The 1,153,433-nt window shown below is 45.3% G+C and overlaps 1 protein-coding gene across 1 annotated transcript; it reads left to right on the top strand.

The window, feature by feature from the left end:
* The first annotated feature begins 306,091 nt into the window (after positions 1 to 306,091).
* Positions 306,092 to 1,075,786, top strand: VSNL1 (visinin like 1). Its single transcript, XM_069605929.1, has 4 exons — positions 306,092 to 306,388; positions 619,522 to 619,689; positions 949,836 to 950,051; positions 1,074,805 to 1,075,786. The coding sequence occupies exons 1-4, from the start codon at positions 306,161 to 306,163 to the stop codon at positions 1,075,000 to 1,075,002; spliced, it is 810 nt and encodes a 269-aa protein (XP_069462030.1). The 5' UTR covers positions 306,092 to 306,160; the 3' UTR covers positions 1,075,003 to 1,075,786.
* Positions 1,075,787 to 1,153,433: the final 77,647 nt, after the last annotated feature.

Below are 1,153,433 nucleotides of genomic sequence, written 5' to 3'. Positions count from 1 at the left end.
TCTTTTCAGGAGATTTCCATCATTTAAAGACTCTACATTTGTTTTCATTTCAAGGACAGGTATTTTATCCCTGCCAGACCCACACATTTTTAAGAAGTTATGGTCACTTACATTGGCGTCTATCACTTCCAATGATTCAACGTCCCAGACCAGATTCCTTGATACAAAAATGTAGATGATCACTGCTACTTGACTACCTCTTGACCATGTTGGGCGGCTGGGTCGGTCTCCTTCTGTGTGACCGTTTTGGATGTGAAGGTCTTTTGAGTACATTAAATCTATTCATACCCGACCTCTGTGTTCTGATGGGCTTAGGGAGACCGATGCAACACGATTTACCTCCCTGTTCCAGTTCAGGCATTTCAGATTCATGTCAGCTCAGATAATAATTGAGACATTGCCTTCCATTATGTAAGCCTCATCAATAGTGTTAGACACTTTTTGGATGAATTCGTCTTCCTCAAGAACCCACGGGCTTCAGTATATGGCGATTATGGTCAGACAATTTCTTTGAACATTTTTGGGGTGGCCAGAGGTAGTGACCCAGTGGATCAGGGTTTGCTGGATGTGAGGGAATATTGTATTAGATCCAAATGCTTCAAGGCTCACACCATTTCTTCTAGCAGTCAATAGCCCAGAAGCCGGTCTCCCTTTTATCCTTGTGATTGCTGGAGTCATAAAGACTGTGTATCCATTTAAACAAGGTGTATGTAGCAACCAAGTTTCTTGGAGACACAAAATGTATCCCAAATTAATTTCCCCTTCTTCCAATAAATGTGAAAAGCTTTGCGTGTTCCATGAGGCCAAGGATAAGGTTTAGCATCTATTATCTTGGCTCAGCTACTGTGTTTTAGCCCCCATCAAGACGGCTGGTAGCCATGACCAAGAGACTTCCATAGGTGTCTCCAAGGGTCTTCTTTTTAACTGCTAAAATTGACGGTCCTGACCAGGACTTCCTAGGCACTTGACTGTCACATGGAGTGCAGGTTTAGCTTGCTGGCCTAACTTTTCTGTGGCAAAGTGTTCACTCCTGGCATACGTAGTCCAGGTTTCAGGGCAGTCCAAAGACCGTTTGGGTTCATCAGCCCTCCTTGAGTTGTCATCTATTTGTAGACCCCTGCCGGTAGGGTGGATATTAGACCCACCTCTTCCATCATTACCTTCGTGGCCAGCATGAGCTTTGTCCTTCATAACTGTCAGGTCAAAACCCATTGAAAGAAGACTTGCAGCAGAGTCCAATAATGTGTGTTTTACAATTGTAAAGATACAAGTACACCAGGTCCAGATGATCTTCTGTAGCAAATCTGATCACCCAGAAGTCTTCTGAGAGGATTTCCCTTGGATTTGGTATGCAGTGTAAAATATCTACTATGTTTCGTCTGTTTAGGATAAAGCTGTCCACTCAGTCTACTAGCCTTTGTAACTTTGAGCACCTCAAGTTGTCTCTTATGGGTGTTTTCCTTGGCCCAGTAGGCCTCCCATGTGCCCGGGTGGAAGTGGAGGGACAGAGTTCGTTCTTCAATATTTGTGCATAAGATATGTCTGCCGATGCTCTTTTTTCATCCAAAGTTCTAAATCTGTCACAGCTATCTGCTACTCCAACATCCTGACCAATCGTCCGCGTGTGGTCAAGAGATGTTGTTGTTAATTCTTTTATTCCCATCTGATAAAGGTCACCATTTTAGTGGGCAGGACTTCTGAGCTCTTCCCCGGGGCACCAGAAAGTTGAGTTGATGCAAATTTAGCATCAGCGGGTTGGCTTTATTCGGATAAAGTTTGAAAATGTAATGGTTGCTGTTCCCCTTTGTTTTTAGTGATCAGGCATAATCATTTCTGGCAAACCCACTGACGGATTGATGTAGCTTGGGCAGAGAAACTCTGATCTTCCACCTCCATAATTTCTGGCGTGCCCGCTGGCAGGATTGATGTAGGTTGGACGCAGATGCTCTGATCTTCCCCCTCGCCAATAGAATAGGTTGAGAAGATTAGTCATTTATTTGAGGATAATGTAAGGAAAGCATGGCATCAAACAGTGACGACAGACACACGTGATCACAGTTCAGGGGTGTTTATTGAACTTCAATGGGTTGGTTAAACACCTATATAACCCTAAATCTAAGAATGGGAGCAAGCTACAGCCATCACATAATGAATAACGCGGTCCTAGTGGAGTCTCTGTCGAAATAACAGGTCCTATACCAATAAACCTATTGCCAATCCTTACTTCTAAATACAAATGGTGTGGGAGAACAATGTATGCAAAAGAAAAGTGTTCAAGAAAGAATATGTCAGGATAGTTGAGCAGTTGGCTTCCCTTCCCCACATTTTCAGCATGGAACAAGGCGGCACATTCGAGCTTCGCACACACTATGGCTTCTCTGCCATGAGGATACAGTTCAAAGCATAGATATCAGGGCCTTCTGTGCCACTTCCACAAGGATGCAGTTCAAAGCATAGGTATCAGGGCCTGATGTAATAAACAAGCACTTAAATTCCTTTCTTTCCAGGTTTTGCACAATCACAAGTTCTCAGGTTCACTATTCACCATGAGTCTCCCTCCTTCAGGTACGGACCCCCTTTAGCACAATATTCACAATTGGTCTCCCTCAATCGGGCTCGGACCAGGGATCGCCCTCATTCAGGCTTGGATCCCTTTAACACATAATTGGTTGGTCTCCCTCGTTTGGGTTCGGACCATGAAAAAAATCGAAGACTTTCGATTGTATGATGGATTTTGCATAAACCGTCCCAGGACCATCATTTCTCTTTCTAGCTTTTACTTTTACTTTTGATCACTTTTAGCTGGAAACCTTACAGAGACCTTCAATTGAGCACACTCACGGTGCTGGACCACTCTGTCACAGGTGTTGTCCCTTTCTTCTCTTAGTTCAAACATCCATCATCAATTCAGCTTTCATTGCATTTTTCATCACACACGTTACAAATCTTCCTTCTTGTGCTCTTTATACAATGTTGCTGCTTGCAACCTAGACTTCAACACAGACCGGTCTTGCATCGGTCTCCTCAACTCATCGGCTGTGTTAATCTTACTGGTGCTGCTTTAATGTTGGAGCCAAAGACGGTACCACAGTGGCTGTTGCTCCTCCCTGACTCGATCAGCCATGCAGGAGTGCCCTGGGTATCTCCGACATACAATGCAGGATTCTTCAGTCTTGTTTCCCGGCCTTACGCCTTTCAATCCAAAGGAGTTTTGCACTAGAAAGGTCAATGGTATCTCCCTCCTGGTGCAACTTTCTTGGTTTGCCGTCTTTCTCCCCTCATTCAGCATGTCATCTCGAAAACACTGTTCCTTCGTGTGCTTTGCCTCGCTCAGAGTGTGCTCTCGTGCTCCGCCTTTTATCCGTGTGGGGAAGTTTAATGGAAGTCAGGTGTGAGTGGTTACCATTAATTGCCTGACCTTGCCTGACTTGCTTGTAGAGGGACATGTCAGGTACAATGCTCGGGTGTGCAAAAATAATAAATACATAAATAAATAAATGCTTGTCATATATGTGGACTGACGCTGCCAGCACCTGTAACATCAATTGCGGGCGATGAGCTTGCTGAATTTACTTGTAATCATGTATTTATAAAGAACTTCAAAGTAGGGGTGGATGAGAATTCCACCGGTGAAATGGAAATGGTGAAATTGTCTGCTGCACTTTTGGTGTTCTTATTTTTTGCATCGGAAAATTTATTTTTCACCAACATTTTATTTTTTTGCATGGCCAGAAACACACACAAAACAGAATTTTGGAGAACACAATTTAAAGGGGCAAAACACCTCTTTACCACCCAAAATGTTTTGAAGGAAAGACATTCTTGAAGGCAAAGGCCTTAAATGGGCATTTATGCTCTGTGGACAAAGTTGGAGGATTGGGCAAGGAATCTGCAAATTTTCCCACAAAACTGAATTAGCCATTTTCACCCACACCTACTTACTTCACATCCCTCTTTACATATGTGTATTTGTATCTACTTGCACAACACTGGTGTTAGCATGCATGTATCTTGGTTTCTGAGTCTATTTTGTTTGATACTTATTTATTCACTGTGTGATCTATGCACATTACCATATCCTCTACCTTTTGGCTCCCCCTTACAATCCTACAATGTTGGTTAGTGTCTAAAAACAGTTTGCATGATTGTATTATTTATCTTTGTCTCTATATCATCCCAAAGTTTGGTTAGTATTAATTTAAACTTAGTTATGAAAACTATTAGAGTGCTTTTAGTGATCCTGTGTTTGTGTTTTACTCACATATTTATGTGCAATTTTCAACATTTCACTGTCCCTACTATTGTTTGCTGACTCAATCTCTGTAAGCGATGAAAACCATACTAAAGATTTTGAAATTGGTCATTGATATATTGAATTTGTGCAATTGGGATTGGCATTCCACAAAAATGATCTTCATAAATGTATAAATGAAGGTACACTGTTTATTCCTTAACCTATTTGTTCAATTAATACTGTTATGTCTTCTGTTGAAATATGTGTAACACAAGCAACTGTAGAAGTAAAGATATGTATATCAGTATTTTGTTGATTTCTTAAAACTATATATATCTATTGATGTATTGACTGTGCTTGATACTGATGGCATTGCTATAATTGTTGATTTACTCTGAACATTTGGATACATGAAAACATTTGTTTGGGTAACTTCAATGTGCTGCTATCATGACATGTTTGCTCCACGCTGCCTCATCTTTATGGCGTCTTGGCACCATCTTGGAAATCAAGTGTTTATGAGGTAAAATGATGTGCCATGTATACTGTGAAAACTTGAGGGACATACTGAAGTATTATTTATTTAGTCCACTGCATGTGTGTTACCTCCAATATAGAAACTAAGCTCTTAAAATATAGGACTATTGTATATGGCTATGCATTGGGATTGCATCTGTTTGAGGTATTATGTTACAGAGATTTATTCGAGGTGTTGGCCTAGTTGGAATCTTTCCTTACTTGGCATACTCAATCTTTGTCTCTTTGTTATTTCTGTTCTACCCCACTCTCTCCATCCTGTGGTGTTCTTCAGGGATCTGCCCTGTCCCCTACACTCTTTAATGTTTATATTCCACTTCTGGTCAGGTTCAACCATACCCACGGCCTCAAGTGGTACTCATATGTTGATGATACGCAGATTATTGTTCGTATTTATCTTCACCATCTGGTGGCTGTGTACCAGCTGCAGTGGTTCCTAGAGGTGGTGGGGGTGGGGGCGGGGAGATGGGTGATATTGGGCTTATGCTGAATGGGGACAAAACAAAGGTCTTGGTGGTGGGTCCCCCCTCTGTTGCTTCTCTGTGGACTTCTGATATTTTTGGCCCATCTCTCTTGGGCCTCTTCCTCCACCTGTCTTTGCACTAGGATCTAATTTTCTTCTTATAATTCCCCTGTCCTTGCACTAGCTACCCATTGAAAAATGAGTGCAGTTTAAATCCATATGCTTAGTTCATAGGGCTTTCTATGGATTTATGGGCCGAGTACTTTCAACAAAAGTTTCAGCTTTATGTCCCCAGCCATGCTCTTCATTCTCACGACAATGCATTTATCATGGTTCCTAGGCTCCATCTCTCCCTTGTCGGTGGTCGCGCTGTCTCTGTTGCGGCCGCCAAACTCTGGATTTCGCTCCCCCGGGAGTTATGGGTTACGGAGAATCACCTTCTTTTTTGGAGAGTTGTAAGGACTTATCTTTTTTAATTGGAGGATTAGCTTGGTTCTTGTGCTTTGCTGGTTTAGCTCCAAGATGACGTAGAGTGTATATGTGCTCTATACACTCTAAATCAAATCAAATCAAGCAAAATATGATTGGTTCATTAAATATATTGTGGGATATGCCAACCCATGCCAATGCGCCCTACTACATCCCTTTGCCAATGGGAAAATAAACTGCCAAAAATGGAGGCGTTAACCCCTGTGCGCGCCAAATCTGCAAAACTGAGCATGGGTCATAAATCACAAGAAGGCTGCACCACCTTGCCACACACAGGCAAAGTTGCTGTCAAAACAAGAACTCCCTGCAGGAGAATGCCAGTGGGTGCTGTTACCTGTCACATGAATCAAAGCCACAGAAGTGGAGTAAAATCTGAAAATGCCCTTAAATACAGCTTCCTAATCAATGGCAACCTTCAAACTGCTGTTTTGGTGCTAAATTCAGTCATTTTCGCATTGAATTATTGAAAGAAAAAGTGTTCTGAAATCATAGAATCTCCAGGCAGTCAGAGGAATCCAGGCCTCACTGACTGACAGCTGCATAAGAAGATGAGCTGTCAAACCCAGTTTAAAAGTGTTTCTGTTCCTGAAGAAATTACAAAATTTGCCTATTTAAGCATGTTTGTGAAGGGCTTAATTCTTTGAAATGTCAAAATCCCTTATAAACTGTGCTTATTTTTATATGTTTTAAAGAAAAGACTTTATTGTGAGTTTTAAAGCAACCCAGTTTTGGAGATAAGTAACTGCGTAATTCTGATTGGACAATGGCCAGCATGGGAAAGTTTGACCCTTCAGTTTGACAGCCCCTTGCTACAGGAAGGCTAATAGCCGAGGGAGGTTCCCGCATTATTGACAGCAAGGAGCACAATGAGACCTCATCAGACATTCGTCTGGGGCTGGGCCAAGAACAATGGCACGCTGCCCAACTGATCTCTACAGGGGAGCTTCCCTCTCCAGGAAGGGGACACACCTCCCTGATCAAAGGACTGTGACAGCTGCTGCCTGGGAAGGGGAAGTTACAAAGGAGAACTTTGATGTTTAAATCCTTATTTGTGGTTAAGTTTAAAACTCTTTAACTGTGCAACCGGAAGAAGTATAAGTCTGAAAATTGGTAGATGTTAACCTAATTTTAGGCTGCTGCTGTGAAGACATTGATGAAACCTGTATCACTTAAGGAACCAAAGTTACGAAAAAAAACTTGCATTGTTGCAGATCTATTAATGTTGCAAGCCTATGATTGTATGTTCATGATCCACTGATAAGCGCCCAGAGATGTACCCAATTAGAAATTATTAATCCAAACTGTTATGATTAAAATTGAAAAATTTCCATAAAAGGAGAAAGACAGCTCGCACAGAGATGGGGATTGAATGTGAATATAGTCCATCAAATATGAAATGTATATGTCCGATTTTATTAGGGAACATAATTTTAGAAATGTACATTTGGGCAAGAGTTAAGTTTTGGTCAAAATCAATGTAGGAGTTCCTTAATCGCATCATAAAGATGACAGCTCTGTTCAGACCGCCAACCAGGACAAAGCAAGTTCCGGTGGCCACTCACACCGAAATTCTGCCCACAACATAAACCTGGTGATGGCATTTGATAGTATAAATATAGGAACTTCACAACACATAGGGACTGCTTCCAGAACACTTCCAGATTTCCGCGCAGCATCTTGTTCCTCACTTCTTCATCTTGTCCAGAACTCTTCACCTTGCACCTGACTCCAGATTTCTTTGCAGAATCTAGGCCTTAGCATTGCTGAACTCTTTTTAGCTAGGCCCAATTATAACCATCCCAGAACTTAAAGGGGATTTAATTCTGACTCAGCTTGGCTTGCTACCATTAAGGCTTGGCCGCTGAAACTCCCATCCTGCTAATCTGCCGTGTCCAGTGACCATAAGGGCCCATCCAAAATCCAGTCTGAGGTGCAGTCCAAAATTGACCAGAACCGTGCCGCTGATCGAATCCCTTCAGAAGTGCCCTGCTGCAGGTAGACCTTACCCGAGCCAATGCCCAGAACTTTGATGGTCCTATTTTAATTACAAGGGACTGTAAGTATTAATAGGAAGAACAGTGACCCATAGTAAATTTGCATTGTCTTATCCCATCTCAAACCCATCCAATGTTTAATTTCAGAACCATTTCTTGCGCTGATTTTCTCTCATTTGTTTTACAAAACCATAAGTCATTAGAGATTCTGAGTAACTAAAGTAAATCCCAGAAATTGAGTATCCACTACGTGAAGGGTTACGCTGGTCACGTAACTGTGAAGATTCATGTGTGGCATTCTCTTTTTCATAGTTGTAATATAGTGGAATCAAACCCATCTGTCATTTTCAAACCAGCATTTCTCTTTTCATTTTCGTGCTTATTTTGCAAAAACGCCTCTCACTAAAACCTCTATAACTTCTTCAATTTTAAAGATAGAAACGAAATTCCAATTCTCACTGATGCCTAAGACACTTAGCTACACCCACAATCTCATCTGTTTTACAAAACCATAAGTCATTAGAGATTCTGAGTAACTAACGTAAATCCCAGAAATCGAGTATCCACCACGTGAAGGGTTACGCTGGCCATGTAACTGTGAAGATTCATGTGTGGCATTCACTTTTTTATAGTCATAATATGGTGTAATCAAACCCATCTGTCATTTTCAAACCCGCATTTCTGTTTTCATTTTTCCGCTTATTTTGCAAAGACGCCTCTCACTAAAACCTCTATAACTTCTTCAAATTTAAAGATAGAAATGAAATTACAATTCTCACTGATACATAAGACCCTTAGCTACACCCACAATCAAAAACAGTGTATTTGACCAATTTTTACCCAATATTGCATAGTGAAACTTTGCCGCAAATTGACATATTAGTAAAAGTTTACACATGTCTTTTTCCCATTCAAAGTGTTCTTCAAATCCCATCCTGATCTAAAGTGTGCACTGCTGTGTATATTGTAGCACATGTGTGATAGGACTTGTTTAGAGTTGCTTTCCTAAGAATTTTCCTCGATTTAAGCATTTTTGCACCCTTTTGCATTATCTTACAAAGCCATTTTCACCTGCCATTTTAAAAGTGTCCATTTCCAAAAACGGTTTTCTCTCTTGTTTGGGGAGGGAAGATTGCATTCAACTCTAGACATTATCTTTCATTCCTGAATATCTGCTGATTACTGACATCTGCGTATGATTGCTCATGTGTGTCTTAAAGTACTTTGCAGGGGGAATATTAACCTAAAAGCTATCTGTTCACAAACCAAAACAGTTCTTTTCCCTGTGTTTTACCTTCTGCATTAGTATAAGTGAATTCAATTGCTTTGCTTATTTTTGAATTGTATTGTCACTGTTAGGTGATTGCTGCCCCATATCTATATACATATATATTAAAATGTATGTGTGATTTGGATATTAAATAAATAAATAAATATTTACCTTTACAAACTAGCCTGATTCCTGGCCCAGTGTGACCTGGGGGGTATTTTGAGAAGGATGTGATATGAGTGGTATATCATTAAGAATATTGAACTTATAGGCACAAATAAATAAGGGTTTCATTGCACACTACATGCTAGGCGAGACTTGGGTGTGTGCCTGATTGAAATCCTTAACAGATTTTGGGGGTTCGTTCGGGATTCTGAATTCGAGATACTACCCGTGACAATCTAACACAGCATACCAGCCTGCAGGGTACAGACACCTTGCTGGGTTGGGGTACTGTGCTACACTGTACAAGCACCTCTCAAAATAAATACTCAAAAAATCGGGCCTGTTTGTAAAAATAAATTAACCCTGATTTGAGTCATAAGGAAATTGATATTTCTAAAATGACGACCCCAGTACAGATTAATATTGCTAGGGAGCACCTCCTGCACAAACTGTTTGTCAGGGGTGAGTGGCCCAAACAGAATGAACAGGTATGGCTGCAGGAAATAAAAGAACAGGTCACTGCCATAGACCTAGATATATGACAGGACAAGGTCCCATTACACCAAGCGCTTAGCAAACTGTACATGGCCCCAAAAATAAAAGAGGAGCAGTGTAAAATTGCCAAAATAGCGGTCTACCTGTACCATGTAGGAATAATACAGGAAAAGCATGCACTCTTTACAACACAGTCAACAAAAGCTGGCGCAACAGTTAACTTTTAATAGAGTCTGCAAAGAACAGATGGTCGTCCTACAAGACCAGATAGACCAATTAAAAGAGGAAAATAAAAAATTAATTATTAAAGACCTAGAATCCCAAGCAGAATTTGATGGGGAGTGCCAGAAATCTCATGCATTTGAAAAACAAAGGGATAACCTGGCTGAACAGAGGGGCGCTCTAAGTCAGGAGAGGGACGGCTTAGGCCAGGAAGTCAGCCAATTGAAAACTAAGTTATAGGAAAGAAAGCTGGCCCTACAGGAGCTTAGCGAAGTTAAAACTGAATATGAACAGCTACTAGAGCCCACCAGGCGGGTGGAGGATGCTCTGGAAAAGAACACCCAGACCAATAATGACAAAACTCAGGAGGTGAGTATCCTGCAGCAAAAATTGGCCCAGTATTTCCAATCCAGGCAGGAGGCACAGAGAGACAAGGAGGCGCTCTGTGAAAAGAATGATAGGCTCCACTAACAGATAGCCATGCAAGAGCAAATCATTGAGACCAGTAAGGCTTTAATAGAGGAGAAAAAGAGTCAGATTTTGGCATGCCACCAGGGATTAGGGGCTGAAAGAGAAGAGATAGGAAGGGACAGAGAAACCCCTGAACATATAATCAGGACCCCTGTAATCAGGGACTCTAACCCCTTCAGTACCATGGACTCTGCCGCCTTCATGTCCACTGGCTCATATGAAACAAGGGCCACGGGGATGGTAGACTTCAGCAGAATGGGAAACATGGGACTGACCGATCAGCGCCTCCCAGAAATGAATGGGCGGGCATCTCTGTACAGATTCCCAAATGTGAGGGCTAGCCTTTCTGATCAGGAAGGCTCCAGTGAGGGGAGAATCAGGGAATTGGATCCTCAAAAATACTGCCTACCAAAGGATCAGTCTGTCAAATTTGGTGGGGACCTTCATGAAACTAGGCCCACAAAGAATATCTTAAAGACCTCTTCCCAGCTAGGATAGTGGGGGGTACTCTGCCAATCCTGGGAGCAAGGGGGAGTCAGAAGACTCTTCTGAGTGCTGCAGGCATCAAGAAACTAGGCCCCCACATTCTGCCAGCCATTCTCAAGCCCACAGAATCAAGGAGAACCTAGAGAATCAGATAGCCACCTCCTGTAGCAGTGCTTCTGAGTCAGAGGATGAGTGGACACAGGTGACTAAAACCAAAAAGGCAAAATAATTAAGAAGGCTCTCCTAAAAGATCCCCTGAGACCAGATAAAGGCCATTAGGAGCGTCATAACTCCCTATCACAAAAATGCCAAGTATTCAGTTTGGGAGCACCTTGAGTTATACGAGCAAATGATGGATACTTTCCACATGAAAGATAGCCAGAATTGTATCCAATATGTCAAGTGGACATTTTCCCCTGAATACTCCATCTTCTTTGCGGGGCTGGAGGATCAAAATCACTCAAGATGGTCCACCTACAGGGCGGCCATCTTAAAACATTTTTCTGTACACGGGAACCCCCAAGAGGCCCGCAAGGCGGCCTACAATCTGCAGTGTGGGGAAGACCAGGCCCCACAAGAATTTGTGCAAGAACTAAAACGTGCCTTTGCACAGACCACCAGGAGGGAGCGCACAGACAGTAGGGAGTTCATTAATACCTTCTTTCATGTACTCCCTAAATACATCATGACACAGCTGGTGAGGGACTTTCACGAGAAGAGATCACTAGACTGGGTCATTGAACAGGCGACTCATATTTATGAAGTGTAGAAGCCGGTAGAGAAGAAAAATACAAATAAAAACCCCAAACCAACCAACACCCCTGCTGCTGCTAAGGTGGCGGAGGTGAAGGTTGCCCCCATTTTAGATCTGGAGATGGGGGGGCTAAAAATATTCCTGTGCAGAATCCATCTTCCAACCAAACAACCAGAAGGCCCTCGGGCCAATCCCAAACAGGTAGTCAGGGAGGTAACCCCACAAATGGGACCCCTAACTCCCCTGATAATATCAGCCCCCATTACAAGGGCAAAAAACACATCCTGGGGTACGTGTGGACTCCCCCATCCCAAGGGGGGGAATCCAACCAGGTATCAACCAACCCAGGAAACTTCCGTCCTAATTTTTCCCAGGAGGGCAGTAACCCTGCAAATGCCACGTTGAGCTTCTTTCCCCTGTACCCACCAAACTTCAACCCCCAAAACAACCCTCCTTTCTTTCCTCACTTTCCTGAGCCCATACAGCCCAATCCGGGAGAGGGGAGGCCAAGGGTGGAGGGTTACCAGGACTATTCCAACCAAGGGTATTATGGGAGAAGGGATAGTTACCCTTCCCGTGATCCACCTAGGATGGACCAGAGACCCCCGTACCAGCCAGAGTGGGTGTCCCAACTGCAGTCCCAGGTCCAGAACTTGTCACAGGATCTGGGTTGCATGTTGAGGGCTCAGCAGAACCCTCAGATGAGCATGCCGGCTCAGAACTCCACAAATCAAGGGTCTGGTACTCCAGAGCAATGACGGGGAGAGAACCCCGATAACCCACTGATTCCAAAGGAGGAGGCACGATGGGAAAGGGGGTGTAAAGCCTTAGAGGAAGCTTCCTTCCCCACTTGTGAAAATCCCCTGGAAACCCAGGAACCAGAACCAAAATCTCCCACCCCCGAAGGTCTGCAACCAAAGGAACAGAGGGCGGGTAGGCGAAATAAAGGGCCTAAAAAGACCCATTTTGTGGAGGAGGTTAGAGTCTTCCAATTGGAAGGAGAGGGGTCCTCAGAGGACTCTGGAAAAAGGATCTTCTCCTGCAGGGATGGGGGAAATCCTCACAAAGAAAAATGGGTCCCGAGAGATCCTAATCAAGACTGGATAAATGTGGGGACTGAGTTAAAACCACCCATCATTGAACCCCAGAATGACGAGCCAGAAAATCACCTTGCCCAAACCAATTCTGGTGACTGCCTCCAAAAAGGGGGGGGACCCAGAACCAGAACCAGGGGAGCCCAAAGTTCCCCCGATATCCAACTGCCACCTTTTTCTTACAGATTCCCAAGCTTCTACAATGTATTCTGGCCAAACTACCCCTGTGTCAGAATCCGGAGTCAAGAAATTAACCCACCAATTGGCCCAAAAAGCACATTTTCTTTGCCCTCTTGAGGAGACGGAGGGGAGATGTTATGCCCCGGTCAAATACAGGGGCAATGTACATTTTTGGCACTGGTGGACACTGGATCCCAAGCCAACCTTCTGTCAAAGAGGACCTTTGATCAGCTGAATTCAAGAAGTGGGGAGAGATACCTAATCCCTCTCGCCCCTCTTCCTGGACAACTTCAGAACTTCGATGGGAATGAAATTCCTTTCGAGTGGACTGCAGATTTGGAAATTAAAATTGGGCGACACAAGGTGAAACACCCGGTCATAGTTGTGACTCCAGAGGGTACACCATGTTTACTAGGGATTGTCCCCCCTAATAGATTGTGTAAACAAGGTCCTCTGGACCCAGACTTACCAACCAAAAAAATTTAAACATAGCGTCAACCATGTTAGTTTAAATGGCACATGCCACATGGTTGAACAAAAACAGGATCACATTGAATTCCATTTTCAAAACAACAAAATCCCTGACGTGACAGTAATTGCAGTAGGACAACAAACTGGTGATGGGAAGTCCTCTCTCTTTCTGAAAATCAACCTTCCTTCCGGTCTAAAGTGGCATTCCACACTGGAAGGAAATACTCTGAAATTCTTTACCAATTCACAATCAGAAAATCCCACTTCCATAGTCCAAAATGATGTGAAACCAGCTCAAAGCTTGGCTGACATTAAGAAGATTGGAGAACAGTTGTTCATCCCAATTCAGTTAAATGAGGGGAAGGACTCTGTTCTCGCCGAGTGTGCGTGAACAACGGTAAGAGCTTCATCAGCGAAGCCATGTTCCGAAAACTCCCAAAAGATCCAGCCATTCCCACATTTAAATTGATAGACAAATGGGAAATGGACCTGGAAACACTGTATTCCAAACATCTTCTGCCTAGCAGGTGTATGCTCAAAATGTCCATAGGCAACAAGAGCATAGTCATTAATTGTTGGGTCGCGTGAGATGTCCCAACTGCATTTTATTTAGGCAGTGACATTCTCAAACGCTTTGCCATTAGTTTGGACCTAATAAACTTCAAAGCCTGGTCCCGATAAGCGGGTAATCCCATGGACTTTGATGATTCAGAGAAAGCATTTCGGTCAGCACAACTGCTGCCATATGCAGTTGAAGTTCAGATTGGAGAGGAAGTCACCATCCCAGAACAGACCCGACTATTCCCACTTGAAGTAAAAATTAAAAGAGGACAGAAATGGCAAAATCCTGACGCATATGTTCACCTCAATGCCCGTCTACAACAGCAAGGTTTGGGGTTAAACCCAACACCACCAGTCAATACAGAACACAACACCATTCCAATAGTGGTGGATAACAGCGACCTTAGGAGTATCCCTCTGTGCGCAGGCACCATTATTGGATGGCGGTTGATGACCAACATTTTTTCATAGATTTAGGTAATGGACTGATAGGACTAATACCCAATGACTGTTTGGACAGTGATAGCGACAATGACACAACACCAGACAGGATCTTCACCTGGCATGGGGGGAATTTCCTGGTGTACTCTTCCTGCCCTTATGGTAAGGAAGAGGTGACCTGTGATTTCAGGAGGGATGAGGTGATCTTTCAAGTCCAAGTCAGTACTTTAACCAGGGACTTCTTCACCCAGCTGGAGGAGGCCACTGAGATAGCCAAACCAGAAGTCTTTCTGGGCTTCAGGCAGCTGGTTGAAGAGAGAGTCAACCTAGCTGCCTGTGAGACTCTGGAGCAAAAGCAAAAATTGAAACAAGTTTTCTTAGATTTTCAAGATCTCTTTGAGGTGGACTCATATGACTGTGGTTGCACCGAAATCCGTACAACAACAATTCCCACGAACCCTGGTATGACTCCAGTGTTTGTGAAGCAATACTGCTTGCCTCTTGCATCCATGGAGTCCCTCACAGAAATAATTAAAAACCTTGAGTCCCATGGAATAATTTGTCCAGTCCACAGCACCTTCAATAATCCGGTGCTGGGGATTTTGAAACCAAATGGCTAGTGGAGACTCTGTGCTTACTTGAGGGAGCTAAACAAATGTATCCACACTTCCCGATGGCCTCTTCCCTACATTGATCAAGGGCTGGCCCAGATCCAGGGGTCAAAGGTATACACTGCCATTGACCTGACCAATGGGTACTGGACCGTACCTGTCAGTAGGGAGGACCAATACAAGATGGCCTTTACCTTCGGGGGGCACTAGTACACTTGGACCCGGACTCCCTTTGGATATATCAACTCCGGCAATGAATGTAATATCTTTTTGCATAAGGCCATGCAAAGGGGTGGGGGTATCTTGGCCTATGTAGATGATGTCCTAATCAAAAGCTCAACTGTGGAGGAACACATAGTGGAGATCCGTTATTTTCTGACACAGTTGAGGGCTGTCGGAGCAAAACTATCTTTCCAAGAGGCACAGTGGTGCAGGACCCGTGTCAATTTCTTGGGACATGAGATAACTCCTTGGGGTCTCTGTCCCCAGGAAAAGAAAGTAGAAGCACTCCTGAAACTAAAAGACCCCACAACTTTGCCGGAGCTAAGGATCCTCCTTGTACTGACTAATTAAGGCAGAAAGTTCATTGAGGATTACTCAGCGATCACAAGACCCCTGATCCATCTGTTGAAGGGTGGGGTCAATTGGGAGTGGGGTCCAGAAGAAGCCGAGGCAGTAATACAACTCAAAAGAAGCCCCTCACAAGCGCTTTGCCTAGCTTACCCTCTCAAAAACAAGGAGTTCTTCTTGGAGGCAGGGTTCTCAAATACATGCTTGACAGCAGTATTATACCAAAAGCATGAAAAGGTCAATAAAGTCATCTCCTATGCAAGTAAGATGTTATCCTCTGTTGAGGAAAAATTCACCGATTGTGTGAAGGCACTCCTGGCAATGGTGTGGGCATTGAAAAATTACCACTCGTTCATCCAGGAGGAACACATCATAGTGGAGACTCCACACCAGCCTCTGCAATATCTTCAAAGTGACAGAATCCGGGCCGGAAATGTAAGTAATTCCTGAATTACTTCCTGGATTCTGTCAATGCAAGGCTTTCCTGTGGAGGTCAGATATGGCCAAAACAAGAAGAGTCCCCTCGCGCAAGGTCTGGCTGACTTGCATGATTGTGGCAGAGAAAACTGTCTCAAGGACAAAAGTCTGAAAATCAAGGACAACATCGAGGCGTACCTCAATTCCCCACACAAAGTTTATGAAGAAGACAAGTGTGAGGGAATGTCCACTGTCTATGTGGATGGGTGCTCCTACAATGTTGACAACAATGGGGAAAAGGAACTTGTGGCCGGCGTGGGGAATGCATGGGTGAATGATGCCCTAGAACACTCCGCTGGGTACAAAATCGCTTCCCATAGTAGTCAAGTGGCAGAGCTGATGGCTGTGCATCAAGACATCCTCACTGCTGTCCAACACCAACTCCATGAACTGGTCATAATCACTGATTCAGATTATGTCCGGAATGGGTTCCTGGAGCACCTGGTTAATTGTAAAACCAGAGGCATGCTATGTGCTAACAATTAACCACTAAAACATGGAAAACTATTACAAAATATTGATGATCTGGTCACCTCTAGTGGGATGACCATCTACTGGAAAAAGATTTAGGGTCATTCTAAAGTAGAGGGACCAGACAAAACTGGAAATGACTTAGCTCATCAGCTGGCCAAAACCGGAGCCATCCAAGGGGATCTACTTGAGATCGAGTCCCTGTTGGTAGAAATCCAAGTCACTGCTATCACAAAGTCCCAGACGAATGCTCACAATGAACTCTCAACTGCCCAGTGGAGTAAGGAGACCCCAGATGCTGATTTGATTACTGCTCAAAAAGGGGATCCAATACTCAGTAAGTTATATCAACACATTGAGGACCCTGAGAACTTTCCCCTGACAGATACCATTTGCATTGGGAAAGAGGACCTTAGAGTGTTGATGAAATCTCCAAAAATGTTCTGAATCCAAGACGGTTTGTTGGTGAGGAGATCCATATCTGGCCATGACCAGTGGGTGGTCCCTACCTCATTCCGAAGCCTGATGCTAAGTCAAGCCCATGATGCGGCCACAGCAGGTCATCGGGGGTTTCATACGACATTAGAAATCTTACAAGAGGTTGCATACTGGCCACACATGGGGCAGGACCAGGACCAATACTTGAAGGGGTGTCTTGTGTGTGCACAATTTCAGGCAACATCACTCACACACCATGCTCTCCTCCAAAAGAGGGGAGGATACTGCCTTGGTCAGATTTGCAAGTCGATTTCATCGTGCCCGTGATTCGCTTCTCTAGGGGAACAAGTACATGTTAACCATAACATGCTTGTTTACTAAGTGGGTGGAATGTCTCCCGGCCCCAAATTGCAAATTGCAAGGCAGAAACCGCAGCTGCCTTGATGATCAATCATATCTTCTCATGTTTTGGACTACCCCAAAGGATTGAGTCAGACCAAGGAAGTCACTTCACCAAGATGTGAGAGATACTTGGGGTAAAAAGGAAATTACAAATTGCATACCTCTGTCCTCTAGTGATGGAGATGAGAGGTACAATAAAACTATTGTGAGCATATTGAAAAAGTTTGTGGCAGATTCTGGGACAAGTTGGGATATTCGATTACCCCGTGTCCTGATGGTCATCAGATCTACCCCTTCTTCTGCAACAAAAATTTCTCCATTTGAGCTGATGACTGGACGAAGGATGGTGCTACCCCAGCAATTGCTCTACAGAACCCAAGTGCAGACCTTGATAAATGCCTCCACAACTCATGAGTATGTTGAGAATCTGAGAAAACACCTTCAACATGCTTTTGTGTATGCTCTGCGGAATCTAGAAAGATATGCAGACATTATGAAGACCCACTATGACCTTAAGAGAACTAAAAAGGAATATCATGTAGGAGACAGGGTCTACTTGTACAATTTTGAAAGGAACCAAGCCAAGGAGCGCAAATTTCTCCCAAGTTAGTGGGGTCCTTTTGAAACTTTGGACAGTATCTCACCAGTCGCCTACAGAATCTGCATCCCCAACGGAAATTTGACAGAAGGGGAAGACAAGTGGGTCCACATAAACCAGCTAAAGAGTTGCCATCCCAGGCATACTTTGAGGCAAATAGAAGAGCCTACCGGAAACCCAGAGGGGGAAAATCCAGAGATCTGGAAAAATGTATTAAATGTGCATTGATTACGTGCGAGGAAAGTGTTAAGACCATCGATGAATGTAGGCGGGGAATATTGTCAATTGTTATTAAATGCATGCATCCGCCCCACTACACCAGTCGGGCAACAGTAGTGGGGAAATTTCCATAACCGTGCTATGTTCTGTTTTTTAGTACTGGAACTAAATCCACCTAATCGCCAAGGAGGACCTCCTCGGGGAACGGGAGGAAAAAACCCAAGAGTTCCGGAGTGTCGCTCCACACTTCCAACCAGAACCAGCGACGAGAGCGTGTCGCATCCATCGCTGATGGGAGAAGCAAACAGATTTCTTCACATGGACCGAAGGAAAAAAATCCCAAGTGCCCGACTCCCCCATGATTGGACGTCATGCTGAAGTCGGGGGGGGAGATGTGTGGGATATTTCAACACATGCCAATGTGCCCTACTACATCCCTTTGCCAATGGGAAAATAAACTGCCAAAAATGGAGGTGCTAACCCCTGTGCGTGCCAAATCTGCAAAACTGCGCATGGCTCATACATCACAAGAAGGCTGGACCACCTTGCCACTCACAGGCAAAGTTGATATCAAAACAAGAACTCCCTGCAGGAGAATGCCAGTGGGTGATGTTACTTGTCACATGAATCAAGGCCACAGAATTGGAGTAAAATCCGAAAATGCCCTTAAATACAGCTTCCTAATCAATGGCAACCTTCAAAGTGCTGTTTTGGCGCTAAAATCAGTCATTTTCCCAGTGAATTATTGAAAGAAAAAGTGTGCTGAAATCATAGATTCTCCAGGCAGTTAGAGGAATCCTGGCCTCACTGACTGACAGCTGCATAAGAAGATAAGCTGTCAAACCCAGTTTAAAAGTGGTTCTGTTCCTGAAGAAATTGCAAAATCCGCCTATTTAAGCATGTTTTTTGAAGGGCTTAATTCATTTCAATGTCCAAATCCCTTATAAACTATGCTTATTTTTATATGTGTTAAAGAAAAGACTTAATTGTGAGTTTTAAAGCAACCCAATGTTGGAGTTAAGTAACTGCTTAATTCTGATTCGACAATGGCCAGCCTAGGAAAGTTTGACACTTCAATATGACAGCCCCTTGCTACAGGAAGGCTAATGGCTAAGGGGGGTTCCCACATATTGACAACAAGGAGCACAATGAGACCTCATTAGACATTGGTCTGGGGCTGAGCAAAAAACAATGGCAAGCTCCAAAGGCAGGTGTGTCTCCAGGAAGGGGACACACCTGCCTGATCAAAGAACAGTGACAGCTGCTGCCTGGGAAGGGGAAGTTACAAAGGAGAACTTTGATGTTTAAATCCTTATTTGTGGTTAAGTTTAAAACTCTTCAACTGTGCAACTGGAAGAAGGATAAGTCTGAAAATGGGTAGATGTTAACCTAATTTTAGGCTTTTGCTGTGAAGACATTGATGAAACCTGTATCACTTAAGGAACCAAAGTTATGAAAAAACTCTCATTGTAGCAGAACTATTAACGTTGCAATCCTAAGATTGTATGTGCATGATCGACTGATAAGTGCCCCGAGATGTACCGAATTAGAAATTATTAATCCAAACTGTTATGAATAAAATAGAAAAATTTCCATAATCCGAAAATGCCCTTAAATACAGGTTCCTAATCAATGGCAACCTTCAAAGTGCTAGTTTGGCGCTAAAATAGTCATTTTCCCAGTGAATTATTGAAAGAAAAAGTGTGCTGAAATTATAGATTCTCCAGGCAGTCAGAGGAGTCCTGGCCTCACTGACTGACAGCTGCATAAGAAGATAAGCTGTCAAACCCAGTTTAAAAGTGATTCTGTTACTGAAGAAATTGCAAAATCCGCCTATTTAAGCATGTTTGTGAAGGGCTTAATTCATTTAAATGTCCAATTCCCTTATGAACTGTGCTTATTTTTATATGTGTTATAGAAAAGACTTAATTGTGAGTTTTAAAGCAACCCAGTGTTGGAGTTAAGTAACTGCTTAATTCTGATTGGACAATGGCCAGCCTGGGAAAGTTTGACACTTCAATTTGACAGCCCCTTGCTACAGGAAGGCTAATGGCTAAGGGAGGTTCCCGCATATTGACAACAAGGAGCACAATGAGACCTCATTAGACATTGGTCTGGGGCTGAGCAAAAAACAATGGCAAGCTGCCCAACTGATCTCTACAGGGGAGCCTCCCCATCCAGGAAGGGGACACACCTCCCTGATCAAAGGACTGAGACAGCTGCTGCCTGGGAAGGGGAAGTTACAAAGGAGAACTTTGATGTTAAATCAAACCCGATTTCTGTTTTCATTTGTCCGCTTATTTTGCAAAGACGCCTCTCACTAAAACCTCTATAACTTTTCAAATTTAAAGGTAGAAACGAAATTTCAATTCTCACTGATACCTAAGACCCTTAGCTACACCCACAATCAAAAACAGTGTATTTGACCAATTTTTCCCCAATATCGCTTAGTGAAACTATGCCGCAAATTGACATTTTAGTAAAAGTTTACACATGTCTTTTTCCCATTCAAAGTGTTCTTCAAATCCCATCCTGATCTAAAGTGTGCACTGCTGTGTATATAGTAGCACATGTGTGTTAGGACTTGTTTAGAGTTGCTTTCCTAAGAATTTTCCTTGATTTAAGCATTTTTGCACCCTTTTGCATTATCTTACAAAGCCATTTTCACCTGTCATTTTATAAGTGTCCATTTCCAAAAACGGTTTTCTCTCTTGTTTGGGGAGGGAAGATTGCATTCAACTCTAGACATTATCTTTCATTCCTGAATATCTGCTGATTACTGACATCTGCATAGGATTGCTCATGTGTGCCTTAAAGTACTTTGCCGGGGGAATATTACCCTAAACGCTATCTGTTCACAAACCAAATAAGTAAATTCAATTGCTTTGCTTATTTTTGAATTGTATTGTCACCGTTAGGTGATTGCTGCCCCATATCTATATATATCCGCTATGCGAGGGCCATATGATTTGGGAGAACCATGATGCCAGTGGATTTCATGAGCCATATGTTGCACGCTTTTATCTAATAAAGACTACTTTTTGATACCGTACATTGGTTTCCTGAAGTAACAGTGTTTGACTGGGGAAGTGCTTTCCACGGACTGCAGAAAAAACAGTCTTTTGGACATATATATATATATATATGTATATATATATATATATTCAGTGAAAAAAACTTTGTTAAAGGGACATATGATGTGACTGTACTCTAAGGGAATTACTGTAAGAGCCTACTATAAGGATATGTCTACAAATAAAATAAAATTCTTAGTTTCTGACTTACTGAAGAAAACCATGTGGCCTAGATATGTCAGCAAAAGAAAAAATAGTTAGCCAGACATGTGATGTCATCAGTGATGTCAACAATGACATTTGTGATGTCATCTTTGATGTCCTGGGTGTTAGTCTTAGCAGTGCACGGTGGATGCGTGAGTTATGGTTGCTTAGCTTACCATAACTGGCGAATTTCAAGGGTTTTTCGGTTTTACTTGGAACCATAACGTCCCTTTAACAAAGTTTTTTCACTGAATTTCATAGGTTTTTAGTAGCGCAACTTAACCATAACGTCCCTTTAACAAAGTTTTTTTCACTGAATTTCACAGGTTTTTAGTAGCGCAACTTAACCATAACGTCCCTTTAACAAAGTTTTTTCACTGAATTTCATAGTTTTTTAGTAGCACAACTTAACAATAATGACTTTGACTTTATATACATGTCATGTGGAACTGACTAGATCTCTTCTTATGAACTTGATGTCCGCAAACTTATTTAATGTTCGCGGACATGTTCGGAGAACAGTACCACCACCTAAAAACTCTGGGGAGGTATGTGTAATAGTTATATCATAACATAGGAACATTTACCAAATTCACAAAGCAGCACACATACAAAGTATATGTAGTAATACTTAAAAAATGTTACCCATATATGTAACACACTAACCATTCATGTAAATACAATATGTTTTAAAAAGGAATATACCAAAAGAAGATAAAGTGGCTTCCACCATAATTACCTCACAGACGCTCCACAACCAACAGCAAGACCAGACGTATACACTACTGATTACATATCTCACCAGACATAGTAAGTGCACTTCCTTTTACTCATATATTTATAAACTTTCTATATTAGAAAAAAAAACATATTACTTTTTTGTTTTCTCACAGAAATGTGTAGTACTCTCGACTGGCTAGAGGAGCATTTCCCACGAGAGGAAATGTTCGAAAATAATCCACCTAATGGTACACACTTTACTATATAAACCAATTAATAAATATTATTTTGTATACATTTAACATATACATTTTTTTTTATTACAGACCATACAAAAATTCCAAGCATCTCACAACAACAATCAGAGGATATCACTCTACAGCAGATTCATAAACAAATGGACGACCTTATGCAAAATTTTATGGATTTGAAAAACTTTGTGGAAAATTATGTGAAACCACGAACAGCACACCATTGTCCAACCTGCACTTGTCCCCCCTCACCCTATCCCACGCAGTTAACCCCAAACCCTGTCTATGGACCAAAGCGTTTCGATGAGATTTCCTTCCCTTCTTCACCTGATCCCAGTTATCTAGAAATCCCTAATTCTCCTGTTTTTGTTTCCGTTTCTGCCCCACCTTCCCAGTCATAATTGTATATATATATGAAATAAAGTTACTTTTCTTATATTGTGTTGTAATTACTTTCAGTTCCTTGTAATAAAACCAATTTAGGTGTCCACGGACACCGCGGTTGTTCGGAAATGTTCGTAAAGAAACGAAAATGTAACTGTCCTGAGGACACTATATCTGTCCGTAACGTTCTCATGCAAGTTCAAAATGTTCTAACTCGTAGTGTCCTGAAATGTTCGTAAAGAAACAAAAATTAAAGTGTTCTAAAGAACACTATACCTGTCCGTAATGTTCGCTATCAACTTAAAACTGTCCTAAGAACACAATTGGTGTCCTGAAATGTTCGTAAATAAACGAAAATGATGTGTCCTGAACAACAGTACAACTGTTCGTTCCGTTCGCTACCCAATTGAAAGTGTTCTAAGAACACAATTGGTGTCCTGAAATGTTCGTACATAAACTAAATTACACGTGTCCTGAAGAACACTATATCTGTCCTTACTGTTCGCTACCAAGTTTAAACTGTTCTAAGAACACACGCGGTGTCCTGAAATGTTCGTTTCACGTGTGACGCACTTTTAATTACTTCAGAACCCGAACAGTGTCCGTAGGACATCAATGCGCATGCGCTAACCAATCTCCGTGCACTTGGTGTCCTGCGGACAGGCGCTTCCTTCGCAGACTAGTTCGCAAACAGATCATATGACCGCGCCCACGCTCATCGTGTGTCCTGAAATGCAGACACTGTTCGTGTCCCCGAACAATTTAAAAGTACATTTTCAGTTAATCCATAATATTTTTCAATAAAATCTCACCATGCCACAAGTCCCACATAGCAATCTTGAGTTTCTATATACCTTTTGAAACTTTCCGATCCTTTTTTTGTGTTCGATCTGTCCGCGCACAGTGCGCATGTCCGTGGACCGCGCACAAGCACCCCTATAAAAGACCAAGCCCAAGAGCTAATTCCCATTGTGTTTCTGGCTATTCTTCAGAACATAGTGATTTTTGCTGCCACCTGCAGACTACACCATCATCGACATGGCATCCTTGGCTGCTGAACTGCCACTTGGTGCTGCACCTGCTTCAGCACCACCACCACCCCCTCCACCACCACCACCTTCCCAAGGGCCTGAAGAGGGGAACAGGACTGAGGATGCGGAGGAGGAAGAAGAGGATGATGAGAATGAGGTAGAGGAAATCCCTACTACCCGCACTAGGCGTGAGTCTTGGGTGTGGCGGTTATTTACCATTCATGGGAATGGTCCTAAGGCTTGTGCGAACCATGTTACCTGCAATGAGTGCAAAATGATACTCAGTCGCGGGAAGCATGGTAACTACAGCTTTGGGACCACTACTATGAAGCGACACCTGAGATCATTTCACTCTGGGGCTATTCGCAGGGTTGTACCTTGCGAAGAACGTAGCAGGTTGATTTCCTCTACTTCATCCTCTGTTTCTGATCCTGCCACCACAAGGACCACCTCTGTGGGACAGCATCTTTCTCAAGCTGCCTCACAGGCCATACAGAATGCTGATGACCCTTACCTTTCGAGGGTCGCAGTTGTATGTATGTACTGTGACACAGTACTCTGCAGGGGGGAGCGACTTCGGAGTGCTTTTGAGACTATCGTCTCAGAGCACGAGAAGACCTGCTCACTACCCAAATAAAACCCACTCTACATCTTCCTCTCTCAGCTCGCCCTTTCTTATCCCTGTGGTTGGTGTCCCCCCCTTTACCCTCCTTTACCCTCCTCTCCTAGTGTGTCGTGTCTGAAAAACCAAAAAAAATACAAAATTACAAAAATCAAAAAAAAATAAGGCTCTTTTCAGAGCCGCCTTTCCCAGTTAAAAAATAGAAGTGAAAATAAATGAAGCAGGGCTCTTTGTATTTTTTAGAAGTCTGCGGACAGTTCGCGAACATTAAAAAAAATTGGGTTACTACTCCATCACAAACATTGTAATTTTCTCTGGAAAGAAGTGGTGGCTCTGAAAAAAGCCTTTGGGTGTGTTTGTAAGTCAAAAATTGTAAATACTTAACATCTACTTCAAAATCGTTGTTGTAATTCCAAAAAAGGTCGCAATGCATTTTGTACATTTCTCAGAAAAATCTGATTGCCAGCATAAGTAAGATGGACTCCTTCTCTGCGAAAAATGTATGTACTACAAAACATAATATTTTCATTGTGAAAAGAAGACATGCCAAAATCTCTTAGAAAGCCACAAACAGCCTTATTAACATTGCGCCTTGATTTTTCCATTTGTGGACCAAATGAAGAAGAACAAAGCCACATTTGTCTCTGCGCAATCTGTGAAAATATCACTTGAGAATTAGGAAACATGTCCATAACCTTCCTCAGTCCTTCTTTCATAGCAAATTGCAAAAAAATTCCAGTCACATGTCCTAAACTGTTCCCTCCACAATGAATTACAATTATGTCTGGATGTTGCTCTGTCTCCAAAGTAGCACAGAGAGGTAGCAAGTCCAATCACTTCATTCCACGTACTCCATGCCAGTGTACTTCCACATGTGGGAATCCAAGATCTACAGCTACTCCACAGCTTTCTGCATGCACCTTCAACCAATGTATCCACGAATCTCCTAAAATCCAAACAATCTGTTTTCTGAAACACACAGCCATAGCTATCTTTTGTTCTCTCAGCAAAAACAGTATCTGAGAAAATCTCTCCTGGCACAACACACCCACCAAACTTTCCTGACCAATCCCTTTCAGTGCTTATTCTCATTTGCATGACTTCTGAACCCAAAAATCCCCGGATGTAACTCCCGATGTCCGAGAACTACCGCCATGTCCGTGGACATATCGTAACATGAACAGCCCTTCTACCATTTCCACTACACTCTCTCTGCCATTCCCTCATTGGATGTACCTTAAAAATCACATGACCATGCACCAATCACATTCAAGACCTCTACATCTAACTGCATCATCATAGATCAGCACTACAAATGTACTCTGAATCTCTCTGAGTACAAGTGTCATATCATTGGCAGGCAGCATCTACCACAAATACTGTACAAGTCTTCAAGATTTCTACTTGCAGCTCCATGCATATCCATATGCATGAACACAAACTTCAGGTATGCATATTTTCTGTATAGTAGATGACATAGCTCTCAACCATTTTTGTTTTACAGGCGGGTGAAATCACCCGATTTTGTTTTTGGCGGGTGAGACGCCCATTGGAATGAATGGGCGTGCAGGAGGCTTGGCGGGTGAGTCTGCCCTTTACAAGGCGTGTGACACCCGCCAAAAGCGTGTGAGTTGAGAGCTATGGTAGATGAACACATTTTCAAACAGACTTTTACCTTGGAAAATCTGTAAAATGAGTTTACTGTACTTTTTTCAATTTCCTAAAATCAACTATCACTTATACATCTTTATACTTTTTACTTTCTTTATACACACACACTCAAATCATGTTAAACTAACATTTTTTAAATGAAATATATAGACTACATATATTCAAACAAAATTGCATGCAAACACAATCTATGTTTAAACCTTTATAAAAATACTTATACAATTTCATATTTTTTGTTTTTATTTATTTATTTACTTAATTACTTTAAATTAGACATGACATTGAGGCGCTATTACCTAGAACAGTTTACTTACAGAAATAGTGGTATTCACTAATATATTATAAATTTCACAAGACATAGTAAAGATATTTTATTTTTGCTACAGTTAGTCATTCAATACAATTTGTTCATTAAGAACATATCATATGTACTGAACTGATGCAATGTATCTTATGTAAATAAATTAGTTTAATGGTTTTACAGAAAGCACTGAGGATTTCAATTAAAAAAATCAATATCTAAATTAAAAACAGTGCTATATACAAACAAAGTTACTAATTTGAAGCTTTTACAGTTGCAGTGAAGACCAGTTTCCTGAAAAGAAGCAGCCGAATTCGAAGAAGAAAGAAAAACTAAGAAGTTACCTGTTAATTTTAAAAAAAAGTAAGTAAAATATCACCATAATATTTATATTATTAATCAAATATACTATAACATTAATACGAGCTATTTTGGTTTCTTAAAATAGAGATTTTGTACCATTTTGTCCAAACATTTCCATGTCTTAAACAGCGATTTACAACCAGAATGGCCCACAAATTTCTATTTTTGGACACAGAAATTAGCCAACTGAACCACTACAATTTTCATATTATAGAACAAACAACTGTTTTAATTGTATATATTCGATTTACTATTTGTACTTTTCCACACCACTAGCTTACTTTTTTTTTCATCTGAACCCCAGTTTAGTAACACATAAATTCAAGAATACCTATCCCTACTAGTTTTAGTTCCCAATGCACAATCACACACCATTATATACATCTTTATCATCTTACTCAAACACTCATGCACACAGCACACATACATTCCAGAACACCCCAACCCATATCTTCTTTATTTTTTCAACAGACCCTAAAGAATGCCTACCAAAAGACAACTCCGTAGAAAGCAAAGCAAAATTAGAGCAAATGAAAATAAAGGTGTCCAACATAAGCATCCATCTCTAGCAGAATTTGTAAAAAAAGTTAAAACAAAACAGCTAATACAATAATTTAGTGAAACACAAGAAGTTTCAAGTACAACAACTTCGCTTCCTCTATCAAAATGCAAAACAAACCAAAAAACAATTAACAGAAAATCAGCTATCAGTACAGATAAAACTACTTCTTCAAATTTTAATATAGTGCAAAGTAAGCATACCAAGAAAAGTATTTTAGCCAAAATATACCGTCACAAAGTCCTTCAAAATCTTATAAAAACAGGAGAGAAATCAGGTTCAAAGCTTAAAACCTATCGTAGGAAATTAATCTTAGAAGCATTGATGGACAGTGCAATTCTTCTCAAAAGAAATGTATTTATTTTACTGTTAAACAAAATGAAACCACTAACAAAACTAATAACTAAATTACAAAAAAGACTTCTCAATAAGCGAAATGTCAACAGAAAGAACTTCTTAAGTATCTGCGGAGGTGAATGGAATCACACTACAAGCACAGAACCATATTTTAATGAAGAAGCATACAAACAAAAGCAAACAAATACAATTGCCATAAATAACAGTGGTCGAGGTTATGAAAAAGTGAATAATACCATAATGGAACAAGAAGTACTCCTTACAAAAATATGCCCTGAAAACTTAGAATTACCCCTCCATTCAACTGAATCAGAACGTCTAGTGTACAAATGGCCATGCACGTCAATGTGTAACATTGCCAAAAAATGTTTCAAATCTTTACACCAATTCCTCAATAAATATGTAAAAAGCAAAGACAAAATCAAAATTAAATTACTGCAAAATATAGATACCTGTCCAGTGCGCAAGTACACAGGACTACAAGGACATTCATTGGCCTGCATTACAGGACCTACTTGTAAAACCACTTTCCATGATATCAAAAGGATATCAACACATCATTCAACTATAAGAAATCTAGTCTATAAACTGTACTATGCTAAAAGTCCTGCTTTAGCACTAGCAAAGTTAAATAACACCCTTCTACATGGTACAGCAAAAGACCTACTTGAAGAAATTCACTATATCCAGAAAAAATATTTTGGAAGTGAAAGCCATTTACAGAATGAAATAGCTTTAAACCAATTAAGCAACAATTCTACACATGGCAACCTTTTGCTAAACACATACAAAAAAGAAATACTAAAATTTAAAAGTACATCAGCTGAAGTACCAAACCATATATGTGTATGTTGCCGTAGAATTTTTTATAAAAATAACACAAAAACTTCGGACCTATCATACAAAATAGAAGACAATGAAGATTCTAAATGGTTTGAATTAGCTCTCTACCTTCTAGCAGAAAACAAATATGAAATAACTGAGCCCTTAATACTTTGCAGTTATTGCACTACAAAACTTGACAACAACCAAACTCCTTCACGTTCTATCACAAATAATTTGGAATTATACCCAGTACCAAAACCTCTACAACAACTTAATTTATATGAGAGCATCATAATTCAAACAGTACACCCATTTCAAGCAATAATATTCCTTCAACCAAAAACAGCAAAATTAACTCCCTCTGAATTGGTAAAAGGCATTCGTGGAAAAGTAGTTTATTTACCATTAAATCTAAAAGAAAATGTGCATACTCTAGGAGTGCAACGTCCAATGCAGCAATCTTTAATTATATTAGTAAATGGAGTACCTACAAAAGACAAAAAAATATGGCAACAGCTGGTAGATTTATATAAAGTTAGACAAGCCTTCCAATATCTTAAAGAGAATAATGAATATTACAAAGAAATTAATATTGAAGAAAACTTGAAAGATACAACTGAAATAATTCAAGAAACACAAGAAGCTGGTCAATTTGAGCTACTAGATCCTGCTACAATATCAAATACTTTAGAACATTATACAATTCATCCTTTGCACTGTAATGACACCGTACAAGATGTACTAGAAACTTACCAAATGCGTCAAACAAAAGGATCGCCAATCAGTATATGGGAAAAAAGTATAGAAGCACGTGCTTTTCCTCTACTCTTTACTACTGGCAAAGGAGGAAGGTATGATGATAGACCTATTCAAATATCAGCTTCAGAATACCGCTCATTATGGATGTATTCTGAAGATCCCAGATTTAGACAAAATGTGGAATACATATTCCACCTACTCTTTGAAAGTGAACTAGCAACTTTATGTTACGGAGTTGCACACATATTAAAATCAGGATCACACTTTCAAAATATGACAGCTACACAATTATTAGAGAAAGTGCAACAAAAGGATGAGGTTTTACAATCAAATATTACAAATCTATTAGCAAATATGCGTGGTACTAAAGAGTACTGGTTTCGACGTCATGGAGATGTACGTTGTATGATCAGAAACCTTGGCCCACCGACTTGGTTTGTTACATTAAGTTGTGCAGAATATGCATGGGAAGATTTACATGATTTCCTACGCATATCAAATAAAAACAAAACAAACATAGATATTCTAACACCTGGAGAACTTTGTTCTTTGGATCCTGTTAATGTTTCAAGATATTTTCACCATCGCTTCATTGCTATGCTACATTTTATTTGTAATAAAACTGTTCCTCCCCTTGGAGAAGTGCAACACTTCTTTTGGAGAAAAGAATACCAAGCCAGAGGAGCACCACATATCCACATGCTTTTATGGATTAAAGATGCTCCTAAATTTGGTCAAGACAGTGATGCCACTGTTTTACAGTTTATTGAAAAATATGTCACTTGTGAAATTCCATCAAAAGCCACAAATAGTGAACTTCGTGCACAAATTTTACAATTTCAAAGACACAAATGTGGAAAATATTGTCACCGCAAATACAAAAACAAAGGCAAATACTACACCAAATGCCGATTTGGTTTCCCTAGACCAGTTACAAATACAGGTCAAGTAAACAACCTCATGTCTTCAGTTAGACATACTGTTAAAGGAAAGTCACCTAAAAATACATATTACATAAAAAGAAAAGAAGAAGAAAAATATATCAATGATGTCATGATGCCTACCTCCAAGGAGCCAGGTTCGACCCAGCAACCCCAGAGGCAGGCATCATTTCCCCCAGGGAAGTGCCAGCGGGCCCAAGCTGGGGCCCTTTGGACACAGTCCTGGCGCCTTAGGCGCCAGGCTCATAAAGCTAGACATGTGTTCAAGTGTTTTAAGGTGCACTTACCTGATGCAGACCATGCTGCTACATCCAGGCCCTCTTGAGGCCTGAATGGAACTACTTTACCTGTGGAACTACTTTCCCATGGGTGTGGTCGGGGAAGGATACATACCTGATCGGTGGAAGGATACCCAGAACTTCTATCAAAGCTATTTAAACCACGCCCGATCAGCAACTCACGCTTCGCGTTGTTCTGCTCCTCGCAGCTGGACGCTCACCGTGTCAGCTCCTGCATCTGGACTTCAGCCACGCCTGTCAGCATCCTGGGTCACCTGCTAAGAGAGAATTGGAGAGAAAGAAGACCTTACCTGCTAAAGCTGCATCACAGAGACTTCACACCGACGATCCTAAAAGGGAAGACATCATTTTAAAAGCATTTCGCTTCGATCGCTGCAGCGCTGCATTTCACTCACCTTTCCAGGGCATTTCCATCTTCAGCAGCGATCGTCCGGATCCGCAGCCACTTCCCAGAGCCTAGAGAGAAAAAGACAAGAACACAAGGTGAGAGAAGGAAGGGAATAGGAAAAGCTCAGTTTCCTTCTAAGACTTACCTGTTGGGTCATTCCCATTTCATTTCGGGTCCTGCCGCATCCTGGCAATCCGGACCCCGGCCCCTATGGGGAAAAAAGACAAAGACATTGAATGAGCGAATGCAAAGACATTACCCGAACGCTCATCCAGAACTTACCTGCCGTTTACTGGAACTGCACGTTTCACTTCGGGTCGGTGCCATATCTCAGGCATTCCGAACACCGGCCCCTAAGGGGAAAAAGACATAAGCGTTAGCGCTTGCTGCGATAAGACAAAGAACATTATTATTAAGCTTGAACTTTTGAACTTGCTACAGAACTCTTACAGCGCCTTACCTGAATAGTCAAGCTTATTTGAACTCCCATCAAACCTCAATCCAGTGAAGTAACTGGGTTTCAACGCGCCCCTGCATCAGAAGCAGGATGGAGAACTCATCCTTCCAGACCCTAAGGTGAGACTTCACGGGGAATCAAGGAAGGGTATCGTGGAGGGTTGGAAGGGAGTGGGAGACTTGAGCATTGTTCCGTCAGTAGGTAATACTCCCTTTTCACGCACAGGGGAATATTCCTGCGAACCAGTGAGGCCATCTTCAGAGTCCTGCGCTTCATCAGCACTCGAAGCCAGACCAGCGCCTCTCTGGGAATCAGGTGAGCGTGACAGAACGCGAAGCCTACCCACAATTTCCCACCCGGGCGCTATGGAGACTTCCGAGACAGATCAGCTAGCCCAGCTTTTGGGGGAATTACGGGCAGAAGTGCACTCAGCCCGCCAGGAGACTAACGCTCTCAAAAGAGAACTGATCCTATCCAAGGAAAGAACAGATGACCTGGCCAAAAGGTTATTGCAGGCCCAGGCAGGGCACACTCCTTTACCTAATTCCGGAGATACTTCCACATCAATGGGTTTGGATAACCCGGTACAAATCAATCTACCCGGACACATGCCTTTGGCCCCGCCTGAACGTTTTGCGGGGGATCCCAAGAAATATGCCGTCTTTATGAACCAATGTCGTTTACACTTTCTATGCAGACCCGGGGCCTTCCCTAATGACCAGACCAAGGTAGCCTTTATACTATCTTACCTCAGTGGCAGTGCTGCCGATTGGTCTATTCCATTGGTAAATCAGGATGATCCCATTCCCCAGAATTTTCAGGGTTTCCAGGCCAGCATGGAAAGATTGTTTGCTCGACACTCTCAAGGACAGGCCCTTGATAACGAACTGCTATCCTTACGACAAGGTAATCAGGATCTTCTGTCCTACGTTGCCACCTTTAATAGACTGGTTGTGGAAACTGGATGGCCAGAAAACAGAAGGATCACATTGTTTCATCGAGGCCTGCGCGGAGAGCTTAAGGATGTTCTAGCTCAGATAGTAGATCCACCCCAGGTCTGCGCAGACTACATAGATTCGGTGGTTCAACTTGATCACAGACTTCAAAATAGAAAAGCAGATCGGTTCAAGTACGAAACCCGAGTACCAATCAAAACCCACGCTAACTCCAAGAGTACCGACGTATCCGAACCTATGCAAATCGGTGGTGTTAAAGGACCATTAACGCAGAAGGAACGAGAGAGAAGGCGGCAAATGCAACTTTGCCTGTATTGCGGGACTTCCGGTCACTTTCTTCGAAATTGTCCGGTTAAACCACCTAAGAAGGTGGTTGGAGCCACTGATAACGATTTATTGACAACTGATTCGGGAAACGACCTAACCCGACAAGCGTAGGGGTCCGCTTGCCGAGCTTGAAAACAAACTCTTTGACCTCGCATTTTGTCATGCCAATGGTGCTCATGGATCCAAAACAGCCTCAGCTGTTGCATGCTATAAAAGCATACATCGACAGTGGAGCTATTGGAAATTACATAGACCGTGAATTGGCTTCCAGGATTAAGCTCCCTCTCCGCCCAAAAGTAACCCAAGATGTCATTACTACAGTAGATGGAACCGAAATAGCCTCAGGGCCGGTAACGCATTCCACTGTTGAAATGACTCTGGTGGGTCAGGATGGACATCGGGAAGCAATCGTGTTTGATGTGATCAAGGCCCCACAATTTCAAGTAATTCTTGGAATTCCTTGGTTAGAAACACATAATCCCAGAATTGACTGGCGAGCAAAGAAGATAAGTTTTCCTGATTGTGAACCAACTTGTTACCCAAGAAGTCCAGTTATGGGTCTAGCCTCAGCAACTTCCACCCCTGTACAGCTACCGTCAGAATACCAAGAATTCCAGGACGTTTTTCAGAAGGAACAGGCTAACACGTTACCTCCCCATCGGTCTTATGATTGCCAAATCGATCTGGTACCCAATGCTCAACTACCTTGTAGTAGGATTTATGCTCTTACGGAACCTGAGAACCTACATTTGCGTCAGTATTTAGATCAGTACCTAGCCAATGGTTTTATTCGCCCGTCCAAGTCTCCTGTCTCCTCAGCTCTGTTCTTCGTGCCGAAAAAAGAGGACGACCTTAGAACATGTATAGACTAACGCGCCCTAAATCAAATAACAATTAAGAATCGTTATCCTCTGCCCCTGATCCCTGAGCTTATCGACCAGGTGAAAGATGCTTGTGTGTACACCAAGTTAGATCTCCGAGTAGCTTATCACCTGGTGCGTATAAAAGAAGGCGACGAATGGAAGACTGCACTCCGCACCAAATTTGGGCTCTTCGAATATCAGGTGATGCCCTTAGGTTTGTGCAATGCACCTGCCGCCTTTCAGTACTTTATGAATGATGTTCTTCGGGAACTTATCGACGTCTGTGTCATTGTTTATATCGATGACATCCTGGTGTACTCCTCTTCAGAATCCGATCACAGAAAACATGTCAGGGCAGTTCTTGAGAAATTGCGTCAGCACAGACTATTTGCAAAGCTCGAAAAATGCGTTTTTCATTCCACAGAAGTGGAGTTTCTCGGATTCATCCTGACACCTCAAGGAGTCCGAATGGACTCGCGAAAGGTGGACGCCATCCTCAAATGGCCATCTCCTAGCTCGGTGAAGGGAGTTCAGAGCATGCTCGGCTTCGCCAATTTCTATCGAAGATTCATCCCGGAATTTTCCCAAACAGTCCAACCCATCACAGCTCTCCTAAAGAAAAACAAACGCTTTGAATGGACTCTTGAGGCCGAACAAGCCTTTCAGGACCTGAAAACCAAATTCACCTCTGCACCTATATTGAAGCACCCGCACCCAGATCTCCCTTACATTGTGGAAACCGACGCATCCAGTTCGGCCATGGGAGCTGTCCTGTCGCAAAGAGACCCAGAAACTAACCAACTACACCCTGTGGCCTTTTGGTCCAGGAAATGTTCTCCTCCTGAAATCAACTACGCAATTACAGACAAAGAGTTACTGGCTATTAAATCTGCTTTCAAGACTTGGCGTCACTACCTTCTCGGGGCAAGACACACCATCACCGTAATTACGGACCACAGAAATTTATAGTATTTAAAGACTGCCAAGGCTCAATCTTCACGAGAACTCCGATGGGCTCTATTCTTTGCGGAATTTGATTTTGTAATTACCTATCGCCCTGGCTGCAAGAATGGTAAAGCGGACGCCTTATCCCGGATTGGCATGGAAGAACCCAATTCGAGTTTAGAACCTGTGCCAATCATACCTGAACAAAGAATCTTAGGCCTAACTTCATTGCAAACTATTGAGGACATCCGAACGCAAGTAAAACAACTTCTAGACTCTTCAGCCTTACTGGAATGGAGTCAAAAGGGTCCTCATTACACCGTTAAGGATGACTTACCCTACTTCCAGGAGCGGTTGTTTCTGCCTAGTAAAGAATTGCAAGAACTTGTTATTGCCCATCATCATGAATCATTAATGGAAGGACACCCTGGTACGCTAAAACGGAGGAAAAAATCAAACGCCACTTCTGGTGGCCTTCTTGGAGAAAAGACATAAAGGCCCTCATTAGGACCCTGGCGGTAAGGGGTTTACGCTAGCGTTAGCTGCGCCGAACCCTTACCGCCAATCCCGAGTTCCCAGAGCGCCATGGTCATTTTTCCGCCCGCTTTTTGCGGGCGTAAAAATCCATGGCGCTATGGGACCTTGGTGTTAATTACGCCACCGTAATTTACGGTGGCGTAATTAACTCCTTCCCCACTCCCATTATACCCTGTGGGGCCGAAATGGGAATGGGGAAGGGTAAATGGGTCAATGGGGACTTACCGCCCCGCCGACCTCGGAATGGGGCGGTAAGTCCACCATCCGCCATGGCGTAAACGGACTTTACGCCATGGCGGAAAAGTCCGCCGATGGCGGAAAAAATCCGCCAGGGTCGTAATGAGGGCCAAAGTCTTTTGTATTGTCTTGCGGAATTTGCGCCCAAAACAAGGGTCAAAAGAAAAGGCCAGCCGGCCTACTTCAACCCTTGGATATTCCACCGGCACCATGGCACACCTTGTCAATGGACTTTATAACTGACCTGCCTCCTTGTGCTGGTTACAACACTATTCTTGTAATTGTGGATCTATTCTCCAAAATGGCCCACTTTATCCCTTTAAAAGGTTTGCCTTCAGCTTCCACCTTGGCCAAGGAATTTCTGGAGAATATAGTTCGCATACATGGTTTCCCTTCCATATTAGTCTCGGATCGTGGAAGTCAATTTATCTCCCATTTTTGGAAGAAGTGTTGCCAACTAGCACAAATAGATGTGCGGCTATCCACCAGCCACCACCCCCAGACCGACGGACAAACCGAGAGAACCAATCAGACTCTCGAGCAATATCTTCGGTGCATGTTACACCAATCCGAGTTAAATTGGAAAGACATCCTTTGGATCGCAGAATATGCATACAACAATTCAGTGCATTCTGGAACCGGACAAACTCCTTTTTATACTTTGTATGGTCACCATCCTCGGACCTCTGATCTAGATCCACCTCTGACCCTGGAAATGCCCGCAGTAAATCATCTGCATTCCACAATAACCCAAGCCTTCAAAGAAGCTGCAACTCATTTACAGCAAGCCAAGAAAAAGTATAAAGAAAACGCTGTTTGCACCGAAGTAAAACTCCTACTTACCAAGTTGGAGATCAGGTATGGCTAGCAACGAAACATTTACCCCTCAAGGGCCCGCAAACCTTCAATCCCAGATTCATAGGACCTTATCCCATCAAGGCTATAATCAATCCCGTGGCCTTTAAACTGGATTTACCGTCTAACATGCGTATTCATCCAGTTTTTCATTCATCACTTTTGAAGCCAGTACAACCAGGGACCCGACTGTCCAAGCCTCCAGACCCAGTTCAAATTGAAGGGGAATTAGAATTCGAAGTTAAAGACATTTTAGACTCCAAGGTGTTAAAGTCCAAACTCTTCTATCTTGTTGACTGGAAGGGATATGGACCTCAGGAGAGATCATGGGAGCCTAGTAACCATGTTCACGCACCTCGATTAATACAAAGGTTCCACCGGAGATTTGCGAACAAGCCAAGACCCCTGGAGGGAACAACCTTGGGAGGGGCCTTGAGGGGGGGTACTGTTATGATGCCTACCTCCAAGGAGCCAGGTTCGACCCAGCAACCCCAGAGGCAGGCATCATTTCCCCCAGGGAAGTGCCAGCGGGCCCAAGCTGGGGCCCTTTGGACACAGTCCTGGCGCCTTAGGTGCCAGGCTCATGTTGGACCCCTGTCCTGGTGCCTTAGGCGCCAGGCTCATAAAGCTAGACATGTGTTCAAGTGTTTTAAGGTGCACTTACCTGATGCAGACCATGCTGCTACATCCAGGCCCTCTTGAGGCCTGAATGGAACTACTTTACCTGTGGAACTACTTTCCCATGGGTGTGGTCGGGGAAGGATACATACCTGATCGGTGGAAGGATACCTGGAACTTCTTCCAAAGCTATTTAAACCACGCCCGATCAGCAACTCACGCTTCGCATTGTTCTGCTCCTCGCAGCTGGACGCTCACCGTGTCAGCTCCTGCATCTGGACTTCAGCCACGTCTGTCAGCATCCTGGGTCACCTGCTAAGAGAGAATTGGAGAGAAAGAAGACCTTACCTGCTAAAGCTACATCACGGAGACTTCACATCCACGATCCTGAAAGGGAAGACATCATTTTAAAAGCATTTCGATTCGATCGCTGCAGCACTGCATTTCACTCACCTTTCCAGGGCATTTCCATCTTCAGCAGCAATCGTCCGGATCCGCAGCCACTTCCCAGAGCCTAGAGAGAAAAAGACAAGAACACAAGGTGAGAGAAGGAAGGGAATAGGAAAAGCTCAGTTTCCTTCTAAGACTTACCTGTTGGGTCATTCCCATTTCATTTCGGGTCCTGCCGCATCCTCGCATTCCGGACCCCGGCCCCTATGGGGAAAAAAGACAAAGACATTGAATGAGCGAATGCAAAGACATTACCGAACGCTCATCTAGAACTTACCTGTCATTTACTGGAACTGCACGTTTCACTTCGGGTCGGCGCCATATCTCCGGCATTCCGAACCCCGGCCCCTAAGGGGAAAAAGACATAAGCGTTAGCGCTTGCTGCAATAAGACAAAGAACATTATTATTAAGCTTGAACTTTTGAACTTGCTACAGGACTCTTACAGCGCCTTACCTGAATAGTCAAGCTTATTTGAACTCCCATCAAACCTCAATCCAGTGAAGTAACTGGGTTTCAACGCGCCCATGTATCAGAAGCAGGATGGAGAACTCATCCTTCCAGACCCTAAGGTGAGACTTCACGGGGAATCAAGGAAGGGTATCGTGGAGGGTTGGAAGGGAGTGGGGGACTTGAGCATTGTTCCGTCAGTAGGTAATACTCCCTTTTCACGCACAGGGGAATATTCCTGCGAACCATCTTCAGAGTCCTGCGCTTCATCAGCACTCGAAGCCAGACCAGCGCCTCTGTGGGAATTAGGTGAGCGTGACAATGATTATAATGCAATCATTGCCCACTTATGGAATGCAAACATAGATGTGCAGTTCATTGCAGACAATTCTACTGCAGTTGCACAATATGTCACAGCATACTTAACTAAAGCAGAAAAGACAGAGCTCCAAGACCTCTGGAATCACCTGTCATAAGATAAAACAGTTTCTCAGAAATTATACAGCTTGGGCATAAATGCTCACCTATAGCGAATGTGGATCTTATGAAGCAGCTGATCGTTTAACTGGTACTTCATTGTATGGTAAATCTGAAAATATAGTATGGCTAAGTCTTGGTCCAGCTAAATCTAGAAAAAGAGTTCTAAAATCATATGAAGATATAGAAACAATAGCCAAACATGATCCCAGAAGCCAAGACATTCTAAAAAACAATTTATTAGACACATACTACCCAAACAGAAGTAATACTTTGGAAAACATGTGTCTATACCAAATAGCCCAAAACTACACATACAAAAATAATATGAAACCCGATGAAAAAAAAGGTAAATACAGAGTGACAGACTGTGAAGGCAGCTTAGTTAAACTCACTAAACCAAATTTAATTAATCATATCAAATTGTCATTGAAGACTCCTCAACATAAAGAAGTATATTACATGTCCCTGCTACAACTCTTCAAACCATGGAGAAAAGAAGAACAATTACTAGATAACTATGACTCATATGAGGATGCTTTCAAAGCAAATGAAAGCACTATAACTGATGTAAACTTTACACAGTACAAAACAATGTTGCACAATGAACAGCAACATGAAGAAGAACGCCAAGCCCAACTAGATAAGGATACTCCTGACAGTAGTCAACCTTCTGTAACAGGAAGCCAAGAACCACTGGGAGAACCACTAATAACAAATGAGGCAGAATTAGCTATGATAGAAATAGAAAACACCATGTGTCAGTATGAAGATAAGGAAGACTTAACTATACTACAATCAAAACTAAACAATGAGCAAAGTAGCATTTTTCAAGAAGTAACAAAACAAATTGCACATGGTGTAAAACATGAAAATAAAGAATGTTCCTGCCATAATTATAAACCTATACTACTGTACGTCAGTGGTGAAGCTGGTTCTGGCAAAACATTCCTAATCAAAATCATTAGTAAGTTCCTTCAACAATTGACAAACAACAAACTGTCAGCTGTTGTCACTGCCCCCACAGGTTTAGCTGCCTACAACATAGGTGGTGTCACATTACACCGATTACTACTATTACCAGTAGAACACCAGAACAAATTAGACTATTACAAACTTTCTGCAGAAGCTGCAATGGAATTACGCAGAGTATTGAAACAAATGAAAATGCTACTAATAGATGAAGTGAGCATGGTCTCCAACCTGATGTTAGCTTTGATTCACCTCAGATTACAAGAAGTACTCAAAACAGACTATGAAGAGCTCTTTGCAGGAAAACACATTATTGTTTTTGGAGATCTGCTTCAATTAACACCAGTCAAAGGTGAACCTATTTTTAAAACATTAGGGCACAAACTCTGCCGTAAAACTGTTGGCAGCATTGGAAATGTCAACCTTTGGCAACATTTCCAATAAAGAGAATTAACAGAAAACATGCGCCAATCTGCAGATCTAACTTACGCCAACATTTTTAAAAAGTTTGAGAGTTGGTATACTTTCTAAAGAAGCAGAAGCAACATTGAAAACCCGGCTCATTAATGCACTTTATGGCGATAATGCATGTGCTACAGATGTTATGGAACAATTAGCCCACAAAAATGTCAATTGTATGGCCTTAATGCCAACTCTTGCAAGCTGTTTCAAATTCAATGAAATCATGCTAAGTAAAGAAATGCAACCAATAATGGAAATTAGCGCCACAGACAAACTAGATGTACATGGTATGACACTACCCATGTGTGACCCAGCCACAACAAGACTAAATAATTTAGAAAAATCAATCTCAAACACAGCAGGCTTAGAAAAGATGTTAAAATTATCCTTAAATTGTAGAGTAATGCTTAAACGTAACCTTGACGTGGACCAAGGACTAGTTAATGGAGCACTGTGTACAGTTGTTGGCTTTCAAACATACCCACGTGACAATAAAATTCAGTTTGTCAATATACTCTTTGACAAACTTTCAGAAGTAAAACGGATAGGACGCTCAACAGCTAGATTCCTTCTCTTCAAAGATATGTATGTACGCAGAGAACAATTTTCTCTATCTCTTGCATACGCAGTCACGATTCATAAATCACAAGGTCTTACCCTAGACAAAGCAATGATAGATATTGGTAACACAGTCTTTAAAGAAGGCATGAGCTACATAGCACTATCACGCTTACGTACACTTGACGGTCTATTTCTAATCAACTTTGATGCAAGTAAAGTAAACGCTGATATTCCTTGCATTTTAGAATATAATAGACTTCGCTCACTATACACTCCCCATCTAAACACATATTCTGTTCCACAAAAACTAAAACATTGTAAAAGAAAACTAAATCAAACAGAAATGCAACAGGACGTCACTGCAAATCCTCCAAAGAGAGTAAAAGAAACTAATACTTCATCAAGTACCACAAACAAAAAAGAATCAATTAGAGAAAGTAAACCAGGTACATCTTTAAAGAAGGAAGACAAACTCCAAAAAAAGCAGTTAGATACAGAACTACCTGGACCATTTAAATTCTCAAATATAGTTGGTGTAAGTTGCTATGCAAATGTAGCAATGAATATTCTATTTCAATTACCACCAATTGTTGACAACATTTACTCACACAGTACAGACCCATTGTGTTTGCAAATGTTAGTACTTCACAGAAATGCAGCAAACAATCCTGACAACACATATAGTGTTTTTGGAATAAGACGACAATTGGACTACTGTGCTGGAATGGTGAAATTCACTATAAACTCACAGGAAGATCCACAAGAATTTCTAATGTACTTACTACAAGTACTGGAAAACAAAAACATACCTATAAATGAAATCTTTCAGATTTCATACATGTGGAAACATACATGCACTCTCTGCAACAATGTGACACAAGAAGAAATCCCCAATGAACGCTTCATATATATATCAATACCAAATTGTGAATCCATTCCATTTCAGCAACTTGTACAAAATGCAAACCATGGTAGATTATGCTCTACCTGCAATTCAGATAATCGCTCCACTTTAGTAATACAAACACATAGTAAATACGTAATACTAATGCTTCTACGTTACAATGCAGATGGTACCAAAAACAACTGCAAGCTGACTGGATTCACACATGGTCAAATATCACTTGGTAAGAAAACCTTCACAACAATAGGTATAATCTACCACGCAGGAGCCACAACTAATTCAGGCCACTACACTGCATATATAAAAAAGAAATGTGGATGGTTTGAATGTAATGATAGTACCATTACTCTAAAGCAGAGATTACCAGCAAATCTTACAAACGCTTATTTGATGTTCTTAAAACCAAAATTTGATAAATAAACTGTATTTAAACCTTTAAGTAAATTTGTGTTACAAAAATATAAACTGTTAGAATACTCCAAAAGCTATCTAACTGCTCAAAGATTCTACAACAACTAATAAGATAAATGAATACCACTAAATTAGACCAAAAAATACACAGTTAGAATACGCCAATTGGTATTTAACTGTCCCAAAATTATAAATTTGTGTTAAAATAATATAAACTGTTAGGATACTCCAAAAGATATCTAACAGCTCAAAGATTCTACAACAACTAATCAGATAAATGAATACCACTAAATTAGGCCAAAAAATACACAGTTAGAATACACCAATTGGTATCTAACTGTCCCAAAATTTAACAATATCCAAATAGATAAATCAAAACCACTAAAATTTATTAAAAAAATAGACAGTTAGAATACGCCAATTGGTATCTAACTGCTCCAAAATTTTATAATATCAAAACAAATGAAGAATCTGTTACTGCTCTAAAAAAATACAACAAAGCAAAGTATAAAGCATTAGCCAGAAACAACAAGTGAACACTGAAAACAAACAAACAAATAAACTGTAGCATAACAGAAAAAGGTTTTTTTTTAATCCAACATGGATTTTTTTTTCTCCCACAGACCCAATGATTTTAGCAACAAATACAGAAACTGAGCAAATTGCACAGTACTCTGATTTGTACTCTACTAAATATGAGGGTCGAAAAAAAATAAAAGTATATTGCTTATACAATGTAATAAGTCATTACAAAATACTAATACTAACATGCTATTTTCTTTTATCACAGAAATGAAGAAGAAAAACATGGACTCCCATTACTAGACCAAACAGTAAGTATACAATAATAAGGACAACCATAGCAGCATATCACATCCATAGTATCTAATACCTTTGTTCCTTATACATTTGTTTTTCACCCAAAGTTATAAGCAAATATGAATGTGATATGCTGCGGTGGTTGTTGCCAGGGCATACAATCTTGGGTGCATGGCCAAATGGCCATGCACCCAAGACTCTATGCCCAGGCAACAACCACCGCAGCATATCACATCCATAGAGTCAAACATTTCAACTATGATCTATGGGAAACTTTTAATGTCTGCGAACAATGTGAGTGTTCTTAGAACACTTTGAACTTGCCAGCGATCAATACGGACACCGTTTTCAGGACACCCCCTACGAACATTTCAGAACAACGCGATAGTTCTTACAACACTTTCAACTTAACAACGAACAATACGGACAGCGTCCTAAGGACACCCCCTACGAACATTCCAGGACACCGGGAGTGTTCTTAGAAGCGTCTTCAGAACACCACCATCTTGTTTATTTGCGAACATTTCAGGACACCGCAAGTGTTCTTAGGACACATTCAACTTGACAAAGAACAATACAGACAGCGTCCTCAGGACACCCCCTACGAACACTCCCCGGACACCGGGAGTGTTCTTAGAAGCGTCTTCAGAATACCACCATCTAGTTTATTTGCGAACATTTCAGGACACCGCGAGTGTTCTTAGGACACATTCAACTTGACAAAGAACAATACGGACAGCGTCGTCAGGACACCCCCTACGAACACTCCCCGGACACCGCGAGTGTTCTTAGAAGCGTCTTCAGAACGCCCCCATTTTGTTTATTTGCAAACATTTCAGGACACCGCGAGTGTTCTTAGGACACATTCAACTTGACAAAGAACAATACGGACAGCGTCCTCAGGACACCCCCTACGAACACTCCCCGGACACCGCAAGTGTTCTTAGAAGCGTCTTCAGAACACCCCCATTTTGTTTATTTGCGAACATTTCAGGACACTGCGAGTGTTCTTAGAACACATTCAACTTGACAGATAACAATACGCACAGCGTCCTCAGAACAACCCCTACAAACATTTCAGGACACCGGGAGTGTTCTCAAAAACGTCTTCAGAACACCCCCATTTTGTTTATTTGCGAACATTTCAGGACACCGCGCGTGTTCTTAGAACACATTCAACTTGACAGAGAACAATACGGACAGCGTCCTCAGGACACCACCTACGAACACTCCCCGGACACCGCAAGTGTTCTTAGAACAGTTTCACTTTGCTTGCGAACAAAACGGACACATATTGACTCCTTAGAACATCCCCTAGTCAGTTTATTTAGAACATTTCAGAACACCCGTGATGGCCACAAACAAATCGAACACAAAAAGAACGTCTAACACATAAAAAACACAACTTTCATCCTATCTCATACACTCCCACCCTCCCCAAACACACCTACACACCAACACACTCTACAAAATACACATTTTGAACAAAGTTTCACCGCGCTGTCCGGGGACGTCTGCGAATCCAAGATGGCGGGCGCTACCGAAAAATCTGATGCGCTTCACGCTCCACGCCGTCCAATCAGCGAACACTTTGCATGTCCGCGAACATCACGCAAGACGATTGGCCAATCAGGACACTTTCCGCGGAGCGAACAGGGAAGTGTATCCGCAAACCGAACACAGATATCACTAATTTTTTTTTACCTACTTTTTGGTCATTTTAAAAAAAACTACTGGACGGATTTTCACCAAATTTGCAAAAGCACGCTTTCGGGACCAAGCCGCTGCTCCTGGTCCAAATTTGGTGGAAATCCGTCCAGCGGTTTGGGCTTTATGCGCGAGCAAAAAATTTTTCCCATTCACTCTATGGAGAGTGAGTATAATGTATACAAATATGAGCATATAGAGGGAAGGTAGAGTAATAAAAATAAAACTATGAGAAAGTGCTGATAACCATAATGATTATCTTCATGCACAGAAAGGATTGCTCTCTTTCAAGCCTGTATCTTCCGCTATGTATATGTTTCATATGATGTGACAGGACCCTAAGTCTACAAATATAGTACCTTTTCAATTTTTACTTCCTGACTGTTACTGAAGAAAACTATGTGGCTTCGATATGTCAGTAAAGGATAAAAAGGGAGAGCCAGCCATGTGATGTCATCAGTAATGTCATCAATGACATTTGTGATGTCATCTTTGATGTCCTGGGTGTTAGTGTCAGCAGTGCACGGTGGCGCGAGTTATGGTTGCTTATGTTACCATAACTGGCGAATTTCAGGAGTTTTTCGGTTTTACTTTGAGCCATAACGTCCCTTTAACAAAGTTTTTTCACTGAATTTCATAGGTTTTTAGTAGCGCAACTTAACCATAACGTCCCTTTAACAAAGTTTTTTTAATATCACGCAAACAATATACAAACATGGCGTGCAAAAACCAACTTCTACAGATGGCTTTACACAGAATGTTGCAAAGTAAGAATTTATGCTCGTTCACAGTGAAGGTCAGCTGCTTCCACAACTTCTACAGATGGCTTTGCTTTACACAGAATGTTGCAAAGTAAAAATTTATGCTCGTTCACAGTGAAGGTCAGCTGCTTCCATTTTTTTCTCGGGCCCCGGAGAGGCTCACGAAGCGGACTATAAGGTTGTATTGTGTTTTGACCTTGACAGACAGAGATTGTGATGAAAGACTTCTCTTGAAGGAGTGTTGCTAAAACGTAAGAGAAGATAAAGATGAAATTTCTGAAACGAAACCACTTTTATATATTATATCACTATACGAAAGATCGTTGGAACACGCAGAGTCGTATTTTGGGACTGCACCACTCGTAGACAATGGAAATTACAATTGTACTGTAAGTAACCCTTTAGATTACTTTATACCAAATATAATTACAATAGCGTTGCATTAAAGACCGCTCAAGTTGAACTTGTTCGTTGAAAGTGGCATAATGTTTTCCACCGCGCACTATCACCGCCGAATTGATCCCCTGTCGTTTAGAGGGCTCTGAAAAAGGCAGACGACACAGGGTGGGTTAATAGAAATAATTTAACCGGTCTATAGGCGGTCAAGCGCTCTACTCGCTGTGCCACTTCACTGTAGCCTGTCAAGTGGCACAGCGAGTACAGCGCTTGCTTTGACATCCGTGCACAGCTTGCTAACGCAAGTTTGAATCCCGGCAACGCCAAATGAGCACCACACACCGTGGTTAATAATAAGCACCGCTTACATACCTCACGGTTCTTAGCGCTATATGAATGGGAAAATATTATTATTTTATTATTAACATACTCTGTTGCACTATCTTCGATAACAAATAGTTTCACGCCCTAATAAATAAAATGATGATTTTTAATGAAGATCGGCTGGTGAGACTAATTTATGTTTTTTAAAACAGGTACGTGGCCCCATTTTGTCTATGTCACGATTTACAGACTCCAGCGGATGGGGTCTTCAACTGCCAGGTGCAAGTCCAAATATGCAACTTCATGACCCTAACCATTTTATGGGACAATCGCCAAGGACCAATATGCCCTTACGCAGTACTAGCGGCTACAAACAACATACCAACCAATAGGGTGGTCTAATGGCTCGTTGTTGGAGCAACCTTCCGATTATCAGAGCGACCAATTACTGCTTTTATCATAAACCAACAGCCTATCTACCGCAAAGGAACAACGCGTGGCTCCAAATAAACTTTTGCTGATCGACAGCAGAGACAATAGCAAATCGCTGAATATTCACTAAACAATTTCATGTGAAATAAATGTACTTTACCAAATGTACAATCCTGCTGTTTACTTTTAAACCACAGTTTCATATTCCGAATTGTGGCGCACTGAGTTGTAAGCTGATCTAACACTCTCTGTACCGCAAAGGAACATCGCGTGTCTCAACATGAACTTTTGCGTATCGACAACAAAGACAAATGCAAATTGCTGAATATTCTCTAAACATTTGATGTCAAATAAATGAAACACTTGTGTATAGGCGCGTTACAAATGCCTTATCTTATCATATCATACTTTACAACATTTACAATCTTGCTCTTTGCTTTTAAATCACAGTTTCATATTCCGAATTGTGGCGTGCTGTGTTGTGACATAATGTGTGTTGTCTTCCGGGTTCTGTGTAAAGTCGCGTAGTACTGGAGACGACTGGGCGCGTTTCATTACGCACCCTGTAACGTCACGGAGAAAGGCGGGGAATATGAATGCTTTGATAATATCAGGCTTAGGGGCGGGAGATATGATTTAGTGTCGCAAAAGCAAGTCAGCCAGGTCAATAGCGCCAGTCATAGGATTATCACATAATGTCGGCGCACACCAGCCGGATTTATCGTTTCTTTAGTGGACAAAAAGTCGGTTGATGCCCCTAGGAAATTGTACTATTAGCGAACAAAAGGAGTGCTCTTAAAACACTTTCACCCTGACAACGAACAATACAAACAACGTTCTCAGAACACCCCCATTTTGTGTAATTGCAACCATTTGGGACACTGCGAGTGTTCTTAGAACACATTCAACTAGACAGATTACAATACGGACAGCGTCCTGAGGACACCCCCAGTTTGTGTATTTACGAACAATTAAGTAGATCGCGAGTGTTCATAGCTCATTTTTACCTTCCTTGCGAACAAAAATGACACATACTCCGTCCTCTAAACACCCCACCATTTAGTTTATTTACAAAATGTAAGAACAGCCGTGTTCTCCGTGGACAAATCGAACGCAACAAAAAGGTCTAGCACATAAAAAAACAAAACATTGAACCTATCTCGTACTCCCCCATCCTCCCCAAACACTCTTACACACCAACACACGGCACTAAATACAATTTTTTATCCACGTTTCACTGCGCTGTACGCGGTCGACTGCGAATACAAGATGGCGGGCGCCACAGAAAATCTGACGCGCTCCACGCCCCTCGCCGTCCAATCAGCGAACACGTCGCATGTCCGCGGACATGAAGCAAGGCCATGGGCCAATCGGGGTGCTGTCCGCGGAGCGAACAGGGAAGTCCGTCCACGAAGCGAACACAGATATCACTAATTTTTTTGCCTTACATTTTGGTCATTTTTTAAAAAACTACTGGACAGATTTACACCAAATTTACAAAAGCACGCTTTTGGGACCAGGCCGCCGCTCCTGCCGCAAATTTGGTGTAAATCCGTCCAGCGGTTCGGGCTGTAGCCGTGCGCAAAGTTTTTTCCCATTCAGTCTATGGGAAAAAAAAAAGTTTTGGGACCCCCCCTATAACTTTTCCCCCCCTGGACGAATCCTCACCAAACTTTGAAAAACAATTCAGAGTGACCCAACTACTTTTTTTGCAAAGTTTGGTGAGGATCCGTCCAGGGAGAGCGAAGTTATAAGCCGTCCAAAAAGCGTTCTTCCTATGGAAACAGCAACTTAACCATAACTACATGGCCACTACCGTGGCCATGTATATATATATATATATATATATATATATATATATATATATATATATATATATATATATATATATATATATATTAAAATGTATGTGTGATTTGGATATTAAATAAATATTTACCTTTACAAACTAGCCTGATTCCTGGCCCAGTGTGACCCTGTGGGGTATTTTGAGAAGGGTGTGATATGAGTGGTATATCATTCAGAATATTGAAATAAGGGTTTCATTCAGTATAATTATTATAACATGGCCATTGTTTGTTTCTGAACAATTTCCTGCTGAGTGAAATACATGTAGCAGAGATGTAGACAGGGTAGGTCCTGAGCGGGCCAGATCCACCTGGAAAAAAGCTTTGTGCTGAGTGGCCATTTACAGATTTCACCTGCAGACTGAGCAGCTTGGTCGCTCTCTGGCTCCTGCGCTACGTGCATGCCAGAAACCAGAAGACTGTCCTTGCTTCTTGGTTGCTCTTTTCATCAAGTGTGTTAGCTGGAGGCTATAGAGTACCTGAGGAGGCGGCAGATAGTCTGGAGGGAAACATCAGGTAAGGGGGAATACCATTTTTGTTTGTGTATGCTTGTGTTGTGTGTGTGTGTGAGGATTGTATGTATGTAGGAATGTGTGCATGCATGGGTGCGTATAAGTGCATGTGTGTAAGTATGTAATGGTGTGTCTGTAAGTGCTTGCTTATGAATGAATGGTGTACATGGTTGTGAGTGTGTAAATGCAGAGTGAATGTTCTGGGTGCTCCTGTGAATGACAGACTTGGGAGGATAGCTCTGGGACAACACGCTCGCCTTGGAAGCAAGACGACATGGAGCAACACAGGTTCAATCCCTGGGTCCGTGCTTAGAAACCTCTGGGTATTAAGCACGTTATAAATGACTTATTATTATTATTATTATTATTTTTATTATAATGAAAAAGAAGCTGCATGGGTGACTGTCTCGTGAATGTGTATGAATGTGTGTGTGTGTATGTGTGTGTATCTCTCTCTCTCTCTCTCTCTTTATTTGTGTGTGTATATATCTGTATGTGTATGTATATCTGAGTGTGTATAGCTGTGTGTGTGTCTCTGCATTTCTGTGTGTATACATCTCTGTGTATGTGTATATCCCTATGTGTGTGTGTATTAAGTCAAAGCCAACAGGAGTATATTCTTATGTGGGGATCCTGGTATATATTGGTAGAGCCAGCATGAACATGTTTTGCTATAGTATCATTGCTGTCATTATTGGCAAAACAAAGAGTATGTTCTTATGTCCAAATAGGGGCATATATCTATTGATTGGGTAATTGTATACGTTAATAGGGCTGTGAGCTGCTAAGGGTAACTGTTTCCCCTTATTAATTAAATTCAATTGCGCATCCAATGCAGTGGTTGAAGTGTACGAAAAGAAGTAGTGGAACTATGCTCCCTGCTGGCCCGCCCCTAGCCCCCACAAACCCCATCACAACGTACCATGCACAATGCGAACCCCATACCTGGGTGTCGCCTTTCCTTCATTCCACCCCCACCACTGTGAAAAGGCTGAAACACAGTGAAAGAAAATGCTAAATTAATTTTAAGTGACCCCCCATTACCTTTATTGATTGTCCCCCACAACATGCAGCTTTATGCACCCTCCCCTTTCTAATTGGGCAATGCTAAAGATTAAAGCCACCCCTCCCACCTACCCATTAACTCTGCATATAACTGTGCCTGCAGTATTTGAACGTTAAGTTGCTTAAATGCAAAAGATAAATTGTGATTACTACAGGAGCAAGGCCATGATGGGCTTGATAATGGGCTTTGTCCCAAGCAGGCCACTGAAAAAATAACAGCAGCCCAGCATTTCCAGGATAGCTCACCATGATGTGAGGTAGAAGCTGATCCAGTTGGTCCCAGACTTGAATCCCCAGTCAGGCGAATGAAAAGAACAAACGAATCTGCTGTTTAAGGTAGTGTTGTATACGTTTCAATGTATTTCTACCATTTTATTTTAAAACAAAACCGTTACGGAAGAGTTTCTTTTTCAAATAAAAGTATAGGAACAGTAAAACTTAATTTTCCCACCAACATCAACCACTGAGCCAATGGTTCTGAAGGTGCAACACTGATCTAGGGCTCACAATTCATGCCACAACTGTCTAACACAATTAAGCCCAACTTCAGCCCTCTATGCCTTTTAATTATTATTGTTTTTTTCTTTTTCTTTTCTCAGTCAAGCCTGTACACATAGTTCTATTCTTAGAATGAATTACAATTCGTGCCTACATTCGACATAATTCAGGCATTCAATGTTGACATCACATCCCATAGTTCATTCACATTATCAGGAATTCCGCACTTAATAGCCTTAGAGTTGCTAGCACCTTATTCTTTTTCTTTCCCCTTTTTTCTGTGTCGCGCCTCCTACACCTATCATTTATTGTGGGAGTAGAAGATATATTTACTTTCTCTGTCTATTCCTCAACACACACCGCTTTCTCATTTGTAGGCAGGAGCTTGACATCAGAACCGTGTTGGTGAGGTCTGCAATGCCATAGGTCTGGGGGTTACTACGCGCTCAACCATTTAGCTCCCAAGGGCCCAACATCCCTTCCCCCAGAACAAATAGACGGCTCAGCCAAGGGCAAGTTAGAACTGTTGTTTATTACAAAAACTGACAGGGATCATACAGGACATTCGCAAATCTCCAGAGTAACAATTCCAAAAAACGTGTAACCCCTTTTTGATGCAGAATGGGGTCAGCACCTGGGCCCTCCCCCCAAAACCTACCACACATACTCATTGGGTGCTCGGAGTGGTAGACACTATAGATTGCCCTTACACATCTTACTCTATTATTCCTTCCATGTTAGGTAGCTGACCTGCCCCTTCCTCAAGAAACAATCTATTACATCGTTACAGGGTCGCAGGATTACCATTGGCCCTTGTTCCCTGCCATCCACTCCTGGATTGCTATCCCCTGATTGGCTAGAACTGGTCTCCTCAGGCCTGGGACCCAGTTCGGTTTTCAACCTGTGCACCTCTTTAAAGTGATGTGAAATGACTATTTTTTCCAAATGTATCTGGTAGCAACACCACTTTTGCCTATGGGCGTGCCACCACCTTGCCACATTGTGAACTTGTTCATGTGTTACTTCTTATCTTGTTTGCCGAGAACTGTTCGTCTTCCCACTGCAGTGAATGACCATTGTCTAGCTCAGCCGCATCATGTGGTTGTAGACCACAAAATCGAGCTCTTCTGGTTTGCACTTATGAGGATTTATTCTGCTTTCCTGCAGCTGCCCCTTGTCATTTGAGGTTTGCTATGTGCTGCTTGACTTCGAGCCCTGGCCTTCCTGCTTTGTGCAGCCTGATTCTGCTGCCCCTCATCACTTGTCCTGTGGCTTGAGGCCTTATGTGATTTTCATTAGATTTATGTTATGATTTCTACACACTTATATCATGCTATATTTCCTATAGGTTAGATGTATTTGGTCCTGCCGGCTTCTTATATGATCCTGTAGTTCCATACAGCTAGTTGCATAGGCATCTGCAAGCTTGCTCTGCATCTCTTCGTTGCCTTGAGTTCAGCGTTTTTTCACTTACCTAATGAGAAAAATAACAAAAGTTTTGACAGCATGTACATGTATCTGTCCTCTCTACAGAACTGTGCAAGCATGTTCTTCATGTATACAAATGTGTGTTTGTGTAAAGCTGTGCATGGCTGTGAGTGTACTTCATGACTAACATGACTATGTTGTGGTGTCACTAATGACATCAGCACAGTGCTTTCTTGGCATTTCATTTAGTCAAAGTCATTCATCATGGCATTTAGGTCCATGACCACTCTTGAAGCACCTGTATCCATAAAGACATTCACTGGATACGGTTGGAATGGCTGTCTGAGAGAATACCTCCCTGCATACGTGTCAGTCACTGGTGCTCCTGGGGGTTGTCTGAATAATGAGCGACTTTGTGCCTTCTTGACTCTTCGGGCTGTCATGTTCTTGGGGTTGAGGGGGCATTCCTGGGACTCTTTCTTCAACCGATTTCTTCAACTCAAATGATCCCTGATGGAGCCTGTGTTGCTAGATAATAACTCATATGCTTCAAGTTAATGTGTGTTAATTCCACTGCAACCAAAGGGTATAGGTGAAACTCTTGAGAGGGATTCTGAAATAAGGCTATCCTTAAACTTACATCACAGCAGTCAACATAGTGCTTCAGCCTTATTTCATGTTTTATTTCAGTGGCCTTGACACAACCTGATCTCCATGTATGTGTCAATCTTTCTTTTGACTATACCATTTTCAACAATTCACACATTCACACATCCTGTAGGCTGTGTCAGTGGTTGATTTCCATTCCAGTGAAGTGAGCAATTTTTGTTTCAAACAAGGCCATTTAATCTTTGAAATATAATTAGGTACATTTTAGAAAAGGATGTTGGAAACAAGGCATGCAGTGGATAGAAGACTAGTCATTTGGAACCTTTGCATGGGTATATACAGCCCTACAGAAGCAATAACACAACATACAACTTCTTAGAGCTGTTAAATGACCCACATAAAAACCTAAATATTGTTTTGTCCCCCTTGGGCTAATTTCCCAAACCTAGTGAGTCCCCAGCAGCTTTTCTGGATTTTTGGGGGTTGTTTTTTTTTCTCCTGCTAAGAGTGAGTCTCTTTTTCTCCCACTCTTAGGCATGATTTGAGGTATGTCTTTGACTTAGTATGTGCTTATGGGCTATGGGTTCTTTTACTCCATAGGGTATCATCTGCTTTGGTAGATGTGTTACACAGCACCCTCAGTGCAGTAACACAGGGGTGTCATAGTGACCCCAAATATAGACTCCATACCCTGGGACTGACTACTGTCTCCCAGGGCATGTAAAGTCACCATTGGCTTTATTAGTCCAAAATTGTGAACAGAACCAGTACAAACCATCATATTGTGGAAGTACTGGAAGGGGTTAATTAGATTACCCCTGGGTCTGTTTCCAAGGGGGCTCTGTCCAGTCCCCCCTTGTCGAGTTTCTGGCTGGTGGCAGTGGTTACCATGCAAAATATTCCACCAGAAGATTTCCTATGGGATTTTTCCATTCATTTTAAACGCACCGCTTTTTTGGTGCATTGTAAAGATACCGCCGGTTTATTTAATTAATATAAAATCACCGGTTGGGTCTTTTTGCCAGAACTCTTTTGCTTGATGGCGTACGTGTCCGTCTCTGTAACTCCAACCACGGTCGGGCCCTTTGTTCCACTTTTTGGCGAGCTTCTCCGCAGAAGCCCTCCAACTGGTGCCACTCTGTCTGGGATTCACAGGATGTGTGGGTGGGGGAATTGGCACCCTGGACTGCATTAGCTTAGCAACCCAAGTCGCACTCTGTCTTGATTGGCCCAGTGGTGAGCCGCCCGGCTCACCACTAGGCATGTATGAGTGACAGCTAGGCTGTTGAATGGGGGGTTTTCTGCATTAAAGCAGGGCTTTTGGGACTGGAACTTCAGAAGTCACCACAGGACCTAAGAAATCTGAAGAGGGGAGAAGCTGAGCCATCTGCAATGACGACACCACCGGTGGAGCCCTGCTGCAACGACCTCACCACTTCCCCGACGACAAGAGAAGATCTTCTGCTGCAAGAGTCTTCTCCCTCTGAGCTGGTGGGGACAACCAATTCGACATTCGGCTTCCAGGACATCCCTTCGTCGAATCGCCAGTGCCAAGTACCCCGGCAGCCAGATAGCCAAGCTTCAGTCCACTGGGACCGCGAATAAATGGAGCACACCTTTTAACCGAACGAACTCCGCGGCTAGTTTCATCCCTGGGCAGTGCAACGACTCCAAGTTTCCTCCTCGATGAGATCTTCTCTTCCCCTGGTCGAAACCATGAACTGCACCTGCTGCCAGGAACAACTGCCACCGCTGGAGCTTCCTCACTTTTACAGGTACTGTGTTCCGCCTGGCCTCCCTTTCTTCGGATCGCTAAAGGTGACCCTTAAATCCTTGGCTTTCCAAGTGGGTTAGCCCCCAGACCTTCTAACTGTATCTGTCACATCGAACCAACCAATTTTGAACATTTTTGCAAAGACTTGAGTGCATTTTGAAACTTTGTGATATTGGGCACATTTCGTCTTTGTTCCATTTAAAGTGGCCCTGGCCTATGAACTTTGGCTCTACAGTAGACTCTGCCTTCACTAACTTGCTGTGGTTTTAGAAAAATGTTGGGAACTGTTTATTTTCATTACCTGCCTTTTTCTCTCCCTCTAACTTAATTATTGGAGTGCCATCTAAGTTAAGCGCTTGCATCTGTTTTTAAAACTAGTGGTGTTTTAACCTAGACTTGTCTAATAATTATTAAGGGAGGTGTGTATGCTTTATCCGACTGTGTTTGAACTTGCTTTGATTTAGAGTGCTTAGTGTATTTCCTAAAGTGTGTTTTAAATAAATAATTATATATTTTTGATACCAAGCTCTGGTCGGTGTTTGTTTGCTCCACTGTGTTTTTGGCCCTATTGTGTATCCTTTGTGTTAGGGAGAATTCTCTGTTTAGGCTGAATTTCCTAACCTAGTGAGTCCCCCAGCAGCTTTGCTGGATTTCTGGAGTTTGTTTTTTCCATCCTGCCAAGAGTGTGACCCTTTTCCTCTCACTCTTGGACATGTATGTGTGTAATTCCTTTGAGATGTCAATGTGTTCGATGGGCTATGGGGTCTTTTACTCCATAGGGTCTCATAAGTTTTTCTATGTGTGTCACTCTGCACCCTACGTGTCGTGACACGGGGGCGCCCTAGCAGGTCCCCCCACCATAGACTCCATACCCGGGGACTGACTACTGTCCCCCCGGGCATGTAAAGTCACCATTGGCTTTACTAGACCTAAATTTGCTAACAGAACTAGTACCAACCATCTTATTGTGGACGTGCTAGTAGGGGTAATGCGATTACTCCTGGATCTGTTACTCGAGGGGGCACTGTCCCGTCCCTCCTCGTCGAGTTTTGGCTGGTGGCAGTGGAAACTACTTGCTATGTTCGACCCCGAGCATAACCCTATGGGATCCGTCCCATTGTTGAAGATTGATACTGTTTTTCGTTAATCTCCAACGTACCACCGATCTACTTATCTTAAATAGGTTTATCGAGTGGTATTTTCTGCCAGAACTCGGGTTGTAAAATGGCGTCTGTGTTTTTCTCTGTGACTCCTAAACCAAAGGTTGAGCCCTTTGTTTCACTTTTGGCGGGCCTCTGGACAGAGACCCTCCAAGGTGGCGCCATTCTGTCTGGGTTACCTCAGGGGTGTGGGAGGGGGTTTAGACACCCTGGACCGAGTTGCCTTGCCAACTCAGGTCGCACTCTGGAGTGATTGGCCCAGGTGGTGAGCCTTCCCGCTCACCACTTAGCATGTGTTGATTGACAAGCTAGGCTGAATGAATGGGGGACGTCTGCATAAAAGCAGGGCTTTTGGGACTGGATCTTCGGAAGTCGCCACTGGACCTAAAGAATTCGATGAGGGTAACGCTGAGTCGACCTGCACGACGACACCTCCGGTGGAGCCCTGCGGAATCGTCTCACAATCTCCCGACGACAGAAGAGATCTCCCTGCCGGAGAGTCTCTTTCCCTGGCTGGTGGGAACAACCAGTCTTCTTCTTTGTGCTTTTTGGTCGCCCAGGACGCAGTGGTCGAATTGCCCGTGCAGAGCACCCGGCAACCGGATAGCCACTACTCCTGCACCGTGATCGGAAGGTGGTGCCTTGTGACGGAGCACTCCGCGGCTGGTTTCTTCCCTGGTGGTGCACCGGACATCTTCTCTTCGACGACGAGAGCATCTCTTCTCTTGGCCAAGACCCGTCGTGCATCCACCACCAGAAACAACTGCCCCCGCCGGAGCTGTCTTCCACAACAAGGTACCGTAACCACCGGGCTTCCCTTTTCGATCGGTTCGTGTGAGGTATCTGATTCCTCTTCGTTCCGTTGGGTTGCCTCCAAGCTTTATTCACTCTTTGTTCTGAACTGGTTCAACCTGTCGCTTACCAATTTGCTAAACAAGACTTGAATGCATCATCCGTAGAGACTTTCTAGGACATCGTGCCTTGCCTCTCACCGAGTGGGCCTGGCCGCCGAACTTTGTGATCTAGTGTGATTAATGCCTTCCTGCCTTGCATTTTTACCCGCTTCAGTACGAACCGTGTTGACTTCATTACCTGCCTATCTCTTTTCTCCCTTCCTCACTAAATATTCGAGTGTCATCTGGGTTGAGGTATACACCTCTGTCTGAAAATAAGTGGTGCCGTAGAACCTAGAGTTGTCGATATTGTGTTTCGGGGGATTGAGCTTTATTCCATTCTGCAGAGTAATTGTATTTTGAGTTGTTTGCCGTGATTCGCTTTAGTATTTTTCGTAGACGTTCTGTTATCAATAAATAACTTACTATCTTTATACTAAAGCCTGGTTGCGTGTTTACTCGTTTTGCTGCGAAGAATTACCCTATCTTGTATACTCCCTATACTGACCAACTTTTCTTGAGAGAAGTCTGACTGCTCAGCCACAGCTACCAATTGAATCTGTGTGGTACAGACTGCTACCAAGTGGGTTCATCGCAACACCTGTAGTCCTAAATCTTTTGCAGTGGTCCCAGAGGGAACTGCACAGGTTTCCGCCTAACACTGGTGGCAGCGGTGGGATTAGTATCGAGTATACAGTTTAGAGTGTTTTTCGACGCTGTAGGACGACTAACCACAAAACTTTACAAAAGCATCTTTCAAAAAACATGTCTACGATGGAAATTTACAGCCAAGAGTCTTTGTCGGATAAAAATACTGAGAGTCTGCGAGCTCTCTGTAGACAAGAGAATCTTCCTGTAAAAGGCAAGAAGTTAGAACTGATAGAGAGATTGCTGGCGAACCAAAGTCTGGGTACTGGTTCAGAGGAACCAAACTCTCCAGCAACTGTAGATAACAGTAAAGGTGTTGATCTGAATCGTAATTCTGATGATAGCGATGAAGAGGCTGACGAGGACGGCGAGGCTAACGAAACTGTCTCCCCCGCTCCTCTACCTGCCTTACCAACTGTGCCTACGGGGCCCATACCAGGTCCCACAAGTAATCCTGCTTATTTTGAACTTGAAAAAATGAAGCTCGAATTAGAATATAAACGGTTCTTGGCTCAATTTGAACGAAACCAAGAGCTCGAGTTCAGACGAATGAATGCCCAGGCTGAGCAGAAACAAGCTGAGTTAAGACTCAGGGAAATAGAGCTTAATCATGAGTTACAAATGAAAAAGTTGTCTATGGAAAATGCTTCTCTCTCCTCTGGTTCCTCTAGGAGCTCCAGTCCCAAAAGACCCCGGATGCCGAAGGAATTAGTGGGTATGTACGAACCGAGATTGGATGTGTTGGATTGGTTGAAACTGTTTGAATACAATCATGGGCTCCAGGACATCACCGGGAACGCGTTGCTTCCCTGGTTGTTCTCTAGGCTTCCTCCTGTTGCGACTGATGTGGTAATGGAATTGGGGGAGGTGGATAAGACGGATTACGAAAGTGTGAAACTAGCTTTGATAGCTAGATTCGGGAAGACCCCTTCCCAGTATCTTAAGAGGTTTAGAACCCTCAAAAAGCATGATGGTACCCCTTGGGCTACCTGGGTGAGTGAAGGGTTGAAAAACTTAGAGGGATGGATTAAGGGTTACAAAGTTGACACTTACGAGGGTATGCGAAATCTTTTTATGTTGGAGTCGATTTATGATGCCTGTTCTCCTGAGCTCAGACAGCACTTGGCTGATTCGAAGGAATTAGATTCCAGGGCTCTAGCTAAGGCTGCTGACTTGTGGGTTGCCAACAGGGCTACTCACAAGGATTCTGGGGCAACTCAGAAAAAGGACGAGGGAAAACAGCCTAAAAAAGACTCAAAGGAGAATTCGAATAACTCACATTCCAAAGAGGGCCCCAAACAAAACCAGAAGGGTAAGCCACCGGGAAAACCACAGCAGAATAGTGTGTCTTCTGGTGCCAAACCGGAAGGAGGTCAGAACAAGCCACCATTCCAGAAAGCATTCGGGAAATGCTTTGTTTGTGGCTCGACTGATCACGTGAAAGGAGATCCCAGATGTAAGGGTAAACCTTCAGGGGTCCAGCTTGTCTCCTTAGCCTTCGCTCCAGAGGAGGAAGTCCAAATGGCAAGTGGAAACTTTCTACTGCTAGCTGACGAACCCATTGGAGTCTCGGCCAGCGTTTCTTTAGTATCTCTGGGGTTGTGGGAACAACAGAATTTAGATGTCTATAATTCTATCCCCGATAATACTAAAGAGTATTATAAGGACAGTGTCCAGGTGAATGGTCAGGAGACGCCTGCCATTAGGGACACTGGGGCCAGCATAACTGTGGTGGATAAATCGTTTTTTCAGGCTGAGGATGTTGCTAAGGCACCCAAACGCCTCACCAAGTTAGCTGGAGGGCCTGTGCAGATGCTTCCCCAATTACCAGTTCTCATCCAGTGTAACGACATGACTGTAAAGATACCTGTCAGCATACAGAGTGAGGTACCAGGACGCGTACTGTTGGGTAACGATTTGAAAACTCTCAGAGTTGTATCGCATACTCCCAGACCTCCTAGTAAACGGTTACAGGAGCTAACCAGACCTGCAAGAGAGAGGACCCTGCGCGGTACTCTCGGGGAGATGATGAAGAAAGAAATCACTCCTGCTCCATTGGAAATGGCGGCCGCTGTCTCTAGGAACACAGAAGTAAAGGGGAAACCTAAAACTTCTAAACCGAAACCAACAGCCCACATTCCGATGCAGCCGACACGGACTTCCCCGCGGTTGTCCAACGTCACACCCGTAACTCCACCTCCAGCTGAGGCTGAGGGGGAAGTACAACCCTGTATGGTAGAATTAGACTCTGAAGAAGAGCTAATGGAAGGCCAGGAACTCATTGGAGATCTGGATCCTGTTGACCATCCTGAGCTGCAGTCGTTACTGGCAGAAGGTGGACCCAGCAGGGCAGACTTCAGTAAGGGACAGAGAGAATGTCCAACTCTGGAAGGTCTTCGCCATCAGGCAGAAACTCAGGCTGAAGGGCAAGAGCCTGGGAAACATAGGTTGCACTGGGAAGATGGCCTCTTCTATAGTGAACCGACCGAGTCTGCACCTGGAGACTACAAACGCCTTGTAGTACCCCAAGAGAACAGACCACAGTTCTTGCAGTTAGCCCACGAGATTCCTTTGGCTGGTCACTTGAGTTTCAAGAAGACTAAGGAAAGGCTCTCACTCTACTTCTATTGGCCAAAGATGGGGGCCGAAGTAGAAAAATACTGCAGAAGCTGCCATACCTGCCAGATCTCTGGTAAGGTTGGGTCCAAGAATGTGGCACCGTTAGTGCCTCTTCCCGTTGTGGGAGTCCCATTTGAGAGAGTAGGGATTGATATCGTTGGTCCCCTTGATCCTCCAACCTCCTCAGGCAACAGGTTTATACTTGTTGTAGTAGACCATGCTACTAGGTATCCTGAGGCAATTCCTATGAGGACTGTTACAGCTCCGGCTGTGGCTAAGGCCCTCCTTGGTATTTTTACTAGGGTCGGATTTCCTAAGGAAGTTATCTCTGACAGGGGGTCAAATTTTATGTCCCACTACATGACAGCCATGTGGAAAACCTGCGGGGTAACTTACAAGTTCTCAACGGCTTACCACCCACAAACCAATGGGTTGGTAGAACGGTTCAACCGAACCATGAAGAGCATGATAGGTGCTCTAGAAGAACCCCTTAAGCGTAAGTGGGACCTTCTATTGCCATGCCTTCTTTTTGCTTATAGAGAAGTCCCTCAGGAGGGAGTAGGCTACTCTCCCTTCGAACTGCTCTATGGTCATCCCGTCAGAGGTCCATTGGCCCTGATTAAGGAGGGGTTGGAGAGTGCTCCTTCCCCCAAGCCAGTCAGAGTGACTGACTACGTGATAGGTCTCCGGAGGAGAATGCCGCACCTGATGACAGAAGCAAGCGATAACTTGAAAGCTGGACAAGCATTGGTCAAGCACTGGCACGATCAAAAGGCTAACATGGTTGAGTTCGCTCAAAACCAGCTTGTTCTTGTTATGATCCCCACAAGGCAGAGGGCCTTGCAAGATAAATGGATGGGACCCTACCGAGTAGTGGGTAAGCTCGGTAAGGTTAACTATCTGGTGGACTTGGGCAACCCCAAGGAGGCTCCGACAGTCTTTCACACCAACCGACTTAAAGCGTATGTCTCACGACCTGATGTAGGAGCGTTGCTTCTAGCATCGGCCGAGGAAGAAGAAGAGAGTGAAGCTCTTCCGGATCTCCTCAGAGGCTTACCTTTAGATGAAAACATTGAAGGAGTAAATCTCTCCTCCAATCTGACACCCGAACAACAAGAAGAGTGCAAGTCTATGTTGAATCAGTTTGCCTCTCTGTTCTCGCTCTCACCAGGCTTGACCCCTTGGGGCCAGCACGAGATACTCACTGGTGACTGTCTGCCTGTCAAAAGTAGAGGATATCGCATGTCAGAAAACGTAAGAACCCACATCAAAGGTGAGGTCAGCAAGATGCTTGATCTCGGGGTAATAGAGCCCTCTACTAGTCCATGGTCTAGCCCAGTTGTGTTAGTACCAAAGGCCGGATCTAAAGAACTTAGATTCTGCGTAGATTATAGAGCTCTTAACGCAGTCACCACGACTGATGCCCACCCTTTGCCAAGAACAGATGAGTTGGTGGATAAACTTGGCGCCGCCAAGTTCCTCAGCACATTTGACTTGACGTCAGGCTATTGGCAAATAGCCCTGACCGACCATGCCAAGGAGAAAACTGCATTTTCTACCCCCGTTGGTTTATACCAGTTTACGGTAATGCCTTTCGGACTAAAAAATGCACCTGCTACGTTTCAACGGATGGTAAACCAGGTTCTAACCGGGATGGAGGACTTCTGCATGGCATACTTGGATGACATAGCAGTGTTCAGCAATTCCTGGGACGAACATGTAACCCACCTGAGAGATGTTTTGCAGGCTCTTGGACGAGCCAATCTGACCATAAAGGCGAGTAAATGCCAAATTGGACAGAGTAAGGTAGTCTACCTTGGGCATGAGGTAGGCGGTGGAGAAATAAGGCCTTTGCTCAGTAAGATTGAAGCTGTGCAAAATTGGACAACACCGACTACTCAGACTCAGGTGAGAGCCTTCCTAGGCCTCACCGGGTATTACAGGAATTTCATAGAGAACTATGGGACCATAGCTTCTCCACTGAATGTCATCTCCTCGCCCAAATTCCCTAAAAAGGTTAAATGGAACGAGGAGTGCAATCAGGCTTTTGAAAACCTGAAAAAGGCTCTTTGCCAAGCCCCAGTACTCAGAGCTCCTGATTACCGCCAACACTTCATTGTGCAGACAGACGCTTCCAATGTAGGGATAGGTGCCGTACTCAGTCAACTGGATGGGAAAGGTAGGGAGCACCCCGTTTGCTACATCAGCCGCAAGCTGAAGGATCCTGAAACAAGGTGGGCAACAATCGAAAGAGAATGCTTTGCTATCGTGTGGGCTCTGAAGAAGTTTAGACCGTACTTGTATGGTTCTACTTTTATTATTCAGACTGACCACCAACCCTTGAGATGGTTAATGCAAATGAAAGGGGAAAACCCAAAACTACTGAGATGGTCGATCTGCCTGCAAGGGTTCAATTTCACCATTGAGCACAGGTCAGGGTGTCACCACCAAAATGCTGATGGTCTCTCTAGGATGTATATCATCGACTAGAGGTATGAGATTCATCCAGGAGTGGATTAAATCCTCCTGTCCCTTAGTCTGGGGGGGGCGAGTGTTAGGGAGAATTCTCTGTTTAGGCTGAATTTCCTAACCTAGTGAGTCCCCCAGCAGCTTTGCTGGATTTCTGGAGTTTGTTTTTTCCATCCTGCCAAGAGTGTGACCCTTTTCCTCTCACTCTTGGACATGTATGTGTGTAATTCCTTTGAGATGTCAATGTGTTCGATGGGCTATGGGGTCTTTTACTCCATAGGGTCTCATAAGTTTTTCTATGTGTGTCACTCTGCACCCTACGTGTCGTGACACGGGGGCGCCCTAGCAGGTCCCCCCACCATAGACTCCATACCCGGGGACTGACTACTGTCCCCCCGGGCATGTAAAGTCACCATTGGCTTTACTAGACCTAAATTTGCTAACAGAACTAGTACCAACCATCTTATTGTGGACGTGCTAGTAGGGGTAATGCGATTACTCCTGGATCTGTTACTCGAGGGGGCACTGTCCCGTCCCTCCTCGTCGAGTTTTGGCTGGTGGCAGTGGAAACTACTTGCTATGTTCGACCCCGAGCATAACCCTATGGGATCCGTCCCATTGTTGAAGATTGATACTGTTTTTCGTTAATCTCCAACGTACCACCGATCTACTTATCTTAAATAGGTTTATCGAGTGGTATTTTCTGCCAGAACTCGGGTTGTAAAATGGCGTCTGTGTTTTTCTCTGTGACTCCTAAACCAAAGGTTGAGCCCTTTGTTTCACTTTTGGCGGGCCTCTGGACAGAGACCCTCCAAGGTGGCGCCATTCTGTCTGGGTTACCTCAGGGGTGTGGGAGGGGGTTTAGACACCCTGGACCGAGTTGCCTTGCCAACTCAGGTCGCACTCTGGAGTGATTGGCCCAGGTGGTGAGCCTTCCCGCTCACCACTTAGCATGTGTTGATTGACAAGCTAGGCTGAATGAATGGGGGACGTCTGCATAAAAGCAGGGCTTTTGGGACTGGATCTTCGGAAGTCGCCACTGGACCTAAAGAATTCGATGAGGGTAACGCTGAGTCGACCTGCACGACGACACCTCCGGTGGAGCCCTGCGGAATCGTCTCACAATCTCCCGACGACAGAAGAGATCTCCCTGCCGGAGAGTCTCTTTCCCTGGCTGGTGGGAACAACCAGTCTTCTTCTTTGTGCTTTTTGGTCGCCCAGGACGCAGTGGTCGAATTGCCCGTGCAGAGCACCCGGCAACCGGATAGCCACTACTCCTGCACCGTGATCGGAAGGTGGTGCCTTGTGACGGAGCACTCCGCGGCTGGTTTCTTCCCTGGTGGTGCACCGGACATCTTCTCTTCGACGACGAGAGCATCTCTTCTCTTGGCCAAGACCCGTCGTGCATCCACCACCAGAAACAACTGCCCCCGCCGGAGCTGTCTTCCACAACAAGGTACCGTAACCACCGGGCTTCCCTTTTCGATCGGTTCGTGTGAGGTATCTGATTCCTCTTCGTTCCGTTGGGTTGCCTCCAAGCTTTATTCACTCTTTGTTCTGAACTGGTTCAACCTGTCGCTTACCAATTTGCTAAACAAGACTTGAATGCATCATCCGTAGAGACTTTCTAGGACATCGTGCCTTGCCTCTCACCGAGTGGGCCTGGCCGCCCAACTTTGTGATCTAGTGTGATTAATGCCTTCCTGCCTTGCATTTTTACCCGCTTCAGTACGAACCGTGTTGACTTCATTACCTGCCTATCTCTTTTCTCCCTTCCTCACTAAATATTCGAGTGTCATCTGGGTTGAGGTATACACCTCTGTCTGAAAATAAGTGGTGCCGTAGAACCTAGAGTTGTCGATATTGTGTTTCGGGGGATTGAGCTTTATTCCATTCTGCAGAGTAATTGTATTTTGAGTTGTTTGCCGTGATTCGCTTTAGTATTTTTCGTAGACGTTCTGTTATCAATAAATAACTTACTATCTTTATACTAAAGCCTGGTTGCGTGTTTACTCGTTTTGCTGCGAAGAATTACCCTATCTTGTATACTCCCTATACTGACCAACTTTTCTTGAGAGAAGTCTGACTGCTCAGCCACAGCTACCAATTGAATCTGTGTGGTACAGACTGCTACCAAGTGGGTTCATCGCAACACCTGTAGTCCTAAATCTTTTGCAGTGGTCCCAGAGGGAACTGCACAGGTTTCCGCCTAACACTGGTGGCAGCGGTGGGATTAGTATCGAGTATACAGTTTAGAGTGTTTTTCGACGCTGTAGGACGACTAACCACAAAACTTTACAAAAGCATCTTTCAAAAAACATGTCTACGATGGAAATTTACAGCCAAGAGTCTTTGTCGGATAAAAATACTGAGAGTCTGCGAGCTCTCTGTAGACAAGAGAATCTTCCTGTAAAAGGCAAGAAGTTAGAACTGATAGAGAGATTGCTGGCGAACCAAAGTCTGGGTACTGGTTCAGAGGAACCAAACTCTCCAGCAACTGTAGATAACAGTAAAGGTGTTGATCTGAATCGTAATTCTGATGATAGCGATGAAGAGGCTGACGAGGACGGCGAGGCTAACGAAACTGTCTCCCCCGCTCCTCTACCTGCCTTACCAACTGTGCCTACGGGGCCCATACCAGGTCCCACAAGTAATCCTGCTTATTTTGAACTTGAAAAAATGAAGCTCGAATTAGAATATAAACGGTTCTTGGCTCAATTTGAACGAAACCAAGAGCTCGAGTTCAGACGAATGAATGCCCAGGCTGAGCAGAAACAAGCTGAGTTAAGACTCAGGGAAATAGAGCTTAATCATGAGTTACAAATGAAAAAGTTGTCTATGGAAAATGCTTCTCTCTCCTCTGGTTCCTCTAGGAGCTCCAGTCCCAAAAGACCCCGGATGCCGAAGGAATTAGTGGGTATGTACGAACCGAGATTGGATGTGTTGGATTGGTTGAAACTGTTTGAATACAATCATGGGCTCCAGGACATCACCGGGAACGCGTTGCTTCCCTGGTTGTTCTCTAGGCTTCCTCCTGTTGCGACTGATGTGGTAATGGAATTGGGGGAGGTGGATAAGACGGATTACGAAAGTGTGAAACTAGCTTTGATAGCTAGATTCGGGAAGACCCCTTCCCAGTATCTTAAGAGGTTTAGAACCCTCAAAAAGCATGATGGTACCCCTTGGGCTACCTGGGTGAGTGAAGGGTTGAAAAACTTAGAGGGATGGATTAAGGGTTACAAAGTTGACACTTACGAGGGTATGCGAAATCTTTTTATGTTGGAGTCGATTTATGATGCCTGTTCTCCTGAGCTCAGACAGCACTTGGCTGATTCGAAGGAATTAGATTCCAGGGCTCTAGCTAAGGCTGCTGACTTGTGGGTTGCCAACAGGGCTACTCACAAGGATTCTGGGGCAACTCAGAAAAAGGACGAGGGAAAACAGCCTAAAAAAGACTCAAAGGAGAATTCGAATAACTCACATTCCAAAGAGGGCCCCAAACAAAACCAGAAGGGTAAGCCACCGGGAAAACCACAGCAGAATAGTGTGTCTTCTGGTGCCAAACCGGAAGGAGGTCAGAACAAGCCACCATTCCAGAAAGCATTCGGGAAATGCTTTGTTTGTGGCTCGACTGATCACGTGAAAGGAGATCCCAGATGTAAGGGTAAACCTTCAGGGGTCCAGCTTGTCTCCTTAGCCTTCGCTCCAGAGGAGGAAGTCCAAATGGCAAGTGGAAACTTTCTACTGCTAGCTGACGAACCCATTGGAGTCTCGGCCAGCGTTTCTTTAGTATCTCTGGGGTTGTGGGAACAACAGAATTTAGATGTCTATAATTCTATCCCCGATAATACTAAAGAGTATTATAAGGACAGTGTCCAGGTGAATGGTCAGGAGACGCCTGCCATTAGGGACACTGGGGCCAGCATAACTGTGGTGGATAAATCGTTTTTTCAGGCTGAGGATGTTGCTAAGGCACCCAAACGCCTCACCAAGTTAGCTGGAGGGCCTGTGCAGATGCTTCCCCAATTACCAGTTCTCATCCAGTGTAACGACATGACTGTAAAGATACCTGTCAGCATACAGAGTGAGGTACCAGGACGCGTACTGTTGGGTAACGATTTGAAAACTCTCAGAGTTGTATCGCATACTCCCAGACCTCCTAGTAAACGGTTACAGGAGCTAACCAGACCTGCAAGAGAGAGGACCCTGCGCGGTACTCTCGGGGAGATGATGAAGAAAGAAATCACTCCTGCTCCATTGGAAATGGCGGCCGCTGTCTCTAGGAACACAGAAGTAAAGGGGAAACCTAAAACTTCTAAACCGAAACCAACAGCCCACATTCCGATGCAGCCGACACGGACTTCCCCGCGGTTGTCCAACGTCACACCCGTAACTCCACCTCCAGCTGAGGCTGAGGGGGAAGTACAACCCTGTATGGTAGAATTAGACTCTGAAGAAGAGCTAATGGAAGGCCAGGAACTCATTGGAGATCTGGATCCTGTTGACCATCCTGAGCTGCAGTCGTTACTGGCAGAAGGTGGACCCAGCAGGGCAGACTTCAGTAAGGGACAGAGAGAATGTCCAACTCTGGAAGGTCTTCGCCATCAGGCAGAAACTCAGGCTGAAGGGCAAGAGCCTGGGAAACATAGGTTGCACTGGGAAGATGGCCTCTTCTATAGTGAACCGACCGAGTCTGCACCTGGAGACTACAAACGCCTTGTAGTACCCCAAGAGAACAGACCACAGTTCTTGCAGTTAGCCCACGAGATTCCTTTGGCTGGTCACTTGAGTTTCAAGAAGACTAAGGAAAGGCTCTCACTCTACTTCTATTGGCCAAAGATGGGGGCCGAAGTAGAAAAATACTGCAGAAGCTGCCATACCTGCCAGATCTCTGGTAAGGTTGGGTCCAAGAATGTGGCACCGTTAGTGCCTCTTCCCGTTGTGGGAGTCCCATTTGAGAGAGTAGGGATTGATATCGTTGGTCCCCTTGATCCTCCAACCTCCTCAGGCAACAGGTTTATACTTGTTGTAGTAGACCATGCTACTAGGTATCCTGAGGCAATTCCTATGAGGACTGTTACAGCTCCGGCTGTGGCTAAGGCCCTCCTTGGTATTTTTACTAGGGTCGGATTTCCTAAGGAAGTTATCTCTGACAGGGGGTCAAATTTTATGTCCCACTACATGACAGCCATGTGGAAAACCTGCGGGGTAACTTACAAGTTCTCAACGGCTTACCACCCACAAACCAATGGGTTGGTAGAACGGTTCAACCGAACCATGAAGAGCATGATAGGTGCTCTAGAAGAACCCCTTAAGCGTAAGTGGGACCTTCTATTGCCATGCCTTCTTTTTGCTTATAGAGAAGTCCCTCAGGAGGGAGTAGGCTACTCTCCCTTCGAACTGCTCTATGGTCATCCCGTCAGAGGTCCATTGGCCCTGATTAAGGAGGGGTTGGAGAGTGCTCCTTCCCCCAAGCCAGTCAGAGTGACTGACTACGTGATAGGTCTCCGGAGGAGAATGCCGCACCTGATGACAGAAGCAAGCGATAACTTGAAAGCTGGACAAGCATTGGTCAAGCACTGGCACGATCAAAAGGCTAACATGGTTGAGTTCGCTCAAAACCAGCTTGTTCTTGTTATGATCCCCACAAGGCAGAGGGCCTTGCAAGATAAATGGATGGGACCCTACCGAGTAGTGGGTAAGCTCGGTAAGGTTAACTATCTGGTGGACTTGGGCAACCCCAAGGAGGCTCCGACAGTCTTTCACACCAACCGACTTAAAGCGTATGTCTCACGACCTGATGTAGGAGCGTTGCTTCTAGCATCGGCCGAGGAAGAAGAAGAGAGTGAAGCTCTTCCGGATCTCCTCAGAGGCTTACCTTTAGATGAAAACATTGAAGGAGTAAATCTCTCCTCCAATCTGACACCCGAACAACAAGAAGAGTGCAAGTCTATGTTGAATCAGTTTGCCTCTCTGTTCTCGCTCTCACCAGGCTTGACCCCTTGGGGCCAGCACGAGATACTCACTGGTGACTGTCTGCCTGTCAAAAGTAGAGGATATCGCATGTCAGAAAACGTAAGAACCCACATCAAAGGTGAGGTCAGCAAGATGCTTGATCTCGGGGTAATAGAGCCCTCTACTAGTCCATGGTCTAGCCCAGTTGTGTTAGTACCAAAGGCCGGATCTAAAGAACTTAGATTCTGCGTAGATTATAGAGCTCTTAACGCAGTCACCACGACTGATGCCCACCCTTTGCCAAGAACAGATGAGTTGGTGGATAAACTTGGCGCCGCCAAGTTCCTCAGCACATTTGACTTGACGTCAGGCTATTGGCAAATAGCCCTGACCGACCATGCCAAGGAGAAAACTGCATTTTCTACCCCCGTTGGTTTATACCAGTTTACGGTAATGCCTTTCGGACTAAAAAATGCACCTGCTACGTTTCAACGGATGGTAAACCAGGTTCTAACCGGGATGGAGGACTTCTGCATGGCATACTTGGATGACATAGCAGTGTTCAGCAATTCCTGGGACGAACATGTAACCCACCTGAGAGATGTTTTGCAGGCTCTTGGACGAGCCAATCTGACCATAAAGGCGAGTAAATGCCAAATTGGACAGAGTAAGGTAGTCTACCTTGGGCATGAGGTAGGCGGTGGAGAAATAAGGCCTTTGCTCAGTAAGATTGAAGCTGTGCAAAATTGGACAACACCGACTACTCAGACTCAGGTGAGAGCCTTCCTAGGCCTCACCGGGTATTACAGGAATTTCATAGAGAACTATGGGACCATAGCTTCTCCACTGAATGTCATCTCCTCGCCCAAATTCCCTAAAAAGGTTAAATGGAACGAGGAGTGCAATCAGGCTTTTGAAAACCTGAAAAAGGCTCTTTGCCAAGCCCCAGTACTCAGAGCTCCTGATTACCGCCAACACTTCATTGTGCAGACAGACGCTTCCAATGTAGGGATAGGTGCCGTACTCAGTCAACTGGATGGGAAAGGTAGGGAGCACCCCGTTTGCTACATCAGCCGCAAGCTGAAGGATCCTGAAACAAGGTGGGCAACAATCGAAAGAGAATGCTTTGCTATCGTGTGGGCTCTGAAGAAGTTTAGACCGTACTTGTATGGTTCTACTTTTATTATTCAGACTGACCACCAACCCTTGAGATGGTTAATGCAAATGAAAGGGGAAAACCCAAAACTACTGAGATGGTCGATCTGCCTGCAAGGGTTCAATTTCACCATTGAGCACAGGTCAGGGTGTCACCACCAAAATGCTGATGGTCTCTCTAGGATGTATATCATCGACTAGAGGTATGAGATTCATCCAGGAGTGGATTAAATCCTCCTGTCCCTTAGTCTGGGGGGGGCGAGTGTTAGGGAGAATTCTCTGTTTAGGCTGAATTTCCTAACCTAGTGAGTCCCCCAGCAGCTTTGCTGGATTTCTGGAGTTTGTTTTTTCCATCCTGCCAAGAGTGTCACCCTTTTCCTCTCACTCTTGGACATGTATGTGTGTAATTCCTTTGAGATGTCAATGTGTTCGATGGGCTATGGGGTCTTTTACTCCATAGGGTCTCATAAGTTTTTCTATGTGTGTCACTCTGCACCCTACGTGTCGTGACACGGGGGCGCCCTAGCAGGTCCCCCCACCATAGACTCCATACCCGGGGACTGACTACTGTCCCCCCGGGCATGTAAAGTCACCATTGGCTTTACTAGACCTAAATTTGCTAACAGAACTAGTACCAACCATCTTATTGTGGACGTGCTAGTAGGGGTAATGCGATTACTCCTGGATCTGTTACTCGAGGGGGCACTGTCCCGTCCCTCCTCGTCGAGTTTTGGCTGGTGGCAGTGGAAACTACTTGTTATGTTCGACCCCGAGCATAACCCTATGGGATCCGTCCCATTGTTGAAGATTGATACTGTTTTTCGTTAATCTCCAACGTACCACCGATCTACTTATCTTAAATAGGTTTATCGAGTGGTATTTTCTGCCAGAACTCGGGTTGTAAAATGGCGTCTGTGTTTTTCTCTGTAACTCCTAAACCAAAGGTTGAGCCCTTTGTTCCACTTTTGGCGGGCCTCTGGACAGAGACCCTCCAAGGTGGCGCCATTCTGTCTGGGTTACCTCAGGGGTGTGGGAGGGGGTTTAGACACCCTGGACCGAGTTGCCTTGCCAACTCAGGTCGCACTCTGGAGTGATTGGCCCAGGTGGTGAGCCTTCCCGCTCACCACTTAGCATGTGTTGATTGACAAGCTAGGCTGAATGAATGGGGGACGTCTGCATAAAAGCAGGGCTTTTGGGACTGGATCTTCGGAAGTCCCCACTGGACCTAAAGAATCCGACGAGGGTAACGCTGAGTCGACCTGCACAACGACACCTCCGGTGGAGCCCTGCGGAATCGTCTCACAATCTCCCGACGACAGAAGAGATCTCCCTGCCGGAGAGTCTCTTTCCCTGGCTGGTGGGAACAACCAGTCTTCTTCTTTGTGCTTTTTGGTCGCCCAGGACGCAGTGGTCGAATTGCCCGTGCAGAGCACCCGGCAACCGGATAGCCACTACTCCTGCACCGTGATCGGAAGGTGGTGCCTTGTGACGGAGCACTCCGCGGCTGGTTTCTTCCCTGGTGGTGCACCGGACATCTTCTCTTCGACGACGAGAGCATCTCTTCTCTTGGCCAAGACCCGTCGTGCATCCACCACCAGGAACAACTGCCCCCGCCGGAGCTGTCTTCCACAACAAGGTACCGTAACCGCCGGGCTTCCCTTTTCGATCGGTTCGTGTGAGGTATCTGATTCCTCTCCGTTCCGTTGGGTTGCCTCCAAGCTTTATTCACTCTTTGTTCTGAACTGGTTCAACCTGTCGCTTACCAATTTGCTAAACAAGACTTGAATGCATCATCCGTAGAGACTTTCTAGCACATCGTGCCTTGCCTCTCACCGAGTGGGCCTGGCCGCCGAACTTTGTGATCTAGTGTGATTAATGCCTTCCTGCCTTGCATTTTTACCCGCTTCAGTACGAACCGTGTTGACTTCATTACCTGCCTATCTCTTTTCTCCCTTCCTCACTAAATATTCGAGTGTCATCTGGGTTGAGGTATACACCTCTGTCTGAAAATAAGTGGTGCCGTAGAACCTAGAGTTGTCGATATTGTGTTTCGGGGGATTGAGCTTTATTCCATTCTGCAGAGTAATTGTATTTTGAGTTGTTTGCCGTGATTCGCTTTAGTATTTTTCGTAGACGTTCTGTTATCAATAAATAACTTACTATCTTTATACTAAAGCCTGGTTGCGTGTTTACTCGTTTTGCTGCGAAGAATTACCCTATCTTGTATACTCCCTATACTGACCAACTTTTCTTGAGAGAAGTCTGACTGCTCAGCCACAGCTACCAAATGAATCTGTGTGGTACAGACTGCTACCAAGTGGGTTCATCGCGACACCTGTAGTCCTAAATCTTTTGCAGTGGTCCCAAAGGGAACTGCAGCACAGGTTTCCGCCTAACACTTTGTATACTGCCCTACTCATCTTGAGAGAAGTCAGACTGCTCAGCCACAGCTACCAGGTAAATCTGGGTGGTGCAGACTGCTACCAATTGGGTTTACTGCTTACTCCTGTAGTCTTAATCTTTTTGCAGTGTTCCCCAAGGGAACTGCACAGGATTCTGCCTAACATTCGGCACATAATCTTTCAGCAAATTGATTTAATGTGATAAGGGAGTGAGACAAGAAAACAGTTTGCAGATGGTTTTGCTAGAAGAACCTGCATTAAAGGGAGTACAGAGAGAAGGGGCATGTGCCTATGCCAGTCAGTCACATGTTTTATTTTTTCTACTTTAAATAATATAAACTTTATTATGCAATGCACCTCAAAAAGCTCCACATACTAGCAAAGAACTAAAAAGAGCACAGTGAAAACGTCTATCAATGCAAGAGTAATACAAAGACTAACTGCATTCCGCTAGTGAGAACCATCCGTTGGCCTTGTTTTATCCAACTCTAAACACATGCTATGATAGTCACCCAATCAAGAAAACCAATTACATCTCATATTTCTCATTATTATACCTCCAGCTCATGTTTTGCTATTTCCTCCCTTGAATCAAGAAAATCGAAAGACTGTCCAACACAACGTATGTGTGTCATCTCTACTCAATGCTCTAGAGACCTTTTCAGTACTACCAAGCGATTCATGAAAGCAACATGCTCTGATCAAGCAATGGTAAATCATTATCAGTTTTGAAAAGTCGAATACAGCATGCTGGGCGTCTCAAAGGCCAACACAGATAGCCTACGTAGGGTTTGTAACTTTGGGATTGTAAAAAAGGTAGTAAAAGACAAAATATTGTTAATTGAAAATCTCGTATGACTGCAAACATAGAAGAAGTATGAATTCTTGGCGACCTAACAACCAGGTCAGGTCATCACAACAAAGTACATTTCCAAGGCAGCAGTATGTAAAATATCTAACACTAAACTCCACTGTGTCTTCCCTTCCTTCAAGTTCTTACTTAACTGAGCGGCCGTAATGTTTTCCTTAGATCAGATCCACAATATGATAGTTAATCACACAAATGTTGTAAGACACTGAGAATGAACATAAAGCCCTATGTAGGATGTACTGAGATGTAGTACCTTTTAGCCATAGCCTTCCCCAATAACCACAGCCAGAGTCATTTCCGGGCAGAGACTAACCTCTAATACTGATACTTAAGTATTGTGGCTGAGATAGAAGAGGATTTTCTGTGGCACAGTAAGCATTTCCAGATTCTTCTTGAACCAGCAGTGTTCCCTCCCCACTCCCAAACTGGCCACGCACAGCATCTGGAAAGCACGGCCTCAAGCATCTTTAATTTGTTTATCTAATTTGTTTTTTATAAGTTCCTTGGCAACCTGCCATGGAACTAGCAGGATGATTCTATGACCTGAATGTTTGCATAACCTATCCAACAATTAAGCCGCCTTCAATGACCTTTACCGAAGTCCCCAACTTTTATTTATTTTTGATTGGATGATGGTTATTGCTCTTGCTGAATTCTCCAAGTGCAAAAGAAGCCCTGATTGGAACTTGTTCTGGGTTCTATCAATCGACACTGTACCATCAGCAGAGATCAGTCAAATCTGGAAAGATACCATTTCTGGGGGAGAAGTGCTACGCTTTCATCACACTTTCAGGCTACTTATGAATTAAATAGCTGTGGTGCTAAAATGCACAACTGCTTTAAGCCTCTCAAAGTGAATACCTGCTTAGTGTATTCCTTATGTCTGCCAGTATGGAGATACCCCCACACAAACGTATATATTTATTAAGCTCCACCAGCATTTTATAGGTTTTATAGGTTTGCCTACCTACTCCAAAAATATAGATTCTTTAGATTCTTTACACTGCTAAATTGTGGCAGAAAAAAGCAAATAGCTCTTAGGTTTTTATGTTAATAAAAGCCAGAGGCCCTCACACAATTGAGCTAGATCATCAAACAGGATCTTTTTAAGAGTCCTGACACCATATCCATCAAGAGGATCACCATGTAACTGGTAGGATGAATTCCAAGATGGAATTACATGACTGATCACGTAAGGTCCAATGATAATATACCCAGCCCTTTAATTACCCTTTATGGGATTTATATACAAAAGCTTGTTACTGCCAAATTACATTTTCTGTTTAGATTGTGTTTGTATTTCTGCAAGGTTCTACAAGAATACAAGAAATGTAACAAAGCATATGATCTTCATTGTGAAACTGAACCAATGATTCTATCTCATGTCTGCAGACTGGACCCAGGAATATATCTTTTTTTCTCATCTAAATATGCTGCACGGCTCATAGTATACAAAATCATTTGCACCTTGCGTCATCAATCAACTGTTAGATTTGCATATCGACTGACCGTTCAGGCTAGTACAACATATTACCAGGCATCCTTCACCTAATTATAGAATACTGACACCTGCTCTGGAAGACAAATGGACTCAAATCGGAATCTATTTTAAGGGATGCATCTTATTTATAAGTATCTGCTTCATTTGCCAAGAACAGTAGTAAATTGCTCCACCAATATCGTGGAGACGCTACATTTTAATATGGAAACATGACAGTCCTCTACAGGCAAACCCAATAAATAGAATTTTACACGTGAAACTAATTGTGACTTTTTTCAGTATGCTGTTATGAGATGAATTAGAAGATGGTATTTCTTTGCATCACAGAATATCTGCTCTCAGGGAGCGACAATGCTGTTTCAAATGCAGCAGAGGGATAGAGCTGAAACTGGATACTGCAATTCAAAGATGTCTTAACAAGGGACTGGGGGCTAGAACTTTCTCTGTGGGATACTTGGAACGACCAAACCTGTCAGCTAGAGACGTTCAGAGCCGCTCAATTGAAGACAAGACATATGGCCTCATTACGAGTTGGGCAGTATCCTAGTGGTAAATCCGCTGAAATACTGCCCAAATGAATTACCATTACTGCCACTTGGTCATGCGGAATTTCCACTGGATTACAGAAGTGGTGGTGACAGTGTAATTCCCCATTTAATTTGAGTCTTTTTTGACAGAATTACAGCTGAGGTAATTCCACTGGTGAGTTGAAGGATTTACATCCAGGATTCTTTCTCCTGGAGGCAAATCCCTGGGCCTCATTACGAGTCCGCCGACCTGGACTTAACGCCACCGGTAAAACCATACCGCCGTCGTTTCCGTGACCGTGCAATCACGACCCACGGACCCGGAAAAACCACCACCACAAACCGCCACCGCGGAGTTAAGGGATGGGTAGAATGCGTCGGCGGCGAAACCACCCAGTTACCCGCAACATGAAACACCATGGGCATCACGAGTACCACAGACATGGAAACACCGCCGCAAAAATGGTGGAAGAACCATGGCCACGGAGGTGGTATCAACGCCACCGCGAACATGACGTTAAACAGTACCAGGTGAGGTGAATCAGGCCACAGGTGCCCCAAATGAGGCCAGCCGGACCCAGCAGGTCACTGGGAGGCTACAAAAGGGCCTCACCCACACCCAGGCCAACTCCAAACACAACAATGCAGGCAGCAGCAGCAGCAGCATTGGGACTGGGACTATTGAACCTACAGGCAGCAGTGCACATGGTGGCAGCAATGGTGCATAGGAGGATGAGGCGGAGGCGGAGGAGCCGCAAGCGTCAGTTAGCAAACCCTGCACCCATGCCAAACCCAATTGCGCAGCCGGCACGACCCCACAGGCTGCCTGCAATACCCCACATCAGGGCCTCACCCTGGAACCTGACCCCAGGACACATTATACCGGCTGGACCGTCCAACAATCATCTACATCACCGCCATGATTGAGGACATCAGCAGCCGCATTGCCATCTCGACCGCAACCCCCCCCCCTCCTGAAGGTGGTGTCAGTACTGCATTTCCTAGTCACCGGAACTTATCAGCACACAGTTGGTGAGCTGCACGGGCTCTCAGAACCCTGTTTTTCAAAAATATTGGGACAGGTACTGGACGCTCTGCTGCGCCATGTGTCGGAACACATCGCCCTACCCCGTACACTTGCAGAGGTCATTGCAACCAAGTTGGCATTCCATTCCATTGCAGCCATGCCAAATTGCATAGGTGCATTAGACTGCACCCACATAGAGCTGACAGTACCACGTGCAATGGAGATGGTGTACCGCAATAGGAAACAGTACCACTCACTGAATGTACAGATGGTATGTGATGCCGGACTGCTGATTACACATTGCTGCGCACGTTTTCCGGGGTCAACACATGACTCAATGGTCCTGCGGAATTTCGCATTGCCACGCTACATGGAACGCTACGCTGGACAAAGCACATGGCTATTGGGTGAGTACAACTGCCAATGCATAGGCCCTGTTGAAGTGTGTTGAGTACCCAGGCCAATGACCTGTGTAAGTGGGCTGCTACAACTGCACATGCATCACCCCCTGGCCCATGTAATGGATGGTCAGCATAACCCACACATCACATATCTGCACATGACCGGTTGCCACAGTACTCACCCTGCCTAAGGAGACATACGACCAAAGCTATCAACAGGCCATACAAGTTGATCCACTCAATCCAGCCACCCATACTTAGGACCACTTCCCCCCCAAAGCACATGACGGCTGCACATGAGACATCCTGCAACAGCCAAATCATCACAGGCCATGGAATGACTCCCGCATGTGTGCTTGTCATTGCACAGTGCCTTACTTACCAACCACTATCGTGTATAAGGTCCACTTCATATGCACATCAAGTAATAGTGCAATGTCCAAATGCTGCCATCTACAACAATTACCCATGGATGGCAATCACCCGCCCTTCCGACCACGGCTAGGCCTATATGGATGAATGTATGATGATACAATATTGCATTGCATCAGATCGTGAGATGAACCACAAACACTGACATGTCCCACACATTTACATCCCATGTAGGTGATGCTGGATATGCACTCACGCCATGGCTGATGACACCTGTATGGAGGCCAAGGAACTGGCATGAGGAGGTGTACAACAGGGCACACGTCCGCACACGTGGCATGATTGAGAGGACATTTGGCCTACTGAAGGCCAGGTTCCGCTGCAGGTAAAATTGTGCTTGTGTGTGCCATGCTGCACAATCTGTGCTTGCGCAGGAACATTCCGCTGCCCCCAGATGCAGAAGATGAAGCTGGGGATGGAGATGGGGATGGCGATGGGGATGGGGATGGGGTGGCAGCACAACCTCCCAGGGGTGCGCAAGATGGCCAACAAGCACGGGATGCACTCATTCGAATTTACTTTTGAGAGACTGCACATTGACAGCAAAGCATGGATATGACGATGCCAGTGAATAAATGATTTTTGTCCGCTGATGAAATGACAGATGTCCACTCTTTATGGTAGTTTTCAAAGGTTTTGTATTATCAATTAAACAGGGAAGAAAGTGCATTGGGTAGGGAAGCTGTACACCCATGCCCACCCACCACCCAAACCACCCAAACGTTCCCACCCCCCAAACACCCATGGTGTCCCCAAATGTCATGTTGACTGGCATCCCCACATGCCACTATTTGCGGGGGTGTTTGTGCGCAGGTGTGTCCTTGCTGGTGGATCCAGTCAACTGACTTGAACTCCTCCGTGGGCTGCCAGTGGCAGAGCTGGATGGGGTGGTGCTGGCTGAGGTGACTGTCGGTGTAACTATGGGCAAGCGTCCTTGAAACGCCTGCTGGGCTACCAACATTGACTCGGCAATGCTGGACTGCACACTGTTCCCTTCCCTGACATGGCGTGCCAGGGTGAGAATTGTGGCCGCAAATCGTCCAATTGACCTGGTGAGCCAACGCACCGACGTGGCATTGCTCTCCCGCTGCAGCCTGGCCTCCTCCTGGTGCAGCCTGGCCTCCTCCCGCTGCAGCCTGGCCTCCTCCCGCTGTTGCATGGCCTCCTCATGCTGCAGCCTGGCCTCCTCCAGCTGTCTTTCCACCAGCTGCGTCAGGGTGGCCTGTTGTTGCTCGATGTGCTGCAATCGTATACAGAGCTCGCCCATGGATGGAGTTGGGGAGCACATGGGGCTGTGCAGTTCTGGGGGGCTGAACTGTAGGCCATGGATGGGTGACAGGCCATCCATGTTGTCCCCCTCACCCTGTTGTACCACTTCGGCCTGCATGGCCGGGGCACTCCCATCACTTGATGCAGCCTCCCCAGCTGTGCAGATGGGTTGCGAATCATCATCCGGGGCCAGGGTGGGTGGCTGCATGGGGATGGTGTCGTCTGCTGGTGTGCCTGCTGCAGCCGGTGTGCCTGATGTTGCCGGTGTGCCTGCTGCAGCCGGTGTGCCTGATGTTGCCGGTGTGCCAGAGCAGCTTGCATCATCCTCCTGGACTGCGTAGCCTCTTGTCCGTCATCGCTGTCACTTGTCACGACTGTGGGGATACAGAGGGCATGCGGTTAGTTGTTTGGTGTTACATAATGTGTCCATCACATGCATCCAACATCACAATCCATGTCCACTTGCAATTCAACACTTTTGACTATTGATACACACAGGTGTGTGTCTCTGCTTCCAGTCAGGCAAGCACTTTGTGAATTTCGAGGGATTGTGCTTTGGGGATGTGATACTCGTCGTTTGGCCAGTCAGTGGGTCCATTGGGTCACTCCTGCCCTGTTTGGGGTGGGCAGCAGTGGAAGTGGGTCCATTGGGTCACTCCTACCCTGTTTGGGGGGGGGCAGCATTGGGAGTGGGTCCATTGGGTAACTCCTGCCCTTTTTGGGGGGAGCAGCATTGGAAGTGGGTCCATTGGGTCACTCCCAATCACACGTATGGCTTTGTACTATGTGCTTTTACCAGCATCTGCAGGTGGGCTCACTCCTGCCTCTGCCTCTCCTATGCCGTGGATGCCTTCGAGGTGCATGACACTGCTGCAGCGCTCCTCCCACGATTGCAGCTTCAGAGGGGATGCAGGGCCTCCACCAGTACCAGTGCTGTGTTGGTGGTGTGCTGTGATGAGGTTGCGCACCCGGAGCCTGAGGTCATCCCACCTCTTGTGGCACTCCTTCACTGAGCGTGTGGTCACGCCAGACGCTGTGCACTTGCGTGCTGCCTCTGCCCACACCTCCTTGCGGCGTTGCTGAGTAGCGCGCCTCTGATCAGCACTAAAGAGCATTTCAGCATGCTCAACAATGTGCTCCACCAGTACTGTGAGCTCAGCCTCACTGAAGCGCTGCTTTCTCTGTCTGCATGCTGGTATCCTGGATGCCATGATGGTGTTGGATAGTTTGTCAGTCTCAGGGAGGTGATCTGACCTGTGGTGTCTGAGGATGGCAGTGGATTGTGCTTTATATAAGGGCCGCCTCTCTGTTTCCGTATTTTTCCCCGCGGTCACGGTATTTCCGCTTCCGGTGTTTCTGTGTCGGCAGGGGCGGACAGGGTTCTAGCGCCGTTTTCTGTGGCACTAAGTCTGCGCGCGTAGGTGTTTACGTGACAGCAGTGACTCCGTTTCCGCCTCGGTGTGTTGCGCGCGACCCACCTGCCGTAATCGGCCCTTCTTTCCGCAACCTTGCTGTCGTGGAAGCAGAGTCACCGTCGACACAGAATCACTGCATTCCAGCAAAGCGGACTCGTAATGAGGCCCCTTGACTCCAGGCCCCAACTCGTAATTTGGAGTAGTGGTAAAGTTGGCAGTAACGCAGTTACCGCCACCTTACCACTAACCTCCAAACTGCTAAAGAGGCTCATGGACCTTTGCATATTTTGAGCTTTTGAGACAAAATTAAGTCAAGATAATGCAATAATGCAAAAAGATAGGCAAAATGGGAAATTACATTTGAAAGTGCTGCAGTTATCTTCTCAAAGAACTTTGCTGTATCAAGTACGGAATCCCAAAGGCCCTGATTTAGACTGTAGCAGAACAAGGTAAAACATGCATTATTCTTGCACCCAAACCTGTAAAACCACATCACAAGTTGCGCAGTATAGCGTTTTCAAAGAATGCATGTGCAGCACCACTTAACATTGAGAGTCCTCAAACAGAAACACTGATTTCTGAAACATCAATGGCAAAACCAAACCAAAAACACACAGATCACCCCGAGCCCCTTTGCCGAGTTACTCCACTAAGACTTTAACAACATATCATTGGAACAGAGAGAAATCATAAGCAAACCCCTGCCAAATTGAGCTCACCCCAATGTGTTAGAAATCAAGTTAAAGGAAATGAAAAGTCAAACCCAACAGAAAATTCCCATTAGAGTGCATAGAAAAGAGGAAAAGCAAATGCAAAACCAAAAGCAGAAACAGGCATCTGAAGAAGGTGGAAGGGAGGAGGGAGAAGCATCAGTAAGAGGTGAAGTCCTACATATAGAGGATCTTCCTGGGGTACAAAAGCATGGCAAGATCTTCACCCTGTACCGTCTGAAGAGGGGCATGGCCACAACCCTCCTAAAAATCATTCACGGGACATTGAACATTAAATGTCATATCATTCAGGACCCCCATTTCCCAGTCTTGAAGTTGCCATCCACATTACACATTTGGCTGACTAGACCTGCTGCAGTAACCCCCACACATGTTCAGGATCTCTCTGTTTTCAGTGTGGATTTTCTGGCAGTTGTGGCTGCATTGGCTTGCTTGAGCCCTTTCGTGTGACCAGCTGCCCCATGTCCACTCTCTAGGAACATACACCAGGGCCCCTGTGAATTCCGCAGACCAGGGAACACATATACAAAAACACATTATGGGCCTTGTTACAAGTGACCCAGTCTGGAAATAAAGGTGCTGGTAACAAAGTTACCACCACCTTTTCCGGACCGAGTCACTCCGAGTCTGCCGGTAGAGGCACTGAACAAGCGGCAAGCCTGACCTGCCGGTAGTTCAGGCCCTGACTGGCAGAAAATTCACTGAAGCACCGGCACAGTTAACAACGGTGCTGGTGTTTCAGTGTGCACATTCCCATGGGAATGGGAATTTACTGTACCGCTGCCTGTGATATCCCGGTAACACCGGGATGTCGGGCAGTGGAAACGGCAACCTCGTAATGAGGCCCATTGTTTTCATAATGGAAGCCATGTGGCTAACCTAGGTATAGACAAAGAGTATATAACTAATTTGTCTATTTCGGCTCGTAACCATGGACATTTTATTAATCATATATATGACGAATACACCACAAACAGCAATAACATACATACAAATCAATTCAACTTGAATATAAACCACAACATTTTATACTCCAAAAAAATCCTGATTATACAAAACACATTTGTTTCAGGTTTTATAACAATATACAAAGTGCAATCATACAATTAATCTAGAAAGTGCTAATACGTGCAAATGAAGTGCAATATGCATAAAAAGTGCACTTTCCAGCCCAGTATTGCCAAGGCACTTGCATTTTCATAGATAGGGATGTAAGTTATGCATGCAGTGTTGTGCAGTCACGAAGAATATGTTTTCCCATTAATTAACAAGACAATTGCATGCCATCAGTCATCTACTCCATTCCTTTCATCTCAAACCTTGTGGGTGTTCTATTCTCCACCCACATTCTCACAAGCTGCTAGACGACAGGGAAAAAAAGGTTCATGAAACACAAAACACCATCATTAGAAAATGCCTGTAGTAGCACAGGAAGGCCCGGAAAAGCATCTAATTGAAAATGTGTGTAATAGCTCTAAGAGTTATCAATGTAGCTCCATGTGCCACATCCCCTCCCTTTGGGAACTGGTCCCTCCAATGGAATAGGTCATTACCAACCACCATGGCTTGTTCCAAACTGTCCCCCCATGTCTCAAGGTTCGAGTATGGCATGAACTCCAGGGGACAGAACGGTGGGAGTTGGGGAAGAGAGGGAGCAAGAACTAAGGACCTGATTCATGGAATTTTAGCGCCAAAAAACGGGTATTTGTGCGCCATTCTGCCCGCAAATCCCCATTTGTCAAACAGGGATTTGCGGGCAGAATGGCGCACAAATCCCTGTTTTTCAGCACAAATAATTCCATGAATCAGCCCCAAAGAATCACCGTGATAGTAATTTTCCTTAACCAGGCTTTCTGCTCTCCCTTCTTCTCAGATGTACATCTCAAAGTCATGGGAGGGGGTGATTAGTATGCCAACTGCGCTCAGCCAAAACGTCTTTGCTAAAAGGTATTAGTTTTCTAGACAAATCATCTGATGAATAATGTTGCAGAAACCATATATAGTAGCCCACGATGTTGCCCTTCAATGTTCTAAGATACTGACATTAATCTGTAAAGGCACTGTTGTTATGTTATGATATGATATGCCATGTATAACGCGCCTATACACAAGTGTTTCAAGTTGCGACGATGCAAGGGAGGGGGAGCAGAAGTAAGACAGAGAAAAAGATCCTACTAGGCCAGGTGACATTGAGATTGTGCAAGTGCAGGAGAGGTGGGGAAGGGAAAAAGTGTGGGGGGAAAGGGGAGAGGGAAGTGCAGTACATAGGATAACAGTCAAATACATAAAGACAATAAATAAAAGTGCAGCCAGCTGGTGACAAGTGAAAGGGTAAGTGTCAGGTGTCAAGTGGTAGAAGGGGCTGTAGGGATACAGAAACAGTCCCGAAGTGCAAGGATTGCCAGGGGGGCAGTGCAGGTGTGCAACTGGCGGGGAGGGGACCTGGGCCCGATATCAGAAGGTTGCCAGGTAGCCAGTACAGTTTTAGAATCAGCCAGGAGATCAGCAGGGGAGAGGAGGAGAGAAAGCAGAAGCAAAGAGGAAGGTCTTGAGGTGCTTCCGGAACCAGAGATGGTTCTCCTAAAGTTTCAGAGAGGTAAGGAGGCTGTTCCAGAGGAAGGCCCCAGCCGAGGAAAGAGATCTACCACCAACTCGTTGCTTGGAGAAGCGGCTGACCCTGAGGGAGTTGGAGGCGGAGGAGGTGCAGCTGGTAGTGTGACTTCTTAGAGATGTCAGAGATGTGAGGAGAGAAGGAAAGTGCGGAGTCGAAGGTGATCCAGAGATTTTTAACCTCACAGGTGGGAGCAGGAAGAGGGCCAAGAGAGGCCGCCCAGAGAGTGACAGGAAAGGAGGGAGCAGGTGTGCCAATGAGGAGAATCTCAATCTTATTGGCATTAAGGCAGAGCTCATTGGCAGCACACCAAACCTGGATGGCAGACAGACAGTCAGAGATGAGAGAAGGAGAAGAGGTGGCGGAAGGGAGCCTGAAAATGAGTTGAGTGTCATCTGCATAGCACTGAAAGTTGGGGCAGAGAGTGGCAATGCGATGGGCAAGAAGTGCCAGGTATTGGTTGAACAGCCAGGGAGAGAGGTTAGACCCCTGGGGAACACCACAGGTAGAGATAGAGATAGAGGAGAGGAAGGTTGGACTTGGGATGGTTGATCGGAGAGGAAAGAGGTCAGCCAAGACAGGGCCTGATCGGTGATACCCAGGTTATCACGGAGACGGTTGAGCAGGATGGTATGGTTGAGGCTGTCAAAGGCAGAGGAGAGATCAAGTGAGATGAGGACATAAGCGTTGTTGGAATCGAGGTTGGAGAGCAGGTATTTGCGGATGTTCAGGAGAGCAGTTTACATGCTTCTTGAAGCTCTGAAGCCTGACTGATGGTCATGGAGACAACCAACAGATTCAGTGTGAAGATTAAGCTGGGAGATGGCCAGCTTTTCCAGGAGTTTGCCCAGGAAAGGAATGATGCCTTTGTTCTGGCAGTGGAAAGTGGATGATGTGTCTGCAGGGTGGGAAGCTCATGCTGCTCACAGGACCATGCAAGGCAGGGCATTATCCATAGAGTAAAGGCTGCTTTAGCAGTGTTCATGCCTGAGCAAGATCATGATAGGTTATAAAAGGGTGATTTGATGTCCGCTGTTTGTCAACCACTGCCCCGCCATCCCTAACTCTTATCCTTCACATTACTCACCCCCAAGATTGCATATGCAATTCATATAGTGTAGATCCTCTGAAGCAACTCTCAACTTAGTCTGATATAGGATGAAGGTTAAGGTAAATTGTACCATATTCATATTGTTTTCAAACGGTTGAAATTTGTGTTGCATTTTGAAATTAGACATTTTTAATAATGTTGACTCTTAAAAAAAAAGGTCTTATGTCCTGGATAGCTTAGTATGTTCTACTTTGAACTCTTTCATATGTAGATTGTGACAATCAGGTGGGGCCAGTGAGGCAACATATCTACCCTTGTATGATACATGGGTGTGGCAGGGCAGTGCTCTGGCCCGCCTGTTGGTCTTACTAATCATCAATGACTTATCTCTTAATATTTCCAATTTAGTGGCAGATGGACCACGAGTAGGGGGAGAAATGCAGGCCTACTAGTAAGTGTGCTGACGATTATTGTGGCCTGAGTATTTCTAGGAACGGGTCTTGGAAGTCACAAACCATGTGCAGTGCCATAAATCGAAAAAGACATGCTTGTGTTACTTTGCCATACTTTGCCATTCACCAACTGATATGGAGGAGGAGCCATTATTCCAACAATAGAGGTTTGCAAGACCCAAGCCCATTCCACAGCATTGCATGGAGTACCTCTTTGGGCCCATGTATTGCTCTGTAACCTTGAGCAAGGGGAAAACACATTTCTGAAGCCACTGCTTCAGCTCCCCCTTGGCACTCCCTCCATCCCTCTACACTTGGAGCGGGGCATTGAATTCATTTTACTGAGGCTTTATTAACGATGTTATTGTTTTGGCTCTGTAGTCCAGGTTACCATGACCTGACTCAGCTGTATGGGACGTACCTCAGACTCATGGTCTGGAGGAATTATTCAAAATGGTTAAGTACTATCAAGCAAATGTTCATGGAACTCAACGTCCACCATCGGGTGGCCCCAAACTGTAAAGAGCCAAATGAGGTCTATGCTTGTATTTCGAGAATGGGCCTTACGTTGCAAGCCCCCTGAAATTACCAGCCATAGCTTAACAGAAAGATATCTAGTGTATGTGATGACGCCTATTTTCAAACCACCAATAGTTTCCATCATAAGGGTCGCTTATTAAAATTCTGATTTAAGCGTTCTCCCTTGCCTTCTGTTATGTAAGGTGGAATCTAACTCCTTCAAAATATTGCACTTTTTGCAAGTTTTGTGAAGAATGTCTTACTCGTTTCCTTTTGTATGCCCCTCTACTCTGCGCTCAGGAAAATGTGGTTAGTCCCACTATTGAATTCTGAAGGCATTAGAAACCTGAACGAAACAATATTAAATGTTCAATCTACCAAAATAGAGTCTATAACTTTTGCAGCTCCTACCTCCTTGATCAAAGTTTGGCAGTGACGCCATCTCTATATTAAAAATAGATTTGAACTATTTGTAATGGTTTTAAATTACATATATTGTTTTTACTCTGATGCTATTTTATATGTAAAAATGTACATATGTAAAATGTACTTTTATATTAACTTTGTATGATAAGCATTTCATATTTTTTGTGTTTCATGTACTTTTTAAGGGTGCACAACCCACATCAAAGAAAGAATGACTCTCATTATAGGTTTGCCAGTATCCTGCAGGCAATTCTGCCGGGATACTGGCAAACCTGCCGTACCGTCTCCAGTGCCCGACATCTCAGTATTACCGGGATATTACTGGCAGCCGAGAGATGGTAAATTCGCATTCCCACAGAGTCGAATAAAACTCCATGTGATGGGATTTCCTGAATCATCGGCACCATTAATAATGGTGCGCTGATTCAGGCATTTGCTTGCTGTTAGGGGCCTGAATTCCCGGCAGGATAGGCCTGCCGGGTGATCTATGGCCCCCACCAGCAAACTTGAAGTGTACCAGTAGGAAAAAATGCCGGAGTCGAAATTACCAGTGTTTTTTTCTGGCATTTTTTCCAGACCAGCACACTTATAATGAGGCCCAATGTCTAGATTATGTAAGATCTCCTCAGCTATAGAAGTCTCGGGAATAGACTGAGACTCAGAGAACTATTTTTGGTTGAGTTGACACAGAGACAAGGAGCCAGATTCTCAAAAATAAAAAGTGGGCAGAGCTGAGATACAGCAGAAATGCACCATCAAAAAATTCGCCTCATTCATAGAAATGGCTACTCAAAGATGAGCCTTGTTTCAAAAGGAGTGCAAATGTGGGGAAAGGAGGCACAGAGTGGGTGGAAAACATGCAAATACACCAAATTAAGCATGCAAAGGCGCAATGACCGGAGAAAGTGAGCCAAGATGCACCAAAATCCTGATTCACAAAACCAGACCACAGAATGTACTCCAAAAGAAAGCCTTCAACATTTGCTCAATTTAAAATTGCAACAAGTGGCCCAGAAAAGAGTGCAAGTGACCTATCTACCCAAAGAAGCACAGAGTGCATCCCAATCACAACTAACAGTATAAAAGCCCAGTACAGAGAGACAGGTACACATTCCCAAATAGCCAATCCAGAAGGCATCACGCCGCTGCACTGACTGATGAGTAGAGAAATGATATATGGGAGAGTCACCAAATTTCAACAAGCTGATGAAGAGTTCACTCAGAGGCACCACTTCTCACAGCATATCATACTGGAGATGGTGAGTCATTCAGAGGGGGCTATTACGACACCCATGACAGCCAATTACATACCACTACTAGTAAATATACTGTCAGCCCTGTATTTCTTCTTTTTTTATCGTGTGTACAGTTCAAATAAACTTTCACACAAATGTATCACAAAATTAAGAAATGGCAAATTCATCCTCAATACAATATTATCAATAATATCTATTCATTATACATAAACCTTCATAAAAAAACAAACCACCATTATAAACAACATCATAAAACAGTGCAAGCTTAATAATTCATTTGACTAAGAAAAGCACGCTTTCAGCACCAAGCCACCACTCCTGCCGCACATTTGGTGGTAATCCATCCAACGGTTTGGACTGTGGACGTGAGCAAAATTTTGTATCCATTGTGTCGTTGGAAAAAACAGAAATGATGGGACCCCCTATAACTTTGCCCCCCTTGACTAAACCTTAGCAGACATCGAAGGATCAATCCGACAGGGCTGTATACTTTTCTTGCAAAGTTTGTTGAGGATTCGTCCAGGAGGGGCAAAGTTATAAGCCGTCCAAAAAAGTGCTCTTCCTATTGTTTGAGCAACTTAACCATAACTACAGGGCCACTACCGCAGGCCCTGTTGGTCCCAAAAGTGTGCTTTTGTGAATTTGGTGTAAATCCATCTAGTAGTTTTTTTGGAAAATGACCAAAAAGTAGGTAAGCAAATATTAGTGATATCTGAGTTCGGTCTGCGGATTCACTTCCCTGTTCGGTCTGCAGGACGGGCTTCCGATAGGTCCAGGGGCGACATGAGGTCTGTGGACATCAGACACGCCCGCTGATTGGATGGTGAAAATCGTGAAGTGCGTCAGATTTTTGGAAATGCCTGCCATGTTGGATTCACGGACATTGCCTGTTGTCTGCGAACATTTCAGTGAAAACAGTGTAAAAAACACAACATTGCACTTGTCAAACTTATCAAAGAATCTCTGGAGAGGTGAGGGGTGATGAGGATGGAAAGTCAAAAAAAAGTTGGATGTGTTTCTTCTCCAATGTCCGTGGGCAGTCCTGTGATGTTCGCGAACATCAAAGATGTTCGGGGGCATCTATGCTTAGTTGTGCATTACAGGGTTGGTGAAAAACAGTTTTTGGATGGCTTATAACTTTGACGCCACTCAATGAAACTGCATGACATTTTGGAATTTCATTCTAGACCTGATTCTGAATGGTTCTGGAAAGTGTAGTGCTGGTTTGTCAAAAGGGAACAAAATCAGAGGGGGTCTCAAAATATTGTAAAGGCTTATAAATGTGGTGTCATTTGACAAATCTGCACAAAGGTTTGCAAAACGATTTTAAATCTAGATATGCATGTTTTTGCAAAGTTTAGTGGGATTTTGTCACGAGGTGGCTAAATTAGAGGGGGGTCTCAACATTTTTAGATGACTTGTAACTTTGTTGCCGTTTGATGAATGTGGACAAACATTTTCAGAAAGATGATAGACCTAACCTTGAATGTGTATGCAAAGTGTGAATGGATTTTGTCAAGTGGGGGTTACGTTATATGACTATTGGAAGTACGTACATTTTGACACTTTTGAAAAAATAAATAAAACATGGGCGGATTTCCAGCAAACTTGTGTAAGGAGCACTGGCAAGGACCTGAAAGCATGGTTTTGCAAATGTGTCTGTGTTTTATTTTTTGACAAGTGTCATAATGTAGGTACAAAAAATAGTGATATACCTTTGGTGACTGAGGTATAGCCTGTGGCCATGGGCAGTGGCCAGATTGTCTGGGTCATGTCATAAGGTCATGCCCTGGACAATCTGGCTACTGCCCATGACCACAAAGGGTTCTCTCTTTGCCTTCTGCAGGCCGCCATTGGAAAGGGAAGAGGGTCTATGTATGGAGCCCCGCCTTCCCTTTCCATGGTAGCCATCTTGGAAAAAGATTTTACTTGCTACAGCGGGATGCCACGCGCATCCCGGGGTAGGAAGAAAAATCCTTTTTTTAGCACCCTGGGATACCGCTTTGGCAACCCGGGGTGTTAATGGCCTTTATCCCCCATTGCAGGGCCTGGAACAGGGATAGCATTCCGGAAGTCCTTGTTATCCGCCAGGCTAACTTCGGCTGCCGGGCTGTTATCCCCCGTTCCAGTTCCTGGAACAGGGGATTAACGCCACATTATTTCCATTAGCATAACACAAAATGCTAATGGAAATGTTGGAAAATCTTATTGCGTCTATGTACTTTACTGAGAAATGTAAAGTAGATGAAGTCTATAAGATTTTTTTTTGTTCTATTTTTTTAACTGTGAAAGGTGCTTCCCAAAGGAACCTTTTTTTGCAGGTGAGGTTAAAACTTAAGGTGGGGAGGGAAATGAGGGAGGAGACACCAATCACTAATATGGAGGGGTAAGTGAACAGGGGAAGATGTTGTGCGTGTGTTACCTCTAAGGTAGGGTGCAATGTTTCTCATGCTCCTTGATTACAGGTTCAAAAGCACTTTGAAATTGCTCCCCCACCCCTGCAGAGTGGTGTGTTGCAGTATGTACAGAGGACTGTTGTCTTCGAAAGATATGAATCAATAGCCTCTTTTATTGCTTGCAAGGTAGCTGGTGGGATTGTGTGTCCCACAGAAGTAAGCTGTGTGGTTACAGTATTGGTTGAGGAAGATGAGGTGGAGGAAGATAGCCTACTACTTGCTAAGGAAGGAACAACCATTCTGAGAGTATTGCGGGGGTTGGATTTGGTGTGGCGGTACATAGAGGTGGTCCCGTAGGAGTACTGTCCAGGTAGTCCGCGACTGAGTACAATGTTGCACTCAGTGCATTTTGCTTTGGTAGCTTTAGCCTTTGGTACATTCCCAAAAGTGGTAAAGAACTGCCACACCCATGATTCTCTCTGGGTGCTAGAGGTAGGTACTTCCTCTACCTCATCTTCTTGGTCCTCTTCAATGTCTTTGGAAGTACTGCACTTTTTCAGTATACCCAAAACGCACCCCACCCATGTGTACCATAAGGGTATTCCATGGGTGTTGTTCACCAAAAGATAAAATGAAGAGCTGCACTTCCAGAGGTCCAGACTGGACCTCAGTGGCAGTAAACATAAGGAAAACACACACACGGAATTGGTAGGACAAGGACTAGAAGGCCCTATCCCTCCATAAGGCATATCCAGCATCCCAACATCATTGCTGTTTGTGCAATTATTCAAAATACCCAACACTCCAGGAATAAAATTGAGCAATGGATCAGGCGTTCCAGAACAATAATACCTTTGTGGGTGTGGTTTAGGCTATGGAACTTGCCAGCGTGTGTTTAAGCTAATTTAAAATGGTTGTTAACTCCGTAGAGTTGGTTGGACTGTACAATACATATGAACATTTTGAGATTTGTGGGTATAGCTATAGATGTCTTGCTGTCGTTTGAAGTACTGTTTCACAGTAAAAGTCCTACCATGTATTTAAAATATAATTAATGTAAAGATTACTTATGAACATCAAAGTTATGCATTAAGTGACATACTTTGCGGTTGGTTCTCTTGGTAGTACGGAACGTGCAGCAGAGTATCATCAAAGACACATCATAAACCCAGCAGGGATGCCATTTGCATGCTTAGCACTGGGCAGCTTCAGTAAATATCGTGGAATGGATATCTTTTATCTTTATGAGACACCTTTGCAGCTGTGAAACAGTGTGAACCTTTGGCACACTGTTTCTGTTCTCACCCTTCTATGGCCTTGAGTATCCTTTCACAGGTTTCTTGATGCAATTGTGCATTCAGATTTACTCTTCGCCTTTTTAACTTCTTTATGATCTATTACATGCATGTACCTTTTGGGCTGCCGCAGACCTCTGAAATGTGGGGCCTCGGTGGGAAATGAGTGCTTGCTTCTGAGCCTCATTTTAGTGTAACCTGTGGGAACTCTGTGATTGACTTAAGCATAGGCATATGTTTAATATTGTAAAATGATGCATCATTTTTCTGAACAGAAAACCCTAATTTTTGCTATGGTTTAAAAAATGCATGTTGTTCATTTGAATATAAAAGTGATTGCTTAACACAGTTAATGTGTGTGTTGATTTGAAAGAACTCCAAAGATAATGTGAAGTGGCACCAATGAAACCAATGATGTTTTGGCTGTTTTGCATATTAAAGAACATTTTGGGAAGGTAAGAATCACCTAAGAGCTTTATATCTGTCACATATGTCTGTGAGAGTAGTATGACTGAATCACTAGCATGCTGGGTTTGTTACTCGTTTCCTTTATTTTTTTTTCCTTTTTGTAATAAACAAAAGTCACCCTAATAATAAATATTTTGTTGATATCAAGCATATGTGGAAGTTTGGTTTTAGCTGTTAGAGTGGAATGACTGCTAACAGATCAAAATTACTCACAGCGTTGTGCATCAGCCAGACTTGGCGAAATAAAATTGGCTTTACATTTAAAAAATGAAAACCATTACATTGAAATAAAAATGCTTCTCCTCTGGCAATATGCTGCCCTTATTGTAAATATGTCGATGACCACCTCATTGGGGCAAAATAACCAAAATCAGATGGATGGACTACAAAAGGGAAAGCTTTTCAGGCTTTCTTAGCAATGTACACTGCTTTGAATGTAAAATCGTAATGACTGGGGATTCCCAGTCTGATGGGAATAATTCAAGCATGTGAATCTATGAAGGATACCAATGAGAGAAATACAGTTACAGGTAAGTCATTCAGACATTTAGTGACAATGCATTTGAGAAACCAGTGTCACCCCTATTCAAGATGATAGGGAGGAATTCAGTCACTGATTGGTTAGAATCTCTTCTGGATGGCTTTATAGCATTTTCAACTGCCTCTCAGACCCTGCTGGAGTTGACCAACAATCCCTCCATGTGAGTTATGCCTGCAACTTCTGAACTTGAAGCTGCACACTAAACCTTTCAGGGAGGGAGGGGGAGGTGGATAAAGTAATAAACGCCAGCTCCTGATTCCACTGACTTTACAAACTCAGCTGCTTGAACAGGAGATCTGAAAAACAAACACACTCTAGTTAGTTTTCCTTGAACTTACACCTGTCCCTCAAAAATGTTCCCCTAACACCTTAAATACCTTGCTGACTATGCTATCTGTGGAGAGCCTGTTACAGTGTTTTTCCTTTTCTGATCTTTTTTCTTTTAACATCGCAAGGTAAATAATTTCTTGCATTAGGTGAGATAAGCCAAAACCTTGTCTCTTCTTTCCCTTTTATCTAAAAAACAATACATTAAAACATCTTCTAGCCTTTGTACTGATAAGAACTCCCAAGGCAAGGTTTTCATTATTTAGTTTTTGTCGAATCCCTTTTTTTGGGTTACTGCCTTCTAGTTCTGAATATGTGACACATTGCACTTCAGCACATACATCGTGATGGTTCTTTCTTTGAACGCGGCTCAGTAGCTCCTCTCATCCTGTAATAACGCGCTTACCTGGTTGGATCTGTGCACCTCAAAACGTGTTGCTGATTCATGGGCACCCCCCATGCGGCTGGGTTCTTGAGTCTAGGGTCTCTCAACTGCTGTTGTCCTCGTGCACCGATGATCAGACTTTATTATTATGTGCACGCTCTTAATAACTTCGGATCTTCAACTCATGTTAATCTGTATAACTGATCGGAGAAAGAAAAACGAATGGTAGATTGTTTCGCATTTTCATCTGTATTCAGAACATTTTGAACACATCTACCACTCGGTACCATTGTAGCGAGCAAGGGGAGCTGCGGGTGTTCCCCGCACCCTTGTTTGTTACAATGGCTTTGGGGGTTGCGTGGGTGTCCCCCACTAAGTAAAAATAAAGTTTCCCATGCACGTAATTGAAGGGAAACAGTGTTGCAGAGGGATAGAGGAGTCGGCAGCACATAGCAAAGTGTGCTGCCAAAAGGTAAGTAAAGGGCTGGAGGGTGCGGGTTAACAGAAATGTTCAGGGGGAGTGAAACCCGAAAGTCATATTCTGTTCAAATGACTTCTGTTTTTTTCTCCCTGAAACATTCCTGGTTCAGTTAAATCACGGACATTTAATTCATGCGCTTAGAATAAGGCTCTAAAGACCAGCACCACATGAACAGTAAACTTAAAACTGTGTTGCTCTCGTTCGTAGAATTGCCCTTGGGTTGTTTCCAAAATATTTTCCTTAGACGCTTGTTCGCATAAATGTCTTTCCCTTTGGATACCGTTTATAGCTATTGGTCACTAACTTAAAAAGCGGGTTGAAGGGCTGTGTAGATGGTTTAGCCATTACTCATCCTTGTACTCCTGTGGAGCAGAAGTAATTTCATCTCAGTATGTCAGCCACATTTACGGTATGGTATCCATAGAAATGACTAAATCCCCCAAAAATGAGGAAGAAATTACCAAATTTGTTTGGTCGATTTATTTTTGAAATTATGGTAAATTTTTATAAAAACATAGGTGTGGGTTGTGGTAAGGGTATTAGTTAAGGTAGAGGGGAGAGGGGTTGCAAAAAGCAAGTAGCAATTTTGGTTTTTCGACCCAAAAAATTCAGTAATTTCTCCATTTGTTTTTTTACATTCGGTTAATTCATGAACAACCCACATTTACATTGACAGTGATGGCATTATGGCTTGAGGGGGAAACACTTGAAGATGCCCTGAGGGGTCGCCCTAAGGTTACAAAGGAATGATATTCTATCACTGAGTGGACATGTTAAATATGACTGATCAAGAGGTTCTTGATTGTACAGTGCTGACGAAAAGCTTTTGATGATCTGCTAAATATGATTAAATGTGGTCTGGAGGACAACACATAAATAAATAAAGCAATTCCTTTATCTGTGACATTTTTGGCTGTCCTCCACTTTTGTGCCAGCAGCTATTATCAAGATATGGTGGCAGGTGTTTGCCAATCAGCGTTCGGTCAGATTGTGATACAGGTGATGGATTCATTGTGCAATACATCTCTTTTTAATAACCTCTTCCAAACTAAACCATGTAAAGGCTGAAGCTGAATTGTATGCTTTGGTAATGTTTCCAAATGTTGTAGATGGTATGGACAGAACACAAGTGCAGCTGTTTCTACCACGACCAAGGCAACACATTTTCGACAATGCCCTATTTCATCAATATGCAGATGTTTTTTGACATTCACTTCATCTTTACCTTGTGTTATACACATTTATTTGGATCTACACAGAACTCCTTCATTCTTCGTAGCAATAAACTTGTGAAACCATGATAGTTAAGCAGCACAAATGGATGTAGTATTTAGATAGTATGTTTTCAGCACTTAACGGCACTTAAGAAGGCCATTGGTTCAGTATGTATGTATGTATGTATGTATTTAGTTTTTGTATAGCGCCGGTAGCCCGGGGGCATCAGGGCGCTTGTACATAAAACACAGGTACTGCACGACGAACAACACGTAAGATACGGACAATGGGTATAAAAACTATTGCATTGCGAAGACTCTAAAAGAGTCCTACGTCTAAGATCTCATCTAAAAAGGTGTGTCTTCAGCATCTTCCTAAAAGCAGAGTGATTAACTTCAGACCTAAGGGATTCGGGGACGCTGTTCCACAGTTTAGGAGCTAGCACAAGAAAGGTCCCCTTTGTTAGCAGATCATGATAATCTGTCTCTTGTGCATCCCTACAGGGGATAAAATGTATCCCTTAAAGCTCTGGTTTATGACTCCAGTATTGCCATCATCAGCTGCATTCGGCACAACATAACAACTCAGCAAGGTATACCAAACCCCAGTCCATGTTAGCATGAAGCTGATTCTGCTAATGGAATGAGTAATAAAGGCGAGGAGTAAGTGTATGCAGGAAACAAGGGCAATGATAGAGTTAACACTCAAAGGGACATTTCAGATGTATTTTCTTAGGTTTTACTGCGGTTATTTTCCCCTTATGTGCTAAAAATAATTTCAGCACACACTGAAATTTGCCATCAAACCAGTTGCAACTATTGGCAATAGCACTTGCTACATTATATTGAATATGTGCTGCTGGAATGTGCACTCCTCTGACCTGAGTGTGGGGTTACCTGAATGACAGCCATAATAGGTGAAAACTACTGGAGCACACACCGAAATGTCAGACATGCATGGAAAATACTGGTTACATTGGTGGGCATCCTAAAACATCTTCTGCTGCCATGAGAACTACATCTTCTTTAGTAGCTATTTTGAACATTGAAAACTATTGGATCACTCATTCTTCGCCAGACATGTGACCAAAATGAGTGATAGAAGTGGCTCGAGGGGCTCCAGAGGAGAGTACCAACAGAGGAAATGGAACTTTTTCCAAGGAGAAACTTACTGTAATGGTGGATGAGGCTCTTGGAATTTGGAGTCCATTAGACAGCATGCATGCAATGGATGGGATGCAGAATAACTCTGACACCAAATAATCGAACCAACTCAGGAAGATGGCAAAAGGTTTCTGTTTTAATATCATTAGTCTAAAACAGGGAGTTACAACAGACATCAACGGACGTTCGCTCAAGTCTCTTGTACATTTCACAAAAAATCTCAATTAAATAGTAAACATGTGTCATATGTGATGTCATACTATGTGGCAAATAAGAAACACCTATGAGGGATTGTGATACGCTCAAGGGGAACATCTAAGTATACCTTCTATACTGGGTGGGATTGTGATTGGGTACCTCCTGTCAGGTGGACAACTTGTGCCCACCTCTAGTTCAAGTCATCTTCAACATTATTAAGTATGCAATATGTCATTGGCTCTCAAAATATAAAGTCCTTTGTTCTATGGCCCTCTACAGTTGGTTGGCACACTGGTGCCATGTCTGGAACATTCGGTTCACTTAGCAGTACGTAAGCTCGTACCCAGGTGCCAGAAGCTGGACATGACTTTACCTCCCCACCCAATTAGCCCAATGTCTCTCATCACCCATGCCTTCTGCCATGAAGATTGTCTTTGAACTTGGCCTTGCAGTGTATTTATGTCGGTGAGAATATAAGGGAGTGCGAGCACGCACTATTGCTTGTTCTAGAACTCCAAGCCCAACTCTATTCCGATCCTTGGCTCAGGTGACAGGAGACCACGATTTAGTCAGTTTTACAGAACTTAAACGTCTTCAATTAATAAAACTTGACACGCTTGGTGTTCTTTCTTCGCACCTTAACAAAAGATGATTCAGCTTTTCACGTTCACTGCCTTGAGCACAGATAACCAGCCTTGGCTTGCTTCAACTTTGATACCAGGCCAGACAGCTTCACCATTCAAGTCCGCGATCTCAACTAATTCTTTGTTGCGACACAGTTCTCAGCCTTTTCTCTTCATTGATCTGGGCTTACTAATTCATGACACCCATGTCGAGCTTCTATAAAAATGGCGGCTCTGCCTGCAGTCTATTCACTACTTGTAGCCACCTTCTAAGATCACTTAATCTACTTGTGTTGCTGCATCTGTACAGTTATTGAACTGCTTGCTTTTTCTGCAGTACGTCACACACATGCAATCTTCTTTGCGCATATGAAGGTTTACTCAATTCTTCACTTTGTCATCAGTTTCTATAGGGTCCATACATTCCCTTCAGCCAGCCTTCTTAGTGCATCACGCTCGTCTCTTGTGATGTCACTAGGCCCTCTTTCTCTCTTTCGCAGTTCTTCCCTTGGATTATCATCACTTCGGGTATACATTTGATAAGGCTTCCTCAGATTGTATCTTCTTTCAAATATTCTCCGTGGTATGGTCACAACTGCTGGTGTCAAGCATGGCACAATCTCAGACTTCCAACATACAGGAGGTAGGGGCGGGACTTCCTGCAGAGGCGTTCAGCTGCTCCTCTACACTCCCCCCTATGGTCGATCCATCGACCACATCTTCACCAGTTTACACATCTTGATATTTCTCTTGAAGAAATGCTTCTTTGTAGTCCAGATCTTCATCACCCCCTTCAGAGTACCAGCTGATTTAACATGTTCATCCACACTCTAGGTCATGTAGCTTCGGATTACAATAGCCTCATCGTCCCACATACTTCTTACGATTCTTCGGATACACAAACTTCGTTCCTTCAGGTGCTACAATGCTGGCCTTTATGTACTTACTGACATCTTCATCAGTCAACTCCTTGGGTCTGAACCCTGATTCAACATCGATCATGATCTTCATTCCTACTACTTTCTTCACTGTTTTATTGCACTGGGCAATTATAACCTTGATTATACAGAATCCGAACATCACCATGGCCAATAGTGCTCCAAGAAACTTGAAGATGTTTGCCATTCACTGCGGAATCCATGAAAATATAGACACAAACCAACTGTCATCTATAATATTCTCTGTCTCTTATTCCATCTTGGTGTGCAGATTCATCAACAATGATCTGGCCTCTGTCAAGGTCCAATTCTCATCATTATGAGAAGGTTTGAACGTGCAACATGATGGCTGATTTTTGGCGCAAACTCCTCATTCCATTGCCGTGATCATGTCAAGGACATATCTGTTCTGTAGGGTCATCAGTCGTATGACCCTCAGCTCTTCTTTGATAGCATTGAATCCTTTTATGATGGTGTTAATTGTCTGCAGGAGCTACCATCTGGAAATTTGCAGTCATTTAGCATTGACCATCGTCTGAATCCAAGGCATGAAGATAGTTGTGAATAGCGAAGCAGTCTGACTAAACAACCTATGCTCATAAGGAATGGTTTCTGAGGCTTATATTGACTTAACTGAGAAGTAGTTTTCTCGTCTGGTTCGATTGAGAAATCCAAGCGATCTTTTCCTTCTCAAATGGGCATCCACCTTTGGGAATTCTCCAATGTTCAGGTCACTCTGAGGAATTACTAATGCTGGAACAAGGATGAGCACCAAGGAACATGTTCCTCCCCAATCCTTGGGCAGTTTCATGTAGGCTGTAGGCCTACAAGCCAAATATCAATCCATCAGGATGGCTGTACCTGCTCCCATTCTGGTTACGTCGACTGTAGTCTTGCAGCCTATGTTATTTCCCACACACATTCTTCATTCTCTTCAGACGTACAATGCTGCATTCGCCAATGGAATCACCAGCATTGGGCCTGATTCATTTTCTACCCATGTCAGCAGTTTGCCATGCTTCGCCAATTACTTCAAATATCAATCGTTTATTCTTGGTACCTCTTGCACGTATTCTGACTTCAATAGATGAGATGCAGAGGACATTAGTGCTGCGTCCCATCCCTTCTTGAATTTCACTTGCCCTTAGACTAAAACTTGAGTTTGTCCCCAACATCCAGGCGATCCAGCTATCTCTGTTATGTCATGGCATTCCATTCTCTTCATGTCTTTCATGACTACTTGTACCTGCCCATTTGCAGGATGCACAAGCAAATTGCCCTCCCATCCTGGTTGCTTCTCCATCTGTGAAGTTTTGATATAATTATCCTGGAATGGAAATTATAATTTCGATCTCCATCGGAGAGTAGCGCAACTTCCCTGAAATTGTCCTCTGGTCGTACATGCTGCAAGATGAACAAGGCCTCTGGCATCGTACTCTGGAATCTCTCAGGAAATGAACGTTTGTGCTGCATTTATGGCATAGGGTATGAGAGTGCAGATGTAGCAACTCTCCATACATGTTCTTTCCCCCACATTTTTCATGCATTGATACCACATGTTATTACCCATGTGTGCTGCATTATCTAGACAGGCATTTATCCCCTCATATTTCCTCCGCACTTCTCTTATGTCTCTCAAATTCATAAGATGTGAAATACTCATGAAGCGCATCAATAGCAGTTCTCCCCCAGGGGAAAGCCTTAGGGGCCTCTGTGTCAGTGGAAATAACTAAATCAAGAGCAGTTGGTGTGGTAAGCGGAACCATAAGGGCGTCTTTCTTGGTAAGAGTACTAATGTGATAGAGACTGTGAAAGAGGAGAAATAGAAAGACAAAGAGTGTGATCATGCAGGCATACATTATGCACCAAAACATAAGCAACCACCTTTTGTGACGTGTCGGTCTTTGTTGTTCCTCCTCTAAGACTATACCAGCTTCAAAATTTCTCATTTTTAATACAATTTGTCAAAAATCTTTATATTTGCAGGTGCAAAATCTCTTCAAATATAGCAATGAGAAGCCTTCTGATCACAGGGCCATTTTTAGGATCCTGTAAAAAAGTGTGAATATCATTGTCTCTTCTAACAAGAGTAGGATAAGCTTGATGTACAAATACAAAAACAGCAAGCACAAGCTTATGCACATCACTGTCAGTGAGAACCATAGGAGTTAACCTTCTTAGAACAAGTATGCACCATGAAATGAATCTGGATACTGAGCTTGTTTCCAATTTCTGATCAAGAACTGATGTTTAGGCATAATTCTGATGTTTCAATGTATCTCTAAAGTTCATTTTTAAAAATTCCTAAGACTCTCAGCAAGGGTTTGCACTTCTGCTGAAATATCTATAAGGAGTGTCCATTTGAGTCTTAGTCCAAATGCAAAATCTGCATTTATCGACTGGTCGCATTATCGTCCTTTTTGCTCATCAATCGAGTCTGCACACGCTGAAATTCTTCTTCATATCTTGCTCTGGATCGGCAACGGTGGGAAGGAGGGTCTCTCCTTTATATGCCTTCACATCGCCCAAGTGAAGACAAGCTCGTCTTCCTTGGACCTAAACAGCCGAGGGGGTTATATTTTCAATGCAAAAGTGGCCATGAAAGTGTCGCTCATGCCACTTCCGGGTGAAATTCTTTATTAAAATCCAATATCCAACCAATTATTTGGGTACCGATAAAAGTTCACTTTATCTGATTGTTGAATTGTCTTCATCTGTGTTCTGAGACCGACCCCGCTGACGCTTGAGTTGATCTGAAATGAGAAAGATGCTAGAGGCCATACATGTCAAATAATCATGCAGTTCATCACCTAAAGACTTAGCTATGCACTGGGCATCACTTCTACTCCTAGATGGAGGTGTAAGAGGAGTTCTCATTCGCTGCCCTGTCACTGGTTCATGAGGGGTGAGGTGATGGTCTGAGCCAGGCTGATTCGGAAGGGCATATAAAGCTAAGGGTAGGCAATATAGCCATTCCTTTTTCAATGTCATTTTAATATTGGCACTCCTTTCTTTAAGGAGGCCATTGAGTCTCTCACATATCCCCTTTCCTTGCGGGTGATAAGCAGAAGAAAACTTGATTTTAGTACTTAATAAGAGTCCTATCTGTTCGAACACCTCATTGACAAAATGTGTCCCATTGTCAGATTTTAGCACTTCCCACACACCCCATCTTGGAAAGACTTCTCATACTAAAAACTTTGCTGCGCAAGTGGCATCAGGCTGTGTACATGGACCTGCCTCAATCCACCTAGAAAAAGGACAAACCGCCACTAATAAATACCTATATCCATTACAGACCTGAGGCATATCGGCATAGTCAATATGTAAATGCTGAAATGGACCAGTCGGTCAATGTATTACCCCTCTAATTGTTCTCAGTGTATGCCCAGCAGTAAACGTTTGACACATGATGCAATTCACCATAAAGAATACAATGTGTTCTAACAAATTCGTAATGAACCAGTCTTCCGCAATCGTTGCAGCAAGACCCTCCCTAGTTACATGCACTGGGTAATGCAGCTGCTCAATTGCGACCTCTAATAACGCTACTGGCATCTATTAAACCCTTCTTGTGTTACCATAGTTGTGACCACTTTTTCCTTAACATTCAGAGCAACAAAACTCGAAATATCTGAAGAGTTTGCAGCCCCTTTGGCTTCTACGTTTGCGGCTTCGTTCTCGCACAAAATAAAATCTGTTCACTTAGTGTGAGCTACACACTTAATGACCACTATGACCACTGGGAGATGTAGTGCCTTAATAAGCCTGTCCAATAAGGATGCATGCTGCACTGGAGTGCCGTCCGCACAGGTATCCCCTCCTTTTCCAACGTGCTGGTCCTGTGTGTACCGTTGACATCACATAGGTGGAGTCACTGTACACCGTCACTTCCTGCCCTTCATATTTCTCAAGCATGACAATAACCGCTACCAATTCTGCTGCTTGTGCTGAAAAGTGAGATGGTGGTCTGGCACTTGCTACAACTCTAAAATCTCCATTTAATTTATGTCTCCCTACCGCTGCACCTGAATGCCTTTCCCCACTAGTTTGATACATTTTTGAAGAACTATCAATAAGAATCTTTCCTCCTGCTAAAGCATTTTCTTTCACACAGGGTATATCATCCTAAAATTCAACATAATTTGCACAGTCATGCACATGATCACCATCTGCTATTGGCTCAGCCACACAAGTAGCAGGATTCACTATTTTGCATCTGACAATTTTAATTTTTGGATTCAAAATCATTACCTCATATGCTGAAGCTCTTTGAGATGTTAATATGCCCTTGTGTTTCTCTAAAATGACAATACTTGTAGTAGACTTCTCAATGCGAATGCGGCGGCTGCCAATGACTGTTCGCAAGGAAAGTGTATTTTCATAACTGGGTCTAGAATCCCACTATAATATGCTGAAGGCTTGTACCCAACCGTAGTCCTCTGTGTAAGCACTGGTGTCATGACTGTCCGATTCGTATGTGAAAATAGATAAAATTCCTCTGTATAATTGGAAATTCCTAAAACAGGGGCTGTACAGATTGCTTTTTTGAACTATTCCAACGCTTCCTCCATTTCATCAGTCCACTCTATTTTTACTTTTCCCACTTGTGCTTTCTTTAAAGCTTGCAAAAGGGGTCTTGTATATGAACTGTAATGAAACACCTAGACTCTAACATAATGACATAGCCCCAAACACTGTTGTATCTGTTTCACTGTATTTGGTTTTGCGGTTTTCATAATCACCTCAGCCTTTTCAGGTGTCACCTTCTTTTCTTTATGTGAGATCAACTGCCCTATGTAAAGCGCCTCTTCTTGGCAGCATTGTAACTTCTCCTTGTCTACTTTGTATCCCTTGTCTGCTAGAATAATCAACAACTGAATAGAATCTTGTCTGCACTCATCTTCTGTGATGCCACAAATGTCATCTACGTACTGTATCACTGCACTCTTAAGATCAATATTACCTAGATCCATCTGTAAGACTCTGTTAAAGATCGATGGAGACTCATAGTACCCCTGGGGCAAACAAGTATGTTTCAGTCGAGACTGGCGAAACATAAAGGAAGTCAACTCTTGTGAATCTTTGTGTAACTGGATCGAGAAAAATGCATTCTTCAAATCGATCACCGTAAAATATTCCACTGGGATACTACATAGTATCATTGCTGGGTTAGGAACTAAAGGAAATTTGGCCTCTAGAATCTGGTTAATCAGTCTCAGTCTTGTGTAAATCTCCATGACCCTCCTTTAGATTTATCAAACGGATGCACCGCGGTATTACACGCTGATTCTGATGGCATCAGAATACCTTGTTTCCTCAGTGCTGAGATTGTCTGAAATATACCATCATCAGCCTTTCGAGACATGGGGTTCAGTCTTGCTCGAGGTAAAATTGCCCCTGGCTTCAGTTTTATTTTGACCTCCCCTATTCCCTTCAATAGGCCTACATCATAAGGGCCTGTGGTCCAAAGGAAGCTTGTCACCAATCCAAAATCTTCCAGAAAATATGCTGGGTGCTGCCCCATTATCGCCATTCGCTGTGGGACTTCCCTCTTTTCTATTCTTCTCCAGTATTTTTATCCAGTTTGTGATGCTCAGAAAGAACACCATTTCATCGTCTGTTCGATCTTCACCAAACATATCATCATCAGTGATGTCAGCCAGTCAGTACCCTTCCTCAAGGGTTATTACTGTTCTCCATGATCTGCCCTCATCGTCAATTCCTTCATGCATCACCATTTCCCTTCATACTATGGCTCTGTCTAATTCTATAGGGATTGTCTGTCCCCCTTCTTTGTCCATTGGTATTTGTGGTCTGAACAAGAACTTATCAGGTATTCTCATAATTTTTCCCACAGGTAGCCATGTCAATAGAATGCTCACCCCATTCAAAGAAGCTTCTGGATCTTGCCCTGTAAATGCCAGTATATATTCACACACGTTTAAATAGTGTATTACTGGAGTGGAGCACACTATCCTTTGATCAGTAAATGAAATCGTGATATTAAGTTTTGTCATCAAATCTCTTCCTACAATTTTCACTGGTGTCTGTCGTGAGTATAACACAGGAACAGACATGTCACACTCTCCTATAGAGACTGGTAATTCCTCAGTAAAAGGAACTCGGCTTGTAGCTCCAGAGAACCCTTGAGCATTCATGGCAATTCCTGACATTATATATTTTCCCTCTCATATACATGAATGAGTAGCCCAGTGTCTACTAGAAAATAAAAGGATTTGTCTCCTATCGTCACATCAACCCTTGGTTCCTCTTGGGGGTCTTGTGTCACAGATAGTACTGAACACATCAAGTCACCCTGTGAGTTGTCCTATTGGGGGTACAGGCATACTCCTGTTCCTGTGAACAGATTTCCTCCACCCACATTGACACCTTCTATCCTGGGTGTCAGCACTTGTCCTGTGTTTGCGTACTGCTGTGTTTGCATGGGGGCTTGTTGCAACTGCCCTTGTGGTGGACTCATTTGCACTCGCTCTGGCTTTTGTTCCTGCTGTACTTGTGGCGCTTGTGTCTGATACACTGTGTGATCTTGGCCAAACACTTCCCTAGTTTGTGTGCTATATGGTAGAGTATAAGCTGTCCCCCTCTTGAGAATTGGCCATTCTGTACATTCCCTTGGCTCCCACATACTCATGCAATGTGCCCTGTCAACCCGCAAGTCCAACATACTGAGGGTGTTCGCCTAACAAGTCCTCCTTGGTTAAATCCTCCCTGGGTGCTCTGGTTCTCATTCTGTGTATGCTGAAACCCTCCTTGTTCATTCTGGAATCCTCCTCTTCCTCTGTAGCCCATACCTCTACCTTGTGGCACAAACCCATATCCACCTTGGTCCATTGGTGCTGATAATTTGCCTTTGATGAACCCATTGATTCCTGCATTCCCAATCCTTCTCCGCTTGTTAATACTGCCCCTTCTATGGCATATTTTGACAATTTCTTCTGGACTATCTTGGCTTTCTTGATTTTCCTAGCCTCATCTTTCTTTCTATTTTTCTCCTGCTATAGCCGACAGTGATGCACCATCATTAACTGTATCTCAGGCCACAGTTTTGCTTCCTTCTGCACCTGTTCCTTCATTTGTCTCTGTACTGTCTCAGGCAACCCCTGACATACAATGTGGTAAAATAATTCCACTGTTTTTTTCCAATGCTTGTGAGTTTCAAGTTGCCATTTCTCTTGAATATCCTGAATATAAGCAATAGGGTCTATATCTTCCTTCATCTTACATGTCATAATTGCACCCATATCTGATGTATTGGGATACTGTACCCTGAGAGCCCTCCGCACATCTGCTCTACAATTATTAAATGGTGCTCCGTTGTGTGCTGTGTTTTGTGCTGTTACACTTGAATACCCCCCTCTCCTCCATATGTCATCAGCTCTCTCCCCAAGAATAGCTGCTAGGAGACCCTTAATGTCTCCTATGGCCAGCATGTTTCCTCCTGTCATTTTTTCTAACTCATGTATCCATTTCCCAGCGCCCGAAGTCAAAATCACGACTTTAAACCTTAAACTATCCTTGTCCATCTGCAGCCATGGAATATACTGTGGTCTTGCCCCCACTTCTTCCAATAAGGGAAATCATGCGATCCCCAAACCAGAGTCGGTTCCCATAGTTAGTCTGTCAAAGGCGGGGACAATCATCCCTGACCGTTCCCTTTCCGGTAGTGACCTTCATCTGCTGACATATGGCAGCGATTCTCCCTTCTAACTTTTTGATCGCCCTGGGGGATGTTCTGGATACAGTGTAGGATCTGGCATCCTATCCTAAGGTAATTCCAAATCTGACCATCTTACTTCTTTTTCTAATTGCAAGCTTCCTTCAGGGGTGCACGTGCTCCCTCCTCCTGCCTCGAGGATGGACTCCCTTTCGTCATCTGACATTTCTTGTCCCCAACTAGTGTGGCTATCCTCCATTCACCTTTCTCAAGGTTCAGTCTGATTAAAGACAATGCTTCTTCACTTCACAACTGAAATGCTAGGGATTGATCCCTCTTGCCTCGACTGCCATAGTTACTACCTTCCTTTAATTCTAGATAGACCTTATCGATCCTATCCCTGATGCTTCCCACATCAAAGTTTTCTTCTTCCACTACTACTCTCGATGCCCCTGGCGTTACTTCCTTTATCGGAGGGAACTCTTCTGTTCTAGCCCATCATATTGCTGGGCTTGGCCTTACTAGTTCTTTACAAATAACCATGGGATCAATACCCTGCTGTCTTCTCCCTCATTCTATTTCTTCATCCAGCTCTCTTTGTTTTCTCGCCTCCCATCTAATTCTGTCTTCCTCTTGCCTTCATTCTTTCCTCCTTCCCTTCTTTCCTCTTTTTACCTTTGTCTCTGTATTCTTTTGTCTCTTAACTTCTGAGCTTCCTCCTCTTCTCTCTTCCTTTCTTTTGTATCCCTGTCGTCCATTGCTCTCTGCATATTGTCATACTTTCTTTGCTCTTCTGCCCTTTCCTCCTTTTTCTGTTGCTCCGCTTGATACATCTGCTCTTGTCTCTCCCTGTTCTTTCTTTTCTGCTCATCCTCTTTCAATCTTTTCTCTCGTTCCTTGTCCCTTCTATCTTGCTCATCCTTATCTTCCGTTTGCCTAATTTCCTCAATGCTTTTCCTATCGATTTTAAGTAATATCTGTCCACCCATCCATTCATCCTGCCTGAGGGCTATCTCTTCAGCTTTATCGTTCTCTTCTTTCCATCTCTTGAATTCTATTTCTATTTCTATCGATATATTTGACCACTCACTCTTTCCTCTTTGTCTTGTATGATCTTATAGATCTCTTCTTTCCTCTTATTCCCCTGTGGGCTATCATCGCTGCTGTAAGCAGGCGGTTCGGATATTGGATTACTATACCCTGTCGCTGCTTTCAACTCCATTATAGGATACAACCCTATTTCTTCCATACTAACATCTTATACTGCAGGCGAGGTAAGGGGAGCTGAAACCTCAACACCTTCCTCCTTCCGCTGCTTAAACATCCACTCTTCAGGTGGTGGATCCTCTCTCTCTTCCTGTTACATTTTCCAGAGCTCTAGAATAGCTAACCTTTTCTCTTATTTTTTTCCCGTGTACGCAGCGTGCAAGTATGTGGTTATGTGTTGCAATACTGCTTTTGAAGGTGATCCCCTTTGTGGCCATGGCATGAACATCTTATCTGATGTGCCTTTCACCCATTCTGCAATATACTGTTTGAGCTTGCGCAGGTGCTTTGGCAGTGACTTACATAAGTGCATAAGAGGAGTGTATCCCATGTTGACAAAGTCTCAATTGACAGTCAATACTTATCAGATTTATAAAATTAGCCTTTAAATCACCTTCTTTTCAATACCTTAAAACAACAAATATGAGCATGCACCATCAATCATCGCTCAAGGCTCTAATTTCTCAATTAACTATTTCTACCTCTGGATTGGTACCAACCTGTTCACTCAGGTAGTTACTATACCTCCCCAACTTTTCTCAATAACTTCTTAATTTCTATCGATCTTTAATATTCTTACTCAATAAACAAACAGACCCACTTCTTCCTTTCTCTCGCCTTTTCTTATGCCCTGAACCGGGTTTGAGACATCACCTTACATTGAACCTGCCAATGCGTTATATTTTTGTGCTCTACCGCCGTTGGGATTTGAGATGTCTCCTACTGAAACTCTCTTGAGTTTAGGACTTTAGGCTTATATCTTCTTCACACAATATTTCCTGTTACTTAAAAAGTATTACAATCCCATCCCCTTAATTTGTCATTCCCCTTAGTCTACTCACCATTTGTTTGTTAATCGACTCGAGGCCTACGGTATTGATTCCTCCTCCAATTGGCTACTTTGCATTCCATCTGCAGAGCGCCCGTGGAAATTGGGCAAGGATTTCGTCAAAGAGGGACCTGCCCACCGTTTAGGTTCTTCTTGCAAGATTATTTCTATTTGGCCCCTCTCCACAGGAAACCCTGTGAACTTCTGGCTAATGGCAGAGGGTACTCGATCGTCCAAAAGACTGGGGACAAACTAGTTTGGATCTTTTAACCATCCGCAGTGCTACCCCGTGGACATTAGATCCCTTCAGATATCATGCATGCAATGGATGGGAGGCAGAATAACTGCAACACCAAATAATCAAACCAACTCCAGAAGATGGCAGAAGGTTTCTGTTTTAGTATCAATTGTCTAAAACAGGGAGTTACAATGGACATCAATGAACGTTCGCTCAAGTCTCTCGTACATTTCACAAAAAAAACACAATTATATAGTAGAACTGTGTCATATGTGACGTCATACTACGTGGCAAATCAGAAAAACTTTCTAGGGATTGTGATACACTCAAGGGGAACATATAAGTATACCTTCTATATTGGGTGGCATTGTGATTCGGTGCCTACTGTCGGATGGACAACTTGTGCCCAACTCTAGTGCAAGTCATCTTCAACATTATTAAGTACGTGATATATGATTGGTTCTCAAACTATAAGGTCCTTTGTTATATGGCCCTCTACAATTGGTTGGCACACTGGTGCCATGTCTGGAACATTCTGTTCACTTAGCAGCATGTAAGCTCATACCCACGTGCCAGGAGGTGGACATGCCTTTACCTTCCCACCCAATTAGACCAACGTCTTTCATCACCCATGCCTTCTGCCATGAAGATTGTCTTTGAACTTGGCCTTGCAGTGTATTTATGTCTGTGAGAATATAAGTGAGTGTGGGCACGCACTATCACTTGTTCTAGAACTCCAAGCCCAACTCTATTCCCATCCTTGGCTCTCGTGACAGGAGACCACGATTTGGTCAGTTTTCCAGTAATTAAATGTCTTAAATGAATAAAACTTGTCATGCTTGGTGTTCTTTCTTCGCACCTTAACAAAAGATGATTCAGCTTTTCACGTTCACTGCCTTGAGAATAGATAACCGGCTTTGGCTTGCTTCACCTTTGATACCAGGCCAGACAGCATCACCATTCAAGTGCGCAATCTCAGCTAATTCTTTGCTGCAACACAGTTCTCGCGCTTTCCCCTTCATGGGTCTGGGTTTACTAATTCATGACATTGATGTCCAGCTTCTATATACAATGGGGCCTCTGCCTACAGTCCATTCACTACTTATAGCCAGCTTCAAAGATCACTTAATCTACTTGCGTTGCTGTACAGTTATTGAATGGCTTGCTTTTTCTCAAGTATGTCACACACATGCAATCTTCTTTTCGCATTTGAAGGTTTACTAAATTCTTAACTTTGTCATCAGTTTCTATATGGTCCATACATGCTCTTCAGCCAGCCTTCTTAGTGCATCACACTCATCTCTTGTGACTTCCCTAGCCCCTCTTTCGCTCTTTCTCATATTCCTTCAGTTAGTTCCTCCCTCAGATTATCACCTCTTCGGGAATAGATTTGATAAGGCTTTCTCAGAGGGTATCTTCTTTCGAATATTCTCTGTGGTATGGTCAAAACTGCTGGTGTCAAGCATAGCACAATCTCAGACTTCCAACATACAGGTGATAGGGAGCCTGGACTTCCTGCAGAGGCATTCAGCTGCTCCTCTACACTCTGACTGAGGCCCATTACCTTTTCGGTGGGAACATCACCAAAACCTCTGTTGCCAAAAGGTAACAGCTGTGGTAAAGAATTGCAAATAAAGTTCCTGCCCACTTCCACACCAGGAGCAAGATCTGCAAGAGTTGCACCAATCTTGTTTGTGACACATGCATTCTAACTATGATATTATATGATATTATGAGTCATTTATACCATGCCTGTACCTAAGTGTTTCTAGGCGTGACAAGACTAGGGAGGGAAGAAAGAGGGAGGAAAAAACAAATGATTTTACTAGGCCTTGTGTCATTCATATTGTGCATGTGCGATACACAAAAGTGGAGGGAGGAGGGAGAGGGGAAGTGCCAGGGGGAGGGAATGGGGAAGTGCAAACAGGGCAGCAGTGCTCTGATTAAGTGCAGCAGCCAGGGCAGCGCGGCTCTAGGTAAGTGCAGGTAGGAAGGGGACTGTAGGGTTCCAGAAACCGCCCCTAGTGTGCGGTAGGCCTGGGGGCAGTGTAGGGGCTACTGGTCAGGGGCAGCCTGGTACCTGTGGGACTCTGAGGGTAACCAGGAAACCGGTCAGCGCAGTAAACATGTTTGTCAGCAGGGCATAGAGAGAGAGAAAGCAGAAGTGAAAAGGAAGGTTTTGAGCTGCTTCCAGAAACCTCAGGTGGTCCGGCTCAAGTTTGAGAAGGGCAGGGAGGCATTTTCAGATAGCGACAACTGCAGAGGAGAAAGATTTGCCCCCCTCCCCCACTCTCTCCCTGGAGAAGCGTCTGACCCTCAGAGAGTTGGAGGTGGCTGAGTGAAGGGCTTGAGAAGGAAGGTGTTAAGTAAGAGAGAGTTTGATGTAATGCTGGCCCCAGCCCCGGAAAGCCTTGTGGGTGATACAGAGGGTGTTCAACATGGTCCTTGCAGCCACTGGGAGTCAGTGGAGAGATTTCAGGGGTGGAGAGATATGGTCCCTGGGCATGAGGCCAAGGACAAGTCTTGCAGTACTGGATTAGTTGCGGAGGGCAGAGAGTAGAGGAAGGCAGATTGAGAATGAGGCTGTTGCAGTAGTCCAGCCTGGAGAGAACCAGGGATCTGGAGACAGTGAGCTTCTGGGGGAAAGTGAGGAGGGTAAGAATTCCTCTGAGGAGGTACAGCTGGCAGTGGGCCTTCTTGGCAAGTTCTGTGATGTGAGGAGAGAAGGAGAGAGTGGGGTTGAAGATGACACCCAGGGTTTTAGCCCTACAAGGAGGTGGAGGAAGAGGGCCCAAGGAGGGCGGCCAGAGTGACAGAGGGAAAGCGGAAACAGGGTTCCCAATGAGGAGAATGCCAGTCTTACTGCCATTAAGACAGAGATTGTTGGAGGCGCACCTCGCCTGAATCGCGGATAGACAGTCAGGAATGAGCAAGAGAGAAGAGGAGGCTGAGGGTAGCTTGAAGGAAAGCTGAGTGTCATCCGCATAACACTGCAAGGTAGAGGAGAAGGTAGAGATAAGGTGGGCCAAAGGGACCAAGTAGACATTGAAGAGCCAGGGTGAGAGGTTAGAGCCCTGGGGAACACCACATGTGGAGAGAGAGAGAAAGGGCTGATCTGTGATGCCCAGGTTCTCACGGAGATGATTGATCAGGATGCCATGATTGACCATGTCAAAAGCAGAGGAAAGAACAAGGAGGATGAGGACAGAAGGAAGGCTAGAATTGAGATTAGTGACCATATTTTCACAGTTGTTCAGGGGAGAAGTTTCTGTGACTCTGGCTGCTCTGAAGCCAGACTGGCGGTCATGGAGACAACCAACAGATTCAGTGTGGAGAGTAAGCTGGGAGATGGCTAGCTTTTCCAGGAGTTTTCCTCGGAAACTAGTAATAGCGATCGGGAGTTAGTGTGATGGAATGATCGGCAAAAGGCTTTTTCGGCAGGGGTTGCACAAGGGAGTTCTTGAGGGGAGAGGGGAAGGTTCCAGTGGCGAAAGAGTGATTGCAGAAAATGGCCAAGGCTGGATCGAGGTTGTCAATGTGTTCATTGATGGTTCGGGAGGAGCAAGGGAGCACCTGCTTGGACGACACTTTCATGGATCTGACTTATCTAGAAACCTCATCGGGAGTAGTTGGAGAGAAAGAGGAGAAAGGAGGAGGAGAGGGAGAGGCGGCCAGAGAGGGACCAAGAGAGGTAGAGGCAGAGGAAGGGGAGAGAGAGGACAGGGTGTCCTGAGTTTTAGTGGTGAAGTGAGAAGCCAGAGCCACACAAAGGGGCTGGGAGGGAACAGAAGAGGTGGAGACTGCAGAAGGATTGACCAGCTCCTTGCAGATTTTAAAGAGTTTGGCCATGTTGTTAGAAGCTGCAGAGATGCAGGCCTGGATGTGGGCTCTCTTCTTGGTCAGGGCAGAGAGTCTGTATTGCCTTTGCAGCAGGCATCCTGCCTTTGCATCCTGTCACCTGCATCCTGCAATCTCTCTTCCATCCTCACTCACGCTCCTCCACCTTGCATCCCCTCTCCTGCATCCTGCAATCTCTCTTCCATCCTCTCTTATGCCCCACCACCTTGCATCCTCACTTCTGCATCCTGCAATCTCTCTTCAATCCACCCTAACACTCCTCCACCTTACATCCTCACTTCTGCATCCTGCAATCTCTCTCCCATCCTCCCTGACACCCCTCCTTGCATCCTCTCTAATGCAATCTCCCTTCCATCCTCCCAAACCTTCCTCCACCTTGCACCCTCTCTCCTTCATCCTGCCATCTCTCTTCCATCCGCCTTAACTCCCCTCCACATAGCATCCTGCCTCATGCATTATATCTCCCATTGTCACAAAAGTTGAAATTACCAGTGAACACATCCATGCACCCAAGCTTACATCAATATGTGCACCCCTGAGTGAAATGCAAAAAATGCAAACAACTCACATGCCAACCATCAACATGTGTCCTGGCACACATGCAGCCAGATCTGCACACTCCATTCAAATCCAACACACAAAACACACACACTCACAAACACCCACCCACAACCCACACACTGCCTGAACTCTCCAGTGCCTTGCAGTGAATGGCCATGTCACACCTACCCCACTATCAAGCTGATGGCACATACGTGCATCTGGCAACAGTCAGCATGACAATCATCGGACCCACAAAAAGTACATCACTGAGACGAATAAAAGGCTGGATCATCCTTGCACTATTTCCTATTCCATGACATGGCATGCCATCATCAGCGTAGCACTGGGACAGTGCAGTGAACACTGGCAGCGGAGCCGATGATGCGAAGCCCAAGAATGTCTGAACCCAAATACTCACCAATTGTACTGAAGACAGGATCTTGCAGAAGGCAGCACTTCACAGAGGCCGATGTCAGACCGGAAGGCTGGCCACCGAGGTAACTGGCATGCAACACACAAGCAGACATGACAAAGCAATGAGAAACAGAAACAAAAGACAAATGTACACAAACAGGAGCAGGCAACTGGAAAGGGCAAGATAATGCAGACTTCACTGCGGCTCGATTGCATCGGGTCAAATGTGCATTGAATCGAAGTAGCATTGACATGCACCCAGAAGCTGTCAACATGCCACTGTTATCCTCATGGTGCACCATGTATGGCATATGCATGGCAAACAACAAACCCTGCTCAATGTAGTGACTCTGGTGTTGCTTGACAACATAGCATCCCAAACATGTGCAACAATAGTGTCATGTGTGTGGATTATTCTTTGGTCTGCACAACAAGAATGGTGCACCCTGACCAAGAAGGGCTAAATAGTGTATTCCGTGTACATGAATCAATATTTGTGAATCATTGTGTGGGATGCCATGTGTCAGGCAATACACATGTGAAAAGTGCAAGGAAACACACACCACCACAACCATTAAAACGTGTCACAGCCCACAAACAGCTGGCTCTGCCACCCTCCTGACAACGCAACAAGAAAGGCCATACAGAGATCGCCCACCCACAACTACGACACTGCAACCTGTGGCACCATGATAAGAGTGTGAAAACAGCATGCACAGACACATGAGCATAACAACACCAGGTGACACAAGCACCCACGAACATGGACCTGTACTACCAAATAAGTCAAACAACAGTGAATGCACATAGTGCCAGACTCCCTGCTAAACACCACACCACAAGTGACACCCTGAGCGCCCTTCATGTACCTGCATAGGGTACCCACCTGACTTGCATACACTGCATCCCACAGGGAAACACATCCTCAAATTGTAAAGACATGCAATGCAACAACCTAAAGACAGTGGACATCTATGACAAACATTTAGGGAATTAGAAAACAGGCATAGACCACCCTGTGCGGAAGGACCACAGAGTGCAAGAGGGACACAGGACACAGATTGAGAATTGCCTAGGAGTGGAGAGTAGCACAAGAAAGAGAGAGAGTGAGAGAGAGAGAGAGAGAGAGGGACAAGTGAAAACCATAGCAAGGAATACACTGTCTGGAGTGGGGACGGGGATGGACTTGCCCAACATCACTGTGGTTGAGGGCACATAGAAGTCGACCTAGGGAGGATGATAGTGATATGAATACCTCTGGAAGTACCATCATGGATTGGGATCACGGAAGGCACATAGAAGGAAAATATCCACATGTAGAGGCCATGAAGGACACAAGTGTTGGGAAGTGAAGGGCAGACTGGCAAATAATAGGCACATGTGTAGGGTCAATCAGTAGCCCAATCTCACACAAACCAAGGCAAAAACCATTTGTGGGATATTTTGACCCATTTCAGTGTGCCCCACTGCATCACTTTACAAATGGTGAAAGAAACAGCCCAAAATGGATGCGCTGACACCTATGCGCGCCAAAATCTTCAAAACTGTGTTTGGGTCACAACCAGAAAAAGGTTGCACACCCTGCCACACACAGTCAGGGGGGGTGAAAACAGAGTTCTCACTGCAGGAGCATGCCAATGGGCTCTGCCACATTCAACATGGAGCAATGCAGCAGAATTGTGCTGAAAATCGAAAATGCCTTTTAAAATGTTAGCTTTGCAACCTTAAAAAGTGCTGTTTTTGGCGCTAGATCCATTCATTTCCATTGAATCATTGAGATTGAAAGGGTACTGCAATGCCCAAGATCATCCAATGTGGCTCAGAGTAACCGGGCCTCATTGACTGACAGCTCTATAAAATGTATCAAATGAAAAAGCAACCCAGGAACCCTTGTTTTCATTTTCCATGGGAAAAAGGCAGCTAAACTTTGCAAAAAGTAACAGAATCAGCTGTGCAGAGAGAAACTCTAAACAAAGGCATGATACATGTATCCAGACTGCAAACAATTCCAGCACTCAAGGGAAGAACTAATGCTGACTAAAATGTGTATGTGCTGCAAAGGAAAATCTGATTTAAAGAACTCAGCTTAATGTGCTTTTTCATGAATGAAATGCAGAATCGCCTGTTGTAAAAGCATGTTTTTGTTTAAAGGCTTAATTCTTTAAGAATTTAAAAGGATTGCTAAGGTTAAAAACCTACCTATAAACTGTGTTCATTTTATATGTTTAAATGGAAGATTTAGGTGAAACTTAAAGTTAAACCCAGTCTTGAGTTAAATAACTATTTTAAAAAAACAATTTTGCTCTGACAGTCCTTAGCCTGTGTGATGCTGGAAATGCATCAGAGGGACAGGGCCTCTGAATCCTTGTCCTTTACTGCTTTTTATCGTGTGTTCTGTCGTGTTTTCTGCACAGGAGTCCATGTGGGACTCCTGGCAGTGCAGCTCTCTCTTTTGGTTTGGTGAACAGACCCATGGGATACCCTTATGGCACCCATGGGTAGGGGTACAACCCTGTGCCCCTAGTGTATGTTTTTGGGCACCTGTGGGTGGCCCACAGAGCAGGGTATGGGCTGGTGGCAGCTCCATGCTGAATTTGACAGGTGCTCTGGGTGTCCTCCATTTTGGGATACCCAGGCCCTGCCATTGGGATCAGTTGATTCCTGATAGGAAACAAGATGGCCCCTGTGGCCTCTTGCTTTCTATTGCCTGTTACCTTGTTTTCCCAAAGTCCTGGGAAGCCCTGACTCTGTCCCTTCCCCCTGACTGGCTGTTGGGTGGAAGTTCCATATATGGTGTTGTTGTGAAGGCCCAGCTAGACTGACTGGAGCCTTCCCAGTGACTGTATGTTGTGGGTACCTCCTGTGGGTGGGACCTGGGTGAATGGAGTGTGTGACCAATATACACTCCTTGTTGTGGTTGTCTGGTTTCTGGCATGAGAGACAAAGACTGAGACAGCCCTGCCCGAAACTGGCCTGAATGCAGTGTGTAGTGTTGAACGGCTGGGTACTTGTCCCAATCCACATTCCTTTTCGTGAGTTTCTGAAAGGGAGGAGTGTGGCCTGAATGCACTGTGTGCCTGATTGGCTGACTGACTGCATGAATGCCCTTCTGTATGATTGGCTGCTGAGTGTGTGCCAGCAGTGTGGATGAGAGACAGAATAGTATATCTGGGGACTTCTCACCACTGGTAATTGTTCAGAAGCGTTCTGGAGCTGAGTCTCCACTCTAAGAGTAACTGGAACTGCTGATCCTCGACGTCCAGCTGGAAGAAGAAGACTTGCTGTTGCATTTGCTTCGACCGATCCGAAGGCTGCCGAAATCGTCGAAGACTGACCCGAGAGAGGACCTGGTAAGGCGCCCTCTTCCCGTGCTCCGAGGGACCATCGAGCACCGCTCCATCTTCGCCGAAGCGCCCTGGAAGACAGACCCTCGAAAGGCTGCCGACCCGAGACGGGACCGCCGAGGAGATCGAAGTGAAGCACCCGGACATCGCCGATGTCGAAGTCCATTGCCGTCGACCAGGGTTCGCAGGTTTGTGTAACCGCTGGAGGCCCGTCGAAGTTGTGTTGCCCAGCCGTGGGAACCACTTGACGCCATGCCGCCGACGACCGGAGCCGTCCGCTCCTTGCCTAAGAACATTTGAATCGAAGGACTCCCTCATCCGCACCGTCGACCGCTTTATCCTGCCGGAGAAAGTCGAGGACGACCAACGCGCCGAGGAGAAACCTGCCGGTGGGTTTCCCGCCACCCGAAGATCACAAAGACTCGAACGACTCGACGCCCTTGCTGGGCCCCCGTCTCCACAATCTTTGCGGTCCAGAACAATTGTCATCGAGGTGCCCCGCACGCCTCTGCCTTGCAGGACGCCAACGCTCCGTCGTCGACGAGCACCGCTTGGATCGAAGCTGCCGCCTCATCGACGCCGTTCTACCCTGTTTGTTGTCAGACGTTCGACGGCCCGAGTCTCCCGCTTGAAAGGGAAGGCATTCAAGAAGGGCCGTCGATTCCCCGACGCCGAACGCCGAGTTCCTCGACGGACGTTCGACGCCCCGTGTCTCCCGCTTGAAAGGGAAGGCATTCAAGAAGGGCTGTGGATTCCCCGCCGCCGAACGCCGAGTTCCTCGACGCTTCTCGACGCCTCTCGACGATCCGTGACTCCCGCTTGAAAGGGGGTCGCTCAAGAAGGATCTGTCGAAGCCTCTTCAAAGAACTCGACTCCACCAGGTACATTGGGGGGGTAAAAACATTATATGAGGGAATAAGACTTGCAGAACAATATATGGACTGGGCTTGTGCTATATCTTTATTTTACAGGTTGCCCAGGTGGGGGGATCTCCACACAGAACTGTGTCTAGTGGTAGGGGCCAGTATTCTGCCTATTGCTCAACCATCTTATTTTCTCTCCTCTCTCTATTGCTGGTTTCACTCTATTGATCTGTGTGACATTGTTACAGTATTGTTGATGCACTTTAATGAGATCTAATACAAAGGGTGGTACCACTTTAGAATTGTATATATTTGCCATTGTTGATTTTCCTAAGTACAAAGTGAGTTATTATGATAAGTGCACATAACCTTGAATATTGATTATATAAAGACTGTGTTCTAACCAATACAGTGTGTGGACATTCCTTTGTGGGGGCTTGGGGACTACACTGTACTTAAGAACCAGCCTGCATCACCTCCTGAGAAGCTAGGCCTTGATTGCTCGACCATAGCTACCGAATAGAGAATCTAGGCTGGGGTCCTCTGTGCCTCCCCTCTACCATATAGAGAGCAGAAGTACAGACCACCCCCTACCAGTCTTTACAGCCTGGGAAAGGTTGACACTTCGCTGCTGGCAGGAAAGGCTAATTGCTGTTGAGAGGCCTCAGATGCTCATGAGAGTGGCCTTCATTAGACATTTGTCTGGGCCCCAGGCAAAAACAATAGCAGGCTTGGACACTCATCCTTCCAGGGGAGGGGCAGGAAGCTCCACTCTCCAGGAAGAGGCTTCTCATTGAACTTCAAAGGACTTGTCCTCTGCTCACACTTGGGAAGAAAGAAAAAAAATGGACACGTGATTTTTGGATTTAAAATGCTTATTTTGCCACTGAACTTCAAGACAATTAACTTGGCAGCAAGAATAAGTAAACGAGTGAAAAGTACATACATATAAGTCGGAACTTAGGCTATCCATTTGAAAACTTGGTAGAATTTCCTACTGCATAAGGAACAGAAGTTATGAAGAATGACCAAGTGCGCAGAAACTATTAATGCTGTAAATCTAATATTGTGTACCTATGTGCTAGGGGTGATTGCACATGTATGTCCCGAATTAGGAAATGTTAGGCCAAACCTTTTATGGTTAAAATTGCCAAAATTCAACAGAAAGGCAACACCAGGTCCCACCGACTTTGGAGTTGGATGGAAATGTGACCCACAAAATATGTAATTTATGTATCCGATTTTCTTAGAGGGCATAATTATATAAACATGTATTTGTGGGAAAGTTATATTTTGGTCCCAATAACTATGGGACGTTTCCAGATCATATCACAAAACATGACAGCCCTTTCTGTCATCCAACCAGCCAAGAGCAAGGCGGGAACTGTGCTCTTGCCCAATTAAAGCCTTGTGGGTGTGGGTTGTAAGTCTGCCCTACCATAAACTGAGTGATGTCGTTTGGCATGATAAATAAGGGAACCTCACAACACACAAACACACACTGATTCCTGACTCCATCCTGATTTCTGCGTGGCACCCTGTTCCTGAATTCTCCATCTTGTTCCTGATTCCAGATTTCTGAACTCCTTTTTCAGCTAGCCCCTAAACCCTGAAGCAATCTTAAGAGAAGCAATTTGATCCAGTCTGGCTTGCTACCACTAAATGCTTGCCTACTCCAAACTCGCTATCCCACTGATCTAAAGTGTCCAGCAACCAGAAAGGCCAACCCAATCCAGTCCAGTCCAAGATGCCAGTCCAGGTGACCAGAACCGCCCCGCTGAACCAATTCCACTAGATGTGCCCTGCTGTCTGTTGTTAGACCCAACCCGTGGGATGACCAGAACCCTTGACCGTCCAAAATCTTAAAATAAAGTGGACTGTAAGTATCAATAGGAATAATAGTAAACCACAGCATATTTTGCCTTGCCTTGTGCTCTCTAAATTCATAACCTATCCTATCCTTAACTTAAGAACCTGTGATATTGTCAGAACCATTCTTGCAACTCTGTCTGTGATTCCGAGTGTTAGCAATATTATCCTAATTTTGTTTTACTAGACCATAAGTCATTAGTGATTTGCATTAAATAAAGTAATTCCCATAAAGAAAACATGGTATCCGCCACGTGAAGGGTTACAAGCGGTCGTGTAACTGTGGAGATTCATGGGTGGCATTCTCTTTTTCTTAGCCATTAATCTAGTTTAAGTGAGATTGTCCCAGTAAGTGTGCATGGATTCCAGGGCTCACTTGAACCTGACACAGGGGCACCAGATAGCCAAGCAGTGGGAAGTGGAGGATGTCAGACATGCATGCAACTACATTGTGTCGATGTGATGTACACCCACAGACTGAGGCATTAAACATGCAGTAGAAATTCAAACCAGAAAACATACAATACACAAGACTAATGATAACCAACAGTACAAAAGTGTGTACAAAAATTCACCATACTCGGTAACACAGAAGTAGTCAGTCAGGGGTACACATGTGCATAGCTGTCAAAACTAACTTGCATCAAGTGTGACAAACAAGTCCTGTGGAGTCAATGCACACAAATGTCCACAACAGAGTCAACAGAGCTCATGTCATGAAGCACTACAGTGTAAGTTGTACATATATGCCTATCAAGGTGAATGAAGCATGTTGATCAGTGACCTGGCTGGGCGGGACATGTAAGTGGAGAAGGAAAAGGATTTTGAATTGGCAAACGCCAAAGGGTAGTGTGCACAGGGAGAACACCTGCAGGGCACAGTATGCAACATAGGGACTGGGGGAGTAGAAGGGTGACAGTGAGGAGACATCACCACGGTCAGTGTGCCAAGTGTTGGAAAACATAAACCCCCAGAGCGCAGAAGCACCAATAATGTATGTGGCCAAGCAGTACGTGCATCCACACTGAACAAAACACTGACAATGAGGAATGGGACAATAGTGCTGCAAAATCACTTCTAAACATGCTGTCAACATCATGAGTGCATCCACAGAAACTATGCACTGGTCTAGAAGTGCTAATGCACACACATGCATGAGTACAGACACATATCAGCACAAACATTCACTGTGACATAAGGTGAACACCACCAACTGCTCAAGATGTGTACTGCATGCAGAAACAATGAGAAACAATTGCACAGGCAGAACATGCAAGACAGTGCAGGTGCTTACCTGCTGACTGAGCCAGCATGATGTGATTCCCACATCACCTCCACCGGTACCTGTGCCTTCAAATGTGTGACAGGAGTTCCAGTGCATGGCAGGGAGCAGGGGGAGTTGGGACATCAAATGGTGCAGGGTGTCATGGGACAAGGCATTATAACAGCCATAGTACAGTACCATACATGCAGCACACATGTCAATATTCACTTAACCCAATGTTACCTGCACATGCCATCCTGTCCACCATGATGCAACTATTGCAGTTGACGTCACTGTGCATGGCTGCATGTCCACCACTGCATACGCCATGGCCTTGAGAGGACAACTGCACAACTCAAGTGAAATGGTAAAAATCATAAAGAAAATATAAAGATTCCACTTTGGAAAGGGATGAACAAAGACACATGCCAGGAACTGGGCCAGGGTCTTCAAATCAAATTAAAAAAGTGTTAATGGAAAGCAAGGGACACCAAAAAATAAGAAACTAGGCCATGGCCATAAAAAATTTAAAAAATATAAGGATAATGGTCCATCGTGGACATGTTGGGGGAGTCCACCCTGGAGGGGGAAGGGTTAGGATGCGGCCAAAATATTTGACTATGAAAAAAAAGAAAAGACCCTCCGTGTACTCATGGACCTCACGGCAATGGTGGACAAGGAGGCCTGTCTGTGCTGGGACCCCCATCCTGCGGTTGATCTGCAGGTGGGCTTGGAGGCAGACCATGCAGTGCCAAGGCCTGGTCTTCAGAGGCGTCGGCCATGTGTGACACTGATGAATGCATTGCATCAAGGAAGGCAATAGAGTATGTATGTTCACCCGCCCATGATGCATGGAGTTCCTCCAAGAGTGACTTTCTGAAGGCAACCGCCTCATCGTGGATCAGTCTCCTTGTGGTTGTTTGTTCTGCATGGAGTGCAGTCCTCTGGGTCTCCATCTCAAGCCTCAGGGCCTCTCTGTGTGCCTGAGCATCTGCATGCAGGGAAGCCTGCAGACACCCCAGATCAGCCCATCGGCCCTTGATGTTGGCCTTCATGCGTAGTTCGTGGGAGTGGCATGGGGACTGCATGACCTGCAGCTGTTGCTCTACCCAGGCTGCTGGCGGGGTCATGGAATTACCCATCTTATCCATGTCCTCAGATATCTTACCCAACACAAAACTATGTCGGAGGGCGGCATGCAACATCTGCTGCTCCCACTCTGTGTCCCCAGCCTGAACACATCCCCCACGTCTGCGGGGCCCACAGCGGCCTGATGCAAGGGACCATGCCCTTTGCTGTGGTGCCCCTGTTGTTGGCTGCAGGTCTCCATCCCTCCCTTGGACGTCAGACCTAGGACCTGATACCAATTCAGCCATAACAACCGCAGATGGGGGTTCCACCACTGACTCACGGGCCCCTGACTGATCCACCCATTGGGGCACTCACCATGGCCCTCTCTGCATGCCATTTGCTGACAAGTGCCTCCCCCGCTCCCCTTCATGTTGATGCCAGTACTAGGCACATTGACATTCAACAGTGTTGTAAATGCACAATGAGGGGACATTCACATGTCAAGACACCACATATACCAGAGGAAAAGTAATGCATATGCGACAGTTTAATGTACAATGACATCACATGGGAAAAGCCTGCCATCCATATCCACAGTCAACACATGACACAATAATCAAGTCTGGGATAAGGAACAAGAGAGAATGAGGACCTGCAGGAAGGTGTGGAAAGAGACGAAGCTCATGAGTAGGTACACCCAAAAGTGTGACTTCTGGTCAAGGTCCCTGAAGTGCAGTGAGATGGAGAGTGGATTGGGAGATGTAAACAAGGTCCACTACTCCACAAGAGGGTGAGGGCAGTGGCCACATGGAGTGGGCACAGAGTGTGGGATTGTAAGAGGGAGCATGCGTCACAATGAGTAGGCTCTCTGTGGCACTGGAATTGAGTCAATGTGTATGTGGTCTGTGTACACTCATGCAACTACCCTCTGGGAGCACGACAATGTGCATTGACAGACAGCTCAGATATGCATCATGACAAGGACACCCATAAGAGCAGCTGACAAATGGAACATGCATCTCTGCATGACATGGCGTGTAAGTGATACTTTGTGTGCATGCACCGGTCTAGCAGTGCAGAGTGAAACGCAACACGAATGTAGAAATGAACACTACTTGAATGGTGTCACATGTTTCACAAGTGCCGAGGGAGTACCCTGTGGGAGAAGTGTCCTGTTATACAGACATGTGCCACAAATGGCTGCCACATGGCTATGCCCAGTATGGTGGCCAGTTGACATGAGTGTGTATGTCACAGGACATGCTTTACCCAGGGCTGTCATACAAATATAGCCAGATATGCCAATAAACAATTGATGTGGGTGATGCATGACTGGCAAAACACAGGAGGCGCAATAATGGACACTCACTTGATGTGTCGTCATAATTCTCCAGGCCTGCCACGCCTTGTACCTGCTCAATGAGAATGAATTGTCTTGTGGCCTTTTCATGCGGTGTCAGCTGCTCCTCTTCTTGTGACCCCCTCTAGTTGCCAGTTCCAAGGTCAGATTGACACTTACCTTGTGCTTGGTGCGACAGGTGAGATCATTCTAGCGCTTGATGACCTGTGCCACTGTGGCATCTCCAACCCTAAGGCGTTTCTCTGTTCCCTGACATGCTACCAATGCACCACACGTTGTGCAAATGTATGTGTGCTCCCTGCATACAGACACATGTCATGATGGTGATCGGTCACATATTCAATCAGGATCTGGAGCTACTCATCAGAGAAGTTCTTCTTCCTGTATGGACCAGTGTTCAGTGCCATGTCTTGGGGTTGAGCCTCTACCTGCTGTGCAGGGTGTCCCTTCCTGCCATGAGTGACAGGGGGGGTTGGAGCTACCCCTGTCTGGCTGGAACCATGTTGCCATCCAGTTGCCAGGCCACCTTTGAACTGGGGCCTGCCATGTCCTCTTGGGGCCGGGGCAGGTGTTTTACCACCATTCCCCTGACTACCTGGGACTGGGGCAGGTGTTTCACCACCACTCTCCCGACCACCTGGGGCTGGGGCAAGTGTTTCACCACCACTTCCCTGCCCACCTGGGGCTGGGACAGGTGTTTCACCACCATATCCCCCACCCCAACCCTGTCTGCCTCCTTTGCCTTTTGGGGCCTTTCCACTCTTGTCACAGGTGTAAGGGATGAATGGGAGGCACACCAAGTTATTGTCATGGGCTATGTGAGTCAGGGAACAGTCTACATGATGTACGACATAGATGTGTGGTTCAGCAAGGCTCAAATGTACCCCAAACAGAAAAATATGAGATATGCAGTGGCACCCAATAACACAAAAAGTGCATATGCGACACCTGGAAAGCTCCCGAAATTGAAAAAAAGAGGTATGCGATACGCAGTGGCAACCACAAACAGAAAATGTGCATACACAACAGACGGCGTGTCTGAAATGGGAATAGAAAAAATGCCTGTATGTGCAGAGGCACAACCCCCCCCCCCCCAAAACACCAGTGTGCTACCTGAAGGGAATGGATTGGGTTGCCCCCAAAATACGTGGAAACAACAATACTCCATTTTCGTTCCTTCACGTGCACAGCCAGTGATGCATTTACCCATCCTTATGTATCCTCGTCAATGCTGTGTGCTAAGGGTCTTTACTGTTTTCGGCTGTCTTTTGAGCTACACATGGAAGACCCACTCCCCTGCCTCCATGCCACTTTACCTGCCTCCTCCTGCTCTGTGCTGCCTCCCACATTGCATCTGCTGCTGCATGTCCAGTGTGCGTGCATTCTGCCCACCTTCACTGAGTTGGGGGGGCCTGCTGTCCAGCCATTGCCTGTGCTCTGTCTCTGGCCCTGAGACAACCTCAGCTGCTGTGCTGGACTACCACCTTGACATACCAACACCACTGCTCTGCAGCCCATCTCCAGGACCAGCCTACGCACCCACACCTGCCTCAGGGATTTCCATGTCTGCGCCATCTTCTTTGCACCAGCGTGGCAACCCAATGGCAGTGAGGCAGAGGGCTGCCAACTTCAGTGCAAAAGAAGTTGACATCCTGGTGGATGAAGTCCTGGAGAATCATGATGCCCTCTTCGACCCAGTGATGCAACGCAGCAAGGCTGGACGTCTCCAGATCTGGGAGGACATAACGGCTGCCATCAACATGGAGGTGGTGGCGGTCCACTGCTACAAGACCATCCATAAGCGCTGGGAGGATCTCAAACCCAGGACCCACTTCAAAGCCCTGCGCGTCCTGAAGGCTGGTGCAACCACAGACAACATGCGGGTTCTGGTGAGGTTCTACCTGGATCTGCATGCCCAGGTCTGCGAGTTGCAACAACGTCTGGGGTCAGCTGGTGAGTAGGCATGTGTTGTACTGCTCGACAGTGCATGTGTGTTGTGCATGTCCTTGCATATTTGCAGTGACTGCCTTACTTTTGCAGCATGTATGTTTCAGCGACTAACATCTGCATGCAGGACCCAGACATTGCTCCCCATGTGGGAAATCAGACATTTGCGGATTGGGAATGCACTGTAATTTGCATTGTTTGTTGTGGTACATTTTAGCAACCTGTGCACATGCAGTGTTTCTTGTGTCTGAGATGTGCCTGGATGGCAAGTGTGACAGTTGAGGGAGTGTTAACCATGTCATTTGCATGCATGCTGTTCATGTGGTTGTGGTGACAATAGCAATGTGTGACTATGCATCACTCATGTCTGGAGGTCACACATGCATTTGGATGTTTGGCATATTTACGTTTGGGCCTTGCAGTTTCCAGGACTTTGATTGGTAATTGCGCGTCTTGTGCGATTGGAGTGATGTGTGTGCATGCCATGTGAATGTGCTTGGGGCTATGGCAAGCCACGTGTGCCTGTGCGGTTGATGAATTTATGTGTTGTATGCCCGCAGGATAGTTTGTGGCAGAGGCATGTTGTTTGATGTGATGGTGTGGAGAGATGACCAGGCAGATGTCAGCATGGCCATGCTGTGAGTGATGCAAGTATGGTTGGCCACTGGTGGCCTTGATTCCACTGTGTGTCTTGCCCACAGTGTGTCCACAGTGGTGTGTTCACATGCTTTACGTGTGTGTATATCATAACAGTTTGCTCTCTTCCCACCCCTGTGCCCATGTGGCATGTCTCCCACGGATATGCATCAGGTTGCAGTTGGGTCACGTTGACCTTCCCCTAGGGTCATGTGTTTCATCTTGGTATGTGTCTGTGCACTGGCCACATTGTGCTGCGTTTACATGTGGATGTGTCATGAATGTGTTTCACATTGTGCCTGAGTTGTTGTTTCTGTTTGGATGTGGAATGCATGTCCACGGGTGGGGGTGTGGATGTTGCTGATTGTTCCATTGACATGTCATGTTCCTGTAAACATTGGAGATGCCACACCAGCTGTAACGCTTACCTTGAACTCTCTGGGAGCATTTGGACCTTCTGATGAAGATTCCTCGTCTCTTGTCTCCCCACACCTGTGTGGCACTAGAAGTGGACACCATCCAAGTGTAAGGTCGAAGGGACGGGAGTACGGTGTGAGCTACAGGATGCAATACCCTATAGATGTGTTGCTCTGTCCTGGTTTGGAATTCCTCCTAAAAAGAGAAGACATGTATCATGCATGTACTATTCCTATAATGACCCCCCTGGCTAACTCCCCCTCCCATGGAAGGCTGGACTCACCTGTTGATTTGCACTAGGGGCTCTCCTTCCTGTTGACTGTTACAGGGGCGCTTGGTTCCTGCTCTTCATCTGCGCCAGTTACTCCACTGGCTCTGCCCAGGCCGGCTGCGCCTTAGATGAAGCAAAGTCTGTCCTTCATGTTTGTCTTTGTCTTTGTTTGAGTGTCTCTGTGCGGTTCTGACCAGGTTGTAAATGTCCTTGTACTGATTTCCTGGTGTGCGCTGTGGGGTGGTGAATCTTCATGCGCTGCTGCTGCTCTGTGCAATGCATGCGTGTCTTTGCAACTGCTTAATGCTGCTGCACGTTATTTTACTTTCCCTCCTTTTATCTCTGCCCTTCTAGGCTGTGCATTAACTCCTTTGCTTTTGTTTTACAGATGCCGGGACGGAGCCCAAGTTGTCTGGAGCTGAACGATTTGGGTGCTGCTGAGGGACAAGAGCGCACCAGAGCCGGAGCAGAGTGGAGCCAGAGGCATCGGGGCAACCGATGTGGTGCCGAGATCACAGAGCGGCGAAGAAGATATGCACAACATGGTAAGTCCTCTGAAAATGCTCTTGTTCCTTCTGGCGTGGCTGTCCTTTAATTCTGTGTTTCTTTATTCCTAGGATCAGGTTGCTGAAGAGTCTGCAGTAAGTGTCATGCTGCTGCAGGCAGGGTAACGCGAAGCGAGGCAGCAAGCATGGGTGTGGTTAAATAGACAGCCAAATAGACAGCCACTCATGCGCACTAGGCCATCAGACCATGTGAAATGAAATGGCCTTGCCATCAGCTATCTTGGTAGTAATCCAGATGGGTTTTTCAGAGCGGCCATCTTGGAGGGACAGCCTACATAATACTAGAGGCCGGATTTAAGACCCTTATGTGTGCTAGGTGTGTAACAAAGATGTCCAGCCTTCCCTTCTCTTGGCCTTCCTAGCCCCAGGCATAGTGTGAGCATGTGGGCATGGTGTCAGACCATATGAGCGAGGTGTACCCCCACCAAGGCACCTCATTAGGGGTGACTGCCAGGATCCGGTCTTTTCAGGTGATTCCGATGTAACCTAGTCACCAACCATGGTGCATGTACATTGGTGGCGGGTTCTCAATGTGTCATCCTGTGCTCCATACCCTTTATAGTCTATTAGATAATACAGGATGTGTCTTACCACACTGAAATCATATAAGGACCCAGAAACTTAGGGTGGAACTTCCTAGGCCCCTTCAGTTGAATGTGTCTAGTGGCCAACCATACATTAACGCCCAGGTGATAACTGGGGGAATCCCTTCGACTACAGTCTGCAAATCTTTTATGGGCTTCTTTGGCCGCTAACAGATGCACCGTGGCTTGTTTCATGGTCTGGTGAATGGTGTCATGTAATGTAGTGACTGCTGGCATTTCTAGTTTCTCAGGTGAGTCATAAACGGAAGTACAAGGATGTCGGCCATGCAGTACATAGAACAGGCTGTACCCAGTGGAAGCGTGTACTGAGTTGTTGTATGCATATTCAGCTATCCATAAAAGATCGACCTATTCCTGATCCACCTGGGGAAGTATGCAACAGAGATGCTGTTCCATCATTTGGTTAGTTCTTTCAGTTTGTCTGTCCATCTGAGGATGGTGGCTAGTTGACAAACCTACTTCGATCTGTGCCAGGCTACAGCATCTCCTCCAGAATTGGGACACGTACTGATTGCCCCGATCAGAAATCACCACAGAGGGAAAACCATGAAACTTGATGATCTGTTCCAAAAAGGTTTTGGCCAATGTGTTTTCATTCGGAAGTCCTTTGAGAGCTATAAAGTGGGCCATTTTAGATAATAGATCTACTACCACTAATATGGTATTGAACCCATCACATGGGAGCAGGTCAGTGATGAAGTCTAATGACACAGTATGCCATGGAGCTGGAGGCACGGCCAAAGGTTGAAGAAGGCCGGGAGGTTTCTGTTTCTGAATCTTGTTCTGTGTACATACGCAACACGTTTGGATGTACTGTGCAGTATCTTTTTGCCAGGTTGGCCACCAGTAATGTTAGTGGACTTTAGCTAGAGTCTTCGCGATTCCTGGGTGTCCTTCCACTAGGGTACTTTGGTAGTTGGATAGCACCAGAGTCTGTAATGCTGGGTCTGGAAGATACAGTCGGCCTTGGTGATAAGGAAGGCCTTCCCGGAATTCCTGCTGTGAGTTCTGCTGCCCTCGTCTTTTCTTCGCCCATCGTCATGGTTTTCTTTACTGATGCGAGCAACTCATCCAGCGGAGTGGATGCGGTATTGATGGCACCATCTGCGGAAAAATGGCCACCGTATCAGGGGAGGCGTATGCACGATCTTCTTCTCCCAGGCGTGATAGCACGTCAGCCTTGCCATTGCATATTCCGGGTCGATAAATTACCATGAAATCATACTCAGCAAAGAATAGGGCCCACCTTAATTGACGCGATGACTGTGCTTTATCTGTCCGCAGTTACTGTAGGCTCCGGTGGTCTGTGATTATGATTACAGGATGTCTTGCGCCCAACAGGTGATGCCTCTATTCTTTGAAGGCCGCTTTGATTGCCAGAAGTTCTTTGTCCATGATAGCATAGTTCAGTTCCCCGGGTGAGAACTTTTTCGACCACAAGGCTATTGGATGTAATTGGCCTGTCATTGGATTCTTCTGGGACAAGACGGCTCCCATGGCCACATTAGAAGCGTCGGTCTCAACTATGTACGAATGGTCTGGCTTTGGTTGTTCCAGGATGGGTGCTGTAGTGTAGCTTTGTTTCAATTAGAGAAATGCCTGTTCTGCTTCCAAGGACCAATCAAATTTCTAGTTCTTACGGAACAACGTGGTGATAGGGTGTACCAGATTAGAAAAATCAGGGATAAAGCAACGATAGAAATTTGCAAACCCCAAAAAACTCTGAACGCCTTTCACTGAAGTAGGTGAGGGCCAATTGAGGATTGCGTCGACTTTATGATTATCCATACGGATGCTTTGCGGAGTCAATACAAAACCCAAAAAATCAACTTCAGAGACATGGAAGGCACACGTCTCCAATTTAGAATACAGTTTATGCTGGCAAAACTTCTCTAGTACTGTTCGCACATGAAGTTCATGGGCCTAAGGTGTGGCAGAATAAATCAGTATGTCATCGATGTAGAAAATAGGACACACGCCCAAGGGCTCACACATGACGTCATTCATGAAATAGTGGCACGCTGCTGAAGCGTTGCATAGCCTGAACAGCATCATCTGGTATTCATAGGGTCCACATTTTCTGCAGAATGGAGTCTGCCATTCATCCCCACTTTTGACACGCACCAGATGGTGTGCCCCTGTGAGGTCCAGTTTGGTGTAAATGCAGGCATCCTTCACTTGGTCCAGAAGCAGGGGGATGAGCGGCAGAGGATACTGGTTCTTTACTGTGATCTAGTTCAGGGATCGATAATCGATACAGGTCCTTAGGTCCCCCTCCTTCTTCAGTACAAACAAGAGGGGAGAGGCTGCCGGAGACTTGGACAGACACATGAACCCGTGTGCTAAGTACTGGCCTATGTCTTTTTTAAGATGAGCAGTTTCTTGTTCTGTCAGTGCCTTAATGCGACTGCAAGGCGCTTGGGAGCCGGGTATGAGATCTATCTGACAGTCGTAAGGTCGATGTGGAGGAAGCGGGTTTGCCTGTTCTTTATGAAACACGTCCTGATATTCTGAGTACTCAGGTGGTAACATCCCCACTATGCCTAGAATAGAGCTTGTCTTGCTTCTTGCGGACACAACCTGATGACTGGGATCACTGGAAATGGAACCCTCACAGTAAGACATGTGCCTGCATTTCTTGGAAAAGGTCAAGGTCCTGGTACACCAGTCTATGCCGGCATTATGGGACTCCAGCAAGGACAGTCCTAAAATAATCTGGAATTGCGGAGCACCCATCAGATCAAAGGAGATGCTTTCACAGTGTCTGTCCTGACAAAGTAGCACAACTTCCTGCATGCAATGGATCACTGGGCCTGAAGATAATTGGGTGCCATCCACGGCGGTGATGTTCTCCACTGTAGACTTGGGCCGAGAAGGGATCCCAATTCTGTGGGCCATATCGTGGTCCATATAATTGCCAACTGCCCCGCTATCCACATATGCCTCCAAAGCGTGCATCCGTGTAGGCTGTTGGTGGGAAATGAGCACCACAGGTAAAACCAAGTGTGAGGCCATAGACGCCTTTTCCTTGCTCGACAAGTGGGCTTCTACTCTTATCGGGCAGTGGAGATTTCCAGAAGGTGTTCAGTATCAGCCTTGTCCATGGCTCGTACAGTTTTCCTTGGCGGTTTCACCAGGCAGTCTCATAGAAAATGGCCCGCCTTGCCACAATACAAACACAATTGTTGTTGCCGTCTCTTCTCCCTTTCGTCCCTGGTGAGCGGACCACGAACACCTCCCAACTGCATGGGCTTGGGGTGATTTTCCAAATGGCGTAGAGGGCTTTCCTTTGGACGGATATACAATGATCGCCTCTCTGAGGGGCTGCGATCTGCTCTTCGGTCTTGTAACCGGTGATCCAGTTGTTAAACCAGGTCTATGTATTTAGCACATCCCTCCGGTGAGTTGACTACCTGGGCCAGAACATCCTTCAGCTCCCTCGGAGCCCACGATAAAATAACATGGTTTGATGCTCCTCCGGCCAGTTGGATTCAGCTAGCTGCTGGTTGAAGGTGGACACATAGGCCAGAAGATCCTGATTGCCCTGCGAAGAGGCAGCGGTTCGTTATCGAGAGCCTGCGCCTACGTTTGATAGGCAAACTGTTTTTCTAACTCTTGCTGGAATCCCTGATAGTTACGCAGGACGGGGTCATCTCAGTTTACCAGTGGGATGGACCAGCTAGCTGCATGCCCTCCGAGGTTAGATAGAACAAAGATCACCCTGAACTGATGGGTGGAAAAACCCCAAGTCTGCAAAGAAAATGGAGTCTACATTGATTCATGAAAACTGCAAATTTGTGGGGTCACCTGTAAAGCGCTGGGGGGCTAAAGGGACTGCCCCTGGAACCACCACCTGAACTGGGGCCACAGGGTTGACAGGAGGAACCGTACCAGCAAGCCCCACTTGTGCCTGTAGGAACTGTCTAGCTAACTCCTCTCTGCTGTCCTCATTCACCACCAGATCCCGCCGTAATGCATTTGTCTCTGACCAGACCGCATGAACTTCAGCCATGAGCTCACCTAGAAGTTGTGATAACTGGTCCAATTCAGAGGAGTCCATGGCACATAGGGAGAGTAGTAACGTGGGCTTCGCGTTCTGTAACGCTTACCTTGATCTCTGCTTGAGCGTCTGGTCCCTCTGATGAAGATTCCTCATTTATTTTCTCCCCATACAAGTGTGGCACTAGAAGTGGACACCATCAAAGTGTAAGGTGGAAGGGACGGGAGTACAGTGTGAGCTGCAGGATACAATCCCCTCTAGATGTGTGGCGATGTGCTGGTTTGGACTTCCTCCTAAAAAAGAGAACACGTGTATCATGCATGTGTTGTTCCTGTAATGACCCCCCTTGGCTAACTGCCCCTCCTGTGGAAGGCTGGACTCACCTGTTGATTAGCACTAGGGCGCTCTCCTTCCTGCTGACTGTCATGGGGTGCTTGGTTCCTGCTCTTTATTCGCGCCAGTTACTCCACTGGCTCTGCCCAGGCCAGCTCCTGCTTAGATGAAGCAATGTTTGTCCTTCACGTTTGTCTTTGTCTTTGTTTCAGTGTCTCTGTGCGGTTCTGTCCAGGTTCTAGTGTCCTTGCACTGATTTCATGGTGTGTGCTGTTGGTGGTTAAATCTTCATGCGCTGCTGCTGCCTTGCATGCTGCGCCCGTGTCTTTGCAACTGCTTACTGCTGCTGCGCATTATTTTATTTTCCCTCCTTTTATCTTCTTCTAAGCTGTGCATTAACTCATTTGCTTTTGTTTTACAGGTGCCAGGTTTTACAGGTGCCAGGCTCGAGTCCAAATTGTCTGGAGCTGAACGAGTCAGTGCTGCTGAGGGACAGAATGGAGCCTGAGGCACCGAGAGAACCGATACAGTGCTGAGATCATGGAGCGGTGAAGAAGATATGCACAACACGGTAAGTGCTCTGAAAATGCTCATGTTCCTTCCGCCATTGCTGGCCTTTAATTCTGTGTTTCTTTATTCCTAGGATCAGGTTGCTGGAGAGTCTGCAGTAAGCATCACAATGCTGCAGGCAGGGTAAAGTGAAGCGAGGAAGCAAGCATGGGTGTGATTTAAATAGACACCCACCTATGTGCACTAGGCAAACAAACCATGTGAAATGAAATGACCTTACTGTCGGCCATCTTGGTAGCAATCCAGATGGGTTTTTCAGAGCGGCCATCTTGGAGGGACAGCCTACATAACACTAAAACAACAAAGATGTCCACGCTTTCCTTCTTCTGGCCTTCCTAGCCACAGGCACAGTGTGAACATGTGGGCAAGGTGTGAGAGCATGTGAGCGAGGTGTGGGACACCTCGTAATCATGACACTGGTTTAGTAGAGGCACACTGATATTGCTGTTCTGTGTCTCCTTTACCACAGTTGCTGCAGCTGATGAAGAGGGGGAAGCAGTGCTGTGGAGCATGGATGCGAGGATCACTACACCAGACATAGGTGCAAGTCCCAGCCACTCCCCCATGGCAGCTCATCTTTGGGGAGCGATGTGGCTGTGGTAGTGCCTGTACTATCAGGCATGGCTGCTAGGGGTAAGTCAAGGAGGTGGAAGGGCACTCCTCAGCAGCGGTGGGACTGGGTGATGCCACATAAGAGCCATCCATGGCATGACCAATCTCCCTTCTTCCCTTCATCTCTAAGCTCCTCGAGCACCTAGCCTACTCTCAACTCTCAGCTTTCGTATCCTCTCACTCCCTCCGCCCCACCTCTCAGTCTGGTTTTCACCCTAAACACTCCACTGATACTGCTCTCACTTATGTACTTAATTCTCTCCTCACTGCCCACTACGCTAAGCAATCCTCAATTCTCATCCTCCTTGACCTCTCTGCAGCTTTTGATACCGTAGATCACCCCTTACTTCTTAGCACTCTGTCCTCCTTTGGCTTCAAAGGCTCTGTTCTCTCCTGGATCTCCTCTTACCTCTCCAATGGATCCTCTACTGTCTCCTGGGGTGGCCGCACCTCCTCCAACTTCCCATTGAACTATGGCGTCCTCCAGGGCTCTGTACTTGGACCTTTTCTTTTCTCTCTTTATACATCCCTTCTCGCCCCCGTTATCTGTTCTTTCAGCATTTCCAACCATTTCTGCTCTGATGACACCCAACTCTTTCTCTCCTTCTCTTCTTTCACTCCTGACCTCCATCATACTCTAACATCCTGCCTAACGGCCATAAAAAACTGGATATCATCCCATTTTCTTTCCCTCAACACTGACAAGACTGAAGTCCTTTTCTTACCTCCTAACACTCTTTCCCCTACCCCCCTCCTTCCAATCTCCCCATCTCTACCCATGCCTGCAATCTTGGTCTCTACATTGACTCCTCCCTCTCTTTCTCCAACCACATCTCTCTCACCTCTCGTGCCTGTCAGCACCACCTCTACCACATCCGCAAGATCCGCTCCTCACTCAACTTCCACACTTCTAAACTCTTAATCTCCTCCCTTATTTTCTCCCACCTCTTCTACTGCTCCTCTCTCCTCTTTGGACTCCTGGTCTCTCATCTGACTCCCCTAAAATCCATCTACCACTCCTCTATCTGTACTCTCTGTTTTCGAGATTCTATTTCTACCTCACTCTCTCACCTTGGCTAGCTTCCCTTCCTCTCACAACTAAAATTTAACTTCCTCTGTCTTGTCTTCAAATCTCTCCATGATCTCGTCCCCCCATATCTCTCTTCCCTCCTCTCATTTTAATCTCCTCCCCGCTCTCTCCGCTCAGCTCATCTCTACCTTCTCACTGTACCCCCAGCCCCATGTGCCTCGTCACGCATCCGTTCCTTTCAACTCTTGGCCCCCCTTCATTGGAACTCCCTACCGCTTTCTATCCGCTCCACCCCTACCTACTCATCCTTCCACTCCTCTTTGAAAGCCCTTCTTCTCTACTCCCCCCTGACTCTCCCTCTCCACCTCCCTCCCCCCAACTCCCCTGCCTCCCCTTCCCATCCCCTCCCTCCTTCCCCCTTCTTCCTGCTGTTCTCAAAGCAGACATTGAAACCTTCCTTACCTACCTCCTCTCCCCTCCCGTCCCCATCCCCTCTTCCCCTCCTTCTAAGTACATTTTTCTACATATTGTAAGACTGGTTTGTTTCATGATTGTAAATATGCTTCTTTCATTATTGTACCTTGTTGTTATATTGTAAAGCACTTTGGATTAAAGCGCTATATAAACTTAATAAACATAAACATAATAAACATAAGATACCCTGGAGTCATCCAGATTGATGGAGGGGGAGGCAGATGAGGTGTCCGTTGCAGCCCAGCCCATGGGGTCAGGTGGGGATTTCGAGGTGGGAGTGCATGTTGCAATACTGTCCCAGGGGAATGAGGCTGTGCAGGTGACTGTGGTGGTGCCTGAAATCCTGTCCCTGGGCCATCGGATGCAGGACTGTGCACCTGCGGGGATGCCACCACCCAGACCAGCTGTTAGGCAGAATCATGTGCAGTAACCTTTGGGAACACTACACACAATTAAGACTACAAGTGCAAGTACAATTTCACCTTTGGTACAAGCCTGTACTACACAGTAAAGTCGTAGCGATGGCTGAGCAGCCAGACTTATCTCAAGATTAAAGTGAGCAGTAGAACAAGTTACACAAAGGACCCACAATTACAGTGATTCAAACAAACACTTACTCAAGGTTTCTTGGTAAAAGAATATACATTTATTTACACAGACAGTTTGAAAACATTACACTAGCAAGAGCAGCTCAATATTACACACTAACAAACCACAATTATACAACCGGTAAGTAAATGAACAAGTTCAGCTCCCCTGAAGTGGGAGCAAATTGGCACTTCAGATACTTTAAAAGGGGGGAAAATACGAGGTTATAAGAATAGACAGCACAAATACTTGCATAGACAGGGCAAATGGTTTCAGTTAACTACAACCAGTAATTCAGTTCAATAGGCCTGGGCCAAAGTCAATGGTGCAGAGTCTTGTATAGGATAGCACAGTTCTGGTCGTAAACGGTTACGTCTTTGCCATGGATCTTAGAAGAATTTGGTCGGACGAAAAGTTAGATGTTGGTTTAGGGAACAACAAGCCTTCAAAGTCGGGAAAGAAGTTTCACAAACTTTCACCGTGGCCAAAAATATTTCCGGACCCCGTTTGCACAGTACCTTTAAAGTGAAGAAGAGTTGTAGCTGAGCCAGTTGTTCCTGGAAGTTCGAGCAGATCTCGCTGTTCCTGAGCTTCAGTCGTGGGGACAAGAACGAGGATGTCGGGAGGTTCCTGCACTGCCCATGGAAGAGGCCACAAGCTTGGCAAAACGTTGGTTTAAGGTGTGAGTGCCTTAAATTCCACGAGCTGGATTCCTTCCCCCTGGCTATCCGGTTTTCAACAGCACTCTGAAGAAAATTCGACCAGGTGGGGAGGTAGGTGTGTGGAGGGGAGTGTTCTGTCAGGGGGCTGCCTGGGGTAGTTTTGGATGTTAAGGGGGCTGATGTCTGGACTTGAGGGATCTGCCTGGGGTAGTATCAGGGCTCAGGGCAGTGTGGGGAGGGGAGTGTCCTGTCAGGAGGCTGCCTGGGTTAGTGTCAGAGGTGTGGGGGCTGGTGGGTGGTGTCTGGATGTGACAGGGCTGCCTGGGGTAGTGTTGGATCTGAGGGCTGTGTGGGGAGGGGAGTGTGCTGTTAGAGGACTGCCTGGAGTAGTGTCAGAGGTGAGGGAGGCTGGTCGGTGGTGCCTGGACTTGAGGTGGCTGCCTGTGGTAGTGTCAGAGCTGAGGTTGGTGTGTGGAGGGGAGTGTTCTGTCAGGGGGCTGCCTGGGGTAGTTTTAGAGGTGAGGGGGGCTGGTGTCTGGACTTGAGGGATATGACTGGGGTAGTATCAGCGCTAAGGGCAGTGTGCGGAGGGGAGTGTACTGGCAGGGGACTCCCTGGGGTAGTATTTGAGGTGAAGGGGGCTGGTGAGTGGTGTCTGAACTTGAGGGGGCTGCCGCCTGGGGTAGTGTCGGAGGTGAGGGGTGCTGGTGGTTGGTGTCTGGACTTGAGGGGGCTGCCTGCTGTAGTGTCAGAGCAGAGGGTGGTGTGGGGAGGGGAGTGTACTGTCAGAGGGCTACCTGGGGTTGTGTCAGAAGTGAGGGGGGCTGGTGGCTGGTGTCTGGATGTGACGGGGTAGTGTCGGAGCTGAGGGCAGTGTGGGGAGGGGAATGTGCTGTTAGAGGCTGCCTAGGGCAGTGTCGGAGGTGAGGGAGGCTGGTCGGTGGTTCCTGGACTTGAGGTGGCTGTCTGGGGTAGTGTTATAAATGAGGTTGGTGTGTGGAGGGAAGTGTTCAGTCAGGGGGCTGCCTGGGGTTGTTTTGGAGATGAGGTGGGCTGGTGCCTGGCCTTGAGGGATATGATTGGGGTAGTATCAGGGCTGAGGGCAGTGTGGGGAGGGGAGTGTACTGTCAGGGGACTCCCTGGGGTAGTGTTTGAGGTGAGGGGGGCTGGTGGGTGGTGTCTGAACTTGAGGGGGCTGCCGCCTGGGGTAGTTTCGGAGGTGAGGGGGGCTGGTTGGTGGAGTCTGGACTTGAAGGGGATGCCTTGTGTAGTATCAGGGCTGAGGGCAGTGTGGGGAGGGAGTGTAATGTCAGGGGACTCCCTGGGGTAGTGTTTGAGGTGAGGGGGGTAGATGGGTGGTGTCTGAACTTGAGGGGGCTGCCGCCTGGGGTAGTGTTGGAGGTGAGGGGGGCTGGTGGGTGGTGTCTTGACTTGAGGGTATTGCATAGGGTAGTGTCGTAGGTGAGGGGGCTGGTGGGTGATGTCTGGACTTGAGGGGGCTGCCTGGGGTAGTGTTGGAGCTGAGGGCAGTGTGGGGAGGGGAGTGTACTGTCAGAGGGCTGCCTGTGCCTGCGGTAGTGTCGGAGGTGAGGGGGGCTAGTCGTGGTGTCTGGACCTGTGGGGGCTGCCTGGGGTAGTGTCAGAGCTAAGGGCGGTGTGGGGAGGGGAGTGTATTGTCAGGGGGCTGCCTGGGGTAGTGTGGTGGCTGATGTTGGTGTGGCGAGGGGAGTGTACTGTCAGGGGGTTGCCTGGGGTAGTGTCAGAGGTGACGGGGGCTGGTGGGTGGTGTCTGGACTTGAGGGGGCTGCCTGGGGTAGTGTCGGTGCTGAGGGCAGTGTGGGGAGGGGAGTGTATTGTCAGGGGGCTGCCTGGGGTAGTGTCGGAGCTAAGGGAGGCTGGTGGGTGGTGACTGGACTTGAGGGGATGTCTGTGGTAGTGTTGGAGCTGAGGGTGGTGTGGGGAGGGGAGAGTACTGTCATGGGGCTCCCTGGAGTTGTGTCATAAGTGAGGGGGGCTGGTGGGTGGTGTCTGGACTTGAGGGGGCTGCCTGGGGTAGTGTCGGAGCTGAGTGCAGTGTGGGAAGGGGAGTGTACTGTCAGAGGGCTGCCTGGGGTAGTGTCGGAGGTGAGAGGAGCTGGTGGGGAGTGTCTGGACTTGAGGGGGCTACCTGGCGTAGTGTCGGAGCTGAGTGAGGCTGGTGGGTGGTGACTGGACTTGAGGGGGCTGTCTGTGGTAGTGTTGGAGCTGAGGACGCTGTGGGAGGGGAGAGTACTGTCATGGGGCTCCCTGGGGTTGTGTCATAAGTGGGGGGGCTGGTGGGTGGTGTCTGGACTTGAGGGGACTGCCTGGGATAGTATCAGATCTAAGGGCGGCGTGGGGAGGGGAGTGCACTGTCAGGGGGCTGCCTGGGGTAGTGTCAGAGGTGAGGGGGTGGGTGGGCGGTGTCTGGATTGAGGGGGCTGCCTGGGGTAGTGTCAGAGCTGAGTGTAGTGTGGGAAAGGGAGTGTACTGTCAGAGGGCTGCCTGGGGTAGTGTCGGAGGTGAGGGGAGCTGGTGGGTGGTGTCCGGATCGGGGGTGCTGCCTGGGGTAGTGTCGGAGCTGAGGGCACTGTGGGGAGGGGAGTGTACTGTCAGAGGGCTGCCTGTGCCTGCGGTAGTGTCAGAGGTGAGGGGGGCTAGTCGTGGTGTCTGTTCCTGTGGGGGCTGCCTGGGGTAGTGACAGAGCTAAGGGCGGTGTGGGGAGGGGAGTGTACTTTCAGAGGGCTGCCTGGTGTAGTGTCAGAGCCGAGGGCGCTGTGGTGAGGGGAGTGCACTGTCAGGAAGCTGCCTGGGGTAGTGTCGAAGGTGAGGAGGGCTGGTGGGTGGTTTCTGTACTTGAGGGGGCTGTCTGGGGTAGTGTCGGATCTGTGGGTTGGTGGGGGGGACTGGTGGTTGGTGTCTGTACTTGAGGAGTTGATGCACAGTAGGGGTATATGCCGGCAGATTGGGTGCCTAGGGTGTAGGGGTGTGCACTAGCAGTTTTGCAGGGGTGCCACCTTAGCTTACGAGGGCACCCATGCGTTTTTGTTGGGGGTGCAGCCTCGATTTACGAAGAAGCTCTCGCGTTTTCACAGGTGTGCCGCCTTAGCTTACGAGGGAGCCTGTGCATTTTCATTGGGGGTGCATCCTCGACTTACAAGGAAGCTCTTGCGTTTTCGAAAGGGTGCCGCCTGCTTATGCGGGGGCCCGGGCGTTTTCGCAGTGCTGCTGGATGGTGGGTCAGGTTTGCATTCCCTTTGTGTGTCGGCTAACAATACACGTTTGGATACATGAATACAAGTGCAGTTTTTTTTATCGGTGCAGGCTCGCGCAATGTCCTTCTCGGCACACTGCCTTTGCAGGATTTCCGCGCACATTTCCATGAATCGGCCCGAAATGCTCAACCTTTCATAAGTGAGCCCTCTGAAATGTAACAGTAACGTCACCACTGTCAAGGATTGCCATCAAGCCCAACCTGCTACACTGCCTGTGATTGCAATGAAATCTGCATTAGGAAGCCCCATTGGAAAGGGGGGGACACCACCAACGGCCCAGGTACTTGCCCCATTGCCAATGGTTTCCATGAAATGCCTAAGCACATGCCCCATTGTCTAAGATTGCTAGCATCAGCCCATGTACTTGCCTCATTACTGAGGACGACAACATGAACCCTATCTCAGATCCACTTATCTGTCTGCCAGTTGTTGGGAATGGAGAAATCCCAGCCTGTGTGACAAAAAGGCAGGAGATAGTCGCTGAAGAGCTACACTCACCGAGCCCCCTGCCTTATTGCTGCTTCTGCCGTTGTCAAAAGGGAATGGTGGAACAGCACAGTTGCAGAGAACATGAGATGTGTGCAGTTCAAGAGTAGCGTGGCTTTACTATGCATCCCAGCTGCCATGGCAGTATAGTGGTGGGGCCAGGGGCGTTGCTAGGGGGGGCTAAGGGGGCTATAGCCCCTGATCTTTTGGTTGTAGCCCCGGATAGAATCTTAGGAGCTACAACCAACAGACTGGCTAGCCCCCAGTCCCAACAGTTCCGACATCAGCTTAGCCCCAGGTCTTTTCCAGACCTAGCAACTCCCCTGGGTGGGGCAGAGAAGCCCAGCACAAGGGTGTCTATTTCGTGCACTGCCCAGTTTCCCCATTGCACTGCCACCTAAGTAGGTCAGGGAGGTGGGAAAGGCAGGGGAACAATAGTGACACAGGGTGCCTCTGCTGGTGTGCCTGACATGCGTCGTGAATCCCAAGGGAGCGAGTCACATGTGTCGGGTAGTTAATGTCTTACCCGTCTCAGAGAGGACCACTCTAAAAGAAGGTCTTACACCCAATGCTTACTTAATCCTGATATAAAGTGGCAAGTGTTGGGAAATAGCTGTTATGGCTTCGCAAAATGGGTGCAGATAGAGCCAAAGGATACCTCAGTACTATCTTCGGTGCCTGCTGACTCCAAGTGTCTGCCTTTAGTTTTACTTCATCGTGCAGCACTGAAGCGCCACCTAAAAAAGGATAGTTCTTCACTATGCAGGACAAACTAATCTGGAAGACATTTCGTTTTAGCCTTTAACAGAGACCAATTCTAGCATAGAACACCTAAACATCACAGATGTATGTAACAGAGAGTAACATAGGACCATTAGCATTTGATTATATGGTCTCACTACGAGTCTCGGGAGAACAGCTCAGGGGCAACGCGCTCGCCTCTGAAGCAAGGCGACACGGAGCAATACGTGTTTGATTCCCAGGGTCCGCGCCCAGGAACCTCTGAGTATTAGGCGCGTTATAAACCCCTACTGCAGTCACATATGGGTTTCTTGGCTTCAACGCCTACTTTTCAAGCGGCATCAGCTGTGTAAAGTGTGCCATATTATTTCTTCCGCATGGATTAGATGGCACTCGTAATTATGCAGTATACTGCTTTTCTATTTCAGCTCTAAGGAAAGGAAAGAACATGGGCTTTGCTCCAAAGCATCAGCTATTGTTCAGTACTGAGGCACAAACTAAGCATTTTACATGACATTTCTCTAAACAGCCAAGTGCCCAAGCTAACGCTATTCCCGAGATATTCATTCAAAACACTATTCAGTTTCAATGACTGGTCCTTGAATTACTATTGTACGCAGATATTGAACTTACAAAGCGTACCAAGTGTGTGAGTGAGTCGTGTTTTTTAGTTGGGGGTTGACTTCAAAATGACAACATTCAAGCACAGTATTTGAGTGCACATTTTAGCAAGCAGAACACATAGCTTGCCATTAGAATACTCCAAAGATATAACAGATAATCTTTACCACGATGACAGATACGTGTGTTCAGGCTCAAAATATGTGATATGTCAAACATATACCAGTTGTAAGTGTTAATGGTCTGTATATACGTAATACAATTTAATTATAATGGTTAGCTTCATGAATGTGTAAACTGTTGAGTTTGGTTGCTGTGCAGGAAGTTCCACGTTAAATTGTATTGGCGAATGATTGCATCTTTTTTCTGTGCTTTCTGCTTTCATCAGTCTGAACGGTAGCCGTTATAAGTCTAGGCCTCCATTTCATCTGCTGGATTTTGAATTTGGTTCCAGGGCCATCTTAAGCCCTTTTGGGGCCCTGGGCACGGCCATCTTTGGGGCCCCCTCCACCAAACCAAAGACAATTAAGGGATCAAGAATACTGGTCGCCGCCACCCCCACCAGTCGCTCTCACAACCTATTGGTTGATATGCTGTCTCGCATCATAATAAGCACGTTTACTCCCTTTAAGTCCCCTTACCCACTTCATTCTTGCTCTAATCAGACTGATAAACAAGTAGCATTTGGAGACCAACATTATCAGTCTACGAAGAGGTTACTGTTCTAGTACATACAGGATACTTTTTATCAATAGCATCCAGGAAGGTATGCTGGCAGGAGTATTAATGCAGTGCCGTATCTAAAAGGTACATGTAACCCATAATGGACAGAGAATTTACATTAGCGGCCGCACAGAATGCAAAAGTGTTCAAGCATAGATAGAGAAGACCAGCTGGAAGGAAGGAGAAAGCTACACATAGCTTAGCATGGATAGTAGAGGCAGACTAGAAGCTACCAGGAAGGTGTCTTTAGCCAGACACACTGAAATTAGAAGTGGGATATGGTTTTCAAATAGTGTTGCAATTAGATATATAACACGACAGTGCATGCTATGTACCCTGATAGTATATGATGCTACATTCAATAACTGGTAACCATATTGTTGTGTGCGTGTGGTCTGCAATATAAATATGCTCACTATTAAAGTCGAAGCAACCCTATAGCCAGTGAAACCATGAATAAGGCTTTTATGGAGATCATACCATGAGAATGAAATCACCCCGAAGGGCTGACAATTTTTAAAGGTTTATGGACTGTTAATATTGAGAGGTTAGGCAATACAGGATTTAATGAGATGCCCAGGATCAAACATTGGGTAAGGGGTGAAGCTGGGATTTGTGCCAACTCTGCAATGTCTGCCTTTGAACACTTTCTTTTCCCGTTCTTACCATGAACTAAAGCAATCTCATTTTATAAAAATGGACTTGGAAAGTGCACAAATCACATTACCAAACATGACCATTTTTAAACAAAATATTATAAAAGGGTTTAATGCAGAATGGGAATGATTCGATCTTCATTCTCTCAATCAAGGGAAGTATATAAGTACCAGCATATCAATCAATGTGATTCAACAAATTTAATCTGGTATTGTCTTTTGTATTTTAAAGTTTTTAATACTTCCAAAACAATGGCTTGTGACATTTTAATTTATAAACATACATAAAAACCTTTGACTTTTACCAAAAAGCAAACCGTTTTTTGTGTCATACGAGCAGACCTTCAAATATGCTTGCCCAAGGATTGCAATATCTGGTCCGCTCTCTTCTGTCTACCACCACGTCCACTCAAATGGCCTACATAAGAAGAAAAATCAAGTAATGGGCTAAGCGATGCCCCCACCTCACAGAAGACAGCACAGTAATGTAAGAGATATTAGATGATTTGACCAGGATCACTGTATCGTTTGCTGGCAAATCCAGGATACAAGCATGAGCACTTTCGTTCCATAGTCTTGAATTTGGATACTTATTCACCTCTTGGACTAACAGTTTATGCCATTGTTGGAGGCGATGTCCTAGGTTTTACAACACCCCATCTGAACAAACCAATTTCTAGACCTTCACCATACGGCTGATATGTTAGTTTTTATAGCAACCCCTTTCTGGTGCAGGTACATTGCTGATAATAGCAGATATTGTTCTGCAAAACCAAGTACTTATTCAGGCAGGTTTATAAACGTCAGACATAGGAAAGTCTCAGTCAGCCTTGCTGGAAGTGATATTCTAATTTTTCATATGAACACATATCACTGCATTGGGTGCTTCACACACTGAGCTAACTTCTAAACAATAGTGGCACTCAATTTATCAATATGCATTTCCCTGTTGCCTATTGGACATGATCAACACAATTCCCACAGGAAGGAAAGAATGCTACAGAGTTGTGTTGTAAGGAACACACAAACTATGTATACCACTCACAGTGAACACAGAAAGCAATACATGATAATTGATCAAGGCAGAATGTACTTGTCAAAACAGAAAGGCAATGGGTTTAGAGCCTCAGCAGCACCCCATAAAATATCCTGATGTGTGCTATTTAGGACTGATGAACAATGGAATCTTACTTCTTTAGATCAGGCAGCCTTGGGGGCTCCCTCCAAGGTGGGGGCCCTGGGCAAGTGCCCCTTTTGCCCTCCCATAAAGACGTCTCTGTTTGGTTCCATGTGATAATGTCGCCTGGAAAAAGTCGGCAGGTATGCAACTTTTTTTTCCTGGCCCCTCACATATTTTCTCCAAATATTCTAGGAGGGGTATCATTTTATATTATATATTCCCATCCTAGAATATTTGGGGAAAGTGTTCGATTTTACTCAGGGTGCACTTTCTGGGAAATGTGTCTACCTGGCAGCCATTTCCCATGTGACTTTATCACTGGACACCAGGTCTGGGTATTTGAGTACAAGGGCAGCATAGGGTGGTCCAGGGAGCCTGTGTTTGATACTGGAATATAGTCTGTAGTTGTTTGTCGTGACTAGCACCAGAGTCTCAAAATACACACACTACACCCACCCCTGGACAGACTCTCCCCTTGGTGATTTGATTTGAGAATTAATTATAAAGTCTCCTGTGGGAGGCTTTGTTAAGGGGAGGGTTTATTTCGCGACACTGCATGTGCATGTAAGCCAGTCAACCAGTGCTGAATTCTTTCTATGGATGTGCGATTTTTTAGATAGCTTGAAAATGCCTGCCTCTTTCTGTCCAGGATTAATCCCTCATGACCTGGCAACTTCAATTTCATCCTATTGCTCTTACCACTGCCCACCATCTTGTCAGTGAAAATCACCACATGTGGTGTTTGTGGGGTAAAATATAGCCCCTGAATCCCAGAAATAAAGAGGCCAGAGTGATTTGTAGTGTGAAGTCTAAAGCCAGCACAGAAATGGTGATATCGGACATGATTCCTGTTGAACTAAAGACAGGCCTGAATCTCAAATGAAAGAGACATATGCTAGAAAGTTCAAAAGTGTGAAGATATTTGCAGTGCATTTCAGCAAGGAAAAGAAAGATGTGGCTGAAATGCTGTTTTACTATCCATGGGTAGCTAAACATTTTACTTAAAGAGACAGATTGCTGTGCGTAAATTATCTTCAATTTAAAACCAGATTGTGCTCCAGTGATCTCAAGTGAAACCAAGCTTATTGCAATTTTAAGAAATAAAAGAACTTCCTTTTTCAGTACATTACACATGGATGTAAGGCTCAGGTGCCTTATAAAATGTCATGTAAAATGTGTTGTGTGTGAGTTTAAAAGCTATTTCCTGCAGAATTTTACATGCAGCTGGGAATTTCTCTTGAAAATGAAACTTAACCTTCAAGAACTTTCCTCTACTGGTCCTGGAGAGGGAGGTCTGGTTGTCAACAATCAATCAGGTTCATCGCTTGAAAAAATATAAAGAAATACACTGCCTAGTTTTAAACCACGGTGGAAATAGATAAAGCCATGCCCGTTCTTTCAGCAGAAGTGACCTTGAGGTCACAACTCCTATAAAATGTGCATTAAGCACAGCCAGGGCCATTACAAGACGATGAAGGGATGGGCGAAGATAAACATGAGCCAGCCTCTGGCGGATCACATGCTTAAGGGGAAATGAAACTTAAGAGAATTAAGAAAAGGCTGGAGTTTAGTTAATAGGAAAATACATATTATTGCATAGAACGGGCAGCATATATGCCACAACGGTCATTCCAGACTTTTATTAAAGGTGACAGTAACCCCCTTTGCCAAAACGATTTTTGTGGGATAAACATAGCAGAAGTTAGTTAGGAATATTTGATTTTGGCCTTCCCTTGATTCACAGATATTTGAAAGTGGTGTGAGGAAAGTTGGTGTGAGGGTGAAAGACAACATTAGCATGGGAACTATGAAGTGGCATATTTTTCACTGATATGGCTCCTGAGTAAATGAAGAAAACCATATCTCTACATAGGAAAGGCGAGCCAACTTCAGATTATCTGATTTGCCTTAAAATGTAGTTCTTAAAAATATATTCACAAATGTAAAAAATTGAAAAATGAGAGTACTTGCCATGTTGATAGATGTTCAGAGTTTAAACAGGCCGAACCCACTTGGCAGTTTGGCATGACAACACATTCTCCTCCCACAGCTTTCCTAACTCACACCCCTCATCTCCTTGTCCTATTAGCACACAGGTGGGAGGTTGGTAGAAAAAACCAACCAACCAGTTTGTGATGTCATTTGCCTTATAAGTAAACCAGTTTGCCTCAGAACTGGGCTTTTTCACTTATTCCGGGAGGTAACCTGCTGCTGAACTCTTACGAGAAACACCCAAGCAGAGAGGCCCCAAATCTTGCATTTGAGACAGGGACCAGGAGACATCGAAGCTGACTGGGATCCGTTGGAGGATCCAGAGGGGAGTTTGCTGGACTGACACCCTTGCTGTCCCAGAGGTGCCCTGCTGTTCTCTGATGCCCATTACAAGGCCTCTCCTGTAAGTAAAACTACCCCAAAGCCATAGATTGTCTAGGCCCTGCATTTTTTCTCATGTATTGGTCTAGTTATTTACCCATAGCAAAATACCCTCTTTGTCCATGTAGATCCTTAGCATATCTCATTAAAGTAAATCAATTAATTCCCCTATAGAAATCACGGGATGTGTCTTGTTAGCATTCGAAACATACAAGCTCTCCCCAGTGTCTTTTGAGCTGGTATAAAAATAAAGCTTTTCCAAAAGAATTAATCTCAAAATTCTGTTTCCACGTGAGTGTGCAGGGTGCAAAATGAAATTCCCCATTGAACCCCTTCATTTTAAATCAGACGTGTGAAGCCTTGAATTTCATTTGCATGTGTGGTGGGAAATACGAAATGGCCCCCTTGTTCCCAGTGTTCTCTGACCATAACCACAAAGCTCTGCCTGTTCTTTTTAGGTGTGGAAAAGCACATTTTCCAATTGCTTTTCTTTCCCTCATATTGAATTTGCGGTAATAAGTGAAATCAATGATTTTTCCGCTTGAATGCCTTTTCCAAAGAGTGTGTGAAAACAGAAATAAAATATCGAGGCTAAGTACCCCAAAAGGAAAAACACTGAACACGGGTTACAAAGGAACATACAAAGTACTTTATTTTATACTGAATCCAGTTACAAAAACAGAGCAAAATCAGATAGCTATCGGCCCTCAGTACAACACAAAGAACTCCAGCGTGGTTCAGTGTGTCTACTGAGAGACGTTGTACATTAGAATGCATTCGCTTTTTATACATTTGGTGGCCGCGATATCCAGCCCCACTTCGGGTTAATATTCCTTTTAATACATCACCGATCTAGGGTTCGTGCCAAGTCTCAAACAACCGCATATAACTGGTTTGCCTTTAATACATGTATCAACAAGCATATGCAATAACTGTGTATTCTAAAGTTGTCCATGCAGGCCTTCTTAAACATTAATACAATGTAGTTAAACAGATGTTCTTCGTTGAGTATTTGAATACATTGTCTCCACATATGCTTGTGGATTAGTTTCATTGCACAAGTAATCCTTCTACAAATAGGTCAACGAAGGGCAAGGTCTCAGTTCACGACCTCAACAAGTGGCCTGCAGGCAAATTACACATTAGCTATGTACAGAGGTCAAGCCGGCCATGTTGTATTCTGGAATGACATCCTCCACCATTTTAGCTCACAGGGTGACTTTTACACAATGAATCCTAAAATGGCGGTTTGACCTAAAATGGCGGCGTACATGGATTTAAGGTCAGGACCTTGCAACACAGATTTCTTTCGCAAGAAACTTTCGGGCAGCTTGGCATAGGCCAATATTAATTTATTTATTACAATAGGAGGCACGATATACTTTCTCTTTCGACAAACACTCCTTTTGGCCTATGCCAAGTGCTAAAAACTACTTTGGATCTCCTTGCAAATAACTCCATGCATCATCGTCCATGCGCCCTGAATCACTATCGGAAATATCTATTGCCATTAGGTCATTTGCTAAAATATCCTTCAATACATATCCTTTGGAAGTCTTATCTGGGGCATACACTTTATGTCCTATCGAACTTATCGCTTGTGCGCAACATCCCCCTAGCATCAAACACATACCAGGTAGACACTGAATACAGCAACAAAGAAACAACAGGATTCCCAAAATAATTAGTAAGACCGAAAGTACCTTCCAACCCCAAGATCGCAAGAAGTCCCAGAACCAAGCGCTCAGATCCCAGTTTCCCTCGGGAACATGCACTTCGGAACTAAGGACGTGGCGATTCTGTATTGCCTTGAAGATAGTTGGGGAGGAATCTGGTACGAAAACACAGTAAGCGGACCCCACTAATTTGCATACTCCGCCACGCTCAGCTAGAATGACATCTAATGCCATTCGATTTTGAAGTGCTACTAATCTTATCGCCTTTTGTTCTAACGTCATATTATAGAGTATGTCCGTGGTCCGGTTGATGGTTCTCTCCAGTACTCTCGCTAGTTTTCTGATATCTTCTGAATTCGCTATCTGCCCCCAAAATGGCACAACTGATTTAGCTATATCTCCCAAGACTTGTGCTGGGGTGTCGCCATTCCCATCCTGCCGCGGACGAGCCTTCGAAAACTTCTTTTGTACTGGCAATAAACACCCCAGGTATCAGGATCCCTAAATAACAGGTTCCCTGCCAATCCCTGGGCAACCATGGGAATGCTACATTACCGCAGACAAAGTAGACAGGTCCGCCTACATACAAAGGTCTGTTCTCCCCAGTCAAATTTGCAACGTTGGCACAACCTAGAAAATTTCCCATTGACTGAGTTCCATTCCTCTGGATGCAAAAAGAAACTGAATCGGGGCTATGGTTAACAGTGTAAGAAGGAGGCATGGCATCCTTTTTGCCTATCGGAGCCATTTTAAAGGAAATCAAAGATTGGAAAGGATGAGACAGTTTATCAGAAGGCCTAATAGAAGCAACATTCGGTTTACTCCTATTTGCAAAAAGCGAGCATCCCAGCGGAGTCAAAACACGTTTCTCAAAACTATTCAAATTGGTGCCATCAAAGTTCCCTGAGATGCTATCATTCCATCGGCCAAAGAACAGTGCTCTAAGAGAAGCATAGCAAGCAGTTGTCAACGGTAAAGGATGAATATACCAACCTAGCCCCTTATCCCTGTGTTGCGATAAATGTTAGCAGACCCAGCAGTTGGATTTATTAAAAATGACATGTGTAGAATTCATGATAAGTAGTAGAGTGTTATTATGGTTCCATAATCCTAAGGCAGCAACTATTAAAAAACCAAACATCATTATAAGAATACAGCAATACGTTTTCGGGGCCCAGGCATTTTGTCCATTGTCCCGGTTGGTCACCCCCTTATTTACAAGTCCCATACGAGCAGTAGCGGTGGCGGGTATCGTAGTCTTCAAACGAACACTCCAAAGTTTGTTGCTGGCGACCTCCCGGTCGAGCAACTTCTTAGTCCTTCCATCACCCCAGCCAACAGAATCCCCTTTCTCAAATTTGGGCAAAAAGCAAGCCCTCGATGACTCTTTTCCTTCTCCGAATGCACAGCCAAACCGTGCCATAAGTCTATCAGATGCACAGCAAAACCGTGCCATAAGTCTATCTTTGTGGTCGCAGGTTATATTGTACTTTTCCTGGTACTGATTGATCCGGAAACAATATGTTGTCACTTCCTGCTGGACGCAACGTGTCGGAGGCAAGTGAAGGGGCTGAATTTGAAACAGCCGTTTCCAGGTGCAAAATTTGTGGAGAGTGTGGAGACAAAATGGCAGCTTCCCCAGGCCTCCCGCGCTCAGAGATATTCTCCGACACACTATCAGTGCTGCTTACTGCTTTGAGATCATTGCATTGGTTGCAGTATCAGCGAGGGGTTCTGTTTCTTCTGTAGCGTGTGGCACAGGGTGAGGAAGTTTCTTGATGTGCGATGCGTGGATCCAGTTCTTTTGTCCAGCGACCCGCACCGCTGTCTGGGTGACCAACAGGACTTGGAATGGCCCACGCCAGCGAGGCGCGAGGCAGGAGGTGCGCTCAAATGATTTGACGAGCACCCAACTCCCAGGCCGTATGTCGTGGCCCGGGCCCTCGTATCTCACATGTAAAGCTTCTCGTACCTGGTGATAAATCAAATACAGGTTTATATTCAAGGTTTATAGTCAATTGGCTACAATAATCTGAAAGTAGTACATTTTCAACATTCTTTAAAGTTCAACATTTTGGAAGGTTCCAGATATTGGCGGGTCTCCCCATTACCACCTCAAATGGAGAGAGCCCAGTCTTAGTTTGAGGGGTTGTACGCATGGCTAGTAACACTATCGTTAAGGCGTCCGGCCATTTTAGTTTGGTGCCGGCACATGTCTTAGCGAGCTTGTTCTTGATGATACCGTTGTGTCTTTCTACTAGTCCGGCGCTCTGAGCATGTCTGGCCGAATGGAACCGTTTGTCAATTCGTAATGCTGTACATATCTGTAGAATTACAGCGGCGACAAAATGTGGACGATTGTCCGACCAGATAACTCTCGGCAAACCGAACCGGGAGAAGTATTCTTTTAACATGGTTTTCGCAGCAGTCATGGCTGTAGTATCTTTAACAGGGAACGCCTCAACCCATTTACTAAAGGCACAAATGACCACGAGGACATACTTTAGATTGTTGCATCGTTCCATTTCAATGAAATCAAAGTGAATAACTTTGAAGGGGACAGAAGGTGGCCCAAACTTCCCCTTGGAGTTGATGTCCCCTTTCCCACATTGTGTTGTAGGCAAATCATGCAGTTCTGGACATAGCGCTGGGCAATTTTCGAAATCTTGTCATTTGCCCAAACCTTTTCTAACATTTTCATAACCTGCTGGGCACAAACATGTGTAGGGCTGTGTGCCATGACAACCATCATCATGACATAGGCGTCAGGTAGCAGCTATTTCCCTTCGACCATATCCACCCAACACCCATTCATCATCAAGTTTCCCCAAGCCTTCAGCCCACCTCTTAGACTCTTCCATTGTGGCATCAGCTTGGATATCCCGTACAGACCCAACACCCTCATCCATTACATAGGCATCCGCAGTCTACCTTGAAACATACATCTCCGTGAAGAGATCAGTGGCAGTTTGTCTAGCTATCTGATCAGCGAAAGCATTCCCTTTTCCAATATCATCTACAATCTTTCGATGTGCTGCACATTTCATAACTGCTAACTGAGTAGGGAGCGCAAGCGCTGAGGGTAGTTGTACTATTAGGGAGCCATGTTGAATCTTGGTGCCATGCAAAGTTATGAACCCTCTCTCTGACCAAAGTCTCCCAAAGTTGTGAACCACCCCAAAGGCATACTGACTATCAGTATATATATTTACTGCAAGCCCTTTGGAAAGTTCACAAGCTCGGGTCAATGCTATAATCTCTGCGGCCTGTGCAGAATTATGTGTGATTCTCTTAGTTTCCACAACCGTGCTCAATATAGTGATTGCATACGCAGCTGTGGATGTACCATCCAGAAGTTTAAAGCAGGAGCCGTCACAAAACAGCTCTCCTTGCGGATTATCCAGAGGAGTATCTTTCAAATCAATTCTACCATTTGTTTCTTGTTCGGTCGTATACAAACAATCATGTGGTACTTCATCGCCGCAAGTAGTATCTTGCGGAAAAGGTAGGAGTTCAGCCGGATTAAGGACACAACACCTCTTAATTTGAATGTGAGGAGCCTATGGCGCCAGGCTCATAGAAAACGTCAGTCCTGGCGCCATAGGCGCCAGGCTCATTATGAAAGTGTTTGGGTGCACTTACCTGATGCAGACCATTCTGCAGAACCCCGGCCTCCTCGAGGCCTGAAAGGAACTACTTTACCTGTGGGACTCATTTACCACCCAGGCCTGGTCGGGGAAGGATACATACCTGATTGGAGGAAGGACACATTCTAGGAACTTCTTCCAAGGCTATTTAAACCACACCCGATCAGCCACACATGCTTCGCGTTGTTCTGCATCTAGCAGCTGGACGCTCACCGTGTCTGCTCCTGCATTTTGACTTCTGCCACACCTGCCAGCATCCTGAATCACCTGCAAAGGAAGGGAACAAGAGAACAGAAGAAGGAAAAGGCCTCACCTGCTAAATCTGCATCCCAGAGACATTTCGCCGACAATCCTGAAAAGGAAGACATTTATTTTTAAAAGCACATCGCATCGATCGCTGCAGCGCCGCATTCTACTCACCTTTACAGGGCGCCCCCATGTTCAGCAGCGACCATCCGGATTCGCAGTCGCACCCCCGCGCCTAGGGAGAAAAAGACAAGAACAAAAGGTGAGAGAAAGAAGGGAAAAGGGAAGCTAAAACTCCATGTCAAGACTTACCTGTTGGGTTATTCCCTTTTCATTTCGGGTCCGCGCCGCATCCAGGCATTTTCGGACCCCGGCCCCTAAGGGGAAAAAGACATCAGCGTTAATGAGTGAATGAAAAGACATTACCAAAACACTCATTAAAGACTTACCTGATTTCCACAAGGATTTCACCGCTCACCTCGGGTCGGTGCCTGTTCCCCGGCATTCCGTACCCCGGCCCCTATGGGGAAAATGACACTAGCATTAGAACATTAATGCATGGACACAAGGGGAACCACTTATAGAAAAACTTACCTGGAAGCCAAGCAAGTTTGGTTCTCACCCATCCGAAAATCCAGTGACGTAACTGGATACCAACGCGCCCCTGCATCAGAAGCAGGATGGAGAGCTCGTCCTTCCAGACCCTAAGGTGAGACGCTACGGGGAAGCAGAGAAGGGTTTTGAGGAAGGTGAGAGGGGTAAGTGGGAGGCCGATTGCATTACCCCGCAGACAGTTAACCCCCTATTCTCACCTACAGAAGGATACTTCTGCGAGTCAGACAAGCCAGATCCGGGGCCCGGTCCAGTCCGTCTTCCGAACCCTGCGCATCACCTTAGACGAGGTCACAGCAGCGCGAACCAGGCCAGCGCCCCCGTGGGAGTCAGGTGAGCGTTACAGTCTGATTGTCCTGCGAAAAAGGTGCTGAGGGTCCTGTGTAAACTGACCTCTACCAGGGCCCCCTACGCCCGGGCGACCTCTGGATCGCCTACCCATATTACCAAATGTATTATTCGACCTTTGTTGAAGGATGGGGCTTTGTGCTCGCCAATGACCCTCTCGACGATAATAAGCGCACTGGTTAATGTTCACAGGACCCCAGGGCACCTTCCCCTGCGGGACATACTGACCTCTAACCTGAGAACGACCCCCTCTTGGGCCCCTAACAATTTGCTGCAATAGCACTTTAGTTTTTAAATCGCCTTTCCATTTTTCAATCCCATCTTTTTCATTATTGACACGGTTCTCATAGTACTGAACCATGTGCAGTACTTCTGATTGTGATTTCGCCTGCCAAGCGCTCTCAGAAGACATAATTTGTGACTGGATGTCAGGCAGCAATCCACGTGCAAATTTGTCCACAAATAATCTTTTCCCAGACTCTGTGCCTAAGTCTTGTCCACTGAAATCCGAGAATATCTGTTCGAACTGATTATCGAACTCGGTAGCACCTTCAGACTTTCCTTGGACACAGGCCGTAAGCTTGTCCCAAATAATTCTCTTTTCGGGAATTATGGTTTTTAATTTAGCAACGATTCTATCAGGCAGAGTTAATATCATCTGTTGCGGTCTTTCGCCAGCTGGCCTTTCCCCATCGAGTCTAGTTATATTCGCCCATGTATCTCCCAACCCGGGTACATTGTCAATAGTCCTAACTTGTTTCCATAAATCTACGGGCAGGAGTACAGGAAACAACAAATCAATGTCACCTAAGGTGAACACTGAGGACTGCAAAACGGATTCTATTTCTTTATAGAACCCTGTCGGATTTTTCCTAATATCGGGAATAGATTGCCTAATAGTATTCACTTCCTGTCTTGAGAACGGGACGTGAACGAACTGTGATACATAATGTGCAGGAATGTTCACAGCGACTATATTATTTACAGCATCGGCCGCAACCTCAACCTTCGGGACAAATGTCGGAGGAACCTCTCTCATAGGCAACTGAGAAATAGGTGACTCCGAACGCTTACTAAGCAACAGAGCCAAGTCGAGCGCTAAAGCAGTTGAAGAAGTGTCAAGTGAAAAAGCTCTCTTATAAATGCTCAATAACTCTGTGGGACAACTAATCTTCCTTTTTACACATTCATCCTGCAGGTATTCTACCATTACCTGTATCACTTTCCTCAGCATTTCTAACGTATATTAACTATATGTGTCATATACCTCAACTGGAGTTATCGATATGTCTGAAATCCATCTAATCGCGTCTTTCTTACAAATTTGCATTTCCTCCGATATTGGTTTACGACACGGAAGGAACCGTTTCTGTACATACATATTTTCTTCTTCATCATCCTCCTTCTGTAACTTTTCTAACTCCTTTCTATACCCAAATTTTCTCTCGACATGCTCATTTACCTTCTCCACAGTGTCTCTAGAAAGAGCTAGAGTGTTTAGATCCCTTAACCCTTGCGGAACATCCGCATTATTTAATCTTCCCCACATTATACATATCTGAATCCCTAAACCTTCAATAAAAACATTTTTCTCAGGAATATTATCCGTATTACAAAGTGTGGCAAAAACGCTAGCTTGATCATCCTTCTCCATACAATGCTTAGCCCATGCAATTAACTCACGTTTCTTCTCCGGCGGTACAGTATTGCGAGTGACAACTTTTGTTCCTGTACCTCGATGGAGTACAAGCGGCTCAGGACCACTTGGAAGAGAGGGAGCAGGCAAATTCGATGGAGATACTATAACTGGTGCGATAAAAAGAGGCGGAGGAGCAGGTGGAGGGACAAAAACCGGAGAAATAGGAACAGCAGGTTGAGCAGGAAGAGCAGGAATAACAGCAGGAAGAGGTACAGCAGTGGGAAGAGGAACATACGGAGGTGGCGCAGAGGCACCAGGCCTTCGTTCATTTAATATTTTGTCAATAAACTCATCAAAAATATGAAGATCTTTAGAAGGATAGATTTTCTGAATTCCAAGTGAGAAAGCCCTATCCATATTTTTAGTCGCCTCTGACTGTTTGTCTTGGTCATATAACAACACTTTTTCAGCGTTCGTTTTATGACGACGTGCATGTTTCTCTCTACCTTTAAGTTGTTGCAAGACTGACTCCAAATATTCAATACGAGGGATCTCAAAACTACCATTGATTGGCCACTGAAGTTCGGAGGCATGTCTGATTTGTCTGCGCCAAATATCATTAAATAATATACTTCCAATGCCATGCTTACAGTACATAGTACATGCCGGCGACCCCTCCTGTGGAGCGGGACGGCTAAATTCCAAAGATTGTCTATCACTGCGGAATAATGCCCTAAAGCAGGTAGACAATTTCCCAGGCATATCTCAAATTCTTGGTGTTACCTGGTCAATAATTGTGTCTGCAGATACAATACGCCAAAATTCAAATTGTCAGGGTTAAATTAAGAATCGGGTCACGACTCACCTGACCAAACCTGAGGATGACCGATCGGTACTTCTAAGAATCTTACCTAACTAATCTTACCTCGTGTATGGTGATTTCGGCAAATCTGCCCGCCTCGATAAGTGTACCCTCGTCAAGATGCCGTCTTGGACCACACGCATATCGTCCAAGGATCGGGTTGTGCAGCGCTGCTGAGGTGTCACGTCTTTTTCAGGGGGCCCCTTATGTCACACCGTCCGATCCCGGTCCGATAGCGTGTGTCAACCTTCAACAATCCAGCATCAATCTTGAGGGTCCCTATTCGGGCGCCAACTGTGAAAACAGAAATAAAATATCGAGGCTAAATACCCCAAAAGGAAATACACCGAACAGGGGTTACAAAGGAACATACAAAGTACTCTATTTTATTCTGAATCCAGTTACAAAAACAGAGCTATCGGCCCTCAGTACAACACAACGAACTCCAGCGTGGTTCAGTGTGTTCAGTGAGAGACGTTGTACATTAGAATGCATTCGCTTTTTATACATTTAGTGGGGCGATATCCAGCCCCACTTCGGGTTAATATTCCTTTTAATAGATCACCGATCTAGGGTTTGTGCCAAGTCTCAAACAACCGCATATAACTGGTTTGCCTTTAATACATGTATCAACAAGCGTATGCAATAACTGTGTATTCTAAAGTTTTCCATGCAGACCTTCTTAAACATTAATACAATGGCCCTCATTACGACCCTGGCGGTAAGGGGTTTACGCCAGCGTTAGCTGCGCCGACCCCTTACCGCCAACTACGAGTTTCCAGAGCGCCATGGTCACTTTTCCGCCCGCTTTTTGCGGGCGTAAAAATCCATGGCGCTATGGGACCTCGGTGTTAATTACGCCACCGTAGTGTACGGTGGCGTAATTAACACCTTCCCCACTCCCATTGAGCCCTATGGGGCCGAAATGGGAATGGGGAAGGGTAAATGGGTCAATGGGGACTTACCGCCCCGCCAACCTCGGAATGGGGCGGTAAGTCCGCCATCCGCCATGGCGTAAAGGGACTTTGCGCCATGGCGGAAAAGTCCGCCGATGGCGGAAAAAATCCGCCAGGGTCGTAATGAGGGCCAATGTAGTTAAACAGATGTTCTTCGTTCAGTATTTGAATACATTGTCTCAACATATGCTCTTGGATTAGTTTCATTGCACGAGTAATCCTTCTACACATAGGTCAACAAAGGACAAGGGCCCTCATTACAAGTCAGGCTGTGGACCATGGTGCTATTAGCACCATGGTCCATGCCGGATTCCGCCATGGTGGATGTCGGAATTACCGCCCCATTCCAAGGTGAGTGGGGCGGTAATTCCCCATTCACCATTTGCCCTTCCCCATTCCCATTTTTGCCCCATAGGGCATAATGGGGATGGGGAAGGCGCTAATTACGGCACCGTAAATTACGGTGCCGTAATTAGCACCAAGGTCGCTTAGCGCCTTGGTTTTTTAACGCCTGCAAAAAGCCGGCGTTAAAGTGTGAATCAGGCGTTAAGGGTTTAACGGCACCGACGGCACTGTTAAACCCTTAACGCCTGACTTGTAATGAGGGCCAAGGTCTCAGTTCACGACCTCAACAAGTGGCCTGCAGGCAAATTACCCATTAGCTATGTACAGAGGTCAAGACGGCCATGTTCTGGAATGACATCTTCCACCATTTTAGCTCACAGGGTGACTTTTACACAATGAATCCTAAAATGGCGGTTTGACCTAAAATGGCGGCGTACATGGATTTAAGGTCAGGACCTTGCAACACAGATTTCTTTCGCAAGCGACTTTCGAGCAGCTTGGCGTAGGCCAATATTAATTTATTTATTACAATAGGAGGCACGATATACTTTCTCTTTCGACAAGTGCATTTTTATCACAACCCCAAAAATAATGTTCCCATTGTGTTCCCACTCTCTGCCACTTGCCTTCAATTCAGAGGGGTCGAGTCTAATTGATGTTTGGAGGGTGGGCGTTGCTGGGAGAAAAGTATTATAACTAAATCAGCAATCACTGTGTGTTTTGAATTGTTCTTTTTCTGCATTGGTGAGGGATTTGAAAAGAAAGCTGTGGGAAATTGTGACTGCATATCTCATTATTATCTCTGTGTTGGTGTCATTACGGAAGCCATTTTTGTTCTTGTTTTGCCGCAGCATTGGTGGCTGATGTTAGTCTGTTTGTCAAATTTGGTTCAGATAAATGAATACATCTATACTCTTATTACACACTGCCCTGGTTCCCAGTTCATTGTGGCACCGGGTATTTGTTGGTTTTGGGTGCGAGACGGGTTGGAGACCTTACCAAATAGAACGTAAATCAAAATCATAGTGATTTGTTGTGCACTAAGAGAAATAAACCGCGACATGTTCCGATCAAGTGGAGGGTATGCTGAAACAGCCTGAGTTGTTTACGCCTGCCCCAAAAGGACTCTTGGCAGACCATCTATCCCAATAATGTTCTTGAGGGCTGGGCACGCGCATGCAAGACTGCAACATGCAGGAGACAACCTTGTACATTGACTTCTGGTTATTTCCTTACCACATAGGTGTCAAACAAAAAAAGTTTATTTAGGATTTCTCCATTAACAAGAACATCAAACATACATTTCACTGTCATAAATAACTGCTAACAGCGTGAAACCAATTTAAAAACATCAACCAGGTCCGCAAAATAAAATTAAATAAAACAAATAGACACAGCGGCTCCAGGATCAGGAAAAGCACAGGCTTCTAATCACCTGTATTATGCTGAATATGCAATTTCAAATTTGCAGCTCGCCATATAAATTTCACTGCCCGTTTTCAAGGAAGCCAGAGTTCCTGCGTAAACGCTGAACCGCTACGTGTCAGAGCCGGCGGCCATGTTGGAAGGATAGCGGATCCAATGTTGTGGTGCATCATGGACCAGGAATATTTGGTGGTGAGACAAGTGTGCTTAGGAAGAACTGGTAGCAGCAGTCTTTTCTTCTGTCCTTTGTCCATCTTGTACCTTAGCCTCCCCCCAGGTCGAGCTGACCTGGAACTTCCTTATTTGGGCATGCAGCCTCCAGAGGAAACTACATCTTTCAATTTTCTTCTGCAAATGTGTGTACTCTGTGTAAATCTGTGAACCCACTGGTCTACAGAGGGGATGGCTGTTTGTTCCATGGTAACTAAGGGAAATACCAAAGAATGAAAATCATGGCCAAAAAAAGGGGTTTTATTTCATAGCGGTAGGTGTAGTATTGTTATATAAAAACTCTGATACAGGAAGTAAAGTAACCCAATCATCATCAACCTTGGTGGAAAAACAACATAAGAATTGTTCTAAGGTAAAGTAGGTTGTAGTAATAAACCAGCCAGCTTGTCTTCAGGTGATTTTGTTTGAGCACATAGAAGACATGTCCTAATATGACCTTTAATGGAAGATATCACAGGGGGCCAACAGAAATATCATTGAATGGTGTTTATCATGGCAGTGATACCCCTATGCCCAGCAGGCAATGAGACGTGATCAGATTGGTTCAAGTCTTTTCTGTAGGTAGAAACAAAGGATGATCTTTAAAAAGTAATCCTAGGTTCTTTTGTAGTTTCCATGGACTGAATGTAGTCAGGTTATGCCATAATGAAGAATTGGTATTATCACGTTGCACTTGGGCCAGGGCATCAACGATAACATTTTTACTTCCATGTATGTGAGTGAGAGAAAAATGATGTGCGAAGAAGAACGCCCATCGGGCTTGTCAAATATTCTGTCACTCCAAGGATTGTAAGGCCTGTAGATTTCGATGATCAATACGAATCTCTTTTGGGTTTGTAGATCCTGTAAGAAGATGATGCCATTCTAGGCCTGCCTGTCGTATGGCCAATAACTCCTTTTCTAAGATGGAATAATGCCTTTCACTTTCATATAAAGTCCAGTAGAGGTATGCAATGGGATGTTCTTCACCATCTTTCTGTTCATGCTTATGAACTGCACCCAAAGCGCTGTCTGAAGCATCTGTCTCCACAATGAAGCATTTGGAAACATCCGGCTGACATAAGATGATAGCTTGTGTGAATCGCTTTTTCAAGGCGAGGAAGGCATTATCTGTGTCAAGAGACCAATCAAAAGGAACCCCTTTTTTCAGAAGTTGGGTAATAGTCAAAACTAAATTAGGGAAGTCTGGTATGAATTTTCTATAGAAATTGATCAATCCAAAAAAGCGCTGTATCTGTTTCACACAGGTGGGTTTTGGCCAATCTGAAGAGAGCAGAAACCTTGCGAGAATCCATAGAGATTCCAGACTGAGTAATGACATATCCTAAGGATTGTATGGAAATTTGATTGATCTGGCATTTTTCAGGTTTGGCTAACCGTACATTTTCTCATAACCTGAGAAGAACCTGTCGGACATGGTCTTGTTGATGCTTGAAAATGGAAGAGTATATCAAAATATCAACGAGATAGATGCTTACAAACTGCAAGAGCATGTCAGAGAACAAGTGATCCATAAACATTTGGAAGACGGCCAGGGCATTCATTAAGCCAAATGGCACAAATAAATACTCCTAATGTCCAAATGGTGTCTAAAGGCCATCTTCCACTGCTTGACAAATGCCGATCGAATAATAGGTCCCTCTGAGGTCTAAAATCAAAAAAAGTCTATAGGCGCCCCTCTGCGAGAACGAACACGACCAATTGACCTGTTCTATGGGAAGGTACACACTCGAGAGTCCGCAGCCAAACTTTAGCTCACTGTACCAATCACAGATGGGGAAATATCAATTTGCATGTCAGTCTTTGTCCCACCTACATGTGCAGTCCAGCACCGAAATTCTATGGCAATTGCCTTCTGAACAAGAGTACCAACAGTAACGCCATACACGTGTTTCAGCTTTGTTGGGCCTTATCAGTGAGGAGGAGCTGTGCCTCTCTGAGCACAGTGAGCAAGGGGTCCACGTCTGGATGACCCTAGGAAACTTAGGGTGACTAAGAGGTCTAGTTTAGAAAAAGCTACTGCTCCGCGCAAGGCTTCCAGTATGTCGGCTATTAGCAATAAAGGATATTTATCCATCAGTGACTTTGTTCATTCCACGATAGTCCATACAGTGACTATGTTTGCTGTCTCCTTTATGGGCACAAACAATAGCAAAGCCCCAGTGGGTGGTTTGGAGATTCTGATCAGGCCATTTCTGAGATGTACATCCTGATATTCTTTGAGGTCCTGTTTCTCAGGGAATGATTGCATTAGGAAGCGTGTCAATAGTGCAATCCTATGGCCTATGTGGGGGTAAAGACTTTTCCAGGGATTTTGAAATAATGTCTTCAAATTCCTGATATTCTTGTGGAATTTGTTGGACATGAGACACTGAGACATGCTTATCACCTGGGGAATCACTGGAGCAATGAACCTGCATTTCAGATTCTCCTTGGGCACAATGATGAACACAGAATTTGGATCCCATAAATAATGTTGCAGCCGTCCAGTTTATGTAAAGATTGTGGTGCTGCAGCCACAGAATGTCCAAAACAATGGTCAAAATAAAGATCCTCGGTATGCTGAGTGATAACCATCCTTGCACAATCAGTTTGTTCCATGATTGGACCAAAAGATAAAAGCTGACCATCAATACCTTCAAATGCCTGGATCATCTCTTTGTGTCACCTGGGAATATCACGAAATGTCCACGAATAAACCACTGCTCTGCAATGCAATAAGGCCAGGTCTGGATAAGATTCCTGTGAAGTCAGAATAATTTTTACCTTCAACGCCACTAATGTTGGTCGGGCTATGGTAGCTAGGCGTAAAGAGGTTTTGGAGCTTTCACTGCTCTTCCGGTTTTGTGCTCCTTCTAGGAAAAGGAGGCAGCATTTCCCAACCATCGTGGTGGCACAATAGGACAATCCCTAACAAGATGATTACAATAGGAACAAAACATGCAAAGCCCTTGTGCGATTCTTCGAGCCCTTTCTTCTGGGGTTAACAGACCATGGGCCGTGTCTAGTTGCATAGGTTCCTGGGTCTGGTAAAATGCTAGTATTCGATCATGGTGTCATAGGGACAGCCTTTGTTGAAGGCATACGGTTTTTGCATCATTCTGACCATCTCTCTTGAATACTAAAGTCAGCTTGAAGAACTAAAGAGACTAAAGAATTAAAGTTGTCAGGTTGAAGGACACGGGCCAGTTCATTCTTGAGATCCTTATTTAAGCTTCTTCTGTATAAAGCAAAGCAGGCATCATCGAGCCATCCAGTCTCTTTAGCCAACTGTTTGAACTTAGTAGTGTAGGTTATCAGGTTGTGTGAACCTTGGTGAAAATCAAGCAAAGATTCCAGTGCTGTACAGAACATATCATGTTGGTCAAACATGGCTTTAAAAGCAGTAAGAAAGGTTGAATAATTATCCAATAACAGGTTGCCTCCTGTGACCAGAGGCGTGGCCCATGGAGGGCATTACCGGACAAGTGTGAGATCGCAAAACCCACTTTACTCCTGTCTGAGGCATAAAGCAGAGGTTTAAAGGTGAAATGTATAGTACATGAGTCCAGGAATTGACACATTCGTTTGGGAGATATGTCATATTTGTCCAATACCATGCAGAGAGTAGGATTTTCCTGTGACAACATATCCCTGGTCAGGACCATTAGTTTAAGGGTGACATTTTCAGTCTTAAGGGCTTGGACATCAGCAGAGAGTTATTCTATAGCCCTAACGAGGTCCTGCAGAGGATCCAGGGACATATACGTCTGTTGCCATCTCAAACGGTTAGGTTTAGGGCTCACCTGAGAATTGACACAATGTGATGTTGAGGGTGAAAAGCTGCGACAATGCCTATACCGTAAACAAGAGTCTTGAAGAAAAGGGTGGCTCTTTCTGGACACCACCCTGACTGTCAGATGTAAACACAGGCCTGGTGACACCTGGAGTGAGCCTCCAAAAAAAACAAATTGAGAGAAAAAAACTAATGCAGAGATGGGATTCCGCTGGCTGATTGGTTAGAAGAAGGAGCCAATCTAATAGGGGAAGTTATTCAATACTGTAAAGGGTTAAATAGGTTAAGGAGGAAAAGAGGATACAAGGCAGTTTCCAAGAAAAACAAAATACACAAAATAGGAGCGGAAGGAGTTTGAACTGAAGAGGCAATCAGAGCAGGAGCAGCCAAACGTAAACCGAAGAGCAGCTATAAACAGGGCAAGCCAGGATGGAAAAAAGGAAGAAACCAACAAACAGGAGGTGGCAAAAGCAGAGGGAGTAAGAAGAAACGAAGCAAGAAGTAAAACTTAGAGCGCTGAGCTAAGGAAACCAAACTACCTTAGTGATAAGATGCAGCATTTGGCTCCCATTGGCAACTGAAAAAGTTTGTTGCACCGGAACAGGCATTGACGTCACAGAGGCATCTAGTGAATGAAGCATGATGCCATGATGGATAGGGAACATACACAAGCCAACAGCTTGTTGCGGGCACCATCTTGGAGGGGACTAAGCCGGTCATACAGCGGGTCAGAAGTATACATCTGGACCACAAAGACAAGCGTCAAGGGTGAAAAATCATGACAATAGGACACGTTATCTGGGTATCCTGGTCACTCACATGAGGGTACTATGGGGTAGATATGGCATAGGGATGTCTCTCATATGATTGGTTCCAGAGTAGGAAGATAGTGTTATGTTTGCTCTGCTTTACTGTGTCCCACAGTCAGACCAGTCAGCGGCCCCTTCCTGGGAGACTTACATTCTCGTCGGTTGAGAATACGATCACCCAATAGTGGGCGGGTCCTCCGATTGTATTTAGTTTCTCAGAATTCTGACAATCTCGCTATGTGATGATTGCATATTGTCAGATATTGGCCAATCTCTCTTGGTTCTCCGCTCACCGTGATCGCCACTTTTACAGCAGGCGTACTAAGGTGAGTGCTGAATTGGATTTACCCTCCTGGGCCTTGATTATTTGTAAAAAAAAAAGGCCTGTGCTGAGCTCCCAGCACCCGCATGCAACATGGATTCCCCCAACCCTTGCGTTGCCTTCACTCCCTCCTCCCCACCCTCCGCCCGCCTCCCAGCCCGTCCCACATCCGATAGGCTAATCTGCGCTTCTTACTGACCCTCCAAGGGCAGCCCTCTGCCCGTGCAGCTTCTGTGGCTAGGGGCACTAGGCAAAGGGCACCTCCCACAGAGGCGGCTCCACATCGTGTCTGCAGGTGTCAGCAGGGGAAGCCAGCTGCCAGCCGTCAACCAGCAGCAACAAAGTAAGGTAGGAGTGTCCTGGGTCATGCATAGAGCCTTCAGTCTACCCTGTAAACCGGGCCACATAGCAGCTTCACAGACTTAGGTGTGTTTTTCTTGTTTTTTTCCAGTGTTTAAATTACATTGTAAAAGTAGTGCCGTTCTGTGGTTTTTGCCTTCTTAGCAAAGCATTCATCTAGCGAACTTTTCTTCGATTATCTGAGCTCCTGTCATCTTGTCCAATTGTCTACTATTGTCTCGTCTCTCTCTGTCTTGTCTGCTTGCGCCCCTCCCTGTGTCCTTCCCTAGTGTTCTTCCCGCCCCCTCTACCTTCCTCTTCTCTCCTCTCCCTACCTACTCTATGGTGCTCTCTGTTTCTCCTATCTTTTCTAACTGCTTCTCTATCGGCTATCCTGCTCTCCTTGCTAAATCTGGTAGGAAGAAGTTTAAAAAGGATATCCTGGTCTCCAGCCCAGGCCTCGCTATCGCTGACACCTATACCAGGGCCTCCTCCAGGCAAACCCTCACGACATCCTTTTTGTCATTCCCTCGCCAGACCTTTGGACTCTTCATATGATCTCTGTGCTTTCTCCTTTGTCTTCTTCTCCCATTAATGGTGGCGCCCGGTGGGAGGCCCTCCTGGCCCCCTTTCACTCCTCTAAGGTCTTCATTAATGTTCACCTGAATGGTACCGTCTTGGTCCATGGCTCTCAGGCCAGCCTTCTCCTCTTTCATAGGCGCTTCCCGCACCTCATCAATTTCCTTTCCTCTCCTGCTGTCCCCTCTCTTCCCCCTACAGCTTCCTTGTCTCCCCCTACTGTGTCCTCCTTGGCTACCTTGCCCTCTCTTCCTTCCTTTTCTCTTCCCCCTCGGGTTTCTTCTACACCTCTGCAGGGTGTACCCCTGATTTGTACCCCTTCCCTGAAGTCTTTCAAGGATGGCAACGCTCTCCATATTGCCACTCTCAACTCTCGCTCAGATGCCAAACACTGCTCTGACATCTGCCGTCCCCTGGAAGAACTTGACCTTGATTTCCTTGTTCTCACCGAGACATGGTTCATGGCCAGCTCTGTCACAAGCTTTGACACTCTCCTCCTGGATGGCTACAAGATCCTCTCCGCACCCAGATCCAACGGTTCCGGAGGGGGTGTAGCCCTGATCTTCCTTGAGTGGATCCCTTCCTCTGTCATTCCTACGCAGGCCTACTCATCTATCGCATGCCTCGTCTGCAGGCTCTTCTCTATCTCTCCTGGACATTCCCTTACTGTGGCTACCATCTATCGGCCACCTGGTCAGATCTCCTCCTTCCTCCCTGAGTGGGCGGACCTCTCCTCTTCCCTCCTGGTCTCAACCACTCAACTCCTCAACTCCTCGTTCTTTAATGCCTATACCGTAAACAAGAGTCTTGAAGAAAAGGGTGGCTCTTTCTGGACACCACCCTGACTGTCAGATGTAAACACAGGCCTGGTGACACCTGGAGTGAGCCTCCAAAAAAAACAAATTGAGAGAAAAAAACTAATGCAGAGATGGGATTCCGCTGGCTGATTGGTTAGAAGAAGGAGCCAATCTAATAGGGGAAGTTATTCAATACTGTAAAGGGTTAAATAGGTTAAGGAGGAAAAGAGGATACAAGGCAGTTTCCAAGAAAAACAAAATACACAAAATAGGAGCAGAAGGAGTTTGAACTGAAGAGGCAATCAGAGCAGGAGCAGCCAAACGTAAACCGAAGAGCAGCTATAAACAGGGCAAGCCAGGATGGGAAAAAGGAAGAAACCAACAAACAGGAGGTGGCAAAAGCAGAGGGAGTAAGAAGAAACGAAGCAAGAAGTAAAACTTAGAGTGCTGAGCTAAGGAAACCAAACTACCTTAGTGATAAGATGCAGCATTTGGCTCCCATTGGCAACTGAAAAAGTTTGTTGCACCGGAACAGGCATTGACGTCACAGAGGCATCTAGTGAATGAAGCATGATGCCATGATGGATAGGGAACATAAACAAGCCTACAGCTTGTTGCGGGCACCATCTTGGAGGGGACTAAGCCGGTCATACAGCGGGTCAGAAGTATACATCTGGACCACAAAGACAAGCGTCAAGGGTGAAAAATCATGACAATAGGACACGTTATCTGGGTATCCTGGTCACTCACATGAGGGTACTATGGGGTAGATATGGCATAGAAGTTTAAAAAGGATATCCTGGTCTCCAGCCCAGCCAAGTGTCCTCCTTGGCTACCTTGCCCTCTCTTCCTTCCTCTTCTGTCCCCCCTCGCGCTTCTTCTACACCTCTGCAGGGTGTACCCCTGATTTGTACCCCTTCCCTGAAGTCTTTCAAGGACGGCAACGCTCTCCATATTGCCACTCTCAACTCTCGCTCAGATGCCAAACACTGCTCTGACATCTGCCGTCCCCTGGAAGAACTTGACCTTGATTTCCTTGTTCTCACTGAGACATGGTTCACGGCCAGCTCTGTCACAAGCCTTGACACTCTCCTCCTGGATGGCTACAAGATCCTCTCCGCACCCAGATTCAACAGTTCCGGAGGGGGTGTAGCCCTGATCTTCCTTGAGTGGATCCCTGCCTCTGTGATTCCTACGCAGGCCTACTCGTCTATCGCATGCCTCGTCTGCAGGCTCTCTCTCTATCTCTCCTGGACATTCCCTTACTGTGGCTACCATCTATCGGCCACCTGGTCAGATCTCCTCCTTCCTCCCTGAGTGGGCGGACCTCTCCTCTTCCCTCCTGGTCTTAACCACTCAACTCCTCAACTCCTCGTTCTTTAACATCCACCTGGATGCTTCCTGTCCTTCCTCTGGACTCTTTCGTAACCTCTGTGACTCTATCTCACTCTCTATTCTCCCCTCTGGCCTGACTCACTCTGCAGGACACACTCTGGATGTTCTGATCTCTTCAGACCTTCCCCTTTCTATCTCTCTCACCACTCCTCTCTTCTGCAGTGATCACTTTCTCCTTTCTTCCCAGCTCACCCTCTCTACCCCTCAGGCCAAGCCACCTCCAGCACTGCCACCCACCTTCTTGGTTATCCGACCCATGAAGCGTGTGCCAGTTGAGGCTTTCGTCGCCACTTTCTCACCCCCATCCCCCTTTGGCTGACTCACACCCTGACACAGCCCTTTCCATGCTCCACTCTGCTATATCTGATACTCTTGATGTTCTTGCCCCTCTGTCATGAGGATCCGCTTGAAGCCCAAAGACAAGTGCAACTCCTGATATGACTCAGTCCTCGTCACCCTTAAATGCAAGTGCAGGGTGGCTGAGAGGAAATGGAGTGCTTCTGGTACATCCTCTGACAAACTGGCATGCCGCCTGTTCCAAAGGCAATACCGGCTCTCTGTCTGCACCAAGAAGAGAGCTCACATCCAAGCCTGTGCATCTGCTGCATCTAACAACTTGGCCGAACTCTTTAAAATCTGCAAGGAACTGGCCACTTCTGCTGCAGTCTGTACCTCTCCTGTCCCCTCCCAGGCTCTCTGCACGGCACTGGCTTCTCATGTCATCTCTAAAACTCAGGACATCCTGTCCTCTCTCTCTTCCTCTCCCTCTCCTTGGTTACTCCCTGCTCTTCCTCTGGTCCTTCTTCGGCCACCTCTCCTGCCTCCTTCTCTGCCCCTTCCCCTGTTCTCCCCAAACAAGGTTTCTAGACAAGTCCGATCTATGAAAGCCTCGTCAAAACAGGTTCACCCCCGTTCCTCCAAAACCATCAAGGACCACATTGACACCCTGGCTCCTGCTCTGGCTGACTTCTGCAACCACTCCCTATTCACTGAGTCTTCCCTTCCCCCCTGAAGCACTCCCTTGTGCACCCTCTTCTTAAGAAACCCTCTGCCGACCCGTCCTGCCCAGCTAACTATCGCCCAGTCTCCATCCCACCATTCCTGGGCAAATTCCTGGAAAAGCTGGCCATCTCCCAGCCCAATGTTCACACTGAATCTGTTGGTTGTCTCCATGACCATCAGTCTGGCTTCAGAGCTGCCAGAAGCACGGAAACTGCTCTCCTGAACATCTGTGAAGACCTGCTCTCCAAACTCGACTCAAACACCCTGTGTCCTCATATTACTTGATCTCTCTTCTGCCTTTGACACGGTCAACCATGCAATACTGCTCAACCATCTCTGTGATAACCTGGGTATCACTGACCAGGCCCTGGCTTGGCTGACTTCTTTCCTCTCCGATCGACCCTCCCAGGTCTAACTTTGGTCCTTGCTCTCCTCTATCTCTACCAGTGGTGTTCTCCAGGGGTGAAACCTCTCCCCCTGGCTGTTCAACCAATACCTGGCACTTCTTTCCCACCGCATTGCCACTCTCTGCAACAACATTCAGTGCTATGCTGGATGATACTCAGCTAATTTTCAGGCTCCCTTCAGCCACCTCTTCTCCTTCTTTCATCTTTGACTGTCTTTCTGCTATCCAGGAGTGGTGTGCCCCAATGATCTCTGCCTTAATGCCAGTAAGAATAAGATTCTCTTAATCGACACACCCGCTCCCTCCTTTCCTGTCCCTCTCTGGCCAGCCTCTCTAGGCCCCCTTCCTGCTCCCACCTGTGAGGCTAAAATCCTCGGGGTCATCTTCGACTCCACACTCTCCTCATACCTCTGACGTTTCTAAGAAGTCACAGTACCAGCTGCACCTCCTCAGAGGTATTCTTCCTTTCCTCTCCTTCCCCCAGAAGCTCACTGTCTCCAGAGCTTTGGTTCTCTCTAGGCTGGACTACTGCAACAACCTTGTTCTAAATCTGCCTGCCTCTACTCTCCGCCCTCTGCAACTCATCCAGAACAGGACTGTGAGACGTGTTCTTGGCCTCAGGTACAGGGATCGTATCTGTCCAGGACTGAAATCTCTGCACTGGCTCCCAGTGGCTGCAAGGATTAAGTTCAAAACCCTCTGCATTGTCCACAAAGCCTTCTGGGGCCTCAATACCTTCAACTCTCTCTTCCTAAATATCTTTCTTCTCGATCTCTCCGCTCATCCGCCTCCAACTCCCTCAGGGTCAGTTGCTTCTCCAAGCAATGAGTTGGTGGTAGATCTCTTTCTTCGGCTGGGGCCTCCCTCTGGAACAGCCTTCCTGCCTCTCTGAAAATTGAGGCAAACCATCTCCGGTTCCTAAAGCACCTCAAGACCTTCCTCTTTGCTTTCACTTTCTCTCCTCCTCTCCCCTGCTGACCTCCTGGCTGAAACTGAAACTGCACTGGTCACCTGGCTAACCTGTTATCGGGCCCAGGTCCCCTCCCACCAGTTGAACACCTTCACTGTCCCCCTGGCAACCCTTGCAATCCGGGGCTGTTTCTGTATCCCTACAGCCCCCTACCAGCACTTGACACCTGATGTCTGTACTTACCCTTGCACCTGCCACCAGCACTTCTTATTTATTGCTCATATTTATTGCTTTTTATTTATTTACTGATTATCTCATGTACTGCACTTCCTTACCCCTTCCCCCTCCCACATTTCCCCTTCCCCCTCCCCTGCACTTGCGCGTTGTCAATGTCACCTGGCCTAGTAAGATCATTGTCTCTGTCTTCCCTCTGTTTCCCTCCCATGCCTCGTTGCGCCTTGAATCACTATATGTCATATCATATCATATAATTTTGTGTTTGCCGATGTTCGTGTAAGTCTGACATCACTGCAGACTTTCCAGACATTGTCACATGGCATGATAACATGTCCGCGAACCTGTCCGCACTTTGCAAATGGGTACGTGCTTCGCGAACAGTTCGGAACTGTATTTTTAGCTGATCTCTGAAGTTTTAAAGTGAAAATTTACCCTTGCACAGGTCCAAGACTTATTCTTCTTCATCTGCAATCCTGGAGAAAGCACAGTGTTCCAAGAATATTAGCAGAACTGCTATTTATCTTAAAAAATTGCATGATCTATTGCCATTCCTTCTCCCCAGGAGCCATTGCCACCACCACCACCAGCTAGAGGGCCTACACAACGGAAGAAGCGCAACCATGCAAAAAACGGTTCCTAGTGATAGCCTCAACATCCAAAGCAGCGAATGGAAAAGGCTCTGAATTTTTTTTTTCTTTTTTTTTAATGGGGGGTGTTTTTTTATCCCTTAAAACCAATTTTAATTTAAAAAAACTTCACCTACAAAAAAATGTATTTTTTCGAGGCTTTTGCATTCAATGCTTTTGCATTCGATGATTTGTATTCGAGGGAATCACTGGATACCCAAAAAACAATCAAGATGACCGGGAAAATGAAGTAGAGGAAATGGCTACCTCTAGCACCCAGAAACAATCATGGGTGTGGCAGTTCTTTACCACCGTTGGCAGAGTATCAAAGGCTGAGGCTACCAAGATGAAATGCACTGAGTGCAATGTTGTACTCAGTCGTGAACAACCTGGCCACTACTCCTACGGACCACCTCCATAGGCCGCCACACTAAATCTAACCACCGCGATGCTCTGAGAAAGGCTGTTCCTTTCTCAGGATGTAGTAGGCTGTCTTCTTCTACCTCATCTTCCTCAACCAATACTACCAAAACACAGGCTACTCCTGTGGGGCAGAACATCCCACCAGCTACCTTGCAAGCCATAAAAGAAGCTGTTGATCTATATCTTTCCAAAACAAGAGTACTTTGTTTATACTGCAACACACCACTCTGCAGAGGGGAGCTATTTCGAAGTGCTTTCAAGGCTGTAATCAAGGAGCATGAGAAACACTGCCCCCACTTTAAAATGAATGCACACCCAACATCTTCCCCTGTCCACCTTCCTCTTTTCATCTGTGGTCGGTGTCTCTTTCTTATTTCCCTCCCCCACCTTACTTCCTAACCTCGACTGCAAAAACAAATGAAAATACACTAAATGAAAAAACACAAAAAAGGTTCCTTTATGAACCACCTTTCACAGTTCGAAAATAGAAGTAAAAAGAATAAGCTTATAGAGACCATCTACTTTACCTTTTTCAATAAAGTACTTTGACTCAATAAGATTCTCCAACATTCCCATTAGCATGTTGTAATATGCTAATGTAAGTAATGGACAATGGTAAACTAGAGAAAAAGAAAAAAACACAGAAACAATTTTCTGTCCCAAATACTTTTCTCTAGCAATCAACAATGACCTTCATAATTATCCACGGTCTCCGCAGTCCCCTTTCCAGAACCGGCGTCATTGAAACACCCGGATAGCATGTGCACACCATCGCACAAGACAGTCCTTTTACCCTTTTTACTTTTATGTTTGCAACACTCCCTCATTGAATGCTTTCGAACAGTCTCAGATCCATCCGCCAATAACCTCCAAAGATTCTACATGTAACCCTATGTACACATTAAACTTCCACACACCAACTATCACTTAACAATGTTCTACAAATATTTTCCATCTGCATTTCCTCTACTTATAGAAACAAATTCAACACAGTACTGCTATAAATGCACACATGCATTGTGCGGTAACAAAAGTGTATTAATGAAAGGGGGAGTAGGGATGAGCAAGTACTCATGGAAGGCCAGGAACGTAGAGCCAGTGGTTACCAAAGTGGGAGGTCACTTCCTAACTGCTTGGCCAGACAAGTCCCAACAGTGGGGTGCATAGCCTCCAGACAGTTCACCTGTAAGGGCAGTGCTAAAGGGGGGATTAAGAGGGGAGCTACTGGTCTCAACTAGGTATAGTGTCTTGAACCTATAAGGTTAATGAGGCACCAGGCCACCAGTGTTAGTGACAGTGTTATAAGTTAGCAGAGAAACGAGAAAAGGAAATACGAAGACAGAAGCAGAGTTTTGAAAAGTTTCCGGAATTTAAGAAAGTCCGGCTCAACGTCTAAAACGGAGAGGAACACAGTTTCAAAGAAAGGCACCAGCTAAAAAGAGAGCTCTACCTCACCTCTCTGTCTGGAGAAGCGTTTCACAAAAAGACAACTGAACTTAAACAGGCAGAAGGCTCTAGCAGGAGGGTATTTAGGGACAGAAATTTGGAAATATCTAGGGGTGTGCTATGGTGGCCATGTGGTAAGAGGCGCTGCTCTGAAGCGCCTGAGAGACCCTAAACAACTTCCGTACTAAATAGCATAATTCACTGCAAAACACAGTTAAAAACATATAGGCGGGTGTCGGAACACTCACAGACCAACTGGACAGCCTGCAGTGGAAAACTGAAGTGGGAATTGTGCAGAATTTAGCAGGTAGAGATCCAGCTCATGTGATCCAAAACTGCGGGCGCGAGCTCCATGATCAGCCAAAGAAGAGCCAGCACACCTTAAGACCCGACAGCGGCCACTGGGATGTGAGAGGCAAGGCGGGGATCCGCCAACAAGAGCCCCAGCAACTGGAGTGCATCGGATACACGCCTGGGGCGGTGGGTGCCGTGTTGGCCCCGGTGACCGTGGGTCTGGAGCAGGTGCGTGGAGCCGAGCTGTAGGAGAGAGACTGCCGGCGTGGATGTGATGCCCAAGGTATTAGAGCGCCAGGAGAAGAGAAGCCGGAGACGGCAGGCGACTTGGCAGCGGCCCGGGCTCCGGTGCTAGGAGCATATGCTGCGAAGTCGTCCCAGCCGGGACAGCCCAGGGCCGGGGTGCTGAAAGAGCATGCAGCAGGAGATAGAAGATTGGCAGTGCTTGCTTTGTAGGAGCCGGCTCCGGCCCAGAAGGACGAGGTTCCGGAAGAGGGTGCTGGCCTGCTACTGGCCAAAGGTTAAAGCGGGCAGCGCCCGGCAAGGTGTGTGCGTGGGAGGCACCCTGTGCGGGGCCCGCGCCACTTCGTGACTCCGGTGGGGGCCTGCGCCTCAGGAGAAGCACCTGCGGACCAAGGTACAGGGGGGCATAGTCCTCCCAGCCCGCAGAAGAAGAGTAAACCTAAATTAGGGCACCGAGTGTGAGACTTTGAGTCAGCGGCCGCATCTGAAGCGGATAACGCCGGCAGACCCTCGGGTATGTCCGGGGAGGAGCACAGAGTAACCCATGAAACTGGAGGACGCTAACAACAACAGTAAGCACTTCCTTTCAGCTGATACATGGGCAACTTACACACGAGGCTTACGAGGATATCAACTGCACTTCCCAAGTAACGTGAAAGGCACACATGTAGTGAATGAAAACTCCATTCAAGTGGGCAGAAATTAGCTGCAAGGGCGGAGCCACCAGGCTACCTACATTAAGGACAGCTGCCACCTGGGGGGGGCAGGGAAGGAAAGCAAGGAGTGACAGGGGCCAGTTCATGTGGGAGAGCACAACCCACACGAATGAACAGAATAACCGGCTATGGAAAGCGGGAGCACTGTGTGACATACCCAGAGGAGGAGAGAGTGCCTAAGAGAGAAGAGACACCCCCCATAAAGGGGCAAAGATGGAGAGCTTGCAGAGATCCACAGGGGCATAGAAGCAGCCAAAGCATCTCAAGGCAGCACCACGAAGGTGGTACAGCCCACGGCCACGGTGTGCTGAGAGTTCTGGGCAGCAGTGGCGAACAGAGCATAGCTTGGCAGGTGAGACAAGTGGGGGTACTGGGGACACCATAACACCGGCCTGGATCCACGAGAAGGGGTAGCACGAGTTGGCGCACAAGAGGAGTCTCCATAAGCCCTGGTTTATACTTGGGGCGATTGACACTGAGAAGCCCCCCCCCGCCAGGCGTACCTGGAGATTATGCAAAATAACCAATAGCACTGGAGAAGAGTGGGGGAGGCCTGGGAAGGCACTTGGCAAAGGCAAGTCTGGGGAGTGAGCCAGATGCTGGAGGACATATAGCGTTCTTAATATCAAAAAAGGCACAGATTCCCCTGGGAGGTTGCACCATCAGAGAAATAATAAAGGGAAGGCGTGTGGCTGTGGCCCCTCCACTGGCTGCAGGCAGGCATTGGCCACCAAAAGTAAGACAAGCTGTACCACGTGGGAGACCACAGTCCACTGGCTCATGAATATTCATTCAAGGGCCGCAAGAAGTCAGACCAGGACCCAAACAGACACGGAGGAGGGAGCGTTCACACCCCGAATAAAGACTGCATAGCAGAAGGCCAGTCCTGCAGCACCGGGGTACCAAGGCACCCCCTACAAGTGTGGGGAAGATTGGGGAGAAACATAACAGATCGAAGGAGAGCAAAGGACCCTTGCAGGGAATAATGCCAAATAAGAGAAAAGGAACAAAGGGTAAATAAACCAGTATAGACTCTTTCACTAAGAAATCCAAAAAACTGCCCCAGTCAAATTCAGCGATGGCTACAACAAGCGCCACACAACAAGTGGGAAGTGCAAGTGAGGGGTCTATATTGGAAGCAATTACCGCCATGAAGGCGTCCCTGGAAAATAAAATGGATACAGCAATAGGTGCCCTGAAGGCATCTTTAGAAAATAAGTTGGACACAGTCATGGTGGATGTGAGCCTTCTCCGCCAGGACGCACAAAACCTGACGGATCGAGTGACGACAGCAGAACAGCAGGTGCAGCAAAACACCACCGATGTCCCAGTCACACAGACGCACAAAAGTGATGCAGAGAGTCAAGATCCTGGAATGCAGGGCAGAGGATGCGGAACGGAGGGCACGAAGGAATAACATCTGTATAGATGGACTGCCGGAAGGTGAAGAAGGAAGGGACCCCATGGGGTACATGGAAAATCTGCTGCTCCAGGAGATTGGGGTGGGGGTGCTGTCCCGGGCCTTGTGGTAGAGAGAGCCCAGACCAGAAAGCCTCCACCAGGAGCCCCCCCTCTCCCGAGATCAATGATCGCCAAGATCATTAACTTCAAAGATAGGGAAAAAATATTGACATTCTCAAGAGAAGGGGGAGTAATCACCAGAAACTCCTGCAGAATCACTATATACCCAGACTACACAGTCATGGTCCAGAAGCAAAGAGCGCGATTCAGCCCTATGAAAGAACGTTTTAGGGTGGCAGGTGTGCACTACATGCTGCTATATCCTGCTAAATTCAAGGTGATGCACCAGGAAAGGACGTGTTTCTTCGAGACAACAGAGGAGGCATACATATGGATGGACCAGAAAGGCATCCCCCAGCCGAGACCCAGGAATGCTAACGAAGACGGGAATCTACACCGGTGATGACGAGCGGTACTCACTCATAAGCAGAGACACTTAAGACAAAGGAAATTAAGCAAGCCAGAAGGAATCTAAGAGGAGTGACATAGCCTTCTGCCGCAGAGGTCGACAGGACACACAACCCCAGAGTGTTTTTATGAATTTGAGATGTCAGTTTTGAGGCATCACGCTGCGGCGGGCCAGTCCCACTTTGGTGGGAGGAGCAAGAGAAGCAGCCGAACCCAAGCAGGGGGAGGGTGGCTGGGTGTTGGTTTAATAGTTATAGTTATAGTTAGTCGAGTGTTTGGTTGGTTGGTAGATGGCACTAACAGTGGAGGAAGCAGCAAACACAGGAACAGTGAAAGTGGAGTGAAAAGTGGCGGAAATGATGAGGAGCAAGGGGCCAAGGCTCAGAGGAACACCTCTGGCCGGAGACCTGTTGAGTTGAAGATACAAGAGGACACTAGAGAGAGGATGAAGAGAACCGGTCTACATGAAGGTATATCACCCCATGTAGAGGTAGTGCAATGGTGATGTGGAGCAGTGGGAATACAGAAAGCTATGGGACGGCGGAGACGAAAGATGGACAGCGAATACGTGGTCAGATGAGATAACAATCGCTCAACGCCTATGTTAAAAGACTTATGCCTGGCTGAACAGAATGAAGGTCAAAATAGCAATGTTGCAAGAGACTCACTTAATAAGGGAGAAACAGATCAAAGTGGACAAGAAATGGGGAGGTCAGATCTACAGTTCCACATATTCGAACTATGCGAGTGGAGTACTGATATGGGTGGCCCCAGAGGTACCATTTCAGCTAATAAAGCAGGAATGCGACTCAGAAGGAAGACTAGTGCTGGTGCATGAGATGCTGGAAAATAAGGAAGTATGCCTGATAAATACATATGCACCAAATCACAATGCTATGGGATTCTTCAAGAAACTGGCGCATAAGCTGGCCCAGTACAGAGAAGCAACGTTCATCTGGGTGGGAGACTTCAATTGCACGCTGGATCCACTCCTGGATAGGTCGGATGACAAACACAGGAAGCCGGTACCCCCAGCCAAGGTATTACAAACGATCCAGACCCGATTGCAGCTGGCGGACAACTGGAGAAAGGTACACAGCGAGGAGAGAGGGCACACACATTATAGTGCACCGCACAGGATATTCACACGTATAGATTATTTATTTACGGGCACTGAATCTTTGAAAGATTTTACGGGGATAAATATTAAAGCATGCACACTATCTGATCACACACCAATGCTAGCGCCATGGGCACACACTCATAGAAGGGCTCCGATACCAACATGGCGTCTGAGGCCGGAGGCATTGAAGGAGGGCGAGTTTGAGGAATACTTGCATGATCTGATAGAGGAGTATTTTGAGCACAATGAGGGAAGTGTAGACAGTAATGGGACGCTATGGGATGTGTTAAAAATAGTAGCAAGGGGGGCAGCAATAGGGAAGATGGGGGACTAAGAGAAGAGGCCCTGGCAGAGCTGGAGCTCAGCAAACTGGAGAAGGAACTATAGAACACTAGGTGGGGATTATGGGGGAGGAACCCGGAGAACTAATGGCGCTGAGACTGAGATGTGTAGAAGTCTGGGAAAAACTGGACTATGGGAAATATATACAGCGGCTGCATGCGGAGGGGGACAAACCAGACAGGCTTCTAGCCTGGCTCACTAAACAGTAATGTAAAAAAGACCCAATTAATGGAATACACAATGAAGTCGGCATAGAAGTTAGAAGTCAGCACGGCAATAACAAAATATTTTTGCGCTTTTATGAGCCTTTGTACGCCCCTATCCCAGAGGTGGAGCAGGGGATATAGCAGATGCCCTGGCAAAGATAATATTGCCGAAACTAGCAGAAGAACAGGCCCAATCACTAGATGATCCGCTTACAGTGGAAGAAATACAGTCAATAATCACTGAACTCCCGTCAGGCAAATCCTCAGGACCTGATGGGCTCCCGGGTGAACTCTACAAGACGTACAAGGGCACTATAGCATTGAGATTGCTTGAAACATATCAAGAGGTGTATGAGAGGGAACTGTCATGATTCCTGCCCCTCATGTCCCCAGCCCTCCAAGATGTCAGGCTGGAGCCAGGCCACAATCACCTACATGGACCTCAAGGGCCTCTCCATCCCTCAGAAGACCCACTTGAAGTCGGACTTGGCGCTTGTGGCACCAGACTCACTCACTCCCATAGGATAACATTGGGGATTGGACTTGTAGTGCATTGATGGGGACAAGATGGATCCCCCACATATTTCGGTTGCCAGAACTGCATGTGCGGTTTAGTCTTTTGGGTGTGGTTTAGCCCAGAGACACCTGGGATACCCAGAGAATATTTAAGCCACACCCAGGCTGAGAAACATGCTTTGCGTTTTCTGCACCTGCAGCGTGACACTCACTGTGTTCGGAGCGGTCTCCAGTAGGCCTGCATCTTTCTTCTGCCCTCAGCTCCTGCAAGAACAAGAACACCGTTAGGAACAGCCTTACCTTGCGGCGCTTCTGCCCATCATTTATCGCTCCTTCTGTTCTGCAGGCATCTTCGGCGGTGTCATTCCCATCCCGGCACGCCGCTTCCTAAGGAAAAGGGAAAAGAACAGAAAAAAGGCATTAGTAAGCATTCTGCAAATCTTCGCTTATTTTTAAATACTGTACGAGCTTCAAACGCTTACCTGAATCCCAGCCGCTCTGGGGGAACTCTGTCTCCGGAACTTCTCATCCATCTGCAAGAGGGAAAAGACACTCCAGGTTAGCGTGGAAACATCTAGAGGCGCCGCATACCGCACTTACCCACCGCATTTGTTCTTCATAACCGGCATCCACGCTGAAAACGTCGCAGCACCTAAAAGACACAGAAAAAGAACTCAGTTCAATGCAAATACGAAAGGGGTGCATCGCGCATCATGCTCTCACTCACCTTCAGCACTACTCATCTCAGTAGCACGCCGCCATCCCCGGACCCCGGCCATCATCTAAGGAAGGAAAGGAACAAAGCTAGAGAACTGTTCAAAAGACTCATTATACTTACCTGTCGGACTCTTGCCAGTGAAGTAACTAGGCAGCAACGAGCCTGCATCAATCAACGCGCCCCTGCGCTGAAAGCAGGACAGAGAGCACACTATCCAAGAAAACAAGGTGAGCTGTGGATCAAAGGGAAGGGTTGGACCCCGGGGAAGAAGGGGTTCAAGGACACAGAGACAATAGGGAGTTAAACTCTACCAATCCTGTGTTTCAGGCCCAGTCTGAAGGGTTCGAGGTCGTAAGAGGTCAGAACAGGCTGAGCAACGTCCCCGTGGATACCAGGTGAGCGTTACAGGAACAGCTTTCAAGCAGTATGTCGGAATCAGTGATCACACCGATCCTTAAACCTGAGGAACCACTGCTGGAGTGTGCCTCTTATATGCTGATTTCCCTCATTAATCAAGACATCAAAATCCTTCCGGAAGTCCTTGCTAACCGCCTAAAAGGGGTGATACCTATGCTGATCTATTCGGATGAGACGGGTTACGTCCCGGGGAGGAACACGTCGTGAAATCTCCAAAGGCAAATCTCAGACGGGGCGAATGCACTTTAGCGTTGTTAGACACTGTTAAAACTTTTGATTCTGTGAACTTGGGGTGGCTATCGAGTGTCCTCGCCCACTTTGGAATAGGGGAAGGCTTCCTATGATGGGTTAGGCTGCTGTATAAGGATCCCAGAGCTAGAGTTAAAACTGGAAGGCACGTCTCGGAGGTCTGGAGGATACATAGAAGTACCAAGCAGGGTTGCCCACTCTCGCCCATGTTGTATATATTGGCCTTAGAACCGCTAGCGGATTTTCTTAGAGCTGAGTATGAGGACACAGGGATACATATAGACAGAGTGGTGCATCAAATTTCGCTGTACGCGGACGACATGCTCCTTTTTGTTGGGAACCCGTGAGAGAACCTGCCCTGCTTGCTAGAAGCGATTGATGCATACACTAGGCTTTCAGCAATAGCCAGCAATAAAGAAAAGTCCTCACTATTCCCCTGGTGGACCTAAGACGGGTCCCTGTGGACCAACTTCCAGACCTGGGTCTTACGTGGGCACCGCGCTCCTTCCGATATTTGGGGGTAGACATACACCATGACACAGCGGACACACACAAAATCAACACACATGCAGCCCTGGACAGAACACAGAAGGCCCTGGACTTCTGGGGGACACTTCCGCTCCGTATGATGGGGAGGGCGGCCCTCTTAAAAATGGTGGTACTGCCACGTATGCTATATTATTTCACAAACATCCCATATGACATACCTAGGGCCTTCTTCACAAAACTGAACACAATAGCACAGAAGTTCCTGTGGGGATGTGGGAGGTGCAGGATAGCTATGAAGACTCTGCAAAGGGACTATGAAGCAGGAGGCTTTTGATTGCCGGACTTTGAAAAATACTACCTGGCAGGGCAACTTCAATTTGTGGTCAAATGGCTGGGGGAAGAAACAACAATAGACACAATACTTTTCCAGCCTTCTCTGAATCTGAGGGAACTGGCATGGATTGAAATATCATTGATCAAGACCCTACCACACATGGTCAGACTTGCAATAACCCTGTGGGGCAGAGCGTGGAAACTCCAGGGGACGAAAGATCCCTGTTCAACACAGATCCCCCTAGCAGGCTTTGCAGGCAGCACACAGGAAACCTTGCCACTTATCGATCCCAGTGGGAGGCTAAGGGCGTAGCACAGATAGGCGACCTGAGGACAGTGGGACAAAGGGCGGAATTCCGGACCATCGTGACCATGATATCCATGGAGGTCAGTTACTCCTACATAACATCATGATAACGATGATCAAGGAGAGATGGGCAGAATGGCAAGAGGAAGAGGATATGGAGGGAGGGTTGGACACATGGTACGACATCTCAGAAGGAGGACACACAGCTTCCAGACTATATGAACAGTTGTTAGAATCCAGCAATGTGCAAGTGCTACAGATGAGAGAACGCTGGGAGGGGGAGCTCCAGATGCCCTTTAGCGAGCAGGAGTGGGCCAAAGTGCTGGAATATCCAAAGAAAGTGTCCAGGAATGCAAGGTTTAGGCAAGCGTAGTGGTACCTCACGCATAGGGCATACCTTACGCCCAGAAGGATGACCATGATGAAACAGGGACAATTCCGTAATTTCCCCTGCTGCTCCGACGTAGAGGCACACATGTTGCATATGTTTTGGACCTGTCCAGTGATACAGACCTTTTGGGAGGGAATCAGGGAGAAAGTGGCGGGAGGTGGCATCCAGCTGCAAGTATGGAACCCTGAGTCATACTTTTTGGGTCTTTTTCCAAGAGGAGGCAGACAAAGGACGCATCTGGCTAAAATGAAGGATCTGGTGTGCATACTGGCCAGATAGCAATGGCATGGAACTCCAGGGCGCGCCCAACTATAGACTCATGGTGGTCGGATCTTCAGAGGTGGGCACCGGCAGAAACTGTGGTGTGGACGAGGGTGGTGCAGAGGGGAGAAGGGGAAAGCGGGCAAAAGACACTGGCATGGAACTCCCTAATGGAAGACCTATTTGGGCAAGGGGCAGAGAGCGATATAGATGGATAGATAGAGCTATGGCGTGCCCCCTAAAAGGGAAGGATGTGCAACAGAAACAGATATAAGAGCTAACCAGAGGATAGCAGTAGACCAGGACAGCATAGCTGCAAACCGCTCCAAGAGGGCAATGAAGAAACGGAATCCATGCAGAAAGTGGCAGAGTGATGTTTATGTTTTGTTTGTATATTTGTTATTGTTGTGGTTGTTGTTTAAAAAAATGATAATAAACAGTTTTAAAAAGAAAAGTTGGAAATATCTTGGCACTAGAGCCCAGAAAGCCTTGTGGATAATGCAGAGGGTCTTCAATGTTATAAAGCCACAAGAAGCCAGTGTAGAAATTGTAGGGCTGCTGAGATCCCAAGCCTTCAGGCATTCATGCCAAGCATAATACTAGCAGCCGTATTCTAGATTAGCTAAAGGGTCCTTACTGAAGAAAGGGGAGGTTGACGAAGAAGCTATTACAGTAGTGCACCCTACAGAAGACCAAGACTCTTGAAACATTCACCTTGTAAGAGAATGTAAAGAAATGTAGAATTCCTGCAAAGAGGTAAAGCTCAAAGTGGACCTCCGTCAAAAGGGCCAACATGTGAGGAGTCAAGAAAAGAGAGCAGTTAAATATAATCCCAAAATGTTTGGCCTCACAGAATGGTGAGTATATAGAGCCCAAGGACAGCAGCCAGAAAGTGGGAAGGAAACAGGGCACAAGTGTCCCAATAACAAAAATCTATGTCTTACTGGCATTCACACAGAGATAGTTAGCCGCACATCATGCCTGGATAGGGATAGAAAATCAGGGATCAGAGAGGCACATAAGAAAGTAGTAGAGGAAAGTTTCAAGAAAAGCTGTGTATCATCACCATAAAACAGAAAATTAGGAGAGAAGGAGCAGATGAGGTAAGTCAGAGGGATGACACACATATTAAAGAGCCACACCAACAGGACAGAACCCTGGGAGAAGCTGCAGGTAGAAAGTGAGGTGGTGCAGGAAAGGGCAGTTAGGAAAGAGGTCAGCCAGTCCAGCGGCCTGTCTGTAATGCCAGAGGTATCATGGAGGCGTTCCATAAACATAGAACGGTTCACCTTGTCAAAGGCGAAGGACAGATCAATTAGCACTATCCTCAATTGTACTATCATCAAAAATACTGTATACACTTCAATTACATAATTACACTATATTACAAATACACTATTCGCCCCTTATACTATCTATAATTACTATACACATATTACTATAGTGCATGTGGCCTGTTGCCATATTCTTGGGGGCACAGCCTATGGCCATGCCCCCTAGAATCTGGCCACTGGACACAACCACCACAATATAATTAAACCATACAACAGGTATGTACAATAGACCTTCGAATAACAAAACTCACCCAGTCCCCCACTCAAGCCCCAATACCAATAACATCTATGGACACAACAAATCACAGCGCACACGCCAACGCCTACACAGCTTTGTTTCACCTATAAAAAGAGCTCTATATCAACTTTCTTTCACTCCCCCACCCTTTCCAAGCCCTCTTTCATCCACAAAATAACCCCAAACATATTTTCCAGCCTTCTTTTCCTCATGCCCCGAGAAGTAAATCAAAGTAGGCATGTGCCCTTGCCGAGAGCCAAGCCCACTCTCCATGCACTAAAGTTATATCACTATTTTTTATACTTACATCTAGACACTTTGGAAAAATAAAGCACAAGACAAATGTGCAAAAGCATGCTTTCAGTTCCTTGCTTATACTCCTCGCGCAGCTCCACTCCAACATTTCACACTGTAGCCGCAAGCAGAATATTCTTTTCCATTCAAACCTAGGGCTTCGGCCATGCCACATTCCCCAGTAAGCAAATGAAGGTACACATTTGTCCTTGCTCGGGCCCAGGCCCATTGGACAGGCACTAAGTTATATCACCATTTTCTGTACTTCCATTTTCGCACTTTTGAAAAATAAAATACAGTACAGATTTGCAAAACCATGCTTTGAGTTCCTTGCTGATGATCTTCACAAATGTTTGCTGCAATTGTATCCAGCACTTCAGGCTGTATGCGCAAGTAAAATTATTTTTCACAACGCAACCAATCCCGATTTAAAAGAACTTTAACACACAGCCGGTCCATGGTGCCCATGCCCACTTTGACCCCGTTGCAAGTCCCTCATGGTCCTGGCCAGAAGCCAGATTGCCTAGCTCATTGCCTTCGGCCATAACTCAGATAATCTGGCCACTGCCCATGGCCACAGGCTATACATCAGTCACTGAAGGTATATCACTATTTCTTTGTGTGTGCCTACATTAAGACACTTTTAAGAAAATAGAACACAGACACATTTGCAAAATCATCCTTTCAGGTCCTTGCCAATACTCCTTGCACGAGTTTGCTACAAATCCATCCGTGTTAGTGTCAAAATGTACGTACATAAAATAGTCGTATAAGTTAGCCCCCACTTAACAAAATCCATTTAGACTTTACACAAACATTCAAGGTTGGGTCTAGTATGTTTCTGAAAACGTTTGTGCAGATTCATCAAACGGCAACAAACATGTTTGGCAGGAGAGTTGGCAGTCTACGGCAGTCTGCCTTGTGGAAAACACCTTGTCTGCTGTTGAGGTCTGTTTTCACTGCTTTCTATTACAAGGAGGAGACAGCTTTTAAAACCTGCCAGCGGCCGCGGAGCGTCCGCAGAGTTTGTCAGGAGAGTTGGCAGTCTACGGCAGTCTGCTGATGAGTTTAACCCTTGAAGCACAGACTGCACCGAAACTCTCGGGGTGAAACATATAGGTTTACTAAATTCGTAGGTTCACATGGACAGCAGGTAGGTACACAGGGTACAGGTAAGTTACATGTCGGTCAAGTTCTTATGTAGGGAGAAATCCACCGGTCCCTCATTAACTCCAGATCAGAATCCAACTGACACTTGATGGAATCTCAAGGAGTCTTACATCCCAACATTCCATATTCAAATTAACCTACATACATACACACTCACAGGTCAGGGAGAGCCAAGGAGAGACAGGTGTAGATCACAACACATCTCCCCCCTTATATAACAAGGAACAAAACAGAGGAAAGCACAAAGAAACTCCAAAAACCAAACACCGTAATCATCCTTCCAAAACCCTACTGCCAAGCCACAATGCTCCAAGCAATAAGCTCTCTCCCCTCTGTATCTTTCACAGCTAACACATAGCACTCCCCCACCAAGACAACACAACTGTTCCATAGCTGGCCTACCACAGAACTCAAATCAGGGAACCAGCCCACCATCTGCCAACACCCTGAACCAAACCAACTTCAAACACAGAACCATCTTTCTCCAACCACCCTCGGTGGTCAATAATACCATCACCTGCACATGGCACACCACATGTCGGCAATTTATCTCACCAACTCAATTTGGCAAGAACTTACCGGGCATCTACATCCCGCTAACCAATTAGCACCACAAATGCTGGGCATCTTCATCCCGCTAACCAATTGACACCACAACTGCTGGGCATCTACATCCCGCTAACCAATTGGCATCACAAATGCCGGGCAACTACATCCCACTAACCAATTGGCATTACAACTGCCGGGCATCTACATCCCGCACACCAATTGGCACCACAACTGCCGGGCATCACCAGCCCGCTAACCAATTGGCACTACAACTGCCGGGCATCTACATCCCGCAACTCAATTGGCGCTACAAATGCCGGGCATCTACATCCCGCTAACCAATTGGCACCAAAACTGCCGGGCATCTACATCCCGCACATCAATTGACACGACAAATCCAGGCATCTACATCCCACTAACCAATTGACGCCACAACTGCCGGGCATCTACATCCCGCTAACCAATTTGCACTACAAGTACCATGCATCTACATGCCCTAAAAACTTGCACCATACTTTTCCCCACATACACACCAGTAAGGCAAATTGGCATTAAAACTTGGTAAACAAAGGTTATACACCTCAATTGAGTCCAACATTTTAATCTTGCAAAGTCCTTTATGATGGTTTACCCATAGAAAAAATATTTGGTTAATAAAACAGTGCAAAGCAGAATACAACTCAATTTCATACAACTCAATTTCAGCAAGTTACATAGTCACCAGAACTCTCCATGAGCACACATTTAGGCCCCACACAAAACCAGCATATATGTCCTCGCACATCAATTGGCACCACCTTGGAACTAACCATCTTTAAAACATACATCAAATGCTGCCAACATAACTTCAAAACATATCCTCTCAATAATGCAAATATCAATTCCATAAAGACTCTTGCCACGCATCACACGTTTTCAGGTTTCCATCATCTGGGCACTTAATACTCTCTCTGATAACATGAAAGCTCCCTAAAAAAACTCAGAAAATCAGGGTGAAGCTCCTCTAATACAATGATAGCATTATACACTTTCCAGTCAATGCGAGTCTCCTCCTGCGGCTCTGCCCCACAAAGGTTCCGATACCGAAATGACCAGTTTCTTCCATACAGCCTTCGCCACCCAAACAGTTAGCGACTGGTTGTTCAGTACAAACATTTTCTCCAGACTCTTCCAAAGTCAGTTTTACCCTTTTGAAACGAGGCATGTTGATCACCTTTACCTCCCTATGTACTGACTTCACTTCAGGCAAAGTTGCATCCTGCACCGAACACGCCTCAGCAGATGTTCGCTTTCCAAGCTGCGCAGAAATGGGACGTTTCGAGCAAAGAACCTCCACTGCGTCACGTGACACGCTTGCCACAATCCCTGCGGCCGTTAGACTCTTCACCGACGTCATCACTTCACAATAAGTCAGGCAGCCGGTAACACCTTGCGCTGACCAGCCACACACCCTGATAACACCTCTTGAGTGTCCAATGCCCGGAATTTCAAGCAGAGGTCAGTGGTCAAACACGTTGCTTTTAAGCGTTCAACGTAAGTCACACATGAAACCCTTGCCAATGCTTTGAAAACTCGTTGCTCAATTACTGTGAAACTGTGACGCCTAACTTTACTCTTGCAAATTCAGATACCATTCTGTACACAGGAGGTGTTTACTTTAAGTTTGACAGCTCACATTCAAAGTGTGCAGCGCCACTACAAGAAACAGCTCCCTGCCTTGAAGAGATGACCCCTTTGATATCGGGCCGCCCCATCCGGGACACGGTGGATGTCTCCCTGTGTCCCGCTGACCTTACTGGGACAGATGATTTCCTTCCCGCAGCCGTCAGCGTTGCCTTGCCTAACGCCAATAAATGCTGCGCTCACCGTTTACCCTGTACCTCTCCTCACCTCCCAGGTCACTCAGCCACTTCACAGACTGCACCTATGTCCTGATGGCTACTGTCAGCCGTGCAGCTCCACTTGTCCTGTGACGGCCGCAGCTCCGGAGCAGCAATACTTTACACTTGAGGCACCAGGAACTTCAGATCCTCGTCGCCAGTGATGAGTTTAACCCTTGAAGCACAGACTGCACCGAAACTCTTGTGGTTGAACATATAGGTTTACTAAATTCATAGGTTCACATGGACACCAGGTAGGTACACAGGGAACAGGTAAGTTACATGTAGGTCAAGTTCTTATGTAGGGAGACATCCACCGGTCCCTCATTAACTCCAGATCAGATCCCAACTGACACTTGATGGAATCTCAAGGAGTGTTACATCTCAACATTCCATATTCAAATTAACCTACATACATACACACTCACAGGTCAGGGAGAGCCAAGGAGAGACAGGAGTAGATCACAACATATGCCTTGTGGAAAACACCTCGTTTGCTGTTGAGGTCTGTTTTCACTGCTTTCTATTATGAGGAGGAGCCAGCTTTTAAAACCTGCCCCCAGCCGCGGAGCGGCCTCAGGGTTCGGCAGGAGAGTTGGCAGTCTACAGCAGTCCATGGCGGGAGATGGCGACTGGGCGGCAACATGAAGAGGAATGCGAAAGACGTCACCATCGCAGTCACCACCATCGGATGGAAGAAAGCGGACTGGGACATCGCAGCCCATTGAGACAAGTGCCCTCATCAAAAAGAGGTAAGACCCTTATAGAGGAAACTTATATGCTGCATGAACAATATGATCAGCGTTTGCCTTCCCTCCCCTCTGAGCGCCAAGAACAGATTTCTCGTCCCAAAACGAACACTGACATTTACATTGCAGACTCGGACTCTGCCTGTCGAGTGCATCTGCTTGAGGCGGATCCTCGGCTGCCTACGGCTGAGAAGGAGTCGGGCCGTGAGGAGACCGGGGGGGGAGGAGAAGAGGACTGTCAGAGCAGGGGTCCAGGCTTGGGAGGGACACCGGAGGCCTAGGACTCTCACTCAGGGGGTGAAGAGGCAGGGCTGAGCTGTGCAGCTGTGCCCGTCTCTCAGCCAGCTGAGTGTATGGGCCTGGAGGGGGTGGAGGAAATCAAAGGCCAACCTCTCCTATAACCGAGAAGCGGGACCAAAACCAAACGGAACATACGAATGTGAAAAACTCCTCAGAACCCACACGAGAACCTGAAGTGGCAATCCCCGGTGTAACCAGACAATTGAAATTGATATTCATCCAACCGCCGCTGTTGAAAATCTTCAAAGCCCGCCCGGGCAGAACAATACGAATAATCTTCATAATGAGGAAACTTTGGGGCAACCTCAAACTCAATTGGACTCACTGATAGTGACAGATCATGTTTTGGGCTCTGATGATGACATGGACCCTAAACTCAACAAACAATGAGGAGCAACAAGGCAATCTAAGGAAATTAAAAAATGAAGCCACTACTAAGAAGAATCATAAAAATCAGAAACCAAAGGATTTGAAGACTGCAAAACTCATTTAAAAAAATGGCTTGACATATCCTTTGATCTTTACAAAGAAAAAAGGAGTTTGTCAGAAACTAAACGACATGGATGTTAACGGATATATATAAAGATCAATCCAATGAATAAAGCAGGTACAGCAGGTCAATCCATTGTCTCACACTTCTTCTCTAAAGAACAACATGAAACGAACCCAAATCTGGGTGAGCTCTCGGACACAGAAATCCTACAAGGGGCGGACATAGCCCCAACGACCCAGTTCCCAGGGTTTCCAGTGTTCTCTTGGGCTAGCCTGTCCACAGAACTAATAAAACAAAGCTCTGAGCACGGACCTAGCAACCAGAGAGAGCCGAAAGATCCCCAAGGAAGGGGAATGCTACCACCTTCCGTGGATGAAGTAAACAGCGAATGTAACACCCTGAAACAAACAGAGGGAGATACCCCTCACACACCGAGACTCCCCGGGCTGGGAGTGTATACTCCACAAAGAGACGATGTGAATGCAGTACAGGAAAAGGGCAGTGAGCTCAAACTGACAGTTCATCCCTTGGAGAGGGTCGCAGATGGGGCAAGCAGCCCAACTAAAGGACAACAGGGCGGCGAACCAGAACCACAACAATGTGGGAACCGGGACGAAACGGAGGAATGTATAACCTTTGACACAATCCTCCCAAAAGAGCATGTAGGCCCCAAAAACAAATTGAAAATTGCGAGCCCAAAGGGTGAGAAATCATCGACATCAACAGCTACCAATAAGAACGTATCTGCTGACACCGAACTGAATGATATCAGTTCTAAGGGCTCAACCGACAGAGAACCGAAACAGATCCCTTTTCATTCACCTGCAAGAAGGCGAACTTCAATAAGATTCATGGAAAACTCTCAAAAAGAAACACCTACAAAAAAACCTGACTTAATGGTGATTATGTCCACTATAACAATTGCGCTAGCACCCTTTTCAAAACTCTACGAGTCGCTCAATGACACACTTACGGACCATACCTCATTACTAGCCATGATGTATACTAAGATGACTTTTTTGGAGGGTTTCATCAGTGCTGCACCTAAACCAAGGGAGCTTCAAAGCAGATTCATCAAATGGCAACAAATTTATAAGCCATCTAAAAATTAAAATCTGGGTCTAAAATCTTTTTGCAAACATTTGTGCAGATTTGTCAAATGGCACCAAATTTATAAGCATGACAAATATTTTGGGAAGCCCCCTCTACCTTTACTCCCTCTTGGCAGAACAGAACCAAACTTTGCAGAAGCATTAAGGGCCAGGACTAGAACGTTATTGCACAATTTCATGTAGTTACATTGAGTGGCGCCAAAGTTATAAGCCATTCAAAAACTGCTTTTCAGCAACCCTGTAATTCAGAAATAGGTATTGATGCCCCCGAACATCTGATCTTGGACTTCAGGGCTGAAAAGACACCAGTTTTTTGGCTTCTTATGGCCATATACCATCCCATCCTCATCACCCCTCACCTCCCCAGAGATTGTTCCATTAGTTTGACAAGTGCAATGTTGTGTTTTTTAATATGTTTTACTGCGATGTTCTCAGACAATGGGCCCTGTCCGCGAATCCAACATGGCGGGTGTTTCACAAAAATATGACACACCTCATACTTTACACCATCCAATCAGTGGTCACAGACCTCACTCCACTGTCTGGCCCAATCAAAGGCCCGTCCACAGACTGAATAGGGAAGTGAGTCCGTGCACCGAACCCAAATATCACTTATTTCTTTTTACCTACTTTCTGGCCATTTTAAAAAGAAACTACTGGCCGGATTTACACCAAATTTTCAGGACCAAGCCACTGCTCTTTCTGCAAATTTTGTGAAAATCCGTCGGTTTGGGCTGTAGCATGAACACATTCTTTTTTTCCATTGCGTCTTTGGGAAAAAACACTCATTTTGGGACCTCCCTATAACTTGGCTCCCCCTGTATGAAACCTCACCAAACTTCAGGGAATCAATCTGACAAGACATGCACATTTTTTGCAAAATCTCGTGAGAATTCATCAAGGAGGGGGCAAAGTTGTAAGCCACCCAAAAAGTGCTCATCGCAGGCCGTGTAATATTATAGGGCGGCGATAGTCACCCTATAGTTAAGGTGAGTCAGACTCCCATAGGAACACCTTAATATTCTATTGTTAATAACTTTTGTTTCGAGTGACGGATTTGACCGAAATTCCGAATGTGATTAGAGTCTTGCGGGCCTCCCCGGACTATAAAGTTTTGTAAAGATATGTTTAAAAATAAGAAAGTTATAGAGAAGACAACATTTTTTTTCCCTACTTCCCATTAATTTTTCCATAGACAAACAAGATCAATATTTGCCAAAGCGCACAGCCCAAACAGCTGAATGCATTTGGACCAGGTCTGAAATAACTTGGGCATGAAGCATTGACTCGCGATCCATTTGTGGTTTGGGGTTATTCCGTGCAGTAGTTATTTCAATATTTGACAGAGAAGGGGCTGCCCCCTTCTCAAAAATAGATAGCTATATCTCAGGGCTTTACCCAAAACTGGGTGTTTTTGAAAAATTAAACAGCCACCATCTTGTTTTTCTCTCGATACGAGAAATATTTCGATGTTATAGCTGCAGGAAAAAAGCTATTTGCAGGTAAAAAAAACATGGAAATGGCATCAGGCTAGAGTTGGGGGTGGGGTATGGCTAGAGGGCACCAAGTGAAATTTGGGAGTTGGAGGTGTGTCGGGACTGAGTTTGCAACACAAAACTTTCTGCAGCCTCGGCTATAGTCACAAATAGCTGACATCTCAAAGCAAACTGCGTCACAGAAACAGTGTGTGTTGTGGGGGAAAGGTAGAGGGCAGGGGAGGTGAGGAGGCCATCTGGGGAGCGTGGGGAGCTGGCATAGATGAGGCGGCACTTGGTGAGGGCCTGGACTTTTTTTATCCGCCCATTTTGTCAGATAGTCACAGCTAAATTCGTGGTTACAAAGAACTATGGATAGCCGTGGATAAGAGTAGTTCCGTGCCCATGGCTATGCATTTTGGGGTGTCTGTGTTTATTTCTTTTTAAAAGATATTTTTAGAGGTAACATGATGTTAGGGGTGAAAAATCAATGGTAGGTATATGGGAGTCGTATCCATGGTGGCTGTGTGTTTTCAGGCTTTCTTATATGTGAGACTGTGGAGAATAAAAGAAGACAATTGCTTAAAAAAATCAATAAAAAAATAGCCACCCTACTCTAGTTTTAGATGCCCCACTCACTGTATTTTAGCCCCTGTATTCTCACGCATGCTATTATATCTTGTGTAATTATACCCATTAAATGCATCCCACCTAGTTTACTGTCCTGTATATACTCTGCATTCTTTATCATCATCTACCTTACCTAACTACATGAGCAGTCATTTACTGTAACAATCTTTTAACTTCCATTGTATTAGTAATGTTTATCAAACAAAAAAACATTTATAGCCATGGCTATACAAAAGGGGAGCAATTGATGTATTGAGGATCATGTCTGGCAACAGCAACGACTGGGGTGTTTACCCGTGGTTATCCCAAACCCGTCCCACACATCTGTGTGGGTAGTTGTCTTGGAAAGTTTTTTTAAGGTGTATTGAGTGTAGTATTTGTAAACCGTTATTGTAAAATGTTTAATACTTATTATTCATTATTAATTAATAATACATATAAGTGTACATACTTTAAATGGGTAAATAAATATGCAAACAATGTTTGTTAAAACAGGTTTATTGGGGGTTGGTGGTTGTGGGTTTACTTTTTCTTTTAGTTTGAACACATGATACATCTTCTTCCTTAGCCCAATTATCTGGATTCTTACTGTCCAAGATTTGGATTAAATGTTCAATGTCATTTTCCAATGATTGTACTTATTTTTTAACATGAATTAATATTTGTTTTAATTCTTTTCATTAATACATTATTAGATTTGTGGGTAGTTCTTGTTGTGCTTCTTGTTTAATTCTTCATGACACTTGAATGACTTCTACATCTGTTTGAAAATAATCGACATATTCTTCAACTATTGAAGATATAATGCACTTTAAGAATATTTGTGTTGGTTGCATAGACATTTAAAAGTAGTTAGATAAGTGATATCTGTTTGGAGACTGATAATTGTTCCTTCAAAATTTTTAGTCTCATTTCACATAAATATAAATAATGTACTTAAAAAATCCTGAATGTGATGTATTTTCTTCTGGTTCCTTTTCTTGAGCATCTTCTTTTTTACTTTCTTCTTCTGTAGGATAATTCTCCTCCAGCCATTCTATGTAGTTTTCCATTGTACTGTGATAGAAAGAAATACTGGTTGTCACCTCAGATATTAGAATTAGAAATGGAGGAAGATTACATGAGGAGAGAAGGCAGAATTTCTTGTATTTACTTTCAGATTTGTTGTTTATTGTTTGTGTGGTGGGTAGCTGCCAATAGGATCTCAAGTACCTGAGATGCTTTTCAACTGTTGAACCTATCACAGAATGTACTTTTTTTGGTTGAAGTTTGTATGTGCCAATAAAACGGTAAATCATATTGTATCATTATATAGCTAGCCTGATTTTACTTTGAAGCATAAATAAAGATGTCTATTTGACGGACTTTGTCTGCAATTTGTCTGCATCCAGCTGCCTATCCTGTGTGACCCTGATGCTATTGGTGTCTTTCTTCCTTTTTCCATACATATATATTACACAGCCTGCGGTAGCGGCCATGTAGTTATGGTTAAGTTGCTAAACCCATAAGAAGAGCACTTTTTGGGTGGCTTATAACTTCGCTCCCCCTGGAAGAATCCTCACCAAACCTTGCAAAAAAACGTATATGGCCCGCTCTGAATTTCTTTGTCATAATTAGTGAGGTTTCGTCAAGGGGGGGCAAAGTTATAGGGGGTCCCATTTTTTTTCTCCCTAGACTGAATGGAAAAAGACTTTGCTTACGCCTACAGCCCAAATCGTTTGACGGATTTTCACCAAATGTGCGGCAGGAGCGGCGGCTTGGTCCCGAAAGCGTGCTTTGTAAATCTGGTGAAAATTCATCCAGTAGTTATTTTTAAAACAGGCTAAATGTAGGTAAAAAACATTAGTGATATCTGGCTCCGCTCCGCTGACCCATTTCCCTGTTCGGTCCGCAGACAGGCAAACGATGGGTCTAGAGGGTGACGTGATGTCCGCGGACATCGGGCGCACCCCCTGATTGGATGTTGAAAAGCGTGAAGTGTGTAAGATTTTTGGAATGTTGGACCATGTTGGATTCACGGACATCCGCGGGTGTCCGTGGACATCATGGCAAAAACAAATTTTAAAAAACAACATTGCACTTGTCAAACTTATCAAACAATCTTTGGGGAGGTGAAGGGTGATGAGGATGGGATGGGATATGGCCATAAGAAGCCAAAAAACAGGTGTTTTTCCACCACGGAAGTCCGCGAACAGTCCAGATGTTTGGGGGCAGTCCTGTGAAGTTCACGGACACATGTTCGGGGGCATGTGTGCCTATTTCTGCTTTACAGGGTTGATGAAAAGCAGTTCTTAGATGGCTTATAACTTTGGCGCCACTCAATGAAACGGCATGAAATTATGGAATGTTATTCTAGACTTGATTCTGAATGGGTTTGGAAAGTGTGGAGCTCTTTTGTCAAGAGGGAATACATTTAGAGGGGGTCCCAAAATATTGTAAAGGGTTATAAATGTGGTGCCATTTGACGAATCTACACAACCGTCTGCAAAAAAGATTTTAGATCTATATATAAATGTTTTTTTAAAGTTTGGTCGGATTTTGTCAGCAGGGGGCTAGATTAGAGGGGGGCTCTCACCATTTTTAGATGGCTTATTGTAGACGAATGTGGGCAACATTTTCCAGAAAGATTATAGACCTAACCTTCAATGTTTGTGCCAAGTCTGAATGGATTTTGTCAAGTGGGGGCTATTGTATGTGCATACGTTTTGATACTTTTGAACAAATAAAACATGGGCTGATATCACGCAAACCTGTGTAAGGAGCATTGTCAAGTACCTTAAAGCATGGTTTTGCAAATGTGCCTGTGTTTTATTTATTGACAAGTGTGAAGTGTTTTTTAGCACCCCGGGTTCCCGCTTTGGGTACCTGGGGTGCTAATGGCCTTTATCCCCCATTGCAGGGACTACAATGGAGGATAATGGTCTGGAGCCTCGCTATTTATTTATTTATTAAATTATAATGCGCCGAAGCCGCAGGCATCAGGGCCCACACATACACACTTCACTTGGCCCGATAACTTGAGCTGCCGGCCCGTTATCCCCCGTTACAGTCCCTGGACCGGGGGATGAATGCCACATTATTCCCATTAGCATAACACAAAATGTTAATGGAAATCTTGGAAAAACGTATTGAGTCTATATACTTTACTGAGCAATGTAAAGTAGATGGAGTCTATTTTTTTTTAGTTCTATTTTTAGTTCTATTTTTTAACTGTGAAAGGTTGTTGTTTTAAAAAAAAAAATGTTTCCAGGTGAGGTTAGAATGTTCAAACCTATCACGGCTTCCTTTGAAAATGGCCGCCCTGTTTTCCTACTACATACTGGAGGCTTGTGCCCCTCCCTCCACATGCAGCTGATTGGTTGCTTTACACCATTTTCACCCGCTCCGACGACTGGAGGCGGAAGCCGGACGCTCGTTCAAAGGGCCGCAGTTTTAAGGGCATGTCTGCGGCTGTGAAGAGCATTTCTTCACAAACATCCATGGAAGGGCAGGAGCCCCCTCTTCCATGCAGACCCTTTATCCCGCATCAGATCCTCTGATCATCGTGATGCGAACCGGCCTGCAGCTGCATCATTGTTCCTGCAAGTGAGCTTTGCCTTGCACACAGCTACTTCTATGAGCCCTCATTTCTGCCTTTGAAGTCATTTGTCCACTGCTTGAATCTATCACGGCTTCCTTCGAAAATGGCTGCCCTGTTCTTCTACTACCTACTGGAGGCTTGTGCCCTTCCCCCCACACGCAGCTGATTGGCTGCTGTACACCATTTTCACCCGCTCCGACGACCGGAGGCGGAAGCCGTGAGCTTGTTCAAAGGGCCACGGTATTTAAGGGCACGTCTGCGGCTGTCCGCTTCGGTTTGCGGATGTTCGACAAGTCCCTCTGGCCCGCAACGCATCATAGTAACTACTTTTCTACAAAAGTAATCCTGTACACTCTTCCCCAACCGCTCACAGCGAACAGCTTGCTAAGCGCTCATACCCATTGCACAGAACGCAAAACTCTGACTGTCTCTGGCTAGGAAACCATGCCCGCATGAAGCATTCTAAGCCTCAATAATCTCCGTCGCAACTTACATCAATTATGATCGTATTGCTATACTGTTTGAGCACATTCACGCGACCAACCCGCCTGACCAAGGCAAATGACACTATGCTTTAGCATCATTGCATCGCCTTAATGTTGTCCTATCTACCGAGCAGAGTAGTGCCAGAGTAGTGCCACGTACCGATCAGTTTGGAGCAATAAGTACTTGCATCTAGCACTCCGCCATCCCAAGCTACTGCTTCAAATGCTCTCCACCCTACCATATTGTGTACTGGTCGCATATTGCATACAGCCCCCTACCTTATTGGATGCTGTTAGCATGATGCATTTAGCCTATTATGCCCTATTGTGATTATGCCCTATTGTGATTATGCCATATTGTGATTCTATTAGCATGGTGCAATTAGTCTTTTATGCCATATTGTGAGTCCGTTACTATGTCGCTTTTAGCCTATCATGCTAAAACATATCTCGCTTAGATTGGTGTATGTAGACTATCATGCCATTCTGTGTTTTGGTAGCATATTGCATTTAGCCCACCTGCCATTCTGTCTTTTGGTAGCATATTTCATTTAGCCCACCTGCCATTCTGTCTTTTGGTAGTATATTGCATTTAACCCACCTGCCATTCTGTTTTTTGGTAGCATATTGCATTCAGCCCACCTGCCATTCTGTGTTTGGTAGCATATTGCACTCAGCCCACCCTGCCACACTGGCTTTCTGGCACCAAACTGTTTATTTAACCCTGGCAAACCGTGCATCAAACGTTGTTTGTTTGTTTGTTTTATTTATTTGTATAGCGCTCCAAACCCAGAGGTAGAAGGGCGTTTAAAGAAGACAGTTACATAATTGTGATATATACAGTTTTCACTGTACAGCAAGTTACAGAATATGCAGACATAATTAAGCAGTAGGAGGTGTACGCACATATCTAGGTGGTACTACAGTTTCAAATACAGCAGTTTGCAGAGTTCACATATGTATTTAAGCAGAAGGAAGTGTAGCCAGAGATTTGTGGTGCTACTCATTGTTCAGGAGCCAACCGATAACATGTTTCCTGAAGATCTGGAAGGACTCGATAGTTTTAATGTTGAGTGGTAAGGTGTTCCAGAGTTGGGAGGCAAGTACTGTGAAGCTAGCCCCTCCAGCTCTTTTTAAGAGGAATTTGGGCACTGTCAAGCATAAGGTGTTGGAGGATCTAGTGGTTCTGGTGGCGGGTTTCATGGTGAATTTATTAGTTAGATATGTTGGGGCTAGGTGGTTTAAGGCCTTGTACGTGAGGCAAATGGTTTTCAAGTCGATTTTTTGTCGAATGGAGAGCCATTTGCATGATTTCCTTGCAGTGGAGATATGCTCTTACCTGGGGATGTTGAGTGATGCACGTAGTGCTTTATTTTGAAGTACTTGTAGTTTGTTAATTATAGATTGGTTAGCACCTAGGTACAGGCTATTGCAGTAGTCCAGTTTGGACTGTATGAGGGCTCTAGCAAGAGTGAGGCAGCTATTGGATGATAGGAAGGGTCTACTGGCCCTGATAAGCTTGCCGGTGTAGGCAGAGGCTGAGGCGATCATGTTGGTTTGTTTGGAGAGGTTGGAGCTGGCATCAAGGTAAAAGCCAAGCGTTTTCACACTCTTGGCAATAGGGATGGTATGACCATCGATAGTGATGTTGTTGTAGTTGGGATTGAGTTTAGCCAGGTTACTGGGAGAGCCGACAAGGAGGAGCTCTGCCTTCTCATCATTCAGGCAGAGGCCATGAGAGGCCATCCATGCCTGAATGATGGAGAATATTTCATTGATCTGGGTGACGTTTGTATTGAGCCATATGCCTGCCATACCTAGTCCTGCACACCTTCCCCCCCAGCTTCACTCCTTACCGAAAACAGCTTTGCTAGGCTGGGTACTCATCACTATATTCCCATTCTGCCTTGTCCAAGATAGCACACTGTGCACAGGTAACCACTTCCGTGCCTTCAGAAACGGTGTTGCTAAACTGGCTTGCCCCAGACATTTCCATATACCCAGCCCGACACCCTTCCTACCACCCACTTCACCATTTCCAAATAGCTTAAACTATGCCCATAGTCCTAGTATCACAACCACGATCTCTGGCAGAGAACCTTCTCCCACAGATCTTACAGCTGACCACTCGCTCACCCCCAAATCCACATTAGGTAGCAAAACCTACCCCATCGAAGGAAACAATAGGACTCGTCTCCTAAGGTCAGGCACCAAACTACTCCATCGCAGCCTTACCCCTACCCTCGCAACACTCAAACCATCTAAGTCCAATGACTTCTGGCAAAACAAAAAGTACAATCCACGTATTGCCTCGACCTCCAAAAGAAAGCCCAATGCCACTTATCCTCAGATGCCCAAGTCTGCTTCTGTAGTTGAACCCAAGCCACCCACTAGCTTAAAAAGCGCCCTCATCAAAGCCAGATACCTAGGAGCTCACGCAATTGAAATCCATTACCTATTTATTGAACAAAACCTGGACCTACAAGTAATCACAGAATCCTGGCTTCACCAAGCTTCCATCCACAGCATAATGCATTGTAAACGTGTGTATTGATTACCACGTTGCAGCATCACTGATACTCCTAATAGGAACCCCCCTTTGAAGGGCTGTAGATGTAGCAATGTCCCTAGTGGAATGAGCCCGCAAACCTTCAGGAAGGTCCTTGCTAGCACTCAGAAATACCAAAGCAGTACTTATGATTGGAGGAGGGTGTCGAATTGTATATATATATTACACATTTTCAAGGGCAGAACAAAGTACTGCCTTGCAAAAAACATCGGCAAACGCCAGCCAATTGAGCTTTAGATGGCCCAAATTGACCAGAAAGGTAATTGCCTCTGTCCAGAGTTTATCTATATAGCTGATGTAAGCGTTATAGATGGTAGGTGCCAAGACACAACCCTGTCTAAGAGACACAACCCTGTCTAAGACCCACAAAGGTCTGTGCCAGACATGACACACTACCCACCTTAGTCAACCTGATCTTAATAGTCATTCTATTATGCCTACCTGCCAGCAGTTGGACTATCTTCACAAGTACTGACCATTCAAGCAATTTGATCCAGAGAAGTGTTCTATGTACTCTGTCAAAGGCACTGCTCATATCGAGCGAGGCCATATTGATGGTACCAATTGACCCCTTTTTAACTGTCCCAAATAGATGAGCCATTACAGTGGTGTTTAATGCTGTGCCCATACCAGATCTAAAACCTAGCACACCCAGTTGCTCCAGTGAACAATTCAGTTCTCTCAAAAGCAAAATGCAAAATATTTTGCTTGCTGCATCCAGGTGTGCTATAGGCCTATAGTTGTTGGGTTCGTTCATGGTACCCTTTTTGTGGATGGGGATGATGATCAATTCATGCTGTTGGGGGGGGAGATGAGTATAGAAATTTACAAAAACAATGTCCCCAATGGGCCCACCCATGCCTGAGGATTGCTTTTAAGCAGCAAATCTGGGACTGGCGCTCTAGATGTCTTGGCTCTAGAAATGGCCCATAGGAGATCCTCATCCCTCCATGGGCAATCTCCGGGAGATAAAGGTCCCATCAACAGTTGTCCTCAAGGACTACTCTGTGTGGATTGGAGAATGTATTTGTATAGTAAGTTAACCAGGTATGTATACCATGGTCAATTTGGCCAATCCTGAATTACTACCAACAACAGCACAGAATTCCGTTGGATTGCGATTTTTTCGTTTCTCAAGGATAGTTTGATTATCCTTAATGTGAAGTTGGATCTTTAACATTTTTACATAGTTCTTATATCCCTGCAGAAGTAATTTCTTTCTTTGTCTGAATACTTCTATCAACAGCTGTTCCCTAACTAAATCTCTAAAATGCCTTCTCGTATGTGTCTTGGTCTCAGCAATTCTGATATCGTTGATGTGAGGAGGTTTTTTGGCTTTCAGCATTTTACCCTTTTCTGTTAACAGTTTTAAACTGTAAGATATTGTGATATTAAATTGCTCAGCCTTGAAGAAGTTAAGACTATTCCCTCCTCTTTCCTCCACTAGTCCCATGGCCTTTTCTAAGAGGATTTAGAAGCCTCAACTGGTTTTAGGATTCTATTTTACTGTGAGCCCATCCCCTATCAAAAGAAAGCGGGACCAAGGAAGGGGAAAGGGTATGTACACAAATTAAAAGATCTAAATTGTGATGCAGGATTGAATGATCACTAAAACCCAGTTTATGAATAGATAAAGCATTGCACAGTGAGTGTAAGTCATGTGATGTGTAAATGTGATCAATCTATGAAGAAGATGACCCTCTGCTCCAGTCGAGAACCTCCACTTCCTTTAAAGTATCCGTTGGTAAGGCCAAGTAAAAGCTCCAGTTTTGCATAAAATAGTTGCATTGAAGACATTGTGCAATACTTCTCGCTGGCAGACCCAAAGGGGCAGCTAGTTTGTCATTAGGCCAATCCCCCTCAGCGCAGCTAGCATTAAAGTCACCCTCAATGATAATAGTGAGGGGGTGACCCTGTTCCAACCAGTTTGTAATTAGCTATTCCAGCACAGCCTGCAGGGAGTAACATGAGGACTTATTGGGATTCCAGTAAAGGTTGATAATAAGTATATCCAGGTTGAATGTTTCTAGTTTCAAGTCTACAACTGGTAAATATTCTTCACTAGTCTCAATTTCATCATACTTAGCTTTCAGACTTCGGTGAATAGTGAATGGAAGCGCCCCCAAGTTAGCACGATCCTCCCCGCAATGGGAGACAATAATGGACACTCCCGTAATGGGAATAAGGCCAAGACAGAGTGCGGGTGAGCGTAAGTGGGAGTTTATCCAAAGAATATGGCATGCAAAGAACTCTGCAACCTCCGAGAGCGCTCTGCCTGACAATCGCAAAGGCAGGCGTATTTCTAATACAAAAAACGTCATCAGAACCTACACACTATAGGGGGCACAAGTTAATTGGGATTGGGTGGCGTCGACTAACTATAGGTGTTGCTGCAGCATGGTTGGTCCGGGTGAGATGTCGTCACTGGTCAGCCTCGTGGGTTGGGTTGGGCCTGGCAGGCCGGCTCGAGGTCATCCGGGCGGTGTTGGTACGCTGGGGCAGCCTGTGACAAAGATGAATGCCTTCCCTGACTTAGGTGCCCTAGATCATGCACATTGCAGTTACTTAAAACCCCATATCTAACTTCTACAGTAAATCTTTCAATCAATACAACACAGGAGGAATGCACCTTGTGAGGGGTCTGGTGGTCATCTGTTGGATTTACCGGTGTTCTGACGTCTGGTATTTCAGGTCGAGGGGCTGGGCTCTGGGGGGCTTGTGCCGGGTGGTACATGTTTTATTACTACGTTAGAAGCTACTATGAAGGGGGCTCTGTGTCTGGTCCCATTGTCGGGGGTCTCCTTGGGGTGGTCTGGGGGATTGTGGGATTTACGAGAGGGTGCTGGTAGATCAGTGGATTCAAACGTAAGTTTATTATCGTGCTGTAAATAACGCAGGTGGCGGCCGGTGGCCTTGGATGCTGTGTTGGGGCCTCTGACTCTCTGAAGTAGTTCCAGCTTGGCCGGGGGAGGTGGGGGAGCACGGCACAGGCCTTAGCTTTTTTCTACTTGGCAGGCTTCGTAGGGCGGGAGGGAGAATGGCCTTGCATATATTCACAAAAGGTATTTTCCTCGTGTGTTGCCTAATTTTGAATACAAAACTTTTATATCATTTGTCTTCTTTAAACTACTATACCATACATATATACTTCGAGTTCATTAAACATTTCGTTAATATATTCAGTCTGAGTACCTTTTCGTTACCTAACATTATATTCACTACAGTATTTGATTATTTTATGTACATTAGCCGTTACATGAGGTAGTTCTAGGTTATGGCCTACAGAGATTGATACTCGCCGCTTGGGGTGATTAAGAAAACATATACGAGTTCAGGTTTCTACATAAAATTGAGAGAACACTTATACAGATAAAGGTTATACGTTTTGTCGACATCTTTCTCTGTAGTTATAGCAGCATTAGTCCAGACCTGGGGTGACATCATATAACGTTACATCTTTATGGTTGATTCACAGTTTACAGAATCTGTTTAAACAGAGGTAGTTCGTTAATACCAATACTTGAATTATTTTCTACTTTCTTCAGATAGTGATGCTTCAGCTTTTTCCCCGTCACCCCGGCCTCGCGGACCAGGTCATGCGGGGTGCAATATTACATTGTGAACGATAAAATGTTACAGTGTTAGCATCTCGGGTTAGCTCATACCCGACTTTCTCATGGGAACGCGCTCGCAGCGGATCTACCAGGGCTACGGCGGCAGGGATACTTGGAAAGCCCTCCAAAGGTGGGGGCCGCGCTACAGCGCGCTGAACTCACGCCATCTTTGCTGGGCAAGAAGGCTTCTAGGCCTATCTAAACGTTAGTGTGAGTGTATGATGGATATGTGGGGGCAATGTCATCGGCGGGCAAGCCCTCCTCCACCTGGGCCCGGGTGGCATGGGGGGACGCTCGGCGAGCCATGGTCCTCACCTGGGGAGAATGATGCAGGAGAGGGGGGCCTTTAAGGCCTGTCCTCCCCTACATTTCCCCCCTTTCGTTACTAAAGTAACGAATTCTTCAGGTCTTCCAACCTTCTGCACTCTTGTTCCTCTACTATCGCGTCATCCCATGCAGGTGTTCCCTTGATGGGCATCCATGCCCTACACACCCCCCTTAAGCTCTCTCCTCTTCTAGCATATTCGTCTGGTGTGCACGTTAAATATATACAGTCACCACTTTCCTCCAAATCTACCCAGACCTCTGTGTACCATTCTAATTCCACGTTTCGGGGCTCCTTGATAGTGGTATGCCATAGCTTGTCTACTATGTCCTTGTCACGGTACATAGGCACTAACCGGTACTGGGGGGTGTTATCTATCCCTGTCTGCACATATACTTCTTGTGTTGCCCTCATTGTACCACCAGAGTTGCCCATTGTCACCACCATCATTGCGCCGTTAGGGACCGCATTTGCACAACATCGGAGGCCCAACTGGCACAGGCAGAACGCCACGAGGAGGAACACCACAGCTGGTACCAGAAATTTCATTGTTATTCCAAGCCAAGAGGGAACCCAGGAGAAGATATTGTCGAACCACGTGCTGGCTTCTGCTCCACCTTCCATCTTCATCTTCTCTCCCAGATTATGTACTGCTTCGATCACGTGGGATAAGGAACCATTTTCCGCGTCTTCAGAAGGTACGAAAGTGCAGCAGGCACTTCCTATTTTTCGGCAAACACCTCCGTCAATCGCTGTCAGTAGGTCCAGAACATACCTGTTCTGCATGGTCATCAGGCGTAGAGCTCGCAGTTCTACTTTTATTATGTTAAACCCTTCTTCAGTGTCATTGGCTAACTGAATCAGTTCCCACCGTGTTATCTGGAGCCATTTTGCATTTGCCCTTGCTTGGACACTTGAAATTAGCGAGGCAAAGAATGTTTCTACAGAGCTGAACAGCCGGTACCTGTCTGGGATCTGTGCCAATAAATCAGACGAAGCTTGAGATATGTAATTTGATGCCCGTCTGTTCCGTGATAGCTCTTCTCCCTTCTCTCCGGAGGACAGGACATAGAGGTGTGATTTTGCAGTGGGAGGAACCACACCCTGGTGCATGTTCCCTGGCATCCTTTTATTTTCGTCAACGTGGCTTTCTGGAATCACCATTAGGGCCGAGTGCAGAGTGGCCATCGAGCAGCTGCCGCTCCATGCCTGGGGAAGGTGCAAGTAGGCCTGGTTCCCACATACCCAGTATGTGTCCATCAATGCGGCTGTTCCTTTTCTCATCTCTGGGATGGTGAGGGTTTTGTTGCAGTTTTTATTCGTCCCTATTGCCACTTTTCCTTCTCCCTTAAAACATAGTTCGTTCTTGATCTCACTTTGTAGCTTGAAGGGTTTTTCCATTGCTGTTACCCATGTCAGTTTGGAAATGTGCTCCTTCCATACTGGTGTGCATGTTTCTTCCATCCATCGCAGTCTGGCTGGTTGGACACCTCTCAGTGCTTCCGCTTTGCACAGTACTTCTTCATCTTTCCATTTGTTTTCAGAAAACAGTGTCCCTTGTATCGCAAAAAATGGTTCTTTGAGACATACCACTCCAGCTGCTTTTGGGTAGCACGTTTTTTCAGTCTGTATAATCTTGAAAGTGACGTCGTGTGCCTGGAAGGTGTTTTTTATACGGCATAGCGTGAGATGAAGGAGACACTGGGCATCTACAATGGGCAATTCTCTGGGCAACAACACTTTAGGTGTGCCTGATGCATGGGGAATGAGCGAGCAGACATAACAGCTCTCATTTGTCGTTTGTTTGGCTGTGGCACTCATATCAGCATACCATTTATTTGCTTGGTGGGGGTGCCGAGGATCTTCCATTTTGTCTAAGCCTAACCCATAGTACTCATCATACCCCCTCCTGCTTGTCTCTCTTCTCCACCTACTATCCTTGCTTCTCCTACGTCTGCTGTTTTTGATAGAAGAAAAAATGGGCCCCCCTTCCTCCTTCCCACCCCCCTTGTCAAATTTCTGATATGTTTCCTTATGTTCTTTAATAGTTATAATATTCCCATCTTCCTCAATAAACAACAAGTCACTTTCTTCTGATGGGGTGGGGAGGGTGTTGGGGCTGTTATATAGTTCAGGTATGGACATTGTGTTATTTTCCATTTCTGTTTGTATACCTCTTGAATCTGACAGGGCGACAGTTGGTGGTTCAGTGTAATAACCCCATACAAAGTGTGATCCATCCCACACCAGAAAATCACCTTCTTTAAAATTTACACTTGTGGTTGCATTGCTCCCAGGAGCTCGGGTGACGTTACTCCCCCCTCCCCCCTCGGTCATCTCGATAGAGATGAACGCTATAAACCAATATGTTACCAGGCAAAACATTGATAGGAAGAACACAATAACACAAATTGACAATCCACATTCATATGAATATGTAAGTCTATCTATTAACATTTCTTTAATTCTAACAAATCTATTAGTTGCAGGCTGCCCATTAGATGCCATGGTAATTCCTGTTTGAGATACAAAAGTGCATTAAGTACAGGCATGTAAACATTTCCAACGTTGGAAGCTCTTTTTTTTTTTTTTTTCATAAAACATGGACGTGGGTGGGGGAAGGGTTTGTTTCCACAGACACGGGTATTTACAATCAATACTTTTAGATCATTGTATATTATATAGAAAAAACTTCTTCAAAAGAAAAGAGAAATTTCAAAAAATGAGAGAACAAAAAAACATTCAATTAAAAGAGCAAAAATATATTCTTTTTTTTTTTTTTTTTTTTCGTACGAATGCCATGTCATCAGTTGCATTCATTGTCAATCGCTGCACATACAGAAAATCACCTTCACTCATTCTGCACAACTCCACTGTCCGCTGTTGCCTGTGCCTCGTCCTGCGCCTCACCTTCCACGGCGCTATAGGCTCTGCGCACGTCTGTCAAATGCACCCAGTATTTTAGGCCCTTCACCTTTACTGCCGTGGGCGTGCAAAACACTACCTCATAAGGGCCATGGAAACGTGGCGCATTCCACCTTCGCACAAAACTTCTGACATATATAAAGTCACCGGGCATTAGCTGTAATGGTTTGTCAGGCAGTGTTACTAATTCTGTTGTATTCCCCTCCTCTCTTGTAGAGGGGGGGGCTAGTTGCTTCGCTATTATGCGCGCTGCCCGTGTCAGTTTTTTCAAGTACTCTGTGAACTCCTCTCCCAATACCGCTGCGCTTCTGTGTGCATCAGAACGTTCACGGAGAGGTGAATGTGTTGTGTTCATTCTCCTTCCCGTGACGATCTCATGCGGGGACAAATGGTGGTCTTTACTTGGCTGATTGCGCAATTCGAACAGGGCCAGAGGTAGGCAGTACATCCAGGTCTTTTTGAGGGAAAAACATAATTTTGACAATCTGCCTTTTAACAGGCCGTTCATCTTTTCCACTACGCCATTACTTTGAGGATGATAAATCGAACATAATTTGTGCTTTATTCCCAATAACGTAGTCACTTCTTTGAATAGTTCATTGACAAAATGTGTGCCGTTGTCTGAGCGAATGACTTCGCAAATTCCCCAGCGCGGGAATACTTCCCGCACTAGGAACTTTGCGGCGCCCTTCGCATCAGGGCGCGCACAGGGACCTGCCTCCACCCACCTCGAAAATGGACATACAACCACAATCATGTAGCGAGCCCCATTACATCTTTCTCCCATGTCTACATAATCAATGTGGAGCTCTCTGAATGGGCCATTTGGTTTTGGTATCGTACCTCTTAGTGTGCGCAATGTCATACCTGAGTTATAAATTTGACATGTTGTGCATTCCAATGCCAACCTTGTTATGTGTTCCTGGAGGCAAGGTGCAAACCAATCTTCTTGTATCTCCGCCATTATGTGTTGTTTTGCGTTATGTGCGGGAAAGTGTAGTTGTTGAAACGCTATTTCTAACAATGTAACTGGCATCACCGCTTTTCCTGAACTTTCTTGTCGCCACAATAAATCAGTCGGCGATTTGCTGCATCCCCTCTTAGTCCACAGCAATTTTTCTTCTGCACTAGCTCCCTCTTGCAGCTCTATTATTTCCTGTGTGGGCATCATGTTGTATCCTGTGGGGACCTCTTGGCTTGTTGTGTGGTGCAATATGTACTCTCCTACTTCACCTTTCTGCAAATATGAAGCTTCTTTGGCAGCGGCGTCTGCTGCCGCGTTCCCCAAAGATATAAAATCTGTATTTGTGGTGTGGGCTTGGCATTTTACGATGGCTACTGCCGTGGGGTCTTGCAGGGCCTCAATCAGTTCTTTCAATAATTCTGCATGCTGAACCGGTGTTCCATCTGCTCGTCGAAACCCTCTCCGCCCCCACCGTGCCAGCCCGCCGTGTACTGTTGTTGTCATGTATGCTGAGTCTGTATATATTGTCACTGCGCACCCCTTGGCGGCATGCAATGCTTCTATTAGCGCTATTAGTTCTGCTGCTTGGGCTGAATAGTGTGATGGGAGGCGGTGTTGCACTAGTGTCTCGTATTCATCTTCCTCTAATCGTACAACTGCCATACCCACATGTTTCTCTCCTGTCTCCATGTCTATTGATGCTGACCCGTCCACGAAATACACCTCTCCCTCGTTCAGGGCATTCTCAAAAACCACCTGGTCCTGACCTTCGTCACCTGTGTACGTTGCGCAGTTGTGGTTCTGCATGTCTTCTATAGTGCACGCCTCTGTGATGAATGTGGCTGGGTTCACTGTTTTACATCTCACTATATGGATGTTTGCGCTGGACAATATTATTTCATATGCTGTGGCGCGTTGTGTTGTCAATGTGCTCTTTGATCGCTCTAATATTGCAAAGAGTGAGTGTTCCACAAAAAGTGTCACAGAACAGCCCATTACTATCGTGGCACTTTTCTCAATAGCGAACGCAGCTGCAGCTAGGGATTGCTCGCACGCGAAATGGCCTTGCATTACTGCGTCTAGGGTGCCACTATAGTAAGCCAGTGGCTTGTGCCCTAACGATGTTTTTTGTGTCAGCACTGCTGTCATCAGTGTTCCTTTGCAGTGTGAAAATAAGAAGAATTCGCGCCCATAATCTGGATTCGCCAGTACTGGAGCGCTTGATATCAGCTCTTTCAGTGAGTTAAATGATGTGTTCATTTCTTCTGTCCATTCTATGTGTTTGTTTACCTGCTGGGCCTCTTTTAGTGCCTGTAATAAGGGCCTTGTGTATGCTGCATAATCCAATATCCATGCACGGCAGTAGTTGCACATACCCAGAAATTTCTGCATCTCTTTTACTGTTTTGGGCTCCCCAACTGCTCTAATCGCCTGTGCCCTGTCTGGTATGATCCGCTTACCATCCTTTGATATCAGCTGTCCCAAGTATAGGACCTCTGTCAGACAGTATTGTAACTTCCCCTTGTCCACCTTGTACCCTTTATTGGCCAATAATGTCAGGAGTGTTATTGAGTCCTTTCTACACTCCTCCTCAGTTTGTGCACAAACCAATAAATCATCAACGTACTGAATCACCGTGCTTTCTACAGGCAAATTCCCCAGATCTTCATGTAGTATCCTGTTGAATATGCTTGGGCTCTCGCAATATCCTTGCGGTAGTCTGCAATGTTCGAACCTCCTCCCCCCTAGTGTAAACGCTGTTAAGTACCTGCTCTCTTCTGCTAAGGGAATCGAGAAAAATGCATTTTTCAAGTCAATGACCGTGAAGTGGGACGCTGTTTTTGGAATATTGCATAGTATTGTCGCCGGGTTCGGCACTAGAGGGAACTCCTTCTGAATCACATCATTGAGTGGGCGTAAATCTTGTATCATCCTCCAGGAACCTCCCTTCGCCTTTTTAATCGGGTAAATGCATGTGTTACATGGGGAGTTTGAGGGCACTATTATTCCTTGCGCTAGCAGTGCATCTATTGTCTCTCTGATCCCTTCTTCTGCTTCGCGTGACAATGGATATTGTTTTACCCGGGGTAGAATTGCTCCCTGTTTCAGTTTTATTACCACAGGCTGAACCCCATGTAATAACCCCACATCATGGGGGCCATTTGTCCATATGTTAGTGGGTACTAACCTCATGTCATCATCAAAAAATGTATGTGGTGCTCCTACTACTGCCATTAATTCAACTTTAGTTTTTCTCGCTGTAACTACAATGTCGCACGGCATTGCTAGTTCCATCACTATTTCGCCATCTGTCTCAGTGTCAGAAAATAGCTCCTCGTCCGATAGCTCCCGCAGTGGGATATTTGCATTTGTACACAGTACTGTCCGCCACTCACATCCTTCCATGTCAACTCCAATCACACATATTCTGTTTGCTGACACGTGTACTGCGTGTAAATCCAATGATAGCACTGACCCGGGAGCAGTGTCGGGGCTCACTATGGGGCGGAAAAGGAATTCGGCTGGGATCCTCCAATCCGTCCTTTTTAGTTCTGGTACTATGAGAGCCAATGTTCTCATGCCCTCAACAAACATCTCCTCGTTTCTTGGTAACCCTCTGATCTCTTGCATGATTGTGTGGCCGTGTATTACTGCTAGTACGCGGAGGGGACATATGCCTGGTGTTGAACATACGATACCGCTTCCTGTGAATGATATTGTCATATTTAGTTTGCTTAAGAGATCCCTCCCCAGCAAATTAATGGGAGAGCGTTCATAGTACAGTAAGGGTGCTTTCACTGTTTTACCCCCCACTGTCACATCCAATGCCTCTGTGTAAGGAACTTCAATTACAGCCCCAGAGAACCCCTGCGTCTCTAACGTTCTATTAGATAACGGGAACCGGCCCTCTCTAATACATGATTTCTCCGCTCCCGAATCCACCATGAATATGAATTGCTTGTCTCCTATCTGCGCTCCTATCAATGGTTCCTCTGATGCATTGTGGGTCGTAGATAGTACTGGACACGCAAGTGTTCTCTGTGGGCTGTCCTATGCGGGGTGTCTCATTGCCCCCCCTTGATCAAAAATGTTCCCCGAAACTACCGACACCTCGCTATAAGGTGCGGGGGCAGGCGCTCCATTAGCTACTGTGGCGAAAGTGTTACCTGGCGTGTATTGCATATTGTCATTATTCTGTGGGTGGTTTTGTGTTCTGTACTGATGTCCGTGTAGTTGTGCGTTACTTCTTTGCCCTGCATTTTCTGGTTGCTGGTATTGTCCCATGGGGAGGCCGTATGGGCTTCCTGGGTGGGGGTGACCGTACTGCTCTGTCTCCTGGAACCCGTTGTTTTGTCTGCTCCTGCACTCCCTTGAGTAATGCCCCCATCTCCCACAATTCCAGCAGCTCCCCTGTGGACCTCTGGGACCCTGCCACCCATTTCCTCCCATTCCTCCATACCCTTGTCCTCCTCTTCGGCCCCTGTACCCACCTCTTCCCCCTCTTGGGGCCCACTCTTGCCACGCCAGACCTCCGTTCTGCTCTTGTTCGTTCCACTGTTGCTGGCCTTGTCCGGCCCAATTAGCTGCTATTCTCCCTTGTATTGCTATCTGCCCCTCCTCTCCTTCGTCTCCCTCCCTCATGAGTGGGAGTCCGGCTACCGCTGCTGCAACCTTCACTAACTTTGACTGTACCAACTTCGCTTCGTCTGCCAACCTTTTCTGTGCTACTTCCCTCTCTCTTTCTTTTATTCTTTTGCAATGGTGCACTATTATGCTTTGGATCTCCGGCCACCCCTTCGCCTCAACCCCTGCTATTTTGTCGAGTGCCTTCTGCACCTCTTTTGGGAGCCCTCTCTTGATGATAAAGTAAAACAGAGACGTTGACTGATGCCAGGGCGTGCCCGTTTCCGCTCTCCACATCTCCTGCACCCGGAGAATGTAATCCATAGCATCCTCCCCGTCATTCATTGTACATTGCATTACTGACTGTAAATCAGGGGTATCTGGGAACGTCTCCCGCAGTGCGTCCCACACCCTTGCTCGCACTGTATTAAAAGAAGCCCCGTCATGGCGATCACAATTCAACGCCACGCCTGGGAAACCAGCCTTTGCCCATACTCTGTCCGCTTGATCTCCTACTGCGGATACTAGTAGGCTTTTCACATCGCCTACTGCCAACGGTATGCCGGCGGTATGTTTCTCAAATGCATATATCCACTTGCTCGCCCCTCCTGACAACGGGGGCAATAATTTCATTAAATTAGCCTTGTCCATCTGGGCCCACGGTATATAGTTTGGTCTCCCCCCCCCTCTGTGTATCAACGGAAGTTGTAACTTCCCTTTTGCAGTTGCACCCTCCCCTACCTTAGTCGCTGCTGACTCCAATGACGCCATCTTCCCCACTCTATTTCTTAATCGTCCCATCCATTCATCATCTATAGTCCCTAGCGAACATGCACCGTCCACCTCCTCGCTTTCCCCTCCTACTGCCATACTCAACCTATCACTCTCATCCAACCCTCCTCTGACATCACATAACAAGTCCTCTCTGATCCCTCTCTCTCGTGATACATCACCAATGCTCCCTTCTACTGCTCCTACCTCTATTATTCGTGTCGGCTCTTCCTCAATTCTGAACAGCATTTCCCCCTTTTTCCATCCTTCCTCAATTTGTCTACTTTCGCTTGACGCTCTAGACGTGCGTCCTGATTGTGTAGGGGCGCACGCTGTGCGCTCACATATGTCTTTTATTCTTGAGAGTTCATCCCTTGCCACAGAAAGCCTCGACTCTAAGTCACTCGTTAGCTTTTCTATATTCACCCTCTGTGTGCTTCCCTGGGCGCGCTCTCTAGTGCTTTCGTATGGCGGGGGGGCTGTTGGTCTCTGTGGTGTAACAGTTGTGGGGGGAGGCACATAAGTAGGGTCGCTATATCCTGCTGCGGGGGCTGGTTTGTTCAATATTGGGTACAAGCTAATCACCTCCGTAGGTTGTTCTGTATTTAACTGGTCCTTTTCCCCTCTTGGAATCATGAGTGGGTTGTCTGTTGTGGGCGGCAGATCGACATTTGGTGCCGGATCTTTGGGTGGGGGTACTTCCTCAAACAATCTCCAGAGGTCTAATATCTCCTTCCTGTTTTGCCATTGTTTTCCCTTATACTTGAGGCGAATGCATGTTCGCACCATATCAAGAACGCTTTTGTCAAAAGATCCCCCCTCGGGCCAAATCTGGGGCAATCCCTCCCCTTTCAATTCAGTTACCCATTGGTCGTGATATTTATTTATTCGTTCCGCGTACCCCGGTAAGCTATTACAAATATGCGACAAGGGAGTTTCTGCCCCCATATTCTAAATCACTAGCAACGACCGTGTCCACCTCCTTTACTTTTAGTTAGGTGTAGATATATGTATGTATATCTTTATGGCACAGACAAGAGCGGACGTCTCAACGATATCACCCAAAGTTATTCACTGCACAAATCCTTTCTTACTCACCACAACTCATCCCCTTCCCATTCCCATACACTCTCATGTAATTTCACTTACAACCAATCAACTACTAGTTATGGCCAACACTCTCTAGCACCCCCTCGCGGTCAACCGTTCGTCTCCACTACTCGCACGGTGCGCGCACCCCTCACAATACTTTCCCACTCACACCTCTTCTTTTTTCCTCCCTTTCCTCCCTGGCCAGCTGTCCCTGTTTTTCTGCTAAGGTTACTGTGTTCACGTCTGTACGTGCCACTACTTAATCCCACTCCTAAAAAAGTGCTCCCTATTTTATAGTTCTTCTACAAGTATGTTTACCTTATACCCTTTTCGCGTTCACCCCTTGCCCCGTGGACTGGAAAAAAGAAATAGAAAGAGTAGCAATCACTAACAGTATCCTAAGTGTCTCCCTTTGCCAGACACCAATAACTTATTTTTTACTTCTTCATATATTCCCAGTACTAGTTTAGATAGTACTATGCGGCGCCGCCTTCCACCCCCTCTCGGAGCTAGGTTTCCGTCACTTCTACCTCTTCACTTACTTCTTACTCCTAATGGCCATATGCAAAGAAAAGATAAAGAAAGTTTTAAGACCTGTCTTTAGTAGACTCCCGTAATTCTCTCCCCTACCTGCCCACGTTCTCCTATTCACAAGTTCCCCTCCCTCCCCCTTTATGATCGCTCGCACTCGGTACTCACGTGCCCGTCTTGAACCGATAGTCTCCGAAACTGGGTCCGTCCAGGCGGTGTTGCCTTTCTGCTCAACAGTCAGCCCCGGCTCCGGCGAGCGGTACTCAAAGGGGATTTTGCAACCGGGATCCCGTACCCCATCTAGTTTGAGTGCGCACTTCTAAGCGTACCGGTCGCCGTTGGCGGGTAGCTTCCCGGAGCCGGCCCACCGTGCGTTTCCCTTTCTGACCGGAGATTCTCGTGCCAAAAGGGGGTCGTTAAAAGGAGTTCAGGAAAAATAAATTTGGAAATATCACGCTATCGGGGTCACCACTGAATGGAAGCGCCCCCAAGTTAGCACGATCCTCCCCGCAATGGGAGACAATAATGGACACTCCCGTAATGGGAATAAGGCCAAGACAGAGTGCGGGTGAGCGTAAGTGGGAGTTTATCCAAAGAATATGGCATGCAAAGAACTCTGCAACCTCCGAGAGCGCTCTGCCTGACAATCGCAAAGGCAGGCGTATTTCTAATACAAAAAACGTCATCAGAACCTACACACTATAGGGGGCACAAGTTAATTGGGATTGGGTGGCGTCGACTAACTATAGGTGTTGCTGCAGCATGGTTGGTCCGGGTGAGATGTCGTCACTGGTCAGCCTCGTGGGTTGGGTTGGGCCTGGCAGGCCGGCTCGAGGTCATCCGGGCGGTGTTGGTACGCTGGGGCAGCCTGTGACAAAGATGAATGCCTTCCCTGACTTAGGTGCCCTAGATCATGCACATTGCAGTTACTTAAAACCCCATATCTAACTTCTACAGTAAATCTTTCAATCAATACAACACAGGAGGAATGCACCTTGTGAGGGGTCTGGTGGTCATCTGTTGGATTTACCGGTGTTCTGACGTCTGGTATTTCAGGTCGAGGGGCTGGGCTCTGGGGGGCTTGTGCCGGGTGGTACATGTTTTATTACTACGTTAGAAGCTACTATGAAGGGGGCTCTGTGTCTGGTCCCATTGTCGGGGGTCTCCTTGGGGTGGTCTGGGGGATTGTGGGATTTACGAGAGGGTGCTGGTAGATCAGTGGATTCAAACGTAAGTTTATTATCGTGCTGTAAATAACGCAGGTGGCGGCCGGTGGCCTTGGATGCTGTGTTGGGGCCTCTGACTCTCTGAAGTAGTTCCAGCTTGGCCGGGGGAGGTGGGGGAGCACGGCACAGGCCTTAGCTTTTTTCTACTTGGCAGGCTTCGTAGGGCGGGAGGGAGAATGGCCTTGCATATATTCACAAAAGGTATTTTCCTCGTGTGTTGCCTAATTTTGAATACAAAACTTTTATATCATTTGTCTTCTTTAAACTACTATACCATACATATATACTTCGAGTTCATTAAACATTTCGTTAATATATTCAGTCTGAGTACCTTTTCGTTACCTAACATTATATTCACTACAGTATTTGATTATTTTATGTACATTAGACGTTACATGAGGTAGTTCTAGGTTATGGCCTACAGAGATTGATACTCGCCGCTTGGGGTGATTAAGAAAACATATACGAGTTCAGGTTTCTACATAAAATTGAGAGAACACTTATACAGATAAAGGTTATACGTTTTGTCGACATCTTTCTCTGTAGTTATAGCAGCATTAGTCCAGACCTGGGGTGACATCATATAACGTTACATCTTTATGGTTGATTCACAGTTTACAGAATCTGTTTAAACAGAGGTAGTTCGTTAATACCAATACTTGAATTATTTTCTACTTTCTTCAGATAGTGATGCTTCAGCTTTTTCCCCGTCACCCCGGCCTCGCGGACCAGGTCATGCGGGGTGCAATATTACATTGTGAACGATAAAATGTTACAGTGTTAGCATCTCGGGTTAGCTCATACCCGACTTTCTCATGGGAACGCGCTCGCAGCGGATCTACCAGGGCTACGGCGGCAGGGATACTTGGAAAGCCCTCCAAAGGTGGGGGCCGCGCTACAGCGCGCTGAACTCACGCCATCTTTGCTGGGCAAGAAGGCTTCTAGGCCTATCTAAACGTTAGTGTGAGTGTATGATGGATATGTGGGGGCAATGTCATCGGCGGGCAAGCCCTCCTCCACCTGGGCCCGGGTGGCATGGGGGGACGCTCGGCGAGCCATGGTCCTCACCTGGGGAGAATGATGCAGGAGAGGGGGGCCTTTAAGGCCTGTCCTCCCCTACAATAGCAACAGCAAGACCTCCAGATGGACGCCCCATCGCACCTCCGTTGTCTGGTTTAGTAAAGGGGAAATACCCTTCTAAATCAAAATTATTGATAGCCATGGTTTCCTGTAGAATAGGACATATTTGTCCACAAAAATGTTAGTCAATTGAGAGGCCTTTGCTAAATTGCTATTCCCGCAGACGTTCCTAGAGATTAAAGATAGCTGCTGTTGTGCTGATCTTGAATTTGCAAACATCTTAAGAGCAGCCTCCAGCAAATGACCAATCCTGTCCAGTCTCACTGTTTGAGGCTGTGATTATGTTTCCTCTCTGGGGAGCTGTAAGAGAGATTCCTTCTGGTTGCTGTTCCTTGTTCGCTGGAGTGACTTTTAAGTGATCTAAGGAAGGGGCTGCTAGGAAGATCTTAGTTCTTCTGGGTTATTTAACTGATGTAGATCAAACCCCAGGGATCTTTACGTTGCTTGTTCTTCCAAAACCAATCTGGCGACCAAGTTTGAGTAAAAATGGCACACCAGGTGATTACTGTCTAAATCAGAATATTCCATATAGTTAATATCACCGAAATGCAGAGGTCGTAAATCTGGTATTGCTTGAAACTGATTCAAAACCTTACTCCTGTTCATAACCAAGTCACAGTTGAAGCAGGTGATATTAACCCATGCAATTGATTTTGTCACAAGCCGGTTTACCCGTCTTGGGTCCTGGTATAGTGATTCTGAATGTGCTTGAATGCCTGTGGTAGTCCTCATAAATACTTCAGGCTCTTGCCCATTCCGATTTTGTGATGTAATATCAGTCATTATTTCTGCTTCACCAAGCACAATTGTAGTGAAATTTCCTATCTCCCTGATCATTCTCAGGGAGCATAGTGTACATAGTCCAGGGTAGCACTCAAGAGCCTGTGTAGGAGGTTTTAAGAAGGGGTGATTATCTGTTGGTTCCCTGTTTACTCCCAAAATGAGAAGGGTGGCGGTTCATTTCCGAATGATAGAATGAGTCATCACTAATTCCACTGAGTGCCCATATTGATGACTACCTCCACCATAGGCAAGGACCTCAGGAACTTTAACTAGGATTTACTTCTGTTTTGATTCTGTGCTGCCATATTTTTCGTTTTCTTTTTTTGTTGTTGACATTGCTTTCTTCTTGATTTGGCTTTTGCGTTCTGTGTAATAGCCAGACAAGATGGCGAAGATATTTCATCTAGCTGATTTATAACTCTGTGTTCAGAGTTTGGGCTGGCAGTTGGTAATTTAGATAACAACGGTGAGGGACACCGCGGTAGGTGGCAGTCGATAGGAGGCGATGGACTATTCAGTGTCAAACTGGCCGCTTCTTCTTCCAGACCGGTGCCCATGCCTGTCTCTATGGTCAGGCTGTCGTTATCCAGGTCGATGACATTAATATCACAGAGCTTTCCCCTCTTCGTTAATTGTTACTAGACCCAACACTTTTGGGATTTTTGTGTCCATCCCTGTAATTCCAAATTAATTGTCCTGGACTGTTTCTTTGATGTTGCTACAGGCCTTAGTAATGATTCCAACTCCCAGTGTAGGGCTGAAATTGAGGCCGGTCCCTAAGTGTCTAAGTTGGGTAGAATAATGGACTTGCATATTTTGCATATTTTGAGGCGTGAATAAGTCATGTGAATGGACTCTTTGATGGTACATGTCTTCCCAGATAAATCCAGTTTCTGTCTGGTCAGTTGGTCAGATTTAGGGATCAAAATGGAGGCCCTGTTTGTAGTATAAGCTGCCCCACTATTGTTGTTAAGATCACCCACCTACACAAGCGTAGAAAATACTCCTACAGGACAATAGAATCATCAAGATTATTATACCGAAATAGAGATGTGGCTTGTGTGCTTGAGAATATCTCTGCCAGCATAACCCTGGATATTGAGTTTAAACCATGCGCACCATCGCCGGAATATTAAAACTCACAGTATCTGGTGCAATGTATGGTGTGTGAGAATCAAGGTGTATGTCCTCTAACGACGTCCCCTGCCCATCAAGTAAGCTAGATAGATCCAAACATGCTCCACTGGTTGTATTGCGTGACCCTGATGGCCCGTTGCTCGGTGAAACAGAATTTGAAGAAGTGCTTGTCAGCATGTTTTTGAGGAGCAATCTGCAGATTTCGCCAAAATATATATTTTTGATTGTTTGGATTGTGATTATTTAGTGCCGGCTTATTTATGAACTGTCAAAGGTGATCAAAGATGTACTTTCCATTAAGCAGCATGTTCGTATTAAAATCTTGTATAGTGTCCAATTCTGTACTCATTAAGCGCTTACGATGCAATGCCGCTGCCATGTTTTTTTTTAATTTTTATTTCTTTGTGGTTACACAGTAACCTTTACAAAAGTGAAAACATAATAAGAATACATAAACAAATGTTAACATGTGTTCGTACTTTTTCCTATTAGCTTTACAGAATAATTTTACAGAATAAAATAAGTTAAAATAAACACTTGTGCAGCGTATTAACAAAACATCACAGTTAACACATTTCCAAAGTTACATTGATTTCTTAGGATCGACAATTACAAACCACAATGCATTTTCAAGAATCTCAGAACTGAAAATGTTGTCGTTTTACTCGATTCCCGTGAAGCATATCTAACCATAATAAGTTCAAATCCACATAGTCAGTATTAGGAACGAATTGCGGGAAGAACTTAATTTGTTCAGACCTCAAACCATCGCATTCCGTTACAATATGTCTTAGGTTTTCCAATGGGACCGTGGATTTACAGTATCTGCATATAGGAACAGGTGCACAAGCACCAGACCTAATATTCAAAATTTCCCCAGTACCCAGTACGTTGAATCTAAACCTCATGAAGGTGTGCCTCCATGTTCTATCAGGAAATTTGAGCAGATATGGCTCAGTAACACCCATTTTTTAAAAATTGGACACAAGTTGACAATATAATTCCTTGGTCAAAACTTCCGCAACTGTGGAATTCCAATCACGATGAAGGAGAAAGCTCTCGGGAGACACCAACTTTTTCTAGACAATCAAGTGCTTCCCTTTCCATGTCTTCAAGAATCTTCGAAGTAACCTTCCCGTGAAGAAAGTCACTGCCTATAACACCATATAGAGTTGTGTCATTGCTGTCAAGGAGCTTCCTATATAGCGCAAGCCTACGCCACTCTATTGTACTTTTAAGAGAAAAGAGTCCCAGTTCGTAACGGATGGCCGTCAGAGGAACACACTTTCGGTATACACCTCACCATGTGTTTTAAAATCCGAGACTCATACCTTACAATTTCTTCCTTGCACCAGCGTGGAGCGAATTCCAGACCGCAACAAAACTGGGCCACAATTTTATTATGGTACAGGCGCAGGCAAGGCTCCATAGTGAATTTCCCATACTTATAGTCAATTTTCTGCAATTGGCTCATCAGGGGTACAATTTTAATTTCAAGAAACTCCTGGTAGTTTGCCTTTTTTTGTTTTCATAAACCGGATAGCCCAGATATCTCATGGCCTGTCTCACTGGAAGTTTGACATGATCTAAAAACCATGAATATTTTTTGGAACACCTCCTATGACTTAGGCGAAGTATGACAGTTTTGGTGCGGTTGATTATTAGGGAGTTCACACTAGAGTATTCTTTAAATGAATTCAGTAGACGTTGCAGGCCAATGGGTATGTGGTCATATAAGGTAACGTTGTCCCCGTAAGCAGTCCAAATGATATTGACCCCTCCACCTTGGGGGCAGCAAAGGAAGATTCTTTTAGGTGTGAACCCACATCCGAGAAATATAAATTGAAAACAGTGGGCGCAAAAATGCAGCCCTGTCTAAGTCCATTGGAGACCTTTATTTCCTCCGACAATGAGCCGTCTGTACTCAGTCTGACCTTAATTTTGGTGTCTTCATGTAGGTGATAAAGAATTGACAAGAGAGGGGGGGAGACCAAGGAGACGTAGTTTGGTCCAAAGCGTAGTTCTGTTGACCGTGTCAAAAGCCGACGTCAGATCTATGGAGGCCAGATATATAGGCAAATTCTCCACAGTCCAAGCCTGATGTTGCAAGATATTGGTTAATAGACCACTGGCGTCTGTCCCCACATATTTTCTAAAGCCAAATTGGCAGGGAGACAAAATATGGAAGTCCTTAATCCACACATGTATATGTTCAAGAACAATAGATGCAAAGATTTTTGAGACTGCGTCCAAAAGTGAGATTGGTCTATAACTGAGAGGAGACGACCTGTCGCCCTTTTTATAAATCGGAACGACAAAAAACAAATGCCAGCTAGTTGGAATGGCCCTAGTGATTACAATGTCTTTAAAAAGAAAAAACTGAATTTTCGCCCACAAGGTGGAGTTACCTTTGAATACCATGTTTGAAAGCAGGTTGGGGCCAGGAGCCCGAGAGGCAGAGCAACAAGTGATTTTATGTTGAATATCAGCCAAAGTGAAGGGATGTTCCATGGCCTTAGGCACATTCCAGACCAATTTTGGAGAGCTGTAGAGAGAACCAAAATGTCCTACCCAAATGTCAGAGGAGATACATGCAGTTTGAACTCTAAATTGACCCTCACCTCTGTTATTAATTAAGGACTCAAATCTACGAGAGTTGAAGGCCATTAGTGAGAAAACCATGTCTTCAGCGTCCTTCTGAAAAAGCTTGGCCCTTAATGATCTCAATCTAGATTTCCATTTGTTTTTCAGGTTATTCAACTGAACACCTTGAATATTCTTATCTTGCATTTTCCAGAATACACAAATTTCGCGATTCCTCTCTTTCTTTAAATTGTGCATTTCTAAACTGAAGGAATGCTTGTGGCTCTTAGTTACTATAGATGATTTCTTAATGCCAGACGGACTTCGGATCACAGAATAGACATAGTTCTCAAAGGCTTCAAGTGAGTAAATAATCAGTTTCTTGTCAAGACCGTGCTTATGATAGTCAGCCAGAAACATCCGATTGACTTTAGTAATATTGTCATTGTGCCAGGTGAGTCTATTGCAGGAGGCGTTGACCTCCAGTGTTGCTGAAAACTGGTCGTTAAGAGGGATATGATATGCATATCGATAGAGTTTGAGCATTTTGTGATCGCTAACTGTAGAGGGAGCCAAAACAAAATCAGAAAATTGGTTTCAGATCTGTGTGCTAACGAAAACATAGTCAATAGTGGAGCACACAATCCCATTGGACCAGGTGGAATGGTCCTGTAGTGCACCCAAAAGATTAGACACAGGGAGCAGTCCCTAACCAGAAAGAAATTGAAACCAAATGTCCCCCTGTAGAGTTTTCCTTGAGGAGCCGTTATCAGCAGATTTCCCTGAGCACACATCCGCATCAAAGTCACCTGCCACAATGATATTCAAGATATCACACATCTCTTGGCAATACTGAATCAATGAATCGATTAGAGCAATAAACTCCATTAGGACAAGATCAGGACACCAATAAACGTTAATAATCAGTAGATTAACACAGAATTCACAGGGGCGAAGTTTCAAAAGAAGTGCGATGCATCCCTGATGAATCCTGAATATTTTGAGGCATTTCGCATAAGAGTTGGTTTTAACAGCAATGAGGAGTCCCCCCGAGGGTCTGCCTTCAGGCTTTTTAACCGCAAGTTCTTGGTGTACCAAAAAGCCTGCTAGAGACAGGGGGGCAAGGGCCCAGGTTTCTTGCAAGCAAAGAATAGTGGCATCATGTAAGATAGCACAACAGGCCGAGGGCTGCTTGAGAGCACGATTCCCTCTGGAATTCCATGACAGGAGGAATAAAGGGCATGTATTCTAAGGGTTGTCTTTGATTGTTTGTATTTTGGATATGTAGTCTCTGAGTGTCTGGGCCAGCCATCTCAAGTCAATAGCAGAGGAAGAGCTCTGGTGGATGTCCCTCTCTGTGTTCTGGTCTTGCGTTCCCATGTATGAGACATTGGATACCCTCCCTTGCTCCCCTTGTCATGACTTCAAGAATACCTCACTGTAAATCTCCAAATCGAAGCCAAAGAGTTGCAGGGACTCAATTTCAGAGAAGACAAGATCCAAGATGGTTTTTGAATAGAAAACCACCCTCACATAGTCAAACCTAGTGGGGTGAATATAATCGATAAGTTTGATGTCACCGCAGGAGATCAGAGAAAGTCTAGGAACTTCACCAAATAAGAACAAAATCCTGCCCCGATTAAGTGACAGAGGCCAACCATGTGAGAACATAAAATTGAACATAACACTGGGGTATTCTTCAAAATGGGCTTGCCACCATTCAGCTCTGGTACCAGAGGCTGAGTTAAATTGTTTGTCTTTTCACCTCGATGGAAAGGCTACATTGAAGCCGCTCTCATTTGATTTTTCATTTCGAACACCGTCCTCCCAGTCCTTATACTGGGAGTAATTTCTTCCGGCTTCAGTGAACCTACCCACAGTTGACATATCAGCTCTCACAGTTGTTGATGCCTGCTGATAATCTGATCCAAAGTTGATCTGCTGAATGTGTCCAAAGTCAGTTCCCGTGAACTTACTCCTGAGCTCTGTGTCGCTCGTCGGCACAATAACATTTGTGCCCCGATGCCTCAGTAGGATACTCAATTGGGCTATGGATGGCACCGGATTCTTGTGCTCAGATCGTGGATTTAGGTCCAGAGCATCTTCACAGGCGCTATTAGAGTAGCCTGGAAGTTGGTAGCCGGACTTTGTTGAATGCTCAAAAAGGTTCGAAAGGGCCTGCTGGACTAATACTTTTATGTCCTCGCTGGGTGTGAGTTTAGCGTTATTGTTTGCACATGTCGCCTCAATCACTATCCCCACCTGAGCTATGGCAATTGGAGGTCCACTCAAAACGTCTTTAGGTGCAAGATTAAATAAACACACTGGTGCTGGAAGTTTTTCGATGTCAAGAGGGTCCTGGATTTTCACATCCAGTAGATTGTTGTTTGTTGTTACTTCGCAGGCACTATTGATATGTCCTGGTGGTTTGAGGCTAGATTTTGTAGGATGCTCAAGTAGGTTCAGTAGGGCCTGCTGAACTAATATTTTGATATCCTCACTAGGTGTAAGTTTAACATTTTTGCTTACCAAAATCTCCTAAGCCTCAATGCCACCCTGAGCCGTGGCTGTTCGAGGTACACTTAAAGCATCTTTAAGTGCAGAGTTCGGTGAAGACACTGGCGCTGGAAGCTGTTGGATATCACGAGAGGCATGGGTTTTCACCTCCAGAACGATGTTATTAGCTGTTACTTTAGGTTTCAACTTGAAAAATTGTTTAATCCCGTGACTCTCTGTTGCGCCGGCAGTTGTTGCTGTGCCAGAAGTGGAGTTTCCCTTTTTTTTTTTACTAGCCATTTTTTAACTATGTTTTTTTTTAGAGGTTTGAATGACTGAAGTTAGTTTTGTGCCCTTATGACTTATTGCGTCAGTGAGGGTATTTTTGGCCTCACCATACACTTTCCCCCTATCCATAACAGCCTTAGCGCAAGCTATGGAATCCTCTGCGTTTATTTTGCCGGATGGAGGGATATCCTTCAGGTTCAGCGCCGTTGGCTCTCTTCATCTAACCGTGTAAAATCAAAGACACCCTCTTCCGCAGACAATCCGCAGATGTCTCTGATATTAGTGTTTGTATTTAACACTTTCAGTGACGGTAGATTTTTACTTTTTTTATATGGGTTGTTCTTTATGGAGCCTTGTGGCGCGGCTCTGCGTTTGAGAGCCCTGGCACGCATTTTCCTCTCTCTACGGGAAGTGTGTTGGACAGGGACTGTATCAAAGTCCAAAGTAGAGTCCTTCTCTGTGGTGTCACCGTGCCCTTGTTCCTGCATGGCGCCCTCTGGAATAGCATTCACTAGAACAGATGGGCTGTCTGCAGTTGGAATGACACAGGGAGTCTCAGTATTAGCGCCACTTATCTTCATATTTGAGAATCCTAAAGTAATCTCAAAGGACAGTAAGCCTAGCCGAACCCCCATACATTTTATGTGTTCTGCATTAAGTAAAACCAAGCTCTTTAGTTCTTCTTGTCCATTAGTATGAGTAAGAGGTACCTCTTTATTACCACAACTCAAAATCTCAGCGTACAATTTGTACCCCGGTTGTTTCATATCGTTAGTTTGTATGCACTGGTCATGGGTAACTTTCCTGTCGATCATTGCAGTATGCCCCAGGGAAGGGATAAGATTCTCAGTTGCAAAAAAAAACCCTCTAGTCTGCTCAATTTCTCGGAGCAGTCAAGAATAAAAAGTCTCAATTCCTGAACCTCCGTATGCGTCCGTTCGTGTCCCCTATCCAGAAGATTCAGTATTCTGGTGAGAACAGGAAAGGCTGCATATGTTGATGCCGTATCTTCAGTATTGAGCCCATCAAAAGAGGGAATAATGTGTGAGGCTTCATGATCCTGAATAGGTGGCTGAGTGAAGGAAGTTGGACTAGAACATTTTTGGGGATTGGTGGCCGATGGACTCTCTCCCATATGGGCCTGTTCTTCGCCCAATATATTAGATAAAGATTTAATTGGACAGCCTTCTTCATTGGGATACGAGAGGGGCTCAACATTTCCAGCTTCATGAAGATGTACTTTGTCAACAGAACCCCCTCTTGCCCGAGCCGGGGTGGAAGGACCCCTAGAGAGGCGCACCCTCCTATCCAGCTTGGCCAGAGCAGCAGGAGCCATGAGAGAGGTATCCGCACGAGGTCTAGGGTTATAATTCGTTTCAAAGCTCTTAATTGGTAAGGGGGCCATGTCGTCGTAAATACTTAAGAGGCTTTTTTTGGCCAGGTTATTCGAGCGGTCAAACATATTTTTTGCATCATCACTGCCCGTAGCGTCGTTTTTTAAATGGTGAGCTCAGGACCTGGCCAGGGGTTTGTTCATTACCGTTGGCCAGCGGAAACTGCATTACCTTTCCAGTATCCATATTGGATGGCTGTAAGAGTAAGGGCAAGCCCTTAATGTGCCCTCCCCTGCAGATATCAGAGCTGTCGCAGGCAGTAGAGATAGGCAATGTATATATTTTCTTTGCAAAGGTAGGAGATATGCCAATTTTGCCACTGCGAATCAGCCCTACCATAATACGTATGTTGCACTGCTGTGTGTTTAAGTTAATCACCAAAACAGTTCATTACTTACTAAATGAGAGCGGAAACCCACAACACACAGTAATTCTGTAAGTAGGCGAAGTTCGCCACCGCCCACAAGTCAATTATAGACAGGCAAGAAATAAAAATGAAAAGATAGAAATACACACCCAAAAAAAAAAAGAGAAGAGTTGAAGAAAAATATTCCAAAACTTAATTGCACAGAAAAATAGAAGGGGAAATGAAAAAAAGTACCGTAGGCTTGCACCCGCACCCAGCCGCCTAACAGCCCAACAACCTTGACACTTCTGAGGCACTTCTGGATGCGCGTGCACGATGCGCAAGCACTGGAGTACCTATAGTGGAAGTGCGAGAGCGAGGCTGGTTGGGGGTGTGTCTGTGGGCGGGGCAGCAGATGAAACTGCAGTGGAAAGAAAGAAAAAAAAAGAAAAAAGAAAAATGGGGAAAGTGAGTATGGCCCATAGTAGTAGGTAGAGCACAGAGAGCACAAAATGCCACAGAGAGCACGAAATACCCGTAACACGGGCCGTAGCAAAGATAAAGGTTCCAGTAATTACTTTCTGTCAGTACAAGCAGTCCTTGTTGCAGCACAATGAAAACTTCCTCTTGGCGACTCCCTTCGCAGTTGGAAGCAAAATATCCACAAACTCGGGACAAGCAGCAGGTCGGCCCAAAAGCCTTGACACTTCTGAGGCACTCCAGGGTGCGCACGTGCGATGCACGAGCACCGGAGTACCTATAGCGGAAGTGCGAGAGCGAGGCTGGTTGGGGGTGTGTCTGTGGGCGTGGCGGCAGATGAAATTTCTGTCAGTACAAGCAGTCCGTGTTGCAGCACAATGGAAACTTCCGCTTGGCGACTCCCTTCGCAGATGGAAGCAAAATCTCCATGAACTCGGGACAAGCAGCAGGTCAGCCCAAAAGCCTTGACACTTCTGAGGCACTTCCAGATGCACGCCATGTTGTTCAGGTTTTGAAAATGTTAATTTGTTAACGCCGAAAAGAGGATGCTGTGCATCTTTAAATGAAAGTAGCACCTTTATTTATTTATTGATTAGATATACATATAGCCAATTGGCTTTGTATAACACATTAACAAAACAACATAAAATCACACAATCTAAAAACATATTACATTTTCACATGTGCTATACAATACAGTTTAAAATTGCCACAATTTTCAAATAAAATACCACCATAAAATATATCAAGTTAGTATCATTGCCTCGCATAAAATTCATCCATTGCTCAGAGATCTCAGTCATCACTGTGTCATTGTTATAAGATTTAAAACATGTAGTTCGCAGATCATTTAGACTTTCACAGCACATGATTAAATGATGAAGGGAATCAACTACATTTACTCCACATAGGCGACAATACTTCAACATATGTGTGGAACCAATGTTCGCACAATTTGTTTCTAGTGCATCAGTCACATTAAATTTCATCATTAGGTAGGTGCGAATTATGCCAGCATTGGGATAAGCAAGAATATAAGAGGGATACAACACTCTACTCATATATTCATCAAAAAACCTGCCACTATGCTTTTTAGATGCTAAGTTTACAATATTTTGTTCATGGCAATAGTCTCCTGCACCTTGACCTTAAGTCTCATTTTTAAAGATAGTAGAGAAAGAGTACCTGGATCAGACCCATTAGTCCATGTACAGTGTAGTCTTTGAATGATACCAATGGTACCAATCAACACATTACCTTCCAGACTAAGATATGCTTTTACAAATGGCACAAAGATAGTTTCAGTGCGGAGTGTTAAAGCTTTCTCATAGGATAGAACACATTGGCAGATATATGCATACAAATAACTTTTGATGTTGAATTCCAAATACAGATATTCCACACTCACTCTTGGAGGGAGACGTAGTAATTTTCTTAAAAGAATAGACTCAAAGACCACACTACGTTTGACAAATTTATGCCCCCAAATTTCCACAGCATAGAGCAGCATTGATCTTATTTTTGCAAGGTAAATGTTGAGAACTGCAATGACCGAATAACAACAATTGCGACCAATAAAAACACTTAAAGCGTTTGCAGCCACAGTACATCTGCTCTTGATAGATGACCACTGTTCCTCCCAATTCAACTTTTCATCAATAACAACTCCCAGATATTTATCTGATTTGACCTGTTCCACTTTTTTGCTTTCCAAGCTCCATGAGTATTTCTTCGGTCTGCATTTATTAGAGAAGACCATTATCTTGCTCTTATCGATGTTAATGGTTAAACCATTCTCAGCAGAGTAGATAGCCAAAGAGTCAAGCATATGCTGAAGGCCCGCCGGGGTATAATCTAACAATAGCAGGTCGTCAGCATAGGCAAGCCATCCAATAGTTACTCCATTAACTCTCACGGGGTTAGCTTCTGGGATAGAGAATGCATTCATCATATCTGATAGATACAGATTAAAAAGGATGGCAGCAATCATACAGCCTTGCTTAACACCGCAGCTAGTGGCCATAAATTTCGAAAGTTTACCAGCTGCATTGAGTCTGATGCGTACTGATGTATCAGAGTGTAACAGCATTAACATCTTTAACAGACCTTAGGGAATCCCCCATGTACTTAGTTTTTTCCAGAGTCGGTTACGAAGTATGGTGTCAAATGCTGCAGAAAAATCAATATATGCGCAATAAACGTTTAGATTGCGTTTTTTCCAGGCATGTTCTATCGAAGATATAAACATCATCAAGTTATGTACAGTACTAGATTTGTCACGGAAACCTATTTGGTGGGGAGGTAAGATATTGTTTTCACTAACCCAATCATTAAGTTCCTTGAGCAATACTTTGGTAAATATCTTAGAGGACACATCTAACATTGCCAACATTCGAAAGTTAGCCGGGTTATCCCATGGCCCTTTTTTATGAACAGTAAGGATGTGGCTTGTCTTCCACGATAAGGGTATTTCACCTAGCGTCCCTATTTGTTTGAACAAGAGTACAAGAGCAGCACCCCACAGTTCAGGCTGCTTTTTTATGACCAGATTATAGACCCCATCTTGCCCTGTGGCCCGTGAGTTCTTATGGTTTTCAATGATCTTAATGATATCAAGTTCGGAGGATTTACAGACCCAAGTAACTTCGGGAGAAAGAGTAAGCGTTGTACCTAGTCCAACTTTGCCCAGTGTGCCGTTGATATAATGGGCCCACTTGTCTTCAGGGATGCAATTTATTCTTAAATCGCGTTTTTTATGTTTGCTAAGGAGATGCCAAATCCCTTGTTGATTGTTGGACAAGGCAGCCAGAGCAATTTTTTTCCATATTTTGGTTTCACATTCTCGTTTATGGATTTTTAGCCACACTTTATAATTCTTTTTGAGTTTTTTAATTAGACATGCTACCTCACGTTCTGACGACAGGGAGTCATTGTTTCTGAGAACAATGCGAATTTCATTACGCAAATTCTTTTTAGCCAAATTGATCTTTTTGTCATTCCCAGACCTTCGTGGGATAGCGATATTAGAACGTTCCCCAGTTGATTTGTATGTACGACGTTCACCCACTTGTTTCTGAATATTTTGCATAAGTTCAGTGAAACTATGCAAAATTTGATTACCGGCATTCATTCGGACACCCCCTCCTTAATGAACTCCGGTAATAGGGTGGATACCAGTTGAGAGACATGTTCAATATTACGACTATGCCAGACAATCCTATTATGTCCTTCATTAATACTGAGCACCCCATTATCATCATAGTCATGATGGACTATACCTTTGTCTGTGACAGCAAATAACAGAGACAGGGGTAGATGATCACTCTCATCTCTCTCAACTACACCTATATCTATGACAAAATGGAACCCAATTTGATTGGTGAAAATGTAGTTAAGGGTAGCTGCAGATCTACCCTCAACCCTAGTGAAGTTCATAGGCACATCGCTAGGTGTAGAACCATTAAGTTTAATAAAACTATGGGTCTGCATAACTTTCATCCACTTTTTGCCTTGTCTATTAGACACAGAGTGGATATTAGATTTGAGCGAGGTACCCAGCTGCACATCAGTCAGACAATAATCGCCAATTTTCGCATTCAGATCACCCAAAAGAAATATAGGGTAGCGATGATTGAACAATTTCAACACATTTTCAACAGTCTCAATATTAGTTGCTGTTTTAGCCAGATTAGGAGGATCGTAGATATTAATCACAATTAGGATGGTCGACATCAATGTTAATTTGGCCACTAATATATGTTCATTCGATAACGAGAGTTTGTTAATGGACCATGGTGATTGAACAGAAATCAAGAGGGCCCTTTGTCGCAATTTGATGGACAGTACATCTATCGTCAATCTGCATTTCCGCTGTTAGCCATGTTTCCTGGAGTGCAATAATATTAAAGAGAGCCATGCATACAATCAAACCATCATCCTGAAACAGATGCGAGTGCCCACGAGTATTCCAAGAATAGAGCAACTGCATCGAGTTTGGTCATTGACGAGTGTCAGCGAAGTGGGACTTAAAACTCAATGGCAACCATTGCCAATAACCTTCAGGAATGGCATTGTTATTATTTGCTACAGTATTAGTGTCATGGTTAGGCAACTGATTCACGGGTGCGGTATTAGATTTGGTGGGCAGATTAGAGCCACTAGTATTAATGTTACTAAGCCTCTGAGCTTTAGGACTTTGGCGTGATTTTACAGACGGAATTGACACTTTATGAGTGGCATAACCAAGACGTAATAGCTCAACTTCATATCCCATAACGTAGTTAAGCGTAGCTTCAGCCTCAAAACACACATTGGTAATATATTTGTTATGAAGCTCAAGCTGGTCAACCAAACGAATATCACTAGATGTAATTACCCTCAATGGAACAATAGTTTTAAATATGCTCAATACAGCAGCACGATTTAAAGGGGGAGAGCACTTTTCCATGTGGACTTGCTGTATTTGTAACGCTGACAGCATTCCAATGCAGTTCCCACCACTGCTAGTGTTAGCATTAGAGGAGGTGGTATTGGCATTATTATTGAGGACCCAGGAATCTGGCAGTGTTGATTGAGTAGGTGCCGCTGGCATATTAGAAATGCCTGCTGGCTTTGTAGTATTTGTTGATGACTCAATCGCAACAATTGAAGACATTAAGGATTCTACCATCACACAATTGGATTGAGGGCCAGTCAGAATATTATTAGAGATCAACTCATTAGATCGAGAAGGAGGGATCACTAAATCAGTAGCATTAGCGACTACAGCATCAGCGGATACCTCTGACTCAACCACAGGAATGGCATTCACAGAGGCAGCATCCAGTTCTGGGACTGGATTTTTCTGTTTTTTTGTGGTCCGCTTACTATACATAATCGCCTGGTGGGCATTATTCAATTTCTTATTGACCAGAGTTTTCTTCTTCACAACAGACTCACCCTTACCTTTTAGATTTGTCTTAGGGATGACTACAGGCAGGGGAATAGTGGGAGAAGTATTACGCTTATTTGCGCACACATTACAATGGTAGTCTTTCAGAGACGTATGGATTAATAATGACTGGACATCAATTTTAGTCTCTAGATGTGCACACTTCTCAAGTAACATAGTCAACAAATTTTCTAGGGCATTAAACATATCATCAGAATTCATACTAGAGTCTACATCATCGTTAGTACGTGAGCCCTCACCATAATCAGTAATTACGTTTTGAGAGGGACATACATGCTCCTGGGTTGGTTTACTCGTATTGAAACAGAATATAGATGGAATACCAACATCAAAACCACTCTCATTCTTCAAAACAGGTTTACAGTTAGGGACAATAGACGTATCGGGTCCCAATGGCAGTGTCATCTTAGTAGGAGGAGTGAAGAATAATGGGGTGGGAGCAATCTCAGTCAAAGATATTTCAGGATCAATTCCCATGTACTCAATTTCTAGTTCATCCAATTCAGAAATTGATATGTCAATAGAGCTTTTTCCATGGTTGTTTTTCTCCTTGTGGACCATGGCGTTAGTACTACCATTAACTAATAGTCCACTGGTACATGTGGTCACAGACATAGGAGTTGGTAAAGGAACTATATTTGGGGTGACTGGCACAAAGTCAGCCACTTTAGGATCAAGTTGACTTAGGGAAACACTTGGCATGGCATTTTCATGACACCCCTTGGCCACAGAAGGTTCTATATGATGCATTTTAGGATTGTCACAAAAAACATCAGACAATAGCTTACCACTTACACAACCAAGATCATTTGTTAAATCTAAGACCAGATCCTCAGATGAAATAAGACGAAGATCCTTATCAATAGGCAAATGGGAAGCCGTTAAAATAGGTATGGAGGTCTTTGAGAAATAATCTGTGATCGGATTACTAGGATTACCGAGCACAGCACCCTTTTTAGGACGAGTGATTATCTTAGGAACGCAAACGCGCCTGTTGCGCACATTTCTATGCATAGCCACTTCCTTGTCAAAGTCGTCCATACCTTTGCGACAATAATACACACAACACAAGCTAGCAAGCTAGTTAAATCCTAGAATAGGACACTTAAGCACACACCAATAAGAAAGCGTAACAGAATAGGTGCGGAATGCACCCGCAATAAAAAACAACTACACGATGTGATGCAGTCACAGTGGTTACAGAGCATAGCCCCTCATATGTTGTAGACACAGTGGTTTCAGAGTATAGCCCCTCATATGGCTTATCATAGACACGAAGTAGGAGGCACGAAAGCCAGAGAGGATATTGCCGTGCACACGACACAATATAAACACAGTTGAGGGAGCAGCAATAGCAAGAGAAACAAACAGTTAAAAAAAATATTTTAAGACTACTTGTATTAAAACTTTCAGCTAAAAATAGAACTGGCAATAATACAATAAAGCAATCAGTATAACATGTAGAAAGCCAGGACATCTTTTCAAACAAGCTGTAGACTCACCCCAAGACTACTACAGCAAGTGATAAGCAGATCATATCAGATCTACCATTCCTTCCAATGCGGTCATGACATTAATAACACCAGTGTCACGAGGAAAGAGTAAAGCAGCAATTGACTAGGCAACGTTGCGCTTGCACTTGCAAAGCAGCCAAACAGCCTAACAGCCACTTGCAGAGCCACTTCAGGAGCGCGCGCGTCCTAGAAAAAATATATAAAATATACGTGATTAGGTCCAATAATTATACAGTAACACGTATAATTATATTAGGAATTATATAAATGTCCACAAGTGATGGTAGTCAGGTGATCAGGGATATCCTTGTAGAATAAGCGTGGAATACTGGCAACAATGCATCCAGCGACGTGACGGAGAGTTTTCCACAGCCTAAAAGCCACTTGCAGAGCCACTTCAGGAGCGCGCGCGCAGGAGCGCGCGGCGGCTCGTATTTATGACGAAGTGGGGGTGTCCTAGAAAAAATATATAAAATATACGTGATTAGGTCCAATAATTATACAGTAACACGTATAATTATATTAGGAATTATATAAATGTCCACAAGTGATGGTAGTCAGGTGATCAGGGATATCCTTGTAGAATAAGCGTGGAATACCGGCAACAATGTATCCAGCGATGTGACAAAGAGTTTTCCACAGCCTAAAAGCCACTTGCAGAGCCACTTCAGGAGCGCGCGCGCAGGAGCGCGCGGCGGCTCGTATTTATGACGAAGTGGGGGTGTCCTAGAAAAAATATATAAAATATACGTGATTAGGTCCAATAATTATACAGTAACACGTATAATTATATTAGGAATTATATAAATGTCCACAAGTGATGGTAGTCAGGTGATCAGGGATATCCTTGTAGAATAAGCGTGGAATACCGGCAACAATGTATCCAGCGATGTGACAAAGAGTTTTCCACAGCCTAACAGCCACTTGCAGAGCCACTTCAGGAGCGCACGCGCAGGAGCGCGCGGCGGCTTGTATTTATGACGAAGTGGGCGTGTCCTAGAAAAAATATATAAAATATACGTGATTAGGTCCAATAATTATACAGTAACACGTATAATTATATTAGGAATTATATAAATGTCCACAAGTGATGGTAGTGGCGTGTCCGGCAACAATGTATCCAGCGACGTGACGGAGAGTTTTCCACAGCCTAACAGCCACTTGCAGAGCCACTTCAGGAGAACCTTTCGGTTTGTATCGCAGAATCACAGTCGGCAGTGATCAGTCATGAATACAATGAACGTCAGGTAAACACTAATGCAGACATTCATAACCAGTGCAAATAAACACATGCAGTGAATTCAAGACACTTACTGCTCTCTTTCCGGATTGTTGCAGTGCAATGTCCCTTCGACCTACGAATGTCCCGGTGTTCCTTGTAGGAAAAGTAGGCATTGTTACATCTGTTTCGACGTCATCTGGAACCTCTATGAGCCCCACTGCGCACAGACATGCTGAAGACGTATACTCAGTTTGGGCTCCACAGTCGCACTACCGCGGCCGGGGATGCCCTCTTTATTACAGCAGAGTGGCAACACCACACGCCTCCCTTTTCATAACAAAACAACAAAGGAGGTAAAGCACACACAAAGCACAACAAAACACTGCATCCAAAATGAACACCCCTTTAATCATAGCCTCCCCCAGACCTGTCAGTCAGTTTACAGTCCATGGGCTGGACCCACCAGTTCAGGGGTACAAAACATAGTCATTGAGATGGACAGGCTTCCCCCACCTGACCCTTTGGGGATATTTCCTGCCTGCCTCCCAGATCGGGCCCTCCTCATCTGTGTTCCCCCAACCTGGGGAACTCGGCAGATGGGCCTGGCCACCGCCCTCGTCCGGTACATCACGGAAGCCTCTTCTTTGCATCACCTCTGGCCTGGTTTCTCCGACCTTCTTAAAGAAGCTGGCATTGTGGGTGACAGTGGCAGTCCTGTCTGAAGCAGTCACCATTGAGCCGTGCACTGCCACCACGTCCATTGGACCAGGCTCATATGTCAGTGACAGTTTGCCTTGAGGGTGCCTGTTCTTTACGAGCACCTCATCTCCCGGGGATAGCTGCTATGCCAGAGTCCTCGCCTAATGATCTCCTGTTCCGTCCTGAGACTCCTCTCCCGTTCCACCTGCGCATTGTCAATGATGGCTGGTTCTCTCTCTCTCTTACTTCCGGAATCAGGCCTCTTGGGCATCGTCGGAACATGGCTTCTACCGGGGCCACTTCTGTGAATGCATGCAGGGTGGCCCTGTACTCCCTTAGGAACTGATATAATGCTCTCTGCAAGCCATGTCCTTGGCTGTGGGTGATGAGGAAGACCTTATTTAGCGTTCCGCTTCACCATTCGCCCAAGGCCAGACTGGAGTGATCTTTCGGTGTTGAATACCATACTTCTCCATCAGTTGGGTAAATCTGTCCCCCTGGAATGGTGGTCCAATGTCAAAACACAAGGTCTGAGCAAGGCTGTATTTAGCAAAGATCTTCTCCAATGCTACCCAGACCTTGTCGAATGACACTGACTCAATGAACTCCACCTCCGGATACCAGGACCGTTCGTCTACGACCACCAGGAAGTGAGCGTCCCATCCTATGGACCTGAAATCGGCATGGACAATCTCCCAGGGCTTCGCCCCTCTTGGCATGGTCTCGATCAGAGGCTCCTTCTGCACTGGGGATGCAGCCTGGCACCATAGACAGGCAGCGACAAACTCCTCAACCCACCTCTCAAGGTCTGGGAACCAAACCTTCTGTCGCAGGCGGGCCTTGGTCTTGGCAATTCCCTGGTGTGCCCACTCGATGACCTTGGGGACCTTAAACTGTGGTATTACTATCTGGTCCCCTCAGAGTAGTAGTCCCGAGTCCACAAAAGCCAGCTCGCCTTTGACCCTCCACAGCAGTTCTTGCGCCAATCTTGCTTCTTGGGTCCTGTGAGCCAGCGTATCCACAACCGACTTCCATGAACCCTGTTGAAGGGCTGCCTTCAGGATGTTGAAGCTTTCATCGTCGGCCGCCACCTGTTCCAGCTCGTGGATGGGCACAGAGTGGAGTTGGGAATTCCCGCCTCCACCACCAGCCACACATGTTCGCCTGCCTCCTCAGCACTGATGTTAGCTTGTCCATCCGGCTCACACCTCGTGTGTCTAGATAAGTAGTTGGCTGCATTATTGTTGCCGGGCTGGTACACCAGGGAGACTCCATATTCCAACAGCCCTAGCATCCACCTCTCAATGCGGGCAGGAGGCTTAGATGATGAAGCAGCCAGGATAGGCAGTAGGGGCTTGTGATACATAACTACAGTCACCGGCTGTCCCAGCACATATAGGCGTAACTGGCAACATCCCCACAGGACCGCCAGGGCCTCTCTCTCAATCTGGGAATATTGTTGTTCCATCTCTGACAGTGCCTTTCTTGCATAGGCGATCAGCCGGGCTTCACTGTATGGCCCCAGTCCAAACAGACTGGCATCTACCACAATTTTTGATGACAGGGCCAGATCAAAAAAGGCCATGGTGCCCCTGCTATCAGTGCCCCCTTTACGTCCTAAAAAATGCAGCCTGCTCGAGGTGTCCCCACTGCCACATAGCATCCTTCTTAGTTAACGCCCGCAATGGTTCTGATCGGGACGCAACGTTCCTGATGAACCAATCACAACACGTGACCATTATCAAAAAGCTTCGGACCTCCAATACGTTCTCCGGGGGCCGTGCCTCCATGATGTCCTTGACCTTGCAAGGGTCCGGGGACAAAACCCCCTTCTTTAAACACAAACCCGAAGAACTCAATGGACTTCTTAAGGAACTCGCACTTGTCCTGTGCAGCATTAACCCGAGTGCCTGGAGTCGCTCCAAGGTACTGACCAGCCTGTCTAAGTGCTCCGCTTCCGTTCTTGCAAACACCAGGATGTTGTCTGTGATGTTCAGTACGCCATCCAAGTCAGCAAGGCCCCCACGGATGATGTTTTGAAAAACCTCTGCCGCAGACGACACACCAAAGCTCAGGTGCTTGTATCTGTAGAGGCTGTGGTGTGTGGTGAAAGTTGTTATATATCGAGAGTCCGGATGTAACACCACCAGATAGAATCCAGCCCGCAGATCTAGTTTGGCGAAGAAGCACACCCCTTGTAGCTCTGTGATGATGTCAGCAATCATGGGGGTGATGTGACGTTCGTGCTTGCTTGCCTTATTTGGGAGCCTCATGTCCACACGATCTCTACAGAGTACGGATGCTAGGGCTTTCTGAAAATAACGATCTGAGACACCCAGTTGGTCACTCCATCCACCTTCTCTATTATGTCCAACTCTTCCAAGGCTGTCTAGCTCCTTGTCCACTAGGTCCCGAAGATGAAATGGGACTCAGCAGTGTTTCACAGCAATAGGTTGGATCGACTCGATATGGAGCCTCACTGGGTCGCCTGCCATGCCGCCAATACCTTCAAACAGCTGGCTGTATCTTGCCAGCAGCCCCTGCACATCCTTAATGTACACTGCATACGCGAAGCTCACAATGCCAAGTTCCTCTGTTGCCGCACAGCTAAGGAGGGTTTTGCTGCTGACCATTATGATGTAGAACCGGCCTTGATGGACGACCCTCTGTGCTCCACGTTGGGTACAAATGCCCAAATGTGAAGATGCAAGCTTTGGCTTTAGTAGTTTGGGCGGCACTACCATGGCATCGTAGTGCACCCTCACCATAACGCTGACAGACACACCTGTGTCGACTAGCACTGGCCCCGTTGACTCCTTCACCTTCAACAGACACTGTGGTTGTCTCCTGGTGGGGTGCCGCAGCGCACTGACGCTTGAGATGAAGAATATGTTTCCTTCCTCCTCTTCGTTATCCTCCTCATGAGGGGCACCTTCGTCGCCCTGGTCTATCTGGACGACATTAGGTGGGCAGTGTGACCTGAAGAATCCCGCTCTTACTGGCCCCCTGGGTATCACCACCGGCACTGGAGCTCTGCACATGTGGGCGCGGTGATCCAACGTCCCACACCGTCCACATGGTTTTCCTTGTACTGGGCATTCAGCAGGGTTTGGGAGGTCCTACCCAAATTTCTTGCATGAGTCAGAGGCTCTTGCACCCCTGTCCCACTGACCTCCACTTGGACGTCTTACTCCTCTGCCACCTTGATCACAGGCCACAGCACACACGTCTTCCACCTTCCCTGGGTGCACAGCCGCCTCCATCCTTGACGCCCTCACCTCAGACACCTCTTGGCAGCGTCCAAGTTCCAGTATGCGAGGCAGTGTGATTCCAGGCTCACGCAGCAACTGCCTGCGCAGTTTTCTGGATGAACACCCCTGTATTAGCTGGCTCCTTATCATCGTATCGGGATTATCCCAGGCACACGGCAGGGACATGCGGCGCAGTCGTCCGCAGAAGTTGTGCAGGGAATCAGAATCCTTTTGCGGGGGTTTGCACATTAAAAAATGCTCATAGTCCGCATTGGCCAGTGGCATGAAATGTTCCTGCAGTGCATCCTTAGCAGCAGCATAGGTCGCTTTTGCAGGTCGCAGTGACTGGAAAACCTTGTGTACTGCTGGTCCTGCTGAGTATAGGAGCGTAGCCACCTTGCTGTCTTCGTCTGTCTCCCCACTGGCCCGGAAATACATATCAAGCCTGTCAATCCGCATTCTCCACCTCGGTCCCAGGCTGGATGGGGCCCTCGAGATGTCAAATTCGGGCATTGGTGCAAGTGCTCCTTGCAATCTTGGCACATGCAGTGTTTGGGGGGCAGCGGCCACTGCGGCCGCGGCTGCAGCTGCTGCTGCAGCCTGATCAGCCATGGTAGCGAGTGCACAGGCACCCCACACTAGGTTTGGGGGCGCAACTCACTGATGTGCTGCTGTGGGCACACAGATGTTACATGTGATAATGTTGGTCCGACACCCCTTGCCACTACTTCTGATGATCTCCCTCCACCACCAAACAGCCAGCCAAATGCCCTCCCACGCACCTTCTTCAACTGTCCAAAAATGTAGGCGTAGAGCCACTTGGCACTCTAACACCTTAGGGTGCTGCACTCACTAGACCCCTTCACCAATGTCCAAACAGCCAGGAATAACAAAGATGGAATTCCAATGCCACGGATAATGGCTCAAAGAATTGAGCCAAATCCCAGGGGACAAAGGACAAAGATGGTAGGCCTCCCCCAGCTCCTCACTTCACACTCGATGTGAACAAATGTCCAAAACACTTAAAAAGACAAAATTGGCTAGCATCAGCTGTCTCCTCATCAGGGACTCCAATAATTACGTGTGGATGGATGCACAAGCACTCTTAAAAGGAGCCGCGAGCTGTGTAAAATGGCGGCCAAGCCGCGTGGACACCGCCGGCTCTGCAGCATTTGGTATACAGAGAACAAAGAAAAATATTCACCGCTCCTGGGTTGCAACTGTTACATCTGTTCTGACGTCATCCGGAACCCCCGTGAACCCCCACTGCAAACACATGCGCAGGAGACGTGTACTCAGTTCGGGCTCCGCGGTCACACTACCGTGGCCGGCAACGCCCCTTTTATGTATAGCACACACGGTGGAGTGGCGTCACTCTGCCACGTGTGTGCGCCCTTAAAGGGGCAACACCACAGGCATGTAACAGAAAGCTAGGTGGCAGGATGTTGCAATGTGAGCCTACACAACCCCACAGAAACACAAGAACACTCTGCCTGCACTCTGCCTCGCTGCACTTGGGCTTGGAGTATTTTAAGCTGGGAACCTCCTTCCAGCTGTAAAAGCAGTCAAAAGACTTGCCACTTGAACAACAAAAAAGAAATGCAATGTTGCAGTGTGCATGTCAGTTCACAAGAACACTCTGGCTGCACTCCTACCTCTCTTGACGAGTGGGACATGATCTGAGTGCACTGGGACAAAATTGCAGTTAGATATTATTTTTTTGGATGAGTCAAACTTGGGTAGTATTACTGTTTGATATCTACCTAAAAGGAAAGAAGGGAGCCAATCCTCGGTTTTTATCTCCTGTACCAAAAGTATAAAGAAGAGTTAGTAGAATAAAATAGTTGATGGTGTTGAACGGTGGCAATAAGGCCCAAGTGATGTCCGACAAGATAAGGCCCCCTAAAGAAAGGGTCCCTGGAATGCCCCTCCATGCCTCCATGAACATGACGGCCCAACGAGTGCAAAACGCACAAAGTCACTCACTATGCAGCCAGGCCCCAGGAGGACTAGTGACTGATACGTATGCAGAAAGATATTCTTTCTGACAGCCGTATAAATCTTATCCTTATCCTGGATATAGGTGCTTCAACATTGGTCATGGACTCATGTGCCTCGATTGATGACATTGACAAATGCCGAGAAACCACTGTGCTGATGTCATTAGTGACACCATAACAGCCAGGTTTTTCATGAAGCACACTCACAACCATGCCCAACATTACACCAACACACACTCGTATACACAAAGAACATGGTTACACAGTTCCGTAGATAGAGGACAGATATATATACATACTGTCAAAAGCTTTTATTATTTTTCTCATTATCCAAGAACAGAAAAGCTGAATGCAAGGCAATAAAGAGATTCAGAGCAAGTGTGCAGATGCTTATGGCAACTAACGCTATGGAACTACAGGATCACATAAGGAGCCTGGCAGGACCAAATACGACTAACCTATAGGAAACATAACACGATATAGGTGTGCAGAAATCATATTATGGCTATAACGAGGATAACATAAGGCCACAAGCTGCAGGATGAGAGATGAGGGAAAGCAGAACCAGGCTGCACAGAACAGGAAGGTCAGGGCTTACAGCCAAGGTCAGAGACAAGCAGCACATTCCAAACCTAAAAGGACAAGGGGCCATCTGTAGAAAAACAGAACAAATCCTCATAAATTGCAGACCAGAAGAGTTTGATTTCATGGTCCTCAACCACGTGATGCAGCCGAGCTAGATAATGGTTATTCACCCGAGATGAGAAGACTCAGCACCACAGACATGATGTGAAACATGAACAAGTTAACAACGTTGCAATGTGGAGAGCACTCTCACAGATAAAAGTGGTCCTGCTAACAGATACATTGGGAACATATAGTCATTCTCATCACCTTGACTAGAGCGCTTAGAACAGAGCTGGGTCCCAGGCCTGAGGAGACCAGTTCCAGCCAACCAGGGGAAAGAAATCCAGGTGGCAGGGGGCAAGGGCCAATGGTAATCCGGCGACCCTGCAACAATGTAATAGATATTTTCATGGGGAAGAGGGTGGATAGCCACCTGACATGAGAGCGCCAATTAAATAAGACCCATAGGGGCAAACTATACTGTATACCACTCTGATAACGCCAACCAGAAGGGGGATAGGTTTTTTGGTGAGGGGCCCATGTTGTGATGGCACTCTGCAACAAAAAGGCTTGACACAGGTTTGGAAGCAGTGACTCTGGAGATTTTTGAATGTCCTGAAAGATCACTGTTGGTTTTTGTAATAAACAACAGTCTAATTTGCCCATGGATGAGTCCTCCGTTTGTTCTGGGGGAAGGGTTGTTGGGCCCTGGGAGCTGAACTGGTAAGCTCGTAGTAACTCCCAGACCTCTGGCATACCAGACGTCATCAACATGTTGGTAGCAGAGGGATGGTTTACTGTGCCCGTTCCGCAAAAACTGCCTCTTCTGCCACAGCGCATGGAGGGCAGCAGGGCGCCTCGCGGAAACTGAATTTGATGGGGGGTGCACACCCATACAAACGCTGTCAGGAGCCAGCTTGGAAATATCCTGCCTGTGGTTCGTAAGAAGTCCAGCAGACCAGAAGGATAGTGTGGGGGAGCCAGCAGCCGAACAGCGGCAGCGTCAGTGGATCACAGATTGTAAGTATTGACTCAGCCACACAGCAACTAAATGGAGTGGGAAAGTAACTGTGGATGCAGGGTGATGATCAGTATTGTTGAGGATTTTAGGAGTATTACTGAGTTTTGTCTGGTAGTGTCAAGTATTGTGAAGCATAGTAGGGAAATGAGCGGAGGAAGATGTCATTTCTGTGGTTAGGTGTTACGCTCACCTGGTCTCTGCAGAGGCATTGGGGCACGGTTGCAGCCCTCCCGGGGGTGAGGTCACTTGGGTCCGACTTCGCACTCTGCGCTTATGTGTTGACTGGTGGTAAAAGGTGATGCTGCTCGGGACTGCCCCTGCGTAGACAATAGAGAGCGTGAGTATGCCAGCTTGTGCGCCTGGTCCCCTTCCAGACCCCTTCTCCCAAACCGTGGTACCCGTGGCATGCGCTGTCCCTGGAAAGCTCACCTGTTGATTAGTTTTGGCGAGCACTCCATCCTGCTCCTTCTGGCAGGGGCGCTTGTATGATCTGGACGAGTTCCTTCACTGGTCCCTTGCACGTGGTAGTCCAGTCCTGCTGCGACTAAGCCACTATACTTCAGGTAAGTGTTCCTGTTTGCCTTTGTCTTTCCTCTTCTGTTTTTGTTGTATTGTAAAGTTTGTTGTCTTGTATTGCTGTCCATTCCACTTTTGATGTTTGCTCTTTTGCTTTCTTCCCTTGCAGGTGATGTTGCCGGCACAGCAGAAGCTGGGGAGCTTGAGGCGGCACCCGGAGGAAATGAGGAACGAAGCTGCAGCAGTACAGTAGCTGGTAAATTGTTAACTAGGGGGCGCATGTGGTTCAAATGCAGTGCGGCGCTAAGATGGATGTTCTAACCTTGTCTTTCTTCACTGGGGTCCGAGTTCGTGGATGCAGAGTGCGGTGCTGCTGCATCAGAATCAAGCTCACTGGATGTCAGGAGATGAGTCTGCAGATGAAGCAATGAAGCACCGGTTTCCTGGAGGTGAGTATGCAGGAGAATGCCTGGTTTCAAAGGTAAGTAAACTGGTCCAAGCTGCGGTGGGTGTCACGTTGCACGCGAGTGCACAGTAATGCGAAGCACCAGCCTTACGGATGGGGCAGCTTATATAGCTAAGCTTCTGAAGCCATGCCCACCAGGTTCAGCCTGTCTGCCACACCCTGCACACCCGATGAGCCAGCACATGAAGACCAGGCCTAGGGAGCCACACCCGATGTGTCAGCACATGAGGATGTTCTCTGGAATAAAGGCTTTCAGCTCCTGGAAAGTTCTTGTAAAATAAAAGCACTCCTGCACTGAAATAAAGTAAAAGCACTCTTGCACTGAAATAAAGTGTTCCTGCTCACATCTCTACATGAGCCCAGCCAGGGCCCCTCTGTTTATGGGTCCCAAAGGGACATAAGTGAGTCAAGTGGCCCATTGCCCCCATCACTAGATGGTGTGGTTTTTGTGTTCTGGGGCCTGTGGCCATGGCAGCACTCCCCCTCAAGGCCCCTCTCATGGGTGGTTTCCTCCCTGGCCCTGGTTTAGTGGGGTTATTGCGGTGGAACTGCCTGATTAATCATGGAGCGTGGACATGCTCACTGGGTTCTCAGGTCCGATCTTGGGGTCCATAACCTTTCCAGTCTATAAGGTAGTATAACTTGGACCAGACCATCTTAGAGTCTAGGCTCCTTTTAACTTTGTATTCTGGTTCTCCTTCAACTATTTTGGGATCCGGTGGAGTATCGATCCGCGTACCTGGTCTCAATGGTTTTAGGAGGGAGACATGAAACACCGGGTGGATCCGCATGTGGGCCGGTAATTCTAATTTCATGGCCGCAGGGTTGATCACATCCTTGATAGTGTAGGGTCCCAGATATCTGGGATGGAACGCCTGTGGTCCTTTCAGGGGGATGTTTTTGGATGCTAAGCAAACCTTGTCTCCGACTTGGTAGTTGGGGGCTTCCCTTCGGTGTCGATCCGCAAACTGCTTCTGTTTCTCTTTGGCTCTGGCAAGATGCTCTGCTGCTTCCTTAAAAACCTGGGTGATGGTTTTGTGTAAAGTCGTTACAGTGGGCATTTCTAATGATTCAAGTGGGTCAAAAATGAATGTCCGTGGATGTCGACCGTACACTATATAGAACGGGCTTTGTCCCATATGGTGTGAATGGAGTTGTTATATGCGTATTCTGCTAACCAAAGTATGTCCTTCCAGGTATCCTCGGTTTGTTGCAGCATACACCTTATGTATTGCTCGAAGGTCTGGTCAGTCCATTCGGTCTGGCCGTCGGTTTGGGGGTGATGGCTTGTAGATAACTGGAGGTCGATTTTGGCAATTTTACAACACCTTTTCCAAAATGCAGAGACAAAATGAGTTCCTTGGTCTGATATCAATATTCATGGGAACCCGTGTAGCCGGACGATCTTTTCAAAAAACACGGTAGCCAGAGTGGAAGCAGTTGGGAGACCCTTCAGGGGAATAAAGTGGGCCATTTTGAAAAACAGATCTACAACGACTAAGATGGTATTGTATCCGTTACAGGAGGGAAGTTCTGTAATAGAAATCCATTGATAGCGTATGCCAAGGTGATGGGGGTACTTCTAAAGGACGTAGCAGACCTGCGGGACTTTGTTTTTGGTACTTGTGTTGTGCACAGGTGCCACAGGTTGCGATGAACTCGACAATATCCTTTCGCCAAGTTGGCCACCCGTAATTTTTCATTATTTTAGCTTGGGTTTTGGCTATTTTCGGATGCCCTTCTACTAATGAATCATGATAGTTTGCGATGATTTGATTCTGTAATTTCTTAAGCGGGATGTACAATCGTCCTTGGTAGTCTGGTAGGTTGTCCACGATCGTACACCGGCCTCCCTTCCTTAGCCATTCCTGTTGCACTGGTGGACTCATCAAGTGTTGCAGGTCAGATTTTAAGTTGTCTAGAGTGGTGGTTGCGGCAATCATGCCTTGGATTCAACCTTCAGGGATGATGGCCACGGGGTCTGGTGTAGTGAATGCCGCTTCTCCCTCACTCATGGGAGACATGGCATCGGCTTTTCCATTGCGTAGTCCGGGGCTATAGGTGATGACAAAGTCGTATTCCACAAAGAAGAGAGCCAAGCGGAGTTGGCGTGATGATTGCGCTTTAGCGGTCTTCAGATATTGTAGATTGCAATGATCCGTAACAACGGTGACTGTATGTCTAGCTCCAAGAAGATAATGTCTCCAGGCTTTGAACGCTGCCTTAATTGCTAGCAGTTCTTTATCAGTGATTGCATAATTCAATTGAGGGGCTGAAAACTTGCCAGACCAGAATGCCACGGAATGCAACTGACTTGTTTCGGGGTCTCGTTGTGACAGGACTGCTCACATTGCTATGTTGGAAGCATCAGTTTCGACCATATATGGTAGTTCTGGTCGAGGATGCCGTAGAACTGGTGCAGTGGTAAATGTTTGTTTTAGCTCCTGGAATGCTTTCTCTGCCTCTGCGGAGCAATTCAATTGTTTATTTTTCCGTAGTAAAGAGGTGATTGAGTGGACGATCTGGGAGAACCGGGAATGAACCAGCGATAAAAGTTGGCGAACCCGTGTACAGCCTGTACTCCCTTTATGAATGTCGATGAGGGCCAGTTAAGGATAGCATGTACCTTGTGCGTGTCCATGCATACGCCCCGGGGTGTGAGAATAAAGCCGAGGAATTCTACCTCTGTCACATGAAAGAAGCATTTCTCCAATTTGGCATATACGCGGTGTTGCCGCAGTTTCTCCAAAACTGCCTGGACATGGTTGACATGGTCCTTCTTGGTGGCCGAATAGATAAGAATGTCATCAATATAGACAAGAGCGCAGACGTCCAACAGTTTGCGGAGCACGTCATTCATGAAAAATTGGAACGCCTCCGGTGCATTACATAGTCCAAAGGGCATAACCTGATATTCATAAAGGCCATATTTCGTGCGAAAGGTTGTCTTCCACGCGTCTCCATTTTTGACTCTTACTAGATGGTAGGCCGCTCGTAAGTCTAATTTTGTATATATCTGAGCGTTTTTGACTTGATCCAAGAGCTCGGGGATAAGCAGTAACGGGTACCTTTATTTTACCATGATCTGGTTAAGTGCTCTGTAGTCAATGCAAGTTCTCAGGTCTCCCTCTTTTTTAGGCACAAAAAAGAGGGACGTGGATGCAGTGGACTTGGACGGACGAACGAAGCCATTTGCCAGATACTGATCGAGGTAGGTTTTTTGATGCTGGTTTTCCTGTTCTGTTAGGGTGTAAATCCGGCTGCAGGGAACTTGAGCTCCAGGTGCCAGATCAATTTGGCAGTCATACAGTCTGTGTGGAGGTAGGGGGTTTGCTTGCTCTTTTTGAAAGACATCTTGGTAATCCATGTATTCAGGTGGTAGTGAACTGGTGAGGCTCAGTATGGTTTCTTTCTTCGACAAACCTGGTTTGGTAAAACCTTTTAATGAGAATCCCTTGCTATGACAGGTGTTGGCACAGTCTTGGGGAAAGGTCAGAACTTGTTTACGCCAGTCAATCCTGGGATTGTAGGTCTCCAGCCAGGGCATTCCCAATATCATCTGGAACTGAGGAGCGCCGATGAGATCGAAGGTGATGTCCTCTTGGTGACTGTCCTGACACAAAAGTGTGACCTTCTCAGTGTAATACGTCACTGGGCAGGATGATAGCTGAGATCCATCAACTGCTCTGACGTTTTCCGAAACCTGCTTCTGTCGGAGAAGAAGGCCTATCTGGGTAGCCAGATCTTGGTCCATGTATTTTCCCACAGCCCCACTGTCAATGTATGCCTCCAAGGCATGTATTTTCAACGGTTGCTTGTGGTTTACCAGGAGCACAGGGATGACTAGATGTGAGGTCTGTATAGGTTCCTTTTCACCGCTCGACAAGTGGACCCTACTCTTGCCGGGTGTTGGAGTTTCCTGAGTCCTGTTCTTCTTCTTCACCCTTGTCAGTTGCTCAAACTGCTTTCCTGGGTGGTTTACTGGGCATTTTCGGAGATAGTGACCTGCCTTACCACAGTACAAACAAAGCTGATGCTGTCTCCTTTTCTCCCTTTCTGCCTTGGTGAGTGGGCTCCACAAGCCTCCAATTTGCATTGGCTCGGACTGATCGTGTGATTTGGTTTGATTCTCACGCGGTCGCACGTAGACCGGCCGCCCCTCGGTCTTGGCTGGATCTATTTTCCGATCCTGCAATCTGTGATCGAGCTGCACTGTCAGGTCGATGTATTCAGCACATCTTTTGTGGGATTTACCACTTGGGCTAATACGTCCTTAAGTTCCCCTTGCAAGCCCCGGTAAAAGAACATAGTTATTTTCTCCTCTGGCCAGTTAGTTTGTGCTATCAGATGATTGAAGGAAGTGATATATGTTAGTAAGTCTTGATTACCCTGCAGTAGTGATAACAGTTCATTGTCCAGAGCCTGCCCTTCAGTATGCCGTGCAAATAGTTTCTCCATTTCACGCTGGAAACCTCCGAAATCTCAAAGCAAAGGATCATCCTGGTTTACCAAGGGTTTTGACTACCTCCCAAATATGAGAGTACAAATGCCACTCTCGCTTGATCGTTGGGGAAGGTCTGCACAAGAAATGTAGGCGACATTGATTCATAAAGATGGCATACTTATTCAGATCACCTGTGAAGCGTTCTTGTGGGGCCAGGGGAAACCCCCCTGGAAGAACCACCTGTACTGGCGTGGGCTGTGGAGGAGCGGCAGGAGGGGCATACCCCGGCAGTGGGACCTGGCCTGCCTGTGCCTGGAGCATTTGCCTTGTTAGTTCATCTGTCCGCTCTCGGTTCACAATTAGATCCCTCCTGAGGGCATTGGTTTCCTGTCTTGAGGCATGAACTTCAGCCCGTAACTCTCCCAGTAATCAGCCCAAATGGTCCGTTTCAGAGGTTTCCATAATGCCCAGGCAGAGATTTGAAGAGGCTTTGCGTTCTGTTACGCTCACCTGGTCTCTGCGGAGGTGTTGGGGCACTCGGGTCTGACTTTGCCCTCTGCGCTTATGTGGTGACTGGTGGTATTAGGTGATGCTGCTCGGGACTGCTCCTGCGTGGAATATAGGGGGCGTGAGTATGCCAGCTTCTACACCTGATCCCCTTCCAGACCCCTTCTCCCAAAACGTGGTACCCGTGGGATGCACTGTCCCTGGAAAGCTCACCTGTGGATTAGTTTTGGCGAGCACTCCGTCCTGCTGCTTCTGGCAGTGGCGCTTGTATGATCTGGACCGAGTTCCTTCACTGGTCCCTTGCACGTGGTAGTCCAGTCCTGCTGTGACTAAGCCACTATACTTCAGGTAAGTGTTCCTGTTTGCCTTTGTCTTTCCTCGTCTGTTTTTGTTGTATTGTAACGTTTGTTGTCTTGTATTGCTGTCCATTCCACTTTTGATGTTTGCTCTTTTGCTTTCTTCCCTTGCAGGTGATGTTGCCGGCTCGGCAGAAGCTGCGGAGCTTGAGGCGGCAGCCAGAGGGAATGAGGAATGAGGCTGCAGCGGTACAGTAGCTAGTAAGTTGTTAACTAGGGGGCGCACAGGGTTCAAATGCGGCGCAGCCCTAGGACGGATGTTCTAACCTTGTCTTTCTTCTTCTTCACAGGGTCCGAGTTTGTGGATGCGGAGTGCGGTGCCACGTGTTGGGATAAGATCACTGGATGTCAGGAGATGAGTCTGCAGATCAAGCGATGAAGCACCGGTTTCCTGGAGGTGAGTATGCAGGAGAACGCCTGGTTTCAGAGGTAAGTAAACTGGTCTAAGCGGCGGTGAGCGTCACGTTGGACGCTAGTGCACAGTAACGCGAAGCACCGGCCTTAAGGATGGAGCAGCTTATATAGCTGAGCTTCTGAAGCCACGCCCACCAGGTTCAGCCTGCCTGTCACACCCTGCCACACCCGATGAGTCAGTACATGAAGACCAGGCCTAGGGAGCCACACCCGATGAGTCAGCACATGAGGATGTTCTCTGGAATAAAGGCTTTCAGCTGCTGGAAAGTTCTTGTAAAATAAAAGCACTCCTGCACTGAAATAAAGTAAAAGCACTCCTGCACTGAAATAAAGTATTCCTGCTCACATCTCTATATGAGCCTGGTGCCAAAGGCGCCAGGACTGAGTCCAGCCAGGGCCCCTGTGTTTATGGGTCGCAAAGGGACATAAGTGAGTCAAGTGATCCATTGCCCCCATCACTAGATGGTGTGGTGTTTGTGTTCTGGGGCCTGTGGCCATGACATTAGGGCACATTCATTCTTGACGGAAAAGGTTCTGGTCAATAGCCTAGACTATTTACTCAATGGCACGGATGACAGAAGTTGTGTGAATATTGGATTCCTCGTTAATTGGGTGTTTTAGCTCAGGTCACGGATGATGGTATCTCTGTATAATGGCCTAGCAAAGGGAGCTAGCCTCGATTGCGGAAGTTGTTCATCTGGTTAAGTCTTGGGGAGGCATTTTATCTGCAAGGCGACGCTGTAGGTTGTAAGAGGATTCGATTCAACACTACAGCTAAGTCAATGCCTAGTCTGGCATACTGAATGGAAACCCTTATTGATATATCTTTATGTCCAGTTCATGAGTTCTGGATGACTACCCCTATATAACACCCCTCTCTTAGAATCCCTCTGACCCCACTGAGCCAAGAAGTAGTTATGTTTTGCAAGTTAAAAGGTTTATTTGAAAAAAAAATTAAACAGTATATATATATATCGCACTTTTATAATGAATTAATAATTGAATATCACACTTAATCTGAGCAGTAATCAATAATGGATAGTCTGGCACTAGCACACTTCTTTATAATCAATGATGAGTGGGTATAGGATGGATAAGATAGCAACAATACTTTTATGGTTTCAAATAGATGCAATGTGGAATGAAAATGCAGTACAGAAAATAACTTGATAGGATTTCAGCAAAAGACAATGTAATCACTTTCTTGGACAATTCACCCCCCCCTTTGTGCAATGTAAGGAGATGAAGATGAGAGCACACAGTTCTTAGGAATGCAATCAAATAGAATTCAGTTCAATTCCCCCCCAGCAGCTTATACAACAGATAGGAGTTTTGAAACACAGGCAAAATTCTTTGAATATGGTGACAATGAAGTGAGAAATATGCTGAAAATGCTTTTAATTCCCTTCAGGAGGTTCAGGGTGAGTGGTATCTAGTTAATATTAGTTCAGGCTCACTCTAGCAATGATTCAGGGATGGTTCTTAGGAGGCAAACGAAATTTTAGCAGTTCAGGCAAAAGCTGCTGATTTTTACAGGTGGCTGAAATCAGGCCAAATCGCAAATCGCGGTAAAATTCGTGAGTGCGTGAATCGTGATTACGGAGGCACTATAAGAAGTAGTTCCAGGTTCTTTGGAAAGCCTAGATTCTAAGCTTTCAGAGGAAAGTTAAATCAAGTTCCTAGCACAAACGGTTACGGAGTTATGAACGATTTTGTGAAGGTTGTTTTTCGGATTTGAAATTTTAAAAGTTCAAAGCGACAGGTTACAGCTTGCAGCTAGAAAATGACAGGTGACAGTTCTACTTAGGTTAAACAGATTGAATTATATTATATTAAACTAAGGGATATGTTCTGAGTTTTGCTGAGTACTCACAAGAGATTTTGGACAGGAAGGCGACTTTGTCACGGATCCGGTCACTGCGCAAGCACTTCACAGCGATCTGGTCTCCGGTTCCAAATACAGCTCTGCTTTCTGGGTCACCAGCACTGCTCCTGGATCTTGGGTTCTGCTGGTCTGGTCTAGCACCGGTCTGCACGGCTCCTGGTCCCGCTTTCTCCGGACACAGCGCTGATCTGCACGGCTCCTGGACACTGCTACCGGTCCCGGCAATGTTCTAGGCAGGGAATTCAAACAGCTCGCCCGGCTGTTGATAGTTGGTTAGGTTTGCTGGATGCTGAGGCTTGCTGAGAAGAGTTCTCAGTCTGTGGGTTTATGCCCTTTCTTTGAGTTCTGGATCAAGTTCTTTGGAGTTTTAAAGTCTAAGTGTTGGATCTGGTGCCTCCTGGATGTTGTGTGGTCCGGCAGAGCGCGTTGCAGCAAATGGATTTCAATCTCCCCACCTGGGTTTCAATGTTCCTTTTATATGTTTTGAAAGTGGGTGTGTGCGCAGCATCACTAATCCAGCCCCTCTCTCAATTTATCATTGGTCAAGCTTTCCTTTCTCTCTTGATTGGGGGAAAGAAGTGGAGTGTCAGAGCGATGTCATTATATGGCCTGTAGAAAGGACACTCCCCTGTCAAATTGCACACAAATCTATATTTGATCAAAATACACATTTCTCAAATACATAGTGGTTTGTCATTGTATGTACATATTACCTATCACATGAGGTAGTCTCTGTCCCCAATCTGCTCTTCCTGATGGCTTGCATTCAGAAATGGCAACTTATTTTCGATTTTAGTGGGTTTTGCAAGCTTGGTTCTTCATTAAAAGTTATACACATATACACAGGCTGTCCATACCTACTCCAGTAAATTCCCATATCTCTAGCTTAAACACAGAGTATGTGGTGTCAATAAATAGTGGGGTTTTGCCCCAGAACATCACACAAATTCCCAACGCGTCTTAAAACGTGCACAGAAAAAATCACAAGAATTATGGTATCATTTAAATAATTTTGACAAGTCCGCACTGTGAGTTATACATCTTTCTTAGAATCATATTCTGGCCAACAGGGGTGTGTCTTTTCAGGTCACATGGTGTAGAAACCAGTTTATCCAGTTTCTGCCAAGCTCAGAGACCCTGCCCCTCCCAGCTTCTGCCAAGAGGAAGCTATTTTACGGCCCCCACAATAAACCATCTGCCTGAGTCAAGGAAGGGCTTTGTTCAACCTCCTGCAGTCTGTAGGTGCTCCACCCCTAATCCAATTATCAGAGAGATGGCATATCCTTTGAGTGTGGGCAGCAGAAGGCAGCTAGGCCTGGGAACTGCTGTGGATCCAGTTTCACTCCAGTTGGGGGAAGTTGTCAGGCAGAATTCAGTTCCTTTAAGCCAGAATTTAGCTAACATGTCACTTTTTGTTCCCAGTTTAAATCAAACATACCATTTTTACACATGCAGCTAAAACACTGATTCTAAGTTCTAAACTATGACATTTCAACAGTGACAAACTATGTGACACTCAAAAGTAGATCACTCAGTTAATTTAAACATTTTCGATTTTTGGTAGTTTTAAATCCAGTTTCAGTTAGGCTGCTGCAGACCTGCAGAGCTCAGCCAGTCTTGTTATGAACATTGTTTTGGGGCTCTTCAACTTCCCAGATTTTGTATGCACACATACTTCATTCTGCTAGATGTCTGCTGGTGTTCAGTGAGATTTTTGGATATGTTGCAATGTTTGAAATAGGCATTTTGAGCTGGCATTCAGGGAAACAAAAGGTGATTTTAAAGTGCGGTTTTTCCTTTGGCACACATTTCACTCATGGCACCCCGGCCCATCCTGCTCGCACTGGTGGGTGGCAAGTTAGGCAACCATTTTAGTGTGCACAAACTGCGTGGTTCTCCTGGACTTTGACGCACATGTGGGCTTTTTGGCCATCTTGGATTTTCTAAGCCCACAGCACCAAATGTTGCAGCATGATAGCTCAAACGTGGGTCAGGACACCCAACAAGGCCCCCCCACCCGACTGCACTTTAAATCTGAGTCGATGGGGAGTCGGGTGCAAAGAGTGTTTTGACCCACGTACTGGTGTGTCCGCATAATCTTCTCCCAATTCTGCAAATGGCACAGTTCAGCATCTTTTCCTCCATCCGGTCGGATCGATATTGGGCGGTACCCAGGGCCCCTCGGATCTTTGCTCCCGGTCTCCAGGTCGTCCTCCATGGCCAGTCTCCAGGTTTTCTTTCTCCTAGGACGACAAAGGAAGAGCGGCAATACCTATTCATGGACATTTCTCCCCCACCATTGATATAGTGGGGTGGCATATATATTTTAGAACTCAACAGATATGAACATGCACATTTTTTTTAAATTAAGAGACAGGAACACATAAACTTGAGAAACACAGAATTTGGTAGGCTATATGTAGGATATTTTAGGGTTGGAATTGAATTACTCTGGAGCGGTACCCTCTGGGATTGCAGAGGACTCCTCCAGTTGCTGCAAAGTGTGCCTGGGATGGCAACACTTCAACTGGTTTATGTGGACCCACTTGTCTTCCCCCTCTGCCAAACCGCCTTTGGGGATGCGGATCTTGTAGGCCACAGGGGAGATCTTGTCTATAATCTCAAAGGGTCCCTTCCATGTAGGCAACAATTTGCGCTGTCTTGCCTGGTTTCTTTGGAAGTTGTATAAATAGACCCGGTCCCCCACCTGATATTCCTTCCGGGAAGTTTTCAGGTCATAGTGGGTCTTCATGCTATCAGCTGATCTTTCTAGATTCCGCTGAGCATAAGCAAAAGCATGTTGGAGGTGTTTCCTTAAATTCTCCACATACTCATGAGTTGTGGAGGCATTTATCAGTGTCTGCTCTTGGGTCCTGTAGAGCAAATGCTGAGGAAGCACCATCTTGCACCCAGTCATCAACTCGAATGGTGACATTTTGGTTGCAGATGAAGGGGTAGATCTGATGGCCATTAGGACCAGAGGTAATCTGATATCCCAACTTGGCCCAGAATCTGCCACAAACTTTTTTAAGATGCTCACAATAGTTCGGTTATATCTCTCTACTGCCCCAGAAGAAGCTGGCCGGTAAGCAATATGCAACTTCCTTTTGACCCCCAGTATCTCCCACATCTTTGTCATTACTTCACTGGTGAAGTGGCTACCTCTGTCTGACTCAATCCTTTGAGGTAGACCAAAACGGGAAAAGATGTGGTTAATCATCAGGGCAGCTGCTCTTTCTTCCTTGCAGTTTGGGGCTGGGAGACATTCCACCCACTTGGTAAACAAGCATGTCACAGTCAACATGTACTTATTCCCCCTAGCAGAGCGAATCACAGGGCCTACAAAGTCAATTTGCAAATCTGACCATGGGAGTGTCATTCCCCTCTTTTGGAGAGGTGCCCGGTGTGTGAGGGATGTTGGCTGAAATTGTGCACACACAAGACAACCCTTCAAATATTGGTTGAGGTCCTGGCCCATGTGTGGCCAGTATGCAACCTCTCTTAAGATTTCCAGTGTTGTGTGAAACCCCCTATGACCGGCGGTGGCCGCATCATGGGCGTGACTTAACATCAGGCTTCGGAATGAGGTAGGAACCACCCACTGATCATGGCCAGCTTGGGATTTCCTTACCAACAAACCGTCTTGGATTCGGAACATTTTTGGACATTTCATCAACACTATTAGGTCCTCTTTCCCAATGTAATCGGTATCCGTCAGGGGAAAGTTCTCAGGGTCCTCAAGGTGTTGGTAAAACTTACCAATAATTGATCCCCCTTCTGAGCTGTAATTAAATCAGCATCAGGGGTCTCCTTACTCCATTGTGCAGTTGAAAGATCATTGTGAGCACTTGTCTGGGACCTAGTGATAGCGGTGACCTTGATTTCCCCCAACAGGGACTCTATTTCGATTAGATCCCCTTGGATGGCCCCGGTTTTGGCCAGCTGATCAGCTAAGTCATTTCCTGTTTTGTCTGGTCCCTCTACTTTGGAATGACCCTTGATCTTTTTCCAGTAGATGGTCATCCCATTCGATGTGACCAGATCATCAATGTTTTGGATTAACTTCCCATGTTTCAAGGGTTTGTTATTAGCACATAACATGCCTCTGGTTTTCCAGTTTACCAGGTGCTCCACGAAACCGTTCCGTACATAATCCGAATCTGTGATTATGACCAGTTCGTGGAGTTGATCCTGGACAGCAGTGAGGATGGCCTGATGCACAGCCATCAATTCTGCCACCTGACTACTTCGGGGACCAATTTTGTATCCAGCGGAGGGTTCTGGGAACTTCTTCACCCATGCATTCCCTACGCCAGCCACCAGTTCTTTCTCCCCGTCGTTGTCAACATGGTAAGAGCATCCATCCACATAGACAGTGGGCATTCCCTCACACTTGTCTTCTTCAAAGACTTTGTGTGGGGAATTAAGGTATGCCTCCATGTTGTCCTTGATTTTTAGACTTTCATCCTCGAGACAGTTTTCTCTGGCACAATCATGCAAGTCAGCCAGACCTTGTGCGAGGGGACTCTTCCTGTTTTGGCCATATCTGACCTCCACAGGAAAGCCTTGCATTGACAGAATCCAGGAAGTAATTCGGGAATTACTCACATTTCCGGCCCGGATTCTGTCACTTTGGAGATATTGCAGAGGCTGGTGTGGAGTCTCCACTATGATGTGTTCCCCATGGATAAACGGGCGGTAATTCTTCAATGCCCACACCGTTGCCAGGAGTGCCTTCTCACAATCGTTGAATTTTTCCTCCACAGAGGATAAAGTTTTGCTCGCATAGGAGATTACTTTATTGACCTTGTCATGCTTTTGGTATAATACTGCCGTCAAGCACGTTTAGAGAACCCCGTCTCCAGGAAGAACTCCTTGTTTCTGACAGGGTAAGCTAGGCAAGGCGCTGGTGAGAGGCTTCTTTTGAGTTGTCTTACCGCCTCGGCTTGTTCTGGACCCCATTCCCACTTGACCCCCCCTTCAGGAGATGAATCAGGGGTCTGGTGATCTCTGCGTAGCCCTCAATGAACTTTCTGCTGTAATTAGTCAGTCCAAGGAGGCTCCTTAGTTCCTGCAGAGTTGTGGGGTCTTTCAGTTTCTGAAGTGCTTCCACTTTCTTTTCCTGGGGACAGAGACCCCGAGGAGTAATCTCATGCCCCAAGAAATTAACACAGGTTCTACACCACTGGGCTTTCTGAAAGGAAAGTTTTGCTCCGGCGGCCCTCAACTGGGTCAGAACATAACGGATCTCCACTATGTGTTCCTCCACAGATGAACTTTTGATGAGGACATCATCTACATAAGCCAGGTTACCCCTTGCACCCAGGTCGGGCATGGCCTTGTGTAGGAAAATGTTGAATTCATTGCCGGAGTTGAGGTATCCGAAGGGAGTCCGGGTCCATGTGTACTGCTGGCCCCCAAAGGTAAATGCCAGCTTGTATTGGTCCTCCTTACTGACAGGCACAGTCCAGTATCCATTGGTCAGGTCTATTGCAGTGAATACCTGTGACCCCTGGATTGAGCTCCCTAAGGTCGGCGCAGAGTCTCCACTGGCCGTTTGGCTTCAATATTCCCAGCACCGGATTATTGAAAGTGCTGTGGACTGGACGGATTATTCCCCGGGACTCAAGGTTCTTAATTATTTCAGTAAGGGACTCCATGGATGCGAGAGGCAAGCGATATTGCTTCACAAACACTGGAGTCATTCCAGGGTCCGTGGGGATTGTTGTTGTGTGGATGTCGGTGCGACCACAGTCATATGAGTCTACCGCAAAGAGATCTTGGAAATCCAAGAAAACTTGTTTCAACTTTTGCTTTTGTTCCAGAGTCACACAGGCATCAGCTAGGTTGACTCTCTCTTCCACCATCTGCCTGAAGCCTGGAAAGACTTCTGGTTTGGCTATCTCAGCGGCCTCCTCCAGCTGGGTGGAGAAGTCCCTGGTCAGAGTGCTGATTTGGACTGGAGGCCTCAGGTGGGAAAGGCAGCCCTCATGGACCTGGAAAATCACCTCATCCCTCCTGAAGTCACAAGTCACATCTTCCTTACCATAAGGGCAAGAAGTGTACACCAGGAAGTTCCCCCCATGCCGGGTGAAAATCCTGTCTGGTGTTGTATTGTCATCACTGTCACTGTCAAAACCGTCCTTGGGGATTGGTCCTAACAGTTCATTTCCTAAATCAATGGAAAAATGTCGGTCATCAACCGCCATTCCAATAATGGTGCCAGCGGCTAGAGTAATAATCTTTAAGTCGCTGTTATCCACCTCTATTGGAATGGTGTCATGTTCTATGTTGACTAATGGAGTTGGGTTTACCCCCAACCCTTGCTGTTGGAGAGAAGCGTTTAGATGTATGTAAGCATCAGGGTTTTTCAAATGTTGTCCTCTTTTAACTTTCACTTCCAGGGAGAATTGTCGGGTCCTTTCTGGGATGGTGACTTCCTCTTTGATCTGAATTTCAACTGCATAAGGTAGCAATTGAGCTGACCTAAATGCTTTTTCTGGATCATCAAAGCCCATGGGAGTATCCGCTAATCGGGACCAAGCTTTGAAGTTTATTAGGTCCAAACTAATGGCAAAGCAATTGAGAATGTCACTGCCTAAGTAAAAGGCGGCAGTGACGTCTCGCACGACCCAACAATTATGGACTATGCTCTTGTTGCCAATGGAGATTTTGAGCATGCACCTGCTTGGCAGGAGATGTTTGGAATTAGGTGCTTCCAGGTCCATTTCCCATTTGTCTTTCAGTTTGAATGTGGGAATGGCTGGATCTTTTGGGAGTTGGCGGAACATGGCTTCGCTGATGAAGCTCTTACCGTTGTTCACACACACTCGAGCGAGAACAGAGTCCTTCCCATCATTTAACTGAACAGGGATGAACAACCGCTCTCCAATTTGCTGAATATCAGCCAGGCTCTGAGCTGATTTCACATCTTTCTGGACTATAGGAGTGGGAGTCTCTGATTGTGGATTGGTGAAGAATTTCAGGGTGTTTCCTTCCAGTGTGGAATACCACCTTAAACTGGAAGGGAGGTTGATTTTCAGAAATAGAGAGGACCCCCCATCACCAGTCTGTTCTCCTACTGCTATTACTGTCACGTCTGGAGTTTGGTTGTTCTGGAAGTGAAATTCTACTTGGTCAGATTTTTGTTCAACCATGTGGCAGGTGCCGTTTAAACTAACATGGTTGACACTCTGTTTTAATTTTATTGGTCGGCTAGTCTGGGTCCAGAGGACCTTGTTTACACAACCTATTAGGGGTGAGAACCTTCTCAGGAGGTCATTCCCTAGTAAACAAGGGGTGCCCTCTGGAGTCACTACTATGACCGGGTGTTTCACCTTGTGTCGCCCAATTTTAATGTCCAAGTCTGCAGTCTCCTCAACGGGAATCTCCTTCCCGTCAAAGTTCTGCAGTTGTCCAGGAAGAGAGGTGAGAGGAATTCGGTAATTCTCCCCCCTTCCTGCATTTAGTTCCTCAAAGGCCCTTTTGGACAGAAGGGTAGCTTGGGATCCAGTGTCCACCAGTGCCAAAATTGTACCCTGACGCTGTACATGTACCGGGGCATAGTATCTTCCCTCCTTCTCCTCAAGGGGGCACAGATAATGCACATTTTTGGACAACTGGTGGGCTAACTTTCTGGTTTTGGACATTGCTAGAGAAGAGATTTGGGCAGAATTCTGTGGAGAGTCTTGGGAATCTGAAAGAAAAAGTTGGCAACTGGAGATCAGAGCCATTGTGGGTTCCCCTGGTTCCGGTTCTGGGCCGCCCCCCCTTTTTGGAGGCAGTCACCAGGATGGGTTTGAACCAGGGGATTTCGGTATTGTTGGTTCTGGGATGAGATGATGGGCGGCGGTAGCTCAGTCTCCACATCTCCCCAGTCTGAATTGACATCCCTTGGGACCCATTTTTCCTTGGGAGGAGTTCCCCCATCTCTGAAGGAGAAGATCCTTTTCCCAGGATCTTCTAAGGATCCCTCTCCCTCAAATTGGAAGACCTGAACCTCCTCCACAAAGTGGGTCTGTTTGGGTCCTTGTTTCTCCTACCTCCTCTCTGCTCCTTGGGTGGCAGACTTTCAGGGGTAGGAGATTTTGTTTCCGGTTCCTGGTTTTCCAGGGGCTGTTTACAAGTTGGGAAGGAAGCTTCCTCCAAGGCTTTAAACCCCACTTCCCCTTGTGCCTCCTCCCTGGGAACCGGTGGGTTATCGGGGTGCTGCCCCCGTCATTGTTCTGGAGCACCAGGTCCAGAGTTTGGGGCATTCTGTGGTGGCATGCTCATCTGAGGGTTTTGTTGAGCCCTCAGTATGTGACCCAGATCCCGTGCCATATTTTGGACCTGGCACTCTAACTGGGAAACCAGCTCAGGCTGATACGGGGCTCTATTTTATCCCCTGGGCTGATCCCGGGAAGGGTAGCTATCCCTTCTCTGGTAGTACCACTGGTTGGGAAGATTTTGGTACCCCTCCACCCTTGGCCTCCCCTCTCCCGGATTAGGTTGTCTGGGCTCAGGGAATTGGGGAAAGAAGGATGGATGATTTTGGGGCTGGAAATTGGGTGGATACCTGGGGAAAAAGTTCTGCCCAGGATTTGGAGAATTTCTGCCCTCCTGTGGGAAGTTGGGAGGGAAGTTCCCTGGGTTAGGTGCTTGGCTGGATCCCCCCCCCTTGGGCTGGAGGAGTCCACACATAACCCAGGATTGGTCGGTTTCCCTTATAGCGGGGACTTACATAGTCAGGGGAGCGGGGGACCCCATTTGTGGGACTACCTCCTCGACTCCCTGTCTGTGACTGGCCTGAGGGCCTTCTGGGCTGTGAATTATTTGGTGCAGGCAGGTTTTTAGGCCCCCCCATCTCCAAATCTAAAACGGGGGCAACCTTTACCTCTGCCACCTTGGCAGCAGCAGGGGTGCTGTTGGGTTTGGGGTTTTTCGGCGCGTTATTTTTATTTTCGATAGGCTTCTGCACCTCATAGATCCGGGTAGCCTGTTCAATGACCCAGTCTAAAGATCTTTTCTCATGAAAATCTCTCACGAGCTGGGTCATTATATATTTAGGGAGAGCATGGAAAAATGTATTGACAAACTCTTTGCTGCCTATGCGCACCCTTCTGGTGGTCTGCGCAAAAGCACGCTTTAATTCTTGCACAAACTCTTGTGGGGCCTGATCCTCCCCACATTGCAAATTGTAGGCTGCCCTGCGAGCCTCTTGAGGATTTCTGTGAACAGAAAAATGTTTCAAGATGGCCGCCTTATAGGTGGACCATCTTAAATGATTTTGGTCCTCCAGCCCCGCAAAGAAACTGGAGTATTCTGGGGAGAATGTCCATTTGACGTACTGGATGCAGCTACTGCTGTCCTTCAAATGGAAAGTCTCCATCATTTGCTCATAGAGCTCCAAGTGTTCCCAAACGGAATACTTGGCGTTCTTATGATAAGGCGTGATGACACTCCTTATTGCCTTTATTTGCTTCAATGGGTCCTTAAGCAAGGCCCTTTTTGCCTTATTGGCCTTTTTGGTTCGGGTAACCCTGGACCATTCATCCTCTGACTCAGAGGCACTGCTCCCAGAGGTTCCTGTCTGCTCTTCCAGGTTTTCCCGGATTCTGCGAGCCTGGGAATGGCTGGCAGAATGTGGGGACCTGGTCTCCTGTGTCCTGCGCCGTTCAGAGGAGTCTTCAGATTCCTCCTTGCTGCCAGGATTTGATGGGTACCCCCCCACTGACCTAACTGGGCAGAGGTTTTCAGGATGCCCTTAATGGGCCTACTCTCCTGGGGTTCCCCACTAAATTGCACTGTGCTTGGGTGCCCATACCCGGATGCCCGCCCCTCCATTCCTGGGAGGTACTGGCCTATGAGCCCCATACTTCTAGCTGGATAGTAATCTGCCTTCCCCATGGCCCTGGGCTCATGTGCGCGAGGGGACATGGGGGTGGCAGGGTCCAGGGACTGGGAGAGATGAAGGCCTCTGGTACTAGGGCTCCTGAGGTTATGCTCAGGAGTTTCTCTTTCCCAGCGAACCTCATCTCTATCCGCCCCTGCTTCCTGTTGCAATGCAAGAGCCTGCGCTTTCAGTTCCTCAGTTAAGGCCTTACTAGACTCTATCAGTCTCTCCTGCATGGCTACCTGTTGCTGGAGCCTATCATTGTGCTGACAGAGAGCCTCATTTTCTCTCTGTGCCTCCTGATTGGTCCTGGAGTTCTGGGCCAGTCTCTGCTGCAGGAGGGTTACCTCCTGAGCTGTGTCCCTATTGGCCTGCTCCTTTCTTGCCAGAGCATCCTCCACCCTCCTGGTGTGCTCTAACAAGTTCTGGTGTTCTTTTTGGAGGTCACCCAGTCCCTGGAGGGTCAGGTGATTTTCTTCCATTTTCCTTTTTAAGTGGCAGGCTTCCTGGCCTAAGGTATCCCTTTCCTGACTAAGAGCCTGCATCTGTGCCGCCAGGTCGTCCCTTTGCCTTTGGAAGGCACCAGCTTTCTGGCGCTCCTGGTCAAACTCTGCCTGGGTATCCAGGTCTTTCAAAATCAGTTGATTGCTCTCTGCCTTCTCCCTATCTAGGTGGCTTTGCAGGGTGACTACCTGCTCAGCACATGCCCTATTGAAGTCTAACTGTTGCTCCAGCTTTTTCTGGCTCTGCAGTAGGGAGTCCAAACCTTCTTGGTACTCCTTCTGCAAGGCCAGAAATCTGGTATCCTGGTCAGCCTTTTCCTTTTGCAGCACATCCATGTCCTCCTTTATTTTAGTGATGTACCGTCTGCTGTCATTTTCTGACTCCTGGCTCCTGAGCAGCCTCTGCTCAGAAGAGTTCAGATCAGATTGGGCCTTCTCTAACGCCATCTGTTGCCTATTTGCCAGATCCTGGCCTTCAGCACATTTATCCTGCATGTCTCCCATATATAGGTACAGGTATGCCGCTATCCTGGCAATCTTATTGTGTTCATCTTTGGCTTTAGGAGCCATATATAGTTCACTCAGGGCCACATGTAATGGACCCTGAACTCTCCATATGTCTGACCCTGTTTCAGTGACCTGTTGCGCGATGGCCTGCAACCAGACCGTTTGGTCCTGGTGAGTCCCCTCACCTCTCACAAATAGCTTATGTAAGAGGTGCTCCCCATGTCTACCAATGTCGTCATTCTAGAGATTGATCTCTGTCCTGACTTACAGAAATTAGTATTTTATTTTTGCAAAACAGACCTTTTCCTTAGAGTGTCCCTTTGAAGAGTGCTTTACAGCGTAAAACAGCGTGGTGATCCGACCGGATGTATGTATCCCGTCAGTTAGCACACTGTATTAAGCTGCACAAGTGATAGATCTAACCCAGACGTCCGGTTCGAGCCCCCAATTTGTAAGAGGATTCAATTCAACACTACAGCTAAGTCAATGCCTAGTCTGGGATACTGAATGGAAACCCTTATTGATATATCTTTATGTCCAGTTCATGAAATCTGGATGACTACCCCTATATAACACCCCTCTCTTAGAATCCTCCTGACCCCACTGAGCCAAGAAGTAGTTCTGTTTTGCAAGTTAAAAGGTTTATTTGAAAAAAAAATTAAACAGTATATATATATATCACACTTTTATAATGAATTAATAATTGAATATCACACTTAATCTGAGCAGTAATCAATAATGGATAGTCTGGCACTAGCACACTTCTTTATAATCAATGATGAGTGGGTATAGGATGGATAAGATAGCAACAATACTTTTATGGTTTCAAATAGATGCAATGTGGAATGAAAATGCAGTACAGAAAATAACTTGATAGGATTTCAGCAAAAGACAATATAATCACTTTCTTGGACAATTCACCCCCCCCCCCTTTATGCAATGTAAGGAGATGAAGATGAGAGCACACAGTTCTTAGGAATGCAATCAAATAGAATTCAGTTCAATTCCCCCCCAGCAGCTCATACAACAGATAGGAGTTTTGAAACACAGGCAAAATGCTTTGAATATGGTGACAATGAAGTGAGAAATATGCTGAAAATGCTTTTAATTCCCTTCAGGAGGTTCAGGGTGAGTGGTATCTAGTTAATATTAGTTCAGGCTCACTCTAGCAATGATTCAGGGATGGTTCTTAGGAAGCAAACGAAATTTTAGCAGTTCATGCAAAAGCTGCTGATTTTTACAGGTGGCTGAAATCAGGCCAAAACACAAATCACAGTAAAATTCGTGAGTGTGTGAATCGTGATTACGGAGGCACTATAAGGAGTAGCATGTCGGTTCTTTGGAAAGCCTAGATTCTAAGCTTTCAGAGGAAAGTTAAATCAAGTTCCTAGCACAAACGGTTACGGAGTTATGAACGATTTTGTGAAGGTTGTTTTTCGGATTTGAAATTTTAAAAGTTCAAAGCGACAGGTTACAGCTTGCAGCTAGAAAATGACAGGTGGCAGTTCTACTTAGGTTAAATAGATTGAATTATATTATATTAAACTAAGGGATATGTTCTGAGTTTTGCTGAGTACTCACAAGAGATTTTGGACAGGAAGGCGACTTTGTCACGGATCCGGTCACTGCGCACAGCACTTCACAGCGATCTGGTCTCCGGTTCCGAGTACAGCTCTGCTTTCTGGGTCACCGGCACTGCTCCTGGATCTTGGGTTCTGCTGGTCTGGTCTAGCACCGGTCTGCACGGCTCCTGGACCCGCTTTCTCCGGACACAGCGCTGATCTGCACGGCTCCTGGACACTGCTACCGGTCCCAGCAATGTTCTAGGCAGGGAATTCAAACAGCTCGCCCGGCTGTTGATAGTTGGTTAGGTTTGCTGGATGCTGAGGCCTGCTGAGAAGAGTTCTCAGTCTGTGGGTTTAGGCCCTTACTTTGAGTTCTGGATCAAGTTCTTTGGAGTTTTAAAGTCTAAGTGTTGGATCTGGTGCCTCCTGGATGTTGTGTGGTCCGGCAGAGCGCGTTGCAGCAAATGGATTTCAATCTCCCCACCTGGGTTTCAATGTTCCTTTTATATGTTTTGAAAGTGGGTGTGTGCGCAGCATCACTAATCCAGCCCCTCTCTCAATTTATCATTGGTCAAGCTTTCCTTTCTCTCTTGATTGGGGGAAAGAAGTGGAGTGTCATAGCGATGTCATTATATGGCCTGCAGAAAGGACACTCCCCTGTCAAATTGCACACAAATCTATATTTGATCAAAATACACATTTCTAAAATACATAGTGGTTTGTCATTGCATGTACATATTACCTATCACATGAGGTAGTCTCTGTCCCAAATCTGCTCTTCCTGGTGGCTTGCATTCAAAAATGGCAACTTATTTTCGATTTTAGTGGGTTATGCAACCTTGGTTCTTCATTAAAAGTTATACACATATACACAGGCTGTCCATACCTACTCCAGTAAATTCCCATATCTCTAGCTTAAACACAGAGTATGTGGTGTCAATAAATAGCGGGGTTTTGCCCCAGAACATCACACAAATTCCCAACACGTCTTAAAACGTGCACAGAAAAATCACAAGAATTATGGTATCATTTAAATAATTTTGACAAGTCTGCACTGTGAGTTATACATCTTTTTTAGAATCATATTCTGGCCAACAGGGGTGTGTCTTTTCAGATCACATGGTGTAGAAACCAGTTTATCCAGTTTCTGCCAAGCTCAGAGACCCTGCCCCTCCCAGCTTCTGCCAAGAGGAAGCTATTTTACGGCCCCCCCAATAAACCATCTGCCTGAGTCAAGGAAGGGCTTTGTTCAACCTCCTGCAGTCTGTAGGTGCTCCACCCCTAATCCAATTATCAGAGAGATGGCATATCCTTTGAGTGTGGGCAGCAGAAGGCAGCTGGGCCTGGGAACTGCTGTGGATCCAGTTTCACTCCAGTTGGGGGAAGTTGTCAGGCAGAATTCAGTTCCTTTAAGACAGAATTTAGCTAACATGTCACTTTTTTAAATCAAACATACAATTTTTACACATGCAGCTAAAACACTGATTCTAAGTTCTAAACTATGACGTTTCAACAGTGACAAACTATGTGACACTCAAAAGTAGGTAACTCAGTTAATTTAAACATTTTCGATTTTTGGTAGTTTTAAATCCAGTTTCAGTTAGGCTGCTGCAGACCTGCAGAGCTCAGCCAGTCTTGTTATGTACATTGTTTTGGGGCTCTTCAACTTCCCAGATTTTGTATGCACACATACTTCATTCGGCCAGATGTCTGCTGGTGTTCAGTGAGATTTTTGGATATGTTGCAATGTTTGAAATAGGCATTTTGAGCTGGCATTCAGGGAAACAAAAGGTGATTTTAAAGTGCGGTTTTTCCTTTGGCACACATTTCACTCATGGCACCCCGGCCCAACATGCTCGCACTGGTGGGTGGCAAGTTAGGCAACCATTTTAGTGTGCACAAACTGCGTGGTTCTCCTGGATTTTGGCGCACATGTGGGCTTTTTGGCCATCTTGGATTTTCTAAGCCCACAGCACCAAATGTTGCAGCATGATAGCTCAAACGTGGGTCAGGACACCCAACAAGGTACAGACTGAACATGAAAAATATTAGTATCCCTGTTAGGAGGCAGGAAGACAGCTGTGGGTTCATGTTTATGTTTATGTTTATGTATCTGTTTAGAACGCGCCGATAGCACACAGGCATCAGGGCGCGGGAATGTCCAAAGTAACTTCAGTGCGCATAAAGTTATATGTTATAGGAGGTGATCAGCGATACAGTGAAGAGTTATCATTGGAAGAGGTGGGTCTTCAAGGATTTCCTGAAACTCAGGTAATTCTCTTCCAGTCATGGAGTTAGTGGCAATTTGTTCCAGCATCTTGCTGCCTTCACTGGGAAAGATTTTCCCCATCCTTGCACACGTTTAGCTCTAGGAATATTCAAATAAGCCTTATCCTCTGATCTTAGGTGTCTTTGAGATAGGTACAAGGAGAATTGCTTCTTAAAATATCTCAGGGCCTCTCCATACAGACATCTGTGAACTATGGTCATTGCCTTAAAATGTGCTCTCTCTTCCGCCCTTAGCCAATGTAGGGATCTTCTCCCCGTAGTAACATGCTCCCTTTTTTCGATTCTCTTGGTGATTCGGACTGCGTCATTTTCCATAACCTGACACTTTTGTATTTCCCTCTTCGTGGTGCCTATCAGTAGGACGTTACCGTAGTCAAGACGTGACAGAACAACCGCTCTTGCTATAGTAGCTGCATTTGCCTCATTGATAAATGGCCTTATGGCTCTCATGAAGCGCATGTAGTATGTATGGTTTTTCTGCAGGTAGTTAACCTGGGCTTCGGATCCCACTGATGCTTCCACAATAATCCCTAGGGTTTTTACATAGGGCATTACTGGGATTTTGGCCTGTTTGATAGCAAATGCTTGGTATTCTGTCCCTAGCTTGGATCTGGCTTGTTGCGTCCCGAAAATCATCAGTTCGGTTTTCATATTATTGAGGCACATCCAGTGACGTTGCATCCAGTTGTCAATGATGTGGTAAACCTCTGATATTTTTGCGCTATCTCCCTTGAGTTCAAAGATGAGCTGCGTGTCATCGGCGTAGTTAGTAAAGAACACGCCAATTTGTTCCAGGAGCTTGGATAGACTTCTCATATATAAATTAAATAGCAGCGGTGACAGGCTGGCACCCTGAGGGACACCAAACAAGATAGGGGCAGCCTCAGAGAATTTGTCGCCCCAAGGGATCTTAGCACTCCTGTCTTTCAAAAATTATGCTAACCACTCCAGCGCCTTAGGCATGCAACCAGCTATTTTTGCCAGTGCTTCCTGCAGGAGTTGGTGATCTACCAAGTCGAAGGCCGCGCTGATATCCAACAACATGAAGATACCTGTGTTGCCCTTGTCTATCAGGTCTAACATGTAGGTCTGAAGATCAAGCATAGCCAATTCTGTGCTATGCGAGGCTCGAAAGTCAGATTGCTGTTCATGTAGTAGGTTCTGCTCTTCTACATGCTTTTGTAGGTGGTTCGTGGCAATTTTGTCTAGGACCTTCAGAATGAAATTAGAATTCGTTATGGCTCTCAGATTACTAGGGTCGTTCGGATCCAGCCCTGGTTTCTTTACTAAAGGGGTGATAGTCACCTTCTTAATTTCCTTTGGTACTACCCCCTCCCTGAAAGAGGCATTAACTATATTTTTCAGTACTGGGACAAAAATGTCTTTATTGTCCAGTATGATTTTAGAAGGCAGGATGTTCTCAGCGCAGGAGGTGGGTTTCATTTTGGCCAAGACTCTACATAGTTACTCCTCAGATGTGTGGAGGAAACTGAAATTCTCTCATCCTTCCAGGTTACTTATTTCCTCTGGAAGGATAATGGGCTCACCGGTTCATAGTGACATTTTCGAACGTCACATTTTCGAAATGCCCTTTTTTCGACACCAAAATGCCAGAAAAAAATGGAATGTTTTTTTTAATTACATTTTTTAAATGGGGGGTTCCCCTCCCAACCACCCGTTTTTGTTTTTATAGACACTTTTTTAGACACTTTTCTTTAACTAATTCGGAATGTTTTTTTGGCATTTTTGTTTAAGAAAAATGGCATTTCGAAAATGTGTTTTCGAAAATTTGACTGGCTACCAGGCTCACCTTCTCTTCTGGCTGTAATGATGTTATTTCGAGCCTTGGAGATCTTAGCTGCGAAAGCTTCTTGTACCCTGTCACATTCTTCCCTAGTGGGAGTACGTGGAGGGGAGAGTGATTTCGGCTTTTCAATCCCTTTCAGTATTTCAAAGATGTTACTGGATGTGTTGGTCGCTGCCTCTATTTCTTTATTGTAGTGATTCTTCTTTGCTTCCCTAATGCCTTTCCTGTAACTGTAATCGGCCCTTTTCCAATCATCTTTATTTGCTAAAGTGGGATTTTGGCGCCATGATCTTTCTTTGGCTATCTTCTCCTGTTTAGGTTTATTTAATTCCTCACTATACCAGATCTGGTGATTACTATTTTTTTTCACCAGTTTTTGTTTAAGTGGGGCTTTCTCCTCTATCAGTTTTTGCATGTGTTTATTATATGTTTCCAACAGGCTCTCACAGTTGTCCTTTTCAGAGAAGGAGTCAGAGATTTTCTGTAGGTATGTTGGGGTTGTGTAAATGTTTGTCTAACGGGACAGTAGCATTGTGAGCATTGTAAGTGATCTCTAGCGCTCCCTTGTTTAGTGAATTGGTGATGTCACCCATTGGCTCTCTGCATAGGACTCGTAGAGCACAAGGTGTTATAGAAGTTGGTTTTGAGAAAGTTAAAAATTGACAAAGGATGCTGTTCGGTGGCAGTGCCACTCCACGTCTGTCCTGTCCGATGGAGTGGCAGTCCTGTCTGTGTGGTATCTGGCTCCGTTTGCCTACCTCCTCCCACTTTGTCGTCTCACGTGCCCATTCCTGACTTTGTTCTTATGTCTCATATTTCATGCTCCTCCTCCTCTTTGCGTTTGCGATCTCTTACAAGTCACTCTATTTACCACTGTCTCTGTTCCCTTCTCACCAAAACTTGCTTTTCCTTCTCATCTTCTTCCCTTTGCTTCTCGATTCTCTTCAAGCTCCCTTCTTCTCCTCATCCCTCGCTGTTCTCGTTCTTTCTCCTACTGCCTTTGCTTGTCCCTACGCACTCTCTTGCGTCCCTCCTCGTCTTCCTTCTCCTTTCTTATTACTGTTTCCAGTATTTCAACCCAGTCTCGCACTTCGCTGTTCCCCTTATGACCCTCCATTTCTTTAGACACCCCTGCTGATTCTCCCATTGCCTTCCCAGCCAATTTCAGAAGCATCTGCTCTCCTACCCATTCGTTTGATGCTATGTCCTCTGGCCCCTCGTTGGTGCTCGTTGGGGCCTGGCCGCGTGCTCCCTTCCCACCGTCTGTCTGTCCGACCCCTTTCTGCCCTTCCTCAGTATATGGTAGAGGTTGAAATATTGGATTTGTGTACCCCTCCACTGCCTTTAGCTCCTATATTGGGTATAACCCCTGCACTTCTGCTGCAGCTCCTTCTTTCTCATTCTCAGGACAAGGTGGGGCGGGGGCCGAGGGCATTGCCCCAGGTGTCTCCTGCTGGCTCAGCATCCATTGACGCCTTACTAGTTCCCCCTCGTCCTCCTGGAACATTCTGCAGAGCTCAAATATCACCATACGATTGCCCAACTTCTTCCCCTTATAGGTGTATGTAATGGTTGCTGCACATTTTTGGAAAAACCTCTGCATTGTGGCCATGGCTTATTCAATTTACACTCTGTGCTTTTCGTCCATTCCGTGCTATATTTACAAATCTTGTCCTTATATCATGGAAGGGCCCTGCATAAGTGTTGTAGTGGAATATCCCCCATACACTTCCCTTGCTGCATTGCTTTTATACTTAATTGACCTCAAGTAAAGGTTTTCGACACTCCATTATTACACAAGCACAATGAATATTTTCAGCTCAGATTTATATGAATATCACAAATACCAGTTCTCAACAATTCTTCTTGAGGCGTCTCTGGCCCCAAAACACCCTGTCAGCCGTGCTCAGCGCAACGCCCTTTTGCAACTTTTTGCCTCCTCAGGCACACCCACCAATCGTGCGCATGCGCCTTCCGCGCACCGCCACCGAAGCAGGGCATCCTAGTGCCATAAGAATCACCATGCAACACAGCTGCGTACCCTGTCAAAAAGGTGACAAGGGGGTCATGGCATTTTAAACAGGACTTACTGTGAAGACGCCAGAGGGGGGGTCTGTACTTGCGCTCTCTATATGGTAGAGGAGAGGCACAGAGGACCCCTGTCAAGATTCTCTATTATTGGTACATGGTCGAGCAATCAAGGCCTAGCTTCTCAGGAGGTGATGCGGGCTGGTTCTTAAGTACAGTGTAGTCCCCAAGCACCCACAAAGGAATGTCTGCACACTGTATTCATTAAAACAGTCTTTATATAATTAATATTCAAGGTTATGTACAATATCACGATAACTCACTTTGTACTCGGTTATCTATAATGGCAAATATACAGTTCTACGTGGTACCACAATTACTATTAGATCTCTTTAAAGTGCATCAACTGTACGGTTAAATGTCACACAAATCAGTTTGTAAAGGAAACCAACCATAGATATAAGAGGAGAGCAGTTGGTTAGAACAATTGGCAGAATATTGGCCCCGATACCTAGACACAGTTCTGTGTGGAGATCCCTCCACCTGGGCAACCTGTAGAATAAAGATGTATCACAAGCCCAGTCCGTATATTTTTCACAAGAGACTTTCCAATAGTTGTGCAACCCCAAAGTACCTGGCGTTGTAGAGTTCCTCGTCGGGGAATCGACAGCCCTTCTTAAGTGCCCTCCCTTTACGGCAGGAGTCACGGGCGTCTGACGGAGAACAGGGTGAACTACGGCAGTGAAGTGGCAGCTTCTTTCCTAGAGGTGCTCATCGATGGGGAAGCATAAACGTCCTGCAAGGAAGAGGCATGTGGGGCACCTCGATGTCGATAGATCTGGACCACAAAGAGTTTGAAGAACTGTGGCCCAGCAAGGGCGTTGAGTCGTCGGCGTCTCTGTGGTCTTTGGGTGGTGGGAAAACCACCAGTGGATGCTCCTCGACACGTCGACGGCCTGGCCTTCTCCAGCGGGATCAAATGGGCGATGATGCGGACGAGAGCATCCTTGGGTCAAAAGTTCTTAGGCAACGGGAGCACTGCGGCTCCGGTCGGTAATGGCCGTCGTCGACAGTGGCGGACAACAGTCCGGTCGCTTCTCTTTGGGATTCTGCAGTGGTCTCTGTCTCCGGTCGGCAGCCTGTCGTAGGTCTGTCTACCAGGGAGCTTTGGCAAAGGTCAGCTGGTGCACAATGGTCCCTCGTAGCTCGGGAAGAGGGTGCCTTACCAGTTCCTCTCTGGGTCAGTCCTTGGAGACACAGCAGCTTTCAGATTGATGAAGGAGAGGAACAGCAATTCTTCTCTTCCAGCAGGGCTTCAAGGTCAAGCGTCAGTTTCACTCCAGTTACTCTTCGTAGTGTGGACTTCAGCCCTGAACACTTCTGAACACAATTCCTAGCAGTGAGAGGTCCCCAGATATACTGTTGATCTCCCATTCATTCTGCTGGGTCACACTCGAGCATCCAATTACTATGAAGGGCATTCAGAAGTCTGTCAGCCAATCAGGCGCACAGTGCATTTAGGACATTGTTCTCCATCCAGACACTCACAATACAGAATGTTGTATTCAGACAAGTACCAAGCCATTCGACACTACAGAATGCAATCATACCAGTTTCGGGCAGGGCTGTCTCAGTCATTGTGTCAAACACCAGAAACCAGACATCCACACCAAGAAGTGCATATTCGTCACACACTCCATTCACCCAGATCCCACCCACAGGTGTACCCACAACATACGGTCGTTGGGAAGGCTCCAGCCATTCTGGTTGGCACTTCCCCACACTACCATATATGGAACTTCCACCCAACAGCCAGTCAGGGGGAAGGAACAGAGTCAGGGCTTCCCGGGACTTTGGGAAGACCAAGGTAACAGCTGATGGAGGGCAAGAGGCCATGGGGGCCATCTTGTCTCCGTCAGGAATGTACCGATCCCAATGACAGGGCCTGGGCATCCCAAAATGGAGGGCGCTCAGGGCACCAGTCAATTCACCCCGGAGCTGCCACCAACCCGTACCCTGCTCTGTGGGCCACACACAGGTGCCCAAAAACATACACTAAGGGCACAGGCTTGTACCCCCACCCATAGGTGCCATAAGGGTATCCCATGGGTCTGTTCTCCAAAACCAAAAGAGAGAGCAGCACCGCCAGGAGTCCCACGTGAACTCCTGCGTGGAAAACACAACAAAACACACAATAAAAAGCAGTAAAGGACAGGGATACGGAGGCCCTGTGCCTCCGATGCATTTCCAGCATCACAGTTATGTCTTCTGAACCATATTGTAGAAGCAGAATATTCTTTAGTCCCGAACCCGGCAACATTTGTGTGCAGCATCCCCACAGAAGCTGCCTGCTTCACGGTCATAGATTTAAAGAATGCATTCTTCTCTTACCATTACACCCAGACTCACAAGATTTCATTTCTATATAGAAATAAGAAGTGGAAACATACAAGACTTCCTCAAGGGTACTGCGAATCACCTTCCAAATTCAATAGGGTCCTCCAAATGGACATAGGCAACGTACAGATGGAAAGCATGGCCATATCATACAGTACGTAGATGACATAATGATTTACATCAAAAAGAACAGTGCAGAAATGACGAAGTACATATGCTGACAGTACTAGCAGAAAAGGTATACACGGTGGACAAGGCCAACTACAATATTGCCAGACAGAAGTGTTATACATTGGATAGATGATCTCCCAAAATGGCCGATGAGTGACACCAGAGAAGGCAGAGGCCATACGCAGGACAGTAAAACCCACAGCAGTTAGAGAGATGCAGCAGATCTTGGGGTTATGTAATTACTGCAGGGAATGGGTATTTGATTACAGCACTTACACTAGGTCATTATTAAATGCACTGGAGGAAGCACAGAGAGGGTAGAAGACAATACAATGGACAACAGAAATGACTGAGACATTCAACGAGCTGAAGGAAGCAATCTGCACACCTCCAGTGTTAGGGATCCCAGACTATCAAAAGGAATTCTTTCTGTTCTCACACTCCGATGGAGTAGTGATGACCACAGTACTGACACAGAAGCGCAGCTTGGGGCACAAGTCACTAGCTTATTACAGCAGGTAATTAGACCCAGTAATGAGAGGACACTATCCATGCTAACAAGCATTGGCTGCAGCCACATTCGCAGTGGACAAATCAGAGAGTATTACCATGGGATGCAGCACCACCCTCTACATGGAGCATGCTGGCTTTGCAATACTGGAAAGACTGAAGAGCACACTGACAACACAGAGGGCCACGGGGTCTGAGGTGTTACTATCTAACCCGGCTCTCAAGATAGTGAGGTGCAAACTTGTCAACCCAGCGAACTTTCCTGCCGTTGTTTTACAGGAGGGTGACTATTTTTTTTATTTTTTTTGCATTTGGTTAAAATACAAACCTTTAGCCAATTTATTAGTATTTAGTTATATCACTTGAAAAGTAATAAAAACATATTAAAAAACATATACATAAAACATTAGCAAGAAACAAAATGCATTTATACAAAAGATAAAAATCAAGCAGTGGATAAATTAGACATGTTTAAAATTGCTATTTGTTGCATAGACATATATCATATATGAAAAGCAGCTCCTGTTATAACAATAGACTCGGCACTGAAGAGTACTCCAAAATTGGTTACCAGCCATTGCCCTGATATTGTGCACAAATTCCTTGTAGCTAACTAAATAGCAGGCCTGAAGGGCCCGACATTGTGTCAAAAGATGGCATACACACTCAATGTGAGCATTACATAAACGGCGGAGTCTATGACAGCAAGCTAATTTACTCCATCTACCTCTATGTTTCAGAGTCGGAGGAATATTGAGTCTTAGGTACAACATAAACCACTGAGTGTTAGAAGGGAGTTTTTTTGTCAAGTAGGTACGGAGCTGACCTTGACAAAATGACTGCGTGAAATATATCTGATACAGGGGTTTCTTACTTTTGGCTTCAATATTAGCCACCATATCTGCGTTAATGTTTTTTCCTTTTAGAACAAGGGAAGAATTGGGGTATTCCAATAGCTCACGGATGTCAATATCAAGATTGGCTAGATGCTTAAATACAGAAACTTTAAGTTGCTCAAGAAATGTGTTGGCAGTAGTCCCCTTATCCAATCAAGCCATATAGCTGAAAATATTCTCTGCCTCGATAAGTGTACTACAAATCTTGAGGAACAGTTTACATCGCTGATATAGTCATAATGAAAAGATGGATTGGACCCCAAGTTCACATCGAATAGCCTCTACCAGCACAGAAGAAGGGATCCCTAATATGGAACGTGGGACTGCAAGCTGTCCGTCCATTTGATCATAGATTTCAGGAGTATGGGAGTACCATACAAGATCATAGGAAAAATATTTTTGCGATACATTTCGACCATTCCCTCCATATTATTGCCTCCTTTGTTGCGTATAAATCTCCTGATCGTAAGCCATTTTTTCATTGTTTCAAAATTACATATTCTCCATACTTTAGAGCCACTTAAACCTAGTCTTTTTACCATATATCATAATTTTGGTTTTGGAACTATTAACAGAAAGATCATTGGCCTGAGCATACTTGGCCAGGGCATCTAGAGATCTTTGTAGCCCAATTGATGTACGATCCATAATGACTGTATCGTTGACGTAACCAATCCAGGGTACTGGAATTGTACTAATGCGGGGAGGGAAGTTATGGGTAGCTTCAATACTGAGACCCATATCAGCAACATATAGGTGATATATTATTTTTTTATTTGCAATTGGTTTAATTAAACCTTTCCAAATATGTGAATCAAACATAAATGAATAAAAAAAGAAAAATAAATATATAATCCGTAGATCATAAAATACTCATTAGACATAAACGAAAATGCTAATAAGAATAAGAATAGGAACTGGTAATAAGGGAGAGTGGAGAAAAACAGTAAGAAAAATACCAGGTCCAAAACTAAAAGAAGGAAGGAAAAAAAACAGAAATAGAGAAAAGTAAGATTTAGCAATTAACAATTACCAATAAAAGTCATTTGAAGTAGTCAACATCAAATAGTGAAACAATTGAGACATTATAATAATGAGACCTCAAGATCATTAACCCAATATTACTAACAGAATACATTCATGTCACATAGCCCATAGGCATCAAACAAGGTGCTGACAGAAGCCAAGCAATTACTAACAGAATACATTCATATCACATAGTCTGTAGGCAACAAACAAGGTGCTGACAGTAACCAGGCATTTATATTTCTTCCAAATCTACAAATTCAGGCTTTTAATAAAGCCTGGTAGAGCCAGCCCCTCATGTGTATTATGAATATCAAGGCAGCGTTTCCATGCCAGATCTTCATTGAGCGTTATTGGGGTTTCAACTAGAGGTACCAAGTACTTAGCTCTTAGGACCAGTGGAGATACACACTCAAGGACCAAATGCCTTAAGGTCTCCAATTTCCCCAAACGGAACCTACAGCAGGCTACTTCCACCATCATTTGTGACCTCCTTAGTTGGATTTCCCTGGTGGGTAACAAATTCCATTGTGCCCTAAGTAGGATGCCTCTGTAAAATTGACTTGGAAATTGGGGAAGTCTCTTAGTTAGAGAGCCTCTACGCCTATGTTCATGCGTCAGATGACTCAGGGAGGAATAAGAGTGGAAGGCATCAGTGGTCTTAATCCAGTCGAAATCAAATAAGGCTTGTTTAGCAGTCATGGGGTTAGAAGTCCGGGTCTTCAGAGTCACACCAATCTCACTAAGGACAGGTTTGGATCCCACACTAAGGGAGGTTAGTACCCGAGAGTAGTCCAGATTTCTTCCCATTAGTTGATACAGGGATCCAGGGATAGGAGCCTTAATTTTCGAGTATACAGACAGAGAAGCCCATTGTACCCGCGCCCAGAGGGAAACCATTCCCAATTCGAATCGTAAGCCTGGTAGAGGTACTGAATTAGAGACCCCAAGAATTCTCCTCCAAATTCTACCCTCAATTCAATTCAAGATTTGACACACTTTGTCAGATTTTAATTCCAAACCATAGATCCGTTTTGGGGCAATTTTACCTTCGAAAAACATTGCTTTGGGTTCAAGGGAGAATCTTTCAAACTTTCAGTCTATCTTAACAATCTGGACTTCCAGGGGTTTCGCCTTATGCACCAGAGCCTCACTGGCTATTTTAGACCCTTTGTAGGTGGCAAAGTTAAAGTCCAGATACCTAACAGTCTCTGAGAGCTTCAGGGACATGACTCCAACAGAGCCAGCAGGCCCAAGAGTCTTTGCCTTTGTTTTCCTTAAGGTAAGGATCTTGGTTTTAGTAAGATTGATAATCAATCCATTATCTTTGGCTTAGTTCTCAAAATTATGTAATGACCTTTGCAGCCCAACCTTAGTAAGGTCAAAGATCAGGAGGTCATCTGCATAAGCAAGACAAATAAGTTTTTCCTGTCCTACCTTTGGGGCAACTAGCCCTTCTTTCACAAGTGAGACCGCAACATCAAACAGGTATTGGTTGAAAAGCCAGGGGGCCAGAACACAACCCTGTCTGACCCCCCTATAGGATCAAATTCTCCTCGAGATATCCCCTTTTTGGCTGAGACAGACCTGAATCCTGCAGTTTTCATAAACCCCACTAATGAGTCTCAAGAGCCCCTCTGGCATGCCCCACTTCGCCAATTTAGCCCATAGTCTGCCTCGATCTACACAATCAAATGCGGCAGTTAGGTCAATCGAGGTCATATAGGTACATCCCCTAGTTGACAACCAAGACTCTTCCTGTACACATTTGAGGACAAGGTTGTTGATATTGGTATAATGGCCCCTCCTAAAGCCGGTCCGAAATTGGCTCAGCGGATGAGTGGTACTTGCCCATTCTTCAAGATGTGAGAGCAGGAATGCCAAAAAGATCTTGCAATCGGCATCAATGAGTGAAATAGGTTGATAGGTGGTTGGATCAGTCCTGCTCCCACACTTGTAGATAGGGACCACATGGGCTGTATTCCAGGAACTAGGTGTTATCCCTGTGGAAATGATGCCCTTAAATTCCAAATACAGAAGGTTCGCCCAGATGTTGATCATCTTTAAAGGTGTTATTCGTAAGGCCATTAGGCCCTGGTGCTCGAGATCTCTTACATTTGCTGATGTTAACATCTAATTGGGGATCCCTAGTATGTCGATGGAGGCCCAAACCTATCCTCATAGAACTGAACCCCTTCCTGTTCTGAGATTGAGTTAAATTGGGAGTTTTCATGATTAGGGTCTTGCCCATTTACTAGGTGCCAGAAGGCACTGATTTCGGCGTTAATCAGAATCCCCAGCATCATCTGTGCATCACGTTGCAGAAGACAGTATTTCAATGATTTACAGTAATTCTTGTACGACTGCTTGGCCTTCCTGATCAACTCACTGCAGATAGCCTGATCTGAGTTGGTACGATGGATGTATCTCACTTCCCTCCTCAGGGTTTTTTTGTTGCATCAACTAACTCCACATTGCAGCAGTGATTGTGTCGAGCAGGTCCTTCCCCCGTTACCAATCCCTGCATCGAGCTTAGAGACCAGTGAGTTGACAAATGTCTGTAACTCGTTCAGTTTAAAGTGTTTAAGTGTCATTAAGTGTGGTGTTTGGTGTTTTGAAGAGATCCCGATACGGACTTTTGTTTCTTGCTAATTCCTTTGCTACTTGAAAAACGACATATGCGTAAGAGGAAGTTTGCTTCTCCTGCTTCCAGCGAAACACGGACATTCATTCTTGGACTACAACGCCCAAAAGCCAACACGAGCCCAAGCCACGCCCACCACTCCATAGCGACACGTTATAATCTAGTGCGCATCCGCATTTTCCGCGTGCATTTAAGTGTCATTAAGTGTGGTGTTTGGTGTTTTGAAGAGATCCTGATACGGACCTTTGTTTCGTGCTAATTCCTTTGCTGCTTGAAAACGACATATGCGGCAAGAGGAAGTTTGCTTCTCCTGCTTCCTGCGAAACACGGACATTCATTCTTTGAACATTGGACTACAACGCCCAAAAGCCACGCCCACCACTCCATAGCTACATCCAGTGACACGTTATAATCTAGTGCGCATCCGCATTTTCCGCGTGCATTTAAGTGTCATTAAGTGTGGTGTTTGGTGTTTTGAAGAGATCCTGATACGGACCTTTGTTTCTTGCTAATTCCTTTGCTGCTTGAAAAACGACGTATGCGCAACAGTAAGTTTGCTTCTCTTGCTTCCAGCGAAACACGGACATTCATTCTTTGAACATTGGACTACAATGCCCAAAGTAAATATCTAGGTGTTTTTGAAAAGTATTACGTGCGTGACCATAGTAGCGGCAGCGGGGCTGGGCTGGGATAAAGTCGCCTCCCCCTAAGCCTGAACTTGTACACCTCCTTTTGCTCGATCGTTCTATCCTCAACCCGCTGACCTGCCTTTCCTTTCTCCTTGTTGCAGAGCCAACACGAGCCCAAGCCACGCCCACCACTCCATAGCGACACCCAGCGACATGTCATTAAGTGTGGTGTTTGGTGTTCGGTGGCGAGGTGCGTGGGACGTGGCTGATTATTGCCAAACAGTAAGCTTCTTGGTTTTGATCTTATGTTATTAAGGAATAAGTACTTTGCTACATAAGAACATTACCTTAAAGGTTCGTTAGGTATAATTTTTACACCGCATAGACCAATAGCGACTGAACAGGGCAGTGCGCAGTGTGTAGTTTGAGACCAGAGAGACTCTGTGCCTGCATTTACTCACACGCAGGGCCGGCCTAAGCACCCGCAGCGCCCTGGGCGAAACAACATTTGGCGCCCCCTCCAAAAAAGAAAAATACACACGCCAATCTTGAAACACCTAGGCAACACAACATGCGCCCACCATCCACATGCATACAGTCACCATCCACACACATTAAAAGCAAAGGCCCCTACACAACATGCGCCCACCATCCACATGCATACAGTCACCATCCACACACATTAAAAGCAAAGGCCCGTACACAACATGCACCCACCATCCACATGCATAAAGTCACCATCTAGACACATTAAAAGCAAAGTTCCCCTACACAACATGCGCCCACCATCCACTTGCATACAGTCACCATCCACACACATTAAAAGCAAAGGCCCGTACACAACATGCGCCCACCATCCACATGCATACAGTCACCATCCACACACATTAAAAGCAAAGGCCCGTACACAACATGCGCCCACCATCCACATGCATAAAGTCACCATCTAGACACATTAAAAGCAAAGCTCCCCTTCACAACATGCGCCCACCATCCACATGCATACAGTCACCATCCACACACACATTAAAAGTAAAGTCCTCTACACAACATGCGCATACCATCCACATGCATACAAGTCACCATCCACACACATTAAAAGCAAAGGCCCCTACACAACATACGCCCACCATCCACATGCATACAGTCACCATCCACACACATTAAAAGCAAAGGCCCCTACACAACATGCGCCCACCATCCACATGCATACAGTCACCATCTAGACACATTAAAAGCAAAGTTCCCCTACACAACATGCGCCCACCAGCCACATGCATACAGTCACCATCCACACACATTAAAAGTAAAGCCCCTACACAACATGCGCGCATCTTCCACATACATACTGTAAAAGAAAAGCCCCCTACCCAACGCACACACATCATCCACACACATACATTAAAAGAAAAGCTCCCTACACAACACGCACACATCATCCACACACATACATTAAAAGAAAAGCCCCCTATACAACACACGCACATCATCCACACACATACATTAAAAGAAAAGCCCCCTATACAACACACGCACATCATCCACACACATACATTAAAAGAAAAGCCCCCTATACAACACACGCACATCATCCACACACATACATTAAAAGAAAAGCCCCATACACAACACACGCACATCATCCACACACATACATTAAAAAAGCCCTCAACACAACAGACGCACAGCACAACACACGCACAGCATACACAGGAATACATTAAAAGCAGCACTTACTTTAACGTGGGAGACTTGCAGCTGTTCAGCGGCGGCGAGTCCGAAGGCAGCAGGGTTGCACGCAGGCCAGGCACGGCACCGACAGGATTCAGCATGCCAGGCCCTGGGATTTAAGAAAGCCGCGTTGGATCAATTTAAAAGCCCCCTCGCCAAAGGGGAGGGGGCTTTTTAATTAGTCCAATGTCCGTCGGCCACCTGAGGGGTGACAACAGTGCTCTCGGTGCCGGGGCGCCCGCCCGGCTCGCCCTGGCCTAAGGCCGTCCCTGCTCACACGGAAGTAAAGTTTCTCCTTTGACGAATGTCAAGGCTCAGTTTCAGCAGCTAAATTACAATTCTCGCTACATATCAGATCGATTAGTAGCACAGTCCTTCTATAAAGATGGAAACCACGTTGCGCAATGGAAAAAAATTTCAAGATCCTTCCCTAAAAGAGCCTTCATGTACGAGCCCCATGAAGACTAAAAATAATTTTTAAAAAACGACTGGGAGTTCTGCCTCTCTCTTAAAAGAAAAACGATCTTTCCTTTCAATGTCAGTCCAATTGTCTGAAGATGCTCACCTCCCCAACAATGCTGCTAAAAATCAGTCTCAATGTTGACACCCAAGAATGTAAAGTTTTATGTTCCCCGAAGGCTGCAAATGAGGAAATGACTCATGATCCGTTTCCTGAAAAAGAAAATACAATGAAAACACATCTCTAGGCTGTAGACACTCACGAAGACAAGTTTTTTCCTGCTGCAGACATATCTATGCTGGCACCTGTCATTATGGCAGACCTTGACAAAAGGGTACGTCTTTCATTAGGCCCATCCACGACAGTGTCCACTTTTGGACACTTTCGGGAACATGTCCACTTTCCTAAACCTAATATGAAAGAACATGGCAACCTTTCACATAGCTTTTCACAAAATGAAGAAGAATTTACTTCCAAAGCCCCATACCGATCTATTAGCTCACCGTCCTCTTAACTGGCAAATAAATTTAAATCTACACCAGAGAGTTATATTCCAGGTGAGTTAGAAACTTCGGTTCCTGTATTTAATAGCGTCCACTCACAAGAGGTTCCTGTTTCTGCAGAGAGGAAACTTTCAGAATCCTTGGAGAAAGAAACACAAGATTTTCCGGTAATAACTAGAATTCTTAACCTTTTAGATAAGGGTCACAAATTCACGCATACATTACTGAAGGATATAAAAAACAGTATCTCGCTAAATTCAGAAAAGCTAAATAAAGTGGACGGATATATTTTGGCACAAGAGGCCTGTCATAAATTCCATTTGGAATGCCCCACAAGAGCTGCCCTGATAGTAAAACAGGAGGTCTTAGTATCTGAATCAATATTAAAAAGCTCTAAAGGGACACAAACTATAGATGATCCCCCTACTCCATCATGGAAATCCTATGTCATTTGCACAAATGGCAGGGAACCCGATAAATTCCATAAATACTGGTGTTAATGGGGAATCGATTGACATATTTGAAATAGCTAAACTACAACATGAGCGACTGCTGCAGATTGAACAATTCCTGCACCAATCAAATCCTCAAATGCACCATTCTGAAAAGCCACGAATTGTTGCAGTCTTAGTACCTGAGGTTGATATGCAGAATTCCTCTCATGATAGCCCCTGTGTGATATTAGAAATCATAGAGCAGGATAAGGAGTTAGAGAAAATATCTGAAGAAGCAGATAACACACTTGCTTCCTCCGAAGATTTCTATCATATATCCAGAAGAGCTAAAAAAAACTACCAAAGAGCTCTAAAAAGAAGGCACAAGAAACGAGGGATTGAGAACGGGACACACATAGGAATTAAGAAATTCACAGACTGTCCCAAGAAAGGCAAAACACAGAAACAACTTTTTACATAAAACTCAGATGATCATGCCTTGAATTTAAGCCAACGGAAAGTAAAATTGTACTTCAAATACCACCTCAAGATGCTAATGAGGAGCCCAGGGTGGTGAGAAAAGCTCAACCTATTGCCCAGGAAGAGCTCAAATTGGTAAATATAATCCAAACCAACTTGAAGGCATATTTCCCCGAAATGCAAATAAAAAAAACTGGAAATCCTGCAAAAACAGAATGCCATTCAGGGGGAGGAAAGGCAACTCCAAAGGGTGGCAGTCAGAAAACCCCTGATATAGAGTCTGTACCATGCATTGCATGCTAGCTAGACAAAACCCCTTACAGTTTCTACTCTTGTCCAAACATGTGTTGAAACCCCACCAGCCCCTAGTGAACAGCAAGCACCGAGCTTTTCAGCAGTCCCAAATAATGCAGAGTCTTCACAGAATCCGGCCAGTTAACTTCAAGCGGTCACTTCCACCAACTTGAAAGTGACTGGTGTATCCAACCCTGATGGAAATAAGAATAGCTCAAGAGCCACAGTATCTTATTCAGATGCCCGCAATCCAGTAAGCAGCTTGCCGCTGCCTGAAGAAATGTCCACGCTCAGTGACTCGGTGTCTATTACTGTTGGACAAGAAGTAATTACTCAACCCTTGACTATTTCCGAATCAACACTAGTAGCATTTAACAATATATCTGATGCCATGAAAACCACTATTGGATGGAAGAGTGACTTAACGATTAACGGAAAGGAACTTATTAATCGCTCCTTCCTAATGAATTCCATCTCTTAGGAATCTAGTCTCCAATGATATTGAAAGCATTCGACTCTCCAATATAAACAATAATCGTATGCATTCAACTATGCTTTCCCCTATTATTGCAAAACTGTTATGGGAACACAAAACCGATCTAATGAGGTTGGGTCTAGAATTGTATGCATTTTCCTCTGTGGAAGATGCAATGGTTTTTCTTGATTTTCAACCATCAAATGTGACAGCTTTTGACAACAACATAAGGCAGGCCACTACTAATACAGATACCTCAAAACAGATGATGGAACAACTTGCTTCTCTTACTACAGCATTAAACGGTTTATCATGGCTGCAACCCTTGATAAAAGCTGCTTCTGTGATAAGTTCTGCGCAAGCACCCTCATAATTGAGAGGTCTAAAGTTCATCACGTGGAATTGTTGTGGGTTCAATAATCTTAGAAAATGGCTTTGGTACGCTCAGATGGACACGTTGCCACATATATTTTTAATTCAAGAAATCATGTCCACGTTTGAACTGCATTTTGACGGCTTTACCACCTTTGTACACCATGCAGATGGTGGAGGAGGTGGTAGACCCGCATGTGGTTTGGCTATTCTCATTTACAAGGCACTTTCCTTTATGGTGAATCACATTTACCATTCAGATTTGCTTCTCTAGGTAGATGTAAAAATAAATCTCTCGTACAATCTCAATGTTTTTTAGATTTCGTTAGATTGGAATCCATCTCTTATGTCAATTCAACATGCATTTGAATTTTTTGATACAGCCCTGATGGAGGCCTATGAAAATACTCTGCAAGCAGAAATTCTTATTGGAGGAGATTTCAACGCAACCTTTTTCTCCTCTCCTGTTGTTAAAACTAAAGGTCAATCAAAGTATCACTCAAGACTCACACATGAAAAAGGGGAAAGGTGGCTGCAATTTTTTGACAGGATTTATACACCATACAACCAGATGCTAGTCATGAAGTATTTACATGGAAAAGAGGCACATACTCTTCATGGATTGATTACCTGGTAGGATCCACAACCTTATCAGGGTGGATATCTCTTTCAAATACTATTGATCCCGCACTAGGTGACCACTTAATGATTGTCTCCTTGATGGCATGCCAGATTCCAAAATTTGAATATGACTCCACCCTTGCTCTGATCCAGAGTAAAAGAGCAAGGCTCTCGATTAATTGGAATACAACCACATGTAGAAAAATGTAATTTCTCGTCAATCTTGATTTATGGATATGTAATAGATTAATCCCTTACGAGATGGAATGTATTATGCAATGGAATCTGAAGATGATTGCCTTTCACTTAGGATCTATAGCTACTTCACAAAAATGTCAGAATTGCATTAAAAACTAAATTTCTCATGTCTCTCCTGAGATTTCTGAGCTCAAAAGTAAAAAAAAATATGGAACTGAAGAAAATAAGGAAGTCCCTTGTGCTCCTTGACACTAATCGTTTTGCTCAACAACAAAAAAATATACTTATGCAATTCAAAAATGATATATCACTCATTCGATTTCTTACATCACTGAAACAAAATCAAAACATGGTTGAGATGTTATGCAAACGCAACATCAAAGATATATGAAAACATCTCAGATCCATGAATAAGGAACCATATCTAGAATTTGACTCACAATTGACGGAGCAACATGGACTTCATTCCTCCTGTACAAATATGCGCTTCCCCCGGCATTTACTTACTTAGCAAGACCTCCCCATGTGTCAGCATTCCTAATATTTGTCCCTGGGGTATTGATGATATCTTACTTGCCATTCACAAATTAAAAGCATCCAAATGCGCGGGCCCCGATGGTTTACCACCATGTGTCATTAAAGACGATCCACAATTTTGGGCGCATATTTTCCTAGAAATTTTCAAAGCAATATTTTGAAACAGAAAAATTCCCTCGTCTTGGCTTACATCCATCATTATACCCCTGCATAAAAAAGGTCCTATCGACAATCCTAACAACTTTAGGCCTATAGCATTAATAGATGTTGCAGCCAAAGTACTTGCTATTCTTATCTTACATGAAGTAGAAATTGTAATTCACAATACTGACTGCATAAGTTCAGCTCAGGTAGGCTTTCGAAAAGCAATGGGGACAACTCCAAATGCAATTATTCTAGCCCACCTGATAGCATCTTGTAGATCACTAGACAAAAGTCCTATTTTTCTTGTATCACTGGACCTGAAAGCTGCTTTTGACTGTGTTATTAGAGTGATTTTATGGCAAAAAATGCTAAACTCTAACTTTCCACCTCACTTAGTAACACTGATTTCCATGCTTCATTCTAAAACAAACTTTAAAGTAAGGATTAACCGGGAAGGTACCCTTACCGAAGCTATCCCTAGTTGGATAGGTGTAAAGCAAGGTTGTAACCTGGCAGCCATATTGTTCAACCAATATATGGCTGCTCTTGATAACATTTGGAATGAAAAAAAATCCTTTCTAGTGCGACTGGGAACTCTCAAGTTATCTTGGCTGGCTTATGCAGATGATGTTCTTCTTTTTGATAGAACTCAATCAGGCCTACAAGCTAAGCTAGAGAGTTTCCTTACTTTCTGCAAAAGTAACAATCTCACGGTGAATCCTCAAAAATCAAACATCATGATCTTCTCAAATCGGAAGAAAGTACGACACTTTACATGGAACATTGATGCAACACAGATAAAGGTGGTTCAAGATTTGCTCTATTTGGGTTATAATATTTCAAATAACATCTCCTTGAAAAAAGCAAAGGAACTGCTGTTGGAACAATTACGACCCCTTAAAGGACAAAGGAAAATGATTTACCATAAATTTTGCAATTTCTCGCTTATTCCGCTTTATGAATACTATAATAAGAAAGCGCAGGCTATTCTCTTATACGGTGTGGAATTATATCTGGGATACTTGGGACCATTTTTCAACCGTTTGGAAGGAATTCTTTGGAAAAATGCTTTAGGTCTGCCTTTCTCCCTTCCAAATGCTATCTTAAGACATGAACTAGGGCTAACGTCTTTAGCAGCACGTTATCACTGGTGTCTGCTCACAAATTATTCCAAAATGCTAGATCCTCCGAAAATTCGATCTATACAGAATTCTCCAAAATGTTAACTAAGAACAATCCCCTATCGGTTGTACAATTTAAAGATAGAATAGACAGGCTGTTGGATAAGATTAATATGCGAGCATGTGATCTTTATTTGCATATAAACCAGATGAAAAAAAAAATGTTTATTAATGATTGGGCAGAATGTATAACACAAGTACAGTCATATTCTCCTTTGAGTCAATATGCAGAATGTATTCATCCACAAAGTCCTCGTTTGGCATACTTATCGCTTTGTCCCGATAAAGCAATTCGTAGGACATATACGTTATTTAGACTGGATCTGATTCATACCAATGTCAGAACCATACACTGGACTAAGAATCAAGACACTCGAGCTGATGAAATTTGTAGATTCTGTAAAGAGACAGAAGAATCTTTAAAACATTTATTTCTCTATTGTTCTCACTTTGAAAAAACGCGTGTAATCATGTTGAAAGAATTCACAGATGCAAATACGATTTTTGCAAGAAATTGCATATGGAAGCATTGTATGTGGGGCTCAAGCAACACGGCCATAATAGCAACGGTCGGTTTTGTAAACTATATAAGAACTGAAATGGAAAAGGACTGTTTTTTAGTACAAAATGATGTTGTATAATGAAAGATGTGTATTTTATATTTGAAGAATGTTCTTCGTTTTATTTCACATGTAAAGATACATTTATTGAGTTTAATTTGTAAAGGTGTTCTGCACTAAAAACAAATTTTTAATAAAAAAAGAAAAAAAAAGTGTTTAAGCTTCCACTCAAAGGTGGATAAATTGAGTGCATTTTTTACATTCGAGTTCAAGTGACATGTATTAATATCCGACCATCTGACTGCACTGGCAGCCACATTAGCAGTAACTTGTGCGTGGCTGGAGCAGAAATTCTCTAGAACACAATAACCAATCAAACAAGGCCATTAGGATGGAGTGATCACTGCAACCATTTCTCAATACATCAAATGACAAATAGTGATTCATTAGGAACGGGTCAACATAGATGTAGTGTAAGAGGATTCAATTCAACACTACAGCTAAGTCAACGCCTAGTCTAGAATACTGAATGAAAACCCTTATTGATATATCTTTATGTCCAGTTCATGCGTTCTGGATGACTACCCCTATATAACACCCCTCTCTTGGAATGCCCCTGAACCCACTGAGCCAAGCAGTAGTTCTGTTTTGCAAGTTTAAAAGGTTTATTTGATAATTTAAACAATAGATATATATATCACACTTTATAATAATTAATAATTGAATATCACACTTAATCTGAGCAGTAATCAATAATGGATAGTCTAGCACTAGCACACTTGTGAATAGGAACAGAAGAATAAGGTGGTAGAGAATGCTTTATATAAGTTCAGATGGATGCAATGTTGAATGAAATGCAATACCGAAAATACTCAATATGATTTCAACAAAACAATGTAATCACTTTTCTCTGGCAATCCACTCCCCCCCCCCCTTTATGCAATGCAAGGAAATGGAAGGAAAGCACACAGTTCTCAGAAATGCAATCAAATGTAATCCCGTTCACCCCAGCAAGCTTAGACTACAGAAGTTTGAAACACAGGCCCAAGATGCTTTTATATGTGCTGGCAATGAAGTGAAAAATATGCTAAAATGCTTTTAATTCCCTCTAGAGGTTCAGGGTGAGTGGTATCTAGTTAATATTAGTCCAGGCTCACTCTAGCAATGATTCAGGGATGGTTCTTAAGAGGCAAACGAATTTAGCAGTTCAGGCAAAACAGCTATCTTTTTACAAGTAAAAAGATCGGGCCAAATCGCAAATCGCGGCAAAATTCGCGGGTGCGAGAATCGTGATTACGGAGAAGGTATAAGGAGTAGGAAGTTGTTGGAAAGGTATGATTCTAAGCTTTCAGAGGAAAGTTAAACCAAGTTCCTAGCACAAACGGTTACAGAGTTATGAACGATTTTGTGAAGGTTGTTTTTCGGATTTGAAATTTTAAAAGTTCAAAGCAACAGGTTACAGCTTGCAGCTAGAAAAATGACAGGTGACAGCTTTGCAAAATGACAAGTGACAACTTCTAGGAGGCAGTTCTGGTTAGATTAAAATAGTTTGAATTATATTATTTTAACTGAGAGATTGGTTCTGCACAGTTCTGCTAGGTACTCACAATATATTTTTGAAATAAGCCTCCCCACGGATCTGGTCAACAGGTTTTCTTCACTCGCCACGGACGGTTTCTGCGCACAGCGTCTGGGTCAGCTCTGCTCTGCTGGTCTAGCCTCTCTGGATTCTGGATACTGCTCTACTTTCTAGGTACTGCTACAGGTTCTGGAGATTGATGGATTTGAAGTCTGGATCTCTGGATGTGGTATGGTCCGACAGCATGCTCCGCAGCAAATGGAATTGAAGGTCTCTATCTGTCCTGACTGTCTGCTTTTATGTGTTTTGAAAGTGGGTGGAGAGGCTAGCTTTCTAGGCCCTACCCCTCTCCACTTGTCATTGGCCACTTCCTCCTCTTCCCCTTGATTGGGGGAATGAAATGAAGTGTCATCATGATGAGGTCTGTTTATGATACAGAGAACCCACCCCTGTCAACTTTACCCACACTCTATATCTGATCCACATGCATATTTGCACAGGTACACATTTGTTTAAAATTACATGCACCCATCACATATCACATGAGGTATCCCCTGTTCAAACTCTGCTCTTCCTGGGGGCTTGCATTCAAAAATGGCAACATATTTCACTTTTTGGTCAGGTTACCAATATTGGATTTGTCCCCGAATTTACACAAATGTTCGCAAAGCATGTGGGCATTAGGTGGTGGAGTGTCAGATTTTTAACATACATGCATTTAGAGTAATATCCTCTTTTCCGCTAAAAACCCCCCTGAACATACCACCGGTTCTAAAACCTCTTAAAATGTGGGCAGAAAAATCACAAGAATTATGGTATCATTTAAATAATTATGACAAGTCCGTACTATGAGTTATTCATCTTTTTCTAAAACCATATTCTGGCTACAGGGGTGTGTCTTTTCAGGTCACATGGTGTAGAAACCAGTTTGTCCAGTTTCTGCCAGGCTCAGAGGCCCCGCCCCTCCCAGCTTCTGCCAAGAGGAAGCTGTTTTACGGTCCCCCAATAAACCATCTGCCTGGGCCCTGGAAGGCCCATTGTTCAAGAGGAAGCCATTTATGGCCTCCCCCCAATAAACCCTCTGCCCGAGTCAGGGCAGGGCTTTGTTCAATTTCCTGCAAAGCCCAGGTAATTCAATCAGAGAAGTGTCATATCCCTTTTGGTGGGAACAGCAAAAGGCAGCTAGCCTCGGAACACAGCTGTTGTGCAAGTCTCAACTCCTGTCGGGGGTAGCTGGTGGGCAGGTTTCAGATAAAATGTCACTTTTTGTTCCCCAGTTTAAGTCAAGACAATTTTTACATATGCAGCTAGAATGCTGATTCTAAGTTTAAACAATTGAAACCTATGTGACACTCAAAAGTAGGTCACTCATTTCTTTTAAACATTTAGATTTTTAGTGTCTTTCAGTCCAAATTTACTTAAACTGCTGAAATCCACAGCTCAGCCAGTCTTGTTATAAACCTTCAAGTCACTTCAGAATATAACTTTACATTGTATCCACCTCTCAGTAAGTCTTTCTTTGGCCTGCTTTGGGTTCATTTATTCAGTTTTACACAAAGTCTGGTGGTTTTATAACGCCGGCTTTCTGATAGTGGTGAGTACTGGTAATGCAACCATTTTGAGGATTTTTCTTGGATTAATGCATTCCAAACAGGAATGTTTCTTACATGGTAGTAAATCCTTGCTTAACATTGTTTTGATGGGGCTCCTTACAGTAAAATGGTTATGTGGAACCCCACAAAAGGGTTGAATCTTTAAAGTGGTCTGGTGAGCCACGATTTCAGCAACTTTTTGACATCAGTAACAGTGGATTTTGTTAACAAAGATCTTCCTTTACACTGGTGGGTGGCAAGTTAGGTATCCATTATGGTGTGCGCACAAACTGCGTGGTTCTCCTGGATTCTGGCGCACTTGTGGGCTTTTTGGCCATCTTGGATTTTCTAAGCCCACAGCACCAAATGTTGCAGCATGATAGCTCAAACGTGGGTCAGGACACCCAACAGTAGTCAAGGAGGGAGGAGCTATTACCTCTGTGCCACGTATGCCAGTACAGATCTGAGTGGGAATCTGACTTCCTACCTACTAAAGGCTGTAGCCCCCGACCCCACAAACCTACATACCATAAGATTGTTTGCCTAAATAACCGGTAGCATTCCCATAAAAGTTCATGGGGAATACTGTGAGTCACAGTCTGCATTCAGGTCTCCTGCCACAATGATTCTCCCATTCACACATCTACCAGACCAATCCTCAATGACATGGCACACCTTCTCCACAAAGGCATCCAGCTGTGCGATGCCCTTGTGCCAATATATGTTAATAATCAGAACTTTGGTGATGTCGTTTGCGGTACTAAAGTACACCCCCAGGGCGCCAAATGCCAAATTCACAATTTTCAACCCACTTAGAACCAGGGAGTGTTCAATTGCAATCAGCAGCCCGCCTGAGGGCCTTCCACCAGCACTTTCTTTAGCTGTTTGGACAAAGACACTATAGCCATCCAAAATGGGTAAAATGTTAAGCCAAGTCTCTTGAAGGCAGATACAATGTGTGATTCTCAGGTTGTTCATACAAGGCGGATTAGAAAAGAGATGAGAATTGCCACGAGTGTTCCAGGATTTTAGGCATAACCCCCCCTTCCAAAGAGTGCCTACCCCAAGTCGCTTTTCACTGGACCAATGTTTGCCACAGGGAGAAGATAATAGTCGCCCAATCCATATCCTTCCCACCACCTTTAACATTCCTCTGGCCCATTGTCACTGAGTCAATTAGTTGTGGCACAGTATTCTGCTAGTCTTCATTGGAGTTAGAGCCCCCCTTCTCCCCATGCATCAGTTGAACTTCGAATCCCAAACTAAGTAGGGCTTCACTTTGTGTAAGGATAAGCTCTTTTACCAAAGGGGAGATCAGGTGAATAACACTAGTGCCCACATGGTCCTTCTCAGGGAAGGAAACTCTCCCAATGTCAGCCGATGCCACCAAGGCCAAAGTGGGGATCACAGAGAAAATAGATAGAATGTTGGGTCGATTAAGACAAATCCGACAATTCGGGTCAAAAGTACTGCTAATTTTAATTCAATAGGGCCCGTTATTGTCGCCTTTGTCCATCGGCCCAAGCCCCAGTGATCCTCCAGATTTGACAGTGTTTAAGCAGCTGCCTTATGTATTGACTAAGGTCCTACGAGGCCCACTACTGTTAGCTGACAGTACCTTAGAACAATCCCTTGCGGTATATCTGGTCGAGTAGTATAAGTGCTGGAGCAGGTCCTTCACCCTTGCAGAGACTCAAGGATAATTGGACTCAGATGGAACGTCCACCAGGTCCGCCAAGTGCCTTGATTTACCACTTCCACACCCAGCCCCCATGTTGACAAAGCCAGCCCCAGAGTTAGGAATGCATAATATTTCCTCTGTGTTACCCACCCCCAAGTCCTTAGGTAAATCATGCCGGCTTAATAAACTAACTAATCTACCACATTCTGAAGCCTGATGTTGAACCAGGCTGTCATGATGCCTACCCCCGGGGACCCAGACCAAGTCCAGCAACCCCGGAAGCAGGCATCAAGTTACCCCAAGCAAGCCCAACAATCCCCGCTAGGGGTTATTTGGGTGCAGTCCTGGCGCCTATGGCGCCAGGCTCATATGGAGAGTCAGTCCTGGCGCCATAGGCGCCAGGCTCATAGATTAAAACTTACCTGATGCAGACCATGCTGCAAGAGCTCCAAGCCAAACGAGGCTTGGAAGGGACTATTTTACCTAGGGACTATTTTTTTGCTCGGGTGGGGCTGGGGAGGACTACTTACCTGGGACTACTTTGGAGGCTATTTAAACCACGCCCGAAGAGCAGCACACGCTTTGCGTTATTTTGCATTCAGCAGCGTAACGCTCACCGTGCCTGCAAGTCTGCATCCAGTCTTCTGCCACGCCAGCCTCGAGTTTGGAGATCCTAGAAAAAGGGAGAAAGAAGGAGAAAAGGTTAGAACAAGAGCAATACCTTTGATCCTTACCTGAATTCCCGATCCATCGCGCCTTCGAGCTGGAAGAAAGAAGTTATTTTATGCATGTCGCCTCGCCTGCTGCAGCACAGCGCTGAACTCACCGGCCTTCGCAGCATCCTCACATTTCACCGCATCCTCCTGCATGTTCCCGCCGCACTCCGGCACCTAAGGAGAAGACAAGAACAGCAAGGTGAGCCAAGGGAATACACAGAGGAATACCCCCCGTAGACTTACCTGATTTTACCACCGGGGGTACTATTCTTCTTCACGGGTTGGCGCAGTTTCCACTGCATCCTAGCCGAACCCCGGCCCCTAAGGGGAAACAAAAGGACAGCAAGGTGAAACAAGGGACTAACAAGGGGAACCCTCCTCACCACAAAAGACTTACCTGATTTTACCGCCGGAGGCATTATTCCCCGAGACTTCATACTTTCTCTCAGCACCTGAATAAGAGAGAAAGCAACAGGTTACATATGGACATTATTTTATCGAACTGTGTTGGATAATACAAATCCTTACCAGAACATTATCGGTTGCTACGAGGAACTCTTCAGTAGGGTCAAGCTGTTACCTGCAAGGAATCGGACAAGAGTGAAAGTCAGGCATTTGAACTCTTACGAACTACATACTTACGGCGTATTGCCGGGAATATCGGAGTCAATATTGTCCTGGAACTCACCAATTCCTTCGAGCCAGTGAAGCAACTGGTTATCTACGCGCCTCTGCGCTCAATGCAGGATGGAGAGCTCATCTTTTCAAATCATCAGGTGAGACTATAAGAGGGGACATCCAAGGTGATCAGTGGGGCGAACAGCGGAGTGGGGGGATTTATGCTCAACTCCACGGGTGGTTAATCCCCTTTCTCCATTTGCAGAAGAATATTCCTACGGGCCAAGCAAACAAAGCTAGGTGGGCCAGTCCAGTCCGTCATCTCGGCCCTACGCGTCACATTGGTGGAGACCGCAGCAGTCCAGTCCAGATCGACGCCTCTGTGGGAGCCAGGTGAGCGTAACACAGGCCCATGGCGCGGCCACTGCTGATAATAGGGGGTTTCACACGACATTAGAAATCTTGCATGAGGTTGCCTACTGGCCACATATGTTTGTTTGTTTGTTTGTTTATTTGGTATAGCGCGAAACCAAACCCGAGGGTAGCTGGGCGCAAACATTACATGAATACTTGAGAACTTGGTTACAGGAATGATACAGATAGAAACCGTTGATACACATTTACAAATGTTGGTAAGTTGTGAACATTCAAGGCAAGGTGCGAAAAGAAGGAGGCCTGAGGGTGAGCCTAGATGGCATAGTCAGGAGAGGGGTAGGTTGTTCAGTCCGGATTATATGTCATTAGTATGTAACCAGGTGAGGGCCTGGCGCCTGAAGCTCGGGTAGGGTTGGTCAGTTCTGAGATTGGGGGGAAGTCTGTTCCAGGTTTGGGCTGCTATGACCGGGAAGCTGGAGCCACCGGCGGTACTTTTTTTGTATCTGGGTACCGTTAAGGTGTTTGCGTTGGCCTTTCTAGTGGGACGGTTTGGCGATCTCTTGGTGATTCTTTCTGTCAGATAAGGAGGAGCTATATTATTGAGGCATTTAGATGTGAGGGAGAGGGTTTTTAGGGTAATCCTGTCCTTGATTTTTAGCCAGTGGATGTTTCTTCTGGCGGCGGATATGTGATATCTGGATGGGATGTTTAGGGCTGCTCTTAGAGCGTTATTTTGGAGAGTTTTTAATTTATCAAGGATGTATTTGTTGGATCCTGCATACAGAGCGTTGCAATAGTCCAGTCTGGATATGATTAGTGCATTAGACAGTGTGATGCAGCTGGTCTCAGAGAGGAAAGGTCTGCATGCTCGGATTAGTTTGCAGGTATACGCTGTAGAGGATGCTAGGGTATTGATTTGCTTCTTGAAGGTGAGTGCAGAGTCAAAATACATCCCAAGGGTTTTGACTGCAGGCATCACTTTAATGACATTGCTGTCGATGTTGAAGGAGGTGTAGTTGGGGTCAAGTTTTTTAATTGCGGTCTCTGTGCCAAGGATTAGCAGCTCCGTTTTGTCGTCATTCAGGCAGAGGCCATGGGATGCCATCCATGCCTGAATGAGGAGATATATCTTGTTTACCAAGGCCGAATCTTCCGTAAAGTTACCCGAAAGGGGGATGAGGATCTGAGTGTCATCAGCATAATTTGTGTAGATAACACCCAGTCTGTCCATCTTGTCGAATAAGGGCTTGGTAAAGATGTTGTACATCGTAGGAGATACACAGGATCCTTGGGGGACGCCGCAGGAGACTTGTATGGGATCGGCGGCTGCCAGGGGGGAGAAGACTCTCATTGTACGGTTTGCAAGGAAGGATTGCACCCAGGCTATGGCGTCACTTGAGAAATGGGCGGCTGAGCTAAGGTGATTGCATAAGACTGCATGATCTACCAAGTCAAAGGCCGCTGATAGGTCAAGGAGGAGTAGCATAGCTGGTTTTCCATTGTCCTTCAGCTCGTCAATTTTGGTCTTGAGGTCAATCAAGGTTGTTTCGGTGCCATGAAGGGGGCGGAAGCCTGTTTGGCGTGAGCCTAATAGCTGGTTGGTTTCCAGGTATTCCTGTATTTGCAAGTAGGCTACTCTGTCGATGATTTTGAGAAGGAAGGGAACGGTGGTGATCGGTCTGTAGTTGGTTGGAATGGCAGGGTCAAGTGTTTGTTTTTTGAGCAGGGGGAGAACCCAGGAGTGTTTAAGGTTGTTGGGTACTAAGTTTGACCTGAAGGAGGCATTGATGAGCTTAGAGATAAAGGGGGCATGATCTCTGGCTGCATCCTTGATAATTTGGGGTGGGCAGTTGTCTCCTTTACAGTTGGAAGGTTTTAGCGAGAGTATGATTTTTTCAGTTTCTAGTATAGTTACTTGTTTGAAGGTGAAAAGTTTGGGTGTGTTTTTAGTCAGGTTGAGAGGCGGCTGTGAGGCCCCGGTCACCAAGGGTGGGTCGGGTGGTAAGGGTAGAGAGGCTTTTTTATTTGCAATTTTGATTTGGAACAAGCTGATTTTGCCTGCGAGGGCGTTTTGTATCTTAGTACACCATGATTTATCTTTAGGGGTATTGTCGATCTGAGGTATAGGTGATTCCATTTCGCGGAGGATGGAAAATAGTTCCTTGGTGTCGGATTTGGCTTTAGCTATTCTATCATTGTAGGTGTTCTTTTTTGTGTTAATGATTTCCTTTTTATACAGTTTGGAGTGATTGGTAAGCTTGGTTTTGTTCTCCTCAGAAGGCGAGTGGCGCCAGATTGATTGTAGCTTTCTTTTCTGAATTCTTAATTCTTTCAGTTGGGGTGTGAACCAGTTGTTCAGATGAGAAAGTTGTTTGCTTTTTTGGGTTTTGAGCGGGGCGATGGTGTCCAGTGCTTTGGTTACCGTACTGTTGTAGACATCCACGAGCGAGGTGGGGTCAGTGTTGTTGTCTAGGTTGTCAAGGGTAGGGAGGAGGTGAGGTAGAAGAAGTTCTGCCGTGATATCTTTTTTGCACCTAGTGGGGAGTGGCGGTGCCATGAGTATGATTTTGGGATGGATAAGATCAAGTGTGGTAGAGAATGTGATTAGGTGGTGGTCTGTCCAAGATTGCGGAGTTATGTTGGTGATGCTGATGTTGCAGTTTAGGTCAGCAATCCAATCTAGAGTCCTTCCTTTGGAGTGTGTGGGGGCAACAACTTTTTGTGTCAGGCCATGGTCATTAAGTACAGAGGTTATGGCACAGGCGTGTTTGTCGGTGTGGTCATTGAAGCCGAGGTTGAGGTCTCCCAGTAGGAGGGTTTGTGCATGGTCTTTAGTATTGTTGGATAGGATGCTGGTTAGGTCATCCTCAAAGGATCCTAGTGGTCCAGGCGGTCTGTAGATCGCGTGGATAGTAAGGGTCCGGTTGCATGATAGTTGGAGTTTGGCTGTCAGGAGTTCACAGGACTGAAATGGCGAGGAGGTGGTTAGCCTGTTTGGTAGGTTGGATTTGTGGATAATCGCAAGGCCACCTCCTTTGGAAGTGGGTCTGTCGGCTCTTAAGAATTGGTAGTTCTCTGGTACTGCTAGCATGATCGCAGGGCCTGCAGCCTCGTGGAGCGAGGTTTCTGTCACGACCAGTAAGTCCAGGTTCTCGTTAATTAAGGTGTCTGAGATCTCTGTGGCATGAGCTACCATAGATCTAACGTTAATGAGGGCTCCCATTAGTTATAAGGTGCTGGCAGGTGAGGTGGTATTGAGTTTGGCTTTTTTGATTGGGGTTCTTCTTTGGGGGATTGCCTGGTTGGTTGTTGGGATGGTGGAGAGCAGGTGGGATGGGTTGGGGTATTGTGTGCGTTTGTTGGATGAGTCGATAAAGCCTCTGAAGGTTTTGCGGGAAGAGGGCTCGTGGAGGTGGGATAGTCTTGCCCTCAGGCTCATATTTCTGTCCTCTGGGGTACATACAGCAGTGGAGGCGAATACCATGGTGAGGAGGAGGCTTGTTGCCAGGTGTGAGGGTTGAGGGGTCTTGGTTTTCAGCATGGTCGTGAGGCCGTGTGGCCGGGGTATGTTCGGTTTGCTTGCTAAGATCAGGGGTCTGTGGTTAGAAAACACAATGTCTAGATTCGAATGCAGTAGGTATAGGGTACAATGACTAAAATCAAAGGTCTGTGGTTAGAATACACAATATCTAGATTCGAATGCAATAGGTGGGGTCTGTGGTTAGAATACACAATATCTAGATTCGAATGCAATAGGTATAGGGCACAGTGACTAAAGTCAATGGTCTGTGGTTAGAAAACACAATGTCTAGATTCGAATGCAGTAGGTATAGGGTACAGTGACTAGGATCAGAGAGGTTTGTGGTTAGAATACATAACATCTAGGACCGAAATGCGGTGGGTATAAGGCACAGTGGGTAAAAACACGAGTCTACACAAAGAATAAAATAGGGAGTCATGCAAAAATGTGCAGAATCTAGATTCGACTTTCAGTGGGTCAAGGGCACAGTGACTAGGGCCAGAAGTCTGGTTGGATGGTATGGTGTGAGAGAGTCGAGTACTGTCTCTGGCAGAATGTGGTGAGAGTAGTTCACGAGTCATGGCAGCCTGAGTGCAAGTGGGCAGGCTAGTCGTTGAGGCGGGTGCGTTGCATGTCGGGCGCACTGCTGATGTTGCTGCTGATAATCGTGATTCTGGGCAGGTAGGCTACTGTTCAGTTGAGGTAGTGGTACAGCATAGGTTGTGGGAGGGGCCCTTGGGTGGACGTGCTGGCAAGGGGGCATTGGGTTAGGGCGCAGCAGGTTACCTTAGTATTTGTCCCACGCTTCTACGGCGAGCCTCGGGAGGTTTACACGCGGACAGCCTGCAGACAGCTGATGAGCCTTAGGAGCCGGGCCTTGGTGGGCGGGCCGCCGGCTTTCGCCTTCCGGTTCTTCCTGTGACAGGATAAGCACACGAGGGCCAATGGCAACGTCGGGAAGGTGCTGCACTTGTGACTAGGTAGCGTGCACCTCGGGGATGGCGGCCATCTTGGTCTCTCCTCGTTGCTGTCGGGATCAAGCGAAACTATTCACAATCACACGTGAACTTGCACACGGTAAAAGATACACGGTGCCTCTGATGAAGTAGGCATCAGGTGCCAAATAATGAGGCTGTATAGGGGACAATCCGGCATTCCTTACCCTTGCAGGCATAGGTGGGCAGATGCAGTGGATTGTAGGAACCAGAGTGGGGGTATGGGAAGGGCTCCAGTCCGCCTTCCCCGGACGACGCAGTGTGGGCAAGTGCCTTGACACTTACCTAAAGGGGTGTCTTGTGAATGCTCAATTTCAACCCAGTTCACTCACACACAGATCTCCCCTACAAAAAAGGGGAATGACACTGCCTTGGTCAGATGTGCAAGTCGATTTCATCGGGTCAGTGGTTTGCTCCTCCAGATGAAACAAGTACATGTTGACTGTGACATGCTTGTTCACAAAGTGGGTAGAATGTCTTCCAGCCCCAAATTGTAAGGCAGAGACAGCTGCAGCACGAATGATCAACCATATCTTCTCTCGTTTTGGCCTCCCACAAAGGATTTAGCCAGACTAAGGAAGCGATTTTGCTAGTGAGGTGATGGCGAGGAGGTAGGAAATTCTAAAGGTAAAAAGAAAACTCTACATTGCCTACTGCCTGGCCTCAAGCTGTGGGGTAGAGAGATACAACAAGACTATTGTGAGTATCTTAAAGAAGTTCAGGACAGACTCTGGACCCTTTTGGGACATCTGATTTACAGTGTGTCCTGATGGCTATTAGGTCTACACCATCTTCTGCAACAAAGATGTCTCCATTTGAGTTCATGACTGGATAAAAAATAGTGTTACCTCAGCATCTGCTCTACACAACTCAGGAGCAGACACTGATAAATGCGTCCACTACTCATGAGTACATTAGAAATTTCAGGAAGCACCTCCAGCACCCTTTTGCTTATGCTCAGTGCAATTTTAAAATGTCAGATGAAGGAAAGACCTATTATGATCTAAAGACCACCAAGAAAGAATATGCAATAGGGGACAAGGCTTACTTGTTCAATTTTCAAAATACTCAGGCCAAGGAGAGAATATGTCTTCCATCTTGGCGTGGTGCCTTTGAAATTGTAGATCAAATATCACCTGTTGCCTACAAGATCTGCTTCCCAAAATGAGAACAGACAGAAGAAAAATTGGTCCACATCAATCAGTTGAAAAGCTGTCATCCTATACTAGCTTTATGACTGAATATTGGGCCAAATGAAAGTTGAGCAGAGGAACCCTCTATTTATATATATATTAAGATAGGGAGTCATTTACTTAGTGCTTAGAAAGAAAATAAATAAATAAGGTTTTGTGAAATGGTGAAAATGTAATGTGTTGTAATTAAATGCTGTTGTTGTTTTCTCAATCCTGTGTAAATCTTCTGGTGAAATAGATGTGTACCTCTTTTTCTTTCTATTTGTTAGAAATGAACTCCATTCATTTCCAGCCTGGTGGCAAGGGGGGAGGCCAGAGAGGACCCTAGGGACCTCGGAAGAAAATAATAAAGTGGGTGCTGTGCTACACCCCACAACCCAAAGATGAAAGGGGATGCTGGAGTGCCCACTCCCTAATGAAGGAACAAAGAGGGTGCCGTGCTACACCCCCCCAACCCAGAGATGGAAGGGGAGACTGGAGTGCCTACTCCCTAATGAAGGAAGTTGAGCCGGACGGGCACCAACCAAAAGAACATTAGGAAAGATAAAGTAAACGGGTAGGATTAAACCCAACTCTGTCCTGCTCTTCCCCATGAAAGAATCTTGAAAGAACAGAGGAGGGCATGTGGGGTATAATCAAATGCCCCAAACCAACAGAACTGAAGGGCCGTGTGAAAAAGTGGTACCTGTCATTACCAATGGAATAGCAGCAGTTAATGTGCAAAGGCAGAACAAATGCAAAGGTCCCTTTAACATGAAAAACAGAATTTTAAACACTGACACCAAAACGGCTTTGCATGTGTGCTTGCAGTTTAAAGCAAGACAAAAGAATAATTTTCCCCTGCCAACATAAAGATGTTGGGGAAAAGACATGGTGTGTGTAAACAAGATATAATGTGTATTACGCTTCATAAGCAAAATATGGACAACATGGGAAAAGAAAAACTTTGTTCCATGGGTCACATGAAGATTTCGTTTCGGCCCATGGCAGAACCTTTTGGCTTGTTGGTGTGAAAACTTCAAAAAGAACTCCCCCACTGCAAGCCTGCCCTTTTCATTTCCCCAGCTATTTACAATAGCAATAAAGCGTGTCCTGCAAAGGGTGTACAAAAACAAGTGTCCGCCTGACTTGTCTCTGCATCACAGGTATTTACGAACCTCAACCAACTTCAAACAACCAAATTCAAAGAGACTAATAAAAAACTCTGGTCACAGGCTAGCCCAGAGAGGCAAGAGGAAAATGGCTTGGAGGAAGCCGGGCTCCTACTTGAAGGAACCTAAAGATGTATGATTAATTTTAAAGGACTGTTATAACTTCAGCCTTTTTCTCAGCAACCAGACGTCGCACTGATTACATGTATGTTTCATTTTTTAGATAATTTCCAGGTGATTTTGGTGATATAAAATGCATCCACCTGCGACTCAGGGCACTTTTAATGGCCATCTAAGATGGGTTTCTAGCTGCTTTTAACATGTTCCGAATGTGAGAGTTGGTTTGTGAAACATAACTAGTTTTTGCCAAAAATGTTACATGTGAACAAATGGGGATTGCAAATGGAAGCTGCCATATCTCTGCTCCAGGTGCCTAAGTGTTACGCTCACCTGGTCTCTGTGGAGGTGTTGGGGCACGGTTGCAGCCCTCCCAGGAGTTAGATCACCCCTGTCAGGTCTCTCGCCCTGCGGATAAGCTGTGGACGGCGACACTTGGTGGCACTGCTCCTGCGTGGATATGAGAAAACGTGAGTGCGCTGGACTGTTGTACCTCTCAAACCTGTCAACCCAAGGTGCGATTTCTGTGGGCATGTAATGGCCCATAAGGCTCGCCTGTTAATTATTGATGATGAGCTCGCCATCCTGCTACTTCGGGAAGGGGTGCTTGTTAATGGGATCTAGTTCCTTCTCTGATCCCTGGTGAGTAATAGTCCAGTCCAGCTGTGACTATGCTTTCCCCTGGTTGATGGGAAGTGTCTCTTAATGTCTCTTCTCTTTTCCCCTTTCTGTTTTCTGTCTTGGTATTATTGCTCTCAATAGTGTTAATCCCGGAATAACATTTTCGCTTCTGTTTACTTCCCAATAGATGGAAATGCGGCCCAAAAGCAGCTGTGGAGGCGCGGAGTGCGGCCGGGAGGAAGATGGATGAAATCGCAATGTCTGACAACAGGTGAGTGATGGTTTAAGGAAAAGCGAGGTTCGGTGGTAGCGCGACCTTAAACTTAATGTCTGTTAAGTGTCTAATCTTGCCTTTATTTTTACTTTCAGGTGATGAGGTCCCGGGTGGAGCGAGTAATGCTGCGGTGTCAAGATGAAGATTTCAGAGTTCCGTAAGATTTGAAGGTGAGCGGGTTCATAAGATGGTAAGTATGGAGACAGGAAACAGGATTTCCAAAGGTAAGTTTAACCCCAGGTGTCGGTGAGCGTTACACTGCATGGAAGTGCAGAATAACGTGAAGCGTCTGCCTCAGGGATTGGAGCAGTTTATATAGCTGCGATTTTGGGCACGCCCACTAGGCCTGGCTTGCCTACCACACCCTGCCAATCCCAGAGAGTCAGCACGTGCAAGACAACCCAATAGCAGCAGCCCCACCCAAGTGTACACGTGGGGCTGTTGTAGTAATGGTAATTCCCATGTCAAATACACTTAGCACCCAAAATGAGGTACCATGTTCATAAATAAAAGCATTCTTGACCCAAATAAATGTTTCTGCTTATTGTTTTTGATGAGTCTGGTGCCAAAGGCACCAGGACTGTGTCCACCCGGACCCCCTGTGTAAGTGGCCCTGTAATGTTTGTGTCCTTGGCCCAATGGTCATGACAGCACTCCCCCTTCACAGTCCTGGTGCCTCTCAAGAGTAGTCCTCCACCTGGTCCTGGCTTTGTGGGATTATTGTGATGGAATTGCCTGATTAAACGTGCAGCATGGACGTGTTCACTGGGTTCCCATGTTCGGTCCGTAACCTTTCCAGTCTATAAGGTAATACAATTTGGAGCGAACCCCCTTGGAGTCCAGGATGGATTTAACCTCATACTCCGGTTCCCCATCTAGTAATTCAGGCTCTGGTGGAGGACTAATCCCTGTATCCGGTTTCATTGGTTTGAGGAGAGAGACATGAAATACTGGGTGAATCTTCATGTGAGATGGTAATTCCAATTTCAGGGCGGCAGGGTTGGTTATTGCTTTGATAGTACAGGGGCCCAAATATCTGGGGTGGAAGGCCCTTGGTCCTTTCAACGGTATGTATCTGGATGCTAACCAGACTTTATCCCCAATCTGGTAATCGGGAGCTTCTTTTCAGTGCCGGTCAGCAAACAGTTTTTGTCTTTCTTTGGCCTTAGTCAAGTGTTCTGTCGCTTCCTCAAGAACTTGGGTGATGGTTTTATACAAGGTTTTTATAGCTGGCATTTCCAGAGTATCGAGTGGATCAAACATTGATGTCCGCGGATGTCTTCCGTGCACAGTATAGAATGGGGTTTGCCCAGTACTCGTGTGAACAGAGTTGTTGTAAGCATACTTGGCTACCCATAGTATGTTTTTCCAGGAGTCTTTGGAGTGCTATAGCATACACCTTAAATACTGCTCTAACAACTGATTAGTTCGCTCGGTTTGGCCATCAGTTTGTGGGTGATGGCTTGTGGACAACCGGAGGTCAATTTTGGCAATTGTACAACACCATCTCCAAAAGGCGGAAACAAATTAAGTCCACGATCCGATATTAATATTGATGGGAATCCATTAAATCGGACAATTTGTTCTAAGAACACAGTAACGAGAGTTGATGCAATTGGAAGTCCCTTCATAGGGATGAAATGGGCCATTTCAGAGAATAAATCCAAAATCACTAAGATGGTGTTGTACCCATTGCAGGGAGGAAGATCTGTAATAAGGTCCATTGATAGAGTATGCCAAGGTGCTGACGGTACCATCAAGGGATGCAGTAAACCAGAAGAGTTTTGCTTCTGAGATTAGTGTTGTGCGTAGACACCACAGGTTGCAATAAACTGGGCAATATCTTTTCTCCAAGTTGGCCACCAGTAGTTTTGTTTCATTTTAGCCTGCGTTTTGGCTATTCCTAAATGTCCTTCCACTAATGAATCATGATAGTTTGTGATGATTTGATTTTGCAGTTTCTTGTCCTGGATATATAAGCGTCCTTGAAAATATGGTAGATTGTTTTCGATGGTGTACCGGTCTCCCTTTGAAAGGCATTCCTGTTGTGTTGACTGATTAATCTGGGACTGCAAATGGCTTTTTAAGTCATCTACACACGTGGTGGCAGCGATCTTGGCTTGGATTCGTTCTTCGGGAATGATGGCCACGGGATCGGATGTTGTAAAAGCCTCTTTTTCTTCACTCATACATGATTGTGTGTTTGCTTTTCCATTCCGTACTCCAGGTCTATAGGTGATAATAAAGTCGTATTCTGCGAAAAAGAGCGCCCAACAAAGTTGACGCGAGGATTGCTCGTTAGCAGTTTTCAAGTATTGTAAGTTACTGTGGTCTGTGATTACGATGGTCTCGCACCAAGAAGGTAGCATCTCTATGCCTTGAATGCTGCTTTGATCGCCAGTAATTCTTTATCTGTGATTGTGTAGTCCAACTCGGGGGCAGAAAATTTGCAGGACCAGAATGCAATGGGATGTAACTGTCCTATTTCCGGGTCCCGTAGGGACAATATTGCTCCCGTTGCTACGTTTGAAGTGTCTGTTTCAACCATGTATGGCAGGTCTGGTCGAGGGTGTCGAAGAACTGGTGCTGTTGTAAATGCTAGTTTCAGCTTCCGAAAGGCTTCCTCAGCTTCTGTGGACCAATGGACTTTCTTGTTCTTTCTCAGCAGGGAGGTAATTGGGTGTACAATTTGTGAGAACCCCGGTATAAATCGGCGATAGAAATTAGCAAATCCAAGCACGCTTTGCACTCCTTTCGTGGATGTTGGTGAGGGCTATTGGAGGATTATGTCCACCTTTTGTGTGCCCATATGGACGCCCTGTGGTGTGAGCATGAAACCGGGAAATTCGAGCTCAGTCACATGGAAGAAACATTTTTCCAGCTTGGCATACAACTGGTGTTGTCAAAGCTTCTCTAAGACTGCCCGGACTTGACCGATATGTTCTTCCTTGGAATTTGAGTAGATAAGAATGTCATCTATGTAGACAAGTGCGCAAACGTCCAATAGCTCACGTAGCACGTCATTCATAAAGAATTGGAACGCTGCAGGGGCGTTCCATAACCCAAAGGGCATGATCTGGTATTCAAAGAGGCCATACTTCGTGCAAAAGGCTGTTTTCCACTTGTCTCCTTTTTTTACTCTCACAAGATGGTAGGCCCCTCGAAAATCCAGCTTTGTGTAAATCTGAGCATGCTTCACCTGATCCAGGAGCTCTGGTATAAGTGGTAAGGGGTATCGTTTTTTTACTGTGATCTGATTGATTGCTCTGTAGTCAATACAGGTTCTGAAGTCCCCCTCCTTCTTAGGCACGAAGAGGAGGGGTGAGGAATCAGGGGACTTGGATGGGCTGATAAAACCGTTTGCCAGATACTGATCCAGGTAAGTTCTAAAATGTTGATTTTCCTGCTCTCTTAGAGCGTAAATCCGGCTGCAGGGAATTTGAGCTCCGGACACGAGATCTATTTGGCAATCATAGGGTCTATGCGGGGGCAAAACGTTGGCTTCCTCTTTTTGGAAGACATCCTGGTAATTCATGTATTCAAGTGGTAAAGAACCAGTGAGGCCCAACACGATTCCTTTCTTTGGTTTCAGGTTGACGACGTCTTGGTTGTAACAGATGTCGGAACAGTCTTGAGGAAAGGTCAGAACTCGTTTTCGCAAGTCGATCCTAGGATTATAGGACTCCAGCCAAGGCATTCCCAATATCATCTGGAACTGAGGAGCTCCGATGAGATCAAAGGTAATGTCCTCTTGATGCCCGTCCTGCAACAGAAGCTTGACTTTCTCTGTGTATTGTGTCACCGGGCCAGATGATAGCTGGGAACCATCCACTGCAGTGACATTTTCCAATTTCTGCTTTTGTTGGAGAGGAAGGCCTATATGGATAACTACTTCTTGGTCAATTAAGTTTCCGACCGCTCCACTGTCAATGTATGCCTCCAAGGCATGTATCTTTGACGGTTGCTTGTGAGTCACCAAAAGTACCGGAAGGACTAGATGTGAGATCTTCACGGATTCCTTTTTCTCGCTCGACAAGTGGACCCCTACGCTTGCCGGGCATTGGAGTTTCCCGAGTCCTGTATTTCTTCTTTATCATTGTTTTTGTCTGTTGCTCCAACTATTTTCTTGGGTGGTTTTACCGGGCATTCACAGAGGAAGTGACCAGCTTTACCACAATATAAGCAGAGTTGTTGCTGTCTTCTTTTTGCTCTTTCCGCCTTGGTAAGAGGACTCCATAACCCACCGATTTGCATTGGTTCCGACTGCTCGTGTGGTTTGGTCTGGTTCTCACGGGGTCGAACATAAACTGACCTTCCCTCTGTTCTGGCTCGATCCATTTTCCTATTCTGCAACCTATGATCGAGTTGTACTGTCAGGTCTATGTAGTCCGCACACACTTCAGGTGGGTTCACAACTTGAGCCAACACATCTTTAAGTTCTCCACGTAACCCTTGATAAAAGAGCGTAGTTCTCTTGTCTTCTGGCCAGTTGGTTTGGGCTATGAAACGATTGAAGGTTGCAATGTAGGTTAATAGATCTTGATTCCCCTGTCTGAGCGACAATAATTTGTTGTCCAGAGCTTGCCCCTGAGTATGTCGGGCAAACAATTTCTCCATCTCGTGCTGGAAATCCCCAAAGTTCCGGAGCAAATGATCATCTTGAGTTACCAATGGTATTGACCAGTCCAACACATTGCCTCCTAGGTATGAGAGTACGAATACAACTTTGGCTTGATCGTTAGGAAAGGCTCCTGGTCTGTATAAGAAATGAAGACGACATTGGTTCATGAATATGGCGAACTTGTTTGGATCGCTGTTGAAGCATTCGGGTGGGGCTAGAGGCACTGCCCCTGGAAGAACCACCTGAACCGGTGTTGATTGCGGTGACGTGGAAGAGGGGGCTATCCCAGGCAAGGGAACCTGTCCTGCTTGTGCCTGCACCATCTGTCTTGCCAAGTCATCAGTTCTTTCTCGAGTTACAATAAGATGCCTCCTTAATGCACTGGTTTCCTGCCTTGAAGCATGTACTTTAGCCCATAATTCCCCTAGTAATTGGGCCAATAGATCTGTCTCTGAAGTTTCCATAATGCCGAGGCAGAGATTTGCAGGGGCTGCACGTTCTGTTATGCTCACCTGGTCTCTGTGGAGGCGTTGGGGCATGGGTGCAGCCCTCCCAGGAGTTAGATCACCCCCGTCAGGTCTCTCCCCCTGCGAATAAGCTGTGGACAGTGACAATTGGTGCCACTGCTCCTGCGTGGATATGAGAAAACTTGAGTGTGCTGGTCGGTGACTGTTGTACCTCTCAAACCCTTCAACCCAAGGTGAGATTTCTGTGGGCATGTACCGGCCCATAAGCCTCACCTTTTAATTATTGATGATGAGCTCTATGTCCTGCTACTCCGGGCAGGGGCGCTTGTTGATGGGATCTAGTTCCGTCACTAATCCCTGGTGAGTAATAGTCCAGTCCAGCTGCGACTATGCTTTCCCCTGGTTGATGGTAAGTGTCTCTTTATGTCTCTTGTCTATTCCCCTTTCTGTTTTCTGTCTTGGTATTATTGTTCTCAATAGTGTTGTTAATCCCTGAATAACGTTTTCTCTTCTGTTTTTTCCCAATAGATGGAAATGCGGCCCAAAAGCAGCTGTGGAGGCGAGGACCGGGCGGGGAGGAAGATGGATGAAATCGCAATGTCCGACAACAGGTGAGTGATGGTTTAAGGAAAAGCATGAGGTTCGGTGGTAGGGCAACCTTAAACTTAATGTCTGTTAAGTGTCTAATCTTGCCTTTTGTTTTTACTTGCAGGTGCTGCGGTCGCGGGTGGAGCGCATCGTGCTGCGGTGTCAAGATGAAGATTTCAGCATCCTGGAAGATTTGAAGATGAGCTGCGATACCTGGTGAAGGTTTCAGTGTTCCGGAAGGTTTGAAGATGAGCCGCGGTGCCAAGATGAAGATGTCAGCGTTCCGGAAGATTTGAAGGTGAGCTGCGATGCCAAGGTGAAGATGTCAGCATTCCGGAAGATTTGAAGACGCGCACAGGTGAGAGCGGGTTCCTAAAACGGTAAGTATGGAGACAGGAAACAGGATTTCCAAAGGCAAGTTTAATGTAAGGCGGCGGTGAGTGTTATGCTGCATGGAAGTGCAGAATATCGCGAAGCGTCTGCCTCGAGAATTGGAGCAGTTTATATAGCTGCGATCGTGGGCACGCCGACTAGGCATGGCTTGCCTACCACACCCTGCCGCTCCCAGTGAGTCAGCACGTGCAAGGCAACCCAATAGCAGCAGCCCCACCCAAGAGTACACGTGGGGCTGCTATAGTAATGGAAATTCCCATGTCAAATACACTTAGCACCCAAAATGAGGTGTCATGTTCATAAATAAAAGCATTCTTGACCCAAATAAATGTTTCTGCTTATTGTTTTTCATGAGCCTGGTGCCAGGACTGTGTCCATCCGGCCCCCCTGTGTAAGTGGCGCTGTAATGTTTGTGTCCTTGGCCCAATGGCCATGACACTAAGCCAATCCTTAGAGAGGGGATGGATTTGGAAGGAGAGAAAAGGGTAACTGTCCAATCCTATTTGGGAGGACTCTTGCAGGGTACTCGCCAAGATTGTAAACTTGATGCTATCATTGTTGCTATATAAAGTGAATGCACTAAGAGGAAGGGAGAGAGCTACTGAAACGTACCATCTGGTGGCTGAAAGGAATCACCAAAGGAGATTACATCTGGTTGGAGCTGTCTATTGCTAGGGAGGCCTAAAAAAGCTGACTGCGCTCTATGGTGAAGAGCTGGGGACCATCCTTGAGAGTGGAGTGACCAGACACCAGCCTTGTCCTTCCAGAGGGTCCTAAAATGCAGCTGGCTTTCCTGAACTTAAACAGAGGTTTTCTATGTAACTAGAATTGAATTCTTTACAACCAAAAGGTGGGGTGATTGGCTGGCCTTAAATCCTTTCCCTTTATAGGGGGCGGGGTGGGGGAACTGTGTAGATCTATAGCCTGAATTAATTTCCCTCGGCAGAACAGCACAGGGTGATTTTTGTTAAAATTTGAAATGAACAAAGCTCATTCCCGGTGTGCACTGCAAACTATAGACCGTAATGTAATTGGTTAATCCTATGGGTCCGGCTCCCCAACACAGGAGAGAGGACTGAAATCCAAAATTCACAAATCATCCCAATTTTTGCTATTCCGTTTCCCCAACACATGCCTTTAAGTGGAGGCAGATCTGAAATCCAAGATCCTCCAATCATCCCAATTTTGGCTATCTTCCGCAACACAGGCATTTAAGTGGAGGGGGGTCTGAAATCTAAAAATCCCATATAACTCCAATTATTCCGTCCGACTTCCCCAAAACAGACCAAAGTAGAGGGGTCTGAAAAACAAACTGCTAAATCACCCTGTGTTTATTTTAAAGTGAAAGTGTTGGTGAAATAATAGTCATATGCATGTGCACAAATTTGTAAAACTAAACTACTAGCCTTTTAAGTGCACAGGAAAATCGAAATTGCATACGTAGTTGTTTTTGTTTATTGATCAGTTTAATTATTTCTTGAAGTGAAATTTGTAGAAAGTAAAGAATTGTGATTTGTGTTCTTTTCAACCCACTTGTGTGATTTATTTATGTTGAGAGAAGCTTATTGTGTTGTGCCATGGATAAAGAAGTGCTCGATATAAATATGTTTCCTGTACACAGGCCTGGTTCTTGGCTCAATGGTAGCTCAGGGGGAGGGATGCAAGGGGTATTAGATGAATTGGAGATAGGGCTGAATAAAAAGAACCAACATTAACCATTTATTGTGTGAAACTTAGCTTGGGGAGGGAAGGTACTCTCAATAAATCGTTACAGCCCCGACATGCAGCCGGCATCCTCGGTGCCGGCTGTGATTAGCGACCGCCTTGCAAAGTCAAAAGAAACTCTCAGTGCTGCTGACGACCGTCAAAAGACAAGGTCCTGTGTGCACACAGGCAAGAGTTGCCAAAGAGTCGGGAGCGTATAGAGGCACAGCCACTTCGGGGAGTGGCAGCCTAACTTGGCACGCCTCATGACCTCTGCCTGTCCCACTCCGATGTAGCAGTTTGAAAGTACTCCCGCTTGAGGGAGAGAGGCGTTTCAGCAGGGACCTGTAGAATGTCCACTGGGGAGGCTGTAAAGAGGCACAGCCTTTGCTGCAACAGCGGAAATGTCCCCAGCTGGGATGAGCAGTGCGGCTTACATCGCCACTGAGGTAAGGTGGGTGAACACGGGTGTCCGAGAGACGGTGGAGAGTGAGCGGTGCTGCTGCGAGCAACACCCCCAGTACCTTTCCAGCAGTCTGGCCTCTGCTGCGGCCCTCATTCAAGAGGGTGCTTGCGCGGCCAGGAGGACTGTAGCTGGCCCCACCCCCCCATGGTGATTCCTGGCTGGGGGAGAGAATGAGCTGCCTCTGCCGCAGTCGGGATAGCGGCGTGCTGCTGCATTAATGTAGGAGATAGGCCTCCCTGCCTGGACCAGTTTACGTCCATGCAGCAGATGTGGCCCCCGGTGATGCCGGGTGCGGCTTTGCCTGCCTGTGGATAGAGAGAAGCCTCTCCCTGGAGTGGAACTAGACAAAAACTATTGCTCTAGTGTGGCTGACCCAATGTTTCGCCATGAACTGTGATGTGCATCCAAACCTGTGGCTCCACCAAGGTGCAAGGCTTAAAGGGGATGCAGTAAGGAAGTTTTGAAGCTGTGATCCTGCTAATGTGCCGAGCTTAAACAGGTACCCAGTAAAGGTGCATGTCCCGGTTTCACCACCTCTCCTGGACTAATAAAGTGTGTTGTATGTGTGTAATGACCAGTGCCCCACTGGCTGGGTTTTAAATGTTTGTGATTAGTGTCTGACATACTGTGACCAACTGCCTGATAACAATGTGTTCACAATTATGCATAGGGGAATGTTTTGTTGTGCACGTGCTTAAAAACTGTAATGAAGGGTCGCATTATGTCATTGTTTAACATTTGCCCTTGGCATGGGATGTTGTAACTTGAAGCCCCACCTAGGGCCTGTGCAGTGTCACATGCGTAGTGACACGTGGTATGCCTGTCATGCTTTTAATAAAAGGGGCGCACAGCTTCCCGTGCGCCAGTCAATGCCACCAGACTCCTGCCTTCAGTATGTTCCTTAGCGCTGCGCCAGCGCTGCCTCACAGACAGGGGGACTTCACCACATGGCCCTGCCCACTGAATGTCGGCATCCCTGGCATTCTACCACTGGGACACCGCCGATCCTTGCGACCCCCAGAACACTAGCCCGGGGCCAGGAGCGGGTCCTAAACTCGTCCGTGCCCAGTCATATCAACACTGTCGCTGGTCCCCCGACAATCCAACACAAGTACAAGAGAATTTGGCCAACATAAAATATCTCAATATTGCCTGTATTTCAGGCCGAGTGTCTGAGAAAACAGAAATTCTGAAAACCTTATCATAAATAGCCATGTTTATTAGTGAAGACTGCGTAAGTGACGGGATAGAGAAGATGAGGTGAGAAATGATAAAACTCTGCCCACCTGAGCAATTTCCACTGAGGCAGAATGGTAATGGTAATGTTTATTTATATAGCGCCTATACACAGGCAAGTGTTTCAAAGCGCTAAAGGAGGGTAGGAACATGGGGAAAAACAACAGTCGCTCGGAGCCCTTGAAATTCTGAGACAATAATAGTATGCGCAGGCAGAGTAAGTGAATATAGTACATTTAACAATTGAGATACAGCAATTGGCCTGACGACAATTCTGCAGTTTTACCAAGTGCAGGGGCGAAGACAAGAGAGAACAGACAGAAGATCTTCAGGCAAAGGTGCATTCGGTTTGTGCAAGTGCACAGATGGTCAGGGGAGGGAGAGGTTAAGTGCTCCCAGTTGGCGGAGACTGGGTAAGTGCAGAGAGAGACACTCTCTTGGTTTAGTGCATTGAGAGAGGTGTGCAGGGCCCCAAGGCAAGTGCAAAGAGGACTGGCGGGGGTGCCCTGGACCTGTGAGACTCTGAGGTACACCAGGCAGCCAGTCGGCAAGCTGTAGGGAAGAGGAGGGAGGGATAGAAAGAGCAAATAGCTAGGCTAGCAGGGTAGATGGATAGAGAAGGAAAGGAGAAGAGGAAGGTCTTGAGGAGTTTCTGGAACTTAAGGAGATCAGGCTCAAGATGGAGGGTGGCTTGAAGGCTGTACCAGAGGGAGGCACCTGCTAAGGAAAAGGATCACCCTCCAAATCTCTGCTTGGAAAACCGGCTCACTTGCAGGTTGGAGGTAGATAAGCGGAGGGCTCGTGGGGGACAGTATTACGGTAGGCAACATTGCAGGTAGATCCCAGGCCCCAGAAACCTTGTGGACAATGCAGAGGGTCTTGAACTTGATCTTTGCAGCCTTGGGGAGCCAGTGAAGGGATATCAGCCCCGGAGAGATGCGGTCCCTGGGCTTAAGGCCAAGGATATGTCTTGCGGTTTTGTCCTGGATGAGTTGCAGAGGGCGCAGGGCAGAAGCAGTGAGGTTGAGGAAGAGGCTGTTGCGATAGGCCAGCCTGGAGAGAACCAGGGCTCTGGAGACAGTGAGCCACTAAGGGAAAGTGAGAAAAGGTAGAGTGCCTCTGAGGAGGTGCAGCTGATAGTTAGACTTTTTTGAGATGTCTGAAATGTGAGAGGAGAAGGAGAGAGTGGAGCCGAAGATGACCCCAAGGTTTTTGGCCTCACAGGTGGGTGCGGGCGCAACGCCAAGGGAGGCCGGCCAGAGTGAACGTGGGAAAGCGGGAGCAGGGGTCCCAATGCGAACGATCTCAGTCTTACAGGCATTGAGGCAGAGGTTGTTTGCAGCACACCATGACTGAATAGCGGACAGACAGTCAGATATGAGCTAGGAGGAGGAGGCGGCTGAGGGTAGCCTGAAGGATAGTTGAGTGTCATCTGCGTAACATTGGAAGTTTGAGGTGAAAGTGGGGATTACACGTGCCACGTTAGCCATATAGATGTTGAAGAACCAGGGGGATAGGTTTGATCCCTGGGGAATGCCACAGGTTGGGAGAGCGATAGTCAATAGAAAGGCTCTGAGTTTCACTTGGGATGGGAGGTTGGAGAGAAAGGAGGGTAACCACGGCAGAGCCTGACCTGTGATTCCCAGGGTGTCACAGAGACGTGCAATCAGGATGTTGTGGTTTACCATGTCAAAGGACAGAGGGAGTGTTAGTGTCCAGATTTGGGAGCTGTCTTTATGGTAGTTCAGAAGAGCAGTTTCCACGCCTCTGGATGCTCCAAAGCGAGACTGATGGTCATGGAAGCAACCAATAGATTCAGTGTGGTGGGTCCATGGGTGTAATTTTAGGGGGGGCAGGGGTGTTTGTCCCCCCCCAACTTTCATGGCACACACTTTTGCCCCTATTCATTTGGCTGGGGCACCTTTTCTCCAGATGTCATGTCGCCCCCACCATTTTCAGCAAAGTTACTCCACTGGGTGGGACAGCTGAGAGATAGCCAACTTCTCCAGGAGTTTGCCCATGAAAGGAGTGATAGAGATTGGGCAGTAGTTTGTCGGGATGGAGGGGTCGGCAGAGGGTTGGGTTTCTTGAGCAGAGGTTGCACAGGGGAGTGCTTAAGAGCAGTTGGGAAAACTCCAGTGGAAAAGGAGAGATTGCAGAGATCAGTTAAGGCTGGGGTGAAGGAGTCAATATTGTATTATATTTGTATTTGGTTATTGTCCTTGATGGTTTTGGAGGGGCAGGGGTCCACCTGTTTGGATGAGGCCTTCATGGACCAGACTTGTCTAGTGACTTCATCGGGTGTGATGGGTGAGAGAGAGGAGAGGGAAAGAGGGTGGGGGGCAAGGGACGATCCGGTGTTGGTGTGTGCTGTGGTGTGGAGGAAAGAGAGGAAAGGATGTCTTGGGTTTTTGTGATGAAGTGTGCAGCCAGGGCCGAACAAAGGTCCCGAGTGGGTGTGACAGAAGAAGAGGATGCTGCAGGATTGGCCAGTTCCTTGCAGACTTTGAAAACTTTAGGCGTGTTGTTTGATGCCGCGCAGATTAGGGCTTGAATAAAGACTCTTGTCTTGGAGTGGGTGCAGAGTAAATATTGCCTTTGTAGGAGGCTGCAGGCCAGTTTGTCAGATTGTCCACCTGACGAATTCCATTTCCTCTCAGCTGCCCTACACTTGCGTTTAAGGGCAGCCAGATCAGAGTCATACCAAGAGTTGCACTTTTTGGAAGGCTTCAGTCAGACCCTGATGACAGGGGCAAGAGTATGAAGGGTCTTGGTGATAGATTGAGGTTAGCGAGGGCTGTGTCAGGGTGAGAGTCAACCGCAGGAATGGGAGGAGGAGAGTAGGTGGAGGCAAAGTCAGCCACTGTCACTTTTTTCATCAGTCTGGTGACTATGAAGCTGAGAGGCCGTGCTGGGTGTGCCCCTGCAAGAGGAGAGGAGATCTGCAGGTGTGTTGAGAGAAGAGAGTGGTCCGTCCAAGAAAGAGAGGAATTTATAATGCATCAGGTTTTAGCCACGTTCTCGGTTTGTGGCATGTGCTATACACATAGGACCCGATTCATGGAATTATTTGCGTGGAAAAAAGGGTACTTGGCGCCAAACTGCGTGCAAATCCGTGTTCGTCGATGATTGGAATCAAATGCATTGTACTTTTCCTAGACTTGTGTGGAGTTTGTGCAGGCTCGGCACATCTCTGCGAGCCGTTGAGGGCCTTGCACAACACTCTATGCAGAGTGTGGGCGTGCCGTGCGCAGAGGGCTGGGAAGGGGCGGAACACCAGAAATGGAGAAGAACTTGCGAAAAAGTGGACCTTCCAAGGGACGTCCTGCAGACATTCCCTCGCACGCCCAAAATTGCATGGCACGAAACATATTCATGGATTCAATCGTGCAACTTTTTGTCCAGGAAATGTCCACGCAAGTCCATCATACTATCCGCCCTTCTTATGCAGGCATAAGTACACTTGCACATAGGAATGTCAGCGCGCAGTGGGTTTGCATGTCGGATTTTGAGGTGTGTGTAAGCAACCGGGCTTCCGATCCAACTTAGGGGTGCGCGTACGCAGTGTAGCGGGGTGCAGGGACAGTTTACGGGGGTTCACGTGCAGATTTTTCGAGATTTCCACTGAGTTACAATTTTTCATACGCATGTTGTCGGGGTGCCGGATACGGTCACGGGGGAACCTGCACAGGGTCCCCGATATGCAGGCCTGCTTGTGCGGGACCCCACACACTGTTTTAAGGGGGCGTGTATTCACGCTCGGGGGAGCACGCAAAGGTAGCTGTCATGGCAGTTTTTGCTCTGCCTGGGTGTGTGTCAGGAGAGTTCCGGGTGCAACTTGCGAATACGGTTACTGTGTGCAGTAAGTTCCATGAATATGCGGGCGCACATTTTTTTATCTGCGCGCAAGTGCACGCAGTGTCCTTCTCGGCGCGCGCCCCCTGTGGGATTTCTGCACACATGTACATGAATCAGGCCCATAGTTATTCGGATTGTAATTAATTTGATGACGGACACCCCCTCCGCCCCAGGCTTTCACAGCACAATGGGGCAAGGAACGCCATCCATAAGTGAGCCTGACCCCCAGACCTCACAGATTGTCCCGTCATAAGCCGGGGGCCAACCTGATACCTTCGGATGGACACGAAGACGACTCATTACCGGGCAGCCCAGCGTTAAGGGCCCTCAGGGGACCACACCGCCCCAGAGCCTATGCTACCTATCACCGTAATGGAACTGGTTACGATGGGGGCAGCTGGGAGATACATTGACGGGGCCGAGGCTGCACGGTCCCCATACATTTTATTTAATCAATGAAGCGGACTTTGCAAGCCCCACAAAATTAACGAGTCACAAGGGGCCGCTTGCTTGTGCTAACAGCCATGAGCTAACGCGCTAACGGGATCTCTGGGGAGGGGGCACACAAAAAATATATATTCTGAAAGACAATCTTCCCCACTGCGAAGAAGCGTCGCCAATCCATGGCAGCGAATGATCCCATCGAGTACTGTGTCCAGCTGCATTCATGGGGATGCAGAATATATCATACACTCCTGCTCTGGGGAGCGTCCAGCTGCTGCGGCACTAGCAGGAGCGGCGCGTGCACACTGAGGGCGAGAGCCTGAGTGCAGCAGCAGCGGCAGCAGCAGCAGCCCCGGCGGCGCATGCGCTGCTTCTCGCGGGGACCGTGCAGCTCTCTCCCAGATTCCGGCTCATTGTTGCCTCACTTACGGACAAAGCGGAGCTCGTGCAGCCGGGGCTTGAGGAGTAGGCGGCGCGTGACACCCAGAGGTGAACGGGCTGCTGCAGGCAGTGTGCGCGCCCTCGTCACCACCCTCCATCACTGCCAGCCTCGACCCGTGCAGCTGATACCCGGGGACCGCGACTCAACCGTAAGTGCCTCCGCGCAGGGCACTGTGCGGGGATATTGCATGGAAAGGCTGCACATGGGTATTGGCGCTGCTAGTGGGCATTCTGTATGCCCATCGCGCAGGGGGGACCGTGCAAAGGCAGTATGCATAGGTGATGTGTATAGGCGCTGTGCAACGGACGCTGTATGGCACCGTTATGAGGGATTGTTAAGGGACATTGGGTAGAGAGGTATTGTGGAACTGCAGTCTGTAGGGGCATTTTACCCGGGCATTTTGCAGCTGTGAAATATGCAAGCTGATTGGACGGACAAATGCGTGTAATGGTTGTGCACATAATCACTGTTCAGTGGGATTGTGAACTGACACTGCTTGGAGTATGTATTTGTGGGTTGCGGGGGTAATGTATATTGGCAAAGTAAAGACTTGCTCGACAGAGGTGGGGGCGGTGCAGGGCCGGGGTATTGCCAATGGGCATTGATTGGTCCGAGCCAACGCAGAGGGGCACAGTATGGGTTGCATTGCTCGTGGACCCTGTATAGTGTACGGGCCTTTGAGTGGGTGGCAATGCAAGGTATTGTATGGGAACGCGGTGCAATAGGCATCGAACGGGGCATATTGTCCGCGGAGAGATATACACACAAGACAACTGATGTGTTGTGCAGAGAGCCGTGCATGGGAGTGATTGGGTGCAAGGCGAGACGGGTGCTGGTGAGATTGGTGCACTCAAGTTTGGGGTTGGTAGTCATTGAGGAGATGAATTTTGGTTGCAGAGTTCGGAGGGACCGTTGGTGCATTGTCGGTGCCATTGATGGCTTTGGGAATATGGAAAAAGTCAAGGATGGGTTTGGGGAACGCAGTGCCTGTGCGGTGGTCCGAAGTCATTAAATCATGTGGTTCGTTTACAGGGTTTGAGTCTTAATGGTGAGTTGGGGGATCATATTCATGGTATCGGGGGTCGTTGTTGAGTTGGGGGGTGCTGCTTTGCTGCGCGGTCAATATCCAAAGTGAGGCACGGTTCCATCGTCTGTGAGAGCCAAGCCGCGGGCAATAACACAATTGCTGTGTAAATGACCTGCCGGGGTGCAGCGCTGGAATTGGGGGACCGGAGCGGTACCATAACCAGGTGCAGTGTAGCTGCGGGATGACCTGGGGCGCGTCGGCTCACATTGCGCGAATAGTAATCAGCGCCAGTGGTTAGGGGTGGGGGGAAGGTGCCCCAGGCAGAGCAATATGTTCTGGACGTTTCAGTTGCTGACCTTGATTTGAATGCCCGGCTCACATTAGAAATGACAACTCTGCAGAGTGGGGGCCTTTTACATGCCCCCTTGCCAGCCCTCCAGTTGGTTGCAGGGGCGAAGGATGCGATCGGGTAACGTGTGCAGGTGTGGACGCGCCATCTCTGGAAGCTGAGTGGCAGGCTGGTGTGGGGGCAATGGCTAGCCCCTAATAATCAAGTGCGTGATGCCTGAGGGGCTCTGGGTCAGCACAGCTAGATCGAGGTATTGGGGACCATTCGACGGCCACTGAGACAGGCAAGTGCATCAGGGCGGTAAGGAGGCATTGCCACGGGGCATTAGAAGGGAATGGGCGCTGACAGGCTTCCAGGCTACTGGAGGATGGGCACGGCTGTACACGTGGGGGATAGCTAAAGGGCATTGGGCTGGCACATTCACAGTATAGCGAAGACGTCAGGTGGCTGATGCTGCTTGTTTGCAGTGTTCAGTGCAGGGTCCCTAGGGGCAATGGCAGGCACGCGTTGGCATTGCGCTAACAGACAAGCTGCTCATCATGGGGGGGAGGGGGGGTGATCAGTCTTGTCTGAAAGGCAAGGGCAGGAAAGAGACAGGGCAGCGTACGGACCCTTCGAAGCAAGTTCAGGATCATAGGCGGGCACTGAACAGCCACCCATAGAAGAATGCACTGGCAGCTGAGTACAGGTTATGGCAGGACATTGGATGAGCGTGCCACTGGCATACGACTCGGGGACACCGTTGCAGGGGTGGAGGAGAGAAGAATAAATGACTGGTCGGGGTCAGCGAAGCAAATGCCCCCTTAATGACCCCTTACGAGTCAAGGTCAGTGGCCACCACCATTACACATACACTGCGACCACGCCATCACACCCGCCGTGGCCCTGCTGGGGTGGGCTTCCTGTGCCAGGCACGAGCGTCGCTCGACTGTGTGAGTGGCTATCCCTGCTTATTGCGAGGCCGTTGCAGCCCGGGGTGGGTGATGAGGGCGAGGGGATTTCGGGGGGTGGGGGCAATGAGGTGGGCACGTTGTAGCTGCTGGTGAGTCAGTTGGTGGCTTTCAGCTGGCTGAGGTGTCATCTGTGGGTGGGCGGACAGGCAGCCACCTGGGGCTTTTGTGCAGCAAAGTGGTAAGGAGCGCTGGCTGGAGGCGCGGGGGAGGGGAGGTGTATTCACAGCCCAGAGCAGGAGCCTGGCGGGTAGTGGGGGGTGGGAGGGGAGTTCCCACCTTCCCTTAGTCACGACATCTCTGCTGCAGGGTAGCTTCTCGCTTTGGTTTTCGAGGGTAGTCGCTAATTTATGAAGCATGTCACCGTTTCGCATGCACTCACTCCCCTGTAAGAGATAAACATTGTTTTAACAGTCCCCGGGGAAGAGCATTTTAAAGTTTTCTGTCAAACCACTACAAATTCCCCCCAGTAGGAGGCACAGCACGCATGGGCTCAGTCATCATAAAGTTTCATCGACTGTGTGGATTTCAGAAGTTTTCTTGTCAAAGTACGAAACACACAGTGCCCAATTTCATTTTTACATGATCGACGTAGTGTTTTATTTTTTTTTCTTGTCACGTTATTAAAGTGTTTCAAGTATTGCCGTTTCAAGAGCCTTTCGCTCTCCACACGGCAGGCAGCAGCGACCTGCTCAATGTTACTCACCAGAAACGGCGGGAGACAGTATTAGTGTGGTGGTAAAGGCAACAGCAGCACTGCTTGGAAGCACCACCGGCACTTGGCGCCGACATGTTTCCTTACGCTTTCGACTTGTAAGTGGCTGCTTGGGCACGTATTTCCCCATCCCACCTGCTCCGCAACGCTCACCGCGTACTGACCCACCCGGCACGGATGCTAAGGGGGCGGCCTGTGCGGAGCGCCACTCGCCCTGGGGCGAAGTGGCTCCGGCCGAGACCGCCCCCCCCTGCCGCCACCGGCTTCTCTTTCCTCGCGTCTATTCTTGACGCGGACGCATTGATCAGACACTTGCGAAATAACGCCGTATCGATCCTTCTGCATGTTGATAAGCACTTGTGTGCCACACCGGCCTCAATACGTGGACCGTCCTAAATTGGGCTATCGGCACCCGTTGGAATGTTGCCTTTAGCTATCGCAGTGCCTGCCCAATAAGCGAGGTACTGTCGCAGCCAATTGTGAGTTGCGATCCCCCCACCCAACCCCCAGTGCAGTTACACGACAGTAAAGCATCTGCGTGTGGCCGTGTGCGGGCACAGACGTGAACTTGCGACGCTGTGTGTTTGTGTGTATCAGTGCGTAATGTACAAAAAACAGCTGTGCATTTTCTTTTCTAGGTGGAAACCCTAATATTGCAGCTGCAGGGCGTACAATGCACAACACATCTCTAAGATTCCAGGGAATGCCGCTATGATGAAGGCCGATTTATGTGATGTAATCAGACGTGTGTTTCCGATTGTGCCCACTTTTCCATACCAAGTTCGCAGAAAACTGACCAAAATAACAACAGCACAAATGCCACATATTGTCACACACACTGATCTTGCAAATTACGATATCAGGCTGAGGTCTGTGGCACTGTGCAGTAAAGGGGTCCATCTACAGTATACAGACATTCGTGGGTGAAAGTGTGTGTGTCAGCACTTATCTCTAGATATGTCATGCATTTGAAAATATATGTTATGTTAAAGGATATTTATACCGTGCACTAGGGGAGGAGTCCCCTGGTACTCTGGCGCATCTGAAAAGCAAGAGGATAGGGTAAGTTAGTAGGACTGAGCAGGAGAAAGCGCAAGAGAGCTGTGGTGTGCCCTTGGCAGCTTCAGTTAGGTGTATACCTTTCGCTGAGGGTAGGTGTGATTTTTCAGTCGTAGTTGTCATGTGCTGTTGTGTGAGGCTATGTGTGGTTTGTTTCGTGTTTGCGGTGTAGTGAAGTGCATGCGGTTTGTTGTGCAATATAGGTAGGGTTGTGTATTGTTTAGAGTTTGAGAGTTGTAAGCAGAGGGACGAGTTTTTTAGTGGTTTGGTTAGTGGTGGCGCTCCATCGTACCAGCTCCGCTTTGGCCACCTGTGGTACGTGTCCCTACAAGTGTCGCATATTGCGGTGTGCTGGGGAGTCTCCCGCCTATATGCTGTGCAGGGTTGTGGGTTGTCTGCAGGGCTATCTAGTGGCGATGCCCCCCTCACCCCTTCCAGTGTTCAGACTAAGGAATGTCTACACTGCTTTGGCACCTGGCATATCCTGGTGCACAGTCGCCCTCGCCTCCCTGGGCTCCTTGGTGTGAGGGCCTCTTCCCTATCCCCTTGAGCTACCTGAGCCCCGTGGTTCATCTGTACGGTCACACTCTTTCCTCTTCAACTCTTATGCCCTGTTTTTGGTTCAACCTGGGACGCTCTCATCTCATTAGTCTCCAGTAGGGCCCTACTTGGGAATGGGTGCACCCAGGTCTCCCTCCCACTCGGAGGTCTCTCCACATTCCTGCACTTTTTGTGGTATGGTCTAGTCCTCCGCCTTGCCCTAAGTGTGTTCATTCCAGGCAATGTGGGTGTTCCTCGTTCGTTTTAGCCTGGTTCTGAGTTAAAGAGCGAGGTTTTTAAGAGTTTTCTGAATTTTCGATGGTCCTTCATGTTTCATATTTCTTTCGGGAGAATTTATTGTATCAACTTTTGTATCAGTGCAAAGTCAGGTATCCCTCTTTTTACCATACTGCACCTTACTAAATCTGGCAATTCATATGACTCTGGCCATTTCAACTAAACTGTACAAAATGGCAGGAGATAGACAGAAGGGAGGCCAATTGCACTTGCTAATCTATAGCTCTGTTATGCCCCCAACAAGGATTCTGTGGGGTGCTATGAAAGAAAAATTTGCGGCCTGCGTATTCATGGAATTTACAGTGCAAAGCAACCGTGTTTGCAAGTCACGCCCGGAATGCCCTCGACACGCCCACAAGCAAAGCATGAACAGCCAGAACAGCTACCTTTGCGTGCTACCCCGGGCCCGAATATGCGCACCCTTCAAACAGTGCGTGGAGTCCCCTGTAAGCAGGCCTGCAAATCAGGGACCCTGTCTGGGGTCCCCGTAACTGTATTCGGCGACCCGACAAAAGGCATATAAAAAATCGTAACTCGGCAATAACTCTGGAAATCTGCATGCAGACCCCCGTAAAACGTTCATGCAACCCGCTACACTGCTTATGCACACCCCAAAGTTACATCGGAACCTTGATTTAGTACATGCACCCGAAATCCGACATGCAGCCCCACCTGCGCACTGCAAATCCTACGTTCAAATGTACTTACTTCTGCTTTCGGGGGGCAGATTGCTTAAGGACTAGCATGGCCATTTCCCAGCCGAGACATTGCACGATCGAATAAATTAATATGTCTTGTGCTGCGCAATTGTGGGCGTGTGAGGGATGGCCGCCGGGCCGTCCCTCCCAATGACCACTTTTTTGCAAGTTCTTCACATTTTTGGTGTTCCGCCTCCTTCCGAGCCCTCTGCGCAAGCCACGTCCAAGCTCTCCTTGGAGTCTCACTCAAGGCCCTCGACGGCTAGCACAGACGTGCAGAGCCAGTGGAAACTCCACGCAAGTACAGGAAAAGTACCATGCATTTGATTCGATGAATCGACAAAGGCGGATTTGCACACAGTTGCACGCGCACGTGCCCTATTTTCCATGCAGATGATTCCATGAATTGGGCCCTGTGTTCGTTTTTTTTTAGAAAAGCCCTCTTGCAATGTGTGAAATGACATACACAATTATAACTAAATTGAGGGGTCTGTCTGCACAGACACTGCCACAGGGTAAAAATGTATGATTTTGCAAGTGTTTGCAAACCACAGCAACCTGAACATAGGCCTCCCTGGCAAGCTCAGAAGCCATGCAACAAAACCACATTGTCTATTTAGGTTACATTGTTGGTAGCTTAAGGCCATTGTCTCTAAATTGGTTCACAGTGCACAGATATAGAACACATAACTAATTTGGAGTTATTCAATTTCTTTTGTCCCCTCAAACCATTTTGTGTAATAGCTTATATCTTTATTTCCATAAAAGCCAGCATTTCCGTGCAATGGACTTTTCTGAGATTGTCTTGTGAGCAGAATTGACCTTTCTGAATATTTTCCTAGCCGGGCCACCATATGTTTCCAGCATGGCAGTTGTTTGCAGCATCATGAAACTGACTTTCCACTGCAATGCTGGCATATGCTGTGGATAAAGCTTCTTTAAAAGGATTAAAGTGGCAATGCTGACATATATTGAAAGTGCAGCATTATGAAAATATTGTAAAATGCTCCTATGTACTGTTAGTAACCTGGAACCTATTGTGTATTTTTATGGGTTACCCTAGAGGACTGATTGTAAATTGTATGGGCTGCTGGGAATGATTTACAAGCATGTTTTACAATGGCACAATCCCATTGAAATACACTTTGTAAATCGGGCTAGAACTTGGGCTATAACATGTATCGTTTCCACCTAGTATTTCAAAAATGTTCTTGTGGACAGAAGAACCCCCTAGATTATTTTAGGCTTCATCGCTATGCTCAGCACTCATACTGATTAAGTTAGATATTTAGACCCTTCTACTCAAAATATCAACCACTCATAACTGGCCAGGAATAACTTACAATGCTGGTGGCCCCCCTGGAGCCACATGCCCTCCTGGTGCAACATACTTCCTGTGCCACTGGGTGCAGCAAGCCTTTTGTGTAGGGAGTAAGGAAACTATTAACAAGGAAGCCTCAAACCGAACATGTATTAACATGCAACAAGATTCACAAAGGAATCTGTCCAGCTCTTGACATGTAGGTGTCAACAGCCAGGTATTCCACTCACAGGAAGCATCAACCTTGCACCAACCACTGCCTTGTTACTCATTATGAACCCTACATCTGGATGGTGAAATAATGAGTAGCCATGGTGTACCGTCTTCCAACATGCCACTTAAGTAGCCATGTGTCTCAATCAGAAAGTAGGCCATGACATTGGGAAGCAGTACAGCTACACTCTTGTGTCATTTCCTTATCTTCACTGCATTAACAGTCACAGGGATCTCCAATTTGCATCTCACGATTGGGCACTTGGAATCCCACCAATCTGGCTTTTAGATCTCTTTCATAATGATAAAGATGGGAACACTTTTCATGGGTACACTATGAGGCTTTGACCTAGATGCACACTATAGGGGAGCCAGAGGAATGATGCGCAAATGACAGGAAAGTTCCCAAACATTCCCTGACCAGTCACCAGTTCTAGTGCGTTATGCCTCGTTGTTTGGCACCAAGGGATTGGCCTGCTACCATAAACCAAAGGCTCTGAAGTCTGAAAATCAGTGCTTGTCTGCTGTGCCGCCCCAGCACCTCCTGTCCTGAAGGAAGGATTATTGGCCAGCTTAGTCTCGAGAAGTCTCAGAAGAGGTTTTGGAGAGATACCAGCGGAAGAGCTCCAGGAATAATTGGTTCCATCCTTGTCTCTAGGCACTGTGCTTCAAATACAGGTAGAGCTGAACATTGGCAGCAACTGTGCTGGTTCAAAGACAGGACAAAACCTCTCAGGAGCTGTTGCAAGCACCGAGCTGTCTCTAACCCCAGTCTTTGGCCGTCGGTGAAAAAGGAACATTTTTTGTTTTATGACTATTATTAAGCAGTTGATAGTGATTACAGTAAGATACAGGATTAGATCAATGTATGAGTAATTTTTTCATGAACTAGAATCCTGGGAAAAATACATAATGTTGATATGTAGATGATACCGCTCAACAATGGGAGTGTTATAACAATGTAGCAAGGGTATAGTGGTTGACAAGTCTGATGATCTAATTAGTTTATGATGATTATGATTGGAACAACTAGGGGTAGACATTCAAAAGACAAACGGGGTACAGAATGAGAGAGGGAAGGGGGGAGCATTCACAATATCAAAAATTGGGTATAGGTAATAGGAAAAACTTGTGATCATTCTTTGAAGCATTGAAACATTGGAAATTCATGAACCACAAGTTGACATGTTGTGAAAGGAGAGATATTCAGTAAAAAAAACATTTAACATCATGTTTGAGTCTCACATTTAGACGCAGTGCCATGCAGTGTTCTAATCTGTGAATATGACACACATTGTTCCACCAAACTTTGACTGATAGGTATTTGGAATCTTTCCAATTGACTGTGATGAGTTTGATGGCAACTGCAATATATAAGTCATAGAGACCGTAGGTGGAATGTGTTCTTTCCTTTTTAAGGGTTATACTACCTATGAGTATGTTCGTGAATGTTAGTGAGAGATTGAAAATGATGTTCAGGGGAGACCACACCGCACGCCAGAATGAATGAACAACGGGGCACTGAAAGAACATATGACTATAGGATCCACATATATCACCACAAGTCCAACAGCGTCCATCTGTGCCAAGTTTAGTTTTGAACAGGCCCATTGGGGTTATAAAGGCCCTGTGGAGAAAGAAAATTTAATTTTGCGATTTGTTGGCTGCTGTGGAGATAGTTTTGACCCTAGTCCAGAGTAAATCCCAGGTTATGTCATCAAACGGTTTCCCACAATCTGCTTCCCATTGAGCTTGGATAGACCATCTATCAGTGTGAAAATCTTTGGTGCCTAATAATTAATCAAATTGGGCCGCTCTGACATTGGGAGTAGAGGTCATGAACAGGATTCTTGTGTCATTGGGAATAAGCTAATTTTGAGTGAAATAATCAAAGCTGTTAAGGCAAGTATTGACTTATTGGTTATAAAAACTAAAATCTGATGAGGGTAAGCATAACTTTCTTTTGAGATCTTGGAAGGATTCCCATCCTAAAGTGTGATACATTTGATGACTGAATCTAATACCCTACTGATCCAGGACCTCATATAAAATGACTTGCCATTACATGTAATATGTTTGTTGTTCCATAAAAATGGCGAGATCTTGAGAGTCAACGAGCAAGTAGGTTGGAAGAGAAAGGTTTGGAGGGCAGAAACAGCAGCCTTGATGGGGTTGGTAAGCTTAGAAGAAAAAGATCCAAACACATAAACCAAATCTTGGGTTTTGATAGGGGCAATTAACTCCTTTTCAAGAATTACCCAGGAAGGGAGGTCCTTGGTTTCAGAAGAGGTAAACCAGATACATGATTGTTTAACTAGAAATGGGTAATGGTAACGTTTCAAGTCTGGAAAGTTGACACCATCATGCTTGAAGGGGACTCTAAGTTTGCTAACAGCAATTCTCTTATTATTACCAATAGCCCATACAAAGTTGAGTAGGATAGAGTTAATAGCAGAAAAGAAAGATGTAGGTATTGGAATTGGAAGCATTTGTAGGTAATAGAGAATAATGGGTGAAAGCATCATCTTGATATTTTAAGATGCCTCCACCATTGAAAGATACAATGGAGACCAAATAGAGGTAAGCTCCTTGAGTCTATGATGGGGAGATGAAGAGTTTAGTTTGATAGAATTCCTGATGGAAGCGGTATAGAGAAGACCAAGATATTTAAGTGAATTGTCACACCACTTAAAGCTGAACATAGCAATTTTGTGCTTGAGGCAGAATGAGTTGTCTTTATTTAATTTATATCCAGAGGCTAAAGAAAAATAATTGAAAACTGACAATAAACATGGAATAAGATCTTTTGTTTTTTTTAAGAGGATGATAATATCATCAGCATATGCTGCAATTTTGAATTCTTGCTTATCACAAGTTACACCCAGAATCTGAGTATCACTTCTAATACGTTGTAATAAAGGTTTGAGAGATAATACAATGGGTGATAGTGGGCAGCCTTGTCTTGTGCATCTTTTAAGGGGAAATTAGGAAGATGATTGACCATTAATAAAAATAGAAGATTTGGGATTGGAATATAGAAGTTTGACCAGTGAGATAAAAACCTCCTCACAGCCATGCCATCGTAAAGATTGGAACAATAATTCCCAACCAACCCGATCAACCGCTTTTATGGCATCAAGCGTAATGGTGGTGTAACTTTGATTGTCTGCTTTGTTTTGCACGATGAGATGGATGGTATCAAGTAGGAGTCTTGCGTTTGAAGAGATGTTTCTCCCTTTTACATAACCAACCTGATCTGCTTTGGTTAATTTGGGGAGGAAAGATTCAATTCTGTTAGCAAGTATTCTTGCAAATATCTTGGATTCAACATTTATTAGGGAGATGGGTCTGTAATTTTTAGGGAGGCTAGAGTCTTTTAGAGCTTTACGAAAGAGGACTAAAGTGGCTTCTGTAAATGACCCAGAGTAAGAATTCTTGTTAGCAAAGTAGGTGAAGAGTGATTTGAGTTTGGGAGATAAAATATTAGAAAAACAGTGAAAGATCTCTTTCGCCTGGACCAGGTGCTTTACCAGTCTTGAGATCTCTGATTGCCCGAATGATTTCATGGGTGGAGATTTAGCACTCTAGGCTACTAAGATCTACTAGGGGATATGAGTCACTCTTAATGTTTTGAAATAAAGAGTGCAGGTTGTCAGGGGGATAATAGTATCTGGGGGTTAAAGGTTACAGTAAAACACTTTAAAAAACGTCCAGAATCTCATTAGAGTTAGTAATGTTAATATCAGTGTTATTTTTACATGTGAGTTGAAGGTTTTCTCTGCGTGATTTGAGATAGGAAGCAAGAGATTTCTCTGCTTTATTAGAGGTCTGATAAATCTTAGATTTTAATTTTAAATGGTGTTAGATGTCTGTTCTATACGTTTTTGTTTGGATTTGCATACGTAATTAATGATAAAACATAGCAAAGTTTTGACTGAGAGGGGAATTGGTAGTATATTTTCTCAGCTTAAGAGAGTTTGAGAAATAATTAATCTCATTCCTTTTTATGTTCTTTATTCTTTCTACTAACGTACTAAATGACATGTCCTCTCAATGCTGCTTTGAATGTATCCCAGTTGTTAACTGAAGAGGTGTCTTCATCTTTGTTGTCAAGAAAGAACTGCTGTGTAAACTAATAAATGACTCAAATAATTGATCATCTTGTAACAGTATCTTATTAAAGCGCCATCTACTGGAGTGCTTGTGGGTATTAAGAAAATCAAAGGTGGTAATAACAGGGGATTGATCAGAAATTATAATGTTGGCGATGCAAGAGTCGACAATCGTGTGTGTCAGTGACTGAATATAGTCTAGCCGTGAGAAGGAGTCATGGGGCAGTGAGTGAAACGTGAAATCAAAGTCGGACGGGTGCGAAAGTCTCCAAGTATCTGCCAAACCAGTCTCTGAGATAAAGCCAATAAATGAATGGTGGGATTTGGAGTCTCGGAAGATGCACCTGGATCCCTGTCCATGAATGGTTGAAGAACATTATTAAAGTCACCACATACTACTAGGTTAGTGAGATCTGATTGTAAGATATTTTGTTTCACAGAGTCCCAAAAACTGGTATCTGGCACAGTGGGACCATATATATTCATAATAGATATGACATTATCCCCAATCTGCAACTTGACACACACCTATCTACCATTGTTATCAGAATTTTGATTCACAATCTTGTAGGGAAGGTTCTTATTAATGAGTATAGCTACACCATTTTTCTTTGCTGAAGCAGGGCTGGCAATTACATCCTACACCTATAAGGATTTCAGTTTCATTGATTCAGTCATGGACAAATGGGTTTCCTGGATGCTGGCGACAGAGGGACCAAATCTTTTGAAATGTACAAGAACTTTACACCTCTTAATTGGGTTATTAATCCCTTTCACATTCCAAGATATGCACTTAAATCTGCTCATTATTCACTACAGATGTTTAAAGGATAAATATGAACAATACATGTTAGACATATCGGTTGAATAGGAGAAATACCCATCATAAAGTGATAAAGGAAAAATATGCATATTAATGTCATGGCGTGTATAATGTGCCATTAAGAATCAACTCAACACATAGGGAGGATACATAAGGAAGACAAACAAACCTGACATTTATATAACATTGAAATAGAAAAGAGACGTAGAGAAAGATGGAGAGAGGGAGAAGTACTAACAGATAGGTGATGAGATAAGTGTCAGGTTAACACACAGAGATAAACAGAACGAAGGTGAGAGCTAGGTGGCCGGACTTCTTAATGAGTCCTACAGGATGAAGGGCACCCAAACCACAAGAACCGCACCTGCGGGCTATATCAAAAATATCCTAATATGGAGTCAATGCCCGCAGCGTAAAACAGGAATAATACTATAATAAGGTAAGATAGTCTCAAAGGAGAATCAGGTACCGGATGCAGAAGGCACAAGCGGTGTAGAGGTATCCATGCTGTCAGGTTTGAGGGACTTTATAAAGGATTTGAGATCTGCAGGGTCGTCGAAGACAGACATTCTCCCAATATGTGTGACTTTGAAGGAACTGGGATAAAAAAGACCAGGGCCCTCATTCCGAGTATGGAGGTAGTCATGGCGCTATTTGCGCCATGACTACCTCCCATACCAGTACCGGCTCCGACTTGGTTCAATGGGGACTTATCGGTGTAGTCCGACCTTTGCGGGACCGGTAAGTCCCCATTGAAAAAGCCATTCCCCATTCCCATTGAGCACCCATAGGGCTCAATGGGAATGGGGAAGTAGCTAATAACGGTACCGCAATTTGTGGTACCGTTATTAGCTCTGAAGTCCCTTAACGGGTCCCGTCCATAACGCCTGGTCAGACCAGGCATTAAAGGAGGGACCCGCTAAGGGACCTCGGAATAGGGCGCAAAGGGTTTACCGGCACCCTTGTCCTTAAAGGTGCCGGTAATCCCTTTGCGCCCAACTCAGAATGAGGCCCACATCTGTTGTTGCGTTGTTTAATGGCAGGACGATATGAGAGGAACTCTTTCCGCCACTGTCCAGTCTTCCAAGCAACATCCTGAGTGATATATATTTTGTTGCCTTACCAGATAAGAGTGTTTTTTTTTCCTTTGCTTTGGAAATGATGAACTGCAGCTGCGTGTATTCCAATAATAAGAAATAACAGTATGTGGCATGGGATGATGTGAATGAGCAGATTTTAGGGGCCCAATTCTATGCGCTCATTGGATGTTGAGGACAATGTCCGGTGGAATATGGAACAAGGACGAAAGCATTTTCTGCAGGATCAAGATGGCGTCTTTCCCTTCACATCCTTCAGGAAGGCCTGAGATGCAAAGAGTATTCCTTCTTCCTCGATTTTCAAGATCTTCATTGTGCCTCTGGAGCTCTTTAACAGTGCTTTCAAGTGACAGTACTCTAGGAGAGAGATCTTCCACCACGCATACTCTTTTTTCCACATCCTCCATTCTATTTTTGAATGCGCACCATATGGCGTTGAGTTGTTGCGATTTAAAATTGGTGGTCTCAATGATGGCTTTAAAGACCTTATCTCCTGTAATAGTGTTTCCATGCTGGGGTCAGATGAATTAGATGGAGGAGGAGAGTCACTCTTGAGCCTTTTTAGTGTTGCTGAGGATGAGGCTGACAGGGAGTCTTTGCTGGCCTGTGCTAGCTCCTGTCCGCCGTTTTCCTTTCCGCTTTATTTTCTGCATATTGTTTTCTGCCCAGTAGATGGTGTGTGAGAGAGGCCCAACTCCGGAGACTCCCGGCATTTCCAAATGAGGCTTGGCGAGTTTCTCCTTAGCTGTGTCGGCTCTCCATGCAGACAACTGCTGCAGCGGAGCTCGGGAGCTTTGTATCAGCGTATACGCCGGCAATACCGTAGAAAGAGGTATTGCTCAATGCCCAAAGAAAAGTGCAGCCACTGGATATAAATTAAACTTTGTAAAAAGTTAATGGGATGTCGTGGGCATGTGTGAAGTGGTATCGCTGGTAGAAGGTGTAAGTTTAAGCAGACATCAGACTCGGCGTCAAGCCATGACCCTCCTTATTACGTTTCAACTCACAGCAAAATATTGCACTCCGTTCTCAGTGTTCTGCCTATGTGGAAAGCTCCCAATATCATTCAGGTGCGTCCTTTCTTCCTTCACCTCCACCTGGTTTAGCGCTGAACTTTTAAGAAAACAAACCAATTTAACTGACTCTACGACATATCAGGGGATATTTACCATTTGCCTGGGTAGATGGTAAGTATTACCACTGTGGGATTGCAAAAATAGTCCATTCTGCCTCGACTCTCATCATAAGTTGGAACAAGCGTTGTAGTACCTGTTTCTCACCTGCCCAGCTATTTCCAAACCATTGTCCTGATTACGGCCCGATGTATTACCCACCTACCCCAATATCTTTGGTCTCTGGGGCAACAGATGCAGCCTTTTTAAGATCGTTTTTTTTAGATCAGTTAAAAGCAGGTGTACATCTGGGTAGTTTTTGCCCTGGCTCTGCCAGATTCATTAGCCGGTAAGATAGCTCAGCGGGTTTAACGCTCACAGCTGTGATCTATGTGAAATCTGCAGGTCGCAGGTTTTGAATAACGACTAGGACAACTCAGCCTTTCATCCTTCCGAGGTCAATAAATGAGTATCAACTTTGGTTCGGATGGTTAATGTATGTAAATATGTTCTATGTGCAGCGCATAGACGTAAGCGCTATATAAATAGCAAATCATTATCATTTGTATATGGATTCATTATACAGAGCCAAGTGGTTGGGGTAATAGTGCATGGAGGACGCCGACATGAAAATGCAGCCCCAGCAACTTACTTTCCACTGACAGTGAGGGACATAAGTCTCTACTCAATACCACTGGAATTGTGTATATAGTGGTATGTAATGTCCAGTGGAAGCCCCACCTACCACTGAAAGTAAAGTACCATCTTTTAAAGGAAGACTGAGCAAAATCCAAAAGGGAATATGTCCAGCTCCTGACATGTAGGTGTCAACAGTCAGGGATTACACTAACAGGAAGCAGCAACATTGGCATACTGCATGGTTACTCGTTATGGTCCCACCAGATGTTCTGGACTACAAATCCCATGATCCCTGACTTGACACCATGTTGGCTAGAGCACATGGAAGTATAATTCCAAAACATCTGGATGGTCCCATAATGAGTATCCATTGTATACCGTCTTCCAACATGCCATTTAGGCAGCCATGTGTCTCAATCAGAAAATGGGCCCTGAGATTGGGAACTTTGAGCCATATTATGGAATAATACTATTCACTTGGGTATACAATATTATACCTCTGGCAGATGAGAAATATTCCACTATGAGATAATAAGTCAGAGTCAGAATCAAAAGAAATCTGACTCTTCCCCAACCGAGCTGGAACAGGGCTCCATGTGCCATATTTCCCACTCAGCAATATTATTTGCAACAAGCAATTCATTGGTTAGAAATTAGGTTCCAGATGTGAGTGTGTCATGTTCAGGGTGGGGATTCATTAAACCTCCTGCATTTCCCACAGTTTCTCCCTGGCAGTTGACAGGGAAGCACTGGCCGTTCCCCCACAATGCTGCCAAGATCAGACCTGCTTGAGACAGGCCTTTACTTTGGTAGTGTTTCCCCTTGCCCTGAGTCATAGAGAATTTCTAAATTACACCCCCCCATTCAAATTTGTTCTTCCTAGCTGGACAGAGGACTCCACCGAAATACATTTCCAAGGTTACTGCAGGGTAGACACTAATGCCATTTTGTATAATACCAACCCTGTGTCCTCAAAGTTTTCGTTTATATGTGTGTACCTTCCTTACTATAGAGTTTCCAAACAACAACACAAGTAGATACAATAAAGCATTATTGAACAAGTATTTGATGCAACCTTACAACAGCAATAGCTTGAGCAGAGTTTGGTACAGTATGAGAAAATCAAAGCGTGCTGTTGAAACCTTTAACATTTCCGAGAATAAACATGTTGTTTGTTCAGTTCATATTCATAATATCTGGAATGTTTAATGGCCCTTTTTAGGCCTGTCTAGAAAATAATTTAGCTCTCTGCCAGATCGTACGCAGAAGTATGTAAGGTGGCCCCATGCCAATTAGCTTCTCCATGTTGAAGAAACAATGTATCCTTAGCAAAAGTTCTGTTATAATGAGAACCATTATAACAGACCGCAACCTAGTATCAGATACGTTTTTAGCACTTCCAGTGCAGAAAAAGTGACCCTTTCCTTTCTAAACAAACCATCTTTGTGATTACCTATATCACCCTGTTTTTAGAAAACGTTTTTACTTTGACAACCACCCGCATGAAAGGGATTTTGAGACATTTGGGTCAATAAAGGTAGCACATGAAAATCCTGATGCCCTGAAATCATTCATGTCAGCCAATAGGCGCTTGAGTCATCACAACGAGAGTTTTTTTTCCCTCTCCAAGCAACTTATCACCTGATGGGTGGTTGCCATCTGGCAGAACATTTCCCGATCTAGCATCCTTGTTGGACTTATGTTAGTATACTTCATGTCTTATGAATGCTATGTTAATTTCCTTAATTTATAAGCGAATATGCTATCTAGTTTCTGCGTTCTTGATGTTGAGTGCACATTATCTTTCTGTCTAATGCATGCAAATGTATTATCTCACTGTTATTTTGGGTTACTCTTTCTATCTTCAGCTTAGATCGTGCCCATCTCCTGCTGTACCTCCCTGGGATAAGGGTGGTACGGTTGTCTTCGTGAGTAACATTTCCCACCTTTATGGCATTGGGCCGGCCGAGGGGCAGAAGCTATGGATGACGTATTTGTCTTCGACCACACTTTTCCTTCTGCTCTCCCCCACATAGGGCTCTTTGGGTATCCACATCTTACTCACCCCCTCAAGTAACCTGTATGTCAAGCATGTTCGTCCACACTCCAGGTCATATAGCAGTATTCCCCATTGGAATCACAGTATACCCAGTGCTCAGTGTAATTGTGAGGCTCCTGAGGACAAATACATTTGATCCTGGAGAGGCAATACTATTCATTGCTTGGGCACAGGGGAGGTATACTCGTGTATGTTAGCATCCACGTTTATTACTGTTTTCACTCATACTGCCTTTTTGGCAGTCGTTTTGAATTGGCTTATTGGAATTCTTAGAACACAGAAGACAAATAGTACTAGTACTAAAATGGCCATCAGTACTTTGAATGCATTAGCCAACCAGGAAGGGATCCATAAGAATAGGTAATTAAACCTGTCATCATCAGCAATATCATCTGCCTCCTCCATCATTCTTGTGTGTATTTCTATCATGGTGGCTATGGCCTTTGTGAGGGTTCCATTTTTCTCATTGTGGGTGGGTATGTACATGCAGGTAGAAGGCCCAACATTAGCGCACATGCCCCCCTCCATGGCCATTATCAGATTGAGAACATACATATTCTGTAGGGTACTGAGTCTTATTGCTCTTAGCTCTTCTCTTATGGCATTAAAGCCTTGTTGTGTTTATTGTCTGCAACAGCTCCCAGCGGGTTATTTGCAGCCATTTTGCATTCCTGTTGGTTTGCAATCCGGCAGTAAAGAGGGATGTAAAGAACATCTCAGTTGTGTCAAACAATTTATGCTTGTCTGGTATGCCTATTCCATCTTCATTGAGTTGTAGTTGTTCCTCTTCATGCCAGCAATTGTGAGGCCTCTCTGGCAGATCTCTCAATCGAAAAGGCTGCTGCAACCAATGCTTTCTTGAAGGAGAATGACCTCTCATGACGGGATCTAAAATCCCACTGTAGAATGCTAATGGTTTGTGTCCCATGGTAGTTTTCTGTGTGAGGACAACCGTCATCACTACTTCATTTGATGGGGAGAATTAAAATAATGATTTATTGTAATGGGGATCCCTAACATGGGAGCTGTGCTAATTTCTAGCTTCAATTCATCAAAGGCATTTATCATCTCGCCTGCCCAGGCTATATCACTGCTATCCTTCTGCACTTCCTTCATTCCATTTAAAAGTGGCCGTACATATGTGCTGTAGATGAAAACCCATGCCCTGCAATAATTGCAAAGGCCTAGAAATTGGTGTAACCCTTTCACTGTCTCTGGCGTGGGTGTCTTCATGATTACTTCTGCTCTTTCGGGTGTCACCTTCCTTCCTTTGATGTTAGCTAGCCTATATATTGTGGGATGTTTTTACCCATGCATCCAAGCCCTACCATAAAACTGTGCAGTACTGGCATGGAAAACATCATGATGGCCAGAACTCCCCAGAGAGTGCACAGGGAAACATGAAGAATAGGCTGCCACCCATATTTGGCTATGTTGTGAGCACAGGAGGGCACTGCCTAAAACCACCATTGGGCTACACACACAGTAGCCTGAAACCATGGTGAATGGCAATGCTGATTGCCAAAAAGCAACTCAGAACTGTGGGGAATTCATTTTCTTAATCCCAAAAATGGTTGCAATACCGGTACTCACCACTATCAGAAAGCCGGTGTTTTAAAACCAGCAGACTTTTGTGTAAAACTGAACAAATGAAACAAAACCAAACCAAGGAAAGACTTGCTAAGAGGTGGATACAATGTAAAACTATATTCTGAAATGACTTGAAGGAAGTAATTATTTAATGTATATGTAAAAATTGTCAGTTTGATTTGAATGTAGAAAACTGGGAACTTAAGTGACATTTAGCTGAATTCTGCCTGACAACTACCCCCGACAGGAGAAACCTGCTCAGCCACTCTTCCCAGGCCTAGCTGCATCCTGCTTCCCCACCAAAAGGAGTTGACACCTCTCTGATTAGATTAGGGGAGGGGCACTGCAGGAAACTGAACAATGGACTCAGGCAAATGTTATATTGGGGGGGCGTAAAGTGGCTTCCTCTTAGGGAAACTGGGAGGGGCTGTGCCTCTGTGAACAAGCTGGCTTGGGGGAAGTGGATAAACCAGTTATTCCACCATGTGATGTGGGAAGCCACACCCCTTTTTGACCGGAGCATAATTTTAAAAAGATAGATAACGCATAGTGCATACTGGTCAAAATTATATAATTAATATCATTGTTCTTGTGATTTTTCTGTGTACGTTTTAAGAGGCGTTAGGACCCTGTGGTGTATTCTGGGGGGTTGCTAGCGGAAAATAGGGTCTCACTACAAATGTATGCATGTTAAAAATGTGACACTTTATCATCTGTAACCCATATCCCTGGTGCACATTTGTGTAAAATCTGGAAAGGTTTAGCGGTCGTTATCTGGATGAAAAGGGGAGAATTCTGTCATCAGTGGACACGACATCGTACAAAGACAGGGATCGGATGGTTTGGTGCTACAGAAAATATGTAAACTGGACCTATAATATGAGAAAAATGGTACATAGATAAATATGTATTTGGATCAGAAATAGATTTGTGTGCAATTTGACAAAGGGAGGTTCCTCTGACCATAAAACCTACAGCATCACTCTGACACTCCATTTCCTCCACCAATCAAGGGAGAGAGGAAAGCTGGGCCAATGACAAGTAGAGAGGGGCAGGCTCAGTTATGCCACGCACACACCCATTTTCAAAACACTTAAAAAGAGGCTGCTGGGACAGGTAGAGACATTCAATTCCATTTGCTGCGGAGCATGCTGACTGACGACTTCACATCCAGAGATCCAGACTTCAAATCCATCAATCTCCAGAACCTGTAGCAGAATTTAACTCCAGAATTTGTAGCAGAGAGGCCTAAATCCACCAGCTGAATCCTCTTCAGCAGGCCTCAAAACCAACCAAACTATTCAACAGCCGGGCGAGCTGTTTGAATTTTTGCCAAGAATTTTTGCAAGAACCAGTAGCAGTATCCAGAAAGCAGTGCTGTATCCGGAACCCGAGAGAACCACAAACCAGACCGTTGTGAGCAGATCCGGTGCTTGACAGACCCAGAGAGCAGAGCTGACCCAGATAGCCGGGACTTCAGAACCACCCGCCGGAAGTCCCGTCCAACCTGACCAGACCGTGACGAGGCCTATTTCAAATTGATATTGTGAGTACCTAGCAGAACTGTGCAGAACCAATCTCTTAGATAAAATAATCTAATCCAAACTATTTTAACCTAAGTAGAACAGCCTCCTAGAAATCTTGTCATCTGTCATTTTTAAAGCTGCACAACTGTCACCTGTCAATTCTGCAGCTGCAAGCTGTCATCTGTCATTTTGAGTTTTACTTTAAATCCGAAAATCTACCTTTATTCATTCATCCGTATCTCCAGAACCATTTGTGCTAGGAATGAGATTTAACTTTCATCTGAAAGCTTAGAATCTAGGCTTTCCAACAAACCTAGAATCGACTTCCTACACTTTTTCTGTAGTCGCGAGACACGCACTCGCGAAATTTACAGCGATTTGCGATTTGGCCCGATTTCTTCATCTGTAGAAATCAGCAGCTTTTTGCTTCTCTTTGCTAAAATTCGTTTGCAATCTGCTAATCATTCATAGAGTATTGTTGAAGTGAGCCTGAACTAATATAAAGTAGCCATCACCTACCCTGAACCTCTAGAGGGAATTAAAAGCAATTTTAGCACCTTTTCACTTCCTTGCAAACCACATTAAAGGAATTCGCCTGTGTTTAAAACTCATCCCTGTTTTCTCTAAGCTTGCTGGGAGAAGTGGAACTGTGTATTGCATTATAAAGTGTGATTTGTTGGGATTCTTGAAGACTGTGGGCTCTCCTTCCATTTCTTGTATTGTATAGGGGGGGAGTGAATTGGAAAAAGAAAAAGTGATCATATTACCTTTTGCTAAAATCATAACAAGTTATTTCTGTACTGCATTTTATTCCACCTTGCATTTCCTTGAAACCATCAAGCATTTTCAGCTACCTCATCCTCTACACTACTCCTAAGTAACCAAATCAGTGTACCCCTGTAACATTATCCATTGTTGATCACGGTCGTATTCTGAAGTGTGATATCAGTTATCAATTTATTTATAAAGTGTGATAGATATATATTGTTGAATTGTCCAAATAAACCTTTTTAATTTGCAAAACAAACCTACTTCTTGGCTCAGTGGGGTCAGGGGGATTCTAAGAGGGGGGTGTTATACAAGGGTTGTCATCCAGAGTACTGAACTGGACATAAAAATACATCAATAAGGGTTTTCCTCAGCATCCCAGACTAGGCATTGACTTAGCTGTAGTGTTGATTGAATATCGCTTACAATATATATAGGGCCACTTCCTGGCAACAGTGCATTTTCTCTTTGCCAACTTTGTACCCTTTCTTAGCTAATACTGTGATCAGCTTTATCCACTGCACTCTTCCTCCGTGCTGCTGCACACTAAAATGTTGTCTATGTATTGTATTACTGTGCTGTCAAGTTGTACATTTCCCAAGTCCATCTGCAGCACTCGGTTAAAGACCAAGGGGGATTCACAGTACCTCTGGGGTAACCGGGTATGTTTTAGTTTAATCCTGCGGTAAGTGAACAAGGTCAAATACTGTGACTCTTCATGCAAGGGGATGGGAAAGAAAGCATTCTTTAAAGCAATCACTATAAAATATTTAGCTTTGGATGGCATGTTTCATAATATTGTGGCTGAGTTTTGAACTAATGGGAAGTCTGCCTCAACAATATTATGCAGGTGGTGTAAGTCCTGGATAAATCTCTTACGAACCTCTCTGCCGCTTCTTTCACTGCGTAAACAGCCGTGTTACACAGGGATTCTGAAGTCACTAATATCACTTGTCACACTAAGACAGCAATAGTTTCATGGATACCTTCATCAGCTTCTTTTGACATGGGATATTATCTTACTCGTGGTAACATAGCTCCTTGCTTTGATTTAATTTTGACTCCCCCACATCCTTTCAATAGACCAACGTCATATGGACTGTTGGTCCAAAATGTGCCCGGTATGTATGACAAATCTTCCTGGAGAAAGGACAGTACTTTCTGTACTAGTGACATTCTCTGAGGTTTCTCCCTTTTCAGTTTTTAACTGATATGTAAGACTTATATTAAACATAAAGTCATCATCTGAGCCATCATCTGTAAACAAGCTCTCATGTATCACTGTTCACCAGGTTTCCCCCTCTTCATCAACTCTGTGCAAAATTACTCTGTCTTCCCTCACTATTGCTGCTTCTAACTCACCTGTAATTATCTGCCCTTCCTCAACATCCGTGGGTACGTCTGGTCGCAACAAAAGTTCTGTGTGTAACCGCAATAGTCTGTCCTGTATTCTTGGAAGCCAGGCCAACAATATGTGTACCCTGTAAAGGAATACTTCCAGGTTTAGTGGATCGCCTCTGTGTGCTTCTTGACCATAAGATGCTGTCATGAATTCTTGTGCTTTCACATAATGGAACCCTGTGGTAGAACATATTATCCCCTGGTCAGTAAATGGTATTGTCATGTTTAATTTACTAATTTACTCATCAAGCCCTGCCCTAATGTGTTCTTGTTAGAATGCAACAACATCATAGACATGTTGTGTTCCCCTATGGTAATGGGTAAAGCATCTGTAAAAGAAATCGTAGTAATGTGCCCCAGAAAATACTTGTGCGTTCATGGCAATGCCTGCCATTGGGAACCTTCCCTCCTTAACACAAGATCGTGTCGCCCGGTATCTACCAAGAAGGAAAATGTTGTGTCACATATGGTCACTCTGACCCGCTGTTCCTCTTGTGGGTCTGGTATAATCGATATGATGAAACATATCAAGTCTTTCTGTAGGTTGTCCTATTGTGGATACATGTCTAGTCTGGTGCCAGTTAAATGGTTCCCTCCCACTACTATTACACCTCCTATTCTGTGTGTAGGTGCCTGTGGCAATATGTTTGCATTCCATGATCTCACTGCATTCTGTTGTGCTAGTGCCTGTGTCTGTATTTGTGATTGGTCTATCTGCTGTGGTGCTTGCTGTGTTTGGGGTGGTATCCCTTGTTGCGTCTGTTGTATTTGTGGCACTTGTTCCTGATAATGCATGTGATCTTCGGCATAATATTCAGGTGGCTCTGTGCTATATGGTGGTGGGTATGCTGTCACCCCTTGGATCTGGCGATTGGCAGTTCTGTTGCATCCCAACCCTGCTTCTGCATACATGTGAAATGTGTCCCATCTTCCCACATATCGAACATTGCTGTTTATTTCCTCCAAATCTAGGTTGCCCCCATAAAACCCTCCTCCTTGCGGCAAGAAGATAGCAGCCTTTGTGTGGCAAACTGCGGCGAGTGATTGGATTTAAGTGGTTATTAGTTCTACTTAAATTTGTTGGTGCTGCCTACATTTGTGGTTTGCTGCTCTAAGGGCTGCAAAGAGCTAATAGAAGTACTCAAAAGAAGGATACAAACACCGTTACCAGGCACTCCAAACATACATTTATTTAGTAGTAACTGTTATCTTCACATCTTGGTTGCATTTCTTTCTCAACTTCTTAAGGTTTACATCAATGCCCTCAACACGTGTTTCCCCACTTTACGTTAGTGGTTCATCAGGAGGGAAAGTGAATGTGTACAGTTGTGTTTTAGTGATTGTCCTCTTGTTATGGAAGTGGTTATATTGTCATATTTGTCTTGAATTGAATTAGTTCATTTGGCTTGCGTTATCATTCTTAAATGTATCCTTTTGAGGGAAAGAATCCTGTGAGCTTCTTATATTTGTATTCTTCTAAAAAAGAGTATGGTACAGCTTCTTGTGAGTCATCTTGATTAGTGAAATTTGGAGGATCTTGTTATGATATGGCCAAAAGAAGGCTTTTTATGTCACCTACTGCTAAGGTCATCCCAGCTGTCATTCTCTCTAATTCATACATCCATTTACCCGCCCCTGATATAAAGTATGTCAATTTACAAATTCAATTATTTTTGTCCATTTGTGGCAACCGGATGTATTGCGGAAGTCCTACCCCTTTCTCTAATAAAGGGAATTGTGTGACCCCAACACCCTTCCTGAGTGCAACCACACCCTTTGTCTTTGTCACCGCTTTGTCATACTAATTCTCTTCCGTCCTGGTAAATTCCTCAGTCTATTTGCATACAGTGTTCTCTCCTCTAAATTGTTTGATCCCATCATCAAGCATCTGGGATATTCAACGGACTCAGGCCTCCTCACTGGTTCTTCCAAATCCAACCACACTATCTCATTCCCTATCCCCATGCTTGTACAAGGGGCTTGTGCGGCCTCCTCCTCTCTGCTTTCCTCTCTCTCTACATCTTCTAGCATAGTGTTGTCAATATCATCACCTTCATCTTCTCTGTCTTCAAAATCTAGTCTCCCAATGGGACTCGTCCTATACGTTCCACTCATTAACTCCTCCGATTTATTCCTTCCCCCCTCTTGCAGAGATCCTCCCGTACTCCCCTTTATGCTGCCGGTGCCAACCCTTTCTGCTCCTGTACAGATTACCAATCCTCCTTCATATAGCCCCTTCCTCCCCTTCATTTGGAAGAGTATCGTTTTTAAGAATCTCTTCAACTTCCTTGCAGCGTCTCACTAAGCTCCTCTCTCTTTCTCTCTGTCCTTTCTTCCTGTCTCTCTCTCTCTGTCTGGGAGCGTATGCCCCCTAATAATCTCATCAACTTCTTTTCATCAGTTTTCCCTACTTCTTTCCACATCTCCTTGTTGCTCTGTTTCCCTTTATTCCTCTCTTTTCCTTTCTCTTTCCCTCTCAATACTTTTTCGTTTCTCATTCTTGCTTTCTTCGTCTTGTTCCCGTCACGGGATCATGTTTGGAATGATTTCACCCTTCATTTATTGGGAATTTAGCTAATACGAATGCAAGTTGTTTTCTCTTTCCAATGAGGACACTTTGGGGAAACTTTTGAATTATTCTTCATGGAGTCTTTTAGATTATAGTTGTCCTGCACCTGGCTTACAAAGGCTGGTTGTTCCCTTATAAAACCTTAATTGATCTGGGAGTATCCACCTTGCCTCCTGGGAATTGATATCTCGTTCTTTCACTTCATCCGCATGTCGTTGATGTTGCAGTCAGCTTATACATTGTGTATGTTAGTATTCTTCATGTTTTATGGATGCTATGTTAATATTCTTCATGTATAAATGCATGTTACATAGTAGGCGCGTTCTTCATGTTGAGTGCACATTTGCTTCGTGTCTAATGCATGCACATGTATTGTCACAACGTTAGTTTGGTTACTCATGCCATCTTCAGCTTAGATTGTGTTCATCTGCTGCTGTACCTGCCTGGGATAAGGGTGGTACGTTTTCTTAATGAGTAACGTTCCTCACCTTTATGACATTGGGTCGTGGGAGGGGCAGAAGCTGTGGATGACGTATTCATCTGCCTCTCAACAATGGCGTACATTGAAAAGCTGGGGCTGTCCACAGCACCTTTTAAACATTTTGATGCATCTCCACCACAAAACTCTAGTCTAATTTAGACAGAACAGGGAAGGCTCTCTAACTGAGCCAATTCCTACTTATCGTGGCATCTGCCAGGGCTGTGTCTTGGCGCCGGATTTATGTAATCTCTACATGGCTGATGTGACCGACTTCCTGAAGGCTGACAACGTTTTTCCTCCCAGCCATGATATTTTGTTGATTCCCCATCTTGCCTATGCATATGATTTGATTTTACTGGATCAAACCCCCACAGGGCTACAGCGCTCCAAGGAACTGGATCTAGAAATCAATGCGCAAGAATCGAAAATCAAGATTTCTGCTCCGGCCAACAGATTACATAAGAAAATATTTAAATGGCATTTTAATCAAGTGGAACTTGAGCATGTTTCACATTGGAAATATTTAGGTTTCCTGTTTAAAGAAAAGTACAACCTTACCAATAATGTCAAAGATATAATTGCTCACATTATGTATTTCGTATCTCGGATGTGAAAACAGAATCTTAAATATGGTACGTTTTCTTTATGCTTCATTTTAAAATTTTACAAAGCACAGATTATTCCAGCACTGTTATACGGAGCTGAATTCAATGACTCTCTCCCTGGTCCAAGGTGGACAGGAAATTGTGACAACACTTTTTCCATTTTCCTCAAGTGGTTACCAACGCCACCACTAGGTACCAACTCGCCCTGACATCCATGCAAGCCATAGTTGATTGGAAAACGTTGGGCCTAATTTACAAAAGCGTTTTTGAAAGGGTCCCATTCAAAAATGCTTGGAAAATCAGGCCTTTTGTCTCTTTATGCCAAATTATTGACTTGCCAAACTCTGTTTGTGGACTTACTTCATTTTGCTCAACAGGGCTCCTGTGTAGTTATAACTACTTGGATTTCACACTGTTCTGCCTTAGTACCTGGCGAGGGACAATGAACTTGTAATAAGCGATCTTATTGACCCTCACCAATTGCTTACCAGCCGGAGAAAGCCTTTGTCATCCATTTTGCATGCACAAGATCTGTAAAACATTCTATACCCACCAACATTCGAACAACTACCGCAAATTTGCTGGCGTCCATTTTCCATCAGGGAAGTTAAAATATTGAAGCAGCGTCGGACAAAAGCGAAAAGTATTTAAACAACGTGCTACATTTTAAAAAAACCTCACCTTCCATCCGCATCAACACTTTCCATCGGCTTCATCTTGCAGCACACTGTGAAACAAGTAAACATGGTAAGTATTTCGGCTGCGTGACTCCTTTATAGTACATTGATCGTGCAATTTACTTCATGTGTTTTCACAAAAGAATATACACCCAACATGGCTGCCAGCCGCGTGCACAGAACAAATTGTCAAGTCCAGACTCATCTACCCCGACAAGAGCCAGCTGGCTGCCATTTCTTTTCACTGCTTCGATGCCCTGTAGCTGCACAAAAGGTAAGCTTCATCGATAGGAATTATCATCCTGGGAATAAGTCCTGAGATACTAATAGCAATGGAACCCTTAGAGGGGGGCATTAGCGGTCGGGTAATGCCCCTGGGGCTTACGTAAAAGCCCTCAATTTGCTTGGGCTTGTAACTGACACCCCAGAGGCATTATACAACAGGCAATGTCCCCACACTCGGGTTCTATTTCTTTCTTATTAAATAAAATCAATGCAACCACAGACAATTGATTTCCAATCCGCTTAGTATATAGAAAAAGTTGTGGCTAGGCGATTGGATTAATACTGCTTTGGAGAAAAACAAATATAAGCTGTTCTCTCAACTTCGCCATGAGGCTAAGTGATTGAATCACTTGCCGAATTACTTACAAATATTTTCTAATGCCTACTGGAGAGCTGCATTCATGAGGCTAAGGCTCAGTCTTTTAGCATGTAAAGGCCAGACGCAAGATGGACCCACCCCTCAGAGGTTGCCATTTCTGTTTGAAATCGGAGAAATTGGAAACGCTGGAACACTTATTTGTGGAGTGTCCCAATTTACTGCCGCTACAAGTAAAATATGTTCGTAAAGTTCGTCCACAATATTTGCGTTTTACAGATTAAAGTGTTTTGGCAAAGAGTACTAAATGGGAACCTTACCTCTCTTGGGAGGAAGAGTATAATCATGCAGTTTTAGAATACACGTGTATCATTTAGAATTTGTTTTTTAGAATTCATTTGTACTATTGATAAGATTGTCAATTTTGGAAATTGTTTACTATATGCCTCTACGTTTCTTCTTTGTTTTTCTTCTCTTTTTTATGTGTACTTTTTTTTTTTTATAAAGGTTCCATTTTGGAGCTGCAGCATCTAACATAAGGTTACACTATACTGAATTGATCCCTGCATTTATATTACAAGAGAACCTTTTCACTTACCAATTCGTTTTTTGGATATAGCATAGTGCAGTTGATTCCACGAAGGTTTACAAAGCTTTGCATATATATATAACATTTCCCAGAAATGTCCTAATTAGTACAACCATGCTTATTCTCGCACCACTCTCCAGACACTCAACTCTGGGCAAAGCCGCCGGGCTGCCCAAGGCGAGGCCAGGTACCTGTTGTTACATGGCATCAGGGTCAGGAGAGGGGCAGCAGCTCTCCTACAGGGTCAGCGCCCCTCTCCTCCCCACAGATAAAGGAGACAGCAGTATCTGGCGCCTCAAAGCCCAGGAAAGGTGAGGTAATAAAAATACCTCACCCTTCCACGAGAATATATGGGTGCATTGCACCCAAGAGACCCAGGCAGAGAAATACAAAAGGATGCCCCCCCCCAGGGGGGAGGGGACCAAATTGGTCAGCTGCAGGTTGGCCTGGCGATTGGTGCACAGGCCCCCCACACATACTACAAAGACCCAAGGGTTTCCTGGGTCCTATATAATAAGCTGCTTACAGCTCGAAAAACACAAACTGTTTGTGGACCCTGCATGGGGACCCAAACAGCATAGGGAAGTTCGCTGTGCTACTCAGTGTTTTCCTGCTCTTTTTCTTTTCCACAAAAACTCTCCCACCCTAGAAAAAGGGGAGAAGAACAAAGGAAAGAAACTCAGGACACCGTACGGTGACGACAACAAGTCGTGGGACAAGAAAGGCGGCACGGGCCAGAGGGGGTTACCTCTGGACCCGGTGCCCAAAAGGATGATATTATTATGATTACGTATATTGTTTATGTTCCCATAACCATACCTGTATCAATAAAACCCTACAGCCTTGTATTGCCAAGACTTGACCAAATTGTTATGGTGTAATATTTCATGGGGAGGGCAAGTGCCGTAAGACATGACGCACACACCCCACAACAACAAATGTAAATCCTCTACATATGGGTTCAACAGTTATCTCCATACGAACCCTTGTAAGCCCTTCAATGTGAGAATATTACCATTCCCTGGAAAAAAAAGTCAAAGTGTCTAATGCAAACACACATGCTTATGGGTATGCTAATGTGAGCTGGGGCATTTGCGATAGGTGCTGTTCAGAGAAGTTAATACACAACTGGGGCAGTAGGGAGCTTGACAAGTTTGTAGACATTATAAAGATGAAACATTAGGAATCTTCCTCCAGAGCAAACCTACAATAAAAAGTACTGTTGAAGCCGAAGGTCGTTGCTTTGCAAGGGTAAACGGATAAGTCCTTTTGCCCTATTTAACATCTTTAATGCCCTACTGCTCCCTCTGACAAACAAGGAACTTAACTCGATTCATGAAGCCATTGCAGCATTCCTGTGGGGCTCTGAGAAGACGGCAAAGTGTGTCTGATAGATCCTGCAGACAATGATAGATCCTGCAGACAAGTGTTAGCTAAATGAAAACATTTTCCCACCAACAAAGTGTGCCGCTGTCAGGAATTAGAAGGTACATGCAAAAGCATCCCTATGCGGTAATTCTGCAATACAGCCGCAAATAAAATAAGCCATTCTGGAGGTCATGGGAGGACATTTGGGCGGTCCCATCAATACACACTTTTGAACTTTTAAAATGATGATGCAAGACCCCTAGCAGAGAGGAAAGTAGGTGTCATCTATCAGGGGATGCTCTTTGTTTTCTTCATGAAAGGGCTTCGCATGAGACTGGGGACACCGTCAAGGTGGTTAAGGTGCATTTGTCAGGTGCTATTTGGGCTGGTCCTCTTCAGCCCATGCTGTTTGAAACACAGGAGTCACCTGACTGTGGCGCTAAACTTGTTAAGGATGGGAGTGTGGATTTGTCATTCGATACTTTGGATGAAATGTGTGTGAATGTGTGTTGCGCTCTTCTGAGCTCTTTCTGACTGCCCTTCTGCAGTCAACGTGGCTTGGATGTAAGATGACTGTGCTGTGGGTACTCTGGTGTGACTACTGGTCATCACAGACACTGTGTAAGATTCCTCTGTGCAATGCTAGTACCTGTCGGGCATGCCAAGAGGGCGATGACACTCTTGGGCATTTGTTTTGGAACTGTTTGAGAGCCTAGGCTTCTGCTGGGAGGTGTTTGATAGCCCAGCACTCGATACAGGTGCATCTTTACCCTACACATTGGCTGTACCCATCCTCAGTTACTTACCCTGGTCTTTATAATTACTTTTCAATGTTTGACGTTGGATGGGTCAGGGCGCAGCACCCATCTAAAAATGAACTTGTTCTGGGGCTGTGGAAATCTAATATTGAAGACTGGGCATTGAGTCTGGCTCTCCTAATGCCAGGTATGAGAGGACTATGTTTGATAGATGTGATATCTTGGATGACATGGAGGAGGTGTATGGCATGTTTACGGCATTATATGATTAATGTCCCTTTTCTATATTGCCTGGCATGGTGGATTTCATTTAGGGCTCTTTGTAGAATGTACATACTTCAACTTTGACTCCCTGACCAGATAGTGAGAGAAGTTCGATGCCTTGCCAAAGTCATAATTGATTTAAGTTGATGAATTTGGATAGGTATATAGTGGAGCGTACTCCGGTTCATCCGCTCATTTTCCCCTCCTGTGTTGTCCTATGTTGCTTTAGGCCCCATCTTTGATATTTACGTGTAGTTATGCGGGTTACATCTTGGTATGAATTGCATGCTGGATTATAGTTTAGATGCTTTATGACCACTTCTATTGATACAACTTGCTTCTGTTTAATGTATATGTTTCAATACCCTCTTATTAAAAAAGCAGATAAAGATCCTAATGATATATCCAAAATAAGACCAATCACCAACATTCCTTTTTTCTTGAAATCCCAGACAAAGGAGCCACAAAACAATTCCAGGACTTCCTAGAACACAAACATGTTCTTCACCACAAACAGTCAGGCTTTAGGCCTTACCATAGAACAGAGAGTGCACTTCTGGATTTGCAGTCAGATGCGTTCGGCATCACTGACTCAGGAGGATGTGGTCTGTTGGTCCTTTTGGACGTGTCAGCGGCATTTGATTTAATGGATCTTGACACTCTTTTGGCAGCATTGGGAAAAACAGGGAAGTGTTCACCAATGCCATAAAGTCAATCCACTCGTTTTTGGTCTTTCAGAGTCTCGGCCGTACACTGGGGTGAAGCCCTTTCGGATTATGCCCCCATTACCTTGGGAGTTCCACGGGGGGCTTGTCTGTCCCCAGCTTTATTCAATCTCTATATTAAACCCCTGTGTGATTTGTTAAAAGGCATGAACATCCATTTCATCAACTACGCTGATGATAGATACTCAGCTTTTGCTGAGACTGGAAGATGATTATGACCAGGACACTGTTAGACTAAATTATATTTTTAGAATAGTAAAACAATGGACGGTAAATCACTGGATGTGCCTAACTGATTCTAAATCAGAACCGCTACCCTTCAGCTGTTCCCATCATATATCTCGCTTAGATCACAGATACAAAAACATTTTGATGGACGGCTGTGTCATTAAAACTGAGACAATGGTTAAAACCTTAGGCACCTTCCTGGACGGTAATGTTAGCCCTGATGCACAAGTGAACAGCATCATATATAATACACAAAACCACCTGAAACTCATGAGGACAATGAGACTGTCTATTGTGAATAGGAACTGCAAAACATTGGCTAGCGCTAGGGTTCTATCAAGAATGTACTGTGGTAATGCCCTGTTGGGCGGTGCATCTAAAAAGAACTTGCACGCCCTTCAAGTGGTTCAAAACGGTGCTGTTCGCATTGTAAAACAAGTGCCTTGAGGTGAGCATATTACAGCACCCCGGAAGTGCCTTCACTGGCTCTCTATGAGAGACAGAATCCAATTTAAAAGGGCTGTTTTTGTTCATGAGGCAGTTCATGGTGCATCCCCAGAATACCTAAAGAGAAGAATAACTTACTGATCGACCTATTAAAAGACCTATTAACATTCTGTGTTGCAGCAACACCATGCTATTAAATGGTTCACGTCCAAAAGGACTGAAAGCAAATGGCAAATCCTTTTCATTCACATCGTCCACTGCTTGGAATGCTCTTCCACCCAAGCTGCGCATGGAAAGTAATTTACTTTCAGTCCGAAAAGGGTTGAAAACAATCTGTTTGAAGATAAATCCTATTGCCCTCATTGCCGACCTTATTAAGGCCCTGTATTGTGCTTTTTGTTATGTCCTGTGTGTAATCCACGCCCTGATGCCAATCTGGTTTTCGGTGTGTAATAAAACAAAATAAAATAAATACAAAGAAAAGAAAAAAGAAAAAAAAAACTCTCCTACCACATTTACCTTACTTTCTGGGGCCAATTTGCTTTGCGAATGCTTGCGTTTGTTTGCAATTGTTGCTACATATACACATGGCGACATTCCCCTTTTGTGCACACTTTGTACTTTAGCTAAAATTAAATCATTTGTTAGACCTGTCACACCCTTTGTCAGTCAAACAAGAGCAAGCAGAACATGTGGAGCAGCAGGAAAGGCACACCATATGACCTACATCTTTGTTACTGGAAAACAAAATGGCGGTGGCCCTAGATTGTCAACAGAAACGAACACCATTGGCTGTATCTTTTGTTGAGTTTATTTTTACAATGCACACCACAAACTGAATGTTCTTTTGGCCCATGAAAAACGTGTTAGGATTGTCGTACCAACTCAACTGGTACTCGTTTGGTTGATCTGTTCTGTAACATGTAGTAAGTTACAGCAAGGAAAACATTGAATTTTGTATTGCAGGTATTTTTGCCGCTACGTTTTTGTATTAAAAATGGCATTGAAGATTTGTTTTAAATTGTTAACATACAAAAAAGACAAATATAAAGGTAAACAAATGGTTGTAAATCTATCTTCCCAGGGTGGCTTCAAATCTGCCCCCGTTTTGGCAGGATTCTGGCACGTGTCCTGTAAGTCTCTGCCATCCAGCCTTTGTAGACAGTTGTTGAAACGCCAATAGTGGTACAAGTATTTTTTTTTTATTTTTGTCACGGTGGAAACATGATCTGGCTGTAATGAATGATGAAAGTACGACATTTGATTATGACAAAGAAATAGCTAGTGTGTGTGTGTCTGTGTGTGTATGTGCGTGTGCCTGCGTGCGTGTGTTCGTGGGTGTGAGAGGAAGGGGCGGTCAGAGAGGGAGAAGGAGTGGTTTAGTGTGTTTTAACATTTCCATACATAAGACACTGAGAATCAGCTGGGACAGTGGCAAATCCATCACCCCTACGCATGTGCCCCAATATGTTTCTAAAAAGGTAGGTCCCTCCCGCTGGCCATTCAGTCTCTCCTGATACTGCAGCACAGGATACCTGTCGCAAATGCCCCAACACTGGTCTTAATAACGAGGACGTGTGTGCACTGGAACATGGCCTAAGAACACTGTCTTGCCCCTCAAAGGCAGCCTGACGACAAACAGGTGAACAACAATCCAATGTTGAAGTATGTTATAACTCTGTGTCACTTGGTTGAGCATGCACCCAAAATACTGTGCAATAACAACAGAGTAAGTGGCCAGCATCCTTGGTCACGTGGAGCTTTGCAGACGTGCCAGTACTTTCGCTGCCCCGAAAAAAGATTACTCAAGGACAATAGCCTCAAATGTATAACTATTACACACAAATTAAGGATCTCAAATTTCAAATGTCTTTTTAATAGAGGTCCCACGCCAGCATTGAAACACTCAATCACAAGTGACCTATCTAGACGTACAGCCCACCAGTGGGGGCTGGTGAATTATTTAACTGGAGTGGTGTAAATATTTGTCCCAGGTATGTCACAGCGATCGAGCTTATTGAGGGAGCCCGCACCACTCCAAGGGGGATTGGGGAGTTTCCTCCCACCCCCAATACATTTTTTTTAAATAATGTGTGAAAATGGTGCCTTTTAGAGCACACTTTTTAGAAAAATGGGAGAAAGTGCACAGAAGCATTTCTCCAACGCAATTTTCATAATGCCTTCTCACTCAATATGTGCCAGAGTAAAACATTTTCACACTGGCTCTGCCCATACATTTCCATGCTGACTGCACCATTATACCCTAGTAATGATACCATAAGAAAACATGTCCATGTTTGTTCTGCCAATATATGGCAGTATCCCCACTGTGAAAACAGAAACAAAATATCGAGGCTGAGTACCCCAAATGGAAATATACCGAACACGGGTTACAATGGAACATACAAAGTACTTTATTCTCTACTGAATTCAATTACAAAAACAGTGCAAAGTCAGATAGCTATCGGCCCTCAGTACAACACAACGAACTCCAGCGTGGTTCAGTGTGTTCAGTGAGAGACGCTGTACATTAGAATGCATTTGCTTTTTATACATTTTGTGGGCACTATGTCCAGCCCCACTTCGGGTTAATATTCCACTTATACATCACCAATTCTAGGGTTCGTTGCCCAGGCATCTTGTCCATTGTCCCGGTTGGTCACCCCCTTATTTACAAGTCCAATACGAGCGGCGGCGGTAGCAGGCATTGCAGTCTTCAAACGGAAACCCCAATGTTCGTTGCTGGTGACCCCCCGGTCGCGCGATTTCTGTGTCCTTCCGAAACCCTAGCCAACAGAATCCCCTTTCTCAAATTTGGGCAAAAGCAAACCCTCAATGGCTCTTTTCATTCCTTGAATGCACAGCCGAACCGTGCCGTATGTCTATCAGATGCACAGCAGAACCGTGCCGTATGTCTATTTTCTCGGACGCAAGTGATATCTGGCTGTTCCTGGTACTGATTGATCCGGAAACAATGTGTCGTCACTTCCCGTTGGAAGCAACGTATCAGGGACAGATGAAGAGGCTGAATTTGAAACAGCCGTTTCCGGGTGGAAAATTTGTGGAGATTGTGGAAACAAAATGGCAGCTTCCCCAAGCCTCTCGGGCTTAGAGATATTATCAGACACACTCTCAGTGCTGCTTACTGCTTTGGGATCATCAGTTGCAGTATCATCGAGGGGTTCTGCTTCTTCTGTAACGTGGGGCACAGGGTGAGGAAGTTTCTTGATGTGTGATGCGTGGATCCAATTCTTTCGACCAGCTACCCGCACCGCTGTTTGGGTGACCAACAGGACCTGGAATGGCCCACGTCAGCGAGGCGCAAGGCAGGAGGTGCGCTCAAATGATTTAATGAGCACCCAGCTCCCCGGTCGTATACTGTGGCCCGGGCCTTCGTAACGCACAGGTATGGCCTCTCGTACCTGGTGGTAAATCAAATACAAGTTTTTAGTCAATTGGCTACAATAATCTGAAAGTAGTACATTTTCTATATTTCTCAAATTTCGACATTTTGGAATATTCGAGATATTGGCAGGTCTCCCCATTACCACCTCAAATGGAGAGAGCCCAGTCTTAGTTTGAGGGGTTGTACGCATAGCTAGTAACACTATCGGTAAGGCGTCCAACCATTTTAGTTTGGTGCCGGCACACATTTTAGCGAGCTTGTTCTTGATGATACCGTTGTGTCTTTCTGCTAGTCCGGCGCTCTGAGGATGTCTGGCCGAATGGAACCGTTTGTCAATTCATAAAGCTGTACATATCTGTAGGATTACAGCGGCGACAAAGTGTGGACCATTGTCCGACCAGATAACTCTCGGTAACCCGAACCGGGGAAAGTACTCCTTTAACATGGCTTTCGCAGTGGTCATGGCTGTAGCATCTTTAACAGGGAAAGCCTCAACCCACTTACTAAAGGCACAAACGACTACCAATACATATTTTAAATTTGTTGCATCGCTCCATTTCAATGAAATCAAAGTGAATTACTTCAAATGGGCCAGAGGGTGGCCCAAAACTTACCCTCGGGGTTGCTGTCCCCTTTCCCACATTATGTTGTAATCAAATCATACAATTCTGGACGTAGTGCTGAGCAATTTTTGAAATTTTGTCGTTTACCCAAACTTTTTCTAACATTTTTGTCATCTGTTGGGCACACACATGCGTAGGACCATGTGCCATTACAACCATCATCATCACGTAAGCATTGGGAAGTAACCATTTTCCATCCACCGTGTCCACCCAACACCCATCATCAACAAGTTTTCCCAATCCCTCAGCCCACCTCTTAGCTTCTTCTACTGTGGCATTGGCTTGGATATCCTGTACAGACCCCACACCCTCATCCATCACATAAGCATTTTCAGCCTCCCTAGAAACATATATCTCCGTAAAGAGATCAGTGGCAGTTTGTCTAGCTATTTGATCAGTGAAAGCATTCCCTTTTCCAATGTTATCTACAATCTTTCTATGTGCTGCACATTTTAAAACTGCTAACTGAGTAGGGAGCGCAATTGTCGAGAGTAGTTGCACTATTAGGGTGCCATGTTGGATCTTGGTGCCATGCGAGGTTAGGAATCCTCTTTCCGACCAAAGTCTCCCAAAGTTGTGAACCACCCCAAAGGCATACTGACTATCAGTATATATATTTACTAGGGGTGTCACGGTATTAGTTTTAGGACGGTACAATAACCTTCTTGCCAAATGACGGTATATCATGGTTATCGCGGTATAGCAGGTGGAGTTAACTAATCTTAACAAATATTTTCTAAAAGGTCATAAATTGTCAGATTTATCATCACAAACAAAAACAGGAACCCAGGGCCAGAATTGGGCTTTTCAAAATACTTTCCACTGAAATGCCACCCCTTGCTTCCACCAAACACAAACACACGTGTGGAGAGGAGGAGGGGCGGGGGGGCCCTGCTGCGACTGGCAAAGCAAACTGAATAGCTTTTCTTAAGTGGTCATTTCGGCTTTTAGCCCCCCCACTGGCTACTGGTGAAGATGAACATGTTGCCATCTTGATAACCTGCATGCCACAGATCAATGGAGTCTGATGGTAGTATACGCTTGTGCGCATACACACACACGCACTCTCTCTTTACGTTACAGCCTTTAGTTTACTTGCAGGCCAAAAGGTGTTCAGTAATCACGGACATGTTACACTTTGGTATGGCAGCAGGGAATACCCACAGAGATGAGTAAATTTCACACTGTGACTTATTATATGTAAATTCAATGATGGAACCAGGGAAATCCCCCATTGTCATATGTTTAGAAAACATTATCCATTATAAATATATAAACCCCAAACCGCCAACCCAAAGTAAACCCTTTTCCTTCTTGGCACTGTATTTATTCTTCCTATTGCTAACATATTGATTTTGTGTCAGGCATGTGTGGTTTATGGAATGGCATTAAAAACTGCTCCAACTGAACTACTTGGCAGACGGCACATCCAACAGTGCAAGACCAAGACTGCGCAGCAGTTGCTTACTGCAGCCTTTCTAAATCAGATTGAAAAGCAAACTTAACGGTATGAACGGTATACCGGTATAAACAATGTGACGGTTTTTATTGTTCAATTAAGTGGTTCACGGTATCTTTAGCGGTATACCGTAATACCGTTACATCCCTAATATTTACTACAAGCCCTTCGGAAAGTTCACAAGCTCGGGTTAATGCTATAATCTCTGCGGCCTGCGCAGAATTATGCGTAATTCTCTTAGTTTCCACAACCGTGCTCAAGGTAGTGATTGCATAAGCGGATGTGGATGTACCATCCAGAAGTTTAAAGCAGGAGCCATCACAAAAAAGCTCTCCTTGCGGATTATCCAAAGGGGTATCTTTCAAATCAATCCTGCCCTTTGTTTCTTGTTCGGTCGTATACAAACAATCATGTGAGTCTTCATCGCCGCAAGTAATATCTTGCGGGAAAGGTAGGAGTTCAGCCGGATTAAGAACACAACACCTCTTAATTTGAATGTGAGGGGCAAACAAGATCAATTCATATCTCGTCAACCGTGCGGAAGTGAGGTGTTGCGTTTGAGTTTGGTTCAAATAGAACATCTACAGAGTGAGGCACCATCAGGGTCAAATCATGCCCTAGGACCATTCCCTCACTCTGCTTTGCAGACGCAGCAGCGACAGCGCGCAAACATCTTGGCAAAGCGCATGCTACAGGATCAAGGGCGGAGGAATAGTAACCGCACGGCCTATTCTTCCCTCCATGCTCCTGCGTTAATACAGCCAAAGCACATCCATCACATTCATGCACTAACAATACGAAGGCCTTTTCATAGTTTGGTGTGCCCAAAACTGGTGCAGAGCATAATGCAGTCTTAAGCAAGTCAAACGATTGCTGGTGTTCCGAGGTCCATGGCAACAGCGAAGAAATGCCCTTCTTCGTCAAGGCCAGCATCGGTTTTATCACTAGTGAAAAATTTGGGATCCACAACCTACATTAAGAAGCCATACCTATCAAGGCCCTAACTTCCTTCTGCGTATTTGGGACAGACATGCCAGAAATGTGTTTTATTCTTTCAGGTGTCAATCTTCTTCCCTCCTTTGACAGGAGATAGCCTAAATAGGCGACCTCCTGACAACAATATTGAAATTTCTTAAGCGAAGCTTTGTGACCATGCTTAGCTAGATGAATAAGTAGTAACACAGTGCCCTCCTTACAGGCACTCTCAGAGTCAGCAGCCAGAAGCAAATCGTCGACGTACTGAAGCAAAGTACAAGTAGAGGGCAATTCAAGGGTATGAAGTTGCCCTTTCATAGCCCTACTATAAATACTAGGACTCTCTGTGTACCATTGTGGTGCACGAGTAAATGTAAACGAGCGTCCCCCTAAGGTGAACACGAACAAATATCTACTATCCTTGTGTATAGGAATACTAAAGAACACATTCTTTAGGTCCACAACACTAAAGTAAGTAGCTGTAGCTGGAATCATTGTCGTCACATCAGGCACAATTGGAAATTGCGGTGCCACAACTTTATTAATGGCACGTAAATCAATTATAAATCGGAATGGAATTACATTATCGCCTTTCTTGTACATGGGTAAAATCGGACTATTACACAAACTTCCTGAAATTTCTTCAATCACACTGCGGTGCACAAAATCGGAAACAATACATTTCAAAGCTCGCTTGCCCGCCCTCAACCGAAATATTATACTGGGGAATGCGTGGCAGCTCAATTCCATGTTTCAAAACTATCTTAACAGGCTCAATCTGCAAAACACCGACATCATTGTCGTCAACAGCCCACAAGTTCTCTGGTACATCAATGAATTCTGGAGGCAAAGGTCTAGTCAGAAATTTTGAGGCAGAGAATTGCTGTGGTGAAATCGTCAAGCGCACTCCATCGGAAGAACAATAAATCACTGCATTCAATTCTTATAACAAATTCAACCACAGCAAGTTTTCCCCACAATCCGAGGTCAATAGAAAAGGACACTGGTGCGTAAAGGGACCCAAAGAAATAGGTACCGGCATAGAGACCGGACAAACAACTGGGGTACCGGAAAACCCTACAGAAACATTTGTTTGCCCTGACAGTGGAATGTTTGGAACCCGCGAACGATCAATGGAACACTTCTGTGCTCCAGTGTCTATCAAGAACTGATGTTTCCTATTTCCCACCATCATTTCAACATAGGGACCTTTCTGATTGACGGGAATAGGTGTAGGTTCCAAACCCTGCTTCGGGCAATCCTAACGAAACAGAATATTATCAAAAGGAAGCTTTTCAGATAAATATGCAGCGGAAGGATGGTCGAATATGTTCCTAGTGTCCGCACTCGGAGTCTGATTGTCCTGTGAAAAAGGCTGTTGAGGGTCCTGTGTAAACTGACCTCTACCAGGGCCCCCTACGCCCGGGCGACCTATGGATCACCTACCCATATTACCAAATGTATTATTCGACCTCTGTTGAAGGACGGGGCATTGTGCTCGCCAATGACCCTCTCGACGACAATAAGCACATTGATTAATGTTCACAGGACCCAAGGGCACATTCCCCTGTGGGACATACTGACCTCTAACCTGAGAGTTACCCCCTCTGGGGCCTCTAACAATTTGCTGCAATAGCACCTTTGTTTTTAAATCACCTTTCCGTTTTTGAAAACTATCTTTTTCATGATTGACACGATTCTCATAGTTCTGAGCCATATGCAGTACTTCTGATTGCGATTTCACCTGGCAAGCGCTCTCAGAGGACATAATCTGTGACTGGATGTCAGGCAGCAATCCACGTACAAATTTGTCCACAAATAATCTTTTCCCAGACTCTGTGCCTAAGTCTTGTCCACTGAAATCTGAAAATACCTGTTCGAACCGATTAGAGAACTCGGTAGCACCCTCAGACTTTCCTTGGACACAGGCCGTAAACTTATCCCAAATAATTCTTTTTTCGGGAATTATGGTTTTTAATTTAGCAATAATTCTATCAGGCAGAGTTAATATCACCTGCTGTGATCTTTCGCCAGCTGGCCTTTCCCCATTGAGCCTAGTTAAATTTGCCCATGTATCTCCCAACTCGGGTACTTCGTCAATAGTTCTCACTTGTTTCCATAAATCTACGGGCAGGAGTACTGGAAAGAATAAATCAATGTCACCTAAGGTGAACACTGAGGATTGCAAAACAGATTCCATCTCTTTATAGAACCCTGTCGGATTTTTCCTAATGTCAGGAATAGACTGTCTAATGGTGTTCACTTCCTGTCGTGAAAACGGGACGTGAACAAACTGTGATACATAATGTGCGGGAATGTCCACAGCGACTATACCTTGAGCAGCATTGGCCGCAACCTCAACCTTCGGGACAAATGTCGGAGGAAACTCTCTCATAGGCAATTGAGATGTAGGCAACTCCGAACGCTTACTAAGCAACAGAGCCAAGTCGAGCGCTAAAACAGTCAAAGAAGTGTCAGGCGAAAAAGCTCTCTTATAAATATTCATCCTGCAGGTACTCTACCATTACCTGTATCACTTTCCTCTGCATTTCCAACGTATATTGACTGAGGGCCTCATTACGAGTCCGGCGGTAACCGAGGCGGTGAAACCGCCTGGTTACCGCCGGACTCGTATTACCATTCCGCCTCCTTGATTCCCGGAATTACCGGGGCATTACAACCCCGGTTTTCCAGGAATCACGGAGGCGGAATGGTGTTAATCCCCATTCCCATTGAGTCCTATTGGACTCAATGGGAATGGGGATCATGGAAACACCGGCAGCATCTCGTAATGCTGCCGGTGTTTCCTCGTCCGCCTGCAGGCGGGCGGTGTTAAACCCGCCAGATCAGACCTGGCGGGAACATCACCTCCCGCCTGCAGGAGTTGTGATCGCCCGGCATGGAAACAACGGTGGCGGCGGGTTTACCGCCACCGTTGTTTCCATACCGGGCGATTTGTAATGAGGCCCTATATGTGTCATATACCTCAACTGGAGTTATCGATATGTCTGAAACCCATCTAATCGCATCTTTCTTACAAATTTGCATTTCCTCCGATATCGGTTTACGACACGGAAGGTACCGTTTCTGTACATACATACTTTCCTCTTCATCATCCTCATTCCGTATCCTTTACCTTCTCCACAGTGTCTCTGGAAAGTGCTAAAGTATTTAGATCCCTTAACCCTTGCGGAACGTCCGCATTATTTAATCTTCCCCACATTATACATAACTGAATCCCCAAACCTTCAATAAAAACATTTTTCTCAGGAAAACTATCCGTATTAAAAAGTGTGGAAAAAACACTAGCTTGATCATCTTTCTCCATACAATGCTTAGCCCATGCAATTAACTCACGTTTCTTCTCCGGTGGTACAGTACTGCAAACAACCTTCAAACCTGCACCATGATCCATTACAAGCGGCCCAAGACCACTTGTAAGAGGGGGAGCAGGCAAATTTGATGGAGGAGCTATAACTGGTGCGATTAAAAAAAGGCGGAAGAGCAGGTGGAGGGACAAAATACGGAGGAGTAGGAACAACAGGTTGAGCAGGAAAAGCAGGAATAACAACAGGAAAAGGTACAGCAGCGGGAAGAGGAACATACGGAGGTGGCGCAGAGGCACCAGGCCTTCGTTCATTTAATATTTTCTCAAAAAACTCATCAGAATCATGAAGATCTTTGGAAGGATAGATTTTCTGAATACCAAGTGAGAAAGCCCTTTCCATATTTTTAGCCGATTAAGACTGTTTATCCTGGTCATATAATAACGCTTTTTCGGCAATCGTTTTATGACGGCGTGCATGTTTCTCTCTACTCTTAAGCTGTTGTAACGCTTCTTTTTTCCAATTCTGCAAAACATCAAATGCTGCAGGTCTAGCCTTTTTCTTTAACAATACTGACTCCAAATATTCAATGCGAGGGATCTCAAAACTACCATTGATTGGCCACTGAAGTTCGGAGGCATGTCTGGTTTGTCTGTGCCAAATATAATTAAATACTATACTTCCAATGCCATGCTTACAGTACATAGTACATGCCGGCGACCCCTCCTGTGGTGCGGGACGGCTAAATTCCAAAGATTGCCTATCACTGCGGAATAATGCCCTAAAGCAGGTAGACAATTTCCCAGGCATAAATCAAATTCTTGGTTTTACCTGGTCAATAATTGTGTCTGCAGATACAATGCGCCAAATTTCAATTTGCCAGGGTTAAATTAAGAGTCGGGTCACGACTCACCTGGCCAAACCTAAGGAGGACCGATCGGTACTTCTAGGAATCTTACCTAACTAATCTTACCTCGTGTATGGTGATTTCGGCAAGTCTGCCCGCCTCGATAAGTGGACCCTCGTCAAGATGCCGTCTCAGACCACAGGCTAATCGTCCAGGGATCGGATCGTGCAGCGCTGCTGAGGTGTTGCGTCTCATCCAGGGGCCCCTTCCTTTTTGTCACACCATCCAATCCCGGTCCGATAGCGTGTGTCAACCTTCAACAATCCGGCATCAATCTTGAGGATCCCTATTCGGGCGCCAACTGTGAAAACAGAAACAAAATATCGAGGCTGAGTACCCCAAAAGGAAATACACCGAACACGGGTTACAAAGGAACATACAAAGTACTTTATTCTCTACTGAATTCAATTACAAAAACAGTGCAAAGTCAGATAGCTATCGGCCCTCAGTACAACACAACGAACTCCAGCGTGGTTCAGTGTGTTCAGTGAGAGATGCTGTACATTAGAATGCATTCACTTTTTATACATTTTGCAGGCACTATGTCCAGCCCCACTTCGGGTTAATATTCCACTTTATACATCACCAATTCTAGGGTTCATTGCCGAATCCCAAATAACCGCATCTAACTGGTTTGTTTTTATTACATGTAACAATAAGCGTATGCATTAACTGTGTATTCTAAAGTTTCGCATTGCAGGTCTTTTTAAACATTAATACAATGTAGTAAAACAGATGTTCTTTGTTCAATATGTAAATACATTATCATAATATATACTCGTGGATTGGTTTCATTGCGCGAGTAGTCCTTTTACACATAGGTCAACGTAGGACGAAGCCTCAGTTCATGACCTCAACAAGTAGCCTGCAGGCAGATTACACATTAGCGATGTACAGAGGTCAAGACGGCCATGTTGTATTTTGCAATGACATCATCCACCATTTTAGCTCACATGGTGACTTTTCCACAAAAATCCTAAAATGGCGGTTTGACCTAAAATGGCGACCTACATGGATTAAAGGTCAGGACCTTGCAACACAGATTTCTCTCGCAAGCGACTTTCGAGCAGCTTGGCGTAGGCTAATATTAAATATATTTTCCACAATAGGAGGCACGATATACTTTCTATTCCGACACCACGTAGGAACATACTCCAGTTGGCTTTACCATTAAAAATACATGCCAAAGTATGACATGTCCAAATTGGCTGTACTAAAATGCCAGTCGAGCTACATAATAACACTTATCATGCTTGCTTTATCAACGATGGCCAATACAAAATGTCATAAGACAATAAGAAATGGCTAGACTAATTGCAAAAAAGGGATGGTTCTGCTTCATAATAATAGTTCTCATGCTTGCTTTACCAAAGATGCCCAATACAAAATGTCATACCACAATTAGAGATGACAGACTGGCTGCATTGAAATGCCAGTCTAGCTACATAATAACACTTATGCTTATTTTACCAAAGATGCCTAATGCAAAATGTCATGCCACAGTAAGAATAACACCACTGATAGTGCTTGCTTTATCAAAGATGCCCAATACAAAATGTTGTGCCTCAGTAAGAAATGGCTAGACTGGTTACATAGAAAATGCCAGTCTTGCTTCGTAATAATACTTATCATGCTTGCTTTACCAAAGATGCCTAATACAAAATATCATGCCACAATAAGAAATGGCTAGACTGGCTGCATTGAAATGCCAGTCTAGCTACATATTAACACTTTTCATGCTAGCTTTAACAAAGTGCCCAATACCAAAAGTTATGCCATAGAAAGAATTAATACCACAGATCATGATTGCATTATCAAAGCTGCCCAATATAAAATGTCATACAACAATAAGAAATGGCTGCATTAAAATGTCAGTCTAGCTACATAACAATACTTATCATGCTTACTTTATCAACCATGCAGAGTAAAAAAAACATTGCCTGCTCCATGGTGTGCCTTGCAGTTAATCACATTAATGATGAATGTGCTTATGTGTGATTGTGAGGTGCTTGGGGGAGCAGGGGGCAGGTGCGTGTCAGTAGCTAGAGTACAGTCATGGCATTTTTTTATTGGGCATAGATGCCAAGGAAAAACTGCCATGCCGCCCCCTGAGGCCCTGAGCGCCTCACAGGCACACATTAATTGTGTGAATGAGAAGTGATGGGGGGCCAAGTCATGGTATTTTTGACTGGGCAACTATCAGATGCCATTATTAAATGGCATTCCTTCCCTCATTGCCCTCCATTGCCTCACATGCACAGATAATCAATTGTGTGTACACGCAAGGTGCTGGGGGGGCTTAGGGACCAGGCTTGAGATTGCATGTGAGGCGCTAGGAATCCCAGCAGACTGGGCTGGCATTCTTTACTTGGTATACCCCCTGGGCCTCAGTGCCTCACACACATGCGATGTGATTGTGTGTATGCGAGGCACTGGGGGGTACAGGGGTAAGGCATTTTTTTTTACTGGACATCTATCATAGATGCTCAGCAAAAAAATGACATGCCTGTCCCCTGGGCCCCACAGTGCCAAACACACACACACACACACACAAACTCAAAGTGATTATGTGTGTCTGTAAGGCGCTGGGGGTACAGGGGAGCAGGTATGGTATTTTCTTCCTACACATCTATCATAGATGTCCAGTAAAACAATATCATCCCTGTCCCCTGGGCCCCACAGCACCTCAGACCAGCACAAACACATAAACACACAACCTACACACAGCAAGCACTCGCTGTCTCAGTCACAGTCACAAGCACCCATCATGCACTCACTCATAACACAAGCACACATGCATCCATACACATGATAAATGAACATACAAACACACACATTTACACAACATACACACAGCAAGCACTCTCTGTTTCATTCACAGGAACATCCATCATGCACTCATCCATAATACAAGCATACACGCAGCCATAAACATATTTAAACAAATAAATGAACATACAAACGCACACATTTAGATAACATACACACTGCAAGCACTCTGTCTCATTCACACAATTACCCATGATGTACTCACTCATAACACAAGCATACACGCATCCATACACATATGTATATGATAAATAAATACACAAACACACATTTACACAACATACACACAGCAAGCACTCTGTTTCATTCACACAACTATCCATCATGCACTCACTCATAACATATCAAATAATAAATAAATGAGCATACAAACACACACATTTACACAACATAAACAAAGCAGTCACACTCTCATGTACACCAGCATCCGTCATCATACATTCATTCACCTAACAACACAAGCATACACGCATCCGTACATATAATTTAAATAAAAAAAAAACAGAACAAAAACAGACCAAACACCTTCTGCCGCAGGTCTTTCCTCTCTTTGCTCTGTCTGTATGTGCAAGGATGTGCGGGAGCGTCCCCTTGCACATACAGACATTCAGTGCCACAGCCAGCATTTCTAATGAGCCATGGGAGGCTGGGGAAGCAAACGCCCCCCGCCTTGCATGGCTCATTCAGCTTGCACGGTTAGGGAACTTTAACTGTTAAAGGGAAACCGTGTTTCCCTTTGAGTTAAGAGCACTCCCTCAGCTGAAAAAAACAGCAGATGGAGTGCTCGTATTTGGCTGGGCTGGCTCCTGCATAATGGGTTAGAGGGGGCCAAGACCCGGTGGGTCAACGCCCCCTCAACCATTATGGAAGAGCCATTATGGAAGAGCCGCCTATGCAGCCCACAACATAGACCTATAAACCTATTTAACAGACCAGAAGCCATGCCTGCAATTATAACTAACAACATCCCACCCCCTGGAATGAATGTTCAGGCGGTGATGTCTGAACGCAATCAGTCTTTTGAGCTGCAGATCTGGGAGTGGTTAAATGTGCAACTTTCATTTGGGCCTGGGCATGTATGTTACCCGCTTTCTAGTCACATATTATCGAAATACTGAACTCTCTAGAACGTATTATCATGTGCCCTGTATATCCCTCTCTATATGCCATTTTACGGCTCCAGTACCTAAAGGAGTCATGGCCTTATTCAAACTCACGATATGGCATCAAAGTACACCCTGATCTAGGGACTCTCCATTGCTTCCCAGTAGCCAGTCTCAGACTGGCCTATAGGCAAATAGGGCAATGACCGAACCAAAAAAACAAAATGCTAGTGTGGGCCAGACTTTTGGCCAAAGTGGGGCACTTTTTGGGCCAATGTGGGCCACTTGATAAGTTACTTCACCATGTGACTAGTAGTTTTGACCAGTGTTACTTAACAAATATTCTTCAAAATGCACAAGTTGCATCACATTTTATCCCAAAACTCCCCCTTGGGTACTACTCAAACAGTCTGTCACAAAAGGAAAGAATTGCTTTTTTATTTGTGCCCACAGCTATTTTATGCCCGAGTCCAACCCTGCCAGTAGCCAAAAGGGTGGATTTTGAAATAATAAGCCTGCCCAATAGAGCATTAATGATAAAGGTTAGAGTTAAAGTTACATTCCCTAAATAGTGTGTACTCATAGCCAGGAAAGCCTGTCAACTGGTGATGCCAGTACAAAGGGTCCAAGTCTGGCGGGCAACTGCTCTTGCTCTTCAAGGGATCCCGCCTTTGGCATGAACTGCCTACATCCCTCTGGAAGGAAGCGTGGGATCATGCGCAATTTAGGGACCTCCTGAAAATTGTTCAGCACACCAGAGAAGAAAGAATTGCAAACGAGAGGATGACCACTTGCAACTTTTTGTATTTCACCTCAGCTTTTTTGCTTTCTGATGTTGATGCTCCTGGCATGGGCCATCAACATAGTCCTGGCTATTGTCAATGCCCATATTTCCCCTTTTACAGCCTTTGTTTTCCCTTAGATGTCACCTGCTCTCTGCTGGTAGGAGAAATCATTGACCCCACCTTTACTCTGAAAAACTGAATGTGACTGCCCTCTCTGTGTTAGGATACTGGAGAACACATGTTCCATCTCCAGACACTTCGGGGCTGATTCATAGAAATATGCGCAGAAATCCAGCAAGGGCCACGCACCGAGAAGGACACTGCGTGAGCCTGCCCACAGAATAAGAAATGTGCTCCCCACGTATTCATAGAATTTTCTATGAAAGTAGCCGTAATCGCAAGTCGCTGCCGGAACGCCCCCGACACGCCCACATGCAAAGCATAAACAGCCAGAACAGCTACCTTTCCGTGCTCCCCGGGCGCAAATACACACACCTTTCTAACGGAATGTGGGGTCCCCGCAAGCAGGCCTGCATCTTGGGGACCCTGCGCAGGGCCCCCGTAACTGCTGCCGGCACCCCGACAACATGCGTATGAAAAATCGTAACTCAGTCTAAAATCAGAAAATGTGCGTAAACCGTTCCTGCATCACACTACAGTGCTTACACACACTCCTAAATTAGACCGGTACACCGGTTGCGTACACACACCCCTAAATCTGACATGCAAACCCACCTCTGCGCTGCGAATCCTATGCTCAAGTGTGCTTATGCCTGCCTTCGGGTGGCGAGGAGATGGAGGGATTTGCATGGCCATTTCTCTGCTGAGAGGCTGTGCGGGTGGCTCTGTGAATAAGTGTCGTATGGCACAAATGTGGGCGTACAAGTGACTGCTTTTTGGCAGTCCCTCGTTACACCAACTTTTTCCCATGTTCTTACCCATTTTCTGTGTTCCGCCCCCTTTCCCAGCACTTGGCGCAATACACGCTCATACTCTGTGCTGTCTCTCGCGCAAGGCGCTCGACGGCTCACACAAATGTTAAGGTCCTGCATGAACTCCATGCAAGTCCCAAGAAAGTCCAGCGCAGTCGGTTCCATGAATCGACGAGCGCAGAGTTGCACGCAGTTTGGCGCGTATGTCCACTATTTCCCACGCAAATAATTCCATCAATTGGGCCCTTCATGTCAAAACGCTTATTAGGAATGCCACCAGGCCCATTGTGTGATTTTGCTTCTCTGTAGTGTGTAAAACATTGTGAAAAGCATGCACATTTGGTGAATTCTACAGAATTACTTTATGCCACATTTCACATGAATTCTCATGCTTTCACACAGTGGGGGACATTTTTGAAACCCCCATATCGGTAATAAGCAGGGCTTTAAGTTGGTTGAGGCTAGCCGGGTAACTTTGGGTCTCACCCTAAGTTACTAGGGGAATCCAGACGTGGACCCCTTGCTCACTATTCTTAGAGAGGTGCAGCTCCACCCTACTGATGAGGTCCAACCAGACCCAAACACGTGTCTGGGGTTGCTGTTGGTACTCTTGTTCAGAGGAGAATTGCCTAGCATTTCGGTGCTGGACTGCCCCTGGGCAGGACAAAGACTGATATGTTTAGGATATTTCTTCTCTGTGAAAGATAGTGAGCTAAAGACTCTGGGTAAGTCTCTCGTAACCAGGGCTAATGTCTGGCAGAGGGACTCCCAGGACCCCCCTTGTTAATTTGTAGCCTGTTAGGCCATGGTCCTTTTGGCAAAATCCGGGGGCGTGGTGAAAAGGGGGTGTTGCCTAACAGGCAGCATTCAGGGATCCTGCCTCTTAATTGCAGTGCGACCACCTGCCAGTCCACGTCCCTTTTCGGCCACACACCCGTAAGAGCCCCGGCTCGAGTTTAAAGCCCTGATAATAAGGGACGGGAAAAGTGGTGATAATGATTAATGGCACTAATCCCACGACTTTTACTGATTCAGGGATTTCAGTGCATTTGCCTTGTGGCCTGGAAAGGCAGAGCAGAATTAACATGTTCGCTAGCTTTACCGATCCATCTTGGAAATCTGATGTGTTTCCACCAGAATGTGATGCAGTGGGTTTCCATGGCAACCACTCTAAATGTACCACCCTGTAAAAGCAGGCGAGTCCCATGTGAATCCATTATAAATACCTCCCACATCTGTGACTTGCGGGAGGCATTTACACTTTTTGGTGAAGAATAAAACCAAACTCTCCTGTCTTACTTTTTTCATTTAAAAATGTAAAAAATGCAAATATTTTGCACTTAAGTCCAAACGTTCATGGTCACTTTGAGTGAAATGTACAATATGTATTAAATGGCAGGCTGTGGTAGGTCCTCCTTATAGAATGGCAATCCAACCAAAGCCAGATCATGTGTTTTCTGGTTGTGATATGTTTAGAGTTTACGTAGCTTGGACCACACTCCGAACCAAGATCCATCATAACATAACAATGTAATGTAACATGACTTAACACAACATGAAAAGGAAAAAATGTACTCTGAGTACCCACTCCCTTGCAGGTGCAAAGCAAAGTCGGCAGGGCTCAATGGTGGGGTAGGAGTGGTGTAATGGTAGGCAAATGACAGTGATGTCTTTTAAACACAAACCACATAAACCATCCTGACAATATTTACATCGTAACATGTTGCTTCTAAAGAGTATGATTGCAGGTTTAATTTCCTCATTCTGATTGGACACTACTAAAAGTAGTGTGAACCTTGAAAAAAACTATTCTGGGTTTTACAATTATACTATCAAGACATACATAAACACAGTGAAAGAATCTGCATGAAATGATCGCCTGCTTATAGTCATTGTTTCAAACCACTTGCAGTTTTACATATACCTCTGATTTTTAGTCTACAAACATTCACATCTCTTAAGGGACTTGCCGTAGCCCAGAGCCACCCTTAATTACCCACTCACTGCTATTAAATTATCTGCTGAAACAAAGAGAAATGTTCAAAGGAAATCTGACAGACCCATCTGTTAGCGAGGCCCATGGGAACCTGTTATGTGCTTAATTCCAACCAAAATCAAATCAAATTGGAGAAAAACTTGTGCAAGTTTGGAATTTAGTCTCTGGGCACTGGCAACAGCTGATTTATGGCCCAATTCATGGAATTCTTTGCACGGTTCAAAGTGACTTTGCACTGCTGAAAAGTGACTTTGCACTGCCGACACAAAACCTGATTCATGGAACTGTGCAAAGTGTATTTTTACAGGGCAAAGTCAGTGCAAACGCAGTACAAAGTCACTTTTGCAGTACACAATGACTATGCACTGACTTTGCACTGCAAAAATAGACTGCACAGTTTCATGAATCAGAGTTTGTGTTAACAGTGCAAAGTCACTTTTTAGCAGTGCAAAGTCACTTTGAACCATGTAGAAAATTCCATGAATCGGGCCCTCAGTGTGTTCGGGCAGCCAACCGCTCTGGCCACATGCCTTATTTATTGATATATTCAGGAGGAACAATGCTCTTCTGATCACAAAATAAAATACAATAGATAAGAAATCAGATTTGACAGGAAGCAGTGAGCTTCTTACAATGGGGTGAGTTTGAGGGACATTTTGACCAGGTTGTGGAGGGGCATAAATGGAACAGTCACCAGAGACAATACATAAGGACAACCAACATTGCAAATTTTTAAGTGCAGGTAGGCGGTACGGCCAGCTGTGCTCGGGACGTGACCATGATGGGTGAAGTTCTAGAATGGAGGCAGAGGAAGTGAGCGACAAAGGCAGGTTAGAGGCGAGGAAATACCTTTAGCTAGCAGGCAGATGAGAGTTAGGTTAAGAGTGTAACTCAGAGGCAAGGAGGTAGTGTTTTAAGTTTGGTTTTGAACAAATCCTTGTGGACTGTTTCTCAGATGTCTGGGGAAGAGAATGCCATGCAAGTGGAGCAAGAAGAGAGAAAGAGTTGAGATGAGAGGAAGCACAGGGAGGGTGGGGAGACACAAGGGTAGTCGAGGAGACAGAGCAGAGATTATGAGACGGTTTATAGAGTTGGATAGAGAAGGATAGATACAGTGGTGCCTTACCTTACCGTGGATAGATTTGTAAACCAGAAGAAGACATTTAAATCTGGCCCTGTTTTGCATAGTCAGCCAGCCAGCCTGGTGATGGTACGAAGTAGGTGTGAAGTGGGGGAGTTCAAAGAGAGTACTGGTTGCAAAGTTAATGATCTTGTCGAGAGGACAGGAAGCATAGTTGGGGAGACCAAAGAGTATGCTGGCACAGTACTTATAATCTATCACATTGGGTGCAGGGTTGTTTGAAGGCTCAGGCATGATCTTTTGGCTTATCCAGAACCCGGATCTGGACAGACAATTTTGACGGATTCCTGTTCCCGGGACAACCCGACCCAATTTCTGCACTTGTCCCGCTAGCCGTTTTCAATCCATTGTCACCTGAATTGATGGGCCTCCTCCCACAGGTCATCACAACACTATGCCTCTTCAAGGTGGCAACATTGAGAAGGTATTTATTACACCTAAACGTGGACACAAATGCATACTGTCCTTAGACACCTCAGTTCAATGGCTTCTTAGACCCGAGCTGGCAGTGCAAACAATGCATCCAATCAAAGTTGCATTCACTAACTGTGCCAGTAACAAATGTTTACCCATCTGGGTGTGCCTATTGGAGTTTTAGTTTTGAAAAGCAGGTTCTAGACAACACCTTAGGATTATAACAAAGCTGATTCCATGCAGTCTCACGGTTGAAAGAATTTTATGCCCCCATATTCTTGACATGAACTTTGTCCAGGGATGTCATTTGGGGGTCGCCAGGGGTTGCAGTTGCGACCCCTGAGGTCTCCCTTGCTACCCCTGTGATCTCCCTTGCTACCCTTAGAAAAGTGGCCAGTGTCATGTGGCTCTTTATTTTTACAGTATGACTTATAGTAGTGTACTTAGGAACAATATGTGATGTCCCTTCCTGTTTTGTCAAGTGGTGAAAGGTTGGGTTCCATCGCTTCCCGTGATGTCACTTTGAGGTGGAGGGGTCAAATGACATCACTTCCTGTGATGTCAACAGAGGTCAAAGGTCATGTGATGTCAGTGTTAGGGAGAATTCTCTGTTTAGGCTGAATTTCCTAACCTAGTGAGTCCCCCAGTAGCTTTGCTGGATTTTTGGGGTTTATTTGTTTCTCCTGCCAAGAGTGAGACTCTTTTACCCTAACTCTTGGGCATGATTTGAGTGTGTTTCTTTGAATCTAGATGTGTTTAATGGGCTATGGGGTCTTTTACTCCATAGGGCTTCATGTGTTTTTGTGATGTGTGTTACACAGCACCCTCAGTGCAGTGACACAGGGGTGTCATAGTGACGCCCCAGTATAGACTCCATACCCTGGGACCGACTACTGTCTCCCAGGGCATGTAAAGTCACCATTGACTTTACTAGTCTTAAATTCTGAACAGAACCAGTACAAACCATCATATTGTGGACATACTGGCTGGGGCAATTCAATTGCCCCGGCGTCTGTTAGTCGAGGGGGCACGTCTCCGTCCCCCCTGATCGAGTTTTGGCTGGTGGCAGTGGATACTACTTTTTATATTCAACCGCGAATATTTTCCTATGGGATTTCCCATTGTTTTAGGCTACTATCTTTATTTAATTATTCACGGTAGCCTCGAACATACCGCCGGTTTATTTAATTAATATTAATTCTCCGGTTGAGATTTTTTGCCAAAACTTGATTCTAAAATGGCGTTTGTGTTCTCTTCTGTGACTCCAACCCAAGTTGAGCCCTTTGTTCCACTTTTTGGCGGGCTTCTCCACAGAAGCCTTCCAAAGTGGTGCCACTCTGTCTGGGGTACTTAGGAGGGGTGGAGGGGAATTTAGGCACCCTTGACTGAGTTGCCTAGGCAACTCAAGTCGCACTCCATCCTGATTGGCCCAAGTGGTGAGCCGGCCGGCTTACCACTTAGCATGTTTGAGTGACAGCTAGGCTGAGTGAATGGGGGTTTGCTGCATAAAAGCAGGGCTTTGGGGACTGGAACTTCAGAAGTCGCCACAGGACCTAAGAATCCGACGAGGGAGAAGCTGAGCCGACCTGCCACGACACCACCACCGGTGGAGCCCTGCTGGACTGCCTCACCACTTTTCCCAACGACAGAGGAGATCTCCCGCCGGTGAGTCTTCTTCCTTTGACTGGTGGGGATAACCAGTTTCACCGTCTTTTCGCCTTCCCGACGTACCTCGTGGCCGCCTTGCCTGTGCCAAGCACCCCGGCAACCGGGATACCACGTTTTACCACGACCGCGAAACAAAGGTACCACCTTTAACCGGAAGACTCCGCGGCTGGTTTCTTCCCTGGTAGTGCAACGACCTTCATCTTTTCTCCAAGTCGAGATCTTCTCTTCCCCTGGACGACGACGCAACTTGCACCCACTACAAGGAACAACTGCCACCGCTGGAGGATCCTTCCCACTTAAGGTACCGTGTCCCGCTTGGCTTCCCTTGCTACCGACTGTACGGGGTAGATTTAGCCCCCGGCTTTCGAACCTGGGTTAGCCTGGGACACCCTGGCTAAACTTTCCTAAGCCTCTCTAAACTCTTTTTGAACCCACTGCAAGACTTTCTAAGCCTAGTGTAACTGTGTGATCTTTGGCGCATTTGTGCTCTGCTCTCTCTAAGAGTGGGCCCAGCCTTTGGACTTTGGCTCACCAGTGACTTTTGGCTCTTCTGCCTTGCTAACAGTGTTCCAGAATCTTAGAGTGGTGTACCTTTCCATATTCTGTCTCCCCCCCCTTTCTCACAAACTTATCAGAGTGCAATCTAGTTAAGCGCTCACCTCTGTATGAAAATAAGTGGTGTCTTACCAGGATTTATCTGATAGGAAACAAAGGGGTGTGTATATTACAATAGTAACTGTGTTTAGAATATTTTACAATAAGAGTGCTGGAGTGTTTCAAACTGTGTGTTTTTAAATAAATAATTATATACTTTGATACCAAAGCTCTGGTCAGTGTTTGCTTGTATTATTGTATCTGGGTACCTATTGTGTATACTTTGCATACTGCCTAACTCTTCTTGAGGGAAGTCTGACTGCTCAGCCACAGCTACTAGGTAAATCTGGGTGGTACAGACTGCTACCAAGTGGGTTTACTGCCAACACATGTAGTCTTAAATCTTTTGCAGTGGTCCCTAAGGGAACTGCACAGGTTTCTGCCTAACACTGGTGGCAGCGGTGGGATTTGTATTGAGTATACACTTTAGAGTGCTTGAGGATACCTTAGTACAACTAACCACAAAGCTTAGCACTGAAAAAGTAATCTTTCTAACATGTCAACTATGGAAACTTATAGTCAAGAGTCCCTTGCTACAAAAACTGCTGATTGTTTAAGAGTTCTCTGTAAGCATAAGAATCTCCTGACTAAAGGCAATAAAATGGAACTAATAGAAAGGTTGTTAGCTAACCAAAATCTGGATGATGGGTCTGAGGAACCTACCATGCCAGAAAATGTAGATAACAGTATAGAAATTGATATTGATCAAAATGTTGATAATCTTGAGGAAGAGTCAGAAGAGGAGGGTGAGGCTGCTGTGACTGTCCCCCCTAGGCCTCTGTCTGCTCTACCTGCTGTACCTACTGGGCCTTTGCCAAGTCCCACACTTAGTCCTCAATATCTCGAATTAGAGAAAATGAAACTTGAACTAGAGTTCAAGAGACTGAATACCCTGGCTGAACAGAGACATCAGGAAATGAATCAAGAACTAAGGCTAAGGGAAATGGTGCTCAAGCATGAGCTAGAAATGAAGAAATTATCTGTCGAAAATGCTTCTCTCTCTGGCTCCTCTAGAAGTTCCAGTCCTAAAAGACCCCGGATGCCTAAAGAATTGGTTGGTATGTATGAGCCTAAGTTGGATGTGTTGGATTGGTTGTCTCTGTTTGAATATAATCATGGGCTCCAGAACATCACAGGAAATTACTTACTCACCTGGTTGTTCTCTAGGCTTCCCCCTGTTGCAACTGATGTGGTAATGGAGTTGGGGGAGGAGGATAGGAAAGAGTATGAATGTGTAAAACTAGCTCTGATAGCTAGGTTTGGGAAGACCCCTTCCCAGTATCTTAAGAGGTTTAGAATCCTCAAAAAGCATGATGGTACCCCTTGGGCTACCTGGGTGAGTGAAGGGTTGAAAAACGTAGAGGGATGGATTAAGGGTTACAAACCTTATGAAGATATGAATAATCTTTTTATGTTGGAGTCAATTTATGATGCCTGCTCTCTGAGCTCAGACAGCACTTGGCTGATTCAAAGGAATTAGATTCCCGAAAACTAGCTAAGGCTGCTGACTTGTGGGTTGCCAACAGGGCCACTCACAAGGATTCTGGGGTAACTCAGAAAAAGGATGAGGGGAAACAGCCTAAAATGGACTCCAAAGAGAATTCTAATACTGCAAATTCCAAAGAGGGCCCCAAACAAAACCAGAAGGGTAAGCCACCAGGGAAACCACAGCAGAATAGTGTCTCCTCTGGTGCCAAACCAGAGGGAGGTCAGAACAAGCCTCCATTCCAGAAGGCATTTGGTAAATGCTTTTGTTTGTGGCTCTACTGACCATGTGAAAGGAGATCCCAGATGCAAGGGTAAACCTTCAGGGATCCAACTTGCCTCCTTAGCCTTCGCTCCAGAAGAGGAAGTCCCAATGGCAAGTGGAAACTTTCTACTGCTGGCTGATGAACCCATTGGAGTCTCAGCCAGTGTTTCTTTAGTCTCTCTGGGGTTGTGGGAACAACAGAATTTAGATGTGTATAATTCTATCCCAGATAATACTAAAGACTATTATAAAGACAGTGTCCAGGTGAATGGTCAGGAGACTCCTGCCATTAGAGACACTGGGGCCAGCATAACCGTGGTGGATGAATCATTTTTCAAGGTAGAGGATATTGCTAAGGCACCCAAATGCCTCACCAAGTTAGCTGGAGGGCCTGTGCAGATGTGTCCCCAGTTACCAGTTCTCATCCAGTGTAATGACATGACTGCAAAAATACCTGTCAGTGTACAATGTAAAGTGCCAGGTAGGGTTCTGTTGGGTAATGACCTGAAAGCTCTTGGAGTTGTGTCACATACCCCCAGACCACCTAGTAAAAGGTTACAGGAGCTCACAAAACCTGCAAGAGAGAAAACCCTGCGAGGGTTATCTCAGGAGATGATGACAGATATCACTCCTTTACCACTGGAGCCACTCACTGCAGTAACTACCAGATCAGGAGCCAAGGGGCAACCCAAGACTCCTAGGAAAAAGTCAGCAGCAAGCACTTCAGTGCTTCCAACAGTTACACCTGTAACTCCACCTCCAGCTGAGGCTGAGAGGGAGGTACAACCCTGTATGGTTGAACTAGACTCTGAAGAAGAGCTAGTGGGAGGCCAAGAACTTATTGGAGATCTAGACCCTGAGGACCATCCTGAGCTGCAGTCTTTACTGGCAGAAGGTGGGCCCAGCAGGGCAGCTTTTCGTAAGGGACAAAGAGAATGTCCAACTCTGGAGGGTCTCCGTCAACAGGCAGCTGCTCAGGCTGATGGGCAAGAGCCTGGGAAGTATAGGTTGCACTGGGAAGATGGCCTCTTCTACAGTGAACCCACTGAGTCTGAACCTGGAGACTACAAACGCCTTGTAGTACCTCAAGAAAACAGACAACAGTTCTTGCACTTAGCCCACGAGATTCCTTTGGCTGGTCACTTGAGCTTCAAGAAGACCAAGGAAAGGCTCTCACTCTACTTCTATTGGCCAAAAATGGGGGCAGAAATAGATAAGTTTTGCAAGAGCTGCCATACCTGCCAAACTTCTGGTAAGGTCGGCGCCAAGAATGTAGCACCCTTAGTGCCTCTCCCAGTTGTGGGAGTCCCATTTGAGAGGGTAGGGATTGACATTGTTGGTCCCCTTGATCCCCCTACCTCCTCAGGCAACAGGTTTATCCTTGTTGTAGTAGACCATGCTACTAGGTACCCTGAGGCAATCCCTATGAGAACTGTTACAGCTCCGGCTGTGGCTAAGGCCCTCCTCGGTATTTTTACCAGGGTTGGGTTTCCTAAGGAAGTAATATCCGACAGGGGATCAAACTTTATGTCCCTTTACATGAGAGCCATGTGGAAAACCTGTGGAGTTACTTACAAGTTCTCAACCGCCTACCACCCCCAAACCAATGGATTGGTAGAAAGATTTAATAGAACCATGAAGAGCATGATAGGTGCTTTAGAGGAACCTCTGAAAAGAAAGTGGGACCTTCTACTGCCATGCCTTCTCTTTGCTTATAGAGAAGTCCCTCAGGAGGGAGTAGGTTATTCTCCCTTTGAACTTCTCTATGGCCATCCGGTCAGAGGTCCATTGGCCCTGATTAAGTAGGGGTTGGAAGGTGCTCCTACCCTCAAGCCAGTCAGAGTGACTGACTATGTGATAGGTCTCCAAAGGAGAATGTCACACATGATGGCAGAAGCTAGTGATAACCTGAAAGCCGGACAAGCTTTGGTCAAGCATTGGCATGATCAAAAGGCTAACATGGTTGAGTTCACTCAAGACCAGCTAGTTCTCGTTATGCTCCCAACAAGGCAGAGGGCCTTGCAAGACAAATGGATGGCACCCTTCAAAGTTGTGGGAAAACTTGGAGAGGTCAACTACCTGGTGGATCTGGGCAGACCCAGGAAAGCTCCTAGAGTCTTCCACACCAACCGACTGAAAGCGTACATCTCCAGACCTGAAGTAGGAGCCTTGCTTCTAGCTTCAGCAGCAGAGGAAGAAGAGAGTGAGTCTCTCCCTGATCTCCTCAGAGGTGTACCTTTAGATGAAAAAATTGAAGGAGTCAATCTCTCTTCAGATCTGACACCTGAGCAACAAGAGGAGTGCAAATCTATGTTAAATCAGTTTGCCTCCCTGTTCTTACTCTCACCAGGCTTGACCCCTTGGGGACAGCACGAGATACTCACTGGTGACTGTCTGCCAGTCAAAAGCAGAGGATAACGAATGTCAGAAAATGTGAGAACCCATATCAAGGGGGAGGTCAAGAAGATGCTTGCTCCCGGGGTAATAGAACCCTCTACTAGTCCATGGTCTAGCCCAGTTGTGTTAGTACCAAAGGCAGGATCCAAAGACTTGAGAATATATAGCTCTTAATGCAGTCACCAAGACTGATGCCCACCCTTTACCCAGGACAGATGAGTTGGTGGATAAACTTGGTGCAGCCAAGTACCTCAGCACATTTGACCTTACGTCAGGCTATTGGTAAATAGCCTTGACAGACCATGCCAAGGAGAAAACTGCATTTTCCACCCCAGTTGGCTTGTACCGGTTAAAGGTCATGCCTTTTGGATTAACAAATGCACCTGCTACATTCCAAAGGATGGTAAACCAAGTTCTAGCTGGGATGGAGGACTTCTGCATGGCATACTTGGATGACATTGCAGTCTTCAGCCAGTCCTGGGAGGATCATGTGAACCACCTAGGACATGTTTTGCATGCTCTTGGACAGGCCAATTTGACTATCAAGGCACGTAAATGCCAGATAGGTCAAAGTAAGGTGGTCTACCTTGGGCATGCGGTAGGAGGTGGAGAAATAGGGCCTTTGCTCAGCAAGATTGAAGCTGTGCAAAATTGGACAACACCTACTACTCAAACCCAAGTGAGAGCCTTCCTAGGCCTCACTGGGTACTACAGGAATTTCATTGAGAACTATGGGACCATAGCTTCTCCACTGAATGTAATCTCCTCTCCAAAATTCCCTAAAAAGGTCAAATGGAATGAGGAGTGCAATCAGGCCTTTGAAAAACTGAAGAAAGCTCTTTGCCAAGCTCGAGTATTGAGAGCTCCTGACTACAGCCAAACTTTCATTGTACAAACTGATGCTTCCAATGGAGGTATAGGTGCAGTTCTAAGCCAACTGGATGAGAAGGGTATGGAGCACCCCATTTGCTTCATCAGCCGTAAGCTGAAGGATCCTGAGACAAGGTGGGCAACAATAGAAAGAGAATGCTTTGCTATTGTGTGGGCACTGAAGAAGTTTAGGCCATACCTGTATGGTTCTACTTTTGTCATTCAGACTGACCACCAACCCTTGAGATGGTTAATGCAAATGAAGGGAGAAAAACCAAAACTATTGAGATGGTCAATCTGCCTGCAAGGGTTTGATTTCACCATTGAGCACAGGTCAGGGTGTCACCATCAAAATGCTGATGGACTCTCTAGGATGTATGTCATCGACTAGAGATATGAGGTCATCCAGGAGTGGATTAAATCCTCCTGTCCCTTAGTCTGGGGGGGGGGGGGGCGAGTGTTAGGGAGAATTCTCTGTTTAGGCTGAATTTCCTAACCTAGTGAGTCCCCCAGCAGCTTTGCTGGATTTTTGGGGTTTATTTCTTTCTCCTGCCAAGAGTGAGACTCTTTTACCCTCACTCTTGGGCATGATTTGAGTGTGTTTCTTTGAATCTAGTTGTGTTTAATGGGCTATGGGGTCTTTTACTCCATAGGGCTTCATGTGTTTTTGTGATGTGTGTTACACAGCACCCTCAGTGCAGTGACACAGGGGTGTCATAGTGACCCCCCAGTATAGACTCCATACCCTGGGACTGACTACTGTCTCCCAAGGCATGTAAAGTCACCATTGACTTTACTAGTCTTAAATTCTGAACAGAACCAGTACAAACCATCATATTGTGGACGTACTGGCTGGGGCAATTCAATTGCCCCGGGGTCTGTTAGTCGAGGGGGCACGTCTCCGTCCCCCCTGATCGAGTTTTGGCTGGTGGCAGTGGATACTACTTTTTATATTCAACCGCGAATATTTTCCTATGGGATTTCCCATTGTTTTAGGCTACTATCTTTATTTAATTATTTACGGTAGCCTCGAACATACCGCCGGTTTATTTAATTAATATTAATTCTCCGATTGGCATTTTTTGCCAAAACTTGATTCTAAAATGGCGTTTGTGTTCTCTTCTGTGACTCCAACCCCTGTGTGATCTTGGACGCATTTGTGCTCTGCTCTCTCTAAGAGTGGGCCCAGCCTTTGGACTTTGGCTCACCAGTGACTTTTGCTCTTCTGCCTTGCTAACAGAGTTCCTGAATCTTAGAGTGGTGTACCTTTCCATATTCTGTCTTTTTTTCCCCCCCTTTCTCACAAACGTATCAGAGTGCAATCTAGTTAAGCGCTCACCTCTGTATGAAAATAAGTGGTGTTTTACCAGGATTTATCTGATAGGAAACAAAGGGGTGTGTATATTACAATAGTAACTGTGTTTAGAATATTTTACAATAAGAGTGCTGGAGTGTTTCAAACTGTGTGTTTTTAAATAAATAATTATATACTTTGATACCAAAGCTCTGGTCAGTGTTTGCTTGTATTATTGTATCTGGGTACATATTGTGTATACTTTGCATACTGCCTAACTCTTCTTGAGGAAGTCTGACTGCTCAGCCACAGCTACCAGGTAAATCTGGGTGGTACAGACTGCTACCAAGTGGGTTTACTGCCAACACCTGTAGTCTTAAATCTTTTGCAGTGGTCCCTAAGTGAACTGCACAGGTTTCTGCCTAACAGTCACTTCTGCTACCCCTGGCATTTTGGTGAAATGACGTCCTTGACTTTGTCTGCACGTGTTCTCATTATATGCCTATGGCAGAGTCAGGGCAGAGTCTGAGGAGCTGTTGGAGTGGAAAGTCTGTCTACTCTGTCCATTTCCTGTTGTGGGTGTGTCTGCCTACACCTAATATACAAAGAGTGATTCCCCCCGCAGAGCGGGCGCGGAGTCAGGGCAGAGTCTGAGGAGCTGTTGGAGTGGAAAGTCTGTCTACCCTGTCCATTTATTTCCTGTTGTGGGTGTGTCTGCCTACACCTAATCTACAAAGACTCATTCCCCCCGCGAAGCGGGCGCGGAGTCAGGGCAGAGTCTGAGGAGTCCGAGAATCCCCCTGGTTTGACACCTGTCCTGCGGTCACAGCTTTACGCGACAATGCGCGTCTCGACGGTGGCCTGGGTGGCGCTTTGCCCCATTTGATACTGAACTCTTCTATTCACAAACTCACATCAGGGTCTGAGAGAAGAAATTCACTTGAGGTGGCCAATAAATTGTTACTTGACCTCACTATCTTAACAAAGAAAGAGCTGTCAAAAACATATCAAATGGAGATCCGGTTCTGCATGCTCACGTAAACGACCATTCTGGCTCGGAGGCTTGCCCTTCTACAACGCAGCCCCTGTGCTCACCTTGAGGTCAAGCTCCCTATACAAACGCAGGATGATCGATGGGAGCATATCTCCCAATCTGAGTTGTTCTCAGAATAAAAAACAAAAAATGAGCACCATAGAGCCCTGCAACCTAATGGGTACGCCAGCCACCTCTTCATCCCCAAGGCAAGCCACTGAAGCTACCTCTTGTACAACGGATTCCTCTTCTGACCAAGCTTCAACGGATTCGTCCATAATGGAACGCCCTTACCCTAAGATCCGACGCCCGACACACCGTGGTAGGAGAGTGCCATCACTCGACCCTAAAAACCTGGAAGTTCCAAGAACAGTTCAGTATACCAAAGATCTACAAGCAATTATTATTTCATCCATGGCCATTTCCACTGCACCTTTTATCAAAATGTATGAGAATCTTAACGACAATATAAAAGAGCTGTCCTCGGTGGTGATCGCCATGAACAACAAACTGGAGACCATGGAAAACAAAAACTTCCATTGTAAGGAAGTCCTACAAGAGCTACACAAAAAAACAGACTGGGCGCTTGAAACACTGTCAGAACATGCTAAAAACGCAAATCTAGACAAAACACTTCTAGCTGAGGTAGCCAAAGAAGCGCTGGGTATCTTTAAACAACAAAAAAAGGAACATGTCCACCAAAGGGTAGTTACCCCCAATGTTACATCCCAGGCAACACGGCCACATGTCATACTAGTTTCTTCAACCAGTCCTGGGAGGTGCGCTTCAACTAATCCACCTGAGAATGACTTTAGCAGCGGTAACCTCATTGCTGCTTCTAACACAGCAAGTGGACCTGTCCATGTGCAAAAAGACCCAACATCAAGCAACACGGGAACCCCAGAGTCCATTGTTCCTCACCTTGCCACCATAAACCCGATTGACCTTACCTTGACACCTGGGACCAAGGAGAAAGTTAGAAGATCTCCACACAACCGTATGCTGCTACCATGCTGGTTGACGAATGTCAGCTTAGTACTCCGTTTGAAGCCGTACTAAAAGAGAGTCAGGCTGTTACGAACTTGGCACTACAAAATCCCCAACCGGCATCAACCTCAAAGTCGATCCCTAATCAAGAACCGCCCTGTCCCCAATCACAATCGAGGTCCCCACCTGCGAGGACAAATCCTTTGCCTCCCATATATGACATCTTCAAGGAGACTATTGCTGCACAAAAGATCCCTTCAGCAAAACAGCAAATCAAAGGTGGCTTACCCAAAAAACCTAAAAATCAACCTGCAAGGAAAGCGAGAAGAGGTATCGACTCTCGAAAATTCTTACGTAACATCAAAACAGTTAATGTAACTGTCAACGGCTCCATCACTAAGGACAGCATCTCTGAAAAAAAGCTGGATGTAAGCACAGCAAAATCAGTACCATCAGAAACCAAGGAGACATCAAACTGTATTAGTGACGGTTCCGACGACCTAATGAACGTATCTGTGTATGATGATGATGAACTCACCGTCAGAGACATGTCAGTGGCACCTCTGCAGGGCGGATCCAAGTCTTGCTCTGTTGTGCCAGTCCAGACTGTTTCAGATGTGCCTGACAATCTAACACAGGAAGACGTTAAGAGCCCCCCCATCTCACCTTTGAAGTCCAGTCAACAGGAGTCTATTAATGTGAATTTGCCTAAGGGAGCTTCTAGAATCTGTCAACTGATCAAACCACCGTCGCTGTTGAACATAGACGATGGTTTGCAGACTCCCCGTTTTGTGACCTTGACGACAAAAGACGGATGCTCGCTGCCAAGACCGGCATAAAGAACCCTCCACCAGGCCCGCAGGTCGTGGTTGAATCGTCGCCTGTGCCCACTGATTGGCAAGTTCCAAAATGTGTGATACAGGCTGCAACTATCGGTGCCCACACGAAGAGCAAAACTGGGAATAAGCCGCTCTCGATTACAGATAAAACCAAAAATCAAACAGAGCGGGTGAACCGCTCAAATAAACAGCCCCAAAAAACAATAGCAAATGAGAGAATACAACAAATATCGACGCGGCAAGCAGCTCATCGTCTGATATTGGAACGCATAGAATCTTCCGACGATCTGATATTAAATCAACACAACGTGCTTTGGCTGTGTCAGCTGATTCCCAGTCTACGTGCGATAACTTCAGAAGACCCCAAAATAGTGGAATTTCTGAACGAAATGAAAACTGACGCTGTGATTCTACATTTACACTCTAAGATCATAGCAGACGCACTACTGGATGCTGGACCAGTGTTGATGTCCCTAGGGTTTGACATAACTAAAGCCGAAGGAGGAGCTCAGCTTGTCTACCCTAAAGAGAGGCCACGTAGCAGATCGACGAACGTAGTGAATCGAAGACCTTCTGAAGATCACGAGAACAGCACAGATATAGATCCAAAAGAAAGTCCTGTGTCTAGCCCTCCCAGAAACTGGGACTTAGCAGACTTTCCCCATGGGGGTGAACTGATAAGAAGAACAGTTAACGGAATGGTAAGTCCATCTATTACACGAGACATCGTGAGGACCCCTGTCACCACATCTGACAAATGCGACGATTGGTCCTGGTTGGCCAAAACCTTAAACACAGAATCGATGAAATAATGCCAGGAACCGGGAAGTACTTATATATGTACTATAGGCTCATGGAACACTAGAGGCTTCATGCACCTGTTTGAAACAACATGGGCCTCGAATCTAGACATTCTGTGTTTACAAGAAACATGGCTCACACAAAGTCCATTGTTGGAAGGATTCGAAGTAGCCATCAATCCTGCTATAAAACAAACAAAGGGCAGGCCGATGGCTGGCCTTCTTTTGGCCGTGAGGAAAGGTGCTGGACTTCGGATCGTGAATTCATATAACCCATCACCACTAATTCAGGTCTCCACCGTTGGTGTCTATCAGAAAGACACCAACAAGGAAGCTCGCGTGTATATTATCAACTTATACTGGAACCATAGATACAATGAAGAGCTCACCTTTATCGACCACGTAACAACTCTGATCGACGATTTACTCACAAAGGAGCAACCGCTAGACTTAATTGTATGTGGGGACCTGAACATTGTCTGTATCCCAGATGTTGCTCCAAATGGTGAAAACAACAGAGGCGATAGCAAACGCGAACAAGCTGCGTATCAATGGTGTCTGGAACTGGATCTCAGAGGCTTGCACATGCTTAACGGACAAACGGTAGGTGACATCCCGGCCTGCCCTACGTGGAGAAGAGCTGACCAAAAATCGGTCATTGACTACATATTCGTGACTTAAAACATTCATAAGAGAACGATGAAACTTGAAGTCATTAAAATGAAACACAGCGACCATGACATGGTAAAACTGTCAATCTACCACCCCTGTTCAGGTGGTCAGACCTGCTGGCCGTTTGCGGTGTGCACTGGGACCGGCAGGATCCAACTAAATCTTGCGGATACAGAAGTAGCGGCCATCTCAGGAACGTAAACGCAACCTAAAACACGTCGAGTTTTGTCCAAAACACAAATTCGACGTGTCTATTCTTCAATGAAAAAGAGCGATGAGACAAGAATTAAGAAAACTCAAAGGACCATAAACCGCTACTTTGAGAGAGGGCAAAAGAGCGATCAAGGCCAAATATCGAAACTGGCTTAAATCCTATGCAGCGATTATGCTACAAAACGACTCAGAAGATATGCTGCAAAAAATGGCTGGGAAAAACTCAGCGGGCTATTGGAAATTGATAAATAACACTATGGCTCCACAATATGCGCTCCAGGCCATTGCAGTCACCAAAGATGACTGGTCGAAGTTCTACACAAACCTCTTTTGCAGAGACAAACCTGTACCACCCTGGGTACCTATGACGTCAAATAAGTGGGACCTGGCGTTTGAGAGAAGTGACATCTTGGATGCAATTAAGAATGTGCATGACTCCAGAGCGCCCGGCCCCGATGGCCTAACAAACTATACGCTAAAAAAAAAACCAGATTTATGGGCAGACTTTTGCGTTACACTGTTTGACCGAGTCATTATGAGCCGATCAACCCCAAAGTCTTGGAAAAGCGCTGTGGTGGTCCCTGTTTTTAAAAAAGGAGACCGCTCAAACCCAAAAAACTATAGGCCCATAGCGCTTCTCAACGTGTTGGTGAAGATTTACGCCACCCTTTTGCAACAAAAACTGTCAAAATGGGCTAATGACTATAACCACGTAGACCCCAGACAAGCGGGGTTTGTAAAAGGGGTTGGATTTGGCCTAAACCTGTTGATACTGAACCTCATAAAGATGGAAGCAATCAGAACCAACGCAAAGATCTACTTGGCTCTGATAGACCTGTCTTATGCGTTCAACAGCATAGACAGAGAGTTGTTGTGGGACAAACTCATCAGATGGAACTGTCCTCCCAGTGTAGTGGAAGCAATTCGTGAATTACACACGGACACTTCGATCAGGATCTGTTTGGACACTAAAGGAACGTTATCTGCCCCTATCAGCACACATAAGGGAGTGAAACAAGGTTGCCCTTTGGCAGCCATCATTTTCAATCTTTTTATATCTGATGTAAACGCAGCATTCATTGGTGCAACAATGTTTCCTCGGAAACTACATGGCTCGCCCATCAACTATCTGGTCTACGCTGATGATCTTATTTTGCTCGATCTGACTCCCATAGGCCTTCAGCGTAAACTAAATTGTCTTGACATCTATTCCACAGCTAATGGTCTTCAAATCAACAAACAAAAATGTGAAATTCTAATTTTTGAGAAACTACAAGGCTGTAGCTCCCGAGGAAAGAAGTACAGATGGTGTCTTGCCAATGAGCAACTTCAGAACGTAAAACACTCTACATACCTGGGTATGAAGATCAGTGCTAGCAGAAACGACGCGCCATGGGCTGAAGTGGTGAAAAGTAAATGTCGACAGATGGCTTGCCAAGCGTTGTTAATCAATAAAAAATTTGGAAAATTCTCCTTAAAACCAACAATTGAATTTTTCCAACAAAAAGTGGTACCCGCTTTGATCTATGGCGGTGAAAACGCATTTGGCTGCACGAGTCCTACAGCTTCCCAAAGGTACCTTGACGGTCTGTCTCCGATATGAATTGGGCCTTATCTCGATAAATGCAAGAGTCACCTGGAACCTACTGAGTCTGTTTAGGAAAACAATGACAAAAAATCCAGCGATCCAATTCGAAATTTTACACAAGCCGGATACTGCCAAAGACTACACGGTTCTTTTTCAATGGAATCTCCTTTGCCAAACACTTTTAAAGGAGTTTGACATTTCCATTATAATGTTAACTGAGAATCCTGAGCTGGCAAAGACCAAAATTTGGAGAGCTGACTGGATTAAAACTTGCGAACTAAGAGCTAAATTTAAACTAATGCAAGAGGTCCCAGGAGAAGCTAAAGCATATGGTCAGAGGCACACTTATTTAACCCTACTTCCGGACCAACATGCAAGATCCTTATACATGCGCTTCAGGCTAAACATGATGGAAACAAAAGAGCAAGTGAGCAGTTGGGTGAAGTGTGCTGACACTTATCTAATGTGTAGATTCTGCAGTAAGAATAAGGAGACCTTAAAACACCTAATATTGTTTTGTCAAACTCTTCAATAACAAAGAGAAACCCACTTTGGAGCCCTGATTAACGAACACAAATGTATGACGGCTGACGACTGGTGGACAGCTCTATTTGAGGGGTCCAACAAAGCTGTCCTATTTGCATTAACAAACTTTCTGCGCGTAGTAAAGGGACGTCTGGACGACCAAAAAGTAAAATTGGGTGTAAGCAAAGACATGAAATCTATACCAGTCGTCATCGGACCTAACTCTTAACACGCCACGATGGACGTACCAATAGAGCTGTTAAGATGACAATGGTGGAGGGAGGGATGGATGGAGGGAAACAAAAAATTCATATGTGATGTACTCTTTTCTTGTTTTGTTTGTTTCTTTTTAAAGGTTGAATAAACCAATAAAAAAAAAAAAAATGATATGCCTTCAAGCAGGGCTGCACCGGGTACCAAGGTGGCCATGAACATGTTTTCGATAGTGATCCCATTTTACACTTTGCAAACAAACTCAACCACTTTAAGTAGGGGTGTGGAGTGGGGGTGTTCTCGTCAAGACAATGTGGAAAAAAGTGGTCCAGATAGTGAGTTTTGGGGATTTTAAAGTAGTTAATCACAACAAAAGGATGTGGGGGGTGAGACCAGGTGGAAGGAAGGGGGCAGGGTTCATGGAAGGTAAGGGAAGAGGATCAGAAAACGATGGTACCCACACAAAAGAGACTCATAGTGCAGCGGCCCTCCACAAATTCCCAGAGTTCACTGTAGAGAGACCAACACTGCCTTCTAATATCGATTGCCAGTCAACAATTAGACCAATTGATTTTCACATTTTCCGTTTCTCACTGTGTAATTTAACAAGGATGGGTCTTTCTAACTGTCCCATGAATTCAACTGGAATTAGCTTACTACTTAATAAATTACTACTTATGACATGCGGCGCTAGATCGCATTGCGTTATTTTTTAACCATGCAATTTTTAATCAAATGTAGGTCAGTCTCTCCCATTCACACATGCTCCTTTATCGCCGAAGTAACGCAGCCACCTGGGCCTGTGCTCAGGTGAGCGTGTGGCCCGCGGGTGGAGATGTAGCCTGTTCTTCCATTGTGAAGCCAAGGCTTTCGCCGGCCATTGTTTGCCGCGCGCGCATCGATGGGAATGTGTGTGAAGCCGCGGTGGCCTGTGGACTCTCTTCTCTGCTGCGCCACACGCCATTCGCCTGCTGGTGGGATGTTTGCAAGCGGAATTGCATGGACAAAGGTAATGAAAACGGCGGTGCCCCGTTTGCTGAGTTTTTAACCACCCCTTATTAATAGGCTCTTTTTTATTGCTTGTTAAATACGCACCTACCCCCAAATTCCACACACAGGGGCCATGGCTGTGCCTTTTGTTGGATAATTTGACAGTGACTTGCTGGTGTACAGGAGTACAAAAGATTCAGCTCAAGTCCTCTCTGATAGGCCAGTCTTTGGACCAATTGCATTAGAGATGAATTAGCAAAGGCGCCAGTAGATACACTTTCTGTATTTGTCAGCTAAGGGACTCACATTGACGTGAAGATCTGGACAGAGAAATTAAGAACAGATAGATACATTTTGGAGACTGATAGTACCCGGATTAATCAGATATTCAGTGTTGTTGATAAAAAAGACAGCAGGAAAAACATTTTTTTTTAACGCAGCAAATCTAAAGGTGCCTTTAATGTATTTCCCCGTGGTAATGGGAAAGAGTGTTGCCCCATCGTAAAATCTTTAAATGCCTGTCTGCCTACCCAAATACCAATATGCAAAGGCCGTGTTCTATCCCGCTTATAGCATTCCACATATGTGCTAGGAAACACTCCAGATTCTGGTGCTACCAATTGAAATACTCACAAATTAACCATAGTTTAAATTTAAAATTTGGTGTTGTAATGTTCTGTTTGTCTCTTAGCCTAATTTTGATGTGAAGGATTAACATTCGATCAGGGTGTTGGAGCTCTTGCTTTTTACATGTTTTAATTATAAATAAAATAATGTGAGTTATCCATCTCAGAAAAGATTGTTTGCTAAACAGACCCCCTTTCAGAAAGCTCCATGCCAAAGCCATAGTGAACACATGTGCTCTGCTGCATCAGTCTCCTGATCTGCAGCTCCTGATCTCCATAGGCCATGGGTGCACAACATACGGCCCGCGGGCCAGTTGCGGCCCACCATGCCGTTTTGTCCGGCCCGCGAGGGACAAAGACTTTCCTAATGGAGGGCGGCCCGCAAGCAGCATCGGCCGCCCTACATTAGGAAAGTCTTTGTTGTCATTCGGGCCGGACAAAACACTGGCCCTCATTGGTTCAGTGTACACGAACCACGCAGCTCCTACGAGCCACATAGTGCGTGTGTGCTGTGCTGCACCAATGGAGTGCCAGCACTACGGCTGGCGTGGCCAGTAAGGCTTGATGCCGGAAGGCATTTCAGCCTTGCTTGCCACGCCAGCCATAGTGCCAGAAGCCTCGCCAGCGTTCCAGCACGTCTGGGTAAGTACATTGGAGGGGGGGGCTGTATGTTTGTGTGTGTGTGTGTGTCTGCCTTGGGTCCGTCCTGACTGTGTTTTTTGTATGTATGTTGAGATGCGGAGGTGGGGGGAGGTGTGTCGGGTGTGTATGGGTGTGTTTGTATTTGTATGTCTGCAGTGTATGTTGAGATGCGGGGATAGGGGGTGTGTCGGGTCTGCCTGAATGTGTTTGTGTTCAAGTGCAGTGTGTGTTGAGATGCGGAGGGGGTGTGTGTGTCGGGTCTGCCTGAATGTGTTTGTGTGCAAGTTCAGTGTATGTTGAGATGCGGGGGTGGAGTGTGTGTCGGGTCTGCTTGAATGTGTTTGTGTGCAAGTGGATTGTGTGTTGAGATGCGGAGGGGGATGGAGGGGGGGTCGGGTCTGCCTGAATGTGTTTGTGTGCAAGTTCAGTGTATGTTGAGATGCGGGGGTGTGGTGTGTGTCGGGTCTGCTTGAATGTGTTTGTGTGCAAGTGCAGTGTGTGTTGAGATGCGGAGTGGGTGTGGGGGTCGGGTCTGCCTGAATGTGTTTGTGTGCAAGTTCAGTGTGTGTTGAGATGCGGGGGTGGGGTGTGTGTCTGGTCTGCTTGAATGTGTTTGTGTGCAAGTGAAGTGTATGTTGAGATGTGGGGGTGGGGGGTCCGGGTCTGTATGCATGCATGCTTGTGAGTTTGTTTGGTGAGTTGGGGGGTGGGGGGTTCAGGTCTGTATGGGTGCATGGTGTATGCTTGTGGGTTTGTGTGCTGAGTTGGGGGTGGGGGGTTCGGGTCTGTATGGGTGCATGGTGTATGCTTGTGGGTTTGTGTGCTGAGTTGGGGGTGGGGGTTCGGGTCTGTATGGGTGCATGGTGTATGCTTGTTAGTTTGTATGCAGGGGTGGGGGGGGTTGGGGTCTGTATGAGTATGTATGCATGGTTGATGCTTGGTGGCATGGGGCATAGTGTTTGCTTGAGGGGTGGGTGTCTTGGGGCATAGTGTTTGCATGAGGGGTGGGTGTCTTGGGGCATAGTGTTTTCATGAGGGGTGGGTGTCATGGGGCATAGTGTTTGCATGAGGGGTGGGTGTCTTGGGGCATAGTGTTTGCATGAGGGGTGGGTGTCATGGGGCATAGTGTTTGGTCGGGGAGTGGGGGCTATGGGGCATAGTGTTTGCTTGAGGGGTGGGTGTCTTGGGGCATAGTGTTTGCATGAGGGGTGGGTGTCTTGGGGCATAGTGTTTGCATGAGGGGTGGGGGCCATGGGGCATAGTGTTTGCTTGAGGGGTGGGGGACTTGGGGCATAGTGTTTGCTTGAGGGGTGGGGGCCTTGGGGCATAGTGTTTGCATGAGGGGTGGGAGCCATGGGGCATAGTGTTTGCTTGAGGGGTGGGGGCTATGGGGCATAGTGTTTAATAAAAATTAGGGGTTGAAAAAGCCTCCTGCCACGCCACGCCTTCCGCCCCACCCACATTTACTTTTCGGCCCACTATAGCCATCATGTAGGGTACTTTCGGCCCTCTGTCAAAATCAGTTGTGCAGCCCTGCCATAGGCAGAGAGAAGAACAGGTAAGACGGTCACATGTGCCATATTTGACAGCTGCTGTGACACCAAAGGCATTGCAGGCAGAGGTTGCAATTACATTTACACCTTTGATCCAAAGCCTTACTAATTGTTAAGGCTACCTGTGTGGTGGCAGGGTAATATTTATGAATAAGCCACACCTGTGGTTTGGTATGGTGATTGATAGCACGCACAATTCTAAAAGTCACATACGATTTGGATTATGTACACATCAACCCTGCGAGTTCAGTCCAGGTATGCAAAGGCAATGTGGATTTGTGGATAGACTGCCTGTCTCTGCTGCTGCCAAAAGGACTGGCTGCAGCAGAAACAGTCAGTCGGGAAGAAAGCTAACTCTCTTTGATCATTTGGAAGTTGTGGGCTACCTCTCTCTAGCCCAAGAAACTCCCACTAGGAGGACTCCTGGAAACGTGCTTCAAAAAGGCACACCCATAACAAAAGGGTCAGCCTCATGGCAGGGTGTTGCATACAGAAGGACCTTTGAGACCGCAGTTTTGGGAAGGGAACAGAGAACATTCAGACAGAGCAGAAGGAAGGGTTCTTCCATCTCGATTTTCTGTGGCCTTCTCTTTCATTCATATCTCCTCCACTACCTGCAGAGCTCTTTGGGTATGATGCAACAAGGCAAACGTCACCTATGACCTTGACAGGCAATGGATCTCTTAAAGCAGACTTGCTTTTATCCAATCCTCTGTGGCCTTTCACCTTTATAAGTGAGTGATCTCCCACTCCTTCTTTGATTCATTTTGGACTTTCAAGAACTACAGAATCATTTGTTTGGACCCTTTTGGGAGAGCAGTCTTTTTCAAAGTCCTCAAGTTGTTAGGTGAAGGCAGATGCTCTAAGGCAGAGGCAAGCTTTGTCTCCTAATGATCCCCAGGGGACATTGGGGGGTGTCTGCTGCTGGACCAAGAACTGCACTGACAGCAGGGAAGGACACAAGATTGTTTAGGCCCACCAGCCTAGGTGTGGAAGGCACCTGTTGAAGTTCTCCCCTTATTACAGACGAAGGTTCAGCTCTTTCCCGGTGGATGGCTTTGGCAATGCTTGCTCCATAGCAGCAGTCCATCGCCTATCCTCTGTATCGTCTCTGGTGTTCAGACTCTTGGTTTCAGTTGGTGACATCCAGAACGGCTCTAGGCCCTCTCCTCTCATCCTAAATCTGGGCCTGGTGCTGCTCCAGCCCACCAATAGGCAGGATCGTCACAACTGAAACAGAGAGAGGCCCAGCAACATATGTACCCTGGCTGAGATGTGGATTGGAACCAGGCAGTTCCAACTCTAGTTCACACCAATTCCTGGCACATCTGGCACAGGTTCTTCAGCTCGGGCTGGATTCCATAAAAGTGCATGAACTTATTTAGTAGTTTCCAGGCTCAGAGGTAAAAAAGCAAGATGGCAGAGCGAACAAGGCTTGTGTCACGAGGAGCAACCCATTTGAGGATATACTACTCAAAAAGCCATTACTGAGGTAAAAAGAAAGGTGAAGGGTAGTGCGCCAGTAAATAAGGAAAACAGTTCACTGACGCTAACCTTTCCAACAAAGCTACAAATTAAAAAGCTGGGGCACAAAGTGTCCATGTAACACTAAACTCAAAGTGTCTGTGTCACTATGTTAAACAAAGAGGACAAATAAATGGGAGAAAACTCTCCCTGCGCTGGCAGCAATAGGGAACAACCAGAGCCCCCAAACGTAGGAGTTGAGCAGGAGAGTGAGGCTAAAAGGACCAAAAACAGGCAGAATTCCAAGTCCGGATTTGCCAGAGTCTCCATTGAAATGAACGACGTGAAAGTGAACATTTCCCTAGCACTACCCATCTATAATTCTATAGTTGGCCATAACGTATTTAGTTATCGTTGTTCGTCAGGTCTTGCTTAAAGGAAGTAGAAAAATGCATTCTTAGAAACGCCCAGAAAAGTATCAAGAAGACCTCCACATGACGTGCTTCCTGAGATTTAAAGATGTCGTAGAACGACACCAATGCTTTCCTGGGGGTAGAAACAGAGGGATCTGGCTGTTAACATACACAAGAACACCTGGCGTTATCTGGGCAAATCAATACGGAAAATAATAATTACATTCCTATTGTATATGATTGTGAACACAACAATTGTACTTGATTATAGCTCTATGCAACAAAACAAGAATAGGGCTGTCTCGCTGGGGGGACAACACCTGCAATATTCTGTGAGCTGTGACTTATTTCAATTCATCGCTGCTGCACAAATTATATACACAGACGAGAGACATTGATGAGCTTGTTAACAAAAATGGAAAGGATTGTTCTGCTGTCTTGACTTGTAGATCAAGCATTTTATCTATGTCTTTTGGAGTATATCATTGAAAGTGCAGCACGCAGAATGTTCTTGCATTTTCCCAAACATATAGTAACCGCATTATTGATAAGAATGTCAATGATTCTCCGTTGACAGTGACGTGTTATGAATCCCTCTACAAAATTGACAATTCATCTGTCTTTCCAAAAGCTTCTTATTAAGTACTTATTCCCCTTCAGCCGAATCATTTGTTTTCAGTAAGGGTCTATGGGGGAAACAGAGGCTAATGTGAGGATTCTTTCAGAAAATTGGAAGGTAATAAATAGATCGAAGCCTCAGGGAGCTCAATTTTAAGTTGATCACATGATCAAAGATGCTATCAGTTCTCAGTAGTTGTGGGATAAGAGAATATATTTGAACCCAAACAGATTTATCTAGTAATACACCTTTCGTATGTACTCACACCCCATAAAAACTTTTCAGGTTAATTCTGTATGCATGTTTTTGGTATTTGGATTGCGCTACCCCAGGTCTTAACCAAGGGGCAAAAGAGACAGGTCAGGTCATAGTGGAGGTGCATCTGGCCTTTCTTGGACAAGACCTGGGATTCAGACAGCATAGTCACCCACATCGGTGAAGTAGATGCAATAGCCTTAAGGTCGGCAGGACCCACAGTGTCCAGCCCTTAATATGGGAGGAAAGTGGAGGTCGGCCGTAGGAAGCAACACTATTCATTCTTAATTCACCTCAACGGCGCAACATAACTTTGAGGCCTTATTTTTGACATTTAATCCTTTAGAGCAGGTGAATTAATACAATTCATCCTCTACAATCGGGGCCTTCTTCCATGCAGTCAGTAAACCACAACATCTATGACACTATAGAACAATCCTCAAATACCAGAATTCTCCCACCCTGCGACTGCACTAGATGCCTTACTGCACCTATTTCCCTCATGTGACCCGGATGAAGTCATAGATAGGCACCTCAGAGGAATGCTTCCATCATACGGCCTATGTTGTAGTTGTACTGATTTCTGAAGACTTTCTAATATTATTGCTGGTTCTCCGATCGAGAAACTCAATGCCTTTGATGTTTGAGTTGTCAATGAAGCGGGCATAATTACGAAATTTGGCTTGAAACAGATTCAAAAGAGAGCTGATAGATCTCATGAAAGGGGCTTTGATAACACTAACTTCCCAAATCAAGATACAAGAGTTTGCTGAGTTTAGTACACCTACGTTTACAATCTTATTTTATTTAATATATTAGGGGGTTTTGTATCATGCTCATGTCGCTTTTACGATGCCTCTGAGGGGTAGGGGACAGGCGAGGTCATGAGAAAGTGTTGGATATGTGCTCATGATTTCAGGGTCAGTGTGGGTGTGGATTCCTGTTTGCAGGTATGTAGGGCTGCTTTGTTGGTTTTTGGTTGTGTCATGGTGTTTCAGGCTGGTCAGCTGATCATTGAGAGTTTGGTGGTGGGAGGTAAACCACATCAGCCTTTATTGCATTCAGTGCAAAAAGCACCCTGAAACATGTTGTAGGGATCGAAAATTAGGGTGTTATCGGCTCCCACTGTCTACAAATGACAGAAGGGAGGAGCTCCATTGGAGTCGTTTGCGTTGGAAGAAACAGGAGCTGATGGCGGAGCCCACATTGAATTTAAAGGAGAGATTGTGGTCGATGATAAATCCTAGGACTTTTACAGCGTTGACCGGGGTAACGCATGTGCCCATGTCAGCCGGCCACAGACTTCCACTCCTGCAGTGGGTGACTTCCCTGATGAGCAAGATCTCCATTTATAAAATGTTCAGCTTCAGCCACTTGGTGGACATACACACGGTCATGGTCTGGAGACAGGGGGGAAGAGGAGGGTCTGCGTGACAGTGCTTCCTGTTTAGTCAGAGGCGGGTCTGGGTGTCAGTGGCTTACATGTAAAAGGTGAATCTGGAGGAGCGGAGGATGATGCTGAAGATTAGGCCTGATAAATCAACATCGTGTGGGGCACTGCAGGCCATAGGATACAGTGCAGGGAGGAAAGGGAAAGCAAACTCCTATGCTTTCTGTGGGATAGGATGGAGACAATTCATTGTCTTGCAATGCTCTAGAATTTTGCCACTAAAATAATGTAGTCCAGCAGGATCTGATGGTCGGATAAAAAAGTTGCCGGCATGTCCAGTGGTATCAGGACATTAGCACCCTAGACGGGGCACGCAGCCAATCATGCTGCTTGGAGCACTAGCGCTATTCACCAATAGAAGCCTGCATTCAGAGCCGCCTGAGTGCTGTGTGGCCCTACCCCTCGCCACCATTCATTAGCCCTACCCAGCAGTCTCCCACACACCCTTCACCACATGCAATCTCCGTACTTGTGTGCTAAACGCTAAATGGCTACCTACAAAGCCACGCCGTACTGCGGGAGGCTGGTTTCCTTTTTGTTAACGTCACCTTCCTCCATGAATCCATGATGCTGCTCCTTATTTGTACTACATATTTTAAATACACACAAGAAACCTACAGGATAAGTAAATTGCAGCCAGTTGTCCCGTTTTAACAATATGTTGTCTTTGTCTAAATGTATGCGCCCTGATGCCCGCGGGCTTCGGCGCATTATAAATACATAAATAAATAATATATCATTTTTAAAGTGCCCATTCTTCTCATTAGGGCGGTATGTTTTACAGTGCATATCTTTCCTATCTACTTCATAGCTATCCTGCCTAGATATCCTACACGCTGCTAGGGTGGCATTAGGATACATTGCACATGAGCAAGCACTGTTTGCATATATACAAACGGCACTAGCATCTACTTAAATACATCTGCATTACACCTACATGTACAAACTGTAATGGCGCATGTGCAGTTGATCGTAATACCGCCCTCTGTCTGCCAGCCATTTGAAACCGCACTGTTGTAAAAGTCAATGGAGCACTCCTCATTCAAACCTAGCTAGCCAGCTTACAAACAGGGCACTACTCCTCAAAGACTGCACCCAGAAATGAAAAGATCCACACACAGTCCTTTAATAACACTTACTACCACACCTGTAAGTCATATCTCTCACTGTATTTCTCTCGCTCCGTCTCCCGACTTGTGTTCCTTTCTTGCAGTCCTTGGTTGACCCACTTTACCGAAGCGTTCTTCAAGCGGAAGTTCATACCACCTCCTCTGCACCCCACTTTACAGAAGCGTTCTTCAAGCTGAAGTTTATACCACCTCCTCCGCACCCCACTTTACAGAAGCATTCCTCAAGATGAAGTTCATACAACCTCCTCTGCACCCCACTTCACAGAAGCGTACTTGAAGCTGAAGATCATACCACCTCCTTCACATATGCTTTGGGAGCAGGTGTTTATCGGGGCAATCATTAGACCATTATTTAAACTTGGCGAATTCCCAAAGAAAGTGAACTTGGAACACATCTGGAAGGGGACATCAGAGTAGGCATCCGTTCGATACCCTCCATCAGGGGTCTGCAAACTGCGGATCCCCAAACGTTTGGATATTGAGTCCATCATCCCTCACCATTGAGTATCTGAACACCAGATATCCTTCTATCTTTTTTCTTTAATTTTTAATATTGAGGTTAATGCAGTCTTTGTGATGAGATGCCGTTCATGTATCTTGGGCTTTGGAAGTACAATAAGAGCAAATTGGTTTATATCTGTGGCATTAGTAAAGCACGCCATAATTTAAAATGATCTACGACCCACCCCAAGCAGCCAACATGTCCGAAACAGAGGCAAGTCGTTGGTTCTGGTCATTGTGTTTCTTCTTTTTGATCTGATTTGTGCGACAACAAAACATGATTTACACACATGACATACCCAAACAGTGATCCTACTACCGTTTCCCTCGTTATAATGCGTATCAGTGTCAATGGACCGCAAGATCAATGGATTGTTTATTTTCTATTCTGTGCATTTCCTTCACATGTCACATTTCTACTCAGCCCTAGAAACCACCCGTCATCCTTTGGCTTAAATATGGATTTTCCAGGATCTCGGCTCATTACTGTTGTTTGCTATAATGAGATATGCCACTAACGTGTCATGGTTCCCTAGAGAGAAAAAGGGATTGCAGAGTTCTGAGTTCTGACAGCACCAAATCTTTGCAATTTGCATCTAACTTAAGAAATAGAGCCCTATAGCTTCAATGCCACTCTTGCTGTGGGCCAATTATACAGCAGCCCCAGCGCCTACGTAGGGCCTTATTCAGAGAGCGTTTTCCAATGGGATTGCGCCATTATAAAACGCTTCTGTGAATCAGCTCTGCTGAATACTAACAGAGCCAGTGTTATGTGCCCTACAGTGTTACACAGGTTATCAGTACTATACTATTATTATTGTTGTTACTTGCTATAAGTGTAAAAGAACATATCTCTACAAATAAAGAGTTCACGTGTTTAAATAATTAATTCCATTATGCATAGTTTTCTTGTCATCGTCTATTGGTTCCCAGTGAATCAATTGGTCGGCCTTTTTGCAGCCTCTGTTACAAATTGATGTATCGCAGAAAGCAAAGAATGTCTGTTGCATTCCATGAAGCATTGCCAATGATTGCCTTTTTCGTTGGTATCCTTTTTTATACACTCAGAGGAGCCACCCGCCATATTGGTGCATTCCAAAAAGATATTCTTATCAGCTGCAGTAGCAAAGTGGGCTAATCTGCACCATCATTCAGAATGTACTTTTACTGTCCATTCCTGCGCGACCAATAATAGAGGGAGCGAGCCAGATCTATCCAGCATATATAATTCAGTTCGGATGTCTGTCGATAGAGAACTGAGCATGCGCACAGCTATTCTTATCCTGAGCGTATGCTAAAATTCTGCACAGGGCGAGACTGCCCATGGAACCCATGGAGTGAGTGATTGATGTAGCAGTCACTCTACCCTCACATCCAAACCCAGAGGCAGTCCGAATCAGTTATATACTTCAATTGGAACAATGTTACAAACATTTTAGGGCCCGATTCATGGAATAGAAGCGCAGCGATCCCAGAAACCTACGTGCTGAGAACGACTAATTGCAAGCCTTTGCGTCGAAGTCTGCACGCTCTGTGTATTCATGGAATTGTTTGCGCAAAGTAACCTTAAACGCAAGTCGCGGCTGGAACTACCGCGACACGCCCCCACGCAAATCAAAAACAGCCAGAAACACCTACCTTTGTGTGCTCCTGGGTGCAAATCCATGCACCATTAAAACAGTGCGTTGGGTCCCCTTCAAGCAGGCCTGCATCTCGGGGACCCTACGCAAGGTCCCTCATAACTGTTACCGGCACCATGTCATCATGTGTACAATTTTTCGTAACTCGGGTAACACTCAGAATATCTGCATGCAAACCCCTATAAACCGTTCCTGCACCCCGCTACACTGCGTACACGCACCCCTTAGTTAGATCAAAACCCAGGCTGCGTACACGCATCCTTAAATCCAACACCCGATCTTACCTCTGCACAGAGAATCCTATGTGCAAGTGTCTGTACGCCTGCCTTCGGGTGGCGGATAGATTGAGCGCTTTATATGGACATTTCCCTGCCAAGAGTTTGCCCTATTTGGATCCATGTATACGTGTCATTCCACACGATAGTGGGTGTGCGATGGACTGCCTGCGGGCTATCCCTCATAACGCCAACATTTTCCCTTGTTCTTACTCATTTTACGAGTTCCGCTCCATCCTTGTCCTCTGCACAAGCCACGCCCACACTCTGCCTGGTTCTAGTGCAAGGCACTCAGCCACTTGCAGAAATGTGCCGAGCCTGCGCAAAGTCCCCACAAAGTACAAAAAAGTACCAGGCCATTCGATTCCATGAATCGACTAATAGGATTTCACAGGCGGTTTGGCGTGCAAAGTCCCTATTTTCGGCGCAGATAATTCCATGAATCAGGGCCTTAATGTCAGGGTGAGTGGTGTGAAAAAAAATTCACACATAGGCCCTGATTAATGAAATTGTCTGCATTTTTTTCACAACACTCACCCTGACATTAAAGCCCTGAATCATGGAATTATCTGCGCAGCAAATAGGGAATATTCATGCCAAACCGCCTGCAAAATCCTGTTAGTCGATTCATGGAATCGACTGCGCAGTACTTTTTCGTACTTTTCCGGTGCTTTGCGCAGGTTCAGCACGTCTCTGAAAGCGGCTGAGTGCCTTGCGCAAGACACCACGCATAGCATGGCCGTGGCTTGCGCAGAGGGCAGGTAAAGGGGTGGGGCTCATGAAATGAGGAAGAACAAGGGAAAATGTAGGCATTACGAGGGCAGGCAAACCGTGCAACCTCTAGGCAGGGAAATGGCCATGCAACGCCCTCATTCTATCCGCCACCCGAAGGCAGGCGTACAGACACTTGCGCATAGGATTCACTGTGGAGAGGTAAGATCGGGTATCGGATTTAGGGGTGCGTGTACTCAGCCAGCTTCCGATCTAACTTAGGGGTGCGCATACGCAGTGTAGGAGGGTGCAGGAACTGTTTACGTGGGTTAGCACACAGATGTTCTGAGTTTTACCTGGGTTACGATAAATCGCACGCATGTTGTCACGGTGCCAGTAACAGTAATGGGGGACCCCGCGCAAAGAACCCGAGATGCAGGCCTGCGTGCAGGGGACCAAACTCACTACTTTAAGCATGCTTGTATTCGCACCCGGGGTGCACGCAAAGCTAACTGATTCTGACTGCTTTTGCTTTGCGTGGGGGCTTGTTGGGGCATTCCGGCCGCGACTTGCGTATACGATTACTTTGTGGGAAAATCATTATAAATAAATATTGTACAATTTTAAAATGGACTGGTTTACAATGTTTGTTTAGTTAAATAATTTCATTAAAAAATAAAAAAAACTGTTTTTGCAAAAGAATGCCCCCAAATATAACCTTTTTTTTTTTCTTTGGGCGCGCAGCTGTCGGATGTGACTGTAGTTCCACTAGCAAACATGCACCTGGCTATGCAACTCCCACCCACACGAAAGAGAACAGCAGGGGTCCAATGGTCAGAAAGAGGTAAAGAGAGTGCGCGAGACAGAGAAAGGGAGCACCGAGGGAGAAAGAGGGGGAAAGATGGGGCGAGAGAGCCCAAAATGGGCGTATCATAGTGTGGGTAATGCTAGTGTCTCTTAGATATGGCGCTGTCCTTCCACTATTCAGATGATCAACACTGCTGAGAGATTAATGTTTATAGACCAATACATTGCACTCCCTTTCACTCTCTCTCCATTCAGTCAGTGCTTTCCTTATGCAGGTCCTAAACTGTATTTTTGTTTAATTATACATTGAATTCAAGCCCACCTAAAGGGATGTCTTTTCAGGCACATCATATGTGCAAGAAGGTATCAGTTGCCATTTTTTGAGTCAGTGCAATTCGCAGTCACATTGAATGTGCCTTTATATTAATGGCTTGTTAACAAAATACAAATCCATATTTTATTGGCTTGTGCCGCTCACACGATTGGGGCCATGTTACAGAAACCTTGCACTGGTGCAATTTTGCAAACTATTTGCACTGTGGCATAACATTGCAATAGTGAAAATAAGCTTGGTTTTAAAGCGTTGTTGACCCTAAGAAATAATCCCACCTGTGCAAATACAGTGAAAATTTACACTGCACCATTACACAGATTATGTAAGCCCTGATCGCAACAGTATCACCAGTACAGAGGACCAGGATCCAGGTTCATACCCACAGTACTCCCCCGGGAAAAACTATCCATGAGGCAACGTGCTCACCCCTAGCCATACCCCTTGCATGGGTGCTAGGATAAAGGCCTGATTTACAAAAGGCTTTTTGAATGGGAAAGTCCCATTGAAAAGCGCTCTATAAATCAGGCCCTAAACGTCAGCTAGTGGCGATCTTTGGTGGGCAAGCCCACCATTATTGATTTCGTTTTCATTATTTTTCCAAGTGCAAGAATATTCCAGTTTAGGATCCTTTCAAACTACATATCAAAATAGCTGTAGGTTGTGTCAACATCAGTTTCTGTGTCCTACACTTCCCATCAAAATATGATCGTGGTTTTCGGGGGTATTTTGTAATTAACTACTTATCTGCACCCTAAAACATCCTCTGCCAGATTACCAATAAAATGGGCCTTGTTCTCAGAGCGTTTTCCAATGCGGGGTTTGACATTATAAAACGCTTCTGTGAATTAGGCCCAGAGTATTTTAAGCTTGCACATCTGTGTCCATTTGCATAATTGAAGATGCATTGCAAAACAATTTGAATTTGAAGTAGTGCGAATGCAATTGTGTGTGTTCCTAATGTACTTGCACTCCTGCAATTTCCCAGTTATCTGGACCCCATTAACAATCGCCGGAGTGCAAATTAATTTTGCACACACACAAGTAGTATCTTTGCATGCCTAAATGCACAAGCGTGGTGCAAATTCATTTGGGGCTCCACGATTTTTCACTAATTGGGTTCCATTTGATTAATGGACCAGCGTAACTGAGGATAGTATCAAAAAGATTTATTAAAATATGAAAGTGACTCAATTTTAAGTGGCGAAATTCGGTTTAGAGAACCAAAACAAAAAAATAATAACCGGTAGTGGCGCCAAAGTGCACCCCTCCCACAATCCATTGGAAGAGACAATAATAGTTCATGAAAACACCCCTTTTTGTAACTAGGATTTTTTTAACCTGTTTCCTGGCTACTGTTATTTGATCAGACCAGTGCGACGGATGTTATTTTTCTGTAGATTCAACCAGTCAAGTATACCCAGCCAGCCCCCATCCACCTTGTCAGAAGTGATCTCCCAATCAGTGGACGTACAATAAAGGGGTGGCGAAGCAGCACCGCAGACCAGCACTCTGGCCGGCATAACCCAGGAATCATGAATACAGACTGCCTACAGCTTGCTTGACGACCAGACAGATAGTCCTTCAATTCCACGCACTCGCTCCCGTGGGCTAGCAGTATTTAGCAAGGAGTGTGCCGCTAGCGACGAGTACGGTTACCATTTCCTAGTTGGAATTGTGCGCCTCACACAATGAATGACCTGGAGTTGCAGTGCATCTGCAGACAACGTGCTCATTTTGTGCTTTGGGGCAAAATAAACCATTTTGGTTGAAAAGAATTTGTATCTATAATGCATTTCTTATTATTCTCCGTAATAATGCACTTTTGCTGTTGTGCGGGTGAGCAACGGATCACTGTACCAACCAGGAGCGACATTAAGGTAGAAGATGCAGGCGCAAAGCACAGGTTCCACATGTGCAAACAGCGTTATCACTAATGCAAGTATATGTGCGCACTGTATTTGTGCTTGACCGAATGCTTCTGGCATGTGCTAAATGTTTTTGCACAATCTCGTGTAATAAATAGCCCCAGAGTAGTGCATGAGTGATTTAGGACATGTCTAAAGTTGGGGGAAATGAATGGTGACTGTGTGCATATATTGGGTATTGGGCAGACTTGTGTTGGTTTGCTCTGGAGTCGGAGAAGCTGTGAGTTTCCTTATGGGAGCGATGGGGTCCTACTGCATTGGATTACATGTTTTTTTCAATTTTCCAATTCATTGTAACCGAGACTGTGTCTGGCAGAAGCCCAGCACCTTACAATACACCCACAAACAGGTAACTGATCAAATGTTCAAGATACAATCTTCCATTTTGTCTTGCTTTGCAAAGATTTCACTTAAAGAAATGTAATGGATGGAGCTTAAAGCACATGCAAATTTGCAGAAAGTAGCATTTGCTGACCACTGTGGAAGGTTGGAGGACTTTTTTAAAACTATGCAAGCCTAATTGCTAAATGAGGGCTCTCCCATCATTTACTAGAAGCAAGGCCACATTGGTGCTACTCTGTCCATGAACAAGCAAGTCAGTGCTATTGTATCTGCCTCCTCCCTAAGTACCAAACTCAGTAACGCCATAAAACCCTTCCGAACTAAGGACAACTGTCGCTCAATAGCAAGCATCACCATAGAAGCCAAGCTGGATTACTGCAATGCGCGCCCAGCTGGCCCCTCCACAAAAAACATAAGCAAACTCCAAATCACCCAAAATAACTCACTAAGAGCAGCCTTAAACATCCCAAAAAGAGACCACATCTCACAAGCAAGAAAGACTGTCCATTGGCTCCCAAAGACAGCATCTCTTTCCAGATTCTCACAACTACACACAAATGCATTAACCTTACAGCCCCGTCATACCTTTCAGACACACTATCCAGAACTACCTCAACTAGGCCTACTAGAAAATGCTACACCAACCAACTCACCGTACCACGTATCAACAGGGCCAAAGCAGGAGGGTAGGGCTTTTCATATCTAGCTCCTAAACTATAGAATACACTCCCCACTGCCCCCAGAGCAGAAACTTCTCTCACTGCCTTCAGAAAAAGCCTTAAAACGGCTCTATTTAACTAATACACTCTCCAGTTCCTACCCTGTCTCACCTTCTAACATATCCACGTGCTGAACAAATTGTTCTGTCCTTACAAAATTGTACAATAAGTATGCCTGTATGATTTTCTGTGTAATTAAGCTCTGAACACTCACTGTAACAAGCTCCACGATGACTTCAGGCTGCTGTGCGCTCAACAAATACGAATAAATAAATAAAGGCAAGAGAAACATCACCAGATAACCCTTGGGCATGTTCAAAGTAGAATTGATCCTTCCTATGCATAGGCCTGTCCAGAAACCTAGCTGATCCATGTGAGACCGTCAGAGAACACTGAACCCAACCGGGAACGGATGCAATCCAGGCGACCACCTACCAACACCCTAAGCATCAACCCGGACGGGATATACCTATACACTCAAGTGCCTTGAGAAAAACCATTGGTTGAAACACGTGTCAGCACTCACAAATCCTAAGCATGTGGCTTTATGATAAGCATTGAGAACAACGTACGCATTAGGATGTATGTCACAGTAGTGGCGTTCAATGTCAATCAATGAACATGTGTGAACAACTGACACAATACAAATCAATATCTTCTCAAAGCCTAAAAGGTGTGGAATATTATTGAAAAAGAACCTAGCCAAACATCAACACAAAACGGGTTATTACCCGATACAGCGCCAAGGAGGTACAAAAGGGTTCCAATCCCAGCAAAAAATACATACTTAGAACTTGGACTGCAGGAGCCATGTCCATTTGGAAACCTACATACAGGCAGTCGGAGACAACCAGACCACCACAAATCAAGCACAGACTCACACCCTAGCGCAGAGATCCACAGTTCCTACAAGCTCCAACCACATCTCATAAACGTGTCCAGGGAGTGGCCTGGGGTGGCAAGTGGCTACCCCTGGAATCTGTTTCACCACCCTAGGGGCCACCCCATAATCCTAAACTATGATCACTATGTGTGTGTGTGCGCTCGTACCTCATGCCACCCTTGCATAAGTCAGTGCCCCACTTGGGCCACCCAGTCAAAAGAGTCTGGACACGCCACTGTTTCTATGAATCCCACCCTTAAGTACGCAACTTGTGTGATTACATTCCTTGATTTTTGTATAACTGTGCTAAAGTATTGATTCAATACTTGAAACGATGTCTGTATGTTTTCTTTCCCTCCCATGGCGATCATTTGAGGACAGGGCCTAATTCACAGAGCACTTTCCAATGGGACTGCACCATTATTAAATGCTTCTGTGAATCAGGCCAGTCTCAGCAACCCCTGGCCTACTAACCCCCAAAAGTAGCAAAGCCCCATTGGAAAACGTTCTGTGAATTAGGCTGAACGAGTTATTTGTCGCTCGTTGAAAAAACACTGCTTGTCTGAAATAAATGACCTTGGTGTTCAGCATTCTTTAAGTGTGTTTATTACCATTCACCATTTCAAAATGATGATCACTTGCACAGTAGGAGCGATCGCCATGAGCATTCCTTGAGCCATGTGCGCTTTGTCCATTTGGATACGGAAACTAATGTTTCACATTTTTATTTTTTTATTTAATGTTATTTAGTTACACATTATAACTTTTAACATTACACACATTTATAAAAGAGAGAAACATTCGCATCACGTCATCATAAATAATCCAGTTGATAAAATAATGCATTAACACATCCTTATATAATTCTTAGAAAAAAAGATTCTTAAAATTCAAACTAATTTCTCAAACAATAATTTCATAGATAAATTCAGTGCAATATACAAAACCATGGATTTCATATGTAAGTTCAAATGCTTCACCTGTCAAAACTGTAACTCTGCTATCAAAGAATTTGAACCTTGATCCATGTACTGCAACGACTTCACCAAAATCTTACTGCCTGTTACAAAAAACAGTAATTCTGCTACCTGTATTGTACCTTTCCGAGCGCCGTGATACGGGTCTCAGTGCTATCAATAAATAAAAAATAAATTAAGTAAATGAGTGCATTTTTTCCACATTCACACTTTCATACCCCCATATTGTTACAAAATATCTACAAAAAATGGACGTTAAAACAGGCCAATTTGCTCTAAACATCAATTTAAAGTGCTTCAAGATTAAGTGATTTGACAAACCCTGTTACAGCCAGGACCAGGGAAGTGGTTTGTCCCGCAAGGCATGCTTGCCACATCCCTTCACTCTCATCCCATTTTAAAGCCTCGCCAAATCACATAAAATAATGCATACAAAGGCCCATCATTGCAGGACATGATGGCGTTATGTGCCTTAAAGTCTCTATCTGATGCCTTTCGTCACAAAATATACAGGAGGTTCGATCACGTGTTAACACACCATATTTACCCTGAATTTCTCTTGTAGGTATTAAGTTCAATTTAAATCTTAGGAACTCTCAGGGTAAATAGCCAAGTGTGTGGCCAGAATCATCCCTGCATTCTTATAATCCAGCATTAGGTGCTGCAGTGAGATGTAACTATGTATGGAGTCCATAGTACAGATCCAATCAAAGCGGTATAAGATTTTCTTCACTCGCCCAGGATTTTGGACCAGATCCTCCACACCCAAGCTCAGAGAATAAAGCAATGCAGAGCCATATAAAGTATTTTCCTTAATACATGTTTTACCACCCCCTTCCACCAGACTTTTCAAATCAGTGAAGAGGGAGTCTTTTACGGTAACTAAGATTTTGTAGGAGAACGATAGCAACTTCCATTGCGCTCTAAACTTTAATGATTGCAGTCCCAACTCATATTTTCTTTTACAATTATATTTTATATTTAATACATCTGAAAAGAATGCATATACAAAGAATTGAGACAAACCTCTTTTTGAACCAACTCATATCTTAATACAACATTGGGATTGGAGCACAGCATTTGGAGTAAAGACGAAGCAAGAAGAAACCCTCCAAGTGCGCAAGCCAATTCAAAATCCAAGGTGGATAAATTCCAGTCCCATAGAGTAGTTTCAGTTGAACTTTTCCCTCATACAATTTTATGACAGGAATCAGGGAAAATTTCCCAAACATATGATATATTCTACTAATTTGGTTATATAAATTGCCAGCGCGCATTTACAACCAATTCATTTTCCTTTGCCGCCATTGGAAATCCCAGGTAAAAAAATTCCTTGACTTTTTCCAAGCTTTCAGTTCCCAATTGCCAGCTAAACGCACATTTTATTTGCTTATTCTCGAATATTGGTTTTGGGTGCATTAATGGTTAATGAATGGGCGTGTGCAAACTTGTTAAAGGCACTAATTAATTGTTGGAGACCAATAGGCATTCGATCAAAAAGAAGAAAGTCGTCTGCTTAGGCCAAACACTGCATCTTCGGTGTTGCTAATGCAGCCGCATTCAGGTCACTGCCAATGCCGCATAAGTAGAGATTAAACAGGCAAAGAGCCAAGATGCATCCCTGCCTGACACCCCTTAATGTTGCCTCAGAAAGCGAGAGAGACCCTTTCTGATCTAACCTTAGCCGGACACCATTAGAAGATGTAACAAACCTACAGGAATCCCCCCATGATTGCAGCTTAGTCCACAGTAGACCGCGGTCAACTGCATCAAAGGCTGCTGAAAGGTCAATGTTGGCCACATGCGCAGCTTTAGATTCCCCTTCACGAACTTGGCTTAACATTGATTTCAATATGAAACCATTGAGGTATGTACTCAAGGATTTCCTAAATCCTGTTTGCCATTTTTTAATCAGCCCAAGCCCCTTTGCCAATTCTCCAAATGCTCCAACAGCAAGTCCACAAAGACCTTGCTGTTGGAATCGAGAATGGCAATGGGTCGATAATTTGCAGGGTTGGAGTGTGGGCCTTTCTTATAGATTGGAACCACATAGGCCATAGCCCATGAGTTATGAAACGTGTGAGTTTTACCCACTTGATTACACAGAATAGTAAGGATGGAGATCCATGCTGAGTGGTTCCCCTTAATGCGTTGGACAGTTGATTCATACCAGAGGCCCTAGAGGTACTGAACTTTGAAATGACCTTTTCCAACCTATCTGACTTTGCATGGAAGTTCCATCCTATGTCCATAGTGGTTTTAAGAACCTTCAGGCCTACAGACTGTGACCCTGGTGACACAAACACACTTTGGAAATAGGAGAGCCAGTCAGCTTCTGAAATTGCATTGACCTGCATTGAGGCTTGAGAAGAATCCAGGTTATTTATCAATCGCCAGAATATGTGCATGTTCTTCTTACACAATACCTGGAGTATCACCTCGGAATCTCTGTGTAATATCCGGGCATGTTTACCCTTCACCCAATTACGATACTTCCCTTTGAGTTCTTTAATCCTGGAGCTATTATCCAGGTTCGCTAAATCTTTATCCCTTCCCACCAACTTTAATGACCTTCTGAAGTCTCTCTTGCATTCTGTGACCTCTATGTCAAAGGCATGTACACGCTTCCTCCAACCTCCTTGATGGAGATTTTTCTTATTGACCGCACCGGTCTATATTAGCTCTGCCACAAAGTCACTATACCTTGGAACAGCCAGTGTATCAAATAACCAGGACAATGATTTCTCATCCAGGCATTGCTCTAATATGGAGTTCACCCTTTCAATTGACGTGAGGTTCCAACTAATTCTATTCCCGGCTTTATTCACCCTGACACTCTTGACCATTCCATGAGAGGAATTATCCATACTCTTACCAATCTCCAAAACTAAAGAGGGAGGGCAATGATCACTATATTCCTTTGGCAGTATCTCTAACGAGATACACCTGTTAAACAGGTTATTACTAACAAAAATATAATCCAAAACTGAACCTGCATTCCCATTCCACCAAGTGGTCTTTGAAGGAATGTTGCCTCTGATGGCCCCATTCAGTGTTTGTAATCCCAAGCCACTCAAGGTTTTCACCCATTTTATCCCGTTTTTTTGCTTAGTCTCATTAGATTTATTAACTTGTGCACACCCTTCTGACAGGGGACAGACGACATATAGATCTCCAGTGAACAAGACCCCTCCTACTGGGTAGGAATTGTACCATTCATTAATGTATTTGGACAATATAGTTAACATAAGCATTAATTTAAGCATAAGCATTAATTTCCCCATTTTAATATGCCAATAGGTATTCACAATCGATAGATCACATATTAGATAGTGAATACGGTGAATGTGCATGGCTAGGATTGCAAAACAAATATAACTCGAGCCCACAATGGAAAGGTCAGAGCCAGATTTGATCAAGGTCAAAAGGCCACCATAAGGGCGTCCCATCTCTCCTTGTCTAGCATTCTGGACACATATCATGAAACCATCCAGTATAGGGGGTAAAAACAACCAGGCCTCTTGAAGGGAGATGATTTCATACGTTTTTAAACATATACCTACTATAGGATTAGAGACTAGATGATTATGTCCTCTTGTATTCCAAGACATACATTTTATCAACATTTCCCAGAAATATTCGTTAGGAGGAGTGTCTTGGTGCATTGTTTTCCACCCGGCAAAGAGAACCTGCTAGCCAGGACCAATCATATGCCTGATCACCGTTGGTTGTGTCATTTCTGTAAGCATTACCTTCTCCTTCATAGCCGTTACCAACATCCAGTGTTACCTTAATTTCAGAAGCGAGAGGGAAGCTACCAATTTCCCCACATGACTTCTCTCCATCTTGATAAACAGAGAGATCGAAGCCACGCTCCTAGACCGCTTAATTTTCTCTAATTATACAATCACTAATCACTTTAGAGGAGATATAGATCGCCACCCTATCTGTTCTAAATAAATCAATAAAGTCAACCAATCAAGATCCTTTGAGGATAGGGCCGACAAGGCAGGAATTGCACTGAAAAGACATAGAATGTTTTCTCGATTTAAAATTGTGTGCTTGCTCTTTGGCAGCACACTTGCAATTAGAACTTTCCACATAGGATGAAACCTATCAGACTTTTCTTTAACGGGGGCAGAAGAATCCAGCTCTCTCTTCTTGAGAACCCTAGGGCCTAGTGGGCCACAATGTTTGCCAGAGTTATCAACAATTTCTGGGGCCTCGGAACTCTTTGAACCCCTCAGAATGCTGTGTGTCAGTTACAGATAACCCCCCACATTCCCCTTCTTCCCTCTGTAGTTTCTGGGTGCCTCCCTCCTTTTCCCAAAAGGGGAGGTTTCTCAAGGGAATATCACACAATGCATGCAGCACCTTGTCACTGCACCCAGTACTCGTACCTGGCACTGTGCCATTCACTCCTCTAACAGAATCACACATTGCCCCCTTAGATGTTGCAGGAAAACATTTCGGGACCCGTTTCACCTTATCCGTCCCTGCACACTCAGATACACACACAAGCACCATACTTACGTTCTTATCATTATCACCCTTAGCATTTAAGTGGACGGACCCGGGAGGCAGGATTTTAGCAGCTTCTTCAACGATCATACTTTCAGTTGAACCCTCATCCGGTGCCCAGGGCCTCTGTCCTATCACCCCTGGTGCTTTAACACCAACTGACGGTATTGCGACCGCCACTTTTTCCCAAATAGCTTTCACCGCTGGCTGTTTTAATAAGCGGGTTACAACATTTTTGGATGCTTGTTTGCACGACTTATTACTATTTTTTTGTTTTCATCGCCAGATTTCTTCTCCTCTTGAACTGTGATGATATAACCAACTCACCCCCTTGGGAATCCCCGTGATCACTCTCTTCCACCCCTATGATCCTGCTATTTCCCATGGATGCATGATTTCCGCAATGCCCATCAGTACCACCATTTTTACACGACGAGGGACCCACCAACTGCGGGCCACTCATATGATTTGGCATACTGTCCGATGGAGCACCCTCACACAATATCAGAGGCATAGGACCTGCAGACTCCATATGACTCTTACATGGAACAAGGTCAGGTAAATCGATCACACACGGCTGGGGTACAGGCACACATTTCTTTGCAAGAAAGTCCTTGACATTTGCATGCACTTTTGTATTTTCTGTGTGGAAAAGAAGCGACTCCTATAAGGCAGAGTGAACCTTTGTTTACGCTTTAATTCCCTCATACAACGATACCATTTTACACAAGGTTAATTTCTCCTAGAATGTCCTCTGTCCCAGCCCCTAGTCTCTAGTCCATATTTTCCAGGACTGCCGATAGTTTCCATGGGGGAACTGGTGCTGGAGTGGACTTTAATGAGGAGGTAGATGAATTTGGACCTGGTGACGTGAAGTGAGAGAGAGCCGCAACCGTATCCATCATGGAAGAAATGTTCCCCAAATCAGTATCTGACTCTGCAGAATGAGAGAGTCTCCCCTCACTCACGAAATGTAACAATACACTCTTGAAAGGCCCATGTGTGGAGTTAACACTGTTCATAATGCCACCATGTACCGTCGGAATCAGGTTGCCCTGTGGGGCTGGAGCAGATGAAATGTGATGTTTCAACAAAACCAGAGGACTCAGTACAACCCAAACACTGTGTCGGAACTTCCTGTGAACCAGGAACTAATTGTGATGAGAAAAAGGCAGTGATCTGGGCGAGGCGAGGCTGTGGTTTACTAATCTTCTTATGTTTGCCCTTATGACCCCCTAGTCAATGAGGAGCTAGGAGTTTGGGCTACCACTGCCACCCGTGCATTGGTCAATAGCATCCTCCAATGCACCAATGGCAGACTGACCGCCAATAATATGTCATGATCGGATATCAACTCGCAGGTCTCTAGGAGATTTTTCTCCTGCCCCAGTCCGCTCCTCAGATCATAGATTGGTAATATACCTCAACATTTAATCCCAATGGCCAGAGGTTACCTCCAATCATTGCCTCCAGCCGAGCCAGCAGAACTGCAGAACTGTAGTGCACACTTCTGCGACACTTTCACGCGCTCTTTTGCACTGATTATCCTGTTAAGTAGACCGGCAGACACGACTACCCAAATACCGAGCTCTGCTCCCAGGCAGTACAATGGATATCTCATCCGGTTGGCAGATATCTTGCGTGCGAGGTTTGCTGCATAACTGTAGTGCACACGTCTGCCACACTTTTCAAATTAGCACTTGCCATGGGTCATGGCATCTTCAGAATAATTTTTATGGGGGTAGTTTTAGTCCAATTTATATTATTTGAGTGTGTCCTTCATCTCTGTTTTTGGAGTTACTGGAAGTGTGAAGTTGTATGCTTTATGTGTGATATCTCATTGTGAACTGTGCACAATAACTAATTCTATGTAGTTTTATACTTTTAGGAAATTGACTTTTTCATGCAATATCCAGTAGAGATGGATAGGGATATCCTACTGAATTAACTGATTACAACTAGTTATTGCTTTCCTTCTGCCTCCATTCACGATGAATCCTACTCGCTTTACCCAAGAGGTGTTAATACAAATGTATTTTAGATTTTTAGATTCATTTATAATGTGGTTTGGTGCTTCACATTTCTGTTATATTAAACCCAAACAACTGTGTCTACACATGGAAGAACACAATGCAAAACTCCTAGTATGTCAGTGTAAAATTAAAGATGGGATCTCAGGAAATGTGATCTACTAGGTAAATTAGAAGGAGCAAGATAGGCACATGCCCCAACCTCTCCACTTGAACAACATGTGTGATCCTGGTCAAATCACTTTACCTCACCGGCCCAATATTCGCTAATTTCTCAAATTACCAGATGTAATTTAGTTAAGTTTGCACTATAAAAAAAAATCGCTCATATATCTAATATTTTACCAGACATAATATCACAGCACTTGATCTTGTGAGGTAGTAGCTTTCCATACAATGACTATACATGGCATATGAACCTGCCTCCAAGTGCAATAGCAGAACCCCTGGGCTGGCCTCCCCATTCCTTTCGGAGTGGGCCGACCACACCCTTTCTCTCCTGAACTCTAACTCTAAGCTTCCCCTCACCTGAGATTTTAATATTCATCTTGATTCTCCTGATGTGGCCACTGTACTCATCCGCAACCTCTGTGACTCTCTTTCCCTCACCATTCTTCCATCTGGCCCAACCCACTCAACCAGGCACACCTTGGATATACTCATCACAGCGGACATCTCTTTCTCTAACCCTCTCACTACACCTCTCTCTTGGTCTGACCATGCTCTCCTCTACTCTCATCTGGACCTCCTCGGCTCTCCGGCCAAGCCTCTACCCCCATTGCCAGTCTCCTTCTCCATCATTCGACCGATGAAGTGAGTGTCAGTTGCTGCTTTTGCCGCCTCTTTCATTCCCCCTCGTACCCCTGCTATTGACTCTCACAGTGACTTAGCCCTTGCTAACCTCCACCTCTCTGTCTCCAACACCCTTGACACCCTTGCCCCTGCCATGAGGATCCGCATGAAGCCTGCCTCCAAGTGTAATAGTTGGTATGATTCCAACCTAGCCTCTCTGAAACGCAAGTGCAGAGTTGTGGAACAGAAGTGGTTGGCTTCTAGCACACCCTCTGACAAACTGGCCTTTCGCCTGCTCCAAAGGCAATTAAGACTCTCCATCCGCTCCAAGAAGCGGGCCCCTATCCAAGCCTGTATCTCTGGGGCCAGCAACAATAGGGCAGAACTTTTCAAAAACTGTAAGGAACTTGCCAATCTTACTGCAGCCTCCACTTTTCCTCTTCCTTCCCAGGCGCTCTGCATGGCTTTAGCCTCCTACTTCACAACCAAAACTCAGGACATCCTGTCCTCACTTTCCTCTAACCCCCTCCATCGCCCACCTGCTCGCAGGCCCCCCTCTCTCCTTCCCTCCTACTCTCCTCCTTTATTTATTTATTCTATTTATTTATTCGAATTTTTAAAGCGCACAATCAGCCCTTGGGCATCGTGGCACTGTTACAAAATGAAGCATTTGTCTGGTTACAAAAAAGGAAGGTTGACAAGAATACAGGCATTTTGTTTTACAGCGTAAGCATACAAGGCATATTGTATTGCAGTCATTGGGCCTCATTCCGAGTACGGCGCTAACCAATGGCGCTATTAACGCCTTGGTTGACGCCGTACCCGGACCGGCAGCGCCTTGGTGGTTGGCGGAATTACCGCCCCATTCCAAGGTTGGCGGGGCGGTAATTCCCCAATCCCCATTTACCCTTCCCCATTCCCATTCTCGCCCCATAGGGCATAATGGGAGTGGGGAAGGCGTCAATTACGCCACCGTAAATTACGGTGGCGTAATTAACATCAAGGTCCCTTAGCGCCATGGTATTTAACGCCTGCTAAAAGCAGGTGTTAAAAGCACCATGGCGCTAAGGGAACTCGGAGTATGGCGGTAAGGGATTACCGCCACCGCTCTCGTTAGCGGTGGCCGCTATCCCTTAACGCCATACTCGGAATGAGGCCCATTATGTTTTACAGTAGCGTTTTTCTGTTACAGAGTGTGGCAGTACAGACATCAGCGTGTTTAAGGTGCAGGTCATGTTAGAGGGGGAGAGCGTGGGTTAAGAAAAAAGAGTGGTTTTGAGGGATTTACGAAAGGAGAACAAGGAGGGTTCAGCTCTGAGAGAGTTGGGGAGGTCATTCCAGAGCTTGGGAGCTATGTGTGGGAAGCCAATGCCTCCAGCTTTAGCTCTTCATATGGTGGGAACTTGGAGTTGGTTGTCATGTTGGCATGGAAACTGCTCTCCTGAACACCCGTGAAGACTTTCTCTCAAACCTTGACTCCAACTCTCCCTCTGTTCTTATCCTCCTCGATCTTTCTTCTGGCTTTAACACGGTCAATCATGTCACCGTCATAAATCATCTTTGTGATACCCTGGCCATCACAGACCGGGCACTGGATTGGTTGACCTCTTTTCTTTCTGATAGGCCCTCCGATGCTCAAATGGGCCCTTTTCTCTCCTCCACCTCACTATCTACCTGCAACGTCCCTCAGGGCTGTATCCTCTCGCTGTAGCTTTTCAACATCTATCTTGCCCCTCTTGCCCATTTGATCTCCACCTTCTCTCCTTATTTCCAGTGTTATGCTGATGACATACAGCTCTCCTTTAAGCTTCCCATCTCTACCTCATCTCCTTCCTCTCTCATGCCCGATTGTCTGACTGCTAGTCAGGCATGGTGTGCTGCTAATGATCTCTCCCTTAATGGCAGTAAAACGGAGATCCTCCATATTGGGACTCCTGCCCCCTCGATCCCCCTACTCTCTGGGTGCCCTCTTTGGGCCCCCTCCCCTCAGCCCTATGTGAGGCAAAAAACCTTGGTGTCATCTTCGACTCCTCTCTCTCCTTCTCACCTCATATCGCTGACCTTGCCAAGAGGACCACTTTCAGCTTCACCTCCTCAGTGGCATTCTCCCTTTCCTCACCTCCCCCAGAAGCTCAATGTCTCCATAGCTCTGGTCCTCTCCAGGCTGGACTACTGCAATAGACTCTTCCTCAATCTACCTCTTTCCTCCCTCTGCCCTCTTCAACTAATCCAGAATAGGACTGCAAGACTTATCCTTGGCCTGAAGCCCAGGGACCCCATCTCTCCAACCCTAAAATCTCTCCAATGGCTCCCGGTGGCTTCAAGGATCAAATTCAAGACCCTCTGCATCATCCTCAAGGTTTTCTGGGACCTGGGGCCTCGCTACATCCAACTTTCTCTCCCTAAATTCCTCCCTGCTAGAGTCCTTCGGTCCTCTAGCTCCAACTCTCTGCAGATCAGATGTTTTCCCAAGCAGGGTGGTAGATCTCTTTCTTTGGCAGGAGCCTCCCTCTGGAAGGCCTTCCTGCCCCTCTCAGATTTGAGCCGGATCTCCTAAAGGTCTGGAAGCTTCTCAAGACTTTCCTTTTCTCCTGCTCCTTCCCCTCCCTCTGCCACTGTAACTGGTTGCCTGGTCCCTTATGATTCTTACAGGGGCCATGCCCTCCTTGATAAGCCTACCCCAGCACCCCTATAACCAGCACTTGCCCTCAGGCACCCTTCCCTGATTAGCCACTGAGTCTGGTCCACCCCCGTCCTTGCACTAGTTTTACCCTTAAACCCTGGTTCCCCTGGCATTTCCTCTTCCTGGGCCCCACTTAGTACTTGCCCAACCCTTGGGGCCCCCTCCCCTCCTGCACTTCCCCTTCCTGCCCCTTCCCTTATCCCATCCCTTCTGTCCTGACCTGCCCCCTCCCCCTGAATCTCTTGTCACTGCACTTGCACGATCCGAATGACACAAGGCCTAGTAGAACCGTTATTGTTGTTTTCTCCTCTGTCCCCTTCCACTTTGTCGTGTGGACCTGGAAACACGTTTTGCTGTGTAGGGACCATGCAAATGTTCAATAATAAATAAATAAAATCCTGGTATAAGATGGCACTAAATGGTATAAGAGGTCACACTTAGCATTTCATGGCATTGCCCGGCATCTGATGCAGTAGTTAGTGTATTGTGGCTTTACCTGGCATGTGAGGCTTTAATAGATATCAGATTGCAGTGACTGGCCATATGGGTCAGTATTGGCCAAAGAAAGTAGTTCTCCTGGCCATTGATGATTCTGCTGCACCTATTACACATTGGAACAATTCCATAATTGATACATGGTTAAACATTAAACTACCCATTTGTCCTCTTTGGTACCTTTTGTTAGATTATTAATCATACACTTATTGTAGATTTGTGTATTGTTGGAATGTCACTTTCTTGTGATGTTGTCAGGATCAAAGTTGATGTGATATCACTTCTAGTGATGTCACAGGTTGTGTGATGTTACCTCGGCCGCCACTGGCCTTTTGATGAATTGATGTCTCTACGATCTCCCTTGACCCTGGCAACCAAGTGACACCTGATTTCTGCACTTACCCTTTGCACTTGCCACCAGCTGGCTGGACTTCTCTTATTGTTTTTATTTATTATATTTACCCCATGTAATGCACTGTCCCCAACCCGCACTTTTCCCTTTCCCCCTTCCCCTGCACTTGCGCGATCTGTAAGACTGCTGGCCTAGTAGGATAGTTGTCTCTGTCTTCCCTCTGTTCCACGTCTCTTGACGCGTCGCGCCATGAAACACTTGTGTATAGGCGCGTTATAATTGTCATATCATATCATGTTAAAACATTTTTCTAAATCAGGCCCTAAATGTGAATAACTTACATTTTGTATTGTTCTGTGCAAATCACATGTGCTCTTCCCCTAAGGCGAGATACCTGCTTGCCGCATACTCCCCCGCACTTGGTAAGTTAGGTTGCTTACAGACGAACAGCATTTGCTGCTCGCTCTCCTATTCTTCTCCGGCTGCCGTTGATGCAACTCGATCGTATTTTTTACACTGATCGTACTATTCTGTTGTATTTACTTTATCTGCAGTGCGGAACGCTGTGATTTGCTCCTGAGTACACTCCTATGGGCTTACCAAGGTAGGATTCCTCTGGGCATTTGTAGGTAATCTTGTACATCCGACTTTGATCACGAGTACGCCGCTCCCCGCGGAGTCACCCCGCCCCGTATTGTTGTTCGCTTAGCATGCTAGTAAAACACTGGTTTCACTCATTTCCTCTCTATGCACTGTGACATAGTGGTATGTTACCTCCAATATGCCTTGTCCGAGTGGCCCTGCACCCTCTGGACGTTGACACTGCCTACATTGTTGTGTAGCATGTCTCGCTCATCCACTGCCTGTTCGCATTTGTCCCTTTTTGTATGTGGGACTCACCTGTTACGGTTCCCCCTTCCCACGATGAGACGCTTTGACGCTTAGACACATAATGGGTGTCTTCTTCCCCATTTTCGCTGTTGTACTGTGTGTACTACTATGCTTCTTAGTAGCTGATATATTGGTGTAACGCTCACCTGATTCCCGTAGAGGCGCCGGTCTTGACTGGGCGTATACCGTATCTTCAAAGGTGATGTGTAACACACGGCTGGCTCTTTGGGCTGGACCTCTGTGCACTGTATGTCTGACTCGAAGGGTAAGATGTCTGCAGATAGAAAATATGGGATTAAGGAACTGGGTTATTGAATGTCTCTCTCTTCTTCCCTTTCTCTTCTCCTGTAGAACCCCAAAGGTTAACGCTCTCACCTTAGGTAAGTGAACGCCGTGCTCTCCATCTGCCTAGGGGCAGGGTGCTGTAACCAGTTTCTTCACTGGATAAGGGGAGCAGGCCTCTTGACTTCAGAGGACTGCTGTCCGTCGTTTACTGCACGAACGGCAAGTTTCGAGTAATTCTAATGTCTTTAAAGTCTTTAGTAATGATGTTTCTTGTTTTGCAGGGTTCCGACGATGGCGGATGACGGGCAGAAGTGAGTTGAAGATGGAGCCCGTGTGATGAATAGAAGCGCCTGGAAGCACATAAGTAAGCGCTTGTTGCCTGCTTCACGATGCGCTCTAACTGTCTTTTTATTTTGCAGGTACAAGTTCGGAGCGGCTGCAGGGTGCCGGAATACCCACTGGGTTAGATGTGGAAAGGAGTAATGGCACGTGAGTATTAAAGTTCCCCAATGTCTTTAAACGCACCTTGTTTTGTCTTTCGGATATGCGGGATGCAGCGCCGAAGGCCTCCGGAGCGTGCGAAGAGTTGGTAAGCTTTTGTCTTTCAGATGCTGGAATGCAGTGTGAAGACCTCCGGAGCGCACGAAGAGTAGGTAAGCCTTTGTCTTTCAGATGCCGGAATGCAGCGCGAGGCGTTGGTGACAGCCGATGGACCAGGTAAGTGAAGAGCTGTCACTGAAGACCGTAATGCTAACCTGTTCTTTCTTGTCTTTATAGGTGTTGCTGATGACTGGATTCAGGATGATAAGCCTTTTTCCTTAGGCCCAGGATCAGATGCAGAAGACACGATGAGCGTTCTGCTGCAGAGGATGCAGAATAACGCAAAGCAAGATTCATCCATCGGGTGTGGTTTAAATAGCCTCCTGTAGTGCTTAGGTGTCTCCTTCCACAGCCACGCCTAGGTAAGAAAAGAGTTCCTGCTTTCCAGAAGAGTTCCAGTGTTCTGAATCTAGGGTGTGGCTCCTGCCCGTCCCCACAAGAAAAGTAGTTCCAAACAGAAGAGGATCAGAGGCTCAACTGGCAGGCAAGTAAGCAGCATGGTCTGCTGCAGGTAAGTCCACCCAAGCATTATGAGCCCGGCGCTTCCAGCGCTGGGACTGGGCATATTTATGAGCCTGGTGCCACTGGCGCCAGGACTGGGTCCAAAAGGTCCCAATTGGGACTGGTTGGCACTCGGAACCTGGGTTATGGATCTGCTTCCAAGGGAGTTGGGAAAACCCTGACCTTTTGGAAGCAGAGATCATGACAGTACCCCCCCCTCAAGGCCCCTCCCAAACCGGGCTTCTCCGGTGGTTTTGGCTTGTCAGGAAATGTTCGGTGAAATCTTTTGATTAGGCGAGGAGCGTGGACATATTCAGCAGGTTCCCAGGATCTCTCTTGGGGGCCGTAGCCTTTCCAGTCAATTAGGTAAAATAGTTTAGATTTGGAGATCTTGGAGTCCAGAATGCTTTTGACTTCAAACTCGAGTTCTCCATCAACTAGGATAGGTTTTGGAGATTTAGTTAGTCGGGTTTGAGGTTGCACAGGTTTTAATAGAGAGACGTGGAAGACCGGATGTATCTTCATGTGCGGGGGCAAGTCCAACTTGACCGCTACTGGGTTTACTATGGTAGTGATGGAATAGGGACCAAGGTATCTTGGGTTGAATGTGCGTGGCCCTTTTAGAGGTAGATATTTGGTGGATAACCAGACTTGATCCCCTACTTGATATTGAGGGGCTTCCTTCCGATGTTGATCTGCTCCTTTCTTGTATTGTTCTTTAGCCCTTTGAAGGTGAGAAACAGCTTCCTTAAAGGCTTGGGTGATTGTAGAATGCAGGTAGTCTACTGCTGGTGTTTCAAGATCTTGGAGGGGATCCAACTCCGAGGTTCGAGGGTGACTGCCGTACAAAAGAAAAAACGGGGTTTTCCCAGTTCCCGAATGGACAGAGTTATCGTAGGCATATTCGGCTATCCAAAGGATGTCTTTCCAAGTTTTTTCAGTTTGTTGCAGCATGCAGCGTAAATACTGTTCCAGCGTTTGATTGGTCCTCTCGGTTTGTCCGTCGGTCTGAGGGTGGTGACTGGTCGATAGTCTCACATCAATTTGAGCCGACCGACAGCAACTTCGCCAAAAATGAGAAATAAATTGACTACCTCGATCCGAAATTAGAACCGAAGGAAAACCGTGCAGTCGGACGATGTTTTCGAGAAATTCTCGGGCCAGAGTTGCTGCTGTTGGCAAGCCTTTGAGCGGAATGAAATGCGCCATCTTGGAGAATAAGTCCACGATTACTAGAATCGTATTGTATCCGGAGCATGGAGGTAGATCGGTGATGAAGTCCATAGAAAGCGTATGCCAAGGGCGAGGTGGGATGTCAATAGGGCGTAAGAGGCCTGCTGGTCTTTCCTTTTGACTCTTGTTTTGGGCGCATACTCCACAGGACATTATAAAGTCTCTGATATCTTTTTTCCAAGATGGCCACCAGAAGTAGCGCTTGATCTTTTCTGAGGTCTTGGCCATACCGGGATGTCCTTCCATTAAAGAATCGTGATAACAAGAGATTACCTTTTTCTGTAAATCTGTGCTGGGTAGGTATAATCGTTCTTGGAAATACAATAAGTTGTCCTTTACTGCAAAGTCCTTTCCCTGCAGATGCCAATTCTGTATGTCTGCTGGAGTTACAAGTTGCCTGGCTTTATCCTTAACTTCCTCTATGGATTCTGTGGCGATTACACCCAGAATTCTTTGTTCGGGAATGATTGGTACAGGTTTAGGGTTAATCAAGTGTTCTTCCACTCCCATGCGAGAAAGGGCATCAGCTTTACCGTTCTTTGTACCAGGTCGATAGGTAATTATGAAGTCAAACTCGGCAAAGAATAATGCCCAACGGAGTTGTCTAGAGGATTGGGCTTTTGCGGTATTCAAATATTGCAGGTTTCGGTGATCTGTAATCACAGTAACGGTGTGTCGGGCCCCCAGCAGATAATGCCGCCAAGCCTTAAAGGCAGACTTGATAGCCAGAAGTTCCTTGTCAGTAATCGTGTAATTGATTTCAGGAGGCGAGAATTTGCGGGACCAAAATGCCACGGGATGCAACTGATTGGTTACCGGGTCCTTTTGTGATAGAACTGCCCCCATGGCAAGGGTTGAAGCATCAGTTTCCACGATGTAGGGGAGTTCGGGGCGAGGGTGTTTTAAGATTGGTGCAGAGATAAATTTCGTCTTCAAATCCTGGAAAGCTTGTTCCGCCTCGGTAGACCATTCAAAACGTTTGTTTTTCTTTAACAAGGCAGTGATGGGCTGGACTATTCGAGAGAATTCGGGGATAAACCTGCGGTAAAAGTTAGCGAAGCCTAACATGCTTTGCACACCTTTTACGGAGGATGGTGATGGCCATTTGAGAACTGCATCGACCTTCTTTGAATCCATACGCACTCCGCCAGGTGATAATATGAATCCCAAGAATTCAACTTCAGTCACGTTGAAAACACATTTTTTCAACTTAGCGAAAAGTTTGTGTTGACGCAATCTTTCGAGGACCATTTTCACGTGTTTCCGATGTTCAGATTCCGATGAAGAATAAACGAGGATGTCGTCAATGTAAACAACAACACACACATCTATGAGCTCTCTGAGGACATCGTTCATAAAATATTGAAAGGCGGCCGGGGCATTGCAAAGTCCGAAGGGCATGACCTGATATTCAAATAGCCCATACTTGGTGCGGAAGGCCGTCTTCCATTCATCGCCCTCTTTTACTCGTACCAAGTGGTAAGCTCCTCTGAGATCCAGCTTTGTATATATGCATGCTTTTCTGACTTGGTCCAGGAGTTCAGGGATCAAAGGTAACGGATATCTATTCTTAACGGTGATCTGGTTCAGGGAGCGATAATCTATACAAGTTCTAAGGTCTCCTTCCTTTTTTGGAACGAAGAACAAAGCTGAAGAAGCAGGGGACTTGGAAGGACGAATAAACCCATTTGCCAGGTATTGATCCAGGTATTGTCGAAGGTGAAGGTTCTCAGGCTCGGTGAGGGCATAAATTCTACTACAAGGAGGAGTAGATCCAGGTATCAGGTCTATCTGGCAGTCATAAGACCTATGAGGAGGTAGAGAGTTAGCCTGATCCTTCCGGAAAACATCTTGGTATTCTAGGTATTCGGGAGGTAACTGGGGAGTCTCTGAAGAAATTGCTGCCAGTGCAACACCAGGTGGAGGGTGACAAGTAGAGACACATTCTGGAAACTGGACCGTTCTTGCTCGCCAATCGATCAGAGGATTGTGTTTCTCTAACCAAGGTATTCCTAGAATAATCTGAAACTGAGGGGCCTTGATCACATCGAACACGATCTTCTCATGGTGTCCATCTTGACTTACTAGCGTCACCTCTTGAGTGGTATGCGTTACTGGCCCGGAGGCTATCTCCGTACCATCCACCGTAGTAATGACGTCCTTTACAGCCTTGGGACAAAGAGTTAGATTCATCCTCAAAACCATTTCATGATCCACATAATTTCCGATGGCACCGCTGTCGACGTAAGCTTCAATTGCATGTAATCAATCCGGATTATCAGGGCTAATGAGGACCATAGGTATCACGAAATGCGAGGTCACGGAACTGGTTTTCACGCTCGGCAAGAGGACCTCTATTCTTGTCGGGCGAGGTCGTTTCCCTGCTCAGAGTTTGTAACTTTGGTAACTGCAGCTCCTACTGCCTTCTTGGCAGGTTTCACCGGACAGTCTCGAAGAAAGTGCCCTGAGTTTCCGCAATAGAGGCATAATTGCAACTGTTTTCTCCTTTCCCGCTCCTTTTGTGTTAGAGGACCTTTCAGACCCCCTATTTGCATGGGTTCCCCGGAGTCTACTCCTTTGGAAGGAGTTGGCGGTTTGGAAAATACTCGAGCATCAAACTTGGAACGATCGGCCTTCCTGTTCTGCAGTCTGTGATCTATTTGAACGACTAAGTCTATATAGTCCGAACAATCTTGTGGGGGATTCACTACTTGGGCTAACACATCTTTGAGCTCTCCACGTAGACCTCTATAAAACAGCATAATCCTTTTGTCCTCAGGCCATTGCGTTTCCACTATCAGTCTGTTGAAAGACGCAATATAAGCCAAAAGGTCTTGATTACCTTGTCGCAACGAAAGAAGCTCATTGTCCAAGGCCTGCCCCTGTGAATGTCTTGCGAACAGTTTTTCCATACTGAGCTGAAAAGCTTGAAAATCATGGAGGACCGGATCATCTTGATTTACTAGAGGGATCGACCAGTCTGCCGCATTGCCACTAAGGTACGAAAGCACGAAAGCTACTTTAGCTTGATCAGTTGGAAAGGCTGCTGGCCGGCATAAGAAATGCAACCGGCACTGATTGATAAATACTGCAAACCTCTTTGGGTCACCAGAAAATCGTTCGGGCGGAGCCAGAGGTACATTCCCAGGTAGGTTGATCTGCACTGGATTCATAGAGGATGTAGAAGGAAGATTTCCCCCAGATGCGGGTAACGGGGTCTGTCCGGCTTGTGACTGTAGCAATTGTCTAGCGAGATCATCTGTTCGCTGCTTGGAAATAATCAGTTCCCTTCTTAGAGCGTTTGTTTCCTGACGGGCTGCATGCACTTCTGCCCTTAGTTCCCCAAGTAACTGGGCTAGCTGGTCGGTATCCGAGGTTTCCATAGCGCCTGGACGGGAGTTTTGTGGTAGGCTTTGCGTTCTGTAACGCTCACCTGATTCCCGTAGAGGCGCCGGTCTTGACTGGGCGTATACCGTATCTTCAAAGGTGATGTGTAACACACGGCTGGCTCTTTGGGCTGGACCTCTGTGCACTGTATGTCTGACTCGAAGGGTAAGATGTCTGCAGATAGAAAATATGGGATTAAGGAACTGGGTTATTGAATGTCTCTCTCTTCTTCCCTTTCTCTTCTCCTGTAGAACCCCAAAGGTTAACGCTCTCACCTTAGGTAAGTGAACGCCGTGCTCTCCATCTGCCTCGGGGCAGGGTGCTGTAACCAGTTTCTTCACTGGATAAGGGGAGCAGGCCTCTTGACTTCAGAGGACTGCTGTCCGTCGTTTACTGCACGAACGGTAAGTTTCGAGTAATTCTAATGTCTTTAAAGTCTTTAGTAATGATGTTTCTTGTTTTGCAGGGTTCCGACGATGGCGGATGACGGGCTGAAGTGAGTTGAAGATGGAGCCCGTGTGATGAATAGAAGCGCCTGGAAGCACGTAAGTAAGCGCTTGTTGCCTGCTTCACGATGCGCTCTAACTGTCTTTTTATTTTGCAGGTACAAGTTCGGAGCGGCTGCAGGGTGCCGGAATACCCACTGGGTTAGATGTGGAAAGGAGTAATGGCACGTGAGTATTAAAGTTCCCCAATGTCTTTAAACGCACCTTGTTTTGTCTTTCAGATGCGGGATGCAGCGCCGAAGGCCTCCGGAGCGTGCGAAGAGTTGGTAAGCTTTTGTCTTTCAGATGCCGGAATGCAGTGTGAAGACCTCCGGAGCGCACGAAGAGTAGGTAAGCCTTTGTCTTTCAGATGCCGGAATGCAGCGCGAGGCGTTGGTGACAGCCGATGGACCAGGTAAGTGAAGAGCTGTCACTGAAGACCGTAATGCTAACCTGTTCTTTCTTGTCTTTATAGGTGTTGCTGATGACTGGATTCAGGATGGTAAGCCTTTTTCCTTAGGCCCAGGATCAGATGCAGAAGACACGATGAGCGTTCTGCTGCAGAGGATGCAGGATAACGCAAAGCAAGATTCATCCATCGGGTGTGGTTTAAATAGCCTCCAGTAGTGCTTAGGTGTCTCCTTCCACAGCCACGCCTAGGTAAGAAAAGAGTTCCTGCTTTCCAGAAGAGTTCCAGTGTTCTGAATCTAGGGAGTGGCTCCTGCCCCACCCAACAGGAAAAGTAGTTCCAAACAGAAGAGGATCAGAGGCTCAACTGGCAGGCAAGTAAGCAGCATGGTCTGCTGCAGGTAAGTCCACCAAAGTATTATGAGCCCGGCGCTTCCAGCGCTGGGACTGGGCATATTTATGAGCCTGGTGCCACTGGCGCCAGGACTGGGTCCAAAAGGTCCCAATTGGGACTGGTTGGCACTCGGAACCTGGGTTATGGATCTGCTTCCAAGGGAGTTGGGAAAACCCTGGCCTTTTGGAAGCAGAGATCATGACAGTTGGCTACAGATTATTTCTTTTCTTTTTTAGGGCCGTGATGTTCACTACCCTAGACCTACTAATACTAGTAGAGAGCCCCCACAGGCACCTTATCAGGTAATTATCCCCCTTGATAGGTTGCCCAGTTCATTTTTTTTTGAGCCTTCCAAAGTATATAACTATTGAATAGGTAATCTTTGATGTCTGTTGTTTTTATCTTTTGCAGGTGCTAGGATACTGTAGTGGTATTGTTTACCACCCCAATTGTCAAATAGGCTATACTGTAATTTATTCCCTCCTGATGAATGTTCCACACTTTGTTTTAGAGGAACAGAAACATGTCGAGACATATCTCTGAACTTTAAACAGAGAGTAAAATTTATGACATATTTATCCATATGTGGGTGGGTACCTTACTATTTAGGTTGATAAGTACCCTCAGTGGTTGTATTTTTGCTATAACATTACTTTTAACTGGCCATTGGAGCCTGCTACGTATTCCCTATTGTTGCTTTCTACATGGGATGTGACAATTTCTGTATTACGGACCTATCTATTTAATTGGATGTTTTAAATCTGACGGACTGTTTATTATTAAAATTTGATACTAACTTTTTTAACCTTCCTTGGTCCCTCCTAATGTTTTACTAAGAGTGTTTATACCACACACCTCTAGTACCTGCTTCATAACTTTGTCTCCCTGTACCCCTATCACTATCCTCCCGGATATAGACAAAGTATACACTGCTAATTGTGATTAGACAGTTGTATACCGGGTTTCCTTTCCTTGTAAGTAGCTCTTCCCCTAAACGCCAAATCATGGCTGACAGAATCCAGTCTCACACAGGTCTACATCCAGCATATCACGTTCATCCTGCTCCTGGAACAGGCGCACTCTGCTGATTCTTAGGGCTAGTTCCACCCAATTTCAAATACCAGAAATGTGTACATTATTGCTCCACTTACTCTGATCACATGTGTCTGAAATCACAGTTATGGCGCCAACGGCCTTCTCTTACAAGTACTCATAGGGCACGCTCTTGTCACACACCCAGTTTGTGTGGTTTATCCTTGTGTTTTTATACTATTTAGAATTTAGTGATGAGTCGGGGCCTCATCACGAGTTCCGCAGTAGCCATTAAATGCGGCGCTGCATTTAAGGGCTGGCCCAATCACGAGTTACCTGTTTTCGGCCGGCAGTAATAGCACCCAAAATCCTCATAGAGTCCTATGGACTCTTTAAAAAATGGCATTTTACAGCCTTATCACTACTCAGCATCTGGCGCAAATTGCGTCGGACTGAGTAGCGGTAATGCTATTTGTGTTGGCGGTATCCCGGCACAATTACCACCTGGATACCGAAAAGGCTGTGATGGAGCTCAGTCCTACACAGATCAACAGCTAATGAAGTTAGCTGTCCCTTTCCATAACCGGCCCAATTGCCCCGTGACCTGCATATACCAACCTCTCTACATGGTCTACATCATCCCATGAGTACAGTAGGCAAAAGTAAGTATCAGTTGAAGTTGAACAATCCAGGGCTTCCTTACAGAAACGTTGCAAAGGTGGCAGTGTAATTTTGAACTGTGTTTGCACCAGGGTAAAAACTGATGTTGTGCAAGAAAATGCTTTCTTTCAATATATTTTTGCACTGTAGCAAAGCTTGCCTTAGTGCCAAAACATTATTCTCACTTGGACAAACAATGCCCTGGTGCACAAAATGCACTTGGGCAGGTTCCCCCCCCTCTTGCTAATACCGTTCAAAATTGAACTTGCACATGTGCAAAGTTTCTGTAGTGAGGCTGCTCTCTTGTGATGCTCAACTGCATCGTATTTGAGCAATAATGCAAAGCTCGTGGTCTAACACTATATTATGTTATAGGAATGTCACCACAAACGGCACTTGAGGGCCTGGCACATCCCTCCAGGGAGTATATGCCTTTGCAGGCAGGTTCCTCAATCACAAAATGTTGTGCCCGGTGCACAGTTGTAACATTCCAGGAATCAAGGAACTGTATTTACAATACACAAGGGTTAGGACTAGATCACATGTTATGTGACTTTCTTTACATAGATCTGCATGTACTTAGAAAAGAACAGACATACATCATTCACAAACAAAAATGATTTGTATAAATGCATTGCTAGGTAATTGTCTTTACATCACACCAAAAAAAAGAAAACTAAATAAATCTTCTCATAAAAATATTTGTACTGTAGAAAGCACTTTTGTTTTATTACAAGTGCTATGTTTCTTTAACAAAGTCATTTCGTATTTATTTTTAAAAAAAAGGCAAATATTAGCACACATTTAGAAAAACGATGCTATGTCGCTCAACCTTTATATAATCTACTGTGTATGAGATGCAAACCATTCATTTGCATCCCAAAGAGAGGCCTCATACAAGTGTACCAACAGTAAACACGTAATATAACAAACAAAACGTGTTGATACAATGGGCCTCATTATTAATTTGGTGGTAATTCAGTGGTAAATCCACCAGATTATCTCCAAAATCAATGACAGTTACTGCCACATAACGGCCTCATTACCAGTTGGGTGGTGCGGGTTAAATGCAGCAGTATTACCATATACAGCCGCATTACAGCAATGCCCCACTGTGAGGTGGGTGGAAAGTTGGAGGATTCACCTCCAGCTATGAGCTGGTGGTAAATCTGATGACGTTCTGCAAATATTTGTCGGAATTACCACAGCCGAATTAGCCGCCACCCCCGGACCAAGTGGCGGTAACGATAATACAGTTTGGTCGTATCTGGGTGGATTTACCACCCAGATTTCATCAAACTAGTCCCATACGTTTGCCACATAATTACAAGTGGTGCAAATTCTCCATTTTTGTAGTTTATTGGACTCCATGAGGAATTTTGGAAAATGTACCACCTGCTGATTTACTGCATGATTTTCTGAGGTAAAGAGGCAGATTTAATTGAAGCTTATTGCTGGAGTTAAATCCTCCACTTTACCTCCAAATTTATAATTGGCTAGTGCTGGAAAAATGGTGGTCATTTTGTCACCACCCAAATTTACCACCATTTTTCTTTCCACACCGCCGCACTCGGAATATATCCCACTCTGTTTTTGGCAATGTGCGGTTCAGATAGTTACTCTCACCCTGCCAGTCTTTGCAAAAGGCCTTCATCAGTAGGAGCATTTGAAACAAATAAACGGATTCCCACACATCTTGCTCAAATGATGAATCTGTAATTCCTCAACAGGCATCTGTTTATCTGTTGTAAAGCAATATCTGAATAACGACCCCTTGTGAAACTCTTCAAAATGTATTTTCGCCCTCATCTGCTATCCCTTGTCCTCTAGTGGCAGCAATGTCCTTTGTTCATTTTTGATAACCTCTAGTGGGTCGTTTTTCTTAAGTCAATTCAGAAACATGAAAGCCAAAGGAGATGCCAGGCGTAGCAAGTCAAAACAAACGTTCATCCAGACCCAACCTTTGTGTGTTGGGCACACAGGGAGCTTTCATCTACACAGATAACATTTGCAATCAGACATGGCTGCCGTGTTTGCATCTTGAAATGTTGCAGATCCTTGCCAGCCCTGTATACTTTCATCATGGTTTTGCACAAGCTGGGTCGCTGGAAGCTACCAAAGAAAGACACCGAGGGCCTGATTTGCAAAAAAATTATTCAATCGAAAAACACCACCCTACACATTCCCACGGGGTCACGCTACAAAGAACTCTTTGGATGCAAATGGAAGGTTACTTGAAAGATGAAGCAGGTGCTTTAGCAAAAGATGATGCAGTGCAGCATGGGTTCAATCCCCTGTCTGGTGCTTAGAAGCTGGAGGAGTCTGGGATTAAAGGATAGTTCCGGGACTTTTTTTTATTGTTCCTATGGTTCGGCCATGTGTTTTTAAGCATAAATCGGTAGATCGTAGAAAACTTTCCTATGGACCTTACCCGACTTTTCGTCCATTAACGCACTCGAAATCAGCCGCCATTTTCTGATAATCCTATCATTTCCCCCCATCGCCCTGGCTCACCTGCTTTTGCGGCACTAAATCAAATCCCCCGCCCCTGAAACAGACTTGATCAAAACATTCATATTCCCCGCCTCTATCCGTGACGTGACTGAGCTGCGTAGGCAAACGCGCCCAGGCGTCTTCTACGCGACTCCACACAGAACCAGGAAATCAACACAGATGAGCTCACACAACACAGCGCGCCACAATTGGGAATATGAAACTGTATTTTTAAATTAAACCGCAAGATTGTAAATTTGGTAAAGTACATTTATTTGACATCAAATGTTTTGAGAATATTCAGCGATTTGCATTTTTATTTGCTCACGTTCCAAAAAGTTCGTTTTTGAGGCACACGATGTTCCTTTGCTGTACACAGGGTCTTAGATCATCTCACAATACAGCGCCACAATTCGGAATATGAAACTGTGGTTTAAAAGCAAACGTCAAGATTGTACATTTGGCAAAGTACATTTATTCGACATCAAATGTTTTGAGAATATTCAGCGATTTGCATTTTTCTTTGCTCTCGATCCAAAATAGTTCGTCTTGAGGCAAGCGATGTTCGTGTGCAGTACACAGGGTGTTGGTTTACGATAAAATAAGCTCTTCGGTCGCACTGATAATCGCATGGCTGTTCCAACAACGAGGCACTAGGCCACCACAACGGTCTGTATGTTGCATCTAGCCGTTAGTACCGCGTAAGGGCATACTTGTACTTGGCGATCGTCCCATAAAATGGTCAGGGTGGTAACGTTGTTCACGCGGAGAAGCAACTGGCGGTTGAAAAACCCATCCGCCGGTGTCTGGTACTCGTGACACAGACAATAATGGATGATGTACCTGTTTGACAAACATAAAAAATGAAATTAGTCTCACCATCAGATCTTTATTAAAATTATTCATTTTATATATTAGGTCGGGAAATTATTTCATAGCTAGGACAGTGCAACTGGGTATTATACGTCAAGGGGGGGCTGTAGGATACTGAGACAGTCCCCCAGTGCAGGGGTTGACAGGGAGGCAGTGCAGGTGGAGAGTGGAAGGGCCCAGGACCGAGGTCGCAGACAGTGGACCAGTTGTAGCAGGGGAGAGGGAGAGAGAAAGCAGAAGCAAAGAGGAAGGTTTTGAGGTGCTTCCGTGAAAGGAGATGGTTCTCCTCAAGATAGTGCGCGGTACAAAACAATATGCCACATAGAACGAACAAGTACAACTTAACCCGTCTTTAAAGCTAATGTATAGTAATTAAATTGCGGTATAAACTCATCTAAAGAGTTACTTACATTATATTTGCATTTTCCATTGTGTCTGTGCGTAGGGCAGCCCCGAAATACCACTCCTTCTATGCCGACGTTATTTCTTCTAATGAACGAACATGAAATGGCTTTCGTTTCTGAAATTATATTCATTATCGTTTCTTACGTTATTGCCCCACACCCCCAAAAAGAAGTCTTTCGGGATGGTCCCGGCCTGTCAAGGTCAAATAACAATAGAACCTTATACTGAGTTGTGGGCCATTCCGGCACCCGAGCAAAAAATCAAAGCAGCTGACCTTCACTTTGAACGAGCACACATTCCTAGTTAGCTACATTCAGTGTAAGGCCATCTCACAGGACTTGAAATTTACACTCCATCTTTGCATTTTGTCTGCGTGCTTTGCAGCCCCAGAGAACCATAAATACGGAGACATTCTATATTTTTTGAAAAATGATTTATATTACTGTTTGGTTGGATAGACACATTGCATGTACACTGAGCAATCACATAGATACACATATTCAATGGGCCTGCGACATGAGGAGACTCGAGAGAACAGACAATCAAATTACAATCATTTAAACCGTGATGTGTATTTCTCAATGAGCTCTTCTTCAGGTGGACATGGAACAGAGGCAATGTTGGGTGGCAATGCAGTTGTCCCCTGCACAGGTTCGTTCACAACTCCATTTATGTGCCTATCTAGGACGTCAACAATAAGTCTCTCAATAAACTCATATTGCATATCCTCAAACACTGGTTTGATCACCCATTGTTTACTTCTTTTAGTGAAGGCCTTATTGTAGCGAAGCGTCCCTAAAGTTCCGGTCGTCCTACTTTGTTGACGGCCAACATTATGATTATGTGCCAAGACCGCTAAAAGAGTCCGATTTATCATGCCCTCCATGCCAAAATGCAATCGTTTTGGCCTGTACTTTAGGCACATATTGTGGAACACCTCCAAATCTCCTGTGTGGCAGAATTCCGTGAGTCCCCTCAAATCTCTTGTTATAGTTTTATCAAATACAATCTTTTCAATGGCTTTGTGAGTGGGTGATGAAGGAATCAACCACTTCTTCTTCCGTGCCTCCTCTGTGGACAAATGGCCATGTTCACAATTGTGGAAATGTTGGTTTGTGTTCCAACGGTGAACGTTGGTACAGTGTAACATTACTGACCGCCATTTTTCCAGTAGAATTTCCAACGACCCTCCACATGTTTTTGAGCTCCACCAAAGATGGTTGCTGATTGACTTGGACCACTGTGAAATACCTTGCATTTCTTTTTTTTTACCTGCAGCAGACATTTTTTTTATTGATTGTTTTTGCAAGATGCCAAACGTCAAATTGGTGATTTATATTTTTGTACTCTTCTCTCATTGTCTTGGCAATTGAAACGTGTCTGTCCGTGGCTATCAGGTCGATCACCATTCCCCGCGATTGTAGTTCTTGCAATGATGCTACAAAGCCAACTTTCTCCATGGCCACTGAGGATGTACTTTGTGACACCTGCACGACCACCGAACTCACAATTTTCTTACTTTCCATGTCCTGAAAGTGGTAGGTGCAGTACTTGGCTGAAAATCCTGGGCTGTCGCACTGTCCATCACCGGCTAGCCTGAACCGTTTGCCCGCGAATGTACTATCAATAGACATTTTTTCCATTCTCCAAGCTTCGCTAATGGCTGGAAATAGATAATCGGTTTGGTATTTGTAGAACTGAGTTTTCGCAATGAAATGGATTCCCACAAACTGAAATAAAGACTCTAATTTTTTAAAACTTGAACCACTAAAAAGTGCAGCCGCTGCACAAAGTAGATTGCCTGCTGGCAGTTGTCCCAGCATGGGTTGTGCAGACCATGAGAAAGGATGATATTTTGTACATGTGGCATGTATTTTAAGGTTAGTGCCTCGAATTGCACGAGTCACATTAATCAATGGCTCCCCACATACTTCCCCACCTACCGAATGCCCACATTTCAACCGAATAATAATATCAATCAAACAACTATCGAATACAATGAATTTGGCCTCTTTCCTTATACTGTCACTCTGCATCCCAGCTGGTTCGGCCTGTAACATTGAGGACATGTCACTCACATGAAAGGTAGAATCTCTGATATCGTCTTCCGCTATGTTCAGTGATATTGATGGTGTTTCATTGTAGTCCACTTCATTCTCTTCCATTGCAACATCTGTTCCTTCTCCGGCGATGGGTGAATAAGACAATTTCTTCAACTTTCTCGCGGTCTTAGTTTTTGCGGGTGTGGATTCTGTGAATTGATCTCCGACTGCATCCGAACTACCAGGAGGACATTCACTATCAATGGCTGGTGGTGGTATAGCTCCGTTGTCAATCACTTCATATTCTTCCCATTGGCACGATGCATCTCCAGTCTCAAGTCCCTGCCAAAAGGTTTGACAAGCAACATCTCTCGTTCGCTTCACTGTCTGTGTAGATCTAGTTCGTACACCCACTCGCAACTAGAGGACAGATTGGAAAAGGGATGTTCAGTTTAAACACAATTTACAGTATTGAACTATTAACAGTGAAAAACAACATAATATAGTGACCAGGACACTAACCTTCTTTTGCTTTCTTTTCTTTGAAACTTTCTTGCCTCGAACTTCAACATCAGGACGCTGTTGCTCCGACTCGTGTGTGCATGTCTCCACTTCCTCTTGCGCTGCAACGACTATATTTTCATGATAAGCACATCCATCACGCACTGACACTCCATCGACTCCCTGAAACATAGAACTTTCATTAGTATGTATAATAATATCGAAAACACAAAATGTACTTGGGGACCAATACCCACGTACATCTCAATAGCAAAACACAAATGAACGCTTTGTGTAGAACATTCAAACGACAATTATTGACGCATAGTTGATCTAGTTGGATGGAACTGTCAAGATCCATACCTCGGGCTCCTCATAGACTTCCATTGATGATATTATTGAAGATGATGCTTCAGTGACTCCCTGAAACACAGTAATTGCATTAGTATTGTTTTCTATTTTGATAAAAAGAACAGAAACTTTGTGCAGGCGTCAACGGCTCATCTAAATAGACCTGCACAAATGATCAGTTGTCTAAAATAAATAATGGATATGTAAATATGATTCGATTTGCTCGATCGTTGGAAGTGTCACCACCCAGAGATCTGCATCAACTACTAGGGGTGATGTTCTTGTAGAAGAAGGTCCGTCATCTCCCTGAAACATAGTACTTGCGTTAATAAAGAAGGAAGTATAGCGGATGTAATCACGTCATATGATTTCGCTTGATCGAACTGTCAGTATCCATACCTCGAAATGCATAAGAACATCAAGTAACGATGTAACTGCGGTGCACACTTCTGCAAGCTGTTGCGCCGACCCGTAACTGCATGCTCCCCCTTCTTCTTGGACTAATGCTCCATCGACTCCCTGAAACATAGGACTTTCATTAGTAATGAACACAATATTGAAAAAAGAAGACACATAGGCGGGCGACGACAGAAGGACATATCAATGGCTAAAAACGAAAGAAACATTGTGTGTAACAATCACGCTACAAGAATGCAAGATCTGATGATCTCCATCGATGGAACTGTCCGGAAACGTACCTCGAGCATCTGAGTGACATCAACGGTAGTCGTCAATACGTTGGACTCCTCAGCATCTCCCTGAAAGACAGTACTTGCATTATTTTGGATAACAATAATTATAACTGAAAACAAAGACTAGAGGATGAGTACAAGGGTGTACCATTAGGTAAAATAATTACACGATAAATTAAAACTATTGATTTACATGCCTAAAACAAGTCAGTGGCAGAATAGCCAAGTAAGATTACCCGATAGGCGCTCGAAGTGGCCGATGACTGCAATAACGACACGGATGGAGAATCTTCCGCCTTCATATTGAGTGGATACATAAATGGGGAAATTATTGTTAGCTAATGCTACACACTACCGCAAGGCCGAGAGATAAATACGTAAACTTGACTCACCAGTGGAGGGATGTGGACGAATAGAGTGGGAATAGCGGTTGAGAGCAATTTTCGCCTCGCTCGCGGTGTGTTCTTCTTTATTAGCAATGATGTGGAGTACATGTCTGAGCTAAAGTGCCTGCTGCAGATGCGGTATCGATCACCCCTCTTGTCCGCAAAGACTTCTAGGACTCTACTTTCAAGCTCAGACGGTGGATATCCGCAATATCGGACCCATTCTCTTATCTAATCTATTGTCTTAGGGAAAACATGCATTATAGTACCTTCAGATTTATTATGGGTCTTCGAAGGGCAACCGCCAATGGAACAGGCAGGCATTGTGGAAAGTTCTGAAAAGTAAAGATCAACAATTCTCTATGAATACCAATGTAAACTCAGAACATGTGACTAGTTCCTTGCATGTACTGTCTTGAACGAAAAGAAATTGGACGCAAAATGATTATGGTACATGGCCTTACCTTGACGAACAAACAGTTAGATGCAGGGATCAGAGTAGTTTCTTGTCGTAGAACAGGGAGCAGTTCACAGGTTGCAAACTGACGAGTTTCCTCGAAGTGTTCACGGAAGTTCACAGAGACGAAGAGCAGATAACCAGCACCTTCACGGGTTGACTAGCAAAGCGCAAAGAAGTGCTCATTAGAAATATGAAGTGGATTATAAAGAATTCGAAACAGGGGTGTGTTTGTGAATGAATGACGTGTATATGTCGTGGCATTATGCGGTTTGCAGGGGGCCGCCCAGCGTTAGGGGGGATGCTTGGCAGGAGACACGGGGTCTGGAGGTAGACATGGGAACAACAAACCATGCTCTATAGACCACTTTGAAGTGTACATGGTCTTTGGCACCTCTTGGCCTTTATCGCTCCCTGACAGCTCCACTTGGCAGCACAAGTACCCCGGTGCGAACTGGCGAACTGCCTTTGAAAGGGCGGGGGGTGGATTGGGGCGGTGGTCGTGCAGACAAGACACAGGAAGACTCGTGAATGGAGACACACTTATGTGGATTGCAGGGGGCCGTCCAGCGTGAGGGGGGATGCTTGGCAGGAGACACGGGGTCTGGAGGTAGACATGGGAACAACAAACCATGCTCTATAGACCACTTTGAAGTGTACATGGTCTTTGGCACCTCTTGGCCTTTATCGCTCCCTGACAGCTCCACTTGGCAGCACAAGTACCCCGGTGCGAACTGGCGAACTGCCTTTGATAGGGCGGGGGGTGGATTGGGGCGGTGGTCGTGCAGACAAGACACAGGAAGACTCGTGAATGGAGACACACTTATGTGGATTGCAGGGGGCCGTCCAGCGTGAGGGGGGATGCTTGGCAGGAGACACGGGGTCTGGAGGTAGACATGGGAACAACAAACCATGCTCTATAGACCACTTTGAAGTGTACATGGTCTTTGGCACCTCTTGGCCTTTATCGCTCCCTGACAGCTCCACTTGGCAGCACAAGTACCCCGGTGCGAACTGGCGAACTGCCTTTGATAGGGCGGGGGGTGGATTGGGGCGGTGGTCGTGCAGACAAGACACAGGAAGACTCGTGAATGGAGACACACTTATGTGGATTGCAGGGGGCCGTCCAGCGTGAGGGGGGATGCTTGGCAGGAGACACGGGGTCTGGAGGTAGACATGGGAACAACAAACCATGCTCTATAGACCACTTTGAAGTGTACATGGTCTTTGGCACCTCTTGGCCTTTATCGCTCCCTGACAGCTCCACTTGGCAGCACAAGTACCCCGGTGCGAACTGGCGAACTGCCTTTGATAGGGCGGGGGGTGGATTGGGGCGGTGGTCATGCAGACAAGACACAGGAAGACTCGTGAATGGAGACACACTTATGTGGATTGCAGGGGGCCGTCCAGCGTGAGGGGGGATGCTTGGCAGGAGACACGGGGTCTGGAGGTAGACATGGGAACAACAAACCATGCTCTATAGACCACTTTGAAGTGTACATGGTCTTTGGCACCTCTTGGCCTTTATCGCTCCCTGACAGCTCCACTTGGCAGCACAAGTACCCCGGTGCGAACTGCCTTTGATAGGGCGGGGGGGGGGTGTGGATTAGGGCGCTGGTCGTGCAGACAAGACTCGTTTGCCGCAGGGCCTCACCAAGGAGAGGCCATCTAACTGCATGTAAGAGGCAGGCTGAAGGATCTAGTACATGGAAGGCAGGGGGGTGAGTTTATAAATACCTCAGCCTCCCAGGAGAATATATGGGTGCAGTTCACCCTGGAGACCCTGGATGCCTAGGCAGTTAGTCAGCAGCAGGCTGGCCTGTGGTGGCAAGGCGGCACGGGCCAGAGGGGGTCATCTCTGTACCCGGTGCCCAAAAGGATGATTTATTATGATCAACCATATTGATTATTTACCTATAACCATGTTTTGTATCAATAAAATCCAACGGCCTTCCTTTTATTGCCAACGCTTGAACAAAGTGGTGTGGTAAGTATTTTTGGGGGAGGAGGCAAGGCCGGGAGGCTTGATGCCAACCCGCAAAATAACATATGTATGTCTGCTGCATATGGGTTCAACGGTTATGTGGATTGAAGGTGGGCGGCCAGCGTGAGGGAGGATGCTGGCCGGAGACATGTGGTGTGACAAGACAAGGCACAGGAAGACTATTCAATGGAGACACACTAGATTCATTTAAAAAATCAAAACAACCATTGTTAAAATATATGTTGGGTTTTATTTTAGATCTTAATTTCAATTGAACATAAATAATAAACATTACACATTGTAAAGTTCCGGTTGCAGCACATCCAGGGAAAATCCGCGGTATTGTCCACTGTCGCTGGGGAAATGTTGTCTAATGGCAAGTAGCGCACAGGCAGGTATTACTCTCCGAACGCGGTGTCCGAGCCTCCCGTGAAGCCACCAAGGGAAGCAACGATAGGCCACCAGCCTGTACCACCTGTGAAAATGAAAGATGCAAACTGTATTAAAATGACAAAACTTTCTTATCACTGTCGATTCAGGTAAAAAATGTCATTCTGCTTTGAAAAAAAATCTATCTAGAAAATGCACAATATGGAACCAATTTACATGCATTCGAATGATATGTAGATGGAATTTTATATGTGGGAGACGACCATGACATAGTAGTGGCATCACTGACATCACAACCAGAGTATACTTACTCGTTACTCGGATTACGCGGACGAACAGTGCCGCGAAGTTCGTGCATAAGCACCATCATCATCCTCAACACGGTCCGTGAGAGGCAGGCTTCCCTGAACTCTGGCAGCTCGGTGATGCATTGCGGACTTGGCTCGCCTTCCGAAATGTAGGCCAAGCACCCGGAATTTTCACGGCAGCAGCAGTTCTCCTCCTCAGTTGGCATTAGCTCGCACCGATTGCACGTGCACCAGGTGGAGACGCCGTCCATGCGACATGGTCCAGGCTCTTCATCCGTTGACTGGTCCTCCCAACTGCCGTCCGAATCCCCATCGTTTCCGCGTGCTTGCCTTTCCAGTAGTTCCTCCTCGGTGTACTCGGGCTCGTACATATACGGCATTATTGTAGCCATTGTGTGGTAAAGAAAGTAAAATAATTTACAGAGATGGTACAGGCCTAGAAGCGGCGCACAGAAACGAGTCACAGAATACTCAAAGTAACACAGCGAGAGTAATGGAATCGAAAATCTGCTGCTGTGTGTTGTGAAACGGTGTGTTTATACTTATTGAGGAAAGAGGCGTCCTGCCATTTTCATGGCGACACTTCATTAGCTGAGGCGCAGCGATTGTTGACACGAAACGTGCTTTGGCATTGGGAAATGGGCGGTACGCGTCTGCTGATGTCAGGCTCAGGGGCGGGGGATTTGATTTAGTGCCGCAAAAGCAGGTGAGCCAGGGCGATGGGGGGAAATGATAGGATTATCAGAAAATGGGGGCTGATTTCGAGTGCATTAATGGACGAAAAGTCGGGTAAGGTCCATAGGAAAGTTTTCTACGATCTACCGAGTTATGCTTAAAAACACATGGCCGAACCGTAGGGACAATAAAAAAAAAGTCCCGGAACTCTCCTTTAAGCATGATATTAATCACCCATAATAACACTAACAGTTTTTGATGGTCTTTTGTACGTAACATTTTTTTTAAGCTCCAAGATAGTGTACTTGATAGGAAAGTCAGCAGAGAAACCTATTCCCAATGTCAGCAAAAGTGGAGCCAGAAATGATTAAACATTGAAGCTTTTTCCTTGACAGGAATAAATACCTTCCAGAATGTGCAGGAATAGAAAAGACTCTGAGCTGAAGAGCTTACCTTGCAGTGCAGCAAGGGATGTCTGCAGCCTTATCAGTCCAGGCAGCATTTGAAGGTCCAGTACATGGCAGGGAGTTAAATGGCACAGCTCCACGTTGCCTCTGTTTTATCTCTGTACAACCACACTTTATTTTCCATGTGGAGATAGCGTGCTCGCTCAAATGTAAAACATATTACCTCCAGCCAGTCCTTTGTAAATCTACGTAGCAGTTTAATGCTCCTCAGTGCTCTTGCCTGCGCAGCGTGGAAATTCACTGACGTATTTATCCTGCAACCTAAGTTCAAGAAGATGCTGTGGGGAGCCAAGTGTTCTCACTGTTGGGCTCTGACAGTCTTTGGACCTTGCGGGGGTTCCGACTGGCCTTGTCCTGCCAAATGTTTTTACGCCCAGATGTCTCGTCCTTCTGGTGCTAGTGAAGGTTGTGGCTTTCTGTGTGTTTTTCTCTTTGATTGGTTCTGATACTGCAGAGATTCTGAGGGTGAGCTCCATTCCGCACAGGTAAGTCCTGGCATGTGGGCAGCAGCTTTTCTCATATTACGACTGTTGTTGGCGTTAGTTCTGTCTGAACACATGGACGTTCTGGGAGGAGGCATCAATCAAAGCAAGACAATTCATGTATTTTTCTCAAGGGAGTTATTCGTCGATATCCAATTTAGAGACCCACCAAGGCAACCATATATATGGGGAAGGGAGAGCACTGATTGTCAGTCTTCATGTGAGCAGGCACTTTTCCTGATTCCTACGCATGGTAAGTGAACACTTCCTTGCTAAATTGGACCCAGGCATTCTATATGTATTTCCCCTATTTGTATTTTCCTGATTGGTCAGAAGATTGTTCTGTGACTGCGCCTGGGCTATCCTGATCATGCAGATATTGGTTTGCCAAAGGGTCATTCACTTCCAGTGAGGCCATATGAGATTGTGTTGACCTTTCTAGGTTTCCTGTCTTAGGTTTACATGCTGACTTCCAGCCTAGTGTCTGACAATGTGAAGACTGAACTCCCCTCTATTTACAATGGTGAGTTTTCTCAGGAGGTTTAGTGTCCATAGGGCATAATGGGAGTGGGGAAGGCGTTAATTACGCCACCGTAAATTACGGTGGCGTAATTAACTCCATGGTCCCTTAGCGCCATGGATTTTAACACCTGCTAAAAGCAGGTGTTAAAACCTCCATGGCGCTAAGGGACCTCGTACTCAGGCGGTAAGGGTCGGCGCTGTTTACGCCGCCGTAAATCCCTTACCGCCTGAGTCGTAATGAGGCCCAGTGTAAGAGGTCTTGCTATCGATCAGACGCAGCATAAGAATGATCTTACAATCACTTGACACTCACACAGCGCAAAGGGTGCCGTACTATCTATTGGACACACACAGTTTAATAGGTGTCTTACAATCATTTGGACAATCAAACAGCATAAAAGGTCTTTTACTATCAATTGGACACTCACCCCGTATAAGACATGTTCTCCAACAGATCCACTTTCTTGCTTTTCCAAGCTCTTTATATTGGAATTAATTTTACGACTGGGCTATAAGACTGTATTGCAGATTGCTGCAAAACAGTGAAGTAGAAGTGCATTTTGCTGGTATCATACCTAGCATTTACTCAGTCAACCTACTGATTTTGTGACTAAGTCAAGGGCTTATGTTAAAGACATCATGGAGAAATGCTTCTGGTTGCCTCAAATGAATAAACTATATTCCCCCCATGTTGCATATGCAGATCAAGACATTCTAAATGGGGCCGCTCAAAGTGACCTGGTCACATCATTAACTTGTGGGATTGAAAATAGGCGATCCAATGTACTCATTTTGGGAGAATACAATGGATGAAATAATTAATTCAAAGACACGACTAGCTAATTGAGACCGTAAGAAGGATACAGGGCAATCACAAAGTGCAGACAAAGGAAATTCACCAAAACATAACATTATTCCAATGGGGCGGCTTAAATTAAATACAAAGTGGATCACTTTTTTGGGAAAAGAATGTATAGGGGTGGTCTTCATGCAGTTCAGTTCTGTAATATTGGGATTTATTCTTGGGGTCTATTTGTAAGTTAGAATAGCCATGTGCTATGAACCGTCTATGCGAGAATTTATTAGATCAGTAGGTACATGCAATGTGTAACATAACTGAATGTAAGCATGCATAAACTAGTCACAAGGCATCATTTCCCATGAATATTAAGAGCAAAAGTGTGAAGTGGAGCACACACATTCTGCTTAACAATTGTTCTTTAGAGCTTTGCAAAGAGTCCAGATACAATTGAGTAAGGTGCACACAATGATCCGCCGGCAACGCTTGAGATACTGCATAACGCATTAATGAGGTTTAGTTCCTAAAATCAATGTAAATTATTTCAGCACATCATGGGGCACATACGGAAAGTGAAGCCAACGTTTGTACTTTGCGCATTGTACCACTTTCATTTCGAACAGCACGTCGCATATTTTATTTTGAGAAACAAGCCGCCAAGTGCATGTTTGCATATATTGATCTTTCCATCTTTGCAATGGGTGGGGAGGAGGGGAAGTTCAGCACGTCAGCACAGACGCTGGGCTGCGCAGTGTACTACTGTAGGCGGCGAACACGATTGCAGCAATATCCCGCCATCACCAGCTCTGTGAGAGTAGATGGGTCGAGACCGGTGTGCAGAGTAAATGACAATCAAAGTAGTGCAAAGAAAGCTCCCATGGGGAGTTGTTACTTAAAGAAGCAGTAATCAAATTTAGTGAAGGTGTGAAACAACACAGTTGTACACATGGATATGAACAAACCAGATACACGAGTACATTCAAAGAAAACATTTATTCCACATGCAAAAATAACAAGTAATGAAAAACTGTGTATGGCCAATCCTGGCACAGAAACTAAAGTTAATAAACAATGGGAAAATTGACAATACGTAAACATAACAAGACATATTCCTACAGCAAGTAGTAACCGATTTTTCCACCAACGAGTATTCAGAGTATTGTACATTTTACAAGTCTAGTTATTTGTACAAGAAATCAACAGGAAGAAGATCAAGCAGGTCTTAAGCACCCACATTTACTCAAGATGTAGTTTGAATTTAGGTAGATGTGTTGGTGTTCTTAAGTTTCAGCTTGAGATGACCATGAATGCCTGGATGAAGCCTTTTAAAGTCAATGCTGATGAATGTGATGACAATATGGGCGGCATGTTCGATGTGGGCCTGGGAGGAAGCAATGAAAAGTGTTGTATACCAAAATTCAATAAGTTTGATTCTAACCTCGAATATAGGGCAGTCAATTAAATGTTTAGGGTCATTTGGGAGGCTAGCTGGATGAAATAACCAATTCTGTTCCCACTAGTGCAGCTGTGTTGTGAGAGAGTACTCCCCAATGCCTCTCATTGTGTTCAACAAATTTGCAAATATACGTTTAGGTACACACTTTGGAGAAATTCACAATGCTATGGTTCGGCAGGCATGGCGGAATGACGCAACACGGAAAACATGTGGCAGACAGAGTCTTGGGTAACCTCTCTCTTTATTCTCACTGTTACAAACTGAAACCCCCTCCCCACGTCACTTCCTTTCTCCCTTTCCAGCTCCACCCGCTTGGCCCTCCCTCTCAAGTACAGTGTCCAACTAGAACACAACAAATTCCCCTGTCTCAAATATCTACATCTATATTTCCTCAACCCATCTCCAGGGTCTCCATTTCCCTCTTCCATAGCTTCCTTGCATTTATTTACTTATTGAATTGTTTTTTTATAACATGCCTAATAGCATACCCGAGTTTGGTTTCTAAGCATGGTTCCGGTATTCGAACCTCTGTTGCTCTGCGTCGTTCCAAGCCCAGCGCGTTGCCCCTGTGCTATCCTCCGTTGTTCATCACATGTTGTTCAGGGTCCGGGATTCCACTTTCTTCCTAAACTTCTTTGCTCAGGACTGTCACCTCCTCTGGTAACTGCACCAGATGGGCACACACTCTTTCTACACCCTCAGCTCTTCTGAAGTGTCAGAACTGGGATGCGTTCCTGGTCACTTCTCTGTCACCTGACAGTGTTGTACTCATGGACCCCTTTCTTGCGATCACTGTGGTGTTTTCTGGCAGATACCTCAAGTCAGACTTCTTCGTCTGTCTCCATTGCATAATTACCTAGTCTCCAATGCCAAAATCCTTTTCTGCTGCTTTCCTCCACTGATTGGTTTGATTGGTATAATCTTTTGTGGCTATCTTCTTCCTTATGTCTCTAGCTCGGATCTCCTCATCTTTTTCATGTTGGAATAACCTGTAATATGGCATCCTAGTTGTCAACAATCTGGCCTTCATCAGTTCGGCTGGTGTCATCCCTCTACCCTCGTGAGGGGTTGTGCAATATTGTTACAGCACTTTGCATGGTGCCTGTTGCACTGGCATATGTTCTAGCTCAGCCTTCTGGGCGGTGCATTTGATCATTGCAATGAACCTCTTGGCGATGCCATGGATTTTTTATTGGCTTGGAGTCACAATGATGTGAATTTCTGGTGTTTGAACCCTAAGTGGTCAGTGAGTCTGCTGAAGGAGTGGCCACTGAACGGCTTGACAACTATAGAAATACCCCACTCACTGAACACTTCATCGAGCGCTTGAGCGGTGCTTTTAAATTTAGTTGACTTCACAGCTCTCATAACGAGAAATCTTGAATATTCATTGTGTGCCATATTGCCTTTGGTAGGTCTATTACTGCCAGTGGCATTGCAGTATTTACAATGCGAGCAGTTGGCATGCTTCACACTGTCCAATGTTTGCCTGAAATACCTCAACTGTTTAGGGAAACCACACATAGTGTCAAATTAATTTCTTTGTGTTAACCTCCCATCGGTGTCCCTCATGCACCAGCTCAACCACTGTTTTCCTCAGCCAAGTCGGGATCACCAGTCGTGTGCCCCGAAGGAGAAGTGAATCCGCTGAGACTGCCAACTCTGCATATATCGCTGCTAGCCGGCATAGGTCATCTTTATTGATGTCAACTCTTCCAGCGGTGTGACGCTGGTAGTCCTTCCACTGATCATTTTTACTGAGGCTGATTGCTGCTTGGATTGTGGGGTAATGTCTGGATGCCGCTAATATGTCTGTTGTCCATAAGGCTGGGGGTAGCACATTGTCAGCTACATAGTTAATGTGTTCTTCTCCTGCATTCACAGCTTTGCAAGTCTCAGCGGCAATTGGGTTTCTTGAAATGTAATCCACTGGACTAAGGTCTTTGTCTGGCCGATGAATGATGGCATAGCCATATTCCTGTTGCCGCATCCCCCACCTTTCAATGCAAGGGGGCATGCATGTGTAGGGATTTCCGAATAGTGATAGAAGGGCCCATTGGTCGGTGACCAGTGTAAATCATTTTCCCACAAGGAAGTGGTGGAAGTGCTTGCATGACCACACTGCTCCCAGAGTCTCCTGCTCCAGTTGTGAGTATGCTGCCTCAATTGTAGATAATGCTCTGCTGGCATACTCACCTATTATCTTTCCTTGGGAGTTGTCTTGATCAACTTCCAATAAGATGGCAGCCAGCCGGACGGGACTAGCATCTACTGAAACTTCTGTCTCTTTGTTCGGGTTTAAATATTTGCTGGGCGGTGTCCCTCTGTCAGGGCATGTTTGGTGTTTTTGAATGCTCTCTGGCATTGGCACATTCAGTGAAATGCAGCCTTCTGTTTCATAAGCTGACACAATGGTTCCATTGTTTTTGCATAGTCTGCAATGTATCAGGAACAGTAGCCTACCATCACAACGAATGATCCCATTTCAGCTATCTGTGACGGGCCGGGAGTTGTGAATAGTTTATACTTTACTAGGATCAGGAGTCATCCTTTTGCTAGAGAAGATGTGTTCAAAGAACTTATGCTGTTCTTGGTTTACCATTTGTTAGTCCAGATTGAGGGTGAGTCCAGCGTCTGGTCAATGCCTGACTCACCTGTAGCATGGCGTGATTGTGTTCTTCTTACATGCTTTCAAATATTTGTATGTCGTCGCTATATTTGAACGATTGTGGAAACAGAAGTAGTATTATTATCTCATGGAAGTTTTTTCCGCTGCTGATATGCCAAAGTTGAGTCATTTGTAGCAGTATAGCCCATTGTAAGTTGGACACGTTATGATGGCTCTGGAGTGTGGATGGAGAGGGAGCTGGTTGTATCCTGCATTTAGGTTCAACTTGGTAAATTTGATCGCTCTGTTTAACCTTATGATCATGTCCTCAATGTTTTGGCCTGGTTGACATTCTCTTTTTATTCCTGCATTCATGATCCACATGTTATCGCAGATTCTGATGCACCCTCCTTCCTTGGGCACTATGACCACTGGGGATACCCGTGGCGTAGGGTCCTTCCCTCACTCAGTGATGTCATCTCGAGAAGGTGTTCCATTTCTTCAGTCACCTTGTGCTGCAGATGGAACCCTACTCTTCTGGGGTGTTGAGGTGCTGTATGTGCAGTTTCATGTATGTGCAGCTGGATTGGTTGCCCTTTGAGAGCACCTAGGCATGTCACATGTTGCAGGAAGTTCTCTTGAATAGTTTCTTTTGTCATTGGTTCATTTGTAGCCCACCTCTCCTGCCTCCTCTACATGTGGCAGGTGATGGCAATAAGACCAAGGCATTTTGCTGTCTTGAAGCACAGCAGGCAGCGGCTGAGTGGGGGTGTCTTGAGTATGTGGAATGTGGCCAACACTTCTCTATCCCAGAACTGTCCCACACATGGTTGTGGGTCCGTGGCATCCCACTGGAAAACGCAAACTGATGATGGAGACATCATGTGAGGGATATTCAATTTATGGAATTGCCTTTTGTCCATGATGTTTACAGGCTCCCTGGGTTGATGCTAAAGAGGACCCCCTGTCCTTGTATGTTCAGCATGATTTTTGGAGAGGATTCTTGATCTGTGTCTTTCTTCATCAGATGTACGCATTGATCGTGCAGTTCTTGAGGTGTTATGTCTCGCCCTTCCTCTTCCTGCGGAGGATAAATATGGTCTTCAGTGGCGATGTAATGGACCACCTGTCTTCTTGTGTCACTTGTTTCTGATTTTTGTATGGGAAATGGGCATCCATTCCTGCACACCATCTGGTTGTGACCAACCCAGCCGCAATTGCTATATTTTTGCATCAGGACAGGACATGGGCCTTTGCCTGTTACAGGAAACCGCAGCGACAGCAAGTGCCGGCCACTCTGTTCACAGGTGTATTTGGCTCTAGGCTGTGCCTGGATGTGTGCAGTTGTGTCTCAGCTGGTTACGTGTTGTATTATTTAGGACATTTGGTGGCCATTGCTGGCACGGCAACCCCAGCTGTTTTCGGGGCTTCCCTCCCTGCTGCCTGTGAGTCTATACATTCATATACTGTGGCCATATCAAGGATTTCTGGAAGTGGTAGAGGCATTTTGAGCAGGTGATTCCTGAAGGTGGATGATGTCCATCCTTCAATTATTCATAGGCGTATTGCTTCTTCATCCGAGAATGTGTCGCGCTGACAGTGGCTTACTTGTTTCTGTAATCTGCGGACATTCTCGTCCATGGTTTCTTGTGACCTCCTGCTGCACTGATTGAATGTGATCCTGATTTGGGCCATGTCAGTGGCATCTTTGTCCCCCACAGCATTGATAATGTCCTCAAACCCCTCGGTCCACTTTGAGCTACGATCAGAGGTGGTGGCTAATTCAAATGGGGATGGCTGTGTGTGGTTGATTAGCACCATGGGGTTGTGTTGCCTTCTTCTTGTATGGTTTCTGGCTGGTGATTTGTGTGAGTGTCCCTTTTGTTAGTGTGACAGGTCTGGCGGCTGTGTCACTCTGACCTGATTGGGCCCGGTATGGTGGCTGGATGTGGGTGTTCTGACGTAGTTGGATGTGGGCTCCCAGCTGTCACTTCTCTGGGGAGGCCCTGTGGATAGGTGGCCAGATGGAGGGCATGTGGAGCCATGTGTTGTGGCAGCCTGATGGAGGGTTTGTGGAACCACGTGTTGTGGAGACATGGTGGAGCGGAGCAGCGTCCCCTGGGCAGCGGATGGAGGGACAGGCCGTCGCTCATGTGTCCAAACAGTCGCACAGATTGTAGTGTCCTGGGACCCGTGCATAAGCGGGTGTGCTCTTGTGTGGCCGGATGTAGGCCCAGAGTGGAACAGCATCTTCTGTGAGGCTGGTGGAGTGACGGGCACATAGTATGGAGGCCTGGAACACAGTGTGGTGGCGGGCGTTCACTCCTGCGCTTGGAACTGGGCTTACCGATCGCTGGCGCTGCAGGTGTTAAGTGGATCTTGTAGGGGTGGCAAAGCCCAGACGTTGGCTTTGGGTTGTCCATCCCCACCCTCAAGGTGATTACGGATTCCGTTAATAGTGTAGGGTCGAAGGAAGTGTCTCCCTTTCTCGTTGCCAAGATGTTGCGGTTCAGAGGACACAGAGGGATGACGCAACTTGGAAAGCATGCGTAGAGACAAAGTCTCGGGTAACTTTTCCCTATATTCTCACAGTTACATACTGAAACCCCTTCCCCATGTTGCTTGCTTTCTCCCTTTCCCTCTTGGCCCTCCCACTTAAGTAGGTGCCCGACTAGAACACGACACAATGTAGTGTTGTTTTATTTTAAGTCAGGTATCGAAAATAAGTAAATATGTACTGTGATTGTACACAATGTTTGATATTGTTGTTAATTATGAAATGCCCTTGGACATTTTTTAAGATAGAAGTTTGTTCCCATTTGAATTTGAACCACAGGTGTTTTAGGTGGTGGCGCATTTGGTTTAAAAAGAAAAAGCGCACTTTTGACCAAAGCATGGAGGCACACTAGGAACTAAACAAAAGGTGGATTTTATAAAGATAAAAGAAAAACATGGGGTCCCAGGCAAAGTTGTTTTGAGTATTCAGCGTCCCAAGGGCGGTCTGGCATCAGGGAATCCCTCAGGCGGTATGAATTGAATGGTGTAATGGTTATGGTCACGCTTGTGGTCTACTTACGTTCCTGAGGAAGTGGGCAGGCATCCATAAGAAGGTAAGACTTCTTGCTGCATATATATGTACCCACAATCTGTACAAAGGGAGTCCTGGGAGCCTTGAAGGTCAAATGCATATAGCCTTTTTCTTCGATGCTGCGTCTTGATCTAGCGTTTTGGGGGCACTATATTTGGTATGTTGTGCACTCGCTGTGAAGCCTTACCTGCCCTGTGCAGCAAACCAAGCACTGTCTGCATTTGCAAAGCCAAACCTACCGTCTACCAATGCTTGTCCTTTTATAACAACCTGGCCACAGTCTGTTCCAAATATCACTTTTACTATCTCTAAAAGAGTCAAACAGGAGGTTTAAAATAATAGTACCCGGCATTGTCCTGACAGTTCATTCGGGTTAGCCAGATCACAGACATTATCAAACAGTACATGGCCTCTCCCCACGCCCACATTTCTGCTGCATTTGACACCCACTCTCAACCTCAGCCTCAGATCTACCCCACTACTAAAACGAAGAAATAAAGCTCTATACTGCTGTTTGCATTTGTAAAAGTGTTCATATAAACAGTGTCAAAGGATGAGTAAAGAAAGTTTGAAATTGTAATGGGTACTTTTTAAAAATGCTATTTTCCCAGTTTGGGGGCTATGCACTACATCATCTGTTTTTCTATTTTGCAGTGCTTTTCGCCCTCCCTGCCACGCCTCTCATCTAAAAGGCATTGTTACCTATTTTCCCAGAACATAGCATTTCCAGAGACTCGCCATTGGACCTTCTCCTTGTTGTGTAATGTAGAGTGGGTGGGTAAAGGCCTGTCACCTTTTAAGATGTTGTGTGTAGGGATGAAATCTTATTAACACATTAACAAACTCAAGAACATAAGTCAAACAAGCATTGGCAATGGCAACAGTTTTGGCTTTTGTGTCGCTGTCGCATGGGAAAGCATTTGGAATCAAATGGACGATCATAGAGACTCAGGCAAACCTGCGCTCTTACTGCTTCTTGATTTATCGGCGGCCTTTGATCTGTAGAGCATAACACCCTCTGCCGCCATCTCTGCCGCCATCTCGCCACCGCAGCCAACTTCTCCCCCTCCAAGAGAGGGCTATGAAAGTCTTCTCCGAATCAGCCTGTGCCACCCTCAGCCTCATCAATTGTGGAGTGCCTCAAGGCTCTTGCATTGCGCCCACCCTCTACAACCTCTTCACAAGGCCTCTATTCAGCATCCTGGATTCCCTCTGCATCTCGTATACTAACTATGCAGATGAAACAAAGGTGCTTATTCCACTCACCGGCAATTACAAAGAGGACATGATCACCCTCACCACCATATATTCCACAATCCAGTCCTGGATGGCGGACAACTGGCTCTGCCTTAATAGTGAGAAAACAGAAATCCTCTTAATTGGCTCTCCCACTACCCTGGGCAACCTGGATCAGCAGTACTTGTCCTTTACTATTGACAACATTCCCATCAAGGTATCCAACAATGTTAAGACACTTGGAGTTTACCTTGATTCGGATCGGACCATGTCCAGACAGGTTAACGCCGTGGCCTCCTCATCGGCTTATTATTCCAAAGTTCTCAATGCAGCCAGGCCCTTCTTATCCCGCCAGAATTGCCTTACCATCGCCAGGGCAATAATTGGATCAAGGCTTGATTACTGCAATGCCCTCCTTGTAGGGACCTCTTGCAAAAACCTGGCTAAACTCCAACTGGTGCAAAACAACGCCCTTCGGGCTGCCACGGGCACATCGAGGAAAGACCATATCTCTGCGGTAAGGAGACAGGCTCCTTGGCTCCCAGTCAAAGAGTGAATCATCTTTAAGACACTCTCGCTTACACATAAATGCCTTCATGATCTGGCACCACCCTACCTTGCCCAAAGAATCATTAAGTACACCTCCACAATACGCCTCAGAAAGGGTTATGCCAACACTATCATCACGTCCAAGACTCTGAAAGTCCACACTGGTGGCTCTAGCTTTCCCACATTGGCTGCTTCACACTGAAACGCTATACCCTCTCACCTAAGAATGATCGAGTCCCACCAAGCTTTCTGCAAAGCCATCAAAACCAAGCTTTTTGTCTAACTGCCTTGCTATGTTATTTCTGAGATATTTCTGATTGTTTGCTCACTTGATCATGTTTGAAGTCATCTACCTGTCATGTATTAAGTCACCTATTTGCTATGCACTTGTACCCAAGAGACCAATTCGGTCCCCTGTACCCACTCAATAAAAATGTCTTGCGAAGATTTCCTGTAACAGCGCCTCGATGCCCTTGGGTTGTAAGTGCGCTATACAAATGCAAATAAATAAATAAATACATTGATTAATTAATTAATTTGCCTAATATGTATACATAAACCAAAACGGTTTATTTTGTCAATGCTTGTTTTTAACAGGACTTCAGGGACGGATAGGCATAGCAGTTATAAATCGAGTGGCTGAAGGCAGTCCTGGTTAAGACATGTTTATTATACCACAAGGTCATTTACAGCTCCAATTAAGTAATTAACTCTCAGAAGTCTGCTTTGAAAAAACCCTGGTATGCACTTTAAGCACAAAGTGTGATGGTAAGGCTTGATGAAGTTAGCTCAAAGAGATCCCAGGAGGATGTGTTTTAGGCGGGCAGGGGCAGGAAGTCGGTGAGAATGACGATAGGGATGAGCATAGCCACCGGCAGTCAATGGGTGGGTAAATACCCAAACAACAGCTACAACCTGGGTGACCCTCCTCGCATGCCATTTCTCCCTAGCTGTGCTCTAATGCAATAGTATTGGTTTATAAGTGACACTTTTGTGCCCCTTATTGCCACCTAATAGCCAAAACTAAAAAGTGTGCCTCATAATGATTTCATGGTTCTACATTGTGCCCCTCCTTTTCGAAATGCCTGCCTCCATGGCGACCATCAGGACAGCCCAATGAGCTTACTGTTGCATTGCTGTAGATGGAAAACGCACACTTATGGCATAACATCGAATCACTCATCAAGCCGTCGCATGGTGGGATCCCAGGGCTTTAAGTGGGAGCCTCCTGGATCAGGAAGCATGTGGAAACATCGCATTTCACAATAGGCTTCCAGGGAATTCAGATGTAGACCTGCCAATGGCGTGAATCAGAGAGGTCGTCCACAACATCTGGATAGCGGCAGGTTGCCTACCACTGACCTAGCATATGCAAATGGGGCTCCCTAGTTCACAAAGTTGGGCCATCCCTGTTCAAATGGTTTGAATACAAGATGTTAAAGCAATAGGTGCTTGGGGATCTAAATGAGGAGCATCGACATCTTTAACTCGGGGCACTCAAAGATCATGTCTTCAACACGGGCGAACTTGTGGGACCCAGTGAACTGCCTTGTGCTACAAAGGGTACGCACTGGAGACACATAGGACTCACGTGAAATGGGTGCCACAAAGGGCATTACAGGAAATGGGCTCAGGGCCACAATGAGTGACATTCATATTAAACAACGATTGACCATGGCACTAAATTGGCACAGAAAGGCAAGTACCAAATAATACCAAATAATGTACCTGCTGATTGAGGAGCATGCGCGGTATTCGTTGTTTAGGGGGCAGTGAAGGACTCTGATTTTTTTAAATGATGTAATTTATATTTTAAATGAGTCGGCCTTCATATTTTTTAAATGATATATAAACATGCATTTTGGGTAAAATAATGTTCGATGACAGGAAACCATTTTTTGATGGATGGATTAATTGAAAGATGGGCTGTTCACCTTTCGTGTGTAGACAACTTAATTTAGAGTATATTACTAGAAAATCGAATCATGTGCATATCCAGCTCTCCAGGCTTACTTCTGATCTCTTGGAAAATTGTAAAAATGCTCTCCACTCGTAAAAATTCTGTACACGGTCAAGCCAAACAGAAGAGAGCTGTGGACATTTTTCCTCCATCCCTGAATAAACAGGCCTTTAACAGGCCCCTAGTGAATGCAGCCAACGAGTCAAGCAGCCAACGAGTCAAGCCTCCCAAAGGTCAGGGAAGGTTTATGTTCTCTATGAAACCTGCAAACTGAGAAACTATAAAAGGAGTACAAAGGTCATGAAGCACATTCGCTGTTGAGAGCACCTTGTTCTGTTGATGCTGTCTTCGTCTGTTAGATGCCCCATTCAGACGGAATCGGCAAAGATCTGCACAATTGCAACTTGAAGCTGCACCCAATTCCTCCAGTATTTTCCTGGTGTGAAGCATCGTGAATAGAGTAGAACTCGGAGACACTCACAAGCATCAATTAGGACAATGCTATTTTAAGCACTTTTGGGGCCTGCAGGACAGACACCTTTCGCTCCCACCCCCTCATCAAACCAAGGAATTAAGATGCAGAGTATTTGGTCGTGCCCCCCTCATTGCGATCATAACACCTAGTTCGAGATGTTGCCTCGCAGCGATTAAAATAGCCAATGGTACTCTCAGTCCCTTACCCTCTTCAGTCTTGCTGTAATAAGAATGATAAATAAGTAGCATTTCAAGGCCAGCATCAGCAGTCCACGACAAGGCTACTTGCATTCTAGCAGAGGTACAAGACACTCCTTAGCAGCTACGAGGAAGGTACACCGGTCATAGTATACATTCAGTGCACAGATCATATGTAAAAGGTGCACATGATCCAGAATAGACAGACGACTCAGATTAGGCCCTTCACAGAATGCAAACATGCTCAAGCATGGATACAGGAGACCAATTGGAAGCAAGAGGAAAGATACACCTACGATAGCATAGCTAGTGGATGAGGATTAGAATCTATGAGGAAGGTGTGTATATCCAGACAGATTGAGATTCGAAGAGGGGCATGGTGTTCATGTAGGTTTGCCATTAGAGAGCAAAGCAACAAGTGGCTGGGGTGTGCAATACATCAATGCTCACCATTATTATAGAGGAATCAACACTATAGCCAGTGAAACCATGAGTGAAACTGTTTTGAAGATCATACACTAAGAACAAAATCACTTCTAGAGGAACAATTGTGAATGGTTTAGGGACTGGCTATTTTGACAGATTAAACAATGCAAGACTAAATGAGATGTCCAGGATTACACATTAGTTAAAAGTTAAAAACAAAATGTTTCCAGCTTTATTTTCTCCATCATCAAAGGAAGTATACAAGTACCAGCATGCTAATTGATGTGATCCTAAAAGATGACATCTGGGTTTCTCTTTTGTATTTTAAATCTTTAAATTGGCCAAAAACAGAGGGTTGTGAAATTGTTATTTAGAAGCATGCACACAAACCTTTCAGTTCTACAAAAAAGCAAACTTGTTTTTGTGCCAAATGAGCAGACCTTAAAATATGGAGAGAGGCCTGCAATATCAGATCCGCACTCTTCTGTCTAGGATCCCTTCCACTGAAATGGCCTACATACAAAGTCATATCAGGTAATGAATGGGCTGAACAATACCTCAGCAGGTTAGAAGCCAGCCTTTTCAAGGAAGACTGTACGGTAATGTTTGTGAAGTAAGAAGATTTGTCCAGGATCACTGTATTGTCTGCTGGCAAGCCAGGATAGAAGCATGACCGCTTTCGTTCTACAGTCTTGAATGTGCATTCCTAATCACCTCTCACACTGGCACTTTAAAGTCTTCATTGAAGCCTCCATCTGAAGAAAGCAATTTCTAGACCTTCACCATACTGATGCTATTTTGTGTTTTATAGCAAACAATCTGTAATACAGGTATTACTGATAATAGCACCTGTTCCACTACAAAACAAAGTGCACATACATGCAGATTTATCAACTTCAAACATAGTTGGACTTGCGGGAATTTAGTATTACCCGTCTCCCCCCTTGCTTTTCAGATCCATCAGAGCGCCAAGAAACCACACAGATTGCAACATACGCGGTATAAGAACCTTTAACATAACATTATAATCTTGCATATGATCACAGATCTCTGCAATTAATGCTTAACACACTGAGCTATCTTCTGAACCAGCGCAGCACTCAAGTTTATCAGAATGCATTTCAAGTTTGGCTATTGCACATGATCAATATAATTCCTGCAGAAAGGTGAGAATGCAACAGGAGTTGTGTCGTGGGGAACGCACAAACTATACAGTGAACACAGAAAGCATTGCTGGATTAATTGATCAGAGCAGAATGTATCTGACAACAACAGACAGCCAATAGGTTCAGAGCCTAAGCAGCACACCATAACATATCTTGACGTGTGCTATTTAAGTTTTGTAAACAATGGTAACTGAGATGTTTAGATTAGGCAAACTTGTGGGCCCCCCTCCAAGATGGGGGCCTGGGGCAGGTGCCCCTTTTGCCCTCCCATAAAGACATCTCTCAATTCGGCCGAAACAAAACTGGAAAGGGTCGACTTAAAATATTCCCTTACAATATTCCTCAATCCTAAAGCTGACTTTCTAAACTGTAGCGAGTCTGTAGGAGTAGGCAGTAGGAGTGCACAGCAGTGCCCACTGATTCCAGGTGGCATTGTCTAACCCATGCCTTACACATATAAGTCTGCAGCAAGCTGATTTGTTCCCTGTGCATTATTATTGGGGAAATAAAGTATAAATAAAGTGCCCTATTGTACATTTTAAAAGTAGGGCTAGTCCATCAGTATCCCAGCAAAGCCTGTGGAAAAATGTGCTGACTGCTACATCGCTTTTGAGAAGGACATAGGCCCCCTTACACTGTAAAAAGAAATCGGAAAAAATAAGAACTCTGTAAGGTTTACAGTGCAAGAAGTAATTCTCACTGTACTGTTCCTTCCTTGCAGGCATTTTACAAATAAGTGGTTCAATATAGTTATTGCACTGCCTACCTCCATTTCTTTTCACTCTCTCTGTAGGTTCTCTTTTATCATTGTTCATTTACTTAGCCCTTGCTCTGCCTGGGTGTTCCCTGCTGTGTCCTTTTTCTTTCTTTTCAGGTTCCCTCATTCTTGCTGTATACTTTTAACAACCTACTTCTGTATGTGTTTGATTTTTTTCCTTAGGTTCCCGTGATCTTTGTTCTGTTACTTGCCCCCGCTCTGCCTGTTTGTTCCCTGCTGTGTCCTTTTCTTTCAGGTTCCAGGTTATACTCTGATAACTGGTGGTGTTTTTTTTTCACATCTATTTGGTTGCTCTTCTTCTTCGAGCCCATTGTTCTTTTACTAAATTGTCCCTGTCTTGTTCGTGTCTCGTCTGCTTGCACCCCTCCTCTTGTGCCTGCCAATAGTGTCTCCCCCCCACCGTGCTTCATCACTCCTCACCCCCACTCCACCTCTTTCCCCTTTCCCCTCCCACTGCATCATCTATGGTGCTCTCTGTCTCTCCTATCTTCTCGAGCTGCTTCTCTATTGACTATTCTATCCCTTTCACTAAGTCTGGTAGGAAGAAGTTCAAAGAGGACATCCTGGTCTCCAACCCAGGCCTCCCTATTGCTGACGCCTATACCAGTGTTTCCTCGAGACAGACGCTTGCCGACATCCTTTTTGTAGTTCCTGCGCCAGACCTATGGACTCCACATATGGTCTCTGTGCTCTCTCTTTTTGCTCTTCTCCCATTAATGGTGGCACCCGGTCGGAGGCCCTCTTGGCCCCCTTCCACTCCTCTAAGATCATCATTAATGTTTACCTAAATGGTACCATCTTCGTCCAAGGCCCTCAGGCCAACCTCCTCCTCTTTGATAGATGCTTCCCATGCCTCATCAACTTCCTTTCCTCTCCCGCTGTACCTTCTTTCCCTTCACCGGCTTCCTTGCCTCCTTCCTCTGCCACCTCTCTGGCGCCTTCCTCCTCCTTGACTACCTTGCCCTCTCCTCCTCCCTCCTCTGCCCACCCTCGGGCTCCTTCTACACTTCTACACTTCTGCAGGGTGTAACTAATACTTGTACCCCTCCCCGGAAGTCTTTCAAGGGTGGCGACCTTCTCCACATTGCCACTCTAAACTCTCGATCAGCTGTCAAACACTCCTCTGAAATCTGCCGTGTCCTGGAAGAATTCAACCTTGATTTCCTTCGTCTTATCGAGACATGGTTCACTGCCAGATCTGTCACGACTTTTTACACTCTCCTCCCTGATGGCTACAAGTTCCTCTGCGCACCCAGATCCAACCGCCAAGGTTGGGGTGTAGCCTTGATCTTCCCACAGTGGATTCCTGCCTCCATCATTCCTATGCAGGCCTACTCCTCCTTTGAATGCCTGGTCTGTAGGCTCTCTCTCTCTCCTGTCCGCTCTCTTACTGTGGCTACTATACCGGCCACCTGGTCAGGTAACCTCCTTCCTCTCTGAGTGGGCTGCCTCGTCCGTTCAACTCCTCCTCCTCTCAGACCTAAACATCCACCTGGATGTTTCCTGTCACTCTTTCTCAACCTCTGCGACTCTCTTTCTCTTTCCATTCTTTTTGGCCCGACTCAATCTACAGGGCACACTCTGGATGTTCTGATATCCACAGACCTTCCCCTTTCTAACCCTCTCACACTCCTCTATCCTGGAGTGAGCACTTTCTCCTCTCCCCTCAGGCTGAGCCAACACCCACACTGCCACCCACCTTCTCGGTCATCTGACCCATGAAGCGTGTGTCAGTTGCGGCTTTCGCCACCACATTCTTTCCCCCTCCTGCACCTCTGGCTGACTCACATCCTGACACAGCCCTCTCTAACCTCCACTCATTTATCTCTGACACTCTTGATATACTTGCCCCTGTCATGAGGATCTGCTTAAAGCCCAAAGCCAAGTGCAACTCTTTGGTATAACTCAGACCTCGTAAACCTTAAACGCAAGTGTAGGGTGGCTGAGACGAAATGGCTGGCATCTTGTGCATCCTCTGACAAACAGGCCTGCCGCCCACTCCAAAGGCAGTACTCTCTGTCCACGCTAAGAAGAGAACTCACATCCAAGCAAGTGTCTCTGTGGGATCTAACAACTCGGCCAAACTCTTTAAAATCTGCAAGGAGCTGGCCAATCCTGTTGCAGTCTCTACCTCTCCTGTCCCCTCCCAGGCCCTCTACATGGCCTTGGCTTTACATGTCATCTAAAAAACCAAGGACATCCTGTCCACCCCCTCTTCTTCTCCTTCTTCCTCTACTTTCTCCTCTACCTCTGGCCTTACTGCGGCCACCTCTCATCCTCCCTTCTCTTCCTTTCCTTTGTTCACCCCTGACAAGGTTTATAGACAAGTCGGATCTATGAGCGTCTGGTCAAAACAGGTTCTTCCCTGTTCATCCAAAACCATCAAGGACTATATTGACACCCTTTCTCCAGCCTTGACGTACTTCTGCAAACACTCTTTTACCATTGGAACCTTCCCCCCTGAAGCACACTCTTGTGCAACCTCTTCTCAAGAAACCCTTAGCCGACCCATTCTGTCCGGCTAACTATCACCCGATCTCCATTGCTCCTTTCCTGGGCAAACTCTTGGAAAAGCTGGCCATCTCCCAGCTTAAGTTTCACACTGAATCTGTTGGTTATCTCCATGAACATCAGTCAGGCTTCAGAGCGGCCAGAAGCACAGAAACTGCTCTCCTGAACATCCGTGAAGACCTGCTCTCTAACCTGGATGCAAACCACCTCTCTGTCCTCATCCTACTCAATCTCTCTTCTGCCTTTGATATGGTCAACCATGCCATCCTGCTGAACCGGCTCTGTTACAACCTGAGTATAATCGATCAGGCCCTGGCCTGGCTGACCTCTTTCCTCATTGACCGACCCTCCCAGGTCCAACTTGGATCCTTGCACTCCTCTATCTCACTCTCTACCTGTGGCGTACCCAAGAGGTCTAATCTTTCTCCCTAAGCTGTTCAATACCTAGCTCCTCTCGGCCACCGCATAGCTGCACTCTGCTCCAACTTTCAGTGCTATGCAGATGACACTCATCTCTCTTTCAGGCTCCTCTCAGCCGCCTCCTCACCCTTTCTCATCCCAGATTGTCTGTCTGCAATCCAGTATGGTGTACCGCCAATGATCTCTGCCTTAACGCCAATAAGACGGAGATCCTCCTCATTGGCTCACCTGCACCGTCCTTTCCTGTTACTCTCTGACCGGCCACCCTGGGCCCTGTTCCTGCTCCCACCTGTGGGGCTAAGAACCTCGGGGTCATCTACGACTCCACACTCTCCATCTCTCCTCATATTTCTGAGGTCTCTAAGAAGTCAAACTACCAGCTGACCCTCCTCAGGGGTATTCTTCCTTTCCTCACCTTCCCCAGAAGCTCACTGTCTCCAGAGCTCTGGTTCGCTCTAGGCTGGTCTACTGCAACAGCCCCTTTCTAAATCTAACTGCCTCTACTCTCCGCACTCTGCAACTCATCCAGAAAAGGACTGCAAGACTTGGCCTTGGACCAGGGATTGTATCGCTCCAGCCCTGAAATCTCTCCACTGGCTCCCAGTGGTGGCAAGGAGTAAGTACAAGACCTTCTGCATTGTCCACAAGGCCCTCTGGGGCTTGGGATCAGAATACCTCCAACTCTCTCTTCGGAAATATCTTCCTACTCGAGCTCTTCGCTCCTCCACCTCCAACTTCCTCAGGGTCAGTCGCTTCTGCAAGCAACGAGTTGGCGACAGATCACTTTCTTCGGCTGGTGCCTTCCTCTGGAACAGACTCCCTGCCTCTCTGAAACTTGAGCAGAACCATTGCTGGTTCGGGACCATCTCAATACCTTCCTCTTTGCTTCTGCTGTCTCTCTTCCTCTCCCCTGCTGATCTCCTGTCTGATACTGCACTGGTCACCTGGCTACCCTCTGAACTTGGGCCCAGGTCCCTGCCCATCCAGTTGCACACCCGCACAGCCTCTGGCATCCTCTGCACTGTGCTCTGTATATGTAACCCAACAGTCCCCTTTCTGCACTTATTGACACCTGTTGTCTGCACTTTTAACACTTGCACTTGCCACCTGTTGGCTGCAATACTTGTATTGATTCCATGACCTGCACTTGACCATCCTTCCTCCCTCCGGCACTTCTCCCCTCCCCGATCCCCTGCACTTGCGCGATCTCAATGTCACTAGGCCTAGTACGTTTGTTGTTTTTTGTCCTCCCTCTGTTCCCCCCTCCCTTGCCTTGTCACGCCTTAAAACACTTGTGTATAAGTGCGTTATAAATGCCATATCATATCATATTGTACGGGAGGGCGGAGCGTCCTACGACGGGCCTATAGGTCAGAGCTCACCCTCGAGTACCTTTAAGACAAGATAGCTGCACCTTGAGGAGGTTGAGGTGCAGGATTCTCTTACTCCGACACACTTCAATAAGGACAACTCAATAGTTTGGCAAAGGGAAGTTCGTTTAATGACAAGTACAAAAACGGGGAAACAAACGGTAATCAACAGTGTTGCGATCACCAGTCTCGCTTCAACTCCCAAATTCTTCATTCAAACAGCAAATTTTATGGGCAAAATTCATCATCATTTGACGTGTAAAACTCAAAGTTTGTCATGCAATTCTATTGGTTGGAAAAGGTAACTTAAGTATAGGTGCTATATCTGTATATGGTAACAGAGCATGCGGATCGGATAACTCTTATCGGGTGGGCGTCTACGCCCTTCCCACTACATCACTCATTATCGACGTCACTACAACTACGACGTCTTATTGGTTCTACAAGGTATAGGACCCTAGACTATTTGGTCCATTGTTATTGGGTGGGTTACACCCCTAGGAATAAATCTCCACTTTAATTAGCAGCATGCAGAATGTACACCCAGATGCGGAGTGTGCCAAGATTCACCCTGCCTCCCTTCCATCAATCAGTACCTTTAGGGCTATGTGTCATTTAGTTGGCTGAGGATGGCCTCGAAACTGTAGCCTCTTATCTGGAAAAGTTATGGCATCCTGGGTTCTGGGTGACATCAGACTTTGGTACCTCTTTGCCCTTGGCTGGTCACGTGTCTGTTCACCGTGAATCCGCTTCATTTTCCTTCTTGTCGGGTATTTAATCCTCCTTCGGCCTCGCCACCTGCCTGGGGCCTCTTTATCACAACCTTCACTGGCTGGCTGGTATGCTCTGAAGTTTCGATTCTCCGAGGTTGCTGCTCTCCTCCCTTCCTTAGGTTGACCTCGAATTCCCAGGCATTAGCTGCTTTCGAATCCACGCTTTCCTTTGGCTTTGGCTGGAAAATTAATTTTTGCCTTGTTAGTCCTTAGCAACATGGGCTTACTTCTGCTTTACAAAATGGAGTCGCACTTGTATAGTGTGCGTCATTGAGGTAGATATGTGGTTGGCGCTTGCTGCTCAATTCTTCTACTAAGCATTGCAAGCAGTATAATTTTCTTAGCTTCTTGCGTTCCAAGCCTATTTACACGCGTTAGCTGGTTGGATATTTCCATTTTGTTTCACAGCAAAGTTTCCTTATGTTTCAACATCGTCTCCTCTGTGTCCATTACATCTATTTTCATAGCTATTCGCACTGGCGTGTTATCTTTGGTTGTCGTTTTTGTTCATCCATAAGTCTGTCCGGGCCCTCGTGTCATTATCAATGGCTGTCCATTAAGGCTCTTTGGGTCTCTTCGTGGACAGTCTGTGGGTATTCTTCATTTCGTGTCAGCTGCTGGTATGGTTGTCTAAGTGGGTACCGTGCAGCCCATGGTTGTCTGGTTATGGGTGCTCCAACAGGTATTGCTCTTCTGATGTGCACCGGGCAGAGTCCAAGTGCAGCTCTCTGTTGGTTCATCTGCTCCTCATACGTCACATACCTTGGTGAGAACGTTCATGGTACCTCGAAATGGGGGGCAGGGGTGCAGGCCATGTCTGGGACCTCCTCTACACTATTATAGTTCATACAAAATTGTCAGCAAAAGCCAATGAAATGAAAGAAAGACAATGGGCCTCATTTCAAGTCAGCCGGTCCGGATTTAACGGTGCCGGTAAACCCATACCGGCACGATTTACCAGACCAGTTAATTCTGACCCGTGATGCTGGAAACACCATCACTGCAAAGTGGCCCCGCAGTGTCAGCGCACCCGATAGCTCTGTTCACGTAAACTGCGGGACGACTCAGCGGCGCACCCCCAACCATCGGCAATGCGCAACACCGGGCACATTACGAGTAGCACGGACATGGAAATACTGCCATAACCATGGCAGAAACACAGTGAACACTGTGCTGGTACCGCAGGCATCACGGACATGGCATTAAACAGTGGCAGGTGAGCTGAAAAAGGCCCCAGGTGTGCACAATCAGGCCAGCTGCAGATCATAGGCCATTGGGAGCCTACAAAAGTGCCACACCCTAGCCACCTTCCAACACAAACATGCTGTCAGCCGCCCTAGCAACAATTGGGATAGGGAACTTGCAAGCAGCAGTGTACATTGAAGCAGCACTGAGGCAGAGTAGGAGGCGGCATAGGCACTGGAGGCAAATCAGGAACCAGGTGGCCATCCAAAACATCAATGTGCAGCAGGTACCACCCCGCAGGCATCCAGCAGTACCATGGATCAGGGCCTCACCCTGGAACCTGACCCAAGTCAGATACATACATTATACTTTCACTCTCATGCACGTGATGCCGGATATGCACTCACGCCATGGCTGATGACGCCCATACGATGGCCCCGGAACAGGCATGAGGAGGCCTACAACCGGGCACACATACGTACACGTGGCGTAATAGAGCAGACCTTTGGACTGCTGAAGGCCAGGTTCCGCTGCCTGAGCAGATCAGGTGGCGCTTTGCATTACAGCCGGTGAAGACAGGGAAGACAGGGAAAATAGTGGTAGCATGTGCTATGCTGCACAACGTGTGCATATGCAGGAACATTCCACTGCCCCCCGGACATCGAGCCAGCAGATGAGGATGATGATGATGATGAAGACGGTGATGGGATGGGTGGACTACCAGGCCATGGTGCCATTGATGGACAACATGCACGTAGAGCACTCATACACAATTTCTTCTGATGTACCACATGCGCACATTCAGCACTTCATGTTGTAGCACTACAATAAATGATTTCAATGCACACGAAATGAGAATGTCCACTCGTCATTTTCATTTGCACACCACTATATTGTTGGATTAACATGGGAAACAGGATTGGGATTACAATGTAGACCAAACGTGCCCACCCACCTCCCCAAGGTTCCCACCTACCAACCAGACCCAAACTGACAAATCACACTAAAGACCACGCCCACCTCCCCAACGTTCCCATCCACAAACCAGGCCCAAACTGACAAACCCCACTAAAGACCACCCCCACCTCCCCAACGTTCCCACCACCAACCCGACCCCATCACAACTTGTGGACCAACAGTTCTGCAATGGACATCCTATTTCTGGCCACGCTTGTGCCCATGGTTGTCCCTCCCAGAGGCACCTGTCAGCCGTGATGACCTCCTATGAGGGCTGCTGGTCACGGAACCCGAGGGCGGGCTGCTGGCACAGGCCACAGCAGGGTTTGTTGCTGGCACACGGCCCATGAAAGCCTGCTGGGCAACCAGCATTGTCTCAGCAATGTTGGACATAATGTTGTTGTCCTTCCTGACCCGCCGTGATAACACCATGTTTGTTGTGGCAAACCGCCTGATCACACGTGAGAGTCGGCGCGCAGAGGTGGCAGTGCTCTCCCATTGCAGCCTTGCCTCCTGGAGCTGTTGATGAACAAGTTGTGTGAGACTGGCCTGGTGCTCCTCGATGCACTGTAGGCGTACGCAGAGTTCCGGGATGGAAGGTGTGGGGAAGCACATCAGACTGTGTAGTCCCATGGGCTGAATGTGGCCAGCTGTTCTGGTGTGGTGTTGTCCCCATCATTGGCATTCTCGCATGCGTAAGCACCCTGTTCTCCTGGCGCACTTTCGATACTAGCAGCGTCATTGTTGCTGTTTGGCCCGCAGGCACTAGTGAGTGCAATGGAAGGGGCTGCAGGTGTATTTGGCGTTGCCACATGCCGGACTGCAGGTGCAGCGGGGAGGGTGGTGTCCGTGTCGTCATGCACTGTCACCGTGGTGGATACATGTCTGCCAGAGGTGCTGGCAGTGGTGTCCTGGCATTGCCTTGTCCGACGGCCTCGTGCAGTCTCCCTTGCTGTTGGCTGCTGTGCTGAGTCACTGTCGGTTGATGTGCCTCTGGGGAAATGTAGGGCATGCTGTTAGTCATGGTACAGGATCTGAATGGGACAGTCACATGCAATGCACTCCTCATACTTCGTCTACTTGTAAGTACCATTGAGGGTGATGCACTCAGGTGTGTAGATCACGGCTTGCACACAGTTGCACACCGTCTGCCTGTCTGGGTGGTGTTGTCACATGGGGGTGTTGGGTGTGGTGGGGTCAATGGTGGATGTGTGTGTGCCTCTAGGCCCTGGCTGGGGGGTGGTGGAGGGCTGGCCTTCCATAATTCGCACTCATGGCTTTGCACTCTGTGTACTTACCAGCCTTGCCAGGTGTGCCAGCTCTAACCTCTGATTGACCGACTCCCTCAATCCACTCAAGGTGCATAATGCTACTGAACTTCTCCTCCCAGGTCTGGAGCTTCAGTGGGGAATATGGTCCCCCTCCTGTGCCAGTGCTGTGCTGCCTGTGTGCTGCCATCAGGTTACGGACACTCAGCCGCAGATCGTTCCACTGCTTCTGGCAGTCCTTCACAGTGCGCACTGTGACACCAACTGCTGTGCACTTCTGTGTAGCGGCTGACCAGATCTCCTTTTGCTTCTGATGTGTGCTGCGCCTTTGATCTGCACTGAACAGCAGCGCTGCATTGTCCACAATGTGATCCACGAGCCCTGTCAGTTCTGCCTCGCTGAAGCAGGGTTTGTGCTGGCGGGTGGCTGGAATCCTTGATGTCATCTCAGTTGTTGTTAGGCAACAGTCACAGGAGCTGTAGGCTTTATGGTTACTGAGGATTGCAGTGGATTGTGGTTTAAGTAATGGGCACTGCTCTCTTATCGGTTTTCGCGATCACAGTGTTTCAGGCACTGGTGTTTCCATATCCGATACGAACGTGGTGGAAACGGATGTACCGCTACCATTGTACCCGGTGCAGCCGTCTCCGTGGGTGTTTGCGTTACGGCGGTGACACTGTTTCCACAATCATCTGGGGCGCGCGATTGACAAACCGTAATTGCGGTTGCAGAAACGGTGTCACTGCCTTCCCGGTAAAACCGGATTCTGGACCGTCAAACTTGTAATGAGGGCCCATCTGTCACTTCATCAACAGTATGGTAACCTTTATTTGCATTCTGAGAAATGTCTGGCTCGAGTTTCCACCATGGACAACGCTTTAGACTCCCAGAACAGTTACGTTTATAACACGGTATAAAGTGAGAATAAACACTGTTTTAAAAAAAAATCTGTATAGAACTTTTCTTTTCTGTCTAAAACCCTCCAAAATCATGTATTCCTAATAGATGAGCTGACACCGTAATGCCTCCACTCGATGTGTACCTTTGTATGAACATTGTGCACACTGAATATACCTATTTGTGCGGGCACAGTCCAGTAAGGCTGGACATGAGACACCCATGACATTGTACCAATGATGAAGCGGTTTCGATGGCCACACATTATCAATCTTCATGAAACGTAGCTTTTTTAGTCAAACAATAAATCGCAAGACCAGACGAAGGAGGCACGAAAGAACCCAGCTTCAGTTGAAGATAACAAACTTTCAGACGTTAGTTATGAATACATCTAACATGGAACTTACGAAATTTGAAGAAAAGGCGTTAGGAAAAGGGGCACGTTTTATCCCACGTCATTTCAATCGAGAGTTTCAGACTGAGGCTGAACTACATTGTAGGTTTAGGTCATTAGAATAAAAAAAAACGAAAAATAGTTTTCTGAAAATGTCTCGATATGTTGTTGGTATTGGCATTAACAATATTTAGTTTAGCTTTGCCAAAACATTATGTCAAGCAATTATGCGTAATGCCCATGGTACTTGATTTGCCCTGTATTTTGCGAACATATTCATGGAACGCTTTGAAAAACAGTGCATCTTTGGATTTCCTTGTAGCACTAAAGTGGAAAATATGTATTGATGATATATTCAGAATCATTACTTGGAATGTGAAGTGATTGAGTTACAAAGGTTTTTCATGCATTTAAACACAATACATTCTATCAAACTCCCTACCAATATAGGACATTTTAACCAACAGACACATTTTCCGTTGTCATGTAAAACTTACACTGATAGAAATGCCATGTTGCATGCAAATTCAGTTCACCCTAAAACCGTGATTGATTCTATGCCATATTTTCAATATTTGAGGATGAACTGTATCAAGATTAAGAAGCAGAAATTTATAACTCTGCGGAAAAAAGTCAATTGAATTTTAACAGTGGGTTAAAGTGACAAAACATTGGAAATCTGCAGGAAATGGTAGGCGTAGATCGATCAAAGTCACAAAAAAATAATAACACATCGCTGAAAGTTGACAAAACAAATGCATACTTAAACTTGGACCCACCACCCCAAAAGTCATTCAAATAATCAACAATGTTTGACAATATTTCAGAAAGGTGTGAACCTGAGGGAACCTGCCAAGGAATTACCCATGTTTGTTTTTAAGAGAATGCCGAATATTGGTGGCATAATCATGAAGGAAGGCATTGAGAAATGAACAGACCTTTTTTAGGACATCACCTGCACATATTTTAACATGATTAAACCGGCTATTCATTCCATCCACTAACAGGATGGAAGATTCCAATACACCATGACATCACATGCTTGCAGAATTTGTAGTGTTCCTCGTTAAGTGCTCATGTGGCACGATGTATACGAACTCTGAAATTAAAATAGTGTGTTAAAGAACACAAATGAAAGATCTAGTGTGACAAGACACTTCCAACACATCATCTGAGATAGAGAGATCGTGACAGCCTACTACAAAAATAAAAATGTCTGGACTTCACTTTCAATAGCACTCACCCTTAGTGTCCCATTAGACATTTAGACTGCAATGTGTGTTTACTATGATGGAGGTTATTGCAGTTTGAGGAAAAGATTGATTAGTGGTAATATCTTTTAAAGACAATGGGCCTCATTCCAAGTCTGGCGGTAACCGAGCCTGAAAAACCTGCAGGTTGCCGCCGGACTTTAAAAAATGAATTGCTGGCTCCAGAATTGCCAGAATTACTGAGACATTACAGCTCCAGTGGTCCGGTAATTCCGGAGCCGGCATTCCGTTACTGCCCATTCCCGTGGAGTCCTATTGTTTGATGCTCTGTTCGCCTCTCCGGAAAGCGGTTGATTCCACACTGAGATTGCCCGCAATGTAGGCATACAGCTTGAGAGTATCATCTAAATTCTTGAGTGAGGCCAACCCTTCTTCACGCAAAATGCCATGCCTCTGTGAGTCATGTTCTCCTCCTCCTTGTTCGACCACTCCTGCCTCACGAGAACCCTGCCTCCAACTTGTCAAAGACTAAAACCTCACTGTCGTTTTTACCTTTATCGGCTACAGACTTTAGGGGTAGCATGGAGAGACAATCCTCAAGCACATTGGCGGTGCCTGACTTGTGCTCAAGGTTGTACCCGTATTCTGTGAGCCTCGAACCTCGAGGATAGGTTTCTTCATTAACACAGCACCCAGCCTCGCAGTTGCTTCTCCAGCCGCCAATCAACCACATAGCTCACAAGGAAGATCCATTTTGAGAAAATAACACAGGTTCCTCTGGAAGATTGCTATGGTTCCAATGTCAGAGCTCAGATACTGCAAATATATAGTTCCATGAAGTAACTGACATGTTTTTTCTAACCTCCAGAAACAGTATATTTTGTATTATAGATAAGTCAGGCGCATCCCTGTAATGATTTAGGAAAGCGCAGCCAAGTGTGATTTCACTTGTGCCAGTTGTCAACCTCTGTGCACCTCAAGCTCATGTTAGTTTGTTTTGAAAAAAACATGACCTTACATTGAACCATTGTAGCAATTGCAAATGCACAGGCTCAAGGATGATACGCTGATCTGAAGACCATAAGTAAGGAGATATTTTGTTTTTCTGGTTAATGTGTTGTAACTCCAATATTTTATTTTGGGTATGGTGACATGATGCGTTCATGTTTGTCCACAGTGGAATTGATAAAGGGGTTTCCCCAAAACATGTTTCGAGGGGATTGGGTCCTCCGACGTATTCCATATCTATGACATGTAATCACCACAGCTGTGCTGCTTCGGAAACTTTTTCGGCGTCTGCGTCCTGCGTCGATGACGTCCATGCGCCGCCGTCGAGGACCTCCTCCGACGTCCGACGTCATCCGATGTGATAAGTAGGACGCACGACGCCAGTAGCCTCAGTTCCGTTTTTTCCGCGAACGTGTTGCTTCGTGTTTCTCGGTTCTAGCCTCGACTCTTTGGAGTTCTGTTCTTTCTGGTTCTTCGAACCTGTTCGTTTGTGAATATTCCTTCGACGATGTCTTCCGCTTCGTCTTCAACCCCGCGTCCGGGCTTCAAGATGTGCGGGGAGTGTGGGTCCAAGATGTCGGTGACTGACTCGCACGACGCCTGCCTCTGGTGCCTCGGGGAGGCCCACGACACGGATGACTGTGTCGACTGCCTGTCGCTCACGTCCAAGGCCTTACGCGAACGTAAGAAGAAATTGTCGGTAGGTCGGGTGTCCAAGCCCCGGAAGTCGAAGTCGGCGGGGCTTTCGACGGATGATTCGAGGGGTGACTCTCCGCGTCATCGTCGGAAGTCTCGTCGGTCTTCTTCTAGGAGTCGGTCTCGCCACTCCTCAGCCTCTTCGAGGCATTCTCGGAAGCGCCGTCACCGGTCGCCTTCCAGGTCCTCTTCCGAGGACTCTGCCCGGCACGTCGGTTATCCCACCAGCCGTGCGACGCCGGAGGAATGGGCTTCCTTCGGGAAGAAAATGTTGGCGATTCTTGAGTCGCAGGGTACTCAACCGTCCGCGCCCCCGAGTGGGGTCGGCCATGTGAGGTCGAGAGACACCGCTCGCAAGAGTGGTCGGCACGAGCCACGGGAGAGGTCCCGTTCGGACAAGGAGGCTCGTTCTCGCCGTACCCGTTCCAGGTCCCGGTCCTCGACGCGATCGAGACCGTGTGCACCTGTGATGTCTTCGAGGAAGACGTCGACGTCTGAGGCGTCGAGGGCGTCGACAGGCTTTCTCGAGGCTCCGGCTCCGAGGAAGTCGTCGAAGCCGTCGACGGTCAGGTTGTCGAGGGACACGCTCGGGGCTCCGGCTTCGAGGGCTGTGTCGACGCCGCCGATACTGGAGGCGCTGCATCTGACGTCGACGCCGATTTCCTCGACGTCGACGCCGATCCTCTCGGCGCCGTTGCCGGTTTTCTCGACGGCGGCGCCGATTCGCTCGACGCCATCGACGCCTTTCGTGTCGGAGGTGCCCTGTGTCCCGGGTGTACCCCCTAGGAAGGCTCTGGCTAAGAGCAGGCACTCTCGGGTGCCTTTCCACCACTTGGATTATATTTCTGAGGCGGATGAGGATTCGGATGGCCTGGTTCCTAGTCAGGTGCCAGATGACATTGTCTCGGGCCATAGTCAATTTGACGATTTGAGGCAGTCGCTGCATGATGCCAGTGGACTGGACACCTCTCCGGAGGTGGAATTTGGTCGGCCTGAGCCTGGCTCCCATGCCGATTCCTCATACCGGCGCCTTATGGCTAGGGTGTCTGAGTATCTGGGATGGTCTGCTCCCCCAGGGGAGTTTGTGCAGGATGATCTGACGGACATCCTTGATGTTGGTCCCCCGACTGACCCGGTACTGCCGTTCCATATGGCTTTACAGCATAGGGTGGCGGCGGCTTGGACTGCTCCGGAGAGTCTCCCGGCAGTGGGCAGATCCTTGTCGCGAAAATACCGTCCAGCCAGTGGCGACCCCTGCTACTTGACCAGGCACCCCACTCCGGAAAGTTTGGTGGTGCAGGCGGCCACGGCCCCGGCTAAGCAGGCGTCGTACCCTACCATCCCTCCTGATAGGGACGACAAACGTTTTGATGGCTGGGCGAAGAAGGTGTTTTCTTCTGGTGGTATGGCGCTTCAGGCGGCCAACTCCATTTGTGCCTTGTCGCGTTTCACGCACACTCTGTGGAACTGTGTTGCGTTAGCGGCTGAACATATTCCCGATGGGGACGAACGGGATGGTTTCCTTGCTATGGTCCAGGATGGTAAGGATGCCATGTGTGAGTCCGTTCAGTCGGGTTTGGACTTAGCTGAATGCGTCAGTAGGTCCATGGCGGCGAGCACCGTGATACGCAGGTTTGTGTGGTTGCGGAAGTCGGGGTTTGCTCCTGATGTGCAGTCCCGGCTCCTCAACATGCCCTTTGATGGTGAACATCTTTTTGGCAGCAAGGCTGACGAGAGCCTTGAGAGGTTGCAGACCTCAAAAGCTGCAGCGAAGTCGTTGGGCGCTGCAGTTCGCCAACCTCCGCCTTTTCGTCCTAGGGGACAGCAGTGGAGGGGTGGCTCCTTTCGCTATTACTCGTCCTTTGGTAAAGCAAGAGGAGCTGGCAGTCAAAGGGGCCAACGCAGGGGTACCAGAGGTGGACGACAAGGTACCCGTGGTGCCAAGGCCGCTCGGGCAGTTGCCTCTTTGCCCTCAGGTAACGCCGCAGCCGCTCCTACTCAGTCATGAGGCCATGTCCCATGGTTCGCCGGTTGGGGGAAGGCTGGCGCAGCATCTTGTAGAGTGGCGTGCCATTACTTCAGATGTGTGGGTTCTGGAGATCATAACCCACGGCTACTGTCTTCCCTTTCGGCACAGGCCTCGCGACAATCCGCCGGGGAACCTCTCTTTGAAGTGTCCGGATCCGCTCCTTGCACAGGAAATTCAAGCCCTGCTGGAGAAAGGCGCTATAGAACTGGTGCCTGTAGCGGAGAGGAACAAGGGATGGTATTCCCCTTATTTTTTGATTTCCAAGAAAGACGGGGGATTGAGACCCATCATGGACTTGCGCGGTTTGAACAAACTCCTCAGGAAGGACAAGTTCAAGATGGTTACTCTCTCTCAAGTCCTCCAGGCCCTTCAGCTTCAGGACTGGTTGGTGTCACTCGACCTCAAGGATGCTTACTTCCATGTGCCGATCCATCCCAAGCACAAGAAGTACCTGAGGTTCGCGGTTGGCGACTCGCACTTTCAGTTTCGGGTCCTGCCGTTCGGATTGACCTCCGCCCCGAGGGTTTTCACCAAGCTCATGGTGGTGGTGGCAGCGCATCTCAGGCAGGGGGGGATTCACGTCTACCCCTACCTGGACGATTGGTTGATCAGGGGGTGCTCTCCCGAGCTAGTCCTGGATCATCTGTCCGTCACCTGCCACTCCCTTCACAGGCTGGGCTTCTCCCTCAATTTAAAGAAGTCCCATTTGACGCCAACGCAGAGGCTCCAGTACATCGGAGCAGTGCTCGACACTTCCCTGGGGCAGTGTTTTCCTCCCCAGGTGAGGGCTCTTCACATTCAGCAGATGGTGCGCAAGTTTCAGCATGCCCAGACGCTCCCAGCGTTCGAGTTCTTGAGGTTGCTCGGCCTCATGGCATCCTGCATTCTTCTGGTGCCAGAGGCTCGCCTGCGAATGAGATCTTTGCAGTGGGCACTCAAGATGCAATGGTCACAGTCCTCCGGCAGGATGTCGGACCCGATTCAGGTGCCGCCCTCGGTCGCCCGGGACCTTCTGTGGTGGGCCGTCGAAGGCAACTTGATGAAGGGGGCTCCGTTTTGGCTTCCCTGGCCGGAGGTGACGATCGTGACGGATGCATCCCTCACGGGATGGGGAGCTCATGCCAACGGGCTGACAGTCAGCGGTCGTTGGTCTCCGTCGGAGTCCAGACTCCATATCAATCTGTTGGAGCTGAGGGCCGTCAGGCTAGCCCTGAGGGCTTTTCTGCCGACTGTGCGAGGAAAGAATGTCCTGATCCTGACGGACAACACGGTGGCCATGCACTACCTCAACAAAAAGGGGGGGGCAGGGTCACTTCCTCTGTGCAGGGAGGCGATGCAGCTCGAGTTCTGGGCCATCCAGCAGGAAGTTTCGATCTCGGCAGTTCATCTGGCCGGAGTCGAAAACGTGACGGCGGACGCTCTGAGCAGGCAGAGCACGATCTCTCACGAGTGGGAGTTGGCTCAGGAGATTCTCCTGGAGATCTTCGCCCTTTGGGGGACCCCTCAAGTGGATCTCTTCGCCTCCAGTGTCAACCGGAAGTGCGAGAGGTTTTGCTCGCGGGAATTTCCTCCGAAAGGAGCCTTAGGAGACGCGTTTGTGGTGGAGTGGTCATTCCCGCTGCTGTACGCGTTTCCTCCAGTCCCCGTCATCCCGCAAGTGCTGCGGAGGTTACGGAAGTTCGGTTCCCGGATGATCCTCATTGCTCCGGCGTGGGCTCGGAGGACGTGGTACCCAGACCTTCTCGACTTGTCCATCTGCCCTCCACGTCGTCTTCCCTACCGAGACGATCTGCTCTCACAGGAGGGGGGTCAGGTTCTCCATCCAGAGGTCGGATCCCTCAACCTTCACGCTTGGCTTCTGAAAGGTTGAGGTATAAGGATTGGGACCTCCCTGAAGACGTGATGGAGGTGTTGCTTTCGGCCCGAAGGCCCGCAACTAAGTCTCTGTACCGTTGCCGTTGGCGTAAGTTCTGCGACTGGTGCAGAGTTCAGAATGTGGATCCTTTTGCATGTGACATCCCCATGGTTCTGTCCTTTTTGCTTTCTTTGGCCCACAGGGGCTTGCAAGTGGGTACCATTAAAGGTTACCTGGCGGCGCTGTCCATCTTTAAGCGCTCATCTGAAGAATGTTCTTACTTTAAAATCCCTTTAATTTCACAGTTTCTGAAAGGGCTCACTAATGTGTTCCCTCCGTCGCCTTTCCTGGTGCCCGGTTGGGATTTAAACCTTGTTCTTAGGTTTCTTATGGGTGCTCCGTTTAAGCCTTTACATTCTTGCCCTTTGAGGCTGTTGACTTTGAAAACTGTGTTTTTAGTTGCGGTTACTTCCGCTCGCAGAGTGAGTGAGTTACAGGCACTTTCTGTTAAGCCACCCTTCACTGTATTTCACAAGGACAGGGTTGTCCTTCGAGTTCGTCCTTCTTTTCTTCCAAAGGTAGTGACGGAATTTCATTTGGCCCAGAAGATTGTTCTTCCGGCATTCTATCCTCCTCCGCATCCTGGTAAGGAAGAGGAGAGGCTCCATAGGCTTGATCCTAGGAGAGCTTTGAGCTTTTATGTTTCTCGCATGTCCCGGGTCAGAGTGGACGATCAACTCTTTATTGGTTACGCTGGTAAGCGCTTGGGGCAAGCTGTGACGAAACAGACTTTGTCCCGCTGGATTATTTTGGCCATCTCGGAGTGTTACCGCTTGGCGGGTAAGGACCCACCGGCTGGCTTGCGGGCCCATTCTACCAGGGGCATGGCTGCATCTACTGCCCTGCAGAGGGGTGTTCCTATTCGCAACATCTGTGATGCTGCCACCTGGGCTTCAGTACATACATTTGTACGGCATTATTCCCTCGATTCCATCAGAGGGCAGGATCTGGCCTTTGGCAAGGCGGTCCTTTGCTCTGCTATTTGATTGGCTATTCTAAATTTTGTTTCTAAATTCTTTCCCTCCTCCTTGATTTGGTACTGCTTTGGGAGTCTGTCATAGATATGGAATACGTCGGAGGACCCAATCCCCTCGAAGAACAAGTTACTTTCTTACCTGGTAACGTTCTTTCGATGGGATGGTCCGACGACGTATTCCATATCGCTCCCACCCTGCCTTCCCCGCTGCAGAATTTCTGTTGCGATTGCAGCTTACGTTCCGCAAGGCTTTGTGTCGGACTGGCAGTTGACTAATGTCACACGTTCTGGGGGAAAAAACTACAACTGAGGCTACTGGCGTCGTGCGTCCTACTTATCACATCGGATGACGTCGGACGTCGGAGGAGGTCCTCGACGGCGGCGCATCGACGTCATCGACGCAGGACGCAGACGCCGAAAAAGTTTCCGAAGCAGCACAGCTGTGGTGATTACATGTCATAGATATGGAATACGTCGTCGGACCATCCCATCGAAAGAACGTTACCAGGTAAGAAAGTAACTTGTTCTTTCCAGGGACAGTAAATTATGGATGTGGAAAACATACTTGTAACAGGAGGAGGATTTTCTGAATTCAGTAAAAGCCAGAAGACTGCGAGTACAATCTGGTCAGAAGGATTTCCCCAGTATGAGTGAGTGTGAGCACTGGGATTGAATTACGGTCAACACCAGATGAATCAAACGACTCCAATGTACTCTCTTCTAAGCGATCCACATTTAATGATAGTAACACATTACACTCAGACCAGAGTTCAGCACAATCTACTTCCATGACTCTGGATGTGCTGTCATACATATATTGCTGTCTAATCAGAAGGGTATGTTAAACAAGCACTCTGTTACCTATCAGAATGAATGATTAGCTCTTCTGATGACATTTATGTTAAAAGAGATCCGGTTGGGAGGCCAACAGGGGGTGTGCAGATGACGAAAGCCGGAGCGTGCGGCTCCCGAACCAACGGGTCTCTCAGTGGATTGAGCCCCCACTTCTAAACCCCCACCGGCAGTAGGAGTATAGACCGGACAGTGACTAAACCCCCCCCCCCTCCGGGCACAACGGGACGCAAGCTTGGACAAATCAGTTCAGTGCAGTCAAAGTTAAACGGATCAAGGAACGGAGCCCAGACAGTGAGGACGGCCTCTGAGCTGATATAGGTGAGACGGCTGAGGCCCTCGGACTCAAACGAAGCACGGATCATGGGAGCCCCAAGGTGGTGTGTGAGCGCACGTGGTCCGGCCCCCCAACCCCTTTCATTACACTGCACAGGGGAGGACTGGTAACATGGATATTGACCCCCCCCCAGGGTCTGTTCCGGGCCCCGTAGCATTTAGGGAGGTGAAAGGTTGGCTAAGTGACACAGTCCCCCCCCTGGAATTAAGGAACAGAGCGCAGATCCTGCAAACGGAGGACCTCAGAGACTGGGGAAGTGGACCAACAACAGGGGTGTGAGGCCCCCTGGCACCAGCTAGGGTCATGTGCCTGCCCAGTATAGCATATCTGGTGGGAAGCGGGCTGGAGGACCGCTGAGGTCCAGAACCCCAGGGTGAGTGCCAGACCACGTGGCAGTAGGGGAGGTGAAAGGTGGGCTGAGTGCCACAGTGCCCATCCCGGTATAGAGGAATAGAGCGCAGTTCCTGATAATAAAGGACCGCAGAGACTGGGGAAGTGGACCAACAGCAGGAGTGTGAGGCCCCCTGGCACTAGCTATGGGCATGTGCCAGCCCAGTATAGCACACCAGGTGATGAGCAGGCTGGAGGAGCGCTGAGGCCCACAACCCACGCACAGAGGACCATCAACCTCCTTGGGAGCCGCTGCTTCAGTGTACTGGAGAATTGGTGGTGAGCTGAGCCTGGACGAAGGAAGCCAGTCGGGATACATGGGGGAGAACGTTGTGGCCTAACCACAGGACCAAATGTGAGCAACCCAGTGGCTTGGAGGCTCTTCCTGGGACGGGGTCCCCGCCAAGATAACACAGCAGAGGTGGGCATCAGACCAGGACTGCCCCTGGCCTCTGGAGGGCTGCTGAGTGAAGATACAGTGAGGGTAGACCTTCTAGCAGTGTACCGGACTGAGATCGGACCGGTTGGCGAGAGTGGACCCCCCTGAACCCTGAGGAACTGTAACATCGATTTGGGGGCACCTCTGTTGGAACGGCAAAGTAATTCCCCCTCCCCCCATGGACTGGAGAACCACACTGGGGCGATTTGAATACCAGCAAATCTGGGAACCCGAGAACCTGAATCCGGCCCCCACGCAAAGTATGGCGGAGGGGGGCTTGGACCCGGGGTCCATCAAAAAAGACATTGCCTCTATACTTGAAGAGATATGGAGGATGAGAGCAGACACAGGGGGGATGCTGGGCAAGATCAATGTGAGAATAGATACGATGGATGAGAGGCTAAAGATGGTGGACATGCAGGTAGCGGAGCTGGAGAGAAGAGAAACTGAAATCATCATTAAAATTGATGATTTTGAAAACCACAAGAGGAGGAACAATCTAAGATTTTTTGGCCTGCCCGAGAAGGAGGGGAAAACCGAGAGAGACTGGCGGGGGGCCATCCATGGGGTTGCAAAGCTCCTCTTTGGGGATGAGACCATTGCCAAGCCGGAAATCGACAGGGTGCACAGAGCAGGTGGGGCATCCAGGGGCCCGAGGTCAGTGTTAGCTTGCTTCCACAATTAGCCTGATAAACTGAAGATCTTGGAGCAGGCTAGATCTATGGGCATGGTGACTCAGGGTAACGCCAAAATCATGGTTTTCCAGGACCTGTCCTCTCTAGCCCTGGCAAAGAGGTGGTTGTGTGCCCCTCTCACGAAGTGGTTGAATGAAAAGGGAATCAGGTACAGATGGGGGTTCCCGTTCTCCATCGCCTTTGAGGTGGACGGCCAAGACTACAAATTAGTCACAGAAAAGGATATCCAGAGAGTAACGAGAGAATTGACAGGGTAAGCGGGGACCACACCGGAGGAAGGGGAAGCCGCACAAGACAGGAGATGGCGCCTAAAGGGACCCAGCAGGCGTAGAGTACCCGGCTAAATACCCCACATGGGCAGATAACTGAGGGGTCGCTCAGGCCGAGAAGTGAATTACTGACAGGGCACCTGTTACTACCCTGGACATGGCAGATTGCTTGAAAACATTGAGATTACACTGTTCTTTCTTGTTTTGTTTCAGCCATGTTCGGGGGGTTTGGGGGTGGAAGTGGGGGGGAGGAAAAGGGAGTTTTGTGGTATGTTGAGCTAGAAGGGGGCTCTTAAAATAGCGAGGTGTTTTGTGGGAACCCGAAGGGTCCGGTTCTTACTGGTGGTTCAGTACTAGTCCAGTGATGAAAACTGGCTGGGACTGGACGCTTCTAGGGGAGATTTATGGGAGGGCTGTTAGGGGAGGTTGGGGATGAGGGAAGGTTGGGGGTTCAGGAATCTAGGCATAGGTGTGCAATCAAGGTTTGAGGAAGGAACCCGGGCAAAGCTGGACAGGTATTATGTGGACCTGGTGCACCACCAGCAGGCATGGGGTCCCAGTGTGACCTCATTAATTGTGGGAGCTCTGTCAGGCTCTGTCCGGCTCATCAGCATCCCGGGGGCATCGTGGCGCTTATTACAGTGGGTGATCATAGCTTAGTTACATGCAAAAATACAGACAAGCATACTAGGAATAGATAGTATGCGTAGTAGAGGAAATATACAGATAGTGGGTATGTGAGTGTAGACAGTTGAAGAGAGCAGTTTTAAGATTTTTGCGTAAAGCATAGAAAGATGTTTCAGCTCAGAGAGCAGTAGGGAGCGCGTTCCATAGCTTGGGGGCAAGATAAGGGAAGCTTATCCCTCCTGCCTTAGCCGTGTTGATACGCGGTACTGTGAGTTTGTTAGTGTAGCATAATCTAGTAGGCCTTGTTGAGTGTGATCTGGATAGTGTGTCTGATAGGTATGAGGGTGCTGAGAGGTTGATGCATTTGTGTGTGGTTGTGAGAATTTTTAATGTAATGCGGTCTTTGACTGGGAGCCAGTGAACAGTCTTTCTTGCTTGTGTGATGTGGTCTCTTTTAGGTATACTGAGTGCTGCTCTGAGTGAGTTATTTTGGGTAGTTTGGAGTCTAGCTAGGTTTTTTTTGGAGGTGCCAGCTAGGAGTGCATTGCAGTAATCCAACGTGTCTCCTATAGTAGCTCTGGCAATGGAAAGACAGTTGTCCTTGGTTAGAAATGGCTTTATAGCATTAATAAGTTTAGTGCTCAGGGCAGAGGCAGAGACAATGGTGCTGACTTGTTTATCCATGCATAGTGTAGCATCAATGTGGACCCCTAGAGTTTTAACAGAGGATAAGACTGGGATGACACAGTTGTCAATGGGAAAATTAGAGTAGAGCGAGTCGAGATTAGCTAATGTGGACTTTTGACCAAGAATGAGGATTTCCAGACTTGGATGGTGGAGTAAATTTGCTGTAGGGTTGTATCGTCTTGGTGATAGGTCCCTGGACCTAGCACCTGGATGTCATCAGCATAGTTTGTGTATGTGATCCGAAGTGCATCCAGTTTATCAAAGAGTGGCTTAGTGAAAGGATTATAAAGAGTGGGGGCAGTACAGGATCCCTGGGGGACACCACAGTGAATGATAGTGGGCTCTGCATTTGCTATATTGGAGAACGCTTTCATAGCTCTGACTTCTAGGAAGGAGGTGACCCAGGTCGCTGCATGATTGGAGAAGTGCCCAGCATGCGTGAGATGATTGGTCAGGGTATTGTGATCAACCAAATCAAACGGCGCTGAGAGGTCTAAGAAGAGGAGGAGGGCAGGCTTGCCCTTGTCAAGGAAATGGGTGATTTGGTTTTTTAAATCTAATATGCTGGTTTCAGTACTGTGCCCTTTGCGAAAACCTGACTGTCTTTTTCCTAAAATGGAATTAGTTTCAAGCTACAGTTGGATTTGTCTGTAGGCGGCCTTATCTAGTATTTTAAGAAGAAACGGGACGGTCGTTATGGGTCGGTAGTTATTAGGTTGAGAGGGATCTAGCGTCGGTTTTTTTTAAGAGCGGGCGCACCCAGGCCTCTTTAAGGATGTTAGGGACTGTGCCTGTATTGAATGGGGCATTGATGAAGGCGGTAAGGAGAGGAGCAAGCGGCTCAGCACATTCCTTGATGATTTTGGGGGGGCACACATCGCCCTTGCATTGTGATGGTTTGAGATGTTTTAGGATGTCTATCAATCTGCTTCTGTGATTTCTGTAAATGAAAATTTGGGAAAGTTGCTGTTTTTCGAATTATGCAGGGTCTGAGTCGGATGGTTCTGCTTAGGCAATGCCTTGTAATAGTCTGAAATTTTGTTTTTTTTATTATAGCAGATTGTATGATGGTGCACCATGCTTCATCTTTAACGATCTCGTCAGTGCAGATGGGAGGGACTGTTAGTTCTTTAAAGATAGTAAAGAGTTCTTTGGTTTGGCAGTTAGCATCAGTGATTCGATGATTGTATGCTTCGGATTTAGCATTGAAGATGGAGTCTTTGTATTTTTAAGCAATGGTTTGGAATTTTTCTTTAGTGATGTCACAGGGATTGATCTGCCAAGTTTTAAGCGCCTAGCGTTTGCTTTTGCGCAAGGTTTGGAGCTCCTCTGTGAACCAGGAATTGGAATGGAATGATTCCTTCTCTTTTTTATTTACTAGTGGAGCAACTGTGTTAATTGCACGGGTAAGGGTCTTTGAATATCTCTGCTAGGATGTTGGGGTCTAGTGAGAATGGCAGTGCTAGGCCTGGAAGGTCAAGAAAGGCAGGGCTGTTATCCGCAGTGAGTTTTTTAGCACTTCTAGCTAAAATAGCAGGTGCTGGAGTAGTAGATTTGGTGCACAGCGTTAATGGGACAGTGGCCCTCATTACGACCCTGGCGGAAATCGCGGTGCAAAATGCACCATGGAGCACGGCGGAAAGCTGCCGATAGCGCCATGGGGGTTGGCGGATTTTCCGCCCCATTCCGACCTTGGCGGGGCGGTAAATCCCCATTCCCCATTTTACCCTTCCCCGTTCCCATTTTTGCCCCATAGGGTATAATGGGAGTGGGGAAGGCGTTAATTACGCCACCTCAAAATACGGTGGCGTAATTAACGACAAGGTCCCGTAGCGCCATGGATTTCTCCGCCCGGAAAAACCAGGCGGAAAACGCTCCATGGCGCTACGGAAACTCGTAGTAGGGCGGACGGGTCCGCCGCGAATAACGCTGGCGTAAACCCACTGCGCCAGGGTCGTAATGAGGCCCAGTGAATTGTAGGCAGTTGTCGTTTGTCCATGGGAGGACAGTGTTGGAAACGATGGCTGTATCACAATTATGGTTGATCACCCAATCTAGGATGCAGCCTTTCGAGTGAGTGGGAAAAGTGATTTTCTGTGAGAAGCCCAGATCGAGGAGGTCCTTGTGAGAGAAGTGGCAGTTTTGTCATTCAGGTCATTGAATCCTAAATTGAGGTGGCCTAGGAGTAGTGTTTTGGTCGATTTTTTTATATTGTCTCCGAGAAGGTGGATGACTTGACCTTGGAAGTCAGTGGGGGTCCTGGTGGTCGATAAATGACTTGAATATTTATAGTGTCTTTTGGAGAGAGTGATCATTTGGCTGATAGGATGTCTACCTTCCCTTCCCCTTGGTGAGGTATGGGCCTAATAGATATGGCATCTTTGAAGATTAGAGCTACCCCCCTCCTGTTTTGGAAAGCCTGTCCTGTCTGAGGATAGAGTAACCTTCGGGTAGGTTTAACGTAATGGTGGGGCCAGAAGCCTCGTGAAGCCATGTTTACATGATGGCTAATATATCTAGGTTTTGACTAGTGATTAGATCATTAACTTCTAGCGGATGGGCATTAAGAGAGCGTACATTGAATAGGGCGCATTTGTAGTGCAGAGGCTGGTAGTTCTTTTTTGATAGAGGTGGGGAGCCTATTTTAGTTGAGGAGGTATGTTGTTTAGTGGTGTTGTGGCTGGGCATTAAGTGGGTCAGTTTAGTATTACTGGGTTTGCGGGCAATCAAGCAGTGGTGACTGGTGTTTGCTCCGAGGGTGGTGCGTGATCCAAGTCGGGTGTTTCTAAGTGCTACCTGCATGGGAATGGCAGAGATGTTCATAGGGTGGGTGCGTGTTCTGAGTCTGTGTAGTCTGGACTGATAGTTAGGTGCATGAGTGACTACATGCGTGGTATGGTGAGTAGGGTGGATGGGCCTAGGCAAGATTTCCATCGTGTGAGAATTAAGGCTGATGGAGTTAATGTAGATGGCGGGCTCTAACCAGCGATAATTCAGTATGCTCTTAAAGGTGAGCAAGGTGCCTAGCATGCACAGGTAAAGTGGCAGGGTGTGCATGCTGAAATAGAGGTTACAATGCATTTAATAGTTATGCTATATTAGAGCACGCTTGACTAGCGATTGCTGTCTATTACTGGTATGGATAGCTGTTGGTGAATCTAGTAATCTGTGGCAGGATATGTCTGGCACTGGTAGAAAATACTATTTAGGACCCTAATGTATGCAAATAGTCATACATGCAGTATTAACTAAACAAGTGAAGCTGTGTTAAAACCTACATGAACAACATGGGTGAGCTATTCCGGAACATTTCCTAGATACAAGTAAGAGATAGCACAGCTTCGAGCAACATTTGTTCAAAACACATGTACTTGCTACAGGGCGCGTGAGGCTGCAGAGTATGGGAACTAATAGTGCATTCACCGCTTTGAGAAACAAGCTAAGGGCATTAGCATTGAATTAACATCAACAATATTTCACCGGACATGTGGGAAGAGAGCATTCTGTTGAATCAGCGTGCATGATTAAGACAAAATATCCTTTTAAGAGACACACTTTACATCATATAACGTTCTTCTTTATGTCCTGTACGCCTAGCATTGGTCAGAAGAGTATACCGCTGAGTTGTTACCATAATGGCAATGTCATAATTGTGGTATGCATTCAAGTTCCCAAGAGTAGGCTGGTAGGCAGGGAGAGCGTGCCTTGTCCTGTTATGGGTGTATAGTACTATGAGGTCAAGGTGTGGCTGTGAGACGGAAATTGTGCGATCGCTTACCTGGAAGCTTAGCACGGGTAGCGTTCTATGGCCCAGGCTCCTACGGCTCCGACAGGCTCGGGACAGGCAGTGTAGCCTTTGAAGTCGTGCCTTAGAAGGCGGGCCGGCTTTTTGCCTTCCGGCGAATCAGCAGAGGGGTAAATAGGAAGGCTCCAGCCAATCCTAGTTGCCCTTGCTGAGGAGATAGTGAAAACAGGTGATGGCAGCTTATGAGGATGGTGCGGCCATCTTGGAGGGGGGACCCTTGTGGTTCAGCTGCTCTGTTTCCAGCAAAAGCAATGGCTGGATGAATGCAGACAGCTTGGAACACCGTGTCAGCAGGAGATGGTGCTAGTAGCTGAAGGTAGCGGAATGTCAGGCACAATTTTCAAATCTAAGTGGAGATTCACACTCTGGGTTGGGTCAGGATGAGGGGGCACCCGGGCTTACCATGGAAGGGGGGCCCATCCAGTGTGGAGCACTGCTCCTGCAGCGTCTGGGAGTTCCTGCTCCGCGGGCTGCAGCCGTCGTTGGGTCTCCTTCTCACTCACTGCACCGTACCATGTCTCCAAGACAACGTGGCACCATGGACAAGACCCTATGTCTCACACTCATTTTCTTAAGAAATAAACAGTCACCTAGCCACCCACCCACTGTAAACGGGTGCTAATATTCTTAGCACCATTCGGGGGTTGGTAAAACACTGATTAGATGCCCTAAGGAACCTTATTGGCCCTCATTTCACTATTAAGTCAGGATTCAGGGCACACAATCAATGTGATTCTTGCCCCCTGTGTGTGTAAAGACGTGATTAGCAACACAGTTGCGAGCACTATATTCAGGCTTCTTCCTTGAATATAGCCAGCAGCAACGAAAATAGATTTGATCAAATATAAAAAAGAACCTATTTTTTTTTACAATGGAAATGACCCTGAAGCAGTGGTCATAGCCTCCGGCACAGGCTCCGGTCACTGTTGTGCTCTACCTGCTCTTTTGATGCTGATCACAAACCAAGGCTAATCGCAGGACATGAGATTGGACTAGAACAGGAAGCCTCTAGCAGGTGGATAGCGAAGAGGACGTGCAGAATGTGTTCAAGTCCGAAGGAGAAGATATTTAATGGGATTGGGTCTGGAGGGATAATACTCACCTCATGTAGCAATGCTTATAAGGAAGGAGGATAAGCATTCTGTGGCAAATAAGGAGGTGTCTAATTATGCATGTTTAAACGTTAAGAGATGCATGAAGGGTTGGCGTATGGTAGAACAACTAGAAAGTGAACGCCTAGGACCAATCAGCTATCATGAGGTCCTCCAGCCTGCCTCCACAAAAGAGAGTTACTTTGAGGCCCGGGCTCCTTGACTGCATGAGGACCAAACCAGAAGTGTCGAATTTGTCGATTCCTTCTTTGCTCATACCCCATTTTACCCAGCTGGCAATGGTGGGAGAGGATGCAGGGTGGCAGAGTTTTGAAGAAAATTAAATGCTGATGGGAAGTTCTTTCCATGCAGTTTAAACTCATGTACCGTTAAGCACGGTAACACATTTCCCAATATGAGGGAGAGCTGTGTATACAGTGGTTGGCAACATTGTTTTGGTTCATTTAAACATCAAAAATATAACTCCAAGTCGCATATAAATTCGTTCTTCATAGCTGTGACTTTTAACATTCTTATGATGAAGATTAGGTGAAGAGAACAGCTAATTTATCATTTGGAACTAGGTTTAACTCCACAATATTTGGGAGCCACACAATGTTTGAGCAAAAACTCTGCATTGGACCCGCCTGACTAGGACACATTTACCAATATGTTCACTGTGGATCAAAAAGTATATCTGGGAGAGCAGTGGTGTAACCCAAAAAAGTGGGGTCCCCCTGTGAGCCCCGCTACCCCCCGCCCCCAAGCTTCTCAAAGAAACACAGGCAGAGCCGCAGACTCCTGTGGCCAGCCTGGTCCATCACGCATGTACAAAGCACAGATGACCATGCTGCTGACGGGCCGCACGGAGCAGTGCACTAGATGAAATATGCACGTTTTATTTTAATCAAACCCTGCATATTTCACCTAGTGTAAAACAATGGGGTGCAGCGTTGGTCCCCTGGCATCCAAAAATACTGGTCGCCACTGTGCACGAGCCAGTAAAATGATTATGATTATGGGTGAAGTATGTGGATGGAACGGGTGAAGTATGTGTATGGAATGAGTGAAGTATGTGAATGGAACGGGTGAAGTATGCGGATGGAACGGGTGAAGTATGCGGATGGAACGGGTGAAGTATGCAGATGGAACGGGTGAAGCATGTGGATGGAACGGGTGAAGTATATGGATGGAACGGGTGAAGTATGTGGATCAAACGGGTGAAGTATGTGGATGGAACGGCTGAAGTATGTGGATGGAACGAGTGAACTGATGTTGAATGGGTGAAGTGGGTGGAACGGGCAAAATGGTAGAACGGATGAAATGGGTGGATGGACGGGTGATGTGTTACGGAACCGGTGAAGTGGGTGGAACCAGTGAAGTGGATAGAACGTATGAACTGGGTGGAGCCAGTTAAGTGAATGGAACCTGTGAAGATGGCGTATGTGAATGAATGATGCATGGAGAAAGGACAACATGGCCAGAACGAATGAAAGGAGCAGTGCATAAATTGGTCGGAGTGCATGAAACGGTTGAAGTGCTTGGAACGGGTTGGTGTGCTTGAAACCAAGTGGCCTGCATGTATCGGATGCAAGTACATGGAATGGATGCGAGTGCATGGAACGGATGCGGGTGAATAGAATGGATTGGAATGCATGAAACGGATTGGAGCGCACATGGAATGGTTTGGAGAACATGGAACGTTTGAAAGAGCATTGAAAGGAATGGTTTGAAGTGCTCGAAACGATCGGAGTACTTGGAACAGTCGGAGTACTTGAAACGGATGGAGTACATGGAACTATTGGTGTGAAGCACCAAATGTAAACCACCATATGCTCATCTCCACGCTTACTCTCTTCTTTATACCACCACTCAAATAGAACACAGCGATACTATGACACCATTCGGTATAGCTGTTCTCATACCATTATTTGCCACATACTCCCCATCACTCTAACTAAACACTGCTGGTTACACACCCTCCAGCCTAGGTGTTTCTCCTCAGGCCTAACGTAGCCAAAATCGGTCTGGATAACAACCTGCCAGAACGAACACATACTCTTGATCTCTCAACCTCCACACCTACCGCTAAGAAGCAGCTATCACACAAATGCCACACCATCTGCACACATATCTGGTGCTCACATGCACCTTTTGACTCTCTCTATTCTCTCTACTGACCTGAACTTCAGTTCCCGAGGGCGTTCAACCTACCAGCGCCTTGAGACCATACCAATGGTACATAAGGCGCTATATAAATTAAAAATACCATAACATAACATGCTAATGGTAGAGGCAGGTTTTTGTTGCCAGAAGGGTGGGTGGGTCCTGATGGGCACTGGCACTGTAACCTATTTAAGGTCAGTGGTAGCAGGTGAATGCTTTTAGTGGAGGGGCCTTAAGATCTCCTACAAATTAGTTTGAGTGACCTAGCGTAGTGAGGGAGCGCTACTAATTTTGGAGGTATGGATGCGGTTTTCACCCAAGAAATGATTTAAAATAATGTTTTGAAATGGTCCATTTTACAGCGAGAATTTAGAGAAGAATTGGGTAAAAAGCCATACAATTTACAATTAATTCTTTAAGATAGCACGTGAAACAAATCCAGTTGGTGCTACATCACCAACATTACACAGGAGTTTTTTGCTACATTTCATGATGCCTGTTTCCGCAAGATACACTAGCATTTCCACCATAAGTCACGTTTATGAAGCTTCAAACACAATCTATGCCAGTAATGGCCACTGTAAATAACTTGCAGAAACCTGGAGAAAAAATCTATACCAGTAATGGTCACTGTAAATATATTTCATGAAGCTGCTCACACAATATATGCCAGTATGGAGCCTGCCAACCCACTTTCATGAACATGCAGACACATTATATGCCAGTATTGTGATTAAATCATAAACACCATATATGACAGTAACAGTCAATAAAACTCACCTATTGTGTTGAACCTCCATTCAAAAACATACATGTATCTCTCGTGCATTCAGGGATGGCTTTAGGGTCTTTCTACTTTTTTAGTTGAAATGGGCCTAGAGCCTCAGACGGGCCCAGAGCAGCTGCCTCATCTTGGTAGTCTTATGATGCAGCAACATACTCCTTTATTTCTGGACATTACATGTGCCCTTTGCAGTGTGCACCTAACAGGCTGCTTTAGCTGGCACCCTCAGGCCATTTCCTCCCTCTTGCAGTAATCAGCAATGTTCGTATCACCATGTTACCTTTTTACTCTGGTTTCCTCTATGTTAGTACCCTGGTGTCAAAAAGTGATGAATAGTTTTTCAGTGAACACTCAGTATTTCAGCTCCCTGCTGGATGCCTGCCCCATTATAACCTGCAGCTATTAACCCCCTCACTGCATGTGTTTAACTCCATTTTAATGTAAGCACCCCACAGGTGCCCCAGACTCATTTTTGCTGTACGCAAAGCATCCCCAAAAGCTATGATGCGGCTCGCCTTTTGCCACTAACACTTAAACCACGACAAAATGATAAATGGGGCCAACAGAGCCGTTCCCTGATTTGTGGACTTGATCGAGGAAAAAAGGAGATAATTCAATCCGAGCCCATCAATCCCGACTGGGAGGAGGCTGCCCCACTGATCTATTACTCAAAGTTGCAGAGGCTTGATTTAACAATAGGATGCGTTTTAATGTATCCTGAAAAAAAGACAGCTTTATGTATATACAGCTGCGCAGGCATGCACACAGTTATATTAGTATATATGCACTTGCATAGCCTTCTAGCTCCAGACACATTTTGTTTTGCTGGTGTTGATTTAGCTGCTAATTGACGGCAGAAATTGCCAAATTGGTGGCAGCTAAAGACTGTGAAAGGAAGGTGAGAAAAGGTTCTGCAAGATGAAGTGGCACATTAAGAACGAATGCGAAATCCCTTCCCCATGTTTAAAACACACATTAAAAAGGTACTCAGACAAACCCAGCAAAAAATAAGAAAGTTGCTGGTATCACAGATATTCCACACTTTTTTTATTTAGATAGGGTGACTGGGGTTTTCAAAATAAAAAAAACTGGGACCTCGAACATAAAACTAGGACTACCCAAACCCTAGGAGAGATCATATTGAACAAAAATAATCTAAGCCATTAGAATCAATAATCACTCACTGTATGATAACTTTGTGGGCATAGTCAGAGGTGTCTACCAGGGGAAGGAAATGATGAAGAGTATTACTGGGGAATCCAGCTCACCATCCTAAATGTGTGATTCACATCCAGGATGGGCAGAATAGAGTTGACATGAGCAGCAATAAGCTCTGCCTGCGTGCCTTGAAAAGGCCTCTGAGTATGATGGAAAATGTGTACTTTCTGAGACTGCTAGCATCTAATTCCTCGCAATCTGGCCTCCAGTTGAATAATCTGGTAAACTGGGTGAGAAGGTGCACAAATCTACAACTAAGTTACCCTACAGTTAAAGGACAGATCAATATATATTTCAATTAAGCAGTGAATTGTTTCTCTGCAGAAGGTGGCGAGAGGTCCAATTGGCTACAACATAGGATACGCCGGGATGGTACTGAGCCTGAATTGGCATGTTCCCGTTCACCTGTAGAGATGGGAGTGCCAGGCATTGTTGACCCAATCAGTATGTTGTTTGGACTTGTGGCTCCTGAATGGTTTATGTAACAGACTGCTGATATGGTGTCATCTTGAGCAGAAAGCAACAATTTGCCTGTTTTTGACGAAACTCTTGAGAGCAAAGGATCCTGCTAAACGGCACAAGCATTTGATGTGGCGGTCACATTTGCTCTGAGACCAGGGGTGTTGCTAGGTCTGGAAAAGATCTGGGACTATGCTGATGTTGCGACTGTCGGGACTTGGGACTAGCTAGCCTTTTGGTTGTATCCCCAGAGCTTCTATCTGAGGCTACAACCAAAAGACCCAGGGCTATAGCCCCCAAACGCCTCCCCCCCAGCAACGCCTCTGTCTGAGACCATTTTCCTCCAATGAGCAGGAATCTGGTATTGCTCCCCCACCTAAGCGGCTGGCATCTGATTCAAAGACACTGTCCGGCTGAGTGGCAAACATTTCTTTGCCGTTTTTTAGGCTTCATGTGTTGGTAAAAGCAAAACAGTCTATCTATGTGGTCTTGAAAAAGGATTGTTATCTAAGGGCATGTTTACGAGTGTGGTGATCACACTAATAACCCATATTTCTTTTAAATAGTTCCTATTTTTGAAATACCACATATTATGAATGGCATCTCTTGGGATATCCATGGCATACAGTCCATAGACAGTACTGTATGGGGTGAGCATCCATTGTTACTGCCTATGTACCCCATGCTGGACATTTGTCATGCAAAGTAATGCTACGTAATGTGGAGGCTTTGTATTTACAGGAGTCTGGTAACCTTCCTACCACTCTTGCCAGTAATCTGATTGAGAGGAAATGCTCCGAAAAGATTGACCGGATCGCCTTAAGAACTTGCTTGAAATGCTGATGAATGGAGGAGAAGAGAAGTCTGAATTGAGTATTTTAGGATTCCTAGAAATTAAATCATGTGTGATGGCGAAAGGGTGCATGTTTTAAAATGTATTACCTAGCCCTGGTTTCGGAGACCCGCTATAGCTATGGATACGTGATCGTAGAGTACTAGTTAAATCAGGGCATGGGTATGAGATTAGTGTTTGCCACGCTGGAGAGGAATGGGCTACCCCGATGCCAAGATCTTGGATGAAAAATGTCTTTAATGGAGACGGGCTCAACCGTGGTAGGTGTTGTAATGATGACACATTACGCGTCATGTAAGTTACTTATAATATCCTTTATTAGTTACATAGTAAGGCCTTAAATTACAGGAGAGGAAACCACAGGCTCCCACCCAGGCTATATTTCTCATTTTTTTGTTTGTTTTTCGTTCTTCCCGGAGCTGGCCTGTGGCCGCTGGCTGCTCTCTCCCACAATCTACGTGGACAAGAAATAAAGCGGAGTCATGCTTATCGCCATCCGTTTCAGGGAAGCCCATTTTTTTACTTTTAACACATGGCTGCTGCCATTTCAGGCACTGGAGTGCCTTGAGAGGATTCCCGGCAGCCTGCCCAATAAATACATCCTAGATTGGCTGCTGAATAAACCTTAGTCTTATTCAGGGAGCCGGGAGACGAATCCGGCCCCCTGCACAAGGCCCACGCTCAAGGCCCTTGTGTGATCCTGTCTGGCCTGTCCGGACGTGGTCTGGAGTGCTGGGTGCCCATCCGCCTCTTCACACGTATCCCATGCATCTCTGTCTTCCTTCCCCTACTGCACGAAGCTCTGCCCCTTCATTGCTGGTAACTTCAGCCTTGGCTGAATGTAAGCGCTATTGTTGGGGATCGCAATTTCTACGTGCCTGCTGAGCGTTCCGGAACCCAACCCTAATTGCCAAGCTGTCTCACTCATGCTCTTGCCTTTGAGATCGCTTCGCACCTGATCTTATCCTGTTCGTCTCCCATCCTCACTACAGTTGTTGTGCTCATGGTCTCTTCCTCCTTTGCCCCCAACGCTGCCCGACTGAGCTCAGCATGTCGGCTTCCTTGTCTTAATGGCAGAAGGTAAGCGCTATTGCCGGGGCTTCCCACACATCTTGTTGCTTTCTAATTGAAACTGCTACCTACCGGCACCACGCTTGAACGATCTACAAGACAGTTACTACCTGACTTTTCTGCCCTTTGCCTGCGTGAGTACTGTACGGCACTAGCCTTTTTACAAAACCCTAAGATGCTTGTCTTGTTACCCGAATTGCCTCTACGCCTGTGTTCCCCACCCTGCCTAATCTATCCTGTATCTTGATCTGTGCTCTGAATTTACTGAAATGTGTTAAACGTATTCTTTTCACCTCCATTTGAAAGTCAATTCTAGGTGCTTTTGATTTTACTGAATGTGTTAAACGTATTCCTTTTCACCTCCATTTGAAAGTCAATTCTTGGTGTTTCTGAATTTACTGAATGTTTTCAAATGTACTCCTCTTCACCTCCACTTGAAAGTCAATTCTTGGTGTTTATGAATTTATGGATGTGTTAAAATATATTCCTTTTTCACCTCCTTTTGAAAGTGAACTCTGGATGTTTTTTTAATGTACTGAATGTGTTCAAACCTATTCCTTTTCACCTCCATTTAAAAGTCAATTCTGGGTGCTTTGAGTTTTTGGCGTGTGCCTTCATACTTGCCTTCTCCCTCTCTTGGGAGGTCATCACTTGGTCACCTTTGAGAAGACGTGCTTCTGAGTCTTCACGCTTGTTTTTGTTGTTAGGCCGCCTGGTGAGTTCGTTTGTGCATTGTGCCGCTTCTCTGTCTCCCCTCTCTTCCCTTGGTACCTCTCTTCCTTCTCCTTCAATTGCTCTCTCCTTCTCCCCAATCAACTCTAACTGCTTCTCTATCACCTTTCCCCCCTCTCTCTCGAAGCCTGAAAGGAAAGAGTTTAAGACAGATCTACTGGTCTCCAACACAGGCCTGCCCATTGCAGACACTTAAGTCAATGCTTCCTCCAGGCAGACTATCATTGACATCCTCTTTGTCTCTCCCTCCCCGAACCTATGGACTCCCCATATGGTCTCTGTCCTTTCCCCTTTCTCTTCTTCCCCATCAATGGTGGAACCAGATGGAAAGTGCTCTTGGCTCACTTCCCATTCTCTAAGTGTATCATTAATGTTTACCAGAATGGCACTGTCATGGCCCTGGGCTCTCAGCCAAATCTCCTCCTTCTGGATAGGTGTGTCCATTCTCTCATTAACTTCCTCCTTTCTCCTGCTGCTCCTCCCTCTGCCACCCACTTGGCCTCTCTGCTCTGCCGAGGGTTGTACCCCACTCCTGTACCCCATCTCAAAAGACCTTCAAAGGTGGAAATCAGGTTCACTTTGCTACCCTCAATTCACGCTCTGCTATCAAACATTCTTCTGACATCTGCCTCCTCCTTGAAGAACTTGATGTCCTTGCTCTCCCTGAGACGTGGTTGAAGGCCAGCGCTGTCACTGCTTTTGACACTCTTCTCCCTGATGCCTACAAAATCCTCTCCAAGCCCAGGCCCAACAGGTCTATGGGTGGAGTGGCTCTGATTTTCCCTGAATTAGGTCCCTGCTACTATCATAACCACTCAATCCTACTCTTCATTTCAATGCCTCGTCTGTATTCTTGGTGTCTCTCCTACTCTCTCCCTAACTGTCACCACCATATATAAGCACCCATGGAACCATCTCCCTTTTCCTTTTAGAATGGGCCGACCTCGCCCCTTCCCTCCTGACCGCCTCCTCCAAGCCTATCCACCTTTGAGACTTCAACATTCATCTTGACTCCCCTCCTACCTCCTGTGCCCCCCTTTCCTCTGGACACTTCCGTGAGCTATGTGACTCGCTTTGCCTCAATATTCTTCCCTCTGATCCGACCTGCTCAGCCGGACACATTTTGGATGCACTCTCCTCCTCAGACATCCATATCTCTAACCCTCTCACTACACCTCTCTCCTAGTCTGTACATGCTCTCCTCTCCTCCCATCTAGAGCTCTCTGGCCCCCCGGCTATGACTCGGCCCAGAGTGTCAGTCTCCTCCTTCATTCAACTGATGAAGCGAGTATCAGTCACCGCATTTGCTGCCACCTTCATTCCTCCTCCCACCCCCGCTATTGACTCTCAAACGGACTCAGCTCTTGCTAACCTTCATCTCTCCATCTCCAACACTCTGCACATCATTGCCACTGTCATGAGGATCTGTATGAAACCTCCTCGTATGATACCGCCCTGCCACTCTGAAATGAAAGTGCAGAGTTGCTGAGCGGAAGTGGCAGGCCTCAAGCACATCCTCTGACAAACTGGCCTGCCGCCTGCTCCAAAGGCAATACAGACTCTCCATCCGCTCTAAGAAAAGTGCTCATGTCCAACCCTGCATCTCGGCCACCACCAATAACACGGGTGATCTTTTCAAAATGTGTAAAGAACGTGCCAATCCTACTGCAGTTTCCACTTCTCCTCTTCCCTCCCAGGCCCTCTGCACTGCACTGGCCTCCCACTTCACTACCAAAACCCTGAACATCCTGTCCTCACTCTCTGCTACTTCCACTGTCAGCCCTCCACCTCTCTTGCCTCCCTTGGATCCCCTCCCTCGGACCCCCACACTCTACTCCTTCTCTCCCATTGCAACGGATGAGGTCTCTAAAGTAGTCTGCTCTATGAAAGTCTCCTCCAAACAGGTGCTCCCCTGTTCTTCCAGAACTATCAAGGACAGCATCTCCTCTCTCACCCCTGCCTTGGCCGACTTCTGTAACCCCTCCTTTGCCACTGGCTCTTTCTCACTCCCCTTAAGCACTCCCTTGTGTGCCCTCTCCTAAAGAAGCCTTCTGCTGACCCTTCCTGCCCAGCTATCACCCTATCTCCATTACCCCTTTCCTGAGCAAACTCCTGGAGAAGTTGGTCATCCCCCAACTGATCCACCACACTAAAGCTGTTGGCTGTCTCTACGATCACCAGTCTGTCTTGAGAGGATACAGAGGCATGAAAACTGCTCTTCTGAACACCTGTGAAGACCTGCTCTCAAATCTTGATTCCAGCTCTCCTCTGTTCACATCCTCCTCAATCTTTCTTCTTCCTTTGACACAGTCAATCATTCCACCCTCATGAATCGTCTCTGTGATACCCTTGGCACCACGGACCTAGCACTGGTTTGGCTGACATCCTTCCTATTCAAATGACCTTCCCAGGTACACTGTGCCATTTCCTCTGCTCCACCTCACACTATACCTGCAGCGTCCCTCAGGGCTCTATCCTATCGCCATGGCTCTTCAATATCTACCTTGCCCCTCTGGCCCACTTGATCTCCACCTTCTCTCCTCACTTTAAGTGTTATGCTATGACACACAGTTCTCCTTCAATCTTCCCTCCTCTACCTCCTTTACTTCTTCTCTCATACCTGACTACCTGGCTGCTATTCAGGCATAGTGCACAGCTAATGATCTCTGCCTTAATGCCAGTAAGACTGAGATCCTTCTCATTGGGGCACCTGCTCCCTGTTTCCCTTCTCCATGCTCTGGTCGCCCTGTTTGGGTCCCCTCCCCTTACCTTCTTGTGAGGCAACCTTTTTGTGAGGCAAAAAACCTTGGTGTCATTTTCGACTCCTCTCTCTCCTTCTCCCCTCACAACACGGACCTTGCCAAGAAGGTTAACTTTCAGCTTCACCTCATCAAAGGCATTCTCACTTTCCTCACCTTCCCCCAGAAGCTCAATGTCTCCAGAGCTCTGGTCCTCTCTAGGCTGGACTATTGCAACAGCCTCTTCTTCAATCTGCCTCTTTCCTCTCTTTGCCCCCTCCAACTAATCCAGAATAGGACTGCAAGATTATCCTTGGCCGCAAGCCCAGGGACTGTATCTCATCAGCCCTAATATCTCTCCACTGGCTCTGGGTGGCTACAAGGATCAAATTCAAGACCCTCTGCATCATTCACAAGGCTTTCTGGGGTGCGGGCTCCCGCTACATCCAACTCTCTCTCCCTAAATACCTCCCAGCTAGAGCACTTTGGTCTTCTAGCTCCAACTCTCTGCATCTGACGTTTCTCTAAGCAGAGAGGGGGGGGGGGGCGGAACTCTATCTTTGACAGGAGCTTCCCTCTGGAATGGCTTCCCTGCCTCCCTCAGACTTGAGCCAGATCTCGTTAAGTTTCATAAGCGGGTCACGGCCCTGCTTTTCTCTACTTCCTTCCCTCTCGCCTGCCCTTGCTAATTTCGCCATCTCTCCACTGTGATTGGTTGCCTGGTCCCTCATGATTCTTACAGGGCACCAGGCCCTCCTCGCCCAGTCTACCTCAGCACCCGCCCAATCTAGCACTGCCCTTCTGGGCCCTCTCCCTGACCAGCCTGAAGGGTTGGCACCCCCTCTGAGTCTGGTCCACCCTGTTCCCCGCATCTGACAATGATCCCCTGGCACTTACCCTCCTGGGCTCCCCCTAGCACTTGCCTAACCCTGGGCACTCCTACCTCCTGCGCCCCCCTTTCCTCACCTCCCCCTCTGCACTTCTTGCTGCTGCATTTGCATGATCCGAATGTCACAAGGCCTAGTAGGAGCATTACTGTTTTTATCTCCTTGCCCCCCCTCCCTCTTTTGTCCTTTAGAGCCAGGAAACACATTGTGTATAGGCACCTTATAAATATGCAATAAATAAATACATAAAACTACTTTGGTTGGAATACCAGTGTCCAAATTCTCTCCCATTCATAGACCAACATTCTCCCTTTGTCAATAGTCTCTTTGTGAAAAGAGAAAAATAATATGAGGCCGGGGAACCCAAAGGAAACACACCAAACACCGGTTACAAAGGAACATACAAAGTACTTTATTTTAAGGTCAAGCAATAACAAAGTCAAATGACAGGTCAGATAGCTATCGGCCCTCAGTGCAACACAACGGGTTCGATGTATTCAGTGAGAGACTGTACATTGGGACATTCAGGCTTTTATACATTTCTCCAGCCTGTTGTCCAACCCCTTCACGGGTTAACCATTCCATGAATGTGTAACAGGTCTAGGGTCTCTGCCAGGTCAACTCTAATTTATTCATTTGTATGTGCGTAGATCAGTTCCGTTGATACAGGTAATCCATTTACATGCAGGTCAACAGAAGGACAAGGGCTCAGTTCACGACCCTAACAAGTGGCCTGCAGACAAGTTATACATTAGCTGTACGGAGGTCATGCCGACCAGGTTCTGTTCGGAATGGCATCGTCCACCATTTTGATGTTCAGGGTGACTTTTAAACAGCAAGAGAACCTAAAATGGCGGTTTGATTCAAGATGGCGACTTACATCAATTTCTAAGGACAAGACCTTGCCGTAGAGACTTATTCGCGTACAGTTTTATGCGACTTGGCGTAGGCCAATATAAATACAATCGTTTACACTAGGAGGCATAATTTAATATCCAGTTTGACAAACCATCCTTTTGGCCTATGCCAAGTGCTAAGACTACTTCTGATCTCCTTGCAAGTAACTCCATACGTCATCGTCCATACACCCTGAATTGCTGTCAGAGATATCTATGGCCATCAGGTTGTTCACTAAAATTTCTTTTAACACATACTCCTTGGAAGTTTTATCCGGGGCATATACTTTGTGTCCTATCGCCTGAGCACAACATCCCCCTAGCATCGAACATGTACTAGACAGACATTGGATACAACAGCAAAGGAATAGCAGAACTCCCAAAATGTTCAACAAGACTGAAAGTACCTTCCAACCCCAAGATCGCAAGAAATCCCAAAACCAAGCACTAAGATTCCAGTTCCCCTCGGGAACATACACTTCTGAACTAAGGACGTGCAGATTCTGAATTGCTTTGAAAATGGTTGGGGAGGAGTCTAGTACAAAAACACAGCAAGCAGACCCCACTAATTTACATACTCCACCACGTTCAGCCAGAATGACATCTAATGCAATCCGGTTCTGGAGTGCTACTAATCTTATCGCTTTCTGTTCTAATGTCATGTTATAGAGTATATCTGTGGTCCGGTTGATGGTTCTCTCCAGTACTCTCGCTAGTCTCCTGATGTCTTCGGAATGTGCTATCTGCCCCCAAAATGGCCCAACTGATTTCGCTATATCTCCCATCACTTGTGCGGGGGTATCACCATTCTCGACCCATCGTGGACGAGCCTTTGAAACTTCTAAAGTACTTGCTATGAATACCTCAGGTAACAGGATCCCTAAATAACAGGATCCCTGCCAATCCCTGGGTAACCATTGAAATGCTACATTACCCCAAACGAAATAGACAGGTTCGCCCACATACAAAGGTCTGTCTTCCCAGTCAAATTTGCAACGTTGGCACAGCCTTTAAAATCTCCCATTGACAGGGTACCATTCCTCTGTATGCAGAAAGAAACTGAATTGGGGCTATGGTTAACAGAGTAAGAAAGAGGCACTGCATCCTTATTGCCTATCGGAGCCATTTTAAAGGAAACTAAAGATTGGAAAGGCGAGATAGTCTATCAGTAGGCCTAATTGAAGCAACGTTGAGTTTGCTCCAATTTGCGAAAAGCGAGCATCCCAGGAGAGTCAGGACACGTTTCTCAAAATCATTCAAATGAGTTCCATCGAAGTTCTCCAAGATGCTATCATTCCATCGGCCAAAGAACAGTGCTCTGAGAGAGGCATAACAAGCAGTCGTCAAAGGTAAGGGATGAATATACCAACCTAGCCCCTTATCCCCATGTTGCGGTAAATGTGAACAGACCCAACAATTGGTTTTGTTAAAAATGGCATGTGTTGAATTCATGATTAACATCATAATATTATTGTGATACTTCTGTCTATGCTGAGAGTCCTTAGGTGACAGAGTATGCAGGTGTACAAAAGGAGTAAAAACAGTAGGTGCAATTTCAGTTGGCAAAAGAGGCTCTAGAGGATAAATCTCCTCGACGTACCAGATTCCTAAAGCAGTTACTATAAAAGTCCCAATTATTAACATCAAAACACAGCAATACGTTTTCGGGGCCCAGGCACATTGTTCATTGTCCAAGTTGGTCACTCCCTTATTTACAAGTCCAATACGGGCAGTAGCGGTGGCAGGCATCGCAGTCTTCGGATGGAAACCCCAATGTTCATTGCTGGCGACCCCCCAGTCGCGCGGCTTCTTAGTCCTTCTCCAACCCTAGCCGTCAGAACCCCCTTTTCTCAAATTTGGACAAGAAGGCAAGCCCTTGACGATTCTTTCCTTCTTTCGAATGCACAGTCGAACCGTGCTGTAGGTCTATTTTCTCCGTCGAAGATTATATCTGGTGGTTCCCGGTACTGTTTGATCCAGAAGTAAGGTAACGTCACTCCCTGAGGGAAGTAACGTATCAGAGGCAACGGATGTTGCAGAATTCGAGGCAATGGTTTCCGGAAATGACTTTTCCAAAGAGTGTGGAGACAAAATGGACGGTTCCCCAAGCCCCACGGGCTCAGAGAGATTCTCAGATTCACTCACATTGCTATTTGCTGCTTCAGGATCATCAATTGCAGCGTTAGCGAGGCGGTCTGTTTCATCTGTAACGTGCGGCGTCGGGTGAGGAAGTTTCTAGACATGCATCGCGTGTATCCAGTTCTTCTTTCCAGCCACCCGCACTGCCGTTTGGGTGACCAACAAAACCTGAAATTGTCCCCGCCAGCGAGGCGCGAGGAAAGAGGAGCGTTTGTATGCTCTCACCAGTACCCAGCTTCCAGGCCGAATGTTGTGTCTTGGGCCTTCAAAATGTACAGGTAAAGCTGATTGTACCTGATGATAAATGAAATACAGATTTTTAGTCACCTGGTTGCAGTAGTCTGAAAGCAATACATTCTCAACATTTCTCAGTGCTTTAGGTTTCGGAAGACCCCAAATATTGGCAGGTCTCCCCATCACCACCTCAAATGGAGAGAGCCCAGTCTTAGTTTGAGGGGTAGTGCGCATGGCTAATAACACGATCGGTAAGGCGTCCGGCCATTTTAGTTTGGTACTGGCACACGTCTTAGCGAGTTTGTTCTTTAGGATACTGTTATGTCTCTCCACCAACCCGGCACTTTGAGGATGCCTAGCCGAATGAAATCGCTTATCAATATGTAGTGCCGTACATATCTGTAAAATTACAGCAGCAACAAAATGTGGACCATTGTCCGACCAGATGACTCTTGGCAACCCAAACCGCGGGAAGTACTCTTTTATCATAATTTTTCCAGTGGTCATGGCCGTAGAGTCTTTGACGGGGAAAGCCTCAACCCATTTACTGAAGGCACAAATGACCACAAGGACATATTTTAAACTATTGCACCGCTCCATCTCAATAAAATCAAAATGTATCACCTCAAACGGAACAGAAGAAGGCCCAAAGCTACCCCTTGGAGTTACCGTCTCCTTCCCCACATTGTGCTGTAGGCAAATCATGCAATTTTGGACATAATGCTGAGCAATTTTTGAAATCTTATCATTTACCCAGACTTTCTCTAACATTTTCGTAATCTGTTGAGCACACACATGTGTGGGACCGTGTGCCATAGTAACCATCATGACTATGTAGGCATTAGGAAGTAACCATTTCCCTTCAACTGTGTCCACCCAACACCCATCATCAACTAATTTCCCCAGGCCTTCAGCCCATTTCTTAGATTCTTCCATTGTGGCATCAGCTTGGATATCCCGCACAACCCAATATCCGCGTCCATTACATAGACATCCCTAGTTTCTCTTAGAGCATACTTTTCTGTGCGAAGATCTGTGGCAGTTTGTCTGGCTATCTGATCAGCGAAAGCATTCCCTTTTCCTACATCGTCTGTGATCTTGGGATGCGCTGCGCATTTCATGATCGCTAACTGACTAGGGAGCGGGAGCGCAGAGAGCAATTGTACTATCAGGGGGCCATGTTGAATCTTGGTCCCATGTGAAGTTAGAAACCCTCTTTCTGACCAAAGTCTCCCAAAGTTGTGAGCCACCCCAAAGGCATACTGAATGTCAGTATATGTATTCACTGTTAGCCCTTTGGAAAGCTCACAAGCTCAGGTTAATGCTATAATCTCTGCGGCCTGCACAGAGTTATGTGTAATTTGCTTGGTCTCTACAACCGTACCCAATGTAGTGACTGCATAAGCAGCTGTGGATGTACCATCCGGAAGTTTGAAACAGGAGCCATCACAAAATAGCTCCCCTTGCGCATTATCCAAAGGAGTGTCCTTAAGATCAATTCTGCCCTTCGTTTCTTGTTCAGTAGTATACAGGCAGTCATGTGACTCATCATCACCACAAACAGTATTTTGCGGGAAAGGTAGGAGTTCAGCTGGATTAAGAACACAACACCTCCTAATTTGTATGTGGGGAGCAAATAAAATTAACTCATATCTTGTCAATCGTGCGGAAGTGAGGTGTTGCGTTTGGGTTTTGTTCAATAGAACATCTACAAAGTGAGGCACCATCAGGTTTAGATCATGGCCTAGGACCATTCCCTCACTCTGTTTTACGGACGCAGCAGCAGCAGCGACAGCTCGCAAACATCTTGGCAAAGCGCATGCGACAAGATCAAGGGCGTAAGAGTAGTAGCCGCACGGCCTATTCTTCCCTCCATGTTCCTGCGTTAATACAGCCAAAGCACATCCATCACATTCATGCACAAACAACACAAAGGCCTTGCTATAATTTGGTGCACCCAAAAACGGTGCAGAGCATAATGCAGTCTTGAGAAGCTCAAATGATTGTTGATGTTCCGATTTCCATGGTAATGGCGAAGAAATGCCCTTCTTTGTCAAAGCCAACATCGGTTTTATCACTAGTGAAAAGTTCGGGATCCATAACCTACAGTAAGAGGCCATACCTATTAAGGCTCTGATTTCCTTCTGTGTACTTGGGACAGACATGCCAGAAATGTGTTTTATTCTTTCAGGTGTCAATCTTCTTCCCTCCTTTGACAGGAGGTAGCCTAAATAGGTGACCTCCTGGCAACAATATTGAAACTTTTTAAGCGAAGCTTTGTGACCATGCTTAGCTAGATGAATGAGCAACAATACAGTGCCGTCTTTACAAGAGCTCTCAGAATCTGCTGCTAAAAGCAAGTTGTCAACGTACTGAAGCAGCATACAAGTAGGAGGTAATTGAAGAGTATCAAGCTGTTCTTTCAAGGCCCTACTGTAAATGCTAGGACTCTCGGTGTACCCTTGAGGTGCACAAGTAAATGTGAACGAGCGTCCCCCTAAGGTGAACGCGAACAAATATCTACTGTCCTTGTGTATAGGAATACTGAAGAAAGCATTCTTCAGATCCACAACACTGAAGTAAGTAGCCGTACCTGGAATCATAGTTAATATCGTCGTCACATCAGGCACAATTGGAAATTGTGGAGCGACAACTCTATTGATGGCATGCAAATCAATTATAAAACGAAACGGAATAGCATTATCGCCTTTTTTGTACACGGGTAGGATCGGACTATTGCACAAACGTCCCGTAATCTCCTCAATCACCCCACGATGCACAAAATCGGAAACAATGCTCTTCAAAGCTCGCTCACCTTCAACCGAGATCTTATACTGCGGAATACGTGGCAGCTTAATACCATGTTTCAAGACTATTCTAACAGGCTCAATCTGTAGAACATCGACATCATTGTCGTCAGCCGCCCACAAACACTCCGGGACATTACTAAATTCTGGTGGCAAAGGTCTAGTCAAGAATTGTGAAACAGAAAACTGCTGTGGTGAAATCGTCAAACGCACTCCATCAGGTGAACAATAAATTACTGCATTTAATTCCTTCAACAGATTCAACCCCAACAAATTCTCTCCACAATTCGAAGTCAAAAGAAAGGGACAATGGTCCATAAAGGGACCCAAAGAAATAGGTACCAGCGAAGAAACTGGACAAATGACTGATGTGCCAGAAAACCCTACGGAGACATTGGTTTGCCCTGACAGTGAGATGTTTGGAACCCGAGAATGATCAATGGAGCACTTTTGTGCTCCAGTGTCTGTCAAGAACTGGTGTTTCCTATTTCCCACTACCATTTCAACGTAGGGACCTTTCTGACTAACGGGAATAGGTGTAGGTTCCAAACCCTGCTTCGGGCAATCCTAACGAAACAGAATGTCATCAGAAGGAAGATCCTCAGAGAGGTAAGCAGCAGAAGGGCGTTCGAATATGTTTCTAGTATCCACTCTCGAAGTCTGATTGTCCTGTGAAAAAGGTTGCTGAGGATCCTGTGAAAACTGACCTCTACCAGGGCCCCCCACCCCGGGGCGACCTCTGGGTCGTCTACCCATACTCCCAAATGTGTTGTTCGACCTCTGTCATAGGACGGGGCATTGTGCACGCCAATGACCCTCCTGGCGACAATAGGCACACTGGTTAATTTTCACAGGACCCAAGGGCACATTCCCTTGTGGAACATACTGACCTCTAATCTGCGAACTACCCCCTCTGGGGCCTCTAACAATTTGTTGTAACAATACTTTAGTCTTTAAGTCTCCTTTTCTCTTTTCTACTCTATCTTTTTCATTATTGACACGGTTTTCGTAGTACTGAGCCATGTGCAGTACTTCTGATTGGGATTTCGCCTGCCAAGCGCTCTCGGAAGACATAATCTGTGACTGGATGTCAGGCAGCAATCCATGCACAAATTTGTCCACAAATAACCTTTTCCCAGATTCTGTGCCTAAATCCTGTCCACTGAAGTCCGAGAATACTTGTTCAAACCGATTGAAGAACCCTCAGATTTTCCTTGGACACAGGCCGTAAGCTTGTCCCAAATAATTCTTTTTTCGGGAATTATAGTTTTTAATTTTGCAATGATTCTGTCAGGCAAAGTGAGTATCACCTGAGGCGGTCTCTCACCAGCTGGCCTTTCCCCATCAAGCCTAGTTATATTAGCCCACGTATCTCCCAACCCAGGTGCATCATCTATTGTTCTAACCTGCTTCTACAAATCTACGGGCAGGAGTACAGGGAATAACAAGTCAATATCGCCTAGGGTGAACACTGAGGACTGCAAGACGGACTCTATCTCTTTATAGAATCCTGTCGGATTTTTCCTAATGTCGGGAATAGATTGCCTAATAGTGTTCACTTCTTGTCGCGAAAATGGGACGTGAACAAACTGTGATACATAATGTGCAGGAATGTCCACAGCAGCTATACCTGCTGCAGCATTAGCGGCAATATCGACTTTTGGGACAAATGTCGGAGGCACCTCTCTCATAGGCAACTAAGATATAGGCAACTCCGCACGCTTACTAAGCAACAGAGCTAAGTCGAGTGCTAAGGCAGTCGCAGAAGTGTCAAGCGAAAAAGCTCTCTTATAAATACCTAGTAACTCTGTGGGACAACTAATCTTCTTCCTCACACATTCATCCTGCAGGTACTCTACCATTACCTGAATCACCTTCCTCTGCATTTCTAGCGTAGATTGACTATATGTGTCATATACCTCAACCGGAGTTATCGATAAATCCGAAATCCATCTAATCGCATCTCTTGTACAAATTTGTGCTTCCTCAGATGCCCATTTACGACATGAAAGAAATCGTTTCTGTACATACATACTCTCTTCTTCATCATCCTCGTTCCGTAACTTCTCCAAATCTCTCCTATACTCAAACAACCTCTCGACATGCTCATGTACTTTCTCCACAGTATTCTGGATAGTGCTAAAGTATTCAGATCCCTCAGCCCTTGTGGGAGATCCACATCATTTAATTTACCCCACATTACACACAAATGAATCCCTAAACCTTCAATAAAAACATTTTTCTCAGGAAAATTATCCATATTAGACAGTGTGGCAAAAACATTAGCGCGATCATCTCTCTCCATACAATGCTTAGCCCATGCAAACAAATCCCGCTTTTTATCTGTAGGGACAGTATTATGAGTAACAACCTTCGACCCCGCACCCCGATCGACTATAGTCGGTACAGAACCACTCGGGAGTGGAGGTGCAGGCAGATTCAATGGAGGTGTTATTACTGGTGCAATGGGAAGAGGTAGTAGAGCAGGCGGAGGAACAACAGCCGGAATAATAGGAACAACAGGTTGAGCAGGGAGAGCAGGAATAACAGCAGGAAGAGGCAAAGCAACAGGAAGAAGATCATACGGAGGTGGTGCAGAGGCACCAGGCCTTCGCTCATTTAACAATTTGTCGAGAAACTCGTCAGAAACATGAAGGTCTTTAGAAGGATAGATTTTCTGAATACCGAGTGAGAAAGCCCTATCCATATTCTTAACTGACTCAGACTGTTTGTCCTGATCATACAACAACGCCTTTTCAGCGTTCGTTTTATGACGGCGCGCATGTTTTTCCCTAGTCTTAAGCTGCTGCAACGCTTCTTTTTTCCAATTCTGTAGAACATCAAATGCCGCAGGTCTGGCCTTTTTCTTTAACAAGACCGACTCTAAGTATTCCATACGAGGGATCTCAAAACTACCATTGATTGGCCACTGAAGTTCGGAGGCATGTCTGGTTTGTCTGTGCCAAATATCATTAAATACTACACTTCCAATGCCATGTTTACAATACATAGTAAACGCCGGCGACCCCTCCTGTGGTGCCGGGCGGCTAAATTCCAAAGATTGTCGATCGCTGCGGAAAAATGCCCTAAAGCAGCTAGACAATTTCCCAGGCATTTCTCAAAAACTTGGTGTTACCTGGTCAATAATTGTATCCGCAGATACAATGCGCCAAATTCAAATTGTCAGGGTTAAATTAAGAGTCGGGTCACGACTCACCTGACGAAACCTAAGGAGGACTGTACGGTTTATCAAAGAACTTACCTAACAAATTTTACCTTGTGTTTGGTGATTTTGGCAAATCTGCCCGCCTCAAAAGTGGACCCTAGTCAAGATGCCGTCTCAGACCGCACGGCTATTGTCCAGGGATCAGATCGTGCAGCGCTGTAGAGGTGTCGCATCATGTTCAGTCGGGCCTGTAGTATCACACCGTCTGATCCCGGTCCGATAGTATGCATCAACCTTCAATGTTCCGGCATCAATCTTGAGGGTCCCTATTCGGGAGGCAACTGTGAAAAGAGAAAAATAATATGAGGCCGGGGAACCCAAAGGAAACACACCTAACACCGGTTACAAAGGAACATACAAAGTACTTTATTTTAAGGTCAAGCAATAACAAAGTCAAATGACAGGTCAGATAGCTATCGGCCCTCAGTGCAACACAACGAACTTCAACGGGGTTCGATGTATTCAGTGAGAGACTGTACATTGGGACATTCAGGCTTTTATACATTTCTCCAGCCTGTTGTCCAACCCCTTCACGGGTTAACCATTCCATGAATGTGTAACAGGTCTAGGGTCTCTGACAGGTCAACTCTAATTTATTCAATTGTATGTGCGTAGATCAGTTCCGTTGATACAGGTAATCCATTTACATGCAGGTCAACAGAAGGACAAGGGCTCAGTTCACGACCCTAACAAGTGGCCTGCAGGCAAGTTATACATTAGCTGTACGGAGGTCATGCCGACCAGGTTCTGTTCGGAATGGCATCGTCCACCATTTTGATGTTCAGGGTGACTTTTAAACAGCAAGAGAACCTAAAATGGCAGTTTGATTCAAGATGGCGACTTACATCAATTTCTAAGGTCAAGACCTTGCCGTAGAGAGTTATTCGCGTACAGTTGTATGCGACTTGGCGTAGGCCAATATACATACAATCGTTTACACTAGGAGGCATAATTTAATATCCAGTTTGACATCTTTGATATGCATTCTAGACTAGCTTGCATCCGTCCAGCCAGCAAAGCAAGATACAAAATTGGTTGAGCCTTCTTTGGTGGTTTCCTCTTCAGTCGTTCTTCCCTGAAGAAAGAACGTGTCCTGTGTTGTATGGTTGTTGTAAGAAAGGTTTTACAGTGGCATCACGGCATCGGAAATGATTCCAGCTTACTTTCAGTTTCCTTGTCAAATTGGGTCATAGTAGTTTTTCAAAAACAGGTCCTCTCCTCCCTCTTCCAGGTTCGGGATCCCTCCGAACGATCCTGCCTTATCTCAAGCAGATTTAGTTCACTCCGAATGGCGAACAGAGTAACCTAAAACTGAAAGCACTTTAACTAGTGACTTCCCAGAAAAGTAATAACCAGAAAATGACTCAATGAAAACTCCAATAGTCACACAAAAAATAATTCACATCCCTAGGATTTATACTAAATTAAAGTATCTATTGTACATGAAAACCACATGGAAACTTCCAAATACAATTGAATGTGATTCATTAGATTAAATAACCCTTGATAAAGCACACTGAGAGGCGAAACACCTGGTAGCTAAAAGGAGCACAATCCAATTATGAGATTGCAAATAAAGATTCAATATGAATGAGGAGCACTGCAAATATTAATTGTTGGCACAGTTGAGGAAACCTCAACCGTACTAAACAAAAAATGAAGCACTTAGAAAATAAAGGAGTCAAGAACCCAGTTCAGTATTATGTTTATGTTTATCGAGTTTATATAGCGCTGTACTCCAAACTGCTTTACAGAATAACAACAAGGTACAATAATGAGAGAAGCATATTTACAAACTTGAAACAAACCAGTGGTACAGTATGTAGAACAATTTACTCAAAAGTAGGGAGGGGGAAGGTGGGAGGGGAAGGGGGAAGCTCCCAGGTGACCTCCTACGCCCTTAGGTGGTTACAGCATCCAATATGAGGTCATCAGGAGGAGGGGGAAGGAGTGAGGGGAAGGGAAGGGGGCAGGGGCTTGAGGGGGAGAGCGATAGGGAAGGAGAGTCAGGGGGGAGTGGAGAAGAAGGGCTTTCAGGGAGGAGCGGAAAGATGGATAGGTGGGGATGGAGCGAATAGAGAGAGGTAGGGAGCTCCAGTGGAGGGGGGACAAGAGTTGGAAGGTGCGGAAGCTTGAAGAGGCACAAGGGGCTGGGGGTACAGTGAGAAGGTAGAGGTCAGCTGAGCGGAGAGAGCGGGAGGGAGAGTAAAATGAGAGGAGGGAGGAAAGATAGGGGGCGAGTTCATGGAGAGATTTGTAGACAAGGCAGAGGAGTTGAAATTTCAATTGTTAGAGGAAGGGGAGCCAGCCGAGTTGAGAGAGTGAGGTAGAAATAGAGTTTCAAGGGCCAAGAAGACAGAGAGTACAGATAGAGGAGTGGTAGATGGATTTTAGGGGAGTCAGGTGAGAGACAGGGAGTCCAAAGAGAAGAGAGGAGCAGTAGAAGAGATGGGAGAAAATATGGGAGGAGAGAAGGAGTTTAGAAGTGTGAAAGCTGAGGGAAGAGTATTCATCAAATGCTTTGCCTATAGAGTTGTTAAAGGGTCTAGAAGACATGTAGCATATATTTAGGGAACGGGCTAATCTGCACTGATGTGAATATATATATGTACAAATTATAAGAAGGATTGTGTCCCTTTAAGAAATGTAGTTGCCTCTGTATTATCGGCAAGCAAGTGTGGGGTAACAAGCAGAGATGGGGAGACAAGCACCCTGAACCGAGCAAGAAGCTGAGGTAAAGGAATCGGTCGGGTTTGGTACTTATGTGGGTAGCATTCTCAGGAGGCAAGCAGCCACTGACAAGGAAGAGAACCCGGGGTGCACGGTGAAGAACCAGATGAGGGAGCAGGCGAGACTCAGAGCGTCCACTCTTACAGGGAGATTGGCAGTGGTGTGCTGAGGTAATTTCAAATGAATTAGTACAATCTCACCAGATGCACAAAGTGGTAAATTAGTAAAAAAAAACTTGATCTCCTCATGGACAAGTGCAATGTTAACAAGGTGCTTGAACCATCATGGGAACTAATGTAAGAAAGTGAGAAGAGGATGACAGGGTTCCCTGATACCTATCCTACTCTCAAGCGGCCAAAGCTTTATGCTTATGTAATGGATCAGGGGCGGCAGAAATCAGTGCATTTCGCTCAGCAGAAGAAATGACCAATGCAAAGGGAATCAGCATTTTGCCTGTAGAACAAAATCAACAATTTCAGTTGCTTTACATGTGCAATATTTGCTCCTTTTCGTGACTGCGATAATTACACCCAAATATAAGTCTCTGAAGCATTTTGCCTCCTAATTGGGCAAAACAATTGTGCACCCAAAGTAAACAAAAAAAAAAGGTGCCAAAAATTGATTTCATGCAAAATCTGGGGAAACTGAATGTCGGCCATGTCGTTTTGCCAGAGGTAATTTTGCCCACCCCTACTACATGATCATGAGTCCTGCTCCTTGAAGGACGTTCTCCGGCTTAAAACCCGAGTGTTTTGAACATTGCTAAGAAAGTGTATTTTCTCTGCTGCCTGCTAAATTCAGTCAAGAAGATGAAACATGATAGGAATCCCCAGCGACAGACGAGGCCATCTAGCGCATTCATGGGGACCCCGTTCAATGAACACCTGACAGCCGAATGCGCATCCTGCTTGATTAATAGAATATGTGGCTACTTCTACAACAATAAAAAAAAGACTGCGATGTCACGCGCCGCTCAGGTGGTGCTAGCACAGATCCGCCCCCTCCTCTCTCCACCAGTTTTCTCCCACAAGCAGGCACGTCAACAGACTGTGAGTATGCACTCTCGCACCAGGCGTGACATGTGCTGGTATAGCGTAAGATTTAAAGCTAACTTCGTCAGAATATTGTAAACGTTACGTTTTAGTGTGTGAGATCAACAAAATAGAGGTTAATTCATTGAAAAAAAACATTGAGGAATAACGCAAAGGTTATCAGAAACACATTGAAGAAAAAAGCCAACATTCAGGTTTTAGGACCTTTTCTACATTTGTTAGTGTTAATCCAATTTGGATTAATTAGTCCTTGAGAATCCAACACATAAACATCACCGCAAAAACAGCAGGACATTAATGAGGTGACCAAACACAGACAGAGCACTTCCAGAATCCCATAGCACTGACAGAACTCTGCTAGAACTCAATAACACTGACAGAGCACTTGTAGAATCGCATAGCACGGACAGAGCACCTCCAGAATCCCATAGCACCGACAGAGTACCTCCAGAATCCCATAGCACTGACAGAGCACTGCTAGAACTCAATAACACTGACAGAGCACTTCTAGAATCGCATAACACCGACAGATCACTTCCAGAATCCCATAGCACTGACAAACCACTGCTAGAACTCAATAACACTGACAGTGCACTGCTATAATCGCAGAGCACTGACAGAGCACTGCTAGAACTCAATAACACGGACAGAGCTCTCCTGCACCCCATAGCGCTGTTGGGCACTGCTACCGTTTAATAACACGGACAAAGCACTGCTGGAGTCCCAGAGAACTGACAACATACCATTGGGTTAATACCACTGGGGGACCACAGCACTGTCAGAGCATGGCGGAAGTCTAATAGCACCGACAGAGCCCTGCTAGGGTGCCTTAACACTGACAGAGCACTGACTGCGAGGCTCCCATAGTACACTCCTCGGGGCCCATAACACAGGCAGTGCTCTATTGCAGGGAGCTTGCATTGCCGGGGCCTGACAGCAGTGACAGGACCTTGCTGGAGGACCTTCATGGAGATGACATTAGCTGAGCACTACTGGGGTCCTGTAGCACTGCACCACTGGAGCACGCTCTTGCTACTGGGGTCCTGTAGAACAGCACTGGAGCATGCTCTTGCTACTGGGGTCCTGTAGCACAGCACTGGAGCACGCTCTTGCTACTGGGGTTCTGTAGCACAGCACTGGAGCACGCTCTTGCTACTGGGGTCCTGTAGCACAGCACTGGAGCAAGCTCTTGCTACTGGGGTCCTGTAGCACACCACTGGAGCACGCTCTTGCTACTGGGGTCCTGTAGCACAGCACTGGAGCAAGCTCTTGCTACTGCGGTGCCTTAGCGCTGACAGTCAGGCTGTGTCAGCAAGAGCTACCGCTACTCTAGCCCCCCACAGCAGTGGCAGGGCAACCCTACAGAAAGCTCACACTGCTAGAACCCCAGAGAAATGCCAGGGCACTGCTGGAGGAAGCCTACACTGCTGGCATCTCGGGCATTGCTGGTGCCCTGTAGCATTGATATGACAGCAATGGGCCAGGGCCATACATTTGAAGTTCAATAGCAGCGACCTGAGGTTTTCGGTGGAAGTGTACACTGCAGTGTTGCCATAGCAATGAGAGGGCAATGGTATTTGAAGCACGCACTGATGTAGTCTGGAAGCACTCTGCAGGGCACTTAAGAAATAGAAGCATGCACTTCCGGAGTCCTTAAACACGGACTGGCCGCTTCTGCAGGAAGCTAATACAGCTCAGGTCCTTTTTCACAGGCAGGACACACATGCCATGCGTATGTGCTCTTATTGAACTGCAGTGTGCTTTCGGGAGGAAGCTCACTCAGCGTGATTTTTATACCACTAACCGAACATCACTGGGGGGGTAACACAGTGCCTTCAGGGTGAAGATCCAGCGGTGGGGGTCCTGTGTTAACGGCGCACTGCTAAAGGGAGCTTACACTGCTGGGATCCCAAAGCCATCAGAGTATGCATTCTGAAGAAGCTCACACTGATGATGTCCAGTGTCACCGATCACACTCCTCGGGGAGGCTTACACTGCAAGTATCATATCCTAAAGAGCTGAACGGCCCTGAGTGGCAGACTTTCACCTTGATGACCTCTCCTTGCACTGAAATAGCCCCACTTACCTTGCAAATGTGCTTTAGTGCCGATCAGGCACTCTTAATAGCAATCCTATTGCACTGACCAGGGGCTAATGACAGTGTTCTTGCAATGACTGAGCAGGACTGGAAGAGGAAGAGTGCCCCCGCCCAACCCACCACCTCCTGTGGTGATCTGCTACGGGGAAGCACACACCTAGGACAACAAGCAGGAACTGGGTTGGGGTAACATCAATCTGCTTGTTTAAGGGAAGGGTTGACAGAGGGGGAGTCACACAGGTGAACCTGTAGCTCATTTGCGTAAGGCGCTATCCAGGATGATATGTATGTCATTTCTATTGTGTGTTCTTCCTTAAAGAAATGTACAGCGAATGCAGCATCTTTGATGGAATAATCCGACCACCTGAAGTCATTAAAAAACAGACTGTCTGTATCATGGCCATTACAAAGACTGAATAAGTAGCGTGATGGCACTGTTGGACATTACGTTATTTGCACACTGCTTTCAGAAGGACAATATACATGAGCTGCATTCAGAATATGCTCCAGGAACTTTTTCCAGTTCCTAATCCACCTTTCCTCGTATCCTCACCCTTCTGCGGAACCAGAAGATGCCACCTGCAGGAAAGCACAGACCTGGGCCCTCATTACTACACCGGCGCTAAACCATGGCGCTATTAGCACCATGGTTGGTGCCGGTATCGTAACGAGTCCGCCAATGTTCAATGGGGAATTACCACCCCATTCCAAGGTTGGCGGGGCGGTAATTCCCCATTGAACCATGGCCCTTCCCCATTCCCACTGGGACTGGGGAAGGCGCTAAGTACGGTACCGCAAATTGTGGTACCGTACTTAGCACCTGTAACGCTCACCTGATTCCCGTAGAGGCGCCGGTCTTGACTGGGCGTATACCGTATCTGCAAAGGTGATGTGTAACACACGGCTGGCTCTTTGGGCTGGACCTCTGTGCACTGTATGTCTGACTTGAAGGGTAAGATGTCTGCAGATAGAAAATATGGGATTAAGGAACTGGGTTATTGAATGTCTCTCTCTTCTTCCCTTTCTCTTCTCCTGTAGAACCCCAAAAGTTAACGCTCTCACCTTAGGTAAGTGAACGCCGTGCTCTCCATCTGCCTTGGGGCAGGGTGCTGTAACCAGTTTCTTCACTGGATAAGGGGAGCAGGCCTCTTGACTTCAGAGGACTGCTGTCCGTCGTTTACTGCACGAACGGTAAGTTCTGGGCACTTCAAATGTCTTCAAAGTCTTTTGTAATGATATCTCTTGTTTTGCAGGGTTCCGGCGATGGCGGATGGCGGGCTGATGAGAGTTGAGGATCGAACCCGCGTGAGGAATAGAAGCGCCTGGAAGCACGTAAGTAAGCGCTTGTTGCCTGCTTCACGATGCGCTCTAACTGTCTTTTTATTTTGCAGGTACCAGTTCGGAGCGGCTGCAGGGTGCCGGAATACCCACTGGGTTTGATGTGGAAAGGAGTAATGGCACGTGAGTATTAAAGTTCCCCAATGTCTTTAAACGCACCTTGTTTTGTCTTTCAGATGCGGGATGCAGCGCCGAAGGCCTCCGGAGCGTGCGAAGAGTTGGTAAGCTTTTGTCTTTCAGATGCCGGAATGCAGTGTGAAGACCTCTGGAGCGCACGAAGAGTAGGTAAGCCTTTGTCTTTCAGATGCCGGAATGCAGCGCGAGGCGTTGGTGACAGCCGATGGACCAGGTAAGTGAAGAGCTGTCACTGAAGACCGTAATGCTAACCTGTTCTTTCTTGTCTTTATAGGTGTTGCTGAAGACTGGATTCAGGATGGTAAGCCTTTCTCCTTAGGCCCAGGATCAGATGCAGAAGACACGATGAGCGTTCTGCTGCAGAGGATGCAGAATAACGCAAAGCAAGATTCATCCATCGGGTCTGGTTTAAATAGCCTCCTGTAGTGCTTAGGTGTCTCCTTCCACAGCCACACCTAGGTAAGAAAAGAGTTCCTGCTTTCCAGAAGAGTTCCAGTGTTCTGAATCTAGGGAGTGGCTCCTGCCCCACCCACAGGAAAAGTAGTTCCAAACAGAAGAGGATCAGGGGCTCAACTGGCAGGCAAGTAAGCAGCATGGTCTGCTGCAGGTAAGTCCACCCAAGCATTATGAGCCCGGCGCTTCCAGCGCTGGGACTGGGCATATTTATGAGCCTGGTGCCACTGGCGCCAGGACTGGGTCCAAAAGGTCCCAATTGGGACTGGTTGGCACTCGGAACCTGGGTTATGGATCTGCTTCCAAGGGAGTTGGGAAAACCCTGACCTTTTGGAAGCAGAGATCATGACAGTACCCCCCCTCAAGGCCCCTCCCAAACCGGGCTTCTCCGGGGGTTTTGGCTTGTCAGGAAATGTTCGGTGAAATCTTTTGATTAGGCGAGGAGCATGGACATATTCAGCAGGTTCCCAGGATCTCTCTTGGGGGCCGTAGCCTTTCCAGTCAATTAGGTAAAATAGTTTAGATTTGGAGATCTTGGAGTCCAGAATGCTTTTGACTTCAAACTCGAGTTCTCCATCAACTAGGATAGGTTTTGGAGATTTAGTTAGTCGGGTTTGAGGTTGCACGGGTTTTAATAGAGAGACGTGGAAGACCGGATGTATCTTCATGTGCGGGGGCAAGTCCAACTTGACCGCTACTGGGTTTACTATGGTAGTGATGGAGTAGGGACCAAGGTATCTTGGGTTGAATGTGCGTGGCCCTTTTAGAGGTAGATATTTGGTGGATAACCAGACTTGATCCCCTACTTGATATTGAGGGGCTTCCTTCCGATGTTGATCTGCTCCTTTCTTGTATTGTTCTTTAGCCCTTTGAAGGTGAGAAACAGCTTCCTTAAAGGCTTGGGTGATTGTAGAATGCAGGTAGTCTACTGCTGGTGTTTCAAGCTCTTGGAGGGGATCCAACTCCGAGGTTCGAGGGTGACTGCCGTACAAAAGAAAAAACGGGGTTTTCCCAGTTCCCGAATGGACAGATTTATTGTAGGCATATTCGGCGATCCAAAGGATGTCTTTCCAAGTTTTTTCAGTTTGTTGCAGCATGCAGCGTAAATACTGTTCCAGAGTTTGATTGGTCCTCTCGGTTTGTCCGTCGGTCTGAGGGTGGTGACTGGTCGATAGTCTCACATCAATTTGAGGCGACCGACAGCAACTTTGCCAAAAATGAGAAATAAATTGACTACCTCGATCCGAAATTAGAACCGAAGGAAAACCGTGCAGTCGGACGATGTTTTCGAGAAATTCTCGGGCCAGAGTTGCTGCTGTTGGCAAGCCTTTGAGCGGAATGAAATGCGCCAGCTTGGAGAATAAGTCCACGATTACTAGAATCGTATTGTATCCGGAGCATGGAGGTAGATCGGTGATGAAGTCCATAGAAAGCGTATGCCAAGGGCGAGGTGGGATGTCAATAGGGCGTAAGAGGCCTGCTGGTCTTTCCTTTTGACTCTTGTTTTGGGCGCATACTCCACAGGACATTATGAAGTCTCTGATATCTTTTTTCCAAGACGGCCACCAGAAGTAGCGCTTGATCTTTTCTGAGGTCTTGGCCATACCGGGATGTCCTTCCATTAAAGAATCGTGATAACAAGAGATTACTTTTTTCTGTAAATCTGTGCTGGGTAGGTATAATCGTTCTTGGAAATACAATAAGTTGTCCTTTACTGCAAAGTCCTTTCCCTGCAGATGCCAATTCTGTATGTCTGCTGGAGTTACAAGTTGCCTGGCCTTATCCTTAACTTCCTCTATGGATTCTGTGGCGATTACACCCAGAATTCTTTGTTCGGGAATGATTGGTACAGGTTTAGGGTTGATCAAGTGTTCTTCCACTCCCATCCGAGAAAGGGCATCAGCTTTACCGTTCTTTGTACCAGGTCGATAGGTAATTATGAAGTCAAACTCGGCAAAGAATAATGCCCAACGGAGTTGTCTAGAGGATTGGGCTTTTGCGGTTTTCAAATATTGCAGGTTTCGGTGATCCGTAATCACAGTAACGGTGTGTCGGGCCCCCAGCAGATAATGCCGCCAAGCCTTAAAGGCAGACTTGCTAGCCAGAAGTTCCTTGTCAGTAATCGTGTAATTGATTTCAGGAGGCGAGAATTTGCGGGACCAAAATGCCACGGGATGCAACTGATTGGTTACCGGGTCCTTTTGTGATAGAACTGCCCCCATGGCAAGGCTTGAAGCATCAGTTTCCACGATGTAGGGGAGTTCGGGGCGAGGGTGTTTTGAGATTGGTGCAGAGATAAATTTCGTCTTCAAATCCTGGAAAGCTTGTTCCGCCTCGGTAGACCATTCAAAACGTTTGTTTTTCTTTAACAAGGCAGTGATGGGCTGGACTATTCGAGAGAATTCGGGGATAAACCTGCGGTAAAAGTTAGCGAAGCCTAACATGCTTTGCATACCTTTTACGGAGGATGGTGATGGCCATTTGAGAACTGCATCGACCTTCTTTGAATCCATACGCACTCCGCCAGGTGATAATATGAATCCCAAGAATTCAACTTCAGTCACGTTGAAAACACATTTTTCCAACTTAGCGAAAAGTTTGTGTTGACGCAATCTTTCGAGGACCATTTTCACGTGTTTCCGATGTTCAGATTCCGATGAAGAATAAACGAGGATGTCGTCAATGTAAACAACAACACACACATCTATGAGCTCTCTGAGGACATCGTTCATAAAATATCGAAAGGAGGGCGGGGCATTGCAAAGTCCGAAGGGCATGACCTGATATTCAAATAGTCCATACTTGGTGCAGAAGGCCGTCTTCCATACATCGCCCTCTTTTACTCGTACCAAGTGGTAAGCTCCTCTAAGATCCAGATTTGTATATATGCATGCTTTTCTGACTTGGTCCAGGAGTTCAGGGATCAAAGGTAACGGATATCTATTCTTAACAGTGATCTGGTTCAGGGAGCGATAATCTATACAAGTTCTAAGGTCTCCTTCCTTTTTTGGAACGAAGAACAAAGCTGAAGAAGCAGGGGACTTGGAAGGACGAATAAACCCATTTGCCAGGTATTGATCCAGGTATTGTCGAAGGTGAAGGTTCTCAGGCTCGGTGATGGCATAAATTCTACTACAAGGAGGAGTAGATCCAGGTATCAGGTCTATCTGGCAGTCATAAGACCTATGAGGAGGTAGAGAGTTAGCCTGATCCTTCTGGAAAACATCTTGGTATTCTAGGTATTCGGGAGGTAACTGGGGAGTCTCTGAAGAAATTGCTGCCAGTGCAACACCAGGTGGAGGGTGACAAGTAGAGACACATTCTGGAAACTGGACCGTTCTTGCTCGCCAATCGATCAGAGGATTGTGTTTCTCTAACCAAGGTATTCCTAGAATAATCTGAAACTGAGGGGCCTTGATCACATCGAACACGATCTTCTCATGGTGTCCATCTTGACTTACTAGCGTCACCTCTTGAGTGGTATGCGTTACTGGCCCGGAGGCTATCTCCGTACCATCCACCGTAGTAATGACGTCCTCTACAGCCTTGGGACAAAGAGTTAGATTCATCCTCAAAACCATTTCATGATCCACATAATTGCCGATGGCACCGCTGTCGACGTAAGCTTCAATTGCATGTAATCGATCCGGATGATCAGGGCTAATGAGGACCATAGGTATCACGAAATGCGAGGTCACGGAACTGGTTTTCACGCTCGGCAAGAGGACCTCTATTCTTGTCGGGCGAGGTCGTTTCCCTGCTCAGAGTTTGTAACTTTGGTAACTGCAGCTCCTACTGCCTTCTTGGCAGGTTTCACCGGACAGTCTCGAAGAAAGTGCCCTGAGTTTCCGCAATAGAGGCATAATTGCAACTGTTTTCTCCTTTCCCGCTCCTTTTGTGTTAGAGGACCTTTCAGACCCCCTATTTGCATGGGTTCCCCGGAGTCTACTCCTTTGGAAGGAGTTGGCGGTTTGGAAAATACTCGAGCATCAAACTTGGAACGATCGGCCTTCCTGTTCTGCAGTCTGTGATCTATTTGAACGACTAAGTCTATATAGTCCGAACAATCTTGTGGGGGATTCACTACTTGGGCTAACACATCTTTGAGCTCTCCACGTAGACCTCTATAAAACAGCGTAATCCTTTTGTCCTCAGGCCATTGAGTTTCCACTATCAGTCTGTTGAAAGACGCAATATAAGCCAAAAGGTCTTGATTACCTTGTCGCAACGAAAGAAGCTCATTGTCCAAGGCCTGCCCCTGTGAATGTCTTGCGAACAGTTTTTCCATACTGAGCTGAAAAGCTTGAAAATCATGGAGGACCGGATCATCTTGATTTACTAGAGGGATCGACCAGTCTGCCGCATTGCCACTAAGGTACGAAAGCACGAAAGCTACTTTAGCTTGATCAGTTGGAAAGGCTGCTGGCCGGCATAAGAAATGCAACAGGCACTGATTGATAAATAATGCAAACCTCTTTGGGTCACCAGTAAATCGTTCGGGCGGAGCCAGAGGTACATTCCCAGGTAGGTTGATCTGCACTGGATTCATAGAGGATGTAGAAGGAAGATTTCACCCAGATGCGGGTAACGGGGTCTGTCTGGCTTGTGACTGTAGCAATTGTCTAGCGAGATCATCTGTTCGCTCCTTGGAAATAATCAGTTCCCTTCTTAGAGCGTTCGTTTCCTGACGGGCTGCATGCACTTCTGCCCTTAGTTCCCCAAGTAACTGGGCTAGCTGGTCGGTATCCGAGGTTTCCATAGCGCCTGGACGGGAGTTTTGTGGTAGGCTTTGCGTTCTGTAACGCTCACCTGATTCCCGTAGAGGCGCCAGTCTTGACTAGGCGTATACCGTATCTGCAAAGGTGATGTGTAACACACGGCTGGCTCTTTGGGCTGGACCTCTGTGCACTGTATGTCTGACTTGAAGGGTAAGATGTCTGCAGATAGAAAATATGGGATTAAGGAACTGGGTTATTGAATGTCTCTCTCTTCTTCCCTTTCTCTTCTCCTGTAGAACCCCAAAGGTTAACGCTCTCACCTTAGGTAAGTGAACGCCGTGCTCTCCATCTGCCTCGGGGCAGGGTGCTGTAACCAGTTTCTTCACTGGATAAGGGGAGCAGGCCTCTTGACTTCAGAGGACTGCTGTCCGTCGTTTACTGCACGAACGGTAAGTTTCGAGTAATTCTAATGTCTTTAAAGTCTTTAGTAATGATGTTTCTTGTTTTGCAGGGTTCCGGCGATGGCGAATGACGGGCTGAAGTGAGTTGAAGATGGAGCCCGTGTGATGAATAGAAGCGCCTGGAAGCACGTAAGTAAGCGCTTGTTGCCTGCTTCACGATGCGCTCTAACTGTCTTTTTATTTTGCAGGTACCAGTTCGGAGCGGCTGCAGGGTGCCGGAATACCCACTGGGTTTGATGTGGAAAGGAGTAATGGCACGTGAGTATTGAAGTTCCCCAATGTCTTTAAACGCACCTTGTTTTGTCTTTCAGATGCGGGATGCAGCGCCGAAGGCCTCCGGAGCGTGCGAAGAGTTGGTAAGCTTTTGTCTTTCAGATGCCGGAATGCAGTGTGAAGACCTCCGGAGCGCACGAAGAGTAGGTAAGCCTTTGTCTTTCAGATGCCGGAATGCAGCGCGAGGCGTTGGTGACAGCCGATGGACCAGGTAAGTGAAGAGCTGTCACTGAAGACCGTAATGCTAACCTGTTCTTTCTTGTCTTTATAGGTGTTGCTGAAGACTGGATTCAGGATGGTAAGCCTTTCTCCTTAGGCCCAGGATCAGATGCAGAAGACACGATGAGCGTTCTGCTGCAGAGGATGCAGAATAACGCAAAGCAAGATTCATCCATCGGGTGTGGTTTAAATAGCCTCCTGTAGTGCTTAGGTGTCTCCTTCCACAGCCACGCCTAGGTAAGAAAAGAGTTCCTGCTTTCCAGAAGAGTTCCAGTGTTCTGAATCTAGGGAGTGGCTCCTGCCCCACCCACAGGAAAAGTAGTTCCAAACAGAAGAGGATCAGGGGCTCAACTGGCAGGCAAGTAAGCAGCATGGTCTGCTGCAGGTAAGTCCACCCAAGCATTATGAGCCCGGCGCTTCCAGCGCTGGGACTGGGCATATTTATGAGCCTGGTGCCACTGGCGCCAGGACTGGGTCCAAAAGGTCCCAATTGGGACTGGTTGGCACTCGGAACCTGGGTTATGGATCTGCTTCCAAGGGAGTTGGGAAAACCCTGACCTTTTGGAAGCAGAGATCATGACAGCACCAAGGTCCCTTTGCGGGTCCCTACTTTAACGGCTGGTCTAGACCAGCCGCTCAGGTCGGGTCCCACAAAGGGACCTCGTAGTAAGGCGCTAAGTGTTTAACGGCGCCGCAGCCTTTCACGGTGCTGTTAACCACTTAGCGCCAGGGTCCTAATGATGGCCCTGGTCTCATTCCTCCGCCAGACTGACTCAGACCAGCCTATTTGGCATTGGGGCAGTCACTGGAGGGCAGGCTCAACAGGTAAATGTGTGCCGTTTTTTTGTGCCAATGTGGGCCGCATTGATGACTGTGCTGCCGGTAGCTTCGCTAATGGCAGTGACCCGGTGTGATGTAAAAGGTGCCATCGCACCCCAGGTACTATTGAAAAAGCATGCAGTGGAAATGAGAAAACTGCAATTGTTTCCCTATCTTTCCTTCAGCAGCCTGAACATGAGTGGTCTTGACATCAGGTAATTGCGTTGATGCTGGGCTGTCTTATTTATTTAATTATTTTTGACATTTATAGAGTACGCTAAGCCCTTAGGTATCAAGGCATAGGTCACAGAGATAAGCAGCAGGTACAACCAGAAATGAACACAAAATGCATAAAAGTTAGCTACAGTCTAAGACTAACAACATGTTTGGAGAGTGCCTTACTGGTTAGTGTCTTTAGACATACTGTCATGTGAGAATAGCCAAGTTTTTAGATTCTTACGGAAGGTCCAGTATGAAGGTTCTGACTTTAGAGAGAGTAGGAGGGCATTGCAATTCTTGGCAGCAATCAGCGGAAAGCCGAGAACCCCTGATTTTTGATTTTTAGATCTGGGAGTAGTGAGGCGATTCTGGTATGTAGATCGAGTCTGTCTGGAAGCTTAAGTTTTGTTGAACTCGGCAGATAGGTATTTCGGTGCAGTGTGGGAGATGCACTTGTGGGTGATGGCTAGGGATTTAAACCTAATGCGATCACGTATAGGCAGCCAGTACATTTTTCTTCTATTGAGGAAATATCTTTCTTAGGGATGCTCAAGGCTGCTCTCAAGGCATTGTTTTGAATGATTTGCAACTTGCTGATGTTGCGGCCCCTAGTGCCAGCAAATAGAGAGTTGTAATAGTAAAGCCTGGACCCTATTAGTGCTCTCATGATAGTGATACAGCTGTCAGAGAAGAGAAAATGTCAGCAGGCGTTTTTACTTCCTGAGAGACAGGAATGGACATGCCGTCAATGATGATGATCGATTTGTAGTCGAGTGTCGAGTTTATTTAGCTGGGCTTGAGAGCCGAGCAGGAGCAGTTCAGTCTTTTCATCATTGAGGCAAAGTGAGTGTCATGCTATCCAAGCCTGGATGGAGTGAAAGACTGCGTCACGAGTGTTGGTGTCTGTAGTGTAGTCACCTGAGATGGGTAGAAGAATCTGCGTATCGTCCGCATAGTTCATGTAGGAGATACCCTGGGAGTCCAGAAGGTCGAACAGTGGCTTTGTGAAGACATTGTAGAGGGTAGGGGATACACAAGAACCTTGCCGGAGGCCACAAGTAACTGGGACTGGCTGAGCAGATGGGGAAGGTGAGATGACTCTCATTGTTCTGTTAGTGAGGAAAGATGAGATCCAACTGGTAGCTTCCTTGGAGAAATGGGCTGCTATGGCGAGATGGTTACAGAGGATTTGATGGTCGACCAGGTCAAAGGCAGCTGAGAGGTCCAGCAATAGAAGGAGAGCCATTTTGCTGGCATCTTCAATTTCATCCAATTGGGTCTTTAGGTCTAAAAGGGCTGATTCAGTGCCATGGCCTGGCCAAACCCCAGATTGACATAGGCCCAGGAGATTATTGGATTCCCAGTGAGCTTGAGTCTGCAAGTAGGCTGCTCTATCTAACATTTTAAGGAGAAAAGGGATGGTTGTGATGGGGTGGTAGTTGGTAGGGATGTTTGGGTCTAGTGTAGGTTTCTTTAGAAGTGGTAGGATCCAGGTATCTTTGAGGTTAGTTGGGACTGTATCGGTAGAGAAAGAGGCATTGATGAGTGAGGAAGTGAAAGGTGCAAGGGCTTCTGTGCAATCTTTAATGACTGGGGCAGGACATATATCCCCTAGGCATCTAGAGGGTTTGAGGCCTTTAACGATTTTGATTACCTCCGGTTCTGAGACAGATTTGAAGGTGAAGGGGAGCATATTGAACGGTGCAGGAATGGGTGTAAAATCCAGTGAAGTACCACTAGAGATGAGGTTTTTTTAATAGGATCTTTTTTTGGAGGGGTGATATTTTGTCAAGCAGGGTAGTTTGAATGTTTGTGCACCAGGTTGTGTCTTTCAAGCAATTGTTAGAGGGAGTAATAGGGGATTCCAGCTCCTGTAGAATGGCAAATAACTCTCTGGTGGATGAGTTAGCCATGTCAATTAGTGCATTATATGAGGAGCTTTTTTGCATTGAGTATGGTTAGTTTATAGACTTTGGAGGAGGTGGAGAGGGGAGGTTTGTTGCATGTTGTCGGATCATTCCTCCATGCAGTTCCCGAAGCTTGTTTCTTGGTGTGGAGTACTTTGAGATCTGGAGTGAACCATGCATTTATATGGGCAGGTGGTTTAGGTTTGCGTAGACCCAGAGGGGCATTTGTGTCGATGGCTTGAGTTAAGGAGTGATTATAGAGGTCTACCATCGTAGATGGGTCACTAGAGTGCGGCTTGAGTGACAGTGATTACAGTTATTAAGGGCTGGATGTGTGCTAGCGTAGTGTTCCTGGAGTTTCTCGTTAGGTTGGCTGGGAGTTATGCCGGAGTAGTGCGTGGAGGTATCACAGTATGTGTGCTGAAGCTGATGATATTGTGGTCTGACCACAGGCACTGTGTATTTGCGGTAATTGTGATATTGCATTTCTGTTCCACAAGCCAATCTAGGATTCAACCGTTGTTGTGTGCCGGGTTCAGAATGCATTGTGTGAAGCCTAGGACCTCTAAGGCGTTGGCTAGGGCTTGAGCATTGGGGTCAGGCTGTCATTATAGATTAGGTTACCATCACCCAAGAGGACCGTTTTTGTGGAGGGTTTAACATTGGCTGAGAGGAGCTGAGTGATGTCTTTTTTCAAAGGGCAGTAGTGGTCCTAGGGGTCGATAGATTAGGTGAATGGTTAGGGTTTTATTGTGGGATGGGGACAGAGTCAGCAATTCACCTGACTGAATGGACAGCATATTAGCTTATCTAATGTTTAGGGAGTTTCTGGCTATAATGGCCACTCCTAGGCCTCTGGTGTCCACTCTATCTTTACACATGATAGAGTAGTTTCTAGGCACTGCAAGGGAGACAGAAGGCGATGAGGCAGCGCGCAACCACGTTTCTGTTATGGCTAAAATGCCTAGATTGTAAGAGGTGAACACATCACATATATCAAGCACTTGGGCTGTCCTGATCTTGCATTTACAAGTTCACCTTTGATTGGGGTAACCCCACCCTGGGTGGGTGAGGAGGGGAGTCAGCTAGCAGTATTGCGGGTAGCATCATAGCTCTGAACAGGTGCCAAGGTGGGCGGGACGGGCTGGCTGCAGGTGGGAAGCAGGTTGTGATGTGAGAGGGCGTCTGGGGTGCTGCTAGTATTTAATGTAAAACTGGCAGTGTAGGGCAGGCCTTTGAATTGGTTGATGGGTAGAGTTGTATGCAAGTGTGTGGCTGTGGGGTGGGGGTCATGGGTCAGCCATTAGTTCAAGAGATCCCCTGTCAGTTGGTAGAGGGCAGTGCTTCGAGGCGATTATTGTGAGTAAGAAGGTTGATGCTGGTGGGGCATCAGTGAGGGACAGCGAGGACAGCTGTGAAGCGGGGGAGAGGCTGGTCACAGGGGAAGCAGCAGTGAGGGGCTGATGCGATTTTTGTCAGGGAACAAAAGGTTGAAAACTTTACCCTTCTCTCTTTTTTCTTTTATGATACACCTTCCCCTTTCTTCAATTTATTTTCCATATTCCTTGAACAAAATGAAAACTATTCCTTTTATTTTTTACTTTGTGTATTAAAGTGTTAATGGTTGACAAAGGAATATAAACGCATAACACTAACACAATACAATGTGAACAGCATATATATAAATACATCTTACAGCTCATAGCTTTCACATATTACAATATGTCAACACATAAAAAAGCATTTAAAAAGATACATCAAACTATCCCCAAATTTAGATAAAAAGATTCAACTTGTCCTAGATAAAATCACAGGATAACCTTAGCAACAAGTAGTTGCATGCATAATTAATCAATCCTCTTCAACACTGTCGGCCAAATATAAAACTATTCTCCAGCACTGATTCCTTTACACCGATTCTAAGACATGTCTTTGGCCCTCATTAGGACTCCGGCGCTAAACCATGGTGCTATTAGCACCATGGTCCATGCCGGAGTCCGCCATGGAGAAAGGGGGAATTACCACCCCATTCCAAGGTTGGCGGGGTGGTAATTCCCCCTTTCACCATGGCCCTTCCCCATTCCCATTTTTGCCCCATAGGGCTCAATGGAAATGGGGAAGGCGGCAATTACGGTACCGCAAATTGCGGTACCGTAATTGCCATCAAGGTCCCTTTGCGGGTCCCTACTTTAACACCTGGTCCAGACCAGCCGTTCAGGTCGGGAGCCACAAAGGGCCCTCCTAGTAAGGCGTTAAGGGTTTAATGGCGCCGACACCTTTTACAGCGCAGTTAACCCCATAACGCCAGGGTCCTAATGAGGGCCTTTGTCTTTACAATTATGGAAAACAGCAATTCATAAGCATTTGCAGATTTTTTTGCTCCGCCTAATTTGTGCTCCAGACCGACCCTGCTCCCACTTGTCGGTACGAGGATCTAGCGAAGAAAGAGAACACATGCAACAAGCGGAAAGGAGCTTTTGGAAAGACTCAAGCCAACCCAAACAGGAATTAGTAAATGCGTCAGGAGGATGTTAGGAAGTTAAACAAGCCCGGAGCACTCGAATGCTTCCAGATGAAGGACAGATGTGCACCGGAACCAGGAGGAAGGGCTCAGGGACCACGCAAGGATCTCGGCTCTGAGTCGCGGAAGAGTGGTTCTTCCAAGTGATCGCTTAATGGGCGAAGTGACTCATTAAATGACTAAAGATCTGTTCGTTTATGTTTGAGTCCGGCTGTGTTTCGGAATGCTGTACCATATGCTTTGGTTTCTGTACTTAATGATCGTAAATTGTTTATTAACCCTGTTATTTTGTGCACCTAGTCCCCCCTCTTAAGTTAAACGCTGGCAGTGGCCCACTGCATTGCGGAAGAGAAAGACAGGCACCAGCACTAAGCAAACTGAGCAGCACAGAGTTGTGCTCAGTGGCCATGAAGGTGCGACAGATGCAGCAGGGGTTTCTGTTATGTTCTGCGACACCACAGCGCGCTGTGTCTACTTCACTGGATGAAAGCGCACACGTCATGCGCTTAAGATGTTCTCGACTGGCATATTGGAACAGGAATGTAGCGCCCATAGCACAAGGCAAGGGTGAAATGACTGTTCCAAGGTGTTTTCAAAGCATTGGAGATATTCAAAATTACAGCTAGGTCATGCAGCCATGAGTCTACCTAGCATGTAATGGTGAAGCACCTCATCTGGTGTATGCGTTTTAATATAATCTTTTTGTCTCTTTACTAATACAATGGATACTCATTATGTGGCCCTCAAGATGTTTTGGACTACAACGCATTCTTCAATCACTACTGACTATGCTGACTGACTAGGGACCATGGGAGATGAAGTCCAAAACATCTGGACAGCCACATATGAGAAACTATTCATTATTAAAATGTGATCAGCTCTTCCTTTGAGAGTTACCTGTGAGGAGAGCTTTAGGTGGGCCTGGGCGTTCTCCAAAATCTACTCACAAGCCAGGGCTCCCACCATCTCATGAGCGTCTCAGGTTGCAAAAGCAACACAGGGGCCACTGTTCAGCAATTTATTGAGAAGCCATGAACGCATTTATGGGAATAAGACATTGTTCTCTGGGGAGGCCAGTGCAGCTCCAGCCCCACACCCACCCTGTACCCACAGGTAAAGCTCTGCAAAGGAACACGTATGTGATCAGATATTTCACTGTTTGGGTGACTGTTGTGACAGACAATTGAAATGAGCACCAAGCCCAGTGTGCGTTACATTCTCAAAAGGATTTCATTCTTAAATCAATATAACAGAACTAGTTATGAAATTAAAAAATGTGTGGTCATCAATGCTCCCAAAATGCTCTTTGATTTTATTCAAAGAGACTGTGTCAGCTCTCCTTTCACGTTGGTGATTTATTTATACAATGAGGGAGAATTGTTGTATATATACTGAGAGAGGGCTTGGATTTATACACAGAGGTGTATTTGTAATATGCAGACTGAATGCCAACAAGTCAATCAGAGACCATGCTGAGTGACCCAAAATACATTTTTACAGGATCTCATGATGCATTGTTTGGGACAGATGTCCCCACACTTAGGCCACGCCCTGCATGCTGTAGGATATATGCCTTGTTAGACACCATCCACCCCCTTGATTTGACATCCAACTTAAAGCACGACTTGTGAGTAAAGGGCCTTGTTCCAGGGAGCTGGAATGAGCCAACAATGGGAAGGCACAAGTAGACACTGGGGGTCATTACGAGTTTGGAGGGAGCCATGGCGCTATTAGCGCCATGGCTCCCTCCAAACCCGGGTCCGGTCTGGCTGAATGGGGACTTACCGGGACATTCCGACCTATGCGGACCCGGTAAGTCCCCATTCAATTAACCATTCCCCATTCCGATTTGAGTCCCGATAGGGCTCAATGGGAATGGGGAAGGCGCTAATAATGGGCCCGCAAATTGCGGGCCCGTTATTAGCTCCAAGGTCCCTTAACGGGACCCGCAGAGAACGGCTGGTCAGACCAGCCGTTCCTGCTGGGACCCGCTAAGGGACCTCGGAATAGGGCGGTAAGGGTTTACCGGCACTGGCATCATTACCGGTGACCGTTAACCCTTACCGCCCAACTCGTAATGACCCCCACCATCTCTTAGTTCTGCATGTGCAGAAGAGTTTCTGAAGTTTTTGGCATCAATTTATGGGTGAATTGTCTCTTCCGGGAATTATGAAATCATTGTAGACATGTTGCAGTGAGTACATCTTTTCCTAGGTACTCTGTACAAGGGAACCAGCTTATTCTTTCACATCTGAAATAAGCATGTTTCATCTTGTGCATTGCGCTCCTATTACATGTGCGTCCAGTCATGAAGCACTGAAGCCTTTGACTACAAAGGGTAATATCCCTAGATATCACTAGCACGTAGGGTGATTTGATGATTCAAATTGATATGAACATGAGCTTTCTTCTGACAAATAATTGGTGTTAGGTGCTTCATCAATTGACGTTAACCCATACCATGTTTTCCAGAAAGCGCTGGTTTATTAAATGAAAGTCCAGAACTGGGAAAGTGGTATCCTAATCATATGGAGCCCTGACTACAGATCTATAGTAAATAGAAAAGAGAATGGTTGCCGCTGTATTGTGCCCTATTTGCAGTTTCTAATCCTCTGCCTTCAAAACGTAGCAGAAATAACCACTCACACTACTTGCTGCTCTCACTATCTGTTTACACTCCACTAAGTTTGTCTTCTTTAGATATCTCTGTTTGCTTCTTTTTGATGCTTCTACAGTGAGCCATCCAGTTTATGTGCTGCATGTATAGTTTTCTCTGGCATCATCCGTTTGATTAGTTAATTAATACCAGAGACCAGTCTCTAAACTGATGTCGGGGATTAAATCCTGTGTTGCTCTGAGGTGTCTTGCTTCCATGGCAAATACATTGCCCCTGAGCTATCCTCCAAGCCCATTTGTTTGACTTTTACCCGTTTTGTACCAAGCCTGAAATAGAGATAAACTATTCTCCACTACATGCTGTATGTGATGATGGTTGGGTGATGTTGATTCATGACCTGATAGTACGATATCATGTGGAATGCTGTGAGTGTGGAACCAAAGTGAATGTATTGAGCGTGTTGGTCAGTGGATTCTATTTATTTTACTGCTTATTGCGCAAACTTAGCTCAAGAGCAGCAGAGCGCTTTACTACTGCATTGTGCCAGAACTGCGATTGGCATTTTATAGAGTAAAATAGTACTGTTGGTGGAGGGAAAAAAGGCTTTTTTATTCCTCTGGCAGGTATTGTTGAAAGAACCACATGTTTAGTGTTTTGCGGAAATGGAGGATGGTAGGGGTATTTCAAGACTCTACCGGGATTGAGTTCCAGATGATCGGGGCATGACAAGAGAAGTACTGCTTGCGAGTCTTCTATATGCAGGCTAGCTTTGACTTCAACCTTCTGATTGTGCGAGAGCCTCCAGAAGTGTGGAGTTTAGCCAAGTATGTTTGTGATACTGCTTTTTAGGTGATATATGCAGTTTTTCATATGATCCTGGTGGGGAGGGAGAGCCAGTGAAGTATGCACAGTGTTGGATAGATACAGTAGAATTTGCAGACGCCTGTAATGAAGTGGGCTGAAGTGTGCTGTGCTGCTTTGAGGGGGGCCAGGTGTGCGGCTGGATGCCCATTAAGGAAAGCATTTCCCCAATCGCTTTGTGAGATGACTAAGGCTTGAACTGCCATGTGAACTTCATTTAGGGGAATGAAGGGTTTAATTTTTTAGTGTGTGTGGATCTGTAGCCATGCAGTTTGTGCTTTTTTGGCTATGTGCTTTTGGAAGGAAAGGCTGCTGTCAACAATGAAGCCCAGGGATTTGGCTGAGGTTAACAGATGAGGGGTTAATCCTTCCAGGCACATGTCATCCAGCCATTGTTTCACAAGTTTTTGTTTGGTGGGGGGACCAATGAGGACAGGTTCGGTCTTGGTCGGGTTCAGTTTAAGGTAAGAGTTTGACATCCATGTTTGCATTGTAACCAAGCATTCACAGAGGTGAGCAATGTCCCTGTGGCCACTGCCCTTAAGGTACAGCTGAGTGTAATTAGTGTACTAATAGATGGCTATGTTGGGATTGTTTTTGAGAGTTCCCAAGTGTTCCATGTAGATTAAAGATGATACTAGTGATCCCAATCTCCGTAAGGATCGAATGAGCCGCCTTCTCAACTTTAGCCCCAACTCTGTGGAACTCACTCCCCCCTCATATTCGACGCACCCAAGACTACATGACCTTCCGCAAAGCTCTAAAAACCTGGATCTTTACATAAAACCGACAAAGACCATCTAAGACGACTGAGACCTACAACCCGATGACAAATGGTCAATGAGATCAGGAGCAATGACGCCACGTAAGCGCATATTAAGTCACTAATAAGCTTACTCTGAACCCGACCCAGACACTCACCTCTCCTATCACTATGCTCACTCTCTACAGCAACACACAATTAGAGAGCAGCTACACCCCTTGATCAGCTCGGCCTAGCTGCTCACATACAAACATTACTCCATGAACACCGTAAACATTCTGATAAAACGCAGCTATACCCACAAAATTCGGGCCTAGCTGCACACATAAGCGTCTTATACAGGCCTAACGCAGCCAAAACTCAGTCTTGGTGAACTCCCTCCAGCATGCACACATTCAAATGATATCAAATACCACCACACCTAATGCTAGGATGCAGCTACCATCTGGCATTCGCATCAGCTGCGCACATAATCGGTGCACCCAAGCACCCTATTACGCCCTACTCTCTCGACTGACCTGGACTGTGGTCCCAGAGGGTGTTCAACCTACCAGTGCTTTAAGGTCATACCAATGATATATAGAGCACTATATGAATCTCAAATAACATACCATAACATGATTGGGAAGAGAATGGAACCTTGGGGGAACCCACATGTGACTGGGTGTCGGTTGGATCGGAATGAGCCCATCTGTACGGCCTGTGCCTATCTGATAAGTAAGATGCAAATCTTTTGATAACAGTCCCAGAGAAGCCCATCCTGTCAGTGAGTGTCATGGTCATCAAGTCAGGCGCACAGGCATGCAGGTGTCGCAGGCACAGGAGACCTGGGTGGACACTGTCCTGGCGCCTTTGGCGCCAGGCTCATGAACAAAAGTAAACAAGAACATCCATTTAACACCAAAAAGCTTTTATTATGGACATAGCACTTTAGATGCATTAACCTTGAACATTCCATTCATTGAGCAGGATGCATTAACTTGTAACATTCCATCCATTAAGCAGCCCCAAGTGTATTCTTGGGTGTGGCTGCTAATGGATTGCCTTTGCACGTGCTCACTCTCTAGGAGTGGCAGGGTGTGGCTGGTTAGCCGGCCCTAATGGGCGTGCCCACGATCTCAGCTATATAAGCTGTGTCAAGGGTTTTGACCCATGTTGAATCAATAGACTGGGTAGATGTGGGGATAAGCTGTCGCCGCCCATTATTCTATCCCAGAACAAACTAAATCAATAGACTGGGTGGATGTGGGGATGAGCTATCGCCGCCCACATTCACGCCAGAATAGGAGAACTGCGCAGTTGGCACAAGACCACTCAAAAGATACAACCTTCTTGTGGGGGGTTCCACATCACCACTCTACTGTAAGGATGCCATCAAAACAATGTTAAGCAAGGGTCCTATACTATCAAGCAAAAGACCACTCTATTGAAATGCAGTAATTCAAGACAACTCAAAAATGGATGCAGTACCGACAAATTCCCCAAGGTGGCGCTAGTGGTCTAAACTCTGACAGGGAAACTGTATTTAGGAGTTGCAAGAGGGGCAGGGACTTCAAAGCTTGTTGGTTAATTGAAAAGCTAGCCACCTGCTGTTCCCAGAGGCCAAGAGGCTGGGAAACCTTAACACCTCAGAGATTCCCACCCCACGAGGCAGGATATCACATGACCCTGTTGATTGATTGAGGAGAGACTTCCAGGCAGCCTGCTGGAGCGCACACAAAAGGCTCTTTCTGTTGAATGGGGTATGTTCATTTTGAGTGTTTCCTGTCAACAGCCCTCTGCCAGCAAGGAGAGACATGTGATCACTGACCCACCCAGACTCCTGGAGGCGGACCCAAACACTTTGGGGGGTTGAATTGCAACAAATATATATTTTATAGAAACAGTGATAATTTATTGTAACCAAATGACAGGAATGTACAACTTTGAGAGTCTTAGTTTGAAAAATGCCCTCACGATTTGAGTCCAAATTCCAATTTGTACCATGTTCTGGGGCAAAACCCTGCTAATTATGATTTTTGTAGACAATGGGCCTCATTACAACTCAGGCGTTAAGGGTTAACGCCGTCGTTAACCCTTAACGCCTGATTCCGATTTTAACGGCTGCTTCTAGCAGCTGTTAAAATCCATGGCACTAAACCGCCTTGGTGCTAATTACGCCACCGTAAATTACGGTGGTATAATTAGCGCCTTCCCCACTCCCATTATGCCCTATGCGGCAAAAATGGGAATGGGGAAGGGTAAAATGGGAAATGGGGATTTACCGCCCCACTCACCTTGGAATGGGGTGGTAAATCCGCCATCCACCATGGTGTAAACATAGTTTACACCATGGTGGTAAAGTTGGCGTACTTACCGCCTGGGTCGTAATGACCCCCAATGTGTTTAAGCTAGAGACATGGAAAGTTACTGGGATATATGGGGAAGGGAAATGTACCTTTGTATAATTTTTGATGAAAATCCCATATTGCAAAACCCACTAAAATCGAAAATAAGTTGCCATTTTTTAATGCAAGCTCCTAGAAATGCCAGAGTCGGGACAGGGACTATCTTTAGTAATATATGATGTGTGTATGTGATGTCAAACAACTGTGTACCAGGGAAATATGTATTTGAATCAAATATAGATTTGTGGGCAAATTGACCAGGGGAGGATCCTCTGACCCACAAACAGACCTCATCACTTTGACTCACAACCCAATTCCCCCAATCATGGGAGAGGGGAGAATTGGGCCAATGACAAGTAGAGAGGGGCAGGCTTAGCTAGGCCCAGGCACACACCCATTTTCAAAACACATAAAAAGAGACTGCTGGGACAGGTAGAGACATTCAATTCCATTTTCTGCGGGACGCTCTGCCGGGAGACTCCAGACTTCACATCCATCAATCTTCAGAGACCAGAAATTTACTTCAGAACTTAAAGCAAGGGCCTAAACCCACAAACTGAGAACTGTTTTCAGCAGGCCTCAGCATCCTTAAAATCATCTGCAAACTATTCCACAGCCGGGCGAGCTGTCTGAATTCTGTGCCAAGAACTTTTGCCAGTACCCAGAAAGCAGTGTTACATCCAGAATCCACTTGATCCGGACCAGAAGCAGACCAGAGATCCGGAGAACCACAGGCCGCTGTATCCAGAGAGCTGACCCAGATTGCTGTGAAGTGCCGAGACCAGAACCAGAGTCCAGTCCAAAACCTGACCAGATCCGTGGCGAGGCCCATTCCTGCCCAAAATATATTGTGAGTACCGCCAGAACTGTGCAGAACCCAATCTCTTAGTTAAAATAATCTAATCCAAGCTATTTTAACCTAATTAGAACAGCCTCCTAGAAATCTTGTCATCTGTCATTTTTAAAGCTGCACAACTGTCACCTGTCAATTTTGCAGCTGCAAGCTGTCACCTGTCATTTTGTTTTTTACTTTAAATCCGAAAATCTACCTTTATTAAATCATCCGTATCTCCGGGACCGTTTGTGCTAGGAACGAGATTTAACTTTCATCTGAAGGCAACGAACCTAGAACCGACTTCCTACTCCCTATACGTTTCCCGTGATCGCGAGACACGCACTCGCGAAATTTACCACGATTTGCGATTTGGCCCGATTTCTTCATCTGTAGAAATCAGCAGCTTTTTGCTTCTCTTTGCTAAAATTCGTTTGCAATTTGCTAATCCTTCATAGAGTATTGTTAAAGTGAGCCTGAACTAATATGAAGTAGCCATCACCTACCCCGAACCTCTAGAGGGAATTAAAAGCAATTTTAGCACCTTTTCACTTCCTTGCAAACCACATTAAAGTAATTCGCCTGTGTTTAAAACTCATCCCTGTTTTCTCTAAGCTTGCTGAGGGAATTGGAACTGTGTATTGCATTATAAAGTGTGATTTGTTGGGATTCTTGAAGACTGTGTGCTCTCCTTCCATTTCTTGTATTGCATAGGGGGGAGTGAATTGTCAAAAGAAAAAGTGATCATATTACCTTTTGCTAAAATCATAACAAGTTATTTCTGTACTGCATTTCATTCATCATTGGTTTTCCTTGAACCATATAAAGCATTCTTTCCCACCTTATTCTTCTGTTCCTGTTCATAAGTTACCTCTTGCTGATTACTGCTGATATCCACAAGTGTAATATCCATTATCAATTTATTTATAGAAGTGTGATATATATATATATTGTTTAAATTTTAAAATAAACCTTTTAATTTGCAAAACAAACCTACTTCTTGGCTCAGTGGGGTCTGGGGGATTCTAAGAGTGGGGTGTTATACAAGGGTTGTCATCCAGAGTACTGAACTGGACATAAAAATACATCAATAAGGGTTTTCCTCAGCATCCCAGACTAGGCATAGACTTAGCTGTAGTGTTTATTGAATATCGCTTACAGCTGCCCCGATCCCGAAGACAGACGCTTCATGTTATTCTGCACTTGCAAGCAGCGTAACGCTCACCGTCACCTGAGGTCAGACGTACCTTTGAAGATCCTGCTTCCTGGACATCCTGCTTCCTGCCAGCATACTTACCAACTGGGGGAAGCTGTTCTTACCTGTATATCTCTTCGGCGAACCAAGTATTCATCTTTACACTTTCCGGAACGCCGAAATCAGCCCCTTACCGCTTGAATACCAAGATTACTAGGATGTCTTCAAAAAGGAGCAAGCCAACGTTCTGCCCCCACACAGACCCTACGATTGACAAATAGATCTTGTGCCCGGAGCCCAGATCATTTGCAACCAAATTTATGCTCTGATAGAACAGGAAAATCAGCATCTTAGAACTTACCTGGATCAGTACCTGGCAAACGGTTTAATTCACCCGTCCAAGTCACCTGCCTCCTCACCCTTATTCTTCGTGCCTAAAAAGGAGGGGGACTTAAGAACTTGCATCGACTATAGAGCCATCTATCAGATCACAGTAAAAAATGTATATTCTTTGCCACTTATACCAGAGCTCCTGGACCAAGTGAAACATGCTCAAATCTACACGAAACTGGATTTAAGAGGAGCATACCATCTTGAAAGAGTAAAAGAGGGAGACCAGTACAAAACGGCCTTCTGCACGAAGTACGGCCTCTTTGAATACCAGGTAATGCCCTTCGGGCTATGCAATGCATCTGCGGCGTTCCAATTCTTTATGAATGATGTACTCCGTGAACTACTGGATGTTTGTGCTCTTGTACCGAAGGTTACGTGGAGAACTTAAGGATGTGTTGGCGCAAGTGGTGAATCACCCTAAGAGGTGTGCGGACTACATAGACCTGACGGTGTAACTCGATAATAGGTTGCAGAATCGGAAAATGGATCGAGCTAGATCAGAGGGACGGTCAGTTTACGTACAACCTTGTGAGAATCAGACTAAACCACATGAACAGTCTGAGCCAATGCAAATTGGTGGATTACGAAGTCCCCTTACCAAAGCAGAAAGGGAAAAAAGAAGACAACAACAGCTTTGCTTATATTGTGGACAAGCAGGTCACTTCCTACGTGACTGCCTGGTAAAACCACCCAAGAAAACGGTTGGAGCAACAGCCAAAACTGATGAAGAAGAAGAATAGAACTCTGGAAATGCCAATGCCCGGCAAGTGTAGGGGTCTGCTTGTCGAGCATGAAAAAGGAATCCGTACAGACCTCACATCTAGCCCTTCCAGTGCTTTTGGTGAATCACAAGCAACCATATATTGATTGTGGAGCTGTGGGTAACTACATTGACCAAGATTTGGCTCTCCGAATAGGCCTTCTCCGATTGAGAAAGTCAAGCTTCTGTGTCAGGACGGGCATCAAGAGGACATTACTTTCGATCTCATTGGTGCTCCTCAGTTCCAGATGATATTGGGAATGCCCTGGCTGGAGACCCACAATCCTGGGATCGACTGGCGAAAACGAGTTCTGACATTTCCTCATGATTGTGCCGACACATGTTACAAAAAAGATTACACCAATCTGAAACCGAAGAAAGGAAATGTGTTGGGCCTCATCAGCCCCTTACCGCTTGAATACCAAGATTACTAGGATGTCTTCAAAAAGGAGAAAGCCAACGTTCTGCCCCCACACAGACCCTACGATTGACAAATAGATCTTGTGCCCGGAGCCCAGATCCCTTGCAACCGAATTTATGCTCTGATAGAACAGGAAAATCAGCATTTTAGAACTTACCTGGATCAGTACCTGGCAAACGGTTTAATTCACCCGTCCAAGTCACCTGCCTCCTCACCCTTATTCTTCGTGCCTAAAAAGGAGGGGGACTTAAGAACTTGCATCGACTATAGAGCCATCTATCAGATCACAGTAAAAAATGTATATTCTTTGCCACTTATACCAGAGCTCCTGGACCAAGTGAAACATGCTCAAATCTACACGAAACTGGATTTAAGAGGAGCATACCATCTTGTAAGAGTAAAAGAGGGAGACCAGTACAAAACGGCCTTCCGCACGAAGTACGGCCTCTTTGAATACCAGGTAATGCCCTTCGGGCTATGCAATGCACCTGCGGCGTTCCAATTCTTTATGAATGATGTACTCCGTGAACTACTGGATGTTTGTGCTCTTGTTTACATTGATGACATTCTTATCTACTCAAATTCCATGGAAGAACATGTAGGCCATGTCTGGTCCACAGAAAAAAGTTGTCCCCTCTCCCATTTAGCCAATTCTATACAGCCCTCCTAATTTTAATGGGGGCATAAACTTGTTCCTTCCTTGTCACGTATTGAATCAACACTAGATGCTTAGACAAGGGGACTACTGGGGAAATCTTCACATAACTCTGCGGATGGTTGTGGACTATATCCTTACTTACAAGTCATGCAGATGCCACTATTTATTAAGGCTCTATATTTGCTGAAAAGAAGTATGACCATATGCAACCAAATCTAATGGAAAAACAATTTATGTAGTGAAAGGAACCACATTATATAATACAAATGTGTAGTGAGCAATTTACAGTGACACATATATACAAAGGTGAAACAAAATTAAAACAAAGTATAACAATGTTGCACTTTAAATCCTTAGTGCTAGTCAACTGGTGTGCAGTGAGAGAATAAGCCTAAATCCGGCCTAAATATTTCCTGCAACGTATTTTGTGTGACATATAATCAGACAGAGCAGTTATTGGACTGCATGCAATATGACATGAATCTTGAGGCTAGGCTTCCTCAAGGGTTAGTGGTTTGAGCAGAGTGTTCTTAATAGGTCTCACAACTTCAGTGCTCATGTCTGGTCAGTCTTAGAGAAGCTTCGACAACACCAATTGTATGCCAAGTTGGAAAAATGTTTTTTCCATGTAACCGAGGTTGTGTTTCTTGGTTTCATGCTCACAACACAAGGCGTACATATGGATACACGAAAGGTGGATGCAATCCTCCAATGGCCCTCACCAACATCCACGAGAGGAGTGCAACGTGTGCTCGGATTCGCCAACTTTTACCGTCGCTTTATGCCTGGGTTTTCACAAATTGTACATCCAATTACCTCCTTTTTAAAGAAAAATCAAAAGTTCCATTAATCGACAGAAGCTAAAGAAGCCTTCCAGAAGATGAAACTAGCATTCACTACAGCACCAGTCCTTCAACACCCACAACCAGACCTACCTTACATAGTTGAGACAGATGCTTCAAAAATAGCCATGGGAGCAGTATTGTCACGACGAGATGAACAACGCAATCACAGATAAGGAATTACTGGCGATTAAAGCAGCATTCAAGGACTGGAGACATTACCTTCTTAGCCTGAGACATACAGTCACTGTCATCATGGACCACCGTAACTTGCAATACTTGAAAACCGCCAAAGCACAATCCTTGCATCAACTTCGTTGGGCTCTCTTTTTTGCGGAATACGATTTTATTATCACTTATAGACCTGGAGTACGCAATGAGAAATCAGACACTCTATCACGCATGAGTGAAGAAAAAGAGGCTTTTACTGCATCCGATCCCATGGCCATAATTCCTGAGGAAAGGATTCAAACCAGAATAGCTGCCACCATGTGTGTGGATGGCCAAAGAACCAGTTTGCAATCCCAGATGGATCAATCAACACAACAGGAATGGCTGTTAAAAGGTGACCAGTTCACCATCAAAGACAATCTACCGTATTTCCTAGGACGATTATATGTCCAAGACCAATTCGATTCATTAGTGGAAGGACACCCAGGAATAGCCAAAACTCAGGCTAAGGTAAAACAAAACTACTGGTGGCCAACCTGGCGAAAAGTCATTGCCCAATTTATTGAAACCTATGGGCCAGGAGACGTGAGTTCTGAGTTTGACTCAGGGATAGGTTTATGATTGTTCATTGTCTCAAACTGATTACTGATGGCGAATTCAGGGTGATAGGTGATGCTTAAGGTTGTATCTTGGGAAGCCAGGATTATATCACTACCCTCATCCACCCCGCTCCCTCAATTCCCTCGATGCATGCCTCAATGGGACATTGATTAACCTCTACTGGAATGCTAAAGGATTTTCCTTCATGCTGTTCAGGGTGGGTAGGTACTTCGTAACCAGGCAGAATTTTACCCACTTCAACTAAAGCAGTTGGGCTCAGTTTGTAGGCACTCATATTCTCCTGGGCTAGTTTCTGCATCTTCTCAACACTAACCGTGCGTTGAGGAAGATGCATCTGCCTTGCCCGGGTCCTGCTTCCTTACTAGCCAATGCTATAACCTCTTCCCAAATGACAACACTACAATTTGAGTTGACCTTCTTCCCCTTTTGGTCCCCTCCCCCACCCACCTTCCTTGGGGCACTAGGGCCTTTGGTGGTTGACCTCTCTTCTTGAGGATCAATATGATGCAGAAGCCCAGCTATTTCATTAATCGTAGCATTGGCCTCCTCTATTCGCTCAACAAACTTAGAGGTTATTTTGCCTGCAATGCTATCGGAAGGCGAGCTTACATCCTTTCTTTTAGACATGATTGTCTTGACCTTATACCAACCGTACACAAAAAAGTGCCTGCTGCTAAAGTGCTCAGTAGCTTATTGCCAAAGTGCTGGTGCCTAAGAACACTTATGATTACAATGGATATCTAAGAAACAATAAAATGTAATACATATGTCTCAGTACTGAGTAAAATCCAAAATAAAGCTATAAGATGCCTTACAAATACGATATTACTAATAAAACCGATGATATATCAGCAAGCAAGCTTGGCCTCGGCACAACCCCTTATTCCAGGTTGTCAATGGGGTATTAAGGGATATTGATGACTGTCCAGGCATAAAATATGCAATACGAAAAAAATGTAAGTATCTGAAAATAAGTAAAATGTGTGAAGCCTAAAATGGAAAGTCCATGTCCTAAATCCAATGAACCTGCAGCTCTCAGACATCCGCTGCTACAATATACAATGGCTGAGGCCAGAAGCTGCTCTCCAATTGGCTCCAAAATGCCCTCCACTGGGGTTAAGTTGAAATAGTTCTCCCTACAAGTAATCAGTTGGGGCTGGTGGCAGGCTGACCCTGTTCTCAGGGTGAGGCATGCCCAGCAGCTTAAGGGGCCTCCAGAGTCTGTCTCCCCCCCTCACCCTGCAGCGCTATGAAGCACTAATCAACTAAGCCACCTCCGAGTTCCCTGGTTCATCAGGTTTCAACAAATGTGCACTGTGTGCACTTTGGTGCACGCGTGCTGGTCCCACCCCCCTCTGGGAGTACAACTCAACGAGGAATAATGAAAGGATGCTCGAGCCAATGGGCCCAGCAGACACGTATTTTCCCTGAACAAGTTGGCTCAGAGGCTGCAGCTTCCAGCATTCAGGCGGGCAGGCCTATGCAGATAGTAACAGTTAAAAAACGTTATTAGCAGTGCTTGATTCCTTAATCAAAAATGACCCACAGTTCCAGGAATTGTACGTGGAGGTGTACTTTTCTGTTTGCCTCACTGCAACCTTAACACTTGCTGATTGGTATGCGAAACCGTCGTCCCAGCTCCATTCAAGAAAACCAAAGGCAAATACCTGACTTTAGTATCCGGAATACTCCCACTCCTCGGTCCCACTCCTGCTGTCTTCCGGTGACTGCGTTGCGGTATTGCAGCGTGCAGCGTACGGGTAAAACAAATTGAGTCAGCACGCTGGCCGGGATTCAAATGCAACTGTCTCTGAGGCACAGAAAGGAAGTTTTAGCCAATAAGAAGTGAAACTGAATTATCTGAGGGTGCCCAAGTAATAGCCGTCATTATTAACCAGCTCAATGATACTCATTTTATTTCGCCTTACAAGAAAGAAAGGTCCTACCAGGATGTGAATCTCTCACGTGATGTCTCTGTATGCCATTTTGAGATCTCCGAGGCATCTATGTATCTCAAGCCAGGGAGCTATATTTCAAGGGGCAGAAAATGACATTGGCCCTACCTGTACACGCAATATTTTATCCTCGCTATGTTTAATTATGAAGTGCTTACACCACAACCAAGACTGCTTCCAAAAGCTGGAAGTGCCTGTTGGAAGAAAGGGAGGTGGTGAAGAGAAAGGTAAAAAATGTATTTATTGGGGTTTTGTAATGTCCTTCCTATGTTTTCCATGTACAACAGATACACAGCCTGAGTCACCGCCATCAAAGACTGACTCAGATCTCAGGACTCAAGTTAGGCTTAATATCAGGGACATCATTTGGGAGTCGCCAGGGATCACAGAGGCGACCCCTGGAGTCTCCCTTGTTACCCTTGCAGTCTCCCTTGCTACCCCTGTATTTATAAAAAAAAGGAAGTTCATGGGCACTGGAGTTCCAGGGGGCCCCACCACGCAGGGTCTGGGGGGGGCCCAGTCCAGTCCTCACCCATCAGCGTGAAGGCTGGGCCAGGTTTTGCAGCGAAAGAAGGAAGCACTTAGTAGGGATTGGAGCTGACCGTGACATGTCGCACTTGTCACATGTCATGTTCAGCTCCAACCCCTTCTCCTTCAGCTTCCTCGCGGCTCATGTACACAAAGCTCTCCCAGCTTCTTAATTCCGGATTGTGAGCAGCAAGGAGGAGCCGAGGGTGGCCTGGAGTGATGGACCGAAGCTGGAGAAACAGGTAAGGAGGCTTTTTAAAAAGAAAATGTGATGTGTATTTTGCATGTGTGAAGTGCGTGTCAGAAGTAGCTATGTGAAATGGGTGAGTGAGTGGTGGGTGAATTAGAAGAAATGTGATAGTGGCCCTCATTACAACCCTGGCATTAAGGGGTTAACGGCGCCGTAAAAGGTGGCGGTGCCGTTAACCCCTTAACGCCTGATTACGAGGTCCCTTTGTGGGTTGGAGGTTTTAACGCCTGATTTTTGCAGGCGTTAAAAACATACCCGCAAAGGGACCTTGGTGCTAAGTACGGTGCCGCAATTTCCGGCACCGTACTTAGCGCCTTCCCCATTCCCATTGAGCCCTATGGGGCAAAAATGGGAATGGGGAAAGGCCATGGCGGCATGGGGAATTACCGCCCCGCCAACCTCGGAATGGGGCGGTAATTCCCCATTCCGCCATGGCGGAGTCGGTAAGTTACCGGCATGGACCATGGTGCTATTAGCACCATGGTCCAACGCCAGGGTCGTAATGAGGGCCAATGTGTGTGTTTGAATTTTATGGATGGGTGTGTGCCTGTGTGGAGAATGCAGTGAGAGTGGACGTAAGAGATGGTGTGTGAGTGAGTGACTGGTGGGTGAATGAGTATGAATGTTATAGTGTGTGTTTGAATGTCCTGGGTGGATGGGTGTGTGATGAAACAACTTCCCGGGGCACCAGTGGTGCAGGGATGAATATCGGTTTCTAAACCATCCATCAGCCCCACACCTTTAGTACACCAGAAGGTATGCGAACAGATTGGAAACACAAGTTGCCTGAGGGTTAGGGGCGCAAAACAAATGTAATAATAAATAAATAAACAAGTAAATTATGAACCTCCTCCAGACAGTTCTAGCACCCTACAAAATATAGCCCACCCTGTAATAGAACACAGAAGACAGACAGTTTCACAAAGGAAAGGCAAGTACTCTGGAAACTGACAGGAGGGTAGTTGGTAAAGCAATCAGTCTTAACTGTTCAAGATTATTTGGTTTCAGCACCAAGGGAGCAAGGGGTTGTAAATGTCACTAGGGGCCTTCGGGGAAGGACCAGGGGTACAGAACCACAATGTACCTGGTGCTTTAGATGATCTTGATGCGCGACAGCGTCAAGTCAGTTCCAGGATGCTTTGCAGCTCCTGCGGCAGAGTTCAAGATGGGAGACAGGTGCAGGTATCAGGCAGCAAGCAGTTTGGCAAGCGAGGCTGGATGGACGGCTGCAGGCTGGCTTACATGGCGGCTTGGGGTCAAGAATCGTTGTCTCTGTGCTGGTTGGTAGATATTGAACGCTGGTCGAGGCGTCTTGGACGGTTTTAGTAACTGCAGCGTAACAACAGTCAGTAGTGCAGCTGGTCGCGGTTTGAGGGGTCGACTGCCTCGAAAATGTACTTAAAAGATGGAACCTTGTTGATGAATGTTGTGGCACTCCTGCTAACTTCTTCATAGGGATCATGTCATCCTTTAATGCAGACGGCCAAAAGCGGAGGAGAGTGTTTGCAGGCAACCGCCTTTGTTCAGAGACTCTCTAGCCCTTCCCACCTAGGAAGCTTGCTGGCAGAACCTAGCAGGGCACGCTATGTGCTGGCTAGGTAACGGTTCTGAAGCTGCTGGACGGGTCCTCTGATTCCGGTATCTTCTTCTGTTCCCTGGGAGATGTTTAGGGTAGGGATCTTGCTTCCCTCTTTGAAATCCTGGCCTTCATGTACACAAAGCTCTCCCAGCTTCTTAATTCCGATTTGTGAGCAGCAAGGAGGAGCCGTCACTGGCGATAGATGTAAGAATGACTGTACCTTCAGCCAGGGTCCAAATTAGTCCTTCTTCTTACTCCTTTCAAAGTCGTCAGATGATCGGCTAAGTGAGGAGATCAGCCTTCTTTTAAAGCCAAATGGGCCCCAGTGATTGGTGCAAGCTAAGCCTACCTTGATGAACCAATACTGGGTCCCTACCAACAATCCTCTGTTATGCGTGAGGTCAGGACCAGAGTGCTTTGCATCAGGGAAGGTAAGACGTGACAACATGTACTCCTAAGTCCCACCCATCTTCCTGTCTGTTGTAGATCAAAGTGTCTCTCTGGTTATCTGACCACTCCGTGGCTCTTGATCAAAACACAGGTCTCCCTTGAAGTTTGTGGTGTGATCAGACTTCTGTCTCCCTCAAATCGTCCTTCTGAAAGGGGTCCGATCTGCAGGGGTTGCCTATGGTAAATAGTGGACCCAGGCATGCTGTTCACTGTCCTTCAAACATAGGGGTGGGAACTAGCTTCAAGTTGACACATTGCATATCCAAGAGGTGTGAGTCCTGCCTTCCTCTTGTCCATTCTGCAATCAATCCTGATGCAGGCCTGTTCCAATTAACTTCTATTAGCATGCACTGCCATCAGCAGCTTAGACAACAGGAAGGCAGATCCATGGAATCACTGATATTTTAATTAGGCTGCCTATGGCTGTAGTAGGTGTCGCTGTCCCCCTTCTTGAGATGCTTTGATGTACCGGTGGCTGCCACATTCCAGCTGAACATGACAGGGGAGGACGTCGCACATAGGCTGTGTCCTCCCGGAGTACACGTGACTATTCGTTTGTTCTGTGGTGAACAGGGAAAATGTGTGCTGACTGGCTTCACACATTCATTTTCATTTCCCAAAAATCCAAAAAGCCCAGGTGAGTGCACACTCCCCGTGCGGATGGTCGAATTCCTCATAGGGTGGGTGTGCCTGTGTAGAGAATGCAGGGAGAGTGGATGTAAGAAAAGCTGTATGAGTGAGTGACTGGTGGGTGAATGAGTAGGAATGTGATAGTGTGTTTCAATGTTCTGGATGGTTATGTGTCTGTCTGTGTGGAGAATGCAGTGTGAGCGGACGCGACAGACAGTGTATGGGTCAATGAGTGGTGGATGAATGAATAGGAATATGATAGTGGGCCTCATTACACGGTAGGCGGTAAGGGTTTACCGCTACCGGTAAACCCTTACCGCCTTACTACGAGGTCCCTTTGCGGGACCCGACCTTAACGGCTGGTTCTACCAGCCGTTAAGGAACGGGCCCGCAAAGGGACCTTGGTGCTAATTATGGTACCGCAATTTGCGGTACCATAATTAGCACCTTCCCCATTCCCATTGAGCCCTATGGGGGCAAAAATGGGAATGGGGAAGTGCCTTGGTGAATGGGGAATTACCGCCCCCGCTCACCTTGGATTAGGGCGGTAATTCCACCATCCACCAAGGCGGACACGGTAAAATACCGGCGGCAACCATGGCGCTAATAGCGCCATGGTTACCGCCTACCGTGTAATGAGGCCCAGTGTGTGTTTGAATGTTCTGGGTGGATGCGTGCGTGTGTGTGTGTAGTAAAGCCCTGGGAGACTGGGGATCACTAGAACATGTTTACACACCCTTTATTGACTGTGCATGTGTTACTGGTATTTTTGGACAAAGCCAAGATCATGTTTGTCATTACCTTGCTAGACTGGCATTTGGGTACAACCAGTCTAGCCATTGCTTTCTGTGGCATGACATGTATTAACATCTTTGATAAAGCATGCATGATAAGTAGTATTACCTCGCTTGATTGATTTTTTGGTGCAGCGACCTGTATATGTTTTATTGTAGCATGACATTTTATTAACTGAGCATCTATGATAAAGCAAGGATGATAAGTGTTCTTATGGGTCTAGACTGGTTTACATTGGAACCAGTTTGGACATGTTTTATTATTGTGACATGTCACTTTTAATGGCCAAACCAACATGTATTTTCTTACATAGGTGCACGGGCATAAATTGGCAGAGACAGCATTGTGCCTAGTGCCTGTAATGATATTATAAAAAGCATCCCAAATCGAATATGAATATGTTCTTATATGGGAATACTAGCTTATGTTGGTGGAGCCAGCATGTAAATGTATGGGCACAGCCAGCAGGAAAATGTTTTTTATACTTGCATATACTGAAGGCACCGGCATGACAATGCATTGGGAAATGTGCTTGTGCACTTTTGGTGACTTGCATTTAGTGTACTTTTTACATGAGTTACCCTACACCCTACAAACCCGACTGCAAACTGTCTGGCCTTTTACCCACATTTTTATTCAAAACATTTTCTCATGGGAGGGGAATATCCCTCCAAACCTCCCAAACCCGTTTTCGTTAGTTCTGCCCCCCTCGCTATGCTAGGTTGAAATCGCATACTTGTGGCAAATATTTACACCCTCCAATAAAACAACTCACCAACCACCACTTGTGGGTGGTATATTTGGGGACCAGACACCGCAACTTTTTTCTACACTAGGTGAAACATTTATGCTTTGATTAAAAAAAAAAAATTACTTGGAGTAGGGCATGCCCCTGCAGCAGCATAATCTTCCTGGACATTGCACACACATGATGGTCCGGGCCCGGCCAGGGTGTGGCATGACCTGTGCTTTGTTAAGGAGCGTGGGGGGCCCAAATGATGTACTACGCCACTGATTGGGCACTGCTCACCTTGAAAGCATTCAAGTGTGTTGTGAATGGTTAAGAGGGGCTGCAAACTCGACCACAACCCTGGTTTGGTGCAACACTATTTAGGAAAATAAGCGCTGGACAGAGTCTCAGAAGTGAGGGATCCATGGAGTGACCCACTCCTCCCCACTCAAACTCCTTCTTGGAAAGGGCTTTGTGATAGCTACATTCATGGGTCAGTCCTGTCGGGGTCATTAAATAACGCACCTCGCACATAGAGCTCTGAAAATCGTAGATGCATTGAGCCCCACTCTTGGGGGAAGTGCAGCTCGCATCCCCACACCTCATCCCATTAAAAAAGATTGAAGAAGAGTTATGTATCAAAGTCTAGGACATTAAGGTGTTATGTTTGGCTCTGGGTTGTGGCGGACAATCTGTGGTTGCTTCTCTCATAACTTAAAGATAAATGCACCCGTAGACCGATGGCCTCAACTTACAAACCCACAGTTTCTTCTATCGTAGTGGTAGCTGACTCATGGATACATTTATAACCAAGGAATTTTGTTGATACTAAATCCTGGTCAATGATTTCATTTTCAGGCCTTGCTCATGCATAATTTTGCTCCTGGGTAAACAAACTGTGCACGCCTCCCCAGGTCCGTTGTTTTGGCTTATTTAACACATCAATGCCACAGATAACGAGTACTTCTGTGTCCATTGATCTATAGAAGTTTCATACACTCGCTGTAGCCTGCGTTAGAGATTTCTGTTACCTTGTTACAAGTACTGCATTATGTATGTTTTACATATAGGCCCCATGTCAAATCTGGAAAATGGCATTCCCCAAATGTGTGATCATGGACAAATCACGCCTCTCTCTGTGCCTTGGTTCTTAAATCTAGCAGAAATGAGAGCGCATGGAAACACTGGTGTTAGATGCATCTGAAGGTTGAGTGCCATCACTTCCCATGATATCACTTGGGGGTAGGGTCAAATGCCATCACTTCCTCTGATGTCATCAGAGGTCGAGAGTCATGTGATGTCACTTCCACTACCCCTGGCATTTCGGCGAAGTTGCGGTGCTTAAAATGATACTAGAATGCGTTAGAACAGGACAACAGTATACAGTATGATGAGCTGCCATCACCTTGACTGACCAGTAGAATCCATGGGTTCCTAGAGAGGAGAATATGGAGGCACAGTGAAGTCAATGTTCAGGCAAAAAGTGCCAACTTATTGAAAAAAAACACAGGACAGACAAATGATTGGATGCAAATTTCTCAACACTCGTCGATTATACACCATTTTCAATTAGACCTCTTTTTTGATTCCACCCAAAAATATTCATATGAAGAAAGTGGGCAGCAGCCAAAATAACTGACTATTGAAGTAGGGTAGTGTGGATTTGAATCTTCTCTTTCTACTTCATCTTGTCGGAGTCGGAAACCTTTGGCTTTCCAGATGTTTTGGAGTACACATCTCCTAAGCCCTACCCAGCATAGCCAATGCTGAACCATGAGAGAGTTATGAAAAACATCTGCACAGTCAATGGTTGCAGACCCCTAAGCGGCCATTCCTCCATTTATTTGCATTATTGGTGGGCAGAGTAAGCTGAGAAGGTGCCCACCCCCAGCTTGCTTTCTCGGGACACATGCCGCTCTCATCCCGTTAATGGGTTTCAACATATGTTTCTGTCATTGTCCAATATCACCCCAATCTCTGAAAATACAACCGCTGATATTTTCCTTTATGGACATTATGAATGCCCTATTATTTTCCCTTTTCCACCCCGGTGTTGTTTGAATTCGGAAAATGTTGCAAAAAATAGTGACATTTGCCCAGCATCGAAGTGTGGCGTATTTCAGCATGTGGCACCTTATAAAAATGCAAATTAAGCAACTATTTCAGTGATGTGCCTTTAAAATGTCCGATGGCTAAGATTCTGCTTGTACATTTGCCTTGAATTCCCATCCCTGCGCTTGCGCTTTAATCAGGCGGTTGAGCATTTTGCATCTTCCGCTGTGGCATTCACCGCCTAGCATCCATCCTAATGAACTCCAGGCTCTGTGTGCTCACCAAGAGCTTGTGGGACATGAAATGGAACTTTTGACCTCTAAAGGAGAGTTTCATTATTCCACTGAGAAAAACAAGTCATTATAGCTATTATTTGAGCCCCATGGCTACGTTGGCCGCCTGTATCTGTGCTTGGAAGAATGACTCACCTAGCTTGACTGGCTGGCTGTGGGCTTTCCCTGGGCATCTGTGGCGACCTCACTCAACTAGTGACCAGCAGTAGCCACCCAAGGTCTCTTCAAGGGACGCAGAGTCTCCCTTTTAGGTTGCTTGGCTGAGCCCAATGACACTTCGTTCAGGGTGTGTGGAGGTGCACGAAACGAGAAGCGTACAGCAGAACAGTTGGGAGATTCGCAATTTAAGATCCAGCAAAAATAGTTGTAAGAATGTATGAATTGTCTGCAACAAGAAAATACAAGAAACAAAAGGAATCAATAACGAAGCCTGATCCGACCAATAGGACTTCAGGATTAGGGCCCAGGGCTAGATGTCGACTATCAGCGCCCCTAAATGCCCACGGAATTGTCCAATAAAATGTCCTAGACTGTCCAGCCGTCCTCAGTGGGTACGTCTCCAGGGGGGTACACCAGCATGCATTTCCCTGCCCTGGGAAAATGCCTTCTTGCAGAGGAAAGGTCTGTAAGCAGTTCACAGTTAGACATCAAAGGTTTTTGGAGTAATCACTGGTGGACGGGTTATCCCCCGGTTTTCCCTTCTGGGCTCGCAGTGTGTTTCTGTCAGTGATTGCTGGAGGAATGATGTGGTCCAAGGAAAGGGCCCTGTACTGGTGTCCTAGGCATAGGTGCCATCAGGGTGCCCCATGCTCTTTCACTGAGGAGCAATTTGGGCTGCTATGTCTGGGGTTTGAGTGGCATTCCACCAACTCTTTCGCGGACACCTCCCGGCTTAGCCTGGCAAATTTATTTTTATGGAGTGCAGACCTTCGTCAGAGGTAGTCAGAGCAAGATACCCTACCAAGACCCAAAAGATTCAGAGAAAAACACTTAAAGACTATTTGGTAACAAAATGATTTCAGCTGCTGTGGAAAGGACATCAGCGAGGGAGCCGCCCTATTCCAGGATTATTCCGGGCAAAATATTCCAGAATCGTGATCCGTAACTAGCAAAGGCTTGTTTTTTAAAGAGATGATGGCTGGGAAAATGGCTCTTTGCAACTCTTCATGGCTTGGAAGGGCGTTCGTTCTCCCATAACCCCCTTGCTGTTCTGTAGCAGCTGCTGTAATGTTGATCTTAAAAGGTGTAAGTTATTGTCAGAGCTTCTTGCCTCTGGTTGATTGCATGAACTGTGTGAACCTAATTATCCAAAGTGAAAAGACATGTGTTCTGAACACTTCTAAATGTGTTCAGTTCTAATCTGCTGCTGAAAGACAGAGGCAGCCATTCTGCACTCCAGCCCTAACGGACAAGCAGGGTTCGAAATTAAGATTCAAGGAGCAGGAACTAAAACCATCCGATGCGTGTTGAGCATCAACCAATAGGCAGGAGTTACTGCTGGGGAACCAGGAGCGAGGACAGAGCGCGCAGCAAATCTAACTTTCACATGAGATGCACACTTTAACTTTTTCTAGGATTTATAATATTCTTCATCAAACACTCAATGTCACATATGCATGTTGTGTAAGGCACCAATTAGCAGGGGAGACAAAAGTAGCTGCTGGCAGCTGTTGGTTGTAAGCTAACCAGGCTCCCCTATGCTAGAAGCAGGAGCTAAATAGCTCCCAGCTCCCCTCAATTTCGAGCCCTGTACAAGTGCTCTTTTCGGGATTTCTGTGATCTGTAATAGATTAATAAAAAAGAAAATCACATTACATAAATGCTATTGAAACCATATCATGATAAACGGAACTTGCTCGCTGTAACTAGCAACCTTTCTGCACTGGTATGTTTGTCTGACTCCCCTACCCTTCGACCCGTGTGAAGGATAGCGCAAGCGCAAAGATTAGCTCCAAAACATGTAGAGGCTCTCTGGCTGGTTTACTGAAGGGTGTTTTTCCAGAATGCTAAGGTGTTTCATTATAAATGGAAAACCTCTGTAACGTTGCAGACAACCTTGGTAACCGCAGAGAAGGCCTGATGTGCTCAGGTCGCTGTGTCATTTGAGGAGAATGAGCAACTCATTGCAGTCCATCACTGATTCCAGCTGCAGGTGTTTTACTCCATTTCCACATTCTCTAGCACAATTACATGATAGTGGAATGGAAGCTTTGTCAAAAGGGTAAAGCAGACTTTTTGATCCTTGCTTCTTGTATTTCCGCCCCAATCCTTTTGTGGTTTGCGTAGGTAATGCATTTTGACATTACTTGCATTCACCTTAGTTTGAAACTTAGATTTTTTTTTAACTCTCGCAAACGGTTTGAAATACTGTGATAACCAGAGGACAAACACAGCCCATGTCTTTGAAAGTTCAAAAACGCATGATCTTACAGAGAAACTTATATTAGGACAATTTATATTAAGTGATAAACCTATTACATATGTAAGATCTCGTGCACAAACACATGCTGCCACGTTTCTCGTAGCCCTTTTTGCTGTGATTGCCATTTCTTGCCTGGGACCTGGCGTAAAGGTCTTGTTGAGGGCACCTTTCAGAGTCAGCTCTTGTCTGAGAACAGATGGACAACTAGACAATGTTAAGCCTTTGCTTACTACTCCACTCCTACTCCTTACAGGGGACTTTGGGCCTGATTTCCAAACGTTTTCCAATGGGATTGTGCCATTGTAAAATGCTTTTATAAATCAGGCCCATAGCCTTTTCAGAAAAATCAAATATGCTAATCCTAACTGCCCATGTTTTATCTTCTGCCTATTTTAGGGCAAAAAAATGCTCTCTGTGTCTTATTCTCAACATTGCTGTCTGCTTAAAGCCAAGAAAATGGAGCCTTTAAATGTGCCCCTTTGCTCCTACAAGTGATGTGCACTTCAGCTCCTTCTGTAATGTCACTTACTCTTTAAAGGCTTGAGAGCATTGCACACAATGGAGGACAATAATAGCTAGAAAAAAGCATAACAAGTTGAAAATAAGATGGAAGAGGGACTGCCTGCCCTGAGAAAGTAAGCAGAACATTTGCAGAAGTGGCATCTTTTTTTACAGAACCTGTAAGTCCCCTTGAGAGTGAGTTGCACTTGCAGGCTTCATCTTGGTGTTTGGAAAACTGCATATTCGACTTGGTGTTTTGCTCTTGCTCATTTGATTACATTGCAATTTAATCAGTCTTGCAAATGGACGACATGCTTCAGCAGCTCCCAATGCACGTGTTTGTCCATTTTATACTTAATTTGAAAAGTGAGGATCACTGAAAATATTAAGAGGCTGTGATCGAGTCATTACTGAGGTCACTATTTTACATTATTAGAACTAATGTGCAAGGATAGACATTTGCAAACATGTAAAGTGGTATTTACCTAGAACACTAAAACAAGCGTAAATGATCTCAACATTGAGCACGTTTATCTGTACAAGACGAACGTGAACACATTGGCATGCATTTCAGATCACAACCTGTCTGTGTGTTGCAATCATTTGGAGAGATGATTTGTATAACCTGTCTTTTTCCAGGAACTTGCATATAGAAGCTGAGACTTGGCTGTTATTAATGGATGTATGTGATTATTTTGTTTACAAACATTTTGAATCTGAAAATCACGAATTCGAAATGGCTGTCACAAAATAATCACATACATCACCCCTGCCGGCTATGCCGCCACCCTCCACCCCTTCCCTTCCTTTAAAACATACCTCCTGCAGTGCACTTACCTGCTGTTCCTCTCCACGGCTCTTTCCCTGCGATGTGAGTTCTGCCTCCTCATTGAGGGGCGGAACTGCTTCCACAGGGTCTGTTTTTTTATGTTTTAAAAAAAACATTGTTTGTCCCCCACTTCCATTTTATGGAAGTGGGGGACACCCCTGCCACTCCCAAATTCCCTTAATGTCGATCAAGGGGAGCCGAGGCCACCCCCGCTACCACCACTCCCCTTATTCGACCTTTTGGCTTTTCGTTTTTTTTACCGTCCCAAATTCAGCATTTTCTCCCGTTTGGTTTCTTACTTTCGAGATTTTCTACGGAAACAACAATTAATCAGTACACCAGCTGTGAGGATAGAGGAAATGAGGTGCGTAATGGAGGAGATAAGGTCCACAAGGGAATTGGCACATCGGCACAGTACTGATGCTTCTGAGAATGCATTACTAAAAAAACAAAAGGGGGAGGTTTTACTTGTTCTGAAAACAAACAAATTATCTTTTGTCTCCCTCTCCACACCTGTTGGATTCCTTGGCTTTACAATCAACCCCACCTTTCCTTCACATACCACATTGCCATGGTCACCAAAACATGCAATCTACAATTTAATCTCCTATGCAAAATCAGACATATCCTTCCTCCTGACCACTTCTGCACCGCAGTCCAAGCACTGGTTCTCTCTAAGCTGGACTATGGAAATGCTCTCCTAACTGGACTCCCCAACAACACCATTGACTCCTGTAAGCCATACAAAACGAAGCAGCCAGACTCATCCTCCACCTATACAAACATTCACTCATCACCCCCGCACTTGCCCAGCTCTACTGACTCCGTATACCGCAGAGAATTGCCATCAAAGGATTCTGCATTGTGTTCAAAGCCATCAACCTCATTTTACCGTCATGACAAACTCAAACCCATAGCCCACACAAACACCAGACAAGCCAGACAACACGTTCTACACCTTTCGCCCTCCAGACTCATATACACACAAAACAAACATTTACCCACTGGGCACCCATGACATGCAACACCCTACATCTCCACACACGCACTGCATCCTCCATCACCACTTTCAGAAAGAGCCTCAAAACGTACCTGTTTCCCCACACACAGCCCTGCCCTCCTCCACTGCTATCACCTGTCTATCCAAATCATCCTATCCTTTCCTGAAAACATTTAGTAAGCTCCCACCTTTGGATTATTTGAACCATGTAAAGTGTTCAGAGACCCTCTGGGTGTGCCAGTGCTAAACAAAAAATTCAAGCAAATAAACAGAGCGGCCTGGCCTTTTTCATCATCATACGACCCAAGAAATAACGTGTATCACTATGACAGTCTTTTGCCAATTCTTTTTCATTTTTATGAATATGATAGGTGTACATTTTATCGTAGAGTGTTTTGGAATTAAGTGCATAGGTTTACACAAGGCTTTTTTTTAAAGTGCATCAAAGTGTGTCAAAGTTTGTAGCAGCATCAAGGGGCATTCGTTTTATGGGCTCCGTAGTACTCAGCCAATCCGCCTCTCGTCCCACACATACCCATCAATGAACATTGGTCTTGAGAAAGCCTGCGATTGGTAACAAAATGCGCTGGCCAGCATTCAGGTCAATAACCAGACACATTTCGACTTGTCGAGCGCTTTTGACATGGTGAACCGAGACAAGCTCTGGCTTAAGATGGAGCAGAAAGGGGCCCCAAAAACACAGATAAACATTCTAGTAAACCTTCACGAAGGAAATACAGCTAGAGTAAGACTTAATCTAGCAGGACACCTGTCAGACTACATAAGTATAAATAGGGGAGTAAAACAAGGGTGTATGGTGACACCATTTCTTTTCAAGTTTTATCTTGGAGACTTTGGACACTTTATAGAGTTCTCAGCATTGGCAAGCACTAAGGTTGGCTCATTAGCAATTAAATGTCTTATGTATGCCGACGACATTGTCCTACTAGATAGGACTCCTGTTGGTCTGCAAAGACTGCTGAATGCACTTGATTCGTACATGAAAGTAAATGATCTGGTGGTAAACCCGGAGAAATCAAGGGTGGTAGCCTTTGGAAGTAAAGGTATTAAAGGAGCAAGATATCCTTGGTCAATAGGTGGTTGTTTGATTCCTGTGGTAAAAGAAGTTGTGTACCTTAGCGTCACTTTGCATGCGGTCCCTACAATTGGGACACAGTATGGAGAACTATTGACCAAATGTACACAACTAATAGCACAAATGAGGAAGATCTTGAACTTGTATGGTAAATTTTCAATCACGCAAATAATTATGTTTTACGTGGCAAATATTATTCCTGTCCTACTATACGGAATTGAGGCAAAACCTTTACTATGGTCAATAGATTGGCAAAAACTTGAGAGTTACATCTGGAAGCAGGTACTAGGTTTGTCTAGAGGCCTTCAGGCGGCTACTCTCAGATACGGATTAGGTTTAAAATCTCTTAAGATCGCAGTGGAAATTAATTTCCTTATATAGGTCAATTTTGGTGCCAATGCCTAATACACTGTACGAAGATCTTCTAGACAACTTGAATTCAGATACCTCACTAACTCTGAGAGAACCTAGACAGGTGGCAGAAAATCTATTGATCTATTGTGAACAAGATAAACACACATTGATAACAAACCCATTGAAGGTCAAGAAAGCCCTGACAATAAGAGATTGGATCACCACATCAGATATGGTGAGGTCTTCTTCCATCCCCATATCCTTCTTTAAGTATGGGAAAAAGCAGGGTTTTCTTCCTAGGTATCTGACGAAGTTCCCAGATGTGAAAGGAAGGCAGAATTTCTTGCGAGTACGCCTGAATTTGATCAAGATGGGTGCAGTATTGACCAAATGGGGACTCACAGAAGCGACTAGGAGTCTATGCACGGAATGCTCAGACCCAAGTAAACAAACGCTTGAGCATTTATTGAGATTCTGCAAAGGCACCTGGGATACAAGGGTTAAATACCTGGGTAATTCAATTGGGTCACTCGACCGATTGTCATCAAGTGCCTTTTGGGAAAGAATGATTGCCGGCCACGAAACTAAATTGACACTAAATGTAATAAGGGTACTGCAATATACAGGTTTCATTCCACAGAAATACTGGTAATACAATTGTTGTAGTCGATAGGAGATGCTTTTGTATGTTTAGTCTATTCTCGACTGTTGTTGTTCAATTATTTTACTTTTCTTTTATCTATTTTATTTTATTATGTGAACATTGTATGAACTTGTATTAATATATTGCAATGGACTTTGAGCAATTTTTAAGAAGTATGTGTAAAAAACCCAAATGCGGTTATATCACAATAAAAAAAAAATAAGCAAAATGAGGCAGGCATCAGACAAAGAACTCTTTCAAATGGCATTGAGCAACACAGAGCTGCCAGCAAGTTTCTTGAAATGAATGTAGGTGTACATCAAAATGCACGCTTTACACTTTGGGGCATTATCACCATAAGTGATTATGCCCACATGTTTTTTATTTTATAAATGTATTTTATTTAATATTTGTTTTATGTTTTTACTTTGTTCAGGCTAACCCACTACAAAGCTGCCAATGGCATGTTTGTTAAAATATTGATACGGTTCTGTAATATTTGAAACATTTGTCTAACACGCTTCGGTGCTTCTTCATTAGCATGCCAAGTCTCCATTTTTTGGTGTTTGGGGCTTTAAGCTTTCCAATTTCTAGAAAGTGTTGTAAATATGACTCTGGCCATCTGTGTAGAGCCCCGTCTGTACCCTTTAGACTATGAATGGAAAGGCAAAGTAGAAAGAATATCTTCGATGCATTAGCGGATTATAGAAGATGTTTTCTCAATTTGAACTCTAATACTTTTACATTCAAGCTGGAATGTATTCCACCAAGCAATTCATTTGATACACAGTTTAGAGAAAAAACGCCCTCCCCCGCCCCCATCTCTGGCCATCACCCGGTGTCTCATGTAGAAGCACAAAGCGCGTGTTGCATTGTGCGGAATTATGATTCATGCTCTTGGTGATGCACTTCCCTTTCTATTTAATAACATGCCATAAAGGGCAGTCAAGGGGGAACATTCTGATGGCGGATCCATAATGAATATGGCTTTCTTTCCAACCATAGCAACGATAGCTATAAAAACACAAAGCGTTGTGCGCTCTGACAAGGGCCCGCTGATGAAATTAAAAGTCGCTATCTAATTTAAAACTCATCATCCCCATTAATGTTCGTTACATTATGAACTCGTGTCGTTTGTGGCAATGCTGTTGCTTTTGTGCAAAGGCATGAAACCAGAAAGACAATGAAACAGGCGCCCTTGCATGTATGGTAACTGAGCATGAATACAGTAATTATAGAGCAGGAGGGTTCAGCGAAGTCAGCCAAAGAACTTCTTTTCTTCAATGGAAACATCATCAGGTGCGTTGCTGGATTTATATCACAGTAACCATCAACAGCGGAATTGCTGAAGGAATTGAGTTCAGACATATTGGATTATAGGGATCTATGTCATCACTGCGCCGCCCATAATGTCGACTTTCAAATTGCAGACTCCCACTACGGGATGGTGCAGTGATCGCGTAGATCACTGTGCCCCGCATCACCCTACCCGCCTCCCTTTACCACTTCCCTATCCGGCGGCACACTTCTGGGTGTGGGCCGCCGTCTCCCCTTCATCCCTGCAGCATTAGTTCTCTCCCACTAACGTGGGTCTGGACTGGCGCTGCAGGGTGCTTTTTTCTTATTTAAAAAAATGTTTTCTCTATTGTCCCCCACTACCATTCAATCGAAGCGAGGTACACCCCAGCAACCCCCCCCCCGACCCCACTACACCAATTTAGGGAGTTGGGGGACACCCCACAAACCCTGTTCCCCTTAGTCAGTGTAGGGGGTGTCGACATTTTAGCACAGCAGAAAGGCACACTAAAGGTAAGGTCGCAGTTATGTGAGTGACATTTTTCTATGTTTCCGATTGTAGTACTGGAATAAGAAAAGACTCTGTACACACCATCTAGAGTTGCGAGTGCTAGCTTTGTAGTGATTGTTCTTACAGATAAAAACAACATTTCTTAGATCGAGTGCTTCCTTTATACCCATTTTGCACTTTTTTAAATCAAGAAAAATACAAAAAAAAGTCCATAACTTTCAGTGTTTTAAATAGAACATACTCATGTTTGCTTTGCACATAATGGCAGTAATGATACTATAAGAAAACATGTCCACACTGGCTCTGCCAGTATATCGCAGTATCCCCTTAAAAGAGTGTATTCCTGTTGGCTTTGCCTTTACAATAAGAAAGCATATCCTAACTGGCTGCACAGTGTAATCTAGTCTAGACAGACTAATCCGTAAAAACACTAGGTGTGTACCTTGACTCCTCCCTCAACATGTTGTGCCACATTAATGCCATTTCGACCTCTGCTGCTTACAAAACAAGACTCCTCAATGCTTGCAAACCCTTTCTCTGAACCTTCAATCATCTTGCAGTCTCACGTGCTGTAATTGGCATCATATTGGACTATTACAATACCCTTTTTGTGGGCACCACAGAACATAACCTCAACAAACTACAAGCCATCCAAAATAATGCACTCAATGCCACACTTGTCCTCCACAAACGGGAACACATCATAGCCACTAGGGGGAAGGCCCATTGGCTTCCAGTCCGGGGCTGCATCAACTTCAAGACCCTGGCCATTACTCATCATTGCCTCCCCAACTCTGCACCAACCTACCTTTTCGCAAAGACTCTCCCTCCCCATTCACTGAAGGCCCACTCGCTCCTGCAACAGCCTCAAGCTCTCTGTGCCCATACTCAAACGAACAAGAGTAGGTGGCTTCAGCGTCCCAGTCAAAGCCGCTCAGCTCTGGAACTCCCTACCGCTTGCATTCATATCAGAACCATTCTATAAGTCCTTCAGAAAGAACCTTAAGGCCTTGCTATTTAACTAAGTCTCCCTTGTTCCCTATACTCTACTCAGTCAGCTGCCGCATCTACCTCTACCATACTGTCTTGATATATATCCTACTGTCACGTACTGCTATTTCAGTACTCTTCACACGTGTAACCAGCGCTCAGATGCCTGTGGGCTTGAATGTGCTTTATAAATTAAAAAATGTATTTAAAAAATTTCAGAAATGACTTTTCAGCTGTCATTCCCTTTTCTATTTGAAATTAAAGTGATACTCCACTCTCACCTTGATAACTTCCCATGTCTAATACATTAGAACGGATGGGGGTGGGGTGGCACGGCACTAATCCACATAAGAGAAAACAGAATACGAGTTTTAACTACGTAACTCTACAGGAGCAGATGTATACATCCACAGGAGATCCCGCCCCCCCTAGCTCCTCTGTATTGGAGACATGAGACCGTGCCTTGTCTGACACCAGCTATCGTGCCAATACCGTAACAAGTATTTGGAAGAAGATATCCATTGAGACAACCTTATCGAGTGTATCCTTGAGTTGATGCCAACCTACAGGAGGAACTCACTGAAGGAATATGAAAAAGAGCTAAGAAAATGAACTGATGATGTCATAAGAAAGTGTGCACTATGTCCCGAGATAATGAATGAAGACGATTTATGGATCCTAGAAGACAAATGACGAAGTAAAGAATTGAGTGAACTATTAAAGTGGAAAAGAAGATGACACATTAACAGTTTTGCAGAAAACAGAAGTAGAATAAAAGTACAGATGCTGAAACGCAAGGTAGATCAAGTCATCGAATAGGCTAGTTATGAGTAGTGAATAGAATGCAGGCAAAGCCCCCTATTGTACAGAAACTGGACATTGGTATCTTGAAATAAATAAGCCAGAAACCAAGAAAGGGGAATGAAAAGCTGTGTTGCAGCAGAATAGCAGGCTTGTGGAGCTGTGTGGCATGGCTGTCTGGCAAGAAGTCAAGCTCTTAGAAATCGAGGTCAGCTATCTACTCTGAAGAAGAACGAGTGTGCAGAGGATGAATCCTCTCACGTTAAGGTGCAAGAAAGACCACAAAGGATGCTGAGTTTTAATCCATTTAAAGCATTTAAAAGCTGCAGAACGAACCAAATCGTGGTCTCTTGTCACGTGAGCCAAGGATAGATATAGAGTTCAAACTTAGAGCTCCAGACACAATAGCGAGTGCCCTCACTCCCGTGCATTCCCAGGATGAGAATACCCTGCAAGGCCAAGTACAAAGATAATTTTGTGGCAGGAGGCATGGGTGATGAGAAATGCTGGGCTAATTGGGTGGTGAGGTAGCTTTATGTCCTATCTCCCTGCAGCTGGGTCTGGGCTTACGTGCTGTCGGGGGGGAAATTCTGCCGGGGTCGGCCGGGCCGTCCGCAGACCTCCGGGCAGGGAGGCCCCAACTCCTCCCGTATATCCCAGATGAGATAGAGTATGAGACGCACACAAGGAGCAAGGCGACTCTGCTGTTTATTTATACAAAACGGCAGGGATGGGTCAAGGAGCGTACGCGTCCGTCCTGACACACACATAATCGTGGGGCTCGCAGGCCCTTTTTACTGCATTATGACGCGCTACTTGCGTCACTTCAGAAAGTTAACAAAAAACCTATCGCCACTCTTAATTGGTTGCTCGAGTGGTAGGGTTAGTATAGTACACATATAGAGAATGATATTAGTGGACAAGGTGTAGTCAGGTGGTATATCTGGGTTGTCCCTATAATTGGATACATAAGAATTGTTACATGAAGGCTCCTGAGGATTGGCTAATGTTACTGACGTCTGAGATAAGAGCCCCATGTTCTGATTGGTGCATCCGTGAGCTCCCCAGCCTGGGACCACCGTTGTTCCCAGCTCTCGGTGTACCTGTGTTTGCAACAATGTTTCAATATGGGTACGTGCAGACAATGTGAGGATTTATTCATAGGTGGAAGGCTGATCGCTCCCGCTGACCGCTCCCACTGTAGCAGGTGTCCATTGAGCCTTTCAAGTGTCTCGGCCTGTGTCTCGTAGTGAGGGACCCAGACGCCTTTTCTCTCCTGGGTTTTGGCATCTCGTCAGATTCGGCTTGGTCACGTGAGGCGGGACCGTGTTTGAGGCAGAATTCTGCACAATTAATATTGCTTTTCCACTGTGTGTCTGGTTTAATTTGTAGATATGACTTTAACGTTGGTACGCGGAGTACGAGGTTGCAACATCGTGCCTTTGATGATTTGTCTTGGATGTGGGCTTGTAACATTGCGACCTTGGCTGGTTGCTCCATCGGGTTCTTTCTGCAGGATCAGCAACCTGACTCTTGCTTTGTTAATGTCCACGGGAGCTCTTGTTTGAGGCCTACTCGGGCCTGGTGCTTAAGTAGTCTGTTTGGTGCATAGGTGCTTTAGATTATAGTAGCATACATTTCCATGACCAGTATCGTGTTTCCATTATACCTCTCATGGTGGTAACGGGTTTCAAGGGAAGCGTGAGCAAGCGTTATAGATGAGTTCATGATGCATCTTGCGTTTCTGCATTCTGAAAGCCTATGTAAAAATAATAAAGATGCACGTCCGTGAATATGCCTGTCGCCTATGTCAGAGCACTGAGTATGTTCTTCGTGTAAATTGGTGTGGAAATGTTAAGTGTGTATACTTGTACAGATGTGCTTCCCGTTGTCTAGGTCGTCATGGCATCTCTAACGACGTGTGGTTTTTAGTCTAGCTGATCCGAGCCGCAGGTGTCGGCATGGCCAGTGCGGGCTGTTGGGCAGGCAGGTGGACACATCCGTATGTTCCTGTACCAGGGTACCTGGTCGTCTGGTAAATGGACAAACTCTTCCCGCGGCGGGTGTCTGGGCCGTGACCCTCTAGGCCAAGCGCGAGAGGTGAAGGACGGGAGCCTGGTCTTCCATTCTCCCACTTCAGTCCCCCCTCTGGTCGACTTGTCGACCACAAACATATCCTTCTCGTTATCTCCTCTTACCCTCCATATCTTAGTTATCCCTCCGAGATGTCCATAATGGTTTACATGATCTTCAAATGACCAATACATGTATTCACATGTTCCTCCAGGAGTACAGTATACCCATCTTCCTATGTAGCTCCTGGGGTTCCTTGGGTTCTCAATCTTCACTGATGGTGGGTCTAGATGATTGGTGATGATTTGGGTGCGCAACTTCTCCCTTTCTTGTATTATCACACCTGTATGCTGGCCGTCATCCGCTGGCATTAAGGGGTGCATTCCCACCATTTCCAGCAACTCGTCAGTCGTGCGTGCTTTCCGGGCCTTCCAAAATCTAATTATGATCAGGGTAGCTCCAGCCAAAATAGCACATCCCACTATTATTTTCAGTCCATCTGACAGCCAAGATGGCATCCATGACCATAATAGTGAAAACCAGCTCTTATCCTTGTTTACACCGTTACTTTCGTCCATCATTTTGGAGTGCATCTGGGCCAATTGTGAAACTGCTTCTGTCAGTGTACCATTGTCAGCATCGTTGGCAGGTATGAACGTGCAGCAAGATTGTCCTATTTTTGCACAGACTCCTCCTTCCATTGCTGTGAGAAGGTCCAATACATATCTGTTCTGGAGTGCTACCATCCTTACAGCTCGCAGCTCCTCTTTAATTGCGTTGAACCCATTTTCTGTTGAATTGATGGTCATCATTAGTTCCCACCTTGTTATTTGGAGCCATTTTGCGTTTGCGTATGCCTGCAGTCCCGGATGTATTATTGAGGAGAAGAACATTGCTGCTCTGCTGAATAGTCTATGTTCTGGCGGTATTGATGTTAGTTCCGTTTCCGACCTTCCCCACAGGTAATTTCCTGTCAATGGCTCTCCTTGTCTTTTTCTCCTGTTTAGGACAGTATCATTGCTGTTGGTCCTGTTTCCTTGCTCCTTCTGAAGTGGTGCAGATCTCTTTCTTCTCTTATCCCCTTCATCCATTTTAGGAAATTTCGCCACATCGACATGCTTCTTAGGTACCACTAGTGATGGTACATTGACGTGTACCATTGAGCACACACCATTCCACAGGGGAGGCAGTGTATGATATGCCTTTTCCCCACAGGCCCAATAATGGTCCATTATTACTGCTGTTCCCGCTCCCCCCTCAGGCAACTCCATCACGCTTGCACAATTGGTGTTATATCCTACGTCCACCTCTCCTTTATGCTGGTAGCATACTTTAGGCGCAGTCAATGGTAGTATAGTTATCGGGTCTTCATCTTCTTCTACCCACGTGAGCATTGGTACATACTTGATCCACGTCGTCCAACATCGATGATTGTGTGTCTCGATAGTTGAGATAGTTTCTTTTGTTACCATGTTGCTGCCAATCACTCCTATCTCCCAGCTGTTGCCCAGGAACACCTTTCCTGTTATCGTCAGTAGCGGCCTCTCCCAGCATCCTTGTTTACCCGGAACTTCAGTTGCGTACCAATCACATGGTAGGTACTGCAGTGTTACCTTCTTTGTTTCTCCTTTTGCAGGGCCACTTGTTATGTACCTGAATGCTTCAGCATGTAAACTGGTCTTGTGATAACTCAGATAGGTCTTGAGGAAGTTGTTTTCATATGGGTATGAGTCTCGTGTTTTCCATGTCATGTGCACTACTGTTCCTTGAAATCTTCCTTTCGTTTGGAACAGGGCCAAATATATTATGCACTGTGCTGTTTTTTCATCTATTTCTGTGGCAACAAATGTTCGTGAAGCGCTCATGGCGTATGGTATTAATGAGCAAACGTAACAGCTATCCTCAGTTGTCTGCTTACCAATGCGGGTCATGTGTTGGTACCATATGTTGTTTGTGACGTGTGCTGAATCTTGTACATAATTATCAATACCTTTATTGTCTGAGTACGTGCTGCGTTTAACTCTATTTTGCTTGGGTGCAAAATTACGATTACCACCGGACGTAACACCTGTTGCAGCAGGGGACGGGGGTATATTAAGTTTGGGTGCAGCAATAAAATCAATAGCATAGCTGTACTGCCAGACAGAGGCAGCCAAGAACCCGGTGATCATAAAAATCCCTATTATTTTTATTACATATGCTAATTTCACCGGCATTTTGCTCTTACCTTGCTGCGGTCCTGGCAGCTTATTCTTGCGACGTTACAGTTGCCCGCCTAAAAATTCTCAAAAGTGCTCGTTATTAAATGTTAGTTTTGTTTCCTTTAAGCTCTCCCTATCAAGTGGTATTTCAGTGCCCAGGCGAAGAGCTGCTCCCACGCTACTCTAAGTGATGGGTCTCTTAGGACCGGCAAGTATGGGCGGAGGTGGGGCATGTAATATTCTATGGCCAGGAGGAAGGCTGTGTAGTACACACGTACCCTTCTCCTTTTTAGGTATGTTGGCCTCTTTATTTCGTATACAAATTGGTGTGACAATTCTTCTGGGTAGTTATCGTCTGGCAGCACCATCTACGCCTGTACACTGAACTTGTTAATTAGCTTTTCTTAACAATACAATATTACGCAGTTCCTGTATGTGCGAGAGAAAAAAAGAACATTCACGTGTTTACATGTGTATTGGTGCAAGCAATGTCCTTTAGTTTTAGTTACAACTGTACTTAGGAGTCAATGGGGGGGGGTTTGCGCTCAGATGGCGGAAGTATTTTTACTCTTTGAGCGCGTGACCATGGGGTGGGCAGTATGGGGATCACCCCTTTCTTCGTCAGTTATCGTCTCCGAGGGAACAATTGGGTCGTTGTCTGTGGTGGAACTTTCTTCCGCTATCGGCGATGTTGTTGCTGTTCGTCCAACGGACCTGTCGTTGGCGCTGGGGCGGGTCTGCAGTTTGTAGATCTTTACGTCATGTAGGTGGTTCCAGGCACGCTTATCCTTTAGTTTTACTGCTCTTGTTGATACGTCCTCTACCAGATGGGGGCCAGTGAACCTCTTCTCGTGCCACCTTCTATTGAAATTGCGAAGTAGTACGTGGTCACCTTTGGCAAGTTTGCACGAGTTCTCCTTTCCCAATTCCGTACTTTCGTCTTTTTCTTGATTGCTGGTAGACCCGCCCCGTGTGCGCTCGAGCTGTTGAGACACAAACACGACACTAGTAATCAAAGAAGACACATATTGATACATTTCATCTCCTAACACATTCGCTGAACTTTCGTTATCGGTGAATGCCCTTGACGTTGGTGTTAGGGGAAGGCGCATTTGACGTCCAGTAACCACTTCGTGAGGGGTGAGGTGGTGGTCGGACCCTGGCCTGTTTCTAAGTTCAAACAATGCTAACGGAAGGCAATACAACCAACTTTTCTTTGTTGTTTGTTGTATTTTAGCAATTGCTTCCTTCAACAGGCCATTCAGGCGTTCACATACACCATTAGCCTGTGGGTGGTATGCACATGCAAATTTGTGTTTAATGTTCAGCAGGGATGTAATATGCTGGAACATTTCATTTGCGAAATGGGGGCCGTTGTCTGATCTTAACACCTCGCACACTCCCCACCTGGGGAAGACCTCCCTTACTATGAATTTGGCTGCTCTAAACGCATCAGGGTGTGAACAGGGCCCTGCTTCAATCCACCTAGAAAATGGACATACTACTACAATCATATACCTATTGCCTTGACAGATGTTGATCATATCAACATAGTCAATGTGAAGGTGCCAAAAAGGTCCTTCTGGCCGGGGTATTGTACCTCTTATCACTTTTAGAGTATGACCGGCCGTAAACTGTTGACATGTGAGGCAATTGCTGATAAAATTTGACACATGGGAGGTTAACTCGGGACAAAACCAATCTTCTCTAATTCGTGCTGCAATTATTTCCTTGCCTGTATGGGCAGGGTGATGTAATTGGCTCAAGGCAGTATTTAACAGTGCCAACGGTATTACAACTTTCCCAGTGCCACCCTGGCGCCATAGTGCGTCGGTTGGTGACATTGTGCATCCTCTTTTCACCCATACTTCTTTTTCGGCCATTGGTGCAGCCGCTTGTAGCTCCATAATCTGTGTTGCTGGGAGATGGGTGTACCCTTCTCTTATTAACATTTCCCTCGCTATTCCCCTCCCTCTCCCTCTCTGTGAGTCTGTGGGGTTCCATATCTCACCAAAATATGCAGCATATTTCGCATGTGCGTCTGCTGCTGCATTTCCTTTTGAAACGTAGTCTTCTCCATTGGTGTGTGCGGTGCATTTTACTAGGGCTAGTTCTTGGGGGTCGTTTATTACTTCAATTAGTTCAGCCAACAAGAGGGCATGTTGTACTGGAGTGCCATCAGCTCTCCTAAACCCTCTCCTTCTCCATTTTGATAGCCCTGAGTGGACAGTGGATGTAACATATGCACTGTCGGAATATATAGTTACTCTTTTATTAAAACTTTCCTTTAATGCCAATATTAGTGCAACGAGTTCCGCCGCTTGAGCAGAGTAGTGCTGTGGTAATTGTACACACTTCATAGCCACACACACCGGCGCCTCCATCATTTTTACTACTGCTGCCCCAGTCCTTCGTATCCCATCTCCTTGATCAATAGTTGATGACCCATCAATAAACAAAAGCTCACCTCCCTCTAGTGCGTTTTCTTCAACTTTCCTAGTACATGAGTATATTTCAGTTACTTGGGTGCAGTCGTGGGCGTAATCTCCCTCTTCAATTACTTCTGCTAGGAACCTTGCAGGGTTAACCGTGCTACATCTAACAATTGCCAGTTCAGCTTTAGACAAAATAATCTCATAACCTGATGCCCTCTGTGTCGTTAACGTGGACTTAGGTTTATTCAATATCGCAAATAGTGCATGTTCCACAAATAGTGTAGTTGGACACCCCATAGTTATTGCTGATGCTTTTTCTACTGCAAAAGCAGCTGCAGCAAGACCTTGTTCACAAGAGAAGTGGCCTAACATTATAGGGTCTAAGTGACCGCTGTAAAATGCTACTGGTTTATAGCCCATGCTAGTTTTTTGGGCCAATACTGCTTTCATCACTGCTGAGTCGCAATGTGAAAATATAAAGAAGCGCCGCTCATAGTCTGGGGATGCAAGTACTGGAGCAGTTGATATCGCGTCTTTTAATTCGTCAAATGCCTCCCTCATTTCCATAGTCCATCCCAACTTTTTCTCCCCTTTATTTGCTTCCTTCAAACCCTCAAGCAGGGGTCCTATGTATGAGCTGTAATCAAATACCCATGCTCTACAGTAGTTGCACAGCCCCAGAAATTGCTGCAGTTCTCTCACAGTCTGTGGCACGGGAGTGCTTGAGATGGCCTGTGCTCTTTGTGGTGCAATCCTTCTTCCATGTTGGGATATCAGTTGACCAATGTAAAGTACCTGTTCCTGACAGTATTGTATCTTTTCCATGTCTACCTTGTACCCCTTTTCTGCCAGTATCGTCAACATTTTTAAGGAGTCCTCTCTACATTTACTTTCGTTTGTACTGCAAATTATTATGTCATCCACATACTGTAACACTGTGCTTTCCACCTCAACGTTACCCAAATCCATCTGTATTACTCTATTGAAAATTGAGGGTGATTCACAATACCCCTGTGGTAATCTGGTATGTTTCCACTTTGTATTTCGGTAAGTGAAGCTTGTCAAATCTTGTGAGTCTGGGTGTAATGGTATTGAGAAGAAAGCATTTTTAAGGTCAATCACTGTAAATCGTGATGCTTCTGCTGGAATGCCACACAATATTGTGGCCGGGTTTGCTGTTACTGGATACTCTGCTTCTACTATGTTGTTCAAGGGTCTGAGGTCCTGTATGAAGCGCCAAGACCCCCCTTTAGCCTTGCGCACCGGGTACACAGCTGTGTTACATGGTGATTCTGAGGGGACCAATATGCCATTGTTTATAAGGGCCGTTATGGTTTCAAATATGCCCTCATCTGCCTCTTTTGACAATGGGTACTGTTTAACTCTTGGTAGTATCGCACCTTTTTTCAATTTTATCCTTACACCCCCTATGCTTTTTATGCATCCCACGTCATAAGGGCTAATAGTCCATAATGATTTGGGCACCTTTGACATATCCTCCTTAAAAAATGGGACTGGGGTGCCTGCGGGTGCCTCAAGTGCCATTGCAATTTTCTGTGCTACTTGTTTGTGAGCCACTCTTAGCCATATTTCTACACTCATCATGAACACCATTTCATTTTCTTCCTTTTCTTCTGAGAACAGCTCTTCATCTGACACCTGGGTCAGCCTACATCCTTCTGCTAGTGCTATCACCGCCCTCCATGCTCTCCCTTCTTTATCTTGGGCGTGCACAGCAACATAATCAGCTGTTGCAATAATGCTCTCAATGTCCACTACAAACACCTTCCCTTCTAGTTCATTACCTGGTGTTTCTGGTCGGAATAGATAGGCTGCTGGTCTCCTCCATATTTTCCCTTCTATCCCTGGCATCCATGCAAATGCCATGTCAGTGCCATATTGGAATATCTCGCCATCTACTGGCTCCGCCCTAATCGCTGTCTGTCCACAGTATGCTTGCAAAATCTGTCGTGCTGCGAGCATGTTAATCCCTGGAGTAGAGCAAATTATGCCATCCTCTGTAAAGGAGATCGTCATGTTCAACCTGTTCATTATGTCCCTCCCCAGTATATTTACTGGTGAGGCACTATAATACAAGAGTGGAACTGACAGATCATAATCTCCAATAGATAAGGGAACATTATCAGTAAATGGAACCAACCCTTTAGCCCCAGAAAATCCTTGGGTGTTCATGGCTTCGCCTGACATCTTAAATTTACCTTCCCTTATGCAAGACCGGGTTGCCCCGGTGTCAACAAGAAATGATAATTTTTTGTCACCTATCGTTACCTCTATGCGTGGTTCCTCCGCACTATTAGGTGTTACTGACAGGATGGGACACACCAAGGCCGTCTGTGGGCTGGCCTATTGGGGGTACAATGATTGGCCATTCCCTGTGTAAGGGTTGTGTCCCAACACCGTCACCCCACCCAATTGTGTTCGTTCATTTTGGGGTGGTGGTTGTATTAACGCTACTTGTTGTTGTGGCGGTGGCAGGTACTGTGTTATTTGTTGTTGTGGCAGTGAATAGGTTTGTGGCTGTTGTGTTGTTTGTTGTTGTGGGTCACTCCCCTTTTGTGACGTCTGCTGTTGTTGTATGCCCTGCTGTTCTTGTAATGTCCTGGGTTGTGCTTGTTCATTCCATGCTGGTGTTCCTGGCCTGACCCTACATGTACGTGACATGTGTCCCAATAGTCCGCAGCTCCAACACACGGGTGGTTCCCTGTTTTGCCATGGGAAGCTCCCTGTGTTGTCCTGGTATACGGGTTGCCCTGTGGGGTAGTTATTTCTTAGTCCCCCAGCCTGTTGTTGGGTATTATATCCATATCCTCTCCCCCTCATAAACCCTCCTCTCCCTCGGTTATAACTATAATACCCAGTTCCTTGCATTGGGTACCCTCCTCCCATGTTTGGTGCGTGTAATTGCAGAGGCGGCACTTGCTGTATTACACCTTGTGGAGGCGTTATTTGTGCGGGATCTTGTGCAGCCACTACTTGCGTTGGGCTTTGGGCCATTGGTGTGGGTGTAGTTATTAGTGCCCCTTCCATTGTGTATTTAGTAAGTTTTTTCTGTACTAATTTGGCCTCTTCTGTTTTCCTATCCTCTTCCTTTTGTTTCATTTTTCCTTGCCATGTTCTGCAGTGATGTACTATAGTCAGTTGTATTTCTGGCCATGGTTTTGCTTCCATCCCCACTACTTTCTTTAGTTGTTTTTGAACTCCTTCTGGGAGCCCTTGTACTAGTATATGATAAAATATGGCTGGTGTTTTGTCCCATTGTTCTCTAGTTTCCATGCGCCACTTCTCTTGAACATCCTGGATATAATCAACAGGATCCTCATTTTCACCCATCTTACGGGAAGTAATGGCTCCTATGTCTGATGTGTCTGGGTACTGCACTCTCAGTGCCTGCCATAGCGCATGTCTGCAGTTTGCAAATGGTGCCCCATCATGCGATGTGTTCGTTATTGTTACCCCATGGAATCCCGCTCTTTTCCAAATGTCATCCGCTCTATCCCCTAATATTGATATTAACAGGCCCTTCACATCTCCTACTGCTAGTTTCTGTCCTGCGGTGTGTTTTTCCATTTCATATATCCACTTACCCGCACCTCCACTTAGTGATGGGAGCCTACATTTTATATTTTCCTTATCCGTATGTTTCCAAGGTACATACTGTGGTCTAACCCCTCCTCTCTCCAGCAGTGGCATTAAATTCTGTCTTGTGTCACCCTTTACGCTCCATAATGTTGAGTCTTCACACCCCTCCTCTTCCCCCATTTCTTTTACTACTCCAAATTCTTCCTTACTACCTCTGCTCCTACCTCCCTCTTCTTCCTTTCCCCTTTTTTCATCATTTCCTGTGTTCAATATGGGTATGTTTATTTGTCTGTCTTGCCTGCGACTAGGGAGGTCCCTAAGCCGACATGCATACGGTGTAAGTTCATTCATGAAGGGCGCGAGCTTTATTCTGTGCAGAGAGCGCGCGGTAGTTGAACATGTAGGGCGTGACGTGGGAGGGTGTGATGGTGATGTGGGTGGCGTGGTTTCATTGGTTTGTGTTTCCCCTATTCTTTTCACTTCCTCCTTACTTCTCTCCAGCTCCTCCCATCTTCTACTCATCCAGGGCGAATCTATGTTTGTTCTAGTAAGGTATAGTTTATCTAAGCTTTCCCTTTCACTCTTCCTTCCATCCTTCTCCACTCCTCCTTCCTCCTCACTACAAAAATCATTCATAAATGGCACCCCCCACTCTGCCTTTTTTCCTTTCATTGTTACTGTTTTTAAGTCTATTAGGTGTCTTTCTCCCTTTCCGTTGTTACCAACTGTTCCCCTTTGTGCTGATGTTGTTGCTACCTCTCTACTTTTATATACATCTCCCCATCTTTCACTCTCCCAACCCCTCTCTTCTCTTCCTCCTTCACTCCTCTCCTCCATTTCCCTACTATTTTCCTCCCTTTTCCTTTTCAACTCCTCCATTACTTCGTTGCTCATCTGTTCCAATATCCTTTCATCCTCTTTCTTCCTTTCCCATTTCACCCTTTCTCTTTCTACTATACTCTCTATTACCTTCCCCTCTTCATATTTCTTAGTTGCCTCTGATATTATCCTCCTCCTCCATATTTCCATTTCTTTTTCCTTTTCTTCTTCTTCCTTCTTCTTCTCTCTCAGCACTACTCTTGATACCCTATCTGCTGCTCCTTTTACCCTTTCAGCTTCTCTCTTTTGTTCCTCACTTCGTTCCCTTAATTTTTCCAATTCGTCCTTACCTTCTTTCCTTTTCCTCACTCTCTCTCTTTCCTCCCGCTCAAGTTGTTTGATCAGTTCATTCTGCTCATCCCTTAGTTCTGCTAATCTTTCCTCCAAAATCTCTTCCTTCTGCCGTAGTAGCTCCTCTCCCCTCATTTCACTCTCTCTGGCACTATCCTCGTTTGTTCTCCTTACCGCCTCCCTTTCTTCTCCAGTTAGTGAGCCTCGTAATTTCAACAATATCTGTGCAGCTATCCACTCATCGTTTCCTATCTCTACAGTCTGCTCTTCTCTAATCCTCCTGTCCCCCATTGGTATCTTCCCATGAGCCACATATGGTGGAGGGCTGTATGCCGGGTTTGAGTATCCTTCAGCCGCCCTTAACTGTCCTGCTATTTCTCCTAATTCTCTTAAAGGGTACAACCCTCCTCCCTCTGTTTTCACTCCCGGTGTTATGAGTATCCCATTGCTCGGTTCCTTTTTTATGTCGTCTGATTTATCAATCTTTTCTCCTCCCTGTCTTTCGTTCCCCGTATTCTTTGTGCTTTCGCACTCCTTTTCCCCACCCGTTCCTTCTTTCTTAATCTCCTTTTCTTCCGGTGTTTCCCCCATAGTGAACATTCCATTTGGTCCTGGTCGAGACCCCTGGAACATCCTCCATAAGTTAAACACCTCCACATGGTTTGCCAACTTCTTCCCCTTGTATGTATTGTGCAGATGGTTCAGTAGTGAATGTTGGGCATATGGATCGAAACTACCATTAGGCGGCCATGGTGTTAACATTTTGTTATCTGTCCCCTGGGTCCACTCTATGCTGTACTTAATTAACTTCTCCCTATGTGGTGGCAGTGTGGTGCATATGTGCTGTAGTGGGGTAGTGAGGGTGTTCCCCCACCCTCCCGACCCTCTCCCGTATGACATAAATTCACTCCCCTTGTTACCCTTCCCCTTACTAGCAGTTTACGATATACAACCTTGTATTGCTTACCTCGCCCCGCAAATGTGGGGACTTTCGACAATCCATTTGACAAATTATGCAATAATAATAAATATGATGTTATATTATATTCCTTCCCCTACGGCCCCCTGCGGCCGAAGCGCACGCAGCCCCCTGCGGCTGCGTACCCCTTACGATGATCTTATACAGTCGTCCTGTTTCTCCGTTCTCCTCCCCCGTTTACACTTGCCATGGCCGGCGTTCTCCGTGCGCAGCCACGCCCCTTTCCCCTTGTTTTCGATCCACTGGTTTATAGTTTATCTCCGTACCAGCTCCTTTATCATGCTTCTCTTCCCCACCACTCTCAAACCCAAAATTCCTTGTGCTCGCGATATCCTATTAAATCCCTACTGGTGACGTCACCGATTTCTTCGAGCTACTGGTATATTCTTGTTATGTTTTTTAAGTTCAAAATACACTTGCAATCTACCCCGCTAACCCTACAGCTGTCTTCCTGTCTCTCCTGGAACAAGGTAATCTCATCAATAATATAACCGGACTGCGCACGCTGCGTCGCCTCGCGTGTGATACGCCCCTTAACAGGAGGGCTTAACCAGCCAATTATCTTCCGTTTTGGGCAACTATGTAACTAGCTACCGCCCACAGGGAAACGTCATCTACCTATCGAGTTTCTTGCTCGAACAATAGGGAACCTCATCTACTCATTGATCAATAAATGTCAAGTCGTAGGAAACCACACACCCACCCTCACACTTAGTCGCAATTTAGACCATCAGGGTCTTACGAGCGGCTGCACGTGATGTTTTCGTGCCCCGCCCCCCTCTTTCGCGTAACGTTAGCTGACTGTTACGAGCGGCTGCACGTGATGTTTTCGTGCCCCGCCCCCCTCTTTCGCGTAACGTTAGCCGACTGTTCTCGCACTCGTTTTCCTATCATTCATTCCATTAGCAACACTCAGTTAAACCTTCGCCGCACATCTCTACAATACCTCCCCCCTCCCTTATTTACTTCCTCCCCCTCCCTCACAATTTCGCATTGCTTGTTGTGCGTGTCATGCTCACCAAGTTCTCTCGATGCAGGGCCGCTCGACTGCGTGCACCCTCCAAGCGGCTCGCCACCTCCCCTCGTCTGGACCACGTCTGGACACTCGCCGACCGCGGGCGGGATACTTCTCAACCGGCTCCCGAGGGCCAATATCCGGATTGCGCTGTCCGGTCTTCTCGCGGCTCCGCGATGGTCCTGTAGTCCTCAGAAGGGGGCAACGGCAGAGGGGGCCGCGCCGCCGGGCCTCCTCGCAACGGGAGTGCCTGGAAAAACTAAAAATAAAAGTTGATCTTAAACAGATCTCAGCAGTGCCTCCAACTTGTCGGGGGGGAAATTCTGCCGGGGTCGGCCGGGCCGTCCGCAGACCTCCGGGCAGGGAGGCCCCAACTCCTCCCGTATATCCCAGATGAGATAGAGTATGAGACGCACACAAGGAGCAAGGCGACTCTGCTGTTTATTTATACAAAACGGCAGGGATGGGTCAAGGAGCGTACGCGTCCGTCCTGACACACACATAATCGTGGGGCTCGCAGGCCCTTTTTACTGCATTATGACGCGCTACTTGCGTCACTTCAGAAAGTTAACAAAAAACCTATCGCCACTCTTAATTGGTTGCTCGAGTGGTAGGGTTAGTATAGTACACATATAGAGAATGATATTAGTGGACAAGGTGTAGTCAGGTGGTATATCTGGGTTGTCCCTATAATTGGATACATAAGAATTGTTACATGAAGGCTCCTGAGGATTGGCTAATGTTACTGACGTCTGAGATAAGAGCCCCATGTTCTGATTGGTGCAACCGTGAGCTCCCCAGCCTGGGACCACCGTTGTTCCCAGCTCTCGGTGTACCTGTGTTTGCAACAATGTTTCAATATGGGTACGTGCAGACAATGTGAGGATTTATTCATAGGTGGAAGGCTGATCGCTCCCGCTGACCGCTCCCACTGTAGCAGGTGTCCATTGAGCCTTTCAAGTGTCTCGGCCTGTGTCTCGTAGTGAGGGACCCAGACGCCTTTTCTCTCCTGGGTTTTGGCATCTCGTCAGATTCGGCTTGGTCACGTGAGGCAGGACCGTGTTTGAGGCAGAATTCTGCACAATTAATATTGCTTTTCCACTGTGTGTCTGGTTTAATTTGTAGATATGACTTTAACGTTGGTACGCGGAGTACGAGGTTGCAACATCGTGCCTTTGATGATTTGTTCTTGGATGTGGGCTTGTAACATTGCGACCTTGGCTGGTTGCTCCATCGGGTTCTTTCTGCAGGATCAGCAACCTGACTCTTGCTTTGTTAATGTCCACGGGAGCTCTTGTTTGAGGCCTACTCGGGCCTGGTGCTTAAGTAGTCTGTTTGGTGCATAGGTGCTTTAGATTATAGTAGCATACATTTCCATGACCAGTATCGTGTTTCCATTATACCTCTCATGGTGGTAACGGGTTTCAAGGGAAGCGTGAGCAAGCGTTATAGATGAGTTCATGATGCATCTTGCGTTTCTGCATTCTGAAAGCCTATGTAAAAATAATAAAGATGCACGTCCGTGAATATGCCTGTCGCCTACGTCAGAGCACTGAGTATGTTCTTCGTGTAAATTGGTGTGGAAATGTTAAGTGTGTATACTTGTACAGATGTGCTTCCCGTTGTCTAGGTCGTCATGGCATCTCTAACGACGTGTGGTTTTTAGTCTAGCTGATCCGAGCCGCAGGTGTCGGCATGGCCAGTGCGGGCTGTTGGGCAGGCAGGTGGACACATCCGTATGTTCCTGTACCAGGGTACCTGGTCGTCTGGTAAATGGACAAACTCTTCCCGCGGCGGGTGTCTGGGCCGTGACCCTCTAGGCCAAGCGCGAGAGGTGAAGGACGGGAGCCTGGTCTTCCATTCTCCCACTTCAGTGCTGCTAAATGAACCGAATGTTCCAGACATGGCACAAGCGTGCCGACCAATTGTATTAGTCTGTATAATGCTTAGAAGACCAATGACACATGCTATAACTATTTCATCATAAATTACATGTTTGAAGAGGTAGGCATAAGTTCTCCACCTGATAAAGGACAGCCAATAACAAGCCTAGCTCCTATATGATTGTATACCTAGATGTTTCCCTTAACCAATCCTGACCCTTGATAGGTTTTTCACTATTGCCACATAGTATGACGTTACTCTGACACATAATAAAGTATAAGAATCTTATTTTTTGTGGAAATCATTGAGAGACTGAGCGTACGTCCGGTGATGTTCATTGTAATCTCCCTGTTTTAGATCATTGTTAATAAAACAGTAATTTGCCACCTTCTTGAGTTTGTCCGGTTATTTGGACTCCGAATTATTCTGATGTAATCCCAGCCATTACAAATGCACGTTCCAAGGGCCTTAAAATCAGTACCATTGGGGAACAGGTGAGATACAGGTGAGAGTTGGCAATTGTTTTGATTCAATTAAGAAATAAAAGAAGAACAAAGAAAACGGTGAATGGTGGAGCCAGTAGGCCTTCACTATAACTGCAGCACTGCAAAATATAAATGATAATTGGTTTTTGTTTCCCTTTTCTACCGTTAAAGACTGCTGAAAATCCCTGCTACAGTTTACTCCTGATACTGTTAATCCAAATGGAGAATGCTCAATTATCTTCTTAGAGCACATTTTCTATTTTCTAGACTTAATGAAGTTAGAAGTCAAATATTCATGTAACGAATTCTCCTATACCTGACATAAAATGTACAGTGATTTGGCAGGGCCGATGCCAGCGGCAAACTCTGAAACGTTGAAGCCAGCACACTGTAACAATGGCACTGGCATGATTTGTGTTCTCTTTTATTTATATCCGGGAGACAAATGCACACCCCAGTCACACACAACTCCACGCAGACAAAAGGAAAAATCGTTTATTATTTGATCAACTAGTTCAAGTATGTCCTCACTTGAGTCAGCCTCCAGAATATGAGAAATATAAATGTTTGAAAATGTGATTACCCACCAGAGGAGAGTTTGTAGAAATATGTATCTGTGTCACTCCTCTGGCAAGTCTTTCGCCCTAAATTCAGGAACCAAATCAGTCCTGGTGCCTCTGCTGTAGGACATTGTAGCCATTCTGTCCTGCTAAAAAATCTTCAGTTTGTTCAAATCCTTTCTCTCCAGCTTTGCACATATCCTTTCACCCGTCCCCTTGGTGATCCCTCCTGTCTTCCCTCTTATTGAATAATTAAGTTGAACACCTATCGTCTTATTCACACTACAGGGCTGTCCTTTAACACATTCTCAAATGATACGCAGTCCACTCTTATGCTAGAGGCACACTGAGGTTCCTCGCTAGGACTCTTTAGAACCGTCTTCCCGCCTAATATCCCTACGTGCAGATAAGCGGGAACAAGCAGACACTTGCAAAACACAGGTCATGTTATGGTATGATGATATGATATTGCATTTATAACGCACCTGTACACAAGTGTTTCTAGGCATGACAAGACAAAGAGGGGGAAAGAAAGGGAGGACAAAACACAGATCTTACTAGGCCTTGTGTCATTCAGATCGTGCAAGTGCAGGAAAAGGGAGGGGAGGAGTGTCAGGGGGGAGGGGAAGGGTGAAGTGCAGGTAACTCAATAAGTGGGAGCCAGCGGGTGGCTCATAAGTGCAGAGAGAAGGCACTGTAGGGTTGCAGGTACAGACCCTTAAGTGCTGGGGAAGCCCAGGTGCAGTGCAATGGCAACTGGACATGCAGGAGCCTGGGCCAGAGTTCATATGGTAGCCAGGTGACCAGTGCCTAGACCAGTCAGGGACATCAGCAGTGTAGAGGAAGAGATGAAGCGGAAGCGAAAGGATGCTCCTGAGTTGCTTCCGGAACCGGAGGTGGTTCGGCTAAAGTTTGAGAGAGGCAGGAGGCTGTTCCAGAGGGAGGCCACAGCCGAGAAGAGAGATCTGCCCCCTACTGTCTGCTTGGAGAAGCGTCTGACCCTCAAAGAGTTGGAGGTGGATGAGCAGAGAGCTCAAGAAGGAAGTTGTTTCGTAAGAGAAAGATTTGGAAGAAATTGTAACTTGCGGCAGCAAGGATCCCTGGATGCCAGCCTGTGGAATGGCAATGTTGACACATGTGCACTTCCAGATGCAGAGGTGAAACATGTTGATTGGCAAATGGGAATCCGCTACTTATGGTTGCCCTGGTAAATGCGGTCCTATGCATGCATTTGTCAACTCCATCTACTCTAAATGTAGACGTCAGATTTGTGGCCACTAATGTGGTAGCATTGAGGTATGACTAGGGGGATTCCTTCTATTTGGGACTGCCTAAATATCTGGTTACCTGCCATCAGCAAATTGAAGTTGCCTGTTTACAGGTGAGAATAAAGGTAAGGGACATTTTTGTAGCGGTTACATGCACCCAAGAGATGTGTAGACCTGAAGCCGCTGTTAAGACATGCTTTGAAAAAACAAAGTCACACACCAGCCAACGAAGTGTTCAATTGTTCTGTAAAAATAAAATAGCTGATAGCATGCCAAAGATCATCAGGCGAGGAATCCCCAGAGGGCAGGGTGGGGTCGGGCATTCCATGCTGGACCCTGACTTCCTGTCTATGGAAATTAGGTACTACTAGCAGGTTTTGGTGGATGTGTTCTAGATGACACATTGTCCCAAAGAAATGGGAGGAAGCCTCGAAAATGGCATAGTTGGTGAAACAGAGGACCTTGTACTATTCGCACCAAGGAGCAGTGACGTAAAGGGACATGTGGCTTCTTCACCAAGCGTTAGTGAGAAAACAAGGTGCTGCACTTTTTGGGATGTGGATATATTGAAGCCAAGGTAGTCAAGGAAAAATTAGGCAGTAACGGTGAAGGTGACAACTTGGCCTTGCATGTGAGGAAGGGGAGGATCCTGCTGAGTGTCGTCGGCTGGACGAGCCAAGGCTCATCTTCTTCAACGTGTGGGACTCAATTAGAGCATCGGTTTTGCCAGAGATGAAAAGAAGTCAATGCAAGCCCGCCTAGTTCTGGATCACAATCCAGCACTGTTACAACTAAAGAGAGGTAGACCCTCGTGTCTCCCAAACAGAGAATATCCTCAGGAGCAAAGGAAATGATGAGCTTAAAAACAGCATGTGGGATTCGGGCTGATGGGCATGCCTCAGGTGCACTGTGGGCATCTCTAAATGCAAGGTCTCTCTGTGACGTCACAATCAGTGGGCTTTTCCGACATCGGCCTCTGCCCCTAATGGGAGCTAACACTCATGTGAGTTATGGCTGCAAGAGTCAACAATAAGGGGTGGGAGAAAACACGAAAAGGTGAGTCCAAGCACACACATCAATGAGCCAGCAAGGAATAAAAACAGCAGGGTAAAGATTTACAAACATGGTGAGATTTAATAAGAAAGATCAAACGTAAGGCAGGAGGCACCCCGATATTAGAATGTAACAGGGCCAAATAAAAAGGTTTGAATCCACATCGATGCGTGGAGTGCAGGTAGCAGACGTGTTATGGAAGCTTTTGTGTCAAGAGGGACCATATCACTCCAGGCCTCCAGTTACTCCGTTAGTTTGTGCTCCAGGTACCTCTGCATTCCTTTGCAGTGCAATGTCCACCCAGGGGTTGCTGTTCCTTTACTAAATCATTTCCCATTGCCGTCCCACCTGCACCTTATGGCTCTCATTGGTGAAACGACTTAGGGTGCTCACTTTCCGACATTTCTCATAGGGGCTGGACCTCCCTGACCATGCCCCTAAAATTGCAGAATCAAAATGGGGCTATGCTCACACTTGTGGGCCATTGTCTGGGGGTCAGTGGTTATGTTAGTTCCACTGTCTCGCCGCAGAGAATATGAATCGGACTGTATGAGGGTTTTCCCCAAATTATAGCATATTCAACTAAGATAAGTGGGATAATTGAGAGTCTGTTGTGAATTGTTTGCTGTAGTAGCCCGTCTGATTGGTTCTCATGTGACGGTTGTGTGCATTTTGTTTACATTTTATTTTTTGAGCACCAGGGAAGAGCATTTCGTCCAGAACTGCAATAGTGATCAGAGGTGCCTCTTGGCATGGTGCTTTTCTAAATGCCAGCTGGTTGGTTTAAGCATGAAGTGCCTGGTGGTAGAGGGGCCAATCCTAGTCGTCACAGTAAATGGGGACACCACAGACATACACATAAGCCAGTAATCATATTTGCAGCTGGCTGATAAAAGATAGGTTTTGGCATCAGTATAGTAGGCTGGACTTTCAACATACTGAGGGCTTTCCGAATGTATGCTAATCGATTATGTCTTAGCTTTGTGCATTTTCCGAAAGATCTACACGTATGATTTTTTTTATGTTACTGTGAAAAGCCTTATCTATGATGAGAAATTAAGCTGCAAGTGTTCATTTTGATCATAAACACAAGCAGTATTCTGTTGTACTAATTGGAAACTTGACAGAAATTGAGCAATTAATGGGAGCAAGAGGGTGCCACATGTTAACCTATTCATTGCTTATACTGATGCCGTATTTGGTAGTTTTCTTGTAGCAATGGCCTTCATAAGGTGATTCGGGAGTGACTCCTCCTGCTTCCAAGCACTGTGGTATTAGGTCGTGCTGGTACCAAATGTAATGGCAATCAATTCATTGAATTCGAAAGGATGAAGAGTGCTAAGATTGAGACTTGTGACTGTGGGGTTCACACATCTATCAGAGTTAGTGGCGCACTTAACTTGTGGGTAGAGATTCTAATGGAAGTGTTATACACAACCTTTGATTTGCTAACACATACACATCCTTACATTAGGCTGAAAGTAGGGCACCGTGTAAAGACCACACAAATCCCAAGGAGAAAGCGACCTTGGCACGGGAAGGCTCGCTGGAATCTTAATGCCAGTCTAGCTAAACCCCCTCTCATGATACTCACTCCTTCTGGCATAATTGATTATGTGGCAGTAAACGTGACACGTCACCGAAGTATCTAATACATTTATCGAAGACTGCACAGAAAGTCGCCATTCCTCTTGGGGATATCAAATGGACTGCTACTGACCCGTAGCTTCCATAATAGACTGGAATTCGTTAAGGTGAAATGGGAGTAAAGGAACACAGAATTAACGTGAAGGGGACTATGATCACAGAGTGCAAAATAAGCAGAGTGATACTGGGATTTAAAACATATTTAATGGGAAATGACAAAATGAACTTTTGTTTGTGAGCAATATAAAAAAAAAACACAGACCATTATTGCAAAATTTGAAATGAGTTGTGGACTTGGCCCTTGAGCCTGCACTTCTCCTCTTCAGGATTAACTGGTATGGCAAGAAATGCAACATTGCCAAACTGGCCAGAATACAGTGGGAGAATGTACACGGAAAATGAACAGTGACACGTGATGATTGTAAACACCTTGAAAGCTTTTATTTGATCAACTCTTGGACACACGTTTCATTAGTGGAAGGTTTAGCAGTAAGGCTATGTATGTCACAGAATGTTGTAGTGGCCGTGCACTATAACTGTGTTGATAACATGATACACAATACTGGGAGGAATCCCCCAGCATTTGATACTTGGGGAACTAGAAAGAGATGGATGGCAATACATGATCCAGTGATCCATAACCACTGGAATTTCTTCTGGCTAGCATTCTATTCCATTGTTTGGGTGTGCGTGTGGGTGTGTATGCCTGCACGCTCCAACACAGAAGAGGACCAGCCCTTTCGAACTCAGTCTCACGCCAAGGAGACATGTGCAGCCTGAACTGTTTGGCTATGTCACATCAGCACAGACAACAGACCCAAACATGTTCCCATAGTATTTGGCCAACTTTGTGGGGTGCAGCTTGGAAACATTTTCCCACAGTATTAGGCCAACTTTGTGGGGTGCAGCTTGGATTTCTTGGTACCCACACACGTCTGCTCATTGCTACCACCATGCTTTAAGTCCTAAAAATTAAAGTGGGGGGGGCTCATCAACAAACGCAATGGGATGTGAAATTAGCATATCAAAGTGCAATATGCAAATTTCATTAAATTGGCTTTGCATAACCACCCAAATTGAACAGGACGAAGGGCATTTGCCTTTCATAAAATCAACACACAAACAAAATCAAGACAGGATATTTTCTTCTAATAGTTTTTTTGAAAACATTAAAAGGTGTGCATGTTTTAAACTCCAAGAACCAATACAAATATTTGCCCTGGGACTTGCAGTACCGAAATGGGATATTTTACCTTTAGTTGTTTGTTATTTTACATCAGGTTGTAAAGTGCAGTGGTGAAATGTCTGGCCTACAAACCTAACGACTGTCTGTTTGATCCCCGAGGTCGGCTTTAATTCATAAATTCAAAGAGGACATCCAAGGTTTCTCTTTTAGCTGGGGGGGGACTGAGACTACCCTCTGAATAAAGTGGGTGGACTCCGTCCCCCGGCGTGTACCCTCGACTTGAGCCCTGGCTACCACACTTGGAGAGACTAAATGAGAAAAGAAAAAAACACTGACAAAGCCAATTAATCTGCCTTTGCAAATGTAGGGTAAGACTTTGTTGTTCTCTGGCGGCTTAAGAATAATGGTACTTTCACGTTTGTAAAGCCTTGCCATGACCAAATAAATGGTACCTTTCACGTTTGCAAACCATGGGCATGACGTATTGGGAGCATCATGAATATTCATATACAAGAATGCAGCACAAAGGTGGACAACACACCCATTTACCAAGCAGCATGGAAACAAACTACGGTGTTTAGCAAGTCTCTCCCCTACGTAAACAGTCCAATTTGCATCTAAAATAAAAATAAAAAGCTGCCAATTTAACAGATTTCTACCTGATGCACTTGTTCTGCATCATGGAATGGAGCAGTTGGTTGAAGCCAGTGCCCCTATAATATACATCTTCAAGAGCTCTGGCAGAGAGCTAATACTCTGTAACTAGACCTAAAAACGGATGCATGAAAATGCATCTGAGCCACTAGGAATCGCTCTGAATAAACGGCTCCAGCATAACATTTTCTTTAGAATGAAATTGTGTTTCCAGACATTGCTCTAGTGTTGCTAGTACATAAAAACATTTAAAACACAAACATGTGGCCCAGATTGGAGAAACCTTGCACCGGGTGCAAGTGCAAAGTTGCACGCTATTCACACTACGGCAAAATATACCCTATTTTTAAAAACACAGGGACATATTAGAAAACCATTGCATTGTGAAAAGTGCAGCTTGGCAGATTATAATCACCAGGGCACAAACTGCCCTGGTGAAATAAAAGATAACTTTGTGGTGCATTTTTGCACCAGAGCAAACTTTGCCCTAGTGATAAAACATTCCATATTAGCACTAGGGTAAACGTTGCTGTGAAAATGTATCTTTTTTACACTAGCTTGTGACATGCCAAACTGCACTTGTCATGGTGTAATGTTATTCTGATATGTTTTTAGAATTAAGGCAAACTTTGCCCCAGTGCTAATACTGTGCACCTTTTACGCTTGCATGCCTTTGTCAGTGAAGTAAGAATGCAATGTTTCACTGTATTCTTCATGGGAAATGTGATGGCTCTTTAGTTCATGGTGGATTGTGTGCCCTCAGTACAGCAGGAATAGGCAGGCATAGGTTGAGCCGTCCTTTCAGGCGGCCTTAGTAGAAATAAAGCACTCATCGGTGCAAGGTTGATGGTTGCATACATCTGGTGCGCTTCTGAGCAATTTCGCAGGTTTCGCATTTTGATTTTTGCAAAACAGGGCTCATCTGCCTGGCATACCTTAAGCACAAAAGGGCACAGAAAAGGTAATTAATTTGTTATCATTTCATATTTAATATTGGCCAAATATTTCAAAATCAGTAGTATTTGTATCTGCAAATCTAAAGGCCTAATTCACAGAAGCGTTTTATAATGACAACCACCCCCCCCCCCCCATTGGAAAACTCTCTGTGAATTAGCCCCTTGGAGTTCTCATTTGTGCAAAACAACGATGTGGGTGTCAGGTTTACAGAGTCTACAGCCACAAGCTACACTTCTCTGTGAGTCTGAAACATGTCTGGGGTTGCTAGTGGTCAGGTGGACCCACCAGCAGTTAAGGTGGAACTGGCCCTTTTGGGAGGTGACAAATACTAATTTGCATATGTTTTTTCATTGGTGTAATGCATGGCAGGCTGGTTCTGAGGGTTGTCACTACATTATATGTCATTTTTTATATTAATGTGACTTGCTTACTCACTCACTGACTCACGCGCTAACTCATTAACTTTCTCACTCTCTTACGCTGCCAACCTGGCCATCTAACTGTGTGCATGTGTTATAATTGACTTCTATCATCCCACCTGTCGTTTTATTTTATTTTTCATTACAACTTGAAAGCCTGCGCCTCATATTAAAGTTTTGAAACCGCAAAAAAAATGTCAGTGTTACATGCTTTTTTGGGAGAAAGAAAAACAATTCTGGAACTCTGGGGACTGCTGCAAGAGCAGTCCTTTGAACTCTTTTATGAATCTGCAGATCTGCATTTCGGAACAAAAGGATCCAAAATTAGGACAGTGATAGAGGTCACCGCCGCCCTCCTTTTTGTCCCAGGGACATACATGTTCACTGGCACAGGCAGGTACCTTCGTATCAGCCGAGACCTGAATAACCAGCAGGACACTGTCCTTCCTCGTCATTGCCTCACTTTCACGGGAGGCCAATGGTATGTGTCCTGGACGGTCACAGTGGGATGCGCTCCCCCCATTTTAGTGGAGTGGAGCTTTTTAGCTTTGCAATGTAGAAAGGGTACTGTTGTATCTCATTAAATTGCGTCATGGTGACCAAAAGAATGGCAAAGACAACTGTGAAATGGGTGCTGCAGTGTGACGCGCAATAATAATCTTGTGTTTTTTAATTATTATTATGGTATATATTGAGCGCTGACTTAGCTTTGAGAAGCAACGGAGCACTTTACAGAGGTATACAACAGAACAGATATACAGTGGGTGGTGGGATAGAGGAGGGGTACAGCTCTACCGGGTGGTGTGGAGGAGAGGGCTGGGCGGTGTCTAGAGAGTAAGGCGGTGCGAGGGTCGATGTGATGGCCTAGGTGTTGTGGAGGAGAGGTTCTGCCTCACAAATGCAAATTAAGTAATTCCTGGATTAGCTATTGCATCAAGTATAGAGCTAGTCATTCAGAATCTAGGTGCCCTTTAAACACATATACCACCGTTTTTTGAGGGATCACTTTGGAGCATATAGTAGGTTTGAGTTTTACGTCTGTCAGTGCGACTTTTTGAGGGTTGTTGAATAACAGTTGCAAGTTGCATGCAGGGAACCGCCAATTTAAGCACTTACCTTTGCTCCTTGATTCATCTCCCAGAGCAGTAACGCAAGGCATAATGCGCGTTTTACTCCTTGCCTTAATGCTGCGGGATGTATACAATGATAACCCCTCCCAAATGTTCTGTGCTGTAACCTGTTTACAGTGCTCCTACTTGATCCACTTGCTTTCTAAACTTCAGCCAGTGGATTTTGGCCCTTAGCGACCCGGGGCTGTGGTAGTCCCAAAGGTGGGCCATGGAAGCCCTATGCTTTTGGTGATTGGGGTACCAAAAGTGTACCCTTTTCTCGGGTATGCATCCTCTTTTGGCCGCTTGTGTCGGGACTCCTCGGTTGATGGCAAATTACTTGTGTCTGTGGTGCCATAATTCTTGCTTTACGCCTACTGGCTTCACCGCAGAAAGTCTCATTATGCCCACCAGCTGGAAGTTGTTCTCCACAAGAGGCTTATGCTGGATGTAAAGGTAACCATATTCACCTTAAAGCGAGAAGACATGTCCTTGTATGGAATGACCCTTTCTCTCTGGGATTAGCAGCCAGCTCGGCCGATTACACACATCCTTTCACAGTGCGCCATTTGCAAGATCTGAATGAGATACTCTTGGCTCAGAGTGATCAGGACACTTGAATTTGAACTAATGCATGAATGTGGAACTATGACCGCTTCCCGCCCTCAATCTTTTCATAGCTATGGCCACTCTGACCCAGTACCTGAGAACATCCCTGGACGCTGAATAGGCTCGCTGACCCGGGATACTGGAGGGTGAGCCCAGCATTGGTGTTTACTGTCTCCTCAGCAAGAATAGCTAGTACACAGTCTTTCTTGGCCACCTAGCCAGAATCTCCATGTCTTTCCGATTGAGGTAGTGACCAGCCCGTGAAGGAATTGTCTATTGCCAGAGGCCTGAACTGCTTCCTGCTGTCCCACTGGAGTCTTCTGAAGACCTTGTGGAGCCAGACCTGCGAGGGAGGAAGTCGAGGGGATCAAAACCACAGCATGACAGGTGAAAGTAGAGTGAATGGCCTGCCTGATGGGATCATGCTCTCACCCCACTGAAACTCAAAGCAACCCTGCAGCCCTTTTGCCATGCATCTTGCTGATGAGAGCATCACTGGCTGCAGCCAAATGTTTGACCCGTGAGTGCTGGAAGTGAGCTAGGGCCTGGTGTACTTGCCTCCTCCTGCGGCGCTAGCTTCCCAAGTCCCACATCATTGAGTAACCCGCCTTGCTACCCGAGAGTACAGGTTAGAGATCCACATTTACTGTGTCCACACATACTAGGTGACCCCGAATGCACTCAAGGTCTGGCAGCAGGGCACTCACCTGCTGCATCCTGCTGTGACTTAAGGAGGTGGTTGCTCTGCGGGGCTCTCTTTCCTAGAGGCCACTCTTAGAGTCCTGAGGAGCTCGCACCGGAGTCACTGCTGGACTGCGAGATCTGCCTTTGAAGTAAGAGGGAATACAATGAGCAACTTGCCTCAAGACACAGACATGGAATCAGGGGCGTAGGAGACACATAAAATCTGGGGGGCACAGGGGACATCTTGGGGGACTTTGCTTTATTTATTTATTTATTGTGTTTTAGTCAAATAACTCGACTTTGCACAAAATTAGAATTAAAATAGCAGTACGTATTAAATTACAAATATCACTGTATAAAACAAGAGAAAAGATGAAAAGAAAACAGAAGAAAATTAAAAGATGCAGCAGCAAAGAACATGTCTTTGTATGTTGCATTTCTGGATTTTTCATCTGACTATGAGCTCATGGTAAGAGAGAGGAAATAACAATTACTTCCAGTGGGCCAGAGCTAGGACACCAGCTTTTTAAGAGGCAGATCACCTGTAAGTGGACTCCTGCCAAATAAAGGAGTTGAAGCCTTTTCTACCAACTGCAAGTTGCAACTTTTTTTGTGTGGAGCAAGGGGACGTGTGTGTTTCTTGGAATGGAAGGATAGGGGTTTCAAAGAAAGAGGAAATCTTGTTTGTACCTCTGAGTAAGCCCTGTAATGGGAGGAGTAGAGGGACCAGGTGTGTGATGTTGCTGCTTGACTATCCTCCGGGGGGAGGGGGGATACAGCAAACAAGGAGGATGAGCGATCGCAAGCCCACCCCCTTATGAGCACTCCCCAGTTCCGCGGCCGAATGTGTCAGGCCCGGGGGATGCCTAGTAGGTGGGGTGTATGTGGACCCAGGGGGGTGTATGTGGACCCAGTGGGGTGGCCAGAGGGGCAGCCCGCTATGTGGGCTGCCTCTCTAGCGCCCCTGCGAGGGCCGGGCCAGCCTCTCGCGATGAGTCTGGTCCCTCTTATTCCATCTCCTGCTGGCTTCAGAGCCTTTCTTTGCCTTTGCTATTCTGAATGCAGAGCTGGACTCTGTTCCTTTCTTGTTTAACATTTGCTGCAAAGCCTGATCTATTTGCTTCTCTCATATGTTACTAGGACGGCAGAGCATGGGTCCTCTACCCTAGTTACATTATTCAAAGAGCCCCTCTGGCGTTTCTTTGCCTCTCCCTTGTCTCACTGCTTGCTTGCTTGCTTAATACATACCTCCTTGCTTGAACACTCAACATAATCTCCCTAACACAGTAATGGCAGCTGCAGTCTGTCTTAGCTTCTATTTGTTCCATGTCTTGAATTGGCCTCTTATTTCCGCTTTTCTGTCTGCAGGGGAAAGGCATTTGCCAGTCACTGCCATGATGGTTCTACCTGGCCATAAGAGGGCAACAGCTAGCCAATATTGGAAGAGCATGGGCATATTATTCCAGAGGCTGGCAACTGCCTTCCTAATGCCTACACAAGAGACACAACTCTTGCCTTCGTTTCTAACAGTAATTCAGTGGATGAAGAAACACGAGAACACACATATTGCTTATAAATGAAAGGAATGATGTCACACTTGGTTAAGACATTTTGATCACGCCAGGTGCTCATTTCTAGCTGCAATTAAGCATTTACCTTTTAGACTTCTGGCTTTAAATAACGTTCGTATCACCTGGAAAGCAAAGAGGTTGCTCAACAGGGTTCCTCGAGCATGAGGGGTACCCTACTCGTAGGCATGGATGATTGGAGGGCATTCTTGCCCTGGTCTGGAGCCTAGCCCCTACAGTCATGATTGGGGGTGGGGCTTATTACTTTTGGTTGTACGTACCCTTTGAGGGTGAGCAGACATTGCCTCCTGCTTTAGCCCACTAACAGCTGTGCTTTGCAACTTTATCACACATACCTGTCAGGTGGCATGTAAGTCAATGCTACTAATGTTATCAGCCTCAGAAGTCTGGAATCCTTTGCCACATCAACTAGGGTACAGGCTTGCCACCTACCACCTGAGACTTACCCATGTCTGAGTCGGCATCTGTCGCCCTGTGGGGAACACAAACACAGAAAGAGCAGGGCACAGTGCCCTTGTGGGTTTTTCACACTTCTTCCTCGGGGTGGGCACAATTCACTCTGCAGAGAAAGTGGCACATGCTGGGCAACATTCTCCCACTTTGACAATGTCACACAAAGAGCAAAATTGGCCATTTGAAATATCTCTGTGACGTATTATTGCGCAATCCACACTGATCGGTTTAATCACCTGCTTAACGTGAGATGGCAATTAAGGGCATTTTCCAACGCACTCAAGAAGCACAGGGCACCCTCTTACCAGCGACATTCCATGCTCACTCATTCTGATCACGAATTGCCATTTATCTGTTAAATGTATTTATTTATTTATTACATGTGTAGCATCACGCAAAACCCCCAAGCATCAAGGTGCACAAAGTAAACTGCATGGAGTGGACCACTTCCATTGGCTTTGTTACATGAGATATCTCGGCCAAAGTTGGCCACTTTTTTCCCCACATGTAGGCGGCCGTAACGCCACCCAGAAATCCTAGTTTGCTGTAGGGGGGTGAGAGAAAATAACTAAAAAGGAGTACATCTGGAGTTTTTTTAGAAAATGCAAATAAAATATTGTACAAAGAAGCCTGTGGTGTTTTCCTTGTAAGAGCTAGGAATAAACGGTTTGCTGTGCTGGATTCGCCATTTTCATAGCTTTCAAGAACAGATTGAGTGGAAACCAAAATAACAAATTTTAATACATACATTTCTGAAAAGTAGACAATATTCCAAGTTTAGGAAGGGTGACTTTGGCCAGAGTGAAATGTCTGAAAATTGTGGTTTTTTCCACCAAATTTCAGAGACATTTCCCTCTGCCCACCCACTAAAACACGCCGCCAACAACAGATGTCTTACCTTCCCGCGTTCCCACAGGTGTCCCGACAAAAACGGTACCTCACATGTGGGGATGCACCTACCGGGGCGCAAAGGGAAAAGGCTAACCCACTGATAACCCCAAGCCTTTCGGGAGAGCAGATTTTGCTCATGTGGACAACCTACACAATTGGGCCTAGAGTGTCGAAGCCACCAAGGAAAACAGGGAACCCCAAGCATTTCCAAAAAAAAGACACCCGTGGGCACCCCCTTTCCACTAAAAACATCCATGGTTGTTTAGTGACCCCCACACCCACCCAAAACAAGATATCTTTTTTTATTTTTGTTATTGTTTTGCCACTTTCCTAGGGGCAGATTGTGCTAGCAATCTGCCCCCAGGGAGGGCTACATGAGATGCCCCCCATCCATTTGGGGTGGGGGTAGAGGGTCACCCCCTCTCCACTAAAACATCCATGGTGGTTCAGTGCCCCCCCACCCACCCAAAACAAGTTATCATTTGTTTTATTTTTGTTTTGCCCCTTTCCTAGGGGCAGATGGGCACATGTGCGTGACTATCTTCCCCCAGGGGGGTGGCAAAATGTACTGCCCCAGGCTTGGGGGGTGGGGTGGCTCTGCCAATATTTGCAGTGGCCTCTCCCCTCACCACAAATGGATGAGGGCATCTCATGTACCCCTTCCTAGGGACAGAAATCTGCCCCAGGGAAGGCTACATAAGGTGCCCCCATCCACTTAGGGTGGCGGGGAGGGCAACCCCTTTTCAAACACAAGAAATCCTGGTGGTCTAGTGGGCCCCCCACCCAAAACAAGTTATAATTTATATGTTTTGCCCTTCCCTGGGGGCAGATGGGCACATATGTGTGGCCATCTGCCCCTGAGGGGTCAAAATGTACTGCCCCAGGCATGGGAGGGGTTGCTCTGCCAATATTTGCAGTGGCCTCTGCCCCCCACCCCAAATGGATGGAGGGCATCTCATGTACCCATTCCTAGGGGCAGAAATCTGCCCCCAGGGAGGGCTACATAAGGTGCCCCCCATCCTCTTAGGGTGGGGGGAGAGGGCCACCCCCCCTTGCAAAAATCCCTGGTGGCTAGTGGTCCCACCACACCCAAAACTACATTTTATTTTTTTAAACAAATCATTTTTTGTTTGTTTGCCCCCTTCCCTGGGGGCAGATGATCACCCATCTGCCCCCAGGGTATTGCCCCCATGCTTTGGGGGCCAGCGGGGAGATGGCAGCTTACATAGTAAGCAGCCCCTCCCCCCACTTCAAAAACAAATCCCTGCACAACACACCAAACACATATGCTGGGGGGATAAATGACATTATATCCCCCCACTTAAAATTGTGGGGGGATTTGTCCCCCCTGCTACCCCCATGTCCTATGCCCATGCATGGAATACATGAAAAGAAGCACAAGGGTCCACATCGTCAAACAGCTCACAAATATATTTAAGTCTTTGAACACAGGGTTCAGCGAAGTTCAACCATGGGATACCTTTGAATCACTAAGGGAGTGGTATTCTATGATGGGTCCGAATTTGTGAAGTCACTTTTGAAAAGTTTGTGTTGCCAAATGTTGCTTTTGTGATGTTTATGCAAACTTTCTTTTCCTTGCTATGAATATTGATTTGTAGTTTGCATCGTGAGTGATTCAGCGTCGTCGCGCCTTTCCTTAAGAAGTATTCAGCTCTTCAGTGAAGCGAGAAGTTCCGTGAAGCAGCCAAAGGCTGCTTCACTGAACTACCCATGCCAAACCAGTTAGGGTTTGGCATGGGTAGCCACTGCTATACCTATCAGCTCCACAGGTAGTGCTCGTCAGACCCCCTGGGCCACGGTTGCATTGACAGCACCAGGGAGATGAAGCAAACATGGCATCCAAGGTCCATGTTTACTTTCTGCTGCTTTTCACCCATGTCCAGGGACACGTGGTTGAAACCCCTTTTCCGCCCTCACTGTGTCACCAAGAATTGTTTAACATGGTGCGGGCAGCAACAAGAGAGGGCAGAGGCAGCACAGCAGCACCAGGGGTGTAGGAGACCCATAAAATCTGGGGGGGACAGGGGACAGACTTTGCTTTTTTTATTTATTGTGTTTTAGTCAAATAACTCGACTTTTTCACAAAGTTAAAATAGCAGTACGTATTAAATTATATATATCATCACTGTATAAAACAAGAGAAAAGAAGAAAATTAAGAACAAGAAAAGCAGTTCAGAGTATACAATCCATCAATTTGGAGTCTCACTTCAGGAGGCTCAGTTCACGTAAAAATGTTACCACTTCCCAGGTCAAAAGGCTTTCATGGCCTAAGCATAGGTGGTCCCAAAAAAGATTGGGTGTTCACCCACTATTCCTGTCTTGTCCACAAATCTCACAAACTTTACAAGCCTCTTAACATGGGGCTTTGCTGCAGATACAAACCACAGAGTAAAATGATCTTCCAATTATTTTGTAGTGAGTGATGATCATTTGTTCAAAAAACCAAATATTTTTTTCTGGCGTTCGGTACGGGTCTATACGGGTCGCTCCAAACCCCTCCAGGGTTAGCCACCTCCCCACCCAGGAGTGTTTGTTTGGCTGTTGCTAGGACATGTTGTGTGATTCCCAGGTCTGGGGAGTTGAGCCCAGAGGTGTGAAAGTTAATTATTGAATAAAGTTGGGCCCAAACGGGAGGAATGGAAGAGGTTCCCAGAACAGGGACTAGCTTGGTGACTCAGGATAATTACATTGTGTGGGCAAGTTGTTTTCCAGAGCCCCCCACCATGATGGACACAAAAAGTGGAACTTGTTTGAAATGGTTTAGAGGGGCTTCCTGCCAAGACAAAGGGGCAATTGGGAGGAAGAGTTAAAAAGGGATTCCAGGCTGCAGCTGAGCAACAGATAGAACAGGTTATTTGGAGAGATCATGGCTTGGGTCCACATCCCCCACCCCACAGTGCAGAGGACACATGAAAATTAATTTGGGGAAAAGTAAGTCAACCAATACTTTGGAAAATGATGTTGTGCAATACATTAAATACAGTGGGGAAATTAAAAGTCATGGACTACATTGCAAATGAAAAGGGATATAGAAACTGCCATTTCCACAGAGTGACCTAGAAGAATGAGCAGAAGGTCACAGGGGTAGCAGAAGAAAGATGGGAACAGTAGGATGATAAGCAAGGGGGAGATGTCGTGGTCATAAACACATATGGACGCCCTTAAGAAGAATGACCTTAAGGGGAAGGCAGAGATTGGGGGCACGAGGGAAGAGGGAGGTAAAGGAAAGGCTACTAGAGTGAGCCCAGGAATCCGATTTGGAAAGGGGATTAAATTATAAATTTCAGTAATACTGTGGCTCTGTGTGTCTCTGTACAGTTGAGTGAATGCTGAGAGTGTGAGACTAAGAGGTACTACTTCCCGTGTGGTATTAGACAGAACAGTTATCAACAAGCTGATCCCAACATAAATCGCCAGCCTATGTCCAGGGTCCACTTACTGCGAGAAACCAGCTAGAGCCAGGTCCGACACAAGTAACATTTAGGAAAATCCATCCAGGTGCACGCAGTGAAATGCGGTGAACTTTTAACTTAGAGCTTAATAGAATACATTTAGCATCCTGAGACCTTCAGTGGGACCTGAAGCAAATGGGCCAGCCCAGATAAAGTACTGCCCCTTGTTGCTGTTCCAGGGAGCACCCTGGAACACCACCGTATCCCCGCACCCCCCGCAACCACTTCCCATATGTGACCTGGATCCCCTCTGGCTAAACACGCTTCCTGCTCGCACACACACCAATAAATGGCTGCACAGGCAATACTTGCCACCTCGTGTCACAGCCCCATGGAATGTACACGGCCGAAAGTGGCTGTCCCTCTGTAAAATAAATCAAATGTGTAATGAGCTGCCGGCTCTCTGGTCAAGATAGGTAATTGAATGTATAATTTGAGTGTTTCTTGCTAGAGGCCATCGCAGTTGACACCATATAGACATGGCGCCTAGATTGCACCAATGAAAACGTATTAATTCTGAAACTTTTTCAGTGGGTCCAATCACGATCCTTCAAGCTGAGTCGAAGCATCTTGTTTATGCTGTTGGATGCCTCATCTGACACGTGTTGTGCCTATTTGCATGGCCCTTGTTTCAAACGTAATGGCTCGCCTCCATTTGCAGCACGAGTAAGCAATCTACAGTGCTTACCCCGCTTAATTAAGTCTTCTGGGCAGCTTGGAAGCCGTTATGATGGATTTCCCAGTGAGCCTTGTTATGCCAAAAGGAGCTGCGCTGGAAAGTGGGATTGTGCCTTCATTTCAAAACCGAGGAGCTGTGTAGGTTGTGACGTGCTGGCTTAAGGCAGCATGGCAGCAAATCAACTCGCAGCCAAAGGCTTCAGTCTCTCTATTTAGGCATCATTAAGACACTGACAGGCTCGTGGCAACAGCTTAATGTAGGGTAGACACAATGAGGGAGGAAGAGCAGAATCATGGTCCCCAATGAAAATCCTGGTTGGTTTCAGGGTGCCAAATGTGCATACAATCTCTCCAATGGGTGGCCTGGGGCTACTGCACGCTAAATAGCAGGTCTTTTGCCAGCAAGGACCACCCCGCCCCTCCCCACATGCCCACCCACCCACCAGAACAAAATGCCCCAGTGTTGATTTAGGCGAACTGGCCATGTTCTGTGTTGAGTTTACAAACAGTAGAATAGGTATTTCCTATCATTCTATGCAGTGGTATAGTTTAGTGAAACCCTTCGTCTACCGCACACTCGGTGGGCGCCGAATGTGAGGGTGCTCTAAGCTCCCCTTGGACGGTGTGAAACCTCTAAGAACCATGCATGGCACATGAGCTCCACCTCAAGTGTGGAGACTGCAATGGTGCAAAGCAAGAGGCAGGTGGCCTTGCTCAAAGCATTCCTGAGTTCATTTGGGGAATTAAATCCATCGGCGTCCCATGTACCTGCAGGGCAAAGCAGATGCATGGCTAAAAGCCAGTGCGCAGACGTTCCTCCAACCGGAGTGGGGTTTAGGAGAAAACTCCAGGTGACTGAAAACAAAATGCCACAAGCACAGCTCGCTAACAATATGATCTCAAGGGCAGCACCAGATACAGGACTACACAACAGAGTAATAATGACCCAAGTCCCACGGGAGAGCATTTCATTTATTTTATAAGTCTTCTTAGCAAGGAGAGAGCTGCACTGCTGACGATGCAGTGACAGTGGCCATCAGTACCCAATCCATGATCTGTGATAATTGAGCAAAGAATCCTCTCCTCAGACCCAAAGCGGGCATAGCTCAGTAGGCTAAGTGACTGTTGCAGAAATCTGACCTCTTCCGAGTGCTTGTACACCCGCCCTTTTGTCAATTTCTTCTGAAATGACGTGTGGTACAATGATGTATCTTTTCTTTTCTATCCATTATTAAAGAAATATGATTTCAAACGTGGCATCCATAAATGAACAAAAACTGCTTAGACGAGTGCTAATATAAGATGAGTCACGTGGGACATGCTCAGGTGGTCAGAAAGGGGGCGGGGCACCCATGCTTAGGAATTGTCCTCTGTTCTGAAACTGCCTTGACCTGATTTCTGGAGTCGGGGGTTAGGGGCAGTTTTGCACATCACCCACCGTGCCTGAAAAGCAGTGTGCATGCGCCTGCCCCACTTACCCCCACACAGCCCTGGGTAGAGGGTCTTCACTGCACTCAAGGCAATGCAAGACGTGTGCTCAGATGGAAGTGCAACGTTCCCACTCTGCACAGGCACCACAGGGGTTGCAGAGGACACCGCAGACGCCGCCACACGTTAGATCCCAGCTGCATAATTAGAAAACGCGGTAGTCACCTTCCTGCAAAACTCATAAATACACCACCTGCCTGCCCCCTGACACACAGACTCGCCAATCTATCAATTGTGCCGCTAAAAAAAGTACTCGCCACAACACGTGACACACACTAAATAAACACACCTTGAGGGTGCCCAATCCCATTAAGGAAACCCTAATGTGGACCCAAAGATACGCTGCGGGAGTGGGGTGTTTACCGAGTGGTAATCCGGTCAGGCACCGCCATCATGACCAAGACCGTGGCTCCACACACAGAATGGGCAGTGCAGGTTAGGTTAGGGCCTGTGCCAGGAGAGGTCCCACGGGCGCTAACCTCCCAGTGCCATTATATGGCCAGAGGGGTTCCTATTGCCGTCAGGGCCTGTTATCCAATGTGTTCGCCCACTGCCTCCATTCTGGAGTGAAACCTTGATGGAAGGGACGGCTACTGTTGGTGCTTTATATACACATTCAGCAGCCAACGCAGTTTTCGGCCCTTGGTACCTCTGTAAATAACTATCCAGAACTATACAGGCTGAAAGGCTGAGTGAGGCAGGCGACCCTCTTAGGGTTTAGACCTGGGACATGCATGTCCCTGCACCCAGACTCCCAAACTGGGATACGTTTCATTAATTTTTAATGAAACGTATTTTGTGGACGGCCACATATCTCTCTTTCACCAGAACACGGAAGTCAGCAGAGTCGCACCAACGCAACACGCTGGACACACAGGCTGTGTCATGCCCAGGCCAGTGGAGTGACCAACTCAAGGACAGGGTACAGATAGATTACAGAATGACACTTCAATTACCTTGGTACATAGTAGCTGGTCGAGTTGGAGTCTCACTATCTCTCCCTCAATCAGCATGAGCACGCGTTGCTGCCTGGCTTTTCCTTTGCTCTGGAAAATCGAAGGCTGAGGCTCAGGCTGCACAGCAGTGCACTGCACAGGGGCACATGCAGTTTGTTCCCCGGCCTGGGCCCGTTCCAATTGTGCAGGCGTGGGGCACTCATGTGTGAGCAGCAGAAGTACTTGTTAGTTATAAATTGTACTTTTGCTGTTTTGCACGCACGCAGTGCTGACATGACAGCTGCAGCCTGCAGTCTGTCTGCAGGCTGCCTGCAGACGTATTTTGACGCTGCAGAGACACAGTTTTGGGGGGGGATAAATGCCATTACATCACCCCACTTAAAATGGTGGGGGGGATTTGTCCCCACTGTCCCCCCATGTCCTACGCCCATGAGCAGCACCACCCAGTCCTCCATTTCATTGTCCGCTTTTCAAAGGAGAGTGCACTGCTCAGCTCTTTAGGCTACTCATGCAGATATGTTGAGGCCTAGGGAGAGGAGCTCATATTCTCTCTGTGCATCTGAAGGAGCCTGCGTTCAGGGATGCAGGGCTCTCTAGCAGCCTTCCTTCAATGGTATTCTGGAAAATATGTAGCAGCGAATGGTCGTAACGCACTGAATGGGAGACAGGTTTAAGCAAGCACAGCAATATACTTGTCTGACACTTTTTCTTACTTCACAATACTTCACCTGCCTTTTACCTGTCTCCTGCAACCCTGCTTGCCTGAGATCACCTTGGGGCACCTCTGTGGGAAGTGGGCGGGGGTAGCAAAGGTTATTATTTCCCAAACCTCCTAGGAAAGAAACGTTATATTATAGTAACTTTAAAGACATTGAAGAGGGATGGGGAAGCATACCACACCCCCCTCCTACTAAATTCATGACAAGGAAGAAGGCCAGAAAATACTGCAATCACCCATTCTATTTTGGACGAATTCCCAATGGACCCATGATTGGCAAATATGTCGAAAGGTGTCCCCTCAGCCAGCCATGCCGCTCAATGGACACACAGATCTATCCATGCATGGATGAAGAGCCCAGGCTATGAATAGGGATACCTGTATGGACAGCTAGGACTAAGAACACCAAGAAGCCATGTTACGGACGTCGTTAGAGACACCATGACATAGCAGCGTTAGACATGAAGCACACGTTCCAGTCCGCACTTCGGGACACAAACACGCACTCGAATACATGAAGAACACGAGCATAAAGTTCTGTAGTTAGTGGAGAGATAAATATACATACTGTCCTTGCTTTGATTATTTGCAGCAAGCAGAAACCGCAAGAGACGAGAACGTAAGCAAAGCTTGCAGATGCTTACATGCGAATAACCCTATGGAACTGCAGGAGCACCAATGGGACCTGACAGAAGCAAGCGTGACTAACCTATGGAAATATAGCCTAGTATGGGCACTGTAGAAACTGCATTATAACGTTTAGGAAAATTACAGCAGGCCTCGGGCCACAGAGCAAGAGGCGAGCTGAGCTGATTCAGGCTGGACAGAGAGCATGATGCATGAGACAGGACCCGCAGCCAAGGCCAAGAACTCAGCGCGTTAGAAATAACCCACTACATTACAACTCTCTAAACTCAGGCTTCGTTTGCAGTACAACAGGGGGGGGAACACATGCATATCTGTAATGATCCCACCTCAAAAAGGGCAGTCCAGCCTGAACGGCAAGATCACATCCCTTCCACATGCAACCCCAGGGATCTTTTGGTGTCATACGTGAAGTGCAGCTTGGCACTCTAGGCACAGCAAGCACAGCACTCATATCTCACGTAGGGTGACCATTGCAAAACTGAAGACTGAGGACCGGCAGGTTTTCAATGAATCACAACCACTACAATTGCTTTGGTAATTGTAATGGGTTAATTATAACATGCTTAATACCCAGAGGTTTCTAAGCACAGACCCGGGAATCGAACCTGTGTTGCTCGTGTTGCTCCTAAGCTATCCTCACGATTTCTGAGCTCCAACCTCCAAATCATTGGTTCTTATCTTGCCATGTCATTGCAGAAGGGAGATACCATATGCAAATCAGGATTGGTCCCACCTAAAAAAGGCAGTGACGCCCACACTGCTCGGTAGCAACTCTTCTGCATGGGAACATAAGCAGCCCAAAGAATGCGTGAACCTCATTGGGTATCATCAGTGAAGTGTAGCTGGGGACTCTGAGAACAGAAAGCTCAGGAGCCAGGTCTGGGCATTTAGATTGACTTTAAAAAACTGAAGAGTGATGGGTCGAAGGTTTTGAATGAAGCATATGAAATTCGCAAGTGTTATAAAACGACCCTCAATAAGTCACCCTGACAGGTGTAAAACTCTAACCTACTCTATGCCCCAAAGTGATCCATGAAAACTACTGTATAAATGTCTAATGTGCACCTAGATTCTAAATGACTAGCTCTATATTTGATGCAATAGCTAATCCAGGAATGACTTCATTTGCATGTGTGAGGCGGAACACAAGATTATTATTGCGCGTCACAGTGCAGCACACATTTCACAGTTGTCTTTGCCATTCTTTCGGTCACCATGACGCAATGTAATGAGATACAACAGTGCCCTTTCTACATTGCAAAGCTAAAAAGCTACACTCCACTAAAATGGGCAGAGCGCATCCCACTGTGACCGTCCAGGACACCATACCATTGGCCTTGTGTCAGAGTGAGGCAATGACGAGGAAGGACAGTGTCCTGCTGGTTATTCAGGTCTCGGCTGATACGAAGGTACCTGCCAGTGCCAGTGAACATGTATGTCCCTGGGACAAAAAGGGAGGGCGGCGATGACCTCCATGACCATCCTCATTTGTATCCTTTTGTTCCGAAATGCAGATCTGCAGATTCATGAAAGTGTTCAAAGGACTTGCAGCAGTCCCCTGAGTTCCAGAATTGTTTTTATTTCTCCCCAGAATATAGATTGGGAATAAACTTTTCTAGCTGTGTTTTGCATGGCCACATCACGCAGAGAATTTGTTGAGGGAATTGAGGCTGTTGACAAGGGTTTAAGCAATGCAGCTGGCATTCTCAACTGTCTTCCTATGTTTAATTACTGAGTTAATATTGAATTAACATTATTGCATAGAAAGAGGGCACACTGGCACGCAACTCCTTGGAGCGCTCTTTTTAATTAAAATGTATTTGAGTCTACAAAGTGTTGAAAGGCCAAGACGAGGTGACAGCGGTAAGAAGTTTATTACAACAGCCTGAGGAGACAGAGGAGGCTGCTCCCTGCCCAAGAGCGCTCCACCTACTGCCCCCCATAACACGAGCTGTGGATTCCAAAGCGGATGCAGGTAAGAACACAACACATCACCATTCCTCCACCTCCAAACCCCCACCCAACAATTTAACCGACAGAGGATCAGGAGGAGAGATCAGAAAAGAAAACAAGTAAACCACAGGGAGCAGCGCGAAAAGAGCAAAGCAAATGGGTAATCAAGTACATAGGCAAAAGAAATAAAGTAAACCAACATGCAAAACAAACAACCTGACTTGTTATACCTAGAACTGAGATTCAAGGTTCATAACAAGCAAAATCCTTCAGAGGAGCAGGAGTATTCTTCTCCCGTCCACTCACCCTGTACTTGGTAACAATGGGCTTGTGTCACTTCCACTCACCCGGTACCTGGTAACACCGGGCTCAGCATCACCTAACTTCTCCCCCCTAGCATCACACACGCCAGGACTCGCAACACCCTTGAGTGGTGCCAACCTTCTTTTCGACCATACCTCCCCACCTGCCACCACTACTACCACTCCATTCCTTAGAGCAGTGATCCATTTTGGACCCAGAAATGTGCTTTCAAAACACTTGAGACCAATCCTGGGATTCTTGATCAGGATCAAATCTCCAACCGCCCAATCCTGCAACTTCACTCATTTGCCTCATCAAAAACCGCCTTATAGTGTCTTTGACCTTCCTGTATCACTCCCATTACTGCCTCTTGATCCACCAACACAGTACCTGCCATTCCCAACCAACCATGACACAGCTGGGTGCCGGGCTCTCGCCCCTTCAAAGAAATGAATGGAGAGACCTTTGTTACATAGTATGGGGTGGTGAAGTAATTCCACAACATTTGTCTAAGCACAAAGTGCCATGGCAAATCTGACCGCAAAGCCAATCCTTTCTTTTTTCAAACTGTTGAGATGCTCAACCAGACCTTTGGCCCTGGGATGATACAAAGCTGTGCACATGTGCCTGATAGATCACTCCCATAAGAACATTTTCATTTTCTCCAATCAAAACTGCATGCCATTGTCCATTATGATCTCTGTTGGGATGCCTTCCTGAAAAAAAAAATTCTCAAAAAACGTGACCAACTCCACAGTAGTGGCATCTTTTGCAGCTCCCCACTCCACCCTTTGAGTGTGATAGTCAACCATTACAAAAATGAACTTGATGCCATCCCCAACCCTTGAATGGGACCTATCACGTCCACAGCCATCTTTTGCCATGGTTGACTAGGTACAGTTACAGGCAATAATGAAGTCTCCTGAACCGCATCCTCCAGTACTTAAAGGGTGATGAATGCTGAAGCATCCTGGCACTCAGGTGTCAAAGGAACTTGGTGATAGGCTGCTGATTGGTCTATAACAGAAAATAATTTGGGCTCTCCCGGAGTGGCTAACACATCTGCCATGATGGGCAAAGGGTGACGTTCAACCAAAATGCTCTTGTTCAACTATGCAAGATCAAAGCACAGGCTCAGGTTTCCATTGCTCTTAGTCACAAGGACTACCGGGGATAGCCAATCCATCCCTTCCTCTCTCTCAATGACACCTCTCTGCAGCAAAGCGTCCAGCTCACTCTTGAGTTTTTCCCTAGGACGATGCGGCCCTGGCCTCACTCTGTAAGCCACTGCAACAGCACCCAATCTAACTCTGATATGGTGTTCAAAATCTTTCAACCTTTCCAAATTATCCTTGAACACTTCTGGAAAATCTGAGGCCCATTTATCTGCCACTTCAACGATTGACACAGGTTCCTTTGTATTCGCTTGTATCCAAATCCCCAATGCTGCTTGCTCATTCCATACCAACAGGGAAGACCCTTTCACAGCAAACTTCTGCAGTACATTTCCTTCCTTTAAATCCCACCGATGCTGAGAATTTACAAATTTCTACTTCTCCATAACCACAAGGTTGAATGTCGTGAGCTCAGAGATCTTCCATTGGCCCCCCCCACTCCCACCCAGGGTTCCTTAGTGTGAACTAGTCTACGGACCCCTTCTTATTGCCCGTGATGGCCGAGATTTCAAACACATGTATGATGCTCCCTTCAGCGGCCTGTGACTGAGATGTTTCATTCACCTCTTGTTCGGGTCATGGTGTCATCAGTTCCACCAAGTTCACTGCCCCATCCTTGCACGCTCAAGAACAATACACTTTCTTTTTGCTTTTCATGCCGTTTGCGTTTCTGGCGGGGCCAAACAAACTGTTGGATATGTGCCTGTCAGTGCCACACTTGAAACATTTAACATCCTTGGCCCCATTTCCCCATTTCCTGGCTTTGACTGTGCACATCTCTTGGCCCTGCCTCTCTATCTTCATGGTCCTCGTGTAGTGTGCTATCTTCTACATGCCCCTTGTCATCTCCACAGGTTGTTCGAAAGACAGATCTTTGTCCAGGAGTTTTCCTGCACCCTGGGGTTGTTGGTGCATTGCTCTAATTGTTCCCCAATTAGTGAGCTGGGCAGGAGCCCAAATTCCCAGGTATGGTTGAGCATCCTCAATACAGCCACATCGCTCTGTACCGGTTCTTGAGACTTCTGATTTCTCTGAAAGAACTTGTGTCTCTCAAAGGTCACATTCCTTTTAGGCTCAAAATGGTCTTGGAGCATCTTGGCAGACATCAAAAAATCATCCACATCTCCTGAGCCTTCAATTGACAGTTCCGGTAGCCCATCATACACACGGCAGCCCTCTGCGCCGAGGTTATGTAGCATAACAGCTTGTATCCTTGCAGGAGAAAACTTGTCCCCAACCATCGCTATCAGGTAGGCATCAAACATCTTCCTCCACCTCTCCCATCTGATAGGGGGATTTCCAGGTTCGGCAAGGAAAAGTGGAGGTGGAGGGATTCCTGCGGCTGCCATGTTCAAGGGGTGCTGTTCAGCTGCTGTCAACAACTGCACCCCTCAGGGCTGGTCACCACCCTACAGGCACAACTACTAAGACCTTTTGACTTGGTGGCACATGTTTTGTCCAGGACCTAAGCTCAAAGCCGCCCTCTTCGCTTTGCCAATGCTTGCACGCTACTCTGGTATTCTCACGCTGAAGCAGATACCAAACAAGCGATCGAGCACATACTCATGGGTACTTTCCTCTAATGGCAGCAAACACTGATCAGAGCACCCAGCGCCTCATCCCATCCCCAGCGCACGGGAAAAGCACTCCCATCTGGCATACTGTGGATCACGGACCACCACCAGACAGCAAAGGTGCCGGATGCCTGAGCACCCAACTCAGGAAAGAGGATCCCTCCCCGACATCCGCTCTGCTGCTGCTTCAGGGATTCTGCAAGCCCTGGCCGCTCCACTGTCACCAAACGTCACCAATATTGAGAGGCAAAGCCGGGGTAACAGAGGTAAGAAGTTTATTACAAGGGTCTGCAGAGAAGAGGACCGCCTCTCATAACATGAGTTTTGCGTTCCAAAGCGAATGCGGATGCAGGTTAGAGCACAACACAAAGCAGAGTGCCATATTGAGTAACCAAAGGGAACCCTTGAAGACATATTGAACATGAGACATGTTTTCTTCAACTAAGAAAATGCAGGACATGGTTAGATTTTTTAAATGAAGGCTATGGAGTTAAATTCCCTTACAGGGTTGCAGTCTGTTCAAATACAGCCCAGATATGTTCATATTACATACTCTAGAGGGGGTGAGAGAAATAAGCATTATACAGCAAATTATAACATTGAAAGATTATGCAAGGGCCTCGTCATTGGGGTTTCAAAACTTTAATATAGGCTTCCAAGTTGAAATAAAAAATAAAATAAAATGACAGGTGGAATACGATAGGTTATTTATAACATGCTTAATACCCAGAGGTTTCTAAGCATGGACCCGGGGATCATACCTGTGTTGCTCCGTGTCATCTTGCTTCCACAGCGAGCACGTTCCCGCTGAGCTATCCTCCCGAGACAATGGGATGATAGAAGTCAATCAGAACACAGGTATAAAGTTAGATGTCCAGTTTGGGAGTGTAAGAGAGTGAGTGAGAGAGCAAGTCACATAAATATAAAAATATAACATGAAATGGTTTGCGTCAAAGTGCTGTAAGATGAGTAGCCTGGTAATGGTAAAAACGTGGTATTTTAAATATCTCCTATTTTTAAAATACCTCCTACCTATGAGTTAGGATTTCACGGGATACTTTCATGTCATAAAATACATAGAAAGTTCTACATGGACGCGCTACAGAAATGTCTTGCATCAAATGTTACAACTAAATCTAGCTTTGGTGAAATATTGCAGCAAGAACCTCTTTTCAGAAACCCCAGAAAAAAAGAAGCATCGAGGGATGAGAAATGTTGTCGATTGTTATTGAAATCTTTGTAGTTTGTTGGTTTTACAGGGAAACTTGGATGGGATTATGGTACAATTGAGCTTCTACAAATTCCATTTGCGGGTGCATAAATACTGTTACACATGCACAGTAAGTGCAAATGCATTTGCCCTGTACTTGCACTGGTTACAATCCAATTATACCTATGCAAACTATGTTTGCGCATAAGCACTTGTGCCACAATCCTGACCCTTGTCTCAGTGTTTCAGCCATAGCACCATGCCGGGGTTGAGTCTGTGCCTGACCTTGGATAAGTCACCATGAGCTCTGGGTTATTATTATTATTATTATTATTATTATTATTATTATTATTATTATTATTATTATTTTATCATTATTATTATTATTATTATTAGGGTATTTATTTAGCTCAGACTTAGCTTCGGAAGCAACAGAGAGCTTTACAATTAAAAGGGGAAGAATAAGGTTAGGGAGCATAGAAACAAGGGAGTGGGGAGCTAACCTGGGCACTGGGCGGGGGGGGGGGCAATAGTCAGCAATGGCTCTACAAGTAACCAGGAGAGGGAATTGTGGGTATCAGATCATCCATTCTCAGGTGTGGTGGGGAGTAGACAGTGTTTGAACCTAGGTTTTAGGGAGGAGTTCATTCCTTGAAGTGGAGGGTCTTGAGATCCTTCTTGAACTTTAGAAGCGAGGGGGTGAGCCTGATGTTGATGGGGAGGAGGTTCCAGAGTCTTGGGGTATAGTCAGAGAAGGCCTGTCTTCTGGTTCTTTCCTTCCTGTAACGGGAAGTTCAAGTCTGCACATGTCTTTACTTCTGTTGGATCGTAGGCCTCCAGAGATTCTGAGTCTCTCAGATAGCATGGGGACTTCAGGATGACAGCCTTGGGGTGATGTGGTCAAATTTGCAGAGTCCTTCGATGAGTCGTGCTGCAGCGTGCAGGAAACATCTTAGGGGAGCCAAGGTAGTTGCCGGAAGAACCTCCAACAGGTCATTGCCACCGTTCAGGTGGGAGAGGACCAAGGCTTGGACAGCAGATCTGAAGTTGTTTTCTCAGATGAAGGGCTTGATTGTTTGCAGGAGAAAAAGTTGCTACCAACCCATTTGTGTTTTCCTTGCTACGTGCTGTTTGAAGGAGAGTTGTCTGTCAATGTCGAACCCAAGGTACTTGGCGCAGGTGGCCAGCTAGGGTGTGAAGCCCTCAAGATGCATAGCAGAGAGCCAGGTCTGGATGTCCAGGTCTTTGGTGTTGTTGGTCAACAGTAGGAATTCAGTCTTGGAGGGGTTGAGCTTCAGGTAAGCACTGAACATCCACAACTGGATCAATGAGAGGAAGGCCATGAGCCTGTGGATATCTTCGATGGAGGATATCTTGAGGTAGAGCTGCATGTCATCTGCGGATTGGTGGATGTGAATGTTGTATGGAGAAAAGAGGGTTCCAATGTGAAGATTGAAGATCATGGGAGAGGATAGATCCTTGTGGTACTCCACAGGTGATGGGTAGAGTTGGTGATTTGGATGAATCCATTTGCACACACTGGTGGTGATTAGCAATGTGCAATTTGAACTAGCTAAGGATGATCTTGCTGATACCCACGCAGTGATGTAGATTGTCAGTGAGTGGCTGGTGGTTTACTGTGTCAAATACTGCTGAGAGGCGAAGGAGAACCAGGAGGTAAGGATGGCCATCAAAGATTTTAAGGGCATCGTCAATCACCTTGATGGTAGCTGTTTCTGTGCTGCATCTAGGTCTAAAGCCAGATTCATAGGATTTAAGGAGATTGTTGGCTATGATGTGTTGGAGGAAATGCGTGGCTACTGCTTTCTCAAGGATCTTACCTAGGAAGGGAAGAAGGGTGACAGGGCAGTGTTTGTTGAGGTTCTCAAGCTTTAGTGTTGGTTTCTTGAGCAGCAGAAGGATTTGCCCTGTCTTGGGGGTTGTGGGGAAGGTGCCTTGAATTAGGGAGATGCTGATGATTGTCAGTTAAAGCAGGAGTGCTTCATTCAGAAGTGCCTTGAATATGGAGGCGGGGTGGATGTTGTCCGCGTATAATGTGGCATTGAGGGATGCTAGAATGGCAGTAAGGTCTTCAGTATTGAGGGTCTTGAAAGTTGTACAACTGGCTGTGGTTTTGTGAGATGGGATGTGTGGTCTGCTGTCCGTTGTAGCATTGGTCTCAATGTGATGTCAGATCATGTTGATCTTATTGATGAAGAAAGAGTTGATGGTGGTGACTTTCTCAGTGGAGCGTGGTTTGGGTGGGTGGGGCAGAGGGTTGATTATGTGCTGCTTGATGGCCTTGAAGAGGGCTATGCTTTAATTGTTGGCCTTGGCTATAGTATTTTGGTAATATTTGGCCTTGGCAGTGGTGATCAGACGTCTGTGTGTAGTACAGAGTTCCTTGAGCAGGGCGAGGCCAGATGCGCTGCAGGATTTTCACCAAGTCTTCTCTTGTTTTCTGATCATTCATATGTTGATGGTGATTTCATGAGTGTACCAGGGTGCAGAAGGTTTAGTCTTGAGGGTGCTTCATTTCACTGGGGCATGGTGGTTGATGTTGGTTTTGTGGGTAGTGTTGATTTCTTGGAGGAGCAAGACGTAGTCCTGGTTAGTCAGAGGTAAATGAGCCTATCTTTAGTGGAGTTTGGTGAGGTCTTCCGTGAGAGCCTTTACTGGGAAGTACATGAATGATTGCAGGGTTTCCGATGCTTGACAGGTGTGCTGGCTTCTGATTAACGTCAAATTGGATTGCCAGATGGTCTGACCAGTTGAGCTGGATTGGGAAGCTATGATGGGTGGGCAGGGCAGTGATGATGAGGTCGAGGATATTACCTTTCCTATGAGTTGTGTCTTTCGTATGCTGTGTGAGGTTCAGAGTGTTGAGTAGGCAGTAGAGATCTTCTTTCTTTCACTTGATTACTGGGTTACAAGGGATGTTTAAGGATGGAGGATGTTGTTGGCATGTGTGAGAGAGGGGTGAAACACATATTTGAGGGAGCTTATCTGATGGTAGAGGAGCAGGGGTACTGGGTCCTCCCGTTCTGAACAAGGGCAAATTGGGTGGGTGTGGATCAGGTCATGTGACCAGCAGCCTCCTTAATGCTTTACACACACAGACGTTAAATCCCCCAACCCGCAAAGGGACCTCGTAGTAAGGCGGTAAGGATTTACCGGTACCAGTATTTTACTGGTACCGGTAAATCCTTACCGCCATCCGTGTAATGAGGCCCAATGTGCCACAAACCAAAATGTGTGCAACATTTTATTTGGATGTTCTTATGGTGTCTCATGGGGAATACTATATAGCAGGGCAATTTGTTCCACCGTTAAGCTCCTGTCAATCCACACCTTGTTGCACACAGCAATTCCAAGTTAGGTTCGGAAATGTGGGGAAACATGGGAATGTTTGGAAAGCAGTGGTCGTAATTCCTTGGCGGTCCAAGGTGAGAGTCAAGCCCTCTACTGGTTCCTGGCCTCTGGAGGCTGCTCTGGCTCTCAGTATCCCAGGTGGGCAGGTCTAGAGGGAGCTGTAAAATAATTATCTGCAAGATCTCCCCGGCATATCCCGTTGGATCCCCTGCAGAAAAAGACTACCTACGGGCAGTTATAGTGAAGACTGCATAAGGAAGAAGTATCTCTCCCAGTGCTTCAGTGGAGCCTTTTTTTTGGATGTTTTAAGTCCAAAAAAGTCAAACAAATACTCCCAAAATTATTGCAATGCACCCATGTTTAAAAAATGAATTATTTTTGTATAGCAAAATAATTATTACCCAAAATAATTATTACCCAGAACGCTGGGTTGAAAACCAAAAGGTGTACACGTGTGGGGAAGGCAAAGGATGTACTAACCCCCACCTCAAATTAGAATATTAGAATGCTTTATGGAAAAACTACTGTAGTCCGTGTCCGAAATTGGGCCCACCTAGGCACACAGATACAGACACCAGTGTGTAGGAATAACATACTTTACTTACTGTTTGTGTATTGTGTAGTGTTTGTGTTTACTTAGGGAAGCTTCCTGGACTGCACCATCCAGCCCACCATGAGACTGGATGGAATGTTAAAAGATAAATAAAACAAAGGCTGGACCACCCCTGCCCCCCCTGCTTAAGAATCGTCAGGGCAGGGGGAATTGGATTCTAAAGAAAACCGTTGGGAAACAGTTGAAGGAAGGAGGCACGAGAAGCAGCAGCAAGTTCTGGCTACCTGGGGGGCCATGGCCTTTCGCCACACCAAGGGTTAAAAAGACTTTGATCCCCGGGCTACGAGTGGGGGGGGCGGCCGGCATTGTTACTGTGGGCTTGGGCACCCATGGGGCCATGTTGGCTGTCAGCCCGCTCAGGGACTAGACCAGATGTGCCCAACACTCTTAAGTCCCAGACTCGGGGCCTCATTACGACCCAGGCGGAGGACCATGGTGCTATCAGCCATGGCAGAATAGGGAATTACCACCCCATTCCAAAGTTGGCGGGGCGGTAATTCCCCATGTCACCATGGCCCTTCCCCATTCCCATTTTTGCCCCATAGGGCTCAATGGGAATGGGGAAGGTGCTAAGTACGGTGCCGCAAAATTGCAGCACCGTTCTTAGCACCAAGGTCCCTTTGCGGGTCCCTACTTTAAAACCAGCCGTTAAGGTCGGGTCCCGCAAAGGGACCTCGTAATTAGGCGCTAATAGGTTAACGGCGCTGCAGCCTTTTACGGCGCCGTTAACCCATTAGCGCCTGGGTCGTAATGAGGCCCTCTGTGTGTGAGGTGATCTAGGTGAAGTAAGAGCCACCCATTGAGACCTGATGAGGCGGACCCCATAGAGAAGTGCTCCCAGGTGTCGCCACGTCAGGTGGCCTGAACGAAGAGAGGAGAACCCAGGGAAATCGGGTCCGAGCAGTGAAGAAAAGTCCACATGTCAGACTGCCCAGGTGAAGCAGGGAGTTGTGGCACGCTGGCTGGAGCTCCAGGATGAGAGCATCCTGCCCTGGGCATCATTCCAATGCAATAAATCGATGGTGAGGAGCTGTGAGGCCCGCATTGTGCCACCAGCACAGTGATGATGACCGAAGCATCAACATGACAATGGGGGCGCCGCCTTAAGAGATAAAGGCACAGGGGATGCGGCTGTGATTGAGGGCGCCCTCCACCCCAGGGCATGGGCTACCTAAGAAGATGGAAAAGGTCTGCGGGTTGCAGTGGTGTCGTGGGTGGTCCCCCAGGGCATGAGGCCACCCAGAAAGAACTGAAGTACACCAGCGACGCGGCAGTGAGTGTGGCATGGGGGCCACACACAGTGAGACTAGGGGACCTCACATGGTGGATGGGACCACCCCAGAAAAACAGCATCAAGGGAGGAACGCCCCTATTGTCATCAGGCGGCAAACACACCATAAACACCAATAACAGCACCAGAGACCAGGTACTGAGAAGGGGTGGCTGACTGCAGCAGTCACCCCTATGTTGCAAAATATGTTTGATATGTTGTTTATTGCATGTGTAAATATATATTTATGTGTATGAATATAGTTATAACATTTCCGTGCTGGACTGCTCAAGTGAGCGGCACAAAGACTGATATGTAAATGGTTATTCCTCCTTTGTGAAAGGTACAGTGAACTAAGACATGTGGCTGTAGACTCTGAGTGGGCACATTCCCACAGAACAGGTTATCATGGTGTGTTCTTTCTTGCAGAGGGGCGCCCTGACCTGTTTTTGTATGTGTAAGGAACATGGTGTTGGTCACCCTATGTTACCTAAGGTTATCTAGACTTGGAATCCTTGCTCACTGTGCTCGAATAGGCACAGCTCTTCCTCACTGATGAGGCCCAACTAGGCCGAAACACGTGTCTGGGGTTGCTGTTGGTAGTCTTGTTCAAAGGAGGATTGCCATAGCATTTCGGTGCTGGACTGCTCAGGTGTCCGGGACAAAGACTGATATACAAATATATATTCCTCCTTTGTGAAATGTACAGTGAGCTAAAACATGTGGCTGTGCACACTGAGTAGGTACATTCCCACAGAACTGGTTATCATGCTGTGTTCTTTTTTGCAGAGGGGTGCCCTGACCTCTTTTTATAGTTATAGGTCTGTACAAGTAGCAGAATGTATGTAGGGTTAAGGGAGTAAGGTGGGAGGAAGGCAACAAGGTGTTGTGTGTACCCTGGCGTGAGACAGGTAAGGGAAGTGTCAGCCTACCAGAGGCTGCCTAGACAGTGTGAACACCCACTGTGGCTGTCTACTGGCCACCCTTTACAGGGGGTTGTGCCAGGTATAAGCCAGGGGTCTGCTCCATCAAGTCCACCCTATGGGTCCCCTCTGACCCTGTTAAAGACGGGTGGGCTGACGGGGCAGATCCCTTTAGAAGGAACTCATGCCAGGGGAACATATTGTTAGGAGGGAACGTGTAGGAATTTTTAATAAGAAATGGAACGTATGTGTTTTTATAAAAAATGAGGGATCCCTGTTGGGATACCTAAAAATCCACCTTGGTGTCTGTGGGCCCCATTACGAGTTTGGCGGTAGCCGTGCCCTTATTAAGGGCACGGCTACCGCCAAACTCGCTATCGGCCCCGGCACCCGCAAATGGACCATTACCGGCCCATTATGAGATGAATGGGTCAGTAATTGCCCATTCGCAGGTGCCCTTAATAATGGGGCTGGTGCAATCACGAGTTCTGCTCGCGGGTGCCGGTCTGCACACCTGGTCAGACCACGCGTGCCGTCCGGCACTGGCAAACAGAACTCGTAATGTGGCAGAGAGGTACCAATGGTGCCGGTAGCACTACTGACACCGTTGTTGCCTTTCCGCCACATTCGTAATGAGGCCCTGTGTCCCAGTAGAGTGACTAGTTATTAATAATAGCCCCTTGCAGGTCAGAGTTATTTGCCTTTTTGGATGGCCATTCCTACAGCTGGTCACAGAGCATAGGTTCGTCTTTATAGCCGAAAGTAATTCCTTCGGGCCTCTGTGAAAAACAGGTACTCTGGTTCCCACCAAGAGGCCTGTTCACCAGAATAAGGAAATGCACGGTAGGGAATGTTAAGCATCCCTGTCAGTTCACCCTGTGCGACTAGAAAGGTCCCAGAAGAATATGAACACGCAGTGGCATATCGACTGCTAATGAGACCAACACTGCACTGCAACATCATACAGGCCAATGCCATCAATTGCTGTTATCGTGAGCAGCAATCTCCCAACTGCACTAATATGCAGAGACAAATGCCATCCTGGACACATTCTATAGGGCTGGGGAACAGAATGTGTACTCATGCTGAGGTATGTGTTAGATGTCGAGCAAAGTGCTATGACCCTTTTCAGTCATTCGCCCACATTAATTATGCGGTCCACTCACTCTTCTTACAAAGCGGTAATTAGTGCCAATCCTGCACATTGGATACAACCAATCCCTAGTGACTTCACCCGGGCGGTGGCACTCTCACAGTGAGTCAGCCACGCCAGATAGTGAATTACGGTATAATCCAGGGTTCCTCCTTTTCATCATTGATTTGAATTGCCTATATCAGGGGTCACCCATCTGCAGTGCTCGCATGTTTGGGACTATGAATCCCACAATCCCTCAACATTGGCTATGCTGGCTAGGGATAATGGGAGTTGTAGTTCAAAATCCGTAGAGGGTTAAAGGTTGCAGACCCTGGGTATATCTGAAAAGCATGGCATAATGGTTTGTGTGTTCCATTTCCACATGTATGCAAATTTGCAGATAACATTCCGTTTTTTGATGTCTCACATGACCTGGGCGGAAATTGTGCAAACATTCAAGGTGTGTGCTAGTTAGCCCTATGGATGCACCAGAACATGCTTACACATAGTTCAGCTAAGACAGGAATCTGTGAGTGGATACCTCTCAGGATATGCCGCGCTATGATTTCGGACCAGAAATAATGGGCCCATGTCCTGCTCGAGTCAAACCTGGGCACAAGCTGGGAATAATTACTGACGAAGACCGGTCACTAATTCCCCATTTTGGGACCATTGTCAAGAACTGCTTTTTTTAGTGTAGACAACGAAACTCATGAATGCCCTTTTTGACATCTGTGTCTATTTAGAACTGAAATGTGTAGCTTAAAGAAAGTGCCCAAAGCAGCACACATATGCCATTATACTAAAGAAAAATACATTTAAAAACACCTCTTCAGCTAGCCAATATTTGCATTCCATGCTGGTGTGCGGATGGAAGTACAGTAAGGATGCGTGTACTCCATGGATGCGTAGGAGCACGGGGGCTTGGATGTGTGAGATCAAGAGGGATTCCCATCCCCTCCCCGACCCTTCATCGTATCTTCATTACTTGAGTTCTTCGCATTCACCACCAGTGTCGGGAATATGGACCTGCTTAACTTCTTAGTATTGCTGTCTATCCAACACCAATGATTGGGTTGGGCATATAAGATGCCTCCATCTCATGTTTCACATTTTGAAGGCGAGTCACAAAGAGGTTATGAGTAGTATTCTGCAGAGAGAAGAGTAAGTCGGAGTTCTTACAAGTAACATTTTTGTGAATCTAATAGTCGCTCTCTTCAGGCGGAACTGGTGCCTGTACGAACATGATTGGTCTGCTACAAGTCCTCCTTGGGCAGTTAGGCAGTCTGAGCTCTTTTAGGAGCTTTGTGTAATTCAAAGGTCTTCTAATAGTTAATTTCTACCGAATATTACAACCCCTGTCCTCCATTCTATTTATGCTAAAAAAAATAGACATCCAGTTCAATGGTTTATCATGAGCTTATGCCAGCACATGTACTGTAGAAAATAGGAAGGCACCTTCAGGCACTTATTAGGTTATTCACTTCCCATCATTGGTACAGATTGTATTACTTGTCATTTCAGTGCCACTGCTTTGTATGCTGAATCTTAACGTTCAAAGTGATATGTCACCTAAACAGGCCTTTTAACTGATGCTGAGGCCAGAGCATCTAATCTCTTTGTCTAGACCTGATCTCTTTATGGACATGTAGAAGGCTTAGCAGACCATACACAATCTCTGCGTAAATTAGATACAGCGACTCAGAAGCGGTGTCCCGACAGCAAAGGAATTGATGGAGCCGCTGCCTGCACACCTAGTTACCATAGTCAACTACCCAGCAACGTGCAGCGTGTACCAATACACTTTTTCCATATGCTCAATATTGTATAGAACTCACTTCAAATCCAATTGTCTCATTTCTCATTCATGCGTGTATCGATATCAAAACAGGGCTAATGTTTTATTGGGAATTCTACTGGCCAAATATTGGGGAGGTGCCATTCTGAACCGTATAGAAACTCTTGAAGGTAGTTGTGTGTATTGCAAGTTGCCAATGGCCTTGAACACACCATAGGGTTGAATGGTCAGGTTACGTGCTTTCTGTAAGTCTGTATAGTTGCATCAGTGAAAGCAAGAGTCAGCAACAAGCCCCACTATACATTACTCTAAGGCAGACATTTGGAGACCATTGCAAGTGGAAAACACAGGCTTGTATTACCGCTGTTGTGTTGGATGCCATTAAGCGAAGGCTCAAAGATGATTCAGAGTCTATTTACAGACAATTCATTGGGTTCTGTTATATGTAGAGAACAAACGAAGAGCTTTGATGGTTTCCTATTATGCAACATGCTATCAAAAGAAGCTTAAAACCACGTCAGCATACATGGCAATATTATCCATTCCATTTGGCAGATGCTAGTCCAGTCCTGTGCTTAACTTTGCCTTCTGGGACCTGTAGGCCTGGGTTACCTCATTATAAATCCAGGGCTACAAGTCCCAGAGTGTAAAGTTAAAACCAGAAGTGGACTAACGTAATGTTGGCCTGTATGTGTCAGGATTTCAGTTGTGGTTATGCCCCCTATCGCCCTGTGCTTAGTGGCAGACACCTGCCACCTTTCCTCCAGTAGATTCTGGGAGGGGACAGTAACAATCATCACCACTAAACCCCTCCCTTTACGCGGACTGGGCCCCTTTCAAAGCCATTCGAGGGAAGGCCCCCCAATCAGTGAGGTTCCTCAGAGTCTGAAGAGTGGGATGAACAGATAAAGGCAAAGCTCTTTCAGCAAGCACACTGTTGCAGGATGGAATGTGCAATTCCTGCAGCACTTGACAGATCTGTATGTGGTATGAGACTTATGAACACTTCGCTGATGACGAGCCCATTACAATAGCTCAGGCCCCAACCCCTAATGGAATCTGAGATGATGTTTCTTCATCAGCTGAATCTGCATGGACTTTTACACGTGTGCTCCTGGCTCACTGGTTGCTGGGATGCACGATCAGTGTTCAGGGTGGGCTGTACGATAAAGTTCATGTAGATTGGTAATGCTTGAATGCTTGACTGATGACAGGCCGAGCTTTGTCTACAGTTGGAATCTCCGAACCAATTGTAGCCAATGTAGCTCTATAGGCTCTGATTGGTGGCATCCCACTGGCTGTCTGGATCATCCCAGGTGCTTCATTCGCTACGTTCAGCAATCGTTCTATGTATGCATAAGGGTTTCTCAAGCATCATCAAGGTTACGGCACGGATACACCAGGCAGTAGGCATTGCGCTGGTCCCATGTGATTGCACTGTTCTGGCTGTTGTAGTGGGAGAAGGGACAGCCTACCATTACGTATGGAGAATAAGCAGAGTAATGAAAGGTAGTTGATGCCGGCTTTGCTGAATAGTAGCACTTCAATCTTTGAGGCATTGAGAAAACAGCTGCTTAGCATCCTTCATTCTTGGTCATGAGCACCGCACAGTGAGATGTGAGCATAAGGTTACATGCTTATTGTCATCTCTTACATTTGGCATGGACCTCCCACCCACATTGAATAGCAATGGGGTAAAAGCAGGGGCCTTGTTGGCCTCCACAGTTTATGTACCAGGGCTCCAAGAGAAAGGGTCAATATGAACTTGGTATGGTTAATTTTGGAGAAAAGATGGTACCAACTTAGTGCTGTCTATACAGTATGCAAATAATATTACTATGGAAGTGTACAGTAGGCCCAAAAACCGATCGATAAAAAACAGTCCAATGTGCACGTTTTGAAATAAAAATAAAAAAATGTGGCCGGGAGCATCAGTCAGCTCCGTAGAAGTGAAAACTGAAAGCTCGCTCGACACTTCCATTTCAGTTATAAGTCTTATAGCGGAAAAACGCAAAATCTACATATAAAACATTTATCAAATACAAGTCAAACCCACAATCGAACATCACCTATATTTTACTACCCATTGGTCAACAACCTATACGTGACAATATGAATACAGCCCCCCTGAGAATGGCCTAATTATGTAGTCAGCAGAAAATACTTTGGGTAATTCTATTAAGGTAACTTGTTGCAACAATGGATTTTTCTTATTGGCTAAAACAACTTGAGATAACCTGCGATATGCAACCCCCTGAAACAAACCAATTACAGAACTAATGTGAAAAGTGAAGTCAATACCATGTGCTATCACGGCTCACCAAGACTCAGATGTCAATGACCCTTCCACTACGGTTGACCTATACAACCAAACGGTTCTTGCAGCCATTGTAAAATTGCTCCACTATCCATGCACAAATCTAAACCAGTAGCTCACCTTAATTTGTGGTTTATGCCTAATCTAAAAACCCTGAGAAGTGCTAAAAGAACAGCGGAAGCCAACTTGAGAAAATCACCCAATGACCACAACAAATCAAAATTTGCTAAAGTAGCCAAAAATTACAAACATGCTATTCTCCAAATGAAAAGCTCCACATACAACGAGAGAATAACTAACACCAAATCAGGTACAAAGGAACTGTTCGCCATACTAAGAGAACTAGAGTCCCTGATACCACCACAAGAAGTCTGTAACAAAGATGAAAGTTGGTGCACTGGCATCCAAAAGGGCCTTTCTGACCAAATATAGCTCCTACAATCTAAAATTGAATTGAAAAAAATCACCATTAAAACCGCCCAATCACCTTTGCAGACTCTAACTCTCACTGGCAATTACTTGGCTCCACAATTCGAATTCACTAAGGTCTCCAATTTGGATGTCTTCAAAATAATCACCAGCCTCAAACCAACAAGGTGTCAAGCAAACCCTTGCTCGGCAACGATCATCAACGACTGTGCGCCTGACCTTACCCCCTTCATCACAAGTCTAATCAACGCCTCATTTGAAAGCAGTACTGTCCCATCCAATCTCAAAAATGCCTGGATACTCCCTTTACTATAAAAAAAACTTGCTTGACCCTAACATACCCACCAACTGTAGACCCATTACAATGGTGCCCTTCTTACTAAAAATACTAGATAGAATCGCACATATCCAGATCCAAAACTACCTTGAAGCCAATAACCTCCTTGGCCTACGACAAACAGGCTTCCATCCTAGACATGGGACGGAATCAGCACTTCTGGATCTGATAATCCAAATGGACAAGCTCAAAGACAAAGGTAAACTAGCCCTGCTCCTCCTACTTGACCTCTCTGCAGCGTTTGATTTGGTCAATCATAATATACTCTGTAAACATCTCTCCTCTGCGGCCAATTTTTCACTGAAAGTGATCCAATGGATTAAATTCTTCCTTAAGGACAGATCAATGAGAGTCTTCTCACCCAGTGCAACAGCACAGCCAAGCCCAGTCACCTGTGGGGTACCTCAAGGATCCTGTGTCTCACTGACACTCTATAACATCTTTACAAAACCCTCATTTGACCGCCTGGATAATCTGGGTGTCACTTACACTAACTATACAGATGACACCCAAATCCTCATCCCTATTTCTGGTTCCCATGATATCGACTCAGCCTCTCTCAATGTTATCTAGCAAACGATCCAAACATGGATGGCCCACCACGGCTTATGCTTAAATGATAAAAAGACAGAACTTCTCTTCCTAGGATAGAAACTATGCCTGATGATTCCTTTAAAGCCTTCAATAGAGACGGTAACAATATTAAGTTGTCTAAGGCAGTAAAAACCTTAGGCTTTTATCTAGACTCCGCCTTGACCTTAACTAAACAAGTAAACGCTACAGCATCAGCAGCAGCCTACACATCTAAGCTGGTCAATGCTTGCAGACCATTTCTATCCCCTGACAGCTGCACCACACTTGCCAGAGCTCTTATCCTGTCCAGGTTGGGCTAATGCAATGCCCTCTACCCTGGCACCAAGATCCAAAACATCATAAAGCTTCAGTTAATACAAAATAACGCCCTCAGAGCAGCTTAAAATTTTCCCAAAAATGCTCACATCTCCAATACAAGAAGGAACGCCCACTGGTTTCCGGTTCATCAGCGTATCCTCTTCAAAACTCTCACTCTGACACACAAATGCCTACATAATTCTGCTCCTTCCTACCTGGCCGACAAAGTATCTAGACCACAATCCAACAAGCCTATGCGCTCTACTCGCCTGCACCTGCTCTCCACACCAAGATTCAAGCTACAGAAAGCCGGAGGCAGTAGCTTCCCATCCTTAGCTGCTAGACACTGGAATACCCTACCAGCAAAATTTAGGTCAGAAGAATCTTTTGTGAACTTCAGAAAACAGCAAAAAACGTGGCTCTTCACTCAGGAAACACATAACTAAGCAATGCGTCTGAGCCTTCTAGCTAACTACACAAGTAACTCCTGAATCTAAGTGAACTTTATTGCCTTGTCTGTACTATCCATTTGCCTGTCTTGCATATGCTTACCTATGTAACCACTATAGCGTTGTATTGTCCGATTCCTGTAAGAACAGTGCCCAGATGCCTCAGGGTTGGGTGCACTATGTAAATTGTAAAAATAAATAAATAAATAACTACAACCTAGCTCAATATTCTGGCAATATCTGAATACCATGTCTTGTTCTCACTACACTGCCCTTCACACCTGCTGCACTTGTCTAATCGTCAGGAGATAATGCAGTCCGTTCTACGCTCCTGTGAAGTGCTCCATTAACTACTATCGCACAGCGCTTCCCCCTAACTCCAACGACTTTGTCTGTCAGAACACTCGCTGGGGTGAAGCAAGAATAAAATCGAATTAAATTAACAAAAGCTCCAAGATGCTGCCTAATGTTCTAACTAAGAGAAGCTACAATCTCTAACGGGGCCTAATCCAAGATGGCGGAACTCTTGCAAAAACGCAGCCGACGGCCTTTATGTCAGTAAACATCAACATCTATCCTACTAAATATTACACTACGTGACTCCTAAGCCACCCTTCAAACAATATATTAGAAATTCTCCTGGATGCAAACAACACACAACATAATTCATTAGCACTAGCTATAAAGCCCTTAAACTATTGCAGGCCTAAACTCTGAACATGATCAACAATATTGTTGCTGCTCCTCCTTCCACCTTGTGATGTTCTCTAATGTGTGTTGAAGCTAACTACAAATAGCACGTGGGCAGAAATGCTGAATCAAATGGTGAAAATGCTGACACTCTATAACCAGCTCTCTGTGCTAATAAGATGCACGCAGTCTGAACCTCCTGTCATGGTTGGGATGTTGCACTTGCATCCAAACAGGGATGCTAAATGATTCTCTTTTACGGCTACCTGCAGCTCTACGCTGATATGTAGAAGCATAGATTCAGTGCCTGGGGTCTATATGAAACCTGATTGGTGGTTATGGATGCATGCCTTTTTCTGCTATAAAGTTCCAATTTGTGGGTTAGCTTTCTGTCAGTGGACATAGCCTCTAAGGGGAGGTTTCAGGTGGGTCAACACAATTATAGATATGTCATGTGTGTGTATCTTTTTCTTTTTTGGCCAATCAATAATTAAAGCTTTAGGTGCCAGGGTGTAGTACAAGTTATTGGGGCTCATTCTGAGGTGGGCGCAAAGGGATACCGGGCACTGGTAATGACACCGTTGCCGGTAATCCCTTTGCGCCCTATTCCGAGGTCCCTTAGCGGGTCCCTCCCTTAACGCCTGGTTTTACCAGGTGTTATGGACGGGACCCGTTAAGGGATACCGGGGTCAATAACAGTACCGCAATTTGCGGTACCATTATTGACACCTTTCCCCTTCCCATTGAGCCCTATGGGAGCTCAAATAGGAATGGGGAATGGCTTTTACAATGGGGACTTACCGGTCCCGCCAAGGTCGGACTGGACCAGTAAGTCCCCATTCAACAAGGGCGGACACGGTCCCGTTATTGGTGCTATTCATGGCGCTAATAGCGCCATGACTAGCACCAGCCTCGTAATGGGGCCCATTGTGTTCTGCTATCGGCAGGTGGAGAGTAGATTGAGGGGTCGTCTTTGCGCATTTGAGGCCTTAATATGGGGAATGTTGTAGTGGTTGGTTCAGAGGCTGTTATTGTTTTGTAATGCCTCACCAAGAGAAACATTCTGCGTCAGAGCTCCGGAGAATCATAGAAATTTACCTTTTTTTCTGTTTATGACTTAGCCTTGACAACGTTTCTCAAATGTGATCCACTGTGCTCCGCAGATCTAAAAGCAAATTTTGGGTAGGTTTGTGGGGTTTTGGGATTTTTCTTCCAGCCTGAATCTTCTCAAACCTCCTTTAGGAGACATAATTCTTCAGGGAAGTTTGGGAGAAATTTGGGCCGGCTCATGCTGAAGGGAAAGTATGTTAAGTACTGCTTAACTATTTCTCTGCAGCACATTTGAAGCTACATATTAGTTGTTTTTTAATAAAAACATATTGAACTTTAATTATATGTATTTGCAACTGGAACATGTCTTAAATTACATTACAAAAGAGGCCAGGTTTGAAGGCGATAACTGTGTGTGGCATATATTATAAGGAAGAAAATAACCCCTACCATACTCAATAAAGATATGGCAACTCACTACAGAGTTTATATTGAATTGATTTTTTTATAACGCGCTTAATACCACACCTGAATTTGGTTTCTAAGCGCAGATCCGGGATTCAAACCTCTGTTGTTCAGCATGGTCTTGCTTCCAAGACCAGTGTTGCCCCTGTGCCATCCTCTGTTCACGTGACTTCTGTTGCGTGACCTCATAAAGGAACTCAACCTTTCACCTCTGTCCTCTAGTCATGGAAACGCCTCAGTGACTTATAAGGTATGGTGGGGCACTGTATCCTGTTAAGCGGCTCACTTCAACACTACAGCTAAGTCAATGCCTAGTCTGGGATGCTGAGGGAAACCCTTATTGATATATTTTTAGGTCCAGTTCATGTACTCTGGATGACAACCCTTATATAACACCCCTCTCTTAGAATCCCCCTGACCCCACTGAGCCATGAAGTAGGTCTGTTTTGCAAATTTAAAAGGTTTATTTGAGAAATATAAAGAATATATATATATATATATCACACTTCTATAAATAAATTGATAATGGATATTACACTTGCGAATATGACCGTCATTAACAATGGATAATGTTCTACTGGTAAACTGATTTGATTACTTAGAAGTAGTATAGAGGATGAGGTAGCTGAAATGCTGTATGGTTTCAAGGAAATGCAAGGTGGAATAAATGCAGTACAGAAAATAAACTGATATGGTTTCACAAGAGATAATATGTTCACTTTTCCCCTGGTGGCAATTCACCCCCCCCCATATGCAATGCAAGGAGATGGAAGTAACACACACAGTCTTCAGGAATACAATCAAATACAATACAGAATTCAGTTCCCCCCCCAGCAAGCTTAGAGGAAACAGGTAGAAGTTTGAAACACAGGCCCAAAATACTTTTAAATGTGATGGCAATGGATGGGAAAATGTGCTAACTGATTTTAATTCCCTCTAGAGATTCAGGGTGAGTGAGAGATGCTTGTTGGTATTAGTTCAGGCTCACTTTAGCAATGCTCTATGAGTTATTACCAGGTTGCAAACGGATTTTAACAAAGGAAAGAATGGAGCTGCTATTTTGACAAGTGGGGAAATTGAGCCAAAATCGCAAATCGCGGTAAATTTCGCGAGTGCGTAAATCGCGATTGCGGAATAAGTATAGGGAGTAGGAGGTCGGTTCTAGGTTTGTTGGAAAGCTTTAAAATGAAATTTAAACCACGTTCCTAGGACAAACGGTTCTGGAGATACAGACGATTTTGTGAAGGTCGTTTTTCAGAAATGAATCACAGTTTCAGAATGACAGTTGACAGCTTTCAGCTTTAAAATGACAGGTGACAGTTGTGCAGCTTTAGAATGACAGATGACAGCTTTCTAGGAGGCAGTTCTAATTAAGTTAACATAGTTTGGATTAGATTATTTTAACTAAGAGATTGGGTTCTGCACAGTTCTGTACTCGCACTATATTTTTGAAATAAGCCGTCAAGGTCTGGTCAGGTTGGACAGGACTTCCGGCGGGTGGTTCTGAACAGCGGTCTGGTCTCTGGTTCTGCTCTCAACACTGCACAGTTCTGGTCTCTCTGGATCTCTGGTCTTTGTCTGGATGGAATGTCGGCCATCAAAATGCTCCGCAGAAATGGAAAATGAATCTCTCTGCCTGTCCCAGCAGTCTCTTTTTATGTGTTTTGGAAGTGGGTGTGTGCGTGGCATAACTGAGCCTGACCCTCTCTACTTGTCATTGGCCCAATTCTCCCCTCTCCCATGATTGGGGGAAGGAAATGGATTGTCATCATGATGAGGTCTGTTTATGGGTCAGAGGATTCTCCCCTGGTCAATTTGCCCACAAATCTATATTTGATTCAAATACATATTTCCCAGATGCACAAGTTGTTGAAATTACATGTACACATTATATATTCCTTATGGTCCATGCTTGTCCGCCTCTGATCTTCCTGGGGGCTTGCATTAAAAAATGACAACATTTTGCGCTTTTTGACTGGTTTACCAATATCGGACATTTACCAAAAATTACACACATGTGCGCAAGGAGTATGGACATTAATTGATGAAGTGTCAGATTTTTAACATGCAGACATTTGGAGTGAGACTCTATTTTCCGCTAGCAACCCCCCAGAATACACCATAGGGTCCTAACGCCTCTTAACATGTGCACAGAAAAATAACAAGAATAATGATATTACTTATATAATTTTGACCAGTCCGCACTATGAGTTATCTATCTTTTTAACTTATGCCCTGGTCAAAAAGGGGTGTGGCTTCCCACATCACATGGTGGAAGAACTGGTTTATCCACTTCCCCCAAGCTCAGCTGGCTCTCACAGGCACTTCTCCTCCCACTTCTCCCAAGAGGAAGCCACTTTACAGCCTGCCCAATATAACATTTGCCTGAGTCCATTGTTCAGTTTCCTGCAGTCCCCAGGTAATTCAATCAGAGAGGTGTCACCACCTTTTTGTGGGGGCAGCAGAATGCAGCCAGGCCTGGGAACACAGCTGTTGATCCAGTTTCAACTCCTGTCGGGGGTAGTTGTCAGGCAGAATTCTGCTAAATGTCACTTTAGTTCCCAGTTTAAATCAAACTTACAATTTTTACATATACATTAAAAAATTACTTCCTTCAAGTCATTTCAGAATATAGTTTTACATTGTATCCACCTCTTAGCAAGTCTTTCCTTGGCCTGGTTTGGGTTCCTCTGTTCAGTTTTACACAAAAGTCTGGTGGTTTTAAAACGGCGGCTTTCTGATAGTGGTGAGTACCGGTATTGCATCCATTTTTGGGATTAAGAAAATGAATTCCCCACAGTTCTGAGTTGCTTTTTGGCACTCAGCATTGCCATTCCCAATGGTTTCAGGCTACTGTGTGTGTAGCCCAATGGTGGTTTTAGGCAGTGCCCTCCTGTGCTCACAATATAGGCAAAAATGGGTGGCAGCCTATTCTTCATGTTTTCCCTGTGCACTCTCTGGGGAGTTCTGGCCATCATGATGTTTTCCATGCCAGTACTGCACAGTTTTATGGTAGGGCTTGGATGCATGGGTAAAAACATCCCACAAGCCCCCACTCTTGCGATGGCCATTCTGTCCTTTCACTGATGGAACTCGCAAGATCTGAGATGTTCGCCTCCTCTTCTTCCAATTCCACAGATGGCACAGTTCAGCATCTTTTCCTCCCTCCAGTCGATCAATCAGTTCTCCTTGCTGGTCCTGATGGGAGGATTGGGCGGTACCCCAGGCCCCTCGGATCTTCGCTCCTGGTCCCCAGGTCGCCTTCCGTGGTCAGTCTCCATGTTTTCTTTCTCCTAGGACGACAAAGGAAAGTGGCAATACCTATTTATAGACATTTCTCACCCACTATTGATATAGTGGGACGACATATACATTTTATACTTTAATAAATAGACATAGCATTCCAATTTTTAAAAACAAGATATAATTCAGAGACAGTGGCTTACAAGCATCATAATATTTTAGAGACTATATATGGGATATTTTAGGGTTGGAACTGAATTACTCTGGAGCGGCCCACCCTGGTATTGCAGAAGATTCCTCCAGTTGCTGCAGAGTGTGCCTGGGATGGCAACACTTCAGCTGATTAATATGGACCCACTTATCTTCCCCTTCCACCAAATTACCTTTGGGCATGCGGATTTTGTAGGCAACAGGGGAGATCTTGTCTATAATTTCAAAGGGTCCCTTCCATGTAGGCAAACATTTTCGCTGTTTGGCCTGGTTCCTTTGGAAATTGTATAGATAGACCCGGTCTCCCACATTATATTCCTTCCTGGTGGTTTTCAAATCATAGTGCGTTTTCATACTCTCAGCTGATCTTTCTAGATTCCGCTGAGCATAGGCAAAAGCATGTTGGAGGTGTTTCCTTAAATTCTCCACATACTCATGAGTTGTGGAGGCATTTATCAGTGTCTGCACTTGGGTCCTGTAGAGCAAATGCTGAGGGAGCACCATCTTGCGTCCGGTCATCAACTCAAATGGTGACATTTTAGCTGCAGATGAAGGGGTAGATCTGATGGCCATTAGGACCAGAGGTAGTCGGATAGCCCAACTTGGCCCAGAATCTGCCACAAACTTTTTTAAGATGCTCACAATGGTTTGGTTGTATCTCTCCACTGCTCCAGAAGAAGGTGGCCTGTAAGCAATATGTAACTTCCTTTTGACCCCCAGTATCTCCCACATCTTTGTCATTACTTCACTGGTGAAGTGGCTACCTCTGTCTGACTCAATCCTTTGAGGTAGACCAAAACAGGAAAAGATGAGGTTAATCATCAGGGCAGCTGCTGTTTCTGCCTTGCAGTTTGGGACTGGGAGACATTCCACCCACTTGGTAAACAAGCATGTAACGGTCAACATGTACTTGTTTACTCTAGACGAGCGAATCACCGGGCCTACAAAGTCGATTTGCAAATCTGACCATGGCAGTGTCATCCCCCTCTTTTGGAGAGTCGCACGGTGTGTGATGGATGATGGCTGAAATTGTGCACACACAAGACACCCCTTCAAGTATTGGTCGAGGTCCTGCCCCATGTGTGGCCAGTATGCAACCTCTCTTAAGATTTCCAGTGTTGTGTGAAACCCCCTATGACCGGCGGTGGCCGCATTATGGGCGTGACTTAACATCAGGCTTCGGAATGAGGTAGGGACCACCCACTGATCATGGCCAGCTTGGGATTTCCTTACCAACAAACCGTCTTGGATTCGGAACCTTTATGGACATTTCATCAACACTCTTAGGTCCTCTTTCCCAATGTAATCTGTATCCGTCAGGGGAAAGTTCTCAGGGTCCTCAAGGTGTTGGTAAAACTTACCAATAAGTGGATCCCCCTTCTGAGCTGTAATTAAATCAGCATCAGGGGTCTCCTTACTCCATTGTGCAGTTGAAAGATCATTGTGAGCATTTATCTGGGACCTGGTGATAGCAGTGACCTGGATTTCCCCCAACAGGGACTCTATTTCGATTAGATCCCCTTGGATGGCCCCGGTGTTGGCCAGCTGATCAGCTAAGTCATTTCCAGTTTTGTCTGGTCCCTCTACTTTGGAATGACCCTTGATCTTTTTCCAGTAGATGGTCATCCCATTCGATGTGACCAGATCATCAATATTTTGGATTAACTTCCCATGTTTCAGGGGTTTGTTATTAGCACATAACATGCCTCTGGTTTTCCAATTAACCAGGTGCTCCACGGACCCGTTCCGTACATAATCCAAATCTGTGATTATGACCAGTTCGTGGAGTTGATGTTGGACAGCAGTGAGGATGGCCTGATGCACAGCCATCAATTCTGCCACCTGACTACTTCGGGGACCAATTTTGTATCCAGCGGAGGGTTCTGGGGACTCATTCACCCATGCATTCCCTACGCCGGCCACCAGTTCTTTCTCCCCGTTGTTGTCAACATGGTAAGAGCATCCATCCACATAGACAGTGGGCATTCCCTCACACTTGTCTTCTTCAAAGACTTTGTGTGGGGAATTAAGGTATGCCTTCATGTTGTCCTTGATTTTTAGACTTCTGTCCTCGAGACAGTTTTCTCTGGCACAATCATGCAAGTCAGCCAGACCTTGCGCGAGGGGACTCTTCTTGTTTTGGCCATATCTGACATCCACAGGAAAGCCTTGCATTGACAGAATCCAGGAAGTAATTCGGGAATAACTCACATTTCCGGCCCGGATTCTGTCACTCTGGAGATATTGCAGAGGCTGGTGTGGAGTCTCCACTATGATGTGTTCCCCCTGGAAAAACAGGCGGTAATTCTTCAATGCCCACACCGTTGCCAGGAGTGCCTTCTCACAATCATTGAATTTTTCCTCCACAGAGGATAAAGTTTTGCTCGCATAGGAGATTACTTTATTGACCTTGTCATGCTTTTGGTATAATACTGCCGTCAAGCACGTATTAGAGAACCCTGTCTCCAGGAAGAACTCCTTGTTTCTGACAGGGTAAGCTAGGCAAGGCGCTTGTGAGAGGCTTCTTTTGAGTTGTCTTACTGCCTCAGATTGTTCTGGACCCCATTCCCACTTGACCCCCCCCCTTCAAGAGATGAATCAGGGGTCTAGTGATCTCTGCGTAGCCTTCAATGAACTTTCTGCTGTAATTAGTCAGTCCAAGGAGGCTCCTTAGTTCCTGCAGAGTCGTGGGGTCTTTCAGTTTCTGAAGTGCTTCCACTTTCTTTTCCTGGGGACAGAGACCCTGAGGAGTAATCTCATGCCCCAAGAAATTAACACGGGTTCTACACCACTGTGCTTTCTGAAAGGAAAGTTTTGCTCCGGCGGCCCTCAACTGCGTCAGAACATGACGGATCTCCGCTATGTGTTCTTCCACAGATGAACTTTTGATGAGGACATCATCTATATAAGCCAGGTTACCCCTCGCACCCAGGTTGGGCATGGCCTTATGTAGGAAAATGTTGAATTCATTGCCGGAGTTGAGGTATCCGAAGGGAGTCTGGGTCCATGTGTACTGCTGGCCCCCAAAGGTAAAAGCCAGTTTGTATTGGTCCTCCCTACTGACAGGCACGGTCCAGTATCCATTGGTCAGGTCTATTGCAGTGAATAGCTGTGACCCCTGGATCTGGGCCAGCCCTTGGTCAATGTAGGGCAGAGGCCATCGGGAAGTATGGACCTGTTTGTTGAGCTCCCTAAGGTCGGCACAGAGTCTCCACTGGCTGTTTGGCTTCAATATTTCCAGCACCGGATTATTGAAGGTGCTTTGTACTGGACGGATTATTCCCCGGGACTCAAGGTTCTTAATTATTTCAGTAAGGGACTCCATGGATGCGAGAGGCAAACAATATTGCTTCACAAACACTGGAGTCATTCCAGGGTCCGTGGGAATTGTTGTGGTGTGGATGTCGGTGCGACCACAGTCATATGAGTCTACCGCAAAGAGATCTTGGAAATCCAAGAAAACTTGTTTCAACTTTTGCTTCTGTTCCAGAGTCACACAGGCATCAGCTAGGTTGACCCTCTCTTCCACCATCTGCCTGAAGCCGGGAAAGACTTCTGGTTTGGCTATCTCAGCGGCCTGCTCCAGTCCCTGGTCAGAGTGCTGATTTGGACTGGAGGCTTCAGGTGGGAAAGGCAGCCCTCATGGACCTGGAAAATCACCTCATCCCTCCTGAAGTCACAAGTCACATCTTCCTTACCATAAGGGCAAGAAGTGTACACCAGGAAGTTCCCCCCATGCCGGGTGAAAATCCTGTCTGGTGTTGTATTGTCATCACTGTCACTGTCAAAACAGTCCTTGGGGATTTTTCCTAACAGTTCATTTCCTAAATCAATGGAGAAATGTCGGTCATCAACCGCCATTCCAATGATGGTGCCTGCGGCTAGAGTAATACTCTTTAAGTCGCTGTTATCCACCTCTATTGGAATGGTGTCATGTTCTATGTTGACTAATGGCGTTGGGTTTACCCCTAACCCTTGCTGTTGGAGAGAAGCATTTAGATGTATATAAGTATCAGGGTTTTTCAATTTTTGTCCTCTTTTAACTTTCACTTCCAGGGAGAATTGTCGGGTCCTTTCTGGGATGGTGACTTCCTCTTTGATCTGAATTTCAACTGCATAAGGTAGCAATTGAGCTGACCTAAATGCTTTTTCTGGATCATCAAAGCCCATGGGATTATCTGCTAATCAGGACCAAGCTTTGATGTTTATTAGGTCCAAACTAATAGCAAAGCGATTGAGAATGTCACTGCCTAAGTAAAAGGCGGCAGTGACGTCTCGCACGACCCAACAATTATGGACTATGCTCTTGTTGCCAATGGAGATTTTGAGCATACACCTGCTTGGCAGGAGATGTCTGGAATTAGGTGTTTCCAGGTCCATTTCCCATTTGTCTATCAGTTAGAATGTGGGAATGACTGGATCTTTTGGGAGTTGGCGGAACATGGCTTCGCTGATGAAGCTCTTACCATTGTTCACACACACTCGAGCGAGAACAGAGTCCTTCCCATCATTTAACTGAACAGGGATGAACAACTGCTCTCCAATTTGCTGAATATCAGCCAGGCTCTGAGCTGATTTCACATCTTTCTGGACTATAGGAGTGGGAGTGTCTGATTGTGGATTAGTAAAGAATTTCAGGGTGTTTCCTTCCAGTGTGGAATACCACCTTAAACTGGAAGGAAGGTTGATTTTCAGAAATAGAGAGGACCCCCCATCACCAGTCTGTTGTCCTACTGCTATTACTGTCACGTCTGGAATTTGGTTGTTCTGGAAGTGAAATTCTACTTGGTCAGATTTTTGTTCAACCATGTGGCAGGTGCCGTTTAAACTAACATGGTTGACACTCTGTTTTAATTTTATTGGTCGGCTAGTCTGGGTCCAGAGTACCTTGTTTACACAATCTATTAGGGGTGACAACCTTCTCAGGAGTTCATTCCCTAGTAAACAAGGGGTGCCCTCTGGAGTCACTACTATGACCGGGTGTTTCACCTTGTGTCGCCCAATTTTGATGTCCAAATCTGCAGTCCCCTCGACAGGAATTTCCTTCCCGTCAAAGTTCTGCAGTTGTCCAGGAAGAGAGGTGAGAGGAATACGGTAATTCTCCCCCCTTCCTGCATTTAGTTCATCAAAGGCCCTTTTGGACAGAAGGGTAGCTTGGGATCCAGTGTCCACCAGCGCCAAAATTGTACCCTTCCCCTGTACTTGTACCGGGGCATAATATCTTCCCTCCTTCTCCTCAAGGGGGCACAGATAATGCACATTTTTGGACAACTGGTGGGCTAACTATCTGGTTTTGGACATTGCTAGCGAAGAGATTTGGGCAGAATTCTGTGAAGAGCCTGGGGAATCTGAAAGAAAAGTTGGCAACTGGAGATCAGAGCCATTGTGGGTTCCCCTGGTTCCGGTTCTGGGCCGTCCCCCCCTTTTTGGAGGCAGTCACCAGGATGGGTTTGAACCAGGGGATTTCGGTATTGTGGGTTCTGGGATGAGATGATGAGCGGCGGTAGCTCAGTCTCCATATCTCCCCAGTCTGGATTGGAATCCCTTGGGACCCATTTTTCCTTGGGAGGAGTTCCCCCATCTCTGAAGGAGAAGATCCTTTTCCCAGGATCTTCTGAGGATCCCTCTCCCTCAAATTGGAAGACCTGTACCTCCTCCACAAAGTGGGTCTGTTTGGGTCCTTTGTTTCTCCTACCCCCCCTCTGCTCCTAGGGAGGCAGGCTTTCAGGGGCAGGAGATTTTGTTTCCAGTTCCTGGTTTTCCAGGGGCTGTTTACAAGTTGGGAAGGAAGCTTCCTCCAAGGCTCTACACCCCCCTTCCTCTTGTGCCTCCTCCCTGGGAACCGGTGGGTTATCGGGGTGCTGCCCCCGTCATTGTTCTGGAGCACCAGGTCCAGAGTTTGGGGCATTCTGCAGTGGCATGCTCATCTGAGGGTTCTGTTGAGCCCTCAGTATGTGACCCAGATCCCGTGCCATATTTTGGACTTGGCGCTCAAGTTGTGAAACCCGCTCAGGCTGATACGGGGCTCTATTTTCTCCCCTGGGCTGATCCCGGGAAGGGTAGCTATCCCTTCTCTGGTAGTACCCCTGGTTGGGAAGATTTTGGTACCCCTCCACCCTTGGCCTCCCCTCTCTCAGATTAGGTTGTCTGGGCTCAGGGAATTGGGGAAAGAAGGATGGATGATTTTGGGGCTGGAAATTGGGTGGATACCTGGGGGGAAAAGTTCTGCCCAGGTTTTGGTGAATTTCTGCCCTACTGGGGGAAGTTAGGAGGGAAGTTCCCTGGGTCAGGTGCTTGGCTGGATCCCCCCCCTTGGGCTGGAGGAGTCCACACATAACCCAGGATGGGTCGGTTTCCCTTGTAGCGGGGACTTACATAATCAGGTGAGCTGGGGACCCCATTTGTGGGACTACCTCCTTGACTCCCTGTCTGTGACTGGCCCGAGGGCCTTCTGGGCTGTGAATTATTTGGTGCAGGCAGGTTTTTAGGCCCTCCCATCTCCAAATCTAAAACGTGGGCAACCTTTACCTCCGCCACCTTGGCAGCAGCAGGGGTGCTGTTGGTTTTGGGGTTTTTCTGCACATTACTTTTATTTTCTATGGGCTTCTGCACCTCATAGATCCGGGTAGCCTGTTCAATGACCCAGTCTAGTGACCTCTTCTCGTGAAAATCTCTCACTAGCTGGGTCATGATGTATTTGGGCAAGGCATGGAAAAAAGTTATGACAAATTCTCTGCTGTCCGTGCGCTCCCTTCTGGTGGTCTGCGCAAAAGCACGCTTTAATTCTTGCACAATCTCTTGTGGGGCCTGATCCTCCCCACATTGCAAATTGTAGGCTGCCTTGCGAGCGTATGTAAGAAGTGCTCTCTGGCTATTTTGATGTTTACCAGTGTCGTCATTCTGGAATTTGAGTTCCTTCCTGACTTACAGAAGTTTGTATTTTATTTTTGCAAAACAGACCGTTTCCTTAGAGCGTTCCTTTGAGGAGTGCTTTCACAGTGTAAAACAGTGTGGTGATCTAACCGGATAAGTGTGTATCTGGTCAGTTGGCACACTGTATTAATCTGCACAAGTGGTAAATCTAACCCAGAATATCCCGGACGAGCCCCCACTTTGTTAAGCGGCTTCACTTCAACACTACAGCCTAGTCTGGGATGCTGAGGGAAACCCTTATTGATATATTTTTAGGTCCAGTTCATGTACTCTGGATGACAACCCTTATATAACACCCCTCTCTTAGAATCCCCCTGACCCCACTGAGCCAAGAAGTAGGTCTGTTTTGTAAATTTAAAAGGTTTATTTGAGAAAAATAAACAATATATATATATATCACACTTCTATAAATAAATTGATAATGGATATTACACTTGTGAATATGACCGTGATCAACAATGGATAATGTTCTACTGGTAAACTGATTTGATTACTTAGAAGTAGTATAGAGGATGAGGTAGCTGAAATGCTTTATGGTTTCAAGGAAATGCAAGGTGGAATAAATGCAGTACAGAAAATAAACTGATATGGTTTCACAAGAGATAATATGTTCACTTTTCCCCTGGTGGCAATTCACCCCCCCTCCCTATATGCAATGCAAGGAGATGGAAGTAACACACACAGTCTTCAGGAATACAATCAAATACAATACGGAATTCAGTTCCCCCCCCCAGCAAGCTTAGAGGAAACAGGTAGAAGTTTGAAACACAGGCCCAAAATGCTTTTAAATGTGATGGCAATGGATGGGAAAATGTGCTAACTGATTTTAATTCCCTCTAGAGATTCAGGGTGAGAGAGAGATGCTTGTTGGTATTAGTTCAGGCTCACTTTAGCAATGCTCTATGAGTTATTACCAGGTTGCAAACGGATTTTAACAAAGGAAAGAATGGAGCTGCTATTTTGACAAGTGGGGAAATTGAGCCAAAATCGCGGTAAATTTCGCAAGTGCGTAAATCGCGATTGCGGAAAAAGTATAGGTTCCGGAGATACAGACGATCTTGTGAAGGTCGTTTTTCAGAAATGAATCACAGTTTCAGAATGACAGTTGACAGCTTTCAGCTTTAGAATGACAGATGACAGCTTTCTAGGAGGCAGTTCTAATTAAGTTAAAATAGTTTGGATTAGATTATTTTAACTAAGAGATTGGGTTCTGCACAGTTCTGTACTCACACTATATTTTTGAAATAAGCCGTCAAGGTCTGGTCAGGTTGGACAGGACTTCCGGCGGGTGGTTCTGAAAAGCGGTCTGGTCTCTGGTTCTGCTCTCAGCACTGCACAGTTCTGGTCTCTCTGGATCTCTGGTCTTTGTCTGGATGGGATGTCGGCCGTCAAAATGCTCCGCAGAAATGGAAAATGAATCTCTCTACCTGTCCCAGCAGTCTCTTTTTATGTGTTTTGGAAGTGGGTGTGTGCGTGGCATAACTGAGCCTGCCCCTCTCTAATTGTCATTGGCCCAATTCTCCCCTCTCCCATGATTGGGGGAAGGAAATGGATTGTCATCATGATGAGGTCTGTTTATGGGTCAGAGGATCCTCCCCTGGTCAATTTGCCCACAAATCTATATTTGATTCAAATACATATTTCCCAGATACACAATTTGTTGAAATTACATGCACACATTATATATTCCTTATGGTCCATGCTTGTCCGCCTCTGATCTTCCTGGGGGCTTGCATTCAAAAATGACAACATTTTGTGCTTTTTGACTGGTTTACCAATATCAGACATTTACCAAAAATTACACACATGTGCGCAAGGAGTATGGACATTAATTGATGAAGTGTCAGATTTTTAACATGCAGACATTTGGAGTGAGACCCTATTTTCTGCTACAACCCCCCAGAATACACCATAGGGTCCTATAGCCTCTTAAAACGTGCACAGAAAAATCACAAGAATAATGATATTACTTATATAATTTTGACCAGTGCCCACTATGAGTTATCTATCTTTTTAACTTATGCGCTGGTCAAAAAGGGGTGTGGCTTCCCACATCACACGGTGGAAGAACTGGTTTATCCACTTCCCCCAAGCTCAGCTGGCTCTCACAGGCACTTCTCCTCCCACTTCTCCCAAGAGGAAGCCACTTTACAGCCTCCCCAATATAACATTTGCCTGAGTCCATTGTTCAGTTTCCTGCAGTCCCCAGGTAATTCAATCAGAGAGGTGTCACCTCCTTTTTGTGGGGGCAGCAGAATGCAGCCAGGCCTGGGAACACAGCTGTTGATCCAGTTTCAACTCCTGTCGGGGGTAGTTGTCAGGCAGAATTCAGCTAAATGTCACTTTAGTTCCCAGTTTAAATCAAATTTACAATTTTTACATATACATTAAATAATGACTTCCTTCAAGTCATTTCAGAATATAGTTTTACATTGTATCCACCTCTTAGCAAGTCTTTCCTTGGCCTGGTTTGGGTTCCTCTGTTCAGTTTTACACAAAAGTCTGGTGGTTTTAAAACGCGGCTTTCTGATAGTGGTGAGTACCGGTATTGCATCCATTTTTAGGATTAAGAAAATGAATTCCCCACAGTTCTGAGTTGCTTTTTGGCAATCAGCATTGCCATTCCCAATGGTTTCAGGCTACTGTGTGTGTAGCCCAATGGTGGTTTTAGGCAGTGCCCTCCTGTGCTCACAACATAGGCAAAAATGGGTGGCAGCCTATTCTTCATGTTTTCCCTGTGCACTCTCTGGGGAGTTCTGGCCATCATGATGTTTTCCATGCCAGTACTGCACAGTTTTATGGTAGGGCTTGGATGCATGGGTAAAAACATCCCACAATCCCATATACATTGATTGCATTGCTTTAAGGTATGTCCAGAATATTGAAATAAACAATTAAGATGTACATGAAAAGGATTGATTTAGTTTTCCATCCGTTTGACAAGCATCACCTTTAATGCACAGTGTACAGAACACAACCAGTTTATTATGCCGATCTAGGAATGGGATTTAAAGCACCCACAGCAAGTTGCAGAATGTTCCACTGCAGACTCCTCACTCCCAAGAACCCAACTTTTTTTTATTGTAGGAAAGGGAACCTTCTCATGCCCCAGCCCCACTTGAGCTTAACTGATATACTTCCAGCTGCTTTCTCTGGTGCCCAAAGCGTCCTTGTTTGTGACAGGTACAAGTGTGGCACAAACAGCTTAAATGCATCGGTTTGGGGCTGCTTCCATGTAGGAAGGGAACTAACCTATGAGGGACAATATTTCTTTTTCATGAAAAGTTCATAAAAGGTCAGAGGTATCCGGCCCATCCTCCGTGCGCACCATGTACACAATATGCATGTGTTTGGCTGAAATGTGCCTCTTTGAGAGATTCACACAGCTGCTTTCCATGCTATGCTATGTTGATTGTTCCTTGTAAAGCATACTGGCAATAGCAAACTGGCTTCCGGGCACTGACTGCAGGTGTATACACATGCGCTACCATTGATTCACCGAGAGAACAGGTCATTATTACACCAACGATGAGTCGGCTGGACATTCTGCGCAGGTCACCCAGCAAGGTGCTCCAGCACAGAGCGGCTTGGACAGAGGTTTTTCCACCTGTCCCACTCCACCGAAGGTGTGGAGACTGAACAAGGGGGACAGATGCAGAACAGGGATGTCTACCAGGAAGATAGTGTTCAATTTCCTTAGGACAGAGAGTAAGAACCTCGGCCAAGTGCACATATAGGCACCTGTTCCCAGACACCTCGGCCTTCTACACTCAAATGTGGGACTCTTTGTGAAGCATTTTACTTGATGGTGTAACATGCACAAGCGGACCAAGTGAGCTGCATATCCTTGCTCCTCCTATGGAGGATAGTCCATTCTTGTAATTAGCACTGTAAGCCGGATGTGCCACGCAGTTAATTGTGGGGGGATATGAAGTGGTGCTTGCTTAGTGTGTCGCAACCCAATGTGTGTCCTCCTTCTTGTTGTGATGCCTCCTGCATCTGCAAACTCGCTGAGCGGAGCCTGCTCATGCTGCCGTGTATTAGAAGCAGCTGGTGCCAGAATGTAGAGTGCTTGTATGAGTGTGCCCGGTGGAGGTGTAGCCACATCCGTCTGTATATGTGGATCAATGTGGTGGTAATGTCAGGTGAGAATTAGAGCAGTGTGTGCAGCTGCTGCAGGCCCATGCCCAGGGTGTTCACCAACACCCTGCCTGCATACCATGTGGTGCACTGCATCCTGGCACACTCTGGCACATCCCATCATGGGTAAGGGCAGAGTTATTTCCCTTCTGGAGTAGAGAGACCGTAACTCTGTGGTAGACTTACGCTTGGTTCATAGGGTTCATTGAATTGTAATGGTGATGCTTACAAACAGGTGTTAGCTGGATTCTGAAGAAATGTGCCATCATTGCTGGTGCTGTAACTATTTCACAATGAGATGCTTTGCCAATCTTTACCAATGAATTGATTCCAATCAACACATTAACTAATAGGGAAATGCCCAATACCAATATTGAGGTCATATGTAATGTAGCACATATAGGCACCTGTTCCCAGACACCTATGCTATCCAGTCTGGGGTTCTGCAACCTGTGTCTCTCCAGATGTGTTGGCCTACGACTCCCATGATCCTTCACCATTGACTATGCTGGCTTCGGCTGATGGGATTTGTAGTCCAAAACATCTGACAGGCCAAAGGTTACATATCCCCGAGTCATGTCTTGGTTAAGCTTTATCGACTCTGCTCAATTAATGAACCAAGTTTCGACAGAGTTTAGAGACTGATGTCATTGGAGAAGAACTTGCAAAATCTAACTGTGCAGTGCCAGGATATTGGGCTATTGTACTGCTTGTCATAACGCACAGTACTTGGAAGCAGATCAAATGTACTAGAACAAGCCACATGCACAGAAATAGCTTAAAAACAAAACACTAAAATAAGACTAAGAACAAAAACGGAGGATTAGTTTGTAATAGCAGTGTTTTCTATTCATTAGCGCGTGACCTTTTCTACATTTCAAGAGCCTTGGGGTGGTGCAGCTGCTGTTTCATTTCCCTGTAATGCATAGTAATGGCTTTTCTGTTTGAAGTGTATATTTAGTCACTCAATGCTTCAACACATTAAAATGTTTTTATGCATTTGGCAAAAGAAATGTTCATGTGCCATAATTTTCATTAGCAATTAAATTATAATAATTGCCGTAATGCGGGAAAAGTTATGAAATGTACAACTTTTGCTAGAACGCTGGCATTTTTTGAGATAGCGGGGAGATAGTTTGATATTGAGTAGATATCAGAATGTTTTAACACTCTTCATGAACTTCCCAGTAAATTAAATGTGACTTCATAATGCACAAAGGTTTTAAGGTGTTATGTTAGACAAATGATGACTGTTCCCCAGCAAGAGTAAAGAGCAGCAAATACAGAAGCTGTGTCCTCTGGGCACTAACTCCCAAATTGCAATGCGGAAACAACAAAGCTCTACTTTTTTTTCTCAAAACTTTTTTTATTAAAGTTATAAGACTAGAATACAACAACTCATAAATTACAAATGCACTTCGCGATGAAGTAAAGCTTATTTTGGTAAGACATTGCATACCATAAAAACACAACAAATGTGTGGTATCCTGATATGATTGTGGTGAATGGCTGAGTGTATGCAGGGGCCTCATAGAATGTTGAAGTGGAGCTTGGAGTGTGGGCGGCCTGAGGATTCTAGAGAGTGTCGGTTGGGACTGGGAGATTGACTGGGAACCAGGGCAGAGGCTTATTACCTACTCTCCTACCTTTCATTGACTATGCTATGTAACCAAGAAGAATAAAGTCTGTTTCCTTTTACACTTACCTGAGTCAGCCTGGTTCCTGCTCCCTGTCATCACTGGCTCAGGATACAGCAAAATTACATTATACTATCCATAACACATTAAACAACTGAAATCATCCAAAAGACTTTCAAACAAAACTGTAAAATCAGTAACTGACACATTTCAATAGGTGTTCTTTTAATGATAAAGCACGCTTTAGGAACGTCAAAACGGCCCATCCCACTTGAGCCGAATCTGCCCGTAACAGATAATAAAAAGCGGGTTTATAAGAACGAGATCCCTAATCAGTGAGAATGTAGAACAAAACAAAAAATAATGAGCCAGGTCTTCTTTGGACAGCACTTACATAGCAGCTCTTCATAATACTATACTTTAATGGGTGAACAAGGTGTCAGATTAACCAACACCCAAAGTGTGTCGGGTGCACTGCCCTCAGCCTGCAGCAGGGGCACAACGAGGTGCTGCCCCACTTGGAGAAAAGAAATGCTGTGAAATGGAATCTGTTCTACAGGGGTTGTGCAACAAACAATGAGAGAGAAACCCTGGACCAGTGTTGTTCTGCACTCCAGTCCAGTGCGGGCAGTTTTGAAATATGTTAGCCCAATGGGCCCTAAACCTTGACCGAGAAGCAGGCCGACTCAGACTCGGTAGAGCGCCAAACATTATGCCGACATTGTGGATAATGTAGCACCGTCCCCGTGAGTGCCCGGGCTAATGATCTCCATTTGGAAGGATTCCCAGCACTGCACAGGGGGGGGCTAGGAGTCCCTGATTTAGATGTCTCTCCAAACACCCCAATTAAGAGCAGTAGTTCAAAGGGTGCACCTCGGGAGTCAACATCCTTGAGTTTCTATGGAGCAGGCAGTCCCGGTCACAGAGCCTCCAGCGGGCAGGTGACACTGACCGTCTACTTCCCTGAGCAGTGTCCGGGTCACACATCCTCCAGCAGGGCAGGTGACACTGACCGTCTATTTCCCTGAGCAGTGTCCGGTTCACAGAGCCTCCAGCAGGGCAGGTAACACAGACCGTCTACTTCCCGGAGCAGTGTCCGGGTCACAGAGCCTCCAGCAGGGCAGGTGACACTGACCGTCTACATCCCTGAGACGTGTCCGGGTCACAGAGCCTCCAGCAGGGCAGTTGACACTGACCGTCTACTTCCCTGAGCAGTGTCCGGGTCACAGAGCCTCCAGCAGGGCAGGTGACACTGACCGGCCGGAGCAGTGTCCGGGTCACAGAGCCTCCAGCAGGGCAGGTGACACTGACCGTCTACTTCCCTGAGCAGTGTCCGGGTCACAGAGCCTCCAGCAGGGCAGGTGACACTGACCGTCTACTTCCCTGAGCAGTGTCCGGGTCACAGAGCCTCCAGCAGGGTAGGTGACACTGACCGTCTACTTCCCTGAGCAGTGTCCGGGTCACAGAGCTTCCAGCAGGGTAGGTGACACTGACCGTCTACTTCCCTGAGCAGTGTCTGGGTCACAGAGACTCCAGCAGGGTAGGTGACACTGACCGTCTACTTCCCGGAGCAGTGTCCGGGTCACAGAGCCTCCAGCAGGGTAGGTGACACTGACCGTCTACTTCCCGGAGCAGTGTCCCGGTAACAGAGCCTCCAGCAGGGTAGGTGACACTGACCGTCTACTTCCCGGAGCAGTGTCCGGGTCACAGAGCCTTCAGCAGGGTAGGTGACACTCACAGAGCCTCCAGCAGGGTAGGTGACACTGACCGTCTACTTCCCGGAGCAGTGTCCGGGTCACAGAGCCTTCAGCAGGGTAGGTGACACTCACAGAGCCTCCAGCAGGGCAGGTGACACTGACCATCTACTTCCCGGGGAAGTGTCCAGGTCACAGAGCCTCCAGCAGGGTAGGTGACACTGACCGTCTACTTCCCTGAGCAGTATCCGGGTCACAGAGCCTCCAGCAGGGCACGTGACACTTACCGTCTACTTCCCTGAGCAGTGTCCGGGTCACAGAGCCTTCAGCAGGGCAGGTGACACTGACTGCATTGTTCAGGTCACAGAGACTCAGCATAAAATGCTATATGGATGGCATAGAAGACCGCCCAAACTACACATGCGCATCCCAGGTCCTGATGACAGATGCTGGATCCCCCCATCATGTCGGGGGTGGGGGGTGTAGAGGGGGCACTTGCCACAGCTAGGAAATGTTTGGCTCAAAGTGAGATCTGCAGTTACGGAGATGATTGGTTTTTCCACTCCTGAGAGGGTATCTGGGGCCGACCCTCGGCAAATCAATTGCACTACTATTTTCCGGCAGTGAAATAGTGTGTAGGCCCCCTTTGAAAAAAATCAGAAGCAGCCACAAAAAAATATAACTGGGAAAAATACGCTTTTAATGGTCTTCAGAGGATTCTCCATATTCTAAGAGATACCTGATCCCATTGGACAGTCTTGTTTATCGTCTACTTCCCAGCCATGCCTTGATGACCAGCAGAGAGCCGTCAGTGTGAATAGACATAGGCAGAGCAGGGGATAGGCGTAGGGGTTTTCTTGATGAATAGGAGAATGTTATGACGCCGTGGTGATATTCGTATTCCACTATTAAACAGTGGTGGACCAAAGAAAAAATCACAGAAAGTGAAAATGTGGCACAGGAAAGTTCAACAGGGCACTGTGCAGATGTACAACAGGTCACTGGTGTTCCTATAAGTCATCCCAATGAAAGGTCCATTAGAAGACAACATAGAAAAAGCACAACGCATTCCCAGGATGTGCTTCTTGTCTCACACACTCATTGCTTGGAGTAGTACCTCTTGGCACATGCCCCTCTATCTGCTGAGGCCCAGGTGTAGACCTTGAGGATGGGCCAGAGAGTGGAGGTATTCTCCAGGACTCAAGCTGGGTGTTGGCTCCGTCCCGCGACGGTGAGCGATTCCGGAGCATGGGGGGAGCTAGTATTTCCTGCATGCCTTTGGGTAGCGTTGCCTGCTCCTGCCGCTCTTTCTAGAGGCTGGAGACCTTGTTTGACAATGCTTGCTGCAACAAATTGAAATCAGTTACGAGTCCCGGTAAAATCTTAAGAAAAAAAATGATGATAGCATACGTGTGATAACAGTCTCGGGTTTTGTGGTGGCAGGCTTTGCCATCAGGCCACTCTCTGGCTTCTCACCTTCCTCCGCTGGCCCTTAGTTTGCCAGGGGATGGCAGTGAGGCATGTCACCAGCTATTACTATACTGTCTGTTCTGTCTACTAGTACTCTCCCATTTCCTCCATCCAGCGCTGCATTAGAAAAGTGAAAGAAAACAGTAATTTGGCTTCATAGCTCTCCCCGGCTGCCCATACTGGCTCGGTAATGCCCGGAAGGCCAGTTAACTAGGGATATGGGACATCACAAGCAGGCATAGCCAAAGGAGGAGGGCCATAACACTATTATAGCCCATGTGCCTCTCTCAAGAGTGCAAAAGTCCTACCTGTATTTAAAAATCCGCCTGGGCATTTTCTGGGGACCTGGCTACGGCTCCTCACGAAGGCGGCGCTGTTGGTGGCGTGAGGGAGAGGAGCAAGGTAAGAGGCCAAAACAGAGCGTGCCAGCTTTTAACCGGCGCGCTTGTTATAATTGGTGACACGCGCCACACTGCCAGGAAGGCAGCTGCATTTGGCAATATTGCTGCGAGAATCAGCGTGACGGTAAGATCCTGCAGGCTATATGACCGATCCACGCTTTATCGACTCATAGAGCCTGCCGATTCACCAATCATTGCGCTCCCTCAACATTCCAGGGGACATAGAAAATATTAACACACTAGGCGTGAAATCCTAAGACTCGGGGCCATAAACACTAGTTATCAGTCCAGTCACACTATACACATCTAATACCAGGATGAGTGCCCAGCAGGGCCGTTAGTAACCAAGCACTAAAGGATAATATGGGTTCTGTCCTGTATATGGGGCACTACTGATGCTTAAAACATTAGGCTGAGGGGTTCTCGGAGAAGTGGCTGGAGTAGAGGGGTTGCTCCACCATTGCCTGGCGGTCACCTCATGCATGTGGCGGCATCTATCGGAGGAGAAGTCGAATGGTTAACCTCGTCCCCAAAGGCGCAACATTTATGAAGAAGTGTATTAAAGAAAAGGAGTGGAAGTGTAGGATCTGAAGCAAGAGGATGACCTGGGATATACTGAAGTGTAAGATCTGAAGCAAGAGGATGACCTGGGATATACTGAAGTGTAAGATCTGAAGCAAGAGGATGACCTGGGATATACTGAAGTGTAAGATCTGAAGCAAGAGGATGACCTGGGATATACTGAAGTGTAAGATCTGAAGCAAGAGGATGACCTGGGATATACTGAAGTGTAGGATCTGAAGCAAGAGGATGACCTGGGATATACTGAAGTGTAAGATCTGAAGCAAGAGGATGACCTGGGATATACTGAAGTGTAAGATCTGAAGCAAGAGGATGACCTGGGATATACTGAAGTGTAAGATCTGAAGCAAGAGGATGACCTGGGATATACTGAAGTGTAAGATCTGAAGCAAGAGGATGACCTGGGATATACTGAAGTGTAAGATCTGAAGCAAGAGGATGACCTGGGATATACTGAAGTGTAGGATCTGAAGCAAGAGGATGACCTGGGATATACTGAAGTGTAAGATCTGAAGCAAGAGGATGACCTGGGATATACTGAAGTGTAAGATCTGAAGCAAGAAGATGACCTGGGATATACTGAAGTGTAAGATCTGAAGCAAGAGGATGACCTGGAATATACTGAAGTGTAAGATCTGAAGCAAGAGGATGACCTGGGATATACTGAAGTGTAAGATCTGAAGCAAGAGGATGACCTGGGATATACTGAAGTGTAAGATCTGAAGCAAGAGGATGACCTGGGATATACTGAAGTGTAAGATCTGAAGCAAGAGGATGACCTGGGATATACTGAAGTGTAAGATCTGAAGCAAGAGGATGACCTGGGATATACTGAAGTGTAAGATCTGAAGCAAGAGGATGACCTGGGATATACTGAAGTGTAAGATCTGAAGCAAGAGGATGACCTGGGATATACTGAAGTGTAAGATCTGAAGCAAGAGGATGACCTGGGATATACTGAAGTGTAGGATCTGAAGCAAGAGGATGACCTGGGATATACTGAAGTGTAAGATCTGAAGCAAGAGGATGACCTGGGATATACTGAAGTGTAAGATCTGAAGCAAGAGGATGACCTGGGATATACTTCCTAGTCCTGGGTTAAGCAGTATCTTTTTGCAGAATGACTGCATGCAGCAATTCTTAAAACTCTACCAGAAATGGGCCTACTACCCCCTACTTGCAGTAAACGATGCCCGATTTCAGAAATAACCCCATGCAGTGTTTCTGGAAATCTCCATGCATTATTTTTTGAACGTTTTTTTAAAATCCGTTTTCAATCTAATTTTGAGGCTGGAATTGAATTGTGGACACTACCAGAATAGGCTTCCAATATATAATCTTGTCTTAATGCATTGGGCTTTTGTGTATTATGTGTTATGTTAGGGTTAGGGCTAGAGCTGTTATACCATACCAGTCCTCACTGAAGCAGTGTAACATCGCTAGGTCACATGGCAAAGGTGGTGAGAAGGTGCCCATCAAAGAAGCCCACTTTTCCATATATCTTGATTATCCCATTAAAAAAACGTGTTTGCTGTATTTAAGGAAAGTGCTTGCGTGTCCCTTCACTCAGTACAGGGCAACATATTTTATATACAACGCTCAGGTGCAGTTAAACACTTGAGTAACAAAAACAAAGTGTTTGAGCGTATAATAACCCTGTGATTACCTCGTGAGGCAATTCTGCCAGACAGGAGGTTAAAACAGGCGCCATTTCCAAGCCCCGCCTGTTTTCATTGTTCACCGTGCTCACTTTGAACATCACAGTTTTAACTTTTTGCGGCTAATTTTGTGTCATTTTTATAATTGTACTTTTCTGCTATTGATTTTATACTTATTATTTTATAAAAGAGGTTTGGTAGTGTGAAAGCATTTTATATATGCCGGCCAAAACATTTCTCTTGCGATTCCCAACATCCCACACATCCCAGCATGCAAGCATTTCTGGACAAAAGCTGCCCTTCTTAAGGCCAAACTTTGAACTCCCGGGCTCCAACATTCCGCCTGTAGAAAGGAAAGATAAATGTTTAGAGTACTTTTTCAACAATAAACATATCTGTTCTGGGAATGAAATAAGGCTCAGATAAGCAAGTGTGGAATTTCTGGGAGGAACTGACCTTTTCCTGAGATGTGAGCTACCAGACTGAAGCAATGTGCCCCTTGTTTACCTTTCCCTAGGGCACAATGGGAAAGCAGAACAGCAAACTGGCGCCCGAGGTGATGGAGGACCTGGTGAAGAGCACCGAGTTCAACGAGCACGAGCTCAAGCAGTGGTACAAGGGCTTCCTGAAGGACTGTCCCAGCGGGCGGCTGAACCTCGACGAATTTCAGCAGCTCTATGTCAAGGTAGGTGGGCACTTTAGCGCTACCTGGTACGACAGGCCGTGCAATTGCTCGTGGGTGCCAGATATCAGTGGGCAGGCCCAGATCACATCGCCAGTTTTCCAAATAATATTAACACTGACAAAGGGGGCGTGCCCGACAAATGTTTGCAATTTCGTTAAATATAAGACACTATAATAATTGAGGTTGGGTTTAATGTGCAAAGTAATGGTTCATATAGAACTCAAGAGCTCTGGGTAAACCAGACCTGGGTCACATTGATCTGCCCTGGAGCAAATGATGAGGGACCTGTGAGCACCTGTGACTTGCACACTCGCGTCTATGTGAGTTGCAAGCTCACGCCTACATGATTTGCACGCTTGCGTCTACGTGATTTGCATGTTCGCGTCTACGTGATTTGCAAGCTCGCGTCTACGTGATTTGCAAGCTCGCGTCAACCTGATTCACAAGAAGCCTAGACCTGGAGAACATCTAGCTATCCCTGCAGCACCTTTGAGATCCTCACATGCACATTTCACTTTAAAAGGTTTGAACAAGGTTGCCTCAAAATGATTCAGGCATCTCAAGATTTGCTCCACTCTTAAGACTGGTCCATGATTTAGAAGATAGCAGGTGCAAAACTAATACGCTCGCAGACATTCACTAATTTAAGTCTAGTTTTAGGGTTTGTGAATTAGGTTTAAGATTATGTTCCAATTGTGCTTGCACATCCCTATTATTTGCGCCATAAAACTTTGTGGGCCCTATTCATGAAATATTTGCCTAGTTCAAAATGAATTTTCCCTGTTGAAAAGTGACTTTCCACTGCCGAAACAAACCCGGGTTCATGGAATCGTGCAAAGTGTATTATTGCTGTGCAAAGTCTTCTGACTTTGCCCGGACTTTGCACTGCAAAATTGCACTTTGCACGATTCCATGAATCAGGGTTTGCGTCGTCTTTGAACCTGGCAAATATTCCATGAATCTGGCCCACAAAGTTTTATGGCGCAAATAATGGGGATAGCATGGGTGGTGGGTGGGGGGTGGTTTGGTTGTCAGTGGTGTGGCTGGGACTGAGGGGCGGAGCTGGGTGTTGAATAATGTGGCTGCCCAGACCATAGGATGATTGTTGCTTAGCAGAAAAAACAAAGGGCCCGATCATGGAATATTTGTCCGGTTCAAAGTGAATTTGCACTGCTGAAAAGTAACTTTGCACTGCCGACACAAACCCTAATTCATGCAACTGTGCAAAGTGTTTTTTTGCCATGCAAAGTACGGGCAAAGTCATTTTGTACTGCAAAAATGACTGCGCTGACTTTGCTCGGATTTTGCACGGCAAAAATACACTTTGCATGGTTCCTTGAATCGGAGCTTGTGTCGGCAGTGCAAAGTCACTTTTCAGCAGTGCAAATTCACTTTGAACTGGGCAAATATTCCATGAATCGGGCCCAAAGTGCTTTTTGGGAACATATGAATGATCACCAATTAAGCAACCATGTCTGTGATAGTAATTCAAAGGTACATTGCTTCTGAGCATGCAATGCACACTGGGTATGGTGCTTATTTCATCTGTCAGAAGAGTTAGCCTGTCAGTACAATGTGTACAATGTGTGCAAAGCCTAAGACATACATGCAGCTTTGGACCGCCTCATTGTTTGAGTTTGAGCTGTGCTGGTGAGCAATGCCCATGCCAGTTTGGAGGAGCTGGGATGGCTGCTTTGGACCTCACTGCCAGCGTTCCGGAGACTAGCCGTAGTGAGGATTGGGCCTCGCATCTACACGGAGCAGCGCTCCGGCAGGACCATTTTTGCGGGAGCTCAGCTCCGTGTTGTTCGGCCACAATTCCACCCCAGCACAAAAGAAAAGAAGCCCTTTATCACTGACATTAAAGATTATACGCACAACACGTGTGCTGCCCTAAGTGCCCTTGACTAAATGTCAAAATGAATATTTGAAGTGAGCGCAATATTCTGATTCTGTGTATCGTGTTGTGTAGAAATGTAATAGTAATATCTTCTGGATTAGAAGAATACGGAATGAAAAAACGCAGAAGAAACGGAAGAAGTAATGATGTTTACTTTGGCAGTGTGCGTTGTGCACGCCTGGAAGTGGGAACCATACAGAGCGTGTGAGCATCGGCCAGATCAGGAGTGCAAAGGTCACCACTGCTGATCTGCTGCCGAAATAGTTCGCATTTTAGCGTCCACAAACTCCCATGGGCCAGATGAAATGTGGCTTTAACACACTCCAGGGCCGAGATAGACTGAATATCTACCACCAAAAATCCATATCTGTTTGTTATTAACAAAGGCGGCAGCGCCGACTTGTACACTTTTCGCCTGTGCTCAGAAATAATTGCTAACCTATTTAAATAGATCGCAGATGAAAGGGCAACAACGTATTGAAGAATTGGCATGGAAGGCAGCAGTGCACAATGAGTAGCGTCTTTGTGATAGCCAGGGGTTTGGCACAGGTTGTGCACGGTATGTCACTAATATGCATTGTAGGTTGTGGTTCACTAATGCACTGAAGTCAGTCTGAGCCATTGAAGTTAAAGTCCTAGGGCCTGATTCGTGGAATTGTTGGCACTGTCCAAAGTGACTTTGCACTGCCGACACAAACCCTGATTCATGGAACTGTGCAAAGTGTATTCTTGCAGTTGAAAGTCCGTGCTAAGTCAATTTGTTCTGATATAACAGGTTATTTTTAAATGACTTTGCACTGACTACACTGCCAATAAACACTTTCCACCGGGCCTAATTCACAGAGCCGTGTAAAGTTTATTTTTGCGAAGCAGAGTCACTTTGCACTGCAAAAGTACTCTTTGCACTGCACTAAATGGGCCTAATTCACAAAAAAAAGACTTAGGGCCTCATTAGGACCCTGGCTCTCCCGTATTGCACGGTGCCGGTACGGGACCGTCACCGTTCGTCACGGGATGCCCTATTACGAGGCCTGCTGGCGGGTCCCGCTTTTCACATCTGGTCTGACCAGACGTGAAAAGCGGGACCCGCTAGCAGGCCAGGATGCTAACAACGGCCCATCATTAACAGGCCCGTCGTTAGCATCCTCCCCATTCCCATTGAGCCCTATGGGGCTCTAATGGGAATGGGGATTGATTTTTACCGGGTCTAAGTAAAGGGCAATTACCGGATCCGACAAGGTCGGCATAACCCGGTTATTGCCCTTTTCTTGGACCCAGTAAAAAATCATTACCGGCGGCAGCCGTGCCCTTAGTAAGGGCACGGCCAGCGCCAGAGTCGTAATGTGGCCCTTAGTCTACTTAAACGAACCATAAACGTTCCATGAATTAAGACATGTTGATTCTTCAAGAGACTAAGCATTCTGTTTCAGCAAGAGATGCATTTAGACAGCACGTGCCTTTTCTACAGGATCTGGAGTCTAATGTAACTATTTATTTAGACATGTATTGAAATATGCCTTTTTTTTGTAAAGTGTTGCACTACCTCAAACAGCCAACAGACTTGCCTGTTCAATTCCTCTGTTGGCGCCCTATGCGTACCCCCCACTGTATACACCCTTTATTTATCCCCTATTCTCCCTGTCTAACCTTCACCCTTCTAAATCGTTGTACCACCCTAAACAAACAAAAATCCCCAACATGGCTACCATACTACATTCATTAACCACATCAACATTAACTGCACTAATACAACGATCAACTCTTTAGCTCAACTTTGCCCCGCATCAGCGTCTAACCCACAGCAAGGATGCTGAAATGTATTCAGATCTTGGGCTGTCCCCTCCAGATAAATGTCAAAGTGTCATGGCCTAACACATAGAGCCAGAGCAGCACTCAGGAACTGGATACCTTCCACCTGCACCCAACAACAACCCAGGATTTGCATCTGCCTCTGCCTCACTAACAACCCCCACTCCCTTTCTGCTTACAGGGCCAAGCGCAGTGAGGCCACCAGCATGACAGGAGGGCACTACATTAGGCTACTTAACATATCAGATTACATTACATTTGCAAGGGAGTGGCACATGGGAGTAGACAGGCTGGCTGCAAAGTGTAAGTGTACTGTTCTTCCTGGTCTTCAGTGAATGCAGCTGCTCAGGAAGGATGTGACAGTAAACTGTTAATGAAAAGGGGATTGTAGTAGGTAATCCTCCAGCGGTGTAGGTTAGTTGGTGGCAGGAGTGGTGCAAGTTATCAGACCACCCAGGCGAGAGTAGTGCATGATTTGTTCAAATGGATAATGTGCCTGCAAGTCAAATGCAAAATGGAGTAGGTGTCTTCAGTGCTTTGCAAACTTAAGTAAGTTACATTCTATGGGCCTGATTCATGGAATATTTTGCATGGTGCAAAGTACTTTTCACTGGTGTAAAGTGACTTTGCACTACCAACCAACACCCTGATTCATGGAACAGTGCAAAGTGTCTTTTTGCTGTGCAAAGTGACCTTGCAACGTTGAAAAGTACTTTGCACATAGCAAAATATTCCACGAATCTTGATATTGGACCAACATACAGCAATACAATCAACTAAGACAAAGAAAATAGCACACGTAAAGAAAGAAAATATTACACACATGCATGAAACAGGCAGAATGTTCCAGTTATGCAGAGCAGGAATTGATCAACCCCTTTCATCATCTTCAAAGTGACTGTGACATGCCATCTTCAAGGTGAAGCGTCCTGGGTTTTTTCAAACTTACAGGAGAGAAGGTGAATGGATTCTGCCTGTGTGGTCTGTTATTCAGCCACATTTTTACTGGCGTTAATGGTTTCTACCAGGTATGCCCCAGGGTGCTTAACTGAATCAGTAACATCCACACATGGGGGTCATTACGACCTGGGGGCAAAGGGATACTGGGCACCGGTAATGACACTGGTGCCGGTAAACCCTTTGCGCCCTATTCCGAGGTCCCTTTGCGGGTCCCTTTGCTGGTTTTATCAGGCGTTATGGACGGGACCCGCAAAGGGATACCAGGGCCAATAACGGTACCGCAATTTGCGGTACCGTTATTGACGCCTTCCCATTGAGCCCTATGGGGGCTCAAATGGGAATGGGGAATGCCTTTTCAAATGGGGACTTACCGGTCCCTTGAAGGTTGGAAGGGACTGGTAAGTCCCCATACCACCAAGTCGGTGGTGGTACCGGTATTGGTGCTAGTCATGGCGCTAATTGCGCCATGACTAGCACCAACCTCGGAATGAGGGCCGTAGACACCTATGTACATTTTCTACTGTGCACCGTTTATTTTGAATACCAGCAACTCTTTGGCAACCGACACAGCTACCTATTAGGAAAATTACATACAACAGAGAGAATGTGCAAATATCATGCTGGAAGAAGCATCCATGTATTTCCTTTTAAATGCCCACTGGCTTTAGGAACCATGACCTAATATAATTCTGTTGCTTATTGGTGCTTTCTCCAACAATATCTCCACTGAATGATAGAGTTGGAGAAAGTGTGTTGTCAAACAATATAGTCGATTTACTTGCTGCAATTCGGATGTACTTTTATATTCTGAAGTTCCATGTTAACTCTCATTAGGATTTTGTAATGCTTCTTGACATCTGGTGACAGTGTCGTAGCATCTGACAATTCAGATTAGAGACATATCTATATATATAAAATAAAGCATTGTTTGTTTGTGGGTTGGTGTATGGCGTTGATCCTGGGGACGTAACTCTTCATGAACGGTTAGGGCTGGCGTCAGTCATTTTGCATAGAATATTCGTTATTTCATTGCTGAATTAATGCAACTATTACTAGCTCAATAGGTCATCCCATTCCCGAGATAATTATTCTATTGTTTTTTCAGTATTACGTTTTGTGGTGTTCAGCGTGCCGTCTATAGGTCATTTGCTCATCATCGCACTGTCTGTGCTAAACTGGTCTTGCATTTTTTTGGTTTTCAATTTTTTTTAGAAGAGTGTTAGTGTGTCTTTCATTTCATTATTTTCTTTTGCAATAAACTCAATAAATGTTAATTTCACTAATTAATTGAACAGCAAATTTGTATTAAACTCCTATTTAAATTATCACATGAATATCATATTTGTATGCTTACTCTGATTAATTGAGGTGTGTGTCTAGCAGCGAAAATGGCCACCACTGCTAACAACAATGCATACAAATATGATATTCATGTGAGAATTTAAATCGGAGATGAATGAACCTTTGTTGTTCAATTAATTCATGAAATTAACATGGATTGTGTTTTTCCTTTGTGGCCAAGAACAATATTTGTTCATCTTTTTCTGTGGAATATGAAAAGAAATCTGAGAATCGACATCCTGGGCGAAGCCGTGTACTTAAACCAGACTGTACATAACACCTTATTCTATCAAAGGAGAATATGGTAGTGCGCAGAGAAATTATGTTATGGTAAATTCCAGTTGTAATGCTTTTTAATTACCAAACTGTGTTTCCCTCATTGGCTGATCAGATGAAAAAGTCATCTGCTGAAGTAATTCCTACCTTGTAAACTGACAGCATCTGGTTTTAGTCCTATGCAGGAGACTTTAGGACCTTGCGCAGTTGGGGAGTGGCTTGTTTGTTATGTTACGTTATTTGGCATTTATATAGTGCCTTATGTATCAATGGTATGATCTCAAAGCGCTGGTAGGTTGAATGCCCTCGGGAACCGTAGTTCAAGTCATTAGAGAGAGAGTCATAGGGTGCGGGGGTGCACCGGATATGTGTGCAGCCAGTGTGGCAGTTGCATAATAGCTGCTTCTTAGCGGTAGGTCTGGTGGTGGGGCGGTCAGTTGTATGTTCAATTCTGGAGGGTGGACACCCAGACTGATTTCTGGCTGCGTTAGGCCTGAGGAGATGCATAAGCCAGCGATGTGGCTAGCTGTGTTTAATTAGGATGATGAGGAGTATGTGGCGGGTGTTAGTATGAGAACAGCTATACCGAATGTGTCATAGTATCACTATGTTCTAGTTCAGTGGTGGTGTATAGGAGAGAGTAAGCGTGGTAGTGTGATATGGTGGTTATCGGTAAAGCGCTTGAGATCGAGTACTTCATCTGTGCCATCTATTCTATCCGTTTTATTTACTCTGTCTGTTCATTGCACTTCGTCTGTTCATCCATTTCGTCTGTTACATTTATTTACTCTAATAGTCTTTCTATCCCTTCCATCCACTCGACCCTTGATCCACATGATGAAAGGCCTTCATCCATTCCATAGACCCATTTCGTCCTTCTCATCCATTCAATGTGTTCTTTCTGTTCTAGCCTTCCTATTCATTCGATCCGCTCCATGTGTTCCACCCACTCCACTTGTTCCATCTACTCAATCGGTTCCATCTGTTCTATCCGTTCCATCTGCTTTATCCGTTCCATCCACTCCATCCGTTCCATCGACTCGATGTGTTCAGTCCACTCCATTGGTTCCATCCACTCCATTGGTTCCATCCACTCCATCTGTTCCATCCGCTCCATCTGTTCCATCCGCTCCATCTGTTCCATCCACTCCATCCGTGCCATCCACTCCATCTGTTCCATCCACTCCATCTGTTCCTATCTACTCCATTTGTTTAATCAACTCCATCTGTTCCGTCCCGTCTACTGTATCAGTTTCATCCACTGCATCGTACTGTCCACTCGATTCGTTCCATCTATTCCATCCTTTTCATCTGTTGCATTCGTTAAGTCTACTCATCCTTTCCATTCGTTCAATCTACTCATCCGTTCAATCTACTCATCCGTTCTATCTGTTCCATCCCTCTCATCTACCCCGTGTGTTCCTTCCACTCCGTCTGTTTCATCCACTCCATCTGTTCCATCTAGTCTATCTGTTATATCCATTCGTCCACTTCGTCTGTTCCATCCACTCCATCGGTTCCTTCCGTTCCATCCACTCCATCCATTCCATCCATTCCATCCACTCCATCTGTTCCATCTAGTCTATCTGTTATATCCACTTGTCCACTTCATTACCCCAGACATTACAGTTACACTGAATTTTATCAGGAAGCCTTTAAGAAAGTTTTGATACAATACGTCTTAGCATCCTACATCCCCATACGTCACGCACCTGAAGTTTCTCGTGTCCCAAGCCTTGCTGCTGTATCAGTTTATTGAGAGGCCACCCTCGACACAGGGATTCCTTCCCTTCCCAAGCTAAGTGTCACACATTAAACGGTTAATGTCGATTCTTCTAATTCAGCCCTATCTCCAATTCATCTAAAACCACTAGAATTCCTCCTCCAGAGCTACCAATGAACCAAGAACCATGCCGGTGTACAGGAAATATATTCATATTTATTTGAATTAGAGGTCACGAACCTCACACTGAAATGTCAATCGCCACTTTTATACGTAGCACAACACAATAAACCTCTCTCAACATAAATAAATCACACAAGTGAGTTGAAAAGAACACAAATCACAATTCTTGACTTTCTACAATTTTCACTTCAAGAAATAATTAGCGCTGGTCAGTGAACACAATTTACAAATGTAGTGCTGTGCAATTTCGATTTTCCAGCACGCTTAAAAAGCTAGCAGTTTGTTTTTATCAGTTTTGGACAAATGCACATGGAACTTATGATTTCAACCACACCTTTGACCTTTGGTTTAAAATAAACACAGGGTGATTCAGCAGTTTGTGTTTAGACCCCCCCCTACTTTGGTCTGGGTTGGGTAAGTCTGATAGAAAAATTAGGATGATTGAAGAATTTTTGATTTCAGACCCCCCTCCACTGAAAGGCCTGTGTTGGGGAAAGTTGGTCAAAAAGATTGGACTGATTTAAGAACAAAGACACCCCTCTTCTTTAAAGAAGTCAGGGTCAACAGGACAAAAAGGATTAACCAATTAATTATAGGCTATAGATTTTCAGCGCACACTGGGAAGTGAGCCTTGTTAATTTTGAATTTTAAAAATAATCACTCATAGTGTTCAGCCAAACGGAAATCATTAAATTTATCATTTTTTAGTTGAATAGGCTAAGGATCTACACAGTCTCCCCTGCCCCCTGCTAGAAAGAGAAAGGATTTAAGGCCAGCAGACTCCCCCACCTTTGGTCTCACAGTACTCTGTTCTACTTGCATAGAAAGCCTCTGTTTAAAGTTCAGGAAAGCCAGCTGCATGTCAGGACCCTCTGGAAAAATAGGGCAGGGATTTGGTCTCTCCACTTTCAAAGACTGTCCCCAGCTCTCCACCATAGGACCCAGTCAGCTTTTAGACCTTCCCAGAAATAGACAGCTCCACCCAGATGCACTCTCAGCAAACTCCTCGAGTGTTTCCTTACAGCGGTCTGATGGTACATTTCAGCAGCTCTCCCTGGTGATACATTTCAGCAGCTCTGTCCCTTCCTCATAGTGCATTCCACTTTATGTAGCAGCAATGACATTATCAAGTTTACAATCCTGGGGAGTACTCTGGAAGAGTTCTCGCAAATAGGATTGGACAGTTACCTATCTCTCTCCTACCAACTCCCATCGCCCCATTTGTTCTCATGTCAAATGTTGGCCACAATCTAGTTACGTGGCAAAACTTCATAATTTTACTTGCAACTCCCATAATATATATATTTTCCAATTCTGCTAATCATGGTGAATTAAATAAGATGACAGCCAGGTCTGCACGATTTTGCACATCCTTGTGGCAATTTTCTGCCATTTTCACAAAAAGCATAACCGTTAGGAACATGACATCTATTCCCCATATTTCTAATTTCACACTCCACCCATTCACCAACTCCCAAATTTGGAACATTTTCAGATCAGCCAGAAACCCATTTTAGATGGCAATTACAATTCCCTGAGCCATAGGTGGATGAATTTTATATCACCAAAATTACCTGAAAAGTACCTAAATAAATTACACATGAATATAGAAAATCCAACTTATGGTTGCTGAGAAAAATGCCTAAATGATAGTAATGCTTTTAAACAAAGGAAATCTTCATATGTGCAAATATGAGCTTCCCTTCCACCATGCCGTTTGCCACTCTGGCCCAGCTTGTAACCAGAGTTTTTATTAGTCTCTTTGAGTTTGGAGTTTGACATTTGAAGTTGGAGTTACAACCTCCCTTAATTGTAGCCTCTGTTTTCACACCGTGTTTCAGCAACACTTGCACTTCGCATTTGGTCAATACAATTGTGGAAAGTCCTTGGCTACAGTGTCCAAATAATTAATATTTCAGAGCCAGAGAAGATTTGTTTGATTTTCAATCTCTGGTACTATCTTGCATACAACAGCCAACACCTGTTTTGACAGTGTGTCTTTCTCAAGGCTAAAAACGTTACTTTTTGTATCCTTGGTAGGTTGACTCAATTCATTTGTGAAGTGGGCAATAACTTGTAATTTTCTTTTGAAGTCAATAGCTTCTCCCTCGTTGGAAGTTTTGTCAGATTGAGGTGTCCGGTAGGGATTCACCTTACGAGAGCGGCCCACATGCTGTTAGTTGTAAACAGCACGTGGGGCACTCTCGTGAGTCGTGAGGCAAATCCCTACAGGATTGACTACAAAGGAAATTACAAGTTATTTTCCCTTGAGCTAACAGGGGAGACAGAAGACATTGACCCAATGCAGGCTCCACCCAAACTAGCTCATGAGGCTTTAAATCTATCGATCAAAAGGGGGAGCCCACTGAGTAAGCCATGTCATGGTGTGCCTGCAACAGCCTCACAGAGGACATTTGTGAGTCCAGTTTGGCTATGTGTCTCCTGCATAGGGACACTCCCCCTTGACCTCTCTCGGGGCAGCAAGAGCAGTGACCCAGAGGGTGGCCTCGTCACACCTGTGCCTAAAGGTTTTGACATAGGGGTGACATAAAACTCTCTGCGATAGCCATGCCAGGATGTATCTGCACGAGCCTCTTATGTATCCAGTTGGGCTACTCAACACCTACTCAACACCTAGACAGGGGAACTGCTGCTTGACCCCCCCCCTCCTCCACCCCTCAATTGGGAGCTTACACCATTATTATTACAATGAACACAAAAATACATTTAAAACAGTACAGTGATAAGGGCGGGATCCCTTGTGTAGAAGCACATCAAGGAAGAGCTTCAGCAATGACAGTTCTGCCTGTTTGTACTGAACTGCAGTCATCTGCATGCCCAGATCAGAATGCTTTTTCCAGCACTGTTTTCCTGGCAGCGCTGTGTCCACAGGGAAATATTTAGTTCCAATGGGATGTTTCTAAACTGGAGAAGGGGAGAAAGGATGTATACTACTTCTAGATAGGGACCATTCATGCCAGAACAACTGGAAGATATTGCTTCAACCAGCCTAGGGAGACTCAAGGACTCTCTGAGCGTGAGGGAACATGAGAGGCCTGCATCAATTTCAGGAAGGCACCTGGTCTGGTTATTCCAGTTGGGCTCTGCTACACCTATATAGGGAAGCTGCCACATGATCTCTCTGACAATAGACAAAGGACACTACCCACAAACCAAACGCTAAGGTTGTCAACATCAGGGCAACAGAGGCCTCTATGAGTGGGAGGCACATGTAGTTGCCAGCCTTGGTGTTAGAGAAGCTTCTTGTGCAAACAGAAGGACTACTTGGCCCCTTGATAAGAGCATTGTGCCTTAGCCTCTCAGCTGAGAGTCAGGACTCTGATGCAGTGACCCCTGTACTGGGTGCACATTATTCCAGTGTTGAGTGCCTAAGCCTAGACCTACGGTCCTGTTCCCTCAGATTAATAAGAAGTGTGTAGTCTCTTGCAGGGTTCTTCATGGAACATTAAAGGGCTCACTTTACCAACAGGGTCAAACTTTGACTCTCCCTGGCTTACAGAGCCTCTCAAAAGATCCTGGTGACAGCTCAGCCCCTGGCAAGGGACACAGAACTATGGTATGTTGGAGGAGATGGTAGTCAGTGACTCACAAGAAGTCCATTGTCTATGCTACAGCTCTTTAGCTTTTTTTTGTATTTTGTATTTTATTTAATTTTATATAGCGCTTTTGACCAAAGCGCTTTACAGAGAACAATTTGCAATACATAAAATAAGCGATGTAAATTGAAGTTCTGAGTCAACCAGTAACAAAGAACGATTTGCAAAGAACAATTGCATAAAAAGCAATGTAAATTGAAGTTCAGAATCAACCAGTAACATGGAAAAATGTTGAAAGAACAATTTGCAGAGAACAATTAGCATAGATAAGATAGGCAGTGTATGTGGGTGATCAAAATCAGCTAGTAAAGATCAAACAGATGACTGAAGTAGTTGCATTTTTAAAGAACAGCGGAATAAGGAATAGGAAGTAATGGAACAGAGAGAGAGAGAGAGAGAGAGAGAGAGAGAGAGAGAGAGAAGGTTCCAGTGAAGAGGAGCAAGAAGTTGGAAGGATCAAAAGCGGGATTGAGCACAAGGGGGCGAGGGACAGTAAGTAGAAAGTGATCAACAAAGCAAAGAGAGGGAGAATAGAAGGAGAGAAGAAATGCAAGATAGTTAGGGGCGCGTCCATAGAGAGATTTGAAGACAAGACAAAGGAAGTTGTATTTGAGTTTAGAGTGAAAAGAAAGCCATCCCAGCGAGCAGAGGGATGAGGAGATTCAGTCACCATGTAGTTTTGTAGTTGAACAGAACATATTACCAGAAGAGCGGCCCTGACACACATTTCATCAGTATGCCCCTTAACCAGGACATACATTCTCATGCTCTTGATACTCCAGAAGGATGAGAACTTAGGCATTGAGCCTGCTCCTGGAATGTGCACCCATGAGGCTGTAGAGATGGAGTTTATCCCTTTGCTCCTCTCTGTATGGATGGTTGATTCGGCTCGCAGTTGGAGTGACCAGGACTATTTAAGCTTGTTCACTCCAGGACTTAGGCTTGGGAAAAGTGTTTCCCATAGCACTGAGTGAACCTGATATGCAGGTCATGAGAGAGGACTGTCCCCAGGGATCACAAAAGGAAATCTCTACACCTGCTCCAGGAGAATGTGCAGTGGACACTATTCATAAAACAAGCACATGATCTTAAGTTGTACACATGTCTCCATTACGAAAGGCCTTACATTACTTGTTTTAGTTATTAGTACATGAATTGTGCATGATTTAACTTGGAGTCATTTCACTGTTCTTTTGCAGTTAAAAATATATTCAATTAGCATCTTCAATGAGTTGGCTCCATTGTTGCCCTACCAGATATTCCAGATTCCAAACTTGACCCAACCATATAGATTACCTCTTTTTTGTAATATGAAGATGAGTCCAGTTCAGGGCAGCACGTACCTTTTGGCCACTATATGTTGAGGTCCTATAACATTCACAGTGTGATTTGCATATATTTCCAATACAACAAGATAAGCTTTCCACCCTTGGAGTTTGGGAATGAGTTTGATAGATGTGGAACAGAAGCAGTGACCAATTATCTTTTTAATATATCCTAAAAACGTGACTAAAAGAAGCAGAAGGTTTGCAACAACATCGAACTCATACGATAGTGTCCAAAGGTATGGGTCTTTGATGTGCATTGAGCCCGTTCCACATGTAAACCAGTGTGAAGCATCCTGGGCCGCAATACACAGCAATTGAAAGGGGACACAAGGGGCCAGGGCAGTGGAGGATGTGGAGCAGTAAGTGGGGAATTATGAGGGGTGAGTCAGGTAGAGGGCAAGCTGACTGGAGAGGCAGGGCAGTGGAGAGGGAAAGGGGGATGAAGGGATGATGGGGGTTCCTGTGTGTTGCCAGGAAAAGTAAAGAGAGGAGACAGAGTGGTGGGGGTGAAATGGACGGGGTTTCCATGGGTGTTTCCTAGAGAGGTAGCAGGGGGAAGAGGATATCAGCACGGCAAATGAGGTGAAGAGACATCCTTTTTTCAGCTCCTGTCATCAGGGTCAGTCTGGCCTATAGGGCAATAGGCCCATGGCCGAACAAAAATGCAAAATGCTGGTGCGGGCCTGTTTTTCTGGTCAAGGTGGACCAATGTGAGCCAGTTTGATGAGTTACTTGACCATGTGGTTAATAGTTTTGACCAATGTTGCTGAACAGATATTCTTTAAAATGCACAATTTGCATAATATTTTATCAAAAAACTCTCCCTTGGGTAATATTCAAACAGTGTCACAAAAGGAATAAATCACCATTTACAACGGTGGGCCACTTTTTCAATGGTGCTTGAGACAATGTTATGGCCCAGTTCAACCATGCCTGTCGTGCCAAAGTCTCACCGCATTGTTAGTTGCGAAAAGGATGAATTTCACAATACTCGCATAGAACCATTTCCAAATACATGGAAGTCCAAATCCCCCATTAACATCCGCCCCTGTGGCTTTAGAAGAATTTTAAGGTAGATATTAGATGTTTCCATTCCAGTGAAAGTCAAACAGCACCTTACAGTGCTCATTCTGGAGCATATTTTCACGTGAATATGGAAGACCAACTTTTTAAGGTAATTTAGTATGATTAACCCAATTCACAGGAAAACTTCTTTTTCATGTCTTTCTTCTCAGTTACCTTTAGTTACCAGTTTCTAATTAGTTACCAGTTACCTTGAGGGGGAGGAAGGATAGCTCAGGGGAAATGTGTTTGTCTTGGAAGCAAGACAACGCTACGTATTAAGAGTGCTATAGATGAACAATTAAATAAATCGTTTTTTATTTACCTCAATATTTTTTTATGATCTAGCTTTGGAAAAAAACATCTTTACATTGATGAAAACCAGTTGGATATCCATGCCCCAAAGGAAGCGTCTTCATCTGTCCACATTCAACTTTTAGAGGTTGTTTGGCTATTCACTGAAATAACCAGTAAAGTGCAGTCTGTTATTGACCTATGTATTTTCTAACCTCTTTTCAGTGCTTGTGTATCCACATGTATTAAAGGGTGGCAGCTGGTACACTTGCGACTTGCCTCACTCTTCTCCTTTTTTTCAAATGTCCGATATAATGGACTCCTTCAATGACTGATCAAAGTAACCGCATTGGGGGTTGATTTGTACATTTAAATAAATAGGTTTATGATATACTGCTTGAAAATTGGTAAAAACCTACAGGCAATCTAACAGGTCCTGACCATTTCATTATTTTCCTTCCTGTATTTCTTTTCATCTCTTTTTCCTTTGCACAGTATTCTGCGTCCTTGCCCACAGCAAACAAATTCACTGAATAGCAAACAAGCACTGTCCTATTTTCAGTTTAAGTTGCTGTATCGTTCTTAAATCCATGCAGAATATCCTTGTCATCAGTCAGTCAAGTGTTTGCCATTCATATCCCAAGAAAAAGAGCCATTGTTTCATTAACTAAAGATCTTTTTTTTCTACTATGAGCTTCAAGTCAAACACATTTGTTTCGATTGCGCCGGTACTTTGTTTGGTTCAGAAGAGAGAACGTTTTTCCTTCTTTTTAAGGTGGTTTTTAATCTCATGTTGCTGAGGCACAATTCCATTTCTTAATGCAACATCTTATCTATGTGCTCCATTCTTCCTTCCTGCCCTTTTTCATTTCATTTTCGAGGCCTTCCAAATCCTGTTTCTTCTTCTTTTTCACTTTTGATTCATATAGACTGTCCACTCTCAATTCAGTGGAGACAGGGTTTCAAAGTGCAGTACCCTGGACATGAAGGGGTTCTGTTAGACCTTTGTGTCTTGCTGGACGCATGGACAACAGAGGAGTTGTTAGGGTGGGGTAGAGGGGGCTTTAGCCCAAAGTCTCTTGGTTGGAGCCCCTGATAAAATCTCAGGCACTACAACTAAAGGGCTAGCTAGCCCCGAGTCTCAACAGTCCCGACATTATGGTAGCCCCAGATCTTTTCCAGACCTAGCAACACTCCTGATGGCCAGAAAGTCCTGAGCAGATATCCTCGGGCATCTAGCAGGATGGTAGGGCTGATGGACACCAGGGAATACATTAGAGTTGTGTAATACCCCCTGTGTGTAAGGACTAGTGGGTATTGACAACAAGGCTTTCCTCAAATGCACGAGGGCTGAATGCAAGGCCTGGTGAGCTCATAGTGTAGATACCAAAGTCAGTTTATAATGTGTCTGAATTCCTGTTTCTAATGCTTCATATATATGTTTATTAGGGTATTCAATGAGCACGGACCTAGCTTCAGGAAGTAACAGAGTGCTTTACAATAGGGGAAAGGATACGTGAGGGAAACACAGATGCAAGGCAGCTAACAATGGGGAAAGGGGGGTGGACAATTTGGCAGCATGGGACCTACAAGCAACCAGGGGAGGAAGAACGGGGGAGCAGATCACCCAGCCTTGGGTTAGGTGTGGAGTGGAGGGTGTGTGTGCCTAGGTGTTAGGGAGTAGCTAATTCTTGAAGTGGAGGGTCTTGAGCTCCTTCCAGAAATGTAGAAGTGAGGGGTGGGGGTCTGGTCTTGATGGAAGGAGCTTTCAGAGATTGGGGGCATAGACAGAGAATGCCTGTCTTCTGGTTCTTTCTTTCCTACACAGGCGAAGTTCAACTCTGCACATGTCCTTACTTCGGGTGCATTGTAGGCCTCCAGAGATGCTGAGTTTCCAAGCTAACTTTTTGAAAAGTGTAGAATCCTGCCTAATACAATGCCATCCCTGCTCCGAGCCTCCAAACAGCTGGAGGTCGCCTTTGTCCCCCGCCGGGGATTCAGGTATGTTTTTTTTGTTGTCCTCCCTCCCACCCCCACTTACCTTCTGCTTTGTCCCTGGTGGGGACGATGGCAGCCTCCAGCATCTGGAGACTCGAAGTGGGGCCACCCCCCTTCGAGTCTCCACACGGCTGGAGGCTTTCATTGCTCCCAGCCGGGGACCAAGGTATGTTTTTTTTTCTTTTTTTCCCTCCCTCCTTCCTTTCTGCCCTCCCAACCCCACTTACCTTGTTCTCTGTCATCTTTTGGGAACGGACGCGCTGGGAACACTTGTGTTCCCAGCACGTCTGCTCCAGATGGCCGCCATGGAAAGGGAAAATGGACTCCGTTTTCCCTTTCCCCGCAGCCATTTTCTTGGTCTTTTATTTTCTGTCCCAAAACGCTGCAGCGTTTTGGGACAAAAAAAATGTTTTTAGTGCCCCGGTCACACGGATCTTGCGGGCCGGGGTACTAATAGCTATATGCCCCTTGAGCGGGGGCATTACTGACTCTGGTAATGTCGCAGGGCCCTGGTTAAGGCCCACGCTTAGTTCGGGCCTATAACTATGGGCCCCGGGGCATTACATGAGTCGGTAATGCCCCCGCTACTCAGGGCATACTGCTTAATTATTGCAATGGACATGGGGCTACATTGATAATGAATGAATGAAAAGTGTATTCACATGGTCACATATCGAACACAGCTGGCCGTACCACCTACCTGCAATTAAAAAGTCCCATGTTGGTTGTCTTTAATCTATGTATGTCCACTTATATATTGTTCCCGGTGACTGTTCCATTTACCCCCCCACAACCTGGTCAGAATACCTCTCAAACTCACCTCATTGTAAGAAGTTCACTCCTTTCTGTCAATCTGATTTCTTATCTATTGTACGTTCTTTTGTGATCCAAAGAGCATTGCTCCTCCTGTATATAAATAAATAAAGAAATTCAGAAAATATCAGTTCCATTAAACATTTGAATACATAAAAACATCACATATGTTCTTTTGAAACAAAATTTAAAAGAAAACAAGAGATGATGGCAATGTGCACTGTTCATGTCCGACTGTCACTTTTTTCTGCACTCATAATGTCATCAGATTTTATATCTCAGTTACTGCCATCGGTAATTACCATTACGGACAGCGGTAATCAACCTGATTACAAAAGTACACATTTTTATAATGAGTAGAAGGGTCATTATTGACCGGTCTATGGACTATATTGCATAGGGAAGTGAGAGGAGAAGATTGGCATCAGTGACGCCCACTTCTCTCCCCTTTTAACGGGTCCCCATGAAGAAATAGTTCTCCTGCAAAAAAGGTGCTTCCCTTTACTACTCGAAGGAAAAATCAAAAACATTCAGGCATCGTCCAGTGGTAAATACTGCAGGTGTTTTATGGAGGTAATCCACTTTTATTCTGGCAATAACTATGTTTTCGGAAATAGGTACTGTAGCTACGAACCTAGACATCCACATGGACGTGCATCGTGGAAGGAGGAAGGGGAGCTGTGGGGCTGATTCACAGTGCTTTTTTGAAACCTCACTCATATTTATGCAGGAACATGTTATATATTATTCATGTGCCCAGTGCACATGATTCGCAAAAGCAAATGGATGTGTGTCAGGTCAAAGAACGCTTAGGTGCTCTTCGCTTTCGCTGCATGCATCGTGCTGTCGTTTACATAGAACTAGTTCTGTCTAAAGCGCTTTGAAACACATGGGGTATAGGCGCTATATAAATAAACAATCAATTCAATTCCATTCAATAAAGGCTTTTCACAATAGTAGTCGCCCTTGCAGGTCAAGCCAAGCTGGGCCTTATTTCAGTTGTAGGCTACACTATAATACACAGCAGTCCGCCTTTGTAAAAAAGAAGAGCGCTGAGAAACCTTGTTAGAACCGATGCCTTGAAAAATTATACTTAACCACTACAGCTGAACTGTTAATCAGTTGTGCACAAATCTCTGCAACAGAGGCAATTCTTTTAATGTGCCATACCAGCCATTAGTCCTATCATGCGCCATGGCAGCCATTCTCCATATATCCCAGGCCTGGGCCTTTGTTACTGAGAGAGTCCTATCATGCGCCATGGCAGCCATTCTCTATGTATCGCAGGCCCGGGTCTTTCGTACTGAAAGAGTCCTATCATGCGCCATGGCAGCCATTCTCCATATATCCCAGGCCTGGGTCTTTGTTACTGAGAGAGTCCTGTCATGCGCCATGGCAGCCATTCTCCATGTATCCCAGGCCTGGGTCTTTGTTACTGAGAGAGTCCTATAATGCGCCATGGCAGCCATTCTCCATGTATCCCAGGCCTGGGTCTTTGTTACTGAGAGAGTGCTATCATGCGCCATGGCAGCCATTCTCCATATATCCAGGGTCTGGGTCTTTGTTACTGAGAGAGTGCTATCATGCGCCATGGCAGCCATTCTCCATATATCCCAGGCCTGGGTCTTTGTTACTGAGAGAGTGCTATCATGCGCCATGGCAGTCATTCTCCATATATCCCAGGCCTGGGTCTTTGTTACTGAGAGAGTCCTATAATGCGCCATGGCAGCCATTCTCCATGTATCCCAGGCCTGGGTCTGTGTTACTGAGAGAGTGCTATCATGCGCCATGGCAGCCATTCTCCATGTATCCCAGGCCTGGGTCTTTGTTACTGAGAGAGTGCTATCATGCGCCATGGCAGCCATTCTCCATATATCCCAGGCCTGGGTCTTTGTTACTGAGAGAGTCCTATAATGCGCCATGGCAGCCATTCTCCATGTATCCCAGGCCTGGGTCTTTGTTACTGAGAGAGTCCTATCATGCACCATGGCAGCCATTCTCCATATATCCCAGGCCTGGGTCTTTGTTACTGAGAGTGCTATCATGCGCCATGGCAGCCATTCTACATTTATCCCAGGCCTGGGTCTTTGTTACTGAGAGACTCCTATCATGCGCCATGGCAGCCATTCTCCATGTATCACTGGCCTGGGTCTTTGTTACTGAGAGAGTCCTATCATGCGCCATGGCAGCCATTCTCTATGTATCGCAGGCCTGGGTCTTTCGTACTGAAAGAGTCCTATCATGCGCCATGGCAGCCATTCTCTATGTATCGCAGGCCTGGGTCTTTGGTACTGAGAGAGTGCTATCATGCGCCATGGCAGCCATTCTCTATGTATCGCAGGCCTGGGTCTTTCGTACTGAAAGAGTCCTATCATGCGCCATGGCAGCCATTCTCTATGTATCCCAGGCCTGGGTCTTTCGTACTGAAAGAGTCCTATCATGCGCCATGGCAGCCATTCTCCATATATCCAAGGCCTGGGTCTTTGTTACTGAGAGAGTCCTATCATGCGCCATGGCAGCCATTCTCCATGTATCCCAGGCCTTGGTCTTTGTTACTGAGAGAGTCCTATCATGCGCCATGGCAGCCATTCTCTATGTATCGCAGGCCTGGGTCTTTGGTACTGAGAGAGTGCTGTCATGCGCCATGGCAGCCATTCTCTATGTATCCCAGGCCTGGGTCTTTGTTACTGAGAGAGTCCTATCATGCGCCATGGTAGCCATTCTCTATGTATCGCAGGCCTGGGTCTTTCGTACTGAAAGAGTCCTATCATGCGCCATGGCAGCCATTCTCTATGTATCGCAGGCCTGGGTCTTTCGTACTGAAAGAGTCCTATCATGCGCCATGGCAGCCATTCTCTATGTATCGCAGGCCTGGGTCTTTGGTACTGAGAGAGTGCTATCATGCGCCATGGCAGCCATTCTCTATGTATCGCAGGCCTGGGTCTTTCGTACTGAAAGAGTCCTATCATGTGCCATGGCAGCCATTCTCTATGTATCCCAGGCCTGGGTCTTTGTTACTGAGAGAGTCCTATCATGCGCCATGGCAGCCATTCTCCATGTATCCCAGGCCTGGGTCTTTGTTACTGAGAGAGTGCTATCATGCGCCATGGCAGCCATTCTCCATGTATCCCAGGCCTGGGTCTTTGTTACTGAGAGAGTGCTATCATGCGCCATGGCAGCCATTCTCTATGTATCCCAGGCCTGGGTCTTTGTTACTGAGAGAGTCCTATCATGCGCCATGGCAGCCATTCTCCATGTATCCCAGGCCTGGGTCTTTGTTACTGAGAGAGTCCTATCATGCCCCATGGCAGCCATTCTCCATGTATCGCAGGCCTGGGTCTTTGTTACTGAGAGAGTGCTATCATGCGCCATGGCAGCCATTCTCTATGTATCGCAGGCCTGGGTCTTTGGTACTGAGTGAGTGCTATCATGCGCCATGGCAGCCATTCTCTATATATCCCAGGCCTGAGTCTTTGTTACTGAGAGAGTCCTATAATGCGCCATGGCAGCCATTCTCTATATATCCCAGGCCTGGGTCTTTGTTACTGAGAGAGTCCTATCATGCGCCATGGCAGCCATTCTCTATGTATCGCAGGCCCGGGTCTTTCGTACTGAAAGAGTCCTATCATGCGCCATGGCAGCCATTCTCCATATATCCCAGGCCTGGGTCTTTGTTACTGAGAGAGTCCTGTCATGCGCCATGGCAGCCATTCTCTATGTATCGCAGGCCTGGGTCTTTGTTACTGAGAGAGTCCTATCATGTGCTATGGCAGCCATTCTCCATATATCCCAGGCCTGGGTCTTTGTTACTGAGAGAGTGCTATCATGCGCCATGGCAGCCATTCTCCATATATCCCAGGCCTGGGTCTTTGTTACTGAGAGAGTCCTATCATGGGCCATGGCAGCCATTCTCCATATATCCCAGGCCTGGGTCTTTGTTACTGAGAGAGTCCTATCATGCGCCATGGCAGCCATTCTCCATATATCCCGGCCCTGGGTCTTTGTTACTGAGAGAGTCCTATCATGCGCCATGGCAGCCATTCTCCATATATCCCAGGCCTGGGTCTTTGTTACTGAGAGAGTCCTATCATGCGCCATGGCAGCCATTCTCCATATATCCCAGGCCTGGGTCTTTGTTACTGAGAGAGTCCTATCATGCGCCATGGCAGCCATTCTCCATATATCCCAGGCCTGGGTCTTTGTTACTGAGAGAGTCCTATCATGGGACATGGCAGCCATTCTCCATATATCCCAGGCCTGGGTCTTTGTTACTGAGAGAGTCCTATCATGCGCCATGGCAGCCATTCTCCATATATCCCAGGCCAGAGTCTTTGTTACTGAGAGAGTCCTATCACGCTTCGGAAGTATCTATGCAGTTCTTTACTTCGTTGCTTCCTCAATGTTGCATTCTAAGTTTGTTGAAGGGACAACCATTTGGAAAGGGCAACACTCCCCAAATGATGTGCCAATTGTGCCCAAGCTTCTTGTTATTTGGATAAATACATCTCAGATATTTGCAATTTTAGATAACCTGTTCCCGAAAAGGTACTACTTAATGATCTCCCCTTATTTCAAGCTTTCTTAGCTTAAAGTACAGAGCATTAATTTTGATTACAGCTAAAATGTCTCAGAGAATGTGAATTTACCAGAGGTTTACCAGAAATACAGTGTAATGGACTTCATGATTACAACAGAGATGTATATTATTTCTTCAGTTATTTATTTGGGTGTTTTAAAACCTGATACATTGCAATAGGAAAACCGCTTCCAGGGCCAGGAGACATTCACAGCCTTTCGCGCCTTGAAACACTTGTGTATAGGCGCGTTATAAATGTCATATCATATCATACCACATTCCATATCCTACCTAAAAAAGGAGGAAAGAGAGGGTGCGAGTGGGAGAAAAGGCGGGAAGAGCGCTTACAGATAAACCGAGGGAGACTAATTCCAGATCCTCATGAGGATTGGAGACAGAAATGAGAGGTACTGAGGATCAAAGCACAGTGGGCAAAAGTGAGAACCCTATATCATTAGTAAGGTTCAGAATGCTCGGTCTTGAACCAGCAAAAAATGAGGAGGGGCAATGGAACAGCATTAACATTAACGTTAGGTAGATACCCCCCAGTGCGATCCTGCAAAGGGGGAGCTCTTACATGCTAGGCTGGACACGAGACATCTTAGGCATCTAGAGCACTTGTCTCCCTCGTTCCGGTATATAAGAAGGAAAGGTGCTGTCTTGGATCCTTCGAAAGATAGGATTGATTTATTTATTTTTGATTTTTATAATGCGCAAATTTACAGGGGTGCCACTTCAAAACGCTCTGAAAAAGCAACACACGACTTTGAGTACAATAGAAACAGTTGACATATATAAAAGGAATGGTACATATGAAATGAGGTTGCATGCCCAAGTAGTCTCTTTAGTTAAAATCGGTATCAGAGATCTGTGCTGACAAGTGTGTTGCAAAGCAGGATTGATGCTTTTGCTAAGGAACCTCTGGTTCCAGAAATTCTGGAGCTTGCAAACTATTCATATTACAATTAAACAAAAAAAAGTGGAGATAGGAACAAATCAGATGATCTTTGACAGGGTCACGGTAGGAAAATTTGATGTAATCAGGTTATGGCTTGGGACAGACCTGCAAGTGATAGGGCATAAGTAAACTAGGATGGCCAATGTGTGGAGGCGTATCTGAGTTAGATCTTCTGTTCATGGAGCCAGATTGTCACATTCCTTTCCACCTTTGAGGGTATATTCTGTTTTCGGTGATGTAGGGATGTTGTTACAGAATTTCAGATCTAATACTTTTAAACTTGTAGTCAAATGGTTGACCTGTGATGATCTTACTGATCGTGTATGCAGATATGTGTTAATGGATTTGGAAAGTAATGCAGTTGATGTTGTGTGTTCTCTTTGCAACGGGGAACAAGGCAGTACAGATGCAATAAATTCAAATGGCTGAAGCATTCCATACCGGATTCTGGCCCAGGAGCCGTGGGCGGTACTATTAAGGCAACAGCAGAGTATTGAACTCCTAACAGTACAACAAAGATATGCTGGGCGAGGAGCGCCTGATACCTTGTGAAATGACTATGAAATGAATAGATGGGTGTGTTCACAATGAAGGCTACTACCAAATCCACCTTGTCACTTTCTCAGATTGGATACTGAACCTGAAAAAATAGACCTGGTATCGTGTGACCGCTACAAGCAAGTGGTCGCTACTCAAAATTTAATTGTGGGCAGAATTAGATGGCTTCTCTATTCCATATCATTACAAGTATTCAGCTGGCAAACTATACTGAATAAAGACAAGGGTATAGATTGTGAAACCCTTATCGGTGCAGTAGATAAGTAATAACCAAAGTGTTAGGCACTAGAATGTGACACTTAGAATAAGCACAGCTAGGCAGATGTGATGGTTCTAAATCCTGTGTTGAACAAATTCAGTTAGTTGTAAGGTGGCTTAAATTACATGTACTTCTAATGACCTGGCAGGCCAAGAACGATGGTCTGGAGGGTTGCCCAAAGCAATGTCAGAGGTTGTGATTAATTCCAAACCTTCCAGCCGTCACCTCTTTTGGTTGGGTTAAATTACATTGCAATTAGGGTTCTTGTTGTTGTGCCACAAACACAAATATAGCCCTGAAGAAGTTCCTTGATTCATTCTGTTATGAAGGAATGAAACATGCAGGGCAATCTCAAAAGAGTTGGTGCTCATTTTAATATCACTCAGGGTCGAGGTGTGTACAGCTTAGAGACTATGTTTATTAAGCACAGTAACACTTTAGTAGTTCATTGCACTTTACGAGTTGGATATTACAAATTTGGCCTTTATTGATGTACTTATGTGGAATGTTCTGTGTGTCTAAACTAGATGCTTTTATGATGATTTGTTTTCTGGCAAACTTAACCGGAAGAAACCAACATATAATAAATAATTGATCGTTAAACAGTATGAAATTATTGCAACACGTTCTAAATATATATTTGCTCTAGCAGCGGAGGATGTTTTTTGGTGTAACGTGAGTTGAAAATCATACCTAAATTCTTTACTTGGTCCAAAGGGTGGGTACATACCCAGGGCGAGGGTTCCATTTGAAAGGTAGTGTTGCAGGGATTGGATCCTAAAGAAGTTCCTCTCTGTTTAGAGGCTTTTAGCCAGAGATTATTATCTATAATCTAATTGTGGATATTCTGGAAGCGTTCTGTTAGATGCTGATGTTATCAGATGCCAGATGCAATGTGCCTGAGAATCATCATCATCATGTAATGGAAACTTTAGAGAAGAGTTTGGAAAATATCTGCTGGCTGTTTAACATAATAATTAAATAGCCATGGGGATAGGATGGAGCCCCGGGGTACATCACACTTTAAGGAGGGAATTATTGAGTTGAAGTCTCCCATTTTAAACCTTAGGGTGTTATTGTCAAGGTAAGTGGTGAGCCACTTCAAGGCAGTATCATCTAATTCTATACAAACCTTTAATCTTTATATTATTGTTTGATGGTTGTCTGTATCATAGGCAGCAGATAGATCAAGGAGTACTATAGCTGTTGGTGTATTATTCTCAGTGATTTCAGAATTCCCTTTATCATGAACATTAGACTTGTTTCTGTATTCCCGTTAAAGCAAAAACCAGATTGTTTTTCATGAAGTAGGAAGTTATCTTCACTTTGTAGGACCACTTTGGTTGTAGTTATCACCAGAATGTGAGCAATGAAAAGAATGCTAGATATGGGTCGGTAGTTTTGGGATATCTCTAGGTCTGCACTCAACTTCTTTAAGAGGTGTGCGATGGTGATAGCTTTTAGCGACATCGGGATACTGCCCAATGTTAATGATGGTCCCCGCCTTCCGGATGTCAACTCCCCCCGTGTTCCGTTCCGGATCCTAGCTCCATTTGAGACTCAAAAGAAGCTTTTGCTACGGCCACGGAAGAGAAAATACTTTAGCTTCCTCTTTGTACTATTGCAAACAGGAAGCGGTGGCTATAATGAAGAGGAGATTAAGCTAGGGCATTGACCTCATTTAATAGACACACCACGTACAACTAGTAGAGGATATTTATCAGCGGGACTTTTGCTAACGGAGCTTTGCCTCGAGAAAGACCTGTGGAGGTCGAAACACTTGTCGGCACATGACTCTGCCATTTGGATTGCTTGAATATGGATTATTCATATAATTAAAAAACATTAAATAATATCCAAAATCATTTCCTGCTAACTAATAGAACTTGTATATGGTTTGATCTAAGATGATGTCAATAAGTTGATAGCGCATCCGATTGTGGAGCAATTACTGTTTTTCAATGTTACTGATGCACTACATAATTTGGTCAGTTGTTCCATGTTTTCTTTGATCAGGGAGGCTGGGCATGTGGAAGATGGTTCATCTGAGGCATTTAGTAACCTATTGATATTAATCAGCTCTTTACTTGAAAATTGAGTTAAATTCCACACAGGGAGGTGGATAGCACTGGACTATGGTGACGGCTCCATCTGGTGATCAAAGTTGGCTTGAATTTTGGCTTTTGTATCCTGAAAAGACCTAACAAAAGAGTCTGACAGTTCCTCTGAGGTTTTGGGTTGCTTACAAGTTTGTTGTAGAGTAATGAGTTAATTTTGAGAACCTCATTGGTTTGACATGGTTCAGGAGTGATACAGTTCTGATAGTATCGTTTTTTCTTTCTTACAACGGTCCTTTGGTAGCCACTGCTACACATTCTGCATACAGGTGTCTCTTTAGGTGACTTTGATTGCTTCTAGGTATATTCTAGATTATGGCATGTCGTTTCCATGGAGGCTGCTTGGTCATCAAACCATTTGTTGTTGATGTTAGTCATGATTTGTATTCTTTTATGTTTATTTGGTTCAATAAAGTCCAATTTCTTACTGTTGTATATGTACAGGGATGCATTGTTTTCGGTATTATTGTCCATCTTGAGTGGTGTAATATTTTCTTTCAAATATTGTTTGTTGACACTGTTCATTTGTCTGATAACAATATTGTGTTTTTGGTTGTCCTTTTTGGTTTATAAATATTTATGTAACGGTTGTGGAACTCCCATTCATTTAGTATCAGATCATGGCAATTCCATGTTGGTGGTCTCTTTAAGGTATAGCTCAAATGAGTAGATGTTGTGAGTAGATGATGTCAAGGGCATGCCCATGCTTGTGTGCAGGCTTGCTATTTCAGGGTTTGAAACCCAGATTATTCAATGTTTGGGTTAATAGTTGGCACCTTGAGGGTGGTAAATACCAAATAACTGTCATGGAGATGCTATTGTTGATGTAGCATTTGTACACTCATTTTTCAAAACTACGAGAAAGAGGTGTGTCCATCTGGGATATCCTTAGTCTCTCTATGTATTGTTTTAGAATATGTGTAAAGTTTATTATTTAAACTGTATCACATTAAATAAATTAATTAATTAGTCTCTCTGGGAATTGAAGGGGTACTTTCCTCCTCTTTTATTGGTTATATAGTCAGATGGTATTATGGAGTCAAGGACTTTTTGGTAATTGTCAGTAATTGTCAGTGAACCATGTTTCTGTGACTCCTCATACATTCACATTGTACTCTTTTATGCATTGGCATTTCTAGAGATGTCATTTCTGATTTCTTGGGTGGAGGAGTGATTGTGGGTTTGTGGGCAGTTAGGCCAACAGCTGGAGTAGGGTCTTGTATAGAAGGTGAGGTGGCAGAACCACAGTTACATAACTCATTGGAACAGTGTTTGTGGGTTGTTGGCATTGGTTGATTCCCTGTTTGGAATGGGATTAAAGTACTTTAAAGAGTGATTTGGAGGTGTTTACTGTTCTTGAGTAATCTGATACATTTGGTTAGTATGTCATCAAGTGCACCTACGATCAAGCTGTTAGCCTGGGACATAATGGTACCATTATTATATGTGTTAATGGTCAGTTGTTCTTCTTTGTTTGGCAGGTGGTTGCGTCCCAGCATAGTCCTGTGTTTATAGGGACTTCAAAAAAATTCACTGAAAAATATGTTTAGCTTAATCTGCCTGGGGTGTTGGTGATTCGTAAAAATGTAAATGCGAGTGCACCATGCATTGTTATTATCACCCCAACAGCAGTCAGCATAAGTGGTGTATGGGTTACTATGGAGGTAATTCATTTTGAAATGTTTACATCCATTTTTAGAAGTAATTTCCGGTCAAAAGTGGGAAGTTCGTGTTGTTACAGTTCTTAAGGATATTGTGATTTTTCTTTTGCATTTCAATGAATGGTGGTTCCTGAGATGGTTGCGTGGAGTCAGGACTTGCAATAAAACACAGCCTTAGGGTTAGAGTAGCTTTTCAAAAGCAGATCGGATGCAGATTAGATAAACCCACAGTGATATAAAATATTATCTGTCAGAGTCAATATTTTTAAATGCAGGTCAGATGCAGATTGAATATAGCAGTGATAGTACAAGACCATAGGGGCCAAAAGCATTTTTTGATACACTGGTCTAATGCAATATAAATGAACATGCAGTAATACAAAGCCTTAGAGGGCAGATTCATTTTCAGTTTGGGCAATTAGGTGTCGCTTGACCTATAAGCCGGCACTATTGCATTAGAGCAAAGATAGGAAGAAATGGCATATGAGAAGGGGCACATAGCTTGTAGGTGTTTTGGGTCATTTGCCCACCAATTGAATGCCCATGGCCATGCTAATCCCTTTGGCTATTCCCACCCAGATCCTACCCCTCCCTGCCCAAAACACCTCCTCCTGGGAACTCTTTGAGATCCCTTTAATTAAGCCTTACAATCAAAGTTTGCACTCGAAGTGCCTGCCAGTGTTTTTTCAAAGCAGTCTTCTGGTGTAGTAAAAATGTGAACCAGGTCTGCCTTCAGCCACTCGATTTATAAGCCCTACGCCTATCTTTCACCAAAGTCCTGTTAAAAACAAGCATTGGCAAAGCCAACTATTTTGGCCTGTTTATCGGTATTAGGCATTTGCCAGGCACTGCTATTAGATGCCCAGGTACTCTTAAAACTTTGCACCTGCTACCATTAATGGCCAGTTAATACCACTACAGCTGTGCCTGGCAAGTACCTTTCCCAAGCCTACACAAACACCCAAACTGGTGGCATTGCATTGTTTCTTTTAAATGCAGGTCAGATGCAGATTAAATAAACCAGCAACAAAACATGGTTTTATTGGCACGATTCTTTTTTTTTTTTTATGCAGGTCAGATGCAAGATAAATGTACAGGCAATAACATTGGGAAAGAAGGTCCAGATTCCGGTTTTTTAAAATCAGGTCAAATGCACAATAAATATACCAGCATTAATACTGACTGGCCTTATGGCATAGATTAATGTTGTTAATGCAGGTTAGATGCATATTAAATACGGTGTGCAGTCAAAATATCGAAAATAAAAGGTCGAAAGACAAAAAAGTCAACAACAAAAAAAAGTTGAATTCCTCTTTTTTTAATTATATATTTATTTTGGGGTCCGGGAATAAAAAAAAATGGGTAAAACAAAACAAAAAGAAAAGAAAAAAGGGGGGTTGAGGGGGGACCCCCCATTTCGAAAAAAAAGTCATAATAAAAATTCGACCTTTTTTTTCCGACCATCTGACTTTCGACCTTTTTGTTTTCGATTATATCACTATAAACCATTAAATACAGTAGCAATAAGACAGGGCCATATGGGCCCGATTCCTGGTATAAACGGACACAAAAATACAGCAATATCCTTAAAATGAACTAGAGGATACTAGATCTTGGTGGCAGTTGTCACTTTTAAATGGACAGGAAACACAGGTCATAATATATGTTGTGCATTAGGCATTACAGGGCCTTAGAACTGTGCCAGGAAAATGTAGTTAGGAGAAAGCAAATCACTCTATAATGGGTAGAAATAACCAGATCACAGTCGTTGGATATTGTAACTTAATAGGCAGTTCAGTGTAGCTGTTTTGGTCAAGATGAAGGAGGGCAAAGGATGGTGTAGAGATATCGCGAGAGTCACCAACTCTCGCGAGATCTCGCTTTGGTGGCGAGGACCGCCCTCGCACGCTTCGCGCGCATTACGGGAGCACCAGAGGACGCGGCAAGGCGCGTCCTGCCGGCTCCTCCGAGATTAGGGCCTGGGGGCTCGCACCACGAGACATTTTTGTCCCCACAGCCCTGCAACAGTTATTAGGCACGTTTGCCTAGCCTTCAGGTTCTGTATTACTTGCATGTTCATGGCAGATGTCCACTGTGCAATAAAAGACATCCAGCCAGTCATCACGCCTCCTGTCATCTGTGCAAGCGTTTACTATATAAATTGGCGACGAGGATCACCACTGCAACCCACGTGGGAACATGCAAGGAGCGACGCCGCCACCCCCCTTCCTGCAAACTCCAGGTAAACCCGCCATCCCGTGGCCGCAATGGCAACCCCTTTTCACGACGTATGTAGAGGCGCTAGGAGGGGCAGGATTTTCAGCGGCACGGCGTAGGGCTATGTTACTTAATGCCCTAGGAGTGGAAGGACAGCGGGTGTTTGAGAGTCTCACCCCGATCCCGGTGGCAGGGGACAACGATGACGTCTTTAAGGAGGCAGTTAGGAGAATAGTGAAGAGATTTGCCAGTAAAGAGAACACGGTGTTGCACAGAATACGCTTTTACACCCGCAGACAAGAAATATCTGAACCGGTCGACGATTACGTCACCAAGCTGCAAGAACGGGCGGCGCTGTGCAGTTTCGGCAACAATGCTGAGAGCCTCATCTGCGACATGTTGACAGTCCACACTAACAGCAGAAAAGTTCAAGATAAATTCATTATGGAGAAAGAATTACAACTGGAGAAGGCGATCGAAATTGCCAGAGCGGTTGAAGAAACGGCAGGAAGACGAAAAGAACTCACGGGAACCCACAGTTCTGCTGAAATCCAAGCAGTCACATTTCACTCAAAGAAAGAAAGACAGACACCCGACACAAGAGAGGGGAGAGGAGGTAAGAAAGAACCTCTGAAATGCCACAGGTGCACCAGCACGAAACACCTGGCGTTCGATAGGGAGTGCCCAGCTAGAGACAAGGAGTGCTCCATCTGCAAACGCATTGGCCATTTCTCGTTGGTATGTCGGTGGAGGAACAAGAAAGTTACCGGTGTAAACACGGATCACAACAGGGAGCGAGAATCGTCCTCAGAAGATGAGGGGAGACCCACAGTCATTATGGTAAACAGCACAAGGGCAAGAAGAGAAAAGCCCCATTGCACAATCAAAATTGACGGTCGCGAAACAAGAGTTATGGCGGACTCTGGTTCGGACCTCACCATAATACCCCTACGGACATATAAGGAAATGGTGGGGAAAGAAAAGGTCCAAGTTCTCACCACACGACACAAACCCACAGTATTTGGAGGGGCGTCAGTTGAACTACTGGGATATATCAAAGGGAAGGTGGAGTTTAAAGGAAGAGAAACCACCACCAGAGTGTATTTCAGCCACGAAGGCCCAGCGGTACTGGGATGGGACGACCAAGACAAGCTCAAAATCAAACTGGACCCCAGCACAGAAGACCAGGTACTGTCTGTCTGCGCGAGGAATGGGCCCATTGTCAAGAGTGACTACCCAAAACTTTACTCGGAGGAGCCGGGTCACATCAAGGGCTTTGTCCATAAAATATTGCTCAAAAAGAATGCCGTCCCAGTCAAACATCGAGTGAGGCCTGTGCCAGCAACCGCAAGAGACATTCTCAGGGATCAATTGGACAAAATGAGAGCGGAGGGTGTCATTGAAGAAGTTGAAGCGTCAGAATGGCTGAGCCCAGTAGTGCTGATAAAGAAACCGAACTCGCAAGAGCTAAGGGTGTGTATAGACCTTCGCAGTTTAAACTTAGAGGTCATCACCGACAACTACCCACTACCGAGCATAAATGAACTCATTTTGTTGATGAAGGAAGCCAAAATGTTCTCAAAACTGGATATGAGAAACGCATACCACCAAATACAATTGCATGAAGAGTCAAAACCCCTCACAGCATTCATCACACCTTTTGGCACCTATCAGTTCACCAAGATGCCATTCGGGTTATCGTCGGCAGCGTTTCAACGCATGATGGATGTCTTGTTACGAAAGGTCAAAAACGTCGCATATTTCCAGGACGACATCCTTGTGTACGCAGGGGATGAACAAACGCATGACGCCACATTGAAAACTGTCCTGACCAAGTTGCAAGAAGCAGGGGTGAGGCTACGCCATGAAAAATGCGCATTCAAAGTGAAAGAGGTTGAATACTTGGGGTACAAAATCTCAGAAAAAGGGATCAGTCCCAAACAAAATCTGATGCATGCAATCATAAAAGCACCGGAACCTACCAGCAAAGACGAAGTAAGATCATTTCTTGGACTGGCAGAGTATTACGCAAAATTTATCCCCATGTTCTCTGAAACCTCAGCACCACTCTGTGACCTACTCAAAAAAGGTTCGGTATTCTCGTGCCAAGAACCCCAGAAGAAGGCGGTTGAAAGTATAAAACGGCACATCATGGAAGCGCCGTGTTTACAGCCATTTAACCCAGAGTGGGAAACAGTCATCACAACGGATGCCAGTGCATATGGACTAGGCGCAGTTCTTACGCAGAAGAAGGGGGACACGGAGCATGTGGTAGCCTTTGCCTCGAAGGCCTTGTCCTCGGCGGAACAGAACTACTCTACCATAGAAAAGGAAATGTTGGCGTGCGCATGGGCGGTAGAACATTTTAGAACATATGTGTGGGGCACGAAATTCAAATTGGTGACAGACCACAAACCCCTCATCCACATGCTGAGCTCGGGAGGTACCAAAGTGTCCACACCCAGACTGGCACGCATTGCAGCAAAACTGCAAGAATACACGTTTGAAGTGCAGCACATATCAGGGTGGAAGAATTCGCAGGCTGACTGCATGTCTAGATTGCCAGAAGGTAAAGACAAGGCCACCACGTTTCTACAAGGAGAATGCATAGTGGCATCTATCACCGATATAAAGGCACCTGATTATATGGAACTCAGCGAGAAACATTGGCTGGAAGAGGACAGAAAAGACCCGGCCATGGCGAAAATCCGTGAGTGGATCAAGGAAGGGTGGCCAGGTGAAAAAATGGTGCCAGAAGGTATGAGACCCAATTGGAAGGTGGCGGAAGAGATATCTGAAACGGACGGAATAATAATGAAGACGGACCAGATAATCCCACCGGTAGGCATGAGGAGCACCATTCTATGCAGAGCCCACGCTGGTCACCTGGGAAACACGATGACCCGGCGCAGAGTCCGGGAGGCCTACTGGTGGCCGTCCATGGACCAAGAGATTCGCACCATGATAGAGCGCTGTCATGAGTGCCTCAATAGCGACAAAAGACTGAAACTCAGACAGGCACCCCTAATTCCCACAGAAGTACCTGAAGCGGTGTGGTCAAAAGTGGGCATTGACTTTACAGGACCTCTGGAAGCGATGGCACCAGAACATCGGTACGGCATAGTGCTGGTTGATTACCTATCCAAGTGGGTCGAGGCTGAGTTTGTCCCAAACATTACCACAGCGACGGTAATTGAAGTCCTCACGGAAATTTTTCAAAGAGAAGGCCTCCCCAAGGAAGTAGTAACAGACAATGGGGTACAACTGATCTCACAGGACATGGAACAATTCCTAAGAAAGCACAATATAGGCCAAAAGAAGGCGGCCTTGTATCATCCCCAAGCCAATGGGCTTGTTGAAAGGGCCAACAGGTTCATTAAGGGAGCAATCCAACTAGCCACGGCCTCTGGGATGGACTCCCTAAAAACTACCAAGGAGGCCACACGGCCCACAGACTCACTCCAAACGGTATAACGCAAATATCCCCGTTTCGAATGTTGAGAGGGAGGAGTGCAGCCTCCACGCTCATACCACCATGGTTATCCAAAGGGAGAGAAGATGAAGCAGTGGACATGTCAGAAGTGGTGTGGAGAATTGAAAACAGCAAGGCACGCATGAAAACATGGAGTGACCTAAGAAGAAGAACCAAGCAAGCGTCAGACATTGGAGGGGGAGATTGGGTCAAAATAAGACTACCAAAAAAGGACCAAATCACGGGCTCTCGGTTCAGCAAACCCACCAAAGTGGTCCACAGGGGAACGAACCATGTCCGCACCGAGGACGGGCGCACATGGAATCTGGAAAGAGTAGCCCTATATCAGAAGAGACAAGAAAGAGCAAGAACCCCGGAGAGACCACATGCCGAAGAAGGAATAGACAACGAGCGAAGGGAACAACGGGAGCCCGAGAGAAACGACAAAGAAAGGGAAGAAACAGAGATGGAACCGGGATCGCCCATGCCAGAATCCGAACAGGAGCAACAGGAAGATCGCACTGGAAAGGGTCACCGGCCGAGAAGAGAGCACAGAAGACCGGTGAGATACAGTGACTATGTTATGCAATGAACTTCCTCTTTCCATACCAAAGGGAGGTGTGTAGAGATATCGCGAGAGTCACCAACTCTCGCGAGATCTCGCTTTGATGGCGAGGAACGCCCCCGCGCGCTTCGCGCGCATTACGGAGCACCAGAGGACACGGCAAGACGCGTCCTGCCGGCTCCTCCGAGATTAGGGCCTGGGGGCTCGCACCACGAGACATTTTTGTCCCCACAGCCCTGCAACAGTTATTAGGCACGTTTGCCTAGCCTTCAGGTTCTGTATTACTTGCATGTTCCTGGCAGATGTCCACTGTGCAATAAAAAACATCCAGCCAGTCATCACGCCTCGTGTCATCTGTGCAAGCGTTTACTACAGATGGCCTCACACCTTAGCAGGCAATATCAGGGCCCAACATAACCTGCCTTAGTCTGTGTAGCCCTTTGCTGTGGATGCCGGATGGTGGGATGCCTCTGAACAGGAATTTATTGGATGCACAGTGACTTGAAGGACCACTGAGGGATCTGCCTGCTTCCAAAATGTCCTCTCAGGGACAAACCCTAAGCAAAAGACTGGTCTAAATGGCGGGATCTTTTTTAGCTCAGTTGCAGCAGGGGGCGAGCAGTGGTTGTTGCTGCTGGCTCCAAGGGAACGATGAGGAGCTATCTCCTTCCCAGGGCAAAGCAATTAGAAATTGTACCTGCAGTCCTGCAATCACCTGGGCTGGAAGAACCAATGTGGGAGCTGTCAACTTCCAAAATGTTTGCTCAGGGACAAACGCCAGGCAAAATGGTGGTTCAAATGCTGGTTAATATATGCTTCCTGGTAATGATGGTTAATGGTGGGATTATGGGAATACCAAGGGGTAAAGAGAAAAAACACTTGGGTTGGCCTGCTATAGGTGGACAACCGATAGCCACACAGGACCATTCCAGGAGGCTAAGCAGACGAGTCAAGAGGGCAAGACAGGCCGACAGACTAATAGATTGGACACTTTGGGAACCAACCTTCTCCTGGCTGACCTGACCATTACTCCAAGAGTATATGTGCGTCCACATCACTTGGGACGGCAGACAGTTAATCTCGTTTCGTTTTCTTGGCTGGTCCTGTGCGATTTGGCTGGGCCTTAGGAATACCACTGTGCTTAAGAAGGTCCACAATTTTGTGGCTAACATAATCAAAAAAGGGTTGCCTAGGTGATGTGATTTCTGTGGAAACCGGAGCCAAGCTGGTCTGAGAGGTCATGAGCACCTAAGCCCTCTGCGCATTGAAAGGTCCAGGAGGCAGGCAGGCAAGTGAGGAAAACAAAAAGATGGCAAACGCGGTCCAATGGCAGCACTAAGATCGGTCACATAGGTCATCAACCATCCAATCTGTTGCCCTTTTCCTGTATGAAGCTGTAGGTCTTGGGTGTGGAGAGCTGGGTAAAACCGTCGTGCAGCAGATTTGCTGCCAATGTGTGGCTGCCATGATAGAACAGTGAGACGCCATATGATGAGGACCTCCCAGACACCAGAGGTAAGCAGGCATTGGTGGACAAAGACACCAAGGACCACTGGGTGATTAAATGAACACGAGTGGCAAAGCAATTGAGAGCAATTATTTGTTGCCATAAAAAGAGGTTATGCCGGCACTAAACGACAATAAAATATAGCATCATCTTAAAAAGTCAGTGAGGGAATATTGCTACTGACAAATTGAGGGAAAGTTTCTAATTTCCTGTGTTTCTGATTTGTCCTCCATGCCCTTCACTATAGGATATGAGGCATTGAAGAGGTCCATTCACATTATCATCTAAACGGCACAGCATCTTTTTAATGTTGTGCTGGCTAATCTCTACTGTCGGTGTTGACATTCTTATATGTGGTGCCCTCGAAGACTACATGTGCATACATTGTGCAATTCCTGCGACAACAAAATGAATCCCAATGGTTTTCGTGATATTGCATGGTTTTGATCAACTACAAATAACAAAAAAGTCACTGCTGCTGTCAATGAGGCTGTTATGCTCACAACTCTCTTATGCCAGAATACTGTGTTGTGCTACCATTTAGATGGGCTCAAGTTGTGTCACAGTGGGCATTAGCAATGCACTGTGTATTCATTGACCCATGTGATTCACAGGGTGGCCCTCATAATCATTGCCAGTGGTGGCTTTGATGGCGCGTGATAACATGGAAATAGGGATCCAAATGATCTTCCGTGTGACAGTGGAAAACGGTACTGTGTTTAGCAGGAATTCATTTAAAAGGGGAAGAACAGCTAGCATAGCAACCACCGGTACTTGTGCACCCATCGTGTCAGTAATAGGAAGCTTCCATACAGCAGGCTGAAAGGGCTCACTGAAAAGACAAAGGCCCTCATTAGGACCCAGGCGGTAAGGGGTTTACGCCGGCGTAAACCATGGCGCCCCTTACCGCCTGAGTACGAGTTCCCTTAGCGCCATGGTGATTTTAACGACTGCTTTTAGCAGGCGTTAAAATCCATGGCGCTAAGGGACCTTGTTGTTAATTACGCCACCGTAATTTACGGTGGCTTAATTAACGCCTTCCCCACTCCCATTATACCCTATGGGGCAAAAATGGGAATGGGGAAGGGTAAATGGGGATTGGGGACTTACCGCCCCGCCAAGGTCGGAATGGGGCGGTAAGTCCGCCAACCCCCATGGCGGAGTTGGCAGCTTAGCGCCATGGACCATGGTGCTAATAGCGCCATGGTCCTCCGCCAAGGTCCTAATGAGGGCCAAAGCCAACTAGGGCCCTCATTACAAGTCAGGTGTTAAGGGTTCAACGGCGCCGTCGGCGCCGTTAACCCTTAACGCCTGATTCACACTTTAACGCCTGCTTTTTGCAGGCGTTAAAGTCCAAGGCGCTAAGCGACCTTGGTGCTAATTACGGCACCGTAATTTACGGTGCCGTAATTAGCGCCTTCTCCATCCCCATTTTGCCCTATGGGGCAAAAAAATGGGGAAGGGCAAATGGTGAATGGGGAATTACCGCCCCACTCACCTTGGAATGGGGCGGTAATTCCGCCATCCACCATGGCGGAATCCGGCATGGACCATGGTGCTAATAGCACCATGGTCCACCGCCTGACTTGTAATGAGGGCCTAGGTCAAGTCCAAGTGAAGACAGAACAACGATTCGGCCCCGCTGACTTGTGGACACATGCATGAGTTACTGGTTCCTGGGCTGCGCACGACGCGTTCCACGAATTGGGCTGCCTCGAGTGGGTGGGCATACAAGAGCACAAAAGCTTCAATATCTGCTTACAATGATCTTGACGATTATTTCTGACAAAAGATAGCCGTGGCAAGCAGATTAACCAGAGTCCGCTATGTGTTATTTTTCATCTACGATCAAACATCTAACAACACATTGATATATTTAAAAAAAACAATTGCCATTGTTCGCACTTTGAATGTTTAGGATTAAGTTCCAAAGAAAAGTGTTGACGAGTGAGCAATGATTATGACTTCCTGGGCCAGGCTGTCATTTTTTGATCAGCTACAGGGGTCTGCAATCGTTGGACTACAACTCCTATTAGGCTTTGACCAGCATAGTGAATGGTGCTTTATCAAGGGAGCTGTACTCGAAAACGTGGGGAGACGCAGATTGCATAAGCCTAAAAGAATTACAGAAAGAGAGTATGGCAGCTCGGTCCAACTCAGAAGGAGAAACCATTAGAAAGCCGGTGAAACAAATTTGATGTGGAATTAAAAAAAAAAAAAAAAAAAAAAAACTTTAGTTGTGGCCATTACTTCATTGAACTTTACTTTTATTTTATTCAATTCTTGACGCACGCCTAGAACCCTGAGGTTTACGGGCGCACATAGACTAAACATATAAAAGCATGCATTGCAGTGTTCTTCTAATGGTATTCATATTAGAATTGGGCAGTTTTCAGATTATAATCCCAGAAAGATGCAGGAGTCTTTCATTATAATTTGATGTATGTGTTTTTATTCTTACTTTGTGGTGTATCGCTGAGGTACACTATCGATACAGTCGCGTAATAATGCAGATTGAGGAGGCAGAGCAGCACTAGGTATGAGGTATCGAAGTTTTCAGAGGAAACATGGGTAGTAAAGTGCACGTGTCAGAATGAGAACACCCTTAACATATCAGTATTGATATTGGATTTACAATTGAAAGCACACAACTTAAAATGCATTACACAATTAATCAGCAATAATTGAATCAATCTCTTTTTTTGTAAAGTGAAATAATTTAAAAGCAAATGTGGTTTTCTGGTGGACTAGTAGTAGTAGTAGTTTGTCATTTATAAAGAGCCTTTATCCCAGTAGTATGGCCTCAACATGCTTGTGGGAGGAACGCCCGTGAGGGACCGAAGTCCAAGATATGGGCAAAATTAGAAGAAGGGTTAGAATGCATGTGTACATGTGGCCAAATTGGAAATTGGGTTGGATGGTCGAGCCCCAGTAAACTACCCAGGATGGTCAGGCATGGCGATGGGTGCAGAGAGGTGGTCAGGAGAGAGCACAAATTCAAGAGACACATTATGTGCCCAGCTGCACCGTAATGTTTGTTGTGGGACTTAGCTGCATTCTGATGGCAGAGATGTTGTGCTTTGTGTTTTAGTCTGGTGTATGGAGACATCAGTGCATGCAGAGTGAGAAACATGCTTCTGCATAAGGAATTCCCCTCCAAGCAATTTTCATTAGTTTAACTTGCAAAGGCACACTCTAAAGAGAAAACAACTGATGCACCACGTGGGACCAGGAGTCATTCATATAATAGCACAACCTGGGCTTATAGCAGAGAGATGAGACAGCGAGATGAGACACCCTTATCAGGCTGAACCTTTACCACTGAAAGGAAGACAACCTCTCTAGATCACGGAGGAGACACAATAGAGTGTGCATTAATCCTAACAACAAGCCTACTAACCAACCCAAAAAAACTACAAAAAACCTCACCACTCCTCACACACCTCTCACACTCCAACCAAACACAACCACATCTCTTAAATCCGCAGAAACCCACACGCACTTCACCACACTGCAATAACAAACACACCACACAGACCCCCACACAACAGCACACAATGGACTCAGAACCGAATACCACACCAATATGCTCGGCGAACGGTGTTAACCGAATTGAAGCTGCCAACAGTACTTCAAAGCTCCCGTTCTCTGCAGCAAACTTTGTCCTACTAACACGCCTAATCTACCCCCTTTTTCTGGTTCAGATATGCCAGAGCGCCAGGGGACCACTCCGGTGGTGATAGTGCACGTAACAAACATCCTTTAACATTAAAAGTAGTTAACAAACCTTCAAGTGCCTTACGTTATTACGTTATATACAAAGGTGATGTATACTAAAACATGGTCCTATTATGGGGTCCCTTCATTTTGTTTTTAGGGTCTTCTTTGACTAAGAATCGCTGAGAGACAATTTTCAATTGCAGCGTACTAGTCGCCGAACTAATTACCTTTGAAGAATTAACACTTAACCAATCAGAAGTAAGATGTTGTTTCTTTGAGAGCTCTCTTAGAGTACATGGGGAAGTGTGCCAAATGAACCACCGAGATCAAATAACTTCAGCAGATCTCGGTAAACTATACATACAAGTGGCAAGTTTGGACGAATAACCTGGAATGTAAATGATTGTCCGATTCTCCAGATTTTGTATTTGGTCTTTCGCATCTCTATTAAGACCCTAAGCGAGAGGTTCTACACCCAATAAAACAATGTCAAGACAAGCTTTGAAACAAATGCTGTGTTCGTGAACCTACTTTTACTAGCCCATGAGCTGTATACAATGGGCCTCATTCCGAGTATGGCGGTAAGGGATAGCGGCCACCGGTAACGAGACCGGTGGCGGTGATCCCTTACCGCCATACTCCGAGTTCCCTTTGCGCCCTCGCCCTTAACGCCTGCTTTGAGCAGGTGTTAAAGTCGAGGGCGCAAAGGGGCCTCCAAGCCAATAACGGTGACCGCAATGAACGGTCACCGTTATTTGCATCTTCCCCATTCCCATTGAGCCCTATGGGGGCTCATTTGGGAATGGGGATGAGTCTTGGTGAATGGGGAATTACCGCCCCGCCAACCTTGGAATGGGGCGGTAATTCTGCCATCCACCAAGGCGCTGCCGGTCCGGGTACGGCGTCAGCCAAGGCGTTAATAGCGGCATTGGTTAGCGCCTTACTCGGAATGAGGCCCAATGACTTTAAATCACCACTGGTGCACAGAGCTCTTGTAGTCAAGGGGCATCATTATGACCCAGGCGCTATGGGGTTAACGGCACCATAAGAGGTGTCGGCGCCATTAAACCCTTACCGCCTAGTTACGAGGTCCCTTTGCGGGTCCCTACCTTAACAGCTGGTTTTACCAGCCGTTAAGGATTGGACCCACAAAGGGACCTTGGAGGTAATTACGGTACCGCAATTTGCGGTACCGTAACTACCGCCTTCCCCATTTCCATTGAGCCCTATGGGGCAAAAATGGGAATGGGGAAGGGCCAATGGTGAATGGGGAATTACCGCCCGCCAACCTTGGAATGGGGTGGTAATTCCGCCATTCACCATGGCGGAGTTGGTAAAATCCCGGCAGCAACCATGGTGCTAATAGCGCCATGGTTACCGCCTGGGTCGTAATGAGGCCCAATGACTGTAAATAAGGATTCCAATTGCAGGAGGCCTCTAATTGAATACCCAGATGCAAATAGGTTTGAACTAGTTTGATCAATGCACCACAGTTTTTGGTTCTTTTTGCGAAAGGTGGAAATATCATGACCTTATTTTTCCCCAAATGCAACTTTGAGTTGTTCTTTGCATAATATTCTGAAAGCTTATTCAATGAAGTCCTAATGGAATTACAACCATTATAACTACATTGTCAGCCTAGAAAAGATTCTGTCAGAGTTGAACCCCTAATGGTGGAGGGAATGGGTATAAATCATTTGAAGAGCGTTTACCCTTTTACAATAGTCATACGTTTCTTGCATATTAATTTTGTATGTTTATTGAATATTTCTTTTTAAATCCATCTACATTTTATTAGACCATCTCTTATTGTAAGCGATATTCAATCAACACTACAGCTAAGTCAATGCCTAGTCTGGGATGCTGAGGAAAACCCTTATTGATGTATTTTTATGTCCAGTTCAGTACTCTGGGTGACAACCCTTGTATAACACCCGCCCTCTTAGAATCCCCCTGACCCCACTGAGCCAAGAAGTAGGTTTGTTTTGCAAATTAAAAGGTTTATTTGAAAAATTAACAAGATATATATCACACTTTTATAATAAATGAATAATTGATATCACACTTATGGATATAATGTTGATCAACAATGGCTAATCTGGCACTAGCACACTTCTTTACAATCAATGAGGAGTTAGTATAGGATGGATAAGGTAGCAAAAATACTTTTGTGGTTTCAAGGGAAAAGCAATGAGGAATAAAATGCAGTACAGAAAATAACTTGATATGGCTTCAACAAAAGACAATGTAATCACTTTTCCTTGACAATTCACCCCCCCCCTATGCAATGTAAGAAATGGAAGGAGAGCACACAGTATTCAAGAATCCCAACAAAATGCAATACGAAATGCAGTTCCCCCACAGCAAGCTTAGAGGAAAACAGGTAGAGGTTTGAAACACAGGCCCAAAATGCTTTGAATGTGATGACAATGAAGTGAGAAATGTGCTAGAAATGCTTTTAATTCCCTCTAGAGGTTCAGGGTGGGTGATATCTAGTTTATATTAGTTCAGGCTCACTTTAGCAATGCTCTATGTGTAACCACCAGGTTAAAATGAATTTTAGCAAAGGAAAGCAAGAAGCTGCTGATTTCTACACGTGGCTGAAATTGTGCAAAATGTCAAATCGCGGCAAATTTACTCACGCTCATCGAGCGTAATTACGGAGGCACTATAAGGAGTAGGAAGTCGATTCTAGGTTCGTTGGAAAGCCTAGAATGTTAGCTTTAAGATGAAAGTTAAATACGGACGATTTTGTGAAAGTAGTTTTTCGGATTTGAAATTTTAAAGCTCAGAATGACAGATGACAGTTCTCAGTCTTAAAGATGACAGAATGACACAATTCTAGGAGGCAGTTCTAATAGGCTAAAATAGTTTGGATTAGATTATTTTAAACTAAGAGATTGGTTTTGCACAGTGAGTACTCACACTATATTTTGAAATAAGCCGTCAAGGTCTGGTCAGGTTGGACGGGACTTCCGGAGGGTGGTTTTGAACAGCAGTCTGGTCTCTGGTTCTGCTCTCAGCACTGCACAGTTCTGGTCTCTCTGGATCTCTGGTCTCTGGAGGTTGATGGATTTGAAGTCTGGAGTCTCTCGGCAAAGCGTCCCGCAAGAAAGTGGAAAGTGAATGTCCTACCTGGGTTTCAGTGGCCCTTTTTATGTGTTTTGAAAATGGGTGTGTGCCTGGGCCTAGCTAAGCCTGCCCCTCTCACTTATCATTGGCCAAGCTTTCCTCTCTCCCTTGATTGGGGGGAAGAAATGGAGTGTCAGAGTGATGCTGTAGGTTTTATGGTCAGAGGAACCTCCCTTGTCAAATTGCACACAAATCTATTTCTGACCCAAATACATATTTATCTATGTACCATTTTTCTCATATTATAGGTCCAGTTAACATATTTTCTGTAGCACCAAACCATCCGATCCCTGTCTTTGTACGATGTCGTGTCCACTGATGACAGAATTCTCCCCTTTTCATCCAGATAACGACCTCTAAACCTTTCCAGATTTTACACAAATGTGCACCAAGGATATGGGTTTCAGATGATAAAGTGTCAGATTTTTAACATGCATACATTTGGAGTAACAACCTTTTTTCCGCTACTATCCCCAAGAACATCCCACAGGGTCCTAACACCTTTTAAAATGTGCACGGAAAAATCCCAAGAATAATGATATTATTTATATAATTTTGACCAGTCCGCACTATGAGTTATCTATCTTTTTAAAATTATGCCCTGGTCAAAAAGGGGTGTGGCTTCCCACATCACATGGTGGAATAACTGGTTTATCCACTTCCCCCAAGCTCAGCTTGCTAGCAGAGGCACTGCCCCACCCAGTTTCTCCCAAGAGGAAGCTATTTTACGACCCCCCCAATATAACATTTGCCCAGCACAGGACAGTGCTTTGTTCAACCTCCTGCAGGTGCCCCTCCCCTAATCTAATCAGAGAGGTGTCATCTCCTTTTGGTGGGGGCAGCAGGATGCAGCTAGGCCTGGGAAGAGTGGCTGAGCAGGTTTCTCCTGTCGGGGGTTGTTGTCAGGCAGAATTCAGCTAAATGTCACTTTAGTTCCCAGTTTAAATCAAAACTTACAATTTTTACATATACATTAAATAATTACTTCCTTCAAGTCATTTCAGAATATAGTTTTACATTGTATCCACCTCTTAGCAAGTCTTTCCTTGGCCTGGTTTGGGTTCCTCTGTTCAGTTTTACACAAAAGTCTGGTGGTTTTAAAATGCCGGCTTTCTGATGGTGGTGAGTACCGGTATTGCATCCATTTTTGGGATCTGTCTTGAATTACTGCATTTCAATAGAGTGGTCTTTTGCTTGCTAGTATAGGACCCTTGCTTAACATTGTTTTGATGGCATCCTTACAGTAAAGTGGTGATGTGGAACCCCCCCCAAGAAGGTTGTATCTTTGGAGTGGCCTTGTGCCAACTGCACAGTTCTCCTGGATTCTGGCGTGAATGTGGGCCGCGACAGCTCATCCCCACATCCACCCAGTCTATTGATTTAGTTTGTTCTGGGATAGAATAATGGGCGGCGACAGCTCATCCCCACATCTACCCAGTCTAAGGATTCAACATGGGTCAAAACCCTTGACATTGTAGATGACACGAAAAAAAAATAGACACTAATGACATCATGGGAGTGATACAATCCGTCACGGCCTTCTTTATGAGTATGACGGTAACTGCAAAAATAAGTAGCATTTAGAAATACTGACTGTTTTTACCTCCCACATAATTATGGGTTTGGCGGAATTAGACTTTCCCTGCAAATGCAGAAAAACAAGGTTTTTCATTGGGGAAATTAAAGAGCTGAAACAAGGGGCATGCCTGATGTTCACCTCACCACATTTGCCACATGTCAAATCAGCATACATCAAACCGCTCCTCAAAGATACACTGGTCGATCTGGAAAACCTCTCAAACTTCAGACCGCTCTCACAGATTCCTTACTTGGGAAAACTAATAGAGACCTATGTCTACGAACAAATATTGTAGCACATCGAAAATAACCAACTATTCGACCAGGCAAAAGTAGTCTTCAGACCCATGAGAGGAATGGAGATGGCACTATTCTGTATATGGGATGACCTAAAGACCAACGCAGAGTCCAACACAAACTTGGCACTGATACTACTATACTACTCAACCTCTTTGCAGCATTCAACACAGTCAACCATAGCACCCTCATCAAGAGACTGAAAGAAATAGGGATCAGTGACATGGCGCTGCTTTGGATTAAACCTTTCTTGTCCAAAAGAACAGAACAGGTATGGCTAAAACCATTCAAATCCGAACCACAGGACACCACTTGTGCAGTACCACACAGCTCCTTTTTAACCACACTACTGTTCAACATCTATTTTATGCCACTAATCAGCCCCATCAATAGACATGGCCTCACATGCTACAACTAAACAGATGATAACCAAATCATTTACAAAATCAACGGTAATGAAGAGGAGAACCCCACACTAACAGACTGTCTCAAAGAACTCTACCAATGGATGAAGACTAATAACCTTTAAATTAACCTGGACAAAACAGAAATCTTAAATACACCCAACAACCAAAGGAACAAGCAGACATCCCATGGCCCACAGAACTGGGAACCGCACCTGAACCATCCAAAGTAGTCAAGCACCTTGGAATCCTAATGGACAACAAGCTAACACTAGAACCACAAGTAAACATGATAATTAAGAAGTGCTTCTGCCATTTTCACATGATCCAAAATATTCTACCCATACATTCCATCACACACAAAACACTTGCAATCATCTCCCTCATCATGTCCAGAATAGACTTCACCAACAGCATATACCTGGGAATGACTGATTACTTGCTGAGGAAACTGCAATGAATACAGAATGCAGCTGCCAGATTTCTCCTCAAACTCTCCTGAAGAGACCTCATTACACCAGTGCTAAGGATGCTACATTGGCTCCAAGCGAAAAAACGAATCACCTTCCAAACAATGTGCATAACACAGAGCAATCCACTGCCAGGGAGCGGAATTCATACAAAAGAAAATCACCATCTACAAACCAACATGAACACTTAGATCCAGCAATGCCATCCGCCTAGAACCTAATCTCTAGACGAAAAAAAACCGTAAAGGATCAGCCTTCTCTTGCATAGCTGTAAAACTCCAGAACTCCCTCTCAAGAGAAATATGAACTATGGAGGACCATCTAAAATCCAGAAAACTTCTAAAAACCTAGCTCTTCTGCTCTGAAGGGGATGAAAACGCCTGAACAATATCTACGCGCTACAAATACACAGAAAAGGAGCCCAACAAAACCAGGTATGGAAAGAGCATGCCCGATATGAACTGAGACCGAGCAAAGGAACTGACCCCATCAACACAATCCAACAAGCCAACTCTGGGAAAACCTCCAGTTCGAATAACCTGATACCATACCCGACCGGCATTTAACCTACCCGATTGGGTCGGCCTTATCCAGCATACGCACTATTTCTGTAAATCAGCCACTCGTACTTAGCATGTATGTGCAGGTTAGCTGCATTCAGCATTCAATCTAATAGTATAACTATGCCTTATGCCCCTTGCTGCACCCTGAAACAGACACTATATAACTTCTGCATCATGCTGGGCTAATCGAGATGGATTGATTGTGGTGCGAAATGCATCAAACTGAATAGACTGATGAGATCAGGAATCGTAACACACCCAGATGTATTGATGTATTGATTAATATTTATTTATTTCATTTATAAAGCGCACAAACAGCCCAGTGGCATCAAGGGTTTGTTACATAGATCAGTTACTTACACACCGCAGAAAACAATAAAACACAGTGATAGGTCGGTGGACAGGTAAGGGTACCGAATAAGATAAGTCTAGGCAAATAACCAGGTTTTGAGGGATCTTCTAAACACCCAGTAAGATGGTTCAGCTCTTAGGGCAGGAGGCAAGGAGTTCCACTGTTTTGGCTGCGATATACGGCAAACTTGAGCCTCCCACTTTTGATGCATCTGACTTTCATTAGGAGGATGAAGTGCGCACATGGGGTCCTGGTTGGCCCATATGAATGGGCTCTGGAGATTTTCTGGGAGAGGTAGGGGGGCACTGTTGGAGAGGCACTTGTGGGTAATGGACAGTGTTTTGAAAATGATCTGTTCATGGATGGGAAGTCAATGTGCTGCTATCCTGGCTGCAGATATATGTTGCCTCTTAGGAATATTTAGTGCTGCTCGGAGAGTTATTTTGAATGACTTGTAGCTTCTGTAGGTTTTTTGCAGAGGTGCCAGCGAAGTGGACATTACAATAATCAAACCTCGAGCAGATGACTGCACGAGCGATGATTAGGCAGCTCTCTGTGGACAGAAAGGGTCTTGATGCATTTAGTAGTTTGGTTGCATAGGCTGCCGATGAGGTGATAGTGCTAACTTGACAGGACATAAGAGGGTGGTGTTGAGATAGACACCTAGCTTCTTCACTGAGGAGGAGACTTGGACCTGGATGTCATCGATGTAGAATGCTGAGTATTCGTTGTTGAGATTTTTTAGAAGCATGGGCGGCTCTACCGGGAGGAGCTCTGGTTTATCCCCATTCAGACAGAGGTGGTTTCCGCCATCCAGGCCTAAATGATGGAATACGAGTTGTTTAGACTGTTGGAGTCTTCTGCATATTTGCCAGTGAGCTGGAGAAGAATGTGTGTAGTTGGTGTAGGCTAGGCCGATGGAGTCCAGAATGTCAAAGAGAGGTCTAGTGAAGATGTCATATGACGTGGGGCAAATACACAAGACTTGCGGTACCCCCACAGGGATAGATGTCGGCACAGCACTGGCATTCTCCTCAAACACTCTCATGACTCTCCCTTCAAGGAAGGAGGCAATCCAGGAAGTGGCTTCAGGGAGAAGTTAGCTGAGATCTTAAGATGGTGCCAGGATTTTGTGGTCTACTAAGTCTAACACGGGTGACAAATCCAGTATGAGGAGGACGCCAGGTTTACCTTTGTCCCTAATATCGTCCATCTGGTTTTTGAAATCGAGCAACTATGATTCCGTGCAGTAACCAGACTGGAGCATTCCCAGGATATGGCTAGCTGCTAAGAAATGCTGTACTTGATTTTAGGCCACTCTGTCCAGGATTTTTATTAAGAAGGGGACTGCAGTGATAGGCCTGTAGTTATTGGAGACTGCCGGGTCTAGGGTGTTTTTTTTTTAGTAAAGGAAGTATCCAGGCTTCCTTGAGACTTGTGGGTACTACTTCTGCAGAGAAGGAGTCGTTTAGGAAAGTGGTGATAAAGGGTGTAAGGACTTCCGAGCAGTCCTTGATGATGGTGGCGGGATAGATGTCACCTTTGCACCTAGAAGTTTTTAAACTTTAGAGAATAGCTGAGACTTATGGTTCAGTGACCTCTTTGAAGCAAAATTGAGGGGTGACCAGAGTTGGGATGGGAGGGTTGGGGGAGGAGCTGGTGGTTGTAGATGAGAGGCAGGGAGATGGGAGCACGCTGGTTTGTTTGGTGAGGATGTTTTTGTTAAGCATGTCAATTTTATTCAGCATTAGAGTTTGAATATGTGAAGACCATGCTTCGCCCTTCATCAATGGAGAAAGGGGGTGGTGGTGGTTTCCAGTTCTCTGGGGATGGAAAAGATCTCTCTGGTGTCCGATTTGGCATTAGCAATTCTAGAATCGAAAGAAACAGATTTGGCAGCAATAATGGCTTGCTTGTAGAGCAAGGCTTCCTTTGTGTAATCCAATCTTGATGAGTCAGGTGGGTTTTTTTCCAGGTTGAATCTGCAAGCTGTTTTTTGTCAAGTAGTTCAAGGAGGTTTGGAGTGAACCAGGAGTTCAAGTGCATGACAGGTTTGGCTCTACAGCGAGCTTGCAGGGCAATGGTGTCTACTGCTGTGATTAAGGTCCTAATATAGAGGTTTGCCAAAATATTGAGATCCTTTGAATATGGGGGTTTTAGATTGGGTGTGTTTATCAGGGGCTTTCTTAAGTGAGCTTACAAGAGCTGTGTGCTAGGGAAGATGGTAGCGGCAAGATGTTGAGTTTCAGTTTCTTGGGGTAAGGGATGATGAAGTCGATAATATGATAATATGGTGGTCCAACCATAGGCAAGGGGTGTTGGAGCCAATAGGACTGCAATCCAATCTAATGTGCGGCCCTTGGCGTGTGTGAGATTTTTGACACAGTGCCTAAAGACTAAGATTATGGGGGCGTTGAAAAGAGAGGAGGCTTGAGTGTTACCAGGATCATTGAGGCCCAGGTTTAAATCGCCCATTAGGATGATTTTAGAGGAGTTCTTAATATTGTCTCCAAGAACATGGAGATGATTCACTTCGAAACCAACAAGCAGGGCCAAGACGCCTGTAGATCAGGTTTATAGCAATAGCACATGTAGTTGAGGTGGACAGCTTGAGGGAAAGGATTTCTCCATTCTCTTCTAAGGAATTGTCAATCTGCCTAATGGGAAGTGAATATTTGGCCATGAGGGCCAGTCCACCGCCTCTGGCATTAGGCCCGTCCTTCCGATAGATTGTGTAGCCTGGAGGCATGGCTAAGGATAGGGCTGGGCCAGATGTTTCGTGTAGCCAGGTTTCAAAGATGGCTAGGGCACACAGGTCGCGGGATGTTAGGAGGTCATTCATGTTGAGGGGGTGCGCAGGTAAGAAGCGAGCATTGATTAGGGCACAGTTTGTGTGAAGGTCTCTTCCTAGAAGGGTGGAGTCTGCCTTTGTGGCATTTGTAGGGTGGAGGGAGGATGGACCTGCCCTGGTTAGAGGATCGGGTAGGTTGACTCTTTAAGTGACATGGAGGGGGCTAGCGTTCATTGGGACCTTGTTCAGGAGGCTAGTATTAAGGGTAACAGTATCAATGCAAGGGACAGCATTGAGGGACTATTATCAGTTTCGGTGCTGGCACTGAAATGATCATTTTTGATATAGCTGGCATTTACAAGAGCAGTTGCAGAGGCAGCAAGAATGGGGCACAGTAGCATATCAGCACAATTATCTGTTCTGCCAGAGCGAACAATTGCCGGTGCAGAGGCAGCAAGAATGGAGCATATCATGTAGACACATTTATCATTTTTGCACAAGCGAACATTTGCGGGAGCAGGGGTAGCAAAATGAAGCGTATCATATCAACACAGTTATCATTTTTCCATGAGCAAACATTTGCAAGGGCAGTGGTAGTACCAGGGACCACACTGGGGGGGCTGGGCAGAAATACCACTGCACTACCCTTCAAGATGTCAGTTTCCACTTGGCTAATATTCCTGGTTGCTGTATCTATATAGGAGGTCATATGCACAGGGCTAGATACCGTTATCGTAGGGTTCTTATTGAAAGGTACATTATTTAGAGGGCTAGCATTCAAACAGTCTTTGAAAGTACACATGGCAGCATGGTAAGGGGTAGGTGCAGTCTCCATAGTAGTGCCTTTCAAAGGCGCAATGAAAGCATGGCTGGATGAGATGTCAGTGCAGGAGGCGTGCTGGGCAGTGTAAAGAGCCAGGCATTGGGTGAAGTAAACATTTCAGGAAGAGCGCCATTCTGCCCATTCAAATGCTTTGCCATGTGAGGTGAACCATTTGTGTGTGATGGCAGTGTGGGAGCCATGTTGAATAAGGGAAAAGGAGGGCAGGCAGCATTACACGCAAGTGCGATAGAGTTGAAATTATCAGTGACCCGACTAATTGTATAGGACTTACCCTAACCCTTTCTGTTAACCCTAGTCTTGCCATACCCAGGCACCCTACCGCTTACCCAAATCCTTATTCTACCCTAACCCCTAACCAAACACCATCACCAGTCCTTAACAACCATCGTGGCCCCACACCTTGCCGTACTTTTAACCAAAACTGTTGCTCTAATCCACCCCCCCCTAGTTTTACTCTAACACCTATACTTACCCCAAACCAGGCCATCATAAGCTCTCTACACCCTCCTTTAAGCCTAATATTTACCCTAGAAGCAATGCATTTTTGGCAAATTTTCAGCTGTATTTTATAACTACATTTCCGTGGTAACATTTTCACTGCAAGGTATTTTCACCACCGTTTTTTCACTGACTACATTTTAGTTGGCAACATTTTCACTCGGTACCGCATTTTACTCAAAGTGCTCCATTTGTAATAGTTTTTGTAATGCAGCACTAAAAACCTTGCAGGAAACCTGGGGGCTTTTGCTTAGGGCCAATCCCCCTCGACATCTGCAATTATTGAGCTTAATTCAGAGAGAATTTTGCAAACCAATAATGGACGTCTGTGTAGTTCCAAGGTCTTTGCCATCTCCGCATTTCACGAAAAGGAGCCATAGCGTGCCCAAGGTTAGTTAAGCAGTATACATGAGATGTGATTATCCTGGGCAGAGCCGATGCGTCTCCGATATCCATAATGTTCCTTCTCAGAGCCTCCATAGCCCCCTCTCTACAGCCCTAAGGCAGATGCCGCAGGGCTTCAGCCCATGACCCTCAGAAAACGATACAGAACAACTAGCGGGTGCAAGACTAATCTACACTTGGCATTTATGCTCCTTGGTAAAGGAAGGAACTTTCATCAAGAGGTATGGAAGAGTATTGCACACTGGCATCCAAGAAGATCTGAGACAAGAAAAGTAATGTCATACGTAAGGAGGAATTGTATAGGATACAGTGAGAACTGAACCGAATAAACATGAAACCAATTAATTATAGTAATGGTGCTTAGAGTATTATTACAGAGAATCCCTAGTAACAAGTCTAGATGTGAAACAACCATATGAAAGACCTGATGATGTGAAGATAATCTTGCATCACACCTAGATAGAACTGTGAAGATAATCCTGCATCACATCTAGATAGAATTGTGAAGATAACCGTGCATCGCATCTAGACAGAACTGTGAAGATTGTGTCATGTCTAGACATGTCTAGACAGAATTGTGAAGATCAGCATTGCGTTATATCTAGACAGAGCTGTAATATTAGCTTGTGTCATATCCAGACAGAATTGTGAAGATTAGCCTCTGTCACATTTAGACAGAATTGTAATACCAGTTTACGTCACATCTAGACAGAATTGTGTAGACTAGCATTGCATCACATCTAGACAGAATTGTGAAGATTAGCATTGCATCACATCTAGACAGAATTGTAAAGATTAGTTTATGTCACATCTGGATAGAATTGTGAATGTCAGCTTGCATCACACATAGCTAGAATTGTAAAGATTAGCATTGCGCCAAATCTAGACAGGATTGTGAGGATTAGCATATGTCACTTCTAAACAGCGATGCCACTAATCAACCCACTAAACAATCTCACCCCTCTGCATACACATCTCAAACTCTAACTAAACACAACCATATCTCTAATGCACAACAAACCGCACACACTTCACCACACAGCAACAACAAAATATACTATACATAGCCTCACACAACAGCACATGAGGGCTCCCAACCGAAAAACACACCTAAGCTCAGCGAACAGTGCAAATCGAACAGAGGCTGCCAAAAGCACATTGCCGCTCTCTTGCCTTTCTCCAGCTCAATCCAACTAACCTTCCTATCCTCTTCCCTTTTCAGATCCGCCAGAGTGCCTGGGGACCACTCCGGTGGTGAGGTTGCGTCGTACAAATACCTTTAACATTGACATTAACATATCTCTGTCCCACAGGCTGCAGAAGGCTCTGAAGTTATGGTTATAAATTACAAAGAGATGTCAACATTAAAATATGTGGAGACCTGCAAGCGATAATCTGTAATATGAGATATTCCCTGAAACAGTGAAGTTTGCATGCTGGCCATGCAGGGGAATCCGGTGCTAGGGATCCACTCCACTGTGTACAAGCATTTCTGTGTCTTGACATATCTGACTGCCACTAGGAAGTAGCAATCGCAAAGTGATCACGTTGGCGGCGCCATAGCCCATATACGTTGAAACACTGATGGTGATCAGAATGCACAATAAAAGGGGAGCTTTGGACATTTAGACTGTTATGAATTTCAGTCGTTGGATCATGGTTAATAAAAATACATGTCATTAGAGTGGAAATTCCTATCATGTGTGTTTTAATTAATTGATAACAATTGTGAAGTAATTTCCTCTGATCTGCCAAAATTGTAATGTTGTTGGATCAATACCCTACTTCTAACTGTATTGACATATATATTTTGTTCTCATCACGTGTCTGCGCTGGTAGACCCATGTGCTTGGAGTTTTAAGATCTGTAGGCAGAGCATAGACCCTCCTAATTTCCTTGAAGCCTCTACCTTTCGGACCACTAATGATATACATGAGGGTGGTTCCCGCGATACATCTGGACGCACCAGGCTTAGTGCGTCTTCTACGATCAAATATAAGGGGACTTGCCATCCTCTCCGGTGAGTGACACTCTCTCAGGGATCCATCTGGTAGGCGGGACATTCCAGACCTGCTCCTGGTCACTGGAAGATGATTGGCCTTAAGCAATGCTACTCTCTTCACAGGCCTTCCCATGTCCTACCCCCGGCTTCAACAATCACACAGGACCAATGGGTTCCATGTGATAGATATGGCAGCTAAATCTATTACAGAAACAACATGCAACTGTGATTACTTGCTATCTTATCTAACTCGCATTAATGCCTGCATGGCAGACTTACCTTTTCCCATCTCTTACATGATATTTCCAGTCACGTGCATGGTAACCCACACAATCCTGTAAAAAAAAAAAAATGAATGTTAATGTTTTTTGGTTTTAAAATATTTTATTGAAGTAATAATTTGCATGAAAATAATATATAAAAACAGTGTCTGTTTTTAACCAATGTATTAAACTAACGGGCAATACATTTGTATTATTTGTATTTATTGAATTTATATATCACTTTTGCCAGAGCACTGTGCAGAAAGAAACAGTACAATAACATGAAAATAAAACAATGAACTACAACAAAGAAATATAATGAGGACAGTAAACAGGGAAAAGATCGAACAACGAGGAGTAAGGGGTTCCAGAGTTTAGTGGCCAAGTAGAGAACAGGAGCGGAAACGTGAAGGCGCATGTGGAGGGTTGGGAACTGCTACAAGAAAGAGAGTTTGAGAGCATAGTGAACGGTTGGGGGCATAGAAAGAAAAAAGAGGAGAAAAAAGGATATGAGATTACACTTAACAGCTGCTTGCAACTTACTCCCTAGCACTTCCCTCAGTGGAACTCCTAGCACTTACGCCCCCCCCTCATCCCTTCTCTCTCTGCACTTGCACGCTCTGAATGCTCACAAGGCCTAGTAGGACCGCCTCTTTCTCTCGCTTCATTGTCATTATATTTGCCTTTCTTTCCCATGTTCCCACCCCGTTGCCCTGTGAACGCTTTGAAACACAATTTACTTGATGTATAAGCGCCTTACAAATGCACAATAAATAAATAAATAAAGGGGAGCAAGAAATGGATTGAAGTAAGCTATATACATAGATGTACGAGATGAAAGACGAAAAAGGGTACAATAGAAGTATTGAAGCTAGAACATAAAGGAGCAAGACAGTAGGCAGGGAGTCCAGTAAGATGAGCAGAGTAGTAATCAAGTCGAGAAAGGATCAGAGTAGAGATGAGGCATTTGGTGGCTTGGAACGAGAGAATGGGTGGACTTTGCATGTATTAAAAAGCTGAAATTGACAGGAGCAAACAGTATATGTGATGTGGGTAGAAAAGGAAAGTGAAGAATCAAAGGTGTCACCAATATTGCGAGCATGTTGGGAAGTGGTAATGAGAGAAGGAAGAGATGAGGTAGTGGGTGGGCAAGGACGAGCTTGAAGACGAAGGGAAAAATAGAATTTCAGTTTTAGAGGGGTTGAGATAGAGAAAGCAAGAAGGCATCCATCGTTGTATGGAACGCAAGCAATCCTTAATCTTGGCACGGATAATGTCAATATAAGAGGAGAAGGATAGGGTTACTGCGTTCTTCATGACGTATTCAGAGAGAAGGAAGCATAGACGTTGGGCACCTATGTATAAAAATGGTGTTATGAATGCTGCACGCAGTAATTGGAAATGATGGCTGGCAGTACAATATCACCCATTTACAGAAAGATTAAATACTGCCTAGCAGTAAAATCTACTCTACCATATTACTTGTTTCCAATTCTAAATTGGGAGCCCTCCTAGCCACACACAACAACCACATCCACCAATACACCGATGACACACAGCTATTATAGCTGTGTGCTATACCTCAAGATCGACAACATCAAGGACATCCACAGGCTCAAACCCTGCCTCTTGTTGATCCAGTCTTGGATTTCCAGGGCATACAGACCTACACAGGCTCCCACTGCGCGCATAAATCACCTTCAAGTCTTGCTGCATCATCTATAAGGCAGTTGCCCTCAAGTCACCCAGCTACCTCACAGAGAAACTCAATATCTCTGGTGGACAGCACACCACCAGAAGCCAGGACACGTGCAGACTTGAAATCTGCCGCTGCAAAAAGGAAAGGACCAGAAAACAAGCCTTCTCTCCCTATGCCCCAAGACTATGAAACCTCCTCCCTATCATCATCAGACTCACCCCCTCCCCATCCCTACAATTCAGAAAAGAACTCAAGGCCACCTCTTCAAGGAGTCTCTCCTCCGCAACACCTAGGCCATCATGTCGCCCTCCGCGGCACCTGAATTGCTAAACGCCGTCCGTCCGTCTCCTCCAGGCCACCCTGTACAGCTGTACCCCTCCTCTGTGTCCCTCTGTATCCTACCCCCAGCTGTATATCTGTTCTGTTGTTACCTCTGAAAAGCGCTCATACATCTGTACTGTTGTATACCTCTGTAAAGCGCTACTTTGTTTATCTGTATTGTTGTATACCTCTGTAAAGCGCCCCGCTGCTTCTCGAAGTGCTCAATAAATACAATAATAATAATAATAATAATACATTCACCAAAGTTACATGTTATTTCAATATAAAACAGTAACATTGTAATATAATTTTGTAGAAAAAAGGTATTTCTTGAATTTATTAAAAAAGTGAAATGTTAATTTCGATACTATGTTTTTGTTCATTGATTTCACAGAAATATTTTTAGGAGTCATATTCTCAGTGAGCTGTTCAATCGATGCATCAAAATTGTGAATATTGTGTTAAACTGCATACTGTTACAACCCAGCAATGGAATTCGACAATCGTGTCCTTATGTATTGCCGTGGGGGTCCATTCATTTCCAGCAACACATCATATAACCTTTGGAAATACATCCAGAAGAAAAATGGATACATGTTCAGCGAAATGACCAAAGGTTTCCTTCATTTGTGAAACATTTGATAGGATCGGAAACAATGCTTGCTAGAATTGCCAAGAAGCCCGGTTTCTTGGCAGTACTGAAAACTGTACTGCTTTTTATCCAGTTAATGACAGCGCTTTTGCTATTTTTATTGCAATTCACTTCCTCCTCACTAATAACAGTCGCGCGAGCTTTCCGTGCCATATGCCCCCGTGGTTTAAAAGACTGAAGGCTTTGCTAATGCTTTGGACCGGAAACCATGAACGGCTGTGCTTTGTCGCATTCGTCAAATCTGAATCAGGGTTTTTCATGTTTGTTTCTGAAGCCTTGTATGCCGGAGAATGGTCTGGATGCCTGGCAAAATGCACACATATTTCGGCTCACAGTGAGCACCTGGTTGTATTTTGTTGGAATGCGCAACCATGTGAGTGTGCACTCTATCAGCGCCCCGAACCTTGAACAACAGGGCGATTTCTTCATAATGATCCACTGGGGAAGAGTCAAAGTAGAGCCCCTACCTGTATTTGTAATTATTTATTTATTTAAGAAAAGGCTTTCATTTCGAAGAGAAATGACTTGCAATGTAGGCAGTGAGAGTGAGCAGAGGCAGTCCTAGGGTAAGGTGCCTTTACATAAGAACATTGTTGGATTGAATGGCGTACACCGGGTGTTGAAGAGGTAAACATTGGAACATAAATCATACACCGGGACTGGAACATGGAGGCCCGAGGCCAGTGTTTACCCATTTACAAATTAGATGGAGTAATTCCTGAGGATAGAATTCAGAAGAGCTGTACAAACACTGCTCAAATTATACCTTTGCGCAAGGCAACAGAATTCATTCTTAAATGTCTTATTTAATTAGTTGTTATGAGCCTCAGGAAGTATTCATACCCACATCTTAAAATCCAGATTGCTTGAATTGCTTGAAAGGAAACTGTATGTTCATATAACTTCAACAAATCATAAGTCATCAGTTTACAGAAAATAAATAGCAGCGTATATAGGAGAGGCAGGTTGGGCAGTTACATCGGATTTGAATTGTGGAGGAATTGTGGGGGGTGCTTCCATTGCTAGAATGGGGAGTTTGAGCCTTGTTTTGAAGAGCTCCACTGAAGAGATGACTTTGAGGTAGAGGTAGAGCACTCCAGTGGAGGGAGGCAAGTCGGCAAAAGGAATGTAAGCGGGACGAGTCACAGGGACGGGGGACTGATGGGTTGTGTATAAATGAGGAGCAGTGCGTTTGAGAGGAAGAGTACAGGGAGACGCATTCAGTGAGGTAGTGGGTGCAAAGCATGGAGGGCTTTATAAACAAGTAGCAGGACTCTCGCGAGAAAGCAACATTCAAAAACAGATCCTGTTGTGCCTTCCCCCGAGCAGCTACACTGAGGTAGAGGGGGTAAATGCGCAAGGAAAAGGCAGAGAACGACATGCGTGCAATGGGGCTAAAAAACAAAGTGTAAAGAAGGAGAGTTTGTGGGTAAAAATATACAAGAAATGGGGGGATGCTTCTAGGTTAACATTCTGTACAATTGGCCATTCTTAAATGTGTCACGTGAGGACAAAAGCTCTTGAGAAGACTGTCACACATCACAACCAGCGCCAGACTGAGGAAAGGACACTTTTAGCCACCTAACAGGTTAGCGGTTGGCCTGAATGCATAGGCAGATGCTTGTGATGAAGAAAAGAATACCATATCTAGAGATGACGCAGAACAATGAGGTCGCTCGACGCCTTGTTGTCGTCAGGTTGGATTGATGAAGCGAAAAAACAAAGCAGGGAAAATTATATTCGTGAAGAAACCATGTGGTACTATATGACACCTGCTCACAAGGCACTAGAGTGGCACCCGTGACCAAAGAGTTACCTTCAAAGCTCTACTAAACACGGACCTAACTACATGTAAGCAATCATACACATCAGCGACCCAGAAAGAGATTAGCAAGCCTCATCCTGCTGTCTACCTCATCCTTCAGAAGGAACTCACATCGAGGTGGCACATTGGCAAAGCTGGGGTACCGCATTTGGAACAATTTAGCTGTGGAAATCAGGGCAGATCCTAATGATAAAATGTTCCCGAGATAAGGAAACTGGTTGCTCGGTCAAACCATGTGACAGCTGATCCTATGGATTTGAGCTGCTCTTGTCCTAGTGTATGAACTGTCACCAATTGGATCCTAGGAATGATGTGCTCTAGGAAGTTGTTATTCCCTCTGTGCAATGAGGAATATGCTTGCTTGATTGCATTGTGACTAACTACCATTGTGTATCTACCGTTCCTTTGAACTCATTTTCCTGTTCTCTTTGTTCCTGGCTTGGAAGGGGTTTCATGCTGCAAGTTGGCATGTTGCAAAACTTCAGATTATATATATAATACATGTGTTCATATTGCAGTTGCAGTATTTGCAAGATACTTTGGAAATAAGACAAGACTGAGGGGCCGATTCATGGAATTGTGCGCATATTTTCCCGCAATTCCTGCGTGCCGAGAATGAACCTGCATGAGCCAGCGGCCTGATACAAATCTGCACGCAATGTGTATTCATTGATTTCTCCACACATTATACCCCTATGCGCAAGTCGTGGCCGGAACGCCCCCATCATGCCCACACGCAGAGACAAAACAGCCAGAAACTGTCACATTTGCGTGCACTACAGACGCAAATACATCCTCCCTGAAATCAGTGCCTGGGGTCCCCTGCAAGCAGGCCTCCAGTGCACAGGGTCCCCCGTGACTGTCACCGGCACCCCAACAACATGCGCAGCATTTATCATAACTTGTGAAAACCTGCATGAAAACCCAGTAAACCATCCCTGCACCCCACTATGCTGTGTACGCACCCTCCACAGTACGATCGGAATCCCGTCTGCTCGCACCCCTTAATATGACCTGCAAACTCACCTCCATTTTTGCGCATCCACCGGGCGAGTACTTGCGCCTGCTTTCGGCTGGCATAGAGTACGAGGATTCTGCATGTGTTTTTTGCAGGCGGGAGGATGCACGGTCATATTTATGATTCGCTTTTACGTGCGCTGCTGTGGGCGTGCAAGGAACTGCCTGCAGGCCGTCCCTAAGTGCGCCCAATTTTGACCACGTTTTTCCCCATTTTCCATGTTCCTCCCAAGTATCCACCCTCTGTGCAGGCTTCGCCCATGACCTGTGCAGAGTCTCATGCAAGACCCTTGACGGCTCGCACAGGCGTGCGGAGCCAGCGTGAACTCCACGCAAGTACCGCGCATTCGATTCCATGAATGGACGAACAGGGATTTGCGTGCAATTTCACGTGCAAGTCCCTTTTTTCCTGTGCAGTGTATTCCACGAATCAGGCTGTGTCTTTCTCTTTCACAATACAGATCGGGCAGTAGGAAAAGCAACTGTATGTGCGCCTAGTATCATTTTTCCTAGTATGTCCCAGGGAAGTCAAGGATTGTTTGTCGTAGTTGGATGAAGATTTTATCATTCAAAATTGTTTTATTGTGAAGTGCGATGCCAGTGCAAGCACATAAATTACCCCAGCCAGGATGACACATTCAATTCAATATTCCAAAAGGAACATTATTTCCCAGAAATGGGAGCTGTTGTTACAATATGCGGAGTACAGGCTCTCCGAGAAAGGGAATCCGGGAGCAAGCGAGTTCTTCAAGTCTGCTGAAAAGAATTCAACGCAAACCCTTTCAGTCCAGCTGAAGTTCTGTGATGTTTCCAAGGCATCACCTTTGTGAGTCTATCGATATGGCTTTAACGGTGGAATGCGGTAACTACACAATTTGCTGTTAGTGGTTTGCAGTGGCTTTCTGTAGATTTTTTACAAGCAAACACAGGGGGGAATGCTTTCTCTGCATTTTACTATAGCCCCAAGTGCTCTACGGTAAGGATAACATGGGTCGGAAAACATGTGATCAATGTGTTGTGCTACTCCGTTTCCTCTGGAGCAGGAACTGCATCATTAGAAACCTGCAAGTGAGTCACTGGGTCCTGTGTGACCAGAACTAGGGCATCCTCTGGAAAATGTTGATGTGTTTGGTTTCAGCAGTGGCATTTTCTCGAGCCTGGAGGATATCCCCCATGGTGGGGACAGTTCCTTTGGGCCTTGAAAATATTTCCAGACGATTACGCACAGAAGTCACCTGCTTGCACAAATCCCGTGGGACTGGGTCCCGTAAGAGAGAGAAGAACCTTCCTTTTGTCACAGTAGCTCAGTTATTGCACTGCCTTGCTGGGTGAAATGGTTTGTGCTTGGAGCCGCAGAAGGCCTGGGTTCTATTAGAAAGACGGGTTTGGGTGAGGGGGTTTAGACCTGAATCAAACTCGGTACCTTGTAAAGCCTAATTCATGCTAACTAATGCATCCTGTAAGGGTATTAGGGATATGACAAGTTCTAAGAGGCTTCTCAATGTGTTTTACAAGAAACTGAATGTTCCCTGTCCTTCCTGTGCTCAATCCCACTTTCGTTCTTTTCAACTCCTTGCTACTCTTCATTGGAACAAGCTTCCCCTTTCTCTTCGTTCCATTACTTCTTATTCTCTGTTCCGATCTTCGTTAAACACTCTCTTCAATCCCCTGATTGTCACTGGCAGTATTTGAACATTGATTTGTATTACTGATTATATGTACCGATTACCTTTTCTTATGCAAAATAGAAATACAAATACAAAATACAAAAAAATACAAATAATGCTAACGATGTGTAGCCTCTGTGTGAGGTGAATGAAATGTGGCCCTTTCTGTGGGGCCTCCAAAGAGACAAAAAAATAGCTGCCATCGTGTACTCTTTTGGAAAGTGAGAACCCAAGAGCTCCAGAACGTGGTTCTTGGTCGGAGGAGGGAATTCAGTGTCACTCCGGATACTCATATGCCCCCTCCCACCCTATTAAAATAGGAACCCTTTTCAAACGGTAGCAGAAGGGGTTTTGTTTCCGTGGGGTTGGGGGCAAGATTTCACCCTTTGTGTGGGGCAGTCTCCTCTCCCAGAGTGATTCGAAAGGGATAGGGAGGTTTTGCTGCTGCAGATTTCATCGATTTCGATTTCCTCTCATTAATTTTAACACATTTTGCCACAAATATATGTAGGGTGTGAGCTTAGGTGAAGAAATAATGTAGTTGGTTTATGGGAGGGGGCTGCGGGTGGTCTCCCCCGCATACATTTGCAGCAAAATCTACCGCACAAAAAAGAAATTCGATGAAATCGAATTCGATCAAATCTGTTTGACAAAATCACATAGAACCACCCTTAAGTGCCAAGGACGTGTATGCTCGTCCTTTTTGCATAGACTTCCATAATAGCCTGCCACTTAAATGTTGTTGTCCCATCAGCATTGGACACACACAAACAATATCACATGATCTGGTGTTCCGTGATCCTGCAGGTCAAAGGTCTGGTATGGCCATGGACTGCTGACCACCACTCCCACCACAGGTAAGCGAGGTCTCCTTGGAAAAAAGCACCATTCTCACCCTTCCAGGGCCCCTCCCACTAGTCTCTGTATTAGTAGGCAGTCCCGCAATGCCCACATCGCTCTGCTCATACATCGTGCCTGTGTTGTGATGTGGCAAAGTGTACGTGCACAGTTGAGTCCTGCCACTAGGAGTGAATGCCCCTTTAGTCACTGATGTCTGTGCCATGATTTCATGCGCTCCAGGGGGAAGATCTGTGTCTGGAAGCGGCACCGTGCTGATTACAGCAGCAAAGGCGCTGAAGCCTGATTCTCAGTGCAAGTAGGAAGTCTTTAATGAGTGCGACGGAACCGGTTCTACCAATATGGAAATACTCACCATCAAGTTCTTAAGACTAAAATATAAGTACAGAGATTAGTTTACAGTATCCGCATGGCAGGAAGTCACTTCAAAGTGTGTTAATATTAACAACAGCTAAAGCCCGGAAACGGGGAAATGTTCTCTCACTAAACAAGATAAATCACGAGGAAGGACGGTGGGCCTGCGAAAGAGCAGTGGGAGCGCCTGGATGTGACTGAATAGGTGGAAAGGGTTCAGGCGCTAGACTCATGCTAACCCGGACTGAGTGCTGCACTCATATGAACCTTGCTTTGCATGTCACTGCCTTTAAGATGCCACTGGAGGGTGGCACTACCCCTTCAGTCTCTGCTAGGGTCCTGCTTCCTATCCCTTTACAGTCGTTTCTCTCCTGGCAATTGTGCAACCTGTGGTTCTGCAGATGTTTGGGACTCCCTCTCATTCTCACAATAAGAACCCCTTTGTCCCCTCGACCCCCTCCCCCTCTCCCTTGCTTTCCTTGTCTTATTTGCCATTTGCCGTCATTGTCTCTCTGTCCTGCCCATCTTTGTTGCTCGCCCTCATTCCCACCCTCAGACTTGGCAAATCTCTCTCTGGGGAGGAAATTCTCACACTGTTCCCAAGTCCAGCAGGACACCATCAAAGCTGTGGGCTTGTAATGGGGTGCTAGTGTTTGAGATGGTGGAAGTGGCCCTTCCTAACAAAGGCTACGCTGCCTGCTGACAGGCCAGAGCAGACTTCGATCCCTTTAATTATATCAAATGTGTCAGGATGTTCCTATCCCGGATGCCCTGGGACAGATCACGCCTTTCTCTGCAGTTCCTCTTCACACTCTCTGTCCCAGGGAGCTGCCCACACTCCCCTCTTGGAAACGGCCCGCTACACTGTTTTCGACCAAGACCGAGCTTTATGGGCCTTACTTCGTTTCTTCTGCTGCCCCAATCATGAAGAGGCTGGGAGAGAAAAGGGGAGTCCCACCATGAAACATGGCAACCATTAATACCAAATGCTAGGCCTCAGTTTTGTAGAAAGTAGCAAACATGGTGCGGGCTAGGAATCTACAAACCATGGGGCCTTCCTGCATTATACTCTCGTATCTCCTGCAAAGGCTCTGCTGCTGACTGGTCCTGTCACTCATCCACTGTTTCTTCTTAAGCCTTCAGAGCTTCCTCCATGGCCCCAGCCACATGACCAGTTTCACTTCCGGGTCAAAGACCTATTCCTGGCTGCACAGCTGCCCCACAGTGAGTGTTACATGTACAAGGAAGCAAACACCCAACAAAGCTTGGCCCTTTCATTCAAAAGTCCTAAACATGCAATCAGGACATATCTTTCCTTTAACTGAGCTTTGCAGTATGGTGGATCTTTCCACTGGGTGAGAGTGGATGAGCACCATTTTGTAAATCATGAACTTAAGATTGGCGTTAGGATACAAGCACCAAGTCCTGATTGGTTCTGGAATACAAGAAGACTTTATCAATTAATGCTTACCAGATCCCATATTTTAGGTATTCTGTATGAAGAGAAACTAAACCTGAACAAGGAGTGCCTACCTGCTAGACAGTAATCCATATCCTGAGCCCCATGTACCAGCCCCAGGAATAGGCTTGCAAGGGTCACCTTACCAGCTCCTGAAATCACCAGCATCATAGCAACTACACCTTTACCAGGGGCAGCCCATTATCCCACTCGAGTCTTCCATTGAAGGATCAGGAGCTCCATCAGCCAGCCTCGGAACAATGCCTACCCAACACACACCGCAAGCCTCAGCATGCAATCCACCAGTTAGGCGATTATCTGCTTTATTTTGATCGTTTTACTGACTGCAGGATTTACCCTTGTTAACACAGTGGCTGTGATCATTGTAACTGGTGATGGATCCATGCCTTAGATTATGTTGATATATGGGCGAGGTTCGGGCTTGTGATCAAACACTGTCAACCCTGAGTAGGTGTTGCAATCAATGTAGTTGCACATAAGTCAGTCAACTTGGAATTTGGAAGAGGATGCCGCTTGGGAGGGTCTGGTGTCTATTCAAGGGTCATGGAAACATTGAGCACATCTGATTTCCAGGGCCCCTAGAACCTGCTGGTTAGGCCAAAGTTCCACGTTAGAGGACACTCACCTTATATGGCTATTAATTTAACATGTACATTGGTGAGGGGGATCTCGCAGGGATAGCTCAGGGGCAACACATTTGTCTTCCAAGACAATGCAGCGCAACACAGGTTCGAATCCTGATCGCGCACATAGAAACCATTTTCTGGTATTAAGCGCGTTATAAAAGAACAATTATAATTGTAATAATAATTGTATTGTGCTTGTTCACCCATTTCCTAACTGTTACGACATCCAGAGTATACTACAATTACATCTCAGCACTGGGAAACTACAATCCTACAGTGTACTCCGCTGTTCCACAATATAACCAAGAAAGCACAAACCGCCTGTCTACAGAACTCCACACCCCGCAACATTAAAACCTTCATCCCCTGCATGACTGCCGTATGTTGGTCCAACCCTTCATTATCTCACAAATCGAAGGGGGAAATACACCCCTTACTGGGCTTTCAGCTGTGCACCTAGCCCCCCTCAAGTAATACACTAAAGGAGGAGGAACAACATGCATGTTAACAACAAAAAAGCTGCATTCCGCCTCATTGATGGCCCAAGAAATGTTAACTGTATCTCTTCTTCCAGCTCCACTTCCCTTCCAGGATCATATTCTAAACTCCATGTATCACCTACAAGGCAGTCTTGAATGGAACATCAACATACTTGGTGGCAAAACGCCCCACTTCTGGAGGTTCTCACGTCTCACATAGCAAAACCATGCAATGGTCTGAGTCTAAACCAGCCCATGAAGTAAAGACTCACAAGCAGTCCTTCTCCTGCCATACCCTGATCACCTGTTTCACATTCCCAGCAGAGGCTCGCAATGCCCCCACCATCCTCTATTTCCACAAAACATCAAAAACGTGACTCTTTCAACAATATCTGCGGTACCAACAAAAATTCTGCTCCCCTCCAGTAAGAGAACCACGCTAGAATGCCAACCCCAATGCTGGCGCTATCCTGTTGTAAAGCCCTCCACTGCTGTCGAGCTGGTTGCGCTACAAGTAATAAAACATTGAAATAAATTAAGATGGCTGATGTTTGTCCAGCAAAGTCTTGGACTCAGCTGTTGAACATACAGGCTGGTCAATAAACGCTGGCATGCAAACTTTGATCCTGAGAAAAACGCGTACTCAAATAGAGTTATTACATGGCTAAAATACATTTTTCACACTCTCGGATCTAGAATACACACCGTTGCACAATTTGTAGAATATTCAGGTTTAGAATTAAAGTCAAGTCATTCTGCCTCTAGAAGCGTTTCGAATAATTGTCTCTAGTTTGCCCCGGAAATCAGACTGCTGACGAAAAGGACTCCCCTGTCTATTCCTCGACCTTCGAGGCAGGTTGCATAAGCTTATGAAGTCCTAACACAAATGCATACATTAACTGAAATGTGGCTCTGCTCTTTAAAAGTATCAACTAAAAGATTAGAAATCAGAGTGGACTAAACCTTTGAGTAAACAAAACGGAACATATCTGGTTGAGGCGCTATGCGCAGGAGAAACTGTGCAGGAGTTGCTGCTCGTTCACTTAATGCAGCAGCATTTACATCTGTTATATTGAAAATAAATCTGAAACATTGCTGTTTTGCAGACATGCAGTTTCCTTCAAGAGTCTGCCGCCTTCTCAGTCGTGTGGTTCGTTCATGCTTTTGGGGGCAAGTAACATTTAAATGTCAGCTACTTAGAGGAAGCTCTTTTTTCTTGTCGAAACAGGGCAGATAAGGTCACTCACTGCTTCTAAACTGTGGTATTTTTTACACACCCGTCGGTCAATTGTAAGCATTTTCAGGTGTCAGTCGAAGCTATTTCAGTCGCCTTTAGACAGCCACCGACAGAGAATTTGTTTAGTTGGATCAGTGAACGCACTCCATAATTTGTTGTGCAAACTATATTCCCCTCAGCAGCTTTACTCGTCGGTTTTGAACGTACACAACGCAAACCATGGCTTCTGATTCCAGATCATCCACTGATCTGATTTTTGACATAGGTGGAGTCGGGAGTGGAAACTGCTGCTTTTCTTGTTAAGCTAGAACCTCAATCTGCCCCCCAGGAATGACGTGGACTGCCCCCTTTCATGAGTCTTCATACATTAAACAAGATACTTTGCGCGAAACACAAGAAGCCACCAGTTCAAGGGCATTCATAATTACTTTGCCTGCTTTAAGTGACCCACTAATCCATATCAGCCTCTAGGCGCCATGTTTGATATATTCCAACGAAACGTATTGAGCCTGATTTCCAATAAGTCATGTATCATGTGCACCCGCCCGTGAAGAAAACACCCGCATTCGGATGGTGCAAGTGGCATGATTAGTAAATGGTCTACACTCCATTCACCATGACTTGGAGCCGGGAACCACAGGGCGTCTGTAGAGAGCGACTCTTAATTTATTAAGTTCCACTTGAGGATTACTTTATATCGAATCGATATTAGTTGCACACATTTTCACTTGTCAGAGACTGCGTCATACATGGTGGCCTTTGCTGGGCTCCCATCATCATACACCAAAAGCTATGCATAAGTGTACTTACCGTACCACCAGAGGCATCGCTAGGTGTGGTTCGGGGGGCTATAGTCCCAGATCCTTTGGTTGGAGCCCCGGATAGAAGCTCAGGGGCTACAATCAAAAGGCTAGCTAGCCCCTTGTCCCAACCATCCCGACATTAGCTTAGCCCCGGATCTTTTCCAAATCCACCAACACCCCTGCTGACCACGTTATATATACTGCTGGATAGCGCTCTTAGCTTGCCATGGTTTCTTAAAGGCGTTGTCCCACCAAATCCTCTGTCGTTATTTGAAATCAGCTGCCCACTTCTCTGAGAAAACCACCAAATGGATTAGTTCCTTTCTGGAGAACAGTCACATGAGGGTATTCTCACCTATTGCCTTGGCGGAGCCTTCACCGGTGCCATGTGGGGTATCTCAAGGCTCTTGCGTCTCACCAACGCTTTATAATGTATTCACTAAACCTCTGTTTGATATACTTGATTATCTGGGTGTCACTTTCGCCAACTATGCCAATGACACCCAGATACTCATCCCCATCACAGGTGACTACATGGTGGACTCAAAAGCCCTGAACAATGTTTATCAAGTCATTCAAGCCTGGATGGCAAAGCATGAGCTCTGTCTCAATGATGACAAGACAGAGCTTCTCATCCTGGGCTCCCAACATCGATTGAATAGACTTGACCCTTCATTCAAAACCTTCAACATTGCCGGCAACTCCATTAAAGTCTCTACCGACACTAAAACATTAGGAATCTATCTTGACTCCACATTATCACTCAATAAACAAACTAATGCTGTAATCTCTGCATCTGCTTACACATGTAACATTATCACAGCATGCCGCCCCTTTCTAACCGCACGGAACTGCATTACTCTGGCCAGGACATTGGTTATGTCCAAACTCAACTACTGCAATGCTTTATATCTAGGGACCAACCAACGTAACCTAAATAAACTCCAGGTTATCCAAAATAACGCCGTCAGAGCTGCCCTTAACATCTCCAGATCCTCACACATCTCTGAAACGAGGAGAACTCTACACTGGCTTTCAGTAACACAAAGAATCTCTCTGAAATCTCTCACAAATGTTTGAACAATCAGGCCCCCATCTACCTAGCCTCCCGTTTCTCTCATTACTTGCCTACCCGGCTACTCAGATCAGCCCAAGCACACTGCTTGACTATCCCCAGATACAAACTGGAGAAATCAGGTGGTGCAAGCTTCCCAGTCCTTGCCTCCAAACTATGGAACTCGCTTCAATTAACCATCAGGTACGAACCCTCTCCGTCCCTATTCAAACAAAAAAAAAAAACTTTGGTTAACCACCTTACAAGACTAAACTCCCCACCACCTCCACCTCAGGATTACAGCTCGCTAATTTCTCTGCGCTTGTAGTTAAATTCTACATGCTGATTGTAGATAATGTTGTATATTATATATTGCTTATAATGCTATTATGTATATAGTGCTTATCCTGTGTATTTTTGAGTATTCTGATATTGATAGGGTTTTATATATTGTATATTGAGTATATTATGTATTGTGTATATAGTGCTGTTTCTTGCCGACAAGCCTTTCTTGCTCATTGTAATCCTAATCTACATGCGTTCCTTGAGTACACTACCCTGCACGATTATATGTAACTTTCACACTGTAACTGTTACTATATGTACCAATGTTTTTGCACCAAGACATGCGCCCTGATGCCCTTGGGCCTGGTGCGCTATACAAATAAAATAAATACAAATACAAAATATCCATATTAAACGTGTAGGTATTGTAAATAATTTGGCTACTTTTTTTCCCTTAATTTATCACCCCGTAAATATCAGTTTCCGGGCCAGTCCAAAGACACATTTTGTTATTTCAAGTGGATTTCCAGATCCTAAATCCTCTGGAGAGACAGCGGTGTAGGAGTCAACTCTTTTAGATGGAAAGCAGATAAACAGAATTGCAGCTCCCACAACGAGTGAGTGAGTGAGTGAGTGAGCGAGCGAGTGAGTTATTTTCCATTTCAGGCACAGTGTGCTCAATTGCTTGTTTGTGCTCATCAGTATGACTTTCAGGCTAAGCGCACATTTTGAGACACTAATAAAATAAGGAATCAATATCCCGCCAATATTGTTATTGATGCGATTGTGATCCCACAATTGTGCCAGGCAGCCCTTACCCCTTTCGCTATTTCTGGATGAAGTCTATGTCAGTTATCAATTTCAGCCACAATGCAAGTTAGTGTGTCGTTTCATTTTCGGGTCTGATATCAAATAAACATAGCGAGGGCATTCTCTCTTTCTCTCTCTCTCTTTCTCTCTCTCCCTCTTCTCTCCCTCTATCCTCCTCTATGTCGCTTTCAGTCTCTCTGCCTCTCCTTCATACCCTCTCCCCCACACTCACAAGTTCTCTCTCTTTCTTTTTATTCTCATTCTCTGTCCTTCACTTTCTCTCTCCCGCTTTCTCTCTCTCTTTCTCTTGCTTCACTCTCTCTGCCTCTCTCTCATTCCCTCTCCCCCTCACTCAGTTTCTCTCACTTTCTCTTTCTTTCGCTCTCCTTCTCTGTCCTCTCTATCTCTCTCTCTCTCTTACCCTGTCAGCTGTTTTGACAATTTGATTTAAAATGGCCACGCACCAATTTCCATCACTGAAAGGAATGTCATTCCCTGAGAGTAAACTATGGCTGCCTGTGAAATCGGGTGAGACATTGCGTCCAGAAATCGCAAACAAACACCTCTATGTAAATTCACACATCAAAGGCTGCTCCTCTGCTAAACTCTCTCAAACTGCGCAATAATCCTCGACAGATTTGTCACTCTGAGCCTCACAATGGGCCTCATAACGAGTTTGGAGGTAGCCATGCCGCTAAATAGCCATGCCGCCAAACCGGGTACCGGGTCTGGGTCTGGGTCCCAAAAATAGGGAATTACCGGGCCATGCCGACTTTGCCTGGCCCGGTAATTCCCATTCTCGGGACCATGAACCCGGTACATCCCCATTCCCATTTGAGCCCTCAAAGGGCTCAATGGGAATGTGGAGGATGCTAACAACAGCCCCGTTAATGACGGGCCCATTGTTAGCATCCTGGTCTGCTCGCAGGTGCCAGTAAGGACGTCTGGTCTGGACCAGACATCCTTACCTCCACCCGCGAGCAGCCCCATAATGTGGCGGCCCGTAATGAACGGTGCCGGTCCCTTACCGGCACCGTTCATTACGGGACCGCCTACCATGTATTGAGGCCCATTGCTGAAGCTAAATTCGATTGGGATTAGTCAGTGGTGGACTGGTCTACAGGGAACTCTGGAGATTTCCTGGTGGGCCTCTGCACCATGGAGATCTTTTGAGTAGGATAAAGTAAAGAAGTTGTTAATTTGTTACAAAGCTTCCAGTGTACTTTTATGGGCCACTTAGAAAAACATTTCCAGGGCCACTTTTGGTTCCCAGTCCAGTCCTTGTATTAGTGCATTGTGAGGAAAGGTTACTCTTAAAAATAAGAAGGTAACACCCTGATATTTGCTTAACTGTGTGGACACTATCAAGGGGAAGTGTTTCATTACATTTCTTTCAAAAGAGGATATCTCCTCGTGAAAGAGATGGGGAGAAGGTCGCTCACTTGTGAGGGCCATCATCACAGAGATCAATTCTCACCATGCGTGTCATCACGTTCTCACTGAAGAGTTTAGCAGATTAGCCTTGTCAATGCCCCTAACCTATCCTCTCTCACGTTCCGGCACAATGAACGTAACCAGGCGGCGCCATATTTCTGCCCCGTGGTTAAACAGATCTATGTGATATTAACGAAAACGATAGCACCGAATCACACTGAAAGCAATTTGATATTTTCTTAAAGGCACTAAACACCATTCCCAACCTATTTTAGAACAGGTGCAATTATATATGAACTCCAGTCGTAGAATATTTAGGGAAAGTGTTGGATAGGGCATTTAAATAAAATATTGAATCATTTTCGATGTGATTCGGTGTTTTGGTTTTCGTTAATATCACTGGATACCAGTTAAACACTTCCTGCCATTAATTTTTCCCTCACTCTGTGTACTGTGGGGTCCTGCGGAACCCCTCACTGTTCCCCCTTATACACTATGTTCTTGCATTTGGCACCATTCAAGTGCAACATTTGCATCCGGTATGGGTGCCACTCAGACCCCGCCCTATGTGGGCAGGGTTTGGGCCACCTCATTTATTGACTTTGTGGAGCGGTTGGCATCCGTAAAGAGGAGTGTGAGCCCCAACTGGTAAGTACCAAGGTGATGGTGATTGGTGGAAACGACAAGCCCTTGAAACTCCTACTCATGGGATGATGCCATTGACTCCTGGTCTAGTCCCCCAAGGCTGGGTGAAAAATATTGGTTTCACCCAGTTTCCTCTGGCCCCTCATCCCACAAGTCGGTGCAGTAGTTGGCATTTGTAGGGGGTGCTTTCAGCTCAAGTCCTTTTGCACTCTTACCTTATCATTCCCAGACCAACAAAAAGGGATATGGCTACAGCCTTCATTTCACGAATTGTTTTGCCATGGACATGGGGGTGCCCTGTATCTGGATGTGGCGGCCTATCTCATAAGGAGGATGCAGGTAAACCACGTTCTATTGGATGTTTCGAAGACTACCCATATCGCCCCTAACCTGGAACGGATGTAACACCATGCACGCTGCTCACTGTGCCTTCTGACTTATGAGCCCCCAGTTCATGCCAGAAAAAGCCTGCAACATTAAGTGTCAGGCTGCTCCATGTTCTCGGGGTCCCTATGTCTTCTGCTACTCTACAGTCACTTGGCATTGTTCACATCCTTCTGGAACGTCATATCACTGGAGTTCAGGTGCATTGTTAACCATCTCCAAATCATGCCTCTTCCCAAAACTCACCTGTTCCTTTTCTTATAGGTTTCCACCTCCAAGAGCAACAAGTGGTATTGAGATGTGTGCACACACAGGAAGCCCAAAACTAGACCTAAAGATTATTTAAAGCATTTTCCATTGATTGTAGTGAGATATTCTTTCTATGCAGACATCCATTATTAGTTCTCTTCTCGGGCACTTCACAAACTATGGGTTCCAGATAAGTGGCACGATTAGCAGGGAATTGCGTGTGCTCATACAAACCCTGACCAGCATGTGATGATCAGCCCTGGAGAAAAGGATAGCGCCAACATTCTAAACCAGACCTTCGTGCCGCTTTATGCTTGAACCTGGGATGGAAGCGAGCGGACACTCTACACGTGTAAAGGGATGCTTCTTGCTGTTTTAATTTGATCCGGGGGAACTGCCGCAAATGCTCCACATGCGAGTGATCAGACAATATTTACACTACCTTGCCCCACTTGTGTATACACCATAGCAGCAGACTGCCTCTGCCAATCCGATCTCCGCACTGAAGGCAGCAGCTGCTTTCTCTTATTATTATGAGCACAGCCGTGGAGTCCTGCGCATGTGCAATCCCTGATTAGTCAGGCATTTGTCATACAAACAGGTGGTAGGCAAGTGTGCATTGAGCAGACCTCATTTCTTGCCTGTCTCGCCACTGCCGGGCTGGGCGTCATGTCCCAGACAAAAGGGATGACCCTAGACAAAGACTGTGCTTGTATGTGGGTGGATTCCAGTAATGAGGAGGCCTGAAACCTTTGACTCTCCAGATGTTTCGGAGTAAGTACACTGATCATCAACCTACGCAATGGTCAGGCATCGTGGGACTCAAAGCCCGAAACATCTGGCGAGCCACAGGGTGCAGACCCCTGTGATAATGTTCTGCTGTATGTTCTTTTAGAGCCCTTGTGCCACGGTAGGCAGACCGTCACGGAAGCAACGGCACTGTTAGCAACAGTGCCAGTGCTTCCATGGTCCCCACTCCCATCGGCACCTGAATTCCCAGGCCACCAGAGTTGTAATCTCCCGGTGGCACTGTGAAAAGGCAGGCGCGGGTAAAATTTACAAGTCCGTCGGCAACCCCCCGGTAGCACCGGCAGGGTTACCGCCAGACTTGTAATGAGGCCCATGGTTTTACGAATGGCCAAAGAGGAACAGAGCACATGCTCTTCCATTGCTGTGACCACACAATTGTTAATGGCATACGCATGACTATAAGAGTGTATAGCGTCCCTCCACCTGCGTTAACAGCGTATCAATGCACTGCTACCCTCGCCCTCGTGCCCATTTCTGTACAAAAGAAAGTGTATAGAAATATGCAACACACATGCGTGCCAGTTTGCCCATGTGGGTTAAGTGTCCTGGTAGGCACGTAAACATGACTCATGACGCAGTGTCTTCAGTGTAGGGCTGTTTATTTATTGCAGCAAAGAATTAATAAGTCGTCTTAGTCTATGTCAATACAAGTAACATAAGGTCTTAGTACCAGTTGCCGGTCACCCATCCGTTATCCTGCCAGGCCTCTCACACTACTCCTTCTCTGGAACACTCATCTGTATAGCAGATGGATGCTCTATGATGCCACTGCCATGCCCCAGGGGGAAGAGGAATGGAAGGCACAGCAGATGGCAGGACTCGGTGTAAGATGTTCTTAGGACTTGTCTAGGCCCCGTTCATTAACTAAAGCAGCCGGGCACTAGGTAATGCATGTACAAGTGAGCTTTCATTCTTTATTAGGATTCACAGACCTGTAAGTGTAGCTCCTGGACGTTAAGGCTCATTCCGAGTTTGGTGGTGGGGGGAAACGTGGCGATAATTCTGTTACTGACACTTTTTTGGCTTTAATGGAATTACGACTGCTTTTCCCACACCGTCAAATTATAGGTTTTGGTGGATTTACCACCGCTGGGATTACCGAGTGGTGCTTGTTGCTGGGGGTCAGTTCTCCACTCTTTCTTCTAAATCGGTGGATTTTCCCCTCGATAATATCGCTGGTGGTAAATTCCCCAAAAATTCCTGATGGAGCCCTATGGACTCCTAAAACAGGGACTAGCACTGATTTACCACCACTTGTAATCCCATGGTAAAGCCGCAGGACCAAGTGACGGTAAGGGTAACTGATTTTGGTGGTAATTCGGTGGAATTACCACTGAATTAGTGCCAAGAAATGACATACACAAGATACATTTTGAAAGACAGAGACATTCCCTGGGCAGGGTGTGTTTACTGCTATATACGATGCTTGCCTGGATAAGAGTCTACCAGGTGATGCAGGGGTGGTATAGGATAAAACCAGGGACAGAGACTGGAACAGACATTAATAAGATATGCATTAAAGGCCTAGTGCCATAATATATATATATATATATATACTTGGTGTGTGGAAGGCATGAAGAAGAAAGATAGGCTGAGATAGGCTGAGGATCAGTTGGGTTTGGGTCAATAGGGGATAACAGATGTCCCTTCACCATCTTCCATGGCTGGGAGAGAGCATAACAGTGAAGGGGGCTAGTAGCGAGACGGAGCGGTAGCATTGGGAGGCATGAGGGCAGGGGACACAAAGGTTGTGTAGAAAGAAGGTTCATAGCGATGGAACGGGAGAGTAAAGAGATGAAGCATGATTTGTGCTTTATACCTTATAAAGGATTCCTTGATCCAGGGAGAACTTTGAAGAACTTCACTAGATGAACTGGAAGAGGTGGAAAAAGGGGAGGATTCATGGAAATCCCCTATTGTACCCAGCAGACTGCAGGAGACCCTCTGAGGCAGACGCGTATTGCTTTCTGGGAAGGCAGGTACCTTTTGAAGGGAGAGTAGGTATCCACACTGGACTACTTCCCTGGGTGAATTTCCAACACTCAGGCGCCTGCGGCAAACTTTAAGCACCCCAGAGCTGCTATAGGCCCTCCGTGCAGAGAAGAGACCTCTATCCTGATCCCAACTCTCCTGATGCCCCAGAAGAGGAACTAGATGTCCTAGAATGTCTAGGAGTCATCTTACTGCAGGTACCCTCCTGGATCTGAGTGGTAGCGGGATTTGGGACACCCCTGAACCCAAGAACTACCACAGTAGTACAGCCTGGATCTTATCTGAAAATGACAGGTTCTGCTGCAGTTGCATGCCTGGTGCGATGTGCACCCTCCATTCCAAGGATCCCCAGTATTAAGGAAGGGAGCGCAGAGCTCAGCGTACTGTGAGGGCCCACATAACACCACCACAGGCAAACAAGGGACATGCTCCTTTCCACAGTATTCTGCAGTAAACTATGTTGTCTCTGTAGAGTATCGTTCTCTTCATGAAAGGTTCTGCATATTAAAATATACCCTTCACACCTCCTAAGGTGCTTAGTGCCTCTAAATTCACTTCTAACTTCTCTGTCACCACTGCTATACCTTGACTGGAATTAACCCCATGGATGTCAAAGGATCTCCTGCTTTTGAGAAGGTGTAAGCAGCTGAGCTCTTTCTCTCTCTCTCTTTCTCTCTCTCTCCTGTTTTGTGCACCCTTGCCTGTTCCTGATATGGAGAGAATTAGTGTGCAACTGATATGAAGCTTGCTTCTGGCATTCAGAAAGCAAAGATATTCAGTAGGTGAGAAACAAGGGAGAGAGAGACAGTGGAGCCTCTTAAACACTACTTCAGAAACTGTTAATGAGACACTAACTGCAGTTCATCCTCTTGTCTCAAAATCCTAAGACTTAAGAAGCATCAAAGTGGTTGCCCATTCCTAGATTCAAGCCGCCCCAAGGGAGTTGTCCAGGTTTTATTATACTCATCCTGATTTTGGAGATGTTGGACACTATGGTGTATGGGGACGAGCCTTATTAGATTAAACAAACTATGTGAAATTGAGATCCTTATTAGATGACATGAGGGATCGGACAGGAAGGTTCCTGTCTATCTTTTTGTCCCAGATAACCCGGTGCAATATTATTCAAACCTTTGAACACAAGGCATTGCACCTTAAAAACCATTCTCTTACTAGGGGGTTCCTGAAAAAGGGTAATCAATTCTTGTCAGATTAAATATGAGGCGGATAGCAGTATTCTGAACATTTTGAGCCAAGACATTTAGTATTCATGAATACCCAGATATAATAATTTGCAATAATGCAGTTTAGAATTGATGAGGCCCCCACTAAAGCCAGAAAAGGATTATTGTCAGTATAGGGGAGTATTTTCTTGAGCCGATGTAATTTATAGAACTCTGTCTAGACGGTTTCAAGGATCAGGGAATTCAGATCAAGACGGGCTTGCCAATGGAATCCTGAAATTTTAATTTTTTGCACATAGCAAGCTGGAAGTCCAAACAAGGCTGGTGGGCGGGTACTGTATGTCCATGTTTCTTTTGGGGGCTCAAGAGCATAACCTCTGTTTTGGCAGGATTTAATTGAAGCCGAATTCTACATTTTCGACCTTAAAATTCTTTCAGTTCCAGGTTTCGACTTCTAAAAGAAAACGTGATAGATTAGTGGAACGTAATTGAAGCTTTTGATGGTAATATACACTTGTGTGTCATCGGCGTGTCAAAAGAAAAATGTCAATCCATATTTTGTGAACATATCGAAGAATGGCTGGAAATAGATGTAAACAGTAACAGGTAAACAGTTATGAAGCATGAACATAAGTGGGAAGCGATGGAACACTGTTCATAAGGGACACAGTCACGGGTTACAAGTACACTGCAGGGGGAGAGGATAGGAAGGGAGAGAAAGGACAGTGTCTCCAGAGGGGTTGGGGTGTAGGGTTGAATGGAGCAATCAGCAATTGACTAGATGTTCTTTGAGGATTAGGGTCTTCCAGTCCTTCTTGAACTGTTGGATGTATGGCCCTGTCTAATTTGCATTGATAACATCTTCCAGGGACAGAGGGTCTAGCAGAAAAGGCACGTTTCCTTTTTTCCAGCTTGCAGTTCTTGGTTTCCAGTCTAGCAATGTTGTTTCTTCTGGTGGTATGCAGGACTTCGGAAATGTGGAGTATCACAGACAGGTAGAGTGATGTGTTGGTTGGGACTGCTTTGTAGGTGATACAGGCTATGTTGATGCATGTTTGTTGAAAGGGAAGCCAGTGCAGTTCCTTGAGCGTGCGGGTGATGTGGTTGAATTTTCTTAATCCTGTGAAACGGCATGCTGGGTAATAATGGCCTATATTTTATGAAACCATTCATATCTTTTGCAGATGGAAGCATCGACCATAAGGAGCCTGCAGTTAGAGTAAAGCATGTTGTTGTATCTTGTAGTCTTGACTCAATGGGGTCCCGGGAATATAGGTAGGCTGCTAGGAACTCTTATGTTAGTTTCTGGAAGGGATTCAGTACTCAACATTTTAAGACTCCATAAAAATCTTATGTGTTCAAAATTACATATGTTTTAGAAATGCATGTATTAGTTATGGTGAGTTGGACTCCCATAGGAACCCTTTAAAGTTCTATTGTTACTAAGTTTTGATTCGAGTAACGGATTTGACCGAAGTTTCGAAGGTGATTAGGGACTGCAAAGTTTCATAAAGATAAAGTTATTAAGCAGACAAAACATTTTTTTTCCAAAGTTACTTCCCATTAATTTTCCCATAGGCTGCGCAACAGGAGGCGCAAAGTTAAAGTGGATTTGGCTGAATTTCAGGGTTTTTTGTTGCGTTAAGTTCTCAAATTAATGTCCATGCAACTAATGGTTTTTCCTTGAATTTCAAAGGTTTTGTTACAATGTATTGCTCACCGTAACATCCCTACAACAAACGTTTTTTTCCTTGAATATATATATATATATATATATATATATATATATATATATATATATATATATATATATATATATATATATATATTGAAAAAGAAGAGGAAAATGAACCGCACTCTCCACAGTCAAAATGAACAACAAATGCCCAATTTCCAAACGGAAAAAGCACAGCGCACAACACTGAAGAGGTCAAAAAAAGTATTTAATGTTGCACAAAGAAATTTGTTTAAAATAAACAAAAATTACAAAATATAGCTGGAACAGTAGCAAAAACAGAGGCAGGACGCCTGTCAAAACGGCCCGCACACAACGCGTTTCACACTCAACTGAGTGCTTATATATATATGAGATGACTTAGTGACAAAATAAACAATCTTGATTTCCAGGAAAACAAAAGCTGTAGCGAATTTCTTCCATGTCAGAACGTGTATTATACATACTGGTGGATATAAATTGGAGGGATTACTCACGATTTATGAAGCTAGCATCATGGAACACATTATGGCCAGGAAACTAGTTTTCAGGGAAAGCTGGAAAGCAGGCTGTGACGTCCAATCCTGGTGTTCCCTGCGTGTGCACCAATGCAGGCTGTTCCTTGCCAACTATGGTAGAATATAGAAGTAGTGTTCTTTTTTTAAAACTATAGAAAGCGCATGATAACTCTATACTTCACATGTTTGGTGTTTGTGGTATGATATTTTATTTATATCGCGCTCATACACAGGTGTTTCAGAGCGTGCGCGTTTCCGTCCTTAACAACGTGAGTAAAACCTTATGGCTATATGTAAAGGCTTTTGGTCATTTTCCTGGTAGAATAGGATGGCCTTTGGATTGGAGCCTGGATTTCAAGCTACTAAAGGCAGAATTAAAACTAAGGCTTGGGGATGGGATTTGGCCAATAAATACTTCAGGTGCAAGATCCAGTCTTCGTAAAAGTGCGCCCTGATAAGCAAATAGGACCTGCTATAACATGAAGTGGAAAAGGAAAGAGTCATTCCTTCCATACATTTAGAAGGTCACACTGTAGACTGCGCATTCACTCATTTCATTGTGATAATGATGGTAATCTTATTGATGTTTCTTCTTTCATTTCAGTTTTATAATCATGTCCCAAAAGTTGTTTTATTTACAAATGCATCTCCAGAAATAATTGTGGTGCATTAGCCTCCTCTTCCCCCCTGCATTTAAACACCCTTTGATCAATCCATTTTGAAATGTGTATATATTTCTTGGGCCGTCTTTTCCTTCCACGTGATGCGTGGGGGATACATTCCTCCTTTACAGCCAAACCTCTAGACTCAATTGATCTATAATACAATTTGAATGTCTTTATATGAATCCTTTCGTTAGCCTTTGTGCTGCAGAAGAAAGTGCCTGAAATAAGTGCATTGAACACAGCAGTAGAAGGGCCTCTGGCTGAGGTGCAGTGAATGTCAATAGACCAGTGCACTCTCAGCACTCTTTTCTGCCTGTTGGAATATCGGTTTTCCGTCACTGTCTTGAGGCATTGGATAAGTAAACTAATATTAATTTCAAGCCAGAGCAAGAAAATGGCGTAGCCCTTTATCATTTAAGAAATCGGGTGTTCGGACACTGTGGTATTCTAAATGCACATCAGAATAATTAACCCTGCTTCCAATCAGTGAACAATGGAAGACCGACATCCATCTAATCAAGACTTGTTTTACCACATTACAAGGGTAAAATGAACATTGAACCGCTAACGAGCAGGAATGCTGCCACGTGTTTCACATGTCCCCTCCCACATGAGCATGAGAGCAAATTGTATGCCCTAACAGGAAACACTTAACACGTCATTTTCCTAATTATGTGTAGTATGTTGCATTTGATCACATGCATCTTGTTCACAGATATCAACTATATTATAGATCTTCTCTCGTTTGACAAAGAAATGGATTCTGCCGAAGTGAATACCACGTTGCAGGTGCACATTTAGACCTAGCAACATGTAGGGCCTGATTTACACAAGCGTTTTCCAATGGGAACCCCCATTGAAAAACGTTTGTAAATCAGGCCCCGACAGTTTCACTATCACACAAAAGTCCTTGGGCCTCATTACGACCTCGACGGTAGCCATGCCGCTATTGGCGGCATGGCTACCCCCGAAATTGCGTCCGGGTCCACAGAATGAGGAATTACTGGGCCATTCCGAGTTCGGAAGGCCCGGTAATTCTTCCCTCCAAGGACCCGGACCCGGTCCTTCCCCATTCCCATTTCAGCCCCCATAGGGCTGAATGGGAATGGGAGAGGGAGCAAACAACGGGCCATTACGAGTTGGCCCGTTGTTTGCTCCCTCTTCCCCTCGCGGGACCCGGTAAGCACGCCTGGTTTGACCAGCCGTTACTTCCTGGGTCCCGCGAGGGGACCTCGTAATGAGGCAGTACGGGGTAAACGGCGCCGGCACCTTTTACGGCGCCGTTAACCCCATACCGCCATGGTCGTAATGATGCCCCTTGTTTGTGTTGCGCCAGTTGCAAAATATTCTGTTTTGTAGCCCTAATTCATTTGCAGTGAGTTTGATGTGAATTTGGCCCAATGGACGCTGTTGTCAAGCAACTACGGCAAATACTGGAAGAAAAGACAAAACTGTGGTGGACTCTGGCGTACCGAGCAGTGGCGGTGCGGGGGGGGCAGCTTGCCCCTCCCCCAGTGGCTCTTTTAGAGTCAGACGGGGACATTTGGCAGTGGGACACCTCGCCTGTTCGGCACCCTCAAAGGGTGGCGAATGGGACAGTTGTCCCACTGACAGGACAATGAGGGTGCCGAGCACCGTGTTCCTGCTCAGCAGCCTCATTGCCCTGGCGCAGAACATTGTAATGGGATCCAATAGACATTGATGGGAGGGAGGGGGGACTATTAGCAGGTACAGTTTTCTATGCAAACATTTCACATGAAAAAAACCGATGTAGACTGTTTTGTTTGTAAATCATGTAAGTTGCAGTTTTCAAAGAAGGAGAAAAAGAAAACCTGAGTGTGATTTTGTTGTGAAAGCTCCTTTTACAAAAAAAAGGGCATTTTCTGAAATAGGCCGTTTTTGCAATTATTTAAACTGCAGATTTGGAGAGCTGAAAAGATTAATCGGCCTTTGTTGACATGCGAAAGCTGTGTTTTTATTAGCAAAGTTAGTATTTTCTGATGTTTTGTGTTTCCAATTACATGGGCGAACTCATTTGGTATTCAGGAGGTATCATAGGATATTATGTTGCAAGAAATGATCATGAGTGTGCAGTGGCGTACCGAGCGGGGCGGGGTGGAGTGTCGGGGGGACAGTTTGGCCCCACACGTGGATCTTTTAGAGCCAGACCGGGATATTTGGCAGTGGGACACCTCTCCTACTCGGCACCCTCACGAGAAAGGTGTCCCGCGGTCAGGACAATGAGGGTGCCAAGCACAGTGCTCCTGCTCAGCACCCTCATGTTCCTGGCACAGAGCATTAAAATGGGAGCCATTAGACACTTATTGGATGGAGGGGGGACTACCAGCAGTGAGTTTAGTCCCTTGAGAAAAGTAAATGGTGATGGTGAACAAAATTGAGGTTGTTGCATAATGCTGCATGCTTTATGAAATAATGGCCATGGCTTTAAAACCCAAGGGGGATTTGTTAGGCTCACATTAATCTGCATGAAGCCGTTCTCTTATTTCCATTTTTTTTGCATATGACATTCACTTGGTTACAACATTCAACATTTTCAACTTTCACAATAGAATATTTTGATATTTTTTTGATATAACATTCAATTAGTTACAACATTGCACATAAATTCTAACATCACATGCAAATTACAAAATGAAGGTAAGTCCAACGATCAAATCTTGGATATTGTTATTAGCGTCAATCCAAGTATCTTTGAACAAATGTTGTCTTGCACATCAACTCTTGTAGTATAGCATAAGTAGTCTTTATGTTCATATCATATGTTGAATGGAACCAGCCGACACGTGTTTCGACCATCAAGGTCGTTGTCAAGGCGTGAATCCGGATATACACATCAACATGTTGTGGAGGGATGGCTGAAATTATGCAAATTAGGAGGCCACCTTGTTGCTGTATAGCAGATGATAGTAAAGAAATATGTAAAGCGATTTATTCAAGTAGATGTCCCAAATCCTGTGCAGCAAAATGAAGTCCCCATCTCCAAATGGAAGTATGCCAAATCTGTCCATTCAAAATATGATATGAATATAAAGACTACATATGCTATACTACAAGAGTTGATGTGCAAGACAACATTTTTTCAAAGATACTTGGATTGACGCTAATAACAATATCCAGGATTTGCGCCTTGGATTTACCTTCATTTTGTAATTTGCATGTCATGTGTCCTGGTACCTATTAGGGGGCACAAGTGGAAGTACACTGACGCAGCAGATCCAATTTTTCAAAAAATATTTTGTGTCAATAGCCATTGGCGGTATTAGCGAGCGCACTGTCTCCTGAGGACCCCTAGGTTTTTACTAGCTTCTAACATGAACTACTAAGAGATAATAGATCTTCTAGATGAAACTAAGAATGATCGTCTATTGTGGTCATTTCATTGTCATATTTAAGATGATTGTGTTCTAAAATAGAGGTGGAATTCAATTAAAACAGTTAAAAACTAGCAGAATGTCATAAAACAATGAGATTCAAACACATTCAAGTTAAAATACAATGGTTGTTCACATGAAATCTATAGCGCCACTGACTCTCCTATGTCATATGGATAACATATTAAAGAATTGGTCTATGACACTTTCTAAAAGAAAAATAAATTAAGATGTATCTCCTTTAAAAGCATGATTCTTAAAACTGGTTTAAAACAATCTTTAAAAGAATTAATGTATAGTGTGACTCGGTAAGTTGTAATCAACTATAAAAGATCTAAATAGAATCTGGTGAGTGTTGCAAGCGTTTATATCAATTTAATCAGGTCGCTGAATTCCTGGTAAGTCAAGGGCTAAAAGAAAATTAACTGTTGCTATGTTCAGTGAGACTTTCATTGCATTGAATATTAAAATCCACCTCGCTCATTTGTCAGTGTTTTGAACTCATGAAAATGCTTGTAATATGTTTGTTTTCTTAGATCAGATAGCGCTGCATATTCTATAATGAGATGTCGGAGGGTTTCCTGGTGCTCTGTTACCTTACAAAATCTACACACTGTGTCTGATTTGAGAGTGGGTCTGTAGGATGCAAGTTTAGTTTTGGTTGGCCATAAGTTCAACCTTAAACGAAGGATTGACATTGCATACTTGGTATCTGGAAACTGCTTAAGATAATTTGGTAATTTGTATACAGATTTCAGAAGAAATGGGCCTTGTCGAAAGATAGCATATGTATTGCTTTTTTCCCCAAATCGATCTCCAGTCCCATAGCCATAGCTTTTGCTTGGTTTTGTCTTTTAGCAAATCGACTGAGATATCGGTTTCTTCCAGTAGCTGTAGGCAAGCTGCTTTCCATGTTTGCAGAGGGCCCTTGATTACAAAAGGGGGTAATGAGGCACTTCCTGAAGGCAGCTAAGCATTGCCAGGATACAGATGCTACTAAGTAGTTAAGGCCTAGTTCATTTCTAATTGCGGCAATTGGTATGCTAAAAGGTAGAGATAAAATTTGTTTCCAATACAGACCTTCTGATACGTCCCAATTTGGTGTATTGCCTGGCAATTTCGAGTGAGCTTGTTACGTGATAATAGTTATTACCTTTTGTATTACCTTTTGTGTGTAAAACATTGTTGATGGCTTAAAAGTAAACTTGCTGTATTTAAGCTTAGTAGCTTTGCCTTGTGTTGTTAAGAGTTTCATTTTTGATTTAAGTTCAGCTTTATATGGGAGGTCAAATAGGTGAATATTTAGATTCATCCCCAGATACTTGTAATGTGTAAGTTGTGTTAACACGACTTGCGATAACGACCATTTGATCTTATAACCAGATTTTGGGAGGCTATGATGAAAAAGCAAAGTATTTGATTTGGAAGTGTTAATGATAAGCTGATGGGCCAGGGCATATGTATCTAGAGCGTCTAGGTTTCTTTGAAGACCTATCGGGGTTCTATCTAGGATAACTAAGTCATCAGCATACAATAAGCATGCTATTTCTCGAGGTGCACATTTTGGTGCGAATGAACTAACTGCCTAAAATGCCTTGTGAATTACATTAATATAAAAATTAAATAGTATAGAGGCGGAGATGCACCCTTGCTTTAGACCTACAGAGGTAGCAATAGCTTTAGATAAAAGCCCATCAGTAGTGAGTTTGACTTTGATTGTGGTATTAGAATAATATTGTCGGATCAGGTAAAGTAAATGAGAGGGGCAGATTGCATTAAAAAGTTTACTCCATAAAATTCCGTGCGATACTGAGTCAAAAGCTTGTTTAAAATCAATTAGAGCTAAAAGGACTGGTTGTTTTTTGACTATGGCCTGTTTTTTAATGGCTGACAAGATGGTTACATTTAGTGATGTCCCGATACCCTTAATAAATCTAGATTGGTGAATATCTAAAAGCTTGTTGTCATTTAGCCATGTTGTGAGATCACAGAGTATAACTCCCTCGGTATAATGATAGATTCATGCCAAGTCAGAGGGATTTGGCCAGTTTTAATGATATTGGAGAATACGAGATCAAGGATAGCAGCCCACCCCTGTGGGTAGGCTTTCAAGACAGTGTTTGACAAATTGTCAAGGCCTGGGGCTCTTGACAGGCTTAATTTCTTAATAATAAGAACAATTCTGAGGTTATAAAAAGAGAGTTTAGAAAGGTTGGGAGAGGTGTTGGTGGGAAAGGAGGGTCTGCAGTTGATTTGTTAAGGAGGGAGTGTAAAGACCGGAGGGGGTGTCTGTACTCCTGCTCTCTATATGGTAGAGGAGAGGCACAGAGGACCCCAGCCAAGATTCTCTATTACGGTAGCAATGGACGAGCAATCAAGGCTAGCTTCTCCGGAGGTGATGCGGTCTGGTTCTTAAGTACAGTGTAGTCCTCAAGCACCCACAAAGGAATGTCCACATACTATGTTAGTTAAAACACAGCTCTTTATATAAATAAGGTTCAAGGTTACATACACAATCACGATAATACAGTTTGTGCTCCGACAATTCTAAAATGGCAAATATATACAGTTTTACGTGGTAAAACTCATACTCTGATTCCATTAAAATGTGACCACGACAGAAAGCCCCAAATAGCATATGAATCAACACAGTAAAACAATATCAACCATAGAGTCAGGAGGAAGACAAGTTAGTTAGACAATTGGCAGAATGCTGGGCCCCTACCACTAGGCACAGTTCTGTATGAGGATCCCCCCACCTGGGCAACCTGTAAATGAAGATGCACTACAAGCCCAGTCCATAAATTGTCTATTAAAGTTTCATCTTCTTCTATAGTTTTGCAACCCAAATATACCTTGTGTTGGAGAGTTCTTTGTCGGGGAATCGACAGGCCCTTCTTGAGTGCCCTCCCTTTCAGGCAGGAGCCATGGGTCATCGAAACTTCCGAGATGAAAGAAAGGTGAACATTGGTGTTGAGGCAACAGCTTCGGTCCTTGCAGTGCTCATTGATGATCCGTCGAAAACGTCCTGCAACAGCGGAGGTATTTGGTGCACCTCGACGACGATGGTGTGTTGCCGCAAAGAGTCAGGGAAGAACTTTGGCCCAGCAAGGGCGTCAAGTCGTCGGTGTCTGCGTCGGCGAACAGGACGTGACCACTGCTGGTTTCAGTAGCTTCGTTGACGTCTTTGAGGTCTTCAGGTGGCGGAAAACCCACCGGCGGATTCTCCTCGGTCGTCGGCGGCCTTGACTTTCTCCAGCAGGACAAAATAGGTCAATGAGGGTGAACAAGGGAGTCCTTGGATCAAATGTTCTTAGGCAAAGGGAGCACGGCGGCTCCGGTCGGTCATGGCAGTCGTCGACGGTGGACAGCTGTCCGATGCTTCTCTTCATTCTCCTTGGCGGTCCCCTTCGCCGGTCGGCGGCCTTTCGTAGGTCTGTCTACCAGGGAGCTTTAGCAAAGATCAGCTGGTGCACGATGGTCCCTCGTAGCTCGGGGAGAGGTCTCCTAGCCCGGTCCTCTCTTGGATCAGTTCTTGAAGGCACAGCAGCTTTCAGATTGCCAGGAAGGGAACAGCGGTTCACCTTCTTCTTCTGGCTCGGCTTCGAGAGTAAGCATCAAGTATCAACTTGAGCTTCTGAATGATTTCTAGCAGTGAGAGGCCCCCATATATACTGTTGATCTCCTATTCAGTATACTGGGTCACACTCAGGCAACCAATCATTCAGAAGGTCATTCAGACAGTCAGGCAGCCAATCAGGCGCACGGTGCATTCAGGCCATTCTTCTCCATCCAAACACTCACAATACAGAATGTGGATTCGGACAAGCATACTGCCATTCAGCACTACACACAGCATTCATACCAGTTTCGGGCAGGGCTGTCTCAGTCATTGGGCCTCATTACGAGGTTGGAGGTAGCCATGCCGTTTTTACCGGCATGGCTACCCCCAAACTCAGGTCTGGCTCTGGGTCCCATAAAAGTGGAATTACCGGGCCATTCTGACCTCGGCTCGCCCAGTAATTCCCCTTTCGGCGGACCCGGGGCCGGTACGTCCCGTTTCCCATTTGAGCATTCATAACGGTACCATTGCTACCATCCAGATCTGCTTGCGGGTGCCGCTCTGCACGCCAGGTCTGACCAAGCGTGCAGAGCGGCACCCGCGAGCAGAACTCATAATGTGGCGGCAGCACTACCGGCGCTGTTATCACTGTACCGCCACTGTTATAATGAGGCCCATTGTGTCAAACACAAGATACTGGACACCCATTACATGAAATGCGTATTCGTCACACACTCCATTCACCCAGGACCCACCCAACGGGCGCACCCACAACATACAGTCATTGGGAAGGCTCCAGCCAGACTGGCCTGGACTTCCCCACAACACGATATATGGAACTTCCACCCAACAGCCAGTCAGGGGGAAGGGACAGAGTCAGGGCTTCCCGGGACTTCAGGAAAAGTAAGGTAACAGGTGATAGAAAGCAAGAGGCCACAGGTGCCATCTTGTTTCCTATCAGGAATCCACTGATTCCAATGACAGGGCCTGGGCATCCCAAAATGGAGGATGCGCAGGGCACCTGTCAATTCAGCACAGAGCTGCCACCAGCCCGTACCCTGCTCTGTGGGCCACACACAGGTGCCCAAAGACATACACTATGAGTACAGGGTTGTACTCCCACCCATGGGTGCCATAAGGGTATCCCAAGGGTCTGTTCACCAAACCAAATACAGGTAGAGCCGCACTGCCAGGAGTCCCACATGAACTCCTGCGTGGAAAACAAATCAAAACATACATGATAAGGCAATAAAGGACAAGGATACGGAGGCCCTGTCTATCCGATGTATTTCCAGCATCACAGGGAGTCAAAGTGCTTCACCCATGTCTGCTCATCTGTAGTATTGAGTTGTAAAGAAGAAAATGGGGTTGGAGTGGTATCATTTATGAGATTCCATATTTGGGTAGCTGATTTTTTTTACGCTTGTATGGTTAAGTCAGAGAGCGTAGTGGCAGGGACCATGGAGTTACAGCTAGTTACGCTCTGGGCTTGCAGGCGGATATTAGAAGCCGAGCCTGCAGTAGATACCAGGGCAGGTGCATTCAGTGCCGTAGCTCCGCGTTTGCTTTCTGGGTAAAAGGTCCTAATATCGGGACTGTTTGCAAGCGGTCGCTCATGTAGGGGCGGGGGCGATACGAGGTCTTTGCGAGGCGCTTGGAGCAAGGATGTCGGATGACTGTTACTTCCGCCAGCAGAGGAATTCAGCATGCTGCTCGTGAGTCGGTAAGTCATCATTGTTGAATTCAAAGAGAGTATAGAGGTAGAAAGAGGACAGTTGGGGTTAGATAGGGAAAAACAACAAGATGAAGGTACAGTTTGAAAGGACAAAAAGAAAGGAAGAGAGGTGCAGCGAGTGGCACAGCGGGCCAGCAGAGCAGACAGCACTCAGCTGGCACTCCGCTCGTGTGCATGTGCTGGTGCACGCACGTTCCAATATTTAGTAGGATGACGTGCTTGAGAGGCAGAGCTGGGTAAGAAGAAAGAAAATGAATGAATACTAATGCTGCAATAACAATGTACGGTCTATGAGTACAATAAGGTAATGGTTGAATATAACCTAATGGTAATCCACAGACTATTTGAATGTCCAGAGGGTAAATGTGTCCAAATTAGTTTTGGCGGGATGAGCGCTGCAGGTAGTCCAAGGAGCAGGTACAGAAGACAGCACTCAGCTGACACACCGCTGCTGCGCGCGTGTTCCAATATTTATTAGGATGTCGTGCTTGAGAGGCAGAGCCTAACGGTAATCCACAGACTATTTGAATGTCCAGAGGGTAAATGTGTCCAAATTAGTTTTGGCGGGATGAGCGCCGCAGGTAGTCCAAGGAGCAGGTACAGCAGACAGCACTCAGCTGGCACTCTGCTCTGTAATAACTAAAGCTGGGAAGAAGTGTTCAGTTGCTTAAATTGTCCACATCCCGGTTTCACTATTTAACCAAAGTGTGTTATCCTGGGCAAATCATGTAATTGCACTGTGTCTCATCTGCAGCCCTGTAAGTGATCCACGTCATGGCTTATGCTACTATATCATGCTGTTATATAAAAAAAAGCTTAATGACTATAGAGTTGCTCTGTATATATAATAGTGCTATTTAGGTATTTTGCACCACAAAGTTATTTGCCACATGACTTACTGATGGCAACTTATTCTAAAGTCACTTCCATGGTGCCTCCAGGTATTAAAGACTAGTGATGCTCCATGCAATGTCCTTTTCTGTGAAGTCACTTCTTTTGGTGCAATCCATATGCAAATGTGGAGGTTTGCATGTGTTTTGCCCCACAGAGCCTGGACAGAGCTCGAATATGAGTTCCCTAGATCTGTAACAGTTTTGCAGTAGAATTTTTCTCATGGGTATGTGTTAAAATGCCATCTGCCCCATATGATGCCAAAAACGTTGATGGGGTAGGGCACAAATGAGACCGTATGGTATCGTGCGCACTGCATTGGGGCGGAAATTAGGAAGACTTTTTTTCATGGCTCGTGCCCCCACTCTTGCAATCCTGGATACTCTCTCCTGAGAGGACTGACTCACCCAATGCCCAAGACCTGAGAAGCCTGGTGTGAAGAAAGTCACGTAAAAGAGAAAAGAGGCACCGCCGTGGAGGAGAAGGATAACCCGGTTTGTTATGGCCAGCAGTGTGATGAGACGGGACTGCCATTGCTCACTAGTAACAATGCATTTCTGTTTTTCAAGTGCTGCAAGGAAAATGTATTAAAACTGAAAGGTTTTCCGCAGCTCCTAACACAAAGAGGCCGTTATGTCAGGCCTCACTAGTAATCTTATTATGCCAGTGACACAGACTTTCCTTGACAACCACTATGACTTCACAGGGCTTGACAAGGTCAGGCTTAGCAGCCTGCGGCGAATCAGATCTTTTTATATTGGAGAAGAACAATACAGACTAAAATCCCTGCAAACGCCTTATGAACTCGAGATGGAAACCCTGTGCCTAAAGGATGTGAAGCCACACTCGCGCCCACATCCGGTGGGGGCGGAAACCACACAAGTTCCCGCTAGTGATAACTCCTAGAGGCCTTGTGGAGGCATTCTGAGCAGAATTTTCTGCTCACTGTGCAAAACTGCTCTAAAAAAGCTTCAGAATTGGAAAATCACTCGAGAGTGAGAAATCAGAGGGATAGAAATGTGATTTTGCTGTCAGTGGGAATATCTAAGTCTGCGTGGGGGTTAAAAGGGATAGTTTTACTCCTTTTACTCATTTCAGAAGTTGAAGTGCCAATTTGCCATGAAAGTACAAAAAAGTGCTTCAGTTTCTTCAGCGACACAATTTTATTCTTGAGGCAATAAGAAATTTCGATTGGGCCGTTCAGTAAAATGCTTGCCAGGCTGATGCCCTTGCCACAGGCACGTCTATACTCGCCACGCAAAATTCTATACCTCTTACACTCTGCCTTCCTCCCCACCACAGGCCCAGCACTCGCTCATATCCAGCACCCCAACCGGCACCGGGCATCCAGCCCCCTGTGCCCCAATGTCTCACCCAACCTGTCTACCATCATATTAACATGCACTGCAGCTGGCAAATGGTTCATCCCACCCTGGCTCAGCCTCCTGTAAGACTGCACCCTCAGTGAACCATTATAGATATCCTCAACACTCAGCGAGCTGTCCTCCCCGTGAACCTGTACCCCTCACATCCCACCCAACCCTCATCTGATGTCCTGGTTTTTACAAAAACCTGAATAACATGTTCTCTTTACCCATCACTTTCATGAACCCCCTCCTCCCCCCTTCCCCACTACCTCCCCATAAGGTCATGCTTATTAAAAAGTCCCATCCCATTGCACACATCTAAATATTTAAATCATGCTCCCATCATTTGTCATCCTGAGACTAAAGCCACCTGCTTGTCCCACACCAAATCAACACTGCACAAACCTGCACCCTGCTGCCCCAACAAACCCACCCTAATAACCTCCCTTTCTGTCTAAGAGATGCCAGATTCAAATGCACTTCAACTCCCACTCTCCTCCGTTAAACATTCTTACCATAATGTAAATCTGCAAATAGCTAAATGACCGTCTCTCGTTCTCCACACCAACTTGAATACCCTAACCTATGACCCCTTAAACTCCCTTCATGAAGGAGTCAGTGTCATTCTTGACAAATTCTACTCAACTACCCCAGCACTTACTTCCGAAACCACAAACACCTCATTCTAACACATTTCTTTACCACCCCAAATCAATCTTGCATTCTTCACAGGCTTTGCCATAGTCATAGATCTTCTCCCTCTCACAGGCACCCACAACTACCACCCATTGCTAGAGAGTTATCAGATCTCACGGCCAGACCACCAATTCAAGTCAAAACTCCCTCAACCACATACTCACATCTAGCAACATCAATTTTTCTCCCACAATTTGGCCTCTCCCAACACCCTCATTCACACTGCAATCTCCTTCCAGCCTCGAAACTATCATGCCGCTGAAAGTCATTGAGAAAACCGTCACATCCAGTTTCACAAAAGGATCACTCGGCACACTCCCTTACAGGACTGCCAATCCAGTGTCAGACCAGAATGCTGCACAGAGACACCTCCATCCAAGTTACTGATGATGCTCTACACATCCTGTACAAAGGGGAGCCCTTCTTGACCTCACTGCTGCCTTTGATACCGTTGACCATGAAGCCCTCCTCAACAACCTTGCCATGTGTATAGGCTTCGATGGAATGGTCCCACAGTGGTTTGACTCTTTCCTCTCCAACAGAGACCAACTGATGCAGATTGGTCCCCAACAGATCCCAGAGCAGCCCAATAACCTGCAGAGTACAACATGGCTCCATCCTGTCGCCTGTCATCTTCAACCTCCATATGGAAAATCTAGAGGAACATCTTATAAAAAACAACATCAAAATACACCAATAGACAGTGACACACAGCTTTACCTAAAGATCAGTTACATCAATGGCACCCGTTCTACTTGGAATCCACACTGGACATGCCCAAATCTAGAACTGGCTGACTGACATGAAGCTCAATGGATTCAGACCTCAACTCTTACTCAGTGCAAAATCTATCAGCTTTACTATTGACTGTGACCTCTCATTCAAAACACATATCGCCACCGAAGACACAAGCATCATGGGGCCAGCTTGCACTCCTCTACAAAGCCAAGCCTTTCATCCCTGCTTTGGGTTTCAGAACAGTGGTCCAAGCTCTGGTCATCTCACACCTGAATGGTTGCAATATCCTACTCACAAGAGTACCAGATGCCACCTTGGGCCCTCTGAAAGCCATCACGTATGCTGCAGCATGCCTTATCACAGGACTAAGAAAATGCAACCACATCACCCCTTGCCAAGGAGCTGGGCTGCCTACCCCTTCAAGCACGCATCATGTTTAAGACCCTGCATCACCTACAAAGCACCCACAACCAAAACACCACCGTACATGGATGAGAAACTCACCATGGGTGTAGGGGCATGATCAAGAGCCAGAAAGTCACCAGGTTGCAGTCAAAGAACTGCTTGAAGGAAAGAAAACAGGAAAAAGGCCTTTTCTTGCTATGCACTCTGTCTTAGCAATACAGGTAAGCTGCCTAATTGTTACTTCAGGAAGACCTAAAAACCCTATAATTCAAAGACTGTCTAACAAATCACTTCACTCAACCCTATTTCTCCCCCTTCTGGGGTTCCTCCCATCCTCTGCTCCCCCGCCCATCCCAGCTCCTGTGCTACCCCAGTACACTACGTATATCCCCTTGGATGTGTTTGTTCAGCACTGTGCCCCATTGTTTCACAGCTAGGTTCAATCTTTATAAATTCCATACTAAACAAATGCACTCTTGAATATCCAAGCACCAATTTGCCTATACAAAAATTCCTTCCTACCATCTTTGTTTCAAACAAGAACTTTCTGACAAACCCCTCTTCTTCTCACCTACCCTACACTGACTCATTGACTTATGGAACAGCGCCTTTCAAACCACCTTTACCATGCTGCACTCCCCACCACCAACTGAAGCCACCAGCCCCTTGTCATTCCATTGATCACCCCTCCAGTTCATGCTGTAAGAATGTAGAGCCAGACTCTCATAAAAAATGGAAAGGTTTGCATCCTGGATCTCCTTGCCTTATACAGACTACCAATACTATCCTTGCCTCTGTCCCCAAACAGACTATCAGTACTATACTTGTATCCATCCTTAAACAGACTACCAATACTATACTTGGCTCAATCCTCAAACAGGCTACCATTACTATCCTCGCCTCCATCCTCAAACAGACTATCAATATTATCCTTGCCTCCATCCTTAAACATCAGCTAACCAAGCTGTATAGTCCTCTTTTTAGGGGCCGTGTGGGTGAGGACCCAAACTATCAGAATAAACACAATCCCACAACAACGGCTTCCTTCCTCTAGGCTATGAGCTTGTGTACAACAGCTATCTGCTACACATATACATTACCCGTTCAATATACAGGTAGACACACAAGACTTTTTTCAAAAAATATCACGTATTTTAATGTCTATCATAGTCATAAAAACTATAAAACACACAAGTACATATAAAAAGGAACCTTAATAGTTCACACACAGACAAAAGAAGCATCTGTTTCCCAATTCTTTAAGTATGCGACTAAGTGTCATCCGTCAAGTTTGTGTAATCAAACACCCCTCTTTGGACACACTACAATACAACAATAATGCATTTGAAAAATGTATCCTCCTCTTCTTTGGGAGAAAAAGGACGTGTCAACACTGAACATGTGTTTCTAGAACCTATGTAATACTTTCCAAGAATACAACCAAATAAAGTTCCTCTGTGATTCTTCATAGATTCTGTCTTCAGGACACTGTTTCTTTCTCACGTAGTCAAGTTGAAAACGTGTTGCATACTAGGGACACCCATATTGTACCCACAATTTAATCTAAGAAAAATTAAAAAGACAAGACAGACATCTATATCAAATGTCATGTGTGATATCGTATAACATATAACAAAACATAGCTGTTACCCACATATACTCATATTTCTTATTAGCCCTTGGAACAATTATTTAATCAGGCTATGGTCATACCTTGATCAAAGCCAAAAAACTTAACATCAAAATGATGCTTCATGTATAGATTTGATTTCAACATACATATGAACACTTAATTTCTATACATAATAATTTGATACCTCAGAGGCATGTACACATACAGTATCTGTCATTCACCTTGTGCATTTCATGTTCACTTACTTCATAAATGTCACGTGTAATGCTACCACTTTTTGAATGCCTCCTTCTAGGCACTATGGAAACCTCCTTAACAACCAGCTTCTGCTGTTCCAGCCACGTACTCATAGTCTTATAGCAGTTATCCTAATAGGTAATCAGAACAACGAAAAATTTCCATTACTAACTAGGGCCTATGTTGTACTACCAACAGACCATCATAGCGCAACTTCTCATAGTGCTTACCGCCAATAGACAAAGCCCCGGGTGAACGCTTTTTTTCAGTTTCCCCTGTTCCGCTCGTGCGAACTCAGTCAACCGACTAAGGACAAGAGCACGAAAGGGTTAAAACCACCGTCACGGTTTATCCCAACATCCTCGATGGTATCAGCAGAAATTATCAGTTTTGAGAATAGGATTCTGCGTGAGATGAGGTCATTGATGGTAACAAAGAACAATTACAAAGATAACCTCACGAAAACAGAAAGACAAGCAATGAAGGATCTGGCAGATAATCAACTTTTTACAATAAAGCCAGCAGACAAAGGGGGCGGCGTTGTATTATGGGGAATTGAATTCTACAAGGCAGAAATCAATAAACAATTGAATAACGTATTGTTTTACAAACCTCTTCCAGTTGACCCTAAATCGAGGATCCTAGATAAAAATCAAGAGCCTTATGTCACATGCTGAGTTACAAGGATGGATAGATAGTGATGAAAAAACCTTTTTGGTCCAGCACAATCCAGTGACCCTAGCTCTATATTGTTTGCCAAAGATGCACAAAAATCCAATTTGCCCACCACGGAGACCGATTGTGGCAGCTATCGGCTCCATTCTTGAACCACTTTCTGTGTATACAGATTTTTTCTGAGGCCTTTTGTAATCAGTATGTGTTCCTACATCCAAGACACAACGCATATGATACACATCTTGGAAAATGCTATTGTCACGTCGACAGATATTTTCGTGACACTTGATGTAGAAGCTTTGTACACGAGTATCCCACAAATGAAGTGCATTGACATCATGCACACTGTTTTGGAGAGGAGACAAGACAAAACGGTCCCATCGGATTTCATCACAGAGTGCATTAGACTGGCCCTTACAAACAACTACTTTATTGTAGACGGCACCTATTACTTACAACAACATGGTACGAGCATGGGCTCGACTTTTGCCCCAGATCTGGCGAACCTTTTTATGGATGACTTGGAGAGCCGCTCAGTATATGCAGATTGTAATCCGTTCAAACATCGGATGAAAACATGGCATAGATATATTGATGATGTGTTTATGCTATGGTCAGGGGACATGCAAGTGTTGAAACTGTTTTTTCAATGGATTAACTCACAAGAACCGTGCATAAAATTCACCATGGCATCAAGTTTGGAGAGAATCGCTTTCCTTGATTTGGAAATTTATAAGGGAGAGAACAACACCGTGGGCACTACTCTTTTCAGGAAACCCACTGATAAAAATTTGCTGCTGCTGTCCAACAGTTACCATCCAGCCAGTATGCGTGAGAATTTACCTTACGGTCAATTCTTACGCATCAGAAGAAATTGTACCCTGAGAGAAGATTTTGACAGAAATGGACAAGAACTATCAGCAAGATTGAAAGCGAGAGGTTATCCCCCACATGTGATACGTAGATCTTTCAAGAGAGCTAGAAACACAAACAGACAATCATGCTTGGAAAAACAGGAGCGGATGAAAGAAGAAAAAAATCACGTGTGTGTCGACATTCTCACCGATCAGCAACGCACTACGACGGAGCAAATTAAAAAACTGGGGGATGATTAACACCGAAGATTTCTCATTAGGAAAACCCTGTTTTGCATTTAAACGTATGACTAACCTCAGGGATAAACTGGTTCATACATACAAAGTCACAGAGCCAGCAACAACACTCATCCAATCCACTCTGTGGAATACACAACCAGTGAAGGGCCATTATAAGTGCGGGAAATGTTCAGTGTGTAGTCTTACATCAAACACCAAAGAAGTCGAAATGAAGGGTAGAATATGGATATTGAACCATTTCTCCAATTGTAACACAAAATGGGCCATTTATGTGATCAGTTGCCCCTGTGGCCTTCTCTATATTGGGAAGACCAAGAGACCGATATGACAAAGGATCTGTGAACACAGGTCCTGCGTCAAGAATAAGGTTCCAGATAAACCATTAGTGGCACACTTCATTGCAGCCAAACATACATATGAAGATATCCATTGGACCATCATTCAGACGATCAGCCCGCACCCGAGAGGGGGTGACAGGGATCTGAAGCTAAGGAAAATCAAGCAAAAATTGATTTTTGACCTAGATACGGTCCGTGATGGTTTAAATATTGCAATAGAATGGGGTTTGTTTATCCATTAGGATTGCATCCTATATTTTTTCCACTATTAACATCTGTGGCTACTTCGGCTCTTTTATATAAATAAGGGGAAGTAAGAGAAACAAATGATTTTGCTACTGCGACTTCTGCTTGTTTTTTTCTACATCTGGAAACAGGCGACTACTAACAACATAGCCCATAATTAATTGAGCCTTTTAAGTATTTCTGTCCCATGTATTGTGCTTTTTTACGTAACAGAAGGGGCCTTGAGGAGTGATTTTTTTGCCCATTCCGCTACATCTTGTAGTGAGAAACTACATAGCCCATGACCTTTTGAGCGTTCCCAGTAGTTTTTACACACTGTGCGGACACGTGACATAGACACATCATGACGTGTTCACGCACGCATCTTCGTATTAGCGGTCAGATGATGCTTTGTCCCTGACGAACGGCCATTATTGTCCGGAAGAGCCGCAAGACGTACGATTGAGAGACGCCCACTAATCATTGAGGTAAGGGGATGGCCCGGACGGGAACGAGAGGGTTGGATAGGATATGAAAAGTTAGGATATTTCTGACAATGTATCCTTATGTCTAGAGAGAGTCATAACCACGTTTGGGACTGAGTTCGCACGAGCGGAACAGGGGCTTTTTCTATTGGCGGTAAGCACTATGAGAAGTTGTGCTATGATGGTCTGTTGGTAGTACAACATAGGCCCTAGTTAGTAATGGAAATTTTTTTCGTTGTTCTGATTACCTATTAGGATAACTGCTATAAGACTAGGAGGACATGGCTGGAACAGCAGAAGCTGGTTGTTAAGGAGGTTTCCATAGTGCCTAGAAGGAGGCATTCAAAAAGTGGTAGCATTACACGTGACATTTATGAAGTAAGTGAACATGAAATGCACAAGGTGAATGACAGATACTGTAAGTGTACATGCCTCTGAGGTATCAAATTATTATGTATAGAAATTAAGTGTTCATATGTATGTTGAAATCAAATCTATACATGAAGCATCATTTTGATGTTAAGTTTTTTGGCTTTGATCAAGGTATGACCATAGCCTGATTAAATAATTGTTCCAAGGGCTAATAAGAAATATGAGTATATGTGGGTAACAGCTATGTTTTGTTATATGTTATACGATATCACACATGACATTTCATATAGATGTCTGTCTTGTCTTTTTAATTTTTCTTAGATTAAATTGTGGGTACAATATGGGTGTCCCCAGTATGCAACACGTTTTCAACTTGACTACGTGAGAACGAAACAGTGTCCTGAAGACAGAATCTATGAAGAATCACAAAGGAAATTTATTTGGTTGTTCTTGGACAGTATTACATAGGTTCTAGAAACACATGTTCAGTATTGACACGTCCTTTTTCTCCCAAAGAAGAGGAGGATACATTTTTCAAATGCATTATTGTAGTATTGTAGTGTGTCCACAGAGGGGTGTTTGATTACACAAACTTGACAGATGACACTTAGTCGCATACTTAAAGAATTGGGAAACAGATGCTTCTTTTGTCTGTGTGTGAACTATTAAGGTTCCTTTTCATATGTACTTGTGTGTTTTATAGTTTTGATGACTGTGATAGACATTAAAATATGTGATATTTTTTGAAAAAAGTCTTGTGTGTCTATCTGTATATTGAACGGGTAATGTACATGTATAGCAGATAGCTGTTGTACACAAGCTCATAGCCGAGAGGAAGGAAGCCGTTGTTGTGGGATTGTGTTTATTCTCGCTCCATCCTTAAACAGACTGCGAATACTATCCTTGGCTCCATCCTCAAACAGGCTACCAATACTATCCTTGCATCCATCCTCAAACAGACTATCAATACTATCCTCGCCTCCGTCCTTAAATACACTATCAATGCAATCCTTGCCTCCATCCTTAAGCAGGCTACAAATACTATCCTTGCCTCCATCCTCAAACAGGCTACCAATAATATCATCGCCTCCATCCTCAAACAGACTATCAATACTATCATCGCCTCCATCCTCAAACAGACTGCCAATACTATCCTTACATCCATCCTCAAACAGGCTACCAATAATATTTGGTATACAGTCTTTTCATCTACAGTTGTTTCATTGAGGTGGTGTTCATAAAAAAATGTTAATTGAAAGATTTTTCTATCGAAAAAATCTTTAAAATAAATTTTTTTCTCAAACATAGATGTATGGATGTTTTGGGTGGGGGCAAAGGTTCAATTTGAAAATGGGGCTTTGGGGACCCCCCCAATAAAAAATAAACACTACACAAGTTAGAGGGAGCTGCCCAGTGCTGAAATACATTATAACTGCATGGAATCGATTTCAGCACTAGTATTAGCGAGTAATTTCAGGACGGGGGACTTTTATTTTATTGGCGGGTTGTAGGAGGACCCCCCCATTAAAAAATAATAAAAAGTCTCAAGTGGACTCGCTGACGCTACACAAGTTAGAGGGAGCTGCCCAGTGCTGGATTAGAATGTTTTTTTTTTTTGCAATTAACTTCAGTGCTGAACAGCTCCCTGTAACATTATAACGTTATTCATGCTTCAGTGATTTTTCATTCAATAAATGAAAAGTGATTATATATCAAAATCTGTTTGATGAAAGGGTTTCGCTGTATAAACACTTTCCACTTAATGTATGGAAAGTCGTTCAAACATCTTTCACTAAAAAAGATTTGATGTAACATCACCTCGATGTACATTTTTCGATGCAAAGACAAGTATCCTACTATTCTCACCCCCATCTTTAAACAGACTATAAATACTATCCTCGCCTCCATCCTTAAACAGGCTACCAATACTATCCTCGCCTCCATCCTCAAACAGACTACCAATACTATCCTTGCCCATCCTCAAACAGGCTACCAATACTATCCTCGCCTCCATCCTTAAACAGGCTACCAATACTATCCTCGCCTCCATCCTCAAACAGACTACCAATACTATCCTTGCCCATCCTCAAACAGGCTACCAATACTATCCTCGCCTCCATCCTTAAACAGGCTACCAATACTATCCTCGCCTCCATCCTCAAACAGACTACCAATACTATCCTTGCCCATCCTCAAACAGGCTACCAATACTATCCTCGCCTCCATCCTCGAACAGACTGCCAATACTATCCTTGGCTCCATCCTCAAACAGGCTACAAATAGTATCCTCACCTCCATCCTCAAACAGATTATCAATAGTACCCTCACCGCCATCTTCAAATAGACTTTCAATACTACCCTTGCCTCTATCCTCAAACAGATTATCAATATTATCCTTAACGCCATTCCCAAACATGCTAAATCATAATACTTCCAAATGTTTGCCTGCTTAATCTTCTCCCACAGTCACCTCTTCAAATCATCTGAACATTTCTACGCCCCCCCCCTCATTCTTCACTCTCTCTTTTGCTCCATGACATTCCACCCTCTCAACATTCCTTTGCAACTCTCCCACCAAACATAAACACATCCACCAATCCGAAGATCCTTCGTGCGCCTGTAGTGCCTGCTGTGCCAGGAAACATGGACCTTGCTTCTTCCACAACTGACCTGCAATACAGACTGACAGAACATACCGAAAATGATATATCCGGGCAAGGAACTCCTGAATAAAAGAAATGTGTAGAAAAGGAAGTGCAGACTGACATCAACACATGGCATGGCGGTAGACTATGCAAATTACAGGGGTGCACTTTACACATCCTAATAACATACCATAATATGTGCACAGCTAGACAAGCACCCTACCTGATCCCGCATTCACTGCAATACAAAGACCCGTTGCTACTTACGAGGCCGGCGACGATTAAGGGACAACAGGTCAAAATGAAAGCTCTGCATATTAGGCAAACTTGTGGAGTCAAATTGATTACCACCCTTTCAGACTATACGTGCAAGAGTATGTGAAGTGCCAGAAAGTGAAGTGAGCTCTGCACCCATATGTACGGGAGATATCAGACATTACAGAGTCATTTATGTAAGTATCTATGCCTAATAATGAGAGCAGCATATCAGTGCTGTACATAAAGAAAAACATAATGAACCTGGAGCTTAGCTACCTGATCATCACAGAGAGTGACTGTGAAAATGAGCCACACACACACACAGACACAGAGGAAAGACTGGCTGATGCACCCAACAGGAATTCCAGAGTCGGTCAGTCCTGCGCCTGGACATGATATATACCCAACAGCACATTGAGCCTCATTATGAGTATGCTGGTCCGGTAACAACGTTTCCGGTAAGCTACCGGCAACGTTTTTACCGGACCGGCATACTCTGAGTTCTGCGGGCGGGTGCCGTCCCTCCAGCCAGATCTGACCTGGCGGGCTGAACGGCACCCGCTCGCAGACTTCGACAGAAGTACTGGCACCATTACAAACAGTGCCGGTGCTTCCGTCCTCCCCATTCCCATTGAGTCCTATAGGACTCAATGGGAATGGGGATTCCTTTTAACCGGCACCTGGAGTTGGGGAATTACTGGGACCGCTGGGGCTGTAATGTCCAGGTTATTTCCCAAAGACAGGCGCCGGTAATAAAACTATAACAGCCATAATGTCGGCTAGAATGGCACCACCATGAATCCGAACCAAGCAGCCTGGTTGTTACTGAAATGTGTGCCCTACAAGCTTGAATAAAGACACCATAGGTGTATGGCCATATAGGGTGGGTTCTTCAGTTCCTATAATGATGACAGAATGTAATATGTGTTAGGTGTTCCAACTCTTTAGAATGACCAATCAGCATAGTGGTTGCCCGTAGTTAATATATAAGCTCTAAACTCCATATAATCTTGCCATAGTTTAGATTAGTTTAACTTAATAATAATTGTAATGAAATGAAACAAAGGAGGAAATACAATCAGTATTGTTATTATTATGCCTGTAGTAGGGGCATGATTTGCGATCAAACCCTAAAGAGTGCAAGCTGTAGGCCGAGGGAGTCAGTATTCAAACAGGTGTGCCAGAAATCGTCCTCCTTAATCGTCTCATAATTATGGACCCATTTTTCATATGCATTCATATATGTAGGGCCCATTTTAGGACAAAGTGAGAGTACATGTCTAGCAGTTTCAAATGCTCCTACCCCCTGGCAAATACGGCAGAGCCTGGCCTCCCGAGGAATCTTCAAACAAGGGCCTAGGATAGTAAGTACCGGTAACTGATTTGTTCTCAGTCTCAGTTCTCAGTTAATACTGCTTAGGTAGGCTTCAGCCAGTGGTCATGGCCTTTAATTACAGGTTTCGAAAATAGTATATCAGGAAGCCCTTTATGGACTTGCAATCATTTGCACTGAAGTATTAGTGATACGTGGCATTCCTGTGGCTAAATGCATGCCATGTCGTCAATGAATGGTGGCCAAGTCAATGAAGATGATATTGACATCTATCTTCCTTGACCAAAATGTGGGCAATCGCCTTCTGAAACTGTTGACTCACCAGTAGTGGTGCAGGTGCACACACCATGACCACAAGGGTAACAGTGATAAATGCATGCATAGCATGGCTTTCAGAAACCTCTGCCAGGGAATTCTGGTGGGCAGCGCCAACAGGTCCAAGACACCTGCGTCCGCATGTTAAAGCTCTGCACTTTACTTAAACATGTCACGGCTACCACTGGTGACAGCTACCACTAGTCATTCCAAAGAATGCTAGTCAGCATTAAAACTGAACAGCAGTGAGGTTCTGAATTGCCAGGCAATGCCCACACTGCATTGTCTCATGATCCTGCAAGAACAGCAACGATGGCCCTGATTGCCCTGAGTCGCATTCTTATTCGTACTCCAGCAGACACACCCGACTCAACATCTAGAGTTTTGGGGTTGCGCATCGGCTTCTCCTTCCCATCTGAAGAAGCTAAGGCAACTCCGAATAACAAGAGGGTGGTTTATTAAATATAAAAGTTTGGCTGGAAACCAGGGTATTATGAAAAAGTGCATGCACTGGAATTTTGTGCACAATGTCTAGGGAGGACAGCTCAGGGGCAATGTGCTCGCCTTGGAAGCAAGACGACACAGAGGACCACAGGTTCGATCCCCAGGTCTGCGCTTAGAAACCTCTGAGTATTGAGCGCGTCATAAATAACATATCATATCACTGTAGAACCCATACGAGCAGTCTAATCGTGTTGATACAAGAAATGTAATACATGTACCGTGCATGAATATGACTTTTATTATATATGCATTTCTTTAAAAAAAAACATCCACATTAAACCTTACGTTAATGTCTGCTATTATCATATTCTAACGTCGTAGTCTATCAGTAGTATCTGGCAAAACGTAGTCTGTCAGTTGCCTGCAAATTCTGGTCTGAGGGCAGGGATCTGCAACATTTGGCTCTCTAAATGTTTTGGACTATAACTTCCATCAGCCCTAGACAGCATATTCAGTGGTGAGGGATCATCGGAGTCGCAGTACAAAACATCGAGAGAGAAGCAGGTTGCAAATCCTTATCTGAGGTGGCCATTACGAGTTGAGTGGTAACAATAAATCCGGTGATATTGGCCAAAAAGCACCAGATTTAACATCTGCCCAGCTCAGGGACGGGAAGTATGTATATCTGCCTCCGGTAGTATTCTGAGAGAATACCACTGCCAGGAAAGTAGGCGTTTTTTTTACTATATAGAAGAGAAATGGAGGCATTGTCTGTTAACTCAGTGAAACACATTTTTCGAATGGACCATGGTAAGGTGGTTAAAAGGTGAGCATCTACGATGCCCCCTTACTGCCTTACTATGCATTAAAGAGTCTGTAGCCGCTTCTGAATAAAAAAATAAATGTCAATAAAATCTCTGCCTGCATTACCACTCCACCAGATAAACTGCTAATGCATTCTACTGGTGGCATTTCACTCCTACCCGCTGTAAATTCTATAAACAGCACCAATACAGCCAACCGAACACATATTTTCTTGCATTTGCAGCAGACAAACAAAGGGGCGATTCAGAAATGGCTACTGCTGGTAGGAAATACTCCTAGAAACCCATAGAATGTTGTAATCTCATGGTCAGGAGAGGACCCCAGTCACAGGTTGCCTAAGTGACCACAAGTAGCAGATGCTCCACGTTGCGGCAGCTGGCTGTCAGTGTCACTCTCATTAAGACCCGTTTGCAGCTGATCTTATTCTTGTGATAATGCTGCCTCTGAAATCAACCTAGAGGTGGAGTTTGCCTCTCATCGTTGTGATTGGGGGATTTTACCACAAGACTGTATCCCTCCATTACTTTGTCTCTTACTCATTTGCGGTATTCTCAGATCTGTAGAAACAGAAGGCAGTGTGACTTCATATTCATGATTATCAGGAAAAGTCAAAAGGGCAACTGGTCCAGTAGGCAATATATGCCAGGTGACCGGCTGTGCAAGCTCCTTCTTCTGGTACCACACAGGGACAGCGTTCAAGGCTGGCATCCTGTGAAACACGAATAAATAAATAAATAAATAAATAAATAAATAAATGCATAAGCACCTTTCTGAAGATTACTAAAATGGGGGAACCCCGGTGGGCTATTCAAATCTTCCTTTGCTGTGTATGACCTTCTTAGGGCGTCTTCAGGAACTCATTTCTGAATGCAGCATCCTACTGTGGTAGCGGTGTGCGGTATAAATCAACATAACATAACATAATCAACTGCAGTGACAGCGCGGCAGTGGGACACTGCATTCTTCTCCTTTCTCGGTTGCTGAGCATGGGGGAGGGGGTCGTGGAGCACGAAGCTGGCATTTTATATTCTGTATATCGTTCCCTCACCATCTTCAATGTTGGTCCACGGGGACAGCGCCGGGGATGGAAAATGGACGCACGGCCGCCCTACACACCACAGCGTTGCAGATATTTAGCTTTCGGTTATGCAGCGTAGTTCAACTTGAAGTTCCCAGTGACAACAACGTAGACACCTGAAGCTTTGTGCTTGTCTATCAGATGTCACTCTAAAGCCCTCGGTGGAATATATCCCCACAGGTGATAGCCACCCATCTAAAATTCTGTATATGTTCAATCTATGTGCTATATATGTTCAAGCTTGTGCAGGTGATGTAGTTTGTAACCTGGACAGCTCCATAGAAGAAAGTCGATTTTGAACATGTAACTGCAGGCAATTTCCTAACGCAATAAGAAATTGGTTTGTCATCAGTGGGAAGTAAAAGATGGAGAAAGGTGCAGGTTATGGCAGACAGACAGGGACCATTTTGCAGTGAAGATGTGATGCTCTCGCATCCCATTTCCTGCATTATTAATAGCCATTGGGCTGACAGCAGGGCTCTGCCCTCCCCCGACCCCCTTCTCTCACGCCTCCTTGCTGCACGCAGAATCCCTCCCTGGTTCACAGCCGCACCTCAGCAGCAACAAGGGGCCTCGGAAAGCGGGGAACCCCCGAACGGCGCCTGCTATAACCCAGTTCTGTCTCGGCTTCCGGCACACCAGTGCAGCTTTAGAGCTCTAAATAGCCGGGGCGTAGTAGAGGGCCGCCCGTCCGTTTCCTACACGCCCTCGCCCTCTGCCTCTGACAATTCCCTCCCGTTAGCGGGGGGCGATGATCACCTCCCAGGAGAGTCTGCAGCTGCCAAGGAAATTACACAAGACACCGAAGCCTCTGATTTAGTTACCCCCATGCCTGTACTTATGTAGGAAACGCTCGCCGGCACACACGAAAGAGATAGTGGCCTGTCCATTGCAAAGCTATATTTTCTTCAAGGACAATTGCTGCCGCCCCGTTATCCTGCACAATCCCAGCATTTGCAGCAAGCAAGCAACCGAGTGGCTCTGTTGTTGCTATTAAAAGCCCAGAGCTTTTCTGTAACTAAATATATGTCTCAGTAGAATTGGGCTCCAGATCCCCAGGCCCGAGGAGGCAGCGCGGGTTTTGTTGCTAAGCAGCTCCTCCGCTTGCAACAGCTCCGCGGAAATTATCACACTGTTGGGCGAAAAAAATGTAAATCTTTCTTTGCCAAAAATGGAATGTTTATAAATCATTTGGAAGTTTTAGAATAATAGCTCCGGAGCATGCGCCAGCTGCGCGCTTCTGTTTGTGTGCCCGTTCGCCCCCTCCGACGCACCCCCAGCAGCAGTGGAAGCCCATCCATTGTCCATTTCTCTATTGCAAAAGTCACTGCAGCATCAGAACGAAATACATATGTCCCCCCTCATTAATATACGGCGCACCTGCTCCTACAGTCCAGGAAATTATGGCATGTTAATGACTGGTTTTACAGAAAATACGCCCCAGTGCTGTACAGGGACTCTAACTTCAAATACTGGCTTTACTGGAGCTTGTCGGGTAGGCCCTTCAGGGACCCAGAAGTCTTCCGGTGGCCCCCCAGGGATCTCCGTAGGCGAGACGGCAGCAGAGGGAATTCGCTGTACAAAACAACAATGGGGCAGCGATTGGTCCAACGGATGCGACAAATGAAATAATGAATCTAATAGTATGCAAGTAGGAAAACTGTAGAGCGTGTAGAGCACCAAGGGCCAGAGACCATCTAAGTAAGTAAGATAGCTCTGCGAGTTAAGCACTCACTTCAGAGATCCGCGTGCAGTTTGCAGTGACAATTTTAAAACCTGATGGGCTGACTCCGCCCTTCATTCTTCTAGAGTCAGTACATCTACTACCATTTGGTTGGTAAAATAATAACTCTTGACATTACAGTGCCTAGAAATGGGAGGAATCCGGCATGAAGCACTATATACAAATGTGATTACATAAAATTATTTTAACAGCATACCAAAAGAAAGGGCTTTCATTAATGCATGCCACATTCACGGCCAAATCTGTAGGGCTTGATTCATGGAATATTGTGCACGGTGCAAAGTACTTTTCACTGGTGCAAATGCCAACAAACACGCTGAATCATGGAACAGTGCAAAGTGTATTTTTGCCGTGCAAAGTGACTTTGCACCGCAAAAAGACACTTTACACTGTTCCATAAATCAGGGTGATTGTTGGCAGTGCAAAGTCGCTTCGAACCAGTGAAAAGTACTTTGCACCGTGAAAACTATTCCATGAATCAGGCCCTATTTGTGTTTAGTAGACATGCAACAACAATGGTAGGATACGCAACGAAACAATCTCTGTCACAATGCACAGACTAAGATGATGTGGCGCCAGTAATCCTAATACCCCCTCACCCGAGAAGGTATTTTCTCTCGTGAAGTTTTGTGGTAAAAGAAAGTTGACATGAAGGTATTGAAGGGCCTTCCCAAAAGGCTTTTCTACACCTCCCCAATGTAACTAGCGCCTAGATACCTGAGGGTTCAGTGTGCTGCCACAAATGCAAAAATAAAATAAATACAAATGTACGGCAGTGGCGAAAAGTCCCGCCTCCTGCACTTGGGGTAATTCCCAAAAGTGTACCTGCCAACGCACAATGCTTTTTGCACGGGTAGCTTCATTCTTGTGAACCAGGCAGAATGCAGGGAGGGACAGGCCCCCCACAGTTCAAAGCACATTCCGATTCACAGCTGGATACACTATGATCTGCCTGAGATCTGCACCTCTTTCCCCTGATCTACCCTGTCAGAGTCTAGAGTTGGACCCACAATAGAAACGCTTCAGCTTGTCATGAACATTTTTATTTCATGTTTACATTTCCACATGTGTAATGTAGGTCGAAATGTACAACAATCTACTTGCAGGAACGGCCCCTGTACGGCCGTTCACTGGAAATGTGTTCACTGACCCCCAGCTGGGCTGCGCTCTGTTCTCAGCTGACCAGTCAAAAGGCACCAGTGAGCCAATCAATACAGAGGTGCCCGAAACACGTTTGATATTTGAGTATGCATTGAAGTGCTAGTTACGGCTCGCTTTCTCCTGTAACCCACCCCACTCATTCACCTTGCAAGCCCCCTGCATGTTTTGGGCAATTTTCCTGGCACCTCTGCACCGAGAGTCCTGTTTACAAGAGTAAACAAGGCACCGGCCATTTTTGCAGCCTCCAGTATCTTCTGACCATCGACTTGCCAAAAGACCCTACTCAGAGGCGGCTTCTGAAAATAGATATGTGGGAACAGACCGAGCATGTTGAGGATTGGGGGGTATCCCAGAGAAAGAGGCCAGATAATACATATCCTTCCTTTTCTACGCAAGAGCTCTCAATAATCAGAATGAACATAGCGAGATATAGCAGCAGTGCCCCCACTGGGCTTCCATCATTGAGATGGGTAGATCCGCCAGTTGGGGGTGACAGTGGTTCCATTCCCAATAATATGTCCTGGGATGATTACCTAACACCAGTGCTTTTTGTGGGCCGGGGGCAAGCCTGGGCTGTGCCCCGGCAGTCACCAAAAAGTGGGGCTGAGCCGGGTCCCTGTCGCCCCGTCCCAACCTATCACGGCGGGACACATTATCCGCCACAGCCGAGCCGTGACGGGAGATGCGCCTGCCATTAAGTCAGGCAAGCAGACAGCAGTGCCAGCCACCCACAGTGTTTCTGTGGCTGGCTGGCACTTCTGTCAGTCACTGTAAATTCCTCTGATGATCCCTTGCGTGAGGGGTCACCAGAGGAAGTTCCTGTCCTTTTGTTTTCCCACTCCAGGTCACAGAGGCATCTTTAACCCTCAGCGACCCTGGGGTCTGCATGACATATTTCGCGGGTTCATAAAAGATGGCTTGAAAAGTACACAATTCAAGCCATCTTTTATAAAGCTTTGCCAACGGACACAGACTCCATCAAAGCTTTATAGAAGCTGGATTGACTTGCACACTTTTCAAGTCATCTTTTATAAACCTCAAAATATGTTACATATTTCTTTTTAAAAAGGAAGGCTTGAAAAGTGCACAAACCATAGTAAGGCACGCAAACAAATATATAAATGTAAGTGTTTATATATTTATGTGCACCTCTTACTATTGTTTGTGTACTATGCAAGCCATCTTTTATTTGTATATTTATAAAAGATGGCTTGCGTACTTTTCAAACCATCTTTTATAAACATAGAAATATGTAATATATTTCTATGTTTATAAAAGATGGTGTGCAAAGTACACAAACCATATTAAGGAACACATACAACTATATAAAAGCTTACATACATTTATACATTTGTTTGCGTACCTTACTATGGTTTGTGTACTTTTCAGGCCACGCTCATCATGCATGCCATGCCCCCAAATGAGGGGCCCGCCCCCTCAATTTCTTACCCCACTTAAACCCCTGCCTAAGGCACAGGGCTATCCTGCAAGCATAGGAACTCACATTCGGGAAAGTATCAGGGTTCGACTTGCGGACTCACTGAGCAGAAACACCACTGTCAAGTGTTCGGGTATTGGTATTGCATTCAGTATTTGTGAGAAACGTTTACCTTTCATGAATCTGAGTGCGAATCTGAGCGCAGATGATGCCCGTATTGTGGGTCATTTTGAAAAGTGGACAGGATTTCACTACTTGGTGGGGTGATGAGCGGAGCCCTAATGGACGCCTGATGGAGAGGAAGTTGTCGTCCCACTAGTGTGGACTTCCTCACCCGGGAAGCTGGATCGCATTAGGGCCCTCTGTTTGCACTGTTGTGCTTGAACCCTGTTGCTTTCACTGCTCTAGTTTCCCTCTGTCTTCACAAGCTCAGCTCTTGTAGGCAGAGGGCAAAGCTACCTTGCAGCAGCCGGCACTTTACAAGACCAAATGAGATCCAGAAGGGCTACGAAATGCAGACCACCAGCTTTGGGAATGTACCAAGATTTGATGTCATCATGAGCATTGTATGCATGTATGTATGTATGTATGTATGTATGTATGTATGTATGTATGTGTCCCGAGAAGGAGGCATGCTGCAGTCTTTCCACGAGCTATGACCATAGGCTGCATCAGCCAGGATGGGGGAGACGGGCACTGATACCATTGGGGACAGTCGGGACTCCTCAACAACTGATGCAGTAGCCTCGTTTGCTCCATTGACTAAATGGAAGTGACTAAACTGGCAGTCGGATACCAGAGTGGGCCGTTCTCGCAAGAGCAGACATGGAAGTTAGAAGGGCTCACTGATTTGGAATTGGACTTTGTAATACGGGATTGGCAGAACCACCCGGAGAAGGATGATGTTTTTAGGCCAGGCATACTTATGGCCAGAGCAGAGCTGGGACCGCCCGAAAGGATGACTCAAAGAAAGTGACCATGTGTTTTTCCAATTAATTGCAATATCTTTTTCTAAATTCAGAAAGGTCTCTGTCTCATCTCGTTATATGTTGACAATGTATATGATGTATTACTGGCTAGGGGGCCATGGTAGGATTAGCCCCGCTATGTCCCATGCGTACATCATTGGCTGCCTCTGATAAATACTTTTTCGGTAGTTCTCTTTATGCATTGGGGCTCAGAGACTTCTTAGGGGAGCAAAGCTGCCAAGTGGCTCCAAATCATGAGTGACAACGTCATCCAGTGCAGGCTTTTCAGTTAACCAAATTTTGCACTCTGGCACTTGTATCTTAAGTGATCCCATTATAAGTAGGAACCTGGGTCGCAGACCACAAAGTGAAATTGGGTAAACAATCCAGGACTGGTTGAAGGTGTCAATCATGACATAAGGCCACTCGGCAGCTAAATGAATCCTTCATATTTTGACGAACTCCCTCACAAGGACTTGTAAGAATGGAATTTGTTTTCTCCCATGTTCCCTTCCCTCCTTGAAGCGCTTTGAAACACTGTGTATAGGCGTTATACGAATAATCAATCAAGCAATATAAAAAACAGAAACTGTGCTTTTCAAGGGGAAATAAATGCTTTTTCAAATCCAAACATGCCAGAGGACGCAGAAATCCATATGAAACATTTTTCGAAAAAAGTTAAACTAAAAGATACAGTCAAAGTAGGTGAGCTGTAAGTAACACGCCCTATCGTGTGTGTGCAAGTGGAATTCATCAAAAGTGGACAGCTGCACGGGTAAAGCGGTGTCCCCTGACATGAAGGCAGTCTGTGCTTCCCAAGTTCAAATCCTCCCACAGAGTGGCCTTTGCCTTTCCTGACCCTCAGGTTGATTTCTTTGGATTCAGGCTCTGATGATGTTGGTCTGGAAAAACATGAGTGCTCAAGGGTGCTGCATCTATCTCCCTCCGCCCCCTTATTACCTGGTTAATATGTTTCGGGTGCTCTGTACTCTACTCACACGCATCAGACAGACCCCTTGCCCCCTGCACTCCAGGAAGGAATTGAAGACCCTGCCCTTTCCTGCCGGAATTCCAGCCCATTCCTCATGTTCACTCTGTCTTGGCCTCCTCACCCTTTCTGTGCACATGCATACATAAGAGTGGCAGGCTCTATCTAGAGCCCTGAAGTATCTCTGTGTGGCACAAGGCCCTTAGGAGCAGTCAGCATTCACTCATTTGGGAGTAGTGCAGAAGGTGGCCATTGATGGGGATACCAGGAGCACGGTCTGTGCAGATGCTGTGAGTAATCACGGAAACATCTGGCAGGTGGAGCAGAACATCTATTGCACATGATGCATTGACTCACCTGTTAACGCTAACTGGGAATAGTACGCAACATTTGGATCTTTTATCTACTACCCTCTCAACGTGTTCTTTCTCAAAAGACACCAGTACATATTGGTACAGTGCATGCACACAGCAGAGGAACGTTACTCCTCAATGTCGCGACATTGCAAGATCCACAAGTAATCCACATAGCATGACCAGCCCAACCCCTACCACGTGACAGATACTCTCATATTCCTCTGCCTACCAGTGCATATATTTTCAATACCAAATCTCAAGGAAGGGATCGTCAAATTCAACAAATGTGTGTGTCACAATGTCTTAATTTCTGGGCTTAAGTTAGTTGCATTAATATGAGTTCAATAATGAATGTACAGAGGGCTGCAGCCGGAACATTAACTCCTTGAACTATCTAACCAGGATGGACATTACTGGGTATAAGTATGCTAGGCATCAGGCACTTTAATACCTTGACCTATTTTCCATGGATTGGAACATGCACTAACTTTCTTTAAATTAATTTTATTCATACGAATGTTCTTAAATTGGTACAACTTTCAAACCAGGTATATTTTGTAATATACAGAACATCCCATTGAAAAACGCTTTGTAAATCAGGCCCTGCATCAGTCCTATAGTTACATAGGCAGCATCTCTTAAAAAGGTTCCATGCTTACATATACTTCTTAGGCCATGCCCCAAATTAGTATTATTTCATACGTTGAGGCCCATCTTAATTTGTCGTTCCACTTAAAGCTCTGCAAACATACTCTAAGCTTTCCACCTATGTGACTTCCCTTTCCTCATTCGTTCTCTGTGCCGTAGCCAAACTCCTTGACAATGAAGAGGCAGTTTAATGTGTCCATCATTGCATTGGCCCCCCCCCCCGTTTCGACGTTACAGACATGAACGGTGCACATCTACACCATCATTGTATTGCAGATGCGAGAGACGTTACTCCCTGAGGTAGTCCTACAGATCCTACCCAGATGACGTCACGAGGCAATAAACCTGCAGGCGATGGAGCAACCGAATGAGCTGTAATCATGAAGAAGGAAAATTACATCATGGCTGAGGCCAAAACACATAGGTGCATTAGACAGAAAGCACATTCACATCCAACATGAAGATACACCAACACTAGGTCAAATTGCACATAGACAAGAAGAAAAGCTTGCATCCACTTGGTTAGAAACATATTGGGGGTCATTGGCATGGCTACCCCCATACTGGGTACCGGGTGTGGGTTCCTTGAATGAGGAATAACCGGGCCATTCCGACCTTGGAGGGCCCGGTAATTCCTCATTCAAGGAACCCATCCCCATTCCCATTTGAGCTCCCATAGTTCTCAATGGGAATGGGGAGGATGCTAACAATGGGCGCGTTAATAACGGCCCTTTGTTAGCATCCTGCTCTGTGGCGGGACCGTCTAAGGGCACCTGGTAAAACCAGGTGTCCTTAGCGGGTTCCTGCCAGCAGACTAGTAATGGTGCGGTAAGGTGTTGACGGCTCTAGCACCTTTACCAGTGCCGTTAACTCCTTACCGCCTGGTCGTAATGAATGTCATACTCTCTTTGTATGCTGAAATGCAAGGCGCACATGAATATATATAAAGCTTGCTTAATTTAGAATGCAACCAAAATGAGTGGCAATGTAAAATAAGATGGAGAACGCAGCCACACTTAGGTGAATGGGAGACATCGAGAAGCGTTAAGACTGCATATATGTCCTGTCTTGCTGAGCCTGCAGAAAAGCCAAGCCTGAACAGCTCAGACTGCAAGTGCACAGTTTGCCAAGGTTATCAGCGAAGGAAAGGTTTGGATTTGCACCCGAAAGGTACAGGCGGTAGACAGATCCCATTTGTGAGACACAATCCTTGCAGAAGAAGCAAGGAAACAAATGTTGCTGGAAGGTCAGATTTCCACCAACTCAGACCTGACATCAAGAGGAAGATAGCTCGAACAAGTCTCTAGAGGCCAAGGGAAGTAATGACACTCACAGTAAAAGCGCGAAAATCCTCGTAAATTACTGAGCAGAATAATTAAAATAGCATCCCCTGCACATGTGACTTTCAGCTGGCAGAGAATGCCTATTAATTAGAGCCAGACATGGGCAGATAGAGACCTTTGTTCCCAGCTATTTCTTTGGGACAAAGATACAATACAGTATGAAGTTGAAAGCTAAATGTCCCGGGTTGTGGCCTAGGGAATCAGAAAATGGTAACCTTATCGGAACAAGCAGTACCTTGGGGACTTTCTCATCACCTCCAATTGTTGCTCATATGCTGGTAACCGTCCAGGATGCCAAGGCTGAGAAAACCATCCCTGACCAATCCCCTTTTACCTCTAACTCTCACCTCAACAGTGTTGTAGCCACCACCAGTTATGACATGTTTTCCCATGATCTTTTTGTAGGTGGTCTCAGGTGGAGCTACTAGCTATGGCCTGACCAATCAGAGCACTAACCCCATATAGAATCCATGACTAATTGAGTCATTCACCCAATCTCTTCCCACCTTAGGTTTTTGAGATGTATATTTTATTGTGATGTCATATTTGCGTAAAACCTGTTGTCAAGTCTGAAGCAAGTTGAGAGAGAATCGGAAATCACTGTGATATCCATTGTTGTCCTTTTTTATCTGATTTTTTAAAAAAACAGTACTTTGCCTTATTAACGTCTGTTTTTTGGGTGTAGACTTCCCCCTGGCCCGTCCGCTGAGTATCCATAGGGGGTTTTCTCCCCATTATGTCAACTCCTCCGCATCCACATTGTTATACATACCTCACTACAGCACTGCAAGATCTGGAGGCCCTGCCTACTCACTTCAAGATACCCACTTCTGGATATCTAGACCTATGCCAAAACCTAACATTAATCCATTTCCACTGTGGCTCATTTCCACCCCTGTTTTGCCCTTAGTTGTGTTTGCCACAATCAACAAATACGCAATTAGATAACTTGGGCCCGCGGTGGGCGAGATGGATGCGTGATTTTAATATATATATCGATGCTCTTGGTCCACTTGATGATCTCAGGAAGAAATGTTTCCTCACGTTGACAGTTGGCTCATCTGCGCATGACAGTCTGTATGAGTTTCCAGAAGATGTGATGTGACAAACACTTTTGATCTCTGGAGAATCATGGAATGCCCAGTAGACCCTCTCAAAGACAGTCATCTCACAAATACAAAAGAAGGTCTAGGAACAAGTTGAGATATTCAGAAGCACGTTCACAGTCGATAAAGACTCAATGGTTTCACCAGAGAACCACAGACGGAAAGATTAAGTGTTAGCGATGGGGAATTTGATGGCGCTAGAGCAAAGCACCACTCTACTGTTGCAAATCAACAATCACCTGACCGAGTTCCTAGTCGGCACAGGAGCTACGATTAATGTTACAAGTGTAGACATATACAATTGACTCCCATGGGCGGCGACATTAGGCCCATCTGATGTAGACATTTATTCATATGGTTTGCAGAATCCTCTGCCGTACAAGGGTACGTTCTCAGCTACATGCCAATAAAAAGCTCACTCAGCTCACATACAGTTGCGCGTCCTGGAAGCTGCAGCCGAAAGTGGGTGCAATCTCAGTGTCAAGACAGCACTGTATATGGGTCTTGTGTACATACCACACAATCTCAAGGCTAATAAATACATAAATGCTGTGGAAATGTTAGACCAATTATTTCAGTTCTTGTTAAAGTGTCTGGAAATATTGAAAAACAGACAAATACACCTCCATATAGATGGATCAATCAAGCCAATTGCTAAATAGTACAGGGGCACACCCATCAACATGCAGCAACAGCTGGATATAAACTTCACAAGCTCAAAGAGCAGGACATTATAGAACCTGCAACTGGCCCCACCGCATGGGTAGCCCCATAGTCCCGGTGTCTAAGCGTCAGATTCCATTTGCTTGTGTGTTGCCATGAGATGCCCAAATCAGGCCATTCAAAGGGAAAGGCATCAAGCACCACAAATCACTGGCATGCCTCCTCTGCTTAACAGAGTGACTATATTCTCCAAATTAGACCTCAATAAAGGATACCATCATTCTGAATTGGTACCAGAATCACGTTAAATCACAAGGTTCATTACCCATTTAGGTCTTTACCAATATGACCAACTCAGTTTCGGGGTCAACAGCTGAAATCTTTCAGGAAGAGAGTGACCATGACATAATGCACATTGCTAACAGTATTAATTACAGCAATGATAGTCTAATATTTGGTACCATGCCTGAACATCATCACGAGACGCTGAACAGAGTATCTATGGCGCTAGAAGCGGCTAACATCACACTTAACAAAGAAAAGTGTGAATTTCAGAAAAGAACACTGACATTTTTGGGGCACATATTTTCAGAACAAGGAATGAGACTTGATCCTGACAAAGTGGAAGCATTAAATGACACTCCCCAGCCTTCAAACGTGTAGGATCTTCCCTCATTCTTGGGGCTGGTGAGCTATTGCATGAGATACATTCAGGATTTTGCTACTGTCAGTGCCCCTTTATGTGAGCTTACAAAGCAGACGGCTGAATTTCATTGGTCGCCTGAATGTCAAGCCGATTGTGATTCTATACGTCATAGGAAAATCATCTGACAACATGGCATATTTCAACTCAGAACTCCTCACAGAACTGGCGGTGGATGCAAACCTGGTTGGATTAGTGGTTATTCTTGCTCAATATTATACTTCCTTGCATCATCACACATTGGGCCTCATTACGACCCTGGCGCTCCCATAGGGACCGAAACCCTTCATTACGGGAGCGCCTATTACTAGGTTCTACGGGAGCGCCTATTGCTAGGTTCCCTTTGCGGGACTCGGAACAGACGTCTGGTAAAACCAGACGTCCTTTCCGGGTCCCACGAGGGGAACAGGGAGCTAATAACGGGCCGTTATTTATGTGCCTGTTATTAGATCCCTCCCCATTCCCATTGAGCCCTACGGGGGCTCAAATGGGAATGGAGAATGGTTCCTTCAAGGAGGAATTACCGGGTCCTCCAATGTTGGAATGACCCGGTTATTCCTCATTGAAGGAACACGGTTTTGGAGCCCGTTATGGAGGCAGCCATGGCACTAATAGCACCATGGCCTCCTCCATACTCGTAATGAGGCCCATTGTCTCACACGCATGCTGTGGCCTGTCTCCTATACAACAAGCATACTGACAGGCAGAGAAGGTGAGATTGGCAGTGGTGCGGGCCTGCAAACATTTCCATCTTTTCCTATGTGGTAAAACATTCACAATCGCAACAGATCATCAGGTGTTGCTGACCATCTATAGGAATCCCAGAGCACACATGCCTCTGAGGATTTCCTGGTGGGGTTTGCGTCTTCAAGATTACAACTTCAATATCATTCACCAGCCAGACAAAGAAGCCAAGAACAACTCTGCCAACTTTCTGTCTTGACACCCCATTCAGTCATCAAATGCCCAACCATCCACAGCAGATGGATATGTGAACTATATTATCCGGATCTGCGTGAAATGACTGAATGCAAAAGTCTGACTACCAAAAGTCTGACTTTTTTTTCTCCAGCAAATATATATGTGGGGGAGACCCTCCACAGCCCCCCACCTTACCCCTATACATTTTTATTAACTTTACCCCCACATATATATCTGCAGAAAAATGGGGGTCGGCCTTTTTGCATTCGGTAATTTCGTACAATACCACATTATCCACCAGGCCAATCCAGTATACAGAGACCTTGGCATGCTGCAACAGGAATCTGAACGTGTACCTGGCCTTTTGCATTTTCAAAGATTGTTTAAAGACAGGGCTCTGGAAATGCGGCAAACAGATGGGGTCCAGGAGACGATTGACAACCAAAACAATGTTGTAATTTTCTTCTCATACAGGAAGAGTTATCCAAGACGAACAACTGCTTACTTAAGGGTATGAAATTGGTAATTCCAGCGTTGCTACAGCAAGAAGTGATGGACCTCGCCCATGAAGGGCACCAAAGGATTGTGTCGACGAAGCGCATGTTGAGACAAAAGGTTTCCTCATTTAGATGCACTGTTTCCTCATTTAGATGTACTAGTAGAAGAGACATTAAGAAGATGCTCTAAATGTTGTATAGTGACTCCCCAAGACAAAAATGAGCCATTACAAATGACACCATTTCCCTTAGCAGTGTGGGATGCGGTGGCTGTCGATTTCTTTGCGCCAGTTGACCCATATGTCCTAGTGGTGATGGATGAATATTCCAGATGTTCAGAAACACAAATAGTAACATCCACGGTGGCCTCCAGTGTGATTCCAGCATTGGATAAGATATTCACAGCATATGGGGTGCCACGGATTGTCAAATCAGAGAACAGACCCCCAATCACGAGTCAAGATTTTATGTTTTTTTCAGAATATATGGGTTTTAAACATCGAAGAGTTACATCCTTCTGTCCACCAACCAATGGGACTGTTGAGCGGCTCAAACATAAAGAAGGCTCTGCAGATATTGCACTTAATGAATCGACCACTACAACAACTCTTGTATCAAATTTTGCGAGATTACCATCATTCTCCTCACAGTGCCACCAGGAAGTGTCCTTTCGGAGGTCATTTTCGGACGGATCATCAGAACATGACTGCCCCATATAAGGTCAGATGAAGATCATTATAGCGAAGACCAGGTAATTCATGAACAGAACACACGAGATAAGCACAACATGGAGACTTCTGCTGATACAAGAAGTGGAAGAATCTCCATTAGAGACAGGTGGCCAAGTCCTGTTGCAGAAAACCAAAAACACACAAGTCTGCTACTTTCTTTCATCCGGACCCGTTTTGTTTGTTTTGTTTGTTTGTTTATTGCATTTCTAATGCGCACCAGACCCAGAGGTAACAGGGCGCAGCAATAAGAAGGTTCAAGGCTTACAAAGTTACATAATGAATAGCAAAATGACATAATAAGTGTAACTACAAGACAAAGTATAGATATGAACATTCAGATAAAATACAATTTCAATACAGTGAGTTCCAGCAATAATGTACAATAATTTACAATCATTTACAGTGGAGGGTAGCGATGTATACAGGTGTGCAAATGTCTGAATTTACACTAGTCTTCAGTCCAGTTGAGAAGGGTGATACAGCTCTTTCTAAAGTGTAGATAGGGTTGGACAGCTCTCAGCTCGTGGGGCAAGGAGTTCCAAAGTTTGGCGGCCTTCACAGGGAAACTGTTGCCACCAATCTTTGTGGATTTGAATCTCGGTACCACAAGACAGTTCGTATTAATAGCTCTAGTCGGCCTATTGGATGTTCTTCTCATCAATTTGTCAGTTAAGTAACTAGGGGCAGCATTGTGTAATACTTTATGTGTCAAGGAGGCGATTTTTAGCTGTATCCTGTTATGGGTGGACAGCCATTTATGTTGGCACCTGATGGAGGTCATGTGCACTCTTTTGTTGATGCCTATTGCGGCTCTAAGAGCGTTGTTTGGTAATATTTCGATGCTGGTTTTGGTCGTTGTCCATAGAAAAGGGTCTTTAGTCACGGCTCAACAAGTAGGCTGGCAAATTACGAGAAATTACTCCCATTTTAAGAAAGTCTCACATGCTGAGTGGGACACGGAGACACTGAGCGAACACTCTGCAGGGATACATGATTCAGACACGTCTTACTTTGGAGATGATGAAGCATTTGAAGGGGACATTTCAGAAGCCTTTGACTCCCGAACATGCTTCCAAAGTTTTGCCTGGTGGAATGCTGAAGAAGCCAGTGAAACTCATTGAGGAAATCGATTGAGGAGGACTTTGCCTCTAAAACAGCGTTATTGTAATGCCATTGCAATTGTATCTAACATTAAGTTCAGTCCACCTCCTTATGTTTGAAGGAGGGACTTTGTTTGGCTCATAAGGAAAGGAAGAGAAGTCAGGCTAAGAGGAGACGTAGATACGATGATGGAGCTGAAAGAACAAATACGTGTTCCTTTTGAGCTTATTTGTCCGCACCTTTATTGTAATTACGGCACCGTGTTCATTGCTATCTACTGAGTCTCTGCCAAGACTCGAAACAAAGCAGATTGAAATCAGCTTTTCGGCCTAATCTTGCAGCCTGTAGAGTCCATGAACCTGCCTTTCTTTCTACTCATTAAGGATCCTTCAATGCCAGTGGTAAAATTTGCCTTGTGATTCTACAAAGCACTCTTTTCAATTCTGGACCCATTGAGAGAACCCGCGATGTTGAAACTCTTGCTAACCTGCAGCATTTTGCTAATTAGTGCTACTTAAGCGCCAGTGCCAGAGTCTCGGGGTCCTGCCAGGAGGAAATTGCCTTGGAATTGACGTTAAACACCTTGAGCTGGAAGGAAGAGAGCCTAATGAAAGGAGAGGCAGCTCTCTCCAGCAGAGCTGAAAAGTTGACTAATGCTGTCTCAGAACATAGAAAATGTAGCACAGGAAGGCAAATGCAGGTCACATTGAACATCGTCTTGCTCTTTGCTTATCTTATTATTTGGACCACCGCGCAACCCACAACAGCTTGCATGCCGCTTTCATGTTGTGAACATCCCTCCAGCACAACTAGGCCGGACGTTTCAGCCCTCAAATGCTGCACCTCACTTACTTGAGGGTACCCTTTCATATTCACAGGGCCCCCTTTGTCCACCTTTGTGGGCCTCTGCTTGGCGTATGGTAGAGTGAGATGTGCTCCTGCAAGAATGTGACTATCCACGCATTTCATTAGCTCTTGAGACATGCTCAGGAGTCTAGCATGAGCCTGGCGATGCTAGACTCTTTGTAGAGTGAAAGCTTAGAGGCACCGGACCACAGTCTGGGATTAGTATATTGTTTCTGCGTGATCACTCCTGGACCGTGACGTCCACAGCTACATGTTTTCTTCCTTTAATCATGGCTGCATCCTAGGGTCGAATCATCTAAACTTTTTGGCAGATCTTCTCCCTTTTGTCACTATCCCATTCCTACACTGCTTGTTTTTATCTTTGTTCGTTGATAAGGTCCTCATATCATCATCTTCACATTGAAGTTTTCTTGTATTGGTTTATCCATTTTACTACGGTTTACATTCTTAATAGGGTCTTTTTTAATTTCCAATGGTCTATCTTGCCACAAAACATAAGGACTGTACAGTCTTCTCTTTTCCCAGTCTATCCTAAAACTAGACATCTCTTGGTCTCCAGTTTTCCTGATGCTCTGCCTAGACTCTTACCTGTCAGCTTCCCATAAATGTTCACTAATGTTAATGTTAATGTTAAAGGATATTTGTATCACGCACAATCACCACTGCAGTGGTCCCCTAGCGCTCTGGTGGCTCTGAAAAAGGGAGTGGTGGGAGGTGAGTTAGTGGGAATAAGCTGGAAAAGTGAAAGAGAGCAATGATGTGCTGTTGGCAGTTTCGACTTGGATGTCCGTTGGCTGGGCTTGGGTTGTTTTACAGTTGGTAGCCGTTGTGTGCTGTTGTGCGGGTCTATGTGTGGTTTGTTTTGCTGTTGCAGTGTAATGAAGTTTGTGCGGATTGTTGTGTTGTAGGCTTGTGGTTGTGTTTGGGTAGAGTTTGAGAGGTGTATGCAGAGGGGCGAAATTGTTAGTGGGTTGATTAATTTGCCTTGCTGTCTAGAAGCAAGGCGCTGAACTTCCGTATTCTCTTCAGGTGGAGTGTGTGAGCATCTCTGCGTCTCCGTCCAGATCTGGGGCTATCCGACACTCACAGTCCCTTTCCCACTTGGCATCCTCTCACATTCATAACCTTGCCCAAGTTGGGCACCGGCCGCCTACGTGGCACCTGTTTGTGTGCGGGGCAGGCAAGAGTTTGTGCCTCCCTTCAAATGTTGCCCAGAGAGTGTTCACCATCTAGTCGTGTGCAGCATCGGTCAGCCAGGGTTACTCCCTCCATACGTGGCGGCTGCTCAGCATTCATCATCTTATTCAGTTGCTAATGCATGCTACCGCTCCCACCCCCTTCGGAACATGGCAAATGCCAACGCTTGCAATTATGTCCAGCGGCGACATCTGCCTTCATTCACAACTTCCTTCGGCCAATGCCCCTGCCAGTATCCACAACTTAGTTCGAGTGTGGCACGTGCTAACGTTCACACGAATCTCTACAAGTGTGATCTCTAGTAGCAATTAGGGAGCAGGTGAGGTTGTTCACTGGAAGTTGGCTAGGGATACTGATTTCTGTTCTTATGGGCATCGCTTGTGTCCTATTCGATTTAGCGTCATCTCTCTTGTTGTAGTAAGGGTTTCTCCATTTGTTCTAGATGTTGTCAGTGTTGTCCTAGATTTGTCATCCTTTTCTTTGTGTTTCCCGTTCGGTAGTTTAGCTCCCTACTCCAATGGGACATCATCAAACCACACTAGCAAGCACTAAACATTGCAAACGTCTTTCTGATTGCTTTCAGGGATGTCTGCCATCTTTTAGGTGTTTGGCAACATAAAGTGTTTGTTCTGTTGCAACCCATAGAAATCCTTGCTTATTTTTAAACAAGACCACATTTGTAATTGGGGGTGGGAAAAACACTTGAAATGTGCTCGGCTGAGAGATTAGCATCTTCTGGCCAAAATCCAACCGTTTTGCTCACAAAGGGAAAATGCCCATTTAGGTTACTTTCTTGCTCGACATTACGTTTATTTGCTGCTGTACCGGATGGACCCCAGCCGGTCCATGAGAGTGGGGGTCTCCAAACGGCCCTTTCAGATGAGCAACAGCACCCTCAAGATAGATGGGGATGCAGATTCGTACTCTTGCATCAGATAATAATGACAACTCAATAGTTTGGCAAAGGGAGTCTGTTTAACGACAAGTACAGAAAACGGTGAGTTTGATCTTCCTTCTCGCTTAAACTCCAATTAATATCATCAAAACCACAACATTTATACCAAAAACTCATCATCATTGATGTGTAATCTTAAAGAACTAACATGCAACTTGATTGGTTATAGGAAGGTAACTTTAACATAGGTACTATATCTGTATATGGTAACGGGGAGAGGGGATTGGATAATAATGGCAGGTGGGGCAACTATGCCCTTCCTTCAAACTGGCCACTGTAAACGTCACTAAAAGTATGACATCCCATTGGATCTACTCTCTATAGGACCCTAGATTACATGGTCTACTATGATTGGGTTGGCATCGATCCCACACGTACGTTTCCACTTGTGCTTAGCAGCATGCAGAATAATTAGCCAGGTGCAGGGAGTAAGTCTGCATCCCAGCTTCCCTTCAATTTATGTTACAACCATTCATCACCTTAGTGGCTGTTTGTCAATTACTGCCTTGTAGTTTGGCCTTGAGTCTGCTTCTTGGTCTGAGAAAGTTAAGGAGGATGGGTACGATAAGGCTCCATGCGTAGGAGTGAAAGTCTCATCACTTTCTGCCTGCCTTGCCACATGACTAGGTCACCATGAAATCGGCCTCTTCTTCATCTTCATGCCGATTCCAGCCTGATAAGACCTTGGCTCCTTTGCATGGGTACCTTCAGCTGGGTTTCTCTCCGTCTTTAATTCTTGATATGTTTGCTGCGGCCTTCTCCTCTTAAGACCTTTCACTCGTCTATTAAGTGCTTTTGAGGTAGATATGTGTATAGCTGGCGCTTTCCGCAATCTATTTTCTACTAAGCATAGCAAGCTTCACAATTTCTTTGCTTCTTGCGGTTTCTTGCGTATATACACGTTTAAACTGACTTAATGTCTTCATTGTGCATATGACATACGTTTCTTCATCTTGAAATCAACTGTTTCACCTTAGGCTCAAGATATCACTTATCCATGGTATTTCGTCTCTTTATTTTAGGCCATTATATACTCTATAAGTACGTCAGTCCGATCTCTCATGACATCACCATTCGTCGTCCTTTAGTATCCTCTTGGCTTCTTCTGGTATCCCATTCTGACAAACATGCTTTTGTCGTGTCTGTAGATATGGATTTCTCAGTGGGTACCTTACTGTCTAGGTTTGCTTGGGTGTCGGTACTTCAATAGGTGCTGTTATTCTGATAGGCACTGAGCAGAGCCCAACTGCGGCTCTCTGCTGGTTTATCTGTTTTCCATACGTCACATATTTTGGCGTGAATGTTCCGGGTACTACGAAGGGGGTGGCTGAAGTGTGGCTGACACTTGGCACTTCCTGTTCACTGCAATTTCTCATTGCTACCCTGAAATTTCAACCAATTAGGTGGGGCGGCAAAATGTTTTGCCCCATAATTGTCTGAAATTCTATGAAAAATCCTGAAATTCTGGGGGGAAAAAATTACATTTCAAGATGGAAAATGAAATAAGGGAAAATGTGAAAATCTGCTACTGTCGAAGTGGAATCTGGGGGCATATTTACCCGTTTTCACTTCACCAGAGGTCATTTTGCCCACCCCTATTTTTATCCCATCCTGTTTTACTTGTCAGAACTCATAAACCCAGATTCTTCAACCTATTACCCTACTTCCCTGGGCAAAATGCACCGGCAGTACAGAAAATAGGTGTCTGCAGCAATTCCTAAAATGGATTCATGGTCACTCAGTGTGTTGCATGTGCGCAAATTAACCTGCAGCTGCCGTGCACTCCAGCTGCAAATTGGACTTGTAGGGGCATGACTGAGTGCCTTTCCAGAGCATCTCGGAGTGAATTACTGAGCTTCCCCTGCCTCTGGCTTCCCTAACGCCTGGAAATCATTCCTCGCCCCTGCCCGGCCAGAGCCACACCTTCTGCAACCATTCGACATTTCCATTTTGGAGGTAGAGATGCATACCAAGCATTTAGGAGGACGGGACAACTGAGGCCTGTCTTCCTGAATTTGCTTGAAAAAAAAGAAAATGATTAACAATTGTTGGTATTAGCCTGAACAAACACATCAACATTTGACAAAAACAGTGGCAATAAGCAAACAAAGCAATGCAATTAAAAAGAAGAAATATGAAACCAGGAAAAGAAAACACCAACAAAATCCAAAAAACCTCCCTTTCTCTAAAAGCATTAAGAAATTACTTATCTTCCAGGTTCCACCAGAGCCCTCCAAACCGCAAAGCACTCCAACTCTGAATCAAGAAAGACTCCCCCTATGTTTTCCTTCCCTCTGCTGCCGCATTACAACCCTCTTGATATTGCAAATAGAGTCCACTTCCTGTAGCCACATATCCTTCGCTGGGAATACTGCAGGTTTCCAATTCCATAAGATGATTCTTTTGGCAACCATTGAAGCACTCAAGATCCAAATCACCTGAATATGCCTGGGGCAAGCAAATAGGAAGACATTTTATGGGATGGCGCTGCCCCCGGCAATCTCCATCACTCTGCCGAAGTAGGCCAATGTATATTTAAGTGACGGCCCTGTGTCTGACCCGCAGCTATGCAGGTAGAAAGGTCTGCACAGCCCTTGCACTCGCCCACCCATGCAGGTCGCCTCTGTGACTCAGGAGACCTGTGTGTTGGTGCTATGGTACAACGTGCTCGGGACTTTTTTTGTGGGAGGTTTTTTACAGCGAATATTTTATCGAAAAAACCCATGAATTTTTCTTTGGGGTGGTTACAAAATTATATATATGGGATGTGGGTTTTTGTAGATATAACTGAAAGGGAATGGGGGTGTTAGGGTGGAACCCTCCCAAAAATAAATTTTAAAAAAATGCGATTTTTTTCGAAAAAATTTGCAGTAAAAAACCCGCAAAAAAACATCCCGCGATGAAATGACGTGAAACCGATGATATGTCTTGCAAGCTGTTCTATTATGCTGCCAGCTTCCATGTGAATTTAGCTCTTTAATGTTGGGCTACCAATTGGGGGCAAATTAATTGCCAAAGAACACTGTCACTGTGTGCCCCAGAAGAGGCGGGGGCAACCTAAGTGCCAAGAGATACAGGGCCTGATTTTCAAAGCTTTTTTCCATGGGATTGTGCCATTGTAAAACGCTTTGGTAAAGAAGGCCTCGTGTCGTGGTACGCTTTATAATTAGACAGAGAGGTAGCATCCAGCGACTGCCCGTTACTGGTTCTCCCACAGGGGGCTCTTTATTTATGCCAGTGGTGACATGCCAAAATCCCCCATCATTTCAGATTGTATGCACGCAGATCAGTGTTTCCTTTGCTTCTACGGAAGCTGGAGTGGAACAATACGAGAGATGGTAGTGTACACAGCAACCATTGCTCTTTAATCATCAGAAAAAAATGGAAAATAAGCTTAGTCGAACAGCAAAATTACTTAGGGTAATTGAAAATTAAAGTTATTTTCAGAATCCTGCGGTTCGTAATACACTGCATGGCTCGGCGGAATGGCAAGAAGCGAAAGAGCCGGCCACATCTATTTTTTATTTTTTGGTCACAATCCCATTAAGGTTCCATTTTTAGCAGTTACCCAGTCCATTTCCAGAGGCTTCCACTTTCAAGCCCCGCCATTACCTTACTCTGAAAAGACTTTCCCCTCACAGAAAATGACATTATTGAAGGGACGCCAGCAACCATGTTATTTTCGGCCCTAATAATGACTTGGCTAAAAGCCTAACAAGCAGACACAAAGCTCTGCACGTCCAAATGCACCACAATTAATTCCCATTCTTCTACATCTGAATAACTAGCTTGTGGTCGTGCATTTGTTTTGTTATGCAGCGTATAGCAAACGTGCTCCTTTGGAGGGGAGGGCCTGCCCCTGCTGGATGTGAATCCCCTAGTCTGCTATTATCATTAAGAAGAGTGCCTTTCTGCTGTCTCCCTAATTAGCAGCATTGTGAGGCTGGGGCATGCATTTGCTCTTGAAGGCTCAGCCCTCTCTATTGCATCTGTGCGCTTTCTGCGCACTGTTTTCTTCTGTTTGTGTTTATAAGGGAAATGATCTTATTAATTCAAAACATGTTGGCTGGTTGATTGGATGATTGGATTTTCAGACAGCGCCAAGTTTAAACGCTGGCGGCTTTGGGGTACTAGAGATCTACTGAGAGAAGGGAGGACCAAGGAAGAAAAGAATGGGGCAGCCCTTTCTAAAGGGCAACCGGCCTGGCAAGTAAGACATGTCTGTTTTATCTATGTACTAGCAAAAAGTAGCCATACTCTGCAGGTTGAAAATCAATGATCCTGTAAATCGCTGTTCCGAGAATGGGCACATGTGGCTGGCTAAGGTACCCCAGAACAGACGTGGAGTGGAGGCGAGAGTTGGTGTGCTGCAGGATACTGGGAACCACTGTGCGCTCTCCCCAACTGGCACCTCACCTTGGTGCAGTGTGTTGCAGTGCAAATATCTCGGAAATGGTGCATCCTAGGGCTTTGTTTTGTTCCTCGGTTTGTCCAGTCCTTCTACGACCACATTGATGTTTTGCCGATTTCAGGCAACCGTCTCATGTGTGTAGGGGCTGAAATCCAGGGAAAAGGGGGTGGGGGGAATGTCATGTAGCCAGTAATGTCCGGAGGGTCCTAACCGTAACTATGCACAATATGCTGCACATTGTTGGAATGGTGTAGAATTGTATTAGGAACAAAATGTAGTATTGTGTAGAATCACGGAGTGTAGACTCACAGAACTTAGGAAGGGAAGATTCCTATTGAGAATGCGGGGAGGGAAGAGTGACGTTTCAGGGATGAGGAGGAGAAAGGCAGCAGCTTTCATAGCCCCTGTTTTTATACCCTTTTACTTACTTAATATAATAAATGACCTGTTTAATCCTTCTCTGTGTCCACGTACGATTCGAGGCATCCTCACGCAACATGCAGCCATTTTGTCTGGCCAGGCACAACAAGGACATCATCATAGGGACATCATGCTCTTCCTCATCCCAGTATAAAAACATTTTCTTTTTCCTTTTCTTCAAATGTTGCAGTGAATAAAACAGGAATGCACAGAATAAACTAAGTATACCAGGAAAAATGATATTACTAGAAGATATTAAAATTCACATGACAAGAAGGATAATATAAACATAAAAAAAAGAAAACAACACCAACAGTTACCACTCGCAATTTACCTCTCAGGCCATAACGGCCAAGCTCAGTGGGTCAGGAGACATGTCCATGCACAGCATACCACCACCTGCAATGTTCTCACCTGAAGTGGGTGAACCCGCATTGACATGGAAAAGATGGCTACAAACTTTTGAACATTATGCCAATGTGGTTTGTGGCACAAATTACAGTATTGAAAGAAAAAAATCACTTTTATTACATTGTTTAGGCCCAGCTGGCCAGGAGAAATTTGAGGATCTGCCTGATCTGTTGGCCATTGGGTGTGGGCATATGAATTAATATGAGAAATCGATATTAAAGATGAACAAGCACTATGGGCCTCATTACGAGGTTGGAGGTAGCCATGGTGCTATTAGCACCATGGCTACCCCCTTACCGCATTCCGGGTCCGGGTAGGCGGAATGGGGATTTACCGGGGCATTCCGACCTATGCAGACCCGGTAAATCCCCATTCAAAATACCATTCCCCATTCCCATTTGAGCCCCCAGAGGGCTCAATGGGAATGGGGAAGGTGCTAATAAAGGGCCCACAAATTGCGAGCCCGTTATTAGCTCCAAGTTCCTTTAACGGGTCCCGCAGAAAACGACTGGTCAGACCGGCCGTTCCTGCTGGGACCCGCTAAGGGACCTCGGAATAGGGCGTTATGGGTTTACTGGCACCGGTCTCCTTACCGGTGCCCGTTAACCATTACTGCCCACCTCGTAATGAGACCCTATGAGAAGAAACTAAGTACCATCTTGGAACGTTACAAGTTTGGTAAAAGAATACAGGATGAAGGTGAAAGTATTGAACAATACATCACAGCCCTTAAAAAGATGGCCAGGACATGCAAATTCAATTACCAACTAGAAAAAAGATTGAGAGACAAATTTATGTTAGAATCTAGTAGTAGCAAAGTACGAGAGAAACTGTGGACCGAAGATAACCCACCGTTAAAGATGGTTCTACAGATGTCCAAAGAGGTTTAACACACTGAGAAAAATGTACAGGCCTTAGAGAACAGAGTAAAAAGAAGTTACAGTCAAGAACATGTCATCTATCAATACCTTACAGACAACAAATGAAGAGCTAGTTACCCGTGTGAGTAACTTGAACATGAGGAGGAGAAGTAACAGTGATGTGCTGGAACCTAGGTTTACCAAATACAACTGGGAGAACAGAGAGGCCAGAGAAACAATGAGGGGTCGAGGCCATGGCACTGAATTTCAATGAGGTCGAAGTAGCCAAACAGGAAGGGGACACACTGCTGTGAGAACATGCTTCAGCTGTGACAGTCCATCCCATTGGGTCAATAGCCCAGCGTGCCCTGACCTAAGGATAATATGCAGACATTGCAATGGCAGAGGACATCTAGCTAGATGCTGCAGAAATAAAGGGACCAACATGAATTGGATTGGAAATGAAGATAGTGATGAAGGAGAAGAATGTGTCTCATCAGTCAGTGGTGAAGATGAAGAGTTTGACAGCCCCAAGACCACCATAATAGTAAATGGTAAACAAATTACGATTATGGTTGACTCAGGTACAAAATACACACTCATCCCAGAAGTAGTGTGGAAGAATATGGGATCAGAGTACTTACACACAGTTAACATTAGGCCATGGGATCATGGTGGTTCAAAAGTTGACATCATTGGATGGTTCAAGGCTACATTAGGATATAAAGACAGATGGGTGGAAGGACGTGTATATGTCTCGAAGAAAGGATCATCTCCATTACTCAGTTGGACACATCAGAGATCACTCAAAGTGCACCTGGATCCGAATGCAGCAAAATTTGTTTTCTTGATTGAGTCACCTGAAATGGACAAATGAAAAGTGAGAGCAGAAATATTCAGGGACGAGTTTGGGTGTGTGAAAGGTTTCACACATTGCATTGTACTGAGACAAGGGTGCAAACCAGTAGCACAGAAGTAGCAAAGTGTTCCAATATCCATGAGGATGAGGTGAAGTCGGAACTCAATAAACTGGAAGAACAAAGGATATAGAAAGAATTGATGCATTGGAATGGGTCTCCCCACTGGTAGTGGTGAAAAAGAGTTCAGGAAAAGTAAGGGTTTGCATCGATTTAAGGGAGCTAAATAAATGTGTAATCCCTGCAAGACACCTTTTACCCAATATCCAGGAATTGATTTCAAAGATGGGTTCTGCAAAATAAATCAACACTCAAACTTACTGCTGCGTAAAGTAAAACTGCACAATGAGTTGGGGCATCTAACTACCTTCATCACACCAGAAGGGCTGTTTCAATACCGCAGAATGCCGTTTGGTCTAATATCTGCAGCCTCAGTTTTCCAAAAAGTAATGTACCAAATATTTGATGGTGATGAACGCATCATATCTTTTCAAGATGATATCCTGATATATGCTGACAGGGAGGAAGAACATGACAGGAGATTAGAGAAGGTGTTTAAGAAATTGCACGATTTTGGTATCACACTCAGCACAGAGAAATCGAAGATCAATAGGAGAGAGTTTGAGTACTTGGAACATGTAATATCAAAGGATGGAATCATGCCTAAGAAGGATTTGGCAAACGTTATAGAAGATATGGCCACTCCAACCGGCAAGGAGCAGGTCAGGACATTTTTATGTATGGCCGAATATTACTCTAAATTTATATGAGGATTTGCAGACCACACAGTTGCTCTACAGAATATGATTAAAATGAATAAAAAATTCATGTGCAATGAAGGATGTGAGGATGAATTTCAATTCAATAAAAGTGCTTTGAAGACAGCACCGGCATTTACAAACTATGTATGAGGGGGACGAACAGTAACACAACTGGTGCAATTAATGTCGGTTTAGGTGCTGTTTTGACGCACATCCATGAAGGAAAAGAGCATGTAATAGCATTTGCATCTTGTTTGCTGAAAGAAGCAGAAAAAGCATATGCGGCCATAGAAAAAGAGGCTCTTGCTATTAAGTGGGCCACAGACAAATTTAGGAGCTTTGTGTGGGGAATCACATTCAAGCTACATACAGATCATAAACCGCTAGTTGAAGTGCTCCCAACCAAGGGTCTTGACAAAGTATCAGGCAGGATTAGAAGATGGGTTTCCAGGTTACAGGAATTTGATTTTTTGATAACGTACATTCCAGGTGTGAGGAACACGCAGCGGACTGCCTGTCTACGATGACGAGCTATGAAGAAGAATCTGAGGAGGATAAAGAGGAGAAGGAGATGATTTGTGAAATGTGTGAATCCCCAATATCAAAACAGGAGTGGTGTGAAGAGATGACAAAAGATGGCAAGATGATGCTTGTAATCAGAGGCCTGTCTATAAAGAAGATGTAAGAAGTTGGTATCCCCAGAGGGGATCAGGGAGAAGGTGATACGTCTTGGACATAAAGGCCATCACGGAATTGTGAAAACCAAATGTAAAATAAGAAATTCCTATTAAGGCCAGGATGTGACATGCAGATCGAAGAAGCATCAGAAAAGGTATCCTTTGTATAAATAGTGATAAAGGATGTGTGAGTGAAAATTATCCTATGGTTCTGACTGACATTCCAGAGAGGCCCTGGAAAAAAATAGCTAGTGATATACTGGGGCCTGTATGGAGTGAGGGATGTCAGACTTGTTGCATGGTTGTCATTGATATATTGGCGAGATGAGCGGAGCTGAGGATGAGGCCAAATGTGACCACCAAGAGAGTGATTGATTTTTTGGAAGAGCTATGTTGTCATGAAGGGTATCCTGAGAAGGTTTTGACTGACAATGGGTCGCAGGTTAAATCTAGAGAAATGGAGGAGTACTTTAAGGGAAAATCCATTACACACAAAACCAGCACCATATGTCACTCTCAGGCAAATTGCATTGTGGAAAGGTACAATAGAGTGATTAAGGAGGTGATTAGGTGGGCATGGTCCAATGGCAGAGACTGGAAGGCAGCGGTGAGGAGAATGGTCATGGCTCATAGGTTCACGCCGCACAGCACAACTGGTGTGTCTCCTTTCGAGCTTAGTAGACGGAGGAAACCCAACACCAAATGATTTGCTGGATGGATGGGGGAGGTGGCTGGCATGAGAGTTGAGTTTGATGAAGTGGAAGGGAACATCAGAAAGAGACAATTGAGTAATAAGTCTCTACAGGATAACAGGAAGTTTAGGGCAGGGAAGGGTTCACAAGTTGGATCTTGGGTTATAGTCAAACTGCCGGTGGTCCTACAAGAAAATGGGTGTCAGTGGTCCAAACCTATCGAGGTGGTGGAAGTGTTTAAAACATGAGGTCAGAACAAAGGATGGAAGGGTATGGAACAATAAAAGAGTCATGGTTATGACGGGGAATGGTGAAGTGAGAAGGTGTGAGGCTATGGACAGAGAGAAAGAGAATTCTTCCTTGCCAGAAAATTCAGGTACCCTGGGAGTGATCTCAGCAGCTGCATCAAAGTTCGGAAGAAGCTATCAAAGACCAAGGCATTTCATGGACTTTGCTGAGTAGCTGTGTACCGGAAGGGACTCTCGTGTGAAAGAAGGAGGATGTGTAGTATCGTGTAGAATCACAGATTGCAGAATCACAGAACTTAGGAAGGGGAGATTCCTATTGAGAACACAGGAGCGAGGAGTGATGGTTGAGGGACGAGAAGGAGAAATGCTGCAGTACTCATATCTCCTGTTGTTATACCCTTTTACTTACTTAATGTAAAAAGTTCCCTGTTTAAATCATCTGCGTGTCCACGTACGATTCTTGATGTGGCTGCTGTACTTCAGAAACTAACAGATTTTCTGCTTTTTATATATAGATTATCATTATATTAAACATTGTGCATAACATTTAGGAAAATAGCTCACGAGTAAAGTGCTCTCCTTTCGCATGGGGCCAGCCTGCACATCACATAAATGAATCCCGTGGCTGGGGATGGTCAGCCTTTATTCCTTGCCTTCTGATGTCAGTACAAGAAGTATCATCAAATAGGGTCATAAAGACATCTGATAATACAGCACTTAGAAGTGGGAGGAATCTAGCATGAAGTCCCTTATAGGTACGCTAATTATTAAACTGTGAAAATAGCCTAAAAAAAGATATCAGAACACAGAGGCCATAAAAGGAAAATTAAGTAATGTAAAGCAATCATGTACACATTATGGGCAGTAAGCACTGTTGTTTACAGAAACGAAAAGCAGAACTAGAAACTGATCCAAACAGATCCAAAGAATCAACCAAAAACACTGTGCAAATGGCAAGTTATTAAATCTTTTCTAATGGAGAACAACTGCACAATTTGGTGCAAACTAATTGGAAGTTGACTGCAGCATAAAACTGCAATCACAGACAAAGATCTGTGATGAATTGACTCCTATCCTGCAAGGATGAGTAGACGCTAAAGCACCCACTCAGCCCTCACACTTCTACAAATCAAAAGCCAACATCACCAAAATAAAACAGGCACAGTCAGGAGATATACCTCCTCCTACACCTTTTGTGGAAGAGTGGCCGAGGAAAGGCTACACTCTCAAGAGCAGTATGAATGTGGTTCAGTAGCAACCCAAAAAGCGAAGTAAAAAAGGCCAAAATAAAGGAATGTACAATCAGGTTTCTATACAAATATATATATATACTTTAATCAAACACACTGGATACGATAATAACTAACTAGAAAAACACTGCACAAAACCCACACCTGGGGAAAGAACATTGAATATGGAAAGATAGCAGATGCAGCCCTCTAGATAATGAGACGGGGAAGAAAAGGCAATTAAAAGACCACCATGTTCAGAAAGGATAATTCTTGATGTTGCAAAAGGGATTAAAGTGACCTATCTTCTCTCTAGGGCCCAAAAAGGGACCAGGAGGGCAGTTGGGAGTTAATAATAACATTTTGCAGGTCTTTATTCTCTGACAGGGACAAACCAAGCTTCTTGGCGCTGTGCAAAGACTGGGAAAGTGCACAAGGCAGCAACGGAGGACCCTGTTGATTCAAATGTGTCGAACGGTTCTTGAAACACGGCTCCAAGCAGTGCAACAGGGAAAAACACAAGGATATTGGTGGTCTTGGCTCTTGGGTGCTGTGAGTCCCAATCCAGGGGCTCAGGGACAAGATGAGTCATTTTCCTCTGCTCCCGAACACAGGGGAGGCTGGCAAACAACTGCAGTGGTCCTTGAACACGGGGTGGTCCTGCGTATCGCTATGGCTGGCAGATAGGCAGATCTTTTTCGAGCAGTAGGTCACTTCTCAGGTTGCTGTGAGTCAAACTCCAGAGACTCTGGACAAAATGGGCCCTTGTTCTCGGGCTCCTAAACATGAGGGAGGATTCCACACAGTCTGCAGGGGTCCTGCAACATGGCAAGATCCTGGGTACCAGTGTGGCTGGCAGAGAGGCAGGTCTTGGGCCAGCAGCAGTTTCACCCCAATGTTCCCTGGGGATGGTTAGGGGCAGAGCTCATCTCTGCCTTGGAACATCTGCCTTCACCTCACAACTGGCAGACTCTGGAAAGGACTGCTCTCCCAGCAGGTTCCAAATGAAATATGCTTCAAGGTCAAGGGTTGGAGGCCAAAAGATGATTCTTGTAAAGTTAAAAGCACACCAGCGATTGGACTGAAGCTAGCCAGCCTTAGTGGTCCAATCCCTGTTCTTAGAAGGACTGGACTTTTTCCCTTCTGAAATCACTTCCAAAGTGCTTTGCTCTAGAAGAAGTGGAGTGGGTAGGAAGGAGAGAGGCACAGAGAAACAAGATGGTGGAAGTCTTCCCCAACTGTACAGGGATCTCCTGTCTACACTAACCTTTCCCCTTCCCTTCTCACTAGGATCAAATGCCTTTAAAAATGCAACACCCTGGTGCAAAGCTGCTCCCTTTGAATGGGTGTGCTCTTTTGATACCTTGGCCCTTGACAGCTGCCTTTTGTGTGGCTGTCTATGTGTGAGGGTGTTACCTACCCTCACAAAGAGATCAAAGATAGGCATGGCCATTCAGCGTCCTTTCATGTTATTTGGCAGGATCAGCATGTCTGGCCAGAATATACATCACCTCCCACAGCTGAGCTGGCTCACAGGAGCTGACACATGTGATATCAAATTGGATGGGGCTCAAATAATTCTGTGTAGTGCCATGAACCATGCCTTAACTCAGGCATAGCTTATATGTAGAGTTGACCCTGCCTCCAGCATGGGCTACTTATGATCGGCATAGTTTTGGGACTGGGGTCCACACCCTTATTAGGCTCAGAGCATGCACAGAACCCAACTCTCTCCCCTCCTCTCCTCTCTCTGCACACCTCAGAAACAACAAACTTAGCTCTCGCACACCCCTCACGCTACAACATGCACAACTACCACACTCCTCCAAGACGCCAATCCACCCACTCACCTCCCTTACTCCCCTCATACGCTCTTCTATCAACAACAAACTCATCCCCTGTCCAGGACATGCCTCTACCTCTCCCATCTGCTCCAACACCACAACCAACCCCAATCATGCCCCCAAAAAGACAACTCCCAATTCTATCCTCAAATGCGCCCTCATTAACGCACACTCCCTCCTTGCACATGCACCAGATATTAATGAACTCATCACAGGCCATGACCTAGACTTACTGGCGATCTCAGAAACTTGGCTCCATGAGGCATCCGGCCCTGCCATCTCTATTGCCCTCCCTCAAGGATACACCATCATCAGACAAGACCATAAAACAACCAAAATAGGTGGCGTATCCCTCATCTCCAAAGAGTCTCTTGCAATTAGGCAATGCAACCCAGCCTGGGACAATACTGCTGGCCTCCTCTCAGCCAAACTAACAGTTTCTCCCAACTGCATCATAAACTTTGTAATCACATACAGACCCCCCCAGCACAGCCCTGGGCTACCAAAAACACCTACTCCAAATCTTAGGGAACAACCTAAAGAATGCAACCAAAACCATCCTACTCAGAGACCTGAACCTCGGCCTACATGAGCCTAATGACAAAGCCGCAACTGCTCTTGCCAAAGAGCTCACAGATTTAGGCTTTGCCCATAGAGTCTCAGAGCCCACTCACAATAAAGGACGCACCATTGACTAGATTGCGGACCACAACTGCTCCTCATCCATCACTAATATCACTGCTCTTCCTTGGACAGATCACCATTGTGTCCTTTTTACCATCCCTAACAGCCCCACTACCAAAACCCCTTTGCCCGCCCCTTCTACCACAGTTAGAAGCTCTACAAAAAACTCACACCGAACAACCTCCTTCCTCTTCTTGACACACCTGAGCTCAGACCACTATTTGTCAACAACCCCATTGCCCTGGCTAAAATCTACACCCACTCCCTCATTTTAGCCTTTGAAATCATTGCTCTTCTGAAAGAAAAGAAATCCCTTCATACTAACTCGTGGTTTATGGAAGAACTGTCAACTCCATGCATAGCCAAACGTCAGGCCCTAGCCAAATGGCAAAATACACCTAATCAATCCACACTAGCTAACTTCAAAAACATCTCCTCTACTTACAAAAAAGCTATATTGACAGCCAAATCCGAATCATTTAACCTTAGAATCTCCAGAGCCAATTTCAAATCCAAAGAAATATTATCAATATTCAAAGAGCTCATCACCCCTACCACCACTCGTGATGAAATAGTCGAAGATGAAGCCTGGTGCTCAAGCATCCAATCTGCCCTCATAAACAAAGTCAAACTCCTACAGGAAAAGATTCTAGCACAGCGCAATGCACTTCCTAAACAGAGCAAAACGCACAAGCCTATCCCACCCGTTCCGCTACCAGAAACCCCTCTCTTTGCCTTCAGAGATGTCTCAGAAAAGAAAGTTGCCGACCTCCTCCTTTACATCAAACTGTCCACATGCAAAGGTGACATCTGCCCACCATCTATCATCAAAGAATGTTCCAACGCACTCACCCCCATCATCACGGCATTTATTAATGCTTCCTTCTCGACAGGAATTGTCCCATTAAGCCTGAAAGAAGCTTGGGTCCGCCCTGCCAACAAAAAACTGTCCCTAGACCCCACTTGACCCAACAACTACCGCCCCATCACCACCGTCCCTTTCCTCCTCAAAATCCTTGACAAAGCTGCCCACAACCAAATCCAACAATACATTGAATCCAGCGCCATACTTGGTAAGAGACAATCAGGCTTTCGCAGAGGTCATGGCACAGAAACACCCTCCTAGATTTAAAAAAACAAATTACCAAAATAATGGACATGGGAAAACCTGCCCTCCTGCTCCTCCTAGATCTCTCTGTAGCATTTGATCTTGTTGACCATGATATCCTAACCACACATCTCTCCAACGCATCACACTTTTCCAATAAAGCCACATCATGGATCACATCCTTCTTAGAAGGAAGGGTTATGAAAGTGTACTCAGACCAGGCCAATGCAGCTCCCACCACCATCCACTGTGGTGTTCCACAGGGGTCCTGCACAGCGCCTACCCTCTATAATCTATTCACAAACCCTCTATTTGACATGCTGGACTCACTCGGCATAGCCTACACGAACCATGCCGATGATACCCATGTCCTCCTCCCACTCACTGGGTTTTACAAGCAAGACGCAGCTGCCCTCCTTCAAATCTACAACACCATCCAAACTTGGATTGCTGAAAATGGCCTATGCCTAAACGGGGACAAACTGAGATCATCCGCCTAGGCCCCAGAGAAATACTGCCCAAACTCAATTTGAATTACAACTACTTCACCATTGACAACACCACCATACCTGTCTCCACTCTCCACTTCAGTCAAGACCCTTGGAGTCCACATCGACTCAACCCTCTCAATGATACGCCAGGTCAATGCCATTGCCTCTGCCTCGGCTCACACCACCAAACTAATACATGCCATAAAACCCTTTCTCACCACCCAAAACAGACGTTCCATCGCCCGAGCAACAATAGGAGCCAAACTTGACTATTGTAATGCCCTTTTGGCGGGCACTTCTGGAAAAAACCTAAAAAAACTCCAAACAGTCCGAAACGATGCGCTACGCGCAGCCTTCTCCATACCCACAAGAGACCACATCTCACAGATCAGACGAAACGCTCATTGGCTCCAAGTAAAGGAGAGGATCAACTTCAAGATCCTCACCCTTACACACAAATGCATCAATCACTCTGCCCCCTCATACCTATCGGAAACCATACTCACAAACATCTCGACACGCCCGAAAAGAAGCCACTACGCCAACCAACTTCTAGTCCCTTCTGTCAAAAGAGCAAATGCCGGCGGCATAGGATTCCCGCCCATTGCACCCAAACTTTGGAACGCCCTTCCCAATTCTCTCAGAGCTGAACCATCATTATCCATCTTTCGAAAATCCCTCAAGACCACTCTATTTATCTAGCCACTAATGGCCCTCGGAGCCCTCTTGCAGTCTACCCTCACCCGCCTACCTGTATTGCTGAATGGGTTCCGCCTGTAACCACCTTCCCATGTCATCTTAACGGTGTAACCACCTGGAGGAAATGAAGCTATAGAATTCTAATCACCATTGAACCATGTAGCGATATTATGTAATGTATCTTGTGCCTGCTATGTAAAAATGAAAATTCTTGTCCTATGTAACCAGTAAGACTTTATGTAACAGCGCCACGATGCCTAAGGGCTGTTGCACGCTTTAAAAATGTGAATAAATAAATAAATATTAAATGCAGCCCCTGTGCTGCAGAGACTTGGCTATCACTGAAACTGTGAACTGAGCAGCTTGGTCCTCTGCACCTGCTCTTTACCACTAGTAGAGCAGGCACCGCAGATCAGGATACTGATGCAGCAAGGCACAATTACACACTATGCTTTTGGCGTGGAGCATATGAAAGTGTAATCTGATAACATCACCCTTTCAGAGATGGGATTAGCCACATTATTTTATGAATTACTAAAAATAAAAAAGGCCAGGGCACTCACACCCTTTCCAGATGGCAATTCATCACAACAGCGTTTGAGCATAGAACCTCTCCTGAATTTCTGGACTTCTTGGAAAAATTGGTTATGTCTTCTTGCCTTCTTAACCATGAGACAGATGGTTTCCAAACCACTTTCAAGTATTAAATCACATCAAACAATGCTTCAGGCAAGAATATAACTTTCCCATAAGTTGAAAAAGTCAAAGAAATGCTCAAATACAGTATTTCATAACCTTTGAAGATCATGTAGGTGATGAAAGGGACTTTGAAAAGTTCAGGGCAGACCTGCAAACTCATATCTGTTATGTAGAAGATTAGACCATTTGGTAATGCCCATCTCCCAACGGAGCAAGCTTGATGCATACCGCATGCACGCCCCTGGCACGAACAATGACAAAGGTCATGTCATTGCTCACTCTAAAATAAAGCGACCCACCCTGTGCTCAAATGGAAATCCAGAGTCGTTCACACAGAGTGGCTGTCTCTGATTCTCCTTTCCACTCACACAATGGAGGCCCGCTAGCGCCTATGAAGGACACAGCAACATCTTCCAACCAGAAGTAAGTGAAAGCTCTCATGTCGCATCATTTGTGGGACTGTTTGTTGTATCTTCCATCATCTCATGCTGATCACCTCATCTCCCTGAGCCAGTACTGTGAAACGACTGAAAAGCTTTATCGGTGTGATACAAAATAAACCCAAATAAAATAACTATGCTAAGATCTATAGGCAGTACATTCAAGTCAGACACTGATTGCGAGTCAGGGGAAATCCCATGGAGCAGACAGAGATGGCGTGGTCTTGGTGATATGTCAGCAGATGGTGGAGGGGCGTGTACAGAGTTGCCTTCGCTCAACGCTGTTGACTACAGCCATACAGAAGATGTCACTGTAATTCAAAGGTGTGATGCTATCAATTATTATTATTATTATTATTATTATGGTATTTCTTGAGCTTCAAGAAGCAGCGGAGTGCTTTACCGAGGTATACAACAACAATACAGCTACACAACGGCATGCTTTACAGAGGTATACAACAGTAAAGATGCACTCTTCAGCGGTAGCAACAGAACAGATATACTGCAGGGGGTAGGATAGAGAGGGGCACAGAGGAGGGGTACAGCTGCACAGGTGGCGCGGAGGACTGGGGTGGGTGGCGTCTAGTGGGTCAGGTGGTGCGGGGGGTGACATGATGATCTAGGTGTTGAGGAGGAGAGACTCCTTGAGTTTGTTTCTGAATTGTAGGAGCATGGGGGTGATTCTGATGCCGAAGTGGATGAGTTTCCATAGTCTTGGAGTGTAGGCTGAGAAGGCTTATTTTCTGGTCCTTTCCTCTTTGCAGTGACGGATTTCAAGTCTGCACATGTCCTGGCTTCTGGTGGTGCGCTGTCAAGCACAGGTCTTGCCATCACACAAGCCCTTCCATTGAAGAGAAGAGTTCTGGCCTTGCCTTTCCAAACATCACTGTCCCAGAAGCCGAGAAAGAATCTAGAATGGTTGCCTACAGCGGCCAGAGGTAAAGCAAAATATTCCAGAGGAAACCCTTTCTACAGTTGATTAAGGACTTGATGACAGAGATTACATTCAGGTGAAGAAATAGTCTTACTTGATCACATCATGAGTAGGACAAAGCAGACCTTGGAGAATGAGAAACTGGGAAGACATTCAGAGGCGAAAAGTTCTGAGGAACACGAGGGTGAGCGACAGAATTAAGCATTCACTGAAGAGTTCAAGAGGAAGTAACTAAAGGCAAGTAGCCAGGAGCACTGCAACACATTACTTTATTGGGCTTCTCAATTTTACTTTCGGCTTAAAGGTGACAAAGCAAACTGTAGGCAAAATAGGCCTCTGTAGTTTGGGACCTTGGAGTCATGTAATGATACAGCAGTGCTTCTGTTGGCTGTTTCCTTTGGAATACCATCAGAACTAGCCAGCATAGGCAATGGCGAAGGAACATATGAGGCATAGTGCAAAACATCAAGAGAGTCACAGGTTTAAGACTGCTTGTGTAGAGCTGTCAACCAGTCTCGAACCTGTGCGCTGAGGTGTAGCCGCTCACTTCCTCTTTAACCAGAACATACCACATTCACTGCAGGAATACGTTTCAAGTTGACAAAAGTCTGAAGAAACCGCAGCTTCCTGAAAGAAATGACCCTCACACCTGCAGAGGGAATTTGGCCAGGGAAAAGAGAATCTATCCAGCTCGGCAGTTTCAAGCTGATCTGGCCTGCGAATTACAGGCTAGGTGCGAATCTTATCACGCTGGCTGACACTGTGGGAAAGGATCTTCAGGGAATGCTGCTGTGACGTATAGCTGCCTGGGAAGTGGGAAATGCTCTGTCCTTCACAGGAATGCATGCAGGGGCCGGTGGCATTGTTATTATGAGCCCCACACCAAACCCTCTGCTTTTCCATGATTGCTGGTGGATTTAATCGCATTCTCCTGCCACTCTGCTTTTCCATGACAGCATGTCAATGCAGTCGCATTCCCCTGCTTGGTTCTGCTTTGTTTCAAACAAGACCCTCCATGGAAGAGGGGAGCTAACAACAGGTAAGGTGAAGGGTGGGCAACTTGGCAGCAAGGGATCTACAAGCAACCGAGTCTCAGGTAGAGTGGGTTGTGGGTTTTTCACAGGGACAACTTAGTGACTCTGGGTTTGGTGTAAGTACCTTTAGACATTCATTTTCAATTGAATGGCTCTAACACCAAATGCAATGAGGCCCACAAGCAGCCTTGACCGCAACGCAATCCGCCTGCCTTGCCCAAGGGACCAATGTTAGGAGAATAGATCTGTTTGTGATTCAGTGGGCTGTGGAGGGGCAGTGCAGTACATAGGATAACAGTAAAATAATAAAGACAATAAATAATAGATAAAAGTGCGGCCAGCTGGTGGCAAGTGCAGGGGTAAGTACAGACAAGTGCTATTAGGGGCTGTAAGGATACAGAAATAGTCCCCAACTGCAAGGGTTGCCAGGGGGCAGTGCAGGTGAGTAACTGGCAGGGACGGGACCTGTGCCCGAGATCAAAGGGTAGCCAGGTTACCAGTGCAGTTTCAGATTCGGCCAAGAGATGAGCAGGGTAGAGGAGAGAAAGCAGAAGCAAAGAGGAAAGTCTTGAGGTGCTTTCGGAACCGGAGATGGTTGTCCTCAAGTTTCAATGAGGAAGGGAGGCTGTGCCAGAGGGAGGCCCCAGCAGAAGAAAGAGATCTACCACCAACTCGCTGCTTGGAGAAGCGATTGATCCTGAGGGAGTTGGAGGTGGATGAGCGAAGAGCTCGAGAAGGAAGATATTTAGTAAGAGAGAGCTGAAGGTAATGAGGCCCCAGGGGGCCCTTTGGACGATGCAAAGGGTCTTGAACATGATCCTTGCAGCAACTGGGAGCCAGTGCAGAGATTTCAGTCCTGGAGAGATACGATCCCTGGGCTTGAGGCCAAGGACAAGTCTCGCAGTCCTGTTTTGGATGAGTTGCAGAGGGCAGAGAGTAGAGGCAGACAGATTTAGAAAAAGACTGTTGCAGTATTCTAGCCTAGAGAGAACCAGAGCTCTGGAGACAGTGAGCTTCTGGGGGGAGGAGAGGAAAGGAAGAATACCTCTGAGGAGGTGCAGCTGGTAGTGTGACTTCTTAGAGACGTCAGAGATATGAGGAGAGAAGGAAAGGGTGGATTCGAAGATGGCCTCATGGGTTGTAGCCTCACAGGTGGGAGCAGGAAGAGAGCCAATGTGTTGACTAGATGTACAAGAAATATATACACTGTTAAATAGGTGCAGGTACCGGAAAATAACTTTAAAAACTTTAAATGAGGTTGGCTTCCCCAAATTGAGAGGGGTGTGCATTTGTATGTGTTGAATGTTTATTTGACAATTTTTTGTAATTGTGAGTCGTGGTGTTTTTTCCTGTGATCTGAATATGTTTCATATTAACGTTTTTTTTTATTTTATCCACTAGTTTCAGTGTAGGTGTCACTCTGTATTAGTTTTGTCAACCTAGAGATGTTTGACCGTTTATGTGTGGTGTTTCTTTATGTGGTTGTTATTTACTATTTGATATAGATAAATAAAATAATTTCCTTTGAATAATTCGGCCGTATAGCAAGTAAGGTCTAGTGGGTCTGACATATAGGTCTTGATCACTTTTGGTAGGGAGTATATGTGACAGCCTGGACGATCAATGTTTTACCAGGCACCATTTTGTTTTTTTGACTTAAACACACCGAAATGCGCAGTCTGGGTGATGGCACCGCCGCCGTGCATGCTATTCTGAGCCTATTCATATTCTAGGTGGGTGGTGCGCCTTTATGCAGGCCCTCTTGCAGTGTGACAGCTCTGGCTTTTTAACTTTGTTTTATTATAAATAGAACAATAGTGAAACTGGCATAAATAGACATTTTGTAAATGCATGTTACAAGCCAAGTACAATCATTTGAGTAGTGAATGATTATGTAGTCATGACATTTTGTGAATATATGATGGCAGTAAAGAATGCATGATTTACAAATAAATCTGCTGTAGTCACAGTGGGTGCCTACACCACATGGTATCCAAGCAACATTTCTCCACCACACAGTCTAAAATCTGTAACTGAGAGGGAATGTGCATGACGGTACCGTGACCATTTTGTCACATTGGAGGCTTGCCATTGGAAATCGCGAGCCTCACGGTAATGATGTTTGGCCGGCGTAGCTTGCATTGTGTTTTTGGTTGTAGGTGTCAGAGATATCACATCTTTTGGTACTTCAATGTTTGGAAAGTAGAACATCAGAAGTATGTGTGAGTGTCACTCAAGTCTGGATTCAAGGCAGCTCACCCCAATCCAAAACCCGGAAAGCAGAGATCATGTTGTTTAGCTGAAAAGTGACTGATTCGCTTTATTGTCTTTGGAGACATAGTCACAGTTTGCGCCAGAGTGGTAGCCAGGATTGTCTAACAACTGGAGCTTGAAGCTAAGATAGTTGGACCCACCGCAGTGACATAAACATCTGCATATGCTGGCACAGTGTTGCTGAGTGGGCATTTACAGATTTTACGTGGCACACCAATCTTGAATGGCAGTTAGGCAATCAGAGATGAGAGAGGGAGAGGAGGTAGCTGAGGGCAGCCTGAAAATGAGTTGAGTGTCATCAGTGTAACACTAGAAGTTTGAGCAGACAACGTAGTGGGAAAGAGTTGCCAGGTATGGGTTGAACAGCCAGGGCAAAAGATTAGACCCTTGGGGAACACCACAGGTAGAGAGGAAGATAGATGAAAGGAAGGACCCAAATTGGACCTGGGAGGGTCGATCAGAGAGGAAAGAGGTCAGCCAGGCCACAGCCTAATCAGTGATGCCCAAGTTATCACGGAGACAGTTGAGCAGGAGGGTATGGTTGACCGTGCCGAAGGCAGAAGAAAGATCGAGTAGGATGAGGACAGAGGAAATGTTAGAGTCAAGGTTTGAGAGGAAGTCTTCACGGATGTTCAGGAGAGCAGTTTCCGTGCTGTACGGAGGAGTTGCCATTCTATATGTGTCATTTGAGCCTGTGCAGGACCCTAACAGGCCCTGTTTCTCTCTGGTGATTAAAGCATTCACTCCCTTCCTGCAATTTACCTCCATTATGTCAGTCACCACAGAAACTCTATGCCTGGACACCAATAAATGTATCATAGAGAGCACAGGGGAACACAGGGAGATTTCAGGATGTAACACTTAGCAAATAGCAGATGTGGGGTACATACCAGGATGGTCCATGTTGAGCCAGGTAGCCATAGGAACTGGAGGGCAAGAGCTGGATGAAAGCAAAAAAGACACGAAGAAACAGGAAAGGCAAGCACGTCTAATGGGTAACAAACTTTAGTCAGAGTAAGAGGTGTAATGGAATAAGAGATGCGATCTCTAGAGAGATTAGGGAAAGCTCTTGGGATCAATAGCAGATTACTCTTAATACCAATCATACAGTGGTGCCATGGGTTGACGCGCTGAAAAGATGTGCTCAGTGCACGTGTAAACCTGGAGACATATATTGATACAGGTGAGACCCCCACAGACTATGCCGAGGCAACTTAAGCCCTTCCCTTATCTAATGTTTGCAGGGACCGACTCAAGGTTTTACTGTATACTGGTACAAAGCTGAAGCACATGAGTGGACTTATTTGTAATGAAAGTGGAAAAAACAGAGTGAATAGAAATAACCAGGTACCGGACAGACAGAGAAAACATGTGCAAACGGAAAGCAGAGGATACAGAAGCTTGACAAGAATTAACATATAGAGTACATAGGAGTGCCAGTATAGAGAAGACTCACTGACCGAAAATCACAACAGATATCAGGTACTTGCAAAGGGGCAGAGGCGTAGCCAGGATTGTCTAACAAGTGGGACCGGAAGGTAATGTAGTTGGGCCCATCGCAGTGACACTAACACCTGTAAATGCCCACAAAGCGCTGCTGAGTGGGCATTGACAGTCCCTACCCTGCCTACGCCTCTGCAAAGGAGCAGACACAGAAACTCGGAATCCCAGCATACTGGGGATTTCGGGAATTCCAAAAGACTAGTCACGGACAAGGCAAGGGCTCAGCTGCCAACCCAGCAAATCCTTGGAATACTAAGGAATGTGGCACAGTAAAAGCAGACACACAGAACTGGGATCCGGAGTACAGGAGTAAAGCAAGACACTGGAAATATAGGGGAAGACAGAGGGGGAGAAGCAGGGAGGAACAGAACATGTGAGGGGGAAAACCTGCAGACACAGAGGTTGTACTCATTGATAAGGAGGGCGAGCTGCAGACACAGAGGTTGTTTGTAACAAGACATGTGGGGTCAGTGATGGGAAACTCATTGATAAGGAGGGCGAGCTGCAGACACAGAGGTTGTTTCTAACAAGACATGTGGGGTCAGTGATGGGAAACTCATTGATAAGGAGGGCGAGCTGCAGACACACAGGTTGTTTGTAACAAGGAATGTGGGTCAGTGATGGGGAAACTCATTGATACGGAGGGCGAGCTATAGACACACAGGTTGTTTGTAACAAGGCATGTGGGGTCAGTGATGGGAAACTCATTGATAAGGAGGGCGAGCTGCAGACACACAGGTTGTTTGTAACAAGGAATGTGGGTCAGTGATGGGAAAACTCATTGATACGGAGGGCGAGCTATAGACACACAGGTTGTTTGTAACAAGGCATGTGGGGTCTGTGATGGGAAACTCATTGATAAGGAGGGCGAGCTGTAATCACACAGGTTGTTTGTAACAAGGCATGTGGGTCAGTGATGGGGAAACTCATTGATAAGGAGGGCGAGCTGTAGACACACAGGTTGTTTGTAACAAGGCATGTGGGTCAGTGATGGGAAACTCATTGATAAGGAGGGCGAGCTGCAGACACACAGGTTGTTTGTAACAAGGCATGTGGGTCAGTGATGGGAAACTCATTGATAAGGAGGGCGAGCTGCAGACACACAGGTTGTTTGTAACAAGGCATGTGGGTCAGTGATGGGAAAACTCATTGATACGGAGGGCGAGCTATAGACACACAGGTTGTTTGTAACAAGGCATGTGGGGTCTGTGATGGGAAACTCATTGATAAGGAGGGCGAGCTGTAATCACACAGGTTGTTTGTAACAAGGCATGTGGGTCAGTGATGGGGAAACTCATTGATAAGGAGGGCGAGCTGTAGACACACAGGTTGTTTGTAACAAGGCATGTGGGTCAGTGATGGGGAAACTCATTGATAAGGAGGGCGAGCTGTAGACACACAGGTTGTTTGTAACAAGGCATGTGGGTCAGTGATGGGGAAACCCATCGATAAGGAGGGCGAGCTGTATACACACAGGTTGCTTGTAACAAGGCATGTGGGTCAGTGATGGGGAAACATTGATAAGGAGGGCGAGCTGTAGACACACAGGTTGTTTGTAACAAGGCATGTGGGGTCTGTGATGGGAAACCCATTGCTAAGAAGGGTGTGTGTATAAATATAGGAGGGCGTCTGTGAGGGGGGAATGCTGACAGCAGTTACCAACAGAGGCTGTGGTCGGTGCAAGAGGACAGGGTGCTGCACAAAGCAGCTACTGCAGAACGGAAAGGGTGCTGCACAAAGCAGCTACTGCAGATCGGAAAGGGTGCTGCACAAAGCGATCACAGCAGGAAGCAGTTCAGGAGCAAACAGGTTTTTGAGGAAAGTTTAAAAACGTGTACTCTGCGAAAGCAACAGCAAGCAGGATTCAAGATGCTGCACAACGCAGCCACAACAAGCAGGATTCAAACGGGGAATTCAGAGTGTCAGAGAAAGTGCAAAATCCACGTCTGAGACGCACACAGCCGGAACTCCCTGTGAAGGCAGCTGATAGGGGAAACTTAGCTTATGCAAGCTCTTCCAGTACACAGGCAAAACAGCCTGATGCAGTTGTGCACATTAAAGGAGCCCATAGTCGCTGCTTGTAATCAAGGTCTATCCAGCTCTCGACAGCCTGCTGCAAGTGCAGCCCTTTGTCTCGTCGACAGCATACATTTACCAGAATGCATCTGTTTGAAAACCCCGAAAATCGCAATGGAAAATGATAAGATGTTGGTAAAGCCTACATTTGTCAGTCTATGGTGCAGGCCCCAGCCACCTCTGGCATTCAGATGGTAATGCTGTTCTGGCAGAAGTTTTAATGGAGTCATTTTGCAACCAGCATAGCACACCACGTCATGCCTTGCTGTGAGTGCCTGAAAAGCTGATCGCATTTCAACTATTGCCCCCTCCTTACATTGGCTTGCGTTTCATTTTAAAATAGGATTGCTTGCCTTTATGGCAATCTGACTTCAGCAACACTCCTATCTTGTTAGTGCTCACGGATGGCTCCCAGGAAACCCCTGGCAAACCTCTTGCACATCTGGATATACCTCAAGCGAGGAGAGCTCCACCTCTAAACGAGCTTTTTATGCCCTCCGAGTGCATTTGCGACTTGTACCTACACGCCTTGTTTTAGCAAGGACCGGGAAACAGATCTTTTTCCCAAATCAGGCTATGCATTGTAAAACATTGTTTTTATTTCTTTGTGCAGAGAAGTGTTTGCTTTTCTAACTTAACTGATATTTCAATCTGTTGTTGTATGGTATAAAGCTTCTGGTTTTATGGCACTTATTTTTTCAACATTTCCATCTGTGGTCATTCATGTTTCATTTCTTGGAATTGGATCTGTGTTTATATGCATTTACGCTTTGCTCGGTAATAAGAATTAGTGGCAACTGGTATTTTTCCACAGTTGGTTAAATGAAAAATTGGCATTCCCGCTTCGATGCTTGTAAGGGGGCTTGCAGTGTCGCGGCCTGCTGCAGGTCCAGGCTAGTTCCGTTTAACTTCCAATAACAAAGGGACTATATTTGACAAAAATCAAATGCGACACACGGAACTAGGTCATTTCAAACCAAAACCACGAGCAGCAACACTCACCGATAGCATTTCATGTTTTCCCTTGCAAACTGGGGCAGCCATGTAGCAGGGATGCAAGAGATTAAATCACCCTGCATTTGCTTCTCCAAGACACAACCCTATTTGCTAAAAAAACAACAACATACGCACACACACAAATACTGCCACAAAAACTAAACTGTACATCAAGCACAAGTCAATCTTCACACTGCAAACTAAGGGATGCACCTAAAAATCTCGCTGATGATTCTGTGGGTAGGATTTTTGGTACCCTGAGCCACATCTCTGTAGATTGTAAACTACTTTAAAGCGAAATCTCCTCATATGTTTGGAGCAGCATGCTTTTAGAATGCACTTTCACTGGCCTGACATGCATGTGTGACAGCATAGGCAGACTAACTGAAGGCCTTCTTTTCCGCTTTTCACAAGTAAATACTGACAGGAAACTGAATGATTTCGGTCTGCATTCATGTGTAAAATTCAGTAAAAAAACGAAAACAGGAAGCCAAGTGTAGCATTAGCCACCTGATTTACAAGCAGTATATGTGCCCTTGCATCTCTTCCTTGCACTGAATTCCTATTAAAAACGGGCATTGGGAAAGCCAACTGTTTTGGCACTTGTGTAGCCATTAGATAGGCATTTGCTAGGCCCTGTCATAATATGCCAGGCACTAGCGCCATTTTCCAGGTGTTGCCATTTTATTTCCAGGTACTGATACTATGCTAGAGCTTGTACAATAAGGTACTCATGCCTACACAAAAGCCCGAACTGTTGACTTTTCCAATTCTAGTTTTATTAAGCAGAGTTTCAAAACGGTGGCTTTTCTAAATATCTCCTCATACACACTGAATGCCACCTGGATGCATCAAGGAAGACGTGCCCATGCACAGGCTACTTCTTTTTAATAACCTTAAGTGATGATGCTTAGCACATTATCACGTACGCATGATGGCCTGTGGAGGAGGTCCACACATCATCGCCGTAGCCGAAAACGTCTCTCCCCCACCAAGGGAGGTTTGTGAAAGAAGCATGTGTACAAACTCTTTGAACATCTCTATTACATACATCATTGCTGAGTAGTGGAAGGCCATCCAACATGTAAATCTTTTCAGCCTTGAAGGCCAATGAGGGCCCCGGGAGTTAATCACATTTCAGTCTGACACGTGACTTATGCCACTCAAGGCAGCTACCTTGGAGCATCACAGATGTCTCTAGGTCAGTTGTCGCTTAGGTTCTTGGGCAAGGTTTCTCCTTGGCTGGCATGTATAGAAGAAAACAGCATATTCATGCCCTTCCAGCGTCTAACTGAACAGCATCAATACCAAGCGTGGGTGGGTGCACCTCGTGCAGGGTGGAAAAATCTGTGCCGATGCACCTCATGCAGGGTGGACGAATCTGTGCAGCTGCACCTCACGCAGGGTGGAAAAATCTGTGTAGATGCACCTCATGCTGGGTGGAAGAATCTGTGCCGATGCACCGCATGCAGGGTGGAAGAATCTGTGCCGATGCACCTCATGCAGGGTGGAAGAATCTGTGCAGCTGCACCTCATGGAGAGTGGAAGAATCTGTGCAGATGTACCTCATGGAGAGTGGAAGAATCTGTGCAGATGTACCTCATGGAGAGTGGAAGAATCTGTGCAGATGCACCTCATGGAGAGTGGAAGAATCTGTGCAGATGCACCTCATGCTGGGTGGAAGAATCCGTGCAGCTGCACCTCATGGAGAGTGGAAGAATCTGTGCAGATGTACCTCATGGAGAGTGGAAGAATCTGTGCAGATGTACCTCTTGCAGGGTGGAGGAAGCTCTGCTCCCAGTTCACTCTGTTTTCTAGCACCCAGTAGGGACCCGTCATGAAAATCATTGTGCATCTTTGTCTGGTCCTGAACCCGTAGATATGCAGCCCAGTTAAAGTCCTGGTTTATGTAGAACTCTACTTGGTCCATGGCAAGTGTGAGATGATTGATCATCCAGTATGGGATTTTAGGCTCCCATCACTTTGCATTCTAGTAGTCGAAATCCTGCATTTAAAGTGGGGAAGTGTGATGACATAACTACTCCTCTGCAGTACAGGGGTGAGTAGTTACTAAACCACTTTCCCAGCCCCACACTACTACTAAACCAGCACTGACCCCAACATAGCGGTAAAACAGACACAGTCTGACTGATATACCTTTGCCTTTTGTGGTACTGTCAGCTGAGGGCAGGCTATACACCCAGGGGGGATGTGAAGTGATCACAGTAGCAACACAAAGAGCAATAGTACAAAGATGTCAACATACAAACATGTCTATCAATGTTCTGTAACAATATAGACAAAATGTAAGTAACCATCTAAAAAAACACAAGCAAAAACCCACCCCTCTAAGAGAAAACAGAAAATGCAGAACTGGTACGGAATAGCTCTCTGGGTCCTTGAGAAGAGGTGATTAGGCAAGCAATATCAGCCATGTCACTATCCAAAAGGATATGTGATTTCAGGAAAATGTGCATAAGGGGGCTTAAAAAGTCATTATGGTCCCAGAACGTGGAGCAGGTGGACAGGGCAGCTTAGCAGTACCTTGTTCTTGGTCTTAGATGGTTCACCAGCATCAAACTGGGCTTCTTAGTGCTTTCATTGTCGTTGAACCGGGTTCGAGGTGCTTCGGGTCGCTTTGAACCAGGCAGCCAGTCTGCGTCAAGGCTAGTTTCTGTGAGGTTCCAGTCAGTATACGATGCGGTGCAGTTGGAAGGGTCCAAAAGGTACAGAATGTCAGTGGAGTCGGTTTGAGATGAAGTTTCCTCTTGGTCAAGTCACTGTGTGACACAATGGCTTCCCGCGGTTCGAGTCAATGGTTGAATCGGGTGGAGGAGAGGTTCTGTTGATTTAATACAGTGCTCAAAAGTGGGGAAAATCACAGGTTTCCACAGTGGTGATCTAGCGAAGAGTGCTAAGGTGTGAAATGACATCAAACTGGTTCGAAATTGCAGGCAAGCAGTTTCAAGATGCGAAGAGTGGCAAAAGCAGTATTGCAGTTTGAATGTTGTTCAAAGCTAGTCGACCAGGATTACAGGTGAGGAGCGTGGTTCCAGTTGGCAGATGGGTAATGCTTGGTTAAAACAACTGTCTGTCACCCCCGTTGTTCCCTGGTGATGGTTAGGGGAAAGAGCTCTCCTCTGCCTTGGATTCCTTCTATCTTCACCTCACAGTTGGAGGTGTCTGTTCTCTCAATAGAGGCCCAATTAATTTGTCATGGAAGTCCAAGATGAATCCAGGAAGGAGTGGGAGGCTCCCTTATAAAGGCAAATAGTCACTGAGGTTTAGACAAAAGCAAGCCTGCTGTAAATGGTCCAGGAACCTATCGCTGTTAAGCTTGGCTTCTTGCATCATGCCCAGGGTTCCTGGTTTCACAGGAAATGGAGAGGCAGGAAGGAAATAGAGCCCCACAGAAAAACAACAAGATGGTGGAATCCTTCTCAGATCCACGTTTTCTTCTCTGGCTATTCAAACTCTGCACCCTTCCCAAGCCTGCAGACTCCAAAGGCCCTTTGTTGTTCAAAACCCTGGTGTGAGCTGGTCTTTGTTATGTGAATGCCCATTTGAAGTAAGGTTCACAGGAAATATCCTGGTGAGAGCTCCTGTGGCCTGTGAGTAGATGTTACCCTTCTTCCCAGGGAATAAAGGAAAACACCATCCTCACAATTTTCTCACTGGAAGCAATGACAAAAGCCAGGATAGCTAGGCATACCCATTGGCCTCACATAGCAGGTCTGGGCTCACAGAGCTGACACTTATATGATATCAAATTGGTGCGGCTTCCAAACTTGTGTGCTCCTTATCAGTCACCATACATAACCAGACATTGTGTATTCTTAGGGTTGGCCCTGCTACCAAACTGATAAGGCAACAATTATTCAGGTTTTTTTCAGATGTGCAGGAGGTAAGTTGTCACCTCTGGGTGCAGTGATTTTGGCTCACAGCAGCTGTCAGGAATGCACATGTGACCTTTGAATCTACCTTGTGCCACAGAAGAGCAGGTGCTGCCTTTGTCAGGGGACCATTGCAGCAAGGGCACATGTATGCACAATGCTTTTGGCATGGAGCTTTGTGAAAGGAGTGCCTGATTAGCTAGGACTTTCACACCCTTGCCAGATGGCATTCTGTGACAAGAAGCAACATAAAAAGTAATGTAAAGCCAAGAAAAATGACATGACATGATCGAAGATCATCTCAAATCTGATAGGACAACTTAAAAGCTTTATTTTATTTATTTTTTATTTATTTATTTACATTTGTATAGCACGCTACAGCCCACGGGCATTGAGGCGCTTTTTCAAGAAAGTGTATATAAGCAAGAATACAAATTTGGAGCATGTAGTTACTTAGTTACATCATAGGCGGTAGGTTGCAAAGTACATTGAAGCAAACATGGTAGGTTTCAGTTGAGTGCAAAGTATGTGCTAGGCCTGAACATTTCAAACAAATAGACTGGTTTTGATGGCTTTGCGGAACGTCAGGTGGGAGTCAAGAGCCCTGATGTGAGTGGGTAGTGCGTTCCAGTGGGTGGCAGCGATAGCTGCGAAGCTGGAGCCTCCAGCACGCACTCTGAATGTTTAGGGCTTGGTGATCAAGTTGGTGTACGCTAGCCTAGAAGGCCTGGTGGATGTGGACATGGAGATGCGCTGGGTGAGGTAGGGGGGCGCTAGATCATGGAGGCATTTGTGGGTAATGGAGAGGATTTTGAAGATGACTCTCTGTTTGACAGGAAGCCAATGCACCTGTCTCCTAAAGTCCGCTATGTGGTCCTTTTTTGGAAATCCTGTGGCGGCCTTAAGTACGTTGTTTTGGACAAGCTGGAGTTTGGCAATGATGTGCCTCCTTGGAGAGCATTACAATAGTCCAGTCTTGAGCCGATAGTGGCCCTGGCAATAGTAAGGCAATTCTGCACGGTTAAGAAGGGTCTTGCTGCATTGCGCAGTTTAGAGTAGTAGGCCGATGAGGAGGCAATGGCGTTGACCTGCCTGTTCATGGTGAGGTTGGAGTCTAGGTAGACTCCCAGAGTTTTAACTTTGTGGGACACTTCGATGGGTATATTATCAATGGTGAAGGAATGATGGTTCTTGTCGAGGTTACCCAGGATGGTTAGTGACCCAATGAGTAAGAGCTCGGTTTTTTCGCTGTTGAGGCACATCCAATTTTCTGCCATCCAGGCTTGGATGGTGCAGTAAATGGAGTTAAGGGTGATCCTGTCTACCTCGTAGTCACCTGTGAGAGGGATGAGCACCTGAGTATCATCAGCGTAGTTGGTGTATGAGATGCCCAGGGTGTCGAGAAGGTTAAAAAGGGGCCTAGTAAATAGGTTGTAGAGCGTGGGTGCAATGCAGGACCCATGGGGTACTCCACATTTGATGTTGCTAGGAGAAGCGCATGCCGAGTCGGAAAAGACTTTCATGGCCCTTTCCTGTAGAAACAAAGTGATCCACGCACACGCTTTGGGGGAGAAGTTGGCTGCAATGGAGAGGTGGTGGCAAAGTGTGTTGTGGTCGACAAGGTTGAATGCGGCCGGTAGGTCAGTGAGCAGAAGGAGCGCTGGTTTCCCGGCGTCTCTGATGTCGTCCATTTGATTTTTTAGGTCAAGTAGGGCTGTTTCGGTCCCATGTCGTGGCCTGAAACCAGACTGCCGAAGGCCGAGAAGGCGGTGGTCCTCAAGGAATTTTGGACTTGCAGGTAGGCTGCTTTGTCCAGAATTTTGAGCAGGAAGGGGACAGTGGTAATAGGCCTGTAGTTACCTGGTACTGAAGGGTCAAGGGATGGCTTTTTGAGGAGTGGTCGTACCCAAGCCTCTTTGAGGTCAGAGGGGACATAGCCTGACTGGAAGGAGGCATTGATAAACGCTGTCAGGAATGGGGTGAGGGTTGTGCCACAGTCCTTAGTGATATGAGCATGGCAAGCGTCGCCCTTGCAGTTGGACGGTTTGATGGTTTTTAGGAGGGAGATGACTTCGCATTGACTTACGTTCGTGAAGTTGAATACCGGAGAGGAGTTAGTTGTAATCTCCTTGTTCTGATTACTATTTTGGGTGGCAATTAGGAGGGTTAATGCCTTTTGGTGAGCTAGGATTTTCGTTTGCAGGGTATTTAGTTTGTTGAGCATGGCAGATTGGATGTCATTACACCATTTTTCATCCTTCAGGAGGGTGGGCGGCGAGGTTGACGGTGTTTCTAGCTCCCTAAAAATGGCGAAGATTTCCTTGGTGCCAGATTTGGCGTTGGCTATCCTAGTGTTGACAGAGTTAGCTTTGGCTTGGATTATGCCTGATTTGTAGTCTTTGGAGATGGTCTTGAAAGCTAGTTTGGTTGTATCATTAGGTTTAGCTTTCCAGGCAGCGAAGGCGGCTCGTTTTTTTGCACGCATTTGGAGCAGTACCTGGGAGAACAAGGCATTGGTGTGCTTGGTTTTCTTGGCTTTCCTGAGAGTGAGGGGGGCAATAGAGTTGACTGCTTGGGTGATGGCTAGCTTGAAGGATCTGGCAAGGGCTTCAGGGTCCTGCGAGAAGGGAGCCTGGAGGGCAGGCACTTTAAGGAATGGTGTGATGTTTTCCGCCGTGAGTTGGCAGGAACTTCTGTAGAGACCTGTAGGAAGGGGGATAGGGGGCAAGGGGGGCTCTTTGGAGGTGTCGATGTCAAATTGGATGTAGTGGTGGTCGGACCACGGGATGGGAGAGTTCTCAGTAATAAGTACTGGACAGTTGTGGTGGGAGACCCAGTCTAGTGAGCGTCCTTTGTAATGCGTAGGGTGGGCGATGGCTTGCGCGAATCCTAAGGTAGATAAGGCTATATCCAGGGTGGCTGCGTGGGCATCATTAGGGTCATTAAGGCCGAGATTGAGGTCACCAGTCAGTAGGACTTTGGATGTCTTTTTCAGGTTGGCAGAGAGGGAGTGGATGAGGGAGTCGTGGAAGTCAGTGGTAGGCCCAGGGGGGTGGTAGATGATGTGGAGAGCCAGGGTCATGTTGGGCGAGAGGTTGATTTTAAGTGGGAGGTAGTCGCAACTGTGGCCAATGTCACCTGCTGTTCTTCTGATAGCAAGACTTTCTTTGGCATTAAGAGCTACTCCGCCGCCCCTGGTGAGGGGTCGGTCTTGTCTGTGGATGGTGAATCCAGCTGGGATGGCCAGGGTGAGGGCTGGGCCAGATGTTTCATTCAGCCAGGTTTCAGTGATAATGAGGAGGTCTGTCTTGTTCTTGAGAATGAGGTCGTGGATATCCAGGGCATGGGCTGGGATAGATCTGGCGTTGACCAAACCACATTTCAAAGAGGTGGGGGCTGCAGTAGGGTGTGCAGGCTTAGGGGTTTGGGGAGGGGTTGAGGTGCCAGTGTCTTTTGGCTTGGGGGCATCAGGCATGGTATCAACACAGGGTGCATGAGGCACAGGCACAACAATGGCCGTAAGGGCAGCAGCATCAGGCATGGTATCAATATAGGGTGCATGAGGCACAGGCACAACAATGGCCATAAGGGCAGCAGCATCAGGCATGGTATCAACACAGGGTGCATGAGGCACAGGCACAACAATGGCCGTAAGGGGAGCAGCATCAGGCATGGTATCAACACAGGGTGCATGAGGCATAGGTACGATAGTGTCAATGGGGGCGTGTAGCTCGTGCTCAGCGTATGTAAAAGATGCAGGAGGTGGCCTGTGAGTAACCTGGGTGAGGTTAAAGGCTTCGCTAGAGACGGCATCTGCCGACAGAGTTCCTGAGGAGTGGCGAAGTGGAGCTGTTAGCGCCGCAGGTGTCACAGGACAGGGGGCATGCGTGTGAGGCCTGGAGACTGGGGTCGGGGCTCCTTTGTGATATCGAACACGGAGCGATGTCCTTGCTCTGAAGCGTAAGTCCCATGAGTGCAGAAGCGCTATGTGGGAGGTAGGGAGGGAGGGAGGGGGGGATGAGGCAATGCGCGCTCGTACTTGTAGGTTCCTGGCAACGGTGGGGGTGGCTCTTGGAGGCGCATATAGGCAATGAGGCTCAAGTTAGCAGCCTTACCTTGGGTGGTGCGGCAAGCCTCGCCGTCCAGCGTTGTCGAGCAGCTGAGAGCTGCAGAGAGGGGGGAAGGCCTTTTCCCTTGGCCTTCTCCCGGCGGCTTCGCCTGTCGGCCTCCTCCCACTCCATTTAAAGCAGGAGGGGAGGGGCTGGCAGGCTGTGTGCACCAATGGCGGCCCGGAATTACAGAGCATGGTTTCGCGGGCATTTCCTTGTTGTTCCCGGGCTCGGGATTGTTGATGCAGGTTGCGTGGGCAACCAGGCCAGCATCTTACGGCCGGGTCCACGCACAGACCACGTGTGCTGGGGGTATAGCGGCCATGAAAGGGGAGCAGGTGAAAGCATCTCCGGATGAATGTGTCCATGGATCTCAGTTGTGTGCAGACTTCCTCGCAGTGGAGCTGCAGAGAAGGGGGAAGGCCTTTTCCCTTGGCCTTCTCCAGACGGCTTCGCCTGTCAGCCTCCTCCCACTTTTTGCAGATCAAATCAATCAAATTACACAGAAAAAATAGTCTACATATGTTTCGGTTGACTAGTTGACTAGTTTCAGCATGTTTCCTGCACAGTTGAGGAAAGTGAGCAATTGTTTGTCAGAATTACTGGTTGAACATCAGTCAACACACACTCAGGAGTAATTTTGCATATAGATGTTTATCCAGAGAAGAGGAAACATGTACTGCTTGCAATTAAGTGAGTTTATGCAATGGTGCCAGGTATTGAGATATGTGAATATATGTGCGCAGCCTGCATGTACATTCTTGAATTGCAGCATGGTCGACTTTGCCTTTCATCCTTCCGAGCTTGGTGTTGCCTTGAGTAATAGCAGTGGTTATTTACAGTGCTATACAATGACAAACAGCAGTAATAAGCATTGTAGAAGAAAATAAAACATTATTAATTATGAGAGAGTTAAGGGAGGTCCTTGTGTGAAAAGGACACTGCACAGCTCAACAAGTTAGAGTGCTGGTGTGTGTGATTGACAGCAATTGACACAGAGATGAACAAAGGCGACAACAGATCAGGTTTGGGAGGGGGTGGCGGGGGGGCACTTGCACCAGAAACTTTCTTTGTCAGACCTGATAATACTAGGGATAGCCTTCGGTGGATTTCACCATGTCTTGTGGGGTCCGGAATAGGCAGAAGAAAGGCATTACATGTCCAGCCATGGGAATTCCAATTACAATCACTGCTGTCATGTTTGTAAGACTATATCTTGCACTATGCGTTAGGCAGGGACGTCATTTTACCAAAATGCCAGGGGTAGCGGAAGTGACATCACACGACCCTTGACCTGTGACATCACAGGAAGTAATGTAATTTGAAGTGACATCACGGGAAGCAATAGAACACAACTTTTCACCCCTTGACAAAACAGGAAGTGGCATCACATAGCATTGTTCCTAAGTACACTACGAAACATATGGTTACGATATCACTATAATGTGATATACATTCATACAAGAATGGATCGCCATATGTATCATTAATATCAATGTGTATAGGCACATATTACCAAATTACTGTGAATGCAAGCAGATGTCCAAGGCTAAATGATAATGATGTGTTATTATATAGCACTTACCCTTAAGCGCTTTATATAGAACAAATATACATACAATGTCAAACAACCTGTGTTGGTAGCCATTTATCAATCTTAGAAGGATAAAAGGCTGGGCTGAGGTGTTTAAGAACAGACAGAATCAGTGACTTACCCCCTGAAGTGTGCCTCAAATAAACCTTTAATGAGTCTATCGATTATTGTATAGAATTCCAGAGAGACACATTATTTGTTATTCCTATTCTTTCTTATTCAGGGTCACAGCTCAAAGTGTTACACTTGTGGAACCCCCTATTTTTCTTTTAAAGAAAGCCAGCCACTTAGGAAACAAAGAGCCGCACGGTGCTGGCCAAAGCCAATGAGTTTGCATTACAAAAAAATTACATTCTTTTTTTTTAGGGGTGTTGGCTTGGTATGCCAGAGAGGACTGGGGTTCACACTACGCAATCACCGTTCAGAGAACCAGGGCTCAAACTTAACTTTACTTTACTTTACTTTATTAATTTATACCGCGCTGTCCATGGACCTGGAGGCTTAAGGGCGCCAATATAATATAAAGACATGAAACACATAGTGGAGAGGAAAATAAGAATGTCAGGTATTACAGGTTCAGTTAAAACCAAAATAGGACATATTATTGAAAAAGCCAGGTATTGAGTTTGCTTTTAAAAACATCGATAGATTTCAATTCCCTCATATTCAGGGGGTAATCCATTGCAGATTCTGGGGACAGCATGCATAAAAGCCATTTTGCTAGCCTTGACAGTGTTGAATTTCGGAGTATGTAGCAAGTTGGTGTTATTGGATCCTGAGTTGCACCTTATCTCTGATCAGGGCCTGAAGAGACTCTGGCAACTTGTCCTGCCGACATTTGATAACAATCAGGGCAAGACAGTATACAAGGTGGGATACAAACGGAGGACAGAGCCAAGGGCAAGTGATAACTGTCCTTTATTTTCCATAACAGACAGGGATCATACAGGAAATAATTCTCCATCAATCACAGCTCCTGTGGCCGTGTCAGGGGCTTTTGTTAATTTCTGACGTCACAAATAATGGCTCTTCCCCAAAAACCTAAGCACCCGCCTGATTGGGTGATTGGGGTGGTATCTCCTATAGCTGACACATATAGAGGTTATTCTACTGGTCCTTGCATGTCAGGTGGTTTGCCTGACCCTTGCCCAAAAATTACATGGTTGCAGGGTCGCAGAATTATCATTGGCTCTTGCCCTCTGCCATCCACCCCAGGATTTGTGTTCACTGATTGGCTGGATGTGATCTCCCCAGACCTGGGACCCAGCTCTGTTCTCAGAGCTCAGTGCACCTTCTCAATATGATGAGAAAGATGATGTGTTCCCATTGTTGCCGTCAGCATTACCACTTTGCCTCTGAGAGTGCCTGTAGGGTAGCAACATTCTAAAACAATATATGTATCATTTCGTGTCTGCTTCGCTGGGAACTCTCCTCTTCTTACCACTGGTAAATGGCCATTGTTCGTTCAGCTGCACCACGCGGGTGAAGACTGCAAAATTGAGCTTTCTGGTCTACAATTAGGATTTATTCTGCTGTTTTGCAGGTGGGTCCTTGTCTCTGGTTTAGGAACGTGCTGCTTGTCTCTGACCTTGGCTGCAAGCCCTGGCCTGGTGCTTCATGCAGCCTAATTCTGCTTTGCTTCGTCTTTCGTTCTGAGGCCTGTGGCTTTATGTAACTCTATTATAGTTATGCTATAATCCTACATGTCTATATTGAGCTATTCTTCTTATAGGTTAGTAGTTTGTTGGTTCTTCCAGGTTCCTTATACTATCCTGTAGTTCCATGTGGTTAGTTGCAATAGATTGCTGCAAGCTTGCTCTGCTTCTCTTGTTGCCTTGCGTTTCTGTGTTTGGCTAATGAGAGAAAATAATAATGGCTTTTGACAGTATGTATATGTATCTGTCCTTTATCTACAGAACTGTGTAAGCATGTTCTTCGTGTGTGCACGTGTGTCTCCATGTAACTTCGTGCATGGATGCAAGTGTGTTTCATGGCTAATGTTACTATGACATGGGGCCTCATTAGAACGTTGGAGGTAAGCATGCCGCTTTTAGCGGCATGGTTGCCTCCATACCTCAATCCGGGGCCGGGTTCCTCGAATGAGGAAATACTGGGCCATCGCAACCTTGGCGGACCTGGTAATTCCCCGTCCGAGGAACCCGGACCCGGTCCATCCGCATTCCCATTCGAGCCCCCATAGGGTTCAATGGGAATGGGGATGGAGCTAACAACGGGCCCGTTAATGACGGGCCCATTGTTAGCTCCCTGGTCCCCTCGCGGGACCCGGTAAGGATGCCTGGTTTTTCCATGCGCCCATTGTGGGTCCCGCGAGGAGACCTCGTAATAGGGCGGAACCTGTTTACCGGCACCGGCACCTTTACCGGTGTCGGTAAACCCATTCCGCCAAACTTATAGTGAGGGCCATGGTGTCTCTAATGACGTCAGCACCGCAGGATATTGGTCATTAGTCGACCATGTCCACTGAGGTGTATGGATCCATAATCAGTGTTGGGGCACCTGTATACATGATGACGTTAGCTGGATACGGTTTGAATGGCTGTCTGAGAAAATATTTGTTCACATATGTATTTGCCACTGGTGGCTGTCCAAACAGCAACAAGCATTTTGTGTCTCTGACTCTTCGGGCTGTCACGGTTATAGGGGTCAAGAGGGACATTCCAAGTACCCTCTCTTCAGTGGTTGCCAGGGAGACCACAGGGATAGCAAGGGAGACCTCAGGGGTCAGAGCTGAGACCCATGGCGACCTACAAATGACGTCCCTGGAGTTAGGTTGTTAAGGAATATCCATAGGCTGGAAAAATGGTGGCCTAGTTATATGGAATCATCTACTCATCCTAACCAGGTGGTACTGCCGGGGCAAACAACTAGCACTGGAGCACCCTTCCTATCATGTTCGTGGCATCACATGTACACACACACACATACAGATATCCACATTCCATTTGCTCACTTCACCTCACATTTTCCATCCAGAGGACAGAAACACTTTTTAACGAGAGTTCATTAAAAGGACCAAGGAGGAGGACTAGCAGCGATGGTTGTCCTCTATGTAAAATGCCGTGGCCTAGTGTAACTCCTTCCCCGAGCCATCCACCTGCAGAATTGCCGTTCTGCCACCTGCAGCAGGCTGGCATGGGACAGGCACCTGCTGCCACTGTAGGTGTTTTGGAGGATACACAGCAATCTTAGGGTTCGGCATATTGGCTCGAGTGGGTCCTTTGGACTGTGCCTTAATTGAGCAGTTCCAAGTCTGCCGTTGCCCCAATATGTGTATTAGTTATATGGCTCAGTCTTAGACTCACCTCTGGTTTGTTGGTCATCACACTCCTTTATCAGGAAGGAACCCAAGCCCGGTCCTTCCCATTCGAGCCCCCATAGGGCTGAATGGGAATGGGGAGGGAGCTAACAACGGGCCTGTCAATTACATGGCCCGTTGTTAGCTCCCTGGCCCCCTCATGGGACCCGCTAGGGACGTCTGGAAAAAACAGACGTCCACAGCAGGTCCCGCAAGGGGATATCGTAATAGTGTGGAGTGGGTTTAACGGCGCCGGCACCATTACCGGCGCTGTTAAACCCATTCCGCACTAGTCGTAATGAGGCCCAAGGTGTCGTAGCCCTGGCAAGGATACTTCAGTGTAACATTGTTGGTTGTACTTGTTTTTACTAAGGTTACTTTCCTAGATTCCCCCAAGCCTCCATCTAACCCACCCCCAACCACCTCACCCTGCCACCCACCACCCCAATCCACTCCCCCAAACATACGGAATATAATAAATAAAAAAACGACGAAAAAAAACACGAGGAAAGTGACCTCGTTAAAAATACTGCATAGGACATTGTTCTCTAAACTGGCTCATAATGTCCGCGCCTAGAATAGTCACGGTAGCACATTTGTAGACACCCAAAACATGAGACCACGGATGCGTTTTTTCATTGTTCCCAATTATGGTGAAATGCCTTTGCAACGGTGCATTTGCATCTTTATGCGTTTGCATTGTAGCCCGTCCGCAGCTGTGTGAAGCATCTTAGAGACCGCCCAGTGGAAATCCAGCCTACTCCTATTTACACAGGTGCATCGTAAAGCGCAGCAAGCGTCAGCAGTACCCACCAGGCATGCGCTCCAGAGCAAGTCCTTGTGGATCAGACCACGAGGGACTGCACTACATCAAGCCTATCACATGATAGAGGTACAGAGGCAGTACAGAAGCAGCCCGGCCCTTTGGCCTGATGCATGCACATGCCACGGTGGGGCCAGGCCAGCAGTCCCACTGCATGCGTTTCATCGCCCTGGCCTTGCCTTTCATACCTAACACAATATGCCCATTTATCATTTGGTTTTCCACTAGCTTTGTCCGGCTGGATGTAATTGAATCGCAGCAGCTGCTATTAATTAATTTGACTTGCTGATGGCCAGTCTGACCATTAATGCCATGTCTGTGTAAGATTCATTTTGTTTCTGCTTGCTGAATTGCAGAAGCACCCATCGTCTGCCTTTATTATTCTATTATTCATCAAGGCAAACATTGGGGATTTTCCGACTTAAGTTTAATATATCTGTCAGACTAGGGGCCTCATTACACGGTAGGCGGTAAGGGTTTACCGGTGCCGGTATTTTACCGGTACCGGTAAATCCTTACCGCCTTACTACGAGGTCCCTTTGCGGGTTGGGGAATTTAACGCCTGATTTTTGCAGGCGTTAAAAACCAACCCGCAAAGGGACCCAGGGAGCTAATTACAGTACCACAATTTGCGGTGCCGTAATTAGCACCTTCCCCTATCCCATTATGCCCTATGGGGCAAAAATGGGAATGGGGAAGGGCAATGGTGGAAGGGGGAATTACCGCCCCGCCAACCTTGGAATGGGGCGGTAATTACCCTTTCCACCAAGGCGGTGCCAGTATTTTACCGGCATGAACCATGGCGCTAATTGCGCCATGGTTCTCCGCCTACCGTGTAATGAGGCCCTAGGTCTTTAGGTGATCTGCACCCCAAATTTCAATATTAGATATATCTGATACATCTATTTTATTAAGAAAGAATTAGGATTGTGAGTCTTCCCTTGATCTTGACCCCCTGTCCCTATTTTCTGCTGCAGAGCTATTGCTACATTCATAATGCATCTATGCGGTATTAGCATATTTGTTTGTTTTTATTTAACCGAATGTTACATTTGACCGAATTTGGCCAGTAACATTCCAGCGAATAAATACGAACAATTAGACAAATACATACCGAACATGTGGAGCAGGGGTCGCGGGGGTGTCCCCCGCTCCCTAAGTTTAGTGTGTATCAGCCTTGGTGGGATGCCGCGGTGTCCCCCACTTCTTCAATATTGAAAAAAAAAAGAAGAAAAAAGGGACCCTGCGGCGTGGGATCTGACCTGCGTTTGAGGGTCGGATCTGACGCTGCAAGGAAAATGTGGACCAGGCGACGTGCATAGAGGTAAGTAGGGAAGGGAGACGGTGGGTGGAGGGTGGCGGGGGTGGGTTGATGTGAACTTGTTTGATCATCTGAGAATTGATCACATGCGAGCTGTTTTTTACCAACAGTTTGCCGCGTTCAATTCTCAGACGATCAAACACCCCCAAAACCAAAAAGGGAAATGTAATGTACCCTGGCATGCTACTTAGAATGCCCAGGAAGGTAGTCCACTTTATGCAATTGGAGCAGGGTTCAGCCTGGCACACTTAAATGATCTACTAGTAAGGTCGAGCTTGGTGCGCCTTGGAATAAGAGCGGGGGCTCGGTTGTCGCCTTGCCATTACTTAAGGAACCCATGCCGCCCCAGCAGACGCATCCAGACAATCTACCTTATGCATGCAGAACCAGGTGATGTGGAAGGCCATCAGGCTAGGCAGGCAAAACAAATATTCTGAAATGCCCAATTCATTTCGTTTTCTAGCAGCCAGGACGTTGGCCTGTTGCGTTCTGCAGTAGATGGGTAGAACAGGCAACAAAGCATGTCAGTTTCAAGAGTATGTGTTAGCATGGTCAGGATGCGATTGAGGGTACAATCCATAAATACTATGGCTTAATCTGCAACTAAAGAGGTTGTTCCAGGCCTGGAACAATCTGAAACAAAGGAGAAAGAGGGGCTGAAATGATAGAGCTCACAGGTTTCCTGCCTTGCTGGGATACTGGTCTCCCTCTGGATCCACTGATCTAAGGATAGTCTCTGGGAGATAATGCCGGGCACACTTCTTGGCACATTCTCAAGGGTATAGCACTCACCATGCTTCTTGCTTCTAAACCACCAGGCCTCTTGACCGAGGCACACGGATATAGCGGCCAGCTTGCTTTTGGCCCTCACAAACAGCCTCAGAGCTGTAGTGCCCAGTTCGCTATTGGTAATCCTCCGGGCATGGAATGCGTGGCTCACATCTTTGGTTTTTATTTACAATCTCGGTATTATTGCTCGAACTCGCTTCCAGGACTGTTGGCTCCTGAGCTGGGTCAGGGGTTAGAGGTCTCTCCATCCCCCTAGCTCTTGCAGCTGGAACAGCTGGGGCAGTTGCCTCAGATCTCGTGCCTACCGTAGCTCTGGCAACGGCTCTATGGCTCCATGCACTGGGTTCTACTCCCTTTCTCCGCTCCGGGTAAGAGCTTAATTTACAGTAACCTCCCTGGGCCTTTCATAGGCCATGTTCTCACATCTAGGTATTGGCTTTTGTATGCATCTTGTTGATAAGTTAGTGCGCCTCCTCCCTAGATTGGTCTCACCTGTAGATCCTAGATGTGCAGCTGAGGTTGTAGGAGGCCTGGTGGTCATCTTGAATTCAGGCAAAGTCTGTCCACTGTTCCCCGCTCCAAGGTGATGAGCTGCGGTCTCAGCTCCTGTGGCTCCCACCCTCTTCGTTCCCGGGTTTCTCCACGCAGCTCCTTCTTCTGATCCTGCGCCACCAATGGGTCTCTAGCAGCACTCCTCCTCTCCTAGGACACATCATGGTTTGCTGGCATGCGGAACACCGTCGCTTTGGGTTGAGGTTGTTTGCTCAATCCTGCGCTCTCTTGAGAACAAGGCTGCTAGGCAGTCCTGATAGAATATGGGACCCCTGCGGGTGGTGCATTTTCTTTTAGGCAAGGCGTGGGATTTAGGAGATTAGCCACTGGAGACCGTTCTTTGGAAAGCTGTCACGAGTACTGTGTCCAATGATGCTGTCTGCGTTTGGCGAAACAATAGTGGTCAGAAATCTGCTGCAGTGAAAGAACGTTTGCTTGCTCGAGGGCTCTACCAACCTTTGCTTGCTGTTTTGGACTACAATTCCCATCAGAACTGTCCAGCATACTGGGACGTGAAAGGTCATGGGGGTCGTAGTCCAACACGCTTAGAGAGCCATAGGTTGCAGATCCCTGGAGTAAGCAAACACTCCATTGTCTTTCTGCTTCTTTCTCTACCTCTGAGACCATTTTTCATTTGATTGACAATGACTTCAGGTTACTGTGTCACTACAAAACATCCAAGTGCATTGAATCACAACCTCTGTTATTTCACAAAATGAATCAACAGGCCTACCTGAAGCAGGTGTCGGAAACCGTTCTGAAGGTACTTGGTGGCAGTAGAAACTGCACTGTCTGGCTGTCCTTTTGTTGCTAGGTCTGGTCTAATGAGGGCATCCTATAGTTTGCAGCTCATTATGCTCGAACTGTCGTCAAAGGCACTGCTGCTAACGACGTGGGGTTCCTGCAAGGGAAAACGTGACTCTGAGTTCTGCATCCAGCGTGTGGCGCCTGGGAAAAGGTGACACTTGCACACTGGAAAACAGTTGGTATATGAGAATGGTTCCAAGAGAGATACAGTGCCTTCTTAAAAACAGTGGTGCAGGCAACATGTACAACAGAGGTCCGCAAACAATGGCAAAGCCAATAGTTTAGCCGTTTGTATGGGCATTGGACAAGCATTTGCCTGGCACTGCCATTTTATGCCAGGTCATACAGACTGTTTGACAACCGCTGTCAACTTATGGCCAGCTGGTTGCTTTCTGCCTAATACGCCCACGTGCACGCATCATATGGCACACCTTTTAGCAGATACTGCCATCACGTGCCAAACATGGCCATCATATGCTCAGTCACTGACATGATTGGTAGTCATTGCCAATGACAGTCAGGAACTCACACCATTGTAACCTGTTAGTGTGCCTGTGCAAAACAGTGTGTGCTTGGTGCTGCACAAGGACGGCCTCGCCTTTTATTAGAAGAAGGGCTCTTAATGCCTCATTAAAAAGTTCACTCGATACACCACCAGCAGACATTTTAAATCTGCACCAGGCTCAAAGTGCGTGCTCACAAAGTTACACATGGAGGCAGGCCTTTCCCACTGGAACTTGATAGAATGGATGACCGTCTCCTTGGTGGACACCTCAAGACACGTGGGGTCCGGGGTGGTAAATCTACAGATGCCCGCACTACCATAGACCTTCATGGAGTGGGCAGAGTCTGACATAGCCCCAGCATTGTTACACTAGAGGACAGTGCCAAGGGTTCGCTTTTGTGGTATTCGAGCACTGTATATTGTATTATGATATGTTTCATTTTATAAGACGCGAGCCAGCCACAGGCGTATAAAAGCCCTGCATAAGAGATGAAAAAATACAATTGCATAGAATTAAACAGTGAAGAAAGTAAATACAAAGCATAGGCAAGTAAAATATAGCAATATCATATAGGAACACAGTACATTAACATGCAAAAACGTCCAACTTATAATCAGACTCACAGTCTAGACTGTAATTAGTTTGGGGCCCAAGCTTTGAGATGTTTTCTAATCACTATGAGCTGGGATCAATTGGAAGGTTTTGGGACAGATTGGTCAATTTACAGGGAGAAAGAAGAAAAAACAGATTTGGGGTCGTAGTTCTTCTAACCTTTTTGCACCTCAAAACAGCACCTTATGGCTACGAAGTGCCCGGTCCACTGCAGATGTGTAGAATTTCTGAGCAAGATGGACCGGCTTTTGCGCTGCAAGCAGGCAGGTGTAGCAAGCAGGTGCAGGGGCAGCCAATGGAGCTGCATTAGAAAAGGAGTGCATTTCCGGGCCTGGTAACCTGGACCAGTCTTGCAGGAGTATTCAAAACAACATTTGGGTCAGGGACGTGGGCAAGGGCTGCAGTGGGCATGAATTTACCCAGGAAACTACCCAAATCAGAGGCAGAGTAGAGAAATCCTCAGCCGTCAAATAGGGCTTAGAAGAATTAGGCGAGTAGAAATGAAAATTACAGGCTGAGATGAGTCCAGCAGAAATCCAAGGGATAAACCAACAACTCTGAATGGACATTGAGGAAACTTTAGTTATGAGCTTCTTAATACAGCAACCTTGATCCTGTGGAGGTGATAACACCTATTATTGGACCAGCAAAACGTACGTGTGGTAATTCAATAAACATTAGCTTTCAGGTCACTCTTTCCGATAGAAACATCTTTAAATAGCCTGTAGTGGCCCTGTGGCGGGGCTGTCTGACCATTTGTCTTCACTTTTCTCCTCCTCGGGGCATCAGCGCTGCTCAGTCAAAGCTCAGGCTTGTGACATGTAGGTTTTATAACTGTCCAGACAGCCAGTGTGTTGATCCATTTAATTATCTTGCTTGCTTTCCCAAAGTGCTAATCTGCGCACCTTACTACTTTACATAGCGTTCTCAAGTATATCTGCAAACACGCAATCCTTTTCAAACCTTCCCTCCTTTAGATACCGCCATTAATGGAAGGGTAGGTTTTCAGATATATGTGCGTATGCAGATGCATTGTTGAAGTACCTCTACACACCCACAATCCTTTGCAAACTCACCCTCACATTATTGTGGTCTAATGCAGGAGCACTTGGACTGATAAGAGAGTGAGTTTAATAGGGTGGTTGGGCAGGCGTTGCTTGCAAAATTAGGTTCTCGGTACCATGAGCACCATGGAGTGAGCTATATAATGGATAATGTTGTCAGTAAAGAATCCATACATAGGGCGCGATTCATGGAATGTTTTTCACAGTTCAAAGTGACTTTGCACTGCCGACACAAACCCTGATTAATAGAGCTGTGCAAAGGGAATTTTTGCAGTGCAAAGTCAGTGCAAAGTCATTTTTGCAGTACAAAATTAACTTTGTACTGTCACTTTTCAGCAGTGCAAAGTCACATGAATCGGGACCGTTGTGTCTACCATGGGTATCTAGCTGGACAAGGAAAACATTTCCTAATAAGGTCTTCATGGGCAGAAATTAGCAAATTAAATACCTATCACCAATGGTGCTCTGCTGAGTGACCTGCCCACCAAGTGCACTGTTTATGTGCAATTAGAAGGACATGTTCACAGTGCCCTGAGGTATCAGTCTTTACATTACATCAAATCAGAAACTTGGAGATGTGTGGCAGTTTCTGATGGCTGTTGAAGGTGTTATTATTCCTATTCTGATGGGAAAGTGTTTTGTACTTTCGTCCTAGTAAACATATTCCTGCACCAAAATAAAGGGATTATTCATTCATTTGCAATAAGAGTTGTGCACCCTCTGCTTCATACCCTGCATTTATATCAAATGATCACATAGAATATGTTTACATGTATTGACTATTTCCCACGATGTGTATGTTGCAAGAGTGTGTATGTTGGTTCGAGTGTAAGGAGTGTATAGAAACACAGTCAGCAGTGTTGCGGTTTATTATGCGGTCACATTCAAATCAGGGAGTTCCTTTCCCTCCAATCAAGGTGGCGCACAACAAATCACTATGATTTTGAGTCAGGTTCGGTTTGGAAAGACCTCCAACCCGTTTCGCACCCAACCCAAACAAATACCCGGTGCCACATGGACTAGAAACCATGCCGGTGTGTAGTAGGAATGTGTATTCATTCATCTATTTAAACCAAATTTGACAAACAGACTAACCTCAGCCACCAATGCCTTGGCAACACAAGAACAAAAATGATTTCCGTAATGGCACCAACATAGAGATAATACTGGGATATGCAGTAACAATTTCCTGCAGCTTTCTTTTCAAATACCTCACCAATAAAGAAAAAGAACAAGTCAAAACACAAAATGATTACTCATTTGGTTATAATACTTATTTCTCCAAGCAACCTCCACCCTTCAAACATCAATTAGACTTGACCCCACTGAATTGAAGGCCAGTGGCAGAGAGTGGGAACACAATGGGAAAGTCGTTTTGGGGTTCTGATAAAAATGCACTCTTTGGAAAATTGATTCAAAGGGAAAAATCGTTTTTCACTTATTACCAAAGATGCAATATGAGGGAAAGAAAAGCAGTGGGAAAATTTGTTTTTGCCACACCTAAAATGAACCGGCAGGGCTTTGTGGTTTGGGTCAGAGCACAATGGGACCAAAGGGGCAATTTAGTTTTGCCCACAACACATGCAAAGGAAATACAAGGCTTCATACTTCTGATTTAAAATGAAGGGGTTCAATGGGGAATTTTGTTTTGCACCCTGCACCCTCACTTGGAAACAGGGTTTTGGGATTAATTATTTTGGCAATCTTTAGGTCTATACCGGCTCAAAACACACTGGGAAGATCTTGTTAGTTTTGAATGCTAACAAAACACATCCCGTGATTTCTATAGGGGAATTCATTGATTTACTTTAATTAAATATGCTAAGGATCTACATAGACAAACAGGATATTTTGCTATGGGGAAATAACTAAAACAATGCTTGAAACATGCATGGCCTACACGATCTATGGCTTTGGGGATAGTTTTACTTATAGGAGAGGCCTTGTAATGGGCATCGGGGAACAGCAGGGCACTTCTGGGAAAAGCAAGGGTATCAGTCAAGGATAGTCCCCTCTGGCTCCTCCAAGGGGTCCGAGTCAGATTCTATGTCTCTGGTCTCTGCAAGATTTGGGCCCTCTCTGCTTGGGTGTTTCTCGCAAGAGCTCAGCAGCAGGTTACCTTCCGGAATAAGTGGAAAATGCCCAGTTCAGATGCAAACAGGTTTACTTATAGGGCAAATGACATCACAAACTTGTCATGATTCCCGTGAAAGGAATTGGTTGGTTTTCTCTACCCACTTCCCACCTGGGTACTCATAGGACACAGAGATGAGGGGTGTGAGTTAGGAAAACTGTGGGAGGAGAAAGCTTTTTCATCCCAAACTGACATGTGGGCTTGGCATGTTCAAACTCTGAAAATCTATCAACACAGCAAGTACCCTAATTTTTCAAATCTTTACTTGTATGGATATATTTTTAAGAACTACATTTTAAAGCCAATCACATGATGCTACTCTGAAGTCGGCACGCCCTTCCTATGCAGAGATACCATTTTTCTTTGTTTACTCAGGAGGGGTATCAGTGAAAAATATGCCACTTTATAGTTCTCATGTTAATTTTGTCCTTCAACCTTACACCAACTTTCAAACCTCTTGGAATCAAGAGAAGGTCCAAATCAAATTTTCATTAACAACTTCTGTGATGTTTATCCCACAAACATCGTTTTGGTGTGGTGCAAAGGGGGTTACTGTCAACTTTAATAAAGGTCTGGAATGACCGTTGTGGCGTATACGCTGCCCTTTTTATGCAATAATATGTATTTTTCTATTACCTAAACTCTAGCCTCACCTTTATTCCCTTAAATTTCATTTCCTGTTAAGCATGTGATCAGCCAGAGGCTGGCTCATGTTTATCTGCGCCCATCCCTTCTTGGCCTTGTAATGGCCATGGATGCAACTCTAATGTACATTTTATGGATGTTGTGACCTCAAGGTCACTTCTGCTAAAAGAACAGGCATGGCTTTATCTATTTCCAGTGTGGTTTAAATCTAGGTAGTGTATTATTTTATATTTCTTTAAGCAATGGACCTGATTGATTGTTGACAACCAGACCTCCCTCTCCAGGACCAGCAGAGGAAAGCTGTTGGAGGTTATATTTCATTTTCCGGAGAAATGCCCAGCTGCATGTAGCATTCTGCAAGAAATGGCATTTAAACTCACCACACACCATTGCATAAGGCACCTGGGCCTTATATTCATGTGTAGTGTACTTATTTTATCTCACAGTTACAAAAGACATGGTTATCACTTCTGGATTGTCCATATGTATAGGGCAGTTATATGAGAAAGCCATGTTCACCTTGAAAGCATCCAATCCTTATGCATTCACTGTGTTTGCATGGAAATCCTGAAAATAACTTAATTGGGTTGTTTCACGCTCAAGTGTTCTACCACATCATTAACTCGCAGAGACAGACCCCCAGTGGGACTCCCAGGCCTCGTGCTTCAGCTGGGCTCACTGCCAATGCAACACTCTGAGTTTCTATTGCTACCTAGAGTGAGTGATATGATTGGCAATGTGCCTTTCCATCCTGCCTATAATCCTGTGTTTACCATGCCCATTAAATGCAATTTCCTACTGCCATTCCTTCAACAACAGTTTGTAACCTGCCAAGCATTGCATTCAGCTTACAATCACCTACAAGTCTTGCTGCATCATCTTTAAGGCAGTCACCCAGCTGCCTTGCAGAGAAACTCAGCATCTCTGGCGGACAGTGCACCACCAGCAGCCAGGACATGTGCCGACTTGACATTTGCTGCTGCAAAAAGGAAAGGACCAGTAAACAAACCTTCTCCGCCCATGCCCCAAGACTATGGAGCCTCCTCCCTGTCAGTGTCAGACTCAACCCCACGCGCCTACAATTCAGAAAAGAAATCAAGACCACCGCTTCAAGGAGTCTCTCCTCCTCAACACCTAGGCCATCACGTCACCCCTCACACCACCTGACTCACTAGACACTGCCCGCCCCTCTCCTCCCTGACACCCAATACAGCTGTACCCCTCCTCAGTGCCCATCTGTATCCCACCCCCTCTTTATATATGTTCTGTTGTTACCTCTGAAAAGCACTCGGTTATGCATCTGTGCTGTTGAATACCTCTTTAAAGTGCTCCGTTATGTATCTGTATTGTGGTATGCCTCTGTAAAGTGCTCTGTTGCTTCTCGAAGCCAGGTCCACGTTCAATAAATACTATAATATTAATTATATCAAATAGTCTTTTTAAACATGCCACCCTGCTTGTCTTCAAAGTCCTGGCTTCTCGACTTTATGTCCAGAGAGGGATTGGGGGGCAGGAGGCTTGCAATGTGCAGTTCACTTCTCACAGAGCTCCTAAAAGACAAAAATCTACAGACTCACCAGTATCAAATAATAGTAAATTGATACTCAAATAGGCGTTTGAGTGCCTAGATTTAGTCTGACACATACAGCTCCCGACTGCTTTATTCGATTTATGTGCATTTACTAAATAAATGACAGTAGACATATAATTTGTAAATTATCACCATAAACATGATTTGTTCTAATTAAGCATTTTAAAAGAAATTTCCTCTGTTGCTCAGCTCAAAGCTGCTTGCTTTTATTTGTAACCTCTGATGGCGTAGATGTCTTGCTCGCAAGACAAATGCAGTGCAGGTACTTACTGCGCTGGTACCTCCCCTCCATACACCCTTCGCTCCCCACCAATCTGAGACTGAGCGATCGGTTTCCTGGTTGCTTGTAGATCCCTTGCTGCCAGACTGCCTGCCCTCCCCTTAACCCGTTGTTAGCTCTCCACTCCCTTGTATATCTGCTTTTTTCTTTGTGTCCTTCCTCCAAACACTTGTAAAGCACTCTGTTGCTTCCCAGAGCTAGGTCAGCACTCAATCAATACCTTAATAATAAAAAGAGCATACTACCACGACTACTACTAATAATACACTTGCTTGATGGGAATCTAACCCGCACCCAGGAGGGTGTGGCGTGTATTGTGGTGGGAGGAGGGTGGGAGAGAAGTGTAGAGAGTGCAGTGGAAGTCATGAGCGTGCCCGTGGGGTTAAGGTGGGTGGGGCTCTCCTTCAAGGGAAAGGAGTGCAATATGGGGAACAGAGAAGGAGTAAAAAGGGGGGACCCCCCTTCTAAGATGGCCATCCTGAGGGGTATGAGGGAGGAACTGGAGGGGAAGCAAGCGAGACATGATGCAGAAAGAGCTTCAGAGAAAGTACAGAACCCTCCTATGCACTAGCTTAGCTATAGGGAGCACAATGGTTTTATCATATGCTTTTTACACCATATTTCTTTCACTATCATACGTCATAAGTTTAAATATGTTTTCCTAATACACACTAGTTCCTTCTCTATGCGTTTGCCCAGACATTGATGGAATTACTGTCCATGCACAATATAGAAACCACAAGTTGACCCAGTGCACACATGAGCACATGAGTCGTTCATCCAGTCTTGTTTTTTTCATTTGCATGCTGGGACTGGCAGCCCAGCACTGATAATTTATTTAAATATTTACTATGTGTTGTATACCAGAATTAAAAAAATAAAACCAGGACTGGTGGAACTGCTCACACCTAACATCACCTTAAAATCTCCCCAGCACTATTCATCTACACCAAGTCAGTTATATATGTCTGTTCTTGCCCTTCTGTGTTTTGCTCACTGTAATTCTGCACCGCTTCTCCATACTGCAATTTTGCTCCGACTTGTCCCACTGTGAATTTCGCTCCACTGTGACTTTGCTCCTAGGTTTCCCAACCATGATTGTCCTCCTACATGTCCCACTGCAATTTCAGACACACTGTTACCTTGCTCGTAGGTGGCCCTACTGTGACTTTGCTACAAATGGCTCCACTGCAGTTTTACACTAATGTGATTTTTGCTCCTAGTTCTCCTACTTTAATTTTGCCCCACTGTGACACGTTCACAGTTGTCCCTACCGTAATTCGCACTCTCGAGCGATCTCTCTCCACTGTGACTGTTCTGTGCTCCTGGATGTCTTCTCCCATCTTTCTCCACTGTGATGGTGTGCGGCTGTCCACCGCCAGCAGTACTTCAGAACTTCCCCTAACCACTTCTTTTCCTGAGGTGCACCACTACAGGGACATGAACACAACAACCCTGAATATGTGTTTCAAATGCCAATCAGGGCCTCTGATGACTGCTCCCCACCCTAACACACTCAAATTCTACTTTCTATAACACAATACAGGTACTAAGTCACTCATGCACTGTAATTGTACACCCTCCCAACATGCTTCAAACATCAGTAGACTACACATTTACTTAACAAACCTATGTTTTACACCCCCCGGCTAATGCATTCTCAAACATTGTCCCATGAGGCTCCACTCTGGATACTGGTACCTCAAGTGTTCTCGACACAGACCTGCACACAGTACCTAGGTACTTCCAAAATCCATGCATCAACACAACACCAGAGCTATCATATATTTTCAATGTTTTTCAACTAACCAAACCCAGTGCCCTTTTTTTAAAACCCATATTGTCATGAGGCCAAGCAAATGGCAGCAGGTCACTGTATAAAACCCAATAGCATAAGGCAACATAAAATTACATTAAACACTTTGGTAGCTCTGGTCATTCTGGACCCTTTGACAAGAAACAAACAATAAAAAGCTTCAATAACCAGAAGCTAAATGGATTGTGGAGCTCAGGTTTGGTGCAATAGTCTGAATACAAGCAATCACTATAGCAAACTATCAGCAAGAACAGGCCATGCATAGAGACTGAGAAACCATGTGCCGACCATTGAAGACCAAGACTGATCAAATTCAGGTGATGAAGGCGCATGCAGTTACCCAGAGCACAGGAACGAGTAGAGAACGCAGCTACTGGTCCACCCTGTGGGGTTTAATCAAATGGGTAAAAAATGTTTGGCTTACAGAATGGTGTTGTGAGGAAATGCCTTCTGCCCTGCAGGAACACAAGGACAAAGAGTGGATAAACTGCCTACTCAGTCGCCACACTTCTACAAAACAAAAGTGATCCCAATCATAAAGGTGAAGTAGGCCCAGGCATGAGATATATATCCTCCTTCTGCGGTAGCGTGGGCAGAGGGCAGGCTATATTCTTAAGAGTGGTGTGAATATGAAACAGTAGCAACTCAAACAGCAAAGCACAATGGACCACAATAAAGGAATGTTCAATCAAGGTTCTGTGCAAATATACATTCACACCATATGGAATTATAACTAAATAGAAAAACAGTACAAAAACCCAGCCCTGTGGAAAGAAAACAGAATATGCAAAGATAGAAAGCTGCAGCCCTCTGTGTAAAGAAACAGGGGCGAAAGGCAATCAAAACTGACCATGTTCATAAAAGGAAATGTCATTTGCGAACATAATGGGTCAAAGGTGACCTAACCATTTTCTAGGGACCAAAGTTGGACTGGGGAGACAGTTAGGAGTCAGTAATACATTCTTGCTGTTCTTAGTGATTCAACAGTGACCAAGATTATAGGCACTGTGCAAGTGGTTTAAAGATCGAGAGAGCACAAAAAGCAGCACTGAATTGTCCTGGAGGTTTGAATGTGTTGAATGAAGCTTGAAACATGGCTTGAAGCAGTTTGGTAGTGAAAACACAGGAATCCTGGCTGATCTGGCTCTCAGATTGCTGCAAGTCCCAATCCAGCAGCACAGGGACAAGATAGGTCCCTGATATTGTTTTCCCAAACACAGCGGAAGCTGGCAAACACAGGTTCGAGTCCTTCACCTACAGTGAGGTCCTGCGTACTAGTGTAGATGGCAGAGAGGCAGGTCTAGCTCCAGCAGCAGGTCGCCCACAATGAGCCTGGGGGATGTTAAGGAGTACAGCTTGCTTCTGCCTTGGAACATCTCTCTTCATCTCACAACTGGAGGACTTTAGAAAGGACTGCACTCCCAACACGGTCCAAACTAATTACTTTTGAAGTGCTTGAAGTCCTGAGACGGATCAGACAAAGAGTGGGAGACCCCCTCTTTTAGAGGCAAGAGTCCACAGGTGATTGAACAAAAGCAAACTTGCATTAGTGGTCCAACCCCTGTCTTTGTGACAAATAGTCTTTGCCTTCTGACATTATACCCTGGAGTACATTGTGCTAAAGCAAGTAGAGACAGGAAGGAAGGAGACGTACATAGAGACACAAGGTTTAGGAACCTTTCCCCAATTATGTAGAGCTCCCTCTGGCTATACTACCCTGCCCCCTTCTATGATACAAAGCATCAAAGGCCCTTTGGTATGCAGCACCCTGGTGTGAGGCTAGCCCTTTTGTGGGAGATATGCCCTTTGATTCCTGTTTCCCAGAACAGTTCCTGCTGAGGGGCTGCCGTGCTGGAGAGAGGTGTTACCTGACCTTACAGCGGATCAAAGAGAGGCAGCCCCCATGGCTACAGTCCAGCTGTGTGGGAGTAGAGCCATTCTGGAGGGGAATACACACAGGCTGTCCACATTTGGCCTGGACTCACGGTGTTGACTCATGTATGATATCAATCAGATGTAGCTTCAAAAACTATAAGAAATACTATCCACCATACCCTAAACTCAGGTATGGTTTATATTGTAAGTTTACAACTTCCTCCAGAATAGTAACTCTCATAATTATGTGGTTTGGTGCTAGAGGTGCAGATTTAAATGTAGCCTCTGTACTTCACTGACTTGGCTGTCACAGCAGCTGTGACCTCTGAACCTGCTCTAAGCCACTGGAGAGCAGGAGCTGCAGATCAAGAGACTGATGAAGCAGGGCACAGGTGTATGTTATGCTTAATCATTGGCTTTAAGGCAAAGTGGGTGTTTTAACGCAGGGATACTGGAGTATAAGGGCAGAGCCTGTAAGGTTATGTCTTCTTGCAGTGGCATACAGCAAAATCTAAGAGGTGATGGCTGTAAAGTTTAGAATTAATCTTAACCTCTGGCATTGCTCTGGGCATCCCTCCATACCACCATTCTTCGCCTGTCAAGCCATTACAAAAGGGTAAAGCCCATATGAAAATCAGGCTTGGTCCCACCCCAAAAGGGGCAGTCCTGCCCGAACTGCTAGGTCACATCCCTTCTACACTAGACCACAAGCATGCCCAAACATTGTTCAGCCTTGTTGGACCTCATCAGTGAGATGCAGCTTGGGTCTCTAGGCCCAGCAGGCACGGGACCCACATCTGGGAATACCTGTCCCACTTGTGGTGACTACATCAAAAGAGGTGATGGCTGGAAGTTTTAGAATTAATCGTAACCTCTGTCATTGCTCTGGCCAACCCTCTAGACCATCATTCTTCAACTGCCAAGCCATTACAAAAGAGGAAAGACTGTATGCAAATCAAACTTGGTTCCACCCCAAAAGCGGCAGTCCAGCCCAAACTGCTAGGTCACATCCCTTCCGCGCAAGACCACGAGCATCCCCAAATATTTTTTGGCCTTGTTGGGCCGCATCAGTGAGGTGTAGCTTGTGTCTCTAGGCATGGCATTATGGGTAAAGCCAAAGTGAGTGTTCTTATGTGGAGATACTGACCTATATGGCCACAGCCAGCATGGACATGTTATTACTGGCATTATGAGCAAAGTCAAAGTGAATGTTTGTATGTGTTGATACTGGCCTACATAGGCACAGGTAGCATAAACATTTTTAATTTAACTGACTTGGCATTGTGGGAAAAGCCAAGGTAAGCCTTCTTAGTTGGGGATGCTGCTCTACATGAGGGCAGCTAGCATGAACATGTTGTGTTGAACTGACATGGCTTTATGACTGGCATTATGGGCAAAGTCAAAGTGAGTGTTGTTACATGGGGAAACTGACCTGTATGGGCAGAGCCAGCATGGCCAGGTTTTCTTAAACTAGGATGGCATTGTTGCTGGCATTATGGGAAAAGCCAAACTGAGGGTTCCTATGTGGGAATACTGGCATATATGAGCATAGTAAGTATGGACATGTTTACTTGAGGTTGCATTGCATTATTACTGGAAATATGAGCAAAGCCAAAGTGAGTGCTGTAACATGGGGATACTGTCCTGTATGGGCACAACCAACATGGACATCTTTTTTTTTGCAGTGGGATGACATTATGGGCAAAGCCGAATTGAGTCTTCTTACGTGGGGATACTGGCCTATTTGGGCACAGTCAGCATGAACATGTTTACTTGAGGTTGCATTGCAGTATTACTGGCAATATGAGCAAAGCCAAAGTGAGTGTTCGCAAGTGGGTATACTGGCCGCCATAGAGACAGCTAGTATGAACATTTGTTTAGCTTAAGTGGCATGGCATTATTACTTGCAGTATGAAAATAAAAGTAAGCCTTTCTTTGTGGGGATGATGGCCTACATGGCACATCCAGCATGGGCATGTTTTCTTGAACGGGCATGGCATTATTACTAACAGTAGGAGCAATGCCAAAGTGAGTGTTGTTACATGGTACATGGGGATACTGGCCTGTTTGGCACAATCAGGCTGGAAATATTTTTGAGCAGTGGCATGACATTATGGGCAAAGCCAAACTGAGTCTTCTTATGTGGGGATACTAGCCTATATGGGCACAGCCATCATGGACATTTTTACTTGAGGTTGCATTGCGCTATTACTGGCATTATGAGCAATGCCAAAGTGAGTGTTTGTAAGTGGGGATACTGGTGTACATAGAGACAGCTAATATAAACATTTGTTTAATTTAAGTGGCATGGTATTATTAGTTGCATCGCATTATGAAAACAAAAGTCAGCCTTCCTTTGTGGGGATGCTGGCCTACATGTGCACAACCAGCATGAGCATGTATTCATAAGCTCGCATGATATTATTACTGGTATTATGAGCAAAGCCAAAGTAAGTCTTTTTATATAACTATAATGGCATAAAGGGGAACATCCAGCACAGGCATATTTTCTTACAGTGCTATGGCATTCTGTGCAAAACCAAAGTGAGTGTTCTTACATGGACATTCTGGCATATGCAGGCATAATGGTGCATGATGGCACAGCCAGCATAGACATGGCTTTTTTTACAGTAGTATTACTGGCATTATGAATAAAGCCAGAATGAGTATGTTCTTCTAATGTGGGCACAGAGACATATACTAAAATATCCTGCATATATCGGAAAAGACATCATGACTCTTTGTTCTTACAATGGCAAGACTGACTCAGCAAAGCCACTATGAAAATGCCTTCTTACACTAGCAGAATCATAGATTATTTTGTGTGCAAATGCATCATGAAAATGAGCTGGAAAATGCTCCTGCGTACTCTTGGCAACTTGGCGTCTAGTGGATTTTTTTCTTGTGTTACCTCTCCCTTCCCCAAAACCGATAGTACATTTTATGGCATTTTACATAGTTTTTAACAAAACGTGTGCTGTAAAATGCACCTCTTTAGCAGAATGTTTTAAAATATTTCTTGGGGGAGAACTCCTCTCACCATCCAGATTCTCCTTTGGCTTGTTGGGGCTCCTTCATTATTACATGTCGCTAGAGGTGGGCGAGGCCCGGGCTCCAACAGGGGCTCCAGCCCGACCCTCCTTTTGGGCCGGTTCTGGATGGCACGGGCCCCACCATGCCTGGCAAGTGCGAAAAAAAAGTGCCCATTTATTTCCATTTTGCCTGCGCGGGAAACATGTTTTTTTTTTTATATTCGGATATTTCATTCCATTTTGCCTGCGCCGCGCGGGCAAAATGAAAAGAAATGCCTATATAGGGAATAAAATTAACGGGACCCTGATGGCGGCTCGGGTGCCGAGAGGGCACCAGGGCCGCATTTATTTTTTTCACAGTTGACTATTTCTTTTCATTTTGCCTGCGCCGCGTGGGCAAAATGGAAAGAAATGACCATTTTTGTTTTTTCACATTTGACCGTATGAAAAAAAATGGGTATTTCTTTCCTTTTTGCCTACGCGGCACAGGCAAAATAGAAAGAAATGCCCTTTTTTTCTTCATATTTGTCCATTTCTCTCTTTTTTGCCTCCTTTATGCGGGCAAAATGGAAGGAAATGCCATTTTTTTCATATTTGACTATTTCTTTCCATTTTGCCTGCGCCGCGTGGGCAACATGGAACGAAATGCCCATATGTGGCACGCCAGGGCCGCGTGATTTTTTTTCCTTTTTTAGGGGGAGCCAGGGATTTCATGGGCCTGACCTCCTGGCCTGGCCCTGGGTCGGCCCTACCCATAAAATCCCTGGCTCCCCCAGCTCTATATGTCGCTCACACAGATTTGACAGAAGAAATATTTACGCCCCTCAAATGAAAACATATTCCTAAACCAGGTTTGTCTGAAATTGCAAAACACGTTTCTATAAATTTGTTCACATGTAACTCAGCCATGCACTTCTCAGCGTTTCGGGTGCGTGGTGAGAGAGAGCGTTGGATGAGGTGGCACGTGTTACCTTTTCATGACCACTCACTCTCCATGTATGACAAAATCAACGTGAACTGGCAAATAATTGCCGTTTCCATGGTCCAGAATATTTTCAGTTCAAGTGACCATGTTGCAGATAACTGTTCTTCTCCCAGTGCATGATGGGTGCGGACACCTTGCAGGATCAAGGGGAGTCACACCTCCTTGGGTTCCTCTTGATGTCTTCTGTCAGAATGGGAACGGTGGTGCTAGTTTCTCAAGATGCAAAGCCTGCCCATCAAAATCTGCAAGACAGTCACATTTTGCAGCAGATAAATAAAAAAAATCCTTTTTCCTCTAGTATAAATGCAGCTCCCCCGAGGATGCGGGCATTGGGTACTCCTGGGTAGAGGCACGAGGTGATGAGGGCCAGTGCTCTGTGAACACTGTGTTGGAATCCAGTCTCTGAGCTTTCCCCAAGATGTCTTCACTTCTGCAAATGTGGCCTCCAGAACTGGCGAGATCAGCAAAGGCTGCTTTCCTTCCATTCCTCCCATGAGTTCTGCACTATGCCAGGATGATTGCTGGGCCGGATTCTGAAAGGAAGAAATTACCACTGCGCTGTCATTACCGCCGGCAAGACATCTTACCAGTATTTAATACCACCGGCAGTATTGAATTACTGTCGATAAATACCATTGAAAGTAAAACTACAGCCAGCAAATCAATTATTGTTTTAGAATTTCCAGCAGCCGACCTCATTTTGCTTGCAGAACAAATGTAGCCCAAGTGGTAAAAAAATGCTGCCAGTTATAACAATTACATTGCAAGGGTTTTCTGTACAAGCCACTGCATTATCACTATCACCGTGATTAGTGACCACTCCTACCACGCGCCCCAGGTTGCAGCAGCTGCTCATTCGCCTTTCCAAGACCAACTCACATAAAATAAGAGAAAACAACTGTCCCCTGTGGCGCTGATGTATTTACCACCACTTGGCATTTTGTAAGTGGTGGTAACCCTGCAGAGCGGTATGTTCAGCCTCTTCCATGGGTGTTACTTTGAATCCGACAGTAGTTACTAATTACTGCATATAGTAGTCATAATGTTCTTTTATTAGATCTCTTGAAATACTATGTTCCCCCTCCCTAATGCTTGGTCGGTGGCCCTTGTTTACTTTGGCTGGTTTGGCGGCGCTTTAAATTTGCATAGAAGGAGGCACACACAGCTTGTAGATGTTTGGTTATTTGCCCACACATCGACTGCCATTGGCCATGTTAATCCCTATGACCATTCCCACTCAGTTCCTGTCCCTCCCCACTCAAAGCACCTCCTCATGGAAACTATTTGAGCTCACTTCATTCAAGCCTTACCATCAAACTTTGCACTTGAAGTTCCTGCCAGTGTTTTTTCAAAGCTGTTTTCTGAGAGTTAATGACGTTATTGGAGCTGTAAAGCTGCTACTGGTGTAATAAAAACGTCTTAACCGGATCTTCCTTCCGCCATTTCATTTACAAGCACTATGCATGCCCTTCCCTGAAGTCCTGTTAAAAACAAGCAGTTTTGGTTGTATATAAGTATCAGGCATGTACTAGGTACTGCTATTAGGCGCTTAGGTACTCACACCATTTTGTACCTGCTAGCATCAATTAATACCACTACGGCAGTGCCTGGCAAGTGCCTTTCCCACACCTACACAAAAGCCCAAACTGTTGGCCATGCCAATGCGTGTTACTCACTGTGACAATCCTGACGGTGTAACACTGTTGGATACATTTGTACAGTTGTATCAAAGGCTTTTTCCCAGATAACATAATAAAGTATTCGACATTATAATAGGGGGAGTCTATAACTGTCTTCAAGGTCATCCTCACTAATAGTAATGTATACTGTATAGCACACATACCCCCATTGAAATAAGAATAAAAATAGCCCTGATTCACAGGAGCGTTTTATAATGGTGCAATCCCATAGGAACTCCCATTAGTTGCGCATCCTGTGAGATGGATGCAGGCGGTGAAACTGCAAGGGCTATTTATAGCTCAGCCAGACAAAGACAGCTCATATTACCTATTAATAGCACTAGCCCCACCACTAACAGGCTGGGCGCTCCATACATCTGGTACAAGTAAACGTATAATTGCACACATGTTGAAATGCGTTTTTGAAACAAGAAGACCTGGAGAGTGTGCAAAAACGTAGGAAGTTTAACAGCAGACTGCACAACTATTTCAAGCAGAAGAGATGAACATGCCTAGTGTAATGGCATAGCAAAAGAGGGGTCGCATTACAGAAACTTTGCACTGGTGCAAGTGCATTAGAACTAGGTCAAACATTGCCCTTTTGTAAAAATACATTGAAAGAATGCGTTTTTGCACTATGAAGATTTTTGCTCTGGTGATAATATCATGCAAATTGCACATTGACCGGTGCAGCATTTCTGTTAATCGGACCCTGGTCTGCTTGTAACACACATCTGCAAAATCAGTCAGCCCCATCATTGGGACAGATCCCATGCATCACACCTGCAACAAAAAGTTAAAAACACTCAACATTGCAAAAAAGATGTATAGCCATCATTCAGAAAGTAAATATGAACTAAATAAACAGAGCCATGACATCTGACCACCTGTGACACTATGCCGTATTTAATTGCAGCTTTTTGTTTGGTGAACCAGACCATCTTATCCCACTTCCTACCCATCCTTTCCCTAATGACCCTTCCCACTTCCATCAAGATCTACCACCCTATGCCCTCTACCTGTCCCAAACACGGCGAGTGCAGTCTAATGTCCCATCACAAAATGGTCCTTTGGTTGTGGCCAGATTGGGGGATACCAAACAAACATCACAATAGAACCTTTAGACGAATTGACATTTGCGTGCAGGAGTACAAGGATGAGGAAAGGCTACCGCACTTATTCAGCCTATACACATCTACAAACCAAGAGTCAATCCAATCATAAAGGTGAAGCAGGCACAGTTAAGAGATACACCTCCTTCACCCTTTTCAGTAACGTGGGCCGAGGGAAGGCTATACGCTCAAGAGGGGCGTGCATTTGAAACAGTAGGCAGAAAGGCATTTTCCTGCAAAGGATATGTTCTTGAAGTGCAAAAGGGATTAAAGTGACCTAGCCAGTCTCTAGAGCCCAAAATGGACCAGGAGGGCTGTTACCAGGCAATAATATCTTTGCAGTGTCTTGGCAGTTCAACAGTGGCGAACTGGGCTTTGCAGCTTTGTTCATTCGGACGATCCGGTTTGAAAAGTGGCTGTCGCAGCAGTTCAGTGGCAAGCAGATCTCAAGGCAGGGCAAACTGATACTCAAGCGATGCAGATCGTGGTTGTCACCAAGTTCGGTTCAGCGGTCGAGGTTTGATGGAGGACAAGCTGAAGACAGGATGCATAGGTGAGTCGGTTCAATACTGTGCTTAAAAGATGCTGTTGAGGGAGAACACTGTGGTCAGTTTGGTTGTTGACTGTATTGGTGATGAAGGGGCTGGCGGTTTTAATGAAAGTTGGAGGATTGCAGGGGCAGCAATGCTTCTTTGTTCGAGCAAAGGCAATGATGCCCTTCAGCTGGCTCTGTCCGGTGGCAAACTTATTTGAGCGTGTGCTGCTGTGGTTCAGTAGTCGGTGAGTGCCAAAGGCAGCTCTGGCTCGTCCTGTTGGTTTGAACTGAGTCGAAAGAGCTCTTGGCTGTCTTGGATCTCAGAAGCTGTGAATACCACTCATTGGTCTCAGAGCAAAGAGTAGTCCTTATTCTCAGGCTCCCAAACACAGAGGTGGCTGGCAAACTCATGCAGGGGTCCTTTAGAACGGTGAGGTCCTGGGTATGAGTGTGGCTGACAGAGAGGCAAGTCTTGCCCCAGCAGCAGGTCACACCCAACATGCCCTGGGGATGGCTAGTGGACTACCTGTCTTCACCTCAGAACTGGAGTACGTTGGAAAGGACTGTTCTTGTCACGACCCTCGCCCAAAACCCCCTCTGGCAAACCCATTGGCCAGGTGGAGTCAGGACTCGGGCCTCTAGAGCCTGGCATCCTCTTCAAAAGCCCTCATGGGGCCAATCCTGGAACTGGGAGTTCCTATGGGATTGCGTCATTATAATGGCATTGCCTATGGCGCCAGGTTCATACATCATGAAAAACAATGTGCTTGGGAACTACTTTATTGTATTGTCAGCCAACATGGAGGCATCCACATAGCTTGGTTTCTAAGAACCAAGCTATGCGGTCTAGTGTTTTGGGTGTGGTAGCCTAGGGACTACTTTACCTGGACTATTTTTTTAAAGGACGTCTTAGCCCAGGTGGTTGATCCACCCAGAGACTGCAGAATTCATAAATCTGGTCATGCAACCAGACCACCGTTTGCAGGACCAAAAGGCAGACCGGTCTAAGACGGACCCTCAAACCGTGTATGTTTGACCAAGGGAAAACACCCTGTGTACCTGAAAATGCTGTAGAACCCATGCAGATTGGAGGTATACGGCCTCCATTAACAAAACAAGAAAGAAGACAACAACAGCTTTGTTTGTATTGTGGGAAACCAGGACATTTCCTGAAGGACTGTCCAGTAAAACCCCCAAGAAGAACAGTCGGGGCCACAGAGAAGGATGAAGCTAAGGAATCAGAAAACTACCAAGCTCGAAAAACGTAGAGGTCAGTTTGTCGAGTGAGAAGAAAGAGTTGCTGCCCTCGCACTTTGCAATACCAGTGATCTTAATTAACCACCAACAGTCGTCAAGAATGCATGCCATTGAAGCATACATCGATAGCGGATCAGTTGGAAACTATATTGATCAAAAACTGGCAGCAGAGATGGGGCTTCCTTTGTGTTCTAAGCCAACTATGGACAAGGTAACCACCGTGGATGGGACAGAAATCGCTTCCGGACCAGTAACCCAGTGCACAGCCAGGGTGACCTTGCTGTGCCAGGACGGACATCGGGAGTCTATTTCATTCGATCTCATCAAGGCACCTCAGTTCAGGCTGATACTAGGGATGCAATGGTTGGTTGCTCATAACCCTTTGATAGACTGGCGGGCATGGAAATTAACCTTCCCCGGTGACTGCTTCCCAGCCTGCAATTACCAAGAGGAGAAACCCGACGTCTGTATCCCCATGACTCCCGGAGCGACAGTATCAACCCTGGGAGCAACTTATACCTTGCCAAGTGAATACCATGATTTCCAGGATGTTTTCCAAAAGGACCAAGCCAATACATTGCCACCGCACAGGCCCTATGACTGTCAGATCGACCTTGTTCCTGGTGCACAATTCCCTTGTGGCAGGATCTACGCTCTCACAGAACCAGAAAACCTTCATTTCAAATCCTATTTAGACCAGTACCTTGCAAATGGATTTTCCGTCCTTCGAAGTCCCCGCAGCCAGTCCTTTGTTCTTCGTACCGAAAAAGAAAGGAGACTTGAGAACCTGTATTGACTACCGCGCATTGAACCAGATCACCGTGAAGAACCGCTACTCCCTGCCACTTATCCCTGAGATGCTAGACCAAGTTAAAGATGCCCAGATTTATACCAAATTGGACCTTCGAGGAGCGTACCACCTGGTCCGAGTCAGAAAAGGAGATGAATGGAAAACCGCCTTCCGTACTAAGTACGGCTTGTTTGAATATCAAGTCATGCCCTTCGGGTTATGCAACGCTCCTGCGACATTCCAGTATTTCATGAATGATGTCTTAAGGGAGTTAATTGATGTGTGCGCCTTAGTGTACATAGACAACATCTTAGTATACTCAGCCTCGGAACAAGATCATGTCAGGCACATTCGTTCAGTCCTCACCAATCTCGTCAACATCGCTTGTTTGCAAAGCTTGAAAAATGCATTTTTCACGTCACCGAAGTAGTATTTCTTGGTTTTATCCTTACTCTAGGAGGCATCAGAATGGATGTGCACAAGGTAGATACCATTCTGAAATGGCCTTCACCGATGTCTCTGAAAGGGGTACAAAGCATGCTGGGCTTTGCGAAATTCTACCGCCGGTTCATCCCAGACTTCTCTCAGGTTGTGCACCCAATCACAGTACTCTTACGAAAAAACAATAAAAAGTTTGCTTGGACCAAAGAAGCAGAAGAAGCCTTTCAGGAACTTAAATGAAGGTTTACCTCCGCTCCAATCCTGTGACATCCTCGTCCAGACCTCCCTTATGTTGTTAAAACTGATGCATCCAGTCTCGCAATGGGGGCTGTCCTTTCACAGAGGGACCCGGAAACCGCCCAGCTACATCCTGTGGCCTTCTGGTCGAAAAAGTTCTCACCTCCAGAGATTAATTATGCCATCACGGACAAGGAACTCCTGGCTATCAAATCCGCCTTTAAAGCCTGGAGGCACTACCTTCTGGGGGCAAGACAGACCATTACAGTCATCACAGACCACCGAAACCTGCAATATCTCAAAACAGCCAAGGCCCAGTCCTCGAGCCAATTACAGTGGGCCCTTTTCTTCGCCATTTGGACCAGGAGTCAGAAATGGAAAGGCGGATGCCTTATCTCGCATGGGCATAGATGAAATAGTATATACAACTCCAGACCCAGTAGCTATTATACCTAAAGACAAACTCTTGGGTATCACGACAGCCTTAACACAGGCAGAACTACGAAAAGAAATCCAACGGACAATGAATCCTGATGCCTACCTCGCATGGCAAACGCAAGGAAAACAATATACCATCAAGGACCATCTACCCTTTTTAAGGGATCGCCTATATGTACCCAAGAAGGAATTACAACAGCATATTATTTCAAACTATCATGATTCACTGATCGAAGGGCATGCTGGGATCGCCAAAACCCTAGCTAAAGTGAAAGAGAACTTTTGGTGGCCTAGCTGGCGTAAGGACATCATTCATTATATTCAGTCCTGCGGTGTCTGCGCACAAAATAAATCACAGAAACAAAAACCATCTGGTCTCCTACAACCATTGGACATTCCTCCAGTTCCATGGCACACTCTTTCCCTTGACTTCATCACTGATCTACCTCCAAGCCAAGGGTTCAACACCACCCTTGTAGTTGTGGAATTATTCTCGCAGATGGCCCATTTTATTCCGCTCAAAGGCCTCCCAGGCACAGCCACTTTAGCAAAAGTGTTCCTGGAGGGCATGGTTAAGCTACATGGCTTCCCTTCGATTCTGGTCTCTGATCGAGGCAGGCGGTTTGTTTCAAACTTCTTGAAAAAATGTTGTGCAATGGTGCAGATCGACGTTCGGCTATCTACCAGTCACCACCCCCAAATGGACGGCCAAACCGAGAGAACCAATCAGACACTCGAGCAATATTTATGGTGCATGCTGCACCACGAACAAAGGAATTGGAAAAACCTACTATGGATAGCCGAATATGCATATAACAATTCTTTGCATTCAACACAGGACAAACGCCTTTCTATGCCCTTTATGGCAGTCATCCACGTACCTCTGAACTAGACCTTCCAGCCAGCTTGGAAATGCCAGCGGTAAAGACTCTACACACAACCATTACTCAGGCTTTCAAAAGGGCAAAGGAAAACCTTATTCATGCCAAAGAAAAACAAAAGAGATACGCCGACCAACACCAAGTAGGAGACAAAGTTTGGTTAGCCGCTAAATTCGTACCCATCAAGGGAACCCGGACCTTTCATCCCAGATTCTTAGGACCCTATACCATTAAGGCAATTATCAACCCAGCAGCCGTGAAACTAGATTTACCACCTAATCTACACATCCACCCGGTATTCCATGTGTCCCTCCTGAAACCATTTCAACCCGGCACACGGATTGGGACACCACCTAAGCCCATACTTGTTGACGGAGAACCAGAATTCAAAGTCAAAGATATCTTGGACTCTAAATACTCTAGGACCAAGCTATATTATCTTGTCGATTGGAAAGGATTTGGACCACAAGATAGATCCTGGGAGCCCAGCGAGAATATCCACGCACCACGTCTAATCAGGAAATTCCATCGGAACTTCCCAACCAAACCTGGACCAGACAGAAGGAACACCATGGGAGGGGCCTTGGGGGGGAGTGCTGTCATGACCCTCGCCCAAAACCCCCTCTGGCAAACCAATTGGCCAGGTGGAGTCAGGACTTTGGCCTCTAGAGCCTGGCATCCTCTTCAAAAGCCCTCATGGGGCCAGTCCTGGCGCCTATGGCGCAAGGCTCATACACCATGAAAAACAATGTGCTTGGGAACTACTTTATTGTATTGTCAGCCAACATGGAGGCATCCACATTGCTTGGCGCCTAAGAACCAAGCTATGCAGTCTAGTGTTTTGAGTGTGGTAGCCTAGGGACTATTTTACCTGGACTATTTTGTTGGGGCTATTTAAACCACACCCGAGCAAGACAACACGCTTCGCATTACTTTGCTGCTTGCAACGTGACGCTCACCGTGTCCAGGTATTCCCTCGAACCTCGGAGAAGCAGAACCTGCAAGGAGACAAAAGTAACATCATTAGCAACAGAATCTTACCTGCAGTCTTCATCTTTAAACACTCGCAGCTACTGAGAACAGCTTCCTCGAATCTGCACGCCTCCCGGACAGAACGACCTGAAAGAGGAAGATAGAGGCAACATTAAAGAAAGCAGTAGAGACATTTACAAATTATGAACTGCTCAAAAGGCTTACCTAGCTGGTCGCCTCTCGGCTGGCACCACTCTGGACATTCCACTCACGCTAAAGAACACTGCGACCTACAAGGAAGGAAAACTCAGGTTAGCAAAGGCAAGACTTTGCAGCGCTGTGCATAGCGCTTACTTACCGCATCATAGCGCTCTTAATGCGCCATCATTTACCAAGCTGGGCTCAACCAAGCCAGTTCGCCGCGTTGAAGCTCCGCATACCTAAGTGAGAAAAAAGAGACATTTTAAACAAAGAAAGGCATGCAGGATAGCAACAAAACTAAAGAACAGCAATAAGACCTTCCTGAACAATATCAAACGGGCTGGCGTTAGTGAAGTAACTGGACTGCACTCGCCCATGAAAGACAATGCACCCCTGCAAAGAAGGCAGGACGGTGAGCACGCCTAATTCTACCACAAGGCAGAGCCTTCCCCGCAGACCACATCAGGGCAAAGCTGAGAAGCATACCAGCGAGTAACCCGGCTGGGTGCCGTCCCTGTGGATACCAGGTGAGCGTAACAGCTCTCCCATCAGGGTCCAAATGAAATCTTCTTCAGGGGTTGAAGTTCAGAGATGATTCAGAGAACGAGTTGGGGACCCTTCTTTTAAGGGCAAATTCTGTAGGTGATTGGTTAAAGCAAGCCTGTTTTAAGGGTCCAATTCCTGTTCTTGGAACAAGCGGACTATGCCTTTTGACATTTCACCCACAGTGCTTTGTATTAAATGAAGTGAAGGGGACAGGAATGAAGGGATATAGAGAGGGAGAAACCTTCCTCCAGCTGGTCCGTGCTCCCTCTGTCTACAGTTACCTCATCCCCTTCTCTTGTCAATAAATGCAATGACCGTTTTGGCAAGCATCACCCTGGTGTGAGGCTAGTTCTTTTGTGAGGGTGTGCCCTTTGATTCCTATTCCCACGACAGCCTCCTGTGGAGTGTCTGTCTCCTTGGAGAGAAGTGTTACCCTACCTCACAAAGAATCAAATAGAGGCAACCCCCAGTGCCACAATCTTGTTGGAAGCAGCAGAGACAGCATGGCTGGGGAGAATTCATACAACCCTTACACAGCTGAGATGGCTGACATGTGTGATATCAAATTGATGTGGCTTGGACAATTATCAGAGATACTAGTCACCATACCTTAAACTCGGCTATGGCTTATATTTACAGTTTAACACACACCCAGGATAGCAACACTCATAGTTATGTAGTTTCTGGAACAGAGGTGCATATCTTAAATGCAGCCCCTGTGCTTAGGTGACTTGGCTTTCAATGCAGCTATGAAGGGGTCACCTGTGATCTGAACCTGCTCTGTGCCACTGCAGAGCAGGACCTGCAAATCAGGCTACTGTATTAGCAGGGCACATGTGTACACAATGCTTTTGGCATGGAGCATATGAACCTGGTTAGCAGGTCACCCTTTCTGAGATGGAATTACCTACATCATTTTATTAATAAAAAAATAAAAAGTCAGGGCGTCTACACCCTTGCCAGATGACAATTTCTCACACACCACACCTAAGAGGGGAAGTAAACCTCAAGTTCAGAAGAGGCAGGCAGACATTTTTCCTACAGTCATACACCCACGATTATTGACCCTCTGCAAGCTCTAGACTTTTTTTACCCATTTCAGTGTTACGGATCACATGACAGTAGTGGGGTTCCTGCTGAATGGTCCCTACCCCCACTCATTTGAAGCCTGGCTCTATTGAACAGACGGTCCTGTCAGACGAACAAAGCCTACTGGTGGGGAGCTTCCTCCAGGCACTGTTGGAAAACAACGGACAGGCCCCAGAATCATTGTTTCCACGCAGATCTATTCACTTTGCGATGCATGAAGACACGTCTACTCATCGGGAGTGTATTTATTGTTAAATATACTCACAACGACTGGACGCTACTTAATGCACTACACTCTGGTAGCAAAGTGAAATAAACTTTACTTGGAAACAATGAATCAGGCAGCCATTTTCATTTTTACATGTTCCTTTAATAATATCCATGACTACCGTACCACTGAAGAATTCTCCATCATAAATGATGCATGTTTCAGTACTGTAGTCAATCCTTGACATGACATCCTGGGGGCCACACATTTGAATAACTGTGTTCCGTCAAGGTTTCTGGCAGAGTATCCTCCTGATAAAGAGCCTTTTATATTGAACTGTGCGGAGTGGAAACATGCGTGATGACGTAAAAGTATGTAGCGTATGTTTAAAATTGTTTGATCACTTTCCTATCACTATATGCACTAAGAAATGTATTGTTTAGGCATGGCACTGCAACTTCCAGACCCTCCTATTCCCGTGTTTGCCTTTGATTTTGAAAATAATAGTAGATGTTGGTGTCTGGCATTTAATGCATGTTTGTGTGAATCTTTGTAGTCATATTTTATAAGCATTGGTGCAGTGATGTTTTATATCATTATAGGCAGGTTAAACAGCTGGAGTTGTCCCTTTATCATAGAGGCGCCGTTACCTGCCTAGAGGGACACACACTGAGGCCTTTATAGATTAGTCATCAGTTCTTTGCTCCACCCGACTCTGTGCTGTAGCATTTGGAATGAGCCGCGCCTCGTGGACATCCAGACCCTGCTCCCAGGTTCCACCGGCTCGGCTCAACAAATTGGGAATGCCACCACCAAACTGGTAAAACGCAGCCAGCCAGTTTACGAGCAACTGTTTGCCGCTCTTATTCTGAGCGCTTTGAGGCAGGGGGGACAAGGGCCTACTGTGGACCCATCCACAGAGGAGACAGCTAAGTTATACCCACAGAAAGGTTCGGTGTAGCCGTTTCACCCTACCATCCTAGGTGGATTGCGGCACCCTTTGAAATCCAAATCCGGCCTGTTTATTCCACATGGCGGGTACATTTTACATCCTCTCATGTGGGTGCTAATCATGGGTAACATCATGGCTCCTCATCTGCATTATCTCTCAATGTGCCAAGAAGACCCAGAAATGCAGTTATCCTCTGTGTTGCGGTTATAGAAAGTACCAGGGATTGTTTACATGTTATCCCAATGCAGAACAGGGTTGTGCTCGCTCGAAGAAACGAGTCCGTCCACACACAGCTTCGCGCTCTGTCAAACCATCTGCAGTCCCCCGGAATGAGGAGCTCTCCCACCCATCTTCCTCGTCCCCCTTTTTCCATATGGCTGTGGGTTCTCTGTTTTGCGCTTTGTAGACTTCACAAAAACCCTAAAGTAATAATTAAATACTATATTGCAAAGCTGCTCCCTGAATGAAAGTGTGCTCTATTTAAAGCACACCTATTGGAAATAATGTACAGTGTGATTTCTATATATGGATTGGCAAGAATATATCGGTAGCAGGGACTGGACTACACGGCCCTGAATTGATGGTGCTGGCGTGCAGTAAACGTAGCATAGCTGTTCAGGGCTTCACTTCTGCTTTTCTTAGCTGTGTTAATGGAGTCGAAGAGCAGCGCACTAATGGGTGTGTGCCACTTTCTCAGAGGGTAAGGAATACCACAAGAGTTCTGAGGTTTCTTATCCGATCCGTGGAAGGTTAGCCAGTCCTGGTTGTCCCCCTTTGAATTCTGGGACTTGTAGTTTTTGCTCACATTTGAAATATAGAAAATCTATGAGTGCCAGCATTCCTAGACAAAATAGGACTGGAAGCTTTCGTGCTTATAGCGTGGGTAAATTTGAGAGATCTGCATAAACTGTCGTAGGACCAGATTGTGGCCTCCCTATTACCTTCTGCGGCACTCAGCAGCCTGAAAACTATGACTGTGCCATATATCCATGCTACAAAAAGCATTGAATTGCTGATGCCGGAGCACGGGTCCTCAGTAAGCCCTGTAGTTGAATTTCCAACATTAATACAAGACTTTAGGGTAACTTAGGTTATGGTAGCTTATATGAATTATACCACCACAGTAGCCATCTGGCACTAAGAAAGCCAACACACATCTGTGCCACACAGAAAAGGCACAGCCACCTGCATGCATTGTCTATACTTTTTGAAGGGAGAGACAGTGTGGTCACAGATCCCAAAGGGCAGGCAGGGACGTATCTGTTAAACTTGTTCTGGGGGAAGACAGGGCCAGAGCTGTGCAAAGCTTCCAGCGTAACACAGAGGGCCTCAACCAAAACTCTACGTTCAATAGACAGTTGGTGCAGCAGATTCTGATCCAGCGCAATGTTTCTGCTATTTTTCTTAACTTCAGCAGAAAGCGTACCACCACGTTCTACATCCTCTGCGGACGAGTCAACAGACGTTCCGGAATTCCACTTTATGCCCTATTGGCCTAGTCCAGAAGGGGCAGAACGGGAGCCATGGTTGACGGTTAGCAGGAAAGTTCAGAAAGTGGAAGGTTAACTAAAAACTATTTTTACCACTGGACTCAATTGAGGGATCCTTGTTAGATTTTCAATGTCCAGTATACCCAAATTATTTACTGTTGGAGAGCGTTGAGGGCAAATACCATGGTCAGAAGACCAATGATCTAGCAGCCAAATACCAGCAAGTTAGCTCACCACCATTATCTCTGCCTTATTAGGGTAATTCCTAAGCTATTATCCTGCATTCATTGGTTCACTGCGAAAATGCAGTTTGAAAGGAGTTCTGCTGTATTTGTAAAGTCTGGGCCGAACTTTAAGACTTGTTGAGTGTCATGGGGATAATTATATACAATGATATTGCTAGGTCTAATTAGTTAAATGAGAAGGTTTAGGTAGACATCAAAGAGGAGGGGTGATACACTGGATTCTTGAGGGACTCCACAGTCCAGTAGCCAGTGTCAGATTGGTACAGCTGTAATGATACTGCCTGGCGCAGATCTTAAGGAAAGGATTTGATCTAAAACCGGACAGACCCCTGGCAGCTGACAGCGTGTAATCTGGAAATTAGAATGGCATGGGTTACAGTGTGATGAGATCCAGGACACCGCCCGACCAGCCTGCCATTTTATGCCATCCAGGATAGAGGTTTACCACCGATGCCTTCGCATTAAGGGGCTGGAAGCCAGCTTGTAGAAGGTTCTGTGAATTGTTTGGCTTTGTGAAGTGTTGCAGTAGTTATCCAGCCACTCTCTCTGGAAATGTGTCTGGAAATGGGGACCTGGATAGTGGTCTAAAATAAGATAGTTCCATGGCTTCTGCTGAAGGCTTTTATGAGCGGAGTGCCACTCAGTCTGAGTTAAAGCTGGACTGGGGCTTCACCTGTTAACACTGACTGTTGGAATATTGCCCAGTGTAGCGGTCATCAGTGGATAGGAAGCACGTCCCTTGCAGGTCGTCAGAGGGCTGAGATGTCTGAGGAAGTCAAAACATTGACTATTTTCTATTAGTTTAGTTGCCTTTCACGTGCAACGTCCATAAAGTCAGACTTGGTGTGGCAGTGCCTACCCTTGGTGTGATGTGCTTGCTAACGTGTCCTATTTTTTCATATCTGTATGTATTTTTCTCCTGTTTTCCATTAAAAAAAGCTGGCTACCATTTTGTGTGGCCCTTGTGAAGAAATTATTGTGTTCTATGAGGACACTGGCCTGCATAATTCCCATATAATACATAATGGCTCCTTCAGGGCATGATCTGAGGAAAGAGGCCTTCTTGGAGGTAGGATTTTTATCTGAATGATTATATAATTAAACCGGCTTGTGACGTGGGTACGTTCCATCCTATCTGCTGCAGCATAGCTTGCTCGCCATGTCTGTGCTAGAATTCCTTGCCCCCAGGAGTTCTGGTGGGAACCAGTTGTTTGTATTAGTTCTATGAGGGATTACTAAATCCCTCAGGGGAATTATACCATCTACACCTGGACGAGCCAATTAGTGAAAGAAGCATACAGAATACTTGAGTCATTTCTGCTGCCTCTGCTTCCATGGTTGAATCAGGTTTTGCAGTGGAATGGTAACCGACAAATGAGGGAATATGTTTTATTCTTTTCAGGCCCTACTTGTTTGGTTCCATGAGTGGCGTTTCAGGGCATGGACAGCCTTTGAATTGAGCTGACTGGACAGAAGAGCGTGATGCTCGAACAGATCAGAGAAATAGTCGAATGGATTTGAAAAAGATCCCTGGTACAGAATATGGACCTCATTCCGAGATTGGAGGCAGCCATGGTGCTTTTAGCACCTTGGCAGCCTCCAATACCGGGTCCGTGTCCGGTCTGGTTGAATGGGGACTTACCGGGACATTCCGACCTGTGCGGACCCGGTAAGTCCCCATTCAACCAACCATTCCCCATTCCCATTTGAGGCCCCATAGGGCTCAATGGGAATGGGGGAGGCTCTAATTGCGAATATGCGAATAGCAGGCCCGTAATTAGCGCCCTGGTCCCTTAGCGGGACCCGTAAAGGACGTGTGGTCAGACCACACGTTCTTTGCGGTTCCTGCTAAGGGACCTCGGAATTGGGCGGTAAGGGATTACCGGCACTGGTCTCCTTACCAATGCCCGGTAACCCTTACCGCCCAACTCAGAATGACCCCCTATGAGATCCAAGCCATGCCCGGCTTCATAAGTGGGTCCAGAGATCGGGTGAGCTAGCTGTAAATCTTCCATTCCTCTCTGGATCCATAAAACAGGTGGAATCTAAGTAGTCCATGGAGTACTGTGAGGTTATTGAATTCCATAATTAGTTCTGCTATGAGGGCCACGACAGATTAGAAGAAAACAAGTGTGTTTTGGGCGAGATAGCACAGGAGAATAAAAGCAATTCTTATTTCTGGACTGGTTTGCAAGTTAACAGAATAGAAGCTACTTGTGAGGCAGTGAACACTTCTAGATCACATTCCCTGCCCTGACAATGTATGTCCCTTACGATTTTAACATTAGCCGAGTCAAGGTCTTTAAGAAAATCTGGCCATATTCTTCTCACACCCTCGCATAATATACCTTTTGGCTTCTGGGACATGTGTGCTTGTTAAGCACCCCATTTTGGCCAAGTGTGATTACATCACACTACATTGGTTCTCGGGAATAAGCTGGCGGCAGCTGTGATTTAGTTCTGCTTTAACCAAGGGTGCAAGCCGATTTACTGCAGTAGTAGCCCAATATACCCTTTTTGGTGCACTAATTAACTAATAAATAAAACATCAGTGTTACATGGTAATCTGCTCCATCCACAGAATGTTACATTGCTGGGCTGGTGCCTATAAACGTGAATGTTATTGATCTGCCCATGGGGATAGTGGGACTGCGTCCTTCATGCATGCTTCTAGGGGAGGAACTATATGAAGCTTACTGATAAGAGAAAGGATCTTCCCTGGGTTATGATGGCTGGAGTTCTAGATAGACGTTTTGGTTTCAGAGGAGTATATGTGTTTCCTAAGGGCAGAGAGCACTGACCAAGCGGGGTAACCCCTGCATGGACTGATATTGGATGGGCAAGCAGGTCCTTTGGCATAACATAACAGGTGTATTTGTAGAGCGCACTTTTGCCCCCAGAGGGGCATCTTGGCGCTATCGACAGATAACAGATGTTTCTTGTTACCCAACCTAATGGTACTCATTTTATCAACCTCGGAAGGATGAGAGGCTGGGAGGACCCACCAGGATTCGAACCTGTAACCATGAGATAAAACACAGGCCCCTGTAGCGGATGCATTAGTTCACTGAGCTACAGACCCAGCATATAGAGGCTGGGAGCACCTACATGTCTCACTGACCAGCATCTATATGACATAATCAGGGGTCAGCAACTTGTGGATCTCCAGTTGGTTTTGGACTAAGCCTCCCATCCACGCTATCCAGCATAGACATCATGGGGGCTGTAGACCAAAACATCTGGAGCGCCAAATGTTGTAGACCCCTGAACATTAGACAGCCAGGCCCAATTAACTTTATGAAATAGAATATATATACACCAGCCTCTGCACTTACCTCTCTCTGCAATACCTCCTCATGAAGTATCTAACCTAATAAAGAAAGCAACAATCACTCACCTTATCAAATACCCCACGTCAGATAGTAACAATCTAGCCAACTACCACCTGATCTCAAATCCAATGTTGGACACAAACATTCTTGAAAGCTCAGACCTCTTCTGAGGCCACGAATGGAGCGATAACAATTCACAACCACCAATCAGGCTTCAGACCCACCAACGATACTGAAACCACTCTCCTTAAAATAAAGGAAGAGCTCCTAAAATCCCGAGAACCCAAAAAGCCATCTGCCATCTTCCCCTCATCATCTTGGCAGATTACAATACTATTGATGCAATATCCTATTTCGTTTATTTGAGGAGACTTTGATGACCTCATCTGAGACACAACACAAACATGGCATTTACAGATCACATTGTCTCCCAGCAGTCAGAGACAATAAACGGGAGAAACGCTGGACTTTTTCTGTTAACTTTCATAAACTTTCCAGTATATTAAATCAAGGAACTATTGTAATTGTACCATTACTCTCAAAATGATTATGCTTTCTTCTCCTCACTATATCCCTGCTTTTTTCATGCAGGTCTATGAGAGGAGCACTATGGTTCCCAGCTCTTTCAACCTTTACCGTTTAGGTAATGATTTCCTCCAAGCGCTTTCGTGCCTCTCACACTCATCAGGAAGGAAGTACAATTAAGTTGTTTGTGGGTAAATCCAATATTGACATTGCAGTAAATTCTGGTAGCTGTTGTCAACCCCTGCTTTTCACAGAACAATTTATTCATAGGTGTACGTTGCTTGTACAGCACGCACTGCACACTTAATTGTTACTATGTGCTAGCAGCAAAGGAGAGAAGGAGGGTAGAAGGTGAGGGAGACAAGGGAGGGGGAGTGAGAAACACTGTAGATATCACAGTTTGAAAAACATAGGCGAGAGTAGTTGCTTCAGTGTGTAAAGTCCAGCAGGCAGGCAGGTTCATACATAAGAAGAGGGACAGGCAGACGTAAGAGGGGAAAGGGACCACAGACAGACAAGGGCAGAAACAGGAAAGGATGCAGCAAATGAAGCCTTCTGAAGTTTGTAGAATATAAAGTTCATCAGGGGAGTACAGCTCCTGGTAGGAATCCCGGAAGAGACTGATCTAGGACCCAGGGACGATGAGAGATGCAAGACCTTTGTACAGAGGAGATGATGAGAGGCAATCCAGACATAACAAGTGTGTAGGTCCTGTGTGGGAGATAAGGGGATCAAAACTCAAATTCAGGAGAGGGAACGAAGAGAGAGGTAACATCCAGTTCCCAGGTCAAAAAGCAATGTCAAGATGTTTGCCAGGGAGATAGGAAAAATCTGCCTCTCAGAAAGAAATGAACCAGTCCTCTTTTTATTTCTGCTTCTATACTTATCTGGGAGGAGAGTGATGAACGACCTTTGGTTGTGTCAGGGGTCACCATAGTCAGCATGGCTGACGAAGGGAGAGGATCACCACAGTAGTATCAGTTTGGATTAAACTAAACTTCAAAAGTTTAATTTAGGGTTAGAGCAAACTCCTGGACCATAGATGCAAATATTTATTTTTTATAACTGTGTAAGATTTGATTTAGATTATTATTTTTGAACTAAAGAAGACAGCATGATGCTTCTGTTTTACAGGATGTCTTTAAAGATGCCCTTCTAGGTATAACCGCCCTTCATGTCATCGCACGTCACTTCATTAAAAATAAGCAAAGGTTGTTGCTTCACGATTTAGAAGCATCCTACACAAGTGCTTTACTTAGATACGATGCTACGTTACTGATTCTAGATCACGTTGATGCTGAAATGGTGCAGATTATGTTGTTACGTAATGAGGATGCTACAATTCCCATATGTACAATCTGTGCCCAGCCCATAGAAAGCAATGAACAAGCAGGCAAGATGCTCACACGTTTAACCAGTGAAAGAGGTACGCCCACATGCTCTGCTCAAATAAGGACAGATAATCGAGAGGCACTTTCTACTTTGCAGAACATATTAGCATGGAATAGCGAGGCCTACAATAGTTTAGTTGCCGAAACTGCCACGCTCTTGGGAGTGGAGATCCTGCCCAATTCCTATTTATTGTGTACTCACAAAGTGAAATTGATCACAGAGTAGCTACACAGCTCCGAAGCCAAGATGTGCTAATGGCTCAATATTTACATACCGTTGAATTCGTTATTGCATTCAAGTCGTCCATCTTTGCGAGATATCTTTATGTTTCCCAGCAGCTTTTTAAAAACAGAGCTCCACCATCAATTCAACATTAACTCAATTTATCTAGAAAGTGGTCACGCTCTCAGACGTGCTTTCAAATAAATGTCTCCATATTTTGCAGGAGGCATTTCACTCCCTAGTGTTCACACCTGCAACTAGGCATTAGGATTCTCTTTTTTCTGTTAATATTGTCTAGCTACATTTTCAAATATTAATAAATCTCATGGACATTAGAGAAGAGACTAGGTTTCGACATCCAAATGTAGACCTTTTACTGCCCTTATGGTGAATATATGTGTCCTCGTTCCTGTAAATGCATCAGACATAATGATTTTCTGATAGTTGCGTGCAGTTGGCCAGATAGCTGTGTATGGATGAGTATACCGACGCTATGTGGCTATATGTATGTGTATCATAGCACTGGTTTTTCTCTGTGGCTCTTTCCGTCTGAGTAACTTTACTGGCTGCGCACTGAGGCCTACGGGTGAGTTGCGCCTTATAAGAGATAATTAACATTAGTACCCGGTGAGAGTCAAGCAGAATGTAAAACACATTTGATTGGCTCACGCCGTGTCGTTACCCGGCCGAGAAGCCCTCGACCGGCACTTCCCTGCTTTGTCTACGGCGGGGGGCATGGCAGCCCCTCAGCCAATGAGAAGGCTCAAAGAGGGGCCTTCCACGCCCGAGCCTCCACACAGCTGGAGGCTGCCATCGTCTCCCGCCGGGGACTCATGCACATACTCATGCTTCGCTCGGGCCGATAACTATGGGCCCCGGGGCATTACCTGACTCGGTAATGCCCCCGCCGTTTGGGGCATATTGCTTAATTAACATTAACCCACTGTGATATCGGACATTTGGAAACTTGTCGTATTTTTCTCCGTTTAGCCAACCCAGCACCAGTTGAGTCTTCCTTAGTATATTTTCTATAAATACTTGCAAATAAGGAACATCCTTCTGACCACCCCACCTGTCGACAAAGTAGAAAAGGCCTGCTTAGATTCATTCTTATCAAAAACTCCTCGCTACATGGGGCAACATTTTTCTATTATTATAATGCTTTGTTTCAAAGTTATCCCGTATATTAGGATCTTGCGGTTCTTAAACAAAAGGGTGACTTTCCTGAGACCAAATTAGAAAACTTGTTCTTCAGGAGCCTACGGGCTTCCTGATGATTATTAATCCATTTAACCTACAGTCATTACAGGAAAACTACAGTACTGGCACAGATATTCTCTGGAAAAGCTACATGCATGGTAACTGAACAGTTAATATGCTTGCCCCCGTTCTTTAAAGATAAACCTAGACTTCTGCCCTCTAGGCTTCTCGTGTCTACTACTAAAATATATTTGTCAGTATTCTCTTAGAACATATCTGAAATTACGGGGATTGAGGTAGGCTTTTCCAGATGTTAAATCTAATTTAAGGGTTGCAGAAAGGCCACTGAACAAGTTACAGGAACTTTTTTAAGCCCTGCATTGTTTATTAGAGCTTGACAAGCCTTCCCTTTTGTAGATAGATGTTATTTCTAATTTAATTGCTTAATGATTTTCACTAAGAAGGGATCACTAACATGACTAAATACTAAAATTGCCCCATACATATAATTACTTTTTACCGCATACTTGAAACTCGGGTGGTAAGACAGTAGCTAAAATGTTGCACGTGGATTGATGAGCCTAATAATCTTAAAGTGGCATGATTGTTCTCGCTTCTTCACTTTTTCTATGTACCCTCCTCCTTAAAGTTTTAGTTATTTTCCATTTTGTACATTGTCATTCACCAAAAAGATGTGTTTTTAATTCATTCCTTATAAAAAAATCCTTTACGAAAAAGGGGAAACATCCCAAAAAAGTTTAGGGAGTTTAGGGAGTTGTGTGCTGAATAAATGGCAGATGTTAGTAAAGCGCCGCTCATCAAGATGTACACTGGAAAACACATGGCAGGATGTGTGTGGCCGCAACACTCAAAGAAGTCACTCCTCAGACAGGTTGAAATTTAGGGAGCTATGGGTTATAGGCTTTGACAATTCGCATTATGTTTAAAAGCTATCTCACTTCCTGGTGTTGAGGCTCAAAAATAACCTCAGTCCCGATGATGATCAAGTTAACCTATAAATGTCTTGATGTAAGGAGTTCACACAGGTAAATGATTTGGCCTTCTTACTTATTAGGATGTAAATCTCCTAACGAGCCCACGGAGATGGGATCATGCTGAGCTGATCACCCGTCAGTCCAAAAAAAAAGAAAACTATCCACACCCTGGTAAATCCCAGCCCACAGCCCGAGCGAGGCCCTCGCTTCGACCGGGCCTACCAAAGCTCGGGCTGGCGGTCAGTTAAAGCCCACGTTCGCCCCCGCCATTCGCCGTGTGTGAAAGCTGCCTTCTAATTGTTTTTCTGCCTTTTGTTTTGGGAAATTGTTTGGATAATGCTCTTGAATCCATTGTTTTAGGCCACAGATGGCACCTTAACTACTCCAATCACTGCCTATTTCCAACCAGAGGTATTGCCATTGACCAGATGTGTATCATGATTAGTATTTCTGATGTTTCAGAAAGTTATTGGGCATTGTGCTTTGAGGAATAGTTAGGCTTTAACTCCTTCTTTACTCTAAGTTGTTGGAACCATAAATATTTTGAGAAAATGGCCTGGCCATCTTTTCATTCAAAAGCACGCTTGGATCACGGGGAGATCACATGTTATATTTCCCCTTGATTAGTTCCGGTCTCTTGAATCATGACACTTGGTCATGCTTTTCAATTCAATGTATTGATGTATCAGGTAAGTAGGCATTTAAAATGTTTTCACTTGATAAAAAGTGCAGCATATAAGGCCTCATTTGCAAAAGCCTTTTACAATGGTGTAATCCCATTGAAAAACGCCTTGAAAATCAGGCCCACTATGTTTCATTTTCTCTAGGTATTTCACAAAATGACTCCAGATTCAGAAAAATGCAGAATGCCAGAACAGAAATAAAAAAACATTTTATTCTGTTCTGGCATTCTGCATTCAGCACCTTTTTAAGCTATCTCTAAAATTCATCAGATGTACATGTTGTAATTCAGTATTACATTTATTTTATTTATTTTTTATTTATTTGAATAAACTCATAGCCAAACTGGCTTTCTATATATGAACGCTTCTTACACATCACATCAATTAAACAGTGTCCACGATCAAAGCTATTACATGACGAGCATCGTCAAGTGCATAGTTCAGGAAAGTGTCTCAAGTAGATATGCATAAATAGGATAAAAATAATATAAAAAATGGACACTTTAAAATCGGTGACTTAATGCTCCCTGGCATCATTTTTCTAAAATGTCTATAGATTTTAAAATTCACCATGAAATACAAAAAGTTTATGTTGTTGCCTTGCATCGACATTTCCCATATAAAAGATGTATCTGCACCATCAATTGTATTATTATATGATTTGACATAATTATATCTGATCAAATGTAGACTCTCGCAACCTATCAGAATATGTTCCAGTGACTCTATCACATTATCCCCTCATAGACTACACATGCGCTCGGATCTAACAAGTTCACCCCTTGCGCCCATAATCTCCAGGACTTGACTAACATTACATTTTAACAGCAGATATTCTCTAATGATGCGGATATCAGGGTACATACTCAGGCATGAATCTGTGCATCATTCCGTATTGTATGAAGGGGCCACTATGGACATTAGTAGACAGACGCACAGGATTGATCGCGTAACTATAGTCACTTAGCTTATGTGTTAACCAGCGTTTACATGAGCTCAATAAGACACCATTGGCCCTTTCAACAAACCCTACAAACCGTGCCTTATGTGTCATACAAATATTCCCTAATATAGCCATTTGCTCAAACTGATTCAGTCTTATATATGCTTGAATATAGATAAAATTAATAATTCCATTCTCTAGATGGAGCATTTTTTCATAGCCCATTGCCACCTTTTGAATATAAAACTACTCGGGGGCCTAAAAGATCAAATTCCAACCTTAGGAACTCAACTGCTAATGTCTTGGGCATTCGAAATAGTATCCTTAAAATGTTAGCCTCAAATGTACTCAGCTCATTGGCGCATGTGTGGCCCCATACCTCTACACCATAAATTAGTACAGGTTCAATTCTTGCTGTGTACTGCAGCAATATTGTCTTCAGAGAACATCCACCCTTCTGAGCTTTTGCTCTTACCTTTCCTCTGAGTATAGGAGACAAGAGGAGGCTTGTATAGCTCAGCTGTTGTAGCTCGGCAACTCCTCCAATCATAGTATCTCGTTAATCTTGCTGTCGCATCTTATAAGAGTATGACGAAAAAAAGCCAACTGCCGCTCATTCTAGTGACGCTCACAATACTCCATTAAAGACAAGCGCCAAATTATTTATCTTCAGAGTATTGTGAGAGTCACTTTCCTCTGAGTATTTTGGAAAGAATATCCTGGGACTCCATAAAGAAAGAAGTCCCGTTCTGCTAACATTCAGCCAGTATTTTCTATAAGATAGTCCTTAACTGCCTAATGCTATAGATATAGATCCGGACATCCATTTTGAGTTTTCAGTCTCACTGTGATATAGTACCAAGTACACATGGGTGGTCAGCATCCGCCAACTTTTTTCAGACGGCGTACAGCATCCGCCCAGGTGTTTTTGAGGCCAGCCTGTAAGAAGATTCAATTCAACACTACAGCTAAGTCAATGCCTAGTCTGGGATATTGAATGGAAACCCTTATTGATATATCTGTATGTCCAGTTCATGAGTTCTGTATGACTACCCCTATATAACAACCCTCTCTTAAAATCCCCCTGACCCCACTCAGCCAAGAAGTAGTTCTGTTTTGCAAGTTTAAAAGGTTTATTTGAGAAATAAGACAAAATATAGATACCACGCTTTTATAATAAATTAATAATCGATATCGCCCTTATAAATATAATGTTAATCAACAATGGGTAATCTGACACTAGCACACTTCTTTATAATCAATGAGGAGTTAGTATAGTATGGATCAAGTAGCAAAAATACTTTTATGATTTCAAGGGAAAAGCAATGAGGAATGAAATGCAGTACAGAAATACTTGAGATGATTTTAGCAAAAGATAATATAATCACTTTTTCTCTGGCAATTCACCCCCTTCCCCTATGCAATGTAAGACATGGAAGTAGATGGAAAGAGGGGCACACAGTTCTCAGGAATGCAATCAAATACAATACGAAATTCAGTTCCCCCCCAGCAAGCTTAGAGAAAACCGGTATGAGTTTTAAAACACAGGCCCAAGTGCTTTGAATGTGGTGGCAATGAAGTGAGAAATATGCTGAAAATGCTTTTAATTCCCTTTAGGAGGTTCAGGGTGAGTGAGAGATACTTGGGATGAGTTCAGGCTCACTTTAGCAATGATTCAGAGATGGTGATTAAGAGGCAAACTCATTTTTAGCAAGGAAAGAAATGACTGCTGATGGTTACACGTGGCTGGAATTTTAACCAAATTGCAAATCGCGGTAAAATTTGCGAGTGCTTGAATCGTGATTACGGCAAACGTATAAGGAGTAGCAAGTCGGTTCTAGGTTCGTTGGAAAGCTGAGATTAGCCCAAACGGTTCCAGAGATACGGACGATTAAATAAAGGTAGTTTTTCGGATTTAAAGTAAACTCAAAATGACAGATGACAGCTTGCAGCTTCAGAATTGACAGGTGACAGTTGTGCAGCTTTACAAATGACAGATGACACGATTTCTAGGAGGCTGTTCTACTTAGGTTAAAATAGTTTTGATTAGATTATTTTAACTAAGAGATTGGTTCTGCACAGTTCTGCTAGGTACTCACAATATAAATTTGAAATAGGCCTTGCCACGGATCTGGTCAGGTTTTGGACTGGACTCCGGTTCTGGTCTCGGCACTTCACAGTGATCTGGGTCAGCTCTCTGGTTCTGCTCACAGCGGTCTGGGTCACTCTGGATCTCTGGTCTGGTCTGTCTGGATACAGCGGTCTCTGCGTGGCTCCTGGATCTCTGCACTGGTCCTGGCAAAAGTTCTTGGCAAGGGATTCAAGCAGCTCGCCCGGCTGTGAGTAGCTTGCAATGATTTGAGGCCTGCTGCAGAGAACTCAGCTTGTGGTTTTAGGCCTCTGATTTAGGTTCTAAAGTATAAGTTCTAGGTTCTGGTGTATGTAGCTGGAGTCAGTCTGGAACTGGTATCTTCTGGATGTTGTGTGGTCCGGCAAAACGCTCCGCAGCAACTGGATTTGAATGTCCTCTCTAGCTTCCAGTGGCTCTTTTTATGTCTTTTGAAAGTGGGTGTGTGCGCAGCATCACTAAGCCAGCCCCTCTCTCAACTGATCATTGGTCAAGCTTTTCTCTCTTCCTTGATAGGGGAAAGGAAATGTGAGTCATGGTGATGCTGTTTTATGGCCTGCAGAAAGGACACTCCCCTGTCAAATTGCACACAAATCTATATTTGACCCAAATACATATTGCACAGATACACAGTTGTTTAAAATTACATGCACCCATCACATATCACATGAGGTATCCTCCGTTCAAACCCTGATGTTCCTAAGAGCTTGCATCCAGAAATGGCAACATTTTGTGCTTTTTAGTAGCTTTCCCCATATCAGATTTTTCTCCAAATTTATACAATTGTGTGCAAGGCATGTGGGCATTTAGATAAGGAAGTGTCAGATTTTTAACATGCATACATTTAGAGTAACAGCCTCTTTTCCGCTCGTAAACCCCCAGATCATACCACCGGGTCCTAAAACCTCTTAAAATGTGGGCAGAAAAATCACAAGAATTATGGTATCATGTAGATAATTTTGACAAGTCCGCACCATGAGTTATACATCTTTCTTAAAATCATATTCTGGCCAACAGGGGTGTGTCTTCCCAGGTCACATGGTGGAGAAACCAGTCTATCCACTTTCTTTAAGCTCAGCCTGTCCTCAGAGAGGCTGCCCCTCCCCGTTTCTGCCAAGAGGAAGCCACTTTACGACCCCCCCAATAAACCATCTGCCTGGGCCCTTTGTTTAGTTTCCTGCAGTCCCCAGGTAATTCAATCAGAGAGTGTGTGAACTCCTTTTGGCAGGGGCAACAGAATGCAGCCAGGCCTGGGAACCTGCTTGATCAAGTTTCAACTCATGTGGGGGTAGATGTCAGGCAGAATTGGAATCTCTTTAAGCCAGTTTTTAGCTACATGTCATTTTGGGTTCCCAGTTTAAATCAAACTTACAATTTTTACACATGCAGCTAGAATGCTAAGTTCAAAACTATGACATTTCAACAGTGACAAACTATGTGACACTCAAAAGTAGGTCACTCATTTATTCTAAACATTTCGATTTTAGTGTCTTTCAGTTCAGTTTAGCACTCAGCCAGTCTTGTTATCAACATTATTTTGGGCTCTTCATCTTCCCAGATTTTATAGGCACACAAAACTTCATTCTGCCAGATGTCTGCTGGTGTTCAGTGAGATTTGTGGATGTGTTGCAATGTTTGAAAATAGGTATTTTGAGCTGGCATTCAGAGAAACCAAAGGTAATTTTAAAGCAGTTTTTTTTTTGCAAACAGGCGCTGCTGTTTTACCTTTGGCACCCATTCTACTCATGGCACATGGCCCATCATGCTCGCACTGGTGGGTGGCAAGTTAGGCAACCATTTTGGTGTGCGCACAAACTGCGTGGTTCTCCTGGATCTGGTGCACATGTGGGCTTTTTGGCCATCTTGGATTTTCTAAGTTGCAGCATGATAGCTCAAACGTGGGTCAGGACACCCAACAAGGCCCCCCCACGCGACTGCACTTTGAATTTGAGTCGATGGGGAGTCGGGTGCACAGAAGGTTTTGACCCACGCACTGGTATGTCCGCATAATCTTCTTCAAATTCTGCAAATGGCACAGTTCAGCATCTTTTCCCCTCTCCAGTCGATCAATCAGTTCTCCTTGCTGGTCCTGATGGGAGGATTGGGCGGTACCCCGGGCCCCTCGGGTCTTTGCTCCCGGTCTCCGGATCATCCTGCTTGGCCAGTCTCCAGGTTTTCTTTCTCCTAGGACGACAAAGGAAGAGCGGCAATACCTATTCATGGACATTTCTCCCCCACCATTGATATAGTGGGGTGGCATATATATTTTAGAACTCAACAGATATGAACATGCACATTTTTTTAAATTAAGAGACAGGAACACATAAACTTGAGAAACACAGAATTTGATAGGCTATATGTAGGATATTTTAGGGTTGGAATTGTATGACTCTGGAGCGGTACCCTCTGGGATTGCAGAGGACTCCTCCAGTTGCTGCAAAGTGTGCCTGGGATGGCAACACTTCAACTGGTTTATGTGGACCCACTTGTCTTCCCCCTCTGCCAAACCGCCTTTGGGGATGCGGATCTTGTAGGCCACAGGGGAGATCTTGTCTATAATCTCAAAGGGTCCCTTCCATGTAGGCAAAAATTTGCGCTGTCTTGCCTGGTTTCTTTGGAAGTTTTATAAATAGACCCGGTCCCCCACATGATATTCCTTCCTGGAAGTTTTCAGGTCATAGTGGGTCTTCATACTCTCGGCTGATCTTTCTAGATTCCGCTGAGCATAGGCAAAAGCATGTTGAAGGTGTTTCCTTAAATTCTCCACATACTCATGAGTTGTGGAGGCATTTATCAGTGTCTGCTCTTGGGTCCTGTAGAGCAAATGCTGGGGAAGCACCATCTTGCGCCCGGTCATCAACTCAAATGGTGACATTTTGGTTGCAGATGAAGGGGTAGATCTGATGGCCATTAGGACCAGAGGTAATCGGATATCCCAACTTGGCCCAGAATCTGCCACGAACTTCTTTAATATGCTCACAATGGTTTGGTTGTATCTCTCCACTGCTCCAGAAGAGGCTGGCCTGTAAGCAATGTGTAGCTTCCTTTTAACCCCCAGTATCTCCCACATCTTTGTCATTACTTCACTGGTGAAGTGGCTACCTCTGTCTGACTCAATCCTTTGAGGTAGACCAAAACGGGAAAAGATGTGGTTAATCATCAGGGCAGCTGCAGTTTCTGCCTTGCAATTTGGGGCTGGGAGACATTCCACCCACTTGGTAAACAAGCATGTCACTGTCAACATGTACTTATTCCCCCTAGCAGAGCGAATCACGGGGCCTACAAAGTCAATTCGCAAATCTGACCATGGGAGTGTCATTCCCCTCTTTGGAGAGGTGCCCGGTGTGTGAGGGATGTTGGCTGAAATTGTGCACACACAAGACAACCCTTCAAATATTGGTTGAGGTCCTGGCCCATGTGTGGCCAGTATGCAACCTCTCTTAAGATTTCCAGTGTTGTGTGAAACCCCCTATGACCGGCGGTGGCCGCATCATGGGCATGACTTAACATCAGGCTTCGGAATGAGGTAGGAACCACCCACTGATCATGGCCAGCTTGGGATTTCCTTACCAACAAACCGTCTTGGATTCGGAACATTTTTGGACATTTCATCAACACTCTTAGGTCCTCTTTCCCAATGTAATCGCTATCCGTCAGGGGAAAGTTCTCAGGGTCCTCAAGGTGTTGGTAAAACTTACCAATAATTGGATCCCCCTTCTGAGCTGTAATCAAATCAGCATCAGGGGTCTCCTTGCTCCATTGCGCAGTTGAAAGATCATTGTGAGCATTTGTCTGGGACCTAGTGATAGCAGTGACCTGGATTTCCCCCAAGAGGTACTCTATTTTGATTAGATCCCCTTGGATGGCCCCGGTTTTGGCCAGCTGATCAGCTAAGTAATTTCCAGTTTTGTCTGGTCCCTCTACTTTGGAATGACCCTTGATCTTTTTCCAGTAGATGGTCATCCCATTCGATGTGACCAGATCATCAATGTTTTGGATTAACTTCCCATGTTTCAAGGGTTTGTTATTAGCACATAACACGCCTCTGGTTTTCCAATTAACCAGGTGCTCCACGAACCCGTTCCGTACATAATCCGAATCGGTGATTATGACCAGTTCGTGGAGTTGATGTTGGACAGCAGTGAGGATGGCCTGATGCACAGCCATCAACTCTGCCACCTGACTACTTCGGGGACCAATTTTGTATCAAGCGGACGGTTCTGGAAACTCCTTCACCCAGGCATTCCCTACGCCGGCCACCAGTTCTTTCTCCCCCTTGTTGTCAACATGGTACGAGCATCCATTCACATAGACAGTGGGCATTCCCTCACACTTGTCTTCTTCAAAGACTTTGTGTGGGGAATTAAGGTATGCCTCCGTGTTGTCCTTGATTTTTAGACTTTCGTCCTCGAGACAGTTTTCTCTGGCACAATCATGCAAGTCAGCCAGACCTTGCGCGAGGGGACTCTTCTTGTTTTGGCCATATCTGACCTCCACAGGAAAGCCTTGCATTGACAGAATCCAGGAAGTAATTCAGGAATTACTCACATTTCCGGCCCGGATTCTGTCACTTTGGAGATATTGCAGAGGCTGGTGTGGAGTCTCCACTATGATGTGTTCCCCATGGATAAACGGGCGGTAATTCTTCAATGCCCACACCGTTGCCAGGAGTGCCTTCTCACAATCATTGAATTTTTCCTCCACAGAGGATAAAGTTTTGCTCACATAGGAGATTACTTTATTGACCTTGTCATGTTTTTGGTATAATACTGCCGTCAAGCACGTATTAGAGAACCCCGTCTCCAGGAAGAACTCCTTGTTTCTGACAGGGTAAGCTAGGCAAGGCGATTGTGAGAGGCTTCTTTTGAGTTGTCTTACTGCCTCGGATTGTTCTGGACCCCATTCCCACTTGACCCCCCCTTCCAGAGATGAATCAGGGGTCTAGTGATCTCTGCGTAGCCTTCAATGAACTTTCTGCTGTAATTAGTCAGTCCAAGGAGGCTCCTTAGTTCCCGCAGAGTTGTGGGGTCTTTCAGTTTCTGGAGTGCTTCCACTTTCTTTTCTTGGGGACAGAGACCCTGAGGAGTAATCTCATGCCCCAAGAAATTAACACGGGTTCTACAGCACTGTGCTTTCTGAAAGGAAAGTTTTGCTCCGGCGGTCCTCTACTGTGTCAGAACATAACGGATCTCCGCTATGTGTTCCTCCACAGATGACCTTTTGATGAGGACATCATCTACATAAGCCAGGTTACCCCTCGCACCCAGGTCGGGCATGGCCTTATGTAGGAAAATGTTGAATTCATTGCCGGATTGAGGTATCCGAAGGGAGTCCGGGTCCATGTGTACTGCTGGCACCCAAAGGTAAAAGCCAGTTTGTATTGGTCCTCCCTACTGACAGGCACGGTCCAGTATCCATTGGTCAGGTCTATTGCTGTGAATACCTGTGACCCCTGAATCTGGGCGAGCCCTTGGTCAATGTAGGGCAGAGGCCATCGGGAAGTATGGACCCGTTTGTTGAGCTCCCTGAGGTCGGCGCAGAGTCTCCACTGGCCGTTTGGCTTCAATATTCCCAGCACCGGGTTATTGAAGGTGCTGTGAACTGGACGGATTATTCCCCGGGACTCCGGGTTCTTAATTATTTCAGTAAGGGACTCCATTGATGCGAGAGGCAAGCGATATTGCTTCACAAACACTGGAGTCATGCCAGGGTCCGTGGGGATTGTTGTTGTGTGGATGTCGGTGCGGCCACAGTCATATGAGTCTACCGCAAAGAGATCTTGGAAATCCAAGAAAACTTGTTTCAACTTTTGCTTTTGTTCCAGAGTCACACAGGCATCAGCTAGGTTGACTCTCTCTTCCACCATCTGCCTGAAGCCTGGAAAGACTTCTGGTTTGGCTATCTCAGCGGCCTCCTCCAGCTGGGTGGAGAAGTCCCTGGTCAGAGTGCTGATTTGGACTGGAGGCCTCAGGTGGGAAAGGCAACCCTCATGGACCTGGAAAATCACCTCATCCCTCCTGAAGTCACAAGTCACATCTTCCTTACCATAGGGGCAGGAAGTGTACACCAGGAAGTTCCCCCCATGCCGGGTAAAAATCCTGTCTGGTGTTGTATTGTCATCGCTGTCACTGTCAAAACAGTCCTTGGGGATTGCTCCTAACAGTTCATTTCCTAAATCAATGGAAAAATGTCGGTCATAAAACGCCATTCCAATAATGGTGCCTGCGGCTAGAGTAATACTCTTTAAGTCGCTGTTATCCACCTCTATTAGAATGGTGTCATGTTCTATGTTGACTAATGGAGTTGGGTTTACCCCCAACCCTGGCTGTTGGAGAGAAGCGTTTAGATGTATGTAAGCATCAGGTTTTTTCAAATGTTGTCCTTTTTTAACTTTAACTTCCAGGAAGAATTGTCGGGTCCTTTCTGGGATGGTGACTTTCTCTTTAATCTGAATTTCAACTGCATAAGGTAGCAATTGAGCTGACCTAAATGTTTATTCTGGATCATCAAAGCCCATGGGATTGTCTGCTAATCGGGACCAAGCTTTGAAGTTTATTAGGTCCAAACTAATGGCAAAGCGATTGAGAATGTCACTGCCTAAGTAAAAGGCGGCAGTGACGTCTCGCACGACCCACCAATTATGGACTATGCTCTTGTTGCCAATGGAGATTTTGAGCATACACCTGCTTGGCAGGAGATGTTTGGAATTAGGTGCTTCCAGGTCCATTTCCCATTTGTCTATCAGTTTGAATGTGGGAATGGCTGGATCTTTTGGGAGTTTGCGGAACATGGCTTCGCTGATGAAGCTCTTACCGTTGTTCACACACACTGGAGCGAGAACCAAGTCCTTCCCATCATTTAACTGAACAGGGATGAACCACTGCTCTCCAATTTGCTGAATATCAGCTAGGCTCTGAGCTGATTTCACATCTTTCTGGACTATAGGAGTGGGAGTGTCTGATTGTGGATTAGTAAAGAATTTCAGGGTGTTTCCTTCCAGTGTGGAATACCACCTTAAACTGGAAGGAAGGTTGATTTTCAGAAATAGGGAGGACCCCCCGTCACCAGTCTGTTGTCCTACTGCTATTACTGTCACGTCTGGAGTTTGGTTGTTCTGGAAGTGAAATTCTACTTGGTCAGATACTCTGTTTTAATTTTATTGGTCGGCTAGTCTGGGTCCAGAGGACCTTGTTTACGCAATCTATTAGGGGTGACAACCTTCTCAGGAGGTCATTCCCTAGTAAACAAGGGGTGCCCTCTGGAGTCACTACTATGACCGGGTGTTTCTCCTTGTGTCGCCCAATTTTGATGTCCAAATCTACAGTCCCCTCGACAGGAATCTCCTTCCCGTCAAAGTTCTGCAGTTGTCCAGGAAGAGAGGTGAGAGGAATACGGTAATTCTCCCCCCTTCCTGCATTTAGTTCCTCAAAGGCCCTTTTGGACAGAAGGGGTAGCTTGGGATCCAGTGTCCACCAGTGCCAAAATTGTACCCTGCCCCTGTACTTGTACCGGGGCATAGTATCTTCCCTCCTTCTCCTCAAGGGGGCACAGATAATGCACATTTTTGGACAACTGGTGGGCTAATTTTCTGGTTTTGGACATGGCGAGAGAAGAGATTTGGGCAGAATTCTGTGGGGAGTCTTGGGAATCTGAAAGACAAAGTTGGCAACTGGAGATCAGAGCCATTGTGGGTTGTCCTGGTTCTGGTTCTGGGCCAGCCCCCCCCTTTTTGGAGGCAGTCACCAGGAAGGGTTTGAACCAGGGGATTTTGGTATTGTCGGTTCTGGGATGAGATGATGGGCGGCGGTAGCTCAGTCTCCACATCTCCCCAGTCTGGATTGGAATCCCTTGGGACCCATTTTTCCTTGGGAGGAGTTCCCCCATCTCTGAAGGAGAAGATCCTTTTCCCAGGATCTTCTGAGGATCCCCCTTCCTCAAATTGGAAGACCTGTACCTCCTCCACAAAGTGGGTCTGTTTGGGTCCTTTGTTTCTCCTACTTCCTCTCTGCTCTTTGGGTGGCAGACTTTCAGGGGTAGGAGATTTATTTTTTTCCGGTTCCTGGTTTTCCAGGGGCTGTTTACAAGTTGGGAAGGAAGCTTCCTCCAAGTCTTTACACCCCCCCTTCCCCTTGTGCCTCCTCCCTGGGAACCGGTGGGTTATCGGGGTGCTGTCCCCCGTCATTGTTCTGGAGCACCAGGTCCAGAGTTTGGGGCATTCTGCAGTGGCATGCTCATCTGAGGGTTCTGTTGAGCCCTCAGTATGTGACCCAGATCTCGTGCCATATTTTGGACCTGGCGCTCAAGTTGTGAAACCCGCTCAGGCTCATACGGGGCTCTATTTTCTCCCCTGGGCTGATCCCGGGAAGGGTAGCTATCCCTTCTCTGGTAGTACCCCTGGTTGGGAAGATTTTGGCACCCCTCCACCCTTGGCCTCCCTTCTCCCGGATTAGGTTGTCTGGGCTCAGGGAATTGGGGAAAGAAGGATGGATGGTTTTGGGGTTGGAAATTGGGTGGATACCTGGGGAAAAAGTTCTGCCCAGGATTTGAAGAATTTCTGCCCTCCTGTGGGAAGTTGGGAGGGGAGTTCCCTGGGTTAGGTGCTTGGCTGGATCCCCCCCCCTTGGGCTGGAGGAGTCCACAAATAACCCAGGATTGGTCGGTTTCCCTTATAGCGGGGACTTACATAGTCAGGGGAGCGGGGGATCCCATTTGTGGGACTACCTCCTCGAATCCCTGTCTGTGACTGGCCCGAGGGCCTTCTGGGCTGTGAATTATTTGGTGCAGGCAGGTTTTTAGGCCCCCCATCTCTAAATCTAAAACGGGGGCAACCTTTACCTCTGCCACCTTGGCAGCAGCAGGGGTGCTGTTGGTTTTGGGGTTTTTCGGCGCGTTATTTTTATTTTCGATAGGCTTCTGCACCTCATAGATCCGGGTAGCCTCTTCAATGACCCAGTCTAAAGATCTTTTCTCATGAAAATCTCTCACGAGCTGGGTCATTATATATTTAGGGAGAGCATGGAAAAATGTATTGACAAACTCTTTGCTGTCTGTGCGCACCCTTCTGGTGGTCTGCGCAAAAGCACGCTTTAATTCTTGCACAAACTCTTGTGGGGCCTGATCCTCCCCACATTGCAAATTGTAGGCTGCCTTGCAAGCCTCTTGGGGATTTCTGTGCACAGAAAAATGTTTCAAGATGGCCGCCTGTATGTGGACCACCTTGAATGATTTTGGTCCTCCAGCCCCGCAAAGAAATTGGAGTACTCTGGTGAGAAGGTCCACTTTACATATTGAATACAGCTTTGGCTGTCCTTCAAATGAAAAGTCTCCATCATTTGCTCAAACAGCTCTAAGTGCTCCCAAACAGAATACTTGGCGTTCTTATGATAAGGCGTGATAACACTCCTTATTGCCTTTATTTGCTTCAATGGGTCCTTAAGCAAGGCCCTTTTTGCCTTATTGGCCTTTTTGGTTCAAGTAACCCTGGTCCATTCATCCTCTGACTCAGAGGCACTGCTCCCAGAGGTTCCTGTCTGATCTTCCAGGTTTTCCCGGATTCTGCGAGCCTGGGAATGGCTGGCAGAATGTGGGGACGTGGTCTCCTGTGTCCTGCGCCGTTCAGAGGAGTCTTCAGATTCCTCCTTGCTGCCAGGATTTGATGGCTACCCCCCCCCCCCACTGACCTAACTGGGCAGAAGTTTTCAGGATGCCCTTAATGGGCCTACTCTCCTGGGGTTCCCCACTAAATTGCACTGTGCTTGGGTGCCCATACCCAGATGCTTGTCCCTCCATTCCTGGGAGGTACTGGCCTATGAGCCCCATACTTCTGGTTGGATAGTAATCTGCCATCCCTGTGGCCTGGTGCTCATGTGCGCCAGGGGACATGGGGTTGGCAGAGTCCAGGGACTGAGAGATATGAAGGCCTCTGGTACTAGGGCTCCTGAGGTTATGCTCAGGAGTCTCCCTCTCCCAGCGAACCTGGTCTCTATCCGCCCCTGCTCCCTGTTGCAATGCAAGAGCCTGCGCTTTCAGTTCCTCAGTTAAGGCCTTACTAGACTCTATCAGTCTCTCCTGCATCGCTACCTGTTGCTGGAGCCTATCATTGTGCTGACAGAGAGCCTCATTTTCTCTCTGTGCCTCCTGATTGGTCCTGGAGTACTGGGCCAGTCTCTGCTGCAGGAGGGTTACCTCCTGAGCTGTGTCCCTATTGGCCTGCTCCTTTCTTGCCAGAGCATCCTCCACCCTCCTGGTGTGCTCTAACAAGTTCTGGTGTTCTTTTTGGAGGTCACTCAGTCCCTGGAGGGCCAGGTGATTTTCTTCCATTTTCCTTTTTAAGTGGCAGACTTCCTGGCCTAAGGTATCCCTTTCCTGACTAAGAGTCTGCATCTGTGCCGCCAGGTCGTCCCTTTGCCTTTGGAAGGCACCAGCTTTCTGGTGTTCTTCATCAAACTCTGCCTGGGTATCCAGGTCTTTCAAAATCAATGTATTGCTTTCCTCTTTCTCTCTGTCTAGTTGGATTTGCAGGGTGGCTACCTGCTCTGTGCATGCCCTGTTGAAATTGATCTGTTGCTCCAGCTTTTTCTGGCTCTGCAGTAAGGAGTCCAGACTGTCTTGGTGCTCCTTCTGCAAAGCCAGAATTCTGGTATCCTGGTCCGTCTTTTCCTGTTGCAGGATATCCATATCCTTCTTTATTTTAATGATGTACTGTCTACTCTCATTTTCGGACTCCTGGCTTCTGTGCAGCCTCTGCTCAGAAGAGTCTAGATCAGATTGGGCCTTCTGTAATGCCAGCAGTTGCCTACTCGCCAGATCTTGGCCTTCAGCACATTTGTCCTGCATGGCTCCCATATGTAAATATAAATATGCCGCTACCCTGGCAATCTTGTTGTGCTCGTCCTTGGCCTTAGGGGCCATATATAGTTCACTCAGGGCCACATGTAAGGGACCCTGGGCTCTCCATATATCTGACCCTGTTTCAGTGATCTGGGGTGCGATTGCCTGCAGACAGACCGTTTGGTCCTGATGAGTCCACTCGCCTCTCAAAAATAGCTTATGTAAGACGTGCTCTCTGGCTATTTTCATATCTACCAAGGTCGTCATTCTGGAATTTAAGTTCCTTCCTGACTTACAGAAGTTTGTATTTTATTTTTGCAAAACAGACCTTTCCCTTAGAGCGTCCTTTTGAGGAGTGCTTTACAGCGTAACACAGCGTGGTGATCCGACCGGATGTATGTATCTTGTCAGTTAACACACTGTATTAATCTGCACAAGTGATAGTTCTAATCCAGAATCCCTGGCTACGAGCCCCCAATTTGTAAGAAGATTCAATTCAACACTACAGCTAAGTCAATGCCTAGTCTGGGATACTGAATGGAAACCCTTATTGATATATCTTTATGTCCAGTTCATGAGTTCTGGATGACTACCCCTATATAACACCCCTCTCTTAGAATACCCCTGACCCCACTGAGCCAAGAAGTAGTTCTGTTTTGCAAGTTTAAAAGGTTTATTTGAGAAATAAGACAAAATATAGATAGCACGCTTTTATAATAAATTAATAATCGATATCGCCCTTATAAATATAATGTTAATCAACAATGGGTAATCTGACACTAGCACACTTCTTTATAATCAATGAGGAGTTAGTATAGGATGGATCAAGTAGCAAAAACACTTTTATGATTTCAAGGGAAAAGCAACGAGGAATAAAATGCAGTACAGAAATACTTGAGATGATTTTAGCAAAAGATAATATAATCACTTTTTCTCTGGCAATTCACCCCCCTCCCCTATGCAATGTAAGACATGGAAGTAGATGGAAAGAGGAGCACATAGTTCTCAGGAATGCAATCAAATACAATACGAAATTCAGTTCCCCCCCAGCAAGCTTAGAGAAAACCGGTATGAGTTTTAAAACACAGGCCCAAGTGCTTTGAATGTGGTGGCAATGAAGTGAGAAATATGCTGAAAATGCTTTTAATTCCCTTTAGGAGGTTCAGGGTGAGTGAGAGATACTTGTGATGAGTTCAGGCTCACTTTAGCAATGATTCAGAGATGGTGATTAAGAGGCAAACAAATTTTTAGCAAGGAAAGAAATGAATGCTGATGGTTACACGTGGCTGGATTTTTAACCAAATCGCAAATCGCAGTAAAATTCGCGAGTGCGTGAATCGTGATTATGGCAAAAGTATAAGGAGTAGCAAGTCGGTTCTAGGTTCGTTGGAAAGCTGAGATTAGCCCAAACAGTTCCAGAGATACGGACGATTAAATAAAGGTAGTTTTTCGGATTTAAAGTAAACTCAAAATGACAGGTGACAGCTTGCAGCTTCAGAATTGACAGGTGACAGTTGTGCAGCTTTACAAATGACAGATGACACGATTTCTAGGAGGCTGTTCTACTTAGGTTAAAATAGTTTGGATTAGATTATTTTAACTAAGAGATTGGTTCTGCACAGTTCTGCTAGGTACTCACAATATAAATTTGAAATAGGCCTCGCCACGGATCTGGTCAGGTTTTGGACTGGACTCTGGTTCTGGTCTTGGCACTTCACAGTGATCTGGGTCAGCTCTCTGGTTCTGCTCACAGCGGTCTGGGTCACTCTGGATCTCTGGTCTGGTCTGTCCGGATACAGCGGTCTCTGCACGGCTCCTGGATCTCTGCACTGGTCCTGGCAAAAGTTCTTGGCAAGGGATTCAAGCAGCTTGCCCGGCTGTGAGTAGCTTGCAATGATTTGAGGCCTTCTGCAGAGAACTCAGCTTGTAGTTTTAGGCCTCTGATTCAGGTTCTAAAGTATAAGTTCTAGGTTCTGGAGTATGTAGCTGGAGTCAGTCTGGAACTGGTATCTTCTGGATGTTGTGTGGTCCGGCAAAACGCTCCACAGCAACTGGATTTGAATGTCCTCTCTAGCTTCCAGTGGCTCTTTTTATGTCTTTTGAAAGTGGGTGTGTGCGCAGCATCACTAAGCCAGCCCCTCTCTCAACTGATCATTGGTCAAGCTTTTCTCTCTTCTTTGATAGGGGAAAGGAAATGTGAGTCATGGTGATGCTGTTTTATGGCCTGCAGAAAGGACACTCCCCTGTCAAATTGCACACAAATCTATATTTGACCCAAATACATATTGCACAGATACACAGTTGTTTAAAATTACATGCACCCATCACATATCACATGAGGTATACTCCGTTCAAACCCTGATGTTCCTAAGAGCTTGCATCCAGAAATGGCAACATTTTGCGCTTTTTAGTAGCTTTCCCCATATCGGATTTTTCTCCAAATTTATACAATTGTGTGCAATGCATGTGGGCATTTAGATAAGGAAGTGTCAGATTTTTAACATGCATACATTTAGAGTAACAGCCTCTTTTCTGCTCGTAAACCCCCAGATCATACCACCGGGTCCTAAAACCTCTTAAAATGTGGGCAGGAAAATCACAAGAATTATGGTATCATTTAGATAATTTTGACAAGTCCGCACCATGAGTTATACATCTTTTTTAAAATCATATTCTGGCCAACAGGGGTGTGTCTTCCCAGGTCACATGGTGGAGAAACCAGTCTATCCACTTTCTTTAAGCTCAGCCTGTCCTCAGAGGGGCTGCCCCTCCCCGTTTCTGCCAAGAGGAAGCCACTTTACGACCCCCCCCCCAATAAACCATCTGCCTGGGCCCTTTGTTTAGTTTCCTGCAGTCCCCAGGTAATTCAATCAGAGAGTGTGTGACCTCCTTTTGGCAGGGGCAACAGAATGCAGCCAGGCCTGGGAAACTGCTTGATCAAGTTTCAACTCCTGTGGGGGTAGATGTCAGGCAGAATTGGAATCTCTTTAAGCCAGTTTTTAGCTACATGTCATTTTAGGTTCCCAGTTTAAATCAAACTTACAATTTTTACACATGCAGCTAGAATGCTGATTCTAAATTCGAAACTATGACATTTCAACAGTGACAAACTATGTGACACTCAAAATTAGGTCACTCATTTATTCTAAACATTTCGATTTTAGTGTCTTTCTGTTCAGTTTAGCACTCAGCCAGTCTTGTTATCAACATTATTTTGGGCTCTTCATCTTCCCAGATTTTGTAGGCACACAAAACTTCATTCTGCCAGATGTCTGCTGGTGTTCAGTGAGATTTTTGGATGTGTTGCAATGTTTGAAAATAGGCATTTTGAGCTGGCATTCAGAGAAACCAAAGGTAATTTTAAAGCGTTTTTTTTTTTGCTAACAGGCGCTGCTGTTTTACCTTTGGCACCCATTCCACTCATGGCACCCTGGCCCATCATGCTCTCACTGGTGGGTGGCAAGTTAGGCAACCATTTTGGTGTGCGCACAAACTGCGTGGTTCTCCTAGATTCTGGCGCACATGTGAGCTTTTTGGCCATCTTGGATTTTCTAAGCCCACAGCACCAAATGTTGCAGCATGATAGCTCTAACGTGGGTCAGGACACCCAACAAGCCCCAAAACCGTGGAGGTCGATGCCTAAAAGTCAGGATTTGAACCCAGTTCGTCAGGTTTCCAGACTGAACATGTCTCGACAAAACCACATGAAAAGTATAAGCAAGCCATCTACAACGCTTCACAGAACTTTCCCTTGCAGATTCTTGAGTTTCAAAGATGCGCACCTTTTATACTTTACCGGCAACATTATAGGAACATCTCTTCTCTCCCATTTTATTTTGTGTGTTGATGATTCTTTTTCTGAAAGGCTAATGCTCATTTACCCTGAGCATTTTCTTGGATTAGGAAAGGCCAATTGAGGTAAATGTGCATATTTCACTACTTGTGGCGTCACGTCACAGTGTGATGTTACTTCCCATGAGTCTTCCGCCTCCCGCTATGTTTTTAGGACTTGCGCCCTGCATGTCTACAATGTACCTATGTCTCAAACCGGCATGTTTGCGCATATGTGTACCTGTGTCGGCCTAGCTATTTACAGACAATGGGCCTCATTATGACATCGGCGGTAGCCGTGCCTGTAATACAGGCACGGCTGCCGCTGGTGTCCTTTATTTCCGGTGCCCGTGAATGGGCAATTACCGGGTCATTACGGCCCTGCCGGACCCAGTAATTGCCCATTCACGGGCGCCAGAAAAAAGATGCTCCCCATTCCCATTCGGCCCCATAGGTACCGTAGTTACCGGATCGGCAAACTTGTAATGAGGCCCAATGTGCCCATGTTTATGAGGCACACAAATATTATAAGAAAAACAAAAGTTGTTTGCTCAAGAGTGCTCTGCTAACAGGAGAAAATGTTGTTCTCTTCAAAAGACCTGATTTTAACTGTTTCGCAGATCCATGCTGCACTGTGAAAGAGTGATCTGTTTATTTTTAAAAGGTATATTGAAGATTGCTCACACTGTATATGATCGATGTACATCAGCTATTGACCCCCATTTTATTTTCGGTGATGGTGCCATTTACTCCTAAAATTTAAAAAGTTAAATTGTTCAGGTTTCCCAAACAAGAAAACATTTTAGGCATGGGATCGCATGACTTTTTGTTCAAAATAATTCACTGGACTGCTTGGTTGACTAAGCGTAACTACCATAAAATACGGTATATATTTATTTATTTATTATTTTCTTGTTAGACGCTTATACAATAAGAAAATACTGTTTGAATGTGCCCACAGGGCAGGGAGGGAGGGTAATACATTACACACAAATATTTAAGAACAGAAGGGGGAGGGACGAACCTACTATGCCTTGTGAGTATTCAGTATATATTAAATAATGTATTACTGCAGGAGTGTAATCTCCTTTGACGTGGCTGGGCTAACAAGGAGCACATATTTTGCTCGCCTTTAATATACAATCATCACAGAATAGAGCAGGAAATCATTCAAACACTGCTTGTGCCAGAGGACAATAAAAACCTAATCTCCTTGCAAAGAGTCATACATTCACATGTGTACATGAAAATAAAAATAGGTTGTTTCCATGGGGTGGACACATTAATCTCAGACCTCAAGCATCTAATGCCAAGCTTGTCGTACTGAATTTAAAACAAGAAACATGTGGAAAATGGCACTCTGAAAATGATCCCAGTTTCAAACCGATCATCGAAGATTAGCAAAAAAGCGGATTATTATACTGATCCAACGCAACAAAAAGATTACGCAGTTTTACAAGGAGGAGCGTGTGGTACAGGGTGCGCCGTGGATGGCGAAAGAGCAGTCGACCATCCCCTTGGAAATGACAGCAATCGCCTTCATTTCAAGTGGAGACCAGCAGTCTTCAGGGTCGCCAAAGTGGCAGCCTCCCACCCCGGTCCTGTTGGAGCAGGTCTGATGGATTCTTGCTAGGCACATAATTCCTTCAGTCATCTTTTTAATGAAAGCCATTTACCACTGTCATGACTGTAATGACTGCAATATATTGGCACGCTTCATACCAATTACCGGTCCAACGCAGGCCTCACAATCCCGTACAGCGCTGAATGGCGCAGAGCGCGAGCTACAACCCAAATACAGATTAGGTGCGCGTGGCGCCAAAGGAAATTTCACCGGACCTGTTAAACTACAGGAGAGAAAGAGGTGCGGAAAGATTATCTTTTTAATTTCAAATATGAAAGGGACTTTTTCATACAAATCACATGGCTGTGGCCAGGTGCTCCAGGTACGTGGGCATTCCGGTGTCCGGGCACCCGCTGGGGCAACCAATCTCTAACAATGTTATTGCCCTTTCAGTGCCAATGCCCTAACACTCTAGGCAGCGGCCCCTCTGGGAAATGTATTAGCTGGCTCTCCTGGCTGTGGTAGAGACTTAAGTGCACAGTGCCTTTTCTTGCAAGAGCTTGAATTTCCGAGGGGCCTGCACCATTTGGCTCGCCAGATGTTTTGGACTACAACCCCCATCAGCTCCAGTCAGCTTAGTCAATGACGAGGGATCTTGGGAGTCATAGTCCAAAACATCTGAAGAGCTAAAGGATGCAGATCCTCGTAAATTCATACCAAACAGAATAGCATATGTTTAAAAAACATTTGTAGTCACAGCAAAATAAAATACCAAGACAATGCGTTTTGTACCTAGTTTCCATTGCAAATAAGACTAATTTGGCCAGAAAAACACATTTTTGTTCGGTTGTGGGTTGTGTCTGCTAAGAAGGAAATGCGATTGGCAGTAGTGGCTGTCACTTTTTTGGGAATTTTTAATATTGTTCAGAAAAGTAACTAATGTACATGGATAGAGGAAAGGCAGGTTCATATGGCGCCACATGCGATCACAACGTAGCTCTATGTACTGTGTATTTATGTGTATTTTATTTTTATTTATATAGCGCATAAGGCCTTTACAAAGAATCAAATGGTACCCCAAATGTGAAAGTCAGTCAAAATCCAAGTCGAACAAAATAGAGGACACAAGATTACAGAGAAAGAAGGAGGTCTTTGAGTATGGATTTAAAAAGGGAGAGTCTGGGTAAATAACGAAGAGATAGAGGCAGAGAGTTCCAGTGCTTGGGGGCCAGGAGGCAGAACAACAGATACAACAGGGGGCCAGGAACTGTTAGGCAAAAGAGGGATTGTGAGCCAAGAGCCTCCAGAGGAGTATAGAAAGAAACAAGTGAGGAGAGATAGGGAGGAGCTAGTCCATGAAGGCAATTAAAGATATGATATAAGAAAATTAAAAAGAAGCCAAGCTTCATAAGACGACAACTGAAGGTGGTGCAGGGCAGTAGAGGTAGAGGGCCGGGAAAGAGAAAACAAAGGGTAGAATGGAGGGAAAATTCATGGAGCGAAGAGGGCCAAGACGATACGCTGGGAGACACAGGAGTAGACAAGAGCAATAGAAAAGGTGGTAAAAGACAAAAGAAGTGACCAGGAGTTTAGAGGAGTGAAAAATAAGAAACTGTCGAGCCCTCCGAATGTTAAAAAGCTGGGATCAACAAGAGCAAGAGATAGAGGAAGTGTGAGAGCAGAACGACAGTGAGGAATCGAAATTAACAACTAGATTTCAAGCAGTGGTGGCAAGACAGAAGGAAACAAGGGGAAAGGAAATGGGGGCGGGGAAAGGGAAGGAGGAACAGTAGGAGCAGGGAAGGAAAGGGTCGCCATTTTAGAATGATTTAGATGTAAGATGTGTGAGGGCATCCAGGACTGCATGAAAAGAAGACAGGCCAAATGAGATGAGGGGATGGAATCAGAGAAAGAGGCGAAAGAAAGGAAAATGTGGGAGTCATCACCATACAAACGGTATGAGAAACCATGTGCAGAGATGACCGCCCCAAGAAGAGAAGTATAGAGAAGAGAAGAGAAGAGAAGAGAAGAGAAGAGAAGAGAAGAGAAGAGAAGAGAAGAGAAGGGAGGAGAGGAGAGGAGAGGAGAGGAGAGGAGAGAAGAGGACCGAGCACAGAACCAAGAAACAGAGATGGTACGGTTGGAGAGATAAGACTGGAACCAGACCAAGACGTTGCTAAAGCTGCCTTTGGGTCTTGATAGGTGCCTGGGTTGACATAGCTGATCTTTAAGTCTGCTTCTCAGTGCCCAATGACAGGATGGATGAAGTGTTGTTACCCACAAACAGAATTTTCCATTTCATCCACCAACATCCTTCAGCAAATTCTGCACCATTCTACACAAATACTGACCAACCTAGACATCACTTTCACTATTGCACACATGAAAATCAGATCCTTTGCACAAATCTCGGGGAATCTATGAATTGGTTTGCACACAGTCAACATTACATCACAACCAGGAAACATTGGCTGTATTCTGATCAACTGAACGTTAATAGCTACAAAAAGAAACTGGTTTAGTAGGCTGAGAACATCGTCTTGCACAATCCATTAATACAAGATGGCCCCATAGGTTTAGACCAGTTGAACATCTTATGAGTATTGTTGAACTACAACTGGAACATTTGCAAGCACAACAACAAATTACTCAAAGCTAAAACTTCTTCATAAACCTCAAAAGCTACATTTTAAATGTTCTAGGGGAAAACGAGCCACTATAATTGTGGCAATTACAGGATAACATTTCGATAACCTCAAAACCAAATATCTCTGATGAAAACAAAACAGCAATGCGGCAACCAGCGCTGTAATGGACAGTCCTAATTTCTTCCACATGACCACATTGCTCAAGAAACTACACTGACTAAAGGTCAGTGACACCTCAAATTAAAACCACATCCACAAGTCACAAAATCCTGCATAATTACACATTCAACCAAATTTGACATAGACCAAACTGTCTCCACCACAGATCTTCCACCACAGATCTTCCACCCATGGCAAAGTGAATTCCCTGCTTTTAGAAGTAGAACATAATGTAAGTTTCAAAATTGATAAGTATCTTACCCAGAAAGCTTTCCATAGTGTATGTTCAGACTAAAATGTTGTCCAGTTTCTGTAAGAATTAACATACTACATCTTTCAGCGAAAGCTGTGCACAATCGCCACCATTGATTACCAGAATACATCAGTTTCATCATCATAACATTGTGTATGGTAAGCAGATGCCCTTGTTGGTCTATTAAAAGTGAATCTGCAACTTAGGTGTTGAGCTGCAGAGTATCTAAAAAAACAGAGTTCTGCTTGGTAATCTTGGTTACAGTATGTTGTGGGATGGGTGTTTTCGAACTCTTGCATCAACACTAACATCTGATGGGGCGGCTCCTCAGTAATCGAGGAGAGGGCGCCAAACCACCTGCACCCTCTCCCATCATGGAGGAGCTGCACTAGCCCAGGGGTGCTCTCCCTCAGCTGCTTGTTGCAGCTCAGGGAGCACTCCTGGGCTGGCTTGAACTGTGAAAGGGAAATGCATTTTCCCTTTGACAGTTGGCACCCCAGCGAGCATGCTCAATGAGGCATTCAAGGGTGTTTTGCTTCCTCTTCTTGCATGGCCCATTGGGGATGCATGCAGGGGTACTGAACATTTGTGTGTCTGTGAGAGGCTAGGCACTCTCAATGAAGCACTCCAGCTCCTGCATGCACATGTGCAGGCACCAGGAAGCACTCTTTCCTTCCTGGTTCCTGTTTGTACTACACAAGAGCCAGAGGCTCTGTGGAGGTAGCAGGGGAGCTGAGTCTGGACTGGGGCTGCATGCAGGTAAGATTGTTATTGCGTATGTATTATAATGTGTGTGTGAATGAGTATATGATGTATGGGTGCAAGTGTGAATGAGTGAATGATTGTTGTGTGTGAATGAGCATGTGAATGTTGTGTGAATGTGTGTGTGTGTGTGTGTGTGTGCCTGTGTTTGTGCACGGCTGGGAAACTGGTGGGGAGGGTAGAGGCAGGTGTGCCACAACAACGGCATATGCCCAGTAAAAATGTTGTTAACAAAAGAAATGTTGATGTTTTATCACATGGCTAGACTGGCCTTTTGGGGAAGCCAGTCTAGCCATTTCCTACTGTGGCATTACATTTTTTTACTGGGCATCTATGAAGAGTAAGCAAATTAAGTGTTATTATGTGGCTTCAGCTGGCATTTTGTGGCAGCCAGTTTAGCCATTTCTTCTTGTTTCATATTTTCTTAGTAGGCATCTAAGACAAAGCAAGGATTTTGAGTGCTATTACGTGTCTTCACTGGCTACACCAAAATGCCAATCTAGCCATTAACTACTGTGGTGTGGCACTCGTTTACTAGGTATCTATGATAAAGCAAGCATGAAAAGTGTTATTACGCGATAGGCTGGCATTTTGGGGCAGCTAATCTAGCCATATCTTACTGTTTCATGATCTTTTTTACTAGGCACCTAAAATAAAGCAAGTTTCTTAAGTGCTATTACGCTTCTAGACTGCTATTTTGGGGTACCCAGTCTAGCCAGTGCCTACTGTGGCAAGAAATGTTTTACTCGTCATCTATGCTAAATCAAGCATGATAAGTGTAATTACATGGGAAGAATGGCATTTTGGGGAAGTCAGAGTAGCTATTTCTTACTGTGGCATGACATGTTTACTAGGCATCTCAGATAAAGCAAGCATGTTATGTGTTATTACGTGGCTAGACTGGCCTCTTTTTGGCAGCCTGTCTAGCCATTTCTTACTCTGTCATATATGTTTACTAGCCATCTAATATAAAGCAAGCATGTTAAGAGTTATTGCATGGCTAGACTGGCATTTTTGGGTAGCTAGTCCAGACATTTCCTACTGTGTAATGACATGTTTTACTGGGCATCGATGATAAAGCAAGCATAAGTTTCATTCCGTTGCTAGACTGGCAGTTTGGGGCAGCCAGTCTAGCCATTTCTTACTGTGGCATGGTCTTTGTTATTAGTCATCTAATATAAAGCAGGCATGTTTATTGTTATTATTATATGGCTAGACTGGCACTTTGGGGGTAGCCAGTCTAGCCATTTCCTACTGTGGCATTACATTTCTTCACTGGTCATCTATGATAAAGCAAGCATGATAAGTTTTATTAGCTGGATAGACTGGCCTTTTGGGCAAGCTAGTTTTTCCATTTCCTTCTGCGGCATGACATTTTCTACTGGGTATCTATGATAAAGCAAGCATGAAAAGTGTTATTACGTGGCTCGACTGGCATTTTGGGGTAGCCAGTCTAGCCATTTCCTATTATGGGATTTCTTCTTTTACTGGGCACCTATGAAAAGTATGTATATTAATTGTTATTTTGTGGCTAGATTGGCCTTTTGGGGCAGCCTGTCTAGCCATTTCTTACTGTGGCATGATGTTTGTTTACTAGGCATCTAAGATAAAGTAAGTATGGTAAGTATTATTACGTGGCTAGACTGGCATTTTGGTGTAGCCATGCTAGACATGTCTTGCTGTGGTATGACATTTTTCACTGGGCATTTATGATAAAGCAACCATGTTAAGTGTTATTACGTGGCTAGACTGGCATTTTGAGGCAGCCAGTCTAGCCATTTCCTACCGTTGCATGACATTTCATAGTGGGCATCTATGATAAAGAAAGCATGATAAATGTCATTATTTGGCTAGACTGGCATTTTGGGTCAGCCATTCTAGCCATTTCTTCATGTAGCATAAATTGTTTTGGCATGGCTTATTTTACTGAGAATCTGCAATAAACCTAGCATGATGTATTATTATGTGGCTAGACAGGTGTTTTGGTGCAGCCATTTTGGGCATGTTTCATAATGTGGCATGGCATTGGATTTTTAATGGCAAAGCCAACTAGAGTATGTTCTTAGGTGAGGTACTGCCATGTATTTGTAGAACCACCGTGGACATGTTTTCTTATAGTGTTTCTGGCATTTTGCGCAAAGCCAACATGAGCATGTTCTTATACATGAATGCTTGCATATATTGGTGCAGCCAGCGTTGAGATTCATGGGCATTGCCAGCGTGCAAATGTTTTTGTACTGGCATATTAGGTCAAAGACATCAAGAAAATGAGTTCAGAAATGCTCCTGTGCACTGTCAGTGGCTTGCATCTGTTCGATTCTTTTATGAGCTAGCCTATAAAATCAATTTGAAACTGGCTTTATAACCAATTTTCACTTGTGCTGTAAAATGCACCATTTTAACCCATTATTTGGAGATAATAGTTACGCTCCTCCAAAGAAATAATTCATCAGCGGCCACTGAATATCTGGGTAGACTGTAAGGCACTGGTTCTTCTGGTTACAATAATTCAGTGCTTGTTTTTATTATGGCATCCTTTGTTAAGCTCGGGCCGACACGTGTTTCATGTGCAATGCACTTCTTCATGGCCAAAAGGTAAAATACAGTGCTTGTCAGTATTGCATCACTGATTCGTTAGGTCATTTGATGGGTCACATGTGTGGTGCACGGTGTAAAGAGGAATATCTTTGTTACTCAGGTTGAAGCTCCTTAGACTATATTTCACGTAATTAGGTGTGTGAGGGGTCCTCTTAATGTCACCAAAGTTCAAGTGTGGTATGCTCTCTTAACATAATCGAGCAAAATTCTTAAATTTGATACTTATGACATCATCCGTTTTTCAGGTTTAAGAGTTTCAGTTGAAAAAAACACACATGAAGTTTGTGGGATAAATTAACCATATAACCATACAATGAATCAACTGTGTTCAAAGAATGTACTACCCTATAGTCAAATACAGTGGGGAAACCTGGTACACTCGGTGCATGTATTATTAAACATTTATTGAATGAATCTTATCAGTTAAAAAAGCTTATATGTCGCTAAAACATAGGGCCCGATTCTTTGAATATTTGCCAGGTTCAAAGTGAATTTGCACTGCCGAAAAGTGACTTTGCACTGCCGACACAAACCCTGATTCATGGAAATGTGCAAAGAGTATTTTTACTTTGCAAAGTCACAGGTCATTTTGTACTGCAAAAGTGACTATGCGCTGACTTTGCTCGGATTTAGCACTGCAAAAATACACTTTACACGGGTCCATGAATCAGGGTTTGTGTCGGCAGTGCAAAGTCACTTTTCAGCAGTGCAAAGTCACTTTGAACCGGGCAAATATTCTGTGAATCGGGCCCAAAAGACGCGAATAAAGTACACTTTTGTCTTTTTGAATGTTTATTTCCTCAGGGTCTTCCGAGTTATGCAGATACCATCCTTCAGTTTATATTTTTCAAGAGTTTCAGTGAGACTTTTTCTTTCCATTAAGATTGAATTTATTTTTGTAGAGTGCGTTTAGGGGATCCCTTGTTCCTATGGCAACTGCACATTGGTGCAGTTCATTGGAAAAGCAAGTGAGCAGTTTAGCTGCTACATTTTCCGCTCTTTGAGGTTTATGGACTTTTTTTGATAATTTGGGGCGACACCACACGTCATCTTATGATAGGTTATTTATAACGCGCTTTGCGCTTAATACCCAGAGGTTTCTAAGCGCAGACCGGGGGATCGAACCTTTGTTGCTCCGTGTCGTCTTTCTTCCAATGTGAGCACATTTCCCCTGAGCTATCCTGCCGAGATCAGACTGATAAATTAGAAGTTTACAATTTGGATTGCAATGCAGAATTAGAGGGTCTCCATTTGAAATACGTGTGGTGCAAAGTAGATAGTGTAGAAACATCTTGTGATGCAACAGGAGTGAAGGTCAGGATTGAGGGGAAGGGGCTGTAACAAGGAGTCCTGGACACTTCACCCCCGTTTTGAAGGTCTTCCAAATCATTGTTTTATTTTAAGTGGTACCCTTAAAGGAATGCACGCGCCCGATCTTCCATGATTAGCAAGATTTCAGGCGGTCATTTTTAGTGGACCGCCAGCAAGTGCACTAAGGTGCACTGCAGTCCCATCCATGCAATGTTCATTATTTACACTTTGAAGTGCAAACAATGCACGGAAATCTTGGTGTAGTGAACAAAGTCTGCACGGCGGGAGGCATTCAACATAGATTCCGTTAGAATCCACCAGCTTTTATCAGCGTATAATAGAGGGCAAACACGACATCAGATGCTGTCGTGAATGCATTTGGGCAGGCAAAGGTCCTTCTCCACCATTTCGTGACCCTGCTTTGTCTGTCGAAAATTGGCAAATCCTCCCGAGTGTTCATGCATGCACGAACACTTGTATTTTATGTTTTTTTCAGCTATTTCACTACTCCAGGGGTTTGGGATATAAGTCTCTCGATGTTTAATAATTACAGAAATCTAATATTTTATTTTGTGTGTATGTTTAAAGACAGTATTCGGCGTTGTATAGGTATTTGTTTTACATGTCATTACATTTGCTTAAAGAGAACTGGTGAGCAAAGATGAAGGAATGCCCTTGGACAAGTCTCGCGAGGGTTTCACGTGCTTTACAAATGAAATAGCTGGGCTTATGTGGATGTGCAGAATCAGCGTTTCTACATGTGGTGCTGCCTCTAGTTTTCAATGCAAATTGTCTAAAGAAAATGCAGTGTCTGTCATCTGGGTCAAAGGTCCTCCTGTGATGTCAAAGAAGGGTCAACGGATTGTATTGTGTTGCTTTTTCTATCCCTACAATTGGGGTGAAATGTGGCCACTGTTTTGCATATTTTTTAACATGAAATGTGTTCCCTGCTTAAAGCGAGTAGCACTTTTCTGCTGTTCAGTTATACGTTTTTGAAAGTATCAGTTACAATACATTTTGGTGCATATATACCGTCCGTCAAAAGTATAGAATGGTTGGAGCCATTAAAACGGCATTCTGGAACTTTCCAAACATGCATTGAGTAATTCTTTGAAAAAATAACATTTTAAACAATTGTCGTGTCCTCCTTCTATGTTGTCAGAAAAAGAAAGGGATATGGCTTGAGAATGGAAAGGGAGTGAGCATAATGATGTGGAGGTTGTGTTATGTTGTCTTATACCACGCTCCGCTACCATTAAGGGGCAGTCTCCAGGCGCTCACTTGTCTCTGCAAGAAAGAGGGCAGGGTTGCTAAGTGAGGGTAGAGGGATAGGGTAGGTCCAGAACCAGGAGAAACAGGCGCCTGTGTGTGTTGGGTGCCAGATGGGCTGATTGCAATGAACTGGCTTGTTGTATCGGTAAGGGTGAGGCCCAATGCCTGGGTTGTTTGTTGTATGTGAATGTACTGTTATGTTGGGAAGGGGGGGTGTTTGCGTGTTTTATGTGTACATTGGCTGGTGTTTAAGGTTATGGTTGTGCACACTGGCTTGTTGTGTCCTTAGGGGTAAAGTTCAGTGCCTGGGATTGTTGTTGCATGCAAGTGTTAGTTATGTTGGGTCTGTGTTTGTGTGTAGTTTGGCTAGCCCATGGGTGCGTATAGCACAAGGGATGTGTGAAGGAGAGCAGGAGTGAGGGATTAGTACACAAGTTTTTCTCGGTTGCTAATCTTCACGATTCTAAGTGTGACTCATGGCTAATCTTAACAATTCCATCTAAATGTGACGCATGGCTAATCTTTACAAAACTATCTAAATGTGACGCATGGCTAATCTTTACAAAACTAATGTGACGCATGGCTAATCTTTACAAAACTATCTAAATGTGACGTATGGCTAATCTTCGCAAATCTTTCTAAATGTGATGCATGGCTAATCTTCACAATTCTATCTAAATGTGGCGCATGGCTAATTTTCGCAAATCTTTCTAAATGTGATGCATGGCTAATCTTCACAATTCTATCTAAATGTGAAGCGTGGATAATCTTAATTAATCTATCTAAATGTGACTAACAAATCGATCTAAATGTGACTCATGACTAATCTTCACAATTCTATCTAAATGTGACGCATGGCTAATCTTTACAAAACTAATGTGACGCATGGCTAATCTTTACAAAACTATCTAATGTGACACATGGCTAATCTTTACAAAACTATCTAAATGTGACGCATGGCTAATCTTCACAAATCTTTCTAAATGTGATGCATGGCTAATCTTCACAATTCTATCTAATCTTTACAATTCTATCTAAATGTGGCGCATGGCTAATTTTCGCAAATCTTTCTAAATGTGATGCATGGCTAATCTTCACAATTCTATCTAAATGTGAAGCGTGGATAATCTTAATTAATCTGTCTAAATGTGACTAACGAATCGATCTAAATGTGACTCATGACTAATCTTCACAATTCTATCTAAATGTGACGCATGGCTAACCTTGACAATTCTTTCTAAATGTGACGCATGGCTAATCTTCACAAATCTTTCTAAATGTGACGCATGGCTAATCTTCACAAATCTTTCTAAATGTGATGCATGGCTAATCTTCACAATTCTATCTAAATGTGAAGTGTGGATAATCTTAATGAATCTATCTAAATGTGACTCAACAAATCAATCTAAATGTGACACATGCGTAATCTTCACAATTCTATCTAAATGTGACTCATGACTAATCTTCACAATTCTATCTAAATGTGAAGTGTGGATAATCTTAATGAATCTATCTAAATGTGACTCAACAAATCAATCTAAATGTGACTCATGAGTAATCTTCACAATTCTATCTAAATGTGACTCATGACTAATCTTCACAAATCTTTCTAAATGTGACGCATGGCTAATCTTTCAAAATCTTTCTAAATGTGATGCATGGCCAATCTTCACAATTCTATCTAAATGTGAAGTGTGGATAATCTTAATGAATCTATCTAAATGTGACTCAAGAAATCGATCTAAATTTTACTCATGGCTAATCTTCACAATTCTATCAAAATGTGACACATGGCTATTCTTCACAATTCCATCGAAATGAAGCGCTTTGCTAATCTTCCCAATATTTCTATTATAACACATTTCCTGCCCCAAAATACAATTGGGTGCAACACATTTTGCCTCCTGCCAAATACATCTAAATCCTGCATGATGTCTGCCCCCTAGTATACATGTAGGTGCAACACATTTCCCTCCACAATTCAATACAATGTCTAACTCTGAAGTCCATTACAATGGCTGATTATGGAGGGTAGACAAATGGAGAAGAGCAAGCACAAAGGTGCATTTAAACCCACCCGCCCCACAAAGCACCAGGGAATTCTTGGGACCCGCTGCAAGTATGTGCATTATTTGGGTATGCAACTTTTAAAAGTGGAACTTTAGTTGAGAAGTAGAAATCTAATTAAGAGATAGAATTATTAGGCACCTTTGAAAAAATTCCAATGACATACCTGAAGGCCACATTAGTAGTTGTGGTTTTCTGTTAAGTAGGCAGGACTTTCAATTTACAAGGAAGGGTTTCTGGCTTTAGACTAGCCATGACATGTCAGTGAAGAGTTGAGCTCTCTTTGAAAATCTCTTGAATAAAGAATAAAGAAGTTGATGCGTTATCACTGCTGTATGTGCTAATTTTGTTTGTTGCTATCACCCCTGCCTCGGGGGGTGTACCTGGATGATAACGGCCGCCAGCTAGAGGCCAGGCCAGCCCGAGTGAAGCAAGGACCTCAGCGAGGGCTGTGGCCCGTTGCCGGCTGTGTACACCTCCCAACAAGTGAGTGATTGCTATTTACACCCCAGGGTGCAAATATTTGTTTGTTTATTTTCATGGGAGAACCGGGCTCCGCGCATATTGCGGGAGCACAAGCTCCCATGAAAATAAACAAAAATCAAGTTGGCCCGTCCACAGTAAATGGAAAAGTGACCCAGTCCAAAGCTGACCAATACATCAATTATGTTGTTCAATACGCATGTCGGCGTGCAATATCGCTGGACACCATCTGGCATGAAACAGCACAGGACCAGACTCTCAGGATGATTAAAGAATGCATTCAATCGGGGAGAAGGCATGTGTTGCCTACTTCATCCAGTAACCTTTTGTGAGCGGATCCTCGGGCATTGAAACTATTCTCCCTCATTAAAAGTGAATTGTCCATTTCCTCTGAGGGGATCATCCTGAAACACAACAGAAGTGTAATCCCTCTGTATCCCTCTGTATCATCAATCAAAAGTCATTAACCTTGCTCACGAACGTCACTGCAGGATTGTTTCCACCAAGCCTCTACTACGTCAAAAAGTGTGGTGTCACAAAACTGACATTCTTGCGGAGGCAACACTTTAAAAAGGCCCTACTTACATGAGCGTAGTGCTACGCACGTTCCCCAAACCTTGGCAGGTGACGATGCTACCCGACACCTGTGTAGGATCAAGTTGCCATTTATCCTGTTTGGCCCATCAATTAATGGAACTTAAACACTGGTGTCAGTGGATGAAATGGTAAAATACACTGGCGTAAATACTTCCACAGCAGCATCTGCTATAATTCCTGCTTTAGATAAAATGTTTACAGCATACAGAATCCTAAACATAGTAAAGTCAGACAACGGGCTTCCCTTCAGTGGTCAGAATTCTGTTATATTTGCAGAATGCATGGGTTTCCATCATCGGAAAAGCACAACTCTATGACCTCAGGGAATACACAGTGGAAAGATTCATGGTCAATCTCAAAAGAGCAGTTCCATTATGCCACATCATCTTAGGATCGCTCACGCAAGCTCTCTGTCAGATGAAGGCACTACTGTAGCACCCCACATAGTACTACAAAAGTCAGTCGCAAAGTGATGTTCAACAGAACTGTGAGAAAACATCTTCCCAATGTGGCAGAAGAACAGACCAATGAAGACGTGATGCTGGACATATAAGAAATAGACGATGTGGGGAAAAGGTAGATGAAGACATTTGAAGAGTTGCCAGAAACTCTTTATTCCAAGAAGGGGGTCGTGTGCTACTACAACGACCTCAAACACATTCCGCAATTTCAGCATTCGACAACATGCCACTGGTGGTCCCAAACGCGACATTAGCTGAACGGGATGGCCACCAGACCACGAGAAATGTGCCATTCTTCCAGAACAATCTGCTTGCAAACATTTCCTCAAATGAGGACCCAATGTCAGGCTACACTGATTGTGAAATGTCTGACGATATGGTTGGTCACATTGATAGCTCTGAGGAGACACCGGGCCCCATTCATGGAATTGTTTGCACGGTACAAAATGAGTTTTCACTGCTGAGAGGTGACTTTGCACTGCCGACACAAAGCCTGATTCAAGGAACTGTGCAAAGTGTACTTTGGCAGTGCAAAGTCAGTGAAAAGTCATTCTTGCAGTACAAAATACACTTTGCACAGTTCCATGAATCAGGGTCTGCGTCGGCTGTGCAAAGTCACTTTTTAGCAGTGCAAAGTCACTTTGAACCGTGCAAAACGTTCCATGAATCAGGCCCACTGGCTCGAACATCATCAGCGAGTGCCGACCTCGAAGGATTGTCAAAAAGCCTAAACGATGGATGAAAGCAACGGGTTAATGCCAATTTCCTATTCAAGTGGGGGGTGTTGTGTCCTCTTTTTAGGTCGTCAGAAAAAGAAAAGGATGTGATGTGAGATTCGGAGAGGGGGAGGGGGCAGAATGACAGATGTAGAATAATTGAACCAAAGCATTATCCCGGCTCTGCGCCCTAATTGTGATTAGTATTACTTTGAAACATATCAGGACCCTCAGTTGAGCTTCTATTATTTGCTTTTACTGTTTTCATTAATTATTTTTTGTGCTGTACAGTACCCCTTACCTTATGGTCAGAATAGGCTTTATGCAATTTTAAAATAAATACACAGGCTATAAATGCAGCATTGTGTCTTGGCGACTTCCTTCGCTGGTTTTCTTCACTACAAAGGCTATTCTGTAAGAACAAGGCAGTGGTGATGAAACAACGCCTGTGACCTTGGATAAGACATTATCAAATTTCAGTGGTGGCCGAGCCAAGAAACACTGCGCTTGTAAAATAATGACGCGCACTGGTGCATAAAGGTAAACAGATATTTAATTACAACTTCTGCTTCTCTAACAAAGGTGCCATTATGTAAAGCGGAACCTACTGTTGCAACATGGAGCCTTTCTAGTTCCGGCAAACCAAGGGCGACCTTTCCAGAGCAAGTGGCAGAAGCTGCATGTAACAGTTTTATTACTTACCAGTAATCATCATTATTCCTAGTCCTTCTTTTCCTCGTCCCAGTCCATACTTGTGAAGGGGTCCCACCTTCTCAACAGTAATTCTATTCACATTTTAGAGATATCCTGGCCCCACTCGCAACCCCCGCTCCGTTATCAGGGGACGGCACACACCATAGAACCTACTCACTACCACCCCAGGAATCCTGAGAGTGCCCATGACCGGCAGTCCATAGAACCCCCGTCACAGAGTGACCCAGCCCAGGATGATCAGTTGGGTTAAGTACATGGACGCGAACGAGAAGGACTTACAGCAATTGTGCACAACATGCAGCCCGCGGGCCAAATGCGGCCCTTCACAACATGATTTGTGGTCCTCCAGGGCCGAGGAGTTCGAGAAAAAGATGCAGTCATTTTCTAGTCATTTCTGCACCAAACAAAGCAACACAGAAATAAGAGGCAGACAACTTCATTCTTGTTTATTTTTATACATCTGAGAGAACAGAATCACTGAGTGAAACAAAAAATAATTCTGCAATGTGGACATTGCTTGATATGTACCATGAAGAAGAAATGTGGCCTTGAATTTTGGACAAAAAGTGATTGCAAATTCCTAAAGTACACAATACTTACTTTTTACGGGTACAGCATCTCAAACAAAATATGGTGTTTTTCTTCAGATGATAGCATTTTATTTCTGCTATTGTAGTTATGATATATCATGACAGTTGGCACGGCACATGCTATTGGATAAGTGAAACTGCAATGTCATTTTTTTTCTTTTAAAAGCCTCCCAAAATAATACACAATAGCAGTTAGGCAAACAGTACACCTCAGCCTGGGGTGATTATTTTGTCAGCATCCTTGTTGTGTTAACCACAAGCCTCAAGTTCTTTCTTCTAACAAACAAGTCATTATGTTACCATGAAATATTACAGCACTTTCTCAGAACATTAAAAAATAGAACAATAAAGTTAGTAAGTATATTTCAGAAGGCGCCTTTCTCTCACTTCATTCTGACATTGTTATGGCACGAAACGCCTGCAGGACCCCCTTACACAGCCCGGCCCACCACGGAAGGTTTGCAAATGACATGCACCCCTTCAGGAAATCCAGTTGTGTACCCCTGACTTAGAGCAATGAAGATTGCAGTTAAGTAATTGGGGCATTACCACCCCATCCCTCCTCATCCCAGTCCTAGCTCATGAAGCCACTCCAGCCAAAGGAACACACTAGACACCAAAGTATTACACACCAAGGGACCGCTAATGAACTAGTGAACGATTCCTTAGCAAGACACAACCTGCACGACCTATTGGGCAAACCCCTGATCCTCCTATTCTGGAAGGGAAGGGGTTAGTGCTGTACAAACGTGAAGGGGAGGGGGGTGCCCAAGTGGCCGCCTTGCAGATTTCCAAGATTGAAGCCCACCATGCCTCAGCGTAGGAGGTTGCCGTACCCCTTGTTGAACAACCAAGGAGACTCAGAGGATACTGAACCCCATCTCCCCCTACCCCTCCCAGCTATCAGACAATTTAGTAAACTCCTACAGCAAATGGCTAACAGTCAATCGGCTTGCAGGGTATTTTACGGACCTGACCTGAATATACAGAGCACTCCACAGCTCAGCTCCTGCAATCATTGAAGCTCTTCTGCCATTAGCCACCCATTTAGCGAAGGACATTGAGAATGAATCCGTGGCAGAGCAGGGGCAGTGTTTAGAGAATGTAGCAGGTGAAGATGCTCATCCGTTATAGAGGTGTAATGCCATAGAGAATGCAATGATGGAGGCAGTGCTTTTGTCGCTGTGTAAAGCTTGCCATTTTCTAACAAACTAATCAGACTTCTGGTCTTCCATTTTTAATTGCAATTATGTTCAACGTGACAAAAAATGTGGCATGTCTAGGAAGAAAGCACTCCTGACCTAACCTCTGCACTGGTCTCTGCCAAATCCTACTACTTCACAAAGCTAATTTCCTCCTTTCAGATTCACCTGGGCAAACTTTCTTCTACCCTTCCAGTTTTGTTCACACCTCCCAAGTCAATGTCAGCGCTTTGGTGCAAAGCGATTTATAAATCAATCAATCAATCAATCAATATCCATTGTCTCTTCACTTTTCGCGAATTACTTTGCTCACTACTTTCCTTTAAAATCTCTAAACTTTGTGACACTTCCAGAGCCCTCTTCTCTGTCTCCCACTCCAACCCTCCTCCTTTCCACCACCTCTTCCTCCATCTCTTCTACTCTTTTGTTTTATTAGATATTTATTTATTAATTATTTTGTTCAACCGCATACAAAAATGCAGATAGCAAAACAACAGCACAGTGTTCACATTTTTTACAGACAAGAGTTACAATCCATATCACTCGTCGCCAACATTCTACCACTGTATCTTCCCGTCCTGCTGTTCCTGTACATTTGTCCGGCTACTTAACTGCTATCTCTTCTACTCTTGACTATTTCTCCCATACCTCTGTTGAACTCGGACCCATCCTTTGCAGTGCCAGCCCAACGTGTGCTCCTATCAACCCTTTTTCCTCCCCAAATGATGAAAGACTTTGGGCCTCATTACGACTTCGGCGGTAGCTATGCCGAAATCGGGTCCGGGTCCAGGTTCCCAGAATGGGGAATCACCGGGCCATTCTGAGTTTGGAGGGCCCGGTAATTCCTCCCTCCAGGAACCCGGGCCCGGACCTTCCCCATTCCCATCTGAGCCCCCATAGGGCTCAATGGGAATGGGAGAGGGTGCAAACAATGGGCCGATTACCAACGACCCGTTGTTTGCTCCCTCTTCCCCTCGCGGGACCCGGTGAGGACTCCTGGTTTAACCAGGCGTTACTTACCGGGTCCCGCGAGGGGAGCTTGTAATGAGGCGGAACGGGTTTAACGGGTCTGCCTCCTTTAGCGGAGCCCGTTAAGCTGTTCCACCTCACTCGTAATGAGGCCCTTTGTCTCAATCACCTGCCCTTCTCTCTCTGGGCTCTTCACCTCTCTCTTTGTTTGAATCTTCCCGGCCTCTTTTGAATCTGCAACTGTCTTACTCCTATTGAAGAAACCATCTGCTGGCTCGAATTTCAAAGCAAACTATTGTCCCTTTTCCTCCTTCATGATTTTCAAAGATTCTTGAGCGGGTGGATAATGGCCTTGGTGAGCCACTTCAATCTGGCATCACTAGTAAACACTCCAGCAAGACTGTTCTCATACATGTTGCCACTTTAGTCTCTGATCTGATGCTCACCACTCTAAACTCTATTCTATACTCATTCATTTGGGCCTCTCTGCTGCTTTCAAAACTGTTGACCACTCCTCTCAGATTCTCATTGTCCATGACCTTAGGTTTGGCAAATCTGCTCTTGCCTGGATTGCCTCCTACTTGGAAGGACGATCCATTAAAATCTACTACCCATCGCAATCAAAGCCAGCCCAACTCTGGCTCTCTTCAAACCTTGGCTTAAACTTTCCTGAGTGGCTAAAGAGGGAGCTCGCTGCGCCCTATCCTACCTGCGTAAACCCACCACTCCCTACAGTGATGCTTGCTAAGGTAATTTTGTATATTTAAGTAGTAGTCCTCTTTAGTTTGAAGCACTTGCCCCCTTAGGTTATTTATTTATTGGAATTGCTGTTCAGCGCTGACCTTACCCAGAGGGTCTCGGAGTGCCTTACAAGCTTCAAAGGTTGAAAAGGTGTAAAGTGAAACAGAAGCTAAACATAAATGTTCAGGATAAGGTAGGAAAATTAAAATAGACAGTGGTAGTAGAGGAGGTGGAGTGACAGGGTTATGTGTTGGGAAACAGGGATGTTTTGAGTCTCTTTCTGAAAGTGGTGATGGAAGGTGCAGGGCAGATGGGAAGGGTATGCCAGGCTCTGGGTGCCCACTGTGTGAATGTTTAAATGCTTGTTTTTGATTGCATATTAGTTTGCAGAATGGAATGTGTAGGAGATGCTGGCTTGCTTGTCTGATGTTTGTTTCAGTGATGGGTTTGAGTTTGTCATGAAGTTAAGAGTTAAGATGCGGTTTTGTGGTGGATGGCGTTGAAAATAATGCAGAGTCCTTTGAAGCCAATTCTCTGGGGTACGGGAAGCCAGTGGAGCTGGGCAAGAGCTGGGTTGATTTGTGTATATTTCGGTAGGTGGAGGATGAGTCTGGCTGCTTTGTTTTGAATAGATTGCATCGGGGCATGGGTACTGTTCAGACCTTCCAGGAATTTGCAGCATGAAATGGCAAATTTTGCAGCATGAAATGGCAAATTTTGCGGCACAAACCTTTAATTATTGCGGAATTTTTGCGGGACATTTTGTATTAACTGGAGGGTGAAAGATCGCCACATTTCAGGAAATACAACAAAACAAAAAAGTGTCCTGACAGGTTCACTAAATATATATATAAATTTAATTTATAATAAACTTCTCAATACCAGAAATATGGCACAAGCTATCTAAAGTATTTCCTAGGTATGTGTTTTACAGTTTTCTGTGTCCACCTAAGTTTTCATAGGGATACATTTTACAAAAATCACCATTTCGTACTTCTGTTTAAGCATTATACAGAAGTAACTTTTTATTATTTCAATTATTACTCATAAGCAAGGTCTGTCAATTACCAAGCACTATTAGCTCAACATAATTCCAAATCAAGCACAATATGTACAAAAAAGAACCAATAAATATCCATGTTCATGTACACAGTATTTCATACAATGCAAAAGACAGTTATATACACACATTAGGAAAAAACATTTGAAAAAACTTTTTCTCAGAATAGTCAACACTATATAAATTTTGAAGTTGATAGGCCCCCACTCAGAGGTTGAAACCATATGTCTCTGGATTATAAATTTTCAGTTCCATTGGGGGCATTTTCAATTGGTTAGCTAAACTCAAGGTCTACTAGCTAAACTCGGGGTCTACGTGTGACACCAGGATAAATCTAGAAGGTGTCATACTCGCACACAAATAAAACAGAAAGTGCGAGTAAACTACGTTTCGGCGGATTGGGCCATTCCGCCTTCCTCAGGACCAGTAGAAGTCGTGACCCCTGAGGTGCAGAAAAAATAAAAAAGGAGAAAAAGACAAGAAACATAGTCTCACTAGGAACCACAGGATCACAATCAAATACCTCAAAATAATGTGTCCCGTGACTTTTAGGGCATGCAACTACAAGTTCCACAATGCATTGGGCTCATAAGTCTGTGAAAGCAGAGTGATATGCATGAAACCAATCCTGCTATAAAGGGAGCCTGTGGGACATATTCACCTCTTGTGCAAAAAACAAAGAAGCATTATTTTAAACGAACTGGATAAAAACCAATGTAAAACCATTAGTAATGTGTCATGAAGCAGACATATGTATAAAACTTTCAGAGAGCATAGCCACTAGACCATGGAGCGAGGTTAATCAAAAACCAAAAGTTACAGTTAAAAAGTAGTGCAGTGCAATCCAGTTTTGAAATATAAGCACCTTGTATGTATCTGCACTAATGAGAAAAAGTGCACCAAAAAGTGTAAAACACCAAATGTGCGCACTCACGTGTCTGGGGCTCAAGCTCAGATTCGTTCCTTCACGTTTACAAATTGACGTTACTGTTTCAAAGATGAAGTCAACATATGAAATTAGTGTAGGCGAACCGGCATTAGCATAGTAATCCAGAGGTTGTAAACAAAATACATATTGGCAACAACCAGTCGCTAACTCTACCTTTAAATGGGAGAAGCTGTGCAGTAGTCGCTTGGCGTCTCTCTATAGATGCAGGGCACTAGGATGTTATTCGGGAAGCCTTGCACAATTCAAAAATGTGCCCGGCATGGACTGGAGCCTCCCGCTCCATTATGTTTGAAATCTACAACAGAATGGCATGGTCAAAAGTTGCCGCTTGTCCACATAAAATAAAGGGCAATGCGGAGACCACCAGGGAGACCAATTGTGTCAGGTTGTGGCTCCCTGTTGGAACCACTATGCAAATTTGTTGATCTATTTTTACAACCGATCAGTCAGCAGACTAGAACATATCTTAAAGACACTACTGCAACCATTAACATCTTTGAAGGAACCAGTTTTGACAACGAGCAGCAGCTATTAGTGACAATGGACATCCAGGCACTTTATACTAATATACCACAGGAAGAAGCAATAGATATTATACATCAGCAACTTATCCATAACGCCACCCAACAAAGAGTACCAGCAGCATTCATTGTAGAACTTATGGCCATTGCCTTACAGAAAAATTTCTTCAAGTATGCAGACCAGTTCTACCTCCAAATTGGAGGTACGGCGATGGGTGCAGCATTTGCCCCGAGTTTGGCGATATTGTTTATGGCTAACTTTGAAGACAGATTTGTACTAAATGACAACAATCCCTTTATTTCACACATTTCCAAAAGGTACAGATATATAGATGATATTATTTTCATCTGGGAAGGGAACAAAGAACTACTTGGGCAATTCTTAACATATCTCAACGGACTACACGATACTATTACTTTCACCATGGAGTATGACCACCATACAATCCATTTTCTGGACCTACAAATTACTGCCAATATGGGTCATCTATCTTGCTCTCTCTATAAAAAAACTACAGATCGCAACACCACTTTACATTTCTCCAGTTTTCATCCGAGGGCACTGAAAGAAAATTTGCCATACAGCCAGTTCCTTAGACTCCGACGGAACTGTACTACAGTCTCAGATTATTATAAACATGCAGACCAACTAGCTGGAGACTTAAGAGAACGCGGATATCCTAAAAAAATAGTAAAGAAAGCCCTTAAAAGGGCGAGGTTCACAACAAGAGAGAGCCTATTGACACCCAAAATTCAAACCCCTACACAAGAGAGGGTTGCCTGTGTCACTACTTACAGCACTGAATCCTTTGCAGTGAAAAAGGCCCTAATGAAATATTGGCCTATGATTTCTACCTGTTTACCCAATCTAGGAAAGCCTCTGTTCGCCTTTAAAAGATCAAAGAACTTTCGAGATCAATTGGTGCATGCAAAATCTGATCACAGAACTAACATCAGTCAACGAGTTTTACGTCCCATTGTGGGACACTTTCCCTGCGGGAATTGCAGGGCATGCAAATTTACGAGTAAAACCTTAAAATTCCAGATTGGTACAAAACAATGGGACATTAGATTCATGTCCAATTGCAAATCATGCAATGTGATTTATTGCATTGAATGCCCTTGTGGCTTGAGGTATGTAGGCCAGACCACTCGTGCCATCTCCATAAGGATCGGTGAACACCGTTCGAGAATTAGATGTCGTAACCATGCAGCCCCAATGGTATCACACTTTTTGGAATTGCAACACTCTCCAGATGACCTCAAATGGTGGGTGATTGATGTTGTGAAAAACAGCATGAACACACAAAAAACCTTACTGTACAAGGAGGCGAGATGGATTTATAGGCTTGACTCCATGAATAAAACTAAAGGTTTAAATGAGGAGTCTACTTTTAGGTGGGCATAGCAACGCCTTTATTAACACATGCCTTAAGGTATCGTCTGCAGTAGGCATGAGTGGAGATATGTGTATCCTTTTGTGGGGATTTACACTGAGGTGCATCTGCAGAATATTTCTGCCACCCTTTACATCTAGATGATGTGCCTCTGCACACAGCTGACTCTATTTTGTTTCTCCTTTCAGCCCATGTGATTCAATTGTTGGTGCATGAAAACGAGGGATTGCAGACTAATGAATATCACTGTGTATTTGTGCCTCTTTTGTTTTTAGAAGCATTTGGTTGCTATTCCACTTCTTACCACACAGCTCCTGTGGCGCTGTTGCAAGGCGAGGTCCCTGCCGAGGCTCGCATGCTAGTTAGGTGTACTATGGTCATGCCTGCAAGACTCTCTGACACACTCGTTTCTAGCTCTGAGAGAGAGAGGCACAACCTGCACATCACGGTTTCAGCACAAAGGTAACAAATCTAGGCAGCCTTGCTTCAGCCTCCGCATTGCCCTTTATTTTATGTGGACAAGCGGCAACTTTTGACCATGCCATTCTGTTGTAGATTTCAAACATAATGGAGCGGGAGGCTCCAGTCCATGCCGGGCACATTTTTGAATTGTGCAAGGCTTCCCGAATAACATCCTAGTGCCCTGCATCTATAGAGAGACGCCAAGCGACTACTGCACAGCTTCTCCCATTTAAAGGTAGAGTTAGCGACTGGTTGTTGCCAATATGTATTTTGTTTACAACCTCTGGATTACTATGCTAATGCCGGTTCGCCTACACTAATTTCATATGTTGACTTCATCTTTGAAACAGTAACGTCAATTTGTAAACGTGAAGGAACGAATCTGAGCTTGAGCCCCAGACACGTGAGTGCGCACATTTGGTGTTTTACACTTTTTGGTGCACTTTTTCTCATTAGTGCAGATACATACAAGGTGCTTATATTTCAAAACTGGATTGCACTGCACTACTTTTTAACTGTAACTTTTGGTTTTTGATTAACCTCGCTCCATGGTCTAGTGGCTATGCTCTCTGAAAGTTTTATACATATGTCTGCTTCATGACACATTACTAATGGTTTTACATTGGTTTTTATCCAGTTCTTTTAAAATAATGCTTCTTTGTTTTTTGCACAAGAGGTGAATATGTCCCACAGGCTCCCTTTATAGCAGGATTGGTTTCATGCATATCACTCTGCTTTCACAGACTTATGAGCCCAATGCATTGTGGAACTTGTAGTTGCATGCCCTAAAAGTCACGGGACACATTATTTTGAGGTATTTTGATTGTGATCCTGTGGTTCCTAGTGAGACTATGTTTCTTGTCTTTTTCTCCTTTTTTATTTTTTCTGCACCTCAGGGGTCACGACTTCTACTGGTCCTGAGGAAGGCGGAATGGCCCACTCCGCCGAAACGTAGTTTACTCGCACTTTCTGTTTTATTTGTGTGCGAGTATGACACCTTCTAGATTTATCCTGGTGTCACACGTAGACCCCGAGTTTAGCTAGTAGACCTTGAGTTTAGCTAACCAATTGAAAATGCCCCCAATGGAACTGAAAATTTATAATCCAGAGACATATGGTTTTAACCTCTGAGTGGGGGCCTATCAACTTCAAAATTTATATAGTGTTGACTATTCTGAGAAAAAGTTTTTTCAAATGTTTTTTCCTAATGTGTGTATATAACTGTCTTTTGCATTGTATGAAATACTGTGTACATGAACATGGATATTTATTGGTTCTTTTTTGTACATATTGTGCTTGATTTGGAATTTATGTTGAGCTAATAGTGCTTGGTAATTGACAGACCTTGCTTATGAGTAATAATTGAAATAATAAAAAGTTACTTCTGTATAATGCTTAAACAGAAGTACGAAATGGTGATTTTTGTAAAATGTATCCCTATGAAAACTTAGGTGGACACAGAAAACTGTAGAACACATACCTAGGAAATACTTTAGATAGCTTGTGCCATATTTCTGGTATTGAGAAGTTTATTATAAATTAAATTTATATATATATTTAGTGAACCTGTCAGGACACTTTTTTGTTTTGTGGTTTAGTGATTTCCCGGTCCTTGACAGAGTAGGGATATACCCTCTAGTGCATTACATTTCAGAAAATAGGCAGAGTGCAAAGCTACAAGAGAGCCAGGATATCATTATTATGTATCTTTTGTATTAATTTAATAGGAAGAGTCCCAGATGTCTCTGGCTTGGCAGAACAGTGTTTTATTTGGCTACATTTCTGGTTTAATGTTCCTGCCTATTTAATAGTATTAAATAAATTGATCATTATCAGTTGTAATGATGAAAATATTCCCCTTCTATGTTCTCCAATCCCCCAAACACCCACACACCTCTCTCACCAACACACATCTCACCAACTCTCCATCACAACTTGCATTCCTTAACCTCTCACTCTGTCATACAAATACTCACGTGCTATGTCACACTGTCAAGTCACAATATGCACTGCACAGCCCCTGCCACACTCCAAATCATACTCCCAACTCACACCTTACACTCTACAATTCCTCCCACAATATACAGTCCTTCATTCTTTTGTGTTGCTTCTGCATCTTGTATCCTTTCTCCCATTTTATCGCACTCTTCCCTCATCCTTTTTCACAATTGCAGCTCACTGCCTCTTTCTGGCCAACCACTTCCTTGCTGCTTTCTGGCTCACTGACCACACCCTCCCTCTACTTTCTGTACCTCTGCTCGCTCTCAGATGTCTGGGCTACCTCATCACTGCTTCCTCTGCTCTCTTGTGCAGCGCTTCCTCCTCTGACCCACTGCTCTCCCTCTGCTTTCTTGCCTATCACTTCACATCTCACCCATCACTCTCCCTCTCTCTCATAGTGTAACCATTTTTTTAATTTTTTTAAATGTAGATTTTGACCCAGTTCCTCAAAAAATGGGGCATTTAAACAAAGAACGGAGGATATGCTATTTTTCGACAACCCATTTTTGGAAATGAGCAGGTCACCTTATTCTCAAAGGTGACCGGCGCATTTCCACAGGCTTGAGCTGTAGCGCAAATTGTGCGCTGGCCAGCTGCCTTGAATGGTGTTCTGGGTTGTTTGACCGAAGTGTAATTATTTGTGCGGAATTGATCGTAGTCAATTTCGCTGTGAATTGATTTGCACTTCAGCCAAACAACCCAAAATGTACCTATCACCACCACCCCACCCCCTCACTACTTAACTGCTTGATCGCTGCCACTTCCCCTGCAACCCTTCGGTGCCAGATCCGTCCCTCTAACACGAGTCGGATCTGACGCCGCAGGGTCCCTTTTTCATTATTTTCTTTTTTTTCTGTCCCCGCCTCCAATTTTGATGAAAAAGGGGAAAACACTTCTGCAACCACCCTAGACCAAAACTACTGAACATGGGGAGCGGGTGACACCCCCGCAACACATGTTCAGTATTTATAAAAATCAATCGAATAGTACTGGACAAAATAGGTCAAATTGTAACATTCGATGGATTTTTGTCATCAAAATGGACAGTACTTTGAATAGAATCGCTCTCCTGACAGTGTTCTGCAAGCTCCCAGCGTCTTTCACAGGGACAGGCCCTCCAGGTGCCTGCCACTGTAAAATGCGACCCAAAAAATGCATTTTTATCCTGTTTGAGGAACAGAAATGCAAGCGACACAGCAGCGGTTCATACCTTAAAAGAAATGCATGAAAGGGTCAGGAAAGACCCTGTCATGCAGTGGCAGCCCCACATCCCGTGCGCGTAGGGTTGCCTACAATTTCTGCACATTTAAAAGTGCATCTTGCTTGGAAATGAGGGATGTGTATTTAAATTGACAGAAAGGCCACTTTATTTGATCAAGGAGATGAAAAAGGCCATCTGAATGGGCGCTCATATAAAATGTGCCCATTCATGTGTCCCTTGTGGATTAGGCTGCACATTTATGGGGCGCAAGTGATGAGAAGTGTTAGCGCATTTCATTTCTTGTGTAAAAAAAAGTTGAGAACCTGGCCCCCTGAGTATTATTTTTTTTAAAACAGTAATTTTTGCAGATTACTTTACAAAAAAAAATGTTAAAAAAAAAATTCTTTTTTTAAAGATGCTGTTTTTGCACAAAACGGCAGTTTTTGCGGCATTTTGCGAAAAACGGCCGTTTTCGCAGCATTTTGCGCAAAACGGCCATTTTCGCTGTATTTTGCGGGATTGCAAAATCGCCATAAGCTGGAGGGTCTGACTGTTGGCAAATCCAGTGAGTAGAGGATTACAGTAGTCCAGTGGAGAGAACCAGTGCTTGGACTGCAGTACGGAAGTCGTAATGACGAAGGATGTGCCTGATCTTTCATAAGAGGTGTAGTTGTAGATTGCACAGTTTGGTGACAGCAGCTATGTGGTGTGTGAAGGAAATGTGGGGATAAATGGTGAAGCCAAGGGATCTGACAGGTGTGGATAGGGATTTCTGTGCGTTGTCTGTGGCAAGTTCTTTGATCCAGGGCGTGAGTTTTGGTTTGTGTCTAGGGGCAGATGATGAGATATTGGGCCTCATTAGAAATGGGCAGTATGGCTAAAATTGGTGGTAATGTGGTGGTAAGGGATTTACCGCTGCATTACTGCTACATTAATGCATGACCAACTCTGGTTTTGACGGAGGAGTGGAGGACAAACATTCAGCAAAATGCTAGAGGTAATTCTACCACCATTACGCCAAAATGTGGCAAGTTTGGCACAATTACTGCTGGTGCAATTACCACTGGTAGTACTGCTTAAATCACCATGGAGTTTTATGGACTCCATAAACAGGGACTAACATGGCCATGCTGCCACTTTTGATCCAGCAGCAATTCCGCCGGACCAAGTGGCAGTAACGATAAATCAGTTTGGTGGTATTTTGGCAGATTTTCTGGCTAAATACCACCAAACTTGTAATGAGGCCCATTCTCTTTTGGATGGGTTGAGCTTGAGGAAGTGGGTGGTCATCCAGGTTGTGATGGTGGAGAGACAGGTTTTGAGGGTGTGGAACTGTGGAGGAGTGAGATTTGAAAGTATATTTGTGGGTCATCTGCATACTGGTGGAAATGGACACTGTATTTGTGAAGGGTCTGTCCAGGAGATTCGACATATAGGTTGAAGAGAAGTGGAGATGGAGAGGAGTGCCATACTTGACCAGAGTGGGGTTGTGTCAAAAAGAGAGCACAGAGACAAAGTGTGTCCTGTCAGTAAGGGTGGAGGTGAACCAGTCGAGCACGGTGAGTGAGAGTTCCATCCTGTCGGCTCGGATGTCGAGTAGAATGGTGCGGCCGATGGTGGGGAACGCTACAGAGAGGTCAAGGAGTACTAGTAGCACTGTGTTTCCTTCATCAGCAATGTTCTGGAGGTCCCCGAGGATGTGAAGTGTAGTAGTCTCGATGCTGTGTCCAGGTCGAAAGCCAGATTGGAAGGGGTTGAGTAGTTTGTTTGTGGTGATGTGTTGTTGCAGTTGTGTAGTGACAATGCATTCCATGATTCTGGCGAGGTATGCCAGGATAGTGATGATGCTGTAATTTTCGGGGAGCATGGGGTTGATAGTTATTTTTTTAGGAGGAGTCAGATTTGTCCACTTTTGTTAATGTTACCTTTGTAAGTCACCTGTTTTCATGTATACATATCTTTTTGTTTGTTTTGTCCCTGGCATATGTCCCACTTTTTACACCCTCCTAAACTAGCTCACTACTCACTACTTCTTCTCATCTTCGTGCTATTGCACAGGCGCCCTTGATGAGAATGCTTCTGCCATCTCTAAATGTATTACTGTAGGACATTTCTGATCGAAATTGACATCTCTGTTCTTAAAAGAAATACAAATACAAAATACAAATACTCTACCAGATGCAGCAGAAAGGGAATAGGTAATTTAATAAAGTTGCGTACTCTAACAGAGCACTGCAGTGCACCTCACAGTGTTAAAGCTTCATGGTTATATTGAGCAGATAGTGTTAACTCTTTGGTGACCTCATACGCTAGGGATTGGCAACCTTCAGCTCGCCAGGTGTGCTCGTCTATAATTCCTCACCATTGACTATACTGGCTAGGACGTGTGGGGAGTTGTAGTCCAAAACATCTGGAGGGACAAAGGTTCCAGAGAAACCGGAGCATCTGAGACTATCCTCCCAATATTACCACATCTAACACAGCGGGTAGTAAGATATAGAACACCGGTAATGGCTTCACCCCTCACACCGGTTATGGCTTCACCCGTCACTGAGCCTTCCATGCCCATTCGTTATGGAGTGGCAGCTGTCGTATGTACGGTGAAGCTAGATTTCCATGGCATTCTGAGTGATATCATCCCTGTGACAGCGATTTTAGCGGCTCATTACTCACTCACCTAGGATTAAATTCCAATTGGCAGGCATTAGCTTCACAGAATAAAATCGTGCGTCACAGGAATATCGTTCCATTTTACTGGAAAGTGAAATTATTTTCCGGTTGTCATCAATAAGCTTGATGGAAATAGGCCGGATAGTACCTGGGGGCTGCGGGGCGACATCATGAAATGGAATTGCACGTTGATTGCCACTGGAGCCCTTCTTTGAAGCACAATTGATGGTGCATTCAGCGCGCATTAGCCCACTCGCCTGATACAATGAGCGCGCGCTCTGCTCGCAGGCAGACAATGGCTCTGCAGCTGCTCGCGAGGCACAGATGGGCCGATGCATGTGGGATGGCCACAGACGATACATGTGAGACGCAACGGGGAGGCTCGCGATTCCAGACGTCAACGTTCTCCGTCAATGTTTATATGCGTGCAGTTGGCATCGCTGGCACTGTTCTTATTCGCATTTTTTGAATATATGATAAAAGCGTGAAAAGTGTCCACAGCTCTGGAACGGTGCAGTGTTTGAATCAGATAACAGTCGCAGGAAAGTCGGCGTCGTAATTGAATTATCCGAACGTTGCCAGGATGTAGCCCTGAGCGACAACCCGCGCTACACCAGCCCACAAAGTCCCCCGTGGAAACAGGGAATTTTGATTACCATGTACTATTTATATTGCTAATTTGCAGTGCTAGGCGAGAATGAGCATGGCTTGTACTTACATTTCTGAATTGTGAGTTGGCGGGCTATACAGTGCACCTTGTACCTGGTTACAGAGCGTATGATATGATATAATTGGTTATTTATAATGCGCTTAATACCCAGAGGTTTCTAAGTGCGGACCCGGGGACCGAATCTGTGTTGCTCCGTGTCGCCTTGCTTCCAAGGCGAGCGTGTTGCCCCTCAGCTATCCTCCCAAGGTGTGCTTTCGAGTCAGCATTGCAAACATGATGGAAAATGCCATCGCCATTCGTGGACTGGCGTCCAATAGAAATTAATTAGTAGCTTTAGTACACGTTCTGTTTCACACGAATCACAAAAGTACCCCCAAATCAGGTAAAGCAACGGAATTTCTTTCAGTGGGCTCACCCGTGCAGTTTAATTGTGCCCACGTATGTATTGCGTTCAAATAATTATATATTTTTTCAATGTTACGGCAGGTGTTGATGAGTAGATGCTTATCACATTGCTCAAAGTAGTGCTTTGGGCAGCATGCAGAAGGCTGCAAAATGTAGTAGAGGGGCCTCATGGCCTTCCTGGAGAGAGTGCAGTCTCAGAGGCTACCACCCCTCTAGATGCCTCTCTCACCCCCTCTTCTTGAGAGAGGCTGGCTGCAAGGTTCGGGTCGCATTCACTACATTTCCCGAAGACATACACACTTTCCCTTTAGAGGTACCAGGTTCCCGAAAGTGTGGCCGATTAATCACTGCACCACCATGGATGAAGGGTGCTGAGGGTCCTTGGCACACTTCATGCCCACTTTGAAAGTTGGACCGTGATGGTGCTCTAGTTAGCCTTGTGTAGGAAAGCCCCCTTAGACGCTCACACCATAAAAAGTACAAACCGCTAGGGGAAAAGCCCAATACACCACTTGCAAAGATAACACGTTTATTTCCACACAAAATGGAAAGCGCCAACAAAGAGATCTGCTGCAGCAGAATGTTCTGGCAAAACCTGCATGAGCAGCAGAATATAAAGGTGCATAGCGTCATCAGTGACATCATTACATACAATAGAAACCCACGCGGCTGGTTGGTGAGATCCTATACATAGGCCGCTTGTTCCATAGGGGATGCCAGGCCATTGGTCCCAGCCCTGTTTGTCCATCTTCTTCCACATGGGTAATGGTACACTCGTCATCGGTCACAAGCTGTGCAATTAACAACTATTCACAAACTAAACAGCACATCTCTATGTAGCAGTGCACCTGATACGAGCAGACAGGGGGCCGGGGAAAACGCCAAGGTCATAGTAACCCACACACTTCACTCGCTCCCAGACAGGCCAGCACCTCTCCAAGGTCTTCCACCCTTGTTCTGGGCCTTAATTCCATCCCTCCCTGCACCTCGCAGCACAAATCACATGACCTAGAAGTGAAGGCAGGAAAGCCCTGCTCTCTGATCTTTGCATCAATCAGGGTCTAACAGGTTTATGATCAGTGGTCTGGGGCTGGCAGGTATCTTGGAATTCAGAGGTCCTAGAGCTGGGGCATTTGGGTGCTATAAATTAGAATTAGGACTACTGGGGGTCAGAGGCCCGTGCCCTCTTTATTATGGGATTGTATCGTACAAAGACGGTCAGCTCATGGAGGTTGGCAACATTTTAGGACAATGAAGGGTCTATGGATCTCTGTAGCTCTGTCCTTTCTCATCAGTGCTTGAGATGCAACCTTTTATTTTCCTCATGTTTGCAGCCTACGCCTGGGATGCTAGCTCCTGCGCTGCGTTTAGGCCTTACCCTCCAATACGGCTGCTTACATCTAAGATGGCATTTGTTCCTGCATGTGTACTATATCTATAGAGCATGCAATAATATGATTGTGTAGAAGCCTTTTAGGGCACCCAACTCCCCCCTCGTCTCTTCCATTACCTTCCACTGTCTTTGCCTTATACTGATACTGTGTCCCCTTCACAACATTTGCTCTTTGCGACCTTGTCACTCATACTCATTCTTCCATAATGGTATCCAGTAGATGCGCAATGCAGATTCCCTCATTTGCATATTAGATTTGAAGGTACCACCTCCTAACTGGAGCATGCGTTTGGAACGGTTTATTGAGAAGCCACCCTCAACACAGGGAGTTCTTCCCCTCCTCAAGCTAAGTGTCACACAATAAATGGTTAATGTCAGTTCTTTTATTCAGCCCCATCTCCAATTCATCTAATAACCCTTGGATCCCTCCCCCTGAGCTACCAATGAACCAAGAATCAGGCCAGTTTACAGGAAATATATTTATATTTATTTGAATTAGATGTTAAGAAAATTGTGCTAAAATGTCAAACACCACTTTATCCGTGGCACAACACAATACACTTCTCTCAACATAAATAAATCACACAAGTGGGTTGAAAAGAAGCCAAATCACAATTCTTTACTTTCTACAAATTTCACCTTAAGAAATAATTAAACTGATCAATAAACAAAAACAATTACGTATGCAATGCTGTACAACTTCAGTTTTCCTGCGCGCTTAAAGGCTAGCAGTTTAGTTTTACAAATGGGTGCAAATACATATGGCAATTATTATTTCACCCACACTTTTGCTTGAAAAAAACCACAGGGTGATTTAGCAGTTTGTTTTTCAGCCCCCCGACCCCTACTTTTGGTCTGTGTTGGGGAAGTCGGACAGAAAAAGTTGGATGATTTAACAATTTCGGATTTCAGACCTCCCTCCGCTTAAAGGCCTGCATTGGGGAAGCTGGGTGGTAACATGGGGAGATTTATTTTCGTTTTGGTTTAGGAACAAAGGCACCCCTCTTCCTAAAAGAAGTTGGGGTTAACAGGTGAGATAGGATTACCCAATTTCATTACAGTCTATAGTTTTCAGCGCACACCGGGAGTAAGCTTTGTTAATTTCAAATTTTAACAAAAATCACATGAGGTGTTCTGCCAAGGAGAATTAATTAAATTAATATTTTCAGTTAATTATGCTAAGGATCTACAAAGCCCCGCCCCCCACCCACTATAAAGTGATAGGATTTAAGCCAAGCATATTCCCCCACCTTTTTATCTCACAGGGCTGAATTCTACTTAAATCGAAAATCTCTGTTTAAAGTTCAGGATAGCCTACTGCATGTTAGGCCCCTCTGGAAGGACAGGGCAGGGTTCTGGTCATTCCACTCTCAAGGATGGCCTCCAGCTCTCCACCATAGGACCCAGCCTTCTTTGAGGTCTTCCCAGAAATGGACAGCTCAACCCAGATGCACTCTCAGCAATCTCCTCTGGTGTTTCCTTGCAGTTATCAGATGGTATGTTTCAGCAGCCCTCTCTTACTCATAGTGCATCCACGTTATATAGCAGTGATGACATTATCAAGTTTACAATCATGGGAAGTACCCTACCAGAGTTCTCGCAAATAGGATCGGACAGTTACCCTTCTCTCTCCTCCCAAATCCATCCCTCTCTAAAGATTGGCTTAGGAGTCTGGAGCAGACATATGGCAGTTTCCATTTGCAATCCCCATCTGTTCTCATGTCAAATGTTTGGCAAAAACCATTTGTGTGTCAAAAACGTTGTGATTTACTAGTAACTGCCATAAAACGTGTACTTTATGATTCAGTTTATCAGGGGGAATTTATTAAAACAAGAACCAAGTGCGCACTATGTTGAACGGCCGTTTGGCAATTTTCTGCCGTTTCTACTAAAAGCATAATTGTTCAAAACATGCTATTTATTCCCCACATAACTCATTTTACCCTCCACCAGTCCATTACAGTACCCTGAGTCGCAGGTGGATGAATTTTATATCACCAAATTCATCTAGAAATCACCTAAAAAATGACATATCAATCAAGAGCGCATGACCTTTGGTTGTTGAGAAAAACGCCGAAATTATAAAAGTCCTTTTATGTTAATATCAAATCTTTGGGATATGCAAATTGAGGGCCTCCTGTCCCCAGTGCCTTTTGCTTCTCTGAGCTAGCCTGTAACCAGAGTTTTGTATTAATCTCTTTGAAGTTGCTTGTTTTAAGTTGGTTGCAGATTGTAAATACCTGGGATGCACAAACTAGAGCCATTTGCTCTGCCCCAAGCTGGGCTTTCAGAGACAGCAAGTCTGGGAGACATTTGGTTTTCCACACCCTTAGCAGGACACACATTATTGCAGTTGTAAATAGCCTGGGGGATGTAAAAGCCAGGCTTGCAGTGGGGGAGTTCTTTGGGAAGTTTGCCAACCAACAAGCTGTCTGCCTTGGGCCTTAATGAAATTTTCATGTGACCCATGTAACAAAGTTTGCCTTTTTCATTGTTGCCGGTATTTTACACGTGAAGCATGATATACATTACATCTTGTTTACACACACCTTTTCCTGACATTTTTATGTTGGCTTTAAACTGCAAACACAATTGCAAAGCTGTATTGGTGTCAGTGTTTAAAAATACTGTTTTTCATGTAATAGGGACCTTTGAATTTCCTCTGCCTTTGTGAATTAAAATGCTGCTTTTCCTTTGGCAATGACAGGTGGACCTTTTTCACATGGCCCTTCCTTGTGTTACTTGCAGAAACCCCACAGTCTGCCTTAATAGGCCAATTTTCAGTGTGAAGGTTTTGTTATAAATGCTGGCAGACCATTTTTACAGTGGACCCTCCAGTTGTGTTGGTTTAGGGCCTTTGATCACACACCGCATCCCCCCCATGCTGCCATGACTCTTTGGTGGGGAAGAGCGGGGTAAAGTGGGGTTTCATCCAACGACACCTTTTTTTCTCATATTTATTGTTTTCGTTGGATCCCATGGCTCAATTTCCTTCATTAGGGACAGGGCACTCCACTCTCCCCTTCTGTCTCTGGGTTGGGGTGTAGCATGGCACCCCTTATCTTCTTTCTATCCTGGGCCTCTAGGGTCCTCTCCGGACTCCCCTCTTGCTTCCAGGCTGGAAGTTAAGGAGGTTAGTTATCTAACAATAAAAAGAAAAAGAGGTTCAGTACTTTTTACACACCACATTTCCCCGAAAGATGGACATTGTATTTGAGAAAACATATTTACATAGAAATAGCAATCAATTTCAAGACTTCAATTTGCAAGAGGAAAAAATTGCATAAAACTATACACAATATTTGAGAACATCAACATTGCACATTTGTATTTCTTCCAAAGAATATTAATTAAAATACTCATCTGCTATGATTCTCCATCTGAAATGTTCACTCCTCAGATGGTTCCTCTGCTCGACTTTCATTTGGCTCCTCAATCATTCATAAGGAGTGTCTGGAATGATAGCTTTTCAACAGATTGATGTGGACTCATTTTTCATCTGTCTGTTCTACTTCTGGGATGTGGATCTTGTGGGCAACAGGTGATATTTTATCTAAAATTTCAAAGGCACCACACCAAGACGGGATAAAAGTCTGCTCCTTGGCCTGATTCCTTTGAAAATTGTACAGGTAAACCTTGTCACCTACTTTATATTCTTTCTTGGTGGTCTTTTAATGATAATAGGTCTTCATTTTTTCAGACAAATTTTCTAAATTGCGCTGAGCATAAGCAAAAGCGTGATGGAGGTGCTTCCTTAAATGTTCAATGTACTCATGAGTAATGGATGCATTTATCAGTGTCTGCTCCTGAGTTCTATAGATCAGATGCAGAGGTAACACAATTTTTCTTCCGGTCATGAGCTCAAATGGAGACATCTTTGTTGCAGAAGATGGTGTAGACCTAGTAGCCATCAGGACAAGTGGTAATCAGATGTCCCAACTGGGTCCAGAGTCTGCCACAAACTTCTTTAAGATACTCAAAATTGTTTTGTTCTATCTCACAACCCCTCTCCCCCACTTGAGGCCAGGCGGCAGGCAATGTGGAGTTTTTTTTTACCACTAGAATCTCCCACATCTGTGTCATCACCTTACTGGTAAAATGGCTTCTCGGTCCTTACAATTCGGGCCTGTAAGACACTCTACCCACTTAGTAAACAAGCATCTCACGGTCAACGTGTACTTGTTTCCTCTTGAGGAGCGAATCACTGGCCCGATGAAATCAACTTGCAAATCTGACCAAGGCAGTGTCATTCCCCTTTTTGTAGGGGAGCTCTGAGTGAACTGGGTTGAAACTGAGCACACACAAGACACTCCTTTAGGTAAGTGTCGAGGTCCTCGCCCATGTGTGGTCAGTAGGCAACGGTGTGCAAGATTTCTAATGTGTGAAAGCCCCTATGATCAGCAGTGGCCCTGTAATGGGTGTGGTGCAACATAAGGCTTCGGAGTGAGGTAGGTACACCCACTGGTCACAACCAGAAAGGGCTATCCTTACCAACAAACTGACTTGGATACAGAACATCTTGGAAAATGTCATGTACACCCAGAGATCATCTTTGCCAGTACAAACTGACTATGTTAGAGGAAAACTCACAGGGTCTTCAATGGGGCGATTTTTCCAAATGACCAGGTTCTTTTTCTGTGCAGTGATCAAATCTGCAGCAAGGGTATCTTTACTCCACTGGGAAGTTTAAAGTTTACTTTTCGCACAATTTTGTGACCTGGTGACAGTAGCAATTTGGATTTCCCCGAGCAGGGATTTCGTTTCTATGAAATCCCCCTGTAGAGCTTTGGTTTTAGCCAGCTGGTCAGAGAGATCATTACCAGTCTTATCTGGCCCCTCTATCTTGGAATGACTTCTTATCTTCTTCTAATAAATGGTCATATTATTGGAGGTCACCAGATCATCAATTGACTGGATCAGTTTGGCATGCTTTAGGGGTGTATTTTTGGCACAAAGCATGCCTCAATTCTTCGAGTTAATCAGGTGCTTGATGAACCATTTCCTCACATAATCAGAGTCAGTGATTATGACGAGTTCATTGAGCTGGATGTGCCCTGCAGTGAGGATGGCTTGATGAACGGCCATCAACTCTGCAACCTGACTACTTCAGGGTCCTATTTTGTAGCCAGCAGAGGGTTCTCGGGTATCATTTACCCAGGCATTCCCAATGTCAGCCACTAGTTCTTTTTCCCCATTGTTATCAACATGGTAGGAGAACCCATCCACATAAAAACTATGGATATCCCCTGACATATTTCTTCTTCATAGACCTTGTGTGGGGAAGTTAAGTACGCCTCCATGTTGTTATTGGTCATTAGACTTTCGTCCTTGAGACAGTTTTCTTGAGCACAATCATGCAAGTTCGCTAACCCTCACGCTAGGGGACTCTTCTTCTTTTGGCCATATCTGACCTCCACAGGAAAGCCTTGCATGGACAGAATCCAGGAAATAATTCTGGAATGACTAACGTTATCCATCCTAATTCGGTCACTTTGAAAATATTGCAAGGGTTGGTGAGGGGTCTCGACATTGACGTGCTCCCCCTCGATGAACGGGCAGTGATTTTTTAACGCCCACACTGTTGCCAGTCATTGAATTTTTCCTCCACAGAGGACAAAGTCTTGCTCGCGTACGAGATGACTTTGTTGACCTTGTCATGCTGTTCTTACAACACCGCTTTTAGGCAAGTAAAGAACTCCTTGTTCTTTATGAGGTAAGCCAAACAAGGATTCTAGGAAAGGCTTCTTTTCAGTTGTTTAACTGCCTCGGCTTGTTACTGACCCCACACCCACTTGACTATCGCCTTTAATAAATGGACCAAGGGTCGAGTGACCTGCGTAGTCTTCAATAAACTTCCCACTATAATTAGCGAGTCCAAGAAGGCTTTTTAATTCTCACAAAGTAGTAGGGTCTTTTAATTTCGATGATGCTTCCACCTTCTTCGCCTGGGGATTAAGACCCTCATGGGTGATCGCATGCCCTAAGAAGTTCACTCGGGTCTTACACCACTGTGCCTTCTGAAAGGACCGCTTCACTCCGGCTTTCTGCAACTGGGTCAGAACACAGCGTAGTTCTGCAATATGTTCTTCTACAGTTGAGCTCTTGATCAGAACATCATCAACATAGGCCAGGTTTCCCCTTTTTCCCAAGTCGGGTATGGCCTTATGTAGAAAGATGTTGAACTCATTGCCAGAGTTTATGTATCCAAGGGGTGTTCGGGTCCATGTATACTGCTGCCCCCTGAAGGTAAAGTCAAGCTTGTACTGGTCTTCCCTACTCACGGGTACTGTCCAGTAGCAGTTGGTCAGGTCTATGGTGGTGTATGCCTTTGACCCTTGGATCTGTGCCAGCCCTTGACCGATGTACGAAAGGGGCCATCTTGATATGTGGACCGGTTTGTTTAACGCCCTCAGGTCTGCACATAGTCTCCATTGGCTGTTTGGTTTGAGTATCCCCAGTACTGGATTGTTGAAGGTACTGTGGATTGGATGAATTATACCATGGGATTCTAAGTTTTTAATAATTTCTTTGAGTGACTCCATGGACGCGAGAGGTAACGGTATTGTTTCACAAATACTGGAGCCATCTTGGGGTCCATGGGTATGGTGGTTGAATGAATTGATGTGCGTTCACAGTTGTATGAGTCCACTAAAAGACCGTTTTAGTTTTTGTCTTTGCTCCTCGATCTCACAGACATCAGCCAGATTGATCCTTTCCTCGTCCATCTGCTTGAAACCTGGAAAGACCTTGGCTTTGTTAATTTCAGCAGTATCATCCAGTTGGGTGGAGAGATCTCTTTTGAGGTGTTGACCTGGACAGGGGATTCAAGGTTGTGGTCCTTGATTCTGAACACTACCTCGGAATATCACAGGTCACCTCTTCAACTCTGTAGGGCAGGAAGAGCACAGCATGAAATTCCCCCCATGCCTAGTAAAAATATTTTCTGGAGGAATACCGTTGCTGATGTCGAAACAGTTATTTGGGATTGGTCCCATGATTTCATTACCTAAATCAATAGAATAATGTTGTGTACCAACTGCTATTCCAATAAAGGTATCTGTGCCCAAAGTGATACTTCTAGGTTCACTGTTATCAACCTATATTCGAATTATGTTGTGTTGTAGATGTACTAGAGGTGTCAGATCTAAATTCAAACCTTGTTGTTGGAGATGGGAATTTAAATTTATGTAGGCGTCCTGATGTTTGAGGTTCTGTTCTTGCCTAATGTTGAAGGGAATAGTGAATTGTCGCACCTGTCCTCGGATGATAACTTCTGCTCTCACTTGAACTTCAACAGAATAAGGCAGCAATTGAGACGACCGGAATGCTATTTCAGTGTTGTCAAAGCCCATGCGGTTACCCCCCAGTCGTGACCAGGCTTTATTATGAAGTAGATTCAAATCGATTGTGAATTGGTTGAGAATGTCACTGCCCTAATAAAAGGCAGAAGGCACATCTCTCACTATCAAACAATTATCTTCTATGCTTGTCTTGGCAATGGACAGTTTTAGCATACACCAGCTAGACAGGAAATGCTTGGAATTTGGGGTTTCCAGAACTTTTTGCCATTTGTCAATCAATTTAAATGTGGGAATGGTCTGATCTTATTATTCAGGCATGCTCTGGCTTGCACCAGCTCCTCCCCCACATTTAACTGAATGGGGAAAAACAACTGTTCACCCTTTTTCTGAATGTCCATCAGACTTTGAGTGGGTTCTTTCCTGTCTGCTTTCACAGTTCACAATGTTTCTTCTGATTTTGGACTGGTGTAAAATTTTAGGGTGTCCCCTTCCACTGTGGTTTGCCACTTAAAACTGAGGGGAAGGTTGATTTTCAAGAATGGAGTTGAGTTCCCATCACCAGTTTGTTCTCCTACAGAGATGACAGTGATGTCTGGGACTTGGTTATATTTTTTTAAATGGAACTCTATATTCTCATGGCGTTGATCAATTAAATGACAGGGACCATTCCTGCTTACATAATTGGTACAGATTTTTCATCTTATAGGCTGGTTAGTCTGGGTCCAGAGAAGCTTGTTTGCACAGCCGATCAGAGGTGAGAACCTCCTCGGGAGATTGTTCCCCATAAACAAGGTGTGCCCTCTGAAGTCATGACTATCATCGGATGTTTAACTCAGAGCCGTCCAATTTTATCTCCAGATCCGCAATCCCTTCAACGGAAATGTCATTTCCATCGAGATTTTGGAGTTGTCCGGGAAGTGGTGTGAGGGGAATTTGGTGGCCCTCCCGCCATTCTGAGTTTAGTTGGTCAAAGACCTTTTTGGACAGGAGGGTAGCTTGGGATCCAGTGTCCACCACAGCTGATAATTCACAGTGTCCCTGCACCCTGACCGGTGCATAGAATCAGCTTTCTTTCTCCTCCAGAGTGCAAAGAAAGTGTGCGTTATTTGCCAGCCCGGTGGTCATTTTCTTAATATTGAACTCCGACACTGTGTGCTCTTGGGTGATTTTCTGTGTTGGAGATCGGGAATCTGTAAATAATATTTTGCAACTAACAATGGGTGAATTTGGGGAATCCTCTTTTTACTCTGATTCTTTGCTGTCCCCTTTTCCTGGGGGCAGTTCTCAGTCTGTCTGGCTCACCTTTTGGGGGTTGAATAGTTTCTTGATCTGTGTCGGTCTCCATACTTACCCTGTCCCTCTCAGGGTCTTTTGGGACCCATTTTTCTTTGCAGGGATCCCCCCATTTCTTAAAGAGAAAGTCTGTTTACCTGACTCCTCCAGTGACTCTTCTCTTTCAAATGGGATAATTTTAAGCTGCTCCACAAAGTGGGTTTTTCTTTGGCCTCTCCTACTTACCCTTTACTCTTTGGGTCCTAACATTTCAAGGGGTAGAAGAGTCAATTTCAGGCTGAGAGGTTTTTAGGGGTTCTGTTTGGGTGAGAAAGGAAGCTTCCTCTAGGGCCTGGCATCTCCCTTCCACCCGGGCCCCCTCCTCAGGAACCTGTGGTTTGTCAGAGGTTTCCTCCCATCATTTCACCTCTGGGGCATCAGACCTGGGTGTTGGGAAGCAGGGTTGGGTTGAGTGCTGGACTGAGCCCTCAGCATGTGCCCCAGGTTGTCGGTCAGTTGCTGGACCTGTCGTTCCAGCTGCAAGACCTTTTCTGGGTGGTAGGGAGGTCTCGAGTTATAACTCTGCTGCTCCTGAAAAGGGTAACTGTCCCTTCTCCCGGAGTAGCTTGGGTACTGGAAATTTCCCCCATAAGTTTCCATCCTGAAGCTCCCTTCTCCCGGGTTCAGGGATCTATTGTTCTGTAACCGGGGGGAGAGAGTAGGATTATTTTGGAAGTTCTGGTTCAGGGAATATCTGGGGGAAAAGTTCAAATTGGGAGGTGGAGTGATACTTCTCTCCTGAGGGAAATTTAGAGGGTAGTGTCCCAGTGCAGCAAGTAACTATTGTTTGAGTTGTTCCATGAGGTTTGCTTGTTTTAACTCAAAAATATGGTTCTGCAGTGCTTGATCGAATTGTTTAAGTTCTTTCTGAGCCTCATTTAGAATCTCAGTCTGACTACATGCACAGCCCTCACTCTTCTGCACTCGCTCTTCCACTAAGTGCAAGTGGAAGTATAGATAAGCTGTGAGCTGAATCATTTGACTCAATGGTTCTTGAGCATTTTGGGTCATATAAAATGTCTCTTAAGCTTTGTGCCATATCCCACCTTCACACCAAATGTCAATTCCTTCTGATGTAAAATCTTGCCTCATTTTAGCTTGCCAACTCAATTCATCTGCCTCTGTCCACCCACCACGTATGAACAGCTTAGTAAGGAAATGTATGGCATCATCTAATTCAATTGTATTCATTTTTTAAATGGCCTTTTTGCAATTTTTGTAGAATTTCCTTTGCACAGGGACAGGAATCACCCTGTTGCTACTTAATGTCCACTCACAATGCCAAATCAAAAATCAATTCTTACTCAATCTTAATTTATAACCTATACACCTCCCTGGAACTCAAGGGTCAAGTCCCCACAGCACTTTAAGAAGGCAAAGATGACTTTCCCTCCACCTCAATGCACTTACATCAAAATGAATGGTCTGTCACAATGCACTTGTCATGAGTCAGAAATAGCCACCCAAATCCCGGACACGAGCCTCCAGTGTGTAACAGTTTGAGAGGCCACCCTCAACACAGAGAGTTCCTTTCCTCCTCAAGCTAAGTGTCACACAATAAACAGTAATTGTCAGTTCTTTTATTCAATCCTATCTCCAATTCATCTAATACCCCTTGGATCTCTCTCCCTGAGTTACCAATGAGCCATGAACCAGCACAGTGTACAGGAAATGTATTTATAGTTATGTGAATTAGATGTTAAGAAAATTGCACTAAAATGTCAAACACCACTTTATCTGTGGCACAACACAATACACCCCTCTGAGCATAAATAAATCACACAAGTGGGTTGAAAAGAACCCAAATCACAATTCTTTACTTTCTACAAATTTCACTTCAAGAAATAATGAAACTGATCAATAAACAAAATTATGTATGCCATGCTGTGCAATTTCAGTTTTCCTCTGTGCTTGAAGGGCTAGAAGTTTAGTTTTACAAATGTTTGCAAGGCATATGGCAATTATTATTTCACCCACACCTTTGCTTGACAATAAACACAGGGTGATTTAGCAGTTTCTTATTCAGATCACCCCCTACTTTAGGTCTTTGTTGGGGAAGGCAAACAGAAAAAGTGGGATGATTTAAGACTTTGGTATTTCAGACCCCCCTCCACTTTAAGATCTGTGTTGGGGAAGCTAAACAGTAAACATTGGGATGATTTGAGAATTTTGGATTTCAGACCCTCCCCCCTCCACTTAAAGGCCTGTGTTGGGGAAGCTGGATGGTAAAATGGGGACATTTTTTTAAGTTTTGGTTTAAGAACAAAGGTACCTCTCTTCCTGAAAGAAGTTGGAGTTAATAGGATTACCCAATTACATTACAGTCTATAGTTTTCAGCACACACAGGGAATGAGCTTTGTTAATTTTGAATTTTAACAAAAATCACCTGAGGTGTTCCGCCAAGGGGAATTCATTAAATTAATATTTTCAGTTAATTAGGCTAAGAATCCACACAGTCCCCCCGACCCACTATAAAGGGAAAGGATTTAAGGCAAGCAGATTCCCCCACCGTTTGGTCACACAGCGCTCAATTCTACTTACATAGAAAACCTCTGTTTAAAGTGCAGGAAAACCTGCTGCATGTCAGAATCCTGTGGACGGGTCTCAACCACAAAGAAGAATGGCTCCATTGTATACCATAGAAAAACAATTTATGATTTTTTTTATGTACATTGATTATGTTTTTCATGGTACTTTCTATTTTTCTTTTCACTGCCAGATCATCCATTGCAGATTAGTTTTATAAATCCATTTATTTTCCATCATAATTCGTTTTCTTTGAATCTTGGGGTTGCAAGTGGCATTGTTGCAATTCCTCCTTAGCCCCTTTTATGTATTTCCTTATGTTTTATTATCACATTTATTTTGTGCAGGTAGATTCATGGACAAGCAATTCAGACTTTAGGCAGAGCTTGTTTTAGTCCTACTTCTAGATTCACTATTCTATCCATTGGCACGTTGCCATTGACACGTTAGATCCGGCACGGCTAATCTGTGTTATTATTTTTCAATCTGTTACATTCTGCTTTGGCAGGTGCAATGTAGTTAGGGTTGTATGCAGAGGCACGATATCTGATGCTGCATATAACTTTATGTCCAGAATCGATCCTTTGCTTATTCGGCAGCAGTGCTTTAGAGGTCAGCCCTCTGAGTCCTGTTTGTATGCCCATTATCCGTTTGAGACACATCCACTATATGCGCGCAGGGATTTTGTTATGGCTTTTAGCTACGTTCTGAATGAGCCACACACAGTTTTGTGCCTGTGATTAGGCACGTTGGAGCTGGTTGTTGCCTCGCAGACCTTGGGTCCTTTCATTTTTGAGGTAAGAGAACACAATAATATAACCATACTTTACATGTGTGTTCATGGCTCTTAGATACAGGACCGTTGTATTTTGGAAGTTCTGGCATCAACATGCTGAACCACTTCAATACTGAGATGGTTTTAGAGCCTCTCAATATTGCCTTTTCTTCCGACTGCAGGGTGTTCGGTTTTGTTGTGTTGTCTATACAAACATTTGGCTTATGACAGATCCTATCTCTTTGATATTGGCTGTCATAGCCAATTTAAATTTCTCTATACTGGTTGATGAAGCAATTGCGTCTTTGCATTATCAGCATTGGCCTTAAATGCTTGTCATCAATGTGAAACCTTCTAGTGTTTCAGTACATTTTTTTACCACAATTCTGACGCTTTACGTCTGTGCCTTCTACAGATACGCTATGGGCTTTATGGCCCGCCATGTCCATTTGGGTTTTTCCCCAACACTGTTTTACAACTAAAATTTGGGACACTATGATTGGCCTTCAGCGGGCTAGCCTGGATAAGTATTCTTTCTAAAATACTTTTTTTAAATTTTGTTTTTTTATTTCTATCTTCCTTTAACTAGGTTTTTCACTATGCCGTTTTCCTTAACGGATGTTTGACTGTGGCGCATATATCGCATTGGCATTAGTACTTAAATATTGATACCTAGATTGAATGTGCTCCTTATTGGATTAAGGCAGGTATGTAGAGTCTTTTATTGGTTTTTCACTTTGCATCTTTGCTCTACAGGCTTCTAGCACAGTTGAGGATGTTTCTAGTCTAGGGATGTTTCTAATCCCAGTCCCTTCTGTTATGTCTCTGCAGATTGATTTCTTCAGTGTCTGCCCTGTTCCCATGGCAGTTGCATCAAGCATTTCTTTTTCAAACCTCCACTGGCTGTTACAAGGTGATCTGATTCGACATCTGTGATCTTTAATAAGGCACCTTATTTATATGAATAATAATTACATTTGGAACTTCATTTTGTGACACGGGGCTGCTAGGCTCGGTCAAGTTTTTAAACACAATTTTTGGTTTTTGTCTTTTGAATGTTCCAGTGAAAAAAGTGGATTGAAAAAAGATCAGAGATGAAGATTATCTCATCACTAACCAGAAATGAGCAAGTCAAGATTCTGATTTAGTTGTATATATGGTTTTGTACATTTATTGTCTATAAACCAGCTTGCTATGTGTATGTCCTGAAAAAGACGAATGTCAGTTCACCCCTCTCTCATTTGATTGGCTTGAACTAGATATAAGTAGTCGTCGAAACTACAGAACAACGGAATACCTTGGGATATGTATAAAATAATACTATATAGGGTACCAGTAGTAGACATTTAACACTTCGTGTTGTATGCTTTTTAGCACCGACACAGCACTTTATGACAATTAGTATAATAAAATCCATTGGTACTATCTATGTCTATTTAGAGAGAAATATAACCACTAACCCTGACTGCAGCAGAGCCGTTTGTAACTAGGCTTAGTTAGCAATTCATGCTATTTTCCAATTTCAATCTCTCTTTATATAGATTAATTACCTTTGTTTTAGGTAGTACCAAAGTACTACCTAACTTTGGTAGTTAGTTTTATGATCTTAGTTTTATGATCTATCATGTGTTGTTGTGATTTGTTATACTATTATGTGTATTTGATGAAGAAAACATGAATATGTAATTTCTAATTGACCGAGCCTAACCCCTTTTTTTCGCATACCAGAGTCGAATTTATCTGCAAATTTTCTATATATAATTATTTGCCCGTGTGACTATATTTCTTGGTGTTTAGATTTCATATGCTCCCCAGGTCCCCAATGTAGGGGTTACCCATCCTTTGGCTTCAAGAACCCTCTGGAAGGACAGGACTGGGGCCTGGTCACTCCACGCTTAAGGATGGCCTCCAGCTCTCCACCATAGCACCCAGTCAGCTTTTAGGCCTTCCGAGAAATGGACGGCTCAACCCAGATGCACTCTAAGCAATCTACTCGGGTGTTTACTTGCAGCTGTCAGGTGGTACGTTTCAGCAGCCCTCTCTTCCTCATATTGCATCCACTTAATATAGCAGTGATGACACCATCAAGTTTGCAATCTTGGGGAGAACCCTGCAAGAGTTCTCACAAATAGGATTTGCCATTTACCCTTCTCTCTCCTCCCAAATACATCCCCTCTCTAAGGATTGGCTTAGGAGTGTAGAGCAGACATATGCCAGCTTCCATTTGCAATCCCCATTTGTTTGCATGTCAAATGTTTGCAAAAAAACTAGTTATGTGTCAAAAACATTGTCATTTACTAGTAACTGCCATTATATATGTATGTCACGAATCAGCTAATCAGGAGGAATTTAATAAAACAACAGCCAGGTCCGCACATATTGCACAGCCATTTGGAAATTTTCAGCCATTTTTACAAAAAGCATTGAACATGCAATGTATACCCCCACATACCTAATTTTACCCTCCAACAGCACACCAACTCTCACATTCGGGACATGTTAAAAGCAGCCAGAAACCCATTTTAGATGTGCATTACAGTTCCCTGAGTCGCAGGTGGATGAAATTTATATGACCAAAATCACCTGAAAATTACCTAATAAATGACACATCAATCAATAAAGTACGACTTTTGCTTGCTGAGAAAAAGGCCTAAATGATAATAGTCCTTTTAAATTATTAGCAAATCTTTGGGATATGCAAATTGGAGACATCCTGTCCCAGGTGCCATTTGCCTCACTGGGCAGGCCGGTGACAAAAGGTTTTTATTAGTCCTTTATTAGTCTCTTTGAAGTAGATTGTTTGAAGGGTTCGGGTTTGAAAGAACAAGGATGAAATGTTCAAGGGAGAAAAGACTGAAGATTATTTTTCCAAAATAACCTTTGGTCTTTTTTCCCCTGAACATTTCCGACTTTTCCCACACCCCCACTTACCTTGCTGCAGAATCGCTGTGTCCCTGCGACGCCTGTTGCCTTTCACTTCTTCTTTTTTTTTATTGACTTGTGTTCAATCGTATTAACGATTTTTACACTGTGATCGGGAACCGGTGCAGCAGGGTCCTTTCCTTTTATTTATTTATTTATTATTATTATTTTTCCGTGACAGCTGCCGGCAACACCCCCACAACCCCTGTTCACAATATAGTAAGCAACAGTGAAGGGGATACCCCGCAGCCCAGTACTGAATGCGTGATTTGGTCAAACTTTTCGAACGCCCGAAATTCGGCCAAATCACAAATTCAGGCTTTTCAACTCAGTCATTTTGGCCGATTCCTTTTCAAGTTGGTTGCAGCTCGTAAATATCTGGGATGCACCGGCTAGAGCCATTTGCTCTTCCCTAAACTGGGCTTTCAGAGACAGTAGCAGGGGAAATGACAACAGACTAAAAAAGATGAACACATCCACATTTTGAATATCAAAGTGTATCTTGCCTTAAAGTCAACATTTGCACAATTAAATGTGGAAAATAGTTTAAGGGATAAGGTTATGGTAAGTATTTGTCATAGGTGTTACGGTTTGGGAACAGTTAAATGTAACAAACATTTTTTTTAAAAAGACATTAGCCGCTTAACCAAAGCATTGATTTCCCACTGCAGTGCGGCCTCCAAATTATATCTGGCGGGGCAAGACATTACTGTCCACATAGTGTGTGTGATGCTGAAATGCCTTTTGGAGGGGCAGGGACTCCTGGTTACTGTCCTACCACTTCTCTGTGTGTGTTTTCTTTATGTTTTCTGCTACTGAGGTCCAGTCTGGGCCTCTGGCAGTGCAGCCCTTCATGTTTTTCTTTTGGTGAACAACACCCATTACACCCTTGTACCCCTTATATGTGTTTTTGGGCACTTGTGCGCTGCCCACAGAGCAGGATATGGGCTTTCGGCAGCTGCATGCTGACTTGGCAGTGGCTGTGAGTGTCCTCCATTTTTGGGACATCCAGGCCCTGCCATAGGAATCAATGGATCCCTGAAAAAAGGCAATTTGGCCACTGTGGCCTCTTGGTTTCTATTGTCTTTACACCTTGTTTCCCTAAGTTCTGGGAAGCCCTGGCTCTGTCCCTTCCCCCTGACTGGCTGTTGGGTAGAAATACCATATATTGCTCTGGGGCTGCCTCTTGTCGGACTGACTGGAGCCTTCCCAGGGGTTGTGTGTTGTGTGTGCACCCTTGGGTTGGGCCTGTGTGAATGGAGTCTGAAGTGAACTCACATTCTGTGTTGTGGGTATCTGGTTTCTGGGTGTGACACAATGCCGAGACAGCCCAGACTGAAAATGACATGAATGCAGTGTAGTCTGCTGAAAGGATGGGTGCTTACCCCAATCCACATTCTTTCTTATGGGTGTCTGGGTGGAGTGAATGGCCTGAATGCCTGTGAGCCTGATTGGCTGCCTGCCTGCATGAATGCCCTTCTGTGTGATTGGTTGACTGAGCCTGGCTCAACCTGAGTGAATGGGGAACAAATGTGTATAACTAGGGTCCCAGCACTCACCAATGTGTTCAGTAGCTGAAGTTGAAACTGAAACTGATCCCTGGAGTCCAGCTGGAGGAAGAAGATTGCAGTTGCTACTCTTCATCAAAATCCAAAAGCTGCTGTGCCTCTCGAAGGATTGATCCAAGAGAGGATCTGCAATTGAGGGACCATTGTGCAACCTGCTGCTCTTCATCAGACGTACCCTGGAAGCTAGTCCTGTGTGCCTGGTGCATGCAGAAGAGGTCTTTGTGAATCAAGAAGAGGAGTGCCTGAACATCTTGAGTCAAAGAAGACCATTGGTGTCACTCAGGGTCCAGAGGAGCATTTGTGACCGCTGGAAGCCTGTTGAAATGTAGAGCCCAGAAGTAGGGGTACCCTGGCATAGTGCTGCTTGACACCTGGAGGTGCGAAAGTTTGCCAGAAGTCATTGAAAGTCTCCAGGGGTCTTACTCTCATCTGCCAAGCCTTTTAGGAGCCCACAGCAAATTTCATCTTCCCAGGACTCTGCAGTCGGATAAATTGTTGACCAACAGAGAGCACCGCGAAGAGTAAAGCTGCTGCCCTTCAAGGAGACTTTGGTTCCATTTTTCTTCTTGGACTCAGCATCCCAGTGACTCCTTCTTCCAAGGGAGGTCCATCCTCGAATGGAATCGTCGAGTGAAACTGAGAAACTCTGCCACTTTGCCTGCCTAGGCACCAAAGGTACTGTGACGAGGAAGAGCATATTTCAGACTCAGGAGTTGTCCAGGGGTCCCAGATGCATCTTGGATCCTGTGGCCTCTCAGGTACTTTGGGGTGGTAGAACCTTTAAAAAGAAAGTAGACGGTTATTGCACATTTTTGGACTCGGATCTAAAAGACAAGATATGTTACTTCTTAACTTTTCCATTACAGGTTGCCCAGGTGGGGTGATCCTCACACAGAATTATTTATCTAGTCTAAAGAAAGCATTCTGCCACTGTTCATAAATAACCTGCCTTTCTTCCCTAATCTATGCTGTTACACCTCACATAAGAATTCACATGCCTATTTGAAACTATTGTGTGGTACCCCATAGAGTGTATATATTTGCCATTCTTTGGAATAGAACTGCCTGAGTACAAAGTGTTATTATTTATTTGTGTATATATATATCACTGAACCTTATTTTATATAAAGATGTGTTATCACCTAACATAGTATGTGGACATTCCTTTGTGGGGGCTTGGGGACTCACTGTACTTAAGAACCTGCCTGCATCACCTGCTGAGTGCTTAAGCCTTGGTTGCTCGTCCAAGCTACCATATAGACAACCTTGGCTGGGGTGCTCTGTGCCTTTGTCCCAAAGATATAGAGGGCAGAAGCACAGATACCTCATGCACAGGGTAGCAGAGTTAATATGGACAATATACACACAATGAAACTAATCATCGATGTAATACAAAGAAAACATTGTGAGGGAAACTGATGGAACTACTAACAGCATAGCTTAGGAATCAGGATTCTCATCATTAAAGAACAATGGAAATGGAATAAGGAAGATACTGAAAGAGGCAACGGGAAAAAGGCTACAAAATGTGAAGAAATGGCAAAATAAATGGATGGGAAAACATAAAGAAAGCCCTCGCTCAGGTCGGCATTTAGGGGTTACTATTAAGAGAACTTCAGGATAAAAGATCGATATATTGCTGGCCACATTTTGGCATTCTCGATATGGGAACAATCAATCCAAGATTTGAATGTTGGGCACGGAGACACAGATAAAGAAAAAGCACCAACCGTTTAGGGAATAACTGATTTTTCAATTATGAAAATGATACTTTAAATGGTGTCTGATTTCCTGTATGATGGAGAAAAGAAATGCACGTCGAGGCTTGTGTTGCATAAATGATACCATCTTTAATAAAGAAAATGTGTCCAGAACTAGTGTTAGTTTGACAATCTTTCGACATAGTAATTAAGCTGTGCGGCATTCATTCTGAATGAGATAACGTTATGTTTAAGCTATTATCGATTTCATGCATGCAATGCGCCATTCATCGAACTACTTCATGTTAAACGCTGCAATATGAATGTTAGCCCTCCGGGGACGAGCTAGCGGCCGAGCAGGTGAGAACTGCAAGGCTTCATATAGCCGTGGCCTGGCTCTTAAGATGTATGTCTTCATTCTGTTTAAAAACCCAAGAAACGACAATATATGTCCGGGCGGATAACTCACAGACCCAGGGGAAATCATGCCCTTTGCAAGTTTCAATCCCAGGCAGGGCCAACGAAGCCTATCATCCTTCCAGCGTCCATAAATCAAGTACCTTAAAATGGTCCTTCTTACAGTGCTTGTAAGCCAGTTGCATTCAGTATAAAGTATTGTATAACTCTGCACACCTTATAGTTATTATAAAGGTAAAACCAGGAGGTGCTATACAGATTGGAACCCGTAATATTTGGCAGTGTCAGTAATAGGATGTCCCTGTAAACTCCCTATCAGTCAAACAAGCGTTGATAATTTGACTGTGGATAATCCATCTTCTTGCATGTTTCAACAATAGCTTTTTAGGTTCCCAGAGACTTGTCTTCACTATTGTTTCTCTGGCTTTTCATGGCCTCTCTGGTTCCAAGCTTTTCAGGTGAAGCTTTATCCGTTACATAATAGAGCCTTATTTTACACTGCCAGTCATGTAACCTGGAACACGTATACTATGAAACTGCAGCTGGATTAAGAGCCCTTGTACAAAGCAACCACAAATCCAGAGTTTTGATTAAAAAGGCTCGAGTGTCTGCAGTGTTGGGTTTTCTGCCTCTGAAAGGTTGGACCTATGAAAGCCTATTGGGAAAAAGATCAAGTGCTGGGTTCTGATGTGTGATCCAGTGCTGTAATAGCTAAAAGCATCTGGATCAACTTGGCATGTTACCATTGTGATCTTATGCAGGTCTAGCCATCTGGCCTTCCAAGTTCATGAAAATCCACTTTTATCAACTTCCTAACCTGCTTGTAGAAGGGCATTCATGCCACCCAGAGATCAGATATTTGATGTCTTGTAAAGATAATATAGAAAATATTTCTGTTTCTAAAATTATAACTGAGGCTATAACCATGTGCTTATGGTTTATCTAAACAATGTGATTGTCCTCAATTCAACCAAAGGTAATTCAAAGACGTGTTTCTTTTTTCAGCACAAGGCAATAACATATTCATCAAAAATATATATACAATGTTAAAATGCAAAGCATGTAGCAAAAACTATTCAAATTTCATAAAGCAAAGTTACAATAATAATAAAAACTGCTTTAAAAGATGTGCATGTACATGATCAATAAAACATGATTCGAGAAATAGAACACATCGTGAAACAGGGAGAGGTAACCTGCAGTCCTTCAAATGCATTAGGCAATTAACATGCTTATGCTCACAGCCCTGAATGTGAATGATTTAATAAGACATACTTGGACCAAGCCGGAAGCAAAATGAGCACTTGGACCATCATTGCTTTCTTGGCCTTTTTAAGCAGGCCCGATGGATGCATTTAACCATCGAAGTAACTGTGGCTGGGTCCTGAGTGCAAGTTAAACATGTTATAGCTTCGAAACGGTTGATACACCAGCCGCTCTCAAAAAAGGTCTGAAGTAGAGGAGCCTTAAAGCTATAAGGCTTCTGCAGAAAAACAAGAAGTGGTATATGGTCTCCACACTGGAGAAACAAAGGGGATATAAGTCTGTTCCTCCATTGCGCAAAGGTTTCGTGAATGTAGCCAATCTCGGGGTACCTATACGAAAATCAAAAAATAATGCTTATGCATATGGGAGTTTAACATAATCCAGATATCCTTCAAAGTCTGGTTCAAGCTGTACTTCCAGATGTTTCAGTCCCTACTTCAAATGTTGGCAATTCAATATCATATTCGACCTCTTATGAGAAGCTATAGCTTTTTCAGTCTATTAACAGTGATTATATTGATCGTGGTTAAGTGCAACCAAAGATCCTGTTTATTCAATGCAATCAAAGTTTTCCTCACATGTGTAACCTACGAGAGACTCTTCACCCCAATCCAAACTGACCAGGTGCATGATGTCATCACAATTTGACTCCAACCCAGGCTTACACCACAATCGTAACCAATATAGAATAGGTTTCATGGTCAGCTCATAACTAATGAGACATAAATCAACTTCCATGTGTATAAAGGGCATTTGGTGACCCATGAGACAACATGAATAACTTATTCAAAAAATGGTTTAGTGCTTTGACTAATTCAGGAACCCCAGCATAACCCCAAATTTCCACCCCATAGGAGGAGAAGGTCAATGCCTGTTTCCTGTATGATTCTATTGTGGAGGAATTTGCGGTCTTGCCTTATCTAATATGAAAGTTCAACACCACACTGCAACATTTCTTCACATTAACGCATGCTTTTTCAACTTGTTTGGTCCAGTACCCAGGTAGTTCCAAAGACCTGGTAGGAAAAGTTCCTATCACCAAATCTATACATATAAAACGCTTAGGTATGTTTCTGTACTCAGCTGATACAATTTATCAGTGTTAGGTTGCCCTCTGCTATTCAAATGGTAAACTGCACCTCTGTCTGCCCTTCAACTTCAACAACAGCTATCATTTTAACAAACAGAATTAGCGTGGTTCTACGCGGTCACTATCACAAACATTCAGGATAATTTCAAGTTACTTCTTTCCAACCCCACTTCACTTCACACAGGGCACAGCGGTTCCAGTGTCACTGAACAGTTTATTGCTGGTTCAATGTTGCAGTCTCTTTTGAGCAAATCGCTGTCGGACGAATGCCTCCTCATGAGCTAAAACTGGATGTAGGTGCTGTAATTATGCGCTATAATTGTGCTACTATGCAATCTTATGCCATCAAGAGGACTCTGCAATGGACACTCTGCAGTGGAACAAGGGTGACACATCATAGAGGCTCATGTAATCGATGGATTAAATTTAGATACTTTTCTTATACAGCACATACCTCTCATTCCATCTGATACAAAAATGCCTTTTAAATTCAAAAGAAGATGCTTTCCTATACGTTTAGCCTTTTCAATGACCATTAATAGGTCACAGGGGCAGACTTTTGACAGAATCTGCCCATACCTTCCCAGACCTGTATTCAGTCAGGCTAACTATATGTTGCTCTCTCACGAATTCGATTATTCAGCTCATTAAGTGTTGTATCTGAGAATAACAAGATTTTGTATTGTGTTTACAATGAAATATATGAGTGAATAAATAAATAAAAGTGTGATGATATTTAATTAATAACCTTTAAGATATGCTAGAACAGAGTATGTTTTGCCAGGAACAGGTAGAATTCACTTGTTTAGGGCCACTGAGTAATTCAGTACCATGGACCTCCAAGTCCATCTTCTGTGATAAACGTGCAGTACAAGAACGCTGACCACTAAGTAGAGTATATGTGCACAAGATATAAACATTTTCACAATAGTCAAGTTATTTGAGAATGAATTCAAAATGTTGTACGAAGTTGCAATTGAAAAGACAATGCTCGTGGTGATGTTACAATCTGCAGACTTGCTGTGTTTTAGTAATCAATTGTATACATATATTTTTCACATTGTTACACATAGTCAGGACTCCGTCTATGTAAACCAAGCTGAAAAGGAATGTTCAAGAATAGGCAGGATGACAAGGCGCTAGAATGTATTTCGCACTACGCAGCTTCAGCTTGTTAAAGCACAGCCACTTGTCAGTCACCGATTGGCTGTTTCTCACATTGATGGACTAAACCCAGATCCCCATCCTGCCAGGCAGAAGTCTGGGTGTGATAACAAACATGTTGGACTCTTACGATTCCAACAGACCTATTAAGGAGACACATACACAAAAGAGTGTTATAATAATGCAGAGCCTTGAGGGACGTTGCAGGAGATAGGGCTGACAGTTGACTCAAATGACTGCGTGGATATCGGCTGACATTGTCCATTAGCATCCTGAAGAGGGCACTAGCCAATCAGGAAGCTCAGAAGGCTTCTGTATTCACTGGTATAAGCTTGCGTTCTGGGTGTTGCTTGGTCAGCACCTCTTACTCTTCTGTACTCCTCCTTCTCCCCTTAGCACCTGCTTACCTCACACAGGGGGCTAAAGGTGTGTTTCAATTAAGAAAAGAAAAATAACTCTTATCTTGCTGCCCTACACTGTGCTGTATTTTCAGAGTCTCTTTTCCTTATTGATGGTATCACAGTCATCATCAAGGAAAAAGTACTTCTGAAATATTGCTTGGCGCTGGGCAGCAAGGTAAGATTTTCGAATTTGTTTATTGGAATACACTGTTAGTAGCTGCGTATGAGCTATGTGGGTGCTAATGGCGATATAAACCTAGGCAGTGAGCCGATAGCGCTGATAACAGCACTGCCACCGGCGTTAAGGGACACTCGCTTCACTCAGGCTCTTAACATTGGTGGCGGGGCATTATCAGCCCACCATCTTGGTTATATCGCCTCCATAAACAGGGCTCAACTCATTTGAAGGGCTGGCCTTGAATACCTATCCAGTTGAGGGGCTGCAGTCGGAGGTGATGGTAGTTGATGGTAGATGATGATGACTACTGTTGAAAAAGCCAGCTGCCAGCAAAGCTGCAACAGTGCTGCTATGCACCGCTTCCAGAAAATTGTGAAGAACCCCTGCCACAGCAGCCGTGGTTTAAATTCCAGGCTTGAAATCCATCCAGAGGTTATTCAGTTTCCTGGTCGTCTCCATGCATACTTAAATCATTTAAGCCACTGCCTGTTTTAGGAGTGTCACCAAGTGAGGGAACTGCAATGTGGATTTCCCAGAAATGGGATGAACACTGCCATTCTTAAACCCTCTGGTTAAACACCACTGGTTGGACATCATAAGTGAAGGTAGATACAAGATTTGAAGTGAGTTTACCTTGACAAAAAGTCATACATTCACCTAGAAACTCAGCTAGTATACCCCAGTTCAACTCCCTTTGCTTCAGTAAGAGAGGTGAAAAGCAAAGCCCCTTGCCATGTGGAGTATTACAAGTTGGATCAGAAACTGAAGGAGATACAATCTCAATGTATCGATCTTATCTCCAAAGTCATAATCCAAATGCTCCTATAGATCAAGGGAAGATACCAATTTGGAAAGATGAACTCGTGGTGAGCATAGTACATGTATGATTGAAAACATTTCTTTAGATGAATTTTCTCAAAAAAAGAAATATATTGTCTACTGTTTGTGAACAGAAACCCTGATAAGAGGGCTGACCTATCATCTCCTCCCAGCAGGTTCTTGGACACTTGGGAGCTTTTCTTTCCTTTTTTGGATGTATATCTTGGCTAATCTGTTCTTGCACAGATCCATTTAGCAGGTGTTATTTCATTGAGGAGGCAACAGATAACCTTTCATAAAACTGATTCACAGCTTTTAGGATCAGACCTGCTGGCTCTAACTATTTAGATAATGACATTGTAAGAGCCTCTGAAGTAGGCTTCCTCCAAAAACACAAATAACCGTTCTGTGCAAAAACCTTTTTTAGCGATCGACTGTAAGTGATTGTAAGTATGTTAGTCAAAAAATATGGCCATTTTTGGTTTTGGCGCATTGGGTGGTGCTAGCACCATCTATGTGGCTAAGCATTGATAACATAACATAGACATACCTGAGGTGTGAGCGTCCGGATATCTGGTTGTTATGGTGACTAGTTACATTTGTATTTGGGTTTATGTAGGGCAAACCTAGCTAGGAAGCAATGGAGTACTGTACAAGTAATTTGAGGTTAAACAAGGTCAGTGGACGGGAAGGTTACAGATTATGATAGCTTGACGTCCCATATTATGGGGGTTGTATATACCTACAATTTGAGTAACAGGTCCTAAAATGCTTGAAATGGGAACGGAGAAGGCACGGATTCTGAGCCGTTTCCTCAGCATGGTGCAACCTAGTATGTGAGTTGGGGCAGTTGCCAATGGTGTTAAACCAAGAGCAGCCTGATGATTTCGGATGACATTCCAGATACTGCCAGGGAAATCTGGCCAAAGTTTCAACTCTCCTCCAATGAGCATACGAGATCTGGGCAACACCGATGAGCCCTCATGTATGCAAATGCATTGAAAGCATCCCTAATGGATTTGGGGGAAGGATATCAACTGGAGGGTCATCCAAAATGTTACACCTCCATAATAGTCGCTACACTATGTTGCATAGAGAACGAGTCAGCAGAGGTAAAATGTGTATTTTCTTTGCATAAATGCAACTCCTTTCCCCCACAACACATCCTCTTCTGAGATTTACTGTTTTGTATCTCATGGGAACAAGCAACCAATTTTGGCCCAAGATATATCACCCAACCAGAGCTCAGCGAAATATAAAAGGACATGTTCACACTTAAAAATCAAATCGTAATTTAAATCAGCAGTCTGGACAGCCCTTTGAGCATTTCTCTGTCTACCACAAATACACAAAACACTAACGAGCCATATCTGTCTGACTGGTGAAAGTACTCTGTGGACAGCGGCACCAGTTCCTGAAGATTCCAATTGCACGGGACAGGCCCTGCTTTAGCAATCATTTCACATTTTGGAGAAACACTGAGAGAAGATATTTTTGATGATAGCTTACCTTGGTGGAAAGATATGGGGTTCTCCAGTGCCCACAGAGGGCACTGGACCATGACCTGTAAGGTCAAGTGCTGACAGGAATTCCGTTAAGTTGCACCAGTACACTCGCCGCTTCATCCACAATATAAGGGTTGGAGGGTGTGACATCAAAGACTTTTTTGATCTGATGTTTTAGTGTGATGAACTAATGACAGAACACGATCTGCTGTTATCCCCTCTAAACACAAAATTTAAGCCTCACACAAATCAGGCTCCTATTTCCCTTTTGATGCATTCTCCAGAAAATGCAATATGTGTAACCGTGGTCCTCATTACGAGGTTGGCGGAATGGGTTTACCGGTAATGGTGCCGGTGCCGGTAAACCCATTCTGCCCTTTTACGAGGTCTCCTTGCGGGACCCACAATGGGCGCCTTTAAAACCAGAGGAGCTAACAACAGACCCCTTATGAACGGGCCCGTTGTTAGCTCCTTCCCCATTGACATTGAGCCCCATGGGGGCTCGAATGGTAATGGGGATGGACCGGGTCCGGGTTCCTCGGATGAGGAATTACCGGGTCCGCCAAAGTTGGCATGGCCCGGTAAGTCCTCATTTGAGGAACCCGGGCCCGGTATGCGGTAAGGAGGCAACCATGCCGCTAAATGCAGCATGGTTATCTCCAACCTCATAATGAGGGTCCATATGTTCTTGTTGTAAGGTTTCAAAGTGTGAAGGAAATTGACTACGATCATTCTAATAGTGTGTATTTTTTATTCTTGCTCTATTTGTGCTTATATTTTTGAAGTAAGTACAAGTAAAGTATTATCTTTTTTAATTATAAACATCTACAGCAAATTTAGGCATAGATAGATAGCAGCCACAGTACACGAAACCTGGAAAGGGCTCTTGCGTGATTTATGATACACGTGGGTTCTTTCGATAAAGCACTCTCAGAATTGACTCTTGCCTTGCCTGTAACTGCACAAGAGAAATGGTTAGATTGTTCAGTAATCGTGTTCATGATGTTCATATTAATTGATTATATATATTGTATATATTCACATATATAGCCAAGACAAGACATTATGACCTCTCTGATTTTTAGGATTTTTTTAGCCCTCAGTCCAGGTCGTTATTTTTGCCCCCGCCCCCTCTCGACCCTCGTTATCTATGAAATCATGTTATAGTATTAGCTTCTGATATGTCTTACAAATATCCTTATGGCGGGAAATTAAGCAGAAAAACCATCACTGATCCCCGGACAATTTGAAATGAAATGTAAGCTTACTACTCTAACGCGTGTATTTTTGCTGACGTCTGTTATCTGTCAAACTGGGACATTCATGTTCTACTTTTCAAATATTTTTCGTGACATAAAACTCCTTGTCGAAATATCATTTGAGGAGTGGTCCTGTTGTTCATCTTGCACAGTTGCTCTGTAGTGGCTTGTTTCCTGCGGTGTGCAAAAGTACACCCTGTGCTGCCAGTAGCTGACAATTTGAGATTGTCATGGGCAAGTGCAAGCATAGAAGCCTGCCAACTAATAGCTCGCTCAGTGGCAGTGGGACACAGGAGACTTCACTCAGATATGCAGGCCAGAGATTTGTAGTCTAAAGAATACTCATTGATAAGGGGAAGTGTCGTTGAACCTTATTGGATCCTGCAGTATGGTCCTAGGACCCCAGAAGATCCACAGAGATTATTCACTGAGATCCCTGGAGGAGAGCAGTATTGCCGTGGTGGCAAAAAGCAAGGGGATCCTCACTTCTTTTGATGCTGATTTCTATGATCAGGGAGAAGGTGCTTAAGGAGTACTGGTGGGAATTCTTTTCTCCTGGCATCTGTCCATCGCACGAGCTAGACACCAGGGACTCTGAGGAGTTCTTGAAGTTCACCATCCTATCCCAAAAGCCTCTTCAGCCAAGGCACCGGTTTAGGGGGGAGGCTCCCTCTTGAGCCAAGACGTGATGTTTCATTAGAGGTTTTTATCCAAAATCAGACAACCTCTGACTTAAATGTAATGTGGATGTGATACAATGGAAGGGCTGCCTCTGGCTCAACCATAAAAGGATTATCAGTAGAGGGCCAGCCACCTCCGGGGGGAATTCTACAGAATACAGATGTCTTGTGTTACCCGACTCAGTGGCGCTCTCTTTGTGAATCTTAAAAGGAAACAAAGCTGAGCAGACCTCGCAATACTCACACCTCTTCATATACTCTTCGCGGATATGCACTGATCTCTAGATGCAACACGTCATGCCTTTGAGATACCACCATACCCTAATTCCTAGACAAAATAGAGCAATACCTTTCTTTCTAAGGTATCCAGTAGATCAGATGAGCAGGTGGAGACTCCATTCAAAACATCACCCTTTGGGGGTGGGCTCCCTACTTTTAAGAACATTCAGTAGTTTGAATGCAGCCATAGAATTATGCATATGAGGTAGATGACATACGACGCAAAACGTAAAAATCAAATAACGTGTTCTCTTCCTTGTTGGCATATGTATATGACATATGATCTGTGCCAGCTTGTGGCTCATTGGACTAAACATGGATCTGTGTTTCCTCTAATGTCCACAACTTCGACTACTGGCCAGCCTTTATTAAATGCATTATTGTGTATATGTAACATACACCAAATGTAATATTTGTTGCTGCTATAGTCAATGTAAACAGAAAGGGACACGCCAACACCAACATCAACGTGGAATCCATATAGAAATGTACCATTACAATCACATCAATGACCCGTCCAAGAACCAACAAGGACTCAATGTATGACTTGGACAATATAGGGTTACAGTTGTCAATAACAGCATCATTCAAAGTGCCACAGGTTCTTATCCCCCTAACTCAGAAAGAAACAGTTCATCTGCCTATCAAAATCAGATTGAATGTTTTATCCCATTGGGGAATTGGGGATCAGCAGAGTAAAGCTTCTCCCTCTTAGAATTCTACTGAAGAATCCGTCCTCAGGAAGGCTCCTCAAGTTCACTGAAAAACACTTTTTGGCTTTTATATGTGTGTCATTAGTCTGTTATTTTCCTTTTTCATATCCTGGCACCCCTTGGAATTCTGCGGCCCCATTTCCAGGACGTAGTGCGGATGCTTTCGCAGAAAGGTCTTCAAATGATCTTCTTCTGTAAAAGTAATGGTGTTGGAAATCCTTATTTTGGAGTTTCACTTCGCTTATTAAGGGTCAAGGTTCACAACCCCTATTCCCGTTGCTGTTACACCTGCCGTCATCATGAACTTTTGAATATCTCCACAGCATTGACAGGAGCCTCTGAATGTTTCTCAAATCTAAGGCTGTGTTCACACAACTAGCATTCACACCTGTAGAACTCTATATCTCTCTTTCCTTGCGGCAAGACCGTAATACTTTTCCCAAACTTGACTTGAATTTCTTTCCATGGTGTGAGGCGCAAGTGTACACATCTTTGATTATGAGGTTGAAACCAGTTGGGGTTGCTTGTGGTCCCATGCATAGGGGAAGAGACCTAGCAGTCCAGGCTGAAAAGCCCTTTTGCGGTGGAACTAAGGCTGATTTGCATATGGTCTTTCTGCTTCTAAACTGCTTCTAAACTGGCATGGCAGGTGGAAGCAATGGTGGTTTGGAGGGTTGCCCAGAGCAAAGCCAGAAGATGTGATTTATTGATACCCTCCATCTATCAGTCTTCAGTTTTGCAGATCTCCTTTATTAGGTCTGTGATCCCACTCGCAGCAGAAGATTTGAGCAATTGGATTCTCATTGCCATGGCCACGCTGTTGCCATAACAACTAGCAGGCATGTGCAGAGTTGCTGGCCTGTTTTGAATTTGCAGTTGATAACCTTTTAATTTGCTGTTTCAGGAGTAGGGTTGATGCGGACGGCAGCCTTTCCTCTCCTGTTGACATACATCATTGACCTTAATGCGCCGCAAGTGCTTTCAGCGAGTGCTCCCCGCATGCGGGCCTAGGTTCTGCTGGGGCTGCAGGGCGCGTCGCCACCTCACATGCTATGGTGCTCGGGGCACATGCAGTGCTTTAACAAAGAGCTGTTGGATACAAATGATGTTTCTTGTGCGCTCCCTGTGTTTTTATTCATACCATAATTGGAATTACTTCTTGACCCTATTGGAAAACCTTTGTTTTATTTTGTACATAGATTAATGAATTGGTACAATAAGTGAAATGATGGCAATAGAAACCAGGATACAATAGAAGGAAAAGGACCGAAAGAAGACCAGCAATGAAGAAATGGTGTGATGATTCAAAAAGCGGGTAAAGATGAAAGTCAAGCACAGTTGAAAAGGTGTAAGACAAAGCAAGCCACTCCCCGAACTAAAAAAGATGACAAAGGCTGGCAAATGTTAAAAGTCCAGCATAGCCACAGACTTCAGAACAGTCCCGTTTGCACAATTGACCTAATTATAGTGGTCCTAATTGACCTTATGCACAATTGGCCTTTATATTATTTTAGTTATATATGTATTGGATTGGTTTTGGATTATAAATAATATAAGGGGATTGCGTGGGGGGTGGTTGTGGGGGGTTATGGATTGGGTGGAGGGGTGCAGGAGGTTTCCCCCACGCATATATGTCTTAATTGACCTTCTAAATTAGGTAAATTCTCCCAAGGTCAATTCTCCCTAGGTCAATTGTGAAAAGGTCAATTAGTATACAACCCACGGAACGGCCCACCACAGCTAGCCTGTGATAGAAGCAAGGATGTCCGGGCACGTACTCCATTGCCACAGATTGAGCCGTCCAGCTCCAGACTGACGCCCATGGGCAGCAGGACAAGGTCCTCCAGCGGGGCACAACCGAAGCACCCTCACACCTCAAACCAGGACGAAACCTTTCTCCATAGACTCATGCTCTTATCGTAAGCAATGACGTTGTCTGAATATCTGATCTCCATTTCATATATTGCTTTCTGCATATAGATGCTATGCCTGTCCATTACTTGCACTCTACTGGTCACGGTCCTATTGCACAGGATGAGGTCCAGAGCAAACATTGCCCCTAGCTCCAAAAACATATTCTTTCATTGTATGTTTGCACCAGCGCAATATCTGCGCCCAGTGCTAGTACAGCGTGTATTGGCCTGGTACAAAAACGCATCGAAAGAATGCATATTTGCACTAGCGCAGTTTTTTGTGCAAATTCTCCATAGCAATATGTTATCCTTGTGAGCACTGTCTTGTCTCAATTTACAGTTTGCATAGTTTTTCAAATAGCCACAAACCATTTGTTAAAACACAAATTGGCTTACAATTATCATACATACCTGCTGTAATTGATTACTATAATTATTATAGAGATGTGCTCTGACGCATTAATATTAATATTATTGTTCTTATTATCATTCATAATATTATTACTGGTGTAGATGGATTCCATTGAACCCCAATAGCAGCAATACACATTCCAAAAAGTCAGAGCTCTCCACTGTGTTATCACTGCAGAAAAGGCAAAAAATGATGAATGTCATTATCCTCTGCCGTGATGTCACAAACTCCCACTCACCTACCTGAGTCCCTCCCCTCTCGCTCTCTACACAGGAACCAATGCTGAAACGCTCTGTTCGATGACCATGCTTCACAAAAGACGCATCTTCGCAAAGCCCATCAAATCGCCTCGTTTTTGTTCCTTGGCAACTCTCTTCACTGGCCTGGACTTTTCTCTCGTGCACCTGAGTCGTCTCCGGCTGTCTTGCTGCTAGACCGCCTGGTGAGTTTGTCGTACACTGTGCAGTTTCTCCATCCCTCTCTCTCTCTCCCTTTCCATCTGTGCTTTCTCCCTCCACAGCACTTTCCATCTCCCCTATATACTCTACCTGCTACTCTATCACTTATCCTATCTCTCTTTCTAAGCCTGGAAGGAAAAAGTTCAAGAAGATCTCCTGGTCTCCAATCCAGGCCTGCTCATCACTGACACCGACCTCAACGCTTCTTCCAGGCAGACTGTCACGGGCATCCTCTTTGTCGTTCCCACTCCGGACCTTTGGATTCCCCATATGGTCTCAGTCTTTTCCCCTTTCTCTTCTTCACCCACTAATGGTGGAACCCGATGGGAAGTACTCTTGGCATACTTCCCTTCCTCTAGGGGCATCATTCATGTATACTAGAATCGGACACAGTCATGGTATAGGGCTCTCAGCCCAACCTCCTCCTTCTTGATAGATGACTTCCATCTCTCATCAACCCCCTCCCACTCTTCCTTCTGCCACCCCTCTGGCCCCTTCGCCACCACCGACGGGCGTACCACATTCCTGTACCCCTCCTTGGAAATCCTTCAAAGGTGGCAACCGGCATCACCTAGCTACCCTCTACTCTCACTCTGCCGTTAAAAACACTCCTCGGAGATCTGTCACCTCCTTGACTTCCTCACTCTCACTGAAACTTGGTTCACTGCCAGCTCTATCACTGTTTTTGATACACTCCTCCCGGAGAGTTACAAGATCCTATCTAAGCACAGGCCTAACCGCTCTGGGGGCTTAGTGGTCCTAATCAGCCCTGAATGGGTCCCTGCTACTATCATACCCACTCAGTCCTACTCTTCCTTTGAATGCCTCATCTGCAGGCTTGGTGGCTCTCAAATCCTCTCTCTGACTCTTACAACCATCTGCAGAACCCCTGGTCCGGTCTCCCTCTTCCTTTTGGAGTGGTCTGACCTCACCTATTCTCTTCTGGCCTCCGCCTCCAAGCTTCTCTTCCTCAGAGGCTTCAATATTCACCTTGACTCTTCTGATGCAGTCTATGGACTCTTCTGCAGCTGTGAATCTCTTTCCCCCAGCATTCTTCCCTCTGGTACAACACACTCAGCCAGACACACCTTGGAGGCTCTCATCTCAGCAGACAACGCCATCTCCAACCCCCTCACTATACCTCTCTCATGGTCTGACCATGCTCTCCTGTCCGCTCATCTGGATCTCTTGGGTGCCCCGGCTAAGCCTCTGCCCTCACAGCCAGTCTCCTCTGACATTCGACCGATGAAGCGAGTGTCTGTTTCTGCCTTTGCCGCCACATTCCTTCCCCCTCCCACTCGGCCACTGACACCACACTGACACAGCCCTTTCTAACCTTCACCTCTCCATCTCCAACACCCTTGACATCCTTGCCTGTGTCATGAGGATCCGCATGAAACCTGCCTCCAAGCGGAACACCTGGTATGACTCAGAGCTAGCCTCTCTGAAACGCAAGTGCAGAGCTGCTGAGCGGAGGTGGCAGGCTTCGAGCGGAGCCTCTGACAGACTGGCCTGCCGCCTGCTCCAAAGGCAATACAGACTCTCCATCCACTCGAAGAAGAAGGCCTATATCCAAGCCCGCATATATGGGTCCACTAACAACACGGCTGAACTGTTCAAAATTTGCAAGGTACTTTCCAATCTCACTGCAGTCTCCACTTCTCCTCTGCCATCCCTGACCCACTGCATTGCTGTGGCCTCTCACTTCATAACCAAAACTAAGGACATCCAGTCCTCAATCTCCTCTACGCCCCTCCCTTCTCCCTCACCAGCTCTCAGGCCTCCCCTTGCCCCCCTCGCCCTTCCCCCCTTTTTCTCACCCATAGCACCGGATGAGGTCTCTAGACAAGTCCTCTCTATGAAGGTCTCCTACAAACAGATGCTCCCCTGCTCCTTCAGAACTATAAAGGACAACATGGCCTCCATTGCTCCAGCCATTGCTGATTTCTGCAATCACTCATTTGCCACTGGCTCCTTCCTGATACCCCTCAAGCACTCTGTTGTGCACCTTCTCCTCAAAAAGCCTTCATTCCACCCCTCCTACTAGTCTAACTACCACCCTATCTCCATTACCCCCTTCCTGGGCAAACTCTTAGAGAAGCTGGTCATCTCCAAGCTGATCCACCACACTGAATCTGTTGGTTGTCTCCACGACCACCAGTCTGGCTTCAGAGCAGTGAGAGACTTGGAAACTGCACTCCTGAACACCTGTGAAGACTTGCTCTCAAATCTCGATTCCAACTCTCCTTCTGTTCTCTTCCTTCTTGATTTTTCCTCTGCCTTTGACACAGTCAATCATGACACCCTTATAAATTGGCTCTGTGATACCCTTGGCATCATAGACCTGGCACTGGACTAGTTGACCTCCTTCCTCTCTGACTGACTATCCCAAGTTCAACTGGGCCCTTCTCTCTCCTTCATTACATTCTCCACCTGCGGTGTCCCTCAGGGCCCTATCCTCTCGTCGTGGCTCTTCAACATCTACCTTGCCCCTCTGCCCCATTTGATCTCCGCCTTCTTCTCTCACTTCCAGTGTGATGCGGACGACATGCAGCTTTCCTTTAAGCTTTGGCTTTCTAGCTCCAACTTCCTGCATATCAGATGCTTTTTTAAGCTGATAGTGGGGGGTAGATATCTCGATCTTCTGCAGGAGCCTCCCTCTGAAATGGTCTCTGTGCACCTCTCAGGATTGAGCCAGATGTCCTGAAGTTCCCAGAGCTTCTCAAGACTCTACTTTTCTCTTCTTCCTTCCCTCTCCCCCTCCCCAGCTAATTTCCCACTCTGATGAATTTTGATTTTGACTGGCTGCCTTGTTCCCTCTCAGTCATACAGGGCACTAGGCCCTCCTCGGCCAGTTTACCCAAACTCCTCAGTCTACCCTGTCCCCAACCCCTAATCCTGCACTTGCCCTGGCACTTAGTATGTGGGCCCAACTCCCCTGCACTTCTTGTTACTGCACTTGCATGATCCGTATGACACAAGGCCTAGTAGGACCATTTTTGTTATTCTTCATCCTTGCCCCACCCCGTATTGTCTTGTGGCGCTTCAAAAACCATTTGCTGTATAGCCGCATTATAAATACCCAATAAATAAAGATTCCTGATGCAGTCTCTGTTGTTGCCCCTTTATAGTAGCAGGGCAGCAAAGAAAAGAATCAGAGTGCTATTGCTCAGCAAAGCACTCCGCCCATGGCTTTAGAAGAGACACAAAGCACTTTAAAAAGCATTGGCCCAGAGACACCTCTAGACCACCGAACCAGCTTAAACAATGTAAACAAGGCAAAGAATGGAACTTACCTCAGGCTGACTCAAATAAACCTACCCAACCAGCCGAATTCACAACAAGACCTCACCTCAGCATCTCCCGCAAATACATTGTTTTTACTTCAATCAAAACACATTGCACTTGTGTGTATACTAACACAGCTGCTAAGAGGATTCAATGGAATCCATACACAGTATGAAAGTAAAGATGGGAGGCAATCAACTACAGGAAATATACACTGCACCCGCTGTTCCTGAGTGACATCATAGACAACCCACGCTTCGCTCTCATTGTCACTCGGAAACCATCTGTGGAATATAGCCCCGTATTTGATAGAGTTGATAGCTACTCATCTTTGATTCTGTATATTATTTAATATAATTCATATCATTACAATAATTCATCAACATGCAACCAAAAAAGAAGCAAACATACCTATTTCTACACAGATCGTGGCTTACGAACAATCTATACAAAATAATATGAACATAGACTGCTATTGCTGATATAGAATAGATTGCAAATCCTGAAACCCCATAATGTTTGCAAGGAAAGCTACACTCAGTTGCCATTGACACATAGGGGCTGATTTACTCTTCAATGAGATTGTGCCATTGTAAAACACTTTTGAAAATCGGGCCCTGAAAGTATTTGGGTAAGACCAAGCCCACCGAGGTTTCACCCAAGACGCGGCCATCGATTTAGAAGAATGCCCATGAACGCACTCTGGACAATGTGCTTGATGCATCTCATGTGCCAAGATAAAGTAGAATGTAACCATCTACTGGCAGGAGCCCCAGCTAGCAAAGCCCATGCTAGATTGCCCATAGAGCACAAAACGATCACATTTTTGCAAAGAAACCACTCCATCTAGGGAGAGTAAGACAGCTCTCCTAACATCCAAAGGAACCATTCCTCTTTCTGGATAAGCTGAATTTGGTAGAAAATCAGATAAAATCCCATTTTGTGACCTATGAAAAGTATAGAGGACCTGTGTTATAGTATAGTTGCAAACAACAGGCCCTATCCAATTCACCCCACAAACCCTGAAAATCCTTACCAAATGCCCATTGAACCTTGAGTGTGGCCATTGACAGGCCTTTCTAAAACCTCCGCTTCAGGAACAACGGAATATGTAGTCGTCCGCATACCACTAATTGTAACCCTTGCAATGACGACCAGTGCTTACCATTGGCCTGTAATATTTAATTTTAGCACATGGAGATAGTTATTGACTTCCCCTAAGCCAATCAGAGTGTTCAGAGTGCAGTCAATAACTACTGGGTTTGATGTGTTCTGAACATTCAATCTTCAAACGTAAACAGGGAAGCAACAATACATCTTCCAGGCTAACGCTTTTTCAACAAGGCACTTCTTTTCCGGGAGGAGTTTTCTTTTGCTGCAACATCCTATTTAACACAACACAAAGAAAGCTAAAACATGGGGACCTTCTTTCACTTTCTTATGAATGCACGCTCATCTTCAACCGACTGCAGTATATCCAAGTTTCCAATTTAAATGCTTCACTTATGAAAACAACCTCATTTAAATACTACAAAATAAAAACACATTTAATTTACTAACTCATTTTTTCTACTTACTTTGCTCACTATTAAAGTAACGTTTTTAATCCACCACGAAAACTGAAAAACATGTATTTCTGTTACCACTTTGTGCCAATAGCCTAACAGTCTTCTAGAGAGGCCATTATCACTTGGATTATTGACCCCTTGCCCAATTTATGGCCTCTGCTTTGTCTTGGCCCGTAACTTGGTGGCAAGTCATTATCCCACGATAATAACCCCCCCTCGCTCTGTATGGCTATATTACCATTAGTATTATTGCCATTATTATTATTGATAATAATGATGATAATAATAATAATAATAATAATAATAATAATAATAATAATAATAAGTGGTCTAATAACAAAACATAATGGCCATCTCTGCTAATTTCAGAATGACTGACGGTAATTCAGATCTCATCCCATGTTCGCTGAATTATATTTGTTTTTTCATGTCAAGTTTTCTATGAGTAATCGACTGGATATTTTGGGTCTGATTTACAAATCGTTTCTGAATGGGTTTCCCCATGGATTTTGTGAATCAGGCCCTTTTTATTGTCCCCTTTGTATTGTCTGCCTGTGTTGGCCCTCTGTCCTCCACGCTGTCACTGAAAAGAACACAAAAGCACTCTGACCAATGAACGATGGAACGTGAACACTCAGAGCCACGTGGCTCGAAGCAGGGTTGGAATGTAGTGCAGAGTGGAGAATTGCTCACGTGTCTCGAAGCAGGGGTGGAATGTAGTACAGAGAGGAGCAGTGATCACGTGTCTCGAAGCAGGGGTGGAATGTAGTACAGAGAGGAGCAGTGATCACGTGTCTCGAAGCAGGGGTGGAATGTAGTGCAGAGAGGAGCTTTGATCACGTGTCTCGAAGCAGAGTTGGAATGTAGTGCAGAGAGGAGCACTGATCATGTGTCTCGAAGCAGGGTTGGAATGTAGTGCAGAGAGGAGATTTGATCACATGTCTCGAAGCAGGGGTGGAATGCAGTGCAGAGAGGAACTTTGATCATGTGTCTCGAAGCAGGGATGGAATGTAGTGTACAGTGGAGCATTGATCACATGTCTCGAAGCAGGGGTGGAATGTAGTGCAGAGCAAAGCACTGGTCACGTGGCTCGAAGCAGGGGTGTAATGCAGTGCACAGAGGAGCATTGATCACGTGGCTGGAAGCAGGGGTGGAATGTAGTGCACAGCGGAGCAGTGATCACGTGTCTCGAAGCAGGGGTGGAATGTAGTTCAGAGAGGAGCACTGATAACGTGGCTGGAAGCAGGGGTGGAATGTAGTGCAGAGAGGAGCACTGATCACGTGTCTCGAAGCAGGGGTGGAATGTAGTGCAGAAAGGAGCATTGATAACGTGGCTGGCAGGGTTGGAATGTAGTGGAGAGAGGAGCACTGATCACATGTCTTGAAGCAGGGGTGGAATGTAGTGGAGAGAGGAGCATTGATCACGTGGCTGGAAGCAGGGGTGGAATGTAGTGGAGAGAGGAGCATTGATCACATGTCTTGAAGCAGAGGTGGAATGTAGTGCAGAGAGGAGCAGTGATCACGTGTCTCGAAGCAGGGGTGGAATGTAGTGGAGAGAGGAGCATTGATCACGTGGCTGGAAGCAGGGGTGGAATGTAGTGCAGAGAGGAGCACTGATCACGTGTCTCGAAGTAGGGGTGGGATGTAGTGCAGAGCATTGATCACGTGGCTGGAAGCAGGGGTGGAATGTAGTGCAGAGAGGAGCATTGATTTATGTTTTGTGCAGCTTCAACAGGCGGACTTGCCCCAATTCAGACCAGTCAGATTGTGGTAGGAACTGGTTTCACCCAGGCGCTGGTTCTCAAAGGTTTATTATGTTTTTGGAGAACCAGCGCCTGGGTGATACCAGTTCCTACACGAAACTTACTCTAGACGTCCTCAAGACAGAAATGCGCTGTCTTGTAAGAAGCCTTCACTGGCAGCAGGTGCCACTTAATTCACCAATGAATGTGCGTATTCTAGTGCGTATTCTAGTGCGTATTCTAGTGCTCTACCCAGTTCGCAGTCAGATTGTGCGCAGATGCTCTGCAGAAATATATATCTTTTTGTACCAAACTAGATCCTTCAGGTTGTGTACATTTCAAACACATTTGTATGGTGTATTTGTACTTGCAGATGTGCCTGTTTTTTTGTTTTTTTTTTTATACTATTGTACCTTACGTCTATCTTCAAATAAGCACGTGTTTATCAAGCTTATTCCCCACTGATGTCTCTAAAATTTGCAGTGTGCGGAAAAAGGCCCGCGCCAGCGGCGAGAAAAGTAACAGCGTGATCAGTAACCAGGTATTCCCTTTTTTTGTAGCATTTCCACGTGTGGAAAATCAAATGCAGGGCCTTTAGAATGTTGCTGCCCCGGGGAAGTGTTTCTTCTCTAGACGAACGGCTGAAATAGCTCATCATGAAATTGGCTCCTTCTGCCGCAGTTTCCTTCTTAATTAACTGGCGCATTGTCAATGGCAGCGCACCAGTTAATCATTCCATAATTGTGACACTCTTTCATTAAACAGACTCATGAAAGGGGTATTGTTATATATATATATAGTCATTAGGAAAACTGAGTTTAAAGCAGTATTTCAGTGATAATGCCGTTCCAGGCTGAAGCAGGGGCTTTCACGGTGACGGCCGGCCATCACCAGCCTGGACAGCCCACGTGAAAGGGCATTTGCGCTATTAGAATCCCACATACTTTCTCCGGGGGCTAATCGTTTTTCTTTTTTCAAAGGCAATGGGCATCGTATGTATTGCGCATGCCCAAGTTCCTTTAAAGAAAAATTTGAAACAAGATGGCTGGATACAGAAGGAAAAGGGCGTGAGTGAGTTTTCCATTTCATGGGGTGCATCTGGAAAGCATGGGAAGATGCTGCAGTACAGGTGTGCGAGCGTGGGTGGCACAGGATGGGAGGTGGAAGGGTGGATGAAGTGAAAACAGAGGAGTTTCGGAGAATCCGTGACAGGGCAAGGCAAAGTGCAGGCAGCCAGCAGACATGGCAGCTCAGGGAAGTAAGTAGTGTAGGAGGGAGGAATGGAATGTGAGCATATACCAGCAGATGTGGCTGACATTCTGTACCTCCTGATTGGGCAGCACCAATTCCCTGGATGCCTGTATGCTTATAGGAAAAATGATACCGTATAAAATATGCATGTTAAAGTGGCACACATCCTTTAGGCAAGTCCCGTAAAGCGTATGGATAGATAACACTGTACATATTTTAATACATAAAAGGCAATGTCTGACAATGATTTCACTTGGGCATCTAACACCTACAATCAACATTCTGCTTCAGAATTGTACACCACGCTGCACAGGTTGACACAAAACTATAATACCAAGGCAGTGTGGGAGTGTATAACATATGTTATTCAGTCAATAAAAAACTAAATAAATAAATAAGACAAAGCAAGCAAGCAAACTCAATATCAGCCAGACCACCACTGCAATCCCAATTTGTGTAAGATAGATGGACTCAGGCACACACAGCATGATAAGGTGATATATCCAGGATCACACAAAGTGCAATGTGGTTGATGTGGCGAAGCTGGGATTAGGACTGAAGTCTCAAGGCGTTCTACTGTCTCATATTGGACATTGCTTTGTGATATCTATTAGCACTGTGCCATGTCCAAACCCCAGTCGAATTGTGAGGCACTGGTGTCTAAATGGGCAGCACTCAAGCATACAATGCAGCATTTCTAAGTACTTGTTATTTCCTGGCACAGTTCTAATTGGGCGCTTGTTGTCATGGCAAGTCTGATTGGGATGGCATATCTAGGCAGAGTATTTACAATTAATGTTATTTCTACTGGTACAGGGTTTATACAGGGGTATTATCTGCTGGGGCACATTTTATTGGATGGGAACTATTTAGTGGGGGTCACAAACATGTACCTGAAACCAAGCATCCCATTTTCGGATGGTCATGGCTTCTGTGTCTGCGATCACCTCAAAATATTGGAAGATTTAATGAGCTCTTGTTCATAAGTGTGCTTGAAACGGCTTTGAGGGCAAAGTACTGGAAAACGTTCTTTAAAAATGTTCCGTTTGAGTCCAGTTTTAAAATAAATATGCAAAACATCCATCACGAAGAAGCTTTCTCGTTGCGATTGCACTTAACTGTCTGAGCCCATCAAGCATACTATTTTCGTTTTTAAAATGAAATGTCAAGTGAATATGCATTCAATGTGAAATGTAGTGTGAGCTGCTAAATTGCTTTATCTCATTTAATTAGATGTGACTTTTCCAGAATGTGTGTCTGCACTTTTCACACTTCATCCATACTTTGTGTACAGAAATGTGCATCTGTGCACAGCACTTGTACAGTTACTGTACAGAATTTGTTGTGGTGACGGTAGTCACTGGCTATTTTACATGATACAGGTGAGGGTTACTTGTGTAGGTATTTTGAATGTTCTTTTTAAAAAACGGGAGAAAGGTTCTACCTGTCAAGATATGCAAAGTTTCACAGTCGTTCAAAATGTGACAGGAACTTGCTAAAGGAAGCTGTTCTTAAAATTCAATTTGACCATTTATCAAATTATAATTTAGGAGAATGTTTGAAACTTAAATCACATTTTATGAAATACTGGTGCTAAGAACACACGTCTTGATGAGAGGAGCAGACTTTTCGCCTGATTGAAAAAGCGTTTTTCAATGGAAAAATCACATTGAAAACACTTTGAAAATCAGGACTTTTAAAGGGTATAATTCTGTCAAACCCTGAACCTTTCTGTAGACTTGCTGGTTGTAAATGAGTGCTGTGTCCATGTGTCGCATAACCATTCTTTGTTGGAAGGACCCTGGGCAATGCACATGTGTTTAAGCCACATCACAATCATAAAAATGAAAACTGGGCGTCTCTTCCCACCAGGGTGGCCCGATCAGCCAGTACCTTCTACAAAATGGCATCCGTTCAAATACCTGGAATAAGCCGGACTTTGAAGCAGGGCAAGGATTGTGTTGTAAAGTGGAGGGGTGAAGAACGACCATTATTTTAAGAGAAGGCTGTACATAAAATAATTCTTAGAGATGTCTCCTCTGGTGCATCCAGAGGCCTTCATCGTTCTCACTCATGATGCACATCCTCCAGGCTCGAGTCCTCAAACATCTCTTCTGGTTCCTGTTCGTCACATATAATATTAGATTTTCTGTATTGGCAAGATATCGCCAGCCTGAAATCAAGGAAATCAAGGAACTGCAAGAGCTTCAAAACCAGAACACAGGGCTATTCGTGCTACCAACAGGTGAGCAACGCAGATCAGATTGCTCCCCTCCATCCTACGTACGAGAAGGACCTCAAGACCATTCGCTTCACAGAGCATCTTTACAATCGCTGATTTTGTCACTCAACCTTAACACTCTTCTCTCCACCCAAAGTGCCTTTCCCACGCTCTCTACCAATACCAGCAGCCTCGGCCACCCCCATCCCATCCCATACGTACAGCGCTACCCGGCTTCCACGCTACGTGCACCCATTATAAAACTCGCACAAGCCCTTAAAACCCCATCCTTCTCTCCTGATATTCCTCAACGTCGTTTCTTCTGTTTTTTTCATGGTAAATTGTCTTGTAATGTACTTTTTCCTTATTTTACTAATTTGGTGCCTGATTTTATTTTGGCTCAGATTTGATTGTGGTTCAGATTTGTATTCTTCCTCCTCTTTTCAGCGAAGACTTTGTACATTAGCCAGCTGTTTTCAGCCGCTGGGAGTCACTTTATGAAATGTGAAAAATAAAATATAAAGTCATTTTCCCTCTTCAAAGTTTGCGTTGTTCCATGCGGTATCCTGTGAGGAGTTGCAGGCATGTAATTGTAATCACACAAGTACTCAGACGATGCAGAATATGTTTCTTATATGCTAGTCTTGCACAATTATTTTTTATTTTAATCAATGCAAAGCCAATGCAATTTATTGATTGTATTCTCTACCATTTTGCATACAAAAATAAAAAGCTTAAAGACATGCATTTGCCCTTCCTCGTTTCTGTATGAACATAGTGGGCCTGGTTTACAGAAGTGTTTCAATCCCATTGAAAAACGCATTGTAAATCAAGCCCATTGTCTCAGATTCAACTATACCGCTTGATATGCTCTCTTGTGGTCCACATACATTTGTTCTTTCCTTATAAATAGAAAAAGTACACCTATTGAACGTTTCCAATCACCAATCCTGCTATAGATGTAACAATTACAGTCAAAGGATAATTGTTGCCTCTTCCTCTTGGATTAACCCCAAGAATTGTCAATTAACTACTTGGAAGAATCCTGTTTTTAGTTTGGGCTATTAGGTGTCCTTCACTGAAGTCCTGTTAATAACAGGCATTGGCATAGCCAACAGTTTTGGCTTGTGTATAAGTATCATTTTCTCACCTGCTACCCTCAATGGTGTTAATACCACTACGACAGTGCCTGGAAAGTGCTTTTCCCATGTCTATACAAAAGTACAAACTGTTGGCATTGAAAATGCTTGCTCTCACAGTGTACAGATAATTGCAAAAGTTCCACATTGTGCATCTTTCTGGGCCTGCATTACCGGAAGTTTGCATCAGTGCAGTGCTATTTTGCACGGTATTGAACAACCACCCTCACACTGTGCTACAGATTCTTCTACTTGATTTAGCCTAGTCATAGGTGTATTGCTTTGCATAGTATTTCCCTATGATGTCTAGCCAGTATACTATGCAACAGCTCAAGTGTATTAGCAGAATTGATTTTTTATTGTAATTTAATAATTTAAAATATAGGAACACGTTAAAAAATCCTTTGCAACTGAATGTTGCTGGTTATCATGAATACAATCGGAACAATGTAGAAGCACAGATGTCAACAAGAAGGTCAAATATACAGACTCAAAGACAAACAATATTTGTCAAGACAAAGTGCAGAAGCGTGCTACAAAGTGCTTGTATGTTGCATCATGCAAGTGCATCTGCACTTCAAATTAAAGTGCATACCAAGTATTCAGAAGAAGCTTGAGACAACGTGCAAAGTGGAAGTACTTCAATGAGATTGAAGCACTGGCACTTCTTGTTAAATCAATGAGATTTAAAATAGACAACATAGGCATTGTGCATTTTTGATAATTAAACAACTCAGTATAACTAGAACCTTCAAATAGATAAAAACCCAAATAAATAAAATTTGAATCATCATCCAGTTCTTTTGCTCCCAGGATCCATTTAAAATTTCTGTAGCAAGGTTTCCTTCCTGATCGAAAACAAAAAACCTTCTTTTTGTCCACATTAATAGCGAGGTTATTGCTCTTTGTATATTCTTCCAAGCCACCAAGTTGGCGCTGCAGACCAATAGGAGTCTAATCCATCAGGGCCTTATCGTCAACGTATAAAAGATAATTCATGGAGTTGTCCACTAGACGAGGTGCAAAACAATGGGTTACATTAAAAGCAGAGGCACTATCGAAAATAAATAGACTAGAAAGCAGTGGTGTTAACACACAGCCTTGTTTTAGACCGTGCTTACTTTGGATAGGTGCAGAAAGAAGAACCTGTCTGTTCATTCTCACCCGAACAACAGTACCAGAATGCAGGGCGACAATCATGTTTAGCAAAGATGCTGGGCATCCCCAATTTTGACGTGTGTACCACAGTTTATTTCGATCTGTACTATCCACTTCCATGGAGAAGTCAATAAAAGCAATATATATTGGTTTAGACCTCCTTGGCTTCTTTTTTTAGCAAGCTGAGGAAAAAGCCATTTGTGAACGTTCCGGTGCCCTTTTAGAAACCGGTCTGGAATATATCTGGGGCCCAATTAATACACAAGTGTGCATTGATCCCGCAAAGTCTGCATGCTGAAAACGACTTTGCGCGTCCCTGCATGAATACGTTTCTGTGCGCGCTCTGCTTATTCATGAAATATTTCCTGCAAATCAACCCTCTGCGCAGCTAGTGGTGCAACACACATGGCACACCCTCGTGCAAATCAATTTCAGCCATGTATACCGACCTTTGCGCACTGCTCATCCGCGAAGCAATGAACTCCGGAAATATTGCATGCAAACCCCCCAACTAAGGCAGCACCCCTGCGACACTGCGTGGGGTCCCCCGTAACTATTCACAGCACCCCCTCAATGTGCTTACCATTTCTCACAACTCTAGTGAGACCCCAGTAAATCTGCATGCGACCCCCATAAACTGTGGCTGCACCCCGCTACACTGCGTATGCACATCCCTATCTCCAATTGGCACCCCAACTGCGTGCATGCACCCCTAAATTCCCGATCAGACCTTACCTTTGTGCAGTGATTCCTATCCGATCGGTACTTTACGCATGCCTTCAGGTGGCGGTGAGTTGCGAGCATTGCTTGCTTATTTCCCCAACGTGATGTTGTGCGATCAGATCTATGAATGCGCTTGGTTTCTCACGCACGCCTTTCCTTGACATGCCCACAATTTCCCTTGTTCTTTATCAATCTGCATGTTCTGCCCCTATTTAGATCTCTGCGTAGGCCCAACCCATGCTCTGCGTGGAGTCTCACGCAACATGCTCGACTGCATGCAGAGACGTGCTGAATCAGTGTGAAGTCCCCATAGTGTTCGGAAAAGTCTTGCATAGTCGATTTCATGAATCGACATAGGTGGTTTTGTGCACAGAATGACGCGCAAAGACCCTATTCACCCCGCAAAAAAATCCATGAATCAGGCACCTAGTCACCCAACCTTCTTTGCTCATGCTGTCAAGTCCTGTAGCAGTAATGATGCAAACATTTTCAAAGGGGCACCCAGCAGGGCTCTAGGCCTATTCTTAGCTGGATTCGCTCAAGGTCCCTTATTTTATAAATGGGTACTATTGTCGAGGTTAAACAAGGGTCAGGGACCCTCTTGTGAACCAAGACCCTTCGAAAAAAAATTGCCAAGATGGCATTTCCACAAAAAGTCACATTTCCCTTCAAAACCATCGTAGAGACTCCATCAAGCCCCAGTGCCTTGGAATTACTGCTGCAGGAATCAAGCCGCACAGAACATCAAAGTCCATTTCAAGCTTCCAGGCATCTTCCATCACGCCTAGTTTTTGGATCGAATCAGCGTTGATATTGGCACAAACCGCCTGAAAATGCCTTATGCTTTTATCCTCTGAGATGGGTTTAGCCTGGGAACTAGTTTGGAACTTCGAATCAGTCTTTCTTAATCGCCAAAAATCTCGAGGGTCTTTGCTAAGGATAACCTCAACCATTATACGCAAATCATTCAGCAGATAATTATACTTATGCTGCTGTCTCCAATTCCTATACCAGCTCCTTATTCTTTTATGCGGAACTGTGTCTACTATATGAATTCCCCTAAGGGAAGCTCGAGGTTGATTAACAATTTTGGGCTTGATAGGGTGCTGCATTAAACTGTATACCTCCGTAATGATGTCGTAATAAGGATTCATTTTTAATAATTCATAAAACCCCTCATGGTCCATTTTGAGAATTCCAATCTCTGTAGAACTGTGGATGATGTCTCTCTTGCCTACAAAATGGTAGTATGTATATGCCTTGTAAATTGACGTGATCGTTTTTGTTTGTATGGGGTCAGCAATTCAGCAACGTCAGACGTCTTCTCCATGAATTTCCTGATAGCAAAAGACAGATGATGATAGCATTTTGACTATACTTGAAGAATCAAGAGGGAGTAGTAATAGAACGTGAACATCAAAAAGAAGTGTGTGTTGTAAGTGAGCAGGTGTGTAAGTAGTTTGATATTTCTACAAGCTTGTGTTAATGAGCCGCGTGAATCCAGCAGAGAAGATTTGGGCCTCATGCTCGTCCATGACGGGGATCTTGATTATTCTCCACTAGGAGCAAATAATGGCAAGAGAGTCTTAGATGATTTTCTGTACCATCATTCGCTCCATGCGGAAAATGCACCGCGCGCATGCCATCACAGCATTGACCTCTAGTTGAGGACGTCATTGCACAGGATCTATATGAACTTCGCCTCTGCTTTTGTTATGCAAAAGGGCAGGCTTAGTCCATAGGCGCCCCTCTGCGAGAACAAACACAGCCCATTGACTATTTTTTTATTTGTTAAGGGACTTAGGTTTAGTCACCCAAAGTGTCCTAGGGTCATCCAGTTGTGGACCCCTTGCTCACTGTACTCAGAGGGGCACAGTTCCACCTCACTGATGATGCCCAACAAGGCTGAAACACGTGTCTGGGGTTGCTGTTGGTACTCTTGTTCAGAAGGGAATTGCCATAGCATTTCGGTGCTGGACTGCGGGTGGGACAAAGGCTGATATGCAAATGGTTATTTCCCATCTGTGACTGCGGACTCTAGAGTGGGTACCATCCCATAGAACAGGCCATTTTTGCCGTGTTCGTTCTCATAGAGGGACACCCATGACTAATTTTTTTATTTAATCCATAGGGATGCTAGCTTCTTCACCGGTATCTAAATGTGATGTGGGTGTAGATGCTGGCAGAGTCCCTGCACTGAGTGTGGACACACGCAGAGCAGGTTTCCAGCTCCATGCAGGGAATCCCAATCAAAATGGCCCGGAGGTGCAAAAACACAGAGGGCCTGATTTTCAAAGATTTTCTCAGTGGGATTTCCCCATTAAATATGCTTTTGTAAATCGGGCCTATGGAGTTTTCTTGTGCAGATTTTACCACCCACTGGCCATTTTCTGGGCCTGGGAAAAAGAGCCTATTAATATATTTTGGGCCTCATCATGAGTTGGGTGGTATCCCGACTGGGATACCGCCCAACTTTATTTGCGTTAGTGCCCACCCGTCTAGCAGTATTACCGCAGGATCACTGGTTTGGCGATAAACGTTACTCCCCATTCCCCATTGGGTTCATTGGACCCAATGGAAATTATTTTTCGGCGCTATTACCACGCTGCAATACCGCTGGCAGTAAATGCACTGAAAATTAGCATGTTTCCGGGAGTAAACGAGCCGGACTCGAGATTTGGCAAATGGTGTTACCGCTGCATTTAAGGGCTACCGCACAACTCGTATTGAGGCCCTTCAGCTTTCATAATGTGCGTCTCTTCAATGTTCCATGTTCTTAAAATCCTGCTACTCTGCAGTGCCGGCCAAGTGTAAAATTCAAACACGTTCCTTGGAATAAGTGTGCAGGACCAACCATGAAAGGGGGTCAATGTCTTTGGAAGGACAACACGCTCTTAAATGACTCCCTTCACCCGCCCCCCCTGCCCCTCCCACCTGGTGCGGTGTAAGATAACGGAGCATCAACAGAAGGCAGGCAATAAGTTAGCGTGCTCTGAAGTGTTGCAATGCGGCACACTACTCTCACGTGCCACCGCACTGAAGCTGGGGCTGACCTTGGGCTCCTGCTGTGCTGCTGGGCAGAAGGCAAACACAACATTCCATCACTGCTGGGCGCCCCTGCGCGTGCTGCAGGGGGGGCGAGCACCGCCTAGAGATGTGCTCCATCCGTCATCGCCCGTGACCTGCCGCCGTAGTGCTTCCTAGTCATTATTTTGGAGCAATAATTCTAAGATATTGATCGCCTCCACTTGTTAAAACGCTAGCACAAGGACGGCGATATTGGAATTTGCATTGTTTAAATCTAATTAGAGAACAGCTAGGATTAAAAATCGATGAATGTGCTGCTTCCCAGTGACGGATTTTCTGCCATTGTAAAAAAAGGAATGAATTCCGAAGGCTTGGAGTTGGATTTTTATTAAAAGAAAGAGTGGGGAACACGCCCTTCGCAGGAGCTTTAAAAAGTAAAGGAATTGGACTAACGTTTTTAAATGTGTTGACTGGCTTTCGCTTTCTGATGAACACCGCAGGAATGGATTTGCTCTGCTTTTCTGAAATTTGCTGCAAGTACTTAAGACAAATGGTACTCGCAAGTACCACAGATAGGGTAGTGGAGCATGTCGGTACCACTGGTGAGACCGAGGGAGCATTATCCCCAAATACAAAAGGATCACACAATGTGCCCATGGAAAGTACTGGTGTTTTAGGGGCAGAGTACCCCCATGTACCCTTCTAAAAACGTGCAGAGTTGAATAGGCTGGCTGGTCGCTGGAACACTCGAGGTTGGGTTCTGCAAATCAGCAGTGGTTGGTGTACAGTAGTTCAGAGGGTTAGCATTGCTATCTTAGCGTTGGCAAATCGAGTTGACTATCCGTGGCGGAGAAGAATGAATGAGCAAATACACACTTATGTTCCACGCGCATGCAGTCTAAACTGCTTCAGTGCACCGCGTTATCATGGACTATAGGATCTGGAGGGAAGGGGTCAGTGCCTGGAGCAAAGAGAAATGGGTTCAGGCCATTTCTGAAGTTGTTTTCTGTTCTTAACTGTAAGGTTAGATGCTTCCTTGATAGTGGGTCCTGTATCCTGAAGACGTCCCTCCTCTGAAGCGCTTTAAAATAATGCGAGGCTTCTAGCAGAGTTAGATTGCTAGAACAGAGAGCCCAGCAAGGAAGCACCTTTAAGTAAGGCGAGGTTTCTAGCAGAGCCAGATTGCTAGAACAGAGAGCCCAACAAGGAAGCACCTTTAAGTAAGGCGAGGCTTCTAGCAGAGCCAGATTGCTAGGACAGAGAGCCCAACAAGTAAGCACCTTGAAGTAAGGTGAGGCTTCTAACAAAGCCAGATTACTAAAACAGAGAGCCCAAAAAGGAAGCACATTTAAGTAAGGCGAGGCTTCTAGCAGAGCCAGATTGCTAGAACAGAGAGCCCAACAAGGAAGCACCTTGAAGTAAGGTGAGGCTTCTAACAAAGCCACATTACTAAAACAGAGAGCCCAACAAGGAAGCACATTTAAGTAAGGCGAGGCTTCTAGCAGAGCCAGATTGCTAGAACAGAGAGCCCAACAAGGAAGCACCTTTAAGTAAGGTGAGGCTTCTCAGAGAGCCAGATTGCTAGAATAGAGAGCCCGACAAGGAAGCATCTTTAAGTAAGGTGAGATTTCTCGCTGAGCCAGATTGCTAAAACAGAGAACACAACAAGGAAGCGCATTTAAGTAAGGCAAGGCTTGTAAGTGAGCTAGATTGCTAGAACAGACAGCCCAACAATGAAGCACCTTTAAGTAAGGTGAGGCTTGTAACAAAGCCTGATGGCTAGGCAAAGAGCCCAGCAAGGAAGTGGCTTTAAGTAAGGTGAGCCTTATAACAGAACCAGATTACTAGAACAGAGAGACCAACAAGGAAGTGCCTTTAAGTAAGGCAAGGCATGTAACCGAGCTAGATTGCTAGAACAGAAAAACCAACAAGAAAGCGCCTTTAACAAACACAAGGCTTCTAACAAAGCCAGATTGCTAGAACAGAGATCCCAACAAGGAAGTGCCTTTAAGTAAGGTGAGGACATTAGCAGAGCTGTAATGCTGGAACAGAGAGCCTAACAAGAAAGCGTCTTTAAGTAAGGCGAGGCTTCCAGCAGAGCCAGATTCCTAGAACTGAGAGCCCAACAAAGAAGCACCTTCAAGTAAGCCGAGGCTTCTAGCCGAGCCAGATTGCTAGAACAGAGACCCCAACAAGGAAGCGGCTTTAAGTGAGGCAAGGCTACTAACAGAGCCAGATTGTTAGGACAGAGAGCTCAACAAAGGAGCACCTTTAAGTAAGGCGAGGCTTCTAGCCGAGCCAGATTGCTAGAACAGAGAGCCCAACAAGGAAGCGCCTTTAAGTAAGGTGAGGCTTCTAGCCGAGCCAGATTGCTAGAACAGAGAGCCCAACAAGGAAGCACCTTTAAGTAAGGTGAGGCTTCTCACAGAGACAGATGGCTAGAATAGAGAGCCCAACAAGGAAGCATCTTTAAGTAAAGCAAGGCTTCTAGCAGAGCCATATTCATAGAACAGAGAGCCGAACAAGGAAGCGCCTTTAAGTGAGGCAAGGCTACTAACAGAGCCAGATTGCTACGACAGAGAGCCCAACATGGGAGCACCTTTAAGTAAGGCGAGATTTCTCGCTGAACCAGATTGCTAGGACAGAGAGCCCAACAAAGAAGCACCTTTAAGTAAGGCGAGATTTCTCACTGAGCCAGATTGCTAAAACAGCGAACACAACAAGGAAGCGCATTTAAGTAAGGCAAGGCTTCTAAGCGAGCTAGATTGCTAGAACAGAGAGCCCAACAAGGAAGCACCTTTAAGTAAGGTGAGGCTTGTAACAAAGCCAGATTGCTAGGCAAAGAGCCCAGCAAGGAAGTGGCTTTAAGCAAGGCGAGCCTTATAACAGAGCCAGATTACTAGAACAGAGAGACCAACAAGGAAGTGCCTTTAAGTAAGGCAAGGCGTGTAACCGAGCTAGATTGCTAGAACAGAAAGACCAACAACAAAGCGCCTTTAAGAAACACAAGGCTTCTAACAAAGCCAGATTGCTAGAACAGAGATCCCAACAAGGAAGTGCCTTTAAGTAAGGTGAGGACATTAGCAGAGCTGTAATGCTGGAACAGAGAGCCTAACAAGAAAGCGTCTTTAAGTAAGGCGAGGCTTCTAGCAGAGCCAGATTGCTAGAACCAAGAGCCGAACAAGGAAACGCCTTTAAGTAAGGTGAGGTTTCTCACAGAGCCAGGTGGCTAGATTAGAGAGCCCAACAAGGAAGAATCTTTAAGTAAGGCAAGGCTTCTAACAAAGCCAGATTCCTAGAACTGAGAGCCCAAGAAGGAAATGCATTTAAGTAAGGCAAGGCTTTTCGTAGAGCCAGATGGCTAGAACAGAGAGCCTAACAAGGAAGCGCCTTTAAGTAAGGCGAGGCTTCTAGCAGAGCCAGAATCCTAGAACTGAGAGCCCAAGAAGGAAGTGCCTTTAAGTAAGGCAAGGCTTTTCGCAGAGCCAGATGGCTAGAACAGAGAGCCTAACAAGGAAGCATCTTTAAGTAAGGTGAGGCTTCTAGCAGAGCCAGATTCCTAGAACTGAGAGCCTAACAAGGAAGCGCCTTTAAGTAAGGTGAGGCTTCTAACAGAGCCAGATTGCTAAAACAGACAGCCAAAAAGGAAGAACCTTTAAGTAAGGCGAGGCTTCTAACAGAGCCAGATTGCTAGAACCGAGAGCCCAACAAGGAAATGCATTTAAGTAAGGTGAGGCTTCTCACAGAGCCAGATGGCTAGAACAGAGAGCCCAGCAAGGAAACGCATTTAAGTAAGGTGAGGCTTCTCACAGAGCCAGATGGCTAGAACAGAGAGCCCAACAAGGAAGCATCTTTAAGTAAGGCGAGGCTTCTAGCAGAGCCAGATTGCTAGAACAGAGAGCCCAACAAGGAAGTGCCTTTAAGTGAGGCAAGGCTTCTAACAGACCAGATTGCTAGAACAGAGAGCCCAACAAGGAACCGCCTTTAAGTAAGGAAAGATTTCTTGCAGAGCCAGATTTCTAGAACTGAGAGCCCAACAAGGAAGTGCCTTTAAGTAAGGCAAGGCTTGTAAGCGAGCTAGATTGCTAGAAAGCCCAACAAGAAAGCGCCTTTAAGAAACACAAAGCTTCTAACAAAGCCAGATTGCTAGAACAGAGATCCCAACAAGGAAGTGTCTTTAAGTAAGGCGTGGCTATTAGCAGAGCTGTAATGCTGGAACAGAGAGCCTAACAAGAAAGCGTCTTTAAGTAAGGCGAGGCTTCTAGCAGAGCCAGACTGCTAAAACAGACAGCCCAAAAAGGAAGAAACTTTAAGTAAGGTGAGGCTTCTAACAGAGCCAGATTGCTAGAACCAAGAGCCGAACAAGGAAACGCCTTTAAGTAAGGTGAGGCTTCTCACAGAGCCAGATGGCTAGAATAGAGAGCCCAACAAGAATGCATCTTTAAGTAAGGCGAGGCTTCTAGCAGGGCCAGATTCCTAGAACTGAGAGCCCAAGAAGGAAGTGCCTTTAAGTAAGGCAAGGCTTTTCGCAGAGCCAGATTGCTAGAACAGAGAGCCCAACAAGGAAGCACCTTTAAGTAAGGAAAGATTTCCTGCAGAGACAGATTTCTAGAACTGAGAGCCCAACACGGAAGCACCTTTAAGTAAGGCAAGGCTTGTAAGCGAGCTAGATTGCTAGAACAGAGAGCCAACAAGGAAGCACCTTTAAGTAAGGCGAGATTTCTTGCTGAACCAGATTGCTAGGACAGAGAATCCAACAAGGAAGCGCCTTTAAGTAAGGTGAGATTTCTTGCTGAGCCAGATTGCTAGAACAGAGAGCCCGACAAGGAACTGCCTTTAAGTGAGACGAGGCTTCTAACAGAGCCAGATTGGTAGAGAACACAGAGCACTGTGAGGTCTGTAGTACAGTACAAGATTTTCTCAGACATAAGATAAAGGAACGTGGTCCATAGGACTTATATCAGCTGCACATCTGAGAATGAAATGGTTTGCTTTCCTCAGCCGCAGGATCTTTTCTTTTATGCCATACGAACTTTGCCGCAGCATTTTGGCATTTCTGGAAGTGCTGCAGTGGGCCTGTAGGAAGATCTGCATCAAGACTGTTGGGATGGCAAATGGAAAAAAACCAAGGGCAAAGGTTTTAAAATAGTAAATACGGTCAGCTCATTCATAGGAAGAAATGGAGGGTGAACAAAACCGCTTGGCTTACATATGTCAGTGAACAAAAACCAGTGGCCCAGATCTGCGATGTCATCAGTGATGTCATCTTTGATGTCTTGGGTGTTAGTCTTTGCAAGGCACATGGTGATATGAGTTATGGTTGCTTATAGGTTTTTGTTAGTGCAACTTAACCATAAAGTACTAAAGACATTAAAGAGAACCAGGAAGATGAGGTAGAGGAAGTGCCTACCTCTAGCACCCAGAGAGAATCATGGGTGTGGCAGTTATTTACCACTGTTGGGGATGTACCAAAGGCTAAAGCTACCAAAGTGAAATGCACTGAGTGCATACTCAATCGCGGCCAACCTGGGCAGTACGCCTACAGGACCACCTCCATGCACCATCACACCAAATCCAACCACTGCAATGTTCTGAGAAAGGCTGTTCCTTTCTCAGGAAGTAGTAGGCTGTCTTCCTGTACCTCATCTTCCTCAACAAATACTGTATACACACACCTGACTTCTGTGGGACACAAAATCCCACCAGCTACCTTGCAAGCCATACAAGAGGCTGTTGATCCATATCTTTCGAAAACAGCAGTACTCTGTATATACTGCAACACACCATTGTACAGGGGGAAGCAATTTCACAGTGCTTTTGAACCTGTAATCAAAGAGCAAGAGAAACACTGCCCCCTACCTTAGATTTAACACACATACATCTTCCCATGTCCACCTCCCCTTGCATATCTGTGGTTGGTGCGCCTTCCTTCATTTCCCTCCCCACCTTAGTTTCGGAACTCTCCTGCAAAAAAAACAAATATATATATATATATATATATATATATATATATATATATATATATATATATATAAACATTAACAAAGGTTTCTTTAGGAACCACCTTTTACAGTTAAAAAATAGAACAAAGAAAAGCTTATAGACTCCATCTATTTTACATTTTTCAGTGAAGTAGTTAGATTTAATAAGATTCTCTAACATTACCATTAGCATATTCTACAATGCTAATGGAAATAATGGACAAATGTATACTAGAGAAAACCAAAAAAGCACAGAAATAATTTTCTGTCTGAAAATCTTCTCTCTAGTTTACAATAAACACCATAATCCATTGCCACTCATAACTATCCACAGTATCCGAATTCTGTACTGTTATGTTTGTAAAACTCCCTCATTGCCAGCTTTAAACCATTCACACATATATCACTAATCAGTTAAAAAAAACTACATATAGCCTATCAACATATTACACTTCAACACACCAGCTGACACTTAACAATGCTCTGCAAATCTTTTGCATCTGCATTTACTATACTTCTACCCAAACATTTTACATAGTGCTCCTATAAATGCACATATGCATTGTGCAGTGAGAGAAGTGCATAAATAAAAGGGTCAGTATGAATGGACAAGCGCTCATGGGAGCCCAGGAGGGAAGTGCCAAGGGATGCCAAGGTGGGACACCACTAGCTAAGCCAAGGTGGGACACCACTAGCTAAGTGCTGGGGCAGAGAAGTCTCAAGGGTGGGGTACATCTTTACAGTAACATCCCTTTTAACAAAGTGTTTTCTTTGAATTAAATATGTTTTGATAAGTGATAATGTTACATCACTGTACATACGTTATTAATAATTCCTCTTGTAAAATACATCAAAGAACTATAAACCTCCTTTAACAAATATATTTTTGAAACGCATACTTATGTGTGGCATTATTAGCAGCGCATGCTGGGGATGCAAGCCATTGTTCAATTGCCAAGGGCATGAGGATCGATCATGTCCCCAGCCCTACCAAACCACCCCTGTTATCCACTGCTCCTACCCAGCATCCTAGTTCAGTGTCCACTATTCCCTCATAATGTGCCCAATAGCCAGTGCTCATAGCTTGCATGGCCAGTCCCCAAAATTCATGGGACGTGGGCTTCAACCATGCCGCATACCCCAATAGGCAAACCAGAGTACACATTTGTCCTTGCCGAGGGCCAGGCCCACTACCCACAGCAGCACGGTTATATCAATATTTTTTGTACTTACATTTTGAAACTTTCAAAAAAGTAAAACACAGAACCGATTTGCAAAAGTATGCTTTCAGAATCGGAGTACACATTTGTGTTTTCTCAGGGCCAGGCCCATTGTCCAGGCATCAAAGTAATATCACAATTTTTGTACTTACATTTTCACACTTTACAAAAAATACGACAGATCTGCAAAACAATGCTTTCAGATCCTTGCTAATACTCCTCGCGAATGTTTGCTGCAATCATGTCAAACACGTCAAGCTGTAGCCACAAACAGAATTTATTTTACCATTCACACCTATCCCGATTTTGAAAAAACGTTACCACGTAGCCAGCCCCTGTTGGCCATGCCCACTTTAACCCCATTGCTGATCCCTCGTAGCCATATTTTCCGGGTCATGGCCTTTTGCCATAACTCAGACAATCTGGCCACTGCCTATGGCCACAGGCTATACCTCTGTCACTAAAGGTAATTATTTTCCCATCGAAAAACTGTACCACAGAGCCGATCCCTGGTGGCCATGCCCACTTTAACCCCATTGCCAGTTTCTCGTGGTCATTGTGGGCAGTAGCCAGATTGTCCTTTGGCCATGACTCAAACAATCAGACCACTGCCCTCAGTCACCAAAGGTATATCACTATTTATTATACCTACATTATGACACTGTCCAAAAAATAAAACACAGACAACACCATACTTTCACATCCTTGCAAATGCTCCTTGCACGTGTTTGCTGCAAATCCGTCCATGTTTTATTTTTTGAAAAGTGTCAAAATGTACGTACATGAAATAGTCATATAACTTAGCCCCCACTTGACAAAATCCATTCAGACTTTGCAGATAGAGTCAAGGTTGGGTGTATAATCCTTCTAAAATCTTTTGTGCACATTCGTAAAACGGCAACACAGTTATAAGTCATCTAAAAAGGTTGAGACCCCCATCTAATTTTGCCCCGCTTGACAAAATCCCACCAAACTTTGTAAAAACATTCAAAACTGGGTCTTAAATCTTTTTGCAAACTTGTGTGCACATTCGTAAAACGGCACCAAATATATAAGCCTTTCAAATATTTTGGGACCCGCCTCTAATTGTGTTCCCCCTTGGCAAAACAGCACCAAACTTTGTATAACCGTTCAAAGTAAAGTCTAGAATAATATCGCCGAATTTCCTATGGGTTGAACAACTTAACCATAACTACACAGCCGCTATCCCATGCCGTCTGATATATATAGTAAATGTAAGAATAATTATATAAATTATATTAATAAATGTCCCAGGGGAAAAATAATTGAGTCAATTAACAACTTACGTTTTCAATATATTTCAACAGCACCACCCATATAAAAGGACATATGCTTGACTGGTTGGTGACTAAGAATATCCCAATTCAGAATATTTGTGTAGCAACCTTAGATTTGTCTGGCAATCTAGCTGTCAATTTCTCTGTCATGAAAAAGGTCCCTGTCCGTAGTAATACGTCACCAACAAAACTCACACTTCTAAGTTACTTAAGTGAGGATACTTCAGCCCAGTCATTAGGGAGCCCTTTCTACAGTTCTGCATCTTAATGAGATGACTCAATTTACAGATTTATACAACCATAGACTGCTTGAAATAACAGAACAAGCAGCAATTCAAATATGACTTAAGCAAACCGAAAAAACAAGACACTGAAGGCCTGATTCACAGAAGTGCTTTATAATGACGCAATCCCATAGGAAAGCGTTCTGTGAATCGGGCCCTTAAACTGGTTCACTATAGCTCTTAAGAATCTTCATAAGGGCCTACGCAAATCCAATAAAAATGGATAGCAAATAAAACATAAGGTAAAAGAGAGACACACCCTAAAATACGCCTTGCATGTAGGCCCCCATTAATGATGCTAGAAAGCATAGCAAAATTACACAGTGGATACACCAAATGCTGTAAAGCAAATCTGACAACCCTACTACACACGCATGAAAATAAACCCAGCGGTGCTCTATTAACCTAAATGCTGCATATGGTCTTTTTAGACGCATACTTTCTTGTCCCAGAAATTCCTTTAACATTTCATAAACCTTTCATTGGAACATGGTGTTATACAGCCTCATGAAAAGCCCTTCTGGATTACAACTCTGTTGAAAAAAACTTCCCTCGACACTTAGCCTCCAGATAGCTATTTCCCAATTGATAACATTCTGTTCCTGGCAAATATCTTGAAGTAAATTCTTAACCTCCCATTACAGGAGTTTGTTGAACAAAGCTAACGGCTTGGTGACGAGCAGTCTGGTATCCATCCTGCACTACATACAGGAAATGCCTTCCCTGGCGTATAAGAGAAATTACTGAGGCACATGTATGCCCATCAGAATAACTTTTCAATCGCTATTTCTATGGCATAACAAGAGACAGAGACTAGCTCTGGACACCATGATGGCTCCTAAACAGCGAGGAGGTCTCGGGCTTCCAAACTTTACTAAATATTATGAAGCAGCCCAATTTCGGGTAATGCAGGAATGGTTTTCGGAGGACGGGACAAAGCAGTGGGCAGAAATGGGTCAGGCAGTGGCGACTGTGCCGCTTACGGGACTCCTATGGCTAGAAAAGCAAGACCGCCCTAGCATCGCCAGAGAGAGCCAAATACTCTTGGTAAGCTGAAATATATGGGGCTGATTGTCAAAAGAAGGGGACTTATCGACACGCCCTTCCGGTTTACCCCCCCTTTTAGAGAACCCAAGATTCTTCCCCGGTATGACTCAGAGAACATTCCTGAGATGTAGGGCAAATGGGTGCAAAAAAGTAGGGGACATGGTGAGGGGGGAAATGACATCATTCGAGGAGAGTAAGACGTATCTTGCCCTGATGGAAAGGGACCGCCTGAAATATTACCAACTGCGACATTGGCTGTAACAGCCGGAAATCAAAGCAGCAACTTCTAGATCTCTTACACCATTTGAGAAATTCATAACAATGCACTTAGGGGCAAACACTTAGTCTCACAACTATACTTGATTCTGATGGAGGAGGGGCAGGCTCAGACATGGCCCTACATGCTAAAATGGGAAAAGAGACTGGGGGAAGAAATACAGAGGACACATTGGGAGAACCTCTGGAGTAATATTAATAAGCTTACAAGATAAATACAGAACAGAGAGGCCTTGTTTAAGGTCGTGTATCAATGGCATTACACACCAGAAAGGCTGCATGATATAGTGGTCCAGGATTGGTGGCATTTTGGGGAGAGCTTAGTTCTCGGGTGCAACAGATGATTGGGAGACCCTTGCAGCTCACACCCAAAGAATGGTTATGTGGGATAATGGACCCCGATCTTCAAATTCCCACAAAATCACAACGCACAGCTTTCATGGTATTGGTGATCGCGGCCTAGCTAGTAATTTCTAGGAAATGGAAACAAAAGACAACCCCAAAGAACACGGACTGGCTCCACAAGACATGAAACATAATAGCCATGGAGTGGATAACCCATGTAATTCAAGGGGAGAGGGACACGTTTTGCAACCAATAGAGAGTGATAATGGACTTCCTGAATGGGGACTATATGCAACAATGGTGCACCCAAAACTTGAAAATATTGAACATAAGGTAGAGAAGAAGGAATTTATGTAGAAACTAATCATGTACATGTTATTAATATTAAGATACCAACATATGGGGGGACTGGGGGAGAAAAGGCAGTGGGACGGGTGTGTAGGTCTAATTTAGTATGTTCCTTGAAAATCAATAAAAATAAAATAAATACAAACTTTTTAATCAAGTTGGCCTGCTCTACCATGCTTACATACACTGGACCACTGCTCCTTCCTTCAGAGACTGGCGGCGTTGACCCAGGTGACTCCCACCTTGAAGATGTATACATTATATTCTGTTTAAATGAACATTGAACCAAGCTAACAAAGGTTAAATGTGGATGACCTGGGTGTCCAGTTTACAAATTATGCTGATGACACCCAGGTCGTCTTAGAACTGTCAGGCTGCGATACCAAAGTTATCTCTGTTATTATTCAAGAGTGGCTGTGCATAAATGCCATATCGTTAAATGCGGACAAAACAGAGTTGTTGATTATAGCTTTGGCAAAAAAGCTTGGTAAACTGCTACTAGAATATGAAAGCTTCCTTGTAGTGTGGAATAGAATCAACGTATATAGGAAGGTAAAAACCTTGGGTATCATCCTAGATGTGAAAATGATCAATGAGATCACATGTAGCGCAGGTTTGTGCGTCCTTTGGATATGTCACGAAACTTCTTCATCATATTCACCCAAATATTAAAAAAAGAAACAGCACTCTACTGGCCTCAGCCTTGATTAATTCACAGCTAGACTATTCTAATAGTCTATTATTGGGTACAGCAAATACTAATATCCAGAATTTGCAAGTTTCTTACAATGGGGCAGTGAGATCTGTCTGCAGCCTTTCTAGAAAAGAACATGTCACAAAGGCTAAAAGAGGTTTACACTGGCTCCCGGTTAAACATCGGATCACGCACAAAGTACTTTCTATTACTTTTAAATGTCGCAATGGAGTGGCACCATAGTATTTGACAAATCGTCTTGCCACTTTTGTCTCAGGTCATTGCCTACGATCCTATGATCCATCGAAATAATCTCAGCAGAGATTTAAACTATGTTTGACTGTCAGGCGCCGACCTTGTGGAACAAACTCTCACCTGAGCTTCGGCAACAAACTTCCCTTACAGACTTTAAAAAGGGGCCTTAAGACCCTTCTGTTTAATGAAACATGTGATTAGTCACTATAAATGGTCTGAGATGCTTCTCCCCTGACCTCTGTGTATTCTATTTCTCTTCTTGTTGTGTTTACTTATTTGTTCTTGTTTTGTTTTGTTCATGCACTTTGAGGCCTATGGGTTAGATAGCGCTCTATAAAAATTAAATCAATCAATCCATTTTTTGTAATTACTTTCTCTCTAATAAACTTTAGGGCTTTAGTACCCCTGAATCCACTGTGCTTTACAAAAACACTTAACATAACCTAACCTTTGTGGAATAAGTTGGGGAGCTTTCATCTCATCTGTGGGCAAAGTTCGGACAACTTCCAAAAGTTTGATTTAGTTGTTTAATGATTTATCTCTGGACCAACAAGTAAAACTGCAGTTTTGGCCTCAACAAGTTACAGGAAGTTGTTGGACAGACAAGTGTGGCAGTGTTCTGGCTAGATAGCTTACACATTAATCACTCAGTATGTGAGGGGCTAACCTGCCTGTTGCATGTTCCTGGTATAGTGCACTTTATAAAAATGAACTATCATTATTAACATTGTTTTCACATGAGTCCTTGAGATGTAGAAAGAACCATCTCCATCTGAGTGCTGAGCGCTCTAACAAGTGCCCAAAGGTGAGAAGTGGGAGCCCTGAAGGGAGGGAGAATATGCAGTGTCCTTGCCCCCATACCAGGATGAGTGTTTGAGAGCAAATCCGCCTGGGACTACTAACAACATTCTGTTCGATTGTTTTAGATCAATGTTGTCCCAGGCCTACTGACTTTTGTATTCTCAAGAAATGAAGTCTCTGCAGATTTTTAGACCACCAGGGCTACTTAAGGGATTCTGTTCTCAAGGAAGGACTTGATCCGGGACATTCCCTTCACATTCAAGCCTATTTTATTAAGATGGTGTGGCGCAGGCTGTTTTTTAAAAGGGAGTGCAGGGGATCAGGAACAAGAGCATTTTACTGACATGACAGTCTGTGCATGAAAACAAAATGGCACATAGGAGCAGCCATGGCAACTGTAATGATTAGAATCATGCCACAGCGTAGCCTCTGCTTTGGTTGAGTGAACTGTGTACAGGTACCACCGTATTTCACAGCCAGAAGCATGTGTACATGTCCAAGTGATGTCACTACTCACTTGCAGAATTGCCTGAAATGTCACTATGTTCTGCTTACTGAGAATGGAAAGGTATTTGATTGAGATTTTGACCATAGATGACAGTAAGTTGCGGCGGGTTCTGCCCGGATGCCTTTGTGGTCAGATGCTTGGGCTTGCCACCAATGTTCCCTCTAATTATTTTTCTCCATGTGCGGAACTGGTTGGCTGTTTTGCGCACATTATTTTCCATGTGCGCAACTGACTAATGAGGTAAGCTACTTTGTGAGCATGTGTATTTAGTGAACTACCATCGCAGAAGAGTTTGAAAAGGAATTTCCTCTTCCCAGCCACTGCAATTCCTGACAACTCTTCCAAAACTTTTTCCAAACACATAGGCTAAAATAAAATATGGCATATGTGATTATACAGAATAATCATCAACCAGTCCAGGACTTCAACATCTGCTACAGTACCTTGCAAACCTTTTATGCCACTGGTAAATCACACATGAGTACTACAAAACACAAATATCTCTTGTCATAACTGATGTGGCTGTCAGGAAATTCAGACAGAATACAACATTTGCCGATGGATTAATGGCAATCAAAAGAAATGTGTTAAAAACATGCTGATATGCTGATAGGAGTTCAGGTGCCACTTTAATGAAGTAATTCAAGTGCCAGGAGAACATGGTTCTAATCATTTGTGGAAGGATGATAATTGCATCAGAATGACTGCACCTCAGAATTTGATGATAATAAATTCCTGTGCCTGTTTACTATCCACATTATGTTCTTCTGTGGGTAGTTAGAACACCAGCCTACAGTTAAGAGACATATGCACCATCAATTTTTACTCCCTAATAAATGAAAATGTGCCTAACAAAACAATGAACATATTGCTGTTTCAACCCACAAAGCTCCACTGATAGTTTTTCGAATTAGTGACCAGTAAAGCACTGGCATAGGAAGGAACACTAATATTAATGCCCAAGCTCAAGAGGAACTTTAAGGGGAAGAACATCTTTTAATAAACAGAAAGTATCCCTATTGGCAAAGCTAATTACTTTTTTACTCTCTGAAAAATCATTTGACTCCAAGTAGGGAGCAACATCTGATTAGAGCCCTGACATAGGAAGTGAAATGACAGGGAACATAATAAAGTCCATAGTTGTGCCCACCCTTCTGCACCACAGCCTAGACAAAATTAAACAAGAGCCTTACTGAGGTTTATTATGGAGCCCTGCTGAAGAATATATATGCCTTTTAAGTTAATAGCATCAATTCATCAGAGATACCACTGATTGAGTGCCTTCTTCAATAACTATGGATCCCTCTTCTGTAATTCTTTGTTATCAGTTAAATAAGATGGGGGCGGATGCTAGAGACGATACACACAACACATGGTTGTATTGTAAAGCCCTCAGCAGCTGAGCATAGAAAGAAAAATAAGGTGCTGTTGTCTAGACGGGTATTAGACTTTCCTATCCTTTAGCAAACAAGCGACACATTTCCTTCAGTGTGCTGCCGAAACGTATGACTAGGTTTTTTAAAGTGCTGCTTTGTTGATCATCTCCAAGGAGTGATGACCTGTGCTCTTCCACCACCCATACCCTGCCCCAGCCCCTGTGCTAGCCTCCAATACTAGTTGAAAGAGCACTATAAAAAGTGAGGGATTGTAGTAGTGAACACTCACTGGGATATTTACAGACCCACAATAGCAAGGCATATTTAATGCCTCAAAATATTATGTGCATTTTAAGAATGTCAGGACTCTGCATGTACATAATTATTTTGCAGCGCATACAAGATTGTTTGCAGCATACCCCACCCTTATATCATTGTGTAGGATGATGCAGTGGTCAGTGAAACCATTTTTTTACAGCAGTGAGTTGTCATATAATGTGTGAAGGTCTATAACCAAAGGAACTCTGAACACGATGCGGATTGTGTGAAAAGCATTCTCCTGTCTGAATATCCGGTGTTGTGATGCTATGACAAGTAATCCCAGGCATAGTCTATTCCCATTATCCATTTTAGCCAAAGAAAATGATATTGCAATGTTGCTCTCCATTTATAGGGTAATGTAAGTGATGCTAAAGTAGGATACGCTGAGCATCACATTTGTCTTCTCAAAATCCTAAGAGGGCAAATTAATATTTGGTTTTAATAATGTGTTAACTTGCAAGGGGGCCGCTTCAAAGCACTTGTGTGACATATGTACAAAGAAGAGGAAGTATGGGATAACGTTACACATCCAAGTAGCCTGCTTACTTATAGTCATTTTCCGATATTTGAGCTGGTAGTTCGATTGTATAGTGTGAGTAACAGAAAGGCTGGCACATGAACGTTATTCAAATTACAACAAACATAAAACATTTGGATATAGGTACACGACTGCTAACCTTTCACAGAGCCAAGAGAGGAAGAGTCAAGGTTGTTTGGTAGTATCATAATGTGTCCTGGGGCAAAAGTTAGAGTCATAAGGTAAAAGTGTGGTAGAGTCAAGTTTAGGAGTCATGGGTGGCGAGGGAACGTTATTTGGTTAATGGGTGCAGGCCTATCTTGGTTAGATTCTTCTGTTCATGGAGCCAGATTTTCTTATTAGTTTTTAACCTCTTGTGTGTGTATTTTGCTGTTAGAGATTTTAGGTGCTTACGGTCACCCTTGCATAATTGTGTAATGCAAATGAGCAGAATATCAATACTAGTTGCTTATTTTAAGAGAAAGAATATTTCAGGTAATTACTGTGGCTTGTGCCTTATTAAATCTTTTTGAATAGGTGATAAATGTCAGTGTGCGCTGATAAAAATCTTCTGAGCAGCACCCAGAAGGAAGCTGGGCAAGTGCACATGCGCACAGCTTAGTGCCATTTTATTGCCGCGTGTAAAGTATGAAGTTCACCACTTTAATTAATTAGTGAAAGCTCTCACACATGTCCTAGAAAGAACAGGGACTTTCACACTGGTTTGCCTTTTCTCAGTAGTGGTGTTTTAGATACTGGAAATTGGTATCCTAATGCCTGCTCGTTCTTTCTCAGGAAACATCTAGAGATGGGGTGCACAACTTATTTTGCCATAGGGCCGAATTTGCCTGACATGCTGCTTATTGTGGGGGGCGAAATGTAAAGGCGCGGGTGGGGTCACGGTAGTCGGGCATGCGGCTTGGCAGGAAGCTTTTTTGACCCCCACATGGAATTAAACATCTGGAAAAAGAATACGTATTTTGAGGTGTACTTGTCTTTATTTCTGTCTCCCATGTCCTTTGACACCGCACCAAACTGCATATCCCCCCACCAAACAGCATGGCCCTAGTCCACCTCTTTTTCTCCACCTCCACCAATGGCATGGCCCAGGACCCCTTACCTCCCCACCCCCACGAAATAGCATAGCACTGTTACCCCCCTAACACCCATATCATCCCATGCCCCCCAACCCCACCAACCAGCATGGCCCTGGTCCCTCCTCAACTCCCTACAACAGTATAGTCCTGGTCCCGCCCTATCCCCCACCAATGACTTGGCCCTGGTCTCTGCTCACACCTCCAATGCCATGGCCTGTTCCTTCCCGATCCCACACCAATGATATGGTCCTGGTCCTCCCTATTACCCCTGCACTCCAAGCAAACGCTATGACCCATGAACCCCACCTCCAACCAAACACCACGCCCCATGACCCCCACCCCCAAACAAACACCATTCCCATGACTCCCAACCAAAAGCTATGCCCCATGACAACCACCCGACCCAAAGGCTATACCCCATGGCCCACCCTCCAAGCAAGTGCTATGCTGCATGGCCCCCATTCCCCAACCAAACACTATGCCCCATGACCCCCACCCCCCAACCAAACACTATGCCCCATGACCCCCACCCACAATCAAACACTAAACCCCATGACCCACACCCCCAACTAAATGTCATCCCCTTGACCCCCAACCAAAAGCCATGCCCTATGACCCTCCACCCCGAAGAAAATGCCATCCCCATGACCCACCAACCAAACACCATGCCCCATGACCCCCACCCCCCAACCAAACATCATCCCCATAACCCACACTCCCAGGCAAATAGCACCCCCATGTCCCCCAACCTCCAAGCAAGCACCATGCCCCATGACACCCACCCCCAACCAAAAACCATGCGGCACAACCCCCACCCCAACCAAAAGCCATGCCCCTTGATCCCCACCCCCAAGCTAAAGCCATTCCACGACCCCCATCCCCAACAAAACACTACCTCATGTCCTATCACCCCGCCACAAAACACCATTCAAGCGAAAGCCATGCCCGATGAGATTTACCCCTAACCAAAATCCATGCCCCATTACCCCCACCCCCCAAGCAAACGCCAGCCCCTTACCCCCATACTCCAACAAACACCATCTCCATGTCCCCTCATCCCCCAACAACACGCCATCCCAGAACCAACTCCCCTCTGGCCCAAGAATGTACTTACATGGGTGAGCAGGAGGGTGGGCAGGCGAGGAAGAAGGCAGATGGGCAGAAGAGCTGGGAGGAAGGCAGGCAGATGGCGAGCTTGCAGGCTGGCTGGCTGATGAGTGGGCGGGCAGACCTCTTCTAAACTTGTACTACAGCTGGCATAGCCAGGCTGAAATGCCTTCTGGCAACACGCCTGATTAGCAACGTCAACCGCAGTGCTGGTCTTCAATTACTGCAGCCCACACACTATATAGCTGGTAAGAGCTACGCAGTGAATGCAAAGAACCAATAGAGGCTCAGGAGTTTTCCTGGCCCGACAAACAAAGATTTTTCTAATGGAGGGAAAGTCTTTAAGCTTGGCGGCCTGGAAAAAGCGGCATGCCGGGCTCCTCTTTGCCTGAGGCCCGTATGTTGTGCGCCCAAGTTCTGAAGGAATATGAGGGTGCTGTGTGAAAGTGCAATCTTAGGCCTCGACAAGGGACTACATCAATCGTAAACTGCATGACAGATCATGGATAGACTATGGACCTTCCTCTTTTTTGATCGCTGACTTTCAACACTGTGCAGGGTATTGTTTTGCTGAAATGGGATCCTGCATAAAAGGTGTTATTGGGGAAGGCATATGGGTCTACTCAAATTTCATCTTAATACTGCAGCGTTGTCCCTCTGGAGGTGATGATTTTACCCTTGCCTCTGTCTAGATCCTTATGCAGGATGATAACAAGCAGAAGCCCAAACCCCCATTAGCCTAGTGGGTGCAACTTTACCAGTATCTTCGGGCCATTCCAAGGTAGCAGCTGGTGCCCAAGTTGCGCTCTCCAAAGATTGAACCTTGTGTTAAAATGGCGCTACTTTTTAGAGAAATGATAAACATATTTTATCTAAAACAGTTTTTATGGCATTTATACACTCTATTTACTTTTGAATGAAGCAACAACTGACGTGTTTCACACTTGATATGCTTTTTCAAGATCATAAGTTCAATAATTTAACATTCATATGTTTCATAGATCCAATGTCTGAGTCTGTTATTCAGCGTCCAGAGACCATGCAAAAGGCATAGTGGTGCACAGTAAAAATCCTAATAACATAACATAACACAGCACTGTTGTCAATGCTTCTGAAATGTAAAGGGTTAATACTGGAAGTTAGGATCGGTGTATTGGCTACCACTGGCAGTCCATTGTGTGTTCAATGCAGCCTGCCTCACCTACAAAACCATTTATCCCCACACACCCAAATACCTTACGGACAAATTACAATGTGTGATGGATCTTGCAAAGTAGGCAGCCAGGTGGAGGTATGCCAAGAAATCCCAATCTTCTGAGAAGTCAATCTCTAAGGCAATCCTCCTTGGGTAGGTCCCCTGAGAATGTGGAGTTCTATTTCCACAAAGCTGTGCTTTGCCGCATTCGTCCTCGTTTTCAAGAAAGACCTTAAAGTTTGTCTCTTTAAAAGAAAAACCTGTCGAGAGGGTCATAAGAGTCCCAACACTTTCAAGGCTAATTCACTACCTACAACTGCTCTCACAAGTCTAGCCGTGCAGACCAAGGAGACATGCACTACTACACCCTGATTACCCATCATGCACCGGGGAAATATACTGTGCTGGCACGGCATGTCGCACATCTGCCTTAATCTCAACCCGTCCTCTTAAAATTACATCCTTATCCTTCTCACATACAGCCGTTCTGGTTTGCGTAGCACGACCCTCTGATATGGCCCCCACAAGAGCGACGCTTCCCAGTTCCCCTCACTCTTACTCCTGAATGCTTCACCTACAGCTATGCTAAGATGCAATGTCCTCCCCTTGGCTGCAGGTTATTTTCTTTTGCCTGAATGCCTATTTCCCTCCCAGACCTCGAGTCCTCCTACACATGCTGCTGTTTGAAGCGGAGATAATCACCTGCTCCCAAAGTACGCGTTTAAAATAGCCATATGAACTGCCTTAAACTAATGAACATGAACATTTTCTTTTTGTTGTTGTTGTGAACTGATGATCTTTAGTTTTGGCTTCTTCACACCCCTATGTGTGATCCTGCCAGGCGCAAGCATTGTCTGGCCGCCATCTTTTCTCGACTGTTTTTGCTTAGGTGTGACTCAGAATTCAGCTGTAAGGTATGGGCCCATTGTAACAGGCGCAGAGTACAGGGGGCCAAGAGGGGCAACAGCACCCATACTTATACCTGAAGCAACGGGAGCGGGAGCCACACGCTGCCCCTCTAGAGATGTTCACACTTTTCAGCTGCCGACTGTACTTCCCAAATGAGACTGAACGCATTGTCAATGTTGCAGGAGATAAAACATGATTGGCTTTCAAGCCATGTACTTGAACTACACTGTTGCTAATGTAGTGACTTTGAACAGTATCGGCGATCCGGCTGCAATGCTGAGTGGCAGTCCCCAAAGCCGAAAGCTGAAAGGTGGGTAGCACAGCCTGGTTAGCAGCCTGTTGCTGAGATTAATGTTGAGTTCAACCTATAAATCCTTCAGGTTTTTTTCGAATTCCTTCTGTAAAATGTGCTGTAAAGTGGAGGCAGGGGAAGTGAGGATAGAGGAGTCATAATGGAGGGGTTGGTGTAATGTTTACCATGTAGTGAAAATCAAAAGAAGGCACCCACGTGCATTAGAGGTGTCAGAAGCGGCTGCTTTTTTGCTCTTTATTGTGCTCTCTGAGTTGTGCGGCTTGATGCTGTTAGGTTCTTTTTTCTAATCTGACTCGGGATATGTCCGAGGAAGAGGAGCAGAGGAGCAGAGTGGGGCAACACTAACAGTGGTGACAGTGGTGAGCCTTGTTGATCCATGCAGAGCCCCCCTATGTCACGCTGAGCCCCACAGAGTCCTGTTGAGCCTTGCTCTGCCATGCTGTTTCGAGCAAAGTGGGCAAGCAGGGGACCCGGGGTGTGAATGAGTCGAAGTTGCTGTGCCCTGTCGGGTCATGTACACATGAAGGAAAACTCCATCACTGTTGGGAACTGGAGAATGCTAGAACATATACACAAGGTTTGTTCACACCCGGCTTAATTCTAAAACCTTAGGTATTTAGATTCTATGTAAGCTCTCGCTTTACCCAGACCAATAAGTAGCCCTGCTATCGATTTGAGGATTTAATTAATACATCTTCATAAGTCATATATTTAATGCATCAAAAATACATTTATTAGAATCATTACTACATTAGAGAAATATACAGCTATTCGATATAACAAAAGCTTAAAAAGGTCCCAAAGGACATTATAATTAATACATGTAATCAAATGCAGAGCACACAGACATTTAATGCTCAGACAAATTGATATCTAATCTACACATCCCAGGTCTACGCCCATGGTATCACCTATAACCCAGATATTTTCATGTTTTCATAATAGCTATGGTACAAACATAGATCTCAATGTTTTACACTTTACTTTCAGTCCACCTGTATGCTTTTGTGGAATACATCTCTATTATGTTCAATTGGAGCCAATTTTTTTAAATTATTAATAGCATTTCATATTTTCAGTAGAAACGAGATCCATAACATATTTGGTGCGTAGCGGAAGTTTCGGCGGCATTATGAAACTGACCACCTTCGTCAGGACCCCATGGGTATGGAGCACTGTGGATGTTAGAAAAATACAACTAAATAACATACAATTGCAAAAACCACAATTAAAATCAGGATAGCAGGTGACACGAAAATAAGAGGGGGAGAAAAGGGAAAAAGAATTCACCCTTACCTAGAGGAAGAGCACATGCTCAAAAAATGCATGCACTAACCTAAAAAACTTGTGCACCGGAAGAGCGGAATTTACCAAAGTCTCCACCCCTGCACCTATACCATTCTGGGATCACATGGGGACAAAAGATTCAAATAGCGCCCCTAGTATGGTGCTGGCAGACCAATGTGGAATGAATCAGAGAAATAAAGATGAAAATAGAGCAAATTAAAAGTCATACGGGCATTGCTGCACCGAAAGCAAACAAATTCTAAAAATCAGAACCCAATGAGCTGTGAAGAATCAGCCATATTTGTGAGTGAGCCCAGCTGTGAGCTCAGACCACGTTAGATCATCCTTAACTCACGTAAATACGCCGGCATGATGGCGAAAGAACAGTAACTAAATGGAGGACAGAAATGATTATTCCAAGAAGAAAGTTACATGAAACACCTACACACAAACACCACCAAACAATTCAATTTACGCTCCTCCTTACATGATTGCCAGCCAGTTGTAGAAATGTGGGTTTCCATATATCTATGAGTACAAAATTCGCCAGGGAACTGCCACCTCTTCAAATGTCTAGTCAGGCTGGTATCGCGGCAATAGATCTAGATATCGGGAACCAAACAAACATTGCATGAAGAAATTGTGCAGAGGCCGTACGGCAAGTTCTCAATGCACGTACGCTTGTACACCATCTATAACTGGGCGAGATCCCACTCTGCCCAGAACTCCCACCTAAAGGCGGGGACTCGAGTTCATATCATGCTTATAACACAGCTTACTCACCCGATCTGTGCATCGCCAAGCAACGGCGTATCACTGATTGCTAAAAATCCAGCAGCGCGAGAAATGGCAGTGCTGTGTATATTGCAAAGCACCCTGATCATGCGACACTTCACGTCATGTTACTTCACTCGACTACCCAGAATACAGATCAGGCAATGCGAGTAATGCTGCGTTGGCAGCCATAGTCATGTGACTAGTCTGTCAAGGCTTAGTCATGCGACTAATCCAAAATGACCGGTAAGAGATAGTAACACAGGGCGATCGAACAATGCACAGAAGATGTATACATGTAAATATAAACAAGCCAGTATTGGGCATGCTGAATAAATACAAATACTTGAGTCTAGTGCAGATTATGAGAGTTACCCCAAGACCAATAACATGACGAGATGTTCGCTCAGGCCCCAAATGGTAAATCACCAGTAATTAGGTAAGACATCATTAAATCTGTGTGCAAATATATCCAATCTATGGATCCATCTGCCTTCTTGTATTACCAAGGCACGGCTTGTAGCTGGGACATTTGAAATGGTGTTCACAATCCACCACTGAATATCTTCAACCGAGTGGCCATATTCAATATAATGTGCAACCTTTGGTGCAATGGTATTCCGGCACCGAATGCAAGATCTATGTTCTACGATGTGTGTATGCACTGGTCTTGCAGTCTGTCCAATGTGCTTAAGCCCACAAGGGCATTGTATACAATAGATTGCACATATCATTTAACAATTCGTATGTTTTTGCAGAAAGCATAGTCTACCTTGTAACTTGAAAGAATTCATCTTTTTGCTAAATTTACATGCAGAGCAATTGCCACAAGGGAAATGGCCAACCCGAGGTCTAAGGTCCCAGGTGGTATTCGTGGACCTATCCTCTTCGGGTCTCGAATGGACCAAATGGTCCCCATGATTTCTTTGGTGCTTCATAGAGAAAAGGGTAACAGGTTCATTCAGAATATTGAGCTGAACCAACAGGCTAAAATGTTTTATCTCTTTTTTCACCTCAAAGGTATTTGTGTTGTATGATACCACCCATAGCATTTTATCTTGTTTCCTCTTCTCCTTCTGTTCAAATAATGTTTCCCAGGGTGTAACCTGCAACCTCTCGGTTAAATTGTTAGCATGCGTTTGATAATCTGCCACAGAGGAGCAATTTCTCCTAAGTTGGAAAAATTGGCCCTAAGAAAGGTTTTCCTTAAGGCTCCTCGGGTGGTAGCTAGAGAAATGTAGCAATGTGTTTCTGTCTGTTTGTTTTTTGTATAATGAACATTCTAAAACATTGCTGCAATTCTTAATGATGAAGTCCAGGAAATGTATTTCTTTTTTTACTAGTGCTCATCGTAAACTTAATGCTACTATGACACTGATTAATCCAAGTGAAAAAATTCACCATGCTTGTCTCCGACCTTTCCCAAATGAGGAAAATGTTGTCGATATAATGACGCCATATCCCTATTTGTTATGGATCGGGTTAGTCTCAGACAATACAAAATGATGTTTCCATGCTTCCATGAATAGAACTGCCAAGCTTGCCAGATTTGCAACAGTGCTTGCGCCCGTCCATATGATTGTAGGAGGTGGCGGTGACTAAGCGTGAGGCAACGAGGACTAAGCTTGAGGCAGTGAGGAGCAAGCCCGAGAACCACGTCAGTGGGAAAAAGGGGAAAAAGTGGAGAAAAGCAGTAGAGACGTGACCCGGGGACCGAGTCCTTCCTCACCCTATTGCTACGTGCCTAGCAGGTGTAAGTGATTTCAACCCGGCACTCCAACTAAGTAAATGCCTAGCGTGTGATGCACAGCTGGAACCCTTAATTATTTATTTATGTATATAAGTTCTTTTATTTCTGAATGATGTACCTTTATATCACGCCCCTCTCTTTGAATCCCCCCCGGTCTCACTGAACCAGGAAGCAGGCTGCTTTGCAAAGTTAAAAGATTTATTTTATGGATTTGCACAATCTATATATATCACACTATTTAATATTTATACAAGGATCACCAATGGGGTGATGTTACAAATAAAACAATCTCTTTAATCAGAAGGAGTATGGATAGGAAAAATAATGCAGCATAGAGTAAAACTTTGTGGGGGTTCAGTCAAATGCAATGTCACTATTTCCCCCTGCACACTATTCAATCCCCCCAATATGCAGTATAAAGAGATGGAAGGAGAGAAAACAGGTTTCAGGAATACAAACTCAACAAATACAGTTTCTATCCCAACTTCCCCCAGCAAACTCAGAGAGAAACAGGAATGATTGCAAGCAGGTCAAAGGATTTTGAATGTGGCTTTGAATGAATGGTTGAAAACACTGAAAAATGAATTTATTTCACTAAATTGAATTCAAAACTAGTGGGAGCCACTTTGTATAGTTTCAGATAAACACTAGCAATGATTATTGAGTCACTAGCAAATGGAAAACTTAATTCTGAGGCCGGATGCAAAGAACAGCTGTTTTACACGTGATGAAATTGAGCCAAACGAAAAATTCACGGCAATCTTTTCCGCGTGCGAGAAGCGCGATTGTGGAACAACTAGAAGGAGTTTGGTTCGTTCGAAAGCTGAGCATGTTAGCTTCAATTTGACACTTAACTCCCGTTTCTAGCATATACGGTACGGAAGTTACGGAGGTTTTAGTAGAGGTTGGTTTTTCTCAGAAAGAGTCAAAATTTTCAAATGAAAGATGCGCTTTTTTAAAATGACAAACAAGATTCTTATACTAGGGAGTCTATGAAGATACAAGATACCCAATGGTACAGCCACCAGATCAGTGACGCCTCTTTCTGGCTTTTGCTCACCGACACATTTGTCTTTCTTCAGCAAATATATTAGCGCAAAGATGATATTATCACTACCATTACCAAAGGACTATAGGAACGAGAGAAAGATTCAGGAAAGACAAAATCATTTCTACAATGCAGTTCTGGATATGATAGAATGGGTTTGGATAGGATTACTTAAGGATAAGATACTGGTTATGGACAATTCTATGCTATAGATAGCCACTACTCCTGTTTGGAATGGGCCCGTCAGGGATCCGGTCAAATATTTCTGGACTGGAATTCTGCTAGCCCACTGGACTGGATTCAGGCACTCGGGCTCTGGTTTGGTATCTGGTTACAGCTCTGCTCTACTGGTTTGGATCTCTGGATTCTAGCAAGAAAGCAGAAACAGCACAGCCAGGCTGTTCTTTTTGGTGCTCCTTGGAGATCTGGGGTAAAATCTGGTTTCAGGATTTTAAAAGGCCAGCTGAGAAGGGTTCAGCTTTGGAATTGGGCCTCTCTGCTTTCAAAGTCCTGGAGTCTTGGATCTGGATTTTTCTTGCAAAGTGCTTCGCCAGCAACCAATTGATAGGTGAATGTGTGTGTCTTTCTAGGTCCTAAGCTGTCTCTATTTATGTATTTCCCAAAGGGGTGGGTAGGCTGAATTATACTAGGCACACACTCTAGGAATCCTATTGCTTAGGGTCTATCCTCTCTCCTGATTTGAGAACAAATTCTGGTATCATGATGATGCTGTATTTTACAACCCAGGGAGAACCTCCCCTTTGTTTCTGCACAGTAAATCTATTTTTCATATAAAGCATATTTACAATATTACCAACTTGCTAGCAATACATATTTACATCACAGATTTAGTGGAGCAAGTATCCGTCCGAGTTCCATCTCGGTGAGAGCTTTAGTTCAGATTTGACAGTTCTTCGCGCTTTTGGTTGGGTACCCAATGTCAGATTTGTCCACATTTTTGTACATATATGTGCATGACATCTGGGCATAATTCTGTGAAGATTCATATTTCTAGCATCATCACAATTGCTACAAAATCACCATTTCTGTAGTCATGTCTCTGAACATAGCACAGAGTTCTGAGTAGTTTCAAATTGTGACCAGGATTTTCATGTTAACAACACAATATTTTACAGATTTTTACAATTTTGCACAGTTCTCTGTCAGTCTTTTTCAAAAAGATACTTTTTGTGGTTTAAGGAAACACATATCTGTCTGGCTCGCCCCCAAAATTTTGCTGGGCCAAAAGCAATCCAGGCCTCTCTTTCTGCTGACAGGGGTTTCTGTTGACACTTCAATTTGCATACCCTTTGAATCCAGGAAGTATATTGTCTCTCTCAGAGCAGCAGAGCAAAATATCCTCCCCGTCTTCATTAACATCCGACTGAGAGTTCCTGCCCTTTTGGTGGGAAGGAGAAGGGTGGGGTGTTTCCCAGTGGGGGAAGCTTCTTTGAAGTTTTGCTGAATCAGGTTACTTTAAGGTAAATGTTTACATGGTTCTTTGTTGAAATTAAAGTTATCATTTTAAAAAAAAGGCAAACATATCTCCAATTCCAGTCTTTTTCAACATAGAAATTAAATAGTGGCAACCTATATTGCGTTTGATGGCAAGTCACTTCTTTTCAACAGTTTGATTTTAATGCACAAGTTTTAAACTGCCAGTGTACTTTAATGACAGCTTTGATACAGGCGGCCAGCGGTACTGCGCCCATATTCTGACAGATTTCCACCAACAAGCACACTCTTTAATGAGGATATTCTCTGATAGATTCTGCTTTTCCTGACATAGTGCGCTTATGTGGATTCCTTAAATAAGGTGTTGGTTAACACCCATCAAGGATGTTGTATCTTTTCTGATGTTTGGGAACCATTATTTTGCAATTTCAACAGCCAAGGAAAAATTGATTTTACAGCACTTCTGGGTTTCCTTGCAATGAAGCACCACCTTTTCAGGTAGTTCCATTTCCCTCTGTGGGCAGCCCAATGACAGGTTTTGTCAGTGTGGTCTCCTGTTCCCCACTGACACAGGCAAAGGAGACTGGCAGCCAACTTCTCCGATTTTACTGTGCAATTCTTCAGAGGTTTAGAGCGCATCAGGCTTTTTGCACCCATTCTGTTGGTTCTGGTGAAAACAGAACACAGTGATGTCGCAGGGCAGAGCCTAGTGGGTCAATACGTCCCACACAGGATCTCGTTGTAAGCGTTAGCAGGGTGAGAGCAAAGGATCCGTGGTTCAGTGAGGCATCAGCACTATCAGCAGAAGCCGCTGGCTGCCTGTTGTAAGACTGTGTTGACTGCTGTTAGGCTGCCGTCAGCTTTCTTCTGCCTTTAGTTTTTTGGCTTTACTGGCTTACACTGAGCCGTTCAATTGAACTCATTTGTGCTAAGTAAGGAACTGCATTGCACAAGGAGGTTTTCTTGCATTTGTGTACTTGCTTTTTTCCCATGGGTTTGGACTGTGATCTTGCTTCAACACATGCATACTACAAACTTTAACGGGAGCAAATTGTTGCAGAATATGTCAATGTGTGCCTGGACTCTGTCCTTTGTGATACAATTTCTAGTTCCATTTCACCTGGCCTGGGCTAGAGCCGCTATCCATGTCTAAAGGTCGAGCTAATAGCTCTATTTGCTCACATGCCCCAAATCATGGCATCTGCATGAAGGTCGCTGGCCAGAGCACACCACTAAAAGAGTCTTCAGAGCTATCAAAGTGTTTAGCTGCTCCTGTCACTGTGACTTCTCCCATGACCAGTTTAATGACTGATGTTGGGAGTGTCTGTCTAGTCCAGCTATGGTTGTGGATATTGTGATGGACACTAGTACACCACTCTCCACTCAGATACATTGTTTGTCTACTCCAGTTACCTTTGCAAACTTTGTGACGGACACAGTCACACCATTCTTCACTCAGATAAACCTGACAACTACACCTTTGATTACCAGAATACCAGAGACTGGGAGTTATCCAGTTACTGTGGTTACTGTTGTGGGCTCTGCCATTATTAAGGACACCTGTACATCTGTCCCCGCTCCTCAGATAAACCATGCAACAATGAATAATGCTCAGCAGATTTGTTACGCCCTTATTAATACTTGTGCCAATTGCGGTCTACATTTTAGAGAACAATGTTGATATCTTATTTGTGATAGAGACCTGGTTGAATGCTGCTGCAGGTCCAGTTCTAGCTTCATCTCCACCAGGTTATCAGATTATTACGAAGGGTAGGCCTAAGGGAAGGGGGGAGGGGAAGCAGCTATATTCTCAGATGCCCAAAGAATCCATGAGACTGCAATAGAAAGTCCAGATTGGCGAGAATTTTTGCATCTAAAAATGTCATCTGACCGCTGCACTACCTACAATCTACTAATACGATATTGCCCACCCAACGCAATGCTGTTTTTGGAGTCTCAGATTATGACAACCCTCGTTACACTATGTAAACCCACCTCCACTGCTTTTATTGGTTGGTGACTTCAATTACTGACTTGTCGATCCTTTTGATACATCTGCTACAGCACATTCTCTTGACATGTGTGGGTTCATGTTCACCCCCCTTGGTTCTACTCATAGGGAGGGTAATACATGGGACTGGTTAGGAACACATAATGTTAATATTTCCACACCAATCATTACGCTCTGCCCTTGGTCTGATCATTCATTTGTTTCCTTTTCATTGTTTCTGAAGAATACGAAGACCAGAATTTTACTGGTCAACAAATGTGTTACTATGTGTAATTTTCACAACCTTAGTAAAACTACTATGATGTCACTCATCTCTACTTCATCTCTGGAGCCAGCCAAGTTGTCCACACCTCAGCAGATTGCTGATCACTATCATGTTCTACTTCAATCTGCAGTTAACACTCTTGCACCAAAAAGGTCCTGTATGTTTACAACCTCTGCGCCTAAGAACCAGTGGTTTACCAAACATCTTAACATTCTTAAGAAAGTGAGCGGAAAAGCTCATGGGCTCTGGCTAAGATCACCTAGGGCGAGCAATAAGATATCCTACCTGTCATTGGCCACGGCATAAAAAGAAACTAGCATTTTAGCAAAAACAAACTTCTTGGAGTCTAGGATTTAGGAAGCTCGTAATGATTCCGCTGAATTATTTAAAATTCAGAGACAGCTTGAGAACCCAGATATTACGCCTGTGGTATTAATTAAAAAAAATGTTCTGACTGGTGTAATAGCATTCAAGATGCCCTTATGGGCAACATTCTTATGTTGCAATCTCTGATATTGAGGCGAGGAAGTCTGCTCTGTCATGTCCCCCAACTATGTCTTTGTCTTGCAATGTCGCTAGTGACTCCTTTACTCTGTGACTGAGGCGGAAACGGCTGAGATGCTAGCAGCCATTAAACCTACTGCTTGTAAAGCTGACTGATGTCCAGCAGCAACTGTGAAAGATTGGGCCCTGCTTTCATCCCATTGCTGACCACATTTATTCATTCTTCCTTTAGCTCGGGGAATGTTCCTGGCTCGCTAGAAGAGGCTTGGATAATGCCCTTGCTTAAGAAACCATGTCTTGATCCATCAGTACCCACAAACTACAGGACTATTACTAAAGTGCCGTTCCTGCTTAAAATCTTGGATTTATTAGCCTATTCACAGTTACAGAAACATCTCAAGAAATGTGGCTTGCTGGGTACAAGGCACCCAGGTTTCAGATCTGCACATGGCACTGAAACCGCTCTATTAGACCTGAAATCCAGTTTACTTAAAATCATGGATAAAGGGGGGAGTTGCTCTCCCCCTCCTCTGCGCCTTTGGTCTGGTGAATCATGACTTGCTGTTTGAGAGGCTGCAGAAAGGTGCCAACCTCTCTATTGAGGCAGCAGCTTGGACTCGCTCTTTCCTGTTGGGTCGGTTGACTAGGGTTTTCAGCAGTGAGGGCACTGCTGACCTGGTGAAAAAACAGTGTGGAGTGCCACATGGCTCTTGCCTCTTAACAAACATATACAATCTCTTCACCAAACCTCTGTTCAACCTACTGGATGAGGAAGGCATTATGCACGTCAACTATTTTGATGACACGCAAGTCGCTCTTCCCATCTGCGGTGACTATGCTACTGACGTCGCTTTGATTAATCAAACATATACACTCATCCAAAGCTGGATAGTGTATAGTTCTTTGGCGTTGAATGATGTGAAGACACAGTGTGCCTCATCACGAGTTGAGCGGTATCCCGACTGGGATACCGGCCATCTTTATTTGCGTTACCGCGCATCCGTCCGGCAGTATTACTGCCGGATCACAGGTTGTGTGGCAAACATTATTCCTCATCCTCCATTGGGTCCTTTGGTATTACCACACGTTGATTGCACTGAAAATCAGGATTTTTCTGGCGTGTGTAGCCCCAACTCTGAGCTGGTGCTAAACACGCCATACTCATGATTGGGCAGACCCTCAAATGGGGCAGTAACCCTGTTATCAGTGCAGTTAAGGGCTACCACCCAATTCGTGATGAGGCCCAGGGGCTTCTAGTGGGGACTTCGTCCTGCTTACGAAAACTTGACCTTGATTTCAACAAATTTGATATTGCTGGTACCTGCATTGGGGTATTTGATGAAGTTAAAACTTTGGGGGTATACCCAGATGCGCAACTTACTATGAAGCCTTATGTCAGCAGTGTTCTTTTCAGCTGGTCATATTATCTGACACTGCTGAGATAGATTTGTAGTTTTCTATCTAACCGGAGCTGTGCCATGATTGCACACACAATTATTGGCTCAAAATCTGACTCTGGTCATGACCCATACAGGTCTTTATGGTGCTAGCCCACATTATTTGAAGGATAGAGTGTGCTGGCTATCAGAACAAAGGACTCTGAGGACGAATAAATACGGTCTACTGCTTGCCCATAGTCCTAATCTTCTCAGTAGTATTGCTGGTGAGGTCTCCCATGAAGTTGTTGTATGGATCCCCCAGATTTTCCTATGACGACCACGTGAATAGTGCCAACGCCTTGTAGTTCCTGCTCCATGCGCTAGAAAACGCTAAAGAAATGAATCCCGAGCCCTGATTTGCTACTGTGCATAGCAACAGGGGAGTGTTAGCAGCTTGTGTCATTTCCACTCATGAAGAAGCCTGTTTTACAGCTGCTCCCGAGTGTGGCCAGAGCCCCCGCAGGCCACATGGCGAGTGATGCTACTGTCTCTAATGCCATGGTTTACATACCAAATGTTTGTCCCCCTATCAGCTGCTCTTAACTGGGCTAGTACTTCATTTAAAGTACATGCAATTACCGGCGGCAAGTTATATCTGCGAGGCAATGGCTTTCATTTATTTGACTGTATTGTTTATGGAGTGCCGGTTGAGGGTCATGGCGTGTTTGCTCTGACAGGAAATTTCAGCGCCAAGGCTTAGATGAGGAGTGGAAATAAGAGGGCCGGAAGGTTAATGCAGCAGGGCAATGTATGCCTCAATCTGCCGAAAGATCCTGGGAGAAAAATGCGTGTTTACATTTCAGGCTCAAGCTTCAGCAGGAGCTCGGCGAGCCAGGACTGCCACTAACATGTCTCCCTCGTGCTGAAAACGTGGGAAGGGAGGCCAACGGCCAAATCATTGTGACTTATCATTTTGAGAACACTTCTTTCTTTTTCATGAAATGCAGGCCCTGTCACGCAGCTGTATGTCATTCACTGCCCAATGCTGGTAGCATTGAGCGCCAAGGGTGCCATTTTGAATGTGCGAGAGTGCCTGCCGGGGCGTGATAAAGCTGACAGCCCTCTAAATGCAGTACATTCACTATGCTCTCAAAAAAGAAGAGAAACAGGTTCATTATGTTGTTTTCAAGAGGTACATTTTGTGCAGAATATTTTTCATGTGAACGTTTGAGTTTAAGAGTCACCAGTTAAAGAGAGAGAGAGAGAGAGAGAGAGAGAGATGTTGGCTTTACAACAGCGTTTAATATTTTTCATAAATAAATATAAAATAAAATGTAAACAAGGGAAGATGACTACACGCCATATATTGCTTGAAATCTATTTTCTGCCGTTCACTAAAATGTGTTGCTGGAGTATACCTTTCTGAAAAGCACGTGCATGAGGAGCAGGCAGTCTGTAAATATTGATAATGCATGAACGAGCATGCCAAATCCTAGAACAGATGTTGTGTTATGGTGCATTTGTATAGCGCCTTATATATTGGTATGATCTCAAAGTGCTGTGGGTTGAAGCTACTTGGGGAGTGCGGTACATGTCAGCGGAGAGAGTAGTGTAGCATATAGTGCTTGGGTGCACTTGGTATGTGTGTAGCAACAGTGGATTGCGCAGGTTTGACTGCATTCTAAGGCTAGCTGTGGTGCAGTGGATGTGAGAAATCAGTGTAACGTGCGCAGCAGGGAAGGTTGTTTCCGAGTCTGCATTCTGGCAGCCGTGCGCCCTGTGTAGAAGATTATGTGTGCAGCTAGGCCGATTTTTCGTGGATTATAGCTGCGTGCTACCAGACTGTTGAGGTGTTCTAGGAGCAATGTAGGTATGTGTGCACGTAGGCCATATTGATCGAGGGGTGTAGCTTTGTTCTAATGTTTGTTGATGAAAAGTGGAGAGTGAGCATATAGGTAGGAATGAGTGTCTAATTACCGGTTGGAGGCCCCTGTACACGGTTGCTTTCGGAGCTCAATGCGCCAGACGTATCTGTCCTGTGGGTTTGTGATAGTGGATTAACATCAAGAATGATGTTAAGGTTACTTTTAACACAATAGAAAAAACAGAATCTCCAGCTAAGGTAGGCTTTCAATCTTAACAACATTCCACTCCAATGCACACCCTATGACGTTATTGATGACATTCCTAATGCCATCAGATTTGACATTACACATGCTATCATCAGTGACTCCCCTAATTAAATGACATAATTATGTCATCATTTAAATGATGTGAAAATGTACTGCAGTTTATGAAAGTATAACTAGGCATCTGCCGCAGTGTCTCTGAAGCATCTCGCCAATTTTGGAGCTACTCTCCAATACACCTCTCCCCTCTTTAGAAGGATTGGTCAGTAATCAAAAGCTTTAAAATACCATCCATTTCTCGGAAGCATCTGGGAATTCGCTAATACGCAGTAACCAGTCTTTGGATGTACTCTCAGATGAGCCTCCCCCCTCAGGAGAGCATCTTGATATTGTCTGGTGCACATTAATACAGTCCACTGTGTTGGAGCATGGCCAGGAGCTCTCCAATCCACCTCACCCCTATGTGGTGTTGTCGATAGCACCAGGGATGTCATTTCACCAGAATGCCAGGGGTAGCGGAAGTGACATTACCTTTGACCTCTGATGACATCACAGGAAGTGATATCATTGACCCCCCACCACCACCTCGAAGTGACATCACGGGAAGCGATGGAACACGACCGTTCATCCCTTGACAAAAATGAAATCACATAGTGTATCTAAGTACACTACTAAAAATATGGTTGCAATATCACTATATTGTTATATACATTTCATACAAGAATGAATCACCATATGTATCGTTAATATCAGTCTGTATAAGCCCATATTACCAAATTACTGTGAATGAAAGCAGATGTCAAGGCCAAATGATAACGATATGTTATTATATAGCACTTACACTTAAAAACTTTATATAGAACAAATATACATACAATATCAACCAACCTGTGTTGGTACTCATTTATCAACCTCTGAAGGGTGAAAGCCTGAGTTAAGGTGTTTAAGAACAGATTAATTCAGTGACTCTCCCCCTGAAGTGTGCCTGGAAATAAACCTTTATGAGTCTAGCAATTATTGGACAGAATTTCAGAAAGACAAATTATGTGTTTTTTCTATTCTTTCTTATTTAGCGTCACTGCTCAAAGTGGTGCACTTGTGGAACCCCCTAGTTTATTTTTTAAGAGGCCTGAACAAGAAAGCCAGCCACTCCGAAAATAAAGAGCCACATGGCACTGGCCACAACCCAGGAGCTTACATTAAAAAAAGTTTTAAAAATAATTATTTTTGTTTCTAGGGGTAGCAAGGGAGACCTCAGGGGTTGCACCTGCGACCTCTGGTGACCCCCAAATAACGCCCCTGGATAGCACCGCTCACCTTTGGAGAGCATCCAGTCTGTGGTTGGGTACTCTGCAATGCCCTCCACACATTTGTAGAATTTTCAGCCTGAGACTGTGCACTCTATAGATGGTATGTTGCCTATTTTTCAAATGCCAATCTCGCAGCTGCGTCCTCTAAATGTGCTCCTGCTGACATCCTTTGAGATGTAATGTGTGATGTCGATAGTGATGCAATCAGTGATGTGATGTGTGATGTCTGGCATCAGCAATTAGGTCATCAGCTGCCTAGTGAGGGGACTGGAGTTAAAGATATGTAGCTACCTTAAACAATGAGTTTGTGGGGTTTTGTTGTGTTAAATCGTAATTTTAATGCCACTTTGAAGTTCTTTATATTTTATTGTATTGGACATGAGCATGGCGCCTATAGATGGGTGCTTTAAAAGAATGCCTGTGGTCTTCTAACTGAAATTTCTGAAACCAACTCCTAAAAAGTTATATTTTTGTCTGTGTACCTACTGAATTTAAGTGAATTTCTGGTGTTTCATAATGCTATACAGTTCCAAACACATCATTTGACTGTTTCAATTTTTAGTGATTAGGAATGTAGACCCTACACCGCACCTCACCTCTCACGAGGGCTTCGGGCCTACAGCCGGCCACTCTCCTATGATGCGGCGCCCATTGGGGAACATTCAGCCTTCACCTGTCTTTTCTTCAATATAGTCTCTGGTAAAGTCTTGAGTAATTTCCATACTTTTAAACCTGGTGTGTCATACTACCATACCAAGGAACTATAGCATTCCTTAGCAAGGTTTTCCTAGTGAGTTTCCTTTTCAGTTAAATACCTTACGTAATCTAGTTGTAGTCCTCCCAGGGCCGCAAGGAGCCACTATACGTAGGGCCATGCTCTGGTCACACATCCCATACCACAGGACATTCTCAGCATGTAGTATGTGGCCTAGGCATGGTATTTAGCCCTACCATTAGTGATGACTGGGCATGGCCGGCAGTCTGTCCTGGATCTCTACCTTCAGTGCCTCCCAATGGATCAGCCAGCAATGGCCTGTGACCATGCCCATTGGGCACGGTGCCCACAGCATGGCTCCAGGTAGTGACGCTCCCTTCGGAGCCTGCTAGGCACAGACCCTGACCAAAACCCCAGTCAGAGAGACCCTTCCTGCCAGCATTTTGTCCAGGTTTATTTTTAATCCATCCAGATGGTCTTTTTTTTTAAACCACACTTTGACCAAAATTACCTCTGGGAATTGAAATGTCAAATGTTTGTGGTGACCCAAACCTTGCATATATTTGCCTCACTCCAGATAGGACGTCATGAAACTTTCCACAGAAAACCGGAGTGAGCTGTGTATTATTTTTAGTAAGATTAATGCAGTCCTTCCACAGAGTCAAAATTAACTGATAACTATTTTTGAGGACCCTCCCAATAGCTCCAATTGGGTTAAATCTAATGACACTTTAAACATTTAAAAAAAGCTTCATATAAGTCTATTGATCAAAATAAAATGACAGGCCTCCCAATACACAACAAGCATGTCATATTTCTATTTGTTTACCGGCCGATGGCAGGTCCATCATCGTGGATCCGTGCATTCAAGGTGGTGGAGCAAAATGCAACTCTTTGATTGGTCCATTCAAAGTTTCCACTCGGATCCTAGGATCCAGCCAGCTGACAAGATAGATGCATGCAATGAATCCACCCAATTTACACATCTGTGGTGAGCATGGGCAATTTGAGTGCCCCAGGATTGTTTGACCATTAGGTGCAGTATTCGGCAGGATGTTCCTCAGAAACATGTCGCAAGAAACTAAATGAGCTCATTTGTAAAGTATGTACCATCAAGTTAAGTAAATTAAGAGGGTTGTAATTTCCAAAAAATATATAAGTTTATGTATGCCATTTTGCATGTACGAAACATATTGCAAGGCAGATATGTGTCAAATGTGCCAGCCTTGTTGATGGATGTTTTTTTTGTGTTCCTTTTTTCAGTTTTTCCCATATGGTGATGCTTCAAAATTTGCCCAGCATGCATTCAGAACCTTTGACAAGAACAGTGATGGAACCATTGACTTCAGAGAGTTCATCTGTGCGCTCTCCATCACTTCAAGGGGAAGCTTTGAGCAAAAACTCAATTGGGCTTTCAACATGTACGATTTGGACGGCGATGGCAAAATAACAAGAGTGGAAATGCTTGAGATTATAGAGGTAAGAATTATTTTTGTTTCGTTTGCTATTACCAAGAATTGAGAAAGCAATCCCATGCCTTTTTGATGCTTTGCAGAAATGAGTAGGTGGAGCTCAAGGAATGTGACACCAATGGAAAAATAGAGCCTTGACATGGAGCGCCAAATCATCAGTCTTTAGATCCCTCTCTTAAAACCTTTTCCAAACATCATTCAGAGCCTTCCTGGAAGCAACATGTTTCGGCCCCTGTTTTCTCATGCTTCTGAGCATGAAGCTGCCATCTGAATTGCCACAACTTAAATCTTCAGTTCAATTCTGGAAATGTGAGAATCAGTGTCATATACAAACTGCTGATCAAGTTCAGCCATTATCCTTTATTCATCAGCCAACCACTCTTTGTGGTCACCAATATTCCACTGCCATTAGCCTAATAGTGCTACGGAATGTAATAATGTGTTTTTTTAAGGAAGTGAATGAATGCTCCATGCTGTTTACTTTCCTTGTCGTAAACGCCAAGCTAGTTCAGATACCAAGGGCATAGGGCCTCCTTATGAGTCTGGCAGTGTGGCCAAAAACGGTGGTAATTCAGTGGTACCAAAGTTACAGCTGCATTACTGCACCACCGAACTATGGGTTTGGAGTGATGAGGAAAAAGGATCACTTACAACTCTGATGGATTGGTGAACATGTATATCAGTCGAAAGCAGTGACAGCATGTACCCAACAACAACACGAGAAACAAAGTTCCAAATCTCCCTTTCCCTCCGAACCCTTCTGCCTTTCTACCCAATGTAAAGGGGTGGTCGCAACAGGTCATGGATGCACACTAAATTCACCCTGATAGCAAAGAGCAAAGCCTCATTATATCAGCTTTTGACACCAGCTGCGCTCTTTCATGTAAACCAGTGTTATGAATGAGGTTTACCCCATCGTAACTAAATTAGCCAAGGTGCCTATACTCCTTAAGGATTCCCATATGCTTTGAGGCAAACAAAAGCATTAGCAATATGACAACTTCTGCTCTCCTGTGCTGCTTTTCTTAAGAAAGCGAGAGCTTAGATCCCGATTGCAAATGCCAAAAGGGAAGTGCGTCAGAAGCGAGAAATGAGAAAGCGAGCATGCCAACAAGCTAGGTGAGAGGCCTTCATTGCAAAGACATGTGCAGTACATTCTACAGTGTCCGCCTCGCATAAGCGAGAAACAATGTTTAAACATGGAAGGAAACAGAACCTAGTCAGTATAACACTGCAGTGCCAGGCACAAGGAGTAAATAACTATTTAAGTTCCCACATTTCCTCCACAAGAGGTAAGGTGGAGGAAAAACCTCCAGCAAAATGCTGGTGGTGATTCTACCACTTTATCACCAAAAATTAGCAATTTTGGCACAATTACTGACAACGGTAATTCCACCGAAATCCATGAATGGAGACTAACACCGTCATACCGCCACTTGTAATCCAGCAGTAATTCTGCCGGACCAAGTGGCGGTAATGGTAAATCTGTTTGGAGGTATCTCAGCAGATTTACAGCTGAGTTACCACCAAACTCATAATGAGGCCAAAATATCTGCGTGAGAGATATACACGAGTTGTGCTGAAATATGACTTCACTTTTGTCCCAAGTGTTCTTTGCAGTGCTTTGTAACCAGGGCTAAAAATAGTTGACAACTTCTCTTTGGAGTAATATGCTGTGGCGAAATGACTATATAAAGGTGGGCACCTAATTGAATCATCTTGACAAATCATCTTTGTAACATTTTATAAGAAGCATCTTGAAGAGGATTTGGTTGGAACATTGTTGGGGTAAAATCTGGCCAAAGTCCCCAGCCATTGGGGGTGAAGATAAGGATTTCCAAGAAGGGCACAGACCCTCTGCCTACCTACTTCATGACAACGTTTGAAGTGCTGGGCTGCTGGAAAGCCAGACTGCTGCTTGGGCACTGCTACCCAGGACTCAGTCTGCTGGAGTGGCAAACCTGCAAGTGTACCTCACCACCTTTGTGACGGGGAAGGGCTGAGTAAGTACTCCTTTTTCCTCTGAGACGTAGTTAAGGGTCTCACAGCACCCCAAATATCAAAAAAGGCTAGGGTTGACTCTATCTGTAATTTTAAAATGTTTGAAGCCAGTTTGACAGTCTTCAAATACATTTGAGTCACTGCAAGTAAAAACGTCCCTTGTCGATTCGCAATTCTATGTCAAGACAGGCGGCTCACATTATGCTTCTCTTTCTTTATTAGAACATGTAAAGAAAGCTCAGCAGCAAGATATTTTTGTGCACCTTGTATACTAAACTTGCTCATATTGTAGGTGCACCAAAAAATATATATAACAAAACACAATAAAACATGCATCCAAAGTCCTCAATTTCCCATGATGCTTCCCAAGATCATCCAGTGGTCATCGACATGTGACACCAGTCTTCTAATGGGCATGTAGGTATCCCCATAAACAGTCCTGAACAAGATGTAACTTCCTCTTTCTTTGCTGCTCACAGCAAGAGATAAATACATTCTTGTTCAGAACTGTTTGTGTGGTGTATTTGATCTTTTTACATAAGTTTTACTCATATTGCTATTTGTATAGCGATTATTGATTGTTTTTACGTGTAATGTGTTGTAAACTCAGATTGCCATTGTTTCCTCTTGACGTTTCTTTTCCCGACGCCATCTGCTTCCTGCCAGCGTCGGAGACTGTGTCGGTAGCGAACATTGATTTATGTGTGTGTTCGCTCGCAGCATTTTTCAGCCGCTACAGCATATCCCGTTGTGCCTGCGCTCGCTTTCCCAGCCTTGTGGTATTCACGCGGGCCTCGGGAAAGACAGTGCAGCTTTGTTTCATTGCGGCACCATCCACGAGCCACCAGGGGGAGCTCCTGCTCTCCCTGCTTCGTTTCTCTACATTCCGGCACTCGCGTGAGTATTTCCGTTCGAATTAAAGGTTAATGCGAATGCGAGCACCAAGCTTCTGCTTCCCTCTTACCTTTCAATGTATTCTGCATAAAAAAAAAGAAAGAAAACAATATACTAAAATAACAGGATCTCTTCCAAGCTGTGCTGTTAGCATCCTGATTTGACGGTTTAAAAAAAAAAAAGAAGTTCGAGTGTGAAATACTCCTGATCGGAATTTTCAGCTTATCTGAGAAAAATTAACATTAGTCTACTTCTGATTACTGGGCTGGTGAGAATAGGCGTTCAGGAAGGCCAGGAAAAGAATAAAAAATAGGAAGGTGCTTACCATAATAATGGCAGCGCAGTACTCCCCTCAATCAGATCAGGCTTGGTCTGAATGTGAGGAGGACACATGCTATATCGATGAGGTGGCAATGGAAACAAGCCTTCATAAGTTACTGGGGTCCACAGTTGATAACAGCATTAAAAAGGCTGTAACAGGCATGCTTCTGCCAATACAACAGTGCCTGGAGAATATGGAGGAGCGCTTGACAAGGAGAAAGAAGACCCAGAAGAGGAAACACCTTACACAAGGGGGATGTAGTCCGGCTCGTAAGAGCAAAAGCTCTCTGACCCCCCCCCCCCCCCCCCCCGAGCCAACCAGTTCCTGCCAATGCTGCCATATCTGATGCCTTCTCCAGGCTGAAAAAAGCCTTTATGAACAGGAAGGTAACCCCTTCCCTTGACGGACCCTCTAAGCCTGAGGAGGAAAACAGGGGTACTAGACCCTCAAGCCCAGAGGGAGATGGACAGAGCATGGAAGATGATCAGAGTGCAAGAATATACAATGGCGATCTTTCGCATTCTTCCTCAGATGAAATTACTCAGATCTGAGGTTCGAAACCCTCAAGCTCGGGGATTGCGGCAGCCACCATCCCCAGGAAAAGTACCGGGGAACAGCCACCTGCAAAGGGGATGTTCGCTCCCAAAGACTTAATACATCCCAGGTCCACTGACTGGGAGCCATCAGCTAGAACAACCAATTACATTTTCAGTAGGCTATGCAAGCCTCTCGATAAAGAGATCAGAGCGAGACTCTGGGCAGAATGCCCGCTTCCAGAAATACCAGACAGAGTGGCTCTGACTCCGGAGCTAGACTCAAAGATGATCACGTTTTTGGGCAAAAAAAACGTGACAGATCCTTGGAAAGGCATCGACCAGGCCTGGAAGTCCTGTCAGGATAAACTTCTGGACGTCACCGGTCCTCTTGCAAAGATCTTAGACCTGGTGGAAGAAGCTACCAGCTCTTCAGACCCTATTGACCCAGTGGTTCTCTCGGGTTGGGCTCAGAGAGCCATCTGTCTACTAGGAAATGCAAGCTGTGCTATTTCTACCGAGTGTCGAAAGGGCATCCTCTTCAAAATCAACTTGAAGCTGACTGAATTGGCAACACTGAGTCTGGTGCTGCTGCCCAAGGCTTACTCTTTGGAGATCCTTTCAATGTCTAAGTTTGTCGGTACCTTTACCGCATTGGACAAAGCCCAGGCCTCCATCAAGAGAGTCTTCGCTTCAATAATTTTTTCCAGGGACGGTCGAGGTCGCTCCTCCGCCCGTCATTCATTACCACAAAGAACAACATAATGCCTGGCAAGAGTGCACCAATACCTTCTTTCCTTCAAGAGGACGAGGCAGAGGGTGCTTCTGGAGGAGAGCCGCTAACAACACGGCCCAGCAACAACCCTCAGGTCAGTCTACTCATAGCAGTGCCAGCGCTGCACACACCCATTTAAATCACCTCTGTTTCTTTGAGGGCAAGCTCCAAATGTCAAGTTCAAACATTGCAAGATAGCTAATACCGGAGACCTTTGTTAAAAAATCTATTTTACTGATGTCAAAAAGTTGCTGAAATCATGGGCACAAGACCACTCTAAAGATTCAACCTTCTTGTGGGGGGGTTCCACATAACCACTCTAATGTCAGGATGCCTATCAAAACAATAGCAAAAATCTCCTGTCAAATTCAAGACAACTCCTAAATGGATGCAGTACCGACAAATTCCACAAGGCGACGCTAGCGGTCTAAACTCTGACAGGAAAACTGTATTTAGGAGTTGCAAGGGAGAGCCTGTTGGTTAATTGAAAATATTAGCCACCTGCTGTTCCCAGAGGTCAAGAGGCTGAGAACTCTTAACACCCCAGAGACTCACAACAGGAGGCAGGATATCACATGGCCCATCTGAGTGAGAGGGAGTGGGTTTCCTCTTCAGCCTGGAGGAGAGAGACAATAGCCCCTTTAAGTTGAATGGAGTATGTTAATTTTTAGTGTTTCCTGTCAACAGCCCTCTGCCAACAAGGAGAGACATGTGATCACTGACCCACCCAGACTTCTGGAGGTGGACCCAAACACTTTGGAGAGTTGAATTGCAGCAAATATATATTTTATAGAAACATTATAACTTATTGTAACCAAATAACAGGAATGTACAACTTTGACATTCTTAGTATGAAAAATGCCCTCACGATTTGAGTCCAAACTCCAATTTCTACGGTGTTCTAGGACCAAACCCCGCTATTTATTGATATTACAGACACCGGGTTTATGCTAGAAACCTAGTAAATAGCTGGAATGTGTGGAGAAGGAGGGGGTACAGTTGTGTTATTTTTGATGAAAATCCAAGATTGCAAAACCAGTCAAAAAGCGCAAAATGTTGTCATTTTTGAATGCAAGCGCCCAGGAAGATCAGAGGCGGACAAGCATGGACCATAAGGAATATATAATGTGTACATGTAATTTCAACAAATTGTGTATCTGGGAAATATGTATTTGGATCAGAAATAGATTTGTGTGCACATTGACAAGGGGAGTGTCTTTCTGTAAGCCATAAAGATGACACACAACCCAGCTCCCCAATCAAGGGAGAGGGGAGAACTGGGCCAATGACAAGTGAGAGGGGCAGACTCAGTTATGCCACGCACACACCCACTCCCAAAACACATAAAAAGAGACTGCCGGGACAGGTAGGGAGATTAATTTTCCATTTCTGCTGAGCATTTTGACGGCCGACATCCCATCCAGACAGAGACCAGAACCAGGGACCCATAGACTACAGAACTTTGAACCTAGAAGGCCCACTGCAAGCAAAAGTATTCTCAGCGGGCCTTCAGAATCCAGCAAACCTAACCAAAGTATTCAACAGCCGGGCGAGCTGTTTGAATTCTTTGCCAAGAACTTTTTCCAGAACCGATAGCAGTATCCAGGAGCCGTGCTGTGTCCAGAGAAAGCAGAACCCGATCCAGAGAACTTTGACGAGTACCAGAGACCAGACCAGAGATCCAGAGAACCACAGGCCGCTGTATCCAGAGAGCTGACCCAGATCTCTGTGAAGTGCCGAGACCAGAACCGGAGTCCAGTCCAAAACCTGACCAGATCCGTGGCGAGGCCCATTCCTGTCCAAAATATATTGTGAGTACCGCCAGAACTGTGCAAAACCCAATCTATTAGTTTAAAATAATCTAATTCAAACTATTTTAACTTAATTAGAACTGCCTCCTAGAAAGCTGTCATCTGTCATTCTAAAGCTGCACAACTGTCACCTGTCATTTTAAAGCTGAAAGCTGTCAACTGTCATTCTGAAACTGTGATTCATTTCTGAAAAACTACCTTCACAAAATCATCTGTATCTCAGGAACCGTTTGTCCTAGGAACGTGGTTTAACTTTAATTTTAAAGCTGTGATTCTAGGCTTTCCAATGAACCTAGAACCGACTTCCTATACTTTTTCCGCAATCGCGATTTCTGCACTTGCGAAATTTACCGCGATTTGCGATTTTGGCTCAATTTCTCCACTTGTCAAAATAGCAGCTCCATTCTTTCCTTTGTTGAAATCTGTTTGCAACCTGGTAATAACTCATAGAGCATTGCTAAAGTGAACCTGAACTAATACCAACAAGCATCTCTCACTCACCCTGAATCTCTAGAGGGAATTAAAATCAGTTAGCACATTTTTCCATCCTTTGCCATCACATTTAAAAGCATTTTGGGCCTGTGTTTCAAACTTCTACCTGTTTCCCCTAAGCTTGCTGTGAGGGAACTGAATTTCGTATTGTATTTGATTGCATTCCTGAGAACTGTGTGCTCCTCTTTCCATCTCCTTCCATTTCTTACATTGCATAGGGGGGGGGACAGGGTGAATTGTCAGAGAAAAAGTGATTATCTTATCTTTTGCTAAAATCATATCAAGTATTTCTGTACTGCATTTTATTCCTCATTGCTTTTCCCTTGAAACCACATAAGTATTTTTGCTACCTTATCCATCCTATACTAACTCTTCATTGATTGTAAAGAAGTGTACTAGTGCCAGATTACCCATTGTTGATCAACATTATATCCATAAGTGTGATATAAATTATTAATTTATTATAAAAGTGTGATATATATCTTGTTAATTTTTCAAATAAACCTTTTAATTTGCAAAACAAACCTACTTCTTGGCTCAGTGGGGTCAGGGGGATTCTAAGAGGGGGGTGTTATACAAGGGTTGTCATCCAGAGTACTGAACTGGACATAAAAATACATCAATAAGGGTTTTCCTCAGCATCCCAGACTAGGCATTGACTTAGCTGTAGTGCTGATTGAATATCGCTTACAGTATACAAGGTGCACAAAAATAGCTTGCTGCTGTGCTTTCTTTTCATGTTCTAATAAAGAAAGAGAAGCATAATGCTCGCCTCTGTGTCTTTAATAGAATTAAGACTTTCTAGTAAGTTATTATGGATAATCTTTATTATCAAGGAGTGTGCTGGCATATTATTTCCCACTATTGCAAATGTGATTATCTCTTCCTTTACAAACTCATCTATACCTAATGCTCTGAAACAAGCATGGGTTACCCCAATGCTAAAATTTGCTTTTTGCCATTGTTTTCATTTTCTGTAGTTTTCATTTTCACTTTATCAATTCTTGTTTCCTTTTTTGCCTCTTTTTCTAGCACTTTGCTCTTTTTCACTTTTCCTCTCTACTTTTAACTCCTCACACAATATTTTCTTTTCCATCAGTTTTTGTTTCCTGCATTGATTCCTTTCTTTTAATCTGCTTTGTCCCCTCCTTTGTTTAATGCAGTGATATTCATTTGCGCTCATTATTTAGTTTTGATCCCCTTTCCTGTCATTTTTTCTAGCTCTCTACTTGTTCAATTTATTTTTCTTTTACTCCCTTTTTACTTGCCCATCTTATTTGTAATCAACCTTCTTACCCTACTCGAGCTCTTCGCTCCTCGACCTCCAACTCCCTCAGGGTCAGTCGCTTCTCCAAGCAACGAGTTGGTGGTAGATCTCTTTCTTCGGCTGGGGCCTCCCTCTTGAACAGCCTCCCTGCCTCTCTGAAACTCGAGGAGAACCATGTCTGAATCCGGAAGCACCTCAAGACCTTCTTCTTTGCTTCTGCTTTCTCTCTTCCTCTCCCCTGCTGATTTCCTGTCTGCTACTGCACTGGCTACCCTCTCATTTCGGGACCAGGTCCCTCCCCGCCCAATTGCACACCCGCACTGCTTCCCGGCAACCCTTGCACTTTGGTCTGTATCTGTAACCCTACAGTCCACCAACCTGCACTTTTGGACACCTGCTGTCTGCACTTACCCATGCACCTGCCACTGCTGACCGCACTTCTTTTTATTGTATTTATCCCATGTAGAGCACTGGACCCTCCCCTTCCCCCTGGTACTTTTCCCCTCCCCCCCCTGCACTTGCACGATATCAATGTCACTTGGCCTAGTAAGATCGCTGTCTCTGTCCTCACTCTGTTCACTGTTCCTTGCCTCATTGCACCTTGAAACACTTGTGTATAGGCATGTTACAAATGCCATATCATACCCTGCACCTGATTTAAAAGAGAACCTTTCCTTTGTAAAGAAGCAGCACAGGCAATTGAGCATCAGTGAGTAATGGTAAGTGCTGCTGTTGAAGCTGTGTGGGGATTCATTAGTTAATTGTATTAAGTGATTACCACTAACTATTTCACAACATCCCTTCCATACAAAACAACTAGAACAGGCTGAGATCAATAACGTCACAACATTTACAGAAGAGTTCAACTTGTTGGAATCAGCTCAAATGGGCTCAGACCAAGATGCAGCATTACATTTCTCACCACAGCTATGTCATATCAAATGCAAGAAAAGATGGACAGCAGGGGCATCTGGGCATTGGTGTTTCAAGACCTGTCTGCAGTGTTCAACAGGGTTTATTAGCAGATATTATTTCTTTCTTTTTTCTTTCTTTTCCTCATATATGCATTAAGTCAATGCAGGCTCCTTCTTGTCATTACCTCGATCCTTGACCTGTAGTGTAGCACATGGTTCACGGCCGTGCCCTCTTCTATTTAATCTACATATAAGACCCTTGATTGAGCCGATTAGAAAAAACAGCTTTAGTTTCATGAATTATGTGGATGATACTCAAATTCTAAGGTACACTGTCTTGAGATAGGATTGCGTCTTCATGTAAATTTAGACAGTGCCTCACTGGCATTAAAGGATCTATCGACACAAAGTTCCTAAAAAATTAACCATAATAAAAGTGAGATATGCACTTATGAGAACCCCTGGAATTCTACTTTCTGTCCACAATACTTTGGTCTATGTCCTAATCCTTGACGAATGGTGAGAAACCTCAGGCTCATCATAGACTCTGACCGGTCATTAGGCCAGGTTTCAGATAGCTTCTTTGACAAAATCCTGTATATTCCATTTCCAAAAACAGAAACACCTTCTCCCTGTTGTATCATTGCCACAAAAAAATCACTGCTATGAACACTTTTGTATCTTCTTTGCCGGTCTTCTGGAATGGTGTTTGCCTGGCCCTCTCCAAGATACAAATGTTTCAATTGCAAAGAATTCAAAATGCAGCAGCCAGGCTTCTCCTGAAAGGTGGGCAATACAAGCATATTTTGCCTCACTGCTCTGGCTCCCAGTCAGGAAAAGGATGGTGTGTAAGGCCTTGTGTTGGGTACACAAAACTATGGTAGTAGAATTATGGATCTCACAAATAGGCTGCACCCACACCCTCTGAATCATTTAAGGTCACAGGCTAGTCAAATGCTTACTATCCCTAGATTCAAGAAAACTACAATTGCCAGTATATCCCCTAACTATTAGGCCACAAGTTACAACAATCCCTTTGTAAAGCAACCTGCTGACGTCCAGAAGAAAACCTAAAACACTGTTATTTAGCAAATGGTTATTTAAAATGCCTTTGCCTTCTGTCTTTAATTAACCTTTCTGCAGCACAATGATGCATATGGGTGAAAAGTATGCTTTACAAAAAAATCTTTAGGTGCCTATTTCAGAACCAATATATATTTTTAATGATTCGATCTCACTCCATGACCGCCAAGCTGACAGCTAGGGGGTGGCCTTGCTTCAGACCAAGGAAGCACCAGCAAGAAGATGGCTGACAGTCTAGAGGGACATGGCTGCATCAATATTCCTATCTCAATTGGCCAATTTCTATCTAGGCAGACACCTAACAACTAATGCCATGGCATTATCCCATATTTGTTCAGTTTCCACATTCGGTCCAGCTGCTAACACTTCTATTGGTCTGCTGGATCCTCCACCACCTTCTATATACCCAAACTATAGCGACAGTTCACATGACATTTCTTATCCCTGTTTCACATACAACGATGAATACGCTCTCTACTAGTCCAATAATGTTCTTCTCTCCTCAATGAATCAACAGTTGAACTTACTAGCATTGATACTATAGTGGCAAGTGTGGGTTTTCCCCACCCTCAACATCTCTGCCACTGCTAGGTGAACCAGTAGTAAGATCGAGACAGTAGTAAATATGGTTTCAACATTACATGTGGGCAAAAGCTTGTCATGCACTTTCTAGGTACTGGAGGTTAAGTGGTTAAGAATCTCCAGGAACTAACGGAAAGTGGAGCACAAAGATTAGGGGCCCTATTCATGGAACAGTGCACAGAGATCCCGCAAAGCCTGCACGCCAAGAACGTCTCTGTGCGAGCCTGTGCACATAAGTTATTTTGCGCGCTCCGAGTATTCATTGAATTGTTCACGCAAAGTAACCATACATGCAAGTCATGGCCAGAACGCCCCCGACACGGCCCCACGCAAAGCAAAAAGAGCCATATACATCTAGCTTTGCCTGTGCCCCAGGCGTGATCACCTGCACCCTTGAAACAGTGTGTGGGGTCCCCCGCAACCAGACCTGCACCTCAGGTACACTGCGCAGCGTTCCACGTAACTAATACTGGCACCCCAGCAACATGCATCCAAATTTTTGAAACTTTGGAAAATCTGCGTGAAACTTTGGAAAATTCCTGCACCCGGTACACTGCTTATGCGCACCCTAACTTCTATCTGAACCCCAACTGTGTTCACGCACCACTAAATCTACCATGCAATCTTACGATGTAAGTGATTCCTATATACTGTCTGTACGCCTGCACGCCTGCATTCAGGTGGTGGTTACATCGTGATCTTTGCCTGGTAATTTCCCCGACATGAGGTTGCACAGTCAGATCCATGATTATGATTTTACCAGCACAGTTGCTGGCGTGCGATCGCCTCACGAGGGCTGTCCCACGTAACTCCCACATTTACCCATGTTCTTCCCCATTTTGCGAGTTCCGTCCCCTACTCTGGTCTAGGCACAGGCCACACCCATGTTCTGTGAGGTGTCTCACGGAAGGCATTCAGCCGCTCGCATAGATGTGCAGCCTGCGTGAAGTCCCTGCAGTGTACAAAAAAGTGCAGCACAGTTGATTCCATGAATCGACAAACAGGGTTTTGTGTGCGATTTGGCGTGCAAAGTCCCTGGGCCTCATTACGAGGTCGGCGGTAAGGGGTTAATGGCAACAGTAAGGGTGCCGTTGCTGTTAACCCCTTAATGAGGCCCCCTATTTACAGTGCAATGTTTTCCATGAATCAGGCCCTAAATGGTTTTGAGGTATGCCTACTTAAATTAGGCACACTCAACAACCCTAATGTAGGTGTTTTGTTAGACAAGGGAAGAGTGTGGACGGGTATATCACTACTCTATGGGTACTGGCAGAAACTTGTAACGTTTGAGTTAAGATGGATGAGCGATAGACCATTTTATTCTCAATTTTTAGGATGGGGAATTGCAAGAGTTATTTCTGAAGGAGGGGACCACAGCCTAGATGAGGCCCTGGCTGCGGCAAACCATTTAGAATACAAAATGTGGTGTGTGAAACAAATAGAGAAGAAAAGCTGGAAAACATCTACCTGGTAGTGCCATGAAGCATACATGCTGTACATGGTGTGCAGTAGGCAAAAAGCAGCAATTAGAGAGCACATGAGAGATCAAAAGTGAGAATGGTGTACATGAGAGAAGGAGGTGTTAGTAATCCATCGCGCATAGCAAGCAGCAAGGAGTCCTTTCTGATCAGAGCACCATGTAGAAGTTGGGGCAGAAATTAGCATGTACTGCAGTGCATCAAGGTAAAGATCCAGGTGTGAAATACACCCTTATTTCAGAGATGTTCATGATGCACTCTTTCAGGGAAAGGGATATTTTCAAACTTGTAGTTATATATCCACTATCATATGGTGGAAAGTCAATACATCAGGTGGGATGGCTTTCGGCTAGACTGTGTATTAAGGAACATAGCACGATAGTCCAGGACAATGTTTCTAAGAGGGGTGGCACTCCTCTACTATGCTGTGACATCAGACACTGTGAGAAATTATGTTGATCCGGTGATGAAGCAGGGAAAGTAATTTCCCCCATATTCTGTCCACATCCGCATTCCCGACGTAGGTGATGTTGCTGTCGTTATTGAGCATACGAAGTTCCCTTCTTGACATGTGGTTGTCCCTGTTGTCAGTGTAAAAATATTCCCAGCTCTGCGGAGAACATACAGCTAGTTCAGGTTGTAGAAATTAAGGAATTCTGTTGAGCATGTACATGTTCTCTGGGAACTGTTTTGCTATTTTCCGATCCACACTCGGGGGCGCATCATTTTGTATCTGTTGCCGGGGTCTGAGTTGATGAGAGTCCAGGTATAGGTTTTTTGACCCTGCCCACCGTGACCTTCTTTACAATGAGTGCTGGATCAATGCATACAGGTCCAAGTTGAATATACCCATTGAAAGCTATAGTTAAGACTTATCAAATGCATTGGTCAATCTGTACAAGCAAAACATTGTCCAAAAATGTTTCCAGTGTATGGCCTCTGAAATATACACTAGGTGCAAAACAGGCAAATGTCCACTTTCAAGGTCTTCCTGCACCAGGCTACTACTTCATATTTTTCCATGAGGGACCACACAGACCCATCCATAAACCCCCCAAAAAAATATGGCTCTTGCAGCGCGACTCCACTCAAAAAAGGGCTTTCCCTCATTCAGGTGTAGGAATGCCCCATACAAATGAGGGATCCCGCTACATGTCCATTTCATGTACTCGGGTTGGTGATGATCCTTTTCCGCTGTATCGATTGTCTAGAAGGTGCAATACCTCATTTGAGACTTTTGGCAAGGGTTCCATGGGGGAACCACAGACCTTGCAAGTAGCCCGCCTCTAAGAAGGGTGCAGATAGAAACTTGAAGCAGAGCCAGGGATGTCATTGCTCGCCTTCCCCACTGCCAGGTGTCTCTACTAATTCACAATGAGCAAGTAGTCCTAATATAGGTGGTGGGGTAATTGTGGAGGAAGCCTAATACAAGAAGGTGTTTCCAGTGCTGAATCTGTCATATCCCACACTAGGCCTGACACATTGTCATGCTGCCTGCCATGTTATCACATCACCTGGTATTGTGGGGTGCATTCAAAGGCCCCAAACTGATGAAAAGCAGGTTTTTGCAACACTGTCACAAAAACGGCTTTGCAGTTTAAATGAGAAAATGTACCACTGCTAACAAAAAAATGTCAGGGAAAAGACATGGTGCATGTTGACAAAACGTAATGTATATTATGTTTTGCATCCAAAATACGAGCAGACGTTTGAAAGGAAAAGCCACTTTGGTTTCATGAAAAGTGTCTCTAACCAGAGGCAACCACTTTTGCTGGCTGTGGGACACTTCACAAAGAAATCCCCCACTACCAGTCTGGATTTTACATCCCACAGCTAATTACAAACTGCAATAAAGTGTCCTACTAAAGGTGTGGAAAATCCAGTGTTCCACAGGGAGTTACTGCAGGACAATTCTTCTTGGCTAGAGCATGACCAGAATGTGTGAAAATGGGGGATACACGGAAGAAGGGTAAAACTCCAACTTCAAAGTGAATAATAATAACTCTGGTTGCAGGCGAGCCCCGTGAGACCATATAGCCTGGAGGCAGGGGAATTGCCATTTGCCCACATGAAGATTTACTATTAATTTAAAAGGACTATCATCATTTAGGCCTTTTTCTCAGCAACCATAAGGTGGATTATCGTCAATTATATAACAATTTTATGAAATTCATGCACCTATGAGCTAGGTAACTGTAATCACCATCTAAGATGTGTTTCTGGCAGGTCTGAAAATGTTCTAAATGTGAGAGTTGGTGAATGGGTGGGGGATAAATTTAGGAATATGGCTAACAAATTACATATTCATAACGGTTATGCTTTTTATTTTTTTAATTATTTTGAACTTTACTCAGTTACGACTGAGTTTTGTCAAAGATTTGCATCATCTAGTTCGTCCTGCCGTGAAACGACAGACAATAACTATCAAAGTTCGAAGACCTCACCCCGGCTGACCTGGCCAAAACAAATTTCTTGCGTCTTCTATGCTTTAATGTACTTCAGATCTTAAAGCGTTCTCGCCGTCGGGGCAAGTGTGGGTTATCAGCTCAAATGCAAGTTCAATAAGTTTGGCCAGAGCTTGGGTCCATCTCGTGTTCTCACCAGATATCAGTCTCTTCCACAACTCGTCAGTTTCAAAAATCCAGAGGTTTTCCGTCCAGGGGGGAGGTAGATGTTTCTGTTTTTCTTTGTGATTTCACACTCTGTCACAAAGTGCTTCAACGTTTCGATAGATGAGTCCTTTTTACATAAGCGACATCGCTTCTCGGGTAAATCTCCTCTGATCGTTAAGATCTCTCTTGTTGGCATCAAGTTGAATGTTGCTCTCATAATAGAATTTCTCAGTTTCTTATCCGGAAACTTAGCACAGTACTTCAAGGGTTGTTTTGCCTTGTTAAATTTAGGGGGCAGATGGCTTAAGAGTTTATACCCTGCCGCTTTCTCAGTGGTCCAAATCCAATCCATTTCTTCCATTTTTCTTTTGATGCGATCAGGATTTTCTTTCAGGTCTTTTTCAGAACATTCAATTTTGGCCAAATTGTCCTTTCTAGCTTGTACCCAGTTTTTCAAAGCCACACATTTGCCTGTTTCCATTTCGTTCTGTTTGATATCATAGATGGGTAGCGTGTCCGACATGATGATTCTTCTATATAGACGCATGGCACTTTGGTCTATCGTTGATGCCAAAGACACGAGCCCCAGCTCTCTTCTGATAGCCGGGATAGGCGAGGATTTAGGTAAGCCTAGCACCGTTTTTCCAAACATGACCTTCAATTTTCGACCAGATGTTAGGTGGGAAGTGTAACGAAGCCTCTATTCCATAGATCAGTGCCGGTACCACTTTGGCTTTGTAAAAGGTTATTGCCGGTATCAGGGAAAATTTACCGAACTTGCGGTAGACTGCTCTCATTTAGGCTGTCAGGCGTTTAGCTTTTTCCCATACTTGGTTTTGGAGGCTTTTTTCCGTTCCGGAGCTATCCATTTGTATCCCCAGGTATTTGAAGGTGTTCACTACTTCGATTTTGGTATTATCCAGGAACACATTTGGGTATTTCGTTGTTTTAGTTTGGCCTTTCTAAATCATCAGAATTTTTGTCTTTGATTTATTGATCTCCAGGTGGTTGTCTGCAATGTAGTTTTCCAAATTCCATAGTTTTCTTTGTAGGCCCACTTTCGTCTGATCGATTATGATGACGTCGTCCGCATACAAGAGGCGAGGAATCTCGGTTTACCCGATTTTAGAAGGGAACGAATGAATTTTGCTTTCCGATGTTTGATAGTCGCCTAGGAATGCTATAAACAGAGCCGGCGCCAAAGGACAGCCTTGCTTCACACCTCGATTCACTCTGATTTCCTCTGAGAGCGCTCCTTGATGGTTAAGTTTGACTCTAATTTTTGTATGTGAATGGAGGGCTTTTAAAGGCTCCAATAACTTGGGGGGACAATTCCAATCTTGGAGTTTTGACCAAAGTATGTGCCGGTCGATCTTATCAAAAGCCTTGGATAGGTCCACAAAAGCCAGGTAAACCTTAGGAGCCCCTTCTTTGACCTTTGCCTTCAAGATGTTTAGTAACATTAGGTTGATTGCGGTAGAGCCATTTTTTTGAAATCCCATTTGGAGTACGTCTTTGGACTGGCTATCTTTTCCCCATGCTCGTAGATGTTCTAACAAACCGGTGGCAAATAGTTTGCCTATTACATCCAAAAGGGCAATTGGCCTGTAGCTCGCTGGTTCATTTCTCGGCCCTTTTTTGTATATGGGTACTATTACCGCTTTCTGCCATGATTCCGGCACCATTTTCATTCTGCCACATTCTGCATAGACCTTGCTGATCATTTCAGCCCATTCCCTAGAAAACATTTTTAGGTCCATATCGGTTAGTCCATCCGGACCCGGGGCTCGAGATGTCTTCAGTTTCCGTATGGATGCTTCGATGTCTTCTACGTTCGATAGATCAACCCAAGGTGTTTCCGGGCACTGGATTGCCGTTTGTGTGTTTGTTAATGGACCTTCGAATTCTGTTGTGAAATATCGACACCAACTTTCTTCGGCCACTGCATTGGACGGGGAAGAGCTCTGAGGACAATTTGCTTCTTTTAACAAAGACCAGAATTCGCTCGAGTTTTTGGAGTGGAGTTTGCGCATCATAACTTCAGCGTCATTTTGATATTGAATAGCTCTGTGCTGCCTGTGCCAATTGTTATAGATTTTCACTTCATGGTGCCAGGCCAACCAATCGTCCACTGCATCAGATTTCTTTGCTATTCTTAGTAATCTTCTGCCAATTTTTCTTTTTTCTACCAAGTCCTTATCATACGTGTGGTTGGTAAGAGGACAAAAGTTCGTTTTCTTCGGGCCTTTTACATGGAAAGCTAATACTAGCGGTAAGTAATTTGGTCTTTCTTTGTTTTCTTCCCGGACATATTCACTGACTCTGTTGGCCCAGGACTGTTTAATTTTTACCAAGTCTTGTTCAGTTAGACGTAGACGAGTCTGTTGTACATTTGTTTCAATCACCCAATCGTACGTTTTTACTTTCCGATTTTTTGTTTGCCACGTGCAGGCCAGTAGGTTGTGGTCACTGTTGCGGTTTTTAGGACCTCGAAGCCGATGAGATCATGGGTGAGACCATTTGACACAAAGATGTAATCAAGCATCGCTTTGGAAATGTTGCGCTCCCACGTAGGAATGTTCGTTTGGTTGGGGAACAGGGCAGCAACATTTTGGATATTCCGTGAGCTGATGGATTTGTTCAAGGCTTTTCCTCTTTCAACAGTGGGGTCCGACCCTCCCCATTTCTGGATGCATTGTTGTTGGTTGCTCAGGTCTGTCATACATTTGGCATTAAAGTCGCCACAGATGATGAGCTTGATTTTCTCGAATTCCGTGTGCAGCTGGTCAATTGTAGCACACATATTGGTGCAGAATGATTTTATCGACATTCGCTGAGGATTCCAGTAACAATTCATTATGGCCAGAGGATTTAGGCGCCTTTTTTCAGTCTTTTCCTTAGAGTGGATTTGAGAGGTCAGGATGACCAACATTTCATACGACTGCTTCCACATTCTTAGTTCGCTCAGCCCCGTTCCAGTTTTTATTGCGGTTAGCAAACCAGACGACGGTCTGCCAAGGAGGCCTTTCACTGCAGGCGAGATCATCACTGCGAACCCGTCCAAAGCTGGTTGTTCCACCAGCCAGGTTTCTTGAAGGCACAAGAAGATATCATAGCGCCCCAAGTCGACGTCGCCAGGTGTCATCAGGTGGATGTGGCCCCTCGTGTTCCAATGGCCCAAGATATATGTTTCGTTTACGGGTCACTCGCATTTTTTTTCACTGATGATATCTTCGAAGCAAGCTGACCCTTTTCGTTGCTATTTGCCCTTGTTGTTGGTCAAACTTGCCGTTAGCCACTTCCAGGGGCTTCTTGGTTGTCTTTCATTTCCTGTTATTGATTGGGGCTTATCTTGTTTGGTTGTAGTGTCCTCTGCCTTTTCTCGCCTTGAGTGGCTACGGGCGGCTGTTAGGCGCTGCTGTTCACTGGTCTTTTTGATTGGGCTTCTACTCAAATCAAGCTGATCTTTCATGCGTTGCTGGTGTCTGGAGTTTGAGTCATCTCTCACCCGTGATTCCATGGGCCATTTCACTACCCCACCTTGCCACTGCGGTCGTCTTTGTCTTTCCTGCCACTCCTGTCGCTTATCCCCTCGGCTTCGGTGATATAAATCCTCCGTTTTTGATCGATAGTGGTAGTGGTGTTTCGACTTAGCCCCCTCTTCCTCTTCATGCTCATGTCTACTCATCCTCTTTTTTTGTTCCGACAGGCGGAAACCCAGTTGGTCAAATTCTTCATAGGCAGAGTCATCCATATGTTTAATGGCGACTGCTTTTAAGTGTAGATACGCTTTGGCCTTCTTTTCCCTATGATAGGGTTCTACGAGAACGAGGTCTTCTGATCTAATCTTTTTCAAAGTTTTCATTTTCTTTGTTATCTGGAGCACCGTCAGTCTGTTTAGAATTAGGAAGTTTTGGTCTGCTTCCATTTGTTCAAGCTTAAAAGCACGCGTTTCTTCTATGGCTTTCTGTTTGCGTGATCACCTTTTTCCACGCCATATTTCCGTGGGCTTCTTTGATTGATGGCCTTATCAGTTGGACGTCGGGAAATGGCTGGACTTCTTCTTGTCCTGGAATCTTGACTCCCGATCTTCTCGTCCTCTACACTCGACTGGGAAGAGACTCTGAGTGAGACAGTCCGGTTTGTTTCAATCTTCTCACTCCGGACCGACCCCCCCCTTATCCATTTTGGACCTGACAGTAGGCCTTTTGTCTCCTTCTGTAAGAAACTTTTCTGTTTCATCTGCTTGTATGAGCGGGTTCCTTGTCTCCTTAAGACCCTTTACTGAGTGTGTAGAGATGTTCATTAAATCTGTGCAGCCTAGGAATTCATCTATTGTTCTTGGTGATCTCGGTGAACCGATCTCCTTTGGTCGAGACCTCGGGTCTAAACTTTTATCATTAGGTTGACCTCCATGCTGGTTTGGCCCCCACGCGGCCACTTTTGCCGACGTGGTGAGGTCCACCTTGAAGTTTGATTTCCTTTCAATATGGTCGATTTTTTTGTGGCTGCGTCTTTTGGACATTGGTCGGGTGTCCCTCCTTCTGTATTCTCTTGTGCGAGTCGCAACAGTGTTTGTTCTTTACCCTTTGACCTTGCTGGTGCCTCTTCCACCACACCTCCTGGCACTTACGTTTTAGTGGGCATAATTCTGTTCAGGGTTTCGATGGATTCAATCTTTTTTTCTAACACTTCCAGTTTTCTTTCCCACTGTGTATTGTGGTTGGACGCTTTATGTCTCACCTCAGGGCATGTTGTTCTTAATGCTGGAGATCCTGACCGGGATTCGATCATCTCGATCTTTTTCGCCAAAACTTGGATTGCAAGTTCCCACTGGCTTTTCTGATTTGAAGCTTTATCCATGGTCGCTGGTATACGGCTTTCCATCTGGGCCAGTTTCTCCATCAAGTTCGATAGAAGTGCAGTATTATCTTGGGCATTTTCTTTAATCGCTTCATACAGTTTACAGAATGGAGCTAAAACGATGGTCATAGCTGACATAATTGCAATCATTTCAGGTTTCTTGTTTGGTGACTCATTCTGTAATGCCACTGCAATGTTACTGAGGCGTCTCTTTTTTGGCGACGCTTGGTTCTTTTCTGCTCTCCTCATTGAAGCTGATGCATCCAAGATCGGGCAGTCCCCTGATAGTCTTCGAATCCTATCGGGATTAGCCACCATTCTTGGTAAGCCAAAATTCGTGGGCGGGTTTTCCTTGTCTGATTTAGAAGAGTCCCCTTTTGTCATGGAGGTAAAGTAGGAAAGACCCATGGACAGGTGCAGCTTTGTCCAGGCCAGACGATCTTCTTTGTCCAGGTGAAGCTGTGCCATTCGATTAGGGTCCTCAGATCCTTGGGCCCCTTCCCCCCCCTCTTCTTGCTCATCTTCCAGGACGAGTATCTCCTCTATGGTAGCTGGCACCCCTTTTGGAACAGTTTGGGCCCTGGGGTGGCCCTTTAAGTGCGGTGGCCCAAAAGCTGGAGTCCCCTCTGCCTTTGATTCATCCGTGAGCGTCACTGGTTCCTTTATGGGTATAGAGACTTTTTCCTGAGCGGTGTCTTGAAGCGCCCCTTGATTGGGTCTTGCGGCTATAACTGAATCAGTTTTCCTTTGTTTTTGGGCGGGTTGTGTATCCACTGCTATTTCCAGCATTTCTGCGTCTGATATTTCTGTCTCTATGCTCTGTTTTCTTTTATGCTGCTGTGTAAAAAAAAGTCTTTAGCGAGCATGACATCAGTGGGTTGGGGAGCCCTTTTGCCCTTGCTCCACCTCTTCTGGTACTTTTTATTATTTTTTGTTCTTCCGGGAGAGCTTTTTTTAACGGTCTCGAGTTCACCCTTTTGTTTGGGCCCTGTAGCCTGGCTTTAGCCGGGGTGTTCATTTTATTTCTCTTTTTTCTTTTTGCACCAGATCCATTTCTAAGTTGCTCGCCATCCGTTTCCTTATTCAAGTGCTCCGGCTCTTCTTCTGTTTGCTTTTCACTCTCCAAGCCGTCTTCGTCTGATTCCGTGTCTTTATCGGGATCTGCGACAATTGCTCTGTCGGTAGACTCTCTACGAGGGTGGGGGGTCCTTGTACTGCACTTGCCCAGCCCTTTTCTGTTATTGGTACGCTCGTAGTCTGATTCATGCAACATTGCTTGCACGCGAAAAACCTTAGGGTCAGGTTCCCCCTTTTCAATTGAGGGTAGAGGTCTCTTCACCAAATCCCCTTCTATGGAAAAAGGTCCTCTGTCCCCCTCACAGAATGGTCGGTGGGGCGACAAAACAATTATTTCAGTTATTTCATTTGTCGTAAAGCCCTCACCTGTCTCTTTTGGTGCCCGAACACCCCCATTGTCTGGGTTTCTGTTTCGGACCTCGCTAAGCTGTACTTCCACATTCGGGACTGGGTTGGGCAGGTCAGAAACATCCACCCTATCCTCGCCACACTCCCGCTCAGGATCAAGAGCCCTTGCGATCCTGCTGCCAGCCGTGCGGTATGGGTCGGGCGAGTCCCATCCTCCGATCGCTCATGTCACAGCTCCATCTCGAGGCGCCGAACTGGCTTTTCCACCCTGGGGCGCGGGGGAAGGCGCGGAGGAAGGCGAGCGAACCTTCCGGCGGTTTCCTGTCCTTCGGTCCTCCAGATCACTATGCTCCAGCTGCTCGTCTGCTTCTTCCTCCATCGATGTGGGGAGCACAGCCGAGAAATGAGGTGCCTTCGCTGACATGGACACAGCATCACGCGCTTGGCCATGAAGTTCAGGTTTGGTAGTGTTTTCTGCTCTCAAATTATTTGCCAGGCCATGTGTTGGAACTTGTAAACGGGCCGGCCCCGGGGTGGCAGATAGGTCAAGAATCGAGGGGGTTTCCGACGGTCTTGATGCCAAATCTGATTTGCTCCTCCTCCTCCTTTTTCCCAGGCTCATTTCCCCCACCCCCCCCGACTTTGCCATTTTTAACGGCTGTAAGTCCTTCGGGACGCTTTTACAGTTGTTCGTAACTTTCAAGGGTCGAACCTCAGGCTCCATTTGGGTTCGGCCTCGCGTCTGCAGCGGACTGCTTGAGACTGGCTCGCACCTCAGGCTCGCATGTCTGCTCACCGCTCCGCGGTATCACGAGGAGTTTAAAGACACTTCCTGCTTGTCTCACACAACGATGCAGACTGCTGCAGACTGGCTCGCACCTCAGGCTCGCAGCTCCGTTATGCTTTTTTACAAAAATGGCAGAAAATTGCCATGTGGCCATGCAACATGTTGCAGACCTGGATTTCATCTTATTTAATTCCCCATGATTAGCTGAATCAGAAAATGTGCATTTTATGTCAGTTATTAGTAAAATTATGAAGTTTTGCCACATAGCTAGTTTTTGCCAAAAGGTTGACATGGGAACAAATTGAGCGTGTAAACTAAGATGCCACATGTCTGCTTTAGACTCTTAAACCAATCCAATAAGATGGGCTGGAGTGGGGAGGAGAGAGAAGGGTAACTATCCAATCCTATTTTGTGACCTCTTGCAGTGCACTCCCTCAGGATTGCAAAATTAGTGGCGTCATCGCTGCTATATAAGGGGGACTGCACTAGGAGGAAGGGGCAGGGCTGCTGAAATTTACCATTGAAAGAGTGCTGCTGCGACTTACATCTGACAGATGCAAAGAAACACCAGAGGAGATTGCTGACAGTGCATCTGGGAGGAGCTGTCTATTGCTAGGAAGGTCTACATGCTGACTGGGTCCTATGGTGGAGGGCAGGAGGCCATCCTTAAGAGTGGAGTGACCAGACTCCCTGCCCTATCTTTCAAGAGTGTCCTGAAACACAACTGGCTTTCCTGAACTTTAAACAGAGGCTTTCTATGTAAGTAGAACGGAGCCCTGGGAAATCAAAAGGTGGGGGAATCTGCTTGCCTTATATCCTTTCCCTTCATAGTGGGTGGGGTGGGGGGCAAACTGTGTAGATCCTTAGCCTACTTAACGAAAAGATTAATTTAATTAATTCCCTATCTGGTGGAAGACTACGGGGTGAATTTTATTAAAATTTGAAATGAACAAAGCTCACTTCCCAGTGTATGCTGAAAAACTATAGTCTATAATTTAATTAGGTAATCCTTTTTGTCCTGTTGACTCCGACTTATTTAAGGAAGAGGGGTGTCTTTGTTCTTAAATCAGTCCAATCCTTTTGTCCAGCTTCCCCTAACACAGATCTTTCAGTGGAGGGGGGAGTAAAATCCAAAATTCCCCAAATCATTCCAATTTTTCTGTCCGACTTCCCCAACTCAGACCAAACTAGTGGGGGTCTGAAGAACAAACCGCTCAATCACCCGGTGTTTATTTTAAACCAAAAGTGTGGGTGAAATCAAAATTGCCATAAGTATTTGTACCAATCTTGAAACCTTACTACTAGCGTTTGCACCCCGCAGGAAAATCAAAATTGCACAGCACTACATTTATAATTGTTTTTGTTATGGATCAGTTTAATTATCTCTTGAAGTGAAATTTGTAGAAGGCAAAGAATTGTGATTTGTGTTTTTTGTAAATAATTTGTGCAATTGATTTGAGTACCAAGAAGCTAATGGTGAGCCACAAAGAAGGTGACGTGCGTAATCGTGTGATTTCGATTACTTCTAATTTAAATAAATACAAATATATTTCCTGCACACCGGTCTGGTTCTTGGCTCATTAGTAGCTCGGGGGAGAGGGATACAAGGAGAATGATATGTGTCTGAAGTAGGGCTGAATAAAAGAATTTGTTAAACAGTATGTTGCGTGACACCTTGAGTAGGGAGGGAAGGAACTCCCTGTGTTGAGGGTGGTCTCTCAATAAACCGTTACAGTATCTAGATGATTAGAACAATGCTCTCTTGGTCACTTAACCCAGTTCAATTAGGTTGTAATTAATGCACTTAAATCAATCTGTTCTATAGATCACTTTTATCTTCAACAAAAACATATGATTCTAGTCTGCTATATTTCCAGTTGACCACAGTGAATTTATGAATTTTAGTTTTCGAGCATTAGCATATATACAGGGCCTCACTCCGAGTTGCCAAACTCAGTTAGTGCTGGAATTAGTCCCCATTCAAGGGGGTTTTTGAGGAATTACTGCAAGCGGTAATTCTGCTTGCGATAATTCCTCCAGATGTTGGCAGGAAAATGAAGGGCGCTATCTCCACATTTTGTGATGTAAAGCTTTAATTGAAGGGCATGTGTAGCTGTGCTGTTTTATTCCAGGCAGTGACTGGATGCTGCCACCATGGCAGAAGAGAGGACACTGCAAAACCAACCCCACAGCCCAGACCAGCTGAAATAGGCATACCGACAAGCCTTGGGGCAACCTACTGAAAAGATGAGCCCAGGAAATTGCTGCAGGTTTGTGTTCCTCATATCCTCACCAGTAGGCAGGCTCTAGAGGTGTGTGTACTTATGTGCTACCCCACCAGTTAATCAAGTTAACCTTTATCAAACAAAACACACCAACCCTGAGTTTCGTAGGTGTCACCCTGTATCAGAGACATATATTCATGCTGCATTCCATAGATGTCATGGCTCCACCCTACCACTTCATGTATATATGCAATGCGTTCACGGGTTATGTACTACCCTGGTGTGTTCTTTAGTGACTCACTGAATTTAATTGCATCATACAATCACAATAACTTAAGGGCATTTGCATAGGTCTGCCGTGCCCCCTAATGTTCATGTCTTGTAATAGGGGTCAGAAAGAGCGCTGTGAACTGGAACATTGCAACTCCCAAATGACCAGCTAGAAAACCGACTGTAATTAAGTTGTGGGCAGCTTCAGCCTGCCTTGGTTCTTTTACTTTAATTATAGCTGCTAATTGGAGCCTAAGAAGAAACTTGTATACCTTGCCAGGTGGCTCGTCTTGACCCCGGCATAGTTTCTTTTCCTTCTACTGTCTGCAAGTTATACTCTCCTTTCCCCTACGCAGGACAGCCGTGGTCCCGGGGCACTAGCGATACTCTCTTCACTCCCTGAGAAGGGGAGCCCATGATGGCATCAGCCCCGGCTGGCAGGCTGAACAATCTGCACACATGATAGTTCTCATGGCCCTTGGAAAGGCCGCCAGTGGCAGCAGCACCCTCGGGGTGCCAAACCCCCCAGGTATCTCTCACCCAACCATTTTAGTTCTCTAGTCTAACCTCCCTCCACTCCAACACCATGTCATGGGCCCAGTAATGGTGAACAGCAGGACAGACCAAAAGCCCCCATCCTATGGTTGGAGTGGAAATAGAGGAATGTAACAAGCAACACAGACAAGCCTCAATAAAACATATACCTTAACAAAGCAAATAGTGTAGTAGCCTCCTGAAATGTGTTATTTGGTAACCCCAAGAATGTATGGCGTATTAAAGCCAGTGATTAAACATACATGTAATTTGGTAGTACAATAAAAATGATGGTAGTTATGGAACAAAAAATCGAAAATTAAAACAAATGTCAGTTACAGAATTACCACTATTTATTTCTGCCCTGCCAAACGTGAAATAAACCCAATGGTCTATATGTTTATTTATAAGCATTTCATATGAGCATATGACACCCATCCTGCTTGTGCCAATCCACCAGTTAATCTAGCTGATGCTGCGCTGATTTACTGAACATTTCATCCTCCGGCCAAGTTTCAGAAGAGTAGAAAGATCTACAAGACCCCTAAAAAATTCCTAATAATCAACACAATAGCTGAATGCACCCCTCAGCTAAAAATAATGAGGCTCTAAAACCACGTTCAGAAAGAAAAGACAATAAGGCAGAACGCCCCCCACAATGCCCGGGTGTCTTCCCTTTATACTGCTCTGTTGCTTCCCAGCTAGGTTTGCGCTTTATAAATCCCATACATACACTGTCTCTCAGGGATTGTGTGTAACGATTCCAGGAAAAAGTCAACATCATCCCAAATATGTAATTATTCATTGAAATTACAAAAGTAATGGGATGCACCATAAAACGTGTTGTGGGACTATCTTGATAACCTTGGTTCTATTTTTGGCTTTACAATATTTACTTGACCTTCCAGATCGCAATCGCAGCAGGCTCAGCAACCTTCCAAATTCGAGAATCCAGTCGTCTTTTCAACATGATCAAAAAGAAATACAAATATTCTCCAATGATGTATATGTTTAACTCGATATTAAGAATTTGTGTTCTTATGTAGAGCCTCGTGCCAGATGCCTCCTACTTGTAACCGATATAGCAGTAGCTGCTATTAGCAACAATGCAGTGGTATTTAGGAAGTTTAGTGCTGCCAATCAGGCAGAGGCCCAGCCAGCCTTTAGATCATGTGAGCTAGTTGAGAGGTTAGACAGACTCTGCTCGGTTTCTGCGTAGCTTTGATCTGACCAATGGTTACTGGCATATTAATCGGCATAGCCAATCAGATGAGAATGTGGACATTATCTGCCTGTGAAATGATCTAATTCTGCTCCTTCTCTGCGGTTCACCACACCTTCCTCTTCTACCTAACTTGTGTCCACGCCACTGCTGCCCACCTGCTGTGCATGCCAACATCCACTTTTTCAATGTGTGTTTCTTTTTTTGAGCCTGCCAGTGAGTTGCCATGTCATTAGCGGATGCTAATGGCTATCATGTACTCCTCAGCAGGCTGTACCATCTGGTAGTGGCCCACCACCCTTGGTAAAGCCCTCACTTCCCTAGGGCCAATACCTCGTGGTGGAGAACTATTACTATTCCGCAGGAGGCAAGAATATTGACGGCTGGAAGACAGCAGTGGGCTTGCTTTCCAGATGCCCCCACAAGCTGCGAATAGCTAGAAGAAAAATCAAGCATGAAAGAAGGGTTAAGTAATCACCACAACATAGGAGACTATGGACTGTTTCGAGTCCAACCAGGCCGTACAAGTCAAATAATTTGGAGGAGAATTTACACCCCGATTGTTTTTATAAAACCCATGGACTCCCGCAGTTCATATGGATGTGTGTAGACCAGTGCACTGTATGTGGCCATGAAGAAGCAACAATCTATCATATTTTGTGGCTATGCAAAAATATACAAAATTTAAATAGAATGAAACCAGGGGTATCAACAATCAGAACTGAGCTTCACTCGTACCATCGGAATGCTTGATGGAGTTGATCTATTGGAGGAAAAAGGATAAGCCAACACTTAAGCTTCTGCACTTGGCAGTACTGCTGCCTAAAATAAAGACAATAGCATGTTAAACAAACATGGATGTCACGTTATATTGAGACCACCCATAACCTGGGGAGTTCCTTCCCACTCCCAATCAAGAGGTCCAGCAATACTTGCTTAAGTTTTTTTGCGCTGGCCTTAATGAAGACTCATATAGAGTCACACAAATCTCCGCCTCTTTGCCCATTACGAACCAGGCCGGGGTATAGGAAATATATATGTATTTATTTGAATGATGAACAATGGAGATCACACAAAAAAGACACACACCACCTTTTGTGGGGCCCACAATTAAACTTCTAATTACACAAATAAATCACACACGTTGGTTGGGAAAAACACAAAGCACAATATTTAACTTTATCTCAATTTCACTTCCAGAAATAATCAACAATGGTTATTGAGCAAAGGCAGTTTACATATGTAGTGCTGTGCAATTTCAATTTTGCTGCGCACTTACAAGGCTAACAGTTTCATTCATAGATTGGTACAAATGAATATGGCAATTATGATTGAACCCACACTTTTTCTTTAAAATAAACACATGATGGAGCTCATTATGAGTGTGGCGTTCCGGAAATGAGGGTGCCATTAGCAACGTACCAGCACCCTTTCAAGACCGCCACACTCCAACTCTGCGGGCGGGGTCCGTTACACCCCATAGGTCTGCCCTGCTGGGCGCAATGGCACCAGGCTGCAGAGTTGTCACAGAAGCACCAGCACCGTTAACAACAGTGCCCGTCCTTCTGTGAACCCATTCCTGTGGAGTCCTGTCGGACACAATGGGAATGGGGACCTACCAAAGCTACGGCCTGACTTCCCACTCCGCTGGGGCTTGTAATGTTCGGTGGCACCGGGAAGGCAGGTGGTGGATTCGGTGTTACGAGGACAACGGCAACCCACCGTTAGCACTGGCCGGTTACCCCTGTCCTCGTAATGACGCCCATGGTATTTTAGCGGTTTGTTTTCAGATCCCCCCTACTTTGGTCTGTGTTGAGGAAGCCGGACCAAAAAAAAAACATGATGATATGGGAATTTTGGATTTCAGAACCCCCCCCTCCACTTAAAGGCTTGTGATGGGAAAGCCGGACAGAAACATTTGGATGATTTGTGAATTTGTGATGTCAGATGTCCCCTCCACTTACAGGCTTTTGTTGGGGAACCTCGACAGAAAGATTGGGATGATTTTTAGGAATTTTGGATTTCAGATCCCCCTCCACTTAAAGGCCTGTGTGGGGGAAGCTGAACAGAAAGATTGGGCAATTAAATTACAGGCTATAGTTTTCAGTGTACACTGGGAATGAGCATTGTTCATTTTGAATTTCAACACAAATCAACCCATGCTTTTCTGCCAAGAGGATTTAATTAAATTAATATTTTTTGTTAAATAGGCTAGGGATCTGCACAGTTTTGCCCTCCCCCTCACCCACTATAAAGGGAAAGGATTTAAGGCCAGTAGATTCCCCCACCTTTTGGTCTCAAGGGGGTAAATTCTACTTAAATTGAAAATCCCTGTTTAAAGTTCAGGAAAGCCAGCTGTATTTCAGGACCCTCTGGGAGGACAGGGCGGGGCTGTGGTCACTTCACTCTCAAGGATGGTCCCCAGCTCTTCCCTATAGGACCCAGCCAGCTTTTAGGCCTTCTCAGCAATAGACCACTCCATCCAGATGCAATTTCAGCAAAGTCTCCTTTTGGTGTTTCCTTGCTGCTGTCATTAGTACATTGGTACATTTCAGCAGCTCTCTCCCTCACTCATAGTGCATCCACTTCATATACCGGTGATGACACCATCACAGCCAGGATTGGACAGTTACCCTTCTCTCGCCTCACAAGTCCAGTCTCTCTCTTAGGATTTGTTTGTGGGTCTGGTGCAGACATATGGCAATTCCCATTTGCAAACCTCTTTTGTTTTCATGTCAACTAATGACAACAATCTAATTATGTGTCATCGACTTTATATATACATCAGGCCGTTTGGCAATTTCCCCGTCATTTTTACAAAAAACATAATCATTAGGAATGTGCAATTTACTACCCTCATTCCTAATTTTACCCTCCACCAGTTCGCCACCTCTCAAATTCAGAACATGTTCAGAGCAGCCAGGAATACATTTTAGCTGGTCATTACCAATCCGTAAGTCACAGGTGGATGAATTTTTTTCAACATAATCACCAGGAAATTATCTAAAAAATGACACAGAAATAATAAAGGCAGTACAATTTATGATTGCTGAGAAAAATGCCCAAGTGATAACAGTCTCTTTAAATGAATGTGAAATGGTCATGTTATGCACATTTTAGCTCTCTGTTCTCCAGGTCATTTGCAACTGTGGGCCAGCTTGTGACCAGACTTTTTTTTGTTATTAGTCTCTTTGTTCTTTGAAGTGTAGGCTGCAGTTAGTAAATACCTGGCATGCACCTGCCAACACAGTGATACCCCTCACCACATTCCAGTCATGCACTGGCTAGAACATTTGCCTTACACAGAACTAACTGCCTTCAGAGATGGAATGTCTGGGGACACTTGGTTTTCCACACTGTTCAGGAAGGCCACATTTTATTGTAGTTGCAAATAGTGGGGATGCAAGAACCAGGTGTGAGGCATTTGACCATCCACACAGTGGGCGTGCGCTCACCTGTGCTTTTTTTTTAATGAAATTGAATAATGGTAGATCAATCTCTAGAAAATATGTGGGGCTAATCAGCACACATTTTTCTATGATCACTGCACAACATACACATAGACCTGTGTACACTGGGTGGACACAGCCTACAGGCACAGTCCTCTCTGTCATGTTTAGTTGGGATCTGATAGGTAGAGTGCATGATGCACCTCGGAAGGGGGAGGGCCAAAACCTTCCTCCTGCTATGGCCAGCCTAATTGACTATCAAAGGCTCCATAGATCCGCCCTGCTCATTTGTTTACCCTCATCAGATGGTGACAGCAATTAACATAGTAACAGAGTACACTTCAAACAGGCCCACATGGGGCCTGGCTGCTACAAGTTAACAAAGGTGGTAAGTGACAGAGAGTCTCTGCACCAAAGCAAGGACAAGACCGTTGCCTGCAACACTCTGCTCAGCTTTGGGCCATCCGCCTTGAAGGACAACACAAGCCCAGTGAAGAAGCTAGGAGGAGTGCAACGACAAGCATCATACAGCATCTGCCTCAAATTACATTTTTGAGCCAGTCGAGCCCCTCGAACTGCAACCGACTGCACCACTGACTGTTGGCATGCCGCAGTCGCTAACGTCATACGAGACACCTTGACCAGGGCTTCTGACCCACCAACCAGTACTGAGACAATGATTCCTGACCCCAAGTCACTGTGTAGGTGAGCTTGCAGCCGTCCCTCCAGCTTTGCTCACCGAACTGCCTGTCACCTGATACCCGCAGCTGTCTCCCATTGTTAGGGAGAATTCTCTGTTTAGGCTGAATTTCCCTACCTAGTGAGTCCCCCAGCAGCTTTGCTGGATTTCTGGGGTTTAATTTTTTTCTCCTGCCAAGAGTGAGACTCTTTTACCCTCACTCTTGGACATGTTGAAGTGTGTTTTCTTGGTTAAACCTTGTGTTGAATGGGCTATGGGGTCTTTTACTCCATAGGGCCTCATGTATTTTTGTGATGTGGGTTACACAGCACCCTCTGTGCCGTGACCCAGGGGTGTCCTAGGGACTCCCCAACATAGACTCCATACCCTGGGACTGACTACTGTCTCCCAGGGCATGTAAAGTCACAAAAGACTTTGCTAGTCTTGAATCCTGAACAGAACCAGTACAAACCATCATATTGTGGACGTACTGGCTGGGGCAATTCGATTGCCCCAGGGTCTGTTAGTCGAGGGGGCACGTCTCCGTCCCCCCTGATCGAGTTTTGGCTGGTGGCAGTGGAAACTACTTTTTATATTCGACCGCGAATATTTTCCTATGGGATTTCCCATTGTTTTAGGCTAACACATTTAATTATTTATTTACGGTAGCCTTAAACATACCGCCGGTTTATATATTTATTTTTATAACTCCGGTTGGGACTTTTTGCCAAAACTTGATTCTAAAATGGCGTTGGTGTTCGCCTCTGTAACTCTGACCCAAAGTGGAGCCCTTTGTTCCACTTTTGGCGGGCTTCTCCACAGAAGCCCTCCAAAGTGGTGCCACTCTGTCTGGGGTACTTAGGAGGGGTGGAGGGGGATTTAGGCACCCTGGACTGAGTTACCTTGGTAACTCAAGTCGCACTCCGTCCTGATTGGCCCAAGTGGTGAGCCGCCCGGCTCACCACTTAGCATGTTTGAGTGACAGCTAGGCTGGGTGAATGGGGGCTTGTTGCATAAAAGCAGGGCTTTGGGGACTGGGACTTCAGAAGTCGCCACAGGACCAAGAATCCGACGAGGGAAGAGCTGAGCCGACCTGCTTCGACGACACCACCCGGTGGAGCCCTGCTGAACCGTCTCACCACTTTTTCCCGACGACCGAGGAGAACTCTTAACGGAGTGGCTCCTTCCCTTGACTGGTGGGGACAACCAGTTTTCGCCTTCTTTCCGTTCTTTTGAGGTATCTCGTGGCCGCCTTGCCTGTGCCAAGCACCCCGGCATCCGGAATACCACACTTTACCCCCATACCGCGAAAGTCGGTACCAACCCTTTAACCGGAGGACTCCGCGGCTGGTTTCTTCCCGGGCAGTGCTACGACCTTTCTCTTCTGCTCTTCAGCGAGATATTCTTCTCCCCTGACCGACGTCGAGCCCTGCTGCCACTGCCTGGAACACCTGCCACCGCTGGAGGATCCTTTCCGCTTAAGGTACTGTGTTCCGCCTGGCTTCCCTTGCCACCGACTGTACGGGGTAGATTTAGTCCCCGGCTTTCGAACCTGGGAGTGCCTGGGACACTTTGGCTAAACTTTCTGAGCCACTCTAAAACTCTTTTTGACTCTTTGCAAGACTTGAATCTCTAACTAACAGTGTGATCTTGGGCACCTTTTCGCTCCGGCTACTCTAAGAGTGGGCCCTGCCTAGTGACTTTTGCTCACCTGTGACTTTGTGCTTCTTTAAGCCTATTGCAAGTGTTCTGGACCTTAGAGTGGTGTGTTTAACCTATTTCTGCTTTTTCTCTCCCTTTCTTGGAAACTACTAGAGTGTCATCTAACGTTAAGCACTCACCTCTGTTTTAATTAAGTGGTGTTAACCTAGAGTTGTCTAGATAGGAGAAAGGATTGAATTTACTTTCATTATAACTGTGTTGAAGTGTTTTTACCATATTCGTTGCTAGAGTGTTTTTACTTATGTGTGTTTTTAAATAAATAACTATATTCTTTTGAAACCAAGCTCTGGTCAGTGTTTGCTTGTGCTATTGTGTTTTGGTACATATTGTGTATACTTTGCATACTGCCTAACTCTTCTTGAGAGAAGTCTGACTGCTCAGCCACAGCTACCAGGTAAATCTGGGTGGTACGGACTGCTACCAAAGGGGTTTACTGCTCTACCTGTAGTCTTAAATCTTTTGCAGTGTTCCCCAAGGGAACTGCACAGGTTTCTGCCTAACACTGGTGTACAGCGGTGGGATTTGTATTGAGTATACATTTTATTGTGCTTTAGATACCTTAGTGCAACTAACCACAAAGCTTAGCACTGAAAAAGTAAAACCTCTAACATGTCAGTTATAGAAAGCTATAGTCAAGAGTCCCTTGCAGCCAAAACTGCTGATTGTTTAAGAGTGCTCTGTAAACATAAGGATCTCCTGACTAAGGGCAAGAAAATGGAGCTGATTGAAAGATTGTTAGCTAACCAAAGTCTGGGTGATGGTTCAGAGGAGCCTACCACTCCAGCAACTGTAGATGACAGTATTGAAGTTAACATGGAGCAAAATGTTGATGTTTCTGAGGAAGAGTCAGAAGAGGAGGGTGAGGCTGTTGTAACTGTCCCCCCTAGGCCTCTGCCTGCTCTACCTGCTGTACCTACTGGACCTTTACCAGGTCCCACCTTTAGTCCTCAGTACTTTGAACTGGAGAAAATGAAGCTAGAATTGGAGTATAAGAAACTTAATGCTCAAACTGACAAAGAACTAAGGCTAAGGGAAATGGAGCTCAAGTATGACTTAGAAATGAAGAAATTATCTGTTGAGAATGTTTCTCTCTCTGGCTCCTCTAGAAGTTCCAGTCCTAAAAGACCCCGGATGCCTAAAGAATTGGTTGGTATGTATGAGCCTAAGTTGGATGTGTTGGATTGGTTGTCTCTGTTTGAATATAATCATGGGCTCCAGAACATCACAGGAAATGACTTACTCACCTGGTTGTTCTCTAGGCTTCCCCCTGTTGCAACTGATGTGGTAATGGAGATGGGGGAGGAGGATAGGAAGGACTATGAATGTGTGAAACTAGCTTTGATAGCTAGGTTTGGGAAGACCCCTTCCCAGTATCTTAAGAGGTTTAGGAACCTCAAAAAGCATGATGGTACCCCTTGGGCTACCTGGGTGAGTGAATGTTTGAAAAACTTAGAGGGATGGATTAAGGGTTACAAGGTGAACACTTATGAGGGAATGAGGAATCTCTTTATGTTGGAGTCAATTTATGATGCCTGCTCTCCTGAGCTCAGACAGCACTTGGCTGATTCACAGGAATTGGATCCTAGGAAACTAGCTAAGGCTGCTGACTTGTGGGTTGCCAACAGGGCCACTCACAAGGATTCTGGGGTAACTCAGAGGAAGGATGGGGAGAAACAGCCTAAAAAGGACTCCAAAGAGAATTCTAATACCTCCCATACCCAAGAGGGCCACAAACAACCAAATAACCAGGGTAAGCCCCAGGGTAAACCGAATCAGGCTACTGTACCTTCTGGCCACAAGCCAGAAGGAGGTCAGAACAAGCCACCCTTCCAGAGAGCATTTGGACAATGCTATGTCTGTCAGGGTACTGACCATATCAAAGGAGATCCCAAGTGCAAGGGTAAACCTGCAGGGATCAGCACAGTCTCCTTAGCCTTCACTCCTGAGGATGAAGTACAGATGGCTAGTGCCCACTTTGAACTCTTTGCTGAAGAACCCTTGGGTCTTCAAGCAACTGTAAACTTAGAGCCTATGGGTCTGGTTAGTCCCCAGAATAGGGTTGTGTATAACTCCCTACCTGTTAACTCTAAGGTGTATTATGTGGACAGTGTTCTTGTCAATGGCCAGGATACTCCTGCCAGGAGAGACACTGGGGCCAGCAGAACAGTAGTGGATGAAAGCTTCTTTCAACCTGAGGATGTGGCCAAAGCACCCAAAGGTCCCACTAAGATGTCTGGAGGCCCTGTCCAAATGGTTCCTATTCTACCAGCCCTCATTCAATGTAACAACATGACAGTAAGGATCCCTGTCAGTGTTCAGGCTGAGGTACCTGGGAAGGTCCTGTTGGGGAATGACCTAAGAACTCTAGGAGTAGTGTCACATACCCCCAGGCCTCCCAGTATGGAGAAGCAGAACTTAACCAAATTGGCTAGAAAGGCTACCTTGAAGGACCCTTCTAAGCCTGTGGGACCCTCTACTGAGAACCCCACTACAAGCCCTGGTTTTAGTAAGTTGACCTCTAACCCAGGCACAGTTCAGGATAGTATGCTAGGAACATGGGAGCCCCAACCAAGCTCCACCCTTGTTCCCCTAGTTTCAGAGTCTCTGACCCCCCCTGCTTCTGAGGAAGAGGTGGATAGACCAACTAGGCCCCTATCTGAACCTGAGAGAACTGGTAATTCTCAGTGCTGGTGGAAAACCAGAAAAGAAAAGTCTAAGGCCAGAAACCTTCAGACTGTTGGACCTTCTACTGAAGACCCCAACTCAAATCCTAATATTAGGGGGGAAACTCCTAAAATAGGTAAGGGTAGATCTAAGAGGAAGGGGAAGCAGGTACATTGCCTAACCCCAACCCCTCCAACCAAGAGGCCTAAGACCCAACCTGCTCCCACAAGAGAGGTGGTGAGGAACCTTGGAGGCCCCTCTAGATCTAAGGGAATCCTTTATAAGGACCCCTTGAAAAAGCCTAACATAGGTTCAGAAGTTGTACCAACTTCTGAGGGACTGGTCAACCAGATCCCCTATAACAAAAAGACTGATGTTCCTCAAAGGGTCTGTAGGTCCGTTAGCTTGCAAAAGAAAACCTTTGAGTTCTCCCTTAAGCATAGGTCAAGGTGTCACCATCAAAATGCTGATGGACTCTCTAGGATGTATATCATCGACTAGAGGTATGAGGTTCATCCAGGAGTGGATTAAATCCTCCTGTCCCTTAGTCTGGGGGGGGCGAGTGTTAGGGAGAATTCTCTGTTTAGGCTGAATTTCCCTACCTAGTGAGTCCCCCAGCAGCTTTGCTGGATTTCTGGGGTTTAATTTTTTTCTCCTGCCAAGAGTGAGACTCTTTTACCCTCACTCTTGGACATGTTGAAGTGTGTTTTCTTGGTTAAACCTTGTGTTGAATGGGCTATGGGGTCTTTTACTCCATAGGGCCTCATGTATTTTTGTGATGTGGGTTACACAGCACCCTCTGTGCCGTGACCCAGGGGTGTCCTAGGGACTCCCCAACATAGACTCCATACCCTGGGACTGACTACTGTCTCCCAGGGCATGTAAAGTCACAAAAGACTTTGCTAGTCTTGAATCCTGAACAGAACCAGTACAAACCATCATATTGTGGACGTACTGGCTGGGGCAATTCGATTGCCCCAGGGTCTGTTAGTCGAGGGGGCACGTCTCCGTCCCCCCTGATCGAGTTTTGGCTGGTGGCAGTGGAAACTACTTTTTATATTCGACCGCGAATATTTTCCTATGGGATTTCCCATTGTTTTAGGCTAACACATTTAATTATTTATTTACGGTAGCCTTAAACATACCGCCGGTTTATATATTTATTTTTATAACTCCGGTTGGGACTTTTTGCCAAAACTTGATTCTAAAATGGCGTTGGTGTTCGCCTCTGTAACTCTGACCCAAAGTGGAGCCCTTTGTTCCACTTTTGGCGGGCTTCTCCACAGAAGCCCTCCAAAGTGGTGCCACTCTGTCTGGGGTACTTAGGAGGGGTGGAGGGGGATTTAGGCACCCTGGACTGAGTTACCTTGGTAACTCAAGTCGCACTCCGTCCTGATTGGCCCAAGTGGTGAGCCGCCCGGCTCACCACTTAGCATGTTTGAGTGACAGCTAGGCTGGGTGAATGGGGGCTTGTTGCATAAAAGCAGGGCTTTGGGGACTGGGACTTCAGAAGTCGCCACAGGACCAAGAATCCGACGAGGGAAGAGCTGAGCCGACCTGCTTCGACGACACCACCCGGTGGAGCCCTGCTGAACCGTCTCACCACTTTTTCCCGACGACCGAGGAGAACTCTTAACGGAGTGGCTCCTTCCCTTGACTGGTGGGGACAACCAGTTTTCGCCTTCTTTCCGTTCTTTTGAGGTATCTCGTGGCCGCCTTGCCTGTGCCAAGCACCCCGGCATCCGGAATACCACACTTTACCCCCATACCGCGAAAGTCGGTACCAACCCTTTAACCGGAGGACTCCGCGGCTGGTTTCTTCCCGGGCAGTGCTACGACCTTTCTCTTCTGCTCTTCAGCGAGATATTCTTCTCCCCTGACCGACGTCGAGCCCTGCTGCCACTGCCTGGAACACCTGCCACCGCTGGAGGATCCTTTCCGCTTAAGGTACTGTGTTCCGCCTGGCTTCCCTTGCCACCGACTGTACGGGGTAGATTTAGTCCCCGGCTTTCGAACCTGGGAGTGCCTGGGACACTTTGGCTAAACTTTCTGAGCCACTCTAAAACTCTTTTTGACTCTTTGCAAGACTTGAATCTCTAACTAACAGTGTGATCTTGGGCACCTTTTCGCTCCGGCTACTCTAAGAGTGGGCCCTGCCTAGTGACTTTTGCTCACCTGTGACTTTGTGCTTCTTTAAGCCTATTGCAAGTGTTCTGGACCTTAGAGTGGTGTGTTTAACCTATTTCTGCTTTTTCTCTCCCTTTCTTGGAAACTACTAGAGTGTCATCTAACGTTAAGCACTCACCTCTGTTTTAATTAAGTGGTGTTAACCTAGAGTTGTCTAGATAGGAGAAAGGATTGAATTTACTTTCATTATAACTGTGTTGAAGTGTTTTTACCATATTCGTTGCTAGAGTGTTTTTACTTATGTGTGTTTTTAAATAAATAACTATATTCTTTTGAAACCAAGCTCTGGTCAGTGTTTGCTTGTGCTATTGTGTTTTGGTACATATTGTGTATACTTTGCATACTGCCTAACTCTTCTTGAGAGAAGTCTGACTGCTCAGCCACAGCTACCAGGTAAATCTGGGTGGTACGGACTGCTACCAAAGGGGTTTACTGCTCTACCTGTAGTCTTAAATCTTTTGCAGTGTTCCCCAAGGGAACTGCACAGGTTTCTGCCTAACACCCATCTTGAACTCTGTTCCAGGAGATGTAACAGCACACTGAACCATCTCGGCCCTTTCGGGCACCAAGAACTTCTACAAGCAGATGGTACATTGTGATTCTGTCACTCTGGTACGTCTCTGAAGGCCCCTAGTGACATTTTGCGACCCATTGCTACCTTTGTGCTGAAACCAAGTATCCTTGAACTATTGTGATTAATTACTTTACCGACTATTCTCCTGTCAGTATCCAGAGTGCATCCCATTTCCTTCTTGAAATTGTCTGTCCTCTGCATTCCTTTACAGGGTGGGTTGTATTTTGTAGTGTGCTAGAACTGTCTGTTGAATAATAATAAAGTTTATATTTGTATACAACCTTAACTGGACAGTCCCTTTTATCATTGAGTAAAATTGCATTTTTCGCTGTGCTGCAAATAACCAATGATCCACGACTTTGCGGAGATAAGCCTGCCGTTCCATTCACGCTAATAAAATTGGACAAGGATTTTTTATAATTTGCTTGTGTTTCCAATCTGGGAGTGCTGGTATAGGTGTCCTGGGTGGTCTCAGCTCCGTAAGGGGTTCACCACAGGAAAAAGCCGACTGTGACATCCACCATGCCTCAGAAACCCTCTTCTTCCTACAACCATCCCACCAATGGGAGGAAGCCATCAATGTGAACCGGGCCACCTCAGGGTGCTTTTCTCTTGACTCCCAATTGTGAACATTCCAAATGACCTCAACACATGGTTCATCTGGGTCCTGTGTAATATAGATAGTTCATTTTTGAGCGAGAGGTTACATACTGAATTATGTTAAAAGGATTGGGATATGGTAAACGCAGTATGGCCTACAGTCTGAGAAGGGAAGGAATAACACACGGTCTGCGGTCAGGAGTGGACGATGTGTTCAAGAATACCCTGGCTAGATATTTGTAAAACGTTACATTACTATGAAACCAACAGAGATATTGAAAACATAACTATATGTCCCCACTCTCCACAGAGTACATATCTTTTCAGAATATGTTAAACTAGCAACTGTTCCTCTGAGGATTGTTTTATGAGCTCTGTTCAACAAATGGACGGACACAGTACTAGGGTACAGTATTATGAATACTGTTATAAGCATAGTCTATTAAGTACCAAGGACGAGTATGCTCGTCCTTTTTGCATAGACTTGCAGAATAGCCTGGCACTTAAGGGGCCTGGAAGTATATGGAAATATGTGATATAGAGCGCTACAGGAAGGGGAGGGAAAGGCAGGACCAATCTCTGATTTGTGCATGGATCTCCAGCTGTGCTCCCTTAAAAGCAGTGTCGCTGTGGATTTCACAAAACCTGCCCTTCCTAACTGCTACGCGGAGTCCCTGGGTCTGCATCAGCAATTCCCTCCTTTGCCTTCTCCTGCTGTGTGCGATGAAGCGACAGGGTTTCCATTTAATCCCAACAGAAGAACCCAAAGTTGGAACTTCATTAAGCAACTACTCCCCCATTTCCCTGCCTTTTCTGTGCCAATCCATCAGAAGATCCCCAAAGTCATTGGGCAACTTCTGAATTTCACCTTTCTGCATTTCTCTTAGAGATTTCACACTTCTGTCGACAGTCGCTTACTTGAATTTCCAATAGATTTCAGTTAGGAGAAAGTACCCACTGAGCAAAGAATCATTCACTGTACAGGAGGCTCCATAACCTGTATAAATATGTCCCCTGTTGTCATGTTAAAGTGATGAATAGTAACTTGACAGGATTGGATTGAGCAGGACAAGTAGGAAGACAAAGGCACCCATACCATGAAAGCACTTAAACAAAGTTCTTTCATGGGGTGCAATGGTGGCTTAAGACCACAAGCCTCTGGGGAAAAAACAGCCTTCTTTACTGTTAGTTTACATACACGGTATAGGGTGATATATAGAAGGAAACTCTTCAGATGATGCATCAAAATCACAACTCATCCCAATAGCCGTGTGACTCGTTAACTACAAAAGAGTGAAGAACATTAGAACAAGGCTCCCCTATTGAAGGTGTAGTGGATGTCCATAGGATGTTTCTTCTTGAAAACATTTCTGTGCTCCACTACCGATAGAGTGGATATAATCGGCCTCATTACAAGTTAGGTGGTAAGTGGTCAAATTGGTGGTAACTAAGTTACCGCCAATTTTACCACTACGCCAAATCATGAGTTTTGGTTTTGAGCGGAGGATTTTCCTCCAGCAAAACCCTGGAGGTAAATCTTCCACTCGACACCAAAAAATCAGCAGAATTGGCAGAATTACCAATGCGGTCATTCTGCTGCAGTAATTCTGCAAAAAAAAGCCCCATTGGATCCAATGGACCGAAAATAAATGGGAAATTCCACTGCCACCACTTGTAATCAGGTGGACATGCCGCCTGACCAAGTGGCAGTAACGGTAATTCCTCAGGGCTATTTTTTGGAGGATTTACATCCGAATTTCCACCTAACTCGTAACGAGGCCCAATGTATCCACATCTTGTCTCACTGTTCCTGCATATCACAGTATCCTTCAGATGAGGCAAAGCAGCTAAAACACCTGAAAAAAATCATACATGGCATATTCATGGGAGGGGGTATGCCCTTTTGATTTGTGTTCAAGAGGGTATCATGTACGTTTTACTAAAAACAAAATAAGTCTTGCAGATCAGACATGCCAAAAACGGCAGGAGGCTCTGAAATTTCATAGAAAATGGTTGACTGGATTGATTGCTATACCTGTGTTTCAGTGCTGCATATATCAATTAAGCGCAATCACTTCATATAATTTGTTTATGCTAAATTCCCATTCGTTTTTCTTTGTGGCCAACTATTGTCGTTAAGAGAGAGGGGCAGAGTTAATGAACACTGAGTGATGCCTGCCGGGCATCGTGTGAAGGATATGCACATCAGGAAATGCCTAGCAGGATTAATGACCCTGTGGCGATGACTCACGCCATGTAATCAGGACTTCGCGTGCTAACTGGACATGATGGAATGCTACTTGGGAAGAGGGTGATCTGGCCTTACTATGCTAACTGAACAAAATGAAACCAGGCCTTCCAGTGCTAAATGGGCATAATGGAATTTGGCTACACAGTGCTAACTGAAATGAATGGAAACATGGCTTGCATTGTTGTTGTGGTCTAATGGACTCTGCATGAAATCTGCTAATTGGGTGTAAGGAAATCTGGCATTGTTTTCTAATTTGGCCTAACAGACTCTGGTCTTGCTGTGCTTGTTGGGCATGATGGATTACGGACATTCTGAGCTTTATGGACATAATGAATTGTGAACTTGCTTTTCTAAATGGGCATGATCGATTATGGTCAATCTGTATTTACTTGGCAAACAGAATGCAGTTTTGCTGTGCTTACTAATTGTAATGGGATCATGACTTGCTGTTGTAACTGGACATGATGTGGTCACCTGAAGTAATGGAATCACACCTTGATATGGTTACTGAGCACAATCAAATGATATGGTTCCAGCTAAACATAATTGATTCTGCTTTAGCTGTGCTTGCTGTGCCTAATGTGAGTTGGCTATTATGTAATAACTGGGCATAATGTAATCAGAACATCTTCTGGTAAATGGGCTTTTTGAATTCTGTGCTCACTTGATATACTTTAAACAGACCTCGCTGTGTTACCTGAGCAAAATGGAATCTGGCCATGATGTCTGAACATGCTGGGACAAAGGGTCATAGTACAAATTGGCCATATTATATTAACAGGGCCTATTGCCCTCTTGTAGACTAACCATTCTGTGCGAACTGAACATAGTAGTATTTAATCAAACTACGTGTACTAGAATCAGGCCATGCTGTGCTAACTGGGCACAATATAAACTGACCATGCTACACTACCTGGGCATAATGAAATATGTTAATAGCATGATGTTGCCTGTCCCTTGCCCAGCAGTAGGTCATTCATGGAACAAGACAGCATCATCACATCCACTTTGTCCTCCCATTCTTTGAACAAAGTGTGCAATATTGGACTCTTAGCTCACCATGGTTGGTGAGTGATTAACTTCTAATGCATATATTATGGGCCGCATTATAATCATGGTGGTCTGGGAACTATTGTACCGGTAAGCATGCCGGTACCGTAGTTCCCAGACCGCCATACTTCGAGCTGTGCTCGCGGGCACCTGTCAACCCGCCAGGTCTGGCCTGGCGGGCAGAGCGGCACCCGCGAGAGCAGCATGTCAGATGCACCGTGCCTTACAGGCACGGCTACCGCAAGGTTTATAATGAGGCCCTACGTCTTTGTGATGAACCAACCATAGCTGGTGGTCACTTATTTTGGATATGATGCTCTAACTGAACTTAATGAAATCTGGCCATGCTGTGCTAATTGGGCTGGCTGGTAACAGAAAATAAACGCTAGCAGGATATACAGAAATGTAGCCATGATTTGATAAAGGGGGATAATGAAAGCTAGTCATGATGTGTTAATTGTGACTAGCTTGGCGGGAGTAACTGAGCATATGATGGCAAAGGATGGCACATAAGTATCTTGCATTTGATGCAAGTACTCGTGCCTTTGATAACATTTCCTGGTAATGGTGTGACTATTTGTAGTTGTGATGGTAAATCCTACTACCCATAGTTTGAGTTCATGGGGTCTTGATATCAAAATCCGGCAATGGAGTGGATAACACGGGTCTTGATGGACTTGGAAAGGAGCACGGTACCGGTAAGCTTGCAGGTACCGTTGGTACCAGACCAGCAAACTACGAGTTCTGCTTGCGGGTGCCGGTGCATCCAACCTCCCCATTCCTATTGAGCCCTGGGAATGGGGAGCATTTTGACCCGGTAATTGCCCATTCGCGGGAGCCGAAAAAAAAATGATACCGCAGTTTTACCGACACGGCTGCCGCCGGTCTCATAATGTGGCACAATGCCTGCAACTGGCCATACTTTGCCATGTTATGGACTTTGCTGGCAAATTGTGTGAGTACCTGGGGATATTATGGCAATAGCTGGCAAATGTCTAAGGCCTATACAAAAGCCAACACTGTTGATTAAATCCATGTTTATTTGCCATAGTGATTTCAAATGGCAATATACAAGGAAATTGGGCCTCATTCCGAGTTTGGCTGTGCAGAAAAAAATGGGAGTAATACTGTTACCTCCATTTTTGATACTGAGGGTAGATCCTCCACATTACCTCAAAAAATCTGCGGAATTACTACTAAGTCCCAAATAGAGTCTTATGGACTCCATAAAATGTGGATTTACAGTGCCTACCACCACTTGTAATCCCGTGGTACTCCCATGGGGCCAAGTGGTGGTAATGGTAATTTATGTTTGGTAGTATTCCGACAGATTTACTGCCGGAATACCTCCAAACTCGTAATGAGGCCCATACCTTATGATGTAGCATACGTGAAAAGTTTTATATTCGTCATTTGTGAGCGGTAAGAGCTGAAGGCAGATTACGCTGGGCTGCATCGACATGCATTATTTTGAGCTAGTCTTTTCTTGTTTTTGCAAATCTATCATGTTAGACGTTCTTCTGAAATCTTTTGCTTCGCCCACCCTCTGTGACGTTTTCAGGGCAATCTGCAATAGCAGAATACGTGTCTGCAAACCATAGAAAAGAACCGCGTTTCCTCCCGTGTTGTCGCATTTCCACAGCTTGCACACGCACTGACCCAGAACTGCTGCCCTAGTTGTTTTATTCACCGTCGAATGGCTGGTTCGGAGTGACATTTTTAGTCTGTGGTCACCTATTATTTACACAGAATCATACACTTGGCTGCCTTTTTTCTGCAATTCTAGTCTTGTCAAGATGACAGCATTCTTTTCTTGCCCTATTCAAACGTCCCTGTTTCTTGTGCTGCCATCTCAGGGCACAGCATGCGCAAGGGGCAATAATTGATGATATGTATTTTACAAATGGTTTCTCCTCCATGCATCCTGACAGTATGCGCAAAGTAAACAAAGGACGAATTGTGCACATGCGCAAATATACAGCCGCCATTATGGTTGACTGTTGTATATCATTTGTAGCTTGTTTTTTACATTAGAATCTCATCCCAAAGGTGAATTTAGGAGGCTGGGGAAAGGTTTAGAATGTGTGGAAATCCATTTCACACCTGAGTTTAAGTTAACAATGTATTCTAAAACAGTTGCATCCCAAAATACTTCCAAGAAGGAAGCCCAGAAAGCACGACACACTGGCAAACTGACTGAGAGTATTTCCCGCTGGGTGAAAAACCTTGTAGTACTCCGGGCTAAGAAAGCAATGAGTCGCCTACTGGACAACACAGACTCCCTTAACTACATGCCATTTGGCCCATTCCAGACTAAACCACCGTTGCACCTGGATGCTCTGCTGTCAGACACTCCTCTGACATTTGCCTCATTCTTGAAGACTTTGATCTCAACGTACTCGCCCTTGCCGAGACATGGTTCAGTGCCAGCTCTTTCACTGCTAAAATCCTCTCCAAACCAAGGCCCAACCGGCCCAGAAGTGGAGTGCCTCATCTGTAGGCTCGAGGTCTCGCCTACTTTCTCACGCACCCTTGCTACCAACTACAGGCCCCACGGCCCTATCTCTCTATTCCTCTCTGAATGGGCAGACCTCACCTCTGGTGACTAAAAACATCCACCTTGAATCTTCTGAATCAGCCACCTCACTGGTCTTGTGACCTCTGTGACTCCCTCTCTCACACTATCCTTCCTTCTGGTCTGATCCACTCAGCCGGACACACCCTGCAAGCCCTCATCTATGGCGACATCCCTATCTCTAACTCGGTCACCACCCCTCTCTCCTGGACTGACCACTCTCTCTTCCTGCTCAAGGCCCCTTGGCCCTCTATTGGAACCTCCCCCCACACTGCCAGCCTCCTTCCCCGTCACTTGACCGATGAAGCGAGTGTCGGTCCCTGCTTTTGTTTCCACTTTCATCCCCCCACACCTGTTTCGGACTCTCCCTCTGACACCCTCGACATCCTTGCCCCTGTCACGAGGATCCGCCTGAAACCTATGTCCAAGTTCAATGGCTGGTATGGCTCTGATCTAGCATCTCTGAAACCTAAGTGCAGAGTTGCTAAATGGAAGTGGCAGACATCGGGTTCATCCTCTGATAAACTGGCCAGTCGCCGGCACCAAAGGCAATATCGTTTTCCATCTGCTCCAAGAAGAGGGCCCACATCCAAGCCCTCATCTCTGGAGCCACTAATAACACAGCTGAACTTTTCAAAATCTGCAAGGAACTCTCCACTCCACTGCAGTCTCCACCTCTCTTCTTCCTTCTCAGGCCCTATGCACCGCCTTGGCCTCCCATTTCTCATCTAAAACTCAGGACATACTGTCCTCACACTCCACCACCACCACCTTCAATCCCACTCCCTTGTTCATGCCTCCCTTGGCTCCCCTCCCTCCACCTCCCGCACTCTCTTCCCTCCTGCCCATAGCACCTGATGAGGTCTCTAAAGTTGTCCACTCCATGAATGTCTCACCCAAACAGGTGCTCCCTTGCTCTTCTAGAACCATCAATGACAGCATTTTGTAGAGGAGCAGGTAAGCGCCTTCTCACTAGTTCCCACCCTCTCACCACTGTCATCCTGGAATGGTCAAAGAAGGGCAGTAGATGGGATCCCCTGGGTCGCTCCTATACCACATCGAGTGTACAAGAGACGTTATGCACTCAGACAGCCGTACAGAATGTACCCCCATCTTGAGCCAGTGGACGGATGCCACATGGAAGGATCTCAGTATGAACCTTTAGACATCATGGAGCGTTAAGTGAAATCTGACGAGGGAAAAATTGTGTCATAAAGCACAAAGAGAAACATGTATCCAAAGCTAAAATAATCATGACTACAAAGAAGATGAAGTTACTTATTGATTAATAACTGTGAACATGCAGTAACGCAAGGTAAAAAGGAAACATATAGAAGCTTGCTACATAGGTATATATAACGTGGCAAGGACGGCCATGATAACAAAATGGACGCCGATTTGTGTCTGATACAACTAAGCTACCTCAGAAACAGACTATGGCTGTAAGATCAGAAGATGCAGAACAATAGTTCTGTGTGCAGAACCGACCATAAGTCAAGGTTGGCCCAGAATAAAAGATTTTTTTTTAAGCAATATGCCCTGAGCGGCGGGGGCATTACCGAGTCAGGTAATGCCCCGGGGCACACAGTTATAGGCCGTGAGGGGCATATTGCTAATAGTACCCCGGCCCGCAAGATCTGTGTGACTGGGGTACTAAAAGCAGTTTTTTCAGTCCCGAAACGCTGCAGCGTTTCGGGACTGAAAGATAAATAAATAAATTACCAAGAAAATGGCTGCTGGGAAAGGGAAAACAGAGTCCGTTTTCCCTTTCCATGGTGGCCATCAGGAGCGGACACGCTGTGTTCCCAGCGCGTTCGCTCCTGAAAAACAACAGAGAAGAAGGTAAGTGGGGTTGGGTGGGTGGGGGAGAGAGAGGGAAAAGAAAAAAAAAATAGACATACCTGAATCCCTGGCAGGGGATGAAGGCAGCCTCCAGCCGTGTGGAGGCTCGGAGCAGGGATGCACCGCTCTGAGCCTCTACATGGCTGAAGGCTGCCACGCCGCCCGCTGTGGACAAAGGAGGCAGAAGGTAAGTGGGGCGGGGAGGTGGGAGGAAAGGGAAAAAACAAAAAAAACAAAAACATACCTGAGTCCCCAGCGGGGGGGGCAAAGGCAGCTTCTCAGCCGTGTGGAGGCTCGGAGCAGGGATAGCCCCGCTTTGAGCCTTCTCATTGGCTGAGGGGCTGCCACGCCCCCTGCCAGGTACAATGGCCATGGTATCCCAGCCGGGGGATTCCCTGCCGGGTAATGCCCAGGTGAGAACCAATCAGAATGCTTGTTTCATTCAGATTGAGCCCTCGCCGGGTACTAATAAGGAATAAGCAAGGAGGACAAAGGGAGTTACATGGATAAGCTGAGAATATGAGACATCTGCATAGATTAAAGAGGAAGAAAACATCTGCAAGAGCCAACTGTCGGTCAATTAAAAGTGCTAAAAGTTCATATGAGATGGAGTGAGCAAGTCTCACAAGGCCAAGAGGAGAAAGTGCATCCAGCACAATCAAATCAAATAGCAGAAAATAGAAGGCTAAAATGGACAAATTCGTGGTCTGCTAACACTTAATTTCAAAGCAGAGAACAAGGACTATTCATTAAGCTTCAGACTGAGATAGTGTTGTGATCACACTCCCTTGAACGTTCCAGGCCAGTGAGCAGTCAACAAGGTCAGCTACAAAAGGACGACTTTGGCTTACGGCCTACTGATGAGAGGTGAAGGACTCATTGGGAAAACGGGGAGTAGTCTGATGGGAATCAAACACCTAAGTTTCGTTTCACTTATGTACTGATAAAAGAGTCGAAAGTCCAAGGTTGGGAAAGCATGCCAACCAGTGAGTGGGGTTTGAGGAACAACCTAACATACAATGTTGCACTGACCAATCCACTGACAGTTTGTCCATTATAATCAGTACTGTTTGTATTTAGAGGTAGTTCATGGCATGCCCTACAGATAAGGGGTAGCCAGTGATGCTCTAATTCTGTATTCTACAAGTAGATATGATCCCTTAACCCGTCATTCCCCTCAATAGGTTTTGTATTTTGACACGTAGAATGACATCATAGATGACGCATATTGGGGTATAAAGACCTCTGTGTAATCAAGCTGCTTTGTGAGTGTACATCCATCAGTCCAATGTTTGTCAGTTCTCCCTACTTAATGAACTAAGAATAAAGTTGTGTTTTGCCATATTCTTTGAGTCTGTCCGGTTATTTGGTCAGTGATCTTTATTTGTAATTCCATCTAGCACAAAGACACTTCAAGGTGCTAGAGCACAATTTCCTCTCACCCCGGCTCTTGCACATTTCTGTAACCACTCTTTTGCCACTGGCTCTTTCTCCCTATGCCTCAAGCACTCCCTTGTGTACCCTCTCCTAAAAAAGCTCTCTGCTGACTCTTCCTGCCCAGTTAACTATCGCCCAATCTTCACCACTCGCTTCCTGGGCAAACTCCTGGAGTAGTTGGTCATCTCCCAAGTGATCCTAACTCACTGGTTGCCTTCATGACCATCAATCTGGATTCTGAGCATCCAGAGGCACGGAAACTGCTCTCCTGAACACCCATGAAGACATGCTCGCAAATCTTAACTCTCCTTCTCCTCAATCTCTCCTCTGCCTTTGACATGGTCAACCACTCTGTCCTCATAAAGAAAATGTGCTTGATACCTTCAGAATTATGGATGGGGCACTGGTTTGGCTGATCTCGTTCCTCACTAAATGCCCCTCCCAGTTGCAGCTGGGCCTTTCTCCTCCACTATTTCACTCTCTACCTGTGGTGTCCCCTAGGGCTCTATTCTATCCCCATGGCTCTTCAATATCTATCTTGCCTCTCTTGCTCGCCTGATTTCTTCCTTCTCTCCTCATTTCCAGTGTGACACACAGCTGTCCTTCAAAATTCCCTCTACTACCTCCTCTTCCTCCTCTTTCATCCCTGACTGCTTGACCGCTATCCGGGCATGGTGGGCAGCTAATGACCTCTGTCTTAATGCCAGTAAAACGGAGATCCTTCTTATTGAGACACCTGCACTCTGATTCCCTCCTACCCTCAGGCTGCCCTCCTTGGGCCCTTCACCTTCACCTTCCCTTGAGGTTATCTTCAACTCCTTCCTCTCCTTCACCCCTCACATCTTGGACCTTGACTAGAAGGCCCACTTCCATCTTCAGCTCCTTAGAAGCATTCTCCCTTTCCTCACCTTTCCTCGGAAGCTCAATGTTTCCAGAGCTCTGGTTCTCTCTAGTCTGGACTACTGCAACAGCCTCTTCCTCAAGCTTCCCCTTTCCTCCCTATGCCCCCTTCAGCTCATCCAGAATAGGGCTGCAAGACTTATACTTGGCTTGAAGCCCAGGGACCGTATCTCCCCAGGCCTAACATCTCTCCAAGCTCCTGGTGGTTGCAAAGATCAAATGCAAGATCCTCTACATTATCCACAAGGTTTTCTGGGGCTTGGGACCACGCTATCGCCAACTTTCCCTCCCTAAACACTTCCCAGTTAGAGCCCTCAGCTCCTCTAACTCCAGCTCTCTTCTTGTCAATGTTTTTCCAAGCATAGAGTGGGGGACAGGGATCTCTCCTCAGCTGGTGCTTCTCTTTGGAACAGCCTCCCTGCCCCTCTCACACTTGAGCTGGACCTTCTTAAGTTCCAGAAACTTCTCAAAACTCAGACTTTCTCTACCTTTTTCCCTTTCCTGCTAATCACCCCTCTGCCACTGAGACTGGTGGCCTGGACCTTCATGAATCTCACAGGTTCCAGGCCCCTGCACAGTCAACCCCAGCTCCTGCCCGCCCCCCCAGCACTGCCCTTGTGGGCCCGCTACTCGGCGGTAGTGGATTCCTCTGCCCTAGCACTTAGCCAGTGGTTCCTCCCCTGGCACCTCTCGGCACTGCCCATACATTGCTCCTCCTCACCCCCCTCCCTTTCTCCTGAACTTCACGGCACTTGCATGTTCAAATGTCACAAAGCTTATTAGGACAGATTGTATATTATCTGTCTTTTGATTTTGTTACTCCCCTTGTTCCCTCCCCACTTGCCTCGTGGCGCCTTAAAACACTATCGTCTTGTATAGACGCCTAACAAATGCTCAATACATAAATAAATATCACAAAGCAACCCCGTCTTCATACCACGGCTTCCTTTCACATGTACATTATCCCACATGGTGTATCTGCATGCACCAACAGCGGGCCTAGCCCTTTCTATGTTGGGAAAATGGGGAAGACACTGTAAAAAAGAATGAGCACTCAATGCTACAGCATTATTCTCAGAAATAAAGACATCCCCGTTGGGTAAAGGTATTCAGACACATGACATGACATTAAGGACACGAGTGTAACCATTCTGAATGGGGACCTCAAAACATAGAGGCACAAGAAAACATGTGAATTTATGGTGATGCAAGTGTTTGGAACTATACAAAGTTGATTAATATAGGCAAGGGGATAAGATTGCACTATCTGACCAAAACTCATATTTTTTTTACCATCCCAATGGGAGGTGGAAAATTCTCCACTGCTCCTCGGTTGAAAGGCCATGTACCTTTTTGCATTTATTGACTAATTTGCCAACCCTGTTTCCATGGTGAGGCCTAGTCTGAGGTCTTAACAGAAGTGCAACTCTGCAACATGCCATGCCCCTGAGAGCCCTCAGGTCTGATGGCTGGAAATTCCCAAAGATTCTCTGCTCCCTGTGTGGGTCCTCTTTAAGGGATAGCTTTGGGCTTAATGGGATGCTTCAAGTTTCCCTCAATTTGCGAATGGTGGGTTTATGTTTATTTATGTTTATGTTTATTTATAATGCATCGGTAGCCTGCAGGCATCAGGGCGCAGAGAGACGAATTCATGCTAGACGGGCGAGACATAGAAGGAAAACTAGGAAGGCGGTACGTTATCACACAGCTGAATCCGCAGCACGTTATCAGGGGTGCACCTATATTAAAAGTCCTCCATGAGTTTCACAGGTAAAACCTTGTTCCTTTTGTGGGAAAGAAAACAGAAGGACCCCTATAAGTATGGGTTGATTACTGCAAATCTTTTTGGTCGTTGGAGAATTGGTCGCAAATTTAATGTGACAGGTACGTTTTGCTGCATATATATGTGGGGGGAAACCCCCCACTTAACCCCTTTACATTAATTATATCCCTATAACACCCCACATATATATGCAGCAAAATGCACAAAAAGAATTGTTACCAATTCTCAAATGACCAAATTGGATGTGCAGTAATGAACAAATCCCCCCCATATATGGTGGTCATGTCATCGACCTGACTCCTAAGGCAATGGCAGGGATCAGGAGTTTTAATGGAGTCACCCTCCCAAAGAGAAGCAGAGTTCATGCTCAGCTTCCAAAATTTCTATTTAACTGGGGAGTTTGCTCCATGGCTTTGTCAAGTCTTGCTAAGAGACCCACAACTGGACAAGCACACCTAGGTGCGGAAGATCGACCCATCTAATCTTGATGATGTCTTCAGGTACCACCTTTCTCCAACAGTTTGGTGCTCCGTTCCTCTGACCCAGCGAGCAATGGCAAGGTTGAAAGCCTCAAAGACCATCTGCTCCACACTAAACCTTGCTTTTCATTCCAACGCAGATCTGGTATGAAGAGGGGGAGCATCAGAAAGACTGGCATGCTGGTAACAGGCAGAGCCTAAGACCTACCGATACAGACACAATGAGTAACGTGAACCTGCACAGTTTCACTGAGATTATGATGAGTCTCATGTGGACTTGAACTATGACTTCAAGGGTGCACAATACCAGAACCATGTAATTTACACCTAACACAGCTGCACAGAATTCTAGCTACGAGAGTTAATCCAATCTCAAGTTGCATACCTTTTCCCATGGGTCAGTCCACTCCATGCTTGCTGCAACGCTTCAGTGTTACCACCAGAACAGTCATGGAAGAACCTAAGTTAAGTGTGGGGCAAGGATTAATCCCAGCCACATGAACAAGCACAATCCTCTACATTGGTCTTAACCCTGCTAAGTTACACTTGCAGCCTGTGGACACTGTAGAGCTAGAACTAGCAAACTGTATTTAACTTGCACAAAAGTACTCATCCTCACAGAAGGTAAAGTCTATTTTTATAAAAACATATTGTGTGGACAACTTCTTATTAATATATTCATGTCTGTCTGTATAACACTGTACCCAAACCACCCCATTGCCATCATAAGAATTGCACTTGACGTCTAAGCTTTCGCTCCCACTAGGTGAGCCACAGGAAAGTTCCAAGAACTCCTGTTGCCTAGTTTTGGGTTAGTCTCTCGCCCCTGAATTATGTTAAGAGGGAAACTATCTCAACACCTTCTAACTTCAAACAGTTTACAAGAAGGACAGGAAAAACAGAATTGGCCCTCGAACTTGCCCCTAGATAAGATGGAGTTTTGTAGGCTACCATTGAGCTTTTAAGAGTGTCTGACAGGTTGCTTCACTTCTTGTAATATAGAGCTTGGTTCGCATTGCAAGCCAATTACATTTTGACTCTCCTCTCTACCAGGTACAACTGAAGGCTGAAGAGAAACATATGGATTTATAATCATCTAAATAGATTGGTTGTCATCGGCATTTGTACTATCAGACACTCTGAATGCACCCTTTGCTGCATTACGATACCCTGCACATCAGCGTGCTCCGGCCCAGATATTTATTTGGTTTTTCCCCATCATGGATATGCCTGAAGGCAAAGTAACAGCATCTCACTCTAATCTCCCTGTCTATATGCATACTGCACTGGCCATGCACAAGATTCTACCTATATTTAACATGTCATTATCTACTGTCCTGTAGTTTAAGCACTCAATGGCATCCCCAAGATGGAGCATGGATCAACATAATATACCCTATTGTATTGTAGATTATCTAATATTGTACACGCTCCATGCCCAGAGCATTGGGAGTGTGGAGGATCGGACACTTGGTTTTGTACATTAAGGGAAGCCTTGCGAGCTGGGATCCTTGTTACTGCTTTGGTTAGTCCACACACTCCATCCTCACAACAACTCACTGTGGCCCGTGAAAGGACCACCTACACTCTGATCACTGTTTTGTACTTTAATGGACTTGTTTCTGAATGAAACTGATTGTCTATCTCCTGCCCTGTCAATGGCAGATACCTTCTGCCACCAAAGCAGCAAAGCTTATACTAACAGTGACTTCTATTGGTAATATGGTAATATGAACAAAATAATTAGAAATGAAAAGCCTGGCCAAAGGGTCGAATCTGCCTGTAATGGCCGACGGACTGACTTAGGAGCCTGAACGAAGTGAGGATATTAATGCGGGCCCGACTGTACCGTTACCTGCAGGCTTGGTCAACCGGACAGGTTTATGTTGCCATTAGCATTCTTGCACAAGAACCTGACTGCTAATGGTTTTAAAAGAATGCTTTCCTTTCATGAAAGGACTCTTGTGGGTGATGACCCATTCAATGAATGAAACGTATCCCAAGTATACTTAGCCACCACAAAAACAAAAGAAGATACTTCAAAATGTGCCCCTTTTTAATTCCCGGGGCAGCAATACAGGATGGAGGATGGTGGCAGTTCTCAGGGAAGAGTAGAGCAGTATGGGACATATATAATTTAACGCTTAGGGTGCAGAAGGACAGACGAGGGCATGGGCATGAAAAGGAGTGTGGTTGAGAGGCGGTATTGAGGAGTGCACAGCTCTGTCTTCTCCAAGCATGGGAGTTAGATCAGTGAGTAATGTCCATGTTCCAAGCAGCTTGTTTGGTAGAGCGACCCCCGCCCGGGTGCTAATGTTGAAAAATAATTGGTGCCAACTGTCTGGGTTCCACAAAATAACCTTTTACATCTTAACCAAATAGAGTCAACCACATAAAAAGCCTGCAGGCTTTACTTTTGTCTTATTTGAGCAAATGGGATTAGGAATCAAGAGTTAGTAAAAAGGTCTTTCATATATGCAATCAGGGGTATGATGGTGCCCAACAGGTGCTGATGTAGTGGGGGTTGGGACAGGGAAAACAACCATAGGAGATCACGGTTGAGGAGGATAGAACACACAACCCCTGGAGTTGCGCGCTTTCTAGGGGAGGGTTCTAACCTTTGGTCCAGAAATGCTCTGTTAATGAAGCCTGCCTGAGCACATGTCAACTGCCTTTCACTCATGTTATGGTTATTGCTTTCCTCATCCCTCACCTGAAAGGCAAATCACACACTCATTATGGCAGGTGTGCAGTGCCCTTTACCATGGGTGCTGAGGATGCTGCTCAATACTTGCCGCCATTTGAAATGCAGCTGTCACAGTCTGGAGAGGGGGACAGATGAGCAGCAGCTAGCCGCACATTTCGGGAGATATTGAAGAACGTTTCAGGAGCTGAGTGAAGCAATACATAAAGTCACCATCTATTGGGGTCTATGTATAAAATAGTAAAAAGAGAGCTTCAAATAACCCCGTATTAAGAAGCATTATTAATAATGAGCAGATACAAAACAAAATGTTATTAGCATTGTGGTGCTGATATTGTTGTCTTTTTCTCAACATGCCTGATCATGCATTTTGTGGAGTAATGAAAATCCAGAATGCTGTACTACATGTATGAGAGGATGGGCAAATGTGCTGTGACTAGCTACTGAACCTCATATACAGGGTCTCATATACAGCAACATCTGTTATTTAGTGCCACAAGTGAGAGGAAAGGTATGAGAGAAGAGGGGTGGGCAAGATGGGGAACCTGTCATGTAGAAGCATGCAGATCAGACGCACCCCCTCTCTATCTGCTAGTCAGTTTATGAGTGTGTTTGGTTATGGCTCGTGAGGGCTGTGTTGCCCAAGGGGAACTCCAGGCGTTGTTAACCTGCTCAGTTGCTTGCTGATGAGTTCTGCCCTTCCAGCATGTTTAGGCCAGAGGGTGAGCAGAGTAAGCCGTAGTGTGGTGTGTTGGTTGGTGTAGAACCTTCTGTGTGTTGCTTTCTTCTTACTGTTTAGCCTATCGCTAAGTGCCTATTCTATGAAAACTATTAACATTATCACCTCATGCACCTAGTTGACCTTCTCCTTGCTAAAAGGTGTTGTGAATATTATTGTTATATGAATTTCTGACACATCAGAAGGTTGATTAACAAACAAGTGAATTGTACTATTGACCATCCAGATATCATGAAAACTATATAACTTTCTATTTGATCACAGCAGGATAATACAAATGGAGATTTGTAATGTATGATACTATGAAATTGAATTACACTAGACATCATGACTACGATTATTTTATGTTTTGTAGAATTTATTTGAACCATGCACCTGTTGAAGGAAAAGAATATCTCAAAACACGTTGGGCCTTAAGAATAAAATATTTTGTATTAAAACACTAAGTAGTTTTCTGAAATATATAAGGTGTCAAAAGACTGCACATAAGTAACTACTGTAATTCATTTAAAGACTTCAACTGCTGCCCATGTTTTGGTTTAGCTTGCCTCTTAAAAGTGTGGCTCATATTCTTGAGCCTAAGACAGTGGACGGGAGTTCCCCCATGTGGAAACTTTGTTAGCTTGTTGCTTCAGAGACAGGAGAAGTGGTAAAGTTGTAGAGTCTGGAAACTTCAGTATATCTTTGGCAGGCTGAGCGAGGTGACCAGTAAGGTGGAAAAATGAAGAATGAGCAGGTTAGTAATGGGAGTTTTTTGCTGGAGCCCACTAAATTAGTGCAGTCGTGATCCCTGTACTTCAGGGTTACTTGGACATGATAGTCCATGGGGCTCTACCATACAATTACAATAGTGAATGGAAGTGGTGCTGTTCTTTAAGGATTCTAGAATTGGTGAGGAATGTTTGGGGAAGGCGTCCAAACTTAGGTTGTTGGAATTGGAGAGTCAGAGGATTCTCTTGTTCCCTCGACTGGAGCGCTTCATCCAGGAACACAAACCATTAACTTTTGGAGTAGAGGAGGTCTTCCACAAATCTTCAGTTGGCATTGGCAGTTTGGTCTCTGGCTTGGTGTGGCTGCCAAGCAGTTTCTGCAGAAGGCATGACAAGATTGGCTAATGAGGGGAAAAGAAGTTTGTCCTCAGCAGGAATATTTTGGATTTCTCCTGGATGCTGTTTTGGCAGCGATGGGCAGTGGGGGCTATTTACCCAGATAGGCTTTATGTTTTGAGCTGTAATTGCAGGGGTTATTTTTTTTAAACTTTAATTTATCATGTGTTTGTTCGTTTATTCATTTATATGGCACTCCCAAACCTGAGGTATCTGAGGTATTTTATAAAATAATACATAAATGGGAGACACCAGGGGGCACTGCACCAAGATGGACGTCTGTCCTTAGAGCTCCTGGAGGGTCAGGAGATAAGGAACCTGCGACCACCCTGAAACGCCATACTAATACATCCAGAGCTACGTTGCTTGTCTGGTATCCCCCAGGCACATAACGGACCCAACTTATACGCATTTGAGGATGTGCCGGCAGAGTAACACCGCAGCCTCCGTTGAGGCCCTAGAGTGTCAGATGAGCGACCAAAGCCGTGCCGGTGCCGTGAGGGACACCTGTGGTGTGCAGGAGGTGAATTGTGCCCCCATAGGGAGACTCGCTGTGCATTTGTGTCGCCCCCCCCCCCCTTGGACTGCTGCAGAGATCTAGTGGCGCTGCTGCGGGCCCACTGACGATCTGAGAGTGCAATATATTGAAAACGGATGCCAGCCATCTTGGAGTTGTGCCTGACGGAAGAACCAGGTGCACTCTTTGATCCGAGAGGGTTGGAGTTTATAATTACTCCAGCACTCAAGTACTGCAGACAAGGTGACAAGGTGATAGATGCAGTTCCAAGATGTTCATACAATTAGCGTGAAGGAACAAATCACACTGAGGGCATAAATCAGAATACAATCAGTATACAAAACGAGTACAAATAGTAGCTAAGGCAATAGTACGCAGCGTAGCGCAGCAACCTCAATAATCCATCTATCCTTGGTATTGAAGTTCACCAATCTCCATGGCTCTCCTGAGAATCATATTTCTGTTGCAGTAATTTAACACACGGACACTCACAGGTTTTGGACTCTGGCCAGGTTTAGGAATCTGAGCTGATATGCTGTGTGCTCTTTGCACCAGGAATTGCTGGGACAGGGGGGTCTTTAAGTACATCTTTTAGGAGAGTTTCTACAAATATTTCCATAGCTTGGGGTATCACAGATTCTAGGATACCTACTATACATATGTTATTGGACAAATTGAAAACCCTTGGAATATACTTGAATCCTCCTTTGGAGCAAATGCTCATGTCGCATATCTAAAAAAGAACTGCAGATACTATCATAAATTACTCAGGCACATAAGACCCTTCCTAAACAAAGAAAATAGCACAACTATCGCTAGAGCCGTTATACTCTCAAGACTGGACTATGGTAATGCCCTGCTATTGGGAACAAGCAAGGGTTGCATCGACCAGTGCCAAGTCATTCAGAATGACGCAGTGAGAGATATAAAAAAGAAACTCTGATATAGTCACATCACAGAAGACTGCAAAGCCTTACACTGGCTGGCGGTAGACGATCACATTACATTCAAAGCGGTCTCAATCGTCCACCACTGCCTCTATGGCTCTGCCCCTACCTCCCCAAAGGAACAAATATCCTTGGATGAACCAGGACGATCCCCGAGATCCAAAAACCAAGGTCTAGTTAAGATCACCCCGACAAAGAAAGTGAATGGAATGGGACGCTCCTTCCCAGTTAAAGCATCTCTAAAATGGAATAGCCTGCCAACCATGCTCAGACTAGAAGCCAACTTTCAGATTTTCAAAAAGAAATTGAAAACATTGCTCTTTAAATAAACGTATCTAATATCTTGAGCTAGATCACACATTACCGTCCTGTCTTACTTGTAGTCCTCTGTCTTAATGTCCACGCCCTGCTGGCTGTGGGCTTTCGGCACGTAACAAAAATAAATACAAATACATTCCTCCAAGATCTCAATATACCCCAACTTCACCGTGCAGTGCAGAAGGCCAGGATCTCCTTCTCGGTGGACAAAAAACTATTACGAGACCGGGATTTACAGCACGCAATCCTATACCTGTCAAGACTACGTGTTATCTTTGAAAATAAAACGCACTTCTTCTTGGACCTGGCTGAAGTACTGTCCTTCCTCAATACGCTCCCCAAGCGTTGATCGCACTCGTATCAGTAAAGAAACATGGACGAGGAAGCTCTACCTGGCTCTGGATGAAAGGTTAAAGCCTTGTGTAAATATATAACAAAAAGTTATACCCTTCAATTTGTACTCTGCTTAGGGGGGTAGCGGGCATCCTGAGCCTGGCCCTCAGGGATGGTGTGGTGTGTTTCCTGGTGTCTTTGGGAAGGTTACTAGTGGGGGGATTGTTAGAAGTTCTAAGGTTGGGGTACTTGCGCGGGGTGGCAGTTGACATTGCTCTGATTGGGAGGTGGATGAGGGTGGATGGGGATGGGGGTACACTTGGGTGAAAAGTTATAAAGTTGGTCTTGGCATGAAAATACTCAGGCAAAGGCATGAAGCATTTATTAGACAGGAGCAGACTTTTGTTCCTCGGTTGTACGTATACAGAACGTGTGGCCATCATGCTCACCAAGGTAAATGGCACTTAATATCTTAAATTGGAACGACAGAGGTCTAGGTAGCTATGGTAAATCCAGACATATAATTTCTTATGCAACCAGGCACAACATCAATATATTATTCCTGCAAGAAACGCATGCCTTGGGGATGATCAATAAAAACCTGGCTGGATCCTGGGGAGAAAACCGATACTACACATGCTACTCATCCCAATCTAGAGGGGTCTTCACCCTGATCCATGAAGCACTCAATTTCACACTCAAGGGGGCTCAGATTAATGAAGAGGGTCGGTATGCTATTATTTATGGGGTACTGGCGGGAGCAGAGGTCCTTCTAGTTAATACATATGGTCCCAACATAGACTCTCATGAATTCTATGAAAACATTGCTAACAATATCGATTCGTACCCATCTGTCCCGGTCATCTGGGGGTGTGACATGAATTGCATAATGGATCAAGCGCTGGAGCGCACCACATCCGCCCGAGGCCGATGTCGAAGTTGCTCTCAGTCTGCAAGCACTGATAGAGAGACTTGAACTATGCTATGCCGGGAGACTGACACACCCTCTTGATTGACAATACACATTTTATTCTGCAGTACACAGTATGGCCTTGCGCATTGATTATATAATTCTCTCCCGGCGTTTGATTGGCAGGATCCAACTTGCAAATATTCTTCCCCATACACTATCTGACCACTCTCCAGTCACCCTCCAGATGAAAGGAGATGGGAGACCCCCAAGGTTCTCCAATTGGAGGTTTAAGTGCAAGGCCTTGACTGACGTGATCAAGGCTGATATACGCAGCTATTTCACCCACAAAACTACTGGGGAGACGTCTCATGGCATGGTATGGCAGGCGTTCAAGGCATACATCCGAGGCATGTTCCCCTATTGAACCCCCAGAGTGCAAACTATTGGCTTATATTCAGATCAGAAAGATGTCATAGAATACTAGCTACACTGTACCGCATGATCTCTGACAAGGTAGGAGGGTGAACACCTACTGCCAAAACACAAGGGGGGGAACACCTGCAAGTTGTCATCTCCAATAAACAATGCAACTAAATGTGCTCTCTGACTGGTACTGTATCGTTGAACGCTAGGTTTAGGCTCATACAATACAAGGTATTACACAGATTACATTACACCCCCCGCAGGCTAAAGCTGATATACCCAGACAATGATGGTAAATGCCCCTGATGCCATATAGAAGAGGTGGGCAATGTGCTTATGTTCTGGGACTGCCATAGATTACAAGAATTTTGGAAGTATGTGTTTGATTCTCTTTCGCAGATAGTGAGCTTTGGCCTGCTATGCCCACCAATGGACTCCTTGTTTGGCCTCTGGGAACGGTTCTCTGAGAGGAGGACTAGATCCTTCTAAAACGTGGGCTGCCTAGTGGCCAAACGATGCATACTTAAGAAATGGAAAGATGCAGTGGCACCGAAAGGGAAAGAGTGGTTGTCCAACCTTATTTGGGTGGAAAATTGTGTATATATATATATATATATATATATATATATATATATATATTACCATGCTACCAAATTCTTCCAAGCCTAAGGACTTATGGAACAATTTTTCCGAACCTACCTGGTTTGCCTCCTAGCCACAACGGAACGCCTCTGAGAACCCCCGGCAATGATGTAACTGCTTAAAAGGCCTCTGGACCGCTGTGCAAACACTGAGGGTGGATACGGTTTATAGTGATAATATCGAAAAAAATAATACCGAAAACAAAAAATGTAGAAAAAAAAAATGTTGAATTGGAATATGTTGAAATTACATACATACAAAGGCCATAGTCATTTATTCGAAGAAAAAAAATGTCGAGAAAAAAAATGTCGAAAATATCAATGTAAAATGTCCAAAACAGTAACATTGTTATGGGAGGGGGTTCCCCCCCCCAACCCCCCACAGAACCGTCTCACCCTCCACGATAAATAGGTATATATTACACATTATGAATGATGAAAAACACACAAAAGGACCATTACTAAGGGTTAAACGAATGAATGAAAACAAAGAGTAAAGAACCTTAAATGAACGCTGACGAACAGATAACGGTTGCGACAAACTGTCATTACCTGACAGAACCTGAGGTCAGAGCAAACGGAACAACGTACACTGCAGCTACTTCACATAAATACAGGTAATATTACATTAATATATACAAATCTATATAGGCAATTAGAAAACTAAACTATACATAATGTATGAAAAGAATAGTGAAACGTTTTCATTATTTTAGACATAAGATGAGCAAGAACGTGGATTATGTTACGTCTCAGAATGAAGGAGAACAGCTGATTCATGAGGGATACGTGTATAATAAAGAATCCAAAAAAAAGGAAAGAACACATTGGAAGTGCACGGAATATACAAAACAAAGTGTACAGGAAGAGTAATAATGGAAAATACCATGGTAAAAATAAAAGGGGAACACAACCATCTGCCTGACAGAATCACTATGGTGATTAAAAAAACGATGAATGAACTGAAGAGAAAAGCAATAGAAAACCCTACTGAGGCCAGCGGGTCTGTGATTGCTAGGACGGGCAACAAAATTCCATTGCACGTACCGGCACAAATGCCAGCGGAAAAACACATGCAATGTACAACAAACACAACAAAACAACAAAAAGAAAATCTGCCGCCAGCACCCAGAAATTACGACGAGATAAGCATACCTGACATATTTAAAATGACAGAAAAAGGTGAACATTTTCATTACACAACACTACAAGTAAATGATGAAAAAATTATAATGTTCTCAACAGACAGCAATTTAAGGCAACTTGGTGAGTGTGAGATTTGGCAAAGTGACGCAACATTCAAAACATGCCCCCAACCTTTCCATCAGTTTTATAGTATACATGGATCCATCAATAACCATCTAATTCCACTAATCTACATTTTGATGCCCAAAAAAACAGAAGAAATATACAAAATAGTGTTTCAGAAAATGAAAGGCGTCATACCTGAGAAAAAACCTGCCACTATCATAATGGACATTGAACTGGCACAAATAAAAGCATTCACATCAATATATAAAGAGACAAATATACAGGGATGTTTTTTCCATTTCACTCAGGCAATTTGGAGGAAACTACAAAAACTAGGGCTCCATACCAAATACATCGAGGATAGCACTTTCCAACACAATGGGGGTCATTACGACCCTGGCGTTAAGAGTTTAACGGCGCTGTAAAAGGTGTCGGCGCCGTTAAACCCTTAACGCCTGATTACGAGGTCCCTTTGCGGGACCCGACCTTAACGGCTGGCTTTACCAGCCGTTAAAGTAGGGTGCCGCAAAGGGACCTCGGTGCTAATTACGGTACCTCAATTTGCGGTACCGTACTTAGCGCCTTCCCCAGTCCCATTGAGCCCTATGGGGCGAAAATGGGAATGGGAAAGGGCCATGGTGAAATGGGGAAATACCGCCCCGCCAACCTTGGAATGGGGCGGTATTTCCCCATTCCACCATGGCGGACTCGTTACAACACCGGCACCAACCATGGTGCCAATAGCGCCATGGTTTAGCGCCGGGGTTGTAATGAGGGCCAATGTAAAAGAATTATTTGCATTAGACTTTGTAAAAGAGGACAGCGTTATTACATTTTACAAACATTTAATCGAAACTGATTACTTCAAAAACAATGAAGAACAGAACACAGAATTAATGGACTACATGGAAAGCACTTCGTTAGGACAATTGATGCGAATTGGCACAAGAAGAAGGCCTAAATATCAGGTAGCATGGTGGAATTGCTACAATGCAGTGATGGAAGGAAGGGCAAAAACGAACAATATGTTAGAAGGGTGGCCCAACAGGGTTAACATGAACTTTAATAATAAGAACCCAACATTGTGGCATTTCATAAAGGACTTAATATCGGAACAATCACATCAGGAATTTAGACACATTTGAAAAAAAGAAAATATCGCGACTATGAACAAAGAATTCAACAAATAGTAAAACAGTTTGAACCAGAAGAAACACACAACTACTTAGACTCAATTGCATGTAATTTAAAATGTTAACATACTCACAGATTGAAGAATCCACAATCCTCCATGGAAAATTCAACTTACCCAACGATGCCAATCCAACGTGCCCAACGATGCCAATCAGTCCAAACTAAAATCCGACCAAAATGAAAAACAAAATCCATATTCCAATCCATGCTCGAAAAGTGAAATCCAGCAAAGAAAAATCAAAATCCGTATCCCAATCCACAGATGAAAAATGAAATCCAGAGAAAAAAAAGTCAGAATCCATGCTCGAAAAGTGAAATCCAGCCAAGAAAAACCAAAATCCATATCCCAATCCACGAACGAAAAGTCAAATCCAGTGAAAAAAAAGTCAAAATCCATGCTCTAAAAGTGAAATCCAGCCAAGAAAAAACAAAATCCATATCGCAATCCAAGGACGGAAAGTCAAATCGTGATCCAAAGGTAAAAAGGTAAAATCCATATGAAAAAAACAATCCATCAGGTCCAGGAATTCCATGAAAAAATCATCCAAAAACAAAAAATCCAAGAAATCGCAACGAGGACACCCGACCGGAACGAACGCGCGTAACAAATGGACTTTAAAAATGGCACTTACGTAGACGTAACGCATACGTACAGTTACGTCAAGAACTTAAGAAATAACAATAATGGGGGGCGCTGTTGCGCCGAAACAAGATGGCCGCCTGAGTGTGAAGCTCCGGACTACGAGGGCACGTATTTGCAGATTTTACCTACAAAATACAGCTGTGCCGATTCATACTGCTGTAGCCGCGGCATAAACTTGCTCCCTGCGGCCATCCCGACTCTGGGGCTCGGAGACCTTCTACAAGCCGTGCTGTCGCTGTGGGAGACACGGCGCCGAGGACACCTATCCCGCCCCGTACGGGGTTCCGGGGATCGCCGACTCACGCTGCCACCCGGCGCCCCGGCATGGGCGGCCTACGTGGGGGAGGGGCGGCGGGACTCCAGTGGCGGGCGGAGCACCGAGCTGCCCACCGGACCGGCCGACAGCCTGAGGATCGCCCTACACCACTGCGTGCTGGCGGCGGGAGCCCGAGATTCGCGGGTCCCTCCGCTCTGGGCTGAACGCCCCAACGCCGCTGGAACCGCCGTGACCACCATGCCGGCGCACACACCCCCCTAACGGAGTGCTCCGGCGGAGATCCCGACGAGGTGAGGGGCTCGCTTGGCCGAGGGCGGATGGACACCCCCCCCCTGGGTTGGCCCCCGCTGCTGTTTCCTGGATCTCCCTCCCCCCTAATCTGTGGAATCCTGACGGGGCTTCGGCGGGGTTGTTCCCCCCGAACGCCAGCGCCCGCGGCGCCCTGAGAGGGGACCCCGCTGTGGTCTAGTGTTTCCCTCTTCGACCCCAATACACCCTACAGTGCACGGGACTCCTCCAGGTGCACCGGTGAGAGCGCCCATGGGTTGGGGAGGCCGCGGGGTGCCCAGACGGAACTTTGCATCCGTCGATCCGGAGATCGCCCCCCCCCATACCAACTAATCACGTCGGCTGAGGAGCCCTCCCTCCCTCCTTTTATATGACAGTACCTGCTGGGAGTTAGCGAATGCAACATAATCACTGTCGTGAATCCAAATTGACCACCGACGCCTCACCCAGCTAGCCCACCCAGTGAGCCTGGGACAGCACCGTACTCCATACCCACCATACTTACCACACGGGCACGGGAGGTGAGGAGAACCCGGCCCTGAACTGTTGGGCCTGCTTTACACGCTCCCGGTCTCGGGGCCGAGGCACCGACAGTTGCATTCCACGTGCGTTAACACTGACCCACTGACTCAGGAGCCACACGCCTGCCTCCTGGGTACCCCTGAACTCCACTGTCTTAATTTATCTGCTTTCCTCCAAGATCCTGGTCCCCCGACCCAGCTTCCAGCATGACAAAAGGAGCCGGCACCGGGAAAAAACAAAGTTGGCTGAACATGTTCGCAAAAACGCCGTCCAAACCTCCCCCAGATGACCCTGAGGAGCTTTCGCCCGTCTCTGCCCCATCAACTTCCGACGACTCACAGAAGATGCTTGAATATATACGGGATGGCTTTACCACACTTCACACTAAACTGGACGACATGAATGGGACCATCTCCTCCATAAAAGCCCACATTGAGAAAACAGATGGGCGAGTCGCAGAAGTCGAGACTCGATTGGGGGCTGCGGAGGATGACCTGGGCTCTTTACGCGCTGCTGTCTCTTCGCTCACCAACCGAGTATCGGTGGTGGAGAAGAAGAATGATGACCTCGAATCCCGATCGAGGCGAAATAATCTGCGCATTGTTGGAATACCAGAGGACAACATTACAGAACCTATGGAGGACTAAATCGAAAGGATCCTCATGACACTCCTGGATTCCCCTAAACTCTCCCCACAGTTTGCTATCGAGAGAGCACACCGATCCTTAACCGCGAAACCCAGACCAGGCGCACCCCCTCGGCCCATTATAGCCAGGATCTTAAACTTTCGGGACCGTGATGCACTCCTTCGAGCGGCCAGGATCAAGGGTGAACTTATACTTGGAGCAGCCAGAATCCACATATATCCAGACTATTCTGTGGCGGTGCAACGGGAACGCCAAACGTTTGCGGCTGTGAAAAAAAGACTCCGAGACTTGGGAGTCAAGTACTCCATGCTGTTCCCGGCAAAATTGCGCATTGAACACTCTAACAAAACCTTTTTTTTCACGATCCCAGAGGAAGCTTCTAAATTCCTCGATGAACACTCTCCTGGCTGATCGCTAGTCACCACTATTCTAGTCTGGAATGTTACCTATGAAGTGGGTCCAGGTTGAGTTGGGCCGTATTTTTGCCTTATTCACATTGGTTGTAGCTATTCAAAGAGTTATTGAATGTTTGTTTTGTTCCTTTTTATTATATTGATCCTTTTGGCTTTGACCCCATGGTTGGGTTATTGATACCCTATGGGTGTATTCAGATTCCAAAATACACACGGGCTTCCTGCCGGTTGCAGGGGCCGAGAAGGTTGTGACCACGGGGGGTTATGCTTGGCGCCTATGGAAATGCATTAATATGTTGTGGTGGCCCCCTCGCGTCAGGACCGTGAATGTGCACGTGTACACTGTAAACTGAATACACTAGAGACTCCGGCTGTATTTACACTATCCTCACCCTCTTCAGTCCGTTGCGCCACTGCTCGGTTAGCCAACAGGCCCCCAGGCGCTGATGCCGAGAAGTTTGTTGTTGTTATGGACGGGTTTGGGATTCATTCCTCAAGTTAGGGGAGGGATGTGGGTGGGAACGGGCGGGAGGGGCAGTTATGTTAAAAAAGTCTTGGCAACCACAAGGGAGACCACACATGCGCTACTGCAACACAGAATTATAGATAGCATGGGACGCGGGCTTAGCTCGCAAAGGACTGGTCCATCTCAGACTCATATAGAAAAACCCAAACGACCCCTCCACACTAATGGCGGATAGAAGCTTAACCTTTATGAGCTGGAATGTTAGGGGTCTGGGTAACCACAAAAAGATGCGGCAGATACAACTGTACGCAGAACGCCACGGTACACAAATCCTATGTTTACAAGAAACTCATGCATGCTCTAAACAGTGCGAAAGGTTCGCTAGACAGTGGGGACCCCAGAGGTATTATACAGCTTACTCTACTCAAAGCAGAGGTACCCTCACTTTAATTCACAGAAACATTAAGTTCAGCTGTTCCCAATCACTGGTGGACCCCTGTGGTAGATACGTACTTATTGTCGGTAAATTGCAGAATCAAGAGGTAGCTATCCTAAATATATATGGTCCTAATATTGACGACCCGGAATTCTATCTTCACCTAGCCTCGATCCTTGAGAGTTACCCTCAGATCCCAATAATATGGGGCTGCGATTTCAACATGATTCTAGACGTCACCCTAGATAGATCAGGCTCCAGACCTCGCCAGCTCTCAAGGGCAGCTCACACGATCCTTACAACTCTCCCCCGACTGGCGGTGGTCGATGCTTGGCGTTTAATGTACCCCGACTCCCGCACTTATACCTTCTACTCCTCAGTCCACGACTCACACTCTAGGATAGATGGATGGTTGTTGTCTGACATACTAATTAGGTGCCTGTCCAATCTGGCGATTCTTCCCAGAACTTTGTCCGATCACTCCCCGGTGGTCATCTCCCTGAATTGGGGACATGATCTTGGAAAATCAAGGCAATGGAAAATGAGACCCCATGCCCTCCTACACCATACCTTTGCCTCAGAGCTCGAGTTATCTATTGAGGAGTTCTTTGAGTTCAACACAGATTCAGTACCCTCTAGAGCCACCCTCTGGGAATCATTCAAAGCCTATATCAGGGGCATCGCCATGTCTAAAGGGGGTGGCATCCTAAAAAACATCCGGGATGATATCACTGACAGCGAGTCGACCCTTTTAGCCTTGAGTCCCAATACTCTAACGATCACTCCCCTGACATACTGGCGTCACTGAGTCATGAATTGGCCAGATTCCGTAATCTTGCTGAGCGAGAAGTTAAATTCCTTGAGGACCCCCGGGCAGTTAGACGTTACGGGGAGGGGGAGCGGCCAGGCCGTGTGTTGGCCAGGCTACTTCGCCATGAGTTTGGAGCCCCCAACATTCCGGCGATAGAGAGACCGGACGGCACGTTAGCTACTTCACCGCATGACATCAACACAGAGTTTTTCACATTCTATTCGTCCCTATACTCGAAGGTTGATGGGCCCCATGTTTCAGAAATTGATGCCTATTTGGAAGGACTCCCTCTCACAGCCCTTTCCATTGACGCTACTGCATCTCTAGACAGGCCCTTCACCTCTGAGGAGCTGACTGAGGCCATCGATGCACTCGCTGCAGGAAAGGCCCCCGGTCCGGATGGTCTGCCTATGGACTTTTATAAGCGTTACAAATCTATTTTGATCCCACAATTACTCGCATTATGGGAGGAGGCATGTGAAAGGGGCACGCTTCCCCCCTCGCTCCGCGAGGCCATGATAACAGTCCTTCTCAAGCCTGGTAAACCTCCCACCCAGTGTGGCTCATACCGCCCCCTATCGTTAATAAATTGTGATGTTAAAATATTTGCTAAACTGTTGGCTAACCGCCTGGCCTCATTCATGCCTGATATCATACACCCCGATCAGGCGGGATTCGTCCCGGGTAGATCCACAGCCCTAAACCTTAGACGATTTTTTAATGTGGTTAGTAGGATTAATCCCAAAACACAGGCGGTAGCGGCCACCCTGGACATGCAGAAGGCATTCGACTCAGTGTCTTGGGAGTATCTGTGGCGAGTCATGGAAAAATGTAAGTTTGGCCCCAATTTTCGGTCCTGGGTCAGACTACTTTACACCGACCCAGTGGCAAGAGTCTGCACCGAAGACAGATGCTCCACCCTTTTTCAGATAGCCAGAGGAACGCGGCAGGGGTGCCCCTTTTCCCCGTTAATCTTTGCAATAGCAATTGAACCCTTCGCAGACATGATGCGCCAATCACACTCTCATAGAGGCCTTCGCTCAGCGGGACAGGCGGATATCGTCTCCTTGTACGCTGACGATGCCTTGCTCTACATCCGTTCTCCAGAAATAAACCTCGCTCCAATCCTAAACGACGTTACTCGCTTTGGGCACATATCTGGTCTTAAGGTTAACTGCTCTAAATCGACCTTATTCCCACTTACTGACAATACACCACCACCCCCTGACCTGATGGGTTTTACTTGGTCCCAATCCACCTTCACCTACCTGGGAATATCGGTCTCCCGTCAAGTTGAGAAACTACTATCGAAATTATCTAGCCACTCTGACCACCAAAGCTGCAAGTTGGACCAGACTCCCCATTTCCCTAGCTGGTAGAATAGGAATATTGAAGATGGTCGTACTGCCCCAACTCCTATACCGCTTTGCAAACATTCCACTCTGGCCGGGTGACGGATTCTTTAAGACACTACGCAGTATTACTAACAAATTCCTCTGGCACTCGTGTGCAGTTCGACTCAAACTGAATACTCTCACTGCCCCCAAGGAGCTGGGAGGGTTTGGGGCCCCCGACTTTCTTAGATATTGGATGGTTGCGCAATCCCAATTTGCCTCCTACTGGTTTAGTACAACGAACCCCCCTCCTCATGTCCGGCTTGAAAAATTAAAGGTTAGCGAGCGAACGATTGGGTCCCTCATCCTCAAACCAGCCCCGCTGGACCCCGATTCCCCTGACCCAGTGATGAGCACGTCGCTTGCTCTTAGCAAAATAGGGACAGAGGTTGCAACCCCTAATCCTTTTCACGGTGACCTCCCACTCTGGAATTTTCTCCCTGAAGTACCGTATATTCCCCAATCCATTGTTGCCCGATGGACGGGGGCAGGCTTTTTATCTATCCGGGATATCTTTGTCCGTGGCAATTTCCTGGAGTGGTCGGACCTCCCCCCTGACCTTAGGCGTAAACCATCAGCATGGTTACAATTCTCCTCACTTCGGAAAGATCTAAAGACCAAATTCCCCGAATTTCCTACAGCTCCGCCAGATGACCCTATAATAGCTGAACTCTGCAACTCCGATTCCTTCAGGGGGAAAATATCTAGACTTTATAATCTACTGCAGACCAGAGCCACCCCCTCTTTCGTTAAACTCAGAGCTAAATGGGAGGAAGATCTTGGGGTCGAGATTGCGGACGAACATTGGGCCCGAATGTGTGCTCGAACCCACGAAGTCTCTTACAACTCCAGGTTCAAACTACTACAATTTAAGGTACTACACAGGTACCATCACACACCAACTAAACTGCATCGTATGTTTCACGAGACCTCGCCTAGTTGTCCCAGATGTGGCGCCGACCAAGCTAATTACATTCATATGCTCTGGGATTGCCCACACCTGACACAATACTGGCGGGACATATGCTCCACTGTATCAGACATACTAGACTGCACTATAGACCCTTCCCCAATGCGATGCCTCTTTCACGACCTTCCAGGACTGAAGCGCGATTCTAGGAAATTGGCAGGTTTCTGTATGATGCTGGCAGTCCGCGGTATACTACTGTGCTGGCTTCGCCCCTATGCACCTACGTACGCACAATGGCTGCGAGCAGTTACCTGGGCACACGACACTGAGGAGGCATGGGGGGCTACACAACACCCCCACTCAAGGCCAAGGGATATCTGGTGCAGATTCCGTGACTACCTGTCTGCCCGTCCCTCAGACTCGGATGCTTCATCTCCGACCCACACCCCTCATTGAACCTGTGTGGGATGTATGTTCTCTTCCACTCGGATTGTAATGCTTTCTTTATTATAAGCCTTCTAAGTTCTGTGTTTTAATACTGCATTGTACAGTGAAACCTTTGTATCTGTGATTCGCAAATCAATGTAACGATGTGCATTTGCTGACCTGTGCGTCTTTGTGTGTTGTCAAGCCGAATAAACAAAGTTTTAAAAAATAAAAGAAATAACAATAATGCATACATTGCAATTTGTTATACAATGGTACCATCTAGTGGTGGAAATAAATAGCAATTAATCTAAGTTAAACTCATAAATACTAATGTTATTATTTAATAAAATATTTATTATAGCTACAACTGTTATTATTTAATAAAATATTTATTTTACCAAAGTTACAATTTACCAAAGTTACAATTTAATAAAATATTTAATGGACCACTGTTACTATTTAATATAATATAATTATAATATACCAATTTTACTGCTTAATAAAATATGTACTATACTATAGCACTTACCTTGTATTTAGAATTATTTCGAAAAAATTCGATTTATTATTTATTCGACATTAATATTTTCGAAATAATATTTTCGACATTTTGACTTTCGAAATGATTACATTCGAAAATATAACTGGATACCGGTGGATACGTATAACAACATGCTAAGTGTGGCTTTCTACTGTGTGCCTGCTGCTCTGTATCTTGAATTCCATGCCTCACTGTATGAATGTAAAAGAGACTGTTTACCTTCTGCCTATTGTTGCCTTATATGTAACTGCTATATGTATATTTATGCCTACCAAGAATAAATGAAAGTTTAAAAAAAAAAAATGAAAAAAAAATAATACATAAATGATATATTTGTTCAGGCTGTGTACTTGTTGGGACATGAAAATTGAACAATTCATTCCATAAACAAGTAAACATATACAATATCTAGCAAAGGACATCCTCCTAACATTGTATTCAAGTATCACCTTGGATCCCCTAAAGATACCAACTTAAATTAAAATCAGCCTTAGTTCTAAACTTTAAATATAAAGAATACAGAACACACAACATATAACACATTAACAAATGAGAAGTATATATCACATATATACGCAATCGGTCCATATAAGTGCTCCCTCAACAATTTCATGTTCACATGACCCATTGGACACATTAAATGATGCCCACATATCCAAATAGTAATATTCCTTGTCCATCCTCATATACATCACTTGCTGAAATAACGATAGTATTTGAAAATCTGCACTCCTGTCTTCAACGTGTGGTTTCTTTCTTGTTTTCCAGACATTCAGTGTTGGTTTCTTTGCTGCAATAAAGGTTTTATTGTTCAACCAAACCTGTTCACATCTAGGAAAAGAATAGCAGAGCTGCCTGTCTAATGTTACAATCCCTTATTGTCATATTTATTCTTTCTAATACCTCAGACCAAAACCCACCAACTCAAGGATAGCTCCACAGCATGAGGTACAGGAATCCACCTCCATCTCCACAACCTCAGCCATTGTCATTCTCCAATAGACCTAATGCTGCCATCCTTACAGGAGTCCAATTCCAGCGGCCTGTGCATGGGTTCTCAGGTGACTGTGCCCGTCCATTTCCCACACTTTGTTCAACCCCAGTCTTCTTTCTTTCTCTCTCTCCTTCTTGCCTTCTTTTCTGCCCCCCTCCCTCATTTCTTCCCCCCATCCACTCAAGCTTCTTTTATGTTTTCATTTCCCCCTCTCCATACTACATTATTGTGGGGATGGGTTCGTTTTCACCTGTGTGGGCATTACTTGATGACACAGTAGGGGAAAGGGGTTCCTTTGAAAATAGTTGGAACATTTGTGGTGTTTAAAGATACTTTGCTCTAAACTGCATGCCCAACTTTCAATGAAAGGATACTGGAAAATAAACTACACTGGTGGTCCCTGCACTGCGGTAGGATTTCGATATTATTGTCCGGGTGGGGTACTACTCCACATCTATATGACGTCCTACACTGGTGCAGTAGCAGCCTATGCACAGCAGCCGGATTTCAATATGCTTTTCCCTGGGGCTCTACTACACGAGTAGGATGGTGATCCCTGCACTACAGAAGTAGTTGCATGTGTTGATCCATGGGGCTTTGCTGCACTAGGATAGCTGTGACCTCTGCAATGCAGCAAGAGGTTAACATGATGATGCACATGACTCCACTACACGTGCACGTTGGTGATAAGGCACTTGTACAGTGGTGATCCCAGCACTGCGCCAGGAGTTGGGATTGATAGTTATGTTATTGGGTCTGATATGAAGCTGCTTTGGGTCCTTTAAGAGAATCTGTTGTATGGGAATGATTTACATGCTCCTTTTCGTAATCCTCCTCGATAAGCCCACTGATCCCACTCACCCAATCCGCCCCATCTCCCTCTCTCCACCTCTACAAACTGCTCCCATTGGCCTCTGTAAACAGCTCACATTTTCACTCAGTCTCTCTAAGTCAATTGTTATGCAGCCAGGCTGGGCAGAATGCCTAATTGTTTGTTCAGATACATCTGCCCCAGAGTCTCCAACAGGGGGCAGTTGTGAAAAAGCAGGCCTCTAAAGACTGACATGGCATATGTTTATGAGTGGAAGGACAGAAGAGGGTTGAAGGACTCGGAATATTGGGCCTCTGTTGTTACAAAAAGTGGGATATTGTGGCCAGTTGCACACCCACACCCAGAGAAACCAAGAAAGGCAAAGGGGCTTTCAAATGAACAAGAGGGCAAAGAGTTTAGTGCTGGGACAGGTGTCCAGCAGGCTGTGAATGGGGTGCTGAGCAGCAATGAGGAAGCCAGGACAATTATGTTTAAATAACAGGTGTGCAAAGGGTAGGTGTGCCCATGAGGATTCCAGTGAGGCTGGAAGAGCAACTGATGGAGGCAACAATGGCACCAGGAAAAGGGGAGGGTGCATAAAGGGGAGAGGAGTGCAGACACTTTGGAATTGAGAGGTCTCTCCTTGCAGCCCTGTCATTCAAGGAGCCGTGTGGATGAAGGGTTGCCTGCAGGGGTCCTCATGGGCAACCCTTTAACCATGTGGCTCCTTGAGTGAAAGAAAGGGCTGCCTGCTGTACGTTTGCTCTGTATTCTGTGACAAGAGGAGGGCTGGGTTGCCCAGCCTCACCTTTTGTTTCTGATTAAAGAGCCAACACGCACCAGGAAGCCCTTTAACTGAGCATCACTGCATGGTTAAAGGGCTTCCTGCCTCATGTTTGCTCTTTACTCAGAAACAAAAGGAGAGGCCGGGCAACCCAGCCCTCCTCCTGTTCCTTACTAAAGAGTCATCAGGCAGCGCTGCATGGTTAAAGGGCTGCCTGCAGGTATCAGCACTTCGGGTTAGAGAAAAGAAAAGGTATTGCATTTTCTTTTTTCTAACCCAAAGTGCTAATACCTGCAGGCAGACGTTTAGCCATGCAGCGCTTTGGCTAAACGGGCTGCCTAATGGGTCGGCCTGGCTGGGTCTAGTCAGGGATGAGCCCCGGCCCGGGTGCCCTTTTTGGAGAATGTCAGGGCTCTTCCCCTGTTAGTCCTGGCCCATTTAAAGCCCTGGGTGTAAGTGGCAATTGGGATGCATGGACTATAAGATCAAGGAGCACAGAGACTCATACTAGACTTACTCTACTGTGTGGCAGCAGGGATGTGCCCATGGAAACAGCATATACATCCTTACATGATGCTGGCTCAATTATGAGCCTAGGTAATGTGCAATGAAAAGTGCTATTTGTGCTAAGAATGTCTACATTTATTTTACATGACAAGCACCAACGTGCAGATTTCAACACAAGTCTGCATGGACTGCAAGCAAACACTTTCAAAATAGTTTCACTGTTGATGAAATACAGTTACATTTAGCCTTGTGTGTCAGTCAATATTGCAGCAACTTTACAGTGGATCCCTTTGTGTGGGATGTAGTAGGTGCAAAAAAGTCTCTGTCATATGCCCTCCATCCGATCCCTAGCTCTAATGTTCAGTCGGGACCCATGTGCTTGTTAGTCTAATGCAATGAGCATATTAGGTACAGGTGGATAGCTCACAAGTTAAACACTCTACTCACACATGAGGCCGTCTGCACTTTGCAAGTTTAAATCCCTGCCGGGCTATTTCACCCCTTCTTCCTTTGCAAGGTTGATTAATTTATTGCAATTACATTTGGTTTTAATAATCGCTATACAGTGTTTAGAAGCAGGATAAATCTAGCAGGAGCACTATATAAAAACATGAGCTCATTATTATCATAAACCCTGCATGTGGTGACATGTAACGTTAAGAGCTGCAATATCCTAAGTATGGTGCTTCCATGCAGATCACAGCCCCATTCACAGGAAGCGAGGTGCCACTTTCTGTGGCATTACAGAATTACTGGGTAGGCTTATTACAGAGCTGGATAAGAACTCTTGACATGTTCATTTAGGGATGTTGCTGGTGGTTGAAATGACACATGGATAGGTAATTACACACCCACTAACTAGTAGGAAAAGGTAATCAGCAGTTATCAAAGTGTGCCATGTAGGTGCGATATTAGACTGTTGTAACTACCTACTGGCAGACAATCTCTGATTCATTATGTTGCAGCAATGGAGCACAGTGTCCTACAGGAGGGAGAGCATAATGCACACGTTAGTACATGGATTTGGAAGATTGCTCTTCGAACATTTTAAGATAATCAGTTTGTAGCCAGTGGATTATGATCTAACATGCAATGGTCAGGAGGTGGTGATGTGTGAGGGCATGCACTGCTTGCATGTATGCTCAATGTTGCAGATCCCATATGTTTTGTCAGTGTGATTGCTGGAGTCATCTAAGACTACAAGCTAGCTGCTTTGTCTCATTTCAAAAACACTTCTTTTCATAGAGCACTTTACTTAATTTTTCACGTCTGCCTTTGGATTGACCTTGTATGACTGGCTGCCTCACTCCTGCCTGGTTTCTCTTTTTGTCATGTCTTACATATGTCACGCTTTGACACCCATGGGCTTAAGCACTGTATAAATAAATAAATTAATTAATTAAAGAGGCGCATCTGAACTTAATTGAACTTTGCTTTGTTGATGCGCATGCGTCTGGTCGGACCTCGAGATCTCGGGAGATTTATTAACAAACAAGGGGGTGAAGCAAGGTTGTGCATTATCCCTGCTGGCTTTGGTATTATTCCTGTCAGATTTCGACCCCTCTGATGCAGGTATAAAGGTCACTCACCCATCGCTGAATAGTACCCATTTTGGGGCTCTTTTATATGCTGATGACACAGTTTTGCTAGATCTGACCCCAGAGGGACTGCACCAAGGACTTTCCTATGCAGAGGAATATTAAACTGACCACGGTCTAAAGTTGAACAGGGATAAAACCAGAATTGTAGTGTTTGGGAAGTGGAGAAATCGTCATTCATGGTTTTTAAAGGGGTCGCAGTTTGAGGTAGTTGAATCATACTGCTACCTGGGTTTACTTTATGCTAAAATATAGGAAATAGACAAGGCATATAAAGACTATTGCCATGAAACTGCTGCCCCAATTGAGGTGATAAAAAATAAAAAAAAATTAAAACTCTCAGGCCTTCCTCAAAGTACCCCTAAGTGGTTAGAAGTCAGGATCTCAAACATATCCAAGGCAAAATTGAGGTTTGTTTGTCATTTTCTAAAGGCGTGCCTGGGTTACTCAGAAAATACCCACCATGAATAAGGTGATGGTGGGGAAATAGTTCCGTCTCCTGTGGTCAATAGATATATTTTGTACCAGGAAGGTTCCACCTTGCTCAGAGTGTGTCTCTATGTTCCGCCTTTTATCCATGTGGGGAGAGATAATGGGTATCAGATGTATGTGGTTAAAGTCAAGTGCCTGAATTTGCCTGACTCAATTAGCAGGACTTATCCAATGAGCTATGTAAGGGTCAACCTTGTTTCTCTCATTCACCCTCTTCCACGGTCCAGTGTTTGTGTAGAAAAGGGGGGGTTGGGACATCGGTGAATCCTATGAAATAGGAGAGGTCATGGGTACAGGAAAGGGGGGAATACCGTGTCCCACCATCTGTCGCCTCAACCCCAGTCCCCGAAGACCCGTCACCCGTGATCCTCCGGCACTGGTCAACCCCCAATGGTCTGGATCCAAAGGTGATGGCCGTGCCCTGGCCACCTGAGGGAGAGGTCCCCGGGGACTAGTAGGGGAGCCAATGTTTGATTTCTCACACAAGGTAGAGAAAGCAATGTGGATAATCAGGATTGTGGTAGGGGGAGGGCTGGCCAAGTGCCCACTAACAATAGGTTTGAAGTTTTGTCCAGTTTAGATGAGATAGAATGACCGTATACAGACACTGCCTTAGAGATAGTATCCCCCAGAAGGCACACAGTGAATATGGTGATCACACACAATGATGCTTCTAGAGCACAGTTGGATTCTGGCAAATCTACGCTGTCATTGCTCTCCTGCAATATTGCAGGAGCTAAAACAAAATTACGAGACCAGACACATTAACATTTTTGCAAATATGTTGTGATCCTTTTACAAGAAACCTGAGCCCTAGAAGATCTTGTACTAGATGGTTTTTGTTTTTTTAATGTACATGTGCAAAAGATTGCCATGGGCAGCTTTGGGAGCTTACGTATTTTTATTAAAAAGTTGCTAACTTTTGTAATCAAACATTCAACCAGATGGTAGCTCTAATCTCAAAGAAGGATGAGCGAATGGTAATGGTACTTCTTTATAATAGCCCCTGAGAATGTGTAATTTCACCAGGTTTAGAAGTGTTTCACGCGTGCCTGACAGAAACAATATTGAAGGGATTCAATGCCAGCAATTTGCTGATAATTGGAGGTGATTTTAATCTAAAGGTTAATGGTCCGGCATCTGACCTGCTAGATGAAAATGAGGAAATATCAATGGGGATTAAGGAACCCACAATGTTGGACCTGTGGTTATGTGCAAAAGGGCTACAGGGATTGCGTCCTGTAAATGGTTGGGATCCTTCTGATAGCCCTGGCCAGTATACGTTTAAAAAACTTCAAGGAGCAACTACCATAGAATACTTTGGTATTTCTGCTAATAAGGTTTAAGGTTGTGGAAGAGGTCTTCAGTGATCGTTTAGCAGTGTTGTTATGTATAAAGGGGTTTTTCTGTGATTATCTGATAAGGCACCTTATGTGATCCCACATTTAGAAACTGTATAAATGAATGTTCACAGCAAAAAGAGAGTACATTGGGAGAAAATAGATAAAACTACTATAAACAATGATGTGATTCACCTAATCTATGCTGCTTCGCGATAATTCTCAATGATGCTCCCAACCCATAGATTATATTGAAGTCCTTTGCGACTATTGTTAGGTCAACTGCAGGAATATTTATTCATAAGAGAATTTAAAAAAGGGTTGCAACACCTAAAGCGGGGCTGGTTCAATGAGGAAAGTAGAAATGACAAAGATGGTCTGCTGATAATTCTAAAACCCTGATGGCTGGTCAGATGGAGATTGCCAAGGCGAGGGCAAAATATAAGAGATCATTCTTATTGAGGAAGGCAGAGCTAGAACAACTGGCATGGGAGGAATTGTTGGAAGCGGCAGCACATTTTGGGATATGGTGGCAAAGGGGCCCACGTATAAATTTGAATCAAAGGGGAACCCAACTAATGTGGAAGATAGGCTCTGGATAAAACATTTTATGGCTCTCTATAAAGACATTGGAGGGGAGGTAGTAGTCGTTTAGCATTTGCAGTGCAGGAGGTCAGGCCCATAATCGCTCGCCTGGTCCCGATGGGATTTCGGCAGACTTATATCAGAGTTTGCCCAAAGTGTGGGCCCCTTTACTCACTATAGTTTTTAACTCTGTTTTAAAGAGTGGAAACATCCCTTTATCTTGGAAAGTGGTGATTATCCCTCCAATTATTTAAAAATGTAAATAGAACATGCCTGACAGCCTATAGCTCTGTTTCCCTGTTGGACACCAGTTTTAAAATATTTGGGCGGGTGTTGTTAGTAAGATTGGAGCAATGGGTATCAACCAATAATATTCTCACTGACAACCAACTGGGCTTTCAAGCTGGTTTGGGAATGGGGGAACACGTTTTGAATCTTGATTTATTGTGTGCCTTCTCACACTCTATATTAAAAAATAACCAAGTTATTTGGCCTTCATGGACCTGAGCACAGCCTTTGATAAAGTGAATAGGACGAAATTTGGAACGTGCTTGGGTCCTTGGTTTGCCCGCCCGACTGTATTAATGTTTTGATCAAAGTATGTACCAATAATAGGGCCTGTCTGAGGAGTGGTATGCATGGGCATTGTACCGATCACTTTCCTGTTTCCACTGAAGTCTGGCAGGGGTGCATATTAGCACCACTGCTGTTCTCTATTTGTATATAAACGGTCTACATATTGCACTAACAACACTAACAACTGATGTTCCATGGCTATGGTTGACAGCGTATGCAGATGATGTGGTGTTTATGGTAGCCACACCCATAGCTTTGCAACTACTAATTGATTGGTGTAGGTCATTTATTAATTCTTTGGATTAGAAAATACATTTCCAAACATCTGCTATAATGATGTGTCATAGTGGTAGGAGAGCAAGCAAAATGACAAGGGTGTTTAGTGAGGGGCTTATGATAAAGCGAGTAGAGGAATTATCTCGAAGTCCGTTTTTCCTCAAATTTGAAGGGGCATAGTCACATCGGGAAAGAGCTCCTCAAGGTGAAACAACTGTTGTGGGGGGTGTCTCGCGTCATGACCCTGTGTAAAGGTAAGCCCCTGAATTTGATCCTCACGGGTTACAATGCACAAGCAAATGCAACGGTAAAATATAGTCCCTCACTGTGGGGGTTTGGGAACACCAGCAGGCTACAAATAGTGGAGAACAATTTCCTAAGGACATTATTATGTCTGCCAAGATCTGCAGCAGATTTTGCGGTACATGAAGCGCTAGGCCAAAGCTTTATTGAGAATGTCCAATGATGCTAGGGTCTCATTGACAGTTTTTTATTAGTGAATTGTTGAAGAAGAATGATGCCCTTTATATTCCCCTTTATATTCCGTGGCTCCAACATGTCAATATGAGTCTAAGGAGAATTAATGCCCACATCCTTTATACGGAAGCAACCATACTAGACAAGTTGCAGCAGAAATATACATTGCTTCAAATTGCTCAGGCAAAGGACTCTCGTGAACCTAGAGCGTTTAACCATCACTAATTGTTGCCACGCAACAATTTCTAGCCCATATACACTACAGGCATCCTTGACCTGGAGTAATACAATCTCTGATAGATGGTTAATCACGTGAGCAGAGTTTAACCTCTTCCCCTTTAAAGCCAACACTGCAAAGTGGTATGATCAGCCAGAGGGGATAAATTGCCCAGCGTATAACCAATTTAAGGAGGATTGGCTGCATTTTGAGAAATTTTGTCGGTTATACCAGCACATTAGGTGAAGATCTATTATGATAATTGTTCTACAGATGAATTTTAATCTATGACGACCAGCATTGCTTTATTTGCTTACAGCAACTTCAAAACCTGTTACCTGTTTTTTTTGTCTTACTTAAGAGAGGCATTTAGGATCAGGAAGACTTTTAGCTGATTTCAACAATGCTTTTTTACATTCTTGATGTCTGGTTGTCTGGATAAGTTATTGATATTGTCCTGAAATCCTATGAATCTTTTGTCAACAGGTGGCTGGGCTTGAAGCCAGGGTGGATGGGGAAGGATGGTGTACCATGAATGTATCAAGCAAAACAACTACATGCACCAATGAAACACTCAGTCTTCTGGACTCACCAGGGAATTTACTGGTTTGGAAGCTGTAGATTGACTGGATCTTGGCAGCTGTGGCACTGATAGTGTCCGCACTTATAAAATGTTATCTTGGAAGGTGCCAGGCTTGTCCCATCATCTTGACGACCCAAAAGGGTGCCAATTTATCAAAGATCACGAGGTGATATTCTTTCAAGAAACATGGTCACTGGGCCCACCATGTTTCAAGGGTTACAACACTTTCACCATCCCATCCATGAAGGGGCAAGAAGGGAGGCCTCGGGGTGGGCTACAGATTTGGCTGGATGTCAAGCTAGAGTGGGATGTAATTGACCTGTGCCAGATCTACAATTGTTGCATATCACAGCAAATATGGGTGACAATATGTTGTTTTGTAATTTGTACAATAGACCGCAGGGCCACCAAGGATTGTCAACACTCAATAATCTTCATAGTGTGGTAGAATCAAAGAAAGTCCCATGGTGTCAAGCAGATATATAATAGTGGCAGGGGATTTACCTGACCCCATTGCCAATGCTCCAAATAGAACCCACCCACTAGCAAAAGAATAATTCTGTATTCTACAAACTCTCATCTTGAGGGCGTGTAAAGGCTGGCCAAACTAACATTTAATGGTAGATGCAGGTCGTCCTTAATTGAATACATCATGATTTCTGGTAATAACTGGAATAAGGTTCAAGATTTTGAGGTTCAACCCAGGCTGGAAAGTGAGCACTAACCACTGATTGCTACCATTTTGTCAACAGATATGGCCAAGAGGTGGCCTATCCCCTTGTCGGACAGCAAGCCATCTCTGTTTGGCTATGCTCGAAAATCAATAAAGTGGGAAAGAATAGTAAAGCATGAGGATATACCCTTGTTTTACAGTGCAATCTTTAGAAATTTGGAGACCATTTGTAACAGCAATGTCTTAGACCCCGAGATGGTCTTGGAGTTCGAGTCACTGGGAAGAAATGTAAGGCCGTATGTCTCCCTGCCAACGGCGGCTGTAAGAAAGAAAGTCTTGAGAGCAATTGGCTGGTATGATGGCATATGCGCCAATGCTAAAAATAGACTAGTGAGTTGTGTGAGATCGGATCTAGGGGTAGACAAAACTGAGCTCTACTCCCTTCATCAGGAGTATACAAACTTAGTTACTCTGAAAAAAGGAGACTTTGTGGCTCACAAAAGCATTAAATGAAGGAGAGTATAACACATTTTCGAAATTGATTAGCACAAAGGAACTGAATGGGGACCAATAACAATATTGTACGATCCCAGCTGATTGTTGGTAGTCCCACTTTTCCGTTTTATATAAGAGTGGGAGGAATTAAAGTTCCAGATTAATAAATCGCCTGTAATAATGAACATGGATCCCCCAGCTCTCTTAATATCCATTGCTGATGTAGAAAGGGCACTTATGGGCAGGAAAAGTGGATGAACTGCAGGCCCAGATGTGTTCCCACTGGATCTTTACAAGGATGAGGTGGCAATCTGGGCTCCAGCACTATCCAACATTTTGAATGCTGTTCTCAGATCAGGTTTTCTTCCTGACCCCTGGCTGAGCACAGTAATTGTTCCAATCTATTAAAAAAGGGGGGTAGGGAGTCGCAGAGTAATTATCGACCGATCTCCGTTTTAGATTGTGCAGGAAAAAGCTTTGGGAAGGTTATCCTGAAATATTTGCAGGATTGGGTCAACAACAATAATGTACTAAGTGATTTGCAAGCCGGGTTTTGCACCAATTGGAGTATAATAGATCTTTGCTTTTTGCTGTTTTCAGTTATCCAGAATTACACTGTACTTTGTAAAATTAAACTATACACCATATTTCTCGATCTGAAAACAGCGTTTGACACAGTATAACAAAACTCATTGTGGCAAATCCTACTTAACTGTAAAATTCCCCCTCAACTGTTGACCGCTATAATGTTGCTTTACGGTGAAAATCTTGCCACTGTACGATACGGTCTCGGCGGTGAGAAGACCCAGCCATTTATTGTAAATAAGGGAGTGAGACAGGTGTGTGTGTTGGCCCCTCTTCTATTTTGCATCTATATTCAGGAGGCAATAATTGCTCTTACCAGATGCAAAGATACAAAATTATTATTTTGATTACCCAAAAATGGCAGGCGAGAAGATTCCTGCTCTCTTCTAAGCGGATGACAGAGTTCTTCTGGCAACTACCCCAATGGGATTAAAAGACTCACTGAATATCTTTTTGCTAAAATGTAAGAACCTGCACTTGCAACGAAATGCAGAGAAACCAAAAGTAAGGGTGTTCAACCCAGAGTTTTCAAAATATTGTCCTCTACTTGTAAAGGTAAATGATACCAAATTAGAGCAGGTCAAACATTTCGACTATTTGGGTGTCCGATTCCCGGACTCGGGTCAATAGTCTCAGCAGGTTTTAAAAGCAGCAACTAACCTGGAGAAATAAAGTGGGGCAATTCAATCATTCTTTATTAGAAATGGCTGTGGTGCAATTTCACCTGCACTAGACCTGTATAAGAAGCAAGCCCTACTGGCGGCCATTTATGGAACCGAACACTATGGATATGCCAGTAGTGGGGCAACTAGCGGTTATACACCATACATTTTTTAAAAGGCTAGTTCTTCTGCCAAGGATTGCACACCCTGCACTGCTGCAACTGGAATTCGATATTGCCCCGATAGGCGACCAAATTGAGTGCAAACCAGTTTTATACTGGGAACGCCCACAGAATACAAAGGCTCTCGTCTTCTACACCTCCTATAATAGAATGGGGCACACAGTGTCAAATGGATCTCACATTTGCAAAACACTTTCGGGAGTCTAGCAGTCTTTGATTTAAGGGAACATCTAAGAGCTGGACTCGGCTCCATGGCCACCAGCTTGAAGGCGGTGATAAAAACTAAATCAAGAGAGAGGTTAGAACATAAGGCTGCACTGCTTAAGATGGGCCCGGGCGACTTATCTTTGCAGTCAGAGGGGGCTGAATATATTTATTATGATTTAATCTCGCCGCCCTTTGAACGCTCAGTTTATGTTCGCATGAAAATGGGGATTTTGCAGACTGTCAACTTCACTAGATCATGGTATGATAATGTCCCATGGTCAGATCAGTTACTGAAACGTTAACTCACTACTTATTGGTCTGTCCCCACACACTTGATCTTAGATGCTGTTACCTGAAACCAGTAATAAATGAAATGGGGATTAGATGTGTAGGTGACGCTGCAAAGGTTTTAGGACAATTCACGCAACCTCACATGATCTTTGCAACTACCATGTACACACACAGAGCGTGGTTACATAGACCAAGGTTTTTTTTATAATGTATCACGACCTAGAGCATCTATATTTCTTCTGTATATTTGCATAGATCTGCACTGATTAAAGAAAATTGGAAATATCAGAGGGACAATTCGGATTAATTTGAAATCTGATATTGGTAGTAACCCATGGAGTATATCAGACTCCGCCCCTCTAATGCATGTCATTAAACAATGATGGAGACAAACGAGTTTGTGTTTTTAATGCACTGTACAAGTAACTGTAGGGGTCGCAACTTAATTCCCCCCACCAGGATTCACGTAATTGGTCCTAGTACTTGTTTTTACATGTCATTATTTTCTTTTTTTACCACGACCATTTTAACCATGTTTTAAATTTGATACTTGTTTGTTTATGTATTTTGCTTTGAAAAACTGTTGTAGGTTACTTGTATTGTTGTATAATTTGAAGGTTTTTCACACTGAATACACGTTTGTTTGTTGGATTGATTGATTTAATGATTGGTATTTTGTGATAAGTAGTGGTTAATTAAATGTTGTGTTTATTATATGTACTGTTTCATGAAAATTATTTTTTTCCGAAATAAGCATAAGTGTCAATACATGGCTAGACTTGCCTTTGTTTAATGTAGGCCAGTTTAGCCACGTAAGAACACTTAGTTGACTGTGTCATGGAATATTTTACTTTTTTTTTCAAGTGTAAAACAATCATGATAAGTGATCTTACATGGCTAGCCTGGCCTATGGTGTCAGTATGCATTTACATTCTTACTGTGGTGTGGTATTTTTTACCAACCAATGGTAAAGCCAACATGATGTGTGTTATTACGTGGCTAGACTGGCTTACAATGGTGGCTCCAGTTTGGTCATATATTCTTTGTGTGTCATGGCATTTTTGTACTTTGCCTCAAGGCTAAAAGAAAACCTAAGTGTGATTATGTGGTACACTGACCTCTGGATATACTTTCTTTCTGTGGCATAGCATGTTTTACAGGCTGTAATTCCTTATATAATAATACAGGCATATTGCTGCAGCCTGCCTGAGCATGTATGAGCACAGCCAGCAGGAACATGTTTTATATATTGGCTAATGTTGTGGGCAAGGGCATCATGAAAATGTCTTGGAAAATAGCTTTGTGCATGGTTTACGACTTGCACCAATTGGGTTTTTCATGTACTAACATACAAAACCGACTGCAAACTCTTTTGCCCAATGTTTCACAGAAAGTGCTGTATATTGCACCATTTGAACCCATTATTTAGAAAAATATCAGGGGAGAAGCTCCCAAACTCAACTTGTTTATTTTGGGGTCCTTTGTTGCGCTCGGTCATTCCCGCATATTAGGTGCATACATTTACACCCCTCCAGTTCAAAAGTACACCAGCCACCACTGATCACAAGAGCTCTTAAAAGTGTAAAAGAAACCTGGGAGATCCACCACATAAAAATGAATTTCATCACAGTCACCAGCTTCAGTGCTTAACATGAAATAGAAGTGCTTCAATTTACAAATCTTGACTTCAAGTGAGAGCCAGAATAACTCATTTAGGATGGGATTAATGAGGGAGACCATCTGTGCTTCTGCCACTAGCCAAATAATCTAGCTGCTGTGCTCTGTATACTTCTCAATTTGCTAAGAGTGCAGGACATGTTCTAAGTTAGCTACTTGTACAATGAGACGTTTATGGATGGCTAATGTCATAGCTTTTTCAATGTGTTTGGAGGAAGTTAGCAATACTGTGTAATGGGATTTTGGCTAAAGCAGTGCATGGTGGTGCCTGAGATATGATTATTTTATGATGTGACGCAGTTACGGTTGTTTAAGAAACCGTAACTCATAATGTTCTTTTTTTCGTGCTGAAAACATAGCATTCCTTTAAGAAAGTTGTTTTTACTGAATTTTCCCGGGTTTTATTAAGCCAATTGAACAATAACGCTCTTTGACCAAGGTTTTTTTCGCTGAATTCAATGTTTTTAATGGTATACATAATATCTACCATGGCAAATGAGTATAGACTGTGGATATGCCTGATAGGCATCATGCCCCAGGCACCCCAAAAAAAGCCCTATAACAAGTAAGGCTCAATGGCTACTTTACTCACATTGCAGGGCCATAAGTCACAGGCCATGGCCACAGCTCATTGGGGAAAAAAACCTGCTTTTTTAAAACAATGCAGGCAAATTGCACCCCTCTATGAACAACTCACCCTGTCTAGGGCCAGGGAAAGGCCCAGAGGGGTGCAATATGCCCTTTTTAAAATGTTGTCCAGTGCAGGTGAGGTTGGCAGCCAAATGAAGCAGCCATCTTCTGGGCATATTGGGAGCATATTGCTGCTCTCTGTAACTCCCCCTCGTCTTACCTATGATTGAGGATGTCCAATGGGACTGCAATATTCCACTTTTAAAAGGTTCTGAAGCACAGGTAAATTTGGAGAATAAGCAAATGTTTGCAAATTACAACGGCAGCCCTCCATCACTCGGCCTCGAACCTGAATGGCTCTGTATGTAAGGGTTAATAAATAAAGTAACAACTTGCTAGCCAGAATCTGAAAGATTCTTAAAATATGACTTGAAAAAACTTGAGAATCCCAGGAAATAGTTAAGCCTTTGAATCGGGCTGGTCCAGTGATATCTATTAACCCCGTCCCACAACCCTATCTGATGAGTAGCTCTTATCTGAGAGGTAGAAGCCCATGACTAGGCTTAGATTCAACGGCCTCTTTGCAAAGAGCAATTTTGATCAGGAAAGTGCCACCGGTTTTTTACCCCTTTTTGCCAGTTTTGTATTAAAACTCCTCAATCTGCTTTTTATGCAATTTCTTATGCAGTAAATGCAGGATTCCTAGGAAAAAATATATCGCCCTACTCTTAGAGCATTAGGCAGTCTAGATCTGCCTTTTTTGACCTTCTGTGGGCTAATTATCCCCTGACTTCATGGTCTTTGTTAAAATGTTTGCAAATAATGATGTCTAGAAAGGGGAAATATCTGCTTAAACTTGATAGGAATATTCTGGTAGCCTAGCAAACTTCTTAACACTCTGGATTATTATAGTGTTAATGTTATCAGAGGGCACTCGTTTTTGTTTTTGTGGCTGCGTATCCTATTTTTATCCAAATTTTAATGTATGATGATATAATGTATTGGAGACGAGTAGGTTAGCTCAGCAGTTTGAGAGCTTGCTGCTGCCTTATGTGTGTGATCTGCAAGTCACAGGTTCGAATCCCCTCAAGACCAACTCAGCCTTTCATCTTTTCGAGGTCGACAAATGAGCGCCACCTTCGGTTGCGTAATAATTGTATGTAAATTTTCGCTGTACAACACTTTGGCGAAAGCGCTATACAAATAACAAATCATTATGAACTCTTGTGCTTGTCCTATTCTATTTTAGGAGACTAATGGTTTTGCTTGTTCTATATTTGGTTTGTTTAAAGTACGGTGTTTGAATTATTTATAAGGGTTTTAATTGGTAACTGGTTTATGCACAACAAATCCGAATTAAGATATTTTGACTGATATATGATCTGAAAAGAAGTATTTCAAAAAAGGTTGCAGGCGCTCCTCTCCAGAAAGAACATGGCATGATAACCTGTTCTGAGATGAGAGTTTGCATCACATGCTTTTTGTCACTGTACCTTTCACAGATGGGAAATACTAATTTGCATATCAGTCTTTGTTCTACCCACATGGGCAGTCCAGCACTAAAATGCTATGGCAATTCCTCTCTGAAAAAGAGTACCAACAGCAACCCCATACACGTGTTTCAGCCTTGTTGGGCCTCATCAGTGAGGCGAAGCTGTGCCTCTCTGAGCACAGTGAGCAGGGAGACCACGTCTGGTTGCCCCCAAGAAACTCAGGGTGACCAACCCCAAGTTCTTTGGAAATATTTCAGAAAAGGTAGCAGGCGCTCCTCTCCAGAAAGAACATGGCATGATAACCTGTTCTGAGATGAGAGTTTGCAGCACACACTTTTTGCTCACTGTACCTCTCACAGATGGGAAATATCCATTTGCATATCAGTCTTTGTTCTACCCACATGGGCAGTCCAGCACTAAAATGCTATGGCAATTCCTCTCTGAACAAGAGTACCAACAGCAACCCCATACATGTGTTTCAGCCTTGTTGGGTCTCATCAGTGAGGCGAAGCTGTGCCTCTCTGAGCACAGTGAGCAGCGAGACCACGTCTGGTTGCCCCCAGGTAACTCAGGGTGACCAACCCCAAGTTCCTTGGAAATATTTCAAAAAAGGTAGCAGGCGCTCCTCTCCAGAAAGAATATTGCATGATACCCTGTTCTGAGATGAGAGTTTGCAGCACACGCTTTTTGCTCACTGTACCTTTCACAGATGGGAATATCCATTTGCATATCAGTCTTTGTTCCGCCCACATGGGCAGTCCAGTACCGAAATGCTATGGAAATTCATCTCTGAACAAGAGTACCAACAGCAACCCCATACACGTGTTTCAGCCTTGTTGGGCCTCATCAGTGAGGTGAAGCTGTGTCTCCCTGAAAAGATGTATTTCAAGATCTCTCTCTTCCAAATGCAACAGAAATATATGCGGTCTGTGCCCTAAAACAGGTGCAGCTCACCCATTGCCACCCTTTAGTGTTGGGGCAGCATTAACATGTACCATTATAAATCCCTCTAAGGACAGGCAGAACACAACCTCCTTCCCTTTACCAAATGTTATTACATTCAACCTTTCTTCCTGGATGTTACTCTCTGCTGTCATATGCCAGGCAGGAAAAGTGCTTTTATCAGCAAACATTTTGAGAGAGAGTCGTTAGAGTTGACCCACTAGCTGAACACAGCAAATGTCCTGTCCTTATTTTGATGGCATGAATTATTATTATTTGTATGTACTGTTTTCATTTAGTCTTTCAAGCAGAAGTACCTCAAGCGCCACGACCTAAGCACACAACATCCATAAGCTGAAGGTGATCCAGAACAAGGCCATCCATGCCGCCCTTAACATTCCTAAACGCAAGCACATCTTGGCGGCAAGTAGAGATGCCCGCTGGCTCCCGTGAACGGATCATCTTCAAAACTTTATCCATCACACATAGATGCCTCACCAACTCAGCTCCACCTTACTTGTCAAAGAAATTCACGGTCCAGTCAGACAGGCCAGCGAGATTGGCCTACGCACATCGGCTTGTCCAGCCAAAGTTCAAACGGACCAAAGGTGGGGGTACAGGTTTCCCTACTGTGCCAGCGACCCAATGGAATTCTCCTCCACCCGCACTGAGACCAGAACAATCCTACTAGGCCTTCCGAAGTGCCCTGAAAACCTGGCTGTTCGCTTAGGCCTCAGGGACTCCGCTTTTAGGGTCCTCTTCATATGTGTAACTGCTTTTCTAACATCGCCTGGATGCCCCAGGGCTTTGCGTGCTTTATAAATGGAAAAAAATGAATACATAAATGAAGTGCTTTACAAAGCCACAGTGAATGTGCCTCTTGGACAACAGGCAGCACATCATTCTCTTCTGGAAGGAGGGATCATGGATGTTCCATGCTTGCCATCTTTTTAAGATCAGGCTCAAAAGGCAAGTGAGAGAAATCGTTATTTTATTGCCAGGGTTTCTAACGTGGAAAGAATAACGAAAGTTTCATCAAATTTTTTGGGGGGGTGGGAAAGGGCAGATAAGGGGTTGGTGGGGTTGGGAATAGTTAAAAAGTGGTGGGTAAGAGGGGGTTAAACATATATTTGGGAACGTTTTAACAGCAGATGTTAGAAAGCCTGTCGATGAAAGAACATGGAACTCTTAGTACACATGTCCTCTTCTTCGAGGGTGGTTGCCACGCTGTGTTCAGGGTGATTTCTCCATCGAGATCCAGAGAGGGCATTCTGCTATCATGGGGCAGGCAGAGGGAATGGTGAGAATACTGAAATGTGGTGGGGGCATATTGGAGGCTATGGGAATGGAGAGAGGGTATGTGAGGATGTTGGGAGTCTAGTTGTGCCAGATGTGGGAGAAAGGGAACTCAAGAATGTGGATGGGTTTATCCATGAGACTCAGAAATACTTCTAGACAGAGGGTCACTATGTCTGATGCCAGTTTGTGTTGATGAAGCATAGAAGAGTAAACTGTATGTGGTTGATGAAGTTTAAGATTTTTGGTTGGTATCCGTAGAAAGGAAGATCAATGGGATGGCTGTTGCAGTACACACGGCAACTACAGACCAGTGCATGGATGAGAGTGTCAGCCAAGTCATAGATGAGGTGGGAGTGGATTTTGCAGACGTTAAGGAGATTATAGTTTGCAAACATGGCAGAGGTTGCAATAAAAGAGTCACATCAGCTATCAACGGGTAAATCTATGTTTGGGCACCAGGGGAAGGGAAGATGGTGTCAGGGATGAAACCAATTGGGAATGAGTTATCTTTTGCTGGTGTTTGAGAAGGAAAAGTAATTTCCTGCTGTGGTTGAGTTGACCATCACGTTACCACATTTTATGTGATTTCCACCATGGAATAAGTACATTATTGGGCATAATTTGGTACCTTATATCAGTAGCAACTGAAATCTGTAGGGCTATTTTAACTTTGTCTCTAAAACAGTGGTCGAAGTGGGCGGGAGCGGTCGGGAGCGGTGCTCCTCTACTTCTTTTATTTACGGTTTACTGTTCCTATACTTTTATTTTAAAAAGAAAGCGTTCCGGAACGGTTTCGTTTTAAAACAAAAGTGTAGGAAGCAGTTAAAAGTTTCACTTTCAGTGCTCTGCACTGAGTTTTCCCCTAAACAGCAGGAGAATGTTTTTTGGGGTTTGTATTGTGCGTGGGAGGGTGCATGGCGATGGGGTTTGTGGGGAGCGGTGCAGGCCAGTAGGGAACATAGTTCCACTACTTATTTGTGTGCACTTCGACCACTGCTCTAAAGTCCTAATTAGTAGCACTGTGTATCTGTAGATCTGATTGGAGGTTAACCAGGTGATTGTGATGTTGTGTGGAGATGGATCATACCATACTCGTGCAACAACTGTGCTCATGCATGGTATGTTTCTGATAGTGTGGAGTTTCTGGTTGCCTAATACGGGGTGTCAGTGCTTGTGGGGGTGAGGAGTCAAAGTGATTGAGTGTCAGAAGTGGCTGACCATTGCATCGATCAGTGGGGCTTGACTCTAGAGACTGAACATCTGAACGTCTCACTAGGTCCTTACCTCTAACTTGTGCCGCCAGGCAGCAACCCTTGCTGTACTTAGCTCTTCGCTCAGGCATCTGGATTGGCAGTGTTTTGGGGCTTCTTGACAATTCTTGAGCCATAGGGGAGTTTGAGTATGGTCTGCTCTCGCACGGTGGTGGTGAGCCCTTCGCGCCAGTAAGTACATCGGTGCTCTGGTCCGTTCTGTTGTGTGGTTGTGCTGTGCGGTTATCATGCTGCTAGTGATTGAATTGATTGCAAATACGGATGTGAAGAAGCAAGTGAAGCCTTCCAAACGATGTTGTGAGTCTGCGAGGCTCCACTACCCTCCTGCTATCTAATGCGGCTTCACCATGTATGCGCTTTGGAGTGAAAATGGTGCCCAAGTGGCCTCCCCCTCGATTTCTTCCCTCCATTCCACTGGTGCACCTCCTCTCTGCTCCCCTCTATCTAAACTTTCTCAGGGCAGGTTGGCAGAGATTGCCTCATCAGAGACAGACAAAAACTAGCAAAGTCAGTATAGAGCAAAATTACCGGCTTCTTGAATCCTGTAGGGGATTCCTCGATCAGAGAGGCAAGTGGTAGTATGGACACAGATACGCCTCCGACTGTACGATCAAACCATGATGCTATCTACATATTTGACTCTTCGAACAATGGGACTTGCCCCTCGGTAGCCCCATTCTATGGAGGCCCCTTCACAGTAAAGTGAGTCCCGGAAACATACTGTAGAGTTGAGTGATGACCTAAGTGGTAATGCTTCTCTATTTCAAACTAGTGATGGCAACCTGATAGAAGCTTCTGAATATTCCTATATTTTGTCTCCAATACCTCACTTTCCTCCTCAACCTCCCTTTTCTCCTCAACCTATGAACATATGGCCTCTGCTGAGCTTGGTGTCCATTCTTCTTTAATAGCCCTAAAGTTATATGAAAATATTATTAGGAAATTTAAGGAACAAAGAGCGGTCCTGAATCAAATCAATGCACATTTTTTGTTTTTGGAGGGCTTCATATGTGCCAAAATAGAGTCATCTGGGAAGAGTCGGGATCATCGTTTTTGTCCTCAATCAATTTCCTACAATCAGCGAAAAGCCAATCATAGCATCAAGGTTAATTCCACTCTTAATATGGTGTCATTATCTTTGAATGATGCTAGAGCTGAGGTGATAGTTGGTAGTTACTCGAATTTGGCAACCACTGCTGTGGGTCTTCCTAAAATTAAGTCCTCTTTGGTGAAAGAAAACAATTTAAAAAATGCCACTACTTGAAAGAATATCATCTCTCATAAATGCCTTCAGAAATTAAACATTTATCTTTTAGAGGCCTCCCAGATAGATGCTGTCACCAAATCTGATGACGCTAGAATCTTACGAAGGAGAAATAGATCTGCAAAGCATAATGAAGGAGCCAAAGATCTAGACCAAGGAGCTAACCCAAATTAGTTACCATCTCATGTTCCCGCTAAAGGGTTCCATTAAGCAGTTACTCAAACCTATTATTGGAGTGACACTTTATTGGAGTGACACTATTATTGGAGTGACTGAGGAAGTGAATCTGAGCCAAATTTCCAAATACTATGTGGAATCAGACCTGGTTTATAAATTTAAATATCCTAAGGTCTGTTCAGTTGGGTCCTTGCTTCCTCTCCCCAACCAGGCTGTGGAGGTGTCTCTTCCTTTAGATGCTACCATTAACTTCAGAAATCGCACAATCTGTTTTGACTACGAGGCAAAAAAAAGCTTTTTTGTCGAATTAGGTCAGCAAGACTGGAATTTCCATTCTTCAACACTCCCCAATAAGCCATTGAGTCAATAAGACAACTGGCTTCCCAAAGACTCACTCTTCAAGGTGTTGCAGATTCAAATCAACAACTTGCTCCAAATAGAGCTGTAGTGTCTAATTAACCTTTTTAAACATTGGAGCAAAAAAGAGCCTGTGTGAAATGAACAGACCAATCCATTGAACCATCTAACTCCCAGCGTGTCTCCACTAACTGATAGGTCAGTGTCAAACTCAACACATATCAGTTATGTCTGGTATATCTTTTGGGGTCAGAATCACTGGTTATTTGAAATCATTATAACAAACTATCAGGGTAATTCATAGAAATTCGCACAAAAGTGGCGCACCCGACTGGCGCACAGCGTGCCCGTGCGAATGTCTGCGCCAGCCGCGTGCGCTAAAATCGATTTCCGCGCACAGCGTATTCATGGATTTTCGCATCCAAAACCAGCCGTGGCGCAGCGTGGCGCAGCGACCCTGCAGCAGTGCCAGTTACGCCCCCAAGAACGCCCTCGCGCAAGGAAAAGCCTTCAAAATCTCCAAATAATCGCAAAGGGCTGTGCTAACCCTGGACCAGTTCATAGGGCTGGCAAACAGCAAACGCCAAGCGGGGAACGTATATTTCAGTGGTACGCGGGAAGTTCCACACGCGATTGTCCTGTGTACGTGTGCATCAGGGGTGCGCGGGAAGTATCACACGCCAAATCAGCAGGGTACGTGTATTTCAGGGGTGCGCGTGAAGTTCCACATGCGATTTCAGCAGGGTACGTGTATTTCAGGGGTGCGCAGGAAGTATCACATGCGATTCCAGGAGGGTACTTGTATTACAGGGGTGCGCGGGAAGTTCCACAGACGATTTCAGCAGGGTACGTGTATTTCAGGGGTGCGCAGGAAGTTCCACACGCGATTTCAGCAGGGTACGTGTATTTCAGGGGTGCGCGGGAAGTTCCACACGCGATATCAGCAGGGTACGTGTATTACAGGGGTGCGCGTGAAGTTCCACACGCGATTTCAGCAGGGTACGTGTATTTCAGGGGTGCACGGGAAGTATCACACGCGATTCCAGGAGGGTACTTGTATTACAGGGGTGCGCTGGAAGTTCCACACACGATTTCAGCAGGGTACGTGTATTTCAGGGGTGCGCGGGAAGTTCCACACGCGATTGGCCCTGTGCGAGCAGGGTACGTGTATTTCAGGGGTGCGCGGGAAGTTCCACACGCGATTTCAGCAGGGTACGTGTATTTCAGGGGTGCGCGGGAAGTTCCACACGCGATTTCAGCAGGGTACGTGTATTTCAGGGGTGCGCGGGAAGTTCCACACGCGATTTCAGCAGGGTACGTGTATTTCAGGGGTGTGCGGGAAGTTCCACATGCGATATCAGCAGGGTACTTGTATTTCAGGGGTGCGCGGGAAGTTTCACATGCAATTTCAGCAGGGTACGTGTATTTCAGGGGTTCTGGGGAGTACTACACGTGAATTGGCCATGTGGGTCCTCCCAGGTGTTCGCTCTACAACCTCCACGGCCCCTGCAGGCAGCCCACACCACGGGGGACTACCCTGCACCCCTGCTCATGTCCCGCAGGCAGCCCATCCACCATGGGCATGCCCCCCAGCCAACCCACATGTCACCTTGCACTACTGATCAACAATGCATGTCTCCCAGCACCCCCACCCCCCAGCAGTCAGGGACACCCTCCACCAGGCCCCCACTCATGTCCCCTATTACCCCCACCCCCCAGCAGTGCAGGGGCAGCATCCACCAGGCCCCCACTCATATCTCCCACCACCCCCACCCCCCAGCAGTGCAGGGGCAGCCTCCACCAGGCCCCCACTCATGTCCCCTATTACCCCCACCCCCCAGCAGTGCAGGGGCAGCCTCCAACAGGCCCCCACTCATGTCTCCCACCACCCCCACCCCCCAGCAGTGCAGGGGCAGCCTCCACCAGGCCCCCACCCATGTCTACCACCGCCCCCACCCCCCAGCGGCATCCTCCACCAGGCCCCCACTCATGTCCCCTATTACCCCCACCCCCCAGCAGTGCAGGGGCAGCCTCCACCAGGCCCCCACTCATGTCTCCCACCACCCCTACCCCCCAGCAGTGCAGGGCAGCCTCCACCAGGCCCCCACTCATGTCTACCACCACCCCCACCCCCCAGCCACCAGGGCAACCTCCACCAGGCCCCCACTCATGTCTCTCACCACCCCCACGCCCCAGCAGTGCAGGGGCAGCCTCCACCAGGCCCCCACTCATGTCTACCACCACCCCCAACCCCCAGCCACCAGGGGAAGCCTCCACCAGGCTCCCACCCATGTCTCCCACCACCCCCACCCCCGAGCAGTGCAGGGGCAGCCTCCATCAGGCCCCCACTCATGTCTCCCACCACCACCTACCCCCCAGCAGTCAGGGGCACCCTCCACCAGGCCCCCACTCATGTCTCCCACCACCCCCACCCCCCAGCAGTGCAGGGGCAGCCTCCACCAGGCCCCCACTCATGTCTCACACCACCCCCACCCCCAGCAGTGCAGGGGCAGCCTCCACCAGGCCCCCACTCATGTCTACCACCACCCCCACCCCCCAGCAGTGCAGGGGCAGCCTCCACCAGGCCCCCACTCATGTCTACCACCACGCCCCACCCCCCAGCCACCAGGGGCAGCCTCCACCAGGCCCCCACTCATGTCTCCCACCACCCCCACCCCCCAGCAGTGCAGGGGCAGCCTCCACCAGGCCCCCACTCACGTCCCCCTGCACCCCCACCCCCCAGCAGTGCAGGGGCAGCCTCCACCAGGCCCCCACTCATGTCTACCACCACCCCCACCACCCAGCCACCATGGGCAGCCTCCACCAGGCCCCCACTCATGTCTCCCACCACCCCCCAGCAGTGCAAGGGCAGCCTCCACCAGGCCCCCACTCATGTCTACCACCACCCCCACCCCCCAGCCACCAGAGGCAGCCTCCACCAGGCCCCCACTCATGTCTCCCACCACCCCCACCCCCCAGCAGTGCAGGGGCAGCGTCCGCCATGGCCCCCACTCATGTCTACCACCACCCCCACCCCCCAGCAGTGCAGGGGCTGCCTCCACCAGGCCCCCACTCATGTCTACCACCACCCCCACCCCCCCAGCCACCAGGGGCAGCCTCCACCAGGCCCCCACTCATGTCTCCCACCACCCCCACCCCCCAGCAGTGCAGGGGCAGCCTCCACCAGGCCCCCACTCATGTCCAACTCATGTCTCCCACCACCCTCACCCCCCAGCCAGGAGGGGCAGCCTCCACCAGGCCCCCACTCATGTCTCCCACCCCCTCCAGCCCCCCAGCAGTGCAGGGGCAGCCTCCACCAGGCCCCCACTCATGTCTACCACCACCCCCACCCCCCAGCCACCAGGGGCAGCCTCCACAAGGCCCCCACTCATGTCTACCACCACCCCCACCCCCCCAGCCACCAGGGGCAGCCTCCACCAGACCCCCACTCATGTCTACCACCACCCCCACCCCCCAGCAGTGCAGGGGCAGCCTCCACCAGGCCCCCACTCATGTCTACCACCACCCCCACCCCCCAGCCACCAGGGGCAGCCTCCACCAGGCCCCCACTCATGTCTCCCACCACCCCCACCCCCAGCAGTGCAGGGGCAGCCTCCACCAGGCCCCCACTCATGTCCCCCTGCACCCCCACCCTCCAGCAGTGCAGGGTCAGCCTCCACCATGCACCCACTCATGTCTCCCACCACCCCCTACCCCCCAGCAGTCAGGGGCACCCTCCACCAGGCCCCCACTCATGTCTCCCACCACCCCCACCCCCCAGCCACCAGGGGAAGCCTCCGCCAGGCCCCCACTCATGTCTCCCACCACCCCCACCCCCAGCAGTGCAGGGGCAGCCTCCACCAGGCCCCCACTCATGTCTACCACCACCCCACCCCCCAGCCACCAGAGGCAGCCTCCACCAGGCCCCCACTCATGTCTCCCACCACCCCCACCCCCCAGCAGTGCAGGGGCAGCCTCCACCAGGCCCCCACTCATGTCTACCACCACCCCCACCCCCCAGCCACCAGGGGCAGCCTCCACCTGGCCCCCACTCATGTCTACCACCACCCCCACCCCCCAGCCACAAGGGGCAGCCTCCACCAGGCCTCCACTCATGTCTACCACCACCCCCACCCCCCAGCAGTGCAGAGACAGCCTCCACCAGGCCCCCACTCATGTCCCCCTGCACCCCCACCCCCCAGCAGTGCAGGGGCAGCCTCCACCAGGCCCCCACTCATGTCTACCACCGCCCCCCCAGCCACCAGGGGCAGCCTCCACCAGGCCCCCGCTCATGTCTACCACCACCCGCACCCCCCAGCCACCAGGGGCAGCCTCCACCAGGCCCCCACTCATGTCTCCCACCACCCACCCCCCAGCAGTGCAGGGGCAGCCTCCACCAGGCCCCCACTCATGTCCCCCTGCACCCCCACCCCCCCAGCAGTGCAGGGGCAGCCTCCACCAGGCCCCCACCCATGTCTACCACCACCCCCACCCCCCAGCCACCATGGGCAGCCTCCACCAGGCCCCCACTCATGTTCCCCTGCACCCCCAACCCCCAGCACTGTGGGGCACCTGCCAGCAGGCCCCCACTCATGTCCAACCCATGTTCCCCTGCACCCCCACCCCCCAGCACTGTGGGGCACCTGCCAGCAGGCCCCCACTCATGTCCAACTCATGTTCCCCTGCACCCCCACCCCCCAGCACTGTGGGGCACCTGCCAGCAGGCCCCCACTCATGTCCAACTCATGTTCCCCTGCACCCCACCCCCCATCACTGTGGGGCACCTGCCAGCAGGCCCCCACTCATGTCCAACTCAAGTTCCCCAGCAAACATGTCATCACAATCTAAATCCCTGGTCCCTATGATCAGCCACCAAATGCAAAACACCCACCCGAGTATTGCATCCACCCACTCAGAAATGGCAATAACATGATAGAACTGCAATTGCAAGTTTGGAAACGAACACATGTCCCTCACATACACCCAATGGGTGTCAGTGAATCTCAAAACCCATATCAAGATATGCATGAAACCAATGAGATGATACCACACCCACCCCCGAGCAGTGCAGGGGCAGCCTCCACCAGGCCCCCACTTATGTCCCCCTGCACCCCCACCCCCCAGCAGTGCAGGGGCAGCCTCCATCAGGGCCCCACTCATGTCTCCCACCACCACCTACCCCCCAGCAGTCAGGGGCACCCTCCACCAGGCCCCCACTCATGTCTCCCACCACCCCCACCCCCCAGCAGTGCAGGGGCAGCCTCCACCAGGCCCCCACTCATGTCTCCCACCACCCCCACCCCCAGCAGTGCAGGGGCAGCCTCCACCAGGCCCCCACTCATGTCTACCACCACCCCCACCCCCCAGCCACCAGGGGCAGCCTCCACCAGGCCCCCACTCATGTCTCCCACCACCCCCACCCCCCAGCAGTGCAGGGGCAGCCTGGTGGAGGCTGCCCCTGCACTGCTGGGGGGTGGGGTAATAGGGGACATGAGTGGGGGCCTGGTGCAGGCTGCCCCTGGTGGCTGGGGGGGTGGGGGTGGTGGGAGACATGAGTGGAGGCCTGGTGGAGGCTGCCCCTGGTGGCTGGGGGGTGAGGGTGGTGGGAGACATGAGTTGGACATGAGTGGGGGCCTGGTGGAGGGTGCCCCTGGTGGCTGGGGGGTGGGGGTGGTGGGAGACATGAGTGGGGGCCTGGTGGAGGGTGCCCCTGCACTGCTGGGGGTGGTGGGAGACTTGAGTGGGGGCCTGGTGGAGGCTGCCCCTGGTGGCTGGGAGGGTGGGGGTGGTGGGAGACATGAGTGGGGGCCTGGTGGAGGCTACCCCTGCACTGCTGGGGGGTGGGGCTAATAGGGGACATGAGTGGGGGCCTGGTGGAGGCTGCCCCTGGTGGCTGGGGGGTGGGGTGGTGGGAGACATGTGTTGGTGATCAGTAGTGCAAGGTGACATGTGGGTTGGCTGGTGGGCATGGCCATGGTGGATGGGTTGCCTGTGGGACATGAGCAGGGGTGCAGGGTAGTACCCTGTGGTGTGGGCTGCCTGCAGGGGCCGTGGAGGGTGTAGAGGGAACACCTGGGGGGACCCACATGGCCAAATCACATGTAGCATTCCCCGGCACCACTGAAATACACGTACCCTGCAGAAATTGCGTGTGAATCTTTGGCGCACATCGGAATACACGTACCCAGGCCAATCGCGTGTGAAACTTCCCACGCACCCAGAAGTACACGTACCCAGGCCAATCGCGTGTGGAACTTCCCGCGCACCCCCACCTAGCCAGGCCAATCGCATGTGGAACTTCCCGCGCACCCCGTAGTACACGTACCCAGGCCAATCGCGTGTGGAACTTCCCACACACCCCCACCTACCCAGGCCAATCGCGTGTGGAATTTCCCGCGCACCCCCACCTACCCTGGCCATTGCGTGTGGAACTTCCCGCGCACCCCGTAGTACACGTACCCAGGCCAATCGCGTGTGGAACTTCCCACGCACCCCCACCTACCCAGGCCAATCGCGTGTGGAACTTCCCGCGCACCCCGTAGTACACGTACCCAGGCTAATTGCGTGTGGAACTTCCCGCGCACCCCGAAGTACACGTACCCAGGCTAATCGCGTGTGGAACTTCCCACGCACCCAGGAACACGCGCACACGCTATTTTTCACACAGCGGGTGTCCGTGTTTGTCCGTGCCCCTTTGCACCTCATTTGTCCTAGAGGGCCACTGTATGGGCCATTCATCATGGCTGTATATGGGTGCTTTTTGTTAGCGCACATTTTGGCGCACATTTTTTTCAGTCGCAGGGACGCTACCGCCTGCTTTCTTGTGGCGTACTTGTTTGGCCCTGTGCGCGTCTTTGACCGTGCGCTGGTTTGCCCTATTCGATTCCATGAATACGGGTTGTAGGCGAGCGTGTGGGCGTTCCGCGCATTTGCCTCCTGTACTTCCCCCGTGACGCCCATATTTTCACGCGTTGTTCCCCATTCCGAGTGTTACGCCCCGTGTTCCGCCTACTTTTGTGATGTGCGCCTCGCTATGTGCGATTTCGCAGTGGCCGTGGCGCACGCTGTTGGATGACCTGTGCGCCGGCGTGCGCAGTGCACATTTTTAGCGCACATCCAATGTTTTTCTCGCGCACAGACTTCCATGAATCGCTTTGCGCTGGTTTTCCTGCGATTTTCGCACTTGCACTGTGATTTTCGCACTTTTCCTGCGATTCGCCCGTTTTGGCACCTCTGCGCGGGAATTTTCGGCGCACATTAATTCCATGAATCGACCCCTATGTTTGTTCCATGACATGCCACGCTTGTGCGTTATTGCTTCTAAGGATATCAATCAATTTGAGTTTTGTTCTACAACTCGAAATGACCAAGTTATCCTACATTTATCTGCTAAATTGATTGCTGCAATTGTTTTGAAAGAGGCTCCTGTCCTTTTATCCAATGGCTACGATGTCTATACTTTCTTTGCCCCAATTTCGATTAGTTGTCTAATCAACCTTCTTCCCTACAGAAAAAACTGGTGTCACTGTTAATGTTAAAGGAAATTTTTACCGTGCACTATCACCACCGGAGTGGTCCCCTGGTGTTCTGGCGGATCTGAAAAAAAAGGTGGTCGGTTGGGGTACGTTAGTAGGACAAAGTTTGGAGAAAGAGAAAGGGAGCTGTGATGTGCTGTTAGCAGCTTCAGTTCGGTTAACACAGTTCGCTGAGCTTTTTGGTGTGGTATCCAGTCGGTATCCGTCACGTGCTGTTGTGTAGGGCTATGTGTGGTTTGTTTGTTGTTGCAGTGTAGTGAAGTGCATACAGTTTGTTGTGGCTTTAGAGGTATGGTCGTGTTTGGTTTGAGAGGTGTATGCAGTGGGGTGATGTTTTAGTAGGTTTGGTTATTAGCATTGTTGTATTTAGAGAGGCACACTCATTTTGTGTGTCTTTCAAGGTTTAGATGAATGTCTTCCTTACAGTGATCTTGTTTCAGCATGACACAAGGCTGTCTCTCACCTCTCTGTCCATATATCACGCTAGTCAGTCTCTATGATTCTATATATGTTGTTACTCAGGCCAGCCCTTCGATCCCAGTCTGTGCGTGATGCCAACTGGTCCCCATGTTGTGACCCATGCCCATTCTCATAGCTTTATCTGGATGCGACACGGTTCAGTTCACTCGTTACCAGCATGTCCAGATTTGACGCATGGCAGTCACCATACCCATGTCTCAGTTGATTTTGTTTGTGTGTGTCGGGTTAGTTGTTTCGGATGTAAGTCCATCTCCAGAAGATCTGCTTGCGTTTCGTGTATGTCAGTATTGTGGATTCCATCTTATGCTTACTAGCTTTGGTGCAGGGTTCTTAGTCTAGCACTAGTGGTCTCGTTTTGGCTAGCGTGTTTGCTTATATGGTGGGTTGTTTTGAAGATGGCTATCTTATAAGTGGGAGGTAATCGTTGAATAGTGTTGATGCAAAGTTGCGTTGGATTGGCAGTTTACACATGAAATTATGTTGTCATGTCTGGCAATGGGGATGCTGGGTAAGCCTATTAGTCACGACCGGGTATCACCCAATGAGAAGGTTATGGACAAATGGTCTTCACACTCAATTATTCTTAACAATCCAATTTTATTGCTCCCTGATTCTCTCAAGACGTGACTACTTCTTTACTGTCAGGGAATACCAGAGGACACTCACATATTTTTAAAGAAAACAGACTTGAGTTATTTTGATGTTCTTTTATTTCAAGAAACTTGGCTCATAAATGTTTTTCAAGTTTTCATTTGTCCTGCTGCAAGAGGTTTAAAGGGTCGCCCCCTATGGTGGCCACATTACAGCCCTACGTTTGTCCTGTTCCCTAGAGGGAGTTATTTGAATTTAGTTCACCTGACTTTCTCACAATTAAACTAGTATGGCGGGATTGTCTTCTATGCATCAGTGTGAACTGTTTGCTTCTTAATTTGTACTGTAATCCTGCAAAATGTTGCCGAAGTTAAATAATTTTTATATAAGCAGTGTTTTGGGGTGTTAGCATTGTGAATTTGATGGAGAAATTATTATAGCCACTGATTTGAACTCAAATTGTCTAAAGGATTTTTTGTTTGTACATGGGGCAGACCAAGTTCTGTCTAGGTGCAGAAGTATCAGTGTGTAGGAATTTATGAAAGTGTGGGGCTTGAATGTGTTAAATGGCAAATGGGAATCGGATATTCCTCGGAGGTCAGCATGGTCCAGCATTTCGTCCTCTTCGACCCTTGATTATATTTTTATGACAGATTTTTTGTTTAAGAAATGCTATGCGTTTCACATAATCGATTGGGAGAACAGTGATCCCTTTACAACTGCAGTTATCCTTAAATTTAACTCAGGCCTTGTCAGTGACTTGCCCAACGGTTTCAGTTAACGCTCAGGGAACAAGGTTAAGATGGTCCCCATGGATGATCAACACGTTCAATACGTAGCTAGAGATTTTTCCGATACTAATGTAGATTTTTTTAACCTGCTCTAATTCTTTGGGACCGGGGCACTAAAAGCTTTTTTTTTTTTGTCCCGAAACGCTGCAGCGTTGGAAAGGGAAAACGGACGTGCTGGGAACACAAGTGTTCCCAGCGCGTCTGCTCCCGAAAAAAGGATCAAAAAGAAGGTAAGTGGGGTTGGGAGGGTGGGAGTGGGACGAAAAAAAAAAAAAATAATAAAAAAGTACCTGCGTCCCCGGCGGGGGACGAGGGAAGCCTCCAGCCGTGTGGACCGTAGGACCAAGAGGGTAAGTTGGGGGGGTGGGTGGGAGGTAGGGAAGGGACTAAAAAAAAAAGAAAAAAGACTTACCCGAGTCCCCGGCGGGGGGCGAAGGCAGCCTCTCAGCCGCGGGGAGGCTCGGACCGGGGATGGCCCCGCTTCGAGCCTCCTCATTGGCTAAGGGGCTGCCACGCCCCCCGCCGAGGACAAAGGCTGTGGAATCCCGACAGAGGGTTTCCCGGCCGGGTAGGGACCTGGCAAGAGCCAATCAGAATGCTTGTTGCATTCTGCTTCGCTCTCGCCGGGTTACTAATCTTATTTACGGATCAATTTTTGAAAATCAACCAACGTGAGGTCAGACTTCCTCGTCCTCATCATAATCATTGTTACAATGAATTAGTTTGGGCCAAGAATAAAAAATTGACCAGAAATGTGCGTTTGGTAGGCACTCTTGAGAATTCCAATTACGTAGCTACCCGTAAACTTGTAAAATAAAGATTTAAGAATTGGCTAAAGGCTTATTAAGTACTGATGTTACAACGAGACGCTAAAACTATGATGAATGCCTTAAACTCTTAACAACGACAGAAGCTTCTGGTCTATAATAAATAATCAGAACAATCTGCAGATTTCTTCTCAATCAAATCCCATAGCCAAATCAACTTGGACCTCATTTTTAACCAAGTTGTACGATAACCCAGAGCCATTTTTGCAACTTGGCATAGGTTCCACAGAGTCAGATTGGGAATTTAGTTTTGATTATGAAGACATCTTCCATTTAATTATGAAGGCTAAGTCCTCAAGAGCTCCTGGACCTGGTGGTTTTGCAATGATAACTCTGCAGATTAATTCTTCTTTGTGGTCCCCCGTGCTAATTACACTTTGTAACTCTTATATTCACACGAAAACCACACCTAAATCTTGGATGTGTTCGCATTTTGTCCCAACTTTATTTTAAATGGAGATAGGGAGTACACACTGAATTAAAGACACCATATTTGCATACTTTTTTTGAGGAGTGGTTGACATTTTTCAAAACTAGAGATCCTAGGCAAGCTGACTTCTTTAAAGTTACTAAATTGTTTAATTCTAAATACTCTTCAACAACATGCATTGGTCTGCAACACTCCTCTGTGTTTAGCCTTTGCTAATCTCTCTGAGGCCTTTGACAATGTAAATAGACTTACATTATCGACTAAACTGGCTATGACTGGGTGACCCATTTCCTTGGTTAATAATATTAATTCAGATACTTTTGTAAGAATATGTCTCCACGGAAAAGATATGTCTCCATTTATCTAGATTCCACTCTGTCTCTAACGAGATAAACAAATGCTATAATATTGTCCAAGGCATACTTGTGTAAACTTATCACCGCCTGTCGTCCATTCCTAACCACTGCAAATTGCACTACCTTGGCTAGAACCCTTATCATGTCAAAACTTGACTATTGCAATGCACTTTGGGTCTCATCACGAGTTGGGCGATATCCCTGGCAGTATTACCACCGGGACTCTTAGCATTACCGCCAAACCCCCGGCGCTATTTGCACCCGAACATGGGTGTGGCGGAACGGTAAGTTCCCATTCCCCATTGGGCACATTCGGGAATTCCCCATTCCCCATTGGGCCCAATGGGAAATTTTCAGTGCTATTACTGCCAACGGTATTAGCGCAGTGGTGATAGCACCAATAATCAGCAAAATCGCTGCGGATTTGCCCCAGCCCAGAGCTGAGGGTAAATCCTGCCAGACCCATCATTTGGCAGACCCTTAAACGCGGCAGTAATAGCATTACTGCTGCATTTTTTGGTTACCGTCAAACTCGTGATGAGGTAGTTTTTCTAGGGACTAGCCAACGACATCTAAACAAACTACAAGTAACACAAAACAACACCATTAGGGCAGCTCTAAATATCCCTAAAACTCAGCACATCTCTAATACCAGACCCAACCTACACTGGCTATCGGTCACCCAAAGAATCTCCCTCAAAACATTGTCACTTACGCACAAATGTCTGGCCAACCAGGCACCAAAATATTTGTCCACCAGATTCCTGTGCAACATTTCCGATCGACCCCATAGAGCAGCTCAAAGACATTGCCTACTATTACCCAGGTTCAAGCTTCAGAAAGCAGGAGACTGTAGCTTCCCAGTGCTAGCTGCCAGGCTTTGGAACACCCTACCTAGCCAACTCAGATCTGAACCATGAAGCCAAAATCTGGCTTGCAGCGCAGGACCACTAGAGCCAACATTTGATAATCTGACCTCTGCTTTGCTTAATATTAAGCCTTCCCACAGACTACTATTGTAAATATCTACTATATGTAAATGGTTATGTAAATACCTGCTTTGTATATGTATCAGATGCATCAAATATAATTGTATGTATATGTAACTTTATGTAACTGTAACTTAAGAAATGCGCCCAGATGCCTTTGGGTCAGGCGCTATACAAATAAACAAAATACAAATACAAATTTTATCCCTAATGGGACATTTTTATAGTAACTATTTGGCTTATGCAGATGATTTGTCCTGATAATTCGCTCTACGGTGGGTCTCCAGAAACAGCTAAACTCTTTTACTATTTACTTGCAGAATCTTGATTTAGAGTTAATCCCTTTTTTAAAAAAAGATCCTGGTTTTTAAAATAAACAAAACAGGCTAAACCTAAATTAACATAGTAAGAGGAGAGAATGGGCAAAAAAGGCCACAGAGAATCACAGCGCTTGAAGTTGTTAGGTAAGTTGTGAGTACGCGGCTGCAGTTAATTGTTAAGGTGTGGATGCCTTGGCCTGCACCCCACAATTTAGAGAATGACTGAGATGATTGCAAACAATTACACTGTGCCACACCATATAATTCAAGATGTACAGTTGTACAATATGTTATTGTTATTCAGATCAGCCTGACACGTGTTTCAAGCTTGGCTCTTCCTTTGGGGCAGATGCTCCTGTTTATTCTGTTCAGGACACAGTTGAGTTGATTTTGCAAAAATGATATGCTTAGTTCCTTCTTACTTAGTTACTGCTGTTGCAATTCCACGTTGATTTCAATATCTGACTCTCGGCAACTGACTGTGTCTTGAGGGAGCGCCAAGCTCGAAACACGTGTCAGGCTGATCTGAATAACAATTAAATATTGTACAACTGTACATCTTGTGTTATATGGTGTGGTGCAGTGTAATTGTTTGCAATCATCTCATAAATTCACATGGTAGGCTAACAATAGCGAACTGGAATTAGTAAACTGTTGGTAGTATTTAGGCATTATGATTTGGGCTTCAAACCTCTCCTATATAATGAATGGTCTACAACCTTCTTTAGTGTCTTTTTCTTCCCAGTTTAGAAAAGTTGATCTAAGCTATGGGAAATTCTCCATTACACCCTTGTTAAAGCTATTCAAGGGCAAAATTGTACCCTGGGTTACCTATGGTGCTGAGACCTCTTATGTTAACATTGATTGGCAAGTATAAGTATAGAGGACAACATTTGGAAACGTGCCCCCAACCTTCAATCAGGTATATCCATGGTGGTCCTTGGATTCGAACTAGGTTTGCGCTCCCTAAATGCATTTGTTGAATGGTAATCCCTGTTGCTATTTAACAAAATCAGGAATCCTGTGCTATGTTTTCTTTTCACTATTTCTAAAGAGGTCTTAAAAAATAAATCCAATCCTATTTTAGATAAGTGGTCACTTAAATGCACAAGAATTTTAACAAAATTGTAAATGACTTGATGTATTTATTCATCCATTGAGGTGAAATGGAAGTTATGGTTACAGGACTGGATTGATACTGTAGAGAAAGCTAAAAGGTAGAAATAAATGCAGGAATTGCACAAGTATTGATAAACCTTTGGACACTGTTTTAACTTATTTATGCCATATTCTGAATAGGTTGTGGAGGTATACATTTCTGAGACTGACCCTCAATGTATCATTCACCGATGAGGTGACGGGTGCTTGTAATAAGATTCCAAGATATCTTAGAATTTATAGATTTTGCCAAGATGCTCCTGTTGTTGAGACACTGGAACATATTTTGATTGATTGTCCTAGTGTCTACGATGTCCGTTCTTTTTATTTTTCTCACTTTGTACATAATTGTGTCATTCTTTCATCTCCCCATTTCTGGTTGCAAATTCTTAGTGGGAAAATATCTCTTTAACTATCTCACCATTGCAATGTATTTCTACCCTTTTGGCTAATTCTTGATTTCAAATTATGCACATTTGTTTGGCTCTTTAGTATTCTTGTTAGAAATTTTGTATATGTATATTGTATTTTCTTATTGTTTTGTTTGTATTCCATGTGTGTGTGAAATGTTATTTTTTTATTTTTTAACCAAATCACTAAATTAAAAAAATAAAAATAATAATAAGGGGTGTCTGACACTGGAGGCATTTAGCCAACTGTGCTGATGTTGTGGAAAGTTCTGGAAGAAAGGCAGTAGAATTAAGGACCAGGGCACCCTTTTGCCTGGTAGACTACAAAAATTCATATATGGGAATCAGGAGCGTGTTTCTTTTGAATTTGACAATAATGAAGTGGGATTTTGGAAGGCGCCAATTTGATTGGGAACCAGTACAGAGATATGTGGCCAGGAGTGATGCTGTTGCAATGCATTAGGACAGATAGGGGGTGTGTGGTGTAGTTTTTGAAATTTGCAGTGTGTTTATCATCTTCCAAAGCAGCAGGGGCGGGGGATTCCCTATAATGGACATGAAGGATTGGAGGACCTTTCAATTCTGGCAATGAGCTACTGGTCAAAGGACAAGTCTGCACCAAGCATGAATATGATGTGGCTTAAGGCAGGCTGAGATGAGTTGGAAGACTTCAAACCATGTATTTTAGTGGGCTATGGGTGTTATCTGCATATATATATATATATATATATATATATATATATATATATATATATATATATATATATATATATATATATATATATATACACACATATATATATATACACACATATATATATTTAGTAATCATGACTTCACTCGACAAGGATGTTAGACAAAAGATTTGTGTAAAAGCTGTGGTGCTCAACTGGTGGTTTTAGTCATCTGGAAAGCTCAGTGTGAAGCGATAGAAATGGTCCATGTCCTTAGAGGCAATGAACACCTCACTAATATTTAGCAGGTTACTTTCAAAACCAAAGCATGGGTGGAAGCCATATAAGAAATCATAAAATAAATCAGTTATTGGTGCTGCAAATGAGATTTTGCATGTAATTCCTATGGCTTTTGCCATGCAGGGAAGGCTGGATAGTGCCCTATGGAATTTGTATCAGCTTTTTTTTTTTTTGGAGGAGGGTGTAGTGGGGCAATTATTGAATAGAGAGCATGTTTAGGCTCTGCCCCCCTGCCTCCCTCAGAAGAAATGAAATTATAAGATAAGAAAGGACATATTTGAAACTGCACTTTAAATTCTCCTGGAAATTCAGCTGACACAAATAATAGTTTCGCTACACAAGTAGGGAACAGATGAGGAATTAGCTTGCACAATTAGTGTGCTTTAAAATAGAATAGATAACGTGACAGGAAAGCGTGTACACAAGATAGGGACTCACTACAAAAGTAGGGCAGAACATTGTAAGGCAGATAAGGCTCCTTATACCCATAGGAAGAAATATAATGTGACAGGCATGCACCAATACCTCGGTAGATAGCAAAATAAAAGTGCCCTGCAGAGGAAAATAATGTGACAAGCAGTTGCCATTTTAAAACTGCACCAGCACAGCAGACAATTAAACACCGCAGTTTTAAGGGAGGACCCAGCTAAGCACGCTATTTGAGCAAATACATTTAATTCAGGAAAATGGTGTGGTGGCTGGACATAACTGCCTCCAAGGAATGTGAAGGCCCAAGACTCCATAGGGGAGAGTTACATAGCAGAACAAGATACCTTTATGTGCATTCAACTGTCAAGGTAAATCAAGTTGCGATAACACAGCACACTATTTGAAGTCCATGGCACAAACTGAACATCCCAGGAGATGTCCTAAGTGGCAGACAGAATAAGGTCTCAGTGATTGGCTAGGTATGACAGAGAAATGCAGATGTGGGTAAAATGACAATTACCGCTCACGTGGTGAAAGCAGCAGGATTCATAATAACAGTATTCCTAAATGTGTCAAGAACAGAATGGCAGTTACTGTTGCGATGATAGGAGGGTGGAATTAAAAGAACAGGTCCTTGAAAACTCAGAGACATCATGGCAGAGATAATATGTGCTGTTTTATCTAATTAAGAACAAAGGCGATACGCTTGTCCTCTCCTCCCATCTACAAATGGGGAAAGAGCACTATATAAATAACCAAATACAAAACAATAAAACATGTCATCATGCTGCCAGTTCACAGAGAGTGTGACCGCCTGTTAGCCGATAAGCACATGTCCTTTTCACAGCAGAAGCAATTTAGATCCTACCATTAACGTTCAAGCATGATGATGTAGCATATTTAATGGGATGTTTTATGGGTAGGATCTTTGATAAAGAATAGGCGAATTATTAATTTTGAATAATATAGAATTATATATGAAGCTTAGTAGAGGGAAGCAATGGCCAGGAGGGATAGGTTTTCATAATTATCACATCAAAATGGGTATATAAAATGCTGTTTCCTGTTGAGATGTGGAGAAAATCTTAAGGTAGAGCTTGGCTGTTAATCCTGTTTTTCCCCCAGTTTTACATTGCAATTAAAGCAGGGTTACCTTGCATTTAGCATACCACAATCCACTCTGTGTTGTCTCTTTATTGGCAAATACCAATTAAAGGGCTATATGTTTTTTTACGCTCTGTTTTCAAGGGGTAATGATGATATGGTTTACTTTCAGTAGAACCAACCTTAAGATGAGAGAGGTTTCAACACATTTCGTGACGAGTGTCTGGGGGCAGATAGACCAAGTTTAACCCCCTTTGCATTGCAGAAGTCAGCTGGAAGAGCATATAGATTTAGTGAATTTGGGGTGTGGGTAACTTTAGACCAGACTGAGATTTCAGAACTTTGTGGGGGTTGCACCTCAAGGGAAAACATGCAGTTGCAATGAGCCAGATGTACCAGCATTTTCAGTGGGATGTCTGTTCTGGCACGGGAGAAGTTGATAAGGTGTTTTTGTAGCCATTGTGAGATAACTGGGATGTATGATGTATAGGACATGAATGCCAACTTGCAGTTGACACCTAAGAGTTCTTTCAACATGTTATTAGCCTCAGGTGTCGAGACTGAAAGTAGAATCATGCTTTTTTCCACTGAGCATTCCAAGAAGGCCTTCTTCTGTCCCTGGTGATGGATACGGCATGATAACCTGCATGGGCTTCCAACGTCTCTCTGGTGTTCTTACCCTATGTGTCATTATTTCTGCTAGTATGCAGGCCATTGCTGAATATTTTTTTTTAAAGTGTTGAAATGCTATACAATTGTGACATTTACATATTTACTGCCCATGATATCAAGAAAGGTTATGGCCGCTCCATTGCCCCTACTTTTCTTCAGTTCCTGTAGGGTATATAATGGTTAGCTAGCAGATTGGAGAGTGTGTGTTTAGATGTGTTTCTGAACTATGTGCCTGTTATGGGAAAGAAAGGTATGAACAGGTTTTAATACCAAAAGGGTGTTTAATACTTCCAAGGTCGATAAAACGATTACCACTGATTTTCATAATATTAATACATATTATTAAATCACAAACAGAAGAATTCAGTTTTATGTGTGCTCTAAATGAATTAACACTACTAATATAATTCTTTAAAGGTCTGAGAGCCTGATTCTGAGGTCTGTGCAAATGTAAGAAAGTGTTCCGCCATGAAGGAGGAACACTTTACTTACAAACACTGTGTTCTAATGAAGAAAGAATGTGGTGCAGGGAATGAAAGTCTTAGCTTTGGCATGTGTCTGATTTATGGCTAGACAACAGCCCCAGCAACCATTGGGGATGCAGGGCAGCCACATGGAGAGGATTCTCCTCCCAGCAGCACTGGTTGAGCAGTACAAAAAAAGGAGTAAAAATACACTACCTCTGAGGTATCGTTTAACTACACTGCACACTTTTTCCATTTATAAACAATGCATTTCTTAAACTGCAGCAACACTTTTCTAGTTTAAGGAAAGTTTAAGAAAACTTTCTTAAACTAGAAAAGAAGCATCCTATCTAAAAATGCTTGCAATGTCACTGGGGCACATGTTTCCCCCATAAAGTGTGATTTTAGAAGCTTTTGTTGCCGGAAAGCTCAACATCTCTCCCTCCAAGACTTCCACCCAGCTCAGAATGATGGTGCTGGAGGGGAGAATGTTGTATTTCCACATACTTTTTATCACAAGCTCAGAATCGGGCCCCGAGTGTGCTGATGTAGTTGCAGTCACTGCAAGCTTGAAACCGTACTCATTGTGGTTGTGTGATGGGTGATGTGCGTTGCGGATGATTTTGGCGATTGTGGTGTTGATAGTGTGTAGGTTGGCCCTAGGCTATCGGACATACAGGGTTAGATGGTGACATTGTCTATCGTTATGTGGCTGGGACTTGGTTTTTGTAATGCAACTTTGTTCTGGAACACACTGACGCACTAGTGCCGTGTGCCACTGGATTTTTCAAGTGCGTTTTCAGCCGAGCTGGGGTTATGGAGTCATTGCTGATGTAGAATCACTTTTACAGTTGGCCAATGATTTATCCTGGGTCCATTTTGGAAGTGCTGTGATGGGGGGATTTGTTGAGTAATTTGTCTGTGGAGTTTTTGGAGAGGGAGTATACCGGCTGCTATGTGGAATTTGTGTCATTCTTCTGTCTACCGGGACTGCTTTGATATATTTAGAGACTTTTTTGGACTGGAGCGGATAGTGTCCTGTTCATGCATTTCAAGATTTGAAGATGTCATACCTCTCTAAATCACTAGGTAGAGAATAATGGAACGCATGAGAAGTGTAAACATGGTTCAGTATTGTGCCTGCAGAACTTCTTGCAATGCCAAATGGTGGAAAATAAGTTTACTTTAGATAATGTCTAGTACCACCATGGTATAGGTAGAGTGTGGGCATGTGTCAGCCATTTGATCCATACAACCATTGAGTAGCACCATGTGGCAAGTACTGACGTATATATTTTGGCTATTATTGCTATGATATACGAGATTCTGCCACAAAAGACTAGGCACTCACATAATTTTCAGGTTTTGTTATCAAAATCACTTGTACTCAAAAGCACATTTACACCTAAACATAGGAAATATCACCCTCATTAAACCCATCGACCATCAAACCATTACCATCTAATGTCCAAGGGACTCACGCCATTGCCAATGATATGCTCTGTTGCAATCACTGTGCCATACAACACAATAACCAATAAGCACAGAAAAACTGGACTGCATTATGTTAAGAGATTTATGCAGCCCTAAATAAAAAAATATTGGTGGCAACTGGAACTTTAAAGTGCCTGAAAGTGAATCCTAGCGAACTCCCCTCCTTTGGAATGAGAAATCCGACATCAACTCCCAGCTTCGCGACATCACAAACATGAATTGGCAAAGCCAGCAGTTTGGGCTTTTGTATAGGTATAGAATAGTCCTTTGCCAGGCACTGACATAATGGTACTTCCTGGCCATAGGATACAACAACTGGAAACTGGTGTGAATACCTGGGCATGTGCTAGCAATGCCTGGCAAATGCCTATCGAAGGCCAACACTGCTGGCTTTGTCAATGCTTGTTTTAACAAGGAACAGCTATAAATCCAGGGGCTGAAGTCACACTTGGTTAAGACATTTTCATTATACCAGTAGATGGGTTAACATCAGCAATTTAGCCATGAACTCTCAGCAGGCTGCTTAGAAATAACAATGGACGGCCAATGTTTGTTATTACTGCTTTTTAGAACTAGCTCAAAGAGATCCCAGAAGAATGCATTTTAGGCGGGAGGGGCAGGTAGTGGGTGGGAATGACCATAGGGATTAACATCGCCAATGCAGTCGAGTGAATAAATAATCAAACAACATCAACAAGCCCTGTGTCCATACTCACTTCAATTCTCTCCTAGCTGTACGCCAACACAAATTTTCACTAGTAGGTGGTGCTTAAGTGCCACCTAATAGCCAAAACCAATTAATCATTAGCTCTCAGCAGACTGCTTAGAAATAACACTGTTAGGCCAAAGTTTGATGTTATTGCTTAAAAGAGCGAGTGCAAAGAGATCCCAGCAGGATGGGTTTACGGCAGGGAGGGGCAGGTAGTGGGTGGGAATGGCCATAAAGATTAGCATGGCCATGGGGAGAAAATGTGTTGATAAAATCCCAAACAACACCCACAAGCTGTGTGTCCCTCCTCATCTGTCATCTCCCTCCTAGCTGTATTCCAATTAAATAGCTTCAACTTTTAGGTGTTGCTTAAGGGCCACATAATACCCAAAACTAAAAAGGCTTGCGCCTGGCAAATCATGCCATTTCCCTGTGCCGGAGCTAGCAGCACTTAACACAATGCACATAAACTGGAGCACTCCGTGCAGCATGTTTGCTGCTGAAGGATTCCATTAGTAAAGTCTCTTCAGTCAAACCTGTGCAGTGAGGACATGGAGTCGGGTGTCTTTCAACTGCTAACACGTATGCTGCATGATGGGGGAAAAGACTTGCCCCAACAGTTGACGTGTACGAGAGGGTGCAACTCTCCCTCCCGTTGCGTGCTTTCCCTTCACACCCTTCTGATGTAACAGAACGGAGCAATAGACACATTACACACTATACATAACATTTTCCAGTTATGATCAAGAAACACCAGAATCCACGGGTTGTTGGCCTGCAAGCCTCCAGCGGTCTGTTAAACACCATGGGCCTCATTACGACCCTGGCGCTAAGCGTAAAACGATGGCGGTAAACGATTACCGCCATCGTTTTCCGCTAGGGCCGATTACGACCCCTGACCGTTAACTACGATGCCATTAGCGGCATCGTAGTCAACGCTGCCGCTAACTGCGCCAAGGGCGCGTGCACGCGACCTCCCACACCGTAACTAGCGCCATGGCGGTAAGGTACGCGAATGCCGACCCAAGCGGACATGCACCTTACGCCATCACCCAGCCCGTAAAGTACCTTACCGCCATGGCGCTAACAACGCCATCGCGAATCAACCGCAAAGGGACATGTTAAGTGAATGCAGCTGCCACAGGTGCACAGAAACAGCACAGGTGAAGGCAATACAGACACAGGAAGCACAAAAAGAGCACACCCCACCCCTGCCCACACCCAGCCACACACCACAATGCTACCGATAGGACTAGCAATGTTGGGGCTGGAGGACCTGATAGCAATGCGAGTGCTACAACAGCAACTACAACAACAACAACAACAACTACAACAACAACAACAACAACAACAACAGGCTGCACAGAGGAGACGCAGGAGGAGAAGGAGGGCAAGGCAGGCCCAGCATGCCCCACCAGCACAGCCAGTGCTACCACGCAGGCAGCCCCCAATCCCACGCGTCAGACCCAACCCATTCAACCTCACCGCTGAGCAGATCCACACCCTGTATCGACTGGACCGGGACACCATCACCACCATCGTGGACATGATACACAACGACATCGCCAGCATGATTGAAACACCCACCGCCACCCCCCCCCTACTGAAGGTAGTGTCCGTGCTCCACTTCCTGGCCACAGGCACCTACCAGCACACAGTAGGGCACTTGCATGGCATATCACAACCATCGTTTTCGCGTACACTGACGCAAGTGCTGGATGCACTCCTCAAGCACACAGATGACCACATCTCACTACCACGGACTGCCCAGGAGATTGCCAACACCAAAGTGGGTTTCCATGCACTAGCTGGCATACCTGGTTGCATCGGTGCCATCGACTGAACCCATGTGGAATTGACGGTCCCACGTGCCCAGGAGGTACCGTACCGGAACCGCAAACAATTTCACTCAATCAACGTGCAAATGGTCTGTGACTCCAACAGTATCTTCACACATTGTTGTGCCCGATTCCCCGGATCAACCCATGATTCAATGGTCCTTAGGAACTCAACATTACCACGCTACATGGAGCAACAGGCAGGGCCCAGAACCTGGCTACTCGGTGAGTCCAATGTCATGGGCATTGAAATGTGAAGTGGGTGGGTAATTGACATACCAATGCAGGGGGGGGAATGATGCATACTCCAACTGGCGGGAAGGGGGGGGGAATGATGCATGCTCCATCAGGCTGCGACTAGCATTAGCCACAACACACCCTGAGGCAGCACTCACGTCACCTGACACCTGCATACATGAGGCCTGACCTAAGAAGACCTGACATGTCAATGAAGGTGTCACCCAACCCTGACACAACCACCTACAAGTGCATTGACCATACCGTGACCACATACACTCCAAAGAAATGTACGTCCATGCACGTCACCAACAGCTCCTACTGAAAGGCCTGTTCCCCATGACTGTGCCCAAAGGAGGCACATGATGGACTGGAACAACAATGCACCAAAACACAGACAGCAAGGCCCACAGACTGTCCCCATGGGCAACAGTCTTGTTCACTGGGGTAATGATGAGCCAGACTGCATTCCCGCTATCATGTGAATGCAACCCTCACGGGACACGTGCCAGGTCACCTACAGAAACAGCCTGAACGGACACAGTGGATCGGCACTCACAAGGCACATGTCACCCCTGCATACCTCGTGCCTTGGAATTCAAAAGCGGCACATGTGAGACATGTGGCACACTCTGTGAAAGTCGATTATAGAGGTATATCCAATAGACGCTTCATAAAGTTGCACCTAGAAATGTACCCAATAGCCTCTAGATAACTGAATTTAGAAATGCTCCCAATAGCCTTTCTGGAATATTGATATTACAAGTGCGACCAGTTGCCTCTCTGTGGAAAACTCAATTTAGAAGTGTGCCCAATAGCCTCTCTATGGAAAATAGTATTTAGAAAACCGCCCATTAGCCTCTCGTGGGAAAATGAATTTTGTAGTTTGCCCGGTACCCTCTCTGGGAAATGTTGCATTAATAAATGTGCACATTGAAAGAGCATATAACCCATCAAATCACACCACCACGCTTACTCTCTCCTTTACATCACCACTCAACTAGAACACAGAGATACTATGACACCATTCGGTATAACTGTTCCCATACTAACACCGCTTACTCCACATCAATCTATGTAAACACTGCTGGTTTCACACCCCCAGCCAGGCGTTTTCCTCAGGCCTAACGCAGCCACATCCGTCCTGGATAAATCCTGCCAGAACGAACACATTATCCTGATCTCTCAACCACCACATCTACCGCTAAGAAGCAGCTATTACACAAGTACCGCACGAGCTGCACACATACCCGGTGCTCACACGCACCTTTTGACTCTCCCTACTCTCTCTACTGATCTGAACTTCGGTTCCCAAGGACGTTCAACCTACCAGCGCCTTCAGACCATACCAATGGTATATAAGGCGCTATATAAGTGCAAAATAACAATAACAATAACAATATAGCGGTTGCACGGTGTGAAACCAGTAGCACAGAAGAAACTGGTGCAAAATCAATGTTCAATGCAATTCATGGTGGCATTTCATGTACATCACTCAAGCTCATCCCTGACGCATACATTCTTGCCCACATACAGGTGATGCAGGCTATCCCCTGAAGAGGTGGCTCCTTACACCAGTCCGAAACCCACAGAACCAGCATGAGGAGGACTTCAACCGTGCCCATTCCCGTACGCGTGTAGTGATCGAGCAAGCTTTTGGCCTACTGAAGGCACGTTTCCGCTGCATCAGCAGGTCTGGCGGGGCACTCCTGTAACGGCATGAGAAGGTTGCAAAGGTCGTCATGGCATGTGTCATGCTACACAATATGTGCGTCAGAAGAAATGTGCCCCTGCCCCCTGACGTAGAATTGCTACCACCTGACGATGAGGATGATGAGGGTGGGGATGGGGCACCACCTCAAGGAGGCAGCGATGCACAGGAGGGGCGTGTCATGCGTCAGACTCTCATTGACCAATGCTTCTAGCACACACAGCGTATGCGTGTCACATGGAGACGGCACTCGGCGCACTGTGTGTGTGTGGGACATGCACACTGTGGACTCTACAACAATGTAGCACATGGACGCAATAAAGATGTCAACACATTTGGTTTGTGGTAATGATAAATGATAAATGTGTATTGCAACAGTGAAATCTTGTGACACACCCCCTCCCCCCTCCCACCTCCCCCCTGAACACCCCAACACACCCCCAACCCCCTCCCACCTCCCCCCTGAACACCCCAACACACCCCCAACCCCCTCCCACCTCCCCCCTGAACACCCCAACAATGGTGCAGTAGTGTCCGTGCTACAAGGTGCGGAGTAGTCCTGCTGAACAGGCAAGTCAAGGATGTGTATCCCCTCCCATGGCCCCTGGGGCACCCCTGGCCGTGCTGCGGAGAGTGCGCCCAGATCTACGGACGGGGCTGCTCTGTGCTGAGCTGGTGGTTGATGAGGCTCCACGCCCCACATCCGGTCGCATGTCCCTGATGGTGTGCACAAGTTCACTGAGTTCATTGCGCACAGCCGCTAGCTCAGTGCATATACTCCTTGTGGAGTTCTCTATGGCAGCTGTGACACGGTCAGCTGACCGCTCCATGGCATCCCTTGCCCCACCACACTGTGCCACATGTGCATTGAGGAGGTCAGTTAGTTGTTGCTGCCGTGTTGCAATGTCCTGTAGTGCCTGCTGGTTCTGCTGGCCTATTCGTCGGAGTCGGACTGCCCCTGTGTGGCATCCGCCTGCAGGGGGCTTAGGGAAATTGCGGGGGAATGTGGATGGGCAGTGGGCCCTTCAACATCAATGTCCTCAATGCTGCCTGGCCCGCTGTCACAGTCTGCCGCTATGGCTGCACTCTCCCCAAGGGTGCTGCTTGCGGCAGAGGCTGTCCCCTCAGTGGCCACAACTAGTGGCATGTCTGCTGCTGCTGCTGTGTCTGTGTCAGCAGTAGTGGGGGCTGGCACTTGCCTGTCCTCTACCCCAGGCAGGGTTGGTGGCTGCCGGTGGGTTCCCTTCCGGACGGCTGGGGTGGATGCCTGCGGCCTGGCCATTCTGGAGGAACAGGATGCGGTGTTGCCCTCTTCCTGGGGCTCTGTGTCGGAATCTGTGGTGGAGCAAAGGAGGGATGTGTTATTGATGGGTCCTCGGACATTGGACATGCATTAGGGGATGACATCTATACAGTCGGTGCATGCAGCGCATTTCATACAGGTTTGGTGGCTTTTGTGTGGAGGTAGCATGGTGCTATGTGTGTTCCAGCAGTTAGGGTGTGCATGCTGCTTGTTTGCAGGGTGGTGTTGGGATGTGTCTGTGCACGTTCACCTGTCGATGTGTTGCATGAGCACTATGGGGCGACTGGGTACTTCGCACAGTGGGGCTTTGTTGAGTGTGGCATGCATAGCTCTGGCCACCTACCTGCGTCTCCTGGGGTCGGCACTCCTCTCTCCATGGCTCCGACACCTTCAATGCTCTCCATCCCTATGGTGGATGCGCATATTTCCTCCCACGCCTGGAGCTTGATAGGTGATTCTGAGCCTCCGCCAGTTGACATGGCTAGGTTGCGGTTAGCCGAAATGATGCTACGGACACGGAGCCTCAGATCGTCCCAGCGCTTCCGGCACTGCTGGCCTGTGCGGGGTGCGGCCCCCACTGCACTCACTCGCTGTGCCACTAGGGCCCATATCGCCTTCTTCTTCATGATAGCCGCCCTTGTCATCTGTGTCGAGAATACGACTTCCGCATTCTCTTGCAGGGTCTCTGCCAGCATGTTAAGTTCCTCCTTGGTGAAGCGGTCTTGGCGCTGCCTGTCACATGCCTTTTTTACAACTTTGGGCATGTTGGATGTGGTTTTGGGGTGGGTGATGGGTGTGGATGGTTATGGGGGCCGGATGAGGTATGGTAGTGGAGGATGGCGATGGATTGTGTTTTTAAAGATGGCCGCCATGCCATTTCCCGTTCCTGCGCGATGGCGCTATTTCCGCTTCCGCCTATTTACGGTGACCGCTAACTGCGGTGACCGCTAAGTACGGTGACCGCTATGGTGTGCGTGGCGGTAGTGCTCCATGGACGGTGTGCGATGGCGGTAAGGGCCGTTTTTGGCCCATTAGCGCCATGGCGTACTTTACATTACCGCCATGGCGTAAAGCACATGCCCGATGGGTCGGAATTAGGTGCTATTTACGTCTTCGCTACTCGGCGTTAAGGTAATTTACGCCATGGTGGTAATTTACGGAACTTACCGCCAGGGTCGTAATGAGGCCCCATGCCTGTTAGTGGAGTTACCATTTCATGATAGAAACAGATTCATGCAAAATAGTGCTGCCCATTACCGTGGAAATAAATGCACAGCAGTTGTATATTGAGAGCAGCACATGTTCAGCTCATTGACACCAAATGGGGACCGCCATTTAGTCCAGTGCTCCACAAGGTAAACGAACAGTTGGGGAAATGGACATCTGTGTGCGAAGGTTTTAATCCAACAGAGTGGCAACCAGTCACCACAGCGCTTAGCAGCGGTAGGAGCCCTGCTTGAAGCGCTATTTAAATAGTTGGTATACTTTTTTTGTGACAGTGTTAGGTGCATATTTGATTTATGTCCAACATTGTGCAGCAATGGATCCTGCACTGTATTGAAAACTAACAATACGAGTCGACCTAGAATAGAAAATAAAAATAGGACACACCTGGCTGAGGCCTAGCAGGCCTAGGGCTGGAACTGCTAGGAGAACACACAGGAAGCAGACAGCGGAATGCAGAGGAATTATTTAGTCTTTTTAGATGTGTGCATCGCTAGGCCACATTAGGACCAGGCAAAGCCTGTGGGTGACTATTGGACAGCAAAGGCCAGAGCAAGCCGAATGGCTGTATCCTTTTACGAATACTGAAACGTCACCGGTACAAACATTTTAGCAACCCACGTGGCTAGAGCAGCGTTAAGCTAAAACTAACAAGTGTGCTTAAAGGTGCAAGAGTCACAGCAGCATTATCCTGTGTAAATAAAGGCGACTATATCCAATACATAAACGCAGTTTACATTTGTATATTACTAAGCATCACTGATACAAGCACCCCAGACCTTACCTTGCATCTGTATTATATTGCCCGCTATAGCCATGATGTAGCGCAGTGTGAAATATATTCGTACTTGAACAGAGTCCACTTAGGAGGATTTTAGTTTGTTAATTATGATATAATTGTGGGATGGCAAATGCAGGCCAGAATGTTTTGGCATGCTGCAAAGGGCCTGGTGTACCTAGTTTGGCAGTATCCGTGCAGAATTGAGTATTATTTTATTGTGCCTCGAGGCCTCTGTTGCTTGGCCAGCGACATTGGAAAGTGAGTGTGACTGAAAAGAACAGTCTATTATGGTAGGTTTCTGGTTAGCATTCCTAAACACAGTGAGTTAAGCGTCTCCTCAGGCCTAACGCAGCCAGAACTCAGTCTGGGGGTCCACCCACCAGACTGAACGCATTCAACTGATTTCCTCAGCACCACACCTACCGCTAAGAAGCAGTTATCATGCAACAACCGCACCAGCTGCACACATATCCGGTGTGCCCACGCACCATACCACACTCTCTCTCTCTCTCTCTCTCTCTGCTGACTGAACTGCGGTTCCCGAGGACGTTCAACCTACCAGCCCTTTGAGATCATACCAGTGATACATAAGGCGCTATATAAATGCCAAGTAACATAACATAACATGAGTGGATTGTGAAGGTTTGAGCCCCTATGGCAGATTTCTATCAAGTGTGTTTCTCAGGACCCTTTCTGTGGGTCAAGGAAACCGAGAAGGCATTCTGGGGGGTCATTGTGCCACATTAAAAGAGTGGGTGAAATCCACAGGAAAGGATTAAGGGCCCGATTCATGGAATTTTTTGCACGGTTCAAAGTGAATTTGGTTACTTGAACTGTCTAGAAACCACACGTTAACTGCGCCACCAAAATCTTATTGTCTCCAGAAATAAGTTTCCTTTCTCCCTATGGTTTCATTCACTTGAAGTTTATTGGTTTTTATTGCCCATTGGTTGTTTACATGTGTTTCAGCCTCTCAAGGGCCTTTTTCAAAACAAAAAAGTGTCTGGGCAGATTAAATCATATTCATGTTCCAATGAAAAAGTATAGACACGTCAGTCATTTAGGATTTTGTTCCGTCACGGGATAATCCCTTTCCAGTATGCGAATAAAGACTCAGCGCGTCGGCACTCCTACTGAACAAACCCCCAAAAACTATTTCAAAGTGAATTTCCACTGCCGACAAGTGACTTTGCACTGCCAACACAAACCTTAATTCCTGGAACTGTGCAGAGGTCATTTTTGCAGTGCAAAGTCAGTGCAAAGTCATTTTGTATGGCAAAAATGACTTTGTACTGACTTTGCACCGCAGAAATACACTGGCATAGTTCCATGAATCTGGGTTTGTGTCGGCAGTGCCAAATCACTTTTCAGCAGTACAAAGTCACTTTGAACAATGCAAAAATTTCATGAACCAGGCCCTAAATCCTTTCATCATTACGTAAATTACCAAGCATGGGCTTGCATAGATAGAGTTGTATGCACTTGTCCAACTTTTCCCATTAATGTATAAGTCAATGTAAAGTCTGTATAAAGTTATGGACGGCTACAAAGACGGTATTGTCAGTGCAACTCTGTGGCGGATGATGCCTAGATCACAGGTTAAGTGCTCGCCTTGGTCATGGGGCAAGTCTGCATTTCTCAAGATGAAATCCCGGGCCGGCAGACTCAGGCATTCAACCTTACTAGGTGGATAAACTGAGTCGGTAATCCCAACAGCCATTGAAAGTATACGGGAATCTGGTACTTCATGCCATACTCCTCCAGCTTCTAAGCTTTGAGATAACAGGAGCAATGATTACCCATGTTTGTAATGGTACTTGATTTATCAACCCCAGAAGGATGAAAGGTTATGCCAACCTTTCCAGGCAAGATTCACACTTGCAAAGTGCAACCTGCCTTCATATCCGTAAGTAAGGAGAACTGTGGGTCGTTAATGAGACAGTGCGCTAGTTGATACCATAGTGGTAAAGGGGTATGGCCTTCTGCAGTGATACACTTCCACTGGCGTCCCCTAATAAGCACCAGTACAGGTAAACATGAAAATAATGTTGGAAGTATAGGTACAGTGCGCAGATCCCCAGAATTCTTGTAAAAAGTCCCTAAAACAAGTGAATCTGGCTTCAAATCCCAATTTAATGGTTACTAGACAGCCGACACATGTTTCGACCTTTCAGGTTGTTCTCAAGGCGTGATTCAGAGGGTGCAGTGAGCAGATTGATAATTTGCGCAATCAATTTTGGACCTCCAATGGGTCAAATCCCCATGGTTGTTCATGGTGGATTATTTGCTCATGATCATCCATGGGGATTTGACCCCTGAACTCTTATCAGCTATTTCAGCCTCAGATTACCAAATACTCTTAAGGATACATACCCATTGGAGGGCCAAAATTGATTGCGCAAATTATCAATCTGCTCACTGCACACTCTGAATCACACCTTGAGGACGACCTGAAAGGTCGAAACACGTGTCGGCTGTCTAGTAACCATTAAATTGGGATTTGAAGCCAGATTCACTTGTCTTATGGACTTTTTACAAGAATTTTGGGGATCTGCGCACTGTACCTATACTTCCAACATTATTTTCATGCCTTCATGTCATGGCCCAACGCTTTACTCATGAACCTATCCACTATTGGCAAGTTATAGGAAACTACACTATTTAATGTTGAGAAAATGATGGCTAGAGTTACAGCATGTAGGATTGTACTCACGGATCGTCAATGTGAGGGCTGTGTCATACAGTCTTTTCCAATTGTTACCTAAAGCTTTTTTTATTTTTGTGTGTTATTTCAGTTAATTCAAACTTTCAACACATATCTTCCTAATTTCCCTTTTAAACATTAACACGTCCATCCCACCATTTTCCCTCCAACCTCACTTAATTTTGCTCGACCTGTTTTGTCCAGTTCAGTTGGTCAGCATGTTCAGCACCTTTTTCATAACTTCTTCTAAAAAACCGATTCCAGTATATGTTAATCCAATTTTTTCTCCAGATAAAAAGATAAAAAGATTTTCCACCAGCTTTCTGCTGACTCTGTTATGCTCTTGTTATCATAATTCCCCAGAAATAGCGTTCTGAACTCTGTCAGTAATAGATGTTTTACCGTCTCTTTTTGACATTCTTTATGGCACATCTGACAATTTCCCTCGTTAGTTCCCCTGTGGCCTGTTCTCCACAGGTATCCATTTGTTGGATAGATGTTTAGTCTAATTCTAAGTAGAATATCTCTGAATTTACTGGGAAATTGTTGGAGATACTTTGGAAGTTCATTCCGTTTTCTTTGATCGTCTACTCCATCCGTCAAGATTTTATACAATTGTTTTGCCTCTTGTGTTGGGATCCAGTCTGCACGTTTCAATTTCTCTTTCACTCTGTCTGGATCTGTTACTAGCTGATCAAGTGACGAATGTAACCACTCCAACTGCTCTATACATTTTGTTTTCCATTCATTCAGTAATTTGGACCCTATCCCACTTCCACTTGGTTTTAAGAAGCCATACGGAAGGACTGGTTTATCTTCTGATATCTTTCTCAGCAAATGTAGTGATTTCCACACAATTACCGATTGTAATGATTGCAGCCCCATTTATACTCTTACTGCCGCTATCAGTAAACAGTGTGGGAGCCCCAGGACTTTTTTCCAGAATTGACTCTCAATCCAGGACCAAATTTTCCAATCTAGGCTGATAATCCCTTCACCACCATAAGTCAGACATGGAGTTACTTTTTGGATGTATAATTGCTTTAAAGGTAGCATGGTGAATTTTCTGTACCGTGCATGCACAATCCCTGCATGTGCTGCCAGTTCAGTAACTTTTTTACCAACTCATTTTGCCAGAATGTTTCTTTCTCATCTGTATTGTACAAAACACCTAGATATTTTGTGGAAGCTGATGTTTCCAATGCCTCCCCGACCAGTTTCCAGCTACATTTTCTCTGTATTTTCTTTCTTTTGTTTCTTAAAGTCAGTATTTTTGTTTTACTATTGTTTATTTTCAGGTTGTTTTGCTCCATGTAGGTTTGTATTCTTTCCAGTCTTCTTTGCAGTCCCATCTCTGTTTGGTCAAGGACTGCCAAGTCATCAGTGTACACTATCAATGAAACCTTTGTGTTGTTCAACCTCAGCGGTGTTGGTTTGTCATCTCTGTTTTTTTCTGGCAGATCCTTCAGGTATAATTTGGAAAGTGTCGCTGTCAGGAGACGCCCTTGCTTAACCCCTTTCATAATTTTTATTTCTTTTGATAGCTTTCCTTCTTTGTTTAGCCTGACTGTAGTTTTTCTACTGTAGTCGTCTTTGCAGTCCCATCTCTGTTTGGTCAAGTACTGCCAAGTCATCAGCGTACACTATCAATGAAACCTTTGTGTTGTTCAACCTCAGCGGTGTTGTCATCTCTGTTTTTTTCTGGCAGATCCTTCAGGTATAATTTGGAAAGTGTCGCTGCCAGGAGACGCCCTTGCTTAACCCCTTTCATAATTTTTATTTCTTTTGATAGCTTTCCTCCTTTGTTTAGCCTGACTGTAGTTTTTCTCTATTCACGCTGTCAAAAGCTTCTTTTAAGTTTATGAAAGCGATAAAAAATTTCGTTTTTGCTTTCTTCGCTTCCATTTGCAGAAATGACAGCATGAATATATTCAGATCAGTTCCAGTACATTTTGTAAATCCTGTTTGTCTTGGATCTACTATCTTCTCCTTGTTAGCCCATGTTGGTAATCTTTCTTGTAGGTTTGCAGCCAATTATTTTCCTGGCACATCTAACAGGGACATTGGTCTGTAATTAGCCAGTTGTTCACAAGGCCCCTTTTTGTAGATTGGGACTAGAATTCCAGAAGTCCACGATTTGGTCAGTTTTTTTAAAATTACGATTTGATCGTATACCTTTTCCAGAAGCTCAGCCCAATCGTCTGGATTTTCCTTTAGCGTTATTGCGGATATTCCATCTGGCCCTGCTGCGCCAGATATTTTTAGTGTATTGATTTTTTTGTAGAATCACATCTTGAGTCATCTCGAGCCTCCACTTTACCTCTGTCTCTTAAACTTTGATTATTTTGGTCACACAATTTTGTTGTTTCATACAAATGCATAAAATGATCCAGCCATTTATCTTCGGGCACTAAATTGCTCATCTGAGTCTGTTGATGTAAGGTTGTGCCGTTTATTAGAGCCCGGGATTCTTTTGTGGACTTGTCTTTCAGGGACCTTAACATGGCTTCCCCTTGTTCTTGATCCCGCTTTTTTTAAAGGCATTCAACCAGTTCTTATAGCCATTTTTCAGAGCTGTTATTTTTTTTTGCTTTTTCCACTTCCGTCATTACTTGTGATGTTTTGCCCCACTCTTTGATTTCTCTTCTCGGTTTTTTCCTTCTTTCCACTACCATTTTACTATAAGTATGTTTAGGGTAAAGAAGTGGTTGTTTGAAACCTGTTCTTAAAACTCTGTAGGTGGCCAGCAAGGGTTCATATTCCTTGTCTGTGGAGTCAACAACCTGTTTTATATCAAAATAATTCAGTTGTCTCACATCACACTGTCGTAGTTTTAGGCAGTTGCAGCCTTGATTTCCAAATTAGCCACAATTGAGCACCGCACATTTCTATTCATTGCTTTGCATGTTACTTTGAGCGGTTTGTGATCAATTTTGTTACATTCCAGGACGCCTAGTCTTATGATTCTGTGCAGATGGTTCCGTGACACATAGATATAATCCAGTGTCGATTTCAGTCTGCCATTGGACCAAGTTGACTTCCCTGAAATATACCTATAGTCTGTCCATTAAGTAGGTAAAGATTTAGAGTTTTCATTTGGATTGACCACTGCATGCTGTTTGATGGTATCTGTTTCGGTACTCCGTTCCGGTTCATTTCCCTCGCTGTGATATCTGATAACAATTTAATGTTAAGATCACCACATATCAGTATTTACGAATCGATTACTCGACTGTGTATATCATCAATGAGCCATCCTATGCAGCGTATTAGCCTTGTTGTACTAATTTTCTTCGGATTCCAGTAGATGTTTATCACTAGAATATTTTGGCATACATGTGCCTGCAATTCTTCTTGTAGTACCGTCCATTGTACATATCGATTTGGGTTTCCGCTACTGACTATTGACAGATTGCTGTTATTTTTTTACCATTGTTAACGACCCGGCAAACGGCCTTCCATTTTCTCCTTTCCCAGCTGGATTTATTATAAGGTCTAATCCATTGCATACTGGACATGACTAGAGCCACGTTTCCTGGAGGCAGATTATAGCTACCTCCCTTATAAATTCCAACGAGTTGTTGAACAGATGTTTAAAACCTTGTGTGCTCCATGTTATCAATTAATTTGATTTTACTTCGTAGTTCTGTATCCCCTATGGTTTGGCCTTGCCTCTTAGAGCTCTGGCTATCCACATCCAGTTTTCTTCCTTTTGCTCAATTTTCTTTTTTCTTTTATGGCAATTAGCTCCAGCTCATTTTCAGCTTTTACCTAAATCAATAAAAATTGACTTGCCTTATAAAGTGTTTGGTGAACCTTTAGTGTTGAGCCATGGTGTGATCAGGGTTGTCCAACTCCAGTCCTCGAGGGTCAGAAGCATGTTGTATTTTCAGGATACCCCTCCTTAATGTTTATGAGATAAATGTGCATACAATGATCCGAATTCAAATTTTTATCATGAATATTAATGAGGAGATATCCTGTAAACCTGTTACGTTTCCAGCCCCCTCGGCCTCGAGTTGGTCAACCATGGGGTAGATATAAGGAAGTTAGTGGCTGTGTTGTGAACTTTAAAGCTTGGAGAATTGGGCTTGTGTCCCAGCTTTCATACTTGCGTGCATAATTGTACATTTGCATGTGGAATTTATAAAGCGCTATCCTAGCTGTGAAGCAACAGATCGTTGTATAAGCTGAACCAGCGAATACGATGCACTAGGGCATGAGGAGAGCGGCAGTTGCCAAGCTGGATAGGGAAAGCCCTGCAGGAATTATCTCCGATGGGGAGATATAGGGTTGAGTCGAGCGATTAGCAATTGGCGTCATTCTTTATTCACCTTGTACTTAGGTCCTTTGTCTATAAGATCTGCATTTATAAATAGCCTGAAGAATAATATTTAATGTCATATTGCAAAAATGTTTAATTGTGTTTAAGTTTGTAGACACATATCAGTTTGTGTTGTTGTGCTATATAAACCACCCAACTCTCTTGGTGTTGAAAGCTCCACTGTTTTAAGAACATTATGGAAACAACTATAAATGCAATATTGTACCAGTCTTCAGTGTTAATTGCGGGGGAAAAGTTGGCAATTATTTTACCCGTTAACACTAAATACTTATATTTTTCTTTCTCCTTCCCAAGGCTATCTATAAAATGGTGGGCACAGTGATCATGATGAAAATGAATGAAGACGGCTTGACGCCACAGCAGCGGGTAGACAAGATTTTCAGCAAGATGGATAAGAACAAAGACGACCAGATCACACTGGATGAGTTCAAAGAGGCCGCAAAGAGCGACCCTTCCATTGTGTTACTGCTGCAGTGTGACATTCAGAAATGAACCCGGAAGTACATGCGTTTTGGACTGCATAGAAGTTTCAATGTTCCATCCGGTTTGCAGCTATTTCCACACAAAAAAAAAACAACAACAAACAAAAAATGCTTGGACTACATATAAATGGACTTGCTTCTTGTGTTTGAAACACTTGTGTGCATGAGAATGTCATTTGCTACAAAATTTTAAAGTATATAATATATATATAATATATATAAAAAAACTGCCACCACGTGATGCGTGCAATGTCATTTCATGAGAACCGTGACCCCCCTGAACCTGTGCATCAGAAATGTGCTGCATTTAATGATGACACTATTTATTGTATATGTTTTACTGATGCTAGCTGTGTACCCCCCTACGCTGTTAGTGACACTGACTTCCTGAGGTGATGTAGTTGTGCACACGAAGACTCGTCAGCCATTCTGCTGTGAAGTAGTACAGGACAGACCCGAAGGGATGTTCCTGAGTCCGCCCGCCCCCCCACCCCTCTCACAATGTGTGCTTGTGTTGTCGGTAACTATAAATGTACTTCATTTGCATGCCGGTTTGGTCTGCCTTAACTCTTACCTCATTTGCATCCAGAAAAGAGCTATGTCAGAGGAATGCATTATGAACAAACATGGCGCCGCCCTGCTTAGATGCGCCCTCAACTCATGTATATACATATATACACATAAACTACAATTTTATTGGCAGTGTATTGGTGATTTCTGCCTGGATTTTCAAAAGCTTCCAAACAGGTTGCAATACAGTATATGTCCCAAAATAAATTATTTATACCATTTGATTTAATTTCCCCAGAAAGTCTTATTTCTTAACAACGCATGTCTATTAATACAACTGTTAAAATACTTTGATAAAGTTCAGTTGTTTAGTTCTAGAAAAGTCATGACCACTTCTCCAGCTAGATGGAGCACATAGCTCAGGCAGAGTTTACACAATGGTTGCGTTATTGCATGCATACATCGTGAAACGGTTTCCAAACGGGCAAGACGTCGGAAAATTCAGATTAAAATGTTTGTTTGTTATCGACAAGTTTTTGAATGGGGATTTTCTTATTTTATTTCTCTGTGGATCACCGGTTGCAGGCCTGTTTTGTAAGATTAGGGAAATTCCCGTCAACGTAGAGAATGCTGTAGACGTAAATCAAGTAAATGTTTTCAGGGTGATTACACTTTACAAAAAAATGTAATATACCTGCAGCTTTCTTCAAACTAGTATCTAGGAAATATGAACAAATCCCAGTTTGGATATTTTTCCTTCCCTTTTTGGCCAATAATGTCTTCCCCGGTGGGCACATCTTGTGGCAAAGGCTTGGCACCTGAGTTGAAAGGCATGAGCGAAATGAGAGCCTTAAACGAAGGTGGTGGGCCGGCACTATCACAGTACGGCCTGTCTCGGGAGGCATTATGGCCTAGTCAAAATCCTAAGTAAACATAAGGGGTGCTAATGAACCTTTTTGGTTAGGAAAAAAAAGAGGTTATGCAAGCAGGAAATTGGCTGTTTTCTCCAAAAAAAAAGGAAACAATACAAGTATGACAGCCGCCAGGGAAACGGCAGAGGATTCAGGGAGAGTCCCATTTTCATTTCCATGGCAGTCATAGGAGAGGGCAAAGGAGGTGGAGCGGGAGTAGAGAAAGGCACATTTTGTGGATTGTGGAAGATTGGGTCGGCCGTTGGGTGAGAATAGGGAGGTGGGAAGTGTCTTGCAGAAGACGGGAAAGAGTTGGAGCAGCCATTTACGATTAGGTAAATCCCACAATACAAATAGCCCTAAACGCTATTTTAAGTGAAGACCATGACATTCACCTATAGAATAAGTTAGGCAAGAATTCTACTATGACATGAAATACAAAACCATCATTTTCTCAAATGGAGCATTATTCTGGAATAATACCCTTAGATGTTTGAATATGTAACTCTATGACTGTTGTAAACGGAGGATAGCACAGGGGGCAGCGTGTCACGCAGCGCAACAGCGGTTCAAATCCCGATTTTGTGTCTAGAAACCAAACTCAGGTATGGTATTAGGTGCGTTATATAAAAAACGAAATAAAAATAAATAAAATGGTGGGGGGGGGGTGCACACATATTAGCTCTACGGCCACCGTCATCATCTTCTGGTGTCGCGATGTCCAAACGGTTTTCATATCCGCTGTTATTCCAGGTAATTCACTGAAGTCATGTGGTGCCACATTGCTTCTCCTCCAAAAGCAGCCTTCTCTGTCCAGGCCCATGATTTAATTTACCAGGATGGGAAAGGTCACTGAATTCCAGAAGCATGGGCGTAGGTTTAGGGGGGACAAGGGTGTTTGTCCCCGCCAACTTTCGTGGCACACAATTCTGTCCCCATTCATTTGGCAGGGGCACCTTTCCTTTAAATGTCATGTCCCCCCAACATTTTCAGTAAAGTTACTCCACTGTCCAGAAGACTCCCCACCATTCCAAAGTAGCCATCGCTGTTCTATTAGTATGCATGGCACCACCTTTGAACGATTGTACAGGCTGAAACGGCATGGCACCTTTTCGACGGTCCACATTAGATATAATGGGACATAGAGACATTTGTTTGAGGACCTCCATAGCCAAAAGTCTTACCGATGAGCACCAGAAATGATTTACAACACAAGAAACAATGTTTCTATTTGATTAACTTTTTATACAGAGACTTGGTGTGCTTCACAATGCAATTAATGATGAATACTTGTTCGAGGAGAGATTTTTACATCACTATCTTTATAGGGGCTACTGTGATTACACTGTAGAACAATCATATTATTTTTGGTATTATTTTCAGGGTATTTTTATAAGGGTACAGTAAAAATGCAAGGTGCAAAATCAGGATTCAGCATTTACGCCTTACTGTTATAATCGCAGGAATTTGCAATGCATTGGAAGTAGACATATGGGCACCAAACAGATTTAGCATGACTGCCGTGCATGCCTCCTCTTCCTCATTCAAATATTCAAATGCCTCCTGGTTTCACACTTCGATAATATTTTCATGCAAGCATAAAATTAACAGATTCCTATGGCAAGGCAGATTCTAGTGGACTTCATCCTAAATGCTGTCAGCAAAGCCTAATTTGCAGGCGGCAAGTACATTTCAAATACAAAAAAGACAGTAAAGGTGATATCATGATATCACCTGTTTTTACTCTTTCATTTTCCACACCATTTTGTAAAAGTTGAAACGATCCCTCCAGTCTTTTACACCCGTTCAGAATGCGTGTTCAATGTGACAATAACCTCATAAGACCACTTTGGCAGGTGCAGAGGTTTTTGCGCATGACCTGAAGCATGAACTCAGCACAACTAAACTATCAACAAATCACAACTGCCCAATGTCTGCATTCGGACAGAACCTAGATGGTGTCTCACCCACTGGTCCCTGGGATCTGTCATCCAGGTGGCCAGGACACAGCAATCGCTTTTGGATCCAGTTCCTGGGGGTGGACCAGTGCGGGAGGATCACCTGGGTGAGAGGTCTTTGGGGTGTGGGACACCGGAAGGTGAGACGCCGTATCCCCTTCCCTATAACACCTTTACCCCATCCTACCAGGTAGGATATTTAGGGACTCTAACCCCCACTACCTTTACAACACAAACACTGCCACACAGATAGCCCGCTATGAGAGAAAACAGAATAGCACCCGAGCCATATACGTCACATGTCCCAATACAATGGTCAGGTGAGGTCAGGCAATTACTGACCATCACACACACCTGACTTCCTTTAAGCTTCCCCACATGGATAAAAGGCGAAGCACGAGATCACACTCTGAGCGAGGCAAAGCAGACGAGAAAACAGCAGTTTTGAAACGGCAGCTGAACGAGAGAAGAAAGATGGCAAAACAGAAGTTTTCCTTGACCTTTTCGACCAGGAACCGTTACTTTCCAGAGCTCTTGAGAATAGAAAGCGTAAGGCCAGGAAACCAGGCTTAAGAATCCTGCATTGTGTTTCGGAGATACGCTGGGCCCTCCTGCGTCTATAATCAAGGCAGGAAGAATCACCAGCCGCCGAACAAAACAGCATCAGTGAAATCAACACAGCCGGTGAGTTTGGGAGACCGATACAAGACTGGTCTGTGTTGAAGCCAAGGTTGCAAGTGGCGTGTGATAAAGGACACAAGTAAATTTGAACTGCTGATGAGTGTTTGAACTTACAAAGTAAGATATAATACCTTTGACAGAGTGGTCCGGCACAGCGTCGGTGCTAAATCGAAGTTCTCTGTAAGGTATTCAGCTGAGAGGTGTCAAAATTGAAAGTGAGCAAAAGGTCAAGAAGAGAACGAGTGATATTGAATCAAAGTGGTCCTGCGACGGGTCAGGCAAAACCCTGTGAACAGTCGTAAGTCTTCAATTTTGATGAAGTAGAGAAATTCGGTCCAAATCTGGTGGAGGGAGACCAATTGAAGGTTTTTGTGTTGAAGTGTGTCTGAGCCCAGCAAAGGGGACCCAGGGTGAACAGAGAACCACCCGAGAAATTGGATATGTGAATAATCCTGAGAACATTGTGTTAAAGTGGGTCTGAACCCGGCAGAGGGGGACCCAAGGTGAATCATGAATCACCTGAGAAATTGTACACCTGTGAAATACTAAGAAGAAAGAAACTTTAATGTTTGTTTGTCGCACCAGGCCTTCTGAAATAAGAGACTTTGAATGGCAAAGAGCCTTTGACTCAGAAGGCCTTGATGCCAAGGTTTTGAACTGCATCCTCGTGCTAAAGAAGCCAGAGAGTGCGCTAAGCTTTAGTGTGCCACCCTGTCCGTGCTGAAAATGTGGGGAGGGGAAGCCAATGGCTTGAACATCCTGACATATCATTTCTTGTACACTTTTCTTTTTGCATAACATTGTTTCCTACACTATTTGTATGTAGAAGTAAGGATTGGCAATAGGTTTATTAGCATAGGCCCTTTTATTTTGACAGACTCGATTAGGAGTGGGTTAGTATTGTTTGATGGTCGCTTCCATCCTTTGATTTAGGATTAGATAGCTGTTTTACAAACCCAATTGAAGATCTTGAACTGTGATCACTTGTGTCTGTCTTACAGTTTGATTCCATGCCTTCCTTACACATGGTGTCCGGAATGGGATATGACTCAATTAAGACAAATCGGGGAACCCTAAAATTCAAGAAGCTTAGTCATAGAGCCTCATAACCCTCTATCACCACAAAACAATACATAGGCTTTGATATTTGTAGCAGCAGAGAGGCTACTATCCCTCCAGGGAAAAGAGGAATGATTCCCACAGACTTAGTCCTGATTCCGCCCCTGGAATGTTATATAAGATTGGCTCCATAATCTGGCCGTGACTGGAATTCTGGTGTGGATGTCCTAGGGGGCTTCATAGATCCTGACTTCCAAAGAGACATAAAGGTTCTCCTACAGAACCATGGCGAAATTCCATTTGAAGTACATCATGGGGACAAAATTGCACAGGGAATTATTGAAAGGGCTCTATTTACCCGTTTTATAGCGAGTGAACCAGAAGAAACTGAGAGAGGTGCCTTAGGCTTTGGAGAAGCTGATGAAAAATCTATCACTGAGGCAAAGAGGGAAGAAGAACCTACCATCCTTCCTGATCTAGTCTTCGCCCAGGCAAATGATCCAGCACTCTCAGATGCTTTGTTGTAGGTGATTCCTGAAGGGGAAGGTTTAGAGAAGGGAAGGCTCTTTTTCTTCCTATGGCAAGGATTATTGTATAGAAAGGAAACCTCCTGGGAAGGCCTAACTAAACCTAAGTTAGTAATCCCCAAAACCCATCGGAATATAGTTCCAGAGATTGCCCATTCTCATTTGACAGGGGACACTTAGGACAGTCTAAGGCCCGTGCACACATCAGTGAGAAGATTTACTGGCTAGGTATCCATGCTGATATAAAAAACTCATTCAGACCTGTGAAATGTGTAAAAAACCCAGTACATATATTCCCTTGCTTGCTGTTCTGAACACTTTAACAATAATACAAGTCCCTTTCTCCAAAAATTGTCATGAATATCATTGGACCATTGGAGACCTCTAGGCTGGGCAACACATATGTCCTCATAATCATTGATTATGCTAGCCGATACCCAGAGGTGTACCCTATGCAGAACAACACAACCCAACGTAATAGATTAAAACATCTATTGCCATATTTTTCCAGGGTTGGCTTTCCCAAGGAAATTCTAACAGATCAGGGATCCAATTTTATGAACAAACTCATGGGTGGAGTCAAGAAATTGTTCCATATTTCCACCATAAAAATCTTAGTGTACCACCCCCAAACGGACGGATTGGTGGAAAGATTCAACAAAGCACTTAAGATGATCTTACGAAAGTTGGTAGACAAGGCCAGGAAAGACTGAGATTGTATGATTACATCTGCCCTATTTGCAGTAAGAAAGATCCCTCAAGCGTCCACTTGATTCTCTACATTCAACTTATTTATGGTAGAGAACTAAGAGATGTCCTAGACATGCTCCGGGAGACCTGGGAAGAAAGAGAAGAGGCACCTATACCCCACTCACAAACAGCAACTCGATTGTGAGAGCCGATGAAACTTGTTCGATATCTAGTCTATACTTACATGGAAAAAGCCCAAGCACAACAAATGTCCACCTACAACAAGAAGGTAAACGTAAGATCTTTTTCAGTAGGTCAAAAGGTATTAGTCCTCTTAACTACCTCTCAAAATAAACTTGTCTCAAAGAGGCATGGGCCACGTGAAGTGCTAGAGCAAACAGGGACCTGTACCTATAAAATAGCCCAACCTGACAGGAAACAAAAGCCCCACCACTACCACGTAAATCTCTTAAAAGAGTGGAAAGAAGATCCTTCCGCAGCCACTGCCTCAATACTTTCTGGTTTAGTACCAAAGGAAATAGATAACTTTCCCCCAAGAGCTACTTATGCAACAGCCAGAAAACTTGAAAGGTTTAGTCATGACATTCCCCAATGTATTCTGTGAGAAACCAGGGAGAGTACACAGCACTTATCATTATATCAGAAATCCAAAGGGAAAAGAGATCCATTTGAAATGATATAGTCTCCCGGAAGCCTGTAGAAAGATAGCGGTTGAGGAAGTGAACAAAATGCTAAGGTCAAATATTATCGAATTCTCTTGAAGCCCATGGTCCTCCCCTATTGTGTTGGTCACAAAATCTAATCATCCCTGGGGGTTTTTCATAGACTTCCAACTGGTCAACGCCATCTCTGACTTCGATGCCTATCCTATGTCGCGCATCGACAAATTGATTGATAAATTCAGAAATGCCACCTTCCTATCAACCTTAGACTTAACCAAAGGGTACTGGCAGGTCCCAGTACATGGACCTGATAAGGAAAAGACAGCTTTCTTGATGCCCTTGGGACTATTCCAGTTAAAAGTCCTCCCCTTTGGCCTACACAGGGCCCCTGCCACTTTCCAAGGGTTTATGGACAGGATATTACAGCCCAAATCCAATTTCTGTGGGGCTTATATTGACAACATAGTCATTTATAGTAAGACTTGGGGAAACCATCTTTTCCATCTCTTTACTATCATGAGAGCCCTCAGAGAAGCCGTCTTAACTGCTAATCCATCCAAATGTAAGCTGGCTCAATCAGCTGTGAAATATCTCAGCTTCTTTGTAGGGAATGGCAGCGTCCAGCCTCAATGAGAAAAAGTGAAGGTCATCCTAGATACCCCATGCCTAAAACCAAGAGAGACCTCAGAGCATTTTTAGGATTAATCGGTTATTACCATAGGTTTATCCCTAATTTCTCAGACAGAACAGCTAGGTTTACAGACAAATTAAAGAACAGCGAACCCCAGAAAATTCATTGGACTGACAAGGATGATGTTTGTTACCACAGCTTAAGACAAAACCTGTGCCAGAACCCGATCCTAAAGGTAGTAGATTTTGCAAAGGAGTTTGTGCTACAAACTGACGCCTCTCTAACAGGGTTAGGAGCAGTTTTGCCACAGGTTTGTGATGGAATAGAACACCTTATCCTATTCACTAGTTGAAAACTTTTCCCACTTGAAAGCAACTACTGTTAGAATTAGAGGCCCTTGCCATAAAATGGGCCATCACCCATCTAAGATGCTATCTCCTAGGAAGGAAGTTCACACTCATCACAGATCATTCTCCATTAGTGTGGATAAGCCAACGAAAAAACTCTAATCCTCGAGTCATGTGATGGTTCCTAGACCTGCAACCCTACTGTTTCACTGTGGAGCACTGAAAAGGTAAAGACCAGGGCAACATTGATTTCCTTTCTTTGTTTCCCTGTGAAACAGATGCAGCTAGATCGAATAGCAGAAGGGAATGTGAGAAAACAGAAGGTGTCTCACCCATTCATCCCCCAGGGATCTGTCATCCAGGTGGCCAGGACACAGCCATCGCTTTTGGATCCAGTTCCTGGGGTGGACGAGTGTGTGAGGATCACCTGGATGAGGGGTCTTCAGGGAGTGGAAGTGGGACACCAGATGGTTAGACGCGGTATCCCCTTCCCTACAACACCTTTACCCCATCCTACCAGGAAGAATATTTAGGAACTCTACCACCCATCCCCCTATACAACATGAACACTTTCACACGGACAGCCCGCTATGAGAGAAAACAGACTAACACCCGAGCCATATACCTGACATGTCCCAATACAACGGTCAGTGAGGTCAGGCAATTACTGACCATCACAAACACCTGACTTCCATTATTCCACACTGATAAAAGGCAGAGCATGAGAACACACTCGGAGCAAGGCAAAGCTCACACAGAAACAGCAGTTTCAAAACGGCAGCTGAATGAGAGAAGTAAGATGGCAAAAAAGAAGGGGATTTCAAGGAGGGAAGTTCCCTTGACCTTTTTGACAAGGAACCATTGCTTTCTGGAACTCTCGAGAATAGAAAGCATAAGACCAAGAAACCAGGCTGAAGAATCCTGCATTGTGTGTCGGAGATACCCGGGGCCCTCCTGCGTCAATAATCAAGGCGGGGTGAATCACTAGCCGCCGTGGTATCGTCCTTGGCTCCAAGAACAAAGCAGTGTCAGTGAAATCAACACAGCCGGTGAGTTGGGGAGACCGACACAAGACTACTCTGTGTTGAAGCCAAGGTTGCAAGAAGCAACATTGTAGGGCGGGCGCTGGAATAAACATTGTTAAAACGCGTGTGATAAAGGACGCAAGTAAAGTAGAACTGATCAGTGATTGAACTTTCAAAGTAACATATAATACTATTGAAAGAGTGGTCCGGCACCGCGTGGGTTCTTAATCGAAGGTCTCTGTAAGGTATCAAGCTGAGAGGGGGCAAAAGTGAAAGTGAGCAAAAGGTCAAGAAGAGAACGAGTAATTGTGAATCGAAGTGGTCCCATGGCGGGTCAAGCAAAACCCTGTACAGTGTTGAAAGTCTTTGATTTTGACAAAGTAGAGAAATTTGGTCCGAGCCCAGCGTAGGGAGACCAACTGAGGGTTTTTGTGTTAAAGTGGGTCTGAACCCAGCAGACGGGGACACAGGGTGAACAGTGAATCACAGTGAATCACCAGAGAAGGCTTTGTGTTAAAGGTGGGTGTCATGATCACTTCCAGGGTTTCTGGTTTGGGTTCTGGCGTCTGGGCCAGGAAGGCGTCTTGGTACAGATCTGTAGGGGCTAGATGGGTTTTAGCATGGCAAACATGGCATTCTCACATTTCCCAGTACCAAGGTGACAATTGGCTCCCATGGAAATCCAATGGTGTACCAATCCCCTTAAAATGGCCGCCCTGCAGGTCACTGTCTAAGTAGTCATTGAGAACTAGTCATTGGACAAAGAGGACTATAAAAGCCCGCCCCCGCAGCAAGTTCCGCATTAGTTCCACTGACAGCGGTGTAACGCTACCGGCGCTCAGCTCACAGACCTGTAAGATAATAGAAAAAAGTCATGTTATGAACCTGAATAGCTAACAGAAAATCCACAGACTTTAGACTTCAACGTAACTGACCAGTTTTTTCTGCAGCAGCAGTCCTCCTTCCGGTGACTTTATTCTACGTAGTTCCGCAGTTCAGTCAGCAGTCTTCATCCACAGCCGCGGCTTCATCTTGAAATCTTCTGACTTCCGAAAACCTACAAAGACAGAGGTACCATAGTTAATTAAAGATCATTAAAGACTTATTAGTGAATTAAAATAATCATACACGCATACGTACCTGAAGCTCCGACGAGCCTTTCCAAAACATTCCAACGCAGTTCCTCACAGAAAAAGAACCATAGCTTTATAACTAAGGCAGGCTGTCCCGCGCGCCTTTTCCCTAACTATGTGTGCATACTTCCCTCAACAGAAAACCCATAGCTGGGTAACGAAGGCACGCTCTGCCACACGTCTATTCGTAACTACGCGCGCATACTTACCACAGGAGAAGACTTCATGTTCTTTCCTTTACGACGCCCGAGCTCCTCAGGTGAAAACTTATTTTTTCTTCAGAGAACCTGCAAAAGAAAGAGAGAGTTGTTAAAGCATAAAGAGAGATTTCTCCAACCCCAGAACCTTTTTTCTCTCAGAGACTTCAGCGCTTGAAAGCAGGACGGAGAGCTCCCTAACATCAAAACACAGGTGAAGAGAGTGCGGGCCTTTTGAACTATAGAGCAGCCAGTCAGGCTGGTAAGAGGGGAGAGCCATAGTAGATTTACCATATTATATTGATCCCAGTTTTCCCCCTCCTGTTTTCTCTCCTTTATGACAGGGGAAAAGCCTATTTAACCCGTATTGCCAGATCACCAGGGACCTGGACCATTTACGCACCTGCAGGGACACGGTAAGCGTTACAGTGGGTCTGAGCCCGGTGTAGGAGGACCCAGGGTGAACAGGGAACCACCGAGAAATTGGAAGAAAAATCCTGAGAACATTGTGTTAAAGTGGGTCAGAGTCCAGTGGAGTGGTGCCCGTGGTGAATCGTGAATCACCTGAGAAATTGTACACCTGTGAAATCCTAAGAAGAAAGAAGCTTTAATGTTTGCTTGTCGCATTAGGTCCTCTGAAATAAGAGACTTTGAATGGCAAAGAGACTCTGGCAAAAAAGGCCCTGGTGCTAAGGTTTTGAACTGCATCCTCTTGCTAAAGAAGCCAGAGAGTGTGCTAAGCTCGAGTGTGTCGCCTTGTCCCGTGCATAAAACGTGGGGAGGGGAAGCCAACAGCTAGAACATCCTGAACCAATCATTTCTTGAACACTTTTCTTTTTGCATAACATTTCTTCCCTCAATATTTGTAGTAGAAGTAAGGATTGGTAATAGGTTTATTAGTATAGGCCCTTTTATTTTGACAGACTCGACTAGGACTGTGGTATTATTATTTGATGGTCATAGCTTGCTCCCATCTTTAGATTTAGGATTAGATAGGTGTTTTTCAAACCCAATTGAAGTTCAATAAACACCCTTGAAATATATCAGTTGGTTTCTGTCTTACTGTTTGGTACCATGCCTTCTTTACAATTTTGTGGGGATTCTATACTCAATTGTAGTCGAACTGTAGTGAGTAGCGGGATGCAGCAGTCAGTGAACGTATAGATACAGTAGATAAGTTGCAGTAAACATATTTGACACAGAAACAGGAATGGCTTTTTATAAATTCAGGTCAAATGACACCTGACTAGGATAAAAACATTGAAGTGCTTTTTGAGTAAAATGAATCACTGAAGTTAGTCAGGAATCATAATGCAAGCATGAGCTCTGTAATTGGGTATGAAAATGACCTATCATTACATTTTGAGCACGATTTAAAAGTTGCAGAACACTTTGGGCCTCATTAAGAGTTGGGCAGAAATTCAGTGGTAAATCTGCCAAACAATTGCCCTAAGGTATTACTGTTACCGCCACTTGTTCAGGCGGAAAATCCGCCTGATTACAAGTAGTGGCGGGGGTGGAATTTGGAGCTAATGGGGCTTTTTTCGCAGAATTACCGCTGGGAAATTACTGCTGCAGTAATTCCACCAATTCTACCGATTTTTCGGTGGTGAGTGGGAAGATTTACTTCCAGGGTTTTCCTGGAGGTAAATCCTCCACTGAAATCCCAAACTCATAATTTGGCATAGTGGTAAAATTGGCAGTAACTCAGCTACCACCAATTTTACCACTTACTGCTTAATTTGTAATGAGGCTGTTTGTACCTTAAGCAATACCCTCAGAGCATACAACAGAGCAGTGTTAATTTCAGCAATTTAGGGTTCTCTTATTGCACCTTAAAGGTTAGATTTACAACTTTATTTTGAAATAAGTAGTGTGTTAGACGGAGGCGTAAATGCGAGGCATTACTTTGACATCTTCATGTAATGCTCTAGCCCATTTTCAAGCAGTGATGAGGTGGAACCACAGAGCGGAGAGCAAATCGCATCAGTATGTTTCGTTTTTCATCTGCATGAGATTTTCATGCCGGTGTACAACAAATGAATTCTAATCAAATCCAACTCAGGTTTGACCTTTGTCAACACCAGGTGAATTCCACAGGAATCCATTAGTAAAGTCCACCTGCAAAGCATATTTACAGGCGGCGCGTTCACTTTTTCATGATACAGAAGGCAAAATTAAAGAGTTAAGGCTAGTTCGCCTCACTTTTACTCTTTCCTTTCCCGGCGGCCTCATGAATGTGTGAAAGTCCATGCAGGGGACCCCACAGTACTTACATAGGAGGTCCTCTGCATGAAATTTACACTGATTATAAAATAGGGCTGTTAGTCTCCAAGTAAGGTTTGTTCAAGCAATGCTCTACACTGAAAGCAGCCGAAAGCGCAGTTGATTTGTATTTTTATTAGATTTTCATAACGCTTGACTGCTAAGCGCTGTACATAATAACAATGGTATTGAATTGAATTGAATGTTTATTTTTATAGCGCCTATACACAATGTGTTTCAAAGTGCTTAAGTTGGCATACAGTTAACATGAACAAACATTCATGAAGCCAAAAGATCAAAAGGTTCGAATATACGTTTTTAAGCCAAGCTTAAAAAGAGAAAAAGAAGAAATGGAACGTAGTGACAGAGGAAGAGCATTCCAGGTCCTACATGCAAGAAGAACAAAGAAGCACAAACGTGATGAAGCACATGGAGGACGAGGAACAATTAGTAGAAAAAGAGATTCAGAACTAAGTGAACGGGATGGAGTATAAAGAGAAATTAAAGAAGTAAGATAAGGGAGGCCAAGCCCATAGAGTGACTTACAAACCACATCAAGAACATTAAAAAGTAAAGCCAATGCAAGATTGAAAAGCAGAAGTAATTGAATCTCTAGGATCAAGAGTAAAGAGAACACAAATAGAACAATGCTAGATAGAGCGCAAATGGGTCAGATAAGAAGCAGGAAGTCTGAAGAGAAGAAACATAGAACAGATGAGAAAAAACAAAAGAAGAGACAATAAGCTTACCCGAAAAAATGTACGAAAACAGCAAGCTTTTTGGTAACGAAAAGAGCGTGAAAGAGAAGAGATTTGAGTATAAAAGGATAAAGATAACACCAATGATATGAGCTGAGATAGAAATAGAGAGAAAAGAGGGAGGAAAAGAAAGAAAAGGAGGAGCAAGAGGAGAAGGAATAGTAGAAGCAGGAAAAAACAGAACCTCCGTTTTTAAAGGTTTAAGATGCAGATAATGAGCAGACATCTGTTAAGATGGATTTCTAAACTGTGACCTGGTGGGCAGAGGTTTAGGAGGCCACCCTAGTTTAGTGGAACCTTCTGGACAAACCAGAGCAATCTACAGTAGACTAAGGGCCTCATTACGAGTTTGGAGGCAGCCATGCCCTTAACAAGGGCATGGCTGCCTCCAAACTCGGATCCGGGTTCCCTGAATGGGGAAATACCGGGCCATTCCGAACTTGGCGGGCCTGGTATTTCCCCATTCAGGGAACCCGGACCATCCCCATTCCCATTTGAGCCCCCATAGGGCTCAATCGGAATGAGGAGCATGCTAACAACTGGCCTGTTAATGACTGGCCCATTGTTAGCATGCTGGGCCACTTGTGGGACCCGCTAAGGACGTCTGGTAAAACCAGGCATCCAGAGCAGGTCCCGTGGGCGGACCTCGTAATTGGACGGTAAGGGGTTAAAGGCTCCGGCACCTTTACCGGCGCCGTTAACCCCTTACCGCCCACCTCGTAATGAGGCCCTAAGTCTCAGGAGGCGTGAAAGTGATCAGAAGCCCACAATGAGCACACACAGTAAAACTCCAAAGATTACTCTAAGACAGATGTATATCAAAAATACATTTATTATAGGATTTATAACTAAACACAAATAAACCACAGTAATAATAAAACGGCTATCACACACGCTTTTCACTATGTAACATATATACCAAATGTGTTTAGCCTAATGCAGATGAAAGGGGAGAAAATAACCACAACCTGCAACAAAAGAGGTAAGTTCAACACAGATATCACATTTGGCAGTTCTTCGAAGTCAATCGCTATCTTATGCAGTCCAGCCCTAAGAAGTGAGGAGCCTTATTAACAACTTGCGGTCGTGCATAAAGTGAAAAGTAGGTTGTATTCAAGGAGCCTTGGAGATAGAGCGACTTTGAGTTCAGGAACAGCTCGGCAATAGCTGGGGAACACAGGCTAGCCCAGCTAAGGTGAGTATCTTTTCAGGGTTTCTCATGCGTAAAAACAGATGCATGTGCCACGGCTCCACTGGTAAGTGATGCAAGTACTCACCGACCCTCAACACAGTCCAGACCAAACTTTGCCAGTCTAGTCCAATTCGCCAGTAAGTTTCACCCCTGCAGTTACAGGACGCTCCAGCTCTCAACGGCACGATCGTCTGTGATGGGACAGTAGCCTTTTCTCAGCTTTTGAAGAATGGAGATGGATAGTGGAGCACATCTGCAGGCACTTAGAGGGACAGTCACCACAGCGGGGCGACGCAGGAACTGCAGATGCTTGCGGCGTGGCGCACTCTCATAAATCGTGACCCAGAGGAGCCAGGACAATGGGTTTGGCTGGGGAGGGCCCAGGACCACAGGTAAGCGATGCCCAAAATCTCGAGTCTTGGGAGGGCAGCGCTCCTGTGCGATACCCCAGGCTCAAGCTGGTCAGTTCGCTGGCTAGCCCAGGAACACAATGAAGAGGCTCTTTGTGAGGGTAAGCAGGAAGTATCGAGAGTAGTTGGTCCCACTACTCCAAAGGGTCAAAGCGCCCTTGCAGGCCTTCTTGGTATGATACAAAAGCAGGCGTCCAACAGTACAACAGCAGGGGTCAGATGCCAGACCTTCCAGCACGTCTCTGGCTGTTCCACAAGTCTGCACTTTCGTTCAGGATACTTGGCCCCTTCTGTGATTCAGTGTGAACTTCAGGTGATCGACCTGGTATGGATGCAGAGCCCCATCTGTTATCCAAGATTTGTTTCATGCTCAAATCTACGATAACCAATGGAAGATCTGCTCTCTTGCATGCATGCCAGGCGTGGGTCAATCATGGCCCACGGTTCCAGTCATTCAGTGTCATGATCTCTGCTTCCAAAAGATCAGGACTTGCCCGACTCCCTTGGAAGCAGACCCATAACCCCGGTTCCGAGTGCCAGCCAGTCCCAATTGGGACCTTTTGGACCCTGTCCTGGCGCCAGTGGCACCAGGCTCATAAAGATGCCCAGTCCCAGCGCTGGAAGCGCCGGGCTCATAATGCTTGGGTGGACTTACCTGCAGCAGACCATGCTGCTTACTTACCTGCCAGTTGAACCCCTGATCCTCTTCTGTTTGGGACTACTTTTCCTGTTGGGTGGGGCAGGAGCCACTCCCTAGGTTCAGAACACTGGAACTCTTCTGGAAAGCAGGAACTCTTTTCTTAGGCGTGGCTGTGGAAGGAGACATCTAAGCACTACAGGAGGCTATTTAAACCACACCCGATGGACGAATCTTGCTTTGCGTTATTCTGCATTCTCTGCAGCAGAACGCTCATTGTGTCTTCTGCTTCTGATCCTGGGCCTAAGGGAACAAAGGCTTACCATCCTGGAATATAGTCTTCAGCAGCACCTGTAAAGACAAAGAAAGAACAGGTTAGCACTACGGTCTTCAGTGGCAGCGCATCTCTTACCTGGTCCATCGGCTGTCACCAACGCCTCGCGCTGCATTCCGGCATCTGAAAGACAAAGGCTTACCTACTCTTCGCATGCTCCAGAGGTCTTCGCACTGCATTCCGGCATCTGAAAGACAAAAGCTTACCAGCTCTTCGCACGCTCCGGAGGCCTTCGGCGCTGCATCCCGCATCTGAAAGACAAAAGAAGGTGCGTTTAAAGACATTGGGCAACTTTATTACTCACGTGCCATTACTCCTTCCCACGCCGAATCCAGTGGGTATTCCAGCACCCTTCAGCTTCTCTAAAGCTCCGAACTTGTACCTGCAAGATAAAAGGGACAGTTAGTGCGCATCGTGAAGCAGGCTACAAGCGCTTACTTACGTGCTTCCAGGCGCTTCTATTCCTCACGCGGATTCGATCCTCAACTCTCATCAGCCCGCCATCTGCCATCGCCGGAACCCTGCAAAACAAGAGATATCATTACAAAAGACTTTTAAGACATTTGAAGTGCCCAGAACTTACCGTTCGTGCAGTTAACGACGGACAGCAGTCCTCTGAGGTCAAGAGGCCTGCACCCTTATCCAGTGAAGAAACTGGTTACGGCACCCTGCCCCGAGGCAGATGGAGAGCTCGGCGTTCACTTACCTAAGGTGAGGGTGTTAACCTTTGGGGTTCTACAGGAGAAGAGAAAGGGAAGAGGAGAGAGGCACCCAATAACCCCAGTTCATTAATCCCATATTTTCTATCTGCAGACATCTTACTCTTCGAGTCAGACATACAGTGCACAGAGGTCCAGCCCAAAGAGCCAACCGTGTGTTACACATCACCTTTGAAGATACGGCATTCACCCAGTCAAGACCGGCGCCTCTGCGGGAATCAGGTGAGCGTTACAGAACGTAAAGCCTATCGCAAAACTCCCACGCAGGCGCTATGGAAACCTCGGATACCGACCAGCTAGCCCAGTTACTTGGGGAACTAAGAGCAGAAGTGCATGCAGCCCGTCAGGAATCGAATGCTCTAAGAAGGGAACTGATTATTTCCAAGGAGCGAACAGACGATCTCGCTAGACAATTGCTACAGTCACAAGCCGGACAAACTCCGTTACCCGCACCAGGGGCAAATCTTCCTTCAACATCCTCTACGAACCCAGTGCAGATCAACCTACCTGGGAATGTACCTCTAGCTCCGCCCGAACGATTTTCTGGTGACCCAAAGAGGTTTGCAGTATTTATTAATCAGTGCCGGTTGCACTTCTTATGCCGGCCAGCAGCCTTTCCAACTGATCAAGCTAAGGTAGCTTTCGTACCTTAGTGGCAATGCGGCAGACTGGTCGATCCCTCTAGTTAATCAAGATGATCCGGTTCTCCATGATTTTCGAGCTTTTCAGCTCAGTATGGAAAAACTGTTTGCAAGACATTCACAGGAGCAGGCCTTGGACAATGAGCTCCTTTCATTGCGACAGGGTAATCAAGACCTTTTGGCTTATATTGCGTCTTTCAACAGACTGATAGTGGAAACTCGATGGCCTGAGGACAAAATGATTACGCTGTTTTATAGAGGTCTACGTGGAGAGCTCAAAGATGTGTTAGCCCAAGTAGTGAATCCCCCGCAAGACTGTTCGGACTATATTGACTTAGTCGTTCAAATTGACCACAGACTGCAGAACAGGAAGGCCGATCGTTCCAAGTTTGATGCTCGTGTATTTTCCAAACCACCAACTCCTACCAAAGGAGTAGACTCCGGGGAACCCATGCAAATAGGGGGCCTGAAAGGTCCACTAACACAAAAGTAGCGGAAAAGGAGAAAACAGCTGCAATTATGCCTCTATTGCGGAAACTCGGGGCACTTTCTTTGAGACTCTCCGGTGAAACCAGCCAAGAAGGCAGTAGGAGCTGCAGTTACCAGGGTCACAAACTCTGAGCAGGGAAACGACCTTGCCCGACAAGAATAGAGGTCCTCTTGCCGAGCGTTAAAACCAGTTCCGTGACCTCGCATTTCGTGATACCTATGGTCCTCATTAGCCCTGAACATCCGGATCGATTACATGCGATTGAAGCTTACGTCGACAGCGGTGCCATCAGCAATTATGTGGATCATGAAATGGTTTTGAGGATGAATCTGACTCTTTGTCCAAAGGCTGTAAAGGACGTCATTACTACGGTGGATGGTACGGAGATAGCCTCCGGACCAGTAACGCATCCCACCCAAGAAGTGACGCTAGTAAGTCAAGATGGACACCATGAGAAGATCGTGTTCGATGTGATCAAGGCCCCCCAGTTCCAGATTATTCTAGGAATTCCTTGGTTAGATAAGCACAATCCTCAGATCGATTGGCGAGCAAGAACGGTTCAGTTTCCAGAATGTGTCTCTACTTGTCACCCTCGACCTGGTGTTGCACTGGCAGCAATTTCCTCGGAGGCTCCTCAGTTACCTCCTGAATACCTAGAATTCCAAGATGTTTTCCGGAAGGATCAGGCTAACTCTCTACCTCCTCATAGGTCTTATGACTGCCAGATAGACCTGATACCTGGATCTACTCCTCCTTGTAGTAGAATGTATGCCCTCACCGAGCCTGAGAATCTTCACCTCCGACAATACCTGGATCAATACCTAGCGAATGGGTTTATTCGTCCTTCCAAGTCCCCTGCTTCCTCAGCTTTGTTCTTCGTTCCAAAAAAAGAAGGGGACCTTAGAACTTGTATAGATTATCGCGCCCTGAACCAGATCACCGTTAAGAATAGATATCTGTTACCTTTGATCCCTGAACTCCTGGACCAAGTCAGAAAAGCATGCATATATACAAAGCTGGATCTTAGAGGAGCCTACCACTTGGTACGAGTAAAAGAGGGCGATGAATGGAAGACGGCCTTCCGCACCAAGTATGGGCTATTTGAATATCAGGTCATGCCCTTCGGACTTTGCAATGCCCCGGCCGCCTTTCAATATTTTATGAACGATGTCCTCAGAGAGTTCATAGATGTGTGTGTTGTTGTTTACATTGACATCCTCGTTTATTCTTCATCGGAAACTGAACATCGGAAACACGTGAAAATGGTCCTCGAGAGATTGCGTCAACACAAACTTTTCGCTAAGTTGGAAAAATGTGTTTTCAACGTGACTGAAGTTGAATTCTTGGGATTCATATTATCACCTAGCGGAGTGCGTATGGATTCAAAGAAGGTCGATGCAATTCTCAAATGGCCATCGCCATCCTCCGTAAAAGGTGTTCAAAGCATGTTAGGCTTCGCTAACTTTTACCGCAGGTTTATCCCCGAATTCTCTCGAATAGTCCAGCCCATCACCGCCTTGTTAAAGAAAAACAAACGTTTTGAATGGTCTACCGAGGCGGAACAAGCTTTCCAGAATTTGAAGACTAGATTTATCTCTGCACCGATCTTAAAACATCCTCACCCAGAACTCCCCTACATCGTTGAAACTGATGCTTCGAGCCTTGCCATGGGGGCAGTTCTATCACAAAAGGACCCAGTAACGAATCAGTTGCATCCCGTGGCATTTTGGTCCCGCAAATTCTCGCCTCCTGAAATCAATTACACTATTACTGATAAGGAACTTCTAGCTATCAAGTCCGCCTTTAAGGCTTGGCGGTATTATCTTCTGGGGGCCCGACACACCGTTACTGTGATTACAGATCACCGAAACCTGCAATATTTGAAAACCGCAAAAGCTCAATCCTCTAGGCAACTCCGTTGGGCACTATTCTTTGCCGAGTTTGACTTCATAATTACCTATCGACCTGGTACAAAAAACGGTAAAGCTGATGCCCTTTCTTGGATGGGAGTGGAAGAACATTTGATCAATCCTAAACCTGTACCTATCATTCCCGAACAAAGAATTCTAGGTGTAATCGCCACAAAATCCATAGAGGAAGTTAAGGATAAAGCCAGGCTACTGGTAACTCCAGCAGACATACAGAATTGGCATCTGCAGGGAAAGGACTTTACGGTGAAGGACAACCTATTATATTTCCAAGAACGGTTATACCTGCCCAGCACAGATTTACAGAAAAAGGTAATCTCTTGTTATCACGATTCTTTAATGGAAGGACATCCCGGTATGACCAAGACCTCGGAAAAGATCAAGCGCTACTTCTGGTGGCCGTCTTGGAAAAAAGATATCAGAGACTTTATAATGTCCTGTGGAGTATGCGCCCAAAACAAGTGTCAAAAGGAAAAACCAGCCGGCCTCTTACGCCCTATTGACATCCCGCCTCGCCCTTGGCATACGCTTTCTATGGACTTCATCACCGATCTACCTCCATGCTCCGGATACAATACGATCCTAGTAATCGTGGACCTATTCTCCAAGATGGCGCATTTCATTCCACTCAAAGGCTTACCAACAGCAGCAACTCTGGCCCGAGAATTTCTCGAAAACATCGTCCGACTGCACGGTTTTCCTTCAGTTCTAATTTCGGATCGAGGTAGTCAATTTATTTCTCATTTTTGGCGAAGTTGCTGTCGGTCGGCTCAAATTGATGTGAGACTTTCGACCAGCCACCACCCTCAAACCGACGGACAAACCGAGAGGACTAATCAAACTCTGGAACAGTATTTGCGCTGCATGCTACAACAAACTGAAAAAACTTGGAAAGATATCCTTTGGATAGCCGAATATGCCTACAATAACTCTGTCCACTCGGGAACTGGGAAGACCCCGTTTTTTCTTTTATACGGTAGTCACCCTCGAACCTCGGAGTTGGATCCACTCCAAGATCTTGGAACACCAGCAGTAGACCACCTGCATTCTACAATCACCCAAGCCTTTAAGGAAGCCGTTTCTCACCTTCAAAGGGCTAAAGAACAATACAAGAAAGGAGCAGACCAACATCAGAAGGAAGCCCCCCAATATCAAGTAGGAGATCAAGTCTGGTTATCCACCAAATATCTACCTCTAAAAGGACCACGCACATTCAACCCAAGATACCTTGGTCCCTATTCCATCACTACCATAGTAAATTCAGTAGCGGTCAAGTTGGACTTGCCCCCTCACATGAAGATACATCCGGTCTTCCACGTCTCTCTATTAAAACCCGTGCAACCTCAAACCCGACTAACTACATCTCCAAAACCTATTCTAGTTGATGGAGAACTCGAGTTTGAAGTCAAAAGCATTCTGGATTCCAAGATCTCCAAATCTAAACTATTTTACCTGATTGACTGGAAAGGCTACGGTCCCCAAGAAAGATCCTGGGAACCTGCAGAATATGTCCACGTGCCTCGTCTAATCAAAAGATTTCATCGAACATTTCCTAACAAGCCCAAACCCCCGGAGAAGCCCGGTTTGGGAGGGGCCTTGAGGGGGGGTGCTGTCATGATCTCTGCTTCCAAAAGATCAGGACTTGCCCGACTCCCTTGGAAGCAGACCCATAACCCCGGTTCCGAGTGCCAGCCAGTCCCAATTGGGACCTTTTGGACCCTGTCCTGGCGCCAGTGGCACCAGGCTCATAAAGATGCCCAGTCCCAGCGCTGGAAGCGCCGGGCTCATAATGCTTGGGTGGACTTACCTGCAGCAGACCATGCTGCTTACTTACCTGCCAGTTGAACCCCTGATCCTCTTCTGTTTGGGACTACTTTTCCTGTTGGGTGGGGCAGGAGCCACTCCCTAGGTTCAGAACACTGGAACTCTTCTGGAAAGCAGGAACTCTTTTCTTAGGCGTGGCTGTGGAAGGAGACACCTAAGCACTACAGGAGGCTATTTAAACCACACCCGATGGATGAATCTTGCTTTGCGTTATTCTGCATTCTCTGCAGCAGAACGCTCATCGTGTCTTCTGCTTCTGATCCTGGGCCTAAGGGGAACAAAGGCTTACCATCCTGGAATATAGTCTTCAGCAGCACCTGTAAAGACAAAGAAAGAACAGGTTAGCACTACGGTCTTCAGTGGCAGCGCATCTCTTACCTGGTCCATCGGCTGTCACCAACTCCTCACGCTGCATTCCGGCATCTGAAAGACAAAGGCTTACCTACTCTTCGCATGCTCCGGAGGTCTTCGCACTGCATTCCAGCATCTGAAAGACAAAAGCTTACCAGCGCTACGCACGCTCCGGAGGCCTTCGGCGCTACATCCCGCATCTGAAAGACAAAAGAAGGTGCGTTTAAAGACATTGGGCAACTTTATTACTCACGTGCCATTACTCCTTCCCACGCCGAATCCAGTGGGTATGCCAGCACCCTTCAGCTTCTCTAAAGCTCCGAACTTGTACCTGCAAGATAAAAGGGACAGTTAGTGCGCATCGTGAAGCAGGCTACAAGCGCTTACTTACGTGCTTCCAGGCGCTTCTATTCCTCACGCGGGTTCGATCCTCAACTCTCATCAGCCCGCCATCTGCCATCGCCGGAACCCTGCAAAACAAGAGATATCATTACAAAAGACTTTTAAGACATTTGAAGTGCCCAGAACTTACCGTTTGTGCAGTTAACGACGGACAGCAGTCCTCTGAGGTCAAGAGGCCTGCACCCTTATCCAGTGAAGAAACTGGTTACGGCACCCTGCCCTGAGGCAGATGGAGAGCTCGGCGTTCACTTACCTAAGGTGAGGGTGTTAACCTTTGGGGTTCTACAGGAGAAGAGAAAGGGAAGAGGAGAGAGGCACCCAATAACCCCAGTTCATTAATCCCATATTTTCTATCTGCAGACATCTTACTCTTCGAGTCAGACATACAGTGCACAGAGGTCCAGCCCAAAGAGCCAACCGTGTGTTACACATCACCTTTGAAGATACGGCATTCACCCAGTCAAGACCGGCGCCTCTGCGGGAATCAGGTGAGCGTTACATTCAGGCTTACCAGACATACTGGCATCAGTAGTGTGGATTGGGACCAGACAGTCCCAACGCTCTTCCTGGGCACTAGCACACATGACATACAGGAGCCCAAGAAAGATGCAGTTTTCGCGGGAGGCTGCATGTCCAAATAAGGAATATCCAGGTCTCTCAACCGGGATGAAGGCAAAGGGACAAAATGGCCAAAGGACAGAACAAAAGACTTTGTAGCACAGGCATTTTTGGTACTGGCCCCAGTCTTGGCCCAACGCAGAAAACGCGTGTCATAAGTGATGTGAGTCATCATATTACTTATAATTGAAACAACTGGCAGGTATCCCCCAGGGACTCACCGTTACTTCTGTTCCTCCTCCTCCTATGACTGGCACCTTCCTGCAGGGAAAGACTCCTCTTCTTTCAAGCGGAGAGAAGAAAGTGAAAAGTCTCCCAAGTACTTCTTCCCCCCCTAGATAAAACCAGGCAGGAGAAGAAATCCCAGGGAAACCCTCTGGGGAAGAAAACCCTGTGCCGAAGGTAGCGGTATGATGTCTTCAGTTGCAGACGGAGGTTCCGGTGCAGTCCGAAGGTCGTTCGTCTTGAAAGAGAAAGAGACTGGTAAGTATCAGCAGGTAAGTGAATAGTGGATATGTAAGATTTAGAGTAATGTAAATTACCCTTAAACAGGAACGATGTGTGGGAAAAGGTGCCAGTCAGCCTCAGGATACTTCTATGATTATAAAAGAGGTTGGATGAGAAACCGTGGGAAAGCAGGAAAGAATAATGGGAAGCCACGGGGAAGTCTTTACCTGAGAGGCTAATAGGGCGGAGCTAGGAGTTGTTATGATGTAGCAGAGTCTTGCGTGGGCGGTCGTAATATCGGGGTGACTTGTACCTGTACCTATGCGAAGGAAGATAGCATAGTGAGCCGGGAAGGAAGGAAAGACGGGAAAAAATATTCCGAAGAATATCGAATTAAGCTTACCGCGGTCCGGAACAAAACCGGAAGGCAGACTTGGGTTAGAGAGGGACGGAGTCCGTGGAATCGGGAGAAAGGGAGGCAAAGGGAGCTGCACTAAAAGGGCGAGGCAGAACAGGAAAAGAAAGCTGAAATGTAATGTATTTCAAATCGTATAAGGAAGCCTAGAAGCGAACTTACGTAGCGTTGTGATACCGGAGTAGCAACGCAACTCTGTGCTGATCTCGGAAACAGATATACCAACTCCCGGGTAGGGAGGCAGCACTTCCTGGAAACCGGGTTGTGCAGAGGCTAGACCCGCAACTCCGGTTACGGCGGCCATCTTGTGAGTAAAAATGGCTGACACCCGCCATCCTAAGGTCCATTTATGCCACAAGGACCACCGTCCTCGGAGGGGCATGACAGTATGCCCCCTCAAATGCCCCGGGCCACCCGGTTTAGCCGGATGGGACTGGAAAAACCGGCGGACCAGAGCCGGAGCATGAACAGCCGATGCAGGTTCCCAAGAGCGATCAGCCGGAGAATACCCTTTCCAGTCAACCAAGAACTGCAGACGTCCCCGAAAAAGACGAGAATCACAAATACCAGCGACTTCATATTCGGGTCCCATCGGGGTGATGACAGGAGGGGGTACACCCATCCGTGTTCGCGAAAAACGATCCACCACGTCTTTCTTCAATTGCGCAACATGGAACAACGGATGAATCCTGGACCAAGACGGAGGGAGCTTGAGCTTGTAAGCAGACGACCCCATTCGTTGCAAAATGTGAAAGGGACCGAAGTATCTCGGGGACAATTTGGACGGCACCAGATGACGAGGTAAAAATCGAGAAGCCAACCAAACGACATCACCTGGCACCAAACTCGGAGCTGGAGTGCGATGTCTATCAGCAGAGCGTTTGACACGGGCCTGGGCCTCCAGAAGAGAGATTCTGGCTGTCCGATGTCCCATCTCAATAGCATTGATGAGGAGATCCACATCGGGAAACCTAGATGCGGAGACCGGACCGCTGGGAAAACACTGAGGGTGATATCCGTAAGAGCAAAAGAAAGGGCTAAACCCCAAGGCCGAGTGTCGAGAGTTATTATACGCAAATTCCGCCAAAGGCAACAAGGAACACCAGTTATCTTGTGAAGAGGAGATGTAACAGCGCAAATAACCCTCAAGGGTTTGATTTAGACGTTCCGTCTGACCGTTTGTCTGTGGATGGAAACCTGAGCTCAATGCCCGGGAGATATGCAAACTCTTGCATACCTGCTGCCAATATCGAGACGTGTATTGTGAACCTCGATCAGAAACGATGGTCTCTGGAAGCCCGTGAAGAGAAAAAATCCGTGAAAGAAAAATCTTTGCCATCTGGGCTGCAGTAGGAATCCGTGGAAGGGGAACAAAATGTGCCAATTTTGTGAAGTAATCGATTGTGACCATGACAACTGTACAACCGTCTGAGGGTGGCAAATCGACAATAAAATCTGTGGAAATCATTTGCCAAGGACGGTTAGGGACTGGCATTACTGAGAGAAGACCCGAAGGGGCAGATCGCGGGCATTTAGATTGCAAGCAGATGGCACAAGCGGATACGTAATCCATGATGTCTTGAGTCATTTCCGGCCACCAGAAATTACGCCGGACCAGCTCTTTAGTATTAGCCACACCTCTGTGACCGGCCAGGTAGGAGTCGTGACAAAGATTCAGAACCGTCTTTCGTAATTCACTCGAAGGGAGGAAGAGCATCTTGTTATTATAAGCACAACCTTGGACCAAGGTGAGTTTCCAGGTCGCCAGAAACTGTGGATTTGACTGGATATATCGCAAAGTTGAGTTAGCCACGTTTTGTAGAAATGTGGTAACCACCTGCACGAATGTAGCTCTGGGAAACAGAGGCTCTGTCCGGAAAGGCGTAGAGGAGTTATAATCCTTTCTAGACAAAGCGTCAGCCTTGAGATTGACTCTCCCGGGAATAAAGGTGAAAACAATCTCATACGGTGAAAAGAAGTGTGCCCAACGTGCCTGTCGGCTATTCCGGGTTTGAGCATATTGCAGGACGCGTAAATTACTGTGATCAGTCCGGACCTCCACTGGGTGTCTTGCCCCCAATAGTAGGTGTCTCCACTCTTCAAATGCCCTTTTTATAGCTAGGAGTTCTTTTTCAAGCACTGAATAATTTATTTCAGAGGGAGACAGTGTCTTTGAAAGATAGGCTATAGGACATTCTATTCCTTGGTCGTTTTCTTGGAGCAGAACGGCCCCAAGGGCCTGATGAGAAGCGTCAGATTCAACGATAAATCTCTTGGCTTGATCTGGGGAGATCAAAATGGGTCCTGTGAGGAAGCGTTCCTTTAGTCTCTCGAATGCTAATCGTGCCTCCACTGACCAAAGGAATCGGACATTCTTTTTAAGACGAGCCGTCAGTGGGAGTATTTCTTGAGAATAATGTGGGATAAAACGTCTGTAAAAGTTAGTAAATCCCAGAAATCTCTGTAGATCTTTGACGCACACCGGCATAGGCCAATCGGTAACAGCTGAAACCTTCCTAGGGTCCATGGCTACTCCATTTGCTGAAATTATGTATCCTAGATAGGCAACCTGGTTTCTGTGAAACTCACATTTCTCTAATTTGCAATAGAGGTGATTGTTAAACAGTCTCCGTAGGACTTCTTTAACGTGCTGACGATGTTCTGATGGAGAGGTAGAGAAAACCAGGATATCATCTAAATAGACGATAACTGTGTGAAGAAGAATGTCTGAAAACAGGTGGTCCATAAAGCGTTGGAAGACCGCGGGGGCGTTGGACAGGCCGAAAGGCATTACCCTGTATTCATAATGTCCCAAAGGAGTACGGAAAGCCGTTTTCCACTCATCGTCAGCTCGTATACGGATGAGATGGTAAGCCCCGCGGAGATCCAGTTTTGTAAAGATGGTGGCTCCTTTAACGGCTTCGAGTATATCTGGTATGAGAGGCATGGGATAGCGATCAGGGATCGTGATCTTATTCAAGCCCCGGTAATCGATACATGGTCTGAGTTCCGTAGATTCTTTCTTGGGGATGAAGAATAAGGAAGCTCCAGCTGGTGAGGTGGATTCTTGAATAAGACCATTACGAAGATTCTTTTGCAGATATTCCATAAGAACTTCACGTTCTCGTCCTGATAGGACATACATGCGGCCGAAAGGAATTGGTGCCTCAGGAACTAGTTCCAAGGCACAGTCATCCCTCCGATGTGGAGGTAGTTCTGCATATTCCGAATCAGAGAAGACCGTTTGAAATTGTCTGTATTCGAGGGGTAATTCCTGTATTTGGTTAAACATAGAGATGGAACCCGAATTTTCCAACATGGAGATAGTAGGGCGAAATCCGACCGCTCCCTCCAACAGACAGCGCGTCAAACAATGTTCAGAGCCCAAAAAAACATTGCCCGCCTTCCAGTTGATGTAAGGATTGTGAGCACGAAGCCAGGGTAGCCCTAGAATTACTGGATAGTGAGCTGTACGGATTACATCAAAAACTATAGTTTCTTGATGGGAGGAGATGTTCATCCGCAAAGCTATGGTTTGTTCCTTTATGGGTCCTGAAGTTAACGGACTACCATCCACTGACTCGACTGGAATTGCCAAGGTCTTAACTGAACATGGTATATTATGAGTGGTCTTCCAGAGGGTATCAACAAAATTTCCCGCGGCCCCGCAATCTATTAAGGCTGTGACCGGAATGGGATCTGAATCACCCCATCTGATCTGGACCTGCAAGGCCAACATAGTAAGATCGGGGATCTCTGTTACTTGTGATGGTATCATAGAGGATGAGGAACCTGTTACTGATTCCCTAGCCGCGGTTCCCCTTGCGGTTGGGTAATGGCGTTTCCCTGTCGTTTGGTTGGGATGAGGGGACAGTCTTGAACTGCGTGTTCCTTGGACCCACAATACATACACAGACCCTTAACCCTACGTCTATTGCGCTCTTCGGGAGTGAGACGACCTCTGATAGACCCTATCTGCATGGGTTCTTCCGTATGAGATTTCCCTAAGCTAGGAGAGTATGTAATGGGGTGTCTCACGGAACGGCAGCGACGTCGTTTTTTTAATCTTTCTTGCAGTCGGTATTCCATCTGCATGACCATGGTTATTAATTCTGCCAAATTTGGAGGTCTGGGTACTCGGGAGATCTCATCCTTTAACTCTTCGTTTAATCCTCTACGGAAGATAGTGATCAGAGCATCGTCTGCCCAAGACGTGCCAGCAGCCAACTGCTTGAAATTGGTGATATAGGATAACAGATCTTGAGATCCCTGTTTGAAATCCAATAATTGTCCTTGGGCTGAAACCGTGATTTCTTGCCGGCTGAATATGGCTCTAAGACTGTTCAAAAAGGCAGGGTAGGAATCTAACAAGGCATTATTTGTAGTAACCAGAGGCGTGGCCCATGCTAAAGCGGGACCTGATAGATTGGCAATCATGTGTCCTACCTTATCACGATCGCTCTGAAAAAAGGCTGTCTTGAAAGAGAACTGAACGGTACAAGCCTCAATAAAGGCCTTAAGTTTATGAGGGTTACCATCGTATAAACCCCCTGGAATTGGCCCAGGAGGTATCTCAGAACAGCTAGGGATTCTGCCTACCTGTTGCCGAAGATAGGCATTCTCTTGTTTTAAAGCCTGCACTTCAGCCGTTAACGCCTTTACTGCAGTGACTAATTGTTGTTGTTGAGAGGCGTCCATATTTCCTTGTAACTCTGAACCCCTGGGTTAACCTGCTCAGAATCCAATTAGAGAATTAATAATAATCCTTTTTGTTATAAGGCGTTGCTAACTGTCATAAGTGATGTGAGTCATCATATTACTTATAATTGAAACAACTGGCAGGTATCCCCCAGGGACTCACCGTTACTTCTGTTCCTCCTCCTCCTATGACTGGCAGCTTCCTGCAGGGAAAGACTCCTCTTCTTTCAAGCGGAGAGAAGAAAGTGAAAAGTCTCCCAAGTACTTCTTCCCCCCCCTAGATAAAACCAGGCAGGAGAAGAAATCCCAGGGAAACCCTCTGGGGAAGAAAACCCTGTGCCGAAGGTAGCGGTATGATGTCTTCAGTTGCAGACGGAGGTTCCGGTGCAGTCCGAAGGTCGTTCGTCTTGAAAGAGAAAGAGACTGGTAAGTATCAGCACGTAAGTGAATAGTGGATATGTAAGATTTAGAGTAATGTAAATTACCCTTAAACAGGAACGATGTGTGGGAAAAGGTGCCAGTCAGCCTCAGGATACTTCTATGATTATAAAAGAGGTTGGATAAGCAACCGTGGGAAAGCAGGAAAGAATAATGGGAAGCCACGGGGAAGTCTTTACCTGAGAAGCTAATAGGGCGGAGCTAGGAGTTGTTATGATGTAGCAGAGTCTTGCGTGGGCAGTCGTAATGTCGGGGTGACTTGTACCTATACCTATGCGAAGGAAGATAGCATAGTGAGCCGGGAAGGAAGGAAAGACGGGAAAAAATATTCCGAAGAATATCGAATTAAGCTTACCGCGGTCCGGAACAAAACCGGAAGGCAGACTTGGGTTAGAGAGGGACGGAGTCCGTGGAATCGGGAGAAAGGGAGGCAAAGGGAGCTGCACTAAAAGGGCGAGGCAGAACAGGAAAAGAATTAGAAAGCTGAAATGTAATGTATTTCAAATCGTATAAGGAAGCCTAGAAGCGAACTTACGTAGCGTTGTGATAGCGGAGTAGCAACGCAACTCTGTGCTGATCTCGGAAACAGATATACCAACTCCCGGGTAGGGAGGCAGCACTTCCTGGAAACCGGGTTGTGCAGAGGCTAGACCCGCAACTCCGGTTACGGCGGCCATCTTGTGAGTAAAAATGGTTGACACCCGCCGTCCTAAGGTCCATTTATGCCACAAGGAACACCGTCCTCGGAGGGGCGTGACAACGCGGTATGGTCCATAAAAACTAAGTAAAAATACTTTAAAAGTAAACTGCTGCCACCAGTTCATTCTAGGCACACTTGTACAAACACCAATAAATCCTAAGAGGGTGGCTAGGCCATAAAACAAAAGGACTCCTATGACCAGTTATGTAGGGTACTTGGCACATAGATCATAAATTACCAAGAAATGGCAACATAGTCAAAGTCTAAGGGAAACATATTTTCCCAGTGCTGATATACTCCCCATACTCAGTTTCCCCATAACAAATGAGCGAAAGCCCAGGGGAGAGCAGCTGAAGGCTCTGCTCTACTGGTAAAAGTCAGGTTAGGTAAACCAAACAAAAGCAAAAAGTTTAGGGTCCATAAAAGGAGGAAAATGTGCACCTAAGGAAAATCTTTCTTAACAACATCCAAGATTGGATGTCGAAGAGACAAGAACACCAGGATGAGTGAACAGTATCAGCAAATTAAGAGAAAGAAAGACAAATTTGAGAATCATCAGCGTAAATATGGTAGGAAAAGCCAAAAGAAGAAAAATAGAACCAAGCGGAGAGGTATAGAGAGAAAACAGGCGAGGGCCCACAATAGAGCCTAGAGAAACACTGTCAGAAAGAGGAAAGGTAGAAGAGGAATCACTGACCCAGTACACAGAGAAATGATACCCTGAGAGGTAAGATTGAAACCACTTAAGAACTGAATCACGAAAACCCAAATCAGCAAGAGTAGAAAGGAGAACAGCATGATCAACAGTATCAAAAGCAGTTGAAAAATCAAGAAGAGAAGAAAGTTTAGCATGACGAGAAGAGGGAAAGAAGTTGGAAACAGAAAGAAGAGCCATTTCCGTAGAATGACATGGTCGAAACCCAGATTGGGAAAGAAGGAGGAGGGAATACAGATTAATACATGAGGAAACTTGTGATTAAACAATATGCTCAGGGAGCTTAGAAAGCAAAGGTAAAAGAGATATCAGACAGAAATTAGAAGAGAGAGAAGGATCAAGAGTAGGTTTTTTCAAACTTGGCAAAATAGAGGCATGCTTAAAGTAAGAAGGAACTGTAGAAGGAGAGAGTGGAATATTAAACAAAACAGTGAGATAAGGCAGAAGTGACAAATCAATTGGAAGAACTAGAGAAGAAGGAAGAGGAACAGTTGGAGATGACGTGGAAGCCCTGTATGTGGAAGTGGCAAAGCCCCTCTAGAAAATAATACTACTTGGTATACTCGAGGCACACAGTGATGCCTGTGGGGCCCCTATGACAGCAGGGCCCTTGGCAATGACAGACTGCCCATGCATCACGCCAGCCCTGGACAAGCCAGACCAACCAAATGATGACCTTTGTGGAGCTGAGAGAGGAACGTTAAACTGTGGATGATCTATCAGGTGTTCAAAGAGGTGCAATGCGGATATTAAATTACAAAGATCGCAATGTGGTTTTGAGAGCCCCATGGGGGTTGGGAAGCATTTGGTATAATCGAATCCGAGTCAGCTTCTATACAGATTTTAATGATAGCTGTACCGAAGGCTAGGAAAGAGTTTTCCACACTAAAGACAGCCACGTGGAAGGTCAATATCCAGTATGTGATTTTATCCCTAGCCATGTGGAAGTTCATGATTCAAGACAAGGCCCACCACCTCACTGACTCCAAGGCCATGCAGGGAGAAGCAAGCGGATGTAGAGCAGAGGAGGACTGGCTTGCAAGAGCAGGTTAAAAGGATACAGGGTTGGGGGGGACATTCCAGAGCCCGAAGAAGATGGCCGCCTCTCTGCACAGCAACGGGCTTTGCAGGAGGTTTGCTTGTGCAGGTGCCGCCTTTGCTTAATGAAGGACAGGGCTGGATTGGTCTTGGGTGTCGGAAGCCCACAGGAAGTGACGGTGAGGTCCTGAGAGCAGCACGATGTCTGGAAGTCAAGCAATAGTCCCGAGCTTGCAGCACTGCGGGTGTGCTAGCTTGGTTCGTGCTTGCGGAGCCCAGACTGACTGATGGCAGGGTGACGGTGTGCCTGCCGGAGGAGGGCTCAGCTGTGGCCTCCCTGCAACTCTGATGCCCTGACCCCCGGGCACACTTTCTGCAGTGCGGCAGTGAGCCGTGTGAGCAGCGTACAGGACCATGCCGCTCAACGTTGCTGGGCAGCACTGGATTCTGACATGAGGATGAGGGAAGTGGCCAATGAGATGAAGCTTTTGCAGTGGTGGTGGGGCTAGGCAAACTGGTAGGCCACCGTGTGAGAGGTGTGGAAGGCGTGGCACAGGCTCATAGCTCACGCTTGCACACTCAGTCTCCAAACCTATGTATGAGCATGTGTACATAGATGGAGTGACATTGAAGGACCGAAGCAGTGAGGCGACGTGCTATGCCACCACAAGGCCCCATGCTGGCAGCAACAGGGTGGAATTCCAAATGCTTCCTAAACAAACAGACAAACTCGAAAACATGTTTCTTCTGAATGTATAAGGTTTCCATGAAATGCCTTTGACTTCCTATTGACCTCTTCCTGACTTGAAAAAGCATGGGAAAAATATGAAGGGTCTGCAAAAAACGGTTGTTGCAGGTACACATAGGGATGGCCATTCCCTTAGAGTGGCGGCCTGCTGGAGACATAGCGACCTCCATGCACAGGAGGAGTTGCAGGGGCAGTGTGGCCCGGCTATAACCCTTTGCGCACATTTTGCTGGTCAGGGTGTCAAATGGTGACGAGCCACAGTGGTATTTAGGAAATCCAGCAGGAAAACCATGGTTGTGGATTCAGACTTTTTCTCACTGCAGAGCAAATAACATAGTCAGGAGGGGCAGGATGCGAAGAATGGCGGCGCTGGGGCGTATTGAGCTGTCTATGTCACGACTGGAAACCAAATTTGATGCTCTGCGAAAGTGGCCCAGTTGGAGACGAGAACCCTTGAGCAGAAACCTCTGAAATGGACCTGCAGTGTGCCCACACGTTCCCCTTGCTTCAGCAAATGAGGCGGGAGGTGGAAGTGGTGGTTAAGGGGAACCTGGCAATGGAGAACAGATTGGAGTACCCGGAGAATGTGGCGCGGGCGCTACAGCTGCAAATTATAGGTTGACCAGCTGGTGCAGAAAGAGATTATCCCATTGACTTTGTTTCTACCTGGTTCCCTGATTTGCTGCATCTGGAAGTGGAGGAGGACCCCATGTATGTGGACAAGTGCTTTAGAATGAAGTCCTCCTCTTCTATGAGATTGCTCAATGAGTCAGTTGGTCCGACACTTATTGTCAAACTTGGGGATGCTCGGGACATAGACAGGGTCTTGAAGGCGGCGGCAGCGGCACTAAAATCTTTGAAGTTCCAGGAACATACAATTAACATTTAATCTGATTTAGCTCCGGGATCCCAAGTAAAAAAAAAGGGAAGAGGCTCAATTCTATAAAAAAGTCCTTTTTGGAACACGGGATAAAAGCGGGATTGCTTTGACCTGCTAAAATAAGATCTGGAACGGGAAGGAGTACATTTCTTTTTGACCCGTAGAGTGCCACAAAGTTTCTTTCAGTGGTACCCTTAAAGATAATGCCCAATCAGGACAAAGGCTGAGGTTTATGGGTCTTTGGGTGGCCTCCTTATCCTACGTTGTAGCAACTTCCCCTGTTATTAGACTTTGTGTTTATCTTTTTCCATTTTGTTGGTTTCTGGATCTGATGCTCGCCTCTCCAATTGTACTGGGAATCTTACTGGCTGTTACAATGCTGTTCTGCTTACCTTCTATGAGAGTTGTGTATAGTTGTTTGGTATCTGCCCGTTAGCCCAGATACATGGGGGTTGGCATCAGGGGTTTGTACATGAGGTGTCTGGATTCTTCCTGGGATTCGGGGCTGGCGGGAGGGTGGCACGCTGAGTCTTGAAGGTGGTAATTAGCGCTTGCCTTTGACATCTATTGCAATTTAGAAGACATTTCCCCTGATTTAAATGGGGACTACCAGGGTGCTCCACTGTCAAGATGACATTGCGGCCAATGGTCATGGAATTGACTATGAATGGGGGAGCCAATCAAGAAAGGGGATCTCACCAAATAGGCAGAGCCTTGCTGTGGATATCATCAAAAGGTATATTGCTGGGCACGAGAGAAAATGTGGTACAACGGAGAAGACTGCAGGAACAGTGATGGTCTCAGTAAATGGCACAAGCCAGGTTGTCTATGAATAATGCAGATTCACTGAAGGACATTCATTGGGAACGGGACTATGGGATGGCTTGACACTAGGCTAGGGAGTGGGGGAGTGATTTGCTGTTACCCTATGGACCTATAGGGTGGAATGGGAGTTCGGGTCAAGATGTGGATGGCCCTGAGGACAAAAGAGTAGCCAGTTCTGAGGAGGTGATCAGGATGAACCGTGTGTGTATCATTGGAGGATTATGGAGGCCAGGGAGAAATAGGAGGTTGTGAGGTGGGCAGGACCTCAGTCAGTTGTGTTTTGGATGTTATTGTTACATATATGGAAGGTGTGACAATTCGGAAGGGTGATGTATGGGAGGAGATGACATCTGCCGCAATGCTAAGGGTAGGTTCTGGGTTGGTGACAGCAATGCCCTAATGGCCAGAAGAGCAAGAAGGTGGTGGTACGCAAGTTTGGTTGAACCCCTGGAATGTCCAGGGGTTATACAAAGTCAATAGAATGTTCAAATGCACACTGAAGTAAGATATGATATAAAAAAGTGAACAAGTTCATAAATTAACTTGGTTGCAGGAGAGGTAAAACAGCCTTGGCACACAGTTTGTAGAGAAAATAGAAGCAAATGGAATCCCAGATTAGGGATGCTCCTGTCCCCTGCACACCTTAGGATCTGTAACAACCAGTCAAAATATAATGTAATGTAAGGTAATATTTATATCAATTGTTAAAGAAAGATAGATTTTAAATTTTAATATCAGTAGACATTTTCAAGAATAGTCATCCAATTGTTAAAGAAAGATAGATTTTAAATTTTAATATCAGTAGACATTTTCAAGAATAGTCATCCAATCTCCAGATTGATTCAAATCAGTGCTCAAGTCTATTCAAAATTATGCTCACCACGTTTCGGAAAGACTTCCCTTCATCAGAAACAAATCAGTTATCTGTCAACAATACAAATCAAGAACAATAAGATCAAAATTGAAATACAAATTGAGATAAGATCTATGTTTACAATAACTGTAAACTAATTTAGATAATATAAAGTCACTCAAAGAAATCATCAAGATTCTCTGTTGAATTACCTTATGATAATCATAGAAGTTAATCACCTCAATATAATGTCATAGTTCAATGAAGAGTAAATGTACATGGAAATTAGGGTAAAGACAATTTGAAAAAAAAACACCAATCCGTAGAAAGACAAATCTGGAGCTGAGGATGAAAGATTGGAAAAAATAAAGAGCATAAAATATTGTATATAAAAAAATATCAGTTAAAAGAAGAGAAATGTACTTCATTAATTGTAAGAGGTCCCCAAAGATGCTCAAAGGCAATGCCAATCATTTGGAACCATGAGTAAAAAAAAATATAAGAATTGCACCTCTCAGATATTAACTAAAATAACTAAATGAAAACAAAATGAGAATTGATCATTACCTTATGCATACCCAACAGTTTCCCAAACAGATAGACAAACAAGTCACTGTGTCTGTGTTTGTGAGTGCCATTTAAAGTAAAGATAGCCGGAATTGCATAAAGTGAGGGATGACATCATAGCGCTCCACACCCAAAAACGTCATTGTGCGCCGACCTGCTACACTTCAGAGAACCCCAGGAGAGCTTGACTAACATTTTAGAGACAGTTGACTAATCTGAGGAAGTTGTGGGCCTCTGGCATCAATTGGGACACATCTGGCATTTTCTATGTGAGCAATCAGGTGGGGGAGGGCATACTAAATGTTTGCGAAAGTCAACTGGCACATCATTCAAGTATTTATTTATTGTATTTATTTATTTATTTTTATTTTGGGTATGTGGCTTATGCAATCTCTTTGGGAGGTGCACAAACACAATACTTTAAGAAGCCTTGAGTACTTTTAGAATCATGTGACTAAGTAGCACGTCTTACCAATGATCCTTTTGGGTAGAATTGACAATATGGTAGAAGTTCCAAAATAACTGTATTTGTTTGCCAATGGGGCATAAATCTCACACACACTTGTTTTGCAAGGTGCAGATATAGTGGTTGGTGTAGCCTGGTACATGGTGTTTGAGAGATATGAAAAGTGTGAGTTACTGGTACCCAAACCATTTAGATATTTCCTAGCAGCACTGCTAGGTTTTGGTATCGCTGAGGCAGTGAGGGTGACAAAGTTCCCTGTGTCAAAATGGAGAGAGGGAATATCTGCTGATGGTCCGTCTTGGGAATTCGAGCAATGGTGTAGGCCGCAGGGTAGTGCCGGACACGCAGAGTGAGATGGTTGGACTATTTGGAAGAAAGCACTGAAGCAGCTGATGAGGGAGACGCTATTTAGTAAGCATATTCCAGCATGGGACTAGATAAGGGAGCTGCCAGGTCTCTGCAATGCAGAGTTTGCACCAAGATTTAAGGAGGAAATAACAAACATGGTGGGTATTTATATTAATGACAAGTTCAAGACGTTGGATGAAATCTTTGTGGGGCAGGCCTGCATGATAGCATATGTATTCCAGTATGCAGAAATCAGATATGCAGTGGGAAGGGAATGGGAAGGCTTCCAGAGTTCGAAGCAGGATCCCACGACCTAAGCATTAAAACTTGAGGTATTTGTTTAGCGGGTATGCTGGGGTGGTGACACACAGGGCCAAGCAGGTGAGGCCATTGACTCAGGCTGGGCTTCAAACATGAATGTACTGTTTGAAGCTGGGCTCTGCTGACTTCACATGCCTCTGTGGTCCCCTGATTGCAATGCAAATCAAGAAGAAGCACCAGGAAAACATGCAGGCAGCAAAGCTTCAAACGTGATGAGGTTAATAAGTTAATTTCACCAGGTGAGAGAATTTGAAAATTAGTGTGAGCAGTGTCCTCGTTGAACTGCTTCATGGTTAGAGACGTCTTTATGGGAGGGCAAAAGGGGCACTTGCCCTAGGCCCCCACCTTTGGAGGGAGGTCCCACAAGACTGCCTGATATAAAGAAATCATTTTGCATTTTTCACCAAACATAAATAACAGGTCAGAATATTTTATGACATGATGCTCAGGCTAAAGCTATTGACGGTAGTTAACAAGTAGATTCTGCTCTGATTAATTCATGCGGTAATGTTTTCTGTATTCAATATGGTATGCATAGTTTGTGCGTTCACTACAGCACAACTATTGTAGCATGTTCATCCTTCTGCTGTGATATTAATCATGTGCAATAGCCAACAATGAAATTTATATTGCTAAATTTGAGTGCTGCAATGGTTCAGAAGATAGCTCAGTGTGTTAAGCACTCTTTGCAGATATCTTTGTTCATATACAAGATTACAAAAACAAATTCCAGCAAGGCTGACTCAGCCGTTCCGATGTCTGAAGTTGATAAACCTGCATGCTTTGGTTTGTAGCACATCAATGTACCTGCACCAGATAGCGGTTGCTAAAAAAGCAAACATAGAATCAGTATGGTGAAGGTCTAGGAATCAGTTTCTTCAGTTGGGTGGTTGTAAAACCTAAGGTGCTACCCCTAATTATGAGCATAAGTGTTAGTCTGGAGCAGTGATAAGGTAACCAAATTCAAGACTGTGAAACCAAAGTGTTCATTCTCGCATCTTGGCTTTTCCAGCAGATGATACAGTGATCCTGGACAAATCATTGTATATCACTGACAGAAGTGTGCTGTCTTCTCTGAAAAAGATTGCCTTCTCATATGCTGGCAGCATTGTTTAGTCCATTACCGGTCTTGCCATTTAAGTGGAAGGGGTTCTAGACGTAAGAAAGCAGACAAGATATCTCAGGCCCGTGGAAAGCATATTCTAAGGTCTGCTCATTTGACACAATTCAAAGGTTTATCTGCATGTTCATAAATAATTTCACCAGCCTGTGTTTTGGGCATATTTAAAGGTTCAAAATAATAGAAAAGAGAAGCCCAGATAAACATCTTTTAAGATCACATCAATTAGAATGCTGGTACTTACATACTTCAATCTTTGATGCATACAATGAAGCTACAAAAAATCCCATTTTGCATTTGTCACAGTGGTAGAACATGGCACACTCCAGCCAGGGACTCCTTCCCCTGACAATGAATGTGGCGCACAATAAAAACGCTTTTGATCTTGAATAACCCACGGATTCTTTAATTTGAATAGGCTTCCAACCCGTCTTGCACCCACCTTTACAAACACCCCATGTCACAATGGACCAGGAACCAGGCTGGTGTGTATGAATAAGATCTTTATTAATTTATTATTCAATGAAAAAGAAACAAAATCAAACAATTTGACAAAGCCACCAATGTTGTGGCACACAATGCAATGTTTCCTACAGAACAATTGGTTCAGAAATCCTACACCGTTCACATGAATATTTAATGGCAAACAGGAAAAATTATTTTAAAGCATGTGATAGCACTAAGGTTGCGCACTTCCCCTGCAACACTCACCCTCAAACATCAGCTAACTTAATTTCCTTTGGATGGAAGGCAGTGGCAAGGAGTAATGATAAAGAGAGAAAAGGCAGATTTGGAATACAGTCCACAACCCCAAGATGGGAGGCCCTTTTCATGAAATGCATAGCAGTTACAATTCTGCAAAGAATTAGACACGTACATAACCTCATTCCTCATCGGTCCACCAATTTTCCTCATTGTCCCATTTATACATCAGCCAAAAATGAGTCTTTACTGCCCATTTCAGTCCACAAAGTGCTAGGAAAATGTACTTAGTCTCTTCATATCCACCTGGAAATGGCATGGAACAATAGCATGAAGCAACATTTTTTTCTTATTCTGAGTGCTGGGAAAAATGAATAAAATTAATCACGATATTAATGTCAATTTGAATGATCTGTCACATATGGGAGGGAAGTGCATCATTTCCCACAGCAAACTGTCTCCCCCTGGCACAGCTTGCACCAAAAGACTTTTATTGCCCCTTTGAAGTTTGTCAGTTTGTCCTATAGAATGCGTGCTGGAGGAACTTGCACTTCTTGGTCAAGCATTAGTCCCACTGACTTTCTTTGTCTTCTCTCCAATTGGGTTTTCCTGCCTGCGCCAAACTTGTTTTACTGGTACTCCTGAGCCTCTGCCAAGTTGATTGAAGTCTTGTAGGGGGAAAATCACAGTATACATGGCTTTGTCAGCTCCCCACCCCCAACATATTCACTGACAATTCTGTGCAAGCAAACCTACCCTTACATGGTGGCTTTTCAAAGTGATTTACCTTTTTCCTCTTTTACACGTGTGGAAGGCGGATTTCATCCCATGTTTGAAATGCGGTTCTGTAGTTGATCCACAGAGACAGAGGGGTACACCCTCTGCACAAGGTTCTTTTGATTTGACACAGAAGAAAAAAATCCAAGCCGTTTTTCATTCATTTGCAGTGTTTCCGAGTGCTGCCGTTCACATGAAAGGGAAAACAAAAGCTGTGTCGGGTTGCAATGTGAATTCCTTGCCCCTCATGTGAATGAACAGTAAGACAAAGCTGTTTTCGGATGTATTGCCTAACTTTTTGGCATTCAGATGGAATAAAGCAGACAAGGCTGTTTTTCAATGCAGCGCATTACTTAGCAGTGGTTCAAATGAAAGAAAAAAACAACCGCAGGGCCATCTTGAATGCAGTGCACAACTTTGGTATTCAGATGACAGAACGGCAAAGTTAGAGCCATGTTTCATGTGCCAGGGAACAAAGCACAGCCATTTTTGGTGAAAGGTAAATGCTTGCCACACATGTGCCAGGGAAGCAGAGCTCAGGCGTTTTTCATGGCAATGTTTAAATGTGGTTTTTAGGTTTAAGGGATTTCCGTTAGAGCTTGTAAATGCACCGCGCAATATTATGCATGCGTAGCATTTTTTTTTATCATGTTGGGTTATGTGTTTTGTGTACTTTCCAATATAAAATTGGATTCTTTTAGTTCATGGTAAGAACTGGAAAATAAAGTAGTAAAGTGCTGAAATTGCAGAGTGGGCGCAAATCCCACTGTCACCTCTTAACCAATGTGTGATCCACATCTCATTAAATCTCGTATTGCCTAACCTGTCAAAATTACCAGTCACTAAACCTTTCCGAAATTATCACCCTTCAGAGTGATTTTGTTCTCATGACATGAGTATCAATCACCCCTCAGTCAAGATTTCACAGTCTATATTCTTGCTTCCACTTCAATAATAGTGATCTTTGATATATTGCACATTGATATGTGATATATATTGACATATCATATATATTACAATATCTTTGTTCTCTAATGAGAACACTTCTTGAAGACCATGTCTCTTTTATAATCTCAGTCTATTCCGATAATGGGACTTAAAGGGATGCCCCTGCTTATTTTGATTGCTACGAGGCAGCATATCAAGCTATGGGTGGTGATCGCAATGAGGGGGCAACCAGATATTAGGATCCCTTAATTCCTTTGGTTCAGTGGAGGGGTGCCCAAAGGTGTCTGTGTCCCGGGACCCAAAAGTGCTTAAAATGTCACTGTTTAGGAGAGACAGGTCATGTAATTAAAAGTTGTTTTGGAGAGTCTGAAACCTCACACAAACACCCAGCTAAGATGCCCCAATCACTGATTTCTGTGACTCACAGATAAACAATTATAATTTTCCACCTGCTGTTTTTGATGACCATTCTGGAAGTGGGATAGTTTCATAGCTATTTTATGGAGCTGGAACTGGTTACTCTCACCCACCGTCCACCAGTGTCCCTTCCCTCTATTACTATTCCTTCGCACTCTCCACTTTCAGGCATATTGCCTTCTTGCTCTGAACTCTCCCCCAAAACCCCTCCCGATTTCTCCTGCACCTTCACCCTCTTCTCTACTTCACTCTCTATTACTCTGCACCCTAGCACTTCCATCTCTCAGCCCTTGAGTGTTCGGAGCAGACTTAGCCATGTTCATGGGCTAGACAAGAACTGAAATACCATCAGGGCGGCGTTTTCTCACTCATCTTACCTCTCAGAGCTTTCAAACTGACTAGGTAAACTGTAAGCACTTTACAAACAATCAACATGACATTTTAATATTCTGTTGATATTATCGATCTCCTGTTCCCTAGCAGGGCTTTCAAAGAGCTTTGTGCTCTGTAAATACTATACAAGCACAACAAACTCTACGCGCCCCCAGTCAGTTATATTGCCAGAAGTGGAATTTGTGAATGTTAAGGTACACTCTGGTGGTCTCTAGAAGGACCAATGACACTTAGAGTTGTTTAGCTGAGAATGGATCCTCTGACATGCAGATGTCTGCACTTTGTCTACAGCAAAGTCCTTAGCCAGCAGAGTTACTTGGCTTGGGCTGAATCCAGTGATCTACAGATTACATATCAATCTTTGCATCAGGCATATTAAACAATTGTGCTGTCTTAATCTCATGCAGTCTATAACCTGAGCAGTAGACATATGAATAGCAGCATAAAGCCCTTGCTTTGAGTTTCTCTCCACTTGTCTGTGAGGGAGGCTGGCACTGCATGTGCACATGAAAGGCCACTACACTGATGAACATGGACAAAAAGAGTATAATTCTCAAATCCTTGAGGATGGAACTCTTGTGAGAGGTGAGAAGCACTTTGTTGTGGAATCTTTCTTGCTCCCATTTTGATTACAGTTGTGTTTACCCAGAGGGCTGATCCATCTGTCTGAGCATGGCTGGGCAGGTGGCAGCACAGCAGTGGATAGGCTTCCACTATTGGCATGCAGGTACTGGTTCCCTGCACCCCAGGCCTATCAGCACTAGTGGCAATGTTGCCTCTTCCTCTCACTGTAAAGGATTGCCATCTGGGAAGGGTGGAGAAGACCTGTTATTTTTTTTTTTTAAAACATAAAATGACGCAAGTAATTCTCTCTTTGCAAACTCCATGCCAAAGGTATTGTGTACACCTACGCCCTACTGAATCAGTATCCTGATCTGCAGAGCCTGCTTCCCAGTGGCAAAGAGCAGGTTCAGGGGAACCAGTTGCCTTCTGACGGCTGCAATGATAGCCAAGTCATTACAGCACAGGGGCTGTATTCATGATAGGGTCCCCTGTTCCCAAAACCACATAACTATGAGAATCACTGCCCTGCTGGCAGTTGTAAGCTATAAATGTAAGCCACACCTAAGTTTAAGGTGTGGTGGCTAGTATCTCTCATATTTGTATATATACAGTATATTTATATCACACATGTGTCAGCCCTGTGAGATCAGCTCAGCTGTGGAAGGATTATGTGTATATTAGTCATGTGTGCCCTGGTGAGTGGTTCTAGTGGGCTTTCATGAGCTCCACTTGTGCTCTTCATGGAGATGTGTGTGTGTGCTTTAGTCCTTCCTTCCTGTTTGCTAAGTGAAGCTATATGTCCTCAGGAGTTACTCTGGTTCTCTGTGAGCTTTGTATGTGGCTAGGGTGCCTCTCTGATTCTTTCTGCAGCTCGCACAGAGACTCTGTATCCCACAGTGAACTGCCATACTGTGTTGAAGTAATATGTAAAATCTCTGTAACCACCGTAAGGGGTAGTCTGGCCTCTCTATTTGCAGATGAATAGGGTAAAGGCGAGAATTATACTGGCATGAGAAATAGAGCCGTACACTCCTCCACACACTTTCTCCTCTTCACCTTCACACACCTCCATCTCATTAATTGAGGGCATGCCATCTGCCAAGCCGACCACCAATGTCAATAGCCTGCTTAAGCAAACGCAATGAGGCCTTTGATCACTGCATGCAATTAGCAGTCATCTCCATGTTACTTAAGCAGTTCCCGAAAGTGACCACCTTTGGTGATAGCCATCAGTGATTCTGATTCGACCGGTAATCCAGCAATTGGCACTTCATGTTGCCTTGCATGGTGCCTTGATAAAGCAACCATTATATTCAGAAACACAAACACTGCAGCTATTCAATTTAAGTCATTATTTCTGCATATGCTATTGACAGTTTGGTAAAGGTGAGTATTTTAGAGAATGCTAAAGAAAGCCCGCCCATTTGAACCCGGTTTGCTTGAACTCAGCAGATAAATGTCCTTGCTCTTGAAGCAAATTGGTGCGTCCCTGGTCAGCAAATCCAGAGTTCTTCAGAGTGAACAATGCAAAGTAGGAATTTGCAGAGAAACATAAGAATATTGCTAGGTTTTTCAAGAACAAGAGGCAAGTGATCTTCCTTTGAGAACACAGGACTATCCCCGGTGTAATGCCATCTGCGATGAAAGAGGCCTTTCCTATTTGTGGTGTAAACACCCAAATAAATGTTTTCCTTCATAGCTTCTATTAGTTAGGACTGCCGCTGTTCACGGATTATGAAAGTACAGGATGCCATGCAATATGCATTTATCATAGCTGTATTCCCAAAAAAGACACTGCTCTGGCCGTCAGGTCCGTTTTCTCTGCATACAAAACATGCAATTTGGGACATATTTAAAAGACTATTAAATTGAACACTTGCTCCCTCATTCCGAGGTTGGTGCTAGTCATGGCGATAATACACCAATACCGGTACCGCCACCGACTTGGTAGTATGGGGACTTACCCGTCTATTCCGACCTATGTCGGACATGTGAAGTCCACCATTTGAAAAGCCATTTCCCATTCCCATTTGAGCCCCCATAGGGCTCAATGGGAAGGGGGATGGCGTCAAGAACGGTACTGCAAATTGCGGTACTGTTATTGACCCCGGTATCCCTTTGCGGGTCCCGTCCATAACACCTGGTAAAACCAGGCATTAAGGGAGGGACCCGCAAAGGGACCTCGGAACAGGGCACAAAGGGATTACCGGCACCAGTGTCATTACCGGTGCCCGGTATCCCTTTGCGCCCAGGTCGTAATGACCCCCATGGTGTTCTTAAAAGAAAACAAATATCACACTGACAGCATAACACCTCAAGCAAAAATAATTCATGTGATTTTCCCAGGATAACACAATTTAGTCAAGCGTGTTAGACAGAACATGATGCTGCGTCTATTTGTTTCAGAAAATGAGTTACTGACATTTCCTGCAAGCTGCGCTCTTGTTCATGGAAGACCACCGGGGAAGAAGTAAGGTGAGTGATTTTGTTTAAAGTGTATGCCTATTTAGCACACAGACTTGCAGGTTTTTTCCTGAGTGTTCTGCCCCTGACATGTCACAGATCTTCAAGGGTTAAATGGTTGTTTCTGCCTTCTCTGTAACATGAGGTTAGCCCTATCGGAGGGTATCTGCAAATACATTCCTGGTGGTGTGAACTCTGTAAATCATCCACAGCCAAAGCAGAATATTACTAAACACAAACCATGAAGCTCTGCATCCACCCTTTACTGACAAATGCCTCAACAACTTCTTAACATACAAGATAAGGCAACACGACAGCTTCAAACATCCCCACAGACATCCTGCCCATAACACCCTGCAGAATTTCAAGATAGACCAAATTCAGGACAAATATTGCTGAAGACCTGGCCTACACTCGAAGAGCCCTCATCGTTATTATTATTATTGTTATTATTATAATACATATTACTATCATTATTATGAGGGTATTTATTCAGTGCAGAGCTACCTTTGGGAAGCTTTGGAGCACTTTACAATTATTTATTTTTATTTATTTATTTATTTTATTACATTTGTTATACGCCTAGACCCTAAGGTATCACGACGTAGTTACAGACAATTCATAAAACATACAAACTTAACAATTGTGGGCATGATGCAAATCATCCCTGCATGGATTTAAGACAGTTCAGAATTACATAAATTACATTCTTGACAATTATGGGCAGGACAATGCAGAAGAAGGGTGTAGGGTCCAGCAGGTGGAAGAGCATAGGGCTGTAAGTAGTTTCAAAGTTATGGACATTGGTGCTATTAGAATTGTAACCAAGTTTCCAGCGATTTTTTGAATACTTGGTGGGATTCTTCTTGTTTTGATGTTAGTTGGGAGCGTGTTCCAGTGTTTAGGGGCTAGAACGTTGAAGCTGCTGCCCCCTGCTCTTGTGCTTTTGAATCTGGGGATAGCAAGGAGGAGGCTATTGCTGGATCTGAGCTATCTGGAGGAGGCATTGTAAGTAACAGTGTTGTTGAGATATTTGGGTGATTTGTTGGCAATGCATTTATGTGTAATGCATAAAGTTATGAAGTTAATTCTTGCCTTAATGGGAAGCCAATGATTGTTTTTCCTGATGGTTGAGATATGCTCATTGTTTTTGAAACCCAGTGCAGCTCGGAGTGCTTTATTCTGCATGAGTTGGAGTTTGGACAGGTTGGCACTGGACGTACCTAGTAGGAGTACATTACAATAGTCTAGCTAAGAGAGTATAAGAGCTCTTGCTAATGTGATGCAGTTTTTTGGTGTGAGGAATTTGCGACTTAATGAGATGAGCTTGGTGTGTACGAGGTGGTTGAAGAGAGGGCACTGACTTGTTTGGTCATGGATAAGTTGGTATCAATTAAAACACCTAGAGTTTTGACCTGTTTGAGAACTGGGATCATGGTGTCATCTATGGTGAAGGAAGAATAAGAGGGCTGAAGGGATTTTATTCTGGGGGCAGAACCAATTATGAGCAGCTCAGTTTTATCGCTGTTTAGACAGAGACTGTTGTGGGCCATCCAGTTTTGGATAAGAGCATATATTTGGTTGATACGTAGGGTGTCTTGTTCATAGTTGCCTGATAGGGGGATAAGGATCTGGGTGTCGTCAGCGAAGTTGGTGTAAATGACACCCATGGCATCCAGGGCTGCGAAGAGTAGCTTTGTGTATGCTTTGTAGAGGGTGAGGGAGAGGCAGGAACCTTGGGGAGCGCCTATGGGGACTGGTATGGGGTCAGCAGAGGCTTTGCCGATGGATACTCTTGAGTTCCTGTCAGCTCGGAACGATTTGACCCAACTCGTGGCGTCCTTTGAGAAGTTGAAGTTATTGGAGAGGGTGGCACAGAGTTTGTCGTGATCGACCAAGTTGAACACGGCAGAGAGGTATAAAAGCATTAGGAGACAAAGTTTGCCTGCATCTCTGTTTGCGTCCATTCGTATCTTCAAATCGAGGAGGGCCATTTCAGTTCTGTGGTTAGGGCGAAAGCCTGATTGTCGGTCGCCCAGTAATTGATTTTGTTCAAGGTGGTTCTGGATTTGGGTGTATTCTATTTTGTCAATTATCTTTAATAGGAAGGGGACCGTTGTAATTGGGAGGTAGTTAGTGGGAATGGAGGGGTATAGTGTAGGCTTTTTTAGAAGAGGAGTTACCCAGGCTTTTTTAATGCTGATGGGGACCGTATTGGAATTAAAGGAGGCGTTGACAAAGTTAGTAATCAGAGGGGTTAGTGTGGGAGCGCAGAGTTAGACTAACTGAAGTGATCTTCTTTGCAGTTGGATGCTTTTAGTTTGGCTTTGGTGTCTAGTACCTCTTTTTGGGTGATGGTGGTGAATTTTGGAGGCTAGTGCATCTTGGATGATGGTGCACCGGGTTTTGCTGGCATTGGTTGGAGGAGCCGCTTGACAGGGGTTCTCTAGTTCTCTGAGTATGGAGAATAATTCCTTCGAATTGGCAGAGGCATTGGAGATTCTTTGGTTGAGAGCGTTCGCTTTATTGGTTATTATGGCTGCTTTGTAGATTTTGTTGGCGTTGTTAAAGGCCTTTGCTGAGTCGGGGGTATAACATCTTTTGTTGGCGTGTTCAAGTGCTCTCTTGGTGTGTCTCAAGGCAACTAGTTCATCATTGAACCAGAAGCTCATGCGTTTGTCGGTTCTGCGAGTTTTAGTGATGATGGGTGCTAATGAGTCAATGGTGTTTGGGAGGCAAATATTGTAACCCTCTGCCAGGTTGGCAGGGTCGTTCCTGTCTGGGTTGGAAGCCGCTTGTGCTGCTTGTAGGGCTGGGGAGAGGTTTTCAGCTGTGAGTTTTTTTTATATTTCTCTGGTTTCATAGGTTTCTGGTTTGTTAGTAGCTGGGGAGTCTGGGGCACTATTATTCAGAGAGCAGCTAACAATGTGGTGATCAGACCAGTCTATGGGTAGGACCGAGACGAGAGATATTTGTGATTTGAGTGAGAGGATACAGTCCAATATTCTACCTTTATCGTGGGTAGGGGTGTTAACTAGTTGGACAAAACTCATGTCTTGCATGGCTGAGTAGGATGCCGATGCTGTATGATCAAGAGGGTCATTGAAGCCGAGGTTAAGATCACCGAGTATAATCCATTTGGTGTTCGGCTTGATGAGGGGTGCGAGAAGAAGAGGGATGTCTAAATCTGGGTGAGTGTTTTTGTTTGGGGCTCTGTACACGATCAAGAGATAGTGGTTTTGGGGCTGGAGGCGTATTTGGCTAAAAGGAGTTTGGGTGTGGGTTCTATCGGTCCTGAGAATGTTGAAGCCAGGGGGGATGGCGGGTGCTAACAGTGGGCCTGCAGCAGGGTGTAGCAGGTTTCAGTGACTGCGAGTTTTTGGTCAATGATGAAGTCATGGATTTCAATGGCGTAGGCTCCAAGTGACCGGGCAGTGATGAGGGCACAGTTGAGAGTTTAGGTAGGGGGGCAGGTGGAAAAGTATCGGGCTGGCTGAAGACAGAGAGGTTTTGGTGTTCTGGTGTTGTTTAGAAGAGGCTTTAGCGGAGCGTTTGTGTTGGTGGCTATTAGTTATGATATTAGTTGAGGAGGGAGGTTTGTTGAATTGTAGTGAGTTGGTCCGGGATCCGAGTCTATTGCTTCTGGCGGGACCTGAGATGGGTTTGGTTTGTTAGAATGTCTTTTTGGTGGAGGTGGGGGGGTGATTTGGGTGTGTGCGGGATCTGGGTTGGTAAGGCCTTTGTTGGGAAACATGAGGCTTTGTTGATGTGGGTGAGGAAATGCGGGTGTAGAGGGTAGAAAGGGGGTGAGGCAAGGGATAGGGTGGTGGCATTGACAGGCTGGTCTAGCTAGGCCATTGCTGAATTTGAGGAAGGTGCCGCCAGTACAGGGGATGTTGTTGGGCAAGAAGCAAAATGAAAACATGATGGCTAGTAAGAGGCTTAACATAGTAATGGGAAGGAAGGTGATGTTACTAATGTATACAGCTGTATAGAATAATAATCAGGTGGTGCTAACAGGCCGCGAGCGCTAGCGGGCTCAAAGTTAACAAGGAGCTACTTGCACTAGCAATCAAAATAACAACGTGCTAGCAGGCAACATGGGATAGCGGGCACAATGCTAGTAGTTGTGACTCGCGCCAGTAAGCAAAATAAAAACCAGAACAGTTTGACTAGCAGATGGGCGCTGGGATGGCGGCCTGAGCATGGGAGTACTATGCCTAACACATATTAAAAAACAATTGTCAGTTAACCAGTGTGATCAGGCTGGTGCCCCAGGTTGGGCAAAAATGGCACGCGAGTAGGGAGCAATGAAGGTTACTAAATGCAACTGTCATTTGCTTTAAAATGTTAGACCAAGCAGGAGTATTAAAAGCTCAGGCAATGAGTTCTTGACAATGGTGTCTGTGAGACACAGATGTGTGAGGTGATTTACGTACGGTCGATCGTCAGTGCGAGGGCACCAGGTGCTGGTTGACACGTGGTAAGCTGCGTGTCTGACGTGTGGCGGTGGAATTAGATGTGGATCGTAATTACACGTGTGTAAAGCGCTGATGGTGATGATGGGTTAGCATATCAAGAAGCGATTCAAACACACTGGTCGAGATGAGGTTGTTACTCATAGAGGATCGGTGTTCGGTAACGTTAGTAAGCGTCGTATTTAGACATGGCGGCAACCTGGATAACTAAGCGCGGGACACAATAGCCCTGTAGGGAGCTTACCCGTAGAGGGCGTGGATCATAGGCAGTGGCACCAACGCACACCAGTGCACAAACAATTGCGAAAACAGGGCCTTTTTACCACTGGCCTTTGCAGTGGAGGGCCGGCTTCTGCCTTGCCGGCAGACGTGCGTCGAAGGAGATCAGATGGCGTTGCCTAGCAATGTGACGCTGTTTTCATCGTAGGGGAGGGGGCCATTTTCAGAGCGGCGACCATTTTGAATTTCAAACAATGGAGGATGATAGCGGCTTGGGTGAGATACTGGCAGTGAGAGGGTTCGGAACCTCACAGTGGCAACGATATACTCACCTTCACCTCGATGAGTCTCGCTGCTCCTGCAGGCGGTGAATTAATCACGCAGGGTACAGCAATGGCTTCGGGGGGAGAGGGCTCCTGCCCTCTCCTGCTGCTGGAGAAGAATGATTCCAACAGGTGCGAAAACAGGGCCTCTGCACTGCGGGCCTTCGCAGTGGAGGGCCGGCTTCCACCTTGCCGGCGGGCATGCGTCGAAGGAGATCAGATGGCGTTGCCTAGCAACGTGACGCTGCTTTCATCGTAGGGGAGAGGGCCATTTTCAGAGCAGCGACCATTTCAAATTTCTTACAATGGAGGATGATAGTGGCTTGGATGAGATACTGGCAGTGAGAGGGTTTGGATCCTCACAGTGGCAACGATATGCTCACCTTCACCTCGATGAGTCCCGCTGTTCCTGCATATTGGAAGAACATAGCCAGGGAAGCAGAGAAAAAGATTGGAGAAATAACAACAACAAGGCCAGAATGTTGTCTTCCAGGAAATCCCACCAACAGCCTAGAAATGGCTGACTGACATGAAACCTGATGGATTCACATCTCAACTCTCAACCAGTGCACAATCTCGCAGCTTTACCATTGACTGTGACATCTAATTTCAGTCTCAGAACAGTTGTTCAAGCCTGGGACACCCCGCAGCTAAACTGTGGCAATTCCCTACTAGCATTAGTCTCAGATTCCACCCTGGTTTACCTGAAAACCATCCAGCAATCTGTAGCACACCACATGATAGAATTAAGACATTTCAAGTACATCACCCCTGTTCTCAAGTGCTGTGGAGCTCACTTTCAAGCACACCACATAATAACGACAGCATGCATCCACGACAAATGCATCAACGACAAAGCAGTCACAACCAAGACACCACTCTACGTGACTCATAAAATCACCAACTCTGGAAGCCAGTGCACCACTAGAAGCCACAACATTGCCAGGCTGGAAAAAAAGAACAGCAAGAGGGAAAGAAATGCAAGAGGGAAAAACAGGAAATAGGCACTTTACAAGTTACCAAGACAGATAAGACTGGCCAACGAATATCTAACTGATTGTTTATCCCTGCACTCACCCTAATTCCCTAGCACATCCCCTCCTCCGCTATCCATCACAGTTCCTCTGCTACACCTACACCCTTACCAATCCGTCCAGTAGTGTTTTTTAAAAACAGCAATAATGTAGGTAAAAAAAGAATTACAGATATCTGGGTTCGGTCCGCGGACCCATTTCCCTGTTCAGTCCGCGCACAGGCATTCGATTGGCTTAGAGGGTGATGTGATGTCTGCGGACATCGGACACGTCCCCTGATTGGATGGTGAAAAGCGTAAAGTGCGTCAGATTTTTGGAAACACCTGTCATGTTGGATTCACGGACTTCGGCCGATGTCCACGGACATTGCGGTAAAAACATATAAAAAACACAACATTACACTTGTCAAACTTATCAAACAATCTCTGAGGAGCTGAGGGGTGATGTGGATAGGATGGCATATGGCCATAAGAAGCCAATAAACAGGCGTTTTTCACCATAAAAGTCTGCGAACGGTCTGGATGTTCGCGAACAGTCCTGTGAAGTTCAGGGGCAGTTCTTGGATGGCTTATAACTTTGGCACCACTCAGTGTAACTGCATGAAATTTTGGAATTCTATTCTAGACCTGATACTGAAAGGCTTTGCAATGTTTGGTGGGATTCTGTAAAGTGGGGGCGAATTAGAGGGGGGGTCACAAAATAATGTAAAGGCTTATAAATGTGGTGCCATGTGATGAATTTCCACAAACGTTTGCGAGACGATTTTCAATCTAGACGTACATGCTCATGCAAAGTTTGGTGGGATTCTGTCAAGAGGTGGCAAAATTAGAGGGGGGTCCCAAAGTATTATAAAGGCTTATAAATGTGGTGCCCAAAAATTTGAAAAACGATTTTAAATCTACATATAAATGTTTTTGTACAATTTTGGTGAGATTGTCTCAAGAGGGGGCTAAATTAGAGGGGTCTCAACATTTTTAGATGGCTTATAGCTTTGTTGCTGTTTGACGAATGTGGACAAAAGTTTTCAGAAAGATTATAGACCCAACCTTGAACGTTTGTGTAAAGTCTGAATGAATTTTGTCAAGTTGGGGGCTAAGTTATAGGACTATTGTATGTACATACATTTTCACACTTTTGAAAAAATAAACATGGATGGATTTCAAGCAAACTCATGTAAGGAGCATTGGCAAGGACCTGAAAGCATGCTTTTGCTAACATGCCTGTGTTTTATTTTTTTGACAAGTGTCATAATGTAGGTACTAAAATAGTGATATACCTTTGGTGACTGAGGTATAGCCTGTGGCCATGGGAAGTGGCCAGATTTTCCGGGTCATGGTATAAGGTCGTGACTCGGACAATCTGGATAGTGGCCTTGACCGCGAGGGTTAAAAAAAGGTGTTAAAGTGGCCATGTCCACCAGGGACCGTCTATGTGATAAAGTTATTCAAAAGTAGGATAGTTGGGGGCGTGGCTTGGTGCCGACACGGACAACATGGCTCCTTGAGAACTCATGACTGAACCGAACGATTGAGCAGTATTTATGTTATATTCTTCCACCGATCCAACATCAGAAAAGCACCATGAAGTGCTAAAACAGTCCTCTACCCGGCGCTTCAAGAAAATCAGGGTTTAAATCCCCCATACACAAGAATTCAGCGTGCTAAAACAGTGCCCGCACTCTTACCCGGGATTGAAAATGGTGGCCAATATAACAAGAACAGCCCAGGACGATTGAAGGAATAGAAGCAGTGCCATAGTGAGGTCCTCCTGAGACACTGCAACAGGGAGCGCAACCCCGACAGAGAATGTGGAACCACCCTGCCCAGAGAGCACCGTACCAGGGGAAGGCAGACCAGCTCTCCGACTCCTGACTCAGCTCCCAGGCTCCCAAAGGCAGCACCAACTCCACCGGAAAGGTAGCAGAGCAGTCCGTCCAACAAAGCACCAAGTCGCTGTGGCCAGAGAGGTGTGGGAGGTGATGTAGGGACGGAGGTAACTTCTGCGCCGTGGACCCCTCTGAAGAGCCCCAGATGCGGCTCCATACAGAAGGACAGGACTGGGAAGGAGCAGCAGGAGCCCTGCATCCAGAGACTCATCGCCTCTAGCATCGTGGATTCCACACAAGCCTAACAACCTGACGTCCAGCCCAACATCAAGACAACCGCCGGAAAGGAAGCAGAGCAGTTCGACTAACGAAGCACCCAGACGCTGCGGTCAGAGGGATCCGGGAGACGCTGCAGCGCCAGAGTCAGCTTCCGCCCCGAGGACCCATGTGAAGAGCCCCAGAACACAGTGGTGTCCGTAATGACAGGACCGAGAAGCTCGCACCACACAAGACACGGACCCAGCGAGATCTCCCATGAGCCTAAAAGCCCACAGCCCGCCCAACACCAAGGCGGCTGACCTACATCGGGCATATTCACCGAGCCACACAGAGCAGCACCCCACTAGAGCCAGAAAGCAAGCTCCTAGGAAAACAAAGAACAGGCTGCCAGCAGACCTGGTTGGGGGGAAGTACCCACAATACAACCCACAGCAGGACTGAACTCCTGAAGTGGGAAGCATAACCACCCAGCAGCAAGAGCACCAATCAACCTCCACAAACACCCAAAGAAAACCCACGGGGGCCCGCCACACAACCATCCAGAAAAAGGTGAGTTAATACCACCACAAAAGGAACGTGGTTCCCCTGATCCATCTAAAACACAAGAGCACTGCTTACCGACCTGCCCCCCTCCTCACCGCCCGCATTACCAGCCTACTCACCTACTCGGCTGCCGGACCCGCAATCTGTGGGAATACTGGCACCACAACCGCAATCAAAAGGACCCAGAGCCATAACCGAAAGAGAGAGAACCACTCTGACACCCAAATAGATCTATACCTGCGGGGCGACCCTAGACCCAAAAGCCATACCATGGCAAAAAGCAACAAAACAACAAAGCAAACAGACATTGCAGCCGTTAATGGGTGGACCAGCAGCGGAAAAGCTAAAGAAAGCTGACCACATGATGTACCCAGCTTCAGAACTGTCCACCCCCACTACGGGTTCAGAAGCAGCTCAGTCCGCAACCAAATCCGACTAAAAAGAGCTTCTAACAGCAATAACTAAGGAAATACAAAAAGGGATGGAAGAAGTCACAAAGAAAATCACTGCACTAGACAAAAGGGTGATGGAGGCTGAACAACGCACAAGCTACCTAGCAAATACCATATGCGACCATGCCTTTGACATAGAAAGGAACATGGACAGACTATCGGCCCTAGAAGTGAAATACATCCTCCTGGAACTTAAGCAAGAAGACTCGGAAAATCAATCCAGAGAAACAACATCCGCTGAAGAGGAATCCCCACAACAATCCCGGACGCAGAGCTGGAGAACTTCACCAGGGAACTATTCAGATTCATCTTGACCCTCCCAGACAGCTCCCCCCTGGAGATCGACCAAGTCCACTGCACAATACAGCAGCGACCCTCACAATTCCCACCAGATGTACTTGCAAGGATCCATCTCTTGAAGATAAAAGAAGAGATCATGCGAGAGGCTCAGACCACTAAACAAATCACCTTCAGGGGAGCAAGCATATCACTATACCAAGATCTATCCGCCGTGAAGCTACAAAAAAGGAAGGCAGTTCGCAATCTTGCAACGTGGTTAATAGAGTGAAAGGTGCAGTATAGATGGAGTTTCCCAACAGCCCTGAATTTCACTTGGGAAGGTGCCAGGAGGTGCATTCACACTCCTAAAGAAGTGGACAAATTCATGGGGAAGGAAACAGAAAGCAAAGCTTCAGAATCTGAGACATGCAGCCAAAATAAATCAAAATCCCATGAGAGAGAACCATGGTCCAGAGCCGCTAGAAAACGCAGACTCAGAGGCCCATGGAAGGCCAAAGACCCGGACTGAGCCACATGCAAGGGTCCGAAGCATATCGCCGCCCTGAGATACAACACTCTACGCACACAAGGTACCACTATAATACAACCAGGGGACATATACCAAGAGAGGGAACCAGAAAGGAGCGGAACACTCCAATAAACTACGCTGCAAACAGACAGCTCCCACTCACCTCAAAATATAATGAAAATGCCTGAATACACCAACTGACATTGCGCTCCCTGGCAGATCCATCGGCAGCACTCAGGCCCAGTTGGCCACAAAGACCTCGACGTTAAGGTCCAGCCAGCCTTCCCCGTTGAACGAGGCTGGTCTTGATCCTAGGAGTTGGGGGGAGGGAGTGAAAGGGGGGGAGAGAGACAGAGGGAAAAAGTTGGGGCACGTTGCCCCCAAGATAGGAACAGACATGGCATTCGAGACAGGCACAGACTCGTCACACACAAACTCACGAAGGTGGGATCATTACTATCGGGCCCCGAAGTGCAAAATGGACAAGCCTCAGAGGCACGGCAGCACAAACACCCCAGTCCAGATGGAAGATAGGAACATCCGCATCATCACATGGAACGTAGGCGGCATCAACTCTCCGAAGAAACGCAAGTCAGTAGAGAATAGACTGAACAACCTAGAGGGGGATATAGTAATCCTGCAAGAAACTCACCTACTGGCAAACGACGAACACTGCCCCAGGTTCCGTCGATTCACACAAGCCCTCTTTGCCACCTCAGGGGAAAAGAAACAGGGGCTAGCAATCTTACTGAGCAGGAACTTTCCACTCCGAGACATCACAGCGAAGAGAGACCCAGCAGACCGATTCCTCAAGGTGAGGGGACTTCTAGGGGACCAGGCGATCACCATAGTGGGGATATACTGTCTGAATACAGACCAAGCCAACTTCCTGCAGAACCTAACCCCAAAAGTAACAACATTCACAATGGCCACCTGATCATAGGAGGAGACTTTAACATGGTCCCAGACCCTGCAACAGACAAAACCCTCCCACCATTCAACACGGATTACGCCCGAGCCCTAGCCCTTGCAAAACATAATGCGAGAGACTGAAACCATAGACTCGTGGAGGCTGGCAAATAGCGGAACCAGGGATTACACCTTTTACTCCAGCGCCCACGAGGGGCACTCCTGAATCAGGATCCTGTTCCCATGCCTAGAAAATATACAAATCCACACCCGAATGATCTCGAATCACACCCCTGTATCAGCAGACCCAGCTATAAAAATACTTCCAACACCTCCACCGAGATACTGGAAACTAAATGACTCTATCCTCCTGTACAATGTGATCAAAACAGAGATAAGGGACTCATTGATCGCCTACTTTCAGGAAAACACAACCCCCGACATGACTATTGGAACAGTATGTGAGGCGATGAAGCCAGTGGTAAAGATTACCTTAATCAGTGTAGCAGCAGAGCATCAACGAATCTCCCGGATCTAGGCATCAGCACTAGAGCTCAAAGTCTCTGAAACAGAGAAGCGACTGAAAGCCCGCTACTCTAGAAAATTAGATATAGAGCTGAAGAAAGCACGAACTGCGATAGAAATGCACTGGGCAGACCGATCAGCCAAAGCCGTCACCTACACCAAGCAGTTTTACTATAGTAAAAGCAACAAGACTAACCGAATACTTGCCCACAAACTGCAGCAAATACACAAAAAGAACAACATAACATGTATAACGGGGAAGACGGGATTACCCGATACTCAGATGAAGGCAAAATGAAAGCCCTCATAGCCCACCACAAAACAATAATGACAGGCCCATCCCCACGTCCTGCTGCACAACACCAGGGTAAGCAGTACCTACAGTCATTCAGAGCACCCGAGAACAAACAGCTACTTGAATCCCTTGAAGCCTCGATAACACCTGAAGAAGTCGGGGAAGCCATCAAAACCTTAAAGAACACCGCACCAGGCCCAGATGGGCTCACAGCGAAGTTCTATAAAACATTCCTGCAGATACTGGCACCACAACTCTCGCAAGTGTTCAATGCAATTCAAGAATCCCAGAAGGTCACCAAATCCATGGGCGAATCGCTCACGATACTGGTCCACAAACCACGGAAAGACCCAAAACAGGTAACAGCGTACAGGCCGATAACCCTCATGAACCTAGACGGGAAAATATTCTCCAAAGTCCTAGCTGCCAGACTGGAGAAAGTGCTACCAGACCTGATAGATAGGGACCAGACCGGATTCATCCCTGGGAGAAGCACGTTCGACAATATCAGGAGAACATTAGACTTAATAGAGACCACCAACCAACAGAAGGAGGAACTCATGGTTATATCCTTAGACGCACACAAGGCGTTTGACCTACTGGAATGGACACATATCAAAAACACCCTTGAACACATGGGGTTCGGACACAGATTCACAACCTGGATAACGGCAAACTATCAAGCACCTACAACCCAACTAGGAATAAATGGACACAGATCCAAAAGCATAACCATCAATAGGGGTACCCGGCAGGGATGTCCACTCACCCCCATGGTGTTCGCACCGTCCATGGAGGCTTTCGCCGGAAGGATCAGGCAAACCCAGACATACATGGCATCTCAGTAGGGGATAGGGAATATAAAGTGGCGTTATACGCTGATGACGTCCTCCTAACAATCACACGCCTGACTACTTCCCTGGACCACATACGAGAAGAGCTTGAAGCATTTGGAAAAGCCTCAGGATTCAGAGTGAACTACGATAAATCGACAGCGCTAACAATCAACATCACAAAGAAACAGAAAGAGGAACTCTCTTCCAAATTTCCTATTCCTTGGGCCTAGGACACAATCCATTACCTGGGAGTTCACATCCCCAAAAACTACACCCAGACATATCGAAGCAACTTCCCACAACTGTTCAAAGAACTGAAAAAAGACATAACACACTGGTCCAATCAAGAAATATCATTGCTGGGCAGAGTAGCAGCAACGAAAATGAACATGGTCCCAAGACTAATTTACCACTGCACAGCCTTACCATCCCACATCCCAGAGAGCAATCTCAAAGCCCTACAACAAACTGTATTGAAATTCATATGGGGTTGGAAAAGAGCCCGAATAGCGAGACAGATAATGACCAGAGGCCAAAATGTTAAACGGGATATCATATTATGTCTCCTTTATTGTATATATTGGCCTAAGCCCAGTCGCTCTGCGAAGAAATCTGCGTTCCAATGTCCCGACCTTAGATCGACCTAGCTGCCATTTTAGGAACATCCGTCATTTTGATTTCCACCTCAAAGTCACTCTGTATTCTAAAATGGGGAACAGTGTTCTCCTGTTCGTAACCTTAGATGTCTCGACCTTTACATGGGCTAATGCCTAAACTGCCTGTAGGCTAAATGTGTGGGTTGTGTAATAAGACTGTGTCCTATGTTTGCCCTGAAGATCAAAGGATTACTCGCGCCAACAAGTCTGATCCGCAGGCATACATTGAGTACAATGTTGTTTAAATACTGAATATGAGCATTTGTTGAACTAGATTGTATAAAACATGTACCAAGGCTCAATGTCAAATTCTAAGATACACTGTTGCCATTGTGGCTTGTTGTTTTATAAACTAGATGTAATCCACATGCATATAGTCGGTCTAACTAGAGGCAAACTCGGCGCGAACCCTAGTCCGAGAATGATTGACCTGCAGAGGGGCTGGACATTGCGATTGAGAATTGTATAAAAGATGTGAATATGTAGACGTCCAATACCTCTCACTTCTCACACTGAAAGGGCTTGTATTCGTTGTGATGTGCTGAGGGCCAGATAGCTATCTGATACTTTGTTTCTTTGTAAACTGTACAGTTATTTGAATAGAGATCTGAGAATCTTTATAAGCCTGTGTTTGGTGTATTTGCTTTTGTGGTACTCAGCCTCGATATTTCTCTTTTTGCTTTTACAGATGGTGCCCGAATAGGGACCCTCAAGATTGCTGCCAGCTCGTTGAAGGTTGACACGGCTATCGGACCGGGATCGGATGGTGTAAAAGGGGGACCCCTTTCTTGGATGAGACGCAACACATCCGCAGAACTGCATGACCTGATCCCTGGGCGGTGAGCCCGCGGTCCGAGTCGACATCTTGACGAGGGTCCATATATCGAGGCGGGCAGATTTGCCGAAATCACCAACCACGAGGCACCTTAGTTAGAAAAATGTGTATTCCGATCGGACCTCCTTAGGATTTCATTAGGTGAGTCGTGACCCGATTGTTAAGTATCCTGATAATTTGTGTTGGTGCATTGCACTCGTGAGTACAATTATTGACTAGGTAACACCAGTATTCTGATATGCCTGGGAAATTATCTGCCTGCTTCAGGGCGTTATTCCGCAGTGACAGACAATCTTTAGAATTTGGCCGACCGGCACCAATGGAGGGGTCGCCGGAGTGTACTATGTACTGTAAGCACGGCATTGATATAGTATATAGCATAGTATTTAACGATATTGGGCACAGACAAACTAGCCATGCTTCAAAACTTCAGTGCCCAATCAATGGTAGTTTTGAAAACCCTCGTGTTGAATACTTAGAATCTATATTATTGAAGAAAAAGGCTAGACCTGCAGCATTCGATGAACTACAAAATTGGAAGAAAGAAGCTATGCAGCAGCTTAAGAGTAGAGAAAAGCATGCGCGAGTCATATGAAGAAAGCCGAAAAAGCGTTGTTATATGACCAGAGTAAACAGTCTGAGTCAGTTAGGAATATGGATAGGGCTTTCTCACTTGGTATCCAGAAAATGTATCCTTCTAAAGACTTTCATGTATCAGATGAACCTATCGATAAACTATTAAACGAACAAAGGCCTGGTGACACTGCTCCACCTCCCGATGTTCCTCTTCCTGCTGTCATTCCTCCTCCCGTTGCTCCTCTTGCTCCTCCTATTGCTCCTCTTAATGTTCCTCTTCCTCCCATTGTCCCTCCCCTTGTCGCCGTTCCTCCACCTGCTCCTCCACCTTTGCCTACTGTCACGGGTTCGGCGGCCTTGCCTGCCGCGCCAGCGATAGTACCTTTGTATCCAGATGTTCAAAATCTGCCTACTCTCCCTCTTCCAAGTGGTCCTACACCGCTTGTAGTAGATCAGGGAGCGGGAACGAGGGTTGTAACTCGTAATACTGTATCTTCAGAGAAAAAGCGTGAGTTAAATGCGTGGGCTAAGCATTGCATGGAGAAGGGTGACCAAGCTGATATTCTTGCCACACTTTATAATTTAGTCAATTTCCCTGAGAAAAACGTTTTTATTGAGGGATTAGGAATTCATTTATGTGTAATGTGGAACAGACTAAGTGATACAGATCTCCCACAAGGGTTAAGGGATCTGAATACTTTAGCGTTTTCTAGAGATACTGCGGAGAAGGTACAAGAGCATGTTGAGAGGGATTTTGGGTATAGAAAGGAATTGGAAGGGCTAAAGAATGAAGATGTAGATGGGGATAGTTTGGATGTTATATTCGTACAGAAACGGTTTTCTCCTTGTCGAAAATCGATAAATAAGGAAACACGAATTTGTACGAAAGATGCAATTAGGTGGATCTCAGCTACATCGATAGCTCCTGTTGAAGTATATCACACGTGTAGTCTGTATACGCCAGAAATGCAGAGGAAAGTGATACAGGTAATGGTAGAGTACCTACAGGATGAGTGTGTAAAAAGAAAGATTTGTTGTGCCGCAGAGTTGTTGAGTATTTATAAGAGGGCTTTTTTGTTTGACACTTCTTCAGCTGCTTTAGCGCTCGATTTGGCTCTGTTGCTTAGTAAGCATTCAGAGTTGCCTACTTCTCAGTTGCCAATGAGAGAGGTTCCTCCAACATTTGGCCCAAAAGAAGAGATTCTGGCTAATGTTGCAGCAGGTACTGCTGCTCAAAAAATTCCTGCACATTATGTGTCGCAGTTCGTTCACGTCCCATTCTCAAGACAGGAAGTAAACACCATTAAACAGTCTATTCCCGATATTAGAAAGAATCCGACAGGGTTCTACAAAGAAATAGAGTATGTTTTACAATCCTCAGTATTCACCTTAAGTGATATTGATCTGTTGTTTCCCGTACTCCTGCCCATTGATTTGTGGAAACAGATTAGGACTATAGATGACGTACCAGGGTTAGGAGATTCATGGGATACTATGACTAGACTCGATAGAGAAAGACCAGCTGGTGAGAGACCACCACAGGTAATACTAACTTTACCTGATAGAATAGTTACAAAATTGAAGACTATAATTCCTGAAAGAAGGATTATTTGGGACAAGTTTACAGCCTGTGTCCAAGAGAAATCTGAGGCTGCTACCGAGTTTTTTAATCGGTTCGAACAAGTATTTTCCGATTATGGTGGGCAAGACTTAAGCACAGAGTCAGGGAAAAGGTTATTCGTGGACAAATTTTTGCGTGGATTGCTGCCTGACATCCAGTCACAGATAATGTCCTCCGAGAGTGCTTGGCAAGCGAAGTCTCAGTCAGAAGTATTGCATATGGATCAATACTACGAGAATCGTGCCAATAACGAAAAGGAGAGTTGAAAAGAGAAAAGGTGACTTAAAGACAAAAGTACTATTGCAGCAAATTGTTAGAGGCCCTAGAGGGGTAATTCGCAATTTAGAGGTCAGTACGTTCCACAAGGATATGCACCCTTGGGTCTTGTAAACATTAACCAGTGTGCCTATTGCAGGCAAGAGGGTCATTGGCGTGCACAATGCCCGGTCCTCCAGCAGAGGTCAAATAACACATTTGGTAATATGGGTAGACGATCCAGAGGCCACCGAGGTGTAAGGGGTCCTGGTAGAGGTCAGTTTTCACAAGATTCACAGCAACCTTTTTCGCAGGACAATCAGGCATCGAGTGTGGATAATAGAACCATTTTTGACCATCCTTCTGCTGCTTACCTCTCTGAAGAACTTCCTTTCAATGACATTCTGGTTCTTTAGGATTGCCCGAAACAGGGTTTGGAACCAACACCTATTCCTGTTAATCAGAAAGGTCCCTACGTTGAAATGTTAGTGGGTAATAGGAAACATCTATTTTTGATAGATACAGGGGCACAGAAGTGTTCTATTGACCATTCGCGGGTTCCAAACATTCCACTGTCAGGGCAAACCAATGTTTCTGTAGGGTTTTCTGGCACACCAGTCATCTGTCCGGTTTCTTCGCCGGTACCTATTTCTTTGGGTCCATTTACTAACCACTGTCCATTCCTTTTGACCACGAATTGTGGAGAGAATGTTTTGGGGTTGAATCTGTTGAAGGAATTAAATGTGGTAATTCATTGTTTTTCTGATGGAGTGCGTTTGACGATTTCACCACTGCAACTTTCTGTCTCTCAATTCTTGACCAGACCATTGCCGCCAGAATTTAGAGATGTTCCGGAGTGTTTGTGGGCGATTGACGACAATGATGTCGGTGTTTTGCAAATTGAGCCCGTTAAGATTGTTTTGAAACATGGAGTGAAGTTGCCACATATTCCCCAGTATAGGATGTCGGTCGATGGTGAGCAAGCTTTAAAATGCATTGTCTGGGGGGTGTGGCCTGGAGCGCCAGCGATGAGGCAGCTCCTCTGATGGCCACTGCATGGGTCTGCGGCCAAGCCCTATTCTGCTCGCTTCCAGCCGGGTTCGTGACACGGAATGGCGAGTCTCCAGCTGCTGTGGTCCTGTGCTACAGATGGCAGCATTTTGAGAGCATAACGCTCTCGCCAACTGTGAAAATGCGACGGGGAGTTTGGACGCCCGCACCTGTAATACGGCCCAAAATGGCAGCCGCATCTCCGCCACTCATCTCTTGTCAGTGGCTGGCAACCTTCATCAGCCCCTGAGCCGCATCAGATAGCGGGGGACCCACCTATGAGGCCTGCACCAACCGACATTCTGCAGTGGGATTCCCCCCCTGTGCTTGTACTTTGGCGCCGCGGGATGCCCAGTCTGCCCTCTGAGGGGACCCGCTGTTGGAGCCCTGCCATGCTTGCCCGGGAAGACGGGCACTCCTGGGGCAGTCCGCTGGGAGCGGGACCCGCCGGTGCAGCACCATCCCTAGCCATTGGGGGAGCAGGCGCTCCTGACGCCGCTTTCCGGGAGCGGGACGCTCCACTGCCATCTGCTGGTCTAGGGCCCCCGGGTCCGGGACACCTTCCTCAGGGCTTGGCAGTATCTGAGCTTCGGCGACCCTAAGTCTCATCCCCCCCGGGCCTACTGTGAGGCTCCCGCCCAGATCTGCTGGGGGAGCCCTCGGGAGCCGCACTGGGGGCTCGGCCCTGCTTCGGAGGCGGCAGCCCGCACACCATCAGCCCACCGCGACGGCCCGGAGCTCCGGCAACATCTCACCAGCTGCTGGACCACCAGTGGCAACGGCCCCATAGGCCTTGGACTGGCCTTGGAGGCAGAGGCTCGTTCGCCACCCTCTTACAACGGCGGCCCCGCTGGAATCCCAACCATCTCCACAGTCCCCCTGCGGTTGCCTACCCCCGGCTTACGCCAGTGCCCTCTCCGAATCCTGGGCGCCCCTGCCCATCTTCTGCCTACTTCTCCCGGGGGGGGCCCTGCCTCCCCCAACTACCACCGGAGGCTCTTCAGCTACAGCGTGGCCCCGGCTCGTGAGGGGGTCACGCACATCACCTAGGTGAGACTTGCAGCCCCTCAGCATAAGGGGTGGACCCCAGCTACTCGGCCTGAAGCTCCGTGGGGATCTCCTCTCCTCCTTCCCCGCTGGTGCAGAGGCCCCCGCTACTTGATCCCAGTCTCTCACCGGGTCGCTCTGGAGCCCACTGTAATTCCTCTCCTGGGAGCCTACTGAACCTCTTTTACCCCACTTGTTCAGAGGACCCTCGAGCCCCACAATTTCTGACCCCCACACAGAGTGTGTCACCTCCCCTGGCTCCCTGGGCACCCCTGCCCACACCTCCTCACTGCTGGCCGGGGGTGGCAGTCTCCGCCGCCATCTCTCCAGGCGGCCACCCTGCCCTGTTGGTCTGCTCTACCACGGTGAACTGCGCCTCTTCTTGAGTACCTGGAAGCTTAATCTGTCTGCTTTACTGCCTCGGATGCCCTGGCCCTACCCATCCCACACATCTTTCTGGCCGCCTCCCTCTGCTTTCCGTAGAACGTGGACATGAGGCTTACCCTTGGGTGACGTCCCCTCGCCCCGGAGCCATGGCCAAAGCACTGAAGCCCCCAAAATCGGCCGACATCTCTACCATGCTGCAAGCCTCAGAGAGGGGCAAGAAAACAGACCCCCCCAAACTCACACCCCAGAAGGCGGCCAACGACAGGGGGACGCTCACGACCAAGGAGGTTCTCCAGGCCTTCATGAGCGATATTAAATCGGAATTTAGAGCCTGCATGACGGAACTCACTGCCAAATTGGAGCAGGCAGAACAAAGAGTCGCCGGCATTAAACAGAGGGTTGGGGAGGTCGAGGACCTGACCACAGACCACTTCAACTCGCTAACAGAAATTAAACGCGCCGTCCAGTCGTTAGTGGAGAGAACCGAAATCCTTGAACATAAGCAGGAGGACATGGAAAGCCGCTGTCGCCGCAATAACTTGCGCCTCCGAGGGGTGCCCTCTTCAATCTCCAATAAGGATCTCCCTGAATACATCATCACCTTCTTTCAGTCTCTCCTGCCAGACTTGGATGAGACCCAACTCCTGCTGGATCGTACCCATAGGCTGCGCCCTCGCCGGGGTATAGACACAGACCCCTCCCGGACATAAACACTAGGGTCCACTTCTACACCACCAAGGAGGCCATAGCAGCAGTAGGCCGCACGAAGGACGAGCTCTCATTCCAAGGAACCCCAATACAGATCTTTCAGGACCTTTCCCCACTAACTCTTCAGAAGCGCAGAATGCTCCGGCCTCTATCGCTCTTTCTTCGTGATCAGCAGATCCGATATCGGTGGTTCTTTCCTACGGCTCTACAATTCTCGTACAAGGACACTCTGTGCTCCATCAGCCACCTTGACCATGCAGCATCAATTCTTCGTACGGACTCCCCTGGGACCTCAGACCCTTCCGTCCCGGGCCGAACAAGCCCGGCCTCAGACACAACCTCCCCAAAGCCGAAACGGACCCCAAGGTCAAGAGTGCAGAGGAACGGCAAACCTAAATGAAGTGCAAGGATGCCTGCACAAGACACACGGCACTGGAATCACTTAAATCTTTTACAACTCGCCGCGTACCCCATGCGGTCCATACCCCCTCCAAAGGCGGATGCCACCACTCTACTCTTGGAGAGACCTTCAACCATGTTGGCTCTGTTGGACGACAGCCTAGGCGCCCAGGGCTCATTCCCCCCTGGCCGCAATTTGGACCCCCCATTGGAGGTCATTGTTGAATGCGAATATCTCCCATTGGAGACTAGTTCTAAACCCTCAACCACAGGAGAACGTTAGGGGCCTGAACTCCCCCCCGAAGACGAAATCCATCCTACAAAGGCTACAAGACGACGGGACCTAGATCGCCTTCTTGCAAGAAACACATTTAATCCCAGTGGACTTTCCTCGCCTGCGAAGCAGATTCTTTCCGCTACAATTCTTCACCTCTAACAGAACTAAGAAGGGTGGCACCGCTATTCTATTCGCAAAAACCCTGAAGCCCCAGATCCTGGACTCGCGGCGATGCCAGGAGGGTCGCTTTACTCCAATCAAATGCACCATTCATGGACAGCTCTATACCCTCATCTCGGTGTATTTTCCGAACGAATATCAGGAGGGCTTCTACCAGGAACTAGAGGACTTCCTCCTTCCATTCATAGAGGGGCATGTCGTCATGGGAGGAGACTTTAATGGGGCCCCGGACCCCCTAAAGGACAGATCCCACCCCCGACACCTAGGGATCTGAAGTTGGCCACTGGCCTGCTCCACCTATTCCGCACGCTGAACATTGTAGACTCCTGGAGGGTATTGTCCCCGGATGAAAGGGACTTCACCTTTTACTCATATGTGCATCGTACCTTCTCCAGAATCAATCTGCTCTTGACCTCCCCGCAGATCCTGACTTTCACAGATGATGTGGTAATTGGCCCCCGGATCCTCTCGAACCACGCCCCAGTCACACTGACCTTGTGGTCCCACGACCCGGAGCCCCCTCCACGCCGCCGGTGGTGTCTATACGACCCTATTCTGGGGGACATGGCAGTGAGAGACTCAATTGCCAGTTCCATAAAGAACTTCTTCGCTGAAAACCAGGACGAGGACACATCCCCGGCCAACACCTGGGATGCCTTGAAAGCGGTCCTCAGAGGGGAGCTGATGGCCCAAGGCACCGCATTCCACAAAAGAAAGCAAGCGACTCGTGCCGTCCTGAAAGCCGAAGTCTGTGTAGCCGAAGCTACTCACAAAAGGAAGGGCTGGGCCCCTAAATCTTACAGGATCTTACAAATGGCCAGGAAAAAGCTTGAAGCCCACTACGCCGATGCTACAGCGAATCTGCTAACCAGAACAAATTCCCGGTTAACAAACTGGCAAAGGTGAAGAGTAGAAATGCTATCCTGGGCCTTCGTGATCCGCAGGGGGTGTTAGGCAGAATCCTGTGCAGTGCCCTTAGGGACCACTACACAAAATTAAGACTACAGGTGGCAATACAGGTTTACCTTTGGTACAAGCCTGTACTACTAAGTTATAGTGGTAGCAGTAGCAGAGCAGCCAGGCTTATCTCAAAAGTATATGAGCAGGAGCAGAGATTACACAAAGGGGCCACAATTACTTTGACTCAAGCAAACACTGACTCAAGGTTTCAGGTAAAAAATATAAGTACATTTATTTTTTCACCATCAGTTATAAACACAACACCTCTATTAAACTTTAAACAAAACCACACGTTACATATACTACAACTAACCAATTCACTTTGTACAGTATGTCTCAAGGTAAGTACATTAGGCCTCATTACGACCCTGGCGGAACGGGTTAAACGGTGCCGTAAAAGGCTGCGGCGCCGTTCAACCCGTTCCGCCACATTACGAGGTCCCCTCGCTGGACACGTTAAGCACGCCTGGGACAACCAGGCGTGCATACCGGGTCCCGCGAGGGGAAGAGGGAGCAAACAACGGGCCATCTCGTAATGGCCCGTTGTTTACTCCCTCTCCTATTCCCATTCAGCCCTATGGGGGCTGAAATGGGAATGGGGATGAACCGTGTCCGTGTCCTCGAGTGAGGAATTACCGGGCCATCCGAACTCGGAATGGTCCGGTAAGTCCTCATTCCAAGGACACGGATGCGGTTTTGCCAGCAGCCATGCCGCCAATAGCGGCATGGCTACCGGCATACCTCGTAATGAGGCCCATTGTGTTTGAATGAACTGGTGTTATGAACAAAACACGATACCGCGGATACAGTTTCAATCACTTTTTTACAGTTCGGTCTACTTAATAAACACGTATCCGTGACATGAAATGCTACCGGGGCAAAAGCACACTTAGCAACTGAGATACCCAGAGGGAGTTGGAGGCAAAAATCACAGGCAATATTTAGGTTAGGCAGGCAGTATCGAGAAACACTCAGAAACAGGAGTTCAAAAGTCAAAGGGTTGGAGCCAGGTTTATGTGACACCGGAGACCTGTGCCGAAGATCACACCGTTACACAGTTCACGATTCAGCGTAGCCCAAAATTACTTGGATATTGTCAAATGTTCAGAAGCTAAAGTTATAAGGAGGGAAGCCAAGGACGAGCCTTGAAGATGAAGAAAAGGGATTCACCCAGTTTCCTCAAGTAGAACACAGTACCTTATTCCAACGATGCAGCTGGTGCCCTGGCAGTTGTTCCTGTTGGTTTCCCGCAGACCCACGATTCCTGGAGCTTCGTTGTGAAGGAGGACGTCTGAAGGGAGTCTGCACCACGCAGGGATGAAGCCGGCAGCAGCGACAATGAAAAGGTGTGCTCCTTAAAAACAGGAGAGGCTCAGCAGGCGGCGATCCGGACCACTACAGCAGTGTGCAGCTATTTCGACCACGGCGGAGATCTCTGGCTGAAGATGAGCTGGTTATCTCCACCAGGCTCAAGGGAAGAAGACTCCGGACTGGATCTCCTCTTAGTCATTGAAGGGAAGATAGCTCAGGACTGCAGCAGGGCTTCACCGGGACAGAGTAGCTGCGGCAGCCATCGTTCTCTCTGCTTCTCTTCGGTTCCTTGTAGTTCCGGAGGCGACTCTGACTTCTAGCCCAAGAGACCTGCCTTTTATGCGCAAAAACCCCATTCACACAGCCTGGCTGTCAATCACGCAGCAGGGGGGTTGTCCAGCCGGGACAACCACCTCAGCCAGTCATGGCAAAGTGCGACTTAGGTTTCCTAGGATACCCTGTGCAGGGGGTGACTACACCCCTTCCCCACATTCAGTCTACCTAGACGCCCAGGCGCCAAGAGGAGGGCTTCTCTGCAGAAGCCCGCCAAAAGACAGTGAACAAAGAAGGCAAACCTAGTTTGCCACGCAAAGTAAAACACTAGAAGGACTTTAAAAAAAAGAAATGGCGAATAAACCCAACCGGAGCCAAAAGACAGACGATTTGGTCAAGCGGGTTTATGTTCAAGGCTAATATAATAGCCAAGAACAGTACCACGTTTATCTAATATAATCGCGGTAGAAAAGTTAGGGTAGATAGCACTGCAATCAGCCACGTCTAAATGTTAAAAGAGCAAAACAATGCTCAGGGAGGTACAGACAGAAAAGGGGTACAGATTAGCCCTTTCCAGTACTCCATGTAAGATGGGGTGTACTGGGTCTGTGGTAAAAATGACTATGTAAAGTAAATGGCAACTTTACCTTTCTCTGGGGGACAGTAGTCAGCCCCAGTGAAATGGAGTCAGAGGGAAGTCTTAAAGACACCACTGGGTTACTACACTAAAGGTGCTGTGTAACCCGTACAAGAACAGGGGCACCTGGAGTGGTGTGCTCCAGTGCCCAAGATCACACAATGAGTAAAACACATAGGCCAAAACACATGTAAGAGTGGAAAAAGGATGTACACTCTTGCCAGGTGGAAAAAATAAACTCCAGAAATCCAGCAAAGCTGCTGGGGGACTCACTAGGTGAGGGAAATTAGCCCTAGAAGGATAATTCTCTCTAACAGGAGGTGATCCACTACGCAGACCATGAGAAAGTACGCCTGGCAACCGCCCACCACTTAGAAATAATGACGGCGGCCCCGAGGGACCCGGTCAAGCAGCGTTCATACATTCGAGAGGCGGCCATCCCGCATTTGACCCCAGCAGCCAGGGAAGACCTTGAAGCGCCAATTACAACCGAGGAGGTGGAGGCAGCCATCAAGAGCTTAAAATCTAGAGCCCTGGGCCCAGATGGATTCTCCACCCGCTTCTACAAAGTCTTCCGGCCCCAATTAGTGGCCCCTCTGGCCCGCCTCTTCAACTCATTCGTGGCCACTGGAACGGTCACCCCAACAATGCAGGAATCCATCACAGTCCTTATCCACAAGCCTGGGAAGGATCCCCAAGAAATCAGCTCCTATAGACCCATCGCCCTGTTGAACTTGGATGCCAATATATACTCTAAGATCTTGGCCAGTCGCCTAGCACCTATCCTCCCAAGCATCATAGACCCGGTTCAAACGTGGTTTATAAACCACAGGTCGACAAAAGACAACATTTGCAGGGCACTGGACCTAATAGAGATCGCCACTCGGGATTCCCAACAACTGGCCCTACTGGCGCTGGACTCAACCAAAGCGTTCGACAAGGTGGACTGGTCTTACCTGCGCCTCACCCTAGAGTCCTTTAGCTTCGGCCCGACTTTCCGGAAAATGATCCTCGCGAACTACCAGGCCCCTAGGACTAGGCTGAGAATGAACGGTCGCTTATCGGACTCGATCTCCCTCACATGCGGAACGAGACAGGGATGTCCTTTGTTCCCATTGCTCTATGCTTTGGCCATGGAGCCGCTGGCTCAACGTGTTCGGAAAAACCCCCGAATCAGAATCCTGAGGACCGGCTCTGTGCAACATAAAGTGGTCCTCTGTGCGGACGACGTTCTGTTCACCATTACAAACATTGAGGGATCCATCAGGGCGGCCCTGACTGAAATCCACAGCTCCGGGATGGCATCGGGATTCACGATTAACTTCCAAAAGTCACCGCCGTTGGGAGTGTCCCCGGCCGAACGGGAGTCTTTAGAGGAGAAAGGTCCCTTTCAGTGGAGCATCAAATCGATCCCCTACCTGGGGGTCCAGAACCCCGCACATCCAACAAAAGTTTATCAGGCTAACTTTCCATCACTCTTTGAGGAACTAGAAAAGGATTGTACGCGCTGGCAATCGCAAGAGATCTCCCTCCTAGGCCGCATCAAGACATGCAAAATGAACTTACTTCCTCGCTTCCTCTATGCCTGTGCCGCCCTCCCGATCACCATTCCGATTCCCCCCCAACAGTGGCTCCAAAGAAAGATGGTGGACTTCATCTGGAGGGGGAAGAAAGCGCGCATCCCGCGAAGATCAATGATGGCCAGCACGAGACTGGGAGGCCTGGGGGTGCCCGACCTCTGTAAATACCAAATGGCGGTGCAGCTAGCCCATCTCCAAGCATGGGTGCTCGCTACAGGATGGCCGAAATGGGTGGAGATTGAACAATCCTGCCTCTCCCTCCCCCTTCGCTTCTTCCCGTTCCTACCCACTGCCTTATGACAAAGCTGGCCGGGAACACTAACGGCCACAAAATAAACGATAAAGGCTTGGGAGTGGGCCTGCAGACACCGGGGCGTTCCAAGAGACCTGAGCGCGCTCTATCCAAATCTTCCTCAACCCAGCATTTTTCTGCCGGAGCCCATCCCAAAAACTTTAGGAACTGGGTCACAGGAGGTCTTGCCACTCTGGGGCAACTCTTCGAGGGGGACTTCCCCCTAACCTTCGAGCGCTGTAAGATGACTTTCCAGTTAGCGGAGACGGATAGGTATACCTACGCCCAACTTAGGCACTGGTGCTCCCACCCCCAGACCTGTGCGGCGGCCACAAGACCCCTCACCTCACTAGAGCTGACGGTGAATGACCTACCGACCCGGGGAAGGATTTCATCCCTCTATAGACTGCTGCAGGATGACCCCATCCAGTCAGGACCTCCTATATGTCTCAATGGGAAACGGACCTCGGGCACACCATTGAGGATCACACGTGGGTGGACATCTGGACAAGAACGCGTACGGCATCCCGCTGTATCACCAACCGGGAGTGTGCCCATAAGCTACTCCTGCGCTGGTATTACCCCCCTCTACGCCTCCATCACTTCCAACCGACACTAGACCCCCACTGCTGGCGTCTCTGTGGCCTTCCAGGATCCTACTTCCATATGTGTTGGACCTGCCCCCAAGTGAAGGAGTTCTGGACTCACTCCTTAGCTACTATAAAGGATGTCATCCAGGTGACCATTCCGCTCACGCCCGAACAAGTCCTCCTAGGGATCCCACTGCCAGGCTCATACCCAAGGTCAGGGAGAAGAGCAGCCCTGGTGTCCCAGTTCTTGTTAGCGGCCAAAACCACGGTGGCCCGCACTTGGAAATCTGCAGATGGGCCCTTGATGGCCCTCTGTTGGGTCAAACTCTGGGATATTCTGATAGCCGAGAAGGTCACGGCAGCCAAAGCAGGATTGCTTCACCGATTCCGAGACATTTGGGCGCCAGTACTGGACTATGACCTGAAATATCCGGCCCTTACCCACAAACCGCACCTGATTGCGAGAGTCCTTCACTTTATGGACGACCCGCTACCGCCACCAAACCAGACCGACTGAGGCCCGAGAACTATACCCGCCGAGGAACGCATGGGGTGGAGGAAGGGGACTCTGTGTCTTTACGATCTGAGAAGCTACATGCAATGGGCCTCATTACGACCCAGGCGGTAAGGGGTTTACGGCAGCGTAAACAGCGCCGACCCTTACCGCCTGATTCCGAGGTCCCTTAGCGCCATGGAGTATTTAACACCTGCTTTTAGCAGGTGTTAAAATCCATGGCGCTAAGGGACTTTGTTGTTAATTACGCCACCGTAATTTACGGTGGCGTAATTAACGCCTTCCCCACTCCCATTATGCCCTATGGGGATTTAACAGCTGCTTTTAGCAGGTGTTAAAATCCATGGCGCTAAGGGACCTTGTTGTTAATTACGCCACTGCAATTTACGGTGGCGTAATTAACGCCTTCCCCACTCCCATTATGCCCTATGGGGCAAAAATGGGAATGGGGAAGGGTAAATGGGGATTGGGGACTTACCGCCCCGCCAACCTCGGAATGGGGCGGTAAGTCCGCCAACCACCATGGCGTAAACGTAGTTTACACCATGGTGGTAAAGGTACGACCCAGGCGGTAACTTACCGCCTGGGTCGTAATGAGGCCCAATGTGATTGTATAATTTCCCCTGTGTGTTGATTTAAAAAAAATGCATCGTCTCCGATTTTGTGCATTGAGGGGTGATTGAGGAGATTGCAGGTAGTTTGTGCAATAGTCCGATTCTTCCCGTGTACAAAAAAGGCGATAATGCAATTCCCTGCTGTTTTATTATTGATCTACGTGCCATTAATAAGATAGTTGCTCCACAATTTCCTATTGTACCTGATGTGACAACAATATTGACTATGATCCCGGCTTCAGCTACTTACTTTAGTGTTGTGGACCCAAAGAACGCCTTCTTTAGTATCCCTATACATAAGGTCAGTAGATTCTTGTTCGTGCTCACCTTAGGGGATGCTTGTTTACTTTTACCCGTGCACCGCAAGGTTACACAGAAAGTCCTAGCATCTATAGTAGGGCTTTGGAAGAGCAGCTTGATACCCTTGAGTTGCCCTCTACTTGTACACTGCTTAATATGTTGACGACTTGCTTTTAGCTGCTGACTCAGAGAGTGCTTGTAAGGAGGACACTGTGTTGTTGCTTATTCATCTAGCTCAACATGGACACAAAGTTTTGGTTAAAACATTTCAATATTGTCGACAGGAAGTCGCCTATTTAGGCTATCTCCTGTCGAAGGAGGGAAGAAGGTTGAAACCTGAACGGATAAAAATAATTTCTAGCATGTCTGTCCCAAATACACAGAAGGAAGTTAGAGCCTTGATAGGTATGGCTTCTTACTGTAGGCGTGGATCCTGAATTTCTCCTTAGTGATTAAACCAATGTTGGCTTTGACGAAGAAGGGCATTTCTTCGCCATTACCGTGGAACTTGGAACACCAGCAATCATTTGATCTGCTCAAGACTGCATTGTGCTCAGCACCAGTTTTGGGCAAACCAAACTATGAAAAGGCCTTCGTGTTGTATGTGCATAAATGTGATGGATGTGCTTTGGCTGCATTAACGCAGGAACATGGAGGGAAGAATAGGCCGTGCGGCTACTTTTCTTCCGCCCTTGATCCTGTAGCATGTGCTTTGCCAAGATGTTTGAGAGCTGTCACTGCTACTGCTGCTGCGTCCATTAAACAGAGCGAGGGAATGGTCCTAGGCCATGCTCCAACCTTGATGGTACCTCACTCTGTAGATATTCAATTAAACAGAACACAAACGCAACACCTCACCGCCACACGATTAACGAGATATGAATTGATCTTGTTTGCACCGCACATCCAAATTAAGAGGTGTTGTGTCCTTAATCCTGAACTTCTACCTTTCCTGCAAGGTACTGCTTGCAGTGACAAAGAGTCACATGACTGCCTTTACACCACAGAACAAGAGACTGAAGGCAGAATTGACCTAAAGGACATTCCTTTGAATAATCCGCTAGGGGAGCTTTTTGGTGACGGCTCCTGTTTCAAACTCCCAGATGGTACATCCACAGCTGCTTATGCAATCACCACATTGAGCACGGTCATGGAGACCAAAAGAATCACACATAACTCTGCGCAGGCCGCAGAGATTATAGAATTGACCCGAGCTTGTGAACTTTCCGAAGGGCTTACAGTAAATATATATTCTGACAGTCAATAGGCCTTTGGGGTGGTTCACAACTTCGGCAGACTTTGGGCAGAAAGAGGTTTCTTGACTTCACATGGTACAAAAATCCAACATGGCTCCTTGATAGTACGGTTACTCTCAGCGCTTGCACTCCCTACTCAGCTAGCTGTCATAAAATGCGCAGCACATCAGAAGGTCATAGACAATGTAGGAAAAGGTAATGCTTTCGCTGATCAGATAGCCAAACAGACTGCCACTGATCCCTATTCAGAAATGTATACTTCAAGGAAAGCCACAGATGCCTGTACTTTGGATGAGTGTATTGATTCCGTAAAGAATATTCAAGCCGCTGCCACGTTAGAAGAATCCAAGAAATGGGCTGAGGAGTTGGGAAAACTGGATGATGATGGGTGTTGGGTGGACAAACTTGAAGGGAAATGGCTATTGCCCGACGCATATGTTATGATGATAGTTGTTATGGCTCATGGTCCCACCCATTTTGTGCTCCTAAGGTTACTAAAATGTTGCAAAATGTGTGGGTAAATGATATAATCCCTAAAGTAGCTGAACGATTCGTTCAGGGATGTATGATTTGTTTGCAGCACAATGTGGGAAAGGGCACATCAACTCCTAGGGGTAGTTTTGGTCCACCTTCTGTCCCCTTTGAAGTGATTAATTTTGACTTTATTGAAATGAAGCGTTGCCATAATTTTAAGTATGTATTAGTTGTTGTCTGTGCCTTTAGCAAATGGGTTGAAGCTTTTCCCGTCAAAGATGCCACAGCCATGACCACGGCAAAGACCATGCTAAAGGAATATTTTCCAAGATTTGGTTTGCCAAGAGTCATCTGGTCGGACAATGGTCCACATTTTATCGCTGCTGTAATTCTGCAGATATGTGCGGGATTACAGATCGATAAACAATTCCATTTGGCCAGAAACGCACAAAGCGCTGGACTAGTAGAAAGACACAACGGCATCATCAAAAACAAGCTCGCTAAGACGTGTGCCGGCACCAGACTAAAATGGCCGGATGCCTTACCGATCGTATTATTGTCCATGAGGATGACCCCTCAAACTAAGTCTGGGCTCTCTCCCTTTGAGGTGATCATGGGTAGGCCAGCTAACATTTGGAATATTCCCAGGTCCCGTTCCTTGTGCAAGGTTGATAATGTACTTCTTTCTGACTATTGTGGCCAGTTAACAAAAAATCTGTATTTGACTTATCACCAGGTGTCGAGAGGCTTTACCTGTGAAATACGAGTGATATGGCCATAGCATACGGCCGGGTGACTGCGTCCTTACGAAAGCATTCGAGCGATCCTCTTGCCTCGCACCTCGTTGGCGGGGCCCGCATCAGGTCCTCCTGGTCACACAGACGGCGGTGCGGGCAGCAGGAAAGAAGAATTGGATCCACGTGTTACACATCAAGAGGATTCCACACCCTGTGCCGCACGCTACAGAAGATACAGAACCCCTCACCAGTACTGCAAACAACGATCACAAAGCAGTAAACATCATCGAGAGTGCATCGGAGACTCTCCCTGAGCCTGTGAGGCCTGGGGAAACAGCCATTCCGTCTCCACTCTCTCCAACAGTTTCGTCTTTTGAATTTATTCCAGATCTTGCATCAGATCCTGCTTTGGATTTGTCACTTCCAACAGGAAGTGACGACACATTGTTCACAGATCATTCAGTACCAGGGATCACAAGGTATGACCTGTGTCCGAGGAAATAGACCTACTGCACAGTTCGGCTGTGCCTTCGAAGAAAAGTCATCTAGGGCTTGGCCTTTTGGCCGGATCATCTATGTAGAGGGGATACTGTTGGCTAGGGTTTGTGAAAAGACTAAGGGCTTCATTACACGGACGGCGGTAAGGGTTAACGGTCACCGTTAATGGCAACGGTGACCGTTAACCCTTACCGCCGTACTACGAGGTCCCTTAGCGGGTTGGAGTTTTAACGCCTGCCTTTTGCAGGCGTTAAATACCAACCCGCTAAGGGACCTCGGAGCTAATTACGGCACCGCAAAATTGCGGTGCCGTAATTAGCGCCTTCCCCAGTCCCATAGAGCCCTATGGGGCAGAAATGGGAATGGGGAAGGGCAATGGCGGAAAGGGGATTTACCGCCCCTCCAACCTTGGAATGGGGCGGTAAATCCCCTTTCCGCCAAGGCGGTGCCGGTATTTTACCGGCATGGTCCAGGGTGCTAATAGCACCCTGGACCACCGCCTTCCGTGTAATGAGTCCCTGAGAAGACGCTCGGCCTGGAGGCCGCCAGCAAAAAAACATTGGTGTAAATCGTTTGAAGAACAATGCCTGCAACCGCTCGCGCTCATACGGAAAAGATGAGAGACTGTGTGACCAGCTACGGAAATGAACATTCAAATGCATGAGCCCCGAAAACGTATTGTTGCTTAGTGATAATGTTGATTGGTTTTACAATAGTCATTGCCTTAGGATTTTGGTATCTGGAAGAAATACATCCGCTCGAAAATGTGTTACCCACTGAAAATGTACACACTGTTCCTACTCCTTTTGTACATCTGCATACTTTATCTCTGAGAGACTCTCAGCACATACAGAGTTACCACAACAACACTCTATTACTCATCATGAACGCTACACATACCATTCTTAATAGGTCTAATTGTTGGGTTTGTTCGCATTTACCGCAACACAGGGATAATGGGCTGGGTTGGTATAATCATCCTTTACCTTTGACAACTGCTTGCTATGCTTCTCTTAGAGCACTTTGGCTGATGGAACAATAGCATCTCAGTGAACTTTGATGGGACGAACTTGAACAATTTTGAAAAACGTGTTCTGATGCCCCTGGGATGCTCTCTTTTTGCGAATAGGAGCAAGCCAAATGTTGCTTCTATTAGGCCTTCTGATAGACTGTCCCGTCCTTTCCAATCTTTAATTTCTTTTAAGATGGCTCCTATAGGCAATAGGGACGCCACGCCACCTTCTTATACTGTTAATCAAAGCCCCGATTCAGTTTCTTTCTGCACACAGAGGAATGGTACACAGTCAATGGGTGATTTTAAAGGTTGCGCCAATGTTGCGAATTTGACTAGTGAGAACAGACCTTTGTATGTAGGCGAACCTGTCTACTTTGTTTGCGGTAGTGTAGCATTTCCATGGTTACCCAGGGATTGGCAGGGAACCTGTTATTTAGGGATTCTGTTACCCAGGGAATTCATTGCTAGTACTATAGAAATGGCTCGTCCACGGCGGGACGAGAATGGCGATACTTCAGCACAAGTTCTGGGCGGTGTAGCTAAATCCTTGGTGCCATTTTGGGGGCAGATACTGAACTCAGAAGACATCAGGAGACTAGCAAGAGTACTGGAGAGGACCATCAACTGGACCACTGACATACTGAATGTGGTGGGGTATGTAAATTAGTGGGGTCCGCCTGCTGCGTTTTCGTTCCAGATTCCTCCCCAACAATCTTTAGGGCGATCCAAAATCTGCATGTCCTTAGTTCAGAAGTGCATGTTCCCGAGGGAAGCTGGGAACTTAGTGCTTGGTTCTGGGACCTCCTACGATCTTGGGGATGGAAGTTACTTTCGGTCTTGATGATTATTTTAGGTATTCTGTTGTTTCTGTGCTGCTGTATACAATGTCTTCCTGGTATATGTTCAATGGTAGGAGGATGTTGTGCACAAGCGATGAGTGCATTAGGGCACAAAGTATACGCCCCAGAGAAGATCTCCAATGAATTTGTGCTGAAAGAAATCTTAGTATCCGACCTTATGGCAATTGATATTTCCGATAGTGATTCAAGATGTATGGACATTGAGATGTGGAGTTACTCGTAAAGTGACTAGAAGTAGTTTAGCGCTTGGCTTAGGCCATAAGGAGGGTTTGTTAAACAGGATATCATATTATGCCTCCTTTATTGTATATATTGGCCTAAGCCCAGTCGCTCTGCGAAGAAATCCGTGTTGCAAGGCCCCGACCTTAGATCGACCTATCCGCCATTTTAGGAACATCCGCCATTTTGATTTCAACCTCAAAGTCACTCTGTATTCTAAAATGGTGGACAGTGTTCTCGTGTTCGTAATCTTAACTGTCTCAACCTTTACATGGGTTAAGCCCTAAACTGCCTGTAGGCTAAATGTTTGGGTCGTGTAATAAGACTGTGTCCTATGTTTGACCTGAAGATCAAAGGATTACTCGCGCCAACAAGTCTGATCCGCGGGCATACATGGAATACAATGTTGTTTAAATACTGAATATGAGCACTTGTTGAACTACATTGTATAAAACATGTACCAAGGCTTAATGTCAAATTCTAAGATACACTGTTGCCATTGTGGCTTGTTGTTTTATAAACTAGATGTAATCCACATGCATATAGTCAGTCTAACTAGAGGCAAACTCGGCGCGAACCCTAGTCCGAGAATGATTGACCTGCAGAGGGGCTGGACATTGCGATTGAGAATTGTATAAAAGATGTGAATATGTAGACGTCCAGTACATCTCACTTCTCACACTGAAAGGGCTGGTATTCGTTGTGATGTACTGAGGGCCAGATAGCTATCTGATACTTTGTTTCTTTGTAAACTGTACAGTTATTTGAATAAAGATGTCAGAATCTTTATAAGCCTGTGTTTGGTGTATTTCCGTTTGTGGTACTCAGCCTCGATATTTCTCTTTTTGCTTTTACAAAAATACAGGAGTGCTTGGAGTTCCGGAGATCACCAGGTATAAACGAGCAGCCCAACTAGCTCCAGCATTCACTTGGTCTCAAACAATATTTAGTACTTGGCAAAGGTCAATCAGATTGTTTCAAATTATCTGATTGGCCCTCACCGGGTCCTTACCTGCTTTACCTCCTGCCGAACAAGGAGAAAGGGAGAAGGGACTACATATATCCCCTTCTCTCCTTTCCATGGTGGCCATTTTCTTTGTTTTTCTTTTTTTCTTTTTTCAATGGCCGCCATGGAAAGGGAGAAGGGACTGCATTCCGTGGCGACCATTATTTTTCTTTTTTCAGTTGCGAAACATAGACGTCATCTCGCAGCTGAAAAAAAAGTCTATTAGTGCTCCTGTTTTACAGGCCGGAGTACTAATAACAATAAGCCCACTTTAGGTAATGCCTCGGAGCCTGTGTTAAGGCCCGATAAACTATGAGCCCCGGGGCATTATCTGAAGTGGTAATGCACCCCCACTGCTCAGGGCTCATTGCTTAAGTACAATATGGGAGCGCAGAAGATCAAGGGGAAGGGATGAAAGGCTGTGCTACCTTTGAGGGAGAGGCAATGGAGTTTCAGGGAAGCTTCAAACACAGTAACAAGGGGGCTTATGTTGGTAAGCTGTGAGCTGTTGGATATGCCATTTAAGGACACTTATCAGCTGCAGGGCGCTCTCATTCAGGTGTTACTCTTCGGGTGTGCTCTGAGCTCTTGACGTTGCAAGCGAGGAGCAGGGGCAGTGCATCTCCATGGTACCTGACACAGACTGGCGCAGCTGAGTAAGGGAACAGTCTGCAGGTCTCTGCATGTACCTGTGTGGTCACACTCCCAGCTGGGGTTCCAGAGAATGTTTTGAGTGGGAGGGGAATGAGTGGTGACTGATTACTAGATAAGCACGAGAAAGGCAACTACAGGAAATGCATTGTGCATTGCTTTAAAACTAAAGTCTTGGGTGAGAAGAAGCAAGCTGCTGCCAAATTGCAAAGCGTGCAACCAGGAAAGCTGAGACAACATCCTTGCAGATAACACAAATTATATGAATAGCTGTAAAATGTCGGTGCGTCCAACCTATCACAAGTGCAACGGTACCTGTAATATTATGAAGCAGCTCACACTTAGTTTCATTCTTGAACTGGAACTAAATCAG

Source organism: Ambystoma mexicanum, chromosome 4p, assembly GCF_040938575.1.
Source record: "Ambystoma mexicanum isolate Mex_15411 chromosome 4p, UKY_AmexF1_1, whole genome shotgun sequence".
Classification (NCBI taxonomy): Eukaryota; Metazoa; Chordata; class Amphibia; order Caudata; family Ambystomatidae; genus Ambystoma; species Ambystoma mexicanum.
Note: the sequence above shows the minus strand (reverse complement) of the source record. Positions and strands in the feature narration are given on the sequence as shown.

Excerpts from the sequence above, each read along its gene's own strand:
- VSNL1 (XM_069605929.1), top strand. The coding sequence starts at position 306,161 with ATGCGCTGCTTCTCGCGGGGACCGTGCAGCTCTCTCCCAGATTCCGGC. Across the intron at positions 306,389-619,521 it reads CCGGGGACCGCGACTCAACC|GGCACAATGGGAAAGCAGAA; the intron begins GTAAGTGCCTCC and ends ACCTTTCCCTAG. Across the intron at positions 619,690-949,835 it reads TTCAGCAGCTCTATGTCAAG|TTTTTCCCATATGGTGATGC; the intron begins GTAGGTGGGCAC and ends TCCTTTTTTCAG.